This window comes from Scyliorhinus torazame, chromosome 5 (genome assembly GCF_047496885.1).
Source record: "Scyliorhinus torazame isolate Kashiwa2021f chromosome 5, sScyTor2.1, whole genome shotgun sequence".
In the NCBI taxonomy this organism is placed as follows: Eukaryota; Metazoa; Chordata; class Chondrichthyes; order Carcharhiniformes; family Scyliorhinidae; genus Scyliorhinus; species Scyliorhinus torazame.
Window position 1 is genome coordinate 235,991,876 of NC_092711.1, and position 1,153,433 is coordinate 237,145,308.

The 1,153,433-nt window shown below is 47.3% G+C and overlaps 1 protein-coding gene across 4 annotated transcripts; it reads right to left on the reverse strand.

Moving 5' to 3' along the window:
- Positions 1-72,496: 72,496 nt before the first annotated feature.
- pcdh11 (protocadherin 11) lies at positions 72,497-965,777 on the reverse strand. 4 transcript variants are annotated; one of them, XM_072505209.1, is made up of 6 exons: positions 965,531-965,777; positions 962,021-965,156; positions 499,958-500,011; positions 389,325-389,520; positions 169,796-169,849; positions 72,497-74,724 (listed from the first exon to the last, which is right to left on the reverse strand). In XM_072505209.1, the coding sequence occupies exons 2-6, from the start codon at positions 965,075-965,077 to the stop codon at positions 74,333-74,335; spliced, it is 3,753 nt and encodes a 1,250-aa protein (XP_072361310.1). In that variant the 5' UTR covers positions 965,078-965,156; positions 965,531-965,777; the 3' UTR covers positions 72,497-74,332. The 4 variants fall into 4 exon arrangements, with proteins under 4 accessions (XP_072361310.1, XP_072361309.1, XP_072361311.1 ...); XM_072505208.1 differs by having other exon boundaries at positions 169,796-169,897; XM_072505210.1 differs by lacking the exon at positions 499,958-500,011 and having other exon boundaries at positions 169,796-169,897.
- Positions 965,778-1,153,433: the final 187,656 nt, after the last annotated feature.

The window sequence follows — 1,153,433 nt, forward strand, 5'->3', positions numbered from 1 at the left end:
GAACAATCCAGCAAGGGTTGGCAACTCTAGTGGAGACAAGAAACAAAGGTTATTGATTATGAGAACATATACAGCGTTTTTTCTTTTTATAATTAAGATGCGATCCACTGAAAACGCTAGAGCAGAAAATGATTTTAAATTGTGTACAAGAGGAATTGCAGGCACATTCCCTTTCCAGTTCTGCCATCTGTAATCCTGATCAATGCATTTGATTTATAATCTGTTTCCACAGAGATGAGAAAAGGTTTTCTTATCCATCTTAAGTATAGATATACATTGTAATAAAGATCTTGGATGAGATTCGCCATAGCCTGACGCTGAAATCGGTCCTCCCTCCCCCCTTGGCCTACTCTACAATGCTGTGATCACTCCCCTCCAGACCTCAAAGCCTTCTGCCCCGGGATTCCCAGGATTTACCTTGAGAACGATCCTGGGACTTAGTTCCAGGCAGAATGCTGCAGTATCTCTCCTGACCACTGCATTCCTGTGCCTGGACGGGTTGGCCAATCTGATTGTCCAACAGCTGTTCATGATAGGACTTCCTTCCAAGGGTGAATGGAAGTCTCACCCACTGCCAATCAGAGCTCAGTCGATGGTGGCGAATGAAGGCCTGAGCGCCAAGGAAGGCAGGGTGGAGAAGATAATGTCATCAAATAGTGCGGCTATGGCCAAAATGGCAGGAGTAAGGTCGTCAGATGATGTTGCTGTTGCCGCTGCACTTGTCACAGTAGTCCTAAATAAAGGTCGAAGCCCAGACTGAAGCTAAATAACAGGAGTAATGTCGTCAGATTGTACAATCAAAATGGCAGAAATAAAACTGTCAGATGGTGCTGCTCCACTTGTCACAGTAGGTATCTTACTTGATGTCATAGCTGATGAATTTTAAAAGCAATTCACCAAACACTTCGAAAGACAAGGTAAAGAGATGATGAAAACCCTAAAGTAGTTGGTGAAGGACGCGTTGGCCCCAATAAAGGAAACTTTGAGCAAGACATCACCGATAGTGTGGGAACATGGGAAAGTGCTGAAGGGGATGGAAGAAGCACTGTCAAGACATAGCGACCACCTCGAATCATTAGAAATAGAGGTAGCAATGGTTCATACCGTCAATAACGACTTGAAGACAAATATGGAAGACTTAGAGAACTGGTCGAGATGGGACAATCTTCGGAATGTGGGGCTGCTGGAGGGGCTAGACAGTCAGAGACCAACAGAATACTTTGGCAGAATGATTGTGAAGATGTTGGGTGAAGAAGAGGATGTTACCCCTTTCAAGCTAGACAGGGCCCACTGATTAATTCACCTGAATCCACAGGTGAACCAGCCACCAAGAGCAGTGATCATTTGCTTCAGCAGGCATCAGGCTAAGTAAAGAATATTGCAATGGGCGAAGCGGAAATGGGAGGGAAGATGAGAAGGCAGTGCCATTCTCACCTATTAAGATGAGACAACGGAGCTGATGAAGATTCTCCGGCCTCCGACGCCAAAATCGCGTTCGAAAACAGGTCGGAAAATCCAAGTTTACGACAGAATCGGGGGTGGCGCCGCTTTCGCTACCCGTTGGGGACTCAGTGTGGCAGCTGCGGACTCAGTCCAGCGCCGCCTTAGCCAGGGAAGGGCCGATCCACGGGCGGGGGGGACATTATTCGGGGTTGGAGGCACTGTGGGGGGGGGGGTGGTCCAGGGCGCGCAAGGCCGGGTTTGCGGGCAAGGTCTGCGAACGGCCTCTGCCATGGAGCATGGTGCGGCCGCTGCTGCCGCCTTGCTAGCCCCCAGCAAAATGAGGAATAGGTGACCGTTTTGTGCCAGTTTTCCGGGACCGTTCACACGCTAACGTGGGGGCATAACCCCAGAATCAGAGAATCCAGCCCATGGTTTTCAACAAGGCAAAAGCAGCTCTCGACAAGAGGGGTTTAACGATTCATAAGGGTCTACCAGCGAAGGTACGAGTGACATGCAACTCCAAGGACCTTTTTTTTGATTTTGCAGAGACGCAGAAGGGTTCGTAACGGCTGAACATAGAACATTGTGCAGAAGGAGGCCATTCGGCCCATCGAGCCTGCACCAACCCACTTAAGCCCTCACTTCCACCCTATCCCCATAACTCAATAACCCCTTTTTTGGTCACTAAGGGCAATTTTATCACGGCCAATCCACCTAACCTGCACGTCTTTGGACTGTGGAAGGAAACCGGAGCACCCGGAGGAAACCCACGCAGACCCGGGGAGAACGTGCAGACTCCGCACAGACAGTGACCCAGCAGGGAATCGAATCTTGGACCCTGGCGCTGTGAAGCCACAGTGCTAATCACTTGTGCTATCATGCTGCCCTGAAGGCCAGGCACTGGATAAATCTTGCGTAGGGGCTCTGATATAATGGTTAAATTGGATTGATTTGGAGGTGATTGGATGTTATGTTATAGTTACCCCCCCTTATATGCAGTTTTGATGTTTATTATTAATATATTTAGTTGTTTGTATTATATTAGGATTATATATAAATGTCTGAGAAAAAACTGGGGGGAGGAAATTTGTGTATTTAAGAACGGGGAAAAAACAAAAATCAGAAACAAAGTGGGGAAGAACAAAGAACAATACAACACAGGAATAGGCCTTGAGGCCCTCCAAGCTTGCGCCGACCATGGTACTTGCCTAAACTAAAACCATATGCACTTACGGAGTCCGTATCCTTCCATTCCCACCCTATTCATATATTGGTCTAGATGCTCTTAAATGACACTATCGTACCTGCTCCCACCACCTCCCCAGGCAGCGCGTTCCATATATTTACCACTCTGTGTAAAAAACTTGCCTCGCACATCTGTTCTAAACTTTTCCCCATGCACTATAAACCTATGCCCCTTAGTACTTGACTCTCCTACCCTAGGAAAGAGCTTCTGACGATCCACTCTGTCCATGCCACTGATAATCTTGTAAACCTCTATCAGGTCGCCTCTCAACTCCGTCGTTCCAGTGAGAACAGACCGAGTTTATCTCACCTTTCCTCTTAGCTAATGCCCTCCATACCAGGCAACATCCTAGTAAACCGCTTCTGTACCCTCTCCAAAGCATCCACATTTTTTCTGGTAGTGTGGCAACCAGAATTGTACACAATATTCCAAGTGAGGCCTAACTAAGGTTCTGTGCAGATGCAACATGACTTGTCAATTTTTATATTTAATGGCCCGACCGATGAAGGCCAGCATGCTGCATGCCTTCTTGACCACATGCATTGCCACTTTCAGTGATCGGTGGACATGCTTGCCCAGATCTCTCTGCCTGTCAATGCTCGCAAGAGGTCTATCATTTACCGTGTAATTCCTACATGCATTGGACCTTCCAAAGTGCATTACCTCACACTTGTCCGGATTAAACTCCATCTGCATTTCTCTGCTCAAGACACCAACCAGTTTATATCTTGCTGTACCCTCTGACAATCCTCTTCACTATCCGCAACTTCACCAATTTTTGTGTCGTCTGCGTACTTACTAATCAGACCAGCTACATTTTCTTCCAAATCATTTATATACACTACGAACAACAAAGGCCCCAGAACTGATCTCTGTGGAACGCCACTAGTCACAGCCTTCCATTCAGAAAAGCACCCTTCTACTGCTACCCTCTGTCTCCCGTTGTAGCCATTTAAAATAACCACCTGCAAAGAACTATGGGAATTATGGTCAATTTGGGACACAGACAGGATTGTGCAAAGAAACCAGACCTGGTATGAAACCCCCAGTTCATTAAAGATTGATCACCATTTTCCCTAAGACAATTGCATCCGCATTAAGGACCATCAATGATAGCGGACTAACCGGTGCCATCCCCCCCCCCCATTATTTGGAAAGGCCTACGTGCCTGGGACAATGATAGCTAGCACCCGCCCAGCCATCGAGGCATCCACTCCCTAATTGCCTAAGATCGATGAAAGTGATCGAAACCCTATCGATCCATTGGACCTGGAGTAAGGACCGCCCAAAAGGGCGCGAAAGAGATGAAGGATAAAAAGCCCTGCGTACCAGGGATCGGTCTCTTTTGGGACTGGCCTGTGCGCGACTAACTGTAGCAGAACAACCAAGTTCAAGGACCCACGACCATTCCTAAAGGACGGTTCCAGCTGAGACAAACCCAACAACTTCTAACCGACCACGTGGACCCGGATAAAGGCCTTATCTCGCACAGTCCTGGTCACTCAAAGTTAAGTGAAGGTCATCTGAGTTGTTAGGTGTAGTTTAGTACGGAGCCGCATGTATTATTGCATAGAGATACAAGTCCTGTGTTATTAATAAACTGTGTTTTTGAGCTAACGTACTGGTTGTGTGGTCATTTGGTCAATATAAGAAACAGCTTGTGATTCAGCTAAAGGGTAAAGACAAAGGCAACATTTATTGGCGACTCTGGTGGGATCTCGATTAGAAGTGACTCTGTTACTCCGAGGGATCCCACAACTTTGAATTAAATTGGAGAAAGAGAACGAACCACAAGAGTAAGTTTCATATTGACCAAATAACCGAATTTCAGAAGTGTGCATTAACCGCATGCGTAACTAACAGGGAAGGGTCAGGTAAACTCGTCAGACTTGCATGCAAATCTAGAGGGATTGTGAACCGGAATATAGCCGTAAGCCGTACCCGTTGTTCGATCGACTCCTTATTCCCCCCACTGTTCCAAATTTTCAGTAGAGAAGAGATGGCAGCGCAGGTGATAGAGAGAATGATGAACCCACAATAGCAACCCGAGATTACAGGAGTCGATAAGTCAGAGCAGTGTCCCATATGGGAGGATGAGTTGAGAAAGTGTTTAAAGGGGAAGGATGGCCCCTTTGGTCAAATTTTTGTGCCAATACCGAGACAGGTCCAGGAAAGATAGGACAGACTTTGTGGGAGGATTTATGTAAGGATATGTAAGAAAAGTGCAGTTAAGTTCAGGAAGCCAATGGCAATAGTGTGCTGCTTGGCACAGTTGCGAGGCACCAAGGAGGATGTTGAGACGCTCTGCAGACAGTTAGTAGAGAAGGAGGAAGAGAATGAGGGAAACAGTAAAGAAAGTGAGAACATTATTGAGGAACTCCGGGAGAGGTTAGCCGCTAAAGACAGGTAAATCGCCGATGATAAACGGGCCCACCAGTCTTGCATAGTACACCTTAGCAGCTTCCAAACCCAGTACGACAAGGCCTATCAAGATACACAGCGCGCAGTCTTGATAAGAGAGGAGAAGGAACACCAGGTCACCCAGCTAACAAAGAAATGCACCGATTTACAGGCAGCTTTACGAGCGCTCCACCAGCCCACTAAAGAACAAAGGCAGAGCACCGTTGACCACGTTAAATGCCAGCGGAAGATAGATGAGCTCCAGTCGTTACTTTCAGTTCAGGATGGGTTTATGTGTGCCTTCGGGACAGACGAGACAGATGAGGAAGAGATGGCAGACTGGGAAGAGGTAACTGAAAGCGCGCAAATGTATGTTAAAGGAGCGGAACGTCAAAAGCAGCCGCCACGCATCCCAAAAAGAAAGGCACAGGCAGCACCGGCTGCACAGGTCACACCAACCCCCACAGCTCCCCCGACACTCATGGATCCAATAACCGCAGAGAGAAGGATTAGAGAGCAAGCAGGTCCAGATATCACCTACACCACCCCACTTTCGTAACACAGTTAAGGGACGCTTGCGGCAAAATTACTCCATTTCTGCCAACCGCAGACCCACATAGCTTCTTTGAGGAGGTGCGCCAGCAAAAGGTCATGGGTTAGATGAGAGGGAGGAAGTTAAATTGATTGTAGTGAGTCTCAGCCAGTCGGTACGATCAGCTTTGCCAGAACCCCAAAACGTAGGAGGAGGAACCCTAAAGGAAATGAAGGCTGCAATATTAGATGCTATCGGATACAACAAAGGGGATGCGGTAGAGGGTTTGAACAAATGCAGGCAAAAGAAAGGGGAACACCCGACCTCCTTTGCCAGTCGCCTCTGGATACATTTCAAGGCAGGATACGGAAATTTAAACCGCGCTCACCTCGATGAGGACGAAACCACTAAATGGCCCCGTACTTTAGTTTCGCGACTGAAGTAGGTAAACGGGCTTGCGTAAACTATGACCTGGCAGATCCCACACATAATGAGATTTGGGTACTTAGCCGCCTATCTAGGGCATGGGAACAGTCACTGCAGGATCAGATGGACCAAGGCGGTAGAAGCCACAATGTACCCAGTTAGAACTAGCCAGGAATCCGCATGGATAAATGAGGGCAGAAGAGAGGAACATTACCCGCGAGAACAGCGTCCCAGAGCACAAGCCCCAACCCATCCGCCGACAGACAACCCCTATCCTCCGCCCCTCTCCTGAAACATATTCTTAAAAAAGCCACCGGCCGCACATATGGCATAATTAAAGTAAAGAGCCATCTCCACACCTCCCCCTCCGGGAATCACAAGGCCGATGCCTTAGCTTACGCTGGATCACGCACTGGTCACTTCGGGCAACCCCCCGAGTGTGAACAGATACATTCAATCCAGGTCTCCCAAACCAATATTGAGGATTTATCTCAGGCACAGAAAGCAGACGACTCCCTTAAACAGGTACTGAAAGACACCCACCCAGCCCCCGATGATAAATGGAAGGACACACTCACAATACAGGACGGAATAGTGTTAAAGGACGGAATATATGTTGTCCCCACCCAAGACAGACACCAGTTAATCTACCAATTCCATGACGGACACTGACATCAGGGAATAGACACAACCATTGCCCATTTAAGACCCTTGAGCTGGTGGCCCGAATTAAAAAGCGATGTCACACATTATGTTGAGATTTGCCTCATTTGCGCCCAGAACAATCCAGAACATTATGCAAAGAAGGGACAATTAAGACACATCCGACCTGTAGAAGGCCCCTGGACAAATCTGCAAATTGATTACATCGGTCCCCTCCCCCCTGCAGAAATGGCTTCAAGTACGTGCAGGTCGTCATAGATACATTTACAAAATGGGTTGAAGCATTCCCCCACACGTTCCAATACAGCAAAGGCCACCGCTAAAATTTTGACCCATCAGATATTTACACGTTGGGGTCTTCCACGCAGCATTGAGTCAGATCAAGGTTCCCACTTCACCGGCAGAGTAATGCAAAACGTTATGACCATTTTCGGTATTAAACAGAAATTCCACAAAGCCTACCACCCCCAGTCCAGTGGCATAGTAGAGCGCATGAACCACACTTTAAAAACGACCAATAGGAAAACGGTACAGCAGAACAATTCCACTTGGGACACGGTACTACCGTTTGCCCTCATGATTATCAGGCACACAGTTTCCAGTTCCACAGGTTTCACCCCCAACACCCTTATGACAGGGAGACCCTTGAAAGGCATTGACTATTTATTAGGGCGCGATTTGGCAAATCCCGCAGTAACTGCACTCACCCATGAAAAAGCAGTGCAACAGGTCACAGAGAACATTAAAGCGGCACAACTAGCTGCTGCTGTCCGACTAGGCGCGAGGTAAAAGCAGAGTAAAGCCAGCTTTGACAAAAAGGTTCACCCCATAGAGTATACAGTCAGCCAGCAAGTTATGATCTCATTGTACATCCCAAGCTTTTTCCTAGCCCCTAAATTTGCAGGGCCCTACTCCATCTCTGACAAAGTAAGCCCCTCTGTGTACAAGATAGCGTACCCCAACAGTAAGACTGGTTGGTTCCACATCAACCAACTCAAACTCTACGGATCACAACGTAGACACGCCCACCACTTAACCTTGGTAATGGGAGAGGATGACGCTCTGCCCACTGACGACTCAGCCTGACGCCCGCTCCAACCCTCCCCCCCTCCGGGCGACACTCTCCCCTTGACTCCACTCATAATCACAGGTTTCAACCTCGAACTTGACTCTGATGAGAGCCTCCCAAATTTGACTATCATCCCTAGCGACCTCCGCACCTTCAGCTACCCTAGCCCACGGAACGATGGCTTGGATTTTTTCGGCCCCTTGTACGACCATCCCCGCCCAACAACTTCTCCTACGCCCACTCCCAGCAACAATGCTTCCACTTCCAGTACACCAGTTCCCGACTGCCCTCCGTCACCCCGATACTCCCTTTTGGCACCATGACAATTCCTACAGGTTGGTAAGACATGACGAATCGGACCACCCACAGGCCTAGGTGGTTACCGCCCGGAATCTGCAGACACGAGTCTGGCAACCAGGAGAAGGTGATGATTTAACCAATGATCCCCTTCTGGGAAATGATTTAACGGAACTGCTGCATGCAAATATTTTGAGGTGTCCAAATGCTGAGAAACGGACACTACCTAAGAATTAAGGCGTCCAAATTTCTGATGGAGCCTGCCCGTCTTCTTGTTTTTAACCTCCTCTTCTCTCCAACACATGGTTTTAGTCTATGTCCTCAACACTCGGTTATACAGTAATAACTACTCTTCTGATTGAACCATCAGACGCGGTCCACTGACCAATGGCAGTTGAATGCACTACACTACGACTACAAATTCTTCCTGTTCATCCCAGTCATCCAGGTAGGGAGTCACGGCACTGATCCCCGCCCTACCTGTGGGCCCCAAAATCATCCAGTCAATCACGCTCGGGTAGTGGAGTAACAGCACTAGCCCCCACCCATTCTTCTACCGCAGTGACCCATACGCACCCCACGTTTCTGCACCCTTTGCTGCTTTGGGCAGGTCTTGAATTTTCCTTTCCGTTCCAAATCGAAACCCTTGTTTCTTCCACTATTCTTTCAGACCCCTTCGGTTAACTTCCAAGTGCTATTTGCTCTTTAAACACAATGGTTGCTGATCACTGCTGCGATCTCTGAGCCCCTGGGACGAAACTCTATAAAACTGGTCACCCTGAAATTCGGCTGGTTAAGCAAAGCCTCAACCTCCCGTGGTTGCTGTTAAAGATGGAGAATGGTCGAAGAAAGCATCTGTCCACTCCTCGCATCGACCACACAAGCTGTGAGCCACTTGAATAATTGAATTGAGACACTTGTTTGGTACCTCTCAAAAAAATGTTTTTTTTTAAACAAAATGGGGGAGTCACACATGGTGACAATCATAAAGGGAAATTGGAACTAAGAGAGAGACTAACACACACAGATATTAACCAACGATAATGACATGATACTATGCTTGATTCCCTTGGATTACACGGAAATCAGACACCGCAGGATGAACCCAGCACCCATGATTTTCGTCTGGATAGTTGCCGCACTTACCGAACTCCGAGCACAAGATATCCAAGACTTTCCACAGCCCGCCGGTCTGTAGTATCGCCCCCCAGATGCAGGGGAATGTGAGAGTGGCACCCTATGGGTGCGTAAGAACACAAGCATCATATTTGGGTGCAATAACCAACGGACAATTTACAGAAAGCCCAACGGGTCCACATCAGAATGTTATATTAGCACAACCGGAACAGAAGCTTGGTGGGAATTTACTAATGAAGGGTGCCCCGAAATTGGCTGTTTAAAGAAAATTGCAGGGAACACAATAAGAATCGGACAAAATTGCCCCGGGACACCCACTAAAGGTCATTTGGCAATACACATAATTAGAGTAGGACCTAAGCCAGCCCCAAGTGTCACCATCCCACAGACCACCTCCAGTCAGGATACCACACAACAACTGTTAGAGATAGAGACCGAAACCCCCACCTGGTGGGAAGGCATTGCAAAATGGAACCCACTCTCATACGTAACAGAGACCCTCCTCCTGATTGCAGTATTCTATAGTGTAGTCCTCACATTCAAACTCCGTAAATGGAAGGCAAAAGCCTCCCGGCCCCCACTATACACAGTTCGAGCCCCCCTCTTTGGAATCCAATAGAGCTCTGCTATGAATGTACAACTTACCAACTGTGATAACCGCTACTAAATGGACCCTTTGTGCCTCTGTAATGATGAAATAGGATAAGAAGGAAGAATGTGGTGCTGCTGTTTAGGTTTCGTAGCTTTTGTGTTGTAGATAAACTCTTTACATAAAAACAGCAGCATGAGTGTAGCATAGAAAGTTTAGTCAGCAACCAACTGCTTTGTATGAATTTAAGTTAAATTAATTTATGTGATTTTAATTTAGATATGAAATAGCCTTTAGTTGTGAATTGATTTAATGAATGTATGTGATAAGGTGTTAGGTAAAATTGTACAATGAAGTCTAGGACAGAGTAGAGTAGGACCTGAACTGACTGACCAGTGGCGAACTTGATAAGGTAGACTACGGGATCAAGACTGATCCACCACGCTTTGCGTTGAGGATCAAAAGGACGGAATGTAGCCATTTAAAATGGCCACCTGCAAAGGACTCTGGGAATTAAGGTCAATTTGGGACACAGACAGGTACACAGCCTCTGTGCATTGTACAAAGAAACCAGACCTGGTAAGAAACCCCCAGTTCATAAAAGATCGATCACCATTTTGCCCAAGACAATAGCATCCGCATTAAGGACCATCAACGATAGCAGACTAACCGGCGCCACCCCCCCTTTTTTTGAAAAGGCCTACGTGCCTGGGACAATGATAGCTGGGACCCGCCCAGCCATCGAGGCATCCGCCCCCTAATTGGCTAATATCGATGAAGGTGATCAAAACCCTATCGATACATTGGACCTGGAGTAAAGACCGCCCAAATGGCACAAAAGAGACGAAGGATAAAAAGCCCTGTACACTAGGGATCGGCCTCTTTTGGGACTGGCCTGTGCACGACTAACTGTAGCAGAACAACCAAGTTCAAGGACCTGCGACCATTTCCTGAAGGACGAGCCCAGCTGGGACAAACCCAACAACTTCCAACCGACCACATGGACCCAGATAAAGGCCTGATCTCACACAGTGCCGGCCACTCAAAGTTAAGTAAAGGTCATCTTAGTTGTTAGGTGTAGTTTAGTGTGGAGCCGCGTGTATTATTGCATTGAGATACAAGTCCTGTGTTATTAATAAACTGTGTTTTTGAGCTAACGTACTGGTTGTGAGGTCATTTGGGCAATCTAAGAAACAGCTTGTGATTCGCCTAAAGGATAAAGACAAAGGCAACACTGTGCCCAAGCCAGTTCTGTATCCAACTTGCCAGCTCTCCTCTGATCCCATGTGACTTCACCTTTTGTACCAGTCTACCATGAGGTACCTTGTCAAAGGGGTACCTTGTCAAAGGCTTTACAGAAGTCCATGTATACAACATCTACTACCTTTCCCTCATCTAACAACTTTGTCACTTCCTCAAAAAATTCGATCAAATTAGTGAGGCACGACCTCCCCTTCACATAACCATGCTGTTCATTAATTTCTTGTGAGTAAATCCTGTCTCGAAGAATCTTTCCCAATAATTTCCCTACTTTAGGTAATTGGGAGTACAAGTAGCGCGAGACTGGGCTCAGATCCGTAAATTAAATTTTACAAGCCTGACAGCAAGTGTTAAGGCAGACTTACAACAATGGGATAGTCTGCCCCTATCACTTGTGGGCCGAGTGCAAGTGGTAAAAATGAATGTTCTACCACAGTATTTGTTTTTATTTCAGTGCCTCCTGGTCTTTTTATCTGGAAGGTTTTTTTGTGGGGGATGAAACGATTGATCTCTTCGTTTATATGAGCTGGAAAAATCCCTCGGATTCGTAAATCGTTCAGAGGAGGCAGCAATTGGGCAGCCTAACCATACCAAACCTTATGCCCTATTACTGGGCGATGAACTTGGAGAAGGTTTGGTGCTGTGGTAGGGAAACGGATTCAGTGTGGGTGTGGATGGAGGAAGGGGAAAGTAAGGAGTTGGGGCGATAGTTCCAGCGCCACTCCCAATGGCGCCATGGAAATACTCAAAGTGTCCGGTTGTGGTGGCAAAACTGAAGATATGCAAGTAGTTTCGCAACCATTTTAAGTAAAGGGCATCGTGAATACTGATGCCAGTCCAAGAAAACCATCTCTTTGAACCGGCAAAAATAAACGCTGGGTTCCAAGACTGGGACGGAAAAGGTGTGATCATGTTGAAGGATTTGCACCTGTAAGGTTGTTTTGCAATATTTGAAGGATTGAGAGAGAAATACGAGTTCCTGAGGAGGGAGGGCTTTAGATATACACAGATACAGGCTTTCATAAAGAACACCTTCCTTCCGTTCCCATTGTTACCTCCTCCTTCTTTGCTGGAAGAGGCGTTGATGGTGTTCGGAATAGAGGGGGGAGTTACCTCGGCTATTTATGGCAAAATTAAGGAAGCAGGATCAGAATCCGTGGATGGGGTGAAGGCTAAGTGGGAGGAGGAATTGGGGGAGATGTTGGAGGAAGGGCTTTGGTGTGAAGTTTTACGGAGGATAAATGCATTGACCTTGTGCGAAAGGTTACCACTAATACAATTGAAGGAAGTTCAACATTTGACGAGGTCGAGAATGAGTCGCCTGTTCAAAGGGGTTACAGGCATTGGTGAAAGGTGCAGGAGAGGGCAGGCCAATTATGTGCATATGTTTTGGTCATGCCTAAAACTGAGGAAGTTTGGGGGCACCTTCTTCGGCACCATCTCGACAGTGTTACAGTTGGACCTAGAACCCAGTCCGTGGGTGATCACATTGGGGGTGTCGGACTTGCCGGAGCTCCAGACAGGGGTGGGGGCAGATGTCTTAGCCTTTGTATCGCTGGTGGCAAGGAGGTATATCCCATTGGGTTGGGGGTCAGTTGCTCCACCCTGTGCATCTGTATGGCTGAGAGACTTCATAGAACATAGAACAGTAAAGCACAGTACAGGCCCTTCAGCCCACGATGTTGTGCCGACCATTTATCGTAATCTAAGATCAACCTAACCTACACCCCTTCAATTTACTGCTGTCCATGTGCCTGTCTAAGAGTCGCTTAAATATCCCTAATGACTCTGACTATACCACCTCTGCTGGCAGTGCATTCCACAGACCCACCACTCTCTGTGTAAAGAACCTACCTCTGACATCTCCCCTATACCTTCCTCCACTCACCTTAAAATTATGTCCCCTCATGACAGCCATTTCCACCCTGGGGAAAAGTCTCTGGCTATCCACTCTATCCATACATCTCATCACCTTGTACACCTCTATCAAGTCACCTCTCTGCCTTCTTTGCTCCAGTGAGAAAAGCCCTAGCTCCCTCAACCTTTCTTCATAAGACATGCCCTCCAGTCCAGGCAGCATCCTGGTAAGTCTCCTCTGCACCCTCTCCAAAGCATCCACATCCTTCCTATAATGAGGCGACCAGAACTGGACACAATATTCCAAGTGTGGTCTAACTAGAGTTTTATAAAGCTGCAGCAAAACCTCGCGGCTCTTAAACTCAATCCCCCTGTTAATGAAAGCCAACACACCACACGCCTTCTTAACAATCCTATCAACCTGGGTGGCAACTTTGAGGGATCTATGTACGTGGACACCAAGATCCCTTTGTTCCCCCACACTTCCAAGAATCCTGCCTTTAACCCTGTATTCAGCATCCAAATTCGACCTTTCAAAAAGAATCATTTCACATTTATCAAGGTTGAACTCCATCTGCCACTTCTCAGCCCAGCTCTGCATCCTGTCAATGTCCTGTAACCTGCAACTACCCTCAACACTATCTACAACTCCACCAACCTTTGTGTCATCGGCAAACTTACTAACCCACCCTTCCACTTCCTCATCCAAGTCATTTATGAAAACCACAAAGAGCAGAGGTCCCAGAACAGATCCTTGCAGGACACCACTGGTCACCGACCTCCAGGCGGAATACTTTCCATCTACTACCACTCGCTGTCTTCTTTCGACCAGCCAATTCTGTATCCAGACAGCCAAATTTCCCTGTATCCCATGCCCCCTGACTTTCTGAATGAGCCTACCATGGGGAACCTTATCAAATGCCTTACTGAAATCTATATACACCACATCCACTGCCCGACCTTCATCATTGTGTCTCGTCACATCCTCAAAGAATTCAATGAGGCTTGTGAGGCATGACCTGCCTCTCACAAAGCCATGCTGACTATCTTTAATTAAACTCTAAATAATCATAAATATTGGGTGAGATTCTCTACTCTCACGCCGGTTGGGAGAATCGCCTGGGCCGGCAAAATTTCCCGCGACGCCGGTCCGACGCCCTCCCGCGATTCTCCTAAGCGGTGGGAACGGCCTCGTCGGGTTCCGCGGGCCGCAGGCCGGAGAATCACACGAGACACCCAAAATGGCGATTCTCCGGCACCCCTGCTATTCTCAGGCCCGGATGGGCCGAGCGGCCAGACCAAAACGGCGGGTTCCCCACGGCGCTGCCGTCGGGAGCAGCGCAGGAACGCTGGGGGGGGCGGCCTGCGGGGGGGGGGGGATCCTGCACCGGGGGGGCACCTCAAATGTGGGGTGGCCCGCGATCGGTGTCTCTGAAGGAGGACCTCCTTCCTTCCACAGCCCCGCAAGATCCGTCCGCCATCTTCTTGCGGGGCAGACTCAGGGAGGACAGCAACTACGCATGCGCGGGTGACGCCAGTTATGCAGCCCCGGCCGCGTCATGTATGCGGCGCCGCCTTTACGTGCCGACAAGGCCTGGCGCGTGTAGATGACGCGGCCCCGCTCCTAGCCCATTATCGGGCCCTGAATCGGTCGGGACAGAGGCCGTTTCGCGCCGTCGTGAATCTCCACGGCGTGGGCACTTCGGCGCGGGAGTGGAGAATCCCGCCCAGTATCTCTCCGAATCCATTCCAATATTTTGCTCACCACAGACGTAAGACTGATTGGTCTGTAATTCCCAGAGATTTCCCTATTCCCTTTCTTGAATCGGGGAACAACATTCGCCTCCCTCCAATCATGCGGTACTACTCCAGTGGACAGTGAGGACGCAAAGATCATCGCCAACGGCGCAGCAATCTCCTCCCTCGCTTCCCGTAGTAACCTTGGGTATATCCCGTCAGGCCCAGGGGACTTATCTATCCTGATGCTTTTCAAAATCTCCAGCACATCCCCCTTCTTGATATCAACCTGTTCGAGTCTATTAACCTGGTTCACACTGTTCTCATGGGCAACAAGGTCCCTCTCTTTAGTGAATACTGAAGCAAAGTATTCATTTAGGACCTCCCCCATCTCTTCAGACTCAAGGCACAAGTTCCCGCCACTATCCCTGATGGGCCCTACTCTCACTCTGATCATCCTCTTATTTCTCACATAAGTATAGAACGCCTTGGGGTTTTCCCTAATCCTTCCTGCCAGGGCTTTTTCATGCCCCCTTCTAGTTCTCCTCAGTCCATTTTTGAGTTCCTTCCTGGCTACCTTGTAACCCTCTAGTGCCGAGTCAGATCCTTGCTCCCTAAACCTTATGTGAGCTTCCTTCTTCCCTTGACTAGGAGCTCCACTTCTCTTGTTATCCAAGGCTCCTTCACCTTACCAATCCTTCCTCGTCTCAGTGGGACAAAACAATTCAGTACTCGCAGCATGTGCTCCTTAAACAATCCCCACATTACTACTGTGCATTTCCCCAAGAACAATTGTTCCCACTTTATGCTCCTCAGCTGCTATCTATTGGCAGTATAATTTTCCCTCCCACAATTAAATACCTTCCCATACTGAGTGTTCCTATCCCTCTCCATGACGATGGTAAAGGTCAAGGAGTTGTGGTCACTGTCACTGAAATGCTCTCCCACCGAGACATCTGACACCTGGCCTGGTTCATTGCCGAGCACCAAGTCCAATATGGCCTCCCCCCTAGTCAGCCTATCTACATATTGAGTCAGGAATCCTTCCTGTACACACCTGACAAAATCTGCTCCATCCAAACCATTTGCACTAAGGAGGTTCCAGTCAATATTAGGGAAGTTGAAATCACCCATGACAACAACTCATTTACTTCTGCACTTTTCCAAGACCTGACGCCCAATCTGTTCCTCTATCTCATTGCTGCTATTGGGGGGTCTATAGAAAACTCTCAATAAAGTGACTGCTCCTTTCTTGTTTCTGACTCCCACCCATACTGACTCAGTAGACAAGCCCTCCTCAACTACCTCCTTTTCTGCAGCTGTGGTGCACTCCCTAATTAACATTGCCACTCCCCCTCCTCTTTTACCTCCCTCCCTATACTTCTTAAAACATGTAAACCCCGGAACGTCAAACAACCGTTCCTGCCTCTGTGAAATCCATGTCTTCGTAATGGCCACAACATCGTAGTTCCAAGTACTGATCCATGCTCTAGGTTCATCTCCCTTATTCCTGACACTCCTTGCATTGAAACAGACACACTTTAACCCATTCCACTGAGTGCAACTTTGCCCTATCAACTGTCTATCCTTCCTCACAGACTTGCTGCATACTATTTCTGCCTGTTCAACAGCTACCCTATCCTCTGATCCATAGCCCTGGTTCCCATCCCCCTGCCAAACTAGTTTAAACCCTCCTGAAGAGCACTAGCAAACCTCCCTCCCAGGATATTGGTGCCCCTCCAGTTTAGGTGCAATCCATCGTTCATGTACAGGTCCCACCTTCCCCAGAAGATATCCCAATGATCCACATATCTGAAGCCTTCCCTCTTGCACCAGTCCTTCAGCCACGTGTTCAGCTGCACTCGGTAATTCAGCTGCACGTCATGGAATTTCTTAGTCTAGAGAAGGTTAAATTTAGCTCAAGAGGAAATGAGGAGGGGTTTCACCAGAGATGCTGTTTATACCTCACTTTAAGGAATTAACCTCAGTCAGCAGCTAAAATGGAGGGTAATTAGTTAATTGATTAATTTGAGGGAGGGATTATTAAATGTCAGTTAAATATTAGCTAAATACTAGTTCAGGCAACGTGCCTCAACAACTACCATCGGGTGATCTTGACATCTATCATTATGAAGTGCTTCGAGCGGTTGCTCATAGAATCATAGAATCATAGAATTTACAGTGCAGAAGGAGGCTATTCGTCCCATTGAGTCACCATCGCAATGGTGCCGTGGAAATACGGAAATAGCACCCTGTATAAGCCCACACCTCCACTCTATCCTTGTAACCCAGTAACCCCACCTAACCTTTTTGGACACAAAGGGCAATTTAGCATGGTCAATCCACCGAACCTGCACATCTTTGGACTGGGAGAGGAAACCGGAGCACCTGGAGGAAACCCACACAGACACAAAGAGAAAATGCAGACTCCGCACAGACAGTGACCCAAGCCGGGAATCGAACCTGGGACCCTGGAGCTTGTGAAGCAACAGTGCTAATCACTGTGCTGTCGTGCTGCCCCATCATGAGACACATCAACTCCATACACCCAGAATGCCTTGATACACTGCAATTCGCATACCGCCACAAGCGGTCCACAGTAGATGCTATCTCCCTGGTTCTACACTCACCCCTGGATCATCTCGACAACAAGAACTCCTCCGGCAGACTCCTATTCATTGACTACAGTTTCACCTTCAACACCATAATCCCAGCCAAGCTCATATCATCTCCAAAATCTAAGACTTGGCTCCTCCCTCTGCAACAGGATCTTCGACTTTCTGACCCATAGACCACAATCAGTAAGGATAAACAACAATGCCTCCTCCATGATAGCCCTCAATACCAGTGCCCACAAGGCTGCATACTTAGTCCCCAACTACACTCGACTGTGTTTGCTGATGACCCAACCGTAGTGGATCGGATCTCAAACAATGATGCATCAGAGTACAGGAGGGAGATAGAGTACCTGGTGGTGTGGTGTAATGACAACAATCTCTCCCTCAATGTCAGTAAAACTAAAGAGCTGATCATTGACTTTAGGAAGCGAAGTATCGTACACAACCCTGTCTGCATAAAGAGTGCTGAGGTGGAGATGGTTGATGTTAGAGGTGAAAATATTCACACATAGGCCTGTTTGAGTAAGTAAAGAAGCAGTTTATTATTTCAGATCTGGGAGAAAGATTTGGAGATACGCAATCTCGAAATCCTCTTTCTCACTTGAGCTAAGGTTCGCATTGAGTTAATATATAGATTCAAGGGGCGGAATTAGTTGTATTCTCATTTACATACAATCAATCAACTATATTCACATCACAGTCCATTACATGCAGTCAATCAATTTTCTTAGCATCCCAGTTATCACATATATGGTTAAAGTGGGGATTTTCTTACCCGCCCCTAACTTCAGACAGAAGTCATTCAAAACTAACACAAGGTTATGTCCCGTCTACTGCGGGGGACCTTAAGCGTCTACATTGCATTCCTTGTTCTGTGAAGCTGTTATCAGCAGCTGTTGAGATACTCCCTAGGTTCTCATGAGGTAGTTTACACAGTTTGTAACTTATTGTTCAGGAATGTGGCTAGTTTGGCCATTTTGTGTCTTTAGTATTGCTTTAATAGCTAACAGTCATTTTGTGTCCTTTCTGATATTAACAATCATTGTGTATACATTATCTATTTCTACAAATTGCCTCTTCTAATCAGACATCTAACCCAATGAGTACCTTTTGTCTCAGCAGAACTATTCAAAAGTAATATAGGAGCAAAAATGTAGTTACAGAGCCTCCTATAATTTATATCATAGTCCAGAATCAGAAAATGTCCCCCAACAGTCCCTTCTTTCAGTCCTGGAAGAAGTTTACTGAATCCCAGATGACCACAATGATTCGATATGAGGGCAGCAGGGTGCGTTTAATACGGCCTTTGGGGCATGTAATCTCCAAGATGTTTCGTACATACACCATGCATGTGATTCAAAGATCACCTTTCAAACAAACCCATGTATGTCACATTTAATGTCTTGATCTCAATCATTCCTGCCTCCCTGATTAACTCTGCTGTCTGTCATTAAATTATGTTATCCATAGCAGTTTTCAAGTAAGCTCACCTAACGGTCCCACACTCTCTGCCACTAACTAGCATTCTGAAGTAGTTCCTCTGTGTGTCTCTGTGTGCTTTTTTTTTTCAAAGCATGGATTTTTCATTAACTGGTGGTAAACCTTAACTGATTGACCGATCTTGAGTCTTTGTTTCCTCAGAGTTTCTGCAAGATGTGGGACATCTCTGGCTCTTTATAATCCTAACTCAAATGATCCTTGCTCGGCCTATTGTGGTGGGCCTAAGGGGTACAAAAGTTATAGCGATAGTAGGTTACGGTGGCGGAGACGCAGTATTTCCTTTTCTCCCTAAACTTAAAATGCATGAGGGCAGGAGTAATCTCTGAAACACAACCATGAGTTCTGATTAACCCACATTTGTCTAACTCTCCATGTTCCACTGGGTGGGGGCAACGTGAGGGAGATCCCATATATTATCCCTGCATATCGCAGAGGTTTCGATGAGATAGTATCTGAGGGAGGTATTAGCCCGTCCGATTCCAATGTCCACCAGTTGGTTGTGAGGGTATGGCCCTGAGTCCGATGTGATGATAGGGATCATCAGGACCATCTCTACCCCCGTTATCTCGCCCATTTTGCAGTCGGGAAACGCTGAGTATACTCTGGTTACTCCCTTCAGAGTACAGTTGTCCAGCATCCCTTGTCATTTGGCTAGCTTAGCCAGTTGCGGGCTGTCTATTCAATCAGGCACCCTTTAGATCGTATCAAGGTTGTGGCGTAGCTGCCCCTGTCAGAGCCTTCCGGCTGTCTCCCTTTCTTGGTCGATGAGTTTGTTAATTATTGTTGAATGTCTTCGTGTGTGTACCTAACACTGTTGTCCTATTCAATTGTATATCCAGGCCCTCTTCCCCCAACCTGGCTAGACCTTTCTCTGCTTTCTCTAATATTCTCTTGCTTATTCCTGTAAGTTGTTCCACCTTTGCATTTAACAAAACTGCATCATTGATTATGCCTCTTCTAACCCTGTGCAGGTTGTCATGCCCTCAAAATCTAGTGGCACCCATGTCATTGGCAGCCTGCTTCATAACAACCTTACTTAAAACACTATCCATATTTATTTCATATTATAAACAATACCTGAACCCGTGAGAAATACAGACACAATTTGCATCTTTCCCCGAATGTACCTGCAGCCACGCTCTATCATTGTTCCAGTCTCTGGCTGCTGGGATGCACATCTCGTCAATAAAATTATATAAAGCACCATAGTTCATATAGCTACGTTCATCCTGTGTCCATTGTGAAATCAGTGATGTTCCTGCGCTCTTATGTGCTTGTAGTTGTTCTGAGATCTCAAGAGCCATCACGAGTCCCCACAGCTGCTGCTGTCGTTCCATTCATCGAAAAATTTAAAGGAAAAGTGGAAAAGTGTCCTGGTCGTCACCAGGTGTTAGGTGTTGTCCGAATAAAGCTTTTCCTGTATTGGCTGAACACGGCTGTTATTCAGGGATTAGTAGTTCTCATATGTTACAACCTTTTCATATCTATTTTCCTTGTGGTTACACGCCTGATTCTGTTGCGCTTGAACCCGACCCTGACGTGCTTGTGGCTGTTTAATTAGCCAGTTTACAATAACTCAACTATCTCAAATTCCTGAATCTACTGCAAATATTGCTCCACTTGCAGTTACTTGTAAAGTAAAACACAAAAGATCCATTCTGCTTGGGACAGAGTGGGTTAACTAATCTGAATATATCTGACAATTCAAAAATTAAGATTTGTAAGTTCCAATTAAAAATACATCTTCAGCTGTTTTTTTTTACTTTATCAGAATTACAAAGCCAGAGCTCAGAGTGTGGACAGGGGCGAACCCCTAATCCAGCTCCTCGCCTGCTGAATACGAATTCATGGTCCCCACAAGAGAGTCAGACCAAATCCAGGCATTAACAAGCACGGGTCAATTCTCTGCAGGTTTGAAAGGGGTTGGAGTAACAGTTCTCTACCAGGTGTCATTTTGTCACCACCTTTCTTTTGTTTAAACAAGAAACATGATCATGGACATATTTTCTTTACCCATCTGTCCTTTACACTTAATTTTGCAATCTCCGAATTAATACATCTGCATTGTGTCAGGGAGGTTTTAACCCTGGACTAATCCAACACCAGATTGGTCATATGTATTTCAACTGTCCTAACTTCCAATGAGCACCATAAAACTAATATTTTCTTATTCTTACATATGCACTTTTGTACCCTGATTAAAATTCCTTGTGTATCAAAATTACCCTGGAAATGTCAATGATAACCTTTGAAAAGAAAAATTTGTTAATTACACTCAAACTATGATCTTTAAATCACAATGTCAGTCGACAAATAAATATCACCACACTCACAAAGGAAACCTAGCACTTCAGTGCTTTAACCAAAATACGTTAGGTAAAAATCCTTCTGGTTCCTATTCTAAAGTTCCAAATTATAAACTCAAGGTTGCTTCTCAGAAGATAAATCGTAGCAGAGATATATGAACATTCACAGACCAAACACACGCATTCTCACAGCTCGCATATATCAGAGTTAACTGTTAGCCCTCTCTCATGGCTACAGATTCTTAAAGAGACAGCAGTTTCACAATCGCTTAATTAAAATACTGAACAAGATCCTCCATTCTCCTTCATCATAAAACTTTATCTGTTTTATTCCATTTAAGTCAATTTCCACTGATTGATTTTATAGGCATTAGCTATTCTTAGAGACGTATAATTTTTTTTTACAAATGACCTGCTTGCTGAAAGGGTTAAATTTTGTACAGAACCGAAGGAGGCGGAGAACTTGGAATGATGCCATTTGCGTCTTTTACGTGATCTCAAACTTTAATTATTCTTTCCTTTAATGTGACTCAAATTTCTTTCTTGTTCTTTAAACTGATTTCAATTTTCAATGTTCGCTATTTAACCAGTGTTTGAAAGAGATATTACTGGTTTTTTTTTAAACTCAAATGAATTGAATTACTGTCGAGTTTATCTGGATGGCTTGAATGGCTTACTCTCAAACTGAAATCCGATCTCACAAATTTGAAACGATCTGAAGTTCTTCTAGACAAGAATCCATTGTTAAGTTTCGAACCTTAATCTTGTATTTACTGTACTCCCCTTTTTTTATTGTTTTGGGAGGGGGATTTGTCATCCTCAGATATATCTGAACAAAAGGCTTGTTGAGCTTCTATTCTCCCCTTTATTTTTTTTTACTGTGCCGCAGAGTGTCTTATTGAAATCCACCCGGCTTCCACATTTGACTAATTGGGTTACAATGCTCCTGGGTGAGCAAAAGCGACATTGTACCTTCCCCTCCTCATTCCTCAATGACCACGAGGTCCGATATTTTGGATTTTACTTTATTTGATTTTTTTTCTTTTCCTTTGGACATGTCTAAACTTATAGCTAATTTATATGTCCATCCCCAGGGAGCTTGTTTCTTTCCCCTCTGCTTCAAGGAATGCTGCATGATGTTTTGGGCTAATTGAGTTAGATTTCCCGAATTCTGTCATATGCAGGCAATGCCAACTATGACTGTGGTGTCCTGATTTCCCACAATGTTTACAGTTCCCTTTGTTTACCCTCCAGTCGTTAGCCACAATCGTAGCAGTTTCATGTGATTCTTTTGCCGGTTTGCACAATCTGTACTGTCGCTATCTTTTCTCGCTTTATTTCTATGCTTAAAATGATTTGGTGTGAATATGGGAGAGTGAGAGCTCAATTCCTTAAAAATGTTAAAATAGCCTGTTTTTCAAACGGTATAAATATCTGTCATTTACATTATTAGCGTAACGCTGCACGGGGGGTGCACTTAATTTCTGTCATTTGTTCTTCTAACTGGTGAACTAAGGTGACGCCTGCCTTATTTTTTTTGTGTCGCATCTCGCTTTTGTTTATCCCACCAGTTTCTTTGTTCTATGAGGGCTGCGTCGGGATTCCACCCATCGCTGATCATTGTCTTTTATTGTACCAGAGTATTTTGCTCTTGTCAGTATGCCAGACTCATGGATCCCGGGGATCCCAGAAAAGCGGCCTTGTGCCTCTCTTTTCCGTGATGTGTTAACCGTGTCATCTCTATCACCCGCGTATCCAGTGTGCTAGGCAACTGTGCTCAGAGGCTTTTACCTATCATCCACTCCCGGAGGGTGGCGGTCCTGGCTTGTCACTGTGTCATGGTAAATTCCGTGACTGTTAACACTCAACAGTCTGTGCGTCTCATATTCCCAACTAACTCTGGCTGTAACATGAGAGCTCAATTGCCCCCTTAATTCAGGCTCAGCATGGGTCCTCAAGCAGCTGATTAGTACTAAAGAAAATGGTATAGCGGACCAACAAACCAAAACCAGAAAAACACAAATTTTAAACTGAGCCTTTTACTCACTTGGCCTTGATACCAGATTCGTTGGATGTTGCTTCGCCATCCGTCTGTCTCTCCGTGTGACTCTAATTTCTGGCGGTCAAAGTTTTGACTACTCGTCTTGTCCACCGGCTCGATCGGCGCCTGGCTCAGCAACATCCTGCCAGACTGCGCCATTTGGTTAGAGGTAAAAATATTCCACGTAGGCCTGTGTGAGTAAGTAAAGAAGCAGTTTATTATTTCAGATCTGGGAGAAAGATTTGGAGACTACGCAGTCTCGCAATCAAGGGGAGGAATTAGTTGTATTCTCATTTACGTACAATCAATCAACTATATTTGCATCACAATCCATTGCATGCAGTCAATCAATTTTCTTAGCATCCCAGTTATCACATATATGGTTAAAGTGGGTGTTGTCTTACCTGCCCCTAATTTCATACAGAAGTCATTCAAAACTAACACAAGGATATGTCCTGTCTACATTGGGGAACCTTGAGCTTCTACATTGCATTCCTTGTTCTGTGAAGCTGTTATCAGCAGCTGTTCAGATACTCCCTAGGTTCTCATGAGGTAGTTTACACAATTTGTAACTTATTGTTCAGGAATGTGGCTAGTTCGGCCACTTTGTGTCTTTGGTATTGCTTTAATAGCTAACAGCCTTTTTGTGTCCTTTCTGATATTAACAAGCATTAACAAGTGTATACATTATCTATTTCTACAAATTGCCTCTTCTAAACAGGCATCTAAGCCAATGAGTACCTTTTGTCTCAGCAGAACTATTCAAAAGTAATATAGGAGCAAAAAGGTAGTTACAGAGCCACCTATAATTTATATCATAGTCCAGTATCAGAAAATGTCCCCCAACAGTTGACAGCTTCAAATTCCTAGGTGTGCACATCACCGACAATCTGTCCTGGTCCACCCATGTTGACACTACAACAAAGAAAGCACAACCGCGTCTATATTCCCTCAGGAAACCAAGGAAGTTCAGCATGTACACATCGACTCTTACCAATGTTTACTGATGCATCACAGAAAACATTCTATCTGGCTGCATTGCAGCCTGGTATGGCAGCTGCTTGGCCCAAGACCGTAATAAACTATAGAGAGTCGTGAACACAGCACGTTCATCACTCGAACCTGCCTCTCATCCATTGAGTCTGTCTATGCCTCCCGCTGCCTACACCTTGGGAAAGCAGGCAGCCTAATCAAAGGCCCTTCCCCCTGGGTTATTCTCTCTTCTGATCTCTTCCATCGGGCAGGAGGTACAAAATTCTCAGAACATACATTAACAGACTAAAAAACAACTTCTTCCCGCTATTACCAGACTCCTGGATATGGCCCACTTACAGACTGAACTGATGTCTCCATGCATCTTCTCTACTGAGTAGCACTACACTCCATAGCTTCAACCGATGCCTATGTCTATGTATTTACTTTGTGTATTTATCGTATGTCCTCTGTTTTTTATGTATGGAATGATCTGTCTGGACTGTACGCAGAACAATACTTTTCATTGTACCTTGGTATACGTGACAATAAATCCAAATCCAAATCCAAAAATGCGTTCAATGTAAATTATGTAAAAAAAATTGAAAAAGCTAATAAAAATATTTATTAAAATAAAAGAATCAACAAAATAATTTTTTCCCAAAACATTAAGTAGACAAGGGGTAGAATGGGAATTGGCAGCCCATTTTACACTATTTGATTTACATTTCTATTCACTTAAATGAAAAGGAAAATCACTCACAAGCAAAACAGTCCAACAATTCTTGTCTTGCACAACAGTGGAAGATACATTTTGTCTCCAAAGTCCTTTTTCAGGTGTCGACAGATTCTGCTGTCTATTTCCATTGGTTTCTGCCTGCATTTCAAATTGATAGGACTTTTCTTTCTAAAGTTTCATGGCATTTGCTATGACTGAGTCTACAACATTTGTACTCATAACACATATTGTCTGTTGAGGTATTCTATATTATTTGTCCTCCGAGTTTTGAAGTATTGCTACCTGTCCCAGGAGTCGATGCATATATGTATATGTTCTGCTGATAAGACATCTTATGAAAAGAACATCAAAGAGCCTGCCTGCACATAATTATTTCAACACAGGCTTCTAGATTTTTTTTAAAGTAAAAAGCAGAATTTAGGCATGAGCTAATGCAGAGCCTTCTGGGCATATTGATTTTCTTACCCTTTTATCTGAGCCAATCAGAGCTGAAAGCACTGGACTGGAGAATTAGTGAACCTTTGTGGGTTTGAGCTTGTTAAGGACATGGTTAGATGCTCAGCAGATGCATCAGCAGCTTCATTACACATGTGCTCTGTTTGCTTCCACGGCTGTGATACTTCCAAACTCATCTAAAGCATAATGACTAAATTGCACAAATCTGCTGGTGTGTTAGGAAGAGACAAAAATCCAACTCTCATTTACTACATTCTCAATGTACTTACAGAAATGAACCACTTGTATCCAAGGTAAACCTACTTTAAATACAAAGAATAGCTAGCATGCCAATTGTCTAATGCTCATGTTGGCATATTCCCATAAAAGCTGATCGAGATTCTAATTGTATTCTGGGCACCAAATTAAAATACTAGTCCTGAAAATGCTCTCGGGTGTCTATCACCTCATGTACAATCTACAGGGGCCAATTTGGCTTTGATTTTTATCTTGGGAGTGCTCGTTTCCTGAGCACCAAAGAGGCACAGAGAGAAAAAAGTGGGGTCTCATTGTGGATTGCCTCTGGGATTTCCTCAGGGAACAAACCAAATGTTTGCACAGTTTCCGATAGGTGCAAACATTCAGAGATCATGGAAATGAGGCACAATTGACGTCATTGTGTTTCCTGTCCCATATCCCTGTGTGTCCGTTTGACAGGGCCCCCCAAGGAAAAATGTCTTCAATTAATGGGCCTCAGTGTTGGCGTCATGGTTTCAGGATCTTTTGACTGTATTCAATAAAATAAATTTGTAAACAAGAACATAAGAAATTGGACCAGGGACAGGCTGTCTGCTCCATCAAGCCTAATCCGCCGTTCAATAGAATCATGGAATAATAGAATAATTCAATAGAATTATTATATCAACTCTAATTTTCCTGTCTGATTGCCATATCACTCTATTCCTTCAGAGTCTAAAATATTCTACTGATTTATACTCAACGATGAATCACCCCCATAGCTTTCTGGGATGGACAGTTGTAAAGATTTCTGACTGATGAGTGAGGAAATATCTCCTCATCTTTGAAAAGCTACTTGAAAAGTTTTGTTTAAAACAAAGTCCATTCCTGCAAATTAAAGACTGAAAAAGCAGATCCAAGCCAGTAGGCAATGAAGCTGTTAATGAGGCAGCCTTGTTATTGTTTCCTCATAGACTGTAAACAGTAAGCAATTTGTTCGCTTTTCAACAATTAGTCGTCTTGGTAATCACTAAACACCCTACAGCCGCTGAGTTGGAAATTCTGCAATCCTTTCTTGTGGCTGTGTACGGCAAGCAATATAAAAGAAAGAAAGTGACATGGGCAGGCAGTTTTTTTTTAAACAGCTCACTGTAAAGGCAAACCAGGTTGATCAAAGGGAAATCTGTCAAGTCAGTTCTTCTGTTGAAGTGGAGGGTTAGGAATACTAGGGATGGGTCGAAATCATTTTGTTTGATCCAAGTACAATAACCTACTAATGTGAGGCAGTTTGTTCTTTATTCAATGCTATTATGCAAAAATAGGTCGAACGCACCTGCATTCATATGCTGGTTTAGTGTCTCAAAACTAGTAACCTGGCCATTGAGACTCTGCTGGATTGTTAAGTCTTGTAGGATTTTGGTTTGGTCGGTTTTGTTCAAGGGTGGCTTAGGCCAAGCCGGGCCTGGTGGGGGTCAAGGGTCACTCGGAATGAGGGAATAGACTGACGTGCAGGCTGCAAAGCAAGTGACCAGTCAGTCACCGCACCACACCACTGCAGCATTGCGCTGAATTGTCCAAGTAAGTTAGTTGTTTTTATTTTACCCAATGAAAGATGAATCATGGCACATTCCAAACATGCCCGGTTTTTGGAAATCTCCTGTTTTTGGATTGCTGGATTTGAGGCACTGCCCCTGTATAACCTCGGATGTAGTAATCTATCCCAAGGTGCTTCACGGGAGCATTATCAAATACAATTTAACACTGCATCAAATTAGATGTTTGTGGGAGATTCTTAATCACTTGGTCAAAGAGGTAGGAGAAAAGAGAGTTTAAGAAGAGAGGAGGTTTAGGGAAGAATTGCGGAGCTTAGGATCTTGGGAAATTGAATGCACGACTGCCACTAGTCATATGATTGAAATGAGAAATATTCAAGAGGCGAGAATTGGAGGAGCATGGGTGTAGATGAGGGTTGTAGGTTTAGAGGAGAATACAGAAATAGGAGCACAGAGGGATTTGAGAACTGGAATGAGAATTTTAGAATTGAGGTGTTTCTTAACCGTAAGCTAATGCAGATCACAAGCACAGTTTTGAATGGTCTCAAGATTGCAGATGGTCGAGTGTGGGAGGTTGACCGGTAGTGCATTAGAATAGGCAAGCCCAGAGATAACAAAAACATGGATGAGGTTTCCACAGCATGAGCTATGGAGGGGTGGAGTATTAGAGGTAGAAATCGGTGGTCTTAGTCATGTTGCAGATATGTGTTTCACAGCTCATGAAGAGGTCAAACAAGATTGCGAACAGTCTGGTTTAGCATCAAACATTTGCTAGGGAATGGGATGGAGTTACAGAGTGACTAAAGAGAGCAAGTTCATTAATGTGAGTCCTATCTTGTTCTGTATTTTTGCCTTTCTATTAAACAACTGCAGCTTATTAGGACTGCCAAACCATCAGAAATGGCATGGAGTCACCGGGAATTGAAGATCATTCTCAAGCTCAAGGACACTGCTGTGTGCAGCCTTGAAGAAAAATAATTGGGACATTAAAAAGATTCATAGAATCCCTACAGTGCATAAGGAGGTCATTCGGCCCATCGAGTCTGCACCAACCCTCTGAAAGAGCACCCCTCCCAGGCCCACTTCCCCACACTATCCCCGCAACCTCACCTAATCTTTGGACACTAAGGGGCAATTATCATGACCAAACTACCTAACCTGCATATCTTTGGACAGTGGGAGGAAACCGGAGCACCCGGAGGAAACCCACAAAGACAGGGGGGGAATGTGCAAACACAGTCACCCGAGGTCAGAATCGAACCAACGCCCCTGGTGCTATGAGGCAGAAGTGCTAACTATTGTGCCACTAGTCAGGATTGTTGTTTTGTTGGTATTTTCTTTGGACATTTCTCTTCATCAGATATAAAAATATTGAAATTATGGGGGAAAGTCTGCTCAGCTGATAGTCAAGTATCATCCAAGTACCTATAGTGAGTCTTTTTGCTTTCCAATTGTCATAGGAAGGCAGTGTGTCACAAGGATAAATGTGTTGGCCGACTACTGGCTGGTGTGGGGCAAGTAATTTGATGACCCCACCAGGAATACATTTAATCACAGTTGGAAACCTCCTGCTTAATGATTCTTTCTAGCATTGCTAAGTATTTTCTCTGACTGCCTTCAGAAAGATTAAAGAAGTGCACGCGCAAATGTTACGACTATCTGATCAGATCACAGGTTGATGTCAGCAACATGAATTAACTCCGACATGAGTAAAGTACTCAGACTAATGCGACTGAACCTGAGAAGGTAGCAGGAACAAATTCAGAACAGGTTCCACTCAAGTCCCACAAGAAGTGAGGACTTCAGATGATCAGAAGATCCAGAAGGACAAATATTGGAGGGAGGGGCCTTTTGACGATTATTTTTAGGGGTTAATCATTAACACCACTGCAGGTCTCTCAGTTGTAGGACACAATGGCTGCTGATGGCTTTGCTAGCAATTTGTGAAGTTCAAACACGAGGCCTGATGATCTCAGTATAAAAGAATTCATACATATGACATGAATAACTTTATTGTAAAATGGGACCCTCGTGGCTTAAATGATTAATTTAGTGAATAATTGAGTTCCGAAAAGCAGGGGAGGCCCAGGCTCAAACCTCGGTTTGTGCTGAGATGGTTGATCTTGGTTAGTGTTATTTTATTGTATCAGAGTTCTGGATTAGGGAGGTGAAAGCCATCAGCACTTCTGCTCCCAATCATTCCTAATCATAATCCAATGACCCTTACAGGAAAAATGATAATGGGTGAAGAAAATGTTCGCCTCGGCAAGAGAACTCTATTATTTAAATATCTGCTTACATTTTAATGAATAATGATCATTTGAGTGGAAAGGCTGATTAATGCCCTTGGAACTATATTGCAGCAGGGAGGGAGTATCTCCAGAACCAGAAAAATGGTGGTGGTGGGGGCAGTATGGAAGGGAGAGAATTGGCAAGAGAAAACCAAAGATACTTGTAAGAATAATTTGCATTTGACTTTAGAAGCGTTAGTTGGTTTTGGCTATGTGAAAATTACAAGCTGAATTTCTCACTTTGTGAGCAAGATCTTATGGCTGTTCACAGCGGCGGGATCTTCTGGTGCTGTTGATGGCGCACACCCGCCGTGGGTTTCCTGGCGGTGTGGAGTGGATTCAATGGGAAATCCTATTGCCAGCAGTGGGACCAGAAGATCCCACTGTCTGCCAATGGTGGGCAGACTCCCGCCACTGAGAATCACGCCAAGGGGAGGGCAGAAAATCTTGCCCTATGTCGCTGGCTATTTGATTGTGTTGCAAGCTGCAGCTATGAAACATTTAAAGACTTCAACAGCCATGAGAAGTATAATAAGCAGTCTAACTGTGCTTGTACAGTAACAATGGGAAAGCAAAGCACAAGGGTTTCATACAGCACACAGTCTACAATATAACAAGCATTAGCTCAGAAACCTCAGAATGCAAATCAACAACCAATCTGAGTTACAGTACTGAAATAATTGCTCACCTGCAAATCACAGTTTAATAGTGAAGAGGATGGAAAATGACATATTCCAGCCCTATTATAGTTAAGAGTTTTAGAACATTACTGTCAGTCCCTTACTGTATTAGTACTTTCAAGTGAAGGGCTCGATACTTTACTAAATCCCACAGGGATTCTTGTTACTGGTTGCTGTAGAAATACAATACAAAGTCAAGTACTGTGAGATCCAGGCTGTAGTTGTTTGACCTGAAGTGCATCTATTGACATAAATAAGTGCAGCTCATTATACACAAGCTCTGTTATCCCCCAAGGATTCTAAGGGTCTGAAATGATCCCTTCAAGCACTCGTAAATAGCTTCCAATTTACGTTAAAAAACAAATTGACAAATAAAGTTTTACTTTTTTTCTCCACTATTGTCTTCGTATTTTGTGGTTTTGTGGAAGAAAATAATTTTCTTTTCTTGTAGAGTCTATTGCATTGCATTTCAATCAAATTACTTGGAATACCTGTGATGACATGTTCCAGGAGGAAGACAACAACTCCAGGGGAGAAGGGCACAATTGGATGCCAGGGGCAGGGTTCTCCGCCCTGCTGCACCACATTTCTGCCCCGACCCGCCGGCGGGATTCTCCGTTACGCCGGCCGGTCAATGGGGTTTCCCATTGTGGGGCAGCCCCATGCCGTCGGGAAACCCCCGGGCACCGGCAAAACGGAGCATCCCGCCGGTGGAGAATCCCGCCCCTGTTTTCTGAAGCAGACAAAGGACTTGATTTTCCGGCTCTGTTATGGCAGGATCCGCTGCAGGAGATTCTGTTTTCCAGCCAAAAGTCCATTGAGTTTCGGCAGGACTGGACGCTCCCTGCAGCAGGCCGGGCGGGGCAGGAAAATCCCAGCCAAAAGATGGCATTTCACGTCCATCCCCATGGTAGGTTTAGGGCCAGGTGGGCTTTTAATTGGATGTGTACGAGGCAGACAGGGACCCCACCACCTTCCCCCCTCTGCCCCAATGAAAGCCAGGCAGGATGTCTCGTAGACAGCCTTTCTGCCCTGTTACCAATTGAGGCCCTTAAGTGGGTATTGATGTATATGTAAAGACTTCACCCGACCACTGTTGATATTCACCCAGCATTGGGCAGGCAATTAACCATGCAGGAAGCCTAAAAAGCAAAACATGGCTCCCAGCAGTGGGTTCCTTGCACACTGAAACAAATTCCTCTGGCCTTCCTGCCTACGACGCACACCCTCCTCACGCCAACATTCACCTGTGTCCTGAATAAATCAATGATCCTGGGTCTCAGTTGGGTGCATTACTGGCAGCAGCCACTGCCTCACCAGTGTCACTGCTCAGCAATTCACAACTGCAGCCGAGGTAAATATGGCGGGCCTTCCCAAACGTGGATGCTGTGGGACTCTCACTGGCTCCAGCCAGCAGGAGACACCCCCATTACCGATATTAAATATTTCTCTGCCATCATAGGTGCCTGACTACTTTTTAAGATGGTGCCCTGGAATGGTGGTGGCAAATATAAATGTTTTCATCTTAATTTATGCGTGGGTCTCGTTTATGTGCAGCAAATCACCATATTGAATCTGCCCTAGTCTGATCGTAACAGATCTGACAACAAGGAAGCTCATTTTAATTGCAAAACTATATTAAATTAAAGCCAATTCTGCAAACAGAATGGGAATATGAAAATACCAAGTTTAGAATGGAAAATAATTAGCTTCCATGGTGACTCAACAGGTGTAAATTTTCTTGGTGTTTAACTGTGTCAGCCAGACCAGAAACTGTCAAGTTTCATAGATTATCATAGAATTTACAGTGCAGAAGGAGGCCATTCGGCCCATCGAGTCTGCACCGGCTCTTGGAAAGAGCACCCTACCCAAGGTCAACACCTCCACCCTATCCCCATAACCCAGTAACCCCACCCAACACTAAGGGCAATTTTGGACACTAAGGGCAATTTATCATGGCCAATCCACCTAACCTGCACATCTTTGGACTGTGGGAGGAAACCGGAGCACCCGGAGGAAACCCACGCACACACGGGGAGGATGTGCGGACTCCGCACAGACAGTGATCCAAGCCGGAATCGAACCTGGGACCCTGGAGCTGTGAAGCAATTGTGCTATCCACAATGCTACCGTGCTGCCCCTCACTGATCAATCACTGGTCTAGGCTGACTTGCTGATTTCATCCAGATATGCAGGTTAGGTGGACTAGCCATGCTAAATTACCCCTTAATGTCCAAAGTTGTGCAGGTTAGGTGATGTTGCGGAGACAGAGTGGGGGGGGGGGGGGGGGGGGGGGGGGGGGATCGGTCCAGACATGATAGGCCATATGGCCTTGTTCTGCACTGTAGGAATTCTATGGTTCTATTGGTTGACTGTGGAATACTACAAGCAGCTTCAGTGTCCTTGGGCTAAGGAAAAAAGAAGCTATAACTCCAACTCCTCTAGCAACTCCATGAAGGGCTGTGGGCAATCAGCAGCAGCAGCATTGTATTCAACCACAATCTGCAACCTCATGGCCTTGCATATCCCCCAGTCTACCATTACCACCAAGCCAGGGAATAAACCCTGGTTCAATGAAGAGTGCAGAAGAGCATGCCAGGAGCAACACCAGGCATTCCGAAAAATGAGGTGTCAACCTGATGACGCTACAACACAGGACTACTTGTGTGCCAAACAGCCTAAGCAGCAAGTAATAGACAGATTTAAGCGATTCCACAACGAACGCATCAGCTCTGTAATCCTGACACATCCAGCCGTGAATGGTGGTCGACTATAAAACAACTCACTGGAGGGGGAGGCTCTACAAATATCTTCATCCTCAATGATGGGAGAGCCCAGCACATTTGTGCAAAAGACAAGGCTGAGGCATTTGCAACAATCTTCAGCCAGAAGTGCTGAGTGGATGATCCATCTCAGTCTCCTCCAGAAGTCCCCAGCATCACAGATGTCAGTCTTCAGCCAATACGACTCACTCCACATGATATCATGAAATGGCTGAAGTAACGGGATACTACAAAGGCGATGGTCCTGATAATATTACGTCAAAAGTACTGTGCTCCAGAACTTGCCACACCCCTAGCCAAGCTGTTCTAGTACAGCTACAACACTGGCATCTACCCAGCCATGTGAAAAATTACCGAGGTATGTCCTGTACACAAGAAACAGGACAAATCCAACACCGCCCAATTAGTCTACCCTCCATCATCAGCAAAGTGATCGAAGGAGTCATCAACAGTACTATTAAGTGTCACTCACTCGGCAATAACCTGCTCACGGACGTTCAGTTTGAGTTCCGCCAGGTTCACTCAGCTCCCGACATCATTACAGCCTTGGTTCAAACATGGACAAAAGCGTTGAAATCCAGAGGTGGGGTGAGAGTGACTACCCTTGACATCAAGGCAGCATATGATCAAGTATGGCATCAAAGAACCCTAGCTAAACTGGAGTCAATGAGAATCGGGGGGAAACTCTCCAATGGTTGGAGTCATACCTGGCACAAAGGAAGATGGTTGTTGTGGTTGGAGCTCAATCATCTCAACTCCAGGACATCACTGCAGGGGTTCCTCAGGATAGTGTCCTAAGCCCAACCATCTTCAGCTGCTTCATCAATGACCTGCCTTCCATCATAAGGTCAGAAGTGGGAATGTTTGCGGATGACTGCACAATGTTCAGCACCATTCGCAATTCCTAAGATAATGAAACAGTCCATGTCCAAATGCAGCAAAACCTGGACAATATCCAGGCTTGGGCTCACAAGTGGCAAGTGACATTCGCGCCACATAAGTACCAGGCAATGACCATGTTCTACAAGAGAGGATCTAACCATCGCCCCTTGACATTCAATGGCATTACCATCCCTGAATCCCCCACAATTAACATCCTGGGCGTTACCATTGATCAGAAACTGAACTAGACTAGCCACATTAATACTGTGGCTACCAGGGCAGGTCAAAGGCTAGAAACCCTACGGTGAGTAACTTACCTCCTGACCGCCCAAAGCCTGTTCACCATCTACAAGGCACAAGACAGGAGTGTAATGGAATACTCTTCACTTATTCTCCACTCTCCATGAGTGTAACTCCAACAGCACTCAAGAAGCTTGGCACCATCCAGGACAAAGCAACCCACTTGATTGCTCCTCCTTCCACAAGCATTCAAACCCTCCACCACCGACGAACAGTGGCAGCCTTGTGTACCATCTACAAGATGCACTGCAGTAACTCACCAAGGTACCATCGACAGCACCTTCCATACCCACAAACACTACCATCTAGAAGGACAAGAGCAGCAGATACCTGGGAACCCCACCACCTGGAGGTTCTGCTCCAAGTCACTCACCACCCTGACTTGGAAATATATCTCCATTCCTTCGCTTTGCTGGGACAAAATCCTGGAACTCCCTCTCTAACAGCACAGTGGGTATACCTATACCTGGAGAACTGCAGCGTTTCAAGAAGGCAACTCACCACCACCTTCTAATGGGCAACTAGGGATGGACAATAAATGCTGGCCTAACCAGCGGTGCCCAGCATCCTCCAAATGAATTTTTTAAATGACTGGTGATTTGAGGGGAAAATGCATAAACATGGACATCAGGTAAGGGTAGAAGTGTGCACAAGGGTGGTGCCAACAAGCTTGAACAGTCTGACAACAAGCTTTTCAACTGGTGATTTCAATAACAGCTTGGGTGAGGCATCAAAGAGCTGATGATATTCTTGGAGTCTTATCCCAGCAAGGAGTCAGTGAGATCAATTCTTGAATTGCTATTTGCCCAGATAGCAGGGTGCCTCAGGAAAGGCGGTCCCTCATTCTGCTACAGATTTAAGCGCAATGCATTAATAACAAGCCGAGGACTCAAAATATTCAAAAGGCTTCAGCCGATGTTGTCAGGTCCCTCAGAGTAATCTTGGTGTCAATCAGTGCTTCCACCAGAGCTACTTCATTCCTCCCCAAAACCATGGGTTATCCAGGACAGGGCGTTGTCATTTGCAGCCTGATTAAAAGCTGCAATCAGAGGAGGCTGGAAGTAGGCATTGACTTTTCCTTGATTCGTTTTGGAACCTTAAAACTTCCTTTTGTTCATCCTATTATTCTTGTAAATGCTTCGAAATCTGTACATTGCTTTAATGCGATGCCCAATTGATTCCTACCCACATTCCTTCAGATACCTCCTCTTTAAGGTGCGGTGGCTGGTCCTAGGGTGGGGGGAGGGGGGAAGGGGGGAGGAGGGGGGGGGGACCTGCATATAATTAGTGTGATTGGCATAAGCAGCTCATCTTTGCTGTTTAACATGAGGCCTGGCCACAAAAGTCAGCTCTGGAAGAAGATGAAATTCCTGTTCAAATGAAAAAAAAACCTAAAATAGTTTTTTCTTTGTAAGCCATCAATGCAAACACATTTTCAGATAGCACATTTTTTTAAGGGACCCTTTCAGAAGAATTTGTTAGTGGATTATTGCTTATGGGAATAAACAAGCCTTCACCTATTAAAAGAGGATTTTGCCTCACCAAGAGACTAATTTTTGGCAGCAAGCATGTTCAATAGCAGAATAATGTGGCTGTGTTTCCAATGGCCTTACTCAACTTTTCCCTGTGCACTAACATGGTGCACTGTCTTGCAAGTGGCATTACCATAGCAACACCCATTAAACAAGTTAATGCCTTCTGCTTAGTTATCTTATTAATTATTCATGCACTTCAAGAGTCAGAATTTTTTTTACTAGCAGGTGTTCCAAATAATTCGACAATATTATAATGACAAATGGCAACCCGCAGACAAGTTAGTCATGTCATTGAGAGTAAGTAGTGCGCTTGTAATGTGGCCATTTTGCATGATGTTTCATGTTTAGATTGTTCGGAGCATTACTTCCAAATCGATCTCGTCGTGGTTTTTGCTTACCTTTGAAATTTAATATTTGTTATCAAATCTTTATTAAGTTCAAAAATGAACAAAAAGACAAGATCAAAGGCTCTAAAGTTTCAGTTGGGGCTGACTTGTTTTGCTCAACAGTAGCCTCTGATCAAACAAAAACCGTGTCCCTCTGGTAATTTTCCAACAGTCAACTGACTTTTAAAAATTGAACTATCTTTCCTGCTCTTTCATTTCTTAACTCCTTACCTGCAGATGTTTCTGATGTGTTGGGTGTTCTGGATCACATACAGGTCACCAACACTTGAAGTAGTGCAACACTATTTTACTAAAAGGTTAACTATTTAAACATACTTGAACTGTGGGTAAATGCGATACTAGCTTTAACTAAAGACCTTTGCCTTGTCCTAACCAGTTGATGCACTCAGCACATGGTGAATGTCTGTGTTGCAGGCTGTGAGCTCTGTGCTCCTAGCTAGCTGCTACTCGAATGAGCGGGAACTCTGATGCCCCCTGTCTTTATAGTGCGTGTGCTCTCACTGGTGATTGGCTGCGGTGTTGTGCATGTTGATTGGTCCCACTGTGTGTCCATCAGTGTGTGTCTGCACCATGATTTACTGGTGTATATTATGACAGTTTCCTTCTCCTGGAGTGGGGGGGTTACAGCGCTTCTGACTTCTTCCATCAGGCTGTGCTGCTCAGACGCGTCACGAGGAAGGATGAAATGTTGGATCCTTTGCTTTGGAGGATGTTATTCCTCTTAAGAAAGGTCTCACTGATGGCTCAGCTGAGAACCGGTAAAGCACAGCTTACAGATGACAAAGAACTTGTTCATATTTGTAACTGTGGTAAACCACTGAACATTCATTACATGTATTATGGAACACTGCCATTGTACTCCAGTTATTACGGTAAATCCTGGTCTGCTGGCTCCACCCAGCAGGCTCTGTATAAAAGTGTACGCTCTCCTGCACTGCCCCCATTCTTGGGTCCAGCTGCAGGAGGCTTTACATCTAGCACAATAAAGCCACAATAGTTCACCATTCATCGCAAGGTCATTGATGGTACATCAATTTATTGTGCTAGATGTAAAGCTTCCTGCAGCTGGACCCAAGAATGGGCTGCTTGGTCATTGATGGTACATCAGTAACTGATGGAGCAATCATTAATATTGCAATGAAAACATGTTAATACTGTACCATCAAGGCTGTATTTTTTCCTTGTATTAATTTCAGCAAAGCTGTAAAAAATGAATTTTTAAATTTCTCACTCGCTTTGTATCTTTTTCTGCCTTTTCCTTATTTTACCACGGGTGCAATTTAATGGAGAAATGTTCAGAGTGTCATTCCAGGCGCAATTTCCTGGGCGTTTCCCGATGGCTACGCTGGTGAGATCATGGCCCATACTTAACGGTGCTTAGTCCAGGAAATAAGCCCCCACGAGCTTCATGCCAGTACTGAGCCAGCAGCAGGGCCACTAGCACCTGGGAGGAAGTGGCAGCAGCTGTCAATTTGGGCAGCGGGTCCACGAGGAACGGCATTCAGTGCAGGAAGAAGACCAATGATGTCCACTGATCCGCAAAGGTAAGTGAACACCGGCACCCAACATCAGTTTAGCCTGCCAACTCCCTGACCACCACAGCCCGCCCCCCAACCCCCACCCCCCCAACCAACAAAAATGCCCCCTTCTGTACCCGCAGGAGAAGTTAGCCCATAAGATATGTTCAGGAGCACAGATGGGCAGCGGAGTTCTAGGGGCGGGATTCTCTGACCCACCGCCGGGCTGGAGAACCGCCGGGGGGCGGTGTGAATCCCGCCCCGCCGCCCCGACACCGGCTGCCGGATTCTCCGTTGCCGGTTTTTTGCCGGGGGCGGGAATCACGCCGGTTGGGGGCCGTTGGCAGTGGTCCCGCCGCGATTCTCCGGCCCGCGATGGTTCGAATGGCCGCCCGTTTTCGGCGGGTCCTGTTGGCGTAAAATACATCAGGTCCATACTGGCGGGACCTGGCTCAGCGGGCGGCCTGCGGAGTCCTCGGAGAGGTGCGGGGGGATCTGGTCCTGGGGGGGGGGGCCCCCACGGTGAGCTGGCCCACGATGGGGGCCCACCAATCCACAGGCGGGCCTGTGCTGTCGGGGCACTCTTTCCCTCCGCGCCGGCCGGTGTAACGGTCCGCCATGGCCGGCGCGGAGAAGAACACCCCTGCGCATGCGCTGGGATGACGCCAGCACACGCTGGCGCTCCCGTGCATGTGCCAACTCGTGCCGGCTGGTGGAGGCCTTTTGCCGCCGGTTTGTGCGGCGCCAAGCCCTTCGGCGCTGCCACCCCACCGCCGCCGTCCTAGCAAGGAGGATTCTGCACCTTCCGGGTAGCCCGATGCCAGAGTGCTCCACGTCACTCCTCGCCGCCGGTACAGCCCGCCCCGCCGGGTAGGGGAGAATCCCGCCCCAGATATCCGAGTCCTTCCCCCCCACATGATGAACGGGCCCTGGAGATCGCGGGGTTCATCGAGAAGAGAACAGTCACTGGCAGCGAGGTTGGCCTGTGCCGCAAAGGTGAGAATCCATTGCCCTTCACTCAGGTGACTTGCTTCAAGTGAGTTCATGCCAGACAAAATTATCACGCCCTCTCACTGACCACATGTCTCTTCTCTCGCAGGATCTCCTGCAGATAAGCCGGGTCATCCAGGTTCACAACCTGCATCACCACCCCCCCCAACACCCAGAATCACAGAAAATACAATGCAGAAGAGGTGCTTTGACTCATCGAGTCTGCACCAACGCCCAGCCTGCCCACTTGATCACATTTGCCAGGACTAAGTCCACAGCCTTGAATGTTATGACGTGCCAAATGCTCATCCAGTTACTTCTAAAGGATGTGAGGCAATTCGCCTCTACCACCCTCCCAGGCAGTGTATTGCAGACGGTCATCACCCAGTGGGTAAATATGTTTTTCCTCACATCCCCCCTAAACCCTCTGCCTCTCAACTTGAAATTGTGCCCCCACATGACTGACCCTGCAACTAAGGTGAACACTGCTCCCTAAGAACACTCTGGAGGAGAGCTCCAAGGAAACCACCATTAAGGCGTCACAGCTAACATTCTCACCTTCCACCAGCACAGAGGCAGATACCTCAGTGGATAACAGTGGGGGACAGGCTTCTGGGGCACAATCTGGTGAGCACCACACAGATTCTAATGCACATCAGGTGGAGGCAGGAACATCCAAGTTAGTCAGCTGTCAGAGGTCTTCTGGATCACAGGACTCAGTTAAGACCAAGTCAGATGCTGCACCTCTGGGCAAGGTGATGCCTCTGGGCCAGAGCTGATACAGACACTAGGGCAAGGGCATGACATTCAGGAGTGCAGGTCAGCAACACTCCAGAGGGTGCATGGAGGGGAGTCCCAAAGGTTATAGGAACAGGAGATGGCACCAGCAAAGTGTGGTACAGAGGCCACCGGTGCAAAGGTGATGACTACAGTGGAAAGCCTTGTGAACGAGGTCCATGCCATGAGTTCTGGTGTCCAAGGCATGTCTCAGTCTGTGACGACCAAGGTTGAGCGCCTTGACATCATGTCCCAGTCACTGAGGGACTTGTCCCAGACATAGGTGCACTTTACCGAGTCACTGCAGAGCGTGTCCCAGGCACTGGTGGACATTGCCAGGGCACGACGGAGCATTTCCCAGTCACTGAGGATCACTGAGGATGTCAACACCATGGCTAGACAATGAGGAACCACCAGGACTGGCAAAGTCAGATGACTGAGTGGCCTTTGGAACTCACTCCCACTGCCCCTCCAAAGCATGAAGATCCCCAGGGCCCTATGGGTATTGCCTGGGAGGAGGGACCGCTCTTGGCCGTCCCGGTGCCTGACAAGGGCATCACAGGCCACATTTGTCTGAGATCAAGTGCCCCTGTTGAAAGGATAGGTGTGAACGCACTATCAGCAGAAAGACAGGAGTCAGACATTAGCATAAACTGAGGAGCAGCAGATCTTACCTCACAGCGAGTGATCATCACTCTCCTGCCATGTATATTGACCCTCTGACAGTGCCAACACAGACCCATCATCCTGGGGTAATGTTACACAGACCCTGGGAGGATGGGACAGGGTATTTGGATGGGGGAGGGGGGGGGGGTCAGTGGGAGGGTCGGGGAATGAGTGAAGGGGTTGAAAGTTGGAGAGTTGTTCGGAGGGGGAGAAGGGAGTGAGCTGATGGACAAAGCTTCATCCTATGAGAAATGGACGATGATGAGGGCCTCCCTAGGCCTCTTTGCATGCCAGACCCTCCCTGCGGCCAGCCCTCCATCCTCCGGCTACTCCCGCAGGTCCACCCCAGCTCACTCCCCAGCCCCTCCTGCTCTGGCCACTCCTCATCCTCTTCAGGCGAGGTCACATGTCCCTTCACCTCCTCCTCCAGCATGTCGCCCCACTGCTGTGCCAGGTTGTGGAGGGTAAAGTAGACCACTACAAAGTAGGAGATCTTCTGGTGGGGTATACTGCAGTGCACAACCAGAGTGGTCCAGGCATCGGAACTGCATTTTGAGCAGTCCAATGGGTGAAAACATGGGCCTCGTTATATCAGGTCTCTGCCTCGGTCTCAAGCCTCTGCACTGGCATCATCAGCCAGGACCTCAGTGGCTATCCCTTCCTGTCACAGCCAAGTGAGGTGGTCCTTGAAGATCCCAGGGATCTCCAAGTGTCCCAGGATGTAGCTGTCATATGTGCTTCCTGGGAAGCGTGCACACCCCTGCATGATACAGAGGTGGTGATCACACATGAGTTGAACATTCCGTGAGTGGAACCCCTTCTATGATGATATAAATAAAACAAGTTCGTACATAATGTAATGCATGAGTTCCCACCACTAGGTGGCAGTGTAAACCCAACGTGTGACCCTGTAGTCTGGGAGTTGGGAGTAGGTTGTGCTGGAGGATAAACGTATTTTGCAGTAGCTGTACAATAATTAATTAATGTTAATAATAATTATTATTATTGTTACAAGTAGGCTTACATTAACACTGCAATGAAGTTACTGTAAAAATCTCCAGTCGCCACACTCCAGCGCCTGTTCGAGTACACTGAGGAAGAATTCAGAATGTCCAATTCACCTAACAGCACGTCTTTCAGGACTTGTGGGAGGAAACCGGAGCATCCGGAGGAACTCACACAGACAAGGGGAGAACATGCAGACTCCACACAGACAGTGACCTAAACTGGGAATCAAACCCGGATCCCTGGCACTGTGAAGCAACAGTGCTAACCACTGTGCAACTGTGCCGCCCATGTGTTACCATGTCGCCCTAGCTGTGCAGCTAGGGGCTACTCACAGTCAAAGGGAGTCAATGTAATCTTCAGGATATAACCACGAGCAGGATCCTGTCCTGTGAGTGTTTGGGTAGGACAGAGAGCAGCAGCTGTAGTTGCCCCCGTTACGGGCATGCATAATATTGCTCGATGGCTTGTAAGCCCCGAAGACACTCAGCCCCTTAGCCCCCCCACCCCACCCACAGCCCATGGGTGACCCTTGACCTAAGATGTCCAGCATCCCCCCCCCCCACCTCGGGGACCCCTCCACTCCCCATGAGCACTGGGCAACAGCGCCAGTGACCCTGGGCTGCATGCCAGAAAATGGAAACATCTACTCACCTCCTCAGTCCCCCTCAATAGCAAATGCGCCAGTTTCCCATTTTTAAATAGGAGTGCTGAACAATGTCAGAATGATCTCTCGCAAGAAGAGAGATTACATACTGATATCAGGCTTGACAACGGAATGATGCCATCGATGACTGAGATAGAACCAACTGGCCTATAAATTCTTGGCTCACCCCCTTTTTCATTTTTTGAATATGCACCCAGTCATTTTGAATAGCACTTCAACCTCCTGTCCCGTCAGTGTCATATGGCAATCCTGACTACTGAGTGTAACCAAGAGGCATCCTTGCCCCAGGATCAGAAAGTTGACACAAAGGAAACTCTACAGTATGTCCCCTACTCCAACTGGTGCAACATGTGGTGTTCTTTGTGATTCTTTTATCAGGATGGATGTTGCAGTGTTCACAAAGATCATGGAAACTAAGTTCATCAACAAAGCTAATGTTTATTTACACTACTTATTAAAGCTTAACCATTTACTCCTATAGTAAACAATAAGCTCGTAATCTTCAATCTACACACTACTAAAACTATCTCTACACTCTCTAACTGTGCTCTGATCTCTCTCACTACTCCTATGCTCTCCTCTCCAGTCTTCTCCCAGAAGTCGGTGAGTCAGTGCTTTATATAGTTCTGCATCTAGCTCCACCTAGTGGTTCATTATGATATGACATTAACCCTTTGTATTCTGAACATTTCCCATAATGTCATACAACAGTCCAACCTTCCATGGCACCAGAATCCTCAACTAGTCCTTAATCACATCTGAGGTAAGGGGCTGATGATCCAGTATAGAAATTACATCAGAGAATAATGAAGAGGAGAAGATGATGAGCAGGAGGCTTTGTCCTCAAAAGCTTCCTTCTCATCATCAGAAAAGGAGAGTATAAGCTAAGAATGGTTGAGGATAACGTACTTGACATTAAGGAGATAGAAAGAATGAGGAAAGTTTTGGCCCTCTGCTGATTCACAAGGAGACTGGTTAGGTGCACTACCACTATCATATCACCTGCACTGTTCCATTGATCTTGTCATAACCCATCATTAGAGTTGAGTGCCATCGAAGCGGGTCTGTGGGCAATTCCTAATATACAAAACAGTTCTTATGTTCTTACATCCCTTGCAACTTACTGCCTTTTTTAAAACGTTTTTTGCAACTTTACCATCTAATCAGACTTTTGGAATTAGATAACATTTGAGGGCTGTCGCTCAGGTGGCATTAGAAGTTCCTGTTACGGGCATGCATCATTTTGGAGGATGGCTTGTAGGCCCCGCAGACACTCAGCCTCTTCTGCTGATTCCATCTTGTTAAAATGGAGGAAGGGAAATATAAAATTCCATCTGCTAGCAATCATCATTTGCCAAGATAGCAAAACATATTAAAATATTCCTAGGTAGCTATCCCCTTAATGACAGAATGACAAGATCCTTATTGCTGCTATTAAATTGAGGTTGAAGGAGAGATATGTACCCATGGCGCTCAAGAAGAAAAGGACAGTGATCTATCTGTCACTTTGACTACACCTGCCACATCATTGTACATTTGCTAGCAGTAGTCTGCAGTTCACAGGTGTAGAAAGTAGCACACTCAGCATCACTACCACCTTCCTTCACAGGGCACTGAATCACCTTTCTGTGGCTTCTTCCTATGGAAACTATCAATCTCTATCTACTTTGCTGTATTTCATTTCAGAGCAGCTGTGGATCTTTGTCTTAAGTGTCCGTACTAATCTTTTATAACGTGCTTCCATCTCTGCCCCCTTCTTTGGGTATCTCTGTCAGGTGATCAGCTTAAAAGCATGCTTAAAGATGAACGAGATCTCGCCCGAGCCAGCGTTTGCACATACCTGATAGTCAGGTTAGCCTGGCAAAATATTCACTAATTGGTTTCTGCAGCAACACTCCCATCTCAGCCCGTTGCTACAATCTTCAGCCATTCCAATCTATTTAAAAGCTCCAGGATGCAACTTCCATTCTCTTCAGCGCAGGTATTCCAACGTTTCACTCTTCCAGCATTAGTAGGGATGCAAATAAGCTAATCCTGCACTTTATCTGGAAAAGATCAATCAGACAATACTCCAACCTCCAGGGTGCAACACTGCTCTAAATGGTCCTGTGAATCTTCAGGATCTTTTATTTTTAATCTTCTATGAGTAAATACCTTGTAGATCATGCTGTCTGTTGCAATTTTATTTAAAAGAAATGACTTTTGAAATATTTATACCAAACTTTCCTTTGGGATGAAAAGTCCCACCTCAGAGATTAACTCTTTTTCAGATTCTATCTGGCCTACTTTACATTTCTTATATCTTCTGTTTTCATTTCAGATTTCCAGAATTCAGATCTTTTTCTCATTTGTCAAAGGGTGACGAGGACACTTTGAGGTGAGGTGAAGATTCCACGGGGAATGTATGTCAGTTCTTTATCACTGATGATGTGAGTGAGATTGATCCGTTTGGGGATTCAATGTGGATCATATGTTCTATTTTTTGCCAGATCCTGCTGAGCATTTGCTAAAAAAAAAATGCTGTAAGAGACGATTGTGTCCCAAGGGATTCTTATTTGTTTCATTCATCTTCGAGGTCCTGCTCAAGTCTCCTGCCATTTTGTTTGGCAGTTAAGCTTAACCCTTGCACTGATACCTCTAAACGCGAATTTCAGGTATGTTTATTGAATCTCCACTCCTTTTTGATCTGAAAATAAGTCTCAAAAGAAGCTCTTGTAACCATTGCTACCTGAGTAGATTTTTAAGCCCAAGCCAATCTTCTTGATGCAAAATATTGAACAGGGTATCAATTCTTCTGGAAGTAGGCTTGGTCATGTGCTTGAGATAAAATTTCAATTGTGCTAAATTAACGCTGTGTTCATTTATTTTTCCTAAATGTACGAGCAATTGCATTCAAATAACACTAAAAGATATGTTATGGGTATGCATCCACAGTGCGCAATGGTAGAAGTTAAACCTCAAGCTGGAGTTTGAGAAACCATATCACATAACAGCCTGCCCCTTCAACCTGGCTTGAAATTGTCTTATTTATGTCTTTTGATTGGATATAAGGCCCCAGACAGGAGGTGGGATTCTCCAAATTTGACGCGCTGGCCCGACGCCGGCGTCAAAAACGGCGCCAACACTCCGGTGTCGAACCGCCCGGAAGTTGCCGAATCTTCCACTCCGGAAGGGGCACGGTGCGTGACGCCAATCGCGACGGCTGACCCTGGAACACAGACGCCTCGCGGTGTCATTGACGCCATGCGGCGTCACTCCACAAAAGACGCCACCGCCGGAGAGATGGCACAATAGCCGCCTGCCATACTTTGGTTCAGTAGTTACGGTGGCGTTCACGAACAGAGCGGCCGCAGCAAAGAGGCTCCCATAGGTCCACAAAATTGTGGCTTTTTTGGGGGGGTTTCCTGGCGGGTCTTTTAAAAAACTAAAGTCCTGCAAAATCGGCCTTGCATCCCTCGCCCTGCCCAGGCGCCAAAGCTCCATTCCACGGAGCTGAAGAGGGAAAAAAGAGGCGAGAGAGGAGGGATTGGTCCCGGTGTGCTGCACGTGGAGGAGGAGTGGGGGTCGCGACTAAGAAACAACCTGAAAGTCGGAGCACGGAGAGGATAAGGCAAAAAAGACTTTTTTTTCTCTCCTGAAAATTTAAAAAACATTTTTCAAAAAAACGTTTCTTAAAAAAAATTATTTTTATTTAAAAAAATCGTTTTAATAACAAAAAACCCTTGGGTTCTTTTTCTTTGGGGGAAAAAAAAAGAATTTCTTTCCTTCTTGGCACCAAAACCCAGTAAAAAGAGAAAGGCACTAACAGAAATATGTCTGCAAATAATAATAAATCGGGGGGGCTGCGAGATGTAAGAAGGAGCAGCAGTGAAGGGGAAGGAAAAAGGCAGGAGCTGCGGCCGTGCTGGCAGACGGTCCCACGAGGCGAGACGGAGGTTCAGGCGAACCAGGAAGCGGAAAATCTGGCAAGCCGTACAGCAAGCAGGAACAGGACGCGGCGACCATCCACCCCCCCACTTCCCCCATCCCCCCTTCTCCCCATTTCCCCCTTCCCCCCATTCCCCATTTCCCCCCTGTCTGCGTGTCCAACCATGCATGCTGTATTGTGTGTTGCAGGACCACACGTCGACCCACCCGTCCCTGACGATGCCGACCGCCCCCAGGACGTGCCAATACGCCCACAAGACATGGAACAACTCATGCCGTCAGGTATACGACGCCCCCACCCAGTGCCGGGATGCCCACGAGCCAGGGATAGACCCGGACCATCAGGCATACGCCTCCCCGACGCCATAGGGCCACACCCAACGACGGGGAGAGCAGCCACATCAACAGGCCACTGTCCCAGTCGACCCAGGACACTGACACACAGAACATACCCATCCAGGACACTGACACACAGGACAAAACCACACAGGACACAACCACCCAGGACACCCACACACAGGACATAACCACCCAGGACACACCCACCCAGGGTACCCACACACAGGACACACCCACCCAGGACACCTACACACAGGACACATCCAAAGACAGGGAACGGACAGACAAGAAACACCAGTCCAGGGGACCCTGGACTTCGGGTCCGATGGGGACCTTGACATTACGCCACTGCTATCTCCGACACCCTCCACCATCACAGAGACACTCACCTCGTTGGTCACTTTAGCGATGAGGCTTCTGGTACGCTAACTGGTGATAACAACAGAGCCGTCCCGGTACAGCAGGTGGAAGTAGGAGTAGCCGAGGGGATGGACGATCGGAGGGCAGCCCGGCCCCAGCAACCAGCTGCCTCCCAGATGGGTCCCGGGTTCCTGGAGTTGCCACACCCACCAATAGACCCGATGCAGTCGCGGACCAAGGGACGATCGAAGGGGGTGACGGCCAGCTTGCAGCACCTGCAGATGCAGGTGGAGGAGTCCACCTACATGCAGGAGCAGTGAGTGGTGCCGGTCATGCGTGCCACGCAGGCTGACACTGCATGGGTGGCGTCCGCGGTGGAGGCAATGGGTGCGACAGTGTCAGACATGGGTCGCAGTATGCAAGGTGTGGGGCTTTCCGTGCAGGCGGCGTCCATGGCCCAGGACCTGGCTGCCCTCTCACCGGAAGCCATGAGCCAGAGCCAGCAGCAGATCACAGCGGCACTCAACGCCGTGGCCCAGTCTCAGCAGGCCATCGCTGAGGGCATCGGCGCCGTTGCCCAGGTGCTGGCCAGCGTCACCCAGACACAGACAGGGTTGGCCAACTCCCTGAGTGATTTGGCTGCAAACTTGCAGACCCTTGTTGATACCAGGGCGTGCCTCCAGGACTGGCAGCGCCAGGTGCCGGGGGTGCGTCAGGTGCTGGATCCGTTTACATCTCTCTCCGACCCGGGGGCCATGGGCACCCCGAGGGAGGAGGAGGTGCTGAGGCCCGTTCCGGGTCCCCCTGCAGAGGATGTCGCAAAACACCGCGACACCCCGCCTGCCATCCCAGGTGCATCTGGTGGGCAATGGGCAGAACAGGCTGGCAGCTCGCCACCCCGCTTGCCCGAGGCACAGCCTAGCCCATCCAGGCCGGGCCGTCCCGGGAAACGGCTGCCAAAGGGGACCCTAGTCACAGGGCAGGAGTCACAGCAGTCCACCTCCAGTTCTGCTGTACCGTCTGGGGAATCACCTAGGCGTAGTCATAGTTTGACATTGAATAAGTTGGCATGGGTGCAGGGCACAGATTAGTTATAGAGGCTGGGGCACGTGTATGAACTGTTTGTAATTAAAATCACTTTTACAACTACAGAAGTTGCCTCTGTGCTCTATCCGATGCGTGCGGGGGTGGGGTATGAGATGAGCGTCAGTGTGTGTGAGGGGTGATAGGACGTCGAGCTCAGGTGAGTGTGCCCCCCCCTCCCTACCCGGGTCTCCCTCGCCATTGTGCCCTCGGGCAGACGACGGGACCATGCGCTGCAGTGTCCAGGCCGCATACAGGGATGGTCCAGGTGGAGGGTGTTGAGGGTGGCCATGAGTCAGACATTGTCTAATGATATAGAGCCTGGAGCTCATCGCAGAGCGGGTTGTCATCATCCTCCATGGCCTGCAATAGACACGCTTCCACCGTGTGAGCCCTGCCCATTGTGCCGCAGGTGGATGTGGAATGGAGGGGTGGTGTGCATGCGGGTGATGCGGTGGTGAGCGGGGTGAGGATGATGGGCTGGTGCCGTACTGTGCTGTCAGTGCCCATACTCGGCAATTCCCACCCTCCCTAGTCTGTGAACCATGTGGCTATCAAACCATCCCGTGCCCGCTGGCCCAGCCGGTGACGGTGGGCAGCCTTGTGTCCCTGTTTAGCCCGTCTGTCCCACACATTACCCCCATCCTCCTCATCTGGGGAGGCCTGCCCTTCATCGTGTTGCTCCTCCCCCTCCCCTTCCTCTGCCTCCAGCACATCGCCACTCTGCTGGGCTATGTCGTGCAGGATGCAGCAGACCACAACTATGCGACCATCCCTATCTGACGGGCTCTGGAGGCAGAGTGATCCAGGCACCTAAAGCGCATCTTTAACAGCCCAAAGCACCTCTCAACCACACCCCTGGTCGCTGCATGGGCATCGTTGTAGCGGTTCTCCTTGTCAATCTGTGGCCTCCATTTAGGTATCATCAGCCACGAACGCAACGGGTAACCCTGTCACCCAGCAACCAGCCCCTCAGCCGGCGGGGGTGTCCCTCAAACATGGCAGGGATGAAAGATTGCGCCAATATGAATGAGTCATGTACACAGCCCAGGTACTAGGCGCAGACATGCAGGATCTTCATGCGGTGGTCACAGACGACCTGAATGTTCGTGGAGTAGTACCCCATCCTGTTCATGAACACAGCCCTGTTATCCGCTGGTGGCCGCATGGTGACATACACCCCATCGATCGCCCCCTGGACCATGGGGATCCTGGCCACGGCAGCAAATCCCGCGACCCAGGAACCCTGGTGGGTGCAGTCCACAGGGAACTAGATGTAGCGGTCCGCGATGTCGTACAGGGCATCAGTCACTGCACGGATGCACCGGTGCACTGATGTCTGGGAGATACCAGACAGGTCCCCATTCAGTGACTGGAACAACCCCGTGGCGTAGAGGTTCATAAGAACATAAGAACTAGGAGCAGAAGAAGGCCATCTGGCCCCTTGAGCCTGCTCCACCATTCAATGAGATAGATCATGGCTGATCTTTTGTGGACTCAGCTCCACTTTCCGGCCCGAACACCATAATCCCTAATCCCTTTATTCTTCAAAAAACTATCTATCTTTATCTTTAAAACATTTAATGAAGGAGCCTCTACTGCTTCACTGGGCAAGGAATTCCATAGATTCACAACCCTTTGGGTGAAGAAGTTCCTCCTAAACTCAGTCCTAAATCTACTTCCCCTTATTTTGAGGCTATGCCCCCTAGTTCTGCTTTCACCCGCCAGTGGAAACAACCTGCCCACATCTATCCTATCTATTCCCTTCATAATTTTATATGTTTCTATAAGATCCCCTATCATCCTTCTAAATTCCAATGAGTACAGTCCCAGTCTGCTCAACCTCTCCTCGTAATCCAACCCCTTCAGCTCTGGGATTAACCTAGTGAATCTCCTCTGCACACCCTCCAGTGTCAGTACGTCCTTTCTCAAGTAAGGAGACCAAAACTGAACACAATACCCCAGGTGTGGCCTCACTAACACCTTATACAATTGCAGCATAACCTCCCTAGTCTTAAACGCCATCCCTCTAGCAATGAAGGACAAAATTCCATTTGCCTTCTTAATCACCTGTTGCAGCTGTGAACCAACTTTTTGTGATTCATGCACTAGCACACCCAGGTCTCTCTGCACAACAGCATGTTTTAATATTTTATCATTTAAATAATAATCCCTTTTGCTGTTATTCCTACCAAAATGGATAACCTCACATTTGTCAACATTGTATTCCATCTGCCAGACCCTAGCCCATTCACTTAACCTATCAAATCCCTCTGCAGACTTCCAGTATCCTCTGCACCTTTTGCTTTACCACTTATCTTAGTGTCGTCTGCAAACTTGGACACATTGCCCTTGGTCCCCAACTCCAAATCATCTATGTAAATTGTGAACAGTTGTGGGCCCAACACTGATCCCTGAGGGACACCACTAGCTACTGATTGCCAACCAGAGAAACACCCATTAATCCCCACTCTTTGCTTTCTATTAATTAACCAATCCTCTATCCATGCTACTACTTTCCCCTTAATGCCATGCATCTTTATATTATGCAGCAACCTTTTGTGTGGCACCTTGTCAAAGGCTTTCTGGAATCAAAGGACCTGGAAAAAGATGGGGCATCAACCCACATCAGAGATGGACTTTAATAATTGCGGAGGAGACCATCTCCAGGAGACCTGCCATGTTTGGGAATTTGTGATCCTTTCGATGCAACCTAAGGAGGCACATTCAAGCATGTTGCAGCTCTAGGCAAAGTGCGCCAATACAAAAGTAAAACAACAGTAGCAGAAGTCCACAGCACCACTGAACATAGTAGGGAAGAGCTCTGAAGAAGAGCAGCATCGGTTGAATGCAGTTCAATTGAATAAGACAGCTTCGATTGAAATTGTCTTAAGGGTTAATGGGAAACCCCTTAAAATGGAGTTTTGGTGATTATAGTGAGGGAGAAGATTTTCCAATAGCTTAGTGCAGAAACTCTGCGTGAGACCTATTGGCTGCGTTACGCCCGAAAGGCAGTGCAGTGCAGCATGGTTGGTCAATGCCGGGGGGTTCCTTTTCCAGGATCTATCTGGCTCGCCATGCCTCTTGAGATCTAATGCGAACTCGCGAGATGTCGCGATGTGTATCCCGCCCATTGTGGGCAAGATCACTTTTTGGAAAATCTGCATATTAGAGTGAGATAGCTAGTCTCGCTCTAAAATACATTCCCATAATCTATCCAAGGCATGGGATCTAAGCTCCTCGCCTTGGAGATCTCAGGTGAATGCTGTTCAGTGCTGATCTCCACAAACAGGGACCAAATGGAACAGGACTCATGGGGGCCTCCCAGGGTGTCGAGGCCCTCAGATGCTACCCGAATGGCTGTTCGATAGCGTGGAAACACCCCATGAGTTGTGGGCGTTACGGAAACCCTATTCTCATTCGGCAGATTGCGCTGGCAGTCTTTAAACATGAAGATTACTGCAGGCAAGATTTCCATGTACACCAGAGAAATTTTGTAGATACTTGGAACCACCAACACACCAGTGACTTACAAAGGGCAGGAGGATCACCTGCCTTTGGTTGTCGTGGAAGAACATAGACACAGTCTAATGGGAAGAGACTGGTTGCAGAAGATTAGGCTCAATTGGCTGAAAACCTTCACAATATCCAATGGCGCCCTCCAAGTGTCCTAAAGAGGTATGAAGACATCTTTAGCAAGGAACTGGATTGGATTAAAGGTGTCAAAACCAGAATCTATGTCAATCTGGATTCAATGCCCAAGTTCTTCAGAGCTAGACCAGTGCCATACGCATTCCATCAGAAGGTTGAAGCAGGGCTCAAGAGATCGGAAGAACTGGGCATAATTAAACCATTTCAATTTTCAGAGTGAGCGTGGCACTAATAGTTCCTGTCGTTAAACCAGACAGTTCGATAAGAATTTGTGGGGACTATAAACTAACCATAAATCACAATGCCCAGGTTCATTATTCTCTGATTCCCTGAATTGACGACCTCTAAACTAAGCTGGCAGGGGACAGTACCTATTCATAATTGGACCTTAGTCACGCCTACCTGAAACTAGATTTGGACGAAGATTCTTAGAAGTTTGCCAGAATAAATACCCACAAAGGCCTCGTTCAATATACAATCGTGTCAGCCTATGCTATTTTCCAGCATGCAATGGAAAATCTTCTCCAGCAACTTCCCAAGGTAATGACCTCCCTTAATGACCTGTTAGTCACCGGCACAACAGCAGAAGAACATATGGCCAGCCCAGAGTAAGCATAAAAGAGGTTTTGGTCTGCAAGGTTCTGCCTCAAAGGCAAAACGTGTGCTTTCCAGGCCTCAAAAGTGACGCACCTGTGATTTTGCATTGATGTGCAGGGTTGCAACCCCTGGAAGAATAGGTCAAGGCTAGACGAGACATCCCTGCACCCAAAAATGTCAGCGAGCTTCGATCCTTTCTCGGTATGGTCAATTATTATGGGAGGTTCATCTCGAATTTATCCACAACATTGGCACCATTAGACGAGCTACTAAAGAAGAATAAGCAGTGGCAATGGAGGGAGCCCCAACAGGAAGCCTTCCAAGTTGTGAAGCAAGCATTAGAGTCCTCAAACCTCTTGGGGAAAATCAACCATGTTTACAGACTGGGTGGCACTGTGGGAAATCTGAGCAACTGAGGCCCTACTTCACTCGTCGGAATAAGTTGTTATGCGAGGCTGGCATCATCCTGTGGGGATCGTGCGTGGTCATTACGCATCCAGCCAGGGGGCCCCTTGTTCAACAGCAACATAGTCCCGACCAGGGCAGACAATTTTGAAGATGGATGCCATGATGGATGCCTTACATTGAGTGTTTGCCATTCAAGGGCTTCCAAAATTAATCACTTCAGACAATAACACCCCTTTTATTGGTGATGATTTGCAGGTTTTTGTAAAGCAAATGGAATATGGCGCACGAGGATGGACCCGTACCACCCAGCATTTAATGGTTTAGCTGAGAGGGCCGTTCAGCCCTTCAAGAATGCAACTTTTCCAGTGGTTGGTTAAATCTTTGTTACTGTACAACTCAACCTCCCACTCCATCATAGGGGTCACACCTGCTGAACTGCTCATGGGCCGCTGATTGAGAACAAGGTTAGATCTTGTGTTTCCAAATTTGATGGGAAGGATGAGAGCATGTCAGGCCTCCCAGAAGAGTCACCGGTCAGAGCAGGGGGGGGAAGGTTGTTCCTGGGCGGGATTCTCTGATCCTGAGGCTAAGTGTTGACGCCGTCGTAAACGCCATCGCGTTTCCCGACGGATTCAACATGTCCTCAGGAGCAGCGATTCTGACCCCTACAGGGGGCCAGCATGGCACTGGAGCGACCCATGGCGCTCCAGTTGCCGATGCCGGCATCAGATGGGCGCCGCGGGTCTGCGCATGCGCAGTGGGACCAGCGGCAATGCGCGCATGCGCAGTGGTTTCCTTCTCCGAGCCAGCCCCAACGCAACATGGCGTAGGGCTACAGGGGCCGGTGCTGAGCAAAAGTGGCCCCCAGCAAGAGAGGCCGGCTTGCCGATCGGTAGGCCCCAATCGCGGGCCAGGCCACAGCGGAGGCTCCCCCTTGGGTCGGACCCCCCCCTCCCGCCACTCCAGGCTGCCCCCGGATGCATGCAGCCGAGGTTCTGCCGGATAAAACCACACGTGGATGGCGCCAGCGGGACTCGGATTCTTTGTGCGGCCGCTCGGCCCATCCCGGGCGGAGAATCGCCGGGGGGGACCGGGTACAGTGGCCCCCGACCGGCGCCGCGCTGACCGTGCCGGCACCGATGGCACCGATTCTCCGCTCCCCGGGGAATCGGCAGACCGACGTCGGGGCAGCGTTGCACGATTCACGCTCGTCCCGGCGATTTTCCTGCCCAGCCTGGGCTGAGAGAATCCCGCCCCCTGTTTTGGTCAGCAGGACAGGTTGTGGCGCAAATGGTGTCATATGTTGTCAATGTCATTAGGAAGACCATCAGTAAACACGCCAACCATATGCAGAGTCCAGGGGTGGCATCGCCCGGCTTGGAGTCAGCAACCCGACCAGAATTGTGAACACTCCTGTAACTCTGTCTGGCCAAGGGGTGTCAGGGGTTTCTGAATCTACTCGCTCAGATAAAAAACAGTAAAATGGGGAAATAAGAATCCTGGCCTGAACTGTTTTTTCCTACTGAGCAACCAGCTGTGTCCCGTCGAAACCAGTGAGGCCAGCTCACCTGTCGTCGAGGCGATGCTTCCTGAGGTGACACTGACTGTTGACAATTCGATTGCCCAGATAGGTGCTGAACCTGTGGCAGAGCTACAGAGTTCCAGGAGGGCCCGGAGGTCTCTGGAGCGATTGACCTTTTCATGGACTCTCTTTCCCTGTTGTCTCTTATAACCGTTCTAACTTATACATTTAGTTTGTGGGTAGTTGTAATAAAGGGCTGAAGGGGAGGGAGGGATGTGGTAGCGTGGCTCCTTTAAGTGGGCGGGTTCCATCGGTAACATGACCGGCTCGGGGCCAATCGCCACAACTACGTGAACCCAACCAATAGGTTGTTTGCGCAAGGCCGCAGGAGCAGGGCCTAAGGCCGTGTGGAGCCCAGAGCCGAAGTGTCAGCACCTGTTATGTTGTGATCTGTGTCTGTTACTTAACTGCCTCTGCCTTTCATCAGTAAACCCCTTTGTTAAATACTGGAAGCCTCCAGTGTATGTCTCGAGCCAACAAAAGTGGAATAGAAGGGGTCTTTTGGAAGCAATACACTGGCCATTTTATCACTTGTAGCAGTGAAGATCTTTTGCTGTAGCTAAAGATCAGAGTTCATAAAGGCACGTGTGGAATGTTTTGGGAGTTGTAGGCAAACCTCCGTGAGGTTGCTTGGGATGGTCCTGTGCTCTCTTGTGATGCAGAGAAGTTTTACAGGGAAACTGATCCGAATCATAGAGTATAAATTCAAAGTTACTGCATCATCGGTGCAATAAAACATTCACCATAAGGTCATGGAAACATTCTGAACTTCTTGCAGTGACACAGAACATTAGCTGAAGGAAAAAAGCTGCTATTGGAAAAATCTAATGGCGGTGAGTTGTAAGCCTGTCATAACATCACAAAACTGCACTTCTACATTATTTCAACCAACACAGCAGCAATTAAGCTGTTTGCAAAAGTGTTTGTTCATGCTGATAATCTGTTAATTTCATTGCTTCAGCATTTTCACCATCAAAAATCATGCTCCTTGTATATATCATACAGGCACAACACAAACATGTATTTTGCATACTGGTTTTAACGAATGTGGCCAGAACCTTACGTGAAAAATCTTGATATTTGTAAATGTTATTTGTTATTAGATGTTTGTAAATGTTATTAGAGGTTACACACACCTTTTAGGTAAATATCAAGAGAATGGGTGGGTGGGGTTGACACTTACCCGCACCCTGCTGGTAGCTTATCGCCACAAATACTAAATCAAAGAACAAAGAAAAGTACAGCACAGGAACAGGCCCTTCGGCCCTCTAAGCCTGTGCCGACCATGCTGCCCGTCTAAACTAAAATCTTCTACACTTCCGGGGTCCGTATCCCTCTATTCCCATCCTATTCATGTATTTGTTAAGACGCCCCTTAAACGTCACCATCATCCCTGCTTCCACCACCCCCTCCGGCAGTGAGTTCCAGGCACCCGCTACCATCTGTGTAAAAGACTTGCCTCGTATCTCTCCTCTAAATCTTGCCCTCGAACCTTAAACCTATGCCCCCTAGTAATTGACCCCTTTACCCTGGGAAAAAGTCTCTGACTATCCACTCTTTCTATACCCCTCATAATTTTGTAGACCTCTACCAAGTCGCCCCTCAACCTCCGACATTCCAGTGAGAACAAACCGGTTTTATTCAACCTCTCCTCATAGCTAATGCCCTCCGTACCAGGCAACATCCTAGTAAATCTGTTCTGCACCCTCTCCAAAGCCTCAACATCCTTCTGGTAGTGTGGCGATCAGAATTGAACACTATACTCCAAGTGCGGGCTAATTAAGGTGCTATACAGCTGCAACATGACTTGCCAATTTTTATATTCAATGCCCTGGCCAATGAAGGCAAGTCAGCAGGTCATGTTACAGTTGTATAGGACTTTGGTTAGGCCACATTTGGAATACTATGTGCAGTTCTGGTTGCCACATTACCAGAAGGATGTGGATGCTTTAGAGAGGGTGCAGAGGAGGTTCACCAGGATGTTGCCTGGTATGGAGGTTGCTAGCTATGAAGAAAGGTTGAGTAGATTAGGATTGTTTCGTTGGAAAGACGGAGGTTGAGGGGGGACCTGATTGAGGTCTACAAAATTATGACAGGTATGGACAGGGTGGATAGCAACAAGCTTTTTCCAAGAGTGGGGGTGTCAATTGCAACGGGTCACGATTTCAAGGTGAGAGGGGGAAAGTTTAAGGGAGATGTGCGTGGAAAGATTTTTACGCAGAGGGTGGTGGGTGCCTTGAACACTTTGCCAGCGGAGGTGGTAGAGGCGGGCACGATAACATCATTTAAGATGCATCTGGACAGACATATGAACGGGCAGGGAACAGAGGGAAGTAGATCCTTGGAAAGTCAGCGACAGGTTTAGATAAAGGATCTGGATCAGCGCAGGCTGGGAGGGCCGAAGGGCCTGTTCCTGTGCTGTAATTTTCTTTGTTCTTTGTTATGCTGTATGCCTTCTTGACTGCCTTCTCCACCTGTGTTGCCACTTTCAGTGACCTGTGGACCTGTACACCTAGAACTCTTGGACTGTCAATACGCTCGAGGGTTCGACCATTCACTGTATATTCCCTACCTGTATTAGACCTTCCAAAATGCATTGCCTCACATTTGTAAATCAGAGTGGTCAACTTAAAATTACTGAACACTTATTGGAATTAAGCCCCATAATTGTGAATATTATTAAACTGAAAGTATCTAGAGACATAAGAACATAAAGAAGAGTGAACCAAATGGTCCTTCAAGCCTGCTCTACCATTTGTGGCTGATCTCCTACCTCAGCTGCACTTTCTCACCCATTCTCTGCATCCCTTCATTTTCCTGAGAGACCAAAAATCTAACTAACTCTTTAACTCAGCCTTGAATATACCCAATAGTGAAGCATCCAAGACCTTCTGTGGTTGGCTAGTCGAAAGATTCCAAACCCTCTGAGTGAAGTCATTTATGCTTATCTTTGTCCTAAATGGTCTACCCCTTTCCTGAGACTTTGCCCTGATGTCTGAGATTCCCCAGCGAGAAGAAATAACTTCTCAGTGACTACCACGTCAAGCTCCTTCAGAATTCTGGATGTTTCAAGATGTCTCTTCAAAGTTTCAGAGAGTAAAAGCCCAATTAGTCCAATCGGATTTCACTACTCTAAGACAATATGACTTACTAAACACACACACGCAGTGTATGTAGAAAGTGCCCCTTGTTCCAAAATATATCTATGATCCCTGAACTCCTTAAGTCTTCCCCTTTCCCACAAACAACATCCAAATTAAATAGATCTTTAAATCAAAACCAGCTTATAGTTACCACACAATACACGGAGGATAATCATGTCTGGGAAGCATCTTGTCCAGGTCCAGCTAAGATATTTAAACTGCCCTTACAATGGCTTTATGCACTGCCTTGGCTCCAAGATGTGGAGATGCCGGCATTGGACTGGGGTGAGCACAGTAAGAAGTTTTACAACACCAGGTTAACCTAGTGTTGTAAGACTTCTTACTTGGAGATACTCAATCAATAACTCCTGAGATGAGATTGGAGACAATTGAAGGCATTATTGCACTAGATGTTTCCTCCAGCAGCGCAGGTACAGAATATGGCTGCTGGGGTGATTCAGGCTCTTATACCCTGCCTTACTGGGCGGAACCAGCAGGCAAGCTTCACCAATGAAAAAAGGCAGTCTCAGGTACCTCCCATACCAATGGTCTTACAGCATTATTCAGGGTACCGTAATACCCCGAATACTGACTACCATATTCACCCCCTGTTAAAAAAAAGAGTCCGGTGGGGGTGGTGGTCTTGCGTTACACAGTGGTAGAGGTGTAGGTTATGGTGGTACCCGGTATACATTAGCACAGAATTTTGCCTCATTGCATGTCGCAACTATTTACTTCCCTGGTCGTCCTCTGCGATCGTCAAAGCATCGGCGGTGATTCAGGCCACGGCTCGGGCATCCGTGGCTCCGGGAGCGTGGCTTCAGCAGCTTCATCACCCCTAGATGGGACCAGTGGAAGGACCGATCCACCTGGGAAGGGGGTGGCTGTGGGGTGCGCCGGTGGGAGGGAGGATGGAGTTGGTGGTGCGGGTGTGGGTGGGGATCCAGCGGGTGCCAGGTCCCGTAGGGAGACCGTATCCTGTCGGCCGTCGGGGTATGCCACGTAGGCGTATTGAGGGTTAGCGTGCAGGAGGTGGACCCTCTCGACCAACGGGTCCCACTTTTGCGCCCGCACGTGTTTGCGGAGCAGGGTGGGTCCAGGAGCTGCCAGCCAGGTTGGGAGCGAGGTCCCGGAGGAGGACTTCCTTGGGAAGACAAGGAGGCGTTCGTGAGGGGTTTGGTTGGTCGGGGTACACAGTAATGATCGGATGGAGTGGAGAGCATCCGGGAGGACTTCCTGCCTGCGGGACACCGTTCCGTTCTCCCTCTCCACCTGCCCGTTTCCCTGGGGATTGTAACTGGTCGTCCGGCTCGAGGCAATGCCCTTGCTGAGCAGGAATTGACGCAGTTCGTCGCTCATGAAGGAGGACCCCCTATCGCTGTGTATGTAGGAGCTGTATAGCAATTGTGCTAACCACTATGCTACCGTGCTGCCCTGGGGACCCACTGGGCATAATATGAAAAAAATCCCAGGCAGCGTTTCAGGGCCTTGGAGCAGTGGGGGTGGGGGAACTCCATGAGGGGGCGCATGCGTTCGGGATCTGGGCCTATAACTCCATCATGCACTAATTAGTCGAGGATGGCTAGACGGTCGGTGCTGAACACGCATTTCTCCTTGTTATATGTTAGATTAAGGATTTTTGCGGTATGGAGGAATTTTCGGAGGTTGGTGTCGTGGTCCTGCTGGTCGTGACTGCAGATGGTGACATTATCGAGGTACGGAAACGTGGCCCGCAAACCGTACCGGTCAACCATTCGGTCCATCTCCCGTTGGAAGACCAAGACTCCATTTGTGACACCGAAGGGAACCTTTAGGAAGTGATAGAGCCGCCCATCTGCTTCGAATGCAGTGTATTTGTGGTCGCTAGGGCGGATGGGGAGCTGGTGGTAGGCGGATTTTAGATCCACCGTGGAAAAGACCTTGTATTGAGCAATCTGATTGACCAGATCAGATATGCGGGGGAGAGGGTACGCATCGAACTGCGTATACCTGTTGATGGTCTGACTATAATCGATGACCATCCTATGCTTCTTCCCGGTCTTTACAACCACTACTTGAGCTCTCCAGGAACTGTTGCTAGCCGCAATAATACCTTCCTTCAGTAACTGCTGGACATCCGACCTAATGAAGGTCCGGTCCTAGGCACTGTACCGTCTGCTCCTGGTGGCGACGGGTTTGCAATCCGGGGTGAGGTTCGCAAACAGGGAAGGCGGATCGACTTTGAGGGTCGCAAGGCTGCAGACAGTGAGGGGTGGTATAGGGGGTTCCACGCTGCCCAAGGGGCTGCCGCGCGGTCAGGGACGTAAGCGCGGGTGTTTCAGGAGGCCACATGCAGGGAGCTAGCAAGGGCCCGTGCCTCCTTGAGGCCTAGTGTCTCTTTCTCCAGCAATCGCTGGCGGATTTGGGAGGACAGCAACGAAAGTGTCCCGGATCAAAGGTTCTGTGTGGTCACTGGCCGAAATTTGCGGGCAGTCACAGTTCCTCCCTAATACCAGGAGCGCACGGTAGAACTCCTCCAGCGATTCCCCGGGGATTTGTCGCCTCGTCGCTAGCAGATGTCGGGCATAGACCTGGTTTACAGGGCGAATATAGTGTCCTTTCAGCAGGGTCATTGCGGCCTCGAAATTGTCCGCATCCTCGATGAGGGTGTAGATCTCTGGGCTACCCTCGAGTGGAGGACCTGCAGTTTCTGGTCCCCCATAGGTTCAGTAGTGGCCATCCTGAGGAACCCTTTGAAGCACGCCAGCCAGTGTTTGAAGGGTGCCGCTGAGTTTGCCGAGTGGGGGCTGAGTTGCAGACACTCCGGCTTGATTCGTAGCTCCATTCTTTCAAATCTAGTGCAATAAATTGATGCTCGATCAATAACTCCTGAGACGAGATTGGAGACAATTGAAGGCTTTATTGCACTAGATGTTTCCCCCAACAGCGCAGGTACAGAATGCGGCTGCTGGGGAGACTCAGGCTCTTATACTCCGCCTTACTGGGCAGAACCAGCAGGCAGGTTTCATCAATGAAAATAGCAGTCTCAGGTACCTCCCACACCAATGGTCTTAAAGCATTATTCAGGGTACCGTAATATCCCTAATACTGACTACCACACTTGGATCTAAGACTTAGAGGCTGTTAGATTTAAAACCGACCACCAGACAGTTGAATGGAAACTGGCCTCGAGGCTGCTATATGTAACCTGGCCTTCTCGGCTGTTAGATATAAACTGGCTGTCTGCTTCTGAGTGTGCTGGCAATTATACAACTGCTCCCCTATGATTCTGCATTTTGTGTATTTGGCTGACCCTCCTCTCACATTCTTTGACTCTAGAAATGAGCTAGTGATTCGAAACAAACCTGTTGGACTTTAACATGGTGTTGTAAGACTTCTTACTGTGCCCACCCCAGTCCAACGCCGGCATCTCCACATCCTAGAATTAACATGTGTATATCTCACTGATCTCCCAGTCATCTCGTAAGCTGTTTCTGCTAATACGCAATTCACACCTGATTCTATCTCAATGCCTGCTGAACCTGTTACTGGGAAAGACGCATCTCATCCAAACATTTGAATACTGGTTTCTGCTGTCGTTAGGCAGATGTCTACCTGTTGCTGGGCAGATCACATTCTATTATGTCCTATTAGATTAATTTTTCTGCTGTTACCAGGCAAATCCATGACTGCGGTCACACCAAAGTTCTACATAATTGTAGCAAGGCTTCCTTATTTTTGTACTCTAATACCTTTGCAATAAAGAGCAACATGCCAGTTGTCTTCCTAACCACTCGCTACACCTCCATGCTAGATTTCCGTATTCCTTGTGAAGATCCACCCAAGTTCTGATGCAAGGTCACAACTTGAAATGTTGCACCGTTTTTCTCTCTCCACAGATGCTGCCAGACCTGTTGCGTATATTCTGTGCTATTTCCAGCATCTGCAATATTTTGCTTTTGTACACCCAACTTTCATTTAACATCAACATTTAAGAGTTTTGCATATTTAAAAAGAAATCCACATTTCTATTCTTCCTAACAAAGTAAATAAGTTAACACCTCCTCACATTTTATTTCATATTCCAATTTGCTGATCATTTATTTAACCTATATCTCTCTCTCTTCATCTATATTTCTTTTCATATATGTCCTTATCTTGTTGTTGCCGTATTTTGTACCCCTCACAGCTTACATTGCCACCTAGTTATGTATCTTCACCAAACTTGGATAAATTACTCTTGGGCTCTTCATATGCATCATTAATATAGATTGTAAATAGACAAGGCCCCAGCACTGATTCCTGTAGCAGTCCACTACATACAGCCTACCAATGGACAGGGGCCTCCCTGCCCCTATCCATGCTAATATATTACTGCTAACTCCATGAGCCCTTATCTTGCATGACACTGTTTAAGAGGCATCTTATCGGAAACCTTATGGAAATCCAAGTGTACCACATCTAATGGCTTCCCTTTACGACCCAACTAGTTAACTCCTCAGTAACTCTAATAAGTTTGTCAAAAATAATTTCCCATTTGGCAAGCTGTACTGACTCTGTCTAATCACGCTGTAATGCATTAAGTGCATTGGTAAGACTTCCTTAATAATAGATTCCAGCACTTACGTGCTGACAGATGTCAAATTACTGGCCTGTAGTTCCCAGTTTCCCTCTTTCTCATTTACTGAATCGCAGTATTACATTTGCTAAGTTCTAATCTGCTGAGACAGTTTTAGAATTTAGGCAATTTTGGAAAATCATAACGGGTACATATACTACCCTTGCTATGCAATTCAGGTCTTCTACTTTGAAGACAGGCACAAAACAATTGTGCAAAGTCTCTGCTATTTCCCCATTCCCCATGATAATTTCTCCAGATGGTCTGGATCGATAGCTTACACTTCTCTGACCTCTTTTGCTTTTTTTATTCATTGGATCGTGGGACGTGGTCAATGCTGGCAGGACCAGCATTTTTTGTCCATCTCTAATTGCTCCCAAGAAGGTGCTGGTGAGCCACCCTCTTGAATTGATGCAGCTAATGTAATGTGGGTGCATCTACATTTCTGTTCGGAAGGGAGTTCCAGGTTTTTTACCAGTCGACAGTTAAAAGAACGGTGATATATTTCCAAGTCGGGGTGGTTTGTGTCATGGAGGGGAACTTGCAGGCGGTAGTGTTCCAATGCGACTACTGCCATTGCACTTCGAGGTGGTAGAAGTTGCATGTTTGCGAGGTTCCATTGAAGAAGGCATGGCATTTTGCAACAGTACATCTTGTAGATGGTACTTACTGCTGTCATTGGTTGTGGAGGGAATGAACATTTAAGGTGGTAGGTGGGATGCTGATCAAGTGGTCTGCTCTGTCCTGGGTGGTATTGAACCTCTTGAGTGTTATTGAAGTCATACTCTTCTCGGCATGTGGGGAGTATTCCACCACATTGCAGACTTGTGCTTTGTGTTATTGTGGGCAGGTTTTGAGCAGTCAGGAGATTAGTTGCCTGCTGCAGAATTCTTTATAATAATAATAATAATTTTTATTAGTGTCACAAGTAGGCTTACACTAACACTGCAATGAAGTTACTTTGAAAATCCCCTAGTTGCCTCCGGCGTCTGTTCGCGTACACTGAGTGGGAGAATTCAGAATGTCTAATTCATCTAACAAGCACATCTTTCAGGACTTGTAGGAGGAAACCGGAGCACCCGGAGGAAACCCACACAGACACAGGGAGAACGTGCAGACTCCGCACAGACAGTGACCAAAGCCGAGAATCAAACCCGCATCTCTGGTGCTGTGAAGCAACAGTGCTAAACACTGTGCTACCATCCCCAACATCTGATCTGCTCTTGTAGTCACAGTAAGACTTTTAGTCAATGGTAATCTCCAGGATGTTGATGGCAGAGAATTATATGATGGCAATGCCATTCAAGGTCAAATGGAGGTGGTTAGATTCTCTCCTTCTGGAGATGGTCATTGCCTGGAACTTGTGAATGTTACTTGCCACTTAATAGCCAAAACTGGAATGTTGCCCAGATATTGCTGCATGCAGGTGTGGACGACATTAGTACATAAAGACTCACAAATTGTACTGAACACTTCAATGATCAAAAAATATTCTTATTTCTGAACTTATGATGGATGGAAGGGAATTGCTGAAACAGCTGAAGATGGTCAAGGACACTACACTAAAGAATTCCCCCAGCAACATCCTGGTAATGAAAGGATTGGACTCCAATAAGTATAGCATCTTCATTTGCACCAGGAATGATTCCAACTATTGAGGTGTTGCCTTTCCGATGAGATGTTAAGCCACGGCCCCATCTGCCTGCCCAGTTAAATGAAAAAGAGCCCATGAAATTATTCAAAGATGAGTCGTGGAGTTATGCCTGATGTTCTGGTCAACGTGTTCCTCAATCTAAATCAGAGACATTATCACATTGCTATTTGTCAGAGTTTCCTGTGCATAAATTGGTTGCCATGTTACCTACATTTCAGTAGTGACTACATATCAAACGTAGATTGGACTGGATTCTTCCTTTGGGAAACTATGGGCTGGATTCTCCAATTTTGAGGCTGTGTCTGGGGGAAGTGTATAGTTTTACGCTGAAAAATTTGGTGCCACTCCCGCACCGATGCTCCGCCCAGTGGAGGGCTAGCAGCCGCACCACATATAACCCCCGACGTTCCCAACAAAAATGGCCGGAGAATTGCCAGGTCCGTGGCCGCGTACGCGCACAATGATGACCTGCAGCGATCATGCCGTACAACATGGCGGCGGCCGTGCGCGGACCCAGCCTGTCAGATAGTGCAACCCCGTAACCACCCTCGTCACCCCCGGACCACCCTCTACCCCAAGCCTCTGCTGAAGCCCCTCTCCCCCGGCCAGCGTAACGGCTCCAGTCCCGCCCGACTGTGGCGACGCTGAACACAGTCCACATGTGCCGCACAAGGTTGACGAAAGCTCAGAGCACACGTGTCCCACGCCGTCGGGAAGTCGGTTATTTGGGAGCGGAGCATCAAGGGAAGGCCTTCAGGTGACATCCTGCGGCCGTCCCAGGGGCATGCGGCGTACTCACTGATGATGCCATTCTGGAGGGGGCTGAGCACCCAAAAGCAGGCACCACCCCCGATTTTGCCGTCAAAAAGGATTCTCCGCTCGATCGCTGAATATGATTTCAGCGTTGGCAAGTGTTTTCCAGCCAGAGCTGAATTGCACCAATTTTATCAGTCTCCCCTACATCCCCTGCCAGCCGACACGCCCTGCCCACACACTCCCAGCCGCAGTGGGGGCTCTGGTCACCATACCCCGTACCCCAGACACCCGCTCATAAAGTTACCTGGATCATGCGCTATTCTCCTCCTCAATGCACACACCCTGCCCCTGTTCACGGAAATGTCCCCAGTGCTGAGGCCCAGCCTCTGGGTGTTCAGCGCTGTAGTGTGGCGATGAGGGGATTTTCACAGTACCTTCATTGCAGTGTTAACGTAAGCTTCCATGTGACACTAATAAAGATTATCATTATTATGTTGGCTGCTGTGTCTGCGATATTGCTTCCTGCAGTGTTCAGGGACAGTGTTCAGGCATCACGGTCTGAATGGGATGCTGGGCAATAACTTCCACATGCTACATGGTCCGTCCACCCACGGGAATCCACTCGGGAACTGTGAAATGCTCATTTAATTACAATTGCCAATTCCCTATTGGCAACAGCATTCAGCCGCGCAGCCAGAGGCCTTCACGGTGGGAGTTATGGGTACTGGGTGGGACAGACAGGTAAAGGCTGGGTTTTTCTCCATTACAGGTACACACGGTCCAGGAGATGGCATGGCGGGTGTAGCGACACCTTTCCCTATCCCAACCCCAGACCAGGAGAGATCTCCCCACCGATGGCACTTCCCACTGCCTCAGCTGAGGCTGCCCCTTACTGGAGCTCCCCCATTACCCCTCTGAGCAATGGGGCAGCAACCTCAGTGCCCCCAGGCTCATTGCCTTGGAGCGAAGATGGCTACTCACCTCCTCAGATCCCCACAGCAGCAACTCCACTAGCTTCCTGTATTTAAAAAGGTGTACTAATCAGTGCCTGCGTGACCACTTGCTGGGGAAGCTGTTAGATGGGGAGTTGTTCCCGTTAATTGTATTGAGATTGGCTTTAAGTGGTGATTGTTGGTTTCTCTCCATGCCTCGGCAGGATCCTGCCTTTACCAATGGGAGCTGGCCGGTTGGATCATAGACCAATTGGAGCGCGGCGCTGTTCTCGATTTTCGAACGGCCGCATCACGCTCTCGCCCAAGTATGATGTGGCCATAAAATCATGCCCATGGTCTCACTTGGCAGATTACTATGTAACTTTAAAGCGCATGCCATTGTGGGTAGTGTCTTGAGATGGATAGAAAGCTGGTTAGCAGACAGGAAGCAAAGATTTGGAATAAATGGATCTTTTCTTGATTGGCAGGCAGTGGCTAGTGGGGTACCGCAGAGATTTGTGCTCGGAACCCAGCTGTTCACATTATATATTAATGATTTGGATGAGAGAACTCCATATTTGCAGATGATACAAAGTTGGGTGAGAGGATGAGTTGTGAGGAGGATGTAGAGATGGTTCAGTATGATTTGGACAGGCTGAGTGAGTGGTCATATGCATGGCAGATGCAGTATAATGTGGATAAATGTGAGGTTATCCACTTTGGTAGGAACAATTGGAAGCCAAATTATTTGAATGGGCATAAATTGAGAGAGGTGGATACTCAACGAGGTCTAGGTATCCGCGTGCATCTGTCACTGAAAGGAAGCACGCAGATATAGCAGGCAGTAAAGGAGGCGAATGACATGTTAACCTTCAGAGTGAGAGGATTTGAGTATCGGAATAGGGATGTTTTACTGCAATTGTATAGAGCATTGGTGAGGCCACCCTTGGAGTATTGTCATTATCTGAGGAAGGATGTTCAAACATTTTCCAGGCTGATTCTAGGATGGTGGGACTGAGGGCTGGATTCTCCATTCCTGAATCTAAGGACTGATGCCAACGGAGGATCCGTGGAGTTCCACGTCACAAAAACCGTCGCCAAACCGCACCGATTCCGCTACCGGTGAGGGGCACTCGCAGGGCTGACAAGCTGCAGCCGCGCTTAAACTATACACCCCCCTCACATACTGCTTAAAAGATGGGACAAGTTGCGCTGGAGCAGCTGGGGCCAGAGGCTCCTGGGGGAGTCCCGGGGAGAGGGGGAGGCAGTAGGGGGGGGTCACCTATATGACCCAGGGCATCAGGTTGAGAGCGGGCTGTCAGCGGCATGCGTAGCTACATGGGTGCCTTGCCGGCTGTGGTAATGGTATTGTGTACCTGTCCACCCTGACCCCATAGCCCACCTCTTTGTCACCACCTTCACTACCTTGGCAGACGCCCCCTGGCCAGCGGATGACTGTTGGCGAAGCATGGCGGTGCTGGACAATCTTCGTACACCATCTCTCTCTCTCAGCAGCCACCACGCCAGGTTCACGATTGTTGAGAGCACTCGTGGACCGCGCCGTCAGGAACTCGGTCCATCGGAGGCGGAGCATCGTGGATGGGCCCATTAATGAGATGCGAACAGGGTTTCAACTACGCGCGGAGTGCATCGTAATTACGCCGTTTTCGAGGAAGCGGAGCATCGCGATCCGGCGTCAAACCGGTGCCTGCTGCGATTTCGGCAACGGGAGCTTTTCTCTGCCCAATTGCACACCCCGATTTTGCCGTCAGCAAACGAAGAGTCACGCCCTGAATCGGCGAGGGTTATATTCATTGGAGTTTAGAAGAGTCAGAGGGGATCTCATTGAACATATAAAATTGTAACAGGATTAGACAGGGCAGATTCAAAAAGAATGTTTTCTACGCTAGGGAGTCCAGAACTAGCGGTGATAGTTTGAAGATTAGGGCATAGAATGCATCCCATCGGGCTGCATCACAGCCTGGTATGACAACCGCTCGGCCCAGGACCGCAAGAAACTTCAGAGAGTCGTGAACACAGCCCAGTCCATCACACGAACCTGCCTCCCATCTATTGACCCCATCTACACCTCCCGCTGCCTGGGGAAAGCGGGCAGTATAATCAAAGGTCCCTCCCACCCGGCTTACTCACTCTTCCAACTTCTTCCATCGGGCAGGAGATACAGAAGTCTGAGAACACGCACGAACAGCCTCAAAAACAGCTTCTTCCCCACTGTTACCAGACTCCTAAATGACCCTCTTATGGACTGACTTCATTAACACTACGCCCTGTATGCTTCATCCGATGCCAGTGCTTATGTAGTTACATTGTATATGTTGTGTTGCCCTATTATGTATTTTCTTTAATTCCCTTTTCTTCTCATGTACTTAATGATCTGTTGAGCTGCTCGCAGAAAAATACTTTTCACTGTACCTCGGTACACGTGACAATAAACAAATCCAATCCAATCCAGGGGTAAACATTTTAGGACTGAGATGAGGAGAAATTTCTTGACCCAAAGAGTGATGAATCTGTGGAATTCAACACACAGAATTTAGTTGAGGCCAAAACATTGTGTGATTTCAAGAAGGCACTAAATATAGCTCTTGGGGTTAAAGGAATCAAGGAATATGGGATGAAAGGTGGGATCAGAGGATTGAATTTGATGATCCACCATTATCATCAGGAGTGGTCGAATGGTCTATTCCTGCTTCCATTTTCTAAGTATGTTCCTATGTATGACCTAGACTCGCAAGAACTGTGCAGTGATCATTCCCACAATACTGTCATTAACAGATGCATGACTGATGAGGACGAGGTCAAGTTGGGTTCCATCTCCACCTGCCACAAGCCCAGTTTGGCAGATATATTCTTCAGAATGTGACCAGCTCAGTCAGTTGTTGTACTATAGATCCACTTTTGTTGATGTACTTTGGAATCCCTCAACCAGCAATCATTTTGTAACGCATAAACCCAAAATGTTTCTTCCAACTGTTATTCAACATGGAGGGGTATTAATTCATGGCTGAGGGAGAGTGATAGGTAGCTATCAGCAAGAGGTTCCTTTGGTCATGTTTGACCTGATGCTTTAGTAAAGGCAATGGAGGGTCAGTTGACTAAAAATAATGTACTGGTGTATTCACAACAGAAACACACAGATCCGGTTAGGCTTCACTGGTCCTTCTGTCTCTGGAGGCCTGTTCTACCAGGGGTAGAGTGCATACTCCTCCAGCCGCATCAACCCAGTCCCGTGTGTCCCATGTGGGGTACTATAGATGCCATGAGACTTCATGGGGTCCAGCATCAATATTGAGGAACCCCAGGGCAACTCTATTCCAATTGTACACCCTGTGTAACCACCTTAGGCACGCAGGGATGGTGATGGTGGTATCTGGAGTATTGACTATAAGGTCATTTGATAAGAATGATTATGTCAGGCCTTTGCTTAACTAGACTGTGGGACAGCGCTCCCGATTTTGGGACCTCACCAGATGTTAGTCAGGAGGACATTTCAGGTCAAATAGGTAAGGTGTGCTTTTGTTATTTCCAGTGCGTGGGTCAGTATTGAGTGTCTGTCTGGTTTTATTCTCTTTCAACTTTTCTCAAGAGGTTTTGCACAACTTAGTGGTTTAACTGTTTGGCATTTTAGAGAACAGTTAAGAGCCAACAGATTGCTGTGGGTGTGGAGACAAATATAGGCCTGATCAGAGAAGGACAGATTCCCTCCCCGAAAGGACATTGGTGAACCAAATGGTTTTTATGACAATCTGTTTCAGGGACGCCTTACTGAGACAGTTATTTCAATTCCAGATTTATTCATTAGCTGAATTTAAATTCTTACAGATGCTGTGGTGGGATTTGAACCGGTGTCCCTGGAACTTCGGCAGGACCTCTGGATTACTCGTCCAATGACATTACCACTCACGCTGCTGCCATACATGTTTTCAAACCCTGCATCTTGTTGCTGTGAAGGGGAAAACACTGAAAAGGGAAACGACATGTTCGGTGTGAAAACTATTCTCAAGTAAGGATTGTGAAATTCAGTTTAGGTGGGGCATAAATAGACAATGACAGATCAATCACTCATCATAAAACCCCAACCAATTTTCCCTCCATTGACTTCAAATGGAAAAGAGAGTCTGGCGTGACATATAACTGACAGCTAATTCACTACCTCCTGTTTCTCAGTGTTGCAGAAGTGGAAAGATCCCATAGCTTCATAATAAAGCAACAGTGTCATCATGCAACCATAACAGAGTTAGGTGAATTGTACATTCTGAATTCTCCCTCAGTGTACCGAACAGGCACTGGAGTGTGGCGACTAGGGGATTTTCACAGTAACTTCATTGCAGTGTTGTTTTCATAAATTTAGAGTACCCAATTATTTTGTTTCCAATTAAATGGCAATTTAGCGTGGCCAATCCACCTAACCTGCACATCTTTGGGTTGTGGGGCTGAAACTCATGCAGACATGGGGAGAATGGGCAAACTCCACACGGACAGTGACCCAGGGCCGGGAATCAAACCCGGGTCCTCAGCGCCGTAGTCCCAATGCTAACCAATGCGCCATGTATCACCCTACTTCATTGCAGTGTTAATATAAGCCTACTTGTGACACTAATAAAGATTATTATTATTAGCTTACAGAAAAGCAGAAATGTAGATTAAAAAATACAAAATTGAATAATGCAGTGCACAAACAGACTGATACCATGGGCGTCATTCTCCGCCGGCGGGAGTCTCCGTTTTGCCGGCACCCGGGGGTTTCCCGACGGCGTGGGGCTGCCCCACAATGGGAAACCCCATTGACTGGCCGGTGTTACGGAGACTCCCGCCGGCCGGTCGGGGCAGAAATGTGGTGGGGCGGGTAGGAGAATTTCGCCCCATGACTCCATAGTGGAAAAGGCATGGCAATACCTCAGTGCAAGGAATAATGGAGGCAGCAACGCTCTTCAGGAAAAGCAGGATGTTGCATTGCTGCAGCGGAGTAACAAGAGTAAAAGAGCTATGCCAGAATAGTGGAAAGTGGATGGCATTGCAAAGTTCTAGAAGGAGGCTGTCATAGTGCTGAGTAGATTGCCATGGTTTTATGGTGAAGATGGATCTCACAGTGCTGACAAGGCTATGGATGCAGAGAAGGGTAAGGAAAAAGATTAGGGCATATTGCTGTGGGTGAGAAGTCATCAGGCACGGGCTGTGGAAGTAAGATCTTGAATGCTTCGACAGCGATCTAAAAATAAACATTATAATAATCTTTGGGAACAGGCTTAAAAAAAAGTGAAAAATATAAATCAATGACAAGTTATAAGCACAAAGATGTTCCTTATCAATTTAACTAATGTTATAAAGAATCAGGTTAACTTCCATTAAAAGTAACCTAAGGGTCTTTTAAAAAACATAGGTTAAAAAGTAAATTGGCCGAACATGGGAGAATGACTTGAAATAAATCTTAATTTCAGAGTGGGAAAATGCTTTGGTAATAGTCAGAAATAGTGTCCTTGTCTAATGTTGCTTTTGGGTTAACTGGTAGCTATGGGTATGAAGTGGGCACAGGCAGTAACAATCCATTTCATGTCAGATCACCACCAAATCACAATGCAGATATGAATTGAAACACTGTAACCATAAGCAACGAGTTCAGGGATTTTAAACCAGCACCTGGTAATCTACCAATGTTAACCCTGCAAAGCTTGGCCTTCAAAAATAGTTTTTTTGAGGCAGAGATAAGAGCTTCTCATTTTTATGAATTTCAAGTTTTCTGGGTTAGATAGTTGACATCAATCATGACAGACATGTCCATGGAATCACATCATTTATTTTGCAAAACATATTGAACAGGAGAATGGAAAATGACATTAAAAGCCATGACTATTTTTTTTTAATAATCTTCAAATGACAGTCCACAAGTAATAAATGAATCTGCAAACGCTACTTTAAAAAAAGATGTACAAATCAAAATTTGAGTATTAACCCTTAAAGGACTGAAGTAGCACTACTTGTTGTACCTCCTTTAAAGCATACAAGACATCTACCGTGGATTCCAAGAATTGTTATATTTAACATCAGTTTGCTGTTAATTACCACACTTCCTCCCGTTACCTGATAGTGCCGCAGGTTATTGCCACATTTTGTTGATTGTTGCTTTTCTTTTGCATATCTAGCTGCATATGTTATACGTGGGGGTTTTGTTTGGTTGTGTTAGTCCAACGCAGGTGATTACTATCCTCTCAATGTATCATAGCACTCCCCAGAAACTGAAGTTGCTGCTTCCGTTTGGGCTGATATGAGTAATAGTTAAAAAGGATAAAGATATGTCCGCCTTTACTTCTAGAGGCCTGGATTACAAAGAGGTGAAAGTTATAAGGTGAAGTGAGGCTCTGGTTAATCCCAATTCGGAGCACAACATTTGGGTTTGGGCATCGCACCTCAGGAAGGTGACCTTGGGAGGAAGGCGATGCTCAATCACCGAAGTGACACTGGGGCCGAAAGGATTCAACCATGAGGGCAGGTTGTGTAGGCGAGGTTTATATTCCCCTGTGCATAAAGGAATAAGGAGCGGTCTAATTCAGGTGTTAATGATGATCAAAGAAGTCAATGAGCTTGCTGAGAGAAACTATCTTCTCTGGTGGAGCTCGGCCAGAACAAAGGGGGAGACAACCTTAAAATTAGATCTAAGCCAGTAAGGGTCGATGTATAATTCTCTCCCCTAAGTGGATATTGAGACCATATGAGTCAAAATTGACAAAAACAAGATTGATTGATTTTTGATAAGTGTATCAAGGGTTCTGAAAGAAAAAGGGTAAATAGCATGAAGACACAGTTCAGCTCTGATCTAACTAAATGGTGGAACAGGCTTAATAGCTTACTCCTGTTCCTATGTCCCTTCCACATACAGTAATCTCTCCTTGAAGCAGCATGAACAAATATTGTGCAGGGCAGCTTTGTGTGACAGCAGGCTTTCTCAGTCTGGCTGGAGTGGGTGTCTGATAAAGCTCCATTGACTGGGCGTGAGCAAAGCTACCCCCCCTGCCCCCGATTGACCCCCTCCAATCCCCCCCTCCCTTCCAGCGGACAGGTTGAAAAGCGGCAGCACTGACACCAATGCAGTGGATGAGTGGAAAACAACAACAATTCAGGCACACGGCTTTGGCCAGTGTAAATGTGGACTCTTAACCCACTGTGTTTCCTGTAGCGAGAGGTCTGTCTAATATTGTTTAATCTCATTGTTGCCAAAGGGGGAGAGGGAATTTAAAAAAGATAGCATGAGTAAAATAAGGGGAGGGAGATATTAATACAGTTACGCCAGCCAAGAGATTTCCCTTTGTGGTATAAGGTCCTCAGTCTAACCTGGTGCTAACTTTTTACTCATATTTTCAAGCCGACAGGGCAGCACGGTGGTGCAGTGGGTTAGCCCTGCTGCACACACGGCGCCGAGGTCCCAGGTTCGATCCCAGCTCTGGGTCACTGTTCGTGTGGAGTTTGCACATTCTCCCCGTATTTGCGTGGGTTTCGCCCTCACAGCCCAAAGATGTGCAGGTGAGGTGGATTAGCCATGCTAAATTGCCCCTTAATTGGAAAAAATGAATTGGATACTCTAAATTTATGAAAAAATATATTTTCCACGCCGACAGTGCGATTTTGCAAAACATTTGCAGCGCAATACAAAGCACAGTGCATAACGTGGATGCCCACTGTTTCTGCCCCCCCCCCCCCCCCCCCCCCCCATCCCCCTCTAAGTAAGTAAATTCTGCAAACGAGTCATCAACCTGCAGGTCATTTATCAGCAAAGTCAGTTCTGGAAGGGTTAACATTGTCCATTTCCATTGTTAACATGCAATTTCAACTGCAGTGCTTTGCACAAAGAATAAGTATTCCCATATCCTAAAGCTACCAGCACTACCAAGAAATACTTAAAATTATTCAACGAGCTGATTTTATTTTAATGCTTTACCATCATTCAGTGATTAAAGTAACTGTTTAATTAGGTGGCACTCTTTTGCACACTGTAACTGCCTGTGATTTGAACAGATTACTGTGAAACAACATTTGACAAATTACAAAGCCACTTATACCCTCTGAGCACATAAACAGCACAATAAGCTTTCCCCATAATCCCCATTTTAGGTGCAAAAAAACCCACATCTAATATACATAGCAACTTTCATTGTTTTACAAGCAGTCATCATACAGCAGATTTAATGCAGTTTTTACAGCTTTGAGTGACTAGTCAGCTAACTCTACATACAGTAATCCCAAACAGAACTCCATAAAGTCTTTATGTTCATCTCCTTTGCTAAATGCATTCTTAGATTGTCATGTATCCAGAGTGCCTGGAATTTGTGCACGTTACCTGATTTAACATAATAACAAACAAGAGGCTCCTTTTGTTTACGTCACAACATAGTAGCAAGCCATTTGGTATTAAATCTGAATTTCTGGGTGGAGAAGGTAGTTCTTCAATTATTCAGTGTAATCTGCAGGTACATCTCAAGGGTCAGTGTCAAACACTGCCCACTTCTCTTATCTGTTATGTGAAGCAGCATTCCTGAAATGGCCCTAGAAGATTCAGTTATAAGACATAGTAATGCTCTATAGAATTGAACAATATATCTTGTAGAAGCTGATAAGGTTTGGACTCCTATAGGATTTTAAGCAGAATGTCCTATAAGATTCTTTAATAAGAGCAATCTGTACTTCAATCTAATTCAGAAATCAAACGTACAATATAGAAATAGTATATCAGATAACTTCTAATTACCTATAAGTATATAAGCTTTTAAGTATAAAATGTATGTTACATTTTCAATACATTGACTTCAAACTACTCTACATATGTAATATATGAGCTGCGCACGCAACAGCAGTCAATCCTTTTCAAGTTAAAAACAAGACCTACTTTGTAATGAATAAATACAGTTTTAGGTGACTTGGTAGCATGGGGGTAGAAAACCAAGTGCAGTGACTTTAAAGACCTGGCCTGCTTGTTTCTCAAATCTGCTTGTAGCTCTTACTAAAATGGGTCCCTGGATGGAGTGCTTTTATTTATTGTAAGGTTGTGCACCTATTTCAGGGAGGCACATCACCGGGAGGGTTGGTAAAACTCGACAGTGTCAGTTCTCCTTCTGCAAGTGTTTCTTCACTTCCCTGGTCAGAGTGGCCTTCAGACAACTTGTACAAGTCATCCACAGCACAGACTATGCACATTCCACTGCCTTGTTTTTGTTTTTAAAACATGATTAATGTAAATCATCACTTCAGCGAGAAATGGGCTCTCCTTGTACTGCAAAGCACCAAGGAATTCCAGCTTACTGATTTTGGCACCGATCAAGAGTGACTGGCTTAAAAGATCAGTGAAAGTAAAACTCATAGTATTCATACAGTCTGCTTTCTTTGCTGGTATTTTCAAATTAGTGTCTGACAGCTCCAGAAAGAAAAAGATGATTCTGGCTTGCCATCGAACTTTGGTGTTATACAATTGCCCACAAAAATTCAATCCTTAAAATATATCCCCTTTGCCATTCTGCAACAAACATTTCCTTTTGAGTGTTTGTAATGTAACGGTGCAGAGGAGCTGCCGATACACAGCATTATACACTACTTGTTTGGAAGCCTGCCCTACTAAAGATTTTCAGGTGTTAGCAAATGTACTGCTGCAAAGCAGGCTTGTATATTTTGATGTATAAGCTCAACATGGACTAAAAGCAGCGACTATATACATCTTCCCAAACATTGCTTGAGGTGTTTTCCTAAAGCTGGTGCTCGTGGACGTAGGGGGAGCTGCCGCCGGACACTGACCCCTGCTGGTTTGGCGTAAAGTTTGCCAGGGGAATGACCTTCACAGGATCCTCGTTGCTGCAGTGTCTCTCCGAGCTGCTGTACAACTGCTGTCTGCTGCTGCCTTGGTTTTTGTCAATGTCATCCTTGTTGCTGGCTCTCCCTAGAGTGTGCCTCCCCTCTGACCTGCTGCTTTTGCCCCAGCTTTGCTGAAATCCGATCGACTGCAGGGGAGGGTTAGGCTGCTGGTACTGGGTCAGCGATGGGGGCATCCAGCAGTTGTCAGAGTGACCAAGGACGAGGCACTCCTGCGTACAAGTCTCCGAGGCTTCAGCTAGCGCCTTCTGAAGAGACACCTCGACACCTGTAACATAAGCACAAATACATAATGAATCAGCTTAGCATGTCCATGGGGAATAGATGTATTTTGCTAATTTGTACAGGAAAGCGTCAGTGAAATCATTTGTTCTAAAAGAGAAAAGGAAAGTCCTTGTTGTAATGTTCGAACATTGTGCAAAGAGACAACAACATAATTTAATTGTGCTTTGTGCCACCAATAACCCTTTGCTATGTCAGGGTGGGATTAGGCCGCACTACACCACTTGGGATTTACATTTACAGATTTCCAGTAACACCAAGTGTCTGCTCATATCATTTACATTTGGTGGCTTGGTGTCAGCTTTAATCAATCTTGCATTTGTTATTTACATATCTACATGCCATGGTGCCTGACAGTTTCTGGGACCAAGGTCATTCAAATTAGCAAACCCGAACCATCCACTCTAATTAGCAGAATTACAGTTACATGAATTAAACACAAACTGGACAGGAAAAGATACTGCTTCAAGTGTGGTCCTAAATATGAACACTTTCAGACATGTAGTAACTTAATATATGTCATAGAATTACATCAAATATACAGTACAGAAACAGACGATTCGGTCCAACAAGTCCATGTCAGTGTTTAAATGCCACATGAGATTCCTCCCATTCTATTTCATGCAACTCTATCTTTTTATTCCTTTCTCCCTCCTGCACTTATGTAGCCTCTCCCGAAATACATTTATGCTATTCACCTCAACTACTTCATGTGGCTGCAGGTTCCACATTCTAACCACTTTGAGTAAATAAATTTCAGCTGAAATCTTTATTGGGTTTATCGATTGCTGCCTTACAGTCTTCAATGCTACGGCCAAAATTCTCCAGTGGTTGCGATTGAATTTTTCCGCCAGCAGTGCAGCCCCACCCACGAGTTTCCCGGTGGCGTGGGATAGTTACAGTAGGAAATCCCATGACAAGAAGTGGGAAAATAGAATCCCGCTGCCAGCGAACGGCACACAGCCGAGAAACACGCGGCTGGCCGACCGGAGAATCCCACCCAATGTCTGTTGAGCGTATTAGCACACCTTTAGTGCACAAATATATTTGTTTCCCTCTTTCTTTGTCAAGGCACGTCCCTAAGCTGGAATGAAGAGTCCATTCCTCAGGCAACAGGCCAGGTAATGAGCATTCCCAAGATAGATAGACCTTGAGCAAAACAAGCAGGTCTCATTGGACCTAAGGTCAATATATGGACTATCCACCATCCACTTGACTTTTCATCTTTGAGCCTTTGAAAGCAGCAGGGTGGTTTTCGCAATCATGACAAATTAAACTTCCAACTGAAGTGCAAGAAACATTTCACAAATGACAAGGTTTGAGGAAACAGAAGTCACAATAGCTGCTCATATTTCAGCAATGAATAATAATTAGATGAAGGGAACCGGAGCTAAAAAAAAAGGAACATTAAATAATCACGCTTGCTAAATTTCAAACACATTATATATTACTGCTTTTGAAATCAAGTTGCTTTAGCGGATGCTACTTTATGTTTACACCAAGAATGATTCCATTATGCATCACCCTGTAATGATATTTATGCTATTGGAAGATCACAGATGTTCGAATCCAGGTGCTGATGCTAGACAGCAGCATATTGCCATTAGGTCACCATGCTGGCATCACCTGTGGAGACAAGTGCTGTTTATGCGGTGCTAATGGCAGCATTATTCCAAAAGCCTCAGTTAGAGATAGTGAGTTATTGGCTACAGTTGCCCAGTTTTTGAATGTATTCTCCAACAATAACCTTCAGTCCAACCTGCAAAGTTGTCATAATGTGCTTGGCTCCTCAGGCTGGAGTGACATGAGCAGAGCTGTATTAGGAGATGTCAGCAACCAGTTGACCTCCTGTGGCATTACTCAAGGTCAAAAATAAATTAGGTTTTGAAAGTCTCTAAGAGTGAACGGCCTCTCTGGTTACGTCGTAATTGAAATAAATACCGGTTCCCTTCATCTAATTATTTTTTTATTTGAATTTCAATCCCTCTATCTTCTGCTTTTGTGCCTCTGTATTTTTGCCTGTAAGATGCTCGGACATTAAAATCTAAAAATGAAAGTCCCCTGGACGGCCTTGGTGTGAGTGACTTAAAACAAAGAAATTATCTAATGATTGAAGTAAAAAAAACGAAATCAACGTAATAATTAAAGCACAAGGCCTAGTGATTGTATAATTAAGTTTCAGCCTACAACATGCATGTAAAAGTGCATGTTACCACAGCAATGGAGCATCCCTGGGTGAACGCACCACACAACCAGTACCTGTGCTTCTGAGTCAAAGTTTTCCACGGGATAGCGAGCAACTTGACAAAAAGATTAATCAGTGGCATTTTAGCTCACTAATGGGGAAACCCGCAGGATCAGATGACCCACTGACTTTACATTTTGCCCAAAGCAAGCAATTTTAATCTATTCCACCAGTTGAGAGACTGAGAGAATTGGGTGCATTGTTGGTTTTTGCAGCTCGTCCAATTTTATTCTCCATTTAAATCAATGAGCAATAGTGGATAGGATGCGAAAGCAGTGTTCCATCTGGTCTGGTGAGGTTCCTACCTGGAGCATTAGGCTCAGATTACTTCCCCAGACTTGAAGAAAAGGTTAAAAACTGGCTTTTCACCAACAGAGACTGGAGTCATTAAATAAGGAAATGGAGCAAATGAGGAGGGGTATTAATATAAACAGCCCTGATTTCCCCCCTCACTGCCTGTCAAGGTGTTTTGAGTTTTGATTTTTCCCCTTTATAAGTGGTGGTATATTTCCCCCAAAACTTCAGTATTAGTGTTCCAGACATCTATGAATCATCTCCAAAGCAAACTTGAGTTTAGGTAAAATAAGAGGGTCATTTTATTTCACACACATACAAAACGCAGGAAAGGGGTTTTCCAATGTCTGCCCATTTTGCACTCACACAATAAAAGAGGGATAAGGGAAAGAAATGGGTTCTGGGTAAGACCATGATAAAAATATGGGTTATAGCTGTACACGAATCCAGAACCAAAAGTCTAATGGTGTATTCCTTACAAGGGTATTCGGCTAAATGTTGCTGTCCTCTTTCCAGAATCGAGGACTTCCATGATGGGAGATGGCACACAGAGATTAATTAGGTTTGCAGGCACACACACACACAGAAATTTCAATGTTCCAGTAGTGCACAGTGTTGATGAGGGCCAGGCAATTGTAAACTTGGGCAGGGACTCTTTCCGCTGATACTTGTGAGTAGCCAAAATGGGCAACACCAACAGGCAGCTAGCCTGCACCCTGTTTCCCTTTGGAAGTCAGCAGTGACTGTTCATGAGATCCATAGCTGCTTAATTAAAGGAATTCCGAGAACTCAAGTATCAGTATTGTGACAGGTGGTTTCAGGGTGAGGTATTTGGCGAATGACACCCCTGATTGAAACCCATTGTGTTTTGGAACAGGTAACAGTGAGCCCATGAACATCACATTGAAAATTATGAGTCACAAACAGCTGCTATGTCCATAGCTGACTGGGCTAGACGTCTCATTAGCTAAACCATTGGGTTGGCTTGGCTGGAATGTTTATAAGATGCAACCAGCGTTACATTCCAGGAGATGTGAGGTGTTAGCCTTTGTTCACTTTCAAACTGCTCAGAAACCTCCAGGAGCCAGAATGTGACCAGCCGTAATCATTTTATCAGCCCCTCAAATGTCCATATTGAAAACCAGAGAAAAACGTTTAAAGTAGTCAGGCTGATGTGGATATATATGTTTTTTTTCCTTCCTGTCTCTTGTCCAGCACACAAGGAACAAATTACAAAATAACAGCTTTGCAAGGACATACAAAGTTAATTTTAATGGAATTCCTAATAAGTATATTCTCAGGGACACAGAATATGTCAAATATGCAATAATAATGTATACCTATCTGCCAGTCGCAAATATATATGTTTAATGCGTATATTAACAAACTTTCATTCCTCTCGGAAAATAAACTTTCTGAATGTATATTGTGAATGATGTGCCTTACAAACAAGAAACCTTTGAAAGCACTTTGATCAAGCCATAAAGTGACATGAGCATTTATAACAAAGCACACCATGGTGGAGTCTCCATTATCCACGACCTGGAGTATGGACTCCTGGTGGATAATGAAAATTGGTGGATAATTGAGAGTCTCTGAATTTTTCCCCATTGCATGTAAGGCACAGCAAGGTATGTGAAAGAAACTGGGCCTAGACAACAAAGGAAACAGTCTTCTTTTATTCATCAAGGAAAGGGAATGAAACACAAATGCCCAAAGTGGCTGTGCCAGCAGATATCGTCTCTCACAAAACTGTCTCCTCCAAAAGTTCTGGTGCATAATCAGGGAGCTGGATAATTAGAACGTGAATAATAATCAGGGCACTGTGTAAATAGAAACAGGACCTCAGGGTCACTTCAGTTAGGAATAAATATAAGAATGCTAATTCAATAATACCGTTAAAAATCCTAAGAACTGCACTCAGACTACACGTTAATAGCTTCACATTTCTATTAACTACACAATGATTTGATAACAGTTATAACTAAAAAGGAAACTGGGCTGCTAATGTTTGCTGTATGCACCAATTCTTGTGCATTTGTGTGTGCATTCTGCATTGTTTTATGGCTCTTTTCATCTGTAAATGTGATGAAAATTTGAAAAGAAATCAATGTGAATTGCGTGAACTGAAGGGCTATGATGAGTAAGAATTCTGAAAAGCTCATTCATTATACATAACCATTACAGCAGAGATCTCTCGCAAAACAACAGCTCCACTGCCCTCATCATGCATTACGGTGGCTTCATACTGCAATAAAAATGAAACATTACATTCCTTTCTTACGCAAAGCTTTAACATCATTGGGCAAATTGATAAAATCCACATTTTTGCCAACGAAGCAGTCAGAGTAGTATAAGGGGGAAGTAAAATCAATACATCTTAATTTGCGTAAAATATATAGGTAGCAGCAGGGAAGTCAGCCTCCCCTGGTAGTTAACACAGGCATTTTCTCCATGGAAGTGAAATGAATAAGATTGTTCTTGTCCCGTTTCCTGGCCTTTGTCAAGTTTCTCTATGTAATATTGATGCTGATAGCCTTCCCCAGGGAATAACATCTCATTCATCTACTTCAAAGACAAAATTAAGCAATTCAAAAGGTTTTTATTCAGGCTTAATGTAGATGTGCCTCGTGAGTTACACTTCACCTTGCGCAGCACTGGGGTTGGACACCCTGAGGAGATTAGGAATGAAGTGAAAAACAAAATTAATTCGAGATGTCAAAAATGCTAATGGTTAAGGCCCCTAATGTCAGCATAAATAAAAAGGAACCCTGAAAAATGCCACAAAAGACTGATCTAAAATGTGTGGCATTTGGTTATTATAATGAAAGTCTTTGATCGTGAGAAACATTGCTTATGAAATGCATGGTGATCTGCTGCATTGTATCGAAGGTACTCAAATGTCAAATATAGTCCTGAAATCCTAACCATGTCTGTATCACTCAGTGGAAGGAATTTTAACTGAAAACAACTTTACAGGTTTGGGCCAAGTTGGTTGATGGTGGGGGGGAGGGGCGAATCTTGTGGGCGAGGAAGGGACTGATCGAAGTTGAGAGGTCAATCCTGGGTACAGAGAGAAAATGAAAGACAGCGGGCCGCGTGGTGGGAAAGTGAGGTGTCAGAGGCAAGGTGGAGCTTGAGTGGTGGATTGGAGTCTGGTATTGGAAGGATTGGATGTCTGGTAGGATAAACCAGAGGTCTGGAAGGTCAGAGCCCTGAGACAAACTGTTGGTGGCAAGATGGGAGGCTTGAGGGGAAGTTGGGGGCCTGGGCAGAGCTTAAAGTTTAGGTCAGATTTTCATCACAAACCTGCCTCCTATTTGGCCACTTGCTGCCTTAACTGAGGCAGGAAGATGGGTGACGATGCCTCCTATACATTACGACACATGCAGTCAGGCAGCAACCCAGGAGTTATTGTGCTGACCACTGAGGTTGGTGCCTTTAAGAAACCGAGCATGGAATGAATTTAAAGATACCAAGGATTCAAATGAACAGACTGCAGACAACAAAAACAATTTAGAGGGCCCAATCGTGAGCGGGCAGCCAACATTCTGTCAGTAAGCGGGCTAGAATGTCAAATATGATAATGAGACATTATCATTCAACTTTCCAACTTTAGATCTGGATGGGCAGGTTTTCTGAGCATTACATCCAGACATGCATTTGACAAAGTCAGGAAAGGAATGACTTTGAGACTGTAAAACCATAAGACATAGAAGCAAAATTAAACCATTCGGCCCATCTAGTCTGCTCTGCCATTCAATCATGGCTGATATGTTTTTCATCCCCATTACCCTGCCTTTGCCCATAGCCCCTGATCCCCTTTACAACTTGCTCCTGGATCCTACCTGTCTGTGGAACACTTGCGATTGGGCAACACCCCCACCTAACCTTCCTCAAGAGCATGGGGATCCTCCACCATTCCTTATCATGCCTCTAATTCATTTTACCACTTGTTTGACTCTGCTGCTCCAGGCGCCCAACCGCTCCTCATGTCTTTGACCTCCTAACTATCCCATCACCTCCAACCCTGACCTCCAGGCCTCTGTTTCACCCTGCTAGGCTTTCAGTCCTCCCAGTGCCTGATCCCTTAACCTCCTACTCTAGCCTCATGTGGTCTCTGACACCTCATCTTCACATTACAATGTCCCTCTCCTCCAAATTTCACCATCTTGCCCCTCACTTGGATTAACCCCAACTCCCTTTGATCAACCACCGCCCTTCTCCCCACTCCTCACCCCTGAGATTGCTCTTCCCACCCAGCCAGCACAAGTTACCTGCTTCTGCGATCTTCACCACCCAACTCCGTGCTTGACTGGAAGCCAAGCCTGTCCATCGAGCACTGCTTCTGGACAAGCGGCTGATCAGTGACTTGACACGCCTGCACTCCACACAGTGCAAGGGGCTCTTAACTTCTTAATTCACCACGTATTTTGGGGGAACCCAAACCCTAACCCCTCCAGCGCACAATCAAACCTTCTCCTGGCAGGATGAGTAAATACAAATTCAGTCCTGCTATCGCCAAGATGACTATGTGGTAAGTTTGCTGCTGAAAGTTAATTTTCCAGCTGTGCATTGCAATTGTCCCATGCTTAAGGGAAGTTGATGAGACCAGTGGTATTGTCAATGGACCAGACACCCGGGGGAATGCACTGGGGACCCGGGTTCGAATCCCACCATGGCAGATGGTAAAATTTGAAATCAGTTTTTTTTAAAATCTGGTATTAAAACCATTGTTGTAAAAACCATCTGGATTATTGATGTCTTTCCTTTAGGGAAGGAAATCTGCCAACATTGTCTGGTCTTCATGTGACTCCAGATCCACAGCAATGCGGTTGATTCTTAAATACCCTCAAGCCAGTGGGTTGGGGCAATTAGGGGTTGGGTAATAAATCTTGGTCCAGCCAGCAACACCCACACCCAATGGATTAAAAAAAAAGTATCTTTATGATAGACTTAGAAACATAATAAAAAATACTTTTCTTTAATGTTACTAAGATTTGTCAGTAAATTAATAATCTGTTCATTTTCTTTAATGTGGACCAAAAGATTGGTTTACTGAGCAGATAGAAAAGCACTCAGATTTCTTACTGTGCTCTTTGGTGACTTGCCAAGCTTGTTCTATCAGCTGCTGAGTCATATAGACCAAGGATACTTAAGGCTCAACTACTAGCTTATGCTGAGGCAGTTGATCTTGGATGAAACATTAGGAAAGGCACAGAAATTGGCCTCGGGCTTAAGGACAGAAAATGACATCTCTCCACATGTACTGACAGCAGAAGAGGGCAGGATTGGTTTCAGTTAGTGATGTCCCCCCTTGGCTATCAACCCCTTGACAATCACCGTCAAGGCTCACATGGAGGCAAGTTACACAAGGGACAAGCGAGCAATCAACCCTGCTGGAAAAAGAACAGGGCATAGAGTTAACAGCTGGAAACTTCCTCTGAGCTGCCAGCATAATTTTGCTGGAAATACGGCAGAAAGCTTGAGTACGAGTGTAAATGGCTCCTACTACACATCTGACGAGTGGCGAAGCAGCTCCTTGAAAATTCCTGACCATGTTGTTCTCAGGAAGACAAAAAGGAGGGGATTGCTGAATGAAATTAGATTTCTGACTGTGTGAACTGCAAATTGCTGACAATTTTTTTCACATTGTGCATATCGGTCAATGCCTACCCAAGGCTTGTTTGAAAGCTTCTGTTAATTTTCTCAGTAAATACATGCAAAATGTAAAGATTGAAGCTGATACTGTAGGTAGCCCTTTTCTTGCTCTTTGAGCTGACCTTAACAAATGCCTATTTAGTCATTTCTGGACTTTCAGTAACCTGCGACAGGAAGAAATAGCACACTTAAAGCTGGCATAACACTATTAAATGTCAAGGGTCAAAAAACTTACAACATCTACTTTCCATCATGTTTTTTTATGCTGTCAAAACATAAACCGGGGTTTCAGGGATCTATTTGCAAAAAATCATTAATACATAGGTTTATATATATTTAGATTTAATGCTGAAGCTAGGTTTGGTCCCCTCAAATGGTGGGCAATATAATGACCTTGGAAAAGGTTTGGAAAAAAGCTGCACAAATGATTCCAAGCTCAAAGACCCATTAGTTTCTTGGCTCAGCTTAAACAGGTGAGTCTCTTTAATTTAGAGCAGTGGAGGGTGGGATTTTATGGCCCTGTTGCGGTGAGGGTGAAACTGAAAAATGCAGTGGGCCATTAAAAAGTCCATTGACTTTGACGGGACTGGAAAATCCCGTTGGTGGGAGGGGTGATAAAATCCTACCCATAGACTCAAAGGCAACGTGACGGAACTATGGAAAATTATGAGAGCATTGCATTTATTTTCTAATTTAGAGGCAATTTAGAGTGGCCAATCCACCTACCCTGCACATCTTTGGGTTATGAGGGCGAGACTCATGCATACATGGGGAGAATGTGCAAACACCACATGGACAGTGGCGTGGGGCCGGGATTGAACCCGGGTCCTCGGTGCTGTGAGGCAGCAGTGCTAACCACTTCACCGCCGTTCCACCCAAGAGCACTGCATTATTGATAGATGAGTTCAGTTTGATAGACTGTGGAGAACCAGGAGAAATGCACAGAAGCGTAGCAAGAGGCTCAATGGGCATTGATGTCAAAAGTGAGAAAGATTTGATTTTGCTGATGTGAGCAGCATCCATTCACCAGTCATTGGCATCACTACAGCAAAGCTTATTAACAACTATGCAAATGCCAACATGAGTGTGAAATCCTTAAGGAAAACTCAGTATGAGTACAAAATAGGAATACTCATTTCATACACCAATTTTATCATTAAAGTTAATAATAGAAAAAATGTCACCCCTTGATATCAAGGTGTAGCTTGGGGAAGTAGGAAAAACTCAGAACAGCAACCGCATTTCCATAGTTTAGAAATAAAATAGGGTACAGAAGGAAAATGCAGTAATCATATATATGGAGGTTCTGGATATTGATATACATGTGTAAAAGTGAGATTCATAACAGAAGTCATGTTATACCTATGGCAGCAATATAATAAATTGACATGAATTAAGTTGGTGCTATATTAAACCACAATGTCACTGAGATTGAAACTATTCAAGGAGGAAAAAAACCCAGTAACATCCAAATACATCAGTCCTAATTATTGTTGCTGAAGTTTATATATATACACACAGCGCTCAAGATCACAGCAGCATTATACAGTGCTAATGAAAGCTGGCTTTTCTCAGAAAGCAACTGCTCCCAGGCAAGTTATTAATTTTCAGAGCCGAGACAGAAAATTGGAACACTTTGGCAAATAGTCATCCAGAAAAGTCAGACAAATAGGGTTACCCAACATCGATAGGGACTTGATCTTGCTTTGAGGCAAACTGAGTGAGCAGCACGGCTGTTATCGAAAAATAATGTTATTTTTGTCTGAAAAGAAAAACCTTATAATTTTGAAGAATTCTAGTTAGCCTAACTTTAAAAATGAATTTGTTTCCCAAGAAAACATGCCCTCTGGCAAAATATGAAAATCTTTGTGACCAGATTATAAATGACCAAATTTATCAAAAAAGGAAGTTTTCATCTTGAAAAGTCTTGAGCCTGCAGTGATGCAGGACTATTTGCTGCAATAAGTATGTCCTTTCAGGAAATCAGGCCCAAGAACCAGAATATTATGCCTTCATCCAATTTTACCAAGTCTTAAGCAATTGTAGTGATGGACAAGAGCAAGTTAAGTGTGAGTGTTTATAGATGAATCCTGAATGTCACTGACTGCAATAGCAATGCTTTAATTGGCAAACACATCCAAACTGGTTTGCTGCCTACGGCGCTGAGGACCCAGGTTCGAATCCCGGCCCTGGGTCACTGTCCGTATGGAGTTTGCACATTCTTCCTGTGTCTGCATGGGTTTCACCCCCACAACCCAAAGATGTGCAGGCTAGGTGGATTGGCCACGCTAAATTGCCCCTTAATTGGAAAAAATGAATTGGGCACTCTAAATTTAAAAAATATTTTTAAAGAAAGACAGTCTGCAGAATAGAAGTGGTAAGCTAAAGTGAAGTTCTTGAATGGAGTCCATTCAGGAACCTAATCAATTTATTCCTTAATCATTCAACGTTGTATTATATTGCACCGTGAAACAGAGTTAATGTAATCAAACTGATTAGGTACTAACAAACACTGGGCTGGATTCTGCATCGGCGGGATCCTCAGTTTCACCAACAGCACAATCACGCCCGGGGAGTTCCTGATGGCGTGGGGGTGCCCACAATGGGTAACCCCATTGGCCAGCTGGCAGGACAGAGGATTCCGCTGCCGGTGGGGACACGCGCGGTTATGGCAGGGCGGAGAATCCCACCCACTCTTTCTTCAGTGATTTACATCTCAGGATTGGTCTGGAGTGACATTAATCCATTTTAAAAATGACCAATTACATTGCTGGAAAGTTTCAATGGCATACAACTACCTTCACATGGTTCTTTCCCCCATGTCCTAAGCTAAACTTCACTACAGACTTCACAATGGCATCTATATTTGAGCTTTACTCTATGTCCAGTGAGCTGATGGAATACGTTTCACTGTTGTTATCATCCAGTCTCGCCTCGTGGGACCGTCTGTGTGGCCGCAGCTCCTGCCTTTTTCCTTCGCCTTCGCTGCTGCTCCTTCTTACATCTCGCCGCCCCCCCGATTTATTATTATTTGCAGACATATTTCTGTTAGTGCCTTTCTCTTTTTACTGGGTTTTGGTGCCAAAAAAGAAAGAAATTCTTTTTTTTCCCCACAAAGAAAAAAAACCCAAGGGTTTTTTATTATTAAAACGATTCTTTGTTATAAAAAGAAATGTTTTTTTAAAAAGTTTTTTTAAAAAGTTTTTTCAATTTTCAGGAGAGAAAAAAAAAATTGAATAAATTTTTTGGGGGGTCGGATCCTCTCCGTTCTCCGACTTTCAGGCTGTTTCTTAGTCGCGATCCCCACTCCTCCTCCACGTGCAGCACACCGGGACCAGTCTCTCCTCTCTCATCTCTTTTTTCCCTCTTCAGCTCCGTGGAACGGAGCTTTGGCGCCTGGGCAGGGTGAGGGAGGCAAGGCCGATTTTGCGGGACATTAGTTTTTTAAAAGACCTGCCGGGAAACCCCCCGAAAAAAGCCGCAATTTCGGGGACCAGCGGGAGCCTCTTTGCTGCGGCCGCTCCGTTTGCGAACGCCACCGTAACTACTGAACTAAAGTATGGCAGGCGGCCATTTTGCCGTCTCTCCGACGGTGGCATCTTTTGTGGAGCGACGCCGCACGGCGTCAATGACACCGTTCCCGGGTCACGCCGTCGCGATTGGCGTCACACCGGTGCTTGCCCCTTCTGGAGCGGAGGATTCCGCAACTTCCGGTCGGCTCAACGCCAGAGTGTTCGCGTCGTTTCTGATGTCGGCGTCGGGCCAGCGCACCGATTTTGGAGAATTCTGCCTCCTGTCTGGGGCCTTATATCCAGTCAAAAGACATAAATAAGACAATTTCAAGCCAGGTTGAAGGGACAGGCTGTTATGTGATATGTTTCCCAAAGTCCAGCTTGAGGTTTAACTTCTACCATTGCGCACCGTGAATGCATGTCCATAACATATCTTTTAGTGTTATTTGAATGCAATTGCTCGTACATTTAGGAAAAATAAACGAACATAGCGTTAATTTAGCACACTTGAAATTTTAATACATCATAATATTTGGCTTTTGAATATGGCAGGCCGGACCCAATTCTAGGATTCCCTGCACCCACACTTCCCAATGCAGGAGATTTTCACAAGCCCATACCCTGAACTCCAGACCTGGTTGGTTCCATTGCAGGGATAAGCGTCTCATACCCACCCCACTTTCACCCCAACCCTCCAAATTCCATCAGGCCAGCTTCTTCAGAACATGTAGTTCACAGCCCTCAGAGGAGTCATGAACCTGAAAGGTCAGGTCAAAAGGTCTTATCCATGCTCCCCTTGTGCCCCATTCATACCCCATATCCCTTCTATTCTCTTCATGCCCCCTCCATGACCACATGTACCTTCCACGTTCTCCCACATACTCCATGACTCTCTGCATCCTCCATGTTTGCTCAACTAATTAACATTTTTAAGAGATTGTAAGAGACACATATAAGATTCTTGATTTTTTTTTAAAGTGCATTTAAGACTTGTAATCATAGGGCTCATTGGTTCTCTACTGCATATTGGGGGTGCAGGCATGAAGGATGCAGTGGGCCATGGAGGGGCCATGGGTAGTAGGTGGGGTGTGTGAGGGCTCAGGGCTAAGGCCTAACAGCCTTTAATACAGCTTGGGAAAATGTCCCAGAGAACCGAGGCAGGTATCCTAACCAGTCAGCCTTGGTACGCGCCTACCTCCGTGGCCACATCTGAACTGCTGAGGTCTGAGAACCCAACCTGGTCTAACCCTATCCCCCCCCACCAATCTAACCCCAATTTTTCTGTCACGAACCCGTTGATGCTTTCGATGAGACTATACCAACTTGGAATACCGGTTCGCAGGGGTATATAGTTTTATTTTATTTTATTTTGGTGCGAGGAGATAAGTGAAACCCCAGTGAGAATCAACAGCCCAGTCATCATGTAACAATTATTATTATTTTTAAAATAAATTTAGAATACCCAATTATTTTTTTCCAATTAAAAGGAAATTTAGAGTGGCCAATCCACCGACTCTGCACATCTTTTGGGTTGTGGGAGTGAAACCCACGCAGACACAGGGAGAAAGTGCAAACTCCACACAGACAGTGACCCGGGGCTGAGATCGAACTCAAGTCCTCAGCGCTGGTGAGTGCTAATTACTGGGCCACCGTGCTGCCCTATCATGTGACAATTATTAAAGACCATTTATTAAATTAAAGAAAAGACTGGACTACAATACTCTCAAATGAATTACTAAACACACAGAAAGTCCAGAGCGATTCTCCATTTTGCAAGGGGCTAGCAGGGCCCCGGAGTGCTTCTCGTAGCTCCGGTTGCCGATACGGGGCCCTGCACATCCGGCCGCGGGTCCGTGCATGGGCGCGGCGGCTACATGTGGCGGTGCCGCACAACATGGCAGACCCACACTGTGGGCCGGCCCCAACATTATAGGCCCCCCCCGATATCGCGCGCACCCATTGATCGGTGGCCCTCGATCGCGAGACTGGCCATCCTGCAGGCCCCCCCGGGTGACGGATCCTCCCGCCACCCAACAAGGCAGCTGCGGACTGACTGAGTCCGCAGCCACCACTCCGAGTTCCGCCGGGTAGAACCATGAGTGAACCATGCCAAAAGAACTTGGCCAGTTGCCGGTGGAGAATCGGCACAGGGGCCTCTTTTAGTGGCCCCTGACCGGCACTGCGTCAACCGCACGCAAGCGATTGCCGGCGATTCTCTGGTCCCCGGAGAATCACGGGAAGGCATAGGACCCGATTGCGGGTCTGACGCCCATTCACCGCCCCCACGCCAGAATCGATTGCGGAACGGAGGCTCGGAGAATCCCGACCCATAAGACTGTCCCGTTTCCCTGAACAAATTAAATAACCAGCTTATACTTCCTGAACAGCAATAATGTTATGGGCCAGGGTTCAAAGAACCCCAAAGTGTATCATTGAGTTCACCTGACCCACAACTTTTAATAGATTGTGTTTATGGGAAGCACAAGGGCCCATTCTACAGGTGTGATGCAACAGAGATCTAAAGCACTTTTAAAACAAAACAATGTTTATTCTATGAATCCAGTTAACATTTTATAAACACACAGTAAACATCTGAGCAACTATCAACTCAAATACTACCCCCAAAGAATACAGTACTCTATAAGTAACCCTTAATCTTTCCGAGCAACATCCATAAGACAAATACCCTCTTTAACACAGACATCAGGTTTGAATTCTCTACTGAGAGCAGTTATCACTTTTAAACGAGCAAGTGATCTGAAGGCATTCTTTTCATACAGAGAGATCAAAATTACACCTTGTTTGGCTGGTTGCAGCTCCAACTCTGAAAACGAAACTAAACACACTGTAGATGCCAGCTCAAAAACGATAGTAAAGCAGGCAAACAGCCCATCTCCACCCACACTCAGACATCACTGCAGCTATGTGATGAACACCCATTTCTTAAAGGTACTCTCACATGACAATAATAATAATCTTTATTGTCACAAGTCAGTTTATATTAATACTGCAATGAAGTTCCTGTGGAAATCCCCCGAGTCGCCCCACTCTGGTGCCTGTGTGGGTACACTGAGGGGGAATTCAGAATGTCCAAATTACCTAACAGCACAGCTTTCAAGACTTGTGGGAGGAAACCAGAGCACCCTGAGGAAGCCCACATAGACATGGGGAGATCGTGCAGATTCCGCACAGAGAGTGAACCAAGCCGGGAATCGAACCTGGGACCCTGGTGCTGTGAAGCAACAACGCTAACCACTGTGCTACCGTGCCGCCCACAGGGATGATACTCAAGTCCGGGAAACATCTTTTCCTGGTCCAGCAAAGGTATTTAAAACTGCTGTTATGAAGGTTTTCTGCATTGCCTTGGATCTAAGACTTAGAAGCTTGTTTGATATCAACTGGCTTCGAGGCTGTTCATTGAAAGGCTAGCTTTTAGGCTTGGTGTCTGCAAACTGGCCTGTCTGCCTTCTTGGATTTCTAGGTGTTAAATGCCTGTCTGGTTTCTCTTCATCGGGCCAATTATTCCTTTGTTCCTCTTTGATTATGTCTTCTGTGTATTTGGCTGTCAGCCCCGTCAACATCCTTGACAATACATTAACATATGTACACCTCATTGACCTTCCCAATCATCTATAAGCTGTTTCTGCTCATAAGCTGTTCACACCTGGGGCGAAATTCTCCCCAAACGGCGCGATGTCCGCTGACTGGCGCCCAAAAGGGCACCAATCAGATGGGCATCACGCCGCAACAAAGGTGCGGAATGCTCCGCATCTTTGGGGGCCGAGCCCCAACATTGAGGGGCTAGGCCGACGCCGGAGGGATTTCCGCCGCGCCAGCTGGCGGAAACGGCCTTTGTTGCCCCGCCAGCTGGCACGGAAATTACATACCGGGGCGGCGCATGCGTGGGAGCATCAGCGGCCGCTGACAGTTTCCCGCACATGCGCAGTGGAGGGAGTCTCTTCCGCCTCCGCCATGGTGGAGACCGTGGCGGAGGCGGAAGGGAAAGAGTGCCCCCATGGCACAGGCCCGCCGCGGATCGGTGGGCCCCGATCGTGGGCCAGACCACCGTGGGGGCACCCCCCGGAGCCAGATCGCCCCGCGCCCCCCCCCAGGACCCCGGAGCCCACCCACGCCGCCTTGTCCCGCCGTTCAAAAGGTGGTTTAATCCACGCCGGCGGGACAGGCAATTTATCGGCGGGTCTTCGGCCCATCCGGGCCGGAGAATCCAGCGGGGGGGCCCGCCAATCGGCGCGGCCTGATTCCCGCCCCCGCCAAATATCCGGTACCGGAGACTTCGGCAACCGGTGGGGGCGGGATTCACAGCAGCCCCCGGCGATTCTCCAACCCGGCGGGGGGTTGGAGAATGACTCCCCTGATTCTTATCTAAATGGCCTTCTTACCTCACTATTGGGAGAGACACGCATCAATGGAGTATTTTGAATACTGCCCACTGCTGTCTCTAGGCTGATTTCTACCCTTTACTGGACATCTTGCGTACTATTATGTTTTGTTGAATTCATTTACTGCTGTTGCTAGGCAGATTCATGACAATGCCACAGGGAAAATGGGGGTGGTTGGTGAATTTAAAATTATTTTTATAATTATACACTGAAAGATTATGGCAAGTCAAACTTATTACAGTCTTGAATAAATAAGGATTATAGCAGCTTCTGCCTAATGTCATTTTCTCTGCTGCTTTTAAGGATAAACACAGTGAACAATTCAATTCTTTTTAAAATAATATGCTGTCAATGTCAAGGAGTTTTGATCTACAAAGTATAAATGAGTGGAAAATCAAAAACCTGAATCTAATACGAAAAAAATGTGTCTCTCTTTAGATTAATTCGGAACAATCTGTTATTGTCGGCACAGTTCAATTTTTGAAGGAATTTGGCCATTGTGTGAAACGTAAAGCAAATGTTTAATTTGGTAAGGAGAATTTGAGCCACAGAGGAGGGTGGATATCACTACTGCTCTGTGGACCATGATCCTGGTGCCGGGTCTGAGGTCCTGGTCTTCGAACACTCTTTTCCACAAACAAAGGCTGGTTGGCACACTGAAGGTGATGTTGAACCTTGTCATCAATGTGTACCACTTGTTGACAGTAGACTCACAAAGTGTGGAAAGTGGTCCACATTGTCCAACGCCTCATCATGGATTTTGATAACGCTGGGGGGAGAGGGGGGGGGGTGCGTCTGCGTACTGTAATTCAATGGATGGGATGACTTTGAATCTGATCTTTAGGCAGTGGAGATTGAACAGATACCTGTTTTTTAGCTCCACTCCAGTGAGGAGTTTGCTATGGATGAGATGGAGCATTGAAATAAGGAAAATTGAGAAGAGCGATGGTGCGATGACACAGCCTTGCTTGACCCCAGTTGGAATGCGAACTGGGTCTGTTATGGATTTGTTGTCAGGATCATGGCTTGCATGTCGTCATGGAGCAGGCACATCATTGTGATAAACTTTTGGGGGGGGCCGAAACGGAGGGAGAAGTTCCATAGTTCCTTGGAGTTGACAGCGTTAAAAGGCCTTTGTGAGGTCAAAGAAGATCATGTAGAAGAGTTGGTTTGGTTTCCTGTATTCCTCATGTAGCTGTCATGTGGGGAAGCAGACAGCTATGTGCAGCAGGCACCTCAAAACCCTGGAGAGGTACCACCAGCCAGCGCTACCTAAGCAAGATCCTGCAAATCCATTGGCAGGATAGGCATACCAACGTTAGTGTTCTTGCTCAGACCAACATCTCCAGCACTGAATCATTTACCACGCTTGATCAGGTATACTGGGTGGGCCACATTGGCCGCCTGCCTGACACAAAACTCCTGAAACAAGCGCTCTACTCAGCTTCAACATGGCAAGCGAGCCCCAAGAGGGAATAGATCATGCTTAAAGGACACCCTCAAAGCCTCCGTGAAAATGTGCAACATCCTCACCGACACCTGCAAATCCCTGGCCCAAGACCTCCCGGAGTGGAGAAAAAGCATGTGGGAAGGAGCTGAATACCTCGAGTTTCATCGGCGAGAGCAAACTGAAGCCGAGCGACGACAGTGAAAAGAACGCGTGGCAACCGGGGTACCCCACCTACCCATTCCTCCAACCACCATCTGCCCCACCTGTGACGGACACTGTAGGTCACGCATTGCACTCCTTAGTCACCAGAGAACACATTTTTAGGTGGAAGCAAGTCACCCTCAATTCCAAGGGACTTCCGAAAAGGCAGAAGAAGGAGAATAATTTAGAACCCAGGAATGATCTATAGATTCTTTTTTCTGTACCTGAGTTTACATGCAGCCATTCTCTCAATTCACACCCATTTCAACAATTTTTTTTTCTTTTTAAGTTTAGAGTGCCCAATTCTTTTTTTTCCAATTAAGGGGTAATTTAGCATGGCCAATCCACCTGCCTTGCACATCTTTGGGTTGTGGGGGTGATACCCACGCAAACACAGAGAAAATGTGCAAACTCCACACGGACTGTGACCCGGGGCCAGGATCGAATCCGGGTCCTCAGCGCAGTGAGCAGCAGTGCTAACCATTGCGCCACAGTGCCGCCCATCCATTTCAACAATAAAGAGCAAGTATACAAATTAACCCATTATGGTGCATTACTATTTAACAGCTGGAAATTGCTGTACAGTAGGGGTAGATAGTCTCACACAGGTGAAGCTGGCCAATGGTCAAAATAAAACTGAACATTAAGGAGCTGTTTTAGTCCTATGTAGATGCCATCAATTTGATTTAGTGTTGGACAGTGAATCTTGAAGTCAGCTATCCACCATAAATCCAGCCATAGGATTTTGAACTGAAGTAATTACTGCAATGATTATTTTACCATGTCCCTCAACAATATCCATTTTGTTCAATAGTGTTACACAACCTTTCGAAAGGAGGCATCAGGTTACCAAAGCATTATACTGAATGCATGATTAGATAATCCAGCAATCTGAAATCCAAATTTGAGTTAACTGCGATCTAGACTTCCTAGGGCTGCTAAATGTAGAACCTTTGACCTCCTTTTTGCAGATTCTTTACAAATATCATTCCGAAGCTAGCCGCATCCAATATTTAAGATTAATATTCCATCATTATTGTGTTCACGGGCTTGTTGCAATAAACACTCTGAGCAATTCATCTCAAAACACTGCAATACCACAAATGATGTTCAATTTTTCAAAGCTTGTCACAGTTCTCTCCTCCTACCTCATGGCATAAATCTAAGAGACTGAGGTCTTGTTTATGTGCTGTCAATAAAATTATTTGGACCATCGGTTGCACTCTACATGAAAAAGGACATTTTGAAGATAGTCCTTAAGATGTGAGTTTTCACCAAAGGCTGATGATTATTTGATTTGTTTCGTAGGCTTGCCTGTGGCCTGCCTAGTCTGTTCAATCGACTTCTATCTGCCCAAAGAGGTAATCAAATGACAGGTAATCATAGAATCATAGAATTTGCAGCGCATGAGGAAGCCATTCGGCCCATCAAGTCTGCACCGGCTCTTGGAAAGAGCGCCTCACCCAAGCCCACACCTCCACCCCATCCTCTTAACACAGGAACCCCACTCCACGCTTTTGGACACGAAGAGTAATTTAGCATGGCCAATCCACCTAAACTGCACATTTTAGGACTGTGGAAGGAAACCGGAGTACCCGGAAGAAACCCACGCAGATACGGGGAGAACGTGCAAACTCCACACAGACAGTGACTCAAGCCGGGAATCGAACCTGGGACACTGGAGCTGTGAAGCAACTGTGCTAATCAATGTGCTACCGTGCTGCCGAGCAGTCCTGATGGTCAGGAGATAAAATATCTGACTCTGACCCCTACTGACTCGGAAGATCCCAGTTTTTACTGTGCTGAGTTGAAAAAACGTGTCACGAGGGACTCCAAAACTGCCACAACACACCTGAGTCACAGAAAGAAATTAGGCCAAGGCTCCCACTTGCTGTACAGCAATCCCTGCTGGAATGGCTGTGGATGCCAGATGAGGACAGGATTGGTTTCACTGAGATGTCCTCCACAGCTGCCAATACTGTCACGGCTCACATGAATGATAGCCACATGACGAGGTACCAGGAGATAAGTGTCCCCTGTGAACCGTGCCCTCAAATGTGGGACTCAATGCCTTCAGGAGACAAAAAAGAGGGAACGAAAAAAACTGGAGTAAAAAAAAAAGGAAAGAATATCTCATCAACAGAAAACAGTGGCATTTTAAAAGGACTGCACTCATTTCCTCATTATTTTCAAAATGATTTCATTGTAATTTTAATTTGCTCCTATTTCTCCCTATTTGGTGAATTTATTTTATAAATAATATTATTCTTAAACAGTCAAAGTATCAGTCTATTAAGCCAGTCTCCTCCAATTCTCTTCAATATATTTCAGAACTTAGGAAGATTGACCAACATATTGACAAGCTCATATGAGTTGGGCTCTCTACGAGGCAATAGAGCCAAGATGGACGGGGACTGTGATCTCCCAAGTCACATTTAAAACATGGTTCCTGCTAAAGATAACAGCCACCTGGAACTGCATTTTACAGTGGGTCACCGGGGGCAGGATGGTGAGGAAAGTCAGATAGAAGCCGACTCACTCCACGACAGACCACCCTTCAATCATGATGTGCTGCGACTGGACTAAATTGATGTAGAGTGGGCTTTCTGTCTCTCACTGGGAAGGCAGGGTGGGGGACGAGGGACGGGGGCGGCGAGGGGGGGGGGGGGGTGGAGGGAATGTCCTGTCCTCAAGAGCGGGTGGGTAATCAAATTGGCCAGAAGCTCCAGCAGTCCCAGAGTGCCAAGGGCTCATTAATGGATGCTGCCAGGACTGCAACCAGTCCTGGCAAAGAGCCCCAATGAATCCTGGAGTGAGGTAAGTCTGGGGCACTGGGTGAGGAGGGATTTGCCAGCTTAGAGAGGGATGTGATGGGTGTGGGAGCGGTGGTTTTCCAAGAGCAAGTTGGTAGAAAGAAAGTTGGGGGCTATTATCTTAGGGGAGGCTGCCCCCCAATGCACAAAAGGAACCCCCCCGAAGATGGTATCCCCTCAGTTCCCACATTTTAAAAGTTTTTAACAAAAATAGCATGTGGACTCCCCTTTTTGTGGTTTTTGAATGGGTGCAACATGGATACAATGAGTTAATCATACCACGAGTTGGCTGTGAAGTTATTTGTAGAATTCAGATCACATTGAAAACCCCAGGGGTTGGGTAATACATAACCGCTTATTAAAGAATGGTGGTAGGAGGAAAAATCAGTGCTGTTTGAACTGACCCCCTTCTGTCCATAACATTAGACAGGACGCATTTTGGCACTATTAACCAGTCAAACTAGTGTCTGATCAGGAAGATAAAAGAAAATTACTGCGGACACTGGAATCTGAAACAAAAACAGAAAATGCTGGGCAATCTCAGCAGGTCTGACAGCATCTGAGAAGAGAGGACGGAGCTAACATTGATACTGGGTGACTTGTTTAGTCAATTTGACAAAGGGTCATCCAAACGCGAAACGTTAGCCCCGTTCTCTCTCCACAGATGCTGTCAGACCTGCTGAGATTGTCCAGCAGTTTCCGTTTTAGTGTCAGATAACTATTGTCTTCGCAAAGCTATGGTTTTCCAGGGTTGTTGATTTAATTGATAGTATCACTTCAGCTGGGTACAACATTATTTTCAGAAGATTCCACAGTGCACCAGGAAATGCCAAGAGCTTAGAGTATGCCCCATGTGGCAGGCTAGGGACAGTTCCCAGGGTCAGCATGTGTGCAGGATGTGTCTCCAGTTACAGCTCCTGGAAGCTTGAGTTTCAGAGCTGGAGCGGCGGCTGGAGACACTGTGGAGCATCCGCGAGTCGGAGAGTATCGTGGGTAGCACGTATAGAGAGGTGGTCACACTGCAGGCTCAGACTCCGCAGGCAGGAAGGGAATGGGTGACCATCAGATAGAGCAAGAGAGCGAGGCAGGTAGTGCAGGGATCTCCTGTGGCCATTCCCCTGCAGAACAAATATACCATTTTGGATACTGTTGAGGGGAATGGCCTGTCAGGAGAAAACAGCAACACCCAAACCCGTGGCACCACGGTTGGTTCTGCTGCAGAGGGGAGGAGTAATAAGTGTGACAGTGCAATAGTTATAGGAGATTCAATTGTAAGGGGAATAGACAGGCGTTTCTGTGGCCGCAAACAAAACTCCAGGATGGTATGTTGTCTCCCTGGTGCTAGGGTCAAGGATGTCTCGGAGCGGGTACAGGACATTCTGGAGCGGAGGGTGAACAGCCAGTGGTCGTGGTACACATGGGTACAAACGACATAGGTAAAAAAAAGGAATGAGGTCCTAAAGGCAGAATACAGGGAGCTAGGAAGGAAGTTAAGAAATCGGACCTCAAAGGTAGTGATTTCAGGATTACTACCGGTGCCATGTGCTAGTCAGGGTAGAAATGACAGGATATATAGGAAGAATACATGGCTGAATAGATGGTGTTAGGGGGAGGGTTTCAGATTCCTAGGGCATTGGGACCGGTTCTGGGGGAAGTGGAACCTGTACAAACTGGACGGGTTGCACCTGGGCATAACTGGAACTGATGTCTTAGGGGGGCTATTTGTTGAGCGGTTGGGGAGGATTTAAACTAAAATGCCAAGGGAATGGGAACCTACGCAAAATTAAAGGCTCTATGCCTTAATGCGCGGAGCATTTGCAATAAAGTGGATGAACTAATCGCGCAGATAGATATGAATGGGTCTGATATAATTGGGATTACGGAGACATGGCTGCAGGGTGAACAGGGATGGGAACTGAATGTTCCAGAGTTCTCAGTATTTAGGAAGGACAGGCATAATAGAAAAGGTGGTGGCGTGGCACTGCTGGTTAAAAAGAAAATTAACACAAGAGTGAGAAAGGATATTAGCTCTCTGACAATGTGGAATCCCTATGGGTAGAGTTGAGAAATACCAAGGGACAAAAAACATTAGTGGGTGTCATATATAGACCCCCAAACTGCACTGGTGAGGTTGGGAATGGCATTAAACAAGAAATTAGTGATGCATGTAATAAGGGAATATCGGTGATCATGGGTGATTTTAATCTTCACATAGATTGGGCAAATCAAATTAGCTGCAATGCCGTAGAGGAGTAATTCCTGGAGTGTATATGGGATAGTTCTTGACCAATACGTGGAGGAACCAACTAGAGAACAGGCCATCTTAGACTGGGTACTGTGTAATGAGAAGGGAATTATTGCCAATCTGGCTGTACGAGACCCCTTGGGAATGGGCGACTATAACATGATAGAATTTTTTATCAAGATCAAGATGGAGAGTGAAGTAGTTGATTCGGAGACTAGGGTGCTGAATCTTAATAAAGGGAATATGAGGATATGAGGCGTGAGTTGGCCTTGATAGATTGGGGAGAGTTACTTAAAGGGATGACAGTGGAGAGACAATGGCAAACATTCAAGGAACGCATGGAAGAACTACAGCAACTGTTCATTTCTGTCTGGCACAAAAGCAAAGGGGGTAAGAGGGCCAATCCATGGCTTACAAAGGAAATTAGAAATAGTATCCGATCCAAGGAAGAAGCATACAGATTGGCCAAGAAAAATAATAGGTCTGAGGATTGGGAGCAATTTAGAATTCAGCAAAGAAGGACAACAGGATTGATTAAGAAGGGGAAAGTACAGTACGAAAGAAAGCTTGCAGGGAACATAAAGACTGATACTAAGAGTTTCTACAGATATGTGAAGAGAAAGAGATTGGTAAAGAGAAATGTAGGCCCACTGCAGACAGAAACAGGGGAATGCATAATAAGGGCCAAAGAAATGGCTGAGCAATTAAATACATACTTTGGTTCTGTCTTCACAAATGAGGACACAAATCAGATCCAGGAAATGTTGGTCAATGAAAGGTTTAGTGAGAGGGAAGAACTGCAGGAGATCAACATTAGTAGAGAAATGATGCTGGGAAACTGATGGGATTGAAGGTGGATAAATCCCCAAGGCCTGATAAATTGCATCCCAGAGTGCTTAAGGAGTGGCTCTGGAAATAGTGGATGCATTGGTGGTCATCTTCTGGGATTCTATCGACTCTAGAACTGCCCCTGCAGATTGGAGGGTAGTTCACGTCACTCCAATATTCAAAAAGGGAGGTAGAGAGAAAGCAGGGAATTATAGACCAGTAAGCCTAACATCGATAGTGGGGAAAACGCTTGAATCCATTATCAAGGACTTTATCGCGGAACATTTAGAAAGCAGTGGCAGGATCAGTCAGAGTCAGCATGGATTTATGAAGGGAAAATCATGCTTGACAAATCTGTTGGAATTCTTTGAAGAGGTAACCAGTACAGTCGAAAAGGGGGAGCCAGTCAATGTGGTATATTTGGAACTTTCAGAAGACGTTTGACAAAGTCCCACATAAGAGATTATTGTGCAAAAGTAAAGCGCATGGGATTGGGGGAAATGTATTGAGGTGGATAGAAAACTGGTTGGTAGAGAGGAAATAAAGAGTAGGGATTAATGGGTCCTTTTCAAATTGGCAGGCAGTAACCAGTGGGGTACCACAGAGATTGGTGCTGGGACCCGAGCTATTCACAATATATATTAATGATTTGGATGAGGGAACAAAATGTAACATCTCAAAGTTTGCAGATGATACCAAATTAGGTGGGAGGGTGAATTGTGACGAGGATGCAGGGATCCTACAGCAAGATCTGGACAGGTTGGGTGAGTGGGCAAACCAATGGCAGATGCAGTATAATTTGGATAAGTGTGAGGTTATTCATTTTGGAAGCTAAAACAGGAAGGCAGATTACTACCTGAATGGTTGTAAATTGGGAGTGGGGAGTGTGCAGCGGGACCTGGGTGTCCTTGTGCACCATTCGCTGAAGGGAAGCATGCAGGTGTAGCAGGCAGTAAAGAAGGCTAATGGTATGTTGGCCTTCATTGCAAGAGGTTTCGAGTATAGAAGCAGGGATGTGTTGCTGCAATTGTACAGTGCTTTGGTGAGGCACTGTATTGTGTGCAGTTTTGGTCTCTTTATCTGAGGAAGGATGTTCTTGCTCTCAAGGGAGTGCAGCAAAGGTTTACCAGACTGATTCCAGGGATGGCGGGACTGTCATCTGAGGGGAGATTGACTAGGTTGGGATTGTTCTCGCTGAAGTTCATAAGAATGAGTGGGGATCTCATAGAGACTTATAAAATTCTAACAGGATTAGGCAGGGTGGATGCAGGGAAGATGTTACCAATGATAGGTGTGTCCAGAAACAGGGGTCACAGCCTGAGGATTCAGGGTAACATTTTGGACAGAGATAAGTAGACCCTTCTTCACACAAAGAGTGGTGAGCCTGTGGAATTCATTACCACAGGAAGTAGTTGATGCTAAAACTTTGAATATATTCAAGAGGCGGCTGGATATAGCACTTGGGGAGAATGGGATCAAACGCGATGGGGAGAAAGCAGGATGAGGCTATTGAGTTGGATGATCAGCCATGATTGTGGTGAATGGCGGAGCAGGCTCAAAGGACCAAATGTAGCAGATGGTTGTACATTTTATGGAGTTCTATATTGTTCCTCCTCATATGAAGTGAATTGTTCAAATCTATTTTTTCCCAAGATTGCAATACAAGGCCTGTAACTTACTTTTGCATTTTATTACACTTTGGCACTGAGTGCAAAGTTGCAATACTGGCATGGTGCCACAGTGGTTAGCACTGCTGCCTCACAGCTCCAGGGTCCTGGGTTCAATTCCGGCCTCGGGTGACTGTCTGCGTGGTGTTTGCACTTTCTCCACGTGTCTGCATGGGTTTCCTCCGGGTGCTCCGGTTTCCTCCGAAGATGTGCAGGTTAGGTGAATTGGCCATGCTAAATTGCCCCTTAATGTCCAAAAGTTTAGTTGGGGTTACTGGGATTGGGTGGGCTTAAGTAGGGTGCTCTTTCCAAGGGCCGGTGCAGACTCGATGGGCCAAATTGCACTGTAAATTCTATGATAAAGGGGACACTGCAGAGAACCTTAGAAAGACCTGCCCAAGGCCTCGATGATAGAAGCAGCAAAAGAAGACTAAATAGTTTCACTTCTGCTTTTCCAAAAATTATCCTGGTGAAAGGTCACTGGCAGTATAGCCATCTTCTTTCTCAATTAAGTCAACTGAAAGAAACCCGCATAACCAGAACATTATTCCAGGTTGTACTAGGTGGTGCCATGTTTTTGAACATCTTTAATCTCTGACAGTGCGGGGCTTATATCAGTCCAAAGAGAGGGAATAATGGCCTTAGCTTTCCAACAGCTGTTCAGGATTCAAGCTCATCCTCGTCTGACAGCTGTACTCAGCACAGTGCCCTCCAATTTTGCACTAATTGGGCTCAAAACTTTTGGCACCGTGGACCAACAGATTAGAGGCAGAAGCAAAAGAAGGGAGGATTGAAAAGTTTTATAAAGTCAAAACGTATTATAAACGTTTGAAGGCATCAATTATCTGCAAAGAACTACAGAATGATAGTAATATTCCATGCTTATAAATTTGCCACTGAACTCATTATTTTAACAATATTTTTTAAGAATCTTGTATATTTAGCAAAATGACACAGAAAGTAAGGCATGCATTCAGATAGCATCTTATTGCAACTCGCAAGAATATTTCAAACTCTTGCACAAACAGCTAATTACCTCAGGTGAAAGGGCAGTCCAGGTAAGAATGGCAACCATTTATGCAAATCAAGGCCCTACAAAAACACTCTTAGTTCAAGACTGAGATTGACCTTATTTTAGTTAGACAACAATGGTTGTGAACCTAGAAGAGAGGGTGGGGCAAGGGTTGAATCCAGTTCAGGTACAAATCAACATGACCCAATTGATTGGTGAAACAAAGTCTTTAAAAAAAAGAATTCAGAGTACCCAATTCATTTTTCAAATTAAGGGGCAATTTAGCGTGGCCAATCCACCTACCCTGCACATCTTTGGGCTGTGGGGGCCAAACCCACGCAGACACGGGGAGAATGTGCAAACTCTACACGGACAGTGACCCAGAGCCGGGATCGAGCCTGGGACCTCGGCGCCATGAGGCAACAGAGCTAACCGACTGTGCCACCGTGCTGCCTGAACAAACAGTCTTGAGGGGCTAATGCACATCTGATTCTATCTCACACCAAACAGTGGGTGTAGTGTTGAAATATAGTGGGGTTTTCGAGGGGGCAGTATTCAAAACACTGCTTCTCTTCATCTAGATTAATGATCGAGATCTGCAGTTTTGTAAAATGACAGGCAGGACCTAATTCCGGGATCCTTGTTCTCATTCCGGGCGCCGCCAATATTCCTTGGCATGGGAGAAGGATGCGGATAGTGAGCCCGCACCCTGATTCTCAACTCCTGACCTTTTTGGCACCAGTGCAGGTGTAGACATTTCCTAACTCCTTGATGCACGATCAATTAAACTCGAAGACGAGGTTGTATCATAACTGAAGGTTTAATAGACTAGATCTGTTCCCCAGCAGCTTCGGTACATAATGAGGGCTGCTGGGACGGCATCTGTTCTTATACCCCACCTGTCAGGGCGGAGCCACATACCAAACATCCAATAGCAAGCTGCTAGGCTTACCCAATGGTTGACAGCCTCTCGGGTACCTCAATACCTGATAATACCACACTCCTTGCAATTTCCATGGAGTCAGGCCAGCTTCTGGATTACTCATAGTTCACAGCCCCTCAGAGGATTCATGTATCATAGTCTGGATTTGGGAACTTTTGAAAGGTAAATTTAAAATCTCTTACCCCCTCCATTCGCATTTAGTGCTCACTCATGGCCCTCACCCAGCCCCATGGCCAGTTATTTCACTCCTGCTAACTCATACCAACGCATGGTCTGTACACACCCCCATACTCCCTTGTGCCCTCCACAATAACTCCTGCTCCTTCCACACTCATTCACCTCGTATATACAGTGTAAAGAACCAATGAGTCATACACTAAGAATGAAATTAAAAATGAAATGAAAGTCCTGCTGGTCCTCTGTACTTCCTAGCATCCTACCATTCATTTTGTATTCCCTTGCCTTGTTAGTCTTCCCACAATGTTCTCAGTCTTCTGTCTCTTTTCACACTTCACCATTAACTCTCCCTCCCACTCTTTCAGTAGGCAAACAGCTACAACGATTTCAAATGAATCATTAGCCCAGGCATTTTATCCCTTCCATCTGTTAGATCAAATTCAATGGGGTCCAGGGATACTGGCTAAATGCAAATGCAGTGTAACTACAATGACTAGCCAGTATATTTAAACAACCAGTGTATTACACTGTCAATTCACCCGCCTCACAAAGTCAGGCTCTATTACATCACCAGGTCACAATCCTGGCTGATATTTTCCCTGCCTGTTATTTAAACAAAGAACAGGCACTATTCAGTGCTGCTCGCGATGAATTGGAGATTTACAATTTTATAGTGACATGGATCATCTATTATTCTGCTGCACTCACGGGCTGGGCTAAACTGGCAGACGCTTTTAAACTCCTGGAAGATAACAAACCTAGCCTGGCCTACTCGAGAAAGTAAATTACTGACATTCTGAAGTGATTCCGGAATGTGACCGACACAGATTTTCACTCTAGACAGAATAACAGCAAGCTGAAAGTGAGATAAACATTACAACAATAACTTAACTTTATATGGCAGAATGTCTAATGGCCACCTTGTCAGTGCCTGCCACCGGTAGCTGCACTGTGCCCGCCAAAGAGTTGGAGACAGGGCGGGACTTTTGGAGGGCTCTAAGCAAACGGGTCATTCACTCAACAAACTGAAATGAAAATGAAAATCGCTTATTGTCATGAGTGGCTTCAAATGAAGTTACTGTGAAAAGCCCCTCGTCGCCACATTCCGGCGCCTGTCGGGGAGGCTGGTACGGGAATTGAACCTTTCTGCTGGCCTGCCTTGGTCTGCTTTCAAAGCCAGCGATTTAGCCCTGTGCGAAACCAGCCCCTCAATATGGAACTGCTCAAAATAAAACACTCATTCACAAACCTTTTGAAGAATTGCTCTCTAAAAGTGTCAATCAGGCAGAGCATTAAAATATCGAAAACAGAGACTTCAAGCACTTCACACCTCTTAGCCTTGTGCAAAAACATTGAAATATTGACAAAACAGATCATGAAAAGAACAACTTATTGTGCCCACTTCAAGGTGTCAATCAAACAAAGTCACCAGTTTTCCCAAGTTGTCAGGAGATAAACCCCTGCTGAGATAATCCTTGAATGAGTTTGGGCTCTCTGTCAAGCATGCACAATGAGAACAAGTGGAAGAACTTGAGGGCCAAGGTGCCCAGATGGCACTGGCTACTAGGAGGGCACTGCCAGGGTACCAGGTTTGCACTGCCGAGATGTCAAGCTTACATTTTCCGCATGGCGGTGATCGGGCCGGGGGTTCCCTGCATGGTGGGGCCCAGGGAACCACCTCATAGTGAGTCGGGGTGTGGGGGAAGGGGTGCCAGAGGTCGCATCGGGGGCTCCAGAGATCAGGAGGCCATTTAAAAATGGCATCCCGATCTCTCGCTACACTGGGGAGCTCCGGAGAACTGAGCCCCTCAATGCAGAGAATGGGACTGTGTGTGGCCTTGGCCATGCATTCCCCACTCAGACCCCTATCTAACCAGAGGGATGATAAAAAGCAGGGTGTTTCTCCGCGCAGCGAGCGCCAGGAGACAAGCAGCTAAACGCGCTTGCTATGTGATTTTGCTTCCATTTAGTTAAATTGCGCCCTGAATGTATACTGGAAAAGAAAAATTTCATAGGATTAGGGGAAAGAGGAGTGGAGTGGGTCACATTGGAAAGCTCCTTCAAGAGCTAGCTGAAACATGATGTGTTGAACATCCTTCTTTGTGCTGTACAATTCTAAAATGATACCGGGGAATGGCCGTAGTCTCATTGGCCCCAGGCAGCAATAGAAATCAATAGCATTTGGGAGGGTACAGCATGGTTAATACTAATGAGCAATCTGGCCAGTGAGTTTCATGAAATGCTTTCTTCAATTCCTCGGTGTTGTGATACATGACACAGAGCTGTGTCACAAGTATTTAGCCATTCGTATACCTACCAGGGGCTGTGGGTCTCCCACCATGGGACAACCCATTCCAAAGAACCCTTTTTAAAAATAAATTTAGAGTCCCCAATTATGTTTTTATTAAATTAAGGGTCAATTTAGCGTGGCCAATCCACCTACCCTGCACACCTTTTGGGTTGTGGGGGTGAGACCCACACAAACACGAGGAGAATGGGCAAATTCCACACGGACAGTGACTCGGGGCCGGGGTTGAACCTGGGTCCTCAGCACGGTGAGGCAGCAGTGCTAACTACTGTGCCACAGTGCCATCCAAATCGGTAGCACAGTGGTTAGCACTGTTGCTTCACAGCACCAGGGTCCCAGGTTCGCTTCTCACTTGGGTCACTGTCGGTGCGGTGTCTAGACGTTCTCCCTGTGGCTCCGTGGGTTTCCGCCGGGTGCTCTGGTTTCCTCCCACAACTACCGAAAGACGTGCTTGTTAGGTGAATTGGACATTTAGAATTCTCGCTCTGTGTACCCGAACAGGCGCCGGAGTGTGGCGACTGGGGGATTTTCACAGTAACTTCATTGCAGTGCTAATGTAAGCCCACTATGACAATAATAATGATGATTATTATTATTGTTTAAAAACCCTTAATTGTTGCAAAAGAGCAAATGGTTCATTCATGTCCTCCAGGGAAGAACCTCCCATCCCTACCAAGTCTGGCACCCACATGGCTCCAGTCCCACATTCCATGGTCGATTCTTAGCACCTCAGAGTAACTCGAATTGGCATAGAAAATGCCTCATCAGCGTCACCCACATTTCAAGAACAAACTTTAAAAAACTATTCAATTAGTATCTCTACACGCCAGAGCCTTCTCCTGGAAACAGCTCTTTCTGATGCTAATCCTGACTCTGATATTGGATCATCGAATTAACAGTGCTGGAGGTTCTATGTAATTGGCCAAGTCAGGGATAGTACTTAAAAATTTTAGGGTAACTTTTACCACTCATGACACTGTCTAAATTGATGCCATTCCAAACACAAAATACAAATGATAGAGTGCAAGTACAATATTTTACTCCCTTTCCTTTTCCAGACTGCCATCTGATGTTGCATGGTTTACTTGCAAATATAAACTTATGGTACACGAAGAGTAGAGTTTTCTCCAGATGTTTGAAATTTGCTCAACTGTAGGCTATTTGTACATTAATTCCCAATTGCCACCTTGTATTCACATTTTTCACCTAAAGCAACAGGACACTTACATTATAAGCACTTTTCTATAGATGATCTCTTAATCCTTTGGCCTTTTGTTTACATATTCATGTTGGCTTAGCTTTGTACGTCAGCCCAGGCTGGTGAAATTCCCACTCACCTCATCCATCAACCATGGTCAAGACTATTCAAAATTTATCCTGTCTGCAATCACATGCCAGGCATGCTGATATCTGGTGAGGGATCAGTATCAGCTTAGTTTAAGAGATCCTTTCTTTGCAAGACCGCATTAATTTGCAAAGGCAGGTTTTGTCCGTGAGCTGGGATTTTATCCTGCGCATTAAATATAGCAGCCCTCAAAATAATGGTTTACATGATGGAATTCCAGTGTGTGTGTGTGGAGGGGGTGTGGAGAGGGGCTGCTGTGTGGAATTCTCTCAATCCTGCCCCAAGGTCAACAAAAGATTGGCGACACAAGGAAGTAAGCAGCCGCTTACCCCTGGACTAATTAAGTGCCTCTTTTAGGTCAATGCAAGTGAAGGTGCCTTTATCTGATTGCCCAGATTTCCATCATTAACACAAACAGAGGAAAAATAAGGCAGGTTCCCAATAAGAAAAACGTCGTAATTCACATGGAAGAACCCTGAATAAATCCAAAAAGGTAGGCCCATCAGATCCAATTTTAACTCTTTGCAAGTCGATGGGTTTTGAATGAATCAAACCACCCCATAATTCTCCAAGAACCACAAACAGAAACTCTACCTGTATATTTTGTCACCCCTAAGTTTATCCACATGTCCAGTGCCTTTGAAATGTTCTGCGCTGCAGCAAAAGGAGAAAAATATATATATATGGTCAGGCAAGCACCAGATTCTCCGTTTGGGAGACACTGGGACGGGATTGGCCGCACTCGATTTCTGGTGCAGCCTGCCCCCGGGATTTTCCATCTCGCCAGCCGACCAATGGGGTTTCCAATTGTGGACAGCCCCACGCTGTCAGGAAATCCCGGGCTGCTGGCGCAACGGAGAATCCCGACAGCGGATATTGTCCCACTGAAGCTGAATTGTACCTGACCCGCACTCACGTTGGGAGTGCAAATCAGGAAGTGATTCCTAATTGTCAGCTATGCAAATCTTTGTGTGGCGGGGATTGTGATGGAGTCCCCAGCGAATCCAGCTACTGGCCTGCCAATTTTGAGCAGATGAGCTAAGTGCAAAGTCCAACCTCTCCCCCCCACCCTCAGCGGGCATTGCAATTCAGCAGCACCATTCCCCTCCCCCCTCCCCTCCACAGTGCAATTCAGCCCCTCCCGTGATTTTCTGGATCACACCCCCCCCCTTGGTCCCCCTCCCCTCCAGTGCGGGTGTGAACTGACCCCCACCCCGCCACTAGAGTACCCTTAATTAAAGAGACATCCCCAGAGATCACTTAATTAATCAGACCGCCAAAATATTAAGCGACCTCCCCCCCCCCCAGTATAGAGACCCTGGGCAGTATTCTCCGACCCCCCGCCGGGTCGGAGAATAGCCGGGGGCTCGCGTGAATCTTGCCCCCACTGGTTGCCGAATTCTCCGGCACCGGATATTCGGTGGGGGCGGGAATCGCGGCGCACTGGTCGGCGAGCCCCCCTCGGCGATGGGCCAAAGTCTCGCTGCTGGAATGCCAGCCCGCCAGCTGGCGGACAAGGCGGCGCGGGTGGGCTCCTGGGAGTCCTGGGGGGGCGCGGGGCGATCTGGCCCCAGGGGTGGCCTGGCCCGCGATCGTGGCCCACTGATCCGTGGGCGGGCCTGTGCCGTGGGGGCACTCTTTTCCCTCCGCCTCGGCCACAGCATTCACCATGGCCGACGCGGAAGAGACACCCCCCTGCGCATGCGCGGGGATGACGTCAGCGGCAGCTGACGTTCCCACACATGCGCGGACTTCCGCCGGCCGGCGAACTCCTTTCGGCCCTGTCTGGCGTGGTGCCAAAGGCCTTTCCTGCCGGCCGGCGGCGCGCCAACCACCCCGGCACGGTTCTAGCCCCTCAAGGTGTGTGCTTGGCCCCTAAGGGTGTGGAGAAATCCGCACCTTTGGGGCGGCCCGACGCCAGAGTGGTTCCCACCACTCCATCCCGCTGGGACCCCCCGCCCCGCTGGGTAGGAGAGAATCCCGGACCCTGTCTGGAAGCCCCCCAGAAGAGAGACAACTGTCTGGAATCTAGAGAACAGTCAAGACAAAGGCAATGAAAAAAAAAATTACTGCTTTAAAACTCACCTGTGTAATATACTTGCTGGCTCAGGAAGCAGCATCTGTCAATTTCTGACAGGAGAAAACTAATTCGTTGGGTTCAAACCCCCTCAGATCTTTAATCTGCAAGCCATTTATTCATCTCTTTGATACTGATTTTACTTGACTGTGATTGACAGCTCCCACATACACCCCACTGTCAGCTTTGTTCCATTCATCTCTCTTCACGCTTGAGTGACTGTGGAGTAGTCAGCTGTGAAACTAATCACAATGTTTATAAACACCAAGCTTTGATTGACAGCACCTGGACCACACCAAGGAGAGTTAAGTGCTTTCTGTTAGTTTTGCAGCTGACTTCAAAGATACATAGGCGTGAAGGGTGGTGAATGAAAAGCACATTAACTCTCTTTGATGTGGTCCAGGAACTGTCAATCAAAGCTGGATGTTTATTAACATTGCCGTTAGTTTCACAGCTGACAACTTCAAAGTTACTCAAGGGTGAAAGGAGATAAATGCAATATGCTGACAGCGTGTATGTGTGGAAGCTATCAATTACAGTCTAGTAAAATCAATATCAAGGAGAAATGAATGACTGAGATGCAGATCAATGATTTGAGGGAGTGTAAAGCCAGCTCATTGGTCTTCTCGTCCCAGGAATTGACAGGAGCTGCCCAAGTGAGTTTCAAAATGGTCATTTTTTTTCACTGCCTCTGTCTGGACAGCTCTCTAGCTTCCAGACAGGGGTCTCTCTTGTAGGGGGCCTTCCAGACAGTGGTCTATCTTCTGGGGTATCCTTTAATTAGGAGTTCTTGGGGGGTCTCTTTAATGAGGGGGTATCTGGTGGGGATGTGGGGGGGAGGGGGGTGATTCTGGTGGGGTCTGCAAGTCATGCATTGTGGGGGAGATGCGGCCCTCCTGATGGACTTTGGGGGCAACTCCCTTAAAGAGTTACACCTTGGCCCACCACAAGGTCCACCAGGTCAGGTGCATGCTTGTCAAGACCTGCACCAATTCTCGCCCATGTGATCCCCGACCTAGAGGGGGGAGAATCAGAAGGACACAGAGAATATGGTGCCCTCCCCTGCACGGGGCATAAACCTCAATCCTGATGCCAGCAGGGGATTGGAGCATTGGAACCGCCAGGCACCGATCCTGTTTTTCCGCCACATCGGGAACTCTGCTGCCGGCGGTGGGCGACGGAGAATCCAGCCCCTAATTTAATTACATACTTTCCAGCTAAAGGAAAACTGCTGAACACTTAACAAGTGAGCAGGAAGAATGGCAATTGCATTTTCAGTCTTACCAAGTAAAGGTCATGTAACACATCAGTCAAAACACCAACAAGGTTCCTTTTAATATCATCGAGCAGCTCGACAATAACCAGCATCTTGAGTAAAAGAATACAATTTCAAAGCAATTCAGGGACCACGTTCAGTAATTATGCTCAATGTAAATGGCTAATTCAGTCTACAATTATCACGAGCAAGATACCTCTTCCACAGCCAAAAACAAATCCTCAAATATAATTTTCCTGTGTTTATTACATACGCATTTGAAAATGTTAATGGATGAACTAGTGAATGACCTACCGATGTAAGCATGTCTAGTTGCTGGATACAGTTCATGAATACTGGCTTTATTTTATTAAAATCCAACCCCCCCCTCCCCCTTTAGATGTGTATGAGTTTTGTAAGGATTTAGTGACACATTAAACATTTTGAAAGAAGTCCTAAAATATATAGGAAATCATTTGGAACAAAATATTCCTGCCCTGAGCCAATCCACAGATACTCAGAAGAATATTTTTTGAGAGATATTTTTACCCACTACATCAATGGAATAATTACGCGAGTAAATAATTAGGCAAACATGTGGGAGAACATTACCACCAATTACAAGGTAATTGCATGCAGCTATTAACATAGGTATAATCAGATTTCTAATCAGAAAAAAGTTATCAAAGTCTTTTTTATATGGTACTACGAGGGTGAGGGGAATGATCTAAAATGGAAGATTTGCCAAAAATGTCAGAAGAGCTACTCTATACATTAATGTCTGGCCGGTATTAGAACAGATACCAATCATACTCTGTTTTCTCCCAGATTGCAGCTCTAAGCGTTACATTTTTAATCCAAAACTAAGTATTCCCCGTGGCAACTTTATTTTAATCCCAAACAGTTAGAGGTCATGGGCTGGATTTTCGCATTAGAAGAAGGTACTGTGAGTTGGGAAATTTCCTGGCTTGCTGCACCTGCCTCAGGGGAAAATGCCATGCCAGACTCAGTCTTCACTCTGGGGACTGAGGTGGCGATATTGTTTTGGAGGGAGGTTGGGGATGCACAATGCAATTTAGTCTGCCACTTCCCCAGACTCAGAGCCCACCAAGTTCCCAAGACGGGTGGTTTAAAAGGCCCATCTCGATTCGCAGACACCTGGGGCGAAATTCTCCCTAAACGGCGCCAATCAGACGGGCATCGCGCCGGCCCAAAGGTGTGGAATGCTCCGCATCTTTGGGGGCCGAGCCCCAACATTGAGGGGCTAGGCCGACGCCAGAGGAATTTCCGCCCCGCCAGCTGGCGGAAACGGCCTTTGTTGCCCCGCCAGCTGGCGCGGAAATGACATCCCCGGGCGACGCATGCGCGGGAGCGTCAGCGGCCGCTGACAGTTTCCCACGTATGCGCAGTGGAGGGAGTCTCTACCGCCTCCGCCATGGTGGAGACCGTGGCGGAGGCGGAAGGGAAAGAGTGCCCCCACGGCACAGGACCGCCCGCGGATCGGTGGGCTCCGATCGCGGGCCAGGCCACCGTGGGGGCACCCCCCGGGGTCAGATCGCCCCGCGCCCCCCCCCCCCAGGACCCCGGAGCCCACCCACGCCGCCTTGTCCCGCCGTTCAAAAGGTGGTTTAATCTACGCCGGCGGGACAGGCAATTTATCAGCGGGACTTCGGCCCATCCGGGCCGGAGAATCGAGCGGGGTGGCCCTCCAACCGGCGCGGCCCGATTCCCGCCCCCGCTGAATATCCGGTACCGGAGACTTCAGCAACCGGTGGGGGCGGGATTCACGGCAGCCCCCGGCGATTCTCCAACCCGGCGGGGGGTCGGAGAATGACGCCCCTGGTCCCAGTTATTCCCTTAGATTTTGGGCCCTCTAAACCTCAGTCCTCACAGTCCATCAAACCATCCATTCACTCCCCATGCCATCTACATGCCTCCATGACAACTCATGCCAACCAAAGTCCCCCACCCACCCTATGATCCCTTATACCCTCATGCCAACTTAATGCCAACTTATGTCAACCATGCCATCCAACCCACTACTACACTTTTCCCTTAGACTCTTCATGCCAACTCCTACCCCAGTGTCTACTATGGGAAGACATCGGGAGCCATGTTGAGATGAAATAAGGGTTTAAATATCAATTAGAGCATTCAATATGTAAAAAATATTCCCATTTATGAAAGCACTGACAAAACTTTTAAATCCCCTCAAGTACCTTTGCCAGGATTCTCCATTTGAGAGACTATGTGCTGACGCTGGGACTGAATTGTGAGAGTTCTACATTGACGAAAGCGGTGCTGGTCCCGGAGCGATTCAGGATTGTATTGGAGAAGTGTGAACCAACAACTATTGTAACTTTAGAACAGAGATTTCAGTGGGTTAGCCCCGGCGCTACGTAGAACTAGTGCAATTCCAATGCATGCCAGTATGTGATACGATGGGGTCGGGATCGGCACTGGAGAGCCTGACAAGCAAGAGCTTCATATAAGCACTCCACTCCCTACACACCCTCATCCCAACCAAGAAGATTGCACTGGTTGCGCTGGAGCATGCCATCCCATTGATGGGTCGGCTGGGGCCAGAGGATACCTAGGGAAGTAACATCCACACGACCCGTGGCACTAAGTTCCCAGTAGGCAGTCACATGGCTGCAAGCTGCAGAAATGGTGGTCCATGGCCAGCTAACCTGACCCCACCTCCCACCTCCTAGCCGCCCCACTACTCTTCCCGGCCCTGGCATTCGCCGCCCCCCTCCGGCTCAACTGTCAGCACAGTATAGCGCTGTTGGCTACTGTTTGTAAACCCTCCCGCATCCTCCGCAGCCATGTCAGCGGTTTTCTGATTTTAAATAACAGAAGAGAACCTTCGCCATCAGTAATTCCTCTTGGCGGAGGCGGAGCATCGCTACTAGCACAGAGAATGCCAGGGCCGACCTGTTAATGATATGCCAAAGGTGTTTCCTATCCAACCTGCATGCCCACGCTGGTAGAATGCATTCACGTCGCTGTAGAGGGACTGGAGTATGGCACTCTGTTTGGCGCTTGGCATCGGCCACGATTTTCGGCTGCCGCGCAATGCTCAGCTCAACTGTGTTTCCTGATTCAGGCATTGCTGAATGGAGAATCCCAACCCTTATAAAAACAAACAAGCTTAAATTTAAACTCCGTATCAACGATACCTAATTCTTTAATAAACTCTTCGAACTGTCAATCAAATGGTGAACTTATGATTCCCAGGGGGTGGCAGATGCCAGGGCTGGGAAGAATAGCGGAGTGCGGCTAGGAGGTCGGTGCTGGGGTCAGGATAGCCGGGGTAGGGAGGGAATTCCAGGATTATAACACAGTGATGAATTATATTGCTCCAAGTCAGGATGATGTGTGACTTAGAGGAGAACTTGCAGGTGGTGATGCTTTCATTCATCTGCTCCCCTTTCCTTCCTAAGTGCTAGAGTGTTTGTAAGGTGTTATCGAAGGAGTCTTGGTGAGTTGTTGAAGTGCATCTTGTACATAGTACACGCTTCTGCCACTGAGGGAGTGAATGTTCAATGTGGTGGATTAGGTGCAATCAAATGGCTGCTTTTACCCGAATTGTGTAGCCCTTGAGTGTTGTTGAAGGTATAATCATACTGGAAATTGGAGAGTATTCCATCAGACTCCTGACTTGTGTCTTGTAGATGGTGGGCAGGCTTTGGGGAGGCAGGAGATGAGTTACTCACTGCAGAATTCCCAGCCTCTGACCTATTCTTGTAGTGAGAGTATTTATATGTTTATTTACATTTCAGCTTTTGGCCAATGGTAACCACAGGATATTGGTCGTGGGGGATTCTGAGATGGTAATGCCATTGAATGCGAAGAGGAGTTGGTTAGATTCTCTCTTGTTGGGGATGGTCATTGCCTGGCATCTTTGAGGCATCAAAATTACTTTCCCAAGCCTCATTGCTTTCTGGTCTTACTGTATGTTTTTTTTTAAATTTAGAGTACCCAATTAATTTTTTGCAACTCAAGGGCAATTTAACATGGCCAATCCATCTTTGGGTTGTGTGGGTGAAACCCATGCAAACACGGGGAAAATGTGCAAACTCCACACGGACAGTGACCCGGGGCCAGGATCGAACCTGGGACCTCGGTGCCATGAGGCAGCTGTTCAACCACTGCACCACCATGCTGCCCTCTTGCCCCATGTTGACACAAACTGCTTCAGTACCTGAGTCGTTGTGAATGCTGCTGAACATTGTGCAATCATCAACCATCATCCCTACTTCTGACTTTATGATAGAAGGAAGGCCATTGATGAATCAGCTGAAGATGGTTGGGCCTACGTTACTATCCTGAGGAACTTCAGCAGTGATGCCTAGGCACTGAGTTGATTGGCCTCCAACAACTGTAATAATCTTCCTTTGTGCTTGACATGACTCCAACCACTGGTGAGATTTCCCCATTTAATCCAGTTTTGCTGGGGATCCTTGATGCCACATTCAGTCAAGTGCTGCTTGCAGTTAAATGCAGCCACTCTCACCTCACCTCTTGAGTTCAGATCTTTTGTTCATGTTTGTTCAAGGCTGTAATGAGATCAGGAGCTAAGGGGCCCTCGGAGAACCCAAATTGTGCATCCGTGAGCAGGTTACTGCTGTAGAAGTGCAGCTTGATAGCACTTTTGGTGACTCCTTCCATCATTTTGCTGACGGTCGTGAGTAGACTGATGGGGCGATAATTGGCCGGGTTGGATTGTCCTGTTTTTTGTGGACAGTACGTGCCTACATTGCTGAGTAGATGCCAGTATTGTCGTTATACTGGAAAAGCTTGGCATGGGTACGGCTAGTTTTGGAGCACAAGTCTTCAATACTATTGCTGGAATGTTGTCAGGGCCTTTATGGTATCCAGTGCCTTCATAAAATTCTTGATAGCATGTGAAGTGAATTAAATTAGCTGAAGACTGGCATCTGTGATACCAGAGACCTCAGGAAGAGGCTAAAATGGATAATCCACTCAGTACTTCCAGCAGATGATGGTTGCCTAATCTTTTGCACTGATGTTCTGGGCTCTCCCATTTTCAAGCTTGGGGATATTTGTGGAACCTCCGCTTTTGGTTAATTCTTTTTAATTGCTCACCGCCATGCATAACTGGATGTGGCAGGACTACGAGGCTCAGATCCGATCTGTTGGCTGTGGGGTCGCTGTGGCATTGCTTAGCTCCTTCTATCACATTCTGCTTCATCTCTCTTTGGCATGCAAGTTAAAGGTGCCTGGTTTTGCTCCTGCACTGTTCATTGAACCAGCACTGATTCCCCACTTGGTGATAACAGTAGAGTGCGAGTTATGCCATGCAATGAGGTTTCAGAATTTGGTCAAATACAATTCAGCTGCTGCTGATGGCCCACAACACTGTATGGATACCCAGTTTGGACATGTTAAACCTGTTCTAAATCTGTCTATTTAACACTGTGTTAATGCCACACAACACAACCGGAGGTATCCTCAGTTTCCACAACCACCAACCACTATGGGATGGTCAGCCCTACCGACAGTGTCATGGACAAATGGACCTGTGACATCTAAATTGGTGAGGGTGAGATTTTTTTCCTCTTGTTGGTTCCCTCACCACCAGCTGCTGACCCTGTCTAGCAGCGATGTTCTTCAGGACATGGCCAGCTTAATCACTATTAGTGCTACTGAGCCATCTGGGTGATGGACATTGAAATCATCCATCTAGTATACATTCTGTGCCCTTGCTACTCTCAGTACTTCTTCCAAATCTAGTTCAACATGGAGGAGTAATGCTTAACAGCTGAACGGGCGCAGTTGGTGGCGATCAGTAGAAGGTTTCTTGCCAATGTTTGACCTGATGCCGTGAGATGTTATGGGGTTTGGAATCAATGTTGAAGATTCCCAGCACAACTCGCTCCTGACAGTATGCTACTACATCTCTGGTGGGTCTATCCCAGAGGAAAGGATGGTGATGCTGTCTGGGATATTTTCTGTAAGGTATAATTTTGGGAGTATGACAATGAAAACCTGTTGCTTTACTAGTCTGTGGGAAGGCTCCCTCAATTTTGGCACAAGCCACCAGATGTTAGTAAGCAGGGTTTTGTAGGGTCTGCAAAACTGGGTGTGCTGCTGTCTCATTTCCAGTGTCCAGGTACATGTCAGGTGCTCCATCCAGTTCAACTCCTTTTAGGCTTTGTAGCAGTTTGATGCAACTGAGTGGCTTGCTAGGCCATCACATTGTCTACAGATTGCCTCTCTGTGAGTCCTATGCTGGCTGGACTTATTAGAGAATAAGACTTTAAATGACTCTCAATTGTAATCAATGGAGACAAATGAAACAGATTCTTATTTGCATCTGAGAAGTTTTAACTCAAATTTCTACTGAGTTTTAGTGATTGCAAAGTGCTGGTAAAACCGCCTGGTAGATCTAACAACTCGCCAGAGGTCTCCAAGGCAAAGGGGATAGATCCCAATGCCTTGGTTACCTCAAGGAACTAGCTGTCCCATTCCAATATGCAGATTTGCCAACAAGTGATCCCGTCAACAATGGGCGGGCTTCACATCGTGACATCTCATGCGATCACGTTAGATCTTGCGACGCATGGTGGGCCGGGTAGATCTCGGGTGCTGGGTCTCCCAGCATTTACTGGCCAAGTTACAGCGTGCTGATTTTCATGCACAGCGTGGCCAGTAGATCGTACCATATATATTCTTTAGATATAAATACATGAATGGAGAGCTATCCTGTGATACCCAAATGCAAGCAGATATGAGTTTATAAAGTAAATGAATGTACTATCTATGTAGGGGCTACGATGTATACACATTTGTTCATTTTGACATAATCTTGCCTTTTGACTTTAAATAAATCCAGTGGGACTGAAGACCTTTGATAATATCACACAAGAGGAACATGCTCCAGGGTTTCAAATAATTAACACATCACCACCATTTGTAATTTCCCTTGTTATAACATTGGAAATAAATTCAAAATGTACCAATAATATAATAACTTCATGAAGACAACCTGGACGGCACATCTTAAAAGAGACTTTTGATGAAGAAGGATTTGTTTTTCGCACATACGTCAGCTGTTTGATAATGGCTGATGGCTTGAAGCTGGTCCCGATTTGCTAACATAGAAGCAAACTGCTTCTATTTGTAAGAATTCTGAAGAAGACCATTGAGCGCATAATGTCTGTGTCGGCTCTTTGAAAGAATAATTCAATTACTCCCACGCTTTCCAAGAACCGTAGCGAAGAACTTCTGATCATAGGAGCAGAATGGCATTGCGACAGTTCCACTCCATGACAGTTTGAGCACCCTAACTTGCAAGAATGGAGATTAGAGCGAAGGTGGCCCTCCACAACATGTGAGAATGCAGAGGTTCTGACTCACTTTTAGCTCTTGAAATGAGTCCTTAGTTGAAGGAGAGAGCAACTAATCAAGTATTTTAGTGTAGCTGGGAGTAGCAATATGGGATGAAGTGCCATAAATGGACCTTTTAGCAAATGCACATAAAAAGATGGAGATAAGAACAGAACAATTAAACTTTAAAAAGCTTGCACCCTAAAAAGAAACTGGCCAATAAATGTATAATTTTTGCAAAACCTATTTATTGTTGCCCTAATCTAGCTCAAATCATAGCTGTTAAAACACTGTCAGCATTTGGTAAACTGCAGTGCACCAGTTCCAAGTTTCCATTTCAATTTTGGAAAAATAATCCTAAATATTAAGCTGCCATTGCTCAACTTATTTTTCCATGCAACCAACCTAATTGAGATCAATATCAATTTTAGTTAAGATCAGGGCTAATGGGCGGGATACTCCGACTCCCCCGCCGGGTCGGAGAATCGCCTGGGGTCGGCGTGATCCCGCCCCTGCCGGCCGCCTAATTTACCAGCCCCCCAAAAATCCCCCCCGACGTGAATCGCGCCACCCGCCTTGGAGATGAACCCCCCTGCGCATGTGCTAGGATGACGCCAGCACACGCAGGCGCTCCTGTGCATGCGCCAACTCGCGCCGGCCAGCGGAGGCCCTTCGCCGCTGGTTGGCGCGGTGCCGGCACGGCGCAAACCATTCCGGCACCGGCCTAGCCCCTGAAGGTGCGGCCCCACGCCGCAATGGTTCCTGCCACTCCTTTGCGCCATTGTTGCCCACCCCACCGGTCCGCGGAGAATCCCGCCCTTCATCGCATGGTTTGAGTAGGCCAGCAGTTGAATAATTTGTTTTTTTTTTAAGCTATATTTGCAAATTGAAGTTTATTTTGAACAAGGGATAAAGTACCTAGTAATGTTTCCACTAATTTGCATGGCTGGCAGGAAGTTACCACACAGGCTTTGTTCTGTGATCAATATCTGTGCAAAAGGGGCTGAGCACAACAGCAGGTTCAAAGGTGAAGCAGTTCAAAGAATTGTACTGACCACTTATCTGCCAAGCCAACATAAATGCAAAGAACTCAATACCTCAACACCGAAAAACAAAGGCCATCTAAGTGGTTTCAGTTCCTCTTTTGTAATCGCAGAAAGCACTCAGCACTGTTGAAGTGGTCAGGAGCTGTCAATCATAACAAGGGTGAGGAGGCTACTTCAGAGATTGAAAAGTCTGACCAGGATGATGCTGTTTAATAGAGTGCTGTCTGAGATAACCATGCCAAGGGTGATCTTTAGGTTGCCCCGGGCTCAAGTGGCAGTTCAGATACAGGACCCCTATCCCAAGGGAGAGTCCTGGGGCCAAGCCCTCACCCACAGACTGGGCCCGCCCAACCCCTAGGTTCCTTGAAGAACCCCCCGCTGCAGCCTGGCAGTGATAGAGGATCCATTAACATCGGGATGACCCTCAAAACCCTCCTCTAGGTCCATCATGCCATACTAGTTTGTTACTGCCAAGGTGCCACCGCCATGGCACCAGGTGACAGTGAACCATTGACAATGCCAGAGTTTGGGGTCTAAAGGGTGGTGGCTGAAAGGGATAGATGAAGGATGGGCTGGCGGGGGCGGGGGAGGTGGTTGGGGAGGTTGAGTCACCCTCATGCATGCGTTGTGTGTGGGGAGTGTTACCCATTATTCTTATAGTGGGGGTGAGGATGCCCTCCTTGCTGAGGAGTTGCGGGTGCTCCCCTTGCCAGTGAGGGTGCGGGGAGGGGGGGGGGGGGGCAAACCTGCTGCTGGACTTTGGGATCTGGCGCCCATTCCAAATGATGGCCCAAGCCAGAGAGTGATGGGAGTCTGACGCAATTGCCACTCTGCATATATCACCACGGCAAAGAACTGTGACTCGCACTTGGGCGCTGCTCTTATTGCCAGCAGGAACCAGTCCTGATTCTCCACTAGAGGGAGCACTTAGACTCCGGAACGGAGAATCCCACTCAAATGGTGGAATTTTCACATATTCTTTCAGTGTCTCCAACTGCACAGCCGAGAGTTTAGATCAGATATTCTGGCACGCTGAAAAAAAATGAGTGGACGTGGGTTTTGCCATCAGTCTGGTGGGATGGGGCCTGCTATAGCCAGAAAGGCCAGATCCACAGAGAGAGGGACACCATCTTTAAAGGGCGCCTTGATTAGCAAAGAAAGCAAATGCATCTCAGCCCCCTTCCATGGATAGGGAGGACCCCCCCCCCTCACAAGCCTCAGCACCACCACCTCTCTCCCTCCCATCGACTGCAGCACAAACAATAGAGCTCTCACCAACACCAACCACAATGCCATCATTGCCCAACCCCTTTCATAGGCATGGGGGAGGTCCTCCCCCCTTCGCAAGCATGGAGGTGACACCCCCACCACCACCACAGTCTCTTTTCCCCGACTATCAACACGGCACTCTTGGGGGCACTATGCCCCCTCATAGGTATCAGCCTTCCCCAGCACACATCAGGGGAACCCCTCCCATGGGGCACCCCAGATGGCCCACCTCTGGTACTTCCTCCTGGCATAGGTTGACACTGCCAGGCTGGCACTGTCGGGATACCCTCGACTGTTTCCGAACTTGGGGCGGCACGGTGACACATTGGTTAGCATTGCTTCCTCACAGCACTAGGGACCCGGGTTCAATTCTAGCCTTGGGTGATGTCTGTGTGGAGTTTTTACTTTCTCCCCATGTCTGAGTGGCCAATCCACCTAATCTGCACATCTTTGGCTGTGGGGGAAAACTGGAGCACCTGGCAATACCCACGCAGACACAGGGAGAATCAAGAATTTTAGTGTAGTTGGGAGTAGCAAACTCCATGCAGTCAGTACCTGAGTGCTGGAATCGAACCCAGGCACCTAGTGCTGTGAGGCAATAGTGTTAGCCACTGTGCCACCGTGCCACTCCTCATTTTACAAAAAGGTTCTTGCCCTTTGTGAGCGGGAACCTTGTTAATTCATCGGTGAGTGGTGAGGAAAATCGGGAAACGCGATCTTACCAACAAGAATCCCGACTGTCGCACACTTTGTGCCCGCATCACTGTTCTTGCTAATGCCTAATGCGGGTGAAAAATCACCCCCAAAGAGTTCACCCTCACTGAAGGATAAATATAGTTTGCATGAAAATAATTAAGTTTGTAATTACTATTACTTAGAGCTGTACATTTCCCATTCTTAGTATCCAGGCTGCATTAGAATGGACTCATTAATAATAATGAAGTCATTTAACCCTGCAGGCACATTACAAGGTGAAAGATGCCGCATTTCATTACTATGAATAGAACAATAATGTGGAGGTATGATAGACTATCGATGCACACTTACGACAGAAGAATGCTTGATAACTGTTTCTGTACATATTTCTTCAACCCTGTTATTTAATTACTAATAAATGAGCAATTATTTCATTTCCGACACTGGAGTTGTCCTTATTTAATTCCGTGAGTAAGTATTAGCTGAAGCTGAGAGCACTCTTTCCATTCATTTACAAGGATCCAATCTCACTAAAACTCACAATTTACCATGGCACCTCGTCGGTTAGAAAGTGTAGAAGCCTTCGTATTAATGACCTTATCCCTGCCCTTCATGCAACTCTTAATACATCTCTAATACAGCTCTGTGAAACATAGACAAAGCAAAACTGAAATCAATCGAAGTCAGAATTGCTTCTGTTCTGTTAGAGTTGTTAACTAATGGTACTCAGGAAGAGGGACGAGAGATTCTAGGCACGATTTAACTAAAAAAAAACAGAGTGCATTCTGGGCGGGAATCCAGGGGTCGTTCCCGGTGCCTCGCTATCTAAGGCACTCTGAATTTTTTTTATGCGCTGAGCCACATATATTGCACCGAGGAGCTCTGACGCGCTGAGCTTCTTGGTGCAGGAAGAGAACAGGGTGCCATTTTTAAATGGCGCTCCAATCTCTTGTCCCCCCGACGGAACCCACGGACACCCGCAACTCACCAGTTGGAGGCTTCCCGAGGCCACCCACATGCACCCCACCACATACCCGCAGGGCACCCCTGGGCCCGATCCCTGTTGCGAGCAATATGCCAGCTTGGCACCTAGGCACTGCCAGCCTGGTACACTGGAAGTACTCATGCTAGCCTGGCACTTCCACCTGGGAATCATGGAACTGCCAGGCTGGCACCCAGGTGGCATTGCCAGGGTGTCCAGGTGGTACTGCCAGGATGCAAGGCTGGCAGTGCCAAGGTGCCTGGGTGACACCAGCAGTGCCAGCATGCCAACCTGACCAGAGACAAACCACTGGGGTGCCTCTGATCACCTGGGAGATCTCCGCAAGCACTGTTCCACCTGGTCTCCGTTGGTGAGGTCCAATGCTAAACGGTGCCCAAAGTGGATTTTCTCTGGTCAGGTTGGCATGCTGGCACTGCCCGCATGGGGTCTCCTCGGTGAGGCCAGAAGATGCCAGTAGCCGTTCAATCTGGCAGGCAGCATAGCTAAGTGACCTTTTAAGCTCCTTTAACTATGAGAGTCTGCGTTCACCCATTATGGACGGGACCCAGATCCCGTCATCTCGCGAGATCTCATTAGATCTTGCAAAGTGTAACAACCGTCAAGAAGATGTACTGGCTGCGTCCTGTCCTGAGTCTGGCCTGATTCGTGCCCTCTATCTTCATGGGCTCATGGCACATACATTTATGTTGTATTCATTGGTAACTTAATTCTAATTGATCTTTGAGCATCAGCATCATGGTGGTAGTCGTAATGCAACAAAATGTTATATTCTGCACATGACGAATTGCCTGTCTTACCTAGGCCCCTTGGATCAAATGTAGAACAGGTTCTTCTTAAAGAAAGGAATATTGAATTCCCCCACCGCTGAGCTCTCCTCATTTAGCTAATTTCTAACACTGTAATGAGGTGTGAACCCTAAGAACAAACATCATCAAGGGAATAGTATATTGGCGAGAAGGATTTAACCAGTGGGAAAATCCCAGCAAAATCACTGAAGGACAGAAAAACAAATATAGAAAGAAAGAAATATTTTTAGTACAAAATCACCATGGTTCTGTTTCACCTCTAGAAGCTAATAACACATCCAGTTCAATGAAAATCTTTTCTCTCTCGCTCCCCCCTCTCGCCACGGATTCAGAGACTTCCAATAAGGTGAGGTGGGGCAGCCTTAACCCAACTGCTTAACTCAATTGCACTCATAAAAGTGGCTGGTATAGAAAATCACACTTTCGCAGTAGGAATGCTATTCTTAAGCTGGAGATGGCAGGTTACTGGGATGTTTAGATGTGAATGGTGGGTAAGCACCATCCTGAGATTGTGACGGATTCCCTGATGGCTGACTGGTCTGAAATCTAAGACACAAGCTGGTCCACTGCATTATCACTGTGGTCAACCCTGATTTAAAGCCATTTAAAGGGCAACATTCTTATCTTTAAGGCAAGAGAATAGATTTGATGTTGCCAAATCTGTGGCCAACGGGTGGTTCCTGCCCAAATGAACAATGTTGTGCTTGAAATCATGTTGGAGGAAACGAGACAAAGAAGGGCTGTTCTCTTTAGTCCTAAAGGCTACCATCGCCAGTCATGCCTAGAAAGAGATAGAATTCACCCTGACCGCTATCAGCAACACCCAGAGGACTTGGCTGCAAATGCGAAAGGTATAAATTTGATAAATTTGAGGAACGGTGCCAAGGTAAGGTGACTCATATTTCCAATACCAAACAACTGCTCAAGGTATGCATACCACGTAGCATTGCCTCTTCCATTAGATTTTTACTGTAACTTCCAAAATGCCCCTAATACTTTGAAGCCTTATGGATACATAGCTATAATGCAGTAGGGTGCAGATTCAAGCTGCAACTTACAATTTAATCTATTGTCCAAATCTTTCTATTATCACGCAACTGTGTGATCACGTTCATTTGCTAACATAGATACATGACGGCTAGTTCTGTGTCACTGGCATAACAGCTGATGGTCTGCCACTGTCATCTTTATGACGGAGGTTGGTGCAGGAGTTTTTGAAGCAGATTGCAAAGCTCTGCAACCTCCCCTTGCTGAGTCTTGCCCTATGAAGGTGTTTCAGCAGGGATAATTGGTAACAATATGTTCAGTCCAACTGTGGCACCATTCGCTGGCCCTAGCATCCCTTCTTTGTTTGAGAAGGGCCACAATAAGTAGTTCACATAAAGCAAAAAATCTAGCTTGAAAGAATTCATTTCCTACAGGCAAGATTTTGGCTGACCTTTAAAATCCATCGGAAACAAGTAAGCTTAGCTCACTGCACGTGTGGTGTGAGAAGCGAGGAATTTCACAGGTCTCTTCATTAGAATCTGATTTGCATTGTGTTTGAATAGAAAATGAAGCCCTCATAAAGGTTACGTGGCCAGCAGAACATTTGTGCAAAATGCAATGCAAGTGGAGAGGTAGCGCACTCCTTAACTCTTGATTGTATAGAATGGAACAGAATACCTACAGTGCGGAAGGAAGCCATTTGAGTCTGCACCAACCCTCTGAAAAAGCACCCTACCCACTCCCACTCTCCTGCCCCATTCCCAGAATCCCCACCGAACCTTTTGGACACTAAGGGGCAATTTTGCATGGCCAATACACCTTACCTGCACATCTTTGGACTGTGGGAGGACACTGGAGCACCAGGAGGAAGACCACTCAGACATGGGGATAATGTGCAGACTCCGCACAGACAGTCATCCAAGGCCGGAAATGAACCTGGGTTCCTGGAGCTGTGAGGCAGCAGTGCTAACCGCTGTCTCACTGTGCCTCCCATGATTCCCTACTTCTCCCGGGCAAAATGCTTTCCCACCAGCAGAAATCCCTATGTTTGCATTGTACTGGAATCAGCTGTCAAGTTTCATAGAATTGCACAGAAATTACAACACAGAAACAAGCCCTTCGGCCCAATTGGTCTATGCTCCACATGAGCCTGCTGCCACTTTATTTAATTGCACCTTCAGTTACTTAAGCGCAGCGCGACTCATAATTCAGAATACTGTGAAATACACACAATTTCTAAGCACTCTTGGCCATGTAAATATTACTTTAAATGATGTAGAAAGTGTGAACTAAAAACTGGGTGTTGAGGCTTTCATGGGCCAGGTATGTGGAAATGAGTACCTCTGGGAGCACTCTGGGCTCCTTGTCAACTGATGATTTTCATATGATTCAGAAATCAAAGTCAGTGCACTAAATCTATGCAACGCCCATCAAAGGCAAATTTACAGGGGTCATTTTATGAGGATCAGCTTCCAAAGGGAGTATGAGACAACATTAAGAACACAGCCTCTCAAAATCAACCCTACAAAATAATGGCGTTCCATCGAGTTAAATAAATATAATGAACAAAGAAGATTTGATTTTCTCCTCTGTCCTTCGGCTTCTAAATTAATGCACATTCTCTTTGCTCTTTACTCTATTGGCAAAGGTTAATCTCTCAGCCATTGCACGCCTGCCCTCTGGAACTCTTCCAAACCTACATTGCCCTCAACCTTGCCCTTTCCCCATTCCTCTGCCTCTACTTAGTATCCATCTCTCGCTTCTTGTGAAACACTCAAGGCCATCATGCACATCAGGAGAGCCTTACAAATGTTTGTTGTTGTATTCACTTAGCAGAATATACAACCATTGATAATCGCTTATGAGGGACTGGCTGGAATGATTGTCTCTGGCAGCAGTGTTGAAATAATGTCCTTCAGTTGTGTGTGTGAGCTCTTGTATGCAATTATGTCCTCAGCCTCCAGCTTAAGCTGTTCCTTCACTTTAATGCTCACTCTACAACCCTCAGGGCAGTGTTTTAGTGTGACAAGCATTCTGTCGCAATACAACAAACAGCAATTCAGTACTCAGAAGGGTATTTTATTTTATTGCAGTTAGAGTCGCTCCTATTTAACTATTCACTGCATTTAATTTATATCACTTGAGGTGCCTACTAAAGTAATTGAGAGGGCCCTGGCTATAGACTTGCCCACTGCTAGTCTTTCGCCTATTCGTGCTTAAAAACGAGCATGCCAAAACCAGGTCCGTGGATTAGTAGTATATAACCTATTGTGGAAACCGGTGCATTGCCTGTGCTTCTGCATTTTGTATATCAAAAGGAATTTCATTTTTTACATTGTGAAGGGTCTGGGTAACGCAATGGGTTAGAACCCTGTGCAGGCACCTCTGGGACCTGAATTTGAATCCATTCCAAAATCTGATAGATGAAAGTCTTGTCTCTTTCTGCCAGCTGTAACAGTACAAGTTAAAAAATGAGTTTGGGCAGAGTCAATCCAGCTCCTCAGAGGCACAAATCCACAGCACAAAACTGTCCATAATTCAGCAGTAATTAGCACTAAATTAGCAGTCTCAGTCAAAGGGCTCAATAGGGGATTTGGTGTCGGAAATGCGTTGCTGTAGCGTGCAGTGAAGAATGCTCTTTTCAAGCAGTTTCAGAAAGCAGAATATGCTTGCTTTTGTACAAAACTCATGCTGCATGCTTCTTAACGTTTATGGAGATGAAAAAGAAAGGGACGAAAGAACAGGCATTACTAACTCCTCTTAGCTTTGCCAGAAGTCTTTGGTTTTGTCAGAAATCTTACTGTAAGCTGGCTTCTCCATTCTGGGGACTAAGTGCTCCTGCCGGAGTAGAATTGCTCCTGGTCTGTGCTGCACCCCAGAGCAAATCACTCCCCTTCTCCATGCAGATGTATGGATGGAGGGAAGCTTGTGGGATTCCTTTGAAATCTCATTATCGGGCCATACTTACCAGCAGACGGCATGATGCACCTCCCCTAACAACACAAATAACACCCCTCCCCGCTGAGGGGTAGGGACACCCTAACCCCCATCCACAAAAATAATTATAGGTCACTTCCCCCCAGCACGCACTCATGAGGGTGGCCTGACCCACCCTCCTGACCAACCTCCCCATCAGACCCCCAGCAGGGACACCCAACAGAGACACCCCCATCAGACCCCCCCAACAGAGAACCCCCATCACAGCTTCCCAACAGAGACCCCTAACAGAGATCCCTGCTTGAAAGCTCAAGATCAAGAGCAGCCCAGGCAGTAGGTGGAAAAATCACTGTATTTTCCATTACTCTTTCCTAACATCTGCTGCCTCGAACAGAAGTGTTCAAAGCAGCAGCTGATACAAGTGTCAGAGGCTTCCTGGAAAGTCCAGGGTTTCCATTCCCTTGATAACCTTTGAAATGCAGATCATTTAATTTCACACAGTAATACATTGCATTAGCCAGTGATTGACAATTCTATTATTCCAGAGGCAGCAGCTTGCTGGACTGTTCATTGATCTTTCCCTTCACACTTGGCTGCATCTCCATTTCTCTGCTTTGATGCGAATTACAATGTTTATAAACATTCTTATGATGATTGGCAGGTCCTCACCACTGCAAATGCAGCTAAGTGCTTTGACTTCCTCTTTTTCTCAGCATGAAGCATTTGGGGGTCTGATGGGAGGCCTGGGGGACGCATTGTGGGGGAGGGGACCCTCTTATGCCCTTTGGAGGGCATCTACGCTACACACTTACCCCCTTGACCCACTGCAGGGTCTACCGTGACAGAGACACACTTGGAAATACTTGCTCCAATCCATGCTCGCATGAAACCTCGGCTGTGAGGCCTGGAGCCTTACGGAGGCCTGGAGAATCAGGCTTCCAGTCTGTTAATTGGATGTGAATGAGTGAAAATTAGTTAGTTGCATCCTCCCCCGGCATGGGATGTGTAGCTCACTGTCACTATCGGCAAGGGACCGGAGCGTCGGAATGGGATTGGCGCCAGACGCTGATCCTGTTTTTAGCCCGACGTTCAATTCTCCGTCAGATTGGGAACAGCGGCGGCGGAGAATTGAGTCCCAATACAGGGTTCTGAAACTTCAGCAATACTGCCACTCTGCATACAGACACCCAAGCCATGATTACAATTTTAAAGTTAGTAAAGGGCAGATGGGACAGTCAGTTCTTTCCCCTACTTATGAGTTTAAATATTGGCCAATAATTTGCAAGGTTTTTGATGGTAAACTGTCAGAATTCATCATTATTACCCCTCTGAATTTGAATATAACTGTGGAACTTATCACTAGCACAGTTTAACATGGAGCCCGGCATTGTGGTCTGTCACTCGCTGCTCTGCTGTGCTGTGAATCCCCAACCCTATGTTGTAAACCAGCAAGATCAACTGATCTGGTGAGAACTTCCCCTTTTTCTGCTCTATATAAATGTTAGAAGCCCCACAAAAAGTTAAGCATTGCTCAATGAGGTGAAACCCAGTTTTTAAATGACGATCTGAGCAAAAACTACTGCTGAACAACCAATCTGGCCGTGAAAAATAATTTCATATTTGTGGAATGTTGTTAAATGTCTCAATTATGTTTAATTACTGGACATTTAAAACTAGATTTTTAAATGATTAAAAATATAATTTCAGGGTTGTTCATCTATTTCAGCTTCTGCCTTAAACCGGTGTATATGTTCCAATCTATATTTTGATTTCCGAAAAAAAATCTTAAGCACTGATTTTAGTTGTTATTATTTCCTTGCTGATTGTCAATGAGAATACTTTAATGTGATTGGCTGCTTGGACAGCTTGATGATCTTACACAGCTTGACACTGCAAATCCCCATTAAACTAGGCGATGATCAATTGCATGTCAAGAAAGTTGACGTTTTTGTCATTGAGAATACTAGATCTCTCAGAACAGCTTCCTTCAAGGTCAGTTTAAGTGCCCTTGCTTCAAAGCCAACTGCAAAATCCAATAAGTTTAGAGATACCAAGTGCATCTATTGCAGTGTTCAGCAGTGTTGGAACACAGTAGTTGGCACTGTACCCTACGTTGCACGGTGTAGGAGTTCAAGTTTCATTCCAGGAGCATGGCCACATCTAGACATCACTTGTCAGTGCAGAACTGAAGGAGTGCTGTATTTTGGAGAACCTGTTTGTCAGATAAGATGTTAAGTTGTCATCTCACCTGCAGGTTCAGGTTGATGTGAGGACCACATGGCACTATTCACGGAAGAACAAGCAGTTCTCCCTGTGTCATGACCAACATTCTTCCTTCAACCAACAACACCAGAAACTGATCAATTATTCATTCATCCTTTATGCTGTTCTGTCGGTCCTCCCTGTGCAAACCTTGGCTGTCAGTTTTGCCCATATAACCGTGATTGCACTATTATTTGTAAAAGATTTCAGGAAATAATAGGATGTTATATGAATGAAAGTTCTTGATTCTTTGTAACCAGGAAGACTCCATTCCCAACTTATTTGACATGATTGATATCAATGCATATTTGAAACTTTTGCAATTGACTCTTCTCTTTTGGGTTTGCATATGTCATTATATTATGCTGAAGTACAATTCAGTTGGTCACCCATTGCTGCCCTCCTCCCCAATGTCAGACCCACGAGCCAGTATGGAAAGGGGCATCCTCCTCCTGCCCCTCATCTTCCTCATCATTCTCCTCCTCAAATGATGTAGCTATGGGCCTGGCTTCAGCCCCCTCTACTTGTAATCCGCATTGTGCCATATTGTGTAGCATGGAGCGCTCGATTAATGTTGGGGAGATCCTTACAGTGAAATACTGCAGCACTCCTCCGAAATGGTCAAGGCAGCTGAAGTACATTTTTAAAATGCCAATAGCTTGCTCTATTGAACTGCAGGTTACTACATAGCTGTTTTTATTAGTTCTGTTTTGGCTCAGTTTCCATCTACCTAAGTGGGATCATCAGATAACTCCTTAAGGCCCCAGGAGCCAATCTCAGAACCATGTTGGTGTTTGAAAAAGATGAGGCAGTTGTGAAGTCCTTAGGATGATTAACTCGTGGCAGCTTCCAGAGCACCGTGTACAGATATGCAGGAAAGCTTTGGGATGGTCACGCATCACTTGTATGTTCAAGGACTGGAAGGATTTTCTATTCATGAAGGTGTCACACTAACTTGCCCATTGATGAGTCGCCGCCCTTCCGGCAATGTGGGTACAGTCAATACCGCCCTGAACCTGAGGGAGGTCTGAGGGAATTCTGGAAACCCCATGGTCGTGTTGTCTGTGACACCACATCTATTGCAAAGTTAATGTGCTCTCTCAGCCGAGGATGGAAGGCTTCAGTGACTGCTTGATGCAGCTGTGAGATTCCGTAGAGGTTTCCCGTTGAGCCCTGGAAAGAGCCAGCTGCATAAAACTCAGAGTCACTGTGACCTTGAGAGCCACGAACAGGGCATAAGGATTAACTGACATGTGGTTCGAGATCCAACTGGAGCATGACACGTAAGTGACCAATTTATTTTTATTTTGTTTATAAATTTAGTGTACCCGATTAATTTTTTCCAATTAAGGGGCAATTTAGTGTGGCCAATCCACCTACCCTGCACATCTTTGGGTTGTGGGGGCGAAACCCACGTAAACATGGGGAGAATGAGCCAACTCCACATGGACAGTGACTGGGGCCAGGATTGAACCTGGGACCTCGGCGCCGTGAGGCACCAGTGCTAACCACTGCACCACCGTGAGGCACCAGTGCTACGCACTGCGCCACCGTGCTGCCCCATAAGTGTCCAATTTACACCTTAACCTAATCTGCCTTCTGTATTGGTTCTCAGTCGTGAGATATGACCTCTGCAGGTGATAATGCCTGACCTCAGGTAAAAGCTAGCTGTCCTCCTCCTCTTCCTCCTTGGTGCACACCGTGCTACCTCTAACCTCTGGCCTGGTCTCCTCCCTCTGGCCTCACATTGGTCACGTCCACTTTCCTATAAGGTGATATCCGCATTTTGTAGCTTAATTGACACAATGCACACTATTCCCTTTTCTGATACACTCTCCTTCCTGCCACCTGGGTAACAGAGTTACGAGAGACAAAGATATCTGCCGTTCCAAGGCGACAGGCCCCACCCTCCAACTCCCTTGGGTGTCATCGCTCGCCCATGATTGAATTTATGGAAGTTCTGTTGCACCTGGTTAATCATTTTGAAGCTCTGTAAAAGGGTACCTGACCTCTTCAGAAGGGCACGTGACCTCTCCAAAGACTTCCAGTAAATTTAGACCTTCTCCTGAAAAGTGTAAGGCCCATGAGTCATGTTTCCAAAACCTGACTAACAAAAATTACACCCAGTCAACGCAGCTGCACTTTATATATGAAATTGCTTCTCTCCCCGTACCCCACCCCCAATTCCCTTCCTGACAAAAATGGCGGGTGCTGGGTTCAGGGGCAAAACTTCTGAATTCAGCCATCATTTTGGCTATGGTGCGGAGCCCTTCCATCTCCGCCAAAATCTGGGCCTTAATGGGGACAGCATTTTAAGGTTGTACACATTTAAATAAATGCAAGCTTGCTGTAACTAAGCCCAGCTGGGGCAATTGTTCTACAGACTACCACAGATTGATCCATTCCGAAAGTAATCATTGTTCCTGCTGATGCAAGTTAGGGCATATAGAGTACTGATCCTAAAAGCAAGTAAAAGCATATAAAGTGCCGATCCTAAAGTAATTATTGAAATATAATTTTCTTCATTGGCACAAGGAGTCATAGGTCTTGTTTCGTTGGAGTTTTAACTTAATAAATTGAGGTTAGTCACAGAAGAAATTAATTTAACTGGAATACTTCAGACAGAAACTGTCACTTCATCCACTTGTTTTTATTAAGTAAATATTGTAAGATTTATAGGTAATAATTGTTGTTGGAACAGGTATCCTCTTCTTTTTAGATCTTAGATCTTCATGCTGTAAATCTTAGGTGATCCATTCTCGTTCCTGCACCTTCACAGTGTTGTAATATATTTTAGTCATACAGCAGTCACTCGCAGCATATTTAAGTCCAGCTCCAACTAACATATCCCCAGCTTCTTTTCAAAGTCAATGACAAAGTAACAAAGTTCTGTAACCTATGACATTTTATCCTACCTTTACGCTCTCATGCCTTTTGAAATAGTCTTTCGCTAAGTAGCAATTTGCTTTACTGTATGAGTCAATACTTTTAATTGATCTTTTAGTCCTATCTATCTCATAATTGACACCCTAACATGCTGAGGTCCAAGTCAGTCAATAAATGTATTAAATGGCTCAGCTGAGCCACAGTGCACACTTTTATCAGGAGTTAATCAATTGAATCAGTGAAAGGTTAAATGATATATATTAATTATTTGGAAAACAGATTCTTATTTGCTGCCTGGTCTGATGTGGTTCATTTATTCTGATCCATCCTCTCTTAATTAGGTCAATAGTCTAATAAACTTCTTCCTATTAAGTCAACAGTCCAATCTCAATCAAATACCATGCACTTAATTAACACATTAGGAGCCTATTACACTGAATCAAATGGCCATTTTGTTCAAGCAGAATATTCAGCTACTGGGCTTTTTCATTTGTGTTTTTGTTGAGCACATGTAGGCTGAGTAATGTTACTTCCTGAAGATGGTATTAATCAGGCTGATCAAAAAAATATCCAATACATTCAGTTTTAGTATCTGTAACTCCAAAATAAAGGAAACATAAGTTAATGATGGCATGCGATGTTATTCAGCCTCATTTTGTTTTAAGAATGCCACAATATTTCAGAAACTGCAGAGTGTGATGAGTTTTTCATTTGTGCACTAATATGCCATTAAGTTGTCAAGTTTATTCAGGGGTGAATCCTGTACAACTTTTGCTTCATGATTAGTCATGCAATAGGACAGGCCAACATTGGACGGGAATGAATTCTCAAATCCACAGCCATGGGACTTCAGAACACTTGCAACAACAGTATTCTGGCTGTGGGAAAAAAAACAAGACCTGTAAAAACATTAGATCCTGCAGCGAGGCTTCCTGCCCTGGTAACAAAGATCGGCGTGATTTTAGAATGCTGCAGAAAGGTCAGCATCAAATCATATTGTTCTGATTGTAACATTTTTTAATTAAGAGAAAGGTGGCATTATTCTCGCCTCTGAAAATCATAGAATTTACAGTGCAGAAGGAGGCCATTCAGCCCATCGAGTCTGCACAGGCTCTTGGAAAGAGCACCCTACCCAAGCCCACATCTCCACCCTATCCCCATAACCCAGTAACCCCACCCAACACTAAGGGCAATTTTGGACACTAAGGGCAAATTAGCATGGCCAATCCACCTAACTTGCACATCTTTGGACTGTGGGAGGAAATCGGAGCACCCGGAGGAAACCCACGCACACACGGGGAGAACGTGCAGATTCCACACAGACAGTGACCCAAGCCGGGAATGGAACCTGGGACCCTGGAGCTGTGAAGTAATTGTGCTAACCACTATGCTACCGTGCTGCCCTCCACTATGCTACCATGCTGCCCTGAGTGAAGAGGATTTGTGGATAAGCTCAAGCACAGAGACTGGGGCACAAATCTAAGAGCTGACCTGGCTGCGCTGCACGATTGGGGATGCCAGCTGCTGTTAATTGTACACATTGATGTTAAGTGTATACTGTTGGGAGGTACTTATTGGATAATTACTTATGTACATGTGAAGACACTTATTGACAGGGCACGTTGGCGCAGTTGTTGACACTGCTGCCTCACAGCACCAGGGACCCGGGTTTGATTCCCACCTCGGGTGACTATGTGGAGTTCCACGTCCTCCCCTGCGTGGGTTTCCTCCGAGTGTTCCGGTATCCACCCACAGCCCAAAGATGTGCAAGTTTCGTTACAGAGTTGCGGTATAGGGTAAAGGCTGTGGGCCTAGGTAGAGTGCTCTTTCTAGAGTCGGCACAGACCGATGGGCCGAATGGCCTCCCTCTGCACTGTAGGGATTATATGTCAGTGGTAGTTGGTTGTAGGACTAGGTGTTATACATTCGTAATGCTTATCTTTGTGAATAATACTAAAATCGATTGTCTTCTAGTCTCCTTCCCCCACTTGGCTGTCAGAAGTTTAACATATATCGGATGAAATGTTGAAAGAAGGCCATGCATTCCAAGTTTCTTGTTTGAAGAAAAGTTGGGGAGTTTTTCCCAGTGTACTTTCCAACATTTATCCCTCAGCCAACATCTGTAAAACAGGTTACGTGGTCATTATCAATCGCATTGCTCTTTTTGAGGAACTACTGAGTGCAAATTAGCTGCCATGTGTCCTACATTATAACACTGAGTACACATACTTCATTGATTGCAGGGCAGCACGGTAGCACAGTGATTGGCACTGTTGCTTCACAGCGCCAGGGTCCCTGGTTCAATTCCTGGCTTGGGTCATTGTCTTGCGGAGTCTGCACGTTCTCCCCGTGCCTGTGTGGGTTTCCTCCGGGTGCTCCGGTTTCCTCCCACAAATCCCGAAAGGTGTGCTGTTAGGTAATTTGGACATTCTGAATTCTCCCTCAGTGTACCCGGACAGGTGCTGGAATGTGGCGATTAGGGGATTTTCACAGTAACTTCATTGCAGTGTTAATGTAAGCCTGCTTGTGACAATAAAGATAATTAAATTAATTAAAAGCACTTTGGGACTTCCAGAGGTTGTGAAAGATACGGGGTTGGATTCTCCACCGGCAGGATGCTCTGTTTTGCCGGCAGCCCCGGGGTTTCCCGACGACGTGGAGCTTCCTCACAATGGGAAACCCCATTGACCAACCGGCGGGGTGGAGCAGAAATGTTGTGCGGCGTGACGGAGAATCCAGCACACGCTATCGGGACTTAGTTACCAGGATCTTAGAAGACAAATAAAAACAGAGTATGCTGGAAAAACTCAGCTGGTTTGGCAGCCTCTGTGGAGAGAGAAATGTTTTGAGAGGAGCAATTCTGAGCAGCCTTTCTTAAATGTCAGAAATCAACCCCGGTAAGAAAAACAAACAAACCTGGAAATAACTTTGGAGGACTTGAACCTTATGATACAACCCTAGAGAACAAGGCCAGTATGCCGAGTGCATGCGCAATTTTCTTCATGCCAATGGCATTGAAGGGGAAGAGAGACAAAATGCACTCCACCTAACAGCATGCGGGGCCCTGACGTTTGGCATTATCAAAAGCTTTACCTATTCTGCGGCCCCTGACACAAATATGGTCGACCAGTTTGTGAGCCTGGTGAGAAACTATTAAGACCCAAAGCCGGCCATAATTCTCATGTGTGGAATAATTTGCTTGGACTGTACGCAGAACAATACTATTCACTGTACCTTGGTACATGTGACAATAAACAAATCCTAAGATCCTAATTCTTAAGATCCTATATTCTCCAAGAGCTGCCTCGGGTGGCAGTATAGCTCGACTCTATGCCACTGAGCACCTAGCGAACCTGGAGGAGGTGTTGAGGCGATTTTCCATCGCAAGCATACATCTCGAGAGAGAAAAATCCAGACAGGCAAAGTGATCTACCTGGGGTACTCGGCAGAAATGCTTACACCCCGTGGAGGATATAGTCAAGGCCAGCAAGGAGGCGTCGACCCCATGAAAAACAACAGAGTTGAAATCTTTTTTTAGGCCTAATAAATTACCCTGGGAAATTCAGCCCAAATTCTGCCACTTTGCTGTTACCCCTGCACATGTTATTGAAAAAAGATAGAAACTGGTCATGGCAGGCACCGCAGCATAACGCCTTTGTGAAGGTAAAACAGTAACTGCTGTCCTCGAATATACTGGCCTGTTATAACGCCAGAAAAGAACTAATGCTGATGTGTGATACCTCTCCATTTGGAATTGATGCAGTCCTCTCACATCGATGACAGAATGGCATGGAGAAGCCCACTGCATACGCATCCAGGACCCTGGCGGACGCTGAGTGACGTTATTCACAGATTGATCAGGAAAGGTTAGCTGTTATTTTCGGTGTGAAAAAGTTCCATCCGTATGACTATGGTCAACATCATGTAATCGATACAGACCACAAGCCTTTTCTGCGCCTTTTCAAAGAAGATAAAGAAATTCCCCCCTTCGCCTTGACTCGGATCCAAAATTGGGCCTTGATACTGGCAGCCTATGAATAATGCCTCGAGCAATGCCCTGGAACATGCATGACCAACGCGGATGCTCTGAGCCGCCTCCTGTTGCCCACAGGTTTAGCCCCTTTGCAGGTGCTGGCCGACGTCCATCATGACCTTAAAGATTTCAGATACCTTGCCAGTATCTGCGAAACAAATCAGAGGTTGGACGCAGAAGGATCTCACATTGTCGAAGTTACACCATACTTGTCACTTTAGAGTGAGATAGTCTGGCAGGCGCGGCTTCCGACATTCCAGCAGGTTGCAGTTTTTGATCAGGGCTAGAGTTGTTTGTGGTGCCACCGGCTTGGTGGCAAGATGCAATGGCTGTTGCATAGATTCATGGAGTCCTGTTCTTGTTGGAGGTTAAACAGCAACTGACCATAAGGCCCAAAAACTGTATAATTAAAGGAAAACAGCCGACCCAAGTCATCCTGAGGTGATACTGGTTGCAGGTTATTAAACGAGGTTCGCTTTTTATTATTTGTTCATGGGACGTGGGCATCGCAGACTGTGCCAGCATTTATTGCCCATTCCTAATTTCCCTTGAGGGGGCAGTTCAGAATGTGGTAGTCAGTATTAGGGATATTACGGTATCCAGGTTGATGCTATAAGACCATTGGTGTGGGAGGTATCTGAGACAGCAATATCATTGGTGAAGCCTGCCTGCTGGTTCCGCCCAGTGAGGCAGAGTATAAGAGCCTGTGTCTGCCTAGCAGCTGCATTCTCTACCTGTGCTGCTGGGAGAAACATTTAGTCTAATAAAGCCTTCAATTGTCTTCCAATCTTGCTTCTGGAGTTATTGATCGATCATCAATTTATCAACGGGGCAAGATAAAGAACGATAAGATCTTACTGTGGAGGATCGAGCTCTCCATCTACAACTATGAGATCTTGTATCGTCCCGGCAAGCTAAACGAGCCTCCTGATGCCCTATCCCACGGCACATGTGCCAACGCACAAGTGGACCGACTCCGGGCCCGCCACGAGGACCTCTGCCACCCGGGGGTCACTCGATTCTTCCATTTCATTAAGTCCGTAACCTGCCCTACTCCATCGAGGAGGTTAGGACCGCCACCAGGAACTGCCAAATCTGCACGGAGTGCAAGCCGCACTTCTACAGGCCAGAAAAAGCGCACCTGATAAAGGCATCCCGTCGCTTTGAACACCTCAGTATGGACTTCAAAGGGCCCCTCCCCTCCACCGGCCGCAACACGTACTCCCTGAACATGATTGACGAGTATTCCCGGTTCCCATTTGCCATCCCCTGCCCCGACGTGACCGCAGCCACTGTCATAAAAGCCCTCCACAGCATCTTTACACTGTTCGGTTTCCCCGCCTACATACACAGCGATAGGGTGTCCTCCTTTACGAGCGACGAACTGCGTCAATTCCTACTCAGCAAGGGCATTGCCTCGAGCAGGATGACCAGTTACAACCCCCGGGGCAACGGACAGGTAGAGAGGGAGAACGGAACGGTCTGGAAGACCATCCTACTGGCCCTACGGTCCAGGAATCTCCCAGTCTCCCGCTGGAAGGAGGTCCTCCCGGATGCTCTCCACTCCATCCGATCACTGCTATGTACCACGCCCAACCAGACACGTCACGAACGTCTCCTTGTCTTCCCTAAGAAGTCCTCCTCCGGGACCTCGCTCCCAACCTGGCTGGCAGCTCCTGGACCCATCCTGCTCCGCAAACACATGCGGGCGCACAAGTCGGACCCATTGGTCGAGAGGGTCCACCTCCTTCACGCTAACCCTCAATACGCCTACGTGGCGTACCCCGACAGCCGACAGGATACGGTCTCCCTACAGGGCCTGGCACCCGCTGGGTCCCCACCCACACCCGCACCATCAACCCCATCCTCCCTCCCACCGGCGCACCCCACAGCCGCCCCCTTCCCAGATGGATCGGTTCTCCCACTGGTCCCATCTAGGGGCGATGAAGCTGCCGAAGAAGCCGCAGCCACACTCCCGGTGCCAAGGATGCCCGAGCCGGCGCCTGCATCACCACCGGAACTGCGACGGTTGCAGAGGACGACCAGGGCCTCCGACCGACTAATTGCTTCATTTTGAATGTAAATAAATACTGTAAATAGTTGCGACATGTAATGAGGCAAAACACTGTACTAATGTATACTGGGTACTGCCATAACCTCAACCTCTACCACTGTATAACGTGAGACTACCACCCCCGCCGGACTCTTTTTTTAACAGGGGGTGAATGTGGTAGTCGGTATTAGGGGTATTACGGTACCCAGGTTGATGCTGTAAGACCATTGGTGTGGGAGATACCTGAGACAGCAATATCATTGGTGAAGCCTGCCTGCTGGTTCTGCCCAGTAAGCTGGAATATAAGAGCCTGTGTCTCCCTAGCAGCTGCATTCTGTACCTGCGCTGCTGGGGGAAACATCTAGTCCAATAAATCCTTCAATTGTCATCCAATCTCGCTTCTGGAGTCATTGATCGAGCATCACAGGGTCAACCACATTGCTGTAGGTCTGGAGTCACATATGGACCAGACCAGGCAATGAAGAAGCAAGGCATCTCCACAGACGAGAGGATAATGGGGAAGGGGGGAGTAACTTGAATAGACCAGTACAACCTGGGAAGATCAAAGAAACAAGTTACACCTCAATAAATAACCTCACTCAGGTTGTCACTGTGAGCACAAGTCAACGATTAAGGACTTGGCAGTAGAAACAATATATTTTCATTATTTTGCAGGGCAATTTATTAATTAAGAGTGTAAACGCAAGTGATAGCTTCTTGACTCCTCTCGGCAAGTAGGTTTTTGTCTCAAGATTGGAAACTTGGAATGCGACCATTTTGACTGACCAGAATTGAAAGACTGTTGATATCTGTTTAATCAGGACCAGATGTATGGAAGACGTTTGATTAGTTGAATAACTGCCATTTCAAACTCGTCAGGCAAGGAACGTCTGAAAAGATGGTACTCGTCATAATTTTGTCAGATGTGCTCCCTCGTTCACTGTTTTATTGGACCACTGAATGGTGACACAACACTGAATAATGCTATTCATGGAGCTATGCTTCCGAATATGATGAGCATAAGGCTACGTTTATGGTTTAGGCGAAGCCAGTACTATCAGCAATGGCATCATCCAAAGAATTACTTGCTTAAATTATGATAAAGTAGACTAAACGTTCACAACTTCATAGAACACTTCAAAAAGAGGATTATTCAAAAATGTGTCTTGGAAATTCAAAGAGGTGGTTTAAAGTAAGGAATTCTTTCTCAATACCACTTTTGATATTTTTGGGTGCAAGGATCTAATGATTTTACACTCGTACTACATCCTTGTCTTTTGAAGAATGCACCAACATAGCAAGGTGTCAATTTAAGTTTTCTTTTGTGGTTACAAATGCTGGGATGACTCCACCCATTTTTACGACTGAAAGTAGCTCAGTAAAGTTCTGATTCTCAGCAGGCAGCTTTGCTATATCCTTAACAATGCAAACTAAAGAGTGTGATTAAATAACATTGAAACAATGGGCGGGATCTAGCGGCCTTGATATGGGACACAGCGAGGCCAGCACATCTCAGGAGAGGCCTTTCGTGAGATTTACGAAGCTCGTTACGCCTTGCGAGGTCTAACGTGATTTGCATGTTTAAATGTGAGGTAAAACTCACTTAAATATGTTCGCTTCACCTCGGAGATCCTGAGCGGGCACTGTTTAGCACTGGTTTCCACAAACGTGGGCCAGGCTTAACAGCACTTGGGGGTGGGTCTGCCAGGTGATCGGAGGCCCCTTCGTGGCTGAGCTCTGGTCAGGGTGGCACCTTGGCACCCCCGATGCTACCCAGGCACTGTGACACTGCCAGCCTGGAACTCCGGCAGTGCTACTGAGTGCCACTCTGGCAAAACCAGGGTGCCAGGGGCATCTTGCCCATGCTGGGGATCAGGCCCAGGGGTGCCCTACCCTTATGAGGTGGGGTGTGGGGGACCTGTGGACCCCCTAATTAGTAAGTTAGGGCTTTTGGAGGGGTCCAGAGGCCACAGTGGGAGGGTCCAAAGATTCTGGTGCCATTTCCTTTTCCTGCACTGGCAAGCTGAGCTTATTAGTGCAGGAAATGAGTCTAAGTGCGGCCTCGGCAGGGGGTTCCTCGCCAAGACCTAGAAATGAAGCAGAGTCCAATTTAATAGTGGGGTCTTGCAGCGCTGAGAATCACCCGGCTAAATGCACCCAAAATGGGACTCTGTTTCATTTCCGTTAAATTACGCCCAGTATTCTGACAACAGAGCAGAGAATCGGCACCATTGGCGCCGGCGTGGTTGGTGTGGAGCCGGTAGAGCGCCCCCCCCCTCGCCGATTCTCGGCCCGGGATGGGCCGAGTGGCCGTCGTAATAAAGCCGAGTCCCGCCGGTGCCGTCCACACCTGCTCTCAGCCAACGGGAACTCGCCGTGGAAGGGTCGGGGGGAGGCCTGTGGGAGGGGAGGGGCCTCCGATGTGGCCTGGCTGCAGCCCTGCGCCATGTTGCGTCGGGGCCGGCGTGAAGAAGGGAGTCACTGCACATTGGTGCTGGTGCCACTGCGCATGCGCGGATCCCACGGCGCCCAGTTCACGTCGGGATCTGTAGCTGGAGCGCTGTGAACTGCTCCAGTGCCGTGCTGGCCCTGTAGGGACCAGAGTTGCTGATCCTGAGGCCGTGTTGATGCCGTCAAGAAATGCGACGGCGTTTCCAACGGAGTCAACACTTAGCCTCAGGATCACAGAATCCCGCCCATGGTGATTGACAAAAGAACCATGGAAAGGTGGCCTTTATTTCAAAGGGAATGGGAGTATAAAAATTGGAAAGCTTTGCTAAAACTGAAGAAGGCACTAGTCAGACCACACCTTGAAACTGTGAACAGTTTAGGACCCCTCATCTAAGAAAATCTATCATGGAATTGGAGGCAGTTCAGAGAAGGTTCACTAGGTCGTTCCTGGGTATGGAGGGGTTGAGTAGGTTGGGCCTGCAGTCATTGGAGTTGAGAAGAGTTAGAGGCGATCTTACTGAGACATATAGGATTATCAGGGGGCTTGAGAAGGTAGACGCTGAGAGAATGTTTCCCCCTGTGGGAGAGTCTAGGATCAGAAGGCATAATCCCAGAGTAAGGGGTTGTCCATTTAAGAACAGAGATGAGGAGTAATAGAGGGTAGTGAACCTGTGGAATTCTTTACCGCGGAGGGCTGTAGATGCTGGTTCATTAATATGTTCAAGACTGAGGTGGACTGATTTTTAATCAATAAAGGAATCAAGGGTTAAGGGAATAAGATGGAAAAGTGAAGTTCAGGATTATTATATCAGATTAGTTATTGGGCTGGATTCTTTAGTTCCCAGTCGCATGTTTCTCGGCAGCACGTTGATCCTGGGGGTGGGATTATCTATCCTGACATTTGTCAACGGGATTTCACTTCAAAGCTGCCCTACGCCGCTGCTGCTGGGAACAGGGGGACAGGATTCTCTAAACCCGCAGCAGAGTGTCCACGCCGTTGTAAATGCCGTCGCGTTTTACGACGGCGTGAACAGGCTGACCCGGCGACTAATTCTGGCCCGCAAAAGGGGCCAGCATGGCACTGGAGCGGTTCACGCTGCTCCAGCTGCTGATCCCGGCACAAACTGGGCGCCGCGGGATCCGTGGATGCGCAGTGGCACTGGCGCCAACGCGCACATGCGCAATGCCTTCCTTCAACGCGCTGGCCCCGATGCAACATGGTGCAGGACTACAGGGGCCGACATGGAAGAAACAAGGCCCCCAGCCAGAGAGGCCGGCCCGCCAATCGGTTGGCCCCAATTATGGGCCAGGCCACATCGGAGGCCCCACCTAGGGTCGGAGCACCCCTTCCCCCACACAGGCTGCCCCCCCCGACCCCTCCACGATGAGTTCCCGCCGGCTGAGAGCAGATGTGGACGGCCGCTCGGCCCATCTTGGGCCGAGATTTGGAGGGCCGGCCCGGTTCCGGGCTCAGAGAATCCCGCCCAGGGAATCCCAATGGCCGGAGAATTCCAGCCATGATCTCATTGAATGACAGGACAGACAGATGGACTGAATAGCCTACTTTGGTTCCGATGTCTTATGGTCTAACAAGATGCAATTTGAGGAAATATCTTTGTACATAGAACATGGAAGTCCAGTAGCTGTGCTGCCAATGCTACTGGGTTTTGTTTCTTGACAATTTTGAACTTTTTTCTTCTTTCTATAAAGAACCAATTTCATTCTATTAAAATCTTTGAATTAAGGCTCTAAGTTCCTTTAAAAATGAATGATGCAAATTTTTTATTGAATACCAACCTATGGCAATCCTCTTTAAACATGACAAATTCAGCAAGGTAAACTATTTCACTGGTAAACTAAACACGACAATGAATAAAGTACATATCCATGGCCCCTTTCAGGGGGCGGGTTCCACAGACCACATGACCAGTTCAGGGCTAATTGCATGAAACCATGCGAACCCCAACCAATGGGAATTTGCATGGGGCCCAGGGTGCAGGACCCTGAGCAGTGTGGATCAGGCAGCTGAAGTGTAAAGACCTGTTGCATAGCATTCTGTACCAGTTATCCCTTCTAACTTCATATCGATTCATCAGTTACTTTGATGCAAATTCATAATCAAAGGAATTCCTATTCAGAAAGCACCTCATTCATCTCCTAAAATGCTTTATTTTCTGCTGTACCCCTGTCTGTGAAAGATCTAACAAGGCCAGCCAAACAAAAGTAAAACATCTTTGGAATCCAAATTTCTATCATTCAATGCCCCAGGATTGCAGTACTCTTTTTAATACTTCTGCTAAATTACCCACATTTGAAGACTTGGGCGACCATAGCACATATTTCTCCTGCTACCCAAGCAACATTCACTTTAATTTAGAATTGTCTTCCCTTCAGAATTATCAAAAAGAAATTGTTTAAACAGCTGCAATTTAATTGGAAGAACTGACATTGTTGTGGATCAGACACCCTGAGGCTCTCTGTAATAATGTTTGAACAGTCAGTGAGATATTTCAATCTCCCGGTTTGTAAATTTAGAAGGTAATGGGTCATATATATTCATTGAAAGGCAGCAGGTCATCTGAATTTGGAGTTCAGTTCGATCTGATTGATTTATTTTAAACTCCAGAATTAGCGTGACCCTATTTGCATAAGCACACTTCACAACGGTCAGATATTTTACAAGTGGAGAAGAAAAATTACAAAGGCAAAAAATGTCCTCAGCTTTATCTTTTGATTACCATTTACATGTTACTGGAATGTATTTGAAGACCAGAAATTGCCCAAATCCCCCCAAATTAAAATATAACATTACAAGGTACTACACCCAAGTTAGAATACTGGTCGTGTTACTTGACCTGTTAAAAACTGAAATGTCATGCAGCCTTCCTCTTTGAACTTGTTTTGGTTATTAACAGCTAGTAGGATGAGATCCATGCAGCTACTGGCCCTTTTAAATAACCCCGTGAGCTTTCTGCTAACTTGTCCCATTTCCTGAGACTGGGAGAAGCATGCACACAAATCTTATTCACATAAAAGCAGTTGTCCCATAAAATCTTGCACATGGGCAATTGCATTCACTGAGCGCAATTCAACTTATTGGGAACAAAGTCCCATAGCGAGCGCGTTTAGCGGTGTGTTTCCCAGTGCTCGCAGTCACGTTGTATAAGGGATGTCAGCCTAGTGTAGCAAAAGAACAGGATGCTGAAGCACCCCGACCACCCCCCCTGCCCAATCTGAACACAATGGGAAGGTCCCCAGGCACCCCTGCACCGCCCCAAAACCGATGCAGGGCACCACCAGCCCAATCTCACACGCAAAAATTGCCAGCTTGGCAGTGCCTACCTGGCACAGTGGCAGTGTCCATGCCAGCTGGCAGTGTCACTTGGGCACCATGGCAGTGCCAGGCTGGCAGTGCCAGGGTTCCCAGGTGGCACTAGAGCACCACCCTGCTTAAAGGGCATGCACTGGGGACCTCCAGTCCCTTAGGAGACCCCCATGAGTGTTGTTCCAGCTGTTCCCCATTTGTGGCGATCGGATCGGTACCAACCCTCACTTGCCTGAAGCCTCTTGCGAAGGGGTTGAATCCCAAAGCCTCAGGTACTTATGGAATCTGCACATTAGAGTGAGACTAGTTTGTCTCACTCTATTATGCAGATTTGCCAAATAGTGATCCCATCCACAAGGGCAGGATTTACATCGCAACATCTTGTGAGATCACTTTGGATCTCACGAGGGGCTCCGAGCCACGGCGAGCTGCTTTTTGGATACAGCGTGGCCATTGGATAATGCCCACTGTGTTGGTAGTCTTCCCCCGGACATTGTCGGTGGTCATGTCATCGCCCATTGCCGAGAAATCTTTACCTTGCTCCTGATCAGTTGGGCTGGACTTCTGCTGAGGCAAGATGAAATCACGGAGGTTTGCTTGGAATGTACTTCAGGTTGCCTTAAAGTGGGTTTTTAAAGTTGCGACATAAGAATTCTGTAAGTATCCAAAACATGTGCATTTGTTGTACGGTTGCAGGTAAATTTCAGGTTAGGACACTATCCAGCAGTCAAATCTAATCTGCGAAACAATTTGAAAGTGCCCATTGAACTATGGACACCACACTGCCGAAGTAAATATAAAGAGAGGAACTATTTTATTTGTGACTTGGAACACTTCACTCCTTCAGCCATATTGAAACAAGATTTACTTGGACCACTCCTCACAAGCACTACTGGAGTGGTGACTCTAAAAGGACAGATTACATTACCAGCTAAAATCACAACCATGCACTAGACCATAGACTTCCCATGAACAATGCTTCATCAGATCACTGCTTATTACAGATGTAAAACCAAACGCTCTTTTGACCAGGAGCCTGAAATTTGGAGGCATTTTCCAAATGACTTTCCAGCGCCAGTGACCAGGGTTCAATTCCAACCTCGGGTGACTGTCTGTGTGGAGTTTGCACTTTCTCTCAGTCTGTGTGCGTTTCCTCTGGGTGCTCCAGTTTCCTCTCACAGTACAAAGATGTGCAGGTTAAGTAGGGGTACTATTTCAGAGGGCGGGTTACCCAGTCGTCACCTTGTGTCACCATTCTCTGGAAACCAGAAACTAAGTGCTTTTGGTAAGAATGGAGAAGGAGATGACTTGGATGTTTGGATAGTGCAATGCAGTGCAACCAGTAAAAAATATTGTGACACTGTATGTGTTTGACAAGTTTCTTCATCTGATCCAGAGTCACAGGGCTGGATTCTCCTCCGGCGGGATGCTCCGTTTTGCTGGCAGCCCAGGGGTTTCCCGACGGCGTGGGGCTGCCCCACAATGGGAAACCCCATTGACCGGCTGGCATAGCGGAGAATGCCGCCGGCGTGGTGAACCTGAAATATGGCGCGGCGGGACGGAGAATCCAGCCCACAGTTTGTGAAGTAAAAACAAGATTGTGCTTTTTTCTATACTTGTTTAAATTTGTAAAGAAATGGGAATATATTTAAAACAAAGTGTGCGTGTAAATGTAATGATGCGCATGCTCAACTGAAATTGTTTTAATTTTCAGTAGTAAAAAGTCATAAACTTGGAAAAATCAGGTATTGGAAATAAAGTTTCAAAGTAAAAAAAAGAATGCCGGCCGCGACAGGCCTTTAAATATGAACAATGAAGTCTTTCCACCGGAGGTAGTGCCAGAGAGAAGGTCACATGCCCAGCATGTACACTGACGCCACACACTCTGTACGTCCGTACTTTGGGCACAAAGTCATGTAGGAGCGATTCCTCCATTTTGTAGCTGCCAGCAAGCAAACAACAGGACCGAGTGAAGAACTGAAGCTGGATTATTTTGTAATAAGCAGAGGGCCAGAGACACAAGCAGCATCTCACAAGTGAATCTGCAGGAGAGAGTTTCACAGGAGAGTTCATGGCAGTACAAAGTAGTGCTGGTGTGAGCTGTATCCAGAGCCTCAGGGCCTCTGATGAACAAACAATTAAGAAGAAACTGATATCGGGAACAAAGCAGTGTAAAGATGAATTCTTGAGGTATGGCTTTAATTGTGCCAATGCAAATCAGGATGCAAAGCCCATGTGTATTATGTGCAGGAAAGTACTGGCAAATTAATCTTTAAAACCCTCAAATCTTCAAAGGCATTTGAAGACTAAGCATGGTGAGTTCAAGGACAAACCTCTTGATTTTTTTTCAAAGGATGCAGCGAGAACTTAAACGATCAGCTGAAGTCCTTAGCAGAAATGTAATATTGAATGATGAAGCAAGAGAGATAATAAGGACAAAGCAGGCTCACCTGTAGCATTAAAGATAAGCAATAATGGTGAGTTGCGAAGGTCGGCCAGCATGGGTCGCGAATGTTCGCCGGCATGGTTCCCCAAGGTCCGCCGGTTGGTAAAAGTGGGTCCCGGAAAATAAAGTTTGAAAAACACTGGTATAAAGGTACCAATCGCTCACAAGGGATTGGGTAAACACATTGTGGGTTCATTTATTAATTCTAGACACATGCAAGCAGATATTCATTGATAGAAAGCTTGAAGATAACAGAGCGGTAGAGCTGTGACTGTGTGTGTTCTGCTGGAAGCAAAAGTGAACTAAATTGATCGCCCGACACACTTCCTTTCTAATAATGTTATGGTGCAATCCCTTAAAGACATATTACAACAATAGACAAGAGGTCACATCAGTGTACGATTGAATCCATGAATGAAATAAAGGTAATGTAGCAAATTCCAGACAACAACACCTCAGGTTGCACTGTGGTAAGTAAATAAGTGTGAAAGAATTAATCTCGATAAAACACCAAGAATATTTGAAACTTGAAAAGGAAAACTGTTGTGTGAAAAGGAACCATTTGAAAGATGAATCTGTCTTTTCTCATCTAGATGCTAATCATTTGATGTGCACTTCCAGCAATTTCTATTGCATTTATTGGATCAGAATTAATTGGGAGCCAGCTCTGGGAGAACTTTAGTGATAAGCTTACATACTCGAGGCACTAACATGGCCTACTGCCCTGCTGCTGTGTCACCACATTCTCCTAGGCTGTGCAAAGTTCCACTTGAAACAGGGCAACTGTGAGATTTCTTCCAACTGTAGTGCTTGCAAAAATTTAAGCACAAGGGTGACAGTTATCTCAATGTGATCTCCCGGTGGAACACTTTTCCGCTGGGGATCCATCAAGAAATCATGTGTTCATTTTTGATCGTAAATCATGGGAGCATGCCTTTGATTTCCCATTGTGTGCTGAAGGGAGACAAGGCTCTTGGTTAGCATTTGTAAAGTCAACCTATACCGTACTGTTTGAGAAAAAAACTCAATTTTTGCACCATTCTCTCATATTCTGACGATGCAATAGTTAAACGACATAGCTGATCATCTCCATTTTAAATTCAAAATACCAAATCAGACAACTGAATTTTTGTGAATGAATATGGAAATTGAAACTATCCAATTCAGTAACTCAGAATCTCACCCTTCTGCCTGAAGCTTGAGTTACTACAATCTGTTGTAACATTGTTCCTCTATCAACATATCTCAATATCAGTCAGTAAGGGGGAGAGAAATGATTATTGTGGTGCTTTAATGACCAGTGAAACTGGCTTTATACCAATGTTGCAGTCCATTAATTAGGGGGAGAGGTTGGAGCTGACAAGCTGATCACACAAATCTGTTCTCTGATTCAGATCTGTGACCAGTGCTTCAATATTGCTGCTTTGACAAGAATACTTAAACTGATCATAAATTTTCAAACTGGGGTCCACAAGCATTGGGGTGTGGACAGATAGAGGGGTGGGGGGGAGCTGAGATTTCCAAGTAGTTATTGGATTTTCCACCTGGATATGGTCATGGAAAGGCTTGTCAGACCAAAATGTATTACTTGTGTTTTTTCCCCCAGATTTTTTGATATACTTTTGGCACATTGCTTCTGTTGACATCTTGTTATTACCTGCGTTAACAGCAGTAAGCTAATTGCTACTGTCTTTTGGATGTTACAAGGTGGCTGTTTGGAATTTGTAAAAAAAAAATTCATTCATGGGGTGAATGTATCGTTGCGAGCTCAGTAATTATTTCCCATCCTGAATTGTCATTGCGAAGGTGGTGGTGAGCTGAATTCTTGAACCACTGCAGTCCATGGGCTTTCGGTACACCCACAGTGCTGTCAGGCTTTTGACCGGTGACAGTGAAGGAACTGCGACATCTTTCCAAGTTATGTGGCTTGGAGGGGAACCTCTAAGTGGTGATGTTCCCATGCGCCTGCTGTCCTTGTCCTTCTAAATGGTAGAGGTTGTGGGTTTGGAAGGTGCTGCCTGAGAAGTCTTTGTGAATTCCTGAAGTGCATCTTGTACATGGTACACACTGCTGCCACTGTGCAACAGTGGTAGAGGGAGTGAATGTTTGTGGATGGGATGCCAATTAAGTAGGCTGCATTGTTCTGGATGGTGTCAAGCATCTTGAGTAGTGTTGATGCAGCACTCAACCAGGCAAGGTTGTGTGGGAGGCGGGGTGTGTGGTGGGGGGATTTGGGGGGGGGTGGGAGAGGGGATGGGTATTCCATCACATTTCTGACTTGTACCTTGTAGGCTTTGGGGATTCAAGAGATGAGTTACGTGCCGCAGGACTCCTAGCCTATTATCTGCTCTTGTAACCACAGAATTTATATGGCTCGCCCAGTTCAGATTCTGGTCAATGGTAATCCCCTGCAGGATATTGACAGTGGGTGATTCAGCAATGGCAATGCCATTGAACGTCAAAGAGAGATGATTAGATTCTCACTTGCTGGGAATGGTCATTGCCTGGCATTTTTATGGTGTGAATGTCACTTGCCACATGTCAGCCCATGCCTGGATACTGTCCAGGTCTTGCTCCATTTGGACATGAATGTGGTATTATCATTAACTATCAGCATTGCAAGAGTTAATGTCGTGTCGAGAGTAGCCACTAAAGGGAGCTACAGTTACGACTGTGTAAGGCAGTGATGTGAGACCTTAGGGGAAGAGTATATGCAGGAGTTAGCGAATGAAGGTAAGAAGAGCCAGATAGTGCAAGTGCAAGTGAGTGTAGATCATAGAGATTAGCTGTAGATAAGTGTAGTTTAGATGTTATTAATCAACTGTGTATTCTTAAGGGGCACGTGTCGAAGCCAAGTTAGTAGTGTAAATAAATTAGTAGCTTTGTTTAAGTTAAAGTTATTTTGTGGTCTTTGTGAACACTACACCAACCATCCTGAAATAAGCAACACAAAGGACACCACAATGAACGGCTTTTGTATCACTACAACTGATGTCAAACTTTGTGCAATCATCAGCGACCCTCCTCACTTTTGACCTTATGATGGAAGGAAGGTCATTGATAAATCATCAGCTGCAGATGGTTGGGCATAGGACACTACCCTGAGGTATTTTTGCAGCCTTTTGGCTAAGATAAGCGCGAGGTCAGATGTAATGCCTGGATCTGGTCTGTCTCTGTTGTGGGGACCATGAATTGGATTCAATTTGAGTTGGTGTTTGGAGCAGGCAAGGAGCTGGATTAGGGGTTCACCCCTGTCCACACTCTGAGCGCTGGCTTTGTAACTCTGATAAAGTAATTGAAAACTATATATTTTAAGTAACCCGGAACTGAGATGATTAATGTCCAACTACCACCACCATCTTCCTTTGCGCCAGGTATGACTCCAACTAGGGGAGAGTTTTTCTCCTGATTTCCATTGACTCCAGTTTTGCTAGGTCTCCTTGATGCCAAACCCTGCCAAATGCTATCTTGATGTCAAGGGCAGTCACTCTCACCTCTCCTCACCTCTGGTGTTCAGCTCATGTATGGACCAAGGCTGTAATGAGATCATGAGCAGAGAGGCCCGGTGGAACTCAAATGACTGTCAGTGAGCAGTGTTGTAGCTGTACTAGACAGCTTGGGTCAGGGTGTGGCAAGCTCCGTATTAATGTATTAGTATTTAACAGTAATGTTTGTTAAATCACTGGTGTAGTTAGAAAAAGCAAATAGATCCAAACTGGACTACATTATTTTCCGACCAAACAAGTCCATCCCAAGCTACTTGTTAAAGAAAAATGCACCTTAAAATATTGACTGCATTTGCCACCAATGCTAATTGCAGTTGTATGCTGATAATAGGTCTGAGTAAACGGCTGCCATCTTTATAAGGGGCAATCTGCAACCAGGCTCATTCGTAGTCATCACTGGCCCTGGCAGTAAGAGGACAGAATGTTGTGAATTTCTATCCTAGAATGACAGTGATGGAGTTTGGAAGCTCCTATTACAGAGGGTTATAAGGGAAGAATCTGCAGACGGGAAACTGAAATCTCTTCCTTGCAAGATATTTTATTTCAGTCATGATTATCGATGTTTGTAACTCTATCTCACTATCCCAGTAAGGCAAGTAGATTGTACGTTGTTGAGTATTAGATTATACTACCTCATCTCATTCTTCCCACTTGTGCCACTCTTGAGTTCCAGCAGTGATATCACTGGATATCAGCCCGTGCACCAACCAGAACGCATGTGCAGATGGCGGCCACCTTGCACCTTGTGTTGGCAGGAGACACAGTGATTGAATTATTGTTTGATGAAATTTATTTGTAATTAATGATCATTTTTGTTTGCACTGAGACATTGTAGCAAGGCATAGTGAAAATCATCTGATAATAACTATATGTGCCTATAAAGATTTATTGGAGTTTTCTCATGTTACATCAATCAGGGTAAAAATTATATATCCTTGTGTCTTTTCATCTCAAGATTCTGCTTTCTTAAAACAATATTGATATAGTCTACAGGAGCATATGGTGCATGGGTATTGGTTATTAAAACATTTTGCAAAAACGTAATGGATTCAACTGAACTAGATCGAAACATGTTATTAATGAGTCAGGTGTTACTGGTGACCATAATATTCATTTCACAAAAACTCTTAAGTTCTCCTCAGGGTTCTCTCTGCAGCAGAAGAAAACTTGTTTTTTTTAATTTGTTCATGGGATGTTGCCATCGCTGGCTGGGCCTGCGTTTATTGCTCCTCCCTGAGGGCAATTAAGAGCCAACCACATTGCTGTGGATCGGAGACACATGTAGACCAGACCAGGTAAGGATGGCAGACTTCCTTCCCTAAAGGATATTAGTGAACCAGATAGTTTTTTATGGCAACCGACAATGGTTTCATGGTCATCATTAGACTTTTAATTCCAGATTTTCATTCAATCCAAATTTCACCATTCCACTCGGATTCGAATCCGGGTCCCCAGAGCATTACCCTGGGTTTCTGTATTACTAGTCCAGCGAAAATACTGCTACACCAATGCCTCTCTGTAGCTATATATATATATATATATATATAAAAGACTGTATATATCTGGGAGAATATCAATAAAAGTACCCGACACACAATTTCCTCTGCGCATTAGTGAATGTGACATATCTGAAGCCTAATGTGTGCTGTCGTCCAGCAGCCTGTGCTTATTACTGCACTTTCTCTCTAATGACACCGGAAAGAGGTTTTCAGCAAAACCATTTTAGTTTAAACATTACTGCCACAGACAGATTTCTGCAATTGAGGCTTCATTGGCTTGACCTTGGTGACCGCAAATTGGGAAGGAGACAGCGGATAAACGTTTGGGCTGACAGTTTTCATCTCAAATGTAACTGCCAGTTCTTCACCTGGGTACAGGTACTGTCTATCATTAAGTACGTATGTATGTGTGTGTGTGTGGGGTGGGGTGGGGGGGGGAGGCGGGGGGTGGGGTGGTTGGGGGGGGATTTCACTAACGTCTCTCAAAGGCTAACTCAAACTGGTGCAGTTCAATTTTCATCCTATCATTTCAGCTGAGTAGAAAATCCGACAATTTATTACAGACCCATGCAGGATAATGACCCAGTCGCAAGGAATCAATGATAAAGCTTAGGTTCATGAGCTACTCCTCCGTTTTGCAAACACAAGGCTGTCAGATCCATTCCTATCACCTCCTCCAGAATGCAGCTTTTTTTTGCTATAGCTTAACTCCTTCACGAGCCACCATGTTTACCAGAGAGCTTTTGCTGGAACATCAAATTATAGCTGATCATGAAGTTACAAAGTGAAGTTCATTTCGTTCAATGTTTGGCCCAAGTTTACTTCCCTTTCCATAATTTTCTTACTGTTTTCAGCTTCTCAGAATCTCCTCAGTTTGACTTATACTCGCTGTCAGGAAGGCATGGTGGCTAGGATATTTATTAATGATGATGGTATTGCTTTCACGAGCCGCTAATCTGAAATGTTTGCTGCCATCTTTGTTACAAAAGCATCAGTATGCTTCATGTGAGTTTTAAGACACTTTCAGCTCTTCAGTCAGGTCAGAAAATATTGTTCCTGAGCTGCTATATTGGTTACAGTACAGTAAATAGAGGGAGGAGAACTGCCCAATTGATTGTGTGGCAACATCAAAAATTCACTGCTAAAAGTTTCATGGGTCAGTATTTCCAGGAAAATGTGAATTCTCTTCGGACTCTATGCCATTGGACTCACAAGCACAGAGCAGACATCTGGGGGCCCCGTGCTCTCTCTCTTTGCAGGGACCCTAATCACACCCTGCCCCCTGGTGATGGGGCAGACCACCCCAATTACATCAAGCCCCGCCCCCATTGACATCAATGCCTCCCTGAGCCTGCCCACCCTCAGCTCACACAATGCACGATACAGGACCCCAACATCACTGCTTAATTGCTGTAGCGCCAGTATTGAGAGTGATGGGGATCCATCCATCCATCCAAAAGGCAGTAAATTTAACATACAAAAACAAGTCAAGATATTGATAGTTTTGCACAAGTATTGCGACCGACTCTGTAAAGGTGTGCCAAATACATGTTTCAAGAGACAGCCCAACAAAAACAACAAACTACACACGTGTCCTGAACTCCAACAGAGCTGCAGAAGAAGAACTGGCCTTTATAATAAGCACAGAAAAAGCATTGACAAACTCAGTAAGGTTTCAAAATGCCATGACAAAAATACACCCCCAACCTGTTATGCAAAGACTGCACAGCATATTCAAACCCAAATTATTTCCAAGAATTCAAATCTTGCAAAACAAACCTTCCAGTTGAAATGTAATGGAGCATCCAGCAGGAACAAAGAGAATCCCCATACAACTGCAAACTTGAGGACTGCCAAACGGAATTGCATGTCAATTCCACCAAGAGGATGGATTGTTAGGGAAGAAACAGGGACTGAAACGACACTGAAATTTTCCGTCGACTGCTTGGTAATAGAACCTGGCTTTGACTCTCAAATGGCAGAATTCTCAGACAAGCCCCAGAGAGTGAAAATTCCCCTTGCTTTTCAAACAGTGGGCTCTCTGGGTGAAAGCTAGCAGGTGAAATCCCCCAATGAACTGCAGGGAACAGAGAGGCAGTTTGAAAATTGGCGGCCTCAACAATCCCAGTGTGAATTCAAAGCAATACAATCACAGATCAAGGATAAAACAGCCAACAGTAAATGCGCTGGATCAGGAATGGTATTTGCTGACCGGTTTCAAAAGTTGAGTCCTCCAGCTCCTCGCAGGATACCTAAGCTGCCTCGAAAGTCTGGGGTTGTTAACCCCCAGCAGATGCAACTGCAGATGGACTCCTCGGAGAAATCATCATGCTTTGACACAAAACAAAGGTCTTTATCCAATTGTCAAGGTAGAATGCCCCATTAAATCTTTCCCTGCAGAATCCCAAATAGGAGTATTCACAGAAGTTAATCACATAACGGGTGGCGTTGTTGCTTTGCGAACATTAGAAACTGGACCATGTGTTGAATTAAAAATAACTGAATTCAAAGTCGATATTCCAAAGCGCAATTGGTTGCCACCCAGCCTCCCATACTCAACCCTGGCCTCTGGTTGAGTTGCCGCTCTGGTCGAGTCACCCCATTGATAGAACATAGAACATAGAACAATACAGCGCAGTACAGGCCCTTCGGCCCACGATGTTGCACCGAAACAAAAGCCATCTAACCTACACTATGCCATTATCATCCATATGTTTATCCAATAAACTTTTAAATGCCCTCAATGTTGGCGAGTTCACTACTGTAGCAGGTAGGGCATTCCACGGCCTCACTACTATTTGCGTAAAGATCTACCTCTGACCTCTGTCCTATATCTATTACCCCTCAGTTTAAAGTTATGTCCCCTCGTGCCAGCCATATCCATCCGTGGGAGAAGGCTCTCACTGTCCACCCTATCCAACCCCCTGATCATTTTGTATGCCTCTATTAAGTCTCCTCTTAACCTTCTTCTCTCCAACGAAAACAACCTCAAGTCCATCAGCCTTTCCTCATAAGATTTTCCCTCCATACCAGGCAACATCCTGGTAAATCTCCTCTGCACCCGCTCCAAAGCCTCCATGTCCTTCCTATAATGCGGTGACCAGAACTGTACGCAATACTCCAAATGCGGCCGTACCAGAGTTCTGTACAGCTGCAACATGACCTCCCGACTCCGGAACTCAATCCCTCTACCAATAAAGGCCAACACTCCATAGGCCTTCTTCACAACCCTATCAACCTGGGTGGCAACTTTCAGGGATCGATGTACATGGACACCTAGATCCCTCTGCTCATCCACACTTTCAAGAACTTTACCATTAGCCAAATATTCCGCATTCCTGTTATTCCTTCCAAAGTGAATCACCTCACACTTCTCTACATTAAACTCCATTTGCCACCTCTCAGCCCAGCTCTGCAGCTTATCTATATCCCTCTGTAACCTGCTACATCCTTCCACACTATCGACAACACCACCGACTTTAGTATCGTCTGCAAATTTACTCACCCACCCTTCTGCGCCTTCCTCTAGGTCATTGATAAAAATGACAAACAGCAACGGCCCCAGAACAGATCCTTGTGGTACTCCACTTGTGACTGTACTCCATTCTGAACATTTCCCATCAACCACCACCCTCTGTCTTCTTTCAGCTAGCCAATTTCTGATCCACATCTCTAAATCACCCTCAATCCCCAGCCTCCGTATTTTTTGCAATAGCCTACCGTGGGGAACCTTATCAAACGCTTTGCTGAAATCCATATACACCACATCAACTGCTCTACCCTCGTCTACCTGTTCAGTCACCTTCATAAAGAACTCAATAAGGTTTGTGAGGCATGACCTACCCTTCACAAAGCCATGCTGACTATCCCTGATCATATTATTCCTATCTAGATGATTATAAATCTTGTCTCTTATAATCCCCTCCAAGACTTTACCCACTACAGACGTGAGGCTCACCGGTCTATAGTTGCCGGGGTTGTCTCTGCTCCCCTTTTTGAACAAAGGGACCACATTTGCTGTCCTCCAGTCCTCTGGCACTATTCCTGTAGCCAATGATGACATAAAAATCAAAGCCAAAGGTACAGCAATCTCTTCCCTGGCCTCCCAGAGAATCCTAGGATAAATCCCATCAGGTCCCGGGGACTTATCTATTTTCAGCCTGTCCAGAATTGCCAACACCTCTTCCCTACGTACCTCAATGCCATCTATTCTATTAGCCTGGGGCTCAGCATTCTCCTCCACAACATTATCTTTTTCCTGAGTGAATACTGACGAAAAATATTCATTTAGTATCTCGCCTATCTCTTCAGACTCCACACACAATTTTCCATCCCTGTCCTTGACTGGTCCTACTCTTTCCCTAGTCATTCGCTTATTCCTGACATACCTATAGAAAGCTTTTGGGTTTTCCTTGATCCTTCCTGCCATCAATGAACACAAAACGAGTAGTGAACGTAACTGAGGCTTTAATAAACTCAATAGAAAGCATCCTGGCCTCTGATCCCGAACTGGGTCAGAGGCAGAGACCAGCCACCTTTATACCGGACCTGAGGCGAGGCGGAGCCATTGGGCAGTGGTTTACCACATTACATGTAATACAGTAGCCGTTTACCACAATACACATATTATATACTACAGTGGTTTACCACATTCACTCCCTGTTAAAAAAAGAGTCCAGCGGGGCTGAAGTGGACTTAAAGATCATGTCTGTCGGGGGCCTTGACCTTCCGACGTGATCGCCTCCGTCCCGGCTGTGGTGTGGGCACCAGTGTCGAGACCTGCGCGTCTGGGAGCGTGTTGTCCTCTTCTTCGCCCAGTAGTTAATTCGGTGGAGGGGGGGGGGGGGGGGCGGTGTATGGGCGGGGTGGTTGTGAGGGTCGCCGGTGGGCCTGCGGGTGCCAGTTCTTGAAGTAGCTGGGTAGTGGTGGAGGGAAACGGTGTAGGGTCGGGGGTGGTGGTGATGGTTGCCGGGGAACCTGCAGATGCCAATTCCCGGAGGGAGACTGTGTCACCCGTCATGATGTGCCACGTAGGCATATTGTGGATTGGCATGGAGGAGCAGGATCTTCTCGACGAGGGGATTTGATTTATGACATCTCGCATGCTTCCTGAGGAGGATGGGCCCTGGGACTGTCAGCCAGGATGGGAGCGAGACCCCAGAGGTGGACTTTCTGGGGAAGGCAAACATACGTTCGTGAGGGTTCTCGTTGGTGGCAGTGCACAGGAGCAACCAGATTGAGTGGAGCGCATTGAGAGGACCTCCTGCCAGCGGGAGACTGGGAGACTTCTAGACAGTAGGGCCAGGAGGACGGCCTACCAGACCGTTGCGTTCTCCCTCTCCACCTGTCCGTTGCCCTGGGGGTTGTAGCTGGTCGTCCTGCTGGAGGTGATGCCCTTGCTAAGCAGGAACTGACACAACTTGTCACTCATGAAGGAGGAATCCCGATCGCTATGGATGTAGATGGGGAACCCGAACAAGGTGAAAAGACTGTGCAGGGCCTTGATGATGGTGGCAGAGGTCATGTCAGGGCAAGGGATGGCAAAGGGGAATCTTGAGGATTCGTCAACAATGTTGAGGAAGTACACGTTACGGTCAGTGGAGGGGAGGGACCCTTTGAAGTCAATGCTGAGGCGCTCAAAGGGGCAAGAGGCCTTTACCAGGTGCGCCCTGTCTGGTCGATAGAAGTGCGGTTTGCACTCCGCGCACACCTGGCAGTCCCTGGTCACAGTCCTGACCTCCTCAATGGATAAGGCAGGTTGCGAGCCTTGATAAAGTGAAAAAAACGGATGACCCCCGGGTGACAGAGGTCATTGTGGTGGGCCCGAAGTCGGTCTACTTGTGCGCTGGCACATATACCACAGGAGAGGGCATCTGGGGGCTCATTGAACTTCCCAGGTCGATACAAGATATCGTAGTTGTAGGTGGAGAGCTCAATCCTCCCCCATAGAATCTTGTCGTTCTTGATTTTGCCCCACTGTGTATTGTTAAACATGAAGGCAACCGACCGTTGGTCAGTGAGGAGAGTGAATCGCCTGCTGGCCAGGTAATGCCTCCAATGTCGCACAGCTTCTACAATGGCTTGGGCTTCCTTTTCGACGGAGGAGTGTCGAATTTCAGCGGCATGGAGGGTACGGGAGAAGAAAGCCATGGGGCTGCTACCTGGTTGAGGGTAACGGCCAGAGCAAAGTCCGTCGCATCGCTCTCCACCTGGAACGGAATGGACTCGTCCACAGCGTGCATCACGGCTTTGGCAATATCTGCCTTGATGCAGTTGAAGGCCAGGCGGGCTTCAGCCGTCAGGGGAAAAATGGTGGATTTAATAAGTGGACGGGCCTTGTCTGCATAATTGGGGACCCACTGGGCATAGTAAGAGAAGAACCCCAGGCATCTCTTCAGGGCCTGGGGCAGTGGGGGAGGGGGAGTTCCAGGAGGGGGCGCATGCGGTCGGGGTCGGGCCCTAGGACTCCGTTTTCCACAACGTAGCCAAGGATGGTTAGGCGGGTTGTGCAGAAAACGCATTTTTCCTTCTTGTCAATGAGGTTCAGGAGTTTAGCGGTGTGGAGGAAGTGCCGGAGGTTTTCGTCATGGCCCTGCTGGTCATGGCCACAGATGGTGACATCGTCTAAGTACGGGAATGTGGCCTGCAGCCCGTACTGGTCAACTATTCGGTCCATTTCTCATTTGAAGACCGAGACCCCATTGGTGACACCGAAGGGAACCCTGAGGAAGTGGTAGAGGCGGCCATCTGCCTCGAAGGCAGTGTATTGTCGGTCCTCCGGGCGGATAGGTAGCTGGTGGTACGCAGACTTCAAGTCAACTGTGGAGAAGACTCGATACTGCGCAATCTGGTTGACCATGCCAGATATGCGGGGGAGGGGGTACGCATCGAGCTGCGTGTACCGGTTGATGGTCTGACTGTAGGTGATGACCATCTGGTGCTTCTGCCCAGTCTTGACGACCACACCTTGGGCTCTCCAGGAGGTGGTGTTAGCCTCAATGATCCCCTCTCGTAGGAGTTGCTGGACCTCTGACCTGATAAAGGCTCTGTCCCGGGCACTGTATCGTCTGCTCCTAATAGCGACGGGCTTACAGTCTGGGGTGAGGTTAGCGAAGAGCGAGGGTGGGGCGACCTTAAGAGTCGCGAGGCTACAGACGGTGATGGGGAGCAGGGGTCCACCGAACTTTAAAGTAAAGCTTTGGAGGTGGCACTGGAAGTCAAGCCCCTGTAATGGGGCAGCACAGAGATGGGGAAGGGCGTAGAGCTTAATGTTAGTGTACTCAATGCCTTGTACGGTATGGGTCGCGACACAGTACCCCCAGATTTCTACTGAATGTGATCCGGAAGCCAGGGAGATTTTCTGGGTCATGGGTAAAATTGGGAGGGAACAGCGCCTTACCGTATCTGGGTGTATGAAGCTGTCTGTGCTCCCGGAGTCGAAAAGGCAAGCCATCTCATGCCCGTTGATCCGGACGGTTATCGTAGATTTTGTGAGGTGATGAGTCCAGGACTGGGCGTGCGTGATGGAGGCGAGCTTCGGAAGATGATGGGTAGGCCGGTCAGAGGAGGCGGCGGCCAGCGTACGATCGGGTGAACAGGGCTCCCGGGAGGCTGCAAAGTGGTCCCAAGATGGTGGCCCCCATGGGTCGCGCGTGGCGGGTGGCTTCAGAGATGGCATCAAAGATGGCAGCCTCCATGGGTCGCGTGTGGTGGGTGGAGTACAAGATGGCGTCAAAGATGGAGGCCCCCATGGGTCGTGCGTGGCGTGTGAAATCGAAGATGGCGGCGCCCACGGGTCGTACATGGCAGGTGGTGCAGCAGCTGGGGGCGGCCCCCGACAGGCAGCAGGCAGCGCTGCTGAGCCTAGGAGTTTTAGGGAGAGATCGGGCCTGGCAGGCTTTCGCAAAGTGGCCCTTCCTCCCACACCCATTGCAAGTCGCGTTCTGTGCAGGGCAATGTTGTCTGGGATGTTTACCCTGGCAGCAAAAGTAGCACTTCGGGCTTCCGGCGTTGGCGGGCTGCTGCGCGGCACAGGCTTGCGCCGCACTAGAGTCGGATGATGGCGGCACCCACAAGGTCCACGAGGGTGCCGCGTGGTCGGAGGTGTGGGCTTCCATGTTCTGGAAGGCCACCTCCAGCGAGTTTGAGAGCTGCACTGTCTGTGGGAGGCCGAGTGTACCCCCTTCTAGCAATCGCTGGTGGATGTAGTTCGATTTCATGCCTGCGACATAGGCGTCCCTGATCAACAGCTCCGCGTGTTGGGTAGCCGATACCGCCTGGCAGTCACAGTTCCGGCAGAGTACTTGAAAGGCGCGCAGGAATTCTGCTAGTGATTCCCCAGGGCGTTGTCGCCTCGTGGTAAGAAGGTGCCTAGCATACACCTCGTTTACAGATTTTACAAATTGTCCCTTCAGCAGCATTATCGCCTCTGGATAGGAGGGGGCATCCCTGATGAGAAGGAAAACTTGCGGGCTCACCCGTGCGATGAGGATCTGCTTCTTTCCGAGGTCGGCGAAGTCTTCGGTGGAGGATCCGAGGTATGCTTCGAAGCAGCTTAGCCAGTGCTCGAATGTTGCAGTGGTGTCGGCTGCCTGTGGGTCCAGCTCCAGGCGATCAGGCATGAGCGATTAATTCATCTAAGAAGTTTAGTTTATTGAATTGATGTGCCATCAATGAACACAAAACGGGTAGTGAATGTAACTGAGGCTTTAATACACCAAACAGAAAGCCTCCTGGCCTCTGATCCTGAACTGGGTCAGAGGCGGAGACCAGCCACTTTATACCGGTCCCGGGGGGAGGCGGAGCCATCGGGCAGTGGTTACCACATTACATGTAATACAGTAGCCGTTTACCACAATACACATATTATATACTACAGTAGTTTACCACACCCACTGCTCCCTGAAAGCCATCAGGTATCTGCCTGGCTCTCACACATCCCGGCTGCTCACACTTTCGCTTGGGTGGGTAAGCCTCAAGCCTCGACGACCGCTTGAGCTCCTGGCTGGCTGACTGCCTGCTGCTGGGTGCTGGCTTTATCTGGCCTTGCCTCCGTTCTTTGGTTGGCTGCCTGCCTGCCTGCTTGTCCTCCTCAGCCCTGGCCTAGAGATCATGAGTTACTCCCTTGATGGCTGTTGGCCAGCACCTCCTCCTCACCTCGCGAAAGGCTTTGCAGGTTTGCACACCGAAGTTAGGTCGGCGATCTCACTTTTACTTCAGGCTGCCCGCTGGGCCAAATGCCAGAAACTTGGCCGCGGCTTCACTCAATGGAAGTTGAGAAACCTCATACCAATTCAGGAGATCCGTGTCTGAACTATTCTACCACCTCTCAACATCTCGCAAACTGTTTTCCCACTCTTAGGGGGATTCCATTAATCAGAGACCGCTGTTGTTCTGTATTGCCTGCTGATAGGTAGCCCATCAGAAAATTCAGAGGGAGCAGGTTCTGATTGATACTCCCAATGTCACTACTCAGTATGATCCCCCTGCACACCTGTGCCCACTGCCCCTCCCCCCCCCCCGCCCCGCCCCATAGTGGGATATATTCTAAAAACTATCTTGTACATTCAATGGCTCAGGAAAGATGGAAGGTCTTTCATGGATTCCCTACACTGTAGAAGGAGGCCATTCAGCCCATCGAGTCTGCACCGACCCTTCGAAAGACCACCCAACTCGGCCCAATCCCCCGCTCTCTTCCCACAACCCTACCCTAAGGGGCAATGTGGCACAGCCAATCTACCTAGCCTGCACATCTTTGGACTGTGGGAGGAAACTGGAGCACCCGGAGGAAACCCACGCAGACACGGGGGAACATACAAACTCCGCACGGGCAGTCACCAGAGTCAGAATCGAACCGAGCTCCCTGATGCTATGAGGCAACAGTGTTCCACCCTGAATGGAGGAACTATTAAAAAGGTTATGCAGGGAACTGTGTCTAATAAAGTGAGGTTGGTCTCCCTATCATGCAACTGGAGTAGAGTGAGCAGACCCACCTACATTACATAATTATAGGCGAGGTGATGGTAAGAATTGCATAGCTAATCTCAGCATTCCTAGTCTGAGGAAGGGAAAGTTAGCCAAGGGCTCCACTCCTAATTGCAAACTAGTGACTCTTGCGGCAATGTGCACTTGCGAGAACAGAATGAGGCTCTGTGGTGATGCTTCTAAGGATTCAATAAGCTGTTTGATGCTCTCTACTTAAATTCACACATGAATGATAATTGATTGTTTGAGGTGCCCTTTGAATCATTGCTCTTTTTGGACAGAAATTAGATTAAAGTAGGAGAAAATCTACTGAATAAAGTCGCATTTCTGTTTGAAGACTAAATTGTTCATATATTTTCCTACATTACAGCAGCAGTTACTCTTCAAAAGCACTTTGGAATGTGCTCAGGCGGTTAAAAATATTATTTAAGTACATGTCTGTCTTTCCATTTGCTTTCTCCAAATTCCAAATATGCCCTCAAAAAGACATTTCCAATTGTCCCTTTATTTGTACTCTCACACATTTAAAATGTGTTGAATTGATATTATGGGTATGACCTACTGGCCGTGCCCTACTGGAATCGAGACTAGATGTGGGTGGTAGATACCGCGAGTGGCCTCTTCCAGGATTCCTGACGATCATTACGTCTCGTGCGAACTGATGAGATCCTGTGAGATGTTGCGATCTGGATCCCGCCCACAATGGGCAGAACCCAGACTTGCGGAGTTAAGTGAGTTTAAAAATCTCAATTATCTCTGCCGTGCCAGATCTAAACAGATCTCGTTGTGGAGAGCCAGCCGAGCGCCGTTTATCACAGGTCCCCACAAATGGAGACCAGACGAATGTCACTTGTGGTGGGGGGGGGGGGTCTGTTGACCGCGGTGGGGGGTTCGGGAGATTGGGGTGCCACTTTAAAATGGCGCCCGATCTCTTCCTGCACTCACAAGCGGTGCTCCCCGCTGAGGCCCGAGAAACAAATGCCGTTAAATCGCGGGGTCGTACCCGGCGCTACAAGCACCGGTAAAAGCATCACTAATTCTGCCCAGAGTGGACTCTTGCTTTTGGTTAATTGCACCCTATGTCTCTCACAAATGCATATTTTTAATTTTGTAATAATTAACGATTGATTTTTGTTAAATATTTGATTATTATTGCTAAATGTTCACTTTCATACAAAATCTTTCCACCCACCTTCCTCCCTTGTTTTCTTTCTGTGCTCCAGTAAATAAATGAGACTTCCCAAGTGAACATGAAGGGCATACGCAAGGCTGCTCATTTGTGCATGCAAGGAGAATGTGACGGAAAGAGTTCCTTGAATCAATGGCTCAGGTCTACTTGAGGTGCAGTGACGCATTGAGACGGGCAGAGAAGTGAACTTGCATAAAAACTGAAAGTGTTTGAAACTGCACAGTGCATCAATAGAGAAAAACAGACTCAGGGGCAACTGTTCAACAGACTGATTGGCCTGCCACACATTTCTGACATTTACTGTTCTTACTTCTATTTTTCAGCATTCTCACTTTGCTTTTCAACCACCTGCTCACAAAATATGAAATAGTTGTTGCACTATCGAATAGATCCGTTCCACAGAGCTTGTGCTTTGCTGGAACAATTGCAGAACAAGCGCAAAAAGCTGCAATTTAAGCAGATTAGCTAAAACTCTGGCTTCCAGCTGTCGGGTATAGGTCTAGAACAAATCAGAACTGCTCTTAGGCCAGGTTTATATGCAAGTGGATTGATGTGTTTTTCTTAAAATGCTTCGGTCTCAAAGATTTTCAATGTCATTCTAAGATAAACATGAATACCACAGTGTGTATTTTACAAGCTAAAGGTTGGCCATACCAGCTGGCTTCAAAGAATGATGCAGGACAGAAGGAGGTAATTTGGCCCACATTGCTTTTGTCGAGTCCTTTAAAGAACTATTGAATTATTTCCATTCCCTTGACTTTCCCCATAGTACTACAACTTTCTTGGTCCCTTCAAGTATTTATATAATTCACATTTGAAAGTTATTTTTGATTTGCTGGCAGCACGGTGGCGCAGTGGTCAGCACTCTGCATCACGGTGTTGAGGTCCCAGGTTTGATCCCGGCTCTGGGTCACTGTCCGTGTGGAGTTTGTGCGTTCTCCCTGTGTTTGTGTGGGTTTCGCCCCCACAACCCAAAGATGTGCAGATAGGTGGATTGGCCACGCTAAATTGCCCTTTAATTGGTTAAAAATGAATTGGGTACTCTAAATGTATTTTTTTTAAATTATTGAATTGGCTCACACCACTCCTTCAGTCGGTGCATTCCAGATTAGTTAGTTTTTGTAAGATCTTTATCCATGTGTTGCCGTTGGTTCTTTTGCCAATTGCCTTAAATCTGTGCCCTCTTGTTGCTGACACGTCTGCCACTGGAAATATTTGTTCTCATTTACTCGATTAAAACTATTCATGATTTGGAACACCTCTACTAACCTTTGCTGCCTGAAGCAGAATAACCCTGGTTTATCTAGTCTCTTCACATACCTGAAAAGTTTATCCCTGAAACCATTCTAAGAAATGTCCTCTGCACTCTCTCTAGAAAAAAAACTCATATCCTTCCTGAATGGTGATGCCCTGAATTGGACACAATCCTCATGAGGGCAGCCCAATGTGATTTAAGTTCTGGCCAGTGTCAGGCTTTCCACATAATCAAACCGCTTGTCGGGCAGAAATCCTGCACCTGAGAGCTGCCAGCTAATCAGAGGCCAGATACTTCCTCGGACAAGTAGCATGGCTGGCAGATGTTGGTAATGCTCCAAGGTCCATCACTGAATCTCTGGACAAAGGTGAGATGACAGGATATGGTTTGTTGGGAGGTTGCTGCAGGAGAAGAGACTGGGGGTTGGAGGTAAGAGCAAGTGGGATTGGCTTTCAGCATCCCTTTCCAGGATTGGGCACTGAGTGCCTGACAACAAGGGACTCCTCCTCCTCCCTGCACCTGTCCCCTACCATCTGAAGCTGCAGGCAAACCCAACAGGGTTTGCTGGGTGACCTTTGGGAGTTAGGAAAGAGCCATGCAAGTCCCTTCACAGCCCTGAGCCACCACTAAATTCTGATCATTGATATCTAGTGACTCATTTGAAGCCCGTCAAGTTCCCACCTCCATCCTGATTAAGTCTATGGTGGAAAGGCCTGTGGACAACCTTTTTGCCTTGTCAGCAATTAGGGTCCTTAAATAGCCAATTAAGGCCCACTTACGAACTCATCCAGGGATTTCCCTTTTCAAATGCATTCAATAACTGATCAAAGGAGCCAGCAATGGAAGCTGGTTCCGCTGTGAGCTACCAATTGCCTATGCCCTCCCCCGTGACACCCATTACTCACTTATGGCCTGGAATCCAATGATAATCTTGGGCCTCGAGTGAGTGTCATACCAGCAGCAGCCTTTGCCCACCCTAATGTTCAATGGAACTGCCGGTGGCTGATTAGCCATCAGCTTTCGGCGGGTGGGACTTTTGCCCTGCAGTCCTTTATCCCAGGGAAAGGCCCACCACTACCCTGACAAGATTTTGACTTTTGACCCTGATTGTCTCTGAAGATTTCCCCACCACCAACATTAGACTGTCTGGCTTGTAGTTGCCATGGTTATCCCCCTCTATTTTCTTGAACAAGGGTGTAATATTTGCAATGCTCCAAGTGTCTATCACCATGTTGCAGGAAGTTTGGAAGAGTGTAGCCAGAGTCTTCGTTACTTTCTACTGTTAACTTTTCTCGTAACCTCTTCCCATGCAGATTTGGTGAATTTGCTACTTTGAGGCTGCGAACATTCTCAGTGACTTTATTTATTTGTATTTGCAGTATTGTTATGGATTTACGTTTGACTGATTTCATTTCAATGCGCCAAGCATTTGGTCAATGTTGAAATTGTGTGGCAAATATATCATGTAGATTTGATATCAGATGGTTCTCTGATCCCAGTTTAAAATGCAGACCATAAAAAGGGGGTTTTGCCATGTTGTAACTTCGATTGCCTACCTCCCATTTTCATGGGCTTTTGTGAAAAACAGGTGTACAACAACAAATATCCTAATTTAGCACTACTGGTGGGGAAGTTCACTCTGAGGGTGGAATTTGATGACACACTGTGCATAATTACCTGATCACAAATTAGCAGATACAAAATTCTGGACAATGCTCACCTAGCTTCCTGATGCAGATTGCTGACAGGAGGTGCTTCCTATGGTTAACAACTTGCATGCGTATGTAGTAATCCAGCAGTCATGACCTTGAAGGTTAACATTGTTTATTTGTAACTCAAGCAGTAAAGCCACTACCTTGGTGTACAAGAATAAATCCCCAACCCGGGGCTAGCAGATTAGCTGGTCCAGGTTCGGGCCAGTATTTAAAGGGCTAAATTAACCTAGCAGAACGGGCCTCTGCCCGTTACCAGAGAAACTCGTATTCCACAAGCCCCACGACGAATCTATTATTAATCCGCTCGCCCAACCCCTCCCCATACTTCATCGGGCCTATCACAATGTACAACACCTCTGACATAGTTAAAGTTCTCAGAGCATCTTACAGATTCATCGCCAGTCAAAAGATTGACACTGAGCCAAAGGAGGATATATTAGGACATGTGATCAAAGCTTGGTTGAAGCTGTAAGTCTGAAGGGTGTCTTAAAGAAGGAGAAGAGGTGGAGAGTCACATGTGTTTAAGGGGTGAATTCCCAGAGCTTAGGTGCAGTCTACTGAAGGCACAACCACTGATGGTGGGGAAAGGAAGTGGGTTTGTGTGTGTTATAAGTCTTACTTCGTTAGCCCTTACCTCTTGGATTAAACAAATGGACCATTGAAAACTTCCAAAAGGTAACTGGATCTGTGCACGATGTACAGAAAAGAAATGTTTGCAGGACTATGGGGGAAGAGCAGCAAAGTGGGTTTAATTGGTAGTCCTTTCAAAGAGTCAACACACACACAATGAGCTGAATGTGTGCCACGTCATTCTATGACTGGCTGCCAGAGCTAATGCCACCTTTAGACAGATTGTGAGGGCATCTTTGGCTACTGTCCTCCAATTCTCCTTCCTGTTCCCTGGCATAATTTTTTTTTCTTAATACTTTCTGGGATGTGGGGTATCACTGGCAAAACCAGCATTTGTTGCCCATCCCGTCCTGCCCTCGAACTGAGCGACTTGCTAGATCATTTCGGAGAGCAATTAGGAGCCAACATTGCTGAACTTGCCCTGTGGGCAATGCTTTCTCGTCGAGATGTCTTCTCAATTGGTCATGCCAATGCAGTGCACCACCTTGTCACATACTGTTCTATTTTGTCACTATTTGATAAACCTCTTATTCAGAAGATCTATTATGTAGTTTGTGCTGCACGATAAACATTAACTGGTTATGTACATGTAACGGTGTACAGATTTGTTATGACACACTGACATTCCACACCACATCCAAATTTGAATTTCTGATTAATAATTTCCTCAGATACTACCAGCTGTGGTAGGCAATAGAAACATAGAAACATTAAAAAATAGGAGCAGGAGGAGGCCATTCGGCCCTTCGAGCCTGCTCTGCCATTCATTATGATCATGTCTGATCGTTCAACTCAATAGCCTAATATCGCTTTCCCCCCATATCCTTTGATCCTCTTTGCCCTCAGTGCTGTATCCAACTGATTCTTGAAAACACATACAGCAGAATTCTCTATCAGCAGGATCCTCCAGGCCACCGGCAGCGCATCCACGCTCGCATGTTTCCTGACGGTGTGAGGAGGCCACAGTGGGAAACCCCATTGACCGGCTGCAGGAACGAGAATCCCACTGCCGGCGGGGGCACGCCGCACTGGAAAACTCAGCTGGTGGACTGGAGAATCCAGCCCACAATGTTTTGATCTCAACTACTTCCTGTGGTAACGAATTCCACAGGCTGACCACTCTCTGGGTGAAGAAAGTTCTCCTCATCTCTGTCCTAAATGGTCTATCCCATATCCTCAGACTGTGACCCCTGGTTCTGGACATACTCACCATCGGGAACATCCTTCCTGCATCTACCCTGTCTAGTCCTGTTAGAATTTTATAGGTTTCTATGAGATCCCAGGAATATGAAACAATATGAAACTTTCACCACTTGAGAAAGAGGAATAATCTTGCCAGTTTCTTATAATTTCAACTTTAAAGTTGTACTACTCAACTAGAAGAAAATTAAGCAATGTTCTGGAATAAGAAAAATATAGTGGAAGCCAATTTTGAAGGAAGAAATAATTCAATTGGGAGGCTTTATAAAGCCCACTATAGAATATCATCTTCCATACCTGCAGAAGCCTTTAACTAAAGCTCAGAATCACAATTTGGCGAAAAGCTCATAAATCTTCACACCACATTCTTTGCACATTGCCGCATAACCGTTTATGTACCGGCACCAAAGGTGAGGTGGGAGGAAGTTCATGCATAGAACAACCCTGACACAGACCTGTTTACCAGATAGCCTGTTTCTTTGCTGCAAATTTCTATGAGTTCTATAAAATAAAATTGAGTGATTGCATCGGACACCAGCTCAATTGTTAACTGCTGAAACCGCTTGAAGGGATTGACCGCCATCCCCACCCACCCCTTCCCTGCGTTGCCGACAGTATTCGTTCTTCATCGATCTCATTGCAATCGGTTCGCCTTCAAAATATTGATACTAGCAGGTTTGTAGTAGCTCCAGCAGCTCATCAAACCTGAGTGCCAGCGAGAAATGACATATAGAGGATAAACCACATTCTTGAAAACATGACCAGGAGCTGAACAAGTACCAGTTATTGATTCCAACTTTAAAGTTAAAATTATAACAAACTGACAAAGTTATTACTCCTTTTTAAGGCGGTGGTGGAGTGATATTGCCACTGGGCTAGTAAACCAGTGACCCAGAGTAATGCTCTGGGGACCCAGGTTACTGCAGATGGTGAAATTTGAATTCAATAAAAATTTGGAATTAAAAAACTCTAATGATGACCATGAAACCAGTGTCAATTGTTGTAAAAACCCATCTGTTTCATTAATATCCTTCAGGGAAGGAAATCTGCTGTCCTTACCTGGTCTGGCTTACATGTGACTCCAGACCCACAGCAATGTGGTTGACTCTTAAACCCCCCCTTCAAGGGCAATTAGGGATGGGCAATAAATGCTGGCACAGCCAGCGAAGCCCACGTCCCATGAATGAATTTTTAAAAAAGGACTGAAAGTTTCATATTTCTAGGTAACATAGCTTTTCATTGCAGTAATTGGAGCTGAAAATTTGATTGTAATGAAATATTCTGGCGAGACTACTGATCAAGATAGAAAGGGCTCCCGGAGATATTGTCACTATCATTTTAATAGTACTTCAATTTTGACAAAAAAAGGAGATTGACTTTTTGGATTATATTACATTGATTGCGAACAAGTAAGAATTAATTTTAGAATCAAAAAGGCCAGCAGTTTTTTTTAATTAATTAGTGAAAAGTGACATTGATAGAGGATCAACAAGGTAGGAATGTAATGGCTGGCAAAACTATTTCAACACATCTTTAAGTTGAACTGCTGTAAGATGTGAATCTCATATATAAGTCTTCAGATATTTAAAACAACATTGCTGCACGATTTTGCTCAGGATTTCTTATTGATTAGGACCACAGGCTTCTAATCTTGAAGCAACATGTGGTCCTAGTTAGACTTATATGGTTGACTGACAGTTCTAAAGATAAATTAACATAGGGCAATTTAGGGTTTATTATCTCACGATAATTAAAGGGAATTGGAAAGTGATAATTTTTCAAGTTAAGGTTATTTAAGGAAGTGATTAAGAATTAAATTAAAAGTCGTTATGGTGCATTGCAGCTTTATCCAGTAAAAAAAATGCACAAAATGTCATATCTTGCTTAACCAAAGTTAGAGGTTTGGAACACGTTGTCCAAGGAATTGAAAATGCCCCTCGTTCCTTGAAATTATTGCAATGATATCTCTGTTCTTCAGATGGGACTGTGAACAATTATTTTTATTTGGACCCTGACCTGTAACAGTACAACCGAATATTGGTCAAGCCTTCTCATAAAGGCAGAATCCCATATCCTTCTGCTCGAAAGATCACACACTTGATGAGACGGATGATGTTGTCAGAATGCAATATCATAAAGGTTTAATATCCTCTGATCTCTTAAAATAATATTTTGCTTCCTGCTAGTCACAATGAACAAATGGTAGACTGTAATTATTCCTTACACTGCTGCTATTACATTAGTATAATTATTCAAAATCTATTGAAAGCATCAAGGAGGGTATGCACTAGAAAAGGGAATCTTTAAGGAAGCCATTCATTTGTATTTTTTAATATAGGAGAAGGGGAGATACTGGAATAACAGGCTGATTAGTAAATTTATGACAAGAAGCTTAAACCAGAGGAATAAACGCACTGGCAATAGCTAAAGAGATAGTAAAATGATCAAGGCAATAAAAGAATGGCTTCACTGCTCGAGGTTAGTGCCTCTTTCAGACAGTAAACAGATTTGTTGACATGGAAACAACAAGCAAAAGAGAATTTTCCTCTGGTTCTGACAGCTAGAAAGGACACAATATATGGTACTACAAAGTGAAAACAAACTAGAGGAAACAAGTCCAACTACAATCAAAATGTCACAGAAAACTCCTAGAATGCAGCCGGATACAAAACGAGATACAGCGTGACAGCTCCAGCATAATAAATTTCCTTTTCATAAGAGCGACTCCGATAAACTGACAGTGACATTTAATGAGAAGAGCGGGGGGCACTGTTCACTGACACACTATTCCGGTTCAAACCAGAAGGTATTAAGGCACATCAGTCATCATACATGACATAGCTTCAGTCTGCTAGACTTCAGCTCATTTTCACTGCACTTTTGTTTTGCGATTTCACCGACATTCGAACCACTTCAGCTGACATAATTGCAAATGACTCTCACAGAACAGTGAATCGAATCACAGAACAAAAAAGCAACAGACTTCCATGTTTAAAGGCAGGCAGAATATCAGGCTAATCGTCAAACATCTGATGCATCTAAAATCCTGATTCCAATTACAAAGCATACATTTACATTTGTTATCATAAAGAGACAGTTCTTGTTCGAGGAAAGATCTTGGATTTTAAAATTATGATCCATCACTACTTTCTAACACCCACATTCTCAATGACTTTTATGCAAAGGGTCTTAAGTCACTATTGGCAAATAACATAGTTCAATCACTTAATTCCAGTACACAATTCCAATTAGTTTAGTAGATTATAGAAAACCTCCATTCTATTTAAGTACACAAATTTGTGTTAAAGTAGTTCCGGGTTTTCAATGATTCAGCATATACTGTGTCTCTCTCTCAATCTTTTATTCGAGTGGTTGCAAGATTTAAACAGGTTCTGTTACAGAAAGTACATGATGCTTTGCCTAAAGGCTTAAGGACTTTAATAAGATATCACATGCTGGACAGATTCAATCCTTTTTGACATTGTGTCGAACAACCTTGCTAGGCTAAAGGATACTGTCTCTTTAAGTCACCTTAAAATACTCTTCAGCAAGCTCTAAATCTATATATTCAACGCAAACAAGTCTGTGAACATAATAATTCAACTATTTTGGAAGGGGAATGGATGGCGTGTGTCTTGTAACAGCAGATCAGTACCAGGGGCTCAAAATCATTACAGCTTTGAAAAACAGACAGATAAATGGACATATTTTTCCTCTCAATTGGTGCTTACATTCTCATTATTACCACATGTTCTCTTGCTTTATAGTCCTTTTGCTGTATAGCACAGTGCTTTATCTTAGATTATCTAATTCAGTACTTCAGTTTTATCATTTTAGATTTTTAATTACCATCAGATTCAGTTTGTGCACTTATTACTTTAGCGCTCTTCATTGTAAAAAATTTCACACTTCCAATTTGCTTTTCCTAATTAATCATCAATCTGTGAAGCAAGTTAAGAGTACATTCAAAAAGAGCTGCAATTCCTATAGGTGGCCAAGATTTCTGATCCCCTGGTTTAATCACAACTGCCTGAAATCATTGCAAATGTTACCGTGATAAGTACGTGCACAGGAATGACATCATACATACCCCTTAGAGGAGGGTTCACGTTTGATTCCACATTCAGGTGGACGCTGCGATGTTCTGTGGAACCAGGACAACGAAATGAACTTTCAGAGATACACATACCCCCTAATAATAATAATAATACAAACACTGAGAATAGTAACAACAATCTGCCAACAGATTACAAATAGCAGGTAGGGTGACTACAGGCCCATCTGAACAGCCGGACGACTGAATGTGAGCTCATTGCTATCGATGAAAGACAAATCTTTTTCCATGAGTGATAAAAATCACAATACTGTTACCAGAATGGCTGGCAACATTTAATGCTGACATTTCTAGTTAATATGATTGGAAGCTCGAATAACAGTGAATTTCTCAACGGGTCCTTCTGTTTCACGAATACTGAACCCAGAGCTCAAACTTGGATTGTAAAGCATCAAGAAGGGGATATTCCCATTGACAGAGGGGCCTGTTTCACACCCACAAATTCACATACAATGCACATCTTACTAATGCATTACTTTGACATTCACAACGAGTGGATGAAAACTGAGCCAAGACAAGGTAAAACACAAAATGGGTCATCACCGAACAGATATATTATCTGCGTTCAAACAGGAAATTTTATTGCAGAAGCTTGAATTCCCTTGTTATTATAAGTATCTTATATAGTCAATGCCAACACTGTCCCTCACAATAGTCGCCCACCAAAAGTGGTTTTCCAGTACAATAATTTGTGGGGCACAGAATCTCCTGCAAAGTTCTGGTAATTGTGTTATAGGTATACAGGATTTTGAATACTTGGATATAATGATTCCACTAGAGGATCCATTGCATCCAAAAATGGAACAGAATAGAGTGTTGGCATTAATATAAAGTCTACAAACAGGACAGTGCGTATTTCCAATAAAAACTCATTCTCTGTTTTACCTTGGCCTGATTCATGGTTCTGGTATTAACACAGCTCTTCAGGAATCACTACATGTTTTAAAGCCAATGTTCTGATCACAGGGTATCTGCTGACAATAGTTGATGTCCAGCTAGCCTCAAGGATCCCCTCCTATGAATGATTTATTTGAATAATCTTTGTAAATTACAGAGCTGTTTCTCAAGATGAACGTATATTACTTGGTACATATAAAAGTTAAAAAAGATTTCTGAAAAAGATTTTTGGATATGATAAACGGGTGTACAAAAGGGGCAAAGGAATCTTATACTTGTCCAAAATATGAGATTTCCTTTGGCGTTTGAAATTAATAATTCACATAGAAAATTAATTTGATAAAGTGAGTTTCTGCGGTCTGAAACAGCAGAATAGGAGAGGGAAAGGAAACAGCAGGGGAAGAGTAGACATGCAACAAAGGGGGGGAAAGGGGACACACAGGGATAGCTCCTCTAATGACTTATTGGTTACTCGCCCTGTATAAAACTGAACTGTAAAGAACCCTAATCATGACATTTATTCTGTGCTAAGTCTACTGATCTCAGATGGGGCAGCAGAAAGAACACAGCAATAAGCCTCAATGCCCAGTTACTGTGGGAGAAAAAAGAGAATTCAATCACCGTTTCTATGCTGCAAAGTGCATCTGTGTAAAAGGTATGTGTGGATAGGATTGTCCATGGGTGTGCTGTCCTCAGCCCCCAGTCCAATCTTCATTCCTCATATCATGAATTTAAAAAATGAATGTTTGGGTGAGGTATTGGAGAGGTACCAGCACATATTGGAATTACAGCCCAGCATAAGTCAGCATCTTCAGGTGAGGAGGGCAGGATATTTAAAAAAAGGTCAAGAAATAAAACAAGATTTAAAGCAAAGAGAGTATGAGCAGAAATAAACAACTAGAATGGAACCGGCAAGTTAGAAACATTCACCCATGAACTATTGCTGAAAGAAGATACATGCTTTTCATCTTGCCCTCATCAGGACAGATGCAAGAATGCCAAATTATAAACAGGGCAACAATTTATACTGCATGAGAAAATGGGATTATTGACTGGCAAGTCACCTCTGGTCAGTTGAGGCATTGCCATGAAGAATGCACACCAGAAATCTGGGGTGGGAATGTCCAAACCTCTGCCGGGTCGGACAATCCCCGAGGGGCAGCGCGAATCCCGCCGCCCCGACTGCCGTATTCTCCAGTGCCGTTTTTCAGGCGGGGCGGGGTTTACGCCATGCCGGTAGGGGGCCGGATCAGATACAGAAGGTTTTCCAATTATTACAAGATTCCATTTCACTGATAGGTTTTCAATCATTGATTTCTCAAATTGGGTGACACACACTTTTTACAAAAGAAAGAGAGGGAGAGAATGTAACTTTTCAGCCTGTTTCCTTTGCTGAAACATTCTTGGCGCTCTCTCTGTCATTTGCAATCTCTCTGCAGTGGCTGCCAATCTAGCCTGTTATATTTCACCCATTGTGAATTTTCCAGGCGTTTTGGGTGTGTCTGTTTGTGGTGTCATTGTTTCACTCACCAGTACTTTGCATTTCAATGTCTCTTCGCTAGACAGTGATGCGTTTCAATGGATCTTTGAATTATAGGAAACAACTCTTTCTTCACGCTGTCTAGCTGCTCCCTATCCACCCTGTCCATGCCCCACATAATCTTATACACCTCGATCAGGTCACCCCTCAGTCTTCTCTGCTCCAATGAAAACAATCCAAGCCTTCAAACCTCGCTTCATAACTTAAATGTTCCATCCCTGGCAACATCCCTCTCGGACGTTCCCAGGTAAGTATTTGCATGGATACTGCCCAGAAGTGCTAACTTCCTCCGGGCGATGGCCCTGTACTGGGAACCATTCAAAAATGTAATTGAAATCACAAACTTTGGAGGGGTCTGCCAGGGTTACACCAATAGTTACCTGAAAAAAGTGAAAAGAATTAAAACCGCTTCTAACTTCTGGAAACTATTGTAAACACTCAGGTGAAGACCCACAGGGTTATCCCCAAACTCCCGACTAACATCTGCCCCCCAGGTATTCCCCCATCCCCAAGAATTTCCCTTGGACACAATTGGACACATTGCCTCCCTGACCTGACCCATGTGTCCGACCGGACTGGAGACGAAGCCCCCCCCCCCCACCAAGCCCAGAGGCCTAACCCATCATGCCCGCCTCAAGTTTTGAATCCACACTCCCCAGTTGCAAACCCTTACCGCCACCATCCTAGACCTCTGACCCCCTGACCACACTTCACCACCACGATCCCCCCCCCCAACATGCCCCCCCATCCCCTCCCCCCTGCAGCCACCAATCTCCACCCTGCATCACATGCCGGCACCCATACAGGCCGCCATGGCCAGGAGCCACTGACACCACCAGGTACCCACACCCTGGCTGCATGCGTCAGACTATTTAACACTGTGCGATTTCTGTTTCCAACCCCTGGGTGCGGGGAAAGACTGGAGGGGGACCGCCGGCCCTGGGCCCTGAATTTCAGCAGAGCCCTGGACATGGCTGGCGGACCCGAAGAAAGGGTAATCGCCGGGGTGGAGGTTGGCATCGGGCGAGGAAGTGAGAACCCGCTGGGTTGCAGTTCCCCATGGCACGTGTGTCACCCCTCCCCCACCACCACCACCCTCACACCCACCCCACCCATTCAACTCCCTCACACCCACACCACCCCCATACCCACACCAACCTCAAACCCCTGCTCCACCGCCACCATCACCCCTACTCCCCCCCCTCCCAAACACACCCCCACCACCCCCACAACCCCCCAGATCACAATCTAATCATGCGTCTTGCCTTGTGTCTTGCAGGAGCTGCTGGTAATAAAGCGGGCACTTCTGGTGTCCCCTGACTCGAGCCACAGCCACTGCCAGAAACCAGTTGCCGACCAGTGGCAAGGACGATACCGACAAGGACGGGAGTCATCGGCCAGAATCCCAGGACACCCTGGAGCTTGAATCAGGGGATGACACAGGTTTCCTGTTTCAGCTGCCTCCAACAGCCTCCACCATCCCAGAGACACTCACCTTGGTTGGGCACTTTAGTGAAGAGGCTCCTGGAGCACTCTCTGGCACACACCACACACATGCTCCGGTACAGCAGGTGAAAGTAGGAACCCAGGGACTCGCTGCCGTCCAGACATGTTTCGGGTTTCTGGAATGGACAGTCTCGTCGATTGTGGAGATGTGGTCACAGAGCCAGGGACAATATGAGGGGTTGCCAGCGAGCATCCTGCACATGCAGGTGCAGTTGGACGAGTGCAACGGCATGCAGGAGCAGGAGGTGGTGCTGGACATGCGTGCTACCCAGGCCAAGATGCACGGGTGGCGTCCGCGATGGAGACTTTGCGGGGGGTGGGGCGATGGGGAAGGGTTCCGGTCATGGATCAACCTTTCCAAGGCCTGAGGCACTCTGTGCAAGTGGTGGTCGAGGCCCAGGACACGTCTGCTCACTCACCTGCAGCCATGTGCCATGGCCACCTGGACATTGCAGCACGTATCTGCACATATGTTTTTGCATTAAACACCTGGGCACAATATTACCTGGCTCGGAGCTCTGTCAGATGGGTGTGAGGGGTGGGCTATTCTGGGCTGGCCACAGAGAGGGCATGGGCCAGCGGGGCGTGGAGAATGGGCAGACGTTAGGGATGGTCTTGGCCCAGGGACAGCAGTTTAGCGAGCGCTCACCGCTCCGGTGTCCCCCCCCCCCACTGTCACGCATCACCCGGTGCACCACTCCCATTCCCTCCACCCCCTCACCGTCCCACATCACCACTTCCGCCACCCCAGGAATTCGATGGGACCGTGTGATGGAATGGTCAGCTCATATGCAGGGATCACCCAGGTGGACGGTGGAAAGTGCTACCATGGACAGGAGTCAGATGTTGTCAAACGATGCGAAGCAACAGAGCGCATCGCAGAGCAGGTTGTCATCATCCTCCAGCCAATGGACCATACCCGCTGTTACTGCCAACCCAGGGCCTGCACCCCATAGTGTGTCACGGTTACAGGAGGGGGGCTGACTGAGCCCTTCAGAGTGGTCTAGGCACCTAATCATTTTTATTAGTGTCAGACGTAGGCTTACATTAACACTGCAATGAAGTTAGTGTGAAAATCCCCTAGTTGCCATACTACGGCGCCTGTTCGGGTACACTGAGGGAGAATTCAGAATGTCCAATTCACCTAACAAGCATATATTCAGGACATGTGGGTGGAAACCAGAGCACCCAGAGGAAACCCATGCAGCAACGGGGAGAATGTGCAGATTCCGCGCAGACAGTTACCCAAGACGGCAATCGAACCCAAGTCCCTGATGCTGTGAAGCAATAGTGCTAACCACCATGCTACCATGCCGCACCATCCCCGCACCCCTGGCCCCGTCGGTGTCTGGCACCATGGGGGCCTCTTGCCCTGGCATCTGTTCCTGCTGCCAGGGATACAGTTCAGCAGTACGCTCCACGGCCTCCACCCGGAGCCCTCCTGTAGGGGCTACTGAGTTGCCCTTGGGTGGGCCATATAATGCCCTACCGGTGGGTAGTAGCTGGGTGGAGGGCTGGTCAGGTGGAGGGTGGGGTGGGGGCATCCATATGGCCAGTGTCCCTGTGCAGAACCAGGGCCAAGATGGGTGGTCAGTGGTGTGTGGAGCAGGATGACTGCCGTGCAGGCCGTGCAATGGCAGTTTATGCCTGGACACTGCCTCCAGCCCTCACAGGCCCCCCCCACCCCAGGAAGTACCAGGATTGGCAGACCACGGGCACACATCTGCATGTCCTACCTCCTCGACATCCAAAGATGTGTAGGTTAGGTGAATTGGCCATGCTAAATTGCCCTTAGTGTCCAAAAAGGTTAGGTGGGGTTACTGCGTTACGGGGATAGGGTGGAGATGTGGGCTTAGATAGTGTGCTCTTTCCAAGGGCCAGTGCAGACTCGATGGGCCGAATGGCCTCATTCTGCACTGTAAATTCTATGGTTCTATGATTTTCTCTCTTCCTCATCAGTCATGGTGCCTGTTTCTCAAGTGAACTTCGCTGTCGGGATTTCCCCAGGCGGAGGCGGAGGATCGCGCAGGCCCTGGAGAAGAGCGGGTCAGGCCAGTTAATAATATGCAAACGCCGTTTACTGTATGTGCAGACTGGAAAGCATTGACATCGCTGTTGAGGCACCGGAGAATTGCGATTTGGCGTGAACCCAGCACTCGCCACGTTCCAGCATCTAAACCGATTCTCTGCCCCATCACCTTTCCCGATTTCGGCATTGGCTGACGGAGAATCCCGCCCCATAGTTGTGGCTCAATGGGAGCATTGTCGCCTCTGGGACAAGAGGTTATCAGTTTAAGTTCCTCTTCAGAGACTCCAGTCCAAAATCCAATCTGACACTTCAGTGCAGTATTCAGGGAATGTAGCATTGTACGAATTGCTGTTTCTTGGATAACACCATAATCTGAGACCACGCCTGCCCTTTCAGATGGATGTAGAAGATTCCTTGGCACTATCTAAATAAGAAAAACTCCCCCTGGTCACTATTTGTCCTTCAAATAAAATCACTGACACAGATTATCTGGTTATTATGTTGTTGCCATTTGTGAAACCTTGCTGTGTTCAATGCTCAAACAGGCTTTGCATTTCTTTACATTAAAACAATGTCTGCACTTCAAAAGTATTTCTTTTTGAAATCAATTTCAATTCAGAGGCAATTTAACGTGGTCAATCCACCTGCGCTGCACATCTTTGGGTTGTGGGACTGAGATCCACGCAGACACGGGGAGAATGTGCAAACTCCACACGGACAGTGACCCGGGGCTGGGATCGACCTGGGTCCTCGGCACCAGCAGTGCTAACCACTGCGCCATCGTGTCGCCCTGTATTTCATGGACTATAGTGTGCTTTCAAGAACCTTGAGGTCGTGAAAGGTGCATTAATCTCAGTTTATAGCCTCTTCCTCGTGCCTCTGTGAAGGGCCCTGGAATGTTTGTTTATGTTAAAGGTAAAGATATTGATAGAAATGTAAAATACAAATGGCACAGAACCACAGAAATGCTGTGATGTGGTGCCAAGAAAATGGCCTTTGCTCCATGTGAGAAGAGCCTGCTATCCTCTCTAATAATGACAGCGTACCTTCTCCCGTGCCACTCACTCTTCCATACTCTTGTCTGTGCTACAGATTGCACCAGCCCATGCTGTAGCTGTACACTGCAATTGAGCCCTCAAGGCCAAGAGCTGCTCATGCTCATCCACCAAGCTCATTAGAACTGTCTCAGTAGTCGATCAGCTGCCATCCCCTCCCAAGCTGTAACCACTTGGGAAACATATGGAGGAGCATTCAGAAATCAGTGAAGAAATTATAAACGTAAGTGGCTGCACAATGGTGATTCTTAATTATTTCTCCTAACTATTCCACACAGATGGAATTGAGTTGTTGGATGTATCTGCTTTTCTCTGCATTTAGATTTGGTGGCTTTATTGAGAGTGAAGAGAGGGCAAAAATCCATAACATTGGACTCATGGAAGGTAATCAGGTAGTTGCAGTGAGCATGGAGGTGAAGAGGATTGCAGGATTGTTAATGTATTAGGAATTGGAGGGCAGGTTTTCTGGCCTTTGAAGTGCTGTTTTCTGAGAGCTGAAGGAACTAGCGGCACTGATACTCAGTGACATTGCTGTTTATCTCAACCATATGTTGCTCCTCCTCCTGCTGTCTGGGTGGTGTGAAGAGTTGGTCCATCATCATGACACAATTATGGAAGAGGCAGTAGACAACCAAACGTTGGCATACCCTTTCTGGGCTCTACTACAAAAGCTCATACTGAATGGTTCAGTCAGCAGAAGCATTGCCTGAGCACGATAACTGTTGGCTGGTGGCAAGGTTAGCTCTTTTTGTGGGCTAACCCTGCAGCTGGTCCTGGGTTCCTGATAGAAGTCACGACTTGAAGTCTACCACAGCACCCAACAGTCAGCCCTAAACCTGATGGCCTGGAATAGAGGCAACATAGAGGACTGGCCCAGAAATAGTGCATCATGGCTGTTGCCAGGTCACTGGACACATATCTGCATGATGCATTGTCAAGTGGGTCACAAACAAGTTTGAGGGAATGGAATATTCTCTACTGAGAAATATGTCAGGATAGGGAACACGAGAGGCAAAGCAAAATCAATCTGTGGCACCATACCCCTCAATGAAACCAGCCACGCAGGTGTAGCCTAATGTTCTGTTGTCACACTTTGCCCTGATCATAGAGGATGAAATGTTGCTGTTCCTCACACAGAGAACCTTGATGATTTTCTCTGACACAACAGGTGAGCAGCCAAGATAACACCTCTGATAGAACCTGCCAGAGCCCAACAGGAACCTCGTGCAGAAAGGTTAACACACATGTTGATTTTGATAATCACATTCATTTCTGCTGGTTCAAGGTTTGAGATGTGCCTGCAGCAGGTTCTACACCTTGGTGACAGAGACCTTTGTGAAGTAAGGCCACCTGAGACATTACTTATAAGTGAAGTTAAGATAGAAGATGCTGATTACTTGTTGTGGCTATGGCTGTATGGCTTCCTAAGCAGTGCCCTGAACCCCCTCCTCCCTCTTCTTAAATTTGAGACAGATAGAGTTTTGTTAATTAAAGATATTAGGGAATATGGGCCAAAGACAGGGATATGGAGTTAGGCCACAGATCAGCCATGATCTTAAATGGCAGGACAAGCTGGAGGGACTGAATGGACAACTACAGGTCCTCTGTTCCTATGTTCTTCTCCCAGTTCATCCTGCTGTTCCCTGTTGTCTTTGCTGTTCCCTTTAATCATTCAAGTTTGAATGTAGCCTTACCAGACCACCCATGCTTTTACTATAATAAATAAAGGACGTTTATTTAAATATTATTTAAATATTTTAATGATTGCTTAACAAATCTCTGGTTCTTACCGAGTAGCGTAATCCAAAATGGTGCCCGCCGCACTTCAGACATGGCATGATTGTGCGTGTGTGTTACTTGTTATACGGGTAATTGGACATCTAATTTGCACACAAGAATGGGCAGACTAGCAACAAATATCTAGGCCTATGGGTTCAGTATCAAAAAGAAAGAATGCATAAAAACTGAACAAGATTGAGATTAAATTTGGAGAAATTGTTTACGCCCACATCTTGAATAATGAAGGTGGCTATCACTCTGATTTTGAAGATAAATGTGAAGGGCAGACGATAATTTCTTTGATTTCCAAAAGAAATTTATTTCCCCACTCAATAGTAACTGCTTCAAGTGGCTTTTCAAAACTGTTGGGTGTTACTGCCGGAATTGGATTTTCTTATTCTGGGATAGAAACAGCTTGCTCAGCAGTACAGTTTACAAATATCTGTGGAAAAATCAATATGTTTTAATTATAAAGAACAAAAGCTAGAACAGATACAGATCTATTGTTGTCTTTTAGGTCAGCCGGGTCACTCTGCAAAGAAATGGAGCTTTCATCAGCTGATAAATTGAATGCCCACAGAGTTCACGGCTTCCTTTTGAACAAGGTTATCTTTATTTCAAGGCACTTCTACCGGCTGTTGTCCAGCAGTGATTGCTTTATTTTTGTCTGAAGACCCCTGCATTTTCTTTTCACTAATGGAACTATATATCACTTAATTTCTAAGAGTTGATCTTCCGTTTTATCTACTGGCCTTAAATTCCTTGTATTTATTTCGAATCACTTTAAGCGAAGGCGCTATCTGTTCCAATCATTTTCCCCTCGACTTCACAATTCAAATTTGACCTGCTAAAGTTTAAATTTAATATGTAGGTTGCCCCCAGCTAACAGCCTCAGACTAATATCTGTAGGATTCACATATCCAGCTCGCCCACCAAAGCTGTAATGTTGACTCTGTGATTTGCTGCACAAATCAGTTCAGGGGACATGACCTGAGATAGATGCACAGTGCTCAAACTGCTAATTTGTAGTTTTAGAAGAATACGCTAACACTGCAGATGTCCCGAGTGCTGACCAGAAAGGAATCAGACTGAAGAAACCTGAGAACCATACTGACTTCAATAGTCACTGGCAGTGCCATCCAATGTTTTGTGGTGGTTGTGCGCATTCCTGAATAAGACAAATGCAGTGACTGAACATGTGTTCGTGCAATTTAGAGGGTTCTCTAACTTTAAAAAAAATGTAAAGTTTGGTGTAATTCCAGTGTTAAAGATGCATCTTTGCACCGAACCATTGTTATACTGATGCAAATTCCCGATCAGCAGGCATTTTGAGTAGACACCGTAAACACTATGATATGCAGCCTTGTCACCCAAAGATCTATGCTTTTATAAGACAAAAATATAGATTCCACTGAACTGTCAGCTTGATAGCACTCATCTCAAGCCAAAAGGTTGTGGGTTCAAGTCTCACCACAGCACCAGCACTGATTCTAGGTCGATACTTTGGGTTAAATTGTGGCCCTGTCCGGTTGTTCAGGTGGATGCAAAATATTCCAGAGCATTAGTCAAAGGGAGAGCAGACAATTCTCTCAGAATCCAAGCCAACATTCTTCCCTCGTTGAATACCATCAGAAAATAGGGTATAAAATTCTTCACCTCGCACACTATTTGTGGAATCTTGTTTTGCACAAGTTGGCTGTCATGTTTCAAAAATAGCAACAACTGAGCTTCAAAATGCAATTTAATGATTCTGAAATACTTTGCTCGTCCTGTGGACGTGGCAAGTTCTTTTTTTCAAACTATGTGTTTGTAATGGTTTCAATATGTTTCCATCTGCATAGAAGTGGCAATGAACATCAATGGCTCTCAAGCTAGCATTGGTGGTGAATCTGTGATAGTGTCCAATAATGCTGGGAGTTTGGCATCATTGCCATTTACTGCCTTTAACAAAAATTTTCATCAAGTCTGCTTTGTTCACACAAAAGGGCAGTTAAACAGGCGAAGTGAACATTTCAGAGTCAAATATTTTATTTTGCTGCACTAACAGACACTCGTGCACTGCATTTATCTTAATCGAGAATGCCTCCAGCCAACATAAAATATTGTATGCCACTGCCAGTAATTGTTGTAGTCAATATGGCTGTAAAGTTTCATCTAGCTGATTCCTTGTTTGCCAGCATTCAGGATATCTGCAGTGGTAGTATATTCACGCATTCATAATGTATCAAAATGGAGTCAAGATTCAACAGCACCAATTGTTTCAACACTTTACAACAACAAAATAACCGCAACAATTGCTGACATACCAGGCCAAGAATCTGTTCTCGCGTTGCCCATGTTCAGAGACAAAAGTCATAGAACCGAAGAATTTCTACAGTACAGAAGGAGGCCACTTGGCTCATCAGGTTCGCACCGACCGACTGAAAGAGCACCCCACGTAGGCCCACTCCCCCACCGTATCCCTGTAACCCTATCTTACCCAGACACGAAGGGGCAATTGAACATGGCCAATCCACTTAACCTGCAGATCTCTGGGCTGTGAAAGGAAACCGGAGCACAGGGAGGAAACCTACTCCGACACAACGTGACATGTAAGCTCCACATAGTCATCCAAGACCGGAATTGAACCCGGGTCACTGGCACTTTGAAGCAGCAGTGCTAATTACAGTGCCACCATGCTGCCCCGTGTTGTTGAGGATCATGAACTGTGCCCATATTGCCACCTGGTTGCCAAGTGGATGGTATGGGTCGAGCAGTGCAGATCGTATTATTATGCTTTCCTCGAATCTCTCATACTCTTCTAAGATAAATGTTTCTGGCACCTTCATATGAAGCAGAATGAAGAGTGGAATGAAGATTTCAGGAAGGAAAAAGCTCCCCATTGTGGCCAAGATCTCAAATGCTGCAGCAGAGTATCAGGCACTAATCAGATGCCCTCAAATGAGTGCCACGGTAAAATAATAAATTGCACGGCCAAGTAAGTGTGCAAGCCATCATGTCCAACATGTTTATGCTCTGCTCTTCACATGCAGGGCGCGATTTAACTAAATGGGAACAAAGTTCCATAGCGAGCGCGTTTAGCCGAGTGCTTCCCGGTGCTCCCAGTGCCAAGAAACACAAGGCTATAAAACACGACTTCCATTTGATAATAATAATAATCTTTATTCGTCCCACAAGTCAGCTTACATTGGTTTTTTTATCAATTTAGAGTACCCAATTCATTTTTCTAATTCAGGGGCAATTTAGCATGGCCAATCCACCTAGCCTGCACATCTTTGGGTTGTGGGGACGAAACCCACGCAAACACGGGGAGAATGTACAAACTCCACACGGGCAGTGACCCAGAGCCGGGATCAAATCTGGAACCTCAGCGCCGTGAGGCAGCAGGGCTAACCCACTGCGCCACCGCGCTGTCCACAAGTAGGCTTACATTAACACTGCAATTACGTTACTGTGAAAAAACCCCAGTCGCCACACTCCAGCACCTGTTCGGGTACTTGGTCTTAACGGGGCCGAGGCCGCACATGGCCCTGTTTTGTACACTGAAGAACCCCACTGGCTGGAACTCCGTAGTGTGGTGAGAGATCAGTATGCCATTTTTATCGCCCACGCTGCTGTGAGTTGCTTTTCAGGTGCAGTGGGGCTATTGAATCGCGCCCACAATCTTTTGCCATCTAACATTAGGCTTCCATTGTCATAACTAATTGACTGCAATTTTACTTTGCCAGTCTATTTCCAGTATTCGGATGGAACAAGGTTTGGGATCGATTTATGGCAGGTATGAGGAGGCAGCACAAGAGCGAATGAAAAGACCCACAAAAGGGGTCCATCGCTGCATGTAGAAGGAGAGTCTGCTGCTGAAGGTGGCAGAGCTTGGATGTTAATGGACTTTATTCACCATTTTTAGGTTGCCATATCAAATAAAGAGAGAGTGAGAGGGCAGGTGGCTTTTAAATTTATGGTTGTAATCGATTTCCAGTTCACAGTATAACTTCTCTCCTGTCTGAATACCACCTTAGATGGTGGATTGCAATGGGAAGTGGGGGGAACACTCCTCGTCCAAATTGTCCACCACCCCCTGGGCGGCTGATAATTGGCCATCCAACGCTTGATTCGCCATGCTTAACGTGTGCCTGCCCTGCCACCCTCACCCTGCCAGAAACCATAAAATCCAGCCCCACATTTATTTCTTCTGCTGTGCAGTATATGTCTGTTGGCATGGGGCTTTGTTCCGATCATAATTACTTTGTGAAAGTGGTAAGTGCATTGGGAGTTTGTGGTATTTGATTGACATCTTTCTGGCATTCACGTTGTCTCTGAACTCCTTGGCCAGTGCATCGTAGAAACAGCATATGAAAAATGAACCTTGTCCAGGACTGTAATGGATAACTAGAGGTGTTCTACCATCAGTTAACATTCCTAGTGCACTCGATCTTTCTGCAGAAAAGGAGGTCATAATCCCATACCATGTCAGCCACACACCTCCATTCTTTGCAGCAGGAATTCCAACACCTGGCCAGTGATTATATGCCTCCTCTCACTCACAATACCCAACTCTACACTAATTTGGCTCTGCAAATACCTATGCTTTATTTCCAACCAAGTGGTCAGCAGTTGCATTGCCTCCTAAACACAGTTCACAGCTGATTATGGGCAATATTCACTGACTGGCTGGTTGTGTGGAAGATGTAACCCATATTGGGTGGGATTCTCCATCGGACGATGCCAGAATTGGGACATGCGATTGGGCAGAGAACTGGTTCCGAAGCCGAAATTGCAGCGGGCGTCAATTTCATGCCAAATCGCAATTCTTTGTCGCCTCAACAGCGGCATCAATGCGTTCCAGAACGCACGTACAGTGAACACCCTTGGCATATCATTAGCGGGCCTGACACGGCTCCGGTATTCTCCAGGGCCTCCATTATTCTCCACCACCAATGGGTGGAATTCACTTGTGCTTTTAAAAATCATGAAACAGGTGCCAAGGCTGATGAGGGGGAGAGAGAGGGTATGGAAAGTGCCTAACATCGCCATACTATGCTGACAGTTGTGCCGTTAGCCAGGGGGCTTTTGTCAGGGCCAGGCTGAGTAGCGGGGGATGGCCAAGACGTGGGCGTGGACGGGCATGGAATAACATTGCCGCAGCCTGCAAGGCAGCCGTGCAGCTGCGCACGCTGCTGACTTCCCACTGTGAACTTAGGGACACGGGTCATATGGGTGTCCCCACTCGGCACCCCACTAAGTGCCCTCTGGCCCCAACCAAACCATCAGCCATATGGGCGCACACCAGCCCAACCAGTGTCATCTCGTTGGCTGGAATGCTGTGTGTGGGGAGTGAAGTGTGTATATGCGGCTACAGCTTGTCGGCCTCCTGAGTGGCACCGTTTCTCATTGGAATCGATTATGTGCCACATGGCGCCGGTGCTAGCCCCTTAACAGTCGCTGAATCGGTCCAGGTGCAGTGCCAGTTTTGCTATCGTGGAAGTCCACGAATCCTGCCCAGGTAAAGATTACGAGTAGCACTCATAATCTTTAAACCAGAATATCGTCGGTTGGGCCCCATTCGAGAAAAGTGAATGTATAATTTACATCAGAGTAGTACTAAGAGAATGCTGCACTTTCAGAGGTACCATCTTTCAGATGAAACCTTAAATGAAGGTACTTTCTAAATTATCCAAAGTTGACTGATTGTGTTCTCCTATTATATAGGCGGTCATTGTTTCCTCAGCCAACATCATTAAAGCACAGTAAGAAGTCTTACAACACCAGGTTAAAGTCCAATAGGTTTGTTTCGAATCACTAGCTTTTGGAACACTGCTCCTTCCTCAGGCTCCTTCCACACCTGAGGAAGGAGCAGTGCTCCGAAAGCTAGTGATTCAAAACAAACTTGTTGGACATTAACCTGGTGTTGTAAGACTTCTTACTGTCCTCACCCCAGTCCAACACCGGCATCTCCACATCATCATTAAAGATACATCTGAAAAGAAGAAGTAGGAGCTTTTGAGCCTCCTCCACTATTCCACAAGACCACGGCTGATCTTTTCCCCAAACTTCACTTTCTGTATTAACTCTATCTCCCTTTATCCCTTCGTACCCGAAAATGTGTCAGATCTGCCTTGAACAAGCTCAAAAGCGGGATTCTCCGGAATCGGCGCAATGGCCCAACGCCGGCGTCATAAACGGCGCAAACCACTCCAGCGTTGGGCCGACCGGAAATAGCGGAATCCTCCGCACTTCCGGGGGCTAGGTGCACACTGGAGGGGTTGGTGCCGCCCCAGCCGGCGCCGAAGGGACTACGCAAGCCCGCGCATGCGCCAAAGGACTGCCGTGATCTCGCGCATGCACGGAACCACCGGCGTATTCTGGCGCATGCGCAGGGGGGGTGTCTTCTCCACGCCGGCCATGGCGGAGCCCTACAGGGGCCGGCATGGACAGAAGTAGTGCCCCCATGGCACAAGCCCGCCCGCAGATCGGTGGGCACCGCTCACGGGCCAGGCCACCGTGGCCCCCCCCCCCCGGGATCGGATACCCCCGTTCGCCCCCCGAGGACCGCCCCAGCCGACTTACCTGCCAGGTCCCACTGTGTTTGACCATGTCTAATCCACGCCGGCGGGATTGGCCAAAAACCGACGGCCGCTCGGCCCATCGGGGCCCGGAGAATTGCTGGGGGGGCCGCTGGCAACGGCCCTTGACCGGCGTGGCGTGAATCCTGCCCGCGCCCAAAAACCAGCGGCGGAGAATACGGCAGCCGGCGTCGGGGCGACGGGACTGGATTCGAGCCGCCCCCCTGGGTTTCTCCGACCCGGCGGGGGGTTGGAGAATCCTGCCCATGTGGCCAGGATTCTCCGATTGGAGTTTACCCCTCCACCGCTGGCTGCAAGAGCAGAGAATTTGGCGATCAGCCAAAACTCCATTCACAGCAGCTGGACCAGAGTATCACTCCGGTGTGAACGAATGGAGAATCCCGGCCCGTATCTCGGTTCAAAACGGCCAGCCTATTATTCTGACACCGTGACCTTACATTCTAGATTCCCCAGGTTATCTGGTCATTTATTTCATTACTGTTTGTGTGATCTGGTGGAATCTTGTGAGGGAATTGGCCGCTGGATTTGTCTACATTGCAACAATTCTGAGATTTCAAATGTTCATTGTCGTGGAATGCTTTAAGACATTCCAAGATTTTGATAGGCACTAACTAAATGCACTTCCTGTTCCCTCGAAATGCTCCACGATAACTATTTCTGGGCTGACAAACCAATGCATTGTGCCACTTTCTACCTGTCCTGCATCTGACTTTTAACAATTGCCAAGAAGTTAGCAATGCAAAGCATGGCATTTTAATATCCAAAGATACACTTTATGAGCATGTCATCCTGAAAGACAGCTACACAAGTGAGATATGCAAAGCAAATCCTGGAAACACAAGTTCACAAAAACACACAACAACCACTTTACAAAAATATGGACAGACAAGAAATGACAGTAATTTTGGATTGCCGTGACAAAAGAGAGGAATGTTTGTAGTAGGCTGCGAATGCTGTATCCATGCTGGTGTGTTCTGTGACCTTGCCGCTGCAATGATTTTCACAGAACATCTGGTTGCTTAACCATAACGATGATTTATTGATGAAAATGTGGAAAGATAACAAACAGAATTCTATATTGACAAAAATACTATGTGAGTTCCGTAAACTCTCCTGGAACAACCTTTATGTGCAACTGTCCTGTTGTACGACTTACTACCAACTGGCGAGTGTCTCACGTCACGTGGCGGATGTCTGACACCACCAGCTGGTTGGAGGCCGCATTGCTAACTATGTACAATACTATTCACCACATCCCTCTACCTTTGGAGATGTTAACATTTATATACAAAAACATGATTTGTAGTATCGTTTTTAACACATGTGGCATATGTATATACAGATTCAACTGTGCTTCAATTAATATGATATGCCTGCTGAATGTGTCCCTTGTGCACAGCTCATTGTGCATCTCCAACAGGATCACCCTGCTGATCGTCTGGGCTCTTGTCAGCTTTCCGATGTCGCTCCTGAAAGACTGGTTTCCGTGCAGGTGTTTTGTGCCTTAGCCTTTTGACGCAATGCGCCCTGAAGACTGGTATCCTTGCTGGCCATGCCTGCGTTAACAGCTTCTGCGTCATCAGCCTCTTTTGTGTCTTTACGCAATGCTTTTTACTGCTGCGTTGTCGTGCACTCTCTGGCCTGTCGGCCACATTGCCGATTTTCTTGTTTGGTATCATCGGTCTCCTTTTCTTGCTCTTTTTTGTTTTGAGAGCAATGCTGTGACTGATTTTGTGACTGCTCCTATGTTTCCGCTGGCCTGCGTCATGGGAGCAGTAGTTTGTGGATCGTCTGCTGAGACATCTCCTGTTGCCGTGCTTCCGAGGGACTGTGCGGTTGTGGTCAGCCTTCAATGGGTGGCTGCAGAGCCTCGCACTCTGGTGTCTGGGTTGGACCCACATCCCAATGTTGGATGCTGTTCCTGCATCATGTTTGAGCCCCAAGTGATGGCTCCTCGTCACTCAAAATGATAGGTCATCTTCTCCTGAAGAACCAAATGGCTCAGCCTCGTCTTGTAGTATTATGTACGTATCATCCGTCGTTGTGGAACTGCATACAGATGCAGCCTCATCTGGTAACATGGTATAAGTATCATCTGTCATTGTGGAGCTGCAAAAGGATGGAACCATCTGCTCCTCTAACTCCTCTAAGTGTCTGCTCCTGCAATCTCACTGTCAGTCTCTGCATACGCCATCTTAGACGTTTCACACTTCTCGGTGTCCTGCACAGACAAGGCGTCCCTTGTGATCATCTCATCATTCCTGCCAAACCACCGTCCTCATCTAGTTTACTGTCACTCCCATGGAACAACCTGACTAGCGTTTCATAGTCATCCTCATCTGGCTCGCCCTCCGAGCCTTTACCTTCTTCATCGTATTCATGGTCTTCGTAAATATCATCGGATTACTCATCATCGGAGTCTGTATCACCTGCAAAGGCTTCTCCTGTAAAATCCGACATTGCACATGGAATTATGTGTTCATGGAGCAAGCCCCCAATGTCAAAGTCAGCAGCGAGTCTTGCTGAGTCATTTGGTACAGTTTTCGTAACTGTTTTACGAGTACTCCGACCCTTATGCTTCGGCTTAGTTTTAGGGTTTTCAGTGTGACATTTTGTTTTCCTTCTTCCAGTCAATCTGGCACCCTGTGCATCCCATGATTTCTGGTTCGTCAAGCAATGAGAATTCAGGCTTATCAGGCTGCGATTCCAGCCTCACATGCACCCACTCCTATGATAGACTTACTTTTCGTGTCACAATGGAAAATGATAATATGTGAGTTGTGTCGCGCACCCATATTACGAGTTCACATACACCCAGTGTCTCAATCTCCTTTCCATCGTAGTGTATTGGTTGTTTTGGTTAATTGACACCGTTCGGTTAAACCTGCAGCCCTTGCAAGTCGGACAGACTGAGGAGGTTGGCCCTCGTTCCCATGTCGAGGTCTCATTTTATCAATGTGTCGTTCATCAACACTAGAGTTGTCCATCTGCTTTAGATGGCATCAGGTTTATCATTACTACTGTCATGACTGTTCAGACAGACTTCTTCACTTTTAATGGTCGGACTTATCTGGTCCTTGGTTGAAATGAGATCAATGAAGAACTGTTCTTCCGGGGGCATCTCATCAACTGCGTTGACTGATCTGATTTGGTCCACTGTAGGATGTGGAAAACGTTGTTTTGCAAAATGATTTGAACAGCCACACCTGGAGCATACTTTTCCATATGCTGGACATTGCAGTGGGCCATGTCGATTGCCACATTTCTATCATAAGATGGTGGCTCCACTTAAAATGTCTGCCCGCACTGAGACCACGTTTTTTATTGAACTGTGTCACCAAAAATGTTTCAAACTGAGTGTACTGATCTGCTGTGCAGCCAACTCACTCGCATGTCAAATCATAATTGCATTTTCCAATTTCAGATCTTCTTCCCGTAACAATCTCTCATGGAGCTTATCATTTGATATGCCAAATATTATTTGGTCGTAGATCATCGATGATTTTAGATGACTGAAATTGCAGGACTGGGCCTTCAGCCTCAAGTTGGTTACAAAACTGTCAAAAGATTCACCTGGTTTCTGGGTGCGCATACAAAAAATATATCTTTCAAATGTTTCATTTGTTTTCGAAGAACAATGCCGATTGAAGTATTTTACCACTTCATCATAACTTTGGCTTTCCTCCTCGCTATCAAAAGCGAAGGTATTGTAGATTCTGATTGCTTGTAGACCTGCCACTGTGTGCAACAACGCAATGCGCCTCTTATCAGGCTGTGCCTGCAGGTCAGGGGCTGAAACATAGAATTTAAACTGCTGTTTGAAAACGCACCAGTTTTCATGTACGTTACCCGAGACTTGAAGCTGGTGAGGTGACTTTAAACCTTCCACCTCGAACTTCACTGTCATTTGTTGCCTTGAGTCGGCAATGGCCGTAGTTCACCAAGTCAGTGGAAGAATCTTCTCTTTTTCGTTCTTTGGCCTGTTTCGCTTTGCCTTTTCTGCTGCTATCTTTAAAAGTTTAACACTCGTGGTACCATATTGTGTTCTGTGACCTTGCCGTTGCAATAATTTTCACAGAACACCTGGTTGCTTAACCATAACAATGATTTATTGATGAACACGTGGAAAGATAACAAACAGAATTCCACACAGACAAAGTGACTATGTGAGTTCCGTGAACTCTCCTGGAACTACCCTTAAGTGCGACTGTCCTGTTGTACGCCTTACTACCAACTGGCGCGTATCTCACGACATGTGAACGATGTCTGAACCACCAGCTGGTTGAGGGTCACATTGCTAACTATGTACAATACTATATCACCACACATGCAAGCAGTTGTCCTTATGAATTTTCCCATGTACTTCCAATGTTTTACATCTTCTGAGTGATACTGCTGCCTCGGGATAGAACACGCGCACCCACTTTATTTGTGGGCCAGTATAAAACAAACAGTAATAATGTATGTCTCAGTATTTGAGCATGTGGTTCAAAATGAAGCAGCCTAAAGCTACTAAATTGTGTGTACTAATTTGAATGTCACATTATCCCTCGAAGCAAAGCACTTGAAACAACTGATTTTAATTTAAATTAAACTGAAGTTCAAATGAAGCTAAATTTATTCTGAATAACAAAATCTCCTCAAGATGATCTTTTAAGAACTCAAGTTCATGTTTTTTTTTTACATTTTGCTTCTATTTTGTCAAATGCCTTCACCTATTTTGCTTTTCTGTGCTCATCCCCTGAAGACATTGATTCAATGCTGGAAATGGTTCCAAAAATGGCAGGCACCCTCTGGCATGGACTACTCCTTGTAGCCAGTTGATGAAGGAAGTACCCAAAGCTGCTCTTTACTTGGAATAGTTTTATTCCCAGAGTGACACATGACAGTTAAATAACTCCTGACTCCATTCACGTTCGAAGTGTCTCATTATATATGCTCGCGTAACCATCCAATCAGAGCCCTCCAATTGTATGTAGTTAACTTCCATTGATACAATTGACGTGATACTGAACAGGGAGCCCATAATTCATGTGAAATGAGTGATTGTAGGCAAAGTTGGGCATAAAAGATAAGTCAGATCCTTACCCAACATCTTAACATGCAGACTTCCAGCTGGGTGTCACTGGGTAATAATTAGGAGTTGGGGAACCAGGACAGTTTTCTCTTCACTAACCTTGAAATAAATTCTATCTGCTGCTACCTCAGTTGGGATCAGATAAATTAACTGGGGCTCTTCTTGCCTGCATGGCTCACCCATTCCATGCATGCATTCACCAAGTAAAGGGTCACTCTGACATTTTTTTAAAAAGTTGCAGATACCCTTGGAGTATCTAGTTTGTTAATATGAGGAAAATGCCTCCTTTTCAAAGTATAAGTGTTCTTTAATTCCATTCCCGAAAGAATGCGTAATAAGAATGAAACTCTGCCTTTTGTTCAATCAACTTTCAATAACAATGTTGACTAAATGCTTTTGGCTGCCTTATTCTGGATGGTGAGCATCAATCAAGCTGCTCAGTGTTCCCGGTGTCTGTACTAATTCAATATATGGCCAGTTAAAGCTTCCACAGGAGCATTTTAGCTCCATTTGATTCGATCAATCTTCTATAATTAACAGTCACAAGAAAATATTTTGCAATTTTGAAAATATAAGTGTAACAGAATTTATCATGGGTTAGGTTACTGCTGGCCAATCGGCAGCAATATTTAATGCTGCAATGTGGTGAACTCAAACCCTGGAGGACTTGTTGGGTTCCCACTCTCTTCAAGGGTAAACACAGCTCTTCATCAAAGACAATTGTCATTTATTCCAATTTAGTTCCTTTCCAGATACTTTTAAAATGGCACAGCATTTCAAGAGACAAGAGTATAAGCATCACAACAATCAAAATGAAAGATCGTTTAACCTTGAAAAATATTCTCCTCAAAGGAGACTCAAAGGATGAGATTCAGTGATCTGACTTTTTCTATGTGTTTGATTAACAAGTTATAGGAAGTCCATGGTAAGAATTGCAGCATTAGCTTGGCTTGGTATGAAAGAGGAATCATAAAGCTCTGCCTTTTACTTAACAGAAAACTTGGCTACTGCCCCAAAGTTCCAGTATAAAGGAATAAACCTTCAGCAGTCATTTTTAAACGCAGGCGTCTTCTACCTGAATTTAATACAGTCAAACAAAGCACTCGTGACGCAGCTATAATATGGTGGAACAGGTGCAAAGTATATCAAAAGCATCCAAGCACTGGGATTAAAAAAACAGAAAATGCTGGAATATTCAGTCACTCAGAAAACACCTGTGAAGGGGAAAACGGTTAACGTTTCAGATCTGTGACCTTTCATTGGAGTTAGAAAATGTTAGAAATGTAATAGGTTTGAAGCAAGTGAAAGGGGAAAGTGTGGAAAAGAACAAAAAGGAAGGTCTGTGATAGTGTGGAAAGCAGGAGCAATTACATGGGTCCAAAGGAAAAAAATGTCATCGATATATCTGGTGTATAACGTCGGTTGAAGGTCCTGTGCGGTGAGTAGGTCCTGTTCAAACTTGTGCATGAAGATGTTGGCGTATTGGGGTGCGGATTTGGTCCCCATGGCTGTTCCGTGCGTCTGGATGAAGAACTTGTTGTCGAAGGTGAAGACGTTGTGATCCAGAATGAAGCGGATGAGTTGCAGAATTGCGTCTGGAGATTAGCAGTTGTCGGTGTTGAGTACTGAGGCTGTTGCAGCAATGCCGTCGTCATGGGGGATGCTGGTTTAGAGTGCCGAGGCGTCCATTGTGACGAGGAATGTTCCTGGTTCAACTGGTCCATGGTTGCTGAGTTTCTGTAGGAAGTCCGTCGTGTCGCAACAGAAGCTGGGCGTACCTTGTACAATGGGTTTCAAGATGCCCTCGGTGTAGTAAGAGAGGTTCTCACACAAGGTCCCATTGCCTGAAACGATAGGGCGGCCTGGTGTGTTGGCCTTATGTATTTTCGGGAGGCAGTAGAGATCTCCAATGCGGGGAGTACGTAGGATGAGAGCACGTAGGGTGTTCTGAAGATCTGGATCCAAGGTCTTGATCAGTCTGTTAAGTTGGCGGATGTGTTCCTTGGTCGGATCTGCGGGTATCTGTTTGTAGTGTTCCTGGTTGTTTAGTTGTCGGTATACTTCTTTGCAGTAGTCCGTTCTGTTCAGTATGACAGTGGCCCCTCCTTTGTCTGCTGGTTTGATGACGATGCTGCGGTTGGTCTTGAGATCGCAGATGGCATTGCGTTGTGCTTGGGTGACGTTCGGGGCTGTCTTGTGAATGCGACTGATGAATCTGGCATTGACGCGACTCCTGACGGCTTGAGCATACATGTCTAGTCTAAGGCAGCGGCCTTCCGGAGGGGTCCAATTCGACTCTTTCCTCTTCGGTTGCCGCACCGCAGATCTCTCGGTCTGCTGTTCCGGTTCATTGATAGTCTGCTTGAGTTCGCTGTTGGCCTCTTGGGGTCTGTGGAAGAATTCCCGGAGCCTCATTCGCCTGCTAATTCCTCCGTGTCTGCCACGAGACTGATGGGGTCCATTTTGGTGGTGGTGCAGAAATTGAGCCCTCTGCTGAGGACTTCGATTTCGTCTGGTTGAAGGGTGTAGTCTGACAAGTTGACAATAGATTTCCCTGTATTGTTTTCTACTGTGGCACTGGGGGTGGCTTGGTTGCTGCCGGTGGTGATGCCAAGTTTCTCAAGCTTTCTGTTCTTTGTGTGCATATAGGTGGCATAGTATTGTTGTCTCATCTGTTTGGCGGTGTTCCACAGCTGGGCTGCTGCATCCTGAGCGCAAGTTGAGAATATGGCCTCTATCTTGGTTTCCAGGTTGCGTCGTCTGCTGATGTCTGTTACGCTCCTCAACCGGGACCTGGGATTCATGTCGCATTACATTCATCCCTCACCATCTGGCCTGAAATATCCCACCAACTGTCCTGGCTTGATACAATTCACACCTCTTTAACCTGGGGTTACCCCATCTCTGGATCTGTAAAGGTTTAATCACCTGCTAATGGTCGCATTCCAAGCATTGTTTGGCATCTTTGAATTTGTCTATATATATGTTTCTGGAACATACCTCTTCATTCACCTGAGGAAGGAGCAGCGCTCCGAAAGCTAGTGACATTGAAACAAACCTGTTGGACTTTAACCTGGTGTTGTAAGACTTCGTATTAATGACTATGTCAGTGCAGTCCCAAACTGCAAAATGTCATCGGCCTTGCTTCCAATTTCCACCCATCTCTCACCGTTGCATAGTCCATATTTGACTAACCCTTATATTTCTCGACTTCTCTGTCTACATTTTTGGGGCTAGCCTATTGACTAATATTCACGATAAGGTAACAAACGCCCACAGCTACCTCAAATACACTTCCTCAACACCTTACTTTCTGTAAAGACTCCATTTTGTTCCCCCAGTTTATGTTTCTCCGTCACATTTGTTCTGATTGGCAACCTTCCATATGGACACTTCTATTTTCCTCCACTGAGGACTCCCCTGCTGATTGGTTTACAGGCCCCTCAACTGTGTCTGCCTCATTTCCCACTCCCAACACGTCCCCTCCCTCCTGGAACCATGACCTTATCATCACTTTCCATTCTACCAGCCGTCTTATCAGCTGATCATCCTCTATCATTTCTGTCACATCCAGAATGATCCCAAGACCTTTTACCTCCTCCCTCTTCACTGTCCAATGCCCCAAAGTCTCCTTCCTTATGTGTACTTCTTTCAATTTACTACACTGTGCTCGCTACTCAATGTGGTCTGCTGTACACTGGAAGGCCCAAAGGCAACTTGGGCGATTGCTTTGTGGAATACCTCAATTCCATTCACAGTGTGATCCTGAGCTTCCGGTAGCCTGTCATTTTAATTCTGCACCTTCCTCCCACTCTGCCATTTTTGGCCTGGGCCTTCTGCAGTGTTCAAATGATGCTTAACGCAAGCTCAAAAAACAGTGCATCATCTATTGACTGGGCAAGCTACAGCCTTTTGGTCTCAACATTGAGATCAACAACTTTAGATTGTAACCTCTGCCTCAGTTTGTTTCATTTTTCTTTGCTGTTTAATTTTTTTCCTCTTGGTTCCTTTAGCAGAATTTCAGACTCCTTCACACCTCCTCTGGACATATCGGGGGCGATTCTCCAATATGGAGTCCAAGTGTTCGCGCCGTCATGAACGCTGTCGCGTTTCATGACGGCGCGAACGGGGCCCGGTACCACCGATTCTGTCTCTCACAGGGGGCCAGCATGGCGCTGGAGCGGTTCACGCCGCTCCAGCCTCCTTTCATGGCACCAAATGGGCACCGCGCCAACCCACGCATGCGCAGTTGGATCGCGCCAACCTGCGCATGCGCAGGGGACTTCTTTAGCGCACCTGCCCCGACTCAAGATGCCGTTGGTCTTCAGGGGCCGGCCGCACCAGAAAGTAGGCCCGGGGGGGGGAGAAGCCGGCCTGCCGATCGGTGGGCACTGATCGCAGGCTAGACCCCATCGGAAGCCCCCCCGCTGAAGGAGCCCCCCCCCCCCACAGGCCGCCTCGACCGTTCGTGCAGAGTTACCGCCGGCAGCGACCTGGGGTGAACGACGCCGGTGGGACTCTGCCGGATCCGCGAGGCCGCTTGGCCCATCCGGGCCAGAGAATCGGTGGTCCCGCTGATTCCAGTGGCCCGCGGCCGCCACCGCGCCAAACGTGCCGGCGCAAATGACGGCGATTTTCTGCACCTTGGAGAATCGCGCGCCAGCGTCGTTTCACGGTTGCGGCGATTCTCCGGCCCGGCGCGTGGCTCAGAGAATCGGCCAAATCTTTTGTGTATTTACTTGTCCCATTAACACTCCCTTTCACTCTGAATCACGAACACTTTGGTCCCTTACTCCCTCCTGCTTTCCACCCGAACATAGATCTTCCCCTTAATTCTTCTCCCCACCCCAACGCCTCCCTCCAACACTTAACCCTCCTCGCTCTTGCTCAAAAACATTTTCATTACGTTTTAAACTTTTCCAGATTTTTATAAAAGGTCACAGACCTGAAAAGTTAACTTTTTCTCTCTTTGCAGATGTTGCAAGATCTGCTGAGAATTTCCAGAATGTTCTAGTTATGTTTGATTGCCATCATTGACAGTACTTTTAATGACGTGGAGATGCCGGCATTGGACTGGGGTGAGCACAGTAAGAAGTCACAACCCTGCCATGGCAATCTCTGCAAGACGTGCCAGATCATCGACATGGATACCACCATTACACGTGAGAACACCACCCACCGGGTACGTGGTACATACTCGTACGACTCGGCCAACGTTGTCAACCTCATACGCTGCAGGAAAGGATGTCCCGAAGCGTGGTACATTGGCGAGACCATGCAGACGCTGCGACAGTGAATGAACGGACATCATGCGATAATCACGAGGCAGGAATGTTCCCTTCCAGTCGGGGAACACTTCAGCAGTCAAGGGCATTCAGCCTCTGATCTCCGGGTAAGCGTTCTCCAAGGCGGCCTTCAGGACGCGCGACAACGCAGAATCGCCGAGCAGAAACTTATAGCCAAGTTCCATACACATGAGTGCGGCCTCAACCAGGACCTGGGATTCATGTTGCATTACATTCATCCCCCACCATCTGGCCTGGGCTTGCAAAATCCTACCAACTGTCCTGGTTTGAGAAAATTCACACCTCTTTAACCTGGGGTTACCCCTATCTCTGGATCTGTAAACACTTAATTAACTGCAAATGCTCACATTCTAAACATTGTCTTGCATCTTTGAATTTGTCGATATATGTGTTTCTGGAATGTAACCCTTCATTCACCTGAGGAAGGAGCAGTGCTTCGAAAGCTTCTATTTGAAACAAACCTGTTGGACTTTAACCTGATGTTGTAAGACTTCTTACAGTATTTTTAATCACTGCATGTGGCTTCTGTCAAATCAGGTTTGATAATACACTTGTGAAGTGCGCTGAGACCTATGCAAAACGTGTTATAGAAATGCAAAATGTTGTTGAAGAATATATGGATATTGAATAGAAGAGAATTCCACTGCATAGCAAGTTCATAAGCATTTTTGTAAGTGGGACCTGTGACATGAGAATTCTAAGTAGTACAGCAGAGACATAATCCATTCTGCCCTCCTCATCTGCCGCTATTGCTGACTCCACCTCATGTGGGAACTGTGAATTGCCCTACAGCACTAGCTGAATATTTGAATGTGTGTTGAGGTGCTGACATTTGACGCTAACAATCACACAAGGGCATCCGAGGTGTTGCCTTGCTTTAATGTGTTAGTATCTTCAGTTGGCTGGCTGTTCTTCTGACAAAACAGCAGAATGTATTTAAAATGTCTTCCTCAAAGAAACATCTTCAAGAATTGTTCATATGCAATTTGAAGATCTGCCAAGTGTGACACGTAGCCGAGGGAAAGGCAAAGGTAGCTTGCCAAGGTGGTACCTGCCCTGAGCACAGGCAAGAACTCCAATTTTGCCCGTTTTTACTATCTCAATGGCACCATGGCCAATGTTGTCCAATTTGGCTTTGTCAATTGATATCCAAGGTTAGTAGTGCCTCGCTCTTTAATTCGTGTATGGGATGTGGAGGTCGCTGTCTCGGCCATCATTTATTGCCCATCCCTAATTGACGTTGAGAAGGTGGTGGTGAGTTGCCTTCTTGAACCGCTACAGTCAATGCGGTGTAGGAACTGTGCTTTTAGGAAGGAAATCTTTTAGTTTTCACCTGTGCCTTCTTGACCTTCCAGCAATGAAAAGGTCTTGCACCAGCACAGACAGTAACATACAATTCTCCATACAGTCTGATATTAAGTGAACATATGTCATTCAACGAGATGCAACAGTTTCAGTTGTGTTTCACTGCTTGTTTTCCCTGGTCGCAGTATGAGCGTTCTTAGGATGAATGCTTGGCTTTGAAAGGTATGACTGTTTTACTTTAGCAATATTCTTCAGATATATCCCAGGATCAGCCAAGAAAGCATGGAATTGGTTTTTCCATCAAGGACAAACTTGTTAATTGACTCTCAGAATTTCCTGTTGGCATCAACGAGCGCCTCATGACCCTCCGAATACAACATGCCAAGAATCAGCAGAGAATGGTGGTGAATGACTACGCCCCAACCGTTGATGAAAATGGTGAGTTCTAAGAAGGTTTCTACTCCACCCTGGACACCATATTCTCCAACATTCCTGAGGTAGATAAAATCAACCACCTTGGGGACTTCAACACCAGGGTTGGAAAAGACTCCCAAATCTGGAAAGGAAATATTGCAAAGGAAGGAGTTGGGAATTTTAACTACAACGGGGCTCTCCTGCTCACCAAATGTGCAGAACACCAGCTTGTCATCACTAACACTGTTTTGTCAAAAAGACAAGTTCAAGACTTCCCGCAGACATCCGCAAGGAAAACACTGGCACATGATCGACTTTGTTATCTTCCAATTCCGAGACTAAAAGGATGCCCTCATCACCAAAGTGATGGGCCAGCGCAGATGACTGCTGGACAGACCACCGGCTCATCTGCTCCTCTATCTTCATCAAATTCCACCAGAAGCAGCAGGAGATGAAGAAACAGCTCAGAAAAAAGATCAACGTTGAGCGGATTCAAGCGCCAAGCATGCCATTGAACTTGCAACAATGTCTTCTCCAAAATTTCCAACGTATCCATTCTAATGGAGCGGAGGAAAACTGGAAAGAGCTGAAGACAGCCATTATCTCAAGCTGTAAAGAAACCATCGGCTGCAAGACCAGGAAACACCAAGATTGGTTCGACAAGAATGACCACACGATCCAAGACCTCATTGTCAAGAAGAAGAAAGCTCTCGCGCCTGGCAAACCAACATAACCAGCAAGGCAAAGAGGAGAGCTCATGAATTAGCCAAGGTGGAGGTACAAAGAAGAACTAGTGAAATCAAGAACCAATAGTATGCTGAGAAAGCTAAAGTGCTGCAACTCCTCACTGACAAGCATGACACCCAGGACTTCTTCAGTGCCACCAAGGCAATATATGGACCCAATACCTTAGACTTCAACCAGTGATGAGTAAGGACTAAACCCTCTTGAGAGACAGGAAAAATATTGGCTTTCAATAGAGAGCACACTTCAAAGAACTCCTAAATTGTGATACGACCTTAGATGAGGACGTCTTTGAGGAAATTCCCCAACACCCACCAATGATGATCGTGGACTCCCACCAAGCGTGGACAAAGTTGAAGCTGCCATTAAACACGTGAAGAATGGAAAAGCAGCGGAGATGGACGGGATCCCAGTGGAGATTTTCAAACTTGGAGAAGAGATCACCCGTCATCTCCATCAGCTGTTGCTGAAAATCTGGGACACAGAGGAAATTCCTGCCAACCTCAGGGCTGCCACCTTCGCCACCACCTTCACGAAAAGAGACAACGCGGACATTGGGAACTACTGAGAAATCTCCCTACTCTCAATTACCGGGAAGATCATCGCCCAAAATCCTCGGTCGCCGCCTTCTCCCAGCCGCTGAAGAAGTCCTTCCAGAAAGCCAGTGTGGCTTCCGACCAAATCGTGGAACCGCGCACACAATTTTCACTGCTTGGTAACTCCAAGAGAAATACCAGAGATAACATTAACCACCCTACATGGCGTTCATTGATCTGACCAAGGCTTTTGACTCACTCAATCAGGAATTGCTGTGGCAGGCCCTGTCAAAGATTGATTGTCTACATCCTCCAACTTCTCCACAACAAGACATTGGTGACAGTTCCTACCGATGGAAATAAGACAGAAATCTTTGAGGTCAAGACTGGAGTCAAGCAAGGATTTGTCATCGCCCCCACCCTTTTCTCCATCTTCATCACCACAATCCTTCACCTTTTCAAGAGTAAGCTTGACTGGACATCATCCAGATGGATGGAAAACTCTTCAACCTCAACCAGTTGAAATCCAAGAAGAAAACGACATTGACATCATTCATGGAACTTTATTACATGGAAGATATCTCCATCTCCATTCTCTCAGAAGAGAATCTCCAAGCCATGCTTGACACCTTCGCAGAAGCATACTAAAAAATTGGTCTCAGCCTCAACCTCAAGAAGACTCAAGTCCTTTACCAACCTGCCCCAGGGCAAGATCCGGTCTCTCCATCCATCAAGGTCAATGGAGAAATCCAACCAAATGTGGAATATTTCCTATATCCAGGGAGCCATCTCACCTCTTAGGCTGACATCAAAGCGGAGATCCAACATCGTATCCAATCTGCGAGAACCTCCTTCGGATGCCTAAGGACAAGATTCTTTCAAGACTGTGACATCCGTCAGCAAGATCCTCATGTAAAGGCAATCGCCCTCCCAACTCTCTATACGGCTTAGAAACTTTGACTACATACAGATGCCACCTCAAGGCTCTGGAGAGGTAACATCAAAGCTGTCTGAGACAGATTCTCTGTATCAGCTGTAAGAACAGGCGCACTGACATCAGTGACCTTGAAGGAGCCAAGAGCATGAGCATTGAGGCCATGATCATCTGAAGCCAAATCTGCTGGGCCGGCCATCTGCTTAGATGTCAGAGTCCCGACTGCCAAAGCAAATCTTCTTTGCCCAGCTCAAGGAAGGATCCCGAACAAGAGGAGGACAAAGGAAACTCTTCAAAGACACCCTGAAGGCTTACCTCAACAACAACATCAATGCCTCAGACCAATTCTCAGAAGAAACCTACTTGGAGGAACCTCCTGATTGAAGGGGTACAATTCTTCAAGGACACCAGTCAGCACGAGGAGGCTTAAAAAAGGAGCCTGAGAAAGAAATACCAGCAATTGGAGTTCAAAGACCAATTCCACCTCCCAGAAACACCAGATAAGAGTGTGGTCGAAGGTGTAGTTCTAGGATTGGGCTCATTAGCCATGTAAGAACCCACAGAACCCATGACCAGTGATACAGAGTTTCTTATGTGGACAATCACACTTGTTAGTGAGTGATCACTGAAGAAGATTCTTCTGGTCAGCTCTGTTTTTGTGACTTGTATCTAAGTTTTCCAGGTCCTTGCTTCCAGTCAGTAATCTCTTCTCAAGCTTATTAACTGAATCTTCTTTGAGGTGGGTGCTTTCTTGTGATAAACAGGACAGTCCTCCTTTGACCATCATTGATCGGGATCTCCTGTGCTTTGTCACCAAAACATGCCATTCTCACTCTCTCAACCTACAACAGGAAAGAAAACTCTCTCCCCAGTGCAAAAGTAGTTTAAAAGCACTCAAATGTTCAAAATATTTTGATAGGAATTTCATTTTTATACGTATTCTAAGCCATCACATGCGTCCAGATCTTTGGCAGACTTTTCCTTCATAATGCTTTGTTTTGCTTTTGAATATTGTAAACGCGCATAAATGAAAGGCTTCAAGAAATGTGTCTCAAAACAATGTGATATTTTGCTATGTAGTAAAGAAAAACAACCCGTTAACTGCATCTTAAACATTTAATCAACCATGACATTGCTTGGCAAACAGCTTCCATTCCTGGATGCAAGTTGATTTGTAATCAGCTGGAGTTGGGAGAGCAGTACGAGCAACTCACATTTACATAGTACTCTCTATGTTAAAAAAAACATTCCAAATCATCTTACAAGGTGAAAGATACATATCAGAAATAAGACTTAGATTTATCCAGTGCCAATCACACCTCTCAAAGACAACAACAACTTGTATTTCTCCAGCATCTTCAGTGTAATCATAGAATTTACAGTGCAGAAGGAGGCCATTCGGCCCATCGAGTCTGCACCTGCCTCTGGAAAGAGCACCCCTCTTAGGCCGACACCTCCACCCCATCGCCATAACCCAGTAACCCCACCCAACATTTTTGGACACTTAGGGCAATTTAGCATGGCCAATCCACCTAACCTGCACATCTTTGGACTGTGGAAGGAAACCGGAGCACCCGGAGGAAACCCACGCACACACGGGGAGAATGTGCAGACTCCGCACAGACAGTGACCCAAGCCAGGAATCGAACCTGGGACCCTGGAGCTGTGAAGCAACTGTGCTAACCATTGTGCTATCATGTTGCCCAATAATAAAACATGCCAAGACACTTCACAGAGGCATTAGAAAACAATCGGTTCTTGCTCTGTCGACTCCATTTCCTAGATGTCCAACAAAATCACTGTGTAATCTTGGTCAGGCCACTGACATAGATGCAGATGAGCTGCAGGAGCAAGGTGTGCTGTGACTGACAGTTGTCACACTGATGAACCAAGTTTTTTTGTCTTTTACAATACTCGGTAAACACATATGTAGTTCCTGGCCAACATTTTCATCTTAATCTGGCCAGGGTGCACTTCCTGCAGCAGTGGTTCTCTTTATGGGGGTGGTACCATGACCTAGGAAGCCCAAAGCAATACTCTGTCTTCACAACTGGCATCAGTTGGTAAGGCCTGAGCTGGTCTGATTTGTCATGTTGCCATCCACTTAGAACCATTCGTTTTGACCTTCAAGAGGACCATGTCATGTTGGGTCCAGTTCCTGGGAAGAATGTTCTTGATATTGGTCGATGCCCAGTCCAAGTTGCTGAAGTCTAGGAGATGGGGTCGACAACCTCAGTGGATACCATCGAAACCCTGAGGCGCATTTTCGCCATTCATGGTCTTCCAGAGGTATCGGTTTCCGATAATGTCACAGCATTCATGGAGGAGGAATTCCAACATTTCATGCAGACCAATGGCATCCACCATATCCCAACAGCCCTTTATCACCAGGCCTCAAATGGCCTGGTAGAAAGATCATTGCAAACCTTTAAAACTATACTGCAAGAAACAACCAGTTGCGCCTCAAACTGGCTAACTTCCTCCTCTCGTACAACACCACCCCTCACATTACTACTGGGGTCACACCAACAGAGCTATTGATGGGTCATCGCCTTGGTACTCGGTTAGACCTGGTGTCCCCCGACTTGGCAGGGAGGTGGAGGGAAGAAGTATCAGGGCTCAGTGAAAGGCATCAGATTGTTTAAAACCGGTGACCTCATTTTTGTAAGTAATCTTGCATCTGGTCCATTGTGGATACCTGGGGAAATTGTGGCAAAACTGGTCCTGCCTCATACCCAGTGGACTGACAAGGGAGATGAGCGCGGAAGCATATAGACCATGTACGTAACTGAGAGCCGCAGCACCAATGACAGAACAGGTGATTCTGGTGGGCATTACCAACGCTCCTTTGGTGGAGCCTGAAGCAAGGGAGCCGGGGGGCGGTGGGTGGGTGGGTGTGTGTATGTTTGGGAGGGGGGGGAGAGGGGGTTCAAAAGAGCTGCAGATGCTGGAATCTGAAACAAAAACAGAAAATAGTGGACAATCTCAGCAGGTCTGACAGCATTCGTGGAGAGAGAAGGGAGCTAAGGTTTTGAGTCTTTTATGTGTCACTATTAGCCCTTCTTAGCCTTAATCACTCCCACCTAAATTGCCTTTGTCTTTCTGTCCACGACATATTTGTTAATCTTCACCTATCTCTGGCCTCCTGTCCAACCCCACTGCTCCACGACACCCCCCCTCTCTCCACCCCCCACTCCCCGCCACAACAGCATTAAAATTCACCTATTTCCAGTTCTCTTCAGCTTTGACAAAGAGTCATCCTGACTCGAAACGTTAGCTCCCTTCTCTCTCCACAGATGCTGTCAGACCTGCTGACATTGTCCAGTATTTTCTGGTTTGTTTCAGAAGCTTGCTCTGAGGGGACTCCCGGAGAGGGGTGCGCGCCCAATGCTCCTGTCGGGACCTCAAAGCAACCTCCTGCTGTTGACAAAGAATCTGCCTCACTGGTGGGGAACCGGTCAGGGAACTGAAGTGTTCCACCAGGCCTAAGAAGCCCCCTGACAGATTGACTCTGTGAAAGAGCCCCCCCCCACTTGATGTTTATGTCTCATTGTACATAGTTAACTGTAAATAACCTGTGATGTATATATATGTGTTGAGGGTCTTAAGGGGGAGATGAAGTAATATGGCTCCTTTAAGGGATGATCTTTTGTGGGTCATGTGACCTTCTGAGGGTCTACCACACAGGGGAGCACAAACCCTGACCAATGAAGAAAAGGAATGGAGCCCTGGGAGCAGGGGCCCAGCCATGTGGACCCAGTTTCAAGGAGGGAAGATCTGTATGATATATCTCTATGCCTGTATATAGTTAAACTTAATTGCTGTTCCCAATAAACAATAAAAAAGAAACCTCCTCAGTGATACCTCGCTCTATTACATGTACTGTGAAAGAAGGAGACGAGGGTTACAATCCAATGTCAATGAACTTATTTTGTTAAAACTAAGGAAGTATGCCCAGCCAATTATCACAAAATAACATATTTATTGTTATTTAATATAACAATTATTAAATTGGAACATTGGCATCAAATCTATTATGGCTTTAAATATGCTCTTTAATATTTAGTTTTCAATTTGCAATAAGTTAGGGCTTTTGAATGAAAGTTATGATGTGTTTCAGTTTACAAAATGCCATTTTCCATTAAATCCGCATGGTAGATCTCTACAACTGGCGTAGTTCGGCAAAGAGGGGAGGAGCCAGCCAGGAAGAAATCAGAAGACCAAAGAAAGACCAGAAGGACGGAAGACCCAAAGAAAAGTTATATTGTCTACAAATTGCTTCTCTTTGAGTCCTTTTGCTAGTTGGACTTATTAGAGAATAAGATTTAAGTGATTCTCAATTGTGATCAAATATAAGTCAATAAACGATTCTTAACGAGTCAACGTGTTAACTCAAATTTCTACTGAGCTTTAGTGTTCGCAAGTGCCACTAGATCCGCATGGTAGATCTCCACAACTGGCTTGGTTCGGCAAAAGGGGAGGAGCTCTGAGACGAGATCCGACGAAATCAGACGACATTGGACGAAATCGGAGAGGTTCGGAAACCTTCAGAACAAGTCGGAGACGATCGGGGAGAATACTTCGGAAGACGAATGATCGTACCGCTAACGGAAGCCCAGAAGGACGGAAGACCCAAAGAAAAACGGCTAGACTAGGGTAAGAAACATCTTTTTCACCCATTAAAATTCTTAAAGCTGTATCAAGCAGTGCTTCGACCCCTAGAAAGGACATTTATATAGACTGTGTTAATTAAATTGGGTGCCGGTCGTTGAAACTAAAATAAAACGGGGCTGAAAAAATAGTCACGGCTGTGTACACAGATTACACACAGTTGGCGACCAAAACAATTGTGTGTAAGGTTAAATTTATGGCGGAAACAAATCCTAAAATAGATTCAGACCTTTAACCGGCAGAGAATTACTTCCCACAACTTCCAAGGAAGGTAGCGCTGGACCGGATGTCTCTATTGACGATATATTGGGTGATTTTGGATCTTTGATGCGTAGACAATTTGGACTGTGTGAAATTTCAAGAAAAATTGAATCAAAATATGATATCCCCAGAGGACAATGGTCCCTCGATAATATCAAGAGGGCATGGAGAAAAACCACACGCTTGCACGGTGAAGAACGTGCAAAATGATCTCTTGCAATAATGGCACAGCTTCGCAGACAGCAAGAAGTAACTGTTAAAAATAAAAGCGATCATGACCTTAAGTCCAATAAAGATCAACTAGCCGCAGTTGTTGAGGAATTACGAGATGCAAAATCTAAACTTGAGCATTATGATCAGATTAAAACATTATTGGAAAACAAAACCTTTAAAGTTCAGCAACAATCTTTTCAAATTGGAGAATTGCAACGTAAAGTTATTGAAACAGAGTCAAAAAACCAACAGTTACAGACAAAAACTGAGCGAGTCGAAATTGAAAATTGCAAGTTAACAGGACCCCCCGCCCTGAATCCAACTTACCTCTTCCGGCATTCTTGAGTCCCCCCCTCACCCCACCTCTCAAGGGCAAGGCACCCTGGGCCTGGCCCCTGGCACAGGCAACAAGGCAACCGGACACATTGGCACTTCCAGCCTGGCACCCTGACTGTCCCCCTGCCATCCTGGCAGTGCCAAGGTGCCCAGGTGCCAGCGGGAGTGCAAAGGTACCACCCTGTCCAGAGCATGACCATCCACAGCCTCCAATAGCCTGGGAGACCCCCACCAGGTGTCACTGCGACTGGTCCACGTTTGTGTGGACCAGTACTAAATGGCTCCGGGTTGTGTCCTTGCTGAGGAGGCTGTAGTTCCAGGGCCCCAGTAGAATGCGATGGTGATTTATCTAAATGAGCCTAATGAATCATGTAAATATGCTGACCTGGTTCATGCCCAGTGACGGCAAGATTCAGATTGCGATGTCTCACAAGGTTTGGTTGAATCTCGTGGGACATGTCAAGTCTCGTGAATCTCGTGAGAAGCCTCTTGTGAGATTCAACAGCCTCGCCGCACCACGAAGCTGGGTGCGACGAGGCCGGTAAATTTCTCCCTGTACGTGTGAAAATGATGAGAATCTATAAGATTGTAGCCTGGGTTAGATGGAATGGATGCAAGGCTGCCTTTGTTATAGTTCACACATCGAACCATTCAGTTAATAACAGAAAGAAATAATCCATTCAACCCACTGTATTCATACTGGCTCTTTGCTCTGAGGTAATCCAACGTTAATGTCACAGCCCTCACCTCTCTCCACCGTGGCATGGTTCAAATATTTATTAAATTACCTCTTAACATAGGCTGTTGTCTTGCCCTGTGGCAAATACTCCTCTGGGTAAAAACATTTAACCTGTATCCACATTCTGTGTAAATAGTTAAATTAATGACCCCCTTGTCAGTCACTCCATTACTAGAGATAATAATAAATTCATATTCAATCTTTCAAAAATATCCATGTTTCGAAGAACATATTTTTTAATGTCCTCTCAGCCTCCTTTACCCTTGGAATTAGCCCCAGTATTTCATGTCACTTCTTATAATTCCCATTGCTGGCATGATACTGGCAAATCAATACCATACACTCTGGTTTTAATGTTTCTTCTATAATAGTAATTGAACTTTGGGTGAAAGAATGGTTTGTCCAATTTCATTATTACTTTATCCATATATCCACTAGGTATGAAGCCCCAAATTCTATGGCCGCAATCTACCGGCCACATAGCGTCCCAAGAAGTAGCACAGCATAACGCGACTGGTAGATGCCGGGAGATTCCCCTTCCGGGATCGACCCGCCTCGCGAGATCTACCGAGACCTCGCGAGATGTCGCAATGTGAATCCCGCCCATTATGGGCAGATCACGTTTTGGTAAATGTGGATATTAGAGCTAGTCTCACTCAAATATACATTCCCATGATCTAACTAAGGCGTGGGATCTAACCCCCTCGCCTTGCAGATCTCGGCAAGCGCTGTTCAGTGCTGGTCGCCACAAATGGGAGCAGATGGAATGGCACTCATGGGAGTCTCCCAGGGGATTGGAGGCCCCAGATGCTTGCCCTCTGGGAAGATGGCACTGCTGGTGCCACCTTGGCACATTTGGACTGCCAGCCTTGCAGACTGGCACTGCCAAGATGCCAAGCTGGCATTTTTCCCATGCTGGGGATTGGGCACAGGGGTACCCTGCCCGGATGCGGGGCGCTGCTGGGAGGAGGCCTGAGAACCCCTTATAGGCAAATTGGGGTTTATGGGGGGGCTCGGGGGATACACGGTGGGGGGGGGGGGGGGGGGGGGTTGATAGAATGGGACACCATTTTAAAATGCGTCTCGATCTCCTTCAACACTGAGAAGTTCCAGCGAGCGGAGATTCTCAGTGCAGAAATTGGACTAAGTGCGGCCTCGTCGGGGCATTCGCTGTATAGGCCCCCTATCTACCTGAATGGGCGTATAATCGTGTTGTGTTTCTCAGCTCTTCGAGTGCCAGGAAACGCCCAGCTAAACATGCTCGCTAAAAGATTCTGTTCCCATTCAGGTAGATCGTGCCCTAGAGGTCTTCTTTATGGCTTCATCTACATGTATTCATACTATTATGGAATCATATGTCCAAACAACCAGGCTTATCTGTTCATCCACACCCTTCCTTTCCTTGTTAACTTTCTCCCAAAACATTTTGGAGTAGAGGAAATTCTATGGGCGGGATTTTCTACACCCACCCCACGGCGTGATTTATGGTGGAGAGAGGCGGCCTGCCATTGACTGCTGGCGGGATCTTCTGATCCCACCAGTATTGATGGGGTTTACTGTATTGTGCTCCCATTACCAGGAAACCCGGGGTTCGCCAGCGGCGGCACCGGAAAAGTCTCTCTATGTCAAGAACAATTTTCCCCAAAATGACTAAATTACCACAGAATTTCAAACACAAGTTCAGTTCAGTGCATCAAGTTTTGTAATCATTTGCATTTGTTTTTTAAAAAAAAACAGACTGAAATAAAACCCCAGCCATTAAAAAGGCCATATTTTTAAATCAGATTAATCACCACGGTGTACCTACACTAATTGTATCTGCTGGCGAGCTTCTAAAGTGGCTCTTTGTAAAACAGGAACCTGGAAATAGTATCTCCTTTTACAAGTTTCTGAATATTTGGAAAACAACAGACGGGCTGTTGTACATCAACAAACCTAATAAGTGGCTCTGTGTGGGTGCTATTTTTGGTTCTGTACAATTTTGGTTACCCAGAGGTGGCAGACGAGACATTCTCATTCAAGCTCTTTGAAAACTTACTTTTTGTGTAAAAAACATTTTCAGTTGGGTTAATAAAGCTGCAGCAGGTTACTCTTAAAAACATCAAGGAGTACTTTTCATGCATTGACTTAAAAGTCGCATTTTAGTGCATGCTGGTTCATGGAAGAGTTTTTGCATTTGGAGACATGTAGTGGAAACCTGGATGAAAATATTCAATTCCAAAAACCGGCACAATTTTGTACACAATTTGCACCTTGACTGCTGAATGTGCTCAAAGAGGAAACAATTCCCCTCCCCCACATCACCCTCCCCATCACCTTCCCCATCCCCATTATCTTAGACTTATCTGCATTAAGTTCCATTTCCTATCCATCCCAGTCACCTCAATGTCTTTCTGAACCTTTTACATTGTTTCTGTTTGCCACACCTCTTGATTTTTGCTGACAGCAAACATACACTTGTTGCCCATGATTATATAATGACACAATTTACATTAGATTCCATTAGTTAGAATAAACAAATTACAAACATGGCAGGTTATACAATTTTCAAGACAGCAATTGTCAAGTGATAATGAATGGACTTAGGTTCATGCCAAGGACAACTGCATGATGGGATAGCCTAGCTGGTTCCAGTCCCCATTCCAAAATGGCTAAGCTGACAATGCTGGAGATCGAAAAAAGCAACGATGGGTGGCACGGTGATGCACTGGTTAGTACTGCTGCTTCACAGCGCCGAGGACCTTGGTTCGATCCCAGCCCCGGATCACTGTCAGTGTGGAGTTTGCACAATCTCCCCGTGTTTCCGTGGGTCTCACCCCCACAACCCAAAGATGTGCAGGATAGGTGGATTAGCTACACTAAATTGGCCCTTAATAGGAAAAAAAATTAAACAGCAGCTACGTACTTAGAATTATTTTATTTCTCCAATTGGCCTCTCTCTGATCTGTATCTTTCTATAATTCCAAGATTCTAATACCCTGGAAAACAAGCCAATCCACATTTTTTTCCCGGTAATGATTACATTTCAATAATTGCCCATTACTACATTGGAGCACGGAGATGTTACCTCAAAGAAAGAAAAATAGAATCTGTCCTCCTGCTATTTGCATTTATAACCAGAGCATGTTGTTTTTCCTCACTGTAATGCCCCATCTTTCTACATGCTGGCTTCAAATACCATTTTCAGACATGGTTAGCATTTTCAATGGGAAAGAAAACTCAAAAGGTTGTGTGATAATTGCATATGATTCAATAAAAAAAACTGACAAGGATGGAAACAAAATATGGAACTCATTTCAGAGGACTTAGAGGTTGTAATTTTCCAACTAACAATAAAACTGGTGTACGTGCAGGTGAAGGAAAATGAGAGCGAGTGAGGAAAATAAATAGTAATAGACTGAAAAGGAGAATGAGACTAATAAGAGAGAGAAGGTAGAGAAAAACAGAGAAATTGGCAGATGAGAGGAGACCAGGAAAGGGAATGTTTGTTTTGTTTTATTTTTTAAAAAAAAATTTAGAGCACCCAATTCATTTTTTCCAATTAAGGAGCAATTTAGTGTGTTTAATCCACCTAGCCTGCACATCTTTGAGTTGTGGCGGCGAAACCCACGCAAACACAGGGAGAATATTCAAACTCCACACAGACAGTGACCCAGAGCCGGGATCAAACCGAGACCTGCTAACCACTGCGCCACCCTGCTGCCTGGAAAGTTTGTTAATGGGTGAAAGCAAAAGAAAAAATGTGGGAGCTAAATAGAGTGTGATAAACAATGGAAGAGAAAAGAAAGTGTGTTGCAACATTAAGGATTTCTCTACATTGCAACACCGGCCGCCCTCTCGCCCCCACTGCTACATAACTGTCCCTAAACACGTTTTGATCGTCAAAAGTACATTAGATACTGCAGTTACTTGCTTCAGATTAGAGTCTGAACTGCCTACTGGGAAAAGATAAGGGGATGGATTGTGCTGTCCCTCAATGCTGTTAATCGCAAGTCAATCTTTGAATACTTCTGTGATCTCCACATTTACCTCAATACTTGGATCTTGGAATTAAAGACCTTTATTTCTTAATGTTCACAGCTGTTAAAACCTCTTACAATCAGTTGGTGAAGAAGGAGACCAGAAATTCACTTTTACTTCGTTTTAGACTGATTCACGGAGTGAAACATTAAAATGTATAACTTAAATGTATAACCCACCACCAGGGTCAACTGTTGTGTTGGGTGCTCTGGATCCGTGGAACACATACAGGTCACCAACACTTGAAATAGTGCAACACTATTTTATTGAGTCATTAACTGTTTAACAAACTCTCACTGTGGGTTAACACAATATTAGCTTTAACTAAAGACCTTTGCCTTGTCCCAACCAGTCGTTGCACTCAGCACATGGTGAATGTCTGTGCTGCAGGCTGTGAGCTCTGTCCTACTAGGAAGCTGCAGCTCGAATGAGCGGGAACTCTGATGCCCCCTGTCTTTATAGTGCGTGTGCTCTAACTGGTGATTGGCTGCGGTGTTGTATGTGTTGATTGGTCCCATTGTGTGTCCATCAGTGTGTGTGTCTGCACCATGATATACTGATGTATATTATGACATCCCCCCTTTTATAAAAGAATGTACATGTGTGGCAATAAATAGTGTATGGAGAGAATGTCCATAACTACGTGTGTGAAAAAGACATATTTACAGGACTATGTACATGAGAACTAAGCTATTTACATGGGAAGGTGCCTGGTGCAGAAAAACAGTATGCAACAAGAATAACGAGATGAACACTATATACAAACCATGTAAAAGATCAAACGGAAGAACAAAACAATTCAGAAAGTCTATAAGTCCACAAAGTTCACAAATTAAGTCTCTGAGGTGGGCGACAAATTCTGGTTGACCGCCTCACGGGTAGGTCGGGAGCCGCCGGCTGAGGAGCGGGCTGGACTGTGTCAGAGTGAGGAGGATGCAGAGTGACAGGGATCTCTGCATAGTCCATGGCAGGGTCAGCAGGAGGGCAAGGCGACAGTGGAGGATCACGGAGCGAGCGTGGAACGAGACGAAGGGCGCGTCGATTGCAGCGCCGAATGGAGCCACCCGGTAGATGAACCAGGAACGAGCGGGGGGCCACCTGCCGAAGGACAACAGCGGTTGCAAACCAGCCACCATCTGGAAGATGGATGCGGACATTGTCATCTGGAGCCAAAACAGGGAGATCAGCTGCACGGGAGTCATGAGCCGCCTTGTGCTGTGCACGAGACAGCTGTATCCGTCGAAGGACCGGAACGTAGTCGAGGTCTGGGACATGAATGGACAACACCGTCGTCCTCAGGGTACAACCCATGAGCAATTGGGCTGGCGACAGGCCAGTGGACAGTGGTACGGAGCGATAGGCCAGCAAGGCGAGGTAGAAATCGGACCCAGCATCGGCAGCCTTGCAGAGGAGCCATTTGACTGTATGTACTCCCTTCTCCGCTTTGCCGTTGGATTGGGGGTACAGGGGACTGGATGTCACATGGGCAAAATTGTACTGCCTGGCAAAGTTGGACCATTCCTGGCTTGCGAAGCAGGGGCCATTGTCCGACATAACCGTGAGTGGGATGCCGTGTCGAGCAAAGGTGTCCTTACAGGCACGGATGACTGCAGATGATGTGATATCGTGCAACCGCATCACCTCCGGGTAATTTGAAAAGTAGTCCACAATCAGGACATAGTCTCTACCCAGCGCGTGGAACAGGTCGATGCCCAACTTGGTCCATGGTGCCGTGACCAACTCATGGGGCTGCATGGTCTCACGTGGTTGGTCCGGCTGGAAGCGCTGACAAGTGGGGCAGTTGAGCACTGTGTTGGCTATGTCTTCATTAATGCCGGGCCAGTACACTGCCTCTCGGGCCCGTCGGCAGGATGAGAATGCGGTCCAGTTTCAGAAGAACCCAGTCTACTACCGCCAGTTCGTCTCTGACATTATAGAACTGAGGGCATTGGCCCTTCAGCCACCTGTCTGTTAGGTGACGCATGACACGCTGTAGCAAGGGGTCAGCTGCCGTCTCGCGGCAAATTTGGATGAAGCATTCATCCGTGGCAGGTAGATTGGAGGCCACGAAGGCCACAAGGGCGTCAACCTGGCAGATGAATCCCGCTGGGTCACATGGAGTGTTGACTGCCCTGGCGAGAGCCTCAGCAATGATGAGGTCTTTGCCTGGGGTGTATACCAGCTAGAAGTCATATCGCCGGAGCTTGAGAAGAATACGCTGGAGGCGAGGTGTCATGTCGTTCAAGTCTTTCTGTATTATATTGACCAGCGGGCGATGGTCGGTCTCGACGGTGAATTGAGGAAGTCCGTACACATAATCATGAAACTTAACCACACCGGTCAGAAGGCCCAAGCACTCCTTTTCTATTTGCGCGTAGTGCTGCTCCGAGGGGGTCATGGCGCGTGACGCATATGCAAGGGGGGCCCATGATGAGGCCTCATCATGTTGCAGGAGCACTGTCCCAATGCCGGATTGGCTGGCATCTGTCGAAATCTTGGTCTCTTTTGCTGGATCAAAGAAAGCTAAGACCAGGGCCGTGGTGAGTTTGGTTTTGAGTTCTCTCCATTCGCGCTCATGGGCAGGGAGCCAGTGGAAGTCTGTCGTCTTCCTGACCAGGTTCCTGAGAGCCGTGGCATGAGAGGCGAGGTTAGGGATGAACTTCCCTAAAAAGTTGACCATGCCCAGAAATCGGAGGACCGCCTTCTTGTCCACTGGCATTTTCATGGCTGTGATAGCAGCCACCTTGTAGGGCATCCAGCCGCACACCCAACTGGGAGATGTGGTCCCCGAGGAACTTGAGTTCCGTCTGACCAAAAGAGCATTTGGCCCTGTTGAGGCGGAGGCCCTGCTCACGTATATGTTTGAATACGTGCTGGAGGCGACTGACATGCTCCAGCGGGGTGGTGGACCAAATAATTATGTCGTCGACATAGACGCGGACACCTTCAATGCCTTCCATCATTTGTTCCATAATCCTATGGAACACTTCTGAAGCAGATATGATTCCAAATGGCATCCTGTTGTAACAATATCTGCCAAAGGGGGTATTGAATGTGCACAGTTTCCTGCTGGATTTATCGAGCTGGATTTGCCAGAATCCTTTTGAGGCGTCGAGTTTGGTGAAGAGCTTGGCGCGTGCCATCTCGCATCTGATCTCTTCGCGCTTGGGAATTGGATAATGCTCCCTCATGATATTGCGATTTAGATCCTTGGGATCAATGCAAATTCTCAATTCGCCTGAAGGATTTTTTACACATACCATGGAACTGACTCAGTCGGTCGGTTCCGTGACTCTGGAAATCACGCCTTGGTTCTGGAGGTCCTGCAGCTGCTGCTTGAGGCGGTCCTTAAGGGGTGCTGGGACCCTGCGAGGTGCGTGCATCACAGGCGTGGCATTCTGTTTCAATAAGATCTTGTAGGTGTATGGGAGCGTGACCATGCCTTCGAAGACGTCGTGGTGCTGGTTGATGATGGCGTCGAGTTGCGCCCTGAAGTCGGTGTCCTGAAAGGCAGGCGTGTCATCAGGAGAGAGAGAGTGAACTCTCTGAACTAGGTTCAACAGCTTGCATGCCTGCGCGCCAAGCAGGGAGGCTTTCGAGGAGCCCACGATTTTAAAAAGAAGGATGGCTTTCCGTGACCTGTGCGTCACTTCAAGTTGGCATGAACCGCTGGCATCAATGGCATTGCCATTGTAATCCAATAGCTGGCAGGCTGATGGAAGGATGGTTGGTTTGACATGAATGCTTTGGAAGTCAGACCGCGCAATGAGATTGGCGGAGGCACCAGTGTCCAGGCGGAATCGTATTTGGGACCGGTTGACTGTCAGGGTGGCACACCACTCATCGTCTGGATCGATGCTGTATACCGACAGCGGCTGATGTCTTTGCTTCGGGGACACCCTGTTTTTTGTCACAATGCCGACTCGAAAAGGCGCCTTCGGGTCCTCGGTGTCACTGTTGTGTGGGAGGTCCGCATCGGACTCGGTGACCATGGGTTGAATTGCCCGGACATTCCTGCGAGGCTGGCTGAAGCGATATGAATTGGCAGGTTGAGCTGCTCAGCATAAGGCAACATTGTGGCCAAGTCTGCCACATCGTAGGCATTGTCGAGATTTGGCAGGGCATCGCCATTTTAAATGGGCGGAGCCACAGTTGCCGCACGTCGTAGCGTCAGCACGTTTGCTGCTCCACCGCGCATGCGCTGTGCGGTCATGCGTGGTGCGCGCCTGCGCATTACGTTCTTCGACGTCGCCGCCCCCTCATTTGGTGCGCACAAGCGCGGGAGTCTGTGAAAAGCGCGCGAAATGGCCGCCCTCATCCTGGCTGAGGCCCTGGAGTTGCTCAATTGCTCGGACCCGTTCCGCCTTGTGGGGACCTTGTCGCGCCATTTCAGCCGCTTGGATGTGGGAATACCGACTCGTGGCATTTTTGTGTAGGACACAGTTCTCAATGGCGGTCGCTAGGGTGAGCTGCTTTACTTTGAGGAGCTGCTGTCGTAGGGGGTCCGACTGAACACGGAAAATGATCTGGTCGCGTATCATGGAGTTGGAGGTGGGCCCGTAGCTGCAAGACTGCGCAAGGATGCGGAGGTGAGTGAGAAAGGATTGGAAAGGTTCATCCTTACCCTGCAAATGCTGTTGGAACACGTAGCACTCAAAACTTTCATTGACCTCTACGCTGCAGTGAGTGTCAAACTTGAGGAGGACCGTCTTGAACTTTGTTTTATCTTCATCATCCGCAATGGTGAGATAATTGAAAATGTGGATGGCATGGTCCCCGGCCGTGGATAGGAGGAGAGCAATCTTCCTGGTATCCGAGGCGTCCCCCTGTCTATGGCCTCAAGGAAGAGCTGGAGGCGCTGTTTGAATATCTTCCAGTTAGCCCCTAGGTTGCTGGCAATGCGGAGCGGCGGCGGGAAGATGTTGTCCATGTTGCAGGATGACGGAATGCTGGCAGAAGGCAGATCACTTGCAGGTAGGTCTAAGAAGTTCTAATATCCCTCAACACCTGGTGTCATGTTGTGTTGGGCGCTCTGGATCCGTGGAACACATACAGGTCACCAACACTTGAAATAGTGCAACACTATTTTATTAAGTCATTAACTGTTTAACATACTCTCACCGTGGGTTAACACGATATTAGCTTTAACTAAAGATCTTTGCCTTGTCCTAACCAATCGATGCACTCGGCACATGGTGAATGTCTGTGCTGCAGGCTGTGAGCTCTGTCCTACTGGGAAGCTGCAGCTCGAATGAGCAGGAACTCTGATTGACTACCCTGTCTTTGTAGTGCGTGTGCTCTAACTGGTGATTGGCTGCGGTGTTGTGTGTGTTGATTGATCCCATTGTGTGTCCATCAGTGTGTGTGTCTGCACCATGATTTACTGGTGTAGATTATGACATCAAAGTTATTTGCACAAGTAAATATCCAATGAGTGGCTCCCAACCCCTGTATACACTTAACATTAATTTATACAGTTTTTAAAAAATTACTTTATCAGTTACAAAGCCAGAGTTTAGAGTGTGCACAGGGGCAAACCCCTAATCCAGCTCCTTGCCTGCTCCAAAAACCAATTCAAATTGAATCCAATTCATGGTCCCCACAAGAGAGCCATACCAGATCCAGGCATTATACCTGATCTCACACTCATCTTAGCCAAAGGGCCTAGAAGCGATTCATTTATACAGTTAACATCAGATTCTAGCCCCTTCCCAGTGCTCCACAGGAGTCATGCCAGTGTTTACAGATCCCAAGGTTACTCCATTTTCCTACTATGTTTTTAATAATTCATTTGGGGGAGGTGGATATCACTGGCTCAGCCAACATTTATTGCAAACTGCCTTCTTGAATCGTTGCAGCCCATGTGGTGTAGGTCCATCCACAGTGCTGCCAGGAGGGAGTTTCAGGAGTTTGACACAGTGACAGTTAAGGAACAGCGCTACATTTCTAAGTCAGGATGGTGTATAGCTTGTGGGGGGGTTGGGGTGGAACAATTCCATGGATCTGCTGCCCCTGTCCTTCGAACGATAATGGTTGTGAGTTTGGACAATGCTGTCTAAGGAACCTTGCTGAGTTCCTGCAGTGCATGTTCTGTAGCCATCTGGGATGGCCACTTCCAGAATACAAAATGGATGCTCGCAAAGAATGTAGGGAACTATGGACAATGTTAGGAAAGCAAGCAGGCACAGAGCCTGTATGCATATTGGGACGGCAGCTCCCAGACGAGACTGAAACTGTAGGTCAATTAACATATTGATGGCCCATCTCCGGGAACAAAGGAAAGACACTCAAGCAACCGATACAGCTCCAGACATCCCGGCGCCAGTTCCCCAACAGAAAGCGTAACCAAAGCCAGGCCAACGGCCACCAAAGACACGCCCAGCCATCAGGGCACCCACCCCAATATTGATCAAGATCGATACCAGTGATCAAGATACGGCCCAATTAATTGGGGCCATGTTGAAGGCCCGCCCAAAAACGCGCGAAGCCCCTCCAGGTATAAGAAGAAACCCCCGAGAGAGAATCGCTCTCTTGGAATTGGCTCTCAAAGCGGAGAGACCCGTCCACCAGCTGCACCAGAAGCAAGTAAGTCCAAGGTCAACGCTCGCTACCAGACGGACGACCTTAGCTGTTCTCCTGTACCACTTTGACCCCAGCAGCCTCAGATCCGAACAACGGCCATTGTTCCTCTGACTGAGTGGGCACCCGAAGCTAAGGCGTTAACGTTAGAGATTGTTTAGTTTGTAGTACTTTGTGCATGTGTAGATCTTACTGTGTGCATAAATAAATAGTATTGACTTTGAACTAACTAACTGGTGTATTGGCTCTTTGACCATTATTCGGGTTTGAACCTTGTGGCGGTATCGAGAGATACCTGGCGACTCTAAAGTAAACGTAATTAGGATTAAGGAAGGCGACCATATTGACCGCCATATTTATAACCAGATAAATAGAGCAACAGTTCAACCCTTCCCAACTGCTGCCAAACCTTGGGATGACCATCCATCACGTTTTGATTCATTCAGTCATTGTAAATGAATAGTACGAGCAATAATACATTGTGCATTACATTGCTGTATTGTTATAAAACAATAAAAAGGAGGGCAGTCAGTCTGGTCTCTAGCTGACCTGCGGTTGTGCAAAGAACAATCGGCATCTGATTAATCTGCAGAAGGCTCAGCAATTTCCACCTAAAAGTGACACGCCAAAGGGAATCAGCTGCACTGTTTGCAGCATTGTCATACACTGGGCGGGCCCCCTCCACAGTGTACTTTCTGGCGACAGAAGTGGCTTGCCATTGGCTATTCGCGGGATCTTCTTGTCCTGATGTCTACACCATTTTGGGTGGCTCACCTGTCCTGCCGCCAGGAATTCCGTCGGGTATGGAATACCCTGCTGGCAGGATGGGCAGGAAAATCCCACCTACTGTGTGCTACATGGCACAAGGCTTCAGTCCTCAAAAAAACCCACCAACATCTTCCTGCCCTCTCAGCAGCACTACAGTGGCCCTGCTGGCCCCATAAATTAATGTTGCACCAAATATCTGTGAAGCCTTATTTTAGATTACTGAAATTTCCTAGAACTATCAGAAACAATCCACTATTTCACATTTCCTAATTGCCATTGCCAATGCGCACCCTCCACCCGGCCATCACCAGTCGCACCCCTCCACAATCCTTCTCCTGTAAGAAAACATTCAAATAAGTTTCTATAACCTTTGACTCACTGTGACTAACGATTATGAAATTGACTGAGATGTTCGAAAGAACTGTTGAAATACTCAGGCAATGTCTCGACATCAAATGTTGATTGTAATGATGTCCTCTTGGTTATTTCATGATACAGTCTAATTTAAAAAAAAAAACTCTTTCTCACCATCAGCTACTTTGAATTGTCCGTACCTATTTTTGAACAGGTAATCTAGACGAAGTGCAGAGGAAAATGTCAAACTTTGATTTGCAAATTTTCTAATCAAACAGTAATAATATACGCATAAGAGGTTCTCACATTTTATTTTATTGCAGATTTGTGAGCTCAACAGGGCTTACTGGGGACTTTACTCAGAGATAATCATTCAGACCTACTGTTGAGATGAGCAAAATGAGATTTTCTGCCTGCAATTGGGAACAAGAGCAAAGACTGTCTACAGAATGGTGAAAGCACCCTTTTATCTTTGGGGAACTTACCATGCTGCTATATTACTCCTATTCTGCCTATACAATGCAAACGGGCTGTGTAAAGATGTCAAAATGATGAGGAAACAATGGAGTCAGGCTGCCTTTTGCTTCCTTATTACAGTAAAGACAAATGGTGTGTGACACCATCCAGCAGGCAACTTTTTGTGCCTTGGGCTTTAAGATCTCTGCAGGACAGCTCTGAGTCAGCAGGTGGACTCAATTTAAGATGCGCTTAAGCGGTTCGGTGAACTGCCTGAGCATATGATATATGAGGAGTATCTCATGCTGCTGTGTACTCTCAATATTAAGATTTAGCTCGCCATCCAGCAACCTGGATGTGCAAGGCCTGTTGTTCATGGGGCAGAGTCTAATCACAGCAGGCAGTAGGACATGCCTCTGTTCCCAGTCAGAAGCAACCTACATGAACGAGTCTTTTTGTCCGTTTTACCTTTGCAATTACCAACACAATCCCAGAGCCCCCTGTCCTAATGCCCAAATTCTATCAGATAGTCCAGTTATATATTTCAGAAAATGTTTCTTTTACTAGATGCATTATTTTGTTGTCCGTCACTGAATGCAGCAAAGTGAAGTATTCTTCATGTACTGTTCCCGTGGCACAATCAGGCACGGAAATCCACTGGAAAAGATGCTTAGACACCTTCACCAAGCAGTTAAGGCAAACACACAGATTCACAACTCGACCATTCTAGGCTCGGGGATGATTGTCCACTAGTCAGTTGGAAGAATGAATTGATTTTATCCATCACAGCCAGACCACCAACAAAAATGGACGCATCCCAAAACACCACATGAACAAGAGGAAACTGAAAGGCCAGCTTTTCTGGCAAGCTATGCTGGTCAATAACTTGTTCCCAACAGAGATCAGGTTTAGCTAATTCATGTTATAATAGATGTTTGGAGACACATGCTCTAACCACTGAATCAATTGATAAATGTCTGTTGAATTGTTATGCGCCCTTCTTAATATTCAGGGATTTTCTCATGTTTATGTGTAACGATTCATAACAGGGACAGCCATATAACAATTATAGATCAACTTGATTGATGAAGGAAGAATTAAAATGAACATTATTCAAAACTGAAGTATCTGCTGAAGGTGATTTACATATATTATCTGTGGTTCAGCAATGGACACGTTATGGGATCATATTCAATGTGTACAATCCTTAGGTGGAAAGTTCAAATCTAGCTCAGAAAGAGGTAACATAGAACATAGAACATAGAACAATACAGCGCAGTACAGGCCCTTCGGCCCACGATGTTGCACCGAAACAAAAGCCATCTAACCTACACTATACCATTATCATCCATATGTTTATCCAATAAACATTTAAATGCCCTCAATGTTGGCGAGTTCACTACTGTAGCAGGTAGGGCATTCCACGGCCTCACTACTCTTTGCGTAAAGAACCTACCTCTGACCTCTGTCCTATATCTATTACCCCTCAGTTTAAAGTTATGTCCCCTCGTGCCAGCCATTTCCATCCGCGGGAGAAGGCTCTCACTGTCCACCCTATCCAGCCCCCTAATCATTTTGTATGCCTCTATTAAGTCTCCTCTTAACCTTCTTCTCTCCAACGAAAACAACCTCGAGTCCATCAGCCTTTCCTCATAAGATTTTCCCTCCATACCAGGCAACATCCTGGTAAATCTCCTCTGCACCCGCTCCAAAGCCTCCACGTCCTTCCTATAATGCGGTGACCAGAACTGTACGCAATACTCCAAATGCGGCCGTACCAGAGTTCTGTACAGCTGCAACATGACCTCCTGACTCCGGAACTCAATCCCTCTACCAATGAAGGCCAACACTCCATAGGCCTTCTTTACCACCCTATCAACCTGGGTGGCAACTTTCAGGGATCTATGTACATGGACACCTAGATCCCTCTGCTCATCCACACTTTCAAGAACTTTTCCATTAGCCAAATATTCCACAGGTAAGAGGATAATTCTCGTGGTGGAGACATTTCTACATAACAAAATTGTCCGACACTAAAACATGTGTTGAGGCATAGGCCGCAATTCTCCAGAAAGATTTCTAAATGTGGGAGCGAGCGGGAATTGCCACCAGCTTCCCGGTGCTCAGCCCAGCGAGGCTGGCAACGCAATTCAATGTTAATCGGTACACCTAACGAGGTGCTCACGGGCTTCTCGCCACAAATGAAAGCTCGCCAGCTGTTTTGCCGGCACCGTACTTGCCAGCCACCTGCTTAAAAGGTCAACCAGCATTTAAGCTGCACTTGCTCAGCCAACCCCAGGCAGCTCGCAACAATGGCTCCGAGGAGACCAGCAGTAAGATTCGGGGCGCTGACCTGGGGAGGCTCCCAGACCTGGTGGAGGCCAGGAAAGATGTTCTGTTCCCCGAGAGTCCCGGAGGGTGGGCCACAAGGCAGCCAGTGCTGCCTGGGATGAGGCGGGGGCAGCTGTCAGCTCGAGGAGTGTAACCAGGAGGACAGGCCAGCAGTGCAGGAAGAAAGTCAACAACTTACACCATGCAGCATGAGTGAGTAGCCACCAACTCCACTCCTCCCTCCCCACCAAAGGGAGCACCCAACCCCCAACTCCCTATGTGACCCACAGACCTCCCACCCTCCCTTCCCCCTTCAACATCCTCAACTCCACCTTCTCACCCCTTCTCCCACCAATGTGAATGGCGTGTGTTGCTAAAGATGCCCTCTCTGTGTCTCCTCAGGAAAAACTCTCACATAATCGCTGGGAGAGGGCCCAGAGTAGTGGAGGGGTGCCAGACATAAGAATCATCGAGGAGCGGGCCCTGGAGGTGACCGGTGTGGCCGAGGATAGATCGGTCAGCCATGCAGAGGCTGGTACATTATGAGTGGGGTTTGTACAGCACATTAAAGACCCTTTCAGAAAATCATAATGCCTCTGTCACTTCCTTCTGCAATACAGGAAGGCCCCTGGACCCTTTGCCCACCTCGCCAGCACTCCCCCCCGCCATGGCATTCCACACCTGCGAAAGGCCTCCCATCCCACACCGAGCATTGGGGTGGCAAGACCAGCATCCCTGGGCTCTTTGTCTTTGACCAAGGATGGCTACTCACCTCCTCGGACCCCCACAGAAGCCCATCCGCCAGGTTCATGTTTTTCAAAAGGCACCAGCGTGAGCACTTGATTTCTCCTAGTGGAGCGGGCCAGGTGCATCGCAAAGTGTTTAGTACCTGGGGCGGATCTCATTTTTGGCCTCTTCCACTATTCTCCGGCCTCGTTACGCTTGAGCGGGAGCATAACGAGGCCGGAGAATCCCGCCCAAAGTTTAATTTCGCTCTGAAAACCCATATGAAGGACTTGCATCGTGCTGCAAACACTGTTTTGGCACTTTGCCAAATGGAAGATTTTCTTTGGCATGTCCATTAGAAAGGTAATGTGGAGAATGGTTACCTCTGGCGCATGCCATGCCCATTCTGAAAATGTTTGTCACTGCCAACAAATGTGAGTTTATACAAATTTAATTTCCCCACACTGACGTGTCTCCCCTTGTTCAGTATCTACATTGTAATGGACTTCTCCCTTCTTCATTGTCCCTCTCACATGAATCAGCCAGCAGATAATTGTGCTCAAGACCAATTTATAGTTCCCAGTGCCAGAAAAGCTACAAATAGCATAATGAACAGTGTATTTCCATGGGGTAGGATGGACAGACAATTAGATTTTGACAAAGAGTTATACAGACTCGAAACCTTAGCTCCCTTCTCTCTCTACAGATGCTGTCAGACCTGCTGAGATTGTCCAGTATTTTCTGTTTTTGGCTGAATTAGATTTTCCCCGTGGAAGCAAATCAAAAGCTAGAAACCGATCACACCGATTCTGTGAATCAGTGGCCTGTGCTGACTGCCAAATAAAGGCAACTTATAGTTTTGTTGATAGCTGTTATAACCATAGACCATAGAATTTACAGTGCAGAAGGAGGCCATTCGGCCCATCAAGTCTGCACCGGCCCATGGAAAGATCACCCTACCTAAGCCGACACCTCCACCCGCATCCCCATAACTCAGTAACCCTATCTCACCTTTTTGAACACGAAGGGCAATTTAGCATGGCCAATCCACCAAATCTGCACATCGTTTGGACTGTTGTAGGAAACCGGAGCATCCGGAGGAAACCCATGCAGACATTGGGAGAATATGTAGACTCAGCTCATGCAGTGACCCAAGCCGGGAATCGAACCTGGAGCTGTGAAGCAACTGTGCAAACCACTGTGCTACCATGCCCAAGATCCGATTGGCTGGGGAATTCGTTACCCCATATTTTTATTTTGGGTCCAATCAACGGGTTACCCCATGTTTTATTTTAGGGCCCAATCAACTAAATAGAAGAACAGAAATTAACTGAGGGAAAAATTAAAAGGGGCCGCTCCTAAAAGACAAACAGAGCACAGCCCAAAAAGAACAAAGAGGAACGAAAATTTAAAAACATTAAATCAAAATGTGAAAACTGGGGCCGATGAAACAGTTCAACCCCTGCGGTTCCCACCGAGCATGGAAGGCCTCAACTTTGCTCGTATACACCACGTGTTCCCTCTCCAGGGACATCCAAATGCGAATGAATGGTTACCCCATATTCCTTGGGGACTATGAGCTCCTCCAATGATGGGGGAAGGGGGGCGGGTGCAATCATCAGCAGTGCAGCTGTGTAAATAGAGCTGGCCAGAGTGGCACCAGCTGAAGAGGGAACCAGTAGTGAACTGCGGGTATTGGGTACATATTGTTGGAAACAAAGTTACTTTCTGTTTGACTCTACACACTTGTGCTGGATTCTCACGCGAGAGGCCGATGCGGGGCACTATTTCGGCTGTCCAGGTCCGCGGCCTGCGTCCGCAATGGAGCACGGCACGACCACTGGAGGCCACCGCCATGCCCATGCGCGGCCTCTGACACAGAAATGCGGGGAGCCGTATCAGCAGCTAGAGCTGCGAGCTCTGCGACTGCTACCTGCTAGCCCCCTGCAAAATGGGGAATCGGTGGCTTTTTGACGCCAGTTTTCCTGGCGTAAAAGAGCACAGTTTTCCCGATGGCGTGGGGCATAGTCCCAAAAACGGAGAATCCAGCCCCATTTATGTCTTCTTATTGGTTTGTTAGTGTGGAGAGAAAATTTACAGATTTTTTTTTTCAGCTGCAGACCTCTGTGGTATTATCATAACTGTCAGAATTGCAAGGGTTAATGAAGTGTCGAGAGTAGTCACTAGAGGGAGCTAAAGTTACAACTATATAAGGCAGTGATGCTAAGGCATGTGGGAGAGTATGTGCAGGAGTTAGCTCGTGAGAGTCAGAAGTACAGATAGTGTAAGTGAGTACAGATCATAGTTTAAACCAGTAGTGAGATTAGCTGTAGATGAGTGGAGTTTTGATGTTATCAAACAACTGCGTATTCTTTAAGAGTACATGTCGACTCCAAGTTAGTAGTGTTAATAAATGTATAGCTTTGTTTAAGTTAAAGCTATTTTATGGTCTTTGTGAACACTATGCCAACCATCCTGAAATAAGCAACACAAAGAACACCACAACCTTATTTGCTGTTTGTGGGATATTTCTGTGCAAAATCTGCTTTGCATATTTTCCCATTTAACAATGCTGAGTCCTCTTGGTTGTGAAATGCTTTAGAATGCCCTGAAGACACAATAAGGTGCTTTAAAGATTCAAGTCCTTTCTTTCTGGTCTCATCTGAAGTGTTCATACACTTAGAGAAAAAATACCTGGCTCTACTTTGAAGCATACAGCACTCATTACCACAAGATTGGCGCATGCACATTTCTCATTGAATGGACCAATAAATGTTGAATAAACTTGATGCTTTATATCCCTTTTTCAATTCACAGGAGCACCCGCTTTTATGGGGCACTGTCAGCACCTGAAAATTTCAAGTGTGATGTCATCAATCAATTCATAAAATCCCAGAATTGTTATGGTGCAGAAGGAGGCCATTCAGCCCATCGTGTCTGCACCGGCTATTCAAATGAACATCATGACTCAGTGCCGTGCCCTGCCTTTTACCCATATGCTTGAACATTTTTTCTATTTAAGTAATCATCTAAAGCCCTCTTGAATGCCATGATTGAACATGCCTCCCCCGCACTTCCAGGCAGTGCATTCCAGACCCGAACCACTCATTTTATGAAAAGGATTTTTTTTCACATCACATTTGCTTCTTTTGAATCTGTGCCCTTTCGTTTTAGACCCTTGTATGAGCGGGAACAGTTTCTCCACATCTACTCCATCCATTCCCCACATGATTTTGAACATCTCTATCAAATCTCCCTCCGCTTTCTTTTCTCCAAGGACAACAGTGCCTACCTCTCCAATCTATCCTCATAAATTAAGTTTCTGGCAGCACGGTGGCGCAGTGGGTTAGTCCTGCTGCCTCACAGCGCCGAGGTCCCAGGTTCGATCCCGGCTCTGGGTCACTGTCCGTGTGGAGTTTGCACATTCTCCCCGTGTTTGCGTGGGTTTCGCCCCCACAGCCCAAAGATGTGCAGGCTAGGTGGATTGGCTACGCTAAATTGCCCATTAATTGGTAAAAACGAATTGGGTACTCGAAATTAAAAAAATAATAATAAATAAATAAATTAAGGTTCTCATCCCTGGAACCATTCTGGTAAACCTCTTCTGAACTCTTTCTAATGCATTCACGTCCTTCCGATGATGTGGCACCCAGAACTGTACACAATATTCCAGCTGGGGTCTTACTAATTTCTTGTGTAAATTCAGCATTGCTCTTGTACTCTATACCCTTATTAATAAAACCCAGGATACTCTCTGCTTTATTAGCTGCCCTCTCCACCTGTCCTCTCACCTTCACTGATTGATGCACAGAGACACCCAGGTTCCTCTGCCTCTGCACTCCTTTAAAAGTTTTACCCCTTATTTTATATTGTCTCTCCATGTGCATCCTACCAAAATGCACCTCACACTCCTCTGCATTGTAATTCATCTATCGCATTATTCTGCCAACTCCACCAACTTGTCTAAGTCCTTTTGAAGTTCTACATTGTCCTCCTCACAGTTTACAAGACTTCCAGGTTTTGTACCATCTGCACAATTTGAAATTGTCTCCTGCACACCAAGATCGAGAATATATATATATATACATATAGATATCTGGACAAGGAAAGTTCCCAATACCGACCTCTGGGGAACACCACTACAACTCTTCCTCCAGCCTGAAAAATATCCATTAAGCATTACTCTCTACTTCCTATTAGTCAGCCAATGTTGTATCCACATTGTTATTATTCCTTTTATTTCACGAGCTAAAGCTTTTCTCTCAAGTCTGTTGTGTGGCACTTAACAAATTCCTTCTGAAAGTCCATGTACACCACGTCAACAGCATTACCCCCAATGGCCCTTTCTGTTACCTCTGCAAAAAACTCCAGCAAGTTTTTTGAAACACAATTTCCCCTTGAGAAACCCATGCTGCTCTTCCTAATCAACCCACATTTTTCCATGCAACTACTACTTCTATCCCAAATAATTGGTTCCAGAAGCTTGCCCACTATCGATGTTAAACTAACTGGTCTGTAATTGATGAGGTTATCCTCAACTTTTTTTGAGCAAAGGCGTAACATATGGAACTCTCCAGTCCTCTGGCACCTCTCCTGAGTCTCAAGAAGATGGGAAGATTATGGCCAGCACCCCTGCAATTTCCATTCTCACTTCCTTCAATATCCTTGGATGCATTTCATCCAGTTCTGGTGTTGTGTTAACTTTCAGTACCGTCTATTCAACATTTCCTCCTTATCAATTTTGAACCCTTCGAAGAACAGAGTTTCCTCATCTGTCACCATTGACTGGGTAGCATCTGCCTCCTTGCTTGTGAATTGTATTTTCAACCTGACACCTCTAATAAGCACATTTTTTCTTCCTTACCTTAATTTCTAACTCCTTTTTAATCCAGGGAGCTTTGGATTTCTTTGCCCTGTCTTTCCCTTTCAGTAATATACCTTGACTGCCAAATTGATTCTGTCCTTGAAACCTCTGGGACATCCTCTTTCTCCAGCACTGCCAACACCACCACCCTTCCCCCTTTCCTTCCTTTCCTATCTTTTCTGAATGCCTCGTACCTAGAAATATTTAACGTTCAGTTAAATATTCCTGGAGCCCTTCCTAGGGCCAGGTCTCTGTGATCACCACTACATGGTATTTCCACATCACAATCTGTGCCTTTAACTCCCCAATCGCATTTCCTATACTCATGCATTTATATAAATGCACAGTAACCTTGATTTAGAAGTCATTACTTTCTCCGTACTCCGACTGCACCTATTAACTTACTATTTTTTATACTAGTGTTATTTGCCCCTCCCCATATTTCGTGCATCCTGGTTTCCTCTCTAATTTTCCTCTTGGTTGTGAGGAAACCAGTGGACTCCTGCACTACCTGCCTAGTTTTCTTGGATTGTCTGAGAGAATTCCCTCTCTGCTTCCAGGCCCTTAATTTGCGACCATTTCTCTGAATGTGCTATCCACATAGCTCTCAGCCTTGCGGGTGTGCCGCACAAAGTTCAGCTGCCGCTAGAGGTCCGAATCCTTAGCTGGCAGCACTTCCCGCCATTGCCGGCACAGAGAAGACACCCCCCCCTGCGCATGCTCCAGAATACGTGGCGGTTCCACACATGCGCGGGATCACGCCAGCCCTTTGGCGCATGCGCGGGCTTGCGCAGTCCCTTCGGCGCCAGCTAGCACGGCGCCAACCCTTCCAGCATCCACCTAGCCCCTGGAAATGCAGAGGATTCCGCTACATCCGGCCAGCCCAACGCCGGAGTGGTTTGCGCCGTTTTTGACCCCGGCGTCGGGGCATCGCGCCCATTATGGAGAATCCCATCTTTGATATTATTGGCCCTAATTTTCCCTCATTCCACACTCTGTTTTTCATAAACAGCCCTGTGGTAAACCACTGCATTGTATTATACCTGCTGTATGTAACGTGCCTGGGCTTGCCCCTGCTGGCTCCGCCTGTGGCTCCTCCCCTCGGGCTCAGGTATAAAGGTGGCCAACCTCCGTCCCTGCCTTCAGACTGGGGCTGGCTGCCAGCAGGTATCTTTAAGCTAATTAAAGCCACGGTTTCACTCTCAACTCATCTTCTGTCGTTATTGATGGTACATCAATTTAATTAGCTGAAAGTTTTAAGATGGACCAGTCACTCAAACCTGAGAGCCTGGAGCTGGGCCCCCAAGCAGCTGACCCCACTACCACATTCGAACATGGGCTACGCTGCTTCGAATCCTACATTGAATCCTCCGCCATCGCCGTCGCCGAGACCCACAAGCTGCAAATTCTCAACTCCCGGGTGAGCCCGCAAGTATACCTTATTATTAGGGACGCTGCCTCGTATGCAGATGCGATAACGCTGTTGAAAGGACAGTATGTCAGGAAAGTCAATGAGGTGTACGCTAGGCATCTCCTTGCCACGAGGCGATAGGTCCCCCAAGAATCGCAAGCTGAATTTCTGCGCGCATTGCGGGTACTCGGCCGGAACTGCAATTGTAAGGCGGTATCGGTTGTCGTGCACACAGATTTGTTGATCCGGGACGCCTATGTCGCAGGCATAAAGTCAAATTACACCCGCCAGCGCCTACTAGAAAGGGGTACACTCGACCTCCAAGAGACAGTACAGCTTTCGGACTCGTTAGAAGTGGCCCTCCACAACATGGATGCCTACACCACCGACCACGCGGCACCCTCGTGAACGTCGTGGGCACCGCCATCACCCGACCCGGAGTGCCGCAAGCCTGTGCCGCGCAGCAACCGCCAATTCCGGAGCCCCAAAGTGCTACTTCTATGGCCAGGGTAAGCACCCCAGACAACGCTGCCCAGCGAGGAGCGCAACCTGCAACGGGTGCGGAAAGAAGGGCCATTTCGCTAAAGTCTGCCAGGCCCGTCCTGTTTTTAAACCCAGCAGCGCTGCGTGTAGCCCGTGGAGGCCGCCATTTTCACCCCACCGCCTCCTGGAATCCCTGCTCACCCGATCGTAAGCTGGCCTCCGCTACACCCGATCAGCCCGCCCACCTTCCGCAGCTCGCCTCCATCACCCTCGACCAGTCTCGACCGCATCACCTCGCCAACTCAATGATGGCCGTCTGGATCAATGGCCACGAGACGGCCTGCCTTTTCGACTCCGGGAGCACAGAGAGTTCCGTTCATCCAGAAACGGTACGGCGCTGCTCCCTCCCAATCTTACCCGCGACCCAGAAAATCTCCCTGGCTTCTGAATCGCATACCGTGAAAGTCCGTGGGTACTGTGTTGCAACACTTACAGTACGGGGCGTTGAGTACAAAAACTTAAAACTCTACATCCTCCCACAACTCTGCGCTGCCGTACTACTGGGGCTCGATTTCCAGTGCCATCTCAAAAGTGTTACCTTGGAGTTCAATGGATCCCTGCCCCCCCTCACCATCTGTAGCCTCTCGACCCTTAAGGTTGCCGCACCCCCGCTCTTCGCGAACCTCACCCCAGACTGTAAGCCCGTCGCCACTAGGAGCAGACGATACAGTGCTCGGGACACGGCCTTTATCAGGTTGGAGGTCCAGCGACTCCTGTGGGAAGGGATCATAGAGGCCAGTACTAGCTCCTGGAGAGCCCAAGTGGTGGTCGTCAAGACTGGGGAGCAGCACCGGTTGGTCATCGACTACAGTCAGACTACAAAACGGTAATTTCCTGCGACGTCACAGTTGCTTTATTGCCCCCAATGCAGCCGCACAGCAGCTGAAATGGTGAAAGATTGTGCTTGTCACCTCCCAACTTTCACCCACAGCTCCACCAATCAAAGGGTGTCAATTCTCAGCCTCTGACCCTGGTGGGAATTCTCCGACCTCGCCATGGGCTGGGATTCTCCAGTCCCATTGCAGTGAATGGAGTTTTGTCTGAGTGCCAAATTCTCCATTTTCGCTGTCAATGGCAGAGGGGCGAACATGACCTGGATAGGTCTGCCCCCTTTCTTGTAGCCACAATATTTATGCGGCTGGTCCAATTAATTGATCAATGGTAACCCCCAGGGTGTTGATAGGGGGGGGGCGGGAATTCAGAGATGGTAGATCAGTACTGAGAGGCTATCGCGTTTTCAGAGGCTATCGCGTTTTTTTAATAAAATGTTAAGCCGACCAAGGTGGGGTGGCATAGTGGTTAGCACTGCCGCCTCATAGCGCCAGGGACCCAGATTCAATGGAAGTAAACCAATTTCTCCTCATTTCAGTCCTAAATGATAGACCTGAGGCTATGCCAGAACCTTAATTTCCCCAGACAAGGGAAATAATCTCTCAGCGTATACCCTGTCAAGCCCCTTCACCATTTTGTATGTTTCAATGTAGTGATCGTTCATCCTTCTAAATTCCAGAGTGTAGAGCCCCACTTTACTCAATCGTGGGTGCCTACATAACAAAAGTGACTGCACTTGAAGAGCCATCTGTTAGATGGGAAGCATTTTGTAAGTATGAGTGGGGTAAAAGGGCAGCACGGTAGCCTTGTGGATAGCACAATTGCTTCACAGCTCCAGGGTCCCAGGTTCGATTCCGGCTTGGGTCACTGTCTGTGCGGAGTCTGTACATTCCCCGTGTGTGCGTGGGTTTCCTCCGGGTGCTCCGGTTTCCTCCCACAGTCCAAAGATGTGCAGGTTAGGTGGATTGGCCATGATAAATTGCCCTTAGTGTTCAAAATTGCCCTTAGCATTGGGTGGGTTACTGGATTATGGGGATAGGGTGGCGGTGTTGACCTTGGGTAGGGTGCTCTTTCCAAAAGCCGGTGCAGACTCGATGGGCCGAATGGCCTCCTTCTGCACTGTAAATTCTATGATAATCTATGATAATCTATGAAAATATAATGGGCACAAAGTAACGGCCATGTCGTGCCCCGTAATTCTCACGAGAGGCACCTCGCAAGATTTACACAGCTCGCCACACCTCACGATTTCTAATGGGATCGCACGAGACGCTGCGGTCTGGATCCCGCCCACAATGGATGAGATCCAGATCAGGCAAATTTGCATATTAAAGTGTTGCAGTCAACATCACTTTTATATGCACTTGCCGGAGTTAACAAGGCACAGGATCTAACCCCTGTGCCTCAGAGACACCAAGCGAGCACCGGTTAGTACTGATCTCCACAAATGGGGACCAGGCGTACCAGCACTTGGTGGGGTCTCCCAGGTGATTTGGAGCCCATGAGTGCTTGAGCCCTGGCACCCCTGATGGCACCATGGCAGTGCCACCTGGGCACCCAATGTCAGGCTGGCGGTGCCTGGCTGATAGTTTGCCCATGCTAGGGATGTCCTGTCCTTGTGAGATGTGGGGAGGGAGCTTCCAGGACCCCCTTATAGGTGAGTTGGGGTGTTGGCGAGATTCAGAGGCCGTGATTGGGGGAGGGGGATATCGGGATCAGGACGCCATTTACATTTTTCTCTACTGGCAAGCGGAGCTCGTTGGTGCAGAAAATGGGACTGAGTGCAGCCTCGGTGGAGTGTTCCGCGCCGAGGCCACCAAATGAAGCAGAGTCCCGTTTGATAGCATGCGAGCGCTGGGAAACACTTGACTAAATGCGCCTGACTTGGAACTCCATTTCATTTCCCGTTAAATCGCGTCCAATTTCTTTCTAATTTTATTCCTAATTAAGCATGCAAAATTATCACAGTGAATATAAAATCCCAGCATGTAAGAGAGAAAACATAAGGCTCTTGTGACTGTGGAACTACCATACATTGAATTTTGGCCTGATAAAGAATCTGAAACATTAACTCTCTTTGTCTCTGTACAGGTGCTGCCAGAACTGCTGAGAATTTGTAGAATTTTCTAACTTTGTTTTTCAACTTTCATCATCTACAGGATTTTGATTTTGATGTGATTCTGCTTCGGGCACAGTGTCCATGAGGTAGCTGCCCCCATATGGATCTGGTCTTCCTCGATCCATCACTGTAATATATATTGAGCAGGCCTCCCCCGATGCCCGATGGAACTACTTAATCAATAACTGATCCATATTGACTGAGAAGTGTTTGAGTTCTCTCAGCAGTTTGAGCTGATTTTGCTCATCTGAGCTGTATCAACAGTGGGAGCCTTACAATCGACCAGAATACTGATTGGTTGGGGAGCGAGTTGCTCGCCCTTGCTCACCATGCTGAGATTCCTACTGCAAATGTGCATGATACGAACATGTGCAGGCAAAAGCAGGATTACATTTGGCTGCGATGTTTCACCAGGGAAACAGCCAACTGACACTGTCTCGGTCACACAACCACCTGAAGTACTTCAGGGTGAATGATGCTCATGGAACCAGACTCCAGCTTGCAGGATACTGCAAGTTATGTTGATAGTGTCATTGCACTTCTCCTTTGTAATGCCAAAAATGAAAACGCCATCTGCAGTTGCGAGATAAGTAAAAGGATGGGAATTTTGAGCCGAAATATCTCTCAGTACTGAAAGAGTTAAGGGTTATCCAGAAGGTTTGATGCTGGAGTTGAGGGCCTCTTGCTAATTAAGACACTTGCTCTCACCTTGTGTTTAATTAGCTTCCTGTCCTCCATTTCAGCATCAAACCTACTGGATATTCACTGCAATTTGTACCTGTTAAAAATACACATGCTTCAGCCAAAGTGTCTCTCCAGTTAGGCTGTTCAAAATTAATAATTATGTTGGTTTTGTGAGGGCTATGAAGAAGCCAGCACAAGTTTCAAGGATACAAAGAAATAACATTTATTTACTATAACATATACACACACACACACAACAGCGGCGGCAACCTCGCTTGCTGCTTACTCCTTCCTGCTGGTTCCAAACTGGCCAGCTTTCTTTCTCCAGGGAGTCTGCTAATGATTTCTCCGCCCCCCTCATTGGGGCAGCTCATACTCCCACAGGATTGTGGGATTGTCATTAGTCCCCAGCCAATGGTAAGCAGGCAGGTTACAACAGTTGGCATCATGACATTTTGGTGCTTATTTCAATGCAGGAGAGTGAAGCTCACCCCATTCTGAAATTCCTACCAAAATGAAATTAGGAAACCGTGGGTTAAACACATATCAAGCATACATTGAAAAGAGCTTAGAGAGATAAATGTGCAGTTTATTCAAACCTGGATCTTATTGGTCCCAGTAGTTTTGATTTTAAGCTCAGATTCGATACAGTTACAAGACATAGACCTTTGATGAAGAATTGCACATATTCACTTCGCAACATCTTAACCACCTTGCAGCACATTTAAAGAACACAAAGATATAATTTGATGACTAATATTTTTGTTTTACTGCAGGGATCTTTGAAAATTAGGGGACCAGAGTTTTTAAAGCACTTGTGTTTCGTTGGCCAGGTGCGTACTTTAATTCCACATTTAGCTGCACAGTCTGTTTGTTGGGGCAGCCCAGTGAGAGTTTTGCGTTTCCCCTGAACCTAATCACTTTGGTCTAACAATGTTAAATTGTGCTCGGAATTATTTTCAATTTCTTTTTGCAGATTGTACTGGAGACCAAATCTTGGTAATCTCTCAGCGCAAGAAACCTCTTTGTTTAAAGTCTGAACTCTTGTACAGAAACAAATGCAAATGATCCCTCTTTATTGATGTGCTTTTAAAAAATAATCTTGCTATAGTTCGAACATTGTGACGCAATTGCGCACCATAGATTAAGGCACTGGGAAATTTTCCAGATAAAATGGTTAAATTGAGCAGATCACGAAAAGGAGCAATTCAAAAATATCATGAGCGGAATTCTCCGAGCCTCCGCTCCAAAATCGCGATCGGCGCAGAGAATGGGCGTTGATGCCGAAAACTGGTCTCCGGAGAATCACTGTGAATCGCGCGCGGTCTACGCGGCGCGGGTAGGGAGCCATTGACAGAGGCCCCCATGGCGATTCTGCGAGGACAACTGGCCAAGTTCCCGACGGTGTGGTTCTAACCACGTTTTGCCTGTTGGGAACGGCCGTTGGCGGCTGTGGAGTCAGTCTGCAGCTGCCCTGGTTGGGGGCGGGGTGGTCCTTCACCGGGGGGGCCTCAGGAATGGCCAGGCTTGCGATCGGGGGCCACCGATCCCCAGGCGCGCGTGATCTCGGGGGCCGGGGCTAATATTTTCGGGGCCGCTCCACGTTGTGAGTCCTGCATGTCGTGCGGGACGGCTGCCGCCTGCGCAGACTCCGACTGGAAGTGCAGGGCTCTGTATCGGCAGGCAGAGCTGCGGAGAGCATTCTGGGGTCCTGCTAGCCCCCTTCTGGTAGGAGAATCACTCTGGACTTTCTTCAAGAAATTCCAGAGTGAAACGCCCGCGTTTTGACGCTGGAGTGGGGACCTAGCTCTATTATTGGAGAATCCCGCCCCATAAGTCCTCAGAACCACATGTCACTGTAACTGGTGTTTAGTAATGAACTAAAGTCTCCTACTTCAGGGCACCAAGCAAGAACTGTAATACAGCAGCAAAAACAATAGATTTCAATTGGGTGGGCACCAGGGCAGGGATTGTGCAGTGCCAAAAATTGCAGTGTAAATTAGCTGACTAAATAATGTTTTTTTCTAGTCCTGCACTTCTGCCATTTGATTTTCCATTACCTAAAACCTACAACAATGATATTTGATTTAACTTCAACTGCACATATTGGGAGCAGATTGAGATGCAATCAGACTAAACAGTAGCTAGTACACAAAGACGGGAGGGGGCTACAAATAATTGAAAAGTACTCGCACTCAGGCCAGACACTGGGCCAAAATAATTATGCGTTGGTTCAGTTCAGCCTTATATTTTCAGGACCTATGCAAAAGTAATAGCCCTAGGCAAACCTTCAGCCATGCGACCTCCACCTTCACCACCGCAATTAACTTTTGACATTGAATATTGTGCATGAGCATGGATAGAAATTCTGCATTTATAATTACAAAGGATTCCGATTGTACATTCTCATTGTTCAACACTTTTCACAGGATATGTACCAGAGGAAATGCGTGTTGTAGTATTAATGGCCCAGAACTTCCATTCCCCAGATAGTTTCGCCCCAGAAGATGTGCTGGGAGACCCCTGGAAGTCCCCACGCAGGGACTGCCCAGAAAGTTTAAACTTTCAATTAGGCAATTGCCCTGCACTGGGAACTATCTGATATGCCGATTTAAGTTGTAGACTCAAGATAGCTGCAATTCTGCAAGCAGAATATTTACCCAAGAAAAGTTGAAAGGATTAAAACCATTTCTAACTTTTGGATAACTATAGTACTGACACCTCCCACCTCCCTGAGTACCCACTCACGCTCCACTCCTCCGATTACCACCTGAATATGCCTCCACCCCCCCGCCCCACGTATCCCCCAACCACCCAGCACCTGATGTCCCATCCCCCTACCACCTGAGAACTCTTGATCACCTGAACCTGCACCCCCACCGCCACCACTGTCTGACCGCCCCAACCCTTCACCCACTTACCTTCAAACTGGCTTCTCAAAGTGGTTGGAGCTTTAAGCATAGCCACTTTACAACAGCTAGTGCTGCATAAAGGTGGGGTGTGGCTTCACATTCCCCAATCCTACTGCCCTTCACTGGAAGGACTCTGGAGCAAATGTCCTTCGCATTTCTCAGCAAGCCTGGGATGGACAATTCGGCGAGAAATGTGCAGCTCCCAATCTGGGCAAGTAAAAAAATAGCAGAGTAGCAATCCGACTGATTGCTGCAACACCGAGCCTCTCGACCACTGTGTAATATGGCCCACATGATATAATGCTATGGCTGCAATTTAGCGCCCATGTTTGGTGTAAGTACTGACAGTGATGTGTGTGCAAAAATTGTGAGACCCCAAAAAACACTTGTTTTATTGACCCTGCCCTCTGCCAGTGATGTAACAAGCTTCCCGCTTAGAAAGGTCAGGACACTCATTGAAATCATCTCATTGAAGGTCTTCCCCGACATATGTTCCCCCCACATTGGGGTCTGCCCCGTCGCTTACGTGTTTGCAAAAGGTTTTTGAAAATGGTAACTGGGCTGTAAGTACAGCCCCTGGGGGAGAGTGACATGCCCGGGCAGTAATCTGTCTTTTTCCCCTGATATTGCAGAGGGCAGTGCCTAGATGGCCCCTCTGGAGAGCTCCATTGGGGTGGATTCCCCATATCCATGGGGTGTTCCCCAGGTCTGTGGGTGGGGGTTCCCCTTGTACTTGTTGGGGGCTGTCATAATATGCACCCATGCACATCATAAGGTAAAGACAGGCAGTGACAGACACCCAGGTTAGCCAATTAACACACAGGACAGAACACAACCAATCACCAGACAGAACACTAGAGGGGGTTTTCCTATTATAAAATAGACGAGGCATCAGCACTCCGCCTCTTTCCACTGGTGACAACTGTAGCGACAGTCAAGGTGTATATAGCAGTCAGCACCTTCTACATGTGGATCAGAGCTAGTCTGGTCTAGTTAGTTAGAGTTAGTGCACTTAGAGCAGTAGAGTGTCAACCCACAGCCAGCTGTGTGCATTGTTACAGAAGTCCAATAAATCGTATTGAACCAACGTCTAAGTTTGGTGTATGCTTTGCAGTCCAACTGCATCCAGTTGCAGTCCATGTTACCCCAGGGTAGATAACACGACATGATACCAGGAGTCTACTTCATCTAAGTAATTTACCTTGAATAATTCGGTGACGACCAGCAAGTGCCTTCCAGTGGCATGGAGAAGATCCAGGCCCCTCCACAGCTACGGATCTCCAGCAATCTCGGCGCCAACTTCGTCAAGCAGAAGTTCAGTCTCTACATTGAGGCCTTGGGCCTCGAGGATGCGTACAATGCCAGAAAAATCGTGCTGCTCCTCAAGACTACGGGGGACCAGGCCATCCAAATTTTCAATTCGCTCACTTTTGCCGACGGCGAGGACAAGACAAAGTTCCAGACAGTTTTAGCCAAATTCGACAGTCACTGTGAAGTCGAAACGAATGAGAGCTTTGAGCGCTATGTCTTCCAGCAACGCCTTCAGGGTAAGGATGAGCCTTTCCAATCCTTTCTAACTCTTCTCTGTATATTAGCGCAATCCTGCAACTATGGTGACACCGCCATGACGTGCCCGAACTGCGGCACCGTCCACTTAAAGCGGCAATGCCTTGCAAGAGGCAGGCGATGTTTAAATTGTGGGAAGCCTGGACATTATGCAGCCTTGTGCAGGTCTGCACCACCGGTTGTGGGCCAGCGATCCCAGTTCCATCGCAAACGCGTTCGAAGTGTGCAACAAGGGCTGCTGGATGCTGATCCTGGTAGCACCACGGATCCAGAGGACGACTGCCTGGAGTCCCTATATCGAGTGGGCATCATTACTACGTGTGACAAGGCCTCCTCAAATTCATCAACACGCCTATCTATCCTCAACGTGGATTCCGCGGACAAATGGCGTGCTGTCGTACACGTTAACCAATGCAGCATCCGGTTCAAGCTGGACATTGGTGCTTCAGCCAATCTCATATTCAAGCAGATCTTGCTCACATCAAAAGGCAACCAAAGATTCTTCCGCCGGCCTGCCAGCTTCTTGATTATAATGGCAATGGCATTACTGCGTTAGGGTCTTGTCACCTGCACGTCTCCAACAAGGCCATCAATGCCACACTGCGGTTCGAAATTGTCAAGCCTGACAAGGCTTTCCTGCTTGGTGCCCATGCATGCAAGCTTCTCAATCCCGTGCAGCGCGTACATGCCATGTCCTCTGCCAATGTAAATCTTCAGGCTGACATTGACAAAATACTGTCACAATATCCGGATGTGTTCAGTGGGATGGGTACGCTGCCGTACCGCTACAAAATCTTACTCAGGCCTGATGCCACGCCTGTGATCCACGGGTACCGGCTCCTCTGAAGGAACGTTTAAAGACTAAGCTGCAGGAGCACCAAGACCAGGGTATAATCTCTAAAGAACAAAGAACAAAGAACAAAGAAATGTACAGCACAGGAACAGGCCCTTCGGCCCTCCAAGCCCGTGCCGACCATACTGCCCGACTAAACTACAATCTTCTACACTTCCTGGGTCCGTATCCTTCTATTCCCATCCTATTCATATATTTGTCAAGATGCCCCTTAAATGTCCCTATCGTCCCTGCCTCCACTACCTCCTCCGGTAGTGAGTTCCAGGCACCCACTACCCTCTGCGTAAAAAACTTGCCTCGTACATCTACTCTAAACTTTGCCCCTCTCACCTTAAACCTATGCCCCCTAGTAATTGACCCCTCTACCCTGGGGAAAAGCCTCTGACTATCCACTCTGTCTATGCCCCTCATAATTTTGTATACCTCTATCAGGTCGCCCCTCAACCTCCTTCGTTCCAGTGAGAACAAACCGAGTTTATTCAATCGCTCCTCATAGCTTATGCCCTCCATACCAGGCAACATTCTGGTAAATCTCTTCTGCACCCTCTCTAAAGCCTCCACATCCTTCTGGTAGTGTGGCGACCAGAATTGAACACTATACTCCAAGTGTGGCCTAACTAAGGTTCTATACAGCTGCAACATGACTTGCCAATTCTTATACTCAATGCCCCGGCCAATGAAGGCAAGCATGCCGTATGCCTTCTTGACTACCTTCTCCACCTGTGTAGCCCCTTTCAGTGATCTGTGGACCTGTACTCCTAGATCTCTTTGACTTTCAATACTCTTGAGGGTTCTACCATTCACTGTATATTCCCTACCTGCATTAGCCCTTCCAAAATGCATTACCTCACATTTGTCCAGGTTAAACTCCATCTGCCATCTCTCCGCCCAAGTCTCCAGACAATCTAAATCCTGCTGTATCCTCAGACAGTCCTCATCGCTATCCGCAATTCCACCAACCTTTGTGTCGTCTGCAAACTTACTAATCAGACCAGTTACATTTTCCTCCAAATCATTTATATATACTACAAAGAGCAAAGGTCCCAGCACTGATCCCTGTGGAACACCACTGGTCACAGCCCTCCAATTAGAAAAGCATCCCTCCATTGCTACCCTCTGCCTTCTATGGCCTAGCCAGTTCTGTATCCACCTTGCCAGTTCACCCCTGATCCCGTGTGACTTCACCTTTTGTACCAGTCTACCATGAGGGACCTTGTCAAAGGCCTTACTGAAGTCCATATAGACAACATCCATATAGACAACATCAGTGATGGAACCGACTGACTGGGTCAGCTTGATGGTCTGTGTGAAGAAGTCCTCTGGAGAACTGCCCATATGTTTCGATCCCAAGGATCTTAACCGGAACATAAAGCGGGAACACTACCCGATCCTGATGCGGGATGAGCCAACCAGTGAGATGGCACATGCCAAATTCTTCATGAAGCTAGATGCATCGCACGGTTTCTGGCAGATACAACTGGACGAGTGCAGCAGGAAGCTCTGCACGTTTAATACACCTTTCGGAAGGTACTGTTACAAACGCATGCTGTTCGGTATTGTTTCAGCCTCTGAAATCTTTCACAGAATCATGGAACAGATGCTAGAGGGCATTGAGGGTGTGCGGGTCTACGTTGATGACGTAATCATATGGTCCACGACCCTAGAGGAACACATACGCGTCACCAACAAGTCTTTTGGCGCATCCATGCAGACGGCCTCAAGCTGAACAAGGCCAAGTGCTCCGTTGGCATGTCATCAATCAAGTTTTTGGGCGATCAAATATCCTAGCAGGGTGTGCAACCGGACTCGGACAAAGTCAAGGCCATCAACATCATGAAGACCCTGGAAGACAAAAAGGCGGTACTACGCTTCCTCGGTATGGTTAACCTTTTGAGAAAGTTCATTCCCAACCTCACATCACACACCACGGCTCTCAGACATCTGGTGAAGAAGTTCACTCCCTTCCCGCGGCTACCCACACATCAAGCAGAGTGGCTCGAGTTAAAGGCAAAGCTCACCACTGCTCCGGTACTAGCGTTTTTTGACCCGGAGAGGGAGACAAAAATCTCCACGGACGCCAGCCAGGACGGCATTGGTGCGGTGCTCCTCCAGAAGGATGACTCCTCATCCTGGGCTCTGGTGACCTATGCGTCAAGGGCCATGGCTCCCACTGAGCAGTGGTATGCTCAGATAGAAAAAGAGTGCCTGGGCCTCCTAACCGGCATTGTAAAGTTCCATGACTACGTCTACGGTCTACCAACCTTTACAGTAGAGACTGACCACAGACCCTTAGTCCATATCATTCATAAGGACTTGAATGACACGACGCCCAGGCTTCAGCGCATTCTCCTTCGACTCCGCAGGTATGACTTCGAATTGGCATACACACCGGGCAAGGAGCTAATCATTGCGGATGCGCTGTCGCGCCCCATCACCTCGCCCTGTGAACAGGTCGACTTCATCCGCCAAATTGAGGCACAGATGCAACTGTGTACCAGCAACCTCCCGGCCTCAGATGAAAGAGTGGTCAACATTCGAGAAGAGACTGCCAAGGACCCTCTTCTGCAGCGGGCCATGCATCACCTTGCAAATGGCTGGCAGAAAGGGCAATGCCCCCAGTTCTTTAATGTTAAGGATGACCTGACAGTCGTCGAGGGGATCCTCCTCAAGGTAGATCGTATCGTTATTCCTCGCAGTCTCCAGAGCTTAGTGCTCAAACAGATTCACGAAGGACACCTCGGTGTCGAAAAATGCAGGCGCAGGACCTGGCAGGCTGTCTATTGGCCTGGAATCAACCAGGACATATCCGACATGGTCCTCAATTGTGCGACCTGCCAGCATTTCCAGCAAGCTCAGCCCAAAGAAACACTCCAGCAACATGAGATCATGACCTCTCCGTGGTCTAAGGTGGGAATCGACCTTTTTCATGCCAATGGCGTGCCTATGTGCTTATCATTGATTACTTCTCGAGTTACCCGGAAGTGGTGAAACTGTCTGACCTCACATCGAGGACAGTCATCAAGGCCTGCAGGGAGACATTTGCCAGGCATGGTATTCCGCTCACGGTCATGAGCGACAACGGTCCCTGCTTCCACAGCCAAGAGTGGTCCAACTTCGCAAAGCTGTATCAGTTCAAGCACATTACCTCGAGCCCGCATTACCCGCAATCTAACGGGAAGGTCGAAAAGGGGTCCATATTGTGAAGCAACTGCTCTGCAAGGCTGCGGACTCGGCTTCTGACTTTAACCTTGCGCTGCTGGCATAGAGGGCAACCCCTACGTCCACCGGTATGTCTCCAGCACAACTCCTTATGAATCGAGACCTGCGGACAACTGTTCCAGCCATTCATTTACCAGACCTGGATCACCTCCCAGTGCTGCAAAGGGTGCAGCAACTCAGAAACTGGCAAAAGCTGACATACGATGCTCATGCTCCTGATCTGCCCGTGCTCGCTCCGGAAGATGCTGTTTGCATCAAGTTGCTTGATGGAGGCTGGTCAGCTCCAGCTGTTATTGCTCGACAGGCTGCTCCCAGGTTGTTCGTGGTTCACACGGCTGACGGCTCCATTGTCAGGCGCATCAGAAGGGCACTACGCAAACTTGCCTGCCCACCACCGAATCACACGTTTCCAGCTGTTGTTATGCCTTCTCCGGACACCTCGTTCCACGAGGCCACCACTCTGGCTGCAATCCTGCCTGTCAAGGTGCCATCGTCCCCACCTCCACCTCTCAGGCGGTCCACAAGGATCCGATGCCAGCCCCAGAGACTGGACTTATAGACATTTGCTTTGTACATATTGTTCTTTATCTGTTCGCTCGACACCTTACACGTACATGTGCATTCACTCGCCATTTGCTGTAAATAGTCCTATCTGTATATATGTCGTATATGCTCTGAGCAACCGACAATGCTTTTTAAAAAAAAGGTGGGATGTCACAATATGCACCCATGCACATCATGAGGTAAAGACAGGCAGTGACAGACACCCAGATTAGCCAATCAACACACAAGGCAGAACACAACCAATCACCAGACAGTACACTAAAGGGGGGTTTCCTACTATAAAACACACAAGGCATCAGCACTCCGCCTCTTTCCACTAGTGACAACTGTAGTGACAGTCAGGGTGCATAGATCAGTCAGCACCTTCTACACGTGGATCAAAGCTAGTCTGGTCTAGTTAGTTAGAGTTAGTACACTTAGCGTAGTAGAGTGTCAACCTACAGCCAGCTGTGTGCATTGTTACAGAAGTTCAATAAATCATATTGAACCAATGTCTATGTTTGGTGTATGCTTTATAGTCCAACTGCATCCAGTTGCAGTCAATGTTACCCAGGGTAGATAACACAACAGGGGCTAGTTCTTTCTTTTTTATCAGAGCCCTTTGTAAAGAGTGTCCCAAACCCGGGGTTCTCAGTGTTACATGCTTTTTCTGGCCTCGCCCTGCAAGTATGCTGGCATGGCCACGGCTGCAGATTTTATTTGCACCAAGTGCTGGATTATCTGGTAAGAAAAGCTGGCTGCACACTGTTTTCTTGCCTCAGCCAGCACAGTAAAAATGAGAAAATGTCACCCTATATGTTCCTGCAGCAGCTACGAGTTGATTTTGGTGCAATTTACACAAACAGTAACCATTATGTTAGAATGGGCTGGATTAAACTACATTCTTTTCTATCATTTACCGATTTGCAGTTTTGCAATAACCATATAGATGTACAAATTTGAAAAACGATCGCAAAAAACAGAATGCAGAAATTTTGGGGAAAATCACGATATAAGTACATGCAGATCATGCGTTTCATTATATGTGGAGATATACCAGTAGATGTGAACCTCTCTTTTCCATTCCTGAAGCCTATTTGTTTACTTAAGCAGCTTTGTGGATAGCTCATTTGTTTTTTTGCTGCCTCCCCAAAACTTGTCATTCGAGGGGACCACCTAGTTTGACTAGTGATTGAACCGATTCTATACATATTGCATTATGTTTGCTCTATGTCAGATCCTACCTTTAGTCTCCTACGTGAATCTCTTGAGTATCTGAGGTGGTCTTCCTCATGGCTTTTCACTTCAGAATACTTTCTCATAGGTAGGGAGCATGGTGGGGATAGGATGGGATCACATGAGATGCAAGTGCTCCCAGATGATGTCAATTCATTATTCAGAACTGCTGCTGTGGTTTCTTCATGCTGGGGCTGTCAGGAGTGTCCCAAATTCAACCTTTCTGGCTGAATGGCAGACGTACTTAATTTGAGCATGAGGTCACTCTTCATTCGAGCATGAGTGCCAATCCCATATTTCAACAGCAGATCGTAAATTCCACTTGCCAACAAATAATTCTAGTGATGCAAAGAGCAGGTGTATGGCATGTTCTTTATGGTTCAGTGTTGAGTTGAGCACTTCAGAATAGAATGTTCCCTCCTCCATTACAAGTGAGGGAGAAATCTTTGCTCATTAGCTTTGTGCACTTGCTGGAAGAGTGGCCTTAATTGTTAACAGGAACACTGGGCTGGATTTTCCACAGCCCCGTGCCGAAATCGCTGCGGAGATTGGGGGGCCATTGCCAGAGGACCTCCCAGTGATACTCCGCTCCTGACCGGCCAAGTTCCCGACGGCGTGGAACTAATGCAGCATGGCCGGTCGGGACTCTCGCCCGGTGGTTGCGGACCTGGTGGGGGTGTGGGGAGATCAAGCACCCGGAGGGACCTTATGGGCGGCCGGGGCAGCGATTGGGCCGATCCGATGCAGCAGTGCGCAGCCGATCGGGGGGGGGGGGGGGGGCCTACATTGTCCGTGTTAGTCCGCGGTCCGAGTCCGCCATGGCACTCAGCGCGGCAGTTGGAGGCCGCCGCCGTGCGCATGCGTGGACTCGGAACCGGAAGTGTGGGGGCCTGTATCCACAGCCAAAGCTGCGTGAAGCTCCCCGGGTCCCTGCTAGCCCCCAGTAGGTAAGTGAATGACTTTTATTTTTTGCAGGTAACTGGGGAGTGAAATGCCAGTGTTTTTACACCGGCATTGGGACATAGCCCCATTTTGGGAGAATCCAGCCCACTATCTGAGGCAGGAATTGCATGCGGGAGGAATCAAACCGCTGCTAATAGGGCCAATTGTAGGCCACATAAAATTGCATGTGGTAAAGGGAGAACGACAAAGATCTCTCTGTTTGAGCCATTACCAATAAGGTTATAATATTATAGTAAGGAACAGCTTTTTAAGGCAAGGTGAAAGTCATGGTTCATTGAAAATATTTGATCTAGAAATAAAGGCAAAACAAGGGTGCTTATAAAGAATGGTTGTAGCTTGAGTTCTACATAGGCCTCTGTCTCAAAGGCAATTCTTTGCCTGTGATTAGAACCTATCCAGCCAGTGAGCAGTTATTCAACATTGGTTTCCTGCATTGCTTATTGTGATATTTTGCTTTAAGTTTTTTTTTTATTCCATCAACTACATGCATGGCTACATTTGATTGGATTTGTCCTTCAGGCATGAAAATGCTGGTTGGAATCCCAGCGTTAAATAATCTTTCAGCGTATGGATAAATTGATAAAAATACATACTTTGAAAGCTCTTCAAAAGTGTTCCTTCAAAACAAATTACTTTCTCATTCCTCTACGTAAGCGTTTTCGGCTGGCTCGAACATCTGCTTATGCAAGGACGAGAAGATCACATCCAAGAAATTTCCAGCCGCTCAGTGTTTCAGAGGTACATGTCAATTTTTCTTAAAATTGTTAAACTCACACTCATCTTGCTTACATGGTATAAATATGCTTTATCTCTCAAACCACCTATATAGTCAATGCATACCTCCAGCAGTCTGATGTATCCGTACAGCAACGAGGGCTAAAATTTCATAAGAGGAAAAGAATATGACATTTTTATCAACCTGATGAAAATGCTTTTGAAATCAATCCTGGGACAAGGCATTGCAAGTTAGTTCACACTCCCAATCTAATATATTTTTACCATGTGGTCTGGACTATAATGACTTATAAAATCATTTTTGTGGTGCACCGATAGTCCAACACGTTTCACAGAGCCTTGTGTCTCTATTGCAGCCTAACATTTGACTCTCTGATCACTAAATACAGGGAAGGGTTTTAAACTGCAATGCTCAGCAGTTTCCCAAATTACTTCATCTTCTGCAAAGCAGCTAAAAAAGTTAACTTTTCTAATAAGTGGTAATATCCCATCCAGTAGATATTCAGCTTTTTCTTTCCCGAGACGGGGATTAGGTTTATGGGCATACAGTGTTATAACCCGCATGAGATTTATGGGGATGGACCAATTAGCCTCCCTGTGAGCCTCATTGAATACGAGCTACCCTGCTGAGGGGTGGGGGGGAGGGGCATCAGCAAAGCAAATAGACTCCAGCATAAAAGCCGGCCCAGATGGGAACTGAGCATAGCTAGTCCCGGCTGGGACCTGAAGTGTACTGTGTATATAGTTCACTTTGTAATAAAACTACTTTCTTCACGTCACTCGTTTGGACTCTTCTGTGGTTACTAAATTGGCGACGAGGGTAAAAGTGGAGCTATAGTTGGTGCTGCTAACTGTGGAAGACGGTCATCTCTTTTACAATGCCAGAATAAGGTTTGCACTGATTTCCAAAAGCTGCTCTTTGGGAGATTGGATGTGTTTGATGCTAGTGTGGAGGGTTGGATGCAATACGCAATGCATATGTGATACTTTTTCAGGGCAACTCTATAAGTGGTAATGGGTGATCTTCTTGACTGCCTGCGGAGCCCCCATCTTCACTGTACTAAAAAGCCTCATGTGCCCCACAGCCCCGGGCTCCAAGGCCTTTGAAAAGCTGGTGGCTCTAGTGGCAAACCATTATGGCCCCAAGCCACCGTTCATTGTGCAACGTTACCGGTTTAACAAGGCTGAGAGGACCACAGGGGCGTCTGTTCCGAGTTCTTAATGTGCTTGAGGAATCAACATGAATTTTGTGATTATGGCCCTTCCCGACATGCTGGGGGACTGCTTGTTTGTAGCGTGAACAATATGTCGACCCAATGAAGGTTACTGGCCGAGCCATTACCAGACCTTAAGAATGGCCGGGTCGGTCTTGGGTGCGGCCCATGACGACTTTGCTGGTTCTTTCCAAGGCTCCACATTTTTAGTTGTTGTGGATGCCCATTCAAAGTTAGAAGTCCACCGGATGTCGTCCACTACTTTGAAGGCGACGATTGAAAAACTGTGATTCTCGTTCAGTACACACGGAGGGGCTGGTTTAGCACAGTGGGCTAAACAGCTGGCTTGTAATGCAGAACAAGGCAGCACACGGGTTCAATTCCCGTACTGGCCTACCTGAATAGGCGGCGGAATGTGGTGACGAGGGGCATTTCAAAGTAACTTCATTGAAGCCTATTTGTGACAATAAGCGATTATTATTATTATTTTCCCAAAAGTGTTGGTCACTAACAAAGGCACAGCGAAAAGTTTGAGAACTTCATGAAGGCAAATGGGGTACGGCATATCTGCACAGCCCGGTATCATCCGGCTTCGAATGGGCAGGCCAAAAGGGCGGAACAAATATTTAAAAGAGGCTTGAAGAAACAAACCTCAGGGTCTCTCGACACATGGCTAGCCAGATTTTTATTTTGTTACCGTACCACCCCACATGCCATAAACGACATAGCATCAGAAGAGCTTTTAAAAGGCCGAAGACGCCAGACCTGCCTCAGCCTCATGTTCCCAAATATGGATGGGAAAACGCGGAGCAGTCAGGATCAGCAGAGGCATTGCCCAGAGAGGCAGACGTGGAACAGACAGTCCGGACCAGGTGGAACAGTTTACATCAGAAACTTCGGTTAATGGATTCCAGGAATGGTAGTTCGATAAACAGTGCCAGATTCACACCAGGTTTGCCAAGATCAAGCGATGAAGAAGCACGTAGACCATCTCAGACGCAGGAGCACAGCTCAATGCAAAGCTCCTCCGGAGGTACCAGCTTCAAGTCAGACAGCCACGGCACCAATGAATCCAAGGGCGTTGCCCCCTGGGGGAACCGACGCAGAGATGCGGGAGGTCAAGGACTCAGACTCCGATATGGGGATCTAGGAATTGGAAGTTTTTGACAGTGAACCAGCCAGAGAGCAGCTGCCAGTGGTGGAACCCCCACGGTGATCAGTAAGGAAATTACATTTGACATCCAGGTATATATACCTTGTGATCCATCCCCGCGTTCGCAAGAGGCACAACCATGGGCGAAAAAGAGCAAGCGCCCTCCTGCTCCACCTTCCTCCGATGAATCTTCGGACATTGAGGGGGAGAGATGTTATAACCCACACGAGTCCTTTGGGTACAATCCAATTAGCCTCCCTGTGAGTCTCGTGGAATACGAGCTTGCCCGCTGAGGGGCGAGGCGCATCAGCGGAGTAAATGGACTCTAGCATAAAAGCCGGCCCAGATGTGAGCCGAGCATAGGTAGTCCTTGCCGGGACCTGAAGTGTACTGTGTATATAATTCACTTTGTAATAAAACTACTTTCTTCACGCTTCTCGTTTGGACTCCTCTGTGGCCACTAAATACAGCTTGTGCATTGACCTTGTTGAATCCCTGGGCTTTCAGTCTGGGACTCATGCTGTTCCAGGGTTAACATAGGTCAATATCATAAATGTGTAAACCTCCTGAGTACTGACGTTGACCTCTATATGAGAAACATTGGCGAAAATGTCCCTTGAAAGTGTTACTGAAAGCAGTTGTATTGTCTTCAAAAGTTTTGCTATGGCTTGCATGAATAAGATATCAATTTCTCAGAAAAGTTTGGACAAATGTGGCTCTAAGTGTAAGCCAAATCAAATATGTCAATAACTCAGATTATGGTGCTGCTGTGCCAATTCAGATTGGATGCACATAATGTATTTACTGAGTGGATAGGTGATTGATGCCCAAACGCAGGCACTTTTAAATAGGTAAATGCTCCTGCACAAAATCCCGCAATTCATTCACATAGCCTGAGAAAGAACCCAGAGCATCCCCACATGCCACATATTGGTCTGTATCCTGCATGGGTCAAAATTCACAAATCCAGTTCACTCATTCCGACATTAAACTCTGATAATCACCAATTCACTTGCATGTCAGAAGGCAGGTAGCATGAAAGAGAATCTTAAAATAATAAATTGTGCCAGTCCTTCAAACTGATCTCGGCATAGTGAACAATGTTCTTCCTGGAGATGGTGCTCTCAAATTAATAATACAACTATTAGGCTGTTTTCATGATCAGAAATAAAAGTAGCGAGCTTATGGTGTGTCATGAGTACTTCAGAAAAATTTAAATATGTTTGGGGATTGGACCAGCTTCCATTTTACATTTTCTTTGTTCCAACATTTCCTGCTGATCTATTATGTCTCCTCGCTGGCTGCTATTTGAAGCTAACTTGTTCAACAAGAAAATAGCCAAAGTGACAACATTTAAACATCCAAATACAGAAACATAGAAAAAAAAACCATAATGTTAGTTTTGGCTACAAAACACTGTGTTCCCGCACTGTCACTCAAATTCAAATGATGTTGCTGTGGATGGCTGGTGATTTGTGCCTCATATGCGAGAGTGGTTACTGTGGATGGAGTACATCTGTGTATCATTTTATTTATCATTAAATCCAGAACAGTACTGTATATGTTAGTGCAACAATATGATATTGCCTGTTGTCCAGACTGGCAGGAGATGCAGTGAGCATCTTACGTGGTCTGTAGAAAGGAGTTTACTACATCCGTGGTTAATTGTTCGTCTTGACTTTGGTAAGGCAAACGTCATTCAGGAGAGAAATGGAGTTTCAGTGCTGAAGAAACGTCAGACTGCAAATGGGAAGTCTCAACAACCAATTGACCCAAGAAATAAAAAGCAACAATCATTGACTGAATCCGGCATTTTATCTCACCATGGCAGCAGCGCACTGTCGCACTCTGCCACCCAGTCTGAAGCTTCTCTTTTATTTAACAATTTCCTAACTGTCACCTCTCCAGATCAGAGACTACAACAGGTCTCTGTTTCAGTAATGACAAAGAGAAACATGTAGTTGCACAAACACTCCCAACCCACACAGGCACAGAAACCTACGGAGAGACATGGTAAGCACAAAAATACCTAAGACTGCTGGTTTCCCTTAAGCTTTGTGAACTTGAGCATACTATGGAATTCAGGTATGAAGTATTACTTGATACATCGAACATGCTATCTGACTGATATCACTGTTTAAATAAAGTGTCGGAGGTATTTATTTGCTTAGATATAATTGCAAAAAATGTTAATTGGGATCAGAGTCACTTTCAGAATTTATTAAATGAAGATTTCAATTAACCTCTGGAGAAAAGTTTAGGGAAACATTAATTACCATTGTATCGTGCAGCAATGAAAGAATTTATTCCATTATGTACAAAATTGTGATGAGGGCACACTTTATTAATAGTCACCTCTTTATCCTTTATCTCTGGAGACCCAAACTTCACTCAGTCAGGGATAATAGATGAAGGACAGACTGGTGTCTTCGATGTACTCATGCGAAGCAAGGTCTTTCAGTGCCCAGTGGATACAAGCCTGTAGTACATTTCTACCCTGTGAAATGTTCAGCACTGTCATTAAACGCAAAGTAGAAATGCTCTGATTTCCAAATCTGCCAGTCCTCATTACAAAGACATCTGATCAAGTCGTTGATGACAATTCTGAGCCACTTTCCATCTCATGGCATGTTTAGGTTACTTTTTAATTGTTGGTGCTTGGGGTAGAACACCTGGCAAGGTCAGATTTTATTGTCCCTTAATGGCTCTTGAGAAGGTGGTGGTGAGCTACCTTCTTAACTGCTACAGTCCACGTGGTGTTGGCACACCCATAGTGCTGCTCAGAAGAGAGTTCCAGGCATTTGACTGAGTCGGGGAACACTTCAGCAGTCAAGGGCATTCAGCCTCTGATCTCCGGGTAAGCGTTCTCCAAGGCAGCCTTCAGGACGTGCGACAACGCAGAATCGCCGAGCAGAAACGTATAGCCAAGTTTCGCACACATGAGTGCGGCCTCAACCGGGACCTGGGATTCATGTCGCATTACATTCTTCCCCCACCATCTGGCCTGCAAAATCCTACCAACTGTCCTGGCTTGATGCAATTCACACCTCTTTAACCTGGGGTCACCCCATCTCTGGATCTGTAAAGATTTAATCACCTGCTAATGGTCGCATTCCAAGCATTGTTTGGCATCTTTGAATTTGTCTATATATGTGTTTCTGGAACATACCTCTTCATTCACCTGAGGAAGGAGCAGCGCTCCGAAAGCTAGTGACATCGAAACAAACCTGTTGGACTTTAACCTGGTGTTGTAAGACTTCTTACTTTGACTGAGTGACAGTGGTATCTTTTCAAATCGGGATGATGAATGACTTGGAGGGTCACCTGCAGGTTGTGGCATTGTCAAAGACCAATAGATGTGCAGCAGAGAAACCATCGTACAGCAGGCAAGCCGACACAGCACTCCAGATACATTGACCTCCAGGTGCTCAGCTCCTGTCCAGCTGCAGACTGATTCATTACTGGCTTTCTGACATTTGAGTGGAACTTGAATGAAAGATGCCCCTGGGCAGGCCATTTGTGTCTTGAGCATTTTCTGATGGGTGGGTTCCTTCAGCAGCAGGCCTTGAGTCATGGAAGGAACTTATACGAAGGGTCAACACAATGCGGGTAGATCCAGGATCACACAAGGCGGCAGCAGGCTCGCCACACATGATTTTGTTTGCAGAAAGTGAAAAGGAATCAGAAATAGGCCGAGACTCTGTTCAACACATCCCTAACGCCAAAAGTGAAGTCTGTTTCCAATACCCCCGGTTTCATCTGCTCCATTCTGGAGATGACTTGAAAGGAGGCTAGCCCTCCTTCAGTTCTGGGCCTCTCCTTGACGTTATCCAATTATCTTGCCATCAGAAAGATGTAGAGTAAGTTAGCATTCGACTGGCATGAAGCATTGTGCAGATGTGCGAAATACCTGAGCACGAAATGAAAAGGAGAAGGAGCAAATAGTTTAAAAACAAAATCATTCTTGGGATGTGGGTATTGCTGGCAGTGCCAACATTTAGCTCCAGTTGCCCTTGAGAGGGTGGAGTTGAGCTGTCTTCTTGAACAGCTGCAGTCCATATGGTGAAGCTACTCCTACAGTGCTGTTGAGGGAAGGCTTTCCAGGTTTTGACCCAACAACAATAAGATGAACAGGTGGGGAGGAGGTATTGGTGAAGACAGTGTGATATGTGCAAGCAGTAAGGGGAAGAATGAAGAGTTTTCCAGTCGTTATCAGGTGAGAGTGGAATGCTGCTTGTATCTATTGTAAGGGTAGCAGCTGGTGAGAATATGATTATAATGAGGAGCAAGTTTGATGTATTGTTCAGTGTTAATTAGAAGAGAAGCAAGTGGAACTGGGAAGGGGAGAGTGTTGTCGACGGGTGCATTGCTGAGAGGAGTCAGAGACTGTGGCAGTGTTGGATGCAGAGTGACACAGAGCAGGAAGTGACTGACACATTGACTGACCAGATAAGGCTGTCAAAATGATCCTTGCAATGTCCCCCTGTCCTGGAGGGCTTGCCAACAGAATTCACATCTTCACATAGGACCCGGCAGTCTTGTTATAAAATCTGCCTGGGATGCTTCCTTCCTCTTGAGAGGAGAAGCATCCCTGACCTCCTCCAGTTGGAACTCCTCAGCTGCAGCGCACTTGCTATACCACTCATGGTAAACACAATCTCCTTGAAAACGAATGAAAGGGAGGATTTACCCGTCCCCGCTTGGCGGGGCCCAGGAAAAAGTTAAAAACCTCCTCGGGACACCTCTAAAATTGAGGTCCCACCTCCGGGCATGTTTTCCAAAGGTGAACAGGTAATCAAAATATTTAAGGCCTTAATTATGTCTATTTTCAGAGAGGGAAACTACTTTGCTGGCAGGGCACTGGTCCCCTCGCTGGGTTCTGCACCTGGCAACACTTCAGAACTAGCTCCAGGGCAAGAGGTTGGAGGGCAATCATAGGCTGATGCGTATTCCCTTATCAAATGATCCCAAACCTGGCAAGAGGTCAAATGCATATATGTGGCGGCATTTCCCATCTCTCCTGTCAGGCTCTCAGAATTACTCTCCTGCATATATATGCTGCCCTCTGTCCCTAATCAGACAGCAAATACAGAGGCAGCCTTAAGATAGTGCAGGAAGAATAACCGCTGGCATAGGCAGGGTAGGGGCCCGGAAATGGTCCTGACACCCATAAATATTCCAAGTCCGCAACATTTCGACAAAGTCACCATAAAAAACGAAAACATTGCTTGAAGAGGTGCAACTTTTCAAGTAGGCAATGGGACTGCTAAAGATCATGGACGAAATTCTCCGTAATCGGCGCGATGTCCGCCGATAGGCGCCAAAAACGGCGCAAGTCAGTCCGGCATCGCGCCGCCCCAAAGGTGCGGAATCCTCCGCATCTTGAGGGGCCGAGCCCTAACCTTGAGGGGCTTGGCCCGCGGCGGACTGATTTCCGCCCCGCCAGCTGGCTGGAAAGGCCTTTGGTGTCCCGCCAGCTGGCGCAAAACTGACATTGCCGGGCGGCGCATACGCGGGCGCGTTAGCGGCCGCTCACAGCATCACCGCGCATGCGCAGTGGAAAGGGTCTCTTCCGCCTCCGCCATGGTGGAGACTGTGGCGAAGGCGGAAGGAAAAGAGTGCCCCCACGGCACAGGCCCTCCCGCGGATCGGTGGGCCCCGATCGCGGGCCAGGCCACCTTGGGGGCACCCCCCGGGGCCAGATCGCCCCGCGCCCCCCCCAGGACCCCGGAGCCCGCCCGCGCCGCCTTGTCCCGCCGGTAAGAGAGGTGGTTTAATCCACGCCGGCGGGACAGGCATTCCAGCAGCGGGACTTCGGCCCATCCGGGCCGGAGAATCGCCGGCGGGGGGCCGCCAACGGGCCCGGCCCGATTCCCCCCCCCGCCGAATATCCGGTGCTGGAGAATTCGGCAACCGGCGGGGGCGGGATTCACGCCAGCCCCCGGCGATTCTCCGACCCGGCGGGGGGTCAGAGAATCTCGCCCAAGGTCTTCTTCACTGGCGAACTATCCGTCGACATAGGGAAAAGCAAGGCCTTGTCCCCAATCACATTTACATGGGACTCAATAATCAAACTATTTTGACGGTGTCATGAATTTGATCAGGCAAAGGGCCTGTGTTCACCAAAACAGTATCACACGTCAAAGTCACCTCTGAGGAGCTCCTTGCATTTGGCTTTATAAAAGGCAGTAAACAGACACATGATCGTTTTCTGAACAAATCAAGAAGATTTGAAAGTTAAGCCAATCTAAACGACCCTTGAATAATCCCGACAGACCGTTATGGAGTGGACCATGTTGGCTGACCACTTCCTTGGTTGACATGGAGAAGTTGAACTTAAATTAGAATGAATGCAATCAAGCTTATACGTGTTTTTTTTTCCAATGCCTTGTCTACATTGATACCTTAATCTGGGCTTAGCAAGTCGAGCAAGTCTGTATTCATCCTCAGAGAATGCATTAAAAATTGTAAGCTAATGGAATGTTAATTCACCAGAGAATCCACCAAGAATTTCCCTGTAAGCATTTCAAATCAGGCATGGCATATAACTCAACCAGAAGTAGATTCTCATTTTGCAGGAGTCAATTTTGAATTCGATATTCATTGTAATTATGGCAGATTTGGGCTGTTGCAATCTCTGTAGGTGTCAATGATGTACAATGAAAATGATATCTAGATTACATAGTAAGAAAAGTCACTAAATCCTAAAGTGAAAATAAAAGCTGAATACTATTCAAAGAAACAGTGCCTGAAATTAGCAACTATTCTTCAACACATTTAACATGTAGGCTTGACTATTACTTTCTTAAAGTGTATTCAAATCATAAATGAAGGCAAATCAAGGAAGTGAGGAATGAAATATATATGGGCTGGATTCTCCGGTTCCCCAGCCATGTGTTTCTCGGCAGCATGCCGTTCTCTACGGTGCGATTCTATCTTCCCGCCGCTTGACAATGGGATTTCCCATTGAAACCACCCCACTCCACCGGGAAACCCACTGGCGGGGGTGCACTGGCGGCAGGAAATGTGAATCGCAATGGTTGGAGAATTCCAGACATTAGCACATTCATGTTAAAATGATAGTAAATAACCAAGCTGTTTGAAATCTTGGATTAGCTCTCCATAAATAGGGGGCGGGATTCTCCATCGCACCGCACCCGTTTTCTGGTGCTGAGCACCCCTGCCGGCAGCGGGATTCTCTGTCCCGGCCGCCGGCCAATGGGGTTTCCATTGTGGGCACTGCCACGCCGTCGGGAAATCTGCTGGCATGAGTGCGCTGCCGGCGAAACGGAGGATCCCCCGACGGAGAATCCAGCCCAGGGATTTTGCTGTGGTATTTGAGACATTCAGTATGGACACAATACTACTTCCAAATCTGTGCTGAAAATTTCTGACATATCAGGTTAGTATTATTGGTATTGCGAGATATTGGTATGACTAAGGGATGTTTGGTTAAGGATTAAAGAAAGATTGAGCAAGTGACATTTGTTTGTATGGGCCTTCAGTCTTAAAAGTTAAAGGTATTATTTTATCCTCCCAAATGGCATGCAGAAATAATTGCTTGGGAACCTGAGAGGCTAATTTGACTGCATTGAAGGAGAAGGAAGTGGAAACAAGGAAAGAAAGAAACTCCGGATTCGTAATTGTCCAGTTTCTTTTTCGATAGGAGTGATCTAGATTTTGGATTGAGAATAGCTGAGTGCTCCAAATGAAATCTGGGGCAGGATTTAACTAAATTGTAACATTTAGCTTGCAGTGCCAAGAAATACAGCATTACAAAACGGGCCGCACATAGCGTTGTTTTCTGCACTGAGGAGCTCCGCTTGTCGGGACTTCTCAGTGTAGTGAGAGATTGGGACGCCATTGTTAAATGGCATCCTGATGTCTGGAGCCCCCAAAGTGACCCCAAGCCCGAAATCATTATGAGAGGGTTACCGGGCCGGGCCCTTCCCCCAATACCCCCGCACACCTCCCCACAACACCCGCGCAGGGCACCACGGCCCGATTGCCACCGTGCACAAAATGGCAGCTTGGCATCTTGGCAGTGCAAACCTGGCACCCTGAAGTACCCCTGACAGCTGGCAGTGACTCCTGGACACCTTGGCAGTGGCAGGCTGGCATCCATGCTGGCATTGCCAGGGTGTCAGGGCTCCCAGCTAGCACCAGCAGTGTCCAAAAGGCAGGCACCTGAAGGCCTCCAATCCCCTGGGAGGCCCCCGTTTATGGAGACCAGTACTGAACAGTGCTCACCTGTTTGCTCCGAGGCGAAGGAGATTGATCCCACACTCAGGTACCTTGGGAAATGCAAATTAGAGTGAGATCAGCTGTTTCGCTTTAATACGCAGATTTTCCAAACAGGTAGCACAGTGGTTAACACTGTTGCTTCACACCGCCAGGGAACCCAGTTCGATTTGTGTCTTGGGTCACTGTCTGTGCGGCATCTGCACGTTCTCCCCATGTTTGCGTGAGTTTCCTCCGGGTGCTCCAGTTACCTCCCACAAGTCCCGAAAGACGTGCTTGTCAGGGGAATTGGACATTCTGAATTTTCCCTCGGTGTACCCGAACAGGCCCCGAAGTGTGGTGACTAGGGGCTTTTCACAGTAAATTCATTGCAGTGTTAATGTAAGCCTACTTGTGACACTAATAAAGATTATTATTATTATGAATGATCCCGCCCACAATGGGCGGGATTTACATCACAACATCTCACGAGGTTGCGTTGGATCTTGTGAGGCATTGCGAGCCGGATAGATCCAGGGAGCGGGCACCCATAAAAGAGCAGCCACACAACACCACGGCGAGCTGCATTTCGGTCGCAGCGTGACCGCTTGATCGCGCCCCTGAAGGCTAAATAATCTGAACATGTAATAAATTCAGCATTTACTGTTGAGAACTGGTATCTGCCTGCAATTTGGTAACTGCCATTGAATGGCTAATCGCACTTAAAAAAATCCGCTGACAATGGATCACCGAGAAAAATGACATTCAGGGCAGAATCTTCGGAAAAAATTACAAGGTGTCAGTTCTGGGGGGAAAATTGGTGCGATTCTCACCGGCACGTTGCGAACCGCAATTCTCAGGCATTTCGAAGAATGTTTTTCCCCACAACAAGCGCCATGCCTGAGGCAGGAAGCGTCTGATTTGCCCACTCCAGGGGGTCATCTGAGCACTTCAATGAAGGGGCTACTGCGTTTAAATGACTCCATAGCGCTTGCTCTCATTCAAGCCAGGAGGTTGGCAGCGAGGAAACCAGCTCCTTGATTTACGGAGGGGTGCCCTCGGTCATTGGCTGGATTCCTTCGAGGAGAGGCGGGCTGGCAAGAGTAAGGAGATGTATCCTGTTTGAGAGATGATGGCACCACTGGTCAGTCCCAGCAGCCTGACAAATAGGACGGGTGGTGCTATGAAGAAAGAAGATGCTTATGAAATAAATATTCTGTAGCCTTGTTGGGCTAAGACCGAATATTAACCAAGACAATATTTTAAAAAAGATCAGCAGCTCCAATCAGCCAGGGTAAGTGCACCTTTACACCTCTCTGGAATCTCCTCCCATCACCTCCTGGAGTGTCACCTCAATACCACAAGTTGCCACCTCGCAGTCCCCCAGCAACCAACCTGCCAGCCACAACCAACACCTCCCACCGCCCAGCACTCCTCATCAGAAGCCCTCCCTGCTTAGGCACAGTGCTCACACATGCCAGTTGCCATCATCCTCTAACCCGCCAGGCATCCAGCTCACATTATCTTAATTTGTGTTCCTGCAAAAGAAGCTTGACCACAAATTCCGCAAGCGAGAGAAGACAGGCGTTGAGATGCCATGGCTGAAGATCATGACTCCGTCCGAGGGGAGAGCCATGCAGCGCTCAGGGAAGGAGCAGGAGCCTGTCTCTGCTAAGAGTGAAGTGGGCTTGTAAGAGAAAAGTGAGGAGCCACTGCATCTTTATCCAGATGACCAGTCTCAAGTTAGTTCTGTAAAGTCCAAACCCTTTACCATACTAAAACCATGGTGATAGTGACCTCAATTCGATTATGTTTACTTTAGTGATGGAAAGCGATAGGTATATACCGCAGGTAAAGAGTTATATCTGGGGAAAGGCAATTATGATGCGATGAGGCAAGACTTAGGATGCATTGGATGGAGAGGAAAACTGCAGGGGATGGCACAATGGAAACGCGGAGCTTGTTCAAGGAACAGCTGCTGCGTGTCCTTGATAGGTATGTACCTGTCAGGCAGGGAGGATGTGGTCGAGCGAGGGAACCGTGGTTTACTAAAGCAGTCAAAACACTTGTCAAGAGGAAGAAAGAGGCTGATGTAAAGATGAGACGTGAAGGTTCAGTTAGGGCGCTCGAGAGTTACAAGTTAGCTAGGAAGGACCTAAAGAGAGAGCTAAGAAGAGCCAGGCGGGGACATGAGAAGTCTTTGGCAGGTAGGATCAAGGATAACCCTAAAGCTTTCTGTAGATATGTCAGGAATAAAAGAATGACTAGGTTAAGAGTAGGGCCAGTCAAGGACAGTAGTGGGAAGTTGTGCGTGGAGTCCGAGGAGATAGGAGAGGTGCTAAATGAATATTTTTAGTCAGTATTCACACAGGAAAAAGACAATGTTGTCCAGGAGAATACTGAGACACAGGCTCCTAGACTAGAAGGGCTTGAGGTTCATAAGGAGGAGGTGTTAGCAATTCTGGAAAGTGTGAAAATAAATAAGTCCCCTGAGCCGGATGGGATTTATCCTAGGATTCTCTGGGAAGCTAGGGAGGAGATTGCTGAGCCTTTGGCTTTGATCTTTAAATCATCTTTGTCTACAGGAATAGTGCCAGAAGACTGGAGGAAAGCAGATGTTGTCCCCTTGTTCAAGAAGGGGAGTAGAGACAACCCCGGTAACTATAGACCAGTGAGCCTTACTTCTGTTGTGGGCAAAGTCTTGGAAAGGTTTATAAGAGATAGGATGTATAATCATCTGGAAAGGAATAATTTGATTAGAGATAGTCAACACGGTTTTGTGAAGGGTAGGTCATGCCTCACAAACCTTATTGAGTTCTTTGAGGTGACCAAACAGGTGGATGAGGGTAAAGCAGTTGATGTGGTGTATATGGATTTCAGTAAAGCGTTTGATAAGGTTCCCCACGGTAGGCTATTGCAGAAAATACGGAGGCATGGGATTCAGGGTGATTTAACAGTTTGGATCAGAAATTGGCTAGCTGGAAGAAGACAAAGGGTGGTGGTTGATGGGAAATGTTCAGACTGGAGTCCAGTTACTAGTGGTGTACCACAAGGATCTGTTTTGGGGCCACTGCTGTTTGTCATTTTTATAAATGTCCTGGAGGAGGGCGTAGAAGGATGGGTGAGTAAATTTGCAGATGACACTAAAGTCGCTGGAGTTCTGGACAGTGCGGAGGGATGTTACAAGTTACAGAGGGACATAGATAAGCTGCAGCGCTGGGCTGAGAGGTGGCAAATGCAGAAAAGTGTGAGGTGATTCATTTTGGAAGGAATAACAGGAAGACAGAGTACTGGACTAATGGTAAGATTCTTGGTAGTGTGGATGAGCAGAGAGATCTTGGTGTCCATGTACATAGATCCCTGAAAGTTGCCACCCAGGTTGAGAGGGTTGTTAAGAAGGCGTACGGTGTGTTAGCTTTTATTGGTAGAGGGATTGAGTTTCGCAGCCATGAGATCATGTTGCAGCTGTACAAAACTCTGGTGCGGCCGCATTTGGAGTATTATTGCAATTCTGGTCGCCGCATTATAGGAAGGATGTGGAAGCATTGGAAAGGGTGCAGAGGAGATTTACCAGAATGTTGCCTGGTATGGAGGGAAGATCTTATGAGGGATGGCTGAGGGACTTGAGGCTGTTTTCATTAGAGAGAAGAAGATTAAGAGGTGACTTAATTGAGGCATACAAGATGATCAGAGGATTAGATTGGGTGGACAGTGAGAGCCTTTTTCTGCGGATGGTGTTGTCTAGCACGAGGGGACATAGTTTTAAATTGAGGGGAGATAGATATAAGACAGATGTCAGAGGTAGTTTCTTTACTCAGAGAGTAATAAGGGCGTGGAATGCCCTGCCTGCAACAGTAGTGGAGTCGCTAACATTAAGGGCATTCAAATTGTCATTGGATAGACATATGGACGATAAGGTAATAGTGCAGATGGGCTTTAGAGTGGTTTCACAGGTCACATCGATGTTTCACATCGAGGGCCGAAGGGCCTGTACTGCGCTGTAATGTTCTATGTTCTATGTTCTATGTCCCTTGCCTTGCAGGACACTGCTTCTGATGCACATCAGGTGGAAGCAGGAATGTCCCAGGGATTGGCAGGTCTTAAGGATTCCAGGACCCAGCTTGCCCAGGCAGTTGCCGTGCCCCTAAACGTTCGTCCTTCAGCTGCTGGAGGTGCAAGAGCCGAGCCGGGAATACCAGGAGGGGGTTTCAGCCTGATTTATGTGACTGCAAGACTGGGTGGAGGAGTACCAAGGCCTTTGTTCGCAGGAGGTATTGCTGGCAATGTGTGGCATCTAGGCCAACACTGCAAGGGTGCCGTCCACAGTGGAAATCCTAGGGCAAGCAATCCTGGGCGGGATTCTCCGCCGGCATGGTTCTCCGTTTTGCCGGTGCCCGGGGAGAATCCCGCCGGTGGATCGGGGCATAAATGTAGCGCAGCTGGGCGGAAAGTCCAACCCCAGATCTATGGTGGGAGAATGCCGAAGCATGGCTGAGGCCCTGAGGAACATGGATGAGTGGTTCAACTGCTTGGTGCATAAAATGGGTGGGCCTCCAGGACTGGTAATGCCAGATGACGCTCAGGCTTCAGGAGCTCATTCCAGCTGCTGCTCCATTCAATGGAATAACCCAGGGCCCAAGAACACCAGGAGGGAGGAGGAAGTGCTGGAGCATATCCCGGGGCCTTCCTCTCAGGAGACCCTGGGAGTGACCAGCCAATCTGAATCACCACTTTTTTGGGACCAGCGCAATTCAGATACAGCAGACAGAACAGGGTAATGCACTAACACCAAGGTCACCTGAAAGTAGGCCAGGGACACCAGGTGCCAGCCCTCCAGAGGACCCCTGCCAAGGGTATCTCAGGAATCAAAGTGTAGAAGACAGCAGGCTGTCTCCACCTTAGTTGTGCACCCTGGGGACACATCGAGGCGGAGGATTCGCAAGTGTTAGGAATTGTGGATATGACTATCATATATTCTCTCTGGAAAATGTGCATACATGTGCATAAGCATATTAGAATGGATCCTAATGTACGCAAATCCGGTTCGTGCCCTTCCTGGGCGTGAACCTCATTGCGTCATTGGGGAGGGCCCGGGAAGATTGCGTTCCCAAAATTGGCCTCTCGCAAGTTTTAATGGCCAGTACGGGATTTGCGCCTGTGGCTAACTGGCCCGCTAAATCCCACCCCTAATCATTTTGAAGCTGCACGGCTCATACCATCTTAGTCTCTGGCCTACCTCACATTCTCTGATTCTGATCATTTCTGTAATATTCACTTCACTATGCTTCAAGCAGATATGGACATTGAAAAATGGTGCCAAATGAACAACAAAGGCATTAAGCTACAAGGTTGGATTCGAGGATTTGACATTCTACAATCCAGTGAGAAGGTGAGAAAGCGAAGATGCAATCAAGGTACAAAATGTATCAAATGGTATGGACAGTGTGAACACAAATGAACTTCAAGATTAAGTCAGGCCTCCAATCTATTCTAGAGAAAAAATATTGAAGGATTTCAGGGTAGTAGGAGCACTCTAAAAACAGTTGGATATCACGTTGATTGTAGGTTAGGTAATCTTCTGCTGATCTTTTTTTTAATATTGTTCTGGTTAATATTAGGTCTTAACCCAACTTGGCAACATAATATTTATTTTATAAGCAAAAAAGAGATTCAAACTACTTATTACCCTCAGTGTCTCTGTGGGTAAATGCATGAAACCATAACTAGCACAGTGTTGGGCTCAGTGATCTACAGCATCATTAGTGATGGGATGGTGGGGGGGGAGAGGGTTGAGTTATCAATGCAATTAACTTCAAGTTGGGGGAGAAATAAAATTGAGAAATCTCTCCTCCTGACTACTCTTCAAATAACCTCCAGCAGAAAAGCACATCAGCAGACATCACAAATCGATTTGATTCTCCATGGTTGATGAGCGTTTGGATGTCCACTATCTTGATTCCTATGCAGGACCAAGAACGCATAAAATGCTACAGCGCTGAAAGAAGCCACTTAGCTCATCATCTCCTTTCTAGGGCAATCCAAAATTAATTCTACTGCCCGACTCTCTTCCGATAGCCTTGTATCTTTTCCGAAACAAATATTTCCCTCAAATATTCGCTCAAAGAAGATACTGGTCCATATCTCATTCTGAAAAAGCATTGCGTGTTCCAATAATATTTTGCGTAAAAAGAACTCCCTTAACTGCCATCCTCATTCTTTAGTGATGACTTTAAATTGACGACACCCCTGCACCGCCCCCCACCCCCCCCCAGCAACATGAATAAAAAAGGAAGGAACTGCATACACTGAGAGAACCATAGCCCAACATGAATCACCAACTCTAGGACTACATACAGAGAGGAAGAAAAGCACAAGGAAAATTGGGGAAGATGTAAACTGCAATTAGAATATGCGTATTCATTATTGGCCATATGTAATTGCAAATCCAGAAATGATTGTAATATTTATGAGTATTTGACTAACAACAAGCAGGTTCTAGTCTAAATTTGACTATACATGTTACATGGACCATCTGTGAGTAAATAAAAGAAAAAAAAGCAACTTTGTTTCCAATAGAAAGAATACAGACCCGTTTAGCAGAATAAGTGTTGTTCAGACAAATGAAACATCAAATAATAATAAATAGCCAATTTGAAAAGATGCATCATGGGACAATTTAAATCTTTCAGATCATACTTCTACTTGAAGCCATTTCAGCACTTACGTCCGCACCAATATCAGAAGCCATTTATTTATATTTCAAAATCAACTGTGATTCTGGTGAGGAACTTTGGTAATTGTTGAAATGTGGGACCCAATCGAACGGCCTCATCGCATCTGACTCAGGACACGATGAGGCTGATCCTTCAGCGAGATTTGCGATGCTCGGGACACCTCGCGAGATCTAACGAGATCTCACGAGATGCCGTAATCTGGATCTCGCCCTCGCTTCGCAAGATCCAGATTTACATATTTAAGTGAGCAGTTAGGCTCACTTAATTATGGCTGCGCTGGATTCTCCCAAGGCCCAAGGTCAAACGCCTGTGCCAGGGAGATCGTGCCACGGCACCGTTTAGCGATGGTCCACACAAATGTGGATCAGGCCTAATGGTACCTGGGGGAGGTCTCCCAGGCCATTGGTGCTTGGGAGCTGGGCAGGTTGGTACCCTGGCATTCCCACTGGCACCCCTTGCACCTTGACACAGGCACCTTGGCACTACTACCTGGACATACTGGCACTGCCAGGGTGCCCAGGTGGCAATGCTGGGGCATTGGTAAGGTGCCTGTGTGCCAGGTTGCTCATGCCAGGGAATGGGCATGTGGGGTGGGGGGGGGGGGATGGACTGCCCTTATGAGGCGGGGTGAGGGAGGTAGTTTGTGGCATTGGGGTGTCCGGAGGCCATGGTAAGCGCAGCCTCGGTGGGGTGTTCTTTGTCGAGGCCCAAAAAAAGTAGAGTCCTGTTTGATCATTCTCGGCCCTGCAGAGAAACACCCCGCTAAACGCGCCCAAAACGAGAATCTTTATTTCCATTTAAATCACACCTGTAGTCTTAAGTAGTTAACTGCCATTTTGCTCTGCAAAATTTAATCTAATAGTAAAAAAATCCATTAATGGTCAGACACTACAGGGGGGAATTTTCCAGCCATTTTCGCCAGCGGGGTCTTCCGGTCCCTCCAACAATGAACCCCAGCCATGGATTTCCCCGCAGTGTGGGATGGATTCAATGGGAAATCCCATTAACAGCGGCGGGACCAGAAGATGCCCAATGGTGAGCCAGGGTGAGCCTGTACTGTAAACACCGTTTGCGTGACATTAGCGGGCCCGACCCTGTACTTTTCGGGGCCTCCACGAGTCACTGCGTCCGATGGGCCGAGTTGCCGATGGTACGGTTCACTTGTGCTTTTAAAAATCGTGAAACCGGCGTGGCGGCTGCTGAGGGAGAGAGAGGGGGGATACGGAAAGTGTCCAACATCGCCATGTTTGCTGACAGTTGTGCTGCTGGTCGTGGGGATTCTGCCAAGGTCGGGGGTGTAGCGGAGGGTGGTCGGGGGTGCAGCGGAGGGTGGCCGGGCAGTGGGCTCTGGAGTTGGGGTGGACGGAACCCCATTGCCGCAGCCCACTTTGAACTTAGTGCCATGGGTCATATAGATGTCCCACCAGGGCAAACCCCAGGTGCCCTCTGGCCCCAGCCGCCCCATCAGCTGTATGGGTGTGCTCCAGCACAACCAGTGCCACCTTGCTGGCTGGGAGAAGTGTGTGTGGGGAGTGTAATGTGTATATGCGGCTGCAGCTTGTCAGCCTCCAGAGTGGCAATCACGGACCTGGCGAATCCCGCACCGTTTTTCATTGGAATCAATTGTGTTCCACGCGGCACCGGTGCTAGCCCCTTAAGAGTACCCGAATCGGTTCAGTTTTTCTATCGTGAAAGTCCAAGAACCCTGCGTTGGTGTCAACACTTAGTCTCAAAAAATGGAGAATCCCACCCTGGTATCTGTCAAACAAGACCATTTTCAAAGGCTCAGTGTACAGTTCTTATATTTGGCACTAAACCCTTTACAAAGATGTTATTATAGTAGCTGAGAGCTGATAAATACTAAAGCCAGTTCGCCAAGAAATGTCACACTTCAATCAGGAACTCTTTGAACTCCAGATAAAAATAGCCAATTGACAAATCTTTGTACCACTGCCCATTTAATCATTCATTTAGCAATTAAATCCAAACACAAACAGCCAACAAAATCACAATTTGCACCAGCTGATTAGGGTCTTAAAGTGCATTTCTATCTCCTTGTGAAATTTGGCAAGGGACTGGCTTCTTTAATGTGCTGAACATAAAAATTATAATTGCAAAAGGCTTTATGCATGGATCACAATCCTTATTTAAATGTCATGCTTGAATTGGAAATGCTGTACACTGGTCGTGCATATGAATGGTGTCGTACAGTGGAATTATTTGAATTAAGAGATATGCTTGAAGCAAGCATTCTTTTAACCAGACTGATCTTTAGAAAAACCTCCAGAAATGCTTATAGAAGTAAGACAACATTAACGTCTTGAAAAATAAATAAAGCTAAGGACCATGCCTGCAGTTGAATAAGTACCATTAATCTGTGATTAGACCCAGACAAGCAATATTAAAGTATAAAAAAAACTGGTAATGTAAAGTGCCTTAAAAAATACAACCAATTCGCTTTGAGAAGTAGTCACTGTTGTTTTGTAGCCAAACACAGCAGCTAATTTGCACAGAGCCGGGTTCCACAAATATCACTGAAATGAATGACCATACGTTCTGCCTTTGATGGTGTTGGCTGAGAGATACATATTGGCTGGACGCATGAAGCACTCATTTGTTTTCTTTAACTAGTGCCATTGAGCCACCTGAGCAGGCAGGTCCCCTTGTTTGGTGCCACATCTGACTAAAGATACCTCTGACAATGTAGCATACCCTGGGTCCTCCACAGAGCTGGCAGTCTGGAAGATAAATGCAACTCCTGAAGCAGAACTTGAATCTGTTGGGAGCGATTTAATGGGAATGAAACCAAGTCCCATTTTGGGCGAGTATAACGGAGTGTTTCCCAGCACTTGCAGCGCCGAGAGCGACCCCACTATTAAACAGGACTGCTTCATTTTTGGGCCTCGGCGAGGCCGCACTTAGGCTCATTTCCTACACTAACGAGCTCAGCTCGCCAGTGCAGGAAGAGATGTCGGTGCCATTTTGAAATGGTTCCCCGATCTCTGGACTCCCCATCCCGGCCTCCAGACACCCCCCATGCCCCGATTTACTAATTAGGGGGTCCTCGAGTCCTCCACACCTCACTTCATTAGGGCAGGGTGCCCCCAGGCCTGATAGCCGGCATGGGCAACATGCCACCTGGGCACTGCCAGGCTAGCATACTGGCAATGCCCCTGGCAGTTCCACCGTGGCACTCCAGCACTGCCATCGTGGTGCAAAGGTGGCACTTCCAGTGTGGCACTGCCAGGATGTTAGGCTGGCAATGCCACAGTGACCAGGTGGCATCAATCTTGCCAAGATACCACCCTGCCCAGAGCCTGATCAACTGGGAGACTCGCCCCATGGTAGGTCCACATTTGTGAAACCACTGCTAAATGGTGCCTGCTCGAGGTCTCTGAGCGAGGCCGTTAGATCCCGCGCCTTGGGTAACTCCAGCACAAACATATTTGATGAGATTAAGTACTCACTTGAATATGCAAATCTGGATCATGCCCATTCAGGGAGAGATCCAGATCATGAAGCCTCGCATCTCTTAGATCTCGCAAGTACGTCTTAAATCTTGCAAGAGCCCTCTCGCGAGACATACTCTTCGCATCCAAGTTGGGGCGACGATCGTGCCTACAATCTTGTTCTTCAGAGGAAAGAATATTTCCGTTGAGCTAATGTTACTTGTTATATAGAATTCGCACCATTAATGTTTTATGCAAAAAGGACATGTGTACCATTTGAAAGGCAATGGTGCCCAATCAAAATCTTCCTTCACGACACATAGCTGACAAAACTGAGCGTCCTTACTGATTTATTCGAAGATAACAGAGGATATGGATTCCAACACTGAGGATACTGAATTAGTTAGAAATAAAATTCTAGAAATGGCCGCCCGGCCGCGATTCTCCGCTCCGGCGACAGAGTACGGGCGCCGGCGGAAAACGGGCACGTTTTACCTCGCTGCCGGCGCCCGTTCCGAGACGGCTTTCTCCGGCCAACAAGGGGGCTAGCAGGGGCATGGCCAGAAGCTTGGGGGCGCGGCCTCCTAACGGCATCGGAGACCCGGCGCCACGTTAACGCCGCGGCACACAACAAGTGACGTGAGCACACAGGCCGCCGACGGGGTCCAAGGCGCCACACCGAGCTCCACCCAGGTTCACACACCACGACCTGGAGACGCTGCTGGACGCCCTCGCGAAGAGGAGGTCTGTACCCTGGAACTGGCCGGAGGGTACCAGCCAACGTGGCCCGGCGTCTGTGTAGGGAGGTGGGCGCGGCCGTGAGTGCCACCGCGGTGACACCCAGGACTGGCGAGCAGTGCCGCAAAAAGCTCCACGACCTACTGAGGGCAGCCAGGGTGAGTACCCAGCAGTGTGCCCATGGCACCAACCCCCCTACTCCCCACATGTGTGACACCCACCCCCTCCCCAGGGGGATGGTACAACCACAGCCGTGAGGCACATGGCTGCAGCCACCCATACAAGCCGTGTTGGCCCTGTGCCCTGTGCACCCATGCCAACATAGACCCAACTGCATGCAGTGGACTGCCTAACAATGCTTTTATTCCTCCCACCCCCCCCAGGAAAAGAGCGCCCATAACCAACGGGAGCATGCCCGAACCGGAGGGGGTGAACCTGACCTGCACCAGCTCACCGTGCATGAGCAGAGGGCACTGGACATAGCCGGTGCACCCGAGGACCGGGAGATGGCCCATGCCGAGGTTGGGGGCGTGCTACCAAGTGAGATCCCCCCCCTGCCTGGCCCCCCCTCTCAGCCCTCCCCCCTCAGCCCTTTCCCCTCAGCCCTTTCCCCTCAGCCCTCTCCCCTTAGCCCTCTTCCCTCAGCCCTCTCCCCTCAGCCCTCCCCCTCACCCCATACCACGAACCTCACGCCCCTGCACCCGCCTAACCATGATGGTGTATTGTGTGTTGCAGGGCCATGCGGTGACCGACCTGAAGCACCCGGCGGACACCACATGCATCCAGCGCCTGGACGGCCAGCCGACGTGGACCAACCGGGCGCATCAGGCTTAGACCGCCCCCGGCCAGCGCCTGGATGGCCAGCCCACAGGGACTCTAGCAGCGACGGGGAGGGCAGCTCCAACAACAGCCCCCCGGCCCTGTCCAGTGGCGATGCGACGATACAGGACACCAGCACACAGCGGACAGACAGACATGAAAGGACACAACACGACACCAACACAGAGGGGTCAGACCGACAGGACACGGCACCCTAGGGGACCCCCGACCACAGGTCCGATGAAGACACGAGGTTGCGTCACAGCTATCTCCTCCACCCCCTGCCATCGCAGAGACACTCACCTCGGTTGGCCATGTTAGTGGTGAGGCTTCTGGGATACTAACTGGTGCGCACCACACAGCCGCTCCGGTACAGTAGGTGGAGGTAGGAGCAGCCGAAGGGCTGGACGATGGGAGGGCAGCCCAGCCCCAGCAAACACCTGTCGCCCGAACGGGTCCCGGGTCCCTGGAGTTCCCCCGCCCACCTATAGACCCGATGCAGTCGGGGACCCAGAGGCGTGAGAAGGTGATGGCCGGCTTCCAGCACCTGCAGACGCAAGTGCAGGAGTGTATCCGCATCCAGGAGCAGGAAATGGTGCCGGTCATGAGTGCCACACAGGCCAACACCACAAGGGTGGCGTCCGTGGTGGAGACAATGGTGGCGACGGTGTCGGACATGGGTCTGAGACTGCAAGGCCTGGGGCTATCCGGGCACGCGGCTCGGGACAGGGTTGCCGTCGCACAGGAAGCCATGGGCCAGAGCCAGCTGAACATCGCAGAGGCGCTCAACAGCCTGGCCCAGTCCCAGCGGGCCACGGCCCAGTCCCAGCAGGCCATGGCCCAGTCTCTGCAGGCCATCGCTGACAGTATCCGCGCCATTGGCCGGGTGATAGATGGCGTTGTACAGAGCCAGACACGGATGGCGCACTCCCTGAGCTCCATGGCCGTGAATGTCCAGACCCTGGTCGATACTAGCACGGGCCTCCAGGACTGGCAGCGCCAGGTGATGCCGATGCCCCAGGTGCTGGATCCGCCCGCACCCCCGTGACATGGAGAGCCCCGGGGGCCACGGGGCACCTGGGGGGGGGCGGAGATGCTGGGGCCCGGTGGGGGTCCTGGAGGGGGGGTCCCGGAACCCCATGCCACTTCCGCTTCCTCCACCCCCCACCGCCCCGGTGCACCTGGTGGGCAGCGGGCACAACAGGGTGGCACCACGCCATCCCAATTGCCCGAGGTGCGGCCTCGCCCATCCAGGCCGTGCTGTCCCAGGAAGCGGCCACCGACGGGGACCCCAGGGCAAGAATCACAGGAGACGACCTCCAGTTCTGCTGTCCAGTCTGGGGGAACACCTAGACATAGTCATAGGGCCCGTAAGGCCAGAAAGGTAGACACGGATGAATGAGTTGACACGGGTGCAGGGCACAGACTAGTTAGATGGGCTAGGGCACACGTACAGGACGTCTGTTATTAAACACATTCCACACCCATGTGAGCTGCCTCTGTACTCTGTCCGATGCGTGCGGGGGTGGGGCAGGGACTGTGTGCCAGTGTGTGTGAGGGGTGCTGCGATAGAGGTGGGCTCCAGTGCGTGTGACCTGCGCCCCCCCCCCCGCCCCCCAACGGTTCCCCCATGCCAGCCCGCCCCCGGCCATACGACAGGGCCATGCGATGCAGTGTCAGGGCTGCGTGCAGAGTCCACCCAGGTAGAGGGTCGTGATGTGGCCATGAGTCAGACATTGTCAAACGATGTATGGCTCGGAGCCCATCGCAGAGCAGGCTGTCATCATCCTCCATGCCTTGTAGCAGACCCACGTGTACCATCGACCGTGCCCCCATCCCGTTGTGCCGCAGGCGGATGTGTCATGGAGGGGTGGTGTGCAAGTGGGTGTTGTGGTGGTGGGGGGGTTGGGGGTGGGGGGAGATGAGGGTGGTCGTCCATTGGGGAGGTGCCGAACCCGCTGCCTGTGCCCATACCCATCACTACTGCCGCCCACCGTGGTCGCCGAAATGGGCAGCTACCAGTGCCTCCCGTGCCTCCTGGCCCAGCCTGCGGCACCTGGCAGCCTCGTGTTCCCGTCCATCCCCTATGTCCCGTGCATCGGCTCCCTGCTCGCCATCGCCCTCATCTGGGGAGGAGTTCCCCTCATCCTGAACGTCCTCCTCCAGCACATCGACCCTCTGCTGGGTAATGTTGTGCAGGATGCAGCAGACCACGACGATGCGACCGACCCTCTCCGACGGGTACTGGAGGGCCCCTCCAGAGCTGTCCAGGCATCTGAAGTGCATCTTGAGCAGCCTAAAGCACCTCTCGACCACACCTCTGGTCGCTGCATGGGCATCATTGTAGCGTTGCTCCGCATCGGTCTGTGGCCTCCGTATAGGCGTCATCAGCCAAGACCGCAACGGGTAACCCCTGTTGCCCAGCAACCAGCCCCGCAGCCGGCAAGGGGGGAGGGGGCGGGGGGGGGGGGGGGGGGGGTCCCTCAAACATGGCAGGGATGAATGATTGGGCCAGTGTAAAGGAGCCATGCACTCTGCCAGGGTACCTGGTGCCGACGTGCAGGATTGTCAGCCTGTGGTCGCAGACAACCTGCACGTTCATTGAATGTGTACCCTTCCTGTTTAGGCACATGGTCCTTTCCTCCGAGGTGGACCGCATGGCGATGTGCACTCCATCGATCGCCCCCTGCACTATGGGTATCTGGGCAACAGCGGCGAAACCCACTGCACGGGCAACCTGGTGGGCGCAGTCCGCAGGGAACTGTTTGTACCGGTCCGCGATGTCGCACAAGGCGTCGGTGACGGCCCGGATGCACCTGTGCACTGATGGCTGGGAGATGCCAGACAGGTCCCCACTCGGCGACTGGAATGACCCCGTCACAAAGACGTTGAGGGCGACCATCACCTTGACGGCCACTGGGATGGCATGTCCACTCCTGGTCCCGCGTGGTGCCAGGTGTGCCATCAGGTGGCAGATGTCTCGAGGCTCATCCGCAGTCTCCTCCTGCACGTTCTGTCCAGGAGGTCCTCGAAGGACATGCAGGGCTGGATACACAGTGTCGCATTGGACGCCTCCATGGACATGGCAGACCCTCCTCCTCCTCCTCCTCCTCCATCTCCTCCTCCTCCACCTCCCCCTCGCCATCCCCTTGCTATGGCTCCTGCACTGCGTGTTGGCCCTCCTGCGCCTCTCGGGCGTGCGGCACTGCGGCCTGAGCGCCTTGCACGTGCCCCACTGTGGCCTGCTGCTGTAGTGCTGGCTCCACCACCTCCCTCTCACGCCCGTGCTCCAGCTCCCACTGGGCCTCATGCAGGGCAGCAGCCCCCGCCACGGCGGCCAGCAAAGCTGGAAGATGGCTAAACACTGTACGATCTGTAGGGGGTCGGACTAGACAGGGTTTCAGCATTGGTATACCCCCCTCCACGACCAGGAGCCATGGGCAGCATGGCAGGCCCGGTTGCCAGCACGTGCCCCACCCCTGCCCCCTCGGTGCCCTGGCACCTGTCGGCCGTTCCCCCCTGCCAGGGCCACCATCCGCTGGCACTGCCCTCACGGGGGGGACTGCCATGTGTGCCGCCCTGGAGCCACCTGCCGACGGGTGCCGCCGATCTGGTGGGGGAGGTGGGGGTCTGGACGACCAAGCCTCGTGGGCCATGACGGCGGATGGGCTGGGTAGACGTCATGGCGGGCCGTGCCCCCCCGTGGCCTTCCGCTCCCCCACTGCCCTCACCGCCACCCCCACCTCTGCCCACCCCCACCCCCATCAGCGGATGTGTGGGGCCACCCCCGGCAGTGTATGTGTGGGGCCACAACCACCCCCACCTTCCTCCACCCCGACCCCCACCCCTGGCAGAAAATGTGTGGGGACACATGGATTCGCGTGGTGCTCCGACGCCGGGACGTGATTCTCCCACCCGGCGGGGTCGGAGAATCCCGCCCGTCGTGATGAAATCTGGCACTGGTGGGATCATTTTACAGCACCTGTTGCAGAGCTCAAAGACGAAAAGAATGACTTTGGGCAGGATTTTTCTGTTCTTCCTGTCGGTGAGAACATCCGGTACCGTCAAAGTTGACCTCCTTTTGCGGTTTGCTGGGCAGGAGGATGAGCTTTGTTCAGCACTAGCCCCCACAAACGGGGACCAGACGGAACAGCACTCATGGGCTCCCAGGGGATTGGAGGCCCCCAACTGCATGCACTTTGGGCAGGGTGTGCCCTGGCACTGTTCATGCCACCTGGCAACTGGCAGTTGCCACCTGGGTGCCAGCCTGGCACTGCCAAGGCACCCAGGTTGCACTTCCAGCTAGCATGGACATTGCCAGGATGCTGGTTGGCACTGCCAAGGTGCCAAGCTGGCATTTTTTGCGCACGCATAATTGGAATGGGGGTGCGCTGCGTGGGTGTTGGGAGGGTGTGGGGGAGGTTGGGGACTCTCTCAAAGTGTGTTCGGGCGGAGGGGAGAGGTCTGCGATTGCTTCAGGGCCCTTGGAGTTCGGGACGCCTACACTGCGGAGTTCCAGCTCCCCACTTTACAAAACAGGGCTATTTGCGGCCTCTTATAAAACACATTGTTTAGCCATGTGTCTCTCAGCAGTGCGACGCCGGGAAGCAGGCGGCTAAATGCGCTCGCTATGGGACTTTGTTCCCATTTGGTTGAATAGAGCCCCAGCACTTTGAATCAAAGATAATTTGACACCAGTTGCAAAGGCACCGATTGGAGATAATGGGTGGGATTTACCAACCACTCCACCGCGTGTTTTTCGATGGGGGAGGTGGCCCACCAGCGAGGTCTCCCAGTCCCGCCATTGTCAATAGGATTTCCATCACAGTTACAGAAGCAGATGCATCACATTCCCTCCAGCATAATCATTCAGCTCCGTCAGGAGACACAAATTAACTGTGTGAAAGTTCTGAAGACGAGATAAGACAGACATTTGATATTTAGATATTATGTGATATCGGAAGTACCCTTTCTTATAGTTCAAGTGATGTATGCATGTAAGAGAAAACTAGCCCAGCTGTGGAAGTGCATGGAGATTTCATAAAAGACAGTTTGAGTGGTTGAACTACAAGCTTTCCTCCAGTCATAAAACATATGTACAGGTTTGATATCACTCATTTTGCTAGGAGCTCAATCCATAGCAGTGTTTCAAAACACTTTACACAACACTTCAACAACTTTATGCTGCATCATTGCAGCCTGGGGAGAGTCTTGATTAGTACATAATTTATTGCTTAATTTCAAGGTGCCTTTATCTAATGCCACTTGCCATCCTCTGATGTCGGTGCCAGTGCAAGAAAACTCCTTTGCAAAGCATTGCAAATGCCACTCTTAGGTCAATGCTGGACACTTAATAAAAGGCACTTGGGTAGACCCTGCCTCGGTGATTCTCTTTCACTTCTCAAAGGACATGTTTCTCCTCCAAATGGCGGGTGGGATTGAACTCAATGAGAACAAAGCCCCATAGCGAGTGCGTTTAGAGGTGTGTTTGGTGGCGCTTGCAGTGTCAAGAAAAACAACACTATAAAATGGCACTCGGGATAGATCGGGGGCCTCAGCAGGGAACGCGCGGCCGTGGCTGTACATAGCCCTGGTTTGTGCACTGAGGATTTGATTTGATTTATTGTCACATGTACCGAAGTACAGTGAAAAGTATTTTTCTGCGGCCGAGGGAACGTACACAGTATGTACATAGTAGACAAAAGAATAATCAGCAGAGAGCACTGACAAATGGTACATCGACAAACAGTGATTGGTTACAATCACTCCGCTCCGCTCGCCGGAACTCCTCAGTGTGACGAGGGATCGTGATGCACCAGAAGTGTGTGTTTGCATTGTGGCCACCATTTTTAAGCCAAAATTATCTCTGTACATCCAAAATACAGGTGCTATGCAACCAAGTTTTTGACTGGAATTTCTAATGCAATAGATTTGATATTATGATTTATTTCCCTTGGGTTGTTGATATGGTTGAAGTTTCAAGAGCTAGATCACAGAAAGCTTTTAAAAAATATTTAACCATTTAAAAAAATTAACTGTAAATAGAATAAAAGAGAATAAAATCTGTAGCTCCTATCCATTTCCAGATGGATTATCCACCAGTGACAAGTGTGGGCGGCTGAATGCATTTCTACTATTTGGGAGGGAATTAAAAGGCAATGACTATATAATTGGATTCAGGTGATGCCAAGTAGTTAATAAATGAAGAAATTAAGAGATGAATCCAATGCATTTAGATCATTGGCATTGATTTCATCCTCTGGTACAGAGCCTGAATTGTACCTTGGAGAGTGACTCAGCATACATGGGACAAATGCCAATTGCCCTCACCACCAACACCTCTTGGGCCTTAACAGTATGCTGTTGATCGGCTGTTAATGTTTGTATTCTATCCCCGTTGTTTCAATTGGAATGCGTAATTGTGGGACGCAATCTAATGGCCTCATCGCACCCACCTTGGGATGTGGGAGGCTGGTAAATCTCATGAAATTAATGATGCTCGTTATGCCTTGTGATATTGAACAGGATCTCGCAATGCGTCGAGATTTGGACCCTCCCTTCAATGGGTGGCATCTAGATTGGCACATTTAAGAGTGTAGTTAAGCTCCGGAGTTACCCAACTCGAGGGACCAAAAGGCCTCGCTTCAGAGAGCGGTGCCGTTTAGCAATGGTTTCCACAAGTGTGGACCAGGCATACCAACACTTGGTGGCACGGGATGGTGGTCTCCCAGGTGATATGGGGGCCCCGGTTATCATAGAATCATAGAATTTACAGTGCAGAAGAAAGTCATTCAGCCCATTCAGCTGGCACTGCCAGATGGGTCGAGGCACTGCCATGGTGCAAGGATGGAGCCCCCGGGGAGCGGGCCCATAGATGCTTGCCTTTAAGGGCTGGGGGGTGGGGGCTTGAGGTCCCGCTAATGGTAAGTTGGGATGTTTGGGGGGTGGGAAATCCGGAGGCTGTGGTGGGAGATCCAGAGATCGGGGTGCCATTTATCTCTTCCTGCGCTCGTTAGTGCAGGAAATTAGTCGAAGTGCAGCCTTTGGAGGGCATTCCTCGCCAAGGTCCAGGAAAGAAGCAGAGTCCCATTTAATAGAAAGGGTCATTCTCGGTGCTGCAAGTTCTAGGAAACACCCCACTAAACGCACCCAAAATAAGACCCTGTTCCATTTATGTTAAATCGCGCCAGTGGTTGGATATTTTCAGGGTGTAATAAAAATAAGACCCTTTCATCTGAATTGACGACCTTGGTTTTAGTTCATGCAAGCCATCATTTGTGGAAACTGATAGCTCTTTATTCGCTTTCTATGTTTTCAAGGACACTATTTTTTAAAACAAGAATCTATAGCTATATTTGATTAGGAAATCGGGACCGTATAATGCATATAGCTTAGAGCAAGATTTGGCTGTCTTATAATGTTTTTACCTTTAGTATCCAACCCCAGGAGTGTGATGCTATACGAGCCTCTGTTAAAATGATTATTGGATGTTCCACAATGTACACCTATATCTTTGATATCAATATGTCAAACCAGTCAAGAGGCATTCTATTGAAAACTAAGGGATCAATTTAACTCTGTGTAATATTCCTGCACAATACATTTAACCTGATTCCAATGCCACTGATCAGGTAGGAAGTGCCTCAACTCAGTTGGGCAGTTCACAATCACCCATGCGGGTAAATGTTGGGAGGCAGGTTTTGGTTGGGTTTTGCAGGAGGGCAAGGGCATAAATCAGGAAAGACCTACATTTTGCTTGTGGCACTTCAAGTTGTATTCCTTTGGACCCCAGAATGGGAAGTAAAATGTTTCTATTGCAGGCCTTATTCTTGTCTCAATTGTCTCCCATGTTGCTTCAATTGGGGCTTGATGTCATCATTGCATCTCAGAAACCTTCTTCAACCTCCATTTTAAACATACATGTTTTCTCCTTCCTTAATTTCCTTAATTTCCATTGGAATATTTTCCAATTCAGCTCCAGGCTAATGTCAGCTTATTTGGACAAAAGCATCAAGCAGTGTCCCCGTCATTTGTTTTTTGAAACAAGAAGATAGAGGGTAAGGTATATCCCCTGCAAACAACTTACTCTGGTGCATTACAGGAAAGCAATCAGAGACAGTCCAATATTGATTATGCATATTGATGCATGTTAAAGATGGTAGTTAAATGGATTTGCAGAACAATAGGGGGTTCCTTGTTGAACTATGTTGAAGTGCAGCATCATTTGACCTCCTCTGCAGTCAGAAAAAAAGATCAGACTAAATGATCTGAAAAATTATCAGAAAATTCTGAGAGTTGCAGGTTGTGTTTCATAAATCATCATCCCACGTAAAGCTGACATTTTGATCGGCCAATCATCCATCTTCAACACTGAAGTAATGTCACAGGGGAAGGAAAAAATATTTCCATTGTGAACTCTAATCATTCTCACTCACCCACGTCACATATGCCGAGCATCATATGCCACAAGGTAACACATGCACAGAGTCTATGAGCTTTGATAAGAAAGAGAGTAACCCCTCAGGGTGTATGGAAGTACCATTTTGTTATTGAAATCAAATTAAGGGCAGAAGGAAGCCATTCGGCCCATCAGGTCTGCAAGAATCCTCCGTAAGACCACCCGACAAGGGCCCAATCCCCTGTCCAATCCCTGTAACCCCAACTAACCTTTGGACTTTGGGGCAATTTAGCATGGCCAATCACGTCACATATGCCGAGCATCATATGTCACAAGATAACACACGCACAGAATCAATGAGCATTGATAAGAAAGAGAATAACCCCTCGGAGTGTATGGAAGTACTATTTTGTTACTGAAATCAAGTTAAGGGCAGAAGAAGGCCATTCGGCCCATAAGGTCTGCAAGAATCCTCCGTAAGACCACCCTACCTGGTCCCAATCCCCTGCCCTATCCCTGTAACCCCAACTAAACTTTGGACTTTGGGGCAATTTAGCATGGCCAATCCACCTAATCTGCACATCTTTGGACTGTGGGAGGAAACCGGAACACCAGGAGGAAATCCACGCAGGCACGGTGAGAACGGACAAACTCCACATACACAGTCACCCAAGGTCGGATTTTAACCCATGTCCCTGGTGCTGTGAGGCAGCAGTGCTAACCACTGTGCCACCATGCCACCCAAAAGTTGTCACAAAGGTATAATGCGGTTTGCTGAAGGATGTGGAGTCTGTTGTTTGTGCTATTCGTATACAATATGTGACTGGAGAAAGGGAAATTACATAGAATCACATAGATTTATGGCACAGAAAGATCCCATCGTATCCACGTTGCCTGAAAAAGCGTTGTGCAGTATTATCCCACTCTCCAGCTCCTGGTCCATATCCTTGTAGGTTTGGCATTTCATGTGACAAAAGTTTTCAGAACTTGATCAAGAAATGTCAGCAACATAGAATTTATTTTTAATAGGATGAGTCTAGAAATTTATATGTATTATCTGCACTGGTCTATTTTCCTCAACCAAGTAGAGATGTCAGGTAAAGCAAAGTTAGATGACAAAGATTAAATCAGTAAGTTGAAACCTCCTTCAACCTCCATTTTAAACAGACATGTTTTCTCCTTCCTTAATTTCCTTAATTATGTTTATTGAAAGTACTGATGTCCACAATTAGAACGGAACTTGCTGATGTAAATTTTTCAGTCAGTAATTACATCCTCCAGCTGTGATGTCACTGTGGAGCCTCTGCTGGTAAGCAGATGTAATTATGGTGTGACGTTTACATAGGTAATTTCCATTGTAACAGGAAATTTTGTCAGAAAGTGTGCACAGGTGCACTTTACACTGTAGATAATGTGGCAATTAAAAATAAATTAAACAATACTCATTTCCAAAGTTTCAAGTGCTTTTACATTCTGTTTATTTGTTTTGCGCTGCTCAAGGGTGAGCACCAATTCTTTGGGAATAGAAGACTTTCCGCTCAATGTGAATGTCAAACATGAGCTAGCAGCTCCTCTAATGTGTCAGCGAACAAACAGTCTATCTGTGATTGTACAGAGCCATGAAGATTAGGAAAGTCTTAAGTTTAAATCATTGCTTTCTTCATCAATCTCAGCTGTATTGGTAGTAAGTATTTCACAAATGTCTTCAGTGCATGGAAAATAATGATTTTTCCATTCCTAATTCCTATCCCTGTTGTAAGAATAGTAAGCAGAATCCTGACCACAATGACTGTCCAGGACCACGTTTGAACAAAGACCATTTGGGTAAGGTCCTGACTGTTCTCCAGCAACAGTGGAGCCATGCACAACATGAGTTAACATGTTCTGGAACTGTACTCGCCATGAAGTAGTGTATTCTGGAATTGCTCCCACCATGGGTTAGTGTTTTCAGGAGAGGCAGCGAAATAAAAGGTAAGACTTTGGCTAAATAGACTGGGTAGCATAATGGTTAGCACAGTTGCTTCACAGCTCCAGGGTCCCAGTTTCGATTCCCGGCTTGGGTCACTGTTTGTGCGGTGTCTGCATGTTCTCCCCGTGTCTGCGTGGGTTTCCTCCCACAAGTCACAAAAGATGTGCTTATTAGGTGGATTGGCTATGCTAAATTGCCCGAAGTGTCCAAAAAGGTTGGGTTAGATTGGGTTACGGGGATAGGGTGGAGGTGTGGGGACAGGGTTGAGGTGTGGGCTTAGGTAGGGTGCTCTTTCCAAGGGCTGGTGCAGACTCGATGGCTGAATGGCCTCCTTCTGCACTGTAGGTTCTATGATTCTATGGATAGCAAATTGTGCTGCTGCATTGGTGTGACATTTCCATTTCACATAGCAGTAAAGCTGAACATTTAGTAACAATTAATGTCCTCATCTCATCTATTTGGGTTGGATTTGGACACACACCTCTGAGGAGATAGAACAGCCTATTGATCCTTTTTCCTTCCCAGTCTTTAATTTGAACTCGCAATACTCAGAGCTTAAGAAGTTTACAGAAACTTTACTTTGCTGGCATATGACAGAAGATGATGTTCAGATCTTAAAAGCTTAAAAAGCCTTTCAGCACTCAAAGGTTAGTCCAGAATGTGATTTCTTTATGACGTTAAATAAACACAAAGATTATTTTAAACTCCAAAAGCCATCTACTCACATCAAGCTCAATCTTGGTCAGTAAACAATCTGGTTGTCAAATATTCTCTGATATCAGTACATTCTGATATGTCAAAATGTTTGGATACCCTTAACTGGAATGAAAAATTCTAAGCAACACATCAGTTCGTAATACCCTCTTAATTGCAACTTAATGTCACAAAGCACTTCTACCATCAGCTAGTAAGGAGCATGAATTATTAAATCTGAGCAATAAATTAACTGAACATATGCAGTGAACACAAAGAAATAGAATCTGTGAAAAATGTAAGATGATTTGGACCTTTTCAACGTCTCCTCATTTAGTAGAAAGACATTTATTGGGCATTGATCTGTGGTTTGGACAGCTATAAAATATGGTCAGGTTCAGGACTCTCAACCCAGAATTGTTGGAATCCTAGGAGATCAATGTAAAAATGCACTTTGATGAAAATGTGTTTCAACCAAAAAAAGAGGTTTGAGTAGATTTTGATCAAACTCCTGATCATTTTTTCCACAATGTTCTTTTATTGAACAGGATATTACCATCCATTTGTATAAATGACTAAGGATCTTACAAGCATGCCAAATTCTTGCAAAGATTTATCCCCCTTCTAAAATTATATTACCAGTGATTGAAAAAAAACTTGTAAACAGCACTCGGCTTAAGCAGTGGAACCATCGAAAGACAACTGGAATATATGATAAATAGTGCTATTTCGAAACAGGTGGCACCATTGGGACTGAGGGAGATAGAAAAATCAAATACTCAACAACCTGAATTATATTTGGATAATGTTAGCTGTAGCTATGGGATGCATTTGAAATATCATTGTCTTATTTGTGATTTGTTTTTCTAAGCCTAAAATCTGTTGACGTTTGGATGGGCTATTAATCTAAGTAACATTGATCCACTTGCCTTTAAAACACTATCCACATTGTAACAAAGTGAAGTTACATGAATAGGTGAGGAAATTTTAAATTGGTGCAATAGAATCAACCGCATTCTAAAGAGAGTGACAGGAATGGAATTACTGGCAAAACAATTCTACATTACTGGTAATTTTGTTTCTCAGAAGGATTTTTACATGTGGAAAATCCTTATTTTAAAAGGGAATAAGAAAACTTGTCCAATAATACTAATGGTTCACATGTCAACATCACAATCTTGAAATAGTGCAGTGCAGGAAGTGTACTCTCATCCTGACTTGGGATCATTTCTCTGGTATGTATTTCACAGGGGTAAAAAAGATGGGCACAATACTGCTTCTGTACCATATCGGGACACAGTAAAAGACATTCAGCTCTGCTTGTCCACTGCAGTCTAAATGTTGCCTGCTCTTGCAAGGGCAGACAGTGTCTGTGCTTCCATAGGAATGAGGACAAAAGATTGAATATTGTGTCCATATTTCTTTGTAGCAGGTATATTGGACATGTCATTGTGCCTTTCATTGTACAATGAAGGTCCGGGGATGAAACTATGCGCTGGATTTTCCCGCCCCACCCGCTGCAAGAACGCCACGCGCGAGCCGCGTAGAATAAAAAAATGCATTGACCTCAGGATTCTCTGGTCGCCGGGTGAACATGGCCGGAGAATCCCGTCCAATGTTTCTACAGGGAAATAAAAGTAATTCATATCGCATGTCTGTATGGGGGCAAATACATAGGGCAGGATTCTCTGTCGGCAGGACACTCCGCTTCGCCGGCAGCTCATTCATGCCTGCGGATTTCCTGACGGTGTAGCGGTGGCCACAATGGGAAACCCCATTGGCCAGCTGCTGGGACAGAGGATCCTGCTGCCAGCAGGGGGGGGGGGGTGCCATGCCAGAAAACAGAGCTGGCGGGACGGAGAAGCCCGCCCTAAATGCCTGAAATCAGACGTTGCAATAGTGGTGCAAAAAATATTTAGACATCTGTCTGACATTCCTCCATCTGCTCCTTTGGCTATGCCCTCAGTCCATTTTAAATGAATGGATTTACCTATTTAATGTGAATAGTATTCATAAACGTGTTTGTTCCTGTAACCTCATGATATGACCTAAAACCCTGAGCGGGATTCTCCAAAATGGAGGCAGAGTGTTCGTGCCGTCGTGAACGCCATCGTGGTTCACGACGGCGCGAAACGGCCCCTATCCCGACTGATTCAGGGCCCGATAATGGGCTAGAAGCGGCGCTGCATCATTTACGCGCGCCAGGCCTTGGCGCCGTGTAAAGGCGGCGTCGCATACATGATGCGGCCGGCGCCGCATAACTGGCGTCACCCGCACATGCGTGGTTGCCATCCTCTCCGGGTCCGCCCCGCAAGAAGATGTCTGATGGATCTTGCGGGGCTGCGGAAGAAAGGAGGTCCTCCTTCAGAGAGGCCGGCCCGACGATCGGTGGGCACCGATCGCGGGCCAGACCCCATTTGAGGCCCCCCCCCGGTGCAGGATCCCCACTCGCCCCCCCGCAGGCTGCCCCCCCAGCATTCCCGCGCTGTTCCCGCTGGCAGCGACCAGGTGTGGACGGCGCCGGGGGGAACCCGCTGTTTTGGGCAGGCCGCTTGGCCCATCCGGCACTGAGAATCGCGGGGGTACCGGCGAATCGCCATTTTGGCTGTCTCGGGCGATTCACTGGGCTGTGCCACGCAAAACGCGATTGTGCCAATCTGGCCGCTTCCATGAATCGCGGGAGGGCGTCGGACCGGCGTCGCGGGAAAATTTGGCGACCCAGGCGATTCTCCCAACCGGCGTGGGAGCGGAGAACCGCGCCCCCTATATTGTGAGTTTGCCATGGCTCAGTTGGCAGCATGCTCACCCCTGACTCACAAGGTTCTGGGTTAATTTCCCTTTCCTGGGCTTGAACACAAAAAGCAAGGCTGACACTCAGTACAGTTTTGAATGAGTACAAGAGGTCCCAACTTTCAGGTGATGGAGTGGGGTCAGGGGGATGTGGCGGGGGAGTGGGCCTGGGTAGGGTGCTGTTTCAGAGGGTCGGTATACACTTCGTAGGCCGAATGGCCTCATTCTGCACTGTAGGAATTCTATGATTCTGTGAGACATTAAACTGGAGCTTCATCTGTTTGCTTGGCGGATGCAAAAGATTTTATATCACTATTTTGAAGAAGAGAAACGGAGTTAACTATCTTAATTAATATTTATTCCTCAATCAACATCACAAAAAACAGATAATTTCAACATTACCACATTGCTGTTTGTGGGAGTTTGCTCAGAGCAAATTAACTGCTGCATTTTCTATATTACAATAGTGCCGACACTTCAAAACGTATTTCATTGGCTATAAAGTGCTTTGAGATATCTGGCAGTCATGAAAAGTGCTATATTAATGAAAGTCTTTCCATTTTTTCAATTGCCTGGGTGTACAATGATGGGCATGTAGGCCCTGCAACTGTTTGATGAATTTCACATGTATTCTGAAATGTTTCTTTTATTATTTTTGGAGAAACTTTAACCTATGTATGTTAACATCTCTGATTCATGGCGCCGAGGACCTGGATTCGATTCCAGCGCCGGGTCATTGTCCGTGTGGAGTTTGCACACTCTCCCTGTGTCTGGGTGGGTCTCACCCCCACAACCCAAAACGATATGCAGGGTAGTTGAATTGGCCGCAATAAATTGGCCCTTAATTGGAAATAAAAGAATTGGGTACTCTAAATGTATTGCAAAAAGAAAAAAAACCATCTCTGATGAAGAAGATTTCAGATTAAACATTTGATCAACAATATCACACTGTACATATCCGGAGTCTTAGGCTCAATATTGTCTGCTTGTAGTGGGAAGACACAGAAGGGTCTATCATCACGATCGTGTCGCTGCTGTTCCATTTGTGACTACAGTGAAGTGGTTTGAGGACCAAAAACATAAGTAGAGTTGGTGGCGACTTATGCTTGTTGGTGTCTGATTGTGATTTTCAGGAGGATCTTGGAGCTGGAGTTTCCATTAGAAACAACTGAGCGTCTTGTGAATAACAGCAAATCAGGGTCAAAAGTCACACTTATGCCACTCTACCAATGCCATTTTCTTCTGTCTTTATTACGGCCATTGGTTCTTGATACCACTCACAAACCATGGGTAATACAAAATTCTCTGACCATTGGGATTCTCTTTTCCTGTTAGCAGTGTATCCCAACCTGGCTTCCCGGTGGCGTGGAGTGGCTTCAAATGGAGATCCCATTGACAAGCAGCGGGAAGAGAGAAACCTGCCAGCAGCTAACAGCGTGCAGCCGAGAAACACATAGCTTTGGGGATTGGAGAATCCTGCCCTTAATTTCTGTTGGGAATCAGGGGCGGGTTCTCCGCAATCGGCGCGATGTCCACCGACCGGTGCAGAAAACGGCGCGAATCAGTCCGGCATCGCGCTGCCCCAAAGGTACGGAATCATCCGCATCTTGAGGGGCCGAGCCCTCACCTTGAGGGGCTAGGTCCACACCGGACTGATTTCCGCCCCGCCAGCTGGTGGGAAAGGCCTTTGGTGCCCATCAGCTGGTCCGGTAATGACTTTGCCGTGCGGCGCATGCGCGGGAGCATCAGCGGCCACTCACGGCATCCCCGCGCATGCGCAGTGGAGGGGGTCTCTTCCGCCTCTGCCATAGTGGAGACCATGGCGAAGGCGGAAGGAAAAGAGTGCCCCCACGGCACAGGCCCGCCCGTGGATCGGTGGGCCCCGATCGCGGGCCAGGCCACCGTGGGGGCACCCCCCGGGGCCAGATCACCCCGCGCCCCCCCCCCCCCCCCAAGGACCCCGGAGCCCGCCTGCGCCACCTTGTCCTGCCGGTAAGAGAGGTGGTTTGATTCTCGGCGGCGGTACAGGCATTCCAGCAGCGGGACTTCGGCCCATCGTGGGCCGGAGAATCGCCGGGGGGGACCCGCCAACTGGCACGGCGTGATTCCCACCCCCGCCGAGTATTCGGCAACCGGCGGGGGCAGGATTCACGCCAGCCCCCGGCGATGCTCCGACCCAGCGGGGGGTTGGAGAATCCCGCCCCTGGTTCTGTGCTCATTCTTACTGCAGTCGCTTTTGGGTTTTGAACCAATATTTAATTTCCTAGCTGCTGTAAGTGCGGCATACTCTTTTCTTGCCACAGTAAATTGCTGCACCCTTTCAGTCCTGATACTTTCACCCCTTCCATTTAAGATCTGCTGCTAATCCTTCAGAGTTGGCTGCGCTGACGGTTCTCCCATCCCAAAATCAATGAACTTCCCTTGAGGAATGTGTGTCATGCCAGCATCACATCAGTTCCTTTTACGTTAGATCCAGTCATGAACAAGCACAGGTCCAGTACTGAATCTTTTCAATAGCTATTGTGGAGGTTATGGCCATTACACAACTAATGGTGCAAACAAATAAAGTCCCTGTAGGCCTGAAAGTGGGCAACCAGTCAGGCGATAGACTTGATGTTGTTTCTCAAAGTCAGAACTGACATCCTACATGACTGTGATGAATATGACTTATCTCTGCTTGGCTTTCTTAAGCTATTTGCAACCTTTGATATGGTTAAACAAACTATTCTCCCCCAGATCCTCTCCATGGGACTGCACTTGCCTGATTCATTCTTACGTATCTAACCAAAGCTGGAGAAACAACTGCAATGCTTCTCTTCCAGCCCTTACACTGTTACCTAAGAGTCTCCAAGGATCTATCTATTTGTCCCTCCTTGTTCTCATCTACTTGCTGCCCCTCAGTGACATCATATGAAAACACAGGGCAGGTTTCTCCGTCCCACCACACCTGATTTCTGGTTCACCACACCGGCGGGATTCTCTGTTTCGCCGGCTGGTCAATGGGGTTTCCCATTGTGGGGCAGTCTCATGCCGTTGGGAAACCCCCGGGATGCCGGAAAAATGGAACATTCCCAACGGCGGAGAATTCAGCCCACCGCATCAGTTTTCGCACATCGGCTGAAGGTATCCAGCCACCACGTTACTCGACTCCCGTCACTGTGCTGTCATGCTACTTCTTCAAATTGAACGAGCAGAAATGTTCTCCTGCTAAGTATTAAGAAGACCAAAACCATCATCTTCGCTGCCTACCACAAACCCTGTTCACTATCCATCAAACCCATTGCTCTCCTGAGTAAATACCAAGGATGAGGGAGCAACTTTGCAACTTTGGTGACATATTTGACTCAGAGATGAGCTTCCGATCATATAATCATGCCAATACTAAGACCGTTTATTTCCATCTCTGTATTATTGCCCAACTCACTCCTGCCTCAGTTCACTTGCTCAGGGGCAGCATGGTAGCACAAATGGCTAGCACTGTGGCTTCACAGCGCCAGGGTCCCAGGTTCGATTCCCCGCTGGGTCACTGTCTGTGCGGAGTCTGCACGTTCTCCCCGTGTCTGCGTGGGTTTCCTCCGGATGCTCCGGTTTCCTCCCGCAGTCCAAAGGCGTGCAGGTTAGGTGGATTGGCCACGCAAAATTGCCCTTAGTGTCCAAAAAAAAAGGTTAGGAAGGGTTATTGGGTTATGGGGATAGGGTGGAAGTGAGGGCTTAAGTGGGTTGGTGCAGACTCGATGGGCCGAATGGCCTCCTTCAGCACTGTACGTTCTATGTGCTGTTGAAACCTCCTCATCCCGGCCTTTTTAAAAATCTATTCCAACTTACTCTTGGTCAACTTCCCACCTTCTACACTCCGTGAGCTTGAGGTCATCCAAACTTTTCTGCTCGTGTCCTTACTTACACTGAGTTCTGTTTACCCTCACCCTGTGCTCACTGACTTATACTCACCCCAGTAAGCCATGATGTTAACAATTTTTACTTGTTCTTAAATCCTTCCATGCCTCACCCCTTCCATTCTCTGTTACCTTCTCTAATCCTACAACCCTTTGGGACATCTGCACCGTTGGCCTTTTGAGCACTCCCGATTTGAATGGCTCCACTGTTGTTTGATGAAACTTCAGCTGCCTCTGCCTAAAACTCAGAAATGTCCTCCCTACAGCTCTCCACCTCTTTTACTCTTTCAAGACATTCCTTCAATCTACCTCTTTGACCAAGCTTCTCGTCATCTGTGCTCATATCCCCTTACGTAACTCAGTGTCAAATTCGGCTTTATAACACTTCCATGAAGCACTTGGGGAAATTTTGCTACATTTGAGGCACTATTTGAATGTAAGTTGTTGCTTTTGCTAAGTTCCTGGGGTGATCAGTCTGATATTGCAGCTATGTCTGTACAAGATGAAGAAAGGTTAGATTTGATGACTGTGCTTTGACAAGGACCACCAACAAGACAGATATCTCCTGTGCTTGCACTAGGACCGATAATATAAATGCAAAATACTGCGGATGCCGGAATCTGAAACAAAAACAGAAAATGCTGGAAAAACTCAGCTAGTTTGGCAGCATCTGTGGAGAGAGTAATAGAGCTTTTCAAGTCCACGTGACCCCACTTAAGAGGTCTAGGACCAATAATATGATTTGACACTGTCTCTGTTATAACACTGAGACAAGCAACAAAAAATTTCACATCGCATCCATGATTATTCAACGACAGACATCAGAGGCATGAAGTGTCATTCTTGCTTCTGCAGGGATAGAGGTGACAGTTCACACTGTACCTGTTCTATAGTGCAAAGCCAGAGCAAGGCAATTATTGGACTTCAGACAGTGTTCAACCAACAAGCATGCGTCATAATTAATATCTTAGGTAAAGCTTAACCTCTTTGACTTAAAATAAAAAAGAGCTTATTTAAGACTGATTTAAGTGAATCTGCTCATTTGAATGGATTACAGTGCCATGACATGAGATCCATTTTCCGAGTCTTTGCTTCATCCTTCGCAGGCAAAAATTAAACAAATAAAATCCAGAGGAAGAGTTGGGTTTCTGGTGAAAAAGAAAATCTTCAATGAGGGTAAAAGGTTTATAAGCTTATAATTAAATCTGGAAGAAAATTCCATTTTCAGCCTTTGAGTTTCTGCAACCACTTCTGCTAAATTACACGACGAGTTTGAATAAACAGGAAATGCGGAGTTAACACAGCAAATGCTGTAACAGGCACTTTGAGGGATTCAATTCATCACAGCAGCTTTTTTCTACCCCCCCCCCCCGATCATTTTGGTTCTAAATCAATCTGAGCACAGAAAATCACCAGTTGGGTGATTTCAAATTTCTGAAATTGACTCGAAATTGTCAAATAGATTGTCACAGAGGGACAGGGCAGCTTAAATATACTTATTGAGGAAGATGAATCAGATTTCAGAGTTTAAAGTATGATGCGCTGTAAGATGCCTATGAAATGAAAAGCTACCAGGGTTTTTGTTGCAGTAACAAATATTAATCATCTTCAAAAAAATGTGTTCCAGCTTCTATATAAAGGAGATTTAGACTTCAATCATAAGGTTATATGCTCTTCTTCTCATAACACCAACTAATCCAGATTTTTTATTTTTATGTTAATTCAGTTTGGTTATTAATATGGCATAAAGAGAAAAATACACGTTCCAAGGTTAGAGCTAAGCCTGAATGACAGATCATTAAGTTTTGTATTACTTCCCACAAGATGCCATTTTCTGTGCAGGTGTGACTGCTGTCTATTTTATTATCCGTGCTACATTAATAGATCTCTTTCTGTAGAAATTCCATAAACTCAACATAATTATGTAATGGTTTAATGAACACACCTTAAATGAAGGAAACTGTTACAGTTAATATTTTACACAATGACTGATCATCATTCGACAAATCAAGGTAAAACCCGCTGTGGTCATATAAAATAAAATGCCTTCGAAAATGCTTTGGTTGTTAAACTCTTCAGTTTATGACCAAGCTGTAAAAAGTAATTAGCGGGATTGTTTTCAGCTTTAAGCTGATGAAGTCCTTTAGGTGACTCAATGACTTCCTCCTCCCTTTTCCCCTTCCCTCCTGCATGCCTGGTTTCTTTGTCGTTCTGATGTTGAGAGGTCGCACTGTCGCTTTTCTGTTCCAATCAAAAAATCAGCAAAGGATTTATGTCTCAGCATCTTGGACCATGGAGCAATGATGGGCACAATTATACATTCTGGATGAGATCTATTAGCCGCGTTACACTCAATAGCCATGCACCGTGCCACAACACGACCGGTTGATGCCGGGTGATCCTTCTTCCGGCTAGTGTCACTCTAATATTCATTCCCATGGTCTACCTTTGCCGATCTAACTCCCTCGCCTTGAAGACCTTGGTCAAGCACCATTCAGTGCTGCTCCCCACACATGAGACCAGATGGATCGGCACTCATGGGGTCTTCCAGGGAATTGGAGGCCCCAGGTGCTTGCCCCCTGGGCAGGGTGGCACCCTGGCACTGCAAGTACTACCTGGGCACCCTGGCACTGCCAGGGTGCCAGGCTGGCATCTTTCCCACGCTTTGGTTAAGGCCAGGGGGTGGTCTGTGCAGGTGCAGGGGAGTGCGAGAGGGCTGGAAGACTCCCTTATTGGTAAGTTGGGGATTGGGGGGGTTCGGGATTCATGTCGGGTGGGGGGTCAAGTAATCAAGACACCATTGGTTGCTCCCTGCACTGAGGATTTATGACGCGTGGAGCTCCTCAGTGCAGAAAACGGGACTAAGTGCGGTCTTGGCCGCACATTCCCCACCGGTTGAGGTTATTTATGAAGGCCCCACCTTCTTAACCTTGCCCCTCACCTGTGGTGTGGTGATCCTCAGGTTAACTCACCACCAGTCAGCTCTCCAGCTTCAATGGGGAAAGCAGCCTGTGGTCATCTGGGACAATGCCAACTTTACTTATTTACTTTAATAATAACAATCTTTATTAGTGTCACAAATAAACTTAGATGAACACTGCACTGACGTTACTGTGAAAATCCCCTAGTCACCACACTCCAGCACGTGCTGCAAGACCTGCTGCGTTTTTCCAGAATTTCTGTTTTTATATCCTTAGAGTGGTGTGGTGAATGGCCGCTCCAGCGACACCTGTCCCGTCGACCAGAATAGAGGGATATTTAAATACCAGTTCAGCGCACTCTCCCAAGCCCATCTGTGTTCACCAGATCATGCAGGATGTCAGCGACCCAGAGGGAAAAGGCTAGAAGCCTCAAGAGGACATATTTTCCTTGATTCAGTCACCACCGAAACCATCATATGCGAGGTGCCCATGATGCTCTTGGACCTCTACCCAACTCGTCTGCAGTATTCGTACATCCCCTTCCAGTAAATTATGCGGTATCCCTTTGACCCCCCTTGTTTGTGAGCTTTTCATGTAACGTTGTTGCGGTCCAGTTTCCCTCCCCTCAGCTTTCTGTCTGCCTTCCACTGTTCAAGGGAGCCATTGTGAGCCCACATTCTTCCCTCCCTCCTTCCCCACCTTGTGCAGCCTTCCTTCCACATTACCCCCTTGCCTTTATTAGACCACCTCCCCCCACCCTCACCCCCCACTCCACCCTCCCGGCCATAACTCACACTCCACCCCGCAGTTGAACTTCGGGCCTTTGTCGCGGTGGTGGCATGAGTCCCACAGCACAGTGCTGCCCAGAGAGTCACTAGTGTGTGGAATCAGGGGGTAGAGACCCTTGTACCTCCCAACCCTAGGCGCCATGCTGATTTGATGTGGTGACACAGGAGGGTCTATGGGTCCAGCAGCACGGTGCTGTCCATGAAGCCCTGCTCAGCATGGAGATAGAGGCAGGAACAGGTCTGCACTGGCAGAGTGGTGAACAGCGCATCAGGATCAGCGCAGCTCTCTGACAGAAAGACTTTGTTGCACTCACCCCGAAGTCTCATGCGGACTGAGGACCACCTTGTGCATGCCACTCATTAGCAATTGGGTTTGATGCCAATGCAAATTTCAGACTGGCGTGACGCAGGATTGGAATGCCTGATGGGATGCTGGTGGGTAGCTGTTTTGATGACCATTCATGAGATAAAAATGACATTCACGTCACCAAAAGCGGCAAGGCCGACCCGCCATTGGAAGAATTGTGACGTGATTTTACCCTAGTGGGTTTCTGACTTCTTGGCCAGCTTGACTGCGCCTGCCCATCACCAAAATGGTTGGGAGAATTCCTCCCTTAACTTCTGAAATTACTGCAACAGTAAAAAATAATCCACAAAATTGTCTCACTGTGCCAGACAATCAGGATTTGCAGACCTGAATCCAGTGTTTTCAATATGTGAGAGCCGGAGAGTCAAGGGGAGAGCTGGTGGGGGTTGGATGGGATCAGAAGGCTGGGGGTAGTTGGCAGGCCACGGGGGAAGGCAGGTCAGGTTGGGGAGGGCAGGGGGGTCAGAGTGTCGGAGGTATTTTTGGTCATGAGGGAGTCAGGTCATTTTGGTGGTGGGGGGCGGGGGGGGGGGGGGGGGGCGGGGGGGGGGGGGGTAGGCGATGTCAATGTGTAAGTGATTATGTCTCCTTACCCAGGAGTTCGGACTTTAATTTCTGTTTAACATTTCCTGGGCAACTGCCAGGGTATGACCATCTGGAGATTGGAGGTTCTGCACCCATGTTTCTGACTCAGCATCTCCAGAGCCTGACGTCACTTTTACGCAGGGCATGTGGCTAACCCTCAATGGAATACGGACAGGACGTGGTCGATGTGGCCAGATGATATGCAAATTGCAACCCAAAAGCTTGCTGAGCTACAAATGTGGAAATTCTGATTAAACCATGGAGCTCATAATAACATGTGGAGCGTCATTCTCCGACCCCCCGTTGGGTTGGAGAATCGCCGGGGGCTGCCGTGAATCCCGCCCCCGCCGGTTGCCGAAGTCTCTGGTACCAGATATTCGGCGGGGGCGGGAATCGGGCCGCGCCGGTTGGCGGGCCCCCCCCGCTGGATTCTCTGGCCCGGATGGGCCGAAGTCCCGCCGATAGATTGCCTGTCCCGCCGGCGTGGATTAAACCACCTTTTCAATGGCGGGACAAGGCGGCATGGGCGGACTCCGGGGTCCTGGGGGGGGCGCGGGGCGATCTGGCCCCGGGGGTGCCCCCATGGTGGCCTGGCCCGCGATCGGGGCCCACCGATCCGCGGGCGGGCCTGTTCCGTGGGGGCACTCTTTCCCTTCCGCCTCCGCCACGGTCTCCACCATGGCGGAGGCGGAAGAGACTCCCTCCACTGCGCATTCGCGGGAAACTGTCAGCGGCCGCTGATGCTCCCGCGCATGCGCCGCCCTGATATGTCATTTCCGCGCCAGCTGGTGGGGCAACAAAGGCCGTTTCCGCCAGCTGGCGGGGCGGAAATCCCTCCGGCGTCGGCCTAGCCCCTCAATGTTGGGGCTCGGCCCCCAAAGATCCGGAGCATTCCGCACCTTTGGGGCAGCACGATGCCCGTCTGATTGGCGCTGTTTTGGGCGCCAGTCGGCGGACATCGCGCCGTTTGGGGAGAATTTCGCCCCTCGCCTCTGGTTCAAATTTGAGGGCAATATCCTGGACTTTCACCTTCAGGGCATCGGACTGGTTAGGCACCTTGACATTAAAATTGTGACATCAAATTCTGCTCTTGAAGCTATGCAAAAGAAGAAGAGATTTCCAAACATTACACGAAGGATAGACAGAGTCTGTACGTGAGAAACCAGCATTCTTAACCAACAGCTATTTGCAAGAAAATATCTGTTTTGTTAAAGCATTATTCGAGCTCCCTTTATATGCAACATTATATATTGTGAGTATTTTATCGAATTGTAATTTAAATGGAGGAGAGTGGGTCGTCCACGATTTACTAATCCACTTGAAAAGAGGTCCTCGAGCCAAAATAGTTTGAGAACCATTGACACACAATTACCTGCAGTGTAGGTGTAGAGCACAGAAAGATACAGGCCAATAGGCTTATGCCAGTGTTGATGCTCCACATAAACCTCCTCGAAGCCCAACTAAACCTATCAACATATCAATGAATTCCCATTAGAATTGAAAAGCAGAGGCCCTAAATGACACTATAATTTACAAGTTGCAAAAAAATATGCACATTATATACCTTTGAAACTGCAATTTCTCAGAATGTGATTTTATAGATCTGGTCATCAACTGATGAATTAAATGCAGGCTCCCCTTTGTTTCATAATTAAAATACATATCGGTGGTCATTCCACTGCCGTGTCATAACTTGCCTGTCATGAAACCCCATACGAATCCAGAAGCCCAACTTGCATAGCACAAGTGGGCCGGATAGATTCAAGTGTAAATTGTCGTGCAGACTTACATCTTTGGCCCCACTGCATCTCATCCCCCTCTCAGCAAAGGAATTAACCATCATACAACCGAGTCTGATTTATTTTTTAGATTTGATGGAGGTAAGCCAAACATCAAACAGTGGACTGCATATCAGTACAGGAGTTATAACTGAATAGTGATGCTTGTTTCAGTATTATTGTTACCCTTGGCCAACATGGCCTGATCAAAATAGTCAGCTTAAAGCCTTCAAATCCACCCACATCGACAGAAAGTCTTGTCCGCCTCTGCCTAACTTCTGAGGGATCAGTGACCTGATCAGTTTCCTCATCCATCTCCACTTACCGAAAATTCACATCCTCAAATTTCCAGCAAGTGTTTAAAAAACTCTCTAAGTTACGATTCCCCCTTGTAATCGTGTCTTTCATTTCTGGCGAGATCATCTTTGTTAGTTCTGTCTCATCCAGATGAAACGGTATTTCCATCCTCGCACGACTCAAAATCGTAGTGTCGAGCCAGCAATTTTTCTGGTCCTGCCCTCCACACATCTATTTGACATCGCATTCTGATTCTTTAGGTGACTGATTTCAGCTAAAGTCACATTGAAGCTAATGCTAATCTGAAAATTGTACCAGTAAGGTGTCTGTCACATTCTGTTCATAATGTAATCAGGGAGGTTAATTTTTACAGTTACAGTGAAGCAAATGACTTGTGTTTTTTTGTTTATATGCAGTTTGAATACATATATACACAGACACACACAGAGGCATATATACATATGCAATTATATACTCATGTTAAACTGAAATTAAAAACACATTCAATCAAACATTTACTTTAACAAATTAAACAGCAGTCTGTTGAAGTTACACAAATTCTCCATATACTAGACCAAAAGTAACTTAATCATATTTAACTTTCATTTTCTTTGATTAATTTTTCTAGGAACATCAGTACACTTGTATGCCATTCAGTTATTCTTGGCTGTTCCAACACGCAAATAAATTATGGCTGACTCCCTTTAACAGACTTAGTTCAATATCCGTTAATACGCTAAAATAATCTATCAATTTCAGTTTTGAAACTTTCAATGAATCCAACCTCAATCGCATTGAAAACTTCAATGTGGCTTTATCAGTCATCCAGAGGTTAAAATGAGATCCGAAATATGTATGAGGAGGGCGTCTGACAGGGCCAGAGCAATTGTTGGAATTTAATCCAGTAGGCAATTCCAGATTATCACTACGCTTTGTGTGAAGAAATGCTCTCTGCATCACCTGCTAATGACCTAGCCCCAATTTAAAGATTCTGGTCTCCTCCATCACAGGGTATAGTTTCTCTCTGTTTACCCTATCAAATCCATTAATTATCTTAAACTTCTCAATTGGATCACCCCCTTAGCCTTAAATAAGAGATCCACTCATGCAATCTTTCTGCCTAATTGAACCATTTTAGTTCCGTTATCATTCTGTTCAATTCACGCCGAACCACTTTCAAGGCCATTGTATCTTTCCTGATGCACAAGGCCCAAAAGTGCCCAGTGTTCAAGATGCAGCTGTACTAGGGTTTTGTACAACTGTAACATGAAGTCTGTGTACAGAAGGAAAATCCTAGAATCATAAACTGATGCAGCCGGCTGTTAGTCCATCGTTGCTGTGTTATCTCTTTAGAAACGTATTCCAATTAATCTCATTCTCTTGCTCTTTCCCTCTAGCCTCGCAAATGTATCAAATTCTCCGGAAACAGCGCGATGTCCGCCGACTGGCGCCCAAAGCGGCGCAAATCAATCGGGCATCACGCCGCCCCAAAGGTGCGGAATGCTCCACATCTTTGGGGGCCGAGCCCCAACCTTGAGGGGCTAGGTCGGCGGCGGACGAATTTCCGCCCCGCCAGCTGGCGGAAAAGGCCTTTGGTGTCCCGCCAGCTGGCGCGGAAATGACACCTCCGGGTGGCGCATGCGCGGGAGCGTCAGTGACCGCTGACTGCATTCCCGCGCATGCGCAGTGGAGAGAGTCTCTTCCGCCTCCGCCATGGTGGAGACCGTGGCGAAGGTGGAAGGGAAAGAGTGCCCCTACGGCACAGGCCCGCCCGCGGATCGGTGGGCCCCGATCACGGGCCAGGCCACCGTGGGGGCACCCCCCAGGGCCAGATCGCCCCTCGCCCCCCCCAGGACCCCGGAGCCCACCTGCGCCGCCTTGTCCCGCCGGTAAGGTAGGTGGTTTAATCTACGCCAGCGGGACAGGCAATTTATCGGCGGGACTTCGGCCCATCCGGGCCGGAGAATCCAGCGGGGGGGGGCCCGCCAACCGGCACGGCCCGATTCCCGCCCCCGCCGAATATCCGGTACCGGAGGCTTCGGCAACTGGCGGGGGCGGGATTCACGGCAACCCCCGGCAATTCTCCAACCCGGCGGGGGGTCGGAGAATGACGCCCCTAAAGTCACATGTAGGGCAGACCAGGTAAGAATGGCAGAATTCCTTCCCTTCAGGGAATTAGTGAGCCAGATGGATTTTTACGATAATCAACAATGGATTCATGGTTACTATTAGCAAAGAGGCAGATTCAGAGTAGCGCCATCTCCTGCAAGGACACTTGTACCTACTAGGTAACAAAGGGCTGGGATATGCAGGGAAAATTAAACAGCTAGCTTGACCTGAAATTTGATTGCACCCCATTGGAAACATACTCTAATGCTGACCAGTGGAGACGGTACCGTGTACGGAAATAAAGGATACTTTGTAGGCAGCCATATCGGCATTGATGCTAATTAAAAGTGGATTAGGTGGTGGATTACTCTGCCACTTTTCTGCAGTTTCACACCAGCACCTGGGGTTCCCTTTGCTTTAATTATTGCTGGGAACTTATCAACCTCTCACCCATTCAGCCTTGATAAAGGTTGCTACTGGACTGAGGTATTAGCTCAGGCAGGCAGCAGTTCCATTTATCAGCCAGCATGCTGCCCTATGGAATGGTAGGGCAATGGGTTTATGTTGGTGCATTTCAACATCCAGCCCAAGTGCAAATCTGCTGCCAAACCATCATTTTTTTTCCCTTGGGGAAGCAATGCATATCAATGGTTGAGCCAATTTGCTAACAGTTAGGAATGGCAAGTGAGACAGCGCTCCTTAATATCAGGGTGATGGGGTGGAGGGAAGGGGATAAAATTACTCCAAGCCAAAAACTAAACTATGAATCTACTTGAAAGATTCATCCCCCTGAACTCAGTTTTGAATGGATGAGCTATTCTGGTCTCAGCATTTATGCTTTAATATCATTTTACAACATTTTACTAGCAGAGTTGAATCATCTTAGGTTGCACTTGGAACACATTCAAAATGTGATTACATTTGTTGGATTGTAAAATATTATTACAATGAAGAGATTTACAAAGAAAGAACCAATTTAATGCTTTTAATATTGAATTTGGACTTTGATGTACTTGGTAAAAATCAATCTCCTTTGTTGGATCAATCATGCAGGACATGATGTATTATCAGTAACCTGATGCCTTATCTGTAACCTAAAGTGGGACTTTGGTCTAATATCCTGAGATACAGTTTATTCATCTGCACTAACATCCCATAGTTAAAATGCGTGTAATTTGAAGAACACCTCCCTCTTTACAAATATTTAGACAACAGCTTTATTCGATGATTCAATTGCCGACAATTTCAACATCTCTATTAAAAATTTGTGGCAAATACTGTACCGATCCTATATCAGTTGTTTGCAAAAGAAAAAACATCATACTGGGTTGAAGATTTTGATTTCTTCAGAAGAAGATCTGCGAGTTTGGTAAGATTCATGCGTGGGAGATTGCTGTTTTGGACAACCCTCTTTAAAGGGATGAGTCTGCTAGAATAAGGAAGAAAATTCTCCTTGGTCTACATTGATATCAGTTTTGATTTTGATTAGTTAAACAAAGAAGCCAGGCAGAAGATGTCAGATGAATTGAAAACTTTTCAGGCTGACAAACAGGAGCACGAAAGTTAGCTATGAAGCAAACTGCAGCGTCGGGTCATGACAGGATGATATTCTGGTTCTCTCAAGCGTTTTAACTTTTAAATCAATAAAACTATAAAAACATTATTTCTAAGGAATTAATAGCTTAAAGTAGTTGATTTCCTTTCTTTAAAATAGTCTGACCACTACATAGTGCAAATCTTTAATCATGACCAGAACATACCTGAGTGACTGGGAAATGTTACTATCACTGGATAATATAGGTTGTAAATTATCAGGAGATTTGAGATGAGAATAAATTGGAACTTTTGTTTTAGGCATTTAGTCCTGGGGTTCGGGGTCTTCTGTGAAGTATGGAATCTGGACCTAGACAGACATTCTCCAATTAGAGAGACTGAATCATAGAAACCCTACAGTGCAGAGGGAGGCCATTCGGCCCAGCGAGTCTGCACCGACCCATTGAAAGTGCACCCTAAGCAGGCTCACCCCAATCTCTGCAACCCCATAATCACAATTAACCCGCACATCCCTGGACACTAAGGGGCAATTTAGCATGGCCAATCCACCTAACCTTTGGACTGTTGGATGAAACACGAGCACACGGAGGAAACCCAAGCAGACACGGGGAGGACATGTAAACTTCTCATAGACAGTCACCCGAGGCCGGAATTGAACCCGGGTCACTGGTACTGTGAGGCAGCAGTGCTAACCACTGTGCCACCATGCTGAAGGATATTATTATGAGACAACTCTTGGATCTTCTGATACATTAGTGGTAATTTCATGAGCTCATGCTGGCTTGCAAGCAACATTATATATTGGAACTTTGAAACCAGTGATAATGATAGGCAACGGTTATGCAAATTTCATTAACGAATTGTGAACGGGTGAGGTTCCCTGCTGATAGAGCAGACTTATAAAATTAGTCCGAAATATTTGGCACATGTTTAAGAAAACTGCTGCATTAATCAAAACCAGAGTTATTAGTAGCTAACATTTAAAAATCCTGGCTTTGAAAACATTTTCAGAGAGCAGTTTGCTGCAATTGATCACCCAGATTAATTTATCTTTGTGGTTATGGGTACAAATGGGACAGGAGGACAGTGCACAGATTGTCTGCCAGACTTAATAAGTTGCTGCCTGCCAATTCATTTGAAAATACTTTAACATAGAGGCTGCCATTTAAAAGTTAGAACAATAGGGGTACATCTGACACTTACCTCCCCAGCATCATTGCCACCAAACCCTGTAGGCTAGGTCCTCATGCTCCCTATTCCATCTATCTCCCCACCCCACCCCCACCCTGATCCCCTCCCCACCACCTTACCACTCTCCTCGCCCCATGTTTTCTACCTCTCATCCCCTTACCTGGCAACACTGCTCTGGCTGCTGTTGCTCAATCATGAATAGTGGGCAGGATTTAGTGGTCATGTTGCACCCGGTGTAAATCTGGGCACACCGGTTAAATTGTGGGAGAGGGCAAAATTAGGAGCTGTGCGGGCCTGGTTGGGGGCTGGGCGTCATAGGTCGGGGGTCGCCCCTGGGCTGGGGGGGAGGTTCAGCATCTGCGGGGCCTACAGGCCATCCTCTAATATTGTGTATTCACATAACAGGGGCAACGACAGCTGCTGCTTGTCATTCCTGCCAAACACTTCCAGGACAAAGCCCTGTTCCTCACTGTATGCTGGAGGCCACTTTAACTCTATTTGACTGTGAGCAGTTCCTAGCTGCACAGCTAAAGGCTATTGCTAAAAAGGAATTGGCATGGTTAGCTTTGTGAGCACTTCACAGCTCTCAAGTGCATTCTCGTGCGTACGTGTGCCAGGTCTCAGGCGAGTGTTATCGCCTGGCATTCCAATCAAACTGTGAGGCCAAGACACTTTGTCTGGACCCTCGAGGCATCAGTACCACAGAGGCAGCGGCCAACAGTCAGACACTCGGGAGTTGGGCTTCAGCACTGGATATCTGCGCGACCATAGGGTGAGTATGCGAATCAGGGGAGGGCACATGAGCATAGTCTCCCTAATGTTCCCAGCAGAATTCTGGGGTGTAGGGGCTCCAGCTATGGCCAGGAGTGAGTGTGGTTCTCAGCAGAACCGGCTCGCTGTATGGCACTCAGAGAAGGCGGGACATATAAGGGTGGCTTTGAGGATTTGAGGATCCTGGGGTAGAAGTCCCAACTGATTCTTGGTCTCTCTCCTTCTCCAATTCCTTAAAGATACCAAAATGCATGGTGCTGTCGGCCCCGCAGCAGCAGACCTCGCAGTGCTGGCAGCTCAGGCGGCCAGACCCTGGCCTAGGCAGCAGTGCTAACGCAGGTTGGAGGCAGCAGCCCATGTAGAGGGGGCTGCCACACGCCCTGCAGACCTGGCCACCTATCAGGGATGTCCTCAAGGAGCACCCCGGGTTGACGGATTGGCTCTTGGGGGATAAGGGGTAACCCTTGGGTCCTGGCTGATGATATGAGCATGGAGGCCTGAGACTAAGGCGGAGACATGATATAACAAGGCCCGTGCTGCCACCCATGCCATCATTGCCACCGCTACAAAATTATGAAGTTCAACCTGGGGTGAAATGCAAAGTGAGGCATGGGGGGGATGTAGCCTGATGAAGACAAGGGGGGCAATGTGGCAGGAAGGCTGTGCAAAATGGGCGGCGAGGGGCAATGGGTGAGAGCTCACAATGACAGGAACAGGGGCAAGGAGATGGATGAAGAAGATGAACACAGGAAGCAGATAGAAACTCAATTCCAAAAGGCTCCATGTGAAGCTTACAAAAAAGGAGGTCAAAGGAATACCGCATTGTTTTCTGGAAGGGGATGCACAAAGACTCCAGATGTGGTGGGTAGGGGTCGAAGAGGAGAGCGGATGCCTTGCAGGTGATGGGCGTTGGGGAAGGGGGGTGGTTGAATCGAGGAACTGACTTCTTCTTGAGGCTGCTAGCCTTTTCCCTCTGGGTTTCTGACATCCTGCAGGGTCTGGTAAAGAAAAATGAGCTGGAGAAAGTGATCTGAGTGTGCTGCAACAACATTTGTAATGAGGTTCCAAGTGCAGAATCTGGCGCGGGATCCCGCCGCTCTGGCCAATGGGAAGGGCACTGCCGGAGCTGCCTGCCATTGCACTTTGTCTCAAAAACACCAAGGAACTTATTTTCAAGTAAGTTCATTGGTGTAAAGAGGAGTTTACATTTATGGAATGAGCTCTAACACAATGGAAAAGGAAAGCAGCATATAACATTTGCAACCTTACTCTGCCAACAGGGTGCCATGCTTGATCAGAATGTGGGTTCATAATAAGGTTTAGCATATCAGTGTTGACTTTGCAACTGTGATGTGTTTGAGCTGAGCTCCCCACTGAGAGCCCAGCATTCATGAATTTATCACGTGATGCCTTTTGATGAAATAAGTACATTTATTTTCATCAGGCATGCATATGAAAAATTAGCTACAGAATTGCCACAAGTATTAGCTTTAGTCAAACAGGTGATATTTCATTGAAAGTTCAGCAGATTATCTCTCCACGTCAAAGGTTTAACTGACACATTACAAGACATTTTTTTGTTTTTAACTCTTTGCAAATTGTCTCTTATCCCTTCCTTTCACTTCAGGATTTAATTGATTTGTGTTCGTTCACTTATGGGCATGTCAGTTGTCCTCTGGTGATCCTCAAGATTTGACCAGTTCTTATTTCTCAAATACGTGATGCCCCTCAACAACTTCAAATGAACACACAGTGTCCGTTTCCACTAGTGTGCGAGCAAAACCCAGCTCTACTTTACCAGCATCCCTCAGTTAATCTGCTGCTGAAACCCTCACCCATGCCTTCATTATCTCGAGACTTGACTTTTCTAATGCACTCTTGGTCAACTATTTCTACCCTTTGTAAATTTTAAGGTCATTCAATATTCTGCTGCCCTAACTAGTATCAAATCCCATTCACCTATCATACTTGTGTGCTCACTTTCTGTACTGTCTCCTTGTTAAGCAACAGTTCAATTTTAAAATTTTCATCCTTGTTTTCAAATCCCTTCATAGTCTCACCGCTCACTATCTCTATCATGGCCACCAACCCTACAACCCTCCAAGATGTCAGTGCTCCTCTAATTCTAGTCTCTTGAGTATACAAGATTTTAATCATTCCAATAGTGACAACTTCAACTGCCAAGGCCCCAAGTTCTAAAATTCTCTTGCTAAGCATCTCTGTCTCTCTTTCGTCCTTTAAGACACCCCTATACCTCTTTGACCTAATATCTGCTAATGTAGTTTGGTTTCAAACTTTGTTTGAAATTTCTCCTGTGCAGTGCCTTCAATTGTTTTACTATGTTAAAAGTATTATACATATACAAGTTGTTGTTGAGATCTAAACTAAATTTTTACCTTCCCCTCATGAAGTATCTACCCAAACAAATGCATATATATTTCTAATTAACCAATTACATTGCCTCACAGCAGGGCAACTTCTTCTAAATACTTAAAGAAGATACAGATGAGGAAAGATGTGTCAGGACATTGGTTATATAAAATATCAATTTATAAATATATGTGTTTTTATGGAACAACAACCAAACACATTTGCTAAACAAAGGACACTAATCTACAATATCATATTGCATTTGTGAAGGATACATGCTGTTTTATGGAGACACAGAGTCTATGAGGTTCTCAGACACAGTGGTTAAGGTAAGCCCCAGATTGAAACCAGAGAGAGGTCACATAATCCAGCTTTTGGTGTAAAATACACTGCATTTGAACTAACAGTCAGAAAGACTGTCACAGCAGCACCCGACTTATGTTCTTTTTTTCCTGAAAGCTCCTGAATCAAAGCTGAGCTTTTGTGGTTTGAAAACCCACCAGAAGATCTCATTGCTGCAAACCTGGAGTTCTTAAAGAAGTAGTTCAAAATCAGCACCATTGCCTCCAAGAGAAAAGAAGATCAGCCACAATTGCAGGGTGACTGTTCCAGTGAAAACAAAATGACCATGAGTACCTAATTCAAGTAACCTTCAGCCGTAAACAAGCTTCTGGACAATCCATTTTTACTTTATTTTATACTTGGCCAAGTTTTCAGATCTGATACTGTGTAGAGTTTTATCTCATTTTGGGTATGCTTGGGGTTAGGTGGTGGTGGGGGCAGGGGGGCGGGGGGGGGGGGGGGGCGGGCAGTGGGGCGGATATAGCATTGCAAGGAGGGTCAGGTGTGGTATAAATTTTTGCATTAGTTGGACATATTTGTACATATTTTGTGAATAATTTCTGTATCTTTACCTGTGAGTTTGAGCAACAAAATTAACTCTTTACTTGTTCACTTAAGAAAGCTGCCTGGCTTATTTCTTGCACAGTTAAATATATATTGAATTGACAATATCGCCTCCCTTTTATGTTACAGCTAACTCAGGAGTGATACAAAGAGAAGTCAGTTCACCTCTCCAAACTTGGTTGAATATGACTTCTCAAGGGCACCTGCAATGTCAGCATTCAACAGAAGGCACAGGCGATAAGCCAGACCTGGAGTCACAGATAAAATCTGCCTATCGCTTTGCTGAAACCTAACCTTATCTGTGATTAACTCCTCCTTTTCTAGAAAACCAATGACACTTTTTTCCCAATTACATATCTTAAACAATCAATATTTCATTTATACTAGTGGCAAATCTCCCTCACAGTAACTTGTGGTATTCCTGGGACTATAGCCACGATGGGGTGCAGCCATTTGTTGGAAGGACGATTGGTATTAGAATGGAAAATGAATGCAGTTGTGAAATGATATTTGAAGACCAATTCAAACACTGAGGAAGATTGTTGCGGCTGCTTGGTTAAACTTAAATGAGATTCCAGGTTTTCTTCCAGTTCTTTTGCGATAATTTGCAATTCATCAATTTGGCCCATAATGTTTGTGAGATTAAATCAAATTCTGTCTTTATTCCTTAGGATTATAGTGGTTTCCAGGGTTTTTACTGGTGATTTGTCTTCCTAAATTCTACGTTCTCCATATACTCTTTTGGGGTGGCATGGTGACACATTGTTTAACATTGTTTCCTCACAGAGCCAGGGATCCCGGTTTGATCCCAACCTTGGGTGACTGTCTGTGTGGAGTTTGTATATTCTTCCCGTGTCTGTGTGGGTTTCCTCCGGGTGCTCCGGTTTCCTCCCACAGGCCAAAGATGTGCAGGTTAGGTGGATTGGCCATGCTAAATTGTCCCTTAGTGTCCAAAAGGTTAGGTGGGGTTACTGGGTAACGGGGATAGGTTGGGAATATTGGCCTAGGTAGGGTGCTCTTTCGGTGCAGACTTGATGGGATGAATGGCCGTCTTCTGCACTGTCGTGATTCTATGAATTTGCCAGTAAGTATAACTGCAAGTTTTTCTGGGCTACTTTTTGCAAATAAACCTTTGGAGCAGAAATACCTGTATAGAGACCCCTCCCTCCCCATTTGAAGACCACAAAAAATAATCCCAAGAACGATATGTCGCAATGGCAGTAACATGACTGGGGAAAACAATAGTGATGGGTCTTTACCCCATCACTTTCTACCCCCTGTTACTATAGTCAAAATAATCCACATGGATTTTGAGGTTTTTGCCTTAAATTTCCATCTGCAACCTGAGTCCAAATCAAGTAGAATAACAACTGAAACGTTGAGAAAATTAGACTTGAAGCACAGGATCTGACCTCAATTTCCCCCCCACTCCTATATTGTCTTGAGACCTATTTATACCCCTACCGAACAAAAATGGGTCGATCTCAGTCTGGTAAACTCCAATCGTTCTCATCCATAGCCTTGATCAGCTGCAGTCGCAGTGGAACTTTTCACCAGTGGTTGGGCATTGGTGGATTCCAGATTGAACGCGGAAGTCCTTCCAAATGCCCATCATGTAGTCCCAATGGTTTGCAGCCTGGAAAACTAGACGGAATTGATGGTAAGACTGAAACAGTGAGTGCACTTTGAAGAGTAAAATCTAAGTCTTTAAATTCACGTCCTGCTCTTCTGCTCTTCATTAATTCAGGTTGCGTACTGCCTATCGCAGTCACACAGGGTACAAGTGAGAAAGCTATGTGCCACTCGCCACCATCTGAAAATGAAGAGTTGAAAATAACATTCTGGAACCTTGAGGTTCACATTTCACTGCTTTATTTTTCTTGTCATCGTCGGTCCAGTGTAGCAGAACCTAAAAGTATTTTTCCCACAGAAGTGAATCTATTCTACATCTGTGATGGACAACATTTGTGAAATGAATGTTTGTTAGTTTGCGTAATGATATCCAATACATGCATAATCATCTGGATTCTTAGGAATAGTAATTTACTGAAGTCAACTAATTGTCTGGCTGAATAGCTAATTTCTCAACCCATAAGAAAATAATTTGAGCGAATGGAAATCATTTCTGCTCAGCTTCATTGTATAATTTGAATTTTTATGTTTCACTGGAGAATGTTGGGCAGATACCAATAGCAGTAAACCGTTAAGCTCTTCCCTGCAACATTTCTAAGGCATATTACACTTGCTATCGCTGATCACTGTCTTAATAATACACGCCAGTCCTCATTTTTGAGGTGCTGTCAATTGTCAGTACTACACGTGACTAGTTACCTACTCAAGACGGTATCTACTGACAACACAACCAATCACTCTGAGCACACACAAAAATGTTAATTTAAAATTGACAGTTAATATTTAAAAACAGACTCTTCAGTTAATATACAGCAACAAATGCTGCATATGAAGAATTGTTGGTAATAATTAAGCAGCCAGCCATCTGCATAGCTCAGTAAAACTTTCTCATACGGCATGAGGTGATACATTGGTATTTAAAAAAATAAATTTAGAGTACCCAATTATTTTTTTCCCATTAAGGGGCAATTTAGTTGGCCAATCCACCTACCCTGCACATCTTTGGGTTGTGGGGGTGAGCCCAAGCATACACGGGGAGAATGTGCAAACCCCACACGGACAGTGACCCGGGGCCAGGATCGAACCCGGGTCCTCAGCGCTTTGAGGCAGTTGCTAACCACTGCGCCACCGTGCCGCCTATACATCAATGAGGCATATTAAACTGCGGACAAGTTCATTGTAACTGCCATGACAATACAACAACGATTTATATTCAGCCTTTAATGTATTGCTCCTTTGGGTGCTTAATGGTTGATGAAGGTTATCAGGAAAAAAATTCACACAGCCAAATAAAAAGAACTTAGTAGTGGTGATCAAACAGCTTGGCCATCGAGGAGCAACTTTGAGAAAGAGAGATGAAGAGGCTTGGGGGGGAATACCAGAGATAGGGCAAAGGCAGCTGAAGGCACGGCTATCAATGATAGAATTAAATATATCAGGGAGGCTGAAGTGGCTAGAATTGGAATAGGACAGTGATTTTGGAAGGCAGCTGAGCTTGTTTAACATAGGATAAAATCCAAAAGCAAGTCAGAGGTAAAAGAAAAACTGACACCAGGCCAATTGAGATATTAGGACATTTAGTCAAAAAGGGGGGGGGGGTTGAAGGCTGGTGAATCCAGGCATACCCACCAGTGGCCTGGTGATGAAACAGGGGTACACAGATGGTTCGATGATATTAGATAGGAAAAGTTTGTAAAGGTTAAAATGAAAGGAAAGGGGAGAGCCATTAAAGTATTCTGGACCAGAATTATACATCTGAGATGTGGGGGTGCAGGAGCCAATGCAAATTGGTAAGCATGTGAATGATTTGGGCAGCACGGTAGTACAAGTGGATAGCACTGTGGCTTCACAGCGCTAGGGTCCCAGGTTCCATTCCCTGCTGGGTCACTGTCTGTGCGGAGTCTGCACGTTCTCCCTGTGTCTGCGTGGGTTTGCTCCGGTTTCCTCCCACAGTCCAAAGACGTGCAGTTTAGGTGGATTGGCTATCATAGATTGCCCTTAGTGACCAAAATAGGTTAGGAGGGGTTATTGGGTTATGGGGATAGGGTGGAAGTGAGGGCTTAAGTGGGTCGGTGCAGACTCGATGGGCCGAATGGCCTCCTTCTGCACTGTATGTTCTATGTCTATGTATGATGGTGACAGGACTTGATCTGGATAGGATACAAATGTATAGAGACTAGCAGGCTGGTAAGGGGAGCACTGAGAGTATTCAAGCCTGGAGGTGTTGAAGCCTTGTGTGAGAGTGAGACAGTAATACATTCTTAAAGACTGGAGTCTGTCATTTGGAACAGAGCTGGGAGAATAGAATAGTTTCTCAAACAAATTTAGAACAGAAAAAAAGCAAAATGATCCACTCGAAATCGATCACAATAAGCTTTCTATGGTTACTTTCATTGCCTGGAAGCTTCTAAATGTTTTCCACTGACTGCAAATTGTACTTGAACTTTCAAATTTGTGCAGCAGGGATTTGGCCACTTTTGAGAACTCGAGGGAGCTCCAGAAGTGCATTTGCAGTTTTTTTTTAAAACAGTTACAGATGCAATAACGCCAGCATGTTGTAAGGTTTATAAAGAGAAATGCAATGATCAGAAGGTAATTACGGATGAAGAGGGCCATTTAGTCCATCTGCGTTCAACCATCCAGAGAAATCATAATGCTGCCCAATTGGAGTATCCAATTGCTTCTAAAATTACTCCAAGGCTTTCGCTCCATTACACAATTCATAGATTCATAGAATTTACAGTGCAGAAGGATGCCATTCGGCCCATCGAGTCTGCACCGGCCCTTACAAAGAGCACCGTATTGAAGCCCACGTATCTACCCTAACCCCGTAACCCAGTAACCCCCACTTAACATTTTTTTGACACAAAGGGCAATTTTAGCATGGCCAATCCACCTAACCCGCACATCTTTAAACTGTGGGAGGAAACCAGAGCACCCGGAGGAAACCCACGCAGACACGGGGAGAACGTGCAGACTCCGCACAGACAGTGACCCAGCTAGGAATCGAATCTGGAACCCTGGAGCTGTGAAGCAACTGTGCTAACCACTATGCCACCGTGCTGCCATATTTTGGAAGTTTATTTTCAATTTGCATTAATAATTTTAACTCATACTCTACAGTTCTATTTGCACTGTTTAATTGAAGTAATATTTTGGGTTAACTTTCTCAACAAACTTAACAATCACATGTACCTGTTCAAGATCACATTTCCTTTCTAGATTTAAAAGCCCATTTTCTCCTGTCTTTTCCCTTGAGCCAGACCTTTGACCCCAGACAACAGTGCAGAATATCAGAAACTAAATTAGAAGGATGGAACGATATATAAATGTATTTTTTTCCCCCAAACAATGCATTTAATTAGTGATTTGAAGGTTGAGTGGCAGATGACAACCCCCTAATAATACACTCGAAACTACTTCAACATTTAGCATGACAACACTTCAAAATGTGATGGCCGAATGAAAAATACAAAGATTCTAACAGCATATTGTAAAGATTATTCTGGAGGAGGTTTGCCCTCCATCCTGAATCTCACCCTGATAACTGGTTCCTATTGAAATCATTGGGAAATGAAGTACAATGAAGACAAAGCACGACAACACAATTACACTTATCCTGATGTTTCCACCATATCTAGGAGTTACTGATGGCTGCAAATGCTTTCGTAGCAGAATCAGGACAAACCGTACATGGATAAACAGCTAATGCCCTTCTCTAACTGAAAGCAACTCAAATGACTGATGAAGTATTAAATGACGCGTACCCCTAATGTTGGGCCGTTTTGCTGGGTCAAACACTCCCTTCCTAACAGCCTTGCGGGTGTACCTACACTACATCTACTGCAGCGCTATATGAAAGCTCACCACCAGGGGCAATCAGGGATGGCGAATAAGCGTTGGTTTAATAAGCCAGCGTCACCCACGTCGAATGAAATAATTTTTAAAAATTGCTGCCGAGGTGGATATCTGGAGTCGGGAAACTGGCAGAGCCGCCTCGGTAGAGAGCGCCCTGTTGGACCCAAATTTTGCTTAGGGGGAGGTGTTGGCGGGGGGGGGGGGGGAGGGCGGTGGGAGGCATAAGGGGTGGGGGAGGGGTGAGTGGAAAAGTATGAGTTGGTATAAAGTGTATGAGGTGCATCTTGTGGAGGTGCATGGGGGGTCATTAGTTAGCATGTAGGTTGCATGTGGAGTGGGTGGGGGCTGAGGGGGTGAACGACAGAGGGCCTAAAATATAAGCAATAAACAGGAAATGAGAACTGTCACCTTTCACTCTCATTGTTCAAGGAAACTGACCGTAACCGCTGGTCTCTGCACTTGTGAAGTTAAATGCAGAAAACTCAACGTCACTACTGGCACTCTCTATTCCTCCACAGGGCGTGGAGGTCCTTGCACATGGAAATCAGTCAGAAATTTTACATTATTATTCTCCAAGGTAAAAATATTTGAAAACGTTATTCCTTATTGAATGAGGTGCAACAGATTTTAAATTGACTCCTATATCATAATTACTCATGATCAACCTTTCTGGCATTGAAAAACATTTTATATTTATGGAATGTTAAATTTCTCCATTCCATAAGAAAAATTCAATAGACGTTGAAAATAAGGAAAAAATATTTTTGAAGTCCTTGATTAAGATATTTATGCTTCTCCCTTAATGCTAAGTATATTTCTAAATCTTTATTTTGCTCTCTGTACATTAGATACACCCATTGAATTGGTAGTGAATACTTATTTGCAAATATGCTGTTCTTATGGAAGAATGTACCTACAATTAACCCCCAAGGAGGACTGCTACATGTACCAACTCACACATTGGAGAGTTTGGATTTCACAAATCAGTAGCCCAACAATAAACTCTTGCTGTTTCGTATCGTGTCCAGTGGCAGTTTTTATGTTGAAAGAGAGTAATACGTTGAAAGTGGTGAAGTACCTGAGCATTTTCCAAACCTCATCCCTCGTGCACAAATGGAAACTGCTCCAACACCATACAATCGTCACACATTATTTTCACGTGACAGCTGAATAATGTCATAAAAGAGCAGAGAATTCATAGCAGGCGGTAACTAATCACATCGAGCAAATTAATACTATGCCATGAACTTCACAAGTAAAGCTGAACTGCTTTGTAACTGTCATTCGAAATCCAATGGATAGTGAAGCTTAAAGTAACTTGAATAATATCTGTTATTTTCATATCATGCTTAATAAAATTGTTTTCAAAATATTTAGTGAAATTTTGTTATCGAGATTTAGTACAATGGCAAAGATCTTTGTGGCTGAGCTACGATTTCCCTCTTCATGTACTACAGTAACTATCTACAGAATCTGTACATATAATTAACTCCAGTTAATGCACCAGAATGATAACAGGGTTTCATTATGAGGACAGGCAGCATATACTGGGCTTGCATTGCCACACAATTAAGATTAAGGAGCCATCTAATTGAGGTATTTAAGATGATTAAAGAAATTGATAGCTGGTTAGAGAGAAAGTAGTTCCTCTGGCGGGTGAGTCTGGAACGAGGGAACAAAACTAGAATTAGAGCTAGGACACTCAGGGGTATGGTTGGAAAGAACTTCAAAGAAAGGGTAGTGGAAATCTAGGCATGCCCACCACCACGCCCCCTCTTCCCCCGACACCCCTACTCCACTCCAAAGATGTTGAGGATTTGTGAATTGAAAATTGAAATTCTGAGAGTGATAGACTTTCAGTAGGCAAGCACATTAGGGGTGATTGAAAAAATATGGGTACATGGAATTAAGATACAGATCAACCATGATCAAATTTAATGGTGGAATAGGCTCCATTAAAGCCTATTCTTTAATAGGCTTTTAAAGGGACTGAACGTTTGCTCCTGTCCATATGTTTCTGAGTGTGCGTCACTCATGGATACAATTACACAAATGACAGAATCAGTAGGGCTGGTAATCCAAAGTGCTTCAAATGCCTGTACCCTATACTATCACAGAAGCCTGAGGCCTGCAATGCGGGACATATGATGTAGGATGCTTGTTTATGCTTTGCTTCTCGAGGGGTACAAGCTTCCCCACTAGGGGCGGGAAAGCTTACCCATACTTGTATAAAAGGTCGGTCAATGTGGAACCAACCTTACGAAAGAGAGTACCCGGTGTTGTTTAAATAAATGTCTTTTACGTTTACTCGCTGTGAAATTACTAATCTGGCAACGAGGCTGAACCGGGAGCTGTTGACATACAACCTATCCAGCTGAGCCACCATCCCACATTGATTTTCTCTTTGGATCACAGTGCACAGTTGGGTAATTCACAATACCCTTGTTTGGAGGTTTTGGAGCCTGGTATGGAGACCTGGAATCAGAGTCAAAACATTATGGAAAATGAGCGCCAGACCATAATTCTGCTGACGGCCTGAGGAGCGCACATGTTTGGGATGGCCTGGGGCCTCACATTTATGGCGGCACCTGACACGGTACCATTTGACCAGCTCATCACATTGGTGGGACAGGACTTCAACCCAACCCAGTCTCTCATCGTTCAGCGGTACAGCTTCAATACGTCGGAGAGGTCTACCCGTGAATCCGGTGCAGAGTTTGTTTCAATAGTATGGTGAAGTATTGATAGATATGCTCCATGACAGTCTCGTCTGCGGGACAATCGACCATGAAACTCAGAAGAAACGTCTGGACGAAAGCTCCCTCACGTTTCAGCAGGCGCTATAAATCTCCCCATCCCAAGCGAGTGCTGCAAGGAGCCAGGGGTATTGAAGTGAATGTTATGCGGCACCGTTCCCCACGTGGTTCCTCTGTGGCTCAGAAATACCACCGCAGTAATTCAGGCTTTTGGTCAAGGGGCCAGGCAGTACACCGAGCACCATCCTTGTACTCCGCGGACGCGACTCTGCCCCATGCATGACGTGTGGACGTCGGGCCATAGGTAATCATCGGCAGCAAGAGGGCTGGTGCCCCAGTCGTGGTAGGGATCAGCCATGCGGAGGGCCCTATATCTGAATGACCCAGAGGAGGCTGAGGATGAGGCTGAGATGCATCTCAATTGTGTGTCGACGTACCATGTAACCCCGATCTGTATTCCGGTGCAGGTCAATGGACAAAGTACTGCGGGTGGCACGGTAGTCCTCCGGGTGCTCCGGTTTCCTCCCATAAGTCCCGAAAGACGTGCTGTTAGGTGAATTGGACATTCTGAATTCTCCCTCTGTGTACCCGAACAGGTGTCGAATGTGGCGTCTAGGGGCTTTTCACAGTAACTTCATTGCAGTGTTAATGTAGGCCTACTTGTGACAATAAAGATTATTATTATTATTTCCTCCATATGGCGTTGGACACAGAGGGAGCTGTTTCGGTCATGGCGCAACATACCTTTGACCAGATCAAGCAGGGAGTGAGTACCTTGTCATTGATGGACACGGCAGCCTGACTTGCCACGCATACGGGTTAACGTTTACATATAATGGGGTCGATACTCGCTCCAATGGTCTATGGCAGATAATCTCTGCACGCTTGTTGAGCCATGATTGGCTGCATCAATTGAAGATCAATTGGCAATATGTCGTCCAACTGAGGACAGGGGGCTTATGCTCGGTGCTGAGCAAGTTGCCCAGGTTTTCCGGCTGGACCTCGGTACCAATAAGGGGGCTATGGCTACTATTCAGGTGGACCTGGAGACCCAACCCCAATATTTTTCGGGAAGGTCGCAACCTAACTTTGACATTTGGAAAGTTTGGGGATCATCCGACCGGTGTGCTTCACCGACTGGGCGGTGGCCCCAGTGCTGAAACCGGATCGGAAGGTTCACCTATGTGGCGATTACAGGTTAACAGTGAACATGGCTTCTCGGTTAGGCCATTACCCGCTGCCCAGGATAGAGGGTGTATGCAGTACATTGGCTGGTGGATTTACATTCGCTAAGTTCGAAATCAGCAAAGCTTATTTGTAACTACGGTTGGATAAGGCCTCGCGGAAGTATATGACTATCCACACGCACACAAGGGTCTGTATGAATTCACCCACCTTCCGTTTGGTGTGCCTTCGGCATGTGCTGTGTTTTCAGCGGGTCATGGAAGGCAACTTGCGCGGTTTGCCACACGTTGCTGTCTATTTATATGATGTCCTGTTCTCGGGGGCCATGGGCGAGGAACATCTGCGGAATCTCAAGGCGGTGTTCCAGAAGTTTTCCGAATATGGAGTCCGCCTGTGCGGGGAGAAATGCACTTTTCGCGCAAAGGACGTTGTGTATTTGGGCTGACCACGAGGGGCTATGCTCGGTAGTGGATTAGATACATGCGATAAAGATGGCCCCCGCCCCATAGAGGTTGTGCTACGCCATAGGATGAGTGACAGCTATGACCGTCTGAGTGCATTCGCCTCCCGGACGCTGAAGGGAACGGTCCCACATCGAAAAAGTGGCCTTTAGTCGTTTTGGGCTTTGAACGTTTCCACCAGTATGTCTACAGTTCCTCTTGTGTCATATCTGACAATCAGTCTTGCCCAACCTCTTTTGCGAGGTCGAAGCTGTCCCACCGATAGCACCTGCCTGGATCCAATGCCGGGCTTTGCTATTAGCTGCATATGAGTACTCTTTCGAGTACTTCCCCGGGGCACAAATTGTGAATGCGGACACATTGAGTCGTCTTCCCCAGCCGGTCTTGGCAGCTAACCTGCCCATGGCAGTCAAAGTCATCATGGTCCTTAACTTCATCGACTCTTTGCCTGTGACAGCCTCCTGTATCCATGATTGGACACAGACCGTCTGGTGTTGTATGGCGGGCAATGGCAACAACTACCAGGGGAGTCGAACACATTCTCTTCCAAGTTGTTGGAACTAACCGTAGAATATGGTGTCGTCCTGTGGGGCATGAGGTTCGTCATCCCTGCAAAAGGGCAGACTTTGGTTTTGAAGGACCTTCATGCGGGGCATCCTGGAGTGTCCAAGATGAAGATATTGGCCAGAAGCTGGCAGTGTTGGATGCAGATATCGAGGTGTTGGCCCACCGCTGCCCAGTCTGTCAGGAGCATCAAAGGCTCTCCACGGCGGTGCCTTACATCCCTGGGAGTGGCCAGCATGCCCTTGTCTCATATCCATGCGACTTCACTGGTCTTTACAGGGCGCCAATGTCTCTGATCCTGGTGGATGCCCACTCAAAGTGGCTGGAGATCCACAAAATGATATCCATCATTTCTCAGGGGACCAGAGAGCGCTTACGCACTTCTTTTTCGATCCATGGAATCCCTGAAGTACTCATCACCGAAACTGGAGCCTCATTTATGAGCGAGGTGTTTGCCACTTTTGCAAACTGCAAGGAATGTGCCATGTATGCACACCGCCATTATCACCTGGCGTTGAATGGCCTGGCCGAGAGGGCCGTGCAGATGGTAAAAAGGGGGCTGAAGAAGCAGACCACTGGCTCGATGGATACCCAGCTGGTAAGATTCCTGTTTTCGTACAAGACCATGCCTTACGCTGTGACTGGGGTGGCCCTTGCAGAAATGTTAATGGGTCATTGGCTTCGGTAATGACTGTTCCTTCTACCTGACATTGCCGCCAGTGTGCGCTATAATCAGGAATTGCAGGGGCGTTGCCCGGCTCAATATGACCTCTTCAACTCTTCGCACCTGATGATTTGAACACTGGGCTAAATCGCTGGCTTTTAAAGCAGACCAAGGCAGGCCAGCAGCACGGTTCAATTCCCATACCAGCCTCTACGAACAGGCGCCTGAATGTGGTGACTAGGGGCTTTTCACAGTAACTTCATTGAAACCTACTTGTGACAATAAGCTGTTTTCAATTCATTTCCTCGATTTTTGCAACTTCGTCATCTTCTCCTCATCATCGTCCTTCGAGAGGGTGTTCAGACTTTGCTTGGATGCTTTTGCTATCCAAATTTAATATCCAGATTGGGATATTTCCTCATTGCAGCTTAGTGTCCCACCCATTTTTGTGTCATCTGTGAATTTGGCTATAGAACCTTCTATACCTGTATCCAAGTCATTAATATAGATTGTAAATAGCTGGGCCCAAGGACCAAACCCTGTGACACCCCACTAGTTACATCTTGCCATTCTCAAATCTGTTTTCGAGCAAGACACATTTATCCCGACACTCTGTCTCCTGTCCGTCAGCCAGTCTTCTAGCCACGCTGATAAATTAGCCCTAATCCCATTTGATCTCACCTTGTGAATTAATCTTCTGTGTGGCATCATATCAAACGCCTTCCAGAAATCCAGATATACTACAGCGACAGGATCCCCATTATCCACTTTGCTTGGTACATCTTCAAAGCTTTCATAAAACCATGCTGACTCTGATGGATAGCGCTTTGGCTTTCCGAATGTCCTGATATTATGTCCTTGATAACTGATTCTAACAATTTTCCAACAATGGATGTTAAACTAACTGGTCTGTAATTTCCCATATTCTGCATTGCTCCCTTTTTGAATAATATGTTAGCATTTATACAATCCACTGGAACCTTTCCCGTGCCCATGGAATTTTGGAATATCATAAACAATGGATCCACTATCTCTGCTGCCACTTCCTTTAATACCCTAAGATGTAGGCCATCCTACATCTTGTCTGCCCCCAATCCCAAGAGTTTGTGAGTACCTTTTCCACACTGATGCTATTTATTCCAAGTTCCTATTCTATTACCTCTGAATTGTCCATTCCTTTAGGAATGGTACTTGTGTCCTCCATCGTGAAAACTGAGGCAAAGTATTGATTTAGCATCTCTGCCATTTCTATGTTCCCCACTATTAACTCACCAGTTTCATCTTCCAAGAAGCTAACATTCACCTTTGTGACTCTCTTCCCCTTTACATACCTGTAGATTACATAGAATTTACAGTGCAGAAGGAGGCCATTCAGCCTATCGAGCCTGCACCAGCCCTTGGAAAGAGCACCCCCATTTTAAGCCCAGAACTCCGCCCCATTCCCGTAACCCAGCAACCCCACCCAACCCCTTTGGACACTAAGGGCAATTTAGCATGGCCAATCCACCTAACCTGCACGTCTTTGGACTGTGGGAGGAAACGGGAGCACCCGGAGAAAACCTACACAGACACGGGGAGAACGTGCAGACTCCACACAGACAGTGACCCAAGCCGGGAATCAAACCTTAGCGTCAATGCTAACCACTGTGCTACCGTGCCGCCCTGATGCTTTTGCTCTCTTTTTTGACATTCTGTGCTAGTTTATTTTCAGAATTTACCTTAGCTCTTTTTATTACTTTTTCAGTATCCCTTTGCATATGTTTGAATGTTTCCCAATCTTCCAGCCTGGCCTTTGCAATATGATTTAATTTAGCTTTTGTCTTTATAATGTCCTTGACCTCCTTGTTTAGCCATGGATGTTTATGGGGAGAAGGCAGGAGAATGGGGATGAGAAAAATATTAGCCATGATTGAATGGTGGAGCAGACTCGATGGGCCGAGTGGCCTAATTCTGCTCCTATCTCATATGGTCTTATGGTCGTCCCATCTCTCTTCCTCACTGGGATATATGTTAATTGTGAGGAATTGAGTATCTCCTTAAACAATTGCCACTGCTGATCAGCTGTCCTACCTTTTTGCCTTCCTGCCCAGTATGTACGGGTCAAATCTGTCCTCAAGCCTATGTAATTTATTTTGTTTAATTCCAGAACACTAGTGTGGGACTCCACTTTTTCACCCCCAAACTGAATCTTGAATTCTGCCATACTATGGTCACGACTCCCTCGTGGATCCTTAACTACGAGGTCATTAATTAATCCCTCCTCATTACAGAATACCAAATCGAGAATAACTTCCTCCCTGGTTGGTTTCCCAACATACTGTTCCAGGAAACAATCTCTAATGCATTCAATGAACTTTGCCTCCAGGCTACCCTTGCCTTATGTTGACAGACATGGATTCAGGAATAGTAATGTCAAAGGGAAATGGTTAGATTTTCTCTTGTTGGAGATGGGCATTGCCTGGTACTTGTGTGGGATGAATGTTACTTGCTACTTATCAGCCCAAGCCTGAATGTTGTCCAGGCCTTGCTGAAAATGGACTAGGATTGGTTTAATATCTGAGGTGTCACAAATGATGTTGAACATTCATCAGCGCCCATCCCCATTACATCTTATCATGGAGGGTGGATCCGTATAATTGAGGATGGGGATATTTGTGGAGCCTCCTCCTCCAATTAACTGTTTGATTGTCCACCACAATTCACAACTGGATGTGGCAGGACTGCAGAGTTAGAGCTGATCCATTGGCTGTAGGGTCACGTAGCTCTGTCTATTTCATGCTGATTCTGCTGTTTAGCATGCATGTAGCCCTGTGTTGTAGCTTGACAAGGTTGAAACCACATTTTTATGGATGCTGTGTGCCAGTCCTGGCATCCCCTCCTTCACTCTTCATTGAACGAGTGTTGATCCCCCAGTTTGATGGCAATAGTAGATTGGGTGATATGATAGGCCATGGGACTGCAGATTGTCTTTGTTGTAAAGAAACATTGATTTTTCCAATATTCCTGTGGGATACTGTGAAGCAGGCTGTGGGGCTGTCTGTATGTTTATGTATGTGCTTAAGTTAATTAGTCAGAAAGCAGTCAGACTGCAAATTGTGAATCATCAAAGGGCTAGGTGTAAAAGCAGGCATTTTGAAGTGGAGATGAGTAAAACTATTGGATAAGTAAACTTTCATGGAAATTTTCATGAGGAGATAAGATTTGTTTTCATTCACTCGGTGAACTTCTAAAGGGAAATGAAATGAAGGTTTAAAACAAGCAAAGATCATGGGCGAAATTCTCCGGAAACGGCGCGATGTCCGCCGACTGGCACCCAAAACGGCTCCTATCAGACGGGCATCGCGCCGCCCCAAAGGTGCGGAATGCTCCGCATCTTTGGGGGCCGAGCCCCAACATTGAGGGGCTAGGCCGGCGCCGGAGGAATTTCCGCCCCGCCAGCTGGCGGAAACGGCCTTTGTTGCCCCGCCAGCTGGCGCGGAAATGACATCTCGGGGCGGCGCATGCGCGGGAGCGTCAGCGGCCGCTGACAGTTTCCCACGCATTCTCAGTGGAGGGAGTCTCTTCCACCTCCGCCAGGGTGGAGACCGTGGCGGAGGCGGAAGGGAAAGAGTGTCCCCATGGCACAGGCCCGCCCGCGGATCGGTGGGCCCCGATCGCGGGCCAGGCCACCGTGGGGGCACCCCCCGGGGCCAGATCGCCCCGCGCCCCCCCCAGGACCCCGAAGCCCGCCCGCGCCGCCTTGTCCCTCCGGTAAGGTAGGTGATTCAATTTACGCCGGCGGGACAGGCAATTTATCGGCGGGACTACGGCCCATCCGGGCCGGAGAATCGAGCGGAGGGGGCCCGCCAACCGGCGCGGCGCGATTCCCGCCCCCGCCGAATATCCGGTGCCAGAGACTTCAGTAACTGGCGGGGGCGGGATTCACGCCAGCCCCCGGCGATTCTCCGACCCCGCGGGGGGTCGGAGAATGTCACCCCATAAATGAATAAAGCAATATTATTAAGTTTATTTTTTCCCAAAAGTAGTGGCCATCAAGACAACATGAAATATTTTTATATTCTCGGAAACGTAACATCCAAAGGAACGTAAGAACCATGGGCAGCATTCTCAAATAATGGGGCTATGTTCCCATGCTAGCGTAAAAACGCTGGCGAATCACTCTGGACTTTCACTCTGGACCAGGGCGACCACCGAAACAACGGTTAGAACCACGCCGTCGGGAACTCGGTCAGTTTTCCTCAGAAAATTGTGGGGGTGGGGGGGGGGGGGCCTCTGTCAATGGACCCCTACCCGCACCTCGTAGTTAACCCGCGAGAGACTCCCGAGCGATTCTCCGCCAGGGTGCCAGGCTGGCAGTGCCAAGATGCCCTGGTGGAATGTTGCCCATGCCAGTGATAGGGCACAGTGTGCCCTGAGGTGGGTGACAGAGGGTTCGATGACCTCCTTATAGAGAAGCTGGGGCATTGGGGGTATCCAGAGGCTGCAGTGAGGGTCAACAGATCGTGGCACCATTTGAAAATAGGAATAGGTGTGGCCTCAGCGGGGCGTTCCTCACTGAGGCCCCGAAATGAAGCAGAGTCCCGTTTAGTAGCAGGGTTGTTCTCAGCGCTGCCAGTGTCGGGAAACAACGGCTTAATGCTCCTGGCAAGACTGGCTTCTTAGAGGCCGGGAAAGGGTGCCCTGATTTTCAAGTAAGCTTGAGTTCCCCCCCCCCCCCCTCCACCCATGGGCTATGCCATCCCCCTGCACAGAAGTGAGAACATCCAGCAATCGGGTCATTGAGGGTGCCCCCTTCAGGCCCCCCACCCTCCATTTTGGGCCCCCTGTCAGGAGCCTCCTTCTTACGGCAACCTTCATGAGGCCCCTTCATACCCCCCTTCAATGCCCCCCACCCTTCATACCCCCTTCACCAGCCTTTCATGGGCAAAGCCCCAAACCTTTGTAGTGATAACCTGGGCACCCTGCTACTGGAACCCAGGAGATGCCCATGGAATCCTGGCTGTGCCAAAAGGGCAGTTTGTGAGCACCAGGTAGGTACAGCCAGGGTACACATATGGCACTGCCACAGTGACTGGTTGTCGGGGAAGTGCCAGGGAACTCCCTGCCCTCAACTACCTGGGGGGAGGGGTGGGGGGGGGGGACTCCCAATGGCCTCCGTGACTCATGAATGTCAATGACAACTGGGGCGAAATTCTCCGGAAACGGTGCGATGTCCGCCGACTGGCGCCCAAAACGGCGCAAATCAGTCGGGCATCGCGTCGCCCCAAAGGTGCGGAATGCTCCGGATCTTTGGGGGCCGAGCCCCAACCTTAAGGGGCTAGGCCGGCGCCAGACGAATTTCCACCCCGCCAGCTGGCGGAAAAGGCCTTTGGTGCCCCGCCAGCTGGTGCGGAAATGACATCTCCGGGCGGCGCATGCGCGGGAGCGTCAGCGGCCGCTGATGTCATTCCCGCGCATGCGCAGTGGAGGGAGTCTCTTCCGCCTCCGCCATGGTGGAGACCGTGGCGAAGGCGGAAGGAAAAGAGTGCCCCCACGGCACAGGCCCTCCACGGTGGGCCCCGATCACGGGTCAGGCCACCATGGGGGCACCCCCCGGGGCCAGATCGCCCTGCGCCCCCCCCAGGACCCCGGAGCGTGCCCGCGCCGCCTAGTCCCGCCGGTAAGGTATGTGGTTTAATCTACGCCGGCGGGACAGGCATTTTAGCGGCGGGACTTCGGCCCATCCGGGCCAGAGAATCGGGGGGGTGGGGGGGGGGGGCGGGCGCCAACCGGCGCGGCGCGATTCCCACCCCCGCCGAATATCCGGTGGTGGAGAATTCGGCAACCGGCGGGGGCGGGATTCACGCCAGCCGGGGTCGGAGAATCTCGCCCCTGGTCTCCACTTGTGGAGAACAATACTAATCGACGCCCAGTTGAAGCGTCGTCGGTGCGGCTGATGACTACCGGGTGCATGAAACGTCAAGGTGGCCACACATATTTTAATATTTAAATATTATCTGGATCATGCCCAATAAGGGCATGATCTCGATCATGCTGAGGGCCGCAAGTTGGGTGATTCGCGGTCGGCTCGGCGTGAAGCCCGATTTGGGACCCGTCTGGCCTTCACCTGTCATGCCCAGCTCCATGTCAGGTGCAACGTGATGGATGAACCACGTCCTTCGTTTCTTTTGCACATTCTATGGTGACTAAATATTGGATTTATGATGTGAAAACCAAAAATCTGCACAGTACTCCAAGTATGCCCTGAGCAAGGTTCTGTACAGGTTTAGCATAATTGTTGTCTTGCTCAACACTATCCCTTCCAAAATTAAGCCAAGCAGTTGCTTTATTAATTCTAATGAACTTATTCCCTAGATTTGCTACATGTAGTGGTTTGTATAGAATTGTACTCCTAAATCCCCTTTTACTCCTCTACTCTGTTAGGATACCGGACGAGACCGCAACATTCGTTAGGATGCTGGACAAGAGCGCCAAACAATGTTTTTAAATTGGTAAAACTGTGAGGAAAGATACTTCACCCATGAGTGATTATTCTGACCAATAGGTATCTTTTATGTTCAGACAAACTGTTGTGGGTGGTACAGTGGTTAGCACTGCTGCCTCATGACACCAAAGACCCAGGTTTGATCCTGGCCTCGGGCCACTGAGCATGTGAAATTTTCACATTTTCCTTGTGTTTGCGTGGGTCTCACTCCCACATGATGTGCAGGGTAGGTGGATTGACGATGCTAAATTGCCCCTTAATTTGAAAAAAATCAAAATAATTTAAACACAAATTAATCACGTGAACATCAAAGAAAATAGTTTTCCAATTACTAGTTATACAGTTCTGAAACAAAAGGAAAAACTTGATGGGCGGGATTCTCCGACCCCCCGCCGGGCCGAAGAATCATCGGGGGCTGGCGTGAATCCCGCCCCTGCCGGTTGCCGAATTCTCCGGCACCGGATATTTGGCGGGGGTGGGAATCGCGCCCCCCCGGCGACTCTCTGGCCCGCGATGGGCCGAAGTCCCGCTGCTGGATTGCCTGTCCCGCCGGCGAGAATCAAACCACCTCTCTTACCGGCGGGATAAGGCGGCGCAGGCGGGCTCCGGGGTCCTGGGGGGGGCGCGGGGCGATCTGGTCCCGGGGGGTGTCCCCACGGTGGCCTGGCCCGCGATCGGGGCCCACCGATCCGTGGGCGGGCCTGGGCAGTGGGGGCACTCTTTTCCTTCTGCCTTCGCCATGGTCTCCACTATGGCGGAGGCGGAAGAGACCCGCTCCACTGCGCATGCGCGGGGATGCCGTGAGCGGCTGCTGACGCTCCCGCGCATGCGCCGCACGGCAAAGTCATTTCCGTACCAGCTGGCGGGGCACCAAAGGCCTTTCCCGCTACCTGGCGGTGCGGAAATCAGTCTGGCGCGGGTTTAGCCTCTCAAGGTGAGGGCTCGGCCCCTCAAGATGCGGAGAATTCTGCACCTTTGGGGCGGCGCGATGCCGGACTGATTCGCGCCGTTTCTGGTGCCGGTCGATGGACATCGCGCCGATTGCGGAGAATCCCGCCCGATATGTCTATCAATGCTTACTATTAACTCCAGTCAAGCAACCCAATACAATTCAAATACTATTTATAAATAAAGGCTACAAACAGACTACTTGCTTAGTTGTGGAGAGACTTTTGGAGGGAAACACCCTTTCAGGAGCAGGACCAGTACACATCTGCTCAACCTAGCAGCATTCGGCAAAACTGCTATTCTACTTAAAATCCTTGGGCGCAATTCTCCCATCGGGAGAAGTCTCGACTCCGGAGTGAAAACCAGAGTGTTTCACTCCGGTGTCGGAGGCCACTCCCAGCCCCCTATTCTCCCACCCCCAGGGGGCTAGGAGCAGCAAGGCGACATTTTCACGCGCCTGCCCTTGGCACCGCGTAAAAGCAGCGGCACGTAAATGACGTCATTCGCGCATGCGTGGGTTGGCCGGCGCCAACCCATGTGGTTGCCGTCCTCCCCGCGGCCGCCCCGCAAGAAGATGTCGGATGGATCTTGAGCAGCGGCGGAGGAAAGGAGGTCCTCCTTCAGAGAGGCCGGCCCGCCGATCGGTGGGCACCGATCGCGGGCCAGTCCCCTTTTGAGGCCCCCCCCAGCAGGAACCCCCCCCCCCCCCCACAGGCCACCCTCCCAGCGTTCCCCGCTGTTCCCGTCGGCAGCGACAGGGTGTGGACGCCGCCGGCGGGAACCTGTCGTGTTGGGCAGGCCGCTCGGCTCATCCGGGCCGGAGAATCGATGCTCGCCCGTTACAAACGGCAAGCGGCGATTCTCCCAGCGGCCAGCCGTGATTCTCGCCGTGCCGGTTTGGGGGGGGGTGGGAGAATCCCGTGCAGGTACCGGGGCGGCGTGGCGGGACTCGTGCGGCGCCCAGGCGATTCTCCCACCTGGCGTGGGGGGGAGAATTCTGCCCCTTGTGTCTCAAATCCGACGGCAACCTGTAAATCTAAAGACAGACCTGGCCCTCCTATTAATTACATCATCTGTATCCCACTAAGATGTCACAAGATCTGCTTAGCTAAGACTCAGTACAACCACTCATATATTATCTACTCTCCAGGCAATCTCCAGTAAACATAACAATATCGCATTAGCCCTTTATCTGTAACCAAGTGACTGGAGTCAATAATGACCTCACCTTTTACAACTCCCCAACTACAGCTTTAGCAGACACACAGTCTGGATACCTTATCCGAGGTTCTTTAATAATATTACTGCACCAAATATATACCTTAACTCAGGCTTTTAAAAACATTACTGCAACAGATATAAAATATAACATATGACAATTTCTAAATTAATTTCAATCCCATTTAGATTCTATTGATCGAAACAGTATGTGGCCTTTATATGTTTCCTACCAAAATACAGCACCTTACAGTTAACTATATAGAAATGAATTTGCCAATTACACACTCATTCTGCAAATTTATAAATTCTTGCATTTTGGTGCATCTGTCCTTTGTGTTAACTAGACCTCCAATTTGGCCACTTCTGAATACTTTGAAATAACTTGTAAGAGATCGCCACTGAGACAGGGAAATCAATGATTGCTTACTGGACAATAAATGAAAATTCTTTCCCTCGGTCGATAAATAATTGCTGCTGCTACATAAATAAATAAATCTCTGCATGTCTCACAAGAGAAAGCATTTTCATTTTTCATTCTAAAACTGCCTGATAGGCCTTCCACTTGAGCAGGCCGAGCTGTATTTCTGCATTTGTTTTTGGTAGCCATGCACATATATCTATCTTCCTAACTCATAGTTCGGCACTCAAATTCTCTGGGTGTGGTTAACACAGTTGGTTTCACTGAAACTAGTCTATTACTGCCAGCTTTAATATCAAATCAGCAGAAAGCGAAAAACACATCCCTAATTAATGAACAGCAGCATTTCATGAAGGCAGCTCACCGCCAGCCTCTCTAGGGCAGTTCTGGATGGGCAATAAATGCTAATCTATCCAGTGATGCCCTTATGCCGAGAAAGTTTTATTCCCCCCATGTTTAAGATAACTGCCAAGAAGAATGTAAATATATATATTTTTTGATACAAGTATTCATTTACATATGTAGGAGGTAAAATATAGATTCATACTCAATATGTTCGAGATCAGGAACTGAGAAAATGGGCAAAGTCTAACTTGTATTCCCGACTACCATGTGCAAAATACTGATAATCATACGTTCTCACAATGCATAATGGAAATACAATCAGTAAATACAATCATGGGATGAAAAAGGATACTGTATGAAGTTTGCAACCCAGAATGCACTTCTGTATATTGCTGAGCTGAATTCTGATGAAGGTACAAAGAGACAGAATCCGAATGCTACCCACAGACACAGTAAGGGCTAAATGGCTGGTTTAGCACAGGGCTAAATCGCTGGCTTTGAAAGCAGACCAAGGCAGGGCAGCAGCATGGTTCAATTCCTGTACCAACCTTCCTGAACAGGTGCCGGAATGTGGCGGCTAGGGGCTTTTCACAGTAACTACATTTGAAGCCTACTTGTGACAATAAGCGATTTTCATTTTCATTTCATTGATATGATAATAGAGAGTGGCCTGTGTGCAGCATCAAAGCGTGCCGCAGTGAGAGGCCTGTGATGGGCAAAACCCCTATCATGGAATTTAAGCATGGTCTCCCCACAAGGTGGTTGAATGGGCTTAGCTTTAAAAGGCCTAAATAGAAATCTAAAAGCAAGATGATAGGGGCTATGCGCAGAATGGAAGCGTGCTGATGGGTAGACAGTCATGTTGATAAAGAGATCGGTATAATGGCAATGCTGGTAAAAGTGACTGATTGACCAACTAAGTTTCGCTCTTGATAATCAAGAATCCAAGTAGCTATGTTGAATATGTACACATATACAAACATTCTAACTTTACCATTGTGCACATATATGGCTTCATGAGACACTAAACATGGTTAGCGTTTTCATCGTCAGTAAACAACAGAAACTCTGCTAGTAGTTGCACAATTACTCTCAATGATTCGAGTCAATAACCAAGCTGTCAACTATTCTGCCAATAAAGCCTGCCCAGTCAATAAACATGATTAACATCTCCTGTAAATAGTAGTGGTTATTGACACATTGTTACTTCTTCAGTATTGATCAAGATTCAGAAAATAAAACAATGACTCTTTCACAGCTGCAAATTAGAGTCAAATGTTTGTACCAAACAAAGAACAAATTTAGTTGAGGACAATTGAGCACCAGACAAAAACATCTATGACAAAGTATCCAAGAGACACCTTTGGTACTCTAAGGAGAAGCACTATAGTGCTCGTGTCAAACGTTGTTTGTATTGCTGGCAAGTTCTTTGTTGGTTACACATGTAAAGGAATGAGTGCTTTGTTGACTGATAAATTCCTCCAATTTAGTGCAGTCAAATAATTATTATTAGACATTAATGATTATCACAATGTAAAATATGAGCATAAAAGTTACAAAAAAATTCAATTGCTGCTAAATGTGTCGCTCATATGTTGTGACAACTTGTGTCGCTTTTAGCAGTTGATTTATTCATAGCTTTTAAATTGGCTCCAGCCTCACTGCCAGTAATTATTGTGTTACGCTGCACAGCATTTATTCTGCAGAAACAAAAGAGACACCATGAAGTCCTGAATAAAAGTCAAAATAAGTGAGCGCGAGATATTGGTTTTGTTCGCGGCAGATAGCATTGAAATCAGGGCAAGTTTCCTGAAGAGATTATTTCATGTGATTAAAATACTGTTTGTTTGAACTCACTGGTGGAAACTCTATAAATATAGATGGTGAATGCATTGAAAACTTTTGTGGTAATGGAATTCAGGTTATTTCACTATTTTACTTGCCCTATACCTGGTTTGCATGTAATTATGTTGTGGTTGGTGGGAGTGCACCTTAATATTGTGAAAACAAAGAGGGGATAAAAGCGAACAATGCAGATCTGAAAGAAAGAACAGAGAATGTTAGGCATATACAGCTGGTCAGCCAGCACCCACAAACAAAAAAAAACTGTTCTGATGTTTTGGTTCTGTATATTTCAGTGAAACACAGGAGCATACAAGGAAATGTTAACCTGTCTTTAATAGGTGCCAACTGATTTTCTGTCTACTTCCAGTGCGTGCTACTTTTACTCCTAATTGTTGTTAGCTCTAAGTTATACACTATTTTATCCTTAAATTCCATACACCACTAATGTTACAGCACGGTGGCACAGTGGTTAGCAATGTTGCCTCACAACGTCACGACCCAAATTCAATTCCAGCCTTGGTTGACCGTGTGGATTTTGCATGTTCTCTCTGTGTCTGCATGGGTTTCCTCAGGGTGCTCCAGTTTTCCAGACGTGCAGGTTAGGTGGAGTGGCCATGATAAATTGCCCCATAGTGTCCAAAGATGTGCAGCTTAGGTGGAGTGGTCATGATAAATTGCCCCATCGTGTCCAAAGATGTGCAGGTTAGGTGCGGTTCCAGAGACAGGGCGGGAGAGTGGGCCTTTGAAAGGGTGCTCCTTCGATGGGCTGATTATCATAGCATTTACAGTGCAGAAGGAGGCCATTCGGCCCATCGAGTCTGCACCGGCTCTTGGAAAGAGCACCCTACCCAAAGTCAAGACCTCCACCCTATCCCCATAACCCAGTAACCCCACCCAACACTAAGGGCAATTTTGGACACTAAGGGCAATTTATCATGGCCAATCCACCTAACCTGCACATCTTTGGACTGTGGGAGGAAACTGGAGCACCCGGAGGAAACCCACGCACACACGGGGAGGACGTGCAGACTCCGCACAGACAGTGACCCAAGCCGGAATCGAACCTGGGACCCTGGAGCTGTGAAGCAATTGTGCTACCCACAAGGCTACCGTGCTGCCCCTAAAGGGCATCCCCTAATTGTCTCCTTTTGCACTGTAGGGGTTCTACGGATAAATGCTGAGTCCTGGGATCACAAAATCAATTTGTACATTATTTAGAACCAGGAACTGAAAATGCCGCTGCTTATTATTCTCAAAATGGACATATTGGCTGAGATTTCCAGACCTGATGGAGCAGTTTCCACCATGGCACATGCACAAGTCACAAATGTCCATTGACTTCAGCAGGACCAGACGATCCCACCTATGGGAGGGGCTGCAAAATTATGGCCATTGTTCTTTATTGTGCACAAATTTAACTGTCACTGTTCAGAAGCAGTGTGTTTCCAAGCATTTTTCACATTATTCTCTGCAAAATGATCTCCCACATAGATTGTTATTTATCAACACAGACATGATACAACTTAGCAATGGAAATGCAATTTCAGACTTTTTCATGATGTATCAAGACAACTCCATTCTATGAAGAAAATTTCCAACTACCAGCTGCCTGTTTCTCACCTGAGAAAGGGCCAAAAAACTGATAAGTCAGAGGGCACCTTAGCTGGTCCTTGAATGCCAAGGGCCAGGTGATGCAATTTTAAGGTAGTCCTATAAATTGGTGAGCAGCTTAATTATACTTCATATACAAACTGTGCCCTGCTATGATTTAGTAGTACCAGGGGCGTCATTCTCCGACCCCCCAGAGGGTCGGAGAATGGCCGTTGGCCGCCGTGAATCCCGCCCCCGCCGGTTGCCGAAGTCTCCGAAGGGAGAAAAGTCGGCGGGGCGTTAATGTCGCCGCTGCCGCGGAGAATGTCACGGGTCTGCGCAAGGCAGCCGATTTTCGGCCTGCCGATATTCTCCCTTCCGGATGGGCCGAAGTCCCGTCGACGTGATGACCGTTCACGTCGACGTAAATTAAACCTCCTTTTCATCGGCGTGACCCTGTGCTCCAGGTTCACGCCGACCAGCGTGGAGGTGAGTGACGGCCTGGGGAGTTGGCTCTGGGCAGGCAATGGCGTGGCCGCAGTCTGAATGCGTGAGGAGAGGTGTGTCCCGGGTTGTGTGTGTGAGTGTGCGGCGGGGGGGGATGTGGTGGTTAGAGTAGGCTGGGCTCCGGGGGAGTGCCGGGAGGGGGTCCGTGCCGGGGAGGGGGATGGGGGGTCCGTGCCGGGGTGGAGGTTGGGGGGGGGTCCGTGCCGGGGCGGAGGTTGGGGGGGGGGGGTCTGTGCCGGGGTGGAGATTGGGGGGGGGGGTCCGTGCTGGGGAGGGGGATGGGGGGGTCCGTGCCAGGGTGGAGGTTGGGGGGGGGGTCCATGCCGGTTAGGGGGAGGGGGGGGTCCGTGCTGTGGAGGGGGATGGGGGGGTCCGTGCCAGGGTGGAGGTTGGGGGGGGGTCCGTGCCGGGGTGGAGGTTGGGGGGGGGTCCGTGCCGGGGAGGGGGATGGGGGGGGTCCGTGCCGGGGAGGGGGATGGGGGGTCCGTGCCGGGGTGGAGGTTGGGGGGGGGGGTCCGTGCCGGGGTGGAGGTTGGGGGGGGTCCGTGCTGGGGAGGGGGATGGGGGGGTCCGTGCCGGGGTGGAGGTTGGGGGGGGGGTCCGTGCCGGTGTGGAGGTTGGGGCGGGGGGTCCGTGCTGGGGAGGGGGTTGGGGGGGGGGTGTCCATGCTGGGGAGGGGGATGGGGGGGTCTGTGCCAGGGTGGAGGTTCACACATCTGCCACCTGCTGGCACACCTGTCACCGCGTGGCACTGGCGGGGGACACCCTCTCCCCGTGTCCGTCAAGGTTACGGTGGCCCTGAACTTATATGCAACGGGGTCATTCCAGGCACCGAGTGGGGACCTGTCAAGCATAGCGCAGAGCCGGTGTGGAGGTTGGGAAGGGGGGGTCCGTGCTGGGGAGGGGGATAGGGGGTCCGTGCCGGGGTGGAGGTTGGGGGGGGGTCCGTGCCGGGGAGGGGGATGGGGGGGGGTCCGTTCCGGGGTGGAGGTTGGGGGGTGTCCGTGCCGGGGAGGGGGCTGGGGGGGGGGTCCGTGCTGGGGAGGGGGATGGGAGAGCAAGTGAGTTGGTCCACCTGGCCAGGTGCCAGCCTCCAACAGTTGGACCCATGCGGTCCATGCCACCTGGCTGGGGTAGGAGGGGATATGGGCAATGATGACATGCCGTTGTTCCCCTCCCCCCACCAGGCCGTCATGTTTTCAGATCATCCAGTGATGCTGGCCGCTGTGGCGGCAGCCGCTCATGTCTATGTTGCCCTGGATGAGGAGGAGGAGGAGGAGGAAGAGGAGGAGGAGGAGGAGGAGCGTGCCAGAGAGGCGGCGCAGGCTGCTGCAGAGGGGCAGACGGCAGCCGCCCAGGCTGGAGGGACACCTGACCGACAGCACGAGGAGGGGGAGGAGGACGTCGTGGCCCCACGGCAACGGAGGCACCCGAGGGCGCCCCATGTGTACCGGCCCCGGCAGTCATACCAGGACCTCACGGACCGGGAATGCAGGAGGAGACTCTGGATGAGCCGGGAAACCGTGACACACATCTGCCACCTGCTGGCACACCTGTCACCGCGTGGCACTGGCGGGGGACACCCTCTCCCCGTGTCCGTCAAGGTTACGGTGGCCCTGAACTTATATGCAACGGGGTCATTCCAGGCACCGAGTGGGGACCTGTCCGGCATATCGCAGACATCGGTGCACCGGTGCATCCGGTCAGTGACAGATGCCCTATATGCCATGGCGCACCGCTACATCCGCTTCCCCGTGGACCGGGCCAGCCAAGATGCCCGGGCCGTGGGCGTCTCTGCCATGGCCGGGTTCCCCATGGTCCAGGGCGTGATCGATGGGATGCACGTCGCCGTGCGGCCACCTGCACATAACAGGGCCGTGTTCACTAATAGGAAGGGGACCTATTCGATGAACGTACAGGTGGTCTGCGACCACCGCATGATGATCCTGCACGTCTGCGCCCGTCACCCAGGCAGTGTACACAACTCATTCGTGTTGTCGCGTTCATCATCCCCGGCATGTACGAGGGACGCCATCCCCGGCTGAGGGGCTGGTTGCTGGGCGACAGGGGCTACCCATTGCGATCGTGGCTGATGGCGCCTATACGGAGGCCACGCAATGAGGTGGAGAACCGCTACAATGATGCCCATGTAGCGACAAGTGGAGTGATAGAGAGGTGCTTTGGCGTGCTGAAGATGCGTTTCAGGTGCCTGGACCTCTCTGGGGGTGCCCTCCAGTATCGGTCAGATAGGGTCGGCCGCATCATTGTGGTGTGCTGCGTCCTGCACAACATAGCCCAACAGAGGGGCGATGTGCCGCAGGCAGAGGATGGCAGAGTGGAGGAGCAGCAGGAAGATGCGCAGTCCTCCCCAGATGAGGGGCATGGGGGTAATGGTCAGGGCAGACGGGGTAGAAACAGGCGGGTGGCTGTCCTCCGTTACCGGCTGGCCCAGCGGGCACGGGACAGACTGATAGACGCACGCTTCACTGACTAGATGGGCGTGGGAATCGGGTAGTATGGCCACAGACCGCACACCATGGCAACAGCCGACCACCCACACCCCCCACCCATCCACCCACCGAGCACCCTCACCCCCCTCCCCAACCCCACCCACCCCACCCGCATGCACACCACCCCCCCCCCCCCCCCCCCCATTGCCGATCCACCTGTGGCACAACGGGCCGGGCTCACACAGTTGCGGGTGGACGCGTGTCTATCGCAGGCCATGGAGGATGATGACAACCCGCCCTGCGGTGAGCTCCTGGCTCTACATCGTCGGACTATGTCTGACCCATGGCCACAGTACCACCATCCACCCGGACCATCCCTGCATGCGGCTGTGTCACTGCAGCGCACGGTCCCGTCCTCTGCCCGGGGGATGTTGATGGCGGCCCAGGGGGAAGGGGGCAGACTCACCTGGGGCTGAGGTAAGACCACCCCTCACACACACACTTGCGCTCAACGTACATGACACCCCCGTACACTTTGGACAGAGCACAAAGGCAGCTTCTGTAGGTGTAACATTGACTTTAATAACCAAAGGAGTTCATGCACGTGCCCTAGCCCCTAAAACTCATCTGTGCCCTGCAACCGTGCCAACTTACTCAGTGTCTAATTGTTTGGCCTTACGGGCCCTTTGACTACGTCTACGTGGTTCCCCAGACGGTACAGCAGAACTGGAGGTGGACTCCTGTGATTCCTGCCCTCTGACAGGGGATCCCTTTGGCGGCCGTTTCCTGGGGCGTCCTGGCCTAGATGGGCCAGGCTGCGGTCCGGGCGACTGGGATGGCGAGCTGCCAGCCTGTCCTGCCCGTTGCCCACCCGATGCAGCTGCAACGGAAGTGGGGGGAGTCCGAGGTGTCGCGGTGTACCGGGACCTCCCCTACAGAGGGAGCCGGTACGGACCACACCACCTCCTCCTCCCTCGGGGTGCCCGATGGCCCCCAGGCCTCTACATGGGTGGGGGATGCGAACGGACTGGCCATCCGACGCCCCCCCGACATCTGGCGCTGCCAGTCCTGGAGGCCCGTGCTGGTATCGACAGGGGTCTGCAGGTTTGCAGCCATGGAGCCCAGGGGGTTGGCAAACCCTGTCTGTGACAGTGCGACGCCGGCTCGCACATGGCCACTGGCGCCGATGCCCTCAGCGATGGCCTGCAGAGACTGGGCCATGGCCTGCTGAGACTAGGCCATGGCCTGCAGAGACTGGGCCATGGCCTGCAGAGACTGGGCCATGGCCTGCTGAGACTGGGCTATGGCGTTGAGCGCCTCTGCCATCTGGGGCTGGCACTGGCTCATGGCCTCCTGTGAGAGGGCAGCCATTTCCTGGGCCACAGACGCCGCCTGCACGGCAAGCCCCAGGCCTCGCAAACCGTTCCCCATGTCTGACACCGTCGCACCCATTGCCTCCACCGCGGACGCCACCCGTGCAGTGTCGGCCTGGGTGGCACGCATGACCGGCACCACTCCCAGCTCCTGGACGCGGGTGGACTCCTCCACCTGCGACCGCAGCCGCCGCAAGCCGCCCGTCACCCTCTTTGCTCGTCTTCGGGTCGGTGGTTGCATCGGATCTATGTGTGGGTGTGGTAACTGCAGGAACCCGGGATCCATCTGGGCGGCAGATGTTCGCTTGGGCTGGGCTGCCCTCCGACCGCCCGGCCCCTCTGCTGCTCCTACCTGCACCTGCTGTACCGGGACGGCTGTGTTGTGCGCACCAGTGAGTGTACCAGACGCCTCATCACTAAAGTGCCCAACCGTGGTGAGTGTTTCTGCGATGGTGGAGGGTGTTGGTGACAGCAGTGATGTTGTGTCGTGCTCTTCGTCCCACTCTGAGTCCATGGCACTTTGGGGTGGGGGTTCGTCTCCACCCATCCACTCTGAGTCACTGTCCGGTATTTCGTCTTCCTGGGTACTGCTGTCCCGGGTAGTGGTGTCCCGGGTAGTGGTGTCCCGGGTAGTGGTGTCCTGGATAGTGGTGTCCTGGGTAGTGGTGTCCTGGCTCGGATGTGACAGGGGCCTGTGGCTGCCCCCCTCGTCGTTGGGTGGTCGCTCCCGCACGTGACGGGGGTGTCGTCTCCCTGTTGCTCCAGGTCTCTCCGTCTCCCGTGGTGTGCGAGGGGCATCCTGCGGGCGTCGCATGCTGGAGGGTGCGGGTCTCTCCGTCTCCCGTGGTGTGCGAGGGGCATCCTGCGGGCGTCGCATGCTGGAGGGTGCGGGTCTCTCTGTCTCCCGTGGTCTCCGAGGGGCATCCTGCGGGCGTCGCATGTTGGAGGGTGCGGGTCTCTCCGTCTCCCGTGGTCTCCGAGGGGCATCCTGCGGGCGTCGCATGCTGGAGGGTGCGGGTCTCTCCGTCTCCCGTGGTCTCCGAGGGGCATCCTGCGGGCGTCGCATGCTGGAGGGTGCGGGTCTCTCCATCTTCCATGGTCTCCGAGGGGCATCCTGCGGGCGGTCTGCATCTGCGGGGATGGGTGCCTGGACGTTTGGTCCTGCGATACACACTGAAGCATGCATGGTTAGACATCAGGCAGTGATCAGGTGATACGGGGGAGGGGGATATAGGGGAGGGGGGATATGGGGACGGGCTGTCGGTGGCTCACTTGCTAGTACGCCCCTGACCTCTGCATCAGCAACCTCCCGGTCCTCAGGTCCGCCAGTCAGTTCCAGGGCCCTTTACTGGTGCTCGGTCAGTGGCCTCTCATCAGCGGGGCCTCCTCCAGTCCTCACATGCTCCCTATTGTTGTGTGCGCGCTTCTCCTGTGGGGGGCAGGGGTAAAAGGCAACAGTGTTACGCAGGTATATGAATGCACGCCATCGGTTGCGCGTGCATGCAGAGGTTAAGGTTAGGGCTGGATTCACTTGGGGATATGGGGGAGGGGGGGATATGGGAGATATGGGGGAGGGGGATATGGGGGAGGGGGGATATGGGGGAGGGGGGATATGGGGAGGGGGATATGGAGGAGGGGGGATATGGGGGAGGGGGGGATATGGGGGAGAGGGGATATGGGGAGGGGGGATATGGGGGAGGGGGGATATGGGGGGGATATGGGGGAGGGGGGATATGGGGAGGGGGGATATGGGGAGGGGGGGATATGGGGGAGGGGGGATATGGGGAGAGGGGATATGGGGAGGGGGATATGGGGAGGGGGGGATATGGGGGATATGGAGGAGGGGGGATATGGGGGAGGGAGGATATGGGGGAGGGGGATACGGGGAGGGGGGATATGGGGGAGGGGGGGGAGGGGGGTATATGGGGGATATGGGGGAGGGGGATATGGGGGAGGCTCACCCTGCCTGCTCTGACGAGGTCGTTCACCTTCTTGTGGCACTGGGTGCCTGTCCGTGGTGTCAGGGCCACAGCGGTGACAGCCTCTGCCACTTCCCTCCACAGACGCCGGCTGTGGCGTGGGGCAACTCTGTGGCCATGCCCGGGATACAGGGCGTCCCTCCTCTGCTCCACCGCGTCCAGGAGCGCCTCCACATCGCGTGACTCGAACCTCGGGGCTGAGCGGCGGCCAGCCATCCAGTCGGGTGTTGCGGTCGGGTGTTGCGGTCGGGTGGGGGGGAGCAGCGCGGCCTTATGAGCCGTCACGCCGTGCAGCGCGTATGATGCTGCACGGCCTGAACCACTGCGCAAGCGCGGATCCCGTTACGTCGCTGCTAGCCCATTTCGGGCCGGAGACTATCGAACCATTTTTCCGACGTGACGCAAGTCGGATTTGCGCCGTTTTTTGCGCCGATCGGCGGACCTTCCGCCGATAACGGAGAATTTCGCCCCAGGTGTTGTGTCATCTAATCAGTGATCAATAACGGTGTGTGTCATAATGATGTAAAGGCACTAATCACTCACGCTGGGATAACCCACGCTGTGGGTTCATTTATTTGGACTAGGTACGTGGGAACATATATGCATGGATAGAAAGCTTGAAAACACATCAACAGGGCTGTCTGTGCGGTGCATTCCTTAAAACCAAAGTGAAACAGAACTTGATTGTTTAACACAATTTCTCTCCAGTGATGCCTTGCTCCTATCCCTTAAAGATATATTACAACATATCCTTTCTTTTTAAAGGTAGCCATGATGTGGAGATGCCGGCATTGGACTGGGGTGAGCACAGTAAGAAGTCTTACAACACCAGGTTAAAGTCCAAAAGTTTTGTTTCGAATCACTAGCTTTTGGAGCATAGCTCCTTCCTCAGTGGACAAAGTGGTCTAGGAATTCTGTCGACTGTTGTCAAAACGACATGAACTCGAGATAATGAATATGGATGTTTTACCATTTGATTCTGAAATGGTTTTCCAGTGCAATCCATATCTTTTGGGGATCCATTAGCTCTTCCGCAGTTAATCCTGATGTGGTCAGTTTGTGTAGACCTTTACCCCCAATTTCTCGGTGAATTTCTCTGGCTTGCTTGCCTGATTCGACCATGCCTGAATCAAGAAACCATAACTCTATATGCTACTCAAACATTTTGAATTCAGATTGTAGGTCAGCTGCATCCCAATTCAACAACATTCTGACAACATCCCTTTGATCCTCCTTCTCCAATAATATCTGGGTTGAGTGCCCCTGTAGCTGTTTTGCACACTGTTCTGAAGTGCCGCTTGTTATAATTGCAGCTCTCACTGGCTTAATATTTATGTGTGTTTTAAAAGTTTTGCTGCTTGCTTGACTTTCCCTCGCTCACTCTCGATCAGCCAAAACCCTGGTCACTCACTTATCCAGACTGAGCTCGCCCGGTGCTGGTCCTCTCGATGCACTCTCCAACTCACTGCACTGACATACTGTGCACTGCAACCTCACCACAAAGGATTTACCTGCTTACCAGCTCTTTATTGGAGCACTATCCCCGCACTGTTTTCAAAGCTTTTATGCGCAGTCAGCTTTCAGCATCCCAACTATTGGATCAATTCTTACCTGTAATCCATATAAATGTAGATGCATGTGTTTGTTAACTACTAAAAAGGTAAGGAGAAATGGTAAAACACATGCATCTACATTTATATGGATTACAGGTAAGAATTGAATCCAATAGTAAGTAAATATAAATAAAATGTCATATGGGACAGTCCTGGATTTGCGAGCAGTAGATTATTACACTTGCTGTCATTACAAATTGATTCCCGCATAGTTGACTTCCACAGTCAGAGAGAGCTTTTAGATTTCCCTGGAAAAGGGATTTCCTTTTTTCAGGGACACTGCTTCTGCTATTTTATCACACACCGTCCGTGTGGAAAACTTCCAGCTGCTCTTCCTCATAGCACATACACACAGACTGACCGGCAGGGCAGGCAGGCACTGGACAGCTCTCTCAGCTAGCTTTTAAAAGGTAGCTTTAAAAGGTGAGCAAGAGAATGCAAGAAGTTAAAAATAAGCAGCAAGTTTTATTTTTATCACATAACAGTTACAAGGAAATGGAAATTTGTTGCAGCCTCAGTAGACATTTAATAGCCAATAAGCTTTCAGACTGATAACAGCTGGGGTTTTCTGGCCCCAACCCATCAGGCATCGTCGCGCCCCTTTTAAATAATACTGCAACGTTCACAGATCTCCAATCCTCTGGCACCTCATCTAGTGAGGATTGGAAAGTGATCCTCAGAACATCCGCTCTGTCCTTCCTGGCTTTCTTTAAGAGCCTGAGATACAATCCATCCAGCCCTGCTGATTTACCCACCTTCAAGAATGTCAGTCCTTCCAGTACTTTCTCCTCCTCTTTAACTAGAATGTTTGCATCATCGCTCTCCTTAGTGACTACATCTTCTGCATCAATGCACAAGTTATGATGTACATCTCTGATCAGCCCTACCCTTATCTTAGTTACTCTCTTGCTCTTAATGTACTGGTAAAAAAAACTTGAATGCTTCCCACCAATTTGATGCTGTTTTCCGTTCAAGTAATTGAAATTCAGTCCTCTTTTGCCAATTCACCTCTCAGCTTTGTAAAACATGTCTTCCCCCAGTTTAGAACTTTTATTCCTATTCTATCTTTGTTGTTTTATACAATGATGCTGAATCAAACTGTATTATGGTTTCTATCTCCAAAATGGTCCTCCACTGCTGCTTCATCCACTTGGCCAGCTTCATTTCCCAAAAGTAAATCTAGAATTGTGCCCCCTTCATTGGGTTTGTTAGGTGCTGGCTAAAAAGGTTCTTGACTTTTATGCCCTCTGTCCCCTTCACATTCTTCCTATCCCAAATGATATTTGGGTAACTGATGTCTCCAACCGTTACTTCCCTATTATTTTTGCACTCAAAGATTGGGCTACATATTTGATCTTCTAACGTCCTTCCACTATCTGGGGCTCTATTGTACACTCCAAACAGTGTGGTTGCCCCTTTCTATCTGAGTTCAACCCCTACTTCTGCATTGTACTTCTATGATTCTATGATATGGCCCTATTTAATATATTATCCCATCTCACAGCTGTAATTGGTTCTTTAACCAATAATGCTACATCCCACCTTTTATATCCCCTGAAAACTCAAGATTCAGGGGTTCTGAGCTGCCATTTATGCCCCTCTTTAACCCAGTTTTCCATTAGAGCGATGATATCATTGTGCCATGAGTCTATCGGTGTCCCCAGCCTAATGGCTTTATTTCCCATACTCCTTGAATTTACATATATACCTTTTAACTGCCAAATCCCTGTGATGTACATTTTTAACCTGTGCAGCTTCTAACTTTCAGACGCCTGTTCGGGGAGGCTGTTACGGGAATTGAACCATGCTGCTGGCCTGCCTTGGTCTGCTTTTAAAACCAGCGATTTAGCCCTGTGCTAAACAGCCCCTAAGTTATCATGAGTTATCATGAGATTACTGCTTTTGAAGTCCTGCTTTTTAATCTCCTTCCTAGCTCCCTAAATCTGTTTCAGGACCTTATTAATGGTAGCACAGTGATTAGAACTGTTCCTTCACAGCGCCAGGGTCCCAGGTTCAATTTCCGACTTGTGTGGAGTCTGCGTGGGTCTGTGTGGGTTTAGTCCGGGTGCTCTGGTTTCCTCCCACAAGTCCCGAAAGACGTGCTAACGCTCCCGTGCATGCGCCGCCCGGAGATGTCATTTCCGCGCCAGCTGGCGGGGCACCAAAGGCATTTCCCGCCAGCTGGCGGGGTGGAAATTAGTCCGGCGCGGGCCTAGCCCCTCAAGGTTGGGGCTCGGCCCCCCAAGATGCGGAGGATTCCGCACTTTGCGCCGTTTTTGGCGCCGGTTGGCGGACTTCGCGCCGATACCGGAGAATTTCGCCCACTATCCTGGAATCAAGGGCGGGATTCTCGCAAAGCTGGTGCGATGTCCGGGACCCGGCACCAAAAACGGCGCGCAGCCCCGAGGTTCTAGGACCGCGACATCGAGGCGCTCCTGGACGCAGTGGAGGAGAAGAGGGAGTCCCTGTACCCCGGACACGGCCGCAGGGTCGCCCCACGCCACAGCCGGCGTCTGTGGAGGGAGGTGGCAGAGGCCGTCAGCGCTGTGGCTCTGACACCACGGACAGGCACCCAGTGCCACAAGAAGGTGAACGACCTCGTCAGAGCAGCCAGGGTGAGTCCCCCCACCCGCCCCTCCCTGCTCGATGTGCAGCACACCCCCAGGTGAAACCAACCCTAACCCTAACCTCTGCACTATACTCGCAACCGATGGTGTGCAGTCATATACCTGTGTAACACTGGTGCCCTTTACCACTGCCACCACCCCCTCGCTGCCCCCCCCCACAGGAGAAGCACGCACACAACAATAGGGAGCATGAGAGGACTGGAGGGGGCCCAGCTGATGAGAGGCCACTCACCGTACATGAGGAAAGGGCCCTGGAACTGGCTGGTGGACCTGAGGACCGGGAGGTTGCCGATGCAGAGGTCGGGGGCCCACCAGCAAGTGAGCCACCGACAGCCCGTCCCCATATCCCCCCTTCCTCACTTCCCCCATATCCCCCTCCCCGTATCCCCCCGCCCCCATATCACCTGATCACCGCCTGCGTGTCTAACCATGCATGCTTCATTGTGTATCGCAGGAGCAAACGTCGAGGCATCCATTCCCGCAGATGCCGACTGCCCGCAGGATGCCCCAGGGCGACCACGGGATATGGAGAGACCTGGACGCTCTGGCACGCGACGCCCGCAGGATGCCCCTCGGAGACCACGGGAGACGGAGAGACCCGGACCCTCTGGCACGCGACGCCCGCAGGATGCCTCAGGGCAACCACGGGAGACGGAGAGACCTGGAGCAATAGGGAGACGACGCCTCCGTCTCGTTCAGGTGCGGCGACGCAGGCGTGTGCCACCCAGCGACGAGGGGGCCAGCCACAGGCCCCCATCGCAGCCGAGCCACAAAACCACTACCCAGGACAGCCCGACCCATGACACCACTACCCATGACACCACTACCCAGGACACCCCTACCCAGGACACCCCTACCCAGGAGACCCCTACCTAGGACACCCCTACCCAGGAACCGTGGCCCTGTCTCAGCAGGCCATGGCCCAGTCTCAGCAGGCAATGGTCCAATCCCTGCAGGCCATGGCCCAGTCTCAGCAGGACATCGCTGAGGGCATCGGCGCCATTGCCCATGTGCTAGCCGGCGTCGCACAGTCACAGACAGGGATGGCCAACTCCCTGAGCTCCATGGCTGCAAACCTGCAGACCCTTGTCAATGCCAGCACGGGCCTCCAGGACTGGCAGCGCCAGGTGTCGGAGGGGTGTCGGATGGCCGGTCCGTTCTCACCCCGGCCCATGTAGGGGCCTTAAGGAGGAAATCTAGAATCGGAACCTGGCTGCCATTTTAAAGCTCAACTGGTGGGATTTTGCCCTGCATCAAGACAGGAAAATCTGGGGCGTCATTCTCCGACCCCCCGCCGGGTTGGAGAATGGCCGTTGGCTGCCGTGAATCCCGCCCCCGCCAAAGTCTCCGGTACCGGAGATTGGGCGGGGGCGGGAATCGGGCCGCGCCGGTTGGCGGGACCCCCCGCTCAATTCTCCGGCCCGGATGGGCCGAAGTCCGGCTCAGAAATTGCCTGTCCCACCGGCGTAAATCAAACCTGGTATTTACCGGCGGGACCAGGCGGCGTGGGCCGGCTCTGGGATCCTGGGGGGGGCGCGGGGCCCCCACGGTGGCCTGGCCCGTGATCGGGGCCCACCGATCCGCGGGCGGGCCTGTGCTGTGGGGCACTCTTTCCCTTCCGCCTCCGCCACGGCCTCCACCATGGCGGAGGCGGAAGAGACTCTCCCCACTGCGCATGCGCGGGAAACTTTCAGCGGCCGCTGACGCTCCCGCGCATGCGCCGGGAAACTGTCAGCGGCCGCTGACGCTCCCGCGCATGCGCCGCATTTCCGCGCCAGCTGGCGGGGCAACAAACGCCATTTCCGCCAGCTGGCGGGGCGGAAATCCCTCAGGCGTCGGCCTAGCCCCTCAATGTTGGGGCTAGGCCGCCAAAGATGCGGAGCATTCCGCACCTTTGGGCCAGCGCGATGCCTGTCTGCTTGGCGCCGTTTTTGGCGCCAGTCGGTGGACATCGCGCCGTTGGGGGAGAATTTTGCCCCTGGCCCCTTACCACCTGATAAATACAAAGTTTTTTTTTTAACTCAATTCTAAGTTACAATTATATCGATTTCACTTTTCAAAATCTAAAAGCTATACTGTGAAGGGTGGCACAGTGGTTAGCACTGCTGCCTCATGGTGCTGAGGGCCTGGGTTCAATCCCAGTCCCAGGTCGCTGTCCGCATGGGGTTTGCACATTCTCCCTGTGTCTGCGTGGGTCTTAGCCCCACAACTTAAAGATGTGCAGTGTAGGCGGATTGGCCACGCTAAATTGCCCTTTGAAAAAAAAACATACTGTGGAGAGGGATATTTTTGGAGGAGATAAAATTTTCACTTATTGTTAGTTTCTGGACTTGATACTTTAGAATCCGAACAGTATAAGCAGTTGTACGTATTATAACAGCATTCTGTTGAATAAACAGTATCGTCACAGTCTATATACAGCACTAGTACCTTCACAGTCAGTAAACTAATGGCCTTGTTGTCCTCCTTAGTAATCAGAGTTGTATATTCAGTACATGAATACACACATAGTCTCAGACCTCTAAACATGAGAAAAAATTGCATATTTATCTCATGCATATAATTCAACCTTAACAAGGTGATCAACACTGTCAGTATCTTCATAGTCAATAAACCCGAGTAGTATTTTTCCATTTCTGTGCTGTTAGTATACCCACAGTAAATAAGCACTGTGGGTATCTGCCTAGCCAATCAAAAACTGCCAGTATCTCCATTGAGAAGAAACAGTTCCCGGGAGGCGAGATTCTCCGACCCCCCGCCGGGTCGAAGAATCGCTGGGGGCTGGTGTGAATCCTGCCCCCGCCGGTTGCCGAAGTCTCCGGCACCGGATATTTGGCTGCGGCGGGACGCGCCGCGCTGGTTGGCGGCCCCCCACCCGCTCGATTCTCCGGCCCGGATGTGCCAAAGCGCCGCCGCTAAAATGCCTGTCCCGCCGGCGTAAATTAAACCACCTACCTTACCGGTGGGACAAGGCGGCGCGGGCAGGCTCCGGGGTCCTGGGGGGGGTGCGGGGCGATCTGGCCCCGGGAGGGTGCCCCCACGGTGGCCTGGCCCGCGATCGGGGCCCACCGATCCGCGAGCGGGCCTGTGCCGTGGGGGCACTCTTTCCCTTCCGCCTCCGCCACGGTCTCCACCATGGCGGAGGCGGAAGAGACTCCCTCCACTGCGCATGCGCGGGAATGCCGTCAGCGGCCGCTGACGCTCCCGCGCATGAGCTGCCCGGAGATGTCATTTCTGCTCCAGCTGGCGGGGCACCAAAGGCCTGGGGTGAAATTCTACGGAAACAGCGCAATGGCCGCCGACTGGCACCCAAAACGACGCAAATCAGACTGGCATCGCGCCACCCCAAAGGTGCGGAATTCTCCGCAGCTTTGGGGGCCGAGCCCCAACCTTGAGGGGCTAGGTTAGCGCCGGACGAATTTCCGCCCCGCCAGCTGGCGGAAAAGGCCTTTGGTGCCCCGCCAGCTGGCGCGGAAAGGACATCCCCGGGCGGCGCATGCGCGGGAGCGTCAGCAGCCGCTGACGGCATACCCGCACATGTGTAGTGGAGGGAGTCTCTTCTGCCTCCGCCATGGTGGAGACCGTGGCGGAGGCGGAAGAGACTCCCTCCACTGCGCATGCGCGGGAATGCCGTCAGCGGCCGCTGACGCTCCCGCGCATGAGCTGCCCGGAGATGTCATTTCTGCTCCAGCTGGCGGGGCACCAAAGGCCTGGGGTGAAATTCTACGGAAACAGCGCAATGGCCGCCGACTAGCACCCAAAACGACGCAAATCAGACTGGCATCGCGCCACCCCAAAGGTGCGGAATTCTCCGCAGCTTTGGGGGCCGAGCCCCAACCTTGAGGGGCTAGGTTAGCGCCGGACGAATTTCCGCCCCACCAGCTGGCGGAAAAGGCCTTTGGTGCCCCGCCAGCTGGCGCGGAAAGGACATCCCCGGGCGGCGCATGCGCGGGAGCGTCAGCAGCCGCTGACGGCATACCCGCACATGTGTAGTGGAGGGAGTCTCTTCTGCCTCCGCCATGGTGGAGACCGTGGCGGAGGCGGAAGGGAAAGAGTGCCCCCATGGCACAGGCCCGCCCGTGGATCGGTGGGCCCCGATCGTGGGCCAGGCCACCGGGGCCAGATCGCCCCGCGCCCCCCCCCAGGACCCGGGAGGCTGCCCGTGCCGCCTTGTCCTGCTGGTAAGGTAGGTGGTTTAATTTACGCCGGCGGGACAGGCATTTTAGCGGCGGGACTTCGGCCCATCTGGGCTGGAGAATCGAGCGGGGGGGGCCGCCAACCGGCGCGGCGCGATTCCCGCCCCCACCAAATATCCGGTGCCGGAGACTTCGGCAACCGGCGGGGGCGTGATTCACGCCAGCCCCCGGCGATTCTCCGACCCGGCGGGGGGTCGGAGAATCTCGCCCCTTTTCCGCCTGCTGGCGGGGCGGAAATTCGTCCGGCGCCGGCCTAGCCCCTCAAGGTTGGGGCTCGGCCCCCAAAGATGCGGACCATTCCGCACCTTTAGGGCGGCGCGATGCCCGTCTGATTTGCGCCGTTTTGGGCGCCAGTCGGCGGACATCGCGCCGTTTCCGGAGAATTTCGCCCCTATCCCAGAGTAAATCACCTATGAAAAACCTATTGTGATATCTTTATAATCAATACAACACAGCCTGTCCTTTGCAATGGTAAGATTGGTTGCAAAGCTTTGATTCTGAATCATTTTAACCATTTCTCTCACTGAGTTGCTCCTGGTGTTTTGGAGGCTATGATGTAATGATACACATAGTGAGAGAGTGGAATAAGTGAGGAGCTGTTTCCCTTCACTCTGTTTCTATATAATATGAGCCGGTTATAAAATATAATAGAAATATGCCTTATTTTTCACATTCCAGACACTTGGCTTGTAATGTATTACTGACTGAGCTCCTGGTAATTTTCAATTCTATTGTACCTTTTATGGCCTCTCAACCTATATCCATGACCTCTCATTCTAGATTGCCCCACAAGGGGCAACATTTTGTCTACGTTTACTTTATCAATCCCTTTTAGTATTTTATATACCTCAATCAGATCCCCACTCATTCTTCTGAACTCCAGCAAGTGTAAGCCCAAACTGCTTAATCTCTCCTCCTATGTCAAACCTTTCATTCCCGGAATCAATTTGGTGACCTCCTCTGAACAGCCTCCAATGCCATCACATCCTTCCTCAAATAAGGAAACCAAAACTGGATACAATACTCCAGATGTGGTCTCACCAACACCCTATACAATTGCAAAAGTACTTCTCTACTTTTATATTCCAGTCATTTTGCAATAAACATGAACATTCAATTTGGCTTTTTATTACATGCTGTAGCTGCACATCGATTTTCTGTGATTTATGAATAAAGAAACCCAGATACTTCTGACCTGATGCATCTTAAATCTGCTTTTCATTTAAATAATAATTTGCCTTTCTATTTTTTGGCCAAAATGGTTAACCTCAAACTTATCCACACTAAACTCCATTTGTGAAATTTTGGCCTATTCTCCTAGCCTTTCTATGTCCTTTCTATCTTTTCTTCACAGCCTGCTTTTCGACCTATTTTAGTATCATCTGCAAATTTTGCTATGTTACTCTTTGTCCCTACTTGCAGATCATTTTTATAGGTTGTAAACAGTTGAGGTCCAGCGAGTGGAGGCGGCTTCGTGCAGGGGCACCAGTTTGGCAGCCCTGGTCATGGCTCCCCTACCGCTGTCGCCGGCAAGGTACTCTACCAGCCCGGTAGTGGGGGCGGCCCTGCGGATATGGGGCCAGTGGAGGAGGCATGTAGGGGCGGTGGGTGCGTCTGTCTGGGCTCCAATATGTGATAACCATCGATTCGCCCCCAGGAACATGGATGGAGGGTTTTGAACGTGGCGGCGGGCGGGGGTTGGGAGGGTGGGCGATATGTTCCTGGAGGGGAGCTTTGCGAGTTTGAGGGGCTTGGAGGAGAAATTTGGGCTGGTAAGGGTAAATGACTTTACAGATGCGGGACTTTGTACGCAGACAGGTCCCATCCCTCCCGCCAATAGGGATCCAGGACAGAATAGTCTCTAGAGGAGAAGGAGGAAAGGGTAGAGTGTCGGATATCTACAAGGTGCTCATGAAGGGGGAAGAGTCCCAGACGGAGGAACTGAGGAACTGAAACTCAAATGGGAGGAGGAGCTTGGTGGGGAGATGGAGGACGGGCTGTGGGCGGAAGCCCTGAGTAGGGTAAACTCAACCGCAACATGTGCGAGGCTCGGCCTGATTCAATTTAAGGTCGTTCACTGGGCCCACATGACGGTAGCTCGGATGAGCAAATTCTTTGGGGTAGAGGACAAGTGCGCTAGATGCGCGGGAGGACCAGCGAACCACGTTCACATGTTTTGGGCATGTCCTAAGCTTAGGGGGTACTGGGAGGGATTTGTGGGGGTCATGTCCCGGGTGCTGAAAATGAGGGTGGTGATGAGTCCAGGGGTAGCAATTTTCGGGGTTTCGGAAGACCTGGGAGTCCAGGGGGAGAAAGAGGCAGATGTTCTGTGCTGTATTTTCTATGTTCTATGTTCTATGTTCTGGCCTTTGCTTCCCTAATAACCCGGCGGCGAATACTGCTGTTATGGAGGGACTCAAAACCCCCGAAGACCGAACTATGGCTTTCGGACATGTCAAGTTATCTGGGTATGGAAAAAATCAAGTTCGCCTTGAGGGGATCTGGACAGGAGTTCGCCCGAAGGTGGCAACCATTCATCGACTTCTTCGTGGGAGAATGAACGTCAGCAGGGGGGGTGCGGGAGGGAGAGAGAGGGAGAGGAGGGGGGCAGATTAGAGTAGAGTAGGAGGAATAAATAGGCGGGTAGTGTCTATGGGAGAGGAGCGGGCATGTGCAGTATGGTTTGATTGAAGTATTGGTTTTATATTGATGTTTGCACATTTCTGTTATCTGTAACTGTTTACAATGTCAAAAAATACCTCAATAAAATTGTTTGTTAAAAAAAAAAACAGTTGAGGTCCGAGGACTAACCCCTGCGACACCCCGCGAGTGACAGTTCACCAGCCACAGAAGGATCCATTCATCCCAACTCTCTGCTTTCCATCAATTAGCCAATCATTAATCCAATCTATTACTCCACCCCCAATCCCCTGCGATCTCACCTTCTAGATCATTCTTTTATGCAGCATCTTGTCAAATGCCTTCTGAAATTCTAGATATACCACATCCACAGGTTCCGCATTATCCACCTTGCTGGTTACATCCCCAAACAACTCAAGCAAATTTGTCAAGCATGACTTACCCTTCATAAAACCATGCTGACAATGGTGGATTGAGCTTTGTCTTTTCAAATATTCAGTAATCTCCTCCTTAATGATTGATTCCAGCAACTTCCCCACCACAGAGGTCAAGTTTACCAGACTATAGTTTCCTACATTTTCCCTCTCTCCCTTTTTGAATAGGGGTGTCACATTAGAGTGTTTACAATCCACTGGGACCTCTCCAGGGAATTTTGAAATATCATAACCAATGCATCCACAATCTCTGCTGCCACCTCTTTTAATACCGGGGGTACCGGCCATCAGGTCCTAGAGACTTATCTCCCTTTAATCCCATTAGTTTATTCAATACCTTCTCCCGAGTGATGGTTATTGCACATAGTTCCTCTGCATTAGGGCAGCACGGTAGCACAGTGGTTAGCACAGTTGCTTCACAGCTCCAGGGTCCTTAGTTTGATTCCCGGTTTGGGTCACTACTGTGCGGAGTCTGCTCGTTTGCCCCGTGTCGCCAGGATTTCCTCCGGGTGCTCTGGTTTTCTCCCACAGTCCAAAGATGTGCAAGTTAGGTGGATTGGCTGTGATAAATTGTTCTTAGTGTCCAGAAAAGGTTAGGTGGGGTTACTGGATTACGGTGGAGACGTGGGCTGAAGTAGGGTGCTCTTTCCAAGAGCTGGTGCAGACTCGATGGGTTGAATGGCCTCCTTCTGCACTGTAAATTCTATGATTCTATGATTAATTGCAGTCTTTGGAAAACGTTTATTATCCTCTACCGTGAAGACAGAGGCAAAATATTGGTTCAGTGCCTCTGCCACCTCTGCGTTCCCCATTATTACCTCACCAGTATCGTCCCCTAAAGGGCCAATCTTTACTTTAGCTATTCTCTTCCTCGTTATGTACTTATAGAAACTTTTGGTATCAGTGTTTATGTTTTCTGCTAGTTTCCTTTTGTAGTTCATCTTAGCTCTTTTGATTTTATTTTTAGTAGCCTTTTGCTTAACCTTAAAGTTCTCCCAATCCCCCAGTTTACCACTAGCTTTTGCAGTATGGTATGCCCTAGTTTTTGTCTTTATGCCCTCCTTGTTTAACCATGGAGCATTTTTCTCTGTTTTATTGTTCCTCTTCCTCTCAAGGATATACTTTAATTGAGAGGTATTTAATATCTCCCTGAAGATCTGCCATGTTCCTCTACTGTCCTACCCTCAATTATTTGTGCCCAGCCTACTTGGGTCAACTCTTTCCACAGGCCTGTATAATTAGCTCTGCCCAATGCTAAGACTCTAGTGTGGCACTCTGTCTTCTTTCGCTCAATCTGAATTGAAATTCTAGCATGCTGTGATCACCCCTTCCAAGAGGATCCTTAATGGCAAGACTACTTATCAACCCTCTTCGTTACATAATACTAAATCTAAATAAGCTTGCTCCCTGGTTGGCTCCATAACATATTGCTCAAAGAAACAATCCCTCCTACACTCTATGAGATCTCCCTTGAGGCTACCCTTGCTAATTTGATTAATACAGTCAATATGCATGTTCAAATCACCTATGATTAATGTTGTGCCCTTTTCACAAGCCCTCATTATTTCTTGGTTTATACCATGCCCCACTTTGGAAGTATTGCTCAGGGCCTGTAAATTACTCATAACAAGGAGTGTTTTCCCTTGTTTTTTTATTTCCACCCAGATTGATTTAACATTTTAGCCCTTCGTGACAACATCATTTCCTAATACAGCCTTGATGACATCCTTGACTAAAAAAGCAACCTTGCCTCCTGTTCCATCCTGTCCAGCCTTTCGGAATACTGAGTGCCCTTGGACATTTAACTCTCAGTCCCGGTCCATCTGCAACCATGTTTAAGTAACCCCCACCAAATCATGCCTATTTGTCTCTATTTGTGCCGTCAGCTCATTGATTTTATTCCGAAAACTGTATGCATTTAGATACAAGGTTTTATTTTTGGAAAAGCTATCCTAAAAGATCCAAAATCAATCACAGCTTGATTTGATGCTTAGTGGAAGGATCTTTTCATAAAAAAATGTTTGGAACTGAATACCCTCTTTTCTCATTGACAACATGTGAAAACCTTTCTTAAATCAGTCTCAGTCTCTCACTTGTTGGTTGAATAACTTTCTAATTCAACCAGTCTAACAGATTGAAATCTTGCTGCACTTGTAATTTCCTTACTAGATTAACAAAGTAAAATAATACATCATATTGCAAGTATCTGCTTCAGAGCAACTTTTGTCTCTCACAAGCACCTGTGACCATATGGATACTGTTAACAAGTAATGTCAGTACAATTATTTGCTGTAAAAAATCTATGTCATGGAGACTTAAAAATAATTGGAATTATGCCTGTAATCATTTCCATATTTTACTAACAACAGTGGTAAATGGATTTTCTGACTATAAAGAGAACTGTGCTAATATTCAAACACGTGGTGGTAATTCCATTCAGCGAACTGCAGGGCTTCATACATAGAAAGTCAATCATGGAGGTAATTACCCTCAATTTGCCCAAGAAAATGACAGTCTTATCAAGTATGAAATCAAATTAATATGAAATTTCTGAAACTATTCAACAAAAAATCACATTTCTTCTTTGATCCCACCAAAAATCTATGCCTGTCATCTCTTTTGGTCTGCATTTGGTAGCCAATATGAATAGGTTTGCATCGGTGGTCTCGTTGTTGCTAAGTTTGGCAGGTAGTCCGCTTATATTTACTTTTCATTTTGGTCCAGAAAAAAAGAAGGGACAACGGGAAAAAAAAAATTGATTTGGGGATAATGGGGTGACAGGTGGGAGGTGAAGGTCCTGAGTTTTTGTCAGTTGTAATTCTCAATCTCAGGAACCTTGCACTTTAAATTTGTTTGAAGGCCAACAGAAAATTTCCACAAACGCAGCTCAAGTCCTTGATAAAACTCCACGCCTAATGTAGATGAAGTAAAATTCCCTCATCAGCTCATTTTCACACTTCATGACTAGATTATTAACACAGAGAGGTCATTAAGGATCATTATTGACTGGTTAATGAACCAGATTACAGGATAAAAAGGTGCAGGCAGTGATGCTGCGCTTTATTGGGCAGGAATGAAACTTTAGTATCATTTATGTGCATATTTCATGCTTGTGCCCTTGGTTCGACAGATCTCGCCAACTGAAACATGTGCTTTTCAGATATGTCAAACAGGTATAAACATGGCTGCCACCGTTCCTGACCTGCCCTCTGTCGCACTCATGCAATTAGGTTTGTGGATTTCTGGAGTGCAAATTCAAAATACTTTCAAAAAAACAAAATGGGGAATGAACACTCTGAGGGCAGAATTTTCCCCAAAATCTGGCAGAGTGTCAGGTTCAGACTGAAACCCAGCATGTACAGCTGAGCTGTTATTCTAGATTTTCAGGCACTCATTGCACTGAAAATCTGGGGGAGGGGGGTGGGGTGGAGGGGGGTTGCTGTGCAGTGGTGGAGGGGGGGGGGTGTTGTTGCTGTCACTCTGATGGGGCACCTGATCGAGCCAGTAAGACTGGCTCCACAGAGATTGGGACCCAATCTTTAAAGGGCGCCGCGATCGGCAATCAAAATAAACTCCCCACTCCTCCCTCCACGCCCAACATAGAGAAGTAGGAACCCCATAAGCATTGGGGTGACCCCCAACACACACAAATACTGGGCACCCCCCTCACAGACATCACCTCTCACAGACATCGTCCTTTCCCTTCTCACAGGCATCAGGCTGCGAGCCTACCCCTCGACACACAAGGGACCCCCCCCCCCCCCCCCCCCCCCCGCAATGAGGCTCACCAGAGGGCCACTCTATCTGTACCAACATGGCAGTGCCTGGCCGTGTTTCTGGACCAAATGGCTGAATGACGCATCTACAAAAGCTTTTTTTTTAAACCAGGAGGTTTATTAAATCAGTCCTCAAACAGTGACTGAAGCACGGTTATGGGGGTGGGGGTGGAAAAAACATGCGAGCATGGAAGCTAATTGCGGGATGCAGGATTTAGGAAGAAAGCATTCATGTTTAAGACACTGGTACTTGGGAGCGGAGGAACCGTGCTTGTTTAATGACAGGGCTTGGGGAAGTTATGGATCTTAGCCCAAAGGTTGATTTGATCCAAAGTGGCGGAGTTGAAGAGATTGGAATTTGCAAAAATGTTAGTATTTTGAAGAGACATCGGATCCATTAGAATTAACATGCGGGTGGATATATTATTGGATTAGGCGACGGGAAGGACACTGCATAAAAGCTAAACACTGCGTTTGGCTAAAAAATGTTTGTCAGCACAACAGCCCAGCCTTAACAGGAAGTCAAGACAGTAAAAATTAAATGGAAACAATCCATGAAGAGGTTAAATTAACAGTAAGACATCCATTCAATTAAGCATACTGGCACTTTTAAACAGAACAACACTATTACATATTCAAAATGCATGTAGATTAATGGTAGTGATAAGCAAATTGAGTTCTGCTGTCAGATGGTGAGAATTTTTTTAAAAATTCTGTTTTGAAGAGCAGGCAGCACATTTTCAAAACTTAACCCTTTGGAGTTTAACCTATCCATGACAGGTAACAAAACTTGATATTCAAAGAGCTTATTAGATCAAGGAAGTTGGAGACAGCAGGAGAAATGTCATTCAAAGAATTGTAACGTTGGCAATAAATAAAGGAAATATAAATGTCACGTGAACTTTATTTGGTTGAAACGAACATTGCTAATAAAGTCTCTGAAAGAAATGTCTTTCTGAACAGAATGCCACCTTTTCAACACTGACAGGAAGCACTCAATCAAACTCAATGACATTAGAAACCTTTTGACACCAGCTTTGACTGGGCCGCATGGAGCAAGCTCCCAGTTTTCATCATTCATGGACAGAATGGGCATGATAAGGGGCTGCTTTGCTAAGAATAGCCTGCTTTTCATTGATAAACCCCTATCAAACCTACAACAGATGCAAGATAGCTTAGATGTGCAGTGACCTGTTAGGCTAACAGAATGGAACCACAGTTGCTGGCTTTCCCTTTCATATATTAGAGCCTGAATTATATTTGATCTATGCACCCCTTGGTGTTTAATTAGGTTATCTACCAGATCAATCCCAAGCTGCTTTCTAGTCACCCCTACTTTCATCAGTCCTCAATAAACCTAGTAGATCGGCTGTTAAGTATGTCACTTTTTAATATACTTGCAGCACATGTTGATGCGTTAACTTTTTCCCAAAGGAATCAGATAAATTACTTGGAATATATTCAACGAAAGCAATTCCGCCAAATAAATTCTGGCCTCCAATGAACACGAACAATAATCTCTGCATAAAGTCTCCATACCAAAAAAAAACAACTTAAAGGTTAAATCCTTTATTGAGTCCTGGCTTGGCATTTTGGAGATCAACAGCTTGCTTTAATTTCACCACACCGACATGGGATTTATTGCTTTATATCTTTAAAACGTGACATTAACCTGCTGTACTTAATGAGTTACCTGGAATCTCAAAATGTTAAAACCTGTTTCAGGATGTATCTTTGAAGTGGATGGAAGGGTTACTCCACAGGAGTCCCTTCTGCCATATTGATCCCACAGGAGACATCGGCTGTTGTGACACTTATGGGCTGCAGGCAACAGGGTACTGACAATAATGAAGTCACGCCACCATTTAGGGCTCCACAGTTGCTTGGAAATACATTGATAGAAAAAGGTTTGATTCATCAGTTGAACCTCAGGACCAAAGTGATATAAAATGTGTTTACATTAATATTTGTGTGCCTGTCTTCTGAAATAGGGTTCCTTGAGCAGTCCAACTCCTTTGCAGGATCAGTCAAATTCAGGTCCAAGGACTGTCTGAGCTTAATTTCTTTGGGCTCCTTTTTGCACCTCAGGAGTGAAACAGTCAATTGTTAGGCTGGTTTCCATGAGCTATATTTTCTGTTTGTTAATCTCTGCTCCTGGAACCTTGCAATGTAGGTAAGCAAGTTGAAAAGATGTCCCTATAGTGTTTTATTTCCATGAAGGTTCCACATCAGCAGCAGAGCATCTCAACGCTACCTCTATGTTGCTGTCATTACTGTTAACATCAGGCGCGATCTACCCGAATAAGAACAGAGTCCCATAACACGCGCAAATGGCCATTTAGGTAGATTGGATGCCTCAGTGGGGAACGAGCGGCGGAGGCCACACTTTGCCCCATTTCCTTCACTGAGAAACTCCGCTTGCCAGAACTCCTCAGTGCAAGATCAAATCGGAATGCCAATTTTAAATGGCATCTCAATCTTCTGAACCCCTGACATGACCTCCACATCCCCCCCCCCCTCCCCCCCCAGCCCTAGATCACCTATATAAGGGGGTTCTCAGGCCCCTACAACCCTCTGCACCCATGCAGGGCATCCCTGGGCCCGATCCCCATCGTGGGAAAAAATAACCCAACACTGACAGTCTGGCACCATGGTAGTGCACCTGCTAACTGGAAGTGCCACTGTGGCACCCTGGCAGTGGCAGGCGTGCACCCCAGGTGGCACTTCCAGGGTGCCAGGCAGGCACTGCCAAAGTGCCCAGGTGGCACCCAGAACTAAGCACTTGAGGGTCTCTGATTCCCTGGGGGACCCCCACAAATTAGGTTCTGTCTGGTCCCCGTTTGTGGAGACCAGCACTGAACGGCACTCACCCGAGATCTCCAAGGCAAGGGGGTTAGACCCCATGCCTTGGGTAGATCGTGGGAGCGCATATTAGGGTGAGACTAGCTATCTCACTCTAATGTACAGATTTGCTAAAAGGTGAGCCTGGCCACGAATGGCGGGATTCACATCGCAATGTCTCGCAAGATGACATTAGATCTCACAAGGCGATACGATCTGTGTAGATCCTGGAAGTAGGATCACCTGGCATCTGACACCGCGCTGCCTTTCAGGCGGAACACGGCCAGTACATCTCGCCCATCATCTGTTAGGCAAACACCAATATAGCAATGCATCATTTTTTAAAAATTACTTTCCTGGAGTTACAAAGCTAATGCGTAGAGTGGACAGGGGAAACCCTTAATCCATCTCCTTGCTGGTTTCAAAAAACAATTCAAATTCAAATTGCATCCAATTCATGGCCCCCACAAGAGAGACATACTTGATCCAAGCAGACAAGAAAAGGCATTGAACCTCAACTTGCACTTGACCTTAATCAACGGCCAATTGTGTACATGGCAAATACACACTGCACAGCTAGAACCTGACATTATTTGAGTAAATGTACATTTGCAACCAGTACAGTAACACTTTAAACTGAAATTCACTGTCCTAATACCAGAAGCATAAGAACCCCCGCAGTGCCACTGGGAGCCAATCTGTCACTCATCTGATCATGGGGGTTAATGGGTTTTGTGGGCCACAGATTCTTCCGTGTGTTTCTGTAACAGCCTCCTCGAACAGGCGCCGGACTGTGGCGACTAGGGGCTTTTCACAGGAACTTCATTTGAAGCCTACTTGTGACAATAAGCGATTTTCATTTCATTTCAAATGGTTGGGAAGTCATATGTCAGGATTTAAATGAGGCCCGGCTATTAAAATCAGCTGGGTCCCAGTCTGCCGCTGGCATGAAGTTAACTTGCCAGTGCAGTTTTCCTGCAGAAAGCTTTGGGGCGTTTAATCCGTGCCAGAGTTTTCACTTCGTAAAAAGAAGCAAGTTCAAAAACAAGGTTACCCAATAGATGCTGGACCAAAGTTGTTGCGATATATAATACGTCATGAGGTCACTGGTTTGCATTTTTGTACAAACTCATCACATACTCACATTGGTTAACTCCACCCAACCTTAGTTTGCATTACACTCCATCCATTGTTGATGACACTTATTAAACTCGCAAACCAACAAATGGAGGGAACAGGTATATTATCTTCACACATTTTCTTCTACCACGAATAGGCCAGCACAAACATCTTTGTTTTTGTTTAACTATATTTGTTCTTTTACTCCAAATTCCATTAATGCAGGCACCTACAGTGCTTTCTGATCAGAGTTTCAAAGGAAACAAACAAAAACCAAACAAGCAAAGCTGCTGTGTAACGTATAATCATCCAGATCTTGTCAGCTTAAATTATAGATTTTAAGATGAAGTACCTTTCTTGCTACTTTGGTTCCACATGAAGAGTTTGGATTCCAATGACAAAATGTATACTGATTTATTTTCTAAAGGCTGAAGAGGTTGGTATGAAATCTTAATTCAGTTCAGATCCAAAAGATGCATCTGGGGAATGGCAAGTTAAAGTTGCTTTGCTCTTGAAATTTACAATCACAAACAAACAGGCTCAGGTTCTGCTGCTTTTCATGCCAACATCCAAAGGATGTTGTAGAGAATAGTGTGATAAAGCTAACGTGATACCATTGTAGCAGGGGTCATGAAACATTAGAAAGTGTTATTTTAAGGGATTATTGGATCAGAGTGCAATAAGGGATGCAGCATAGATTGTAAATTGTGAAGGTCACTTATGTGCAGGATTGCCTAACCACCTCTTAAATTTTGTTTTCTTTCTCCCTCCTCTTCTAAAGATGCGGCTGTTGGTTTGCTTCAGTTCTTTATGTCTAAGCTCAGACACCAAAGGTTGTCTAGCCTGCAGCCAGAGGAGAGAGAGGGCAAAACTTCTGCCCACTCTCCCAGCTATAGAACCATAGAATCCCTCCAATTCAGAATGAGACCATTGGCCGACCGAGGCTGCGCCGACCCTCTGAAAGAGCACCCAACCGAGGCCCCACTCCCCCGCTAGCCCGTAACCCCACCTAAGGGACACAAGGGACAATTTAGCATGGCCAATCCACCTAACCTGCACATTTTTGGACTGTGGGAGGAAACCGGAGCACCTGGAGGAAACCCACGCAGACACGAGGAGAGCATGCAAGCTCCGCACAGTCACCCAAGGTCGGTATTGAACCCAGGTCTCCGCGTTGTGAGGCAGCAGTGATAACCACTGAGCCACCGTGCCGCACTGACTCATTTTCCTAGATCTGGGCTATTCAGCAGGGCGAGGTCCCAGTGGGACTGAGCTGAGGTCAAACATAGATAAAGGTTTGGGATCCTGTTGGGCCTTCTTCCTCCACAAAAAAGCCTCATGGACATTTCGCCACAGCCCCACGGATTTTACTGCCACCACTCTCATGTGACGTTTTTGGATCAGTGATGCTAGCAACAGAAAGCATTGAAATTGTCAGGATTGCTGGTCCCGCCATGCCATTGCCATATGCATTATAATCCCACCATGCCATATAATGATGAATTGATCACCAATGACCTTCATGGTTGGGGGAAACAGTGTAGAACTAAGTCAACATTCAAAGCAAGGGTACATGTTAACATCTAATTTACCTTGGTTTTCCTTCAAACCACCAAATTTCAAGGGGACTAGTGGAGAAAAATCCAGATTATAAATGAGATGGTCCAGCAAACTGGCTTAAATTCCTCCCTCCTTTCACATAGCCTCAGCAACATGATTTATAATCTACGATCACGCAATGAGGCACATAACATTAGTCCAACCTTGGGCGGGATTCTCCGACTCCCCGCCGGGTCGGAGAATCGCCGGGGGCCGGCGTGAATCCCGCCCCTGCCGTCCTCCGAATTCTCTGGCCACCCAAAAATCGCCCCGGCGCGAATCCCGCCGCCTGCTTCGGAGAATGGCGGGGACCGGCGCGACTCAATGGGCCCCGAGGCCGCCCAAATTCTTTGGCCCGCAATGGGCTGAAGTTCCGCCCGTTTTTTGTCAGTCCGGCCGGCGTAAATTGGAGTAGGTCCTTACCGGCGGGACCTGACGGCGCGGGCGACGTCCGGGGTTCACAGGGGGATCTGGTCCCGGGAGGTGCCCCCACGGTGGCCTGGCCCGCGATCGGGGCCCACCGATCTGCGGGCAGGCCTGTGCCATGGGGACACTCCATTCCTCCGCATCAGCCATTGTGGTCCTCCAACATTCAACATCTGCACCTTTTTACATCTTTTTACACGTACATAAAAAGCAAGAGGGTAGCCAGGGAAAGGGTTGGCCCACTGAAGGATAGGCAAGGGAATCTATGTGTGGAGCCAGAGGAAATGGGCGAGGTACTAAATGAATACTTTGCATCAGTATTCACCAAAGAGAAGGAATTGGTAGATGTTGAGTCTGGAGAAGGGGGTGTAGATAGCCTGGGTCACATTGTGATCCAAAAAGACGAGGTGTTGGGTGTCTTAAAAAATATTAAGGTAGATAAGTCCCCAGGGCCTGATGGGATCTACCCCAGAATACTGAAGGAGGCTGGAGAGGAAATTGCTGAGGCCTTGACAGAAATCTTTGGATCCTCGCTGTCTTCAGGGGATATCCCGGAGGACTGGAGAATAGCCAATGTTGTTCCTCTGTTTAAGAAGGGTAGCAAGGATAATCCCGGGAACTACAGGCCGGTGAGCCTTACGTCAGTGGTAGGGAAATTACTGGAGAGAATTCTTAGAGACAGGATCTACTCCCATTTGGAAGCAAATGGACGTATTAGTGAGAGGCAGCACGGTTTTGTGAAGGGGAGGTCGTGTCTCACTAACTTGATAGAGTTTTTCGAGGAGGTCACTAAGATGATTGATGCAGGTAGGGCAGTAGATGTTGTCTATATGGACTTCAGTAAGGCCTTTGACAAGGTCCCTCATGGTAGACTAGTACAAAAGGTGAAGTCACACGGGATCAGGGGTGAACTGGCAAGGTGGATACAGAACTGGCTAGGCCATAGAAGGCAGAGGGTAGCAATGGAGGGATGCTTTTCTAATTGGAGGGCTGTGACCAGTGGTGTTCCACAGGGATCAGTGCTGGGACCTCTGCTCTTTGTAGTATATATAAATGATTTGGAGGAAAATGTAACTGGTCTGATTAGTAAGTTTGCAGACGACACAAAGGATGGTGGAATTGCGGATAGCGATGAGGACTGTCTGAGGATACAGCAGGATTTAGATTGTCTGGAGACTTGGGCGGAGAGATGGCAGATGGAGTTTAATCCGGACAAATGTGAGGTAATGCATTTTGGAAGGTCTAATGCAGGTAGGGAATATACAGTGAATGGTAGAACCCTCAAGAGTATTGAAAGTCAAAGAGATCTAGGAGTACAGGTCCACAGGTCATTGAAAGGGGCAACACAGGTGGAGAAGGTAGTCAAGAAGGCATACGGCATGCTTGCCTTCATTGGCCGGGGCATTGAGTATAAGAATTGGCAAGTCATGTTGCAGCTGTATAGAACCTTAGTTAGGCCACACTTGGAGTATAGTGTTCAATTCTGGTCGCCACACTACCAGAAGGATGTGGAGGCTTTAGAGAGGGTGCAGAAGAGATTTACCAGAATGTTGCCTGGTATGGAGGGCATAAGCTATGAGGAGCGGTTGAATAAACTCGGTTTGTTCTCACTGGAACGAAGGAGGTTGAGGGGCGACCTGATAAAGGTATACAAAATTATGAGGGGCATAGACAGAGTGGATAGTCAGAGGCTTTTCCCCAGGGTAGAGGGGTCAATTACTAGGGGGCATAGGTTTAAGGTGAGAGGGGCAAGGTTTAGAGTAGATGTACGAGGCAAGTTTTTTACGCAGAGGGTAGTGGGTACCTGGAACTCGCTACCGGAGGAGGTAGTGGAAGCAGGGACGATAGGGACATTTAAGGGGCATCTTGACAAATATATGAATAGGATGGGAATAGAAGGATACGGACCCAGGAAGTGTAGAAGATTGTAGTTTAGTCGGGCAGTATGGTCGGCACGGGCTTGGAGGGCCGAAGGGCCTGTTCCTGTGCTGTACATTTCTTTGTTCTTTGTTTTGTTCCATGCATGCGCCAACTCGCGCCGGCGGAGACACTTCGGCGCCGGTTGGCATGGCGCCAAGCCCCTTTCCCGCCGGCCGGCGGGGCGCAAACCATTCCAGGGTAGGCCTAGCCCTGAAGGTGCGGAGGATTCCGCACCTTTGGGGCGGCCCGACGCCGGAGTGGTTCACGCCAATCCGCGGCTCCGGGACCCCCCGCCCCGCCGGGTGGGGGAGAATCCCGCCCCTTATTCTTAATCAATATCCAGATATTTACTCTTCCCAGCAGGGCTCATTGTATAACTATTCAGAACAGGAATCCTGGTTGATTTTTTAGCTTGATAGCCCTGAGGCATTGACGTCAATTTTATGTTCTTGACCCAACTTAGGTCACTAATTCAGCACCGCCCAAGTTCAAATTCACAAATGCTGACCTGGGATAAAGCTAATTGATATTTTACTCTCAAGGCCATCAAGAAAATTAGATGACGGCGACGTTTTCAATGTTTCAATTGGTTGCAGACACTGACCACATTCCAACTGGTCACAGCGCTTTCAGGTGAGGCAGAAGGAGTGCTCACCTGAACTCCTAGAACTGAAACTATGGATGAAAGTGTACTATAACGTGCAGTATATATTATGTCCGTGGAGGGAATCCTAATGGCCCAGTGAATCGAGTATTGGGCTAAAACCGGGTTTCATGCCAGTCGTGAAATCCGTTGCTGGTCTCCCGATCGGCTCTGCTGGCCTCAACGAGCATCCTGATGAGGTTCCCGATCAGGGCCAGCGGGAACATGAAAATCGCTCATTAGAGCTGTTTTGAATCTAATTTACAGGCAGGACACCCGATTCACCTGCCACCTGGGATGCCCCGGCCCCCCTCCTCCCAGCCGGGAGTCCCGCTGGCGTGAATTGGTGCAAGTCTGAAGAAACAGGGACCTGGTGACGTACAGTCCGAGGGGTGACAGGGGGTGAGTGCCCTCCTTACAAATGCTTCCAGAGTACTGAGGGGAGTATCCTTCATGGGAGGTGGGGGTTAGGGGGGCCTTGTGCTGGACTGGAAGGGCTCAGGTCAGGGATCCTTCCTGGTAGGGATTGGTTGGCTGATCCGCTCATCTGCAGCCTTTAAATCCTTTAAACAATCAGCATTAGATCATAGAATTTACAGTGCAGAAGGAAGCCATTTGGCTCATCAAGTCTGCACCGGCTCTTGTAAAGAACACCCCACTTAAGCTCACACCTCCACCCTATCCCAGTAACCCCACCTAACCTAAGACCAATTTAGCATGGCCAATCCACCTAACCCTGCACATCTTTAGACTGTGGAAGGAAACTGGAGCACCCGGAGGAAACTCACGCAGCCACGGGGAGAACGTGCAGACTCCGCAGACAGTGACCCAAGCCGGGAATCGAACCTGGGACCCCGGAGCTGGGAAGCAACTGTGCTAACCACTATGCTACCGTGCTGCCCTCAGTATCTCAAAAATACAGTTCTGTGATAATGAAACAAAAATCTTTAGGCTGCACCGAGAAGCTCTTGTTAACAAAGAGACAGCCTCTTAAAAATCTACTGTTAGAAAAACAGCTGCTCCCCTGAGTTAATGGATCCCCTATAGAGCTACATAAATAAACAACCTTAATTCTCCCTTTCAAACTGCCTGGACCTGTCAATCAAATAGCTTCCAAAAGGCAGGTCTGTGAAATTGAATGTTAATAATGCAGTTCAAAGCTTTTTTTTTCTTTTTTATAAATTTAGAGTACTCAATTCATTTTTTCCAATTAAGGGACAATCAATTTAGCGTGTTTAATCCACCTACCTTGCACATCTTTGGGTTGCGAGGGCAAAACCCACGCAGTCACAGGGAGAATGAGCAAACTCCACATGGACAGTGACCCAGAGCTGGGATCGAACCTGGGACCTCGGCGCCGTGAGACAGCAGTGCTATTACTGCGCCACTGTGCTGCCCTCAGTTCAAAGCTTTTATGCTTCTAGGCATACAAGCAGTCCAGAAAAAGTTGAAGGACAGGGAAATTGATGGCAAAAGAAATTCTTTGAAGGTTTCCACCACATTAAAGACATGCTTTTACCTTCATCTCACAGATTATAAAATCAAAGAATCAAGAATCCCTTCAGTGCAGAAGAAGGCCAGTTGGCCCATCGAGTCTGTACCAACCCTCTGAAAGAGCACCTAAGCCTATCCCTGTAACCCCACCTAATCTTTTGGACACTAAGGGCAATTTAGCATGGCCAATCCATCTAATCTGTACATCTTTGGACTGCAGGAGGAAACTGGAGAACCCAAAGGAAACCCATGCAGACACGGGAGAATGTGCAAACTCCACGCAGATGGTCGTCCGAGGTCGGAATCGAAACTGGGCCCCTGGCAATGTGAGACAGCAGTGCTAACCGTGCTGCCTTTCTTTGAACTTGGCATACTGATAGACAGTTTAAAGGGTTTATGGCTGCAGATGGGAACATATTCACTTTATTATCAGATAAAATAATTTTTGAGACACTGATTGATTGTTTAAAGGGTTTAAGGCTGCAGATAGGAACACTTTCTCATTATCACAGAACTGTACCTTTGAGGTACCAACAGTCTGTTTAATGTGCTTAAAGGTTGCAAACGGCAAGGGCAGCCAAAAAACCCTCATCCCAGAAAAGACCCCCAACCTGAGCCCTTCCAGACAAGCCTCCCTTACCCCTACAATAAAGGTTCCCCTACATCACCCTGGAGGGTTGTAGGAAGGGTGCTCGCCCCCTTGCCAGTCCTTGGACTGCAAGCATCAGGTGCCCGTTTCTCAGGATTGGTACCAATTAACATCAGCGGGATTCCTGGGGGGGGGGGGGGGTAGGGGCATGAAACCCATTTTTGGCCCTCGATTGATTCACTGGGCCATCGGGACTCCCTCCACTGGTGGGCAACCTCGAATAATCCCTGCCTACCTGTTTTCAACAGTTAGGGTGAGACAAAACAAAATCTGAAATGTTGTGGAAGGGGTACAGACAGGTTGCTGGCTGGCATGGTTTGTTCCCTCCTTCAGCCTAAGCAGCTACAACTTTTTAAAATAAATTTAGAGTGCCCAATTATTTTTTTTCCAATTAAGGGGCAATTTAGCGTGGCCAATCCACCTACCCTGCACATCTTTGGGTTGTGAGGGCAAAACCCACGCAAACACGGGGAGAATGTGCAAACTCCACACGGACAGTGACCCGGGGCCGGGATTCGAACCCGGGTCCTCAGTGCAAGCAGCTACAACTTTTAAGCACAACTGAGATCAACTGCGCTGTACCCTCAAACACCTCCCTTCAATTCACAAGACCGTGGCAGCATAAGTTATTTGCATGTCACTGCAGCAACCCATTCACTGTCAAAACTAATTTCGGAATCAGCTAGATGAGATGGAGCGGCTGCCTATAAATATGTGGAAATTATTTAAAAACAGACCACAAGATAGTTGATTTGTTAAATAGATTGATATTGGTTAAAAATGAAGAGCCACTTTAAGACAGGGTTACAGACAGCAAGGGGATTACTTGAAACAGTACTATGCTATCCAAATCCTTGAGCAGTTTCATATTTTGTTTTGCAAATAAGCTCTTCCGAAATGATTTTGGGCGCGATTTAATGGCCGCGTTGTGTCTGGCGCGGATCTGGTTAAATAGCGGGAGAGGCTAAAATCGGTCACAATATTTAAAACGGATCATTCCTGGCGGCGGGTTCAGACATGGCGGGACAACAATTGACACCAATTAAGACCAATCTCCATCTCATTAGCGAGATGCAAGTCCAATCTATGGCCTCCCGGGAACTAAATGGCTCCCCAGCGAGTGATTACGTGGGCACTGTTTAATACTCCTTTTTAAAAATGGGAAACCGACGCAACGGCTGAAGAGGGAGCCAAGGAGGTGAGTAGCCATTTTCAATCTTTGGCACGTATCTTGGGGGCAATGGAGCTGCGGCATTAGTGCTCGGAGGGGTGGGGGGGCCAGGGGGCTTGGCCGGGGTATTGGGTGACATAGGTTTGGGATCTCCCCTGGGCTGGGGGGGGGGGGGTGAAGGCCTTAGCATTTGAGGGGCCTACATGTCATCTCCCAAAATTGTGTACACCCATAACTGCGACTACTACAGCTGCTGCCACTCCTACCAAACACTTCCAGGACAGAGCCCTGTTCTTGAATATATGCTAAAGGTCACTTTAACTCCCTTTGACTGTGAGCAGCCTCTAGCTGCACAGCTGACAGCTATTGTGAACAAAGAATTGGCATTGTTACTTATGTGAGTACTTCACAGCTGCAGGCTGTGTTCGCTGTTTGTTCCTGCTGGTGGCTGCAGTTGCGTGGAGGCTGCTGTTGCTGTTTCCTTCCATTTCTGTAGCTGGAAAGAAGGACAATATTTGCTACGATACCTGGGTCCTGAAACACTGGGCTCATAGGGATGTATGAGTCCAGAAGTCAATCCGGTTTGAAGCAAGAAGGTGCTGTGGGACTTGATGCATGACATTAAACTGGTACGTCACTGTAGGTTAAACGCGCTGAAAGTCAAGGATGTTCAACTGCACCCTGAGCGTCAGTGAAATATGTGGATGCCAGGATTTGGTTCCGGTGAGATTGGGCCGTATGGGAGGGCCTGCACAGCTGCGGCTCTTGGATGGAGAATGGCATTGATACGTGGAACAAGTAACACATCATGGACAGATAATTACTATGACAAAGGTCTGGACATGAGAACACATTCTCAGGCTTACCCTCCGTTTCTCTTGAGGAACCTGCGAGGGGTGGTTTGTTTGTGAAAATGAGCTGATATAGTTTTGTATTGGTACCAATATGGAACGGTGACATTTTCATGTTGTTTAATGGTTAGTGTGAAATGTGGAATGTTACATAGTTGATTTTCTAACGTTTGTTACTGTTGACCATTTAATAAACAAAATATTCTGAAGTGGCTGCAGGTTGTATTTGCTGATTTCTCCTGCTGATGGCTGCAAATGCCTGAAGTGGGTGTGTTTGTTTGCTGCAGCCTCTTCTGCTTCTGTGACCCGGAGTGAGGAAAGGGAGGATGTACGATGACCTGCTGCCAGCACTGGAGAAGGGGAAGGGGTGTCCTTTCTCTCTTCTGGCGTGCTCTGTGTCAGTGTGACTTTCCACTGTTGAGAGTCTACAGCGAGCAACTTGATAAAGGTGTTGAAGAAATGCTTTTCCAGATTGCTGGTGATTTTAACGTTTAAAGTGTATTTGGTTTTCTTTGTATCAATGCACAGTTCTAGCTTTGCATTTGTACCGATATTCTGCAGTAAAAAGGTGCTTCTATGTGTGTGGCACACTGCCTTTTCCTTGTCGATTACTGGCGTATGTGCTGTATGGACTGTTCTGCAGTTTGTTATTTTTTTTTGTATAAAGGCCGTTATATAAACAAAACTTTCTCGAGTGGATTCTCATGACGACATGTGCCATGTCTCAGACAAATGTTATTGCCTAGCATTCCAAACTGTAAGGCCTGGACACTTTGCCTGACCCCTGGAGGTGTCAGCACCACAGAGGCAGCAGTCAACAATCAAACACTCTGGAGCTGGGCTTTAGCACTGGGGATATCCCTGTGACCAGAGGGTGGATCAGGATAGGCACCTGAGCACGGTCTCCCTAAAGTTTTAAGAGGGACCCCAGAGGGGAATTCCAGCGACAGCCCAAGGTTTACAGCCATCATTGGTATTACGAGGAGATGACGGACAGCATGTGTTTCAGGAGACTCTGCCTAAACAAGGAGACAGTGCGGCATCTGTGTACACTCCTTTCGGACGTGGCACCCCATGGAGGAGGACGACGCCAGCTCCTGGTGGCCATGAAGGCCACCGCAGCCCTAAACTTTTATGCCACTGGATCATTCCAGGGCACGACCGGGGACTTATGTGCCATATCAAAAGCTACAGCACAAGTGTATCCATGAAGTCACGGATGTCTTGTATGCTCGGACAGCAGACTATAACAACTTTGAGCTGGACAAAGCCCATCGAGATGCCCGGGCAGCAGGATTCTCCGCCATCGCTAGGAGGCCCCAGAGGTGGCATGCATGTCACCTTATACACACCTTCATTACCAGGAATGTTGAACTCGTGTGCGACCGACTAACAACACAATCCATTGTGTCACCTCTGGATCATGCATATCTGTGCACACTTCCCAGGGAGTGTGCATGATAGCTACATCCTGGGACACTTGGAGATCCCCGGCACCTTCGAGGACCACCCCAGGACGATGGGTTGGCTCTTGGGGGATAAGGGGTATCCGTTGTAGCCCTGGCTGATGACCGAAGGGGAGATCCGATATAATGAGACCCATGTTGCCACCCATGCTGTCATTGAGCTGTTCATCATGCTGCTCAAAGTACGGTTCCGATGCCTGGGCCACTCTGATTGCTGCACTGCAGTACACCCCTCAGAGGGTCTCCTGCTTTGTGTGCCCTCCACAACCTGGCACAGCAGCCGAGCGATATGCTGGAGAAGGAGGAAGAGGAGGAGGAGGGACATGAGGCCTCGTATGAGGAGGATGAGGGGGGGGCCAGATCAGGATGGGCTGGAAAACAAGCCTGGTGAGGAGCTGAGGGAGCAGCCAGAGGATGGAGGACATATGGAGGTGAGGGTCTAGCATTCCAGGAGAGCCAGGGATGCCCTCATCGTCGCCCACTTCATATAGGATAAGGCTAATCCCCCCACTCCAACTCCCCCCACATTCACTCCCTCCCCTCATTGATCACTTCCACCCCCGCTCCCCTCCTTCCCACCCATCTCTCTCCTTCCTCTCCCCCCCACCTATTCCCTGACCCTCCCACACCGCCGCAAACCCCCCCCCCCCCAATCCCGACTACCCCGTTCTACCCTCCCAGAATCTGTGCAACATCAGTCCAGGGTGATGGGCTTGTGTCAGCACCATCAACATACAAAGCAGGAGAGTGATGATAACTTACTGTGAGCTTATCTCTGGTGCTCCTCAGATTATCCTAAAGTCTGACTCCTGTCTTTTCGCTGACAACATGCTCAGACCCATCACCTGAACCCATCGCCTGCATCAGGGGCTCCTGATCTAGGACCACCGTGCCCAGGGGGCAGAGGGTAGTGGAATTGGAGGGCAACAGGGGGTGGGGATGCAGGTTGGGCCGCTGTGGAGAATAATCTGACAGAGGCTACACATGTGTTAGATGTTTAATGGCGCCTTCCAGTTGTCCTGACTTGCCTTCACAGCATCCAGAAGCCTGGCCGGGTTGGCATCCTCGAAGCCCTGGAGCAGGTCGGCATGGTGCCATGCTTGTGAGCTGACTGGGAGTGAGTTCAGAGGGAATGTTTAAAAGCACCTCCTCCTTGTTAGGGGGGAGCTGCCGAGCTCGAGTCCGGCAAATCAGCTGGCGGGACAGGCAGGACCAGCGGGAACCTCGTGGGGGATCATTTTCGGCACTCTGTGCCATTAAAAACAGGCCACAGTCTCGCCGGATCGACCATCAGGAAATACCCTGGAAGTCACGCACGATATGACACTTAAAAATTTTTACATTAAAATCCGCCCTTTATGAATTTTCTATCAATAACATTCAGTGGAAATCTTCCTCTCAGATGTAGTTTATGAAGATAGCATCTAATGTGAAAAAGACAGTGTTTGAAAATAGAAAGCAGTCTTGTGATTAGCATTCCGATAAATTTGGATTTTATATAGAATGGGCCTAAAACATTCATCAAAACACAAGTTTAATTTAATAAGAATAGTGCGTTAATGGGAAGGAGCCTGTGCTCGACCATCATGGGTTGTGCTCGTGCTGCCCTATATTTTTGAAGACTTGAGAAACATGGATTCATCTTTAGGCTAGCAGTTCCTCTGGCTCTGTGAATATTTTACGAGCATAAAAGGCAGTGCAAGGATCCTGCTATTAATCCCTGGGCTTTTCCTTGTTTTTCCTTTTAATTTCTGTTAATTTGCTATTTCAATTTTTGTACGTGAACAAATAATATGCCTCTGCCTTTAAGATGGGCTTCACCTTTAATTTGAGTGGCTGGTAAACTGAGGGTTGACCTACAGCCCTAAGACAAAGCAGGGTGTGATGTTATGATCTGACATCAGTGATAGGCGTGGGTGGCAGCCAATGAGCTGGCTCAAATGTCCGGCCTTTGCTGATACATGATACTAATTGGTGCTGACCATTCCAGAATGTTCTGCAGAGTCAGGAAGTTTTATCTTGCTTTCAGTTTTAAAAATCCAGCAACGGAGGAACATCTCTGCTGGAGCTCTCTCCAGGAAAGTGGATCCAGCCAGATTTTCCTCTCTGTCCAGCCAGTGAATGTTTAATTCCTGAAGGCAGAGCTAGAGGGAACTCTTTGGGTTCCTCTCCCTGAAATGTCAACTTACCTCTCTAAAATCTCTAGAAGGCTGCTTCTCTGAAGCTGTCTTTCCTCAGTAAAGCTTAAGTACATTCTAGTGAGCCTGGAAACCAGTTAAGTTTAAAGCACAGGCTGGAGCTGGAGTGAAGGTGAGACCAGGAATGTTAAGAATCAAACTGGCCTGAGGCTGTTTCCTTAAGTGAAGGCCCAGGGTAATCTAAGTTAAAGTGACTTCCCCCAGAGGAAACCCTACAGCCTGGAAGCACTGAATGAATGGTACTGCCAGAAGATCCTCATTAGTAATCCAGTCAGTGGCTTCAGTGGGAGGACAGCCTGCTGCAAAGACTACAACTCAAATGCAAGGATCCTCATCTCTTTTTATTTTAAACCATTATTATTTTCTCCTTTCCCCCTCCCAGTCCCTGGGCGCATTTCCCCCAGCCCCGCGCCGGGCCAGAGAATCGCCGCAACCGCGCAACGCCACCCCGACACTGGCGCGCGACTCTCCGAGGTGCGGAGAATCGGCACCATTTGCGCCGGCGCGTTTGTCGTGGCGCCAGTCGCAGGCCGCTGTACGAGGCCGGGCCACTGATTCTCCGGCCCAGATGGGCCGAGCGGCCGCACAGAAAAAGCAGAGTCCCGCCGGCGCCTTCCACACCTGGTCACTGCCGGCGGGAGCTCTGCGTGAAGGGTCGGGGGGGCGATCTGTGGGGGGGGGGGGTGGGGGGGGGGACCTCCGATGGGGTCTGGCCCGCGATCGGGGCCCACCGATCGGCGGGCCGGCCTCTTCCCCCCCGGGCCTACTTTGTTGCATGTCCGGCCCCAGACCCCCCGGGCCATGTTGCGTCGGGTCTGGCGGGTTTCGTAAAGCCACGGCGCATGCGCGGGTTGGCGCCACCCCAGGAAGTGAGGCTGAAGCGGCGTGAACCACTACAGCGCCGAGCTGGTCCCCCGTGGGGGGCCAGAATCGCTAGCGCCCGTGCCCGCTGCGCGCCGTTGTGAAACGCAATGCGTTCATGACGCTGCGGACCCTCTGTCCCGCGATCAGAGAATCGCGCCCCCTATGTTTGTCTATCTTGTGTGTAGGGGGGTGGGGAGCAAAGCAGTTAAAGTGGGGAGGTAGTAAATTAGTTGCTGTTATCTCACTGAAATTGTTGCATGTTTCAACTCTATTTCTGTTATAAATAAACAGTTGTGTTTAAATTACAAATCTGGTGCCAAGATGTCATTGGATCATTCAATCGCCAAATATCTTAAATCTTACACATATTATCGGTTAATTCACTTGCGTAGGGACTCGGGGGCTGGAATGGACCATGTACTAGCCCAGGGTGTCATAACAATAGGCAAAAACATATGCAGATCTTACTCCTGATTTTCAGTAGACTAGCCACTACTGGAACTCCAGGGGAAAAAAAGAACCCATAATCTATTCAGTAACTGAAATTAAACCATTCACCTTTACAAGTGTGCAGGCAAGAGTAGTAAAGAAACCTTTAAACCAAAGACAAAGTTACATCAACACCCAACCGGTAAAGAGCAGTGTGTATAAGCAGAATGTGTATCGTATGTATGCTCGTGTAAGTGTCAAGAATGGTTTGGTGGTGGCACTCTTGTCCCTAATGGGTTTTGGGATTTGAGCTCCTCTTTGGACTTGAGTCGGAAAGAAGGTTGACACTACAGAGCAGTTTTGACAAAATGCTGCTCTGCTAGAAGTGTTGTCTTTCAGAAAACCTGTTATATCAGAGCCTCATCTGCCTTATATAGCTGCAAAAGTTCCCGTGGCAGTCGTTGAAGAAAAAGATCTCCCTAATTTCCCTCAACCAACATCACTAAAATAGATGATCGGCTTAGTATCATTGCTCTTTGTGGAACCTTGCCATATGTGCAAATTGGCTTACAGTACAACAATGACCACACTTCAGAAGGGCTTTGCGACATCCTGAAGTTGCAGAAGACACTATGTAAATGCAATTTTCTTTTGCGTTTTCTTGATTTGACCACCTTAATTCGCTTCAGCGGTGAGCAGTTTGAAAATGACATCTTTGCACTACATCACTGCATCCAATGAGCAGCTTAAAATTGTGTTCTTATGCTTCTTGGATTAATCTTTGAATCTAAAGTGTAGATTTTAACTCCTGTTAGGAGTTGTGCAGGTGAAGGCTGATCTACCTCGTGGGAGAAATTGACTCCCAAGCTTCATCTGCACGTTGGCAGTAAGTCTCCTACCTGAACATGGGGATGAATCCCTCCGGTGATGGGAATATATGAGCCAGTTCTAGCCAGCCGGAAACCACTGCCAGAGAGCTGAAGGCCACGTAAGCAGATGGAGAGAGGTTTGACTAGGACTGTGTGGTCAGAAAAAGAGATATTTGGAAGTTTGGGGAGGTAGAGGGACATGTTTTATCGGAGATGGAAGGAAGTATGCCTCTTGATTCTGAAGTAAACAAAAAGTTAATTTAAATTATTTGGGCTTCTTATGACCCTGGACCTACCAGATAATAGATTGACTGATCAGAGAAGTCACAATGGCTCAGGGTTAAAATAACATAATCTGGATATTTAAATTAGGACCAGTAACGTTTTGCATTTAAAACTGAGAAACAATTGTGATGAATGCTATACAGATTTTTCATAAACACAAAAGGCATAGCTGTGGTTAAATATAAAAATGCATATTATTGCTTAAATTAATTGCCTAATTTTCCACAGCACCACATCCTCCATTTTGTCCAGGTATTTCCGCTACTTTGCTTTTTCAGATTTGGCATGTTTGAGAGCCGCAGACAGCTTGACGAGATTGCCCAGCGACTGCTCTCCCACCTGCAATAGCTTAAATAGCACTGCACAAAATAGGATATGACCTTCCATGACCTTCAAACCTAACCTCACTCCTGCACTGTTTTTCTTTAAACATGTCCCCTTTAAACAATGTCTGCTGTGCAATGAACAGAAAAATGTACTCACTTCTGATTTCCTGCCACTAGATGTTGCTTGTGTACTTTGTGAATATTTTATCGAGCAATATCTATCTACAGAGTGCCTTCCAGAAAGTTGGTGGCATATCCTAAACAATACCATGCTGGGATTTTCCAGGGCATATTATTGCTCCCACAAAGGAGTTGAGTTTTTTTAAAATGCCATCTTTCTCAACTTATTAATCACTCTTGTCTTATTTTGGCAGAACTCCCAGCTCCTCGTCTAACTCTGCATTAAATACTGAAATGTTTACAATTCTGCAATTTTATTCACATTAACATACCTTAATGACTTAGTTCAGTTTATTTGCTTCAAATTGTAATGCTTTAGTCAATTGGATACAAACTGATCTGGCCTGATAGTTGTGAGGCAGGAGGTTGCTTTTACTTTTAGCAGGGTTTATTATAATGCCCAGAAATCTTTACATTATCCAAAATTCTAAGATGTACTCTGTGGTGATATGCATCACTGTGAATGCACAAGGGGTTAATGTAAATACACTACCACTAAGTAAACACTAGAGGAAGCACCAGAGACGTCATGACATGCAGACATACAGCTAATGAACACATAGAATAGGACACGACCAATGGGCAGTCAAGTCACCCAGAGGTGACACGACCACAAGGGGGCATTACACAACCCATATATAAGGACAGGGCACACATGCTCTGTCTCTTTCCACAGGCGACACTTAGAGAGTAGGACAGGGGCAGATCAGAAGCATTACACCCACCACGTGACTTCGAGCAGACTGGTTAGTTAGACTGAGTTACTATAGCAAGATTAGCAGGAGAGTCGAACTCATAGAGAACTGTGCTAATGGATCAATAAATCACATTGAACTTCCTTCAAAGTCTGGAGTATCTTTTGGTCAAAGCTGCATCAAGTTGCAGCCTGTGTTATCCCAGAGTACATAACACATCATACTCTATATTAATATTTAAATGACTTTTAATTCTGCAAATAATACATGCAAACTATTGGTGATGTTCCTATTTCCATTAGGACAATGGGAACATTTTGCCATTCAAGCTTTATTAATTTTAATTGAGAAAAAAACTCTCAGTCAATCATTGTGATTTGGAACTGGTTACAGAGGCGGGGGGGGGGGTTAGGGAGGGGCAAATGCTTTATATCATAGTTATTGAGGAAATTAATGCCAGATCTGATATCATCTTCCTGATTTTGAGGGAGTTAAAGGATCATATATGGAAAAGGTTAAATGGTAAGATTGAGGATGCAAGACAATACTTGTGAAAGATTACAGTGAAAACACTCATTGGGATTTCACCAGCCCAACGGGGTTTTCACTCACCAATCGGAAAACCAAGATATCATAGAATTTATCATAGAATTTACAGTGCAGAAGGAGGCCATTCGGCCCATCGAGTCTGCACCGGCTCTTGGAAAGAGCACCCTACCCAAGGTCCACACCTCCACCCTATCCCCATAACCCAGTAACCCCACCCTACACTAAGGGCAATTTTGGACACTATGGACAATTTAGCATGGCCAATCCACCTAACCCGCACATCTTTGGACTGTGGGAGGAAACCGGAGCACCCGGAGGAAACCCACGCACACACGGGGAGGATGTGCAGACTCCGCACAGACAGTGACCCAAGCCGGAATCGAACCTGGGACCCTGGAGCTGTGAAGCATTTGTGCTATCCACAATGCTACCGTGCTGCCCGTGCATGGGGGAGGTCCTAATGGAATTAGTGCCATTCAGGCACTTCATTGGCCACAGTGCGGCCTTCACTGGGATTCAAGTCCCAGAGTCCACTTCTCAAGAATTACCAGCCGACCAGAGGCCACGGCTGTCACTGCAAGTAGCACCAGCAGGGTCCGTGGCAACTTCCAACAATGCGCCCACCCAGGATTGCCAAAGGGAAACCTAGGTGAAAGGTGAGCGAGGGCGAGATGGGGTTTGTAGGCAAGGGATGGCTTTTAGCAGCCGCTGCATGGATGCCAGGTCGCTCAAACAGGTACTGAATAACTGACAACAAGGAACCCCTTCCTGAAGGCCACTGGCAAATCCAACAGTGTTTGTTATGTGGCCTTTGAGAGGCAAAGGAATGAAAGTCAAGGGGTTCCCATTTAATTCCTGAGCCACCACTAAATTGCAATATGCCTACTTGGCATCTTGCTGCTGGCAGCAGCTGGAAATCCCATGGCAGTCTCTTCACACCCTTCAAATTAATTGGGGACGTTTTAACACTGCTCGAAGACTGATGATGCAGGGTCTCATGATTAAGTGGGCCCAGCCACCATGTTTCCTGCTAGACTGGGCTGCATTAAATCCAGCCTAATGTAATTATTCAAACTTTCACTTGGTATCCTTACAAATTAATAAATAGAACAGAATTCATACCCATTCACCTAAAATGTGTTTGATTACAGATCAAAGTACAATGCTGTATGTATTCACATCAACTTGCTTTATCTAATCCCTTACAAATGTTTAGGTAACGAATCGTATTGGAGCCAGATCAAAGTGCCTCAAAAACTGTGTGATGAATTTGAATCAATGGCATATATACAGATATACACGGCGGGATTCTCCAATCCCGCGGCAGAGTGTCCACGCCGTCGTAAACACGTTTTACGACAGCGTGATCGGGCTGTTGCCAGGACTAATTCTGGCACCTACAAGGGGCCAGCAAGGCGCTGGAGCGGTTTCCGCCGCACCAGCTGCCGATCCCGGCGTGAACTGTGCACCGCGGGATCTGCGCATACGCAGTTGCGCCGGCGCCAATGAGGACATGTGCAGCAGTTCCGGCGCCAACGCGCGCATGCGCAGTGGCCTCCTTCAAGCGCCAGCCCCGATGCAACATGGCGCCGGGCTACAGGGACCGGCGCGTAGGAAAGGAGACCCCCAGCCACAGAGGCCGGCCCGCCGATCGGCGGGCCCCGGTCGCAGTCCAGGCCATATCGGAGGCCCCCCCCCCCCCCCCGGGGTCGGACTCCCCCCCCGCCCACCACCCACAGGCCACCACCCGACCCTTCAACGCCGAGGTCCCGCTGGCTCAGAGCAGGTTAGAACGGTGCCGGCGGGACTCGGTTATTTTCTTACGGCTGCTCGGCCCATGTGGCCTGGAGAATCGTCGGGCCGGCCGTGGAGAGTGGCCCGTGACCGGCGCCGCGCCAATCACGCCAGCGCCAATTCTCCGCTCTGCGGAGAATCGCGTGCCGGCGTCGGGGCCGCGTGGCCCATTCACGGGGATTCTCCGGCCCGGCCCAGGGCTGGGAGAATCCCGCCCACAACATCTAAAAGCTATTTCTATTGGTTCCGATCTTATAGAATGAGGCAGATTTGTCTTTGCAAGAAAATAAATTCCTTGGATTTCTCCGATGGAGGAAGCTCCATTGACAATGCTGACAGTCTGTTTAGGTTGATCAACTAATTATACTAAAAGAAACAAACTCAGGGACAAATTAAAAAGAGTCGCACCTGGTAGGGGCACTGCCCAAACAACAAAGAGCAACAGAAACTTTCTAAACATTAAATCAAAATGTGATTAAGAGGGTCTATAAAACAATAGCCCCTTGGCGCCCACCAGGCACGGAGGGCCTTGATGGTGCCCATGGACACTGCATGCTCCGTCTCCAGGGACACCCTGCAGCGAACATAGCCATGGAAGAGGGGTAAACAGTCCTGCCGGGCGACCCCCTTGGTTGCCTGCTGCCTGGACCTGTTGATGACAAGTTCATGAAAATGCTGACTCTTGCAGCTATGAACTGGTAGCCTTCCATTACTATCCCCCCCGCCCCACCCCCCCCCTCCCCTTAGCCATTTGCCATTTGCACAGTCCAGCTACCCAATAGCATGGGGCATGTGTGATCCTAATTCTGTTCCTATCAGGTGGTCACACATGGCTTTGCCCACCAGGAAGTGCTGAAAAGCAGTCAGGGTATTCTCACCCACCTCTATCCAGCTCCCCTTACCCAGGAACACTGGAGCCGAGCCTAACTGTTATATCCCGCACGGTTCTTACGGGGTGAGAATGATTATCTTCCCCTGTTTCTCGCGGAATGCGAGCTCCCCTACTGAGGGGTGGGAGAACACCATTTAGCAAAGAGTAATAGGTCGGCCCGCAAGGCATCAACCAAGAAGAGACCTGGGAGGGATATACCGGGAAGTGTTTATATCTTAACTGTGGTATTTTATTCGGTGTGGGCTCCCCGGGAGGGATTCTCCGGCTGCATCTGCCCGGTGACCGGAGAATCCCGCCTGAGGTCAATGGATTTCTTCATTGTCGGCATCTTGCCCCTGGCATTCTTGTGGCGGGCAGGGCAGGAGAATCCAGCCCCCCATGTCCTTATGAAACTTATTTTCCAATTGTTGCCTTGGCTGAGATCAGCTAGCTCAGTTCAGAAAAAAGATGACCTCTGGGGCCTTCAGGTCTATATTCCTACATATCACACCACACAACACAATTAACCCAGCTTCAGGGCAGCTAGACACAGTTGGGGTACTTCTTCAAATTTCAGCTCTGCTGGGAGTGGATATTTGCAAATTTGGTGTGAGCTGCACATGCTTTTGCGTTCAACTATTCAGTTAAATAATTGGCAAATATTGCATTGCATGAACATGGTTTTCTGATATGTGCTCCTAGAGGGTGTTGAATCAGAAGAAGACCTCAATGCGTTACATGTTGAATGTCCTTAGGTAGTCTGTGTCCTCCAGCGAAGTTTTCATTTGCCTAAAAATTTGTATTTGTTCCAGGAAAGCGATCTCATTATTGGAACCCCTTTCCACATAGGTACCAGGTATTAATCTTGGTTGCTACTGAAGAACATTTCCTTTGATTTGCGGGGGCAATTTGGACTGTGATGAAGATGCAAATAGTTTTTTTAAATATTCCTTCAGTAGTTGAAAAAAATTGACGAATCACTTTATATCAATCAAGCTCCAAGCAGATGACAGCTGGTTGCCTGACAACCAGGCTCTGCCGTACTGCTCCATTCCAGCTCCAAAACAGCATCAGTATAAGCATCAACAAGCTGGGTAAAAGTGCAGGGAATCAGCCCTTCGCATTTATTTTACTCCAGGACATGGGGAGAAATTCTCCGTTATCGGCGCGATGTACGCCGACCGGCGCCAAAAACGGCACAAATCCCACCTGCATCACGCCGCCGCAAACGTCGCTAAGTCTCCTGCCCAGAATGGGCTAGCAGCGATGTGACGCTACCCGCGCTGGCTCACGTGGTTCACGCCGTGCGGCGTCATGCACGCCGCATGGCGTAACGGCGCATAAGACGAGCTGCTCCCCCCACCCGACCAGAAGACCCGACCGGATGGCCGCCTGCCGCTCAGCCCCGAGGTTCCAGTCCCGCGACATTGAGGCGCTCCTGGACGCAGTAGAGCAGAGGAGGGAGGCCCTGTATCCCGGACACGGCCGCAGAGTCGCCCCACGCACAGCCGGCATCTGTGGAGGGAGGTGGCAGAGGCCGTCACCGCTGTGGCCCTGACACCTCGGACAGGCATCCAGTGCCACAAGAAGGTGAACGACCTCGTCAGGGCAGCCAGGGTGAGCCCCCCCTCCCCCCCCCCCCGCTGCCCGATATCCATATCCCCCATCCCCATATTCCCCATATCCCCCCTCCCCCATATCCCCCCTCCCCATATACCCACTCCCTCATATCCCACATATCCCCCTCCCCATATCCCCCCTCCCCCATATCCCCCCTCCCCCATATCCCCCCTCCCCATATCACCCATATCACCCTCCCCCATATACCCCCTCCCCCATATCCCCCCTCCCCATATCCCCCCTCCCCCATAATCCCACATATCCCCCTTCCCCATATCCCCCCTCCCCCATATCCCCCCTCCCCATATCCCCCTCCCCCATATCCCCCACCCCACATCCCCCTCCCCATATCCCCCTCCCCATAGCCCCCCTCCCCCATATCCCACTCCCTCATATCCCCCCTCCCTCATATCCCCCTCCCCCATATCCCCCCTCCCCCATATCCTCCAGATCCCCCTCCCCATATCCCCCTCCCCATATCCCCCCTCCCCATATCCCCTTTCCCATATCCCCCCTCCCCCATATCCCCCTCCCCATATCCCCCCTCTCCCATATCCCCCTCCCCATATCCCCCCTCCCCCATATCCCCCCTCCCCATATCTCCCCTCCCCATAATCCCCATATCCCCCCTACCCCATATCCCCTCTCCCCATATCCCCCATATCCCCCTTCCCCCATATCCCCCCTCCCCATATCCCCCTCCCCATATCCCCCATATCCCATATCCCCCTCCCCATATCCCCCTCCCCATATCCCGCTCCCCATATACCCCCTCCCCCATATACCCCTCCCCCATATCCCCCTTCCCCCACATCCCCCCTCCCCCATACCCCCCTCCCCCATATCCCCCCTCCCCATATCCCATATCCCCCATATCCCCCTCCCCATATCCCGTTCCCCATATCCCCCCTCTCCCATATCCCCCTCCCCATATCCCCCCTCCCCATATCCCCCCTCCCCATAATCCCCATATCCCCCCTCCCCCATATCCCCTCTCCCCATATCCCCCATAACCCCCCTCCCCCATATCCCACCTTCCCCATATCCCCCCTTCCACAATATCCCCCCTCCACAATATCCCCCCTCCCCATATCCCCCATCCCCATATCCCCCCTCCCCATATCCCCCCTCCCCCATATCCCCCCTCCCCCATGTCCCCCCTCCCCCATGTCCCCCCTCCCCCATATCCGTCTTCCCCCAATTCCCCCAGTGAATCCAGCCCTAACCTTAACCTCTGCAATACATGCGCAACCGATGGCGTGCATTCATATACCTGTCTAACACTGTTGCTTTTTACCCCTGCCACCACCCCCCACAGGAGAAGCGCGCACACAACACCAGGGAGCATGTGAGGACTGGAGGAGGCCCAGCTGATGAGAGGCCACTGACCGAACATGAGGGAAGGGCCCTGGAATTGGCTGGCGGACCTGAGGACCGGGAGGTTGCTGATGCAGAGGTTGGGGGCCCACCAGCAAGTGAGCCACCGACAGCCCGTCCCCATATCCCCCCTCCCTATATCCCCCCTCCCCCATATCCCCCCTCCCCCATATCACCTGATAACTGCTTGCGTGTCTAACCATGCATGCTTCATTGTGTATCGCAGGAGCAAACGTCGAGGCACCCATCCCCGCAGATGCAGACCGCCCGCAGAATGCCCCTCGGAGACCACGGGAGACGGCGAGACCCGGACCCTCTGGCATGCGACGCCCGCACGATGCCCCTCGGAGACCACGGGAGACGGAGACCCGGACCCTCTAGCATGCGATGCCCGCACAATGCCCCTCGGAGACCACGGGAGACGGAGAGACCTGGAGCAACAGGGAGACGGCGCCCCCGTTTCATGCAGGTGCGGCGACGCAGGCGTGTGCCACCCAGCGACGAGAGGCGCAGCCACAGGCCCCCGTCACAGCCGAGCCACAAAACCACAACCCAGGTCACCCCTACCCAGGACACTGATATACAGGACAGTGACACAGATTGGATGGGCGGAGACGAACCGCCACCCCAAAGTGCCATGGACTCAGAGTCAGACGATGCGCACGACACAACCCCACTGCTGTCACCAACACCCTCCACCATTGCAGAGACGCTCACCTCGGTTGGGCACTTTAGTGATGAGGTGTCTGGTACACTCACTGGTGCGCACAACACAGTCCACCTCCAGTTCTGCTGTACCGTCTAGGGAACCACCTAGGCGTAGTCAAAGGGCCCGTAAGGCCAAACAATTAGACACTGAGTAAGTTGGCACGGGTGCAGGGCACAGATGAGTTTTAGGGGCTAGGGCACGTGCATGAACTCCTTTCGTTATTAAAGTCAATGTTACACCTACAGAAGCTGCCTTTGTGCTCTGTCCAAAGCGTGCGGGGGTGTCATGTACATTGAGCGTTAGGGGTGGTCTTACCTCAGCCCCAGGTGAGTCTGCCCCATTCTCCCTGGGCCGCCATCAACATCCCCCCGGGCAGAGGACGGGACCGTGCGCTGCAGTGTCACAGCCGCATGCAGGGATGGTCCGGGTGGATGGTGGTACTGTGGCCATGGGTCAGACATCGTCCAACGATGTGGAGCCAGGAGCTCATCGCAGGGCAGGTTGTCATCATCTTCCATGGCCTGCAATAGACACGCGTCCACCGGCAACTGTGTGAGCCCGGCCGTTGTGCCGCAGGTGGATCGGCAATGGGAGGGTGGTGTGCATGCGGGTGGGGTGGGTGGGGTTGGGGAGGGGGGTGAGGGTGCTGGGTGGGTGGGGGGTGTGGGTGGTCGGTGTTGCCATGGTGTGCGGTCTGTGGCCATACTACCCGATTCCCACGCCCATCTAGTCAGTGAAGCGGGCGGCTATCAGCCTGTCCCGTGCCCGCTGGCCCAGCCGGTAATGGTGGACAGCCACCCGCCCGTGTCTAGCCCGTCTGCCCTGACCATTGTCCCCATCCCCCTCATCTGGGAGGTCTGTGCCTCTTCCTGCTGCTCCTCCACTCTGCCGTCCTCTGCCTGCGGCACATCGCCCCTCTGCTGGGCTATGTTGTGCAGGACGCAGCACACCACAATGATGCGGCCGACCCTATCTGAACGACACTGGAGGGCGCCCCCAGAGAGGTCCAGGTACCTGAAACGCATCTTCAGCACGCCAAAGCACCTCTCTATCACTCCCCTTGTCGCTACATGGGCATCATTGTAGCGGCTCTCCGCCTCATTGCGTGGCCTCCGTATAGGCGTCATCAGCCACGATCGCAATGGGTAGCCCCTGTCGCCCAGCAACCATCCCCTGAGCCGGGGATGGCGTCCCTCGTACATGCCGGGGATGTATGACCGCGACAACACGTTTGAGTCGTGTACACTGCCCGGGTAACGGGCGCAGACGTGCAGGATCATCATGCGGTGGTCGCAGACCACCTGTATGTTCATCGAATAGGTCCCCTTCCTATTGGTGAACACGGCTCTGTTCTCTGCAGGTGGCCGCACGGCGACGTGCATCCCAGCAATCGCGCCCTGGACCATGGGGAACCCGGCCACGGCCGAGAAGCCCACGGCCCGGGCATCTTGGCTGGCCCGGTCCACAGGGAAGCGGATGTAGCGGTGCGCAATGGCATGTAGGGCGTCTGTCACTGCCCGGATGCACCTGTGCACCGATGTCTGCGATATGCCGGACAGATCCCCACTCAGTGCCTGGAATGATCCCGTTGCATAAAGGTTCAGGGCCACCGTAACCTTGACGGACACGGGGAGAGGGTGTCCCCCGCCAGTGCCACGCGGTGACAGATGCGCCAGCAGGTGGCAGATGTGTGCCACGGTTTCCCGGCTCATCCGGAGTCTCCTCCTGCATTCCCGGTCCGTGAGGTCCTGGTATGACAGCCGCGGCCGGCACACACGGGGCGTCCTCGGGTGCCTCCGTTGCCGTGGGGCCGCGACGTCCTCCTCCCCCTCCTCGTCCTGTCGGGTGGGTGTCCCTCCAGCCTGGTCGGCTGCCGCCTGCCCCTTTCTGGCACGCTCCTCATCCTCATCCTCATCCAGGGCAACATGGACATTAGCGGCTGCCGCCATGGCGGCCAACATGGCGGCCTGTGCGGGGGTGGGGGGGGGGGGGAAACGACGACATGTCATCATTTCCCATACCCTCTCCTTCCCACCAGCCAGGTGGCATGGACCACATGGGTCCGACTGTTGGAGGCTGGCACCTTGCCAGGTGGACCAACTCACTTGCCCTCGCACCCCCCTCCCCGGCACGGACCCCCGCCACCCCCCCACGTCCCTCCCCGGCACTGACCGCCCCCCCCCCGTCCCCCTCCCCGGCACGGACCCCCCCCGCCCCCCTCCCCGGCACGGACCCCGTCCCCGTCCCCCTCCCCGGCACGGAGCACCCCCCTCCCCGACACGGACCCCCCCGTCCCCCTCCCCGGCACGGACCACCCCGTCCCCCTCCCCGGCACGGTCCCACCCGTCCCGCTTCCCGGCACAGACCCCGTCCCTGTCCCCAGCACGGACACCCCCCGTCCCCCTCCCCGGCACGGACCCAGTCCCGTCCCCCTCCTCGACACGGACCCCCCCGTCCCCCTATCCGGCATGGACCCCCCCCAGTCCCCCTATCCGGCACGGATCCCCCTCCATCCCCCTCCCCGGCAGGGACCCCCCGTCCCCTCCCCCCGTGCCCCTCCCCGGCAGTCATCCTCCTGTCCCCGGCACTCACCCCCTCTCCCGGCACTCCCCCGGTGCCCAGCCCACTCTAACCACCCCCCTCGCCGCACACACACACACACAACCCTACACACACCTCTCCCCACACATACAGACTGCGGCCACGCCATTGCTTCTCAAGCGGCCAACCCCCCAGGCCGTCACCCACCTCCACGCTGGTCGGCGTCAACCATGAGCATGGTTGACGCCAATTAATAGGTGGTTTGATTTACGCCGACATGACCCATGATCGCGTCGGCGGGACTTCGGCCCATCTGGACGGGAGACTATTGGCAGCCCCGAAATCCATTGCCTCGCGCCCACCCGTGCTATTCTCCGAGGTGTGCGGCGCGATTGACGCCCCGCCGACTTTTCTCCCTTCGGAGAATTCGGCGGGTGGCCGGGGGGTGGGGGAGGGGGGGGGATTCACGACGGCCCACGGCGATTCTCCGACCCGGTGCGGGGTCGGAGAATCTCGCCCCCGACCTTTACCTGATGACAAATTTTCTTTTTAAAAAAAATAAATTCAGTGTACCCAATTCGTTTTTTCCAATTAAGGGGCAATTTATCGTGGCCAATCCACCTAGCCTGCACATCTTTGGGCTGTGGGATGAAACCCCGCAAACATGGGGAGAATGTGCAAACTCCACACGGTGACCCAGAGCCGGGATCGAACCTGGGACCTCGGCGCCGTGAGGCTGCAGTGCTAACCCACTGCGCCACCGTGCTGCCCCTAACCTGATGACAAATCTGCCAACCGAGAAACAAGCCATTTAGTCCATCAAGTCGGTACTCATATTTTTCTCCACAAGAGCTTCCAATATTTTGTTAATTTACACATCCTGCTAAATTCCTCTCTCAAACAACTAGATTTGCAAGTGAGCATCTTTGAGAGTCTACATTATCAGTTCCTGGGACAGTCAGCAGGTTGATTTCAATCAAGAGCAACTGATTGTCAAAGAATCATGCATCGCTATTTGGTTCCCTTTTAATTGAACAGCGCAGTTTTCAAGTGTAATTTGAGAAAGCAATGACACAGCATCTCTTAACATCTTACAAGTTTACTGTGTATGCTCTTGGCTCAAATTCTTATTTCTGAGCCAAAATATTGTGACCGGGAATTTCTGGCACTCCCTGTTGGTGAGATCTTCTGGTCCCCACCCCAACTTCCCTCCACTGGCGAGCAAAGAAATTGGCCTTTGACTTCAGCAGGAATAGAAGATCCTGTCAACAGCCAATGGCGAGGCGCCTCCGCTGCTGGAAAACCCGCTGGGGTGGGGTGTGGGGAGCATGAATAGCTCAGCCTGTGTGTTCAAGCCCTGTTCCACAGCCTGGGCATACACACGAGGCTCATATTCCAGTGCAGTGCTGAGGGAATTCAATATTGTTGTGGGGTCCATTCTTCAGGTGAAATGTTAAATTGGGAGTGGGAGGGGTCCGGTGCATCTTAAGGGTCTCCTCGCCCTGTTCCAAGATGACCAAGGAATTCTCTTGGTACATGAGACAATTGTAGCCATGTAAAATGGCCACCTGCAAAGGACCATGGGAATTGTGGTCAATTTGGGACACAGACAGGTGCACAGCCTCTGTGTATTGTGCAAAGAAACCAGACTTGGCTGAAACTCGCATCCATTGAGAATCAATTACCATTTTCCCCAAGATAATAGCATTCACATTAAGGACCATCAACGACAGCAGACTAATCGGCGCCACCCCCCCCCCCTTATTTGGAAAGGCCTACGTGCCTGGGACAATGATAGCTAGGACCCGCCCAGCCATCGAGGTATCCACCCCCTAATTGGCTAAGATCGATGAGGGTGATCGAAACCCTATCGATCTATTGGACCTGGAGTAAGGACCACCCAAAAAGGCGTGAAAGAGACGAAGGATAAAAAGCCCTGTGCACTAGAGATCGGTCTCTTTTGTGACTGGCCTGTGCGTGACCAACTGTAGCAGAACAACCAAGTTCAAGGACCCGCGACCATTTCCTGAAGGACGAGCCCAGCTGAGACCAACCCAACAACTTCCAACCGACCACATGGACCTGGATAAAGGCCTTAACTCGCACAGTGCCGGTCACTCAAAGTTAAGTAAAGGTCATCTTAGTTGTTAGGTGTAGTTTCTTCCCTCCAAAATTTGAACAACTGGTCGATCAGCTCACTGCTGTTTGCAGGATCTTGCGCTATGCTGAATGACATACATGTTTGAGTCATAACAATCAGACATCACAGTAATTTATGGTAATATGAAATGCTGTGAGACTTTTCTGGAGGATGAAATATGATTGTAAGTGTTTCTTTCTTCCAGTAAAAATCAAAACAGGGTTCCAGTTCACAATTTGTATCTACTTTGCCTAGTTGGGGATGAACGTTCAAAATGGCATGCAATTGCAACCAACCCCAACATGTTCAGCATCTCATCATACCCAATTGGCGAAAGGAGCAAGCAATAGACAGGCTAAAGGGCCTTACACTTTATTTACATTTTGTTATAACATTAATCAGGCAAACTGCTGTGCTACTTTCATGCTCAGCACAAAGGCACTTAAAACACCGAAATTACATGCTGGCACACCAATGCCACAGCATGAGTTCCAACTGTGCTCGCATGGTGCTGTCATTAAAGATCAATTCTTTAATATGCAGCAACTAATAGGCCATTGAGAAGGGAAAGAATGAAAGGCATCTGGATTCTGAATTCAAACTGGAACATAATAAATTAGTCTTCGGCAAAGTATGACTTCAGTCTAATGAATCATAACATAGTGAGTGGATTTGGCTGCAAAGCCTTATTTGAGAGCTGCATTCCATCACTGTTTTATGTACTTAACTTCAATGTTAATCATCTCAAAATTTACTCTACCTGAAAATAACACTTCAAAAGTTCAAGAAACAACTAAAAATCGATTAATGGAATATTATCTCCAGAATTATTTTCTACTCTAAACATTCTGACTGGATATGACTTTATGGATTGGAGTAAATCTCCAATATGGCACCCAAATGACTTTCTTTCATGCATTAGCTCTGAAAGTGAAGACCAGCAGTTAATCTGACAGTGGAGGATATGACACCTATCCTTCTCTTCACCTGATCACTATTACACGTACTTCCAATAGGAGTCCCTGTACAGCGAATGGAAAAGATTATTTCTGCTCTACACTAGGGGACACCATGGTCAGTTATAATGCACCTACTGCTGTTCTAGTTGAGATTACTTATGGACTGAGATTGAAGATAGGCCCTTTTGCGCTCATAGGGTTTGGCGACAGTGGATCAGACTGTCTTGAAGTCGTGGAGATTCTGTAGACCTTTAAAAATGGTGGGCCAAATCGGAGTTTGAAAGTCCTGCCCCCATTTCCGATGGATCATATTTTCTCCAGTGGGGAAAGGGGACAGGAAGTGATTCACATGAGGAACAATTAGAAGTCAGCAAAGCCATTGAAACCCATTTTTGCTCTAGCAAGGGTCTTAACTGGCATTGTGAGAGTTACAAATTTACAGAGAAGATGTAAAAGCTACTGAAAGACGTATAAGGTATGCAGCACTGTCAGACTGAAGTTATTTAAAAATATTAAAACAGCTTGTAAAGTTGTAAAGATCTGGACAAGGGGCGTCATTCTCCGACCCCCCGCCGGGTCGGAGAATGGCCGTTGGCTGCCGTGAATCCCGCCCCCACCCCCGCCGAAGTCTCCGGTACCGGAGATTGGGCGGGGGTGGGAATCGGGCCGCGCCGGTTGGCGGGACACCCCGTTCAATTCTCCGGCCCGGATGGGCCGAAGTCCCGTCCAGAAATTGCCTGTCCCGCCGGCGTAAATCAAACCTGGTATTTACCGGCGGGACCAGGCGGCGTGGGCGGGCTCCGAGGTCCTGGGGGGGGGGGGCGTGGGGCGATCTGACCCCGGGGGGTGCCCCCACGGTGGCCTGGCCCGCGATCGGGGCCCACCGATCCGCGGGCGGGCCTGTGCCGTGGGGGCACTCTTTCCCTTCCGCCTCCGCTACGGCCTCCACCATGGCGGAGGCGGAAGAGACTCTCCCCACTGCGCATGCGCGGGAAACTTTCAGCGGCCGCTGATGCTCCCATTTCCGCACCAGCTGGCGGGGAAACAAACGCAATTTCCGCCAGCTGGCGGGGCGGAAATCCCTCCGGCGTCAGCCTAGCCCCTCAATGTTGGGGCTAGGCCGCCAAAGATGCGGAGCATTCCGCACCTTTGGGCCGGCGCGATGCCCGTCTGATTGGCGCCGTCTTTGGCGCCAGTTGGCGGACATCGCGCCGTTGGGGGAGAATTTCGCCCCAGAATTCTCTTGCTGTTCACTGGTGGCGAGATTCTCTGGTCCTGCTGGCAGTGCACCTCCGCCCATGGGTTTCTCTGTGGCGTGGAGTGGCTTCAATTGACAGAGAACAGAGTGTCCCGCCACCAGCGAACAGCCTGCCACTGCCCGCCACCGAGAAACATGCGGCTGGGAAGCCAGAGAATCCCGCCCCTGTTCTAGCAGCTACAATAGCTGTTTGTTGATTTGTCATTTTATATTATTAATGCTTGGTTGATTTCCACAACCGAAAATTATTCCAGCAGTGGATTGTATGTTCACAGTTTGACTGACAGCTCAAAGAGATTATTAAATGATTAGCTGTCTTGGATGCACGGTTATGAATACAAGTCTGTTTGGGTTTTTTTTCAATTAAGGGGCAATTTAGTGTAGCCAATCCACCTGCCCTGCACATTTTGGGGCTATGGGGGTGAGGCCTACGCAGACACAGGGAGAATATGTAAATTCCACATGGACAGTGCCCTGGGCTGGGATCGAACACGTGTCCTCGGTGCCATGAGGCAGCAGCACTAACCACTGCCACCATGCCACCCTCTGTTTGTTTTTATAATGGTTTAAGTACTTGAGGCTCCCTTTAAAAAAATTTAAGCAGCTTTCCTGAATGGGAGTTTTTTTTACTACCAGCATCAGCAGTATTTTGATTTTATAATAATCTTGCATCACTTTAAATGGCAAGTGTGGCTCTTCATCTGCTTTCTTAAAAGTACTTGTAATTTGCATTAAATAGTCGCTCGTCACAACTTTGAGTGGATTAAAAACATTTGTGAAGTGCAAAGGAACTCCCCTCCTTCCCTCAAAAAAGCCAAGTCATTTTCAATGTTTTATAGCAGGAAATTAACACTGATTAACAGCTTGTTTTGAAATAAAATGGTGCAGCGGTTACATTTTTATCTTCTATAATGAAAGACATGTTATTGCTGAGGAATAATTCACTTCTTGCAGCATGGTGATACTTGTCAAGGCTATTGTTTCGTGCTACTGACTTTCGACATTGGGAACTGGATTCAGATATGTAAATTGATTCCGTTGGACTTTCATATGTTCATAGAATCATAGAATTTACAGTGCAGAAGGAGGCCATTCGGCCCATCGAGTCTGCACCGGCTCTTGGAAAGAGCACCCTACCCAAGGTCTACACCTCCACCCTATCCCCATAACCCAGTAACCCCACCCAACACTAAGGGCAATTTTGGACACTATGGGCAATTTAGCATGGCCAATCCACCTAACCCGCACATCTTTGGACTGTGGGAGGAAACCGGAGCACCCGGAGGAAACACACGCACACACGGGGAGGATGTGCAGACTCCGCAGACAGTAACCCAAGCCGGAATCGAACCTGGGACCCTGGAGGTGAAGCATTTGTGCTATCCACAATGCTACCGTGCTGCCAGTTATGTTGGAGAGAGGGAACTTTATTCCAGGACTTGGATGTTGAAAAATATCTTTCAAACCAATTTCACCTCTCATATTTTCCCCTTAGATTGACAGAAGTAAATTATTTGTTTGGGTATAGATCTGTGGGGGAAATGTACTTTTTACAGTGAAGAAATTTGCACTAATAATGGAATAAAAGTCAATGACAATGATCTTCAGATAAAAAATTTTAAAACTTGAGACAGAATTTCTAACAATTCATTCACACATCGGCTAATTTTGAAGGTAATTTAGACTCAACGTTCGATGTGACATTCTCCAACTGGTTGGACATTGAGGGTGTATGAACAGTTTAACTATATGATTACACTATCGTTGTTCTTATTTTCTGATATATTCAATCAACTGTAGCATCAATGTGTAGTGGTTCAACTTTGTATCAACGCTGGTTATGGTGTGAATGCAACATAAGTTTAGAACAATTTCCTTCTTTGACAGAAATGATACTTTAGCTTTCCTAAGCAAACAGCTCAGCTCAGAATTTAGCAGAGTTATATTTGTTCCACAAACGACATATTTTAATAATTCTAATCCTACACAGAACTTTGAATCAATTACCTTCAGGGTCACATTATTTTCACGAGTGCTTATGACTTCAATTCAAGGAAGGCAGTTTTATGCTGTATTTAATCTAATAAATGTCACTTTGGTTGAACTATAAACGCTAAGAATGAAGACTTTAATCTGACCTTAACTAGTTCAAAGCACTTTGGACTGGTTCGCTGAAGGGACACTGTGGCTCCGTGTCACTATTCCCCCACCTGCATCTAGCCTAATTAGATCAAGGATGGGAGATCAATTTGAACTGCCAGGAGTACCAATTAATTAACTAAAACTGTGTGCTAATTACTAGCCATGCATTTCTTTAACTGGTAGTGCTGAATTGATGATAGCAAAATACTGCGGGAATTTTGCTAAGATTAGATCATTTAAATGGCTACTGTCATCTGATATGTTGTCTTGCAAGACCACTTACTGGATTGGTAAACCCGAGAAGAATACAATTGATTAAGCTGGGTTTGATTATTACCCCCATCTGAGTTTATATTAAACAGCTATTGAAACCATGAACTAAATCAAATTCTACCTCCAAAAAGCAGAGAAATGAATTGTTGGCATGATCAGCAGGTGAATGCGTCACTATTAATCCATTTACAATAAGCAGCTCAACGTCAGCTTTATAATAATGGGTGGAGAAGTGACATAGAGATATGTTTGTACGAAACTATTGAAGGTTTACTAATAGCCATGGGTTGCAGTGGTTTGCCTTGCTGCTTCACGGCGCTGAAGACCCAGGTTCGATACCGGCCCTGGGTCACTGTCCGTGTGGAGTTTACACATTCTCCCCGTGCCTGCGTGTGTTTCACCCACACAACCCAAAGATGTGCAGAGTAGGTGGATTGGCCATGCTAAATTGCCCCTTCATTGGGACAAAAAGAATTGGGTACTCCAAATTTGTTTTAAAAAAAGGTTTACCAATAGCCTCAATAAAACGTTTAATAAACCCCAAGGACTGCTAGCTTAGGAAGCTGTAGGTATTAATAACATTCCTTCCCTTGTACTGGAGGGGGGGAATAAATAACAATACATGAAAGCCTAAAAGCAGAAAGGCATAAGAATGTTTTTGTACTTATTTTAAGGGATGTGAGTGTCGCTGGCAAGGCCAACATTTGTTGCTCATCCTGAATTGCCTTTTAGACGATTGGTGGCTATGTTCCCATTAACAATAAATGGGGCGGAACGGTGGCACAGTGGTCAGCACTGCTGCCTCACAGCTCCATGACCCCGGGTTCAATTCCGGCCTTGGGTGACTGTGTGGAGTTTGCACTTCCTTCCAGTGTCTGCGTGGGTTTTCTGTGGGTGATCCCTGTTTCCTCCCACAGTCCAAAGATGTGCAGGTTAGGTGGATTGGTCATGCTAAATTGCTCCTTAGTGTCCAAAAGGTTAGGTGGGGTTACTGGGTTACGGGGATGGGATAGAGGCAAGGGCTTAAGTAGGGTGCTCTTTCCAAGGGCCGGTGCAGACTCGATGGCCGATTGGCATTCTTCTGCACTGTAAATTCTATGATTCTATGATCCTAGTAAGTTTATATGATCTTACAGATTTTAAAGCTGAAAGAAGGAAAAACAAAGTGACATTTGGTATTTTCAACATCTAAGGGCCACTTGGAAGCATGATTGCAGAGTTGCTGGTGATTCAGTATCCCACCGAGGCAAGGCCTCGCTCCTTTGCTGTGCGATGGTAGAGAGCTCCACATGTTGCAGGTAACGCTGCCAATTGACCTTTTCTTAGCAGTAGTCATGGTGGCCTGAGCTTAGGTTACATGTCTCATGGCCACCCCAGTTTGTGTTGTAAAAAGTATCCAATTTTGTAGAATAGCTCTTTCAAATTTTATGTCACATGTAATTGACTAAAAATGCGAAATTTCCTTGTTCGGTATCGCCACAATGGATTCTGCGCTTATTTGAGATAGTGCTGAATATATTGATTTATTTCTACGTAATAGCCTCGGAATCAATAAAAATCATGGCCGGGTTTCTCCGCTACTCGGCGGGGCGGGCGGTCCCGGTGCCGAGGAGCGGCGTGAACCACTCCGGCGTCGGGCCGCCCGGAAGGTGCGGAATCCTTTGCACCTTCAGGGGCTGGGCAGGCGCCGGGGAAATGGCGCCGTGCCAGCCAGTGCCGAAGGGCGTCCGCCGGCTGGCGTGAGTTGGCGCATGCGCGGGAGTGCCAGCGTGTTCTGGTGTGATCCCAGCACCTGCGCAGGGGGGTTCTTCTCCACGCCGGCTATGGCGGACCGTTACAGCGGCCGGTACGGAGGGAAAGAATGCCCCCATGGCACAGGTCCGCCCGCAGACCGGTGGGTCCCGATCGTCAGAGAATCCCGCCCCCCCCCCCCCCGTGTTTTTAAATGAAACATGTGTTACTCATTCCGAAGACATTTTACGAAGTTATGTTGGGCGGGATTCTCCAACCCCCCCGGCCGGGTCAGAGAATCGCCGGAGGCGGCGTGAATCTCACCCCGCTGCTCCGATGCCGGTTGCCGAATTCTCTGGCGGCGGTTTTTGGGCGGGGGCAGGGTTCACGCCGCACCAGTCGAAGGCCGTTGGCAGCGGCCCCCCCCGCAATTCTCCGGGCACGATGGGCTGAGCGGCCACCCTTTTTAGGCCAGTCCCGCCGGCGTGAAATGGACACGGTCCATCACAGCGGGACCTGGCTGGTAGACCGTCTACCGGATTAGAGATTAGTGTCCAACCTCGGGGGGGGGGTGGGAGGATACGGCCCCAGGGTGGGCCCCCACGGTGGCCTGGCCCGCGATCGGGGCCCCCGATCTGTGGGCGGGCCTGTGCCATAGGGACATTCTTTCCCGCCGCGCCAGCCTCTGTAGGGCTCTGCCGTGGCCGGCGCGGAGAAGAAACCCCCTGCGCATGCGCAAGAACACGCCGGCGGTTCTGCGCATGCATGGGACCACGGCGGCCCTCGCTGCCAGTTGGCATGGCGCCAACCCCACCGGCGCCGGCCTAGCCCCCAGAAGTGCGGAGGATTCCGCAACTTCCGGATGGCCCGACGCCGGAGTGGTTCGCGCTGTTCTTGGTGCCAGCATCGGGACATCCTGCCGATTGCGAGAGAATCCCGCCCAAGTTATGTTTACTTTTTACAAAAAGGAAGATCAGTACAGTCAACAGAATAAGGTACAATGTTTCCAACTGGTGTTGTATGTCAGTCATCCCATATTTAGACCTGCACATATTACATCAAACTCCTTGCATCCTCACACCTTTTCTCCCTGCACATTTATTTTTTAAATCCTGCAATTGAGTCATCATTGCCTTAGGTGAAAATCTATTCCATAAGCTAACAACTCTAAATTGTCGATAATTCTTGCTTCAACTATATCGAACCTTTTTGTTTTGTTTTTAATCGTGAATTCTAGCTCTCTGCATAAAACAATTCCTGTTTTGAGACTTTCACAATGCCTCTTCAGAATGCAGTTTTCTCTAAATAAAATCATTTTGTCCCAATCATAGAATCCCTTCAGCACAGAAGGAGGCCAATTGCCCATCGAGTCTGCACTGACCCTATGAAAGAGCAATCCGACAAATCCACTCCCCCTTAACCTACACACATCTTTGGGCACTGAGGAGCAATTCACCACGGCCGGTCCACCTAAACCCAGGCAGACACGGGAGAAAGTGCTAACTCCACACAGACAGTTCCCCAAGGCCGGAATTTAACATGGGTCCTAGGCACTGTGAGGCAGCAGCGCTCACCCCTAGCCACCATGTTACCCCATAAAGCAAACCCACCATTTGCACCGCAGGTATATCATAATGTCCGACTTGGCGTAAAAGGGCTTGTCCGGGATTTGAACCCGGGACCTCTCGCATGCTCATTGATTGAAATACCCTAAGCGAAAATCACAGACGGGATTCTCTGTCAGCGGGATTCTCCATTCCTTCGGCAGTACATCCACGCCCACGGGTTTCCCGAAGGCGTATGGTGGCCACAATGGGAAATCCCATTGGCAGGTGACGGGAATGGAGAATCCCACTGTCGGTGAGGGTGTGCCGCCGAAGAACATACTGCAGGCCAACTGGAGAATCCCGCCCCATACCCCAAGACACTTCCTAGACCTATGAGCCTGCACTTCCTTAGGTAAAGGGTATCAGACTGTTCATTGTCTCGTCTCCAAATATGTTTTGTGGGGATATGGAGAGATTCTTTGAACAGAGACTAGCGCTCATGGATAGAAGCTACGAAAACCAACCAACTGTTAAAAATAAGCTTACACCCTCCCCTTCTTCACCAGGTTAAAAATAAATTTAACACTCGTACGTGTTTATATATGCTTGAAGAAAACAATTTGGCGTTCATCAAAGCAGTATTTTTACTTAGTCTTTCCATATCTCTTCCACTTGCTTTCAAAGTCTTCCTACTTGATGGATTTTATAAATTTTGTCATTCTGCAACAAAATCCTGGTGGGGTTACCAATAAATTTACACACATTTGTGATTCCAGAAATGATTACTGAGGGATTCTACTGGCCATAGCTGGCAAATTGGAAATGCTGTTATTAATGACTGCATTCCATTTCTCATTATCTAACTAATTCATCATCCAATTTACAACTTCCTCCCTGATCCCATGAGTTTTAATTTTAGCCATAGCTTTATATGTGGGGAAACCTTGTGATTTGGAAGGATATAATGGTAATCACATTACTATCAGCTGACTTATTTCCATCTGCAAATACTTCTATTAAATTTGTTTGGCATGATCTGTCTTTCATACGGATGGAAGTTTGAATTTATTGGGGGTTTTAACTCGGTGCTCTGGAATTACTTCCTTTACGAACAGATGCCAATGTTTTACCCAAATATAAGAGGTCAAGTTAGCAAGCCGGAAATTCCAAGAACCATGGGCGTCATTCTCCGCCGGCGGGAGTCTCCGTTCTGCCGGCGCCCGGGGGTTTCCCGACGGCGTGGGGCTGCCCCACAATGGGAAACCCCATTGACCGGCCGGCGTTACGGAGACTCCCGCCGGCCGGTCAGCGCAGAAATGTGGCGGGGCGGGTAGGAGAATTTCGCCCCATGTTACCGACCTTTTCAACATAGTGAAGTCTGCTCATACAGCATGAATGAAAGCACCTACAATGAGTGCAAACACTGCCAAATATTGCGTTTGTAGGTTAATCAGAAAACTTCACGAGTGCATGTCACTCTGTACTTGCACTATTGTGTTGGTTGACTTATTCTTGATGAAGGTATGGGTGGAGACACTTTACAATAAATGTCCGATGCTACTTATGCACTGATGAGCAATTGGTAGCTCCCATCTTGCATTGGCATTTCTTACAACAGTGACTGGACCTCAAAAGGTACTTCAACGTTTTGACCAACAGTTTATTTTTCCTTCAACCAACATCAATAAAGAAACTGATTATCTGAAGCCTCTGCTTTGTGCAAACTGGCTGCCATGTTTCTCCATATTGCAACAGTGATTAGACTTAACAAAAAGTATTTAATTGGCTCCGACATACTTAGGATTTCCTGAGATCTGATTGGCACTATATAATTAAAAGATCTTCCATCTAAATTATCTCATCTATATTGACTTGCTACCAAATACAATTTTCACAGTCTCTTGACCAACCAGCTACTTTTCGGTCCACACAAACTTGCGTTTGGCTCTCCTAGTTTGCAGTGAGAGTATCTTTTGATTTTTTAGAGACGTTCATTTGAACTACAAATAAAAAGAGAATACTGGAAATACTCAACAGTCAGGCAGAGTTTGTGGAGAGATAAACAGATTGGCCCAGACCTTTCAGATGGCAGCAGTGAAGGAGTGTCCACCACTGACTGCATTTAAACTGCCCACTTAACATTTTACACTGGAGTCTCCGCACCTTCCAACTCCAGTATGAATCCAGCGAGGGCAGAGTCAGGTGACCAAGTGGCAAACCATGGCTGCAACAAAGCCATACTTTTTCATCAAGAAGACATGCACTGTAAGGTCTGCCTTCACCTCTGGTCAGATGATTGTTGTGAAGTTTTTAAATCATAGAGTGCCTGTGACTTTTTAAGAAGGTTTCCTGTCCGGGGAAAAGTTTCACGGCCCATCCAGCCAATAAGATTTTTCAGTCCCGCCGAAGTCAATGGACTTTTAATGGCCTTGCCCCTGTTGTGGCAGAGCTGTAAGATTCCACTCCAGGAGTCTACCTAATTGGCTGACTCCCTATCAGGTAGGGAACACTGAAAGACCAATACCTGGGAGCAAGTAGGTTTCCTGCCGCTTGGAGATCATAAGGGATCATGTGGCCGTAGACCATCAGGGCAGAGATTGGTGGATGTGTCTGTGATCATGGGACCGGTTATCAAAGCATGGCCAATATTGTGGGAAGGGGCGTTCCAGTCGTAGGCAGGAGGAGGTTTGATCACAGGGGGAAGCAGATTAGCATTGGGGTCCTGTCCTCCTCATGGGAAAGTAGCACTGGAAAGCCATTTACCCGTTTGTGTGGGTTAAAAGTCATGCCCAACATACCATGGTCTTTGGAAATTAAAGCATTTTGCATGTTAGAATGAGATAGATGCCATAATAATTCCTCCATATAATTATATAAAATAAAATAGCTGAGGAGCGAAGTTTCAGCTATCTGTTGCAGAGAAAGTGTCGCCATCAAATGCATTAAATTAGGGTAGGTGATATTTGACAGAATTCTCCTGTTCTCCAATTCTCTTGCCATTCCTGCTCTACTGCCTGTAAAGTGATGGTGACATTTGCACAGGCACTACAGTGGTAGCTCCACTACCTTAGCCCCAAGGCTGTTTCTCATGCATGAGTCTGGACAGTGAATTGGTGTAAGAAGGATATTCTAATCTTCATCTCATCTGGGAGAGGAAATTGCTGCCTTTGCCAACTTGTGTGAGAAAGAATTGTTTTCATTTAAAATTAGTGAAGGTGGGAATTTCACTCCCTTCACATCCACACATTTAGGCACTTTTGCACTGAGCCACTGTGTAGTGATTAAGAGAGCTTATTTTCCATCTCCAGCCTCAAGTTGTTGAAGCTTGTTGCAGTAAACCTATTACTGCCCTGGGACAAATTAATTAACTGAGCACAGACCAGGTTTCAAGCCTAAGATCTCCCTGATCACCAGGGCTCTGTGGCGCATTGTATAGTACATTTATATCAATAGGCCATCAAAAACTTCTACTCTATTGTTTTAAAATATGATTCTAGGTAAGTTTGTATCCTCACCCATTCACAGAAGCTGAAAGTTACCATCATTCAATTGTTACAGTCGCCCTTTATTGCCTTAAGAAGCGACATATAAAATGGACTTTCTGGGCAGCACGGTAGTAGAGTGGTTAGCACTTCTGCCTTACAGTCCCACGCCGAGGACCCAAGTTTGATCCCAGCCCCGGGTCACTGCCCGTATGCAGTTTGCACATTCTACCCGTGGCTGCGTGGGTCTTACCCCAACAACCCAAACATGTGCAGTGTAGGTGGATTGGCTCTGCTAAATTGCCCCTTAAATGGAAATAAAATTAATTGGGTACTCTAAAATTATTTTTAAAATATAAAATGACTTTCTCATTTTACTAACCAGTTTGAGACCCTATTTTTAAATTAATAGTAGATGTCTTGAAATCATCCAAGTTTTGAATTTGTATTGACTTGATATCAATAACTTTGAACCATGATTAACTCGTTTAGTAGTGTTGGACCAAGGGAAGCCATATCTGAACATAGTTAATGTATATATTCGTGTACAAGGATGTAGCTTTCAATCTGGTTCAGGGCTAAAAGTAGAGGGGGACAGGGAATGGGTACACATGGATCCTATCCTGTCATTTGGCGTGACAGTTACATTAACAGTAGATGATGCAGCAGCAACACCAGTTCTCCAGGGTCATGTTATTTGAATAGTTGTGCTTCCTCCTCCCAGTTTCAGTTCAAGCTTCGACTGCTGAATTCAAATTAGAGACAGCTCAGCGGGGTAGGCACAGGAAGAGATGGAAAATCAGCAGTGGGAGGTCTGTAATGAGGAATTGCCATTTAAGTATCACAGCACTGGAGGAGTCAAGCAATAGTACATTTACCAACGGAAATGAGAAAGGCAGAATAGAATAAGGGAAAATTAGCTGTGGATAACAGCCAAGCTGAACTTGGAAATTCTGACAGCTTGAAGCTTTGCAATATTAAAACACTAATGTAAGGGCTGTAGAGCTTTTGCTTTTTTGGATCAGTTCCTTATATATGTAGAGGCTGCCTGAGGTGCAGGTATACATGGGAGGTGGGAGAGGGTTCATGGACCAATATCGCACTATATTTAAACAGATTCAAAATCAGATAAAAGGAAAAAGGACAATTATTAAAGGTTATGAATGAAGGGCAGGGGATTGGAACTGTTTGGATAATAGCCAGCACAGACGTGATGGGCTGCGTGGCCTCCCGCTGTACTTTATGACTGTGATTCTAAAGTAGTGGTGCAAATCAAAATATAGGTCAGCCAGCCCCTGTTGCATGTAGTTCAGACCTATCAGTGTACGCAGACAACTGCTAACTACTGTTCATGATTAATTAAAACATTTCTCTAACTATCATACTCCTGTAACAAATGATTTCAAATTACCAGCCCATTTCTACTGTTGTCACATTGTCAGCTCTTTTAACAAATGGCTCAGTAGGTCTATATCTGTGAAGTAGCTATGTAGGTCAGAGCTGCTTAATAGCGCTGTTCATCCAGGCCATATAATTACCTCAAGCAATTTGCCTCAAACACAGGAAATCACTTACTGGATTCAGGGTCTGAGTTGCCATCACCTTCAGTCCTACTTGGGGATGTTTGCTCGTAGTATTCTTCCTGTGGGAAGCCGAGAGGCAGAGGGTGCGCTGTGCTGGCACTGCTGTTGGGTTCATGGTCACCCAATCCACTGTCGCTGCAACTTTCCTGAGATCCGTCAGGGAGGTGGAATGTGACCCTTCGTTGTGACTGGAAGAAGAAGAACGACATAGGTTATTTTGTGACCTTGCAAGAGATGGGTCAGCTTATCATCTATTTATTTTCTGCTTCTAATTTTCTCACCTTCTCTTCTGAAGGCACTAACTTTCGCCGACTTCAGATATAGGTCGCAACACTGAGTTCACACGGCCATGTTTCTGTGTAAGCCTGGATACTGAATGTTCGTTTGCCCTTTGGGTGTGATGGGCATCACAGCTGAACCCATTCTTGACCTCACCCCATTTCCACTACTGCAAACCTTTGAAGAGAAGCTACCTGACTGTAATCAGGGGTGGGATTCTCCAGCCTTCTAGCCGCGTGTTTCTAGACGGCGACAAGTGGCAGATATCCTGTTCCCACCGCTGTCAATAGGATTTCCCACTGAAACCACGCCACGCCTCTGGGAAACCCACAGGCGGGAGGTGAGCTGTTGGTGGGACCAGTGAATCCTGCCACTAGCAAACGACCAGAGAACTCCAGCCCTGGTATGTCCATTCCCTTAATGAGGTCTATGATCAACTGAGATCAGCTACCTCGGCACACACTGGGAATCAAACTTGGGAAAACAACAGGTCTAACTAAATCAGTTTCACATCGATCAGATATACATACATGCATACGAATTAGGAGCAGGAGTAGGCCACTCGGTGCTCTTTGTTAGACCTTTTAGTTGTTGTGATATGAAGAGTCTAAAGTTCTGTTCCTTTTTCGCCAACGCACATTTATTTCATTCCAACAGACTTTGCACAAAACTCTAACTATGCATCACCTGACACAGACCACCTGAAGCCCCTTTACATATCAGTGTCAATGAATGGATACTTAACATAAATGAGACAACTAATTGCAATGTTTCTTAACCCCTTACTTAACACTCTTGAGCCTGCTCCGCCATTCCATAAGATTATGGCTGATCTGACTGTTTCCTCACATGTTCCCCCAAGAATCTATCTCTGTCTGCCTTGACTTTGCTTCCACTGCCTTTTGAGGAAGGGAGTTCCAAAGATTTACTATCCTCTGAGAAAGAACATTTCTTCTCATCTTTGTCTTAAATGGGTGACCCCTTATTTTTAAACAGTGATCCGTAGTCCTAGATTTTCTCACAAGAGGAAACATCCTCTCCATATCGACCCTGACACGATCCCTCAGCATTTTATATGTCATAATCAAGTTGCCTCTTATTCTTGTAACCTACAGCGGGTACAAGCCGAGCCTGTCCAATCTTTCCTCGTACGTCAACCCCCCCATTCCCGGTATTAGTTTAGTAAATCTTCTCTGAACTGCTTCCAACACTTTTACATCCATTCTTACATAATGAGACCAATACGCTTCAGTACTCTAGATGTGGTTTCACCAGTGTCCCATACAACTGAAACATAATCTTCCTACTTTTGTATTAATTTCCCCTTGAATAAATTCATTTGCATAATTGTTTGCTGCACCTGCATTCTAGCCTTTTACAATTCATGCACTAAGACACCCAGATCCTGCGGCATCTCAGCTCTGAAATTTCTCACCATTTAGATAATATGCTTCTTTTTATTTGTCCTGCCGAAATGGAAAACAACACATTTTTGCGCAATATTCTCAACCAGTAGTTTTCCCGCTCGTCTGTTTCCTTGCAGTCTCTCTGGCCAAAATTCTCTGGCCATTCGCTGACGCTGGGATTCTCTGGTCCCGAACCCCCATCCGCTGCTTTCCTGGTGGCTTGGAGTGGCTTCAACGGGAATTGCCACTAACAGCGGCGGGAGCAGAAAATCCCGCCGGCAGGGAATGCTGCGCCACCTCCTACACACGGCTGGGAGGCTAGAGAATCATGCTCCCTATGTCCGCTTCACAACTTACTAAACTATCTATCTTTGTATTATCAGAAAATTTTGCAACCATACTTTTGATCCCTTCCTCCACTAGTTACATCCCGCAAGCCAGAAAAAGGACCACTTATAACTTTGACAAAGAGTCATCGGACTCGAAACGTTAGCTCTTTTCTCTCCCTACAGATGCTGCCAGACCTGCTGAGATTTTCCAGCATTTTTTCTTTCACCACTGTCGTGTTATTCACCCTGGGGTAACACGGACTGCAACTGGATGCAGTTGTACTGTAAAGTAGACACAAAACTTAGACATTAGTTCAATACATTTTATTGAATTTCTGGAGCAGTGCACACAGCTTGCTGTGGGTTGACACTCTACAAATCTAAGTGTGCTAACTATAACTAACTAGACCAGACTAGCTCTGAGCCACGTGTAGAAGGTGCTAACCGATATATACACCCTGACTGTCACTACAGTTGTCATCAGTGGAAAGAGGCAGAGTGCTGATGCCTCGTGTGTTTTATAGTGGGAAACCCCCGTCTAGTATTCTGCCTGGTGATTGGTTGTGTTCTGTCCTGTGTGTTGATTGGCTGTACTGGGTGTCTGTCACTGCCTGTCTGTATCTCATTATATGCATGAGTACATATCATGACATCCTCCCTTTTTAAAAAAAACATATGCGACTGTATGTACATGTATAATGTTTTACATTAAATGGCAAATGAATGAATATGTACATGAAAGACGTCTAGCGTGCAGATACAGAACAATATTTGCAAGATAAATGTCGATAAGTCCAATCTTTGGGGCTGGCGTTGGATCCTTGTCGACCGCCTGAGAGGTGGAGATGGGGATGACGGCGATTTGACAGGCGAGATTGTTGCCAGATTGGTCGGCCTCTTGGTGTGAGGTATCCGGAGGAGGCATCACAACATCTGGAAAGGAGAGATTTGGTGGTGGGCAGGCAAGTGTGCATAGTGCCCTTCTGTTGCGCCTGACAATGGAGCCATCAGCCATACGAACCACAAACGATCTGGAAGCAGCCTGTCAAACAACAACAGCTGGGGCCGACCAGCCTCCATCAGGTTGCTTGATGCGAACAGCATCTTCCGGAGATAGCACAGGCAAATCGGTAGCATTTACATTGTACGTCAGCTTTTGTCGGTTCCTGAGTTGCTGCATCTTTTGCAGCACTGGGAGGTGCTCCAGGTCTGGTAAGTGTATGGCCGGAACAATCGTCCAGCTTGAACTGGATTCTGCATTGGTTAATGTGTATGACAGCACGCCATTCGTCCGCAGAATCTACATTAAGGATAGATAGGCGTCTTGCTGAATTCGAGGAGGCATATTCACATGTCGTGATGTTGGCCACACGATATGGGGACTCCAGGCAGTCGTCCTCTGGATCCGTAGTGCTACCAGGATCAGTATCCAGTAGACCTTGCTGTACACATCGAACGTGTTTGCGTTGGAAATGGGATCGCTGTCCCTTGACCCGTGGTGCAGGCCTGCACAAGGCTGCATAATGTCCAGACTTCCCACAATTTAAACATTGCTTGCCTTTTGCAGGGCATTGTCGCTTTAAGTGGGCGGTGCCGCAGTTCGGGCACGTCATGACGTTGACGTCGTTACGCTCTGTGCGTCGTCGCACATGCGCAGTGTGGTCAGCCGATGTTCGCACTTGCGCAGTTTGGTCTTCGGCCGCTTCGTTCTCCCGTTCGTGGTGCGCATGTGTGGGACCCCGGGAAAAGCACGCGAAATGGCCGCCTTCATTGATACTGAGGCGCCACATCCGGGCGATGGTCTGTACACTCTCTGCCTCGTGGGAGGCAAGTTGAAATGGGAGTACCGATTTCTCGCCTCTTCATGCACTTTACACGTCTCAATTGCGACTGGCAGGGTCAGGTTTTTAATTTTGAGGAGCTGCTCCCGCAAAGAGTCGGAGTGGACCCCAAACACGATCTGATCCCTGATGATGGAATCAGCGGTATCACCATAGTTGTAGGACTGCGCTAATATACGGAGATGAGTTATCAAGGGTTGGAAAGGTTCATCTTTATCCTGAAGGCGTTGCTGGAAGACATAGTGCTCAAAGCTCTCGTTCGTTTCAACTTCACAGTGACTGTCGAATTTAGCTAAAACGGTCTTGAATTTGGTCTTGTCCTCGCCGTCGGCAAAAGTGAGCGAGTTGAAAATTTGGATGGTTTGGTCCCTCGCAGTTGATAGGAGCAGCGCGATTTTTCTGGCATCGGACGCATCTTCGAGGCCCGAGGCCTCAATGTAGAGAAGGAACCTCTGCTTGAAGACCCGCCAGTTGGCGCCGAGATTGCCGGAGATCCGTAGCTGTGGAGGGGCCTGGATCTTCTCCATGCCACTGGAAGGCACTCGCTGGTCGTCACTGAATCACTCAAGGTAAACCACTTAGATAAAGTAGACTACTGGTACCATGTCGTGTTATTCACTCTAGGATAACACGGACTGCAACTGGATGCAGTTGTACTGTAAAGTAGACACAAAACGTTTTATTGAACCTCTGGAGCAGTGCACACAGCTTGCTGTGGGTTGACACTCTACTAATCTAAGTGTGCTAACTATAACTAACTAGACCAGACCAACTCTGAGCCACGTGTAGAAGGTGCTAACCGATATATACACCCTAACTGTCACTACAGTTGTCACCAGTGGAAAGAGGCAGAGTGCTGATGCCTCGTGTGTTTTATAGTGGGAAACCCTCCTCTAGTGTTCTGCCTGGTGATTGGTTGTGTTCTGTCCTGTGTGTTGATTGGCTGTACTGGGTGCCTGTCACTGCCTGTCTGTATTACATTATGTGCATGAGTGCATATCATGACAGCCACTTATAACTTGACTCTGTTTCCTGTTAACTAGCCAATCTGCTATCCATGCCAATCCTTACACCAAATTTTCATTTTTTGCAATTACCTTTGATGTGGCATTTTATAAAATGTGCTCTGGAAATCTACAGCACATGTGACTTGGTCAAAGAATTTCATTTAACTGGTCATACATGACTTCCCTTTCAAAAGCTCATGTTGACTTTGCCTGATTACCTTGAATTTTTGGAAGTGCTCTGTCATAACATCTTTAATAATAGCTTCGAACATTTCCCCTCTGACAGCTGTTAAACTAACTGGTCTATAGTTTCCAACTTTCTGTCTCCTTCCCTTTTTGAATAAAATCTGATGGCCGAATCCAGGGATTTTTGGAAAATTAAAACCAACACATCTCACTAGCTACTTCTTTTAAGATCCAAGGACGAAGTCCATGAGGACCTGGGGACTTGTCAGTCCACAGCTCCAACAGTTTGCTAGGTGCCACTTCCCTTGTGATTATAATTTTCTTGGGTTCCTCCCTCCGTTCCATTTCCTGATTTTCAGAAATGTCACGGATGTTACTTGTATCCACTGCAGTGGAAGGCCAATGTAAAATACATGTTCAGTTCAATTGCCACCTGCTTTTTCCATTATAAATTCCACAACGCAGGGCAGCACGGTGGCGCAGTGGTTAACATTGCTGCCTCATGGTGCCGAGGTCCCAAGGTCGATCCCGGCTCTGGGTCACTGCCCCCACAACCCAAAGATGTGCAGGGTAGGCGTGGCCACACTAAATTGCCTCTTAATTGGAAAAAAAAATGAATTGGGTACTCTAAATTCAAATTCAAATAAATAAATTCCCCAACACAATCTATAGGACTAATGCTCATTTTATTATCTATTTTTTTTTTACGTCTTTATGGGAGCTCTTACTATCTGTCTTTATATTTCTACCTAGCTTTCGCTCAGTCTAATTTTCCCTTCTTTATTAATCTTTATATCATTCTTTGCTGTTCTTATCGTAAGGGCTTTTCCTGTTGATTTCCTTAATTCCTATATTTTTGATTTGTAATTATCATTTTTAGGTCATTCATGGAGACATACCTTTAAGTCTAGCAGAGGAAGTAAGAAACTCAATGTGTCAAAATAGTATACTGTGTTATAAAGTTTTGTATTGTGGGCAAAGTAACCAAGACTCTATGGCACCCAAGACATTGGAGGGGATTGTTTTGAATGGTTGGCTGGGGGCAACCATTTTCTTTTCTCGACATCGAGAAAGGAAAACCCCATTTATCAAGATCTAATTCAGCTAATGCATTCTAACACATAAACATGATACAGTGGGATTAATCTTAATTCTACCCAGCTGGAAGAAACAAGACAACTAGGCATTTAAATACAAAGAGGTTGCATACCGACTCAGAACTAAGCTGTTAGTGTCAAATCCAATATTAATTTGCAGAGTCTGCAGGAAGAGGAATAGATCATCCATGGGTAACCCAAGGATTTATGCAAATTAATGACCTATGACACTAAAAAGGATCCCAGTGACATTTTAAGCAAAGCTGATCGGTAGATGGGGAGGATGAAGTTTTTCTTCAAGGGAGTAAGAAAAAAATGTCTTTCTGGTGTTCTGAGGAAAAGGAATACTTCTTGGGGACCCTGCAAGGAAAATTATAGCTTCACTGCCCCAGACACTTTCTGGTTCCTTCCTCTCCTCCGACAGGATTCTCCCAAAATTTCCTCTCCACCACTTACCTGGAAGCAAGTTTGTGAAGCTATGTTCACCGTTGACAGAAAGAGGTATGTGGCCTTTTACACTGAAAATGTTTGGAAAGTGGACTAGGGACCTTAGAATTGTGGCCTGCTGGTTAAAATTACCATTGCTCCCAGCTCCATGTGGCGGGCAAGATATTGACTGGCTGAACTGGTTTCCTGCTAGAAACACACTTCAAGTTAAAATCCATCACAGTGAATGAAGCAAACACTTTACTAAACCTCCGTCAAAATGCAAACACTGGGGGTGGGGGGGAGTGGGGGGGGGGGGGGGGATGACATGTGGCACAGTGGTTAGCACTGGGATTGTGGCGCTGAGGACCGGGGTTCCAATCCCGGCCCTGGGTCACTGTCTGTGTGGATTTTGCACATTCTCCCCATGTTTGCATGGGTTTCACCCTCACAATCCAAAGATGTGCAGGTTAGGTGGTTTGGCCATGCTAAATTGCCCCTTAATTGGAGAAAAAAATAACTGGGTACTCTAAATTTTTTTTAAAACGCAAACACTAAATTTTGGGTAAATTGCTTTCTTTTGAACTCGGAGCTAAACTAGTTTAGACATTTTCTATCAGCTATAATAAGTATGCAGAAAAGTTAATCAAAGTCTCATGTGGTCATTACAGAAAGCTACAGATTTTATCTCCTGAAAAAAATTCCTTCCTGCATTCCTCAAATTAGTAAATACACCAGCTTGGAAATTGGGATCAATGGCGATTTGTCCTTGTGATGTGGGGTGTCCAAATCTCTGCTCTTCTACAATTTCTACATGCTTGTATGACAACATTTTACACCCTTTACCAGTACAGTTCTGCCCTTTTCTATTTGAAATCACTAGTATTTTACTCTACATAAGGAAGAATGCATCCATAATATATGGTCAACTGTCAAAGTACCGTGGCCTTGAAGAATCAGCAGCTCTTTCAGTGTAAATCATGCAGTATTTGAAGTTGATTATAAATTCCACTTTGGCCATTTTGCATCTGCCAGTGTTTCTGCCTTTTCCCTGCCAAAATCAGTACATAGATAGGACTATGATGAGAAGACATCCACTCGTAAAACTGAGCTTAGGCTCAGTTGATATAGTGCTCTCTTCTCCGAGAAAGAAAGTTGAAGTCCCACTCCAAAGACAAAGTCTAGGCTGATACTCCAGTAAGGGAGCACAGGTTCTGCCATTGGGAGAAAAGGTGAGACTGAGGTCCCATTGTCCCTCTAAGGTGAACATTAAAGACGCAATGGGATTATTTTGAAGAGCAGGGGAGATCTGCCTTGCTACAGAGACGTTTAGAAAGACATTCATGAAATAAGAAAGTTCTGTACACACAGCTTAGTGAGGAACATCAGCGTAGAAAGAGGTAATTTTGCTCCTTGAACCTGGGTTGGGATTCTCCGACCCCCCCGCCGGGTCGGAGAATCGCGGGGAGGCGGCGTGAATCTCGCCCTGCCGCCCCGACGCCGGCTGCCAAATTCTCCGGCACCGGGATTTTGGCGGGGGCGGTAATCGCGCCGCGCCAGTCGGCGGCCACTGACAGCGGCGCCCCCCGACGATTCTCCGCCCCGCGATGGGCCGAGTGGCAGCCAGTTTTCATCCGGTCCCACCGGCGTAAATCAAACCAGGTCCGTACCGGTGGGACATGGCTCTGCGGGCAGCCTCAGAGTCCTCGGGAGGGCGCGGGGGGATCTGGCCCCGGGGAGTGCCCCCATGGTGGCCTGGCCCGCGATCGGGGCCCACCGATCTGTGGGCGGGCCTGTGACATGCGGGCACTCTTTCCCTCCATGCCGGCTGCTGTCAACCTCCGCCATGGCTGGCGTGGAGAAGAACCCCCCTGCGCATGTGCTGGGATGTCGCCAGCACATGCTGGCGCTCCCGCGCATGCGCCAACTCGCGCCGGATGGCGGAGGCCCTTCGGCGCCGTTTGGCGCGGTGCCAGCCCCGCCGGCACCGGCCTAGCCCCTGAAGGTGCGGAGGATTCCGCACCTTCCGGTCGGCCCGACGCCCGAATGGTTCACGCCACTCCTCAGCGCTGGCACGTCCCGCCCCGCCAAGTAGGGGAGAATCCCGCCCCTGATCTGTCATTTAATTAGATCATCTCTGATCTGCATTTCAACTTTATTTAGCGTCTTTTGTCCCCTATCCATCAATATATTTGGCGAATAAAAATGTACTGAAACACTCTTGAAAGCTTCAATTTTCTCAGTATCCAGCTTATTGGAGGCGGAGATTTCCAATTTCCTACTACGCTGTGCGTGAAAAGTGTTTTGTGATTTGGCCCCGGAATATGCTAGCTTCAATTTTCATGTAATGTCCCAATGCAAGTCTTTTTTTTAGCTGTCTAATAGCTTTAACTGACTGGTGTAGTTAAATCCCCGATATCTGCTCCTTTATGGTGCCTAGTTTCTCACCATTTGAATAATGTGTTGATTTATTGTTTTAGTGTCCAAAGCAGACGGTTTCACATTGCTTTACCCACTCACTGGCTCTGTATATGTCTCTTTCCAACTTCTTTCTCTCATCCACACTACCTACTATCCCTCCTAACTTTGTGCCATTTGCAAACTTGGATAAACATCTCTCTATTTTTTCATCCATGTCCTGAATACATATGGTGCAAAATTGAGGTTGTTGAACAGATCCTTTGTAAATAGCCATTATATCACACCAATCACGGTATCTACTTTTTAATCTCCATGGGCTCCCTCCCTATTAACTAATTTCCAACCCAAGTCAAAAGCCTACCTCCAATTCCATGTCCCCTCATTTTTGTTAACAATCTCTCAAGTGGAACCTTCTTAAGTGCCTTCTGCAAGCCCACGCAGATAACATCCTTAGAAACTCCTTAACCTGCTTTATTATTGCTCTCTGAAAAAGTTCAATGGGACTTGGAAAGCTCTATTGTTCCCTATTATCGGCTCATACTTATGCAAACTCTCAGCCAGTCTGCCCTTGTTCACATATTCTCATAACCCCTCCACCACTGGTGTTAAATTCCCTGATACCCTGCCTGGTTCCTTCAGTAATCAAAGGAAAGGCCATCAATGTGTCTCTGTGTCAATGAATCGTCACCAAATATAGGGAAAATATAAACCACGATATGCAAAACTTTGCAGATGGAGCAAGACTTTGAAAGTTGCTCCACATTGTTTATCATTTGTCACTGGCAGTTGAATGAGCCATTAGAGAATGTGTGAGGGCCCTGATGCACTGACGACTAAGAATGTTAGCGCCGTTTCCAGGATAAATGCGTTTGGAAAGCAGTCAAGGCCTCATTACATGGAAATCGTGCTACAAATTCAAATTCTACCTCTCTACGGTCCAATGTTTCAGAGCACCAATTTGCTATGCCACTGGTAGATCTATCAATGATTATGTGTCTGTCACCACCCCAGCAATTCCACTTCTTTAAACAAGCTAATAGTGTTAGTGTACATCTAGTTAAAAGGAGAAAGAAATCTGGTACCTTTTCACTCACATAATAAAGTAATTTTGAATGGTGTTTCTATATCACTCTCATGTATTTATTATTCACTAGAGATTGGAGCTATTTGGAATTATGAACTAGAAAGAAATGTGCTCCAAGGAATGCCTCTAGTACGTTCAAATAATTCATCTATGGTATAATTCTGTTGTCAAGCAATGACTACAAAGGTCAAATTTTGTGTGCAGCTTTTCCCAAAAGAAATCAAATCAAAAGATTTGGAAATAGGTTGAATAATTGCACATCTATAGAGTGATTGTTGAAAATACAATATAAAAGGAGAACGATTCATCAGAAACAGTAATTACAAAGTATTCACCAGAAATATTCTATTGCCCCTCAGATCAAATCAAAACGTGAATTATTTTTTTCTTGAAGCAAAGGTCAGTAGTAAAAGCGAGTGTTTATTTCATATCATGACTTCCTTTTTCAAGTGTAAGCAAATGTCACTGCTCAAAATTTACTCCTATACATATATAGAATGAGTTCTTCCTTATTACTGCAGGTGTTGTATTTTCATGAATGGAACGATCTGCCTGGACTGTACGCAGAACAATACTTTCCACTGTACCTCAGTACACGTGACAATAAACCAAATCCAATCTAATCCAATCTGTTATGTTTTACTTAATAGCATCATTCAATATAAGGTTACATCACAACAGAATGGATTTAGGCTCCTATTCGAAGTTGGTCATTAGTCAAACCATTGGTCAAAGATAGCCCAAACCTAACATTCCAACCCAAATTGCAATGAAACTTAGATTTCCTCTTTTTTTCCCTTCCTCCCTTTGAGGTCGATATCATATGTTACCCTGTATTCAAATTCATTTTTTCCCCCCAGGATCTGAAAGCTCCAGAATTCCTCACCTCTCTCCGCCTTTCTTTCCGCTCACTATCCACAAGCTAAAAAACTCAAGTTTGACATTACCTCATCATGACATCCCAATTCATGTAGTCTTCTCACATGCCATTTCTAACCTCGCAATGTAGAAGCCCTGACCCGTCATAATTTTTCTCAAGGTGGAAGAAATCTCAAAACTCTTTGGTGAATGGCGCACATTGATAAACCTGTGTCCTACCAGCTCCACCAGGCAAACCACGCTTCACATTTAGGTAGCTTTAAGTGAAGCTTTAAAGAAACCGAGTTACATAAATAAAACTTTAAGGAATCCAGGGACATGGGGAGTTAAAAAAATATTTACCTTGAGGAGTCATAAAAAAAGACAAGGATGTGAAAACTGTCTGGACTCTTCAAATCAATGTTAAGAGAAACATGAAAGCTATTTTATTTTTCAAAAAATTACCATATGCAAGCAGCCTAATTAATGGATCTCTTATCCGCAACAGTACTGAAAATCCTCAACCGCATTTGCAAGTTATGTTATTAACTGTTGTTTGTAGAATGTGAGGATCCCTGCAGAACCGTGCCTGGAGTTTTCTCAAATTCTAAGCACTGTTGATTTTTCTTGTGGTTGATAAGTTTCCATTCTGGGCCTGCCTTTTTATGAATTAACAAAACAATGTGTTGCCTTTTGGAAGAGACGGTTTGGTATATGCTAACAAGTCCAGAGCTCCTGGGTGACAAAAGAGATAGAGATGAAGATGAAGAAAGAAAAGTACCCTTATGGCACATCTCAGGTAGGTAATGCAGCCGGGAACAAGGCTGGAGTGACAGGAAAGAGAAAGCAATGGATGTATTTAATGGATGCTAGTGGATGGAGAAAGTTTTGTGGTGGGGGTCCCCAGGGATTGGTTTTAGGACCCCTGATCTTTCTGGGAGGTCGGAGAATGACGCCCCAGGAGTCTGACCTTTCAAAGGTAATACACTACAAGAGTGAATTCACCCAGTGCTGTCATTACATACAATTAACCAAATGTACAGCACAGAAACTGATCATACAGCCAACTGGATTCCGCTGATGCTTTGCTTCTTATGAGCCTCCTCCGAATTCTCTTTATCTTACACTATCAGCATAACCTTCCAGTCCTTTCTCCATCATGAATTCATCTCCCCTGTCCTTACATATATCTATGCAATTACCATCAACCACTTCTTCTGCGAGTGAGTTCAGTGTTCCAACTATTCTCTGGGACAATACGTTTCCCCAAAATTTCCTATGGGATGTATTAGTGCTTATTTTAAATTTATGATGTCTTGCATTGGTCTGACCCCAAAGGTGGAAGCATCTTTTCCATGTCAATCCTATAAAACACATTTATAATCTATCAGGTCACACCTCAGCCTTCACTTTTCCAGAGAAAAAAATAACTGTTTGCTTTGTTCATTGCTTTTTTTTTTCATTTCGATCCTGAATTTGGAACAGGAAAATTTGTAACATATTGCCTGATTATTACCTGTTTTTAGATCTCGCAAAATCCATTGCTGTCTGACTGACACTTCAGAAGAGACCCGTTTCAGGCAAGCAAAGCCAAAAACAAAAGAATAAAATGCTGACCCTCTATACAGGTCAAGCAATATCACCAAAGTTAACAAAGTCCAAGTTTTGAGAGTAAACCTTTCCCCAGAATGAAAAAATATGACAAGAATTACAGATAAGCAGCATTTGAAAAGGAATAGAGCAAATAATAATAATAATAATAATTGCTCATTGTCACAAGTAGGCTTCAATGGAGTTACTGTGAAAAGCCCCTAGTCGCCATATTCCAGCACCTGTTCGGGGAGGCCGGCACAGGCCGATACATCAAAAGAGGAAGGGAGTGAGGTGGAGCAGGTGGAACATAGTGAGCACAAACATAGAATGTTTGGTGGTGAAAAGGAAATGTGGATGGAACATAGCGAGCACAAAAGGGCTGGATTCTCCGCCCCGCCACGCTACGTTTCAGCCTCGACCCGCCGGCGGCATTCTCCATTACGCCGTCCGGTCAATGAGGTTTCCCATTGTGGGGCAGCCCCACGCCTTCGGGAAACCCCTGGGTACCGGCAAAACGGAGAATCACGCCGGCGGAGAATACCGCCCAGAATGTTTGGTGGTGAAAAGGAAATGCTTAATGATAGAAGTTATGTTTGCACAAGGCAAAAGGAAGCAAAATGCGAGAGATCAAAAGAAATACAATACATATGTGAGACACAGGGCGTGAGCTACCAGCCTCTTCGCGCACTACTTGGTGACGCGACAAGACTGGTAAATCTCGTGAAAGGACTGTCACGAGATTTAGAACGCTCGTTGAATCTTGTGAGATCTTGTTACAATCTGGACCTGGTCCTCACTAGGCGTGATCCAGATTTGCACAATCAAATGAGCAGTTAGGCTCACTTGAATATGTCTGCGTCAGAGTTCCCCAAGGCATGGGATCAAACGCCTTGCCTTGGAGACCTCCCCATGGCGCCATTTAACACTGGTTCCCACAAACGTGGATCAGGCGTAAAGGCACTTGGGGGGCCACCCAGGCGATTTGGGGCTCTGGGCAGAGCAGTAAGTACCCTGCCATTCTTGATACCACCCGGGCACTCTGGTACTGCCAGTCTGGCAGCCACTTGTGTGCCACCGTGGAAATGCCAGGGTGACCAAGTGACACTACCAGTCTGGCAGAGGCACTGCCATGGTAGCTGGATGGCATCATTCCCTGTCCTGAGAAGGTGGGGTGCAGGGTGGGATGTCGACCCCACCGTATTGGCAAGTTGGGACGATGAGGGGGGGAGGTCTAGATGCCATGGTAGGGGGGGGGAGGGGGTCGAGAGATCGGGGCGCCATTTAAACATGCTCACCAATTTCTTTCTGCACTGGCATTCTGAGCTCATTAGTGCAGGAAATGAGTCTAAGTGTGGCTTCTGCAGGGCGTTCCCTGCGGAGGCCCCAAAACAAAGCAGAGTCCCGTTTAATAGTAGGGTTATTCTCAGCGCTGCAAGCACCAGTAAACACCCTGCTAAATGCGCCCAAAACGGGACTCTTTTTATTTCCACTAACGCACGCCCACAGTGTGTGAATGGCTAGATGAGATAGATATTTGGGGATAGGTAGCTAGAAGGGGAAGCAAACTGGTCAAATGGAGTTCACATCAATGGATCAGGATTCAAGGAGAAGAAGAAAGGACGTAGAAACCATTGGTGCAGACTAACCCACCAACAGTGTTGGAGAAAAGGGTGGGATCGCTAGTCCAAATATTAACCAGTTCCTTGCCACATCCCTGGAAATGGCAGCATATCTACCCTACATGTCATAATCAGGCCGCTCAGAAGGGAAAGGCTATAACTACCGAACATCCATCCCACATAGAGATAGAGATTACTTACAGAAGTTAGCTATTTACAATATCCATAGGCCCTCCTCATTCATCGTTTTCAATTATGTACACATCCGTCAATGTTATCTGATCTAAATCCAGTCACCACCACTTAGCGCTCACATTTATTAGTTTCACACTTTTGGTTATGTAATCATTTGGGGAAAAAAGTGTTCCAACGTTTCCTTTAGCAATTATTCATCAGGTGGCACTGCAGTAATTGCACAACATCAATGGGATTTTCTTATTCACTCTGCCTCTCTCTCTTTCAGTATTCAGACTGCAAGGGGAGGTATGTGGGTGTGTGTGTGGGAAGGGTGCATTTTAAGCCCGTTTCCCCCCAGACTACTACCCCAGCTGAGGAAGACAGTTACCACAAAGCAGGTTTACCCACTGTTCTGATGCCCAAATCCAGTACACTGCAGTCTACCTGCCCAGAGTTGGCAGGAGAGTTCTAAACTAGTTTTTATTTTTAATCTTTGGGGGTTTACTTGTGAACCACAGAAGAAGCATTAAGTCTCATCCAACACCTACATCGAAACCTGGGTCCTTCTTTGACTTGAGCTTTTATTGTCCTCCTCCAACCACAACATGTTCTTTGACAAAGAGTCATCGGACTCGAAACGGTAGCTCTGTTCTCTCCCTACAGATGCTGCCAGACTTGCTGAGATTTTCCAGCATTTTCTCTTTCGTTTCAGATTCCAGCATCCGCAGTAATTTGCTTTTTTACACAACATTGTTCTGGATCTATTATCTTGAATTAAAAAACCGTAAAGTCAAAGACCATTCAACTTGGGTCCCTGGCAGCAGTCGCTTGTATCCAAAATCCTGCAGCTAGTGATTACTACAGGGTTCAGGCAGGGCACCAAACTCCATCATGGCAGTAAAGTCTGGGGAGGTAAAATCTCTCTGGCCTCATGTAGCACTGGGATGTGGGTTTGCTGCTCAATCTGCCAATTGAGGCATTGATTCAGCTCACGTTTAAAGCAGTTCCCTCGATCTCTCACCCCGCTTTTTTGTAACAAATATTTGTTGGCAGTAATTCGACTTCACAAGATTGCTGAAAATTGAATGATTTTTTCAAAAGGAACTTGCTTTGCCCCTGGTCTCCGATTAAGAATTTGAAGAAAACACCAAATAAAACTGGAGATGATCTCATATGGAAACTTCTCATCCAAAAGTTAGCTTTTCCATCTCTTTACTGGAAGTCAAATTGTATAAACCAGCCCCCTCATTAAAGTTTAATTTAGTGGTGGCATCAACGCAAACATATGCAAAGCTCACAGGGTGCAACTGGGCAGCCCCATTAATACTTCAACATCATTTCAACACATTGGGCTAAACTTTCCCAGCCCCATTGTGTCAGACCTGGAGGAAGTGACGTTGAAAAACAAGGGATGCTGTGTCAGGACATCTCCCTCAAGCAATAGTGCTGCAAGGGAACTTTTCCAGGAGAGGGCAACCAATTTGCATTAAGGCCTGAATTAGGTGTGATTTACAGCCTGTCTGCCGTTTCGTAGCGGAATAGTGCCCCCATCTCCCCCCCCCCCCCCCCCCCCATCCAGCTTACTGGAGACTGCTTTCCCAGGTCAGGCTGAGAGGTCATCAGAGCCAGAGGCTCTATGCCGTGAAGAGGCGGGGCGGGATTCTCCATTGCCCAACGCCGAAATCTGGAACGATGATCGGGCGGAGAATAGCTCCCGATGCCAAAATCGCAGCAGGCAGCGGTTTGGTGCGGAATCGCGATGCTCCGCCCCCTCCAAATCGGCATCATTGCGCCATGCGCAGTTGCGACTGCGTTCGCATCTCATTATCGGGCTTACTTCAGTTGACCTACCTCTTCACTCACCTGACGAAGGAACTACGCTCCGATATTCAGGACGCCAAAGCATGTAATGAGGCAGTGGGGAAGGGAACACTGACAAAGGAGAGTATTTGCAGGCACGGAGATGGGTTGAAGTGTGTATACTTCAAGCAAGAAGCATCAGGAATAAGGTGGGTGAACTTAAGGCATGGATCGGTACTTGGGACTACGATGTGGTGGCCATCACGGAAACTTGGATAGAAGAGGGGCAGAAATGGTTGTTGGAGGTCCCTGGTTATAGATGTTTCAATAAGATTAGGGAGGGTGGTAAAAGAGGTGGGGGGGTGGCATTATTAATTAGAGATAGTATAACAGCTGCAGAAAGGCAGTTCGAGGAGTATCACCCTATTGAGGTAGTATGGGTTGAAGTCAGAAATAGGAAAGGAGCAGTCACCTTGTTAGGAGTTTTCTATAGGCCCCCCAATAGTAGCAGAGATGTGGAGGAACAGATTGGGAAACAGATTTTGGAAAGGTGCAGAAGTCATAGGGTAGTAGTCATGGGCGACTTTAACTTCCCAAATATTGAGTGGAAACTCTTTAGATCAAATAGTTTGGATGGGGTGGTGTTTGTGCAGTGTGTCCAGGAAGCTTTTCTAACACAGTATGTAGATTGTCCGACCAGAGGAGGGGCAATATTGGATTTAGTACTGGGTAATGAACCAGGGCAAGTGATAGATTTCTTAGTGGGGGAGCATTTTGGAGATAGTGACCACAATTCTGTGACTTTCACTTTAGTAATGGAGAGGGATAGGTACGTGCAACAGGGCAAGGTTTACAATTGGGGGAAGGGTAAATACGATGTTGTCAGACAAGAATTGAAGTGCATAAGTTGGGAACATAGGCTGGCAGGGAAGGACACAAGTGAAATGTGGAACTTGTTCAAGGAACAGGTGCTCCGTGTCCTTGATATGTATGTCCCTGTCAGGCAGGGAAGAGATGGTCGAGTGAGGGAACCATGGTTGACAAGAGAGGTTGAATGTCTTGTTAAGAGAAAAAAGGTGACTTATGTAAGGCTGAGGAAACAAGGTCCAGACAGGGCATTGGAGGGATACAAGATAGCCAGGAGGGAACTGAAGAAAGGGATTAGGAGAGCTAAGAGGGGGCATGAACAATCTTTGGCGGGTAGGATCAAGGAAAACCCCAAGGCCTTTTACACATATGTGAGAAATATGAGAATGACTAGAGCGAGGGTAGGTCCGATCAAGGACAGTAGCGGGAGATTGTGTATTGAGTCTGAAGAGATAGGAGAGGTCTTGAATGAGTACTTTTCTTCTGTATTTACAAATGAGAGGGGCGATATTGTTGGAGAGGACAGTGTGAAACAGATTGGTAAGCTCGAGGAAATACTTGTTAGGAAGGAAGATGTGTTGGGCATTTTGAAAAACTTGAGGATAGACAAGTCCCCCGGGCCTGACGGGATATATCCAAGGATTCTATGGGAAGCAAGAGATGAAATTGCAGAGCCGTTGGCAATTATCTTTTCGTCCTCACTGTCAACAGGGGTGGTACCAGGGGATTGGAGAGTGGCGAATGTCGTGCCCCTGTTCAAAAAAGGAACTAGGGATAACCCTGGGAATTACAGGCCAGTTAGTCTTACTTCGGTGGTAGGCAAAGTAATGGAAAGGGTACTGAAGGATAGGATTTCTGAGCATCTGGAAAGACACTGCTTGATTAGGGATAGTCAGCACGGATTTGTGAGGGGTAGGTCTTGCCTTACAAATCTTATTGAATTCTTTGAGGAGGTGACCAAGCATGTGGATGAAGGTAAAGCAGTGGATGTAGTGTACATGGATTTTAGTAAGGCATTTGATAAAGTTCCCCATGGTAGGCTTCTGCACAAAGTAAGGAGGCATGGGATAGTGGGAAATTTGGCCAGTTGGATAATGAACTGGCTAACCGATAGAAGTCAGAGAGCGGTGGTGGATGGCAAATATTCAGCCTGGATCCCAGTTACCAGTGGTGTACCGCAGGGATCAGTTCTGGGTCCTCTGCTGTTTGTGATTTTCATTAATGACTTGGATGAGGGAGTTGAAGGGTGGGTCAGTAAATTTGCAGACGATACGAAGATTGGTGGAGTTGTGGATAGTAAGGAGGGCTGTTGTCGGCTGCAAAGAGACATAGATAGGATGCAGAGCTGGGCTGAGAAGTGGCAGATGGAGTTTAACCCTGAAAAGTGTGAGGTTGTCCATTTTGGAAGGACAAATATGAATGCGGAATACAGGGTTAACGGTAGAGTTCTTGGCATTGTGGAGGAGCAGAGAGACCTTGGGGTCTATGTTCATACATCTTTGAAAGTTGCCACTCAAGTGGATAGAGCTGTGAAGAAGGTCTATGGTGTGCTCGCGTTCATTAACAGAGGGATTGAATTTAAGAGCCGTGAGGTGATGATGCAGCTGTACAAAACTTTGGGAAGGCCACATTTGGAGTACTGTGTACAGTTCTGGTCGCCTCATTTTAGGAAGGATGTGGAAGCTCTGGAAAAGGTGCAAAGAAGATTTACCAATGGAGAGAAGGTCTTACGAGGAAAGGTTGAGGGTGCTAGGCCTTTTCTCATTAGAGCGGAGAAGGATGAGGGGCGACTTGATAGAGGTTTATAAGATGATCAGGGGAATAAATGGAGTAGACAGTCAGAGACTTTTTCCCCAGGTGGAACACACCATTACAAGGGGACATAAATTTAAGGTGAAAGGTGGAAGATATAGGAGGGATATCAGAGGTAGGTTCTTTACCCAGAGAGTAGTGGGGGCATGGAATGCACTGCCTGTGGAAGTAGTTGAGTCGGAAACATTAGGGACCTTCAAGCAGCTGTTGGGTAGGTACATGGATTACGGGAAAATGATATAGTGTAGATTTATTTGTTCTTAAGGGCAGCACGGTAGCATTGTGGATAGCACAATTGCTTCACAGATCCATGGTCCCAGGTTCGATTCCGGCTTGGGTCATTGTCTGTGCGGAGTCTGCACGTCCTCCCCGTGTCTGCGTGGGTTTCCTCCGGGTGCTCCGGTTTCCTCGCACAGTCCAAAGATGTGCGGGTTAGGTGAATTGGCCAATGATAAATTGCCCTTAATGTCCAAATTGCCCTTGGTGTTGGGTGGAGGTGTTGAGTTTGGGTAGGGTGCTCTTTCCAAGAGCTGGTGCAGACTCAAAGGGCCGAATGGCCTCCTTCTGCACTGTAAATTCAATGATAATCTATGATTAATCTAGGACAAAGGTTCGGCACAACATCATGGGCCGAAGGGCCTGTTCTGTGCTGTATTTTCTATGTTCTATGTTCTATGTTCTATGATAGCTAGTGATTCCAAATAAACCTGTTGTTGCTTGTCCCCTCAATGGGTAAAAGGATGAGTGCAGTGCCTGGCACAACTGTAGGAGGAACTATGTACTCTTGTACGGTTTTAGCCTGGGATTATCCCTTTAAATCCAATCAATGGAGCAAGGAGAGTTTTTGAAAATAAATTGCAGTTTAGATTCCTGCGCTTATTTATACGTGTATTGCAAGGTCGGTTCAAATTGCGTTTCAAACTGTAGTATCGAGGGGACAAAACAAGTTAACTTTGAACAGAGACCATGTGATTTGTTCAGTTAAGTGCATGACAGCCAATTATCTTAAACCCAACTGTCAGCCATGTTAAAAAAACATCCAAACGAGCTATGGCAACTGGTGACAGGTTATTTATAATGTGGAGATGCCGGCGTTGGACTGGGGTATAGTAAGTAGAAATATCCCTGGAAAATAAAAGAAAAGCAACTAACTTATTTTGATTTTTTTAAAAGATACCATAATTTACGTTATTTATTAAAAGCTTAGCTTTCAATTCTATCTCTGCTCATTTTGTCTACTTGAGGCCTTAGCTAAATTTCCTTTGCTGTGAATACATTCTGGCATCAAACAAGTTTATCAAATAAATAAACAAACATATTTTTGTTAGTTTGTTGCTTTTGTAATGAAATTGTTTGATGCCTTAAACTAAAATAAGGTTCTGAGGTGCATTGTTTTTCAGTAAGATTTTATGAAAGTTTAAGTGTCATAATATCCACTCATGTATATAATGAGATGCAGACAGGCAGTGATTGACACACAGGATAACCAATGAACACACACGACACAGAACAACCAATCACCAGACAGGACACCACCACTATAAAGCCCACAGGGCATTAAGACTCTCTCTCTCTCACAGGACACGGCTACTGAGATAGTTGAGTGCACAAGCCAGTGAGCACCATCTCCGTGTGGTGGGGAGCTAGTCTGGTCAAGCCAGTAGGAGGTTATCACTTAGATTAATAGAGTGTCAATCCACAGTAGATTATGTACAGCAATCAGTAAGCTCAATAAAACAGTGTTGGACCATCTCCTGTGTCGGAAGCCTGTTTCTAGTTTCACTGCATCCAGTCGCAGTCAACGTTGAACCAACTCACTGAACACATCATGGTACCAGGGAGCTATTAATTCTAACAAATCTACCTCAAGTGAATCTGCAACGACCAGCAAGCAGCCATTCAGCGGCATGGAATAGATCCAGCCTCCTCCGCAACTCCGGATCTCCGGCAACCTTGGCGCCAACTGGAAAGTCTTCAAACAGAAGTTCCTCCTGTATATCGAGGCCTCCGACCTCGAGGCAGCATCGGATGCCAGAAAGACCGCGCTGTTCCTGTCGACTGTGGGGGATCAAGCCATCCACATCTATAACTCGCTCATGTTTGCCAATGGCGAAGACAAGACGAAGTTCAAGACAGTTCTGCTGAAATTCGACAGCCACTGCGAAATTGAAGTGAATGAGAGCTTTGAACAGTACATCTTCCAACAGAGGCTTCAGGGTACGGATGAACCTTTTCAGTCCTTCTTGACCCATCTCTGCATCCTAGCGCAGTGCTGTAATTATGACTCGACGGCTGATTCCATGATCCAGGATCAGATCGTTTTCGGGGTCCAGTCCGACTCCCTGCGGGAGCATCTCCTCAAAATCAAACATTTGACCCTCTCGATCGTCATCAAAACGTGCATTGTCCGTGAGCATGCCAGAAATCATTACTCCCACATTAGGGCAGCAGAAACTGCTAAACTGGCCTCCCACGAGGAGAAACGGTGCAGGCCATCTCAAAAATGCAAGGCCTGAGCATCGAGGAGAGTGGCTGTTTCATGCGCTTTTCCCGGGTCCCTACGCATGCACGCCACGTTCGGGTGGACGATGAGGCCGAAGACCCTGATGCGTATGTGCGAACGTCGGCCGACCGCACTGCGCATGTGCGATGGCACACAGACCGCGCTGACGTCAGCGTCATGATGTGTCCAAATTGTGGCTCCGCCCATTTAAAGCGGCAATGTCCAGCCAAAGGAAGGCGATGTCTACAGTGTGGAAAGCCTGGGCATTACGCAGCCTTCTGCAGGTCCGCTCCAATGAGCAACAGCCAGCGATCCCAGCTGCAGCGCAGACATGTCCGCTGCGTACAACAAGGCATGCAGGACTCTGATCCTGACCGCCCAACGGACCCCGATGCTGACTGCCTCGAGTCTGCATATCAGGTGGGCATCATCACCACACGCGAGCACACCGTGCCTGCAAACCGCATTTCAATCCTGAGTGTGGATCCTGACGATGAGTGGTGTGCTGTCATCACGGTCAACCAGTCTCGCATCCGATTTAAATTGGACACTGGCACATCTGCGAACCTCATATCACAGTCGGACCTCGACAGCATCCGAGACCAACCTAGCATTCTTCCACCAGCCTGCCAGCTCCTTGACTACAAAGGTAATCCGATAGCTGCCAGTCGGTCGTGTCAGCTAGGTGTATCTCACAAGGCAATCAAGGCGCCGTTAAGATTCAAGATCGTCCGGCCTGACAAGGCATCCCTGCTCGGTGCTCGCGCATGCAAACTCCTAAATCTGGTACAGCGAGTCCATGCCATGTCCTCGACACCGGCGACGGCCTCGCCCAATGCGAATCTCCAGGCTGAGATAGACGACATTCTCTCGCAATACCACAATGTGTTTGATGGGATGGGCACGCTCCCATATCGCTACAAGATATTGCTCAAGTCGAATGCCACCCCAGTCATCCATGCACCACGCCGAGTGCCGGCCCCTCTCAAGGATCGTCTGAAAACGCAGCTACGAGAGCTCCAAGACCAGGGCATCATCTCAAAGGTCACGGAACCAACAGACTGGGTCAGCTCCATGGTCTGCGTCAAGAAACCCTCTGGTGAACTCCGCATTTGCATTGATCCCAAAGACCTGAATCGCAACATAATGCGAGAGCACTACCCGATCCCGAAGCGTAAAGAATTAAGCTGTTAGATGGCTCATGCCAAATTCTTCACCAAGCTGGACGCCTCCCGCAGTTTCTGGCAGATACAGCTGAACGAGTACAGTCGGAAGCTGTGCACGTTTAACACTCTGTTCGGCAGGTATTGCTACAACCGCATGCCTTTTGGTATCATCTCAGCTTCCGAAGTATTTCATCGCATAATGGAGCAAATGATGGAGGACATCGAGGGGGTGCGAGTCTATGTGGACGACATGATCATCTGGTCCACGTCGCCCGAGGATCACATCGCTCGCCTCAAACAGGTCTTCCAGAGGATTCATGAAAATGGCCTCCAGCTCAACAGGGCCAAATGCTCATTTGGTCGGACCGCTATCAAGTTTCTGGGTGACCACATTTCACAGCAGGGTGTGTAACCTGACGCTGACAAGGTGCTGGCAATCAATGCCATGAAGATCCCAAAGAACAAAAAGGTGGTCCCTCGTTTCCTTGGAATGGTAAATTTTCTCGGAAAATTCATTCCCAACATGGCATCCCACACCACAGCCCTCTGGCATCTCATTAAAAAGTCGACAGTGTTCTAGTGGCTTCCCGCACATCAAGTGGAGTGGCCTGAGCTGAAGGCGAAGCTCACCACAGCCCCAGTACTGGCGTTCTTTGACCCAACCAAGGATACCAAGATATCCACAGACGCAAGCCAGGACGGCATTGGTGCGGTGCTACTCCAGCGAGACAACTGCTCGTCCTGGGCTCCAGTGGCATATGTATCCAGGGCCATGACTCCAACCGAACAACGGTATGCCCAGATCGAAACGGAGTGCTTGGGTCTCCTGACAGGAATAGTCAAGTTTCCTAACTACGTATACGGTCTGCCAAAGTTCACGGTGGAAAAAGACCACAGGCCTTTAGTCCACATAATCCAGACATAATAAATGACATGACACCTCGGCTGCAGCGAATTCTTCTTCACCTCCACCGATATGACTTTGAACTCGTCTACACACCGGGTAAGGAGCTGATCATCGCGGATGCCCTATCCCGATGCATCACCACGCTGTGGGAACAGGACGACTTCATTCGCCACATTAAGGCACAGGTGCAGTTGTGTGCCAGCAACCTCCCAGCCACTGATGAACGAGTTGTCCAAATACACGAAGAAACTGCCAAAGATCCTCTACTGCAGCGCGTGATGCAACACCTCGTCCATGGCTGGCAAAAGGGGCAGTGCCCCCAGTTCTTCAACGTTAAGGACGGGTTAACGGTTGTTGAGGGGATCCTTCTTAAACTAGATAGAATCGTCATTCCCCAAAGCATGCAAACCATGGAGCTCAGACAGATCCATGAGGGTCACCTTGGGGTCGAGAAATGTCGACGCAGAGCTCGGCAGGCAGTTTACTGGCCTGGCATCAGCCAGGAAATTGCCTACCCGGTCCTCAACTGCACAACATGCCAGAAATTTCAACCAGCTCAGCCCAAGGAAACACTGCAACAGAACGAGATCATGACTTCTCCATGGTCCAAGGTGGGGATAGACCTCTTTCACGCAAATGGGAGTGATTACGTGCTCTTTGTCGACTACTTCTCCAGCTACCCAGAAATGGTGAAACTGTCGGACCTCACGTCCAAGTCTGTCATCAAAGCCTGCAAAGAGACGTTTGCCAGGCACGGGATACCACTCACAGGAATGAGTGACAACGGCCCATGTTTCTACAGCCAAGAGTGGTCCGACTTTGCACGATCCTACCACTTCAGGCATATCAAATCCAGTCCCTATTACCCGCAATCAAACGGGAAGGCCGAAAAAAGGGGTCCATATTGTCAAGCGGTTGCTATGCAAGGCTGCAGACTCAGCCTCGGATTTCAACCTGGCGCTGTTGGCATACAGGGCAACCCCTCTGTCGACTGGTTTGTCTCCGGCGCAGCTGCTCATGAACCGTAACCTGAGGGCGACTGTTCCAGCCAGCCATGTTCCAGACTTTGACCACCTAACGGTGCTGCAGAAAGTGCAGCGATCCAGGGACCAGCAGAAGATCACGTATGATGCTCATGCCACGGATTTGTCTGCGCTGGCTCCAGAAGATGTTGTTCGCGTCCAGTTGCCTGAGGGAGGCTGGTCAGCCCCAGCTGTTGTCGTCAGACAGGCTGCCCCCAGGTCTTTCATTGTTCAAATGGCTGATGGCTCCATTCTACGGCACAACAGGAGGGCGCTGCGCAAAGTTCCCTGTCCACCACCTGACCGCACTTCTCCGCATGTCATCATGCCGCCTCAGGACATCTCGCCCCACGTGGCCACCGATCTGGCAGCGATCCCGCCTGTCCACGAGGCCACCGAAATGGCAGCAATCCCACCTGTCCAGGTGCCGGCGTCCACCTGTCCACCTCTGAGGCGATGCGATCGACAAGAATTTGTCGCCCGCCACAAAGACTGAATCTATAGACTTAAATCTTGTAAATTTTGTTCAGTTTGCTCTGTATCTGCACGATAGACACCTTCCCATGTACATATGTTCCTTCATTCACCACTTGTACATCGTCATGCATGTAATATACCGCCACTTTCCAAAATGTATTTTAAAAAGGGGAAATGTCATAATATCCACTCATGTATATAATGAGATGCAGACAGGCAGTTTTTGACACACAGGATAACCAATGAACAAACAAGACACAGAACAACCAATCACCAGACAGGACACCATCACTATAAAGCCCACAGGGCATTAAGCCTCTCTCTCTCACAGGACACGGCTACTGAGATAGTTAGAGTGCACAAGCCAGTGAGCACCATCTCCATGTGGTGGGGAGCTAGTCTGGTCAAGCCAGTAGGAGGTTATCAGTAATAGAGTGTCAACCCACAGCAGATTATGTACAGCAATCAGCAAGTTCAATAAAACAGTGTTGGACCATCTCCTGTGTCGGAAGCCTGTTTCTAGTTTCACTGCATCCAGTTGCAGTCAACGTTGAACCAACTCACTTAACACATCAATAAGTACCTAACAGTAATTAACCAAAAGAGCTTTCTGTTCATGTTCCTATGGCACTTTGGAGGTCTAGGTTAAGTTATTGATTGCAAGGATAGATAGTCTTAATGGTATGGAGATTTAGAATTCATCCATGAGAGTAATTAAAGATTTCAGAACCAAAATAGCCTAAGATTTAAGAAGACCAAGGGCGGAATCTTACCATATTTTTTCCAAGTGTCAGACTCAGACTGAAAACAGGAGTGTCGTTCTCCAGTTGCACAGCCCAGGTTTTACTCCAAATATTGAGCGTCTTACTGGACGGGGTTTACGGCATCACTCTGGTGGTGCGGGGCCTGATTGGACAGGCTTCTGGCTCGACAGAGATCGGGCCACCATCTTAAAAGGGCCCCCAGCTCAGAACTGAAGTGGAACTCTCCCTGCCACCTGCCCCGTCATTATCATGGATGTCTCGGAGGCTTCCAGCCACACCAAACAGTCATCAGGGGCTCGCCATCCCGGACAATCATGGGGGGCTCCCCATACCCCTCAACCACTACAAAAGTATCGCCAGCATTCCTCGCATTACTCGCATCCTCCCCACTGCACCAAACATAACTCGAACGAACCACCCCTCCACCAACCATGGCGTTCCCACAAGAGCCTGCCCCGGCACTGCCCCTTGGCACAGCTGGCATTGCCAGATTGATACTGTGCCAACCTGGAGTGCCAACCTGTCAGTGCCAACCTGTGCTGGGGATCGTCAGGGCACTTCCAGAGTATGTCCCTCTCCCCCAGGGGCTACACTTACCATTGCTCCCCTGAAAGGATCCCCTCTACTCAATCATGTTTTGAAAAAGCTGTTGTAAACTCCGCACACGTCATGTCAGCGAGGTTTGAATATTCAGTGAGGGGAGTTCATGTGGTTGCAGGTGGGGCTGGGTAATCATAGAATAGAACATGATCATAGAATCCCTACAGTGCAGAATGAGGCCATTCTGCCCATCGCATCTGCACCGACCCTTCGAACGAGTACTCTACCCATATCCACACATCCAAACACCCCTCCCCCCCGTAACCCCATAACCTAACCTGCACATGTCTGGACCCTAAGAGTCAACTTAGCATGCCAATCCACCTAACCTGAAGATCTTTGACATGTGGGAGGAAACTGGAGCACACGGAGGAAACCCACACAGACACGGGGAGAATGTACAAACTCCACACAGACAGTGACACGAGGCCAAATTTAACCCTTGTCCCTAATGCTGTGAGGCAGCAGTGCGAACCATAATATTATGCTTACATAAGTGCAGGGCAAGGGGTTTATGGATCTGAGATAATGATGAATACACGGTTGTGTTGGAACCCGGAGACATGGAAAGAAATCCAAAACGTTATTCTCATCGCTAAAAACAATGGACTTCCTGCTGAACCAAAAAGGTGGTTGCTACTATTCACATGACACAGGTTGGCCTTTTGTCTGGGAGCTACTCCCAGCAGTAACGGGTATAAATTAATTCTCGTCCCACCTGCTGCTATCTCCCATCTCATTGTCCAGATCTCTTATAATCATGAAAACTGGGAGACTCGCATGGTTATGCTTGCAGAGCTGCTGACAGACCCATATCACACCTGGGAGTGTCCAGGTGCAGTTCAAAAGGGAACCAAAGAGACATTTTTCATATCTGATGGACTCACCTTGCGAGCAGAGTTAGTGGGTCTGCCTAGACAATGGCTTCGCAACATCAGATCCTAATGACTGGGACATCAACGGTGCCGAAATCAAAGCCAGCTCTAGACACTGGGCAAACATCCCTTTTGAAAGTCATTGTGGAGAACGAAGGTCTCATGACTTGAGTGGCCATTTTGCAATCTCGACATGATTCTGAGAACTGAGGAATCTGCAGTCTGCTGTTTTAACATCAATTGGAAAGGAGGCCAACTGCCTGGCTGAAAAAGCAATTGATTACTATCTCTCGTTTCATCCAACTCTCTGTTTGCTGGATGATTTGCTACCATTGCCTGCCAAACAGACACAGTCTCTGTGTACCTATTTCATCTTGCAGTATCCACACCTAATGCAAATTGAACCCTACAACTCCTGTCTTCAGCCAGCTGAACTCAAACTCAGAAGTGAAAAAATTCCTCACTGAACTCTGACTCTGGAAATCACTTGAATTAATTTCTGTAGTCCGTGTCATGTGAATGTGTGTGTGGGCTCATGTGGAATGTACTTGCGTACGTGTGCGTAATGGAGAGGGAACTTGCAAACACTCCTTCCCCGGGATTTGAATGTGGATAAACTAACCTTCCGAGTTAATCATAACAAAAGTTTGCTGCGGGCTATTAGTAAATTGGATCACATACGTGGTTTGGGAAAACGCCTCACTGAATATTTTTTAAATAATTCAAAACACCTTCTGATTAGGTGGTGAGAATAATCAATCCAGTTCGCCTACCTAGAAACTAGCAACAGCTATCAGCTTTTCAAATAGGGACAACATTTCACATGTAATTTTATTGCAAGTGCAATGGGACATGGGCTCTCAGTAACATCGGTATTGGTAGACCCATATGCTTCATTACTTCCACTATGGTAAAAGATACAAGAATCTTTCTTTTACTTGTAGTCTTTGTTGTCAAATTGTGTCACAATTCTTTTCAATTATTTCTGTGGTGTCACAGTGCAATGGTTTTCCTTTCAGTGCACTGGTTAGTGCTCCCATAAGAACATAAGAATGATGAGCAGGAGTAAGCCATTCACACCCTCAAGTCTGCTCCACTCCACCATTCAATAAGATCATAGCTGATTTGATTGTCGCCTCGACTCCATATTCCTTCGTTCCCCTGGTAAACTTACACCCCCTTGCTTATCAAGAATCTATTTAGCTCTGCGTTATATATCTTCAAAGACTCTGCTTTACTGGGCGGGATTCTCTGATCCTGAGGCTAAGTGTTGACGCCATCGGAAACACCGTCACGTTTCCCAAAGGAGTCAACATGGCCCCAGGATCAGCAATTTGGGCCCCTATAGGGTGCCAGCAGGGTGCTGGAGCAGTTCACGCCACTCCAGCTGCTGATCCAGCCGTGGAATGGGCGCCGGGGGATGCGCGCATGCGCAGTGGGTCCGGCGCGAACCCGCGCATGCGCAGTCCCACAGGCGCGATTTCCGCGCATGCGCGGTGTCTCCATTGTCCGCGCCGGCCCCGACCCAACATGGTGCTGGAGTACAGGCGCTGGTGCGGAAGAAAGGAGGCCGGGAGACAGAGAGGCCGGCCAGCCGATTGGTGGTTCCAGATCGCGGGCTAGGCCACATCGGAGGCCCCCCCCCCCCCCCCAGGGTCGGACCCCCCTCACCCCCCCCCCCCCCCCCCATAGGCCGCCCCGGTCCCTTCAACGCCGAGGTCCCACCTGCTCAGAGCATGTTAGAATGGCGCCATCAGGTCTCGGGTTTTTATTTACTGCCAGGGACCATTCGGGCCGGAGAATCGCGGGGGGTTGGGGGGGGGCACTTAGAGCAGCCCCCAACCGGCGCCGCTGATAACTAGCAGAGAGCTGAGCACCTCTGCTTCTCAATCTATGCCAGATTCTGACCCCAGCCTGTCGGCTGAGTGCTCGCTCACACCCATCACCTTGGGAAGCGGGAGATGCCTGTCGAGATGGGCCAAAGGTTCAGAGGTCAGCCTGCATTGCAGAAGAAAGTGAAAGAGGCATCATACTGATTGTGGTCAATATTTTTAATGTGTCACAGGTGTCCAACAATTCCCCACTCTCCCGAAGTTGCTGCCGCACTGTCCCCACTGCCGTCTCACCCCTCAATACCCCTCAGGATCTTAAAGGTTTCAATCATGTCATCTCTACCATTCTAAACTCCAGTGAATACAAGCCAAACCCACCCAACCTTGCTTCATAAGACAACCTGCTCATTCCTAACATTAATCTGGTCAACCTTCTCTGCATTGCTTGTAATGCATTTACATCCTTCTTTAAATAACAAGCTTGTCCTGTGTTTGTCAGCCAGCAAGTTTCTCTGTAAACCCCGGAGCGGGGTCAGAGAATCCCACTCACTATCTTTTCAGGAAGAGAGTTCCAAAGACTCACGACCTTCTAAGAGAAAAAAAAATGTGGGGCGCGATTCAACCGGAAAAAATATATGGGCCCGATTCTCTGGCCTTGTTGTGCTCTTGCTCGAGCGAAATTAGTCTGGTGGATAGAGAGGCCGAAAATGAGAAGCTTGCAAGGCCAAACAGTTTGCGATGCAACCGACACGCTCTCGAAGGCAAAATGGCGAGAAATCAATTATTATCACTTTAGCCCTATTTCCATACAATTAAATGGAGCAAACCCACATCGAACGGCCTCCCGTGATTCATCAGCCTCCCCAGCAAGTGGTCACGCTGGCCCAATTAATACTCCTTTTTAAAATCGTGAACCTGGTGGAAAGGCTTCTGCAGGGAGCCAGGATGGTGAGTAGTCATCTTTGCTCACAGGCAAAGAGCCCAGGGGCGATGGGCTTGACGCCAAAGTGCTCGGCGGGGTGGGTGGTGGGGGATTCTCAGCTGGGGGGGTGGGGGCGCTTGGCAGGGATGACCCGCCATGGGAAAGGGGGTGGCGCTGCTGGGAACAACAGCACCACCATGCCAACCCCTGGATCGTGTGTACCCGTTCTGGGGACAACACCTGTCCCTGACTGACTGCCCCACCGACCACCCATAATCCCCACCTACTGCTGAGGCCACTGGCCGTGCGGCAGAACGTTACTGATAATAGGGAATTGGCAATCGTGGTTAGGTGAGCACTTCACACAACCCAAGTAGATTCCTGTGGGTGCACGGGCCATGTAACATACGTGAATTACCTAGCATCCCAATCAGACCGTGATGCCTCAACACTGTGCCGGAATGCTACGGGAGGCAACACCACACACGCAGCAGCTGAGATCCAAACACCAAGGGGATGGGACACAGCTCCGGGGACCTGTCCACGTCCGGAGGGTATGTGAGTGCAACGGGGAAAGGACCAGCTCCCAGTCCAGGTGATGTTATGAGCGGGTGTCTGGGGTACAGGGTGTTTGGTGGGGGGCACCGATGTTTGTCAATCTAACACGTTCTCCCAATTCCTTGCAGATATTGAACAGTATGGGCGGTATTTTGGACTCCACAGAACAGGCCATAGTGGTTCTGCTAGTAGCCCAGGCGGCTAGATGCCAGACAGTGTCTGCAGGTGCTCGAGGCAGCGGCCCATATGCCAGACCCCGCCCCACACCTGGAGGACCCGGCTGCATATCAGGCCAGGGACGGACACGGTGGGGAGGGGGGGGAACCGCGACGGCCCAGGGTGTACAGGCGTCGCTGGTGCTTTGAACAGATGACAGACAGCACGTGCCAAAGGAACATCCTCCTCAATAAGGAGACAGTGCAGCACCTGTGCCACGTCCTCGGGGACTTGACACCACTTGGAGGAGGAGGATACCTGCTCTCTGTGGCCGTGCAGGTCACCGGAGCCCTGAACGTTTATGATTCGGGATCATTCCAGGGCTTGAGTGGATGCCCTGTTTGCCCGGGAGTAAAACAACATCAACTTTGACAGGGACCAGGTCCAACAAGATGCCCGGGCAGCAGGACTCTCCGCCATCGCCGGGGTGCCCCAGGTCCAGGGCATGATAGACTACACGCATGTCATCTTGGACTCTGGGAGTTCCCTACGTTAACAGGAAGGGGTAGCAGTGCTACATCCTGAGGTAGTTGGACATTCTCAGCTTCTTCAAGGACCACCCCAGGATGGGCGGCTGGCTCTTGGGGGATAAGGTGTACCCGCTGAGGACCAAGCTCATGACGCCAGTATGGAGGCTGGAGACCGAAGCGGAGACCCGGTACAACGAAGGCCATGTGCCCACCCGGGCTGTCATGCAACAATGCATCAGACTGCTCAAAATGCATTTCCGATGCCTCGTCTGCTCCGGTGGAGCCCTGTAGTCCACATGCCAGAGGGTTGCCCGCTTTGTGGTGGTCTGCTGTGTCATCCACAATCTACTGCAGCAGTGGGGCGATGTGCTGGAGGCTGGTGATAAGGAACATGTGTCCACCTCCGACGAGGAGGAGGACAAGGATGATGAGGCAGTGCCAGACCAGCTGGGGCTGGAGGATGATCCCAGGGAGGAACCGGAGGACCATCAGGAGGCTGCAAGACAGGTGGCAGTGGCGAGGGTGCATCAAGCCCAGAGGGCCAGGGAGGCTTTCATACTCACCCACCTCATACAGGTCATGGCCTAGTCCATCATCAGTACCTTACCGACCCCCCCACCCCCATCTCTCACCCTCCCAGAGTCTGTGTCACATCACTCCATGGTGCTAGGACTGTGTCGGCACCATCAGTGGGTGACTGTCAAGGGCAGGGGATGATGATAACTAGCAGAGAGTTGAGCACCTCGGCTCCTCAATCTATGCCAGAGTCTGACCCCAGCCTGTCAGCTGAGTGCTCGCTCACACCCATCACCTATATGTGGTGTGCTCGGGGAGCGGGAGATGCCTGTAAAGATGGGCCAAAGGTTCAGAGGTCAGCCTGCATTGCAGAAGAAAGTGAAAGAGGCATCATACTGATTGTGATCAAGGGTTTTTAATGTGTCACAGGTGTCCAACAATTCCCCACTCTCCCGAAGTTGCTGCCGCACTGTCCCCACTGCCGTCTCACCCCTCAATACCCCTCAGGATCTTAAAGGTTTCAATCATGTCATCTCTACCATTCTAAACTCCAGTGAATACAAGTCAAACCCACCCAACCTTGCTTCATAAGACATCCTGCTCATTCCTAACATTAATCTGGTCAACCTTCTCTGCATTGCCTGTAATGCATTTACATCCTTCTTTAAATAACAAGCTTGTCCTGTGTTTGTCAGCCAGCAAGTTTCTCTGGAAGTTTTCAGGAGAGAGAGAGACAGACAGACAGACAGACAGAGGCAGAGACAGCGAAAGAGACAGAGAGACAGAGAGATTTCTGTACAAGGCGGGCGGGGTAACATTTAGGAATTCTTGATTCTCCACCAATTGCCCTTCCCATTCTTTCTAGTGGACAGTGGACATGGCAATGTGTATATGTGCAAGTCAGTAAGAATTGGCAACAAGAATTAATCAGCATGTTCTCATTGAGATATTAACCAGTGGAACCTCTCAGACATCAAATTCTCCCAACCCTCCTGAAGCCTATGTTGGCAGGCAGGAGCAGAGTGTGGAGTCAAAAAGTCAGAAACCTGCCGATAATGAGTTAATGGCGGGTTGCTCTTCCTGCTGGCAGGTGCGTGAATGCCATTTGTGCTCATGAATACTCATTAAAACAGCTGCCCACCAACCATCCCATCACGCTTTCCAAACTTGCATCAAATCAGTGCTAAATTACCTTGGTCTTAACCCTGATTGCTAAAGGGTGGCATGCACAATTCAGTCATCTGTTTGTAGTTTCTGTTGTAAAGTTGAAAATGTGGGCGCCATTTTGTGTACAAAGTTTTGTGTACCATGAATTAGTCACATTTATATAACACCTTTCTTGGGTCGCCCCAAAGCTCTTTGCAGCCAAAGAAACACTTTTGAAGTGTGGTCGTTGTTGTAAAGTAAAAAATGTGGCAGCCATTTTGTGTATGCCTCGGTCTCACAAAAAACACGGGATAATGACTAGATAATCCATTTTTCAGTCGCCCACAGAGGGAAAGTGGGACAATCATGCGGCCGCTATCCTTGCTATCTTCAGTGTGGACCACAGTTCGATGAAGCTGGAAAATCAGATAGGAGCTGAGAGCAGTGGGGAGAAGTCAACCAAGGAGTGGAAGATGAGCAGGACAATATATTTCAATGAAATGATAATCAGGCAGGATGATAATCACCCACAATGTGTGAGTAATCTACTCCACCAGAAGTTGAAAAATAACCTTGAGGTGATCCGTGAAGCTGAGGATCAGCAACTTTGAATTCTGACTAATTTCATCCATCAGAAGGGAGAAGTGGACTTGACTTGAAGCAGCAGTTTCTAAGATGGCTGCATTATTGTACATTACAAATTCCAAAGCTAGTAAGTGGAGCCAGCTTGTCTAGAAAAAAAACCCTTGAGAAGTTTTATAGACTCACAGCTCCAAATCCATTCACAGAGCACCCAGACAGAAGCTGGGAGGGCAACAAGCTGAATGGTCTCCCTCTGCACTGTTGAGATTCTTATGGATTCAAAGAGGATAAATTTATCTGGCTGAAAAAGGAATTCACCCAACCACAATCTAATCAAGTTGAAACCATGCACCTGGAATTTACTAGCCATGGCCATAATTGTGTAACTGGTCAGTTGGAAGGGAGGATCATGTGACAAAACAGCTAACCCTCTTTTGCGTTGAAGAACCCAATTTTTCCAGGCCACAAACACAAACAGATCAGGAAAGAAGAGTCAGAGATCTCGCTCTCCACCCATTTTGCACGCCTGAGCCCTGTCAGCTGTTTGAATGTCCACACGCCACAGGCAGATTTAAAAAAAAACGAGCAGTTTTTGGCTCCAGGAGGAAAGATAAGTCAACCATCAACATATTTCAACCACATCGATGCCGAATCCTGAGGGAGCACTGAACCCAGCCTGGATATATCCAAGTCATCAACCAACAAGGCCCAAATATCTTTAACTTTTATTGCACTCTAAAAAGACCACGTAATCTATTCTTCCCCCTCTTCACTGATGTGTGTGTGGACCTTGGGTCTGTGTGTGTAAACATTAGAGTGTGTGTTTGTGTGTGTGTGGATGAGAGAGGGAGAGAGAGAGAGACCATTTCTATTATTTTTATTCAAAGCAAGTTTATAAAAAACTGCTGTTGTCAAACAAGGGGAACATTTCTATTCCTCCTCACCTGACTGTAATATTACTAAGCGTCTCACGCTAATTTTCTGTGCACAGATCAATGGTTAGATCATTCCTACATTATGTCAGCTGTGGTTCAGTTTGCAGCACTCTCTCTCATGTAAATCACAAAGTTCTGGTCTCAAGTCCTACCCAGGGACTGAGTACAAAAATCTAGGTTGACAGTCCAGTGCAGTACTGAGGCAGTGTTGCACTGTCAATGATGCCATCTTTCAGTTAAGATGGTAAACCAAGGCCCCACCTGCCTCTTCAGGTGCATGTAGAAGATCCCATAGGTGCTATTTTGAAGAAGAGCAGAGGATTTATCCCTGGTGGCCAATGTTTATCCCTCGTACAGCATCACCGAGAAAACAAATCATTTAGTCATTATACACATCGCTACTTGTGGAATTTTGCTGTCTGCAATTTGTCTACCGTGTTTGGTGCATTGTAACAGTGACTATGCTTCAAAAAGTGCTTCTTCTGCTGTAAAATGTTTTGCGCTGTCCAGTGGTCATGAAAAGCCAGACAAATCTAAGTAATTTGTTTCTTTCTTTTATCAGTACATGGTCACGGTACGTGATGACAAGTAGCTGGATAGCTCAGCGATATACAGCAGCCATGGAACCATATGGCAGCATGAGGGCTGTCAGAAGAGTTGATCGATAAGAACATTTTTGAAGAAGACAAAACATTTTTTTTTTAAATCGGACCATTCAAAATGGATATGGCATCTTGGAGGAAAAAAAAGTCTCTCAAAGTGTGTGCTTCTGTTTACAAACATGGCTTGCAGAATAGTATCAGTGTCAGGTATTAACCGGTGTGAAAAGGGTTTAAAGTGGAGCTGAACTGCCACTGGGGGGGTCTGTGGGAAGACCTTTAAATGTGAAACGTCCACACTTTGTTCGCAGAGCCACAATGGCAAAGTGCTTCAGAGATCGCCATCACTCCGCCCCTCTCCCTTACCTCCCTAAAATGCGTTTCAAAACGATTTGACTAAAAGATGTGCATTAAGAAGATTACCTTGCAGTGACTGTTGGGGCTTAGTTTTATTTTGAATGCAGATCTGTGCAGCAGAGAGTCTATGGCTATTGCAGGAACTCGGCCTGTCCTCAAAACTCCCCTCAATGACAAAATCGTCACATGTTCAGATAACAGAACGTGTTAAAGTAGTCAAGCATGAAAAAATTCATTGTTGCAGAAGACAGCACTAAAAAGAAACAGTTCTGCTCTGCAGGACATCAGGCTCTTTATTGAATGGTTATTTCCATTCAATTTCCTTTATCTAAAGTAATTGTCGGTCTAATCTAATTTATTTTCTGTCACTGTCTAATGCACTGCAAAAGAAATTATGAGCAAGTCTGAAGGATTATAAATCTAAACTTTTGGCTCATGCATATCCTGCTTGAATTGTGACATGATGGGGTGATCAGTCCTAAAGATCATTGTGATCATCCAAATCAAGCAAATTATCAATGCCAGTTTAGCGAAGCCCAGCATGTGTTTAGGCTTCATACTAAGACAATTCAGATGCACCCCTGTGACTGAATCTCCTGGTCTCTGAACTCATCCAACTTTATAAACCACTCAATCTATCTCTTCAGTTGCATTCACAATTCATTCTGCCCCTTTCGTTTAAAATAGAAGTACACCTATTATTCTGATGAGTACTCTTTATCAGGAGCCCAGATACGCTGTATCCGAAGGTCACACATATTTATTGTTACGATTGTCAGACTTACCTCGTGCTTTTAGCAGAGGGAATTTTTCTGTTCATTCAGGGACATTAGTGCTGCATAATTTAAAGTTTCCCACCCAGGATCAGCTTCAAAATTACCCAGCCAGTTCCACTGTCGAGTATCAGTTCTAGTGCCAGAACCCATGCCTCTGGAGCGGGACTTGAAAACATGACCTCTGATTCAGATGCCTACATACTTCACTGCTGTACAGAGGGGTTCCTGCGCTGGAGGAAATGCTGCCCTTTGGCGAGACATTAAAATGAAGTCCTGGCTGCCCTCACAAGTGGAAGCAGGAAATGATGATCCCCTGCCACCAATCTGAAGAAAAGCAGGGGAGTGCTGGATAACATTTATCCCACGATCTATATCATTAAAAGCAGGAAATGGGGTCATTATTATGCTGCTGTGAACGGGAGTGCAAATTGATTGTTGTATTTCTTAAGTTGCAACAATGCAAATCTTTCAAAAAGTGCTTCATTGGTCAGTAGACATTTTGGAATCTCCTAAATCTTTGTTTTAGAGTTGCCACTCCTCTGACCCAAAAATACATGTCATCTCCCATCTTCGAAGAGAAATGTATGCTTTTCCTGTGTGACATTTCGGATTGTCACAACTGTCATCCTGAGGTTCCAAGTAATCACGTCAACAGATGCCGAATTACAAGTAGTTCTTAGTACTGACTTGCAGACACCAGGGATTCTCCCCTACCCGGCGGGGCGGGCGGTCCCGGTGCCGAGGAGTGGCGTGAACCACTCCGGCGCTGGACCGCCCGGAAGGTGCGGAATCCTCCGCACCTTCAGGGGCTGGGCCGGAGCCGGCGGGGTTGGTGCCGTGCCAACTAGCGCGGAAGAGGCTTGGCGCCCCGCCAACCGACGCCGAAGGGCCCCAGCCGTGTGCTGGCGTCATACCAGCGCATGCATAGGGGGGTTCGTCTCCGCGCCATCTATGGCGGAGGTCCACAGCAGCCGGTGCGGAGGGAAAGAATGCCCCCACGACACAGGCCCGCCCGTGGATCGGTGGACCCCGATCGCGGGCCAGGCCGCTGTGGCGGCACTCCCCCGGGGTCAGATCCCCATGTTCCCAACCGAGGACTCTGCAGGCCACCCGCAGAGCTAGATCCCGCTGGTAAGTACCAGGTCCAATGTACGCCGGTGGGACCAGCCTAAAACGGGTGGCGCTTCCAGCGGCCGCCGACCGCCGTGGCGCATGCCTCCACCAAAACCCAGGCGTCGGAGAATTTGGCAGCCGGCGGCGGTGGGATTTACGCCCCCCTCCCCCGGCGAGTCTCCGGCCCGATGGGGGAGGCGGAGAATCCCCCACCAGAAACTGTCTGCTCTCATTTCCTGCAGCGTTCTTTACGGCCATAAAGAAGAGACTTTCATCTCATAGCCCAGGAATGAGTTCAAACCCAGCTTGCAGACGCTGTATTATCTTGCTCTAACATCCAGTCTGTGCAGGTGTGCCGCATTAATAGGCTGCATCACTCCTGTGGCTGCTTCACGATCTGTATTCATAGATTTGAACAGTAAGCGGAGTTAGTGCTACAGGAGTCTCAATATACATACATGCAGAATTTGTTACCTTTGCTATTCCTATATGATGTTATATTTTATTCATCTCACTTGGAACATGTTGCAGTAAAGAGAATGGGTAAGTAAGTGCACTACACTGCAGCTTCCAATCAAGCTGAGCAACCAGCACACGAGTGTGCATGAAAGTGGCTTCAGTGTACACTGTGCACAATCTCTTTTCCTTTCACAGGCAGAAGTGTCTGCTTATTCCATGTGGGGGGGGGGGGGGGCATTTCCCTGCAGGGTAGAAATTACTGGCACCAACGTACAGCCCGTCACTCTGAAACTCAGTGGACAAAATTCTCCACCGTCGCCGGTAGCGGTGTTGCCGATGCGGTAGAGAATCGGGCGTCTGTGGTAAAAACTGGACTGGCACCTCGCCTCCCCCGCTGGCGGGGGAATCGGGGTTCATGCCCACGTGCAAGCGAGAGAATGCAAACAGATTTTCGTGACCCATCTCCATCCACTTAGCTGGCCAGGCACCATATTCTCCAGGCCCTTACGATTCTCCAGCCCTCATGGGCGGGAACTACTACATCAGTAGTGGTCCTGATGTGGTGGACCTTGTGATGGGCCAAAGGGGTAACCCCTTATGGGAGTTGCCCCAAAGTCCATCCGAGGGCCATCTCCCTTTCCCACAATGCTAGACCTAACCACCCCGTCACCACCAGACCTGCCATTGCGCCCCCCCCCCCAGAGTCTCCCTAAATAAAGAGACCCCGCCAGGGACACCTGAATAATGAAACCCTCAGAAACCATCTAAATAGGGGACTCCCCACAGGCCCTCCAGAAAAGAGACCCCTATCTGGAAGCTAGAGAACAGTCCAGACAGTGGCAGTGAAAACAATCACTGCTGGAACACTTACCTGGGCTGTAGACCTGCTGGCCAGCTGGCCAATCACTTCAAAGAGAGTTAAATGCATTTCAATCACCCCCTTCAGGCCCGAGTGATTTTTGAAGTGCTCAGCTGGAAATTGGCAACACTGAACTCTATTTGAAGTGGTTGATGTTTGAAGCATTGTGGTCAGAGCACTTGAGAGTTACACAACCATGAAGAAAGATGAATGAAGCAAGGCTCTCAGCAATTCCCGCCATGCAAAAATGTGCAAAATGGTTGAGGATCGCTTCCTATCGGTGTGGTTGGCACTGTTGCCACACAGCTCCAGGGACCCAGGTACACTTTCGGCCTCAGGTGACTGCATGGAGTTTGCACTTCCTCCCCGTGTCTGCGTGGGTTTCCTCCGGGTGCTCCAGTTTACTCTCACAGTCCAAAGATGTGCAGGTTAGGTGAATTGGCCATGCTAAATTGCCCCATAGTGTCCAAGAGGTTAGGTAGGGTTACTGGCTTATGGGGACAGGGTGGAGGCATGGACTTAAGTAGCATGCTCTTTCCAAGAGTCTATGCAGACTCGATGGGAGTTTTTAACTAATTGCCGAATTTGGAGAAACTCACTGCTGTGTAACAGTTTCCCACACAATTCAGAGTCCTGACCCCTATTTTACCTCTCCTAACCCAAAATCCCAAATCTTGTTCATTATAGTTATCTAGGCTGCAGCACGTCATTCTACACCATTGTCGAGGGGGCCCATTCTGCTGATGCCTCACCAACGGGTCCATGAGGTTTGACTCCCCCCACCACTACCCCTGTAATGTCCCTGTTATAATCTGCATGAGACCTACAGAATTGGAGCACTCAGTCTCATACAAGCTGCCCTGCTTAGGATCCAAAGAAAGTCGGCCAGGTAAGGCACCGCCAGAACAGAGTCGGCTGGGATCTGATGTAAATATAATTGCTTTGCAATAAACCAAATTTGCTTTTGACCAACTCGGACCGGACTCATTTGTGGTCTACTAAAGTCCCTTTCACCTCCTCTGTGATGTACAGCTCCCCTTACTGATCGCTGTTGTGTTATTCACCCTGGGGTAACACGGACTGCAACAGGATGCAGATGAACTGTAAAGCATACACCAAACGTAGGCGTTGGTTCAATACGATTTATTGAACGTCTGTAACAATGCACACAGCTGGCTGTGGGTTGACACTCTACTACTCTAAGTGTACTAACTCTAACTTACTAGAGCAGGCTAGCTCTGAGCCACGTGTAGAAGGTACTGACTGATATATACACCCTGTCACTACAGTTGTCACCAGTGGAAAGAGGCGGAGTGCCGATGCCTCATGTGTTTTATCATTGGAAGCCCCCCTCTGGTGTTCTGTCTGGTGATTGGTTGTGTTCTGTCCTGTATGTTGATTGGCTAACCTGGGTGTCTGTCACTGCCTGTTTTTACCTCATGATGTGCATGGGTGCATATTATGACAATCGCATCCCTGTGATGTCAGACTCATTAGCCATCCAATTCTGGCTCTTTTCCAGTCCCCTTCCAGAAAACCTGTCATCGCTGCCATTGTGGGGGGAATGGAAGAGCTGTTGAAACATTTAAAACAAGCCACGCTGTTGATTTTGATAGGATCTGTGGGAAACCCACATGTCCCACGTGCATCTGTCTGCCCCCACCCTCTCTTCCCAACTCGGAGTCATTATTGGATCAATGTTACTCATACACATCTTTTACCTCTCCTAATTCACTCATGATGCCAACAAGGTTCATATCAATTTGACCATATAACTATCTTTTATTCACCAGAAATATTTCAACGCCCACTTTATTTTCTTGCGCGTTGGTATATTTATTGTTTTCCCTTGTTCTGTTCCTGCTTGAATCTTGTTCACCTACAACATCTTTCAGTTCTAGTAAAATCTTTATACACTCAACAGGGTAAATTTTCCAGTCCTTCCTCTGCGGTAATTGTTGCAAGCGGGATTGGAAAATTTGACGGACGTTTAACCTCGGGCAAGATGTTTGTTCGTTCCGTCTTACTGATTTAACCCGTTAAATATTTCCAATACTTTCTGCTTTTATGTCAGAAGTACTGTATCTGCAGTATTTTGATTTCTGTAGAATATTAATCCATACGCACATCTGTTTTCATTAAAATTAATTATGACATTTAGCTATTATGTTTTTAAAGAAATTATTTTACAACACTAAGAATTCTTGATGTATAATTTATTAGAAAGACTATAAACAAAGTGATACACACAAACTTGAAATAAATAATTCCATGGTCCATTGGGGTGATAATAAGTGTTGATGTTTGCAATACGTTTTGATTTTTATAAATAATTTTTCATTGGTTGGAGAATTATTGCCAAGGCCAGTATTTGTTGCCCATCCCTAATTGCCCTGAAGGGGGTGGTCATGAGCAGCGTTCCTGACCTGCTGCAGCTCACCTGGCATAGGTACATCCACGGTGCTGTTAAGGAAGGGGATTCCAGGATTTTCACCCAGCGACAGGGAAAGATTGGCGAGACAATTTCAAGTCAGCTGGTGAGTGGCTTGGGGCGGCACTTGAAAATGGTGATGTTTCCAAGCATCTACTGTCCTTGTCCTTCAGGTGGAGTATGTATGCTCCACCATACTTCTGACTTGAGCCTTTTAGACAGATTTTGAGGAATCAGTAGATGACTTAGTCTGTACAGAATCTCCAACCCCTGAGCTGTTTTTGTAGCCAGAATATTCATATAGCTGGTCCAGTTACATTTCTGGCCAGTGGTAACCTCCAGCATGTTGATTGGAGGATTCAGTGGTACCATTGAATATCAAGGGGAGATAGATTCTTTCTCATTGTAGATGTTTGTTGTCTGGTACTTCTATGGCATGAATGCTATTTGTCCCTTATCAACCCAAGCCTGATTGATGTCCAGGCCTTGCTACATATGGACACAGTTTCAGTGTCTAATGAGTCACAAATGGTATTGAACACTGTGCAATCATCAGCATACATACCCACGTTGGCCTTATGCTGGAAGGAAGGTCATTGATGAAGCAGCTGAAGATGGTTCAGCCTCGGACACTACCCTGACGAACCCTTGCAGTGATGTCCTGGTGCTGAAATAATTAGCGTCTATCAACCATAATCATCTTCCTTTGTGCAAGGTAAGGGTCCTACCAATGAAGAATATTCCCCCTGATTCCCATTGACTTCAATTCTGCTTGTGATCTTTGATGTCACACGCGGTCAAATGCTGCCTTGATATCAAGGGCAGTCACTCTCACCTCAGCCCTTGAGTTCAGTTCTTTTATCCATGTTTGGACTAATGCTGTAACGAGGTCCAGAGCTGAGTGGCCCTGATGAAATACAAACTAAGCATTCTTGAATAGGTTAGCTGAGTATGTGTTGCTGGAAAGCAATTTTGACAGCAGCTTCCATTCCTTTGCTGGTGGTGGGGTGGGCGCCTGCCCTAATTTACTTGACCGCACCCCCCCCCCCCCCCCCCCCCCCTTCGCCAAAAGTACACGTGGTCGGGCACGTAAAATCCAGCCCTTTGTCTCATGGTTTTAACCTATTTATCCCAACCTTCATTCTAATAAACTATTATGCAAGATATTGAAGCCCTGCTCAGCTGAACTGCTTGACTGTATTCTACCATCAGTCTTCTGGAAAGAGGATGTCATAACTCAGCCTGATAGAACAACACTCAAAGGCACAGACTTAAGTGCAAGAGCGACATGATTTCAACTGCAATGCTGGCTAACTCCCAAACATTCAACCCTCCAAGTAGTACAGAGTGCACTGTACCATTACAGTATCTTATCTGAGCCCTGTATCGCATCTAATGCTCAAGTCCACACACACAGTCAACTTGTCATCATGGCAGAGGAGAGTAAAAGGGAGAAGGAAAGTGCAAAAATTCAGAAGTAAAAATAATTACTTTTGACACCATGTAGAATGATTAAGACACTGCAAAGAAATTTCAACTACACTCCTCTAACAAAAATAGTTATTAAAAAAACCCATACAATTCGCTTGTAACTACCCATTACTTAGTCGCTTCATAGCCGTTGACCCAAGGTTAATTTGGCTTTCTGCTGGCAGTTATTAGCAGGACATGTGGGTTAACTGTTGTTGGCATCTGGACATCACTTAGGAGCTTGTGAAGTGTGCATATTCCCTTTAGTCCTATGCTATTAGCTATTTTAGTTCTAAGTCTCCAGAGTTGTTCATCTCAACGGATGTTAATCCATGCACATAACCCCTTTAGCCATGTATTGCTAGCTATTTTGTTTTACAGATCGACAGTGTCGTAGAGCATGCTAATGCCACACCCTCAAGAAATGGTTAACCAATCAAACCAAACTGTCTTACAAATTGCAAACCTTGGTTATTAGCTTAACAACAATTGTTATCACGCCATGGTGACAGAGATAGGAAATAAAAGCATTTGGAATATGTGCAATTTCTCGTTTTAAAATAACCTGCAATTAAATGTTGGACTATGATTCGGAAAACTACCAGATCTTTCAGTGAATAAATGGTTTTCCCGTGTTTTTCTAAAGAAAAATGCTGTTTAAACACATTCAAAAAGATAACAAGAATTGACACATTTACAGTAATAGTGTTGAGAATGAAGAGAAGAGAGGAGAAAGATGTTTTTCTTTGTTCTAAATTGCTTTGTGAATTATTGTTTTCACAAAACATCTATAAATTCAGTGATTGGGTGGCACTGTTCGTACGGTCGTGAAACTCTCTTATCATTATAATTCTGAGACTTCGGTTTGAAGGTAGCCTCCAGGGAAAAAGTGGTTTAGTTCGTATGACAGCTGTTCAGAGTCACAGGGAAATTAAATCTCAATTCATCTGAACTGGGGTCTATACGAAAACCGTCATTTTTACAGAATGCAGGATAACAATTGTGGTTAGTTGTTACACTGATGCAGCAGAATGGGTTGTTCTACAATTGCGTTGATACTAAAAGAAAAACCCATAAATGCAACTTCACCTTTAACAGTCAAAGCTGTGTCAGAATAAAATCTCAACAGGGAAATACATGCATTGTGTTCAATTTGTTGGAAAGATTTCCATAAAAAATCAATGCCATTCAACATCTATAGTTTAGAGTCAACCCCACTGTAAAGCTGATTGAAATCAAGCTAGATATTCATATTCCAGCTGCATAATCAAAAAATAATCAAATCTAAATTTGAAAAATTCACTTGGTAACTTATTTCATGTTTTCATTAATATCCATTCCTCCCCAGGTTCTCCATTGCAAGGTGAAGGCCTTTTGCCCGTCATGGAGCTCGACCCATCAAGATGATACAAAGTGATTATTGTCCACGGCCCTCCCTGTGTTTACTGGCAGAAACCCAATTCCCAACTCCATCTGATATCAGAAGTCTTCCTGAATGTGTAGTGAATCAAGCAGCCACGTGCCTGGCAACTTATGATCCTTGTAAGGGGCTGGTTTAGCACAGTGGGCTAAACAGCTGGCTTGTCATTCAGAACAAGGCCAGCAGCACGGGTTCAATTCCCGTACCGGCCTCCCTGAACAGGCGCCGGAATGTGGTGACTAGGGGCTCACAGTAACTTAATTGAAGCCTACTTATGACAATAAGCAATTATTATTATTATCCAACTGAAACGTGCAAAAACAGCCCCCCACCCCATTTGGAAGTCTAGGGCGAAATTCTCCGTTATCGGCGCAAAGACCGCCGATCGGTGCAAAAAACGGCGCAAATCCGACTTGCGTCACGCCGCAAAATTCGTCGCGAAGTCTCCGGCCCGAAATGGGCTAGCGGCGACGTGACGGGATCCGCGCTTGCTCACGTGGTTCACGCCCTGCAGCGTCATACACGCCGCACTGCGTGACGGCTCATAAGGACGCGCTGCACCCCCCACCCGACCGGAACACCCGACTGGATGGCTGGCCGCCGCTCAGCCCCAAGGTTCCAGTCACGCGATGTGGAGGCGCTCCTGGACGCAGTGGAGCAGAGGAGGGAGGCCCTGTGTCCCGGGCACGGCCGCAGAGTTGCCCCACGCCACAGCCGGCGTCTGTGGAGTGAGGTGGCAGAGGCCGTCACCGCTGCGGCCCTGACACCACAGACAGGCACCCAGTGCCACAAGAAGTAGAACAACCTCGTCAGAGCAGGCAGGTTGAGCCTCCCCCCCCTGCCCGATATCCATATCCCCCATATCCCTCCTCCCCCATATCCCTCTCCCCCATATCCCCCCTCCCCCATATCCCCGCTACCCATATCCCCCCGTATCCCCATATTCCCCCTCCCCATATCCCCCTCCCCATATCCCCTATAGCCCCCTCCCCATATCTCCCCTCCCCATATCCCCATTATCCCCCCTCCCCATATCCCCCCCCATATCCCCCCTCCCCATATCCCCCATATCTCCCCTCCCCTATATCCCCCATATCCCCCCTCCCCCATACACCCCCTCCCCCATATCCCCCTCCCCATATCCCCCCTCCCCCATATCCCCCTCCCCAATCCCCCATATCCCCCCTCCCCCATATCGCCCAGATCCCCCCTCCCCATATCCCCCATATCCCCCCATCCCCATATCCCCCTCCCCATATCCCCCCTCCCCCATATCCCCTATCCCCCATATCCCCCCTCCCCCATATCCCCCTCTCCATATCCCCCTCCCCCATATCCCCCCTCCCCCATATCCCCCCTCCCCATATTCCCCATATCCCCAAGTGAATCCAGCCCTAACCTTAACCTCTGCAATACATGCGCAACCGATGGCGTGCATTCATATACCTGTCTAACACTGTTGCCTTTTACCCCTGCCACCAACCCCCACAGGAGAAGCGCGCACACAACAATAGGGAGCATGTGAGGACTGGAGGAGGCCCCGCTGATGAGAGGCCACTGACCGAACACGAGGAAAGGGCCCTGGAACTGGCTGGCGGACCTGCTGATGACCGGGAGGTTGCTGATGCAGAGGTCGGGGGCGTACTAGCAAGTGAGCCACCGACAGCCCGTCCCCATATGCCCCCTCCCCTATATTCCCCTCCCGCAGATCACCCATGCATGCGTCATTGTGTGTCGCAGGAGCAAACGTCGAGGCACCCATCCCCGCAGATGCAAACCGCCCGCAGGATTCCCCTCGGAGGCCACGGGAGACGGAGAGACCCGGACCCTCCGGCATGCGACGCCCGCAGGATGCTCCTCGCACACCACGGGAGACGGAGAGACCCGGACCCTCCGGCATGCGACGCCCGCAGGATGCCCCTCGCACACCACGGGAGACGGAGAGACCCGGAACCTCCGGCATGCGACGCCCGCAGGATGCCCTTCGCACACCACGGGAGACGGAGAGACCCGGACCCTCCGGCATGCGACGCCCGCAGGATGTCCCTTGGAGACCACGGGAGACGGAGAGACCTGGAGCAACAGGGAGACGACGCCCCGTCACGTGCGGGTGCGACGATGCAGGCGTGGGCCACCCAGCGACGAGAGGGGCAGCCACAGGCCCCCTTCACAGCCGAGCCAGGACACCACTACCCAGGAAACCCCTACCCAGGACACCCCTACCCGGGACACCCGTACCGGGACAGCACTACCCAGGAAAACGAAATACCGGACAGTGACACAGTGTGGATGGGTGGAGACGAACCCCCACCCCAAAGTGCCATGGACTCAGAGTGGGACGAAGAGCACGACACAACGCCACTGCTGTCACCAACACCCTCCACCATCGCAGAAACACTCACCTCGGTTGGGCACTTTAGTGATGAGGCGTCTGGTACACTCACTGGTGCACACAACACAGCCGTCCCGGTACAGCAGGTGGAGGTAGGAGCGGCAGAGGGGCCGGGCGGTCGGAGGGCAGCCCAGCCAAAGCGAACATCTGCCGCCCAGATGGATCCCGGGTTCCTGGGGTTACCACACCCACCCATAGATCCGATGCAACCACCGACCCGTGAGACGAGCGAAGAGGGTGACGGCCGGCTTGCGGCGGCTGCGGTCGCTGGTGGAGGAGTCCACCCGCGTCCAGGAGCTGGGAGTGGTGCCGGTCATACGTGCCACCCAGGCCGACACCACACGGGTGGCGTCCTCGGTGGAGGCAATGGGTGCGACGGTGTCAGACATGGGGAACGGTTTGCGAGGCCTGGGGCTTTCCGTGCAGGCGGCGTCTGTGGCCCAGGACATGGCTGCCCTCTCTCAGGAGGCCATGAGCCAGTGCCAGCGCCAGATGGCAGAGGCGCTCAACGCCATGGCCCAGTCTATGCAGGCCTTGGCCCAGTCTCTGCAGGCCATGGCCCAGTCTCTGCAGGCCATCGCTGAGGGCATCGGCGCCATTGGCCATGTGCGAGCCGGCGTCGCACAGTCACAGACAGGGTTTGCCAATCCCCTGGGCTCCATGGCTGCAAACCTGCAGACCCCTGTCGATAACAGTACGGGCCTCCAGGACTGGCAGCGCCGGATGTCGGGGGGTGTCGGATGGCCAGTCCGTTCGCATCCCCCACCCATGTAGAAGCCTGGGGGCCATCGGGCACCCCGAGGGAGGAGGAGGTGGAGTGGTCTCTCCCGGGTCCCCCTGTACGGGAGGTCCCGGAACACCGCGACACCACGGACTCCCCCCCTTCCGTCCCAGGTGCATCGGGTGGGCAACGGGCAGGACAGGCTGGCAGCTCGCCATCCCAGTCGCCCGGGCCGCAGCCTGACCCATCTAGGCCAGGACGCCCCAGGAAACGGCCGCCAAAGGGATCCAGTGTCAGAGGGCAGGAATCACAGGAGTCCACCTCCAGTTCTGCTGTACCGTCTGGGGAACCACGTAGACGTAGTCAAAGGGCCCGTAAGGCCAAACAATTAGACACGGAGTAAGTTGGCACGGGTGCAGGGCACAGATGAGTTTAGGGGCTAGGGCACGTGCATGAACTCCTTTGGTTATTAAAGTCAATGTTACACCTACAGAAGCTGCCTTTGTGCTCTGTCCAAAGCGTGCGGGGGTGTCATGTACGTTGAGCGTAAGTGTGTGTGTGTGAGGGGTGGTCTTACCTCAGCCCCAGGTGAGTCTGCCCCTTCCCCCTGGGCCGCCATCAACATCCCCCCGGGCAGAGGACGGGACCGTGCGCTGCAGTGTCACAGCCGCGTGCATGGATGGTCCGGGTGGATGGTGGTACTGTGGCCATGGGTCAGACATAGTCCAACGATGTGGAGCCAGGAGCTCATCGCAGGGCGGGTTGTCATCATCCTCCATGGCCTGCAATAGACACGCGTCCACCCGCAACTGTGTGAGCCCGGCCCGTTGTGTCGCGGGTGGATCGGCAATGGGGGGGGTGGTGTGCATGCGGGTGGGGTGGGTGGGGTTGGGGAGGGGGGTGAGGGTGCTGGGTGGGTGGTTGGGTGGGGGGTGTGGGTGGTCGGCTGTTGTCATGGTGTGCGGTCTGTGACTGTACTACCCGATTCCCACGCCCATCTAGTCAGTGAAGCGGGTGGCTATCAGCCTGTCCCGTGCCCGCTGGGCCAGCCGGTAATGGTGGACAGCCACCCGCCTGTGTCTAGCCCGTCTGCCCTCACCATTGCCCCCATCCCCCTCATCTGGGGAGGACTGCGCCTCTTCCTGCTGCTCCTCCACTCCGCCCTCCTCCGCCTGCGGCGCATCGCCCCTCTGCTGGGCTATGTTGTGCAGGACGCAGCACACCACAATGATGCGGCTGACCCTATCTGACCGATACTGGAGGGTGCCCCCAGAGAGGTCCAGGCACCTGAAACGCATCTTCAGCACGCCAAAGCACCTCTCTATCACTGCCCTTGTCGCTACATGGGCATCATTGTAGCGGTTCTCCGCCTCATTGCGTGGCCTCCGTATAGGCGTCATCAGCCACGATCGCAATGGGTAGCCCCTGTCGCCCAGCAACCAGCCCCTCAGCCGGGGATGGCGTCCCTCGTACATGCCGGTGATGGATGACCGCGACAACATGTATGAGTCGTGTACACTGCCTGGGTAACGGGCGCAGACGTGCAGGATCATCATGCGGTGGTCGCAGACCACCTGTATCTTCATCGAATAGGTCCCCTTCCTATTGGTGAACACGGCCCTGCTATGTGCAGGTGGCCGCACGACGACGTGCATCCCATACATCGTGCCCTGGACCATGGGGAACCTGGCCACGGCAGAGAAGCCCACGGCCCGGGCATCTTGGCTGGCCCGGTCCACAGGGAAGCGGATGTAACGGTGCGCCATGGCATATAGGGCATCTGTCACTGCCCGGATGCACCAATGCACCGATGTCTGCGATATGCCGGACAGGTCCCCACTCGGTGCCTGGAATGAGCCCGTTGCATAAAAGTTCAGAGCCACCGTAACATTGACGGACACGGGGAGAGGGTGTCCCCCGCCAGTGCCACGTGGTGACAGATGTGCCAGTAGGTGGCAGATGTGTGCCACGGTTTCCTGGCTCATCCGGAGTCTCCTCCTGCATTCCCGGTCCGTGAGGTCCTGGTATGACTGCCGGGGCCGGTACACACGGGGCGCCCTCGGGTGCCTCCGTTGCCGTGGGGCCGCGACGTCCTCCTCCCCCTCCTCATCCTGTCGGTCAGGTGTCCCTCCAGCCTGGGCGGCTGCCGCCTGCCCCTCGGCGGCAGCCTGCGCCGCCTCTCTGGCATGCTCCTCCTCCTCCTCCTCCTCCTCATCCAGGGCAACATAGACATTAGCGGCTGCCGCCACGGCGGCCAACATCGCTGGATGATCGGAAAACATGACGGCCTGGTTGGGGGGGCGGGGAACGACGACATGTCATCATTGCCCATATCCCCTCCTCCCCCCAGCCAGGTGGCATGGACCGCATGGGTCCAACTGTTGGAGGCTGGCACCTGGCCAGGTGGACCAACTCACTTGCCCTCGCATCCCCCTCCCCGGCACGGGCCATCCATCCTCCTCCCTGGCACGGGCCCCCCCATCCCCCCCCCCGGCACGGACCCCCCCCCCATCCCCCTCCCCGGCACGGACCCCCCCCCCCATCCCCCTCCCCGGCACGGGCCCCCCATCCACCTCCCCGGCATGGACCACATCCTCCTCCCCTGCACGGCCCCCCCCCCCATCCCCTTCCCCAGCACGGGCCCCCCATCCTCCTCCCCGGCACGGACACCATCCTCCTCCCCGGCATGCCCCCCCCCCCATCCCCCTCCCCGGCACGGGCCCCCCATCCTCCTCCCAGCTCGGAACCCATCCTCCTTCCCGGCACGCTCCCCCCCCATCCCCCTCCCCGGCACGGGCCCCCCATCCTCCTCCCGGCGCGGACCCCATCCTCCTCCCCGGCACGGACCCCCTACCCCATCCCCCTCCCCGGCACGGGCCCCCCATCCTACTCCCCGGCACGGACCCCATCCTCCTCCCCGGCACGGACCCCCCCCCCATCCCCCTCCCCGGCACGGGCCCCCCATCCTCCTCCCGGCACGGACCCCATCCTCCTCCCCGGCACGGCCCCCCCCATCCCCCTCCCCGGCACGGGCCCCCCATCCTCCTCCCGGCACGGACCCCATCCTCCTCCCCGGCACGGACCCCCCCCCATCCCCCTCCCCGGCACGGACCCCCCCCATCCCCCTCCCCGGCACGGGCCCCCCATCCTCCTCCCCAGCTCGGACCCCAAACTCCTCCCCAGCACGGCCCCCCCCCCATCCCCCTCCCCGGCACGGGCCCCCCATCCTCCTCCCGGCGCGGACCCCATCCTCCTCCCCGGCACGGACCCCCTACCCCATCCCCCTCCCCGGCACGGGCCCCCCATCCTACTCCCCGGCACGGACCCCATCCTCCTCCCCGGCACGGCCCCCCCCCCATCCCCCTCCCCGGCACGGGCCCCCCATCCTCCTCCCGGCGCGGACCCCATCCTCCTCCCCGGCACGGACCCCCTACCCCATCCCCCTCCCCGGCACGGGCCCCCCATCCTACTCCCCGGCACGGACCCCATCCTCCTCCCCGGCACGGACCCCCCCCCATCCCCCTCCCCGGCACGGGCCCCCCATCCTCCTCCCGGCACGGACCCCATCCTCCTCCCCGGCACGGCCCCCCCCCATCCCCCTCACCGGCACGGGCCCCCCATCCTCCTCCCGGCACGGACCCCATCCTCCTCCCCGGCACGGACCCCCCCCCATCCCCCTCCCCGGCACGGGCCCCCCATCCTACTCCCCGGCACGGACCCCATCCTCCTCCCCGGCACGGACCCCCCCCCACCCCCCTCCCCGTCACGGGCCCCCCATCCTCCTCCCGGCACGGACCCCATCCTCCTCCCCGGCACGGACCCCCCCCCATCCCCCTCCCCGGCACGGAACCCCCCATCCTACTCCCCGGCATGGACCCCATCCTCCTCCCCGGCACGGCCCCCCCATCCCTCTCCCCGGCACGCCCCCCCCCCAAATCCCCCTCCCCGGTACGGACCCCCCCCATCCCCCTCCCCGGCACGGACCCCATCCTCCTCCCCGGCACGGACCCCCCCATCCCTCTCCCCGGCACGCCCCCCCCCCCCCAAATCCCCCTCCCGGTACGGACCCCCCCATCCCGCTCCCCGGCACGGACCCCATCTCCCTCCCCGGCACGGACCCCCCCCCCCATCCCCCTCCCCGGCACAGGCCCCGCATCCTCCTCGCCGGCACAGGCCCCCCTCCCGGCACTCCCCCGGAGCCCATCCCACTCTAACCCCCCCCCCCCCCCCCCCCCGCCGCGCACACACACACACACAACCCTAGACACACCTCTCCCCACACATTAACACTGCGGCCACGCCATCGCCTGCCCAGCGGCCAACCCCCCAGGCCGTCACTCACCTCCACGCTGGTCGGCGTGAACCTGGAGCACAGATTGACGCCGATTAAAAGGAGGTTTGATTTACGTCGACGTGACCTGTCATCACGTCGACGGGACTTCGGCCCATCCGGACGGGAGAATATCGGCAGGCCCAAAATCGGCTGCCTTACGCCCACCCGTGCCATTCTCCGACGTCTGCGGCGCCATTAACGCCCCGCCGACTTTTCTCCCTTCGGAGACTTCGGCAACCGGCGGGGGTGTGATTCACGGCGGCCAACGGCCATTCTCTGACCCGCTGGGGGGTCGGAGAAATACGTCCCTAATCTATGACCTTTCTGCTGCAACTCAGACACTGTCAATCTCAAATCAACGAGGGAGAATGCCTTAGGTTGTTTCCAAACCATAAAAACAGGTAGAAAAAACATACATGAATAAAATAGGATGCATATCGAATTTATTTTATGTGTCTTCTCTCTTTTCATCTCAAGCTGCAGATGAATGAGTAAAGATCAACACTGCAGTTACGGCAACAATGGTAGAATCTTGGCAGCAATAAAAAGCGCCATTTGTTGCTAAAACAGCAGTTGTGAATAAAAAGCATCAGTAACCGTGTTTAAAAATATTCACTGTTCGAGGACTATGACTAGCAGATGCAGTTTCAATGGATTTATTGTTTTTAAAAGTTCTATGAGATTATGTAGCAGCAAATGTACAAATGGTACACTGGATCTATGTATATTTTTCAAGTCCAGTCCAGTGACATAATTTGGCAAACAACAGACACATCACTTAGATCATTAATCATTTGATATATTTGGTTCAAATATGCTTTATCAAGTCTGTTTAATACTTTGCTATCAGGCCGCCCGCTCGACATGGTGGCCCAATAGCGAGATTCGCCAGGAAATCACTCGTATTCTTTGCCATGCATTGGTTTGCAAGGGATACGGAATTCTCCTCTGGCGGGAGAACCTAGGGATGGATTCTCCGATTACCGAAGGCGAAATTGCATTCTGCGATTGGTCAGAGAATCTGTTTTGACGCCGAAATCGGGGACGGCACCTGTTTTCGGATGTTCCGCCCCGTCCAAAACGGCATCGTCAGTGAGTTCGCCGCATGCACGGCCTCAGGATGTCACCTGAAGGACCACCCCCCGATGCTCCGCCCCCAAAAGGCCGATTTCCCGAAGGCGTGGAGTGCGTGTGCTCTGAGGTTTCGTCAACCTTGCGTGACGGCTGCGGACTGTGTCCAGCGCTGCCACAGTCGGGGGACTGATGGGGGGGGGGGGGGGGGGTGGTCTGGGGGTGGCGAGGGAGGTTACAGGAGGGCACTATCTGGCAGGCCAGGTCTGCGCACGGCCGCGTCATGTTGCACGGCGCGACGGCTGCAGGATGCTGCCGTGCGCATGCGTGGCCACGGACCCGGCAATTCTCCGTCCGTATCTTCATGCAAAGCCATGGGGTTTACGTGGCATTGCTGCTAGCCCCCCACCAGGCAGAGCATCGGTAAGAGGGCGGAGCTGACTTTTTGGTCGTAAAACTAGACACATGCTCTGGACATAGCCTCAAAATCGGAGAATCCAGCCTGTGGTCTCCCAAACGGAGAAACTTGCCCATCTTTCACAGGGAAACACAATCAATCATAGCTCTGTTGTGCTCCCAATCGCTGTGCATGAGCTTGCCCCAAATTGCCCCAGCCTGTTCGCAAACGCTTCAATGGGCTTAGCAGCAAGTTATTTGCAGATTTGCTGGCATCCTCACTCCATCCTCCCTTCAATAATTCTAGCGTGTCATGGAATTGTTGGAAGGCTGAAAGACCATGGGCGGGTTTCTCCGTCACGTCGCACCAGCAAGCCGTCGGGATTCCCCATTTCGCTGGCTGGTCAATGGGGTTTCCCATTGTGGGGCAGCCCCATGCCATCGGGAAATCCCCGGGCTGCCGGCAAAATGGAGAATCCCGATGGCAGAGAATCCAGCCGCATTTGAATGCACTATTTTCATGTCACGCTCGCAACCCTCACCCCCACCACCAGTTGAAAAGTCCTGCCCTTGGATTCCCAAACATGCATTGTCCACCATACACCCCTAGGTTGTGATCAAAGCTCCTTAACTGCTCCCTCTTTTTCTGAGGTACTCTGAGCCAAATTACTATTGATCTGTGGTGCACTCCTTTTGCCTTTCTTCTCCATTGATAGTATGGACCTCAGCCTGCATTTTGATGTTTTCCACTTTAATCCAGAATTATAGCCAGTTCGGTGTTGATTACCTCCTTGTTTGGCATCATTGAAGCTTCTTTTTTAAAGCTAACTGTTAACTTCATGTGGTCATTTTGGGTATAGAAATGTCTCCTAATCTCTCTTGATGCAAATGACAATTTAAAATTGATGATCCCTTCTCACTGACAGCCCAAAGAGAGAAAATAGTTTTTCCCTGCCGACTCTATTGAAACCCTGCATAGATTTCCAAACCTCCAATCAGTCAATCAAATCCCTCTCTGCTGCAGTGCAGGTAGTTCCCCTATCTCAGTGTCTCTGCACAGTGAGGCGTGTCATTCTTCGGATCACTGTCATGAATCTAAGCTGTAGGCTCTCAATGGCTTTAGTGTCCTTTCTGTCATGGGGCCTCTAGATCTGTGCATAATCCTCTGGGACCACAAACCAAAGTTTCGTAGAAATTCATGATTACTTTACATTAAATCCTATACTTCTGGTTGCAAAGGTCCTCTGTGTAAAAGAATCAGCTAAATCTCAAAGCAGTTCTTAGTGAACATTAGTGAAACAGAACTGGCTCTAATTCAACCCGAATTGCCAACTGCACTAAGAGCAGGACATGATTGAGGATGAAACTGGTGTTGCAAGATGTTGGAGTTAAGACACACCTTTGGGCAGACTAGGTTGAATCTGGAACCAACTGAACTATATTTGACTTGGAACGTCTGACACTGTCGGGTTGAAAGTCAGGGTGGGGGAGCAGCGGGGGGTGCTATTTCAGAGGCAGCAGATACAGTATTGTACATTGAGCGCTGCCTTTCAAGACAAATTTCAATCCATGTGAGCAAAATGAAATATTTGCCATTCTCCATCCCTCATTGAGAAACACAAAAAAAATCAACTCTCAAAATAGAAGAGCACAGAAACTAAAGTAAGCTCTCAAACAATCTGTTCAACAACGATTAAACTAAATGAGGCTGAGACTTCAAAGCTGCAGTTCAATTGATGAAAAAAGCCGAACAAAGCAGTTTTCATAAGAAGGGACTTTATCACTATCTAATTGTCTACATACACAAACATACACACATACAAATTTGCTAAGTCACAGTCCTTTAGATTACACTGTGCTACACCAGTGTATGAATACTTAATACATTTATCTAAGTTTCTTCCTCCATATTACAGCAGTTAAGCTATTTATTTTCAAATGGATTAACCTGTCTTCTCCAATTCTGCAGAGAGGAATTTCAGATACACGTGTTACACGGTGGCACATTAAGTTCCTATCGTCTAATTTCAAGGTCCCAATATGCTGATGATTATACCCGGCAGTTACTCATGATTATTTCCAATTTTGGAAGTGATTTTGTGTCTACCTGTAAGTTACAATTAACACTGGCGTTTGTGATACTCCCATCCAATTTACTCGCCTGAAGAACTTTTGTACTCCAATTCAGAGGTTGCAGCCATCCAAATCTGCCCGAGTGACCATTCTTGAGGCAGTGACCACAGTGATGACTGCTGGCATGGTATTCTACCTTGAGGGACAATACACTGTCAAATTCTATTTGAATTTACTCAATACATTCTCCAGCAGGAGTCACTGGATAATGATCATATTATGAATGTTCCTCTCCCTCGCCCAGGGCTGCTGAATCCAATTGTAGCATGGATTGGAGATTAAACATGATCTTGATCTTAATCACAGCTCAATTCTTCACTAAGCAAAGAGCATAAAAGCTCTTTCGACGGCCCCCGACCGCTGCCACATTGCCGTGCACGCGCGGCTGGCGCCGATTCTCCGGTGGCTGGAGAATCGCATCCCGGCATCGGACCGGCGTCGCGGGCCGTCCCGGCGTCAACTCCGATTCTCTGAGCCACCGCGGGCTCTGAGAATCCCAGCCCTGATATCCAGCAACCAATTGCTTCATAATTATTTCAATTAACAGCTCACAAACTGTAGTAAGATGTTACAAACCTTAGAACCACTTCAGGTATTTTTACGATGTCTCACTAGCCAGATTCTTTACAGTACTGTGACTTGAAATCTACAGTACCCATCTTCTCCCAGTTCCCCTTTCTTCCATTAACTTCGGAGATTCCCTGGGATCTCCTCTTCATTTTTCTAGTTTCCTTAAGTAGCTTTCCTTTAGATTTCTGGAGCTGGCTTTCTTAATCATTGCACCATTATATACCTATTCTTCTAGCAAAGTTGAGAGGGATGTCCCTTTTCCAGCTGCCTGTCACCAAATGCTGTAGTTTCCAGCTAAAACTAAAGAACAAAGGAAAGTTTTTCTCCTTACAAAGGCCTCTAGTAGCCAAACATCTCGACTTACTATTCATGTCGTAGTTCCCTCTAACACAATAGAAACACATTTGGAATGTTTGGAACTTAACCAATTCCCACAAACATGCAAGTACCCTTTGTCCAGCATGAATCTAACTTTAGCTCCCTTCCAGGCACAGAAACATGAAATAAATCCACCAAAAACTATACTTTATTTCTAATGTTTACCAATACAAATATAAATCCCTCAATATTATCTTTTGTTTTCCTAACAATGATAAGCATGACAATTAAAATGTCTCAAACAATTTCACAGAGGCATTATAAAATGAAATATGAGTCTGAGCCACAGAAGGAAAGATTTTTAAAAGTTAGTCAGCAATTGACACTTTAAAAACGATGCATTCCTGAACACAGTAAGAAGTCTTACAACACCAGGTTAAAGTCCAACAGGTTTGTTTCAAACACTAGCTTTCAGAGCACTGCTCCTGTGAGGAAGGAGCAGTGCTCCGAAAGCTAGTGTTTGAAACAAACCTGTTGGACTTTAACCTGGTGTTGTAAGACTTCTTACTGTGCTCACCCCAGTCCAACGCCGGCATCTCCACATCATTCCTGAACACAGACCTCTTTACCAAGTATTTGCTCACCTATCGTCATCATATCTCCTTAAATTATATTTGATAATGTTCCTGTGAAGCATCTTGGGACATTTTGCAATGTCAAAGGAACTATATAAAAGCACGTTGCTGTTGTACTACTAACATTCGTTCAACAGTTCTATGGGCACTTTGTAAATCTCCTCATGGTTCAATGGCTAATGCTATTTAGGGGCAGCACGGTAGCCTTGTGGATAGCATAATTGCTTCACAGCTCCAGGGTCCCAGGTTCGATTCCGGCTTGGGTCACTGTCTGTGCGGAGTCTGCACATCCTCCCCGTGTGTGCGTGGGTTTCCTCCGGGTGCTCCGGTTTCCTCCCACAGTCCAAAGATGTGCAGGTTAGGTGGATTGGCCATGATAAATTGCCCTTAGTGTCCAAAATTGCCCTTAGTGTTGGTTGGGGTTATAGGGATAGGGTGGCGGTGTTGGCCTTGGGTAGGGTGCTCTTTCCAAGAGCCGGTGCAGACTCGATGGGCCGAATGGCCTCCTTCTGCACTGTAAATTCTATGATGTTATGATTCTATTACATAACATGATAGTTCTACATATTTTAGAAGGTTCCAGATTGAATTCAGTCTATGCTGTATTAGCTGGGCCTAGATTCTCAATTCTGGAGACTAAGTGCTCCCGCCAGTGGGGAATCAGGACTAGTCTCCGCTGATACTAGGAGTGGTGCCAAGGTGGAAGTCTTCCTCCGTAAATATGCACGGGGGAATAGCTCATTGGATTCCGGCAGAATCCCTGTATCAGGGATGCCATTTAGAGCGGGCGGCCCGATCCCGAGATCTGTGGCTGTCCCCCCTTTCCCCTCACAATGCTAGTCTTGCCTCCATCCCACTGACAAGGAGTGGCATCCTCTCTCCCAACACGGGAATAATGGATCACCCCCCCCCCCCACAGAATGTAGGCATGAGGGTCACCTGACCCTCTCCCCAGAAACTCCCCGAAGACCCCATCACAGCCCCATCAGTCACTCCCACCAAAGATCTCCATTAGAACCCACAATCAGTCACCCCTGCCTGAAAGCTGAAGAGCAGCCCAGGCAATAAAGAGGAAAAATACTGCATTTTCACTTACCCTCCCTCACATCTGCTTCCTCAGACAAAACTGTTTAGAGCAGCAGCTGTTAAGAGTGTCAGAGGCTGCCTCAAAAACCAAGTACATTTGAAAAGACTTCAAATCCCTGACAGTCTTTGAAATGCAAAACTCCTATTCAATTTCACACAATACGTTGCACTATCCAGTGATTGACAATTTTATTAGTCCAGAAATAGGTGATTGATGGATTGTTTATTGACCTTTCCCTTCAAGCTTCAATGCATCTCAAGTACCCTGCTTTGATGCTAACCACAATGTTCCTAAATACTCTTGCTATGATTGACATCTCCCCACCAGATCAAAAGGAGTGAAGTGGGGTTTCACTTCCTCTTATTCACTTCAGGCACTTATGCACGGACCCCTTGACCCATCTCGGGGTCCCCTGCATCAGGGCCCCGCTTGGGCAAACTAAAAAGAACTCCGACTGCTCTCCTCAGACACAACCAAGTTTGAAAAAATTATCATTGTTACAGCATTACGCAATTTTCTCACAAAGAACAAAGAAATGTACAGCACAGGATTAGCTGGGATTAGCCCTTCGGCCCTCCAAGCCCGTGCCGACCATGCTGCCCAACTAAACTACAATCTTCTACACTTCCTGGGACCGTATCCCTCTATTCCCATCCTATTCATGTATTTGTCAAGATGCCCCTTAAATGTCCCTATCGTCCCTGCTTCCATTACCTCCTCCGGTAGCGAGTTCCAGGCACCCACTACCCACTGCGTAAAAAACTTGCCTCGTACATCTACTCTAATCCTTGCCCCTCTCACCTTAAACCTATGCCCCCTAGTAATTGACCCCTCTACCCTGGGGAAAAGCCTCTGACTATCCACTCTGACTATGCCCCTCATAATTTTGTATACCTCTATCAGGTCTCCCCTCAACCTCCTTCGTTCCAGTGAGAAAAGTTCACAGTTCAAGTGAACATACAGTATGAACATTTTACAAGCGTTATAGTTTACTGAAACTTCCGACAAAAATAAATGTATTGACTTCAACCGCATAAAAATGTCACATGTCGAATATCACTGGTCTAACCAGTGGTTTGTAACTCCCATTGCAATATATGTTGCTTCCACATTCAGGATATAATTTTCCATTTATTGGTGGGCGGACTAAGTTCCTGACATGAGATTCACTTGCAATTGTTACTTTGCTGCATTGCTCCGATTATTGTTCTGTGATCCCTAGGCAGCAGCTACGAATGGCAACACTTTAAACCCTGCCCCAGTCCTGTTATTGTTGATAGGAGAATTGCCTCATGTCTTACTGCTTCTCGCACTCCTTTTGAACAGAGGCAACGTTTGTGATAAAATTATTCTCAGGACGGCAATCCTGGGGCGAAATTCTCCGGTATCGGCGCGATGTCCGCCGACTGGCGCCCAAAATGGCGCAAATCAGTCGGGCATCCCGCCGCCCCAAAGGTGCGGAATGCTCCGCATCTTTGGGGGCCGAGCCCCAACCTTGAGGGGCGAGGCCGGCGCCGGACGAATTTCCGCCCCGCCAGCTGGCGGAAAAGGCCTTTGGTGCCCCGCCAGCTGGTGCGGAAATGACATCTCCGGGCAGCGCGGGAGCGTCAGCGGCCGCTCACGGCATTCCCGCGTATGCGCAGTGGAGGGAGTCTCTTCCGCATCCGCCATGGTGGAGACCGTGGCGAAGGTGGAAGGGAAAGAGTGCCCCCACGGCACAGGCCGCCCGCGGATCGGTGGGCCCCGATCGCGGGCCAGGCCACCGTGGGGGCACCCCCCGGGGCCAGATCGCCCCGCGCCTCCCCCCAGGACCCCGGAGCCCGACCGCGCCGCCGTGTCCCGCCGGTAAGGTAGGTGGTTTAATTTACGCTGGCGGGACAGGCATTTTAGCGGCGGGACTTCGGCCCATCCAGGCCGGAGAATCGCGGGGGGGCCCGCCAACCGGCGCGGCGCGATTCCCGCCCCCGCCAGTGGTGGAGAATTCGGCAACCGGCGGGAGCGGGATTCATGCCAGCCCCCGGCGATTCTCCGACCCGGCGGGTGGTCGGAAAATCGCGCCCCTGATTTCAGATAAAGTCAGAGGTATAACACATGGTCTGTTGAAGGCTATTAAAGCTTTTGTTGCACTTGGAAAGCTCTGAAAAGATTCATTAAAGCGGCAATTGAGTACACAGAACTGTATGGGGCCAGCTAGAAATCTCTCGACTCTACAGTGATCCACCAGGTGAACAAAACAATAATAATGCCTTATTCCTTCACTTAGATTAAAATTGTAGAGTTTGTAAGCTGCATTCTGCATAAACAATTGTCTCTGCATTCTACACATTTGAACCAAATGTCATGGCATAATTACCCATACATAAATATTTGCTTCAATATTGTTTTGAGAAGCAAAGAAAAACCAATATAAAGAATTATTTCATGCTCCTCCAGTAAGTCAATGGATTTAAGCAGATCGAGACTGTGCTATACTGCCAAGCAAGCTCCCAGGATCAATCCATATTCTCAGGTGTGTTAGCTGAACTTAGCTGGGTGACATGGTGTCACAGTGGTTAGCACTGCTGCCTCACACCACCAGGCATCTGGGTTCAATTCTGGCCTTGGCTGTGTGGTGTTTGCATGTTCTCCCCATATCTGCATGGGTTTCCTCTGGGTGCTCCGGTTTGTCCCATATTTAATTTAATTTATTTATTTATTGTCACGTGTACCAAGTTACAGTGAAAACTAATGTTCCGCTCACAGTCCAGGCAGATCGCTCCACGCATAAATACATAGAATATACTACATTAATTAATAATTATAGAACCTACCATAATAATGACTATAAAAGATGTAAGAAGAGGATCAGTAGGGGAAAACCTGCAGAAGGTGGCCATGCATCTTGGATTTTTAAAAATATTTTAAAATCCAGCTGCAGTCTGTTTTTTTTTTGCACCCGATGTCAGTCAGGAAGAGGAAGAGCTGGCCCAAATATATAGTCCAAAAACATAGTCCAAAGATATGCAGTTTTGTTGGATTGGCCGTTCTAAATTTCCTCTTCATGTCCAGGGATGTGCAGGTTAGGGTACTGGGATATGGTGAGGTGGGCGGGGGACTAAACCTATGTCAAGTGCTCTTTCGGATGGTCGGTGCAGAATCAATGGGCTGAGTGGCCTCAGTCTGCACTGTAGCGATTCTACGTTAGTAGGGCATTGCAGTGGATTTGGAGCCTGTGGGGGTGATTCTCCAATATGGAGCCCAAGTGTTCACGACGGCGCGAACCAGGGCCCGGGTACAACCGATTCTGGCCCCCAGAGGGCTGCGCCAACCTGCGCATGTGCGGGGGACTTATTTAGCGTGCCGGCCCCGACTCAACATGGCGTCGGTGTTCAGGGGTCGGCCGCGCCAGAAAGTAGGCCCAGGGGGGGGAGAGGCTGGCCCGCCGATCGGTAGGCCCCGATCACGGGCCAGACCCCATCGGAGGCACCCACCGGTGAAGGAGCCCCCCCTCCCTCTCCCCCCCTCCCCCTCACAGGCCGACCCCCCCCCCCCGACCCTTCGCGCAGAGTTGTCGACGGCAGCGACCAGAGGTGAACGGCACCAGAGGGACTGTGCCGAATTGGCTCGGCCGCTCGGCCGGAGATTCAGCGGCCCCGCCATACGCGCCGCCGCAAATGGCGCCGATTCGACGCACCTCGGAGAACCGCGCGCCGACATTGGGGCATCGTGGGGCGGTTGTGGCGATTCTCTGGCCCGGCGCGGGGCTCGGAGAATCGCCCACTTGAAATCTGATTGTGTGTACGTGCCCTACACACATGCCTGTGCATGACAGACGAGGCTCTGTAATGATGCTCCCATGCTCAAACAGTTTATTAGCATTCACTTACATACAAAAATAATTGCCACCAGGATGAGTGCCCGGCATCGATACAACTGTGCCCTTGCATGGACCGCCTCTCAGGAGAGGAGACATAAAAATGAATGTAAAATCTTATTTAAAGATATGGTAAATTGCAATGCAAAATTTGTTAAAAGTCTAAAGGAAGACCTGGGGCGAAATTCTCCGTTATCGGCGGAAAGTCCGCCGATCGGCGCAAAAAACGGCGCAAATCCGACTTGCGTCACGTCGGAAAACTGGGTCGATAGTCTCCGGCCCGAAATGGGCTGGCAGCGACGTAACGGGATCCGCGCTTGCGCAGTGGTTCACGCCGTGCAGCGTCATACGCGCTGCAGGGCGTGACGGCTCATAAGGCCGCGCTGCTCCCCCCCACCCGACCGGAACACCCGACTGGATGGCTGGCCGCCGCTCAGCCCCGAGGTTCGAGTCACGCGATGTGGAGGCGCTCCTGGACGCGGTGGACCAGAGGAGGGACGCCCTGTATCCCGGGCACGGCCGCAGAGTTGCCCCACGCCACAGCCGGCGTCAGTGGAGGGAAGTGGCAGAGGCCGTCACCGCTGCGGCCCTGACACCACGGACAGGCACCCAGTGCCACAAGAAGGTGAACGACCTCGTCAGAGCAGGCAGGGTGAGTCTCCCCCATACCCCCCCCGCCTCCATATCCCCCCTCCCCCATATCCCCCCTCCCCCATATCCCCCCCTCCCCCATAACCCCCCTCCCCCATATCCCCCCTCCCCCATATCCCCCCCCTCCCCCATGTCCCCCCCCTCCCCCATGTCCCCCCTCCCCCATATCCCCCCCTCCCCCATATCTGGGCCACTGACCGAACACGAGGAAAGGGCCCTGGAACTGGCTGGCGGACCTGAGGACCAGGAGGTTGCTGATGCAGAGGTCGGGGGCGTAGTAGCAAGTGAGCCACCGACAGCCCGTCCCCATATCCCCCCTCCACTATATCCCCCTCCCCCGTATCACCTGATCACTGCCTGATGTCTAACCATGCATGCTTCATTGTGTATCGCAGGACCAAACGTCCAGGCACCCATCCCCGCAGATGCAGACCGCCCGCAGGATGCCCCGCGGAGGCCACGGGAGACGGAGAGACCCGGACCCTCCAGCATGCGACGCCCGCAGGATGGCCCTCGGAGGCCACGGGAGACGGAGAGACCCGGACCCTCCAGCATGCGACGCCCGCAGGATGCCCCTCGGAGGCCACGGGAGGCGGAGAGACCCGCACCCTACAGCATGCGACGCCCGCAGGATGCCCCTCGCACACCACGGGAGACGGAGAGACCTGGAGCAACAGGGAGACGACACCCCCGTCACGTGCGGGAGCGACCACCCAGCGATGAGGGGGGCAGCCACAGGCCCCCGTCACATCCGAGCCAGGACACCACTACCCAGGACACTACTACCCAGGACACCACTACCCAGGACACCCCTACCCGGGACAGCACTACCCAGGACACCCCTACCCGGGACAGCACTACTCAGGAAGACGAAATACCGGACAGTGACTCAGAGTGGATGGGTGGAGACGAACCCCCACCCCAAAGTGCCATGGACTCAGAGTGGGACGAAGAGCACGACACAACGCCACTGCTGTCACCAACACCTCCACCATCGCAGAAACACTCACCTCGGTTGGGCACTTTAGTGATGAGGCGTCTGGTACACTCACTGGTGCGCACAACACAGCCGTCCCGGTACAGCAGGTGGAGGTAGGAGCAGCAGAGGGGCCGGACGGCCGGAGGGCAGCCCAGCCCAAGCAAACATCTGCCGCCCAGATGGATCCCGGGTTCCTGGAGTTACCACACCCACACATAGATCCGATGCAACCACCGACCCGGAGACAAGCGAAGAGGGTGACGGCCGGCTTGCGGCGGCTGCGGTCGCAGGTGGAGGAGTCCACCCGCGTCCAGGAGCTGGGAGTGGTGCCGGTCATGCGTGCCACCCAGGCCGACACCGCATGGGTGGCGTCCGCGGTGGAGGCAATGGGTGCGACGGTGTCAGACATGTGGAACGGTTTGCGAGGCCTGGGGCTTTCCGTGCAGGCGGCGTCTGTGGCCCAGGAAATGGCTGCCCTCTCACAGGAGGCCATGAGCCAGTGCCAGCGCCAGATGGCAGAGGCGCTCAACGCCATAGCCCAGTCTCAGCAGGCCATGGCCCAGTCTCTGCAGGCCATGGCCTAGTCTCAGCAGGCCATGGCCCAGTCTCTGCAGGCCATCGCTGAGGGCATCGGCGCCAGTGGCCATGTGCGAGCCGGCGTCGCACTGTCACAGACAGGGTTTGCCAACCCCCTGGGCTCCATGGCTGCAAACCTGCAGACCCCTGTCAATACCAGCACGGGCCTCCAGGACTGGCAGCGCCAGATGTCGGGGGGGCGTCGGATGGCCAGTCCGTTCGCATCCCCCACCCATGTAGAGGCCTGGGGGCCATCGGGCACCCCGAGGGAGGAGGAGGTGGTGTGGTCCGTCCCGGCTCCCTCTGGAGGGGAGGTCTCGGTACACTGCGACATCTCGGTCTCCCCCCCCCTTCCGTCCCAGGTGCATCGGGTGGGCAACGGGCAGGACAGGCTGGCAGCTCTCCATCCCAGTTGCCCGGGCCGCAGCCTGGCCCATCTAGGCCAGGATGCCCCAGGAAACGGCCGCCAAAGGGATCCCCTGTCAGAGGGCAGGAATCACAGGAGTCCACCTCCAGTTCTGCTGTACCGTCTGGGGAACCACGTAGACGTAGTCAAAGGGCCCGTAAGGCCAAACAATTAGACACTGAGTAAGTTGGCACGGTTGCAGGGCACAGATGAGTTTTAGGGGCTAGGGCACGTGCATGAACTCCTTTGGTTATTAAAGTCAATGTTACACCTACAGAAGCTGCCTTTGTGCTCTGTCCAAAGTGTGCGGGGGTGTCATGTACGTTGAGCGCAAGTGTGTGTGTGAGGGGTGGTCTTACCTCAGCCCCAGGTGAGTCTGCCCCCTTCCCCCTGGGCCGCCATCAACATCCCCCGGGCAGAGGGCGGGACCGTGCGCTGCAGTGTCACAGCCGCATGCAGGGATGGTCTGGGTGGATGGTGGTACTGTGGACATGGGTCAGACATAGTCCAACGATGTAGAGCCAGGAGCTCACCGCAGGGCGGGTTGTCATCATCCTCCATGGCCTGCAATAGACACGCGTCCACCCGCAACTGTGTGAGCCCGGCCCGTTGTGTCGCAGGTGGATCGGCAATGGGGGGGGGGGGGTGGTGTGCATGCGGGTGGGGTGGGTGAGGTTGGGGAAGGGGGTGAGGGTGCTGGGTGGGTGGATGGGTGGGGGGTGTGGGTGGTCGGCTGTTGCCATGGTGTGCGGTCTGTGGCCATACTACCCGATTCCCACGCCCATCTAGTCAGTGAAGCGGGCATCTATCAGTCTGTCCCGTGCCTGCTGGGCCAGCCGGTAACGGTGGACAGCCACTCGCCTGTGTCTACCCCGTCTGCCCTGACCATTACCCCCATCCCCCTCATCTGGGGAGGACTGCACCTCTTCCTGCTGCTCCTCCACTCCGCCCTCCTCTGCCTGCGGCACATCGCCCCTCTGTTGGGCTATGTTGTGCAGGACGCGGCACACCACAATGATGCGGCCGACCCTATCTGACCGATACTGGAGGGCGCACCCAGAGAGGTCCAGGCACCTGAAACGCATCTTCAGCACGCCAAAGCACCTCTCTATCACTCCCCTTGTCGCTACATGGGCATCATTGTAGCGGTTCTCCGCCTCATTGCGTGGCCTCCTTATAGGCGTCATCAGCCACGATCGCAATGGGTAGCCCCTGTCGCCCAGCAACCAGCCCCTCAGCCGGGGATGGCGTCCCTCGTACATGCCGCGGATGGATGACCGCGACAACACGAATGAGTCGTGTACACTGCCTGGGTGACGGGCGCAGACGTGCAGGATCATCATGCGGTGGTCGCAGACCACCTGTACGTCCATCGAATAGGTCCCCTTCCTATTAGTGAACACGGCCCTGTTATCTGCAGGTGGCCGCACGGCGACGTGCATCCCATCGATCGCGCCCTGGACCATGGGGAACCCGGCCACGGCAGAGAAGCCCACGGCCCGGGCATCTTGGCTGGCCCGGTCCATGGGGAAGCGGATGTAGCGGTGCGCCATGGCATATAGGGCATCTGTCACTGACCGGATGCACCGGTGCACCGATGTCTGCGATATGCCGGACAGGTCCCCACTCGGTGCCTGGAATGACCCCGTTGCATAAAAGTTCAGGGCCACCGTAACCTTGACGGACACGGGGAGAGGGTGTCCCCCGCCAGTGCCACGCGGTGACAGGTGTGCCAGCAGGTGGCAGATGTGTGCCACGGTTTCCCGGCTCATCCGGAGTCTCCTCCTGCATTCCCGGTCCGTGAGGTCCTGGTATGACTGCCTGGGCCGGTACACACGGGGCGCCCTCGGGTGCCTCCGTTGCCGTGGGGCCGCAACGTCCTCCTCCCCCTCCTCGTCCTGTCGGTCGGGTGTCCCTCCAGCCTGGGCGGCTGCCGCCTGCCCCTCTGCAGCAGCCTGCGCCGCCTCTCTGGCACGCTCCTCCTCCTCCTCCTCCTCATCCAGGGCAACATAGACATGAGCGGCTGCCGCCACGGCGGCCAACATCGCTGGATGATCTGAAATCATGACGGCCTGGTGGGGGGAGGGGAACGACGACATGTCATCATTGCCTATATCCCCTCCTCCCCCCAGCCAGGTGGCATGGACGGCATGGGTCCAACTGTTGGAGGCTGGCACCTGGCCAGGTGGACCAACTCACTTGCCCTCCCATCCCCCTCCCCAGCAGGGACCCCCCCAACCTCCACCCCGGCACGGACCCCCCCCCCCCCCACCTCCACCCCGGCACGGACACCCCCATCCCCCTCCCCAGCAGGGACCCCCCACATCCCCCTCCCCGGCACAGACCCCCCCCCGCAACCTCCACCCCGGCACGGACCCCCCCCCAACCTCCACCCCGGCACGGACCCCCCCAACCTCCACCCCGGCACGGACCCCGCCCCCCAACCTCCACCCCGGCACGGACCCCCCCATCCCACTCCCCGGCTCGGACCCCCCCCCAACCTCCACCCCGGCACGGACCCCCCCATCCCCCTCCCCTGCACGGACCCCCCCTCAACCTCCACCCCGGCATGGACCCCCCCCCCAACCTCCAGCCCGGCACGGACCCCCCATCCCCCTCCCCGGCACGGACCCCCCCCCAACCTCCACCCCGGCACGGACCCCCCCCCAACCTCCACCCCGGCACGGACCCCCCCAACCTTCACCCCGGCACGGACTCCCCCCCAACCTCCACCCCGGCACGGACCCCCCCATCCCCCTCCCCCGCACGGACCCCGCCGCACACACACACACACAAGCCGAGACCCACCTCTCCTCACGCATTCAGACTGCGGCCACGCCATCGCCTGCCCAGAGCCAACCCCCCAGGCCGTCACTCACCTCCATGCTGGTCGGCGTGACCCTGGAGCACAGGGTCACGCCGATGAAAAGGAGGTTTAATTTACGTCGACGTGAACGGTCATCATGTCGACGGGACTTCGGCCCATCCGGAAGGGAGAATATCGGAAGGCCGAAAATCGGCTGCCTTGCGCAGACCCGTGACATTCTCCGCGGCAGCGGCGACATTAACGCCCCGCCGACTTTTCTCCCTTCAGAGACTTCGGCAACCGGCGGGGGCGGGATTCACAGCGGCCAACGGCCATTCTCCGACCCTCTGGGGGGTCGGAGAATGACGCCCCTGGTAACTAATGTTTAGTGAGGTATCTGAGCTCTCTGAATCACGGGATAAATTCTGTACTCAACTTTCCCATTCTGTTGACTCTGAATATCATATCAAACTCACAAAACTGAGTTATGGGCCACATAAACCATATATATGACTGAGCTAAAGGCCACATAAAACCTAAGAAAGGCTGAGTTAAAGGCCATAAGCCATAGTTATGCTCAGAACACACGAATAACTGCCTCTACATCTCAACACTCTTATCAGTTCAAAGAACTTGCACAGAATATCAATGGGAAGCATTGCACACTGTATCTCTTGCTTAAAAGATCCTTTCCCACACATAGTCATCACCTTTGGCTTGCCTGATGGAAGCCCAGCTGGAACATCCGCCAGAGTCAAAGCTGTAAGATTCTTAAATATCTGGCAATGCCTTGTTGAGATGCCACTTAATAATAAAGAAAAATCTAATCTGGGAGTAGTTCACTACTCACTCAAGATCTGAGATTAAACCGTTGCTTTACAGCCCACTCACGGGGATCTGCTATTCAGAATATATTTGGTGAATAATAAAAAAGCTGCAAAATGATAATCATGTTACATTTTAGTTCTGTTGCAGAATCGCTACTGCAGTCCTCAAGGAGTAAAACACCTTGCATTATTGTACAAAGTAAATGGACCTACGTGAAAAGGCAAATTCCCAGCCAGTAATTCTGTCAACATGATTAAAGTACACCGCACTACATCAAAGAACTTATCACGTTCTTCTTTCCACTATTTTATGTCTGAAGAATGCATTGATGCAGAATGAAAACATGGAACAGTGTGACAAATGCAACTGTGAATACAACCATCAGATTTTTAAAAAGAAAGTTTTGAGGCAATTTATTTTGGAATTAAAATGTTGAAACCAGAGTGTCCTTTTTATTAAGTAAAGTACTGAAAAGTTTCTGCGACATATATTTTTTATCAGCCTAGTTATTTGTCCTGAATAACAATTACTTTTCCAGAATAGGCATTAATAATATTTTCCAATAATCCCATTTCAACAAATCCAATACAATCACTGACATGGGGATAGGAAGTTAATCCATTTTATCTGGATCACCACTCTCCTGATTCACTACAATATAAACTCAGTTCCACTAAAGTCATAAAATGAGGGTGGCAAGCTGTTTGGACATCTCGCTATTCACTTCATCTTGTCCTTGTTGATGTAGAAAGATGATTGGATTTTAGTTCAGGCACTTCACTCAAATGGGTCAAGTTAAAAGTTATTTCCTCTTTTAATCGGAAATTCTTTTCATTTTAAATTGGCATTTTCCCGTTTCTTGTTTCGAGAATGCTTGATCATACCTTTAGCACCTCTGGTACTGTGGAGCAGATTGGGAAACAAATTAAAATTAATAACGTCATCAGAGAACATTTTTTATGCAGAGTTGTACCTAATCCAGGCTAGTTAGATTTGTCCAAGTTCACCCCCCCCCCAACCCCCATCCCCCAGCCTTTTAAGTAATTGAATTTACATCAGTACCTCTGGTCATTTACAGCCCATGTTAGGATTAGGATAACTGACAATTGGTGTCTGACACTGTTTATAAAATGACAATGTCATGAAGAAATCTCAAAGCCCAACTCCAGAACATAAGAAGAAATAGATCAGTGAATCCAAATTGGAACTAAAATTTACCTTCCTTCAGTGTCTATGTAGCTTGGCTTTGAATGAAACGATGCATGACCATGACTGCAGGATATGCTTTTACTGAAGGATGACAGATGAAATGTCAGTTTTCTCCTGGATGCTGTCTGATAATTGACTTGCATTGTCTCACGCATCACCAGGGGAGTTTAAGGGTCAGCCCCTACTGATATCCTATTAATACCACAGCTGCTAATTTGGTTTTATGCCTTATTGACAGCTGCCTTGAATTATGGCTGCAGTTATCCTCGAATTCAAATGGAATTCTAGGAAAGAACCTATCTATGAAAACACTTTTATCCTCTCATCATCCATTTTCAATACGTTTTATATTTTTGCAATAAAAATCAAGGTTGTTGCATTTGTACGATGCTGACCTTTGTACTTTGCTCCAGCTCTGCGATTGGCAGAAGATCAGAAGCAGAGATTTGGGATAAATAAGTCAGTTTTCAGGTTGACAAACTAACTTGTGCTGCAGGGAGCAATGATGGGTCCTCAACTACTTACAATGTAGAGTACTAACTTGGATGGAAGGATCAACTTTATTGCAGCCAAATTTGATGATGATGCAAAAGTATGTAGGGAAGCAAGTTGTGAGGGGAATGCAAAGAGTCCAAAAAGGCACATGGATAAAGTGAGTGCACAAAACATTGGAAGATGGAGTGTGTTGTGGAAAAATGTGAGTTTGTCCACTTTGGCTGAAAGAGTAGAAAAGTAGAATATTATTTAAGTGGATAGAGATTGCAGAAGGATGTGATACAGAGGTATCTTGTGTCCTTGTACATGAATCATAAAAAGTAGAATGCAGGTAAAGCAAGTGATTGGGAAGACAAATGGAATGTTGGCCTTTAGTCCAAGGGGGTGGAGTACAAAGCATTGGTAAGACCTTGCCTGGAGTTTTGATCTCCTTCCTTGAGGAAGGGTGTACTTGAATTGGAAGCACTTCATCATAGGCAGATTCCTGGGATGAAGGGGTTGTCCTAAGATTAAGGGTTGAGCTGGTTTCACCAACAGTCATTGGAGGTTAGAAGAATGAGAGGTGATCTTCCTGAAGCATACAAGGTTTGAGGGGGCTTGACAGGGTAGATACTGGGAGAAGGTTTCTTCTCGTGGGGGAATGCAGAATGAGGGAGCATGGTTTCAAAATTCGGAGCCTTCCATTTAAGACAGAGGCGAGGGGACATTTGTTCTTTCAGAGGGTCATTAATCTTGGAATTCTGTCCTCCAGTGAGAAGTGGAGGTTGGGTAATTGAACATATTCAAGGTTGAGTTGGATGGATTTTTGATCGACAATGGAGTTAAGGGTTATGAAGGACAGGCAGGACAAAGGGGTTTAGGACACAACCAGATCAACTATGATTCTATCGAATGGCAGAGCAGGTTCAAGGGGTCAAATAACCTACTCCTCCTCCTATTTCTTATTATCATGTGATCTCAGGAAAGGTCAGCAGTGTATTTATACCGGCCATATGCAAAGTGCTTAAAATGATGATTGGGGGGAAAAAAATTCAAGACACTACAAAGTTAATTTCAAAAGGAAACTTTGTGAATATGTGAGAGAACAGGATAGGCTGAAAAGCTTAAGTGAGACACATGGAATAAGAGGAGATTTGTATGCAATGTAAACCTTAGCACAGACCATTGGGGCTAACTGGCCCATTTCAGTCCTATGTATCCTGTGTGATATGAGATCAACTCCTTTCACAATAGGCACCACAGCATCAAAAGACACCAAACTAACAGGATAAATTTATTCATTTAACTTTAAGGTTACATTCTTCAAAAATCCACTCTTAAAACTACCAAGTCAATACATGTAGTCCACCCAATAAATGCCAGAAGTGTGCAGATCATAATATGAATCAGCATGTCATGATGGTGTGCTAAATAACACTTATATTGCCAAGAACGCTTCAGGGAACCCTGCAGTCCTCAATAGAGTATGTATCAAGATTCATCATAGATTGGTGCATGCAACAAAATATTATCAGCATGAAGGCACAGTCCTTGTCACCAGCAGAGCAGCAGGAGAGGAGGAGGAGGAAGAAGAGGAGAACGAAGAAGGGTGGAGGCAATCAACTCATCCCCTTTCTGGCTAGGATGTCCATGATATGACTGCGATACCAATAAATGTAACCCAAATTTCCCACTCACCAACAGTCGCACACCTTCCTCCCCTCTGTTATAGCCCATCAGTGAATCTGCTTGGCTACAATGTCAAGATAACAGCCACCACAGCAAATACTCCAAAGAAACTTTATAAAGCAAAATGTACCATTTGCAAATAAACATCAACTAATCATCTTTGATCATTCCATTAATGCATATCTTCTGTGTGCCTTTATCTGTTCCAGTGCTCCTAAGTTGCAGTTTAGGGTTTAGGGGCCCGTGCGGTCAGTTACTGCAGCATGGTTAGTGGAGAGCTCCTAACTTGTAGAGAAGGGGAATCTAGGTGGCTTTGCAGGATGACCATGAGCAGCTCTGGGCCAGCTTCAGATTTCATTACCTGGGCAAAGACAATAGCAGTACATTGGAGAGATTATACACAGACTGGGTGACCGCTTTGAAGAACACCTTCACTCCGTCTGCAAGCAAGAGCCAGATCTTCCTGTCACTTGCCATTTCAACTCACCCTCCTGCTCTCATGTCCAAATGTCCCTCCTTGACTTACTGCAAGGTTCCAGTGAAGCCCAATGCAAATTGGAGGAACAGCGCCTCATCTTCCGATTAGGCATGTTATAGCCTTCTGGATTCAACATTGAGTTCAACTATTTAAGACTGTGAACTCTCTCCTCCACCTGCATCCTATTTTTATTTCTATCAACTTATTTTCATTTCTTCTATCTATCCGTTTTTCCCTCACCATTGTCTCCCCTACACCCCACCCCCCTCCCCCACCACCCCCACACTCACACACCCCACCCCACCCCCTGGGGCCATCTGTCCCCTGTTCCATTATTCTTTGACACACTGCTACCTCTGTTCTGCCATTAACACATTCTGATCTCTTAATGTGCCACTATCAGCACCCTTCTTAGTCATTATCTCCACCATTAACATTCCCTTAGTCTTTTTGTGCTCAACATCTTTGTCAGTCCACACCTATCGCTGGCCATCTATCCAGCCCCATTGCTCCACATACACCCGCCCACAGCCCCACAACAGTATACATCTCACCCTATTTCCAGTTTTCTCTAGCTTTGTCAGAGTCATCCAGACTCACGTTAGCTCCGTTCTCTCTCCACAGATGCTGTCAGACCTGTTGAGATGGTTCAGAATTTTGTGCTTTGTCTAGACTTTGTTACAATCCGGGTCCTCAGTGGCGAACACCACGCCGAGGCCACACTTAGTCCTGTTTCCTGCACTGAAGAGTTTGGCCCAATACCCCGACACGATCCCTGAAACCCCCTCAGAGCCCCAAGTCACCTATAATTGGGTCCTTGGGATCCCACACCCCACCCCAGGCCCGATTCCCAGCACCGTTTAAATGCCAGCCTGGCACCAGCAGTTTGGAACCCTGGCAGCACCCCTGCCAGTTGGCAGTGCCACATGGGCACTGCCAGACTTTCGGGTACAGGTCGCGCCCAGAGTGTGTCAGTGAGTGTTGATCAGTCTGTCTGGGAGATGTAGCTGTCATGGTTGAATAGCTGGCAGTATGTGCATGCTTCAAGAGGTGGGTGTGAGGCTTGTAGCAGTGGTAACCATGTGAGCGTGATGTCAAGCTATGGATGTTAAGCAAGGGCCAAGATTGATAGAGATTGCTGGGAGGTGAATAATGGGGGTATAATGCATTGAGCAGTGCGTGAGGCTAGTGGTGGAGTATGGTACTTGAAGAAACATTCATTGACCTTAACCACACATGTGAGGTCATGAAACCTTTTGCAACATTGGATTCAAGTCTTTAGCACTAGACTCCTGTTAGTGATCCTTATGACTGTCTAATCCCACTACCTTTTTAAATTTGCAAATTCTGTCTGGAGAACCTCCTGCCGCCCCCTCCCCACCTCCTCTCCCACCCCCAGTGGACCTTTCTTCACTTCTTCCACCAAGGTGTTCAAAGCAGCATCAGAAAAACTTGTGGAATGATCGCTCCAATGTGTTTTAATTCACTCTTCTTCCTGCTCAGACTCCCTTCAATAAACTGATACAGCACTTGAAGTAGCCAGAAAGCACCTCCCCTTAAGGTAATGCAGCATACCTTTAAGTAGTGCTAACCTCACTTGAACTTCAGCACCCTGCTGAGCTGTGTGAGGCACTCAACAACATGTTTAGCACTGAGCTGCCCACAGCCCTCATGCTATTTAGAAGGCAGCACAAAGTTGGCGTGTCGTCTGCATTGGAAGCAACAGGTGCAGATTAATTGTGCCTTGCGATCATCATGCCCATTTTGGGAGGCATCCTTATTAGTGTGCATAATGTCATCTGATAAAATTTGAAATAAGAATAGCTGCCCTGTTAAGCAAGCAGGAGGCAAAGCAAGATTACCTCACAGCAGTTGATCTTTATTACAAGATGATGTGGCATTTGGCAACAATATCGAATGTTAACACAAAACTAGCATATTGAGTGTAGCATTAATGCCTCCCATGTCCAATGCCAAGCAGCCAGGAGGAGCTGTAGTCCCTGCATTTTTTTTAACCATTGTCGTGTTCATTTTATGAACAGGGCAGCACGGTAGCATTGTGGATAGCACAAATGCTTCACAGCTCCAGGGTCCCAGGTTCGATTCCGGCTTGGGTCACTGTCTGTGCGGAGTCTGTACATCCTCCCCGTGTGTGCGTGGGTTTCCTCCGGGTGCTCCGGTTTCCTCCCACAGTCCAAAGATGTGCGGGTTAGGTGGATTGGCCATGCTAAATTGCCCTTAGTGTTCAAAATTGCCCTTAGTGTTGGGTGAGGTTACTGGGTTATGGGGATAGGGTGGAGGTGTGGACCTTGGGTAGGGTGCTCTTTCCAAGAGCCGGTGCAGACTCGATGGGCCGAATGACCCCCTTCTGCACTGTAAATTCTATGATTCTATGATTATCTGTTTCAGTAAAGATGAAAGGCTGGGTAAAGTTTGCTGGAACTCAAAGGCAAGAGTTCATTGCCCCCGAGTTCAATGCTCAACAATTGAACTTCCCAAGCTTCCACTGACAACTGAGAGTGCCGTGAATTTGTTTTACCCTGATACTGGGCCCATTATATTCTGTCTGTATTTTGGTATTAAAGTTTCTTCTGTCTGTTGGTGAAAGCGCATCATGTTTATAATGTCCAGTGATGTGACAAGAATAGAGAAAGATGGACAAGACAAGAACAGAAATAACCCTCTCTCTTGCCCACCTTCCTTTCCAATCTTTCCTGGCCACTCTTCAATATGTTTGCATGACATACCTGTATTACCTCTTCACTTGGTTCAGCAACAGGCCTGCCCAAAGAGAAGGAACACTAAAAAATGCAGTTCTTTTATTTAAAAATTGAGCTGATGTAAATATATTAAAGCATGCAAAGGGAACTTATGCCTGGAGTAAAACATGAAAATTCGCTGGAACCAGAAAGACAAACAAGACGTTGGACGTGCTTATACCAATACATTGCCCTGGATCCATGCATGAAGCCCATCTGCCTCGATATCATTGAAAGTTTCACACCTGAGAAATTTGTAATGAAATTAACCTGAAGATGAAAATGTGCTCTTCATTAAATGCATATTTATTACAATTAATGCACACTATCCATTTATTCAATAATTGGGGTTTTATATTTTGGTTTGGCTTGCCGTTCTGGTCCTTGCATCTGAATAATGTCAAGCTTGAACCAGATACTTTCTCACATACAATCGGGTATTGTGGACCAAGCAGAACCAGGTAACTCTGGGTGACATACAACACAACAAGGTTAAATCCATAACAATTATACTCGGTATCTAGACTGTGGGTTTATTTGGTGGCCGATGCCTGACATACACAGAGTCAAGTGGGGCATGTGGAAGGCTGGAGTGCATGGCACATGTGAGGCTTCCAATGGTTGCTGGAGGTGGGGTGGGAGGTTTGGTGGAGAAGGTCACACACATGCTGTATGAACTAATGAGCTAAGTATGAAGTGTAACCTGAAATGGACACTTTCCTCTAAAACAAAAAGGAGTTGAGAGGTTAGGTGACCTTTGATTTCTTGCCAATATACATCGACCCTGGGTTAATCTTTGTGTATGAACCAATCTTGATTCAGTCAGTCATATTCAAACAGCCTTTCTGCATATTTCTTTGAAAAGTTATTAGAATGCAAGCAACCCTTCCCGTGGTTAATGGTTAACTGTCTTTGTTGGAAAATAAGGGTGAACCATCCCTATCATCTCTTGCCTGTCCATAGCAGAGAACAAAAACAACAGAAGGTAAGGGAGCTCAAAAACAAAGTTACCCAGGCTGGAAAGATTGTTTCCATGAGGGATGGGATGGAATTGATGGGAGGGGTGAGGACTGCAAGAGTGGGATGGGGTTGACATTGGAGGGATGGAAGGAATAGAATAGGGATAGCTAAACCTGGATTGCACTGTATAGGGATGGTATGGGAGGAGTGAATGAGATGATGTAACTGGTTAAGTGCCGCAACAGGCAGTGTCAATTATTTGATAAAAATTATTTGAAATGTTTTTTTTCGTGTAAAAATTAATATTCACTTGAGATGAATGAAAATGTTTTAGAAAAGCTGTCAGATGTATTAAAATAATACATCAGTGTGTTCCAATAGACAAAGAAGACAACAGTCTACACCCTCCAGAGTTCCTACACTGTAACTCCAATAGACATGCCACTAAAAGTTAGACTGAATGAAGAAGCAGTTGTACTGGGAGGAGTTGATCCTGGTTAAGGATTTTGTGGTTGAAAGATTGATGATTAGAAAGCTAAGGTTTTTTCAATGACAGTTGCTGAAAATGTGACAGTCAGATTTCAAAGAATTAATCGGCCAGATTTTCCAATGCTAACAGCATTCACTGCTCTGTCGAGCAGCCTTGCAAATTGGGATGCTTTGGAAGTCCCAACCTACACACATGCACAATAATTACCCAGAAAGTTTAAACTTCTGATGGGCAGGTTTGCATTGCCCAGGTCTCTCCTAAAATGCCTCTGACCCTGACATCAATGTTCTAAACTCAGGCCTATAACATGATACTTGCCCAGATACTTACTTTAGTATTGTCCCGTTGTTAGTTTCTGAAGGAGGTCAGTGATTTTTAGTGGATCCCACCCTTCATTTTCCCCATGAACTCTCCCTCTCCCATCCCTCATCCTTCTGACCTGATAAACCACACCCCCATGACCACCCACCCCAGTCCGAGCCTGATTACCCACCCACTGATACCCAACTCCCCCCCCCCCCCCCCCCCCCCCCGCCCCACGTCCCCCCACCATTCCAAACCCACTTATGCACTAACCCCACTAAAATCCTCAAGACCTATCTGGACAGAGCGGTTCGTGTCATGCAAAGGGGGTGGTCTCTGAGGATGGCTGCACTGAGGGATCACTGCTGCATCTGGGACAGGGCTGCCAGGATAGAAAGGTCAGCGGTGATACCCTCAGCGTTACCACTGCCTGGAAGATCTGGCACAGTGCGCTTCTTCCTCAAATAATACTGAGCCCATCATGTATCAACCTGCCTTTTCAACTTGGAGAAAACAGTTCCCAATTAAACTTTCATATCCTGTAACTATAGACAAGTCAGAAGGCCATATTCTTGACAAGATTTGTATTTATATTCCTAGGCTTGTTTTTACACATGGACAGCTTTGTGTAGCTTTTTTCACAGTGAGAAATTTTGATGAATGAATAATTAGAAATTCTGTATTGAAAGAAGCACTTTGTCAATAAGGATATCAATTTGACCGCAAAATGTTTTGCATGTTTCTGCTAGCATTACTTAAATGATGACGTGTATTATAATGTTCACTGTGAATTATTGTCCATGGCTTTCTCCGCCTCTAACTTCTCCTTTTCTCATCTTCTGAAAGCACCAATTCATGATAGGTTTATATTTAAAGACATGGGCCTCTATTACCTTCTTCAAGTGGCTATTTTTCATGTGTGAGCCTAATTGATGGTGACTGTTTCTATGAAATCAAACCAACCGGATCCAACTTCTTTCCTCCCCATGATTTCGAAATCATACACGCATGTACCATGCTACCTAGATCAGGAGCAGAAATCCTGGCTGATCTTTTATCCTTGCTTCAACTTCGAAGGTACCGAGGTTGCTGAAATACCTCCTGCTGTCCTGGTCAATGTCAGTGAAATCAGCCTGGCTAGGAATTCCATTTGGAACCTCCCTGGGTGGCAATTAGGCAGTGTCACATTTAGTCACAAAACCATGAAGGCAGCAATAGTGTCCATAAGATTCAAACAAAGACATAAGTTACAGTTTCATAGAATAATAGAATTTACAGTGCAGAAGGAGGCCATTCAGCCCATCGAGTCTGCACCAGCTCTTGCAAAGAGCACCCCACTTAAGCCCACGCCTCCACCCTATCCCCTTGACTCAGTGACCCCACCCAACCTTTTTGGACACTGAGGGCAATTTAGCATGGCCAATCCACCTAACCGGCACATCTTTGGACTGTGGGAGGAAACCGGAGCACCCAGAGGAAACCCACGCAGACACGGGGAGAACGTACAGACTCCACACAGACAGTGACCCAAGCCGGGAATCGAACCTGGGACCCTGGAGCTGTGAAACAACTGTGCTAACCACTGTGCTTCCGTGCTGCCCAATTTATCTTCTCTTTCTCCAGACTTCGATTTAATCTTGCATGAAGTGATTCTTAAAATTCACAGTATTGGATGACAACTTGGCAACATTAAAAATGAGCCAGCACATTAGTAATTCAGGCAAGTTAAACTTTGATTTTTTTTGTCTTCCAATTTTGTGGCACCCTGCTGTTGTAATTATTCCTGCATTTGCAAGACTGTAATGTGAAATGGTAAAAATACAATTAACTATCTCAAAGTGTAATTTACATTATAATTTTTACAAGAACACTTTTCTCATACAGTGAAGTTATTCCTCTTTTTCAGGAACTAATATCATTATGTGTTACAAGTGTTAATATATTTCATTTATGATGGTTTTGGAAATCAATGCATTTATCAGAAATCTCAGAACAGATCTTCCGATCTCTTAGATAGTCGGAAATCGGACTTTGTCCCAAGATGTCCGACGGGACCTCTCGGAAATCCCAACGCAATGACTGTGGGAATTGTCCTGGAAGTTTGAATTTCTGGTGGGAAGTTTCTCAGCTCCTGGGATCCTCCGAAAAAATCTCCAACTGGGAGTTAAATTTTGACACTTGGCTGGTCCCAACTTACTTACCTGGAAATATTAGGCAAATTAAAACTTACAGTCGAACACCTGGGAAACTACACAACTAACACGCGCCCCCCCCCCCCCCCCCGGCCCGCCTCTCCCCTTAACCCCCCAATTCTCCCCTTGACTCTGCCTCCCCCGACCTGACTCAAACTCATAACCTGACTCCCGAATTTCCCCGCATCCAGCCTAACTATCCTCCATCACCCAACTCCCCCTAATCCCCGACGCACATGAATATCCCTGAACCGACTATACCCATCAGTCAACTCCTTCCTGACCCACCCAATCTGACTAGCTCCTGCTACCTGACTACCCCCTTAGCCCCTCCAAACCCAACACCCTAGGTACCTACCACCCTTATCTTACTTACCCTACCCCCTTATCTGCTTACCTGACCCAGCCAACCCCCTTATCCACTCTTTCCCCTCACCAACTTACCTTCTCTCCAATGCTTTTCAACAAAACTTTGGTCGCTGCTTACCAGAGTAAAGCAAAATCGCCATCATCCAGATAATCATAGGCTGCTTTCCCCTTTGAGATAGAGATGCCGGCGTTGGACTGGGGTGAGCACAGTAAGAAGTCTTACAACACCAGGTTAAAGTCCCATCAGGTTTGTTTCAAACACTGGCTTTCGGAGCACTGCTCCTTCCTCAGGTGAATGTAAGGAAGGAGCAGTGCTCCGAAAGCCAGTGTTTGAAACAAACCTGATGGGACTTTAACCTGGTGTTGTAAGACTTCTCCTTTGAGAGGCGAGCCAATTGGTGGTGATTTAACCTGAGGATAACCACATCTCAGGCAAGGAGCAAAGCTGGGAAGGTAGGCTTTCATGGGTAACATCAGCTGATTTGGGACGAGAAGCCCTCCTGTCCAGCCAACTGAGCTAAACTGGCTCCCACTTACCAAAATACAGCAGGGCATGCTAGAACAGGGGCTTCTGCACACATTTTCTCCATTACTTCCTCCAGTAGATTTCCTGTGCTGACTGAATTCTGAAGGATCTGCCATTGGATCATTTCCCAGAAAAATCAGAGGAAGGTAAATGTGTATATTTTAGATCGATCAGAGTTGGAATTAGAGGTTCTGACTCTCAAGGGAGGATTCGGGCCATCATGTTTTTCTTAACATGCCATCATTTTTCCCAATGGATAAATGGGGATAATGGACAATGGTACCGAAGATATGTGGATGCCTGGTGTATTCAATGCAAGTGGCTTACACTGAATACGACTCAAATCCACACAAACTGAGGCCAAAGCCTGTATATAGTTGACTATATTTGTTTCAGTGATGTGCAGTTTGGGAGCTAACAAAGGTAGCTGTTCCAATTCTCTTGAAACTAAACTGTAGCTAACCTTGAATCTGCACTGATTAATGGAGTACTGCTGACAAGGAAATAAAGAAGTGATTTTATGTTCATTCATTGTAATGGGCAAAAGAAGAGAAAAAAAGAATTACAGGCTGGGAGTGCTCATTTCAATACATTTCTGGAGGTGCAAAGTGGAAAGCAGCATGGTCAGCAATGGATAGGTTCAAATGTGTTCATAGCATCTCTTTTTTTGAAATGGTTAAAAAGTGTCAAAGCTATGAAAAAGAAAGTAGGTATTCACCCATCATTTTCAACACTCACAAAATAGCCCCTTATTTACATCCAAAATTTATGACTTACAAGAAAGCTAATTCTGATTGTAACACCGTATTAAAGTGTCTGGTGTAATCAGCAGATTGTGAATTTGGCTCAAGGCCAGAAACAGATTATCAGATGGTTGAGAGAAATTGAAGTCTGCTTTCATTTTTTTTTACAATGGCAATGTTATGGGTTGGTTTCTGTTGTTTAAGGCACGTTGTCACCATATCGAAGAGGTTTTGAAAAGACAAAGTTCCTTGACATCCAAGAACAGCTTGTGTTCAAATTCTGCTGAAGGTTTTTCAAGTTGCTCATAGGTTACAGCTTAACAGCAGGTAATGTGCTTGCTGCATTGCAGGTCTTTTTCAGTGAGCAGTCAGTGCTCTCTGGGAAGAACATTTAGAAGAACTCCTCAACTGAGACAATATGGATAGAATTTTCCAGCCCTGTCCTTTAACCGGCACCATCCAGTCCCGCTGAAAGTTAATGCACTTTTGGCTGGGAAAAAATGGACTTGAAAATTTCCGGCCTATGTCATTGGCTCAACAGAACTCGATTCTCTGATATCCCATCCAGTTCAGTCCCAGCTCTGTGCCGGTCCAGAGCGAAGTTGAAAAATTAATTTGCCAACTGAAAAACAAAGGGCGGTATTCTCCAATAATGGAGCTATGTCCACACTCCAGCGTCAAAATGCGGGCATTTCACTCTGGACTTTCTTGAAGAAGGTCCAGAGAGATTATCCTACCTGAAGGGGCTAGTAGGGCCCCGAAGTACTCCACGCAGCTCTGCCTGCTGACACAGGGCCCTGTCATTCCGGTCGGGAATCCACGCATGCGCACGGCGGCCACCGCCCCACGCGACCTAGCAGACTCACAACGCAGGGGGGTCCTGATAATATAGGCCCCTCCGAATCGCGCGCACCCACGGATCGGTGGCCCCCGATCGCTAGCCTGGCCATCCCTGAGGCACCCCCCCCCCCCACGGTGAAGGATCCTCCCGCCCCCCCCCCCCTCCCCCACCAGGATGAGTCCGCAGCCGCCGACGACCATTCCTGACAGACAAAACGTGGTTCAAATCATGCCGTCAGGAACTCGGACAGTTTCTTTGGTGAATCGCGGGAGGGGCTTCTCTGTCAATGACCCCCCTACCCGCGCCGCCTCGACTGCGCTCGCGCGACTCGCGCCGGTTTTCGGCGTCAACGCCCATACTCCGCCCCATGCCGATCGTGATTTTGGCGCGGAGGCTCGGAGAATTCCACCCAAAGCCTCTGGGACAGTTGGAATCCCTGCCAAACATCTGAAACATGGGCAGGTTACATTACTGGCACCGCTGTACAACCTTACAACCCTCATCTGGAACTAGAAACCCTGTGATCATGGCTTAATTCAAGAAGGAAGATAAGTCTAATTATGCTAACTAAAGGAAAGTGTTCCTTCTGCCTACCATGGAAACACAGTGCAAGAATTCCCCGCTATCACTTCCTCCCAATGGCCAAACAGCTCCTTTCAGAGTCTCAGTGCAATTTTCACCCACAGAAGCCTTTGCACGCTCCTCCATGAACTCCATGAATTCCCGATGAGCTCAATGCATTCCATGCTCGGTTCAAGCAGGAAACCAACGATCCGTTGTCAAGTGCCCCAGCAGCCCATAACACACCCATACCCACCATCACAACTTCTGGGGCAGGATTCTCCGCAATCGGCGCGATGTCCGCTGACCGGCACCAAAATCGGCGCGAATCAGTCCGGCATCGCGCCGCCCCAAAGGTGCGGAATTCTCCGCATCTTGAGGGGCCAAGCCCTCACCTTGAGGGGCTAGGCCCGCGCCGGACTGATTTCCGCCCCACCAGCTGGCGGGAAAGGCCTTTGGTGCCCCGCCAGCTGGCGCGGAAATGACTTTGCCGTGCGGCGCATGCGCGGGAGCGTCAGTGGCCGCTTACGGCATCCCCGTGCATGCGCAGTGGAGGGAGTCTCTTCGGCCTCTGCCATAGTGGAGACCATGCGAAGGCGGAAGGAAAGGAATGCCCCCACGGCACAGGCCCGCCTGCGGATCGGTGGGCCCCGATCGCGGGCCAGGCCACCGTGGGGGCACCCCCCGGGGCCAGATCGCCCCGCGCACCCCCCAAGATCCCGGAGCCCACCCGCGCCGCCTTGTCCCGCCGGTAAGAGAGGTGGTTTGATTCTCACCGGCGGAACAGGCATTCCAGCAGCGGGACTTCGGCCCATCACGGGCCGGAGAATCGCCGGGGGGGTGGGCCCACCAACCGGCACGGCGCGTTTCCCACCCCCGCCGAATATTCGGTGCCGGAGAATTCGGCAACCGGCAGGGGCGGGATTCACGCCAGCCTCCGGCGATTCTCCGACCCGGCACGGGGTCGGAGAATTCCGCCCCTGAAGTCCGATCGGCTTTCCTGAAAGTGAACCCTCAGAAGGCAACGGGTCTGGACCGGATACCTGGTCGTGCACTCAGAGCCTGCGAGGACCAGCTGGCAGATGTGTTCGTGGACATCTTCAATCTGTCCCTACTCCGCTCCTAGGCCCCACCTGCTTCAAGAAGATCACCATCATACCGGTGCCAAAGAAGAACCAGGCAACATGCCTCAATGACTACCGTCCGGTGGCCCTGACTTCAGTCATAATGAAGTGCTTAGAGAGGTTGGTCATGAAGCGCATCACCTCCATACTCCCAGAACGCCTTGATCCACTGCAATTCGCACACCGCCGCAACCGGTCCACGGCAGACGCCATTTCCCTGGCCCTACACTCATCCCTAGAGCATCCCGACAACAAGGACTCCTACATCAGACTCGTATTTATTGACCACCAAATCGCCTTCAACACCATAATCCCAGCCAAGCTCTTTTCAAAACTCCAAAACCTAGGACTTGTCTCCCCACTCTGCAACTAGATCCTTGACTTTCTGACCCACACACCACATTCAATAAGAATAAACAACAACACCTTCCCTACAATAGTCCTCAATACCGGGACCCCTCAAGGCTGCGTACTTAGCCCTCTACTATACTCCCTGCACACTCACGACTGCAAAATTTGGCTCCAACTCCATCTACAAGTTTGCTGATGATACGACCATAGTGGGCCGGATCTCGAATAACGACGAGTCAGGATATAGGAGGGAGACAGAGAATCAAGTGGAGTGGTGCAGCGACAACAATCTGTCCCTCAATGCCAGCAAAACTAAAGAGCTGGTCATTGATTTCAGGAAGCAAAGTACTGTCAGCAAAGCAAAGTACACACCCCTGTCAGCATCAACGGGGCTGAGGTGGAGATGGTCAGCAACTTCAAATTCCTAAGGGTACACATCTCCACATCTGGTTCACCCACGTCGACGCTACCACCAAAAAAGCACAACGGCGCCTATACATCTTCAGGAAACTAAGGAAAATCGGCATGTCCACATTGACTCTTACCAACTTTTACAGATGCACCATAGAAAGCATCCTATCTGGCTGCATCACAGCCTGGTATGGCAACTGCTCGGCCCAAGACCGCAAGAAACTTCAAAGAGACGTGAACACAGCCCAGTCACAGGAACCTGCCTCCCATCCATTGACTCCATCTACATCTCCCGCTGCCTGGGGTAAGTGGCAGCATAATCAAAGACCCCTCCCACCTGACTTACTCACTGTTCCAAATTCTTCCATCGGGCAGGAGATACAAAAGTCTGAGAACATGCAAGAACAGACTCAAAAACAGCTTCTTCCCCCCTGTTACCAGACTCCTAAATGACCCTCTTATGGACTGACCTGATTAATACTACACCCCTGTGTGCTTCACCCGATGCCGGTGTTATGTAGTTACACTGTGTACCTTGTGTTACCCTATTACGTATTTTCTTTTCTTTTCTTTTACTTTCATATACTTAGGATCTGTTGAGCTGCTCGCAGAAAAATACTTCCACTGCACCTCGACAATAAACAAATAAACAAAACCAAATGCAGTGGCAAGAAAGGTGCCCCAATGGCAGCATTCTCTGCCATGCCAACATGCCCAGCATAGAGGCGCTACTCACTCAAAACCTGATCTTCTCTTGTTCATATGCCAGATACAGACTCCGAAAATAACTTCTACTCGGAACTCTGTCGCAGCAGGACAGTCCCACACTTCAGAGATGTCCTCAAAGCATTTCTGAAGAGATCAAGCACCCCCAACAACTCACTAGAGTCATTATGATCACCAAGATGGAGAAGGTTATTGCGAGAAGGCACCAAACCCATTGAGACACTTCATCGAGAGTACACATATGCAACGTCGAGACTTCGGAGACAGCACACAAACCTCACAACAGCTCACCAACCACAATTTCCAAATACCGCCTGCCCTGTATGTGGCAGAGTTGGAAGATCACACATTGGATCACACTACTATCTCAGACCCCGAGTGGGAGCAAGTCATCCTCAATGCTGAGGGACTGCCTAAGAATGAGAGGAAAGGTGCTCTGCTTCCAATTTTGAATCTGGAACACACCACCTGCTGCACAGTCACATGAATTGTGCGCAGTTAACCAAACTGGATTTTCCAGGATCTGCTTTAGTGTGCAGTGTGGCCAAAGGAGTTTCCATCCACCCAGCCTCTGCTGCAAACAAATATTCTTCACATCCTTCCTTTCATTCACTTCTTTCTTTTAAAACCTCTTAACCCACTCACTGGAAGTTCTATCATCAAAATTTAGATTGAGAGGTGTAGCAACACTGCTCAGTACTCAAAAGGCGAGAACATTCCTGGCCTCTCCGTACCAATTTTAACCCAGGGGAGCTGAGCATGCAATGGAACCGTGACAAAATGATCAGGAATAGCCCCTGAAATCTCATTTGCATTTCACTAATGTGAATTGCAGCATTTAAATGAAGCTCTTGCATGTTTTGTATGAGAGCACTTTGGACCAGCGCAAATTGAGTGGGAAACTCGTAAAGCGATTTCTCATTCAGCTCCATAGCACCGCATATACTGAATAGAAAATTCACCCGATTTTTGAGGCAGATTTACCTGCCTAATGTCATCTTTAATCTTCTTATCCTCAGCTAAAGGATTTTGGGTTATTTTAAGGTAGACTGAATATTCAAAACTTTATCCCCTTATGTTCTGCATTACACTGCCCGGTGCCCAGTGGTTAGTACTGCTGCCTCACAGCGCCAGGGGCACGGGTTCAATTCTGGCTTTGGGTGATTATGTGGAGTTTGCACATTCTCCCCGTCTCTGCCTACCCTACTCCGGTTTCCACCCACAGTCCAAAGATGTGCAGGTTAGGTGAATTGGCCATGATTCATGCATGGGGTTAGTAGATAAGGGGGTGGGAGGAAATGGGCATAAGTGCTCTGTCATGTGAGAGTACCTTTAAGACATGATGGTTAAGCAATGTACCTTTAAGAAAACAGTGATGTCATAGAGTCGGTGGAGCTCAGCTCAGTTCAGCCATTTTTTTAAGTTTCAGTTTGGAAAAGTGTCTCGCTGGTTTTTCTGAGAGCAGTTTAAAAAGCAATGGGTGTATGTCTGTGTGTGTCCAGAGAGCTGCAAGAAGAAAGCAAGGTGCTGGAGCTGAAATCAACCAAGCTAATATATCTCTGCCATTCTACAGAAAATATATATACCCTTTAACCTGATGTGATACTGTTTAAAGGTGTTAAGTCTCTTGGAAGTTTGAAGGAACATTTTAAGGAGTTATTTAATGTTGCAATATTTTTTGAGTTATCTTTAAAGTAAGGGGTGTTAAGAGATCCAATGTTTATTTAAGATGTTAAGTTGAGTTCATGTAATAAACAGTGTTTGTGTTTAAAAACCCACGTGTCCATAATTGTAATCCCACACCTAGGGAAAAAGCCGGGTGCTAGGAAAAGCAACAAATCCATTAAGGGGAGAGGTTGGTTGAACTCCATGATATATTTTGGGGTTCTGAAAACGCCTCGCCCAAAACAACTCTTTCGGAGGGTTGGTGCAGACCCTTCTGCACTGTGGGAATTCTATGGATTCTATGGGCTAATTCTGATGGGGTCTAATTATAAAGAGCAGGTAATCTGTTGTCACAAAATCTTTCTGATAAATGCACGAACTGAAGGAAAATACTGTCTCTAACAATGAAATATATTGGACCAGTCATTCAATTTTCAAAGAAGATAATTCAAGTTAATGCAGGAAAAACACATAATTTAAATAGATATTTCGAAGAATGCCATTAAATTTATGCCTTCTACATGTCCACAATCATGTATGAGCAATAATAGAGACGGTTTTCTTCAATGCGTTCAGGATGCGGCATTTATTTTCTCAAATATTCTGTGCTAATCCACAGAAGGTAGTGATGTAATTTTATGAATTGCTAATCCCCGTGTGGAGTGTCACCTGTCAAGGGCACATATTGGGAATACAGAATTGCTATCCAGAATATCGTCTATTAATTTGTGTGAGGAGAAAACTGTACGATCGATTGTATGCCCAAATTCCCAATATGACAAACTGAGGCCAAAGCTTTTGCTACAATCCCACATTCATAGAATTAGCCCATTTGTGCCATGGATGCTGACCACTTGCTCCAATTCACTGAGTGAAACACGGCAGGTTGTTTGACCCAGAGGTATCACAATCACCCAGTCCATTGTCACAAGAGTCTACACAGGCCCACTGCTTATCCAAACTATCTCCACCTTGTGGGGTGAGATAGCCATGACAAAAAAAGAAAGACCTGCAAATTACTGAGTATCTTTCAGACAGGGATAGATATGCTCTTGGCTAATAGGGGGATCGGAGTTATGGGGAGAAGCCAGGAGAATGGGGATGAGAAACATATCAGCCATGATTGAATGGCGGAGCAGACCCGATAAGCCGAGTGGCCTAATTCTCTCCCGTGTCTTATGCATTTGTACTATGCATGGGATTCTCCGTTATTTCACGGCAGCGGGATTCTCTTGTCCCTCTGCAGCGAATGGGAGATTTGGCTAAGCGCCAAATTCCCTGTCCTCACTGGCACCGGTAGCAGGGCGGACCTGCAATGGGGGATCCCGGCCCGTGCCTTTCCTGGCTTTGGGAGATCTCAAAACACTTTACAGCCAATTAAGTACTTTTCTTTGGATTGTAGTCACTTATAGCCCGGAGTGAAGAAATGGTGCCAGTTAATCATTACACTTATACGTTTCCACAGAATTTCTTGGGGCTTTTCTACTGGAAGTGATGGTAATTTGAAAAATATTGCCTGCAAAATCGTCGGGATGGGATCTAGGAACCACGTGAACAGAGTCAGTAACAATCAGGTTGAAGAATTCTTGTTGAGCTACAGGGTTGGATTTTGTCTAGCGAGGGGAGTTGCTTGAGTCGGATGTTTCTGGACTCGTCGGACCCGCCTCAGTAAATAGTGCCCTGAAACACAAAGATTTTCATTCTAGTGGTGGGAGAGAAGAGGAGGCGGGGGTTACAGGGATTGGTGGGGGCTTGAGTGAGGGATTGAGTCACACTTGCTGATCATGAAAGCAAATGACAGGCAAATAATGGTGGTAGGGAAGGGTGGGATGAGGGGGGTGGAGTACGAGTGAAGGCCTATCTCTGTGCTCTGAAACTTCATCCCAATTGCTTTAGAAGTTGTTAATCCTTCTATCGCTCATCCGTCACACACCCTCATAGCCCTTCATACCTTTTGTGTCAACACAAACCCCCCCAGTCACCTCCCATGGCCCCTCATGCCAACTCAATGGCAACTTATTTAAAAAAAAAAAAATTTAGAGTACCCAATTATATATTTTCTTCCAATTAAGGGGCAATTTAGCGTGGCCAATCCACCTAACCAGCACATATTTGGGTTGTGGGGGTGAAACCCACGCAGACATGGGAAGAATGTCCACTCAATGGTAACTTATGGCCCCCACCCATCCCTCCATGATCCTGCAAGCTCTCTATGTCACCTCCCTAGCAATTCACCCAGACCATAGGTAGACCGAGGAGCATGTGGAGATGCAAAGAAAAACTTCTAACTAATTCATACAAAGCATACAAAGTGGCAAAGATTAGTAGGCGAGTAGAGGACTGGGAAATCTTCAGGGGGAAACAGAAAGCTACGAAAAAAAGCTATAAAGAAGAGTAAGACAGACTATGAGAGTAAACAGATAGTAAAAGTTTCTACAAATATATAAAACAAAAAAGAGTGGCTAAGATAAATATTGGTCCTTTAGAGGATGAGAAGGGAGATTTATTAATGGGAGATGAGGAAATGGCTGAGGAACTGAACCAGTTTCTTCACAGTGGAAGACACAAATAACATGCCAGTGACTGATGGAAATGAGGCTATGACAGGTGAGGACTTGAGATGATTGTTATCACGAAGGAGGTGATGGGCAAGCTAATGGGGCTAAAGGTAGACAAGTCTCCTGGCCCTGATGGAATGCATCCCAGAGTGCTAAAAGAGATGGCTAGGGAAATTGCAAATGCACTAGTGATAATTTACCAAAATTCTCTAGACTCTGGGGTGGGCCTGGCGGATTGGAAATTAGCAAACGTGACACCACTGTTTAAAAAAGGGGGTAGGCAGAAATTGGGTAATTATAGGCTAGTTAGCTTAACTTCGGTAGTAGGGAAGATGCTGGAATCTATCATCAAGGAAGAAATAGCGAGGCATCTGGATGGAAATTGTCCCATTGAGCAGACGCAGCATGGGTTCATAAAGAGCAGGTCGTGCCTAACTAAGTTAGTGGAATTTTGGGGGGACATTACCAGTGCGGTAGCTAACGGGGAGTCAATGGGTGTGGTATATCTGTATTTCCAGAAAGCTTTTGACAAGGTGCCACACAAAAGGTTGCTGCAAAAGATAAAGATGCATGGCATTCAGGGTAAAGGAGTAGCATGGATAGAGGATTGGTTAATTAATAGAAAGCAGAGTGGGGATTAATGGGGGTTTCTCTGGTTGTCAATCAGTAGCTAGTGGTGTCCCTCAAGGATCAGTGTTGGGCCCACAATTGTTCACAATTTACATAGATGATTTGGAGTTGGGGACCAAGTGCAATGTGTCCAATTTTGCAGATGACACTAAGATGAGTGGTAAAGCAAAAAGTGCAGAGGATACCGGAAGTCTGTAGAGGGATTTGGATAGGTTAAGTGAATGGGCTACAATCTGGCAGATGGAATACAATGTTGACAAATGTGAGGTTATCCATTTTGGTAGGAATAACAACAAAAGGGATTATTATTTAAATGATAAAATATTAAAACATGCTGCTGTGCAGAGAGACCTGGGTGTGCTAGTGCATGAGTCGCAAAACGTTGGTTTACAGGTGCAACAGGTGATTCAGGAGGCAAATGGAATGTTGTCCTTCATTGCTAGAGGGATGGAGCTTAAGACTAGGGAGGTTATGCTGCAATTGTTTCAGGTGTTAGTGAGGCCACACCTGGAGTATTGTGTTCAGATTTGGTCCCCTTACCTGAGAAAGGACATACTGGCGCTGGAGGGTGTGCAGAGGAGATTCACTAGGTTAATCCCAGAGCTGAAGGGGTTGGATTATGAGGCAAAGTTGAGTAGACTGGGACTGTACTCGTTGGAATTTAGAAGGATGCGGGGGGTTCTTATAGAAACATATAAAATTATGAAGGGGATAGGATAGATGCGGGCAGGTTGTTTTCACTGGTGGGTGAAGGTAGAACTAGGGGGCATAGCCTCAAAATAAGGGGAAATAGATTTAGGACTGAGTTTAGGAGGAACTTCTTCACCCAAAGGGTTATGCATCTATGGAATTCCTTGCCCAGTGAAGAATTTGAGGCTCCTTTATTAAATGTTTTTAAGATAAAGATAGGTAGATTTTTTGAAGTATAAAGGGATTAAGGGTTATCATAGATCATAGAATTTACAGTGCAGAAGGAGGCCATTCGGCCCATCGAGTCTGCACCAGCTCTTGGAAAGAGCACCCTACCCAAGCCCACACCCAATAACCCCACCCAACACGAAGGGCAATTTTGGACACTAAGGTCAATTTAGCATGGCCAATCCACCTAACCTGCACATCTTTGGACTGTGGGAGGAAACCAGAGCACCCGGAGGAAACCCACGCACACACGGGGAGAACGTGCAGACTCCTCACAGACAGTGACCCAAGCCGGGAATCGAACCTGGGACCTTGGAGCTGTGAAGCAATTGTGCTAAGCACTATGTTACCGTGCTGCCCCGTGCTGTTATGGTGTTCAGGCCAGAAAGTGGAGCTGAACCCACAAAAGATCAGCCATGATCTCATTGAATAGCGGAGCAGGCTCGAGGGGCCAGATGGCCTACTCCTGCTCCTAGTTCTTATGTTCTTATGTTCTTATATTACTCAAACCTCACATCAAAGACAGATAATCAATTAATAGCCTCATTAAACTGTCAAAGTGGACTCAGCACCCCTTGCAGAGACAACTGTAGCATTTGAAGCCCAGCCAAGCATTTGTATGTCATTGTGATAGTCCTTGAAGAATGTCAACAAAGAACCTGATTGAAACAACATGGTATTGTATTATTTCTAACCTTTGCAGAGGTTAATCAAAACAATCATGCAGAGGTTTTTTGAGCACTCAGTGATTGTTGCAGTCCATTTTTTTAAAGTTGAAAGAGTAGAGGATTTAAACAACTTCAGATAATTACAGTTTTACAGACCTTATCCATCCTTCAAGAATTATGTCTACTCTGTCAAGTTGCGACAGGCAGGCTGCCGGTTAAGGGCTTTGCAAAAGTCAAAATGGGGTCTGTTTTAACTCATCATTGAAACCAGCTGAGATACCAAAGTTTTACATGGTGCTGCTGAGGACAACATTTAACCAGGAACTCTGTTAATGATCATTACCCAATGAAAAATTGATTTGAGGTCCGATTTCCCTTTCCACTGCTGGCACAAAATTGGTTCTGTCAGAAATGGGGCAGGACTTCAGTGTCTCGCTACCACCCACCATTTTTAAAGGTTTGCAGAGTCTTCCTGACTGAGAGAAAATCCAGCCCAATGAGGCTAGACCTGGGAGTGTAAATTACCATATTTACTTACATGTGAAATCAAGTACAGAAAGCAAATTAAAGAGAGGGCAAGAAAGATGGTATTGAGAGAAAGGGAGAGAAACTGAAGTTTTAAAAAAATCTCCAACATGAATTAAAACCTGAAGAAATTAGATTCAATATTTTTAACTCTACATTTTCAGTGACAGAGTGGTTGTTTGGTTGTATAATACTTTTTACACCATTAAAAATTCACTTATAGATGAGCATTCATTTTTTTTGCTGGCTTGTTTATTGGGTAAGTATGACAAATTCCAGCCTTTTTGCGCATATGAATGAGTCTCTCACTGAGATGCTTCTGGAGGAGTACAACATTTTGGACAGAAAGTGCCTAATCTCCATGTTTAACTGCACATGTGTGGACGCAAAACATTTCAGGCTGATTTACTCCTCAATAAAATTGAGCTCTCTTAATCTCACTGTTAATTTTATTGCAAATCCAAGTCAATATATTAACAAGAATTAGAACTCAAGTCAACTTTTCACTGGGTAACCATCCGGAGCAGAGTGTGAAATCTTATCCGCAGTAACACCAAGCAATATTCTGGTGTCCTAAGTGTTGACAAGAGTATAATCAGCTGACATAACACTGATCAAACGTCCAGTTGGAGGCATTGCTGGCCTGTCCGGGTCACCATTCTCTGATCAGTATTGAGTGATCAGAGTACTTTAAAGATGCAATGTTAATGAATATTTCAGTTGCTGTCCTATACTTGATAGGGCAAAGAAAATGTACAGTGTCATCATGTCAAGCCCAACATGCAGAGTAAGCTTTTCTAGTTGCACAATTTTGGAATGAAATCATTGTACATGACAGGGTGCCTACAAATTGTGCTAACCGCATCAGATGCTGAATAGTCTTTGAATTGACTCAGACTTAGAGCCAACAAAACCACCACTAGAAATGACCCAGCATTGCTTGATTTCCCTGTCTACATCCTGTGGGATAAGCTAACCACCTCATTAACAGTAATCAGAGCTGAAATCAAATCTAAAATGTGACACCAGCAGTTTCATTCAGATCCAATTGAAATGATGTGCTGAACATACCTACAAGTGCACTTTAATATTGATCATCATTCACATCACACAAAATGTATGATGCTTCCATTTGTGCAGAAAGTGGCTTTCAGCACAGCCTGTGCTCCCTGGTGTAAGTTACTTGGATCGCATACATTCACGAACAAAGACTTGCCTAACTGATGACAACTCTCCTGCCCTCAATCATGGTTCACACTTGGGGGCTCATTAAATTAGCAAACAATAATCTGGCATGCCTGTTTGACCCAGTCGGCCTGAAATATTGTCACCTGCTTTGTTCAAGCTCACAGCCGAACAAATGACATCAAATAAATAGTGTGGTCATAAAATGATAATTAGGCTTGATGAAGGCAGCCTGAAGTCTAATCAATACACCTTCATTCTACTTTGACAGAATGCTGCAGGGTGCCTGGTGCAGTGAATAAGCTGGGGGCTATGCTGAGGAAACCAGTTCATCACAGCTGCTCTAGCTGTGAGGGATTCATTTTCACCCTTTCCATTCATAAATTAAACAGCAATAGCACCGCACAACAGTGTCATCTTCGTTTCCTGTTTCCACACGCAAATTCTACAAATTTCATAAAGTAACTATTGCTGTGCTGACTCCTTCAACAATTCAATTCCAAGTGAATAAATACAGCCAACTTCCGATACAATATAACTCACATCATTCAAATTTTGGTAAATGCAACAGAACGAAAAATAAGAGATAGATTTGCATTGATTTTGGGTGTGATTTAACCACCGCATTGCGCCCTGCGTCAGCTGGGTGCGTCTGTTAAACAGCAGGAGAGGCCAAAATTGAGATTCGCTCCCAGCATAATTTGTTTTGCCATCTAACCAGCCCGCTCCCGGCAGCAGAATTCCAGATCACTCCTAGATGTGGAGAGAAGATCATTAAAACCAATTAAGACCAATCTCCATCTCATTAGAAAGATGAAAGGTCAATCTAATGGCCCCTTCGGGAACTAACCAGCTCCCCAGCGAGAGATCACGTGGGTGCCGTTTAGCACTCCTATTTAAAAACGGGAAGTTAGCGCAATGGCTGCTGAGGGAATCAGAGGAAGTGAGTAGCCATGTTCATTCTCAGGCGTGCATCCCAGCAGCACTGGAACTGCTACCCTAGTGCTCCGGGGGCGGGTGGGCTGGCAGGCGGGCGGTGCTGGGGAAGCCCCCAGAGAAATGGGTCTGGTCAGGGGGGTTGGGCGTCATAGGCCACAAATCGTCCCTGCTCTGGGGGAGGGGTGAAGGCGGAGCTCGGTCCACCTAATGCTCCTGTTAAGTGTCCGGGGTCCAGGGGTGTGGAATTACCATAACTATCAGCATTGCAAGGGTTAATGTAGTGTGCAGAGTAGCCACTAGAGGGTGCTACAGATAAAACTATATAAGGCAGTGATGCTCGACCTTAGGAGAGGAGTGTATGCAGGAGATAGCTAATGAAGGTCATAAGAACAGATAGTGTGAGTAAGGTTAGATTATAATTTATACCAGTAGTATAAGATTAGCAGTAGAGTCAATTGTGTATTCTTAAGTACTAAGTGTCGAATCCCAGTTTAATAGTGTAAATAAAATCATAGCTTTGTTAAGTTAAAGCTATTTTGTGGTCTTTGTGAATACTTCGCCAGCCATCCTGAAATAAGGAGATAAAGAACACCACAATGGCTTATGACAAAGAGAGGGCACTATGAGTTGCATGCTTGGTGCATCAGGGGGAATCTATGGCATGTGTGGGCAACGCACCTGGATATGGAGGGGTTGTGCTGGTGGGTGCCAGGGTGTGCTTGGATGTGGGGAGGGCGCAAGGTGCTGGCTGCTGTGATTGCACCGGCTCGGCCATCAGGAAACACCCAAGAAGTCGTGCCCGAAATGACACTTAGAACTTTTCCCGTTAAATCGCGCCCTTAGAATCTTTCGTGGCCTCACGATGTTCCAAACTGCTTTAGAGTCAATTAAATACTTTTCTGATGTAGCTACCTTTGTAAAGTAGACTATGGGGAAGTCAATTGCACATGGAAAGCTCCCACAACCAGTCGCATGATAATGACCAGATCATCTGTTTTTGCATCATTAATTGAAGGATAAATATTTTCAGGACTCTTGAGGATGACTTCCCTGGTCTCCTTTGAAATAGTGCCTTGGATCTTTTATACCAGAGAGCTGGTGGGACCTTGATCCAATGTCTGTCTCATCTGAAATACAAGACTTCTAAAAGGGTAGCACTCAGTCAGTACTGCACTGGAGTGTCAGCTTAGATTTGTGCACTCAGATCTTGAATTGGAATCCAAGCCCACAACCGTCTGATTCATAGGCAAGAGTGCTACCAACTAAGCCACAATTAACATCAAAGAAAAATTACTCTCCTCTAAATCGCATCTGAGATGACCTCAGGATGTTTCAAAGCACCTTACAGCTAATGAAGTACTTTTTTTTATAGCACATCTCTGGAGAGAGCATTTGGTGCCAATGGCCCTTCACCAGGACTCATTTCTTCTGCTTTATTTCAGCTTTCCAACAGCCACAGTATTTTGTGTTTTCATTTTACTCGAGTCTCTAAGCGACATCATGAAAAGTGGAGCAATTATTTCCTTTGGCTGCTGGCAGGCAGTCTAATGCAGCCAGCCCTTATCAATCATTTGAAACAAGACACGTTTTCGACCATGTTGAGATTTTCACATTCTGTAATGCTGGAACTAGCATGGAAATAGTTAACTCTTAAACGTTGCATGCAGTCTCCCTTTAACAGAAAACAGTCAGCCCCAATCTAATTTATTCTCTTCAAGGTGCAAGATCGTTTTGGGCCCCAGACAGAAGTTTTAATTAGTTAATCATCCCAAAGGAGTGATCAGATAGAATTCCATACATCATTGTTGGAGATGGTTCCATTCTGTTGTAAGAACACCATTACAATTTCTATTTGGTTGTGGGGTTTTACAACAAATCACACTGCAGAGGAGCATAGCCCTGCCCACAGCTCACTCAACATTGGTCGGCTCTCAGGATAGGAGCAGAAATCTTGATTGGGAGCTGCTTTTGTATCTTTTGAATAAGGTCTTTAGCTACACCCCTTTGTAATTATTCATGTGTAAAGCTTCAGATCTGAGGGAGGAAGAGCAAAGAGGTACAAGGTGACACAGCAACTGCACCTCTTTGTGTCCCTTTTACAGGGGTAAAACAACAGTATGGCACCCAATTTTGGAGATCAAAGCCTATGCCCAAGAATGCCAGAAAGATATCCAATTCAAAAAACTGTTATATCATATCGGTTTAAAACATAGACAGTATCTCGCAACATGGGACATCCAAATCAAGTGCTATGATGCTTTAACTGCTAATCAAAAGAAATGAGCAGCATGGAATGATGACCCCCCCCAGTTCTTCCTTTGTTTCATGAAAAGGTGATCCCAAAATCTCTAGAGTCCGGGAAAATAGAAAGCTTGACGTCTATCCAATGGGTTGGTCAGGAATCTGGGGCAGAAACCGACTGCAGAAACTCTTCGTCATTGTGACTGCCCTCGACATTCCGCCTGTCCATGCCCCCAAACCCTTAATCAATATTTGCCTGTGTTGTAATGCACATTGTACCTAAGGTAAAATTGTCCATGACCAGTCAACTTCAAAGAGACTATGGCTGAGATTTTCCATTTGGGGCATTATGTTCTCCCGCCGGAGCTGGATCGCATCCGGTGTGTGCTCAAGCTGGGAATGCAAATAAGGAAGCGAGTCCCAATCCTTGGCCATACAAATTTATGCATGTTGATCATTGTGAGGGATTCCCTAGGGAATCCTGCTATCGGGCCGCCATTTTGAACGGGTGGCATGATAGCAAGGTCTGGTGGCTGCCACCCTCCCCACAATGCAATTCAGCGGGCATCACGCCCCCCCCCCCGCCGCAATGCAATTTAGCGCCCCCCCCCCCCCCCCCCCACCGCCCACACTCCTATTAGAGATTCCTAAATTAAAGAGACCCTTAAAGAGACTCCCACTAGAGATTCCTTAATTAGAGTCCTCCACCAGAGAACCCCCAGAAGAGGGACCTATGTCTGTAAGTCCCTCAAAGAGAGACCCCTGCCTGGAAGCCCTACCCCCCAATAAAGGGACTCCTGTCTGGAAGCCCCTCAGAAGTGAGGTACCTGCCTGGAAGTTAGAGATTAGTTCAGACACAGGCAGTGAAATAGATCACTACTTTAAAACTCACCTGTGCTATACACCAGCTGGCTCAGGCATAGGATGCCACACCTGTGAAATAGCTTTCCCTAGTCTGTGATTGACAGCTTTCACACACACACACAGCTGTCTGAGAGGTAGTCAGCTGTGAAACTAACTGCAATGATTATAAACATCAAGCTATGATTGACAGATCCTGGACCACATCAAAGAGAGTTAAGTGCTTTTTGTTAGATTCTGAAATTTAAACAGTTACCCTTTGGTCCAATGTGAAGTCCACCACGTCAGGGCTACATTTGTCAAGACCTGCACCAATTCCCGCTCCCGTGATTCCCAGCTCAGAGGACCGGTGAATCATACAGGCCCAGACAATATGGTTCTTGGCCCAGTAATAGGATGCAAATGGGTCTTAATGAACTATTTGTATCCTCCCACTTATGTGGGTGCGAACCTCAATCCCAAAACCAGCAGGGGGCCGGAGCATCGGAATGGGATCGACATTTTCTGCCTGACGCTGGATGCTCTGGCGCTGGTTGCGGAGATCCCAATGCCATGGAGAATCCAGCCCTATATACACCTGACTAAACACAAATGGCAGATGTTGTCTGATTTCTTAGACTCTATTGGCTTCTAAATTGCATTGCTGTTGTCAAGGAGATTGTGCATACAGTAGCTCAATTTTCCATTGCGCCTGGTACTATTTTTAATCCCACGGACTTTTTTATCATGACAATGAAATCCTTCCTGACATGTTTTACTGTGAACCAGTCAGTTCTTGGGAGTTCTCTTTTTATTTCTTGTCTGTTTAACAGGGAGGTTGTGTAGTGCAGTGGTAACAGGTCCTGCACTGGGCCTTGATGGCCACATGAAATGCGTTGATAACGTGGTTGAACAGGTTGATTATGAACCTTTACATCCCTCCAATGTGCCCGATGGTGTAGGCAGTAAGAGTGGGAGAGTTTCCTGATGGGCCATACTGCAGAAGTCAATGGCAAGCGACTTCAGTACTTTGCGAAAGATTAACATGGACCAGTCCCATGGAAGTCCATGGTCGCTAACGGCCTCTTTGGGCACTGTACCTGATTGGAGGAGACGGAGGAAGTATATTTAACAAACTTTCTTTCTGAAAGCATCACTTCTCACCCCCTTTAGCTCTAGTTTCATCATACTTTAGGTGGGCGACAGAGGGAAACATTTAGCCCATCTTGCACACAGCAACCGAGGAGCCTCAATTTTGCTATATCAGTCATTGGCATCCAAGGTTGATCAGAGAGATTTGTTGCTGATACAAGTTTTCTTCTTGAGCAGTGAGTCCATTGTTGATAAACATTTAGCTAAATTGGCCTGTACTAACTACAGACTACGGTATGGATGTTCTGAAAGAAATTCTATTTTGAGCTCTATTTATAATATTTTCTTTCAGAATTTCACTGTCTGACTATCAAGTAATGTTACTCTTGAAGCTTCTCCCAGACATTGATAAGTTCATTTGATTCAGCTAGTCATATGCTCATCCAGTGTAAGGATCCTTTACACTATTATAGTGCAGCTGGAGGCAGACACAAAGTCACAAAGAAATCACAGCATAGAAACAGACTATTCAGCGCAATAGGTCCATGCTGGTGTTTATGCTCCACATCCTCCTCCCACTTGCCTTCATCGCCTCCTGTCAATAGGTTCTCTTCACCATTGGTGTATTTATTTATGTAAATGAGCCGAGATGCAGAGAGCTAAGTGCATAGCGTGCTTGTGGGACTTATAAATATAGTGGCAGATGAAGGCGAGTGTGTGTACAAGAAGCCAGGATGCATGTTCCTTGTCATGCAACAGTTTGGTGGAACATCGAGGGTAGGTGCAGGAAATAGCTCAATGATGTACCGCACCACATTGTTGCCATTTTTCTCCAGCAGTGATAGACATCCTAGGCCATCCAGTATATTTTTTATTGTCTACACAATATTGGATATGATGGGTGCAATTCAACCGAAAAAATCTATGTCCGGTTTTGGGCACATTTGGCAGAGTGTTTCTCGGCGGCTGCACTTCCAGGGTGGCACATAGAGTGCCAGGCTGGCAGTGCCAAGTCCCTGACCACCTGGGGGTCTCTACTGGCTTGTACCCCCCCCCTCCCCAAGGTGCCATTACGACATTTGTGGAAACCAGTACTTAACGGTGACCTGGCGAGGTCTCTCAGGCGAGGCCGTTAGGTCCCGGGTGCCGGGGGAATCCCACAAACGCATTTACATGAGCCTAATGGCTTATAATTTATGGTGCATGGACACTCATCAATGCAAGTCAGTGCAGTGGATTATAATCTGGATGGTTACACTTCTGCCCATTGAACCCTTCAGTGCTGAACATGCCGGAGATTTCAGTGGAGAAGACACTCCGTGGCAGGGGCTGGGTGTCTGGTATCTCACACTCACTGCCCATAGCAGCTGGACTCTCCAGCGTACACTTGGCACCTTGAGCGTGGCACACGACTGCCCTTCCCTCCCCAAAACACTTGCCATTCCCTCATTCGCCCTCTTGTGATAAGTGAGATAATTTCAAAGCCGAGCTCAGTATCATTTTAATCACTCCCACTGGGTTGATTTTTGTATATGTGTGTGAATATTAATACACCACCTTTAACATTCACTCGTTTCCCAATATTTTTCTGTTGAAAAATGCTTAAGAAAAAATGACTTAATGTGACAAGCACTTCATTATGCCTCTCAGAAGCACCGTTTCATGCAACAAATTGCTTCGAGCTGCAATCATTGTTGTTATGTAGTGCACCCATTTGCATACAACAATGTACCACAAAGGGTTTCAAGTGTGCCCTCATCCCTGACTCCTCAACTGGAGGAAGGTCTTCTTCTACTCATCCTGTCAAAACCCTTCAAATTAAATAAAACACTCTTATGTGCAACTAGTTGTTGGAGTGCAATCAAGACGTTTTGCCTCTAGCATGTAATCATGTTCCATACACTCATCTATCAATAGTCACACTTCAATATGTCACTTGATCACAGATGCTGTAAAAATCTTTTCTTTAAAAAAAAGCCAATCAGTCATTGAAAAATATGTGCAGCCAACATGCCCTCTGAGTATCTTAAAGGAGTAAGTTTGACAATGGTGAAAACAGTAATGGTGAAAAGTGGGTGTTAGTGGATGAGCCATGAATTAGACATCTCCCAATTTTCACCTTCATTGAAGCGTAGGGGAGATGATTAGATATCACTAGTTTCACACTTGTGCCCAAATTCATGAATAGCCCTGTTGTTTTCTAACAGAAGCTTAGTAGCTCTAAGGGCAGATAGCTCTTCTGTTGTTTTATACTCGTGACCCTTTGTTAATTGTCAGTGCCTCCCTCGGCTGAGGCCTACTGTTAATAACACACCAGCAGTTAGTTTTCACGATAGAAACAAAATAAAAGCTTTAAGAGAACAGGAACAGATGTTTTATCACTTTTGCATGGTTCTTTTCTTGGGTCCTTTATGGCCATCTCTAATATCAGCTGATCAGTGTAAATGTGGCAGTTAAAAGTGAGAGATTACTATCCATATTATTCTACAAAGAAGAAGCAACATTCTTGTCTGGGCAGCATCATGAAATCATGACATGAAATCCTGAGACATTATTAAAGAAGTGACTACGATTCATCATTGCATGACACTCCGAAAACAGGAATAGATTAGTGCACATCCAGGAAAGATAGCTTTATAAGTCTAATGGAATTAATATTTTTCGACGAAGCTGTTCTCATCATTGGTGGTTCTCCTCAAATAAATATTCCTGGTTATTACCTTTTCTTCCCCTCACTTTTGTTGACCGATTAATCAATTTGGTCTATTTAACCAATTCAATCAAATTCTTCTATTAGCAAAGCAAAAGGAAAACTTGCGGTAGTTTGCACTAGTCAGGTTGTGGCAATGCCCTTTTGTGTCACTACACTTTGTGCCAGCACCTATACATAGACACCCTGGGGGAAAATCTGCACTGCAATCTTAAAAATTCAAAAGCTTGCTGCAAAAAAGCTTCAGCAACAGCAAGGTGATACTGACATATTTTGATCTTAAGGGGAGTAGAGCTAGCATTCCGAACATCAGATTGTGGCGTGCATTTGGATCTAAATGCCCTTAAAGGGAGATTGTTAACAAGGAGCACCCGTGCATTAATGATTTGTATGTCAGGTTTCTCAGCTTATAAATTGGATTTGACTCTCCCCCTTCCATCACCAGCACCCTCCCCCCCTCCCCACCCCCCTCCTTCCTCATGCAAGGAAGCAGAAGAGAAGGACATTAAAATGTATGGAGCAGACACTTCATACAACGGATTAACTTGATGCTCAGATTTGTCAGGGCTTTGCTTCGGAAAATGGTGCTATATTGTTTGCTGAAATCCACTGCCTGCACACCTGAGTTACCTGAAGAGAGTGAGAAAGACTATCCAGGGATTTATTTTTATGAGTGACTCCCAGTTTATTATTTTAGCCTGCTGAGCTTCTCAGAATTGGCTGCCCTTTGGGCACAGGCCACACAACTGATTACTCAAGCAAAGAATGATTTATTTCCATCTGGTTTTCTCAGTCATCAAGTAGTTTGCGCTGATGGAAAACATTTTGGTGGGAAAGGTCAGAACCTCTCATTCAGTCCTAAGAGGTGAAAAAAATATCCCCCCTCCCACTCTCACTTGAAAAAGTGCAACAACAGAGGTGCTGGGATCTGTAGCTTAGTTTCTCTGGGAAGAGTCACACAGCTGTCGCAGGCTGGTAGAATAAAGGAAAGGAATGATACAGCCCATTGAGCCTTAACAAAACTTGCCATCCCATTCTCTTTAATGTCAGAGAAACAGCTTTGTATGAAGAGACAAAACATTTATTTGACATTTAATATCACCACCTCTGGCTTTATGTGTAAAATGTTTTCTAAAGAACAAATGAACCAATATGGAATAAATAAAAGAAAAACACCCTCCCTCTTCTACAGACTATTCAAAAACAATGCTATACCCTTCTGGCAATCTATTGATTGATATAAACTGTTTTTCTAGCATTGCAACATTTTTATAGATAGATGTGAGAAGAGGTTGACTGTTTTTAGTCACAGCTTGGTCTACGGGCTTTGGCTGTGTAGAGGCCTTCAACCCCCAAAAGAAAACAGACCATCACTATCATTATAGGAATAAATAACACATAATTTACTGAGGAACGAAAGACAACTTAAGAAAAAAAACAAGCAGCAGTTAGCAATTGTCCTGCTGATTTTTTATAAAATAGAATTCAGAACAGTTTTCAGCTGTTTTTCTCAACTTGTTTCAGGCAATTATATTAAGTGATCATTGTATCATAAGGTTTATGCTGACCTATGCAAAAAGGCAAAGAACAATCCAGAGTGAGCAATATTAACTGGGGGAAAGCCAGCTTCAATGGGATAAGAACGGATCTGGACCGAATAAGTTGGAGTCAAAGGTTAGCAGGAGAAATAGTAGCTGATCAATGGGCTACCTTCAAAGAAGAGATCATTCGTGACAGTCAAAGTACACTCCCTCGAAAAGGGAAGGCAGGGCAAACACATCCAGAGCTCCGTGGCTGACAAAGGTGATAGAAATTAAGATTAAAAAATAAAAATTATGCTTATGACCAGTGTCAGGTAGAAACTACGTAGGCGATTTTCAGCCCACGTCCAGCGTCATCGAGAACGCCAACACAGGTGTAAAATCCAGAAAGAATTAGGAAACGCAATTCTCTCGAGACAGACTGCGTTTCCTGATTTTTTTTCCCCACCTCTCGCCAGTGATCTCACAGGTTTCACACCCACAAAGGCACAAAGGACAAGAATCTAATTGAAATGGTATTTAATCAGTTTTAATATCAATACCCAGCTCCCCTCCTCTCATAACCACCAACCCCCCCCCCCCCCCCCCCACATGATTCCCCTCCTCACTGAATTTTAAAACCTTTACAACAGCTAACAACTTTTAAAAAACAAGATTCGGTTGAGGGGATCCCTCTGGGGTGAAAATCTAAGTACAGCCACTGGCGGGGAGGGGGGATCTCATGCCCGGGCAGTGCTCCATGGCTCAGGCTCAGGTGGGTACTGGCAGGTTGGTACAGGCAGGTTGGCATAGTGCTAACCTGGCAGTGCCAACCTGTGCCATGGAGCAGGCCCTCATTGTAGCCCCGCAGGGTTTCCAAGTATGTGTGATGGTGGAGGGGGGAGAGTGGGCAGTGAGGGGGGAACTTGCAGACATGGGGGGGGGGCTCCGATGATTATCGGTGGTTGGGAGGGGGTGAAAAAGTGAGTCCCTGATGATTGTCGAGGGGAGGAGGGGGTGCCCCAGATTGTTGGAAAGGACCCTATAATTATTGTGGGGGGGGGCAGGAGGAATTCCACTTCAGTGCTGAGAGGGGTGCTCTTTAAAGATGGTACCTGATCTCCGTGGAACTAGCTGCCAGCTCTATTAGTCTTTGTCCTGCCATAGTGAGGACATAAACCACAGACAATCATTTTTTTTTAGAGAAAGAAATTCACACCCAATAATTTTTTTTTCTCAGAGAAGCTCACGATCTGGAGAGAAACCTGGTCGGTGCAACTGACTGACAATGTGAAAATAAAATGCTATGATTCTGCCCTCGAAAAGAGAACTAGTCTGAAAATGGAAGGTTCAGTTAAGAGGTGAAGAAGCAAAGATGGGGCATGAAAGAGACAGTGCATAAAAGGGAATTGCAAAGACCTCTGGCATATAAATAGTAAAAGGGTGGTAAAAGGAGGAGTAACAATGATGAGGGACCAGAAAGGGAATTTACACATGGAAGCAGAGGGCATAGCTGAGGTATGAAATGAAATTTTGCACCTGTCTTTACAAAGGGAGAAGATGCTACCCAGTCATGGTAAAAGAATAAGTAACTCAGACACTTGGAAGGTTTGAAATTGTTAAGGAGGAGTACTGGATAGATTATCTGTACTTACATTTTAAGGCACTGGGACTGGATGAATTACATCCAAGGATTCTATGAGAAGGGTGAGTGGAAATTGGGGAGGCACTGCATAATTTTTCAGTCTGTGGTGTCAAAGGATTGAAGAATTGCCCAGCAACTACAGCCCAGCCAGTTTGATGTTGGTGGTGGGGAAACTTACGGAAACGATAATTCAGGACAAAGCTAATAGTTGCATGGACAAATGCAGGTTTATTAAGGAAAGCTAGAATAGATAGCTTAAGGGCAAATCATGTTTAACTAATTTGCCGCAATTGTTTTGAAGAGGTTGATGATGGCAATACTGTTGACTTCCAACCTGTTTGATATAATGCTGCACAACATACTTGTGAGCAAAATTACAGCTCATGGAATAAAAGGGCCAGTAGCAACATGGGTAGGATTTGTAGTACGGTTCTCAGTGTTGGACCCTTGCTTTTCCTGATATATATGAATGAAATCGACCTTGCTGTACAGGACATAATTCCAAAGTTTGAAGATGATACAAAATTCAGAAGCATTATGAACTGTGTGGAGAAGACCGTAGAACTTCGCAAGGACATAGACAAGTTGATGGAACGGACTGACAGGTGGCATATATCACTTAATGCAGAGAAATGCAACGTGATTCATTTTGGTAGAATGAGCATGGAGAGAAAGAATAAAATAGTGGGGACAATTCTAAAGGGGGTGCAGGAGCAAGGGGACCTGGGTGCATCAGTCATTGAAGGTGGTATGACAGGTTGAGAGTATTGTAATGTGTAGTGTGTAGTTTGGTAGGTCTTATTAAGGTATTCATAGACTTAGGTAGTTCAACAGTAACTATATCCATTGGTGCAGTAAAGGTCCACGTTAGCAGCTGTCTACATGCTTCCTTTCACATATGGCTCTGGTAAACAAGACAATGATCCCCAAGTGTGGGTCATGTGTTCTCTTACATAACTATGTACTCAGTCCTATGTTAACCTTTTATGTGCCAGACCCTTATACTACAGTGAGCATAGTTAATAAAACTTACAGTATCCTGAGCTTTATTCATAGGGGAAGACAGTAGAATGTTGAACTTATATTATTCACTAGTTCGGCCTCAGCTGGAATATTGCATTCAGTTCTGGGTGCCGCACTTTAGGAATGATGTGAAGGCATTGGAAAGAGTGCAAAAAAGATTCACAAGAATGGTTTCTGGGATGAGGAACTTCAGTTTGAAGATAAACTGGAGAAGTTAGGATTGTTTTCCTCAGAGAAAAGGAGGCTGAAAGGAAATTTGATAAAGCTGTTAAAAATTATAAGGCCATACTGAAGGTAGATCATAAATACTCCAAGGCCCCAATCGTAGAGCTCCTGGCGGAGAGGAAAGAGCTGCAAAGGAACTTCGATCTGCTCTCCACTAGGAAAGCAGTGCACCAACTCCGCCAGGCACGGGGGATCCTATACAAACACGGAGACAAAGCCAGCCGCCTGTTGGCAAACCAGCTGAGAAAGCAGGCAGCCACCAGAGAAATTTCACAAATCAGGGATACCAGAGGCACTTAGAAACAGAACCAGAAAAGATCAATAAAACCTTTGAGGCCTTCTGCCAAGTGTTGTATACCTCCGAGCCCCCAACAGGGGAATCCGGGATGAAACGGTTCCTTGATGGACTGGACATGCCAGTCATGGGGGAGGGCAGAAAATGGGGCCTGAGGGCACCACTAGCACTGGGAAAGATCATGGACAGCATTAGCTCCATGCAGGCGGGGAAGGTGCCAGGACCGGATGGTTTCCCGGCGGACTTCTACAAATAATTTGCGACAGCACTGGCCCCTGCGGGAGATGTTCACAGACTCGCTGGCCAGGGGCACACTGCCACCTACACTAGCACAGGCTTCAATCTCGCTGATACCTAAGAAAGATAAAGACCCAACGGAATGTGAGTCATACAGACCCATCTCACTGCTGAATGCAGATGCCAAAATACTGGCCAAAATCCTAGCCAAAAGGCTAAAAGACTGCGTACCAGTTGTGGTCGCAGAGGGCCAGATGGGCTTTGTTAAAGGTAAACATCTAACCTCGAACATCAGGCGCCTGCTGAACATGATAATGACCCCATCAGTTCCAGAGGTGATCGTCTCCCTGGACGCAGAAAAGGCCTTCGACACGGTCAAATGGAAATACCTCATAGAGGTACTGGAGCTTGGAACAGGGTTCACCTTCTGGGTAAAGCTCCTATACAACGCTTCCATGGTGACCATACGGACCAACAACACCAACTCCCAATACTTCTAGCTGCACAGGGGCACCAGACAAGGATGCCCACTGTTCCCGCTGCTATTTGCTCTAGAGATCGAACCATTAGCAATCGCTCTCAGAGCAGCAAAAAGCTGGAGGGGGATCCGAAGGGGAGGCAGAGAGCACAGAGTCTCACTCTATGCAAAGGACACACAAAGCAGCATGGACGGATTCATTGCACACCTGAAAGTGTTTGGTGTCTTCTCAGGCTACAAACTCAACATGAGCAAAAGCGAGATCTTCCCAGTACACCCACAAGGAGGGGGGGCAGCAGTAATGGGACTGCCGTTTAAATAAGCCTGGCACAAATTCGCTTTCTGGGGATTCAAATAGCCCATGACTGGAAACATGTGGAAATAAATGGAACCTCACCAGTCTGACAGAGGGTGTCAAAAACGACCTGCAAAGATGGAACACGCTCCCTCTCTCCCTTGCAGGGAGAGTCCTGGTGATTAAAATGAACGTACTGCCCAGGTACCTCTTCCTACCTAGATCTATCCCGATCTACATCCCCAAGGCCTTTTTCAAAGCACTAGACAAACTAATCATGGCGTTCGTATGGGGGGGAAGAATGCCAGGATCCCAAAGAAGGTCCTACAAAAAACAAAATCCCAAATCTACAATTTTACTTCTGGGCGGCGACAGCCGAGCGAATAAGGGGATGAATCAAGGAGCCAGAAGCCGAGTGGGTACACTTGGAGGGGGCCTCCTGCAAGGGGACCTCCCTCCGGGCCCTCGCCACGGCGGCACTCCCATCCCCACCCAAAAAACACTCCAGCAGCCCAGTGGTGATAGTCACCCTCCAGTCCTGGAACCAACTATGGCAGCAATTTGGCCTGACCAAAATGTCGACAAAGCTCCCATCTGTAACAACCATAGGTTCACACCAGCGCTGACTGACGCCATCTTTAAAAAGTGGGGACAGGACAGAGGGACACCGACAGTCAGGAACCAATATACGGACGGCAGGATCGCAACACTGGACGAACTGACGGAGAAATTCCAGCTAGCCAAGGGGAACGAGCTCGGATACCTGCTACTCAAAAACATTCTACGAAAGGAGACAAGTAGACAGTAGATGCCGGGTGCCGGTTTGATCCGGCGTAGACATAGTTAAGTAAGTTTCACTTAGCTATGCAAGTCTGGAACCCGCCCATTTTGGGGGGGAATCCAGAGCGCAATGTCACACGAGATCTGGTTAGATCACGCGAAGCGCAACGAGGCCTTTCCTATGATCTACCGACTGCGTCCTGTCCTGATTCTGGCGAGACATGGATGGTAAATCGCGCTCTACAATCATCGCAGGAGCATTGGAGCAGGAGTAGGCCATTTGGCCCCTCGAACCTGAGGGGGGAAATTAGTTAAAATAGAAATATAGGAGCACAATAATTGGAAGGAGGAGAGGGCCAAATATCTCCTTTTAGCTCTGCCAGTCTATTTGTTCATGGTTCATCCGATTGTAGCTTCAACTCCACTTTCTATCTGGCCCTCATGATCATTGATTTCCCGATTGATCAAATCTGTCTACCTCAGCTGTGGCTATATTCAGTAGCCCAACCTCAACAATTCAACAGACGAGCGACCCTTCGAGTCTAGATTCCCTCACAAGGGGAAAGATCCTTACAGCATCCACCCTGTCAAGTCCCTCCAAGGTCCGGTGGGCATGGGGAGGCACGGTGACACAGAGGTTAGCACTGCTACCTCATGGCGCATCCTGGCAACCCGGGTTCGCTCCTGGCCCCGGGTCACTGTCCGTGTCCAGCTTGTACATTCTCCCTATGTCTGTGTGGGTCTCACCCCCACAACCCAAAGATGTGCAGGGTAGATGGCCATGCCAAATTGCCCCTTAATTGGAAGTTTAAAAAGAAAAGTCTAATAATAAGCCCAACCGTTTCAACCTTTCCCCGTAAGATTAAGAATCAGTCGAGTGAACCTTCTCTGAACTGCCTCTAATGCAATTGTGCCCTTTCCTAAGTAAGCAAGCAAAAATTCCACACAGTAATTCAGATACCTAAGGCCCTGTATAGCTGCAGCAAATTTGCTTTTAAGAGTCGATTCTCCTTGCAATAAATGCCAATGTTCCATTTGCCTACACTTGCTTTACCGACATACCAACTTGTTGTGATTCAGCCAAATATCTCTGCACCCTAGAGTTCAGCAGTCTTTCACTCCATTTGAATAATGCCCTCTGACAACTCGCTTTCATATCTGCCATTGTGTCACGGCAAATTTAGCGAGCATACAGTTTGGTCCCTTCATCCAAGTCATTGATACAGATTGTGAATCATTGTGGCCCCAGCACTGATCCCTGTGGCACTCCACTAGTTACTGCTTGCCAACCCAAAAATGGCCTATTTATCTCTACTCTCTACTTCCTGTTGGCCAAACAATCCTCTATTCATGCTAATATCTAGAATTCCTAGATTCTGAAATAAATCATCTTGTCAATGGCATATACGAATTGAGAACACATGACACACAAACTAAGTTCAACATGTTTTGAAGAAAATTTTTTAAAATCAGCTTATAAAAACAAAATGCTAGAAATACTTGGCAGCAGGCCACATCCGCTGTTAAGAGACAAACAGAGCTAGCCAGTGGAATCTTGGCCACTTCGTTCCTGCTGGAACAGTACAAGCATTTTGGGGTCAGGAACTCGGTTTACTAATTGGTGTATTTTGCTGAGGCTCTTTTCTGGGGCAACAGCAGCAGCATTAAGCCTCGAGGTTCCCTGACCAATTGCAGAGGCGGGATTGCAAGTCTATTCTGTCAGTGGAAGGATTTCTAATTAAAGGGGCCACAGCATGGGTGACAATAATTTACCAGTATTTGGATGCTTTAGCCTCCAACCACAACAGGAACAGGGCAGGTTGCTCACTGGGGGTCTCATTCTTACCTGAATGGCCCACTCTGGGCTCCAAAAGGCTACAATGAGGTGAGTTCACATAAGGATGGCAGGAAGAGAACAGCCAGTTCAGGTATGGATTGAAATGGCCAAGGGACTGTGGCCTCTTTAACCTGGAGACAGACCACCAGGAGTGCCCAAGACTCAGGAGGGTGGGAAAAGGGAAGACAACACTTCAAGGTGCCAAGTCCCACACTCTGACTCTGTATTTATGTTCCAAACAGCTCCCTTCAGTCAGGTGCCTGGTACAAATGTAAAAGTCAACTGTTATGGGCGAGGCATTTTCAGAACCCCAAAATGTATCATGGAGTTCAACCAACCTCTCCCTTTAATGGATTGTTGCTTTTGAAACACATGGCTTGTTTCCCAGGTGTGATATTACAATTATGGACACGTGGTTTTTAAAACACAACAATGTTTATTCCATGAACTCAAATTAACCTATTAAATAAACATTGGATCTCTTAACACCCCTTACTTCAAAGATAACCCCCCAAAAATAAAACAACACTAAATAATCCCTCAAAATGTTCCTTCAAACATCCAAAAGGCTTCAAACCTTCAAAACAGTAACACACCAGGTCACAGAATATATATATTTTCTGTTAAATGGCAGAGATATATCAGCTTGGTTGACTTCAGCTCCAGCACCTTGCTTTTCTTCCTGCAGCTCTATGGAAACACACAGACACGCCCAAGCTGCTTTTACAAACTGAAACCAAAAGCAGAAGTGAGCTCAGCTCCCCCCCTGTGACATCACTACAGTAATATGATCATCTCCATTCCTTAAAGGTACATTGCGTAAACATCCATTTCTTAAAGGTACTCTCACATGACACAACCAAGACCTGCCTTATTAAAATCATAGTCGCAGTAGAGCAATCATTCCTGACTGGGCTGTACAGGTGAGCAGCAAAACCATTTTTCCACATGTATATCAAGATGTAGATACATGACTTTGAGTCATCATCAAGACACCTCGAAGAGGAATATGCAAACTAGAATAATGGTTGAATGTATGCACCAGAAAAATGATTTACAATGAGTTTATGTCAGCACACAATTATTGGTAGGGGCTCTATTGGATACCAAGATTATCCCGACGACTGCAATGTAGACGAATACTGCCAAAGGATTGCCTAATGTATGTTCTCAATGATGCTTGGTTCGTAGGGGGCAATTACAATCCTCATAAAAGAGTAGCTAATTGTGATGCTGTTGCTTTTCTTTCTCATTCATAATGTTCATATTTTTAAAAGAAGTGTGAATTGTAAACTGCTGAAAATTATATCTGTCCATGTATGGTCTTCCCCAGGCTCACAACAGACCAACACTAATGAAAATTTATAGCATATGGAGGGTACATTAAAGTAATTAGCATAGTCTGCAAAGGACCACATGTCTCTCCATTAGAGAGATAATTGCTTATATATAACGAGGGAGGCACCACTCTGCAACAGTAGGCTAACGTGAGGAGGCAGGCTTCTATAAACTACCACAGTTAGTATGGGGTTTGAACTCATGCAGTTGACATCATCATTTTCAAATACTAGCTATCTAGCCAATTGAGCTAAGAAGATTCCATAATCCCATTTCACTCTGAGGAAAGTGGCAGTCAAAGACGGGTAGTTTGGGAATTAAGGTACGAGACATAACCCCACCTCACACCTCACTCCTGGAATCAACCCCACAAAAAAAAATTGAAACAAATGATTGGAATTGGTTCTAAAGACAACCCATGTGTTAATTGCTGGAGAGAAGGAATAAATGAATAGCTGAGCCAATTGGCCTGAAAGATGGATTTGTTAAGCTGAGTGGTTTAAGCTGATTTTAGAATTTTACATGTTTTTTTTTATGTTCCTCACCCAAATACAACTATATTCGAATAGAAATGCTGAGAGAAAGAAGGACCAGATTTAGTCTTGGGCTAAAACCTGTTAACTGAACGGCAGCTGATAAACCTGTGATTCTTTGGAATTAACATTTGAAACATTTATATCCAGTCCTTCCAGTCTCCCTGATCTAATTAACTTGTAACCTTCACCCACTGCAATAAGGTAGAACTCAGTTACTAGACATGTGAGATAAATATAGCAACACACACAGAGCACATTTCATTGTTAATTAGATTTAAATAAACACATTTTCCAACTTCTGAGGAGATTTATATTTAGTTTAATAAAACTGTGATATTCAGTTAAGTGGAAAATTTGTTTAAGCGTATTAATTTGGAACAATCTTGAGTGAATGTTAGAAATTTGATGAAGTGAAACAACTTTTTTAAAGCGACATCTTTTTCATAAAATGTGATCAGCCATTCTGGTTTAACCAGAAGACAAAAATAACCCACTTCAATATAATTTAGAATAATGATATTACTATTTGTATTTATATAGCTGCTTCTCACTAAACATTTCACACAATGAAATATTTTTGAAATCCAGTGACTCGATAGAGAAATACTGCAATCTTTCTGTGCCAACAACATCCCACAATCAGCAATGAGATGAAATACTATATCAGTTTTGATGGTGACATTGAAAGTAAAATATTGGCCCCTTACCAGCAGAACTCCTTGTTCTTCTTGAAATATTGACAATGGATCTTTGTTGGTCACCTGAACCATGGGAGACAAAAGATGGCATTGGCTTAATCACTTAACCAAGAGCCATACCTCTGACACCATAATATTCCCTCACAATTTCATTGGTGTCTCAGCCCAGAGTATGAGTTTGCATGGTATACACCTAAATCCCGAAGAGTGTTCAAATGCAGACGAGAATCTGTCACCAACTACACAGAATTCATGATGTGAATTATTACTTCATGGATTTATGAACAAAGGAGAATATTTATTTTCTTATATATTGGTAAAATATATATATTTTTTAAATTTAGAGTTCCCAATTCATTTTTTCCAATTAAGGGGCAATTTACCGTTGCCAATCCACCTAGCCTGCACAATATTTGGGTTGTGGGGGCGAAACCTACGCAAACACGGAGAGAATGTGCAAACTCCACACGGACAGTGACCCAGAGCCGGGATCGAACCTGGGACCTCGGCGGCATGAGGCAACAGGGATAACCCACTGCGCCACCGTGCTGCCCTGTAAAATATATCTTGATAGATCTTTGGAAGTAGATTGAATGATTTCAAATCAATATAGATGTCACTGTTGTCACAAAGGCAAGGAGTCATCCAGACTCGAAACATTAGCTCCCTTTACTCTCCACAGATGCTGTCAGTACTGCTGGGATTGTCCAGTATATTCTGTTTTTGTCTCTGCTTTCACTGTTTCTTTAAACAGACATTTCCCCAAGTCCTTTCACTATTTTATATATAAAGTTCTTCTTGCCATGTCTATCTTGTTATATTGTTGGACAGCAAGTCCCAATGTAACTGAACCAGTGACACTGCAGTTGGTGAAGGCCGCACTACTTTAAGAAGTGGACTTTGATTCTCCGTTCCTTCATGACGGCAGGATTCTCCATTCCCGCTACAGTGAATGGAAATTTGGCTAAGCGCCAAATTTTCCATCCTTGTTGGAAGCGGTAGTGAAGCAGACTCGCAATGGAGAATCCTGCCCACGGATTCAACTTGGGTTCCACTGACTTAGCAGGCTGACCTGGATATTATAGATAGAAGTGGCCTGTTCAATGAATACCAGCTAAATATTCACAGATAGCAATATTAAAACAACTACACAAGCTGCAACATAGAGCAATTAAAAGCAGGAATTGGTATTATATGTAAACATCTGAAGTGGTTATAATATAAATACAATAGCATAGTTCTAATATCTTCAGTACAATTTTCAGATAACTCCAAAACTTTAGTTCCACTTGGCTCTCCAGCCCGTCTTCGTGATTAACCAGAGTAATGAATGTAAAATCTTTGTAGATTTCTTAAAATCTCTATACTCCGTCCTACCATTTCTCCCTCCACCTTTCTCATAATCTATTTTTTCGATCGAATTTTTCAAAACTTCTCCTAAGTCCCCCAACTAGGCTTGCTGTTCATTCATTTTATCAATTTTATCTCTCCTTCTGCAAAGCTATTCAACATGTTTTATACATTAAATGTGCATCTAAATGCAAGTTCTTTCTTATCTCCCTTCCAAGATATTTTTCATTAATTTGTGCCTTTTACCTCCCAGATATTGGGCTATAAGTTCCTTTAAAATCATTCTGAAAATGTCCGAAATTTGCATTCATCAGTCTGTAGTCTTGCGATAAGTTCCCACAGGTAGAGAAATCCATTAAAATGACCATCGCGCCTTTTGGCTTTATTAGTGCAAGAGTAAAGATAGAGGCAAAAAGATTCTCATTATTCTGAAAGCTTGCGTTGAGCTCAGTTGGAACGGTGATTAAGGCAAGCACAGTGATTTTGAGTGTGGATGTGGGAAGGGGGAGTTAGCGTGGTGAGCCATCTGTTGCTCAAGGTCGTACTTGTGGATGGAAAGAAGGCGTTCAGCAGTATGGTCGCTGAGAGTATTTTTCATTTGTGAATGACTGTTTAGAAAGAGGCTCTAGCTTTGAACTGTGCACTCAATCTGATTTGCTGAGGCCAGACTTTGCTGTAGGATCATTTTAATACCATTTGTGACTATGTCCTAATTATGTCACGAGAAAAGTACACAGAGGTGAGGCACACTGTCGGGTTCATCAGTACCGCTTCACACTCTGTCCATCAACCCTTTATGGTCAAACATATACCGCATCTTTAACTTATAAATTTACCTCACGTTAAACGATAAAAATTGACATACAATTTATATCCTACACAGGATGCTGGCTCATTATTCAACAAGCAAAATATTAGGGCAGACCACTCATTGCATTCCAGGATTTTTCTTCTTTTTTTAATAATAATCCTCATGAGACCCACAGGGATGAAATGATTGATCTACCAGTGGGGCTCGTGGAATACGAGCTCCCCCGCTAATGGGCGGAGGCCCACCAGCTTGGGGCTCGTAGAAATAGCCTCATAAAAGCAGGCCTGGATTGGGACCGGCATGATCGGTCGCCCTGGTTGGGACCTTTGTGCTGTATGCCGCGTTGCGGCCTGCTCTTTTGGCCATTTGGATTTACCTTGTTGGGTCTCCTGAGCTTTTATACTCTTCAAGTTCTGTTTTTTAATGTTTTATTTGAAATCTGGATGTTATACATATCTTAAATAAAATCATTCAAAAATATTTGTACTTTAAATGGCAGGCTTGAACAAGGCTCGCTGAATAAAACTCGGGCCATATTCACCAAGCACAGAACATGGTTAAACAGAACCCTTCACTGTGACTCATCTACTCAGTCGCACTTGAGGACACATACGAGGACCAGCACAAAGGAAGTTAACAATGCAACTTGTTCCTCATTGGAGTCTCTGTGGGAAAGAACAGGACATCATTGCTTATTGTAGATGAATTATAAAATTAACCGTCAGCAGTAAAAAGTTACATGATTGTCAGGAATGTCATTAGTGTCACTCTTTGCTGAAATGTGTTTATTGGCAGCCAGCCAGTTTGTGCATTACAGCCAACCTATGCTATGATTAAAGTTGTAGTGAGAGTTATACTGTTATGTTAAAGCCTTCAATTGAAACAATCGTATCCCTGCCAGATTGTTGAATTTCATATTGTACATTAAACATAATATTATTTGTTGGGAACAAAGTTCTGCTTATTTTTAGCAGGACCACAGATTGCTACAACTTCATTGCAGAACTGTTGAGGGCAAGCAGATCACTTTGCTCACCCAAGGAAAGGTACTACTTACCAAGTTCTACACACCTTTGACATAGCTGCAATGTGACTTGTGTGGAGAGGAGGAAAAATATTCAACAAGGTAATCGTGGAAGTTCCTTATGAAATCAAAGTCTTGTGAAAGAGGAAAGAACACAGCTTTCCACTGCTATCTCAGCAATTAACTTTAATTAGATACCTTGGTTAGTACAGCAAATTTCTGTGACTACAGTGAAAGGGTGAGAGAAAGAAAAAGCGAGCAAGAGAATTATCATCAGTTGATTTATGTAAGATAATTTTTAAATATTAGTGACTGGTATTTTATTTTTTAAAGAGTTAATCTCGTCAGATATTCCCATTTTAAAGAGATGTCTGACCATTCCTACCACATCTTCATAGATAGCATCTTCTGTCCTATAATTCGACTGTCTGTGACTTAGACCCAAGCTAATAGTAAAATACAAGAGTCAATAATATATTGGCTATATTAACAATAACAAGGCACTAAAGGCCTGTGCACCCTGGGAAGTAAAGCATATAGTTTATGATATGATGAAGCTTGGATTAAGGGCGGGATTCCCAGCCACCAAGCCGCATGTTTCTCGGCAGCGGGAGATGACGCACCAATTGCAGGCGTCTGCTCCCTCGGCTGTCAATGGGAATTCCCATTAAAGCCACTCAACGCGACTAGGAAACCTGCAGGCAGGGGTTCACTGCCAGCAGGACCAGAGAATCAAACTGCCAGCCAACGGCCACATTACGTTTGGCATTATTACAAACGCATATTCCTTGGACAACAAGTCCTGAAGTGGAACTTGGACCTGGAGCCTCCGGCCTACAGGTAGGGATGCTGCATCACAAGAACCAAGAAGATCCTTATCTACTCTAGCCTATTTGTGACACCAGATGCATTGTTGACTCTTAACTGCCCTCTATAATGCCATAACAATCCACTCAATTGTCAAGGAATTGGCTCATACGGCCATCTCCTCAAGGACAATTAGGGATGGGCAATAGGATTCTTCCTGTCGTGCCCGTGAATGAATAAAATAAAGCCCTGAAAATGAGTTGGTAAATTTACATTCCCATTAAGACTGTTACTTCAGTTACTTTTAAAACCAGTTTTAAAAGAACCTACTACTGGGATGCAAATTGGAGTCCCCTGCCATTTATCCAGCAACTGACTGTTATTTGGGGAGCTAAATGTACAACAGTGAAGGTTTGGGCCAATGTTGCTTGTGCTGCAACCAGAGAAGAACAAAAAGAAATGGATAAGGAGAATTAGGTCTCAGAAAAATAATTCAGGTCACTGTTGCCCAGGGGTACACACAGCCAAGAACATTGGAACCCCTCCCAACACACACACACTTCCCGAAGTAGCTTGTTACTGGTTGACCAGTTTCTGGGCCTGAAATTGTTCAGATCTGAAAACAGTGATCTGGTGGTGATTGTATGGAGCAAGCAACTTGCTAGTTCTATGAAATTGAGGCCAACAGCCCAATATGGCACTGAACCCTTTGTTGCATCCATGAAATGTCTGCCAACAAGCTCCAAAACCTAAAAGTCAAATTCTAGGCTGTTGTATTCGTAGATTCATAGAATTTACAGTGCAGAAGGAGGCTATTCGGCCCATCGAGTCTGCACTGGCTCTTGGAAAGAGCACCCCACCCAAGCCCACACCTACACCCTATCCCCATAACCCAGCAACCCCACCCCACACTAAGGGCAATTTTGGACACTAAAGGCAATTTAGCATGGCCAATCCACCTAACCTGCACATCTTTGGACAGTGGGAGGAAACCGGAGCACCCGGAGGAAACCCACGCGCACACGGGGAGAATGTGCAAACTCCGCAAAGACAGTGACCCAAGCCGGGAATCGAACCTGGGACGCTGGAGCTGTGAAGCAATTGTGCTAACCACTACGCTATCGTGCTGCCCATACTATTTCAAAACTATATATATAGTAAGGTTTATCAGGCCTGTCTTGAAATTTGGATTAACATAAGTCTACCTTTTATTGCTGTTTGTGTGACCAATCAAGCTGTAATTTTGAATGCTAGATTACAGCCCTTGCCTGATTTAAAAAATCTTTAGTGCGAATGCTGTGGAAATGCCATGGAAATAACCCCTGCCCATATCTACGTATCATCACCACTGTCCGAAGATTTACATTTCCACTTAAGAATTAGTTTTGTACATGGACAAGGTGAAATAGATGTTGATTTGAGCCACAATATTCAAAGTTGTGATAGTAATTTGTAAACAGGCAGTATTGTCATAAAACCTCATTAAAAAATATGTTCCAATTATTTGTAGTCATCAGCTAAGATGCAGCTCTTGCGATTTCAATCCTTTATCTTAGGCCATAGAGGGGTGACATTAATTTCCGTGGTGTGTAATAAATTTCCTTCTTGGAGTTCATTCAAAAATCACCATTTTCAAGGTGCATGGTGAATGATACAATTCCACAATAAAGATGGAGGAATAGACATGAAATCTATATTAAATGCAAGTGGAGCAAGATTTCATCCCTTAAGTAACCATTTATCTTTTAGATTAGGGACATATTTCGTACACTAAAATAAAAGCACAATACTGCACATACTGAAATCTGAGATAAAAATGGTAAGTATTGGAAATATTTAGTAAGGTATCATCTGTGGAGAGGGCAACAGAAGATGCGACCTACTGGCCGTATGCGCCGGGCCCGAAAACGAGTGAGCCAATTAGACAGTGGGAGAGGCCAAAATTGGGAACCACTTTGGGCACCACACGATGAACAATCTAAACGACCCGCTCCCCGATGGAGAGATCCGGATTTCGCTCCGGCGTGGCGAGTAACCAAAAATTACCAATTAAGACCAAACTCCATCAACGTGAAGGAAACCCTATCGATCGGCCTCCAATGACCTTACAGGCTCCCTAACAAGCGGTCACGGCGGCGCTAAAAATGTGAAGACAGCGCAATGGCTGCCCTGGAGATCTGAGTAGACGAGTAGCCATTTTCAAAATTGGGCAGTCAGCCCAGGGGCACCAGGGCCATGCCCCAGTGCTCAAGGGGGTGGATGAGTCCCTGAGGGGGACTGGTTCGGTCGGGAGGGGGGGGGGGGGCGGCATTGTTGGGGGGGGGGGTGTCATCCCTGGGCCGGGGAAGCAAGGGGGCTCAATTATTAAATAAATCTGGACTATAAAGCTCGTTGCAGTAATGGTGACCATAAAACTATCAGCAATTGGTGTAAAAACCCATCTGGTTCACTGATGCCTTGAGGGAAGGAAAATTCTCATCCTTATCCAGCCCACATGTCATTGAACACCTAGGGCGTGATTCCCCCCCCCCCCCCCCCCGCCGGGTGGGAGAATCGCCGGGGTGCTGCGCGAACCGCGCCACGCCGCCCCAACCCCATCACGCGATTCTCCCAGCTCCCCGAAACCAGCGCCGCGCGAATCGAGCCGGGCCACACGGAGAATCGCCGCAAACAGGGAGCGGCGATTTTCCGGCCCGGTTGGGCGAAGCGGCCGCGCGTAAACGGCCTAGTTCCGCCGGCGCCGTCCACACCTGGTCGCTGCCGACGGGTACTCGTCTCGAAGGCTTGGGGGTGGGGCGGCCTTTTGCGGGGGGGGTTCTCCGTTCCCGGGGGAGGCTTCCAATGGGGTCTGGCCCGTGATTGGGTCTCACCGATCGGCGGGCCGGCCTCTCCCTCCCGGGCCTACTTCCTTGCGTGACCGGCACCAGAACCCCGGCGACATGTTGGTGGAGGGCCGGAGCACTCCGCGGGGTTACCGCGCATGCGTCGGTTGGCACCGGCGCCACTGCGCATTTCATCGTTGGTTCCGGCGCAACTGAGCATGCGCGGATCCTGCGGCGCCCAGTTCGCGCCGGGATCTGCGGTGTCGCAAACCACTCCAGTGCCGTGCTGGCCCCCTGTAGGGCCAGAATTTGACGTAGGAGCGGCCTGTTCACGCCGTCGTAAAACGCGAAGGCGTTTGCGACGGTGTGGACACTCTGCCTCCATTTCAGAGAATCTCGCCCCATGGCTATGTGGTTGACTCTTAACTGCTCTGTGAAGTAGCCAATAGTCACTCAGTTCAGTGATGGGCAACAAAGGCTGGCCTTGCCAGTCATGTCCACAACCCACAAAATAATACATTTAAAAAAAACGCTGAATACTCAAAACAGGGATACATAATACAAGTTTTACAGATTTTTTACAAACTCTCTCACAGGATGTGGGCATCACTTGCTCAGCCAGCGTTCATTGCCCTTCAGAAGGTCATGGTGAGCTGCCTTATTGAACTGCTGCAGTCCATATGACTTGGGTACACCCATAGTGCTGTTAGGGAGGGTGTTCCAGGATTATGAACCAGCGACACTGAAGAAATGGCACTATCTTTCCAAGTCATGATTGTGAGTGACTCAGAGTGGAAACTGCATATTCTGTTGACCTTTAACGATAGAGTGATGCTGGCTCACTCTTTAAACTTGGTGATTTCACCTTGCGTTAACTGTAACTGGAGGACAAACAGGAGTGAGAACTATACTTGGATTTCCTCCTGTTTCCTCACACAGTCCAAAGGAGTGCGGGTTAGGTGGATTGGCCATGCTAAATTGCCCTTAGTGTCCAAAAGGGTTAAGTGGGGGTTATGGGGGTAGGGTAGATATGTGGGCTTGAGTAGGGTGCTCTTTGTAAGGGCCGGCGCAGACTCGATGGGCCAAATGGCCTGCTTCTGCACTGTAAATTCTATGATCTATACTAATGTGAGTTTGAAGATCCCTGTACTGATAGTTCTAATGACATTTTTCATTTCACACATACTTCTAATTCCGCCAGAAACTGAAGAAATTAAAGCGAATGAATTTTAACTCTGACATAATTATGATAAGAATGGATTTTGTTTAAGCAGTTTTGAAGGTGGAAGAGAGGGTGACCCAAGCTGGGAATCGAATCCGGATCCCAGGTGCTGTGAAGCAACCGTGCTAAACCACAGTGCTACCGTCAGGATCGACTTTGAGCACTTGATCGTTTTAGCTCAGTTGACTGGACAGCTGGTTTGGGATGCAGAGCGAGGCTAACAGTGTGGGTTCAATTCCTATACCGTTATTCATGAAGGCCCCACCTTCTCAACCTTGCCCCTCGTCTGAGGTGTGGTGAACTTCAGGTTAAATCACCGCCAGTCAGCTTTCCCCCTTACAGGGAAAAGCAGCCAGTCGATAGCCATCTGGGACTACGGCGACTTTGCTTTACTTATGCCAAAACTCAAGTATGAAAACGCTCTTAGTGACACTGATCCAGAGAGGCAGGACAGCTGCTGAGAAATAAAGCAACAGATTACAAAGAGGGACAAATGCAAAGCTAAGGCACCGATAGACAACTGTGCTTTAGCTGACAAATGTGACTCTGATTTGAAACCACTGGTCACAGCTGGTAAGTAAAGGAAGACTGCTGGGCATCAAGGCAAAGCAGTAAAGGCAGGGCTGGATCAGCAGGGAGTTGAAAGGAAAATCTGTCTGCCAGTTTATATACTAGCATATTTATGTATACAGCTAAAGGATCGCCAATGGTGAGGACTGCACCTCAGATGGGACTTCTTAGCAAGCTTAATGCTAATGCAATTGCTGTAAACTTTGGTTCTGTGTCGGTGTGGATAGATAGAATATTTGAATAATTCAATTTGTTGCTACTTCTGGGGAATTCTCAGTAAAATGGCATGCAGGAATCCCACAAAACATGGAAGGAACAATAAAATAGAGTGACATCTGGACAGTGGATGGAAAAATCAATAATATCCAGACTGAACTTTTTGAAAGCTTCAAAACCGTGATCATGAGGGCAGCATGGTGGCACAGTGCTTAGCATTGCTGCCTCACAGCGCCGAGGTCCCTGGTTCGATCCCGGCTCTGGGTCACTGACTGTGTGGAGTTTGCACATTCTCCCCATGTTTGCGGGGGTTTCGCCCCCACAACCTAAAGATGTGCAGGTTAGGTGGATTGGTCACGCTAAATTGCCCCTTAATTGGAAAAAATTAATTGGGGTACACTAAATTTATTTTTAAAAACCGTGATCACAGGGCAACACGGTGGCGCAGTGGTAGCACTGCAGTCTCACGGCACCGAGGTCCCAGGTTCGATGCCGGCTCTGGGTCACTGTCCGTGTGGAGTTTGCACATTCTCCCCGTGTTTGCGTGGGTTTCGCCCCCACAACCCTAAGATGTGCAGGGTAGGTGAACTGAACATGCTAAATTACCCGTTAATTCAAAGAAAAAATGAATTGGGTACTCTAAATTTAAAAAAAACTTGATCACCAATTAGAGCTCGGAAGAAGTAAAGCTTTGCGTCATCTTTAATTGCCATGTATAATTCTTTGGCATGCTTCTCTGTTTGTCAGTTTAGCATATTGAGTACCTAAAAACACACACACATACACATATAAACACATACTGCATTTATGATCTTTGCCTCGCTCTGTTAAGGTGTGGGCGCTGCCTCTGAATCATAACCTTTCCAAATCATTCACGAGTACAGTACTAGAAATGACAGCTCACTACTTTTCAGAAAGTAACAATCTGTGCTACATTTTAAATGTTCTGAAGTGAGGTACACTGTTATCCCCTTAACATTTAAGCCATTTAAATGCAATGCCAAAAAATATAATAGTTTTACAGCTGAAGTCCCAATTTCTTTAGGTTGAGTGATATTGCTTCTGACAGTTCATGTTTGCCATTCCTGTGTATCGAGTTCACAGATTAATTTTCAGGCTGATGCCTATAAAGCTCTTGCAGGCTATTAAATGTGAGAAAGTACAGCAGTGAAATCTTATCATTCTGTTAAAGGGAAGGCTCATTGCAGTCTAAAGTTCTGCACAGAGTGCACCTTGTTCTTTGTGAAGCACATTGGCAGTGTGCACATACAAACCCCAAATTGTAACCAGCTCAAAAGCAGTGACCTCGGCATTTTACATACTTAATGTAACTATGTGTTTTGGTCAAATTTCAGTCGCTTCAATTTTTTTTTTTGCGTTCAGACCAGCCAATTCCAATCCAATCCTCAACATTCTGTGCTTCGCTATTTATATAATACCAATGGATGACTGCCTGTACTGTGCTGGGGAATTGAGGATCGACAGGTCAATCTGAACCAGGCTGTCGGGTTAAGTCCTTCAATTGGCCTGTTACTCTTAATTTCCTGGGATAGTGGACCAAGCAAAGTCCAAATGTTATTATTCTGTTACAGTTTCTCCTCCCTTTTTTCATATTCTTTGCAGTCTTCAATTATCAATGCCTGGGTGCAATGGAAAAATCTCAAACGTTTCTGGATCTTTCTCACATAATAAATGGTGAATCACCATTGCTACCTGGAGCTGACAGAAATGATTGGTAGACCCTGTTGTGTGCCAGGGTAAGCTCAGTTGATTGCAGCTTTCAATGTGCACCCTTATCTGAAAGCTGTGATCAAACTACACTCACTGAAGCAACATTAAATGATGGAACGTGTAACAGCGTGTCTGCCTGCTGTGCAGACTGAAACAGAAGGCATGAAATTTACAATCATTTTCAAGAATTATTGGCAGCTTATTGCCAAATAGTGCAAATATGGTAACATTATATATTCACGGCTGTACCTTCAGACTATGCGCTCCCAAGAGCAGAGGTTTTACAGGCAGCAGAAATGAGACAGATTTCAGTGCCATTTAAATGCACAGGGCTGTGCTTATTTTTCATCGAACAGGGCACATCAAAGAAAGGTACAGTATTTAAACCAAAAGCAATGTGTCTCACATGAACAGAATGTGATTTGACAGCCCTCTGCTTGTGATTTATTCTCTTTCATTTATGGTCAAAATAAACAGATACAGTAAACTCTCATTAAAACACTGATTTACTGCTGCCGTGTTTATGGCTCACCTAATAAATAAAGAAAACATACAGTACAACTTTGCTGTAACATGCCCTTCACTATCATCCTACGCTCTTATGGTTCCCAAAGGGAATGTTATAATGAGGGATTACTATGCTGCACTGTGTATGACTGTCATTCCTCACTTTGATGAGTGAAAACAAAAAAGATCATAACTGCGTATGATCTGTGAGTGGAAGCACCAAAAGATAAATCAATGAAGACAGAAGCTCTGGGGATGATGCTTCAACTGCGTTAACTTCACACGTGGTACTCTTTCATATTGAAATTGTTGTCCACATTTGGGGTATGGTTCCACGGAAATTAGCCAAATTCCACCTGGCACAGGAGTCGAGTGCCATTATCCATGTTTATGCCCTCGAATCCACGAACATCAAGCTATGCAACAGCAAGTGACATCACAAGCAAGCCCAATTGTCTCATCACTCAGAATTTGCATACACATGCACTTCCAGCAACCATTATGGGGTAATAAATACACTTACATGATTTTCCACTGACAGGTCCAGTCAACCTATGTGGTGAACCCATGAGAGATTAACTATTAAAGCACAGACTAGGGATGGAATCTGGAAATTTCTTCACCTCTAAAGCTCAGCTACTGATATCTTAAAGTATGTTTGTCTTGAAATAAACCTGCATCTGGTTCAGTTGGTGTGCGACAAGTTGGTGTGTGTTGCCAAACATGCAGATGAAAACGTCTCAGGTTCCATGAATATTTGTGCTGAGGGCAAAGAAAGAACTTGCGTTTATATTATATATATATATATGACCACAGACCATCCCAAAAGGATACAGATGATATCTCAATAAGTGCATTGTTTGGAAGTAGGGTAAGGACAAAATCATGCATATCTGCGATAGGAACGGGCCACACAAAGAATGGCTAATTGGCTAAAATAGCAGAAGGTGATCATTGACATGGAGCAGTACCACAGCATGAGTCAACATCATTGACGGAGAGGGTGACATTGAGCACTCACCAATCATATATGTAGAATTTATTGTGCATTTCAAGGAAAGTCATCAATGGTCCTTCTGCATATCCTTATTCCACAGTGAAATTAATTTAACAAATTAAAAGAAGATTGTCCTCTGTTTGACTTCAACCAATTACAGTATCTTGTCCTGGCAACATTTCATTTAACTTGGAGGTTATTTAACTGTTACTGGATTGCTTGCAGACCAAAGGATTGTTTGAAGTCGGCCCACGTAAACAGTATACACTTGCCAATTAATTCTGATGGCGAGGTTGTAACTGGTGCTTAATTAAGGGAGCCTTCCTCTTCAAGAGGGCTCATCATAATCTCACAAATTTAAAGCCTCAAATTTGTACTAGACTGCACCTCAAATTAACCCAAGACAAAATAAAATCCTAATCAGTTTGGATGATAAAAGCACCAAGTCATGATGTTAAACTGAACTATGCATAGAGTGGAAAACCCCAGGTTCAATCTTCCTGTTGCGTTGTGTTAATTAACCTCAACCAGAGTGACAATAAGACAGATCTCACACCCGTTCCAAAAGAAATAGGAAAATGAGCTTGAATTCCTAATTCTGATCATTATGCAGTGATCCCTGCTGGAAAATGTATTTGTGTGTCTGTTGAATGAGGGTAGAATGATAGGGTCATGAGTCATAAAGCATAGAAAAGGTCCTTCGGCTCAGTTCATCTGCATCGGGTACATGGTTTAGCCATGATAGAATTACAAAAACTTTAGTGCAGAAGGAGATCTTTCAGCCCATTGCGTCTCCTGTGCCAGCTTTTTGAAAATGCTGTCCCAACTTACTTCCATACTCCATCTTTTTCCCCAAAGCCCTAAAAATTAGCTACTATCTCATGTTCTGACAGCCTGTTGTTCCTCCTGTCTAAACGTATCCATTATCAATCACCTAAGTGCAGCTAGAACACATACAGCCACGATGCAACATTTTGAGAAATGAAGCAGAACTGCATAATCTTATGTATTTGGGAAGCAAACAGATTATGTGGGTTTTGTTTTTCTTTATGGTAGGTTTTCCACTGGAAACACGGAGCAGATTCATTTCAGCCTGCCAGTGCTTCACCAGCAAGAGCCTGTGCAATGTTCTTTCATGATATCTTCAGAATAAGCTCATAACCATCACAGGGTCAGGGCCAAAGTAGCCAGTCTGTGTCTTCAATAACATGGCTCACCACAACATCTGATGATATTGGTTATATTGTGCACATAGCTTTCCACATTCCAAGAGACGGATGCCCACAGAGAGACTGTGTGAGACTAAGATGGCCACTTGTGTCACTTCCGCAATGTCCACATAGCTACGTCAAAAACAAGTTAGCATAGGGGAACCAAGCGAACAGGACAAATACATATGTGTAAAAATGCACTGCAGACGCTCCATCTACCATTTACCAGACTCTTGCAGGTGTCACAATATCAGTAACACCTTTATTTCAAGTGCTCCTTTACTAATTGCTGAAACTTTAGGGAAGCAATGGAAGACTCAAGTGATTGGTATTTTATCGTCAGTACCTAACCTGACCCCAGCCAAGCAATGCCTTTTGAAACACAGTTTAAAGAATAAAATGAAGGTATGCAGGGTACCCAGCACTCTCTATTTCCTTATTAAAGATGAAACATATAATCAAAGACAAGGAACTCCCATCTCAATCTCCGCAAGGCACCTGATGCAGGCCATTAACCTGCCCACACAGATCTTCCTGTACGGCAGGAGAAATAGGAGGCCCAGGTTGAAAATGGGATCTAGAGGAGGAATAGTGGGCTGAAACATCACAAACGTTGTCAGATTTGTGTTTAGTGATATGTTTTTGATGTGGATGGGACCCGTGTGAACTGATTTGGGGGAATGCCTGCATGAAAAAGTAGCAAGCTGATCCCCAAATGGAAGCCTGGCAGTTGTGGAGGAGAGCCACATGTCAAGAAGCCATTAAGATGAGCTTGTTGCCAAATGATGTCTGTGATGGCAGGATTCATTTGGCAGCAAGGTCACATCTCAGTCAGCTGAATGCCTCCCTTATGGGCAATGTTCACAGCTGCCTGGCAGCTGGTTCAACTCAGTTATCACTTTGAGAGGAAAATTCAGCTTCGAGAAGCATCGTGAAGTAGTCCCACCTGGATCTGCAGCAGGAAACTATAGATACCAGTGGATAAGGCGTGGACAGCAGCCAAGATGCCTACTCAGCTTAATGTCTCTGGTCCACGCGGAACCCTTCATAGCCATAGACAGAGATGCAAAAGAGAACCTGACAGTTCCCGGTGCACAGTCTGAAATATGCAACATTAAAAAAATAATAATATATCTACATTTTGTACCGAGTCCCTGGTCGCCCTTCCTTCTACAGTTGTCATGGCTTAAAGGGTGCAAGTCGAAAAGATTCTTCCACTGAGTCATTCTTTTTAGGTGGTGAGCAGGGCTGGAGACGAAAAAAAATCAAATGCTGCATCAAACTTCGCCTCAGAGCTGCAGTCGTTGTAGCCCACTCCCAATAAAAATGGGAAAAATAGATTTGGGGGCTGGGATCTTGTCAGGTTTCTTGCATTATTTTCTTCCACTTTGTGAGATGGGACTAGACAAAGTTACCCCATGTACCAAACACTCTCTGTATGTTTGCAGTGGCTCCTCTCAAGGTAATTCAGTTGTCATAATTCAGTGGCTTTATTTTCCAATGTCCTCAAAGTGGACCCTTCCTATACCAATAGTCTTTTTTGATAATCCAACATTTTACAATTATCATCCATATGACAAGATTCCAAAGGACATCAATCGGATTTCCATACTCAGGCAGATAGACAAGGACTTTGTCATAATTACATAGAATTAAGGGGAATTGACAGCCTGGAAGCAAACCATTCGGACCAATTGGTTTATAAGACCATAAGAAATAGGAGCTGAATTAGGCCACGCGGCCTATCAAGTCAGCTCCGCCATTCAATCAAGGCTGATATGTTCTGATATTTAATTTAACCCCAGATTCCTTCAGCAGAATCTCATTCATTGTTCTACTTATGTCGTTGGTACCTAGATGGACTACGACAATTGGATCTTCACCCTCCTGTGGTGATACGCCTGTGAACAATGTTGCATGCAGTCAGCGGTGTGACCTCCAACCAGCAGGTGGCATCAGACATCAGTCATATGACACCCAGCTATCGGCAGAAGGTTGTAAGGCGTACACCTGGACAGTCGCACATAAGGCTAGTTCCAGGAGAATCAAATGTAACTCGATGATAACTTGGTCTGTACAGTAATTCTGATTATTACTTACCACGTGCACAGTAAATCACCATTCTAGTTAGGTCACCAGCAGTTCTGTAGATTCATTGCATGGACAAGGTCACAGAATACAACACCTCCCACTCCAAGTTCCTCTGCAACTCAGATGAAATATCCCAAACCCGAGCAACAGGTAGACAACACAACTTTCGTGACTCTCTATCCTGGTCACCGAGATCAGTGTCCATGCCCCTAACTATACTATCCCTGATTACGACTACATTTGTTTTCTCTACCCACACTTGGATGGCTCCCTGAACAACAGTGTGTGGTCATATTGCTCATACTCCCCACAGTCCCCACTCTCGTTCACAAAGGGAGCAAGAATAAATCTGTTGGACAAGGACTGAGGCTCCTGCAACCCTACCTCCTGGATCCCTCTAACAACCTTACTCATAGTAAGAAGTCTTACAACACCAGGTTAAAGTCCAAAAGGTTTGTTTTGAATCACTAGCTTTCAGAGCACAGCTCCTTCATCAAGTGAGTGAAGAGGTAAGTTCCACATCCACATATGTAGACAAAGCCAATGATGCAAGACAATACTTTGAATGCGAGTACTTGCAGGTAATTAGGTCTTTGCAGGTTCAGATGGAGCGACTGAAGAGAGGGATAATCATAGGTTAAAGAGGTGTGAATTGTCTCAAGCCAGGGCAGTTGGTAGGATTTCACAAGCTCCGGTCAGATGGCGGGGGGTGGGGGGGTGAATGTAATGAGAATGTCATGATTGGGATGCTAGGCCATGACTCCCATACGTTAGGCAATGATTCCCACATGCTACATGGCCTGCCCGCCCACCCACAGGAATCCACTTGGGATGTGTGAAGTGCTCACTTAACCATGATTGCCAATTCCCTATCAGCAATAGCCTTCAGCCATATATCCAGAGGCCCCAACAGTCGGTGTGGGTCATGGGTTATCGTTGGGGCAGACGGGCAGGAACACGGGTTACCCCAAGAGCAGGTAAACGATCTACGGGTTGGCATGGTGGTGCCGTGAACAGTTGACCCCCCCCCGGTTGCTCCCCCCCCCCAGTATCCCCCCACCCTCCTATGGTGGCCCACCCCTGCGGAGGGTCCCTTACCCCCAGCCGAGAGTCTCCCAACCCCACCGAGCACTGGGGTGGCAAGCCCAGCAGCCCGGGCTCTTTGCCTGCAAGCAAAGATGGCTACTCACTTCCTCGGCTCCCCACAGAAGCCCTTCCACCAAGTTCACGTTTTTCAAAATGAGTACTAATTAGTGCCAGCGTGGGCCAGTGTGAGCACTCACTGGGGAGGCTGCTGAATAACTGGAGGCCGTTAGATATGGGGTGGCTCTCGATAATTGTTTGGTGATAATCGCTTCCTCGCCTTGCTACAGGGAGAGCCTGACTTCGCTGATGGGAGGGGGCCGATTGCATTGCAAACTGTTTGGGGCCTGGCGTGGTTCTTATTTTTGGCCTTTCCCACTATTCACCGGCCTTGTTTCGCTGAGCGAGAGCGTAACAAAGCCAGAAGATCGCACCCTTTGTGTTCGCAAGCACTTATTTTACATAGCGATCTGGAATACACTGCACTGCTTGAGAGTATGATGGAGGCAGATTTCTATGGCTGGTCTTGTGGGGAAGACAGAACCCAACAACATTATTAGACCTTGTGTGAAATGTACTGTAATTCGTTTTTATCCATGAGGTGAACTTAACTCATCCGAAGATTTTTCAGCATTTACAGTGTTGATCTTTTTACTTGACAGTTTTCCAGTTGGCAGAAGTAACAATCTGGCAGAGATATTGTTTGAGGGGTAATTACACCTTCAAATCATAGCACTGTCATAACTAACCTTAATGAACATAGAGACAACTTCTGCTACAGAATTTCATGGCAAATTGAAACTTGAAGCTCAGGAGTAAAAGAATGGTGCCCGCGACTGTCAGCTTTCATGCTGGAATGTGGAGGGTCGGCTGCGCTGCCAGTAAGATGTGTTTTTCCGTATTTGTTGGCTTACTAACCAGGTTAAAGGAAGCAAACCCATTTCACTTTTAAACTCTTCCCTTCTCCAATCCATGGTTTTGGCTCCATGCAGCTGGTATGAATCGTGGCAACTGCTAAATTCCAGCTGCCTTCATGAAAATTAAAAACTTACCGGAATTACAATTTCCTCCTTAAGAGTAATGGACATGTTCTGGGGCCTACACCTACCACTTTCTTTGTGAAAAATCGGGTTTGTCCCCAATTGGGACTATGAAAATCCAGCCCTTAGTGTCAGACTTGACTCTGATCCTGGACTTAGCCTGCAGTTATATTTTACCTGTGTTACAATTAATGCTCAATCTAGTCCCAAAACATAAAAGATTAAAATAGTTTTATACCTAAAGTATATCGGAGGCATGACCTTTTCAGAATAATATGAGAGTAACAGAACATGATAGAGAAAGAACATAGATCCACAAAACTTTCCAAATGACTTGCTTTTCCCTGCCTTTTCTATCATCTGCTAGGCCAGAATTCTCCGGCTGTTGGGATTCACTTTTCCCACCGCAGTGCACCCCCGCCTATGGGTTTCCCGGCGGCATGGGGTGGCTTCAATGGTAAATCCAATTGATGCGTGGCGGGAAGATAGAATCCGAGAAACATGCGGCTGGGGGATTGGGGAATCCAGTCGCTAATGTCTGGACGTTTGCACAATATACCTTTGTAAATTGGGAGCTGAAAAGGGAAACTGAACAATTTATGACAAAAATTAAATACTAAATTATGGAGTGAGATTTGCACAGGCAGCAAACATCAACTTTTTGATTACATTTTACTCTGCAGTTTTAGATCCGGATAAGTGCAATTTAGTGCCTGTGGAGAAACACAAAATGGTGCTGTCAAGTGCATGCTGTGCCAAATGAAAGATGTGAGGTTAGCACGAGGTATGTTGTGCTTGGGATGGGGCACAGTTCTGTAGTTAGATGTCAGCCTTGGCTCAACAGTAGTAATATTCTTGCCTTTAACTCAGAACACCATGTGTTCAAGCCCGGTACTGGAATTTCAACACACAGCGTAAGCTGATACTTCAGTGCTGCACTGTCGAAGCTTTGTCCTTCAGATGAAATGTTAACTGTGTCTTTGTCTGCCCTGTATCTCATTGTTGTTTGTGGGATCTTGCTATGTGCGAACCGGCTTACCATATTTTCCTACACCGCAAAAGTAACCACACTTCTCAGGTACTTCATTCAGTGTGAAATGCTTAGGGCTACTTTGCTTGGGCCATGCCAGGAGCTGTATAATTGCAAGTTCTTTCTTTTAGTCCAAAATGGAGGAAGAGCAGCACATACTATGCCAAAGAGGGTGATCCACTATGAATGGCATAGGTGATTTGACACAGGGTGTGCCATCCCACAAATTCCGGCAATATCACATCTGGTATGGCTGGTTTCCCGAAAACAGAACCTTTGCATCAGGTGCTTAGGAGGCCGTAAAAATGCTGCTTTCGGAGCAGATCTGAGCAACAATAAATCATTTGTCATAACCATTAGTACTAAATGAGGCAACGTAAAATGATGTGGCTCCAAATAGCTGTTGAGCCAAATAAAAAAGTGCAATAGTGTTTTTTGCAAAGTATTGCAGAATAGAGAGCAATGACAGCAGCTGGTCACATGATTTGTTTTTATCGTTAAATTCCAGCTGACGTGAGGGCATATATCTTTGATCGCAAAGTACGAGAGTGATCTCTGAGAGAAATGAACACATCTTACCTGCAGCAGCATCACTGGGCACAAGCAGGGGCATGTAAACCCTGCCATCATCAAATATGAAATCCTTTGCGTAGTTGAGGAAAAAAAAATCTGTTGTCACTTTACAGCTAAAATTGCTTTGGATGTGGATGATGCAATAATGGGCCCACTGAAATAACATTTTCAGACATAGAGAAATACTGGGGAAGGAGGGGGTTACCGCCAGAAAACCTTTTCCCCTGATTTATGTGCCTGTTCATGTGGAATAACTATGTGTCAGGTTAGATGTGGCAGTCCTTTCAACCATAAAGATGAAAGATTTTTTTGTAAATTTAATGAATGCTGCTTGGTGGGTGTCACTGTTTAGAACCGTGACACATGACTTCACTTGACATCTTGTTCTATTTTTTCATCTCAAGACCAGAACGCTTGCTCCTGCCCGCACACAAATCTTTGAATAGCAGTTGTCTGACACGTTAACTCCTATTGTGTGCTGAACCTCACGACCAGCACTGAAAATGTGCCCAGTTGATGCCACGCTGACGACTTGACCACCACAGGTAGAACTCCAGCTATAATTTCAGTCGCAATTAGGGAAATGATTGCAAAAAGGATAAGAACATTTAGTCTCATTGCAGATCTTAGATTTTCACTCAATGTTACAGTCCATCTGATTGGTGGTGCCACGATTGAAGTTTTTAATGTCAAAATTCCATATTCACTTCATTGGAATCCCATCCTGGGTTTGTAATTTATATTCATGTTTAGCAGCCTTTGCCATTTTTACTATTCTGTGCCCAGGTGGCTTAAGGAGAGAAGAGAAGAGGAAAATAAAACTGGCAAGATGACTCTTAACATGTGCATTCTCTGCTGGTCAAACAAATGGCAGGAGGCGGGGAAATGTCTGAATGGGAGGTAATAATTACAGTCTTTTCAAGGAAAAATGGAGTTCAAGGAACAATGAATACTTATTTCCTCTGAGTTGCCTTCTCTTCCATATTCAAAGTGAGTAGATTCTTCCAATGATCAGACTATTTTACGGCCGGCGCATTTCATCTTTTTAGTGACTTGTTTTAGTCTGTAAACTCTCCTGCTCATCAAGTCGAGGGATGTTGGTGCCAAGCAACACAACATTTTCCATTTCAGGTACCCAGTATCAGCATCAAGTACTCCTGGGTCTAGGTTATATTACAAGATGCCAGCTTCCTCAAGTGCACATCTTGCAGGGCCTGGCAGGAAGCTAAACATGAGAGTTTTGAGACTTGCTGAGATAGAGGGGGTGGGGGTGCTACAAAACCTAGCAGGTATTCTTAGCAAGTCGTGACAGTTGGAGATCTGCATTTCTGCATTCAGAGTTCCCAGTGTCACTCACAAGGATCTCATGCAAAAATACAAGTGTTCGTTGCATAGTAAATTTCCTTTCATTCTGCCCAATATTTTCTCACTAAGATTTTTTTACTACCTATAAAGTATAAATATTACATTTAAACTGTAGATTATTGGTATCAGTATTTATAAATTGTAAGGAGCGCTACTGAAATAGTTAATCTCCATTTGTCAAAGTATGATTTTCCTTTGAACAGCTTTTTCAGATTCTTTCAATCACTTTAATTGAAATTGTATCAAGACATCCTGAGATTAATTTTTCTTTTCAGTCGAAGACACTTACATTTCTATATTTTGGCTGACTCATCAACTTGCCCCATGCATAGGGAGAGCATTTTGGGGCTGGTATGATTGAAGATGACCTGGATGGTAAAGTATAGTTCACACTGATAATTCAGTGAAATGATGTTTAGCTTATCCATTCCCATGGTTGTTTGAAGTGCTGGGCGAGCATTTTCCACCAGTGAGGCAGACGATCCTCTCTGAATGCAAGGCACCATTCCAGCATGAAATGAGGAGTATTTGAAATATATGGAGAGGTGGAGAGGTGAAGTAATCTACATAGTGACCCATTTTTATAATGGATCTACCTCAGAAGCCAGAAATTAATTTGCTCTGCCATGAAATCATTTATCTTTCTACCTGCCTTCGGGTCTGACTGGAATCTTTCCCCAGGTAGGTTCATTAGTCAGGCATCGGTTGGCATTCTCTTCCCTATACAGGTCCCACTGCACCTGTCAACATTACTATTTCTCAAACCCCAGGTCCAGTTGATGAATTAGGAGTCTGGAGAGCTCAGAATCATGCCACAGGGAACTATAAAATTTCATTGCAATTATCAGTCTTAACTCAAGCTTCTATAATTGAAGAGCAACAATGCTTCTCGCAAGAAACAGATTTTAATTTCTTTCCAAAGATGCTCACTTTGACGTACTATTTTTCCGATTGAAAAGAGCTCGATAATGTTCTCGTCAAAAAAGTCACAACGAACACGGTGATTTTCAGGCATGTTTCTCTCATTCAGAGTTTATGATTGATCTTAGCTCCAACCTGCAATGCTCTTACTGAAACTGCAGCACCTGAGTGCACAGTATGGGCTGGAATTCTCATGCCAGTTTGGGGAGAAATTTGAATGTTTGTGCCTCAGCATAGTTTTATTTTCCTGTGCAACAACAGCGTCGGATGGAGTGGCAGCTGGAGGGGTTGGAATGGATGGAGATGAGAGGTGGAGGCGACAATGTCCACTACGACTGAAGTTGCGATGCAGAGGAGACTGTCATTCTGGCCTGTGAGACAGGGCAGTCTGCGGGGGCAGGGGAGGGGAGAGAGAGAGATAGGAAGGTTATTGGTGTGAACTTTTTGGGGGAGGTGAGTTGGGGAGGAGATAGCAATGTAAACTGTGGGGGAGACAGTGGCATGAGGCTACACAAGACCAAGTTAGAAGAACATGAGAAAATAAGATATAGGAGCAGGAAGTGACAAAATGGCCCCTGTCGCCTGTTCCAACATTCAATACCTTCATATAAAAGCAGGGATGTACTTCTGAAGCTTTATAAAGCATTAGTTAGGCCCCATTTAGAATACCGTGAGCAATTTTGGGCCCCACACCTCAGGAAGGACATACTGGCACTGGAGCGGGTCCAGCGGAGATTCACACGGATGATCCCAGGAATGGTAGGCCTAACATACGATGAACGTTTGAGGATCCTGGGATTATATTCATTGGAGTTTAGGAGGTTGAGGGGAGATCTAATTGAAATTTACAAGATAATGAATGGCTTAGATGGGGTGGACGTAGGGAAGTTGTTTCCATTAGCAGGGGAGACTAGGACCCGGGGGCACAGCCTTAGAATAAAAGGGAGTCACTTTAGGACAGAGATGAGGAGAAATTTCTTCAGCCAGAGAGTGGCGGGTCTGTGGAATTCATTGCCACAGAGGGCGGTGGAGGCCAGGACGTTGAGTGTCTTTAAGACAGAAGTTGATAAATTCTTGATTTCTCGAGGAATTAAGGGCTATGGAGAGAGAGCGGGTAAATGGAGTTGAAATCAGCCATGATTGAATTGTGGAGTGGACTCGATGGGCCGAATGGCCTTACTTCCGCTCCTATGTCTTATGGTCTTATGGTCTTATGACTGATCCTTCATGACTTTCCCACCTGCTCCCCATATTGTGGGATTCTATAAAATACCAAAAGTCCATCTGTCTCAACTTGAATATATTCAATGATGGAGTATCCACAACACTCTGCAATAGAGAATTCCAAAGTTTAAAAACCTTCAGAATGAGTGGTAGCAATAATCTACAGGTTAAAATTTCATGTTTTCTCTTAATAGATGTTAATAGCCAACAGTTAGAAAATATTGGGACAAAGTGGGTGCAATTTTACTCTTAATCTCTCAGTTCTATCCCAGTCCAAAATGATTGAACCCTTATCCTGAGATTGCCCTCAAATTCTGTAGTCAGAAAAACAACTTGGCGGTGTATACCCTATAAAGTCCGTTCATAATCTTGTGAAGTCATTATTTATTAATTCGTGGGGTGTTATCATTGTTTGAAAGGCCAGCATTTATTGCCCATCTATAGTTGCCATTGATCAGGTAGTGGTGAGCCAGTTTGAACCCCTGCAGTCCTTTGGTGTAGATATACTTAAAGTGCTGTTACGGATGAAGTTCCATGATTTTGACCTGGCGACAGTGATGGAATTGCAATATAGTTCCCTTTCTGGATTATGTGTGGCTGGGAGGGGATCTTGTAGGTCATGGTGTTCCAATGCATCTGCTCTCCTTGCCTTTCTAGGTGGCAGAGTTTGCTGCTTTGGAAGGTGCTATCGAAGGAGCCTTGGTGAATTGCTGCAGTGCATCTTGTAGATGGCACACATGACTGTCTGGGAATTGATGTTACAGGGAGCAAACGTTTAAGGTGGTGATTGGGGTGCCAATCAAAGGCGCTGATTTATCCTGGATGGTGTCAAACTTCTTGAATGTTGTTGAAGCTGCACTTATCCAGGTGGTGGAGAATATTCTATCACAATCCTGTCTTGCGCCTTGTAGATGATGGACAGGCTTTAGCAAGTCATGAGAAGAGTTACTCTCCACAGAATTCCTAGCCTCTCGCCCATTCTTTTGCTACTGTATTTACTTGGGCTGCTTTAGTTTCTGGTCAATGGCAAGCCCTGGGATGTTGATAATGGGGGATTCAATTATGGTAATAACCAAGGAATGACAAGGGGAGATGGTTAGGTTCTCTCTTGTTGGAGATGGTCAGAGTTAAATGCTGTCAATTTCTAGTTGACCACTTCAAAATTACTGAGCCGTGATGGGAGGTGACTGAAAGGTACTTAATTCTATTTGAAGTGGTCCAGGAGTGATCAATCAAAGCTTGAAGTTTATAATTATTGTGGTTAGAACACTTCAGAGTTTCTCAATCATAAAGGAAGATGAAAGGAATAATGCTGACAGCTGTCTGTGTATGGAAGCTGTCAATCACAGCCTAGTAAAATCAATATCAAAGATCTGAGGTGGTTTAAACACAGCTGACTGTTTTTTTATTTCCAGGAATTGCCAGGTGCTGCTTCCTGTGTCTGAGCCAGAACAAGCCAGGTTAGTGTTAAAGCAGTGTTTTTTTTTTCACTGCCTCTGCCTGGACTACTCTCTAGCATCCAGGCAGGGGTCTCTTTTCTGGGGAGTCTGTGGGGGGTTCTCCTTATTTAGGGGGTCTTTGGGTGGGGGTCCTTATTTACGGGGTCTCTGGGGGTCTCTTTATTGTGGCAGTTTCTGGGTGGTCTCTTTATTTAGGGATATCTATGGGGGGAGGATGGGACTCAGAACATCCGGAGAGGGTTGAATTGTGATGTTGGAGGGGGGCGGGGTGGTGGTCAGACACGGGACCTCGCTATCAGGTTGCCTCCTCAAATCGGTGGCCCGATAGCAGGATTCCCTCAGGAATCCCTCGCAATCCGCACCATGCATAAATTTGCATGGTTAAGGTTTGGGAATCGCTTCCAAGCAGGAGTGTAAATTACGTGCAATTCAGCTCTGGCGGAAGAACATAGGGCACAGCTTTCAGCCTCATCGCACTCAACTCGGGATGCGTCAAGGCCATTAAATCTCACAAGAGGCCAACATGCCCAGTTGGCATCTTGCCATCCCTGGAATCGGGTCTGGAAGTGCCCTGCCCTTATGAGGTGGGGTGCAGGGGACCCGCAGACTCCTTAATTAATAAGTTGGGATGATGGGGGTGTCCGGAGGTTGTGGTGGGTATCGAGACATTGGTCCTGCAGTGGTGAGCTGAGCTTGTCAGTGCAGAAAATGAGTCTAAGTGCCATCTTGGCGGGGCCAAGGCCCAGAAAAGAAGTAGAGTCCCGTTTAACAGTGGGGTCGTACTCGGCATTGCACTCTCCGGGAAACATCCTCCTAAGCGGGACTCTTTCTTTTCCATTAAATCACGCCCCTAGTTTCACAAACGACAATTTTGCCCACGATCTGAAGTATTGGATATGCAACATAGAGAACAGCAACATTCTGGTTCGACTCAAATTAGGTCTGTGCCAAATCACCTTGTCCTTTAGCCACCTATGTCTTCAAAAGTCTCCTTCACTCAGTGAAAAATATACCCTTTCATTGTTCGTCTGTGTATCACCTCTTATCATCAACATGTGTTATTTAACTGGTGAATTGGTGGATGCTGAATTCTGATAATAAAAGCAAATGCTGTAACATTGTTTTACTGAACAGGCCCTATAGAAAACCTTGTATTTAAAAAGGCTATACAATTCCAACCACGCTTTAGAGCACAATTCACTCGCTGAAAGAAATCTGATTCTCTAAATGATACCAGTATGATTTAGGTTTAAAGACATCTATTGATCTATGAAACAAAATATCATCCTCTACTGGTTTCATTAGGAAAGCCATTCTGTTAATTACTGATCACTCAAACCTTTGGTGCTTCATCTAGCCTGACAAATTGGTAGAATTAAATAAACAGTCTATGTAAAAAAAACTGTTTCAATTGCCTCACCTTCACTCTTACACTCTGGCAAACTGCAGCAATTAAAAGTTCATGAATGCTTTTCGCAAGCAGTTTTAGTATTGTGGTGCAATGCACCATTTTAAATATGGCTTCCTGAATTCCTATAATATTTGGTCAAATAAACCAGGACGCCAATGCTCATATTGAGAGAGAGTGGCATTTTTAAACAAGTCTCACTCCATCGACTTGAGCACATGGCATAAATGAGATTGACACTCCAGCAGTGCAATGCTCCAGGTCAGGGATATCATCTAACAAATGAGGTGTTAAACTGAGGTCCCATCTTTCCCTTCATGTGGGCATAAAGATCCCACAGTGCTGTTTCAAAGCTGATCAGGGTAGTTCTCCCCAATGTCCCAATCAATATTTATACCTCATCCAAACATCAGTAAAGCAGATTACCTGGTCATTATCGTATTCCTTTTTGTGAGACTGAGTTGGTCTTTCCAAACCGGCTGCCATTTTTCCTATGCAACAGCAATGATTATACTTCAAATGTACTTAGTTGTTTGTAATTGCTCTCAGATATCCTGAGATTGTTAATGGTGCTACTTAACTGCAAGAAGAACATGCCATTATTCCAACAACTCTTCGGAAACAGTAAAATTCTCCATGAAAGCCAAACTGAAGATCAAAGTATAGAAAACAATGGAAAGTAAGCCTCTCAATCCTTTCATCACTCAGTTTGACCAACATTCCAGTCACAGGGAGTTCAATTCTCTGAAAACATAAATTATATGTCTGGCCCTAAAAAATAGAGGTCAAAATAATTTTTAAAAGTATACACATACTTATTCCCTCTGTGCATGCCACAATGAAGCTTCTTTTCAATGATGGCTGCCTAATTTCAATTACAGTTACAATGCCTGAATTGTATCATTTCTGATTTGATCAGCACAAATGTCTCCTGCCTTTTATCCCTCATCCCCAACTATCACAGATAGGAAATTAAAAAGGCATAGAGGTCAGTTGTCTGCAACCATCAATCCCCTTTACATCTTGGGCCATAGTTACTGGGAACTGCAGAAGGAGCCTTTGTTATCTAACTTTGAGGTTTTGTCAGCTGTGACTAAAGAAAGTAATGAGTCTGTTCCAATACTCTGAACAACAATTTGTCCCAGTAGTGCAGTGGGCCAATGCACTGGGTGGCACAGTACTGAGCCATATAGAAAAGTGACAGACTTGCAGTTTTATGGAACCTTTTGCAACTTCAGGATGGCTCCACTCCCTCTGCAGCCAATTGAGTGCTTTATGAAGTCGCTGCTGTGTTGTAGGAAATGCGGTTGCCAAACTGCAAACTCCCACAGTAGCAATGTGACAATGACGGGATATTCTATTTCAGTGTTTTTGGTTGAGGAATAAGTAGAGGAATAAGTATTGACCAAGATAATAGGTAGAACTCCTCCATTCTTCCTCAATGTCGTGCTCTGGGCTTTTTCACATCCACGTGAGTCCATCTGAAAGACAGCATCTCCAACGGTGCAGCACTCCCGCAGTATTACACCGGAGAGTCAGAGTAGATTTTATCCTACCGGCACGGTAGCACAGTAGTTAGCACAGCTGCTTCACACCGCCAGTGTCTAAGGTTCAATTCCTGGCTTGGGTCACTGTCTGTGTGGAGTTTGCACATTCTCCTCGTGTCTGTGTGGGTTTCCTCCGGGTGCTCCGGTTTCCTCTTACAGTCCAAAGATGTGCAGGTTAGGTGGATTGGGCATGTTAAATTAACAGCATAGTATCCAAAGATAAGGTGGGGTTGCTGGGTTACTGGGACAGGTTGGAGGTGTGGGCTTAGGTAGGGTGCTCTTTCAGGGACCTGTGTAGACCCGATGGGCCGAATGGTCTCCTTCTGCACTGTAAATTATGAGTTGCTGGAATGAACCTACCACCTACAACTTTTGCAGTGAGAGTGCTATCAACTGAGCCACAACAGAAATACAGTGAACTCCCAAGTCCAGATTAAAATGCCTGGCTTCAGCAGATAGCAGTAGGATTATTATAATTGGTCACAATTTCCTGAGATAATTGGCAAAAGCTCCTGTTTGAATGACATACACGTGGCTGCCTGGTGATGACTAGACCCAAGTATGACTACGATAATTATTTCCTCCCGTCTCACCCAACATGGATGAGATTGGCTTACGTGTGAAGTGTTCCTGGGATTGGACACTGTAGGATTGTTGTTACCTGTGAAATTGTACCCTGAGAATGTTTTATCACCTTCATGGTAAAGCAATGGTAAAATCAATAATAAAATATTTGATCTCTTGTTACAATGAAAAGAATTCTGGAAAGAAACATTTACCATATCAATAGAAAATCTGCCCATTGTACCCTCAAGCAACTTGTGGATGATTTCTTTTGGCACATATAAATGAGATCTCAATCTACTCAACTTAATTTTAAGCCCTCGAATGATGTTATCTCAAAGGTAAAGGTGATTTTCAAAGAATGAAGCTCTCCTCCCTCCTGTTCACCGTTAGGGATCATCAATGAAATAACTTTGTCGTATTGGCTAATTCCCGGTGGGTGACAAACACAGCACAAAAGTTCTTAAATTCTGCACTAATTCCCTAATCTTACTCCAAGTCCCTTAGAGGGAGGGGGAAAGCAAGATGATGGATTTATATTAGTAATGATTATACCAATGTCATGTTCATGTTGGGTGTATGTGTGTGGGGGAGGGGGGGGAATGGGTGTTTTAAACTGAGCTACAAGTAGATGAAGTTCCCGGCGCACCGTACCTAAGATTCACCTTGTCATAACTCTGAGGGGATTCAATAAGAATCATTAAGAGGGATTCCCCAACCGGGACACCCGGATCGCGCTCTCCGACGGGACGGAGAATCGGGCATCAGGGCAAAATTGGGAACGACGCCGGGCGCTGACAAGATCGTGATGCTCCAACCCCCGCTGGCGGCAGAAATGAGGTCCACGACCGCCTGTCAGCCGGAGCATGTAAATGAATGCCAATGGGCCTTAATGACCCATTTACATCCATTTAGCAGGCCTGACATGCTATGCTCTGGCCCTCTGTGATACTCCAGTCCCCACAGCTGGGAATCACGTGGGCGTTGATCACTTGTGGTCTCTATCAGCCTGGCCCTGGAGAGGTGGACCTTGTGGTGGGCCAGGTGTTGCTCCCTTGGCCCATCGAGAGGTCTACCATACCTGGGCCATGCTGGTAGAGACCAACCAAGCCCAACCAAGGGCCACCAACACCCCCCCCCCCCCCCACAACGTACTGCCTGCACACCCTTCCTCTACCAGACCCCCCCACGGACACATGTAATTGTGAAACCATCCCATAGGGACCTCTGTAGTAGGGAGACCCCACAGGGAACTCTATAATAAGGGGACCCCTTGACCAAAGGGACCGCCACAGGGAGCCCTGTAATAGTGGGACCACTAAAGGGACCCCTGTAATTGGAGGCTCTCCCAGGGAACCCCTGGCTAATTGAACCCCCTACAGTGACTCTTAACTGGTGAAACCCCATGACCACATCAAAGAGCGGTAAGTGCAGTGCAAAATCACCCTTGAGTGATTGGAATGCACTTAGTGTTCAGAAGGCACTTACCACTCTTTAATATGGTCAATGCTTGTAATCATTGCGGTTTTACCACTTGGGGGTTTCACCACTGCACCAAGAAGGGAGATGAATGAGTCAAAGCTGAAGATGGTTTGTAAAAGCTGTCAATTACAGACCACTACTAGAAAGCCACGAATGGCTTGCAGCTAATGGATATGTGGGAACCAGACGCAGGTCACAGCTGTTCTCCTTCCAGGAATGGATAAGGTAGGTGTTACAGCTGTAATTATTCTGAGTCTGCCTGGACTCCTCACTCGCTTCCAGGGAGGGGTCTCTTTTCTGGGGTGGGGGAGAGGTTACAAGGGGGGTCTCTTTTGGCAGGGCATCCCTGTGGGGGGTCCCTTTGGTCACAGGGTCTCTGTGGGGGTCCTTTTGGTCAGGGGTCCCTAGGGAGGTCTCTGTATTACAGAAGTCTCTGAGGGTGGTCTCCATATTACAGGGGCACCTGGGGGAATTCCTCTATTGCAGCGGTCCCTGAGGGGGGGGGGAACAGATTGGGTCACCCCAATACCTGAGTGTAGGTGAGGGGGGGAAGCCAGGCAAAACAGAGTTGGGGGGCTGCTGTGCAGTGTGGGGCGGGAGGTACAGGGCTGATTTGTGGTGTGGGGGGGAGGGGGTGGCTGGTCGCAGAACCTCACTCTCGGGCCGCCCACTCAAAATAGCGGCCTGTTAACAGGATTTCTTCGGGAATGCCTCGTATTCCCGCCATGCATAAATTTGCATGCCAAGGAATACTGAATTCTTTGCCGGTTTGCGCTCCCAGAGGGAACGTAAACTGGTTGCAATTCACCTTCAGTGGGAGAAAATCTCCCAAGTGGAGAACTCAGCCCATTATGTTTTGATCAGCAAGTTATAATGAAACAAAATGTTCGCCGAATAATGTAAGTGATTTTTTTGGGGATATCCAATGTCCTTATCAGCCACTCCCATGTCAGATGATGCTCTTCCCAAAATATGGCTCTTGGGGCTGTAGCAATGTGAGGTTTACCATTCCTCACAGGATCCATCTTTATTGCCATTCACAAAAGGCTAGTTTTTATTTATGGAGACTGGGTAGAGGTGGTGTCAAATTAAATCTAAATAAAATTGTTATAGCCATATTGCATTACATTGTCCATGTTTCTTCACAATCCTGTTGGACTTGTATACTTCTCTAAATCCAAAATGACAGCTCTACCCTTCTTTGCCCTATTACGGACATGATTTAACTAAATGGTAACAAAGTCCCATAGCGAACGCATTTAGCTGCACTTTTCCTGGCACTCTCAGCGCCGGGAAACACAAAGCTACCAAACGTCACTCGGGTTATGTAGGGGGGCCTCATCAGGGAATGCACGACCAAGGCCGAATGTAGCCCCCTTTTCTACACTGAGGAGCTCGGTTCACCGGAACTCCAATCTCTGGAGCCCCCTGTCATGGGAGTGTATCTTTAAGAAATGGGTGTTTATCAAATTGCTGCAGTGATGTCATTGTGTGGGTGGAGCTGGAATGTGTTTCTGTCTTTTACTTTTGTTTTGAGCTGGGAGCTGCAGTGTGTCTTAGTTTTGTTTTCCGTTGAAAGCTGTATTCAGGCTCAAGAATGTTGGAGTCTCTCTCACTCTCTGTATGTTTTAAAAAGTGTTCAGATTACTTGATAATTTAAGAGTGATACCTGCTTTCTTTGAGATTTCAAACCTGTTGCTTTGTTAAAAAGGGTCTTTTTGACTTATGGATGTTGTTAGGAAAGTTATTAAGGGTTACCTATAGAGTACTGTATCTGTGAGGATTATCAGGGTTGGTAGTTGATAAACTGTTTACTGTGTGTTTATAAAGTGTTAACTGAACTCATAGAATAAACATTGTTGATCCCCAACCACCCCCCAAGCCTCAACTCACTATGACGGGGTCCACAAGCAGCCCCCTCCCCACATCCCCCCAACACCCACACAGGGCACCCCCAGCCCGATTGCCACCATGTGAAAAATTCTCATGGCCCCGCCCCTCCCAGCTGGCCGTGCAACCTGGGCAGTGCCAGTCTGGCACCAGGCAGCACTGCTAGGCTGTCAGAGCCAGGGTGTCCAGGTGGCACCAGCAGTGTCAGGGTATCACCCTGCCTAAAGGGCATACACCTGGGGACTCCAATCCCCTGGAGACCCCCACGAGTGCCATTCTGTCTGGTCCACATTTGTGGAGGTCTTGCCCGAGGTCTTTAAGGCGAACGGGATAGATGCCAACGCCTCGGGTGCATCGGGAAACTGCATATTAAAGTGAGACTAGCTATCTCGCTCACATATGGGAATGTTTGCCAAAATGTGATCCCGCCCACAATGGGCAGGATTCACATCGCAATGCCTTGTGAGATCGCGTTAGATCTCGCGAGGTGTTGCGAGCTGGGTAGTACCTAGGATCGTGGTCTCCCAGCTTCTATGATCCTTGGCCGCGATGCACCGCGAAGCCCTGATTTTCGGCCGCAGCGTGGCTGTTCGATCGCGCCCTACATTTTGTTCCTTTGGGTTTTATGATCCTGTTGTGATTTATTATCCTATGAAGGAAGGCTGCTGACATGAAAGGGTCAGCCTCTAAAGCAACTCACTTTCCTATCTGTTTATTGATTTCCATTTTAAACATATTCTATACTAGGGTCCTCTGAGCCAATGAAACTGGACCACGAATGAACACAGATTAATTCCCGACTTAATAGACTGCCAAGGATCATTTGGAGACTGAACAGCCGGAGACAGCCTTCATTTCCCAGAAATCCCCAGAGTGAGGAAACATGTTACCACCATCATACTAAGGAGAGCCATATCACCAGCAATTGAATCTGCACCATCTACCACTAATCAGACCTAACCGCTGACCCGTAACATACCCCAATAGATAAAATAATTTTATTCACACATAAGATAACACTGAAACATGTTTTCTTTTATTGCTGGCGTATGGCAGGTAAAAGCTACCATGTAGGAGCTCACATGATCACATCCAGTTGTTGTAGTAACAAAGGAAGTAGCATGGTGCATGCATGGAATATCCTGCAGTATCTTAATGTAGGCAAGACTGTATCTTACTTGTGCGTTTTTTTGAAAGAATGAAGAATGATTTTGTCCAGGATGTCAGTCCTTGGCCAGATGATTTGAACATAGGAATTGCTGGACAAAAAGTGGTGAAGGTCCATCTAGTTTGCCTTCTACTATCATGGTAGTTGAATACAGTAAGAACTATAGAGTTGTAGACTAATCATGGCAATCAACCACTTTCAATTAGTTTACAACAGGCTTGAGTTGAGGAAACCCCAATGGTGCAGAGCTTTGTATTCCTCTCGAGCATGTGCATGTCTCAAATTACTCTCGTACTGTATCCCAAATGTAATTTTTTTTGAATGAAGTCCAGCTAATTTGCATCCAAATGATGCTTCCAAAGGGGTAAATAACAATTGCTTCCACCATGCAACTCGGGAAGCTGACCCCCAAAATTAGCACTCTCTCTCAGAATAACATTTTCTGAGATTAATTTAGAATTTATCTCCCTTCAAGTGTAGACTGCACCCTCTTCTTGCACTGTTCTGGATAAATAACTTGTCATAGTTTCCTTATCCAGTCTCTGTAGAATCCTAAAAACAGGATCAAAGTAATTATATCACCCACAGTGTTCGCTTTTCCAGTGAGGCCATGCTTACATAAACACTCCACATAATCCAATCCTTCCATCTCCTTAATCATTCTGGTTGCTATTTTCTGTATCCTTTCTTTCATAAGGACATCGAGTAAAAAGAAACAGTTCTATTTACATAAACGATATGTATACCACCCGGTGGATCCTTCCTGGGTTCCTCTCTCTGTCGGTGATTTATTGGCCGATCCTATATACACTGGTTAATTGAGATACCCCACCCCTAGTGGGGGAGCTCGTACTCCAACAAGAGCACAGGGAAGACCAGCATTCCCACCCCTTAGGTCCCGTGCGAGATATTGCACTTTCACTGACTACAATATTCTTTTTACACTGTACTGTGGAAAGCATAACTGTGTGCAGTACTCTAAGTGCAGTCACACCAATAATTTATCAAGTGGCAGGATTTTCACAATTTTGGCTCAACATTGGCCATTTAATGCATCCATTGTGACTGGCAAAGTATCAGAAAGCTCTCAGGAGCTGATGCAGACCCACATATTGATGTCAGGAGGGCAAGAGCTGCTGGAGATGCTCGCAACACAATCAAAATACTACACATACTAGCAGCCGCGAACCTGGATTGCCTCCCCCGTGTTGGGATCTCGCTGCCAGGGAACATTATTTCAAGAATGGCTCCTTTTCCATCATAGATCCATGGAATAAAACAGAACAGAATGAGGCCATATAGCCCATCATATCTATGCTGGTTCTTTCGAAGAACAACCCTGTAGGCTGCATTCCTCTGCTCTTTCCTCAAATCTCTGCAATTGTTTCTCATTTAAGAATTTATCAAATTCGGTGGGCAGCATGGTGGCGCAGTGAATAGCACTGCTGCCTCACAGCGCCGAGGTCCCAGTTTCGATCCCGGGTATGGGTCACTGTCCGTGTGGAGTTTGCACATTGTCCCCGTGTTTGCGTGGGTTTCACCCCCTCAACCTAAAGATGCGCAGGGTAGGTGGATTGACCACACTAAATTGCCCCTTAATTGAAAAAAATTGGGGACTCAAATTTATTTTTAAAAAGTATTTATCAAATTCCCTTTTGAAGGCTAATATTGAATCGATATCCGAGATGCTATCACACAGTATGCTTCAAATTCAAATTATGTTGTGTAATTATGTTCATGTTGATTTTGGATTGTTTTAGCAATTACCTTGGGCAGAATTCTCCGTTTCTGAGACCACGGGCTCTATTCTCCGTTTCAGGGGCTAAGTGCCTGCTCCAACGGAGAATTCACAGGCATTTCACAACCCGAAAATCGGTACCGAACCCTCACTGATTCTGGGTCCGGTGAGGGACTAACAGCGGCGCCGGGTGAAACGTCCAGCTCCCACTCCGAAAACGGGTTGAGAATGGCCGGGTCACTGGCCGCGCATGAGCACGGTGACCACCAGCAGCGGTCGCGCCGTACAACATGGCGCCAGCCGTGAGTGGAACTGACCCGCCATGATCGACCTCACAGGACACCCATTGGCCACCCGCTCGCCACCCCCACCAGTCCCCCCAGCCCTTGCGGAAGCCCCCCTCCTCCGGCCAGTGGCACAGATCCCGGCCGAGTGTGGCGGCGTTGGACACAGTCCGCAGCCGCCCGCCGGGTTCCCGACCACTCAGATCACATGTCACACGCGACGTGGTGAACCCGGCCCATCAGGGGCGGAGCATCACGGGAAAGCCTGCCGATGCTGCGCCAATGCCGGTGTAACGGCGTGCGGCGCGCAACGCAATTCCGGCACATCTGTGGGGGCGGAGCTGGGCTGACCAGCGTCAAACCGGCGCCGGCAACAATTTGGGCATTGGAATGGATTCTCCGCCCGATCGCCGATTACAATATCGGCTTCGGGCAATAAAGAATCCTGCCCCACGTGTTTACACTGACGCAGGATTCGTGAACTTTCACGACAGCAAACTGGCACCGAACCTGGATCGATTCAGCAACTGTGGAGGGGCCAGCACCAGCACTTCGTGGAACACTGGATAAAATCAAATTACCGCGGATGCTCGAATCTGAAACCAAAGAGAAAATGCTGGAAAATAACAGCAGGTCTGGCAGCATCTGTAGGGAGAGGAAAGTGCTTTGACAAAGGGTCATCTGGACTCAAAATGTTAGCTTTTTTCTCTCCCTGCAGATGCTGCCAGACCTGCTGAGATTTTCCAGCATTTTCTCTTTGGCCACATGGAACACAATTGATTCCAATGAAAAACAGTGCGGGTTTCGCCGAGCTGCAGCCGCATCTACACATTACTATCCCCACACACATTCATCCCAGCCAACAAGATTGCACTGGTTGTGCTGGAGGGCTCCCATACATCTGATGGGTCGGCTGGGACAAGAGGGCACCCATGGGGGTGGCCTGGGGGTCACCAATATGACCCGTGGCCTAAGTTCACCGTGGCCTTTTAGCAGTGTATGTAGCTGCATGGCTGCCTTGCCGGCTGCGGCAATGATGTTCCGTGCCCGTCCAGCCCAATCCCACAGCCCACCTCCTGGCCATAACCTACTACTCCCCCCGCCCTGGCAGAGGCCCCCTAGCCAGTGGCACAACTGCCAGCAAACTATGGCGATGTTGGACACTTTCCGTACCCTCTCTTTTTTCCTCAGCAGCCGCAGCGCCGGTTTTACGATTTTTAGAAGCACAAGTGAACCGCGCCATCGGGAACTCGGCCCATCGGAGGCAGAGAATCACGGAGGTCCCGAAGAAGACTGGGTTGGGCCCGCTAATGGCATGCAAACGGTGTTTACTGTACGTGCGTTCCGGACCGCATTGACGCTGCTGTCGAGGTGACGGAGAATTGCAATTTGGCATCAAATCGGCGCCCGCCGCGATTTTAGCATTGGAATCTATTCTCCGCCCAATCGCGTTTCTCAATTTCGGTGTCAGCCAATGGAGAATCCCGTCCCTTAAATCTGCATCCTCTGATTATCGATCCTTCAGCCATCATAAATAGGTACTTTTTTACTTACTGTATCTAAACCCTTCACAATTTTAAACAACTCTGCTGAATCACTTCTTAGCTTTCTTTGCTCTAAGGAGGATAACCTTAGCTTCCCCAGTCAATTCCTCATCATTGAAATGACCTCTGCTGCTGCATAAATGCAAATTGCTGCTGTACCCTCTCTTCTAAAGCCTTCACATTCTTCATGAAGTCCGGTACTCAGAATTTGACACAATAATCTATCTGGAGGCCTTTAATAAATGTTTAAATTCAGAATCAACTGCACCTTGCTGGCTCTCTTAATGGTCGAGGGGGCGACAGCACTGCTTAGACGAACTGGAAGAAACAACAAGTCCCAAGTCAAACTCCCAATTGAATGAGCTGATGCCAACCAGAGTATCTACAATTATATGACCAGGGTACGTCTGAATTCGGAAGGGAGAAATCAATCAGAATTCTGATTCGTCGTCCAGTGACAGTTTGATACGGGTGGATGTGTGGGCGAAGTCAGAATTGAGATATTTTTGTGATTCTCCTACAACACAACAGCATACGGGACTCACTGTCAATTGAAAGCTATAAGATGAAATATTATGGGGCGAGGGAAAAATGTTTGCTGAAGCAGGATTGTCAAAGCATGAATGTGTCTCAGGATTTATCTGATACTCTGTCATTGGCTTGTAAATTGCTTCCTTTTTGTTCGGTGCTGCCTGTCATGAAATGGTTGCAATTAATAAAATCTATGATGTCAACTGATGTTAATTCAGTTAATTTGTACAAGATAAAGAACTGGTGACCTCATTAAACTGATCTGAAATGATCCAAACTTATGTGTTCGTGAAAAATCTAAAATGGCAAGATTGATCATTATGCTCAGAACAGAGTTCTGTTTTTTCTTTAGTTAATTCCAAAACAAAGTGCCTTTCTGATCTTATCTGCAACGTTTCCGTGTAGTCTTCTCTTCCTTCCCAATAACACACAATTTACCCCATTCAGTGTGGTTGTAATATGATGACAATGCATAAACATCTTAAAATGCCACTGCTCTCTAAAGAGATTTTAATCCCATATTGTGTATCCCTCCACTGGGGATGTCTTCCTTTGTACAGAGTGACAAGCTATTGTCTAGACAGCCAATCGCTAATGGAAATAGCTGCAGAAATTTCTCCGGAGTGTGATTATAATTGCAATTGATTCTCTTTAAAGTCACTGTATTAGCTTAGCCAAAAGGAAGGTGCAGACAATTAATAAAGTAAATCCTTGCTTCTTCGCCAGTGTTTTTGATAGATTTCTCCTTCTGGCTATTTTACCAAATAAATTCTGTAGTATAGTGTAGATGCCATCATCCCTTGAATAAAATACAAACATAAAATGCAAACACCTAGGACTAGGAGAAACAAAAGAACTGCAAAGAAATATTACACAGTGGCATGTACAAGTACGCCGCGGTTAGCCTGAATAAATGAATCTGATCCACACAAAGCATACTTTGGGATTCAAAGTCTCAGTTAACTGAGGCATTGTTTGGAAAAGGGGCTGGCAGGAAATCTTTATCAAATTCATTAGCAGAGGTGAAGGTAGCAAAGTGGTGACTGGAAAAATGACATAATTAGGTCAATCATGTGTGACCTTATTTTATAATGTATTATAATAGGTGAACGTTCATGCTGAAGCAGTTAACAGTTGCTGTGCAAATTCATCTTGGTGCTAAACATGATTGATTCCGAATGGAGCTTTTGAAAAAGGTGGATTTTAATTTATTCTACATGGGATACTTGATAGTTCAGCTAGTTACTGGAACAAGCTTCAGAGCCATATTGATCAGAAACGTCCCCAGTCCAATTCCTTGTCTGTGCTCAGTTAGCTGACCCTCAGCCTGGGCCATGGCAGTGTCACTTGCATACGGACTCAACACAAGTTGTTAAGAAGCAGTGCCTGTGATATGTGTAGGGTGTGTTTAGTGTGGCGAGGTGTCGACAGGAGAGTAAGTGTGAACAATGGATGAGGACAACATCAGATATAGTAGTTAGCTAGACCACTTGAATAAGATACTCTCTGAATGCATCCAACATCTTCAGGATGCGCGTGGGACAAGCATTTTAAAAAAAATTTAGGGTACCCAATTATTTTTTTACAATTAAGTGGCCAATCCACCTGACATGCACATCTTTGCGTTGTGGGGGTGAAATCCACGCAGACACGGGGAGAATGTGCAAACTCCACATGGACAGTGAGCCGAGGCCAGGATCGAACCCGGGTCCTCGGTGCTGCAGGCAGCAGAGCTAACCACTGCGTCACCGTGCTGCCCGTGTGAGACAAGCATAATGTATAAGTTGCATCTCTGCTCCATTTCACGTAAAGTAGTTTGTAGTGACTCCAGAGTACAAGAAGTTGGTAATGAGTAAAAAATTTGAAATCTCCTAAGCATGACTGTTCAATATACATGCTCCCAGGACTTGCAGAACGTAGTATTGAGTGCTTCATAAACACTTGTGATTTGGCAATTATTTAATTGAACATCCCCGAAGGCCTGGCAGCTGAAGTAACACATGATAAAGTCTTACAGACCACAAAGTCTCAAGTTCAATTCTCAGTCTGTTTCACCTTGCGACAATCTTCGGATGTTTTTCTACATCGAGGCACTACATAAATACAGGCTGCAATTGTAGTCTAGTAGTGGGTCACAATCAGGACTGCAGCTGGACTTGTCACATTTCAGTGCAAAAGAAATAGTTCCTATTGCTATTCATAGCCAGTGAAAAGTGTGCATCCGTGACACAGGTTAGAATGATGCCCTCTCCAAATACTCTGGAGACAAACCATTGCGCAGAATTACACAGGATGAATAATTACTTAGGTGAGGTACCTTGGTAGTTGGTAGTTGACACCAGTTTAATCATATCCCAGGTAAGTGTTGAGTGGGTGGGGGATGAATAAAGCACTGCTCAATCTTCAATGTATGTTTTGCTAGTAAGAGTTGGGTGAGGAGTGAGATTGTGAGGAAGGGGGATGGAAAGAAAATAAATAAAATGTTGCTCAATCTTCTGTGTATATTGTATCAAACTTAGTCACTCCCTCTGGTATATTGCATCACCACACATTTCAACAATTACAGCATAATATTTACCCCATCATCTAGATACACAAAGTGTCAAATTCAAATTTTAAAAATGAACTAAATTAGAGATCGAAAGAAATGCATTTATATATTAGAGCTTGAAGTGCAGAAAACTTTCAATTCCATTAAGCTGATACTGTCACTGTACATACGGCATGACAAACTACTTCATAAAGTTTAATAATAAATGCTGCGACAGTACAAAGAGGGGTATGTGTCAAAGTGGATTAGGAGAGATTTAGGCTTTTAATATACTCCATGCAAATTAATAAATAGAGCAACTGTGCTTTTAAAGAGGTATTACCATCAGCAAAATTATCCTTTGACTAAATGAAAATGTCAGGTTCAACCAATCGTTTTCCGGCAATGTATAACTCCTCCGGCAGAATTAGTTTGAAACCTGGGGCCTTGTCACCAACCCAACTACAGTAAATTGCATTGGACCATGTGGATTAAAAAGGGAATGAGTGAATGCTGGAAAAACTAAGGTTGAAAACAGAAAATGCAAATCAGGTCAGCATCTCACATGTGCTGATTTATGCTCTGGTGCAGACGATCAAGGCAGCTTAATTTTCACATAGCAAGTCCCACAAACAGCAGTGAGAGATATGATCAGTTCATCTGTCTTGGCTGAAAGATAAATGTTGGCCCAGACACCAGGAGAACTCCTCTACTGTTCTTTGAATAATGCTGAGGATTATTTTCCAGCCCTGTAAAAGTGTAGACGGTGCCTCAGTTTAACACAGCATCCAGAACATCACACCTCCAACAGTCCTTCCTCTGTACTGTACTGAACTGTTCATCTGAATATGCGCTCAAAAGCTTTAGAGGAGCAGGATTTGAGCATCTGACTTTTGACTCAGACGCAAGGCGCTGAGCCAGATTTGACACCTTAGGTTTTGGTCACGTTTTAAATAAGGTGGAAATGTTAACATGTGAATGAATATCTGGGGTCAACTACCAGATGGCGTCATTGGAAAGCTATGAAACAATGCGTACCCAATGTCACATGCATGAGAGTTAAATTTGCTTATGATGCAGTGAGAATCATTGTTGAACATTGAAAGAAAAGAGGGAACATTTGTTCGACAAAATAGATTTTTTAAAGTATTGGAAATTGAGAATGAACAGAGGAATAACACACAAGCTAATGATGGGAATGCTCATGCAGCAAACAGCAATTGCTAGCCATATATCACTCACTGTAATAGTGAGCTCCTAATGGAATTGGCTTTGTAGGAAAAGCCAAGCTTTCCTTTGTTATCATTAAAATATCTAAACTCAATCCAGTTTACAAAAACATGTCATACATGTGCCATATAGTCTATAACCCTCCTCAAACAGGTAGCTTATGCTGGGAACAAGACAAAAAAAAACTGGCAATACACGGTAGCACAGTCGTTAGCACTATTGCTTCACAGCGCCAGGGTCCAGGTTTGATTTCCGGCTTGGGTCACTGTCTGCGGGGAGTCTGCACGTTCTCCCCGTGTCTGCGTGGGTTTCCTCCGGGTGCTCCGGTTTCCTCCCACAAGTCCTGAGAGAAGAGCTGTTAGGTGAATTGGACATTCTAAATTCTCCCACAATGTGCCCGAACAGGTGCCAGGTGAATTTCACAGTAACTTCATTGCAGTGTTAATGTAAGCCTACTTGTGACAATAAAGATTATTCTATTCTAATGGCTTTCATGATCTCAGGACATCACATATTGCTTTACAAGCCATAAAATGTGTTATGAAATGTAACCGCTGTTGAAATGCCGGAAACATGGCAGTCAGTTTCCATACAGCAAGGGCTAAATTTTACACAGTGGATGGTGTCTGTCCCCGCCGAATGGCGTTGAAGTCGGTGACGAGACATTCTATTCTTTGCCATCTCACCCTGCAGCTATTTATGTGGGGTGACGGCGGGTGGGGTGGGGGGGAGAGTGGAATTACTTTGGTGAGGCCTCTGATTGGCGCAGGATACCCAAACAGAAGGAAAACCCCCCATAGTGTCAGGCTTGTGACGAAGAGCCCCCGCTGCCATTCTGCCCTGTCAGATGGCCCGGGGGGGGGGGGTAAAATTCTGCCCATGGCAGATAATCTATTCTGTGATGTTGATTGAGGGCTAAATACTGGACCACTGGCAAGAACTCCCTGCATGACATAGAACAGTACTAGGGAATCTTTCATGTCCACATCTTATCCAACAAAAAGGATAACTCCAATACAGTACTGCACTGTCAGCCTGGCATTGTCCTCAAATCCCTGAGTGGTACTTAAATGCGTGAACTTCTGACGCCAAGGTAAGAATACTACCACTAACCCAAGGTTGTCTCTCAACATTAAAGATGTTTTGGGGCGACACTGTGGTTAGCACTCCTGCCTCACAGCGCCAGGGCCTGGGTTCAATTCTCGCCTTGGGTCACTGTCTGTGTGGAGCTTGTAAGTTCTCCCCTTGTCTGCCTGGGTTTTCTCTCGGTGCTCCGGAGAATCCTCCCACAATCCAAAGATGTGCGGGTTAGGTGGATTGGCCATGCTAAATTGCCCCTTGATGTGCAGATTAGGCTATGGGGTTATGGGGAAAGAGTGGGTGGATGGGGGAGTGTAAATGGGTAGCTCATTCAAAAAAGGGTTGGTGCAGACTCGATGGGCTGAATGGCCTCCTTCTGCACTGTAGGGATTCTATGAATAAGCTTTGTTCATGATATAAGGCTATTCTTCCATATTTCAGCACCAACAACAAAATGTTGACTTCTGTAAAAGGTCACATTTGATATGAATACAGTACAAAATATTCCATTATCCATACCAATGGCAAACATACACTATAACTGCCTCAACCCCAATCCTGCATTTTGTTACTCCCTACCGAAATTCGTGGTGAGTACAAAATTAATCCAACAAGAGAAAGTGTATACTGGTATTTATACAGAGTAATTCAGATCTCGCTATTCATCAATTAGGGCAGAATTTTACATATCCCGGGCAGGCATGCACGCGTCCGACCCGGAAGAGTATAAATTAGCACGTGATGATGTTGGGTGCACAGCCTGGTGCCATCCCACACTCCTGCAATATTCCAATCGGTGGGTGCAGGCACGGTTTGTCAAGGCGTCCACCGACAATTATGGAGCAAGTGAAGGGATTAACTGCCTGGAATATTACATTGCCTGTGTGATTTTTAGGTTGTCGAGCGGGCAGACGGGCTGTCCATTTTTCAGCTTTTCTCATCGAGGACAAGACGAGGGATGGAGGCCCCCTCAACCTGACGACCATTTCAGATTTGGGGTGTCCTCCTCATCAGGATCTCCTGCCTCACCCCCAGCCTAACTTCCGATGCTGCGATCGCTCTCCCTCCCAACCCCTAGGGCATCTCCAACCATCCCACTCTGGCACCCCTGGAACTTCCCTCGGGTAGGGGGTCGTTCCAGGCAGAGCACTGCAGTACCTCTTCTGGCCACTTCAGCACTGTGCACGGTGGATTTGGAGAGTTGTGGGCCAACCAGATCGGCCCTCCCACTGCCAATTAACGCGCAATTGAGTGCTAAATGATGAGCTTCTGAGAGTTGGTAGGAGTGAGTTACACATCAACTCTCACTCGTCATCATAAATATTCTACCCATAGTATTTTGTTGATTTAAACTTCAAAAAAAGCGATGGTGAGCAATCTCCTCACACATCCAGGTACAGAATGTGTGAGAAAAGAATCCAATATAAAGAGATTATAACTGCTAAAAATGTGTCATCTAATGTTACTGCCAAGCATTTTATCAGTAACATCCCTGATATGTACAAGCTGTGCTTTAGATTAGGTGAGATACAACAGGGTGCAACTGGAGGCAGCTAACAAAGATAGATACAAAGTTTCCATAAGCTGCATCATATGAGAGACATAACGGTAAGGACTGAATCAAAATCCAGAAATCTAATCCTTACTTTGGGAGACTTCCAATGATTTTAAAACAACTCTTTGATCAGCTTATTTTCACATTGACGCGTACAATAAATTTACTTTCCATTGCCTACAGTGCTAAAGAACTCATAGCTTAACCCTCAAAATATTTCCCCATGTCCAACAGACAATAATATTTGTTGAAACAGAAGCTGCAGTAATTTTGTTAAGATGTAAGCATGATTGTAAAGTATCCATGAATTGCACAATATATTTCTTTTTGGGGTTTTTTTGGTTGACCACCCTGATGCATAACATGCTTCGCTAACAAATCGTCAGAGATTTTCCTTGCGTTGGAAAAATCTCAACTCACGATAGATTGACAAGGATGATAAGTTTGCAGAGTGTACAATTTCTCGCTGTTTCTGAAATGTACCGCAGCTTGAAACCTATTATTAGGCCATAATAATTCTTCCAAAATGAGCCATCTAATGCGTAGGTTGTGGCAAAATTATAATGGAAGCAGGTTTATTACCTTTGTAAAATAAAAGCATGAATCTTTATCAGTAAAACTTGGAAGATATGGTCAGGGTTCAGATTCTGTTCTCAAGCTTCATGGGTCCTCCCCATGAGAGAGTGGCAGCGTTGAACACAAGTCAGCCATCTGTTCTCCATATTGTAGTTATGAATTTGAAAATAACACATAATTAATTGAGTAGCTTCAAGTAAAATTGCAGTTTTATCATCAACAGTAAGGAGTTACATTTTGGTCATGGTTACCGTTCCTCATGCGGTTTCACGGTGATAAATGAATGATTTGCAGGTTTGAATTGTTCTTCTTGTGCAGGATATCAAATATAAGCAGTCTGGAATGATGATGGAATAAGGCCATCAGGCGAAAAATCAATTTCGAAACCACTCTGATTGATAGAATTGAGACGACAGCAACAATATTTTGGGTATGTTCAACAAATGACCATTAATATACGGATAACACAGCAGTCATAATAGTTGCAGAAGATAGGACAAATGATGGATTGACACCGTTGTGGGAGATTTCATTTGGGCATCACCAGTTGTAGCAAAATCATAAGCTGAGCTATAATGAATGCAGTTACAATTTCACAAAGCCCCATGCACATGCAAAATCTCTCTCCCATGAACAAAATCGAGTTTGGACAACGAGCTGAAATTGCCGAAGGTATATGAGAGAGATAAATGATGCAGAGCTCTCATGTGGCCTCAGTAACTGCGGCTCTAAACAAATGCTGGGTGAATGATGATGACAATGCTGTTGAAGATCATCCTCATCATTATGAAAAATATATTTCATTCTACAATAAAGCATTTCTAAATGAAAGTTTCTACATGCCTTTGATGGCATTGATCAACACTCACACTTGTTGTTAACACTATAAGTTAAGATGATCAATAAAAAACATATCAATATCAGCTGCTTATAAAGGCCTACTGCCAATTAATGCCCTGTGGAACTATTTGTCCCCATTTTACCTGTTATTGGTAATAGGGAAGATGAGGTCAACCCGCCTGAAACCCGGAGCTGACAGTCTGGATTGCTGGCAGTGGAAAAGACCTGGGGCAAAATTCTCCGGTATCAGCGCAATGTCCGCCGACCGGCGCCACAAACGGCGCATATCAGTCGGGCATCGCGCCGCCCCAAAGGTGCGGAATCCTCCACATCTTGGGGGGCCCAGCCCCAACCCTGAGGGGCTAGTCCCGCGCCGGACTAATTTCCGCCCCGCCAGCTGGCGGAAAAGGCCTTTGGTGCCCCGCCAGCTGGCGCGGAAATGACATCTCTGGGCAGCGCATGCGCGGGAGCGTTAGCGGCCGCTCACAGCATTCCCGCGCATGCACAGTGGAGGGAATCTCTTCCGCCTCCGCCATGGTGGAGCCTGTGGCGAAGGCAGAAGGAAAAGAGTGCCCCCACGGCACTGGCCCACCCGCGGATCGGTGGGCCCCGATCGCGCCCAGATCGCCCCGCGCCCCCCCCAGGACCCCGGAGCCTGCCCGCGCCGCCTTGTCCCGCCGGTAAGGTAGGTGTTTTAATCCACGCCGGCGGGACAGGCATCCTAGCAGCGGGACTTCGGCCATCTGGGCCGGAGAATCGCGGGGGGGGGGCCGCCAACCGGCGCGGTGCAATTCCCGCCCCCGCTGAATCTCCGGTGCCGGAGAATTGGGCAACCGGCGGGGGAGGGATTCATGCCAGCCCCCGGCGATTCTCCGACCTGGCGGGGGGTCGGAGAATCTCGCCCAGTATCTCCAAGAACTATCCCCTAACTCTGCTTCAAGTTGGGAGGAACTCAGGAAGGGTTGACTGGTGCAGGAGAAAAGCACCATGGTGATCTTGCTCAAACATGCATAATAATTATTCATTTGGCTGTACAAGAGCTGCACATAGTCAAAGGCAAGGTTGTCCGCTCCATCAAATGTTCCCGGATGATCTGGGGGCACTTTGATTACCCTGTGCGCAGTCAATGAGTCCCTAGGCCTGGGGGAAATCAGCGAGAGCCACAAAACCGAGTACCCACTGCTTCTCACTGGTCTCGTTGGTTGCCAAGTGCACATGATTCCCTTCCCTGGCACACATGGTATTGGCCACATATGAGATGCATTTTTGAGTATCAGGTGGTGAGATTCTGGAAATATCACAGCTGATTGCTGGAAGGAGCCAGTGGCAAAGAAGTTCAGGGCAGTGGCTCAATAGGTTCACTTTGTACGAATCTTCTTCCAGGAGGCAGAAAATGTCAGCAATCGTGTAATGTGATAACCAGAATCCCCTTAGGAGCCACTATTTGGATCTGTCTGGGAGGCTGCTCCTGTTATCTGTACACCATATGTTGGGGGGTCTTATCCCCGTTTTAAACAAATATTAATTTGTCAGATGTAGGGATTGATTCCCCATTTTTAATTCCCCTCAATAACATTGTGTTGAATCAACTTTTGAACCATTACAGTGCACGTTGTCATGAAATCACATATCTTTATTCTTTTGAAATATTATTCCTTCAAAAAACCTTCAACTGAAACTCTAATTTGAAATGAGATGGGACAAACGGTTTTAAAAATGCAAAGCCACCAAAGTCACCAAAGGTGAGAAGAGCAAACAAGTACCCACCCCCACACCTCCCCGCTCTACCCTCACACAAGGAAGTTTGAAGAGAGACAGACACTCAAACCCCCAGGGGGGGATGAAAGAACCCAATTTTCTGTTGGTTTCTACTCTCTTGAAATATGTCAAAAGGTTCCTGGCCTGAAACATTAAAAAATTTGATCATTTAGACCATAAGACATAGGAGCAGAATTAGGCCACTCAGCCCATCGAGTCTGTTCCGCCATTCAATCATGGCTGATATTTTCTTACCCCATTCTCCAGCCTTCTCTCCATAACCCCTGATCCCTTTATTAATCAATCCCCTTATTAATCCCCTTATTTGTTCTACAACAATGGCCGACGGTGGACATGGTAATCAAATTCCTTTGGCACAGACAGCTACAGCAGGGCTTTAAGAACTGGGGTTTCAGCAAGGTGAAAGAGATACCAGAGGAGAGATTCTGGAAAAACACTTTCATGAGCGATACGAGCTGAAGAGATCTCTCTCACCCAGGGACTAGGCGCGCAGCACCCGGTTCAAGAAATCAGTGTACCCAAGATCGACCAACGAACCAAGATCTTGTGAGAATTGCAATACCTTCGACATCGACCTGCTTCAAAGAACCAGGGGCGGGATTCTCCCATGCCGCGCCGGCTGGGAGAATCGCCGTTCGCGCCGATCTTTCGCGCAACGCCGGTCCGACGCTGTTCCGCCATTCCCTCAACCGGCGAGAATGGTGTCATCGAGGTCGGCGCCGCACCTGCCGGAGAATCGCCCGAGGCACTAAGTATGGCAATTCTCCGGGTCCACCGCTATTCAGTAGCCCGGATGGGCCAAAGTCATGCCGTCGCCATTCACCCCTACTAAATAAATTTGTCAGCCAGTCGTGCTGGCTGACGATGAGAAGTAAGGTGGTGAGCGGCCGGCGTTCCCGGAGTTTTGGCGTCCACGGCCGGTGCTAGCGGGCGAAGGGTTTTTGGGGAAGGGTGCCGCCATGCTCGGGGGTGGGGGTCAGAATGCCGCCATGCCCGTGGGGGGAGGGGGGGGAAGGATGCAGTCAGGCCCGTGGGGGGGGTGGAATGAAGAAGGGGGGAGGGGAATGATGCAGTTAGCCCCCTGGGGGGGGAGGGGGAGTGGATGAATGCAGTCAGGCCCTTGGGAGAGGGGGGAGGGAGGAGGGGGGAAGGGAAGGATGCAGTCATGCCTGTGGTGGGGGTTGGGGAGGGTTATCCGTGGGAGCGACATGCCAGCCGTTCTGCCATGGCAGGATGGTGGCGAAGATATGCTCGCAAGTTGAGGTCATGCTGATGGGCAAAGGCCACTGGCGCACAATGAGGAGGGATGGGGTGAACTGGCCGGTGGACAGAGGCTGTGGGCAGGGGTCAGGGTGCCTGCGTGTCTGCAGCGAGACCAGGCAACCGGGGCACACATGCATCCCATGGCACCTGGCTGTCAAAGTGTCCAAGCGCCTCGTTTCTCCCCCCCCCTCCCCTTGCAGATCGTCATGTTTGCGCACCAGCCAGCTATGCTTGCCGCCGTGGTGGGAGACGCTGCCCTGCAGGTGGCCATCCGGCAGCGTCGATGCAGGCGGCTCAGAGCATCTGCAGCCGTGGCGGCTGCAGCAGAGGGAGTGGCTGCAGAGGGACCCGTGCCACCCGCTCAGGCTGCAGGCCCGCACGCCCAGCTTGTGCAGAGGAGGCGGAGGGGGACAATGACCACCACATCGTCAGCACAGGATGAGGATTCTGATCTTGATGGGGCGCAGGGGGAGGAGGAGGAGCAGGTGGTGGTGCCAAGGCGCTGGAGATGCCCCATGAGGCCTCGAGTCTGCCGTAACCACATGTCGTTCGAGGACCTGCCGGACAGGGCCTGAAGGAGGAGACTCTGATTGAGTAGGGAGTTCGTGGCACATATGTGCCACCTCATGGCGCACCTGGCCCCATGTGGAACGGGGGGGAGGACATGATAACCCGGTGACGGTCAAGGTGACAATAGCCCTCAATTTCTTCGCGACGGGTTCGTTCCAGGCACCAAGCGGGGACCTATCCGGGATCTCACAGGCATTGGTGCACCAGTGCATTTGAGCCGTGACCGACGCCTTGTATGCCATCGCCGACAGGTACATAGGGTTTCCGGAGGACTACGCACACCAGCATACCCGGGCAGCGGAATTCGCCACCTTGGCCAGGATACCGATGGTCCAGGGTGCGATTGATGGGTTGCACGTCGCCATGCGCCCACACTCGGAAACCAGGGAAGTTTTCAGAAGTAGAAAGGGGACCTACTCTATCAACATTCAGGTGATCTGCGACCATCGCATGACGATCATGCACATGTGCGGCCAGTACCCCGGCAATGTGCATGATGCCTTTATACTGGTGCAATCGTACATCCCCGCAATGTTCGAGGGCCACCCCGCCGGCTGAGAGGCTGGTTGCTGGGCGACAGGGGTTACCCGTTGCGATCGTGGCTGATGACGTCTATACGGAGGTCACAGACCAACGCGGAGACCCACTACAATGAGTCCCATGCAGCAACTAGAGGTGTTGTGGAGAGGTACTTCGGCCTCTTGATGATGCGATTCAGGTGCCTGGACCGCTCTGGAGGTGCCCTGCACGACCATTCCGAGGGTTGGCCGCATATTTGTTGTGTGCTGCACAACATTGCCCAGCAGAGGGGTGATATCATGGAGGAGGAGATACAGGAGAAGCCCAATGACGGCGATGCGTATGCATATGAGGAGGAGGAGGATGGGGGGGGCGGTGGGGGGGCACAGACACGACCTAGAGCCTGCATATGGCTGGGAGACTGCATGATGCCACCGGCATGGGGAGCGAGCATGCGAGGCGTTGATCGCAGCACTTTTCACAAACTAGGGGGAGGGCATCGCTGATCAAGGCACTTGCACCATCGTTCCGCACAAATGCACTCCCAGCACCGCCCACCTCCCGCACCATCCGCCAACCCTAGCGGCCACACCACCACTTTCACAGCAACTTACACCTGCGGCACAACGGATGGTATCACACAGTTGCTGTGTGAGCGGGTGTGATCAGCGCCATGTTGAGTGATGACAACCGGCTATGCGATGAACTGTGAGCTCTGGAACGTTAGGCAATGTCTGACTCATGGCCATAGCTAAACCCTCCACCTCGGTGGTCCCTGTATGCATCACGGACACTCCATCACATGCCCATGTGGGGTAGCTGGCATTGGTGTGGCGAGGATGACAGAGTTTGGGGGGTGGGGGGGGTGGAGGGAATACACACCCGGCATCACCGTTGTAGCGAACTTCGACCCCAGTGCCACTCGGTTCCCCTCACGACCCCTGAGGCACCAGACATAGCACAGAGTCATTTGGTTTTGTGTAAGAGTGACTTTACTCGTGACATTCACAGACAAGTGCACTAGCCCCTGGAACTAAGCTGTGCCCTGCACCCGTGCCAATTTACTACATGTTTAACTTCTTTGCCATACGGGCCCTACCACTATGCCTTGGTGTTTCCGCAGACGGTACAGAAGGAGTGGAGGCGGACTGCTGAGACTCCTGCACAGAAACAGTTCCCTCTCGTAAAAAGATTGAGAATGAGGGGGCACAAATTTTCAAATCTACGCCTCAAAGACAAGCAAAGGACGTCTAACTGCATGCCCTTTAAACTTTTATTTGGACTTGAACTTCCCTTATGGTGTGACTTTTGACAGCGTGCCTTTTATAATTTTTGCTTGGCTTTAATGGCTAATCAACTTGCTCTTTATTTGAATCAAGCAAACGTCATTGATTAGCTCCTTACTATTCACTGCATAGATAGTTAAATATACATTTGAATTTTGAAAAGGTATCAGCAGGGAAAATACATTTAAAACCAAAGACACCGAATAGAGGGCAGCCAGTTCATCCGGTCTTAACAATGTGGCATTGGTAGACATCCCCCCCACCCCCACAATTCTGTTAGGAAGAATGTTTCAGGATTTTGACCTAGCAACAGGGTACACCAAGTCCTATTTCTTATGTTCTTAATTGCCAAAACACTTGCTGATTTTAGTGTCCCTAGCTTCAAATCAATTATAATGAGTCAGTGGAGATTAGCTAACACAGAGCAGATCACAGATCAAACCAGAAACCTACCTGGTTTGTATTTTGGTCAGTCATTTTAAATCTACCTTGATCTAAAAGCAGGCGGGGGAGGGGAGTCAACTCAGGCCAATTTAAAAAGAGCAACTTGTAACTCACTCCCAGTGAGTTCTCCCAGTGAGCCAGAGACGACACAGCCAGAGTGAGACAGCAAAGAGAGAGTTTGGGAATTTGAATCGAGGTGAGAATTCAAAGCTGGGTGGGGAGGATGTGCTTTTTATCCCTGGTAAGTTACTGGTAAGTAGTTTTTCTGTTTTCTTTTTCTTTTCATTGGTATATTTATTTATTTTTTCTTCGTTGTTGGTTTTCTTTTTGGAAAATTGTAGTTGTTGAAGTTAACCGAAGGTTGAAGACATGGCAGGAGATCTCAGACCCGTGTCATGTTCCTCGTGTGCGATGTGGGAGCTCAGGGACACGTCCACTGTCCCTGACTCCTTCATGTGCATGAAGTGTGTCCAGTTGCAGCTCCTGTTAGACCGCTTGACGGCTCTGGAGCTGCGGATGGACTCACTTCGGAGCGTCCGCGATGCTGAGGACGTCGTGGATAGCACGTTTAGCAAGTTGGTCACACCGCAGGTGAAAGGTACTGAGGGAAATAGAAAATGGGTGACCAAAAGACAGAGCAAGAGTAGGAAGGCAGTGCAGATGTCCCCTGCGGTCATCTCCCTGCAAAACAGATATACCGCTTTGGATATTGTTGAGGGAGATGGCTCACCAGGGGAAGGCAGCAGCAGCCAGGTTCATGGCACCATGGCTGGCTCTGCTGTGCAGCTGGGCAGGAAGAAGAATGGCAGGGCTATAGTGAAAGGGGACTCAATCGTAAGGGGAATAGACAGGCGGTTCTGCGGACGCAATCGAGACTCCAGGATGGTATGTTGCCTCCCTGGTGCAAGGGTCAAGGATGTCTCGGAGCGGCTGCAGAACATTCTGGGGGGTGGGGGGGGGGGGGGGGTGAACAGCCAGCTGTCGTGGTGCACATAGGCACCAACGATAAAGGTAAAAAACGGGACGAGGTCCTACAAGCTGAATTCAGGGAGTAAGGAGTTAAACTAAAAAGTAGGATCTAAAAGATAGTAATCTCAGGATTGCTACCAGTGCCACAAGCTAGTCAGAGTTGGAATGTCAGGATAGATAGGATGAATGCGTGGCTCGAGAGATGTGCAAGAGGGAGGGATTCAAATTCCTGGGGCATTGGAACCAGTTCTGGAGGTGGTGGGACCAGTATAAACCGGATGGTCTGCACCTGGACAGGACTGGAACCGATGTTTGCAAGAGCTGTTGGGGAGAGTTTAAACTAATGTGTCAGGGGGATGGGAACCGATGCAAGAAGTTGGAAGGTAGTAAAACAGGGACAGAAACAAAAGGCAGTAAGGGGGAAAGTGTAAGGCAGAGAAGCCATAGTCAAAAATCAGAAAGGTTGACAGTACAAGGTACAGTGACTGAGGGGAGCTCAGTGAATAGGACCAGGAATACTAAAAGGAATAAAACAGGAAGTAAAAACATAAATGGTAAGCAACGTGGCAGATTGTTACATGAAGTTCAAGGACATGGAAAATTAGGAGAAAAGTTAAGAGTAAATAGAACTCAGGAGAGGTTACTGATCGAGGTGTTAAGATTCAGAACAGAGGTAAAAAAGCCAACATAAGTGTACTTTACCTGAATGCTAGTAATATTCGGAATAAGGTAAATGAGTTGATGGTGCAAATCATGGTGAATGACTATGATTTAGTGGCCATTACTGAAACATGGTTAAAGGATGGTCACGACTGGGAGTTAAATATCCGAGGGTATCAAACTATTCAGAAGGACAGAGTGGATGGTAAGGGAGGTGGTGTAGCTCTGTTATTTAAGGATGAAATCCGGGCAATAATAAGGGATGACATCAGTTCTATGGAGGATAAGGTTCAATCCATTTGGGTGGAAATTAGAAATAGTAAGGCGAAAAAGTCACTGATAGGAGTAGTCTACAGGCCACCAAATAGTAACATTATGGTGAGGGAGGCAATAAACAAAGAAATAACTGATGCATGTAGAAATGGTACAGCAGTTATCATGGGGGATTTTAATCTACATGTCGATTGGTTTAACCAGGTCGCTTAAGGCAGCCTTGAGGAGGCATTTCTTGAACGTATCCACGATAGTTTCCTAGAACAGCATGTAATGGAACCTACGAGGGAACAAGCGGTCCTAGATCTGGTCCTGTGTAATGAGACAGGATTGATTCAGGATTTCATAGTTAGGGATCCTCTCGGAAGGAGCGATCACAATATGGTGGAATTTAAAGTACAGATGGAGGGTGAGAAGGTAAAATCAAACACTTGTGCTTTGTGCTTAAACAAAGGAGATTACAATGGGATGAGAAAAGAACTAGCTAAGATCGACTGGGAGCAAAGACTTTATGGTGAAACAGTTGAGGAACAGTGGAGAACCTTCCAAGCGATTTTTCACAGTGCTCAGCAAAGGTTTATACCAACAAAAAGGAAGGACGGTAGAAAGAGGGAAAATCGACCATGGATATATAAGGAAATAAGGGAGAGTATCAAATTGAAGGAAAAAGCATACAAAGTAGCAAAGATTAGTGGGAGACTAGAGGACTGGGAAATCTTTAGGGGGCAACAGAAAGCTACTAAAAAATCTATAAAGAAGAGTAATATAGATTATGAGAGTAAACTTGTTCAGAATATAAAAACAGATAGTAAAGGTTTATCCAAATACATAAAACAAAAAAGAGTGAAAATGTCCCATTGGACAGGTGCAGCATTGGTTCATAAAGGGCAGGTCGTGCCTAACTAATTTAGTGGAATTTTTTGAGGACATTACCAGTGCGGTAGATAACGGGGAGCCAATGGACGTGGTATATTTGGATTTCCAGAAAGCCTTTGTCTAGGTGCCACACAAAAGGTTGCTGCATAAGATAAAGATGCATGGCATTAAGGGGAAAGTAGTAGCATGGATAGAGGATTGGCTAATTAATAGAAAGCAAAGAGTGGGGATTAATGGCTGTTTCTCTGGTTGGCAATCAGTAGCTAGTGGTGTCCCTCAGGGATCAGTGTTGGGCCCACAATTGTTCACAATTTACATAGATGATTTGGAGTTGGGGACCAAGGGCAATGTGTCCAAGTTTGCAGACGACACTAAGGTGAGTGGTAAAGCAAAATGTGCAGAGGATTCTGGAAGTCTGCAGAGGGATTTGGATAGGCTACGTGAATGGGCTGGAGTCTGGCAGATGGAATACAATGTTGACAAATGTGAGGTTATCTATTTTGGTAGGAATAACAGCAAAAAGGATTATTATTTAAATGATAAAATATTAAAACATGCTGCTGTGCAGAGATACCTGGGTGTGCTAGTGCATGAGTGGCAAAAAGTTGGTTTCCAGGTGCAACAGGTGATTAAGAAGGCAAATGGAATTTTGTCCTTCATTGCTAGAGGGATGGTGTTTAAGACTAGGGAGGTTATACTGCAATTGTATAAGGTGTTAGTGAGGCCATACCTGGTGTATTGTGTTCAGTTTTGGTCTCCTTACTTGAGAAAGGACGTACTGGCACTGGAGGGTGTGCAGAGGAGATTCACTAGGTTAATCCCAGAGCTGAAGGGGTTGGATTACGAGGATTGGTGGAGTAGATTGGGACTGTATTCGTTGGAATTTAGAAGGATGAGGGGGGACCTTCTAGAAACATATAGAATTATGAAGGGAATAGATCGGATACATGCGGGCAGATTGTTTCCACTGGCGGGTGAAAGCAGAACTAGGGGGCATAGCCTCAAAATAAGGGGAAGTAGATTTAGGATTGAGTTTAGGAGGAACTTCTTCACCTAAAGGGTTGTGAATCTATGGAATTCTTTGCCCAGTGAAGCAGTAGAGGCTCCTTCTTTAAATGTTTTTAAGATAAAGATAGATAGTTTTTTGAAGAATATAGTGATTAAGGGTAATGGTGTTCGGGCCAGAAAGTGGAGCTGAGTCCACAAAAGATCTGCCATGATCTCATTGAATGGTGGAGCAGGCTTGAGTGGCCAGATGGCCTAATCCTGCTCCTAGTTCTTGTGTTCTTATGTTCTTGTGTATGGTTTTATGCTCAGGTACTACATTTCCTAATGAGCCACAGGAGGTGTCCTACTTTCCCCATTCGGACATTGCTTTTAGCACTTAATAATAATGGAGCTAATGTGAAAAATGGCTCCACTAAATTTGTAGTTTAAGAGAACTATTCAAAAATATATTGCACAAATGGACCAGTTAACCAGGATTTTGCCTTACATATCAGACTGGAAACCTTGCTGAGTAATTCTTGTTCTGAATCCCTATCAAATATTGAGCTCTATACAGGAACAACCGTATACTGAAACACTTACAAAGGGGGTGGAGGAGCAGAAGGACCTGGGTATATGTATGCATATGTCATTAAAGGTGGCAAGACAAGTAACCTGGGCAGCACGGTAGCAGTGTGGTTAGCGCAGTTGCTTCACAGCTCCAGGGTCCCAGGTTCGATTCCCGGCTTGGGTCACTGTCCGTGTGGAGTCTGCATGTTCTACCCATGCGTGCGTGGGTTTCCTCCGGTTGCTCCAGTTTCCTCCCACAGTCCAAAGATGTGCTGCTTAGGTGGATTGGCCATTACTAAATTGCCATCATGTCCAAAAAGGTTAGGTGGGGTTACGGGGATAAAGGGGATAGGGTGGATGCATAGGGCTTAAGCAGGGTGCTCTTTCCAAGGGCCGGTGCAGACCTGATGGGCTGAAGGCCTCCTTCTGCACTGTAAATTCTATGATTCTATAAGTGGAGAGAGCAGTTGATAATAGTAACCTGGGCTTTCTTAATAGTGGCATGGAGTACAAGAGAAGGAAATTATGTTAAACTTGTATAACTGGTTACTAGTTCGGCTGGATTAGTGTGTACAGTTCTGGGCACCACACTTTAGGAAGGATGTGAATGCATTGGATTGGGTTTCAGGGATGATCAACTTCAGTTGTGAAGATAAATTGGAGAAGCTGAACTGTTCTCCTTGGAGAGGAGAGTTGATAGAGGTATGCAAAATCAGGAGGACAGAGTAGGAAGAAACTGTTCCCGCTCGTAAAATAATTGATAATGAGAGGGCACAAATTTCCAGTGATTTGCAAAATGAGCAAATACGATATGAGAAAAAAATCTCTTCACACAGTGACTGGGTCGGGTCTGGAATGCACTGCCTGGAAGTGCGGTGGAGGCATTAAGCAGGAAGTGTGGAGGTATTAAACATGCATTTGATGATTACTTGAATAGAAACAATGTGCAGGGGTATGAGGAAAAGACAAGGAAATGGCACTAAGACTTGATGATCATTTGGAGGCCTGATGCAGACACAACGAGTGGAATGGCCTACTTCTCCACCGTAACAATCCTGTGACACCATTATATGAAATATGGGGTGCCATCTTTACAAAAGGGAACAGAGTCCCCGAGCGGGTGCATTTTGCCGCGTGTTTCCCAGCACTCGCACTGCACGGTAGCACAGTGGTTAGCACTATGGCTTCACAGCGCCAGGCTCCCAGGTTCGATTCCCGCCTTGGGTCACTGTCTTTGTGCAGTCTGCACGTTCTCCCCGTGTCTGCGTGGGTCTCCTCCGGGTGATCCGGTTTCCTCCCAAAGTCCAAAGATGTGCAGGTTAGGTGGATTGACCATGCTAAATTGCCCTTTAGTGTCCAAAAATGTTGGGCGGGGTTACTGGCTTACAGGGATAGGGTGGCTTGGGTGGGGTGCTCTTTCCAAGGACCGGTGCAGACTCGATGGGCTGAATAGCCTCCTTCTGCACTTTAAATTCTATTATCCTCTTCACACTTTTTAAGAACTGGTGTATACTCATTGTTTCACTATTGTATTTAATCCTTGTCCTTGGTAATTATGTCACATAGGTGCAGCACAGGACTAGATTCTGCACATTTGTATGCAGTGCTGTTTTTCTAGCTGGGGCATTTTTACTTGCTTTCCTCCCTCTTTCTCACTCAGCTGTTTAAGTTCAAAGAGGAAATGTTACAAAAGGCAAAAAACTACAGATGATGGAAATCTGAAATATAAACTGAAACGGTTGAGAATAAAAACATCAGGTAACATTAGTGCAGAGAGAAACAGAGTTATTATTTCGGATTTTCATTTGGGTGTGGATGCACGTTTCAGCGTGTGAATGGCCACACTTTTACTTGTTTTTTCCTCCACATTCCCGACCCTGCGTCATTTTCCTCTAGCCTTTTTGTGCGTCGGGAATGCCAAGTGCACAAAATGCACACCCACCTCGCTGAGGTCAGGTTCACTATTTTAAATGGGGATTCCAAAACTGCGCACAACCAGACAAAAATGGTGCACAGGAGGAAATCAAATTTTTTGTCCCAGGAGAAAAATCTGGTCTCCTCCCATCCGCATTTTACTCTGGTGAAGCGCGGTTTTGCAAGTCAATTAAGGACACACCAGGTTTAAAAGATCAAGAAGAGAACAGTAAGCTTGCTGAGAAGTCAGGAACTTTCTGTAAATTAAGTGCAAAATATTTTGACCCCTTCAAATGTCATTATTAGGTGTTGTGTTGTAATGTGGATATGTTTTTAATGCATAATACGGATCTGTCTTGCAAAGATAAATTACATTGACCAGCATTGTATAATTGTTCACAGGCATTAAAGTACTTTTGCAATGGAGAAAGCATCATAATGTAGAAAAATATATTTAAAAATCCTCTGATGTCATATTTTTGGGCTCTGATTTAATTTAATTGGCAGATATGAATTTTTAAAAATCCTACTTCTGAATATAATAAAATGATCTGCACCGATAGACCGAATGGTTTAATTCTACCCCAAATCTTATGAACCTGTCTCTTCATTGATTGACAGGCACTCTGCTTCCAAATGAAAATGTATCCCTATTCTGTCAGCGGAGCTGGAAGAATTTATTATGACAGCTGTTCTATTATGAATCCTTGGCAGGGATTCAAAAACCTAAGTTCAGCAGGTGGTTTACTGTCTCAAGAGCTATTGATACTTTTATAAGTCTGTAATAACAGCATGTCTTTGATGTGATTTACTGATTGTTTACAAACTTTTACAACATTTATAACTTTTCCCCTTTATTTGTGGTCGAGTGTCAATAATAGTGAATTTGAATTTAGAGTTTTCTTAAATTGTTGGAGGTTTAGTGTTTTCAAATGATTATATAATGATTATGCAAGGCATGAGGGAATGTGAGTTGACATTGAATGGCATGCAAGATTTTGAGGGTATCAGGTGGTTTGGGGAAATATATGGCATGTGTTGGCATCAGGTAATGTGAGACATATTGGGTGCTACCAGGGAATGTGAGGTGACATTAGGAAACATGAGATGGCATAAATGGCATGGGCAAAGTGAGATGGCATGGGTTGCCATGGAGAATGAGCTGGTAAGGGGGTGGTTCTGAGGGGGCATTTCAAGCCTGACCTGTGTTTGAAAAGGCAAAAATCCCTTGTAAAATCACACATGGAATTCGGTGTGCATTTTGTGAGGCTTGCAGTGCATTTTGTGATGTGATGAAGTACATGGAAAGTGTGGTTGTGGAAGTGGGCTGGTTAGAAGGCCTGTCTCAGTTCTCCATCCCAGTAGCCCAGCTCCCAATATAGTTTAAAGGTCCCGAAGCACCACCCCCTTTCCCCTTCATTCCCCATGGCAACCCATGCCATCTCACTTCCCCGATGCATTTGGAAATGGCGGATGTGCACAGGTCGGGTTTTCCCGAGCCAAGGCAAAAATTCAGCCTGTTCAAGTTTGTGGCCTTTTGTCAGAACTGGAAAATATTACATACATAGCACCTGTCAAGAAAGTACAGAAACAGACAAGGAAGGGGGGAGGAAAAGAGGAATGAACAAAAGGGAATGCCTGACATAGGATACAAGAAAAAAGGGACGATAGGGCAAGACAAAACAGAGTGGTAATAGGACATGACAAAGAGGGAAGAGAAAGATAGGTCACGAGAGCTGTAAATGGCAATAGCAGAATCATTGTCAGTACCTGCTGTCTGAAAACATTAAAGCAAACCTAATTATTTACTTGATTCCCTTTGTCTTTAGTCTTTCCCATCTTCCATCTATCACAAATCTATTTTATTTTCCCCCGCTCCCTCTTTTCCTGTCTCTATATTTAAAACCTGATAAATCTGTAAGATATTCCAGTCCTGATCAAACATTGTTAACTTTAAAATGTATTAATTCTCTCTCCACAGATGCTGCCTGGCCTGCTGACTATTTCCGGCATTTCCTGTCTATATTAATGAGGAAAAAGCATTCCTTTGCTGGAATTAGGGGTATTAACTGAGTGTGAATAATAGGTAGAGTGAGCTGGCATGTGCCTCAGATCCAAGGCAGAGGTTTGTAGTAACCAACATGGAATCAAGGTGCAACTGCTCGATGAGCACAGCCTATCAATTAAAAACGGTACCAAATTCTGCAAAGTTACCATGCAACTCTGCTGCTTTTTCTTAATACTAAATGCAAATAGCTTGAACGTTACCCACAATAGCTATGTTTGCAACAGGACACAATTATTTTCTTGTTTATGTTTATTAGTTGGCGTATTATTTTAAATACAGTTGCTCAACAAACTAATCCATTTGATATGTCAATGAGCAGCTCAATAGCTAACTAACAAGGAGAATCTGCTTCAAAAATAACAACAAGCCATCTCACTTGAAGAACCAAACATTATAATATTCAAGGAAAGATCATTTAATGGCAGTGTAGGCCTGCCGTCAACTATTGAATCCTCCTTTGATTACATTAGATGGAAGACTTCAACAAATTTCTGAGATCTATAAGTGTACCAAATATTTCTCTTTGCTTTTCATAATAATGAGACCAGCCATACGAAGTTGACTTAATTTAATGAGAAGCAATCCAACAAAGTAAAATCCAATATTTAATGTGGTGCATGTAAATCAGTTAGATAATACGATAAGAGGATTGCTTCAAAATCGGGCATACAGATTAAACAAATTTTGGCACATTCATGCGAACAGACCCAGTGAAAATCCATGTCAATTTAAGGACAGAATTGCACTGGCATCCTCATCTATGGAGCAGTATCACTCTGCATATGGTTGGCTTCCCATTTCAATCACATTGCAATGGAGGTACAGGCAGTAAAGGATTGGCAGGTTGCAAATACAAAATAAAAAGGGAACATGTACAACAATTGCATCATCAGATAAATAAAGCACTCACACAACCTTGTTTGTCACCATCAAGGTCAAGAACATCACTGTAAGAAGTCTTACAACACCAGGTTAAAGTCCAACAGGTTTGTTTCGAATCACTAGCTTTCGGAGCACTGCTCCTTCCTCAGGTGAATGAAGAGGTGGGTTCCAGAAACATATATATAGACAAAGTCAAAGATGCAATAAGATACTTTGAATGCGAGTCTTTGCAGGTAATTAAGTCTCCAGGTCCAGACGGAGCAACTGGAGAGAGGGATAATCACAGATTAAAGAGGTGTGAATTGTCTCAAGCCAGGACAGTCGGTAGGATTTCGCAAGCCCAGGCCAGATGGTGGGGGATGAATGTAATGCAACATGAATCCAAGGTCCCGGTTGAGGCCGTATTCATGTGTGCGGAACTTGGCCATAAGTTTCTGCTCAGCGATTCTGCGTTGTCGCATGTCCTGAAGGCCGCCTTGGAGAACGCTTACCCGAAGATCAGAGGCTGAATGCCCTTGACTGCTGAAGTGTTCCCCAACTGGAAGGGAACATTCCTGCCTGGTGACTGTCGCATGATGTCCGCTCATTCGTTGTCGCAGCGTCTGCATGGTCTCGCCAATGTACCACACTTCGGGACATCCTTTCCTGAAGACTGTCAGTGTGAAGGGGTCAGTCACCTTGTCCAAAACTTGGCTAATTAATGGGTAACAAGTATGTACAGTGGTAAAGGGGGAACAATAAAATGGGATTTAAACTGGGCGATGAATCGTTTGAATGTTCTGTTTTATTATGCTGTGACCTCAAGGGCATTGCAGTGAACCAGGGGCCAAGACTAAAATTTAAATGCCCTCTAAAACAGACATTGACTGTAAATATGTCCAAGGAGCAACTGAGTGCCAGAAACCTATTCTGTACAGTCTAAACATTAACCTGCCAAAAGCAATTCCAAATGGCGCAAGTTTAAAACACTGAACAATTAGACAGTTGTCCCTGATGAAACCTTTTCTTGTATTAAAATATGGACCCGTTTAGTAGTACCGTTTGAAAAACAACAAATTTTCACAAACATGCATGCTGCTGAAGTTACTGGGTTGGAAGGAATCGGAAATAATTTGATTTGGTATTTAATCTTAAAGTAAATTAGATATTAGATGCATTATGGGCACTCTAGCACAACATGCAGAAATTGCAATCATAATTTATTTGTGACCTTTCGTTTGACTATGCAGCATAGCAGACTGCCATATCACTAACCTTTCAGGCCATTTTATCACCATGATGCAAAGTGTGTCACAGCCCTCCTTCCTCGTTAACATTGTTAACACTGTGGCCCTTCCCATACAGGCATAAATAATGTAATTGCAGACCATGACTTAATGGTCACTCAAAGCAATTAATCCTTGTCTACAGCTTATTTTATATATATAGATATATTCTATATATAAATTAAGAGCTGCCTCAGATGACACTGAAGACTAGTTCTCGGAACAACTAAAAAGACAGTCACTAATTTCAAATAACAATGAATTTTAAAACTCTTGCTTGACAAATATCCTTCCATCTCCTCATATGGCTACAAAGCAAGAAAAAATAAGCTGAGTTGCTTACATGCCCAACCTATCATTTATACAAAACTGCACTTGGCCCATAAAGAATCAAATTATGATTATTTTTTCAACTTGACAACAGGTCAGCCCTCAATCTGCAGCAGCCTGAGGAGAAAACCACAGTTTGTTCTCCTAATTCTCTGCTGTAACTTTGGTGAATGAATAGTGGGAGTCCAAGAGAAATGGCAAAAGCGACATTTGTGGCATTTATCCAGTGTTTCGTGATTCTTTTGCAAGAGTTATGGTGGATCATTAGAAGAAACCTGTCTCCCCACCAACCCCGACACAACCCCACGCAAATATACCCTTCAATTTTGTCACAGCAAAGTTAATTTGTGATGCACCTCGCAGGCACGTATTCTTTTTTTAAATTTCAGATTAATTTTTTCCAATCAAGGGGCAATTTAGTGTGGCCAATCCACCTACCCTGCACATCTTGGGTTGTGGGGTTGAAACCCACGGGGAGAATGTGCAAACTCCACACGCACAGTGACCCAGAGCTGGGATCGAACCTGGGACCTCGGCGCCATGAGGCAGCAGTGCTACTCACTGCACCACCGTGCTGCCCTGCAGTCAAGCATTCTATTAGTATTAATCCATATTATATACAGGCAGTGGCGTAGTGGTAATATCACAAGACTACTACTCCAGAGGCCCTGGAAGCTAATGCTCTGCAGACATGGATTCAAATCCCACCACAGCAGCTGGTGGAATATAAATTCAATTATTAAATCTGGACTTGAAAGCTCGTCTCATTAATAGTGACCATGAAGCTAACATTGGTTGTTATAAAAGCCCACCTGGCGCACTAATGTCCTTTAGGGAAGGAATTCTGCCGTCCTTATCCAGTCTGGCCTATCTGTGCCTCCAGACTTACAGAAATGTTGTTGATTCTTAACTGCCCTCTACAATGACCCTCACAGGCCACTTATTTCAAGGGCGATTAGGATTGGCAACAAATGATGGCCTTGTTCGTGACACCCACATCCCGTGAAAGAAAAGAATTGCCAAGAATGTTTTTCAAATATTCTGTACACACACTATGTTCAGTAGTAGATAGTGGCTGACTGATTGAACCACTGAATGAACTCTTCATTCACGCTCACTCAGCAGCTTATTTTTTCAGTTGACCACAAAATCCCTCCCATGTATCCAGTTTATATTTACCAATCCCTTCCCACGGATATCTCAAACACCAGTTTTAATTATTCATACATCTTCTCACCTTCCTACCAGTAAGTGTTCATATTTGATCTAGTTTTTGTTTCTGCCTGGAGAACAGCATGGCAATTCTTGCTGTTGTAAGATGCACGATCAAAGAAGTGCACAGTTTTTAGAATTCATGACTGCCTCCGAGGTCAGTAAAATGTCAACCACAACATAGTAAGATTCAATGTAGAAATCGCAAAGCTTAATGAATAAAGATGAAAATACTGGAACAGAAAAGTTCAATAACATTCAATAAAGTAGTGAGGTAGAAAAGGTTGCAAACAGGACAATTACATCAACAAAGGCAAATCTTCAGATGTGAGTTTCCATAAAACATCAAAGGATCGTGCTCCATGGTGTAAAGGTATTTCCTGTTTGTTCCTGTTCATTCTCTTATTTCCCCTTTTATTTTTGCCATTTACATTTTTGCCATTACATCAACCATGGATGATTTATGGACATGTGACCTAAAGGAAAGTGGTATGCATTCAGTCTGACTGATTTGGCTGATTTGGTCACTGAATTGACCAAATGTGCTGTGCTATGCCCTGTAACAGGTGGTGATTGTATTTGATCCCACTGAAATGGTTCAGAGTCCTAAGGAGCTTTCAGTTTCGCTTTTTCAGCTAAGAGAGAAAACCTCACTTTTTCTCACTGTTTTCTCCAGAAATAACCAGCGAATACTCACTCAAAGGCCACTGTGGGAATCAACTCACTCTGCAGAAAATGCTGATGCAAGCAGAATCTGAAAGCTCTCTCTCTCTGCAGAACAGACTGATGTGAAGCTAGGGGCCTTTCCTGGAAAAACTGTGAATAGGATATTGCAAACTGCAAGGACGATCATTACAGGCTGTAAACCAGAGACTTTAATTCATACTCATACTGTGAAGAAATAACTCATCATCTGAAGCAAGCACTCTTATCTTTCTTCCTTAATCCTTATTAGCTTTTACCCCTTTCCACCTCTCTGTGCCTGTCTGTTTTGTGTGTATGTGTGGGTAGAGGGTGGGACAGTTGAAGGGAGTCAGGCATTAGCTTGTCATTAAGCAGCTATATTACTGCGTATTTCATGTTTGTTATAAATAAACAGTAAATGTGTTTAAACGTACAAACCTGGTGACTGTAATTATTGGACAACCAAGGGCCAAAGATTTTGGGTATGTTTATAAGAATTATTTGTTAAATCACTTATATTGTGACTCTTGGATGAGTGGGGCTGGAATTGACCGTGTACTTGCCCAAGGTACCGTATCAATGGTTCGGGAGTTTAAAACGAAACTAAAACGTGATAAAATCAGGGCAAAGAATGCTAAATGAAACTTTGAAGGATATAGGATATATAATGAGGATTAAAAAGGAAGATTAGAAAGTCTGAATGGGAATATGTAAAATAACTACAGATATTTTCCAAGCATGTTAAAAAAAATAATGATTTGAGAGAAGGTAGGAGTGTTCAGGGAAGAATGGAAGGTAATGATTTTGCACAATAAACATATCAGAGATATGAAATAACTTACATGAATTTTTAGAAATGATTCTATGAGTGAGAATGTAAATGTGAGGATATGGAACAATTGTTGGCGATGTATGTAGAAAAAGAATTGGCTCTAAAAGGTGCCTCACAATTGTATAAATTACTGGACCATGAAGGCATGCACCTGTTGATCAATGATTTTTAATTCTTATATACACAAACTGTGCCAAGGAAAAGAAAGGTAGGTAGATAAACCTAGACCACTTGATCTGGTGTCAGATGTGGAATAATTGAGGTACAGATGATTGCACTTTTTAAACGAAGAATAGGCAAACATTTGAAGACTGCAGGCTACATACAGTGAGACAAAAGAGCAGTGGGATTACTTTCGAATTGTTCTAGTAAAGGGCCAGCAAAGATACTAACAAAAAGCAAAACATTGTAGACGCTCAAGATGGAACAAAAATAGATAATGCTGGAAGCACACAACATGCTAGGCAGCCTCTCTGGAAGCAGCAGACAAATTGAGGTTTTGAACATGTGAACATGTTGACAGAACTGGAAGAACTGACAGAACTCTTTTTTTCAAAGAAGAGACAGGGGAAGAAAAGAAAACAAATCCAGGAGAAGGAAATAAATTACATGAAGTATTTCAGTGGAGAACAGGAAATGCTTAAGTGATAAAAACATGAAATGAAATGAAATGAATGAAATGAAATGAAAATCGCTTATTGTCACAAGTAGGCTTCAAAATGAAGTTACTGTGAAAAGCCACATTCCGGCGCCTGTTCGGGGAGGCTGTTATGGGAATTGAACCGTGCTGCTGGCCTGCCTTCAAAGCCAGTGACTTAGCCCTGTGCTAAACAGCCCCTAAACATGAGACGATTGGAGCATTATGAGCAAAATCAAAGGGAGTATGTAAATAAAATGATGGAGCATAGGCAGGTTGAAGGGAAGCATTAAAAAGTGGAAATGTAGAGCAGGCTGCACTTGTCAGCAGAAGCCAAATAGAATAATAGGTTGCACTCAATGGCTGGAATTTTCCGGCCTTGGCAGGCCGTGTCCTACTGCAGCAGATGCAGCAAGCCAGCCAGACATCCATTGACCTGGATGGAGCCAGAATATCCCATCCTATACTTCCCCCTGTCCTGTCCTATCCTGCTTATAGCTACTGTCAGGAGATCCTCAGTCATGGCATGTACTCACACCTGTCTTGCGTCACCTTCACACATCCACTCTCACTCATCTGCAATCACGCTATGACATCTGTCATCCAACTACACGTAAGTTGACCCTGCTTTCTACTACCTCCCTTATATGAGGCCACAAAGGCGTCCTCACTGAGTAGTTCAAAGAAACTTAGTTTATTTACAATCGGGGTCTGCCTTGCCGGTGTCTAATTGACCGGCTTTGTGTACCCTACAACTGTACATTGCTTAGAGATCTCCCGCCCACTTAATGGAGAAGCTCATATTCTGCAAGATCCATGGGGACCACCTCTTCCCACTCCCCCAAAGTCTGAAAAATCCTCCGACATCTGTAGGGAAGGAGGGCACCGGACTCTCTTTGTGCCTGGTCGGATGCTGAGTACCCGAAGTGCTCAATCGGGCGCGGTGAATCTGGAAGGCGAATGCCGCTTCTGCTTTGGACGTCGCAGTGGCTGTTCCGCCGGTGGCTGCTGAATTATTAACATCCCATCGGAGATTTCCATCTCTGAATTGGTGTCCACTACCTCAGTAATCTTGGTATCTTGACCCCCTTGGGGTCCTGTTATGTGCTGCTTGGGTATCAGATGCGGCTGGATAATGACGTTGCATTCACAAGGAAGCTGTTGAAGAATGGTCACCTGGACCGAATGTGATCAAGATCATCCGATGTACTCAATAGGAAACTGGCGGAGGATAGACAGGGGGCCACCTGCAAAGTTTTGAATATACACCGAATTACCAGATACAAAATGTCGAGGTGCTCAATGTCGAATGGGGCAATGTCCTTGCAGGTCCTGGTTTCAGCACACATTTGTACCTAGGTCCAGGAAAATCATACTAAGGCAGGTTTGAAGTCTGTGCGCCATTAGCATTTCAGCCGGGGCCACACAGTCATGGCATATGGAGTGGTCCTGTAGTAAAATACGAATGAGCCAGCCGAATGTCCATCAAATCTGAAGACTGCTTCTTGAGGCCTTTTTTGAGCATTTCTTCAGCCCACTCCACTAATCCATTAGAAACCGGGTGGTACGGGGCGGTACAAATCTACCGCATACCATTTGCCTTCAAAAACCCAAGAACTTCCCACTTGTGAAAGGAGTCTCCTTGTCTGTGATGAGCACTTCAGAGATGCCCTGCGTGCAAAACGAAAAAAAGCAATTTCTCGATGGTCACCCAAGAGGTGGCGCCACCATCTGTGAACCTCCAGTCATTTTGAACAGGCGCCAATTAAGAGGAGGAAAATGGAACCCTGAAATGGCCTGCAAAGTCAGCATGCAACCATACCCTCGGCTGTCCTGGTGAAAGGTACCCAAAGGTGAAGGGACGCAGCCAGTGGGAGCTTCTGGTGCTCCTGATAGACGGAATATTGCTGGGCCATCTTCTCAATGTCCGCATCCAGACCCGGCCACCAGACATAGCTGCACATCACTTTGAACATCCCTGGATGTCCATTGGGAAGGTCCTTGAATAACAACTCCTGGCCTTTGTCAGAAATGACGATGCGCATACCACAGCAATATACCGTCCTCTACTCTAAATTCGAACAGTTTGGATGAAACTGTCTGTAACTCGCCTGGTAGCTATCGATGCTGACCTCCATAAAACACAATGTTTCAAGCCTTTGTGAGAACCGGGTCTGTCTGAGTGACATTATTGAGGTATACAAAATTGTGAGGGGTAGAGAAGGAGTAGACAGGAGGAACCTGTTTCCTCTGACAGAGAGTTTAAACACCAGGGTTAATGGATTCAAGCTAAGTGGGGATTAGAGGGGATAAGAGGAAAAAAACAATTTTGCACAGGGTGGTGGCCGTCTGGAATTCGCTACCTGAGTTTTTAGTGGAAGCAGAGACCCTAAACTCTTTTAAAATGTACCTGTATCTGCACCTTAAATGCTGTAAACTGCTGGGCCAAGGGCCATGTGCAGAATGATGGGATCAGAAAGGGCACCTAGCGTCTTTGGGTTAGCAGTGACAAGATGGGCTGAATGGCCCCCTTTTGAGCTGCATCATTTCTATGTTTTTTAACCTCTTGTATGAGACTGTATCAAATGCTTTCTGAAAACCCAAATACACCACATCCACTGGTTCTCCCTTACCCATTCTACTCGTTAGGTCCTCAAAAAGCTCCAGTAGACTTGTGAAACATGGGGCGGGATTCTCCAACCCCCGCCGAGTCGGAGAATCGCCGGAGGCTGGTGTGAATCCCGCCCACGCTGGTTGCCGAATTCTCCGGCAGCGGATATTCTGCGGGGGTGGAAATCGCGCCGCGCCGGTTGGCGAGCCCCCCCGCCCCGGTGATTCTCCGGCCCATGATAGGCCGAAGTCCCACTGCTGGAATGCCTGTCCCGCTGGCGAGAATCAAACCACCTCTCTTCCCAGTGGGACTAGGCGGCGCGGGCCTGCTCCGGGGTCCTGGGGGGGGTGCGGGGCGATCTGGCCTTGGGGGTGCCCCCACAGTGGCCTGGCCCGCGATCGGGGCCCACCAATCTGCGGGCAGGCCTGTACCGTGGGGCACACCTTTCCCTCCACCTCGGCCACAGTCTTCACCATGGCCGACACGGAAGACACACCCCCCTGCGCACGAGCGGGGATGACATCAGCAGCCGCTGATGCTCCCACGCATGCGCAGACTACCGCCACCTGGCGAATTCCTTTCGGCCCCGGCTGGCGTGGCACCAAAGGCCTTTCCCGCCGGTCGGCAGCGCGCCAACCACTCCAACGCGCGCCTAGCCCCTCACGGTGAGGGCTTGGCCCCTAAAGGCACGGAGAAATACGCACCTTTGGGGCGGCCCGACGCCGGAGTGGTTCACGCCACTCCATCCAGCCGGGACCCCCGCCCCGCCGGGTAAGGGAGAATCCCGTCCATGATTTCCCATTCATAGATCAATGCTGACTTTGTTTAATCCCGATGACAATTTCGAAGTGTCCTGTTAGCCCATCCTTTAAAGTCCAAAAAATGAAACCTTGTTTCTATGTTCCCATTGTGTACTCGACACTTATTCTGATTGATCCATAGGCTCTTGCATTCAGGTGTCTTGGAATTGCTTAGTGGGAAAGGTTGCAATACAATAAAAGAAAGTGGATCTCTGTCACTGGTGACAGCACCATAACAAAACACCATTCTTGCTGACGGCAAAATCATCTCCCAAAGAGTTTGTTTATTTTCACACATTCGCCACATCACACACTCGCATTCATATAGCAAAAGAGGGATAGAGAAAAGAATATTTTACAACACAGATTACAAAAATATATATATTGGGGGATTTTGCAACTGTTCTTGCCAGCGGGAACTTTTGGTCCAATCAACGTCGAACCTGGGGGCAGGTGATGGATTCCATGGGAAATCCCATTGACAGCGGTGGGACCAGAAGATACCGTGGCTGGCCAATGGCGGGAAGCCGAGAAACACGTTGCGGGGGCCACGAAAAATCCTCCCCATGGTTTCACGTAGGTTCCAGAGTCCAAATCAAAGTCCAATGAAGAATTCCTTCATAGAGGTCGGCAGGCAGAAAACCTATGCTGAATAATTCATTTTTTCCGGTGTGGTTGAATTCGCCAGACATGCAGTGATGAATGTAGGCAGTGGTACATAATTTCCAGTAGAAGCAGTAGAGTTAGGGCCATGAGTTCCACCTGAGCAGCGCCTGCTAGTCAGATGATAGAGCAGACTAAGCCCTTCAGCTCAGTAAGGCAATATTAACATGTTCAACAAGCCAGAGGCCTATGTCACATGACCCTGATCTCACCACCTAGTCGCCAATAAAAATGTGTATACATCGTTTGGAATGCAGCTAGGTTTCAGAGATTGCTAAAAGTCTCAGCCATTACCAATTGAAAAAATGGCTGCAGGGCCTTTTGTCGTAGAAGACCTTCAGTCTCCTTATGGCCAGCTGGGATTATTAAATGCTGATGGCCTTTGTCTAGCTCTCTTTGAAGTTTGGTTATGCATTTCAGAGGTGACCATTGATGGCAACTCATGGTAATGAGGTGTGAGCTCTTCTAAAACTGCCAAGTGGTTTCTTTTGGTCAGGCTCACAGACAGATATAGGTTCAACCATTTTAAGGGTCCTTATTCAGTTTTTAAAATTTGTAAAATAGCAACGAAGATATCTAAAGATATTATAAACATACACAGTGTGAGGTCTTAGTCCCTCACAATTCCATATGCAGCGCAATGGAATTCCGACTATAATACCAGCCATCAGAAAGGCATAATACTACTACATAAGATCACCCGTCACCTTCTTCACAGTAACAGGAATCCAAGAGGTTGATTATTGTTAAACACTCCCAAATGCTGGACCGGCATTCCACCACCTAAGCAATGTTCTGCACTGGACTGATGACTATTTGGTACATCTTTTAAACTTGCTGAGGAAATACCTAGGCCGTTGTAAGGTACCCCCACAATGGCTTCTAGCGAGGGCGGGGAATTTGGTGCGCCGTTCAGTGGCGGCGGGATTCTCTAATCCCACTGCTTGTCAGTGGGGTTTCCCATTGAAGCCACTCCACGTCGCCAGGAAAACCATGAGCGAGGGTGCGCTGCTGGTGGACCCAGAATATCCCAGTGCCAGCAAACGGCCAAAGACTCCTGCCCCTATTGCTTTCCTTCTCTGAAATGATAGCTAGTGAATGACCAGTTTCTCCCTTTGGCTGGAATCACAGTTACTAACTGGTCGCTGAATGCATAAACACCAGAATAGGCTCAGTACAAATGTGGGTTTGGTCCATTGGAGCTCCTGGGAGCTTTTGAAATGTTACATGGAATCTTTTTAAATGTTCGGAGGATGAGGATACCCCTGTCTGCGCTCTCCTAATATTAATTGGCTGTCAGCAGCGCAGAATTCTGTGCTTGAGCCAAAGAGCTCCCTCGTCATCGCACTATCGTGTCATCAGCCACTGATTGATCTAATTTGTAAATTAGGCCATTGCAAATCCAAGGCGTCTGATAAATCACACCATGCTTACTTTTCATCTTCCTGTTCGAAATGAGACACATATGAACATCTGCAACAGGATAATATTCACAACACAAATTGTCCAAGATTGTACACAAAATATTGGTGCATGGAAAAGCACTGGAGAACTTTAGTCCTTTCATGAGAACGAACACCTTTTGAAAAGAGGGGCGGGAAAGTTTTTTTACCCATCAATTCAAATATTCAAACGCTTGCTAACTCCTCTTGCTCGACCCACTTTGTACATGAACTTGTCCAAAACTCTGCTGCCTAAATTGTAATTTGCACCAAGCCCTACTCACTCATCGGCATTGTGTTTGGTGACCTAACGTTCCCGAACACCTTGATTTTAAAATTCTCAATTTTGAGGTCAAATCCCTCAATGGTATCTCCCCTCGCTATCTCTAACCTCCAACCGGAAATCCCTCTGTATCTCTGCGTAACCTTGGTCTCCCGTGCTTCCCTGACTTTCTTCACCCCACCATTGATCATCATTGGCTGGATTCTCCGTTCCTGAGATTTAAGTGTTGACGCCAAGACAGTTTTCGTAGACTTCACGACAACAAAAGTGGAGCCACACCTGGACCAATTAAGCGACCGTTCAGGGGCTAGCACCGGTGCCATGTGGAACATGATTGTTTCTGGGGAGGTTGACCAGCTGCAGCCGTAGATGCACACTTCACTCCCCACACACACTCAACCCTGCCAACAAGATGGCACTGGTTGCTTGGAGCACATTCATCCCGCTGATGGGAATTCGCCATCGGGAATTTGACCCTGTGGAGGTGAGAAATGACGGCGGCCCCGGAGAATACCAGGTCAGGACTGCTAATGATAAGCCAATGGCATTCTGGAATGCATTGATATCGCTGTCGAGGTGACAGAGAATTGCGATTTGGCATGAAACTAGCGCCACGATTTTGGAATCAAAACCGATTCTCCGCCCAACTGCATTTCGCGATTCTGGCATCGGCCGATAGAGAATACCGCCCCATATATTTAGCTGTCTAGATCCTGAGCTTGAGACTTTTCTGCCTAAACCTCTCCATCGATCTCTCTGTCTCTTCTTTTAAGAAACTCTTTAAAACTTGGATCTTTGTCCAAGCTTTGGGCAGCTGTCCTAATTTGGCTTGGTGCCAGTTTTTTTGTCTGATTAAAATTTCTGTGAAACACTTTGGGATGTGTTACGATGTTAAAGCTGCGATATAAATGTGAGCTGCTTTTGTTTGTGGAAGACCAGGGTCGGGATTCTCTGATCCTGAGGCTAAGTGTTGATGCCGTCGTAAACGCCGTCCCGTTTTACGACGCCGTCAACAGGCCCCCAGGAGCAGCGATTCTGAGCCCTACAGGAGGCCAGCGTGGCACTGGAGCGACCCACGCCACTCTCGCTGCCAATACCGGCGTCAAATGGGTGCCGTGGATCTGCTTTTTTTTTTTCAGAATGTTCAAAAAAGTTACATTGTGGGATTATATATTCATCTGATAGGGAGAATGTAAATACCTAAATATTAAATGCAATTTCTTACAGTTCAGCACTTTCAAGAAATTCATATTTTATTTTCCTGCAACCTGGAAGTAACAATACCCTCTTCTAAATATGAAATGCATTGGTTCTCCAATTAAAGCACAGAAAAATGAGAGAGGGTGCAATGATGTAGAACTGAGTTCTGCAAGACAACATGGTGGCAGTTTACATCCATGGTACACGCTTGGCAACTGTAGCACCCGGAGGAAACCCACGCGGACATGAGGAGAACATGCAGTCTCCACACAGACAGTTACCCAAGCCAGGAATTGAACCCGGGTCCCTGGCAGTGTGAAGCACCAGTGCTAACCACTGTGCTATCATGATGTCCTTGATCTGCATGCAGCTCTAGAACTCTGTGCTGCTGGTGGGTACATGCTTCAAAGCAGTAAAACCACCATCAGCTGCGTCGGAAAGATTGTAAAATCCCTGTTGGCTTCCTTTAACTGCCCTAAACAAGATTTTAATGTGTCTAATTGGCAGCCTGCCAGTGAGGGAGGGTAGTCCCACAAGGCCCCAAACCTGCCTCTCCTAAATGGCCAACACTGGGAATGGGGTTGGGAAACAGGCACAGTAGCCAGCAGGGGTATGTTTGGCCCCCGTTTGCCTCCATTTCTGACCTGACTCGAACCTATCAATTCCAGCTCACATTTCTGACTGTTGATTAATGCAAGACCACGGCAGCATCCAACACAGGCATGATGGACCCAAAAAATGAAATTTCTGCTGATATCGAATATCCAAAGTATTTAGGAGAAGAACAGAAGACCTATGTGTCATGATATGCAGGCACACACACACACATAATGATATACAGACAAGCAGCTAATGGACACAGAGAACAGGACATGACCAATAAGCAGGCAGGACACTCAGGGGTGGGACCTGACTATAAAAGACACGAGGCACTCACACTCTGCCTCTTTCCACTGATGAACATCTACAGAGTCAGTCAAGGGTGTTGTTACAATCTCACACCCCACCACATGGCTAAGAGCTAGTCTGGTTCAGTCAGACAGAGTAACCACACTTAAGTTAGCAGAGAGTCGAACTCACAGAGAACTGTGCTAGCTGTGCTATTAGTTCAATAAACCTGATTGAACTAACTTCAAGGTCTGGAGTATCTTTCTGATCTAAACTGCATTCAGTTGCAGCCAGTGTTAGACCAAGGGCAGCACGGTAGCCTTGTGGATAGCACAATTGCTTCACAGCTCCAGGGTCCCAGGTTTGATTCCAGCTTGGGTCACTGTCTGTGCGGAGTCTGCACATCCTCCCTGTGTGTGTGTGGGTTTCCTCCAGGTGCTCTGGTTTCCTCCCACAGTCCAAAGATGTGCAGGTTAGGTGGATTGGCCATGATAAATTGCCCTTAGTGTCCAAAATTGCCCTTAGTGTTGGGTGGGGTTACTGGGTTATGGGGTTACTGGGTTATGGGGATAGGGTGGCGGTGTTGACCTTGGGTAGGGTGCTCTTTCTAAGAGCCGGTGCAGACTCGATGGGCCGAATGGCCTCCTTCTGCACTGTAAATTCTATGAAAGTCTATGAAAGTGTACCTAACACAACACTGGAATGTCACTTCAGAATAAATATCCGTCTTCAGCATAGGAGGAAAGACAAAAGGGTGAAATCCTCCGGCTCTTCAAGTCGACAGGTCTGATCTCGCTGACAGAGCTGGTCCCACCGACACAGCAGCCCCAACGTGGGTCTCCAGGGTGTCCAAAACCTCCCAACAGCTAATAAACCTTCTGAGTGCAATGTAGGACACACCCACCCATTTTGCACAATGCAAGTTCCCACAGGCATGTTTATGATCACATAAACCATTTTTAATTTTGTTGGCAGAGGAGTAAATATTGGTCAGATCAGAGAAGAAATGTTCTGCTCTTCTTTATATAGGGCATGTGGTATTTCACATCCACCTAGGAGAGGGGAACAGGACCTTAATTTTACATCTCATCCAAAAGAAGGCAATTCCAAATTTCTGACCGTGATTGCTGTCTGAGAGCTCTCTGGATGGAAGCACGTATAGGCAGAAGACCATGACAGCTTAGGCTCAGTTGGGATGATTACCATGTTCAGATAACCCACCAATGCTCACTTTTATTGGGCAGGATTCACCGACCCCCCGCCGGGTCGGAGAATCGCCGGGGGCTGGCGTGAATCCCGCCCCCGCCGGTTGCCAAATTCTCCGGCGCCGGATATTCAGCGGGGGCGGGAATCGCGGCACGCCGGTTGGCGCCCCCCCCCCCGGCGATCATCCGGCCCGGATGGGCTGAAGTCCCGCTGCTGGAATGCCTCTCCCGCCGGCGTAGATTAAACCACCTCTCTTACCGGCGGGACAAGGCGGCGTGGGCGGGCTCCGGGGTCCTGGGGGGCGCACAAGGCGATCTGGCCCCGGGGGGTGCCCCCACGGTGGCCTGGCCCACGATCTGGCCACTGACGCTCCCGCGCATGCGCCGTCCGGCAAAGTCAGTTTCGCGCCAGCTGGCGGGGCACCAATGGCCTTTCCCGCCAGCTGGCGGGGCGGAAATCAGTCCGGCGCGGGCCTAGCCCCTCAAGGTTAGGGCTCGGCTGCTCAAGATGCGGAGGATTCGGCACCTTTGGGGCGGCGCGATGCAGGACTGATTCGCGCCGTTTCTGGCGCCGGTCGGCGGACATTGCGCCAATTGCGGAGAATTCCACCCATTGTTCGCACAAGAATAGACACTTGTTCAAGGAAGGAGTCATTTTTAATGAATTATCCGACCTATGCCATCAACTGCTGAGCTATAAATAAGATATATTTTCACCTCATTTTTACTTACTTAAATGCAAATCTGAGGATTCAATGCTGTACTCAGCGCTTTTCTTGCAACAAATTTGTTGCTAAGAATAACAAATTTCTAAGATGAGCAGAACCATGACTGACTTAAGTGCAGCAAATAACCATGGAGTTAAAAACACATTCACCGCACTTCACTGTTATGAGCATCAATAGTCTGTCCTCTGGGATTTGTGTTACACCAACAAGGATGAATACACATTATACAAACAGTAAAATAGCTTAGCATTAAAGAGTGGGGGGGGGGGGTGGTATTCTGTGAAGGGCACTTGTTGAAAATAATTTTTAGGGGAAATGCTTATTGCTAACATAAGTACAATGTCCAACAGATATGGTTCCCATATAGAGTAAGCTCAAGAAGCTTTTCTTTTAGTTGCTGGTTTCTCTGCCACATGGATATGTGGGACACACTTAAGGGCAAAAGCTATAATTTGAAAATACATGTTATTTATCTTCTTGCCCTTGTACTTCCAAATGCTTTTGCTCTCTCCTCAATTTCCCAAACTTACTACTTCTGTGTCTTTGCCAAATTCTAATATTGTGCTCCCTCTGTCCAAATTATAATTATCTATGTAGATGGCCAGATAGATAGAAATGTAAATGGATGGATAGACAAGCCAACAGAAAATAATGGTGGACCTAGCACCCTGAGGCACATTGTTTCCAGCCTTTTGCCAACAAGAGCACATCCTTAATTTGTTTTGTCTATGAATCAAATTTCAGTACCTGCTGCTAGATTTCCTCTTCTACCACATGCCTGAATTTTTAGAATAAGCACCCAATGACACAACACATTAAACAATTGACGTGATTTAACAGAAATGAAACAGAATCTCATGTCGAGTGCATTTACCCGGGTTTACCCTGGCAGCGCCGAGAAAGACCCCGTTATCGGGCTGACTCTGCTTCATTTCCAGGCCTTGGTGAGGAACGCCCCACCAGGCCGCCCTCAGTTCCATTTCCTACGTGAACAGGTTCTGTTTGCTAGTGCAGGAAGAATTCCGCCCTATGTTCTTTCCCACTCACTTAACCTGTTGATTCCTTTTGGCCTCTTGATGTTCATCTTACAGCTTACTTTCCCACCTATTGTTGTGCTGTCCATAATTATATAATTCTGCACAAGTTTTGCTTTGGTGACCTTTAAGAAAGTCATAAGTTCAGTCAACCTACTTTCAGAATTTTTCATTAACCTACATTTGAAACATATGCACAGCATCACTAGACATGTTGAAATATGTCTGCACTTTCTAGCAATGTTAAATTACTTTATAAACCTTGTCCAGTTCCTTTCTAAAATTAACAAAAACAGGAACGACATCTCTCTTGTGCCTTCAACATTTTTTTTTCTGCTTTTGCTCATGGTGCTCATTATTTTAATAAAAGTTCTGAAAAACTGAAACTTTTTTTTGTAACATTCATTAGGGATCATTTTGAAAGCATTAATGTAATTCATTGTCAATGATCAAACCACCTGCAATATCTACATGGAGAAAGAGTGTCCTATTATGACCAAAAAAGTTAATGAACCCTTCTCAAAATCAGGTCACAGCTGAAGTGATCATTGTTAACAACTGGAATGAATAATTATGATATTAAAAAAATGATCATAGATGCATGGTGAAATCTAGCCTCAGGGAAGCAAAAAGCTATACCCTTGATTGCACCGCTATCCATTCATCTTTTGTGCACAAAATCGGATGTGACATTTGAACACTGTGAATAAAGTGCTTGCAAACTCTGAGGTGTCGTTAAGTAAGATATAATTGTGGACACAATGCTGATACCAAACCCATTTGAACTGTGAAAAACATCCAGTCAGATGATAATAAATGTTGCCATGCTAAACTTGACTCACATCTGTAAAAGCGCATTTCAGGATAACACTAAGATACTGATGGCCAAAGGTTGATGGCAGTGAAAGATTACGAATTAATAGTATCACACAATAAACACATTGCACAATATTAAAGTATCAATTGTACTCAACTGTGGTATCTTTTCAGCGTGCACAGATTGCAGTATGTGAAATGCAGTTCTACTGCATGGTACGGCATGGTAGCACAATGGTTAGCACCATTGTTTAACAGCGCCAGAATCCCAGGTTCGATTCCCGGCTTGGGTCACTGTCTGTGCAGAGTCTACACGTTCTCCCTGTGTCTGCGTGGGTTTCCTCCGGTGCTCCAGTTTACTCCCGAAAGATATGGGGCGGGATTCTCCAACCACCCACCGGGCTGGAGAATCGCCGGGGGGGGCGGCGTGAATCCTGTCCTGCCGCGATCGGGGCCCATCGATTTGCGGGCAGGCCTGTGCTGTGAGGGCACTCTTTCCCTCCGCGCCGGCCACTGTAACGGTCCGCCATGGCTGGTGCGGAGAAGAACCCCCCGCGCATGCGCTGGGATCACGCCAGAACTCGCTGGCACTCCCGCGCATGCGCCAACTCACACCGGCCGACGGAGGCCCTTTGGTGCCAGTTGGCACGATGCCAACCCCACCGGCTGGCGCGGCGCCAACCCTGCCGGCCTAGCCCCTGAAGGTGCGGAGGATTCTGCACCGTTCAGGCGGCCCGACGCCAGAGTGGTTCACGCCACTCCTTGGCGCCGGTACAGCCCACCCCGCCAGATAGCAAAGAATCCCTGCCATGCTGTTAGGTAATCTGGACATTCTGAATTGTCCTTCAGTGTACCCGAACAGGTGCCGGAGTGTGGCAACTAGGGGATTTTCACAGTAACTTCATTGCATTGTTAATGTAAGCCTACTTGTGACAAGAAAAAAGATAAAGATTATTATTCTACATGATTAATTAAAATGGAGGTATTTTTGAAAAAAGGTCAAAAGCTATAAAATCAACATGAAGTGGGGAGAGAAAGCAAGAGAGAATTCTAGTGATACAAGACAAACCAAACTGTGTCAATTCCGAAATAGGTACTTTGGCTGTCACTGTACTTTGAGTAAATGTATTCAACAAATATAATGACAGTCAATACAAAATGCAATACGTTGTGTGATTGCCTTTGATTTACTTAGGTTTCTTTGTGGAGACCGACATCAGGTTTGAGCAGGTAGAAGACAGTTTTGGAAGTAAGTCTTGCACTCCAGAGGGGTCATCAACACTGACAAAAGGCAGTCAAGAGTAAAGAAGAAAGGGATATGGCATTACAGCATGACAGAAAAGGTGCAATGTAACATATGTACTGCCACATGGGATTTTGGACTAGCTGTGCCTGGTGTACCTTTTTTGCTTGACATGTAATGTGCTATGTGCACTGGTGACAGCTGTTTTGTTGGAAAGAGGCTTCGGGGCGACAGTGACTTTTAAATTCACAGTGAGTTACTATTTTTATTACCTGCTTTGCCGTTCCAGGAAGAAAACCTACTGTAATCTTTCAAGTCTACCACAGAATACTGCCTGGACCTGGAGGCACCTTCTCAAACAATTAGAAGGTCTCCTTCTTAAAGTATCTCAGCAGTTAAACTTCATCATGTAATTCTGGACTAACTATTCCATTAAGTTCAACATTGATTTGTAGAGCCCTAAATAATCAGTTATGCATTTAAATATATGGTGCTTTTCAACTCTCATGTTTAGTAAAGTAGTCAGGATTAGTGACACTCAAATGAAGACGTGGTACTTATTTTCACCGCAATCAATTGTTTACTTTCCTTACTGATGCTGTTTCTAGATTCCCATTTTTTAAGGGGAATGAATCTTGTTCCACAAAGGCATAGCTCTGAATCCAGAAGTTTGGTTATTTTTTTTTTTTTTTTAATTTAGAGTCCCCAATTATTTATGTATTTTTCCAATTAAGGGGCAATTTAATGTGGTCAATCCACCTAACATGCACATCTTTGGGTTGGAGGGGGTGAAACCCACACAGACACAGGGAGAATGTGCAAACTCCATACAGACAGTGACCCAGGGCCGGGATCGAACCCGGGTCCTCAGCGGCGTAGGCAGCAGTGCTAATCACTGCACCACAATGCCGCCCAGTTTGGTTATTTTTATTAAAGATTGCCAATGACTGCAGGCATACACTGTCAGTGGTGCTCCATAAATATAAAGTCACCTGTTTCAACACAGATAATTGTATCTCCTTCTCACATTTGGATTCAGTACAAATAGGTGCCACATATCCATATCTTTATCAGCTGGGAGGGTGGAATTTTAAAAAAATCCTCCATGGTGCCACCAGGAAGACCATATACGTCTGGTTAAATGAATCAATCAAATAATTATTTTGTAGATTTCGAACCTTTGACTTTTACTCATAAAATGTACCAGGCACCTATTAAACCCTGTGTCACAGACAGAATGTATCTGCTCACTTACTATTCATAATCAATATGTTTTGGTGGAAAGAAGTATGTATTTTCTTATCGATGGAGAGTATATTGCAATTAGATAATCGTAGCAATTTTTGTGAGTTTAAAACAAAGATAATTATTTTTCTCACACACAGAATTAATGAAACATTACACACTCAGGCTGTATCACAGACACACACATATGCACAGATTTTATACTGATAGAAATAGTGCACTTTTACAGAATACAGTTAATTCAGTCTCTGATTTATGATTTTCCATTTCCCAAGTCGCAAGACTGTGGTTTCTTGAACATATCTGAAGTGAGGGTCTTGTAAAGTGAAGAGTTCACAACAGCTTACAAAGTTTCTTTTAGTCGAATATCTACTAAGTTTGTTCTTATGTAAATGTTGAAACTGGAACAGGTTAAGTATGTTGGCTGTTTGATGATTTAAAGCTGATTTCAGGGGCGTCATTCTCCGACCCCCCGCCGGGTCGGAGAATCGCCGGGGTCTGGCGTGAATCCCGCCCCCGCCGGTTGCCAAAGTCTCCGGCGTTGTAAATCCCAGAATGTTTAGACCAAACCAGGTAAGAAGAGGTCTGAAATTGGTGGATTCTTTGGATAGATATGTTACCCTTTGGAGGGTACCCATTTGGAGAGATAAGGCATTTGTTTGGATAGGGTGAGTCCCAGGACACTTTTTGGAGAGATAAGACACCCTTTTGGATTGTCAGAATATAATGTAAGTATGCACCTTTTACTCACAAACTCATTGTAAGTGTCAGGATGTCTAGAAATTGTCAAGGAACTGTCAAGTTATCCATAAATATCAAACTGTCACAGAGCTGTGGACCTGTCAAAACCTTCCAAGAATTGTTGAAAAATGTCAAAGCCATCCTGGGAGTATCAAATCTGTCAAAACTATCCAGGAAGTATCAAAGGATACTAGGTGAGTTGACATAGACGATGTAAGGGCACAGGTTGGGGGTATGGGGTTGCATGAGTTGGCACTAAGTTGGCATGGGGGTATGAGAGGCCAGGGGGATGGGTAGAGTGGCACGGCTGGCATGGGGGCGTGGGAGTCCACAGGGGAGGTGGGGATATGCATTGCTATAGGTTGGCATGGATGGGACATATGAGGCGAGATTCTCCGACCCCCGCCGGGTCGGAGAATCGCCGGGGGCTGGCGTGAATCCCGCCCCCGCCTGTTGCCGAATTCTCTGGCACCGGATATTCGGCGGGGGCGGGAATCGCGCCGCGCCGGTTGGCGGGGCACCCCCCCGCGATTCTCTGGCCTGGATGGGCCGAAGTCCCACTGCTAAAATGCCTGTCCCATCGGTGTAGATTAAACCACCAACGTTACTGGCGGGACAAGACAGCGCGGGCGGGCTCCGGGGTCCTGGCGGGGGTGCGGGGTGATCTGGCCCCGGGGGATGCCCCCATGGTGGCCTGGCCCGTGATCGGGGCCCACCGATCCGTGGGCGGGCCTGTGCCGTGGGGGCACTCTTTTCCTTCCGCCTTTGCCACGGTCTCCACCATGGCGGAGGTGGAAGAGACTCCCTCCACTGCGCATGCGCGGGAATGCCGTGAGCGGCCGCTAACGCTCCCGCGCATTCGCCGCCCGCAGATGTCATTTCCGCGCCAGCTGGCGGGGCACCAAAGGCCTTTTCCGCCAGCTGGCGGGGCGGAAATTCGTCCGGCACGGGCCTAGCCCCTTAAGGTTGGGGCTCGGCCCCCCAAGATGCGGAGCATTCCGCACCTTTGGGGCGGCGCGATGCCCGACTGATTTGCGCCGTTTTGGGCGCCAGTCGGCGGACATCGCGCCGATACCGAAGAATTTCGCCCATGGAGTGTGGAAGGATGACAGCTGAAGGAAGCCTTTTTTTATTGAAGCACACTGCTGGAGCACAGGGGTAGGCCTTCTGCCCAGCCCACCTCTGTACACAGCAACCTCCTCACTCATTCTAGGGTCATCCTGTTTTATCTCGGCAGCCGCCCCCTGCCCCCAATGAACGTCCAGAAATCTTCTGCCTCTGCGTACCCGGCCTGGGGACAAAATCTGGGCCATAGAGTATAAGACTCCATTGACACTATGTTTATGATGAGGTCCCCACCGATGGTTATTCAATTCAGAAATTGATGGAAGTTTGGTAGTCTGTTGAAGAAGCAAATGTCACCTGATCCCTTGGTAGTCATATTAACAGTTCATCAGTGTGCATGTTAAATAAATAAACAACAGTCTCAGAGACTTCCGTTCGAGCATAGTCCATAAATATAGTTATGAATATGACATGCCTTTACTGGGCATGGTATCTGCAACCTTGTAATAGAGAATCTCTATTTTAAATAGCAAAATCTAGTAAATGCATAGTTTTGATTCTGTTTGATTAACTTGGCAAATCTGTACCAGTCAGTAACAGTATTAGACCTATACAAATCTGTTCTGAAATTAAGCACTTGGAAGGGACATATGGGCTCGGCAGTCATTGCTGAAGCTCGAAAATCACAGATGGCATGAACAAAACAAGTATTTTTACCAACCTCGTTCACTGAAAGATTATTAAAGGAACTGCGCCATCAGTAACAGTGTTCTTAAAGAGTGTATTTAATCTATATGCAATAGCACAAAAATTGCACAGTGCTTTTTAAAATTGTGCTAAAATGATTTTGTATGATTTTATTTAATTTGTTCTTTGAGATCACCCTCTTCAATACCATCACAAGTAGCAGACCCGTTGTAACCATCAATACTTCAGCCTACTGTTATAGAGTTCAAAACACTTTCTACAGGTAGAAGTCAGGTTTGAAAGGTCAGAACCAATATTTGTATTGCTAGATATTTTCAATTCAAGTTGGCATAGTATGAATCGTTCACCTGCATACCATTGTGTTCTCCTTAAATCTTGTAGACAACACTAATAAAACAGTGTCTTCGAAGATAATCATCCCCTTCTATAAATTATCATTGTGTTACAAGGGTGACAATTTTTTGGGGGGTTGGGCAGCAGTGGTGTATTCTTACACAAAAGACCTGCTGCATCAAATATTTTGCAGTGTGATTTCAGCTCTTCTAAGACTGAGTATAGTCATAATGTTTACACAAGTGATTATGTAGCTGTCATAAAGAATCTTCCTGATTTTGTGAAATCGAGCTTTCTCCTTTGTGTTTCTTTAAGCCATGCCCAATTTCCAGTGAGAGTGGATAAGGGAGCTATGTTATCATCCATTGTGTCATTAAGTTGGAAGGTGGGCAGTTAGTTCACCCACTAATTTTCCAAATAGCCCAAAACGCAAACAACTGGTCACCAGAAACAGAATGATAAGTGCGACTTGAGAACTCACTTTTCAAAGGGAGGTGAGCAGTGGGATTCTCCGTTTCTGAGAATAAGTGTTAATGCCAATGCAGAATTCATGGACATTCATGACAAAAAAACTACACCTACACCTGGACTGATCCCGCTGCTGTTGAGAGGCTAGCACCGGTGCCGCGTGGAATACAATCGATTCCAATGTAAAACGGTGCGGCATTCGCCGGGTTCGCAGGAGGCTAACGTGCTGTTGCCAATGCCGAAGAAACTATGGCCATGTTGGACATTTTCCGTATCTCCTCTCTCTCCCTCAGCAGCCGCCACGCCGGTCTCACGATCTTTAAAAGGACCATCGAGGACTCAGCCCATCGGAGGCGGTGAAGTGCGGAGGCCCCGAAGAATACCGGGTCAGGTCCGCCAATGATAAGCAAAAGGTATTTACCGTATGTGTGTTCCGGAACACATTTACGCCACTGTCGAGGTGATGGAGAATTGCAATTTGGCGTCAAATCGGTACCTGCCTGACGCAATTTTAGCATGTTACCTTTCTTTGCCCAATCGCCTTTCCCGATTTCAGTGTTAGCTAACAGAGAATCCCGCCCGTGGTTTACCTTGCAATGTGGAAAATTGGCCAAGTCTGTCCTGTACACAAGAAATAGGACAAATCCAATCCAGCCAATCACTGCCACATCAGTCTACTCTCGATCATCAGTAAAGTGATGGCAGGGGTCATCAACAGTGCTATCAAGCGGTACTTGCGAAGCAATAACCTGCTCACTGGTGCTCAGTTTGGGTTCCTCTTTATAGCCTTGGTTCAAACATGGTCAAAAGAGTTAAATTCCATCGGAGGTGAGAGAGACTGCCCTTGATATCAAGACAGCATTTGAACAAGTATGGTATTGAGGAGCCTTAGAAAAACTGAACTCAATGAGAATCAGGTGGAATGCCTCCATTCATTGGAATCATAGCAAGGACAAAGGGAAATAGTTGTGATGGTTGGAGGGCAATCATCTCAGTTCTAGGGGATCACTGCAGGAGTCCCTCAGGGGCGTGATCATCAAACTATCCATCTGTTTCATCAATGACCTTCATAGAATCAAAGAATCCCTACAGTGAAGAAGGAGCCATTCGGCCCATCGAGTCTGCGCCGACCATCTGAAAGAATACCCTACCTCCCTTTCTAGGTCCACTCCCCCTCCATTCCCATAGTCCCCCCTAACCATTGGACACTAAGGGGCAATTTAGCATGGCCAATCTGCCGAATTTGCACATCTTTGGATTGCAGAAGGAAACTGGAGCACCAAGAGGAAACCACGCAGACGAGGGGAGAATGTATGATATCCACACAGACAGTCACCCAAGGCTGGAATTGAACCTGCTTCCCTAGTTCTGTGAGGCAGCAGTGCTTGCCACCGTGCCGCCCCCACACTTCCTTCCATAATAAGATCAGAAGTGTGGATGTTCGCTGATGATTGAACAGTGTTCAACAACATTCATAACTCCTCACATACTGAAGCAGTTTGTGACCAAATGCAACAAGACATGGACAATATCCAAGCTTGTGCTGACAAGTGACAAGTGATATTCGCATCACACAAGTGCCAATCAATGACCATCCCCAACAAGAGAGAATCTAAACAACACCCCTTGACATTCAATGGCATTACTATTGCTGAATCCCCCACTATCAACAACCTGGGGATTACCATGAGTGACTCGCCTCCTGAATCCCCAAATCCTATCTGCCACCAACAAGACACAAGTTAGGTGTGTGCTGGAATACTCTCCACTTGCCTAGATGAGTACAGCTCCAATAATATTCAAGAAGCTTGACACCATCCAGGACAAAGCAGCCCACTTGATTGGTACCCCTTTCACAAACATTCACTCCCTTCACCATTGAGGAACAGTGACCGTGGTGCGTACCATCTGCAAGATGAACTGCAGGAACTCACCAAGGCTCCATCATAGGCAGCACCTTCCAAACCCATGACCACTATCACCTAGAAGGACAAGAGCAGCAGATATCCAGAAACTCCACCACCTGGAGGTTCTCATCCAAGCCACTCACTATCCTGACTTGGAAATATATCGTTGTTCCTTCATTGGGCCAAAATCCTGGAATTCTCTCCCAAACAGCACTGTGGGTTCACCTACCCTTCAGCAGTTCAAGGAAACAGCTTACCACCACCTTCTGAAGGGAATCTAGGGCAGGCAATAAATTCTGGCCTAGCCAGCGATGCCTATATCTGGTAAATGAATAAAAGAAATGAGTACATTAATTGCTATCATAGCCTACTACCACAAGTTTTCCTTATCCCAGTGTTTTGTCTTCCTCATCAATAAAATTTAATTCACAAAGTGCTACTATTCCTGCTCTTCAACCAACTGATCATTCATCGCATTTAGCCTGAATAAGGAGCGGAGGTAAGCTTTTCAACTGTGCAAACATCACAGCTTAGCCAGATTTTGTTAATACCTGATGTAGTGATTTATGTATGTGTCAATACATGTTTAGTTAATGTGAAGTCAGTACAGACTGATGATCACTAGGTGGCAACACTACAGGGCCTATATAAGGGGTTGTTTCCCTCTCTTTCTTTGGCTAGTGTGGGTGGAGAACAGCTGGAGTGAAGAGTGACCAGATCAGAGAGCAGTGTATTATCACAATTGTTAGTTTAATCCAATCTTAGTTATTTGTTTTACTAGCCAAAGTATTAAAGTGAAAGAACCCACAAGTATATTATTTTATTACTCAATAAATAATTTGTCATCATCTGGAAGACCTCGACTGTTTGTCATCAGAATTCAATACAACTCGGCAAGACAAATGAGTAATATTTATATTACAATTCAGTAATATAACACCTGAGATTCAGAGAGCAGCACTTCTCTCCAGTCGAGGCTTATTGATCCAAATTGCAGAATTTCTATCACTACACAGTTTTACATAGGACATACGGCACAGAAACAGAACTTTTGACCAATCAGTCCATGCCAGTGTTTATATTTCACTCATATCTGATCCCATTATTCCTCATCTAAGGGGAGAATTTTCTCATTTTTTGCAGAGTTGGACAGAAGGTGGGAAAATGCCATGGGGACCACTGGTTCCAAGAGCAGCCTCATCTGTCATATTTTAAGGGTCAGAAAAAGAGGTAAGGGGCAGGTCACATGATGTCACGCTGGCAGGGTGCACTCTGATTGAACCTGACCCACCAGCAACTTAGTCTGTGTAATATCGAGGGGTGGGGGAGCGCCCTGATGGAAAAAGAATAACCACAGAACTCCCCCTACATCATTACATTTCCTTCACTCACCCTCACCCCCCGTCCCCAACCTGGAAACCTCTCCACCCCACCAGGGTACCCACCCTAGCCCCACCCCAACAGAATTCTCCCTGGCACTGCTTGTGAGTGCCATGGAGCAGCACCGGGGGCAGTGCCAGGGAGTAGTTCCCAGGTAGTGTTGGGCTACTGCCCAGACTTGGTCCTCCCCTCCCTGGGAGACTTACTCACCTGTGCCCCTCTGGCCTGGCAGGTCCTACTCACCAGGTGCACATCTTGGGTGACCTCTCGCGATTCATATCAGCATGCCCTCAGGCCGATGTGTGTGGACAATCCGAGTTGTCGGGGCTGGGACATATTAGAATAAATGCCTGATAATTATTTGTAAAGCATTTAAATGGGGATCGTCAGGGTTCCCTTTATGTCATTGGCGGGGGGGCGGGGGGGGGGGGGGGCAGGGGCAATAAGAATGGAAAATCCCGCTGCTGTTAAACCTTTTGGGACTCCTGTCGGATTTCTTGCTCTCACTGCGAGTCCCGCCACCCCCTAAATCTACCATCATAACCCTCTATTCCCATTTTGCTCATACGGTTGTCACACTTCCCCTGTTATGAATCTATAGTATTCTCTTCAACCAGTGCTTGTGGAAGTGAGTTTGACATTCTCATCGCTCTTTGTGGAAAGAAGTTTCTTCTGATTTCCCTCTTGGATTTCACGATGACTGCCTGATATTGATAGTCTCTAGTTATCCTCATCCCCACAAGAGGAAACATTCACTCTGCCTCCAATCTATCAAAGATTTTGCCAAGGCTATGATCAACTATAGATTATTTTGTACTCTGCTAATGCCACTGGCTATAACACATCTGGTGCAGAGGTGGCAGTGCCCTTGATGAAACTGCCAGATTTACGAAGCTAGCTTCCCTACAACATCTGGCTATCATTGGACCTTGCGGAGCGTAAGTTTTAAGGGAATCTGCTGAATTCGGGTTGCAGTTGACTATGGTGAGTTTTGTATGGGCAGCTAGTGACCTAACTCAGAACCACCCAGGAATCAATGTTCAAAGCTTCAGGGAGTGCTTGGTTTATTATCAAATTAATTGGCGCATTCAATCCCTGAGCCACTGGGAGGTGCATATGCCTTGGATTTTTGGACTTTGATTGTTCAATTTAAGCTTAAATGCCCATTCCTACTTATTTCAATTTACTTCCCCATTATTTCCTGTAATAAAACAAAAAAATCCTATTATTAGATTTTAATTACAATGAAAAGAAATTTCTTATAACACAAAAGACGGAACGTTTTACCAAATTATAGGGACTCAAGGGATCCTGATGATATTCCTGGGAATATAATTCAGTTTGCAAAATTATTTTATTCATCCACTTTATTTTATTGCACACAATAACTTAATTTATTTATTTGGTCTACTTATGCACAGAGCAACACCTTTTATCATGGATTGTAATATAAATGATGCTGATTCAAAGTATTGTGACTGACGGTAGACACTTACTGAAGCAATCGTTCGGCACGTCACATGACAGATCAAGGCGACACTGAAGACTGCAAGATAACATACTCCAGCTAATAGGAAAACCGAATACAGCATTTATATCAAGTACCGAAATCAGTGAGCCATTATAATGTAATTAAAACGCAGGAACACCAATAGGCTGTTCAGCCCTTCGTGCCTGTTCTATCATTAGCTAGATAATGGCTGATCTATACCATAACTCCATTTACCCATCTTTGCCTCTCTCATTTGGTCTCTTAACCTAACAAAATTCTGACAACCTCAGACTTGAAAGTTTGACCTTGCATCTACAATCTTTTGTGGAACGGTTCCAGATTATGACAACCCTTCACCTGAAATATGTTCGCTGAGTTCACTCCTAAGTTATTAATGAGCATCCTTCCCGAGTTAGGCAGTCAACTTATCCGCCTGAAGAAAGGGGGGCAACCAAATTGACAGCAGGCTCGAATCAAGAGGGAGTTGTGCAGGAAGCTTTGCACAAGCACTGTAACTGCTTGCCTGAACTGCTGTCACTGCACTTGGAGGATTAAAATTCCCCCTAGGAGTCAATGTGATTCAGGCATGTCGAGGGCAGTGTCCCCAGTCCACGTACATGTCCGCTCTCAGGAAATAGTTTCATGGTTTTGCTGATGCATGACCATTTCTCTGCTTAACTGCCAGGGGAACAGGCAAATTGAACACACAGACACAAAAATCAGATAGATGAGAAACCCACAATCAATAGCAATAAAATCCACAAATTTGCTACTCCATTTCAGCTATTAACATCAGAAGGCCAATAAGCAGCGCAGGGACAATCACTTTCGAGCCAATGTGATGTGTGAAACAGACGAAAAGAAAAACACTTGTAAACATAGGCACAATGCTCTTCGTCTTCAAGGGATAACCCAATCAAACCATTCAAATCAAATCAAAATGTGAATGTTATAAGTTCACCGAGATCAACCTCATTCAAAATTAATACATATTTATTTTTAAACCCATCTGATAGAACCTATAATAAATTTGCCATCCCTTAGTGTTCCATCATTACCAGTGTTTTTTTTTCATCTGTAGCTAAATTGCAGCCAATGGGCCTGAGACCTGTATTTCCAACTGGGATACTCAGTCAGCATACCTTTTGCTAGTGCACAGTGATCAACGCCAAGGTGTAGTGTTAATACAGTGTTGACTTCAACAAATCTGCAGAGCTTCACACTCTTCGGATCATGTTTGTAAGAGCTTCTCTCAAAATGACAAGCACACCAATCCTGAGTCACAAGGGTTCCTTCAAGCTCCATCAGAGCAGATGTGTAAAGGTTAAAGATTGGCAGAAAGTCTCCTGTACAGGCCTCACACTGCTTTCTTGAGCGTGGCTGGAAGCCAGATGAGTGCCTGGCACCCAAGTTAAGGCAGTATTTTTTTTCATTAACGAATAGCCAACAAGGCTGAAATCGACCCCAACGGCAGTAAAGGGTGACAGCAAGACAACTTCCTTGAGCTTTAACATAAATGCGAGTCGATACACTTGGGGGACAATGATTTCATTAAGCTTATGAGGACAATCAACAATTAATAAAAATGATACAACATAACTTCTACTGAAACACATAACATTCTGATCCCCAATGTCAAAACGGTTCAGCCCTGAGCACTGAGCTCATTAATTCAAAAGACCTCATAACTTGTGAGGAAAGTATGCCCTCAAGAGCAGTAGAACTGCAGGGTATTGTAAGTTTTTTGAGACTGTTAAGAATTCGGGAAAAATTAAGATTGAAAAATAAAATTGGGATAAAGTAAAATAAAAAGGTGAATTGATAAGGGGAACTCTCTGAAGGGGATTTTTATATGCAAATTAGCATACCAGTAAGCAAAGCAAGGGTTTCGCTACGTGACCAGGGTAAAATATTTTGTATCGAAGAGGTAACTTCAAAGTGGAGAGAAAAGGGAATTGGCACTTATATGCTAAAAGGCAAGTAACGGTAGGTAACATCAAATGGAAAAAATGATATATTCACAGCACAATAGCTGGAGAACATAGAACATAGAACATTACAGTGCAGTACAGGCCCTTCGGCCCTCGATGTTACACCGACCTGTAAAACCACTCTAAAGCCCATCTACACTATTCCCTTATCGTCCATATGTCTATCCAATGACCATTTGAATGCCCTTAGTGTTGGCGAGTCCACTACTGTCGCAGGCAGGGCATTCCACGCCCTTACTACTCTCTGAGTAAAGAACCTACCTCTGACATCTGTTCTATATCTATCTCCCCTCAATTTAAAGCTATGTCCCCTCGTGCTAGACATCACCATCCGAGGAAAAAGGCTCTCACTGTCCACCCTATCCAATCCTCTGATCACCTTGTATGCCTCAAATAAGTCACCTCTTAACCTTCGTCTCTCTAACGAAAACAGCCTCAACTCCCTCAGCCTTTCCTCATAAGATCTTCCCTCCATACCAGGCAACATTCTGGTAAATCTCCTCTGCACGCTTTCCAATGCTTCCACATCCTTCCTATAATGCGGTGACCAGAATTGCACGCACTACTCCAAATGCGGCCGCACCAGAGTTTTGTACAGCTGCAACATGACCTCATGGCTCTGAAACTCAATCCCTCTATCAATAAAAGCTAACACACCATACGCCTTCTTAACAACCCTCTCAACCTGGGTGGCAACTTTCAGGGATCTATGTACATGGACACCGAGATCTCTCTGCTCATCCACACTGCCAAGAATCTTACCATTAGCCCAGTACTCTGTCTTCCTGTTATTCCTTCCAAAATGAATCACCTAACACTTTTCTGCATTAAACTCCATTTGCCACCTCTCAGCCCCGCGCTGCAACTTATCTATGTCCCTCTGTAACTTGTAAAATCCTTCCGCACTGTCCACAACTCCACCGACTTTAGTGTCATCTGCAAATTTACACACCCATCCTTCTACGCCCTCCTCCAGGTCATTTATAAAAATGACAAACAGCAGTGGCCCCAAAACAGATCCTTGTGGTACACCACTAGTAACTGGACTCCAGTCTGAACATTTCTCATCAACCACCACCCTTTGTCTTCTTCCAGCTAGCCAATTTCTGATCCAAACTGCTAAATCACCCTGAATCCCATGCCTCCGTATTTTCTGCAGTAGCCTACAGTGGGGAACCTGATCAAACGCTTTACTGAAATCCATATACACCACATCAACTGCTTTACCCTCATCCACCTGTTTGGTCACCTTCTCAAAGAACTCAATAAGGTTTGTGAGGTACGACCTACCCTTCACAAAACCGTGTTGACTATCTCTAATCAAATTATTCCTTTACAGATGATTATACATCCTATCTGTTATAAACCTTTCCAAGATTTTGCCCACAACAGAAGTAAGGCTCACTGGTCTATAGTTACCGGGGTTGTCTCTACTCCCCTTCTTGAACAAGGAGACAACATTTGCTATTCTCCAGTCTTCTGGCACTATTCCTGTAGACAAAGATGACTTAAAGATCAAAGCCAAAGGCTCAGCAATCTCCTCGCTAGCTTCCCAGAGAATCCTAGGATAAATCCCATCCGGCCCACGGGACTTATCTATTTTCACACTTTCCAGAATTGCCAACACCTCCTCCTTATGAACCTCAAGCCCTTCTAGTCTAATAGCCTGAATCTCAGTATTCTCCTCGACAACATTGTCTTTTTTCCTGTGTGAATACTGACGAAAAATATTCATTTAGCACCTCTCCTCGGACTCCAAGCACAACTTCCCACTGCTGTCCTTGACTGGCCCTACTCTTACCCTAGTCATTCGTTTATTCCTGACATATCTATAGAAAGCTTTAGGGTTATCCTTGATCCTACCTGCCAAAGACTTCTCATGTCCCCTCCTGGCTCTTCTTAGCTCTCTCTTTAGGTCCTTCCTAGCTAACTTGTAACTCTTGAGCGCCCTAACTGAACCTTCATGTCTCATCTTTACATAAGCCTCCTTCTTCCTCTTGACAAGTGTTTTGACTGCTTTAGTAAACCACGGTTCCCTTGCTCGACCACTTCCTCCCTGCCTGATACATACTTATCAAGGACACGCAGTAGCTGTTCCTTGAACAAGCTCCACATTTCCATTGTGCCCATCCCCTCTCCATCCGATGCATCCTAAGTCTTGCCTCATCGCATCATAATTTCATAGATTTCATAGAATTTACAGTGCAGAAGGAGGCCATTCGGCCCATCGAGTCTGCACCGGCTCTTGGAAAGAGCACCCTACCCAAGGTCAACACCACCACCCTAGCCCCATAACCCAGTAACCCCACCCAACACTAAGGGCAATTTTGGACACTAAGGGCAATTTATCATGGCCAATCCACCTAACCTGCACATCTTTGGACTGTGGGAGGAAACCGGAGCACCCGGAGGAAACCCACGCACACACGGGGAGGATGTGCAGACTCCGCACAGACAGTGACCCAAGCCGGAATCGAACCTGGGACCCTGGAGCTGTGAAGCAATTGTGCTGTCCACAAGGCTACCGTGCTGCCCCGGTATACCTTGCCATTCCCCCAGATATAACTCTTGCCCTGCGGTATATACCTATCCCTTTCCATCACTAAAGTAAACTTAATCGAATTGTGCTCACCTACCTCCAAATCTAACATCTGTCCTGGTTCGTTTCCCAGTACCAAATCCAATATGGCCTCGCCTCTCGTTGGCCTATCTACACTGTGTCAGGAAACCCTCCTGCACACATTGGACAAAAACAGACCCATCTAAAGTACTCGAACTATAGCGTTTCCAGTCAATATTTGGAAAGTTAAAGTCCCCCATAACAGCTACCCTGTTGCTTTCGCTCCGACCCAGAATCATCTTTGCAATCCTTTCCTCTAGGTCTCTGGAACTTTTCGGAGACCTATAGAAAACCCCTAACAGGGTGACCTCTCCTTTCCTGTTTCTAACCTCAGCCCATACTACCTCAGTAGACTAGTCCTCACCAAACGTCCTTTCTGCCACCGTAATACTGTCCTTGACGAACAATGCCACCCCTCCCCCTCTTTTACCACCTTCCCTGAGCTTACTGAAATATCTAAACCCCGGCACCTGCAACAATCATTCCTGTCCCTGCTCTATCCATGTCTCCGAAGTCCCAGGTACCAACCCATGCCGCAAGTTCACCCACCTTATTCCGGATGCTCCTGGCATTGAAGAAGACACACTTTAAACCACCTTCCTGCCTGCCGGTACACTCCTGCAACTTTGAAACCTTACTCATGACCTCACTACTCTCAACCTCCTGTATACTGGAGCTACAATTCAGGTTCCCAAGCCCCTGCTGAACTAGTTTAAACCCTCCCGAAGAGCATTAGCAAATTCCCCCCCCAGGATATTGGTACCCCTCTGGTCCAGGTGTAGACCAACGGTTTGTAGAGATCCCACCGACCCCAGAATGAGCCCCAATTATCCATAAATCTGAAACCCTCCCTCCTGCACCATCCCTGTAGCCACGTGTTCAACACCTCTCTCTCCCTATTCCTCGTCTCACTATCCCGCGGCACGGGTAACAACCCAGAGATAATAACTCTGTTTGTCCTAGATCTAAGTTTCTACCCTAGCTCCCTGAATTCCTGCCTCACATCCCTATCCCTTTTCCTACCTATGTCGTTGGTACCTATGTGGACCTCGACTTGGGGCTTCTCCCCCTCCCCCTTAAGGATCCCGAAAACACGATCCGAGAAAGGGGAACACTAGAGGCAGCTACCATCACAGCCACGCTCAACTGCAGAAAACAGTCTCCCCGAGAAGATTACACCTTTGTTGAAACTGAAGACGCTTTTCAGTGCATAATTAATCAGTGTGTGGGAATTATCTGCTGGATTTAGCTGATCTGTAATATTTGATATTGTTTGGGAAAGAGGGGTGTCTTAGAGTTCAGGAAACATAGTAGTTGGGAACAAGGGGTAACTTAATGTAATGCTGGCTGTGTATAGCAATCAGTGTAATTAAGTGCGGGCAGCATGGTGGTGCAGTGGTTAGCACTGCTGCCTCACGGCGCCAAGGTCCCGGGTTCGATCCCAGCTCTGTGTCCCTGTCTGTGTGGAGTTTGTACATTCGCCCCGTGTTTGCATGGGTTTCGCGCCCACAACCCAAAGATGTGCAGGGTAGGTGGATTAGCCACACTAAATTGCCCCTTAATTGGAAAAAAAATTAATTGGGTACTCTAAATTTATTTTTTTTAAATCAGTGCAATTAAGTGCAGTGTTGTCGTGTATTATAGTCCTTCTTGTCCAGTGTTTTTCATTTAAGCTAGTAAATATTCTTTATCAATTGATCACAGAGCAACTGGATTGTTCCTTCCTGGATTGCATACCTTTACTCATAGTGTACCAAATTGAAAGCATACACCACTAAGAACCAATATTCCAAGTTACCCTTTGGCTTTTGGGATATCCTCGCATTTAACATCCGTGGGGTTCTGAACAGAGACAGATGGTCAAAAACTTGAGGTGATTGATGCATGCCTCCCCTCTCCCACCTGATAGATTGGTGTATTTTGCCAATCAACGTGTTGCAAGACTCAAGCATTTGCACTCCAGGGGCTTTATTTTAAGGTTAACACTTCAGACTAACAAAAAAAATGTTTTGAGTCTTTCAGGAATTGAACTGCAAAGAACAACTCGATTGCAATTGCAACACGATTGCTATTCAGGAACAGAATTTGGAACCTTCAGAGTATGAATGTTAAAGGGGATTTTGTTCCTGGCATTTATAACTGATTCATTGGTGTAATAGAGAGACTACAGTCCCCCATTCAGTAGCCTCTCGAGATCAGAATCTTCACCCAGCTGAAATACTTCTTAATAACATTTCTTCTGACTCGTACTTCTAGCAATGATTAGCTCTATTATTAGAACCGGGTCCTGTCCATGCTAAAGGTACAATGATTAATGGAAAATGTTCGACATTATTTCTCTTGATTCAAAAGGCCCACATCACAGTTCTGTGATAATTTGATAGAACATTTAAATATAGATCCCAAATATGATTTGATTAATGGAATTATAATTGCACCCTTTGTACACATTTATCACTTGCTGCAATATTCACCATTTTAAAACATAATGGAAGGATATCAAATATTTAAGTATAAAATCACCAGACTGGCAGAGGACAAAAGAAGCCAATTTCTGTGGATGCTACAACATTTATCGAGTTTGTAATAACCTCTCAGGTTAATGCTGGTATGTCTGTGCAGCGGAATTCCATTATATGCAATTAGTTGGAATATACGCATGAAACTGCTGTTGATGGTAATAATGGAATCTTTCCCATTGCGCCAAATGCCACAATGGATACTCCAGCACATCACGCCACACAAAATAATCTTTAGGCAATGTCACTCCAATTAAAACAAGTCCTTCAAATTTTGCACGAGCATTTGGCAGTCGCTCGCACAGACAGTCTCTTGTACACCAAAACCAAATCGCATTGCATGAAACCTGACTGTTGTGTCGTTTCCTTTTAGAAGCTTTATATTCATCAACGGTTTGTAAATAGATAAGAAATGTTCCTTTCATATCATCATCTGAAATATTTTTGTCCAGGCCATGTAATTGATTCTTAACTGCCCCCAAAATTGGCCACTCACTTGTACCAAACTGCTTCAGCAAGTTTAAGAAGGTGGCCCGTCATCACTTTCTTGTGATACTCAGCGTGGGCAAAAAAATGCCAGCAACACCCATCCCCCAAAACTATTTTCTTTAAAATTTGAATCTCTTGCAGACGTGCACCAGTAATGACCAAGGTTGCAGCTGAACAAATGGTAAGAATCTTTACCAATGTTGTTCTGAATTACTCAAGATTAACATAAATCAGCACAGGTACAACGTTCCATCTAGCTTTCTTCTTTCTGATCTGCAGTGCCATGGCATAAGATACTGGTAGTTCAAAGGCTGGCAACTCTGCTGCCTTTCAGTAACTTCTTACTTTAGTTTTGCCAGAAAAAGAAGAAAAAGAACTTGGCCCTTCACAAGCTCAGGATATCCCGAAACACTTTACAGACAAATAAGCACTTTTTGAAGTAAAGCCACTGTTATAATCTAGGAAACGCAGCAGCCAATTTATCCACATTGTGTTTGTAAAGAAAGCAGAGTGATAATGACCAAATAATCTGCTTCTGAGATGTTGATTCAGGGCTAAGGATAAATATTAGCCAGCACACCAGGGAGAACTCCCCTAATTTATAATTTCTTCAATGTAGTGCCAAGGGATGCTTTGCATCCATTTGAGGTACAAGACGAAGCCTTGCTTTAATGTCTCATTACCCAAAAAGGCACCATCGACATTGTGGCACCCCCTGCACTGGGTGTTTGTCTTCAAATCCCTGGAGTGAGTCTTGAGCACAACAGATTTTGGTCTGAGCTTCAGCACAGCATCAGCTCTGAAGAAGAATCAGACAAACACGAAACGTTAACTGTGGGCAGCATTCTCAGTTGCGAGTCTGCCTCGCCACCACTGCCAGCGAGGACGGAGAATTGGGCACTCCGCCAAATCTTCATTCACTGCAGCGGGAACGGAAAATCCCACCGGCACGAAGGGACGGAGAATCAAAGTCTCCGTTTCTCCCTCCACAGATGCTTCCAGACCTGTTGAGATTTTCCAGTATTTTTTGTTTTTATCTCAGCACAACATGCGTCCCATTCACCTGAGAATGAATGACAGTTTAAAGAAGTTGTAATAACAGACTGTTCCTTTGCTGTGATTTCTGGTGTGTTGACATGTATTACAAGTATTGCAAGGTTTCTTTTTCAGAATGGCAGAATAGATTTGTTTTCTCGATCAATATGATGGAGACTTTTAATAAATGGTGAGAGGTTTATTCCCCCCCCCCCCCCCCCCCCCCCAGGAATGCAAACTATAACTGGGGTTGGTTTAGCACACTGGGCTAAATCGCTGGCTTTTAAAGCAGACCAAGGCAGACCAGCAGCACGGTTCAATACCCGTACCAGCCTCCCTGAACAGGTGCCGGAATGTGGCGACTAGGGGCTTTTCACAGTAACTTCATTTGAAGCCTACTTGTGACAACAAGCGATTTTCATTTTCATTTCATTCATATTTTCCATTGATATTGCATTGAATCTGAAGACTATACAGAGAGAATACTTGGTGAGTGGCTGTGGAGGATGGATGGGGGGGAGGGAGGCATTACGGTGGCATGGGGTGATCTGAGGGGGCATGGGCTAACGTGGGGTAAGTGGAATGAGGCATGAGGGTCAGGGGATCTTTAAATACTGTTATGAGTTGTGATACTGTATTGGAGAACTGAGGTAGGCTTCCTAACCAGCCTGCCACTGCATTCACATGCATGCAAGCTCAGCTGGTAAAGTGCACTGTGAACCTGACCCTGGTGTGAAAATCAAAAAATGGCATGTGAAGTCACACATGTGTTGGGTGTGCAGTTTGCGAGCTGAAAAGTGCACAGGTCAGGTTTTCCTGAACCCAGAGGAAGATTCAGCCTCAGATTTCTGAGAATCTAAATATCTACTCTGTCGGAATTGTGCGGCAAGTTTGAACTTCTAATGGAATGTTTCCATGCTTCCTGGGACCCTCCAAAATGTCTCCAAATCTGATTTAGAGTCATAGACATGAGACAGTTCCGACTTCCTTACCTGGTTAGTTACCGAGGAAATGTCCTAGTCTAACTCCTGAGTAACAATACAACTGACTACCCAATTGCTCTGACTGACATCGTCAAATCGACCTGACTAACCCCCACCACCCGACTCCCACCCAATCGCCACACCTGACTCCCACCCAACCTGACCTGACTAGCCTCCAATCTGATAACCCCTCTCTACCCAACTCTCCTATCCACTTACCCACTGTGGTATTATCAGGTATTGCAGTACCCGAGAGGCTGAAGACCATTGGTTAAACCTAGGAGTTTACCATTGGCTGTTTGGTATGTAGCTCTGCCCTGACAGGCGGGGTATAAGAACCGGTGCTGTCCCAGCAGCCCTCATTCTGTACTGAAGCTGCAGGGGAACAGACCTAATCTATTAAAGCCTTCAGTTATGTTACTACCTCGTCTTTGATTGTAATTGATCGTGCATCAATTTAATAGACTAGACTTAAGCTGAAAGGATGGATCTTGGAAGCAAGCCGGAGTGTCTACAACTCAGCCCCCATGCGGAGAACTCAGCGGCGATATTTAAGCACTGGCTGGCGTGCTTTAAAGGCTACCTCGAGACGGCCGGATCTCCTGCATCTCCTGCACTCAAGCGTAAGCCCTGGGATCTACACCCTCATCGAGGAGGCGGAGGACTTCGATGCTGCGATCGAACTGTTAAAAGGACATTATATCCGCCCTGTAAACCAGGTCTACGCACGTCACCTGCTTGCAACTAGACGGCAAAGCCCCGGGGAATCGTTGGAAGAGTTCTACCATGCGCTACTGGTGCTGGGCAGAAACTGTGGCTGCCCGCACGTTTCGGGGAGCGAGCACACGGAACTCCTAATCCGGGATGCCTTCGTAGCAGTTATGAGCTCCTCAGAGATCCGCCAAAGACTCTTAGAAAAAGATACCCTGGGACTTAGAGAGGTACGGGCCCTGGCAGGGTCCATGGATGTTGCCTCCAGAAACGCGCAGTCCTATGCGCCCGACCGCGCAGTGGCCCCCTGGGCTGCGTGGCATCCCGCAGCGGCAGCCCCACAGACCTTCCCCGTGTCCCTGCAGGCCTGCACTGTAAGACGGCCCGCTAACTCCGTTGGGCCCCGCTGTTTCTTCTGCGGGCAGGCAAAGCACCCCGCCAGCGCTGCCCGGCCCGCACCTCCACTGACAAAGGGTGCGGCAAGAAGGGCCATTTTGTGGGGGTCTGCCAGGCACAAGCCGTGGCTGCGGTCTCCAGCGACTCCGGACCGGCGCGGCAACCTTCCCTGTGGGCCCCAGGTGGCCAGCACTCACCGCCACCCTCTATCCTAGGGCCATGTGCGACCAACGGGCGCGGCCATCTTGCCCCTCGGACACCGCACTGGACGGATGGGCGCCGCCATTTTGTCCATCCCCGCCGCCATTTTGTCCATCCCCGACCACCATGTGCGACCCATGGGAGACGCCATCTTGGATGGAGCCCCAGGCCCCCAGCACGGCCGACTACACGCTGCCCGATCAAAACCCGCAACTGCTTCATCTGGCCTCGGTGACTCTGGACCAAAATCGACCTCGGACGCTCGCAACAGCAACGACGATGGTCTTCATCAACGGCCATGAGACGTCTTGCCTGATCGACTCTGGGAGCACGGAAAGCTTTATACACTCCAACACAGTAAGGCGCTGTTCACTTGTCACCCACCCTGTAAACCAAAGAATCTCCCTGGCCTCCGGGTCACACTCGAGTGAGATAAAGGGGTTCTGCCTCGCAAACCTCACTGTCCAAGGCAGGAAATTCAACAAGTTCTGCCTTTATGTCCTGCCGCACCTCTGCGCGGCTACACTCCTGGGGTTGGACTTCCAATGTAACTTGCAAAGCCTGACCTTCAAATTTGGCGGCCCTATACCCCCCCTTACTGTCTGCGGCCTCGCGACCCTTAAGGTCGACCTGCCTTCCCTGTTTGCGAACCTCACCCCGGATAGCAAACCCGTCGCCACCAGGAGTAGGCAGTACAGGACCGGACCTTCGTCAGGTCAGAGGTCCAAAGGCTACTGAGGGAAGGGGTCACTGAAGCGAGCATCAGTCCCTGGAGAGCTCAAGTAGTGGTGGTAAAGACGGGGGAGAAACATAGGATGGTCATTGACTACAGTCAGACCATCAACAGGTTTACGCAGCTGGATGCGTACCCTCTCCGCCACATATCTGACCTGGTAAACAGGATCGCGCAATACAAGGTCTTCTCCACAGTGGATCTCAAGTCCGCCTACCAGCAGCTACCCCTCCGTACTAGTGACCGCAAATACACTGCCTTCGAAGCAGATGGGCGGCTCTATCAATTTTTAGGGGTTCCCTTTGGTGTCACTAATGGGGTCTCGGTCTTCCAGCGCGAGATGGACCGAATGGTTGACCGGTACGGCTTACGCGCAACGTTCCCGTATCTTGATAACGTCACCATCTGCGGCCATGACCAGCAGGACCATGACACCAACCTCCGAAAATGTCTCCAGACCGCGAAAATCCTTAACTTAACGTATAATAAGGATAAATGCGTATTTAGCACCGATCGCCTAGCCATCCTCGGCTACGTGGTGCGAAATGGAGTTATAGGCCCCGATCCTGAACGCATGCGCCCCCTTATAGAATTCCCCCTCCCTCACTGCCCCAAGGCCCTGAAGCGCTGCCTCGGGTTTTTCAGTTATTACGCCCAGTGGGTCCCTAACTACGCAGACAAAGCCCGACCCCTAATCCAGTCCACAACCTTCCCCCTGTCGACGGAGGCCCGCCAGGCCTTCAGCCGCATCAAAGCAGACATTGCAAAGGCCACAATGCGCGCCATCGACGAGTCCCTCCCCTTCCAGGTCGAGAGCGATGGGTCCGACGTAGCTCTGGCCGCCACCCTCAACCAAGTGGGCAGACCCGTGGCCTTCTTCTCCCGTACCCTCCATGCTTCTGAAATTCGCCATTCCTCGGTCGAAAAAGAGGCACAAGCCATAGTAGAAGCTGTGCGACATTGGAGGCATTAGCTGGCCGGCAGGAGATTCACTATCCTTACTGACCTACGGTCGGTGGCGTTCATGTTCGATAATGCACAGCGGGGCAAGATAAAAAACGACAAGATCTTGCGGTGGAGGATAGAACTATCCACCTACAACTACGAGGTCTTGTACCATCCTGGGAAGCTAAACGAGCCTCCTGATGCCCTGTCCCGCGGCACATGTGCCACTGCACAAGTGGACCGCGTCTGAGCCCTCCACGAGGACCTCTGCCACCCTGGGGTTACTCGTTTTTTCCACTTCATTAAGTCCCGCAACTTGCCCTACTCCATCGAGGAGGTCAGGACAGTCACCAGGGACTGCCAAATCTGCGCGGAGTGCAAACCGCACTTCTACCGGCCAGAGAGGGTGCACCTGATAAAGGCTTCCCGTCCTTTTGAACGCCTCAGCATGGACTTCAAAGGCCCCCTCCCCTCCACCGACCGCAACACGTATTTCCTGAACATGATTGACGAGTACTCCCGGTTCCCATTCGCCATCCCCTGCCAAGACATGACCTCAACCACCGTCATCAAGGCCCTCCAGGGTATCTTTACACTGTTCGGTTTCCCCGCATACAAACACAGTGATAGGGGGTCCTCCTTTATGAGTGACGAACTGCGTCAATTCCTGCTCAATGGGGGCATTGCCTCAAGCAGGACGACCAGTTACAACCCCCGGGGAAATAGGCAGGTAGAGAGGGAGAACGGAACGGTTTGGAAGACCGTTCTACTGGCCCTACGATCCAGGAATCTCCCAGTCTCCCGCTGGCAAGAAGTCCTCCCGGAGGCCCTTCACGCCATCCGGTCTCTGCTCTATACAACTACCAACCAGACATCTCATGAACGTCTCCTTGTCTTCCCCAGGAAGTCCTCCTCCCGGACCTCGCTCCCAACCTGGCTAGCAACACCCGGACCCATCCTGCTTCGGGCGCACAAGTCGGACCTGTTGGTCGAGAGGGTCCACCTGCTGCACGCTAACCCCCAGTACGCCTACGTGGCGTTCCCTGACGGCCGGCAAGGTACAGTCTCCCTTCGGGACCTGGCGCCCACCGGAACCCCACGCACACCCGAACCATTACCCCCCCTCCCCCCACAGCACCTCATTGGAGGGTCAGTCCTCCCGCCGCTCCTGCCTAGGCCCTCCCATCCACCGACACCCCCTACAGGCGCCCCCCTCTCGTGTCAACCGTTTGCCCCACCAGCGCCGTCTAGGGATGACGAAGCTGCCATGGAGGCCGAAGCCACGCTCCCGGAGTCGCAGACGCCCGGACCCCCACCAGAATCACCACTGAAGCCCAGACGATCCAGGAGGATGACCAGGCCACCCGACCGACTGATTGTTTGACTGTAACTGTAAACGAACACTGAATGTATATATCTTCCATGCTTGTAAATATTCTCGACAACTCTGTAAGGAGATATCACAGTACCTCCATATCTGATCATACCATGTTAGATGCAATTGTTACCACTGGCCACCACCCCCGCCGTATTATTTTTTAACAGGGGGTGAATGTGGGATTATCAGGTATTAGGGTACCCGAGAGGCTGAAGACCATTGGTTAAACCTAGGGGTTTACCATTGGTTGTTTGGCATGTAGCTCTGCCCTGACAGGCGGGGTATAAGAACCGGTGCCGTCCCAGCAGCCCTGATTTCTGTACCGAAGCTGCTGGGGAACAGTTCTTGTCTAATAAAGCCTTCAGTTATGTTACTACCTTGTCTTTGATTGTAATTGATCGTGCATCATCCACCCTACCCAACTCTCCTACCCACTTACCCACCCTACCTAAATCACTCACCTACTATTCTACCCAGCTGCCACCCAGCTAGCTGCCCCTTGCCCCACCTACCCCCCCTACTCAGCTCCCATCCTATCCACATATCTCACCAACCGACCCACTTACACGCCTACATACTTACCCATTCACTGACACATTCACTTACAGATTTACTCATTCACTAACACATACTGAGGAGCTTGGCTAGCTTTTGAGTCTTAGCAGAACACAGCAGCTACTGCTGTATAGAGGAGTATGGCTTCTATGCAGATTCTCTTCAATATTCTCTGTGAGGATTCCTGCGTTGAGGGAGTTCTCCATTGAAAGAAGTGCCTCTTCAACATATATAGGTACGTGAGTAGTTTTTGTTCGATCAAAGTCAGATCCGTCTCTGATTGGATGCTTTGGGCCGCAATCTCAATTTCTTCCGATCAGGTGCTACCAGACTTGCTGGGTATTTCCAGCATTTTCTGTTTTTATTCCCTCTGTGACTTACTGGGTCAGGGCTCTGTTTCATGCAAACTACTCACACCAGAAGGTGCCATGTCTCATTTCCTGATCAGTGATAATTTATCTAACCTCAGCTATGGCAGATCGATTAAATAAAAACTCCTTAATATCCGTGGATGAGGGTAAAGATGAAAGTAGGATGCCATTTAGCTGCATTGAAATCAAATGGTGCCATAGGAATGAAACCCAGTGGTAAATGACCAGATAAGTTCAATTATGTTAGTTTTGAGGGCAAGATGTTAAACACGGCACCAGAAGAATACTTTGCTCTTCTTCTTTTAAAATATTCGTTCCTGGGATGTAGGCTGCGTTGGCTGGGCCACTATTTGTTGCCCATCACTAATTGCCCTTGAACTGAGTGGCTTGCTAGGTCATTTCAGCGGGGGCAGTTAAGAGTCAATCACATTCCTGTGTGGGTCTGGAGTCACATGTAGACCAGACTGGATAAGGGTGGCAGATTTCCTTCCCTGAAGGACATTAATGAACCAGATGGACAATCGGCAATGGTTTCATTGGCCAGCATTAGATTTTTAATTCCAGATCTTTATGGAATTGAAATTTCACCATCTGCCATGGTGGGATTCGAACCTGGGACCCCAGAGCATTACCCTGGATCTATGGATTACTAGTCCAGCGAAAATATCACTACACCACTGCCACTCCCTCTTCTTCAAATAGTGCCATGGAATCTTTTACATCCAATTAATAGGACTTGATTTAATAACAATTGCCCTTCTTTCATCATTGTGATCAATTAGCTTTTATAAAAAAGCATTGTTAGTTGAAATACAGAAAAAACAATCCAGGTCCAATAGCTTCCATATAAAACACAAAATATTGGCAGAAGAGTCAAACACAGGTCAAGGGCACATTTCCCTCTGTAATTGCAGACACATATCACAGGATCCAAACATGCTCGAGAGCTCCTGATATATCTCCGTGCAGAAATCCAATTTCTATCTGATATGTGTCTCACACTAATGAGTCAATATATAAAATACTACCATGCATGACTAGCCTTTAATCATGAGAATTAATGCAAATTCCACACATTGCAGAGAATGTCAGTCCCCTATCCCTTGTTCTCTCCAAGAAGGGACTGTCCTCTTTATTAGTTTAGTCATACTTATCACAATGGAGCAAAAAAACTCTTTTTTTGTCTTTCATCTGTTTTGTTTTAAAACTTCATCCCACTTTGGTGCATTGAAGCAGTTGTCTTCACATTTGAACTGGGGAAAGGCCATACTGGTGATTGATAATGAATTATACATGGATGGGCGTGAGAGGGTTAATCCTGATCCTATCTTTTCATTGTAGAAGAATATGTATCTTCACTTCAAAAGTGTGGTGGAGGCAGGTTCAATGAATATGCAGGGGAATGACATTCGCTTTGGAAAGCCGTGCAGCCACATTGGGTCAAATGGCCTCCGACTGCACCGTAACAATTCTGCAATTCTTTGTTTTCTAATCTGTATATCACCAAGGTTGAGAAATGCCATCCAAACTGCCCCACATAGTACCAAGGGAGAACTATCATCCCCAAAGTCTCTCATTGCTCATGATGCAAGCCGAATCATTCTTTCTGAACTGCGAACAACAATCTCATTATGCATATTTTAGAATTATTATAATTTAAAATTCCACCTTCTTCAGGAAGACGCAATGGCTAACATTTTTAAAGTTGCATTGCTGCTAAAGCAGTCTTTTCTAGAAATCACCTGGATTGAAGACTATGTTGAATATCGAACAGCTTGCCCTCAAAGTAAGCCTGTCGTGGCGCAGGTGGCACGTTTGTGCATGCAGTGTGTCTTTAAACCTAACCTGAGTAGTTCTGTGTATGAGCTACCTGCACACCTTCAGATCAAATCCAGCAAATCATCTTTACAAATGCTTGATCAGGCATGAATGTCTTTAAAGAGGAATTACTGGTCTTAACAACTTTTGCATAATTCTGAAGATGATTTTGGTAAACAGATCATTATTGTGACTTCAAGGGATCATGGCAAGCTGGTTATGGACACAATCAGATTACTAATGGCCTGGAGAGAGCGCAGTGCAGTCCTGCCACGCCTCCATGTGAAAACACTACCACTACATCTAAACTTTTCAAAATAAAGCTTTTAAAGGATGCCAATAATCACTGGCGCTGATTTTTGATGGCATTTATTGACAGGCACCACAAAGAGACAATTCATGCTGTGGTAATGTCTACACATCTGAAAGCAGCATTGTGTGGACAATATCATAAGAAACATTCTGGACTTTTTCCTCCCCTAAATGGCATAAATCATCCACTTATCAATCTGGAACTCTTTCAGCGACTTGTTTTCAAAAGTGATTGTCGACCGTACACGCCTACCTATTTTCTTCTTTTCTCTCCTGGTGGCAGTAATTCATGCTGGATAATATGTTACCACAGGCAGTGATTCAGTATCTTGTCCAAGTGCCCATACTTCATGGATGAGCTTAAACAAAAGGAGTGTCAGCAGGCAAATGGACCATTAGGGCCATCACAGCTAAATCCAACATTCTTCTTGCCCAACAGTCAAAGAGCAGCAATCAGAGGAACGATAGGCATTCAAACCCCAGCAAACCTCCCAGGGATATCCAGGTTACAGCAACTGAGGTTCTCATAAGCCAGAATATTGTAGGCCTCGTCAAAAAGAAAAAGGAGGCATTTGTCAGGGCTAGAACGCTGGGAACAGACAAAGCCTGTGTGGAAAGTAGGAAAGAACTTAAGCAAGGAGTCAGTAGGGCTAAAAGGGGTCATGAAAAGTCATTGGCAAATAGGGTTAAGGAAAATCCCTCGGCTTTTTACACGTACATAAAAAGCAAGAGGGTAGCCAGGGAAAGGGTTGGCCCACTGAAGGACAGGCGAGGGAATCTATGTGTGGAGTCGAGAAAATGGGCGAGGTACTAAACTCGTCCTATGATGCAAATATGATGCAAACTATGATGCAAATACTTTGCATCAGTATTCACCAAAGAAAAGGAATTGGTGAATGTTGAGTCTGGAGAAGGGTGTGTAGATAGCCTGGGTCATATTGAGATCCAAAAAGACGAGGTGTTGGGTGTCTTGAAAAATATTAAGGTGGATAAGTCCCCAGGGTCTGGTGGGATTTACCCCAGAATACTGAAGGAGGCAAGAGAGGAAATTGCTCAGGCCTTGACAGAAATCTTTGGATCCTCACTGTCTTCAGGTGATTTCCCGGAGAATAGCCAGTGTTGTTCCTTTGTTTAAGAAGGGTAGCAAGAATAATCCAGGTAACTACAGGCCGGTGAGCCATACGTCAATGGTAGGGAAATTACTGGAGCGAATTCTTCGAGACAGGATCTACTCCCATTTGGAACCAAGTGGACGTATTAACAAGAGGTAGCACGGTTTTGTGAAGGGGACGTTGTGTCTCACTAACTTGATAGAGTTTTTTGAGGAGGTTACAAAGATGATTGATGCAGGTAGGGCAGTGGATGTTTTCTATATTGACATGAGAATGTCGCTTTAAGAAATGGTTAGCTGCTCATGTTACTGCAGTGATGTCAGAGTGTGGGTGGAGCTGAGTTCTGGTTCTGCTTTTTAGTTTCACTTTGAGAAAAGCTTGGGTGTGTCTGTCTTTTTGGTTTCGTTTTTCAGTGTGTTGCAGCTGAAGTCAGCTAAAGCAGCTGTACTGTTGATCTCTCTGCCATGAAGGACTATCTCTTGATCATTTGGTGAATTCAGAAATTTAAATGTTTTCAGTATTGAATGTAAACCCTGATGTGCTTCTGTTTAAAGGTTGTTAAGTTTTTTGGATGTTAAAAGGACAGCTTAAAGGATTACTTAGTGTTGTATTCTTTGGGGGGTATTTTTAAATTAATGGTTGCTAAGATATTCACTGTTTATTTTAAAAAGGTTAACTTGAGTTCATAGAATGAACATTGTTTAGTTTAAAAAAATACTTTTCCATTTCTGCTGTACCAGACCTCTAGAGTGGGCCGTGTGCTCCCCATACCACAATCTATTACGTTGTGGGTCAGGTGAACTCCATGATACACTTTGGGGTTCTCTAAACCCTGACCCATAACAATATGGACTTCAGTAAGGCCTTTGACAAGGTCCCTCATGGCAGACTGCTACAAAAGGTGAAGTCACACGGGATCAGGGGTGAGCTGGCAAGATGGATGCAGAACTGGCGGGGTCATAGAAGGCAGAGAGTAGCAATGGACGGGTGCTTTTCTGATTGGAGGGCTGTGACTAGTGATGTTCCGCAGGGTTCAGTGCTAGGACCTTTGCTGATCATAGTATACATAAATGATTTGGAGGAAAATGTAACTGGTTTGATTTGTAAGTTTGCGGACGATACAACGGTTGGTGGAATTGCAGATAGCAATGAGGACTGTCAGAGGATGCAGCAAGATTTAGATCATTTGGAGACTTGGGCGGAGAGATGGCAGATGGAGTTTAATCCGGACTAATGTGAGGTAATGCATTTTGGAAGGTCAAATACAGGTAGGGAATATATAGTGAATGGTAGAACCCTCAAGAGTATTGACAGTCAGAGAGATCTAGGTGTACAGGTCCACAGGTCAATGAAAGGGGCAACACAGGTGGAGAAGGTAGTCAAGAAGGCATACGGCATGCTTGCCTTCATTGGCCGGGGCATTGAGTATAAAAATTGGCAAGTCATGTTGCAGCTGTATGAAACCTTTGTTAGTCCACAATTGGAGCCTCGTGTTCAATTCTGGTCGCCACACTACCAGAAGGATATGGAGGCTTTAGAGAGGGTGCAGAAGAGATTTACCAGGATGTTGCCTGGTATGGAGGGCATTAGCTATGAGGAGAGGTTGAATAAATTTGGTTTGTTCTCATTGGACAAAGAAGGTAGAAGGGAGACCTGATAGAGGTCTACAAAATTATGAGGGGCATAGACAGGGTGGATAGTCAGAGACTTTTTCCCAGGGTAGAGGGGTCAATTACTAGGGGGCAACGTTTAAGGTGCGAGGGGCAAGGTTTAGAGGAGATGTATGAAGCAAGTTTTTTTACACAGAGGGTAGTGGGTGCCTGGAACTCGCTGCCCGAGGAGGTGGTGGAAGGAGGGACGATAGTGACGTTTAAGGGGCATCTTGACAAATACATAAATAGGTTGGGAATAGAGGGATATGGCCCCAGGAAATGTAGAAGATTTTAGTTGAGAACGGCAGCATGGTCGGCGCAGGTTTGGAGGGCTGAAGGGCCTGTTCCTGTGCTGTAATTTTCTTTGTTCTTAAATCCAAAGTTAAGACTTTCCAGGTCTGGGTGAGTCAGTTCCACACCAAGCAATGGATTTTCTCACTAAACTATTCGCAACTAAGAGTGTTTAGAACAACAAACTGAAGGGATACATCAGGGTTGATTCCCCAAATAGGGGCTCCTGGAATTAAGAGTTGCTCACAGGAGGGCATTGGCCAGGATATTATCCACCAATTTTTCATGCATTTAAATTGATAGCCTGGAGATCAGACGCTGTAGCTTGGTATCTCCATAGCCCTGGAGTGAGGAAATAAATCCAGTCCAATCTTTCAAACAGAACATTCGCTCTCAATGTTAAAAAAAAAATTCAGGGACGACATACATTAAACTCTGTTAATATTTCTGTCACAAAATAAGAATTGATCTTTAAACTGAACATTTGTACTGCCCCAAGAACTGCTCTTTGATGAAACCATTAGGATACTGCTATTAGGCTCATAATAAGTTAAAGCAACAGCTCTCAAACTGTGCTTCACATCACTTGAGACAGCATTGTGTAAAATTCTTTGGTTTTCTGACAAGGTACACTATTAGTCAGAAAGTCAAGACTATTTTAACGCAGGCTCCAATCAATTTGTTTTAAATGGGTTGTGATATTTTGAAATTTTTAACAATTTGACCAAGGTGAAATTGAATGTAATTTATGGCAATGTGTGGCTTTAAGTTAAATTCAGCGTATTAGAGCTTAAATATGTAGAAGACATAGGTTTTGGTGATGCAGCTGGGGAATTGGTGATGCGGCTGGAGAATTGATGCTTCCCACATACCATATGACCTGAAGACAATGCTTATTTGTTCAGACATTCCAGTATTCACACAATGTGTTGAAATGGCTTCAGTCATGAGGGTACAGCAATGGATTGCTGGTAGTGGACCACAACCAGTCGCCAGGTCATAGATTTAGCTGGAAGCTGAAATGGCTAAACCCTGGGCATTGAGAGCTGTGGATGAGCCAGATCGTCCAAGGAATTTCCTAGTCAAGCTGTCCAGTAAAGTGACATTCACCTGAGCCCTTACCCTATCCATTCACATTTACATCAATGAGTTTGGTGCTGATAACTGACCTCATCTCTCAACTCATCTTCTCGAAGGTGAGAGAAATGTGTCTGTGGGGCACATGAAGGACAATGGTGCCATGAGTGTGAGCACCACTACCTGGGTCACACTGCTATATATTTATCAATTGAAGGCAAACTTCTGATTGTTAGGATCACAGGATCTGATAGAAGAAACTAGCAATGTTGAATCTGCAAGGGTGTAGTGCAAATCCAAAACATGTACCACAAGTCAACTGTTGTGTTAGAATAACATCAGGAAGACATTCGGCCACAAAGTACCAAATGGGTTACCATGAGGCGGTACAAATGTGGAACAATTTGAAAGCCTTTTGTTGTCTTGGAATTATCCCCACCTTGGCAGAACTAATGTGGTTTTCCTGTCAATTGTACTGATCCAACCAGCATGTGTTGGCATGCTCACATGCTGCTATTCTATTTTCAACTCAATGCCAATTTCCAGAGACAAAGAACTGAGCCGGCACATCAGTCAGGAGACCACAACCGTCTGGAGATCATAGAATCAGAGAATTGTGACAGTGCAGAAGGAGGACATTCGGCCCATCTAGTCTGCACCAACCCTCTGAACAAGCCCACTGCCTAGGCCCACTCTCCTGCCCTATCACCATAACTCCATAACGCCACTTAACCTGCACAACTTTGGACTTTGGGAGGAAACCGGAGCACCCGGGAGGAAACCCACACAGACACGGGGAGAAAATGCAAACTCCGCATGGCCAGCCACCCAAGGCCGGAATTGAACCCGGGTCCCAGGCACTGTGAGGCAGCTGTGCTAACCACCGTGCTGCCCTCAGTTGGAAACTCCTCGTTCCAGGCGTTTTTACCATAACTTCAGTCGGTACATAATCATGAATCTGAAATTCCAGTTGGATGGAAGTTTCTCCTCCATACATCATAATTTAATGAAATCTATCTTCTGAGATTTAGAAATCTGCAAAATCTGGAGCGCAAATTCCCAAAGTAGGACACTGCAAATTTTGACGAGCAGTACAAGTCAGTCAAGCTCTGATCAATGTATAGAAAGGCAAAAAGGCTTGCATCGTGAGAGACACAGTGGATGGTTGTTCACATTGAGACAGGACCAGTTGGAGATGGACACTGGATTCCTGCAAATTAATGGACCTGACCAAAGTAAATAATATTGCAAATTACCAAAAGTAACAGATGCAACAAGACTTGGAGCTTTAGCCCCCACAGATAGTTCTGGGTTGCCACAAATTATTAACTTATTCTGCTGGATGCAAAATGTACCAGCAAAATAGTAAGATCTGTAAAACGTGATGTAAAAATGTGATAAATTTGACATCTATCTGGAAATACTTATACAGTCCTGGAAAAGTGACTTCCCAGATGGTGCCGGCAATAAAGAGGGGTCCACCCTTAATAATTGTGTGATTATTTTACAGCCACAAAAATAACAAGCTCAAAGAGTCAAAGACACATAATTCTTGAGACACTGTATTGTAATGCTTGATATGCTGTGCTCCAGTTGAACAGAAATGTAATTGACCTCACAAACTGCATGGGGTTTTCAAATAATTTGTATGTAAGCGGAGGCAAACAGATATTTAAAAAAACCCACATCTGACAGTCCAGGTCTGCTTGGCCATCATATTAAAGTTCTTGACTTCAAAATGTTATAACTGAAAAACACTCTCTTATGACGTAGTCAGTGGCAACAGATTTGACATGGTGAAATATTTTCCAAAAATAAAGAAACGTGATAAACAACTGATATCCCTAAATACCTTACTCAGTGTGCATTAGGAAAGGCAGCAGATAATTTATGTACAGAAATCTCCCACAAACAGCATTGTGAAAATGATCAGATAATCTGATTTGTTGATGTTGATTGAGGGAGAATCATTGGCCAAGACATGTTAGGCAGCACACCGGTACAGTGAGATATTTTAAATGTACCTGAATAGGGCAGACAGGGTCTTGGTTTATACACCTCTGACAAACAGTACCTTCTGAGTTCTGCACTGGAGACCTAGATTATGTGCTCAAGTGTCCAAAGTGGGACTTGAACCCACAACCTCCTGACTCAAGTGAGATTGCTGTGCACTCTTGCACAGCTAACACCTATGAACAGTTCAGAAGGAACAGTTCCAAATCACAGAGCAGTTAACCCTAGCGATTGCCTTCCATGCGCTTTTATGGGACTTTAAACTATATTGAGGCACACGTTGTCAATCTTTGAGGCAATAGTTTTTAATTAGACAATTTGGTACTTAAACAGGCAAAAGTTGTTTGAATATGGAATTCCTGGAATAAATTGGACAGACCTGACTGTCAGGAAGAAGCCAAACTTAATTTAAAAAAAAAATAAATACATTTAAAGAAACCAATTCAGTTTTGTTCCAATTAAGGAGCAATTTAGTATGGCCAATCCACCTACCTTGCACATCTTTGGACTGTGGGGGTGAGACACACGTAGCCACAGGGGGAATGTGCAAACTCCACATGGACAGTGACCCAGGGCTGGGTTCAAACTCAGGTCCTCGGCGCTGTGAGCCAGCAGTGCTAACCACTGCGCCACCGTGCCGCCTGAGGAAGACCCGAACTTTAAAAAGTCAGTGGCTGGAACTTTACAGTCATTCACACCGACAGGCTCTTCTGGTCCCTCCGGGATTGCCTACCTATCACAGGTTTCATGACGGCGTGGGATGCATTCAATGGGAAAGCCTGATGACAATTGCGGGAACAAAAGATCCCACTGCCGGGGAATGATGGGCCACCTCCTGCCACTGTGAAATACATGGCAGGTTACGAGGTAAGTCCTGCCCAGCTGGATTCACAAATGTGGGGCGGAATTTCTCGGTGAGAAAACTGGGGAGACTCCCGAACTTGCCGTGTATTCAACCTGTTGTGGGTCAGGGTTTAGATAACCCCAAAATGTATCATGGAGTTCACCTGACCCACAACTTTTAATAGATTGTGGTATGGGGAGCACACGGCCCACTCTAGAGGTCTGGTACAGCAGAAATGGAAAAGTATTTTTTAAAACAAAACAATGTTTATTCTGTGAACTCAAGTTAACCTTTTTAAAACAAACAGTGAATATCTTAGCAACCATTAATTCAAAGATAACCCCAAAGAATACAACTCTAAGTAATCCTTTAAGCTGTCCTTTTAACATCCAAAAGACTTAACAACCTTTAAAGAGAAGCACATCAGGGTTTACATTCAATACTGAAAACATTTCAATTTCTGAATTCACCAAATGATCAAGAGATAGTGCTTCATGGCAGAGAGATCAACAATACAGCTGCTTTGGCTGACTTCAGCTGCAACACACTGAAAAAAAAATCCCAAAAAGACGGACACACCCAAGCTTTTTTCAAAGTGAAACTAAAAAGCAGAACCAGAGCTCAGCTCCACCCACACTCTGACATCACTGCAGTAACATGAGCAGCTAACCATTTCTTAAAGCGACAGTCTCAGGACAAACCTCTTTCACAGAATGTTGTTTTACAAATCTCGCCGTGCCCTTGGCGGCTTGCCTCTGATTTGCATGCCCTGGGAAAACATAATCTCTGTAATCAATGGGATGCTCCATTTAAACTCCCCCCCACCCAGTGCTTGTTCCAAGTCCAGTCGGGCTGGGGGGGTTGGCTGCCAGGAAGATCGCACCAGGATTAACAGAGTGAGCACTCACAAGACCTCTGAGTGGTGCTGAGCAGTGGCATGGCATGATGCACCGCTGATCGGCCAGACATCCATCAAGCAAGATCATGAAACCCACCTCGGAAACTGTGGCCATGATAGTGATTGCCAGTTCGTTCCATTAGAAGACAGGGCTGCAGTGTCGAAAGATGATTAATGATCTTCCTCGTGCAGCCACGGTAAGTCTGCCTCCTCATGTCTCACATATCACACCTCAACACACTTGTCACACCTCCAAGGTGATCTAAGTCCCAGCCACCTCAAGGGTCCCAATGCTTGTCATAGTGCCCTCTCCTCCCTCTCCCTTATTCCCCATGGTCCCCCTAACAAATAATCAACTCCACATCCCTCCTCCCATTCAAGTCTGACACCTGCCAGACTTAATCACCACGTGATCTGGCAGGACTCCTGTCTGCACTCACCCAATCTGTCTCATTGTAGGACAAACCCAAGCACAACTGGCCTGAGCAGGCACAGCCTACCAGAGTCATGCCCAATCTGAGAACCCTAACGCCCTTTGAGGAGAGAGCCCTTGAGCTGGCCGGCATGGGTGCAGAGGGTATGTGGGGTAAGAGACAAAATTGAGAATCCTTAATACAACCAGCCATGGTGAAAGACTCAGGTGAGTTAACTTTATTCTATCTGTCTGCCTCTGTAATGTACTAATGACATCTCACTTCCTTTGCAGGTGAATCAGATGATCAGCCTGGGCCATCCTCATGCCCTCTGGTGAACAAAAACCCAAGCAGCTCCAAGGGGGATATCTCGAGACAACCATTGAGGAGGCATCCAAGCTGCCACCCGCATCCTCCACCATCACAGGCACTCACACCTTGGGGGAATTGTCTAGTAGGCAGGTCACAGAAGGTTGAGGAAGAAATGTCTCAATGATCCAGCCCCAAAGAGGGACACTGGAGCCCAGGACTCTGCTGAGCCCAAGGCATATGATGTGCCCCTGGGTCCAGTGATCCCAGAGCTATGGAGCAATAAAAGCAGAGTCGCGAACATCAGGAAGGGACGCTGGAGCCCAGGACTCTGCTGAGCCCAAGGCCGATGATGTGCCCCTGGGTCCAGTGATCCCAGAGCTATGGAGCTATAAAAGCAGAGTCGCGAGCATCAGGAAGGGACGCTGGAGCCCAGGACTCTGCTGAGCCCAAGGCCGATGATGTGCCCCTGGGTCCAGTGATCCCAGAGATATGGAGCTATAAAAGCAGAGTCGCGAGCATCAGGAAGGGATGCCAGCATCCCTCCTTGGATTGCAAGGCCAACTGGAGGAGTCCCATCACCTTTTGTCTGAGGACATGATACCATCATTCCATTGCAATGAGGCCAACACTGTGAGGGTGGTGTCTACAGAGGAGTCCTTGGCGCAGAACATGCTCTCCATGGCAGGGGATGTCCGCTCCATGGATCAGGTCATGAACTCCATGGTTGAAGGCATGAGCTTCATTGTGCAGGGCTTCAAGTGGATGGTGCAGGTCTGAGTGAGAATTCACCGAGTGTCAGCGTCAGAGGATCGCAGGGTTTCTGGATCTCGCTCCAGCTGCCTCTCCATCCCATGGACGAGCACAGGGGACCGAAGGCACCCAAAATGATGAGAATTGGTAGAAGCACAGCCCAAAGGGCGTTAGGACGAGCCTGAGGGTGTCCAGCCCATCTGATTCCCATTCCCTGTGAGCGACATACCTCCAGCCGCGTATACCGAGGAAGGCAGCCCGAGAGCAGGCCTGGACCTTCAGGGTATGCCCGCCAAGGTCATCTGGAGCAACAGGGCATTTGAAGTCAGCAGGCTGCCTCAACCTCAGCTATGGATCCTTGGAAATCACCTAAACATAGCAGGAGGGCAAAGAAGAAAAAGCAATGATCGGTATCTCATGGATATGGATGAACCTTGGCACAAGTCGAGATAAGTCACCATTGTAATTATAATAAGAATCACTTTCTTCACCTATATGGATCCTCCATGATGTCATGTCATGGCGTGTGGCGTCAGGCTCCTCAAACCCTTGTGCAAACTCAGCACTTCATCCTTGTGCAGTGAGAGAATGGTAGTGCAATGTCTCTCCCATTTCCCACACGGATGACACAGTAAATAAGTGTCGATGCTGGCACTGTCCCCCCATGAATACCACCCCCCCAGACCCTCCATCCATGTAAGGTTTGCCCCCCACGACATCATGCTCAGGCCTCTCATGTCTGCAGGTACTCTCTAGTTATGAGGATGCCAAGGGCTGAAAATGTCTTTGCAACATGCTCATCTTGTCAGGTGGAGAAAAATTCTGGAACCCTGACCGCAGAGGAGGCAGTTGCAGCTGAGATGTATCATTCAGCCTCTCTGCGCCTCTATATCACCCCAATCAGTGGCAGGTCATGCTCAGCTCTCTGTTAGGCAGGAGTCGGACATTTTGAAGAGGGAAGAGAGGAGCATCGCTCTACCCTCACTGCAAATCATCATAATTCTCCTGCAACATCCTGCCAATCGCTTTAGCACCTTGCCCATGAATTTAGCCACCATCACTATGACCCCTCAAGCACCACAGTGGTGAGTGGCTGTGAGACCCCATGGTGAGAGAGGTTTTCATACCCAAGCCCTGGTCTCCCCAAACCGAGAGGCTATGAGGACATTTTGAGGCCTGTGCCCCATGAGGGCCCTGGCCATCACATGAGACCCTTCTTCCTCTTCCGCGAGTTACCCCTCACTGCTGTCATTAATATCCTCCTCATCCGAGGAAATGTGGCGCCCATCTATCTTGCCTCGCTGCAGTACCAGGTTGTGCAGAGCACAGCAGGCAACTATGCTACAAGACACCATCTGGGGGCTGCATAGAAGGTCTCCACCTGACCCACCAGATGCCAGAACCACATCTTGAGAAGTCCAATTGCCTGCTTGACCTGTGCACACGTTGCTGCATGAGCCTCGTTGTGGTGAGTCTCAGTGGGTGTTTGGGGCCTCCGCACTGGCGTCATTAGCCACCTCCTGGGTGGTTGCCCTTTTTCCTTAAGGAGCTATACTTCCTGCCGCTGCTCTACTCAAATACGGCTGGGATCTGCGGGCGCCTCAAGATGTAATTGTTATGGTTCTCCCTGGGAAACAGGCACACATCTGCATGATGCATATCGCGTGGTCCCAGACGATTCAGCTGTTGAGGGAGCGGTATCCCTTGTGGTTCAGAAATCGCAGCCCATGCTGAACCACGTGGTTACAATCAATAACACCCTCACCTGAGGTATGCCTGCTACGCAGGTGAAACCCATGATGCTGGCTCCCTGGCTCTCCTGATCCTAGTCCACGTTAATGTACATGTGGGCCCTCACAAATAGCTCACCTCCCTTATGTACTTGGGTGCAGCTGACTGGGAGGTGTTGCAAAGGTCACCCATGCAACCCAGAAACAAGCCACTTGGACTGAAGGTCAGAGCGACAGTAACGTTCAGGGCCACAGGACCTCCCAGTCTATGTGATGCAATAGCTGGCACCACATGGACTGGGAGATCCACCGTCCCCCAAGACTGACACAGTCTTCTCGGGCACTGGAGCTCTGACATCTGGAGGACGGAAGTTCTATGATGGTACACCCATGGCTCATAGTTTCTCTGACGAGGCCTGCTATCTGTGGCCCTGCCCTTGATCAATGGGCCCTGCCTCACCCTCCTCTGCAGGGCGATGGCCCTAGGTGATGGCCCTGAGTGTGTGCAGTGGTGCATCAATGTCCTGCTGCTACTCGATAGCAATCAATAGAATTTCCAATTCTCCAGAATCAAAAACTGAAAAGAATAGAACATCAAACTGAACAATGAGGAGTCCTGACAATGCCCTAACCCACAGCCCTCTCAGTATCTAGGACATCCACCCATGCGTTTCCCCCAGTGTGAGCACCTTTCCAATGAGCCCCGTTCCCTCCCCTGTCAAACGATAGCCACTTCCCCATAGTTGTCCCTCTCAGTTCAACCTGAACGGAGCACTTCCATCCTTGAGAGCCTCAGGGGTCTGTGTGCTCCCCCCCCCCCCCCCCCCGCCCCCATCTTCAAAGGCGAGCCCCACACCACCCATCCCCCTCACACGGGTGAGGAGTTAGGGCAGTTGACTGCATTCAATGGTTCTAACTTCACGGGGGAATGCTGCCGTCCATCATCTCCTTGACGGGTGACTGATGATCACCTTCACCATAACACCTTGCATTGGGGGGGGCGATATCTGCGTTACCTCTCTGTCATGGAAACGTGAGTATTAGCCTTGGGGTTCAATGCTTGTGGGCTATGCTTTCAACTTTAAAAAAAAAATTATTCCATTACAAAACCAAAGCACTGAGTGGACAGGGAAAACCGTTAATGCATCTCCTTGTTAGCTCCAAAAAACAATTCAAATTGAATTCAATCATGGTCTCCACATGAGAGACACACAGGGCTGGATTCTCTTCCCACGATGCGCCACATTTCTGTTTTACCCCGCCGGTGGGATGCTCCGTTACGCCGGCTAGTCAATGGGGTTTCCCATTGTGAGGCAGCCCCATGCCGTCGGGAAACCTCTGGGCTGCCGGCAAAATGGAGCATCCCGCCAGTGGAGAATCCAGCCCACAAGGTCCAATGTAACAAGAAAAGGCATAGCAAAAGGTTAACAATTGGGTGCCAATCAGTGGCACACTCATGCATTGCTATGCAGACTAAATTGGTATAATTGTCTCATCAAGGAAGGGTCAGAGAGCTGATTAGGTAACTGGCTTTCCCTTGGGGCAGGGGAGACACACTTGATGCATGTGAAGACTGCAATTTGTAGTCAACTTCATCTTTAGAGGGCACCTTATCCCGTACTTCTCATAGTCTGCGGATTAAACGAGCCTTCCAACGTGAACAGTCAGCCACCCATACACTAATCTCTGACAATCTGGCCTCCATAACCAATGGCCTTGGTCTTCCAGACATTTTATATCCTCAGAGCTCAGGTTTGAAACTGCAGCCTGAGTGTGGGGGTTCATTCTGACTGCATTTGCCTCCTCCTGTGTGAGGGTCTTCAGCCCTCCTGAGGGTGGGAGCCAGCTCTTGTCAGAGTCCCCCTTTCTGTCCATACAGTCTGGCATCTTAGAGAACCCCACCCAGGAACTTCACAGTCGCCCTCCGTGCTTATTCACCTGCTTCAACCGACTTACAACTCTGGAAGGGCAATACTTCAGTGGTGATATCACCACCAGCCCACCAAGGAGGACATGGGAGTTGATGCCTGTTAGGCCAGAAATTGTTGCCCATCTCATCACCGTGAGAAGGTGGTGGCAAGCTGCCTTCTTGAACCCGTGCAGTCCATGTGGTGTAGGTACAATGACATTGGTGTTAGGGAGGGAGTTCCAGGATTTTAACCTAGCAACAATGAAGGATCAACAATATATTTACAGGTTGGTGAGTGACTTGGAGGAGAACCTCCAGGTGGTGGTGTTCCCATATATCTGCTGCCTTGTCCTTCTAGATGGTAGTGGTCATGGGTTTGGAAGGCACTGCCTAAGGAGCCAAGTCCTGCAGTGCATCTTGTAGATGGTACACACTGCTGCTACTGTGTGTCAGTGGTGGAGGAAGGCTAATGAAGTGGACTGCTTTGTCCTGGATGGTGTCGAGCTTCTTGAGTGTTTTTGGAGCTGTACTCATCCATTCAAGTGGGGAATCACACTCCTGACTTGTGCCTTGTAGGTGGTGAATAGGCTTTGGAGAGTCAGGGGGTGAGTTATTGTCCACAGGATTCTTAGCCTCTGACCTACTCTTGTAGTCACAGTATTTATATAGCTAGTCAAGTTCAGTTTTTGGTCAATGGTAACCCCCAGGATGTTGATAGTGGGGGATTCAGAAATGGTAATGTCATTGAATATCAAGGGGCAATGGGTTGATTCTCTCTCATTGGAGATGGTCATTGCCTGTCACTTGTGTGGCATGAATGTTACTTGTCACTTGTCAGCCAAAGCCTGGATATTATCCAGGTCTTTACTTTAAACCAGGTTTTTACTTTCAAAACACTTACCTTTACAGGAGCAGGCCTTTGGATTTCGGCGGGAGCGGTGCGCAAGGGCTTTCTGGGAGGTAAGTTTTTACTTTCAAAACACTTACCTTTACAGGAGCAGGCCTTTGGATTTCGGCGGGAGCGGTGCGCAAGGGCTTTCTGGGAGGTAAGTTTTTACTTTAAAAACACTTACCTTTACAGGAGCAGGCCTTTGGATTTCGGCAGGAGCGGTGCGCAAGGGCTTTCTGGGAGGTAAGTTTTTACTTTAAAAACACTTACCTTTACAGGAGCAGGCCTTTAGATTTCGGCGGCAGCGGTGCGCAAGGGCATTCTGGGAGGAAAGTTTTTACTTTAAAAACACTTCCTTTACAGGAGCAGGCCTTTGGATTTCGGCGGGAGCGGTGCGCAAGGGCTTTCTGGGAGGTAAGTTTTTACTTTAAAAACACTTACCTGGTCCCGTTTCTGTTTTATTTTTTATTAATATAAGGCGGGAACCGGAGGTTCGACCCGCGGACTTCTGGGAAGGCCCCCTTCCCTCCCTCTAACCAATAAATTCTGGTATAGAGGTAACCCGAGACACTACACGTGTAGTGTCTCCCACCCACCCTCCTCCACTAACCTAATAATAAGATCCATTGGTGTGAGGTAAGTGCCATATTATATTATTATTATTAGCATTATTATATTATATTATTAGCATTGCGCAGGTCAAGGAGACACAGCCTGAGTGAGAGAGATACAGACAATGAGAATTTGGTAGTTTGGTGCAGTGAGGTAACCAGGAAAGGTAAGTGGTTAATCTAATTGTGCTGTTTTTCAGTTAAAAGTGCAGTGTAGATTAGTGTAGATTAGTGTCTGATTGGCTGAAGCTGCCCCCACCATAAACTTAAATTAAACTAATTAATTAATTAGTGATGGCTGGTCAGGTGATGTGCTTGAGCTGCTTGATGTGGGAGCTGGCAGATCCCACTGCGAGCTGCAGCGATCACATCTGCAGGAAGTGTTGGCTGCTCGAAGAGCTCCGGCTCAGAGTTGATGAGCTGGAGTCTGAGGTTCAAACACTGAGGCACATCCGGGAGGGGGAGACTTACCTGGAAACTGTGTTTCAGGAGGCAGTCACACCTGTCAGAGTAAGTAGTTTAAATCCTGCCAGTGGCCAGGGACAGCAGGGTGTGACTGCAAGTCAGGCAGGTAAAGGGAACCAGCAGTCAGGAACTCAGGAGCCTCAGCCCTTGACTCTGTCCAACAGGTATGAGGCACTTGCTCCCTGTATGGATGGCGAACAGGGCTGCAGGAAGGATGAGTCAGCTGACCAAGGCACCATGGTTCAGCAGGCCATTCAAGGGGAGGGAGTAAATAGGCAAGTTGTAGTTGTAGGGGATTCTATTATCAGGGGGATAGATAGTATCCTTTGTGAGCAGGATAAAGAGTCCCGCATGGTATGTTGCCTGCCCGGTGCTAGGGTGCGGGACATCTCTGACCGGCTTGAAAGGAGACTGGAGAGGGAGGGGAAGGATCCAGTTGTTGTGGTCCATGTTGGTACCAACAACATAGGCAAGTCTAGGAAAGAGGACCTGTTTAGAGATTCTAAAGAGCTAGGATTCAAATTAAATAACAGGTCCTCAAGGGTCATAATCTCCGGATTACTGCCCGAGCCACGTGCAAATTGGCATAGGGAGGCAAGAATAAGGGAAGTTAACACGTGGCTGAAAGAGTGGTGTGGGAATGAGGGGTTCCTTTTCATGGGACACTGGCATCAGTTTTGGGACAGGGGGGACCTGTACCGTTGAGATGGTCTCCACCTGAACCGAGCTGGGACCAGTGTTCTGGCGAAAAGAGTAAATAGGGTGGTCAATAGGACTTTAAACTAAAGATTGGGGGGGGAAGGGAAAGTCAGGGAACCAAGAGGTGAAGTAATCAGTGGGGAGCGTAGCTGCTTAGGAATACAAAAAAACACGAACAGACAAAACTCAAGAGTAGTTACGATTGTCCCCATCCCACAAAATATGACACAGTGTATGGAATGGCTCAGTAAACCAAGGTCCACATCACTAAGAAAACAAAAAGGGACGGTCAATAGAGAATTAAAGGTGCTATATTTAAATGCGCACAGTGTACGGAACAAGGTAGATGAGCTTGTGGCCCAGATTGTGACTGGCAGGTATGATGTGTAGGCATCACAGAGACATGGTTGCAGGGGGTTCAGGACTGGCATTTAAACATCCAGGGATTCACAACCTCGCGAAAAGACAGAGAGGTGGGCAGAGGGGGCGGGGTTGCCTTGTTAATTAGGAATGAAATTAAATCAATAGCACTAAACGACATAGGGTCAGATGATGTGGAGTCTGTGTGGGTAGAGTTGAGGATCCACAAAGGCAAAAAAAACATAATGGGAGTTATGTACAGGCCTCCTAACAGTGGTCAGGACCGGGGGCACAAAATGCACCACGAAATAGAAAGTGCATGTCAGAAAGGCAAGGTCACAGTGATCATGGGAAACTTCAATATGCAGGTGGACTGGGTAAATAATGCTGCCCCCTTGTGGACCCAAGGAAAGGGAATTCATTGAATGTTTACAGGAGGGCTTTTTGGAACAGCTTGTGATGGAGCCCACGAGGGAACAGGCCATTCTGGACTTAGTGTTATGTAATGAGCCAGACTTGATTAAAGATCTTAAAGTAAGGGAGCACTTAGGAGGCAGTGATCATAATATGGTAGAATTCAATCTCCAATTTGAAAGAAAGAAGGTAGAATCAGATGTAAAGGTGTTACAGTTAAATAAAGGTAACTACAGGGGCATGAGGGAGGAACTGACGAAAATCGACTGGGAGCAGAGCCTAGTGGGAAAGACAGTAGAACAGCAATGGCAGGAGTTTCTGGGAGTAATTGAGGACACAGTACAGAGGTTCATCCCAAAGAAAAGAAAGGTTATCAGAGGGGGGATTAGGCAGCCATGGCTGACAAAGGAAGTTAGGGAATGCATCAAAGCAAAAGAGAAAGCCTATAATGTGGCAAAGAGTAGTGGGAAGTCAGAAGATTGGGAAGGCTACAAAAACAAACAGAGGATAACAAAGAGAGAAATAAGGAAAGAGAGGATCAAATATGAAGGTAGGCTAGCCAGTAACATTAGGAATGAGAGTAAAAGTTTCTTTAAATACATTAAAAACAAACGGGAGGCAAAAGTTGACATTGGGCCGCTCCAAAATGACGCTGGTAATTTTGTGATGAGAGACAAGGAAATAGCTGAGGAACTAAATAAGTACTTTGCGTCAGTCTTCACAGTAGAAGACATGAGTAATATCCCAACAATTCCGGAGAGTCAGGGGGCAGAGTCAAATATGGTAGCCATCACAAAGGAGAAAGTGCTAGAGAAACTAAGAGGTCTAAAAATTGATAAATCTCCGGGCCCAGATGGGCTACATCCTAGCGTTCTAAAGGAGATAGCTGAAGAAATAGTGGAGGTGTTAGTTATGATCTTTCAAAAGTCACTGGAGTCAGGGAAAGTCCCAGAGGATTGGAAAATCGCTGTTGTAACCCCCCTGTTCAAGAAGGGAACAAGGAAAAATATGGAAAATTATAGGCCAATTAGCCTAACCTCGGTTGTTGGCAAGATTCTAGAATCCATTGTTAAGGATGAGATTTCTAAATTCTTGGAAGTGCAGGGTCGGATTAGGACAAGTCAGCATGGATTTAGTAAGGGGAGGTCGTGCCTGACAAACCTGTTAGAGTTCTTTGAAGAGATAACAAATATGTTAGACCAAAGAGAGCCAATGGATGTTATCTATCTTGACTTCCAAAAGGCCTTTGATAAGGTGCCTCACGGGAGACTGCTGAGTAAAATAAGGGCCCATGGTATTCGAGGCAAGGTACTAACATGGATTGACGATTGGCTGTCAGGCAGAAGGCAGAGAGTTGGGGTAAAAGGTTCTTTTTCGGAATGGCAACCGGTGACGAGTGGTGTCCCGCAGGGTTCAGTGTTGGGGCCACAGCTGTTCTCCTTATATATTAACGATCTAGATGACGGGACTGGGGGCATTCTGGCTAAGTTTGCCGATGATACAAAGATAGGTGGAGGGGCAGGTAGTATGGAGGAGGTGGGGAGGCTGCAGAAAGATTTAGACAGTTTAGGAGAGTGGTCCAAGAAATGGCTGATGAAATTCAACATGGGCAAGTGCGAGGTCTTGCACTTTGGAAAAAAGAATAGAGGCATGGACTATTTTCTAAACGGTGACAAAATTTATAATGCTGAAGTGCAAAGGGACTTGGGAGTCCTAGTCCAGGATTCTCTAAAGGTAAACTTGCAGGTTGTGTCCGTAATTAAGAAAGCAAATGCAATGTTGTCATTCATCTCAAGAGGCTTGGAATATAAAAGCAGGGATGTACTTCTGAAGCTTTATAAAGCATTAGTTAGGCCCCATTTAGAATACTGTGAGCAATTTTGGGCCCCACACCTCAGGAAGGACATACTGGCACTGGAGCGGGTCCAGCGGAGATTCACACGGATGATCCCAGGAATGGTAGGCCTAACATACGATGAACGTCTGAGGATCCTGGGATTATATTCATTGGCGTTTAGGAGGTTGAGGGGAGATCTAATAGAAACTTACAAGATAATGAATGGCTTAGATAGGGTGGATGTAGGGAAGTTGTTTCCATTAGCAGGGGAGACTAGGACCCGGGGGCACAGCCTTAGAATAAAAGGGAGTCACTTTAGAACAGAGATGAGGAGAAATTTCTTCAGCCAGAGAGTGGTGGGTCTGTGGAATTCATTGCCACAGAGGGCGGTGGAGGCCGGGACGTTGAGTGTCTTTAAGACAGAAGTTGATAAATTCTTGATTTCTCGAGGAATTAAGGGCTATGGAGAGAGAGTGGGTAAATGGAGTTGAAATCAGCCATGATTGAATGGTGGAGTGGACTCGATGGGCCGAATGGCCTTACTTCCGCTCCTATGTCTTATGGTCTTATGGTCTTGCTGTATTTGCACCTGGACTGCTTCAGTGTCTGAGGAGTCTACGAATAGTGTTGAATATTGTTCAAACATCAGTGAACATCACAACATCTGACCTTCTTTTGCTTGATGAAGCAGTTGAAGATTGTTGGGCCTAGGACAGTACCCTGAGAAACTCCAGCAGTGATGTCCTTGGATTGAGATAACTGACCTCCAACAAGCACAATCATCTTCCTTGGTGTTACGCATGACTCCCACCAGTGGAGAGTTTTCCTTCTGGTTCCGTTGATTCCAGCTTTGTTCGGGCTCCTTAATGCCATACACGATCAAATACTGCCTTGAGTCAAAGGCCAGTCACTCTCACCTCACCTCTGGGGTTCAACTCTTTTGTCTCATATTTGAACCAATGCTGTAATGACGTCAGGAGCTGAGTGATCCTGGCAGAACCTAACCTTAGCGTCCATGAGCAAGTTATTGTTAAGTGTCGCTTGAGAGCACTACTGATGACCCCTTCCATCTCTTTACTGATGATTGAGAGTAGACTGATGGGGCAGTAATTGGCTGGGTTAGATTTGTCCTGCTTTTTGTGTCCAGGAAATTTCTGGACAATTTTCCATTTTGCCGGGTAGATGCCAGTGTTGTAGTTGTACTGGTTCAGCTTGGCTATGGGTATCGCAAGTTCTTGAGCAGTGCTGGATTGCGGGAGTACAGTTATATTGACACGGTCAATACTCTGCTGATAGCTGCTAACAAGGCTCGCACATGATTAATGAGCAATTTGAGATACCCTCAATTACGACTCAGGAGAGGAGTTTGGTAATACAAAGGCTTTAATTACCAGAGAACCAGTCAGCTGCCGAGAAGTGTGCTCACTGCACGCTGCCTACTGAACGTAACCTTATATACAGCTTCCTGGGGGTGGAGCCAGAGGCGGAGTCCCCCAGGGTTCCAAACCCAGTCTTAAAGGGGCCTACGCATTAAAGGCACATGTGTATACAGATATCATTCATCACACAATTGAAGCTAAATATCCAGCAAAGAGCAAATGAATTCAGGAGTGTGGTGAGGAGAATGGAAAGTGACAGACCAAATTTCTTAGGGGAATAAAGAGCTGACAGTATATAATGGTGATGACACACCTTCATTTTGATGCAATGGGCCATGCCAGAGATTCTTCCAGCTCTGTGTCCACCTTCATTATATTGTGCCAATGCTTTTTAAAATAAGAGGGACTGCAGACTTTAATGTGATAACAGCCGTACTGCTGAATAACTCACAGCAGTCGCAGTAGACCATTTGACCCTGTTCTGCTATTCAATATGATCATTGCTAATCTTCCCTTCCTGCACTATCCCCATATTCCATAGTCACCAAATCTCTTGACTTAAATATGCGCAACAGTTGAATGGGTCAAATCCACGGGGTAAAAAATTCCGAAGGTTGATAACGCATTGAGGTTTACTTTTGTCTAGGCCCTAAATGGATAACCCCATATTCTGAGTCCATGATCTCAAGTTCTCGAGTGCCTAACCAAGTGAAACATCCTTCCAAGATCTATGATGCGTTACGGCCTCTGTGGAGACCAGTAACTTTTCTTTGAAAGTATAGGACAACACTCAAGAAGCTTGACACCATCCAGGGCAATTTGATTAACTGCACATCCACAAACATTCAATGCCTCCACTACCGATGCACAATAGTAGCCAAGTGTACCATCTACAAGATGTGCTGCAAGAGCTCACCAAAGCTCCTTCGGCAGCACCTTCCAAACTCACGGCCACTGCCATCTAGAAGTAAAAGCACAGCCGATACTGGGGAAAGCCACCACCTCTAAGGATCCCCTCAAAGTCACTCACCAACTCGACTTGGAAATATATCACAGTTAATTCATTTTTGCTGGTCAAACATCAACCTGATCTACTATGTCCCCTCATAGGACAGTCCCCTCATCCAAGGAATAAGTCTAGTGAATCTTTGTTGCACTCCCTCTAAGGCAAGTTTGTCGTTCCTGAGGTATGGAGACCAAAATTGTACATGGTACTCCAGGTATGGTCTCACCAATGCATTGAATAATTTCAGTAAGACTTTTCTCTCATATTCTAATTCCTTTGTAATGAGGTTAACACTCCAATTACTTTCTTAATTGCTTGCTATATTTCCATGTTAGCTTTGTGATTCCAAATCCTTTTGAATATCAACATTTTCCTGTCTCATTATTGTCATGTGAGAGTACCTTTAAGAAATGGGTGTTTATGAAAATAGCTGTAATGGATGTGCCTTTAAGAATTGGGTGTTTATCAGTGATGTCAGAGTGTGGGTGGAACTGAGCTGTCTGTCTGCTTTTACTTTCGCTTTAGGCTGTTTGCTGCAGGATGTGTTTAGTTTCGTTTTAGATTTGGAAAAGCTGCAATCACAGCAAGATGTGTATGAATCTCTGCAAGCTTATAAATGTTCATTTGGTGATTTCAAAGTGGCAACTGTTCTCAGTCGTGAAGTTAAACCTGATTTATTTCTGTAAAGAGGGTTCTTTTTGTCTTATGGAGGTTGCAAGGAAAGTTTAGGATTTACTTAGAGAGTACTCTATTCTTTGGGAGATTTATTGGTGTTGATAGTTGTTAAAATGTACACTGTGGGTTTATAAAGTGTTAACTGGTTTCATAAATAAACAGTGTTTTAATTTAAAAGTACTGTAGATTTCTGTTGCATCAGAGTAGGGCCGTGTGCTCCCCAGACCACAATCTATTCAAAGTTGTGGGTAAGGTGAACTCCATGATACACTTTGGGGCTCTCTAAACCCTGGCCCATAACACTATTTAAAAAATATTCTGCTTTTCCACTTTTACTACCTGATTGGATATGTTCACATTTTCCACATTATATTCCTACTGTCATGTTCTTGCCCACTTACTGAATAGGCGGAATTTAATCCAGCCTGTCACGGTGGAAAACATGTTGACCGGGCTCACTTAGCCATGGGAGAGACTGCACAGCAATCTCCCAGCAGTGAGAAAACTTCCCACGATTGAGTCAGAGATGGGAAACTGGCCCGCTCACGGCGGGACACCAATTAGGCTCAGTAGAGAGCCAGTTGACACTAATTATCACCATAGTTTACTGGTGGCTCAGGGATTAAATGTGAGCAGCTTTCTGTACCTCCTGAAGGTCACCCTGTCGGGTTTGCATGTGGCCTACTGTGGGTGTTGACTTTTTGTCAGGCACTGAGTGCCTGATCAAGGGACCCAGTATCCCAGCATCGTGAAGAGAGTGTGGGGGGCGGTGAACAGCCACTGAAAGTCACTCCCGTTCCCTTGTCTCTGAGCTCCCTGCCATACCACCACCCCCAGCTCCCCAGCTCCCCCCCCCCCCCCCCCCCCCCCCGGCACTTGTCAGAAGTCCCATTGTGCCTCTGAATCCAGAGATCCAGCAACAATCCCTGATGAAGTCCCTGCAACATTACCAGAACCCGCCGCCACTCCCAGTGGTGTCGCCTGAAATTAAGAGCTGCTGGCCTCTGATGGGCCAACAGCTCAGCATCTGATTTGTCAGCAGCTCTCATGATGGGATTTCTGCGAGTGGGATCCTAAATCATGGGGACGGAGAAACTCTGATGAGCTAATTTGGTTGGGTCCCCCCCCACTGAAGTGACAAGGTGGGAATGGGGAGAACTAGTGGATGGGACCCACGTTGGAAACATTAAATTCAACCCAATGTGTCTAAATCCTTTTTCAGCCTCTTTCCTGCTTACTTTTTCACCTAACCATGTAGCATTAGTAAATGGATACCTTAAGCTTGGTTACCTCATCTAATTCATTGGCCGGGAGTTTTCACTGATGAAAATAGGGACTTCCCCCGATGTGTGGGCGTTTACACCTGTGTTTTTTTTGGGGGGGGTCCCTTTTTCAGTGGGGGTGAGGGGTTATTCCTGTACTTCTAGGTTTTTTTCCCATATCTGTGGGGGAGGGGGATTGTTCTTATCAGCCCAGATCGAAGCTTGTCCCAGTCTCTGTGGAGCCAATGTTGCACTCTGTATCAGGCTCACCAGTGTGATAGTGAAAATCATGCCCCAAGAATTTCTGTGCACATAATGCCGAAGAATCTGGAGATAAAAATAGGCTGGAGAGCTGCATGTTGGTTTTCTTGTCCCAGCCATCAAATTTGATCCATTGATGTAGAATGTTAATAACTGAGGCCCAAGCACTGATTCTCATATCTCATTAATAACAGCTGATGCCATGAAGAAAACTCTTCCTACTTTCTACTTTCTGTTAATCTATCCTTAATCCAGATTAAGAATTACCCATCCCCCTCCATCCAATGAGCCATACTTTTGTATAATCACCTCATGTGATAAAACAAAAAATAGTGGCTAAGGTAAATATTGGTCCTTTAGAGGATGAGATGGGGGATTTAACAATGGGAGATGAGGAAATGGCTGAGGAACTGAACAGGTTTTTTGGGTCGGTCTTCACAGTGGAAGACACAAATAACATGCCAGTGACTGATGGAAATGAGGCTATGACAGGTGAGGACCTTGAGAGGATTGGTATCTCTAAGGAGGTAGTGATGGGCAAGCTAATGGGGCTAAAGGTAGACCAATCTCCTGGCCCTGATGGAATGCATCCCAGAGTGCTAAAAGAGATGGCTAGGGAAATTGCAAATGCACTAGTGATAATTTACCAAAATTCACTAGACTCTGGGGTGGTCCCGGCGGATTGGAAAGTAGCAAACGTGACACCACTGTTTAAAAAAGGAGGTAGGCAGAAAGCGGGTAATTATAGGCCAGTGAGCTTAACTTCAGTAGTTGGGAAGAGGCTGGAATATATTATCAAGGAAGAAATAGCGAGGCATCTGGATGGAAATTGTCCCATTGGGTTGATGCAGCATGGGTTCATAAAGGGCAGGTCGTGCCTAACTAATTTAGTGGAATCTTTAGAGGACATTACCAGTGCGGTAGATAACGGGGAGCCAATGGATGTGGTATATCTGGATTTCCAGAAAGCCTTTGACAAGGTGCCACACAAAAGGTTGCTGCATCAGATAAAGATGCATGGGATTAAAGGGAAAGTAGTAGCATGGATAGAGGATGGGTTAATTATTAGAAAGCAAAGAGTGGAGATTAATCGGTGTTTCTCTGGTTGGCAATCAGTAGCTAGTGGTGTCCCTCAGGGATCAGTGTTGGTCCCACAATTGTTCACAATTTACATTGATGATTTGGAATTGGGGATCAAGGGCAATGTGTCCAAGTTTGCAGATGACACTAAGATGAGTGGTAAAGCAAAAAGTGCAGAGGATACTGGAAGTCTGCAGAGGGATTTGAATAGGCTAAGTGAATGGGCTAGGGTCTGGCAGATGGAATACAATGTTGACAAATGTGAGGTTATCCATTTTGGGAGGAATAACAGCAAAAGGGATTATTATTTAAATGATAAAATATTAAAAAATGCTGCTGTGCAGAGAGACCTGGGTGTGCTAGTGCATGAGTCGCAAAAAGTTGGTTTCCAGGTGCAACAGGTGATTAAGAAGGCAAATGGAATTTTGTCCTTCATTGCTAGAGGGATGGAGTTTAAGACTAGGGAGGTTATGCTGCAATTGTATACGGTGTTAGTGAGGCCACACCTGGAGTATTGTGTTCAGTTTTGTCTCGTTACTTGAGAAAGGACGTACTGGCACTGGAGGGTGTGCAGAGGAGATTCACTAGGTTAATCCCAGAGCTGAAGGGGTTGGATTGCGAGGAGAGGTTGAGTAGACTAGGACTGTACTCGTTGGAATTTAGAAGGATGAGGGGGGACCTTATAGAAACATACAAAATTATGAAGGGAATAGATAGGATAGATGCGGGCAGGTTGTTTCCACTGGCGGGTGAAAGCAGAACTAGGGGGCATAGCCTCAAAATAAGGGGAAGTAGATTTAGGACTGAGTTTAGGAGGAACTTCTTCACCCAAAGGGTTGGGAATCTATGGAGTTTCTTGCCCAGTAAAGCAGTAGAGGCTCCTTCATTAAATGTTTTTAAGATAAAGATAGATAGTTTTTTGAAGAATAAAGGGATTAGGGGTTATGGTGTTCGGGCCGGAAAGTGGAGCTGAGTCCACAAAAGATCAGCCATGATCTCATTGAATGGTGGAGCAGGCTCGAGGGGCCAGATGGCCTACTCCTGCTCCTAGTTCTTATGTTCTTATGTGTTACACTTTATCAAATGCTTTTGGGAATTCCAAGTACACTCCATCCACTGGTTCTCCCTTATCCACCCTTACAAAAATACACATTTTAGATTAAAACATAAGCAAAGGATTCTGTAACAACTAAAACCAGTTAGGTGCCAAATTAAAGTGCTTTATAACTTTAACCCCTATGGGGCTTTATAGAACAGGATCAATTCCCTGATAATAACTCCCACTCAAGTTTAAGCCAGCCAGTTCCACAGACATTTACTTTGGTCTGAAGAACTGATTTTTCTCTCCCTTAAGGGAAGGAATCAACAAAGAATATTACCTTCTTCCAGATAGTTATCTTAAATAAGCATCAGCCAGGTTATAAATATCCTAGATATCATAAGGGTCCAGGGATCACTCTTCAATAATGTATCTCCCCCCTTGGAGTATGCAAAGAAGGGTTCTTGGAATTTTAAATGGAATACTACGGGAGACAATGGCCTGAATTCTCCGGTCATCAGGATTCACTTTTCCCGCTGGCAGTGCACTCCCTCTAGTGGGGTTTCACGGCGTCCTGAGGCGGTCTCAATCGTAAATCCCATTGACAAGCTGTGAGAAGATAGAATCCCACAGCCAATGAACAGACAAATACGTGGCTGTGAAACCTGAGAATCCTGGGGGCAGGGAGGAGGACTATAGAATCTAAAAGTTCACCTCTACTGTGTTGTGGCAAAATATGTTAGAACATTGATGAAAATCTAAAGTAAAGTGTTATCTTAAATTCTCTGACTATCACACCCCCTGCCTAGCAGAATTTCTCTTTTCAATTAAGAATAGATGTATCTAACTATGCATTTGGTACCTATACCTTTGGTGAGGATTCCCATTATTCTGAACTTTCGGTGGTGAAGTTCCTACTTTATATTGGTTCCAACCTGATTAGCTCATCTTTTGTAAATGTGGCTGCTACCTCTTTTCATTATCCTTATAAGGCTATATCATTCACTATTATTCATAAATTATTCAATTGTTGAAAATTCAGTTATCATGAAGTTGTGAGCTTTTATCTGGTCAAAAATGTTTGTAATGCCTTACAGTAACAATTATGATGACTCTGTTTATTTTATTCTTAATGTCATAATTGAATCATATATTAAAAAGGTTTTTAAAATTTTTGCAAAGATAAAGAACACTCATTTCATCTTTTTCCTTCTAATTCTAATGGGGGATGGCACGGTGACAAGGTGGTTAGCACTGCTGCCTCACAGCACCAGGGACTCGGGTTCAGTCTTGAGTGACTGTCCCTGTGTGGAGTTTGCACAGTCTCCCCGTGTCTGCATTGGTTTCCTCCGGGGGCTCCGGTTTCCTCCCACAGTCTACAGATGTGCAGGTTAGATGGATTGGCCATGTTAAATTGCCCCTTAGTGTCCAAAAGTTTACGTGGGGTTATTGGGTTACAGGGACATGATAGGGGTGCAGGCTTAGGTAGGGTGCTCTTTCTGAGGGCTGGTGCAGTCTCGAAGGGCCAAATTATCTCCTTCTTCACTGTAGGGACTCTATGAATTCAACCAGGGATCTAAGACATTCCAATGTCATAGATGCATTTCAGGTACTGAACTAGTTCAATAAAAATATTAACCCTTTTCTATTTTTATAAAGATTGACCACTTATTCAATTAATTTGTATTAAGGAAATCTTTATTCCTTAAATGTAGTGCCCTAATAATATCTGAATTCTACCGATTTATCTATATTCTACCTAATTATATCTATATTCCTTCACATAGTTACATCCTCAAAGAACTCGAACAGATTTGCCAAACATAATTTCCCTTTCATAATCCATGTTGACTTCACTTAGATATTTCTAAGTTATCTGTTATCACATCTCTAATAATAAAGAATCTAGCATTTAATTTAATGAGCTGGCAATGCCAATACTAATAAGGTCAGTTTCTCTCCTACAACATGGCTGTAATGAAGAAAAAAATATTCAATCTGTATCATATATTATGGGCGGCATGGTCGCACTGTGGTTAGCACCGTTGCTTCACAGCTCCAGGGTCCCAGGTTCAATTCCCCGCTGGGTCACTGTCTGTGCGGAATCTGCACGTTCTCCCCGGGTCTGCGTGGGTTTCCTCCGGGTGCTGCGGTTTCCTCCCACAGTCCAAAGACGTGCAGGTTAGGTGGATTGGCCATGCTAAATTGCCCTTAGTGTGCAAAATGTTAGGAGGGTGAGGAGATGTAGCAGGGGTTATTGGGTTACGGGGATAGGATGGAAGTGAGAGCTTACGTGGGTCAGTGCAGACTCGATAGATCGAATGGCCTCCTTCTGCACTGTATGTTCTATTAAGGCATTGTTACATTCTCCCACTTCCAAACTGGTGTCCTGTAAATTTCAAATTCCAGTGTAGTTGCACATATATTTACTGTGGGGCTGATGTTCTTTCTGTTTGATGCATTTGTTAGCCTTGTGTACCGACCATATCTATCGCTTTAAAAAAAGTTTGATTGTTACTGTGGAGTGAACTTTCCTTTGACAATAACTGCAATACTTGGTCATTTTCTGTTTAGAGTCTTCTCGATTCCCTTCATCATTTTCCCATTGACCAGCTATACATGTAAACACAGACCTCTGCTCCCAGGACTTGAGACTGCCACTTTTTGTTCCCAATGAGACCTTTAACTGCTACATTTCATCTCTTAGCAGCTAACACATCAGAGAGGCTTTCATCCTCCTCTGCTTGGCCAAATTCATTTCTAAAACGCAAAGGCTAAAGGGCAGCCCTTCTGAACTTTGTATAAACAAACGTCTAATGTTTTGTGCTGGCCCCCTACCCGCCAAAAGCAGTCTTTCATCTTGGGAGGATGATTCATATGGAATATCATTGAAGTAAATATTCGCAAATCCTCTGCGGATGAATTTAGTACGTATTTGTCCTGGAAAAGTACAAATAATATAATCTATAGTCACAGCTCCTTGTTTAATGCTCACAAAGTGTAATAATTGTCCTTACTGAAAATTCTGCTCTGGGCCGAATGACCACTTTCAGGAGCTGCACTCCCTTTTAGTTCAAATTCCTCTTTGGAAATGTCACTAATGGTGCCTGTCTGCATAGTAACCTCTCTTTTGGAAACACAGTACAAGCTTAAAGCCCAATTGTCCCAAGCTTCAACATCTATTTTCCAATATCACTTGCCCAAAGAAAGAATTACAGTAATTCATTTCTTCTAGGTCCCTTCAGCAGGGTCTTCATTAGTTACTGATCTAAGCATTTTATTTTGACGATAAAAAAGGGTTGTTGAACTTTCTAGATAATAGGATGTCATGCAGCTACAAACCACCCTGCATCCTGTATAATAGGTTTAACACAACTCGTATGCTAGAGAAATAGGGTAGATTCAGCATAAATCAGTATGCATTAAGGCAAACTTAGGGCACGATCTTCTGGCCTTGTTACACGTAACGAGGCCAGTGAATAGCGAGAGAGGCCAACAATGGCAATCGTGCCAGGTGCCAAACAGTTTGCGATGCAACCGGCCTGCTCCCATAGGCGAATTCGGAATCTCGTGTGGCAAGAAACCAATTATCAGCACTTAAGCCCCATTTCCATACAATTAACGAAAGCCACCCATCATGGGGAGGTGGTGGTGTAGTGGTACTGTCCTTGGCCTAGTAATCCAGCGACCCAGAGTAATGCTCGGGGGACCCCCTGCAGATGGTGAGCGTGACGCTAGGGCTTCTGTGGGGAGCCAAGAAGGTGAATAGCTATCTCTGCTCACAGGCAAAGAGCCGGGGTTGCTGGGTTTGCTGCCTCTGTGCTCAGTGGGGAATGGGGGACATTCAGCTGGGGGTGGAGGGGACCCTCCGCAAGGGTGGGCCGCCATGGGAGGGTGGGGGGGAACAGGGGGGCAACCGCTTGCTGCACCTCCATGCCAATCCCTGGATCATGTGTACCCATTCCAGGGCAGCCCTTGTCCCTCCCATCTGCCCCCGGATCACCCATAACCCCCTCCAGCTGCTAAGGCCTCTGGCCGTGCAGCTGTAGGCTATTGCCAATAGGGAATTGGCAATCGTGGTTAACTGAGCACTTCACACAACCATAGTGTATTCCCGTGGGTGGGTGGGCCACGTAGCATGCGGGAGTCATTGCCTGGCATCCCAAACAGACGGAGAGTGGGTGAGTGCCATGGGGAGGGGGAAAACATCCGGTCCCGGTGGTGTTGTGAGTGGGTGTCCGGGGTACAGAACCTGGGACCCAGTGAGGGGGCCCCGCTGTGTCCTGGGGGTATGTGGGGAGGACGTTCTGAGTAGGATGGTTGGGGTGGGGGGAGTAATTAATGGGGCAATGGTGGGTCTGGGGTGGGAGCCACTGCTATTTGTTGGTCTGACTGCCTCTCCCAATGCCTTACAGAGATTCAACGCTATGGCAGGGATGTTGGTCGCAGAAGTTGCCTTAGTGATGTTGGTGTTATGCGATGCGGCCAGACGCCGGAGAAGGCAGTGGATGCTCGAGGCAGTGGCCCATGTGCCGGACCCCGCACCACATCCTGAGGACCCGGCCACGCATCAGGCCAGGGAGGGATCTAGAGTGGAACAGCGATAGCCCAGGGAGTACAGGCACTGCTGGTCATTTGAGGAAATGACGGACAGCATGTGCCAAAGGAGGCTCCACCTCAATAAGGAGATGGTGCAACACCTGTGCTATATACTCGTGGACTTGGCATCACGCGGAGGAGGAGGACCCCCACTCCCGGAGGAATGTGCACGACAGATACATCCTGGGGCAGTCTGTCAGCCCTGCTCACATCGAGGAGCACCCCAGGATGGACAGCTGGCTCTTGGGGGATAAGGGGCATCTGCTGAGGACCTGGCTAATGACGCCAGTCCGGAGGCTGGAGACTGAAGTGGAGATCTGCTACAACAAGGCCCATACAGCCACCCGGACTGTCATTGAGCGGTGCATAGGACTCCGATGCCTCAACCGCTCTGGAGGTGCACTCCAGTGCACTGCTCCCTTTGTAGTGGTCTGCTGTGTCCTCCACAGCCTCGTACAGCAGCGGAACAACAAGCTGGAGGTTGGTGACGAGGAACATGGGGCCACCTCGGAGGAGGAGGAGGAGGAGGGGAATGGGGACGAGGATGATGATGAGGATAAACCAGGAGTGGCTGGAGGATGAGGCTGGGGAGGAACCTGAGGCCCAGCCGGATGCTGCAGGACAGGCAGCAGCGGTGAGGGCCCTGCAAGCCAGGGAGGCCCTCTTACTGACCCAATCAACTAGGATGTGGCCTTATCCATTGTTGCATTCTAACGCTACCTACATTTCCCACCATCCCAAGGTATGTATCACATCACTTCAGGGTGCTGGGCCTGCATCGGCTCTGTCCACAGGCCTCTGTCAATGCCAGGGGGTGATGTTAAATTGCTGGTGCTCCCCAATCTATGCCATAATCTGACCCCTGCCTGTCTGCTGAGTGCTCACTCATATCCACCACCTGCACGCAGTCATGCATTGCGGAAGAAAGTAACAGAGGCTTCCTATTTATTAGGCACAAGGGTGTTTATTGTTTAATATATGCCCCCATTCTCATGATGGTTCACCCCCCCCCCTCCTCCTCATACCCCCCACCCACCCCTCACCTCCTACCGATCCCGTACCCCCTTTCCCCGATGCCCTTAGTGATCCTCAATGTGCTTTGCACTCCACTACATCTAGTTGTGTCCCCAGGATGCACATCAGAGGTGGAGGCAGCCAGATGCTTACCTCATCCCAGGCAGCACTGGGTGCCTTGTGGCTCACTCTCCGGAACGCTCAGAGGAACAGGACATCCCTCCTGGCCTCCACCATGTCCAGGAGCCTCCCTAGGTCAGCATCCCCGAATCTTGGGCCTGGTCTCCTCGGTGCCATTGTTGTCAGCTTGCTGGGGCTGGTTGAGCAAGCGAAGCCTAAGTGCTGCTGGATATTGTTAGCGGGGGGGGTTGGTGAGCCAGCATTTGGGGCAAGAAGCCCGTGAGGCCTCGTTAAGTGGACCAATTAATGTTGAATAGTGTTGCCGGCCTCGCTGGTTTGTGCGCTGAGAAATTCGCGGCAATTTCTGCTCGCTACAGCACTTGGAAATTGTTCAGGAAAATCGCGCCCTTAGTGTCCTTCAGAATGGATATCCAATTCTACATTCCGATAGATAAAAATATATGCACAAAACTGAAAAGTCAGCAAGTTTCAGAAATATCCACAGGCCTGCCAGGATCTAAAAAGAGAAAGGGTTGGGTTAAAACTGCAAGGGTAGGTCCTCAGCCTGAACTGGAACTTGTCAAATTGGAAACAGGATCCACGACTTCAGTAGCCTTGTCATTCTCTTCCGTTACTGCTGGACCTGCTGTGTATTTCAGTTCATTCTGTCAATCTCTTCAAATTAATGGTATGATTGTCATTTCACATTGAGAGGGCTCCAGTGTGACAACTGGTGTCAATACAACAGAGAACATTTTGCAATCCGCTGCGAACAACAACGCTTACCGCTGACCTTGATAACAGCTGCCCACCAAGACTTGGCAATCTCTGAGGTGTGGACTTTCCATTTCCTGCTGCCAATTTAAATCTGGCACCAGGTCAAAAGGGGTCTGCAGGCATGCAGCAGCAGTGATGTCAGCAGAGTGGCCAGCCAATCATTTTGAGCTATTCACACAGACAGCAAACAAGAAGTTAAAAGCTTTCACCTAACATTTTCAGATAGTAAAATAAATGATTATATTCATCTTCCATCCAAATTCAAACAAATGTGAAACAAATTAAAAATGAGGAATCTTATTATAAAGGATCAATTTGACAATCCACAAATACAAAATTCAATTTTCAGGGCCAGTGAGGGTGTTTAGTTATAAGTATAAAGTTAACACGCTATTAAAACTGAGTTACACCTCATTCAATAAAGATGCAATCTTTGTTCAAGGAATTTCTAAGCTGGACCAACCGCTTAAAAATGGAAGCTTCACAAATACGCTGATTGTTCAGGGGTTTCTCCCTGGGCAGATCCTCAACAACTCAACCTCTGGAAGAGTGTAGAATCACTGACAGTATGTGGGGACCTCTCGAAGTTGCAGTCAGTTTCAATGAAGTAATGACAGTGAATGTTGACACACTCACTGTCTTTACCACCACAAAACTGGGCCAAGGAGAATGGATTCCAACTTATCGTTGTAAGTTCAAACCCACCCACCTCATCTCTGGTTGATAGCTGGTCATGAACAGCAGCATTGGTATTGTTTTGAACATTAAAAACAGTATGTGCTGCACTGGGAAACAGCTCTACTGCGTCTTTCCTGGAAGCTGAAGAACATGTCGATATGGTTTTCTTCAGTGCACATGTTTGTCATGCAAATGCCTGCGGCTGAATTCTTACCTCTGGTCAAAGGGCTATTTTCAGGTGTGCCATTACCTTTCATTTTCATCCCTTTGTGGAGCTGTCCCTAATGTTATCTGACAATGGTAATGACTTTCTCACAGATTCACAGACTTGGCTGAAAATCCAGCTGCCACGGCTTCAACATCTATATTCTGATATTGCTTAGCCAAGAACAGTATTAACTCCAGCAGCACCACATCCCCTGGGTCCCTCGCTGCTGCATTGTCTCAGACTCGTCATGGAGAACAAATTGCAAAGTCTGGATCTAACGATTTCATATGGACAGCAATAATGGTTATTGACCTGTTTTAAATAGCGCATTAAAGTTCAGGGACTCATTCTTTTTCAATCAGTCTACAGTTCCTGAAGCTCACGTAGGTCTTTTGATTTCACACAAAACACTGCAAATGCTTTCCACTGATTACATGTTCCGAGGGCCATTTGCACCAACTGAAATCGTATTTGTGCTGGCAGAATCAGATCTGCACCAACGCCATTGTTTTTCTCACAGTAATCTTATCCATGGTGCTATTTTTCCTGTGTGGGTTTGACAATGGGTATCAGTGGGCTGTCCCCTTGGGAAGAATTACAGAACTAATCTTGTATGCACCCTCTGACAATGAATTTGAACTTCTGGCAAGGGTGGCTGGATAATAATCAGGGGTAGAAAGCCAAATGTTCTATCCATTGCACACCTTCTGTTGAGGGAATGTGAGGAATATTACATTGGATACAATACTCCTGTGCTTTTGGAGGTGGGAAAGAAATGCTTGCGCTCCTACCTCTAATTGTTAAATGATGGTTGAAGCAAAGGGAAATCATTTCTGCAGAAAATTGGTTATTGTTAACAAAATGTTATCTAAGGCACTTGGCAAATTTCTTGCTTTTCAAATGGTGCAATGGGATCTTTAACATCCAACATTTGATGAAGGTCTTTGTTCAATACCATAACCAAAGGACAACAGCTCCAATGATGTCACACTTCATCGGGGACTGTTTTGGAGTCTTTTCTGTGCTCCTGTCCTGGATGATATTTCAAACCAATTTGAAGCAGAAGTACTAGCAACTGAGTTAAGGTAGAACTTCAATTTATACAGCAACTTTGTTTAAAGTCTACACAAAACTTATCTTTTCAACCACTTTTTCCGTGATCTCTGTCAACTCTTCCACTGGTCCTTGGTGTCCATTGAAATAGAATCATAGAATAGTAAAGCACAGAAGTAAACCAGTCAATCCACTTCCTCTGTGCCGGATCTATTGAAGAGCAATCCAATGAATCACTTCCCCACTCTTTATCCATATCTCTGCAATTTTACACTTTCAAATATTTATCAAATCCTTTTAGATTTCTATAACTGAATTGGTATCCACTATCCTACGAGACAAATTCTAATCAGTCTCTGCATATAAAAAGGGGTTTTCTTCATGTCACCTCTTGTTCTTTTGCCAATCTCATAAATTTGTCCCCTTTGGTTAGCCACTCTCCAGCCATTGGAAACAGTTTATTTTAATTTCCTCTACCTAAACACGTCATGATTTTAAGTACATCCATCAAATCTCCTCTTAGCCACATCTGCTTTAAGGAGAATGACCCCAGGTCCGTGGATAAGATTACTGTGAGAAAAATAATGGTGTAGGTGCAGATCTGATTCATTGCTGGAAGGATTGTCGTGTTGTACATTCTCCAAAGACTTCACATTCTTCACAAATAGAATACAGAATCCCTACAGTGCAGAAGGAGGCCATTCATGTCATCGAGTCTGCACCGACCCTCTAAAAGAGCACCCTACCCTAGGCCCACTCCCCCGCCCTATCTCCGTAACCCCACTTAACCTGCACACCTTTTGGACTATGGGAGGAAACCAGAGAACCCAGAGATACCCACACAGACATAGGGAGAACATAGACTGTACAAACTCCACAAACCCGGGTCCCTAGCGCTGTGAGGCAACCGTGCTTAACCATTGTAAAAATGAAATGAAATGAAAATCGCTTATTGTCACAAGTAGGCTTCAAATGAAGTTACTGTGAAAAGCCCCTAGTCGCCACATTCCGGCGCCTGTTCGGGGAGGCTGGTACAGGAATTGAACCGTGCTGCTGGCCTGCTTGGTCTGCTTTAAAAGCCAGCGATTTAGCCCAGTGTGCTAAACCAGCCCCTTGTGCCATCGTGTTGCCCTGCAATAGACACATGGAATAGAATTGGATATTGTACTCAAGGTAGGGCAAACCGACTCAGGTAAATGTGCACTTTGCATCAATGTTTACTACTGTAAATGAATAGACAGGAGAAGGACTCGCAATCTTTAAAGTGGGTCAGTTTGCCTAATATCTGGCTAAACAGTAATGTGGCCCAAGCGGCCACAACATTGAACCTTCTGTGTGAAGCAACTTGGAATGTTTACTGCATTAATAGGTGCGTAATAAATTATATCTATTGCAAAATGCAGCCTTTTAAAAAAAATTAATGCACAATGAATCAAACCTTGAGATGAATTCACATGATTTGTCAAAGCACAATTTTCTCAGCTCCATTACACCGCACAATTTACAGTATTAAAAAGGAGAAGCTGCCATTTATTGATGTAAACTGTGTGATAGTAATGACTCTTTCAAACAGTTACTGTGGTCTGCCACTTGGGTCTGTTACAAGTACATTGACCCTGCATTGTAAATTTCTCTTGTGCATTCAGACACTCTGGAAGCCACCTCATATGATCACACAAAGAGAACATTTCCGATGCACATGAGGTGTGATTAGATCATAAAACCATTGCTTACAACCTCTTTTATGGTTTTGCTGCACCTGGCACACAGGAATTCTTCTTGTATGATAACATGTCTGGTACTTCGGAATAAAATCTTAAGAGCCCCATTTTGCATTTCTTTTCATAACTCTCTCATTCAGTTGTGTCAAGCGCTGCTGACCAGAGAAACTCTTCAATTTGTTTTTTCAGTTGCTAAAGTGAACCTTTGAATCACACCATAAAAGCATTTGTATCAAATTGCATAATAATCACAACTGAGCTCTGTGAGCATATTAAATGCCACTCATGGTTGTTGGAGAAAACTAGGCTTCCACCCTATCAGTCTGGATGGGATTTGAATGCCAAAGCTCACAGAAGCAAAGACAATTTTGGAACTCAGTCTCGACCAAGCCTCTTCATTACAAACTGGCACAGTTTTGAATTTCTGCCCTTCTTCAAATGCAGCCCCTTGAAAACACCTCAGTAGGTTGCTGCATAAGTGTGGAGTGTATTGTCGTGGTTTGTCACACACAATTGGGAGATCCCAAATAGAATACTGGGATTGTATTTACATGCCTGGGGCCGAATCTTCATCTGGGTTTGTGAATATCCAATCTGAGCACTTCTGCAGCTCGCATACTACACACCCAGACCCATATAAGACGCCACGTGCTATTTTTGGCTTTTTACACAAGGGGCGGGTTCACAATGCAGTTTGCAAACCAGCTCAGAAGGAGTGCGAGTGCGGAGCCAGGCTTAGGGGAAGCCCAACTCGGATCATGATGATAGCAGGGCAGCTCTTCACCTCCCTCAATGCTCACCCTACCCCCAAGCCACCCTATACCACCTCAGATTCCCCATGCCTTTTCCATGCCTCCCATGTATCCTTCATAGTCTGTCACCAGTATGCATTATTTGTAGTCCTCAGACTACGTGAAATATCAATAGGAAAAAGAATCACATTCCCTGAGAAAAAACGAAATCACTCACCATCTAATACAAGCTTCCATCTCACATATTATCACTGAAACTGAGTAAACATGCATGCTGTCACGTGAAAGAAAATCTTGCAATACTTATAATCTTAATGGTTGTGTAAACACAACAAATCAGAAACCACGTCAAGGTCACAATCAGTTATTACAATCTCTTGAAACTGTCTTTTATTCTCAGCTGAATGAAACACATTAGAACTTGAAACTCAGCCAAGTTTTCATTGTGACCACAGCTGTCCAAACAACAGAGCACTCATTGAGAAGGTGCTCATTTCAATTTCAAAGCAGACTGCCTTCCAATCCTTGGGCAGGGGCAGGTGATTCAATTATTTTCAAGCATAGATTATTTTACAAGAGGAAATTTCTTTCATTTGTCAAAATCAGGTTGATTTTAAACCAGCCAGAGATATTTAAATGGTAGAAAAACAATAGAAAAGATAACAGAGAGACTGACAGGACATGTAACTTTTTAATATGTTATGGTACTTTCTCAATTGGAAAAGTACGGCGATGTACATGAACAATTGCACAATGTCGGCCAATGTAAGGATCAATTTACCTTTGCAAGAAAGATCCGTACAATGATTCACTGCATTTAAAAACATCTACATTCAAATACAGCACCTAATGGTGAGATTTGAAGTTGCCAAAACATTTTCCAGTATCTTCCATTTCTTGATAATCTCTCAAACTTGGTGTGCTTCTAATGGGTGTCCAGATGAAAATGGTGTGGTGGGATGAAATGTGAACTTTGTCCCTGATTTAAACTAGTATGGAGTCAGGAATGCGGAGGAAAATTAGATTGCCTCCAAAAATAATGTGTCCACTCACTCACCAAAACACATCTCCACACTCAAGAGGAAAATTTACTCCAGGTCAAATGGTGAATGAAGTTAGCTTAGGGTTAGGGGTGGAAAATATTATACAGATCCACTCATGACTTTTCTTGACTTTGCTGGATTGATCAAAATGTGGAGAAATCATGTAGAACCAGGCCTAGAGACAGACACCAGGGGCGGGATTCTGCGGGAATAGGCGGGGCGGGCAACTCCGGCGGGAAGGAGTGGCGTGAACCACTCCGCGTCGGGCCGCACCTTCAGGGGCTAGGCCGGCGCCGGAGTGGTTTGCGCCACGCCGTCCGGCGGGGAAGGGGCTTGGCGTTATAGGGTGGAAGTGAGGGCTTAAGTGGTTTGGTGCAGACTCGATGGGCCGAATGGCCTCCTTCTGCACTGTATGTTCTATGTTCAAACCCCCACCGCGCATATCCTATTCTGCATCAGGTCCCGCTCACATATCAATTCTGCCCTTGATGACCTACACTTTCTCCCTTTCCCCAAAGCCACAAGTTTAAAATTCTCATCCTTGTGTTGGAGGACTTGCGCTTGCATCTTTCAGTCTTCTAACTCCTCGATCACATCCTTCAATTTCTCCATTGATCTGGGTAATAATTCCAGGAAGTGCAGGCTAAAAGGCAAAGCAGCTAATTCTCCAAGACAAATAAAGCCGCAGCCTCTGCTTACAAAATGAATTTCCAGCCCGGGACTTTGGAACTGCCGGTCGGGTCTGGATATTTAAGGCACTGATGGTGAGTCCCTATTGGGCAGGCCTCCACCCACTCAACACGGGAACTCCTCTACCATGAAGGGGCTGGTTTAGCACACTGGGCTAAATCGCTGGCTTTCAAAGCAGACCAAGGCAGGCCAGCAGCATGGTTCTATTCCCGTATCAGCCTCCCGAACAGGCGCCGGAATGTGGCGACTAGGGGCTTTTCACAGTAACTTCATTCGAAGCCTACTTGTGACAATAAGCGATTTTCATTTCATTTTCATGGGGAGATCAATTAGCTACTCCCCCGTCGTTTTTGTGAGGGTTATAATATAGCTCATCCTCAGAGCTGGCTTCCATAGAACATAGAATATACAGTGCAGAACGAGGCCATTCGGCCAATTGAGTCTGCACCAACCCACTTAAACCTTCACTTCCACCCTATCCTCGTAACCCAATAACCTCTCCTAACCTTTTTGGTCACTCAGAGAAATTTATCGTGGCTAATCCACCCAACCAGCACGTCTTTGGACTGTGGGAGGAAACCGGAGCACACGGAGGAAACCCACGCAGATACGGGGAGAATGTGCAGACTCCGCACAGACAGTGACCCAGCGGGGAATCGAACCATAGACCCTGGCGCTGTGAAGCCACAGTGCTATCCACTTGTGCAACCGTGCTGCCCTCCAGAGGCAAGCCAGTCTCCTCAGCCTCCATTTCGGATCCCGGGCCTTCACAATTTGGGGAATTACCCTCGGGTTCCCACGGGCTGAGACTGGCATTGGGGACATAGTTTCCACTGCAGTGGGCTCCCTGCTATTCAGGTGGTCCAGGTGCTTTTTCACAGTCTTTCCCTGGACTTTTATTTTATAGCTGTCTTCTTCAACATGACTCCAGGGATCCAAATAGCGCCGTCCCTGAAATTCCATACATATATGGCATCTCCTCTTTTAAATGTTCTCTTAGGCCTCTTTGCATCCTAATTCGACTCTTGCTTGTCATATTTGCACGTCAAATTGGGAAATAGCAGGCTCAGCCTAGCGTGCAGTCGGCATATTAATACTTCCGCTGGGGTGACACCTGTCATGGTATGAAGCATAGTTCGATAGTCAAACAGGAATTGAGCCAACCTTGTGTCTATGGGACTCACTGGCTGTTTCTTCATTCCATTCTTGAATGTCTAAATTGCCCAATCTGCCAGAACATTGGACCACAGGTGGTACGACACAGTTCAGATGTGCTTGATGCACGAAGGCCTGGAACTCCCCACTGTTAAAGGCAATACCATTATTGGATACGAGGACCTCTGGTGTGCTGTGTACAAAAACTTTGCCGGAGTTTTTCTATTTTTGAGTGAGACGTTGTAGAAGCCAAGCGATGCACTTCCAACTATTTAGAATGGACGTCAATCATAATGAGGCACACTGACCCTGAGAACGGACAAGTGAAGTCTATGTGCACCAAACCCATGGCCTTCCCGTTCATTCCCATGGGTATAAGGAAGCCAAAGGTGGGAGCCTCTGGTTCTCCTGGCATTGCTTCATCAAGTCCTCGTTATCTGCATCAAGACCGGGCCAACAAACGTAACTCCTCTCCATCAGAATTAGGCTTCGACCTGGTTGGGGATGGCCACCTGGGATCCCCAAAGGATAATACCATCTTCAAAACTTGTACTTTCATGAGGAAGGACTTCATGTAGTCCGTGGGGTGTCCTCGGATCCTGCCACAGGGGATCGTATGGCATAACTTCTACAATGTGGAGTCTTTCTGGGTCCAAGCTCTAATCTGTCTCACAGATACTGGCAAGGTATCTAAAAGTCATGATGACTTCTTCCAGCGCTGGCAAAAGGGCTAAGTTTATTTGCAGCGGGAGGCGACTCAGAGTGTCCACATTGACAATGCACGCTCCAGGGCATTGCTCGAGGAAGTATGCATAGGCCACCAGTATCAAGGCCCAGCACTGGATCCAAGCTGAGGCGATGGGGGAATTTCATTACCTTCTTTGAAAAGGCCAAGCAAAGGCTTCTGATCTGTATTAACTACAAAATGTCGACCATAGACATTCTGATGGAACTTTTTCACATCAAAAATAACAGCCAACCCTTCCTTTTCAACATGTGAATAACGCCGCTCAGCGACTGCCAGGGTCCTGGGCGCGTATGCAAAGGGCTTCTCCATGCCATCATCTCATCGATATGAGAGGACTACACCCATTCCAAATGAAGAGGCATCACACATCAGTGTTAGCTCTTTTCTGGGGTCATAACAGGCCAGTAAATTCGAGGACAGCAGTCACTGTTTTACCTTCACAAAGGCTTCTTCCTGTGGTGCCTGCCATGACCAGTTTTTATATTTTTTCAGTAACATGTGCAGGGGTGACGGCAAAGTGGCCAAATTTGGGATGAATTTACCCAGGGTAATTTATCAGGCCTAAAAAAGATTTCAACTCTGTTGTATTTTGCGGGGCTGGTACCTCCTTGATGATCTTAACTATATCATCCCTGGGATGTGTAGGCCTTTCTTCTCTGCCAAGGTATTTAAGACCCCTCTGGTGAGCCCCTATTGGGCGGGCCTCCACCCACTCAACATAGCAGCTCATAATCTACGAAGCCCAAGGGGAGATCAAAGGTATTCCCCCGTGGTCTTCGTGAGGGTTATACCAATATGACCATATTCATTTGTGCACAGCCAATTTCCCTACCCCCTACTTTATTATTGGCAGTGGTGCCTTCAGCAGTTTAAGTCCCATGTTCTGAAATTTCCTGTTGATTTAAGTTCCTCCCTAAAAACCATATTTTAGCTACTCACCCCTCTTATAATCTCTCCAACATTGGCTCAGCTTCATGGAGCATTTTCTTAGATGCTATATAAATGTAAGCTGCTTCTTCCCATTTCATAGTAATTTGTAATTCAAGAATGATTGAAAATGCATAACTTATTTAAGTAGCAATAACCATCTCCAAACAGAATTTCTTCTTTAGTGTAGTGTCTGGAGTAGTAGGCCTTAAACTGTTGTTAATTAATTTATAGTTGGATCTTTATTATTGAAAGGCATTTTCTCAACTCAAACTAACATGAAACTTTTACAATGAATGACATTACAGAGACTGATAGAAACTGGAGGCATTGAATGTTTCACTGAGAGGAACTTCCAGAAAGCGAATTAAATTTAATGACCCATACTTTTGCTTTTGACAGGTTGTCCATTTCATTTTTTAGTGGAACCCATCTTCTCAGAGGGCATTGAGGTTGTTCAATGTGCTACGCCAGTGGCCTGTATCAAAGTGGGCAGTTGTTGATGGATACGAACATCTATAAAAGGCCAATATTATGATCTAAGTGTGAGGACAAAGTATTTTGTAGGATGTACAGGTTTACAGCAACTTTGGTCATGAAGGAAAGATTGCTTTTAGTTTCCCTGATGATTCAAGAGGGAAAAGCAACATGGAACAGTGCCGTGTAGATCTATGATTTGATTCTCAGTTGGCGTTATGTTATCTAGAATGTAGTAGAGTGGCGCCAGTCTCCTAGGTTACCAAAGAGAAAATCAGCCAAGATTCCCACTTCCAACTCAATTCCAGCATTCCCCTTTGGAAAACACGTGTTTGGATGTCACACAAAGACAAAATTGGGTTCAGCAGCAAATAGCCTGCCAACGCCTAATGACTAGGCTAACAAACAACCACTTGAGCAATGTGCCAGAGGCCAACAAAGACCGGTGGTATCGTATGCCAGTTAGTCAATGCATTTCTGAAAGAAGGCACTGAAAAATAGCAGGTAATAAATTGTATTATTAATAGCTGCATGCAAAACTGTCTTTTTAGCACTCTGAAGGTGGAAAGCCACTGCCTACGGTTGTCACAGAAGAAAAATAACCTGTGTTCACTAAGGTTAATAGGAATCAATTCCATCTGCAGCAAGAACAATGTTCTTTCACAAAACAAATAGTTTCACAAACAATGTGCACAAAGTACAAAAGGTTTTCAAAGAACAATTTAAATTGCACTCCAAGCAGCCATTTTCTCCACCACTATTCAACAAAACATCCTGAATTACTTAATGAGCACGCACCAATCTTCCCCACAGCCTGTTATGCATCATTTCCAGGTGCTGGCTGTGCCTGTCTGGATGTGAAGATTAGGAGACAGCTAATCTGTTTTTAAATCATCAAAAAAAGGAAAGAGGTAAATCATTAAATCAACCCATTAATTGTGCTTTCTCAATTCTTTTGAGAAACAATCGTCATTCAACTTGCTGCCCAAGCAACCACTTACACAAGTTAATGCCTGCGGTAATGTAATGGACAGAGGAACATCTACAAATGTGTTAAGGTAATATTACCAACAATCTTTTTTTAGGCCGTACAGAAAAAACATGTATATGATTCAGACATTAGATATTTTGGTATAAGCAATTAGTTTTCAAATCTCAGAATCACACAATGAAGTATTGGTTACTGTCAGTCCAGCTGCATTGAAGTCATTTTTCTGTCTTGACTGCAGAATAGAATCCAATGTAATACACATGACATATTGGAAAGCTTAGTCTCCCAATTAGCTGCTTACATATGACCTATGTATCCCCGGGTCTTCACACATAAAACTCTGGCCATTCATCTCCCTCTGTAGTTCAAACTGAGAGGCAATTATATTCACTGTCTGCTGGGACCTCGGTGTGTCGTTGGATAATCGGACAGTAATGCCAGGCTATAGAACCAGCAACATGAAACAAAATAGAATAACAAATAACTGCTCCAAATAGCCTAGTTATTAGTCGAAAATTTGGTTCAGGTATTGTTCGTATGTGAATCTTTTTGTGTGTTTCATTTACATCGACATATTAAGGCTTTTAGTTATGGAAGTTAGATTCCCTAATATCTGCATTTCTTGCATATGTGGGTTTAAAATGTAAGCTATGCATTTAAGCAAAGAATGCAGATCACCTATTAAACAGCTGAACATCATGTAAGAATTGCATATAGTGTAGTTCATGCCTTATAAACCTGAATTATTAATGACCACATCTGTATTTAAAGCTCAGTCTTTGTTCCTCATTGATGTCAGTGACCAATGGATCCTTAACTGCAGTAATCCATTACTAAGTTAAGGTACTTAGCTGCAGTGCCCTGGATATTTCCAGGACATCAAAACCTTAGCCGTCAGTGAGATACTGAATAAAAAGTACTCAACGTTCCACATTCTCAGCTTGCAAAGTAATGCCCCAATTTCTTTCTCTGTGGATGTCTAATTCCCAGAGCAACTTAGGTTTTAACATGTATGTGTTTAATATCTGTAATGCAGCTACTATTCTCATTGATCGAAGCCTTCCCTAAGCATCATGCTTGGCGTCTGTCAAAAATGTTTTAGCTCAAAGGCACGTTCTTCAATTGCTTCAAACTGTTCCCATCAGGAATGCAAGTGAGCACCACTGTCACTTCAGTGCCTGTTATTTGTACATCAGTACATTGTACAATGTACAAGCTCTGCCTTGCCCTTAACTTTGAGCTGTAGGTACACACTGCCTTCTGCTAACGAAAGTCCTTCAAGTTTAAAAAAAAATATTCATTTGTTTTGCATTGGCCTTAAGGAAAAAGGGAAGTGGATGTTGTGTCCCCCCTGCCTCAGTAGTCCATGCACACAAGTATATGGTTGCAATGGCCACAGTGATTTCAACATCTAGGATGGTGTTCAGTGAAAACAACAATGGTGCATTCTTGAGTTCGTTTCCAGGATGTCAAAATGATTGTACTCCTCAGTCTTTCCTCTCCTAAACTTCAAGTTTATCATCCCATAACCATACTTGTCCATTTATTCTGTCTTCCTTTTACTTTTCATCCTTAGTGTTGATCGTCACTAGAGGCCTTACCTCAGTATCACGTGTAAAGAGAATCACAGATAAGTTTTAATGTCAATCGCTCCCCTTCACTGTTCATTGGACATTTCTTTTTACATGGAAAGGACTGGGACATGAGCTTAAAAGAACTTCCCAAAACAGTTGCTTGCTGAGTTATGGGTCAGCAGGCAGAAGAATGAAAACTGCAAGTTCTTCCCAGAGGCCCAAACAATAGACAATTCCATACCCACATTTTGTTTTCAAAAGTTACCATTACCTCTTGGTATTCTTGATCCCTGTGAGGCAGGCTTTTAAAAATCAGAACATAGGCATCAAAAGAGAATCATACAACAGAAGGGACCATTATTCAGGACCATAGGAAAGAGTTCAGGTTGGGTTAGATAACCTACCAGTGCTTGCTTGTTATTTATTTTTATCGAAGAAATGCAAAAATAGGTTCCTATTGTATCAAAGACTCATCAAACACATTGCCCGGGATTCTCCGACGCCTCACCGGGTCGGAGAAACCTCGGGGGACACACGCGAATCCTATCCCGCTGGCACAACGCCAGATGCCCTATTCTCTGGCGCCGTTTTTCGGGTGGCGGCGGGATTCCCGCCACGCCGGTCGGGGCCGTTGACAGCGCGCAACCCCTTCCCGGCAATTCTCCGGGCCCCGATGGGCCGAGCGGCCGTCCAGTTTTGGGCGGGTCCCACCGGCGTGAATTACTCACCCCATGCACGGCGGGACCTGGCAGGTGATTATGCGGGGGTGGTCATCAGGAGGGGCGCAGGGGGATCCGACCCCAGGGGGGCGCCCACGGTGGCCTGGCCCGCGAACGGGGCCTACCGATCTGAGGGCGGGCTTGTTCGGTGGGGGATATTTCTTTGCTCTGCGCTGGGCCCCCCCGTGCATGCGCGGAAATACACCAGCCGTTCTGCGCATGCACGAGATCACGCCGGCGATTCCACGCATGCGTCGGCTGGAGCGGCGCCGACCCCTCCGGCGTCCACCTAGCCCCCGAAGGTTGGGAGAATTCCTTACTCTCGGGGGCTGTTGACGCCGAAGGGTTGGCACTGGTTTTACCACCGGCATGGGGACTTAGTCCCCAGAAGGGAGAATCCCGACCATTGTTCTGCATATTTAGACTACTGTAGAATACAGCAGCTTACAATTGGAATGAAACATTGCCGCATCTAAAAAATATTCAGCATGTCTGACAGGGAATAGAGAAACATTTTTCCGGGCTGGAATCTCCGGCCGTGTTGGGCTCTTGCTTGAGAACAATGTGGCCGGAGAATCCGGCAAAGGCCTCCTGCGAGCCTCCAGACGGGCTCAGCACCTCCCGGAATTCAATGACGCCCCGCGAGACGTTGAAGTCAGAACCCTGCCTCAAATGCGCAGGAACAAATGATGCTCACGATGCAGGTTGGAAGTCTACTTATGAGCTATCTGCGCGGGATGCAGCGGCGTCCTTCGATTTGTCAGCCTCCCAAGGAGGCTGCAGCCGGGCACCGATAAGTTTAACACGTATTCATGTGGTAGTCACCACTAGTTGTATTACATGTATTACGGCACTGCCCGTATAGTAGAGGTACATGGGTAAATCCCTGCCTGCTGACTCCGCCTAGTAGGCAGCGTATAAATGTGTGTGCTCGTCGGTGCTGCAGCCATTCTGGTTCCAGCTACAGGAGGCACAACCTCTTTGCTCAATAAAGCCTTGATTATTCCACTACTCTCGTCTTTGTGGTAATTGATAGTGCATCAATTTATTGTGCAAAGATTTTTAAAACGATGGATCTCCGCATCAAGCCTGATCACCTGCAGCTGAGCCCTCAGGCAGCCAAAGCTATGTCCGCCTTTAACCACTGGCTAGCCTGCTTCGAAAGCTACCTCCAAACATCCGCTGAGGAACCCTCGGACTCACAGAAGCTCCAAGTCCTCTATTCACGGGTGAGCCCTGACATTTTTCCCCTCATCCGGGATGCGCCCACTTACTCCAAAGCGATGGAGCTCCTGAAGGGACATTATGTTCGACCAGTCAATCAAGTATATGCCAGGCACCTCCTGGCCACGAGACAGCAACTCCCCGGGGAGTCTCTGGATGATTTCTGGTGTGCCCTGCACATCCTAGGTAGGAACTGTGACTGCCAGGTAGTTTCGGCAGTCCAGCACACCAAACTTTTAATTCGAGACACTTATATTACGGGCATGAAGTCAGCGTCTACTGGACGGGGGTACGCTTGATCTTGCGGGAACTAAGCAGCTCGCTAATTCGTTAGAAGTGGACTCCCGTAATGTCCAGTCCTACGGCCCCGATCGCGCGGCACCCTCGTGGGCATCGTGGGCCCCACCAGCTGCCGAGTCCAGCTCACCGCAAGAAAGCGCCGCGCGGCAGCCAGCCAACTCTGGGGGGCCCAAGTGCTAATTTTGCCGGCAAAACAAACACCCCAGTCAGCGCTGCCCAGCGCGGAGCACGGCCTGCAACGGCTGTGAGAAGACGGGATACTTTGTTTCCATTTGCCAGGCCTGGTCGGTCACCGCTGTTTCCAGGCCCGGCATTCCTACACCCCCCACGTGCGACCCACGGGCGCCACCATTTTCCCCTTTGCAAGCCACGTGCAGCCCGTGGGCGCCGTCATCCTCTTCACCGCAAGCCAGGTGCGGCCCGTGGGCGCCACCATCTTTGATGTCGCCCGCCATGTGCGCCCCATGGGCGCCGCCATCTTCGGCGCCATTTTGGACAGCATCTCAGGACCCCTGCTCGTCTGGCCATTCATCGCCTGCCACTACCTCCACCACCGCTGACCAGCCCGGGACCTCCCAGCATCTGCCGAGCTCGCCTCCATCACCCTGGATCAGTCCCGGCCCCACAACCTCGCGACCGCGACGACGACGGTGAAGATCGATGGGCACGAGACGACCTGCCTTTTTGACTCCGGGAGCACAGAGAGCTTCATCCACCCCACTACGGTAAGGCGCTGCTCCTTCCCGGTACACACCGTTACCCAGAAAATCTCCCTGGCTTCCGGATCCCATTCCGTGGAAATCCGGGGGGTACTGCATTGCGACCCTCACCATCCAGTGCGCAGAGTTCAGCAACTTCCGGCTCTATGTCCTCCCCCACCTCTGCGCTGCTCTGTTACTTGGCCTGGACTTTCAGTGCCATCTCCAAAGCCTAAGCTTAAAATTCGGTGGACCCCTACCCACCCTCACCATATGCGGCCTCACGACCCTTAAGGTCGATCCACCTTCCACCTTCCCTGTTTGCCAACTTCACCCCGGATTGCAAACCCATTGCCACTGGGAGCAGACGGTACAGTGCCCAGGACAGGACCTTCATCAGGTCGGAAGTCCAACGGCTTCTGCGGGAAGGGGTCATTTAGGCCAGCATCAGCCCCTGGAGAGCTCAAGTGGTAGTATTAAAGACTGGGGAGAAGCACAGGATGGTCATTGACCACAGTCAGACCATCAATCGGTACACGCAGCTCGACGCGTACCCTCTCCCACGCATATCTGACATGGTCAATCTGATTGCGCAGTATCGAGTCTTTTCCACAGTAGACTTGAAGTCCGCCTACCACCAGCTACCCATCCGCCCGGAGGACCGCCAATACACTGCGTTCAAAGCAGATGGCTGCCTCTATCACTTCCTTAGGGTTCCCTTCGGTGTCACTAAAGGGGTCTCGGTCATCCAGCGAGAGATGGTTGACTGGTACGGACTGCGGGCCACCTTCCCGTACCTAGAGAACGTCACCATCTGTGGCCACGATCAGCAGGACCACGATGCAAACCTCCAAAATTTCCTCCAGACCGCCAAACTCCTTAATCTCACATACAATAAGGAGAAATGCGTGTTCCGCACCAACCGCTTAGCCATCCTTGGCTATGTCATGGAAAATGGAGTCCTAGGGCCCGACCCCGACCGCATGCACCCCCTCATGGAACTCCCACTCCCCCACTGCCCCAAGGCCCTGAAACAATGCCTGGAATTTTTCTCCACTATGCCCAGTGGGTCCCAAATTATGCGGACAAGGCCCGCCCAGTCATTCAGTCCATAGTTTTTCCCCTGACAGTTGAGGCCCGCCAGGCCTTCAACCGTATCAAGGCAGACATCGCCAAGACCACGATGCACGCGGTCGACGAGTCCCTCCCCTTCCAGGTGGAGAGCGATGCATCGGACGTAGCTGTGGCCACCACCCTCAACCAGACGGGCAGGCCCGTGGCCTTCTTTTCCCGCACCCTCCATGCCTCCGAAATTCGGCACTCCTCTGTCGAAAAGGAGGCCCAAGCCATTGTGGAAGCTGTGCGACATTGGAGGCATTACCTGGCCGGCAGGAGATTCATTCTCCTCACTGACCAACAGTCGGTTGCCTTTATGTGTAATAATACACAGCAGGGCAAGATCAAAAATGACAAGATCTTGAGGTGGAGGGTCGAGCTCTCCACCTATAACTATGAGATCTTGTATCGCCCGGGGAAGCCCAATGAGCCTCCTGATGCCCTATCCCGCGGTACATGTGCCAGCGCACAAGTGGACTGACTCTGGCTCTCCACTATGACCTCTGCCATCCGGGGGTCAGCCGGTTCTTCCATTTCATCAAGGCCCGCAACCTGCCCTACCCCATTGAGGAGGTCAGGACCATCACCAGAGACTGTCAGGTCTGCGCAGAGTGCAAGCCGCACTTCTACCGGCCAGATTGAGCGCACCTGGTGAAGGCCTCCCGCCCCTTTGAGTGCCTCAGCATGGACTTCAAAGGGCCCCTCCCCTCCACTGACCGCAACACGTACTTTCTGAACGTGATTGACGAGTACTCCCTGTTCCCTTTCGCCATCCCCTGCCCCGATACGACTTCTGTCACGGTCATTAAAGCTCTCTGCAGCATCTTCACTCTGGTCGGTTTCCCCACCTACGTCCATAGCGATCGTGGATCCCCTTTTATGAGTGATGGGCTGCGTCAGTTCCTGCTCAGCAAGGGCATTGCCTCGAGCAGGATGACCAGCTACAACCCCCGGGGAAACGGGCAGGTGGAGCGGGAGAACGGGACGGTCTGGAAGGCCGTCCTGCTGGCCTTGTGGTCTAAAAATCTCCCGGTCTCTCGCTGGCAGGAGGTCCTCCCCGACACGCTCCACTCCATCTGATCTATCCTCTGCATCGCGACTAACGAGACTCCTCACGAACGGGTGTTTGCCTTCCCCAGGAAGTCCACCTCCGGGGTCTCGCTCCCAACATGGCTGACAGTTCCTGGGCCCGTCCTCCTTTGAAATCATGTGCAGACCCATAAGACCCCTGACCCCCTTGGTCGAAAAAGTCCACCTCCTAAAAGCGAACCCGCAGTACGCCTACGTGGCACATCCCGACGGGCGTCAGGACACAGTCTCCCTCCGGGACCTGGCTCCCGCTGGATCCCCACCCACGACCCCCGACCTGACACCGATCCCCCCCCCCCAGGTTGCCTCATTCACCCCTGCGCCACCCACCCTCCCTCCAGCGAACCTCACCGCAGCCCCCACCCCAGTAGGATCCGTCCTCCCACTGGTTCCACTCAGGGGTGACGAAGATGAGGACAACACGCTCCCAGAGTCACAGGTGACCAAGTCGGCGCCCACATCACCACCAGGACTGAGGCGATCGCAGAGGAGGGTCAAGGCCCCTGACAGGCTTAACTTGTAATGTTTTCCACCACCCCCGCCGGACTCTTTTTTTTAACAGGGGGTGAATGTGGTAGTCACCACTAGTTGTATGACATGTATTACGGCATTGCCCGTATAGTAGAGGTACATGGGTAAATCACTGCCTGCTGGCTCCGCCCAGTAGGCGGTGTATAAATGTGTGTGCTCGCCGGTGCTGCAGCCATTCTGATTCCAGCTACAGGAGGCACAAAATCTTTGCTCAATAAAGCCTCGATTATTCCACTACTCTCGTCTTTGTGGTAATTGATAGTGCATCACAGACCACTCCTTTTGCCATTTGTTCCATGACAGTTCTTGGTTTAATCTGTCCTGTCCTCTATCTAACCTATCACTGATCTTCCTTTTTGGTTCAGCCTTTCCCTCCCCCTGCCAATAGCATAAACCATGCTGTCTCAAAATTTTAACTCAGTTTTCTCTCTACAGATGCTGCCAGACATGCAGAACTTTTCTAATACTTTCTGTTTGTTTCAAATTTTTAGCATCTGCAATATTTTGATTTCATCATTAAAGGCTTTTGTCAGCCGCAGCAGGAGGTTCTATTTTAATAACTGGAAAGAACTGTTGACTTGAATGCCGTTTTAAGTCGTTATAATTGTCATAATACACACCCATGCAATCATGAGGTAAAATCAGGCAGTGACAGACACCCAGGTGAGCCAATCAATGTACAGAACAGAACACGACTAATCACAAGACAGGACACCTGAGTGGGGCTTACACCTATAAAACACATCAGGCATCAGCACTCTGCCTCTTTCCACTGGTGATAGCTATAGTGATAGTCAGGGTGTACAAATCATTCAACACCTCCAACACGTGAACACTGATCTAGATAGTTAGCTTTAGTTTGCTTAGGGTAGTAGAGAGTTAACCCACAGGGTTTTATTGCTAGAGTTCAATAAATCTTTTATTGAACCAACACCTTCGTTTGGTGTCTACTTGATCAGTTAGTTGCATTGTGTGCAATCCGTGTTACCCCCATGGTGAACAACACGACATGATACCAGAAGTGGCTAGTGCCTCTAAGTAATTTACCTTTGAAAATTCTCTGAAGACCAGCAATTGCCTTCCTGTGACATGGAAAAGATCCAGGCAGGACTTCCGGGTGCGGCGATGACCAGCTGAGTCGCACGTTTCGGCAGCTCCCGGTGAAACGGACTTTTGAGCTCTTGATAGGAGCCCCGACGGCAATTTTGACGGCTAAAAACACTGTGCGGTAAACCAGAAGGGAATCCCCCCTGGATACGGATGAAAAAAGGAGGAGAAAGTGGCCGGATTGCAGTGGATCCTTTAGAACAGCGGCAAGGAAGGCAAGCAAAAACCAAGATGGCGTCGGAAGGTGGCAGTTTAACATGGGGCCCTGAACAACAAGAGTTCTTGAAATGCTGTGTGGAAGAGCTCAAAAAGGAAATGAAGAAAGAGCTGTTGGCCCCGATACTACAGGCGATCGAAGGGCTAAAGGAGGAGCAAAAGACCCAGGAGCGGGAGCCGAGAATGAGGACGACATACAGGGCCTGGTGGTGAAGACGGAGACGCATGAGGCACATCAGAAACGATGTGTGGAAAGGTTGGAGGCACTGGAGAACAACGCAAGGAGGAACAACCTGAGGATTCTTGGTCTTCCTGAAGGTGCGGAGGGAGCGGACGTCGGGGCATATGTGAGCACGATGCTGCACTCGTTAATGGGAGCGGAGGCCCCGGCGGGTCCGTTGGAGGTGGAGGGAGCATACCGAGTGATGGCGCGAGGACCGAGAGCAGGAGAAATTCCCAGAGCCATAGTGGTGAGATTCCTCCGTTTTAAGGATAGAGAAATGGTCCTTAGATGGGCAAAGAAAACTCGGAGCAGTAAATGGGAGAACGCGGTGATCCGCGTTTATCAAGACTGGAGTGCGGAGGTGGCGAGAAGGAGGGCGAGCTTTAATCGGGCCAAGGCGGTGCTTCATAAAAAGAAGATAAAATTTGGAATGCTGCAACCGGCAAGACTGGGTCACATATCGAGGGAGGCACCACTACTTTGAGACGGCGGATGAAGCGTGGACTTTTATTGTGGAAGAAAAACTGGAATGAGCGGGTTATTAAAAAGAACGTTTGAACAAAGTGGTGGGGCGAATGTGGGGGGCGAAGAGGGGGGTTAAAAAGGGGGGAAAGAGGAGTTTTATGTACTAATCCTGCGATGTGGTAACTTTTCTCTCTTCCACAGGTGGTGATGGGGGGAGGAGGGGAGGTGGAGGAGATGGGGCGTTGGCCATTGGGGGCGGGGCCAAGGGAGAAGCGCGGGCTTGGTTCCCGCGCTATGATAATCATGGCGGGAATAGAGAAGCAGGAAGGAGGGGGCGTCGCACGGTGTGAGCCGAGGTCACAGGGTGGGACTGGGAGCACATATCGAGGTAGAAGAAGTGGTGAAAGGAATTAGGAGCATGCAGGCGGGAAAGACCCCGGGACCGGATGGATTCCCAGTCGAATTCGATAGAAAATATGTGGACTTGCTCGCCCCGGTATTGACGAGGACCTTTAATGAGGCAAAGGAAAGGGGACAACTGCCCCCGACTATGTCTGAAGCAACGATATCGCTTCTCTTAAAGAAGGAAAACGACCCGCTACAATGCGGGTCCTATAGACCTATTTCCCTCCTAAATGTAGATGCCAAGATCCTGGCCAAGGTAATGGCAATGAGAATAGAGGAATGTGTCCCGGGGGTGGTCCACGAGGACCAAACTGGGTTTGTGAAGGGGAGACAGCTGAACACGAATATACGGAGTTAGGGGTAATGATGATGGCCCCACCAGAGGGGGAAACGGAGATAGTAGTGGCGATGGATGCCGAGAAAGCATTTGATAGAGTGGAGTGGGATTATTTGTGGGAGGTGTTGAGGAGATTTGGTTTTGGAGAGGGGTATGTTAGATGGGTGCAGCTGTTGTATAGGGCCCCGATGGTCACGAATGGACGGGGATCTGCATATTTTCGGCTCCATAGAGGGACAAGGCAGGGATGCCCTCTGTCCCCATTATTGTTTGCACTGGCGATTGAGCCCCTGGCGATAGCGTTGAGGGGTTCCAAGAAGTGGAGGGGAGTACTTAGAGGAGGAGAAGAACACCGGGTATCTTTGTATGCGGACGATTTGCTACTATACGTGGCAAACCCGGCGGAGGGGATGCCAGAAATAATGCAGATACTTGGGGAGTTTGGGGATTTTTCAGGGTATAAATTGAACATGGGGAAAAGTGAGTTGTTTGTGGTGCATCCAGGGGAGCAGAGTAGAGAAATAGAGGACCTACCGTTGAGGAAGGTAACAAGGGACTTTTGTTACCTGGGGATCCAGATAGCCAAGAATTGGGGCACATTGCATAGGTTAAATTTAACGCGGTTGGTGGAACAAATGGAGGAGGATTTCAAGAGATGGGATATGGTATCCCTGTCACTGGCAGGGAGGGTGCAGGCGGTTAAGATGGTGGTCCTCCCGAGATTCCTCTTTGTGTTTCAGTGCCTCCCGGTGGTGATCACGAAGGCTTTTTTTAAAAGGATTGAAAAGAGCATCATGGGTTTTGTGTGGGCCGGGAAGATCCCGAGAGTGAGGAAGGGATTCTTACAGCGTAGCAGGGATAGGGGGGGGCTGGCACTACCGAGCCTAAGTGAGTATTATTGGGCCGCTAATATTTCAATGGTGAGTAAGTGGATGGGAGAGGAGGAGGGAGCGGCGTGGAAGAGATTAGAGAGGGCGTCCTGTAGGGGGACTAGCCTACAGGCTATGGTGACAGCCCCATTGCCGTTCTCACCGAGGAACTACACCACAAGCCCGGTGGTGGTGGCTACACTGAAGATTTGGGGACAGTGGAGACGGCATAGGGGAAAGACTGGAGCCTTGGGGGGGTCCCCGATAAGAAACAACCATAGGTTTGCCCCGGGGGGAATGGATGGGGGATATGGAATGTGGCAAAGAGCAGGAATAACGCAACTGAAAGATCTGTTTGTGGATGGGAAGTTCGCGAGTCTGGGAGCGCTGACCGAGAAATATGGGTTGCCCCAAGGGAATGCATTCAGGTATATGCAACTGAGGGCTTTTGCGAGGCAACAGGTGAGGGAATTCCCACAGCTCCCGACACAAGAGGTGCAGGACAGAGTGATCTCAAAGACATGGGTGGGGGATGGTAAGGTGTCAGATATATATAGGGAAATGAGGGACGAAGGGGAGACTATGGTAGAAGAACTAAAAGGGAAATGGGAAGAAGAGCTGGGGGAGGAGATCGAGGAGGGGCTGTGGGCAGATGCCCTAAGCAGGGTAAACTCGTCGTCCTCGTGTGCCAGGCTAAGCCTGATTCAGTTTAAGGTATTACACAGGGCGCATATGACTGGAGCACGGCTCAGTAAATTTTTTGGGATGGAGGATAGGTGTGCGAGGTGCTCGAGAAGCCCAGTGAATCATACCCATATGTTTTGGTCATGCCCGGCACTACAGGGATTTTGGATGGGGGTGACAAAGGTGCTTTCAAAAGTAGTGGGGGTCCGGGTCGAACCAAGCTGGGGGTTGGCTATATTTGGGGTTGCACAAGAGCCGGGAGTGCAGGAGGCGAGAGAGGCCGATGTTTTGGCCTTTGCGTCCCTAGTAGCCCGGCGCAGGATATTGTTAATGTGGAAAGAAGCCAAGCCCCCGGGGGTGGAGACCTGGATAAATGACATGGCAGGGTTTATAAAGCTAGAGCGGATTAAGTTTGTTCTAAGGGGGTCGGCTCAAGGGTTCACCAGGCGGTGGCAACCGTTCGTCGAATACCTCGCAGAAAGATAGATGGAATGGAAAAAAGAAGGCAGCAGCAGCAGCCCAGGATCGAGGGGGGGGGGGGGGGAGGGGGGGGAGGAGGAACCAGAAGGACTCTCAGGGTTGTTAATATATACTGTATAATATGTATAGGTCGTTGCTACAGATAATTATATATTGGACTGTTAAATTATATTTTTGGAGAGTGTTACTTGTGATAAGGCAGTTGCCAATTAGGGTTAGTTTTCATTTTTGTTATTTATTATTTATTCATTTTTTTGTTTTTTGTTTATAAAATAGGTCATTGTTATTTGTGTTGTTATAATATTGTGTAAAGGATGCACAATGTACTGTGTTGGTTGACCAAAATTTTTCAATAAAATATTTGTAAAAAAAAAAAGGAAAAGATCCAGGCACCTCCGCAGCTTCGCATCTCTAGGAACCTTGGCGCCAACTGGCGAGCCTTCAAGCACAAATTCAGCCTATACCTTGAGGCCTCGGGCCTCGAAAGTGCCTCCGATGCGCAAAAAATCACCCAGTAGGCGGAGTATAAATATGTGTGCTCCCATACAGCAGCCATTTCGCCAGCTGCTGTAGGAGGCCACACATCTTAGTGTAATAAAGCCTCAGTTGCATTGAACTCTCGTCTTTGTATAATTAATCGTGCATCAGGGAGATATTGCTACAACCGAATGTCATTTGGCATTGTGTCGGCCTCCAAAATCTTTCATCGAATAATGGAGGAAATGCTTGAGGGCATTGACGGTGTACGAGTCTATGTTGACGATGTCATCATCTGGTCCATGACCCCGGAGGAACCTGTTGCCCGTCTGCAGCAGGTCTTGAGGCGCATACATGCCAACGGCCTGAAGCTCAACAAAACTAAATGCTCCTTTGGCAGGTCATCAATTAAGTTTCTGGGCGATCAGATCTCACAACAGGGCGTGCGGCCGGACTCAGACAAAGTCCAGGCAATTAACACGATGAAGACCCCAGAGGACAAGAAGGCGATCCTCCGCTTCTTGGGGATGGTGAACTTTCTGGGGAAGTTCATTCCCAATCTCGCATCACACACCACGGCCCTCAGACACCTTGTGAAAAAGTCCACCACTTTCCAGTGGCTGCCAGCACATCAAGAAGAGTGGCTTGAGTTGAAAGTGAAGCTAACCACCGCTCCTGTTCTAGCCTTGGTTGACCCAGGAAGGGAGACCAAGATCTCCACAGACACCAGCCAGGATGGCATTGGGGCGGTGCTCCTGCAGAAGGACGACACCTCGTCCTGTGCTCCAGTGGCCTACACGTCCAGGGCCATGACGCCCACTGAGCAACTCCATGCTCAAATAGAGAAAGAATGCCTGGGCCTGCTCACTGGCATCGTGATATTCCACGATTATGTGTATGGTCTCCCAACCTTTACCGTGGAGACGGACCACAGATCCATGGTGCACATTATACACAAGGACTTAAACGTCATGACGCCCAGGCTCCAGCGCATTCTCCTTTGGCTCCGCAGGTATGATTTTGAACTGGTTTACACACCTGGGAAGAAGCTTATCATCACGGATGCCGTTTCCCGTGCTATCACCTCACCATGTGCCATCACCTCACCTCACCAGAGGGCAGTAGAGCGGAGCTGCTGATTGGCTGTTGCGGGGGAAATTTGCATACATCCGTGTGCTCACACTAACTTGAAGGTGTACCTCAGCAAGAGACCCTAGCTGTTCAAGTGAAGACAAGCATCCAGCAGAGGACAGAAGAGTGGAGCTGCTGATTGGCTGTTGCGGGGGAAATTTGCATACATCCGTGTGCTCACCCTAACTTGAAGGTGGTTTGTAGAGGATCTGTTGTCAAGTGACACTTAAACCCGAAACACTTCTTCAGTGTTTCCCTACCTACCACATCCTCTAACCAAAAAAAACAACCGCTGTAAAGATCAAGAGGAAGGCTCGTGGGCAGGTAGAAGTCGAAAGAAGTTGAACCATGACGTCACAGCCTGCAGGTAAGGGACTGGCTGGTGACTGGTAAGTAGTTTTTCTTTTATTTTCCCTCAGGTGTTATCGTGCGGGGGGAAGAGGTTGCTGAGTGAGTGCTTGCTGAGAAGGCGAGTGAATAACAGGTAAGCTCTTTCTTTCTTTTTCTTTTTTTATCTAGAAGGGATGGCAGGGAAGGTAGTGCAATGTTCCTCCTGCAGAATGTTTGAGGTGAGGGACGCCGTCAGTGTCCCTGCTGATTTCATCTGTGGGAAGTGCACCCATCTCCAGCTCCTCAGAAACCGCATTAGGGAACTGGATGAACTTCGGATCATTCGGGAGGCAGAGGTGGCCATAGATAGAAGCTTCAGGGATGTAGTTACTCCGAAGAATAAAGATAGATGGATGACGGTGAGAGGGGCTGGGAGGAAGCAGTCAGTACAGGGATCCCCTGTGGTTGTTCCCCTTACCAAGTATACCGCTTTGGATACTGTTGGGGGGGGGGGGGTGAGTTACCAGGGGTAAGCCATGGGGTACAGGTTTCTGGCACAGAGTCAGTCCCTGTTGCTCAGAAGGGAAGGGGGGAGAGGAGTAGAGCATTAGTCATTGGAGACTCCATAGTTAGGGGGATAGGCAGGAGATTCTGTGGGAACGAGAGAGACTCGCGGTTGGTGTCTTGCCTCCCAGGTGCCAGGCTGCGTGATGTCTCGGATCGTGTTTTCGGGATCCTTAAGGGAGCAGCCCCAAGTCGTGGTCTACATAGGTACCAACGACATAGGTAGGAAAAGGGATAGGGATGTAAGGCAGGAATTCAGGGAGCTAGGGTGGAAACTTAGATCGAGGACAAACAGAGTTATTATCTCTGGGTTGTTACCCGTGCCACGTGATAGCGAGACGAGAAATAGGGAGAGAGGAGTTCAAATGTGGCTACAGGGATGGTGCAGGAGGGAGGGTTTCAGATTTCTGGATAATTGTGGCTCATTCTGGGGTCGGTGGGACCTCTACAAACGGGATGGTCTACACCTGGACCAGAGGGGTACCAATATCCTGGGGGGGAGGAATTTGCAAATGCTCTTCGGGAGGGTTTAAATTAGTTCAGCAGGGGCTTGGGAACCTGAATTGTAGCTCCAGTATACAGGAGGTTGAGAGTAGTGAGGTCATGAGTAAGGTTTCAAAGTTGCAGGAGTGTACCAGCAGGCAGGAAGGTGGTTTAAAGTGTGTCTTCTTCAATGCCAGGAGCATCCGGAATAAGGTGGGTGAACTTGCGGCATGGGTTGGTACCTGGGACTTCGATGTTGTGGCCATTTTGGAGACATGGATAGAGCAGGGACAGGAATGGTTGTTGCAGGTGCCGGGGTTTAGATATTTCAGTAAGCTCAGGGAAGGTGGTAAAAGAGGGGGAGGGGTGGCATTGTTAGTCAAGGACAGTATTATGGTGGCAAAAAGGACATTTGATGAGGACTCATCTACTGAGGTAGTATAGGCTGAGGTTAGAAACAGGAAAGGAGAGGTCACCCTGTTAGGGGTTTTCTATAGGCCTCTGAAAAGTTCCAAAGATGTACAGGAAAGGATTGTAAAGATGATTCTGGGTAGGAGCGAAAGCAACAGGGTAGTTGTTATGGGGGACATTAACTTTCCAAATATTGAGTACTTTAGATGGGTCTGTTTTTGTCCAATGTGTGCAGGAGGGTTTCTTGACACAGGATGTAGATAGGCCAACGAGAGGAAAGGCCATATTGGATTTGGTACTGGGTAATGAACCAGGTCAGGTGTTAGATTTGGAGGTAGGTGCGCACTTTGGTGATAGTGACCACAATTTGATTAAGTTTACTTTAGTGATGGAAAGGGATAGGTATACACCGCAGGGCAAGAGTTATATCTGTGGGAAAGGCAATTATGATGCGATGAGGCAAGACTTAGGATGCATCGGATGGAGAGGAAAACTGCAGGGGATGGGCACAATGGAAATGTGGAGCTTGTTCAAGGAACAGCTACTGCGTGTCCTTGATAACTATGTACCTGTCAGGCAGGGAGGAAGTGGTCGAGCAAGGGAACCGTGGTTTACTAAAGCAGTCGAAACACTTGTCAAGAGAAAGAAGGAGGCTTATATAAAGATGAGACGTGAAGGTTCAGTTAGGGCGCTCGAGAGTTACAAGTTGGCTAGGAAGGACCTAAAGAGAGAGCTAAGAAGAGCCAGGAGGGGACATGAGAAGTCTTTGGCAGGTAGGATCAAGGATAACCCTAAAGCTTTCCATAGATATGTCAGGAATAAAAGAATGACTAGGGTAAGAGTAGGGCCAGTCAAGGACAGCAGTGGGAAGTTGTGCTTGGAATCCGAGGAGATAGGAGAGGTGCTAAATGAATATTTTTCATCAGTATTCACACAGGAAAAAGACAATGTTGTCGAGGAGAATACTGAGATTCGGGCTACTAGACTAGAAGGGCTTGAGGTTCATAAGGAGGAGGTGTTAACAATTCTGGAAAGTGTGAAAATAGATAAGTCCCCTGGGCCAGATGGGATTTATCCCAGGATTCTCTGGGAAGCCAGGGAGGAGATTGCTGAACCTTTGGCTTTGATATTTAAGTCATCTTTGTCTACAGGAATAGTGCCAGAAGACTGGAGGATAGCAAATGTTGTCCCCTTGTTCAAGAAGGGGAGTAGAGACAACCCCGGTAACTGTAGACCAGTGAGCCTTACTTCTGTTGTGGACAAAATCTTGGAAAGGTTTATAAGAGATAGGATGTATAATCATCTAGAAAGGAATAATTTGATTAGAGATAGTCAACACGGTTTTGTGAAGGGTAGGCCGTGCCTCACAAACCTTATTGAGTTCTTTGAGAAGGTGACCAAACAGGTGGATGAGGGTAAAGCAGTTGATGTGGTGTATATGGATTTCAGTAAAGCGTTTGATAAGGTTCCCCACGGTAGGCTACTGCAGAAAATACGGAGGTATGGGATTCAGGGTGATTTAGCAGTTTGGATCAGAAATTGGCTAGCTGGAAGAAGACAAAGGGTGGTGGTTGATGGGAAACGTTCAGACTGGAGTCCAGTTACTAGTGGTGTACCACAAGGATCTGTTTTGGGGCCACTGCTGTTTGTCATTTTTATAAATGACCTGGAGGAGGGCGTAGAAGGATGGGTGAGTAAATTTGCAGAGGACACTAAAGTCGTTGGAGTTGTGGACAGTGCGGAAGGATGTTACAAGTTACAAAGGGACATAGATTAGCTGCAGCGCTGGGCTGAGAGGTGGCAAATGGAGTTTAATGCAGAAAAGTGTAAGGTGATTCATTTTGGAAGGAATAACAGGAAGACAGAGTACTGGGCTAATGGTAAGATTCTTGGCAGTGTGGATGAGCAGAGAGATCTCGGTGTCCATGTACATAGATCCCTGAAAGTTGCCACCCAGGTTGCGAGGGTTGTTAAGAAGGTGTACGGTGTGTTAGCTTTTATTGGTAGAGGGATTGAGTTTCAGAGCCATGAGATCATGTTGCAGCTGTACAAAACTCTGTTGCGGCCGCATTTGGAGTATTGCGTGCAATTCTGGTCGCCGCATTATAGGAAGGATGTGGAAGCATTGGAAAGGGTGCAGAGGAGATTTACCAGAATGTTGCCTGGTATGGAGGGAAGATCTTATGAGGAAAGGCTGAGGGACTTGAGGCTGTTTTCGTTAGAGAGAAGAAGGTTAAGAGGTGACTTAATTGAGGCATACAAGATGATCAGAGGATTGGATTGGGTGGACAGTGAGAGTCTTTTTCCTTGGATGGTGATATCTAGCACGAGGGGACATAGCTTTAAATTGAGGGGAGATAGATATAGGACAGATGTCAGAGGTAGGTTCTTTACTCAGAGAGTAGTAAGGGCATGGAATGCCAACACCAAGGGCATTCAAATGGTCATTGGATAGACATATGGACAATAAGGGAATAGTGTAGATGGGCTTTAGAGTGGTTTCACAGGTCGGCGCAACATCGAGGGCCAAAGGGCCTGTACTGCGCTGTAATGTTCTATGTTCTATGTGAGCAGGTAGACTTCATGCATGACATTGAGGCGCAGGTGAAACTGTGTGTCAACACCCTCTCGTCATCCGACGACCGACTCGGCATCATTCGGGAGGAGACCGCCAAGGACCCTCTGCTGCAGCGGGTCATACATCACCTCACGAATGGCTGGCAGAAAGGGCAATGCCCCCAATACTATAATGTAAAGGATGAACTAACTGTTGTTGAGGGGATCCTTCTGAAATTGGATCGCATCGTCATCCCGCGCAGCCTCCAGAGCTTGGTGCTCATGCAGATACACAAGGGACACCTCGGCATTGAGAAGTGTAGGCGCAGGGCCCGGCAAACTGTCTATTGGCCCGGCATCAATGAGGACATCCCAAATATAGCCCTCAACTGCGTGACATGCCAGTGGTTCCTGCCTGCTCAGCCCAAAGAGACGCTCCACCAGCATGAGCACGTGACCTCTCCGTGGTCTAAAGTTGGTGTGGATCTCTTTCACGTTAACGGGCGTGACTACGTCCCGATAATTGATCACTTCTCCAGTTACCCCGAGGTAGTGAAACTATCGGACCTAACATCCCAGACCGTAATATGGGCCTGCAAAGAGGCATTCGCCAGGCATGGAATTCCGCTGACGGTCATAAGGCCATAAGACATAGGAGCGGAAGTAAGGCCATTCGGCCCATCGAGTCCACTCCACCATTCAATCATGGCTGATTTCAACTCCATTTCCCCGCTCTCTCCATAGCCCTTAATTACTCAACGGTCCCTGTTTCTTCAGTCAAGAATGGTCCAAGTTTGCAAAGCAATACCACTTCCAGCACATCACCTCAAGCCCACGTTACCCACAATCTAATGGGAAGGTCGAAAAAGGGGTCCACGTCGTGAAGCAAATGCTCTGTAAGGCTGCAGACTCAGCTTCGGACTTCAATCTTGCTCTTCTGGCATACAAGGCAACCCCTTTGTCCAATGGGTTATCTACGGCTCAGCTCCTAATGAATCGTAACCCGCGGACGACTGTCCCGGCCAGTCATGTACCTGACCTGGAACACTTTCAGTGTTGCAAAAGATGCAGCAGAACAGAACCAGGCAAACATCATATATGATGCTCACGCTACGGATCTGCCGATCCTCTCTCCGAAGGACACTGTTCGCATTCAGTTGCCTAATGGCGGCTGGTCAGCTCCTGCTGTTGTGGTTCGACAGGCTGCTCCCAGGTCATTCGTGGTTCGCATGGCAGATGGATCGATTGTAAGGCGCAACAGAAGGGCACTACGCAAACTTGCATGCCCACCACCGGATCTCACTTTTCCAGATGTCACTTTGCCCGACCCGGACACCTCGCTCCATGAGGCCACCAGCCTGGCTGCATGCCAACCGGTCAAGACACCATCATCTCCGCCTCCACCTCTCAGGTGGTCCACGAGAATCCGTCGACAGCCTCAACAATTGGACTTATAAATAATTCCCTGTATATATGATCTTATGTTTCTGCACGCTAGACACCTTACATGTAGATATCCATCCACTCACCGATTTTGTATATAGTTACTCTTGTAAATATGTTGTTTCTGCTCTAAGCAGCCAACAACATTTTTTTTTTTAAAAAGGGGGATGTTATAGTATGCACCCATGCACATCATGAGGTAAAAGCAGGCAGTGACAGACACCCAGGTGAGCCAATCAATGTACAGAACAGAACACAACCAATCACAAGACAGGACATCAGAGGGGGACTTACACATATAAAACACACAAGGCATCAGCACTCTGCTTCTTTCCACTGGTGATAGCTATAGTGATAGTCAGGGTGCACAAATCATTCAACACCTTCAATACGTGGATCAGAGCTAGCCTGGTCTAGATAGTTAGCTTTAGTTTACTTAGGGTAGGAGAGAGTCAACCCACAGGCAGCTGTATGTTTTGTTGCGAGAGTTCAATAAATATTTTATTGAACCAACGCCTTCGTTTGGTGTGCATGATCAGTTAATTGCATCGTGTGCAATCCATGTTACCCCAGGGTGAACAACACAACAATAATAAGTTGTTCTTCCTGTGATCATTTTTGTCAGTGCTCAACGTTTATTTAGATGAGATTAAAAGGTGTGAAGTGTTTGAAGCCTCTGTTATTGATACATTAACAGTCTGCCTGATTGATACTATTCTAGTGAACAGCAGTTTTTTTTCCTAATGAAGATTTGTGAATGAGCTGAAGATTTTGAAATTGTAAAATCATTGCAGCTAATTGTAACAATTAAATGATCACTAATTGGTCCCAACTACCTATTATGAGACAATGGCCCCTCAAGGCAATCTTGGACTAGAACTGATTTTAAACTGAATGTCACTATAATTTTCTGATATTGTGATGTATGTTCCAAATGAAACCCTTCACTATTTACTTGGATAGTTACATTCCCAATTTTTAACATTTACCTCTGATATTTGAACTGACTGCTCTCTGCCCTCTATAAATGTCTCCATACTATTATATTCAACGTTTGATTTATCTTTTCCAACTTTTCTTTGAGGCCTATTGTTGAAACCCTCAAACCACAACTATTAAGATCAGCTGTGTATAGTCCAGTTGCTAAGACATAGGGATGCAATCAAGCCCAGGAGATGGTGCACAGATATTGTACGAGGCTGCTTGCGGCTCTTAATGATAAGGATAGAATGGTGAGGCATGGGTTTCCAGTATAGACTGATTCTGCGGGATTCGCTGTCGGCAGGATCCTCCGCTTTGCCGGCAGCGTACCAACGCCCATGGGTTTCCTCACGGCGTGGGTGGTCACAATGGGAAACCCCATTGGCCGGCTACAGGAACGGCGAATCCCACTGCTGGCAGGGGCGCACCGGAAAGGGGGGGCTGGCGGGATTGAGAATCCCGCCCAATATGTCTGAAAAGTGACTGTATAAAGATACACAAAATTGGAAAATGGTATGAAAAGGATTAATCTGGAATAACCCACTAAATTACACTGTGAGTACAAGAAAGGTTCACGGGTTCAGACTAATGATTAGGTTCTTCATGATTACTACTTAAAATTGATCTCTTGTTAGAGTGGAGTGATAGCAGTTAAAACCCTACGCGCATTTAAGGGTGCTGCAATAGGACATTATGTTGGATGCTTCTGGTAGGTTAATTAATATGGATCAAATCATTTTCCTCATTTGTGACAACTTATCATAAAGTAAAGACGAACAGGAATTGGACCAAGTGTTTTCCTGAATCTTGTTGACTGCTTTTTTCTATCTAAGAAGACGACCAGAATATTATCTAATTTCTTTGTAGGCAGTTCTTTAACTCACGAGGCACATTTTTCACCGATGTATATCCACAGATTACTGGATCCTGAATGTTCTGAAGTTGTGGCTCAGTCACAAAGTGTTTGCCCATTCAGTAATAAAGAAAGAGCGTGCAAACTTCACTTTATCAAGCCTTTGATGCTGAGAATGAGTCTTGTGTACTTAGTAATAGTTTAAGCTGTCTCATGTTGGTGGGAGTTGTGATGAAGGCAGAGATTAACTTTCTTCAAACCATATAATCTCTCATATCTCTTCGGATGAAGTTTTGGATTGGTAATATATTGATAAACTTAAAATTAAACTCTCTTGGCAGCTTGGCAGTCTGAAAGTTTGCCTTTTTTATGTGTGCGTAGGAGGGGAGGACTGAGGACATATCCATTTTTTGTGGGAACTATCTCACCCAGCTGGCCTCTAAAAGTGAAGTCTTTACATGTTAATTGCTTCAGAAATTCTCTCTTAGCTTCAAAATGCTGAAGCTTGCAAGCAAATAATGAATACAAATAGCTGATCATGGGACCAAACTGCTTGATATTTAAGTTGACTGTTAAAGGCAAACAAGAATTCCGTCAAGTAATTGATTTGACCTGAAAATGGAAATTAATTTATTCCTTAAGCCTTTATGAAGCACCTTTGGGATGGTTCAATAAATTGCCTGCCAAACAGAAAGAACAAAGAACGTCTACAAGTATCGGGCACTTGCTGGAATATTCTAGACGTAGTTAGCATTACCTTATTTCAACTATTTGTTCATGTTGTCATGGTGGTGAAATGGCCCTGTCTGGACAAAATCACACTCAAATAATGTTCTACAAAATTGAATCAAAAGATCCCCCAAAAGACTTTAAAATTTAAAAATATCTATTATTTTCAAAACAGTTTAATATGGTGTGTTAAATGTAGTTTGCATGTCGAGCATTACACCACTAATTATTCTGTTTGTATATTGATCCATGTGATGTTTACTACATCTTGGATTATGAAACACTGCACTGTGGGTCAGCTGCGCAATCAGAGGAGTGAAATATATATTTTTTTATAAATTCAGTGTCCCCAATTCATTTTTTCCAATTAAGGGGCAATTTAGCGTGGCCAATCCACCTACCCTGCACATCTTTGGGTTGTGGGGGCGAAACCTACGCAAACACGGGATAATATGCAAACTCCACACGGACAGTGACCCAGAGCCGAAATCGAAACGGGGACCTCGGTGGCATGAAACAGCAATGCTAACCACTGCGCCACCGTGCTGCCCCTAGGAGTGAAATATCTTGATTGAAAGAAAACTATCAATCCTATTGCATGTCATGAGGGGAGTATCCTGCATTTCTGACAATGGTGACTCAACTTCAAAAATCCTTCCTTTGCCAAAAAGTGCTTTGGGAAATCCTGAGCTCACAAAGGCACTCTAGATGTTACTGCCTTTTTATAAAGGTTTGTTGTTTGAGTCCGATGGAAATATGCTTTTTGGCATGAATACATGCAAATGATTTTGGGAGTCCTGGTTGCAGACGGAGGAGGTATCTATCATCAAATTAGGATTGAAGAGGATTTTAAAACCTTCTGGTGTGAATAAATGTTCAACAAGTCCAGAACAGCCATCTAGATTTGAAATATCCAAACAGTTGAATACCTCAGCCCAATTAATTTATTTGACAAGTTATCAATTTTAGATTTTAAATACCTGACCGGATAGGATGGATGTGATTTAAGCAGAAAAAAAAAATCTATGTCCGGTTTTGGGTGCGGTTAGCAGGGTGTGGTGCTGAGAAACACCCTGCTATTCAAAGGCATTTGGCTGTATTTTTTTGCCTCGGGAGTTTCTCTCCACCAAGGCTGAACTTAAGAGTCATTTCCTGCAGAGTCTAAGGCTCCTTGCAGAAATCAGTTTGTCTGGCTGCCTCAATCTTCCCACCCAATCCCCCCAACTCCTGAGAGGCACCCGGGAACAGCCTCTCACTCCCCTCTGCCACCTGATAAGGCTCCCCACTGCCCCCCAGCCCGATCCTGATCCCTGTAAGTGCCAATGTGGCAGTGTCCCTGGCAACATGGCTGTGCAGGATGGTGTTGGCAGTGCCAAAGTTCCTGGATGCCAGAGGCAGTGCGAGGGTGCCACCTTTCCCTGTCCCCAACCACCCAGGGGTCTCTAATGGCCTGAGAGATCCCTGCAGGTGCCATTATGACTGGTCCAAGTTTGTGGAAACCAGTACTAAACAGCGCCTTGGCTAGGTCTCCCAGGTGCCCCGTTAGGCCCTGGGGGCCAGGGAAATCCTGTGAACACATCTTTAAATGAGCCTAATTGTTCCTTTAAATATGCTGATCGGGATCGTGCCCAATGAGGGTGAGATCCAGATCGCAACATCTCGCGAGACTCTATTTAATCTCACGAGGTGCCTCAAGCATTGCAAATCTCATGAGAGGCCTCTCGCGAGATTGACTGGCCATATCCCGACACCAAATTGAGCGTGACAAGGCCGTTAAATCATGCATGTTGCCTCTAACACAATGAAGGAGCAATTTTGACAGATTACCAGGTGAAACTGAAAGCTCATAGCATGCTGCCTGCAATTCTCCATCCAAGAGTAGTTTGGAGGCCATACCAAGTTACCCCTGGCTGCCACATTAAGTGAATAGATGTATTCAGATTTCAGGGCTATCTCATATATTATGCATCCTCAGACGCCAAAGAGGAAAGGTCTCGCTCCGACAGACATGTTCTCACCATTGTGCATGTGTGCGTCAGATTAAGAGAACCCACAAAACATCTGTTGTTTTCCCTCACATTTATAACTTAATTGATGTGGGGGTTATACAGGTTGTGTCCTCTTTGCTAAGACCCTTCATTTTTCAGCCCAACTGACAATGCCATTGCTGTTCCATAACTACACAAACATCCTTCTGTCTTTGGAGATTAAGATCTGTATACTTCACTTTGTAGTCTGCGCTTAGTTAGCTAATTTCATCCAGGCAGCAATTGAACCAGTTGCTTCTTGTGTCTCTGAATAAGAGAGGAAGAATTCAGCCCAGGGTTTGCCCTCCCATTGCAGTGACCCCTGTTGAAAAATGCGCTTTTGTGACCATTGAGTGAAGACTTGATTAAGGTAACTATGATGCTCTTTTGGAGTCTGCTGAAACCCCCTGTCGAGCTCACACTTGAGCATAGAATAATGCGGCAGCAATACTTTTTTAAACTGGTTGCTGGCTCCACTTTGAAAGGGATAATTAATGCAGCATCATTCAAATAAACTGTGTAAATCCTGGATTTCACAGGGGCAAAAATAATTTTGACTAGCCTCAAACAATTTTCTAAATTCTTGTCAACCTTTACTTATAATTGACTCGGAAGACATTTTCCAAACGAAGATGACTTTTTACAGGTAAGTCACAGATTATTTTATTCAAATAGTAAATGTAATTACTTCTCACTTGTCAGGGTTTCTTTATTAATATTAAAAGCAGGATTGGCATTTGGTAGATATATCTAAGATATTATCTCTCCCACTCTAGAACTATGCAGTGACAGTTTAAAAGATGTATGATTTGATAACACCGACATCCTTGGAAAACTCTCAACATTTCCAGTGTTAAATGCTGAGGGAAAAGAGAAGACTGTGTGTGATAGGTTCCCCCAGTGGAGTCTGTCCTGTTCCAGATGCTTTCAGTCTATTAAAACCTTCACTTTATAAACACAACAGTACATAAATCCCAGCATTATACCAGCTTCATGCAAAAAATTACCATGACCAGACAATCAGTTGTGTAGTGGGATCTATCTGTATGTATGTGTGATTGCATTGCAACCCATTTGCTTTTTCATTGCGACTGTGATTGGTGACATTATTTTATCTAAAATACCTGGTTGCACACAAGAAAGTAGAAATTCCTGCCAACAACATGTTAACCTGGTCATATCAAACTCCACAAGTAGCGGTTATATCTGAGGCGTTTGTGCTTTTATTTTAAATGGGCTGAAATGCAGAGAGGTTTATTTCAAAATTTAACCATCGACCATGGTGAGATTCAAACCTGGAACCCCAAAGCATTGCTCTAGGTTTGTGGTTTACCAATTCAGGGATCCATACCACTCGGCCACAGGGGGAATCCAAAGTATTGAGAACTAGGCCACAGTTCGTTGGGTGTTCACGCGATATAATTGCAGGGAGTCATTCTTCCCACCTGAGGTTTCTCATAATGCCCAGAGCTAAACCTAAACCCACTCCCCATCTTATATTGTGCTTCATTCAAACACTTCACAACAGCTGCCTAACAGTTGCAGTCTGGTGCATAGAACCAAGGAACCTCAAATAGATCCTGGGCGGGATTCTCCGCCCCACCATCGACTGGATTCTCCGTGCCGTCAGCCAGCCAATGAGGTTTCCCATTGTGGGTAGCCCCATGCCGTCGGGAAATCCCCGGGCGTGGGTGCGCTGTCGACGCAATGGAGCATCCCGGCAGCGGAGAATCCAGTCCCCTATATTTTCTTATATAACAGCCACTGGCAAAAGCGAAAAGGTATTCCACATTCCATTTTCATGCTGAATCACTGAAATAAATGGTCATGTCAGCAACTTCAACTGGCAGATAAAATAAATAGAATATAGTTGAGGAAATCCTGGGACTTTTTAGTATTTCCCTGTGAGCATTTCTCCCTTTGCTCACCTCTGATACAAGCAACCATTATTGATGTGTGGGACTTGACAGTGCTGACTGATTGCCATATAGGCATCACAGCCAAGTCTGATCCTTTCCTGAGATGGCCACGCTTGATATTGGGGGACGATACCTCAAAGGAAGGTCCTGGGGTCACTAGGATTCTTGTTTCAGATCTTCCACAAAATCTGCGTCTTTCCTTTGACTGGATATCATAGATTTTCTGTAACTCTTGTTTGTCTTGAATATTATTCCTGTTTCCCACAGCAGAAACTGTTTTTTGTTTGATTATGTGGTACTGTCCTTTGCAAACTTAGAATGGAGAATTTGCTGGGAAAATGCAAATATCTGCAGTGGACCCTCACAGAAAAACTTGATATCGCTTCCCTAGCTGATTTTCCCTCCCTATCCCAAGTGGAGTAAGTCAGTGGTAGCACTGCTAGGGTACTGTTGAATTAGCTTTCTGGATTCTGTATCAAGCAATCCTTCCTCGAGAGTTTGCCTGTGTGCACATGTTGTAAAGATAGTATTAGTCCCCGCTATGGTAAAACAGCCTGCTCATAGAACATATGGTGCAGAAGGAGACCATTCGGCCCATCGAGTCTGCACCAACCCACTTTAAGCCCTCACTTCACCCTATTTCCATAACCCAATGACCCCTCCTAAACTTTTTGGACACGAAGGGCAATTTAGCATGTCCAATCCACATAACCTGCACGTCTTTGGACTGCGGCTTTCTTTTTCTTCTCTTTTTGTCTAACCTAATCTAACTAGTTCTGTTAAAGCCACTCAACTGGTACCATGTTTTGTTACCTGTCTGGTTGGTAACATGTGCTACTCAAACCTTGGTTAGTGAAGAGGTATGCTGAATCTTGATGCAGAAGATTCAAACTCTTCCAGTAGTAACAAAAGGTTTATTGAGTAACTACAACAATATTTACATGAGTTATTTACTTTAACTTTGATACGAATGATAAGGTTAACAAGATCTAACTATGGTAACTATACGTAACTCCACTGGCTATCTAAACTAGTCTGCTGTTGCTTTGATCACCGTGCACCCAAGAGAGAGAGAGAGCCCCAATGTGGCTGCCTTTTATACCCCTGTTGGTCCGGCCCTCTAGTGATCATGTGGTGCTACTGATGACATATTAACCCCTTGTGTACATGCACACATAGAGATCACCACACGGAGCACACGGAGGAAACCTACGCAGACATGGGGAGAATGTGCAGACTCTACACAGACAGTGACCCAGAGGGGAATCGAACCTGGGAACCTGATGCTGTGAAGCCACAGTGCTAACCACTGTGCTACCGTGCTGCCCTTAAAATAGTCTCTCATCAGACGTACTCTCAACAAATCCTTTTCTTTAAAAATAAATTTAGACTATCCAATTTTTATTATTTTTTTCAATTAAGGGGCAATTTAGCATGGCCAATCCACTTAACCTGCACATCTTTGGGTTTTGAGGGTGAAACCCACGCAAAAATGTGGAGGATGGACAAACTCCATACGGACAGTGGCCCGGGGCCGGGATTCAAACCCGGGTCCTCAGCGCCGTAGGCAGCAGTGCTAACCACTGTGCCACCGTGCTGCCCTAAAACATCACTGAAGGACTTGTGCGGGATTTGAAGCCGGAATCTCTCACAAATTTCGAGACCGAAACACCCAAAGTGAGAATCATACCCTTAGACCAACGAGCCCCTCAGGGAAGTTCAAACATGGAAAATGCACTGGAGGGTGGTCTGCTAGTAGATTCATATCCCAACGGGCCAGTGATTTTACGACACATTGTGAGGGAAGGGGTGAAGAAATGTGGGAATAAAAGAAAGATTTAATTTGTTACCAAAATGCTCATTTATAAGACTTTTTTTCAGTGATGAGATATGGGCTTTTCTTGTAAAGCCAGCATGAATGAACTACTCCTAATGTTTCTTTTATAAGATGGTCATGAACAGCCTACTTGAACTGCTATCTGTGTCTATCACAGTGCTGTAAGTAGGGAGCCCCAGAAATTTGACCCAACGACAATGAAGTTTAAAGATTAATTGATAGCCATTCATCAGGACTATTATTTTATAATACGCTTATGAGTCTGAGCTCTCAATGAAGCATGCATATTGAGAACAGGTACAAGAGCTGTTCAGGAGAACCGGATGGCCTCATTAGGCACGCTTGGCATATTTTAAAAAAGCGTTATGAATAGATTTTTTCTGAGCAGTTTCACACATGACATTGTTATTTTTTGACACATTGGTTCTCTACATAGTTCAAAATGGGTGAATGGGCATGTCATGGACGACATGGGGGCACAATGTGGGGGGGGGGGAGTCGGTGTGGATGGATGCATGAATTGGCATGAGTTGGAATGGGGTACAAGCGGCATAGGTGAGGAGCATGAGGTGGCATGGTGAGTTGGTTTGGGGGCTGAGTAGAGTTTAGGGTTCGAGTTCCTGATAGCCTTTAATGAAATGAGGACAAAGACCCAGAAATCTAATGCACACCGTCTAACCAGTGCAAAACTTGACTATCCCTGTGCCGCCTGCACACTGCTCCCAGTGTTGGTGAGCCCGACACTATCCCACAACTGTCACCAACCCTTGGAATGAAGATCGTGATATTTGAGGACCTTTCCACCAAGGCAGGTCCAGGGAGCAAGGAAATGTTCCGACTCGAACTACGCACCCCGATAACACAAATCTGTCCCGTGACCTCCTATTTGATCCAGTGGTTGAACATCCAATCACACATTTGCATCAGAACTCTAACTGCCTATTTTAACTTCTCTACCATTGCCCGACTTCACCACGCGTCATCTGATCAGCTGCTGAAACCCTCAATCATTCTTCTGTTAACTCGAGATTTGACGAATACACAGCCAGCTCTTCTCCCTCATTCTTCCCTCTGTAAATGTCATTTAAAACAGATGTGCCTGCTTCTCAACTCACATCAAGTTCCATTCAACTTTCACCCCTTTGCTCGCTGACCTCCTGGCCAAACAGTGTCTTCATTTTAAACCTCTCATCTTTGTTTTCCAGGATGGCCTTGCCCCTTCCCTTCAATCTCCTCCTGCCCTCCACTCCTCCGAAGATATATATGCTCATCTAATCGTGGCATTTTGATCACATCCGATTTCATTGCTCAAGCATTAGCAGCCGTGCCTTCACCTGCCATGGCCCTAAACCCTGACATTCCCTCGCTAAACCTCTCCATCTCTCTACCTCATTTGTGTCCTTTTAAGATACTGCTTAAAACCTACTTCTTTGAACAAGAATTTGACCTGAAATCTCCTTACAGGGTTTGGTCAGTGTCAAATTTTGTTTTACAATGTTCCAATCCAGTGTCCTCAGGGCAATTTATTACATTACAGTAGCAATGCAAACATTTGTCGATGTTATTAATATAAGGAGCCAGTTTATTCTTTATTGATTGAATGTTCTACTGGTCTGTTCCACAGGTCTTTTAAATTTTTCCACATTTCCTTACAATCCTTGGCCTTGGAGCATGATTCTCGTAATAAGTTCAGACTAAAAGGAAGAGCTGAAGAACAAGGCCAGCAATTAAGAATTTGTCCAATATTGGCACTTAATGAAGTTGTGTTATCAATGCAAATGCCCATTGATTTATTGGTTTGACAAAATATAATTCATCTCTTGCTTTAGCTTGGCATCTATTTTAACACATCATCTCAAATGTTTTGGCATATCTTTTTTAGGTTAAACATGCTTCACAATTTCCCGTTCCTGGTGCACAAAGGCTGGTCAGCACAATTTACATTTTGGCACAAGATTTTGAAACTCTGGAGCAAGAAACTTTCTTTAACGTTTAAAGTTATGTTTCTCAACATTCCTTCAACATGACGATCCTACACATGCCTAGAATTTCAATGGAGGGGTCTCTCCGATCACCTCCATAAGCAAACCAGAAATGCCACAAATAGCTGTTTACACTGTTTCTTGTAATATACGTCGTTCTTCCATTAAAGTTACAATCGACATTCGTGAGAGCCCTACCACGGAAGCACTTCCACATAGTTTTAAACATTTGCAAATGAGCTGACAGACAGCATTAGCTTTGGTCTGGCGACATCACTCTCACCCAAAACAAAGGGCTGTGGGATAAATCCCCTCTCCAGAGATTTAACCAAGTATCATCCTAGGTTGTATGATAAGACATGAAACCATGCACCTATCTGCCCCATCAGGTGGACAGAAACAATCCTAAAGCACTATTAGAAGAGCAGAGAAGTTGCGCTAATCAACATTTATCCCTCAAACAACATCACTTAAAAACAGATTATCTTATTTATGTGGGGCGTTGCTGTGCTCAATTTGTCTCTTGTATTTCCCGAATTATAGCAGTGTCAAGTCTTTAAAGTTTTTAAATGGCAATTAAGCTCATGGCCCGAGGTCATGAAAGGCGCTTTATAAATGTAAGTTCTTCCTTCCCAAATAATCATTAATGAAGTTTGAAGGAGGTCCAAATGGTGTGCAGTTGGGCCTCATTATCATATTCTTAGTGAGCTGCCAGCATTGACAGACAACTCACCGGGTCAAAGGAGCAGAGAAATCCAGTAAGTCTGCCAGAGAATTAAAGGTGAGTGTGGATGGTAATGGCAATTTTTTTAATTGGGAGGAGAAGTGTGAAGAATGAGGTTCCTGATCCCACAAAATTCAGTGGCAAAGCAGATCAACCATATATTTGGAGGGACCTGCTTTCTTTTTAAGGACCACTGGTTTGGCAATTCATTCAGAGTTTTGCATATTACAGCAGAGCAGCTGAGTCACCTTGGGTGAGATCTACTGGCCGTATTACGCCGAAAAAGCAGTGGGGAAAGCTGGTAGGTGCTGGGCGATCCGTCTTCCGGAATCTACCCGGCTCACCACGCCTCACGAGACCTAACGCGATCTCACGAGGCACCGCAATGTGAATCCCTCCCATTGTGGACGGGATCACTTTCTGGCGAGTCTGCACTTTAGAGTGTGACAGCTAGTCTCACTCTAATATGCATTCCCGAGATTGAACAAAGCATGGGATCGAACCTCTTCGCCTTGGAGATCTCAGGCAAGCACCGTTCAGTGCAGGTTTCCACAAACGGGGACCAGACAGAAGGGCAGAGGGGTCCCTCAGGTGCTTGCCCACTATGGCTGCCACATGGGCACCCTGGCACTGTCAGTCTGGCATCCTGGCAGTGACACCTGGGTTTCAGTGCCTGGGTGGCACTGATAGCTCTCAGGACACTGCCAGGATGTCACTGCCAAGGTGCAAAGCTGGAATTTTTCATGTGATGGGGATCGGACCGGGGGTGCCCTGCACGGGCGTGAGGGTGGTGGGTGGGGTGGGGTGGGGTGGTTGGGGGAGTACCCCCTTTATAGGTGATTTGGGGCTGGGGGGTGTTTGGGGTCACGTCGGGGGGTCAAGAGATCGAGATGCCATTTTATAAATGGCGTCTGATGTCTCCCAGCACTGAGTTCCGGCAAGCTGAGCTCCTAGTTCAAAAATGGGATGAAGTGTGCCCTCAGCCGCGCATTCCCGACTGAGGCTCCTAATCTAACTAAATGACCATTCGATAGTGTGGTGTTTCTCAGCACTCCAAGCGCCGGGGAACACTTGACTAATCACACGCTATTAGACTCTTTGCCTAAACAGGGTAGATCGCGCCCCTTATGTCAGTAGGGAGTTAAATTATTTATGTGAAAGAGATCCAGTAAAACCGTCGATATCATTTATGAAAATAATGATGCAGTCAACTTGTCTAATGATCTGAGAGTAAGGGCCCTTCTTATTTATTCCCTGTTTCTTCTCTTATTTCCCCTTACTTTTATTTTTGCGGTAACATTTTAATCCATGGATGATTTGTGGATATGTGTCCTTTTATAAGGCAGCCCGTATCTTTAATTCAAGCAGAAGAAAGCAGTGGCCTGTGCCTTTAATTCAAACAGAGGATTTCAGCAGCAGGAGAGGTCACTGTGTTAGTCTGTGCTTGTTCATACTGGAGTTGTAGACTGACCGGCATCAGTGACAGAGTTTGGAGGGGTCTCAGCTTGGTTGACTTAGCTGTGCTCTGCCACCACGGTAACAGGTGGTGATGGGATGCTATTCCACTGTCCTGAGGTTCCAGTTTGGTTTCAGTTTTGATTGGGGAAGAGATCAAACTAACGCTGTCCAAAGAATATCCAACTAACTCGCTCCACAAAGCCACTGTGGGGGCTGACTCTCGCTCCAGCAAGTCTGGGTGCCATTTGTTTTGAGGCTGCAGAGGCCTGGAGACATACCATGAGCTGAAAGCAAGATTTGCTGTGAAATATAGGGCTGGATTCTCCGGTCGCCGACACCAAAATCATGTTCGGCGACTGGTCGGAGAATCCAAATTCCCGACGGAATCGGGGGCGGCGTCACTTCCATGATGCTCCACCCCCTCCAAAGCATACGCCGCTCCACGTATCCACAGCCTCAGGCCATTGCTTGAGGCCTGCCCCCCCGATGCTCCACCCCCGACTGGCCGAGTTCCCATGGCGTGGGTCGCGTGTGGTCTCACCCGCCGGGAAATCAGCATGGCGACTGCAAACTCAGTGCAGCGCTGCCACAGTCAGGGGAGGGCCGATCCGTGGACAGGGGTGGACATATTCGGGGCTGGGGGCATTGTGGGGTGAGGTCCAGGACGCGTGAGTCATCCGAAGGGGGGGGGGGACTATTTCACGGCCCGGGTCGGTGAACGGATCCGACATGAAGCACGGCACGGCTGCTGCAGGCCACCGCCTGGTGCTCTATGCTGCCTGGCTGCTCGCCTCCCGCACCCCCAAGAACAGGGAATCGGTGGCTGTTTCGCAACAATTTTTCCGTTGTGAAACACCACCTTTTTCATGCCGGCATGGGGGAAGTCTCCAGAACGTAGAATCTAGTCGCGAGTGTCTCTGCAGGAAGATAGAGGTTTGAATGCAAACCTCAGGCTGAAGGCCCATGAGAAATTTTTTTTCCCAGAAAGCCTTTGAGTACTGTGTTTTATAACCTACATGGATCCTGAATGAATGACTCTACAAAGAAGACCATTACCAGCTGCACACCAGACACTTTAACCAGCAAGCTTGCTGTGGAGAAAGTGTGCTAAAGAACCACTCTTATCTTTTGACTTTCATCCTCATTATTTTTCACCCCTTTCCACCCCTCTGGGTCTGCCTGAATTGTGTGTGTGGGTAGAGTGTGGGGCAGTTTTAGGGGGTAGTAGGGATTAGCTTGTTGATATCCAATTTTATTTACTGCATTTTTCTGCATTTTCATCATTATTCTTGTTAGAAATAAACGGTAATCGTGTTTACATTTACAAACCTGGCGACTGTGATTATTGGACAGCCAAGGGCTAAAGATTTTGGCTATTTTTATAAAAATTATTGGTTAATTGACCTGTGATGTGACTCTGGGATGAGTGGGGCAGGAACTGACTGCTCACTTGCCCAGGGTGTCATAACATGAGTGACTACCAAGGAAAAGCAGTTGGAAAATGCTGGGCATTTGGACCCCTATCCTGCTGGTTTCAGATCAAAATGCACAAGTTAGCACTTCACAATAGCAAACAAATTCAGACACCGATCAAGGGAGGTATTTATTGGTATTGTAGCTCGGCTTATGTCATTTGGCAACCACAGAACATGTCATAATTTTTCACATTTACTGCAAAACCACACATTTTTGTCACAATGATGCCAGGCACTTTGTTCAAAGACTCTTTTAATGTGGTGTCTCAAAATAAATTAAAATCATTGGTCCCTCTTTCCATCTGTCACACAGCAATCATTGAAGGTGTTGAAGATCAACTCTGAGCTATCGGAAATCCAGGTTCCACTGCATGTGTCAAGGTCATGCTTCACTGACTTGCTATTAAAGTGTGACAAGCTTATATTGCATGAACAATAGGTCTGGATAAGTGTGAAAATCTGTTTTCCTTTTGAATATGACATGTCTCCAGTTATTGTGGGCAACACTGAGGAATTCAATAGTGCAGGATTTGCTCTCCGGAGCTTGTTGTGAGTACCTCAAGAGAGTGAAGGCTTGTGCCTCATTGATGAAGAGTAATTCAATGGAGAGCAGATAAAACTAAGCAGCAAAATTGTAGGACGGAACCTGTGGCGAAACAATACAGGCAGAGGGAAGGAAACTTCCCCAGAGAAAAATCTATACAATCATTTCTGTTCCATTGAGGAGCTGTTCTGTGATTGTCAAATCTCTGCCATGCCTATTGAAGAATTTTAAACATCAATTTTTTTTTTCCAACAGAGACTCAAAAGAAGCATTAACCAGTGAAATATTTAAGCCTGACACATTTAGTAATGCTGAGTCCCAAGAGGGAACTTGTAAACCACAACTTTATCAAGAATCGTCACAAATAACAGGTTGTAGCATTTTAAAGCAGAATAAATCCTGGATTCTCCGATTACTTCAGGGATTTCTAAATCTTATCTGCATTTTGCAGGTCCCAGTATTCAACATCCTCCTCGAGAGTCCCGAGGTGGAAGCACTGAACTTGAAATCAAATGTGAACCTGAATGGACAAGGTCCTCGGAATCTTATAATCTCCATGAAACAGGAAATAAATTATAGGTACACTCAAACAAGAAATAAGTTACATGTACACTTTGGCCAAGTAACAATGCATGCTTTTTACGCTTGATAGTTTTTTAAAAAATCATTCAAGAAAAGCCAATGAAGGAGCTATCTTTCAACGTGATCTTGTTTGAAATTCACAGTTAAAGGTTTTCCTGTTGGGTTTAATCTGTGGCTTAATCTGTTCATGCTACAGGCCATTGGCAGCCATCTGTTGTAGATTCTGGACTGTCCATCACTGGGCATATGTCACTGCACATTAATGTTTTACTGCCTTTGCCACTCGTTTCTTTATAGAAAAAGTGTTCACAAAATAATGTCCATGTCAGTTGTCCACAGTTTGAATGCAAACTGGATTTGTTTATCGTCACGTGTACCAAGGTACAGTGAAAAGTATTTTCCTGCGAGCAGCTCAAACAGATCATTTAGTATATGAGAAGAAAAGAAAATACATAATGGGGCAACACAAGGAACACAATGTAAATACATAGACACCAGCATCGGGTGAAGCATACATTGGTGTAGTATTAATCAGGTCAGTCCATAAGAGGATCGTTCAGGAGTCTGGTATGTTAATGGTTGTAACTTCAGCAGGTAATCCAAAATTTAACAGAACACCACCAGCAAGGAGATCAGACATGCTTCAAAAGAAAACAATAAACACTGTAACGGAATCTAAAGAAAAAAAATTGAAAAAAATGCAGAAGCATTTCACAAATATCATCTCACAACATTTAATAGAAATACTGCTCAATCAAGAACCTGGGCTACATTAAACATGCAGTCGACTTAAGAGGGAAATCCTGCAACAAGAGGGCAGCATGGTGGCACACGTGGCTAGCACTGTGGCTTCACAGCGCCAAGGTCCCAGGTTCGAATCTCGGCTTGGGTCACTGTCTGTGGGGAGACACGTTCTCCCCGTGTCTTCGTGGGTTTCCACCGGGTGCTCCGTTTTCCTCCCACAGTCCAAAGACGTGCAAGTTAGGTGGATTGGCCATGCTAAATTGCCCTTAGTGTCCAAAAAAGGCTAGGAGGGGTTATTGGGTTATGGGGATAGGGTGGAAGTAAGGGCTTAAGTGGGTCGGTGCAGAATCGATGGGCCGAATGGCCTTCTTCTGCACTGTATGTTCTATGTATCTATGTATCTAAACAAAGGCAGAATGAAGAAGAGATTTGAAAGGGAGGTTTTCCAGAATGTCTATAAACTTTCAGAAGTTAATACTTCTGGAAGAGTGGGGTATAAGTAAATGTTAAATTAAGAAATTGTACTTCTGTGAATTATCTGTTGAGAGGAAAGCCCCGAGCTCCAGCAGACCTTGTACTTTTGACTCGGATTGTCTGGGTGTAAATATCTCCTCCTTTTCACTAATTCAGTTACCATCCCACCTGCCTATACAATAAAAATCAGCTACATGTTTCTGTGTATTGATAATCACCGCCGCTAACTAAGAAGAGATGCTGATCAGTTGCCTTTGTAACCAGAACACACAATCGCATGTTTGCTGTTGACTGAAACTAAAGCTGATTTCATGTTGGTTTTATGCTATGGCAGTTCTGAGGCTTTGTCCCATGCAGGCAGTAGTAACCCAAAAGTAAACTGGCCAGATCCAACATATGTCCTTGAAAAATCCATTACATTTACTTTGAGGTTCCTGGTGGATACATAAGACAAAACAGTGAAACCAACAGCACCTATTGTAAAGTAGCTCAAGTCTTTCCAGTTTAGTTTTTAAGGTCAATTTTGCTCCTTAAAGTAGAGCACATCAATGAGCAGAAAATTCACTATTGCTTGACCTCACTCTGATGAAAAAAAGTTTATGTTATCTGATTTTAAAAGTACTTGGAAGATGATAGTTCTTGATGGTTCTTTACTTGGCACTTCAGATTGGGTTTGGGAGATCGATGTTCATACATCAGCTCTCTGCATTTGCATTACTACATTCGATTTGCAGACTTATATTTTGCCACAGGGAAGGGAATTCTCCTTGCACCTCACAGGATGGTTGTCAGCAGGTCTTCTTGTCCCACCACTGTCAACAGGATTTCCCAATGAATCCACCCTACACCATCAGGAAACCAGCAGTGGAGTGCACTATTGCGGGATCAGAAGACCCCGCTGGCGAGAATATCTGGAAAGTCCCCCCACCTCCCAAGGTCTTGGATTATCTTAGAAATGTTCCTGAGTTTGTGAAAAACACTATACAGCAGATTTGCAAACTATTCCTCTTATCAGCTGTGCCTCAGTTGGCAGAACTCATCTTGGAGTCAGGAGTTCTGAGTTCAAGTCCCATTTGAGGATCAAAAAGCTACCACTCCAAAGATGGCACTATACTGTGAGTGATGCGATTTTTTTTTTTAGGCTAAGACGTTAAACTGAGGCCCCCAATTTCCCTCTGAGGGGGTGAAAAAGATCCTGTGGTACTATTCTGAAGAAGAATGGGAAGTTTTTCCAGGAATCCTAATACATTAACCTCAATCAACATCATAAAAATGGATTATCAAGTCATTGCCATTTGTGGCAGATTACTGTGTACAAATTTGCTTGTTTCCTGTATTACAACAGTGACTAGACTGCTGTGGTAGTGTGGCCCCTTTAAGAGGATGGGCTCCACTCACCACGTGACCAGCTCAGTGCCAATCGTGTGGGACAACGCAAACCATGACTAATGGATGGATCAGGGAGCTGGAGAACAAAGATCTATTATATAGCGTTCTGTGCCTAATATCTAACTGCCTTTGTATTTTCATCAATAAATCCCTTTGTTTATTACTGGAAACCTCCAATGCAGATCTGGAGCCACCTGCTTTGCCTGCTTTACTGTAAAAGCAACTCCCATTTTCTTGTCTGTCTTCCAGTATTTAACAGTGCATTCTGTAAGGGCTGTGACTCAATATCTTCCCTAAACAGCCAACATTGGAGGACTGTCTTAATTTTGCGAGGAGGAGTTGGTGGGTGTTTTATTACTTACTGTAATATATGTATTCATTTGCTTTATACCAAGATGCTCTTAAACTCAATGTCGTAGTCATCCAACGAAAGCAAATAATTTATTGAGTAACTAAACAAATAAACTTGTGAGTTTGACTCTTTAATACTTTTTTTTTAGAAATTTAGAGTACCCAATTCTTTTTCCCAATTAAGGGGCAATTTAGCATGGCCAATCCACGTACCCTGCACATCTTTGGGTTGTGGGGGCGAAACCCATACAAACACGGGGAGAATGTGCAAACTCCACATGGACAGTGACTCAGAGCCGGGATCGAACCTGGGACCTCGCCGCTGTGAGGCTGCAGTGCTACCCACTGCGCCACCGTGCTGCCTCGATTCTTTACTACTTTTACTAGCTATTAAATAAATAAGATAGAATAAGAATAAGGTATGATTAACTACACTTGCACTCTGAGCTAACTTTCTACACCTCTGGTCACCAGTCACAATACATACGAAGAGGCGGGAACTCAGATTGAGTCTGTCTTTTTACCCCTTGCTAGTGCTGCCATCTTGTGATCACATAGCTGTAATGACTATACATTAACCCCATATGTATATACAGATATGCAGATCATTACAGTGGAATCCTAGATTTTTATTTCCGTAAAAAAGTTAAATTTCAGAAAGCGTATTACAGAACAGCTTTTTCCAGATTCTATCACAGCACTCGCTCTCTGCCGCTTCACATGTAAACTTGAGAGAGATAGCAGTCTGTTCTGAAAGTTTGCTGCCTCCCAAACATCACTCAAGATCACCTCTGTCGTTCAGACACACCTAACTGTGCCCCGCAGACTCTCAAAGAGATTACTGTTTGCCTTTTCACCTGCCACCTCGAAAACAGTTTGTAATAAAGACCATTAAATCAAATGCTTTCTTCCCTTTAAAGTAAATAGGCTATGGAACAGAAACATTTTGTCGAACAAGGAGCTGCAACACTCCTGTTCGTGCTTTATGTATGGCCCTTTTGTTTCATAGATTTCACAAAATTCACAGTGCAGAAGGAGGCCATTCGGCCCATCGAGTCTGCACCGGACCATGGAAAGGCCCTTGACCAAGGACCTGTAAGGAAAAGCTTGTTTGGAAACATATATTTTGAGTAATCACTATTTTCAGCTCCACAATCTAAATGAATAACCAAATAGAGTCCCACTTGACAGCAGGTTTTGAAATTGCAATACACCTCTTCCTTTGCAAATTGTTTGTCCAACACTTTTTAACTTGTAGCCCTAAATTTGTAGAAACAGTCAGCTGAACATTATGCAATTAAAAAAAACAGAAGCATGAATTATGATGAGAGGTAGCCAGAGCTGTTTGGGTGGGTATTGCTGATCAATATTCAAACAGTACGTGATTAATCCTCTGTGCCATTTCAATTTAAACAACCCCACGGAAGGAATGAAAGAAGAAATTGAAAAATTACACACAAGAATATGCTCATCGAACATATAACTAAATACAGTTAAAGTCAGATTGAAAATCACCAATCATATTTCTCCTCACTCTGAATTCAGTATTTGGTACTCATGGGGCTGGATTCTCCGTTTTCGGGACTATATCTCCACGCTGTCGTGAAAACTGTGGTCTGTTACGCCAGGAAAACTGACATCAAAAGGCCACAGATTCACAGCCTTGCAGGGGGCTAGCAGGCAGCTCCGTGGAGCTCGCAGCTCCAGCTGCCGATACGGTCCCCTGCACTTCCGGGTCAGAGGCCGTGCATGCGCACGCCGGCGGCCTCCAGCGGCCACGGACCTAGACCAGTGAAATAGTGCCCCTGATCGGCAACTTGCCCGACCCAGACCACCCACACAAAAAGCCCAGTCCCAAATGAGGCCTGCCCTGCCCTCCGATCAGCCCGCCCCCGACTGTGGCAGCCGTGGACTGAGTCCGCAGCCGTCTCGCGGGTTTCCTGAATGGCAGGACCACATTATAAATACACCGTCGGGAATATGGCCGATCGGGGCGCAGAATTGAGGGGCAGGCCTCAGGAAATGACCTCAGGTGGTGGATACTTGGTGCGGCGTATTCCCTGAGTACGCTGCTTTTCGGGGGGGGGGGGGAAGAATCGCTGAAACGGCGCCGGTCCCGATTTCATGTGGGACAACGGATTCTCCGCCTAGTCGCCAACGCGATTCCGGCATCGGGGTGCGGAGAATCCAGCCCATGGTTTCAGGATTGGATAGCGAATATTATCAAATCTCTATCTCCGATGAGCATTATTTTAGAAAAGAAAGGAAATGACCTTGAAAACATGAAAAATGACTCTACAAAAGATTAAGTTACCTTACAAATTGCAAAGTGGGAATAATGCTACTTCTGACAGTTCAGTTGTATGACTTGCTTTCACATGCATTTTTTGAGAATTTCAGATTTACCTAAAGATTATTAATCAAATATTGAAGAATTCATTCCACAGATATTTCTGTCACATTAATGAGTTCAAAATAATTAATATGCATAGTGCCACTTTGAGTGCTTCTGGCTTTGTTTGGGTAGGCCGTTCGTGGCCTGTGCACTGTTGAAATGAAAATCGCTTATTGTCACAAGTAGGCTTCAAATGAAGTTACTGTGAAAAGCCCTTAGTCACCACATTTGGTGCCTGTTCGGGGAGGCTGGTATGGGAATTGAACCGTGCTGCTGGCCTGCCTTGGTCTGTTTTAAAAGCCAGCAATTTAGCCCAGTGTGCTAAACCAGCCCCTTCCTGATAAGACCATAAGACATAGGAGCAGAATTAGGCCACTAGGCCCATCGAGTCTGCTCCACCATTCAATCATGGCTGATATTTTCTCATCTCCATTCTCCTGCCTTCTCCCCATAACCCCTGATCCCCTTATTAATCAAGAACATATCTATCTCTGTCTTAAAGACACTAAGTGATTTGGCCTCCACAGCCTTCTGCGGCAAAGAGTTCCACAGTTTCACCACACTCTGGCTGAAGAAATTCCTCCTCATCTCAGTTTTAAAGGATCGTCCCTTTTGTCTGAGATGGTGTCCTCTGATTCTATATTTTCCGACAAGTGGAAACATTCTCCAAGTCCACTCTATCCAGGCCTCACAGTATCCTGAAAGTTTCAATAAGATCCCCACTCATCCTTCTAAACTCCAACGAGTACAGACACGTTCTTCATCCAAGTTCTTCATTCAAAATCCCATGATCACATGGGTTTGGAAGACATGTCCTCTGGGTGGGTCAGATCACACTGAATTGATGTTATTTTAATGCCACACAGCTTAACAGCCCAATGCTACCCCATCGGAGTCCCCTGTAGCAGTGTTCATCTGCCACCTCTCTCTCCAGTGAGCTGGCAAATGAAAGTTCCTTTACCTCTTTCCTTGTTGCAGCACACTTTTGTCTCATGACCCACCTTGTGCTAATCCCAACTCTAAACTAGGCTCCATGGTAATTAGAGTGTCACTATCTGAAATGGTAGCTGCAAGTGTCAGATCAACTGACAGGGCCTCTTTATCAGTACTGGGCTGTTTCTCCCTTTCCTTCATGGGTGTCCAAAAGCAAGGACATGAAGAGGATGGTTGGTGTTAGAATCTTAGAATTACTACAGCGTAGAGTGAGGCCATTCAGCCCATCGAGTCTGCACCAACCCTCCAAAAGAACACTCCACCTAGGCCAGCTGCCCAGCCCACTCTGCCCCAAACCCGTAACCTAACCTGTATATCCCTGGACACTAAGAGGCAATTTAGCAGGCCAATCTACCTAACCTGCACATCTTTGGACTGTGGGAGGAAACCGGATCACCCGGAAGAAACCCTCGTGGTCACGGGGAGAATGTACAGACTCCACACAGACAGTCACCCAAGGCCGAAATTGAACCCGGGTCCTTGGAGCTGTGAGGCAGCAGTGCTAACCACTGTGCCAACCTTCCGCCCATAGAGTTGTGCGGAAAGCAGTAGGTCTGTGGTTACACCACCACAAGCTTCTTCATCATGCCACTTAGCAGGATGAGGCTCAGCTGGGAATTGAGTAGGGATATAAGGCAGGAAGATGCCGTCACCCTGAATATTCTCAGTGATGGTGGATACTACGGGTAACTTTGCAGATAGCTCCATGATGCTAAGAACTGTCAAAGTTCCCAATCTGGACATTGTCAGTGTCCAGATGCTCCTGGACACTGACAAGAGAATGCCTGACAGATCAACCAATGCACCCACCACAGATATTTAAATATTCTTTTGTTCGTCATAATTTCTTTTAATCATAGGAGTAATAATAAAGGCTTCCCCGTTAAACTCAGAATGCTGTTTTAATTTTAGTCACGCTGCGGAAAATGGTTCAGAGGGAAATGGCCACCTGTTTCATACCTCGCCGAATCTCTTTTTCCATTGAAGATGCCAGGAAATTGAAGTTAAAATGGTCTGCTATCAACCTATAAATTCTGAACAACATTAGCATGCAACTGCTTAATGGATTTGTATGACCTGGTCAACCATTTTAATGGAGGTAATATCCTGCTTATTTTAATGTCTGCCCTAAAATAACAGATAAAACCTCGCATTAAGTGACTAAATATTATAACAGTAATTTATCTGCTACCAATCTCTCTCTCATGCTGTCTTACTGGATGAAAACCTTTACTTTGGATTTGTTATTAGCTCCTGCAGCTGTGTCCATCTCCCCAGCCACTTGCCTTGAGAAGCCCTCCAATTAGAGGTGGATTTGTAATGTAATGAAACACACAGTGACCCAACCAATGGGGGGCCCAGCGCCAGCCGGTACACTGGACATCCAATCAGATCTGATTGGTGAGTTTGAAAGAGCGGGAAAACTATGAACTGTTTACTTGAGGCATGTCCATGCAAGCAGGTTTTCAATTCAACCAAGGGCAAGCCGGCAACAGTGAGGCATCGAAAGCTACCTCGAGGTGAGTTCAGCCGTCGAAGGGAGCAGCAGGCGAGGCAAGCAGACGACTCGACCCAAGGCTGAGGGCAGGCCAGCAACAGCGAGGTGCAAGGTGCCAAAAAGCGCCATGAGGTGAGGTCACCTGTCCAGGGAGACAGCAGCGGCGAGCTGGTTTCCGACTCAACCCAGGGCATGCCATCAACAGTAAGACACGATGTACCAAATCAAGACATAGCGCCATGAGGAGAGGTGAGGCAAGAGGCTGCCTTGAAGGCCCCAAGTGAGTGAGGTGAAAGGTGGAGAGTGTGATGGGGATGAGGGTTAGGGGGTGATGGAGTGGAGGGGGGGGGGGGTGAGTAGAGGGGAAGAGCGTGAGGGTATGGGGGAGGTGAGTGTTCGTCAGGATTTTAGATTTGCAGGGAGGGAGAGTGTGTGAGTGCATAGTTGTACTTTGGAGTGAGGGAGGGATTGTAATTGGGTTGGGGGTCCACGACCTGTAAATCCACCCTCTGTCTCCAATGAAGGCAATGTGCCCTATCACAGCACTGAAATGATCGAACCCAAAGTCACAAATATTCTCTGTGACTATCATTGTACCTCCCCTATTTGCACTGCACTGTTCGAAACAGACAACCCTAATGTCATCCTCGAGCACTTCCCCCTCTCCTTGTCAATCTGTGAGGGATTTCCAACTTGGATCCATGGTATTCCATTATACCTAGTGTCTCCCCACCTTTGGCTCCTCATCCATGCTTGTACCATTTCCCACGTTAAATCCTTAAAATGATCGCACATACCCCCCTTCTCTTCCTCGCTTACAGGTTGGCCAGTGGAGACATCAAGTGCAAACATGTTAAGGTGATCACACCCAGGTCTACCAGTCCATCGTATCGCTAGACCCTTCCATCGCCTTGGTGCTGCCACTCTTTGATTATGTGCAATTGATATTGTCAGAAAGATCAAAGCTTATTGATCATTTCCTCTGTGGTTTCTGTGCATCTTCCATCAAATTACAGTGAGAGAACTCGTGCAGAAACTCATCTAGACTCTTGTTAAAAATGCATGCCTTTCTCAGGCTAACATCTCATGCTGAGATTATTCACAATCAAATCTGGCATAACTGGGTTTTTGTCTTCATGGAGTAGCATTTCCATTTAAAACATAATCAATCAGTGATTCCAGTGCAAATTGCACCAAAGGCTATGCACATCTTAAAAATATTTTTTGGGAAAAAAATAAATACCTAGGCTGGATTCTCCATTGGCGGGATTCTCCGTTTCGCTCGCAACGCATTCACGCCCCGGATTTCCTGACGGTGTGGGGGTGCCCACAATAGGAAACCCCATTGGCCGGCTGTCGGGACGCAGGATGCCACTTCTGGCGGGGAGGGGCGGATTGGGGGTGGGGGTGGGGAGGGAGGGTGCCGCACCAGAAAAGGGGTGCGGCGGAAGAGAGAATCCCATAATTTATCAGACACTCTAGATGCACTGAACACAATTTGCATTTAAAATTGGCCTTGCCTTGCCAGCTATGCTCACTTTGATTTGAACTGTCCTGTTGTGTTTTATTCAATCTTACAATGTCCGTCTTGAACATTGAAATATCCATGCCTTTGTTGCAAATGTCAATTGCCCCTTCAGTGAATTGTGGATTTACTATAGCACTGCACAAGGCTATTGAGCCCAATGAGTTTAGGCTGCTCTTCAGCTCATGCCAGGCCTCTGCAGTTCCCCAGAGTCCTGTAATTTTGTTTTTTTCTTCAGGTGCTTGACCAATTCCTATTTGAAAAACAGTATTGAATCTGCCTCCACCACACTCTCTCGCAGGACAGCACGGCGGCACAGAGGTTAGCACTGCTGCCTCAGCGCCAGGGACCGAGGTTCAATTTATAAACTTAATTTATCACAATGTTAATGTAAGCCTACTTGTGACAATAAAGATTATTATTATTACATATACCTCCAGGTGTCTCTGCTCGTATATACCTTTCGAATTGTACCCATTTTATTTTATATTGCTTCTCCTTTTTCAAAATATATGACATCACACACATCTGCATCAACTTTCATCTGACACGTGTCTGCCCATTCCACCAGTCTGCCTTTATCCTCAGAGCTCACAAACCTTCCAAGTCTTGCATCAGCCGCAAATATTGAAATTGTGCCCTGGACACCTGAGTCCAAGTCATTAATATGTATCAAGAAAAGGTGTGGTCTGAATGCAAAATCATAGAATTTACAGTGCAGAAGGAGGCCATTTGGCCCATCGAGTCTGCACCGGCTCTTGGAAAGAGCACCCTACCCAAGGTCAACACCGCCACCCTATCCCCATAACCCAGTAAACCCACCCAACACTAAGGGCAATTTTGGACATTTAAGGGCAATTTATCATGGCCAATCCACCTAACCTGCACATCTTTGGACTGTGGGAGGAAACCGGAGCACCCGGAGGAAACCCACGCACTAACGGGGAGGATGTGCAGACTCCGCACAGACAGTGACCCAGCCGGAATCAAACCTGGGACCCTGGAGCTGTGAAGCAATTGTGCTATCCACAATGCTACCGTGCTGCGCAAAATGCTGGAGGGTCCTATTTTATACTTTCCTATAGTCTGAAAAAAAACAATCAGTCACTACCATTCTCTCCCCTCAAAAAATATAACAATGCCATTTGGATTTGATCATTTAAATAGTATCAAATTATCATGGAGTACTTTAGGTTCTACAACAGAGTAAACCCACTCACTGGCAAATGTCTTGTAGCCATTTCTAAAATTTAAATCAGGAGTTTTAGCCAATTATTCAAGTGTTTAATACACAATAAAACATCACTTTTTTCTTTGCTTTTGGGTGCCATTTTCCTCATTGTTTTATCTACGCTGATTTAAATATGGTGAGGTGATTCAAATGTTTTGGCTGGGTCATTTTGTAGCAGTTGCTGATTTCAGGTTAGTAGATTTGAAGATTGATTTGGTGATGTAATGAATTAGATTCATAACGGCTAGCTCCTTCATGACTGTTAGCCTTTCCATTTCTCCACATTTGATCAAATTAGCACAGCTAACTTAACAATTAGTATTACTTTGAGTCATTTTCAAGTCAGTAAAATGGCCATTTTAAATGTGACTCTTTCAGGTGTGACATATACTTTCCTCTGCAGCACAAAATCCTCACACTGCAAACCTGTTAATGAGATACCCATAGCAGGACTTCTGTCTCGTTATCTCTCCTCCATAAACAAATCAGCCTTGAGGAGGGAAGGGAATTGCTTGCTTTATTGAAGGGTTAAAACCGTCAAATATATACAGCACCCAGGTGGTTTCCTGTCATTCCCACTTCCATGGCTGAGCAACATTTGGAGGCTGTTCAGCATTCTGACCCCAGGATATTTATCAGTTGAGACAATTTTCATGTTACTGAACAAATGAGCAGAAGAATCAACTGGAAAAAAATCATTAGCATTTTAGGTCTATCTGAAAATTTCAGTGGAATTATGCTACTTTAATTGAATAGCAACGTGGACAGGGGGATTATTGTTTACAGACATAAATGCAGCCAAATCAGTGAGGGAAAAAAAAAGGGCCATTAGGCTTCTGCTTGCAACTGTAAACATTGTGAACGAAGAATAAATACAACCCAGCTTTCTGGTAATGCCAACTTCCCACCAATATAAACGTTGGCAGCGTCCCATGGTTTAGTTTGCATTGGTGAAGAAAAAAAAAAGAAGCTCTGTTGCTGTCTATAAAGAAGAGCTAAACATTTCACATGTAAGAAAACTTAAAACTACCTGCCCCTCCAATTCTATTCCATTACACATACGTGTGAGAGATTAAAAAAAAGATAAATTAGGAGAGGTGCAAGGGCAGCAACCAAGTCTGTTGGCAGTGGCCGTGGCTCATTTCTACACCTCTGTGTATAAAACAAGAGAGCATTTAATTTTAATCAGAGACAGCCTGGTGATGGCAAGGATCGTAGTGAGTGGATAGCAAGGAAAGATCTGAATTGCTTTCTGCTTCAGTTTTTTTTTTGTTAGGTAATCAAGGATATTAAGAGTTACAGAATCAAGGTGGGTAGATGGAATTAAGTTACAGATCAGCTATCATCTAATTGAAGGGTGGAATAGGCCGGAGGAGCTGAATAGCCTATTTATGTCCTACATTTCCAGTCCATCTGTTGATACGATCAGACAGGGCTAGAAATCTCTACCAAAAAATTGCTTCAAATTAGTTACTTTTCCATCTTCAGGTAATGGATTTTCTTCCTATTTTTTCCCCCAATATGAAGACTAAGATATCATATGGTACAACACAAATTGTCTTTAATTGTAAAAGATCCTACCCAGACAGACCACAAAATAGGCTAATGTTCTCAGTTGATAAGATATAATAATAATTATAATTTTTATTAGTGTCACAAGTAGGCTTACGTTAACACTGCAATTAAGTTCCTGTGAAAATCCCCTAGTCGCCACACTCCGGCGCCTGTTTGGGTACACTAGGGAGAATTCAGAATGTCCAATTCACCTAACAAGCACATCTTTCGGAACTTGTGGGAGGAAACCGGAGCACCCGGAGGAAACCCACGCAGACACGAAGAGAACGTGCAGACTCCGCACAGACAGTGACCCAAGCGGGAATCGAGCTTGGAACCCTGGTGCTGTGAAGCAACAGTGCTAACCATTATGCTACCGTGCCACCCTTTTAAAAGAGTCAGGGAAGACTTGGTCCTATTCACCTTCAGAAGAGAGTCAAGAAGATAAAAGTAAGTCTTGGTCTGATTCAATGAAAAGGTGGACTAAAATCCGGTGTTATTTAGCTCATAAGCTGCGACACGCTAACATGGTTTATTATTTTATTTAATTACAAGGAAGCCAGGATCAAAATTGCATATTCTATAACAATTACTCCATAGATTCATATATTGCCTGTCCAGTAAACTCGCTTCATGATTCATTATTTTACCTCACTGTACTAAAGTGTTAATGAATCTGCCTTTCGGAAGATGAGAGTTCGAGCATAAACAAGATAATCACAGGAACAAGGAAATGTCATTGAATAATCCCCAGTTATGCAATTATACTACTGGCATACCATATTTCACAATTTTTGAACTATTTGGTGAGGAATGTGGCCTTCAAATATGTTTAAAGAGTTCTGCACAGGTTTGAAGAGGCTGCAGGCATTGGGTATGTGCATCTCTCTACTGGATGGTTTATGGAATTTAAACTCTCTCACCCCAGGCTCATTCTCAAGGATGGCCCCCATTCATCTTGAAAGTAACAGGAAATGTTCCCTTCCACTCACATTCTAAGATTATGAATGTGTTCTGGTTAATCCTAATGTGTTTTTTGATGAGAGTGAATTTAGTTGTGTGATATAAAATGTCCTGTAAATTGCCATGAGTTGCTGTGTTTCTAATATGTACGATCAATCCTGAGAGAGTGTCCTCAGAAAAGTAAAGGAGAAAATGGGAAAGGAGCGAAGGAACAAAAGTGGGAGGTGATGGAACAGTGGTATTATCACAAGACTAATACGCCATTGGGCTTGTAATCCAGAAACCCAGGGTAGTGCCCTGGTGTCCTGGGTCGAAATCCCACCATGGCAGGTGGTGAAATTTGAATTCAGTAAAGAAAAAGAAATCTGGATAATGAACACTATGAAGCCATTGATGATTGTCGGAAGGAAATCTGCCATCCTCACCTGGTCTGGCCGGCATGTGACTCCAGATCCACAGTAATGTGGTTGACCCTTAAATGCCCTCTGAAATAGTCCAGAAAGCCAGTCAGTTCAAAGGCAATTGGGGACGGGCAATAAATGCTGGCCCAGCAAGCTACGTCAAAAGCTTTGTTAAAGAGAAACATTGATTTTTTATCTTTAAGGATAAACAAGTGGAGAAGGGAAAGGGAGGAAAATCTGGCAATTAGAAGCAGAGTGCCAGACAGCACTGCACCTATGGTCGAGAAAATGAAGGGACACGCACAAAAGGCTGGAGTCAAACAACAATGAGTGAAAATCTTTAAGAGACAAAAACTGGGTATTGGTGACTTTGGTGCATTATTGCGAAAACAACTAAAGACATTTATGGATGTGAACAGTTTTATAATTTGATGTACTGGGAATAAAGGGACAGTGTAGGTCAGCAGGGACTACGTTTCTGGACGAGTGAGACTTAGTGAGAGTTAGCATGTGTGAAATAGAGTTTGGACATGCTGCAACTTATGGAAATAGATAAAGGGAGTTGGCAAGGAGGACATTTAAAGTCTGGTGGTGACAATAGTCACATCTGTGAGTCACAACAGAAGAGAGCTGGCTGATGGTGGTCAATGCTTTTGGAAGTGCAGACATCTGCAGATATGGAGTGTGGTTTACTGCGCAAAAACCAGAATTCCGTTTTGGGCACTTATTGCAGGGTCTTTCTTAGTGCCTGCTCAGCTAGTCAGTGCAGGAAGAGATCGGGGTGGCCATTTTGAAATATGACTCCAATCTCTCGACCCCTCTCAGACACCCCACCATAGCCTCTGGACCCCCCCACTTTCTCAACTCTTCGGGGGTCCTTGTGCGCCCCCTCACTCCATCTCTTAAGGGCATGGTACCACCGGCCATTGTGCCCGAATAGCAGTGCCAAGATGCCAGCCTGGCAGTACCATGTTGCCAGGGATGCCAGGGTGCCACCCTGCCCAGAGCTCAACCATTTGGGGGCCTCCAATGGCCTCGGAGACCCTCTAGGCACTGCTACGACCGATCCACATTTGTGTGGAACAGTACTAAACAGCACCATGGCGACATCTCCCAAACAAGGCTGTTAGTTTCTGGATGCCAGGAGAATCAAGTGCAGACATATTTAAATGAGCCTAATGGCTTACTTAAATATGTTGATCTGGATCTCACTCAGTGAGGGCGAGATCCGGATCATGACGTTTCAGATGATTTCATTAGATTTCACGAGGCATTCTGAGCATTGCAAATTTAGTGGCCTCGTCTCGCCACCGAGTCAGGCGTGAAATAAAATAGGTTGAAGGCCCATCTTCATCTGAATCTATCTTGAACCAAGTGAAATTACAAACGGCATCCACAACCTCCTACAGCGCTGATGACTAGGGTTCGATCCCGGCCCTGGGTCACTGTCCCTGTGGAGTTTGCACATTCTCCCCGTGTCTGTGTCTCACCCCCACAACCCAAAGATGTACAGATTAGGTGGAATTGCCACAATAAATTGCCCCTTAATTGGAAAAATATAATTGGGTACACTAAATTTATAAATAAAAAAAACATTCACAACAGTCAAAGCAAAATCCCATTATTTATAACCCACATTTTATAGGAGATTGATGACACAAAATTGTTACAGAGCTGGTCAAGTATTGTTCATACAATAGGCATTCATAGCAGTACCTTAATTCGAGTGGGTTTTATATTACTGGATTTATGGCTGAACACAGAATTCATGAAGGTGGTAATATAGGAAGGTGTCTAAAATGTAATTAAATTTAATCTGAACAGCCAATTTGCTTTAATTGCTTTTCAATAAGAAGTAATGATAGAAATTTAGTTGAAAGATTTCTTTCCCCCCAAAGATGCAGTGCCACTGAACTTCCAACTGTGCTCAATCATAATGCCACCACAAACATTTTCTAGCTACCGGGTTTCACTCCGTCTTCTCATCAGCTTAAGAGATTGTCAGCTGTACAATGTCTGAGTGGAAAAATGCAATGACGTCTTCTACAACTAAATCAGCTGCCCAAAGGGACAGGAACCTAACAAATATGCAAATACACTCAACCATCGGGGAACATTTTCGCATTCTGGATGTTCAAACATGCCAATCTTGCAATCCTGAGATCAGCCCAACGAGGACTGCAGGTTGTAGTGCAGCTAACTTATCTCTCAGCACTTCCCAAACATGTCTCTGTTTCTTAATATATTGCCTCCTTACTGGTGTACAGTTCTATTGGCATGGTTCCCCCTCCAGAACTACATCCAAACCTACCCTGAAGTTATTGCCTTATGGCCAAGATATTTTCCGCTGGGTATGGTTGAACATTCCGTTATAAATAGAGCAGGGAACATAGGTAGTTTGGAAAATTCAAGAAAACAGTTTGAGGTTTGAGGCCTAAAGTAGTTTAGAAGTTTTTATGAGTCCCATTTTATGAGGAGGGGGGAGATAAATAGCAGGATGGAAAGAAGAAATTGGTTGATTGTTTTGGGAAACCTCTAAGACATTATGTCATGTTTGCAAATTGTTCCCTGACCCTAGTGAAAGGAAACAATCATTTGTCAATGAGTGCTCTAACTGAAGAATTGTTGGAAGAGATATTATTGATCATGAATTTTCTGAAAGTCACATTAAGGCTATATGCGCGTTTGTTCAAAAACGTAAATTATCTGGAAGAATTGTTTCTGCGTCATTGGCAGAGTTTGAAAAGGAGTGTTCGTATTGGAGGAAAGTGCTGGGAATTGTTGTTGCCTTCCTTGGAGCTACCTCTAAGAGGAAATGATGAGTCGTCAGTGTCAAATCGAAGAGGTAATTTTTTTATCCTGCCTTGAATATCTCAGTGAATTTGACAAGCTTCTCAAAGAGCATTTGAAAAGTTATCAATATTATGGCTCAGTGAAGACCAAATTTAATGCACAGAACCTACGATGACTTCATCACTAAAATGGTACAGCGGCTCAGAAAACAATTCATGAATCAAACAAAAGATGCCAAACACTATTCCGCGATAGTTCATTAATCACCAGGGGCGGGATTCTCCGTGAATCGGCACGATGGCCCGAACCCGGTGCCACAAACGTCGCGAATCCTCCGGCCCGGTATGGGCAAGTAGAGGCGTGACGCCATTCGCGACAGCGTCACCCGTCACGGACGCGCGCGTGCGGTGTCACTGCACAAAAGAACCCCCACACGGAGACGCACCCCCCCCCATGGAGACACCCTCCCCCTTGGAGACGCTCTCTCCCCTTCCCCCCTATCACCCCATACCCCCTTCCCCAAATCCCCCATTCCCCCATATCCCCCTTCCCTCATATCCCCCCTTCCACCATATCCCCCCTTCCACCATATCCCCCCTTCCACTATATCCCCCCCTTCCCTCATATCCCCTTCCCTCATATCCCCTTCCCTCATATCCCCTTCCCCAATATCCCCCTTTCCCCATATCCCCTTCCTCCATGTCCCCCTTCCCCCCATAGCCCCCTTTCCGCCATGTCCCCCTTCCCCCATATCCCCCCCTTCCCCCATATCCCCCCTTCTCCCATATCCCCCTTCTCCCATACCCCCCTTATCCCATATCCCCCCCTTCCCCCCATATCCCCTTCCCCAATATCCCCCTTTCTCCATATTCCCCCATGTCCCCCTTCCCACCATATCCCCCTTTCCCCCATATCTCCCTTCCCCCATATCCCCCAGGATGTTTCAAGGCGGCCACAAGCCAGGGACAGACACGGAGCACCAGGCGGACGCCGGCCAATCTAGTGCGAGTGCGGCGACGCCGGCGGGCCACACCAAGCGACGAGGAGGGCAGCCACAGCAGCCGACCCAGGACACTGACGCACAAGACACTGACGCCCAGGACACTGACGCACAGGACACTGACGCACAGGACACTGACGCACAGGACACTGACGCACAGGACACTGACGCACAGGACACTGACGTACAGGACACTGACGCACAGGACACTGACGCACAGGACACTGACGCACAGGACACTGACGCACAGGACACTGACGCACAGGACACTGACGCACAGGACACTGACACACAGGATATTGACACACAGGACACCGACACACAGGAACCTAACACACAGGAACCTAACACACAGGAACCTAACACACTGGACCCTAACACACTGGACCCTAACATACTGGACCCTAACGCACTGGACCCGAACGCACTGGACCCTAACACACTGGACCCTAACGCACTGGACCCTAACGCACTGGACCCTAACGCACTGGACCCTAACGCACTGGACCCTAATGCACTGGACCCTAACGCACTGGACCCTAACGCACTGGACCCTAACACACAGGACACCAACGCCCAGGACACTGACGCACACGACACCCACACACAGGGAACGGATGGACAGGAATCACCACTCCAGGGGACCCCAGACTTCGGGTCGGATTACCAGCACGCCATTACGCCACTGCTATCTCCTACACCCTCCACCATTGCAGAGACACTCACCTGGTTTTGGCACTTTAGCGATGAGGCATCTGGGACACTAACTGATGCGCACAACACACCGTCCCGGTACAGCAGGTGGAGGCAGGAGCATCAGAGGGGCCGGGTGGTCAGAGGGCAGCCCGGCGCAGGCAACCATCTGCTGCCTGACGTTTCCCGGGTTCCTGGATTTACCACACCCACCCATGGACCCGATGCAAGCACGGAGCAAGGGACTACCGAAGGGGTGACGGCCGGCTTGCGGCAGCTGCAGACGAAGGTGGAGGAGTCCACCAGCGTGCAGCAGCAGATAGTGGTGCCGTTCATGTGTGCCACCAGGCTGACACCGCACGGGTGGCGTCCGTGGTGGAGGCAATGGGTGAGAGGGTGTCAGACATGGATCGCAGTATGCAAGGTGTGGGGCTTTCGTGGCCCAGGACATGGCTGTCCTCTCACAGGCAGCCATGAGCCAGAGCCAGCAGCAGATCGCAGAGGCGCTCAACGCCGTGGGCCAGACTCAGCAGGCAATGGCCCAGTCTCTGAAGGCCATCGCTGAGGGCATCGGCGCCATTGCCCAGGTGCTGGCCGGCGTCGCCCAGACACAGACAGGGATGGCCAACTCCCTGAGCTCCATGGCTGCAAACTTGATAACCCTTGTTGATACGAGGGCGGGCCTCCAGGACTGGCAGCGCCAGGTGTCAGGGGGGCATCGGATGCTTGGTCCGTTCTCACCCCCGACCCATGTAGAGGCCCGGGAGCCATCGGGCACCCCGAGGGAGGAGGAGGTGCTGAGGCCCGTTCCGGGTCCCCCTGTAGGGGAGGTCCCGGAGCACCGCACGGATTCCCCCCCTTCCATCGCAGGTGCATCTAGTGGGCAATGGGCAGGGCAGGCTGGCAGCTCGCCATCCCAGTCGCCCGAGCCGAGCCACAGCCTGGCCCATTTAGGCCGGGCCGCCCCAGGAAACAGCCGCCAAAGGGGTCCCTAGTCAGAGGGCAGGAATCACAGGAGTCCACCTCCAGGTCTGCTGCACCGTCTGGAGAACCACCTCGACGTAGTCATAGGGCCCGTAAGGCCAAAAAATTAGACACTGAGTAAGTTGGCACGGGTGCAGGGCACAGATTAGTTCTGGGGCTAGGGCAGGTGTATGAACTGTTTGTTATTAAAATCACTTTCACACCTACAGAAGCTGCCTTTGTGCTCTGTCCGATGGGTGTGGTGTGAGGTGAGCGCCAGTGTGTGTGTGTGGGGGGTGATAGAACGTCGGCCTCAGGTGAGTGTGCCCCCCCTCCCCCCAAGTCGCCCTCGCCATCCCCCCGGGCAGGCGACGGGACCATGCGCTGCAGTGTCACGGCCGCATGCAGGGACGGTCCGGGTGGAGGGTGGTACTGTGGCCATGGGTCAGACATTGACAATGATGTAGAACCCAGAGTTCATTGCAGGGCGGGTTGTCATCATCCTCCATGGCCTGCAATAGACAGGCTTCCACCAGCGACCGTGTGAGCCCGGCCCGTTGTGCCGCAGGTGGATGTGCGCTGGAGGGGTGGTGTGCATGCGGGTGGAGTGCGGTTGGTTGGTGTTGGGTGCGTGGATGGGTGGGGGTGTGGGTGGTTGGTGTTGGGTGGGTGGATGGGTGTGTGTGGTTGGTGTTGGGTGGGTGGGGTGAGGGTGGTTGGTGTTGGGTGGGCGGGGTGAGGGTAGTTGATGTTGGGTGGGTGGGGTGAGGGTGGTTGGTGTTCAGTGGGTGTGGTGAGGGTGGTAGGCTGGTGCCGTGGTGTGCAATCTGTGCCCATACTCGGCGATTCCCAGGCCCCCTAGTCGGTGAACCGGGCGACTATCAGCCTGTCCCGTGCCCGCTGGCCCAGCCGGTAACGGTGGGAAGCCTCCCGTCCAGGTCCAGCCCGTCTGTCCTGACCATTGCCCCCATCCTCCTCATCTGGGGAGGTCTGCGCCTCGTCTTGCTGCTCCTCCCCTTCCCCCTCCTCTGCCTGCAGCACATCGCCCCTCTGCTGGGCTATGGTGTGCAGGACGCAGCAGACCACAACGATGCGGCCGACCCTAACAGCCGGGTACTGGAGGGCCCCTCCAGAGCGGTCCAGGCACCTGAAGCGCATCTTTAGCAGCCCAAATCACCTCTGCATCACACCCCTGGTCGCTGCATGGGCATCGTTGTAACGATTCTCCGCATCAGTCTGTGGCCTCCGTATAGGCGTCATCAGCCACGACCGCAATGGGTAACCCCTATCGCCCAGCAACCAGCCCCTCAGCCAGGGGAGGCGTCCCACGAACATGGTGGCGATGAAAGATTGCGCCAATACAAATGAGTCATGTACACTGCCCGGGTACCGGGCGCAGACGTGCAGGATCATCATGCGGTGGTCACAGACCATCTGAATGTTTATGGAATAGGTCCCCTTCCTATTCGTAAACACGGCCTTGTTATCCGCAGATGGCCGCACGACGACGAGCATCCCATCGATCGCCCCCTGGACCATGGGCATCCTGGCCACCGCAGCGAAGCCTGCTGCCCGGGCATCCTGGCTGGCCCGGTGCACAGGGAACTGGATGTAGCGGTCCGCAATGGCATGTAGGGCGTCTGTCACTGCATGAATGCACCGGTGCAGCAATGCCTGGAATGACCCCATGGCATAGAGGTTCAGGGCCACAGCAAGACGGTGTCCTCCCCCAGTGCCCGTGGTATCGCCGGTGGGACTTCGGCCCACCCGGCCCGGAGAATTGGGGCAGCCCCCGGGGCCCGTTGCGTCACGCCGGTCCTCGACATTCTCCGAGGCGCACGGCATGGTTCACGTCAGCGGGATTTTTGGGGGGCCGGAGAAAATCGCGGGGCGGTCGGGCGGGATTTACGCCGCCCCCCGGCGGGTCGGAGAATCGCCGGGGGTTTGGCTAATCCCGCCCCAGGTGTGAGTTATGTGGGCCAATTAGCATTCATTTTATCAAACATAACAACAATGGTGAAGTTGCAGAGCGATTTCTCTGCTTAGTCCAGCTACACTCCCACACATCTGAGTGCCCAGAGAAAACTGTTTTGGAAAGCATTACAAATTTAGCTTTAGACATCAAAAATTGTCAAGGCAGAGCATCAATAATGTCACAAATATGGCAGGAAAATATGCAGATCTACAAGCAAGACAGAAGCAAGATAGAACAATGCAAGCCCCTGTGCATTATTCACTCCATGTTCCAGTCACTCTTTGAAATTAATTTGCATTGCAGCAGCTGAATTATGCGAGGCAGCCATGCATTTTTTTGACTTTTATCTAAACTTTGGTTTCCATGCATCGGTGGAATATGCTGCCACAACTTTATTGAATGCTTCATAATTGTAAGCCTCAATTTTGTCATGGAAGTTCAAAATGGCTATACCTCAGCGAAAGCAGAGGCACTAACATTAATAAAGAATACCGGTCCCTCTGATGATCAGAAACAAACATCACACAGATTAAACTGGAGGCCGTGAAATCACCTTAAAAGGGAAAGAGAAGATCATCATCGATCCTGTCAATGTTGTTTGTGTCACAATAATGGTGCAATTGCAGAGTAGAAGTGAATCCCTGAAGAAAAAAGTTGAATTATTTTGTGTAGTTTCCCCACAAAGGTTTGAATGAGAATGCTAAGTGCCGCTGTAGGAAGAGATTAATTGAATTCTACCTAGAGGACAGAGACACAAATCTTTTTAACGATGAGGTGAAACAATTAATTTATTTCATTGATAATAATGAGCTCTGTGCTTCAGGATCAACAGCTGATTTATACAGACCTGTAAAGATTAGTTTTCGGGCAATCTTTCCAAGCATAGAAATTTTAACAATACCTGTCACAAATGCCTCCCGTGAACATTTTTTCTCTGTTTTGAAAAGTGTGAAAAATTATCTGCAAAGAACGATGAGTCAGGGACATTTGACAAGTTCAGTAATACTGAAAATGGATCCTTACAAGATTTTACCTTTGATGATGTCATTGATGATTTTGTGAAGAAAAAGCGCAGCCGAAAAGCCATTTAAGTTGCTCTAGTTTGCAAACAACTGATGAAAAAAATCTTTAAAAATCGATGAGATACCCTCTCATTCTTCTAAACTCCAATGAGTACAAGCCCAGTCAATCCAATCTTTCTTTGTATGTTAGCCCTGCCATCCCGGGAATTAGTCTGGTGAACCTTCGCTGGATACCCTCAATAGCAAGAATGTCCTTCCTCAAACTAGGAGGCTAAAACTGCACACAATACTCAAGGTGTGGCCTCACCAAGGCCCTGTATAATTGCAGCAAGACATCAGCAAATGGCTATATCTATTATTAATTTGGATTATGAAGAGCTGGGTTCCCAGCACTAAACCCTGCAGTACCCCATTAGTCACTGGCTGCCACTCTGAAAAGGACCCATTTCTTCCCACTCTCTGCTGTTAAGTAATGGGTTAAGTGTTAAGTAATGCATTTAGAGACATTGCAATTAGTTGTCTCATTTATGTTAAGTATCCAATGATTGACACTGATATGTAAAGGGGCTTCAGGTGGCCCTTGGGTCAGGTGGTGAGTTGTTAGAGTTTTGTGCAGAGGCTGTGGAAGTGAAATAAATGGTGTTTGGTGAAAAGGAATAGGACTTTTGATTCTTCATACAAAGGTAACTAAAACGTATAACATCTGCTTCCTGTCTGCCAACCAGTTCTCTATCCACATCAATACATTACCCACAATAACATGTGCTTTAATTTTGCTCACTAATCTCTTGTGTGGAACCTTGGCAAAAGCCTTTTGATAGTCCAGATACACAACATACACTGGTTCACCCTTGTCTACTCTACTGGTCACATGCTCAAAAAAGTCCAGAAGATTTGTCAAGAATGATTTCCCTTTAGTGAATCCATTGGACCGAACTTGTCCCCACTTTCCAAATGCTCAGTTATTTCATCCTTAATAATTGACCCCAGCATATTCCCCAACACCGACGTCTGGCTAACTGGTCTAGAATTCCCCGTTTTCTCTCGCCCCCCTTTTTTAAAAAGTGGAGTTACATTAGCTACCCTGTAATCCATTGGAACTCTTCCAGAGTTTATAGAATGCTGGAAAATGATCAGCGGATCACCAATCTGTCCACTATTTCTAGGGCTACTTCCTTAAGTTCTCTGGGATGCAGAGCATCATGCTCTGAGCACTTATCTGGTTTTAATCCCATCAATTTCCCAAATAGAATTTCCAGTCATTTGGACCATAGTTCCATCCTGGAATCTTCCCGTCCAGTTATAACATCGACTGGGATTGCAACACAATTGTTCACTTTCATCACAATGCTGGTCTCACCTCACTTTCTTTCAGCAAGAGTTTACAAGGCACAGCTACTATTACAACAGAAATCACTGATTGAGCACATACATAAAACAATGGACTGGATTCTCCATTCCTGAGACTAATCGTTGACGCCAGGGCAGGATTTGTGGACTTCTACGACAGCAAAACTGGTGCCGCACCTGGACCGATTTAGTGACCATTGAGGGGCTAGCACCAGCACCGTGGAACACAATCGATTCCAATGAAAAATGGTGTCTGATTTGCCGGGTCCATGATTGACATTCAGGAGACTGATACGCTGCAGCCACACACTCATCCCAGCCAGCAAGGTGGCACTGGTTGCGCTGGAGCATGCCCATCCCATTGAAGGGTTGGCTGTGGCCAGAGGGCACCTCGGGGAGTGGCCTCAGGGGACACCCATATGATACATGGCATTAAGTTCACAGTGGGCAGTCAGCGACGTGCGCAGCTGCATGGCTACCTTGCAGGCTGCGGAAAGGGTGTTCCATGCCCGTCCACCCCGACCTCGCAGCCCAACTCCTAGCCACCCCCAGCTACTCCCTCCATCCCTGGCAGAAGCGCTCCAGCCAGCGGCACAGCTGTCAGCACATTATACTCCCCCTCAGCAGCCACGACAACTGTTTCACGATTTTTGAAAGCACAAATGGACCTCACCATCAGGAAATCCCCAATGGCGGAGAATCGCAGAGGCCCCAGCGAATACTGGGTCAGGCCCGCTCATGATATGCAAATGACATTTACTGTATGTATGGAGTGAAATGCACTGACGCCAGTGTCAAGGCACCAGGGAATTGCAATTTGGCGTGAACCCAGCACATGCCATAATTTTGGAGTCAAAACTGTTTCGCCGCCCAATCGCCTTTCCCTATTTTGGCGTCGGCCAATGGCGAATACCGCCCAAAATATGTCAAGGTGTGCTGCAACATTGAGGTGACTTTACCAAGTGTTCATTTTATCAGAATCCTTCCAGTGTGCTCTACCTTTTTAAGATGTTCCATTTATTGTTGCGCAAAATAGTCACTGGGTATGACTGTAGACCGATTCCAACAATTCTAGGGTGCTGTTGGATTTTATCTGCAATATCAAGGATTACGGTTGCAAGAATTCTTACAGGATAATCATTATTCATTATTTATAATAGCTTTTTTTCAGCTTTCTATACTCCTCTCTTGAAAATTGTTTGTGGGCTATGATTCCATGAGCACAGGGTACTCCAACACCCCCCCATCCCCTCCCCATCAACCAAGTGGTCACTCCTCATAAGTAAACCTCAGCAATGAGCACTAGATTAGACTATGAGGAACATCACAGACAGGCTAGCTCTTGTCCTCGCTTCAACTTGCATACTTGTACACTTTGCAGCGAGATCGTACACTTTGCAGCGAGATTCATTGTTAGCAAAGTTTTCCAGAGGACAATTGTATCACTGCTGCTGTACAAAATAGATATCACAGGCCGGAATGAAACCTGCCACTTGTCCTTACGAAGCTACTTTTTCCCACCCCCACCATTATGATGAAAAATTTACTTTTGAGTAAGACTGAGATCCAACAGTTTGATATTGCAATATCTGTTCATTTCCCACCCTTTTATTCGAATAACATTGCCATATTCAAAATGCCATGAACTTAGCAGGTGAGGAAATGCAAATACCATACATGCATAGCTGAGTTACTTTGTCATGGTTGGGGTAAAGAAGAGTTGGGCAAAATACTGTCAGCTTCGCATGGACACCATCTCCTCTGGTCTGCAAGTACTTAAATAATTTTTTTAAAGGTAAATTAAGTGTACCCAATTGATTTTTTTCCAAATAAGGGCAATTTAAGGTGGCCAACCCACCTACCCTGTCACATCTTTGGGTTGTGGGGGTGAAACCCACGCAAACACGGGGAGAATGTGCAAACTCCAGATGGACAGTGACCCAGAGCCGGGATCGAACCTGGGACCTCGGCGCCATGAGGCAGCACAGCTAACCACTGCGCTGCCCTAAGTATTTGAATAATGGCACTGACACATCAATAGGAAACTCGGTCCAGAGTGCATCTCATTTCCCAGCCTGCCCTTCCTTTACTTTGATCATTATACCAATTGCCATAAACAGGCAGACACAAATATAAAACAAGAGTGCATTATTCCCCTTTAAATTGTCATAATTGTATTCCTGCTGCCTTTATTTTCATTTATTTTTATTGCAGTAATCTATTTAATGAAGGCATTCTGATTCAGGTATTGTCTCGTTACCTAAATGATTCCAATGTGCAGAATTCTGGCTGAATTGGATCAGAAACATTTGCATCGTTACAGGAAGTGTCAAATATTAAAATTTATTGTGCTTCTTATGCTTTGGAACATTCAGCCTGACATTTTGAAGAAAAACTTTTATATGCTTTTTTATGACTTTGCAATCAGCGACGACAGATGGAATTTTTTTTCATTGCCCATCATAAAATTGGCCACTCAGATAATTTATTAATCAGATCCCAAGTTCATAAATTGACTCATTAAATGCAATGGCATTTTAACACAACATGTCGTAAGATTATTAATCAAGTGAAAAATATGTTCTATACATATGTGTATATATATATCATACACACACACACGTATGTTCTGTAACTCATATAGCGATTTAACTTGGCGATATGATCATCACTTCAGCAATATATTAAAATGAGCACAGTCTGGTATGATTAGCATGCACTTCTCTTAAAACACCTTCCAAGTGTGAGCAGCAATGATATGAATGAATTCCTGCTGGAAATTTCTTGTCATTAAAGGAAAATTCTCAAAAAGGTGCAATAATGTTGCCACCGCTTCCATATTTCTTCTACAACCCGTAGATTTAGTTCCTTCCGATCTTTCTGTTGCCCGGCTCTTTGTCCATATTACACTGGATCGTTGCAGCCCAATCCATTCAACTGTAGATTCTGGAACTGCAGCACAAGGTTGCATGAGGCACCTCTCTTCTAAGTGCTTCCAGGAGGAAACCTGAAAAGCTCATGCCGAAAAGTTTAAACGCCATTTCTCACCAGTCTGACAGGTTTTCCACTGATTAAACAGACCAAAGTTATTCCAGCATATTCACCAGCACGTTCGAATTTGGTGGCCTCATAAAACGGCCAAGAGCGGATTGGCTTGATTTCTTTTCCATTTAAGTTTTAGCTTTCAGGAGCATCTCAATGTACTTCACATACAGTGAATTCATTTCAAATGCATTGTTGTCACACAGATAAGGCATAAGGCATTGTGTCTACACTGTAATTTCACAAATAAATGGGATAAATGTCTTATTTTTAATACATACATGCTTATCTTCTTGGAATACTGTAATGAATATTAGCATGCACCAGAATCACCAGAGCAAATAGTTAGGCTGTCAATATGTCTCTGTCTCTATGGCTCTGTTAATATCTCCACTGAAGGTGTTCACACCTGAAAATGCAATATTCCATCAATACCTAAACTCCTGTTCTGGGACTTAATACAGAGGGGAGAGCGTGACTTTGAAGGCCAAACTGATGTCTTTGAGCTTCAAAATAAAAATACTATTACAGCAAATGTATTGAAGATAAATTTCAATGCATCTTTGCGGTACATTGGTATCCGCTTTGATCCCATAAAAACAACATGAGCAAAAACCAACTACTGAGAATTCAACTTTCAGCTTAGATTCAATTGGGATGTGAATATATCAAAAAGCAAAGGATTCAAAAGAGCTGGAACAATTGTGAAATCCCACATTCAGATCATAAATGCAGCTTCTGAATTACATCTAGCGCTGCCAACAGAGATAATCCAAATCAATACCATTCAATGACGCACAGAGTTTTTAAATGCAGGTGAGGGTTGTGCAGAAGTGACCAAAATACTAAATGGGAGTGGGGGGAGGGGAGGGGAGAACAGATGTTAGCTGCCCGTGACATTATCTCAAAGGTTAAGTATTATGTTTGAAGCCAAAACATTCTCTTTGAATCCAATGTCACATGAGCATTGAAGATATAAAGCTGTGTCCTCCTCCTTATAGGAGAAAAACGCACTTCAAAGCAAAGGCCAATATCAGGGAAACCAATCTTAGCTCAGATAATGTGTAACTCTACGTATTTCAAAGAGTGAAGCCTTTCAAGATTGTTAGGTCTTCCTAACTGCATCAGCTTTACATGCCTTGATTCTGGATTCTCCTCCAACAGCCAGCAACCAAGATTGTAATACCCCCATTTACAGTGTTACACAGAGGATGTATATTTGGCCTAAAGCTGATCATTTATACTACAAATCCCTTAGATTACAAGTTCCATACTTGTAACAGGGTACATCATTTCAATCCAGCTAAGATTAGCTTTCACTGCCACAGCTGGCTTGGATGCATGCAGACACTTGCCATATAAGACCGCTTTTTTATTAGTTTCATTTCATGCTGCCATCATTTTCTCTTGATACATGCACCCCACACAGCAGGCGGCAATTCGAAAGAAACATTGGCAGATTTGCTACATCAGGCCATTGGGAAAGACATGCATAACAGCATTAAAATTTACTATAAGAGCAACTGTAGACTTGCAACCATTAAACCATCACAGCTACCAATTTTATACTAGTCAGTTCCCTCACCTACACCTCCCAATATTGCGCGTCAAACTGTCCCCGGTGTGATGAAACCAATAAGGATCTGCATAACCTACAAATGTATATCGCGATCAAAAGTCACATCCTTATCATCTGTTTGCTGAGACTTGTTGAGAGTCATTGAATAATAGACAGGAATCCTGTTTGCTCTTTTACACCCTTCTAACCTAGGCATGCTGAGCCCAATCGAACAGTTGCACTCCTGGCTCTACAGTGACCAAGAAATTCAGCATAGCCAAAGGATCGGCAACTTCCACCTGGATGTTTCACTACCGCAACTGTTTGCTTACCCACTAAGCAATCCATGGAGTCTGTGAGGCTACAATCTATATCCCACACACGTAACCAGGGTTAAGTAACATTTTAGATCTGACACATGCATTATACGCTAAATTCATGAAAATGCTGAACATTTAATTGCTATTATTTAGTGTGCACTTTAAATGTCTTTTTACTTTTCTCCATTATGTTGCAAGGCCAAGAACCCACTCATAGACTTGTCTCAAGGGTCCAATTTCTGTGCCAGGCAGCACCATTTATACTATAAAGATCTACTAAAAAACAACAACCTGAAGGACAAATTCTGAGCGAACTCCTAATGAGTCTGCTACACAAACAATGACCTTCCCCAGTCATGATATTTTTCAAAAGGAAATACAGAAATAATCAGCAAGTCCTTTTTCTATGACTGAGAGACTTGAGTGTCTGAATACAGGTGCTTCTTTCTATCTCTTGCTACTCAATAATTGGTGGCATTCTTCTTCTGAAATGCATGGTTATGTTGCAAAAACGTCAACTTACCAAGAGAAATGTACAGATTTCTGACAATTCACAATTACAAAATTCGTAAAGCTATCCACCTAAAGCATTGTCAAATAGTTTTGCCCAACGTTGAGCTTGAACTCATCCATACCAGATTAATGCATCCATTGCATTTTAATCTGCAATAAATGATATACTGAATCTTTTGTTAAAATGTTTTAATGCTTATTAGGAATGGCATTGAAGTTTTTACAGGTAATTGGTAATATAATCCTGAATCTAACTTAATTGGTAGAATTGAAAATCTTTTTTATTATTAATGTGGACCTTGTTGAGGTTTTACTCCATTTGCATCAATAAATAAACCAATACCAGCTCATAAATCTATGCTGATTTAAATAACTCGAGGCTCAGTGAAGGCCACTGAATTTAGCCATATGTTTGCTGTAAATAAAATAGATCCAATAGCAAACAAAGAGATACAATGTTTGTTTCTTGAGCAAAAAGGCTTCAGTTCTTCATTAAATGCGCTCGTCAATGTAATATTAAGTCATACAATACAGACCAGAGCGATACAAGGTTTGATATTTTGTTTGGGATTATCTGATCGCAGCTGAGTGTTAATTCGGGTGTTATAGGTAACCACAGTATTGGGGTACAGGGAAGGAGGATAATATAATTAATAATATATTTCAGGACACAGGACGGAGCTGAGTGGCTGCAGCAGGGGCAGAGGCAGCAGCACATATTAAACAGAAAAGAATATTATGGGAGTGATGTCAAATAATAAAAGATCAGAGAGTATTTGGGGTGTATGGGGAGTACTACCATTTTCTTTATTTTTCAAATTGAGAGCAGGGTTAGCCTAAGGAATTTATTTCTTGTCCTAATCGGTTTTTAAGTTGGGTAAGTTTTAAATTTGGAATGTTTAATTTGACTTAAGCCCAAGTAAGTCTCACTTTTTATTTAAATTTACCTCCCAATAAAATAGTGACATCAGCTCAAGGGAAGCAGCTGATTGGTGAGGAGCAGGTGACTGTCCATTACTTAAAACTTAAGTTTATTTCTGCCAAGAGAGTTAGGCCCAAACCTTCCATGAAGCAGCAATTGCTGCTATGTTTACTTTTAAGAACTTGATAAAAAAAGGAAACAGCTACACTTTCTAAAACTGGTCAAAAGTTACAGAGGTCCATCAAGTTGCCAAATGTTTAACATGATGCAAGCCAGATGTTGATGTCAGAACTAAGATACGGAGCTTTATCTTACGGAGAGAGGGTTTATTGACTTTTTTCCAGTGTCAACATTCCTTGCCCACACTCATCCAAGCTATCCACTTTTGACATGTGTTCTAATACCTTAACAATGTAATTGATAAGACATTGGTACCTGATGGGCTCGATTCAACTAAATGGAACCAAAAGTCCCATAGCAAGCGTGTTTAGCCGCATGTTTTCCAGCGCTCGCAACTTGGCTATTCAACACGACGAGCGTTGTATAAGGGGCCTCAGCGGGGAACGCACGGCCGAGGCCACACATAGCCCTGTTTTGTACACTGGAGAGTTCCGTTCACCGGAACTACCCAGTGTAGCGAGAGATTGGGATGCCATTTTTAAATGGTGTCCCGATCTCCGAGGCCCCCAAAGTAATCCCTGACCTACCCACAGCCCGAACGCACTGTGGGAGGGTTCTCCACCCCCCCCCCCCAACACCCACGCAGGGCACCCCCTAGCCCAATCAATCACATGCAAGAAATGCCGACTTGGCACCTTGTTGGTGCCAACCGGGCACCCTAGCAGTGCCAGTGCCCAGGTGGCAGCAGCAGTGCCAGGACACCACCCTGCCCAAAGTGCATGCAACTGGGGGGCCTCCGATCCCCGTTTGTGGAGACCTGTGCTAAACAGTGTTCAGCTGAGGTCTCCGAGGCGAAGGGGATGAATCCCAAAGCCCCAGGTACCTTGGGAATCCGCACAGAATGAAACTACTGTCTCGGTCTAATTTTCAGATTTGCCAAAATGTGAACCTGCCCACAATGGGTGGCATTTACATCGCTACATGTCGCCAGATCGGGAGAGGTGTTGCGAGCCGGGTAAATCCCAGGAGCGGGGTCTCCCAGCATTTATAGGCCACACTGCATTTGATTGCACCCGATATGTCCCAGAATACACTGGGCATTTATCAAGAGGATAGATAACTTTGAGAAAGTAAAGTCATTTTCTCCAAATTTCCCCTACTCGTTGGTTGGTCATATACCGTAAGCAACACCTAAGAGTAAAAATCAAAATAAGTCTCCGAGGCTTATTCCTCTAATGTTTAAGGAGGCTCAAATATGGCAAGTAGCATTTTAATTTGTATCAGGCATAATCTCATATTCAAAGTGACTCTCAACATATTGGAAGATGTGCAATATCGAATTCCAAATTTTTGACGCACATTTGCACAGTTAACTGAAGGGGATATCACTGTTGTTCTGTCTTTCCAGAATTTATCAAACGTGTTGGGTTGGTTGGTGGGCCCGTGTCACCGGCCGCACTCAGTGTGGCGGAGGATTCGGGCCCAGAGGGTGACTGTCCGAAGGCTGTCAGACGTCCAGTGTCGGGAGCGGAGGGTGCACATGAGGCTCTCTGCAGTGGGGTGCAAGGCTCACTCGTGCCTGACACGTTGGTATTGAGGGGAGGGTACCCCGTTTCTCCAACACAAAATTTGTACCGTTTGGCTTTATAGTTTTGCTGTCTCAATAAAAATATGGTGTGCATTTTTACAGAGAGTTCACCAGATTATTTTTCAGGGGACCTTCACTGTACATCAACTCCAGATATCGTGTCAATCCAACTTCCGACTCTTGGACAAGTACAACATGCTGATGTTTTCTAATCATATTTTAAGTTGCAAGTCTAGGCTTCTTCAGATTAAAAGCATCAACAGCACAGGTGATTCAGAAGCTGATATTGTCACTGCCTCCATGATGTTCTATACAAAACTACAATACTTAGGCAGGGAATCATATGAAACACAAACTTTGACAGAATTTATTGTGAAATTGTGTCCTCAAAGATTGTTAGTAATAATGGAACATTTCGTCACGTGAGCTTTTGGACTAGAATGGCGGGCTCTGTATCTTCTACACGCACCAGTCAACTTCCATTCCTCCATCAAAGACTAGCAGATTCTTCAAACATTTTCACTTTTTGTTGTTCAATGATAAATATACTCAATCTTTTTCAATTAAATGACTAGAAATATTCTCTCCACAAAGCAAGAGCATCACAGGTCTCCATCACAGACATGCATCCGGAGCTACGTCTGAAGCAGCTTTTATGCTTTGTCCGTTTCTGATGGTTGGCTGTTCACCACGGGGAGCATCACATCTGAACTCAATCCTGCTTTCACTTAACAGACACATGTATATCGGATTCCCCAGCAGGAACTGCCTTATAGCAATCAGGAGTAATCTGGTTAATCTATCGCTCACTAACCCTAAAATGGTTGATTTGATTGCGGCACATCTGCCCCCTCCTGGCTGACAACAGCTAACTCCAGCACCTTCAGATGTTGACTAATCTTTTGAGGGTGTTTTTAAAATAATTTCCCATCTTTATGAAGAAATAAACAGGATAATGTTTTGCCTTTGGACATTAGTACAGTCACCAATTAACCAATTTCCTTAAAATATGCCGTAAAATCTTTCCTTAAAATATGCCTCTTTTCAAAGCATAATAAATTTTATTTTATTTTTAATTTCTGATAATAAATTAGGATTTTCAAAATACATTTTTGTGCCATGTTAAAATGCATTTTCAACTCAATATCACAAAGAGCAAGCTATAGCTTTATACATCACAAACACATTGACTGGCTGCATAAATAAATGGAGAAAGCATTGCAGACACCTCATATGTCATTATTTCAATACCATTAATATTCCAACACAAAAGCAACGCAAGACTCATTTTATTCAAGTAATTTCTCTGCGCTCAAAACAAATGAACATGCAAAAAATATTTTAACCAACATATTGTGCATTACTTAATTCGCTTTTTGTTCCATTGACCTTGACTAAATGTCTTTACTTTGGTACGCCGGGAAAAGGAAGAGAAACCATAAACACCAGTCCAAGTGACCTTTAAGATTATCCCTTTCAAGATTGTACTTGAACTCCCATTTGATTTTAACTGGCCATCCCATCAGTGTTTTTTTTTAATCATGCGACATAGAACATATAGTGCAGAAGGAGGCCATTCGGCCCATCGAGTCTGCACCGACCCACTTAAGGCCTCACTTCAACCCTATCCCCTTAACCCAGTAAACCCTCCTAACCTTTTTTGGACACTAAGGGCAATTTAGCATGGCTAATTCGCCCAACCTGCGCGGTTTAGGACTGTGGGAGGAAACTGGAGCACCCGGAGGAAACCCACGCAGACACGGGGAGAACGTGCAGACTCCGCACAGACAGTGACCCAGCGGGGAATCGAACCTGGGACCTTGGCGCTGTGACGCTACAGTGCTAACCACTATGCTACCGTGCTGCCCAATCAGTGACTCAGTAGTGCAGCATGCTAATTTGCATATGGAGTGAAAATCTCAATTTATTGTAAGAAATGAACAAGAAAATAAAATTTATTGTGGTGGGGTGGGGGATTTCCCGCTCCCATTTCCAATGATGCGGGATTGGTGGCGGGAGTGGAAAATCCCACAGGAGCCACAAAACGTAAAAAATGCCACTGGGGTTTCTCATTGCGTTAATCCCCATCGTCCACCAATGTCATAATGGGAATCCCAATGCAATTATCAGGTCTCTACTTGTGATAGAGGCCCCCCTCCCGCCTCATTTAGATTATCCATTCAGGTTGCATGAGGGCAACCAAGTGAATCACGACAGTTCTCCCACAGTGTGCAGTTGGCAAACAGAAACTTCCAGAGGCATTCATGCAAGTATGTTACTCAGGGGAGAGAGGATCAGACCTGGGCAGTGCCAGGGGAGAGGCCTTCAGTGTGTGTGTGTTGGGGGGGTGTCTTCCATGGGCGCTTCAGTAGGTAGGGAGGTGTTCAAGGAGTATAGAGTATACAATATAAAATCCCTACAGTGTAGTAGGAGGCCATTCGGCCCATCGGGTCTACATCAACCTTCCGATAGAGCATCCTAACTAGGCCCAATCTCTGCTCTATTCACATAATTCCAGTAACCCAGATAGGGGAAATTTAGTATGGCCAATCCGCCTAACCTGCACATCTTTGGACTCTGGGGGGGAAACCGGAGGAAACCCACAGACACGGGGAGAATATGCAATCTCCACACAGACAGTGATCCGAGGTCAGAATCGAGCCCAAGTCCCTGGCGCAGTGAGGCAGCAGTGCGAACTACTGTGCCAACTTCCGTGGGGAGTGAGGGTGTTCGCGGAGGTGTTCATTGGAGATGTTCCATGGAGTGGGTGTTCCATGGTGGGGTTGGGAGGGTGTTGTTCCATGGGCGTTGGGGTGTTCCAAAGGGGGGTTGTTTGGGGGTGGTGTCTGCAGCGGGTGGTGTTCGTGTGGGGATTGTGGAGTCTATTTTAATTTTTTTGTATTGGAAATCCCTTTAAAAATGGTGCCCTGATCTTTTAAAACTCAAGTTCCAGGCTCAATCAGAGTCTTCCCCATCAGCGTCACACTGTGGATCCTGCTTCTTCATTTGGATTTGTCTATGAGAAAAAAAAATGGTGGGAAAAGTGGCCTCCACAATGGATTTTCTCACCTGCTATGCCATTCTATATAAAAATTGGAAAATTCCACCCTATTTGAAAAATAGAGGTATATTTGAAGAAAATTGGATTATTCCCTTCCTTCGACTGCTGAGTTCCCTGCATTGGTGGCATTTCCTCAGAGGAGCAAAGGTCAGGCACTTAAGTAAAATTACCATTGTGAGACCATTCTCAAAGTGGCTACTTTAGAGAGATACTGGTGAAGTCAGGGGGGGTTCCTGTAATTAATGTACATCAAAGGATGACCAGGGAAGAAGAAGATAAAGTAACTGGAAAGTAAAGTCCCCATAGTCCCAAATGACCATAGGCTGCTTTCCCTTTTGATTTAACCTGAGGATCACCTCAGGCGAGTGGCAAGGTTGAGAAGGCAGGGCCGGGGGAGGAGGTGGAATGGGTGTTTCTAAATATTAAAATAGATGTTCATTACCTCTCATTTTAATATCCATACCTGATGACTACGCTTGCCTGGCTGGTGCCCAAATTACAATATGTTGTAGAATAAACAAAACCAAATGTCAGGTGAGAATTCTGAAATAACATTTTGAAACTTGCATCAGAAAATCTTCACACGTTGAAAAATAACCTTTCTCTTCACCTACATGTTAAATCAATGCCTGCGATTGACATTTTACAGAATAAATATGTCGTGACTTTTCTCAGAACTAGTTCGGGGCTTGATATCAGCATTATGCTGCCACAATTGTTTTTAGACACTGATGCACGATCAATTGCACAAAGACTAAAGTTGAGTACAACTGTGGCTTTACTTCAGTCAGATGCGTGGCCCCCTGCTGCAGCTGGCGAAATGGCAGGGCACTGGAGGTCATGCATATTTATACAGTTCTCCGTGGGCGGAGCCAGCTGGCAGGAGCTACCGGCGAACCTGGAGTGCAGGTCCTACTTTACATCTCCGATTACAGTGGTTCACCACATTCACCCCCTGTTAAAAATGAGTCCGGCGGGGGTGATGTGAAACTATATACAATTAATGCAATTATGTACAGTGGTAGGAAAAAGAAAAGTCCACGTTGACGGTCCGGAGTCCGTCAAAGGTTCAGCCGGTCCGGTGCTTTGGTGCTTCGTTGGGAGCAGCGTAACGGTGGCGGCGAAGTTGGTGCTGGCGGTGGTGGCGGTGCTGATGCTGGCCAGTCATCGGGGAACTCCGGGAGCATGTCCTCTTGTGCGGAAAAGGGGAGGTGGGGTGGTCTGGTGGGGTCAATATTGGTGGTGCGGTGGGAGGGGACCACGTGTGTTGGGGTGGAATCTGACGGTGCCAGGTCCCTGAGTGAGACAGTATCTTGGCGGCCGTCGGGGAACTCAACGCAGGCATATTGATGGTTGGCGTGGAACAGGTGAACCCTGTCCACCAAGGGGTCCACCTTGTGGAGTCGGACGTGCCTATGGAGAAGGACCGGTCCTGGAGCAGCGAGCCAAGTCGGGAGCGACACCCCGGATGTGGACTTCCTGGGGAAGGTAAAAACACGTTCATGGGGTGTGTTATTAGTGGCGGTGCACAATAGTGACCGGATGGAGTGTAGAGCGTCAGGGAGGACCTCGTGCCAGCGAGAGGCTGGGAGGTTCCAGGACTGTAGGGCCAGCTGGATGGCCCTCCAAACCGTCCATTCTCCCGTTCTACTTGCCCGTTTCCCCGGGGGTTGTAGCTGGTCGTCCTGCTGGAGGCTATGCCCCTGCTGAGCAGGTACTGATGCAGCTCATCGCTCATGAATGAGGATCCCCTGTCACTGTGGATGTAGGCGGGGAAACCGAACAGAGCAAAGATGGTGCTGAGGGCCTTGATGATGATGGCATGCGTCATATCGGAGCATGGGATGGCGAAGGGGAATCTGGAGTACTCATCGACCACACTGAGAATGTACGTGTTACGGTCGGTGAAGGTAGGGGTCCTTTGAAATCCACGCCGAGGCGTTCAAAGGGGCGGGACACCAGGCGCGCATGGTCTGGCCGGTAGAAGCGCTTCTTGCACTCCGCACAGACCTGGCAGTTCCTGGTGACTGTCCATACTTCCTAAACGGAGTAGGGCAGATTGCGAGCTTTGACCAGATGGTACAATCGAGTGACCCCCGGGTGACAACGGCTGTCGTATAGGGCCCGGAGTTGGTCCACTTGTGCGCTGGCACATGTACCTCGGGAGAGGGCATCTGGGGGCTCGTTGAGTTTACCAGGGCGATACAAGATCTCGTAATTATAGGTGGATTGCTCGATTCTCCACCGCAAGATTTTATCATTTTTGATCTTGCCCCGCTGTGTGTTATTGACCATGAAGGCTACCAACCGTTGGTCCGTAAGGAGAGTAGATCTCTTACAGGCCAGGTAATGCCTCCAATGCCGCACAGCTTCAACGATAGCTTGTGCCTCCTTTTCAACAGATGAGTGTCGAATTTTAGAGGCATGCGGGAAAAGAATGCCACCGGTCTGCCTGCCTGGTTTAGAGTGGCAGCAAGGGCGACGTCGGAAGTGTCGCTTTCTACTTGGAAAGTCAGTGACTCGTCCACTGCGCGCATCTCAGCCTTGGCGATGTCTGCTCTGATGCGGGCGAAAGCGTGTTGTGCCTCGGCCGCAAGGAGGAATTGGGTGGACTGAATGAGTGGGCGGGCCTTGTCCGCATAGTTTGGGACCCACTGAGCATTGTAGGAAAAGAACCCCAGGCAGCGTTTGAGGGCCTTGGGGCAGTGGGGGAGGGGAAGTTCCATGAGGGGGCGCATGCGGTCGGGGTCGGGCAGGCAGCATTTGAGGGCCTTGGGGCAGTGGGGGAGGGGAAGTTCCATGAGGGGGCGCATGCGGTCGGGGGAGGGTTCAAGAAGTCCGTTTTGGATTATATAGCCGAGAATGGCTAACCGGGTCGTGCTGAACACACACTTCTCTTTGTTGTACGTCAGGTTGAGAAGAGTGGCAGTGCGGAGGAATTTATCGAGATTGGCATCGTGGTCCTGCTCGTCATGGCCGCAGATGGTGACATTATCTAAGTACGGAAAGGTGGCCCGCAAACCGTACTGGTCGACCATTCGGTCCATCTCTCTTTGGAAGACCGAGACCCCATTTGTGACACCGAAAGGGACCCTAAGGAAGTGGTAGAGGCGACCTTCCGCCTCAAAGGCAGTGTATGGCCGGTCCGACTTCCGGATGGGGAGCTGGTGGTAGCGGATTTCAGGTCAATTGTTGAGAAGACCATAAGACCATAAGACATAGGAGTAGAAGTAAGGCCATTCAGCCCATCGAGTCCACTCCACCATTCAATCATGGCTGATTTCAACTCCATTTACCCGCTCACTCTCCATAGCCCTTAATTCCTCGAGAAATCAAGAATTTATCAACTTCTGTCTTAAAGACACTCAACGTCCCGGCCTCCACCGCCCTCTGTGGCAATGAATTCCACAGACCCACCACTCTCTGGCTGAAGAAATTTCTCCTCATCTCTGTTCTAAAGTGACTCCCTTTTATTCTAAGGCTGTGCCCCCGGGTCCTAGTCTCCCCTGTTAATGGAAACAACTTCCCTACATCCACCCTATCTAAGCCATTCATTATCTTGTAAGTTTCTATTAGATCTCCCGGTACTGCGCAATCTGATTGACCATATCAGATATGCGTGGGAGGGGGTACGCGTCGAGCTGCATGTCCCGATTGATGGTCTGGCTGTAGTCCACGACCATTCTGTGTTTCTCCCCAGTTTTAACCACTACCACTTGGGCTCTCCAGGGGCTGTTGCTGGCCTCGATAATACCCTCCTTAAGCAGCCGCTGGACTTCGGACCTGATGAAGATCTTGTCCTGGGTGCTGTACCGTCTGCTCCTGGTGGCAACGGGCTTGCAATCCGCAGTTAGATTGCCAAAAAGGGAGGGGGGATCGACCTTGAGGGTCGCGAGGCCCCAAACGGTAAGGGGAGGTAAGGGCCCGCCGAATTTGAGGGTGACGCTCTGGAGGTTGCACTGGAAGTCCAGGCCCAACAGGAGTGCAGCGCAGAGATTAGGAAGGACATAGAGGCGGAAGTTACTAAATTCTACACCCTGGACCGTGAGGGTGACTGTACAAAAGCCTCGTATCGGGACGGAGTGGGATCCGGAGGCTCAGGAGATCCTTTGATTGGCAGGGTGGACCGCAAGGGAGCAGCGCCTTACCATATCTGGGTGAATGAAGCTGTCGGTGCTCCCGAAGTCCAGCAGGCACGAGGTCGCGTGGCCGTTGATTTTAACCGTCGTCGACGTGGTGGCGAGGTTGTGCAGGCGAGATTGGTCCAGCATCATCGAAGCGAGCTGCGGGTATCCATCGGATGCTTCGGGTGGCGAGCGTGTGCAGTTCCGATGTCAGGATGTCCGGAGACCCTGTTGGGGACAAGGTGGCGGTGCCCATGGTGCGCACGTGGCCGAAGGGGGACAAGATGGCGGCGCCCATTGGTCGCAAATGGACCCGGGAGGAGAAGATGGCGGCTCCCTTTGTGCGTCTGGCATGGGGGAGGGGGCGATAGCGGGCGCGATTGCAGCGACTGCGCGGGCCTGGCACACAGCCACTCAGTGGCCCTTTTTACTGCAGACTTTACAAACTACAGTGCGGGCCGGGAAGTGTTGTCGGGAGTGCTTCTGCTGACCGCAGAAGTAGCAGCGGGGACCCCTGGGGTGCGCGGATCGGTGTGCGGTGCCGGGGTATTGGGAAGGCAGGGCCCTGGCTGAGGAGGTCGCCAGCGGAGTCCAGGAGGGGTAGGAAGGAGTAGAAGGGTGGGCAGCATGGCGGGAGGGGTACAATTGAACGTTAGGGGATGCGACCGTCATGGAGAGCGCCAAGGTTTTCGTTTCCGCCAGTTCGAGGGTGGACCCTTCCAGTAATCGTTCTCGGATGCGGTCCGACGCAATCCCCATCACGAAGGCATTGCGCATGAGGAGATACGCGTGTTCGGCGGCCGTAATGGCCTGACAGTCACAGTCCCGGACAAGTGGAATTCGGGCCCGCCAGAAGTCTTCGATGGACTCACCAGGTAGTTGTGAGCGGGTGGCGAGTACATGCCTGGCGAAGAGTGTATTCGCCTTCTGCGCGTAGTGTTCCTCAAGGAGTTCCATTGCTTTTGTGTAATTCGTGGCGTCTTTGATCAACGGGAACACGCTGGAGCTCAGTCTGGAGTACAGGACATTTATCTTCTGAGCCTCCGATGGCGCGGGGTCCACCGCTTTGATGTAGGCCTCAAAACATGCCAACCAGTCAGCAAAGTCTTTCCTGGCGTCGGGCGAGTGCGGATCCAGCTGATGGCGATTGGGCTTAATTCTGATATCCATTCTGTGGAAAATCTGACTGTAATAAATTGATGCACCATCAATTGCACAAAGACTAAAGTTTGGTACAACTGTGGCTTTATTACAGTCAGATGCGTGGCCTCCTGCTGCAGTTGGCGAAATGACAGGGCACTGGAGGTCATGCATATTTATACAGTTCTCTGTGGGCGGAGCTAGCCGGCAGGAGCTACCGGCGAACCTGTAGTGCAGGTCCAAACGTACATCTCCTATTACAGTGGTTCACCACAGACATAAAGATTTCATTCTATTTAGGTATACCAAATTATTTTAATTCAACCTATTATAGCCTGCACACAGTCCATCTTACACTGACAGTAAAGTACTAAAGCCCCAGAGCAAAAATTATTTCCAACACTAATGCTTTTTGACAGCGTAAGTTAATCAAAGCTGTTCAGGAATTCTTTTGTTTGTAATTTTACTGGCATGTTAGAATGACACTGAAAATGTTACTGTTTAATTTGAACTTTAAAGAAGTGAAATGCAGCAGAAACATCCACATATATCTGAAATAAGAAGATAGATAGTAAGAAAGAAGAAGATAGATAGATACACAGAAAGAAGACAAAACATTAAGTGCTATTCGATATCACAGATATATTTATGCAAATTGAAATCTGAAGGATTTTTTTCGGAAGTAGTATTGAAACAGAAATGAAAATCCGTTGTTCATACGTGCCTTACTGTCAGGTTTCCTTCATTGTTTTGTAGCTGCTTATATAATACTAATAATAACAATCACTTATTGTCACAAGTCGGCTTCAATTAAGTTACTGTGAAAAGCCCATAATTAATATACCATAATTAAGGAAAATAAATCACCAGTAGAACAGGTGGCAGTGAAAAGATTTCCATTAAGGCTGGAAAGAGGAAGAAAATAACCCCAACAAAACAATGTGAGGTGGATTAATGCCTATCAATTGTGCCTCACCCCACAGCTTCAGTGAAATATTCAAATGCAAGTGGCTTTCTTCTCCTGAAATCTCTTGACTTTTCTCCTGCATGAACTCGTCCATAGTAATATAATAACAATCTTTTTTTAATAATAATTTTATTGTCACAAGTAGGCTTTCATTAACACTGCAATGAAGTTACTGCAAAAAGTCCCTAGTCGCCACATTCCGGCGGGTACACAGAGGGAGAATTCAGAATGTCCAAATTCCCTAACAGCACGTCTTTAGGGACTTGTGGGAGGAAACCGGAGCACCCGGAGGAAATCCACGCAGACACAGGGACTACGTGCAGATTCCGCACAGTGACCCAAGCCGGGAATCGAACCAGGGACCCTGGAACTGTGAAGCAACAGTGCTACCCGCTGTGCTACCATGCCGCCCAATGGTTGTTCAGGTATTGGGAACACATTGATATTTTGACCAAGATGTCATTTTTGGGTGTGCCAGCAAAGGTAGCATGTGTCTGCAGGGGAATTAGAATGTGCTATCCCAGCCAACCCGACCTTCACCTGACTAAGGCCATGGTTCATTTTGTAAATTTCGTAACTCATGAATGCTGAGATCAATTAGAATGCCCCAGCCATAGTCAGTTAATTCAGCGCAGATCAAAAAGCAAATTTTTTTCCTGTTGGTCTGTGTAGCTCAACGCTACATTAAGCCTCTGCCTAAATCGTCAAGAGAGCTAAGCAAAAGGTTATTGTCTAATCTATGAAAGCCTGGCCTGAAATCATTCTAAAGTCATTGAATTGCAATTGTCAACATTAAGGGAATTTGTGCCCACAGTTCAGTTTTAAATATGAGTTCATTTCTCGCGAGAAATCACCCTGCTTAGATGGAGTCAGATGGGTTGTTGACAAGTTGATAATCAATATAGAAAGACTTATCAACAAGTCTTGGCATTTTCCCCATCTGCTGTGTGCAGGAAGCCAGCAAACCTAATATCTGCCACAAACCAAATTTGTCGGTGCGTTTAATGACCACTCACCATGGTATGCTGACACTGAGTAAATGGAAACAGTCATTTTTTTTTCACCGAGTAAATGCTAACAATAAGTATTTCGACTATGTCTGGGAATCCATCCAATTTTTAGATCTTAGAAGATAGCCCACCTGATGCCATTGTATCATTTACTTGATAAGTGTTAAAATGTTGACAATTTCAATTGTACAAAATTAGTCAATTTATACCTGCTAATATCAGAGGGAACATGACACAGACCCTGGAACACCAGATGGAAATCATCTGGTGATGCAATACACTTGGGGGAGAAAAAATACCAACAAACCTCCTTCAATAATCCAAAGAACTGCTGATAAATGCATTGTGCACCTTAACCGGTAAAGCTTTTATTTGATTGTCAAAACATGTTTACATTACTGTAGTGGCAACAACTCCCCGTGTATAGATAACACAATTGACAGGTAGCACACAGTTGACAGGACATAGCAAATATAAACTTAGCAATTGCTGTTCAGTTGAATGCAACAGAGGCGCTTTCCTGGGTCTCTCCATTTGCAGCTGGTACTGCAGGCTCTTTTGTTGGTCATGGAAACAGTAGTAGTGTCCCTTGTACTCGAGGTGACAGAGCCAACAAAGGAATGAGCCTATGTTCATGGCAGATGGGTGTGTCAATGACTATAAAGACCAATATGTGCTCGAGATTTTCTACCGCAGAAACCATGTTCCTCGGAGAGAGGACTGCCTGTAATGTCTTGCCTCCACGCTGGCATGAAGTTGTAACTCAAAATTATCACTTCAGCAAGCTCTTGCCATCTGTTTGCAACCAGGGTTACGAAGTGAATGGCCATGTTACAATGCTTTAAGTGCATCTTCCAAATCTGTCCTTGTAACATTTTTGTTGTCCCTTCTGTTTTGTTCCGCCATCCACCAATTCTCCACAAAGTGTCTGTTTTAGTAAGCTTCAGCTCTGAAATGCAGGGTAAAAGCGTGTTGTCACAATATCAGAGCATGTCCATTCACAAATAGTATGGAAGAGTCAGCCAAAGGTATGGTAAATAGAAGATCTTCAGATTGGAAATATGGGATGAGTGGTGGTCAACGGGGCTTTTGTAGGGGTCATTATCTACTGGAAACATAAATCATTTTCCAACAGGAATTTCAGGGATGACATCAAGATTACCAAGACATCAAGGAGGCCATATTCACTAGTTCCTGTAAATGGATCGCAATATGCAATGGACCCACAATTGATCATTGTGACACATGCAGCAGTCAACCTCATGCTGCAGCATGTTTTAAATGATTTCAACGTGCAGCGAGAGCTTGGTGTGTTGATTTACTGCACACCTGAGAAGAGGCTGCAATATTATCAGTATCCAGCATCATTGAAAACTAGCCTCTTAAAGGGGAAGTGCACTGGGATTTGTTAAGAAAAGATTGTATCTGACTAACGATGGAATTTTTTGAGGAAGTATCAAGGAGGATTAATGAGGGTAGTGCAGTTGATGTGGCCTACATGGAGATCAACAAGGCTTTTGACAAAACCCCACATGACAGATTGTTAAACAAAAGGCCTCGGGATCCAGGGAAATGTAGCAAGCTGGGTTCAAAATTGACTCAGTGGCAAGAAACTAAGATAATTGTTGATGGGTGGTGTTTGTGACTGGATGGCTGTTTACAGTGAAGTTCCATAGTGCTCAGAATTAGGTCCCCTGCTTTTTGTGGTATATATATATATATATATTTTTTTTTTAAATTTAGACTACCCAATTTTTTTTTCTCCCAATTAAGGGGCAATTTAGCATGACCAATCCACCTAACCAGCATATCTTTGGGTTGTGGGGGTGAAACCCACACAGACATGGGGAGAATGTGCAAACTCCACACGGACAGTGACCCAGGGCCGGGATTCAAACCCAGGTCCTCAGCGCCGCAGTCCCAGTGCTAACCACTGCACCACAGCCACCCTTTTGTGGTATATATTAACAATTTGGATGTAAATGACAGGGGCATGATCATGAAGTTTACTGAGAAGTGTAGAGTAAGTGAGATACCTTGGAGTAAATGTCCACAGGTCCCTGAATGTAGCAGAACAAGTCGATAAGGTGTTTAAGAAGTCATCCTTTCCTTTATCAGAGGTATAAAACATAAGAGCAGGGATAGGCTGGAATTATATAAATCATTAGTTAGGCCACAACTTAAGCACTGTGTGCAATTCTGGTCACCTCACTGCCTGAAGGGTGGTAGAGGTAGGAACCCTCAAGTCATTTAAAAGGTGTCTGAATATGTACCTCAAAAGCTGCAAGACTATGCACCAAATTCTGGAAAGCAGCATTAGGCTGGATAGCTCATTTTTCAACTGGAGCAGCTACGATGGGTCAAGTTACCTCTTTCTGTGACGTAAACGTTCCATGACAACATTGTGCAGTCACCAGGGAACATCCCCACTTCTGACCTTAGTGATCAGAAGGTCATTGATGAAGCAACTGCAGATGTTTGGGCCCAGTGTATTACCCTCGGAGAATGTATGCAACGGGCTGTGATGATTGGCCTCCAAGAACCAAACCATCTTCCAATGACTATGTATAACTCATGTGTAATGGATATGACATGCCCCCCCCCACCCTCTACTTATTCCTATTGACTTTAATTTTGCATGAGTTCCTTAATTCCACAAACACTTAAGCAAAGGATGTGATAACAAGACACATAGAAAATATCAACAGGATTAGACAGAGTCAACATGGATTTCTGAAAGGGGAATCATGTTTAACAAACCTACAGAAGTTTTTTGAGGATGCAAGTCATAGAATAGATAAAGAAGAACCTGTGGATGTGACATATTTGGATTTTCAGAAAGCTTTTGATAAAATCCCAAATAAGTGGTTAGTGTGCAAATTAAAGCACGTGAGACAAGCAGTAATATACTGACATGTTTTGAGATTTGGTTTGATGGGAAACAGAGAAGGAATAAATGAAGTTGCAGGTGGTGACCAGTGGGATACCGTTAGGATCATTGCTTGGGCCCTGGCTTTCACAATATATATTAATGATTAGGATAAGAGATCCAAATGTATTATTTCAAAATTTGCCGATTACACAAAACTCGCTCGTGAGGAGGATGTAAAGAGGCTTCAAGGTGATTTCAACAAGTTGAGTGAGTGGCCACATGTAGTATAACATGGATAAGTATGAAGGTGGGAAAAACAGAATGGCAGAGTGTTATTTAAATGGTAATAGATTGAGAAATGTTGATGTCCAAAGGGACCTGGTTGTCCTTGTACATCAATCATTGAAAGCAAGCAAGTCATGCAGCAAGCATTTAGGAAGGCAAATGGTATGTTGGCCTTCCTTATTCCTGTACTCAAATCCTCTTGCAATAATATGTTACTGTAGCTGTACAGGGCCTTGATGAAACCACACCTGGAGTGCTGTATGCAAATTTGGTCTCCTTACTTGAGAAAGAATATATTTGCCATGGAGAGAGTAAGCAAAGGTTCACCAGATTGATTCCTGGGATGGCAGGATTGTCGTATGAGGAGACATTAGGTTGACTAGGCCTATACTTACTGGAGTTTAGTAAAATAAGAGGAGATCGCATTGAAACATATACAATTCTGGCAGGGCTGACAGACTGGATGCAGTGATGATGTGTGCAATCTACATGTCACGCTGGAATCGGGATGGGACATGGCAGGTAGATCCCGTGAGTGGCCTCTCCCGAGATTCTGATGGTTGTTACGCCTTGCAAAATCTAACGAGGGACCCAGACCCGCACAGCTAAAAGAGCTTAACAGATCACTTAGCTATGCTGCCGCTGGACTGAACAGCCACCCGGCATCATTTGGCTCTCTGAGGAGACCCCAGCTGGGCCCCATTTAGCACTGGGCCCCACAAACAGGGACCAGACAAAACGGCGCTTGGGGAGATCTTCCAGGTGATCGGAGGCCCCTGGGTGGTCCAGGGATTCCCTGCCAGTATGTGGTGTGTTGCAGGGAAGCTTGAGGACCCCCCAACAGGTGAACTGGGGGGTGCCATTGGGAGTGTTGAGAGATCTATTCCTGCACTGAGGGGCTCTGCTCATTGGAGTTCATCAGTGCAGGATATGCGGGTAAGTGCAGCTTCGGAGGGACATTCCCCTCCGGGAGCCGAAAAAAAGAATGCCATTAGATAGCATAGTACCGGGAGCAACCTTCAATCCCCACCCAGAATGGACTTGTTTTATTTTAGACAAATCGCACCCGATGTTTCCTTTGGTAGGGCTGTCACAGTCTCAGGAAATTAACTAGGCCATTTAGGACTGAGATGAAGAGAAACGTCTTGACTCAGAGGGTGGTAAATATGTGGAATTCTCTCCCATAGAAGACTGTGGATGCCAAATCATTTAATATATTTAAAGAAGGCATTAAATAGATTTCTAGAGACTAAAGGCATCAAGAGAGAGCGGGTGCGTTGTGTTGAGATAGAGGATTAGCCATGATGACATTGAATGGTGAAAGAGGACCTAGTAGCCTGCTCCTGCTCCTATTTTCTATGTTTCTAAATGCTGACTTGGTATTTGGACCAAGGTTATAATAGATATGGAGGAGAATGGCCTGGTAGAATCCAAACTGAGCATTGATTAACATGTTATTGTTGAGTAAGTACTACTTGATAGGACTGATGATTGGGGGTAGACAGCCCGGCTGTAATTAATTGGATTGGATTTGCCCTGCTTTTTGTGAACAGGACATACCTCGGCAAATTTCCACCTTTTTGTGTAGATGCCGTGTTGTAGCTATACTGGACCAGCTTGGCTGGAGGCCCAGCTAGAGCTGGAGCACAAATCTTCAGTACTACTGCTTAGATACTGCCAGGGTGTGTAGCCTTTGCAGTAACCAGTGCCTTTGGCCTTTCACATGGCGTGAATCAAATTGACTGAAGGCTGGCGCCTGTGATGCTGGGGACCTCAGGACGAGGCAGAGGTGAATTACCCACTGGCATTTCCAGCTGAAGATGGTTGCAAATGCTTCAGCCTTTTCCTTTGCACTGGTGTGCTGCACTCCATCGTGTTGAGGACGGGGATGTTTTTGGAGCCTCCTCTTCACCCAGCTAGTTCGGAAAATGCAAAATTCTGCAAATATTTCGTGCAGATGCCTGTAAGGAGCCAGAGGCAAAACAATTCAGGTCCGTGGTGTGCACTAGGTTTACTTTGTAGGACGTCAGGAGGGAGCAACTGTCAGCAATCACCTGCTGCAAAACCATGAGTCTCCAAAGCAACTGATGCTCAGACATGTCTTGAGAGGTTTATCCCCTACGTGAACACCATTCGATGGAGGGGGCATTACCTCCTTGGAGCTGCACCTCTGTGCTCATCTCCTCTCATCTGTGGTGTTGCAGATGGGTGAAGAGGGGCTGCTACTCTTCCTGCTGGTATTGCTTCTGCTGCTGTTCATCTTGGTTCTCATCTGAGGTCCAAAGTACAGCTTCATAAGTGGCACCCACTCTGAATGATATTTGGGCAGATAAGAAGTTCAGATTGGACGCGCAAAACTCCCAAATAGTAGAAATTGCCCCCTAAGTGTTGAATGGCAAATGCACATTCTCAGAACAAGAGGTCCTGTGGGCAAACCTTTTTGCTCAGTGTTTACGGGATTTTTTTGATGCCTGCCAAATTATTAAACCCAATCAATTTGTGCTGTTCTCTCCTCTTATTTTCACTGGCAAAGTCAGAAAGCCCAGGAAACACATGTACTCAGTTGAATTCAAAAAGCCTAGTTAAGCCGCGAATTGCCTTTTAACATCTTTAAATCGGCGACCTGCCTCTCCCAAGGACGCTTCTCACACCCAGTCGGACACGTTGCAGATAAAAGTAGGAGCTGAAGGAGCCAGCTTCTCAACGTGCTGTCAACTTTAAACCTTTAATTACCCTGTCCGTCCCAAAACCCTTATTTTTGTGTAAAAATTCCACCCAGTGAGTCTGCACGCCCTTTTCTCTCAGGGAACTGTGTTGAGGAAAATCAGGCAGTGGCTTCGGGACAAAAGGAAAAGAAAACAAGAAAACAAACAAGAGGCGGTATCGGGTTACAGTCCCATCCCGTTAAATTAAAGAAAGTAAATTACAGTATTGGATTGAAGCAACAGATTGAATATGGTATTCCAGACTCGTCTCAGTATGGATGCATTTGTAGCCTCAAAGAAACACAAAGCTTTTAGGCACGATTAACAGGGATGAAACCGAGTTCTGTGTTGACCACTTTTAACCGGGTGTTTCTCAGTGCTGCCAGTGCTATTAAATGGGAGTCTGGTTCATTTGTGGATCTTGGGGAGGAACGCCCTTACGAGGCCATATTTAGTCCCATTTCCTGCACTAAGGATCCTCGCTCGCCACTTTGGTCTCCAGACCCCCTCAATGACCCAACTTACTAAGAAGGGGGTTAGCAAGCCCCCCCGCACCCCATTTCATAAGGGCAGGGCACCTCCGGGCCCGATCCCAGCATCGGCATGATGATACTTGGCATCTTGGCACTGCCAGGTGGCACCCAAGAGGCACTGCCATGATGCCTGGGTGGCACTGCCAGGGTGCTAGGTTTGCAGTGCCATGGTGTTCTGGTGGCACCGGGGGGTCAGGATATCAACCTACCCAGAGCCCGACCACCCAGGAGCCCACCGATCACCTGGGAGACCTCCTCCCCTGCCCTAACTTCTGGTATGCCTGGTTCCCGTTTGTGGAGACCAGTGCGAAATGGCGCCAGCACGGGGTCTCCAAGGTGAGGCCGTTAGGTCCCGGGCACTGGGTAGATCCAGTGAGACTAGCTGCTCACTTGAATATGCAAATCTGCGTCCCAATGGGCGGGATCCAGATCGCGATGCCTGCCAAGAGGTCAGTAATTCTCGCAAGACTTGCCAGTCTTGAAACATCCCGAGGCGGGTGCGGCAAGGGCGATAGACCATGCACTCTGAAAAGGTTTAAGAAAGCCAAAGATGTCTGGCAGTATCAGGTCAATATTGTTGTTGGGTACAGCAGGAAACACCTTCAGCAGAAGGGTTCATAGCACTTAAAAGTTGAGCAAAAGGGAGTTACTTTGTGACTTTTAAAATATTTTGGGGAGAGATTTGTTCATCTGCAGCGAAATCATAAACATGCTTAAAAAGGTGTTTTTACTGTCAATAGGCAATAGCTGAAAGCTCAGTAACTGCATACACAACACTGTAGACTGGTTCCCTATTTACTTCTAAATAATTACTCATAAAATATGAACAATCCTTCCTTCAATTAGTATGTGCTTCAAGTGATAGTGCATTAGGAGTAAAGTTCATAAATCAACAGCCAGCCAAGATCAATTGTGTTTCCTTTGAACGCAGCATAGTTAGAGTATTCATGAGACTTCTAGATTGGAGCTTTTCACTTGAAATACTTGTCATGCAAGACACAAAATGGTAGCTATTTTAAGAAGGTTTATAATAGCTTTGAATAATTGGTAGACACAAGGATCAGAAAGAATTTCACATTATAGTGGCGGCACTGTGCTTATGTCAGTGCACAACTTTGACAGGCAGTGTAAAAACACAGACACATTGTGGACATCTACGAAGTTAAGGTTTCTCCATTTCCTGCCAGATTTCTGGTTAATTCATCATTTGTGAGTGAAAAGCCAAATTAAAGGGTCTACGTTGTATGAACTTTTTTGTTAATTCAAGGAAAGTTAGGGAGCATAACAACATGATTCTGCAAAATACAATTGCAACAACAACAAGCATTATGTAAAACTGACATGCTAGTGGCTAGCAACACAGAAACCATTTTTTTTTTTTTTTTAATTATCCCAGGGTGCCAAAAGCGAAGTCATAGATTTCCCACAGCTCAGTGCAGGCTCCAACAACAAGGCACAATGATCCAAGAAAAGCACTGTCAGAAAGATTTCCCGAGCAATGAGTGACTATTCTTTGTGGTATAATTGCAATAACTCTTGAATTTCTGAGGTCAAGCATTGGAAGTCTGCCTTATTAATACTAAGTTCTCAGTACAGATTCTGCCAAAAACACGTTCGCCTTTCTTGGTGAATTTGGCCAGGGCAATCTATTATCTTCTTGCCTGCACAACAAAAGAAAAAGCCCACAGGTTAAATTGTTAAGTAGGATTCATTCCAGAGAAAGATAAATCTGGTGCAAAAGAAGATTACACTGGAAGGGCCGATTTCCGATTTTTGCCGCGGCCGCAGGAAGCTCAAGTTGGGAAGTGTTCTGAGTCGCTGGGCCTATCTCCTTTGAAATGACCCCACATTCTCAGAGTGTAGGGGGAAGGAGTGATCAAGTCAGGTCTACTGCCTTCGGAGGTAATTTGGGGATGACCACGGAGGCTGGTGGGCTGGTCACAAGGCCTGCCTCAGTTCTCTGAAACTTTGGACCAATTTTATAAAAGGCTCTTATGCCTGCTAGTCCATCCCCCTCACATTCCATCACATGTCCTCACCCTTTCACCCAATCCCCAAGCCATCTCCATACCACCACATACCCCAATGTCACCTCCATGCCATCTCATATCCCCATGTCACCTCTATGCCCCCAAACCAAATCCATGCCTCCTTGTTCCCCCATACCACCTCCATATCCACTCACCCAATATCCACCAATGGCAGATCTCAACAGCCATGTAGTGATTTAAAAAAATGAAACTTTGAATAGAGTTCGCACTCATGCACACGTAATACAGAAAAACGCTCATACATCAAACCCATTAAAAGATGTTAAGCCTCCTCAAGTGGTCAAGTGGTCAATTTGTTATAAAACAAATGTATATTCAGTAATCACATCACAGGCAGCTCATACTTCAGAAATATCCTGAAACTGTCAATCAAAATATGAATTCAGTGCCCCCCCCCCACTGCAATAAGAGGTTTTACAGATTTTGAAACTCAGCCAAGCATTCATTATGGGCCCACCTGTAATAACAGCCCTTTGAAATATCAACAATGAACTCTATTGACCCTGCACAAACAGATGTCTTGTTTTTTCGTAATTTACACCAGATATCCTGTCAATCAATGCACACCAGCAAGGCATGTTTGTCCTTTACTTGATGGATAGCTGCATCAGCTCTTCTCATTTTTACCAGGCTGAGGATTTGAATAATTTCAGATCATATCACTTGAATATACCTAAACACCACCAGGTGTTTATCAGCCCCCTGCCCCGACACCCCAATTTGTGACTCCGAAGTTGTTGGTTAAATCCCGAGGAATAATCAAAATAGGATTTGTTGAACTCAGCAATAATTTCAAATGGCTCTGCTGAGTTTGGGTTTCCTGCTTTTGTATCTTAGCCTATTGTCCCTGCTGGCAAACTTGTATTTGTCTGGAATATGGGCATGACTTCTGCATTTAGGTCCTACCTTTTAAAGGCCTACAGAGTCATCCCAATGCTGTGCAAAATCTAAAGTGGCCACATTTCCTCAACTGTACATTCCACCACCAAATACATAAGTAACACCTTTAATGCAGCAAAACTCCCCAATAATGCCATAGTTGAACTAAAGTGTGCAATATGAGAAGTGGTAACCATGTGTGGTCAAAGACGTGATCGCAGACAAAGATGGCTACTCAAATTTTCATTGCTGTACATCCCACATTCCCATTTATTGGAATAGAAATGGCATGTCTGCAAAACCCATAAAAGCTAAAGACCTCCTGGGGAATGTGAAGGATACACATCTCCTATCCCATTAACAAGGCATTAAACCAATTACTTGAGGTATTCAAGTGTTGGAGAAAATCCTCTAAGATTAATCATGTACACAATGGGAGCCTGGCTAAGATAATTTTCCAGGCATGAATTAATAAAATTACCCTGGGAATACACTGACAATGGCCTGATATGGAACCCCACTGGCACTCAAAAAAGGAAGGTGACATGAAACACCAACCCTTTGTATGTTTAAGCACAATTTTTCTCAATAAAACCGAGGACAAGCAGCTGAGAAGTTAAGAGAGAAGGAGTCCCTCCTTTCTCCCTTTCTCTCCAGCCTACCTGGCAAGCCTCGAGCCTTGTTCACTGACTGTGACCATCCAAGGGCGCCCCTGCTGCAGATACAGATTTCTTAAAATAAATCCACCCAGCACTGCTGTCTCCAAAACAACTCAGTCATCTAGATATCTAAATCGGAAGAATCAAGAAAATCAAATACCGCCTGAAGCCAGCTGAATCCAGCTGAGGGCAGTGGAGCAGAGCTGCTGATTGGCTGTTGTGGGGCAAATGTGCATGCCTCCGTTGTGGTCACCCTAACTTGAAGGTGTACCTGTGCAAGAGACCCTAGCTGTTCAAGTGAAGACAAGCATCCAGCAGAGGGCAGTAGAGCGGAGCTGCTGATTGGCTGTTGCAGGGGAAATTTGCATACTTTTGTTGTAGTCACCCTAACTTGAAGGTGTACCTGTGCAAGAGACCCTAGCTGTTCAAGTGAAACCAAGCATCCAGCAGAGGGCAGTAGAGCGGAGCTGCTGATTGGCTGTTGTGGGGAAATTTGCATACCTCCGTTGTGGTCAGCCAAACTTGAAGGTGGTTTGTGGAGGGGCTGTTGTCAAGTGACACTTAAACCCAAAACACTTCTTCAGTGTTTCACTCCCTACTCCCTCCTCTAACCAAAAAAACCCAACCGCTATAAAGATCAAGAGGAAGGCTCGAGGGCAGGGAGAAGTAGAAAGAAGTTGAACCGTGACATCCCAGCCTGCAGGTAAGGGATTGACTGGTAAGTAGTTTTCCTTTTATTTTCCCTCAGGTATATCGTGCGGGGCACAAAGGTTGCTGAGTGAGTGCTTGCTGAGAAGGGGAGTGAATAGCAGGTAAGCTCTTTCTTTCTTTTTCTTTTTTTATCTAGACGGGATGGCAGGCAAGGTAGTGCAATGTTCCTCTTGCAGAATGTTTGAGGTGAGGGACGCCGTCAGTGTCTCTGCTGATTTCACCTGTGGGGTGCACCCATCTCCAGCTCCTCAGAAACCGCATTAGGGAACTGGAGCTGGAGCTGGATGAACTTCGGATCATTCGGGAGGCAGAGGTAGTCACAGATAGAAGCTTCAGGGATGTAGTTACTCCAAAGAATAAAGATAGATGGGTGACGGTGAGAGGAGCTGGGAGGAAGCAGTCAGCACAGGGATCCCCTTGGTCGTTCTCCTTAGTAACAAGTATACCACTTTCGATACTGTTGGGGGGTGGGGACTTACCAGGGGTAAGCCATGGGGTAAAGGTCTCTGGCACAGAATCTGTACCTATTGCTCAGAAGGGAAGGGGGGAGAGGAGTAGAGCATTAGTCATTGGAGACTCCATAGTTAGGGGGATAGATAGGAGATTCTGTGGGAACGAGAGACATTTGCGGTTTGTGTGTTGCTTCCCAGGTGTCAGAGTGCGTGATGTCTCGGACCGTGTTTTCAGGATCTTTAAGGGAGAGGGGGAGCAGCCCCAAGTCATGGTCCACATAGGTACCAACGACATAGGTAGGAAAAGGGATAGGGACGTAAGGCAGGAATTCAGGGAGCTAGGGTGGAAACATAGATCTAGAACAAACAGAGTTATTATCTCTGGGTTGTTACCCGTGCCACGTGCCAGCGAGATGAGGAATAGGGAGAGAGAGGAGTTGAACACGTGGCTACAGGGATGGTGCAGGATTTCTGGATAATTGGGGCTCATTCTGGGGTTGGTGGGACCCCTACAAACGGGATGGTCTACACCTGGACCAGAGGGGTACCAATATCCTGGGGGGAAAATTTGCTAATGCTCTTCGGCAGGGTTTAAACTAGTTCAGCAGGGTCTTGGGAACCTGAATTGCAGCTCCTGTATACAGATCATTGAGAGAAGTGAGGTCATGAGTCAGGTTTCAAAGTTGCAGGAGTGTACCGGCAAGCAGGAAGGTGGTTTAAAGTATGTCTTCTTCAATGCCAGGAGCATCCGGAATAAGGTGGGTGAACTTGCAGCATGGGTTGGTACCTGGGACTTCGATGTTGTGGCCATTTCGGAGACATGGATAGAGCAGGGACAGGAATGGTTGTTGCAGGTGCCGGGATTTAGATATTTCAGTAAGCTCAGGGAAGGTGGTAAAAGAGGGGGAGGGGTGGCATTGTTAGTCAAGGACAGTATTATGGTGGCAGAAAGGACGTTTGATGAGGACTCGTCTACTGAGGTAGTATGGGCTGAGGTTAGAAACAGAAAAGTAGAGGTCGCCCTGTTAGGGGTTTTCTATAGGCCTCCAAAAAGATCCAGAGATGTGGAGGAAAGGATTGCAAAGATGATTCTGGATAGGAGCGAATGCAACAGGAAAGTTGTTCTAGCGGACTGTAACTTTCCAAATATTGACTGGAAGCGCTATAGTTCGAGTACTTTAGATGGGTCCGTTTTTGTCCAATGTGTGCAGGAGGGTTTCCTGACACAGGATGTAGATAGGCCAACGACACTCAAGGCCATATTGGATTTGGTACTAGCTAATGAACCAGGACAGGTGTTAGATTTGGAGGTAGGTGAGCACTTTGGTGATAGTGACCACAATTCGATTCCGTTTACTTTAGTGATAGAAAGGGATAGGTATGTACCGCAGGGCAAGAGTTATATCTGGGGGAAAGGCAATTATGATGCGATGAGGCAAGACTTAGGATGCATCGGATGGAGAGGAAAACTGCAGGGGATGGGCACAATGGAAATGTGGAGCTTGTTCAAGGAACAGCTACTGCGTGTCCTTGATAACTATGTACCTGTCAGGCAGGGAGGAAGTGGTCGAGCAAGGGAACCGTGGTTTACTAAAGCATTCGAAACACTTGTCAAGAGAAAGAAGGAGGCTTATATAAAGATGAGACGTGAAGGTTCAGTTAGGGCGCTCGAGAGTTACAAGTTGGCTAGGAAGGACCTAAAGAGAGAGCTAAGAAGAGCCAGGAGGGGACATGAGAAGTCTTTGGCAGGTAGGATCAAGGATAACCCTAAAGCTTTCCATAGATATGTCAGGAATAAAAGAATGACTAGGGTAAGAGTAGGGCCAGTCAAGGACAGTAGTAGGAAGTTGTGCGTGGAGTCCGACGAGATAGGAGAGGTGCTAAATGAATATTTTTCATCAGTATTCACACAGGAAAAAGACAATGATGTCGAGGAGAATACTGACATTCAGGCTACGAGACTAGAAGGGCTTGAGGTTCATAAGGAGGAGGTGTTAGCAATTCTGGAAAATGTGAAAATAGATAAGTCCCCTGGGCCGGATGGGATTTATCCTAGGATTCTCTGGGAAGCTGGGGAGCAGATTGCTGAGCCTTTGGCTTTGATCTGTAAGTCATCTTTGTCTACAGGAATAGTGCCAGAAGACTGGAGGATAACAAATGTTGTCCCCTTGTTCAAGAAGGGGAGTAGAGACAACCCTGGTAACGATAGACCAGTGAGTCTTACTTTTGTTGTGGGCAAAATCTTGGAAAGGTTTATAAGAGATAGGATGTATAATCATCTGGAAAGGAATAATTTGATGAGAGATAGTCAACACGGTTTTGTGAAGGGTCGGTCGTGCCTCACAAACCATATTGAGTTCTTTGAGAAGGTGACCAAACAGGGGTGAGGGTAAAGCAGTTGATGTGGTGTATATGGATTTCAGCAAAGCATTTGATAAGGTTCCCCATGGTAGGCTACTGCAGAAAATACGGAGGCATGGGATTCAGGGTGATTTAGCAGTTTGGATCAGAAATTGGCTAGCTGGAAGAAGACAAAGGGTGGTGGTTGATGGGAAATGTTCAGACTGGAGTCGTTACTAGTGGTATACCACAAGGATCTGTTTTGGGGCCACTGCTGTTTGTCATTTTTATAAATGACCTGGAGGAGGGCGTAGAAGGATGGGTGTGTAAATTTGCAGATGACACTAAAGTCGGTGGAGTTATGGACAGTGCGGAAGGATGTTACAAGTTACAGAGGGACTGAGAGGTGGCAAATGGAGTTTAATGCAGAAAAGTGTGAGGTGATTCATTTTGGAAGGAATAACAGGAAGACAGAGTACTGGGCTAATGGTAAGATTCTTGGCAGTGTGAATGAGCAGAGAGATCTCCGTGTCCATGTATATAGATCCGTGAAAGTTGCCACCCAGGTTGTGAGGGTTGTTAAGAAGGGGTACGGTGTGTTAGCTTTTATTGGTAGAGGGATTGAGTTTCGGAGCCATGAGGTCATGTTGCAGCTGTACAAAACTCTGGTGAGGCCGCATTTGGAGTATTGCGTGCAATTCTGGTCGCCGCATTATAGGAAGGATGTGGAAGCATTGGAAAGGGTGCAGAGGAGATTTAACAGAATGTTGCCTGGTATGGAGGGAAGATCTTATGAGGAAAGGCGGAGGGACTTGAGGCTGTTTTCGTTAGAGAGAAGAAGGTTAAGAGGTGACTTAATTGAGGCATACAAGATGATCAGAGGATTGGATAGGGTGGACAGTGAGAGCCTTTTTCCTCGGATGGTGATGTCTAGCACGAGAGGACATAGCTTTAAATTGAGGGGAGATAGATATAGGACAGATGTCAGAGGTAGGTTCTTTACTCAGAGAGAAGTAAGGGCGTGGAATGCCCTGCCTGCAACAATAGTGGACTCGCCAACACTAAGTGCATTCAAATGGTCATTGGATAGACATGTGGACGATAAGGGAATAGTGTAGATGGGCTTTAGAGTGGTTTCACTGGTCGGCGCAACATTGAGGGCCGAAGGGCCTGTACTGCGCTGTAATGTTCTATGTTCTATGTTCTAATCACAAAAAAAGATTCTGCTGTGGTAAAATGAGGACAGGGAAAAGATGGCAACCATTCAACCCATCCTCACTTGGCCATAACATGAGGGACGAAGGGCAAACAAATGCGCAAAAGGCCAGTGTGAAAGAATTGAAGAGCTTGGGTAGAGGGTGTTGTCAAGCTGGAGGAGATTAGAGACAGAAGAAGGAACCAAGCCATGATTTAAAATTCAGATGAAAAATTTAAAGTTTTACCTTATCATCATTTTTTCCAACAACACAATCCTCTGAAAGCCTAATTCCTCAATCCTGTTTTCTGTTACACCTTCCTCATGTTCGGCACAGACTCCCTCAGTCGGGACATTACTACATTGTAGGTGCTGTATTAATATGTGTAATTCTGTCTGACACTCCAGAAACGAGAATCCTGGATCCATCCTTCAGTGGGGATATTAAACCAAAACCCTGTCTGTCTCTTGCAATAGGACAGATCAATATTAAAGATCAAAGAGGAGCAGCAGCAGCTTTCAATTAGGGAATTTATAGCCGTCCAGACTCAACACTGAGCTCCACAATTTCAGATCATAACCACAGATCCCGTTCCTTCGGCTAGCAGATGTTGGGCATGATCCTGCATTCACCATTTGCACTTCCTCTGGTTAATTGTGTGGATAGGATGTCGGATGTGCAGCCCGAGAGGCTGTTGAAGGCGAATTCAAACGGGGCTTTTCAAAGAGAATTAAATAAGCACTTACAGAGAAAAAGAAATTCAGGGTGGCTGGAAACGTTGGTGGCGGAGTGGGGCCTCAACAGAAAATGTTGCAAATCTGGCAACATCTGTGGAGAGACACAATTAACATTTCAAGTCCAATATCCCTCTTCTTCGGAACTCCAGTTAATGACGCCACCAAACAAACAATAAATCTCTACGGCTGCGAACTCTCTGGAAGCGAGGTGTTTGTTCTTGGACGTGGTTTGAATTTTGGTGTGCTTTCGTCCTGCATCAAGCAGGAAGAGGTCATTGCTGCGTTTGAATCCCTCTACTCCCAACTATTTCACCACAAACCAGCGTCTGCTGAAGATGCTGAATACTAGCTGATCTAGCGCATGCACATTGCAGAATTCCGAACAACCTGGCTGAGTTTCACTTGCGACACGAATGCCTGATAGTGTTGCCAGGAATCAAGGCCAAGCCAGGCATACACATCCGAAAGCCTGACAAAGGGACTGGAACTGTCATCTTTAACAAATGTATCAACAAAATGCACACCATTCCAAATTGTATTTATTTGACCAGCCGCTAAGCAGGGCCAGACAGCCTGCTCGAAAGCAAGTTACAAAAACGCTTGTTGCACTTGTGTGAGAGTAATGAGCTGCCAAATGGTATACATGATAGAATTTGTCATGACTCACTGCGTCCGTGTATGTTTGAGCTTCCAAAGACATACAAAAGTGATGTCCTTTTACCCACTGACCTAAACCTTCCAGTCCCACCCACTGTGGTAATCGACGCAGGTGGGACAGAGAATTCAACAGACAAGCAAAATATCCGATGACCTTGGGCAGGAACTTCCAGTCTTGGGATGGGTGGAACCAGAAAATCCCATCCCCTATCTATGACTGCTTCTGCACACATGAACTGGCCAAATGGCTGTGCAAGTTGCTACAAATTAGTTTTTAAAAATAAATTTAGTGTACCCAATTCATTTTTTCCAATTAAGGGGCAATTTAGTGTGTCCAATCCACCTAGCCTGCACATCTTTGGGATGTGGAGGCGAAACCCACGCAAACACGGGGAGAATGTGCAAACTCCACACGCACAGTGACCCAGATCCGGGATCGAACCTGTGAAGCAGCAGGGCTAACCCACTACGCACTACAAATCATTTTGAGCAATTATTCCACATACACAGTGAAGGGTTCCTTCATCTTTGCAAAAATGACACCAGACTTGTATATCAAGAGCAATGTTTTGCTCATTCAACATTGCTAGCTTATTCACCAATGTGCTTTTCAAAGAAACCCCAGACATTTGCACCAGCTGTTCAGGGTAGACATTATTCCACAGGACAACTTTGATAATCAGCAATTTCTGATTCTATATTCAGAAGAACTTGTGAACTCAACAACTCATGCAATTGAGTTCAATTTCAGCGACACCATGAATGCCCAAATAGATGGTGTTGCTATGGGATCCCCTCCATCTCCAGCCCTTGCAAACACCTTTGTCGGTTTCCATGAGAAACGCATCTTTGATGGACTGACACCCAACCTCCTACCTTCAGCCTATTTCCCATCTAAGATCTGGATGTATGAACCTCCTTTTGCACCTTAATGGGCTCCAACTGTGCTCAAATTCACCTTTGAAATGGAGCAACCAATTGAACTCCCACGATGTGTGACTGGATAAATCTGTCAGTGCATTCTCTACTGCTGTTTACCACAAACCCACCTTCACTGGTCAACACCTTCACTCTGCACTGTCTGTGCGGAGTCTGCACATCCTCCCCGTGTGACTGTGGGTTTCCTCCGGGTGCTCCGGTTTCCTCCCACAGTCCAAAGATGTGCAGGTTAGGTGGATTGGCCATGATAAATTGCCCTTAGTGTCCAAAATTGCCCTTAGTGTTGGGTGGGGTTACTGGGTTATGGGGATAAGGTGGAGGGGTTGACCTTGGGTCGGGTGCTCTTTCCAAGAGCCGGTGCAGACCCGATGGGCCGAATGGCCTCCTTCTGCACTGTAAATTCTATGAACTCTATATATGAAATATAGACGTTGAAAATCCTACAATTCCATGTGCTAAAACATTGGCCTTATCAGCAACCTCTTAAATAGGGCCTGAATCATTTGCTCACCGTGCAAGTGTGATGCTGAAATAGGGCATATCAAAGCTAACCTGTGGAACTGGGCAGGATTCACTGTTGTGAGTTCGCCTTGCTACTGCTGGAAGAGAATATGGCTCTCGGTCAAATCTCCATTCACTGCAATGGGGTCGGAGAATCCCGCCAGCGTGAAGGAACAGAGAATCACAGTCAATGTCTACCCTGATCAGATCATTGCTTGCTGTATATTATGTCAACTCATGAATGGGTTTAAGGCCTCTACTTTCAGTCCTGAAAAGTGTCCAATCTACCTCAGATTACCCTGGTAAGGTGTCTCAAATAATTGTTGAACAGTTGAAACTAGCCATGGTTTGCTGTTACTATGCAGCAGCAACACAAGTGATACTTTCCACGAATAGGATGCTGCCGTCAAGCCAGAAATACATTCTGGCTATCACACAAATGAGTCACATGCGATATGAATTTCAGTACCATTGTGCTGCCAGGTTGCAGGCTATACAGCCCAAAGACTGGTGGATCATATCAACAGCATGTCCCTTCATCTGTTCACAACAGGAAAAGTACTGATCATAACCAACCAGCGCATACTTGCAAAATTCAAAACATGATCAAACATTATGTGTAATTCCATGATTGGACAAGACTTTCTGTAGAAGGGACTTCAGTTAGCGGATTAGTTGTCTTAATACCCTGTATTCATTTTAACCAGCTGCTTGACTATATTTCATGGAAATAAGCACTTGGCAGAGCATGATGGATATTTAGCCTTATTTCAGTCAAGAGTTCTGTATGAAATAGTCAGAAGGTCATACAATGTAAACAAGCATACAGCTGCACATTGTTTTGCAGACAGCATGCAATTATTATTTTTATTAGGCAAGGAACCCAAGGCCTGTTATTAAAATCTAACTCCGGCCTGCTCGGTTTTCTGTCTCTTGCTCATCTAAAGAATGCTTTCTGTCCTAGATATTGCTTACTGTATCATATAAATTGCCTGCCTTTACCTCTGTAAAGCGGGGACAATTGGAATCCAACCCCCCAAGAACTTTGTGTTTAATTAAAAGACCTTTGGTGAAAACTCAAAGTGCTGACTTATAATTTCTTTGACACTTTCTAAAAAACCTTGACTGTGCTAATAATTACAGTGAGAATCAATTTAAGATTATCAAGCAGGCTCAGATGTGGCTCATTTACACATGCTAGAAGCCATATGTAACCACGCACATTCATCAGGTTATTTACTGAGCCAGTCCTACTGCCGTCAAGCCCAGGTTCTGGAATTGCTTTTCAGCTAGACATTGGGTCCCAAAGTCCATGGTAAACTGCAGCTCATAGCGTAACAGAACTAGATGTACAATGTTTTTCTGATGAAGTAGACATAAGAGGCTAGATTCTCCGATCGGCAACGGCAAAACCGCATTCGGCAATCTGCCGGAGAATTCATTTTTACTCCGGAGTCGGGGGTGGCGCCGTTTTTCCGATGCTCCGTCCCCTCCAAAACGGCGTACTCGAGGAGTAGTACGCCGCACGCCGTCGGGACGGCTTCAGGACGTCACCCGAGGCCCTCCACCGATGCTCAGCCCCCGCTGGGCCGACTTCCTGATGGCGTGGGACACCCGCTCTCTCTTTTTGTAAACCTGGCGTGGTGGCTGCGGACTGTGTCCAGCGTAGCCACAGTCGGGGGGGGGGGGGGGGGGGGGGCTTCAGAGTTGGCACTGGTGGGGGATAGTCCGGGGAATTATAGGGGGACAGTTTTTGGCAGGCTGGTTCCACACGCTGCAGGCTGCCGCCGTGCGCTTGCGCGGCCATGGACCGGCTATTCTGCGTCCATATTGGCAAGTAAAGCCGGGGGCTATACTTGGTGCGGCTGCTAGCCCCCCCACCGGGTGGAACATCGGTGCGGGGGCGCCGCCGACATTTTGGTCGTAAGACCAGATAGATCCTGCGAACAGAGCCGCAGAATCGGAGAATCCAGCCCAAGGTCATTAGCTCAGCTCTGGATGGAATGAGAGTTGCAGAGAATTTGGCTCGCTAAGATTCCTTTATTATAATTAGCCCATAGCTTAGTACTAAGCTTACACTATGGACGACTGGAGTGTAGGAATGAATTTGACGCAGCGTGGCCTCCGACAACAAATCCTGCACATTTCTCGACTCATCGTGTCTCCTGCATTTTGCTGCTCAAGAACTGAAACTTTGCATAAGTTCCAGAGGCAGTGAAAATGGCAGTTTGTGAATGTACCCGAGAGATACAAATCATTTATTGCAACTTGTGAGTTGGAGGTTATAGGAGTGCCACTGGCTTCTCCACACCCCACACCCTCACCGTCTCATATGCTGCTAAAACTGAAACCTCTGTAATCATTGTTGCCATCAACATAACGGATAAGTGAGATATTGACAGATGAATGAAAACAGACTGTTTTTGTTGCTCTCCACCAATCCTATAAGCATCTTCTCCTCAGCTTCAGTCGCAAATGACATATAATTTTATCATGGTACACACCACCTCTGGGGCTTTTTAATATGCAATGCAATACACTGGCCTTGACAATTGTGGGCCGGTACGAGAAATTCCTTTCGTGTTCTACACTCATGCTCTTTGACACTAGTGTGGCTAGTAAATGGAGACCTTGCTATTGTTAGGGCACCCTGGTACCAATTAGGACTTTAAAAAGCGTAATTTAACAGTTCCCCTCTTCATTTGCAACAGAAATTAGGGACCAGGGATTCATCAGAATGAACCAATTATAATCTTGACATCAAGCCGCATAACGTCAAAGATTTTCAATTCCTATTACTATGTTACAAGTGTTAACAATAATCACCTACACTGATGAGTCATAACAACGATTCGACGTGGGCTACATTGTGATATGAGCAAGATGTTGTTAGGAATCTCAAACCTCTTTCAGATCCTTTAAAAATATATTGAGCAGTTGCATATACCATTGATAAGAAAAAAAAACATTTTTTAAGACCAAATACTGCCTTGTTAGTGCCAGAGCTTATAGAACATAGAACATACAGTGCTGAAGGAGGCCATTCGGCCCATCGAGTTTGCACCGACCCACTTAAGCCCTCACTTCCACCCTATCCCCGTAACCCAATAACCTCTCCAAACCGTCTTGGTCAATCAGGGAAATCTAGCATGGCCAATCCATCTAACCTGCACATCTTTCGACTGTGGAAGGAAACCGGAGCACCCGGAGGAAACCCACGCAGACGCGGGGAGAACGTGCAGACTCCGCACAGACAATGACCCAGCGGGGAATCGAACCTGGGACCCTGGTGCTGTGAAACCATAGTGCTATCCACTTGTGCTACCGTGCTGCCCCCTGAACACCGCTGAACTGCTGGGCCAGGAGGCACGCTGATGCCTGCGTACACCACTCCGGCATCAACACTTGGTTACAGGGTGGTCGCGACTGGGAGTTAAATATCCAGGAGTATCAGATTATTCGGAAAGACAGACAGGAAGGTTAAAAAAAAACTCCACCCTCCCCGCCACATCCCACTCTACCCTCCCACCCCCTCCCTCTCATCCTCCCTTCCCCCTCCCTCCCCTCTCCCAGGTCTATTCCTTCCCTCCCCTCCTCTTCCCCCCTTCCCATACCTTCCCTCGCTACCTCCTCTCTCCTCCCCTCCTATCTCCCCTCCTCCATCTTGCCCTCTTCCCCAACATTCCATTGAGGAATGAGGCTTTCCCTAAACAGTACATTGTTTAGTTGAAACGTGAAAGGAATCAACTGCTGCAGTGCCAAGTCAATGTGGGAATGCAAGACAACAGGATGACAACAGTTGTAGTATCTCACCTACATGATGAAATCTAGTCAAGCGTTAGATTAATGGAGCCAAAATAAAAAGCTCCTGTTCCTCAAAATTCTGATAATAAGTCGAATAACAGGTTTATGATTGACTTTCACATAATTTCCATTTCAGAGACTAAGTGTTGACGCTGGGGCAGAATCGGTGGACTTCTATGAGCGAAATTGGCGCTGGTCCCGGCAATTCTGGAACCGTTAAAGGACCCGCAATAGCGTCATGTAAAACACAAGCGATTCCTGGTGTCAGATTCACCAGGGTCGGGATTGGCACACAGCCAAATATCATGCTCCACTCAGCACACACACTCAAAAGCTAGCCAGCAAGATGGCACAGCTTGCGCTGGAGCATGTCAAGCCCGTTGATGGGTCGGCTGGAGCCAGAGGATACCCACGAGGGGTGGCCTGGGAGAACACCCATATGATCCGTGGCACTAAGTTCACAGTCGGCAGTCAGCGGTGTGCAGGCTACCGCAATGGTGTTTCGTACTCGTGCACCCCGACCCCATGACCCACCACTTGGGTCATCTGCTGCTACTACCCCCAGCCCTGGCAGAAGCCCCCCGGCCAGCGGCACAACTGTCAGCAAATTATGCCGATGTTGGACACATCTCGTAACCTTCTCTCTCCCTCAGCAGCCACGATGACGGTTTCCAGATTTTTAAAACCTCGGGCGAAATTCTCCCCAAACGGCGCGATGTCCACGACTGGCGCCCAAAACGGCGCCAATCAGACGGGCATCGCGCCGCCCCAAAGGTGCGGAATGCTCCGCATCTTTGGGGGCCGAGCCCCAACATTGAGGGGCTAGGCCGACGCCGGAGGAATTTCCGCCCCGCCAGCTGGCGGAAACGGTCTTTGTTGCCCCGCCAGCTGGCGCGGAAATGACATGTCGGGGCGGCGCATGCGCAGGAGCGTCAGCGGCTGCTGAAAGTTTCCCGCGCATGCGCAGTGCAAGGAGTCTCTTCCGCCTCCGCCATGGTGGAGACCGTGGCGGAGGCGGAAGGGAAAGAGTGCCCCCACGGCACAGGCCCGCCCGCGGATCGGTGGGCCCCGATCGCGGGCCAGGCCACCGTGGGGGCACCCCCCGGGGTCAGATCGCCCCATGCCCCCCAGGACCCCGATTCCCGCCCCCGCCGAATATCCGGTACCGGAGACTTCGGCAACCGGCGGGGGTGGGATTCACGGCAGCCCCCGGCGATTCTCCAACCCGGCGGGGGGGGGACGGAGAATGACGCCCCTCAAGTGAAACTCGCCATCGGTAATTCCTCCTGGCGGTGATGGAGCATCGTGGAGGCCTCGGAGAATACCAGATCAGGCCCGCTAATGGTATGCCAACGACTTTTACTCTACATGCGGTGTAGAATGCACGGATGCCGTTGGCCAGGCACCAGAGCATGGCATTCTGCCGGCTGCGTGGTGGCAGCTACGATTTTCGCCTCATGTGCCATTCTCCGCCCAATCGCTTTTCCCGATTCCAGGTCGGCCAACAGAGAATCCCGCCCTAGGTTTCTCCATCAAAAGGGTAAGGATATCATAAGCTTAAATATATTTATTATATTGTATTAGCGATGGACTTTGTTATAAAGCTTTAATTTGCAAGCTTGTTAAGGCATATTTAAATCAAGACTAGTACCTTTCTATTTCCCCGTCAAAGATTAGGGCAAAAAATAGAATGTTGTGCTTCCATTGTTGGAGGTGCCAGCTTTTGCCCAGTGGTGCTACACTCATCTCAGAGACAGAAGGTCACAGATGCAAAATTTGGCTCTGTTGCACCCGTGGCTTCAGCCTTACAATGGTGCCTCGTTATGTACGCACATTTCCATCATGTGCGTACACTGAAAACAATTTTGGCGTAGGTGTTAGCACAGACATTGGGGCAGTGAGCCATTGATAGGCAGACCATGAGGTCTGTCAGTGTCGACTGCTGATTTGATGTCAGCACTGCCACTTCCGACTCCGCCACTCCAGCTAATGCCCTCCCTTAACCTGCATTCGGCAGCAGGTAAAACCTACCAGCGCTATTTCACTTGCTGGATAGTTGCTGATTAATTTTAATTGGCTCTGCTTTGCTTGAGATTGCATAAGCTCTTGGTTTGAGGAACTACTTAAAGTTGGTGACGTCCACAGGAAGTTGTGCTACGGGGTGGAGAAGGCCTTGATTTTTACTGCATTGGTTCTGATCAAACCATCTGTCCAATTATGAATGTGATAGTAATATTGGGCTGCTACTGCATGAGGGGGAAATGGGTAAGAAGACAGGTTATTCACAGAAGAAACAGGTCCACTTTATTTTATTTATTTATTTTAAATTTGGAGTACCCAATTCTTTTTATCCAATTAAGGAGCAATTTAGCGTGGCCGATCCACCTACTCTGCCCATCTTTTGGATTGCGGGGTGAGACCCAGGGGGAGAATGGGTAAACTGCACACAGTGACCCGGGACCGGAATCAAACCCGGGTCCTTGCTGCCGTGAGGCAGCAGTGCGAACCACTGCACCACCGTGCTGCCCCAGCAGGTCCACTTTAGACCTTCGAGAGCGTTGCAATCTACGCTTTAGAAAACTCTGTCACCTCGTGCAACTGGACCTACAACCCACGAGCAGGGCAAGAATGGCTCTGCCAGTGGCTTTGAATGTGACTGGCTCTGAACGTCTTCATGTTGGGATTCTTCCATACTGGAACAGGCGACATCTGGAACAAATCATCATCCATTGCTCCATTAGAGAGTCGATAGTCCCTCCAAATACCAGGAGAAGGGAGGTCATTGTGTTCTCTGAACAGAGAGAAGGCAGAGAGTGAATGTGGCTTCATCGGGATGGCGGGCTTCCACATGGTGCAGGCTGCCATCAGTTACATCCGCATGGCTTTTCAGGCACTGCATTTAAATGCTGAGATGTTGCTCACCCACAAAGGTTGCTGAATTCTGCAGCTAGTGTGCGGCTATGCTCAGTACTTCAGGCTGGAGAATGCTGGCTATCCTGGGAGCAGTCATGATGTATTCATTCTGCACCGATCCACTGTTCCCTCAGTGATTGAGCCACCATCTAAAACCAAGAGGGTAGCTGTTGGAAACAAGAGTTTTACACCTAGCTCATGACACTGCTTCGCAGCCCAACCATACATGGCCAGCACACACACAATGAAATCATCAGGCACCGCCTCATGTGTGGGATTGCAATTGTTCTCACAGTCATCACCATTTTCATGCTGGCATAAAATAGGCTCCAAGCTTTGTGCAGATACCTGTGCCCCATGTTAGACTGATGTGCGGCTTCCAGTCTTCTCAATGTAAATCAAAAGGGAATATTCCTCGGCTAGCATAAATACATCTGCAACTACTGCTAAGTATATTAGTATATTATAGATAAACAGCATTGATCATATTTAAATGGCTTAAAGTGTATCACATTCAGTGCTCCCATTTTTATAGCCCCATTCTCACTTAAAAACAGTAACAAAATTACACTTCATATTTCATTGAAACTGCTGTACTCTCAATAATGGTGATTACATCATGGCTGATGGGTTAACCCCCGACACTTCATTTGTCAATTGAAGTAAGTTCTCAAATGTGTTGGACAAACCACAACTGTGGCTGAGGTAATAACATTCTTGAGTCACAAGTTTCAAGACCCACTCTCTGGCTTGAGCACACAAATCAAGGCTGACACCGAGGACTGCACTATCAGGGGTGCCATTTTGTCTAAGAGAAGTTAAACCAAGCTCTATCGGGGTATATGTAAAAGTTCCCCAGGACATTGTTTCAAAGAAGAGCAGGCGGGTTATCCCGGCTAATATTTACACCTCAATCGGCATCACAAATAACAGATTATCTGGTCATTATCACATTGTTGCTTTTGAGAGTTTGTTGTGCACAAATTAACTGCCACGCCTCCTACTTTACAATAAGGACTACACTTCAAAGGTATTTCAAAGGTTGTAAGGCACTTTGAGATGCCTGGTGGTCATAAAAACCACGATATTGATGTAGGTCTTTCGTTAAACATAACATCGTTCTATCTATATTTTAACAATAAACCCAGTCAGCCATCTTAGACCGGAAGTCGGCTGTCACGTTCAGGGAGAAACATAAAGAAGGACTTTGCGAGGTTCTATAACGTTAATGAATATTTCTTCATTACGAAAGCAATTCAGACTTGAGAACCAAATGTTGCAGTTTGTGTATTTCAGCCCTTGCATATTTTGCAGAATCACCTGCTGTGCAAGAAAAAAAAAGAGAGGCATTTTGGAAGCTTATACGATTTCTTATATATTTTTTTTATTCATAGAATTTACAGTGCAGAAGGAGGCCATTTGGCCCATCAAGTCTGCACCGGCTCTTGGAAAGAGCACCCTACCCAACCGCACACCTCCACCCTATCCCCATTACCCAGTAACCCCACCCAACACCAAGGGCAATTTTCGACACTAATGACAATTTAGCATGGCCAATCCACCTAACCTGCACGTCTTTGGACTGTGGGAGGAAACCGCAGCACCCGGAGGAAACCCACGCAGACACGGGGAGAACGTGCAGACTCCACACAGACAGTGGCCCAAGCCGGGAATCGAACCTGGGACCCTGGAGCTGTGCAGCAATTGTGCTAACCGCTATGCTACCGTGCTGCCCAAAACCTTTCTACCGCCAAAACCTTTATCATATCCAAACAAGAACCTTGTTAGCTTATTGATGGAATCAGTAAATTATTAAATGCATACCAAGGTGATTTTCAACGGTGCTACCTTTACAGCCAACAGTCTGGACCAGAGAATTGGGTACATTGGATAAACCGTATCCACCTCAATCAAATGCAGCAACAGGTTTTTCTTTCTATATTTGCCTATGCAAATCACGTGTAATATCGTGAATGTCTTACTATCAAGTTTCCTTTCTCCATTAGGTCTGAGTCCCTTCTTTGCTTTCCCCAGTTCCATGACTCCTGACTGTTGCATCCAGTTCTCCACGTTCTCTCTGGCTGTACAAACATGATTGTCGCTGCTCACTTCCTTCTTTTCCATGCTCGCTTTCATCCTGTAATTTTGCATAGCGCACTGGAAGAACGGCCTGATCCGACTATCTTGTAACAACATAAACTGTGTAAACTTGGCAAATCAGGTTTGCACAGATCGGTCCACTATAAGCAGATGACGCTACATACTGTCCGCCAACCATAACATTTCCCTGTAATCAACTGCAGGTTATTTCTGTGGTAACTGCTTTCACTGAAATAACAAGTGTCGTCAATGTCTTCTCTGAAAGCTCAGTATAGTGTTGTGAGGCAGTAAGCTCATGACAGGATTCCACAACTTAAAGAAAATGCCAATCTCCAAAATGAGAGACCTTTTCAAAATAAAACCCACTCTGTCACTCCTTCTTTATCATTATCAGAAAAGGATTGTTTTATCGACTTAACACTAAAATTCAAACGAAAACAAAAATCCCCAAACACCCTCAGTAACCAGCTACCCTCATTAACATGTGTCCGTCATTCTCCAATCTTCTACAGTCTCCGCCTGCAGCACCACATCCAAAGAATAAATAACAAACTTCCTGTCTGCTCAGCCAATTTTTGGATCAAGCTCAAAATGTAGAGCAAACCAAATAGAGTGACCTCTTAAAGCTCAGTTTTTTGAAGTGTCATAGCGTACCGGGATTATTCCTGCGACAACAGAAGTGGCTGCAGCAGGAGAACTTGCAAGATGGGCTTTGTGAAGTTATTGCCGAAGGCAGAGTAATTGTTGTAATTGTAGTGTCCCAATGAAGATCAGTTCCTTTTAATTTTCTATCCTCCTTTCCTCCCTTAAACTTCTTACTCAGATATAGCTCCACAGTTGCTTGTCCTTTCTAGTGTCTTGTCCAAATGTCAATTACATGTGTCCAAATGTCAATTAGATATGTACGAACCTCGACAGGAAAGTCTGGTAATTTGTCTCTGGAAGGCATGATAATCAAGCGTGATCCTCCCCTCACCAACTTCTCCATGTGTACTTCCAACAAGAGTGATTGGAGTGAAATCACAATTGGTTACCTGCGCTGGGACAGTCAGGTTAATTCGTGTATTCCTAATGCTAAATCATCACAGGGCACAGGTCAAACCTGTGCACATTGAATAAACTTGTTGATTTATCTATGCCACTTTGGGTAAGAATGTCAATTGAAATTCTAACTTTCCTGGTCTATACTCTGTAAAGCACATCATGGTTGTAATAACCCTCAAGAGGCCCAAGCGGATACCATGATTGATCACCCCATTGGAATCGTGAAATATGAGATTCCTCGCTAGTGGACTGACCCTGCCCAGCTGGCGCTCATAGGGACTCAGAGTAAAGGCCGGCCTGGACAGGGACCAGCATGTTGGTTGTCCCACGGGGACTGTACCTGCAAATATATTCACTGCCCCAAGCATATTTCCTGTGACCGTTATAGAACAACGTTCACCTTACTACATCCTGGGTTTTTAATACTGCTGACAAGGTAAAAGAACTTGAATTCAGATCCTGGATTCCCAGCCGCTCCGGAGGATTGCTATGCTGTAACGCGTGGCACTGACTTTTAAAAATGGAGGCCTTTGACACAGACCTGGGATATTGGGCTCAGTACACGGAGCAGATGAGGTACTTTTCCAAGCCAACAACATCTTTGGAAAGGACCGACAGTAGGTAATCCACCTGACTGCCTGTCTGGCCCTAACCTTTGGTATATATCACCTGTACCAGCTTCAAAATTGTTTGATGAATTGGTAGAGCTTGTGTCCAACCTTTACGACCTGAAGCCATCTGTAATCATGCAACGGTACCGGTTCAACACTGCTGTTTGGACTCCAGGGGAGTCAGTTACGGATTTCTTGACTCGACTCCCATGGCTGGCTGAGCACTGCGAATTTGGGCCATCCCTTTCTGAGATATTGAGGGATCGGCTGGTGTGCAGAATTAATCACATGGCCACGTAGAGGAAGTGGTTGGCAGAGCCTACGCTGGATTTGAAGAGAGCCACTGAGGCTGTCCTGCGAGAAAGCAGAACAAAGGGTTCAGGAACTCCAAAGTGCCATGGACTATCGTGTCCATAGTGTTTCTCAACCTCAGAACTGGACTCCAGTGGCATCCAGGGCAGTGGCCGAATGGCCAGATCACTACTGAAACCACAACACCGCGCCCGGGCTCAACATTCAGGGGCCGTCAAAGACCAGCGGGACACCTCCCCTGAGGACCAGGGAAAACTTTGACAACATTGGAGTTTTGGCTATGTTGCCAGGCCTGTGGTTGTAGAATAGGCGGCAACCAAGGCCGCCAGAGTAGGCAGAGAAGGTGTCACCCTGGACAGACAATTAGGTTGCCTCAAGCCAGCGCCTTGCACGTGGTCCCACCTAAGAAGGAAAAAATGATGTAACCTGAACAGCATCCCTGATCCGAAGGTGATGGAGATTCAAGTTAAATTACAAGTAAATGGACACCCCCTAGTGATAGACACAGAGGCTGCCATCTCCATCATTCGTCAACAATCCGGCTGCCAGCTTCGCACAGGAATCCTTCACTGAACTTGTGCAACACCAAGGCCAGGTTGGCAACATGTACTGGGGAACTATTACGCGTTATTGGAACCACCGTGACCCATGAGCAACAAACAGTCTGGCTACCTCTGATAGTGGTGCAAGGGCCACGACCCAACCTGCTGGGTTGTGATTGACTGCAAATATTCCGATTCGATTGGCAGCAGATTTTCCGATGGACATGGGAGACCTGTCCGAGGTCCTTGGAAAGTATCCGGAGGTATTCCAGGAGGGTCTGAGCAAGATGAAAGGAGCCAAGGTATGCATTTACTTGGACCCAGAGGCCCAGCAAAGACGGAGTTACAGTGCTTGGAGAGTTTGGGCATCATGCCTCCTGTGCGACTTGCAGAATGGGCCGCACCAGTGGTCCCAGTAATGCAGCCAGACAAGTCTGTTTGCCTCTGCAGGGATTATAAACTGATGTAAACAGGGCATCCCGTCTGGATTATTACCCTATGCACACATGGAGAATTTTGCGCGAAACTGGCTAGGGGATTCACCCAGTTGGATATGAGCCATGCATATTTTCAGCTAGAATTGGAAGTATGTGACCACAAATACACTTGCCATCCCTTTGGAGTCCCTTCCGCCTGGACAATTTTTCAAAGGGTGAAGGAAGGTTACCCAAAATGGTGGTATATTTAGATGATGTTCTCATTGCAGGGGCCACTGAACAAGAACAATAGGTCTTCAGATGTTTTTCCCCCCAAGTAGGCGTCTGCCTTGAAAGAGGTAAGTGCATCTTCCAAGCAAAGTCTCTAGCATACTTGGATTATAGAGTGAATAAGGACGGCTTGCACCCTGTGGAGGAGAATGTTCAGGTTATAAAAGGAATGCCAGAAAATTTTTGGGACTTGTAAATTATTGCAGGAAGTTAATTCCACTTTCTGCCCACCCTGCTGGCACCCCTTTATGTATTATTGAAAACGATCCAGAAAGGGGACCGGGGAACTCCACAGGAGGAGGCATTCACAGGAGTGACGAGATGGATGCCATCCTCCCAGCTGCTGGCCTACTATGATTCATCCCAGCCACTCATTTTCAGCTGTGAATCCTCTGCATACAGCATTGGGGTGTTACTATCCCATAGATGGGATGGTAGCACAGAGCGGCCAGAACCCTGGCAGATGTGGAGTGCCTCTATACCCAGATCGAAAAACGCATGGCTGTGATATTTGCCATAAAGAAATTCCATCAGTAGGTCTATGGATGGCACTTTTTCATTATCACAGAGCTTAACACATGCTCTTTAAGGAGGACAGTGGGATTCCCCGCATAGCCTTGTCCCTGATTCAGCTCTAGGCTCTATATCTGGCAGCGCATGAATACAATTTTCAGCATCACCCAGGGGTCCAGATAGCACATGTCAATGCCCTCAGCCATCATCCACTGCCTGTGAGCCCCCTATCTCCACCAGTGGCGGGCGAAGCCATGGCTTCATGGATACTCTGCCAGTAACAGCTTCACAGATATGCACATGGTCGTAGAGACGCAGCGAGATCCCACTTTGGCGAAGCTTAACCACATATTACTTCATGGCGGATTCCAGGGGATTCTCTCCTGGCAGCCATATAACCCTATATTTTGAAACAGCTGAACATCGAAGACGGCATTCTCTTCTGGGGAGCTTGTGTTGGACTCCCTCTGCCAGGCCAGGAATAGTTCCTGCAGGACCTGCATAGTGGTCACCCAGGTGCTTCAAAGATGAAGATGTTGGCAAATAGTTATGGCTGGTGGCCAGGGATCAATGGCGACACCAAGTGGGTCATGAGAAGATGCCCGGCCTGTCAAGAACACCAGAAACTCCCTCCTTCGGCCTTTTTTCACCCCTGGGAATGACCAGGGCACCCCTGGGTAAGGCTGCATGTGAACGTCACTGGACCTTTCATGGGATCCATGTTTCTAATTCTTGTTGACAGCCATTCCAAGTGGCTCGATGTACATAAGATGGCCTCTACCACATCAAGAGCCACAGTTGAAAAATGAAGGTGCTCGTTTTGCACTCACGGAATTCCAGAGGTGCTGGTCACTGATGCTGGGACCCCTTTCACAAGCGAGGAATTCTCCAAATTCATACGCACAAATGGAATAAAACCAATCTGGAGTGCCCCGCACCATATATCCTCAAATGGCTTGACCAAACAAGCAGTTCTAAGCGGGGCATGCAGAAGCAAACCTTGGGTTCCCTGGACACATGACTGGCTGGTTCTTATTTCACGAGAGGACCATACCACAGGTAACTCCAGGGATAGCACAGGCAGAGCTGCTGATTGTCTGTGCCTCTGACTCAGTTGAGTCTGACTTTCCAAGTTTGGTCAGAAATGTCGAGCTGGAGTAAGACATGAACAAAAGTACCATGAGCACAAAACGCCGGGGAGAATATTTCAACCGGAAGATGCTGTCTGTGCCCGGAACTTCGGTGATGGTGCTCTTTGGCTCCCGGGGGTTGTGTTAGAGAAAACATTGTGTAAGGTCAAGACGCAAGGAAAGACCCTGCGCAAAAATATCAACCATTTTAAGAGATGGAAATCTGCCCCAGAGGACACCCGTTCAGGGAGGTCAGTATCTCCACCGTCTCATGGACCACTCCTTAGCCAAGGCATTCAACCCACCATGACCAAAGCCTGGACTGTCAAGAATATGAGGACTCCAGCTCGGAGATGGACACAGAAGCGTCCGCACTTACAGATTACGTTGTGAGCGGAGCTGGAACCATGGCAATAGCCCTCTGGAGATTGTCTTGGAAAATAAACCGTTATACACCAACTGACCCAGACTCACCGCTGGCTGAAGCACAACCGTGTGCAAAGCGGCACAGAAAGCCTCCTCAGTTTGTGGCAGAAGGGAAACTTTGGGAACGAGCGGGGATGTATGTCCCCCACGAGCACTAGGGGGATTCCAGATTGATGTCCCAGTGGGACTCGTGGAATATAAACTTCCCCGCGAGTGAGCAGCGGCCCATTCAGCTGGGGCTCATATAAACTCCATTTGAAGATCAGCTCAGACAGGAACCCACATGTCTTACCTACCTTGCTCAATAAATAGGAAATTTTGAGTCTTACATCAGTAAGAACCTTGACCCGGCACTTCAGAAGTTAAGTCTAATTGATGAATATGGAAACAGTGTAGGTTCCATCCCCGTTTATTTACTATACTGAAAATAAATGAGATACACAGTTGCAACTTATCAAATTTATCTAACAACTTTGTTAGTCAAATTAATTCCTCCACAGATTAATGGAGACATTTACACAGGTACATGCATGGATAGACAAAATAGCTGCATTTGCTCAAATTTCCATACTTGGAACATGAGGCTCACAATGGCAATTATCATATGCATTTGAAATTATGTTTCTTTAATTGAAATTATGCTGTAAAATGATTGACGCATTAATTCATGAAAAGGAATGAAGCATTGGACTTTTGCATTTTAATGTGTACTCAATACCTTCACTGCAATCTTCACGTCAAGTGCCCACCAATGATAAGGGAAATACTGTGCCTGAAATGGTAGCTTCACAATGTAGAACATAGAACATACAGTGCAGAAGGAGGCCATTTGGCCCATCGAGTCTGCACCAACCCACTTAAGCCCTCACTTCCACCCTATCTCCGTAACCCAATAATAACCCCTCCTAAACATTTTGGTCAATAAGGGCAATTTATCATGGCCAATCCACCTAACCTGCACGTCTTTGGACAGTGGGACCCACACAGACATGGGGAGAACGTGCAGACTCTGCACAGACAGGAACCCAGCGGGGAATCGAACCTGGGACTCTGGCGCTGTGAAGTCACAGTGCTATCCACTTGTGCTACCATGCTGCCCCTAATATGAAGCAATATTAAATATGGTATTTGGCATCAAGTCTCCACTTCAATGAGAACATAGTTTACAGCCTATTTATGCACTTCAAATAGTCTCCCACTACAATCAGAAACAAACAAGAACACAAACAATTTTAATAAGAATTCGCGGGAAGGAAATGCTGTTGCAATGCAAATACAAATGTTGCCCAGAACGTGACTTGACTGCAGGATGAAGAATCTTAGCTCGATTTGAAACCGAGTAACCAAGAGTTCAAAAGGATTTCTGAACTTGGCTCAAAGTTCTAAAAATCCAAATTTTCAGCCTTAGATTCAGAAGGTTCTGATCCTCTGAAGTAAAATGATTTCTTGTTTGTACAGTTGGACATTTTTCTTGTTTTTATCTGGTCTTTGTCATACCACTTTGGCCATGACGAGCCAGTTTGCATACCTTAATTCTTCGCTTTGCTTGCAGCTAAGTGGCAAGGGAAGGAAGCTTTAGTCAATTAGCTTCCAGTTATAGAATATGCTTAAAACATGTCTGGCAAGAAAGATTAGAGATCAAACAGAGAAATTTCGGTGACAAAAATATATTACGGAAATACTGAATGATAAATATATATTTTAATCAGTGAATTGTAAAATATATATGCATCTATACATACATACACCCACAACCACACACAAGCACAAACATGTTAAAGATATAGCCAAGTTGACCGTTTATATCAGTTAGTAAAACATATTATCTAATACACTTTTGTGACTTAATTTGTATGTGGGGGGGTGGGGGTGGGGGGTGCGGAGTGAAACATGAAAGGAGAGTTCACACCATTGGGCTGGGGTAAGTCTCTGATGGGTACAAGGAACTCGTAAGGAAGCACCATGCCCTTGTCTAGCCACCAGTCTTCCAGGTTTCACCTGGCTATCTAGATACACAGTGCCAAACTCCCCTGCCACAAGTAAAATCCCACTAGAGACAGAAAGAGACCCTGGAGTACCCATTAATTGGCCTCTTATGAGCCTCAATAGGCCTATGAAAAACTGGACCTGCCGAACACCTGCCTTGCTGCTGGTAAAATTGCAGTAGGGGCAGGCATGGGGCCTCTGCCTCAGCACCCAACTTTCCAGTCCACCCCTCACCTGCAATCCAGCCAAGGCACTCAATGTGGATGGGGGAGGAGGGGGTGGGGGGCAAGTGAAATTCCAACCACTGTTGTTAACGGTGATCACAATCTGGTTGCTGATGTCAAATGTCAGTTCTTACCCATGCTCTTTAACTACATTGAATCTACCCTTTCAGGCAAATTGACTTAATTTCAACAGTATTCAAACAATAGATCCACACTATCGAAATGGTGTTGCTAACTATAAGCACCTGGGACTTTGGGGTTGTCCGGAAGTCATGAAAGATTCTTTGAAATGCAAGACTATCTTTAAGTTCCAAGTTGTGTGCAATCTTGCGATGTGAACCTGTACTCACAGGGTAATCCATTCAAATGCACTTTACCTCCCTTTAGTGAAACAGCAACAAGGAAAGGAGAGTTTCATCTCCTCAGCTTGGTCAGATTGAAACCAAGCACCCCGGACCAGTGCACCAACCTGTTTGCTTAATTTTCCCACCTCCCTCACTGCGGTGTTTCTGTGTTGGTGCTCCAGTACACATTTCAGAAGGAAGATGCTGCAACGTACTTCATCTCTGATGGCAAGATGGATACAGAACTGGCGAGGTCATAGAAGGCAGAGAGCAGCAATGGAAGGGTGCTTTTCTAATTGGAGGGCTGTGACTAGTGGTGTTCCGCAGGGATTAGTGCTGGGACCTTTGCTGTTCATAGTATATATAAATGATTTGGAGGAAAATGTAATTGGTCTGATTAGTAAGTTTGCAGACGACACTAAGGTTGGTGGAATTGCGGATAGCGATGAGGACTGTCAGAGGATGCAGCAGGATTTAGATCGTTTGGAGACTTGGGCAGAGATGGCAGATGGAGTTTACAAACAACAAAGAACAAAGAAATGTACAGCACAGGAACAGGCCCTTCGGCCCTCCAAGCCCGTGCCGACCATACTGCCCGACTAAACTACAATCTTCTACACTTCCTGGGTCCGTATCCTTCTATTCCCATCCTATTCATATATTTGTCAAGATGCCCCTTAAATGTCCCTATCGTCCCTGCTTCCACTACCTCCTCCGGTAGCGAGTTCCAGGCACCCACTACCCTCTGCGTAAAAAACTTGCCTCGTACATCTACTCTAAACCTTGCCCCTCTCACCTTAAACCTATGCCCCCTAGTAATTGACCCCTCTACCCTGGGGAAAAGCCTCTGACTATCCACTCTGTCTATGCCCCTCATAATTTTGTATACCTCTATCAGGTCGCCACTCAACCTCCTTCGTTCCAGTGAGAACAAACCAAGTTTATTCAATCGCTCCTCATAGCTTATGCCCTCCATACCAGGCAACATTCTGGTAAATCTCTTCTGCACCCTCTCTAAAGCCTCCACATCCTTCTGGTAGTGTGGCGACCAGAATTGAACACTATACTCCAAGTGTGGCCTAACTAAGGTTCTATACAGCTGCAACATGACTTGCCAATTCTTATACTCAATGCCCCGGCCAATGAAGGCAAGCATGCCGTATGCCTTCTTGACTACCTTCTCCACCTGTGTTGCCCCTTTCAATGACCTGTGGACCTGTACTCCTAGATCTCTTTGACTTTCAATACTCTTGAGGGTTCTACCATTCACTGTATATTCCCTACCTGCATTAGCCCTTCCAAAATGCATTACCTCACATTTGTCCGGATTAAACTCCATCTGCCATCTCTCCGCCCAAGTCTCCAGACAATCTAAATCCTGCTGTATCCTCAGACAGTCCTCATCACTATCCGCAATTCCACCAACCTTTGTGTCGTCTGCAAACTTACTAATCAGACCAGTTACATTTTCCTCCAAATCATTTATATATACTACAAACAGCAAAGGTCCCAACACTGATCCCTGTGGAACACCACTGGTCACAGCCCTCCAATTAGAAAAGCATCCCTCCATTGCTACCCTCTGCCTTCTATGGCCTAGCCAGTTCTGTATCCACCTTGCCAGTTCACCCCTGATCCCGTGTGACTTCACCTTTTGTACTAGTCTACCATGAGGGACCTTGTCAAAGGCCTTACTGAAGTCCATATAGACAACATCTACTGCCCTACCTGCATCAATCATCTTAGTGACCTCCTCGAAAAACTCTATCAAGTTAGTGAGACACGACCTCCCCTTCACAAAACCGTGCTGCCTCTCACTAATACGTCCATTTGCTTCCAAATGGGAGTAGATCCTGTCTCGAAGAATTCTCTCCAGTAATTTCCCTACCACTGAAGTAAGGCTCACCGGCCTGTATTTCCCGGGATTATCCTTGCTACCCTTCTTAAACAGAGGAACAACATTGGCTATTCTCCAGTCCTCCGGGACATCCCCTGAAGACAGCGAGGATCCAAAGATTTCTGTCAAGGCCACAGCAATTTCCTCTCCAGCCTCCTTCAGTATTCTGGGGTAGATCCCATCAGGCCCTGGGGACTTATCTACCTTAATATTTTTTAAGACACCCAACACCTCGTCTTTTTGGATCACAATGTGACCCAGGCTATCTACACCCCCTTCTCCAGACTCAACATCTACCAATTCCTTCTCTTTGGTGAATACTGATGCAAAGTATTCATTTAGTACCTCGCCCATTTCCTCTGGCTCCGCACATAGATTCCCTTGCCTATCCTTCAGTGGGCCAACCCTTTCCCTGGCTACCCTCTTGCTTTTTATGTACGTGTAAAAAGCCTTGGGATTTTCCTTAACCCTATTTGCCAATGACTTTTCATGACCCCTTCTAGCCCTCCTGACTCCTTGCTTAAGTTCCTTCCTACTTTCCTTATATGCCACACAGGCTTCGTCTGTTCCCAGCCTTTTAGCCCTGACAAATGCCTCCTTTTTCTTTTTGACGAGGCCTACAATATCACTCGTCATCCAAGGTTCCCGAAAATTGCCGTATTTATCTTTCTTCCTCACAGGAACATGCCTGTCCTGTATTCCTTTCAACTGACACTTGAAAGCCTCCCACATGTCAGATGTTGATTTGCCCTCAAACATCCGCCCCCAATCTATGTTCTTCAGTTCTCGCCTAATATTGTTATAATTAGCCTTCCCCCAATTTAGCACATTCATCCGAGGACCACTCTTATCCTTGTCCACCAGTACTTTAAAACTTACTGAATTGTGGTCACTGTTACCAAAATGCTCCCCTACTGAAACATCTACCACCTGGCCGGGCTCATTCCCCAATACCAGGTCCAGTACCGCCCCTTCCCTAGTTGGACTGTTTACATATTGTTTTAAGAAGCCCTCCTGGATGCTCCTTACAAACTCCGCCCCGTCTAAGCCCCTGGCACTAAGTGAGTCCCAGTCAATATTGGGGAAGTTGAAGTCTCCCATCACCACAACCCTGTTGTTTTTACTCTTTTCCAAAATCTGTCTACCTATCTGCTCCTCTATCTCCCGCTGGCTGTTGGGAGGCCTGTAGTATACCCCCAACATTGTGACTGCACCCTTCTTATTCCTGATCTCTACCCATATAGCCTCACTGCCCTCTGAGGTGTCCTCTCGCAGTATAGCTGTGATATTCTCCCGAACAAGTAGCGCAACTCCGCCTCCCCTTTTACATCCCCCTCTATCCCGCCTGAAACATCTAAATCCTGGAACGTTTAGCTGCCAATCCTGCCCTTCCCTCAACCAGGTCTCTGTAATGGCAACAACATCATAGTTCCAAGTAGTAATCCAAGCTCTAAGTTCATCTGCCTTACCCGTAATGCTCCTTGCATTAAAACATATGCACTTCAGGCCACCAGACCCGCTGTGTTCAGCAACTTCTCCCCGTCTGCTCTGCCTCAGAGCCACACTGTCCCTATTCCCTAGTTCTCCCTCAATGCTCTCACCTTCTGACCTATTGCTCCCGTGCCCACCCCCCTGCCATACTAGTTTAAACCCTCCCGTGTGACACTAGCAAACCTCGCGGCCAGGATATTTATGCCTCTCCGGTTTAGATGCAACCCGTCCATCTTATACAGGTCACACCTGCCCCGGAAGAGCTCCCAGTGGTCCAGATAACGGAAACCCTCCCTCCTACACCAGCTGTTTAGCCACGTGTTTGTCTGCTCTATCTTCCTATTTCTAGCCTCACTGGCATGTGGCACAGGGAGTAATCCCGAGATTACAACCCTCGAGGTCCTGTCTTTTAACTTTCTGCCTAGCTCCCTGAACTCCTGCTGCAGGACCTCATGCCCCTTCCTGCCTATGTCGTTAGTACCAATATGTACAACGACCTCTGCCTGTTTGCCCTCCCCCTTCAGGATTCCCTCTGCCCGTTCGGAGACATCCTGGACCCTGGCACCAGGGAGGCAACATACCATCCTGGAGTCTCTTTCACGTCCACAGAAGCGCCTATCTGTGCCCCTGACTATAGAGTCCCCTATTACTATTACTCTTCTGCGCTTTGACCCTCCCTTCTGAACATCAGAGCCAGCCGTGGTGCCACTGCTCTGGCTGCTGCTGTTTTCCCCTGATAGGCTATCCCCCCCGACAGTATCCAAAGGGGTATATCTGTTCGAGAGGGGGACAACCACAGGGGATTCCTGCACTGACTGCCTGCCCTTTCTGGTGGTCACCCATTTCTCTGCCTGCACCTTGGGTGTGACCACATTTACATAACTGCGATCTATGACGCTTTCCGCCACCTGCATGCTCCTAAGTGCATCCAATTGCTGCTCCAACCGAACCATGCGGTCTGTGAGGAGCTGCAGTTGGGTACACTTTCTGCAGATGAAGCCATCCGGGACGCTGGAAGCCTCCCGGACCTGCCACATCTCACAGTCAGAGCACAGCTTAATCCGGACAAATGTGAGGTAATGCATTTTGGAAGGTCTAATGCAGGTAGGGAATATACAGTGAATGGTAGAACCCTCAAGAGTATTGAAAGTCAGAGAGATCAAGGTGTACAGGTCCACAGGTCACTGAAAGGGGCAACACAGGTGGTGAAGGTAGTCAAGAAGGCACATGGCATGCTTGCCTTCATTGGCCTGGGCATTGAGTATAGGAATTGGCAAGTCATGTTGCAGCTGTATAGAACCTTAGTTAGGCCACACTTGGAATATAGTGTTCAATTCTGGTTGCCACACTACCAGAAGGTTGTGGAGGCTTTAGAGAGTGTGCAGAAGAGATTTACCAGGAGGTTGCCTGGTATGGAGGGCATTAGCTATCAGGAGCGGTTGAATAAACTTGGTTTGTTCTCACTGGAGCGACGGAGGTTGAGGGGCGACCTGATAGAGGTCTACAAAATTATGAGGGGCATAGACAGAGTGGATAGTCAGAGGCTTTTTCCCAGGGTAGAGGGGTAAATTACTTGGGGGCATAGGTTTAAGGTGCAAGGGGCAAGGTTTAGAGGAGATGTACGAGGCACGTTTTTTTGCACAGAGGGTAGTGGGTGCCTGGAACTCGCTGCTGGAGGAGGTGGAGGAAGCAGGGACGATAGTGCCATTTAAGGGGCATCTTGACAAATACATGAATAGGATGGGAATAGAGGGATACGGACCCAGGAAGTGTGGAAGATTTTAGTTTAGACGGGCAGCATGGTCGGCACAGGCTTGGAGGACCAAAGGGCCTGTTCCTGTGCTGTACTTTTCTTTGTTCTTTGGTGTTTTTTGATCTTCATGGACAGTGTTTTCACATAAGTAGCTACTTTCTCCCTCCGCCAGCAACATACATGCCACCCTCCCCAGCCCCAACCCCATTGATGCAGATGGTATAAAGTATGACCATTAAAAACAGAATGCAGTCATGCAGTCTGTGCTGTTGCCACAGCAACTGCTTTGAGGACAGCTCGGTCTCTTAACTCACTCCCCTTTAGAATGTACATAGATGTGACGATCTGTGAGATACCTTTATGTAGCTGATCTAGCAAGTGTTGTGTTGGGAAAGAACAGTGCTTTGGTCCAGAAACAATGGTCACCCAGCATACAGAGATTAGAGAAAGGTTTTAGCATATTGAACGTAATATTTAAAAGTATTTCAGGGAAGGGAAACATTCTCTCAATCTTCAAAGCGCAGGCTGTTCCATACATCTTTTAAAGTTATCTCTGGTAGCTTTCAGCCAAATCAAATTAATCAAATATCTCTCTTCGAATGCAAAGGGCTGAAACTTAAGCCGCCTATTTTCCCAGGGTAAACAGAAGAAAAGACATAAATCATAAGCATCTCTGTGCGATTTGGCTGTCCTCAGTAAATTTGAATAATTCAAGACATTCAAAGAAACATTTGTTGCGATAATTCATAAAATGCTTTCAATTAAAGAGAAAAACTCATCCAATCTATTAAACTAGACTTGAAGAACTTGTCTTTATCTATGTGTTCAAGCACCAGTGCAGAATTAATTTAGAATTGCCTCAGGTTAAAGTACAGAATGAAAAAAACAAAAGCTGGAATTTTGACAGACTGAAGAAATTCAGTGTAATTAAATTTGACTGTGTTTAAATCTTTTCACAAGTGTGTTAGAGTGTGCACAAAACTGAAATCAAACATGTAAATAGTGACCAAATGCGATGACAATATATTGAACCACATGTTCACCCACCAAAACAATAACATAGTTTGCATTGACAAAGCTTTATGTAAAGAAAACCTGGGCGAAATTCTCCCCCAACGGCGCGATGTCCGCCGACTGGCGCCAAAAACGGCGCCAATCAGACGGGCATCGCGCCGGCCCAAAGGTGCGGAATGCTCCGCATCTCTGGGGGCCGAGCCCCAACATTGAGGGGCTAGGCCGGCGCCGGAGGGATTTCCGCCCCGCCAGCTGGCGGAAATGGCGTTTGGTGCCCCGCCAGCTGGCGCAGAAATGCGGTGCATGCACGGGAGTGTCAGCGGCCGCCGACAGTTTCCCGCGCATGCGCAGTGGGGAGAGTCTCTTCCGCCTCCGCCATGGTGGAGGCCGTGGCGGAGGCGGAAGGGAAAGAGTGCCCCCACGGCACAGGCCCGCCCGCGGATCGGTGGGCCCCGATCGCGGGTCAGGCCACCATGGGGGCAACCCCGGGGTCAGATCGCCCCGCGCCCCCCCCAGGATCCCGGAGCCCGCCCACGTCGCCTGGTCCCGCCGGTAAATACCAGCTTTGATTTACGCCGGTGGGACAGGCAATTTCTGGGCGGGAATTCGGCCCATCCGGGCCGGAGAATTGAGCGGGGGGTCCCGCCAACCGGCGCGGCCCGATTCCCGCCCCCGCCCAATCTCCAGTACCGGAGACTTCGGCGGGGGTGGGGGCGGGATTCACGGCGGCCAACGGCCATTCTCCGACCCGGCGGGGGGTCGGAGAATGACGCCCCTGGTTTGTGGGCTGGATTCTCTATTTCTGAGGCTAGATGCCGGTGAGGATCCGTCGTATTTCACGAAATGAAAATCAGCGCAAAACCCTGACCGATTCCAGCACTGGTAAGGGGCTAGTACTGGCGCCGCGTGAAACACCTGCGGATCGTGCGGAAAATGGCCGGAGAATCGCAGGTCCCGGGCAAGCTGCAGACGCGCATACCTACACCCACCACACATGCACTGGTCATGCTGGAAAACATAGCGCGGTCGAAATGGACCACGGACCCGCCCACCCTGACCCCACAGCCCACCCCCTGACCACGCCCCCCTGCCCTAGCAGAAGCCCGCCGTCCAGCAGCATGGATCCCAGCCAAGTGTGGACACTGTCCGCAGGAGGGCCAGGCTCATGACCGCTGGGACCACATGTGGCCCGTGCCATCAGGAACTTGGCCCACCGGTGGCGGAGCATCACGGGTGGGTCGGCTGATGAAATGTCAAAGGCGTTTCGACTGTGTGCACCGCAAGGCCCAATGATGCTGATTTGGAAGGGGCGGAGCTTCGCGAACCAGCGTCAAACCAACACCTGTCCCGGTTCCAGGGTCGAAAGCTATTCTCCACCAGATCGCCACTTCCAATTTCGGCGTTGTGCTATGGAGAATTCCGCTCTGTATGTTTGTTTTAAAACCAGAACCTGAAAAAATAGGGGGCAGCACGGTAGCACAAGTGCATAGCACTGTGGCTTCACGTTCTCCCCATGTCTGCGTGGGTTTCCTCCAGGTGCTCCAGTTTCCTCCCACAGTCCAAAGATGTGCAGGGTAGGTGGATTGGCCATGATAAATTACCCTAAGTGACCAAAAAGGTTAGGAGGGGTCATTGGGTTACGGGGATAGGGTGGAAGTGAGGACTTAAGTGGGTCATGATGTGTTGGGTGTTCTGGATGACATACAGGTCACCAACACTTGAAGTAGTGCAACACTATTTTATTAAAAGGTTAACTATTTAAACATACTTGAACTGTGGGTAAATACGATACCAGCTTTAACTAAAGACCTTTGCCTTGTCACTCAGCACATGGTGAATGTCTGTGTTGCAGGCTGTGAGCTCTGTGCTCCTAACTAGCTGCTACTCGAATGAACGGGAACTCTGATGTCCCCTGTCTTTATAGTGCGTGTGCTCTCACTGTAGATTGGCTGCGGTGTTGTGTATGCTGATTGGTCCCACTGTGTGTCCATCAGTGTGTGTCTGCACCATGATATACTGGTGTATATTATGACATCCCCCCTTTTATATAAAAAAATGTGCCTGCGTGACAATAAATAGTGTGTGGTGAATGTTCTTGACTACGTGTGTGTGAAATATTTACAGACTATGTACATAAAACTAAGCTATTTACATGGGAAGGTGCCTGGTGCAGAAAAAAACAGTGTGTCACACAAATAACGAGATGAACACTATATACAAACCACTTGAACGATTAAACGGAAGAACAGAACAGACCAGAGAGTCCATTAGTGCAAAGTTCACAAATTAAGTCTCTGAGGTGGGCGGCGAATTCTGGTTGACCGCCTCAAGGGTCGGTCAGGAGCCACCAGCTGAGGAGCGGGCTGGACTGCGTCAGAGTGAGGAGGATGCAGGGTAACCAGAATCTCTGCATAGTCCAGGTCAGGGACAACAGGAAGGCGTGGCACTGGTGGAGGATTACGTCGTGAGCGCGGAACGAGACGAAGGGCATGCCTATTACGGCGCAGAATGGAACCATCCGGTAGACGAACCAGGAACGAGGGGGAGCCACCTGCTGAAGAAACACAGCAGTTGTAGACCAGCCACCATCCAGAAGATGGATGCGGACGTTGTCATCTGGAGCCAGAGCAGGGAGATCAGCTGCTCGGCCATCATGAGCGCCTTGTGCTGTGCACGAGACAGTTGCATTCGTTGAAGGACCGGAACGTGGTCGAAGTCTGGGCTGTGAATGGACGGCACCATCGTCCTCAGGGTGCGACCCATGAGCAGCTGGGCTGGCGACAGGCCAGTGGACAGTGGGATCGAGCGATAGGCCAGCAGGGCGAGGTAGAAGTCGAATCCCGCATCGGCAGCCTTGCAGAGGAGCCGTGTGACTATGTGGACGCCCTTCTCCGCTTTGCCATTGGATTGGGGGTACAGGGGACTGGATGTCACATGCACAAAGTTGTACATCCTGGCAAAGTTGGACCATTCCTGGCTTGCGAAGCAGGGGCCATTGTCCGACATCACAGTGAGTGGGATGCCCTGACGAGCAAAGGTGTCCTTCCAGGCACGGATGACTGCAGACGATGTGATGTCGTGCAAACGTACCACCTCCGGGTAGTTTGAAAAATAGTCTACAATCAGAACATAGTCCCTGCCCGGCGCGTGGAAGAGGTCAATGCCGACCTTGGACCAAGGGGACGTGACCAACTCATGGGGCTGTCGGGTCACACGTGGTTGGGCCGGCTGTAACCGCTGACAGGTGGGGCAGTTGAGCACTGTGTTGGCGATGTCCACATTGATGCCGGGCCAGTACACTGCCTCTCGGGCCGGTCGGCAGCACTTCTCCACGCCAAGATGGCCCTCGTGTAGCTGTTCCAAGACGAGATGGCACATGCTAATGTCGTCAACATAGACGCAAACACCTTCAATGCCTTCCATCATTTGTTCCATGATCCTGTGGAATACTTCTGATGCCGATATGATCCCAAACGGCATCCTGTTTTGTAACAATATCTGCCAAAAGGGGTGTTAAAGGTACACAGTTTCCTGCTGGATCTGTCTAGTTGAATTTGCCAGAATCCTTTCGAGGCGTCAAGTTTGGTGAAGAGCTTTCCCCGAGCCATCTCGCATGTGATCTCTTCGCACTTTGGGATTGGGTAATGCTCCCTCATTATGTTGCAATTCAGATCCTTTGGATCAATGCAGATTCTGAGCTCGCTGGAAGGCTTTTTTACGCACACCATGGAACTGACCCAGTCGGTTTGTTCCGTAACTCTGGAGATCACTCCTTGGTCTTGGAGGTCCTGCAGCTGCTGCTTGAGGCGGTCCTTGAGGAGTGCTGGGACTCTGCGAGGTGCATGCACCACAGGCGTGGCGTTCTGTTTGAGTATGATCTTGTAAGTATATGGGAGCGTTGCCATGCCTTCGAAGACGACACGGTGCTGGTCGATGATGGCGTTGAGTTGCGCCCTGAAGTCAGCATCCTGGAAGGCAGACGCATCATCAGGAGTGAGAGAGTGAACTCTTTGAATGAGGTTTAGCAATTTGCACGCCTGTGCGCCAAGCAGAGAGTCCTTCGAGGAGCCCACGATCTTGAAAGGAAGGATGGCTTTTCGTGACTTGTGCGTCATTTCGAGTTGGCATGAGCCAGTAGCAGGAATGATGTTGCCATTGTAGTCCAGTAGCTGGCAGGCCGATGGGAGAATGGTTGGTTTGACACAAAGGCTTTGGAAAGCAGACCACGCCATGAGATTGGCGGAGGCACCAGGCGGAATCGTATTTGGGACCGGTTGACTGTCAGGGTGGCACACCACTCATCGTCTGGATCGATGCTGTATACCGACAGCGGCTGGTGCCTTTGCTTCGGGGACAGCCTGTTTTTCGTTACGACACAGACTCGAAAAGGCGCATTCGGGTCCTCGGTGTCACTGCTGTGTGGGAGGTCGGAATCGGACTTGGTGACCGTGGGTTGAATTGCCTGAACATTCCTGCGAGGCTGGCTGAAGCGGTATGAATTGGAAGGCTGAGCTGCTCGACAGCAGGCAGCATAGTGGCCAAGTCTTCCACATCGTAGGCATTGTCGATATTTTGTGGGGCATTGCCGCTTTAAATGGGCAGAGCCACAGTTGCCGCACGTTGTGATGTCAGCACATTCGCTGCGCCACCATGCTTGTGCGGTGCGGTCCTGCGTGGTGCGCGCCTGCGCATTACGTTCCTCCATGTCGCCGTCCCCTCGTTTGGTGCGTACAAGCGTGGGAGTCCATGAAAAGCGAGCGAAATGGCCGCCCTCATCCAGGCTGAGGCCCTGGAGGTGTTCAATCACTTGGACCCGTTCCGCCTTGTGGGGACCTTGCCGCCCCCTTTCAGCCGCTTGTATATGGGAGTTCTGACTGGTAGCATTTTCATGTAGGACACAGGTCTCGATGGCGGTCGCTAGGGTGAGTTGCTTTACTTTGAGGAGCTGCTGACGTAGGGGGTCTGACTGAACACCGAAAACTATCTGGTCACGTATCATGGAGTCGGAGGTGGGCCCGTAGCTGCAAGATTGTGCAAGGATGCGGAGGTGCGTTAAAAAGGATTGGAAAGGTTCGTCCTTACCCTGCAAATGCTGCTGGAACACGTAGCGTTCAAAACTTTCATTCACCTCTACGCTGCAGTGAGTGTCAAATTTGAGGAGAACCGTCTTGAGCTTCGTCTTGTCTTCTCAATCTGCAAAGGTGAGAGAGTTGAAAATATGGATGGCATGGTCCCCGGCCGTGGAGAGGAGAAGAGCAATCTTTCTGGTGTCCGAAGCGCCCTCCCTGTCCGTGGCTTCGAGGTAGAGCTGGATGCGCTGTTTGAAAATCTTCCAGTTGGCCCCGAGGTTGCCGGCGATGCTGAGCGGCGGCGGGCTGATGTTGTCCATGTTGCAGAATGACGGAATGCTGGCGGAAGGCAGATCACTTGCAGGTAGGTCTAAGAAGTGCTAGTATGCAACCACACCTGATACCATGATGTGTTGGGTGTTCTGGATCACAGACAGGTCACCAACACTTGAAGTAGTGCAACACTATTTTATTAAAAGGTTAACTATTTAAACATACTTGAACTGTGGGTAAATACGATACCAGCTTTAACTAAAGACCTTTACCTTGTCCGAACCAGTTGATGCACTCAGCACATAGTGAATGTCTGTGTTACAGGCTGTGAGCTCTGTGCTCCTAGCTAGCTGCTACTCGAATGAGCGGGAACTCTGATGTCCCCTGTCTTTATAGTGCATGTGCTCTCACTGGTGATTGGCTGCGGTGTTGTGCATGCTGATTGGTCCCACTGTGTGTCCATCAGTGTGTGTCTGCACCATGATATACTGGTATATATTAGGACAGGTCGGTGCAGACTCAATGGGCTGAATGGCCTCTTTCTGCACTGTTCTATGTTCTGTATGCTGACCGTACTATGTTCTCGACACATGTTTAGATTTAGTAATTATTCTAAAAATAAACAACTTTTGGTGTTCATAAAACCGTGCTTGTCTGTGTTTGTTTACTATTAAAATTTGGTTATGCAATGATACATGCCCTATTATGTATTTCCTTTTGATTTTCTTTTCTTTTCATGTACTTAATGATCTGTTTGAGCTGTTCAGAGAAAAATGCTTTTCACTGTACCTCGGTACACGTGACAATAAACAAATCCAAATCCACATCAGCTGCATGAGGCCTTTTTCCTCATAGATCAATGAAAATTATTTCTTGCCTCTAGCCCGTGCCTTTAGAATTGCTTCAACCTAAATTAAGTGAAGTAAAATCAAAATGTTGTCCCTTCAACTTCAAAGCAAGTCTCGTTTGTTAATGCAATCAAACCTTTCGGCTAAGAAGGCATCTCAGTCAGAAGGCAGTCAGCATTAAAGTTACTGTCATCTGAAATGTGTCAACTAACTGATCATACATAAATTACTACTGGGATGTAGCTTAAAGTATTTTTCTGAAGCTTATATACAATCCACCCCACCTTTCCTGATGGTGCTGATTCCCTGAATGGATGACTGCCAGCCATTCTCTAGTACTTGCCCAAGTGGCCATTTTTCATTTGACAGTTTCACCAGCATCAGCAGGCTATCTGACTGCAGAGATCCCACAACAGAGCTCCTTCGTAAACTTGAATGATTTCCACACAACTGCAACAGTGAACAGGAACGCTGAATTTCCATTTCCTAAATATAGATAGAGAGTCCAACAGTAATACAAATTAACAGCATGCCCTCCGAGCTATGCAACTCAGCACAGAGTGGAATTTGAACCTACAATGCTCCATAGTCCACACAGACAGATAGGTACTCACTGCATAAACTTGCTGAGCCATTATATTAGGTAATGTTTGTGATGAAGATCAAATAGAGGTGAAAATACTTTTTTTCCTTTTTGTTTGTTCCTAGTTTCTTCCCTTCCTGCAGTCCCTGACTTAAGTTCCTGACTTGCTGATGAATGGTTCTTTAGGTACTGAGAGCCTATGGGTCCTTTCACACCTGATTATTGTTTCTGCTCAGGTCTAAACAGAGTACCATTGGTCTAGTCAATAGAAAGGGGTGTCACAACCCAATAAAGACAGGCCAATATTACAAACATGCATCCAAATACACTTACATTCCAAAAGGGTCACGTAATGGAATCAGAGTGGAACAATTATAGTTTCTCTTTTCCCACACTCCCTAGTCTCCTATACAAACCCAGGTTGTTGGACCTTTGACTTTGTATGACAGAGTACTAATATTAACAGTGTATTTTCTCACACTGAATTGAGACACTGGTATATTGAGTTTATTGAGGGATTTGTTTGAATGCATTTTTTATAACACAATTGATTCCATTTCATCTTATTGGATCATAATCCTCAGTTGACATTTTCAACTGCAACACCTTGAAATATTGCTTCTGTATTTCCATCACTGTTTATTTAACTGCTACTCCTTGGCCACATAATTTATGGATAGCAGGGAGGGGTGCGATGGTGGTGCTTAATAGGGTGGCAGCTGATCTAGGTGTGTACTGAATCTGAGGCACCTTTCATGTGCAGAGAGTACTGGAAATGGTTCTCTTCATTTCACTGTTAAACACCTTATTGTAGCCACACAAAAACAATAATGGTCGAGGCCTGGAAACGGGTCCACAGCCAAAGCTTTTGGCTATAGTTTGAACCCATCTCTGACTAATGTGATGGAAGACTCCATGCCCTGCCAGATTTCTGGGTCCCAAGTGGAAAGAAGTTGGCCACACTCAAATCAGCTCTTGCTAATCACATGCCCACAACACAATTTTACTCATAATACAGCAATCACTCTTTGTAGGCCACAAAATGGCGAAGGCAGCAGCAGCATTGTCCATGCCAACAAATATACCTCAACAAACATCACTAGATCTGAAGTCCTTTAACACATTGCTGTTTGTACAAATTGGCTGCCTATATTACAACTTCAATATTACTTCACTGTCTGTGGAAGGAAACTATATAAATTGCAATTCTCATTTCTGGTGCTTTTTAAGTTTGTGGTGTTTTGGGTCGGGGGAATGAAGGTGGTGGTGATCGAAATAAGAATATTTTATCCAAATAGATTAAAAATACTAAAAATAATTTCAGGCGGGTTTGGTTGGGAGTTTACCGCTCGCTCTGCCGCTGAGTTCCCCACCGCTAACTGACCACACTTAGTCACTTTTTTGGGCCCTGGGGAGTTTTTCTCCAGACTAGCCGACACTTTGAATTTTTTTCATAATTGGGGAGCTGAAATCGCTGGAAATACCAGCTCCTCAGACATTGGACCACCATTTTGAAAGGCTGCCCTGATCTCTAAGAGGGATTGTGGGACCCCCACACCCCCCACTCATGGGTAATGTCATCCCCTACACACATGGGCACTACCCCACATCCCCCCAAGAAATGACACCCCACTATGGGGTTGTTGAGGGACTCCCTTTTCAGGCCTTTCCATGCCCACTTTTTGGGCCCCTCCTTACAGGAACCCACCCTTCAACCCTCCCCGTCCTTTCAGAGATCCCAACATACCCACCCAACATGCCCCCCCCCCACCCTTTATACCCCCTCCATCCTCCTTTCATGGGTATGGCTCCTCCACCCTGCAAGTGCCCCTGCCAGCTTTTCAGTGCCACTTGGACACGTTGGACGTGTAAGGGTGGCAGTACCAAGGTGCAAACCTGGCAGTGCCAAGGTGCCCACGTTCCAAGGGAAACGCCAGGGGGCCACCCTGCACTGTCCTTGACCACTCAGGGGCCTCCAATGGCCCGGGAGACCCCCTGGGTGCCTTTCCGCCTGGTCCACGTTTGTGCAGACCAGTCCTGAAGGGCGCCCAGCTGGGGACTGCCTGGCGAGGCCAGGTGCCCGGTTTCTCGGGTGAGCACACCTAAGTGGGTTTACAACCGATTTAGGCACGAGAGGCTTGATCACGCCCATTGTGGGTGGGATCATGATTGTGACGCCTCATGAGTTCTAATTAGATCTCGCAAGGCATACTGGCTGCTGGGAAGCCTGCAGGAGGCTTCTCCAGGCATCTACCAGCCACGTTACGCTCCCGTTTGCGCAGGTTGCGGATAGTAGATCGTGCCCTACCTTTCAGGATGATGATATTTTATCAGATCTGGCATTCCTTACCCTACCCTTTATGGCAATAAAGGTTGACTGTTCCCAAACCATTTACTCTTTAAATGCAGTCCACTTTCCTGCTACTTTTTCTGTCGATCTTTCTTTCCAATTTACAAGGATCAGTTCTGTTCTCACCTCACTGAAATTGACCCTTTGCCAATGAAGTACTTTAACACTAGGTTTCACCTTGTTTTTGCCAGAGCTAACCTCATAGAAACATAGAGAATAGGAGCATGAGTAGGCCATTCGTCCCTTCAAGCCTGCTCCGCCATTCATTATGAGCATGGCTGATCATCCAATTCAGTAACTTGTTCCCGCTTTCCCCCCATGTCCTTTGATTCCTTTAGCTCCAAGAGCTATATCTGACTCCTTCATGAAAATATACAGGCCAGAATTCCCCACCTGCCCATAAAACCATAAGACCATAAGACATAGGGGCAGAATTAGGCTACTCAGCCCATTGAGTCTGCTCTGCCATTCAATCATGGCTGATATTTTTCTCATCCCCATTCTCCTGGCTTCTCCCCAGAACCCTTGATCCCCTTATTGATCAAAAATTTATCTATCTCTGTTTTAAAGGCACTCAGTGATTTGGCCTCCACCGCCTTCTGCGGCAAAGAGATTCACCATTCTCTGGCTGAGGAAATTCCTCCTCATCTCTGTTTTAATGGATCGTCCCTTTAGTCTGAGATTGTGTCCTTTGCTTCTAGCTTTTCCTACAAGTGGAAACATTCTCTCCACATCCACTCTATCCAGGCCACGCAGTATCCTGTAAGTTTCAATAAGATCCCCCCTCATCCTTCTAAACTCCAACGAGTACAGACTTCAACCATTCCTCATACGACAAGCTCTTCATTCCAGGGATCATTCTTGTGAACCTCCTCTGAACCCTTACCAAGGCCAGCACATCCTTCCTTAGATGCAGGCCCAAAACCTGCTCATAATCCTCCAAATGGGTTCGGACCAGAGCCTTATATAGCCTCAGAAGGACATCCCTGGTCTTGTATTCTAGCCCTCTCGCCATGAATGCTAATATTGCATTTGCCTTCCTAACTGCCGACTGAATCTGCACGGTAATCTTAAGAGAATCGTGAACAAGAATTCCCAAGTCCCTTTGTGCTTCTGATTTCCTAAGCATCTTCCCATTTAGAAAATAGTCTATGCCTCCCTTTCTCCTTCCAAAGTGCATAACCTCACACTTTTCCACATTGTATTCCATCTGCCACTTCTTTGCCCACTCTCCTAGCCTGTCCAAGTCCTTCTGAATCCCGCCTGCTTCCTCAATACTACCCGCCCCGCTACAGATCTTTGTATCATCTGCAAACTTAGCAACCGTGCCTTCAGTTCCGTCAGATCATTAATGTATATTGTGAAAAATTGTGGTCCCAGCACAGACTCCAGGAGGTATACCACTAGTCACCTGCTGCCTTCCTGAAAAAGACCCCTTTATCCCCACTCTCTGCCTTCTGCCAGACAGCCAATCCTCTATCCATGCCAGGATCTTACCCTGAACACCATGGAAACTTAACTTATTTCACAGTCTCCTATTCGGCACCTTGTCAATACCAGTGGGATTCTCCATTCGCACTGGCGCCACTCTCTGGGTGAAGAGGTTTCTCCTCATTTCAGTCCTGATTGGTCAACCCTGTATCCTCAGACTGCAACGCCCAGTTCTAGACTACCTGCATCGGAAACATCCTTGCTCCATCTACCCTATCTACTCCTGTTAGAATTTTCTGATATGATAAAATGTACATCTCTAGTATGATACTATGATCAGTTTTCCTTAAATGTTCCACTACTGACAGTTCATCCACTTGACCCAGCTCTGGGGCAGTTAGCTCGTTGGCTATATGGCTAGCCTCTGGCTCAGAAGAATGCCAACATTTCAGGTTCAATTCACGTTCCGACTGAGGTAGACTTGAGATCTGTCTCCTTGCCATGCCCCCGAGAGTGAACGACAAAGGCAAACCACCAATGATAAAAATTACCAAGACAATGGATCAGGATGAAGCGTCAGTAGACAAGGAACCAAGGAACACCCTTCAGGCAGAGCACACATGAGCCCCTCCTGCTGATGATACTTCACGCAGATGAAATTCTTCAGAACGCCATCAGAAGCATGGCATAGCTTTATACTGCTGCTGTTCTGTGCTTTAGCAGGACGTTGTGGATCCCAACAAATGGTGCAAACAATGGAAAGACCTTCATGAGATGAGCAAACGTTCACAATATTTTACCATAAGAACATTGGGCTGAATTCTCCGTTTGGGAGACCAAATGCTGATGCCAGCGGAGCATGTGTGGACTTTCACGCACAAAAAATCCGCGAAAAACCCTCACCAATTCCGTTACCTGTGAGGGACTAGCACCGGCGCCAACTAAACCTCCTTCGGAGCCCACCCGAAAAATGGGCGGGCCCAGGGCCGCGCATGCGCACAGCTGACGACCTGCACCGGTCATGCCGTACAACATGGCGCCGGCCATGCGTGAACCTAACATGCCAACGGCGACCCCACAGCCCACCTCTGGCCACATCCTGCCAGTCCCCCCCAGCCCTAGCAGATGCCCCCATGGCCAGCGGCACAGATCCCGGCCGGGTGTGGTGGCGCTTTACACGTGCCGTCGAGAACTCATCGGGGCCAGAGCATAGTGGGTGGGCCGGCCGATGACGCGTCAACATGGTTGAAAGGGTGTGTGGCGCGAGTCACGATGATGCCAGTTTGGAGGGGGCGGAGCATGACGGACTGGCGTCGGAATCCATTCTCCACACGATCACCAATCACGATTTTGGTTTTGGCGTAGGGCTACGGAGAATCCTGCCCATTAAGTCTAATATCACCCAACAAACGGATGACAGCCTTTCCGAACAATTGGTTTTTGGAAAGAGCAGTGGTATGGGAGTAATTGCATAGCTCCACCAAAGGGCCAGTACAGGCAATGTGAACCAAATAGCATTCTTTTGTGCTGTAGAATTCTAATTAAATTAATGTGCTAAGCATTGGACTGGTTTTGAATGAGCCAAAGCATAAAACTGGCATTCTAACTTTGATTTCTCAATTTTCTCCAGTTGTAAAAGTAATGATGCATCCTGAAGCACATTTTAATGATTGCAGCCTATGAGATCCCCACCATGCACTCTTCTCCCCATATGGTTATGCAGCCATACCAGGAATAGATCTCCACCATATTTCAGAATTTCAGAAGGGATTCAACTTGCCCCAGAAGCCTTGTTGTTACTCAACTGTTGAAAGGCTTTTTTTAACCTCGTTCTGGACCGGTATAGTGCTGAAACCAAGATGGATTGGTTATTGAGGAATGGAGTTGAGGGTGTGCAAGTCAAACACAAGTGTCTCGCTTGAGCAATTCTTCAAAACATTCTCCCCAGTGAGCACTGACTTCCTCCCCATCCCTGATGAGCTCCCCTCCATGTTTGGCTCTAGATGCGGTGGGCCCTCAACTGCTTCGACCATATTCAAAAAGGGAGACAAGTTAGATTGTGGTACCTACAGAAGGTTTCCCTGCTATCTGCCTCAGGGAGGACCATTGGAAGGACCCTCCTTGACCATTCCCCTGAGTGACCGGGTGTCATGAATCTGTCTGGTAACAGCAGCAAACAAATTTAACAAAACATAATGGGATGAGAGATGTCCAGTAACAATTAGAAATCTGCCTAGAGACAGCAGAAGGCAGTATTCAAAATACCCCAATAATATGTCTCTCGTCCCAATAATGATTTTTTACAGGCTGTTTAGATAAGAATCAAATGTGAATGGTTTATTAGGTTAAATAGTTTATAGACATTTGGGAAGGTCAATGAGGTACACATATGTTGCTGTATAGTCAAGGAATTTGATGAGGGCAGACAGCTGACTACACAGAAGGCATGATAAAGGTAGAACAAGGGCATTATTTACCGGACGATTATAAGCCAGAGAGGCAGTTAACACCGAGCAATCTCAGACAGGAAACAGACCAGTTTCCAGCCACCATGTCTGAAAGATGGTTTTCCAGCTATCAGCCCACAGGTCATGTTTACATGAAACAAGCCTCCAAGTCTCAGAGACAAGGCAGTGCAGAAAACCTTCATAACAACAATTTTAAATCTCTTTACTGGACAAGGAAAAGATGTTTACCCGACGTTTCCCAAACTTGAGTATCATCCCTGCATTATGTGCTAACCCGCCAATGGGTTATTTAATTTTGATGTTTTTTGGGGAACAGTGGACATCTTACAGAGTTGAGGTATCAGAGGTATATTTTGGAGTCAGGGGTAGGGGTACATTCCACATAAACTGTGGGCGGAATCTTACCAAAAAATGGGAAAGTGGGGGCAGCACAGAGGCGCAATGGTGTGCACTGCTGCCTGACAATGCCGAGGACCCCGCTTCAATCTCTGCCCCGGGTCACTGTCCATGTGGAGTTTGCACATTCTCCCAGTGACTGCGTGGCTATCACCCCACAACCCAAAATGATGTGCAGGGTAGGGGTGGATTGGCCACGCTTAATTGCCCTTAATTGGGGAAAAAAATAATTGGGTACTCATTATTTTATTTTTTTTAATGGGAAAGTGTCAGTCCCGGCAAGAAAAAAAGTGTTAATTGGCGGGATTTCTCATGAAATCTCTCAGAACAAAAAAGTGAGTGGATGTAGTTAACACCATCACCATGGGGAGGTGGGGACTCTTAGAGCTGGGAACCGGCTTCAAACAGATCAGGGTGCTATTTAAAGGGCATCCTAACCAGTTATGCAGCCAAACAGCTTCCAGGCCACGTCTTGGGAGGTCACGGGACTCTCCCCGCCAACAATCATCGCCAGCATATTCCCCCCTCCTCAATGTCTGCTGTCCACTTCCCGCTCACCATACATGCATCTGGCAATGCAAACCTGTGCAAGGGGCCAATGCGCCGGAACTGCCCATGCATGTCCCTCTTACCCACCCCCGTGGCTATATTCACCTCTGCACCCCGGGAGGGATCCCCTGAACTGCCTCAAACCTCGCCAGACTTGGTGCAAATTATGCCAGTGTGGTGTCACACTGATGGAGTGCTCATTAATGATACGGTTAAGTATTAAAAGGAGGTTCCCAGGATGGTTCTGCATGATTTGCATTACTCCACTGGCAATGAGGGGGATAAAGATTTCAAAAGCCAATCACGCTGGAGAGAATCGTTTTTCGCTTCTCTCTGGATTTTGGGCCCATGCAGACTTTCTCAGGACAGAGAGAGAGAAAGGGCTCAAAATGTGTGAGTTTTGCAATTCATACATTTTAGTTGCGTGAGAGTTGAGTAGTCTTGTTCGTGTGTATTTTTCTTTTCTTTAATAAACAGTCGTTAATAATTCTTACACGATGTCTGGACTGTTCATTCTAACTAGGGTTTTACATGTCTCCTCGCACTAAAACAAAACTATACATCCCCACGAACCGGTGTTCCAAATTGGGATACCCTCACAGATAACATCAGCATGCTTTGTGACACCAAGAAACTCCTTCCAGAGTCACAATACATTTTTCACCCATCGAGAGGCATCTCAGAAATAATCTTCACTGTGCGGCAAATTCAGAAAAACTCCAAGCAACATCTCCAACATGCTGTACATGGCCTTTTTCAATGTCACAAAAGTCTTGGCCGGGATTCTCGGAGCCAAAATCGCGCTCAGCGCGGGGGTGGAGAATGAGGTCTCAGACCCGTGATCGGATCCGACACGGGACGCGATTCTCCGGCGAACAGGGAATCGGCGCCAGTAGAGTGCGTGAGGTCGACGCGTCGCCGGTCGGGGGGCGTTGAAAGAGGCCCCCGCAGCGATTCTCCGCGGTCGACAAGCCAAGTTCCCGCAAAGGTTCCTGTATGGTTTCACCTGGCGGGAGCTCGGACCCGCGGCCGCAGTGGCCATCCTGGTGGGGGAATGGGGGGGGGGGGGTCAGAATCCAAAATGTATTGTGTGGCTCCGCCATTTTGCGCGGGGGCTGGCATGAAAACGGCTGCTGTGCGCATGCGCGGAAGCGCGGCCCGAAGTGCAGGGCCCCCTATCGGCAATAGGAGCTGTGCGGCGCACGCAGGGGCCCTGTTATCCCACTTGAAGTCAGAGAATCACTCGGACTTTTTGAAAAAGTCTGTAGTGATTCGTGCCCATTTTCCGGCGGACGAGGGGACATAGCCCTATTTTCGCAGAATCCAGGCCCTTAGCTCTATGAAGGCTTATAAAGTATCCTCCTCAAATAAGGCTGCCCTCAGAGATTTGTCACTTCATGTTGACATCCAAGTTGCGATCCTCACCAATGGAGCCGCCACCAACCTTATCTCAGTGAAAACTGGGGTCAAACGATGACTGCACCAACTCTTCTCCATTTTCCTCACTGCAATACTGCACCTCACCTTCAGCAAATCTACAGAACAGGCGGGAATCTGTTCAATCCAAAGTGATCTTCAGCATGCATATGACGCTTGTGTGTGTTTTCCTAGATCATTGTTGATAAGAAAATGGGCCTTTCACTAAACAGCCAAAAGACTAAGCCCCTCTTTCAAACAGCTCTCACAGCACAACACCTCACAGCACAACCAAAATATGGGCAATTTTCTTTATCTTGGGAGTCTCTCTTGACGAAGGCAGATTTGGATGACAAAATTCTTCATCATCACCTCTAGTGTGCCAACTTAGCCAGACTGAGGAAAAGTATTGTTGACGAGGATCTCAAACCTGAGACTAAGCCATGGTTCACCTGGCGGCAGTGACCTTCGTGCTCCTATATGCTTCATAGATTTGATCTCCTCAAAGCTCTGGAGAAGTACCACCAGTAATGTCTTTGCAAGATTCTCCAAATCTGGCGGCAAAAGCTCTAGAGAGGTACCACCGGCAATGTCTTTGCAATATTCTCCAAATCTTGGGGCAAGATAAGTGTCCTTTCCAAAGTCAATTTCTGCAGCATCAATGAACTACTCACTCAAAACCAGCTCCTCTGGGCAGGATGCCTGACACCAAACTCCTGGAGCAACTGCTCTACTTATAACTTGATTGTGACAGGAGATTCCCAGGAGGACAGCAAAAAACCTTTGGGCCTCAAACCTGAAGAGGTCTAATATTCCCGCTGACTCATGGGAGATCCTGGCCAGTGACTGACCAAAGTGGAGAAGTCTCATTTGAAAAGACACCAAACATCTTGAGAGAATGTGTCAGGAAAATGCAGAGATGATAAACAGCCATCTACTGTATACGCCAGGTTCAGCAGAACCTGCATTGAATTTATCACATATCTCAGAATCCATTGAACCAGAGTGAAAACAAGCCATCCTTGATTCTGAGGGACTGGCAGCTTCCTTATGTCTTGCCCATGTGGCCATTCAAGAGGAAATCTTATTTCATTACTGATAATAATAGAAGATAAAACAGTGAACATAATTAAATGAGCATAACGTATCTTTTCAGTCTGCATATCCTTCATAATTCATTTAACACCAGGCTACCTTCCTTTCAAAAGTCTAATTATCAACCATTCCAGCTTTATCTGCACCACATGTAACCACATGTTATGTTCCTGTAACGCATATTCTAGTAAAGGTTCGAGTAAAGGAACTTAATTTCAGACCGTATGATTACAAAGTTAATGTGGGAATTGTCAGAAATGTTAAAACTTGGATTTCAAAGAAATGTATGCAAACTAGAGAAAGAAATCAAAAGGAAAGTTGTATCCATGCAAAATGCATCCAATATTATCTGCAAATTAATATTGTTCCTTCAGACCTTTGATCAACTGCCATTCAAAGTAGCAGATGCCTTAATTTTCAAAATGTTGTCTTACAATAGAGCTAAATAGACTGTACTTCAGCATTATTTGACTGCAATGCAGTGATATTTTCCATCTCACACCATGTATCTTTATTAATTATTCACACTTGCCAATATACTTAATCATCCTTCCCCCTCATTTTCTGCTTAAATCAGTAACTCAGAATGATACTGGGGCTAAAAGCAAATTGCTGCGGATGCTGGAATCTGAAACCAAAAAGAAAATGCTGGAAAATCTCAGCAGGTCTGGCAGCATCTGTAGGGAGAGAAAAGAGCTAACATTTCAGCTCCAAAAGGCCCTTTGTCAAAGCTGATGATACTGGGGCTAGCAGGGTAAAATTATGAAAACAAATTGCATAGACTAGGCTCCCTGGAGTATAGAATATTGAGGGAAGATCTAAGTAAGGTATGTCAGACAATTAAAGGATGAATTAGTTCATAGCCCTATAAGACAAATTGGCATCAGCACAAGAGAAGCAGCTGATTTGTGAGTAGCTGGTGAATTGTTAAGTAGAAAGTTCAGTGCATAGAGGCATGGTAGGGTAACTCAGACCTGTGAAGTGTATGTCCTGTTCCATGTGGGAATGCCTGGACACTCACCGGTGCAGGAAACATTGTCAACTGCAACAGCTTCCAATCCTGGGGTTCAGAGCTGAAGCAGCAGTTGGCATCACTGGAGTGCATTTGTGAGGTTAAGAGCTACATAGATAGCCCATTTACAGATATAGTCACTGGCAGATTAAGGGTATTCATGCAGACAGGTAATGGCTGATTAGCAGTCAAAGAGGACCAGGCAGGTGGTACATGAGTCCTTGCAGTGGATCTCACTCACCAACAAATATTCAATTTTGAATATTATTGAGAGTGAACGTTCCTTTGGGATGTGCAGCTGAGTAAAGCTCACAGCAGCACCACTGGTTCTGCTGTCTCGGGGTAGTAGGAAGATTGAGAAAGTAATAACTGGGATTCAAAAGTTAGGGGAACAGGCAAGCATTTCTTCAAAGATTACTATAGGTGCCATGCCCCACTAAAGGAGAGATGAATGCGTGACTGGTAAGATGATGCAGGGGGAGAGCTTTGGATTCTTGGGACATCGGGAATAATCCTGGGGAGATCGAACTGGCACAGGTCCAAATTATTAAACCGAGCTGGAGCCAAAATCCATGTGAGACAATTTGCTTGTGCTATTGAGGAGGCCTTAAACTGATCTGGAAAGGGTGTTAAATTCAAAAATATTATTAAGGAAAACACGGTGCACAGGAAATTGGGAGAGACAGATAACATTAGAGTAGGAAATAGTAAGGTGTTATAGAATTTACAATGCAGAAGGAGGGCATTCAGCCCATCGAATCTGCACCGGCCCTTGGCAAGAGTATCCTACTTAAACCCACACCTCCACCCTTTCCCCATAACCCAGTAACCCCATCTAACCTTCTTTGGACATGAAGGGTGATCTACCATGGCCAATCCACCTAACCTGCACACCTTTGGACAGTGGGAGGAAACCGGAACACCCAGAGGAAACCCATGCAGACACGAGGAGAAACTGCAAACTCCACACAGGCAGTCACCTGAGGCCGGAATTGAACTCGAGTCCTTGGAGCTGTGAGGCAGCAGTGCTAACTACTGTGCCGCTCCATGTTAGGTGGGGTTCAGGGAAAGAAGGAATAAAATCAGTTTCAAGTTCAGTTTACTGTGCAGAAATGTGAATACACTGAGCGTGGTAAACAAGGCTGTTGTTCTGCAGGTGCAGACAGCCAGATGGGAATATACTTTTGTGGTGATAATGGAAACCTGGCTCAAAAAAGGCAGGACTGGGTACTAAGTAATCCTGGGTACAAGATGTGTGGGTATGATAGGGAAGGAAAGAAACAGTGCTGGGGCTGCAGTATTGATCCAGCAGAACATTACAGGATGTCCCTGAGGGGCCAAGGATAGAATTTGTTTGATTTGAGCTTAAAAACACAATAAAAGTACCATTACACAGCTGGGTATTTTCTATAGTTCACCAATTAATAGGAATTTACAATGCAGAAGGAGGCCATTCAGCCAATCGAATCTGCACTGGCCCTTGGCAAGAGTGCCCTACTTAAACCCACACCTTCACCCTCTCCCCGTAACCCAGTAGCCCCACCTAACCTTCTTTGGACACTAAGGGTGATTTACCATGGCCAATCCACCTACCCTGCGCATTTTTGGACTGTGGGAGGAAACCGGAGCACCCAGAGGAAACCCATGCAGACACGAGGAACAAATCGAAGGGGAAATGACAGAGAGGTGCAATAATTATAATGTTATAATAGTGAACTTTAATTATCTCAATATAGACTGAGATTAATAGTGTAAAAGGCACAAGAGGGATAAGCGTTTCTGAAGTGTGTGTCCGGAGTATTTGCTAGTTAAGTGTGTTCCTGACACAATGAGAAACGCTATGTTGCTGGATCCTGATCTGGGGAATGAGGTGGATCAAGTGTCAGTCACAGAACAGTGGTCATACTGCCACAAGTTTAGGTGGGCTATGGAAAAGGACATGAAGCAATTCAGAGTAGAAGTAATTAATTAGGAAACGGCCAACTTTGATGGCGTGAGAACAAATCTGGACCAGGTAACTGGGAAGCCAAGATATGTTGGCAAAAGTGCAACGGAACAATGGACTGCCTTCAAAGAGGAGATTGTTTGCATACAATCGAGGTACATTATCAAGAGGGGAACGGAAGGACAAACTAATCCAGATATTGACAGTGATGGTGAGTGAGATTAAGGAGAAGAAGTATTCTCTTGCCAGACATCAGATGGATAATACATTTGAGAAACAGGATGAATATGGAATGTTCAGAGGGAAAGTGATTAAACAAGGGAAGCAAAATCAGTGTATGAGAAGAGACTGACAGCTAACATAAAAGGGAATCCGAAAGGGAATCAGCAGATTCAATTCTATCCCACACCTTCCACCCCCACCCCCCACCACCCCCAGAGCAAAGATTGCAATATTCAGGGGCCATTCTACCAAGGCGAATAGCTCAAGTCGGGAAATTTCCCAACTCAATCCACCAGCCTCGATGGTGAAGATCTGGGCCCTCGACTTCAGCAACATTTGAATTTGTGCTCCATACATCAATGAAAAAAAAATTGGAAGTATTGTGAATCGTCAGGAGGATAGTGATGAATTTCAGGAGGCCATACAGCGGCTGCTCGAATGTCAGATGAGTGAGAGAGGATATTTGATGCAAAGAAATGTGAAGTGATTCATTTTGGAAGGAAAAATGGGGGCAATATAAAATAAATGGTTGAATGCAAAAGAGGAAATTTGGGATATATGTGCACAAAGCATTGAAGATGGCAGAGCAGGTTTAGGAAGTGGTTAATAAAACATACGTGGGATCCTGGGCTTATAAATAGGGGTATAAATATAAAAGCAAGGAAGCTATGATTAACCTGTATAAAGCCCTGGTTCAACCTAAATTGCATTATTGTGTTGAGTTTTGGGTACCAGTTTCAAGGAAGGGTGTAAAGACAGTGTGCAGAAAAGATTGATGATAATTCGGAAGATGAAGAGCTTCAACTATATTGGTAGATTGCAGAAACTTGGGCTGTTCTCCTTGGAGAAGAAGATTAAGTGGAGATTTGATAGAGATTTACAAAATCATGAGCCCGGACATAGTGGATAGGGAGAAAGTGCTCTGTTGCCAAAGGGCCAGGAAACAGAGGACACCAATTTAAAGAGATTAGCAAGAGAAGCAATGGTAACATGAGAAGAATCAGTTTATGCAGTGCGTAGTTAGGACCTGTATTATACTGTCCGAGAATGTAGTGGAGGCAGATTCAATCATGGCTTTCTGAAGGAAATTTGATAATCACCTGAAGCGAAAATATTTGAAGGACAACAGGGAAAGGTCAGGGGAGCGGGATAAGGCGAGTCCCACACCCTCCCTCACCACACACACAGAGCGAGAGTCCCCCCCCCTCACCACACGCACAGAGCGAGAGTCCCCCCCCTCACCACACACACAGAGCAAGAGACCCCCCTCCATCACCACACACACAGAGTGAGAGACCCCCCTCCATCACCACACACACAGAGCGAGAGACCCCCCTCCCTCACCACACACACAGAGCGAGAGACCCCCTCCTCACCACACACAGCGCGAGAGTCCCCCCTCCCTCACCACACACACAGAGCGAGAGTCCCCCCTCCTCACCACACACAGCGCGAGAGTCTCCCCCCCTCACCACACACACAGAGCGAGAGTCCCCCTCCCTCACCACACACACAGAGCGAGAGACCCCCCTCCATTACCACACACAGAGAGCGAGAGACCTCCCTCCCTCACCACACACACAGAACAAGAGTCCCTCCCTCCCTCACCACACACACAGAACGAGAGTCCCCACTCCCTCACTACACACAGCGCGAGAGTCCCCCCTCCCTTACCACACACACAGAGCGAGAGACCCCCCTCCCTCCCTCACCACACACACAGAGCGAGAATTCCCCCTCCCTCACCACACACACAGAGCGAGAGACCCCCCTCCCTCACCACGCACACAGAGCGAGAGACCCCCCTCCCTCACCACACACACAGAGCGAGAGACCCCCCTCCCTCACCACACACACAGAGCGAGAGTCCTCCCCCTCCCTCACCACACACACAGAGCGAGAGGCCCTCCCTCCTCACCACACACAGTGTGAGAGTCCCCCCTCCCTCACCACACACACAGAGCGAGAGTCCCCCCTCCCTCATCACACACACAGAGCGAGAGACCCCCCTCCCTCACCACACACACAAAGCGAGAGTCCCCGCTCCCTCACCACACACACAGAGCGAGAGTCCCCCCTCACCACACACACAGAGCGAGAGTCCCCCCTCCCTCAGCACACACACAGAGCGAGAGTCCCCCCTCCCTCACCACACACACAGAGCGAGAGACCCCCCTCCCTCACCACACACACAGAGCGAGAGTCCCCTCCTCCTCACCACACACAGCGCGAGAGTCCCCCCTCCCTCAGCACACACACAGAGCGAGAGTCCCCCTTCCCTCACCACACACACAGAGCGAGAGACCCCCTCCCTCACCACACACACAGAGCGAGAGTCCCCTCCTCCTCACCACACACAGTGCGAGAGTCCCCCCTCCCACACCACACACACAGAGCGAGAGTCCCCCCTCCCTCACCACACACACAGCGCGAGAGTCCCCCCTCCCTCACCACACACACAGAGCGAGTCCCCCCTCCCTCACCACACACACAGAGCGAGAGTCCCCCCTCCCTTACCACACACACAGAGCGAGAGACCCCCCTCCCTCACCACACACAGAGCGAAGGTCCTCCCCCTCCCTCACCACACACAGAGTGAGAGACCCCCCCCTCCCTCACCACACACACACACAGAGTGAAAGACCCCCCTACCTCACCACACACACAGAGCGAGAGTCCCCCCCTCCCTCACCACACACAGAGGGTGAGAATCCTCCCCCTCCTCCCCACAAACAGCGCAAGAGTCCTCCCCCCGTTCCCCCCCTTCCCCTTTGTGTGTTTGGAGGCGGTGGAGACAACCCGCCATTGGCCGGCGACAGGATGTTCCAGTCCTATGGCTGTCAATGGGACTTCCCATTGTTTGCACCCTCCACTGTTGGAGAGCCCGCAGTAGGGGCTGGTCGCCATGGGTCCAGCTGGAAAATCTCGGCAAAGAGTAATTAAATTCTGGAACTCTATCTCCCCCAAAACGTTGTTGAAGCTGGATCAATTGGTATTTAGTTGTTATGGATCAAACGCAGTAAATAGAGTTGACATACAGCAATGATCTAATTGAATGGTAAACAGGCATGATGTGTTGCTCGTGCTTCCATGATTACCAGCAGTCCCCTGGTGTATCACCCAACTGGCCTTTCATCATGTGTGACAGGTGTAGGAAACAACAGGAAGGTGCAAAAACAAATGGAAAAATTGCTGCATTTCTGAACTTGATGCAAAGGCAGAATAATAAGAACTTTGCTTTGCGCCTGCCATGTGGCAGAAAACTGGGAAATCCTCGCTGCTGTTTCTGTGCGCCAGGAGTAAAAAGGCACTCCACTCTGTCATTCCTTAACTTAATAAACACATGACTCATATGGCTCAGTCAATGAGTGGCTGAGTGATACAGTCCAGGACAGTCCCACGTGCCAATTACCTGATCTCAGCTTAATGGGCAAATTGAACCTAAAAAAGGGAGAAAAGAAACGGTCAGAGCTCCCGCTGCCGATATTGTTATCCAGAAACTCCTGCTGAAAATATTTGCACTTGGCAGTAACAAGTTTGTGCTGCACTGCAGAAGGTTTTTAGCCTTTTAACATTGATTGAAAAATATACTCTTGGTGGACAGCTGATATCAATGAAAATGCACACAAGCAACGAGAAACTTTCTTTTTCCCATTAAAAACTGCTGCGGTTTACATAAAGCGTCCAAATTGGGGTTCCTGGATCTGAGATGGTTTGTGAGGGGATCATAGGAGGCTCAAACGCTCAGATGTTAATTCATGTTGAAAGGTTTCAAGAGCCTGTCATTTCTCTTGCCGATACTAATAAAAATATTTTCTGCAATGATGGTTGGGACAACTCTCACCATCCTTTTAATATTTAGGACAAAGATGTCTAGAAAAATGTCAACATTTGAAAGTTTGAGCCCCAGACATTTGAAAATCATCGGACCACATAAAAAGGTTGAAAGCGATGGACTTAATAATATCCACAGGGACAAAATGGATGGACAAGCATTAAAACGGCAAAAACAATCAGGGCTTCATAGCAACAGTGTGTTAACGGTTCAGCTTTTCAAGATTCTCAAAAGGAAAATTAATCTCACCCTTTGTCCTTTCCTTCCCCCACTGTAGTTTCCATTTACCCAGAGCTACATTATGTTGTAATTTAAAGAAACGCCTTATGGTGAATTCAATTTTTGAAATACATGTGTGCTATCTCATTCCTATGAAGAAATCGGGTTAACAAACATTGGTTGACCCATGGGGAAATTACTTATTAGACAGTTCCTCACTGGAAGTGGAGCTGTCAATGTAAAGTCAGTTACTACTAACTAGTATTTCAAGCAGCAAGGAGTGCACATTATAGTCAGGCAGTTGTTCACACCTTAGAATAAGGCAGAATTCAGGAAGGTCTTTACATTCTTCGTTTGATTGTTGCCATAGTAGATGGATAATGAAATGAAATGAAAAATCGCTTATTGTCACAAGTAGGCTTCAAATGAAGTTACTGTGAAAAGCCCCTAGTCGCCACATTCCGGCGCCTGTTCGGGGAGGCTGGTACGGGAATTGAACCCGCGCTGCTGGCCTGGCTGGGTCTGCTTTAAAAGCCAGCTATTTAGCCCACTGTGCTAAAACCGGTCTAGCAGATCATTCAAAATGATTGACACAGATCAATGATTCAAGCTATTCCATTCAATTCCAGCTTGCCACTTAATTGACAATCAGCAAGTGGCTTTCCATCTAACATTGTGCAGAAAAATAAAATGTTTAATGTCCTTCATTTCACGATCTTCAAAGGCCCTTGATTGGCATGCCTGAGGCTGACTTTCTTCCAGTCAGCAGTCAGTCTAAGGCAGTCAAGTTATTGTCAAGACAGCCAGTTGTTGAAGAATTTGTTTGTTTCCTTTCAGGGGAAGTGGGTGTTGCTGGCTGGGCCAGCATTTGTTGCCTACCTCAAATTGCCCTTGAATTGATTTGCTTTGCTGGATCATTTCAGAGGGCAGTCAACAACACCCTGTTGTGAATCCAGAGTTACATGTAAGCCAGAACAGGCAATGGCGGCAGATTTCCTTCATTAGTGAAACAAATGGATCTTTACTTTCATGGTCTGAGTCTACCTTTCAACACCAGCTTCCATGGTGGGATTTGAACCAATGTCCCCAGAGAATTAGTCTTAACGTACTACTCCAGTAACCTCATCATTGTTGTATCATCGCCACCCCTCGGTCTAACTTGAAACATTACGAACTACACAACCTAACTCAGTTCCAGTGAGTGCCTCCTTTTATCTATTCAAGTGAGAACCCAATTAATGCCCTGCACCTGGACATAATTAAACACAATTGATATACAATTGACAGTCATGACTGCGTGGATAATCAGAGTATCATCATGTAAGAAGTGAGCATTTCAAGGATCAATTTGATGTTCAGGGTTAGCATAAAAGCACCCTTGTGATTTTAATACTGAAAAGAATAATAAAATTTGTAATTGATGAGAATAAATTGGCTTGCGTTTTGCGATCTGTGGATGAAGTGATTGCACTCACAAAAGACCCCAAAGAAAGTAGCTCACAAAGATCTAGCAATCTTAGTGGCATGGATTTCACCATTCCGGATGTTAATTTTACTCCGTTGACAACTATAGGGGATCACAGGTGAGCAGCAATAATTGTGTCATCAAGCAGGTCATTAGCAGCCAATCACATTGAAGAATACTCATAGACAGCAAACCAGGGAGTAACACAGTTTTTATCATTCACTGTTTATAACTTGACAGCAAGTAAAATATTATTGGGACGTGTACAAGGGATTAATATAGAACTATTTGAAATAGATATCAAAATTTTAAAGAAATCCCCAACAACCCAAAAGACGTGCAGGCTAAGTGGATTGACCACACTATATTGCCCCTTAATTGGAAAAAATGAATTGAATACTCTAAATTTAAAAATTTTTTAAAAAAAGAAATCAAACCTGTGGAATTTTAGAATGAAATGAAGGAAGTTTGCATTCTACAAATAGAACAATAGTTTTTCAGGGACGAGAGACAGCCAGCAATATTTATGACTTAGTACACTGTTCAAAACTATTTGGACAGTTTCTGTTTCAAAAATATAGAGACTAATAGCGTAAAATGTGGTGGTTCACATCAAGTACATAATTTCTGATTGAATTCCATCAGTGAGGAATTCCATATTGGACGATCAGGGAATCATTGACAGTAACATTTGGTTTTCCCTGTTAACTGAACAAGTGCAAATGCCAGAAGTTGCTTTCAGCGTCACAGAGTAATGATATAAAACACTGGCAGTCTCATTTCCATGACACCTGCAAACGCCAGGCCATTGTGGTTACTGAATACTATTCATTTACTTGAAATGTTAAACTGATTTGCTGTCGGTAAATAATTCTAGCCATAGTCAAATGTTCAATGTTATTGCTTTTTAGTTCACCTCTTAGTTTAAACAATTTTTAAAAAAATGATCTGCTTAGTTGAGACATCTACGGATGATGTTTGGAATTACAATTGGTCATAATATGTGTCATGACCAGTACTGATGTTATTTTCAAAAGTTCAAACTAATATTATATTTTTTTTAATTGGCCATAAAGGCTGGAAAAAATGACTGCCAAAGGTCGCCTGACTTCTCTTGTGGCTTAGAATTAATTTGCTGTCTCAATAGGGAATCGAACGACATTCCAGACTGATGTAAGTCAATGCCCTTCCCTGAAATCAACCAAAGAATCATAGAACTTACCATGCAGAAGGAGGCCATTCAGCCCATCGAGCCTGCACCGGCCCCTGAAAGGAGCACCCCACCTAAGCCCCACGCCTCTAACCTATCCCCATAACCAAGGAAATACAGATTAGGGTTAGGGTTAGGGTTTTGGACACTAAGGGCAATTTAGCATGTCCAATCCACCTAAACTGCACATCGTTGGACTGTGGGAGGAAACCAGAGCACCCGGAGGAAATCCACGCAGATACGAGGAGAACGTGCAGACTCCGCACAGACAGTGACCCAAGCTGGGAATCGAGCATGGGACCCTGGAGCTGTGAAACAACTGTGCTAACCACTGTGCTACCGTGCTGCCCACATTTGAATGGCTCATTCTGAACCAAATGTCCTGATTGTCTCAACCCCCCCCCCCCCCCCCAGAGGTGTGAGCCCACAATGCAGGATACAGGATATGTAATCAACATGAACACCTCACCTTATTTGGAAAAGGCCTAGAACTTGTGAAAAGCCACGTGGCGACAACCATATTTTCTTACTCTGTTTAAATAATCAGCAGTGTGCAGGCAGTTCCAACAAAGCCATCAGAAGCATCAGTTCTGCCAGTTTGTGAACCAGACTTGGAAACAAGATGCCAGATATCCGGCAGCCACATTACATAATCTGTTCCAGTTTTAAAGTTCACCTGAAAACCAACCTCCTAGATTCGATAACAAGAAACATCGCTACCTGTTGTGAGCCCTTTCTTTAACAAGATCCGACCTCTGACTTCAACTCATCAAATCTATTCAAAAGGCCTGCTATGTTCTAAACTGGAGATCATGCACTGGCATAATTATAACCTGTAAAAGTGCATGACATTTACCTGTGTCCAACCTTTTTGTGTGGATGCATGTGTGCATAATATTGCATTTAATTTGAGATAAGTATGTGAGAATAAATAACATTCTTCATTTTAAACTCACCAAAACTTGTTGCTTCTAAATGGAACACACACTTCAAGGGTAAGGAAAAACAAATCTCTGTCCGCATAAAACATACCACTGCATGTACCTGAAGGCATTTCCGGGGGGCAGCCCAAATTTCTCCTCCAGTGCCCCTAGGCTCGCAAACGTCCCGTCTATAAACAGGTCCCCCATTCTTTTAATTCCTGCCCGATGCCAGCTCAGAAACCCCCCATCCATTCTCCCCGGGATGAACCGATGGTTCTCTCGGATCGGGGACCAAACCGAGGCCTCTACCTCACCCCTGTGGCGTGTCCACTGCCCCCAAATTTTCAGAGTCGCCACCACTACCGGACTCGTGGTGTACCTTGTCGGCGGAAGCGGCAGCTGTGCCGTCACCAGCGCTCTCAGACTCGTGCCCACACAGGACGCCATCTCCAGCCTCTTCCACGCCGCCCCCTTCCTCCTCCATTACCCACTTACGGATCATTGCCACATTGGCAGCCCAGTAGTACCCACATAGATTGGGCAACGCTAGCCCTCCTCTGTCCCTGCTAGTCTCCAGAAACACCCTTTTTACCCTCGGGGTCTTATTCCCCCACACGAATCCCATGATGCTCCTGCTGACCCGTTTAAAAAAGGCCTTAGGGATCAGGATGCGAAGGCACTGGAACACAAAGAGGAACCTCGGAAGGACCGTCATTTTCACCGACTGCACCCTACCCGTCAACGACAGTGGCAACATATCCCACCTTTTAAACTCCTCCTCCATCTGCTCCACCAGCCACGTCAAATTGAGCTTGTGCAGGGCCCCCCAACTCCTAGCCACCTGGATCCCCAGGTACCGAAAGCTCCTTTCCGCCCTCTTCAGCGGAAGCGGAAGTCTATCTCCCTTCCCTGGTCCCCTGGGTGTATCACAAAGAGCTCACTCTTCCCTACGTTAAGCTTATATCCGGAAAAGTCCCTGAACTCCCTGAGGATCCGCATAGTCTCTGGCATCCCCTCCAGTGGGTCCACCACATACAATAACAGGTCATCAGCATACAGCGACACCCAGTGTTCCTCTCCCCCCCAAACCAGTCCCCTCCAGTTCCTGGACTCCCTCAGTGCCATGGCCAAAGGCTCAATTGCCAATGCGAACAGCAAGGGTGATAGGGTACACCCCTGCCTCGTCTCCCGGTACAGCCGAAAGTATTTTGACCTCCGCCGGTTCGTGGCCACACTCGCCATTGGGGCTTCATAAAGTAGCCTAACCCAACTGATAAACCCCTCCCCGAACCCAAACCTCCTCAGCACTTCCCAAAGATACTCCCACTCCACCCTATCGAAGGCCTTCTCCACGTCCATAGCCGCTGCTACCTCCGCTTCCCCCTCCACTGCAGGCATCATAATTACATTGAGGAGCCTCCACACATTGGTGTTCAACTGCCTACCCTTCACAAATCCCATCTGGTCCTCGTGAATCACCCCCGGGACACAGTCCTCAATTCTGGTAGCCAGCACCTTCACCAACAACTTCGCGTCGACATTGAGGAGCGAGATCGGCCTGTACGACCCACACTGTAATGGGTCCTTGTCCCACTTCAGGATCAGCGAGATCAACACCCTGGACATTGTCAGGGTCCCCCCCTCCCTCACCTCATTAAAAGTCCTCACTAGTAGTGGGCCCAACAGGTCCATGTACTTCCAATAGAATTCCACCGAGAACCCATCCGGCCCCGGGGCATTCCTTGCCTGCATGCGCCCCAACCCCGTAACCAGCTCCTCCTGCCCAATCGGTGCCCCTAGCCCAACCACCTGCTCCTCCTCCACCCTCGGGAACCTCAACAGATCCAAAAATCGACACATCCCCCGTCGGGGGCTCAGACCTATACATCTCCTCATAAAGGTCCCTGAATACTCCATTTATTCCCACCGCACTCCGCACCGTGTTCGCCCTCTATCCCTAACTCCCCTAATCTCCCTCGCTGCCTCCCGCTTTCGAAGCTGATGTGCCAACATCCGGCTCGCCTTCTCCCCATATTCATACACCACCCCTTTCCTCCACTGCACCTCTGCCTTCCTGGTAGTCAACAGGTCGAATTCGGCCTGGAGGCTTCATTGCTCATTGAGTAATCCCTCCTCGGGGACCTCTGCATTCCTCCTATCCACCCTTAATATCTCCCCCACCAATCTCTCCCTCTCTCTCCTCTCCTTTCTCTCCTTATGGGCCCTAGTGGAGGTTAGCTCTCCCCTGACCACCGCCTTCGGCATCTCCCAGACCACCCCCACCTGCACCTCCCCATTGTCGTTAGCCTCTAAATATCTTTCAATGAACCCCAGATCCGCCCGCTCACCTCCTCATCCGCCAACAGTCCCACATCGAGGCGCCACAGCGGCCGCTGGTCCCTCTCCTCCCCCAACTCCAGCTCCACCCAATGCGGGGCATGATCTGAGATAGCTATGGCCAAATAGTCCCTGCCCTCCACTCTCGGGATTAGTGCCCTACTCATAATGAAGAAATCTATCCGGGAGTGGGCTTTATGGACGTGGGAAAAAAAGGAAAATTCCCTGGCCCCCGGCCTGGCAGACCTCCATGGGTCCACTCCCCCCATCTGGTCCATCAGGGCAGCATGGTAGCATTGTGGATAGCACAATTGCTTCACAGCTCCAGGGTCCCAGGTTCGATTCCGGCTTGGGTCACTGGTTGTGTGGAGTCTGCACGTTCTCCCCGTGTCTGCGTGGGTTTCCTCCGGGTGCTCCGGTTTCCTCCCACAGTCCAAAGATGTACAGGTTAGGTGGATTGGCCATGATAAATTGCCCTTAGTGTCCAAAATTGCCCTTAGTGTTGTATGGGGTTACTGGGTTATGGAGATAGGGTGGAGGTGTTGACCTTGGGTAGGATGCTCTTTCCAAGAGCCGGTGCAGACTCGATGGGCCTAATGGCCTCCTTCTGCACTGTAAATTCTATGATAAACCCCCTAAGCACCTTGGCCGCCGCCGGCCTCTTACCCGTCCTGCACCTGGAGCGGTCCAATGCTGGGTCCACACCGTGTTGAAATCCCCCATTATCAAGCTCCAGGTACGGAATCCGACCCAACATGCGCCTCATGAATCCGGCATTGTCCCAATTCGGGGCGTATACATTCACTAGTACCACCCGCACCCCCTGCAGCTTAACACTCACCATCACGTATCGACCTCCATTATCTGCTACGATATTCATCGCCTCAAACGACACCCGCTTCCCCACCAAGATCGCCACCCCTCGATTCTTCGTGTCCAACCCAGAGTGGAAAACCTGCCCTACCCACCCCACTCTCAGCCTAACCTGATCTGTCACCTTTAAATGCGTCTCCTGGAGCATAACCACATCTGCCTTCAGTCCCTTCAGGTGTGCGAACACACGGGCCCTCTTGACTGGCCCGTTCAGGCCTCTCACATTCCAAGTTATCAGCCGGATCAGTGGGTATCCCGCAACCACCCCCCCCCCCCCCTCACCCCCCTGCTGACTAGCCATCTCTCTTTATAGGCCAACCACATGCACGCGCCTCCTACACCCTCCATTCCCCCAGGCAGTGGACCCCCGTCCCGACTCTCTCTCCGAACTCCAGCTGCCCTTTGGCCAATGCAACAGAAACCCAGTTCCCCCCCGCTCCCCCACTTCCCCTCCCCTCCCACCCCCTCCCCCCCCAGCTAGGTCACCCCTAGCTGTATTGCTCCCCCCATGGCACTCCCGTAAGTCAGCTGACTCCTGCTGACCCCGGCCTCTACCGACACTCCGTCGACCCCCCCAGTGTGAGAATCTCTCCCCCCCCCCTTCCTGGCAGTCAGCGTGTGCTCCTCTCCAACACCGCCCTTCCCCTCGCCCCACCCCCTTCTTTCCCTAGTGCGGGAAAAAGCCCACTCTGGCGCAGCTCCCTTTTGCGGCCTTATCTCAGCTCCCCACCTCGGGCCTCCCCTTCCCCCGCCCCTCGGCGGGGCCCCGTCCTTCCAACCAACGAAGCCCACACTCTCACACAACCCCCGCTTCGAAACATTTACCCAATCCCACCCAGCACCAAAGAAAACAGAACAGAACATCCCCCGAAACACAATAACCACAATAACCCCCCCTCGACACCTCCTCCCAACAAACCCTCAGTCCGTGTCCAACTTTTCGGCCTGGATAAAGGTCCACGCCTCCTCCAGTGTCTCAAAGTAATGGTGTCGGTCCTTAAACATGACCCACACTCGCGCCGGCTGCAGCATCCCGAATTTCACCCTCTTCCGATGCAGAACCACCTTAGCCCGATTGTACCCGGCCCTCTTCTTGGCCACCTCCGCGCTCCAGTCCTGATATATACGGATCTCTGCGTTCTCCCACCTGCTGCTCCGCTCCTTTTTAGCCCATCTCAGGACACACTCCCTGTCCACAAGGCGGTGGAACCGCACCATTACCGCCCGCGGCGGCTCGTTGGTCTTGGGCCTTTGCGCCAGGACTCGGAGAGCACCATCCAGCTCCAAGAGCCTCGGGGAAGCTCCCGCGCCCATCAGTGTGTTCAGCATCGTGACCACGTATGCTCCAGCATCCGACCCCTCCACTCCCCTCCGGGAGACCCAGAATCCGAAGGTTCTTCCTCCTCGACCGATTCTCCATGTCTTCAAACTTTCCTTGCCACTTCTTGTGCAGCGCCTCCTGCGCCTCCACCTTCACCGCCAGGCCCAAGATCCCGTCCTTGTTCTCCGAGGCCTTTTGCCGACCCTTTGGCCTTCTGGGTCTCGACCAGCTTATCGATCGATGCCTTCATCGGCTCCAGCAGCTCTGCCTTCAGGTCTGCAAAACAGCGCTTGAGGAACTCCTGCTGCTCTTGCGACCATTGCGCCCACGCTGCCTGGTCTCCACCCGCCGCCATCTTGGTTCTCCTCCCTCGCACTTTTCACTGCACCAAAATCACTTTTTTCACTGCTCCACTCCTGGTCCAATCCATACAATGCCGGGGGAATCGTACTGTTGCCTTCCCACACTGGGAACCGTCGAACAAATGCCCTGGGGCCCCTAAAGAGGCCAAAAGTCCGTTTCTGATGGGAGCTGCCGAACGTGTGACTTAGCTCAGCATAGCCGCAAACGGAAGCCGTCCTGTTGCCAGAACTAGTTGTCAGTTAACCAATCGAATCAACTTCCTCTGGAACTGTTTCTGAAGATTCACTCAGTACCAAAGAGTCTGGCTTCTCCTTTCCAAAATACAAAACGTGGGAACGCAGTGTTCTGGCAAGCAGGTTGTTTCACTTGGAGATGTCTGCTTAAATGCACACCCCGACTATGACACATACCAAAATAATAAAATAAATGGGAGCAAAGGAAATAAACAGGAAGGACTCTTACAGTCATCATCTCTTCTGAAATAACAAGGGGTTAGCTTGTCCATCTGCCTGAACGTTCCTTTTCTTTCAAAGTTACAGCCAGCCATGGTTTTAGTCATTTCAAAGCCTTTGTCCAGATTTTACAATTTTATAAATTAGCCACGATGATAGATATATGTTTCATAAAAAATAGTGTGAGGTCGAAGCTCTAGGACACATTTAACGACTGAGACATTGAGGTGATATGTGGGTTTAAATTTTTGTTACTCAGATGCTCATGCGGCCAAGAAAAATGAAATCCAAGATTTTTGTATATTGATTTCTCCTGAAACTGTTCCCATCCACAATTGTGCTGCTTGTGCATTATTTGGTGGTTGCTGCCAATTTGATATACATCCTATCCTGGGCATCTTTCTGGTAATGACCCAGTGATGGTGCAACCCATTACTGTGTCATAAATGTAAAAGATCAATAAACAATTGCCCCAGTAGATTCATTATGAAAGCTTTTCTAACAACAGTGAAGAATATATTGTCACCAAGTGTATTATCTAGTTGTCATACACATTTTGCTGAGCTTGCATCTAAACCTTAGCATATTGCTGAGTTCAGTGTCAAATGTATACAGCTGCACTGTAAATTCAATGATAATCTATGATTAATCTAGGACAAAGGTTCGGCACAACATCGTGGGCCGAAGGGCCTGTTCTGTGCTGTATTTTCTATGTTCTATGTTCAATCCTGCATTCCAAATGTAGCAACATTTTTAGGTATGGTATGAATTGGAACGTTTCCTCAGAACCTTTGAGGCAATTTTGTGCAGGTGAAGCCATTTCTGGCCAAGAGTAGTTAACTTCGACTTCCCCTCACTTTACTGGGAAATCAAATCAACCTTAAACAACATCTATAAAAAGTGATGTAATGCTGCAGCTTAAGAAAAGCTTTGCAGGACTGTGAGGAGAGATAGCACCATGTGATTGCAGTGCAGAGAGGAAGAGCAGACATGGCAATTCACTGAAAATAACAGTGAATTACAGGAGACGTCTGTAAAATACAAGGATTGGCAAAGGCTGTAAGTAAACTAAGCTGGAGGTTATCAACGGTTTAGCACTTGGGGGTTGTGAGGATTGTTAAAAGCACAGCAAAGAGATTGGGAGGCAGAACGTAATCAGAGTATAAGCGGGAAGTTCAAGAAGGTACAAGAAATGCAGCAGTTTTGGAACATCAAGAGAAACTTCAAATAGTCATTTCTTTCGACTCTGCATCATGAATTCATGAGCGGTTGGCTGGCATGTGTGGAGCATATAGTTACATTAGACTGTATTTAAAGACTACAGTATAATACTGAAAATACAAAATCAGCCATAGCAAAGTTTTATCCGTAACACCGTGGTATATCTTATATCTGGTAAATCTCACCAAAATAGAATGGTTTTCTATAAAACAATGTTGTCCTGTAAATAATTGATTTACTTTTATTATTAAGCCATTCTGGCCTTGTAAAGTAGAGACTCATACAGAAATTTGATTCCACAAGTCCTAGCAGCCATTTCTGTATTTCTGTCAATTGACCAATGTGTTCCTGGGCAGCAAAACCGAACAAGCTATTGAACTGCGATGTGTGGCATCATGCCCAAGCTGAACTCTATCCAAACACATACAGAGAATGGGGTTTTAATAGGCAGCAATCATGCTCAGGAATCTTGGCTGGTACTACCCTTGTACCGGGCAGACTAGTTTATAGTAAAACCCTCTCCATTACTCTGTCCGAGAGCAGTCCCGTATGGAACATTGGGTGAAAAAACACAGTATTGGCATGGTGCTGACTGCTCTGCCCATCCACATCCAGAAAAGATAACAATATTTATATTTAATTGCTGGTGTCACCGCTAACTCCAGAGGCACCAACTAAACACAATCTTTTATGTAGAGTACAGTCATTGGTGTCAGGGCTGTCAGCAGCAACAACGGGAATTGAAAGGAGCATTGTACAAAGATTATGATTGATAGGTTACTAGCTACGTTGATGGAAAAGTCAAAATAAACATGGCTGTTACAGACTTTTACGCCAATGTGAATAGAATACATGACGGTCTTGCTGCCAACACTGTACATGTGGAGTTGTACTGTTTTACCCCATGATATATCGTGATAAAATGGGGGAGGCAGTGGTCAGGAGACAATGGAACTGATGATTGGGATGGAAGGAAGAGAGGGAGCCTTCTAATTCACCCGGTGATGGCTGCATTTACAGATTACAACATCCATATCCTACATTTACAGTTCCAAGGACTTCTTTCACATGAAAGGCCGGGTTTAAGGAGAAGAGGCTTCAGAGTAGGAGATTGAGAAAATGTGGGGAGGCCACTGTGGAGCTCAGAAGCTTCAGGATCCGAATTAGATCCGAATAAGATCCAACCGGCATTGTGCTACTTCAAATGACATCATTGGTCATCTGCAAATACGTGAAGAAGTGCACGTGAGCAGACAGGTACTGGAGGCCATTTTGCATTGGCAGAACACATAGTGGGCAAAATTGTCCATTTGGGAAACTAATTGTTGATGCTAGGACTGAATTGCATGCGGTTCGCGTTCCCATTGGGGACACTGGGCGCGATTCTCTGATCGCGGTACAGAGTGTCCGCGCTGTCATGAAAGCCGTCGCATCTCACGATGGTGCAAAACAGGCGCGGGCACTAGCGATTCTGTCCCCCACAGGAGGCCAGCACAGCGCTGGAGCGGTTCACGCCGCTCCAGCCTTACTTTCTGCCGCGCACTGGGGGCGGCGCCAACCCGCGCCATGCCAAACACGCCGGCGCAAATGGCGCCGATTCTCCGCACCTCGGAGAATCGCGCACCGGCATCGGGGTGGCACAGTTGCGGCGATTCTCCGGCCCGGCGCAGGGCTGGGAGAATCGCGCCCAGTATCTCTGGAGCAATTCAAGACATGCTAATGGCCAGCACTCTGCTGGCACGAATTCTGAGCATTTCCCGTTGGCAAAGAGCCTGGCAGTTGGAGCTGTTTTTGAAGTGCTCCACCTATGACACATTCACTGCAGCCACCAAGATGGCTCACAGACCTGCCTCCAAGGTCGGAAGTCTGAGATAGACCCACAGCTCCATGGAGCGAAGGGACACTCTCTTCCCCAACTGCTGGAGACTCAAGCCTACCCGCCTCTGCCTGAGAGGTGGTGGCAGAGGCAGTCAGCGCTGCCAGTCTCACTGGGATTACACAGCAGGTGATCTGGAGAGGTGGGGAGAGGTGGACTCACTGGTGAGTCCTCTGTCCTGAGAGGGGCAGAGAAACAGGGAGGGTTCCATCGATCACGGTGCAGGTCTCCTCTGATTGGAGTGAGCTCTGCTGATCCCCTGCTTTCTCTGCAATGGAGCAGTGCTTCTGAGGAGTGCCAGCACCTCGTGGGCTCCTGATTCAGCTTTGCCTTTGAGGACTCAGCTGGGGTATGAACATGTCCAGAGGAATGCCCTGGGTGAGCTCCAAGGTGACCAGAAGCCTTCTGAGCATTTAAAAGACACAGGCAGCACTCCACAGCATGAGCAGCCTGGAGCCTGTAAGTAGCAGCTTTGGCAGTCTGAGCCAAGCCACCCCGACCCCGAGGGGGACATCCCAAGTCCACAAACCCGCCACCAAGTCGCTCCCTGCTACTGCCCCCGGCGTGAGCAGCCATCCACCAGCAAGCCCGACAGTTTTCAATGGTTTTCTGGCCTTCCGCTCCCCCTCCGCAGCCATGGCGCCCATTCCCCATTTGTAAATACTTGCAGTAACTTACCCCCGTTAGACTTCCGCCTCCGCCTGAGAGGAGCAGAGCATTGCAGAAGGGCGGATCATACTGTGTCCAACCCGCTAATCAGATTAAAATGCATGCAAACCTCGTTATCGTCACCAGCGAGGGACCAGAGCATGGTGCCTGAATTGGCGCCAGGCGTGGATGTCGATTTTGCCCCAGCGCCCGATTCTCCACCCGATTGCGGTTCGCGTTTCCCGCATTGCGAGGCTGAGAATCTCGCCAAGTGTATTCCATATTAAGTACAATGTAAACAGAAGATCTGGCTAAAGATTTACAGCTCACAAACTATATCACTGGTGGAGATAAATGGTTTCTCTCAGTCTAACAGCAATAAACCTAAACAATAATGGAATATTTAATTATGCAAATGGTGCAGAACCACATTGAACCCTTGTTGCCATCTGCAATTTTTCCAAGTTCTGCTTGATGAGTTTCCCTTCCTTGCGGAGACCAGCTTCACTGGAAAATCAGACCAGCTCCAACAACATGACTTAGGATTCATAGAATCCCTACAGTGCAGAAGGAGGCCATTCAGCCCATCGAGCCCGCACTGGCCCTCTGAAAGTAAACCCTACATCGGCCCAATTCCCCACCCTATCCTCATAACCCCACAAGGGGCAATTTAGCATAGCCAATCCATCTAACCTGCACATCTTTGGACTGTGGGAGAAAACCAGAGCAGCCAAAGGAAACCCACGCAGACACGGAAGAAACTGCAAACTCCACACAGTCACCCGAGGTTGGAACCAAACTGGTCTCTGGTGCTGTGAGGCAGCAATACTAACCACTGTGCCACCTTGCCGCCCAATAGGTTTAATTTAATTTGTGCTTTGGTTTTGATTCACACTGCTTACCCCAGCACAGAGTTTTCACATCTGATAACCTGCTGAGAGCAGGACAATCCAAATAATTTATGCCCAAAGTTAACCCAACTCCCGGAATAGAGAGTTCTCATTTCGCATTCAACAAGGAATTAACCTGAACTGCATGATTCAATTTGAAGTGTCCTAATTTAAATTGAGGCTGAATTATAAGGAAGTCTGCAAATGGGGTTTCTGATGTAAAACTTTGTGATAAATCAATGGTATAGTAAAGGTCACATTATGTAGATTAGGTGGTTTTGAAACAGAGCCAACAAAAAGGAAGGCTACTGTTCTCAACACTTCAAATAGTGACTTCCTTGACTGACTTGCAATCTAATCATATGAAAATTATTCACTGGCTACCTAACAATCACAGCTTGTTAACTTGAATGTGAGTCTTCTGTGGATTTTTGGTATTGCATTTGTAATATACATACCATGCTCAGGCATGAAAAATCCATTGCCCATCACATTTAGTTCTATCATTTCTGAAAATGCTTTTCCCCATTCCATTATAAGCAATTTTAAATAATAAGGCTATCTTCCAGAAATTTCTTTTGGGTCTTTCTAGTAGATGATTCATACCTCACACACTTGAAATACCATATTGTGCACATGTGCAATGAATGTTAATCGCAAAGAACATGCACATGGTGTGTTTATCCGCACAATATTTTGACACTAAATCTGTCTTCAATCATACTGGCCAACCAACCGTTTTGTTCGATCACCTCAGTCTTGGCATAAATCTCAAGCTTTGTAAGTTGTGTGAATCAAAATGACAGATGCAAGAAGTTGATGCCACCAATTTGCAGGCCCAGCAAACAAAACACTAACTGCGGGGTCCTCCACTTCGCCAGCAGCAGAACCACGCCTATGGGTTTCCCGACAGCGTGGCGGTGGCCATAATGGGAAACACCATTGGCTCGCTGTGGGAACGGAGAATCCCGCTGCTGGCGGGGGGTGCACCATGCTGGAAAACATGGCTGGCGGGATGGAAAATCCTGCCCTGCAGCTTTTGTACACATTTTAGTAAATTAATTCTGTTTGTGTTGTTTCAATTATGAGGTTCATAATATTATTATATTTTGGGACCGTGGCCTTCAATTTTTTAAAATAAATTTAGAGTATCCAATTCTTTTTTTTCTAATTAAGGTGCAATTTAGCGTGGCCAATCCACCTACCCTGCACATCTTTGGGTCGTGGGGTGAGACCCACACAGACATGGAGAGAATGTGCATGGACAGTGACCCAGGACCGGGAACGAACCCGGTTCCTTGGCGCCGTGAGGCAGCAGTGCTAACCACTGCACTACTGTGCCGCCCTTTAAAGTTAAGGTAAATGGGGGGTCATGTGACCTGATCTGCAATTTGCCTGACAGTGAACCTGCGTGGTTTCATTTTTAAGGATCAAAGGAAGGCTTATATTGTTATACTGGGAAAAGGTCTTTGAGCAGGATTCTCTCATCCCGCAGCAGAGTGTCCATACCGTCATAAACGCCGTCGCGTTTTACGACGGCATGAAAGGGCTGCTCCCAGGACTAATTCTGGCCCCTACAGGGCGCCACGAGATCCGCGCATGCGGAGTGGCACCGGCGCAAACGCGCGCATGCGCAGTGGCTTCCTTCAATGCGCCGGCCCTGACGCAACATGGCTCAGGATTACAGGGGCCGGTGCGTAGGAAATGAGTCCCCCAGCCAGAGAGGTCGGTCCACCGATCGGTGGGCCCCGAACGCGGGCCAGGCCACATCGGAGCACCCCTCCCCTCCACAGGCCGCCACCCGACCCTTCCACGCTGAGTACCCGACGGCTGAGAGCAGGTGTGGACAGCGCCAGCGGGACTCAGCGTTTCCACGATAGCCGCTCGGCCCACCCCGGCCTGAGAATCGGCGGGCAGGCCGTGTAGAGCGGCTAGCGTCCGGCGCAGCACCAACCACACCGGCGCCAATGGCGCTGATTCTCCGCTCCGCGGGGCATCGCGTGCTGGCGTCGGGGTGGCCCGGCCCAGGGCTGAGAGAATCCCGCCCTGTATGTTGGGAAGTAATGACAGTTTTCTCTGAATTTCTAATGAGTAGAATTGGGGTCTCCCCAGAACACACCTACGAACATACGAACAAGGGGCAAGAGTAGGCCATTCGGCCCCTCGAGCCTGCTCTACCATTTAATAAGATCATGGTGAAGGTGTAGATCGTTATTAATGTATACAACTACTGTGGTCAGCAGCAGATTTTATCGAACTAACTTAAAATATATGTGAAAAACAACACAAGTTCAGTTACTCAGTAACCGGCATCACTGAAAACACAATAGGTTGTATGTGATTAAGACATAAACCCAATCAGTGGGGGATAAACCCAATCAGGGGGGTAATGTCCCACTCCGGCATGTTGCAACTAATCCGTGTAAGGAACTGACACTCTCACAGCCCTGCAACTGAAAGGAGTTATAAAAGTTGTGAAAGTTGTAGGCATTGAAGAGGAAAGAAATGATTCTGGCATGTAATGTTGAAGACTGAATAAAGTTTTGTACGATTGTATCACAACTCCGGGTCATGGATATAACAATCATAGACTTGATAGTAGCCTCAAATCTGCATCAAGCCTACTTCCCCTTTGCTTACCAAGAATCTGTGCACCTTTGCCTTAAAAATATTCAAAGACTCCGCTTCCACCACCTTTTCAGGAAGAAAGTTCCAAAGATTCACGATGCTCTGAGTGAAAAAGAAAATTGCCCAATCTCTATTTTAAATGGGCGACCCCTTATTTTTAAACAGTGACCCCTAGTTCTCGATTCTCCCACAAGAGGAAACACCCTCTCCACACTCACCCTGTCAAGTCCAGTCAGGATCTTTTAAGTTGCCTCTTGCTCTTTTTATCGATACAAGACTAGCCTGTCCAATCTTACCTCATAAGAGGACCCACCCATTCCAAGTATTAGTCTGGTAAACCTTCTCTGCACTGTTTCCAACACATTTACATCCTTCCTTAAATAAGATGACCAATACTGTACAGAGTACTCCAAATATGGTCCCACTAGTGCCCTGTAAAACTGAAGCACAACCTCCCTACTTTTGTGTTCAATTATCCTTGCAATAAATTACAGCTTTCCTAATTACTTGCTGTTCGTGTATGCTAGTCTTTTGTGGTTCATGCACTAGGCCACCCAGATCTCTCAACACCTCAGAGCTCTGCAATTTAACCGGAAAGGTTTTTTAGATTTTGGGTTGTAAACCGTTGTGCTGTAAACTGTCCATTTCCTTGTAAGATGAACAAAATTGAGGTCATGGAAAGCTAATGAACATTTATACATACAGGGTTAATGTGATTCACATTGAAATGGGGAAGCCTTTTTTGAGGTCCCATTATGGGCTTCACCATAAATGAATGAAGACAAAAGAGAGATGGAGGGTGTGGTCAGCACAGAGAAGAGCCTGCTTAGCTTTTCAAGCTACCATTGCTAGATGAGGGAGGGAGATGGTTGAAGAGAAACACTCTGCAGCCATTTAAAGATTCCAGGAGATTTGTTCTAGCTTGGTGGAGGGGGATGCGGCAGGTGTGGTGATATGCCTGTATATAATATTACATGTACTCAGTGTGACGTCCCACCAGCAGGTGGCATTCTTTTTGGGGGAGCAATGTTGATCAAAATACCCAATGATGTCATTGTTTCTCTTGCTCTTCTCTTCATTATCAAAAGCAAAAGTATTATCTATTTCAATTGCTTGTGGACCCACCACCGTGAGCAGCAACACAATTCGCCTTTCGTCAGGCTGTACCTGCAGGCCAAGGGCTGATACATAAACTGCTGTTTGAACACAGGCCAGATTTTGTCTACCAGCTACCAGCTGCCAGCAGAAGGTTGTAAGGCGTCCATGAGGACAGTCGCATATAAGGCTAGTTCAAGGAGAGTCTAATGTAATTCCATGATAACTTGGTCTGTATACAAGTCCCGAAAGACATGCTGTTAGGTGAATTGGATATTCTGAATTCTCCCTCTGTGTACCCGAACAGGCGCCGGAATGTGGCAACTAGGGGCTTTTCACAGTAACTTCATTGCAGTGTTAATGTAAGCCTACTTGTGACAATAAATATTATTATTATTATTAATAATTTATTTTTTAATTTAGTGTATCCAATTAATTTATTTTTCCAATTAAGGGGCAATTTAGCATGTCCAATCCACCTAGCCTGCACATCTTTGGGTTGTGGGGGTGAAACCCACACAAACACGGGGAGAATGTGCAAACTCCACACGGACAATGACCCAGAGTCGGGATCGAACCTGGGACCTCAGCGCCGTGAGGCAACAGAGCTAACCCACTGCGCCGCCGTGCTGCCTCCTGAATATTATTATTATGATAAGATCCTGACCGTTATCCCACCACCTATACATAAATAAATCATCGTTCTGGCTAAGTGAACAGCAGTTCTTTAGAATCATTGCAAGACAAGATAACAGAACACAGCATGGTACCAAAAGCGCTGAAGATTTGAGGGTAGCATCGGAAGAGACAAAGTTGAATTCGGTTGAAGAACTGACCTGTTGAACTACGACTATTGGCGACTCAACGTAGTAAAAGACTGAAGTTCGATATGGAAGGTTCAACGGCACTCACCAGCTTCAAGTATCAGGTAAAGTAGACAAAATCTGGCCTGTGTTCAAACAGCAGTTTATGTATCAGCCCTTGGCCTGTAGGTACAGCCTGACGAAAGGCGAATTGTGTTGCTGCTCATGGTGGCGGGTCCACAAGCAATTGAAATACATAATACTTTTGCTCTTGATAATGAAGAGAAGAGCAAGAGAAACAATGACGTCATTGGGTATTTTGATCGACATTGCTCCCCAAAAAGAATGAAACATTTGAGAGATACATTTTTCGGATGCATACCCAGAAACGTGGCAAATCTTTCGACAGTTTTGTCACTGACTCAAGGCTGAAAGCCCAGTCCTGCAATTTCAATAGTCTGAAATCTTCAATGAACAGCGACCAAATTGTATTTGGTATATCAAATGATAAGCTCCGTTAGAGATTGCTGCTGGAAGAAGATTTGATATTGGAACAAGCAATAAAGGTTTGCCATGTGAGTGAGTTAGCTGCACAGCAAATCAGCACCTCAGCTCGAATCATTTTAGCGCCAACATAGAGGAAGACGCCAGCGCCATTAGAGCTGTGACATAGAACATAGAACATAGAACATAGAACAATACAGCGCAGTACAGGCCTTTCGGCCCACGATGTTGCACCGAAACAAAAGCCATCTAACCTACACTATATCATTATCATCCATATGTTTATCCAATAAACTTTTAAATGCCCTCAATGTTGGCGAGTTCACTACTGTAGCAGGTAGGGCATTCCACGGCCTCACTACTCTTTGCATAAAGAAGCTACCTCTGACCTCTGTCCTATATCTATTACCCCTCAGTTTAAGGCTATGTCCCCTCGTGCTAGCCATTTCCATCCGCGGGAGAAGGCTCTCACTGTCCACCCTATCTAACCCTCTGATCATTTTGTATGCCTCTATTAAGTCTCCTCTTAACCTTCTTCTCTCTAACGAAAACAACCTCAAGTCCATCAGCCTTTCCTCATAAGATTTTCCCTCCATACCAGGCAACATCCTGGTAAATCTCCTCTGCACCCGTTCCAAAGGCTCCACGTCCTTCCTATAATGCGGTGACCAGAACTGTACGCAATACTCCAAATGCGGCCGTACCAGAGTTCTGTACAGCTGCAACATGACCTCCTGACTCCGGAACTCAATCCCTCTACCAATAAAGGCCAACACTCCATAGGCCTTCTTCACCACCCTATCAACCTGGGTGGCAACTTTCAGGGATCTATGTACATGGACACCTAGATCCCTCTGCTCATCCACACTTTCAAGAACTTTTCCATTAGTCAAATATTCCACATTCCTGTTATTCCTTCCAAAGTGAATCACCTCACACTTCTCTACATTAAACTCCATTTGCCACCTCTCAGCCCAGCACTGCAGCTTATCTATATCCCTCTGTAACCTGCTACTTCCTTCCACACTATCGACAACACCACCGACTTTAGTATCGTCTGCAAATTTACTCACCCACCCTTCTGCGCCTTCCTCTAGGTCATTGATAAAAATTACAAACAGCAACGGCCCCAGAACAGATCCTTGTGGTACTCCACTTGTAACGAACTCCATTCTGAACATTTTCCATCAACCACCACCCTTTGTCTTCTTTCAGCTAGCCAATTTCTGATCCACATCTCTAAATCACCCTCAATCCCCAGCCTCCGTATTTTCTGCAATAGCCTACCGTGGGGAACCTTATCAAACGCTTTGCTGAAATCCATATACACCACATCAACTGCTCTACCCTCGTCTACCTGTTCAGTCACCTTCTCAAAGAACTCGATAAGGTTTGTGAGGCATGACCTACCCTTCACAAAGCCATGCTGACTATCCCTGATCATATTATTCCTATCTAGATGATTATAAATCTTGTCTCTTATAATCCCCTCCAAGACTTTACCCACTACAGACGTGAGGCTCACCGGTCTATAGTTGCCGGGGTTGTCTCTGCTCCCCTTTTTGAACAAAGGGACCACATTTGCTATCCTCCAGTCCTCTGGCACTATTCCTGTAGCCAATGATGACATAAAAATCAAAGCCAATGGTCCAGCAATCTCTTCCCTGGCCTCCCAGAGAATCCTAGGATACATCCCATCAGGTCCCGGGGACTTATCTATTTTCAGCCTGTCCAGAATTGCCAACACCTCTTCCCTACGTACCTCAATGCCATCTCATCTATTTACCTGGAGCTCAGCATTCTCCTCTACAACATTATCTTTTTCCTGAGTGAATACTGACGAAAAATATTCATTTAGTATCTCGCCTATCTCTTCAGACTCTACACACAACTTCCCATCCCTGTCCTTGACTGGTCCTACTCTTTCCCTAGTCATTCGCTTATTCCTGACACACCTATAGAAAGCTTTTGGGTTTTCCTTGATCCTTCCTGCCAAATACTTCTCATGTCCCCTCCTTGCTCGTCTTAGCTCTCTCTTTAGATCCTTCCTCGCTACCTTGTAACTATCCATCGCCCCAACTGAAACTTCACACCTCATCTTCACATAGGCCTCCTTCTTCCTCTTAACAAGAGATTCCACTTCTTTGGTAAACCACGGTTCCCTCGCTCGGCACCTTCCTCCCTGCCTGACCGGTACATACTTATCAAGAACACGCAGTAGCTGATCCTTGAACAAGCTCCACTTATCCAGTGTGTCCAACACTTGCAGCCTACTTCTCCACCTTATCCCCCCCAAGTCACGTCTAATGGCATCATAATTTCCCTTCCCCCAGCTATAACTCTTGCCCTGCGGTGTATACTTATCCCTTTCCATCCTTAACGTAAACGTCACCGAATTGTGGTCACTGTCCCCAAAGTGCTCACCTACCTCCAAATCCAACACCTGGCCTGGTTCATTACCCAAAACCAAATCCAATGTGGCCTCGCCTCTTGTTGGCCTGTCAACAAACTGTGTCAGGAAACCCTCCTGCACACACTGTACAAAAAACGACCCATCTAATGTACTCGAACTATATCTTTTCCAGTCAATATTTGGAAAGTTAAAGTCTCCCATAATAACTACCCTGTTACTTTCGCTCTTATCCAGGATCATCCTCGCCATCCTTTCCTCTACATCCCTAGAACTATTTGGAGGCCTATAGAAGACTCCCAACAGTGTGACCTCTCCTTTCATGTTTCTAACCTCAGCCCATACTACCTCGGAAGATGAGTCCCCATCTAGCATCCTCTCCGCCACCGTAATACTGCTCTTGACTAGCAGCGCCACACCTCCCCCTCTTTTGCCTCCTTCTCTGAGCTTACTAAAACACCTAAACCCCGGAACCTGCAACATCCATTCCTGTCCCTGCTCTATCCATGTCTCCGAAATGGCCACAACATCGAAGTCCCAGGTACCAACCCATGCTGCCAGTTCCCCTACCTTATTTCGTATACTCCTGGCATTGAAGTAGACACACTTCAAACCACCTATCTGAACACTGGCCCCCTCCTGCGACGTCAAATCTGAGCTCCTGACCTCTATACTCTCATTCTCCCTTACCCTAAAACTACAATCCAGGTTCCCATGCCCCTGCTGCATTAGTTTAAACCCCCCCAAAGAGCACTAACAAATCTCCCCCCCAGGATATTTGTGCCCCGCAGGTTCAGATGTAGACCATCCTGTCTGTAGAGGTCCCACCTTCCCCAGAAAGAGCCCCAGTTATCCAGAAATCTGAATCCCTCCCGCCTGCACCATCCCTGTAGCCACGTGTTTAATTGCTCTCTCTCCCTATTCCTCATCTCACTATCACGTGGCACGGGCAACAACCCAGAGATAACAACTCTGTTTGTTCTAGTTCTGAGCTTCCATCCTAGCTCCCTGAAAGCCTGCCTGACATCCTTATCCCCTTTCCTACCTATGTCGTTAGTGCCAATGTGGACCACGACTTGGGGCTGCTCCCCCTCCCCCTTAAGGACCCGGAAAACACGATCCGAGACATCACGTACCCTTGCACCTGGGAGGCAACATACCAAACGTGAGTCTCTCACGCTCCCACAAAATCTCCTATCTGTGCCCCTGACTATAGAGTCCCCAATTACTAATGCTCTGCTCCTCTCCCCCCTTCCCTTCTGAGCAACAGGGACAGACTCCGTGCCAGAGGCCCGTACCCCATGGCTTACCCCTGGCAAGTCATCCCCCCCACAAGTATCCAAAGCGGTATACTTGTTTCTCAGGGGAACGACCGCAGGGGATCCCTGCACTGACTGTTTTTTCCCAGTCCTTCTTACAGTTACCCATCTATCTCCAATCTTTGGTGTAACTAATTCCCTGAAGCTGCTATCTATGACCCCCTCTGCCTCCCGAATGATCCGAAGTTCTTCCAACTCCAGCTCCAGTTCCCTAACTCGGTCTTGGAGGAGCTGGAGATGGCAGCACTTCCTGCAGGTAAAATCAGCAGGGACACTAACGGCATCCCTCACCTATCGACATGCGTCATAACGAAACGTGGTCTAATTGTGGGCGGCCATTTTAAGTGGCCGACAAGAGCCATCACCTTGTGTAAGAAATGCGGCAATCGACATAGCCCACAGCAATGTCCGGCCTTTGGAAAAGTCTGTTCCAGATGCGGCCGTGTTGGTCATTTTGCGAAACAGTGTTTTTCGCATCCGACAGTGGACCAAATCAGATCAGTCGACACGGTTGATGAGATGTTTCCGGACAAACAGTTCTTCAACAAAGATATAATTTCAAAAAAGAACAAAACTATTGAGAGCAAACCTGAGGCCATTGGAAACAGATGGAAAACCTTATTGTGGATGAATGACTCATTGGTACAATGTGACCTCGAAATCCGAACGAGAGCCAACCTCGCCAGTCAGTCCGCTTTGGACAGCCTGAATGCACAGGCAAAAGTCGTTGATCGACCAGGGCTGCCGGTATGCTATGGTACGAAAAAGTGGAGATGTTCAGTGAATGTGAACTTGAGCTCAGCGTGCACGACACAACGTAAATGTTACCGTTTTATATTGTGGACATGAAAATTGAGTCCATCATCAGAGCGGATGTATGTGAATCCCTGAACCTAGTTGGGCATCTGTATGTTTCAGAAAGTGGGTGACTAAATGACCTCAACAAATCCCAGTGAGATATGATAGAGGAATCATTCGATGAGGATCCAGCAGAAGTCCAGGTGGAGGACAACAAATCAGACGAAGAGACGGAAAATCCAAAGGGCATTCCAGGCTTCTAGTTAGCAGTCTTCAAGAAGGTGTATGTACTCAGTGGCATGATACAGGAGCACGATGAGCCTGTATTAAAGCATCTACAAGATGTGAATGTTAAATGTTTGGAGCATGAACAGCCGAGGAGCTTCACTCTGGAGTTTAAGTTCGAGCCTAATGAGTACTTTAAAAATGAGGTGATTACGTAAGCATGCTGGATGGAATCGCAGCCCGACGAGCTTGGGTGACAAACCAGAAATCATGGAGTGCACAGGCTGCCAGAGCGACTGGAATAAAGGAAAAAATATCATGTTGAAAACAATTAAAATTGAGCCGAAGCTCAAAGGTCGGAGTACTTGTGAAACAGTTACGAAAACTACCAAATGACTCATTCTTTAATTTCTTCTGTCCTCCTGAAGTTCCACAGCTTGGAATGTTAAATAAAAGTTCAGCAACAATACTCGATGCTGACTTTGAAATTGGTTGCATCCTGCACGAACACATAATTCCATGTGCGAGGTTGTATTTTACAGGGGAAATTATTGCAGAAGATATTGACTCAGATGATGAATACTACGAAGATATACATGACGACTACAAAGATGATGTGGTAAGTAAAGACGTGGAAGGTGAGCCAGATGAAGGCGACTATGAAATGTGCTTCAATATATTTTGTGGGAGTAATGGCGAGCTTGATGAAGGGGCCCGAGAACCGCTGTTCCGGTGTTTTGGCGGGAAGGTCACAAGAGACGGCCAGACCACACAGGACACCGAGATGTGCAAGAGCTCTGTGATGGCACACTCCGAAATGAAAAGTGAGATTGCAGTAGCCGACACCTCGGAGGAACAGCTCTTGACTAAGCTGGTAACAGAAGAGATCATACCAATCTTGGAGAAGCTTGCTCCAGAGGCAAATGGTGAATCACCTCAGGCCTCTGAAATGGTTCCGGTCATCGACTCCCTGCTGCTCGAGGCGACTCCACCGGCAGATGAGTTAGAGGAGCTGATGACTATATCGCTATGTAGCTCATCAGATCGCACATATATACTAAAGCAAGACCAGGATGACACATCGCCTGGATCGTCAGGGCCAGAGAGCATTTGTATCGTAATTTCCAGTGATGATGAGTCATTAATCGTTGTTCCAACAAGCCTAGAAGAGACAGCACCTGATGCTATAGATGTGACTTCCACCCAGGCAAAAGAAAGCGGTGGTAGCATAATTACTTCACAGATCCAGGGTCCCAGGTTCGATTCCCTGCTTGAGTCACTGTCTGTGTGGAGTCTGTGCATTCTCCCCGTTTCTGTGTGGGTTTCTTCCGGATGCTCCGGTTTCCTCCCACAAGCCCCAATAGACGTGCTGTTAGGTTAATTGGACATTCTAAATTCTCCCTCTGTGTAACCGAACAGGAGCCGGAATGTGGTGACTAGGGGCTTTTCACAGTAACTTCACTGCAGTGTTAATTGAAGCCTACTTGTGACAATAAAGATTATTATTATTATAAGCAAGACTCTCCAACCTCCAGTTGAGGGCATAGAATTGGGCGTGGCTACAAAATCCCTCAGAAGCACGCAGGCGCCACTGGTCCCAGCTGAGGATCCTCACACTTCTATGCACACGGTGCAGGCCAGCACTAAAACAGGTGTTGCCAAACCCAAACGTAAAAGGAAAAGTAGTCGCCAGATGGTCATTAAAACAAAAAAGAGGGAGAGGAGAAGAGTGGGAGAGCTAGCACATCCCAGATGGAGAAGAGAAGATGGCGATGTTGTGACTGACAAGCCAGAGACAGAGAACATTCAAGTAGCAACCAGCATCGTGGGAAGAAGCGGAAAAAGAAAAACCTGGTGACACACATGTGGCCATCAAGGATACATGTCTTTAAAAAGCATTGTGTCAAAAGAATATGAAGCAAGAGACTGCCACGCAAACCAGTCTTCAAAAAGGCTGGCAACAGTCCAAGTGAGCATGGGGGCGATCCCATGAGGGAGGCACAATGAGCAGTGCGCAAGGGACATTCACTGAGCAGGCACATCATATCGAAGGACACACTAGTTAAATTTGTTTATATTGTTTATGCATATACCAAATATATGTGTAAAGTAAAGGTATTTGTCATGTTTGTACATAAACATCAATATCTCCTAAGGAAGGGGAATATGATGATTATGACTGTAGATAATATAACGTGTACTCAGCAGTGTGACCTCCCACCAGTAGGTGGCGTCAGGCATCAGTCAGGTGACATCCGGCTACCAGCAGAAGGTTGTAAGGCATGCACGAGAACAATTGCAGATAAGGGTAGTTCCAGGAGAGTCGAATATAAGTCTATGATAACTTGGTCTGTATAAGATTCTGATCGTTAGCTCACCACATGTACATTAATAAATCATTGTTCTGGCAAAGTTAACAGCAGTTCTGTAGAATCATTGCAAGACAAGATAACGGAACACAACAGCGGGGAGCGAGAAAGACTAATCAGAGTAGGTTATATGCTGGTGGTGGATTTAAGACTGAGGAAAGCACCTGGAAATGGTCACTCAAGGTTACTCATTACCTATGTTACTCCTGTTTGATTCATGCATGAAACTCTTTCAGCTCTTGATTTCGTACAACAATGGTCTGATGATGAAAGAAAGTGGACCAGCCTATAGAATATTTTTTAATCAAGTAAGAGTGTTTTTTGCCTTAAACTAAAAAGAATGCAAATTAATAAATTGAAAACCCTACAGACAAGCTCCTCTTCATAGTCACGTCAGTCAGTGGGTTCATGCTATCTCTGTCTGACACTGCATCCCTGCCATAGGAGACAGATAACCAGAGAGAAGAGTGTTATAACTGATAGGGCAAATAAAAAAAAACACTGAGGCAATCACATCATCAATGCACTGAATTATTAAATGGTTCATTTATAGGTGAGTATTCTGCAGCAACACAATTAGTGTTGACAGCTCCACTGTTGTTACTTTTGGCACCAAACGAGATGCCTGTTATGAAACGTACTTTTCTATCATTGTCATCAGTGGGGCTTTGCAGATTGCCAACTTGCCTGTCAGTTGAAAAGAAAATATTTCCCAGAGATGTTAATCAACCGATGTTTAGGGCGACAAAGACGGTTACGGACCCAGGGGGACAGTACGTCATGGTTAGCGGGACCCTGGATAGGGCACCGGTAGTACTAGTTAACGTGTACGTGCCCAACTGGGACGACACGAGCTTCATCAAGAAGACCATGGCAAAAGTCCTTGACATAGCGACGTACCGGCTAATCTTGGAGGGGGGGGGACTTCAACTGCGTACAGGACCCAACGACTGACAGATCAAACCTCAATACGGGGAAAACTTCAAACATGGCAAGGGCACTCGGTCACTTTATGGAACAGATGGGAGCGGTGGGCCTCTGGAGGTTCACCCGCCCAGGGGAGAAGGAGTTTTCCTTCTTCTCCCCCGTACACAACGTATACACCAGAATTGACTTCTTTGTGGTGGGGAAAACTGTGCTTCCGGGGATAGACAAAGTGGAATACTCCGCAATTGAAATATCAGACCACGCTCCACAGAACATGGACGTGAGGCTGTAGATGAGCAGGGACCGACGCCCCACATGGAGGTTGGACGTTGCCCTACTAGCTGACAAGGCCTTCAACGAAAAGATATCGCGGGCCATAGCAAAGTACACGGAGAACAATCAGAACGGGGAGGTCTCACCCTCCACATTCTGGGAAGCGCTAAAGACCGTACTAAGAGGGGAAATCATCGCTTTCAAAGCGCGAAGAGATAGGGAGGAAAGGGCGGCTAGGCAGCAGCTGGTCGACTACATACTGGAGGTAGACCGTAAATACTCCGAGGCCCTGACCGTAGAGCTCCTGCCGGAGAGGAAAGAGTTACAAAGGAACCTTGATCTGCTCTCCACCAGGAAAACAGTGCTTCAACTTTGCCAAGCACGTGGGACCCTATACGAACACGGAGATAAAGCTAGCCGCCTGCTGGCACACCAGCTGAGAAAGCAGGCAGCCACCAGAGAAATTGCACAAATCAGGGATACTAGAGACACATTAGAAACAGAGCCAGAAAAGATCAACAAAGCCTTCAGGGCCTTTGACCAAGGACTGTACACCTCAGAGCCCCCAATGGGGGAGTCCGGGATGAAACTGTTCCTTGATGGACTGGACATAGCAGTTGTGGGGGACGGCAGAAAACAGGCCTGGAAGCACCACTAGCCTGGGAGAGATCATGGACAGCATTAGCTCCATGCAGGCAGGGAAGGTGCCGGGACCAGACGGGTTCCCGGCGGACTTCTACAAAAAATTTGCGAACAGTACCTGCGGGAGATGTTCAGAAACTCGCTAGCTAGGTGCACACTGCCACCCACGCGAGCACAGGCCTCAATTTCGCTGATGCCCAAGAAAGACAAAGACCCAACGGAATGTGGGTCATACAGACCCATCTCACTGCTGAACGCAGATGCCAAAATACTGGCCAAGATTCTAGCTAAAAGGCTAGAAGACTGCGTGCCAGAGGTGGTCGCAGAGGACCAGACGGGCTTTGTCAAAGGTAGACAGCTTACCTCCAACATCAGGCGCCTGCTGAACGTGATAATGACCCCATCCGGGGAGAGAACACCAGAGGTGATCGTCTCCCGAGACGCAGAAAAGGCCTTCGACAGAGTCGAATCGAAATACCTCATAGAGGTACTGGAGCGGTCCGGGCTTGGAACAGGATTCGCCTCCTGGGTAAAACTCCTATACAACGCTCTCATGGCGAGTGTATGGACAAACAACACCAACTCCCGATACTTCCAGCTGCACCAGACAAGGATGCCCACTGTCCCCGCTGCTGTTCGCTCTAGCGATCGAACCACTGGCAATTGCGCTCAGAGCAGCAAAAAGCTGGAGATGGATCCAAAGGGGCGGCAGAGAGCACAGAGTCTCACTCTATGCAGATGACCTGCTCCTCTACATCTCGGACCCACAGAGCAGTATGGACGGAATCATCGCGCTCTTGAAAGAGTTAGCCTTCTCGGGCTACAAACTCAACATGAGCAAAAGCGCGATCTTCCCGGTACACCCACAAGTAGGTGGGGCAGCACTAACAGGGCTGCTGTTTAAACAAGCCGAGCACAAATTCCGCTACCTGGGGATCCAAATAGCCCATGATTGGAAAGGGATCCACAAATGGAACCTCACCAGTTTGACAGAGGAAGTAAAAAAGGACCTGCAAAGATTGAACACACTCCCACTCTCCCTCGCGGGGAGAGTCCAGACGATCAAAATTAACATGCTGCCCAGGGACCTATACACGGACGGCAGGCTCACAACACTGGACGAACTGACAGAGAAATTCCAGCTGACATAGGGGAACAAGCTAAGGTACCTGCAACTCAAGAACTTCCTATGAAAGGAGACAAGGACTTACCCACATCGCTATGACAGACATTACTGGAAGAGTTACTGGACGCAAGCATATTAGAGAAAGGAAACTGTAGCGACATGTATGACCGACTGGTAGAAGGGGCCGACACCGTACTGGACGCAACAAGAATGAAATGGGAGGAAGATCTGGGGATCGAAATAGGGTGGGGACTCTGGAGCGATGCACTGCATAGGGTCAACTCCACCTCCACGTGCGCGAGGCTCAGCCTGACGCAACTAAAAGTGGCGCAGGGAGCCCACCTAACAAGGACCCGTACGAGTAGGTTCTTTCCGGAGGTGGAGGATAGATGTGAACGGTGCCAAGGAGGCCTGGCCAACCACGCCCACATGTTCTGGTCTTGCCCCAGACTTGTGGAGTACTGGACAGCCTTCTTCGAGGCAATGTCCAAAGTGGTGGGGGTGAGGGTGGAGCCATGCCCGAAAGTGGCAGTCTTTGGGGTTTTAGACCAGCCAGATCTATTCCTGGGGAGGAGGGCAGACGCCCTTGCCTTTGCCTCCTTGATCGCCCGCCATAGAATCCTGTTTGGCTGGCGGTCAGCAGCACCACCCAAAGCTGCAGACTGGCTGTCCGACCTCTCGGAATCTCTCCAAATGGAGAAAATCAAATTCGCCATCCGAGCGTCAGACGACGGCTTCCACAGAACATGAGAGCCATTCACCAAATTGTTCCGGGATTTGTTTGTGGCCAACAAACAAGCAGAAGAATAGCCAGGTAGCCAAGAACCAGGGGAAAGCAGCCAAAGCATGAGAGGGTGAGGAGGGTGAGATAGACCGGGGGGGGGGGGGGCAGCTCAATCTAAGAGGAAGGAAAGGCGAACCACGGGGGGCGGGGGGTGGGGGGGGGAGGAGGGGGGGGAAAGAGAGGAGAGGCAGGGAACTATAGAGGAGAGCCAGGGATGTAGGTGGGGGGGAGGGGGAGGGGAGGCAGGGAAACGTTAACTAACTTGAAATCCACGGAGAATACAGGTGGAAGATGGGAGGGCCGGCTGAAGCGGAAGTGAGCACGCGAAGACAACGGCGGTGAAATCCGACCGGGAGAAGCGAGGGGCTACATCGGCACCAGACCCATTCGAGGATTGCCCCCCGGAATTGTCTCGCTGGCACAAACAGATGCCTACTTATATATCATATTCTGTGTACATAATGGCAAATATACTTTGTTCAAAAATCCAATAAAAAACATTTATAAAAAAAAAGAGATGTTAATCAACCAAATTAGATCCCACAACAGTCCAATCTTAACTACTCCAACCTTTTAGATCAATGGTGGACAATCTGCAGTCTGGGGGCCACATGCGGACCATCTGGGTTCTGAGTGCAGCCCATGAGACATTTTGTTGACCGCTGCCCACGCACAACTTGCTATATTCCACTGATTTCCATCCTCATAGTATATATATATTTTTTTTATAAATTTAGAAAGCCCAATTCATTTTTTCCAATTAAGGGCAATTTAGCATGGCCAATCCACTACCCTGCACATCTTTGAGCTGTGGGGGTGAAACCCATGCAAACACGGGGAGAATGTGCAAACTCCACACGGACAGTGACCCAGAGCCGGGGTCGAACCTGGGACCTCGGCGCTGTGAGACAGCAGTGCTAACCCACTGAGCCACCGTGCTGCCCTCTCGTAGTACATTTTCCCACAGGTATGACTGAAGTCACACCTATGTAAAACAAGCGCAAGCAAAGCGGGGTGCATGCTGTTTGCACACAACATTGACTGTGAGAGCCTTCCGCTCCCTCTGCGTCCAAAGTATAAATATTTATTTTGGCTTGACCATTTGAAGTTGATAACAGGTCTGTTAATATACAAGTGATTAGGCATTTTCTATAACTCTTTACGAAACATTTGGTGTGCATTAAATATATTTAATCTTATTCATGGGGTCATGGTTCATGAACAAGCCTAATTTCAGTCTTGCGGCCAATTGAGATGAAGGAGGGCCTCACTACCCTAGGTTGCCCATCACTGTTTTAGATTAACTTGGGCAGGCTCAAACCATTTTGTGCTTGTCCCATGTTAATCTTTTAAACTGAAAGGTAGTTCATTTGCTCAAACCATTCCACCAAATAGGTTTTTCACACAGGTTTATCTGCATTTTGAAATGATTTGCACAAAAGGAGGCTAGAATGTGTGGGAGGTTAGAACGTAAGAACACAAGATCTAGGAGCAGGAGGAGGCAATTCAGCTCCTCAAGCACACTCCTCAATTCAATATGATCTTGGCTGTTCTGCTCTCGGCCTCAACTCCACTTTCCTGTCCTTTCTCCATAACCCTTCAACCCATTACTAATTAAAAATCTATCTATCTCCTTATTAAATTCACTCAATGTCCCGGCATCCACTGCATTCTGGGGTAGAGAATTCCACAGAATCATGACCCTTTGAATGAAGTAATTTCCTCTAATCTCTGTTTTAAATTTGCTACTCCTTATCCTAAAACTATGACCTCTCATTCTAGATTGCCCTGCAAGAGGAAGCCTCCATTCTACGTCTACTTTGTCTAAAACTTTTATCACATTATATACCTCAATTAGATCTCCTCTCATTCTTCTAAATTCAAGAGAGTAGAAACCTATACCTCAATCTTTCTTCTTATGAAAAACCCCTAATCTCTGGAATCAATCTAGTGAACCTCCTCTGAATTGCCTCTAATGCAACTACCTCCCTCTTCAAATAAGGGGACCAAAACTGCACACAGTACTCCAGGTAGGGTTTCACCAATGCCTTATATAGTTGCAGCAACACTTCCCTACATTTATACTCTATACCTTTGGCTATTAAGGACAAAATTCCATTTGTCTTCCTTATTACCTGCTTTCCCTGCATACTAGCTTTCTGAGATTCATTCAGAGGACACCCAGATCCCTTTGCACCAATGCACTCTGAGATTTATCTCTATTTAGATAATAAGCTGCCTTTCCATTTTTCCGACCAAATCTAGGGGTATGTGATACACACCTCTCTGAGGGTATATAGGGTTATATCAATTGCTCCAGTTAATTTAGTGGGATGTAACCCTTACTGAATATTATTGAACCTCTCCTGGGAGTGGATTGCATGTGGATTTGCTTGTGGTCCAGAGAGAATGAAGTATCTGGCTAAATTGTCAACTATTATTCACAAGATCTAATTTTTCCAGACCGTCAGTTTAAATGCCTCACCCTAACATAAATATTTAATTTAACTGACTATGGGCAGCTCAAATGAGAGATAAAACTGTACACTATACAGAGTTAGAGACTGTTAAATTTAAAAAATCTATTGTTAATTCCTATTTAAAGCAATGTAAATGTGAAGTTATAAATAGTTTCAAAGCCATGTGCTTCCAATGGAAAAGTATATATAAAATGTTAACATTGTTAGTAATTTGTCACATGAAACATAGCACAGCCTTGCCAACCTGGAAAAAAAGACTTAGAAATGACCTAATAGAGATCTTTTAGACTGTTAAAATATTTGATAGGACAGAGTGAGAGAGGGAGCGGAGATGTTTCCACTTTCAGGGGAGGCCAGACTTGGGAAAAAATATATTCCCATGAATAAATCCAACAGGGAACAGGGAATCAAGGAGAAATCTCTTTATCCAGAGACGGCAGCGGTTCCCGAATGCAGCTCATCCCACCTTCTCAAGGGCAACTAGGGATGGGCAATAAATGGTGGCCTAACCAGCGATGCCCACATCCAATAAATGAATCAAGAGAATGGGTAAAACATGGAATTTGGTTCATCAGTATTGTTGAGACAAATAGGATAGGCATATTTTAGGTACAACTCGGTAAAATATGAGGAAAAAGGAATAGGAGGATATGCTAATGGAGTTAGATAAAGAAGGGCTGGTAGTGGCTGCTGTGGAGCATTAACACTGGTATGGATCTGTTAAGCCAATTGGCCTGTGCAATATACACATCTAAAGTAGCATTGCTACTTCTTCAAGGTCACAGTATCCAACCTTTGCTGATTTTCAAGATGATATTCATTACAAACTTCACACAACACACATGAGGACAAGTTCCTTTTTCTTTGGCTGGAGGGGGAAACCTAAAAATAATCCACTTCCTTTTGTTCTCTTAATAGTGCCAGAAGATATTCAAAATTGCAAACAACAATCCCTGTGAGATGCCAACTTGGCTGAGAATGTCCACTGCTGTAATGGAATCGATGTACTGACAACTTCAGAGACCGAAAATTGGAAAGATTAAAGAAAAGCTGCACCGGAGGGAAAAAATATCCAAACAATTTGTGAATCTTTGTAACAACAGGCCTGGGCCATGGTGTTCGTTAGATTATTTCACTTAGTGCAGAGATGGAACTGCAGTCCCCAAAGGGTTAACGTTGGTCCTTTTTATATATGTGGAAGTTCAATGTGTGTCACATTCTGAAATACCCAGAAGGTGTGCAGTTACGACTCACAGTTTTAGATATTTTATAATTGGACCAGATACTGCAAATCTACAACTTCGAGCACACAAAAAAGTACAAAAATATTCCAGTGCCTAAAGCATATTTTGCAGTGCAAGCAACTGGCACTGAACCAGAAATGCTGTCAGACACATCATATATAAACAAGTTCTTGACACTTGAATACAACCATTTTAAAAAATATATAACATTATTGACTTAAATGTATTGCTTTTCAACAAATGCACTGACATGAAATACTTCTCCACTTAACAATACACCCTTTCATTACAGTGGCCAGAGCTGCATCCATTATTTAGGTTCTAAGATATAGAATAGAGAGAGAACTGGACCACTGTTGAAGGTTGTAATCACAATGGTGTGTAATATCCTATTTGTGCTTGTTGTTCCAAATGTTTAATGAGCTTTGCTCCCAGTATGAACACATATTAAATTTCACAAGCGTAGGAACAGTCATATTGCTGGGCTTTCCTTTCCTGAAGGTGCAGCAGCTGCTTAAATTCACCTGGACTAATTACCCTATTAACTCACCATGCGGTCAATACTAGTGACCATTTATCTATGTCTTTAGTGCAGAAATCATCCCAAACCTTTCCAGCAGAGTGGGGAAGAAAAAGTAGAATGTGTGGGGAACAGCTAGATAATGTGCCATTTTGCTATCTGATATGCAACACCATCACCAATCCTATCATAGAATCATTGAATCCCTACAGTGCAGAGGGAGGTCATTTGGACCATCGTGTCTGCACCGACCCTCTGAGGACTCCACCCAGGTCCATTTCCCTGCAACTCCATAACCCCCCACTATCAACAACCTAACATTGACCTTAATTTATTTCTGGCCTACCTTGTTGAACTGCTATCCCTCCTGCCAGCCTCAAAGTTTAGGATGGGTGGGATAAGGGTCAATAAGTGGCCACTTAATGGTCTTAGATGGAGCAAGGGTGGTTCTCCCATCCGAGGCTTTGGTCGCTTCCAGCATAAAACCATGTCCAGCTAAATTGCCTCTTGGTGTCCAAAGATGTGTATGATAGGGAGATTGACCATGATCAATGTGGGGTTACGTGGATAGGGCCGGGGTGGGGGCCATGGAAGAGTGCTCTTGAAGAGGGTCAGTGCAGACTACATTTCAGGGATTCTACAGATTCTACGGAAGTGAGGGCGGGCAGGATCCTGACAGGAATCCATCCATGCAATTCATTTTCACCCACCGGTGGTGGGGGGGGGGGGGGGGCGTAAAATTCTGGGAGAGGGATTCTGCTTTATCTTGACGCAGGGAAAATGATTAATTTGAATTAGCTTTCAGCCACTTAGATTGACGAAAGCTAATGTGACAACTTGACAATTCAGGAATTGACCCCAAGAACTTTGACACTTGTTTTATATTTTATTTGATGTATATTTTTGAACCAACTGGTGTTACAATACGTGTTCCCTGACCTCATTTCAAAATGAAAGCCTGAAAACAAGTTGTCTACTGAATGGGGCCAGGCTGATTGAACTGGAAATAAGTCAGCATACAGGGATTTTGTTCTAAATGCTAATCAAGTGGCATATTGTTAATGCGTTAGCACTTACTCATAAACCATTCATTAGAATTCAAAGCAAGAAATTCATGCCATTGTGTTTAATTATAGATGATTGACAGTTCTGACTTCCGAATCTTGAGCATGATTAAGTATTAGGAAATTCTCCAATAGTCTTTTATTCTGACAGGAAATCCAAACTCTGTGGATGAGCTGGAATCTGCATCCTTCGCATACAATATAACAGCTGGAAAGTCTAAGAAGAGATAACCTTGCTTTCAAAATTCTTAATGTTGATCAGAACAAAGTAAGATCTAAAAGATTACTTAAATCCCGACAGGGGTCATTGCTATTTTAAATAAAGCATCATAACGATATTGCTGCATCATTTGACTTCTTGTGTATTAGTGAACTCAAATATTGAAAAGACTGAAGCCATTATCATTGGTCCTGCCACTAACTCTGCTCCTCTGCCATTGGTTCCTTTTCTCTCCCTGGCAACTCTCTCAGGTCTAATCCAAGTTGTTCACAAATTTGGGCTGAATTTTGCCACCGGGAATCAAATCCAACTCTGGAGCCAAAAATAAGAATGAATCCTGATCTGATGGCCAGCCGTATTGTGGGTAGCTTTTGACCAGCAGTGGCCATGGAACTGGACCAAATTGGCCCTATTAGAGAATCTGCAGCTCAGCAGTATCGGCAGCACCAGTGCTCGGGTGGCCAGTGCTGAGGCGGCAGCATGAGGGTGCCCTGCATGCAGGTTTTCTTGAGGAAGTCAAAGCCAGATGGGCCCCTGCATTTGGGGCAGGGTGCTCATTTCAGCACTGACAATCTAGTCGCAGGGTCTGCCACTGCTGCTGGGGGACTCCACAATGGGCTATGGAGCACTCATCAAGAAGAACCCCCACTACCCTGACAAGAACCTACTGGGAAGCCACGAATACATTCTCCAGGTGTGGAGTGCTGGACCATCCCAATTGGGCAAAATGCTAGAGTGACAGGAAATGGCTCTTAAAAGGGCCATTAAGTGACTGAATTGGCCGCCTGAAGGCTGGTTGTATTTCTGCCCGTGATCAGACAAACAAAACTACACCCACTACTTAACTTCCTCCAATCTTTCTGACAAATCATCCGATGGAGGATCCTGCAAAACTCAATCAGCGCAGGAAGCATCGGAGAAATCACTGAAGGGAATCTGCACAGAAGCCACAACCGCTTTTTAACGACACTATTTTCCGCATTCTAGTAAGTGAAAGTTTAATTCTTGTGTGCTCTGTAGTATAACGGTCTCTTGCATAACAAGGGTTAATGTGGAACTGGGAACAGTAACACCCACAGTACGATATAAAGAGACACATGACCTGAGACCTGTAGAAGCAAGCATGGAGTTATCTCCTAGCTTGTACTATACCCAGTGAGCAAGATTTTCCGCTGTTCTCGCCAGTGGGATCTGCCGGTCTCACTGACAGTGCATCCCTGCCATGGGTTTCCTGGCAGCATGGGGTGGTTTCAATGGGAAATCCCATTGACAGTGGTGGGACCAGAAGATCCCGCGACTGACCAATGGTGGGCCACCTCTCACCGCCAAGAAACAAGCCGCATGGGGGACAGAAAACCTCGCCCTGGATATATATTCTTAAGTGTTGTCAATAAACTGTTAATATTCAACCATAAAAGACTCAGAAGCTCTTTCTGAGAGACTGACTGAATATACAACATGTTAGAGTACATGAGTAAAGATATAAATGGGTGACTGTATGGGAGGGTGGGTGGTGTGTAGGTGGATAAATGGGTACAAGGGTGAGGTAGGTGGGTAAGGGGTAGGATGGCAGGTAGGTATGGTGGTTAGGTGAGATCAGGTCGGGGGCGTCATGGGGTCAGGAGGTGGTTAGGTGGTTAGTAGGATGATGGGGTAGTCATCTGGAGGGGGAGTGGGTGTGGTCGATGAAGACAATCAGTTGTCTCGTTTCCCAGAAGTTAGAAACTAGGATTATCCGTCTAACGTTTCATGGGTAACTATCAGGTCAATAAACCACGACTGACTGAAATCTCCTACTCTAATTTAGAATTGGAGACATTTTCAGAAGGTCCCTCGGAGCTGGGGACTGGCTCTCAGGAGTTCAAACTTCACAGGAAATTCCAAAAGAGTCAGTCCATTGGGATATCTGAGGGATTCCTCTGTACATCTTGAGGGATTTGCCCGGTCTCCAATGATCGGGAGACTGGAAGATCCAGGCCATTAACTCTGTTTTTCTCTCCACAGCTGCTGGATGACCTGCTGAATATTTTCTGTTGTTATTTCAAATTTCCACATCCACAGTATAAAGATTAGAAAGTTATGGTTTGCAAAGAAAATATTCCAACTGTGGTTTATCTTAGCACAGCTTTAGATTTATTTTCTAATCCTGTGTTTTGTTATACTGGAAGGTCACTGATATATATATTCCGTCACTTGAATAGAGATAAAACAATAATATTGCATATTAGAACAGCAATAACACTCCAAAAGTTTTTCTAATACTTTGGATTATTGTTTTACATCAATGAAAGTCTTGTTTTTCCTATCCATCTTACAGTGTTTCCACCTTTGAAGAGCAAGTGACTAAATACTGCACAGGTAGATGCCAAAATATCATGTTGAAAATACTATTCTGATGTAATCAATAATGGGTACTTTCATTCTGAGCCTACTTATAGGAAGAGTGCATTGAAATGCATTTTTAGCAGTTTCTTCATTGTTGCTCTGCATTTTTAAAATGAGCTGTTTCTGCCTCTCCCAGCTCAGCATGATTGACAAGCATTATTGGGATTTGACAACAACGAGTCAAGCTGGGATGGTAGGTGTTGACTGTGTGTTCGGTAAGTCTCACAAAGAGGTTCTGAGTCTTTTTTGGTTGAACATTAAATGTTTATTGACAACTCATAACTAGATAACAGGATATAGCCCAACTTGTGAGCTAACTCCATGGTCTCTGTCCAGTCCCCAACTCACCTTAGTCTCAGGCAATGTGTCTCTTTACATTACACTGTGACTGGTACTGTTTCCCAATCCCACATTAACTCTTGATGTGTCAGATACCCTTAAACTGCAGTCGGGTCATGGGTCTGCTGTTCGCCTAGTCCTTGCATGTTTAAAATATGTAAGATTTGCAATTTTATAGCACCCCCAGGATGTCCCAAAGCACTTTACTGTGAATGAAGCACCTTTTTTTCAAAGCGTAACGACTGCTGAAGTTTAGGAAACACTGTAGCCAATTTACACCAAACAGCAATGTAAAAATTACTGGATAATCTCTTTTGGCTGTTGGTTGAGGGATAACTATTGGCCAGGTGTGGACATTTTGAATAGTGCCGTGGGGCAAACAAAGCCTTGGTTTTAAAGTCTCATCTGTAAGGTGCCTCTGACAGTGCAGCATACTCTCAGTACTGCAGTGGATTGTGAGCTTGGACATTGTGCTCAAGCCTTGGGAGGAGGACTTAAAACAACAACCTTCTGACAGAGAGAGGAAAGCATTATCATTAAGCAAAGACTGCCACTGCCTTGGAACACTGAGCTTTTGTGATGCTTATACAAATCAGGATCTGAGCCGTAAAGAGCAAGGTACCAGCTTTGACTCTCAGTCCGTGCTGAATTATTTGTTCTCGGTCGGAGTTAAAGCTGGTGCAGCAGTTCACAGGAAGAGATAGGGAGGAATGGGGAGGAGAAGGGCAGCACGGTAGCATAGTAGTTAGCATTGCTGTCCCACAGCGCCAGGAACCTGGTTTCAAATCCAACCTCGGGTGACTGGCGATGTGGAGTATGCACGTTCTCCACGTGTCTGCGTGGGTTTCCTCTGGACGCTTCAGTTTCCTCCCACAGTCCAAAGATGTGCAGGTTAGCTAGATTGGCCATGCTAAATTGCTCCATAGTGTCCAAAATGTTATGGGTTACAGAGATGGGGTGAGGGAGTGGGTCTACGTAGAGTGCTCTTTCAGAGGGTCGATGCAGGCTTGATGGGCCGAATGGCCTCCTTCTGCACTGTATGGATTCTATGATTCTATGAGATGGGGTAGGAACCACTAAGCTTGCTGTTAAATGAATCAAGATTGAATAGGTGCTGTTTGAGGACAGGCTCTGTTTTATGCGGAATATAGGTCGGGATTTTCCGAGCCGCCTGGGCTCGGAGAATCGGTGTTGTGCTGAGGTGGCCCGCGACGCCAGTCCGACGTTGGGACGCGAACATCTGCCAACCGGAAAATCGCCACCAGTCGCGCACGGTCGACGCGGCGCCGGTCGGGGGCTGTTGAAAGAGCCCCCCGCGGTGATTCTGCGCTGGCAACTGGCCGAGTTATCGCCGGCGTGGTTCTAACATGGTTCCACCCGGTGGGCAGTCGCAGTCGCGGCTGCGGTGGCCACCCTGGTGGGGGGACCGTCACCATGGGCGCCTCCAGGACGGCCAGGATCGCGATCGGGGGCCACTGGTTAGCGGCGCACGTGGTCTGGGGGGGCCTATTCCTTCTGCATGGCCCGCTGTGTGGGTCCGCCATGTTGCGCGGGGTTGGCGCCGCAGCCGGCTGCGCAGACCCACAGCCGGCAGTGCAGGCCACATATCATTAAGCAAAGACTGCGTTGGAACACTGAGCTGCGTGTAGCACTCTGGTTCCATGCTGGCCCCCTGTGGGCCACGGAATCGCTGAACCAAGAGACACATTGACGCCGGCGTGAAACACTCCGGTGTTTACGACGGCGTCAACACTTAGCCGCCATTTTGAAGAATCCCGGCGATGGTCTATCAACACTCAACATCAAAAACTGGCATTTATGTAGTGCCTTTAATGCAGTAAAATGCTCCAAGGTGTTTCAGCAGAACATTATCAACATTTCTTTGTCCTGTTGCATCTGGAAGAGATGCAGTTTGATGTAGGCAGGAGCAGATATAGGACTGGTAGGTTATAAGGGGCACATTAAAGGAGGAGGCGCAAGAGGAGAGGAGAGAGGTTTAGAAAGGAATTCCAGAACTTAGGGTCAAGACAGCTGAAAGCACTGACCTGAGAAGGAGGGCAATTCAAAACAGGCATGCGCAAGAGATCAGAATTAGAGGCGTGTAGGTGCCTTAATAACTTGTAGGAGTGGAGTAGGTTACAGAGGTAGGGAGGGTAGTGATCATGAGGGGAGAGGATGGATGCAGAGCTCCATACAACCAAAGCCCCACTTACTCCCTTTGAATGTAAACCCTAAGCTTGAGGCAAAAGATTTCATGAGCATCTTTGATTCCTTTTCATACCTGTGTATTAGTTTTTATTCATGTATGCACTAGGGCAACCAAATCCCTTTTACTCATCCACAGTTCTTAGACTCTTACAGTTAAGAAGCTATTCTGATTTGGATTCAAAGTGCAAGTTCTGACACTACCTCACAGCGGATTCCATTTGTCACAGATTTGCAAACTCACTTAAATTAACTATGTTCCTTTGTAACCTCCTGACAAATAAACAAGGAGGAGAATAAACAAATCTGTCACCATGTTTGTGGACATTTGCAGAGATTGGTGAAGAATAGTTTGCGCCCATACAAATAGCAATTTTGTCACAGTATTCATTTCCCAACGTGTGTCAAACAAGTATTCTGGAAATGAAAATGAATTATAAATGTATGTTTTTTAATTGCCCATTTCAGATGACTCAGAGTAATTGTTTTTTCCATTGCTACATTTTCTGTCTTTTCTGTCCATCATGTGAGGTTTTCTTTTCTATTGTACACATTGAACAATTGTCTTCAAGGACCATCTGTGGCATTTGGCTTCAATTCGAAAAAAACACATCCCATCTGCTGCTTCTGAGAGAAACATCAAATGAATGATCATCCACTAACATTAAATTGTGGATCAGCATCATCGTCCAATGTGGCAACAGCAGAGCGAAGCTAGGGTGCTCAGCTCCAGCCAAAGAATCTGTTTGGTAGCCTTTGGGCCCAATTCTAACCTACTTAAAATCCGTTCACTTCCACAGGTTTAAAATCAAACCGTTTGGCTGTTCACTCATGCTGAACCCATGGTACCTCTTTGACCCAGGCAGGGTTTCAAACCTCAGACCATCACCGGTACCCTAGTAATCTGCACCACCGCATCACCCACTTTTACACCGATTTAACTAATCTATCGTCCATCACCTCTGGCTCATCTACTCCAGCACTCACCCTCTAACTTCTACATAAGACTACAACTCCTCCAAACTCCACCATCCACATCTGATCCCAACATAAGTCACATTTTCCGTTCACCCTTGTCCTTGCCGATCATTATAAATTCCCAATTTTCCAATGATCAATTTCAAAATCATGGTCCTTGCCTTCCATAACTGTCTTTCCCTCTTTTATTCTTTCATGAGATTTGGGAGTCGCTGGCAAAGCCAGCATTTGTTACCTACCTCTAATTTTCCTTGAACTGAGTGCCTTGCTAGGTCATTGCGGAGGGCAATTCACAGTCAACCATACTGCTGTGGGTCTGGAGTCAGATGGATGGAAGATTTCTTTCCCCAAAGGACACTGTGAACCAGATGGGCTTTTCCAACAATCGCTGATATTTGTCATGGTCACGATATTCCAGATATTTTTATTAATTGAATTTAAATTCCACCAGCTACTGTGGTGGGATTTGAACCTATTTCCCCATTAACCTGGGCCTCTGGATCATTACCCTGGTGACATGACCACCGTCTTCCCCAGATCTGCAATTTCCTCTCGTCTTTCATTTTCTGAATGTGACCTCGTTTGCTTTCTCTCTATTGTACGTTTGGTCGCAGGGCCTTTCCTTGTCCAGGCTGTCCTGCCTCAACCATGTGATCCTTGTGACCTCTCTATCCTTTAAAAGCCTTCTAAAAATTCACCTCTGACCACCTTCATAAACTCTTGTCCCAGTCTCATTTTATATTAGATATTTATGTCTATTTATGAAATATATTGGGATATTTGATTAGTTGAAAGACACCATGCAAATGCAAATTCATATTATTACAGAATTGAACTATTTTCTTCTTTATGACCCACTCAACTGCCCTTCCACTTAGCTTCATTGGCAGTTTCATTTTGCCCAAAAGTATTCCATATTCATAAGGACATTGACTTAAAAGCACAAAAATCCTACATATCTGGGGCTGGATTCTCCATTTCAGGGATTATGTTCCCACCCCGTCGTGAAAACTGTGGTCTTTTATGGCAGAAAAACTGGGGTCAAAAGGCCACAGATTCACAGCCCTGCAGGGGGCTGGCAGAGAGCCGTCGTGAAGCTCGCAGCTTCAGTTGCTGATATGGCCCCCCGCACTTCCGGATCAGAGGCCACGCATGCGCATGGCGGCAGCCTCCAGCGGTCGTGCGGTGCTCCATGGTGGACTCAGACCTTGGACCTGGACCGCAGAAATAGTGCCCCCGATCGCCCGCGGACCCAACTCGGACCACCCACTCAAAAATACCCCAGTCCCGAATGAGGCCCCCCCCCCCCCCTCCCCCCACACCCTCCGATCGGCCCGCCCCTGACTGTGGCAGCCGCGGACTATGTCCGCAGCGGCCTCATGAGTATCCCGAACGGCAGGACCATGAGTGGTCCAAGCCGTTGGGAATTTGGCCGGTCGGGGGGGGGGGGGGGGGGGTGATGACCTTCGGTGGTGGATAATCGGTGCAGCGTACTCCCTGAGTACGCCGCTTTTCAGGGGGCAGAGAATCGCTGAACCGGCGCCGGCTCCGATCAATTGCAGAGAACCGGACTCTCCGCCCCGTCGCCGAATGCGATTTCATCATTGGGGTGCGTAGAATGCAGCCCCTGCTTTTCCTATACACCATGTTTCATGCACACGGGGACAATTGGCATAGGAATCTTCTGAGAAGTGCAGCTTTGCAAACTGGTTGAGTGTCCCATTCTTTCAAAGCATTTACAGTTAATTGAGAGATTCATGGTCATGCTTACAACTAACACAATACACTCTACATGCTTCTTGTGTCACTCAGTCATAACCCACTCCTTGATCGAAAATATTGAAATTTACTTCCTGTGCTAGACTGTACTTATGGAGGTTCTGTACACCCGCTGTTCAGGTTAACAAAAATTATACTGTCGTCCTCGTATAGCAGTGACAGTCATTTCATCTGTCAGTTTTTCTATTCTCTTCCCGATGCAATAGAACAGGAAGTATTGGACTTCAAAGCAGTGTGAAAATGGTACAGTATGCAAGGATCCAATTCAGATTGCAGTATATTTTTGTACTGCTATATCTATACCTGAGCATTTACGCGTCTCTGTGAGATTCCATACTTAGCCTAGTTTAAATTCATTATGGAGTCAAAATAATCCTACTGGAAGATTCTGTTTACTCCAGAGCATAGAGATGAACTAAATGTGGATTATTTTGGGCTTAAACATGTTGGGCAGGGGAATGGAAGCAATACTGCAATAGCAGTGAGAAGATTTGACCAGTCCTCGGGCAGGATTCTCCACTCCCGCGCCGAAGTGCCCACGCCGTCGTGAATGCCGCCGAGGTTCACGACGGCGCGAAACGGCCCCGATCCCGACCGATTCAGGCCCCGACAATGGGCTAGGATCGGGGCCGCGTCATCTACACGCGCCAGGCCTTGTCGCCGTGTAAAGGCGGCGCCGCATAGATGACCTGGCCGGCGCCGCATAGATGACGCGGCCGGCGCCGCATAACTGGCGTCACCCGCGCATGCGTGGTTGCCGTCCTCTCTGAGTCCGCCCCGCAAGAAGATGACGGACGGATCCTGCGGGGCCGCGGAAGGAAGGAGGTCCTCCTTCAGAGAGGATGGCCCGACGATCAGTGGGCACCAATCGCGGGCCATGCCACATTTGAGGTACCCCCCCGATGCAGGATCCCCCCTGCCCCCCCCACAGGCCGCCCCCCCAGCATTCCCACGCTGTTCCCGATGGCAGCGACCAGATGTGGACGGCGCCGGGGAGAACCCGCCATTTTGGCCTGGTCGCTTGGCCCATCTGGGCCTGAGAAAAGCGGGCGTGCCGGAGAATCGCCATTTTGGGTGCCTCCGGCGATTCTCCGGCCTGCGGCCCGCGGAACTCGACGGGGACGTTCACGCCGCTTGGGTGAATCGCGGGAGGGTGTCGGACCGGCGTCCCGGGAAATTTTGCCGGCCCAGGCGATTCTCCCAACCCGCGCAGGAGTGGAGAATCTCGCCCCCTATGTTTTTGTGGCTCGGGATTTACAAATAACATAGAGAGAGTTCCCTTTTCCTACTTCTGACAAAACCAGAAAAGCTTTCTAAACAAGTTCATTTCTGATTTTAATAGAGATGGAGACTTATGCTATTACCATGTGTGCAAGTTTAACATATAACGACCAACCAAAATCGCCCCTCATTTTTCCACTGTTGTCTCATACACTGTCCTGAAACAATTCAAGAGCAGGACTCACCAATTTTACAATTGATGATGAGGATGATTGGGCATCCTAAGATAAACATTTGTGATCCGCGGTGCAAACAATCACAAAATAGTTAGAGATGAGGAAGGCCATTCCATCTATCTAGAATTCACCCATCCAATAGTGCCCCATTGCTGCATCTGATAAGATCTTTAATGATCAGAAGGTTTTGCCTCCATTTCTTACGTTGAGTTCTGTTCAATTTCTGCATGCAAAATAACTAATATCAGTCCTAAATTAGTAAAAGATACTATTTTGAATCAGTTTCCCTTCTCCTGCTCCTACAGTTTAATTGAAAGCTGTTTCCAAGATTAACCTTTTATATTCCCTTAAAACGTATCTCAACAATTAAGTTTCAAATAAACGTGCAATGAATCTCAGAGCATTCTAACACTCCAGCTAAAGCTGCCCGGAACACTTGAATAGGGTTGGAATATTTGCAATTATAAATGTGGAGGAAACACGACAAATAACAACCCCATTCTACAGGGTGAATTGTGACGAGGATGCAGGGATCCTACAGCATGATCTGGACAGGTTGGGCAACTGGGCAAACCAATGGCAGATGCAGTATAATTTGAATAAGTGTGAGGTTCTTCACTTTGGAAGCAAAAACAGGAAGACAGATTACTACCTGAATGGTTGTAAATTGGGATGGGGGGGGGGGGGGGGGGGAGTGTGTAGCGGGACCTGGGAGTCCTTGTGCACCAGTCGCTGAAGGTAAGCATGCAGGTGCAGCAGGCGGTAAAGAAGGCTCATGGTCTGTTGGCCTTCATTGCGAGAGGTTTCAAGTAAAGAAGCAGGGATGTGTTGCTGCAATTATACAGGGCCTTGGTGACACCACACCTGGAGTATTGTGTGCAGTTTTGGTCTCCTTCTCTGAGGATGGATGTTCTTGCTCTCGAGGGAGTGCAGCGAAGGTTTACCAGACTAATTCCAGGGATGGCAGGACTGTCATATGAGGAGAGATTGACTAGGTTGGGATTGTTCTAACTGGAGTTCAGAAGAATGAGGGGGGAATTTCATAGAGACTGATAAAATTCTAATGGCATTCAACAGGGTAGATGCAGGGAAGATGTTACCAATGGTGGGTGTGTCCAGAACCAGGGGTCACAGTCTGAGAATTCAGGGTCAACCATTTCGGACAGATATAAGGAGACATTTCTTCACACTAAGAGTGGTGAGCCTGTGGAATTCATTACCACAGGTAGTAGTTGATGCTAAAACTTTGAATATATTCAAGACGCGGCTGGATATAGCACTTGGGGAGAATGGGATCAAAGCCTATGGGGAGAAAGCAGAATTAGGCTATTGAGTTGGATGATCAGCCATGATCATGATGAATGGCGGAGCAGGCTCCAAGGGCCAAAAGGCCTTCTCCTGCTCCTATCTTCTATGTTTCATTAGTCAGAGCTTTCTGTACCTGGGTAGAGATCAGGAATAAGAAGGGTGCAGTCACAATGTTGGGGGTATACTACAGGCCTCCCAACAGCCAGCGGGAGATAGAGGAGCAGATAGGTAGACAGATTTTGGAAAAGAGTAAAAACAACAGGGTTGTGGTGATGGGAGACTTCAACTTCCCCAATATTGACTGGGACTCACTTAGTGCCAGGGGCTTAGACGGGGCAGAGTTTGTAAGGAGCATCCAGGAGGGCTTCTTAAAACAATATGTAAACAGTCCAACTAGGGAAGAGGCGGTACTGGACCTGGTATTGGGGAATGAGCCCGGCCAGGTGGTAGATGTTTCAGTAGGGGAGCATTTCGGTAACAGTGACCACAATTCAGTAAGTTTTAAAGTACTGGTGGACAAGGATAAGAGTGGTCCGAGGATGAATGTGCTAAATTGGGGGAAGGCTAATTATAACAATATTAGGCGGGAACTGAAGAACATAGATTGGGGGCGGATGTTTGAGGGCAAATCAACATCTGACATGTGGGAGGCTTTCAAGTGTCAGTTGATAGGAATACAGGACAGGCATGTTCCTGTGAGGAAGAAAGATAAATACGGCAATTTTCGGGAACCTTGGATGACGAATGATATTGTAGGCCTCGTCAAAAAGAAAAAGGAGGCATTTGTCAGGGCTAAAAGGCTGGGAACAGACGAAGCCTGTGTGGCATATAAGGAAAGTAGGAAGGAACTTAAGCAGGGAGTCAGGAGGGCTAGAAGGGGTCATGAAAAGTCATTGGCAAATAGGGTTAAGGAAAATCCCAAGGCTTTTTACACTTACATAAAAAGCAAGAGGGTAGCCAGGGAAAGGGTTGGCCCACTGAAGGATAGGCAAGGGAATCTATGTGTGGAGCCAGAGGAAATGGGCGAGGTACTAAATGAATACTTTGCATCAGTATTCACCAAAGAGAAGGAATTGGTAGATGTTGAGTCTGGAGAAGGGGGTGTAGATAGCCTGGGTCACATTGTGATCCAAAAAGACGAGGTGTTGGGTGTCTTAAAAAATATTAAGGTAGATAAGTCCCCAGGGCCGGATGGGATCTACCCCAGAATACTGAAGGAGGCTGGAGAGGAAATTGCTGAGGCCTTGACAGAAATCTTTGGATCCTCGCTGTCTTCAGGGGATGTCCCGGAGGACTGGAGAATAGCCAATGTTGTTCCTCTGTTTAAGAAGGGTGGCAGGGATAATCCCGGGAACTACAGGCCGGTGAGCCTTACTTCAATGGTAGGGAAATTACTGGAGAGAATTCTTCGAGACAGGATCTACTCCCATTTGGAAGCAAATGGACGTATTAGTGAGAGGCAGCACGGTTTTGTGAAGGGGAGGTCGTGTCTCACTAACTTGATAGAGTTTTTCGAGGAGGTCACTAAGATGATTGATGTAGGTAGGGCAGTAGATGTTGTCTATATGGACTTCAGTAAGGCCTTTGACAAGGTCCCTCATGGTAGACTAGTACAAAAGGTGAAGTCACACGGGATCAGGGGTGAACTGGCAAGGTGGATACAGAACTGGCTAGGCCATAGAAGGCAGAGGGTAGCAATGGAGGGATGCTTTTCTAATTGGAGGGCTGTGACCAGTGGTGTTCCACAGGGATCAGTGCTGGGACCTTTGCTCTTTGTAGTATATATAAATGATTTGGAGGAAAATGTAACTGGTCTGATTAGTAAGTTTGCAGACGACACAAAGGTTGGTGGAATTGCGGATAGCGATGAGGACTGTCTGAGGATACAGCAGGATTTAGATTGTCTGGAGACTTGGGCGGAGAGATGGCAGATGGAGTTTAACCTGGACAAATGTGAGGTAATGCATTTTGGAAGGGCTAATGCAGGTAGGGAATATACAGTGAATGGTAGAACCCTCAAGAGTATTGAAAGTCAAAGAGATCTAGGAGTACAGGTCCACAGATCACTGAAAGGGGCTACACAGGTGGAGAAGGTAGTCAAGAAGGCATACGGCATGCTTGCCTTCATTGGCCGGGGCATTGAGTATAAGAATTGGCAAGTCATGTTGCAGCTGTATAGAACCTTAGTTAGGCCACACTTGGAGTATAGTGTTCAATTCTGGTCGCCACACTACCAGAAGGATGTGGAGGCTTTAGAGAGGGTGCAGAAGAGATTTACCAGAATGTTGCCTGGTATGGAGGGCATAAGCTATGAGGAGCGATTGAATAAACTCGGTTTGTTCTCACTGGAACGAAGGAGGTTGAGGGGCGACCTGATAGAGGTATACAAAATTATGAGGGGCATAGACAGAGTGGATAGTCAGAGGCTTTTCCCCAGGGTAGAGGGGTCAATTACTAGGGGGCATAGGTTTAAGGTGAGAGGGGCAAAGTTTAGAGTAGATGTACGAGGCAAGTTTTTTACGCAGAGGGTAGTGGGTGCCTGGAACTCACTACCGGAGGAGGTAGTGGAGGCAGGGACGATAGGGACATTTAAGGGGCATCTTGACAAATATATGAATAGGATGGGAATAGAAGGATACGGACCCAGGAAGTGTAGAAGATTGTAGTTTAGTCGGGCAGTATGGTCGGCACGGGCTTGGAGGGCCGAAGGGCCTGTTCCTGTGCTGTACATTTCTTTGTTCTTTGTTCTTTGTTTGTTGTACCGTATTGGAATGTTTCTTGGGGCACAGAAATCAGGCAAGGATAGATATAGAAATAAAACTAAATCAGTCAGCATCTGTGGAGAGAGAAATAGGGTTGGCACTTCAGGTCGCAGGACTTTTCATTACAACTGAGAACAGTTGGAAATGTTTTGGTTTTGAGCAAGGGTCAAGGGGTTAGATCTTTGATGTTTAGGGTCATAGGGAGGGAAGAGGAAGTGTCGAGAAGTTGGCATTTAGCCTCTGCTAGATAGAGGTCGGGTCCACCAGACAGGACCAGCACCACCCTGGTCAGCATGCTTGATGTCAATGATAAGTTTGGACCTGGGAGAAAGGAAATCAGACATTTCAGTGGAGACAGGTTAGAGTGGCTGAGGGGAGCACAGAAATTAGATGCCACGTCAACAGTTCTCAGTGAAAAGATCAAGGGAGGGTAAGAAGCTAGAGGGAGGGGTTCTTGTGGAGGGAGAATACTGGTGACAGGTAAAAGGGTTTGGGAGAGTATTTCTGGCCAAGGAATTGGATGTGGAAGAGAAGATGATGGAAAGAGACTCAATGTCATGCCATGTTTGAAATTCATTTGAATGGGGGGCATAAGGGATCAAGTAAGACCTTTACGAAGAACAGATCATTCATGGCAAAAGAAGACAAGGTCAGTGGGCATTGTGGAGGGCATCATAGTGGAGGCCATCCTTCTCTTCAGGCTCATCAAACATTCGGGGAACTAATGCACACATGTTTCCAGCAGGGTCACGAGAGAGAGTAATAAGCATTGGATTATAGGGTGGCACAGTGGCATCGTGGTTGGCACAGTTACTTCACAGCTCCGGGGTCCCGGGTTCGATTCCTGGCTGGGTCGCTGTCTGTGTGGAGTCTGCGCATTCTCCCCGTGTCTGCGTGGGTTTCCTCCGGGTGCTCCGGTTTCCTCCCACAGTCCAAAGATGTGCGGGTTAAGTGGATTGTCCATGATAAATTGCCCTTAGTGTCCAAAAAATGTTAAGTGGGGGTTACTGAGTTACGTGGATAGGGTAGATACGTGGGCTTCAGTAGGGTGCTCTTTGTATGGGCCGGTGCAGACTCGATGGGCCGAATGGCCTCCTTATGCACTGTACATTCTATGATTCTATGTTCTTCTTCCTTAAAAAGAGTTGCTGCGGCCAGCTCTCACATTCTTCCCTCAGCACAAGGTGAGAGAGGGAACCTCATTTCGGGAATTGTACCTTGGATTAATTTTTCAGAGTTGTTTCCATTTATTGAATTGCATGTTAGCACTGTTCGCTCCCAGCTCACTTGCATCCAGCAGCAATCAGAATTGTAACTTTGCTGGATTAAGCAAGAGTGGTGGCTGAGTATAAAGTCTTCTTCTTAAAGTAATACATTCCTGCAAGCTGGCTTTACCAAAACAAATCACACGTTTACTTTGGGATTGCTGGTCGTTGAAGAACACCATCAGCATGTGAAAAGATAAATCCAGTGAGAACTGACTCAGTTTACATTGAACAGATGTGATTCAGAATTTTTTTAGTGTCTGTTGGTTAACGTTCACTCCCATGTTTGTTGTACTTCATTCATGGGATGCACGCATCGTTAACAAGGCCAATAATAATAGCCTTTATTAGTGTCACAAGTAGGCCGACATAACACTGCAATGAAGTTACTGTGAAAATCCCCTAGTCGCCACACTCTGGCACCTGTTCGGGTACACTGAGGGAGAGTTCAGAATATCCAATTCAGCTAACAAGCACATCTTTCACACAGGACTTGTGGGAGGAAATTGGAGCACCCCGAGGAATCCACGCAGACATGTGGAGAACGTGCAGACGCTGCACAGACAGTGACCCAAGCCGGGAATCGAACCCGGATCCCTGGCGCTGTGGAGATACTTATTGCCCATCCCTTATTGCCCTTGAACTGAGTGGCTTGCTGGCCTATTTAAGAGAGCAGTCAGATTCAACAACTTTGCAGTGGGTCGCATGTCGGCCAGACTGGATAAGGACGGCAGATTTCCTTCCCTAAAGCACATTAGTCAACCAGATCGTTTTTTATGACAATTGATGATAGCTGTCATGGTTACCATTACAGGGTCTAACTTTATATTCCATATTTAGTAACTGAATTCAAATTCCACCAGCTGCTACAGTGGCATTTGAACTCATGTCCCTAGAGCATTAACCTGGGTCAGTGGCAACACCACTATGTCACCATATCCCTCAGAGTAGCTGGTCGATGTATAGCCAGCTTTCCAAGTGATACTTAGTTAAGAAAGTGTAAAACATTGGCCGGGATTTTCTAAACCCTGCCCCGCCAGCTTTCAGCAGGCAGGAAAACAGGTTGGGGGCGGAGAACCGAGAGAGAGTTCCAAAACGGCTTTTACGGCAGTGGGATTGCCCTGCTCAATTGTCCCAACCGCCACCAATGACGTAATGCAGTCAAGGTTGGTTGTGACTTCTTGCTCTACTATCCTCGCACGCGGGAACTCTCCCCACCTCCCTCTTGCCCCTGCTGCTGACGTCACGCGGGTGAGATTTAAAACACGTCATGACCAAAACGGGGACCTGGATAATGGTCCCCTCTGTGTCTGGCCCGGGGGCACTGCGGTGAGCTTCCTTTGGGAAGGGCTGTGAGGGGGAAGGGAGGTGTCCATAGCGGGATTTGTTTTTAGATCGGGGTGCCCTTTCTGCTGGTTGCCACCGTGGTGGGGGTTGACTTCGACAGGAGCGAAAGATCCCTGCGGCAGGAAATCCCGCGCTACATTTTTGGATAGAACAATTGCAAATGCCTCCCCATTGTTAAGAAGGGAGGGAAGAGCAAAGTAGGCCACCAGAGGTCATTCAGTTTTACATTAATTATGGCAGATTAATTAATTAATTTGGGCAGAATGACTGATCACTTGGACTTAAAAAAAAAATCAGAATACATTTGCGAGGGTCTCACAGCTAACAAATGTTTACTGGTTCCTTTTATTCTAAAATGGTCATTGCATGTCACGTTTGAAAAAAATATCAGTAGAATGGAGTGCTCTTTGCCCAATGCCCATGGCAGCAGAGAAAAATCTCTACCCTTGGGCCGGAGCCATCCAAGCATTCAACCCCATGAATAGAACACTTTCTCTTCCACTGTGCATGCTGGGTATCCCTTTCACTGAAACTTGTTTCTGACCTGTGTAACCCAAGGCTTTAAGTTACAAAATTGTCTTTTAGAGAAGAGTTCAATCGGCAGCTGGGAGAAAATACTTCTCCTTGTGGCAGTTGAAAATTAAGGGGCCATAAATAAAAAGACAGGGAGCAGTTACCTCGGTTGGTTAATTTACTATCAGATGGCTCAGAATTAAGCCAACGGCGTGGATTTGATTCCTGTTCCAGGTGAAGTAGACTTTGGACCTGCCTCCTTGCCCTTGCTATGATGACGAAGAAAAAAAACATGGAATTGTACACAGAAATATTGGACTTTAAAAAGACCCCAGTTGTACATTTAAAATAGACACAAAGCCCAAAGATGGATGAAAAGGTGCCTCTGACAGGAAGAGCTGCTGGGTGTTTCTCTAAGAGACATAGGGCAGGATTTACCGGCCTCGTTGCGCCCGACGTGGTCATGTGACAAGGCCATTGAATCTCCCAGGGCTTGGGAACTAACGGCCTCACCAGTAACGCCTCGACCGGGTCCACACAGACATGGACTAGTCATATTGGCACTGGGGGAGGGGAGGGGTCGGGGGAGGGGAGGGGCGGGGGGGGGGGGGGTTCTCCCAGGCCGCTGGAGAATCCCAGGTGGTCGGGTTCTGGGCAGGGTGGTACCTTTGCAGCCCTGCTGGCACTTTGGCCCTGCTGCCTGGACATCCTGGCAGTACTACCCTGGCACTGCAGCCGCCGAGAAACAGCCTGCTAAATGTGCCCAAAAGCAGACTCTGATTTATCCCTGTTAAATCGTGCCAAATGAAACCCCTCCCTGTGTTTCCAGACAAGGTACTTCTTTAAAGCATCCAAAGACTGATTACCATCTCTGAAAAGACAAAGGGACATAATTGCTATCTCATCGAAAGGACTCTGTGTAATTGCCTCCCTACCTCCCTATACTGGCTAGTGGGCTCAATGGGAATAACACAAAGAAGTGTTAAAAGCTGCAATACTGTGTCTGTCCTGTGTTTCAGTGTGTGTGCATATATCTGTGTATGTGTGTGTGTGTGCTGTGAGAAAAAGCAGCTGGAAAACTCTTTCTCTCTGACTGTGGAAGGCAATGAGCCAGCAAAAAAGGATTGCAGTGAAAAAATAATTGAAATAGCTCTACCAAACCACAGAACACCTGAATTGAAGACTTCTACTCACCAGCTGATGTCAACTATACTGGAAACAATTTGTAATGGACGCAACGCTTCATCATCTACTCCTCGCAACTCAAGGATCATTCTGTAAAACTTTTTAGTTATATTTACTTACAATGGGTTGAATTCTTGTAATCTATATATATGTAGATGTAATGTGTTTTACCATTTCTGCTTACAACAGAATCAATAGAATCACTACAGTTCAGAAGGAGGCCATTCTGCCCATTATGTCTGCACCAACATTCCAAAAGAGCACTCCACCACCCCGTCCTATCCCCATAACCCCACACATTGATCATGGCCAATCCAGCTAACCTGCACATCTTTGGATAAAGGTGCCAGAATGTGGCGACTAGGGGCTTTTCACATTAACTTCATTGAAGCCTACTTGTGACAATAAGTGATATTATTACTATAATTATTATTATTGTCAGTTCTCTACCAGTTGGCCCTGAATTAATTATGTAGGAAGCCTGAGAGAGAGCACTTTCTTCCCCATCTCTCCCCCCTACCCCAGGTCTGATTTTGATTTGATTTTCTGTTTATTTTATTCTTTCCTTGCAGAAAGTAACCATCAAAAATTACGCAATCTGTTGGACAAGGTATTAAACTGTCCATTCTGCTATTTCAAGTGGACATTAAAGATCACACAATGTAATCTCAAAGAAGAGCAGTATTTTTCTAGTGCCTTCAGGCAACACCTCAAGAAGCATATCAATTGAGCATCTGATTGTTGCCGGTGGAATCTTGCTCTGCATATAATGACAGCCATACATGTTTACACAATTATAGCAGCAATTCAAATAATTAATTGCATAAAGTACTTTCGGACATTTTCAAGAAATGCAATAAGCAACCAGAAGTTAAGTGAATATGGCTGAATTTCAATCATGTTAAGAAGTCATGCGTCCTATACCTGTAAACCAGGAGATAGCACCCGAAAGCAATGAGAGTAATAATGAGGAGTGCGCCCTCCTCTCCTCTCCACAAAATGGATCTCAGTAAGTTACATGTTAGAGTAAAGTATTGTACATTCTGCACTTTTTCTAAAGATCATTAGTTCCTGAATCTGCCATCACCAAAAGATCAGTTTTGCCACTGATGCCCTCATCAGCACACCTGCCACTTCGTTGCTGAGTCTTTGCTGTGATGGAAACAAGCAGGAGATCATTGGCATACTTTGGGATCATTTGATTCTGATATACTGAATGTTCTATTCCTACAGAAATAGTTATATTAAAACAGCCATAAATCTTGCATAGTTCCATCTGCAGAAATGCCATCCTGTGGCACTGTCTAGCAGTGACAATCACATCAACTCAATGAAGTCAAGAGTCTGTCCCTCTGGAGCGCACTGCCTCTGGTGTAGTTGACACAGGGTATTGCCTGATATTCCTGCAAAATATGTTTACACGTATTTCTGAAGATCAGCAAGCAGGGAACATTGTTCCTCTAGTCTTAGCCGAACACAGGTAGCCACAGGTAGCAAGTTACGGGCATCTGTTGGTTTCCGCCAGCATTTCTCCGGCCTCCATTGTGCCATGTTTGAGCAGTGAGAAAAGATAAAATGCTGTCTAGAATTATTTTGCTGCATTTAATTAAATTGATCTGAAAGCACTCTGCATTTTGAAACAAAAAGTGTCGAGAGAAACGGAGAGAAAAAAAAACACAAATTCAGGGTTGAGCACATTGATGGACCAGCTACAGTAGCTTTGTCCTGTGATATAACATCAAGAGTGGAGATGAGTCTTTATGAATAAAGCATGAAATGTTAAGGTTAAACCTGATAAAACCTGACATTTGTCTGGTGAAATAGTTATAAAATGTCAACTAATCCATACAAATGTGAACATGATGTTCAGCAATTTGAATTTGAAATTTGTTTTGGTGACAACCTGCAGTGAAAAAAATGATCCTGAATGTTTCCACCTCAATTATGGCATAAGCAACATAATACAAATTGTTCCTGCAGAGAAATACAATGTAATTATTCACAACAAATATATATTTTTTCACACTAAAGTTCCTATGTAATTATGTTTTTAAAATTTTATTCAGGTTTTTCAAAGTGTTGGGGTGTTCTCCCAGTTGGCCTGGTCAATATATTGGGCGGGATTCTCCGACCCCGCACCAGGTTGGGGAATCGCCGGCGGACTGCGCGAATCACGCCACGCCGCCCCGACACCGGGAGGCGATTCTCCGGGGCCGGCGCTGCGCCGGTCGGGGGCCGCTCTAAGCGGCCCCTCCGCGATGCTCCGGCCTGAATGGGCCGAATGGCCGTTTAAAAAAAAAACGTGTCTCATCGGCGCCGTTCTAACCTGCTCTGAGCTGGCGGGACCTTGGCTTTGAAGGATCCGGGGGTGGTCTGTGTGGGGGGAGCGGGGGGGGGGGGGGGGGGGGAGGAGGAGGGTCCGACACCGGGAGGGGGGCCTCCGATGTGGCCTGGCCCGTGATCGGGACCCACCAACTGACGGGCCGGCCTCACTGTTTCCCGGCCTCCTTTCTTCCACACCGACGCCATGCTGGGTCGGGGCCGGCGCGGACAAGGGAGAACTCCATTGACCTCGGGCGGGATTCTCCGGTCGCCGGGTGAACGTGGTCGGAGGATCTCGTCCTATGTCTCTTGTTCTGACTCTCTTTTCCCTTTCTTTCCAGTCCCTTCCTAACAGCTGATTGCTGGCTAATGTTGCCTATTGAGGTCAGCAAATCTCTCTGTTCTGCTGTATCCACTACTCAGCAACTTAGTTCTCTGAGTTCATATTTTTTTTGTCATACATTTAGAGTACCCAATTCATTTTTTCCAATTAAGGGGTAATTTAGCATGGCCAATCTACCTTGATTGGCTGCAGCTGCTGTCTGTCTCTGTTGCTGAGTGCTGGCTGTTGCTGACTTGCCCGTAGGAAGGAGAGAGAGAGAGGGAGGAGAGAGGAAGGAGAGAAGGAAGGAATGAAGAAAGGAATGAAGAAACAACAGCAGCAGGAAGGTGGCTGCAAAACAAGGTGGGAGTAAAGCCCTTTGTACTGATTGTTTGTTGGGCCCCTCCCGGGCTGAGGGCCCAGCCCTGCCCTGCCCAGCCCAGTTTTCCCAACTGCCTTCCTCATTCCATCTGGTGAGCTTGTTCCAGGACGGGGCCATTGAGTGGTTGCTAGGCCCCTCCTGGGCTGAAGACCCCTTACACCAGCAGGGAAGTGTTCGGTTCCTTTGGGTGGTCGTTCTAGGGTGGAGCACAGACTGTATTTTGCTGAGCCCTACTTGGGCCGAAGACTTATTTAAACCAGCGTCACTTACCTCAGTGTGGTGACTTAGGTTGGGAGCACCGACTGTGTTTCTTATTTTTGCTGGGCACCCTCCTGGGCTGACGATCCCCAATCCTCCGACCCTCCAGCTTCACCCGGAGTCTCAGGAGTCTCTCACCTCAGGCACCATTCCATCTATGGTGCCCCACCCTCCTGTGTTGCCGACCTCCTCCAACAGTGCTCCTTGTTCTCTCTTCTCTTCCCTTCCCTGCTTTGCTCCTCAGCACGGATTACAAGATTTTCGCCAAGGCAATGAGTTTGCGCCTTGGCACCGTGCTGGACCACATGATCCACCATGGCCAGTCCTACACGGTCCCGGGCCGCACAATCCATGCCAACATTCATCTGGTCCGGGACCTAGTCCATCATTCCCAGAGGGCTGGTATGTCGAGTGCCTTTCTGTCCCTTGATCAGGAGAAGGCGTTTGACAGGGTGGATCACAAATATTTATTCGGGACTCTGCATGCATTTGGGTTTGGGACGCAATTTGTCGCCCGGATCCGACTTCTGTCCACTGCCGCAGAGTGTCTCATTAAGGTTAATGTGTCTCTGACGGTGCCCCTTTGCTTTGAGAGAGGAGTGCGTTAGGGCTGCCCTTTGTCTGGCCAATTTTATTCTATTTGTGACTATTCTATTTGCGTGGAGCCTTTCTTGCACCTCCTGCGGAAAAGGCTGTCGGGACGGCTTCTGCGCGGGCCGGGCATTGGGGTGGTCCTTTCGGTTTATGTTAATGACGTGCTTCTCATGTTCACTGACCCTACTGACCTGCGGAGGATGCGAGAGTGCCAGGCTGTGTACTCCAACGCGTCCTCTGCCAGGATCTGGGCCAAATGTTCCGGATTCCTGGTCGGTCAGTGGCAGATGGACCCCCTACCAGAGGAGTTCAGGCCTTTCACCTGGAGCAGGACCAGCCTCCTCTATTTGGGAGTCCATCTTTGCCCGGCTGATGAGTCCTGGCCGGCTAACTGGCAGGAGCTGGAGACCAAGGTCGCCGCTCACTTAAGACGCTGGACAGGACTGCTCCGTCGAGTTCTTATCATAAACCAGCTGATAGCCTCCATGTTGTGGTACCGGCTGGTCACTTTGACCCCTCCCCCTGACTTTGTCAAAAAGATCCAGAGAATGCTCGTAGAGTTCTTCTGGGACAAGAGCCTGCACTGGGTCGCTGTTGAGGTTCTGAGTCTCCCGCTTAGGGAGGGCGGCCTGGCGCTGGTGTGCCTACGCACCAAGGTGGCGACCTTCCGCCTTCAGACACTGCCACGATACCTTTATGTTGAGCCCCCTCCCCGATGGTGTGCCCTGGCGACGCATTTCTTCCGCCAGATGCATGGCCTGAATTATGACATGCAGCTCCTGTTCATAGATCTGCAGGGTCTTCATTACTCTCTGCAGACGCTGCCCATCTTTTATCAGGACCAGTCTGGAACATGGTCGCCTCGCGCCGCATCTCCCTCCCGTCAGGAGTGGTGGCTGTCGTCAGGGTGCCGCTGCTCAGGAATCCACACCTCCACCAATACCATTTTGAGTGGCTGGCAGAGGAGCGAGCTGTGGCTGCCAGGGTGACCAGGATCGGGGACGTGCTGGGGGGCGGAGGAGTGGGCTGGATGACACCCCATGAGTTAGCACAATGTGTAGCGGTGGACGTCCGGCTCGCAGACAATACCATCCGAGACCTCAAAACGGTCGTGCTCTGACCCGATGGCACCCGTAGTTTGGAGGACACACAGGTATGTGGTGGTATTCCGTCTGGGCGAACCCCTGCCCGGATGGAATTCCACATTGGTCCCAGCCCCAAAACCTCCCTCGGGGGCTATTGCCCCACAATCCTAGCCACCTCACGGAAATACCCTCCGTGCCTTTTCGCACTGCACGGAGGGGTTTCCTGTACGGGCTGCTGCTACACACCCTTCACCTCCTTACCCTCGCCCGTCATCCGGACACGCCATGGTGTGCCTCGTTGCCGTCTGGCGGCGGAGGTCCCTACTGGAGGTCCCTCTATGGAGGAGTCCTCCCCCTCAATCTTCGGGACCTGGGGTGGAGGGTGCTGCATGTAGCAGTGCCGTACAATCACCGATTGCACCGGTTCACGGACTCCCAAGAAGCCTGCCATTTTTGCGGCCTTGTGGAGACCGTGGACCATGTCTATGTTACATGTTTTAGGCTGCACTCCCTTTTTAGTTTTCTAACCAATCCTTTGCTGGAGTTTTGTTTGCACTTCAGCCCCACGCTCCTAATCTACGGGCACCCGGTGTGGAGAGGGGTGGGGAAGGCGGAGGACCTCCTTGTGAACCTGCACCTGGGCCTGGCGAAGCGCGCCATTTATAGGTCCAGGCAGCGGGCAACCGAGGGGGTCGTCGGGCCAGACTGTCTGCCCCTCTTCCACGGCTACATTCGCGGCCGGGTGTCCCTGGAAAGGGAGCATGCGGTGTCCACGGGCGCCATCGAGGCCTTCCATGCCCAGTGGGCACCGCAGGGGTTGGGATGCTTTATTGACCCCTTTAACTGCACTCTTATTTGATGTTTTTTAAATTTCCGTTGATCTTTGATATGTTTGTGCAGTGCCCCTAACAGGAGCAGCCCTTTTTTGCTTTGTCCCTCAGTTTGTTTTCCTTTCTTCTGTTTTGTTGGTGGACCTCAAAAGTGTGGCCAATCCACCTACACTGCACATCTTTAGGTTATGGGGGCGAAACCCACGCAAACACGGAGAGAATGTGCAAACAACACACGGACTGTGACCCAGAGCTGGGATCGAACCTGCGACCTGAGTGCCATGAGACAGCAGTGCTAACCACTGCACCACCATGTTGCCCTTCTGCAGTTCATCTTGACGACAGTATCAAGAAGGTCTGAAACTCTTGCCTGCACTGCTACAACATCACCCTTTTTTTCTTTCCAAATAAACTTCGAAACTTTGAAGTAGCTAATGTGAGAAAAAATAATAATTCTTTAGCTCCAGGATGAGAAAAAGAAGAAAATATATCATGGCTGTACAATCAATGACATGATGTATAATGATTCTTCCAGTGTTTTGGTTTATTTTTATTATGCTAAAAGTGTGGGAGGAAAATCGAGATATTGGGTTGACGGGTGCTTCCCAGAGTGCAGGAGTAATAGGGATGAGGTTCCCATGGCTGGAACAGGAGTTCGGAGCTGTATCAGTGTTGGACAGATATTTGGAAGCTTGAAAGGTTACGGTCAGGGTCTGGCAATATTAAGAGATGCAGGGAAGGAGGCAATTTGGCCCATTGAGTCTGCACCGGAGACCTTGGAGAGAGCACCCTACTTAAGCTTAACCCACGCCTCCACCCTATCCCCGTAACCCCACCGAACCGTTGGACATTAAGGGGCAATTTAGCATAGCAAATCCACCTAAGCTGCACATCTTTGGACTGTGGGAGGAAACCCACACAGACATGGAGAGAAAGTGCAAATTCCACACAGTCACCCGAGGCCAGAATTGATCCTGGGACCCTGAGGCTGTGGGGCAGCAGTGCTAACCACCGTGCCGCCCGTTGAGGGAAACAGTGCACTAGCCACAGCATCCCAGCACTCTCCACCCCACCTCATTATGCTTGATAAATTGACCCTTTGTTTAACCCTGTGTGCTCCCAGTTCCCTTAATGTTCTCAGGCTTTGGAAGTCACATGGAATCAGAGGTGAGGTGGTAAGATGGATACAGAACCGGCTCGGTCACAGAAGGCAAAGGGTAGCAGTAGAAGGGTGTTTTTCTGAGTGGAAGGTTGAGACTAGTTGTGTTCCACAGGGATCGGTGCTTGGGCCTCTGTTGTTTGGGGTGTATATTGTCATGTGAGAGTAGCTTTAAGAAATGGATGTTTATCAAATAGTTATACTGGGTGTACCTTTCAGAAATGGGTGTTTATCAAATAGCTGCAGTAATGTCAGTGTGTGGGTGGAGCTGAGCTGTGACTCTGCTTTTACTTTCGCTTTGAGCAAAAAAGATGGTGTGTCTGTGTGTTATAGTTTCGTTTTCAGAGTTGAAGAAACTGCAGTCACAGCAAGAAGGTGCATTGATCTCTCTTTGCAATCTAAAGACTGTGATCATTTGAGGATTTCAAAGTAATACCTGTTTCTGTAGAGAATTTAAACCTGCTGTCTTTCTATAAAAATGGTCTTTTGGTCTTATGGATGTTGTGAGGAAAGTTATGAAGGGTTACTTATAGAATATTGTATCTTTGGGGATTATTGGTGTTGATAGTTGCTAAGATGTTTACTGTGGGTTTATAAAGTGTTAACAGGTTTCATAAATAAACATGGTTTTGTTTTAAAAGTACTTTAGATCTCTGTTGCATCACACCTGTAAAGTAGGCCCTTGTGCTCCACATAACCACAATCTATTAAAAGTCGTGGGTCAGGTGAACTCCATGATATGGAGTTTTCTAAACCCTGGCCCATAACAAATACATAAACGATTTGGAGGAAAATGTAACCGGTCTGATTGGTAAGTTCGGGGATGACACCAAGGTTGGTGGAGTGGCAGATAGTGTTGAGGATTGTCACAATATACAGCAGGACATAGATAGGTTGGACACTTGGGCAGAGAAATGGCAAATGGAGTTTAATCCTGACAAATGTGAGGTAAAGTATTTTGGTAGTTCTAACATAGAGGGGAAATATACCGTAAATGGTAAAACTCTGAGGAATATAGAAAGTCAGTGCGATCTGGGCATGCAGGTCCACAGTCCTTTGAAGGTGGCAACACAAGTGGACACGGTACTCAAGAAAGCATACAGAATGCTTGCCTTCTTTGGACGGGGCATAGAACTGGCAAGTCATGCTACTGTTGTTCCAAAGAACAAAGAAAGAACAAAGAAAATTACAGCACAGGAACAGGCCCTTCGGTAGAACCTTGATCAGGCCGCACTTGGAATATTGCGCACAATTCTAGTCGCCACACTACCATAAGGGTGTGCAGGCTTTGGAGAGGGTGCAGAGGAGGTTTACCAGGATGTTGCCTGGTATTGGAGGGTGTTAGCTATGTGGAGAGGCTGAATAGACTTGGACTGTTTTCATTAGAAAGATGGAGGGTGAAGGTTGACCTGATAGAGGTCTAGAAGATTATGAGGGGCATGGATAGAGTGGATGGGCAGGCACTCTTTCCCAGGGCAGAGGGGTCAGTCTCCAGGGGGCATAGGTTTAAGGTCCATGGGGCAAAGTTTAGAGATGTGCGAGGCAAGTTTTTTACGGAGAGGGTGGTGAGTGCCTGGAATGCGTTGCCAGGGGAGGTTGTGGAAGCCTCATTTACATTTACGGCATTCAAAAGGCATCTTGACATACACATGGATAGGATGGGTATAGAGGGATACAGCGCAAGGAAGTGCTGAGGTTTTTGGCAAAGGTTGGTATCATGACCAGTACAGACTTGGAGGGCCGAAGGGTCTGTTCCTGTGCTGGATTATTATTTGTTCTTTGTTTCCATTTGTGTCTTGTCACAAAACTGAGCACTGCATTCATGTCAAGGTACCCGAAAGCATTGCAAACAGTGATGTACAATGACTTATGCAAGGAACCACATCAGTCGCTCTACACCAGTAATATGTCACAAATGAATACTAAGATAAATGACCAGAGTTTATCTTTAGATTGAGGGAGTAATAGCTGAGCTCAGTAGAACTCTTCTGTTCTTCTTCAAATACTGTCATGTAATCATAACACAGTAGGCAAATGGGAACTCTGTTTAATGTCACATTCAAAGACTAAAATATGTAGGAAAATTGCATTGGCCTTTATGTTGCACAGCTGTAATCACTTCTAACTGCAAAGAACCATTTTCTTCTATTGGTTTACTGACTGCTTGATTCTTAAAGGAGGAAATGCACTGATCTCGCACAGGAGAGAATATTTGTTAATCACTATGAGGACAGGAGTAGGAAATTCAGCCTCACACATCTGCTAGTACTTCAGTTGCATTTGCCTATCTTTGCTCTATATCTCTGGGTATCCTTACCAACAAATTCCTATCATTTGAGTTTTGATTATTTGAATTGACCCAGGATTCTCAGCCATTTTGGAGAAGCAAGTTCCAGATTTCCACTACATTTTTGGCAGAAAAGTGCTTCCTAATTCCACTCCTCAATGTCCAATTTCTATTTTTTTTTAACTTTAAGAGTACCCAATTATTTTTTTCCAATTAAGGGGCAATTTAGCGTGGCCAATCCACCTACCCTGCATATCTTTTGGGTTGTGGGGGTGAGACCCACTCAGACATGGGGAGAATGTGCAAACTCCACATGGGCAGTGACCTAAGGCTGGGATCGAACCTGGGATCTCAGTGCCGTGAGGCAGCAATGCTACCCACTGCGCCACCGTGCTGCCCATCCCAATTTCTAATTTTAAGATGGTGCCCTGCTTTTCTGGGTTTCCCCCAACTTAGTCTGCATCTATCCTGTGAAGTCAATTAATTAAGTCACCCCTCATTCATCTGAACTGAAACAAATTTAAGCCAGGTTTACATAACCGTTCCTTACAATTTAACCTTTCAAGTCCTGCTATTATTCTGGTGAATCTGAAATATAACCCTTCAAAGATCAATTTATCATCCAGGAGATTTGAAGCTCAAAACTGAACACACTATTGCAGATGGAGTCTGATGACTGAGGCATCACTCCTTCCTTGCCTTTGTTTTTGCACTCCTCAAAATAGTTTTTAACTAATTTTTGTAGCCTCTTTGTAATGTCCTGCTCCCATGAGTACCAGGAGGTTACCATGTGACTCCACACTGTAACCTTAACAGCACTCCAAAAATTATTGGAGCATTTGAGACATCTTGAGGTTGTGACAGTTACTATCCAAATCAAAGTTCTTTCTATCTCTTGACAAATGCACACTTTCATTTTCCTATCAGGCAATTTTTTCTCACTGAAATAATTTAATCCCAAAGAGGTTAACTATCAAACCTAATGTTTCTTCCTCTCATGGTGCTGAAGTTGAATGTCAGTGAAGACAATGGTTACAATGGAAATGTTATTGATTGCCCTTTTCATGTTTCACATATATTACAAAATATGGGCTAACGGAGGGGGCATATAAAAATGCTGCTTTTCAGGTTGACAATGCATACAATCAAATGAGCTTTCACGATGAAACCTTTATTTAAAACTTTAACAAGTTGTAGCAAGTAAAAATCGTTTTGACAACAATCTTCAACTCCATAAAAGGTAATAACTTAAGAGGCTGATGCTTTATGGATGAGCAAATAAAGTGACTGCGCTCAGAATGCATTATGTGATTTTAAGAGATAATTTTGCAAAGGGAGAGAAAGCAGCAGAATATCACTTTAGTTGCATTTGACATTTCTGCCATGCAATGATGCACATTTACTTAATTTGTCACATTGTAATATTTGGAGGACACAGCACGTGGGTTTGCCAAACAATCTTTTTTTCCAAAGGAAGTGCACCCTTCACAGCAAATTAAATCTGTTCAGTACTTTTTCCCACACTATTGGGATTTCTTTCCATCCATCCATCCTAAAAACGGATGTCCCCATCTGGAACTTAGGATTCAGCTCAAGACACACCAGCATGATCAATAACAAGGGAAAGTAATTTGTTTCATGTAATACAGCAGCTCCCAATAACAAATTCCATGCCTGTTCCTACTTCAACACTTCTTTTCTCGAACACTCCTATTCAACAAAATAATAGGCCCGATTTCACGGTCAGTCCCATCGAGGCCGCACTTACATAATTTCTTGTACTGATGAACTCAACCACCCCACCGCGGCCTCCGGAACAACCTACTACACCCAACTAACCTCTTCCAGGGTCCTTGAGCAACCCCCCCCCCATCCCGCACCCCACTCCATAAAGGCAAGGCAACCCCCGGCCCGATACCACGGTGGCACTGCCAGGGAACCTAGGTGGCAGTGCTAAGGTGCCCAACCACCAGGGGTCTCTAATGGCTTGGGAGACACCCCCCCTCGGTGCCATTATGTCTGGCCCATATTTGTGGACCCATTGCTAAATGGCATCCTGGCGAGGTGGTCCCCCAGGCGTCGCCGTTAGGGCCCGGGCCCCAGGAGAATCCGGCGGAGACATATTTGAATTAGCCTAATGGCCTCACTTAAGTATGCTAATGTGGATTTCACCCAGCAAGGGCACGATCCAGATTCAACGGAATCTCATGAGAAGTATCAAGTGACGCGGATCCCGCAAGAGGCCTCTCGTGAGATTCAGCGGCCTCGTCGCATCACCAAGTCGGGCGAAATAAGGCCGTTAAATCGCACCCAATATCTCAGCCAAACTCCAAATCATCAACCTCAACCTACTCTCCAACTTGAACTTTGGATCAAGTTTCTCCAACAGAGAACTTTTCAGCAATGATATGTAAGCAACCCCTACCCCATCCAACTCTTAAACTGTATGTAACTTGGTGAAGAGGAAACAATGGGGTGAATCCTCCATCGATGGGATTCGCCGTTCCGTCAGCAGGGCGCCCACTTACACGGGTTTCCCGGTGGCGTGGGGTGGTTACAATGGGAAATCCTATTGGCTGACGGCAGGAACGGAGAATCCCGCTACCAGCAACGGCGTGCCGCTGAGGAACATGCAGCTTGGGAGGCGGAGAATTCTACCCAATATATATTAATAATTGAGTGTGGTGAACAAGTGTCTTGAAGTTAGAAGAAGGGGACATGCCAAGTCCAGAATGTGGTGAAATTGTGCTATTAAAAAGGGTTGTGAATGTGTATCATTGAATGTGTAACTGGCGCATCACATAGGCTGGTTGTTTGGGACTGAAACGTTAGTGGAAATTGGTTAATGTCTGAACTTCTCCAGTCATTGGGATTCACTTTTCCTGCCTGCAGCACACCCACGCCCACGGGGTTCCCAGCGGTGTCGGGTAGTTACAGTGGGAAATCCCATTGACAAGCGGTGTGAAGATAGAATCCTGCCTCTAGAGAATGGTGCACCATCAAGAAACATGCAGCTGGGGAACCAGAGAATCCTGCCCACTGTCTTGTTATGTCAGCACTGAAGAACAAGAAACTAGCTATGCCAGGTGATCAAAGATTGTTCAGGCTGCCAATCACCGATTACCTGATGAGAACGGTGAGAGGTTCAACCGGTTTTCATGGATGTTATGCACCTGTGGTGTATTTTAATAGACATCTGGCCAATCACAAAGACTCAAGGAGATAGGCAGGCAGCATGCACAGAGCGGGGTTTAAGTAATTGTGCTCTGGGGTAATAGCTACTTCAGGATGAAATAGCCGATCAACTACTTGAAGACCGGAAGGAGAGAACATAGAAACATAGAAAATAGGAGCAGGAGGAGGCCATTCAGCCCTTCGAGCCTACTCTGCCATTCATTAGGATCATGGTTGATCATCCAACTCAATAGCCTGATCCATCGTTCCTGCCATATCCTTTGACCCCCTTCTCTCTAAATGTTACATCCAACTGCTTCTTGAAAACATACAGGCGGGTTTCTCCGTTGGCTGATGCAAAATCAGGAAAGGCGATTGGGTGGAGAATAGGTTTTGATGCCAAAATCGTGGCAGGTGCCGATTTGACGCCAAATCTCAATTCTCCATCACCTCGACAGTGGCGTCAATGCCTTCCGGAAAGCACATACATTCAACACTGTTTGCATATCATTAGCAGGGCCTTCGCGATTCTCCGCCTCCGATGGGCCGAGTTCTCGATGGTGCGGTTCATTAGTGCTCTCAAAAATCCTGAAACCGGCATGGTAGCTGCTGAGGGAAAGAGGGGGGCTGGGGGGTGGGCGGTCCAACATCGCCATAGTTTGCTGACAGTCGTGCCACTAGCCGGTGGGGCTTCTGCCAGGGCCAAGAGGAGTAGTGGGAGGTGACCAGGGGATGGGCTGTGGAGTTGGGGTGGACGGGCAGGGAACACCATTGCTGCAGCTGGCAAGGCAGACATGCAACTGCAAACGCCGCTCATAGCCCACTGTGAACTTAGGTTGTACAGGTGTCTCCCCAGGGCACCCCCTAGGTGCCCTCTGGCCCCAGCCGACCCATCAGCTATATGGGCGCACTCCAGCACAACCAGTGCCATCTTGTTGGCTGGGATAAGAGTGTGTGGGGATTGTACATGCAGCTTAAGCTTGTCAGCCTCCCGAGTGTCAATCACGGACTGGACGAATCCCGCACCATTTTTCATTGGGATCAATTGTGTTCCATGCGGTACCGGTGCTAGCCCCTCAACAATAGCGGAATCAGTTCAGATGTGGCGGCAATTTTTCTGTCATGAAAGTCCACGAATTCTGGGTTGGCATCAATAGTCTCAGAAACGGAGAATCCCGCCAACAATGTTTTGGCATCAACTACTTCCTGTGGTAAAAAATTACACAGGCTGACCACTGTCTGGGTGAAGCAATTTCCCTTAATCTCTGTCCTAAATGGTCTACCCTTCTCCTCAGACTGTGACCCCTGGCTCTGGACACACCCACCATCAGGAACATCCTTCCTGCATCAATGCTGTCTAGTCCTGTTAGAATTTTATAGGTTTCTATGAGATCCACCCTCATTTTTATGAACTCCAGCGAATACAATCCTACTGATTCAATCTTTCCTCACACATCCCGCCATCCCAGGAATCAGCCTGGTAAACCTTTGCTGTACCCCCTCTAGAGCAAGAACATCTTTCCTCAGATAAGGAGACCAAAACTGCACACAATATTCCAGGTGTGGCCTTGCCAAGGCCCTGTATAATTGTAGCAAGTCATCCCTGCTCCTGTACTCAAATCCTCTTGCTATGAAGGAATTGATAATTCACTCCATTCTGACTCTTGGACAAACCCAAGCAGCCTTCCCCCTTGGATATGTGAGTATAATTCTTATTGAGTGTTAGATTTTGGAATGCTGAATAAACGTGCAGTTGTTGATATCCAGAATAAAACTCTGAACCATAAGTAGGGAGTTAGCAGACAGACAACAGAGGAACCATGAGGCATCAGAAGGAGACCGGGAACATGGGGAAATAGTAGGATTAGGCTACTGAGTTGGATGATCAGCTATGATCGCGATGAATGGCGGAGCAGGCTCGAAGGGCCAAAAGGCCTCCTCTTGCTCCTATCTTCGATGTATCTATGTAACAGCAACATATGAGCATCAATGTCAACAGAAATTAGAAAATACCTAATAAATATATTAAACTGTAATAGTAATAGGAGGGTATATTAGAAATCCAACGCAAAATATCCTGAGGTTCAAAATTGTTTTTATGAATGGCTCGCGAAAAGCTTGTGAGAAAAATCAAGAAACAGTATAATCAATACCCATGAAACAGGAACCAAAATAAGATCCTGGGTAATCCTTGGCCCAATTCAATTGAAATAAAATAGTCTTTGGTCCAATTCAACCATACTTATTTTGCCATATGCAAAATGCAGAAATTGGTACAAGCTCACCAGCAAAGCAAGTCAGCCAGAGCACCAAATGTTTCATCACTGCAAATAAATTTCAAACATTTTCAACTATTACAAGTTAAATGGATGGGATTTTACGGCAGGGGCGGGGCTGGAAAATGCGGTGAGCCATTCAAACGTCCATTGATTTTGGCGGGGTCTGAAAATTCCACCAGCGGGAGTAGTCAGAATATTCTGCCTCATGAGTAGCCTTTTGCAATGAACAACAATTTAACAGTTTCTTGAAACCTGACTCTCCCTTGTGGCCCATATTTTGATAGAAATAACATTTAATTGTTTTTGTAACTCGACAAAAAATCTCATTTACTCCGCAGTTCACCCGGAAGGTTTAGGTGAAATATAGTCATTTTTATTTAACTTATTCAAGCTCTCATAATCACTCGTGTTTCAAAGTTATCACTCGACTTACAAACAGACTTGTGACCTGAGGATTAATTAGCAACCTGGTGAGTTATTGGAGCTTGTTTGGCCTGCATGAGTGTGACAATAACAGCGGAGGGCAGGGAGTGGATGGAGGAGTAGCATTCATTGGCAGCATAACCCAGCGAGTGGGCTCTGTCTGTGGCCAGGTGGTGAGAAGTTCCATCGAATGGATACTCAACAGCCACTACTTCGGGGAAGAAAGAGTCAAGAGGCCAATTTCAACTGTGATAGATACCCAGGAGAGTGATATTCCTTCTCTGAGTGACATCTCAGCAACGGTACCGCAGGCAACCTCGTCTAGGGCCTCTGGTTCTCCTGATGCCCCTCACCCATGGAATGGAAGGGATCACACTCTTACAGCTCTCTAACACTCAGATAAGAAGCTAAGTGTAATACAAGGGCTGCCAGCGAATGGAAATTAATATATTATCTGTTTTCAGTACGTGTTAACAGGCTCCAAGTTCTCCACATGGGATGCAGTTTTCTTCAATGAGAGTCTCTTTGTGGAAATTCCTCATGACGTTTTGGCAAAAGGAAGCAAGGAAGGTTTAACAGTGCTGTTCGAATCTGTTGAGGATAAGGTGAAGGTGGAACATGTATTTGTTTGTTTCTACTTGAACAGAGAGGTTCGAGCCTTGCTTCTGCGAACCTGCAGCTTCATGGGCTTTGGGATTGTGAGACCAGGCCATCCCTTGGTTCCAGCTCGACATGATGTCCATTGATCATTCGCTGTCTGAGGAGGGGTAGCCACATCAGGGGACACATTATTGTTCCCCACTTTTTATTGTAGCTCCATTGGGAGAGGGTAGTCCTTAGTATAAATGCTGTGGAATGCCCATAGCTATGGCCTGTAAAAGGTGCGGATTTTCATTGTATTTTGCGTAGGCAAAATTTGATCACCTTGCCTCAATGTTCATTAGGTGGTCTGGGCTGAATTCAACTTCTTGGATTGATACTGAGCAGGTATAATTTGTCTCGAATTGCAAATTTGTCAAGTTTTTTTGTCATTTATTCCTTGAACAGTGTGACTATTTGTCATTTCTGTTTACAGAAAATGTCGAAAGCCTGTGAATTCCTTTCACATAATTTGTGTTTTTTAATGGACCTTTTGGAAAGCTGTTCAAAAGAAATAACAAGCTGAATGCTGCTTATTGGATAGTTGTCGAGCTTCCAACATATTTTCCATCTTTTATTTACTAACTTTTGACATTTTTTTTCTTTCCATTCAGGAGGCTATTGTCTTCCGCAAGTCTAACCATAACTATTGTCTAACCATAGCTGTTGTCACCTAAGTGGGAACTCCTCATTTGTGGCTCCAGATGGTGATTGCTGGGGGCATCCCAACTTAGCTCAGTTCTGTTCTTCCTTAGCATCTATGCACAATCCAACAAGTGACACAGGACAGTGAAATGATTCAGGACTTTCCTTCTCCTCCCTAGCCTAGGAGCCCTCGTGCCATTTATACTGATTCTAATATGAGCCCAGATGTTATTAGCTCCTAAAGGATGAATCAGGAATCAAATCAGGAGCCTCAAGTCATGTAGATCATATTGTATTGTCTTCAGAACAATTACACTTTGCATCTATGTTGTGCATTCAATTGAAAAATGTCCCAAAACATGTCACAGAGGTGTAGTTGAAAGCAAATGACCAAATATGATTATTTTTATCACACAATCCTTCAAGATGTGACTGTACCACTTCGAATGAACCATATTTGCCAATTTAAGGCTCCCAGTTGAACCCAAAGATGTTGTTCTCACTCAAAGCCCACACTTGAGTCCTTGACTGAAAACAATTCTGTGAATAATCTCGAGGTAACCAAAGGCACTCACTTCAGAATCAGAGGTGGAGAAAATTGGCGGAAAAATTGAAGGCAAATAAATCCCTAAGGGCTTGTGCCTGATAAACGTAATGAGAGATCAATTACAGAAACTACTTAATCGGATAAATCCACATATTATCAAAATGCAAAATGTTTTAATATCAATCTCTCTGCTAGACAAATTAGAATTTTCCTTCTTTACCACAAGCATGTAGAATCTTCCGGAGATGTTTGGTCATATTTCATGCAGTCAGAAAAGGTAAATTTTATGAATGAGTCAGAGGCTAAATGCACAAAAATACAATAAACCAAAGCGAGATAATGGTCAGAGTTTATTAATTTTCTCAGAGGCTATTTCATCAGGCCCTTTTGCAACTATATAAACAACCATAACAAACATAAAACCACTATGCACAACAAAATAAACATTATATGCAGCTTTCCCACATAATAGTCACTGCAGTTCAAAAAGTTATTCACTGTGTGAAGCACTTTGAGATGTTTCAGTATGATGAGGTACTGTGTTTATGGAGATTTGAAGTTGCAGATGCAATTTAATCCAGATCAGTGTGAAGTGATACACTTTGGTAAACATAGTATAAATCTGAATGCTATTGTTTTAAGGGGGTGGAAGAGCAGAAGGAGATGGGGGTATATATTCACAAATCTTTGAGTGTGGCAGGGCAAGTTGATAAGGTGATGAAGAAAGCATATTATTGACTTTGTAAACAGGGGCGTGAATCCCGCCCCTGCCGGCCGCCAAATTCTCCGACACTAGAGATTCGGCGGGGGCGGGAATTGCGCCGTGCCGGTCGACGGCCCCCCCCCGGTGATTCTGCAGCCCACGATGGGCAGAAGTCACGCTGCTGTCATGCCAGACCCGCCGGCGGGAATGAAACCACCTACCTTACCGGCGGGACTGGCGGCTCGGGCGGGCTCCGGGGTCCTGGGGGGACGCGGGGCGATCTGGCCCCGGGGGGTGTCCCCACGGTGGCCTGGCCCGCCGATCCGCTGGTGGGCCTGTGCCGTGGGGGCACTCTTTTACTACGCGTAGGCCGTGTAGGTCTCCGCGATGGCCGACGCGTAGGTGACCCTCCACTGCGCATGCGCGGGGATGACGTCAACAGCCACTGACGCTCCCGCGCATGTGCGGACTTACACCGGCTGGAGAAGTCCCTTCGGCCCCGGTTGGCATGGCGCCAAAGGCCTTTCATGCCAGCTGGCGGGACGCCAACCACTCCTGCGCGAGCCTAACCCCTAAAGGTGAGGGCTTGGCCCCTAAAGGTGCGGAGAAATCCGCACCTTTGGGGCGGCCCGACGCCGGAATGGTTCAGGCCACTCCTTCCTGCTGGGACCCCCGCCCCGCCGGGTAGGGGAAAATCCCGCCCCAGATGTTGAATACAAAATTAAGGAAGGCATGCTAAATCTTTACAAATCACTGGTTAGGTCTTAGCTGGAGTCTTGTATACAATTCTGGACACATTTTAGGAACAATATCAAAGTCTTGGTTACGGCAAAGGGGAAGTTTTTTTTTTCATTTTCCAATTAAGGGGCAATTTAGCGTGGCCAATCCACCTACTCTACACATCTTTGGGTTGTGGGGGTGACACCCGCACAGACACGGGGAGAATCTGCAAATTCCACACGGACAGTGACCTCGGGCCGTGATCAAACCCGGGTCCTCGGCGCTGTGAGGCAGCAGTGCTACCCACTGTGCAACCGTGCCGCTGAAAAGGGGAAGTTCACCAGGAAAATACCAGTAACGAGGGTTATGTGGAGAGGTCGGAGAAATTGGGATTGTCACCCAAGGGAGGGTTGGGGGTCATCTAATGGAGAAATTCAGCATTGAGAGTGGTTTTGATAGAGGGAGCATGGGGAAACCACTGTTTCCTCTGGAAAATGGGTCAGCAACAAGAGGTTACAGATTTCAAATAATTGCCAACAATAGGAGAAGGGAAATGAAGGGATTTTTTTTTCTCATCAAGAGAATTGTCTGGATTCGACTACCTGAAAGAGTGGTGCTAGCAGATTCCAGAGGAAACTTCGAAAGACGTGCACTTGAAGTGGATTAATTTGCAGGATTATGGAAAAAAGGATGGGGGCGTGGAATTCAGTCTAAACTTTTTGAAGCACAAACGATGGGCCAAGTGCTCACCTCCTGCGCTGCAGGATTTTATAATTCTTATCACTGTGTATCATGTCACGGAATTCAAATCAATCAATGTTTACACCTAACATTTTTGAGATTGAATTCTCTCGTTTTGTAATTCAGCAAGATATAAACAGATTTTCCAAACTGAGTGGTATTTGCTTGCAACGAAAAGTTGCACTTCCCTGTTCATGCTGTCCCTGAAATGGACAGTCCAACTAAAAATACTGTCATTTGTTCAGACTGAAAGAAGTACCAGACCTTTGAGGGCTGTATTCCTGTATGATTTCTGATGAAAGTTGTGCACTTCCATTGCATTTCTGCTTGTGCTGAAACAAAGAATGCTGTCCTGAAGTTCCATATCCTCATCCTGTTATGCACATGTCAACCGTGGATCAGCACATCCAGCCGACCTTGAAAAAACTTTAAATGAGCTGGGCAAAAAAAAATCTCTTGTTGTTCTCAGCATATAAGCATTTCCTTTACCTATTTTTTCATGCCAAATTAATTTTGCTGAAGGTTATGTTGACTTATCCACATAGGTTGGCTGCAAATAACAAAGCAAACAAAACATCTGAAGAAAGAAGAGCAAGAACTTGTATTCACTTAGCACCTTCAACATTGTCCCAAAGCACTTCACGCACTCTGAAGCACTTTTGAAGCAACGCCGCTGTTGTAAAGTAAAACACAGCGGGCAATTTGTGCATATCAAGGGGGACGATTTTGCAACCACGTTCACCGTGAGAGTAAATTACGGCGCAGGTATGAAATCCCGCAAGAGTGGGGAAATGAGATTCTCACCAGTGAGATCTCATTTTCCCCACATCACGGCGGTGATCTAACAAGGTTACCGTCCACAAAGGGCGGAATGTCATTTATATACATTTCAATGCATTAGAATATTATTAACAGCCATACCCGCCACATTATCGCCCCTCAATAAACATTCAATATGCTATCCCCTTGACACTGCACCCCCCCCCACCCGAGTCAGTGCCAGGGCAAGGCCCTAGGGGAGTCCCATTGGCAGTGGGTTCCCTTTATGTGTGGTGTGAGTTGGCGGTGAAATGGTCAATGGCACGGAAGGAGGAGGTGAAAGTGTTTATATCTTTGAAGGCCGGCTGAGAGGGTCGATGCCCGTGAAGGGACAGGAGGCATTGCCATTGAAGGGTCGAGGAGAACTTGTCAGTGAAAGGGGAGTGCCTCTGTGCTTCTGCTGGGGAGGGAATGCCCCAACATCTTTTTAGTTGGGGAAGAGCCCCCAATATCTCCATGGTGGGGGGGGGGGGGGGGGGGATGCCCGATGCTTATAGGAGGAGGGTGGGTCCTCCATGTCCGTGGGGGTAAGGGGAGTTTTACTTAAGAGCTGATCAGGGCACCCTTCAGAGATAGGACCCCGATCTCTGTGGAGCTAGTCTTGCTGGCTCTATCAGGCCAGGCCCTGTCAGACTTATTGTGTAAACCATGCATCAGATAATGTTTTTATCAGAGCGAGCTGAAAATCTGGTCTGAAAACTGGGCGGTGACTCTGGGGAGATATACGGCGGTTTTCAGTCAGAGCTTGAAACTCTGACCAACTTTGGGAAAATTCCACCCAAGGTGCTCGCCAGATCAATGAGATAATGGCCAGGATTTTCTCCGATATCAGCAAAAGCAGACATCCGGGCATGAAAAGCGGTATTGAAGCTGCCAATGGCAATGGTGGCTTTCTCGGTCATATAGTGCTACACTTAAAAAATTCAACTTGAAGTCACAGGTTTGATGACATATCACTGGTGGGTGGCCTCTGATTTGCATGCCCCATCATCAAATTAGACACTCGATGTACTGGTAAAATAGTAACATTTTTAAAGGTCGCCCCAGCATGCAGGCAGCAAACCAGGAAACAGTCTTCACCCTGGTGCATCCCCTAGTGCCCCCTGGTACCTCCTAGCATCAAGCTAGCACTAACCTGGCTCTACACAGGCACTTCTCAGGCACTACCAAGGCACTACATTGGCATTACCCGGGCACTTTCCTCGCCCCATGAGTGCTTTGTTCACATCTACGTGCCCCTGGAAGTACTGCTAGCCATGTGCACACATTCTGAGAGCAGTTGTGCTTCACACTGCTCTGATATCACATTGTCGTAAATTGATATTTTGTGGTGGGGGGGATGTTTAGGAGCCTGATAATTTATGTAAATTAATTACAATGAGGTTTCCAATGTTGATCATTTTGGAACACTGCCCATCACTGATGAAGGAAAGGGATATTTGACGTCACCAGGAAACTCGACTTTGGCCACCTCGCGATATTTTCCTCTCCCAACGCCCAACTCCTCCAGTTAATGACTGAAAATTTGTTTCAGTATGTTAGTTCCAGGTCTTTTGCATCCACTTGGGAGGGCAGGCATCTCAACAAAGTCTGCATCTCAGAATTTTAGGGTTAGTTATTTGGATGCTGTGAGTAAGATGGGCAGCAAGGTAGCACAGTGGTTAGCACAGTTGCCGGCTGGGTCACTGTCTGTGCGGAGTCTGCACGTTCTACCCGTGACTGCGTGGGTTTCTTCCGGGTGCTCCGGTTTCCTCCCACAGTCCAAAGATGTGCAGGTTAGGTGCATTGGCCATGCTAAATTGCCCTTAGTGTCCAAAAAGGTTACATGGGGGTTACGGGGAAAGGGTAGATACATGGGCTTGAGTAGGGTGCTCTTTGTAAGGGCCGGTGCAGGCTCGATGGGCCGAATGGCCTCCTTCCACACCGTAAATTCTATGATCTATGATCTAAAGTGATCGGTAAAACTTTGGCTTTGATGAATGTAATAAAAGAGAACATTACAAAAATGTTATGTCTGCGGTCAGTGGTTTTCCTTTTTGAACTCTGTGGCACAAGGGAGGGGAACAGGAAAATGTGTGGTGTCCTGATCTCTCATTCCACAATCTCCCTCACCAATGACTCACCCTTGCCAATCTCTCTCACCAATGACTCACCTTTGCCAGTCCTGAGCCTCCATGCAAGTTGCCATTTTCCTGTTCCCCTCCCTTGTGCCACAGAGTTCAAGGAAGAGCCCACAGGCTCCGTGTTTACCCCTCGGTGACAGACCAGATTGACAACCACCCTGACCCAGGGAACCGGCCACCATCTTGGTAGAAGCAAAATGACAGCGCATGTGCAGCCAATTTGATGAGTTAACAGGAAGTGGAGGCGTCAGGGTCCCAGTGACTAGGAGAAACATCATTTTGAACCCGGGACCAGCTCTACCCTCCCATCCAATTCTCGTATGCCTACTGCAAAACCTTAAATGAACTACCTGGATCACAGTGGCAGTCGAGCAAAACTCAGTGAGTTCCAGGATCTGACTGAAAAGGCAGTGCGATATGATTCACTAATTAATTTTAAAAGAGAGGTGGATAGTTACCTGAGGATGCGAAGGTTGCGTGGCTAGGGACATGAAACGGGAATGAGGGACTGAACAAGTCCGCTCTTTCGAAAAGTCAGCACAGAAAAGCTGGGCTGAACAACCCCCTCTTGTGCAATGCACCTCTACAATTCTCTGAACCTGAATGGAACAAAAATAAAATCCTAAATCGTTATTGGTCATTTTACTAAATGTAAAGAGTACACTGTCCATCAAGAGCCAGAATAAATAGGAGCAGTTGTAGGACATAGAGCCTGCCCCACTTTTTCTCTTTGCCGCCATTTTCCTTCTTTCCCTTGGTGTCCAATAATCTGTTGAATTCAGTCTTGAATATACTCAGTGACTGAGCATGCACAGCCTTCAAGGGTGTAGAAATCCAATTTACAAACTGTTGAATGAAGAAACTCCTCATCTTAGTCACATATTGCCGTTAACATCTCAAGGCTTCTCCAAATATAGTTATATTTGTATTTGTAATCCTTATATCTGCTGCCACAAAAAGGTTGGTGGTCAAAATTCTGTGTCGTGACCCTAAGATTGACTTTGTGATAATAACATCTGCAGGTACTGTGACTGCAGCAGTGCCACCAGTGATGTTAACAAGCAGAAACATTGAAGCATCACTTTGAACTGGCAATAAAGAAGCAAATTTCACAGCCACACAGCTTTGGCATGACTATTACTACCAACCGTCAGGCAATAGTAAACTCAGAGATACCAACAAGCAGTGGCCAGATACTAGGATTTACCTATAGAGATTATATAATTGCCACCAGTCTGTAACATCCACATTTATAGACCCTTAAAGTGTATTGTCAGCGGTTCGAGTAATTTTTACAAACTTCAACTTCATCTTCATGATTCCCTGGATATTATCCTGGCATGAGACTTCGCTAGACAGCACAGGTTACAAAATTGACATAACTTTGCAAAATGACATACTATTTTCTGAGGAGACTTTACACTTTTGTTAATGTACCACTACAATTGGAATACCCTATATTATCTTTTGAAAACTGTTGAAATTAAAGGACATTGGTGGAGGTATTAGATTGCTGACTGATTGCATTGGTTTAACTGTTGATGATAATGGATTTGTTTTATTGATGATTAAAGGTACTGATGGTGGGAACGAGGCGGTCTATTTGCTGGGTGTATTGCTACCTATGGAAGTGGAACTGAAGGATGAATGTGTAGCTATCAGGCTGGATTCTCCGGTCCCGCTGCAGTGAATGGGAGATTTGGCTGAGCGCCAAATTCTCCGTCCTTGCTAACAGCACTAGGGGCGGATTCGCCACAGAGAAACCCGGCCATGGTCTTTCAGTCCCTCCATGAGATTAAACATTGAAACATGTTGGGTGGAATTTTATCCATGCTAATGATGAGGGAAAAAGATGCGGCCGCCACTGTTGCTCTATTGCTATTTGCTGGTTCCTGCTCAATTCCAATTAAAATGTAAAGTGCTGGTGGTGTGCATTTGTGCGTGGGGACAGCTTTTCAGTGATCAAACCCGCCAGCTGACAATGCAGAAGGTATGGTTAGGCTATAAAAGAGCCTCCTGGGCAAGCAGCAAAGATCTGCATTACAGTCACAACTTTCCTACCTAATTCCATTGCCATTAATATACGACTTACTTGAGAGCACACAGGTGACATAGATTTGTTTCAAATCTGAAATTCACTTGTAAATATTTCACAATACACTAAGGGTGCGATCTTCTGGCCACACTGCTCCAGAAAAGCATCTTGCTGCACCGCAGCGTGGCCGGTGGAAGCTGGGAGACCCCGCTCCCGGGATCCACCCGGCTCGTAACGCCTCATGAGATTCAGCGCAATCTCGCGAGACGTTGCAAGGAGAATCTCGCTCACTTTTTGGCAAATCTGCGTATTGGAGGGAGGCAGTAAGCCTTACTCTAATGTGCAGATTTCCAAGGTACTTGAGGCTTTGGGTTTCAATCCTTTGCCTCTGGGACCTCGGGCGCGTGCTGAGCAGCTCTGTGACACAGGACTCTGTGCTCTACGGACTGTTTCCAGGGACACACACTGAGACAAACATCAACTGCTGCTGGAAGGTCATCAACTCGGTGAAAGATGCTCTTTGGTCTGCCCGGAACTTGCTGATCTTCCAGTGCAAAGAGCTGTCCTCGACCGAGTGTTGCAGACTGGCTCATTCCAAGGTCCAGGACTACGTGCTAAGGGACACACTCAAGCTTGGGGCAGCTGCCGCCAAGGCGCAATGGGGAAAGACCACTGTGTAAGGTCTTACCAGCAAATGTGCACCGAGAGGCGGGTAACAGTGTAAACCCCCCTCGGCCTTGGTCATTAACACTCCAAGGTATAAAAGAAACATGACAATGTAAATGTTGAAGAAGGAATTGTAACGTAAAGAGCGATATGTGTGTAATGTTATCAAAATTGAATGGAAGGGACTCTGTAACTCTGATGGAAAAGTACAGTCAAGACAATTCGAAATGTTCTGTAATATTTATGATAGATTTTATGAATAAAGTATATTTTTTGAAAAAAAAACTGGTCCCCACTTGATGAACAGCACTTGTGGGATCTCCAAGGGAATTGGAGTCCTCCAGCTGCAGGGCAGGGTGGTGCCCTGGCACTGCTGGTGCAACCTGAGTACCCTTGCAGTGCCAGCCTGGAACCCTGGCAGTGCCACCTGGGTGCCACCCTGGCACTTCTAAGGTGCCCAGGTGGTGCTACTGGCTGACAGTGGTACTGCCATGGTCCCAGGTTGGCACTACCAAGGTTACAAGCTGGCATTTTTTGCACCTGTGTGATTGTCTGGGGTTGCATACTGTGGGTGTTAGAGGGTGCGGGGGGGGGGGGGATTTTATTTGTGGGGTGATTTGTGGTGTCCTGATCTCTCATTCCACAATCTCCCTCACCAATGACTCACCCTTGCCAATCTCCCTCACCAATGACTCACCTGAGCCGCCATGCAAGTTGCCATTTTCCTGTTCCCCTCCCTTGTGCCACAGAGTTCAACAAGGAAAACCACTGACCGCAGACATAACATTACAAAGAGAATTGTTGCACGCCACCTTTAAACGAACGTGAACCAGATGCGGGAGATTCTCGTGCGCTGCTGACCTTATCATGAAGATAGGATGTAATTACAAAAAGTATGAATAGAGTGGGTATTTATGGTATGTAAATGTAGTACAGGTAGGAGCCTGCCACAGAGTGAGGTTCAACATGCCACAAACACAACGCTCAAAGCATCTCTAAATTCGAAAGTGCCATCGGGGAAAGTGAAATTTCAGCTCCCACCTAATGGAGTCACCCTGCCTGCCATGTTTCCACTCTTGCAGGCCCCACAACATCAACTGCCCCGCCACTCACTCCCCCACCCCACCTCACCATTGATTTTGAGCAAACCTTCACCTGAAATATTAAATTTGTTTCTCCCGCCCCAGATGCTGCTGGTCCTCCTGAATATTTCCAGCCATTTCTGTTTTTGGTTCAGATTTCTAGCACCACAATAATTTGCTTTTGATTCTGAATGTCATGAGAATGTCGCTTTAAGAAATGTTTGGCTGCTCATATTACTGCAGTAATGTCAGAATGTGGGCGGAGCTGGGCTTTCTGTCAGCTTTTTACTTTTGTTTTAGGCTGTTTGCTGCAGGGTGTGCTTTAGTTTTGTTTTCAGTGTTGGAGCTGAAGCCAGACAGAGCAGGTGTACTGTTGATCTCTCTGCCATGAAAATACTATCTCTTGATTATTTGGTGAATTCAGAATTATAAATGTTCTCAGTAGTGAATGTAAACCTAATATGCTTCTGTTATAAGGTGTTTTAAGTCTTATGGATGTTAAAAGGAAAGCTTAAAATATTACATAGTGTTGTATTCTTTGGGGGTTGTATTTGAATTAATAGTTGCTAAATATGTTTTAAAAAGGTTAACTTGAGTTCATAGAATAAACATTGTTTTGCTTTAAAAAATACTTTTCCATTTTTGCTGTACCACACCTGTAGAGTGGGCCACGTGCTCACCATACCACAATCTATTAAAAGTTGTGGGTCAGGTGAACTCCATGATACACTTTGGGGTTCTCTAAACCCTGGCCCATAACATGAACAATGTTGGTTTAAGTTAAAAGCTGGTTACACATAGAGTAATCATGATACCACTTTTATGTTTTATTTCAACAAATATATTTGTTGAATATTAAAATATACACATCAAATTTTGATCCAGTGTCTTTTTCACCTCCTACCAAGCACACTCTAAAGCGCACTTACTTCCTCTTAATAAATAAGTAGTAATCCCAATGTCAGGCTCAGAATATTCAAGATTAAATCCTATTGATGGTCTCAGCGCATTTCAGTAGCTAAACATTTATGGTAAGCCTAAGCTGTTGCCTGCAAGACAGTGTTGCCGTGCGTCTAGTGTTCCACTCTTGACTCCTGCAGAAAAAAATTGTTTTTGCCCATGCTATGCAGACTTCTTCTTTGAAAAATCTTTTCATATTGATGTTAAAAGGGAATTTGTATCACTAGTTCCCAGAGCAGGTCTAATCAACTGGTGGAAAACTCAATGTAAATTTGCCAGATTCACTAAACCAGAACAACCCAGGAAGATGAGGAAATGGTGGTGAAATTAGCTACCGATTTGATCTAAGAGGGTTTAAAGGCGAGTCAATTTTTCCTAAGGATTGCCTGCCTCAACCAAAACCGAGTTAACTTTTCTGGTCTGCGACCGTTCATCGGAAATGGAAAACATTACAAAATTAATTGGTTTTAAATAACTGCAATGATGGGAAAAGTGGGCAGGGCAAAAAGAATCAAAGAGAAAGTTTGTGATAGAGTGGAAGGCAGCGTGATTAAATTACAAAAGGGTAATGGTGCAAGGCATTAGGGATGCTAATAGTACAAATGAAGAACTAAGGATAAGGTATGGAGGAGGAATAAATGGCAGATACAGATTCATCAGCAGCAGGTGCAATTTCAAAAATGGCAGCCGAGTTAGTGATCTGAAATTGTTGAACATTGGTGTCAATTGTGTCAGAGGGTTGTGAACTATCTAATCAAATGTTCAACTTCTCGAAGTTCAATTGAAATAGTCCAGGAGGCCAAAGATGCAAGGGGCGCAGGGAGAGTGGAAGTCAGCAGACAATGAAAATGGAAAGCGACTGGAGAGTCAGGTTTGTGATCTGAATGGACAATAAAGCAGGCTCCCCGTCTGTGTACGGACTCCCAAAGTGAAAAGGCCACACTGTGAGTGCCAAATACAGAATAAATTACTGTTCCAACGGAAGGCGGTTGGGGGGGGGGGGGTGGGGTGGGGGGGTGGGGGGGGGGGGGGGGGTAGTATTTGGGACCCTAGATGGGGGAGGGGGTGATGTGAAAGGGCGGGTGTTACATCCCTTGCATTTTCACGGGAACAGTTCCAATCACTGTTCCAATTTTTCCGGACAGTAATGATTCTGCAGTTACCATTTGCAGCTCCTCTTGTTGCATCTTTTTGCTGCTCTCCTCACTTACCCTTCACCGTCATGCGTTGTGTCATTTAATCTCTCCTACTTGCTACTCTATCACAGAACTTCACTTTTGTTCATTCCTCCTCTCCTTCCCCTATTTTCCTGCCTCTGTACCTGTTTAGAACATGCCGCAGTGCTAACATTTCCCTGTTCGGATGAAAGATCAAAGGAATCTGTTTCTCTCTCAATTGATGCTACATTAACCGCTGAGCTTTCCAACATTTTTGTTTATATTTCAGATTTCCGGCACCTCACAATGTCTTGCCTTTGCTGATAGTGTGGGATTTGGATGGAACAAATGCTTTGGCCAACAGAATATCTGCTTCCCTCATCTTGATAGTAAAAACACACACAAAAAGATCACTTTTCCACAAGCCAGCATTTGCCTCTATTTGTGAATCTCTCCCTCTCTCTAGAGCCTGGTCGAAAGGATACGATGTCCAAAAAAATCCAAAGCACCACACAACAGCGAACTAACTTTGCATTAGCAACATGCAAACAATCACGTTTGAATTTTAAATCGCAACAGGATCTTGAAAAGAGGACAATTAAGTTCCTGAATAAGCTGACAATTTCTCAAAGGGAAACCTTTCAATAGAGCTGACAATTTCACAAGTTGGCAGCTGCAACAAACAATGATAATTTCAATTTTGCCACCTCGAGTCTGAAGGGAAGCCTGTGATCTTGGGAGCGCACTGCCAGAAAACAAATGCATTTAGTAAAATCCCCCATGTGTTCTGATGTTGACGTCAGCAATTGAAGTGGTGAGTTCTGTGAAAAAATATAGCAAGGCAGTGTGGTGTTGGGTGCTCTGGTGCACAGATGAGCCAACACAGTTGTATGTGGTACAACTCTATTTTATTTTAACTCTTATAATACAGTTCGTTCTGGATACTCTGCACGTGCTGTCTCCCTGAGTGTGTCGTGTAGCAGGTCTGTCCTGGTCCTCCTCTGCAGCTAATACTGACCACCAGGTGTCGTGTTTGTGCTTTTATATCTTTCTGTGATTGGTTGTGGTGGTGTGTGTTCTGATTTGTCTGTTGGTGTGTCTATCATGATGTGTGTGTTTGAATATCATGACATCCCCCCTTTTTACAAAGATATGTGCCTACGTGGTTATAAATATAATTGTGTCGTGAGTGCATCTAAGAGTGTCTGCGTGTGTTGTGTACAGCGTGTGTATATGACGTAACTATTTACATGGGGCGATGTCGGGTGCGTCACACTAACAAGGTTGTACCATAACAAAACATGAATGCGAGAAAATAAACAACTTGAACAGTGGTCCGGTCAGACGATATCTGGAACGATAAACAACAACAGGTTATAATACAGAAGTGTTTGACTTTTTGAACATATGAACAGCGTTATAAGTCCAGTCTAATGGGCGACCGCCTCAAGAATAGGCTGGTCCTCAAGCCGGTTCAGCTGTGGAGATTTGGGTTCACACTGGTTCACCTTGGACTGTTGGAGGTGATGCTGTTGCCGAAGTCTCTACTTTTCCATTTGTTGTACTTCGTGCAGTGCTTGGTTTTTCATTCGTGCAAATATAACATTCAACATCTTTGTTAGTGTTGCCTTGGCTGTGGTTTGGTTCTGGTGGCGATGGAAGGGGCATGATCCGTGGCATCTCCACGAAGTCATCCTTGGGAACCAGTGGAGGATTCGGCGTGTGCGTACGGTTCAGTTGCGAGCGTGGAAGGCGGCGCAAAGCTCGCTGATTGCGCCTACGCACCAATCCATCCGCCCTGCATGCCAGGAACAAGGTGGAGTCTTTTTTCTTTTTATGTTTGTGGTGGACGGCATCTTGTAGCCGATGGGTCGTTGCCATCGAAGTAGCACCATCACTAATATCATGCAAGGCGATGACTGTGCCAGATGTGGAAGTTGGCCGAGACCGTGCACGCTGGTTCCGGCCACCTGCTGTGCCGGAAGGGCGACTCCGCAGAGAAACGTCGAAGCATGTCGCCTTGGAGAGAGAATTGTTGCTCGCATCAACGTCTGGCGATGGCGCGAATTGGTGTGTCCGTCTTGGACCGCCAGTGCTGGTCGCCACTGCCGACCCAGTGGGACTGCCACGCGATCCATTCCCTGTCGCCGTGGCATCCGCCGTCACCCTGAGCGTGCCATCACCGAGGCCGCGACACCGCCCGTCCGGAGCAAGGTCTGGCGTGCGCGAATCAGAGTCGGCGCTTGGCTGCTCCCCATCTGGAGTCCGGTCTGCCTTCCGTCGATGCTCCCCATCCGGAGTCCCAACAGGTTCACTGGAGGCAGCCGAGATTCCCTGAAGCTGCACTTCTGGAGTCGGAACATGCAGGAATGCACCAACCAGTGGAGAGGCTCGAGCCATCGAGGGTGGAAGCGGTGCGCCACCACCGCAGTCGTCAGTGGTCCCACCGTGATCGTCGAGTGCCTCGGTACGCTCTAGGCGAGGTCTGTCACCTTGCACCTTTTGCATGGGAAGTGGGATGCTGTCGTCACTCGTCTCACTTCCCGTGGATAGATCCTCATTAGCAGCTTGCTGTTCACTAGGGTTGGGTAAATTGTCAGAGTTTTCATCTGGTGGTACACACCATGTCGGTGGACTGTCATTGTCTTGCCGTTGTCCTTCATTTGGGCTTTTCTTCTTTGGAATTTTAAATCTTCCCCCAGACATTGCAGAACCTTGTTTATTACCCCCAAATTCTCCCATATGTATGGTCTCGAATACAGGATCCAATGCTTCTATCGACATTGTACTATTTTCCAAAGAACATTCCGTTTCACTTTTCTTCTCAGGTACCTCATATGTATCTTTGTCTAATGTACATGCCTTCATGGTCTCTGGGTCTGATTTTGCTGGGACTGGCATGGTCACAGTCTCTCTTTTACTGTTCTCAATTGCCCACATTATACTCCCCATACATAACTGCTTAATCACTGGGGTTAGTGTGGTACAATGGATAATCGGGTCGACCTTATCTGCATCTTCACCATTCGTGGAAAGCACACTTGGTTCACTTGAAACTGCTGCGGGTTTTAAATTCGTTATCTGGCTACTCGATGTCGGTGTCCTCAGGATTCTTGCTCCAATGTTCTGCTCATTTATCAGTGGAGTATGTATAGGTTCAATGCAATTAATGTTCCCCTCAAGGTTTGAAGAGTCATTACTGACTAACTGCTGGTCTCCGAAGTTGGGACTTTGCGGCGTTGTGTTGAAGGGAGACATTTGTCCCTGCTGTAGATATGATTCAGGTTGTGTTATTTCCATTACCTGAGGATCAATGTCTTGTCCATTTTTTCGATCCGTACTAAAACACTGGCAATTCTCAGTCTGCTCCTTGCAAGTTAAACATTTAATTAATTTCTTTAGCAAATCCTCAGCATCCTTCTGTGACCATGCAGCATTATTAATCTCTGTTCGGCGATAATGATCCTGAAGGTCAGCGCATAAACCTTTTTTCTTCGGGCTTGGAAGAGGCGATTCCTTTGGCTTGTCTTCAGTTGGGCTTGAACAGTCTTCAGCGCTGTGCCCTTCATTGTAGCATGAGAGACCGTCATGGTCATGCTGCTGTGTAGTGGAGCATGGTAGGCTGTTATAGCCTTCTTGCTGTTCACGTGAGCATGGCAGACTTGCATCGTCTGCCGCTGGTTGGTCAGGAGAGGTTGCTAGACCCTCATGGTCTTGTTCCTGCAAGGACCGCACATTGGAGTCTTGCGTTGCTTCTATCGTGGAGGCTGTCCACGAGCTCTCTGTGGAGGCTTGTGACTATGGAGTCACTTCTTGTTCGTGCAAGGACTGCGCTCTGGAGTCTTGCGTTGCTTCTATCGTGGAGGCTGTCCACGAGCTCCCTGTGGAGGCTTGTGACTCTGGAGTCACTTCTTGTTCATGCAAGGACTGCGCTCTGGAGTCTTGCGTTTCTGCAATTGTGGAGTCTGTCCACGAGCTTGCTGTGGAGGCTTGTGACACTGGAGTCACTTCTGGTTCATGCGAGGACTGCGCTCTGGAGTCTTGCATGTCTTCTTTCATAGAGTCGGGAACGTTGAGCGGGACGTGGACCACGCTCTGTGTGGCAGCAGGGCGCTCTCCGTGTGCTTGCAGCGCTCCCTGTCTGTTAATGTCAGGCTGCAGCATCATCCGGTACTGATAAGTTGGGACGTCATATCTGCTGGATTGAAGATCCTCAAATCCGAAAAATGAATCCGCATCTGCGTCGGATTCAATGTGGGGGCCGCCATTGTGCAACACGAAAGGTTCGTCCGAGTCATAGTCGTATAGGACCACGGAGCTATCATTGTGCTCGCGAGGTCCGGAAACACTGTAAAGATCGTCATCGAAGTATTCGAGGTCGGAATCATCGGCTTGTGCGTAGGTAACTGCTTGTCGGAGGGTTCTTCGGAGGTCAAATTCATCTCCTGGGTCAATTTGCGGCAATGTGCTGTCATTCCAGGTGAGGGAAGGTTGTTTTCCAGCTTTAACAGATTTTTGTTTTTTTGATTTGGGACGTTTCCCTTTTAAATTGGATTTGGGACGTTTCCCCTTTAAATTGGTGCGGTCTGGGACCTCTGACATCCTGACGCTCGGTATGTAGCACGTAGGAAGCGACTGCGCATGCTCAGATCGCTGTTCCTTTACCGATGGCCGTTTTCTTGACTGCGTATGCGCAGCATCTCGCGCATGCGCAAACGAAACTTCCGGTTCTGCGCACTGCTCGCGCAACTGTGCTAGCGTGATACCTTTAGCAAGATGGCCGCCGACCTCGACCCAACCCTCTCTCAGGCCCGGGATTTCGGCCTCTGGGAATTCGGGCTCCGGGATCCCAGCCACGAGGTGAGTACTGCCACTTTTCTTAGCTTTACTTGTCGATTGGATTGCGTTTTCTTCACAATACTTGGAGAATTTGTCCAGGACTGCCTGGTAATCGTAGCTTTGCTGCCTCCTGAAGAACCTGAACCTTGTGAATATTTCTCTTGCCCTTGCACCGGCGATGGTGAGGAGAAATTCAATTTTTTCGCTATCATCCAGGTCTTGGAGTTCAGCTGCCACCAGGAACAATTCGAACACTTGCCGGAATCGCCGCCAGTTTTCGCGGAGATCGCCGTAGCACTGGAGCGGCTGCGGAACCGGGAGCTCTATCATTTTGCCTGGGCACTGCTGGTTGTCTGTGTACACTGAGGTATGCCGGCAGGTATCGATCCACTCCTGTACCATGTGGTGTTGGGTGCTCTGGTGCACAGATGAGCCAACACAGTTGTATGTGGTACAACTCTATTTTATTTTAACTCTTATAATACAGTTCGTTCTGGATACTCTGCACGTGCTGTCTCCCTGAGTGTGTCGTGTAGCAGGTCTGTCCTGGTCCTCCTCTGCAGCTAATACTGACCACCAGGTGTCGTGTTTGTGCTTTTATATCTTTCTGTGATTGGTTGTGGTGGTGTGTGTTCTGATTTGTCTGTTGGTGTGTCTATCATGATGTGTGTGTTTGAATATCATGACAGGCAGGGAACAGGGTGGGGAGAGAGGAAAGAGCGAAAAGGAGACCTGTGATACGTGGGGGGGGGGGGTGGGGGGGGGGGGGGGGGAGGCTGGAGCTGGAGTGAATGAATAACAAAAGGATGAAGGTACAAGGCAAAAAGGAGTAGTCAGAGGACTAGCTATGAAATAGTGTGCTTTGTTCTCCCCTTGCAGTAACAAAATCTCCCGACCTCACCACTCTCTCTTTTGCCAATTATTTAAAATCTGGTTGCTGTCAGCAACCCCCCGGCCAGTGGAAACAGTGAACGGGATTCTCCGGTCTCTCAGCCGCGTATTTCTCGGCAGCGGGAGGCGACGTGTCGCTCGCTGGCGGCGGGATTCTCTGCTCACGCTGCTCATCAATGAGCTTTCCCATTGAAACCAACCTAGGCCGCCAGGAATCCCACAACCAGTGGGGCACTGCCAGCGGGAGCAGAGAATCCCACCGCCAGCAAACGGCCAGAGAATTACGGCCAATATTTACTCTACCAAAACTACTCATGATTTTGTAGCCTTTGATTAAATCTCCACTTAGCCTTCCCTGCTCCATGGAGAACAGTGCCAGTTTCTTTAGTGTCTACAAATTACTGAAATCACGTAAGCCAGTACCACTCCAGTAAACTTCTCCTGCATCCCCTCGAAAGCCATAACATAAGACCACAAGACCATAAGACATAGGAGCGGAGGTAAGGCCATTCGGCCCATCGAGTCCACTCCACCATTCAACATGGCTGATTTCAACTCCATTTACCCGCTCTCTCTCCATAGCCCTTAATTCCTCGAGAAATCAAGAATTTATCAACTTCTGTCTTAAAGACACTCAACGTCCCGGCCTCCACCACCCTCTGTGGCAATGAATTCCACAGACCCACCACTCTCTGGCTGAAGACATTTCTCCTCATCTATGTTCTAAAGTGACTCCCTTTTATTCTAAGGCTGTGCCCCCGGGTCCTAGTCTCCCCTGCTAATGGAAACAACTTCCCTACATCCACCCTATCTAAGCCATTCATTATCTTGTAAGTTTCTCTTAGATCTCCCCTCAACCTCCTAAACTCCAATGAATATAATCCCAGGATCCTCAGACGTTCATCGTATGTTAGGCCTACCATTCGTGGGATCATCCGTGTGAATCTCCGCTGGACCCGCTCCAGTGCCAGTATGTCCTTCGTGAGGTGTGGGGCCCAAAATTGCTCACAGTATTCTAAATGAGGCCTAACTAATGCTTTATAAAGCTTCAGAAGTACATCCCTGCTTCTATATTCCAAGCCTCTTGAGATGAATGACAACATTGCATTTGCTTTCTTCCTGTTACGCAGAATTTGAAACAGCACTCCAGCTGAAGAAAAGGTTAGTGGGCCACATGAGTGATGCTGGACATTGTGGCCACCCATTTGGTTTTGGCTGTAGACAGATTCATCTGGAAAGGTCATTAATGTTTCTGTTGTGTTCTGTTCGGGGGCGGAATGAAGGCAATCTTTGGTGGGATGGCCTTTCATTTCAAGAGCAGGTGCTACATTTCACCCTGGCTAAGGAAGGAATTCTTTTCTGTCAACTGGCAATAAGGGTGAAGAGAGTTTAGCCCACCTTAATCAGTGGAGGTTACACTATGAATATGAGCTAATAATCCCCATTGATACTCCAGTTCCGTATTGTCAGAGATATTTGTCTGGATGAGGTGCTCGGCCATCTCTCTTATTTATGGGACTTCAAGGCGTGCAAACTGACTGCATTTACCTCCATAATAACAACAGTTCAGAAATAATGCATTAGCTGTGAAGTATTTTGGGATATCCTGAGGGCAATATTAGATTTTCTTTCTTTAATACAATGTTTCCCAGACGTCAAGGCTGGCTGGGTGAACTGCAGAGGTCTTTTCCAGAATTATATATTCCTATGTGCAACCAATAGTTCCCTGTAAAATACATCATATAAATTTGATGATGTATTTTAATGTGTTGAAAGCCATTGTTAACACCCATGCTGTGAAATTTAAATTGAAAACAGAAAATGCTGGCAATACTCAGCAGATCAGGCAGCATCTGTGGAGAAGAAACAAAGCTAATGTTTCAGGTCAAATTGTTCTTCAGGTTCTGTCGTCAGAATGTGGTTGACAGGACCCTTGACAGTGGGTTGCATTTTACTTGCCCCCGTGGGTGGGTCCTCAGTAGGGCATGTAAAATAGTGTGAGTGTGCTACCTTCCCAACCACTCTGAGAGGTTATGGGAGGGTAGGCGGGCAGTGAAATAAGCAGTCGCCCAACATATTTAAATAGATCATCGTGGATCAATTAAGCTTGTTGCCAAGCCAGTTCACCCAGATAATATAAAATAGTTGGCGTGCTCCGACGGGCTGCACTGGGCAGGTCGATTTTTAAAATAAAGGGAGGGAGGGAAAGGTTCTACAGCGTTTAACCCACTCCCCCCACCCACCTTTGACCTGCCCAAACCCTCCCTGTCCAAGGCCCCATTCTTACTTGGATCCATGGGCCTTCATCCTCCTCCTCGCCCATCAATGCACTCTTGCCATCTGATTGGCTGGCAGCTCCTGAGGGCAGCAGGAAGTGCAAAGGTCTCACTCAGCACTTGCTTACCAACACCCTCAATGCGCTACGGCAGCAGGGCAGGTTGACATGGAGCGGGTCGGTTACACGTCAGCTTTGGCTTCCAATGGGTGGGGAGGGAGATGGGGTGTTCAAACGGGTTACCCAACCACTCTCATTTATTATCAGTCCAACATTTGTTTCTTTTCGCCCTTCTAATCTTACCCAATCTCTTACCTCCCAAGACCGCAATTAAAGATCTTCTTCTGATCTTCCACCCCGTCAGCCTTCACATTTACTGGAATAACCTCTGGCATTTCTGGCACCTCCAACATGATACCACTTGTTATGGGCCAGGGTTTAGAGAACCCCAAAGTGTATCATGGAGTTCACCTGACCCACAACTTTTACTAGATTGTGGTATGGGGAGCACACGGCCCACTCTACAGGTGTGGTAGAGCAGATATTGAGAAATATTTAAAAAAACAAAACAATATTTATTCTCTGAACTCAAGTTAACCTTTTTAAAACATACAGTGAACATCTTAGCAACCATCAATTCAAATACAACCCCCAAAGAATACAACACTAAGTAATCTTTTCCTTTTCACATCCGTAGGACATAAAACACCTTTTACCAGAAGCACATCAGGTTAAAGTCACTACTGTTATTAGTTTTAAATCACCAGGATCGATTTACAGTCTTTAGAATACAGAGAGACTCTAATATACCTTCTGGCTGTGACTGCAGCTATCCAGTTCTGAAAATGAAACTAAAACACACCCTGCAGCAAACAGCCGAAAACAAAAGTAAAAAGCTGGCAGACAGCCCAGCTCCATCCACTCTCTGACATCACTGCAATAGTAAACACCCATTTCTTAAAGGTACTCTCACTACAGATACTTATATACACACCCATTTATAAACACCCATTTCTTAAAGGTACTCTCACATGACACACTACCAAGCATAGATTTTTCTTTTCTCCATTTTCAACGTTCTGCAGGGACAATTTATTCTGCGGCACCCATATCCACTCTTCGATCACCCCAAATGCCCCAGTGAAAGCAATGGAAAACTATGGGCTTCCCTAGCTTCTGGATAATTTAAAAAAGATGCGAGGCTAGAACATATTCCTTTTGTTTGCAAAGTATGGGTCCTTGTGTACAAAAGCATGACACTTCCAGCACGTGTAAATGAGCCATGCTACAATCTCGACTGATTATCCTAAATTGGTTGTTAGTGCAGCTATTAGCACACTCCGAATTGTTCCGCAAGTGCTGTCCAATCGCAAAATCACATTGAACAGTAAATGTTTTAATTTGGGTAATATCATTCACTTTCAAATCTCCTGAATGAATAGACTATTCTATTTTGCTCTTGTTCCTGCTAAGCTCCAAATACAGCTTTTTACATGCTCTTTTTCATTGCACTGTTTCCTATTCTAATTATATTTTTACATTTGACACTTCTGCATATAACAAGGTGTGCCATTCTGCCAATAGGATAAGGCAGTCAGTCTTCGCAAAGTAAATGCAAGAGGTTTGAAATAAGGCCATCACTTGACCTGTAATCTGAATTACGGTAACGAAATTCACAGTGAGATGAAAGGTGGGGGACGCAATTTTAATTTAAGGAAAATTACGGGATTGAGTACGACACTGGCTTACATCTTTCCTGATTTTGCTTTGCGGCTGTTGGGTCTGGTGTAAAATTTGGGTGCCACCCAATTGCATGGGCTTTCCATCTGGTGAGTTGCATTAAAATTCCTCCCGTGAATTTTGTGCTTCTGTAATTCGGAGTGTGAGAGAGTAATGACATCAAAACTGTCTTCTTGTCCTACAATAATTTACCAGGTCAGAACTGAAACCTGACATCATTTTGCGTTTTGTGCTAATTTATTGATTGCATTAAAGATGGCTTCAAGTAAAATTCTAGAAGGTTCCATATTCAGGTAATTGTGCTGCCGATTACAAGATCATGAAAACACATGTCGTGGAATAAAAGCTTGAAAGATCTTTTAAGTGTTCACCTGTATCCACAGGATTTTAGGCCGAGATATTTGAAGACTCAATAACAGTGGAGAAATGTCAATTCCTTCATGGCAGATTTAAGAAGAAATTCACACTAGGCCCAAATGAATTGTCTGATTGGCAAATATACTGTCCTGAGGCACGGGATTTTCTTTTTTGACAGGCAGAAGTAAGATTGGAATAAATAACTATTTGCTGTTTAAGTTTTCAATCCTGCTGTGAACCAGTTGCAAATTCATGACAAATGTAAATTTACTGAACCACTGTTGTAGCATAAATAGGACATAGATACCTGCCAGTATGTGCACAGAGGCATTCCTAAGTGACCCATCATCCATTTCAATGTAAGTGCTCTCAGATCTCTGTGGTTCAATGCTAGTAACAGACCGATTAGGACTAAGTATTGCATTATACATGAGAGCTCAATGGAAATCAGCTGTTCGAGTGGGGTTAGCACTCGGAGTAGTATAGCATCTTTTTGTAAAGTGTTAAGATCCGAAATCAATTCCATACACGTTTTCCCTTAAAGTGACAGACGGTCTGTAGAAACATCAGGTCAGATGGTGGGAAGAGAACAATATAGAGAGCGAACCTCTGTTTATGGCACAGTTAAAGAAATTGAAATTCTGATCCAATTATTTTTGGAAATTTTATAAATATGCCGCCATGGGTTAAATTTCATACCACTCAATAGGTTAAAAATAGAAAAGTGGTGTTGTGTATCAGAAATTGATTGTGCAGTGTATTAGAAGCTGCGCTATAATTCAACCGGCAGGTTTTTGGAATGAAAAGAAAACCGATCTGAACATTTCCCAAGGCAAAAGCATGACACAAAATATATCTGACATGAATATTTAATCGGGCTCTGTCCCAACATTGACCCAGTTTAGTACTCTTGACCCTAATTGGAAATGCCATTGCCGGATGTAAGGACTGTTGTTCGGGCAGTGTGACATGCCCATGTGTGTTGTAAAAGTGGCTGTGGAATAATAGAACTCTCCATCAGTGAATATTTGGCAGGCTGACAACTTGTAGGTGCTCAACGCTAATTCATAATTATTCGCTTTTCAGTGAAAATGCAATTCATGCCAGTAAATCACTCATGGATCAATGCAACATACAGCACAGAAACTGGTCTTTAAGTGCTTCACCACCTGATGGATAAGATTCCTTTTCTTCCTTTGAGTCACATAAACTAACTTTTGTTGGAAACAGTTGTTCAAAACGTACCCTCATCGTAGATTTTTGAAAGATTCCTCATGCATAAATCTTGATTAAGTGTTAGCCCGTGGCTGAGGTCGTGGCACTGTCATCTCTTGAGATAAATCCCACTCTGGAGACTTCCGCACAAAAGTTTAGGCTGACACTCAGGGGAGTTAAACATTGTTGGAGTCGTTGTCTTTCAGATGAGACATTAAACCAAAAGTTTAGGCCCGACCTAACGGAAATGTTTCAAAGGGCGGGATCTACCGATCTACGTGACTAGCAGATGCCAGTAAATCCCACTTCCGGGATCTACCCGGCTTGCCATGCCTCGCGAGATCTGACGTTCTGACAAATCTGTATATTAGAGTGAGACAGCTAGTCTCACTCTAATATGTGTTCCAAAGATCTAACCAATGCATGTGATCTAACTCCCTCGCCTTTGAGGCCTCAGACGAGCCCCCTTCAGGACTGGTCTCCAATGTATAAAAGAAACATGACAATGTAAATGTTTAAGAAGGAATTGTAACGCAAAGAGCGATATGTTGTAATGTTATCAAAATTGAATGGAAGAAAGTCAAGGGAATGTGTAACTCTGACGTAAATGTACAGTCAAGACAATTTGAAATGTTCTGTAATGTTTATGATAGATTTTATGAATAAAGTATATTTTTTGAAAAAAAAAAGGTGGTTAATGTTTATGATAGATTATATGAATAAAGTATATTTTTTGGAAAAAAAAAAGGTGGTGCAATTGTAAGGTTTTCGGGCAATTCGGCCCTTTTTGGACTGCCCAAGGATAAAACCCAGAGACTGTAAACTGGACACTTTTCAGCCAAGGGAACGTAACCAAATTTCCCAGCAGGCTTGGTCCGCTGAGCTGAGTAGGGGCATAGGTATTTACAAACCCCCCCAGGAGCTACAAGGAAGAAGGAGCCAGACAACTAGATAAGATTAAAACACAGACAAAGGGGCATGGTAATGCTGTAAGGGGCCTGCCTGCAAGCAGGGCAATGGGATGGTCATAGCCCCATGCAGATGTAAATGACTTGGCCTCCACCAGAGCAGAATCCAATTAACACCCCATCAACATAGCAAGGTGAGAATAGCAGCCATCTCCGGAGCAGCTGGAAGACTTTGAAAATCTTCACAAGAGAGCTTAACCTTGTTATCCCAAAAAGCAGACTGTCTGGGCTCAGTATATTGCGCTGGAAAAGCCCCTTGAAGATAAACGGTAGAAAAAACCAAGTTGGAGGCGGACCTGGGGGAGGTACTCCAATCCTGACAGAAGCCACCGGCAGGAACTCACTGGGTGGAGGGGGCGGAGTCGGCGCCAAATTCAAATCGCGGCAGGTCTGCCTGGCTGGAAGGAGCGGACCTGCGAGGAGAACCCGGAAGCGAACAGCTCTGACCGGCTCAAAGGGGGCGGGACCAGCGGGAACTTTAAACTTGGACCGATACAACGCAAAGGGGGAGGAAAACCCGGAAGTCGACAGCTCTGACAGGCTCAAAGGGGGCAGGGCCAGCGGGAACTTTAAACCTTATGGATTCAATGCAAAAGGGGCTGGCCGAACACAGGAAAAAGCCAGGTAAAACGGATATAAAAGGGGCTGTGTTTCGATTGAGGGTCTCTTGGCTTGACCTCTCCACCTTTGACTTGACCTCCTGCAGCCTGTGACTGTAAGTACCCTGCAGCAGCTTGCGAAACTCCCTTGACCTTGATAGTGGTTGAGGCTTTGGGGAAGGGGACTTGATTTGTGTTCTGTGTCATTGCTAAAACTGTGTAACAATAAGATTTTACGTTGTGTCCGTTATAGTACTTTCTGAATAGACTTAGTTTGTGTTAGAGTTTAAGATTTTATTATAATTTCTTCTGTTTGATGATTTTGACCTGGGTTTTGCAATAAACCTTGATTTGCTGATAATTGGAGTCGTTTAAATTCTTCAATCTCTTACCAGCGATCTCTGACCAAGTCATTGTTAAGATATTCCTCACCTTAATTCCGGGTTCGAGAATCTAGGGTCATCTTGAACGATTCACTCAGGACAGGCTGCTGGTTAGGTAATAAACAGCAGTGTCCTATTCTCTCTCTTGGGAAAGCTACTCCAGCGAAGTAGGAACCGGGTGGGTGTTGCACCACCGGCAAGAGAGAGAATCACCTGGGCATTGGTGGGGGTCTGGATATCTGTGTGATATAAGCCTCAGGCTTCCGGTTAGGGATAAACGGCAGGCTTGATTCAGTGCTCTCTTCCGTGGAGGTGTCCCAGTGCGGCATCCCCTGGCCTCTGAAGTTTCAGTGCCAGCTGGAGAGAGACACACACAGATACTCAAACCCCAGATATCGGCCCAGTAGTGGAGTAGCAGAGATGGCACCCTCTACACAATGGGGAAAGACCACTGTCTAAGGTCTTACCAGCAAATGTACACCGAGGGGTGGGTAACAGTGTAACCCCCCCCCTCGGTCTGGGTCATTAACACTCCAAAGTCAAGAGAATGTGTAACTCTGATGGAAATGTACAGTCAAGACAATTCGAAATGTTCTGTAATGTTTATGATAGATTTTATGATAAAGTATATTTTTTGGAAAAAAAACCTGGTCTCCATATACGGGCACAAGACAGAATGGCACTCCTGGGGGTCTCCGAGGGCATTAAAGGCTGCCAGGTGCATGTCCTTGGGCAGGGTGGCACTTTGGCACTGTCGGTGCCACTGAGCATCCTGACACACTGGCAGTGCAACCTGGGTGCCAGCCTGCCAAGGTGCCAGGCTGACATTTTCTGCGCTGTAGTGATCAGGCCGGGGTGTGCCCTGTAGGAGGTGTGGGGTGGGGGGGTGGAGCTCCTTATAGTGAGTTGGGACATGGGGGTGGGGTTTCCGGGTCGGGTCAGTGGCTTGAGAGATCGGGACGCCATTTAATGGCATTCCGATCTCTCGCTGCACTGAGGAGTTCCCACTCCCTCTTCCTATCCCCGTAACCCCACATATTGATCATAGTCAATAATAATAATATTTAGTAGTGTCACAAGTAGGCTTACATTAACACAGAAATGAAGTTACTGTGAAAATCCCTCAGTCCCCACACTCTGCCGCTTGTTCGGGTACACTGAGGGACAATTCAGAATGTCTAATTCACCTAAAAAGCACGTCTTTCGGAACTTGTGGGAGGAAACCGGAGCACCCGGAGGAAACCCACACAGACATATGGAGAACATACAGATTCCACACAGACAGTGACCCAAGTCCGGAATCGAACCTGGGACCTTGCTGCTGTGAAGCAACAGTGCTAACCACTGTGCTACTGTGCCGCCCATTCAATCCCTGATTGCCACAGAATCGCAAAAGCACAGAACAAGACACACACAGAAAGAGGTGATTCAGCCCATTAGATCTGTGCTAGCTTTTTCAAAGAGCAATCCAGTTAATTCCACTCTCCTGCTCTTTCCCCAAACCCATAAAATGCTTTCTCCTTCAAATATTTATCCTGTTCCCTTCTGAGGCTACTATCAAATCCACATCCTCCACCCTTCTAGACAGTGCATTCCACATCCTATCCACTTATTACATAAAAGATGTCCCCACCACCCCAAACCCCGATTATTTTGCCAATCACTTTGAATCTGTACACTCTAGTTATCAACCTTCAGCCTTTGGAAACTTTCTCTTTATTTCCTGCCTTAAACCCTTCAAGAATTCAAACCTCTCTGTTAAACCTCCTCTCCATCTAATGCTCCATGCCAATAAGAACAACCCCAGATTCTCCACTCCAAGCACATACCTGTAATCGTCCATCCTTGGCATCATTTTAGTAAACACCACCTGTACCCCCTCCAAAGTTTTCACGTCCTTCCCCAAGCGTGGTGCCTAGGATTGAACACAATATTCCACCTGGAGCTGAACTAGTACTTTGCATAGGTTTTGCATTCTATAACTTCCTGTACCTCTATTTATGAAGCCCAGGATCTCATGCGTTTTATTAACAGCTTTGTTAACTTTGTCTTGCCATCTTCAAAGATTTTCACATAACCACTCCCATGTCTCTATTCTTCAAACCTCTTTAAAATTGTACCATTCGTGTGTGTCATCCCTACTTACTCATTCTTCCCATCAAAAGTTCACACTTTACTGTGTTGAATATGCCACGAGTCTTCTCATTTTACGAGCCAATGAGCTACTGAAGTCTTTAACTATCTTCCTTAGTCCTTACTACACTTTCAAGTTTCACATAATTTGTGAATTTCAAAATGATTCTCCATTCCCCCAATCAAAATCATGAACGTACATATTAAACAGCAGTAGGCCTTGCCCTGAACTTTGGCGAACTCCCCTGGATAACACTACTCAGTATGAAAAATAGTCATTCACCACAGTTTCTATTTCCTATCCCTTAGCCAATTTTGTATTCATGTTGCTACTGCTCCTTTCATCCCATGTGCTTCACTTTTGCTAACAACCCTATTACATAGTGTAGCCACCTAAATTGGCCAACTCCCGATTTAAAATGGCGAACGGCAAAGGCTGATGGGAATATCAGCCAACAAGACAGAAACCAACGGCTGCAGGTCTGCTGTGTATTTACCTCTGCAAAAACCAGACAACATCGATACCAGCGACCATCAGCATAACAAAGTAACAGCTATCTGCATACTGATGAGCAATTCCCGGGAACAATAAGGAACATTCTGACACACAAAGCAAAGCCGGACTCCTCAGCGCCAGCAGGAGCCAACACAAAGGAGGTGAACAAACACCTCAAGACCGCCCATCGATCAGGGAACTGCTCCAACATTGGAGAAAATCGAACCAAGCGATTGGGACAAAGTCCAATCACTTGGGACCAGGTACAGGATCTGCCCCGAAAGGCGGGAAGCCCCTGGGGACTGGAAGAGTTAAGCCCCAAGTTCAAATCGCTCTCTTTGCTATTCACTCTTCAGCAGCTCCTCTTCACCGCTCTCTTCTTCCTGCCCAGGTCACTCAGCAACAACAAACCAACATTGACCGTGACGGGTGCAGTGACTCCAGTGATCATCGAAATCGTAAGTCTTAACTCCACGCTCGCTACGAGATAGGCGCTCCTAGCTACCAATCCATACCAACTTCAAATCCCGCAGACTCAGAACCCAAACGAAAGGCCATTTATTCCCCTGACCTGGTGGGCCAGTCCAAAGTTAAGTATAGGCCTGCTAGTTGTAGAAGTAGCTTAGACGTAGAATTTGTGCATGAGTAGCGATTACTGTGTATAATAAATGCGCTTTGATTTAAATCTTACTAATCGGTGTATTGGGTTATTGATCATTACTCGGACTTGAACCTCGTGGCAGTATCATAAATATACCTGGCGACTTGAGAGCAAAGGTAATAAAACAGAGCAATTGAACCAAGGAGAAAATTAGCAACAATAGCACTTTATCAAATGCCTTTTGAAAAATTATACATAAAACCTCAATGACATTATGCATATCAATCCACTCCTTGACCATCTTAAAAAGCAGAATCAAGTTAGTTAAGTATAATTTTCCCTCAACAAATGACTACTGGCTCTCCTTTATTAGCCCATGCTTGTTAAGGTGGCTGTTAATTTTCAACAAAGCTATTCATAGAATCATAGAACGGTTACAGAAGGAGGCCATTCAGCCCATCTGTAAGGACATCATCATTAATTGGAAAAAAAAGATTTGGGTACTCTAAATTTGTTTTTAAAAATCCTTCAGCCGGTGTCTTCTGGTTCTTGGCCATTCCACCAATAGAAACAACTGTTCGCTACTCTGTGCAGACCCCTCGTGGTCTTTAATACCACTATCAAATCTCCTCTCAATCTTCCTTTCTCTAAGGATATGAGCCCAACTTCTCCAACCTATCCATGTAACTGAAGTCCCCCATCACTGGAACCATTCTTGTCAATTTTTATGAACCCACCCTTCTACCTTCACATCTTTCCCAAAGTGCGGGAGCAAGAATTGAATACAATGCTCCAGTTGACGCCAAATCACTGTTTTATAATGGTTCGTCAAAACATCCTTACTTTTGCACTTTATGCCTTCATTTATAAAGCCCAAGCTTTCATATGTCTCATTAACTGTTTTCTGAACCTTCCCTGCCAACATCAATGATTTGCGCACTTATGCCCTGGGTCCCTCAGCTCCTGCACCCACTGTAGAAATTGTATCCTTTATTTTGCCTCTTCTCACTTTTTCTGTGGTCAGTGCCTCAACAGTTTCCAACCTTACTTCCCCTGTAACCTCGGATGCATCTGATCTGGTCCTGATGACTTGTTATCTTTAAGTACAGTCAGCATTTCTAATACTTCCTTTTTCTCATTTTATTTAGCCCATCCAGTGTCTCAGTAACCTCCATTTCCACGATGACTTTGGCAGCATTTTATTGGTAAAGACAAATGAAAATAACATACTTCGTACTTCTGCCATGTTCTCTGAATTCATTAATCCCCCTTTTCATCCCTAATCTTCTTGACACGTACTCATCTTTTATATGGCTGGAGAAGATTTCTGGATTCCCTTTTATGTTAGCTGCCAGTGTCTTCTCATGCTCTCTCTTTGCTTCTCTTTTTACACTTCCAATCTGAACTTTGTACATTCAGGCTGGTTCTCACTTCTATTAACAGCCTGCTGTCAGTCATATACATTTTCTCTTTATCCTTACTCTCCATATCTTCTGTCATCCAGGGAGCTCTGGCCTTCCTTGTTCTACTTCTGCCCTCATGAGAATGTACCTCAGCTATACCCGAACAAATGGTTGTCATTACAGTTTGTCTGCCAATCTTTGATTCCAATTTACCTGAGCCAGGGCAGCACGGTAGCACAAGTGGATAGCACTTTGGCTTCACAGCGCCAGGGTTCCAGGTTCGATTCCACGCTGGGTCACTGTCTGTGTGGAGTCTGCATGTTCTCCCCGTGCCTGCGTGGGTTTCCTCCGGGTGCTCTGGTTTCCTCCCACAGTCCAAAGACGTGCAGGTTAGGTGGATTAGCCATGCTAAATTGCCATTAGTGTCCAAAAAAAAAGCATAGGAGGGGTTATTGGGTTACAGGGATAGGGTGGAAGCGAGGGCTTAAGTGGGTCGATGTAGACTCAATGGGCCGAATGGCCTCCTTCTGCACTGTATGTTCTATGTTCTATTCCCACCCCATTGAATTTGGCACTCCCCCAGTTAATTATTTTTTTCCTCTGGACTTCTTGATCTTTTCCATAGCTAAACCAAATCTTAATCACCTTTAAAGACTCCCAGCTGACACTTGGAACCTCTTGACCCAAGTCATTTGCATGGACCAGATCCAACCATGCCCCCCCCCCACCCCCACTCATTTGGATGAAAATATGTACTCTAGAACATTCTCCTGAACACAATCCAGAATCTCTTCACCCTCTCATTCTATTATTACCTCTTTTGAGTTGACTTGATCCACCAGACGTCAGGAGCAGTCATAGCAAATCTAGAAAATTCTCTTGAACACTTCAGAACCTTTTCCCCTCTCCACCCTTTACATGATTACTATCTTCGCTAAAAACATCCCCTCCACCGACACAGAACTGAGAGGCCTGTAAATGCCAGAATTATCCATTTCCCTTTTTAAGAACAAGAGCGTAACATTTGCAATCCTCCAGTCCACGCTAGGTAAAGTAATCTTAGCTAGGGTAACCAGCAATGGGCATTCTCAAGATTATCATTTGTTTTCTCAAGAATCATAGAATCCCAACAATGCAAAAGGAACCCATTCGGCCCATCGAGTCTGCACCGATCGTCCAAAAGAGCACCCTTCCTAGGCCCACTCACCCGCCCTATCCCTATAACTCCTTAACCCCATCAAACCTTTGGACACTAAGGGGCAATTTTAGCATGGCCCAATCCACCTAACCTGCATACCTTTGGATTGTGGGAGGAAACCTGAGCACCCGGAGGAAACCCATTCAGACACGGGGAGAAAGTGCAAACTCCCCACAGTCACCCAAGGCTGGAATTGAATCCGGGTCCCTGGTGCTGTGAGGCAGCAGTGCTAACCACTAAGAGAAGGAAAAATAAATTAAGCACCATTTTCCATGACCTCTGTAGGATGTGTATGTGTGTCAGTGCTGAATTAGGACAGATTTTTATGATCCTCATGGTTACTGACACTCACTATCCAACTTCATGGTGAAAAACAGCCACCAAGTTCCTTGAAACTGTATTCCAGCATGACCTTTAGTAAAACGGACAATGGGAAAATTAAAGGAAGAAAAAGAATAAAACTCAACACAATCCATTTTGTGGTTATTGTCCTAAACACAAAATGGTCGTTCAACCTGGCTTCTTATGAGAACCCCAGACAAAGTTACCACAATATCTGCTTTTTGAGAATGTACATATTATTGGATCACAAATGCTAAAACCAAACATGAACAGCAGCCATTGGAGGAAAAACTAGCTCGACACTTACAGTTTTAATGGACTTTTGATGAACTGCATGAACCCATTAAATGTCGTGTTTTTACAGTTTGGAGTACCTATTGGTTCACAAATAATTGCACCTGACTTCACTTCTCTTTGAAAAGCAACAGAACTACATTTTGTCAGCACCTTCATTGCAACTCCCAGCAGACCCTGTCTGTACCAGAATCCTTTTCTTGCTCCTTACAATACCAGCTATGTCAAAGGGGTGGAACATGTGATGGAGGGTGCCTGGCCTAGGAATGCAGAATCATGGAATTTTTATTGTGCAGAAGAAGACCATTTGGCCCATGGTGTCTGCACCGACTCTCCAAACCAGCATCATGACTTATTGTTATCCTCTTACCGTTTTCCCCTACCCCTGTACATTGTTTCTATTTAAATAATCATCTAATGTCCTCTTGAATGCCTCAATTGAACCATCCTCCACTTCCAGGCAGTGCATTCCAGACCCCAACACTCGGTGTGAAAAAGTTTATTTTCACATCACGTTTGCTTCTTTCGCAAATCAATTTAAATCTGTGCCCTCTCATTCGTGATCCTTGTACGAGCAGGAACAGTTTCTCCTTATCTAGTCTGTCTAGCCCCATTTTGATTTTGAACATCTCTATCAAATCCCCTCTTAGCCTTGTTCTCTCCAAGGATAACAGTCCCAACCTCTCCAATCTATCCTCATAACTGAAGTTTCTCATCCCTGGAACCATCATGGTATACCTATTCTGCAAAACAAAAGAAGAATTTATGTCAATAAGATTTCTGCATCGGATTGCATTAAAGAGAGGCCCAAGAGGGATTGACTGCATGGGTCTGCAAGAGGAAGTGTGAGTGGGATGCTGCGTACGCCCCTCCCTATGGCCAAGTGCTGGAATTGATGGGCTCCAAACAAAATGTAAGTAATGTCGTGGATTCTCACCTGTCCCGCGCAAGTAAGGTGCTCTCGCGTTGACTCCACAAATCCTGGAGCTGGATGCATGGGGGCAGCCAGTGGATATGATCCCGGTGAGGCTGCTGGGGTCACAGCCTGTTTGGCTAGTTGCCTTGTAATCAAACTGAACACATCTCAATGTCGACAGCGTGAGAGGAGAGAGAGCCGGGACAGCGAAAACAGCGCGAGAGGAAAGAGAGCCGGGACAGCGAAAACAGCGCGAGAGGAGAGAGAGCCGGGACAGTGAAAACAGCGCGGGAGGAGAGAGCCGGGAGATTTTAAAAGCACGGGAGGAGAGAGCCGGGACAGCGAAAACAGCGCGAGAGGAGAGAGAGCCGGGACAGCGAAAACAGCGTGGGAGGAGAGAGCCGGGACAGTGCTGGGAGAGGTGAGTGCACAAAAGGTGTGACAGGAGTGCCTTTAGACACGAGTGCTGATTGGAACAGAGTGCATCTGAGTTTAGGTGATTGACTGAGTGCTGATTGGAACAGAGTGCATCTGAGTTTAGGTGAGTGACTGAGTGCTGATTGGAACAGAGTGCATCTGAGTTTAGGTGAGTGACTGAGTGCTGATTGGAACAGTGTGCACCTGAGTTTAGGTGAGTGACTGAGTTTGGGTGAGTGGCGAGAGAGGGCTGTGTTTTTTTTTTGTGTTCGGGTTTATCCTTGAGGTCTATAAAAAATAAAAAATAAAATTAAAATTATTATTTAAATTAATTAACTAATTGAATATGGCTGGACAGGGGATGTGCTGTTGCTGTATGATGATGGAACTGGTGAATCCCATTGAGACCGTCAGTGACCACATCTGCAGCAAGTGTTGGCTGCTCGAGGAATTTCGGCTCAGAATTGATGAGCTGGAGACCGAGCTGCACACACTGCGGCACATCAGGGAGGGGGAAAATTACTTGGGCGCTTTGTTTCAGGAGGCAGTCACATCCGGTAGAATAAGTACTGTTAATTCGGACAGTGGTCAGGGACAGAGTGGTGTGACTGCAAGGGAGACAGGTAGGGGGATCCTGAGTTTAGGAGTTGAGGAACCTCAGCCCTTGACCTTGTCCAACAGGTATGAGGTACTTGCTCCCTGTGTGGATGAGGAAGAGGGCTGCAGGGAGGATGCGTTGACTGACCACTGCACCGTGGTACAGGAAGCCATTCAAGAGGGGGGAGCAAAAAGACAAGTGGTAGTTGTAGGGGATTCTATAATTAGGGGGATTGATGGCATCCTTTGTAAGCCAGATCGTGAGTCCCGCATGGTATGTTGCCTGCCCGGTGCCAGGGTGAGGGACATCTCTGATCGGCTTGAAAGGATTTTGGAGAGGGAGGGGGAGGATCCAGTTGTTGTGGTCCACGTTGGGACTAACAACATAGGTAAAACTAGGAAAGAGGACCTGTTTGGGGATTATCAAACACTAGGGACTAAATTAAAGAACAGCTCCTCTAGGGTTATAATCTCTGGATTACTACCCGAGCCACGTGCCAATTGGCATAGGGTTGAGAAAATTAGGGAAGTTAACACGTGGCTAAAGGAGTGGTGCGGGAAAGAGGGATTCCATTTCATGGGGCATTGGCATCAGTACTGGGGCAGGAGGGACCTGTACCGTTGGGACGGTCTTCACCTGAACCATTCTGGGACCAGTGTTCTAGCGAATAGGATCAATAGGTTGGTCACAAGGACTTTAAACTAGCAAGTTGGGGGAAGGGAAGTGTAAAGCTATGGACAGTATAATGGTTAATGGAGATCAAGGCAGCAGGTTACGTGACAGGTTATTATGTAGAGATATGGGTTCAAAGACAAGGAAAATTAGGAGAAAGGGTAAGAGGAAAGATAAATTGCGAAAAGTTACTGATCAAGGTGTTAGGATTCATGACAAAGACATAAAAAACAACATAAGTGTACTTTACCTGAATGCTCGTAGTATACTCAATAAGGTAAATGAGTTGATGGCGCAAATCATCGTGAATGACTATGATTTAGTGGCCATTACTGAAACATGGTTAAAAGATGGTCACGACTGGGAGTTAAATATCCAAGGGTATCAGACTATACGAAAGGATAGAATGGACAGTAAGGGCGGTGGTGTAGCTTTGTTGTTTTAGGATGGCATCCGGGCAATAGTAAGGGATGATATTGGTGCTATGGAGGACAAGGTTGAATCACTATGGGTGGAAATCAGGAATAGTAAGGCGAAAAGGTCACTGATAGGAGTAGTCTATAGGCCACCAAATACTAACAGGATGGTAGGGCAGGCAATAAGCAAAGAAATAACGGATGCATGTAGAAATGGTACAGCGGTTATCATGGGAGATTTTAATCTGCATATCGATTGGTTTAACCAGGTTGGTAAAGGCAGCCTTGAGGAGGAGTTTATAGAATGTGCCCGAGATAATTTCCTGGAACAGTATGTAATGGAACCTACAAGGGAACAAGCGGTCCTAGATCTGGTCCTGTGTAATGAGGCAGGATTGATTAATGATCTCATTGGTCGGGATCCTCTTGGAAGGAGCGACCACAATATGGTGGAATTTAAAATACAGTTGGAGGATGACAAGTTAAAATCAAACACTAGTGTTTTGTGCTTAAACAAAGGCGATTACAATGGGATGAGAGAAGAACTAGCTAAGGTAGACTGGGAGCAAAGACTTCATGGTGAAGCAGTTGAGGAACAGTGGAGAACCTTCTGAGTGATCTTTCACAGTGTTCAGAAAAGGTTCATACCGACATAAAAGAAAGACGGTAGAAAGGGGAAAAATCGACCGTGGATATCTAAGGAGGTGAGGGAGAGTATCAAATTGAAGGAAAAAACATACAAAGTGGCAAAAATTAGTGGGAGACTAGAGGACTGGGAAGTCTTTAGGGGACAACAGAAAGCTACTAAAAAGCCATAAAGAAGAGTAAGGTAAATTATGAAAGTAAACTGGCTCAGAACATAAAAGCAGATAGTAAAAGCTTCTACAAATATATAAGACAAAAAAGAGTGGCTAACGTAAATATTGATCCTTTGGAAGATGAGAAGGGAGATTTAATAATAGGAGACAGGGAAATGGCTGAGGAGCTGAACAGGTTTTTTGGGTCAATCTTCACAGTGGAAGACACAAATAACATGCCAGTGACTGATGGAAATAAAGATATGATAGGTGAGGACCTTGAGATGATTGTAATCACTAAGGAGGCAGTATTGGGCAAGCTAATGGGGCTAAAGGTAGACAAGTCTCCTGGCCCTGATGGGATGCATCCCAGAGTGTTAAAAGAGATGGCTAGGGAAATTGTAAATGCACTAGTGATAATTTATCAAAATTCACTAGACTCTGGGGTGGTCCCAGAGGATTGGAAAGTAGCAAACGTGACACCACTGTTTAAAAAAGGAGGTCGGCAGAAAGCGGGTAATTATAGGCCGGTAAGCTTAACTTCGGTTGTAGGGAAAATGCTGGAATTTATCATTAAGGAGGAAATAGCGGGGCACCTGGAGGGAAATTGTCCCATTGGGCAGGCGCAGCATGGGTTCGCAAAGGGTAGATCATGTCTGACTAATTTGGTAGAATTTTTTGAGGACGTTACCAGTGCAGTAGATAACGGGGAGCCAATGGCTGTGGTATATCTGGATTTCCAGAAAGCTTTTGACAAGGTGCCACACAAAAGGTTGCTGCATAAACTAAAGATGCATGGCATTGAGGGTAAAGTGGTAGCATGGGTAGAGGATTGGTTAACTAACAGAAAGCAGAGAGTGGGGATAAATGGGTGTTGCTCTGGTTGGCAACCTGTAACTAGTGGGGTCCCTCAAGAATCAGTGTTGGGCCCGCAGTTGTTCACAATTTATATAGACGATTTGGAGTTGGGGACCAAGTGCAATGTGTCAAAGATTGCAGACGACTCTAAGATGAGTGGTAAAGCAAAAAGTGCAGAGGATACCGGAAGTCTGCAGAAGGATTTGGATAGGTTAGGTGAATGGGCTAGGGTCTGGCAGATGGAATTCAATGTTGCCAAGTGTAAGGCTATCCATTTTGGGAGGAATAACAGCAGAATGGATTATTATTTAAATGGTAAGATGTTAAAACATGCTGCTGTGCAGAGGGACCTGGGTGTGCTGGTGCACGAGTCGCAAAAAGTTGGTGTGCAGGTGCAACAGGTGATTAAGAAGGCTAATCGAGTTTTGTCTTTCATTGCTAGAGGGATGGAGTTCAAGACTAGGGAGGTTATGCTGCAATTGTATAGGGTGTTGGTGAGGCCGCATTTGGAGTATTGTGTTCAGTTTTGGTCTCCTTACCTGAGAAAGGACATATTGGCACTGGAGGGAATGCAGAGGAGATTCACTAGGTTGATCCCAGAGTTGAGGGGATTAGATTATGACGAGAGGTTGAGTAGACTGGGACTGTACTCATTGGAGTTTAGAAGGATGCGGGGGGATCTTATTGAAACATATAAAATTATGAAGGGAATAGATAGGATAGATGCGGGCTGGTTGTTTCCACTGGTCGGGGAAAGCAGAACTAGGGGGCATAGCCTCAAAATAAGGGGAAGTAGATTTAGGACGGAGTGTAGGAGGAACTTCTTCACCCAAAGGGTTGTGAATCTCTGGAATTCCTTGCCCAGTGAAGCAGTTGAGGCTCCTTCTTTAAACGTTTTTAAGAAAAAGATAGATACCTTTCTAAAGAATAAAGGGATTCGGGGATATGGTGTACGGGCCGGAGAGTGGGGCTGAGTCCACAAAGATCAGCCATGATCTCATTAAATGGCGGAGCAGGCTCGAGGGGCCAGATGGCCTACTCCTGTTCCTAGTTCTTATGACTCAACAAGGTGTTTGTGTGTGTGAAGAGCTCAAGTAAGGCATTTTGGAAGCCTTAAATTGATTCACTAACTGGACAATATTCTATTAAATCAGTTAAACTAGGATTTCAGTTTAAAATAGCCTGCTTGAGTTTTATTAAATTATTTCAAAGACCTTTGCGAATTATGAAATGTATTCCTTTGTAATTATTCAGTTTTGGAAGTTCGAATAGAACAATTCTCAATTTGAATGATTTCTGATTCAAAAACTACTGGAAGCTTGCACTTCAACATTTTGTACTGACTCCTGAACCGGGCCAGTTTAGCTCAGTTGGCTGGAATGCTGGTTTGTGATGCAGAGTAAGGCCAACAGTGTGGGTTCAATTCCCTTACTGACTGAGGTTATCCATGAAGCCCCTATCTCAACCTTGCTTCTTGCTTGAGGTGTGATGACCCTCAGGTTAAATCACCACCAGCCAGCTCTTCCTCTCAAAGGGGAAAGCAGCTTGTGGTCATCTGGGACTATGGCTACTTTATTTAAACAGGCAACGGGAATGCATGATTTGCAAGGGCATACTGTACTGAGGGTGACAAGCACTTCTAAAGCTGCTCAGAAACTGTTCAGTACACAAAGATAAAATGTGAATTAAAATTGCACAAATTCATGTCAAAAATTAAGTCATTCAATACTAATCCTTTGATTTCAAATTCAGAGAGAGAAGTTACGAAAATAATTTATTGTATTGGCCTACCTCTTGTATTTCAAAACTAATAAACATCTAACCCACACAACACAATGAAGATGGTTTACCTGTGCTCTGTGTTGAACTCAGTTTAAATATTAAAATACAAAGTAATGTTTTAATGGGTCTGTATAAAAGATGCAAATCTATTAGTGCAGAACAACTGCTGCTTTGTTGGATTCAGCAGAATACAAATGTCTCAATTGATTAGTTGCTTGAAGCCTTCCAATACCAATGAAGCTTGCAAATTAAGAATTGGTTGGGTGAGGTTCCGGTGGACATCTGGGATCCAAGAATTGTGCCTTTATCAAAAAGTTGGCATCAACAAGAGAGGAAGAGAAAAAAGAATGTTGACAAGAGGAAGGTACAACTGTTTGAATTTGTTTTTTTATTGTTCTCAAGCTCTGCTATGACTCATGCAGGTTTTGCGCACCTCTTGCCAACAGTAAGGTTTTGATTGGGACCTCCCAGCCGCCATGATTGTATTAAATCCGCCTAGTTTATTTTAGATGCTGCCATCTGCGTGGGACCAACTGTCAGGAGGCGACAACACATTTCAAACACAATGTATAAGCAGCTCAAACTAACCATGCTTCTTTCTTGTGTTTATCCTCAAATTACTCACCTTCCTCTCCAAACGCTGGCTCAGACATAGGGCGGGATTCTCCCAGCCCGGGCCGGGACGGAGAATCCCTGCAACCGGGCCATGTCGCGTTTGGCGCAGCGCCGGTCATGGGCCGCTGTACGCCGCCGGTCCGCCAATTCTCCGGCCCAGATGGGCCGAGCGGCCGCTCTAAAAAGGCAGAGTCTCACCGGCGCCATCCACACCTGGTCGCAGCCAGCGGGAACTCTGCGCGCAGGGTCGGGAGGGTGGCCTGTGGTGGGGGGGGAGGGGGGACTCCGACTCCGGGGACGGAGGGGGGGAGGGGGCCTCCGATGGGGCCTGGTCCGCATTCGGGGCCCACCAATTGGCGGGCCGGCCTCTCACTGCCCGGGCCTATATTCTTCCGCACCAGCCCTGAACTCCCGCGCCATGTTGCGTCGGGGCCAGCGCGTTGAGAGAGGCCACCGTGCATGCGCGGGTTGGCGCCGGCGCCACTGCGCATGTGCGGATCCCGCGGTGCACTGTTCACGCCGGGATGGGAGGCTGGAGCGGCGTGAACCTATCCAGTGCCAATCGGTACTCCCAGCCGCCTGTTCAGGCCTTCGTGAAACGCGACGGCGTTTCCAACGGCATGGACACTCTGCCGCCGAATGGGAGAATCCTGCCCATAGTTTCTTGGGCTATGGCACCTTCTCAATCTCACCTAAATTGCTATGCTTCTGTCTGTGAGCTCCAACAGCGAGCTTGATTTTTTTGGGTGAACACGGGGCATTCAGCAACCAAACTCTATCCTGTCCTCACCTGAGTTGTGGTTCCAGCTTTGTAAGAACTGATGCGAACAGTAAAATGTATGTATGTAATGAATGTAACGCCATCCTCTACCTAGAAGATTCGGCTGTAATAGAAACTGTGATAATAATACACTGCCATTGTCAAGCTTTCTACTACTTAAGTATGTATAATAAGCATTGTGCTTGCATCAACAGGAAAAGCACTTCAAAAGTTGTCTGCTCAAACTACAGTAAATCTGCACATAACTCTGGAATTTTCATGTTGTGACAAACATATTTTTACTTCTTTATGAATTAAAAAAATAGGTTTGGGAGCTCAAAGTGCAATAGAAATATGAGATCACAAAATAATTTGACACTTAATGGGCGGGATTCTCCACTCCCGCGCCGAAGTGCCCGCGCTGTTGTGAACGCCGTCGAGGTTCACGACGGCGCGAAACGGCCCCGATCCCGACCGATTCAGGCCCCGACAATGGGCTAGGATCTACAAGCGCCAGGCCTTGTCGCCACGCAAAGGCGGCGCCGCATAGATGACGCGGCCGGCGCCGTATAACTGGCGCCAACCCGTGCATGCGTGGTTGCCGTACTCTCTGAGTCCACCCCGCAAGAAGATGGCGGATGGATCTTGCAGGGCCGCGGAAGGAAGGAGGTCCTCCTTCAGAGAGGACGGGCCGACGATCGGTGGGCACATTTGAGGTACCCCCCGGTGCAGGATCCCCCCTCCCCCCCCCCCCCCCCACAGGCCGCCCGCCCAGCGTTCCTGCGCTGTTCCCGATGGCAGCGACCAGGTGTGGACGGCGCCGGGGGGGAACCCGCCGTTTTGGCCTGGCCGCTCGGCCCACCCTGGCCTGAGAATAGCGGAGGTGCCGGAGAATCGCCATTTTGGGTGTCTCCGGTGATTCTCCAGCCTGCGGAACTCGACGGGGCCGTTCCTGCCGCTTGGGAGAATCGCGGGAGGGCGTCGGACCTGCGTCCCGGGAAATTTTGGCAGCCCAGGCGATTCTCCCAACCGGCGCGGGAGTGGAGAATCTCGCCCATGATCTGCAGTTTAATTCCATAAATTCAATTCTGTTTTATATCTTACATATAAATTCCTCTTTTGTGAGATTTTTTATACCAAAGGATAATAGAACGGCGAAATCGAAAACGGTGATTGGGCGGAGAATGGGTTCCAATGCCGGATTTGGGGCCGGCGCCGGTTTGACACTGGTCTGCCACACTCCGCCCGCACCAAACCAGCGTCATCGTGCCAAGCGCCATTTCAACGCCGTTGGCGTGTCATCGGCCAGCCCATCCACGATGCTCCGCCCCCAATTAGCCGAGTTCCCGATGGCGCGGGCCAGATTTAGTCCCAGCGGTCGGGAACCCGGCGTGCCAGCTGTGGACAGTATCCAGCGCCGTCACACTCGTCCGGGATCCATACTGTTGTCTGGGGTGGGGGGGGGTCTTCTGCTAGGGCTGGGGAGACTGGTTGGGGTTGGCCAGGGGGTGGGCTGTGAGGTCGTGGTTGGCGGGTTAGTGTTCGAGCACGGCTGCCGCCATATTTTACAGCACGACCGGTGTAGGTCGCCAGCCCTGCGCATGTATGACCCGGGACCTGACCATTTTCGGCGTGATCCGCGAGTTTCACGCGGCGCCGATGCTAGCCCCTCACCGGTACCGGAATTGGTGACGGGTTCACGCCGATTTTCCTGTCGTGAACCTCCCGGATTCTCCATTCGTGCTGGCACTTAGCCCCAGACAAGGAGAATCCAGCCCAAGGTATTTGCTATGTGACTTTGTTAGATCCCAGGACTATACTGACAAGAAAGGTCTTGCTCTGCATCTTAACTAATGGCCTAGAGATGAATATCTTAGTCTTAAATGAACAAAGAAATGCTTTTCTCTCACGAATGCCAAATACTTCACATTAGATCCAAATTCTTTTATAAAGTATACTAGACGCCAGACAACTTACGCAGGCTGGAGCCGACCAGCTTTGCTAGAAGTAAAGAAAACCATGAAGAGTATTTTTTTATTGACTCTTTGACTACCACAGGCTGTGTATTTTGTCCCAATACCCATAAGTACCCCCGATCATTCCTTTAGTTATTCTGGGATTCAAATCAGTGTTCTGAATATTAAAAACAGAAAACGTTGGATAACCCAACCGGTCTGGGAGCATCTGTGGGGAGAGTGAAGAAACTCCCCCTCATCTCTGTCTTTAATGGGTGACCCCTTACTCTGAGATTATGCCCTCTTGTCCTAGGCCAGGTCAAGCTCCATGAGAATCTTATATGCCTCAATAAGGTTGCCTCTCATTCTTCTAAACTCCAATTAATACAGGCACAACTTACTTAACCTCTCCTCATATGAAAATCCCTCAATCCCCAGGATCAGCTTTATGAACCTTATCTGGGTTGCCTTCAATGCCAGTATAACTTTCCTTCGGTAAAGGGGCCAAAACTGTCCTAACTAGTGCCACTTATAGTCCTGCTGTGAGATCTGAGGGTTTGCAGGAAGGTGACCTTGCCCAAGGAATGGACGAAGAGAACCACCTCCCCAACCAAGCAGGGTTGGATGGATGTGGCCAAGAAAGTCAACAGCGGAAGTTGTCCTATGTTGTGGTTGTCTGAGGAAGAGGCTCAGAGGCAGATGAGTACATTTTCTAGCCCCATCCACCACCGGAATTGCCGCGGGCAGGGCAGACAATTTGATGGACCATTTAAAGATCCGTTGACCTCTGGTAGGAATTTCTGATCTCGGGCAGGCGCGACCAGAATATCTCACCCATAGAGTCTGAACAGTAGCTATTTGTTGTAGAACATAATTATGTACAGATATACAACACAGTAGGCTTCTTCAGTCCAAGCCATGAGATGTCTCCATTCAGACTACTACCAGGCTACTATTCATGTGACTCCCTATACATCAGTCCTGTTTTCCCAGTCCCTTCCAGTCCTGAACATGCTAATACTACAGAGGTATGGACCCTCCAAGTTGGAGAAAGAATATCACAAGCACCCAGGCCTTCAGGGGTTGATGACAGTTGAGTATAAAACTTTCTGATACCCAACCCCATACTCTTGACTTTCCCAGAATGTTCCTGTGCAACACTCCTTGGGACAGCAATACTTGCAGTTCCATCCATTGCTCTCTCTGCAGATACCTCACATCCCAACCTGAACAGCAAACACTCACCCTCACCCTATTGCTCCCTTGCACCCATGCCTTACAGTGAACTTACACATACAAGTTGCTCTTCCTTCCTCTTCACAAGTCATTTCTAGCACTCACATCTCCCTGTTGTTTCTCCTTGCAAGAGACAAGTGCACATAACCTCGAGGAGAAGCAGAGTCCCAGGAGGTGGCCATCTGTCAACAAGCATCTTACTGACCATTGGTAATGTGTATCCACCTGTTCCACGAGGAAGACCTTGTTCCAGGAGACTGCAGATGTCAGCACTTAACCTTACTGGAAATCTGAGCCCATGCTGAGACACCAGTGCTCAGACATGTCAGCAGAGCTGATCCTTTGCCAAAATACCGTATGTTGAGGCCCTCACCTCTTCCCCACTGGATATCTGTGTCTATTCCCTTTAGTCCTGTGGAGAGACAGGTGACTGAGAAGGATACATCTGCTGCTCCTGGTGCTGTTGGTGCTGCTCCTCTTGTCCTTCATGTCGCATGAAAGGAGAAGCTGCATAAGCTTCTCCAATGCATTGTTGAAGGCCGACAGAAGAGAAGTGCAGCTAAAGGTGAGTGAAGTGCCGACCAAGAATTTGGTAAGACCTGTCAAGCAGTGATAGCACCCTCTGAGAGAAGAAGTGCTTTGAGCAGCAGTTTCTCAATGGCCATGCAAGGAGCTCGTCAGTGCATTAATCGTAGAATGGAAAGTGGTCCGGCTGCCAGTTGTGTTCATACCTGCTCTCTGCAAGAGTAACTCAGTTTCCCACTCCCCCTCCTTTTCCCCGTGACCTACAGAAAAGCCTTTTCAATTTTCCAGTCTCACCGAAGAAACACTTCCCTCTGTGAACTCAATTTGGTGACCCTGGCGAGTTGCTGCTAAGACGTGAAACAGGTTAAACCCAGAATTGAGGGTCCACGCTATATTTAATTGGCTTTTTAAGTATTTAAATTGGTTTCCTGATGGATCCAAAGGGATTCCCTGCTCACCTTCAAACCCACAAAGGTAAAAAAACGGAAAAGGGCGGAATCCCTACCAGATGTCACTTTTAGGGGATTTAACTCCCACACACACAAAAACCTCTTTCCTTTTGCCTGAGAAATTCCCCAGTATTCTCTTTCCCATCCTTATTTGGTAAAGAAATCGTGAAGTTAGGCTAGATTTGTCTTTCATTCGTATAAATATGTGCCCCCTTGTCTTCCTATCATTTCAGTGTGGAATGCAAAAATAATTTCCCCAGTTCCTGAAGTATCTTAAGATTGCCTTTCAGTCATATCCGGTTTTGGCTGAAAACATTTCATCACTCTCCCCCCATAGTTGAGACTTCCAATGCGACACATCAGCCTTTTTTAAATTTAAGCTGCTGTGAAACACCTTTGGAATGCTTATCTGTATTGAAGTTGCTCCTTGTTTGTTGGTTCTTCTGTGCACTATCCCCAGAGCTTGACCATTTCTCTTGTAATCACAACTGGATACGCAGCCCGATCTGTGATTTTGAACACAACGCTGTACAATCGCAGCATGATTTTTTTTTTATAGCTTCCAATCACGTTTTGGCTTGACAGGTCAGCATTCTATTCGCTTTCTTGGTTATTCACTGCTCTAGTTTGACATATTGAGCATCAAGTCGCCTAAAGCTCATAGATTTCTTTCAACATTATCGACAGCAATTTTGACATCCTTCATGGATGATTATTTTTCTTCCTGTGTTCAATACTTTGCGGTTGTCGATATTAAATCACATCTATCACGGCCCTGCCCACTTACAAATTTTCTCTGAATATGTGCACTGTCTCCTCAAATTCAGTTGTCAATCAACATTACTCTCAACAAATGTTATGTCTCCTACCATTCGAACAATTCCTTATTCATTTCCAGGCCTAATCCCTAATTCCCACTGCTTTAAGCTAAATTAGTCAACTTTGGTGAAAACTTCATCAAATATGGTTTGGGACTCAAAGCGGCCACAAGGTAAGGGGAAGTACATTGCCTATGCAATGAATACACGAGTGCTCTGTCCAGTGAAATCTAAAAGATAGGATGGTAATTAATGATAGGCTTCCCCATTCATTCAATGGATGTAACACTAAGATGACAGAGAAGGATGAGCAAAATGTCTAATGTTGGTCTGTTTCAAACAACACTTTTAAAAGCTGACTGAGAGAAAGCAATAAGTGTGCCCACCTTCAAAACAGGTTCACTAAAAAACAAAAAAACACAATTTAAACACTTAAGTCTAAACTCGATTCTGAAACGTGTAACACAACCCTTGCCTAACGTAGGGAGCGACTTTCAGCCCTCACTTGCCATCCGCAGGATCAGCGGCACGGATGGAAAATCCCGTGAGAATTTGGCATTGCGATTTTCGCCGGAGAGACCGTGATTTCCGGTTTTGCCTGCCTCTCATCGGTGACGTCGTGGGATTCGTGCTCACAAAAGGCATCAACCTTATACGATGCCTTTCAATAAATTTACATATTATTGGCAGGCCACCCGCCACATGATTCCCCGCGCCCCCCCCCCCCACTAAATATTCATACAGGTTTACAACAGGTCTGGTCAGATATGAGGCAGTCAAGAGGATGCCTCGAGGGGTGCAGTGGTAAGTATAGCCCCCGAGGGGGAGCAGGACATGCCCAGGCTGTGCCCTGGCACATCCCGAGCATAGGTTGGCACTGCGTGCTATGTTGTGGCGGGGCAGTGCCAGGGTGTGGCCCTAGTGGGAGTTCCATGGCGGAGTGAGTGCATTAATGTAGCAGGGATGGGTGCTGGCTCTACTGCCATGGTTTTGATGGGGTGGGGGGGGGAGGGGAGGGGGGGGGGGGGGGCGTTCAATGCCGGCAGGAGATGTGGGGGGTATGGGGGCGGGGGTGGAGGTGGAAGGAGCGGGATGTCAGCAAGGATTGTTGGGGAGTGGGGGTGGTGTCCTGATGCTTCTGTGATGGGAGGCCATTAAGCAGCAGCACTGAGTGGGGTTCCATTTAAAGGTGGCGCCCCGATATCTTTGGAGCGAATTGCCAGTTCTATGAGACTCAATACCTTTGCGAGAAATTGTGCAACTTTGGAGTTACACGCCAGTTCTCTGTATGAGTCTCGCACTTTGCCTAATTCTGGTAAGATTCCACCTGTAGAGTTATTAATTTGGCCCATTGATGGTCAATCTTTGCTGTTCACTGTATGATTAACTTTAGCCGACTTGGTTTTCACCTTTTCATTGTTATTGTGTTTTTTTGGGCTGATATTTTCCCGGCGTTACGTTTATCCATTTTCAGTATACAGAATTGGCACCCTGTCACTTAGGTGCAATTGCTGAAGCACATGGGGCGCGATTCTCCCATGCTGCGCCGTATGGGAGAATCGGCGTTCACGCCATTTTTTTCCCGTGGCGCTGGACCGAGGTCAGCAGTTGATTCACCGAGGAGCGGGTAATCGGCGCCATTTGGCGCGGCGCGATCGTGAGCTGCTGTCCGGGGCCAGGCTGCTGATTCTCCGGCCTTGATGGGCCGAGCGGCCACGCGGAAACGGCAGAGTCCCGCTGGCGCCGTTCACCTCTGCTCGCAGCCGGCGGGAACTCTGCGCATAGGGTCGGGGGGCAGCCTGTGGGGCCCACCGATAGGCGGGCCGGCCTCTCCAGCCCTGGCTCTATTTTATTACGCGGCCGGCCCCTGAACGCCCATGCCATGTTGCGTCAGGGCCGGCGCACTGAGGAAGTCCCCTGCGCATTTGTGGGTTGGCGCGGCCTAACTGCGCATGCGCGGGTTGGCGCGCCGCCCATTTGGCACCGGGAAGGGAGGCTGGAGCGGCGTGAACCGCTCCAGCGCCATGCTGGCCCCCTGTAGGGGGCAGAATTGCTACTGCCCACGCCCGTTTCGCGCCGTCGTGAAATGCGACGGCGTTCATGACAGCGTGAACACTCTGTCTCCATTTCGGAGAATCGCGCCCATGATGTCGTAATTCAGCACAGTGGTGTCACAGTCTACTGAACGTCCCTCCATAAAATATCCTGACTTTATAGAAGTGTAGAATTTTTTAAATAAATCATACTGGCTCCAGGAAGGAATTTCAATTCCTGGTTCGTGCTAATGAGAGGCGGGATTCTCCAATCCTGCAGCAGAGTGTCCACGCCGTCGTAAACTGTGCGCCGCGGGATCCGCACATGCGCAGTTGCATCGGCGCCAACGAGGACATGCTCAGTGGCGCCGGCACCAACGCGCGTATGTGCAATGGCCTCCTTCAATGCGCCAGCCCCGACGCAACATGGAGCAGGACCACAGGGGTCGGCGGGTAGGAAAGGATTTTACAAATTGAGTATAAGATAGTAATTGTTTTCATGGTAAAATAATACTTAGTTACATACTTCCACCAGTCATAATAAGAATAAATGTGCACATGTGGGCAGGAAGTTTCCCTGATATCAGCAAAGGTCAATGTCGGGCGGGAAAAGCGACGTTGAATCCTCTTACGACAATGGTGGCTTTCTGCGCCATATAGTGCGGAACGTTGGGGAAAAAAACTTCAAGTCACAGGTTCCCACGACTTATCACCATTGAGGCGCCATCAACTCAGACGCTCAATGATACAGAGCGTCATTTTTAAAGGCCGGCCCAGTGCACTGTGAACAAACAGGTTCTCCCCGGGGATCCCTCCGGAACATCAACTAGCGCCCCCCCACCCTCAGGTACTGCAGGGCCGGGGGCCAAGGGCATGCCTGAGTAGTGTCAGGGGGTTCCTGGATATGACCCGGGTAGGACCCAGGTATGATCCTCTCCCCTGAGCACTCCACTCACCTGAGCTCCGCTGGGAGGTCTGCTCACTAGGTGCATGTCTTCGGAGACCAGTGGTGATTCATGCCATTCTACCATCATGCTGCTGTGAATGGATTTTTTGATGTGGGTGGGGGGAGGGGGTTGTGATTCCAGCATATGTGCCTGATAATGATATGTTAATTTATTATAATAATGGTCCCAACGTTGAACGCTGACCGTCACTGACCGGGGGAGGGGACAATTGTGTCATGCTTTCACAGTGGCATAAAAAGCGACTTTGCACTTCTTGTGATATTTTCCGCTTCTGTCACTGAACCCGCCCAATGCAAATGGGAGCGGAAAGTCCCAACCATATATTCTGTCTATAATCCACACTTGGTGTGATTTAACCATCTCAAGAATAATCTAGGAATGCTTTGCTGTGATGAGCACTGGTTATGCTCAAGTTCAATGAATCGAAGTGAAGATTGCTTGAATAGAATAGGCATTGGTAGGACACAGTTACATGTGTCAAATATTCAACTTTGCTGTCATTATTTATGATATTATCTGAACTGTGTTAATGCCTTGTAGCTAAATCTTTTGTACCCATTATTGTATCTTTATACACCGACAAAATACAAAGCATTGGGCATGTCAACAATATTTAAACTGCATTGGCTCACCATTGGTCTGCAAAGCATAAAAGGAGATTATCACTTCCAATGAGTATATCTGCTGCATGTTGTGTTGCTAAGTCAAACAGATGAAAAAGAGTCCAGATTTAATCTCTGATCTGTCTGAGTTTCCCAGGTAGCAGAGCAATAGTGAAAGCTGTGCATTTGACGTCAATGCCATTGATCTAGAAATGCCGTGCAGTCATAAATGTCATCGGGTCACTGTGGCACAGGTGGCTATTCGGCCTACCTAATTCATGCCAGCTCTCTGCAGAGCAACCCATTCCCTCGTCCTGTCCCCATAACCCTGCAATTTCATTTGCCTCAGGTACGCACCCAATTTTCTTTTGAAATCATTGATTACCTCCACTTCCACCACCATTGTAGGCGGTAAGTTCCAGGCCATCCGATGCACAAAAAGGTCCTTCATCACATCCCCCGACAAAACCTTTATTTCTGAAGTCCTTGTACTGTCAGTTGATGGGAACAGGTTTTATTTGTCTACTTTATTTCAACCTGTCATAATCTATGTACACCTCTACCAAATCTCCCCGCAGGCACCCTTATTCCAAAGAGAACAGCCTTAGCTTCACCAACCTAACTCTAGAGCTGAAATCCCTCAACCTTGCAAACATTCTGTTAAATCACATCTCCACCCTCGCAAGAACCTTCACATCCTCCCTAAAGTGTGTTGACTAGAACTGGGTGCAATACTCTATTTGTGGTCTAACCATAGTGTCAAAAAGGTTCAGCATAACTTCCCTGCTTTTGTAGTCAATACATCTATTTTGAAAACTTAATATTCCAAATGAGCTTTGCTAATTCATCTCTCAATGCATCCTGCAAACTCCAAAGATCGATGCACATCAACCCCCAGGTCCCTCAGTTCCTTCACACACTTTGGAACTATGCTATTAAATCCATTTTAGCTCTCCCTATCCCTTCTGCTGAAATGCACCACCTCAAACTTTACTGTATTAAATTCCATCTTGTCTGTGTATTTTTCTGGACAATATGTCTTGCTGTACTCATTTGATGACTACCGTACCTTCAAGTTTGATACCATCAGAAAGGTTTAAAATTTACTTTCTATTCCACTATACAAATCATTTATTTATATATCAAATTTCACCCATCTATTACGCCCACTTCAACTGAGATTTTGTCAGCATCTGCTTCCTCAGTAAACACTGAATCAAGTCTTCATGAAGTATTTTAGCTTTGCCCCATGCCTCAAAACATATATACCCTGTTTTGTTTGTAAATGGACCTATCCAGTTTCTTACTACCCACATACTATTTACACATCGGTAGGAGGTTTTTGAGCTCCCTGTATGTTCACTGACATTCTCATATTCTCTTTTAGCAGCCACTTCACTTCCCTTCTCAATCTGGGTCATCCAGCGTGTTGCAACCACCAAACTTTCCATGCCCTCCCATTTCAGCACCCTGGCCCACTCCTCAGTTATCCCTAACACTCCCTCCCTTCTCTATGGTGTCTTTCCATGCAAGCACAGGCGATGTAAAACCTATTCTTTCACCTCCTCCCTTCTCACCATCCAAGGCGCCAAAACCTCCTTCCAAATGAAGTAGCGATTTATTTGTATTCCTTTCAATTTAGTATGCCGTAGTCGCAGTTCATGATGAGGTCTCTTCTACATTACTTTCAGTCTGCAAGCAAGGCCCGAAGCTTCCGACAGATGCTTGGCATTTTAATTCTCCTCCTTGCTCCCACTTTCACCTTTTTTGTCCATGGCCTCCTTTGGTGATCCAGTAAAACTTAACACAAGCTCGAGGAACAATACCTTGGGTGGGATTCTCTGTCCCCGGATACCCGGGATGTGTACCCTGATGGGGAGGAAAATCAGGCATCAGGGGAAAATCGCGATTGACAGCAGGCGCCAATTTGAATGCGATGTTCCAACCACCCGCTGGCAACGTGAACGATGTCCACGATACGCACCAGCGGGGAGGATGTAAATAAATGCAAATAGGTCTTAATGATTCATTTGCATCTGTATAGCAGGCCCGGCCCCCAATGCTCCGCTTCCCGTGATTCTCCAATCCCAGCGACTGTCAATCACAGACCACCATTCGATAGCTATGAATGACTTGCAGCTAATGGATCTGTTAGAACCAGGCACAGCTGCTACCCCTAGAAATTTAAATGTCTGTGAGATGAAGGTGGACGTTATGCCTTTAAAGTGGTAGAAAACTTTGAAGTGATTTTCACAGTTAATTTCATTGTTTTTGAAGTGTTGATGGCAGTATGTATGGCTAGGAGACTGAATGCTTTGTTGTTTACATTGTTTACATTGAAATTCACACTCCGTTACCTGATAAAAGCATTGTGTTTGACAGCTCAATGGAACTTCGAAGTGATGAATCAGTTTGTTTATTTTTATAGCTCTGCAGGGATCGATTAAGTCAGGGCAGCAGCCGTTTCTTAAACTGCAATTTGTTTATGAGTTTGCCTCTTTGTTCTTGAGGACAGAACAGCTGTGGGTGTGGGGGGGGAGGGGCAGGGGGAGTTGCCCCTTCACTTTCTAGGACGCATTCAAGGACAAAGAGGCAGACTCATAAAAACATTGCGGTTAGAGAACATAGAATATAGAACATATAGGGCAAGAAGGAGGCCGTTCGGTTCATCGAGTCTGCACCGACCCACTTAAGACCTCACTTCCACCATATCACCATAACCCAATAACCCCATCTAATCTTTTTTGGTCACTAAAGGCAATTTATCATGGCCAATCCACCTAACCTGCACGTCTTTGAACTGTGGGAGGAAACCGGAGCTCCCGGAGGAAACCCACGGAGACACGGGAAAACATACAGACTCCGCACAGACAGTGACCCAGCAGGGAATCGAACCTGGGACCCTGGCGCTGCGAAGCCACAGGGCTAATCTCTTGTGCTACCGTGCTGCCACTTGTGCTACTGTGCTGCCAGAAACAGCTGCTATCATAGTTTCACGGGAGACTACAGTACCTTTCTACTAGTCTATATCTGTGTAGTTGCCATGATCATTTGTACTAGTTGTTTGACAACTGTGGAAAAAGAAAAGCGTATTTCAATCAACTCTCATCCTGTAATCATTGAATATTTGTACAACCAGGGACCACCTAATAACTATTGGAAACCTTGGAGGATTTTAGCAAGTTCCTTGGCATCACAACACTGAGCCTATAGCTCCTGTATGGTTTACTCCACTCGAAGTCAACCAAGAATTGAATATATAAAGAATCCTATTTTGTTACAAAGAGCACTTCTATTATTGAAGTCTGGAACAAATCCAATTTTCCACTTATTCCTTATCAGCTCCTTGGTGCAGTTTGTTCTACTGAAACAAGTAAAATTACAAATAGTAATGTTCCCTGGAATGGGTCAGGCCTAATCTCTCTACAACTTTTGCTTCAGACTTCATGAAAGGTCATTTGTTCCAATGAAATTACTCCTTCACAGGTAAATGGACTGGCAAAGATACCAACCAAATTTATTTAATTTCCGGAGAATAACCAGAAGGACACAGAATCCAACTTTCCTTTATCCTCAAAAGTAATTGAGGAAAGATTTGAGCAGAATGATCTGAGGTTATGATCCACTTTATTCACAAGTCAAATTTGCAACATGCAGTTTGAAAATGGACTCTTGATAGGAAGAAATAGGAACAGGAGTAGGCAGTTCTGCCCCCCAAGCCTGTTCCACCATTCAATAGGGTCATAGCTGATCTGACATTCCTTATATCCATTTTCCTTCCCTTTCCCCGTAATCCTTGATTCCCTTCCTAATCAAGAACCTATCTATCTTAACCTTAAATATACACAAGAACTCTGCCTCCACAGCTCTCTATAGCAAGGAGTTCCAGGGACACACAACATTCTGAGAGGTGAAATTCCTCCTCACCTCAGTCTTAAATTGGCACACCTTTATTCTGCCACTATGCCCTCTGGTCCTAAACTCTCCCATGAGGGGAAACATCCTCTCAGCATTTACCCTGTAAGCCCCTTGAGAATCCTATATGTTTCAATAATATGAGATTTAATTTCAGATCTTGAAGTGGAACTGCAGTGTGTTTGAGTGAATTAGTGAGGCCATTGTTTGATATTCTGCTGAGGATGTTTTTGGATGTTTTTTTCTCATTGGTGGACATTAAAAAATGATGGCGTTGGAAGAGTAAAACTTCACATTGATTTCTTATAATTCCAACAATAGCCATGCCGGTGGAGTGTTAATTATCTGTATGCATGCCTGCCATTTCTTAATTAATATGGCTATGATATTGATGAGACAATAGTCTACATTACTTCATCAATATATGTCTTTTCTGTCACCTCAAAATTACAGTCCCATTCCCATGTTTGCTATTTGCTCTCCAATTGCCCTTCCTGAGGACACAGTCCATGGTGGGAATGTGGGCAGTTTTGTGCTCTCTCACCCATTTGATGAAGATTAACACTTCTCCAAATTATTTTATTTGAGGCCCTCACAGACTTCAGGAAAAGGACATGTTCTCCACAATCTCATAGATAGCAATATAGCATTGCAACAAAACACTGTCTGTACCTTTCTTCAACCTCCCACAAAAACATTGCCCAAACCACAATATACCAATAAGGTAAAATTCTTTGCAATTTCAATAAAATTAATCACGTCAAAGCCACCTTCCCTGGAGCTGTTACAAATTAATTAAGCACTACAGCCAGTGGCAGCTTAATTAAAACCGATTAAATACATATTTAGATGTTCTCAAGATTTTTGAAGCTTAAAAACAAAGAAAGGCTGAACTTGTGCAAATGTATTTTAAAAATGAGAACACATGTTGTGCTTTTGCAAATACAGTCAAATGTATAGTTAGTAAGGTCCCATTGCATGTTTCCTGAGACAGAAAGTTGTTAGCTCCAACTGTCGTTATTCACCCTGGGGTAACACGGACTGCAACTGGATGCAGTTGTATTTGAAAGTAGACTCCAAACTTCGGTGTTGGTTCAATACGCTTTATTGAACTTGCTGAGCCGTGCACACAGTTTGCGGTCGGTTGACACTCTACTAATCTAAGCATGCTAACTATAACTAACTAAACCAGACTAGCTCTGAGCCACGTGTAGACGGTGCTAACTGATACGTACACCCTGACCGTCACTACAGTTGTCATCAGTGGAAAGAGGCAGAGTGCTGATGCCTCGTGTGTTTTATAGTGGGAAACCCTCCTCTAGTATTTTGCCTGGTGATTGGTTGTGTTCTGTCCTGTGTGTTGATTGGCTGTACTGGGTGTCTGTCACTGCCTGTCTGTATATCATTATGTGCATGAGTGCATATTATGACATCCCCCCTTTTTATAAAAAAAATTTGTCAGTTGCTTGGAGCATATGCGACTGTATGTACATGTATAACTATTTACATTAAATGGCGAGTGGATGAATTTATACATGAGAGCGTACAGATACAGAACAAAATTTACAAGATAAATGTCGATAAATCCAATCTTTGGGGCTTGTGTCGGATCCTTGTCGACCGCCTGAGAGGTGGAGGTGGGGCGACAGCGCCTTGACAGACGGGATTGCTGCCAGATTGGTGGCCTTGTGGTGCGAGGTGTCCGGAGGAGGCATAACAATATCTGGAAAAGTAAGATTTGGTGGTGGGCAGGCAAGTTTGCGCAGTGCCCTTCTGTTGCGCCTGACAATGGAGCCATCAGCCATACGAACTACAAACGACCTGAAAGCAGCATGTCGAACAACAACAGCTGGAGCTGACCAGCCTCCATCAGGTAGCTTGATCCGAACAGCATCTTCTGGAGATAGCACAGGCAAATCGGTAGCATGAGTATCGTACGTCAGCTTTTGCAGGTTCCTGAGTTGCTGCACCTTTTGCAACACTGGGAGGTGATCCAGGTCTGGTAAGTGTATGGCCGGAACAGTCTCCCGCAGGTCTCTATTCATGAGGAGTTGAGCCGGAGACATACCGGTGGACAGAGGGGCTGCCCTGTACACCAACAGCGCAAGGCTGAAGTCAGAAGCAGAGTCTGCAGCCTTGCAGAGCAGTTGCTTCACTATATGGACCCTTTCTCGACCTTCCCGTTGGACTGCAGGTAGTGTGGGCTTGAGGTGATGATGTGTTTGAATTGGTACGACTTGGCGAAATTGGACCACTCTTGGCTGTGGAAGCAGGGACCATTGTCACTCATGACAGTGAGTGGAATATGATGCCTGGCAAATGTCTCCTTGCAGGCCTTGATAAACTGTCCTTGATGTGAGGTCTGACAGCTTCACAACTTCCAGGTAATTTGAGACGTAATCTATGATGAGCACATAGTCACGCTCATTGTCGTGAAAAAGGTCGATTCCCAGCTTGGACCATGGAGAGGTCACTATCTCGTGTTGCTGGAGTGTTTCTTTTGCCTGAACAGGCTGGAAACGCTGGCAGGTCGCACAATTGAGGACCATGTTGGATATAAAGAAGACAGAGGGTGGTGGTTGATGGGAAATGTTCAGAATGGAGTACAGTCACAAGTGGAGTACCACAAGGATCTGTTCTGGGGCCGTTGCTGTTTGTCATTTTTATCAATGACCTAGAGGAAGGCGCAGAAGGGTGGGTGAGTAAATTTGCAGACGATACTAAAGTCGGTGGTGTTGTCGATAGTGTGGAAGGATGTAGCAGGTTACAGAGGGATATAGATAAGCTGCAGAGCTGGGCTGAGAGGTGGCAAATGGAGTTTAATGTAGAGAAGTGTGAGGTGATTCACTTTGGAAGGAATAACAGGAACGCGGAATATTTGGCTAATGGTAAAGTTCTTGACAGTGTGGATGAGCAGAGGGATCTAGGTGTCCATGTACATAGATCCCTGAAAGTTGCCACCCAGGTTGATAGGGTTGTGAAGAAGGCCTATGGAGTGTTGGCCTTTATTGGTAGAGGGATTGAGTTCCGGAGTCAGGAGGTCATGTTGCAGCTGTACAGAACTCTGGTACGGCCGCATTTGGAGTATTGCGTACAGTCCTGGTCACCGCATTATAGGAAGGATGTGGAGGCTTTGGAGCGGGTGCAGAGGAGATTTACCAGGATGTTGCCTGGTATGGAGGGAAAATCCTATGAGGAAAGGCTGATGGACTCGAGGTTGTTTTCGTTGGAGAGAAGAAGGTTAAGAGGAGACTTAATAGAGGCATACAAAATGATCAGGGGGTTGGATAGGGTGGACAGTGAGAGCCTTCTCCCGCGGATGGATATGGCTGGCACGAGGGGACATAACTTTAAACTGAGGGGTAATAGATATAGGATAGAGGTCAGAGGTAGGTTCTTTACGCAAAGAGTAGTGAGGCCGTGGAATGCCCTACCTGCTACAGTAGTGAACTCGCCAACATTGAGGGCATTTAAAAGTTTATTGGATAAACATATGGATGATAATGGCATAGTGTAGGTTAGATGGCTTTTGTTTCGGTGCAACATCGTGGGCTGAAGGGCCTGTACTGCGCTGTATTGTTCTATGTTCTATGTTCTATGTCCTGGTTGATCCCAGGCCAATAGACAACCTGCCGGGCCCTGCGCCTACACTTTTCGACACCTAGGTGTCCCTCGTGGATTTGTTTGAGCACTAAGCTCTGCAGGCTGCGAGGAATAACAATACAATCTAGCTTGAGGAGGATTCCATCGACGACTGTCAGGTCGTCCGTCACATTAAAGAACTGAGGGCATTGCCCTTTGTGCCAGCCATTTGCGAGGTGGTGCATTACACGCTGCAGAAGAGGGTCCTTGGCAGTCTCTTCACGAATGCTGATCACTCTTTCATCTGAGGCCGGGAGGGTGCTGGCACGCAGCTGCACCTGTGCCTCAATCTGGCGGATGAAGTCAACCTGTTCACAGGCGAGGTGATGGAGCGTGACAGGGCATCCATAATTCTCAGCTCCTTGCCTGGTGTGTCTACTAACTCAAAATCGTACCTTCGGAGTCGAAGGAGAATGCGCTGAAGCCTAGGCGTCATGTCATTCAAGTCCTTATGAATGATATGGACCAAGGGTCTGTGGTCAGTCTCCACTGTGAATGTAGGTAGATCATAGACGTAGTCATGGAACTTTATAATGCCAGTTAGGAGGCCCAGGCACTCTTTTTCTATCTGGGCGTACCTCTGTTCAGTAGGAGTCATGGCCCTTGACGCATAAGCAACTGGGGCCCAGGACGAGGAGTCATCCTTCTGGAGGAACACCGCACCAATGCAGTCCTGGCTTTCGTCTGTGGAGATTTTTGTTTCACTGTCCGGGTCAAAAATCGCTAGTACCGGAGCAGTGGTGAGCTTTGCCTTTAGCTCGAGCCACTCTGCTTGATGTGTGGATAGCCACTGGAATGCAGTGGACTACTTCACCAGATGCCTGAGAGCCGTGGTGTGTGAGGCCAGGTTGGGAATGAATTTTCCCAAGAAGTTCACTATACCGAGGAAGCGTAGTACTGCCTTTTTGTCTTCCGGGGTCTTCATGGCGTTAATGGCCTTGACTTTGTCCGAATCTAGTTGCACACCCTGCTGGGGTATTTGGTCACCCAAGAACTTGATGGATGACATGCCAAAGGAGCACTTGGCCTTGTTCAGCTTGAGGCCGTTTGCATGGACACGTTGAAAGACTTGTGTGAGACGAGATATGTGTTCCTCTGGGGTTGAGGACCATATGATCACCATCTACGTAGAAATGCACACCCTCAATGCCCTCCATCATCTGCTCCATTATCCTGTGGAAGATTTCAGAGACTGAAACAATGCCGAACGGCATACGGTTATAACAGTACCTGCCAAATGGTGTGTTGAACGTGCAGAGCTTCCTGCTGGACTCGTCCAGTTGTATCTGCCAGAAACCACGCAATGCATCTAGCTTCGTGAAGAATTTGGCATGTGCCCTCTCACTGGTCAGTTCCTCCCGTTTCGCGATCGGGTAGTGTTCCCGCATTATGTTTCGGTTAAGATCTTTGGTATCGATGCATATCCGCAACTCTCCTGAGGGCTTCTTCACACAGACCATCGAGCTGACCCAGTCAGTCGGTTCTGTCACTTTGGAGATTATGCCCTGGTCTTGGAGCTCCTGTAGCTGCGCCTTTCAACGTTCCTTCAGAGGAGCTGGCACCCAGCTTGGTGCATGGATTAGAGGCGTGGCATCAGGCCTGAGTGAGATCTTGTTGCAGTATGGCAGAGTATCCATTCCACTAAACACATCCAGGTATTGTGCAAGGATGTCATCAATGTCAGCCTGAAGATCCACATTCGAAGAAGAGGACATGGCATGGACTCGCGGTATGAGGTTGAGTAGCTTGCATGCATGGGCACCAAGCAGGGATGCCTTATCAGGCTTGACGATTTCGAATCACAGTGTGGCACTGATGGTCTCGTTGGAGACAAATAAATGACAAGATCCTAGTGCAGTTATGGCATTGCCATTATAATCGAGGAGCTGGTAGGCTGGTGGAAGTATTTTGGGTTGCTCTTTAATGCGGTCAAAATCAGCTTGCGAGATGAGACTGGCAGAAGCACTGGTGTCCAGCTTGAACTGTATGCTGCATTGATTTATGTGTATGACAGCACGTCATTCGTCCGCAAAATCCACATTGAGGATAGATAGGCGTCTTGCTGAATTTGAAGAGGCATACTCACATGTAGTGATGATGCCCACACGATATGGGGACTCCAGGCAGTCGTCCTCTGGATCCGTAGTGCTACCAGGATCAGAATCCAGTAGACCTTGCTGTACACATCGAACGCGCTTGCTTTGGAAATGGGATCGCTGGCCCTTGACCGGTGGTGCAGACCTGCACAAGGCTGCATAATGTCCAGACTTCCCACAATTTAAACATCGCCTGCCTTTTGCAGGGCATTGTCGCTTGAAGTGGGCGGTGCCGCAGTTCGGGCACGTCATGACGTTGACGTCATTACGCTCCGTGCGTCGTCACACATACACAGTGCGGTCAGCTGACATTTTCACCCGCGCAGTTTGGTCTTTGGCCGCTTTGTTCTCGTTCGTGTTGCACATGCGTGGGGCCCCGGGAAAAGCGCGCAAAATGGCCACCATACATCGATACTGAGGCGCTGCATCCCGGCGATGGCCTGTACACACTCTGCCTCGTTGAAGGCAAGTTGTTCATGTTCTGCCGATTTGAAACGGGAGTACCGATTTCTCGCCTGTTCATGCACTTTACACGTCTCGATTGCGACTGGCAGGCATGTGTTTAATTTTGAGGAGTTGCTCCCGTAAAGAATTGGAGTGCACCCCAAACACGATCTGATCCCTGATGATGGAATCAGCTGTGTCACCATAATTGTAGGACTGCACGAATATACGGAGATGAGTTAGAAAGGATTGGAAAGGTTCTTCCTTACCCTGAAGGCGTTGCTGGAAGACATAGCGCTCAAAGCTCTTGTTTGTTTCGGCTTCACAGTGACCGTCGAACTTCGCTAAAACGGTCTTGAATTTGGTCTTGTCCTGGCCGTCGGTAAAATTAAGCGAGTTGAAAATCTGGATGGCTTGGTCCCCCGCAGTTGATAGGAGCATCGCGATTTTTCTGGCATTGGATGCATCCTCGAGGCCTGAGGCCTCAATGTAGAGAAGGAACCTCTGCTTGAAGACCTGCCAGTTGGTGCCGAGATTGCTGGAGATCTGTAGCTGTGGAAGGTCCTGGATCTTCTCCATGCTGCTGGAAGGCACTTGCTGGTCGTCACGGAACCACTCGAGGTAAACCACTTAGAGAAAGTAGACTACAGGTACCATGTCGTGTTATTCACCCTGGGGTAACACGGACTGCAACTGGATGCAGTTGTACTTGAAAGTAGACTCCAAACTTTGATGTAAGTTCAATATGCTTTATTGAACTTGCTGAGCAGTGCGTACAGTTCACTGTGGGTTGACACTCTACTAATCTAAGCGTGCTAACTATAACTACCTAGACCAGACTAGCTCTGAGCCATGTGTAGAAGGTGCTAACTGATATGTACATCCTGACTGTCACTACAGTTGTCACCAATGGAAAGAGGCAGAGTGCTGATGCCTCGTGTGTTTTATAGTGGGAAACCCCCCTCTAGTGTTCTGCCTGGTGATTGGTTGTATTCTGTCCTGTGTGTTGATTGGCTGTACTGGGTGTCTGTCACTGCCTGTCTGTATCTCATTATGTGCATGAGTGCATATCATGACACCAAGATGAGTAAATAATCTCGACTGATACATTACTGAGGCAGTCCCACATAGCTTAAGCTGCCTTTCCACAACATCAAACCCCTTTCTGAATGTTTCAGTTGCTCAGATGAATATAAAAATCCCATAATGGTTATTTCCTGGCTGGCATGCCTTCATCAACTACTATCCCCCATAAGCAATGACTGGTCAATTTATCTTAATTGCTGTTTATGGGGTCTTATTGTTTGGCAAAAAAATGTGGTATTGCAAGTCAAGGTAATTCACATAAACTAAAATGGCGCTACATGAAGCAAAGCATTATTCCCTACAGCCAGGTTTGTACAGAGCAGAGACTGTTGTGTCGGGGTTTAAAAAAGTGAAGAACCAATTGTAAGTTTCAATACCACACCCAAACCGCACCTCACCCCCCCCCACCCCCCCGCCCCACCACTGCCACCACCTCAAGTCTGCAATCGTTGAGTCCATCACTGTTTCAAGTCACAAGACTGTCCTCTTGAATGAAATAACAAAGAGTTGCCAGTGAACATGATACTGCACCCAGCCTTCAAAAGCAAAATGGAGAGGCTGTAAGGGGAAATAAGAATGCAGAATCAGCCTGACCAGAATCCTCATACAAATTCAGTTACTGCATTTCAAAATTAGTCCATTGGTTGTTAAGTGCTTTGAGACATCCTGAGGATGTCATAATGTCTGATATAAGTGCGCATTCTTTCTTTAAACTGATGCCTCCTGTGTGCTCTTGATCACATTCACAGAGGACACACAATGCACACCACAGAATACATTTTACTCCACTGAATAATAAGGATAAGCACTTATTTAGTTCAAAAGGTATTGTGCAGAGTAAGAAAAAGTACTTCAGTCACGAAAATGGCTCTGGGTAATGAAGCTGTTGAGAAATTTTATGCAAATAAATGATTTTTGATAGAAACTGCTCAAGTGGCACTCAATTTACTACAAAAGCCTATTCAAATTACATTGCTGCTCCTCTGAAATTTTTGACTCAATATGGTTTTGTTTTAAGTAAATAGTAAAATAGTCAGTGGACAAATTTCAAAGGATTAAAAAAAATATATAAGAATGAATCCTTCTCCGCCCTAATAATACTTCCTCGTACATTTCCTTTCTCACTCTCGGCTCTGCGAAGGTAAACTGAAGTAAATCTGGAAAATCAACAAGAATAAAGAGAATAAACCGGGCTGAGTCAGTCCCATTATAGCCTATCAGCAATTTTGTTTCTTCCCATTTTGTCTGAACTTTTGAACTGCCCTTTTGTGTTTACATTGTTGAATCAGCCTAGCACGAAGAAAGTCCTGTACACTTTTTATGGTTGGGTTTCATTGTAACAGTTCATTAGCTCACAGTATTACAGGGACTCTGGCAGACAGTTCAGTGATCTGTGAGAGACTCGGGCGGTAGTCTGAATCTTCATCAGAGTGGAGCTGAAAGTGAGTGTTGAAGGTGTGTGGGTGAAACAAGCTCAAGAAATGGTGAATGGGCGTGGGGGCTGGCACTGGCAGGGAGCGGAAACATTTCTGGGGGGGGGAGGCAACGAGCAGCACAGTTTTTTTTACCCTGTGTTCAGAAAGGCCTACAGCAATCCTTTTAATATTTTTGTGGGTTCGGCTGTTATGCAATGCTGTTAGTGTGCAAATGAACATCAGGGTCGTTCAGGTTACACAGGGGGTACATATAGGAATGTCCTTGTAGCACAGTCAATATGACGCGAGGCAGGTTGAGGTAATGTCAATTGAAGGCTTTATTAAGCAGAACTTTATCCCCAGCAGCGTGGTTACAGAATGCAACTGCTGAGGGAAATGGAGGGAAAAACTGGGTTCTTATACCGGCATTTCTGGGTGGAGTCCAGTAGGTGGCAGATCCTATCAGGACCTGGCATCCCTCCACCAATAGCCTGTCGACACGTGGTGTACCATATTACCCCTAATACATACCACCACATTCACCCCTTGTTGAAAAAATCCCCGGCGGGATGGTGGTTCGCATGGTGGTAGGGGTTTACAGAGTCGGTACTGTGCCGTAACTTTGAACAAAACACAAAATTATCGCTTCAACTGGGCCAACGGGCCAAACAGGGTCGGCATGATGCCATAACTATAACAAGACACAATAACTGAAAACTGGGCCAACGGGCCAAACAGGGTCGGCACGATGCCATAACTATAACAAGACACAATAACTGAAAACGTTGAGAGTTAAAGTGATTCGATGAGCCGGATGGGCGCCCTGGTCGTCCTTTCCGATCGTCTCGGGCGTGGTGGTGATGTCGCTGGCTCGAGTCCCGTCGACTCTGGGAGCGTAGCGCTGTCCCCTGTGTCCTTACTCCTGGGCTGGTCTGGGAAGAGAACCGAACCCCCCAGGAAGGGGGTGGCTGCGGGATGAACCGGTGGGAGTGAGGAGGTGGTGATTGGCGTTGGAGGGGTGTGGGTAGCTCCGGCGGGCGCCAGATCTCGCAGGGAGACCGTGTCCTGTCGCCCATCGGGGTACTCCACATAGGCGTATTGCGGGTTGGCGTGAAGGAGATGCACCCGTTCCACCAACGGATCTGACTTGTGCGCCCGCACATGTTTCCGGAGCAGAATGGGTCCCGGAGCTGCTAGCCAGGTCAGAAGTGGCGTTCCAGAGGAGGACTTCCCAGGAAAGAGGAGGAGGCGCTCGTGAGGTGTTTGATTCGTGGTGGTGCACAGCAGGGACCAGATAGAGTGAAGGGCATCCGGGAGGACTTCCTGCCAGCGGGAAATTGGGAGGCTCCTAGACCGGAGGGCCAGCAGGACGGCCTTCCAGACCTTTCCATTCTCCCTTTCTACCTGCCCGTTCCCCCGGGGGTTGTAACTGGTCGTCCTGCTCGAGGCTATGCCCCTGCTGAGCAGGAATTGATGCAGTTCGTCACTCATAAAGGAGGACCCCCTGTCGCTATGGAGAGAGTCGGGGAAACCGAACAGTGTAAAAATGGTACCGAGGGCTTTAATGACCGTGGATCATGTCGGGGCAGGGGATGGCGAAAGGGAAACGGGAGTATTCGTCAATGACGTTCAGGAAGTACGCGTTGCGATCGGTGGAGGGGAGGGGGCCTTTGAAATCCAAACTGAGGCGTTCAAAGGGTCGAGAGGCGTTAACCAGGTGCGCTCTATCTGGCCTGAAAAAGTGCGGTTTGCACTCAGCGCAGATCTGGCAGTTTCTGGTGACTGTTCGGACGTCCTCGACGGAGTAAGGGAGGTTGCGGGCCTTAAGGAAGTGGTAGAAACGAGTGACCCCCCGGGTGGCAGAGGTCCTCGTGGAGGGCTTGTAGACGGTCCACTTGTACATTGGCACATGTGCCGCGAGATAGGGCATCGGATGGCTCGTTCAGCTTTCCGGGACGATACAAGATCTCATAATTGAAGGTGGAGAGTTCGATCCTCCACCGCAAGATCTTGTCGTTCTTGATCTTGCCCTGCTGTGCATTATCGAACATGAAGGCAACCGACCGTTGGTCAGTGAGGAGAGTGAATCTCCTACCGGCCAGGTAATGCCTCCCGTGTCGCACAGCTTCCACTATTGCTTGTGCCTCCTTTTCCACTGAGGTGTGGCGGATTTCTGAAGCGTGGAGGGTTCGGGAGAAGAAGGCCACGGGTCTGCCCGCTTGGTTGAGGGTGGCCGCCAGAGCTACATCCGGTGCGTCGCTCTCGACCTGGAAGGGGAGGGACTCGTCGATGGCACGCATCGTGGCCTTTGCGATATCCGTTTTGATGCGGCTAAAGGCCTGGCATGCCTCTGTCATCAGGGGAAAAGTAGTGGACTGGATTAGTGCATGGGTGGGTTGTCTGCGTACTGGGGGACCCACTGGGCGTAAGAAGAAAAGAAGCCCAGGCAACGTTTCAGGGCTTTGGCACAGTGGGGGAGAGGGAACTCCATGAGGGGGCGCATGCGTTCAGGGTCGGGGCCTTTCACTCCATTACGCACTACACAGCCCAGGATGGCTAGACGATCAGTGCGGAGCACGCATTTTTCTTTGTTGTAAGTGAGGTTCAGGGCGTGAGCGGTCTGGAGGAATTTTTGGAGGTTGGCGTCGTGGTCCTGCTGGTCGTGGACGCAGATGGTGACGTTGTCGAGATACGGGAACGTGGCCCGTAAACCGTGCTGGTCAACCATTCGGTCCAACTCTCGTTGGAAGACCGAGACTCCGTTCGTGACGCCGAATGGAACCCTTAAAAAGTGGTATAACCGCTCGTCTGCTTCAAAGGCAGTATAGTTGCGGTCACCGGGACGGATGAGGAGCTGGTGGTTGGCGGACCTGAGGTCCACGGTGGAAAAGACCTTGTACTGTGCAATCCGATTGACCATGTCGGATATGCGGGGGAGAGGGTACGCATCTAGCTGAGTGTACCTGTTGATGGTCTGACTATAGTCGATGACCATCCTCTGTTTCTCCCCGGTCTTAACAACTACCACCTGGGCTCTCCAGGGACTGTTGCCAGCCTGGATGATGCCTTCCTTCAGCAGCCTCTGGACTTCGGACCGGATAAATGCTCGGTCCTGGGCGCTGTACCGTCTGCTCCTTGTGGCGACGGGTTTGCAATCCGGTGTTAGGTTCGCAAACAAGGAAGGCGGTTCAACCTTGAGGGTCGCGAGGTCGCAGACAGTCAGTGGGGGTATAGGGCCGCCAAATTTAAATGTTAAACTCTTGAGGTTGCATTGGAAGTCCAACCTTAGGAGTGTGGGTGCACAGAGATGGGGGAGGACATACAGCCGGTAATTTCGGAACTCCCTCCCCTGCACCGTTAGGTTAGCGATGCAGAACCCCGTGATCTGAACGGAGTGGGATCCCGCCGCCAGGAAAATGTTCTGGGTGCTTGGCCGAATTACGAGGGAACAGCGCCTGACCGTGTCCGGATGAATGAAGCTCTCCATGCTCCCAGAGTCGATAAGACACGGCGTCTCGTAGCCATTCACTAGCACTGTAGTGGTTGCAGTCTGGAGCGTCCGGGGTCGCGACTGGTCGAGGGTCGTCGAAGCCAGACGTGGTTGTTGAAGTTGAGCATCGTAATCAGGCAGTATGTGGCCGTCTGTGTCGGGGTCCATCAGCCAAGATGGCGGCGTCCACTATCGAGCGCGGTCGGGGTGGACAAAATGGCGGCGCCATCTCTCCCTCGTGGCGTCCGGGGTCCAAAATGGCGGCGTCCGTTGGTCACACGTGGATCGCTGGGGGGGCTGGGTCTGTGGTCCCGTTTCTTCCCCGGAGATAGCGGCGACCCCGCGGGACTTGCACACCGTCGCGTAGTGGCCTTTCTTCCCGCAGCTTTTGCAGGTAGCCGCGTGGGCCGGGCATCGCTGCCGAGGGTGTTTCGGCTGGCCGCAAAAATAGCAGCGGGGCCCCCCCCGGTTGGTCTGGTGTTTTGGCCGCGCAGGTTTGCGGGGGTGGGGGGGGTGTCGGAGAGTCGACCGCAGCGGGGGTCCACGGAGCCCAAGAGGCTGTAGTGCGGTCGGGGGCGTAGGCACGGGCGTTACGCGAGGCCACATCGAGGGATGCAGCCAGGGCCCGAGCTTCTGTAAATCCCAGAGATTCTTTCTCCAGAAGCCTCTGGCGGATCTGGGAAGAGGCCAAACCTGCCACATACGCATCGCGGACCAGGAGCTCTGTGTGTTCACTCGCTGTTACCGCCGGGCAGTTGCAGTTTCGACCCAGGATCTGCAGGGCGTTAAAAAACTCGTCCAGCGATTCCCCCGGAAATTGCCGTCGTGTGGCGAGCTGGTAGCGAGCAAAAACCTGGTTGGCGGGCCGGATGTAGATATCCTTCAGCGCGGCGATGGCACTGGTGAAACCGTCCTCGTCCTCGATAAGGGAGTAGACGTCAGGACTCACCCTGGAATAGAGGACCTGCATCTTTTGTTCGTCAGTCGGTGTGCCGGGGGCCGTTCGGAGGTAGCCCTCAAAGCATGCCATCCAGTGTTTGAAGATAGAGGCCGAGTTAGCTGCTTGGGGTGCGATGCGCAGGCACTCCGGGGTGATTCGGAGCTCCATGTTCCCACGTCGTTTTCTTCAATTTAAATTCTGCTTAATAAATTGTAGCACCGTCAATATGACGCGAGGCAGGTTGAGGTAATGTCAATTGAAGGCTTTATTAAGCAGAACTTTATCCCCAGCAGCGTGGTTACAGAATGCAACTGCTGAGGGAAATGGAGGGAAAAACTCAGTTCTTATACAGGCGTTTCTGGGTGGAGTCCAGTAGGTGGCAGATCCTATCAGGACCTGGCATCCCTCCACCAATAGCCTGTCGACACGTGGTGTACCGTATTACCCCTAATACATACCACCACAGTCCTATGTCATCTTTGTTCGCATTGGCAATCGAACCACTGGCAATTGCTTTGAGAGCATCAGACAAATGGAAAGGGATTGTGCGGTGTGGGGTGGAGCATAGGGTAACCCTGTACACAGATGACCTTCTGCTGTATATAAGGAATCCAGGGGCAATAATGGGGGAGATAATGGCGATATTGAAGAATTTTGGTTCCCTTTTCAGGAAATAAATTAAATGTTGGGGACAGCGAATATTTTGTGGCTAGTCCTCAGGGGGGAGAGAATGGGTTGAGAGGTTTGCCATTCCATCGGGCGGGGACAAGCTTTCGCAACTTGGGGGTCCAGATGACACGGGATTGGGCGCAACTTCTCAAATTGAATTTTACAAGTTTGGCAAGCAGGGTTAGAGTGGACTTGCAGAGGGGTGACAGCATTCCACTTTCAATGTTGAGCCAAGTACAATCTATTAAGATGAATAATTTGCAGCGATTTTTGTTCCAGTTTGAATGCCTCCCAGGCTTTCTAACAAAGGCTATATTTCAGGAGATGGAATATCTCATAATGGGCTTCATATGGGTGGGGGGATGCCTCGGATTTGGAGAGGGGTCCCAAAGAGAGGAAGGCAGGTGGGGGTGGGGGGGGGGGGGGTTAGCACTGCCAAACCTGACGTATTATTATTGGAGCTGCCATGGCAGAATTGGTGTTGGTGTAGATTGAGGATCAGGATGTTAGTTGGGTACAGAGGGAGTGGGGCTCTTGCAAAGGGGCAGGAGCTGGTGACGGCATCCCTGCCATTTGCTCCAGCGAAATGCTCTGTGAATCCAGTGATAGTTTCCACGATAAAAGTATGGCGGCAATTCCACCAGCATTTGAAGCTGTTGGCGATGTCAAGGGCGCCCCCATCTGGAGGAACGATTTGTTTGAGCTGGCGAAATTGGATGCTACATTCGGGGGTTGGGGAGGCAAAGGGCTGGGGGGGGTGAAAGACTTGTTCCTGGAGGGGCAGTTCGCGAGTTGGGACAATTTGAAGGAGAAAACATGTGTACCGTGTATCATGTTGGAAACATGTGTACCCTGTACCTGTAGGAAACTGGTGTGCGGGGTCAGAGGAAGGCAGAATGTCTGGGATGTATGGGTGAATTGTGGGGGAAGAGCAGGTCTCGGTGGAAGAAGTGAAGGCCAGGTGGGAGGAGGAGCTGGGATCCATTCTGGAGGAGGAGGAATGGAGTGAGTACCTACTTATGGTGAATGTTACGTCACCCTACACGAGATTGATACAGCTCAAGATGGTGTTCAGGGTGCACCTCACCAGGGCCAGAATGAGTTAATTTTTTGAAGAGGTCAAGGATAAATGTGAGCGGTGCTCGGGGGGGCTTGCTCACCACATACAAATGTTCTGGTCCTGTCCCAAGCTGGTGGTTTTTTTCAGCACCATATCGGCAATACTGGAGGTTGACTTAAAACCCTGTCCGTTAGTGGCTGCATTTGGGGTGTCGGACCAGCCAGAGTTGAGGATGGGGGTTGGGACGGATGCATGAGCATTTGCATCGCTGCTGGCTCAGCGACGGATATTGTTGGGCTGGAGGCAGGCAATGCCACCCAGTGCCGCAGCATGGTAAGGTGATTAATGGAATTTCTGTACCTAGAAAAAGTTAGGTATGCGGTCAGGGGGGCAGGGGAGGGGGGGGGGGGATGTCAGTCGATTGGTTCCATCATAGGTGGCGGCCGTTTATTTTGCACTTTAAAGAGTTGGGGGCGGGATTCTCCGACCCCCCGCCGGGTCGGAGAATCGGCATGTGGCGCCGTGAATCCTGTCTCGCCGCTCCAACGCCAGCTGCCGAATTCTCCGGTGGGGATCGTGCCGCGCTGGTCGGGGGTCTGTGGCAGCGGTCCCCCGGCAATTTTCTGGGCCCCGATGGGCCGATCGGCCACCCGTCTTCGGCCAGTCCCGCCGGTGTGAAATAGACAAGGTCCATACTGGCAGGACCTGGCTTGGAGGGCGGGCCTGCGGAGCCCCCGTGAGGGCCCCCACGGTGGCCTGGCCCGCGATCGGGGCCCACCGGGCCTGTGCCGTAGGGGCACTCTTTCCCTCCGCGCCGGCCTCTGTAATGCTCCGCGATGGCCGGGGCGGAGAAGAAACCCCCTGTACATGTGCAGGAAGCACGCCGGCGGAGGCACTTCGGCGCTGGTTGGTACGGCGCCAACCTCTCCAGCGCTGGCCTAGCCCCCGGAAGTGTGGAGGACTCCGTACCTTCCGGGCGGCCCGACACCAGAGTGGTTCACGCCACTCTTTGGCGCTGGTACGGCCCGCCCCGCCGATTCCGGGAGAACCCCGGCCCTGGTCACTGATAGCTGTTAATGGGGGTGGGTGGGGGGTGGGATTGATTGTTGTTGTTTGTAGTTATATTTTTGCTATTTAAAGTTCATGTTACTTTTGTTACTTGTAATTTTTGACGCGCGTGTTATTATGCTGTGTTGCAAATTTTTGATGTAAATATTTCAATAGAAATATTTTCAAAATGAAAAGGAGGCAATATTTCTGGAAAACTTTTTTTATTTCAGATTTGCTTTTATGTGACACAATGTGTAAAAATTATCCTTTTTTTTGACACCCGAGAAAAAAATAATTGAAATATTTCTGTTTATAGCAGTATCTTTTTCTTACCGACACTACAACACTTCCTGGCTCATTAAATATGATACTCAGATAATCATGTTTAGAAAAGAAATGTGATTTTGATTTTGTGATTTAATCTACACAATGCAACGGTTGTGATGGTGGACAGCAAGCTGTTCAATTACAAGCAGAAGGGAAATCACCCTAATCTGGGTTCTCATCAAAATAAACACACCAATAACACAGCAAAGATCACAATATATTGATTAGTGGTTAAACCACCTCCCTCCCCCAACAAATTTTGTCCTCCCTAATCCAGGGAATGCACTTAATCCCAGCCAGACTGAAATAAACCAACTTGGCATCAAGTGCATCAAACGTGGAACCCTCCTGGTATATTTGGTGGAGTTATTCACTGCCTTAATCAGTTGGGCCATTGGGACACTCCCAGCAATACTTTTAAACTATGATCATAATTGTTCTTCTTGCCTAACCTCCCCTTAAGATTGGATCTCTTTTATAAGTGGAAATCCCAACCCACCTATTTTAATTACTGGAATTACTGTCATGTAATTTAGACCGAGAGGGGAGAAAAGGAACTGTACTTGAAGTGTTATACGAAAACTAATATCTCATATTAAATTAATTGCAATGTTCAGACATATAAAATCTTAATCTACATAACGCAAAGTTTAATTAGCTGCAAAGTTTTCCATTCCCACTTAATATTTCATGGATTGTTCCTTTTCACGTCCCCATTTTATTAATTTCTTCTTAATTTGGACCTCCTTGCCATCCTCACCAATTAAGAGTGAAAATAAATAACCTGCTGTAATAACTCTGTAAAGGTTGATGTGCAACTGATCAGCAGAAGATGTAGGAATGAACTACATTGATCAGCCCAATGGCTCGTCTTTTTATCTTGCAGGGAAGCAATATAACTTGCTGCCTTCTCCGTATGGGTTAGTTAAGACTTAGAATTCACTCACTACAATCATTAATTGAGCTCAAGTGCTATAATTCAGTGGCACACTGTATTGGTATATCAATGTACTGTGCCACTGGGATGGCTGTTCATCCAATTGTTGCTTTGAAATTCAAACTTCGTCTGCTACCTTTTTTTCATCAATATGTTACAGACGGGGTTAGATGATATGGAATAACTTCCCTCTTTTTCCACCTTCCACCTCTTAGAGAAAAAGTATTTAACCTCTTGAGTGCTGTGGCTTCGAAGAACAGGCAGACATTCTTGTAAGTTTAAATCAAAAATGAGGATAAATGTTTGAATTGCATAAAGGCTAAAAATCTAATCAGTCCACAAGGTTTTTAGCGATTACTTCTCACCGATTCACCCCAAACAACAGCAGGCTTCTGGCTTTCCCACTTAAGTTGGTCAAGCCGCTGTGTGAAGATCTATTCTCTAGCAGGTAGAAGGTCTAAGTCCCATAGCTCTGATTTTTGAAGCAGGGTCTTCCCTTGTGCTGAGTGAAAGTTGGCTTCCCTCTCGTCGTTGTATCCCAGATTGACCTCCTGGGCTGGCCTTGTGGATGAATAAATTACTTCCACGCATTTCTTATCACAGGTCAGTTTCTGTCGTGTGACACCAGTATGATATTTTCCACTGGCTTTATTAAAATCCCATTTTCATGGTCTAGCAGCCATTGTCATTTTAAACCTTTTCCTTTGAAATGGGGAGGGTTTGTCAATCAGTACCTAGGAAAGCCATTGCATTTTAAGTAACTTGCCAGAGTCATAGAATCACAGAATCCCAACAGTGCAGAAGGAGGTCGTTCAGCCTATCAAGTCTGCACCGACCCTCTGAAAGAGCACTCGACCTAAGTCCACAGATCCCACCACCCCCCCCCCCCCACCCACCATCGGACCATAAGGGGCAATTTAGCATGACCAATCCACCTAGCCTGCACCTTAACACCTTTGGGCTGTAGGAGGAAACCGGAGCTCCTGGAAGAAGTTCACGGAGGCACAGGGAGAATGTACAAACTCCACACTGACTGTCTCCCAAGGTCGGAATCGAACCGAACCCGGGTCCCTGGAACTGTGAGGCAGCAGCGCTCGAGAGTTACAAGTTAGCTAGGAAGGACCTAAAGAGAGAGCTAAGAAGAGCCAGGAGGGGACATGAGAAATCTTTGGCAGGTAGGATCAAGGATAACCCTAAAGCTTTCTATAGATATGTCAGGAATAAAAGAATGACTAGGGTAAGAGTAGGGCCTGTCAAGGACAGTAGTGGGAAGTTGTGCTTGGAGTCCGAGGAGATAGGAGAAGTGCTAAATGAATATTTTTTATCAGTATTCACACAGGAAAAAGACAATGTTGTCGAGGAGAATACTGAGATTCAGGCTACTAGACTAGAAGGGCTTGAGGTTCATAAGGAGGAGGTGTTAACAATTCTGGAAAGGGTAAAAATAGATAAGTCCCCTGGGCCGGATGGGATTTATCCTAGGATTCTCTGGGAAGCTAGGGAGGAGATTGCTGAGCCTTTGATCTTTAAGTCGTCTTTGTCAACAGGAATAGTGCCAGAAAACTGGAGGATAGCAAATGTTGTCCCCTTGTTCAAGAAGGGGAGTAGAGACAACCCCGGTAACTATAGACCAGTGAGCCTTACTTCTGTTGTGGGCAAAATCTTGGAAAGGGATAGGGTGTATAATCATCTGGAAAGGAATAATTTGATTAGACATAGTCAGCACGGTTTCGTGACGGGTAGGTCGTGCCTCACAAACCTTATTAAGTTCTTTGAGAAGGTGACCAAATAGGCGGATGAGGGTAAAGCAGTTGATGTGGTGTATATGGATTTCAGTAAAGCGTTTGATAAGCGCTGGGCTGAGAGGTGGCAAATGGAGTTTAATGCTGAAAAGTGTGAGGTGATTCATTTTGGAAGGAATAACAGGAAGACAGAGTACTGGGCTAATGGTAAGATTCTTGGCAGTGTGGATGAGCAGAGAGATCTCGGTGTCCGTGTACATAGATCCCTGAAAGTTGCCACTCAGGTTGAGAGGGTTGTTAAGAAGGCGTATGGTGTGTTAGCTTTTATTGGTAGAGGGATTGAGTTTCGGAGCCATGAGGTCATGTTGCAGCTGTACAAAACTCTGGTGTGGCCGCATTTGGAGTATTGCGTGCAATTCTGGTCGCCGCATTATAGGAAGGATGTGGAAGCATTGGAAAGGGTGCAGAGGAGATTTACCAGAATGTTGCCTGGTATGGAGGGAAGATCTTATGAGGAAAGGCTGAGGTACTTGAGGCTGTTTTCATTAGAGAGAAGAAGGTTAAGAGGTGACTTAATTGAGGCATACAAGATGATCAGAGGTTGGATAGGGTGGACAGTGAGAGCCTTTTTCCTCGGATGGTGATGTCTAGCACGAGGGACATAGCTTTAAATTGAGGGGAGATAGATATAAGACAGATGTCAGAGGTAGGTTCTTAACTCAGAGAGTAGTAAGGGTGTGGAATGCCCTGCCTGCAACAGTAGTGGACTCGCCAACGCTAAGGGTATTCAAATGGTCATTGGATAGACATATGGACGATAAGGGAATAGTGTAGAGTGGCTTTAGAGTGGTTTCACAGGTCGGCGCAACATCGAGGGCCGAAGGGCCTGTTCTGTGCTGTAATGTTCTATGTTCTATGTAACCACTGTGCCCCGTGCCATTCAGATGTGTCTGTTTCGGTGTGTAATGTACAAAATAGGTCACTTGACTCCCTGGAGCCCATTTTTGTACAGTGACCATATTCCATGTTGCCGAGTGGCCTTGTCCTGCTTCTGTTTTCTATGTATGCTTCCATGTATGTTTCAAAAGTGTCCATCTCTCAATAAGCTTTACAGGAATATGACGTGACTATAACAAACACTCCAAATTTAAAGCAATTCTCTCCTTTCTCAAAACTTTTAATTCCTTCCTAAGGTGTAATTCCACAGGCGCATGGCATCCTTTGTTACCTTGGCAAAGTGGTAATCGTTAGTCTGTGAGTCTGGTTTTCAACGGACCATGCCTTCGCTATAACCATGGAGACAGGAATGTTAAGTTAACTTGTTAAATCTTTGGCTGTTTATATCGTCAATTGCAAATTTAAGGCTGCAGTAATGAATACAGACTTGTATAAAGGATACTAAAGCACCAGAAACAATGCTTCTAAATTATTGGCACTTAAACAGAAAGGGAGGAGCTTTGTGACCCTGTAGTAGTAAGACAAGGGAAAGAAAAAGGACATGGATAGAAATACCTCGAGACTACATAAATGTTGAACTGAGACAATAATTAGCATCAATTGCCTTAATATCACAGTTCTTTTATCTGTAAAATGCCTGACCAGCTCAACACCAAGTAGGGTTTAGCCACAAGCTATGTTTCCCCTCTCAGCTGCCAGGCTCAGTCCATTTTCAGACAACCTCAACGACTTGTTTGATCCTGAGTTGAACATTACCGCACACATCCAGTCCATTACCAAAACCATCTGTTTCCATATTTGTGTATGTCCCAACGTCACCTTCAATGCAGCTGAAATCAGCACTCATTCCTTTCCCACCTCTTCAAATCATTTCTGCCCTTGTCGGAATTTGACACAGTAGTCTATGCCAACTTCAGTCCATCTGGAGCGTCGGCACTTGACTCCGGCACTCAACCAAAAGCTGCAACCCTAAATTTCTCAACAACTTCCATTTTCTCCCTCTTCCCCCATGTGTCTTCACCAGATTGCCCTCTCACATGACACTTTAAACCCCAGATATCTACTGTAGGGCCTGCCAGCTTGGCATGAGATCAGACTCCCAACCAGAGCTTAACGACCCAGCACTGCATACCTGAAGTGCTGGAGAAGTGACAGCTTCTGATTGGCTAACAGCTCTGTGAAGGTGGACCAACTGATTTGCAAGGGTGGAAGTCCGACCTCCAGCCTATTGAATCGCTACAGGGCAGACAGTGTACCCTTGGTGTGCTGCCCCCCTGACCTTTTAGGTGGGTGCTGGGATGCCATGGGTCGGTAGTGGGGATGGCTAATGATTGAGGCCCTGCCCACCCATATCCCACCCAGGATTGAGGTTGGAACCATTTATGCTCGGCACCCTGGCCCAACCGACTCCTGCCATGCTAAAAATTGAGGCTGTGAGGGAAAAGGCCCTTGTGGCCTATAAGTGGCCACTTTAGGGCCTTAATAAGGGCATGGATGGGTTTCTCATCTGAGGCTCTACCCACCCCACTGTAAAATTGCATCTTGGTTGGGGCTTGCGGAATCCTGAAGGGACCCATTCCCATGCAATTTTCCACTCTCTGCCTGGTGGGAACAAGGGTGTGTATGAAATTCTGGCGCAAGCTTTTGTCATTTTCTCGTGTCTTCATCCAGTTTTAGTTGCCAATCTGCATTGTGTTGACCACATCAGTATCTATGAATGGATAATTTGCTTCCAAAGTTAACCAATAGAGCAAGGGTTGTCATTCAATTCTTTCTATACACCTATTAAAAAGATAAATGGCCCAATGTCTTAAATTTCAATTGCTTGTTTTAATGGCAGATGGGTGTGCTGGTGTGTGGTATGTTGAGATGCTCTAAGAGTATAATTATTTTCAGGGTTACGATAGCGTTGAACACTTTCGCTATTTTAACTACCCCTCGAGTTAGGTGACAGCTGTGGATCTTTTAATATTCCGTTTTGTCTACTGAAGAGAGACACTAAAAACGCTGACCCCAGAGCTTAGCGAAGATAGTGTTGGGTGAATCTGCTAAATATAGCAGTGATGAGAATTTGGTGAGAGTGGAACTTGGAGAAGGAGGTGCTAAGTAATTTAAATCAAGGAGCTAAAGTAAATATCTAAATAATCAGAGTAATTAATTTGATCTAAGGAGATGAAATTTAAATTAACTGAGTACGGGATGCCAACATTAAAAGGATCTGAATTGCATTAAATAAAAATCAGGTATACACCATGAATTAATTAAATAACAAGTCAGAGTAAGGGAATATATATATGTATGTATGTCGATCGACTTTCAGGTAGAATGATGGAACAGCTGAGACCCATTTTTTGTACCTTCTCCACCATGCGGGAACTTGAGGGTGTTTTATATTTCTTGGATAGCAACAAGTGCAGGAAGCATTTCGGTGGTCAAACTTGAGCTCACTGTCTTTGCGTTTGGGGGCGGGGGGGTGAATGGAGTACACAACAGGGTATAGAGGAGATTAAGGATTTCCTAAAGCAGGAGTTCCAAAGTTGGAGTGCGCAGACCCCCACGGATCCTTGCAGGATCTCGAGGGGGTCTGCGGAGTCGGTGGCCGCCATGTGACTGGCAAACGCAGATTCGAGGGAGTAGCCTATCAGCATCCATCGATCAGACAGGCTTTTCTCTGATTGGCAAACTTGGGGAGCAATTCTCCAAAATGGAGACGAAGTGTTCGCGCCATCGTGAACGCCAAACGGGCACGGGGACGACTGATTCTGTCCCCCACAGGGGGCCAGAACAGCGCTGGAGCAGTTCATGCCGCTCCAGCCTCCCTTCCCGGCGCCAAATGGGCGCCGCGCCAACCCTCACATGCGCAGTTGGGCCGCGCCAACCTGCGCATGCGCGGAGGACTTCTTCAGCCCTCCGGCCCCGACTCAACATGGCGTCAGTGTTCAGGGGCTGGCCGCGCAGGAATGTAGGCCTGGGGGGGAGAGGCCAACCGCCGATCGGTGGGCGCCGATCGCCAGATCCCATCGGAGGCCTCCCCCGGGGACAGAGCCCCCCTTCCTCTCCCCCCCACAGGCCGCCCCCGACCCTTCGCACAGAGTTCCCGCCGGCAGCGACCGGAGTGAACGGCGTCGGAGGGACTCTGTCGTATCCGCGCGGCCGCTCGGTCCATCCGGGCCGGAGAATCGGCGGCCCCGCTGATTCCAGCGGATCGTGGCCGGCGCCGCATCAAACCGCCGGCGCAAATGGCACCGATTCTCCGCACCTCGGAGAATCGCGCGCCGGTATCGGGGCATCGTGGCGCGGTTACGGCTATTCTCAGGCCCGGCACGTGGCTCAGAGAATCGCCCCTTTGATTTATTCCAACTCACTGTTGATGGGCAGAAAAATCAACAGCAGAGATTTATCCTGAGAATGAAGCCAGTGGCAAAAAGAGGTGGCAAGATGCAGTGGCAGGCCTCAGAGATGTGTGTTGAAAGTGTAGGGAGTTTGGGGCCTGAGAGAAGGGGGGGGGGGTGAGTGGACATGTGTAAGAGGGGTCTTCAGGACTTGGCGAGGTGTGTGTGTTGTGTGTGTGCATGAGGGGGGTGATGTGTGTATGTGTGTGTGTGAGAGAGAGAGAGAGAGAGGGCGCTGTGTGAATGTGTGAGAGAGGGTTGAATGTATGCGTGAGAGAGGGGTTTGTGTGTATGAGAGGGGGATGAGTGTGTGAGAGAGAGAGAGGGCTGAATGAATGTGTGAGACAGGGTTTAGTGTGTGTGTGAGAGACGGGGGTGTATGTGAGGGGTGTGTGTGTGTGAGAGAGGGGGCTTTGGGCCTTGGAGAGGCATGCGTGTTGTGAGAGATAGGGGGTTGAGTGTGCCCTATCACATTTGAGAGAGCAGGGCTTCGGGCCTCAGGGAGGCCTGTGTGTATGACAGAGGGTGAGCGTGTGTGAGAGAGAAGGGTTTGTCTGGGTGTGTGTGAGAGAGAGTAGTGAGTTTGTGTGAAAGAGAGGGACTTGTGTGTGAGAGAGGGGTGAATGTGTGTATGAGAGGGTGGTGACTGTGCATGCGAGAGGGGGGAATAAGTGTGTGTGTATGTGTGAAAGAGAGAGGGGGTTAATGTATGTATGAGAAATGGGGTTGAACGTGCATGTGTGACAGGGGGTTGAGTCTAGGTGTGTTAGAGAGCAGGGCCTCGGCCTTGGGAGGCGTGTGTGCGAGAGAGGGGTATGTGAGAGAGAGTGGAGTGAGTTTGTGGGTGAGAGAGGAGTGAGTGTGTGCAAGAGAGGGGTTGAGTATGTGTATGAGAGAGGGTCGAGTGCATGTGAAAGAGGAGGTTGAGTCTCTGTATGTGAGAGCGGGGCTTTGGGCCTTGGGGAGGCATGTGTGTGTGAGAGGGGATGGTTTTGTGTACGAGAGAGGACTGTGTGTGTGTGTGAGATAGAGAGGGGGTGAGAGGAATGAATGAGTGAGTGAGTGTGAAAGGGAGCGAGGGGTACATGTGTCCGATATGAGAATCAGCTTTCCAACATCATTCCTCCCATTAACTTTTTTAAAAATAAATTTGGAGTACCCAATTATTTTTTCTCCAATTAAGGGGCAATTTAGTTTGGTCAGTGCACCTAACCTGCACATCTTTGGATTGTGGGGGTGAAACCCACGCAGACATGGGGAGAATGTGCAAACTCCACACGGACAGTGACCCAGGGCCGGGATTCGAACCCGGGTCCTCAGCGAAGCAGTCCCAGTGCTAACCACTGCGTTACATGCCACCCTTATTCCTCCCATTAACAATGGCGAATGGTTAGATTTAAGTATTTTTTAAGGAAGATCATTTTAATTACCACCAGATTACCCACTCCTAAAGTGGGTACTACTTCCAGGGGGTATTGTTAAGGTGAATGGGAGGAAGGCATGTAGCTGGAGAATGTATTTGTGACTGTGTGCCTCTTCCTAATTCCTAATGTATGCATGGATATAGCTCGAAAAGACTGGTTTACATTTGATTTCTGTGTTTGCACTTATTTTGTGGCAAAAAAAAGGCACGGCGATTTTATGCAAATACTTGAGGTTCCTCTATGCCATTGGGACATCACTAGGGGTTCCGTGGCTCAAAAGGTTTGGGAAAGCTTATCTTCGGGTACTCATCCTGTGGTAGAAGTGTCACTAACTGGAGGACACAGATTTACAGAAGTACCAGATGGTGGTATGTAGAAGAATGTATTATTCAGCAAGTTATTGTGAGTTGTTTTTTTATTCATGGGATGTGCCCATCCCTAATTACTGTTCAACTGAGTGGCTTGCTGGGCCATTTAAGAGTCAACCATATTGCTCGGAACCTAGAATCACATGTAGCCCAGACAACGATGGCAGATTCCTTCCCGAAAGGGCAAGATGCATTTTTACAACAAAAGTTTTAAAGTCATCATTAGTTTCACTAATTTCACGATGTGCCATGGCTAGATTCAAACCCAGGCCCTCAGAACATCATAGAATTTATGATATCATAGAATTTACTGTGCAAAAGGAGGCCATTTGGCCCATCGAGTCTGCACCGGCCCTTGGAAAGAACACCCTCCTTAAGCCCACACCTCCACCCCATCCCCGTAACCCAGTAACCCCAACTAACCATTTTTGGACACTAAGTGCAATTTAGCATGGCCAATCCACCTATTCTGCACATCTTTGGACTGTGGGGGAAAACTGGAGTACGCAGAGGAAACCCACGCTGACTCGGGGAAAACGTGCACAGACAGTAACACAAGCCGGGAATGAAACCTGGGATCCTGGAGCTGTGAAGCAACAGGGCTAACCGCTGTGCTACCGTGCCACTCACTATCCTGGATCACTAGTCCAGTGGCAATACCACTATGCCATCACTTCGCTCTCGAGGGGAATGGGACCAATTGGATAGCTCTTTCAAAGAGCTAGCAAATGTATGATGAGCCAGATGGCCTCCTTCCTTGATGTATCATTCTATGATTCTTCCAAGAGAGCCGTGAGGTAGGCCAGAGTGATTTTACTTCAAATCCGTCTTCCTTGCTTTGGGGGAACACCATGCGGGTTATTCTGACTGAATATTTTAGGCACCAAAGAGGTGGGCAAGATGCAGTCTGGTTTGTTGGTTTAGCACATGTTTAGTTCCAGGTGCCACCTTGATAAAGGAGTTGAAGTCAGAGGATTATTAAGGGGCTGATTGACAACTAAATTGCCTGCGAGCACACATTAAAGAGGCTGCATGCCATTTTGGTGACAGACACTTCAGTTAACAACCTTTCCTAACAGTGACCAGCTGAACAGGACGAAACAAGCGATTGCTGAGGATTGACTGCCACTTAAAGGTATATCAAATTTTGCTTTCCACTTGCTGCTGCAGGCTTCAAGTGGACTTTTGAAACACAACGGGAGCCATTCTGGGATGCTTTGTCAAGATTTCAACACTCTGTCAACATTTATTCTGGATATTCTCACCGAAGAAGAGTGCTGTGCTACCCCACCTTAATGGGTATCTTTGTCGGAGTTGAGGGGAGACCTGATAGAGGTCGTGAAAATTATGAGAGGCATAGACAGGGTGACTCAGAGGTTTTTTTCAAGAGGTAAGTGTCAAGTATAAGGGGACATGGGTTCAAGGTGAGAGGGGGAATGTTTCGGGGAGATGTGCGGGGTACGTTTTTTACACAGAGAGTGGTGGGTGCCTGGAACGCGCTGCCAGAGGATGTGGTGGAAGCAGGCACACTAGCAACATTTAAGAGGCACCTGGATGGGTACATGAAAAGGGAGGAAATAGAGGATTCGGACCGAGTAAGGGCAGAAGGTTTCTTTTTTTAGCTAGGGCATCATGATCGGCACAGGCTTGGCGGGCAAAAGGGCCTTTTCTTTGTTCTTTGAGTCATCAGGAGAATAGGAAGGTTTGGTAATGTGCTTGCATTCCTCCTCTGCAGAAGGAGCAGGAGGGGGGGAAGAGTTAAGGCAAAGGAGTGCAGTTAACCCAGTGGCTCAGTGGCTGGATGGGCTGAGATTAGCGCCAGCAGCATGGGGATTTATCCCCGTTCCAGCCAAAGAAGTCTCGAGATTGCCTCCTCACCCTACCTGTAGTAAAAAAAAGTCCTGGCATCTTGCCGTGGCACAGGGAATAATCATCTTGCCCTCAGAAAAGTGAGCTTAAGAAGAAGATGAGACAAGGCAGAGCAGCAACATGTGATGCAGGGGAGAGAGACATGAGGGTGAGGCGGTCTTATTCCTCCCCCACCGCAGCTACAGGACATACCTCCTCTCTAAAACACATCTGGTGGGACTGCCAGAGCTGTGACCAAGCACCTCCGTGCCCTTCCATTTGACCCGTGAGCCACCTTGCCATATATGGCTGGGTACTAACCAGAGCACTCCACACCTTCAGTGGAAGGGTAAGAATAGCCCATGGCACTGCTGGCTTTGGTCCCGTTTTTCACCTTGACATCAGGCTCACGTCATCCGGAATAAAATTTAGACTTGACTGACAGTTCATTATAATTGTGTGCAAGAGTCTGAGCACAACTCATCAATGAATATTCAACCCGAATGAATCAAAAAAATAACAAAATGTCCGGACTATGTGAACAGAATTCTAACTATAATGTATTTAAAGCAAACTTTAAGACCGCTACTTTAAGAAGTTATGCTCAAAACATACAAGGCAGCTTCTAATGGCTTGAGATTCTGCTTTTCATAAACAGTAATATTGAGGATAGTATTGCTCCTGATAAGATAGTCCCTGACGTCCCAGTTTTGCTCAGTCAGGCGAGGCTAAAAATTGGATTTAATTAGGTTGTTCTGAATCTAAAAAGGCTGAGTTTGCTGTTGTACTTCACATCCTACCTGGCACCCATGCTAGTTTTCACTTGTACCATTGATTATCTCAGCAATTACAAAGTTTTGGATGGGCCTCTGTGTTTCTCCTGATCCAGTCAGTTCCAATCAATTCAGAGCAAAACTCTAATTTGAAAGCTGGTTGGCTCGTCACACGGAACCACTACAAATGGGACAGCGGTCGTTTAAAGAATAGAATGACGATACAAGTTCTTGTAACTTATCTCGACACCAAACGTGACTATTGCTTTGGCAAACGCAGAACATTCAGACACTAAAATAAGTTTATTTTGAGAATTGAAGTGGATTCAGGGCATGATTTTCCAGCCCTTCCCACCAGTGAGATCTTCTCTTGCCGAAGATGACCTCCCATGGCAGCTCCCCCAGTGGCAGGAAGGGAGAGCCACACAAAATGACTGTGGATAATCCTGCCAGTGGTCAATGATGAGCCACCTCCGCAACCAGAAAACCTGCTGAAAAATCCCACCCATGACCTTTGCTATTTTGAAAAAAGTCAATTCAAATCAAGCTATCCATCTTGTTACGCTACTCTCTATGTATGCTCATAGTTATATTTTATTATGTGACCACCACCCATCCTTAACCCCCAACCCTCATCCTGCAGTTTATTTTTTTTTTAAGATGGCAAAATGATTGAGTCCTCAAATATGGACGAGAAAGCCTCTTAATCAGAAGGTGTAAACACAGGTTTATAATTTTGCCATGCTGGCATCACTGTTATATATGCTGAAATGGCAAAATGCTACAACTTATTATGAAGGAAGTAGTAGCAGCACATTTAGAAATTCATAACGCAATCAAGCAGAGGCAACAGGACTTTGTGAAAGGAAAGTCATGAGTGTAATAGAGTCAAAGAGTCTAAAAGGAATATCGACAGGTTAATTGAGGGGGTAAATAAAAACGCAGGTGGAATATGTGGATAAATGTGAGATTTGTCCACTTTGGCAGGAAGAATAGAAAAAAAGAGTATTATTTAAATGAAGAAGGACAAAAAATGCTGTAGTATAGAGGGATCTGGGTGTCCTTGTACATGAATCACAAAATGTTAGCCTGCAGGTCCAGCAAGTAATCAGGAAGGCAAATAGAATATTGGCTTTTATTGCAAAGGGGACGGATATAAAATAGGGAACTCTTGCTATAACTGTAGGGTATTGTTGGGGCCATACTTTGAGTACTTTGTATAGTTCTGGGCCAGAGTTCTCTGGCCATTGGGATTGGCTGTTCCCAATGGCAGTGCACCCTGCTTGCGTATTTCCTGCTGGTGTGGAGTGGCTTCCATGGGAAATCCCATTGACAAATGGCGGGAGTATTGATCCCATCGCCAGCGAACGGCATGCTGCCAAGAAACACATGACTAGGGGACAGAGGAATCCAGCCCCTGGTCTCCTCACTTATAGTGAAATATGTTTGCATTGGAAGCAGTTATTAGACTCGATTAGACTCATGAATTTCCTTTCACAAAGTCCTATTGCGTCTGCTTGATTGCATTATGAATTTCTAAATGTGCTGCAACTACTTCCTTAATAGAGCGGCACGGTAGCATAGTGGTTAGCATTGTCGCTTCACACCTTCAGGGTCGCAGGTTCGATTCCCGGCTTGGGTCACTGTCTGTGCGGAGTCTGCACATTCTCCTCTGTGCAGAGTCTGCGTCGGTTTCCTCCGGGAGTTCCGGCTTCCTCCCACAGTCCAAAGATGTGCAGGTTAGGTGGATTGGCCGTGCTAAATTGCCCTTCGTGTCCAAAGGGGTTGGGAGGGGTTGCTGGGTTACAGGTATGGGGCGGGATTGTGGGCTTGAGTGGTGTGCTCTTTCCAGGGGCCGGTGCAGGCTCGATGGGCCGAATGGCCTCCTTTTGCACTGTAAATTCTATGTTCCATGTTCAATAGGAGTTCAGAGAAGGTTCATTTCATTGATTCCCAGGATGAAGGGGTTGTTTTATGAGGCAGATTGACCTGACCAGGGCTATACTCATAAAGGTATGAAACTCTGTACAGGTTTGACAGGGTGGATGCTGTGAGAATGTTTCCTATCATGGGGAAATCTTGAACTTGGGGACATAGTTTAAAAATAAATGGTCTCTCATTTAAGATGGAAATGAGAAGGAATTTCTAACCACAGGGGGTCATTAGTCTTTGAAATTCTTCTTACCCAGAGGGCAATGGGGTTGGGTCGGCGAATATATTCAAGAATGAGTTAAACGGGTTTTTGATTGACAAGGGAATCAAGGTTTATGGGGGCAGAGAGAAAAATGGAGTTAAAGCCACAATTAAATCGACAATGAATTGTTGAATGGTGGAGCAGGAAACTGGGGTATTTAAAGATAGATGCTGGCATTCTCAGGCTGTTCGCTGGTGATGTGATTCTCTGGTCCCACTGGAAACCCCCCCCCCCCCCCCCCCCCCCGCCTGCAGGTAACCTGGTGGCATGGGGTGGCTACAATGTGGGAATTCCCAATGACAGTGGCGGGAGCAAAGATGTCCGCCGCAGCGAACGGCACGTCGCCTCCCGCCGCCAAGAAACACGGAGCTGCGAGGCCGACAAATCCCACCCTGTGTCATCTGCTAATTCAAGGAATATTCAAAGTAGTTAAAGTGATGGACTCCACTGCAACTCTCGTAATTTATTTCAATCTTTGAACAGTCTTTGAACAGGTGTGAAACTTTGGCTGACTAACTCTTTACTAAGAATATAATAATGATAAATGTTTTCTTAATTTGGATGATTGAATGCTTGAAGCCCTATGCGTGTCTCCTTCACAAAATCAGTTAAACGTTTGACACCTGCACACCTTATTTAATGATTGAATAAATGAAACAGATCCATGTTGGTTCCCCAATTTGCAAATTTTCGTATGTATTTGGAAATACACATAAGGGGGTTTTGATAATTGAGATTAATTCTGTTTGTTACCACACAGTTTAAGATGCCTATAGCGAGTACGAAGGCACTTTGGCTCCTAATATCATCAATTTTCCATGGTAGATGTAGGATTTCTACACTAATGTTCATGGGGTTATCCCCACCTCTCAGTGAAGGTTACCTAAAGGAAAGCTACTGATTCCCATGATCGGTGCTCTTTTTAAGGCAGTTGATCTGCAATTGTTTCCCACATAGTCAATTTGTTGCATTCTAGCTGGGTGAAAGTTTAATATTCCTCAGTTTGGTTTGACATGAAATGAGCCTGGAACATCATACTTCGGTGGTCCAGAAAATTCCAGGCTTCCTGGCCTGACTATATGTCAACTTCCGTGCTATGGTGTCAAAACAATTCCCAATACTGTAGCAATTAAACTTCTTAATTGTCAGGAACAGCTTTATCACAATACATTGCAATTAAAATAAACAGTGCCAAATATTTAATTTACACACCATAAATGATGTACTTCTTCTCACTTCGGAATCCCCTTTTTCCACCCAATTCTGTTTGCTTTGTCATTCTAAATTCTCAAATTCTTCGATTAAATTTGGACCTGGATAATGTTCACGGGCCATAGGATTTTTATAATTGTCTGCATTCTGTGCACATTTGGAGCCACTGTAGGTCAGCCTGGAAAATGGCTGCACAAAACTGACAATTCTTTTGACAGTCGCTCTTGCATAGCTGCTGCTCAGAAGATAACAGACAGGCACGGCAAGAGCATTTCAGCGTATTCAAATAGTCTGCAAGCAAATCTACCAACATCTGGAGAAATCTGGCAATGCTCTAAGATCAATAAGATTTGCAGCAAGACAGAACTTTTGAGATCCACACCATTTAAACCATCAGTATCTGCCCTTTACGAACAGTATCTGAAATCTGGATTTGTTGCAAAATATCTTCACTTCTTGAAAAGCTTTTTTTAACCGTAAACTATTTCAATTTACAGCTGGTTTCAACTCCAGTCATTGGCTTTTTAATACGGTCCACTGGCAAGTCGAGAAGGGGCGGGAGGAAGTTAAAAAGGCATTTCCATGCCCTTCATGAATATCCATCAAAATCTCTTAATCCTGCAGTAGCACTTAGGAAGCCAAGAAGTGAAATAAATGGCATTGATTATAATCGGCTGTTCTTTTCACATTATCTCACTTTAGTCTACTTGCCAACATTGCGCCATCTGCTCCATAAAACACAAACTTAGAAGATTCTCCTAAGTCTGGCGCACAGACTAAATTATGAGCAGCTTCCAGATGACCTACAGTACTTATTCATTGTAATCTCTTTAGAACGCAATTAAGAGCTCCCCCAATGGTTCAGTGAGTTTATCCGCGAAGGAACTGAACTGTTTGCTGCAGGGGGAACTCTCCTTTTGGCTCCCCCAGTGTGTATGGAATTTGCCAATTTCAACCGGGCAGCTGCAGGGGCCCTAAAACTGACCTCTGTGCCTGGAGTGGGCACCCACCCACTCATGTGGCATATCTTCCAGTGGCAGGGCGACCTGCTATTGGCTGGTGGTGGGATCTTCCAGTCCCAATGATGTATACGGTGTTGTGCACACCTCACCCATCCCACCGCCGGGGAACCCACTGTGGGGCACACCTTCGCTGTCCCGCCGATGGGAAGGGCTGGAAAATCTCACCCTGAGTGTGTAATTTGTCTTGGGTAGCAATGCAAAATCAATTATTGGTTAAAAGGTGGCACAGTGGCTAGCACTGCTGCCTCCCAGCACCAGGGACCCAATTCAATTCTGACCTTGGGTGACTGTCTGTGTGGAGTTTGCACATTCTCCATGTGGCTGCCTGGGTTTCCTCCTAGTGCTCTAGTTTCCTCCCACAGTCCAATGATGCGCAGGTTAGGTGGATTGGCCATGCTAAATTGCCCCTTAGTGCCCAAAGATGTGTAGGTTACGTTGCAGGGATAGGATGGGGAAGTGGGCCTCGGTGTGTTGCTCTTTTGGAGGGTCGGTGCAGACTTGTTCTGCATTTTAAGGATTGTATGATTCTACACGATGAATTGCTAACTTGTTTTACAGGCCACCCGATGTTCTTCTGTTATGTTTTAGCAAGATTCCACAGATGTGAATATTTCTTTCGAGCCTCTTCATACACTTGCATTTCCTACTTCTGCAACTTTTTCCAGCATTTGCACAATTACATTGCTCCTCCAATTAGTGTGATCTCCCTGCATACCCCCCCCCCCCCCCCCCCCCCCGGGGCATCCCCGCCATTCCAACTTCAGTTGTAGAAGCTTCAGCTATTTTAGCACTGCACTCTGGACAATTCTCAGTAATCCACCGCATGACTGCCTTTCTCCCCTCCCCCAAGAACTTATTCCACATCTACCCCTTTCCTCCCAGCACAGCTCAGAGTTCATTTTTATATTTTATGAAGAGCTTTTCCTATTTTAATATGTTAAAGGCATTATATAAATGCAAGTGGTGGTTCTCCAACCAAATTACCCTTTGGGGTTTGCAACAACATAATCACCACCACCCTTGACCATCTGCATTTTTCAAATCAAACGTAACATGACAAAATAGTAATTTTGTGAATACCATCATGCAAACAAATATATTGTGACAAAATGCAATATATTTCATCTGGTGTCAAGAATTATCTATTTTGAGAAGGTTTTAGTAATGGCTGTAGGGGCAATCCTACCATCCTACTAGGGGCTGGTTTAGCACAGTGGGCTAAATAGCTGGCTTGTAATGCAGAACAAGGCAGCAGCGCGTGTTCAATTCCTGTACCGGCCTCCCAGAACAGGTGCCGGAATGTGTCGACGAGGAGCTTTTCACAGTAACTTCATTGAAGCCGACTTGTGACAATAAACGATTATTATTATTTATTGTTCCTCCTTTGTTCCAACATTTTTTATGCAGGTTTCATAGTGAATGCTGTTCGATACCAATTCATGTTGGAGAAATGCTCAGGAGATCGTCTCCACCCCAAGAAATATTGTGTCACCAATGGCTGGTTAGTTAAATTTGTCTGGATGAGCTTGTCATCCCTGTTGCTAAAACTCAGTGATTACTAGGTCTTGTTGAAACCAGCTTAATTTTATTGGTTGGAACAGGAGTTTGTTTTCCACTTCTGCACAAGTACCTTTTAGGCAGCACAATCATGTGTTAACGTTCTCAGAGATGATCCCCCTCTGCCAGCAATACTAGACATGAGGACATTTTATAATAAACTGGATGTTTACTTTAAAGGAGGATAGAATGTTTAAAATGTACATTTAATATGTATCTGTTCCTTACAAAGATACACTTTTAAAAAATCAAATGTGTATATTTTTGTATCTTTGATTACTTCATAAATATAGAGCTCATCAGTCATACTATTCCCAGGACATCACTGCAGGAGCTCCTTACCAGAGCAATTCCCCATTTTCACCTTCCAGAATCAGAATCATAGAAATATACAATGCAGAAGAGGCCCTTCGGCCCACTGAGTCTGTGAAAAGCAACTGAACTACCAACCCAATCCCATTTACCAGGGCTTGGCCCATAGCCTTGAATGTTATGATGTGCCAAGTGCTCATCCAGATGCTTTTGAAAGGATGTGTGGCAACCCGCCTCTACCACCCTCCCAGGCAGTGCATTCCAGACTGTCACCACCGTCTGTGTAAAAAGGCTTTTCTTCCCATCCCCTAAACCTCCTGCCCCTCATGTTGAACTTGTGTCCCCTCACCCCAGTGAGGACAAGATCCAGATCACGATGTCTCTCTTGCGAGGCACGCCGAGAGTCGCAAATCTCGTGAGAGGTCTCTCATGAGATTTAACAAGTCAGGCGCAACAAGGCCGCGCCCATAACTTTATTTTGTGTCCTCATGGCTCCAGAGGTTTCACCAGAATGGATACTAAGTGAGTGGACATGGAAGGAGTGATGGGTGCAGGTCTGGGTTTAATCGTGCTGTTCGCATTGGGGCGATAAAGCATTATGTGAATGAATGGGGAGCATGGATTGGCATCGGGGACATGAGGCACCTTGGGGATTGGGTAGAGGGACATAGGCTGATACGAGGGGTATGAGGAGCCATGCCAGGAGTGGGTATCATGATCTAGGTTTCTATGATGGATATAGGATATTACTGGTGGTACATGGGGGTTGGGGGAGGGGGGGGGGGGCTGTGGGGGGGGCGGTGAGGGTCAGAGGGATTTAAAATATATATATTTCACACAGTGCTGGTGCACAGAGACAGAGGTTTCGGCCAGGCTGATCCAGTCCCACCCCAGAGTGAAAATCCCAACCCCTTGGGCTTTTTTTCCAAAGGGTTACCGAGCCTGGAAACCTCCCAACTCTGCTCTCCGGTCCCTGGAGCGCAAGTCCGGGCCAAATACTGTGGTTACGAGAGCAAGTCAGGGACTGCGTATTCTGAGACAAGTGACTCTGCTGCTGACTCCCAAAGGCTTTACGCCACCTACAAGACAAGCAATGCAATAAGTGTAATGCAATACTCTCCACTTGCCTAAACGGTGTGGTACCAGTAACACTCAACACAATTCAGGATAACGTAGTGTGGTAGTCACCACGGTTGTATTATATTGTAGCCATTTCGTAAGCTGCTGTAGGAGGCCACACATCTCTGTGTAATAAAGCCTCGATTACATTCTACTCTCGTCTCGTCATAATTGATAGTGCATCACGTACCTTGTTCACTGGCTTAAAATCCACTCCCTCTACTTTGGATGATCCACAAGATGCACTTTGACAGCACTTTCCAAAACTGAGGCCTCTGCCACATTAAGCCAGCTGGTGCATGGCTTCAAAATCACCTACAAGTTCCCTCCAAGTCCCACATCATCCTGACTTTGACATATATTGTCGTTTGTTATTTTGTTGCTGGCTCAAAATCCTGGAACTTCCTCCCTAACAACCTTGTGGGTGAATTGGGGGGCGGGGGTGGGGACAGGGCTACTTTCACCACATGGACTGCAGTGGTTCAGTAGGAAAGCAAACCTCCATCTTCTCAAAGGTAACGAAGAATGTCACCCGTGCCACCACAACAAATGTGCCACACTGTTTCTGACAGTGGCAGACAACTAATATTATAGGTGCGGACCCATCACATCTGTTATGGTGCCATGCACTGCAAAATGAAAGCACGTGGTTCATCGTAGAATCACGATATAATCATTCCTATATATGTAATAGCACACACAGCTGCTTATATTTTTTATTAATTCAGAAGTTACTGAAATACGTAATCACTTATTTATATTACATCTTCACTTGAAGAAAAAATAACTAATTATCTTGTGAATGATTGATGTGGTTTCTCATTCTGTACCTCAATGTACATTTCTGTTGGACCACGAACATAAATAAACAACAATTGTCATGGATGAAATATATATTACATGTAGACCGCACGTACAGATTTTGGTCTACAGTATGAATTAACAGATGGTCTAATTTGTTGTTTTGCACTCAATATCTATGCAGGCGCTGAGCAGTGCTGAAGTAAAATTTATTCTGTCAACATGTAATGGATATGCGGTTGTTCAAAATCAATAGTAAAAGCACCATCTGAATACCTTAAGTAATTTTATAGCAAAGCATTACACCATCAGACCTTTCAGTCTGATGCAGGCCAATCAAATCAGAAATTCAACCTATTGAAAAAAACTGTCAATCAAACGAATATTTTTCAAGCCATTTAAAGTTGCAAGTTTTAATATAAACCGTAGACATGGAGAAAAATGTATCAATTTATTTAATTCTGTATATATCCTGTATATATTTACTCTGACAAAATTGTGTTCAGTGATTGGCAGCTCTTATATTTTAGGAATTTTTCAAATTCTGGCCTCCAGTTTCCTATCCATCGCCTCAGCTGGGGGGAGAGAATAGCAAATCTAACATGTTCCTTGATGTTTCAGCTTCACCTGGAAGGGATGCATGGGAACATAGGAAAAGGAATTGGCCATTCAGCCCCTCCATCTGTCCTGCCATTTAATGAGATCATGGCTGATCTGTGGCCTAACTCCATTTCCCTTTGGCCCATGTCCCTCAATGAATGATGCAAGTCATTTTGAAGAGGGGGCTGTGGGAAGAGTGGGGCCATTTGTTAGGCTGCATTGTCCAAACCACTCTTAAACCTGCTTTAGAACAGATAGCAATCAGAATTTATGGAAGGCTAATAATGAAGATGCTGCAGAAACAGTTCAACACATGTTCAAGGATTTTTTAAAAGAATACAAGGCAATCCAACCTCAGGATTATACCAGATGTTCCAAAAATGTTTCAAATAGCATTTCCTCAGTTAACTGCTTAATAAGCCAGTAGAACAAACAAGCTGATTTGTTAGTTGACAACCTGGCAGCTCTCCTGGCAACCTCACTGGTCTCCACAAATTTTAACACATGCTTAAAGATTTCATTATTGTATTAAATGTTAAGTTTTAGGGGATTTATTACAATAATGCATTTACTGTTGCTGAATTCCTTCAAGCACAATGAATAAATTGGTCTGCTATTCATTAGCTGTTTCACAATCCGCCAGTGTCTACAGTGGACTAAACACTTCTCTCCCATTAATTTATTTAGTGCTGAAATGCAGCCAATTTTTCAGTGCTTTTATTTATTGGGCCACAGGGGCAGAACAATAGTGTCTGTGTGTGTGTGTGTGTTTAAAGATTATTCCATCTCTCTCCATTCCTTTCCTGCAGGCACTAACTCTCATTAGGGCACAGTTTCACAAATGCCAGAGGGTCCTCCAGTACTTCACCCAGGCATTGTTTCCTGATCTGTCAACAGACTATATTCATCCATGGGTGCCATCAGCACCAACCCTAATCCTGACTTCTCATACAAATATTTACTTTCCATTCCAGGGTCACTATCTCGCTATATCACGAGCAGAAGCTGACTTTCCTTCCCTACCGTGGGACAGCACGATAGCACAAGTGGATAGCACTGTGGCTTCACAGCGCCTGGGTCCCAGGTTTGATTCCCCGCTGGGTCACTGTCTGTGCGGAGTCTGCACGTTCTCCCCGTGTCTGCGTGGGTTTCCTCTGGGTGATCCGGTTTCCTCCCACAGTCCAAAGACGTGCAGGATAGGTGGATTGGCCATGATAAATTGCCCTCAGTGACCCCCCCCCAAAAAAATGTTAGGAGGGGTTATTGGGTTACGGGGATAGGGTGGAAGTGAGGGCTTAAGTGGGTCGGTGCAGACTTGATGGGCCGAATGGCCTCTTCCTGCACTGTATGTTCTATGCAGTGACCCAGCCGCCCTGGGCAGGCTCAGTTTATTCAACACAGATGAGGGATTGGACCTGCCATTTCTTTCTAGAATGAGCAAATGGCACATTTCCTTGTGTGTGCCTTTACAATCAGTTCAGTTTTAGAATAAGAACTTAGGAAAAGGAATGCGTGCTGAACGCTGTTATGTGCTGCAAGATAAAGTTGACATGTTAACAGTTGCCGCACTTCTACTCTGTGCAAGTGGGCAGCAGACAGTTGAATGAACTCTCATTTCTCTCCAAGCCCTTGCACCAACAACCCCCCCCCCGCCCAACTCCACTCGTTTATCATGAACAGTTGTACAAACATTGGCAAACACGCAGAAAAGCAATGGGCTAATCGAATACTTTCAACCCTGAAAACGGCAGAAAATTCTGTAGCCAAATGGTTAAGGAGAAACCAGAAAGACAGATATGTTAGCAATGCACACAGGCCGTTCAATATTTGGATAAAAAAGCTGTATAAGTTGTGACACATCATCAAAATTGGCCTCCCTGACTGATACATTAAATGTCTCACTCTTTCAGGTATTTATTGACTTACTGTGCTTTTTCTAACATGTTCTCTTTTTAACTATGGATGCTTTTAGATATTTTGCTACATGTTTTCTGCTTCAGGATTACATCAATCACCATGATGGGAACAGTTCCTCTGTGGGCTCTTCCACAAGATTGAAAATGTGCTCCAACTGCACCGTAGCTACACAGGGTGAACAAGAGAAATCTCCCCTCATTTTCATAAAGATTCCGACTGGTCAGCTCTAATAGGTTTTAAAACATATCTCCCTTACTGTTGGCCCATTTGACACGATACTGGCTAACTAACATGCCGGTGAAGCAGGCTCATTTTCGTCTCCACTTTCTACCATAGTAATTTCAGTAGGGTTGCTGAGGGGAAGCAGCAATCCTGGGGGAATTCTAATTGGGGATCAGGACTTCCCTGTCTTGCTATTCTACACCTCCTACTGGCTAGTTACCGGCCAGCACTATCCACGTATTTGTTCGGGAAGTTGTGTGTCGCGTAGCAGTAACTGGAGAAAAGGAGAGAAAAGATAGCGAGGAGTAGAATGGGAAATGTGTAGACAGAGGCAGAACTAGAATGATTCAACAAATCAACCTACTCCTGATTTGTTAATAACAGCATTTGATTTCTAATCGTTTTTAATCCACAGCCAAATCAGTAACGTTGTTTCAGCTTTTTGGTGATTTAATGTTTGGTTTTTGCATGGTTTTGTTTTGAAGGTATATGATTGCACATTCTTATTATTACTGATCTGAAAGTACAATACTACTGATTTACTATGCATACAAAATACGCAGGCTGTACTGGAATTCATAGGGAGCAATGGAGACCCACTCATAACATCCCCCAACCCACTTGCCAAGATGCATTTCCTGTCATACTCAATTAATACTGCAGTAGTATAATGTACCCTTGAGAATTCTGCAGTACAATCTGTGCTTTCCTGGCCGAGCTGAATTAAGGGATAAACCCAGCTAGGTCCTGTGGATGGCATTAGCAGAAAATTGTATAATGTTTTCTCATGAAAGCATTTCCCTTAAGCTAATTTTTTTTTCTTGAGTGGAGTGACTGATACTTTCAACACTGGAACTATTAATTAAATTTTTATATCCAATGTAACTTGGTACATGATGTACAACTCTCAAAAGCTCATCCAAGCATTGCCTCTCGGGGATGCAAAAATAAAATGCAGCATAAATTGCACGAACCATGCAGCTTGAAGCCTCTCCTTGGGTCGATCTGGAGGCTGTTTATGTTCAACCCCCAGTCGACTTTTTTTTAAAAAAAGAGCATGCCTGGCCCGCAAACACCTAGTTCCGACATCACAAATGCCTCTCTAGAATGCCGATTGACAATGCCAAGTGCCAGACTTGAGGCTTCTTTCCATCTACATCAATGCAATCTTCAGCAGATTTTGAATTCCAGTCACAGAAGTGCCAGGACGGATAGCAGTGCTCTAGGCTTGATCGCAGCACACTGGCATTCCCTAGTTGCCTGGAAGCTTGTGGTGTAGATCAAAGAAGACAGGCAGATGGCAGATCAGGGTGGTGCTTATCTTACAAATGATGATGAAATCATTCTTGAAAGCAACAGCCAAAGAGGTGCATTTTTATCCAGGGGTTAACATTGTAGAATTAACTCTGTCAAATATACTTCAAAACAAGATTCAAAGTACAGACTGGGTTGCAATACCTGGGATGTATATGCTTGCTTTAGTATAAGCAGTATTTCAATTATTTCAGGAACTTTGTAGCAATTCCCTGCCTCAAAACAATATTATGATACAGTGGTAGATAGTACAGTATCTCTATAATGTAGGATACAGCACCAACACTTTCTTAAGCAGTAGAGGTAATCTTTCTGCACGCATGTTGAAAACAGCCTCTGGTCATGAGAAACCAGTTAAATTCCTATTCGCTGAAAGAAAATGCCATCTCTGTTTATTGGCGATGAACTAATTGGCAATGCCAAATCTCTTTACATTAGCTGGCAGAACAGTCTGTCTCAATACCACTAGTCAGTTAAGTCTCTAAGATAGTAGGCGAACAGAAACTCTCTGCACATCACAGATTGTTCAGTCTCTCTACAAACTAGTAGACAGTATCATCTTCCTATATCTTAGTAGGCAATTCAGTCACTATGTACGTGGACATACTCGTTAGTGAGTGATCGCCGAAGACATGGGCAGACATTACAATCTCCTTCTAAACTAGCTGTCAGTAATCTCTCTTTACACCAGTACATTTTTCTGAAAAACTGTTCTTGAAGGGGTTACAGAAGCCATAGGACAGCAAGCGACAGACTGGACATCGGTGTTAAAGAGGGATCTGTCAATGTACACATGGTGGCTGAGAGTCTGCAGTTTTCACTGCAAGCTTAAAGGCATCAAAGTGTGCGAAATCAATAAATTATCTGATGAAGCTGAAGTGCCAAGTCTGATAAAAAATTAAATTGAATAGAGTGGAGGTACTTAATTTCATTCATCTTATATCAAAATATCATTAAAAATGAATGCTATTTATCCACATATCAAACATAAAATGTAATTTTGTTGAATAATTGCTGTTATACCTGAGATGACTGTGCAGCACTAACTTACTTCATCTGTGACAAAAATATGGCACTATTCTGCAATCTGATCCATTGTTTTATGCAGGGGAATACCACAAGATGCTTTCAATAAGATGTAACAGAAATGGGGTTTTCCAGCAAGGGGTGTACTTGCTAATCAATAGCATTTCTCTGGGATTTCCATAGATATTCTGACAAAGTGATGGTGGCTGATTGGATGAAGCCTGGGGAAATTTAACCCCCTTATATCTAAACTGGTTCTATTTGATTGAGCCACTGGGCATGTAAAAGTGTTTATTCCACAGCAATGCTATTTTTCACCTTAATGATGAGAAACACATTCAATAAAAAATAAAGCTCCATAGCATACCTGGGAATAATACAATGAAGCTCTGCTTTTTGTGGAATTCTAACCTATGGTACAAATCGCCTTGACCTAGAATTGCATGACAAGGGGCTGGAGTCTCTGGTTCCTCAGCCAGTTTTCTCGGCGGCACGCCGTTCCATGGTGGCAGGATTCTATCTTCCTACCACTTGTCAATGGGATTTCCCATTGTAACCTCCATACGCTACCGGGAAACCACCTGCGGGGGCAGGACTGTGCTGTCGGCGGGAATAGTGAATCGCAACGAACGGAGAATTTCGGCCAAAATTAGTTTAAATAAGCATTTTGTATTGCAATTCTTTTGATTTGCTGAAATATATCTAATCAGGCTTATGCTTGCCCATGATTGGTACAACTATGACCCACTACCATTACAACAGAACCTGTAGTTCTAAAGTGCTTCATTGGTTATAAAGTGCTTTGGGATGTAAACCAGGGAAAGAGTAGGACCCATTTGGGTCCAAGGATGCAATCTGTGTGTGGAGCCAGAGGATATTGTAGGGTGTTGAACAAAAATTTCACATCTGACTTCACCCAAGAGAATGAGGATGTATGTATGGAACTCGGGGAGAGAGACTGTGGGGCTTTTGAGCAAACTGACATCAGGAGTGACAAGGTATCGGAGGTGTTGACAGGCTTAAAAGTGGGTAAATATCCAGGTCCAGATGAATTATGTCGCAGGCTGCTGTCAGCGAGAGAATAGATTGCAGGGACTCTGACACAAATCTTTATTTCCTTTCTGGCCTCTGGGGAGGTGCCAGAGGACTGGAGAACAGCTAATGTGGTTCCACTATTTAAGAATGGTTGTAGAGATAAGTCAGAGATCCACAGACCAGTGAGTTTCACATCAGTGGTAGCAAAACTATTGGAGAAAATTTTGAAGGAGAGAATCCATCGCCACTTAGAAAGGCAAATTTTGATCAGGGATAGTCAGCATGGCTTTCTCAGAGGAAGGTCATGCCTAACAAATTTCATTGAATTTTTTGAGGAGTTGATGACGGTGTGTAGACGAGGGTAGTGCAGTAGATGTAGTTTATCTGGTTTTCAGAAAAGCCTTTGACAAAGCCCCACATAGGAGACTTATAAAGAAGGCAAATGCACATGGGATACAGGATAATTTGATAAGGTGGATTCAAAATTGGCTCAGTTGCAGGAGACAGAGGGTGATGACAGAAGACTGCTTTCGTGACTGGAAGCCAGTGTCCTGTGGGGTATCACAGGGATCTGTGCTGGTCCCCTATTATTTGTTGTTTATATAAACAACACATGATTATGTGGGGGTAGGATTAGTATGTTTGCAGATGTCACAAAGATTGGCCGGGTGGTTAAGTGTCTTGGGTTTCAGGAAGACATAGACTGGATGATAAAATGGGCAGTTAAGATGGAATTTAACCGTGAAAGGTGTGAGGTGATACACTTTAAAATTAGAAATTTGACAAGCGTTCAATGCACGGCTTCACACGAGGAAGTTCTGAGGAAAAAAGGGACCTTATCGTATTTATCCACAGATCTCTGAATGTGGAAGGGCAGGTTAATAGAGTGGTGCCCTTATTAATTGAGGCATAGATTACAAAAGCAGGGAGATCATGTTGGAGTTGTATAGAATTTTGGTGAGCCCACAGCTGGAGTGCTGTGCGCAGTTCTGGTCGCCACATTATAAGGATGTGATTGCACTGGAGGGAGTGCAGAGGAGATTCACCAGGATGTTTCCTTGGATGGAACATTTAAGTTATGGGGAGAGGTTGGATAGGCTTCGGTTGTTTTCGCTGGAGCAGAGAAGACAGAGGGGTACCTGATCAATGTTTACAAGATTATGAGGGATGTGGACAGGGAGCAGCTTTTCTCCTTAGTTGAAGGGTCAGTCATGAGGGGACACAAGCTTAAGGTGAGGGCAGGAGGTTTATTTCATAGAAGAAGATTTAGGAGGGATTTGACAAAATGTTTTTACCCAGAGGGTGGTGATAGTCCGGAATGCACTGTTTGGAAGGGCAGTAGAGGTGGGCTGCCTCACATCCTTTACAACTACCTGGATGAGTTCTTGGCACGTAATATTCAAGGCTATGGCTATATGTTGGTAAATTGAATTACGTGGAGAGTTAAGGTGTTTTCCACATGTCGGTGCAGACTCGATGGGCCGAAGGGCCTCTTCTGCACTCTGTGAGGCTGTGATTCTGTGAGATACTTTCAAAGGACAACACTGGGTAACAGTAGGAGTGACAATTCTGGTCAATTTCCCTCTCTCAAGCTCAGGAACACAGAGGCCAATTGTTGTTGCTTTGTCGACTGAGACCAAATAGTTCAGCACTGGGACCACGGGTTTTCGATTTGTAAGTCTCAACTGTTCACCAACTTTATATCTAGGGCGCGATCGTCCGGCTATTGACGCCAGTGAAATCGTCCGGTTCCACTGAGCGTGCACCCCCGCCGTGCGTTTCCTGGTGGCGTGGGTTAGATTCAGTGGGAAATTCCATTGACATTGATGGGGCCAAAACATCCTGCTGCTGACAAACTGTGGGCCGTCTCCCGCCACCAAGAAATATGGTGCAGGGACGCCAGAGAATCGCACACAAACACATAAGGCTGAATTTTCATTCCCGACTCAATGAACCCACCTCAGGAGAAACAGCACCGAACTACCAGATGTTTGTTCTGGGGGCCAGTGCATACTGGGGACAGGTCCATCACCACTGGAAACATTGCAGAGAGAGCCACGGGGCTGAAGGGTGCCAGAGCGGCAGTTTAAAAGGTCCATCTCCATACTCTGGGACATCGTACCTTTTGTAATGAAGCAGGCACCCCTAGTTACTCCCCATGCTCCATCCATGTCTCTTTATACCCCACCCCATTGCCCCTTCACTCCCCATTGCAAGCTATGTCCTGCTACCCACCCCATGGTCTGTTCTAGCCCCTATATCAACCTAGTGCCAGCTCATGCCATTAATGCCTCCCGTTGTCCACTATTTGTCCTTCCACCCTTCATTGGTGACATAACGTATTCAGTATCCATCGACCTCAGGAGCCATGCTGAGGAGAAATAAAATAAAGTTCTAAGTATCTATTCCAGACTTCACTACATTTAAAAGGCATCAATTAAAATCCCATTCAGTACATACCTTCCACAGCCCGCAGGCTTATGTCAACAGACAACCATCAAAATTGCAAGCACCTTTTTTTAACAACTCAGTCACAGCAGGCTTTTCTTTTCAAAATTTATAGAACAGGGAATGTAAATAACTTGACTGCTTGATAGTTCCGCAGAACATACCCACCTTTTTCACACACTCATTCTTACTCTTAACAATCCTAAGCCACACACTGAGAAACATACCTCACTCCAGCAGAAATTGAGAAATGGAGTCTCTTTGAACTTGGCACTAAGTTCAAATGGCCCTGCGGAGTTTGGGTTGCCTATGTATGAAATCACATCCTGCCCCTTCCGCCCACCAACTCACCCCAAACGCCTCTCTGATGAAAATAGGATCTGTCAGAAATGGGGGTAACATTTCCAGATTCAGGGTTTTGGTGCAATTTTGACGTGGTCACAGAGACTTTCTGTCTGCCTGAAAATTTGGGTCACTGTGCGATATCTGTCCATTTACGTGGCTTGCTCTTTCTTCGGGTTACACCTTTCTCTCTTGCATTCCTCAAATCCAACTCTGCAGGGCCGTGAAGGTTTCACCCAATGTCTGTGGCACTCATGTTCTGACCAGTATAATTGAGACAAGAGCAGGGCTCTGTTTTGATCAAAGCTCCAATCTCAACTATTTGTCCCATTCAGAATTTTTTGTTTAATAATTAATAAGTAACTATTAGGGTAGCATCGATTCCGAAGGTCTGGCTTTCATGCTTCTCCAGAGTCCTCCGGTGCAGAGAAGAGATGGCAGAGAGCCACCCGTTTCTAGAAACGTTCTGGTTGGAATTTACGGTCTCAAGTGAATTGATAGGAAGAATCACATTACTTAGCAAACAGCTAATGTTTATAGCTATTTACTACAAAGATTGTAAAAGGTGCAGGTGAACTTAAATCCAGAGTAATCATTTGATTTTGAAGGACATTCAAGGAACATTACTGATTTCATGGACTCTACACAAAATGTACAGGTTTAAGCACAACCGCTTCATGGTGGTTCAAAGGCCAGAATTCAAGCTTCATTGTGAACCTGACACTGATGTCTAATTGCCTGTTTTACATTGTACTGCACATTAGGAAGCATTGCAGCACATATGGTCAACTCTAAAGAGACAAACGTCATTGCATGTTGCATGTGGTGATATCTTTGAGGAAAAAAAGTAGCCTGGCAATGAACTCAGGGGCTATCATGCAGTGTGTCTAAATCCATACTGGCATGAATACTAACCCTGGAGCAGCATATTTTCATGCTGGTTTGAGATTGGCACCTGCAATTTCCAGGCTTTAGGCTGCCAAGTTTGTGCTGCAGTTCATTCCATTGCCAGATTCATATAAAGGGAATTAACAAGCCTAGTTTTACACATTGCCCCCAGCAAAAAATGTATCCAGCTTGTCAGTTTTCTCGTCTCCAGCATTAGCCTAAATTGCATGCACGTCCCAAAGTCATATTGGTCTACAAATCATTGCTGGTAACATTAGTAAGCAAACATTCAATGCATTCATTAGTCATCCCGTTGCCTCTCTATTTTAATGGGAGTATTTACCCAACTTAACATAACTGACTATTTGTGTTCAGTGATCAACAGAGAAATGTCACACAATTGTGAGATGTCTTCATCTGCGGTAACTAACTTTTAAGGTTATGTGAAAGACAAATGACACTCTCTGGCATGTCTCAGAATGGCACTGTAAAATTCCAAGATTTTTAATGGAGGTTTGCCTTGTAGCAAGTTACCATTAACTGCCCAACCTCATTCATGCAAGAGACTTCAAATCTAACAACTGCTGCTCAGAAACTGTGGGCGGGATTCTCCGTCCCGCCGCACCAGAGCACGTTTGGGATTCTCCGTTTCGCCGGCTGGTCAATGGGGTTTCCCATTGTGGGGCAGCCCCACTCTGTCGGGATACCCCCGGGCTGCCGGCAAAACGGAGAATCCCGACCGCGGAGAATCCAGCCCTGTATGTTGCCTCAGTTGCCAGGTTGATATGCACGATGTGTGACTAAGCCATACTGTGTGATGGTGCAAGAGCTGCTTTAGTGGCACTGGATAAATGCTTCACTCCAGAAGGATCTAGGATTTTGGGCCTGAGTAGAGTTTGCAGATCTCAGCTGAGTTGCCAGTTGCAGTTGCAATTAGCTGCCAGGCTTGAAAGGGGAAATTCTACCAGGATTCCTGTTCCTGATCCCTACCCGGTGAACTTACTGGTAAATATGTGATTTAAATTAGGGTTTAGTTAATCGGTCCTGCATCCCATAGTTAATACTCTGCCTACACTGTTTAGGCAAATTGGATGTAATGCTAGGGAAGTCTCGTATCCAAGGAACCATAACACTAACATGAGTCAGGAGAGGAAAGGAAATTGGCAAAAACAAGATAACAAGAAGTGTTGGTTCTAGGGTTTCCTATATTTATGGATCTACACGTTGAATATTCATTATTGGATGGGTATAACTCAACCCACAGGGTGAATTTGACAGCACTAATTTTTAATTGAGTGGTGACTTATATTGGCGATTCCTTTCAACCGCCCTCTTTCAGCTTTTATTTTATGCTTAGTTTGGGTTCTTAATACAGTTTTGTGCTACACTTGGAACTCCAGAGTAAACTTGTTAACTTCACTAAGGCTGACAGTTGGGTGGACCATCTTTTTGACAGACATCGCTGGCAGCCAGTTTTAGTGAATTTGGCAAGAATACTTGGGGTTGTTTCTGGTGGTACTGAGAGCAAAATGTCACTTGTGCATATGTATCAGTAGAGAGTATTCTATTTCACTGAATGCTGCTCATTACTTCAGTCTACGTTATACTGACGGAGTGCTGCACTGTCCCAGGACAAACAGTTTGGATTACTATCCTTATTTCCCAGTTCTTACTGGTGTTCCGTTTTATGGTATGCAAGAACAGTTTGGGCCGGTATTCTCATTTTCCCGCTTTTACTGGTTGTTTGTTTTTCCTTCTGAGGGGGGGGGGGGGGGGGTGCAATTTTAAAATTAGACATTAAACACGGCCCAATCTGGCAAAATAATGGCATGTCACTCTTCAAAGGAGAGGGATATTTTTCCGAGTGTCCTGGCGAACCTTTTTACCTCAACTAACACAACAAACACAGATTCTGTGGCCATTTAGTTTATTTATTTATTTTTAAAATAAATTTAGACTACCCAATTATTTGTTTCCAATCAAAGGACAATTTAGCGTGGCCAATCCACCTAACCAACACATCTTTGGGTTGTGGGGCTGAAACCCACGCAGATATGGGGAGAATGTTCAAACTCCACACGGACAGTGACCCAGGGCCGGGATTCGAACCCGGGTCCTCAGCGCCGGAGTCCCAGTGCTAACCACTGCGCCACCGTGCTGCCCTGCCCATTTAGTTCATTACTATTGGAGCTTACTTTGTGCAAACTAACCATGCTTCCCATATTGCAATAGTAACTACATTTCAAAAGTACTTCACTGGCTGTGAGGCATTTTGAGTTGCCCCAAGGTTATGAAAAGTGCTCTACATATAGCGGGGCGGGAGGGGGAGGGAAACACGACAAAGATGCATTAATCTTCTTTCATTCTCAAATTTGGTCCTATTTGGTCATTTTTTGCCTTTCGTTGCACTAGAATGTTTTTAAATAATTACCTGCTGCAGTAATTGAAAAGGAAACTGAAATGTCGGTATTCAGGAACAGGCACAAGAGAACTAATCTTTGTGCTTTAGGTGGAACTGACTAGCTACCTCCAATTTGGCACTGCAATTTACTATTTGTTTTTTGAGTTATTAATGTTACTCCTTGCACACCATGGATGGTGACTACTTGTGTGGGCCTTCTCCCTGAACACTGCACTGAGAGACCTCCACCACGAGCATGAAAACAAATTAAAAAGGGATTTCAAAATTTACAAACATAATCAAAGGCATTACAATTAATTTTCAAAAAGGCCAACAATCTGGATCAGATGTCACATTAATATGCTGTGGTGAAATCCTAGGTATAGGATTCACGAGTAATTTTTGAAATTAATTAAAACTAATCATCAGTCTAACCCCATTTCCTCTTTCGCCCCTGGCCATTATCTGAAAAAGACTTGCATTTATATAACACCTTACTGCTTCTTGAGGGTGTTTCAAAGCCCTTCATGAACAGTAAATAACTTCTGAAGTGCTGTCATTCTTTTTAATGGTGGACTAATCAAACGATTAGAGGTAACTTGCTGCCTCAAAATAAATTGTCACCACTCTTGAATGCAGTATATGACAACTGAATTTACGAAGACAAATTAACTTTGGGAAGACAAATTAACTTTTTGAAAGGCTAGGGGCGGGATTCTCCACTCCCGCGCCGTCGTGAACGCCGTCGAGTTTCACGACGGCGCGAAACGGCCCCGATCCCGATCGATTCAGGCCCTGACAATGGGTTAGGATCGGGGCCGCGTCATCTACACGCGCCAGGCCTTGTCGCCACGTAAAGGCGGCGCCGCATAGATGACGTGGCTGGCACCGCATAACTGGCACCAACCCGCGCATGCGTGGTTGCCGTCCTCTCTAGGTCCGCCCCGCAAGAAGATGGCGGATGGATCTTGCGGGGCCGCGGAAGGAAGGAGGTCCTCCTTCAAAGAGGACGGCCCGACGATCGGTGGGCACCGATCGCGGGCCACCCCACGAGGTACCCCCCGGTGCAGGATCCCCCCTCGCCCCCCCCCCCCCCCCCCGCAGGCCGCCCCCCCCCAGCGTTCGTGCGCTGTTCCCGAAGGCAGCGACCAGGTGTGGACGGCGCGGGGGGGAACTCGCCGTTTTGGCCTGGCCGTTCGGCCCAACCGGGCCTGAGAATAGCGGGGGTGCCGGAGAATCGCCATTTTGGGTGTCTCCGCCGATTCTCCGGCCTGCAGCCCGCGGAACTCGACCGGGCCGTTCCCGCCAGTTGGGAGAATCGCGGGAGTGCGTCGGACCGGCATCCCGGGAAATTTTGGCGGCCCAGGTGATTCTCCCAACCGGCGCGGGAGTGGAGAATCTCGCCCACAAAAAGGCTAGATATTTACAGGTTATTTGTTGAGTATATTTTGAGGTAAGTCTAACAGGCAAGCAAATAGGCACAATTGTCACTGCAGTTTTCAGAAACCATTAGTTCATCTTCAAAACGGTCTGCCCAAATTCAGTCCGGAGAAAGTAATGTCTGATAGTTTTCTCCAATTGTTGTTGATTGGAATTATCTGTGAGAACCATGATCACTGCAAAAAGTAGATTCTCTTGCCAAACGCTAACCGACAGTGGATTGAAATGTGTTCCTCTCATAATATTGAAGGTTACCATTACATCTACTTAGATCTGGTTTTCCCATAATAGAGAGAAAATGTTCAAGTGATGGTGGAAACCCACTTCTTTTGCATAATCTAACATGTTGAGTTGCTTCACTAAATAAAAGTCACTCTATACCAGCACTTAGAAGATTTTTAGAGGAACATACTTTTACATTTAGACTGGGTTGTCAGTCTCTCCAGTTGCACTGGTTTCCCAGAGTAACTCACATAGAGCAACTCTCTTGGACCAGTTCCTAAACTTAAATAAGTCATGCTGCTCGTTCCAACTTGGGCTTTCACTGCACTTCTGCTGTCAGCAGCATTGATTTGGTAGATAAATACCTTAAGAGTTGAGATGGGCTTCTGACCATTACTAAGACTGCCTATTTCCACATCTATAACATCATCCAACTTCACCCTGTCTCATGCTCAACTGCTGCTGAAACCCTTATCCATATCTTCACCAATGGATTTGACTATTCATACCCACGGACAACCTTCCATATTCGACCCACTAAACCAGAGATCACCTGAAACTCTGCTGCTCATATCTTTATTTACCCCAAGCCCAATTCACCCATAACCCCTGGGCCCGTTGCAACACTGCCTGATGGTTCAGCAACACCTCAATTTTAAATAACCATTTTGTTTTCAAATCCTTTCATGGCCTTCCATCCCCATAATTCTATAATCTCCTCCAGCCTACAACACTCCAAGATATCTGAGCTCCTGGCTTCTTGAACATCTCCAATTTCAATCAATTCACCAGTGGCAACTGTGCCTTCAGATGCCAAAGCCCTTACCTCTGAATTCCCTCCCTACACATTGTCCCTCCACTTCCTGTTTTAAGACAATGCCTAAAACCTGTCCTATTTGTCCTTGTATCTCTTCATAGAACAGAAGATCTCATTGAATCCCTACAGTGCAGAGGAAGCCATTTGGCCCACAAAGTCTGTACCAACCCTTTGAAAGAGCACTCTACTTCAGCTCATTCCACCACCCTATCCCCGCAACCCCACACATTCATCATAACCAACCTGCCTAACCTTCACATCTTTAAACGTTAAGGGGCCATTCGCATGGCCAATCCACCTAACCTGGAAATCTTTGGACTGTGGGAGGAAAACAGAACATTTGGAGGAAACTCACCCAGACACAGGAAGAATGTGCAAACTGCACAGTCACCCAAGGCTGGAATCGAACCCGGGTCCCTGCGCTGTGAGGCAGCAGCGCTAACCACTGTGCCTCCATGCCGTGCTAATGTGGCTTATGTTGAAAACATTCCTCTGACATGCCCTGGATCATTTTGCTACACTAAATTAGAAATTGGGAAGAAGGTCCCTTGATAAATGGTCTCCCAGAATATAATTCAGCCAAGATGAATTCCTAGTTCAGTTGTTCTGTGCTGAGATTGCTGGTTGTGCAACTGGCGTACATTTCCGTGAGCTAAGGACAGGGACAAAATAGGGCAGTGTTCCTAACCAATATACAGTGACCCCCATGCTGGAAAGTGTATGTGTGCGGTTGTTTAGAATTATTGATATCTGCCACCCTGCCCCTACATATGGATAGATTTCCTCTTATCTAGGATTCCTCCATCTACACAGGCTTCATGGCCAAAGTAATGAAGGCTGTTGAATGGTAATTCAGTAAATGTATGAAACAAACAGCATGAATTAGTTCATCACATGTGGACAAATAATGGATAAAATTATAAGGCAGTGCAATTTGAGTATTTCTCTCCCTCCTGTGCAATTTCTGTGACATCCTGGATTCTTCCTACGCATCCATTTAAAAACAGCTCTAATAATGGATCGGTGAGTTTATACAGTGGCTAAATAAATCCTCTGCTGAGTTAACTACCCTCGGTTCATACTACAATTAACTTTGTTTGCTTGGGTAATGCAGGATAAAAATCATTCCGAGTCCACATGCTCCTCAGTGACTTGAAACAATTATTTGTGGGAGTGCATTTGGATGGGTTCCACATGCTCCTCAGTGACATGAAACAATTATTTGTGAGTGCATTTGGATGAGTATCAGGTGAAGACACAAACGGGCACTGATATGATGCATTCCAGTTGAATATCTGTCTGGTACTCACTGTCAAGGTTCGTACAAAAAAACAGTGGTCAGTTGAGTAAAGTTTCAGACGTTAACTGATGCTCAATAAATCCTATTCCCAACAATATTATTTTCCAGAGAAGAGGAGAGAAAACTACCATGAAGAAGAGTAGAAAATGGACTGATTTAAAGAACTAAAACACAACATTCCCATCAATGACCTTAGATTCGGAACATCAACGATTCTGCTCGTGTTAGTATAATGCGAAAAAAGTTTAATGAAGAAATGGGTTTTGCACAAAAGACATTAAATGCGTCCAAAATATACAAAATGAAGTATACAGGCCATACCAAAAATACAGAAAATGTATAAATACCAAAATGAGTTTTAATTTAAATGAAATAAATGGTACGTCCACCACTAAAATTGAAATGGAACTGTTTTACACTACATTGCACTTATTCTTACCAAATTAAATTCTTCAATTTAACTATTGCTTTTAATAGGTACAACTGCAAATTGCTTCATTGAAATCACAAGAATAATAAAATCAACATACACAAGCACGCAAATTAAATGTTGCACATTTCACATAACATTGCCAGTGTGCAGTCAAACCTTATTGTTACAAACTCATAGAGACCAAGTATACCACATTTGTGGACGTTGTCTATGCTGACCACATTTAAAAAAAATGTAAATTCTTTAACAAGTATTGTGCTCTCTACTGTGAAGGCTGCATAACGCTCAGTGTTCGACACACAGCTGTCACCCTTGAGCCCTTTGTTAAAATGGTTACTCCTGTGTGGCGAGGAGATATTCAACAGTAACAGGTTATCAGAGTCGGGCCAAACTGCCTTCAACTGAAGTGCACAGGTGTACACTTTCTCCTTGGTTTCACGAAATACCAATCAAACCAAGCCAATTATTCCCGTTCTCAGTCCAGAGGCAATAAGATCATAGCAGCACCCTTCGTGTAACCTCTCCTCCAGAACACATACACACTGAGACCAGAGACTGCAACTCAGTGGTGGAGGGCTGGAGATGAGTATTTGAAGAGCATTTGGGAGAACTGACTGAATTAGGGCAGGGTTTTTCTTTGAAAGCAATTGAGTTTGTAACAGTGAAGTTCCACTACAGTCAATTAATTGGCATGACAACATGTTGCAATATCAAGAAAGAACATTAGCCCATACTGAACAGCTTCTTTCAAAACGAACAAGCACTGCCTCGTGTATTTAGGTTTAATAGGATTGGTTCCCTCTTCCGGCCATTTGAATGGCGATTTGAGGTGCACCAAATTAGGAATCAGTCATCCTGTTCGACTGGCACTAGTTCAACATTGATACTTGAAAGACATGTTGCACTTATTGTATAATATTGTAAAAAAAATAACATTTCTGGGAACAAATGCAAATGTAAAATGGCCTGGGCAAATAATGTTTGCCAGCTGTGAAAGAACATTTCTTGTGGAATCTATACGCCCATTTGATTTATTGCATGTGTTATGCTTATTTGATTTACTGTTACAGATCAAGCATCTGTAGTACTATAGTTCAATATGGAATACCACAGAAAGAAGTAATCCATGGAAACTGCAAATGGCATACAGGGCTTAACTGTGGAATTATTAAGTAAGAATCATATAACAAGTCTGTGCTGCTGCTCTGACCTATCACTTTTCAATCTATGGTGATGAATCGAAAGAAAAGCAGTTTACTTGAAATGCAATGGATGTCCAGCATTAACTGTAAATATAGTAACAATAAAATTTCACACTCGCCACCAGCCGCAAATGGACGTTAAAAGAGCACCATCAACAATGACACGATCATAGATACCAAAGGTGAGAAGGGCCACAGGTTTATCATTATTAAATCACACCTTTTATCTTTAATTACAGGCTAGCTTTTTCCTCACTGTGTTAAGTAGGAGTTCAATAAATGCGTTCAAAGAAGTCAAACAAACATATTTTTGGAAAAGGTAAAATTACAACATTTTCATAGACTTGATTAAATAGATGTATGGCATTCTTAATATTAAAGTGCACACGTATCTTTAGTGCTCTCTACCACAAATACAAAGACAGGGCATTGATTTTAAGGAAAGCCAGAATAAAATATCTGGGATGCTCATCCGACAGCACACCCCCTCCCCCTAACTCAGAAAAACATTATCAACAGAATATTTTCTCTGTAACTGTGCAAAGCTTCAGCTACACTACAAAAAAGGCATTTCCTGGACAGCCATGTGTCCTTTTAGTGGGCATACTGTCAGATGCACACAGCTGAAGAGTTGACTGACTGTCTGCACCAGTTCAACTGCACGTTCTGTGAAATCAGGTTACAGCCTTGTTTACTGTTCAGCCAATCCTCAGGAAAACCACAATCTAATCTTTCAAGAAGGAAGAACTACTGACTCCTAGTGGTTTATTAAATAGAGGGTTTGAAATCCCAACAACTTTGCAAAAACATTTCAGAATGAGGAGGGAGGCTGTTTAAAAAAAAAAAATTGCACGGATTGAATAGAGCCACACAACCAAGTGAAATGTTTATTAACACTAGGAAACGAGCATATTGTTAAATGAATGGGCTCCGAATCAGTGAAATACAATTCCTGGAGCTAAACTCTACAGTGAATCTGAGCTAAGTTGCTCAGAGAGCCAACACTAACTTGTTGGTTTCTGTCTGTATTTTTTTGTGTGTGATTGATAACACAGATTACTGACCAACATGCTAGACAAAAACAAAAAGCTACTCACAGGGAAAATACTTGAGACAAACAGTACATGCAATTGTCCCCCAAGCAGTTGAATAATTAATTGAGCTGCAAAGCCGGTAGCCGTTTGGCTCCAGCTATGGTTCCGTTTGCCTACCAGTGTTAAATAGGTCTCAAAGGAGCACAGCACAGTAAAGAATAATGGAGATTCAGAGAGCTACATTAAACAGAAATTACAATGTTCAAGAGTACACACTGTTCTGCCACCCGTTTCATTTAAACATTTGCATATAATTTTGAAGACTTTTGTTGCCATTAAGGTTTGTAAGTACATCCTCCCACAACACATCTGTCAATCAACATGCTTTTGAAAGCACCTGTATCACCATCGTTCTTTCCCCTCGGTACTCTCGGTACTTCTTAAGACTTTATGGTGCGTGTCCATTTTCTCTTCATTTTTAATCTTTCTCACCCCTTCCCCATTTTGCTATAAGATTTGTATTTACCCTCAATTCTTCTATTTTTCAGAAATACATTGTTGTGTTAAAAGTATTAAGGGGAGGAATGAGAACCTATTTTTCAATTATGACCTGGGGGGAGCTGGCTCTGTAAACACAATGGCAATGTTTTAGGATACAGAAGATGCGTGGCATGCCAGCTGCCTATGTAATTCAATGTGCGTGTTCAACACTTTAAGAATAGACAATTAATTTACGCAGCCAGGCTCCAGCATGCACGGTGATAGAGGAGTCACATTAGGTGTATCAAAACTTGGAACAACCATGCTGTTGCGATTCTGACATTCTGAGGTTTGCGCTTGAGAATTTCACTGACTCTACTGGACAGATTTGAGGAGCACCTCTTTCCTCTCCTCCCTGGAGACCTCCAAATTAGAAATTACAGAACAGTCCTGACAAAAGCATGTTCATTTAAACAGAAAGGCAATGGTTGAGTCACAGCAGTTTTATTACCAGTTTTAAAAAATATATATATTACTGTCTTTGTTCTTCGGTATAATGGGATACTGTTTTGCTGTGTAATGTGTGGTCTGTTCCTCCCTTCCTTACCGCTGGTGCCAACGTCTCTGAACAGAAACCAAAAGATCGATTTTGTACAGCCTCACATTGCACCTGCACTACGCATCTCAGGATTCCTCTGCTTGCTACTCCACAGTACACTCGCAGCGCCCTTCTTTTCACAACTGCTGTAGCTTTCTGTAAACCCAGGAAGTACTACAGTGCCACCTAGAGACCATATTGTTGAAACAACAACTCAGCAATCACCACCAGCTAAATGCCACTTCATTCTAATTTCTCTCTCCAACATTGATGAATCACAAGCTGTTTACATTTCAATGCCTCAGCCATGCATGACCATTCAAGGCTTTTAATCTTCAAGACAAGATCTCTGTGTGAGGGCCAGTTAGAATCTCTGCATTACCTGTCTGGTGTGGATTGGCCCTGCAGTCTTGAAGCCTCCCTGACAACTGCATTCTGATACGCTGTAGGGGTCAGAACTGCTCGAAGAACACTTGGACAAGGAGTCGCAGCCCACCACAAATGTGTTATCCAGCGGTAACTCTTGGATGACATGGTGTTTCTTCACTGGCACCGGAGTCTCTGGCTTGATTTGAAAGGAGGGCTGTGGGGAGGCTGACTTGTAGTGCTTTCCTAGGTCTGGACTATCGGGTTTAAAAGTGGTAGGCGTTGTGCCCCAGTTGTACTTCCCCATAGTCTGATCTTCCAATTCCACCGGAAGGTCCAAGGTACCATTGATGTGTTCATGTGCCGGGTCATCTGGTTTGGACTCCTCAATCGTAACAAAATTCAGAAGAAGGTTCTTTGGAGACCTCTTCTTCTTTCGTTTCTTTTTCTTAATCTGTCTGTTTTCCTGATTTGGAGACACCCATTCCCCACTCTGTTTCCCCTTCTGCACAGTTTTATGTCTTGGTGTGTGGCGACAGCGCACTAAAGCAGTCACAAAAATGACAAGAATGACGGTCATTGTCCCAGCTATGATGGCAATGACAATCTTAATATAATCATTGGTCTGTGGAGTCATCTGACTGTCCCCAACATTCTTATCCAAAGGAGTCTCCATGCTCTTCCGTACCAACTCTTGGACATAGGTGAAGTTATTGATGGTTTCGTTCAGGAACAAATGCACAAGTGCCATGGCATGCAAGGACTCAGGTTGTCCCAAATCAATGACCTTCACCACTAGTCTGTACAAGCCGTGGTCCGCTTTAGCCACCTTTTCTTGCAAAGTTATATTGCCAGTCATTGGGTCAATGGCAAACAGTCCTCTGGAATTCCCACTGACAATACTGTAGCGAAGCTCTGCATTCATCCCTGTATCATTGTCAATTGCAAAAACTTTACCCACCACGGAGCCAGGGTTAGCGGAAGTCGAGACCAGTTCATACGAAAAATTAGATGGAGGATACACAAACACTGGACTGTTATCATTTACATCAACGACATTTATAGTCACACGGGCCACTGAAGACCGTTGAGGCCTACCTCCATCCACAGCCATGACTTGAAATGTGTAGGAACTTTGCTGTTCCCTGTCAAATGTAATATTGGGCTTGATGACCCCACTGATGGGGTCAATTATAAAGTAGCCTTTATCGTTCAGGATGGAAAGACTGACAGCCGCATTACCTCCTGCATCGGCATCTGTAACAGTGATAAGTCCAACTGTACCATACATGGGTAAGTTTTCAGGCACATAGAAGTTGTACTCACTGTGTGTAAAGGAAGGGCTGTTGTCATTTTGATCCAACACAGTCACAACCACAGTAGCATTGCTCTGAATAGAAGGCCTTCCTCCATCCCTGGCCAGTACTGTAAAGACATAGCGGTCTTGCTTCTCACGGTCTAATCTCCTCATAGCTGACAGGATGCCAGTTCTCCGATCTACACTGAAGATGGATGGGGCATTGGGACCCAGGAGGTAAGTGATCTCTGCATTTTTCCCACTATCTGCGTCCGTGGCACTGATTTTTGTTAACTGTGTACCAGGGGTGTTATTTTCAGGGATTGACAGGCCAATTACAGGCTGATTAAAAACAGGAGCGTTATCATTCTCGTCCTTCAGTTTAATCACCACAGTGGCTGATTGATTTAACGGTGGTTTGCCTGCATCGGAAGCCACTATCTTAATAGTATATTCTTTAGTGCTTTCATAGTCCAGCAAGGCTGCAGTTTCTAATAAGAACTGGCTTTCAAATACAGGTTTCAAACGATATGGCACATCATGGTCAGTGAAGCAGGTGACTTTCCCATTTAAATCCGCATCTTCATCTGTGACTGTGATCAGCGCGATTTTGGTATTAAGTGGTGCATTTTCGGACAGCAAGACGGTTCCATTTACGGGGTTAATGATGTACCTGGTGTCGATGGTTGGCACATTGTCGTTGACGTCGGTGATGTTAATGGTGACCACGGCTCTGGATGGGGTTGAGCTGCCATCGCTGGCCAAGATGGTCAACTTGTGGACCGGGAACTCCTCCCGGTCCAGCGGCTGCCTGACGGTGATCAGGCCGGTTGCGGCGTCGACGGCGAAGAGGCGCCTGGCCAGCGCGGACACCTGGTTGCTGAAGGAGAAGCGGACCACAGCGTTGGAGCCCAAGTCGGCGTCGGTGGCGTGTAGCTGGATGACCGAGGTGCCCACTGGCGCATTCTCGGGGATGTGCACGTCCACCTCGCCCTCCTTGAAGACGGGCCGGTTGTCGTTGACGTCGGTGACGGTGATCTGGAGGATGGCAGTGCTGGACCTGGGGGGCACCCCCCCATCCTCCACCTTGATCTTCATCACGTAGGTGTCCTTCTGCTCGCGGTCCAGGTTCTGCTGGACGATGAGCTGGGGCCACTTGTCGCCCTCGGGGGTCTCGATGATGTCCAGCCCGAAGACGCTCTGCCCCTTGAGCAACTCGTAGTGCTGGATGCCGTTGGTGCCCACGTCGGGGTCCAGGGCGGAGGGGATGGAGTAGCGGGAGTTGACGGCGGTGTTCTCGGGGATGGAGATGTTGATGACGGCCGAGGGGAAGAGCGGCGCGTTGTCGTTGACATCCTCGATGAGGAAGCGCACCTTGACCAGCTGGAAGACCTCGTTGGGCAGCACGGCCACCTCCACCTCGTAGAAGCAGCGGCTGTCGCCGTAGACGTTGGCGCAGAGTTTCTCGCGGTCGATGCGGTGCGGGGTGGTGTACAGCTCGCCGCTGCCGCCCTCCACCCGCAGCAGCGGGGCGTCCCCGGTCTTGGAGACCAGCTTGAAGGTGAGGGGCAGCCCGGCCGCCGCCGCCGCCGTCAGGTTGAGGTCGCGCACCAGGTTGGCCACCAGCACGTTGTCGGGCAGCTCCTCGCGCAGGGTGTAGTCCCGCTCCTGCCCCCGGGCCGGGGCCGGCAGCGCCAGGAGCGGCAGCGCCAGGTACCAGGCGGCGGCGGCGGCGGCGGCGGCTCCCCTCAGCCCGTCCATCCCTCTCCTCTCCATCTCTCCAACAAGCAGGCAAAACAGCACCGCTGCACCGGGCGGCGGCGGGGGAGAAGAGAACAAATCAAACCGGCAACTTCTGCAAACAGGAAAACGGGGTGTTGTGGGGTGGGGGTGGGAGAGATAAAAAGAAATAACTTAATTAAAAACTTGAAAATGAAATGTGCAATAATTACAATTGCAATAATTACATTCGGGAGAAGAGGAGGAAGGGGGGGGGGGGGGGCAATACTGCATGCAGCAGGGGAGGGAAAATGACAGGAATATTTCAAACACTTTTAACAGCGGATTCAGCCGCCGATGCAACAGAGATCCTTTCGCAATGATTGCAAAGCAATGCACTGGGCAATAAAGGGTCTACACACTTTTTTGCAAAGGAAAACATTTTTTAAAAGCAAGATTTACATTTTTTTTACCCCCACCTCCCTCCCTCCATCTCCCCCCCTTTTTCACCTTCTCTTTGGGTAAACGCTAGGATTTTGAAAGCTAGTAGAAGTCAAAGTCAGTCGGACGGAGCTGTGTCTTGCGGAAACATGCTCTGGGTGCTGAAGTTGGCAGGAGAGGTCGCTCAGCTTCTCCTCTCTCTCTCTCTCTCTGTCTATCTCTCCTGAGTTGGGAGCCGCACGAACTCACTCAGCCCCGGCTTTGCAGCCTCTGTCTCCGGCTCCGCCGCAACTTGATAGCACCGCACCGCCTGAGCGACGCCCGCCGCAGCCAGTCAGCAGCCGCCGCCGGCCCCCCGGTCCCCACCCACCGGCACCTCCCACCGGCCGCCGCACTCACCAATCCACACCGCCTCCGGGCGGGACTCCCGCCCCCCCCCCCGCCCCCCCCCCGCAAGTGTACCCCCCCTCTCCTCCCTCCCTCCCTCCACCCCCAAAACCCCGGCTCACTCCCACCCCTGACGCTTTAAAAGGAGGAGCTTCGCACCCCCTTCCTCCCTCCTCAAGGAAAGACTGGTCCGGCGAACAATCTCGGGAAAATATAGAAACCCAGCCGCTTGTGCACAGACGTCAAAAAGCAACGAAGCGCGGGATCTACCTGCCTCCCGGTGTCAGTCTGCATTCGGATTTTGCAGCTCACTCACATTCACATCTCCTCACCCTCTTTTGCACACCCTTCATGTCTGCAATGCCGTATTATTCCTGCCCAGACTTAGATGATTTGCTCCCCCGTTTATTTCCACTAAATTCTTGCTGGTTTTTTATCCCCCCCACACACTGCGTGAATTTTCTCTCTTTTATTTTCTGCATCAAATGTCCTGTTGGTTGTACCCAAAGTGCGAATTTATCCACCCTCTTCACAGATGCCGGGTGAAAGGTTGTGTGTTTCCAGCACTTTTGGTTAATTTTCAACCCCCCCCCCCCCCTAGAATTTAAGCTCCTGCAGTATAGTTTAATATGTTTGGAACAATGTTTTCTCAGCACCTCCCATTTTCTGTAGTGCAAGCGAAGAAAGAACACAGCTCGAAAACAGAAACTTTGCATTTATATACCGTTTCATGTTCTTATCACAGAGAATGGTGCATCACCTGAAATGCAGTCGCTGTTGTAACGCGCACAGCAGCCAATCTGCACACGGCAAACTAACAAAGAATTAAATAGACCATTTGTTTGGCTCGCTTCGGCCAGAACAATGGCAGAAGCTCTTTCAATATTGTCATGCGATCTTTTATGCCCACTTTCGAGATCAGATGGAACCTTAGTTTAGCGCAGCCTTGCCCCAGGACTGGACTGACAGAAACCAATGTTTTCCCATCTGGTGCGGCTTAAACCCAGGAGACAATGGTGATACTTGCCGAGAACTTTTAAATGGACAGTCATATTAGTCCATTGAATGATGACATAAGATAAGGCTCAGAGCTTAGATCCATGCAACAAATGTGTTGTTGTTTATCTTCCCACACCTACAGGTGCACAAGGCAGACTTTCATCTGTTCCCAGCGCCTGTCTTTTTCCTGGAACAGGTCACTCGCCCTTCTAGCTTGAAGGGCGTCTCTCCGCATTCAACATGGTTCACTAGGAGTTTCTCCCATTCTTATCACCTGCCATTGTCATAGTAAGAAGTATTTCACCACCAGATTAAAGTCAGCAGGTTTGTTTCGATCACTAGCTTTCGGAGCACAGCTTCTTCCTCAGGTGAATCATTGTCATGTGTTGGAAGGATTTTGCAGATTGTTACTCAACCTGTTGACTGCATCATGAATGCACCTTTCCTTGGCCATGGGGTGGGACTTGAACCTGGAGCTTCTGGCTCTATCCACTATCCACTGCACCCCAACACTTCCCACAATAAATATGGAGTAGTGTTTATTTAAATATAAATGATTACGTTTCCTTCTTTTGGATCAGTGTTTGGTTAAATGTAATTCTACCACTAGTAAACCATGGGATAACGTCACCATTTAGCTGAAACAGGAGACAAATGTAATTCCATGCATTTTGCATCAACTAAATCAGTTTTCCAAACTGTTTTTCCTGGGACCTACTTTTGCCATCAGTCGACCTTTGGGATCCATGCCGGCCGACTTTCGTGACACATGCCATGTTCGCTTACCTTTAATGCGAAAGGGGAGCCTGCTTGGTCCTCACAATCTCACTTGAATCAGGTTCACAGGAGGAGAGGGAATTGCACATATCATGTGCAGATTTCAGCAGTTCCTTTGTGCCGTCTTCACCTTTATGAAAACAAAAGATCCATCTTCGCACATGTTGGTCATTGTGAAGGGCAATAGCAACAAATTCTGTATTACCCAACAGTGGATACTCCTGGGAGATGCTACTCCAGAATGCTGAGAGCCTCATGGGCTTTTCACATGTTTTTAATGTGGTATTACAGGTCAGCTACAGCAACGCAGTCTTTTAATTTGAATTCTGTTCTAAGTTAATAACTGACTGTGGGGTCCCAACCTCAAAAGGAATTTTTCATCCACCCCTTCTCTTTCAAATTCTGAAACTTCTCCTCTCAGTTGCCAGTACGTCCCTGCATATAACACACATGTACTTTGCTGCCTTATTTGCATTGGCACAATTGAAAAAAAATCATACCTTAAGAAATCATCTTTATACTGCTTTGTTCTCAAGTTAAGTTGGTTCTTTGTGGGCCGTTGACTGGAGGCCCTGTAGTAAGCTAACAGTAGCACTACTCTGTCCGACTCTGGACTCTCCTAAGCAGCCCTCTCCAAAAGATTCTATTGTGAGATCCTGCCCAGTAGGTACACTACCTATTTGAGTCTCTGGCAATCTCTTACTTTTACGAAAATGATCAATTTTCAGAACCCTCTTGCCAGCAACTGGAAAATGGAAGCAACTCTGCTCCATAATTTGGCACCAAAAGCACATAAACAGTGCTTGACGACGTCAAGTGAATGTGCAGGGTGCATGTCGTGCTCTCTGCTGCCGCTTCTGATCAGAAGATTCCACACAGTCTCAGTTATTTGCATTAAAAGGCGGCAGTAGCTGCCATTCGCAATGGAAAAGTCAATAACTGCTGTTGCACCCTTCTCCTGCGATTGGGACCACCCCAGGAATGTTGCGACCGATCACTCCGCAACCCTCCCGACACCCACCCACGACCCACCAGCGAGATGCGACCCGCTCTTTAAAAAACCCTGAACTAAATAACGCTTCTCCTTCTATGTCACATCATAATCGGCACGGTGGCACAGTGGTTAGCAAAACTGACTCACAGTGCCAGAGACCCGGGTTTGATTCCAGCCTTGGGTGACGGTGTGTGTGGAGTTTTCATGTTCTTCCTGTATTTGCATGGGTTTCCTCCGGGTGCTCCGGTTTCTTTCCAAAATCCAAAGATGAGCAAGTTAGGTGGAATGGCCATGATCACTGCATGAGGTTACAGGGAAAGGGTGGGATTCTCCACGAATCGGCGCAATGACCCGAACCTGGCACCAAAAACGGCGCGAATCACTCCAGCGTCGGGCCCCCGAAACGTCGCAAACTTTACGGCCCGAAATGGACTAGTAGTGGTGTGACGCCATTCGCGACGGCATCACCCGTCACGGACACGCGCGCCGTGGCATCACTGCACAAAAGACGCCCCCTCCCCCCCAGAGACCCAGCAAAATGTCCGCCCGCCGCGCAGCACCAAGTGAGACCCCCTACTGCATGCCCCCCTTTCCCCCATCCCCCTTCCCCATGTCCCCCTTCCCCCATAACCCCCTTCCCCATATCCCCCTTCCGCCATATCCCTCCATACCCCCCTTCCCCCATATCCCCTTCTCCCTATATATGGAGGATATGGGGAAGGGGGGATATGGGGGAAGGGGGATAGGAGAAGGGGGAAGGCGGGATATGGGGGAAGGGGATATGGGGGAAGGGGGATATGGGGGAAGGGCGTTATGGAGTATATGGGGAAGGGGGATATGGGGAAGGAGGGATATGGGGAGGGGGATATGGGGGATTGGGGGAAGTGGGATAGGGGAAGGGGGATATGGAGTAAGGGGGGATTGGGGTAGTGGGATTTGGGGGATGGGGAAAGGGATATGAGGGGATGTGGGGGAAGTGGGGATAGGGGACTGGGGCATGGGGAAGGGGGGATATGGGGAAGGGGGATATGGGAGAAGGGGTCATGGGGGATGGGGAGATATGGGGAAGGGGGTAGGGAGAAGGGGATATGGGGAGGGGGATATGGGGGAAGGGGATATGGGGAAGGGGGATAAGGGGGAAGGAGATATGGGGAGGGGGGATATGGGGAGTGGGATATGGGGAAAGGGGGGCTATGGGGGAAGGAGATATGGGGAGGGGGGATATGGGGAGTGGGATATGGGGGAAGGGGGGCTATAGGGGAAGGGTATATGGGGGAAGGGGATGTGGGGAAAGGGGGATATGGGGGAAGTGGGATATGGGGAGAGGGATATGGGGGAAGGGGATATGGCAGAAGAGGACATAGGGAATGGGTGAAGGGGGGATATGGGGAAGGGGGATATGGGGAAGGGGAAATGGGGGAATGGGGGGATATGGGGGAAAGGGGATATGGGGGAAGGGGATATGGGGAAGGGGATATGGTGGGAAGAGGATATAGGGGAATATGGGGGATATGGGGAAGGGGATAGGGAGAAAGGGGGATATGGGGCGATATGGGGGATGGGGATATGGGGAAGGGGATATGGGGAGGGGGATATGGGGGGACAGGTTGTATGGGGGAAGGGGAATATTGGGGAAGGGGGTTATGGGGGAAGGAGGGATATGGGGGAAGGGGGGATATGGGGGAAGGGGATACGGGGGATATGGAGGAAGGGGGGATATGGGGGAAGGGGGAAAGAGGGGTATGGGGGAAGGGGGGATATGGGGAGGTGGATATGGGGAAGGGGGGATTTCGGGGGAGGGGGGACAGACCTGGCCCATCAGGTACACAATGCCCCCAGAACACTGACGCACAGGACACTGACACACAGGACACTGACACACAGGACCTAACTCACAGGGCACCGACGCCCAGGACACTGACCACAGGACACTAACACACAGGATACCGACACCCAGGACACTGATGCACAGGACCCTAACACACAGGACCCTAACACACAGGACCCTAACACACAGGACCCTAACACACAGGACCCTAACCCACAGGACCCTAACACAATGTACACTGACGCACAGGACCCTAGCACACAGGACCCCAACACACAGGACACCGATTGGCAGCACCAGGTGTCGGAGGGTCGTCGGGTGCTCGGTCCATTCGCATCCCAGACCCATGTAGAGGCCCGGGTGCCATCGGGCACCCCGAGGGAGGTGGAGGTGCTGGGGCCCGTTCCAAACATAATGACCTGCAGGGGGTGGGTGGTGGGGGTGGGTAGACAAACTGTCACTATTGCCCATACCCCCCCCCCCCCCCGCAGCAAGGTGCCATGGGCTGCATGGTCGCGACTGTTGCGAGCTGGCACATGGCCAGACGGACCCCCCCCAACCCCCCAGCCCCTCCCCCTCCCCAACACAATGCCCCCAGGACACTGACGCACAGGACACTGACACACAGGACACTGACACACAGGACCTAACTCACAGGGCACCGATGCCCATGACACTGACCACAGGACACTAACGCACAGGACACCGACACCCACGACACCCACAGTCCCTCCCAACCAAAAGCCCCTCCCCAGCCCCTCCCACCTCCCCCCAACTCCTCCCCCCCACCCCAGCCCCTCCCCCCTAGCCCTGCCCCTCCCCCCTAGCCCTCCCCTCATCCTCTCCCCAGCACCTCCCTCCTCCCCAGCCTGGGGTCGGAGAATCCCGCCCTATTGTGGGGGAATGGGCCCACATAGACTGCTCTTTCAGAGGATCGGTCCAGACTCAATGTGCTGAATGGCCTCCTTCTGCACTTTTGGGATTCAATGGGATATTGCGGATCATTGTTGATTTGCATCAGGAATTCAGAATACAATGCTTCTCAACTGAAGTAAGGCTGATTACATTGGATCAGAGTTCTCAAATGTCTTCATTTGAAGGGCCTTTTTTGAAATAGATTAGTAATAACAGGCCTTGCAACCTAAATTACAATGCAATGTAATAAACACAATGGAAAGGTACAGAATGTTTTAATAATGTGATATCCTTTCAACCTATAAATTTTAAAAAGAATTTAGATTGCCCACTTATTTTTTTTCTAATTAAGGGGCAATTTAGCATGCCAATCCCCCTACCCTACACATCTTTGGGTTGTGGGGGTGAAACCCACGCAGACAGGGGGAGAATGTGCAAACTTGAGGAAAGGTTGAGGGAGCTAGGGCTTTTCTCATTGGAGCGAAGGAGGATGAGAGGCGACTTAATAGAGGTTTATAAGATGATGAGGGGGATAGATAGAGTGGACGTTCAGAGACTATTTACTCGGGTGGATGTAGCTGTTACAAGGGGGCATAACTCTAAGGTTTGGGGTGGGAGGTATAGGAGGGATGTCCGAGGTAGGTTCTTTACTCAGTGAGTGGTTAGAGTGTGGAATGGACTGCCTGCTGTGATAGTGGAGTCGGACACTTTAGGAACTTTCAAGCGGTTATTGGATAGGCACATGAAGCACACCAGAATGACAGGGAGTGGGAGAGCTTGATCTTGGCTTCGGACAAAGCTCGGCACAACATCGAGGGCCGAAGGGCCTGTTCTGTGCTGTACTGTTCAATGTTCTAACTTCCACACAGACAGTGACCCGGGGCTGGGATCAAACCGATCCTCAGCGCCGTAGGCAGTAGTGCTAACCACTGCACCACCATGCCACCCTAAACCTTTAAATTCTAATCTTACAATCAGCAACAGTAAATTCAGCACTAATCTGATCTAAAAATATATGTCTTTTCCCCATAAAAGGTCCAGAATGCTGCAATACCCCATCTCACTCCAAAACTGGAGCACGATATAGACACACACACTGCCATTGATCAACTTTTTGGCACCCACCACCTGGTGAAGTTCATGTCATCCTTGGTGCTCGTCTCGGCATGGTTTGCTCCTCGGTGCGATGGCCAGCATTCCGCCCTGCATTCCACTTCTGTCCCCCGGGTTACAGCAAGCCCTCCTCCAGCCACCGCTCATTGTTCACTTGACCATGGCTCAACCATAGTGCAACCAGGGCGTCATTACAACGCTAACGTTCCCAAGATGCTTAGGAGTCAGACCATTATAATGGCACTGAGCATCATAAATCATTGTATAATTCGTCCTATTGGAAAATAATTGTAGTGTGGCATGTTGTTGTTATGGTGAGATATCCCTCTGTCACTGTTGTTAAAATCTGTTCATCAAAAGCCCAGCAACATTATTGATTATTCTGTGGACTCCCTGCAAAAGACCCCCACAGATTGTAAACCAGTGAATTAAATTTTGAAGACTTTCAAAGTCAGTAACATCTCCACTATCAAGTAAAACAAATGTGATTTTAACATGGAAACGCCTTTATCAGAATGTTACACAAAAGAAACACGCCCATATTGTAATCTGCAATTGGCACCATACTCAAAATTCAAAACAACTGTCAATTTCAGAAGGAACTCATATGAGAACACAAGATCAGAAGGGATGAAGAGGGTCATTCTGTCCATTAAACAAACACAACTGATTGTGCAAAACACAAACTGCAGTGGTCACTCAAAATGAATCACTCTTAAATTAAAATCTCTGAGAAGAGAAAATGCTAAAACATTCCAGAAATTCACATTTCTGAGGTAAAGCTGGTAGTTTAATTGGTCAAATCAATACTATGGAACCTATATCGGTTAAAATACATTATATCTAGAATTCAAAGAGAACTATTCTTGAATTCTGAGTTACGGTCCTTCATCAGACTCATATCCAACTCTCCCAGTTCTCTGTAAATTAAATACAGTTAAGCTGATTACCTTTCCAATGGAAAGAAGCTGACTGGCTTCACCTAATCCATTGCTGCTGCTACAAAAATTAAACAGTCCACTTTTGCAACATAAGGTCCTTAATGTTCATGGAAATGTTTTTCAAAGCTGGCTATAATATGTGTGTTTTTCACTTTTAGAGCACTGCTTATTGTGGGAATGAGAATGGAGCAGCAATTGTGCTTGTTAACGCCTGTTTTATGGCCACTACCTGTGCTCCAAAGAGTTCCAAAATGGCGTTCATTGTATACTCTTTTCATTAGAATTAAAAAAGCAATAAATTGAACAATAATGACAGGGGGTGGCAACTCCTGGTAGGGCTCTTGAAAATGAAACTTAACAAATTAAACCAAAGTGTCATTCCTGAGGATGAAGATGCACCCCAGGCCACAAGCATGCCGGTGGACCCCATTGGCTTCCTCTGCAAGATCAATCAACCATGAATGTAGTCACAGGAGAAGGGCAGACAGTTGGGTTGGACGACTATCTTGACCGCCCGGTATTTTAACTTGTTAATGGCCAACCTGACCAGGCCCAGGAGCAGACCCACGAGGAGGTCCTGCTCCCTTTCTGCCCCAAGCGCAACCAAAGGTTGAAGAGCAGCCCCTTCAATGAAGTAAAAAGGGGCTGCAACCTCAGGCAATCTATGTACATGTGCAACCCAAAATCCCCTGGGCAGCAGAAAAGTCATGCGGCTGGGGCGTCCATGGTATACGTCCATGGTATATGGGCGGCACTAGCACAGTGTTTAGCACTGTTGCTTCACAGTACCAGGGACCCAGGTTCGATTCCTGGCTTGGGTCACTGTGTGGAGGCTGCACATTCTCACCGTGTCTACATGGGTTTCCTCTGGTTACTCCGGTTTCCTCCCACAAGTCCCGAAAGACATGCTTGTTAGGGGAATTGGACATTCTGAATTCTCCCCCAGTGCACGCGAGCAGGCGCCGTAGTGTGGAGAATAGGGGATTTTCACTGTAACTTCATTGCGGTGTTAATGTAAGCCTACATGTGACACTAATACAGATTATTATTACTTATTGACGAACTGTGCGAAACACCACATTGGTGAGATTGTTAGCAAGCAGAGTCGAGGTCTAATGGAAGATCAGGATGTCAATCAGCTTACAACTGATTCGTACTGCAGCAGAAAGGATCCCCCCCCCCCAATCCACCCCGTCCTGCCACACATGCTATTTCACAGGGTCACCAACTACTTGTAGGATAGTTGCTGGTATATTTTACCTGGCTGTTGTTATGATTCTAGAAGCCTTGTGCTTTCTAGTTATTTCAAGCCGAAAACCTCTTCAGCAAATAGTGTGATCTCAAGAATTCTTTTTCCACTTACTTCAAAGTTTCTGTACAAACTAGACATTTCCAGACATAGGTTCACTTGTGTGGGGTTATAGGGTTACGGGGATAGGGCAGAAGAGTGGGCCTAGGTAGGGTGTTCTTTCTGAGGGTGATATGCCATCAATGAACACACGACGAGTGGTGAATGTAACTGAGACTTTAATACACTAAACAGAAAGCCTCCTGGCCTCTGATCCCGAACTGGATCAGAGGCGGAGACCAGCCACCTTTATACATGAGCCCGAGGGGAGGAGTCACAGGCGGAGCCAGCAGGGACAAGCCCAGGCATGTAACAATACAGTACAATACAATACAGTGGTTTACCACATTCACCCCTGATAAAAAAAAGAGTCCAGCGGGGGTGAAGTGGGTTTAAAGATCAAGTCTGTCGGGGGCCTTGACCTTCCGCCGTGATCGCGTCAGTCCCGGCTGTGGTGTGGGCACCGGTGTCGAGACCTGCGCGTCCGGGAGCGTGTTGTCCTCTTCTTCACCCAATTGTTGAGTCGGTGGGGGGGGGGGGGGGGGGTGTATGGGCGGGGGTGGTGGTGTTGGTCGCCGGTGGGCCTGCGGGTGCCAGTTCTTGAAGTAGGTGGGTAGAGGTGGGTGGAGACGGTGTAGGGTCGGGGGTGGTGGTGATGGTTGCTGGGGAACCTGCAGGTGCCAAATCCCGGAGGGAGACTGTGTCCTGTCGCCCGTCCTGATGTGCCACGTAGGCATATTGTGGATTGGCATGGAGGAGCAGGACCTTCTCGACGAGGGGATTTGATTTATGACTCCTCGCATGCTTCCAGAGGAGGGGCCCTGGGACCGTCAGCCAGGACGGGAGCGAGACCCCGGAGGTGGATTTCCTGGGGAAGGCAAACATACGCTCGTGAGGAGTCTCGTTGGTGGCAGTGCACAGGAGCAACCGGATGGAGTGGAGCGCATCGGAGAGGACCTCCTACCAGCGGGGGACTGGGAGACTTCTAGATCGTAGGGCCAGGAGGACGGCCTTCCAGACCTCGCCACCTGTCTGTTGCCCCGGTCGTTGTAGCTGGTCGTCGTGCTGGAGGCGATGCCCTTGCTGAGCAGGAACTGACGCAACTCGTCGCTCATGAAAGTGGAACCTCAATCGCTATGGATGTAGGCGGGGAACCCGAACAAGGTGAAAAGACTGTGCAGGGCCTTGATGACGGTGGCAGAGGTCATGCCAGGGCACGGGATGGCAAAGGGGAATCTTGAGTACTCGTCAACAATGTTGAGGAAGTACACGTTACGATCAGTGGAGGGGAGGGGCCCTTTAAAATCGACACTGAGGCGCTCAAAGGGGCATGAGGCCTTTACCAGGTGCACTCTGTCTGGCCGATAGAAGTGCAGTTTGCACTCCACGCAGACCTGGCAGTCCCTGGTCACGGTCCTGACCTCCTCGATAGAGTAAGGCAGGTTGCGAGCCTTGATAAAATGAAAAAAACGGGTGACCCCCGGGTGACAGAGGTCTATGTGGAGGGCCCGGAGTCGGTCAACTTGTGCGCTGGCACATGTACCGCGGGAAAGGGCATCTGGGGGCTCATTGAGCTTCCCATGTCGATACAAGATATCGTAGTTGTAGGTGGAGAGCGCGATCCTCCACCTCAGAATCTTGTCATTCTTGATTTTGCCCCGCTGTGTGTTATTAAACATGAAGGCAACCGACCGTTGGTCAGTGAGGAGAGTGAATCGCCTGCCGGCCAGGTAATGCCTCCAATGGCGCACAGCTTCTACAATGGCTTGCGCTTCCTTTTCGATGGAGGAGTGTTGAATTTCAGAGGCATGGAGGGTACGGGAGATGAAAGCCACGGGCCTGCCCACTTGGTTGAGGGTAACGGCCAGAGCAAAGTCCGACGCATCGCTCTCCACCTGAAACGGAATGGACTCGTCCACAGCATGCATCGCGGCTTTGGCAATATCTGCCTTGATGCAGTTGAAGGCCAGGCGGGCCTCAGACATCAGGGGAAAAACAATGGATTTAAGCGGATGGGCCTTGACGGCATAATTGGGGACCCTCTGGGCATAGTAGGAGAAGAACCCCAGGCATCTCTTCAGGGCCTTGGGGCAGTGGGGAGTTCCAGGAGGGACCGCATGCGGTCGGGGTCGGGCCCTAGGACTCCGTTTTCCACAACGTAGCCAAGGATGGCTAGGCGGGTTGTGCGGAAAACGCATTTTCCATTATTGTAAGTGAGGTTCAGGAGTTTAGCGGTGTGGAGGAAGTGCCGGAGGTTTTCGTCATGGTCCTGCTGGTCATGGCCGCAGATGGTGACATTATCTAAGTGCGGGAACGTGGCCCGCAGCCCATACTGGTTAACCATTTGGTCCATTTCCCGTTGGAAGACCCAGACCCCATTGGTGACGCCGAAGGGAACCCTGAGGAAGTGGTAGAGGCGGCCATCTGCCTCGAAGGCAGTGTATCGGCGGTCCTCCGGGCGGATCGGGACCTGGTGGTACGCAGACTTCAAGTCAACTGTGGAGAAGACTCGACACTGCGCAAGTCAGATATGCGGGGGAGGGGGTACGCATCGAGCTGCGTGCACCGGTTGATGGTCTGACTGTAGTCGATGACCATCCGGTGCTTCTCCCCAGTCTTGACGACCACCACTTGGGTTCTCCAGGGGCTGTTACTAGCCTCAATGATCCCCTCTTGTAGGAGTCGCTGGACCTCCAACCTGATAAAGGTCCTATCCCGGGCACTGTATTGCCTTCTCCTAGTAGCGAAGGGCTTACAGTCCGGGGTGATGTTAGCGGAGAGTGAGGTTGGGGCGACCTTAAGGGTTGCAAGGCTACAGACGGTGAGGGGGGGCAGGGGTCTGCCGAACTTTAAAGTAAGGCTTTGGAGGTGGCACTAGAAGTCGAGCCCCAGTAATAGGGCAGCGCAGAGATGGGGAAGGACGTAGAGTTTGAAGTTAGTGTACTCTACGCCTTGTACAGTAAGGGCCGCGACACAGTACCCCTGGATTTCTACTGCATGTGATCCGGAAGCCAGGGAGATTTTCTGGGTCACGGGTAAGATTGGGAGGGAGCAGCGCCTTACCGTATCTGGGTGTATGAAGCTGTCTGTGCTCCCCGGGCCGAAAAGGCAGGCCGTCTCGTGCCCGTTGATCCGGACGGTCATCGTCGATTTTGTGAGGTGATGAGGCCGGGACTGGTCGAGTGTGATGGAGACGAGCTTCGGAAGGTGATGGGTAGGCCGGTCGGAGGTAGCGGCGGCCAGGGTACGATCGGGTGAGCAGGGCTCCCGGGAGGCTGCAGAGTAGTCCCAAGATGGCAGCCCCCAAGGGTCACGCGTGGCGGGTGAAGTACAAAAGATGGCAGCGAAGATGGCAGCCCTCGGGTCACACTGGTGCGGCAGCTGGGAGTGGCCCCGACAGGCAGCAGGCAGCGTTGCTGGGCCTAGAAGCTTTAGGGAGAGAGCGGGCCTGGCAGGCTTTCGCAAAGTGGCTCTTCCTCCCACACCCGTTGCAAGCCGCGTTCCGTGCAGGGCAGCGTTGTCGGGGATGATTACACTGGCCACAAAAGTAGCACTTGGGGCCTCCGGTGTTGGTGGGCTGCTGCGCGGCACAGGCTTGCGCCGCACCCAGGTCGGATGATGGCGGCGCCTACGAGGTCCACGAGGGTGCCGCGTGGTTGGAGTTGTAGGCCTCCATGTTCTGGTAGGCCACCTCCAGTGAGTTTAAGAGCTGCACTGTCTCTGGGAGGCCGAGTGTATTCAATTCTAGCAATCGCTGGCGGATGTAGCTCGATTTCATGCCTGCGACATAAGAGTCCCTGATCAACAGCTCCGCGTGTTGGGTAGCCGATACCGCCTGGCAGTCACAGCTCCGGCAGAGTATCCACAAGGCACGCAGGAATTCTGCTAGTGATTCCCCAGTGCATTGTCTTCTCATGGCAAGAAGGTGCCTGGCGTACACCTCGTTCACAGACTTAACATAGTGTCCCTTCAGCAGCATTATCGCCTCCGTATTCCAGGGGGCGTCCCTGATGAGAAGAAAGACTTGCAGGCTCCCCCGTGCATCTGCTTCTTTTGGAGGTCAGTGAAGTCTTCGGTGAAGGATCCGAGGTATGCTTCGAAGCAGCTTAGCCAGTGCTCGAAAGCTGCAGTGGCGTCGGCTGCCTGTGGGTCCAGCTCCAGGCGATCAGGCTTGAGCGATGAAATCATATTAGATGTTTAGTGTATTAAATTGATATGCCATCAATGAACACACAACGAGTGGTGAACGTAACTGAGGCTTTAATACACCTAACAGAAAGCCTCCTGGCCTCTGATCCCGAACTGGATCAGAAGAGGAGACCAGACACCTTTATACATGAGCCCGAGGGGAGGAGCCACAGGCGGAGCCAGCAGGGTCAAACCCAGGCATGTAACAATACAGTACAATACAATACAGTGGTTTACCACAGAGGGTCGGTGCAGACTCGATGGACTGAAAGGCCTTCTTCTGCACTGCCGGAATTCTATGATTCTAGTTGACTTTATCTTAGAAAGCAGCATGACTTCAAGGATGACAAAGTCAACATAGAGAAGGATGAGCTGCTGTAAAAGAGAGAAGGAGGAAGAGTAGGGCTCTCAGCAGGAAATCATATATGCCTCAGGTTTTGAGAGCAATTCTTTTCCGTTAAATGTCTGCAACATACAATATACGAACAGGGCACAATTCAGCAACAAGATTCTCACTGAAATCTGTTCCCTGCTTGAAGTCACAACTGCAGTTTCGGAGCAGGGCAAGGACTGGTTTACCAGTGGTTGTCAAGGTGACTGTAGTGATTAATGTTTATGCATCTGGTTCATTTCAAGCTATCTGCAACATCTCATAGTTTGACTTACTCTTTCCCATAAGGAAAGTCACTGAAGTCCCACTTTGAAGAGGGCTGAAGGTATCTCATTCACTCTTGTTAGAGACAACCAGGCAGAGTGAGCACATGGCTTCATATAATAGCACATAATGTATGTATCACTGACTGCGTAGGCATTGCTTTGCAGGCACTGCACTGTTACCCTGCTGTTACCAGACTCCTAAATGGGCGGCACGAGAACATATTAGTTAGCACTGTTGCCTCACAATGTGAGGGTCCCGGGTTCGATTCCTGGCTTGGGCCACTGTCTGTGTGGAGTCTGCATGTTCTCCCCGTGTCTGCGTGGGTTTCCGCCGGGTGTTCCAGTTTCCTCCCAGAAGTCCCGAAAGACGTGCTTGTTAGGTGAATTGAACATTCTGAATTCTCCCTCAGTGTACCTGAACAGGTGCCGGAGTGTGGCGACTAGGGGCGTTTCACAGTAACTTCTTGCAATGTTAATGTAAGCCTACTTCATAGAATTTACAGTAAAGAAGGAGGCCATTCGGCCCATCAAGTCTGCACCGGCTCTTGGAAAGAGCACCCTACCCAAGGTCAACACCTCCACCCTATCCCCATAACCCAGTAACCCCACCCAACACTAAGGGCAATTTTGGACACTAAGGGCAATTTATCATGGCCAATCCACCTAACCCGCACATCTTTGGACTGTGGGAGAAAACCGGAGCACCCGGAGGAAACCCACGCACACACGGGGAGGACGTGCAGACTCCACACAACCAGTGACCCAAGCTGGAATCGAACCTGGGACCCTGGAGCTGTGAAGCAATTGTGCTATCCACAATGCTACCGTGCTGCCCACTTGTGAGTATTTGTGACACTAATAAAGATTATTATTAGAATGACCCTCTTATGGACTGAACTGATCTCTCCACACATCTTCTCTACTGAGTAGTCCTGCACTCTGTATGCTTCACCTGATGTCTGTGTCTATGTATTTACATTGTTTATTTATGTATGTCCTATGTATGTACGATCTGTCTCGACTGTATGCAGAACAATACTTTTCATTGTACCTCGGTACACATGACAATAAACCCAAATCCAATCCAAAATCCAACATGTCAATTCTTCCCTTTCCCAGAACCTAAACGGATTCCAGTCCCTCAATATGTAGTTACAGCATATCTTGCAGATCATAAAATTATAGAATTTACAGTGCAGAAGGAGGCCATTCAGCCCATCGAGTCTGCACCGGGCCTTAGAAAGAGCACCCTACTTAAGTTCTTGCATCCGTCCTATCCCCATAACCCAGCAACCCCACCTAAACTTGTGGACACATGGGGAAATTTAGCATGTCCAATCCACCTAAACTCCATATCGTTGGACTGTGGAAGGAAACCGAGCACCCAGAGGAAACCTACGCAGACACGGCGGGAAAGTGCAAAACTCCACACAGAGTCACCCGAGGCTGGAATTGAACCCGGATCCCTGGAGCTGTGAGGCAGCAGTGCTAACCAATGTGCCACTGAGCAGCCCATCCTCAAGGCCACCTTGGATTCATGTCGCATTACATTCACCCCCCCCACCATCTTGCCTGGACTTGTGACATCCTACCAACTGTCCTGGTTTGAGACAATTCACACCTCTTTAACCTGTGATTATCCCTCTCTCCAGTTGCTCCGTCTGGACCTGTAAAGACTTAATTACCTGCAAAGACACACATTGAAAGTATCGTATTGCATCTTTGACTTTGTCTATATATATGTTTCTGGAACCCACCTCTTCATTCACCTGAAGAAGGAGCAGTGCTCCGAAAGTGATTCGAAACAAACCTGTTGGACTTTAACCTGGTGTTGGAAGACTTCTTACTGTGCTCACCCCAGTCCAATGCCGGTATCTCCACATCATAACTTGGAAAAGACTGCAGATAGCTTTGGAACTTGACCTTGAGTAGCACTTAGCTAGAAGGCTCAAGCACTTACTGTGCCTTCTTGGCAAGGTAGATTTCCCAAGTTTGCTGGGTGACAGGCAATATTCAGGACACTGATGGAGTGGCAGATGTGGAAATGTAAACATTGTCTCCCTCAGAGAGGAGAGCAGTCTCCCCATAAAGCAACTACCATTCCCCTGGCCACAGTAATCCTAGTAATCTGTGAGAGGATAAATTGGAGGGTTGTGACACTCTGTAAACCACGATGGCAGAGGTCCAATCTGGCATGGGACTTGCATGATATGAGTCTGAGAACTCAGACACATATCATGGGTGACTGCTACTTGTGCTGCACTAGAAGCTGCACATCAATTATTCGATGCTGCGTCATGATTGGCTCTGCTATTGATCAGGGCTGAAATAGACAGATTTGTAACCAGTAAGGGAATCAAGGATTATGGGGATAAGACGGGAAAGTGGAATAGAGGATTAATACGTCAGGTCAGTCATGATCTCATTGAATGGTGGAGCAGACTGGATGGGCCGAATGGTCTACTTCTGCTCCTAGATCTTATGGTCTTATGGTCCACACATCTATGGTGGAAAGGCTGGGTTTCAAGCTCTGCAAATAGCCCGATGCAATGTTGGTGCTCGACTCCTCCTCCTCGACATTGACCACAGGCTTTCTGACAGGCTTCCCAGTGCTACAAGTATTTTGTGTCCATACCCATCAGGCTTCTTCTACACACTAGCCCATTAGAGTGCTCATCTGAATTCTCTCCAGCAGAAGATGCGTTAAACCTCAAACTCTTTAAAGTTGGCACCCATGCTATCTTTGCTCCTGGCCTGACTGTGCAGACTCATGCTTGGTATCTCACCATGTGCAGTTCCCGCCTTTAATCTATTCTCCAAGATATGTGCAGTGTAAGCATCTGAGCTGGTGCTTATGATCTTGCAATCAATTAGCAGTTCTGTGTCTTCATCGTCATTCTCCTCGAGCTGTCCCTTCACTGCTTGGCTAGGTTACATCTATTGGTAAAGAAGAAAGACAGAAGGGTATAGTTATGCTGAATGATGGGAGCTGCAGTTTATAATTCAGGAATGAGTGTGGAATGAACAGGGTCTTAGATGTGAGAAGGAGGATTATGTATGAGGATACAGTCAATTTTTGATGGTTTTATCTCCACCATTAGCCATGACCCAGCAATAGACATCGGCAATAATGGCAAGCACCATCTCCTCCAGAGGAGCGGACAAACATTCCTCTCTCAACAGTGATTAGCTCCTGTTGACTCCAGTATGTGCCTCGTGTCCTACAAGAGAGAGGGGAGTGTGTCAGTGAGTACTCCGCTTGAATGAAGTGGCTGTCATGGTTGAATTGCTGGCAGTGAGTGTAAGTTGTGAGATGTGGGTGTGAGCTTTCAGCAGTGCTAAATGTGTGAGGGTGAGGTGAAAATGAATGTTCAGAGTAAGTCCTTATTTGATAGAGGTTGTTGGGCAGTGAGTGAGGCTGATGGTTAATTTATGAGGATATGATGTTTGATGATGCATTTGCTGATCTTGATCAATTGTGAGGCCATTGGACTTCTTGCAGCACTGCACCCAGGTTCTCTGGGCTTGACTATTTGCATTGATCTTCATGGCTATCTGCTCCCACTGCTTTTCGAGTGTGTATTTAGGGAGCCTCCTGGCCCCTTGCAGGTACTTGTGAACCTTTGGATTCCGCTTTCGCTCATGTTGTTCCATTATTCATTGTTTCCAAGGTCAGATTCGCTTCCTGCATGTGTAGCCATCTGGGATGGCCACTTTCAGCATATAAAATGGACACTCGCAGAGCATACAGGGAAAAATGGACAATGCAAAGTAACAAGCAGACACAGAGCCTGAATGTGTATTTAGAAGACAGACTGCAGACAGAACCAAAACTCTTGGCCGATTTGCACATTGATGGCCCATCTCCGATCAACAAAGAACTAGCGCTCAGGTAGCCGATACTGTCCCAGACATTCCGGTGCCACTACCTCAGCAAGAAGACACAAACAAAGCAAAGCCAACGGACACTTAGGACATGCCCAGCCATCAAGGCACCCGCCCCTTTATTGGCTCAGATCGATGGCAGTGATCGAGAAGCTGCCCAATTAATTGGGACCAAGTTTAAGGCTCGCCAAAAAGCGCGCAAAGCCCCCAAGTATAAGAAGGAACCCCCGCCATGTGTTCCCTCTCTTGGATTCGGCACCCGAAGTTAAGTATAGGTGTTAGTGATAGACATAGTTTAGCCTGTAGCGTTATTGTGCATGAGTAAATCATACTGTGTGTAAATAATGTAGCATTGACTTTGAACTAACTAACTGGTGTATTGGCTCTTTGATCGGTATTCGGTTGAACCTTGTGGCGGTATCAAGAGATACCTGGCGACTCTGAAAGCATATTCATAATTAGGATTAAGAAAGGTGACCTTATTAATCGCTATATTTATAGCCATTAAAAGAGAGCAACACATGGCTACATGCACAAGTTTCAGCCACAAAGCACCTCCCGTTCAAGGTGTGGAGAGCAGCTTTAAGTGGTGCCAAGACGTTACGATTTTAGGCTCACTGTTGATGAATGTAGCCAATGAACAGGTTACCCTGTTGCTGCCGCCTTGCATGCAGCAATCATTCAAATGAGCAGATAGCACAAAGTTGTCATACTTCCTATGTGACACATAATGGGCATGAGTTAAATGCACATCATAATTACCGCGTTAATTTTCAGACAGCTGAGCCTTAATATGTGGTTACAGGAGTTTCGAGATTGGTCTTGAATAGTAACCACAAACTAGAGTGATTAAAAAATGTCATAATTTGTTAGCTCCGTTTATAATAGTTAACAGGTAACTGGCCATTATAAAAATATATTTTACCTCAACCATTAACTGGATTTCTCAAGAGCTACGTATATTTCACTTGGAACTCAATGCAACAGAATTTCATTTGCTTGTTACAGAACAAACAAGCACGATAGGTTGTGCGTGTACATTGATGTTCAACACCAATCTATAGTTACAAAGACCAAAATGTGGCTGAGTCTGGATATTGATCAAGAAGTGACATGCTGAGAAAACACGGTAGTGGTCCAGTACACAGCAGTTAGCTACATTTGGAAATCATTTTGAAAAGCCCCAGAAAGACAAATGCACACCACAAGTGCCAGCTGTCATTGACTGCAAATGCTCAATTACTGGCTGTTTAGCCACCTCATCAGTACTGTGTGAGAAGTCATAAAGAGAGCAGCACTATGCAAAACCTGGCTGTGCTGAAAGAAATGCATGTAAACAATGTAAAGTAAAGAAAATATCTTAAATTCTGTACTACAATGCTGCTAGCTACCACCCTTATACCCTAACAGTAAATCATTCATAGAATCCCTACAGTGCTGGAGGCCAATCGAGTCTGAACCAATCCTCTGACAAGCACCCTACCTAGGCCCACTCCCCCTGCCCTATCCCCAATACCCTGTGACCCCATCCAACCGATGGACACTAAGGGACAATTTTAGCATGGCCAATCCATCTAACCTGCACAGCTTTGGACTGTGGGAGGAAACCAGAGCACCCAGAAGAAATCCACACAGACACGGGGATAACATGCGAACTCCACACAGACAGTCACCTGAGGCCGGAATTGAACCTGGGTCTCTGGTGCTGTGAGTTAGCAGTGCTAACCACTGTGCCACCATGCCACACATGCTATATCTCCATATTTGAGATATGAAGATCAGTTGAATCTGCCATAAAGGTGAACGTTACAGAGAAGGCTTGAAACCACAGCATCTATTACATGCAGAAATCCGGAGTCACATCTTGGGTTTTTAACCTAACATTGTACTCCGTACAGGAGCAAAGACGATTATGTGATTTTACAATTGAAAGGAATTCTAAACTGTGTGAATCTTTCCTCTGTAACTTGGTTAGATTGACACAAATTTTCATCATTCATTTGTTTTGGAGTCTTTCAAGAGGAGCACAAGAACATGAAGTATGGATAGATTTGTTTATTGTCACGTGTACCGAGGTACAGTGAAAAGTATTTTTCTGCGTGCAGTTCAAACAGGTCAGTTAGTACATGAAGAGAAAATACATAATAGGGCAACACATGGTACACAATGTAAATACACAGACACCGGCATCGGGTGAAGCATACAGGAGAGTAGTAGTAATCAGATCAGTCCATAAGAGGGTTGTTTGGGAGTCTGGTAACAGCTGGGAAGAATCTGTTTGTATGTGTTCTCAGACTTTTGTATCTCCTGCCCGATGGAAGAAGTTTGAAGAGTGAATAAGTCGGGTGGGAGGGGTCTTTGATTATGCTGCCGGCTTTCCCAAGACAGAGGGATGTGTAGACAGAGTCAATGGATGGGAAGCGGGTTCACATGATGGACTGGGCCTTGCCCACGACTCTCCAAAGTTTCTTGCGGTCTTGGGCCGAGAAGTTGCCATACCAGGCTGTGATGCAGCCAGATAGGGTGCTTTCCCAAGTTGGTAAGAGTAGCTAATTATGACAAACATGGAATTTCCAGCAATACCTCACAATGGATAATGTAGTTGTAACTTAGATGTGGAGTCCAGCAAACCTGTGTTCATCCCACCTCGACAGTTTCATCAGATCAAGTGGTGCTTGTATCAGATAAATATAACGATGGGTTTTTCTCTGACTTACATTTGTTATAAATCGAATATTTGAATCAGAGCAGAGTATCTTGGTCCCAGAGGACAAGAGTAGAGAGAGTGGGCGATGTCAAGTTGAATCACAGAGATTCATTAGTCAGCTCCTATCTAAAATCAATGACCAGGAAATAAGATCTTGCTATAGGAATGTCAAGACTGTCAGGTTTCTTGAATGTACAGAAAGACAAAGCACATATTGTAATAATTATTTACGTTTTTCTAAAAAATTTACTTATGTTGTCAATTTTATTGCCAGGAACTCTCAACCTGTTTAAACACAATAAATATTTTAGACTGTACAATGTATGAACACATACTGTACCCTGCTTCATAATTGCTATTCTTCAAAGCATTTTGCACAATAGCCCAGAAGAAGAGGAAAAACTTTTATGTTCACTTTATCCGATCAGGCCAGCTTCTCTGCATGCGTCATTAAATGATTATGTATGCAAACCATATCTCATCCTAAAGGCAGTTTTACTGCTTGTACATTAATGGATTTACTCCATCTCCCCTCAATGCCGGATTGAGGGATTGTAAAGAGCTTTTTTCATGAACGGTTGAACTTCACAAACTGGTTTAAATACTGGTCTGTGCTGAGATATCCGATCTTGGCTTAGACTGAGTTGCAGTAAATGATCCATATTTGTGGATCAGAGAGCAGAGAATCCATCAAATTGATTGCTCCTGATTGGAGGCCTCTCCTGGCAGTTTGGGTAAGAGCATCAGGTGCTTACAGGGTTAGCGATGCGCTCTGATCCAAAATACTCACCCACATTCATTGGAAAGGTTGAGACTTCAATAATGATTGCTTGGCCTAGCTAACAGGGCTAGAAAGTGATTGGAAAGAAAAAAAAAGTTTAAACGAAACTAAATGAAAAAAACTTGAAATGGTTGGCTTTAATTTTATTCAATGTCCTGCAATTCGAGATTCTTGGATGTCAATCTCAGGAAAACCTCAAGTCTTTGCATTGATTCAGTTTGTGGGAGACTTCTACTAAGCACTTGACATGCAAAGGTTTCAGGTCAAATGTTCTCAGATCTATTTTATTTAATCTCCAGTCCTTTGATCAGTTAATTGCTGAGCAACAATGTCAGTAAACCAGTCAGTAAGCAACCTCTTCATTTAATTTTTAAATAGTTTATTGACAGCCATACCCAAAAGCTGAAGCACTTCATTGCATGATACAGAAACAAAATGAACACATGTCCTTGCTTTTCGGCTTACACAGTGCAATCTCCATGATGTGTGCTCCAACAATGCCTTTATTTGGAATGGCACATTGATTATCTGGTAGCTCATTCAGATACCTGGATTCTTTGAATATGATATGAACATTTGTTTCAATGTGTTGTACACAGTGATCTGTTCTTATGAAAGATTTCCCAGGCTTCCGGGTGCGGCGATGACCAGCTGAGTCGCACGTTTCGGCAGCTCCCTGTGAAACGGACTTTTGGGCTCTTGATAGGAGCCCCAACGGCAATTTTAACGGCTGAAAACACCGTGCGGTAAACCAGAAGGGTGTTCCCCCTGGACACGGATGGAAAAAGGAGAGGAAAGTGGCCGGATTGCAGCGGATCCTTTGGAACAACGGCAAGGAAGGCAAGCAGAAACCAAGATGGCGTCGGAAGGTGGCAGTTTCATATGGGGCCCTGAACAACAAGAGTTTTTGAAACGCTGCGTGGAGGAGATAAAAAAGGAAATGAAGAAAGAGTTGTTGGCCCCGATATTACAGGCGATTGAAGGGCTGAAAGAGGAACAAAAGACCCAGGAGCAGGAGCTTCGGGTCGTGAAGGCGAAAGCAGCTGAGAATGAAAACGATATACAGGGCCTGGTGGCGAAGTCGGAGATACAGGAGGCACACCAGAAACGATCTGTGGAGAGGTTGGAGGCACTGGAAAATAACGCAAGGAGGAACAACTTGAGGATTCTTGGCCTTCCTGAAGGTGTGGAGGGGGCGGACGTCGGGGCATATGTGAGCACGATGCTGCACTCGTTAATGGGAGTGGAGGCCCCGACGGGTCCGTTGGAGGTGGAGGGAGCATACCGAGTTATGGTGCGAGGACCGAGAGCAGGAGAAGCTCCCAGAGCCATAGTGGTGAGATTTCTCCGTTTTAAGGATAGAGAAATGGTCCTTAGATGGGCGAAGAAAACTCGGTGTAGTAAATGGGAGAACGCGGTGATCCGCGTCTATCAAGATTGGAGTGCGGAGGTGGCGAGAAGGAGGGCGAGCTTTAATCGGGCCAAAGCGGTACTTCACAAAAAAAAGATAAAGTTTGGAATGCTGCAACCGGCAAGACTGTGGGTCACATATCAAGGGAGGCACCACTACTTTGAGACGGCGGATGAAGCGTGGACTTTTATTGTAGAAGAAAAATTGGAATGATTGGACTACGAAAATGAACGTTTGGACAAAGTGGTGGGACGAGTGGGGGGGGGGGGGGCGAAGAGGGATTGTATTGTATGATTAATCCTGCGGTATGGTAACTTTTCTTTCTCCCACAGGTGGTGATGGGGGGAGGTGGGGAGGGAGAGGAGATGGGGCGTTGGCCATGGGAGGCGGGGCCGAGGGAGAGGCGCGGGCTTGGTTCCCGCGCTATGATAATTATGGCGGGAATAGAGAAGCAGGAAGGAGGGGGCACCGCACGGGGCGAGCCGTGATCACGGGGGGAAGCCGAGGTCAGCCAGAGTTTGCTGACTTCTGGGAGCAACATGGGGGGAGTAATTACGCTAGCGGGGGGTCTAGCGGGGGGGGGGGGAGGGGGGAATTACTGGGTTGCTGCTGCTGGGGAAAGGGGGGAGTGGGTGCGGGAAAGGATGGGCGGGGGGGCACCGTCTGGGAGAAATACAGCCGCGTGGGAACTGGGCGAGAAGCTGGAAAAAGATGATGGCTAACCGGCAAGGGGGGGGGGGGGGAAGCCCCCCAACTCGGCTGATCACGTGGAACGTGAGGGGGCTTAACGGGCCGATAAAGAGGGCACGAGTACTCGCACACCTTAAGAAACTTAAAGCAGATGTGGTCATGTTACAGGAAACGCACCTGAAACTGATAGATCAGGTTAGGTTGCGCAAAGGATGGGTAGGGCAGGTGTTCCATTCGGGGCTGGATGCGAAAAACAGGGGGGTGGCTATATTAGTGGGGAAGCGGGTAATGTTCGAGGCAAAGACTATAGTGGCGGATAACGGGGGCAGATACGTGATGGTGAGTGGCAAATTACAGGGAGAGATGGTGGTGTTGGTAAACGTGTATGCCCCGAATTGGGACGATGCCAATTTTATGAGGCGAATGCTAGGACGCATCCCAGACCTAGAGACCGGAAAGCTGATAATGGGGGGAGACTTTAACACGGTGTTGGAACCAAGGCTGGATAGGTCGAAGTCCAGGACTGGTAGGAGGCCGGCAGCAGCCAAGGTGCTTAAGGATTTTATGGAGCAGATGGGAGGGGTGGACCCGTGGAGATTCAGTAGACCTAGGAGTAAGGAGTTCTCGTTTTTCTCCTATGTCCATAAAGTCTATTCACGCATAGACTTTTTTGTGTTGGGTAGGGCATTGATCCCGAGGGTGAGGGGAACGGAATATACGGCTATAGCCATTTCGGATCATGCCCCACACTGGGTAGACTTGGAGATAGGGGAGGAAACAAGAGGGCGTCCACCCTGGAGAATGGATATGGGACTAATGGCGGATGAGGGGGTGTGCTTAAGGGTGAGGGGATGCATTGAAAAGTACTTGGAACTCAATGACAATGGGGAGGTTCAGGTGGGAGTGGTCTGGGAGGCGTTGAAGGCGGTGGTTAGGGGGGAGCTGATATCAATAAGGACACATAAAGGGAAGCAGGAGAGTAAGGAACGGGAGCGGTTGTTGCAAGAACTTTTGAGGGTGGACAGACAGTATGCGGAAGCACCGGAGGAGGGACTGTATAGGGAAAGGCAAAGGCTGCATGTGGAATTTGACTTGCTGACCACAGGCACTGCAGAGGCACAATGGAGGAAGGCGCAGGGTGTACAGTATGAATATGGAGAGAAGGCGAGCAGATTGCTGGCACACCAATTGAGGAAAAGGGGAGCAGCGAGGGAAATAGGGGGGGTGAGAGACGAAGATGGAGAGACGGAGCGGGGAGCGGAGAGAGTGAATGAAGTGTTCAAGACATTTTATAAAAAATTGTATGAAGCTCAACCCCCGGATGGGAGGGAGAGAATGATGGAGTTTTTGGATCGGCTGGAAATTCCCAAGGTGGAAGAGCAGGAAAGGATGGGATTGGGAGCACAGATCACGGTAGAAGAAGTGGTGAAAGGAATTAGGAACATGCAGACGGGAAAGGCCCCGGGACCGGACGGATTCCCAGTTGAATTTTACAGAAAATATTTGGACTTGCTCGCCCCGCTACTGACGAGGACCTTCAACGAGGCAAAGGAAAGGGGACAACTGCCCCCGACTATGTCAGAAGCAACGATATCGCTTCTTTTAAAGAAGGAAAAGGATCCGCTACAATGCGGGTCCTACAGACCAATCTCCCTCCTCAATGTAGATGCCAAGGTCTTGGCCAAGGTAATGGCAATGAGAATAGAGGAATGTGTCCCGGGGGTGGTTCATGAAGACCAAACTGGGTTTGTGAAGGGGAGACAGCTGAACACGAACATACGGAGGTTGTTAGGCGTAATGATGATGGCCCCACCAGAGGGTGAAACGGAGATAGTAGTGGCGATGGATGCCGAGAAAGCATTTGATAGAGTGGAGTGGGATTATCTGTGGGAGGTGTTGAGGAGATTTGGGTTCGGAGAGGGGTATGTTAGATGGGTGCAGCTGTTGTATAGGGCCCCAGTGGCGAGTGTGGTCACGAATGGACGGGGATCGGCATATTTTCGGCTCCACAGAGGGACAAGGCAGGGATGTCCTCTGTCCCCATTACTGTTTGCACTGGCGATTGAGCCCCTGGCGATAGCGCTGAGAGGTTCCAAGGGATGGAGGGGAATACTTAGGGGAGGAGAAGAACACCGGGTATCTTTATATGCGGATGATCTGCTACTATATGTGGCGGATCCAGCGGAGGGGATGCCAGAAATAATGCGGATACTTGGGGAGTTTGGGGATTTTTCAGGGTATAAATTGAACATGGGAAAGAGTGAGCTGTTTGTGGTGCATCCAGGGGAGCAGAGTAGAGAAATAGAAGACCTACCGTTGAGGAAGGTAACAAGAGACTTTCGTTACCTGGGGATCCAGATAGCTAAGAATTGGGGCACATTGCACAGGCTAAATTTGACGCGGTTGGTGGAACAGATGGAGGAAGATTTCAAGAGATGGGACATGGTAGCATTGTCAATGGCAGGGAGGGTGCAGGCAGTTAAGATGGTGGTCCTCCCGAGATTCCTTTTTGTGTTTCAGTGTCTCCCGGTGGTGATCACGAAGGCTTTTTTCAAAAGGATAGAAAAGAGTATTATGGGTTTTGTTTGGGCCGGGAAGACTCCGAGAGTGAGGAAGGGATTCTTACAGCGTAGTAGGGATAGGGGGGGGCTGGCACTACCGAGCCTAAGTGAGTATTATTGGGCCGCTAATATTTCAATGGTGATTAAGTGGATGGGAGAGGAGGAAGGAGCGGCGTGGAAGAGATTAGAGAGGGCGTCCTGTAGGGGGACCAGCCTGCAGGCTATGGTGACAGCCCCATTGCCGTTCTCACCAAGGAACTATACCACGAGTCCGGTGGTGGTAGCTACACTGAAGATTTGGGGACAGTGGAGACGACATAGGGGAAAGACCGGAGCACTGGGGGGGTCCCCGATAAGAAACAACCATAGGTTTGCCCCGGGGGGAATGGATGGGGGATATGGAATGTGGCAAAGAGCAGGTATAACGCAATTGAAAGATCTATTTGTGGATGGGAAGTTTGCGAGTCTGGGAGCGCTGACCGAGAAATATGGGTTGCCCCAAGGGAATGCATTCAGGTACATGCAATTGAGGGCTTTTGCGAGGCAGCAGGTGAGGGAATTCCCGCAGCTCCCGACACAAGAGGTGCAGGACAGAGTCATCTCAAAGAAATGGGTGGGGGACGGTAAGGTGTCGGATATATATAGGGAAATGAGAGACGAAGGGGAGACTATGATGGACGAACTAAAAGGGAAATGGGAAGAAGAGCTAGGGGAGGAGATTGAGGAGGGGATGTGGGCAGATGCCCTAAACAGGGTAAACTCGTCGTCCTCGTGCGCCAGGCTAAGCCTGATTCAGTTTAAGGTATTACACAGGGCACATATGACTGGAACACGGCTCAGTAAATTTTTTGGGGTGGAGGATAGGTGTGCGAGGTGCTCGAGAAGCCCAGCGAATCATACCCATATGTTTTGGTCATGCCCGGCACTACAGGGGTTTTGGATGGGGGTGACAAAGGTGCTTTCGAAAGTAGTAGGAGTCCGGGTCGAACCAAGCTGGGGGTTGGCTATATTTGGGGTTGCACAAGAGCCGGGAGTGCAGGAGGCGAAAGAGGCCGATGTTTTGGCCTTTGCGTCCCTAGTAGCCCGGCGCAGAATATTGCTAATGTGGAAAGAGGCCAAGCCCCCGGGGGTGGAGACCTGGATAAATGATATGGCGGGGTTCATAAAGTTAGAGCGGATTAAGTTCGTCCTAAGGGGGTCGGCTCAAGGGTTTACAAGGCGGTGGCAACCGTTCGTCGAATATCTTGCGGAAAGATAGATAGGGGAGAACAAAGAAGGCAGCAGCAGCAGCCCAGAACTTGGGGGGTGGGGGGTGGGGGGGGGGGGCGGGTGTGGCCTGAGACAAGGCAGTTGCCAATTAGGGCTAGTTTTTATTTTTGTTATTTAATATTTATTTATTTGTTGTTGTTTTCTTTTGTTCTTGTTTAAATAAAAAAGGTCATTATTATCTGTATTGTTATAATGTTGTGTAAAGGATGCACAATGTACTGTGTTGGTTGACCAAAAATTTTCAATAAAATATTATTTAAAAAAAAAAATGAAAGATTTCCCAGTTGGTTGGTCAGTGCTCGGTGACATATGGTGTTCTTGCCCTGATTCATGACTATAGAAAAAGAAAATCTCCCTGCAAAGTGTAAGCTAAAAAAATGGAGACTTATCACTTGTCATCCAGTCCTGCAATCTCAATCTCCTACTAGTCACTTGTGTGAGGCACACTTGTGTGTGCTGGGTTCATAGTTAAGTTAGGTCAACATGTTTTCCTATCTAATCGTAATTCTGAAATACACCAGGTGTTGGATTCTCTGTTCCAGAGACCGTGCTTGCACCAGAGTTGAATCGAGGGAACATTGCGCTCCCACTAGGAGTGGTGGGTCATACAAATGGGCCAGTATGCAGCACGGGCAGTTCCCGGCCCGGCTGGTATTTGATTCGCTGGGGTCAGGATTTGCGTGAAAAGTCTGGTAAGCTGGAGCAGCGTTTAAGCACACCACTCAGCACCGACTGTCATTCCAGCCAAAAGGATGGCTGCACGCAGACCACCCCCAAGGTACCGGAGTCAGAGATCAACAGAATGCTGGATGCCATTGAGGAGAGGAGGAACATCGTCTTCAGCAGGGTGGGGGTCGGAGGCTCAAGCCTGCCATTTTCAACAGCGCCTGGGTTGAGGTGGCAGAGGCTGTCAGTGCTGCCAGCCTCACCAGGACGACCATCTTAGGGCAGCTCAGGCGAGTCACCATCTCTACGCACCTGACATCACTTCCACCCCTCATTCTTCAGCCCCGAATCCCTTCGACCCAACAACACCCCACCTACGTACATCTCCCTTCCAACCTCCCCTCCCCGAAACACTAACACATGAATTGTCCTTTTTGGCAAGGAGTCTTGCACACACACATGCCACCAGCTACAGACCCGCCCATAGAACTCACCTCCCAGCAGCACACTATTAACTTTCTGTGTTCCCCAAAATAAGGCAGTCTATAATCGCTAGAAGCGTCAGGAGATGGGAAGGGGCATCCCAGATATTTGGGTCCATACTTCCTCAGAGGAGAGAGCCCTGAAACTCTCGGGGAAGGCACTTATGACACATGAATGCCCCACATGGTTACACCCTCACCGAGGGCATGGGGCCAGCCTTGTATGACAGCAGTGAGTGAGCCGTAATTGTTCACCATCGCTTGCAACCACACACCCCGCAAGACCCATGAAAACGAATCATCTAGGCACATTCTGGGATCATCCCGATGGACGGTAGTATGTTATCCTAAAGACAAGAGTGATACTTTATCACACAATGATGAGCACCAGAGGTCATCTCACATCATTCTCCATCCGGCGGACAAGATCCACTGATACTGCCAACCCAGGACCAACACCTTGTGGTGATGTTGGTATGGCCCTCGGAGGGGGAGGGGGAATTGTGGTAGTGGGAAGGAGTGGAAGGCTTGGGGGAGGTGGAGTGAAGGACTGAGGGACAGGGGAGGGGTGGAAAAACTGAGTGAGGAAAGGGGTGGAAGGACTGAGGGAGAGGGAAGAGAAGCTTTGGAGAAGGTGGGGGGAGGAGGGGGGCTGGAAGTAAGAGGGGGGGGGTGAGAAAAGTAGGGAAAAGTCAGTGGAGCTGCTGGAGGCCAGGCCTCCTAATTGGTAAATCGGGAGGTGATTAGGTTGTCCTGTGTGCAGCAGCTCTAGATCACACGTTGAGCGGCCTGCCCTGCCAATCAGATTCAAAGCAAGCATCCTGCTGAATAGACCATTCCTGCCCTTCTCGTCAGATGAGGCCTGCCGTTCCTCCTCCTCCAGCACGTGCCCCTGCTGTGCGATGTTATGAAGAATGCAGCATGCCACCACGAGGCCTCCACACAGGCGTTATTAGCCATGACGCCAATGGGTAACCCTTACCCTCTCGCCAACCCCTCACTCAGGTGCCACAAACCAAAGGGTGCGTCAGGATGTATACGTCGTGCACCCTGCCTGGGTATTGGGCACAGGCGTGCATGATGTGCAGCTGGTGGTCGCACATCAACTGGACATTCATAGAATGGAAGCCCTTCCCATTGATGAGGGCACCCCTTGTCGAACCAGTGGTCAGAGGGTGACATGTGTGCCACCTATCGCCACCTGGACTTGGGGCAGGCCAGAAGTGGCAGCAAATCCTGTTGCTTGAGCATCTTGTTGGTCCTGATTCAGGTTGCAGGTGATGTAGTCTGATGTCTGGATGCACAGGGCATCCGCAATAGCATGGATAAACTTGTGTGTGAACAATTGCAAAATCCCACACATGTCCCCGCTCAAGACCTAGAACGAACCAGAGGCATAAAGGTTCAGGGCAACCATCACCTTGCCACCAGGAATGGATGTCCTTATCGATACCCCCACCATGCTCATTGCGCCATCATCTGGCACATGTCTCCTACTGAGCCAGAGTCGGCAGCAGCACATGCAGTGTGGCAGTACCTTGAAGAACAGACGCTGACAGTAAACATGTGGCCTGATAGACACCTCTTTCACATCTCGGCCTAAGCATGCTTCACTTGAGCCTCAAAAGCTGACCCCTGCTCTTCTGGGGCAGGCCTCTCTTGTTCAGAGTCTTCCCTATATCTCCCTTCCAACCTACCCTCCCTGAAACACTAACACATGTATTGTCCTGGCGCACTCGCCACCATGCATCCGCAACAGCAATAGCGGGCAGGTAGATAACAAGCATAGTTGGCTATAGTCTGAAATCCATGTGTTTGCGGAGGAGAGGGGGGAGTGATTGCGAATGTTAGCAAGATGAGGATTCCCTTGACCATCCGATGCCACCAGGATACATGGTCACCCTGAGTTGTACTGCTGCGGCACCCTCAACATATCTCCACCCCTCCCCCTTAGGGATGTAGTCCGTACTGCACCCCTGTTCCCATCAGTGACTGGTAATTGGCCTGTGATGTGGGCAGCCTCTATCCTCACCACCCGCCCCTGCCAGCAGGGGTACCAGCGGGTGCCGCAACCAGTATTAGCAATAGGCTCTGTGGCCCCTGTCCTGTTTCTCCCAGTGTGGTCCACTGCGTGTTTCCTCACGAGGTGGGCCTTGTGTTATTCCACCCAGGAATGGAGGGTGGAAGCTGGTTGTGTTGTGGAGATGGTCATATTTTGCAACAAATTGTCTCCATGCTAAGTTTCTGATGCGTGGGCAGGCCCTACAGATGGGGGTGAGCAAGGTATGTGTGTGTTTCCTGGCACCTCAGCTGCTGTGTTATGTGGGGTTTGGATTTAACACACAGGTTGTGACAAGGAGCTGGTAAGGTTTCCTGGCTGGGGGCAGGATGGGTGGGATCAAGGGCACGTCGGACAGGCAGGCCTTGGAGACATTGTGTGATCCTCAGGGGTGGACTAGTTGATGGTGTCATTGGTAAGGCTTTTATTCCGAGAGGGACTGTGTGCCAAGGAGGGTTACAACGATCACGGTTCATGCGTCCTTTGTTTGGGGTGTGCTCTGCTAATCCCCTGCTTCCTCTGCTGTGGCGCCGTACTTCTGAGGAGTGTACTGAGAGTGCCAGCACCTGCTAGACCGCTGATTGAGTACGGCCACGCCCATCACATTGATGATACTGCTTTGATATGATGGCTTCCAGAGGGGTGGAATGGATGGGTTGCCACATGACTAGAAGCACTCAGGACACAGTGAGCTGTCAGCAGTCTCAGCAGCCAGGAGCCTGTACGTTGCAGGTAGGGGGTGAATTTAAATGAAATAATGCAGCAATGGGGATCTCAGCCAAGGTACCCCGATCCCAAAGCGTCACCCTGAGTCCATGCACTTGTTACCAAGTCGTTCCCCGCTACTACCTGAAGTCCAGGCATACACCCCTCAGCAAGCCAGAAAAATTTGAAGAGTTTTCGTACTTTCTTGCTCCCCCTCAACAGCCATCGCGCTTGGGTCCCGCTTGTAAAGATTTGCACCAATTCACTCCTGCGTGACTCCCACCTGAGAGGGCTGGAGCATCACGGAGGGGTAGAGCATTGGGCCTCCAGCCTGTTAATCACATTTAAATCCATGCAAATCGTGGTTTTGCATGGTGCCTCCAGTGCAGGGGGAGGGATGTAACTTGCTGGCACCGCCAGAAGGGGCTTGAACATCAGAATGGGATCGGCACCAGGTGTAAATCCCGTTTTGAGCCCGATGCTCTATCCTGCTACCATCGTCGGCAGAGGAGAATCCACCGCCCAGAACACAAATCTTGAGTGATTGAACATTAATAAATGTTTCCCACGCCACGGTGTTTCCTTTCTGTTTTGCATGATCCATTTGTTTTTTGTTGCAAGGCACTTAATTTATTAAACGCCTGGTTTTGCAGCAGCAGCAGTTCATACCTTTGCATTCATCGCAACACTTCGGGGTATTTTGACTGATCAGAAGCTCGGTTGAGAATGATTAGTAAGGAGTTGGGCTATTTTCTGTTTCGGGTAGGTGGGCTTAGCGAGGGATGGAGATGTTTTTATGCACTATGTTTACATTTGAATTTGTACTCTTTATTGTTATTATTATAAAATTATAAATACCTAAATAAAATGTTTTACAAAAAAAGGAGAATGATTAGTAAACTAGAAGGCCATTATATTTTTCCGATTCTAGCATGAGTGAAAAGGGTTCCTGAACCTGGGGAGGACTGCCGTTATTGCAGATTGTTCATTGTGAAGGTTTAAATGGTATTCTTATTTATCATCTTGTGGTGTTTTGCATTATATCATTACGCTGCCTTGCTGCCTTCATCACGTCATGCTCAACAACATACTTGTCAACTTGCACATCTGGGGCGAAATTCTCCGTTATCGGCGGAAAGTCCGCCGATCGGCGCAAAAAACGGCGCAAATCCGACTTACGTCACGTCGGAAAAATGGGTCGATAGTCTCCGGCCCGAAATGGGCTAGCAGCGACGTAATGGGATCCGCGCTTGCGCAGTGGTTCACGCCGTGCAGCGTCATACGCGCTGCATGGCGTGACGGCTCATAAGGCCGCGCTGCTCCCCCCCCACCCGACCGCAACACCCGACCGCAACACCCGACTGGATGGCTGGCCGTCGCTCAGCCCCGAGGTTCGAGTCACGCGATGTGGAGGCGCTCCTGGACACGGTGGAACAGAGGTGGGACGCCCTGTATCCCGGGCACGGCCGCAGAGTTGCCACACGCCACAGCCGGCGTCTGTGGAGGGAAGTGGCAGAGGCCGTCACCGCTGTGGCCCTGACACCACGGACAGGCACCCAGTGCCACAAGAAGGTGAACGACCTCGTCAGAGCAGGCAGGGTGAGCCTCCCCATATCCCCCCCTCCCCATATCCCCCCCTCCCCCATATCCCCCCTCCCCCATATCCCCCCCGCCCCCATATCCCCCCTCCCCATATCCCCCATATCCCCATATCCCCCCTCCCCCATATCCCCCCTCCCCCATATCCCCCCTCCCCCATATCCCCATATCCCCCTCCCCCATATCCCCCCTCCCCCATATCCCCCCTCCCCCATATCCCCAAGTGAATATAGCCCTAACCTTAACCTCTGCAATGCACGCGCAACCGATGGTGTGCATTCATATACCTGCCTAACAGTGTTGCCTTTTACCCCTGCTACCCCCCCCCACCCACAGGAGAAGCGCGCACACAACAATAGGGAGCATGTGAGGACTGGAGGAGGCCCCGCTGATGAGAGGCCACTGACCATACACGAGGAAAGGGCCCTGGAACTGGCTGGTGGACCTGAGGACCGGGAGGTTGCTGATGCAGAGGTCGGGGGCGTAGTAGCAAGTGAGCCACCGACAGCCCGTCCCCATATCCCCCCTCCCCTATATCCCCCTCCCCCGTATCACCTGATCACTGCCTGATGCCTAACCATGCATGCTTCATTGTGTATCGCAGGACCAAACGTCCAGGCACCCATCCCCGCAGATGCAGACCGCCCGCAGGATGCCCCTGGGAGACCACAGGAGACGGAGAGACCCGGACCCTCCAGCATGCGACGCCCGCAGGATGCCCCTCGGAGACCGCGGGAGACGGAGAGACCCGCACCCTCCAGCATGCGACGCCCGCAGGATGCCCCTCGGAGACCACGGGAGACGGAGAGACCCGGACCCTCCAGCATGCGACGCCCGCAGGATGCCCCTCGGAGACCACGGGAGACGGAGAGACCCGGACCCTCCAGCATGCGACGCCCGCAGGATGCCCCTCGGAGACCACGGGAGACGGAGAGACCCGGACCCTCCAGCATGCGACGCCCGCAGGATGCCCCTCGGAGACCACGGGAGACGGAGAGACCCGGACCCTCCAGCATGCGACGCCCGCAGGATGCCCCTCGGAGACCACGGGAGACGGAGAGACCCGGACCCTCCAGCATGCGACGCTCGCAGGATGCCCCTCGGAGACCACAGGAGACGGAGAGACCTGGAGCAACAGGGAGACGACACTCCCGTCACGTGCGGGAGCGACCACCCAGCGATGAGGGGGGCAGCCACAGGCCCCCGTCACATCCGAGCCAGGACACCACTACCCAGGACACCACTACCCAGGACACCACTACCCAGGACACCACGACCCAGGACACCCCTACCCGGGACAGCACTACCCAGGACACCCCTACCCGGGACAGCACTACCCAGGAAGACGAAATACCGGACAGTGAGTCAGAGTGGATGGGTGGAGACGAACCCCCACCCCAAAGTGCCACGGACTCAGAGTGGGACGAAGAGCACGACACAACGCCACTGCTGTCACCAACACCCTCCACCATCGCAGAAACACTCACCACGGTTGGGCACTTTAGTGATGAGGCGTCTGGTACACTCACTGGTGCGCACAACACAGCCGTCCCGGTACAGCAGGTGGAGGTAGGAGCAGCAGAGGAGCCGGGCGGTCGGAGGGCAGCCCAGCCCAAGCGAACATCTGCCGCCCAGATGGATCCCGGGTTCCTGCAGTTACCACACCCACACATAGATCCGATGCAACCACCGACCCGGAGACGAGCGAAGAGGGTGACGGGCGGCTTGCGGCGGCTGCGGTCGCAGGTGGAGGAGTCCACCCGCGTCCAGGAGCAGGGAGTGGTGCCGGGGGAGTGGTGCCGGTCATGCGTGCCACCCAGGCTGACACCGCACGGGTGGCGTCCGCGGTGGAGGCAATGGGTGCGACGGTGTCAGACATGGGGAACGGTTTGCGAGGCCTGGGGCCTTCCGTGCAGGCGGCGTCTGTGGCCCAGGAAATGGCTGCCCTCTCACAGGAGGCCATGAGCCAGTGCCAGCGCCAGATGGCAGAGGCGCTCAACGCCATAGCCCAGTCTCTGCAGGCCATGGCCCAGTCTCAGCAGGCCATGGCCCAGTCTCAGCAGGCCATGGCCCAGTCTCAGCAGGCCATCGCTGAGGGCATCGGCGCCAGTGGCCATGTGCGAGCCGGCGTCGCACTGTCACAGACAGGGTTTGCCAACCCCCTGGGCTCCATGGCTGCAAACCTGCAGACCCCTGTCGATACCAGCACGGGCCTCCAGGACTGGCAGCGCCAGATGTCGGGGGGGCGTCGGATGGCCAGTCCGTTCGCATCCCCCACCCATGTAGAGGCCTGGGGGCCATCGGTCACCCCGAGGGAGGAGGAGGTGGTGTGGTCCGTCCCGGCTCCCTCTGTAGGGGAGGTCCCGGTACACTGCGACACCTCGGACTCCCCCCCTTCCGTCCCAGGTGCATCGGGTGGGCAACGGGCAGGACAGGCTGGCAGCTCGCCATCCCAGTCGCCCGGGCCGCAGCCTGGCCCATCTAGGCCAGGACGCCCCAGGAAACGGCCGCCAAAGGGATCCAGTGTCAGAGGGCAGGAATCACAGGAGTCCACCTCCAGTTCTGCTGTACCGTCTGGGGAACCACGTAGACATAGTCAAAGGGCCCGTCAGGCCAAACAATTAAACACTGAGTAAGTTGGCACGGGTGCAGGGCACAGATGAGTTTTAGGGGCTAGGGCACGTGCATGAACTCCTTTCGTTATTAAAGTCAATGTTACACCTACCGAAGCTGCCTTTGTGCTCTGTCCAAAGTGTGCGGGGGTGTCATGTACATTGAGCGCAAGCGTGTGTGTGAGGGGTGGTCTTACCTCAGCCCCAGGTGAGTCTGCCCCCTTCCCCCTGGGCCGCCATCAACATCCCCCGGGCAGAGGACAGGACCGTGCGCTGCAGTGTCACAGCCGCATGCAGGGATGGTCCGGGTGGATGGTGGTACTGTGGCCATGGGTCAGACATAGTCCAACATAGTAGAGCCAGGAGCTCATCGCAGGGCGGGTTGTCATCATCCTCCATGGCCTGCGATAGACACGCGTCCACCCGCAACTGTGTGAGCCCGGCCCGTTGTGCCGCAGGTGGATCGGCAATGGGGGGGGGGGGGGGGGGGGGGGGGTGGTGTGCATGCGCGTGGGGTGGGTGGGGTTGGGGAGGGGGGTGAGGGTGCTGGGTGGGTGGATGGGTGGGGGGTGTGGGTGGTCGGCTGTTGCCATGGTGTGCGGTCTGTGGCCATACTACCCGATTCCCACGCCCATCTAGTCAGTGAAGCGGGCGTCTATCAGTCTGTCCCGTGCCCGCTGGGCCAGCCGGTAACGGTGGACAGCCACCCGCCTGTGTCTACCCCGTCTGCCCTGACCATTGCCCCCATCCCCCTCATCTGGGGAGGACTGCGCCTCTTCCTGCTGCTCCTCCACTCCGCCCTCCTCTGCCTGCGGCACATCGCCCCTCTGCTGGGCTATGTTGTGCAGGACGCAGCACACCACAATGATGCGGCCGACCCTATCTGACCGACCCTATCTGACCGATGGAAGGCGCCCCCAGAGAGGTCCAGGCACCTGAAACGCATCTTCAGCACGCCAAAGCACCTCTCGATCACTCCCCTTGTCGCTACATGGGCATCATTGTAGCGGTTCTCCGCCTCATTGCGTGGCCTCCGTATAGGCGTCATCAGCCACGATCGCAATGGGTAGCCCCTGTCGCCCAGCAACCAGCCCCTCAGCCGGGGATGGCGTCCCTCGTACATGCCGGGGATGGATGACCGCGACAACACGAATGAGTCGTGTACACTGCCTGGGTGACGGGCGCAGACGTGCAGGATCATCATGCGGTGGTCGCAGACCACCTGTACGTTCATCGAATAGGTCCCCTTCCTATTAGTGAACACGGCCCTGTTATCTGCAGGTGGCCGCACGGCGACGTGCATCCCATCAACCGCGCCCTGGACCATGGGGAACCCGGCCCGCGGCAGAGAAGCCCACGGCCCGGGCATCTTGGCTGGCCCGGTCCACGGGGAAGTGGATGTAGCGATGCGCCATGGCATATAGGGCATCTGTCACTGCCCAGATGCACCGGTGCACCGATGCTTGCGATATGCCGGACAGGTCCCCACTCGGTGCCTGGAATGACCCCGTTGCATAAAAGTTCAGGGCCACCGTAACCTTGACGGACACGGGGAGAGGTTGTCCCCCGCCAGTGCCACGCGGTGACAGGTGTGCCAGCAGGTGGCAGATGTGTGCCACGGTTTCCCGGCTCATCCGGAGTCTCCTCCTGCATTCCCGGTCCGTGAGGTCCTGTTATGACTGCCGGGGCCGGTACACACGGGGCGCCCTCGGGTGCCTCCGTTGCCGTGGGGCCGCGACGTCCTCCTCCCCCTCCTCGTCCTGTCGGTCAGGTGTCCCTCCAGCCTGGGCGGCTGCCGCCTGCCCCTCTGCGGCAGCCTGCGCCGCCTCTCTGGCACGCTCCTCCTCCTCCTCCTCCTCCTCCTCCTCCTCATCCAGGGCAACATAGATATGAGCGGCTGCCACCACGGCGGCCAACATCACTGGATGATCTGAAAACATGACGGCCTGGTGGGGGGGAGGGGAACGACGACATGTCATCATTGCCCATATCCCCTCCTCCCCCCAGCCAGGTGGCATGGACCGCATGGGTCCAACTGTTGGAGGCTGGCACCTGGCCAGGTGGACCAACTCACTTGCCCTCCCATCCCCCTCCTTGGCACGGACCCCCCCCAACCTCCACCCCAGCACGGACCCTCCCCCCCCAACCCCCAACCTCCACGCCAGCACGGAACCCCCCCAACCTCCACCCCGGCACGGACCCCCCCCAACCTCCACCCCAGCACGGACCCCCCCCCAACCCCCAACCTCCACCCCAGCACGGACACCCCCCAACCTCCACCCCGGCACGGACCCCCCCCAACCTCCACCCCAGCATGGACCCCCCCCCAACACCCAACCTCCACCCCAGCACGGACCCCCCCCCCAACCCCCAACCTCCACCCCAGCACGGACCCCCCCCAACCCCCAACCTCCACCCCAGCACGGACCCCCCCCCCAACCTCCACCCCGGCACGGACCCCCCCCAACCTCCACCCCAGCACGAACCCCCCCCCCCAACCCCCAACCTCCACCCCAGCACGGACCCCCCCCCAACCCCCAACCTCCACCCCGGCACGGACCCCCCCCCAACCCCCAACCTCCACCCCAGCACGGACCCCCCCCCAACCCCCAACCTCCACCCCAGCACGGACCCCCCCCAACCTCCACCCCAGCACGGACCCCCCCCAACCTCCACCCCGGCACGGACCCCCCCCCATCCCCCTCCCCGGCACGGACCCCCCTCCCGGCACTCCCCCGGAGCCCAGCCCACTCTAACCACCCCCCCCCCCCGCCGCACACACACACACACAACCCGAGACACACCTCTCCTCACGCAATCAGACTGCGGCCACGCCATTTCCTGCCCAGAGCCAACCCCCCAGGCCGTCACTCACCTCCACGCTGGTCGGCGTGAGCCTGGAGCACCGGGTCACGCCGATGAAAAGGAGGTTTGATTCACGTCGACGTGAACGGTCATCACGTCGACGGGACTTCGGCCCATCCGGAAGGGAGAATATCGGCAGGCCGAAAATCGGCTGCCTTGCGCAGACCCGTGACATTCTCCGCGGCAGCGGCGCCATTAACGCCCCGCCAACTTTTCTCCCTTCGGAGACTTCGGCAACCGGCGGGGGCGGGATTCACGGCGGCCAACGGCCATTCTCCGACCCTCTGGGTGGTCGGAGAATGACGCCCCTGGTGTTTCATATTCAGTTCCCTATCGCTTGGGAGGTAGAGCTACAGAAATTACAGTTTCCCGAATCTCTCACAACCCAACTTCAATTGTTTTTGCCTGTGTGTCGCTTGAATATATCAGAATCAGCCATCCTCAGGGGGTGACCCTGTCTCTTGTTGGACGCATTGCCAGACTTTGACAATCACTAGAGCAGTGACATTCTGCTACCCAGCGACTGTCGATTACCAAATTGGAACTTAGAAACAGGAGTAAGTCGTTTAGTCCCTGTAGCCTTCCTGCCATTCACTGAGATAATGGCTGATGCGGCGACCTGACTCCATGTATCTTAATACCTTTGGTTAACAAAAATCTATCAATCTCAGTTCTAAAATTAGCAACTGATCCAGCATTAATTTCCATTTGTGGAGAAGAGTTTCCAACTTCTATCACAATTTGCATGTGGAAATGTATCCTAATTTCACTCCTGGATGCTGAAACTATGATCCTGACTCTTAGATTCTTAGCCAGCAGATATATCTACCCTGTCAGTTCTCCTCAGTATCCTGGAAACTTCATTCAAATCGTCCCTTGACCTTCTTAGTGTAGAGTAGCCATAGAATAGTCCAGAAAGGAGAGTCAAAAACAAGGTTTATTTCCTAGAAGAACATATTTACAAGTAACAGTCCCAGTCCTAATTGTGACTGCTCTGCAGAACGGCTCCTACCTGGGCCGGCTTTTATGGCACTGAGTTAACTAGCCTCCGCCCCTTAGCAGTGGAGCTCGTACTCCACGAGGCTCACAGGAAGGTTAATCTGGTCATCCCTGTGGGTCTCGCAGGGTTATAACACCTACTGGACTACAGGGAGTGCAACCTTAGGTACTGTAATCTCTCTTCATTTGTAATCCTTGGAGTCCAGTTATCATTTTGGTAAATCTACGCTGCAATCCTTCGAAGACGAATATATCCCTCCTAAGGTTCCCAGGCCAGCTCAGAGTACCCCAGCCATGTTCCAGTCAGAGCTTTAGACAGCTGCAGCAAGTAAACTGACACCTCTTTGTTTTTTATCCTCCAGATCTAAAGGCCAGCATTCCATTAGAAAAATTTGATTATTTTCTTTACCTTTCCACGAACACTTCAAGGTGATAATTATGGGATGAACAAAGGAACGTAGGAGGTAGGAGCAGGAGTGGGCCGTTCCACTCTTCGAGCCTGGTCCACCATTTGATAAGATCACGGCTGACCTGATTGTGGTCTCAACTCCATTTTCCTGCCTGCCCCACCTAACTCTTTATTTCATTGGGTCAATTGGCACAGTTGGCTAGATGGCTGATTAGTGATGTGCAGCGACGCCAACAGCACGGGGTTCAATTCCCACACTGGCTGAGGTTATTCGTGATAGGCTCTGCTTTCCCAGCCTTGCCCCTCGCCTAAGGTGTGCTGACCTTTAGTTTAAAGCACCACCAGTCAGCTCTCAAAGGGGTGAGCAGCCTATGGTCCTCTGGTACAGTGGTGACATTTATATTTGCCTACCAGAAACCTAACTCAGCCTTGAATAAATTCAGTGACTCGGAGTGAGATTCCACGTTTGGGAGACTGGGCTGGATTCTCCGATTTCGAGGCTATGTCCGGAGGAAGTGTCTAGTTCTACGATGAAAAAAATCGGTGAGGCCCCAGCACCGACCCTCCGACCGGTGAGGGGCTAGCAGCTGCGCTGTTCACGCGGCCTTCACGAAATTAACGGCCGGAGAATTGCCGGGTTCGTGGCCGCGCATGCGCATGCGCACGGTGACGACCTGCAGCGGTCGCGCCGAACAACATGGCACTAGCCGTGCGCGGACCAGACCTGCCAGATATTGCCCCCCTGAAGGTCTCCTCGCCACCCTGGACCACATCCCACCAATCCCCCCAGCCCTCGCCGAAGCCCCCCCTGGCCAGCGCAAGGCCCCCTCCCCCCCGACTGTGGCGGTGTTGTACACAGTCCGCAGCCGCCACCCCAGGTTCACGAAAACTGAGAGCACACGTGCCCCACGCCGTCGTGAACTTGGCCCATCAGGGGAGGGCCTTCAGATAACGCCCTGAGGTCGTCCCAATGTGATACGACGTACTCCCCAATGCCGTTTTGGAGGGGATGGAGCATCCGAAAACAGGCCTAACCATTCGGTCGTAAAAAGTGTTCCTCCGCCCGTTCGCCGATTACAAAATTGGCATTGGGGAACGGGTAATCCCGCCCTATGTTCTCCTGCTGGAGGAGAATTGGTACCAATTTACTTTCCTCCGGGAGCACAAATCAGGAAGCAATTCATTATTCCTCGCCATGTGTTCTCAAGGGAATCCTGCTATTTGTATTACCATTGGTATGTGGCTCTGTAGCGTACAATGACTTACGCGAGACGAGAAGCGATGAAATCTATCTAGGCTTTATTAAGCGAGACTTGTCCCCAGCAGCTCAGCAACAGAATGAGGCTGCGGGGAGAAGCTCGAGCTCTTATACTCCGCCTTCAGGGCGGAGCCAGAAGTCGGCAGATCCAACCAGGACCCGGGACCTGTCAGCCAATAGCCTCTCGGCTTCACAGGTACCACATCACCCCTAATACATACCACCACATTCACCCCTTGTTAAAAAGGAACCCGGCGGGGTGGTGGTTCGCATGGTGGTAGGGGTTTACAAGGCCGGCCCTGGAACAAATTTCGGACTGTGGTAATACAGCTTTAGCCCTACACTGAGCTATGTACAAGTTTGTGAGAACTATATACAATATGGGCAAAAAAAAATTCTTTGGTTACAACAACATTCTTGCTTTTTCTTGGTGTCACGCGGATTCCACGAGTCGAGCGGGCAGCCTGGTCTTCCTCGTCGATCGCCTCAGCCCCGGTGGTGGTGCAGGTGCTTGCTCGGACGTTGTCGTCTCCGGGAGCGTTTCGCTGTTTGTTCCTGCCTTACTCGTGGGCGGGCACGGGAGGAGGACCGATCCCCCCGGGAAGGGGGCGGTCGCGGGGTGCGCCGGTGGCAGGGAGGGGGTGATCAGTGTCGGGGGTGTGTGTGTGTTGCCGGCGGGCGCCAGGTCCCGCAGGGAGACCGTGTCCTGTCGGCCGTCGGGGTACGCGGCGTACTGCGGGATCGCGTGGAGAAGGTGGACCCTCTCGACCAACGGGTCCGATTTGTGCGCCCGCACATGTTTCCGGAGCAAGATGGGTCCTGGGGCCGCCAGCCAGGTCGGCAGCGACGTTCCGGAGGAGGACTTCCTGGGGAAGACAAGGAGGCGCTCATGAGGCGTTTGGTTAGTGCTAGTACACAGTAGCGACCGGATGGAGTGGAGAGCGTCCGGGAGGACCTCCTGCCACCAGGAAACTGGGAGATCCCTGGACCGTAGGGCCAGTAGGACGGTCTTCCAGACCGTACCGTTCTCCCTCTCTACTTGCCCGTTCCCCCGGGGGTTGTAGCTGGTCGTCCTGCTCGAGGCTATGCCATTGCTGAGCAGGAACTGGCACAGCTCGTCGCTCATGAAGGAGGACCCCCTGTCGCTATGGATATACGCTGGGAAACCGAACAGTGTGAATATGGTGTCAAGGGCTTTGATGACTGTGGCCGCTGTCATGTCGGGGCAGGGGATGGTGAAGGGGAAACGGGAGTACTCGTCCACCACGTTCAGGAAGTATACGTTGCGGTCGGTGGAGTGGAGGGGCCCTTTGAAATCCAAACTGAGGCGTTCAAAGGGGCGGCAAGCCTTGATCAGGTGCACTTTATCCGGCCTGAAAAAGTGCGGTTTGCACTCTGCGCAGATGTGACAGTTCCTGGTGACTGTACAGACCTCCTCCACAGAGTAGGGGAGGTTGCGGGACTTTATAAAATGGTAGAATCGGGTGACCCCCGGGTGGTAGAGGTCTTCGTGGAGGGCTTGGAGGCGGTCTATTTGTGCGTTGGCACATGTGCCGCGGGACAGGGCATCAGACGGCTCGGCTCGTTCAGCTTTCCCGGACGATACAAGATCTCATAGTTAAAAGTGGAGAGCTCGATCCTCCACCTTAAGATCTTGTCATTCTTAATTTTGCCCCGCTGTGCATTATCAAACATAAAGGCTACCGACCGTTGGTCGGTGAGGAGAGTGAATCTCCTGCCGGCCAGGTAATGCCTCCAATGTCGCACAGCTTCCACTATGGCTTGGGCTTCCTTTTCCACTGAGGAGTGGCGGATTTCTGAGACGTGGAGGGTCCGGGAGAAAAAGGCCACGGGTCTGCCCGCTTGGTTAAGGGTGGCCGCCAGAACTACATCGGATGCGTCGCTCTCGACCTGGAAGGGGAGGGACTCGTCGATGGCGCGCATCGTGGCCTTTGCGATATCCGCTTTGATGCGGCTGAAGGCCTGGCGAGCCTCTGTCGACAGGGGGAAGGTAGTGGACTGTATTAGCGGGCGGGCCTTGTCTGCATACTGGGGGACCCACTGGGCGTAATATGAAAAGAAGCCCAGGCAACGTTTCAGGGCTTTGGAGCAGTGGGGGAGGGGAAATTCCATAAGGGGCGCATGCGTTCGGGGTCGGGGCCTATTACTCCATTGCGCACTATGTATCCCAGGATGGCCAAACGGTTTGTGCTAAAAACGCATTTTTCCTCGTTATATGTGAGGTTCAGGGCGTTTGCGGTCTGAAGGAACTTTTGGAGGTTGGCGTCGTGGTCCTGCTGATCGTGGCCGCAGATGGTTACACTGTCGAGGTACGGGAACGTGGCCTGCAACCCGTGCTGGTCAACCATTCGGTCCATCTCCCGCTGGAAGACCGAGACCCCGTTCGTGACGCCAAATGGGACCCTTAGGAAGTGGTATAGCCGCCCGTCTGCCTCGAAGGCGGTGTACTTGCGGTCACCTGGGCGGATGGGGAGCTGGTGGTAGGCGGACTTGAGGTCCACGGTGGAAAAGACCTTATACTGAGCAATCCAATTGACCATGTCGGATATGCGGGGGAGAGGGTACGCATCTAGCTGCGTGTACCTGTTGATGGTCTGACTATAGTCTCCGACCATCCTTTGCTTCTCCCCGGTCTTTACGACTACCACCTGGGCTCTCCAGGGACTATCGCTGGCCTGGATTATGCCTTCCTTCAGCAACCGCTGGACTTCAGACCGGATAAATGTCCGGTCCTGGGCGCTGTACCGTCTGCTCCTAGTGGCGACGGGTTTGCAATCCGGGGTGAGGTTTGCAAACAAGGACGGCGGTTCAACCTTGAGGGTTGCGAGGCGCAGATAGTGAATGGGGGTATTGGGCCGCCGAATTGGAATGTTAGGCTCTGAAGGTTACACTGGAAGTCTAATCCCAGTAATGTGGGCACGCAGAGTTGGGGCAGGACGTAGAGCCTGTAGTTCTTGAACTCCCTCCCTTGCACCGTTAGGTTTGCGATGCAGAACCCTTTGATCTCCACCGAGTGGGATCCTGCAGCTAGGGAAATCTTTTGCGTGCTTGGATGGATGGTCAGAAAACAGCGTCTTACCATGTCTGGGTGAATAAAACTTTCAGTGCTCCCGGAGTCGATCAGGCATGGCGTCTCGTATCCGTTGACCAGCACCGTTGTTGTCGTCGTCTGGTGCGTCCGGGGCCGCAATTGATCCAGTGTCACCGAAGCCAGTCGTGGTAGTAGTGTTGCGGCATCTTCATCGGACCCCGTGGAGCGGTCGATGCTGGGGTCCTTTGTTGTCAACCAAGATGGCGGCGTCCATGAATCGCACGTGGCCTGGTGTGGACAAAATGGCCGCCCCATGGGTCGCACGTGGTCGGGGGTGGACAAAATCGCCGCCGCCATGAATTGCACGTGGCTGGGGGGTCACAAGATGGCGGCGCCCATCCTCCCCTCGTGGTGCCCGGGACACAAAATGGCGGCACCCGCGGGTGGCACATGGGGCGCTGAGGGGGTTGGGGGGTGTTTCGGATGTGCTGTCCTCGTTCTTCTCCGGGGATTGCGGCGACCCCCGGGACCGGCACACTGCCGCGTAATGGCCCTTTTTGCCGCAGCTTTTACAAGTAGCTGCGCGGGCCGGGCAGCGCTGCCGGGGGTGTTTCGCCTGTCCGCAAAAATAGCAGCGGGCCCCCCCGGGATGGTCTGGCGCTTTAACCGCGCAAGCTTGCGGGGGTGGGGGTGCCGGGGAGTTGGTCGCGACGGGGGTCCACGGAGCCCAAGGGGCTGCCGCGCGCTCGGGGCCGTAGGCGCGGGCGTTTTGGGAGGCCACATCAAGGGAGGCCGCAAGGGTCCGTGCCTCTGAGAGTCCTAGCGACTCTCTTTCTAAAAGTCTTTGACGAATTTGGGGAGAGTTCTTACCTGCCACGAATGCGTCATGAATTAGCAGGTCCGTGTGTTCGATCGCGTTCACCGGCGGGCAGTTGCAGCCTCGTCCCAAAATCAGCAGCGCGCCGTAGAATTCCTCGAGCGATTCTCCGGGAATTTGCCGTTTTGTTGCGAGTTGGTGGCGCGCGTAGACCTGGTTTACGGGCCGAACATAGATGCCCTTCAGCAATGCGAGCGCCGTCGGGAAATCCTCTGCGTCTTCTATTAGTGAGTAAATTTCCGGGCTTACCCTCGAATGCAGGACCTGCATTTTCTGCCCTTCCGTGATCCGGCCGGGGGCCGTTCGGAGGTAGTCTTCAAAGCATGCTTGCCAGTGTTTGAATACGGCCGCCGAGTTCGCTGCATGGGGGCTGATCCGCAGGCACTCCGGGGCGATCCGGAGCTCCATAGTCTTTTAAGCTCGCTTAATAAATTGTATCGCGCAATGACTTACGCGAGACGAGAAGCGATGAAGTCTATCTAGGCTTTATTAAGCGAGACTTGTCCCCAGCAGCTCAGCAACAGAATGAGGCTGCGGGGAGAACTCGAGCTCTTATACTCCGCCATCAGGGCAGAGCCAGAAGTCGGCAGATCCAACCGGGACCCGGGACCTGTCAGCCAATAGCCTCTCGGCTTCACAGGTACCACATTACCCCTAATACATACCACCACTGTAGCCATGTAAAATGGCTGCGTTCCGATTAATCTGGCCAAAACCCAGTTTAAAATGGCTAACCCGAAAGACTGCTGGGAAAAGCAGCCAAGAAGACACAAGCAGGCAGCTGCAGACAGGTTTGCATATTCAGCTCTGGGAACGTAGCCCAGATCGATACTCAGAGCTATCAACAGCCCTTCAACCCAGGTATCCGCAGTTTCATTCAGGACTGTTTACACCTAATCAACTCAGACATCCACAGTTAAATTGGCTACCCCGGGAACAATTGCAACATATTAGCAATTGAATACCGGGCCAGACCTGTCGGCGCCTGCAGTGGCCGAAACAAAGACAGGTGAGCGACCAACCCCCGATCGAGGAATCGCCTCACCATTGGACACATCGACCCCAGTGATTGGAGACAGAATCCAATCACTTGGGACTCAGGGTCAAGGGCCGCCCCGGGAGGAGGGAAGCCCCTGGGCCCTATAAATGTAAAGGTCCAAGTTCAGATCTCTCTCTCTCATCTTCGCCTGCTCGAGACCTTCGGAAGAGCAGCCACCGGTAGCAGTAAGTGTGAATCCAACGATCGCTATCCGGTAGAGACACCTAGCCACCGACCTGTAGCAGCCTTTTGAATCCCGCGGGCCCGATTTGATTGGAAAAGCCATTCGTTTTCCTGATCTGTTGGGCTCTTCCTAAGTTAAGTATTGGCCAGTAGTGATAGGTTTGTTATATAGAAAGTAGTATTAGGGTATTAATATTGCTTGTTGTATATAATAAATGACCGTTGTTTTAATCCTTACTAAGCGGTGTGCTGTGTTATTAATCATAACCTAAACTTGAACCACGTGGCGGTATCATAAAGATACCTGGCGACTCATGAGCAAAGGTGACCTAAACAGAGCAAATAGAATAAAACTAGAAAGAGCAACACCACCTCTATGAGCCTTTCACTACCTAAGCCAAGCTCTGCAATTCTCTCTCAAAAGCTCTCTGCCTCACTACATGTCTTTCTTCCTTGAAGGCTCTTCTTTAAACATAACTTTTTGATCCAGCATTTGGTCTTCTCTAATATTTCTTTATCTGTCTGAGTGTCAAGATTTTGTTTGATAATGCTCCTCTGGACATTTTACTGCATTAAATTTGTTACAAACAACAAGCTGTTGTTATTGATGTTAATCAAATGAACATTTGTTTTCAAAGTAGGAAATCCTTGGAATGAATGTACCAGAGAGATTTTTGATTTCCAAGGCAGGTGTAAAGTGTTATCAGATATAACTTATGAATCCAGATAATCATTGTGTCTGCAGTGGGTTTGTGCCAAATGTGACAGTTAAATGTCACATCGATGCGAAGAAAAACAAAAAATGAGTCCCTCAGCTTCATAATGACTCAGTAGGTTTAGCCAGTGAGTAGATGAAGTATGTTGATCAGCAAGATTCCATAACTAGTCCCTGATCTGAGTTAACTAACACTATCCTAAGCAGTAGCAGTGTTGGTAATTCAATTGTGTTTGGTGCCTTGGATTATAGCGAGTGAAGTCCCTCAGGAGGATCCTTGCTCTTTACACTTATTCATTTGTCTCACTTTAATGTCACGTGCAACAAGAACTCTCAAAGTTAATTCTTACAGGGTGGACAGTTGGGGTGAAGTACTGGAGGGTGACTGGACCCCATCGATCTTATCAGGGCAAGAAGCCAGTAACTTCAGGAGAGTTTTCTTTGTTATTACCAAAATGTTCCCTCGCTTCATCGTGATGTATTTGAGCCCGATTCTAAAGAAATCTTAAACAAAATAATATTTAGCTTTTTGTTTCATCCTCACTTGCGCTGATCCTAGACAAACGTGCAATGGCTTTTGCAAGGTTGGATTTTAGATGAAAGATGATCCCTAAATCACATTAATTCAAATAACTTTGGAAACAAAACACAGTGCTGGCAGTGAGAATTACACTTAAAACTCTCCTGAGTAATACCCATGGGTAAAATATATCTCCTTTGGATAGAAAGATATCTAATAATTAAAATAAGAATGTTGCAATTAAGGAAAATAATATATTCATAGGTCGGGTGGAGAGAGGTAATGAATTAAATTAAAAAGCATAGTCTGCACTTTAACACTTCTGGACCAGAAGCAATGTGTACCTGTTTGGAAATATTAGTCAAGGCCCCACACAAGCTGCCACACTCCCTCCTGATGATAGCAGACTGTGATCAGGCAAGAATAGGCAAGTCATAGTAAGTCCAAGTTGAGTTGGCCAAACACGAAGACAAAAACCTTCGGACATCATTCATTGCGGAAGAGAATTACTGTTGAATGAGAAAAAAAGGTGCTATTTCTAGACATATCTCATTTGTAGTACAAAAACAGAAGATAAACAATCAGCAGTGTCACAAGACATCTTGAAAGCACGACCCAGCCATCTTCATGACCACCCTTTACATATTTACAGCTGTAGCCATCTGGGATGACCACTCCTAGAATACAAAATGGACATTTGCAAAGATTGCAGGGAAATATGGACAATGCTAAGAAAGCAGGCAGGCACAGAGCCTGTCTGCATATTGGAGAAACAGCTCCCAGACGAGACCGAAACTGTAGGCCCATTAGCATATGGATGGCCCATCTATGGGAACAAAGGAAGATACTTAAGTAACCGATCTGGCCCCAGACCTCGCGGCGCCAGTTCCCCAAACCAAAAGCAGAAAACAAAGCAGGCCAACGGCCACCTAAGACACGCCCAGCCATCAGGACACCCACCCCTTTATTGGTCAAGATCAAAACGAGTGATCAAGATATGGCCCAATTGATTGGGGCCAAGTTCAAGGCCCGCCCACAAGCACGCGAAGCCCTTTCAGGTATAAGAAGAAGGCCCCAAGAGAGAATCGCTCTCTTGGACTTGTCTCTCACAGCGGAGAGACCCGTCCACCAGCTGCACCAGAAGCAAGTAAGTCCAAGGTCAACGCTCGCTACCAGATGGATGACCTTAGCTGTTTCCCCTCTACCACTTTGACCCCAGCAGCCTCAGATCCGAACAACGGCCATTGTTCCTCTGACTGAGTGGGCGCCCGAAGCTAAGTGTAGGCTTTAGCAGTAGTGATAGTTTAGTCTGTCGTATTTCGTGCATGAGTAGATATTACTGTGTGTAAATAAATAGTATTGACTTTGAACTAACTAACTGGTGTATTGGCTCTTTTGATCAGTATTCGGTTTTGAACCTTGTGGCGGTATCAAAAGATACCTGGCGACTCTAGAGCAAACATAATTAGGATTAAGGAAGGCGACCATATTGACCGCCATATTCAGAGCCAACCAAAGAGAGAAACACAGCACACAGTGCAGTGTATCATTGTGAAAGAGGATAATGCACCGTTGAATGCTGAAGATACATCTTCTTTTGTAAACATGAATTATTGTTTTTTTCTTCTCATTCCTGTGAATTATCAACTTGTTCAGCAATGGAAAAAGCTACTCAAATCATGGAACAAATGTTATTATTTAACAGTATGTCAACCCTTTGAATACAGTAGTTAGTCACAGTCATTGCCAAGAATATGGAGCTGTCAGTGATTCTGTTATATAGTTACACATTTAATTGAATAAAAGTATTTCACTTGTTATTTAATAAACAATTAAATAGCTGCATCTCATGTGTCACAGTTTTTTTTAGGATTGGAACAATAATTCATTAAATGTAATCAGCAATAAATATTTAAATTATTCTGCCAGTTTTTCCGTGCTAATTCTTCCCCATTATCTTCCTTCTTCTTGTGAAGGCACATATAGTGAGGCAGGTCCATGGGAGGAGTGCAATGGTTGGGTGCGGTGATGGCAATATCTCGACACATGTGACCAAACATTTCAATGGGGAATAATGGAGTAATATATCTGCCTTCACGATCAAAGACACACCAAAACATTCCAGAAATATTACGGAACCAAAGACCTAGAAAAGAAAATGCTTATAAGTCTTGACAGGGTAGATGCTGAGAAAATGCTTCTCTTGGTTTGAGAATCTAGAACATTGGATCCCATTCTAAGAATAAGGCATTTACCACTTAGAACGTAACTGAGGGGAAATAGCATCACTTAATGGGTTGAGAACCTTTGGAATTATTTACCACAGTGAACTGTGCATGTTCAATCATTGAGTATATTCAAGACAGCAGAGGATTAATTTTTGGGTAGTAAGGGAGTTATGGGATATAGAGATAATGAAAGAAGGTAGAGTTGAGCAAAAAGATCAGCCACGATCTTGTTGAATTACCCAGCAGACTCAAGGGGCCGAATGGCCAACTCTGACTCTTATTTTTTTGGAATGTCTTATATTCTAACAGGCAATACTGGGACAGGTTTGTCCTATTATGCCTTCTAAGGGCAGCACAGTAGCACAGTTGCTTCACAGCTCCAGGGTCCCAGGTTCGATTCCTGGCTTGGGTCACTGTCTGTGCGGAGTCTGCACGTTCTCCCCGTGTCTGCATGGGTTTCCTGCGGGTGCTCCGGTTTCCTCCCACAGTCCAAAGATGTGCAGGTTAGGTGGATTGGCCATGATAAATTGCCCTTACTTTCCAACAAAAAGATTAGCTGGGGTTACTGGGTTACGGGGATAGGGTGGAGGCGTGGGCTTACGTAGGGTGCTCTTTCCAAGAGCTGGTGCAGACTCGATGGGCCAATGGCCTCCTTCTGCACTATAAATTCTATGATTCTATGATTCATGGAATACCATGCTGTCCTTGAGATGTTCCTTGAAATTCTTCTGGCATAAGGTTGGACAGGTATCCACATTTTATTGTGACACCACAGCCATCATTGGGAAGTGGTGTTTCCATTCCGGGCAAAGCAAAGTTTGTTATTTCTCTGCAAAAATTGGGGTGTATGTGCAGGCTCGACTGAAAAAGTCGAGGAGAAATTTGGTTAGCCTGACATGCTTGACATTTTTCCACTGGTTCCTATTCTCCATCATCTTAAAAGATTTCTGGCAGGAAACCCCAGGGTGGCAATTAGGGAAGAGCAGGACAAAATGAAGAAATGAATAATTGTACCTATAACACATATGCTAATGGAAGTGCAAATGTCAGCTCAGAGCACAAATAAAAGGACTGTTATAAAAAAGACCTTGCACTTACTCCTAAAATGTATGGGCCCTTCAAATGTTTTCTTGGCTGGAATTCTCTGTTCCCGCCGTCAGTTCACAACCGTCCGTGGGTTTCCCGACAGCATGGGGTGGCTTCAATGGGAAATTCTATTGACAAGCGACAGGAATAGAGAATCCCCCTGCAGTGAAACGCGTGGCTGGGTGAGCTGAGAATCGAGCCCCTTGTCTTCAAGCCCTTTTTCCACTCCATTTCACTGGTGTTCAGGAAACGCCTTGGGCTGAAAATGGCATTGAGACCTTCAACTTTTAAAAAATATACGTTGATGAAGTGTCTGCCTTAGGCCCAACTCAAATTATCGCATTGGTCGGCAGCACGGTGGTGCAGTGGGTTAGCTGCCTCACGACGCCGAGGTTCCAGTTTTGATCCCGGCTCTGAGTCACTGTCCATGTGGAGTTTGCACATTCTCCCCGTGTTTGCATGGGTTTCGCCCCCACAACCCAAAAGATGTGCAGGGTCGGTGGATTGGCCACGCTAAATTGCCCTTTAATTGGAAAAAAATGAATTGGGTACTCTAAATTTATAAAAACAAAAAACAATTATCACATTGGGCTTCAAGCAACTGAAAATCAGATTTTTGTTCCTTTCCTGTTTCATGATTATCAAAAATCAAGGTGATAGTGAGACAAAATCGACCTCTATTGACCCCTCCCTGGGTGATATTCTAAAGACTGCACACAGGAGACGTCACGGTGGAACACAATTTTGTTCTTGTCAGATATTCTAAAACCATCAAAACATATAAAGATAAACGTGTCAGTCCTGTACTCTCAATCGGAAGATATGCTCATTAAGGTTGAAAGTCGGAGAATTAACATCTCTGTGTGTTGTCGCCCCATCTTCAACTCAATCCTCAGGCTATCTACTGGGACTGCAGGATGAAGAACTTCATCTTAAAGTTTTTTTGAAATTTCTCTGCATGGATTAAAACCTTCATTTGGTTCGGTGATCTCCCTTTGTCTTATTCAGCTGAATAAACAGAAGGTAACTTGATTGAGAAACAATTATTGCAAGCCAGTCAATCAGAAATGTATAGCTGACAAAAAAAGGAAATGTTTTTTTTTTACAAAATGTTTTTCTGGAATTTTAACATTTTATACATTGAAATTCAACAAGGGTATGTGCATCGGGCATAATATGGAAGACAAAACTTCATTCAACTAATCACACTGGCATCAAATATATTGATTTCCAGAACACTTTTTCTTCCTTTGTCCTCAGCACTCAAAGGACATTTATTAGAATGCCAATATTTTCAAAGTAGCCATCTCTTTGGCTTTAATTGAACTGTTCTCCCATAGAAGTTAAATGATTGGTCATCCCATTGCTGTCTGCCTGGTATGTTTGTCTATGTAAAGAAAAAAATAACTTGCATTGAAAAATACCTTTCAAAACCCGAGATGTTTCATATTGCTCAACAGCCAAGGAAGGACATTTGAAATGTAGTCACTGTTGTTAAGTGCTACAACCAATTTGTGCACATAAAGATCTCACAAAACAGCAAGGGGATAATCAATTTTAGTGATATTGGTTGAGAGATAACAATTGGACAAGACACTGGAGATAATGCCCTGTTCCTCTTGAAATAGTGTAATGATTTATTTTCTGTCCACCTGATAGAGGTTCTTGCGTCTCACCTGAAAGATGACTCCTCCAATGGTGCATCACTCCCTCAATATTGCACTGAAACGTCAGCCTAGATTTTGTGCCCAGGACTGAGATTTGCACCCACCGCCGTCTGCAGCAGCTGTGTGACCACTGAGCAACAACATTCACAGCATTTGAAAGGTAATTCATTGCCGGTTTTATACATTGTGGCAGTCCTGCAAATGCAATAAGGCACTAACAATTGCTGTTTTAAAAAAATGTATAACAAATAAAATGAGGCTCTTAAAAATACCCTTGAGACCAACCACGCCATGAATTGTTCTGATGTTGGAAAAAAAACGACAACATTGTAAAGGGATGTACAGAGATTATTCATCCAGACTGAATCAGGAAGCACAGTGCTAAAGTTGGTTGGACTGTGTGACAATGTGAGTGTCAGCACTGCCATCAAATGGTCCACTTACATAATTGTTTGTGTGAAACCAGCTTGCTTTGGACAGAAGATTGAAGGAATCTAGTAGCCTGGTGAGAACGCTTTATACTCATGTTTGATTCAATCGAGATCGTGGCAATGGAATGCATTCCTGATTTTTCAGTACTCGAGATAAATAAGATAAAATTTACTGTGAAACACGCTGTATCCAAATCACAACAAAAATGCCACTGGTTATTTCTTGGGGACAATTTTATGAACTCAGAATTGCACTATTAATGTACTCAGTGATTTTATATTTGAATGTACACATCTATATTGTAATTTTGTGTATGAAGCTTTAAAATTTATTTCATTTAGTTTTAACTATTTTCCTCCAATTTTCTGCCGCTTTGTGACCCTCCACTTCAAAATGCAGGGAATCTTATGGCGTACAGCATCAAGAGATCGAGTACCACACGCAGGTAAGAGTGTGAGACAATACAATGAGTGAAATTGCCAACGATACAACTGTGGCAGTGACTACATGTGAATCCAATCCTATCCTCACTCAGTTGTTACACATGAATGCCCAGGAGGAATTGGTAGTAACGATTAAGAGTAGAAAGCCTGTTTGACCTTCCAGTTTGTTTTATAAGGGGTTGCTTCTGTGGCAAAGATTGGATTACTTGGGTCAGTTTGGATAGGTACAACTGGTTGTTGTAGCTTAACGCCACTTTACAAAACTAAATTCACTAAACTATCAACAAGGATTTCCTTGCGCTGATCCATGCGAGGTATGTGTGTTCTGGGAATTATGTCATGTTTGCATGGTTAGCTCAAGTTGGTTAGATGTCTAGCATATGGTTCAGATCATCACCAACAGCATGGATTTGATTTCTGTTTTGGCTAAGGAAAACTCGGAACCTGCCACCTGGCCCTGCCCCTGAGAGTGACAGGTAATAGCGAACTACCGTTGACAAAAACCTCAGGTTCGATTCCCGGCTTGGGTCACTGTCTGTGCGAGTCTGCACGTTCTCCCCGTGTCTCCGTGGGTTTCCTCTGGGTTCTCCGGTTTCCTCCCTCAAGTCCCAAAAGATGTGCTGTTAGATGAATTGGACATTCTGGGCAGGATTCTGCAATAATGGGGCTATGTCCCCATGCCAGTGGGAAAACCGGCGTCAACCACTCTGGCGTCAACAGCGGCCGAAAGTGAGGAATTCTCACCTTTCTCGGGGGCGAGGCTGACGCCGGAGTGGTTCCCCCAGCTCCAGCCGGCGGCGATGGGCTGCCGCGAGTTCGCACATGCGCGGAACGGCCGGCGTGATCTCGCACATGCACAGACCGGCCGGCGTGATTTCGCGCATGCGTGGACCGGTCGGCGTATTTCCGTGCATGCATGGGGGTTCCCTTCTCCGCACCGGCCCATGAGCATTATGGCGGAGCCCTACAGGGGCCCAGAGCAGAGGAAAGAAGGCCCCCACAGAACCAGCCCGCCCGCAGGATAGGTGGGTCCCGATTGCGGGCCAGGCCACTGTGGTCACCCCCCCCCTGGGGTTTGATCCTCCCGCCCCCCTCCCCTCCCCCCAGGACCACCCCCGCACATGTACCTGCCAGGCCCCGCCGTGTGTGAGGTGAGTAATTCACGATGGCGGGACTGGGCACAACTTGCCGACCACTCGGCCCATTGGGGCCAGAGAATCACCGGGGGGGTGGGCCGTTGTCAACGGCCCCCGACCGGCGTGGCGGCGATCCCGCCGGCCCCCAAAAAACGGCGCCGGAGAATAGGGCAGCCGGCTTCGGGGCGGCGGGGCGTGATTCGCGCCTTCCCCCGGAAAATCCAGGCCTCTGTATTCATCTGTGTACCCGAACAGGCGCCATGGTGTGATGGCGAGGGGATTTTCACAATAACTTCATTGCAGTGTTAATGTAAGCTTACTTGTGACACTAATAAAGATTATTATTAAAACCAGCGGTGGTGAGAAGAGACTCTTTCATGACCATAAAATTACTTCAGTTGGTGGTTGGGTGCGAAATGAATCTATGGCCAGTAGGGGGAAGGCAGTGGGCCGCATATCACTCTCCCAACCAATTAAATGTCCTCACAGCCTCCAAACATGCCATGAGAAAGAGAGCACAAAATTATCTTTTGCACAAAATGCCAAACACTCGCGTGCTAGGCAAATGCATCATCAGTTGGATGCAGGGTTAAGTTCCTTTAGTTTGCAGCAACATTGGGCTTTAGTTTTAATTTCAGATCTCAGCCACACCCAGGAAGTGTGAATATTTTGAATTTATACACTACCCACTCCTCTGACCAATCTAATTATCATTTACTGCCTGTAGTGTTACATTGTGAGTTGGGATGCAACAAGTAGCAACTGGCTTTGTGTTACAAAAACATAGGGCGCGAATTAATGGCCGTGTTGCGCTTAAGTGAAAGTGGGAGGAGGCCGTTAATTCGCGGGAGAGGCCAGAATCGAGAGACGCTCCGGGTACTGATATGTTTGCGATCCAACCGGCCCGCTCCCGTTGGCGAAATCAGGATCCCGCCTTAACGTGGTGAGAAACGAACAATTACTATCTCCATACAATTAACAGGAGTGACCCACTATCTAACAGTCTCCCGTGATCCAACGGCCTCCCGAATATTTGTTCACACGGTCGCCGATCAATGCTCCTTCATAAAAATGTGAAGCTGGTGGAAGGGCTGCTGCAGGGACCCGACGAGGAGGGTAGCCATCTGGGTTGGCATGCGGGAGTTATTGCCTAGCATCCCAATCAGACTGTGATGTCTGGACATTGCAGGAGGAAACACCAAGGACACAGCAGCCAACATTCGAACACCCAAGGGCTGGGCCCCAGCAAGGACATTACCGAGACCAGAGGGTGGGTGCATGCACCGGGCAGGGGATCAGTGCCCGGTCCAGGTAACATTACGTGTGGGTGTCTGCAGTACAGGGTAAGGGGTCTGGTGAGCAGGGGCCCACGCTGTACACGGGGGTGCATGGGCAGGGCAAGCTGGGTGGGTGGGGGGGGAGAGAGGCTTCCAGGACCTCTGTGTCCGGGGAGATGGGGCATGAAATTGGTGCAGGGCCCGCATTGCGGACAAATGTGCCAGAGGCGTGACGCCTCGTTGGTCGAGGTCAAGGAATCTAATTATTATTAACAGATTTTGACCCCAACTGCCCCAATCCCTCGATGGTGCCACCTCCCTCCCTACTCATACCAGGCCCTTCCCTACCTCCCCGCCATACAGTGCACCCAACCCCCTCCGTACCCCCTCCTCATATCCTCCCAACCAGTGCCCTCTCAGTGATCCTTGACCAGCTTAGCCTTCCATTCTCCACCACTGACTAAAACCTGGATGTGTCCCCAGGTTCTGCCCCAGAGGTGGTGGCATCCTGCTGCTTACCATTTCCTGCGACTTCGATGCCCTTGGCGGGTGTCCTCTTGGGATGCTGGGGCCAGGGGGGGGGGGGGGGGCTCCGTTGCACTTGCCAGGGGCACATGCCTTGCCGTCCTGTTCCTGGTGCTGACTCTGTCACGCGCCGCTGTCAGTGGTGTGGGTCTCGGTGGAATGGGTGGCTCCAAGTTGACACCCAGCACCCCCTCCTCCTAGCTGATGCCCATAGGACCCGGGAGTTCACCTCGGGAGTGAGCGGCAGCTGGATCGAGCCCCAATATCTGCGGCACAGTGTTGATGCCCTCGGCGATGCTCCACAGTGACTGAGACATGCTCTGCAGCGCCTCAACTATGCCCAACTGAGAATGGGAGATGTCCCGCAGCGCATTGGCTATGCCCACGTGGGACTGGGAAACCTCCCCCAGCATCCAGGATGTTCTCTGGATGCCTACCTGAGACTGGGACATGCTGTCGAGGTGCTCAGCCATGGCCGTCACTGACTGAGCCACGCCTTGGACACCTTCACTCATGCTGCCGATGCCGTGCACCAGACTCTCCGCTGCAGTCGCCAGTCTAGCAGTGTTGGTCTCGATGCCATGCATTGCCAGTGCCATCTCCTGCGCACGTAGCTTTTGGGACTCCTCCAATGGGCTATAGCCTGCTGGAGGGCACTGACATCACCTTCAGACTCTCATGGCCGCACCCTCGTGTCTGCATCAGCTCTGGTAAACCTGGTCCAGAGGCTCAGCATCTGACTGGGATCAAGCTGGGCCCTGGGATACAGCAGACCTCCAACTGCTTTCTCACCTGGACATTCCTGCCTCCACCTGATGTGCAGCAGCAACTGTGTGGTGCTCACCAGACTGTTCCCCAGAAGCCTGACCACTACTGTCGCCCGCCGAGTTGTGTGTCTCTGCGCTGGTGGAGGGTGACGATGACAGCTGTGACGCTTCAACAGTGGTCCCTCGGAGCTCTCCTCCAAGGTGGTCTCATGGGAGGAGGGTGGGGTACCACCCAAAATGAGCCAGCACTGTCGGATGGAGATGCTGGGGGAGAATGAACACGCGGTCAGTGGGAGGGCTGGATTATTCTGTCCGGCATTAACAACTCACATGTGACAGTCCATGTCGGTGGGGCCTGGTGGATTCTCACCTCTGCACCGTACGCCAACCTCTATGTTGGTTACTGATCAGTCATCGGCCATCCCCGACCTCCAGGCCCATTCCTCGCACAAGATGAGGACTCTGATGTCCGACACACCGCCTTCCTTCTTGGCCCTCTCCTGCCTGTTGTGGGCCAACTTCTCAGGTGGGAACACAGAGGGGGCATCGTTAGCCACACGCTTCGTTCACTAAGGAGACACGGTTATCCTAATATTCACTGATGAGAGAAAATATATTTAGTGACAGACCAATCTGAATTAAGGATCCCACCAGGTGAGAATGGATGACCATAAAATTTTATTATATAATTTTCTGACATAGTGGGTGGTATTTAATGGAGGTTATCGTTGTCTTGTCCACCTTCTGGAGAGCCAACAAGAACACCACGTTTTTGAGAAGGCCCGGCAAAGTGCCACTCAGGCACTTACCTGGAAAGCAGCAGATGGGGTGGGGAGGAGGGGGCTCAGGGATGGGGGAGCTTGGGGCTCGGAGAGGGGTGGGGGGGCTCAAGGTGGGGCTCTGGGCTTGGGGTGGGTGATAGGGGCTCGAGGGAGGTGGGTGTTCAATGGGAGTGGGAGATGGCACATGGGGGTGGGGGGAATAGGGGATATGGGGGATAGGCATGGGCGGCACCTCTGGACATGTGTGACCCATGACACAGCATGGTGCTGGGCAGGGGCAGTGCCGGGCACATACCCACGGTTGGGGTGGATGGGTGGGTGGGGGGTTCGGTGGTAACTCACCCGTGCCGCCCAATGGAGGTTGTTGATCTACCAGGTCCTCCTGGTCACACTCCCCGAGCTGACAGCCACTGCCACTCCGTCCCAGGCAGAACTGGCTGACCCTCCGAGACCCTTGCGGAAACAGGGCACGTCATCTGGCCTCCACCGCGTCCAATAATCTGCCCAAGTCGGCATGCCCAAACTGTGGGGCTGGTCTTCTCAGAAACATAGCTGCGAGCTGAGTGGGGTTGATAGTGCAGGAGCAGTTTAAGTGCTGCTCTCCCTTGTTAGTGTGTGACTGCCGAGCGCGGTACCGGCGAATCAGCCGCCGGGACCATCAATTGCGGCGTGAAGGTCGTGGGACCCTATTAAGTGGACCCATTATCGCTTTATAGCAGTGATGGCCTCACGGGCTGAGCGTTGGGAAGCTTGTGGCAGTTCCCATTCACTACCACACTTAAACCTTTTGATTAAATCGCACCCATGGACACAAAGGATTCTCGCAATAGGCAAAGAGAGGAAAATACTGTGGGTTTACACCAATTTCTCAGAGGTAGAATGGCAAGGTGCAAAACAATTTTGCCATCCAACCCATGAGATTTATTGAATTATCTGTGTCCTGCAGCCAGATATTGAACTCACCAGCTGTTCATTACAGGGGTTACAAGACTGGAAGTATTTAATGGCAATGGTTTGGAACAATTCACTCAAAGCATTATGAGGATTATTGACAGTATTGTTTAAGTGGAAGGTGAGGGTATGTTGCTGTCTAAGTTAATGCAAACAATTTTTAGGTTTTTAAAAACGATTTCACAGGAAATAGAAAACAGCTGCAGAACCAGATGGTGGAATATGGTGCAGTGTATGAATGCAAAAGATCTTTGGTGAACTAAGGGACAGGCAGCTGATGGAAGCAAAAAGTTGCTGGAGGCACATGGTATGATTTTACATCATCTCTTTTGGCTTCTCTTTGACTCAGCTGAGAATGATTTTCTTCAAGGAGTCCAGGAACTGCAACTTTGGACGGTGCTGACATACGTACCACATTTGCTGGACAGCATCTTCTGTCAGACACTTGGTACCCTTATCTCTGAACCCTGGCTTTTGCTGAGAGCTGCCTGTTGTGTTGGGTGTTCCGCTATACAAACGAACCAACAAGGTTGTAGATGGTACAACTCTGTTTTATTACTCTTGATAGCAACATCTGTAAACGTATGCCGGTGGTTCGTACTTTACCCATTAACCTGTGGACCTAGCCCTAACACTACCTTAGAGAGGCACTCAGCACATGGTGTATGTCTGAGTGGTTTGCTGTGAGCTCTGTGCCCTGAGCTGTCTCCTGCTGGAATGAGTGGGAAATGTGGTGTTCCCCGTTTTATAGTGCGTGTGGTCTCACTGGTGATTTGCTGTGATGTTGCATGTGTGTTGATTGGTCCGTTGATCTGTCCATCAGCGTGTATGTGTGTTTGCACCATGATGTTTATCTGAATATCATGACACTGCCTTTGGAATGCAGTTCTAAGCCTTTGGAGATATTCTCTTGTTGGTTAAAGTGTCACGTTCATACTGTGGGCTGAGCAGTTTTGCCAACAGAGGGAGGAAAATACGATTACTGTGACAAAAAGAAACAGCCCACTTGTGTGCAGCATGTTCAGTTTTGAATGTGTAAAAAGGAGCCATATCTAAGGAAGTTCCCGTGGAACCACCTGATGAACAGTGAGAAAGGCAGAGGAAAGTAAAGATCAAAATAAATTTGCCATGTTAATCATGGCGAACAGCTTTCAGAGTGCTTGCTTTTCAACAATTCACAACAAAATATAAGAAACTTGAGGTCGGCCAAAACTCTGCAATCCATGTCCCAACTCACCATTGGCTCCTAGTTAAGTGATGACTTGGGCAGAATTCTCCGTCCGTTTTCTGGGGCAGCGCATCCCCGCCGGCAGCAGGATTCTCTGTCCCACCGGCCGGCCAATGGCGTTTCCCATTATAGGCAGCCCCACGCCGTCGGGAAATCCCCGGATGTGGGTGCGCTGCCGGCGCAACGGAGAATCCCGCCAGCGGAGAATCCAGCCCCTCTTCCTTGTTCTCAGATCATTCCATGGCCTCACCCCCACCTTATCCCTGTAACTTCCTCTATCCTGACATTTATTATTTTCTTAGTTTTGTTTTCACAGCATGTTGAGATGGCTGGTTAGGCCAGCATTTGTTGCCAGTTCCTCATCACCATTGAGAAGGTGCTGAGCTAACATCTTGAACCCCTGTTGTCCATGTGATGCAGGTACACCCACACTGCTGTTAGGGAGGGAGCTCCAGGATGTGCCTTTCAGCCATGGATTTAATCGGGGTGAAGGTAGGGCCCCCACCCACCATCCTCCTGCCTGATTAAATGCCCCCATCACAAACCTCACCACGGGAAAGGGCATTAAATTCTTCCCGATGTGACTGTGACAAGCGATGTTGGACAGACTGTTTGAGGATTTTTGCCTTGTACTATCATCCCTTTTGTCATTTAGTCTCTCCTGCCTTCCATGCTATCGTAGACATTCTCTTTTCTTCTTGGTCAAAAAATGATGCAGTCGGAGGTTGGAAGAGAAGAAGCAGGGCAGACTTCTGGAGACCGACCTGGGCCAAGATAGTTGGAAGCTGAGACCCAAGGGTTCCTATATGGATTTTATTATCCATCAAGCTCAGCTATGACATGTTGCATTCTTTTGTTTATACCAATCATACAACAAGAAATGGTAGAACAATAATATGGGAATTTTTCATTTGAAGATACCTGCAATAGTGTTATGGGCGAGGCGTTTTTAGAACCCCAAAATGTATCAAAGAGTTCAACCAACCTCTTCCTTTAATGTATTTGTTGCTTTTCCTGGCACATGGCTTTTTCCCGAGGTGTGGGATTACAATGATGGACACGTGGGTTTTTAAACACAAAACACTGTTTATTCCATGAACTCAACTTAACATCTTAAATAAACATTGGATCTCTTAACACCCCTTACTCCAAAGTTAACTCAGAAAATATTGCAACAGTAAATAATTCCTTAAAAATGTTCCTTCGAACTTCCAAGTGACTTAAAACCTTGAAAACAAAATCACATCAGGTTAAAGGCTTTACAATTATGAGTTTAAATCACCCAAATGATCCAGAGATGGTCTTTTATGACAGAGACCCAGCTCACTGCAAAACACAGACACACACCCAGCTCTTTTCAAAACTTGCAGCTCTCTGGAAATACACAGACACACACAAGCTGCTTTTTAAACTGAAACTAAAAACCTGCAAAATGGCTGACCTAAATCCCAGCTCCACCCACTCTCTGACATCACTGTTTTCTTAAAGGTACATTGCTTAAACATCCATGTCTTAAAGGTACTCTCACATGACAATAGTAACTTGGAGGCTATGGGCTGTATTCTGGCAACGCGGATCGCGATCAGGCAGAGAATTGGGCGTCCGGCCAAAATCGAGGTTCGCACTGGTCGCTGCACCAACCACTATATTCTGGCCTCTCGCTGTAGGTGGGATCTGGGTTCGCGCCAGCGGAGGATGAAATTGGATGCAAAGAGGTGTCAATGACATGGGGTAACTCCTTAAGGAAGTTGCCCCCAAAGTCCACCCGAGGATGCCCCTACCCCCCACAATGCTCTAACTGCTCACCCCTCTCATACTAGACCCCCCCCCCCCAGGGACCACCTAAATCGGGAGACCCCCCTCAGGGATACCTTAAATATGGAGACTCTCCACAGGGACAGCCTAAATAGGGATTCCCCCCAGGGACCCCAAAATAAGGAGAACCCGCAAGGGCCCCTGAGCTAAAGACACCCCTCACTGAACCCCCCTCCCCGCCAGAAAAGAGACACCTGTATGGAAGCTGGAGAGCAGTCCAGACAGGGGCAGTGAAAAAAAATTATAGTTGTAACACTTAAATGGAAACACCATCTGTCCATTCCTGCAAAGAGAACAGCTGTGCCCTGTGTTTAAACCCCTCAAATCCTTTAGCTGCAAGCCATTCATTAATTTCTGGTATTGAGCCGCGATTGATAGCTTCCACAAAACAGGTGTTAGCCTCGCTTCATTTATCTTCTTCACTTTAAGTGCTGTAACTACAATATTTACAAGCATCAACCACATCAAAGAGAGTAAAGTGCTGTCAATTTACAGCGCAGCACTTCAAAATCACTCAAACGTGAAGGGACGTGACTGGAATGCACATAACTCTCTTTGGCCCCTCGTATTCCTCGCCATGCATAAACCTGGTGGGAAAACACAAGACAATATTCTCTGATTGCCCAGCCATGTGTTATTCGACAGTGCGCCGTTCGCTGGCGGCAGGATTCTATCTTCCTGCCACTTGTTAATGGGATTTCACATTGTAACCATCCACACTGCTGCAAACCCCACTGGCAGGGATACGCTGCCAACGGGAAAAGCGAATCGGAACGACCGAAGAATTCCACCTATGTATAATTCATCTGGTACCGCGGTGGGGCTGCCTCTCTGCTCTGTCTACGTAGGATTGTGCATCACACCCTTTCTCATGATGGATAAAGATGTCGTCAATATACTCCTGTATGACACAGTCCCTCACTATGGTCAAGTAGTCTGCCAACATCCACTGACAACATTGACACATGAATAATTTCCATCTCGGTAACGAATCGTGGACCACACGATGCCTCTGGAACTATACACCCAGTTATAGAATCATTGCCTTCAGGAGAGAAGGAATGAAAGTGGTAAGAAAAGAAAAACAATAGGAAATATAAATTTTACCTTCTTGTAAAGGTTTTCCCATTACCAGATCAATCAAACAGTTTTGAATTGACTGCTTATTAAAATTAAGATGCATTATGATAAGACGTTTGGCAAATAAAGTTTGACAGTGGATTGCAAGTCTCTGAACGTCGTGCAGTTTTTGATGTAATTTTTTGATACTGCAGTGAACTCATGATTGGCATTTGCATTAGCAAATTCAGCAACCCTTCAGAAATTTGCACAAAAATCACTTCAAATTTCATCTTCTCTGAAGGCATTAAAGTGCGCAAAATCAATACAATATCCGATAAAGACAGAATGGCCATTTCTAATATAGGTTTCAATTAAATAGAGTAAAAGTGCTTATTTTCCTTCATTTTCTATCCAAATGCCACAAAAATTGAATATTATTTATCTAGATATCAAATCAATTCATTTTTGGTGGGTAGATTACCATTATGCTTGAGTTTTCTCCTCAACAGGAATGACCTCTTCACTTGTAATGAAGTGAATGGTATTTCAACTCTGCCAATATCCTAAATTATCGATTTGTGGTACAAGATGTGACAAAAGATATGTAGTTACGCCGACAATCTGAGAACTAGGTTTTCTCCATCGCTTTCAGAAGAGTTCTTCAACAAATATTTGTAAAGCCCAATAACAGAAAGATTGCTTATAGATTTACAATGCAAAATATGATTCTTTCCATTGGCCAGAGTTAAGTCGAAATAGTTAATTTCATATATTGATTCTGGGATCTTCCAAAGCTAAGGCATGCTAAAAAATCTTTTTTTCAAAATTCACAAAATAAAGTTGTAGTTTCAGACTTATGAGAGAGCTACAAAGGTCAGCCAAGGGGTACAAAACATATAAGAAAATATAGTATGGAAAGAAACTTGCAAGAGACATCAATCCCTCAAAATTCACAAATATATTAACCAAACGAGGGTGACAAGAGTAATGAATGGCTTGAAAATGGCAACAGTGATACTGTCAATGAAAACAAGGAAAATGGATAGGGCAGCATGGTGGCACAATGATTAGCACTACTGCCTCACGGCTTCGAGGACCCAGGTTCAATCCCAGCTCTGGGTCATTGTCCATGTGGAGTTCACACATTCTCCCCGTGTTTGCGTGGTTTTCATCCCCACAACTCAAAGATGTGCAGGTTAGGTGGATTGGCAATGCTAAATTGTCCCTTAATTTGAAAAAAATGAATTGGGTACTCTAAATTTATAAAGAAAATAGGGAATTGGCAAACCTGTTGAATGATTGCTTTCTGACCGTTTTTACAGCAGAGGAAGAGGTAAATGTAACAGATAATCATTGCTGTTTGTGGGGCATTACTGAATACAAAATGGTGAATTTAAACTACAGTACAGTGTCTCCAATCCAATTGCCCAAAACCTGGAGTTGCCCAAAAGCCAGGTGTTTTTAGAATTTGCCATGGATTAATTGAGTAAAATAGAAAAAACAAATTTACCTGGAAAATTCAGTTAGATGCTGCATTGGGGGTGGTGTGGCTCTGGATTAGTTATTCGCGTTGCTGCGAGCACACTAGTCTACTATCACTCTCTGAGCGACCCTTGACCCAACCCAACCATGTTTAACCCTAACCTCCACCCCCCCCGCCCCGCCCCCCCCACCCATGGCATGACCCGCCCAACCAGAAATGCAGCAGGATCCTAAATGCGGCAGATCATCGGGCCCGAGGTTGAGACACTGGACGGAATTCTCCAGCCATTGGGATTATCTGTTCCCGCCGCAGTGCACCCCTGCACTTGGGTTTCCCGGCAGCATAAGGTGACTTCATTGGGAAATCCCATTGACAAGCGACGGGAGTAGAGAATTTAGCCGCCAGTGAATGGCGCATCGCCGAGAAACACGTGGCTAGGGGACTGCAGAATCCAGCCCACTGTCCCTGTAATACTAATCTTTCCAGCATGATGTGAACTAAATATTTATGCAGCAATTAACCCGTTGATAACAGAACTGAAACATTCTCAGAAATCTCCACATGGCGTGTAAAGGCCAGACATTATTTCCAAAGGCAAAAGAAAATGACAAGGCAGATGAAAAGTAATAAGTGTAAAATATGATTGGAGCTCACCATAATTTATGAGGAAACAACAGGCTGAAATTCCTTTATATCTGTCATGCAAATAGATCTGAGGCAAGGAATAATCTCTGCTCAGCACTTGTACACATTAGAGGGAGCATTCTCAGAAACCTGAAAATTGTGCCCAGTTCACCATTTGTGGTCGATTGCTTAACAGAAGTGGCCCATTAAACTTTGAACCCTCCAAGAATGCCTCAGAACACCATGAAGGCAGAAGTTCAGTCTTGCTAGAAAACTGGCTAGATGCTAGTAGATTCAGTGAAATACTCAGCGGCAGTTCACAGGATTCTCCAGAAGTAAAGAGTCGGAACAGGAAGCTGGTTCAGGTGGGGTGGATGGAGGAAATAGCTTTGTGTGCTTGATGGGATCAAGGAAATGGATTGCAAGAGACTGGCGAATGATTTGCTTACCGATTAAGAGAGACTTGGAATTACTAAGGGAATTTCGAAGCAGCTTCTGGTAAAATCAGGTGAGGTCAGGAGGGACTGTAGTTGAGAGGGAAGGTGTGGGTCAGGGGGTGTCGGGGAATTCCATAGGAATTTGGGGGCTGTATCTGAGTGGAGGGTGGGGGGCTTTCGGTGGTGGTGGGGGATCCATGGGAAGTTTGCGAAGGGGTTTCTTCCATGTGGTGTCTGAGAGCGTGAGGCGGTATCCTGTTGGGGAGTCGTGGAAGGTCAATACAATCGTTATCTAGAAGATAGAAGCGGCTTTAATTCTTCCAATTTTTTTCTGGTTAACTATTGCTGTCAGACAGTCGGAAGCAGCCAACATTTGCGATTTTAGTTGCATTTTCACATGGTTCCCAATGCAGGACAATTGTCCATCAGATGTTTGAACTTTACAATTACCATTTAACTACCAGGGGGGTGGGGTGGGGTGGGGGTGGGGGGTCACAGAATCATATAATCTCTACAGTACAGAAGGAGGCCATTTGGCCCATCGGGTCTGCACCGATCCATGTCCTACCCTATCCTTGCGCCCCCAAAACCGAACCTTCACATCCCTGGACTCTAAGGGACAATTTGGCATACCAATCCATCTATCCTGTACATATTTGGACTGCAGGGGGAAACCGGAGCAGCCAGAGGAAACCCACGCAAACATGAGGAGATCATACAAACTCCACACAAACAGTGACCCAAAGCGGGTGGACAGGTGGTATTTGGAAGGCCCGGAGATGGGTTGTTGAAGGAGTGGCAGAAGCTCCAGATGGTATTTGGGGTGGTGTCCACGGGAAAGGTAGTAGGGCAGTTGTGGAGGACCAGAGGGTCAATGTAAGAGTACAGGGAGAACACTAGTAGGATGCTGGCCCACCAACTGAGGAAATAGGAGGCAGTGAGGGCGATTGGAAGGGTGAAGGATGGGAGGGGAAGAGTGGTACTGGACCCGGTGGGGGGGAATATGGGATTTGAGGAGTTCGACAGGAGGCTTTATAAAGTAGAGCCCCCGGACGAGGGGGGCAGGGGGGAAGGGAATGCATCGGTTCATGGATAGGTTGCAGTTCCTCAAGGTAGAGGAGGAACAGGTGGAGAGGTTGGCGGCCCCCATTGGGCTGGTGAAGGTGATGGAGAGCATGGGGGTGATGCAGGCAGGGAAAGCCCTGAGCACGGATGGGTTCCCTGTAGAATTTTATGAGATGTTTGGGGGGGACCTGGAGCCTCTGCTGGTGAGTGCATATAACGAGGCAAAGGAAAAGGGGGAACTCCCCTCTACATTATTGCAGGTGTCCATTGTAGTGATCTCTGTATGTGCATGTACACAAGGTTTAATGTGTCATCAGCAGCACCACATGAGGGCCGGACCAACAGGGGTATAAAAAGCAACCACATTGTGTCGCCCTCAGTCTCTCTCTCTCTCGGGTGCACTGTGATCAGGGTAATATTAGAATAGTACAGATAGTTAGTGGAGTTACATATAATTACTGGTGTTAGATCTTGATAACCTTATCACTAGTATCAAAATTAAAGTAAAGAACTCATGCACTTGTTGTTATAGTTACTCAATAAACCTTTGTTGTTACTGGATGAGTTTGAGTCTTCTTCATCGAGATTCTGAAGACCTCACCATCAACCAAGAATTGAGTAGCACGAGTTACCTACCACATAGGTAACACGACATGGTACCAAGCATGTTGGCTTTAAAAGACCTAGTTAGATAAGGTTAGACAACAAGAGAAAAAAAAAAAATCCAGATAGATATTCGACCATGTAAGGCATCGCAGCATTCGGACCTCTCGGGCAAAACAAACAAAAACTGGTAAGGTGAACTCACTTCCAGCTCCAGTGCACCTCTGGTAATCTCCAGTATAATTGCAAAATTTTCCTTCAACAGTTTAATCTATTTCTGGAAATTAAGGACATGACCGCTGCGCCAGATTCTAAAAAATAGCCTACCTCTTATCTGCGGCAGGGAAACCGGCCATGGAGATATATAATTCATTCAATTTCTTGGACGGTGAAGACAAAGCTAAAATTAAAGTAATTATCACAAAATTTGAAGAACACTGTAAAGTCAGTCTGGTGAGATGCTGGAAAGACTTAAATTTCGTAATAGGTGCCAGAGACTCGGAGAGTCAATCACTGATTTCATTGCAGACCTCCTGGTACTAGCACAAGGCTGTAATTATGCTGATTTCAGAGCAGCCAAGACAATAGATCAATTAATTTATGGACTATCTGATAAAACTTTAACGAAAAAACTTTCACAACAACAGTATCTAACTCTAGAAATCACGATTAAACATTAGGTAGTGCATGAACAGAAAAAAAATCAGTACCTTCAATTTATCCAAAGAAAAAATGGCGCCAAAACTTACCATGAGGCAGAGGCAGGATCTCACTCGATGCAGCAGCACTTTTTGATTGGAAGCCATCTTGAGCGACAGTGTTCCGGCCAGTACATACATGCGCACTTCTCAAACAGAGACAAAACAGCAAAATACACTTGCGCGCATGCGCAATCAATTCCTACGCTTTACGTCACGAGCGTCATGACATCAGAGGTCCCGGACCACACCCACTTAAAAGGGAAATGCCCGAAAATTGCAAATAAGAAATTTGAAGCTACAAAACACAATTTTTTATCCTCGAACGACAGAATGAAGCCCAAGCGTCCACCCACAGTTAAAGATTACCTCCGCAGCACCCTGGAACAAGCAGTTTGCAACACCCAAAGAGGAGAGCACAATGACAAATTCAAATAGAAAGAGAGGATTTGTTCATTGACGGTTACTGCTCAGACATGGATGAGTTATTCGGAATTGATGATCATTGCATCAGCAACAAGGTTGAAAAGCTCAACACGAATCTTCTCATGGTAGATGAATCCAATACCATGATGCCATGGCAGATCGTCGATACATTGGATGACAGCAATACCCAAGAAGAAGATGACGCCACACAGAGAGCACAGATCGACTCCACAGAGAGAACACTGCACGACTCCACAGAGAGAGCGATGAAAGACTCCACAGAGAGAGCGAAACAAGACTCCATGGCGAGCTTGTTGAGAGACCCCAGAATGGAAGCAATTAAAGACTCCAGAGCGACAACCGTGCACGAAGAAGACTATGAAGGTCTAACCACCTTATCTGAGCAACCAGCAGCAGACTATGAAAGTCTACCCAGCTCATTTAACCGGCAAGAAGACACTGAATGTCTACCCACTGTATGTGAAAACAGTGACAAAGTGATTGCACTCGACATACAGAGTGTGCAGGATCACAGTGAGACTGACAGATCTCAGCTCGTCTGTACAGAAGCACAGAGTAAGACTGCTCTTGGGTCCAGTGAGACCTCGTCAATTGAAATCTTGAAGATTTTGACTCCAGAAGAGGAGCACCAAGAAACCAAAGGCGATTCAAATGAACCAGAAATAACTCCTGAAGAGGAGCATAAAGAGATCACAGATGATTCAAATGTACCGGAAATGTCTCCAGCAGAGGAGGATCAAGGAAGCAAAGAAGTGCAATCAAATCCACCACAAATTACTGATGTCATACAACATCAGATCATTCTCACAATTTTCAAGAAGAAACGCTCAATGTAACAGACACCACAAAGGACACTGACACCAATAACTGTGACAATTACTCAAATAATCCACACAGAACACACATTGAGCACAACAAGAAGCACAGCAACCACAAAAACTACAAGCACAACAACAAAAACAACAACCAGCATAACAAAGACAACAACAAGCACGACAAGAACAATAACATAAACAACAAAAACAACAAGCACAACAAAAACAACGGCACGGACGACAACAAAAACAACAAAGACAGAAACGATAATGACACAAAGACCTGTACAACATGGTACAACTCTGCACATGAAGAACAATGCAAGATTACACTCCAAAACTATGACAAGAGTACAAATATGCCATGGCATGGCAACAAATCTCACAAATTCGCATTTGCTCCACAACAAACAAGCAAACCAACTCTCAGGAAAGATGCAACACAGAATCGCTACCTCAAGCATAAAAAAAAAGTTTAAATCAGACAAAAAGTGATTTGACCATTGAAACACCTCATTGATGACTTCTTGGTTACTTAAACACAGGGACACTGATGACGTTCACAAAGAAATAACAACATCAACATCACCACTTCAATAACAGAAGAAGAAAGCAACTCAACCGAACAAATTCATAAAGTTTGGACTCATAAGTTTTTCAAAATTAAGAGTGGACTCACAAATATGAATTGGCTTTGTATAATCATCAAGATCATCACAAATTGCACTCAGTGTTATTTGTCTACCTGTCTCAAGCAAACTGCATCCATTATGTTTGTTCAATTTTCTTTACAACATACAGAAAATATGTAACACAAGAAAAAGGGGGGATTAGTGATAGATAGAATTTACAGTGCAGAAGGAGGCCATTCGGCCCATCGAGTCTGCACCGGCTCTTGGAAAGAGCACCCTACCCAAGGTCAACACCGCCACCCTATCCCCATAACCCAGCAACCCCACCCATCACTAAGGGCAATTTTGGACACTAAGGGCAATTTATCATGGCCAATCCACCTAACCTGCACATCTTTGGACTGTGGGAGGAAACCGGAGCACCCGGAGGAAACCCACGCACACACGGGGAGGATATGCAGACTCCGCACAGACAGTGACCCAAGCTGGAATCGAACCTGGGACCCTGGAGCTGTGAAGCAATTGTGCTATCCACAAGGCTACCGTGCTGCCCCTGTATGATCTCTGTATGTGCATGTACACAAGGGGTTAATGTGACATCAGCAGTACCACATGATCACTAGAGGGCCGGACCAACAGGGGTATAAAAAGCAACCACATTGTGTCTCCCTCAGTCTCTCTCTCTCTCTCTCTCTCTCGGGTGCACTGTGATCAGGGTAATATTAGAATAGTACAGATAGTTAGTGGAGTGACATATAGTTACTGGTGTTAGATCTTGTTAACCTTATCACTAGTATCAAAGTTAAAGTAAAGAACACATGAACTTGTTGTTATAGTTACTCAATAAACCTTTGTTGTTACTGGACGAGTTTGAGTCTTCTTCATCGAGATTCAGAAGACCTCACCATCAACCAAGGATTGAGTAGCACGAGTTACCTACCACACAGGTAACACGACAGGGCCCGGATGGGTTCCCTGTAGAATTTTATGAGAAGTTTGGGGGGGACCTGGAGCCTCTGCTGGTGAGAGCATATAATGAGGCGAGGGAAAAGGGGGAACTCCCCTCTACATTATCGCAGGCGTCCATATCCCGAATAGTGAAGCAAGATAAAGATCCAGAGCAGTGTGGGTCCTAGGCCCGATATTGCTATTAAATGTGGATTCTAAGTTGCTGGCTAAGATTCTGGCCTCACGAATCGAGGACTGTGTGCTGGTGTGATAAGGGAAGGGGTTTGTAAAGGGGAGGCAATTGTTGGCGAACGTTAGGTAATTCCAAATGTGATAATGATGCCCCCGAAGGGACAGAATGTAGAGGTGGCAGTGGCAATGGATGCAGAGATGGCTTTTGATCGGCTGGCGATTGCGGACTGCGTCCGATTGTTGTATAGGGCGCCGGTAGCGAGCTTTCGGATGAATTGGGTGAGCTCGGGGTACTTCGGGTTACACCGTGGGACAAGGCAGGGGTGCCCACTCTCCCCGTTGCTTTTTGCCTTGGCATTAGAGCCATAGGCAATGGTGTTGAGAGTGTCAAGGAGTTGGAGAAGGATTATGCTGGGAGGCGGAGTAGGTGTTGAGCACAGGGTTTCATTGTACGCGGATAACCTGCTGCTCCATATTTTGGACCCATTGGGAGGTATTGGGGGAATTGGGAATATTTTGGAGAAGTTTGGTCGCTTTTCCGGATATAAGCTAAACATGGGAAAGAGTGAGGTTATCCCGATCGAGGCCAGGGGGCAGGAGAGGAGATTGGAGGAGTTGTCATTCAAGGTGGTGGGGGCGAACCTCAGATACTTGGGCATCCAGGTGGCGCGGGGATGGGAGCAGCTGCATAAGTTGAATCTGGCTCAGTTGATGAAGGGGGATTTTAAGAGGTGGGATGCGCTGCCACTGTCGCTGGTGGGGCGGGTGCAGACAGTAAAAATGACGTTGACGGTGCTGCCACAGCTCCTATTTGTCTTTCAGAACCTCCTGATCTTTGTCCCAAAATAATTCTTTAAGAAAGTCAATACTTTGACATGGAATTTGTGTGGGTGGGGAAAACCCCACGGGTTAAGAGGTACCGCTGGAACAGGGGCCAGGGGGTGTGGGTTGATCTTTCCAAACATAATGAATTATTACTGGGCAGCAAACATTGCTATGGTGAGGAAGTGGGTAGTGGGAGAGGGGTCGGCTTGGGAGTGGATTAAGGCAGCCTCTTGTAGGGGTACAAGTTTAGGAGCATTGTTGACAGCACCTCTGCCGTTCTCCCAGCCATGTACTCCATAAGCCCAATGGTGGTGACGGCCCTGAGGGTATGGGGCAGTGGCGGCAGCATCTGAGGTTGGATGTTGCTTTGTTGTGGGCACTAATTTGTGACAACCACAGGTTTGCACCGGGGGTGGGATTGCACGTGAGGTTTTGGGGATAGTGACAGGCAGGGATCAAGTGGTTTGGGGACCTGTTTGTGGGGGCAGCTTTGCATGCTTAGAGGACTTGGAGGAGGAATATAATAATATTTATTGTCACAAGTAGGCTTACATTAACACTGCAATCAAGTTACTGTGAAAAGCCCCTAGTCGTCGCATTTCGATGCCTGTTCGGGTACATGGAGGGTGAGTTCAGAATGTCCAACTTAGCTAATAAGCACATCTTTTGGGACTTGTGGGAGGAAACCGGAGCACACGGAGGAAACCCACGCAGACACAGGGAGAACGTGCAGACTTCACACAGACAGTGACCCAAGCCGGGAATTGAACGTGGGACCCAAGTGCTGTGAAGCAATAGTGCTAACCACTGTGCTACCGTGCAGCCCGTGAGCTGCCCAGTGGGAATGGGGTTAGATACTTACAGGTCTGAGACTTAGAGGGGAAGCAGGTTCCATCCTATCCCAGTTTGCCGCCCTCGTGATTGCAGGATAAGGTGCAAGGTGCTGTCAAGGGAAGCAGTGGGTGAGGATAGGGTGTCCGAGATCTATAAGAAACTACTCGACTGGAAGGGAGCCCCGATAAGGAAAGTCAAATGAAAATGGGAGGAGGAACTGCGAGGTGTAGCCACCTGAGTTGGCCACTTCCCGACTTAAAATGGAGAACCGCAAAGGCTGAAGGTAAATTCAGCCAACACAGGCAGAAACTAGCAGGTGCAAAGTTTACTGTGTATTAGACTCTGCAGAAACCCAGACAGCATCGATACAAGCAGCCATCTGCATAGTAATGTAGCAGCCATCTACATAGTAATGAGCGATCCCCGGGAACAATCGAAACATTTTAAGGTAAACAAAGCCAAGCCAGACTCCTCGGCGCCAGCAGGTGCCAAGACAAAAGAGGTTAACGGACACTTAAAGACCGCCCAACGATCAGGGAACAGCTCCAGTATTGAGAAATCGAACCAAGCGATTGGAACAAAGTCCAATCACTTGAAACCAGGTACGGGGTCCGCCCCGAAGGGCGGGAAGCACCTGGGGACTATAAAGTAAAGCCCCCAAGTTCAAATCGTCCTTCTTGACAGGGTCACTCAGCAACGCGAAGCAACCCCTGAAAGTGAACTGTCCGACGGTCTCCAAGAAAGTAAGTCTCAAGTCAACGCTCGCTACGAGATGGGCGCTCCTAGCTACCAGTCCATACCAGCTTTTGAATCCCACAGACTCAGAACCTGAACGAAAGGCCATTTGTTCCCCTGACCTGGTGGGCCAGTCCGAAGCTAAGTATTGGCCTGTTAGTGATAGAAGTAGCTTATAAAGTAGACTTTATGCATGAGTAGTGATTTACTGTGTATAATAAATGCGCTTTGATTTGAATCTTACTAATTGGTGTGTTGAGTTATTGATCATTATGAACTTGAACATCGTGGCGGTATCATAAAGATACCAGGCGACTCTAGAGCAAAGGTTATAAAACAGAACCAATTGAACCAACCAAAAGTTAGCAACAGAGGGGAAATAGAGGCTGGGTTTTGGGAGGAGGCCCTGAGGTGGGTGAATGCGGCCTCATCTTGTGCAAGGCTCAGCCTTATCCACTTTAAGTTAAGTCATTGGGCGCACATGACGGTGGCTTAGATGACCAGGTTTTTTGAGGGGGGAAGAAGATAGGTGTAGGTGGTACGCGGGGAGGCCCACAAACCATGTTCACATGTTCAGGGCATGTCTGAAACTGAAAGGGTTCTGGTAGGGGTTCGCGGACATAATGTTGGAGGTGTTGAGGGTGAAGGTGGTCCCGATCCAGACGTGGCGACATTCGCAGTGTCAGAAGCCCCGGGAGTCCAAGGGGTGAGAGAGGCCGATGGGCTGGCCTTTGTCTACCAGGTAGCCCGGAGACGGATTTCATTGGAGTGGAGGGACCCAGAGTCACTGAAACCGGGAGTGTGAATGAGCAACCTGTTGGAGTTCCTAAGGTTGGAGAAAATCAAGTTCATCTTAAGAGGGTCGATTGATGGAGGTGGTAGCTGTTCATTGACTTCTTCAAGGAGAATTGAGGTGTCAGCAGAGGTTAGGGGGGGTGGGTGTGAGGGGGTAGTGGGGGGAGATAAAAAGGTTAAAATGGGGAAGACAGGACAGGAGGAGGGGAATGGCAAGGAGGTTGGGGTGTTGGTTAGCTGTGTATTTATTATGATGTTCCTGTTTGTTCTTCTTGTTTTTGTTTGCATTTACTGTTAATACAAACGCCTTAATAAAATTATATTTTTAAAAATCCATTTAACCCCTGATTTAAAGATAGAAGGAAGAATTAGGGCAGGATCTATCAGCTTCGCCCCGCCCAGCTCAGATGCGATGGGGCTGGTAAATCTCATGCGAGGCCTCTCGCAAGATTTATCACGCTCGTCATGCCTTGTGAGATCTAACGAGATCTCGGGTAGTGCGGAGGGGGCTCGAAGACCCTTTTTTTAGTGAGTGGGCGGGGGGGCAGAGATCGGGGCAACATTTAAAAATTGCACCCCGAGATCACTTCCTGCACTGGTGAGAGGAACTCGTTAGTGCAGGAAAGGGACTAAGTGCAGCCTCGGCGGGACGTTTCTCGTCGAGGCCCAGAAGTGGAGCAGAGTCCCATTTAATAGCGGTGCTAAATGCACTCAATATGAGACTCTGTTTTATTTCCGTTAAATCGCACTCTTAGGTTCATAATGGATAAAATGCTGAGTGCAATCATGAAAAGACCAAGCGTTCAGCATCTTTTGCTAAATTTCACTCAGTATTGTCTCATAAACACTTGGGACATTCATGGGAGGAGTCAGAACTACAAGGTTTACTTCTGTTTGATTAAATTTAAGTTTTTTTTAACTTCCCTTAATTTTCCTAGAAAGTTTTCCATCAGGGTCTTGGAAATCTCTTTCTCTCTGTCTCTCTCTCTTTATATACATTCAATCCTATTAAGGTAAGTCCACTTATACAACCACCAGTTAGTAGTGAATCTGTAAAATATGTAATGAATGTTAAGAGGATTAACTTGAACACTTCAACCCCTTCCAAGGTGTCAATAAATTAGATAAGCATGCATCAAACCTTTGATTGCCAGATGTCAATTTGTTTGATGTAGGCCTACTCTACAATGTTTTTTCCTTTGTGCTAATTCCTGACTAGAACAAAAAAGTTGTGATCCCAATTGCTTCCAAGGCTCCTCTTCCCATTAGGTTTTCTGTTCATAGAATCATAGAATCCCTGCAGTGCAGAAGGAGGCCATTCTGTCCATCGAGTCTGCACTGACCCTCTGAAAGATCACCCCACCCAAGCCCACTCCCCCGCAATATCCCCGTAACCCCATCTAACCTTTGGACACTAAGGGACAATTTAGAATGGCCAATCCTCCTAACCTGCACATCTTTGGATGGTGAGAGGAATCGGAGCACCCGCAGGAAGCCCACACACACGGGGAGAATCTGTAAACTTCACACAGACAGTCACCAAAGGTTTGAAATGAATCTGGGTCCCTGGAGCTGTGAGGCAGCAGTGCTAACCACTGTGCCACTGTGATGTCCTGTTGCAAGTGCTTATTTCTTAAGTGGGCCACCAACTATAATTAGTCTAATTTTTTTTTCTCATTAGTCTTGGCGTTAGACCCATGGTCCACTGTCTTCAGCTGCTTCAGCCAGAACCTTATTCAGAGTCAACAACATTAGATAACTTCACAACATGTCGGTAACTTGTCTGAGTTTCAATTATCCTGAATTCAAAGATTAACCCTAAATACAAAAGCAAAATACTTTGGATGGTGGAAATGCAAAATAAACAAAAAGTGCTGGAACTACATTATGCGTCAGGAAGCACCAGAAACACTGGAGTATATTTTAACGTAAAAACAGGCAGGTTAGGTTGGATGGCAGAGAGTAAGTCTGAGGAATATGGGGCGACATTCTCCCCCCAACGGCGCGATGTCCGCCGACTGGCGCCAAAAACGGCGCCAATCAGACGGGCATCGCGCCGGCCCAAAGGTGCGGAATGCTCCGCATCTTTGGGGGCCGAGCCCCAACATTGAGGGGCTAGGCCGGCGCCGGAGGGATTTCCGCCCCGCCAGCTGGCGGAAATGGCGTTTGTTGCCCCGCCAGCAGGCGGAAATGGCGTTTGGTGCCCCGCCAGCTGGCACGGAAATGCGGCGCATGCGCGGGAGCGTCAGCGGCCGCCGCCAGTTTCCCACGCATGCGCAGAGGGGAGAGTCTCTTCCGCCTCCGCCATGGTGGAGGCCGTGGCGGAGGCGGAAGGGAAAGAGTGCCCCCACGGCACAGGCCCGCCCGCGGATCGGTGGGCCCCGATCGCGGGCCAGGCCACCGTGGGGGCACCCCCTGGGGTCAGATCGCCCCGCGCCCCCCCCAGGACCCTGGAGCCCGCCCACGCCGCCTGGTCCCGCCGGTAAATACCAGCTTTGATTTATGCCGGCGGGACAGGCAATTTCTGGGCGGGACTTCGGCCCATCCGGGCCGGAGAATTGAGCGGGGGGTCTCGCCACCGGTGCGGACCGATTCCCGCCCCCGCCCAATCTCCGGTACCGGAGACTTCGGCGGGGGCGGGGGTGGGATTCACGGCGGCCAACGGCCATTCTCCGACCCGGCGGGGGGTCGGAGAATGACGCCCATGGTTCCCGACTTGAACGTGCTTTCGACACACCCATTTCTGGTATTGACTGAGGCCAGACGGTGATCGCGCAAACAACCCACTCCAAGGAAGCAATTTCCAATATGATAATGAGGCCGCAAGCCTTGATGTGATTCTGCAGCCAGTTGGGTTTCCATGTGCTGGGGATTTAACAGATCCATAAGGAACTGGTGGACTCAGAAGTGGCATTCACATCTAACTCTTGGATCCAGGTGCCTACCTACAGAACGGACGTAATTGGGCAACACAACCCCCACCTATCTCACTCCACCCAAAACCTACACCAAGGCCCTTAATCCCAGGGGTGATGCGGTCAATTTTCCTCACCCTGCACCCCCCTCCCCCCAAGATTGCCAAGCCCTGATCCCTTCCACCTGCTGCAACCTCCATTCTCCGACCTCAGGGTTGCGATTCTGCCCACTTTAAGGCCCCTGACCTTCCTACCTCATGTCTCTGGCCTTTGGTCTCTATGATGAGAAGTCCACACAATTGATCTCTGCATCTTCCCAGCCCCACACCCTCAAACCCTCTCCTGTGGACGAACCCTCTTCAATTGATCCCTCCCCCCCACCCCCCACCCCCACTTCACCTACCTTCTCATCCTTGATTGAGCTCTTACAGATCAATCTCCCTTCTTCCCCTAGTCAGCGCCCCACATCAATCCCCATCCCGAATCGTCCATCACACTTCCCCCTCACCTTTCACCAACATCGAAGTGGATTTAGTTGCTACTGCAAATTTCATTGACCAGATCCCCATTTAACTGGATCCCTATATTATCACTCAGGTTGACCTCTATGTGAGGGATCCCAAATTGGGACTTCCTACAATTTACTGAGTGACCCAGTTAACTCTCTTTTCCTCTCTCCAGAATCCACCTGATCTTCTGCACACTTCCAGAATGTTATGCTTACAATCCAAGGACTAATCCTATCATAGAACCCATAGACTTGTAGAATCCCTAGAGTGCAGGAGGATGAATGTTTTATCAAATGTTTGTTTGAGAATTGAATATTATCCTACGAGTGCCTTCAGTCCCAAAGGAGAGGAGGAGGCTGCCTTTGTGAAGGGACAGGCAAGGCAACAATGAAAATCATTTTCAATTCAGGGGACCTTTTACCAGTTGAAAGTTTGAGTAAATGTTAGGATTTTATCCATTTATGATAATTTTACCAGAACCAAGATCACCAGCAATGATCTTAAAACTGTTCTCATTCCCTTGTAAAATTCATCCACTCATGTACGTAAGTTTGCCCCATGATCCATTGCAGCTCATTTCTTCTACTCACCTGCAGCCAGATTACAGATATTTCAGGCATCAAGAATTATTGGTCAGTTAACTAATGGACCTATAAGTTTATTCATATTTGACACGTACATAGATTCAGTGCCAAGCAGTGATTAGATGGAGTTTGCCAATGACCACCTGAGAAAGGGATATTCTGTACTTGGTCAGTGATGGGAGATTTTGCAGAGTGGTTTATTCACAGAAACCACATACGGCAGTTTAGTTCTATTGCATCACTACCAGGTTTCATCCGGCCAAACTGGTTGCAATGATCTTAGGTTGAGGAGATGATAATGAAGATGGGGATGGAAAGAGAGAGAGAGAGAAAGCAATTGATTGACGCCAGGAAAATTAATCAGAAAATTATAAGATAATACAATGCTAATACAAGCAAAATCCTAAACTGGGAGTAGATCTTCTCAAGGGAGTGCAGGTATTGAAACATGAATCACGAGAGGCTGCTGCATCCTCAGGGGCTGCAAAGCATTGCATTAGGATTTTGTTGTAATCTTCAGTAGTTTTTTTACTCCAGCTTGAGGTGACAGGATTGTGACAGGTATGTTAGCCGAGTTTCTCTGATTGATGAGATGCCCATCCCTCAAAGCATTTGTTTATGTTAATAAATCGCGAGAGTAAAGAGAATCTGGTACAGCTTGTGAGGGAGATGTGATGCAGACACTCCAGCAGTGTGAATAATTTATCCTGTGTTTATGAGTCTGCATTTAATTTGTAAACAGTAAAATGTAATGGCTCGTGCCCTTTGATGGCCTGTACCTAGCAGAACTCTCCAATGTATCAGTCACCATTAGATTTTTTGCCACAGTTTTCCCATATTGTACAGGATTTCCATATGCCATGACAGCCTGCCCTGTCCGGTCCCACTGCTTATCAAGAAATCCTTACCATCTGTCACTCCACAGTGGAAGAGAAACAAGATTTGAGTTAAATATTTTGCTGTTTGTCTTTTTTTTATATCCCTCAACCAAATTGACCACATAAAACACAGAAATGATTGCTTAAATTCACAACAGATGGAATTGGAGCCCATAAAGTTGTGTTGATCTGTACTAATTTACTTTCTTTTCATTTAAAAATATCTCCAATGTTTCCAGGATAGATTCATCCCTAGGGGAGTCGAGTATGATATGTTTGAGGTCCATCAGTGCCTGAATGTTGGGTAATGTTGGTGCTCGGCATCGTTCCACTTTTAATAGCCCCCTTTAAAAGTCATCTCAGAGCCTGACTTTTCAATCTAGCCTTCAGTCAACTCACCTAAACTCTCATCCTACATGAACCAAGAAAGCATGTGTTGGCAGACTGTTCTATTCTATCATGGTGTGTTTCACATCTGAGCCCAAATCTACGATTCGCACATATACCGCATTTACACATGCAGTAGGTGGGGTAATGGTGTGGTTGCTGGATAACTGATTAATGATCAGATGCTTGAACACTGCCAGTTTTCCCCGACAGGCACAAACACCTAACAGCCCTCAGCTAACTGAAATTGAATGGCAGAGCAGACTCCTCTTTCTTATATTCTTACATAGGAACAGGAGTAGGCCATTCAGCCCCTCGAGCCCATCACGTCATTCAATGAGATCAAGGCTTATCTGTGACTTAACTTTGTTTGCCTGCCTTTGGTTAAATTAATAGCATGTAATATATATCTCTTAATATCTTTGTTTTACAAAACTTATTCATGCCAAATTTAAAATTAACAATTGATCTAGCTTCAACTGCTGTTTGTGGGAGAGGGTTCGAAACCTCTACCACCCTTTGAGTGAAGTTCTTCCAAACATCTCTCCTGAATGATCTCGCCCTAATTTTTAGACTATTCCCCCTAGTTTTAGAATCTCCAACATAAGTCGACAGAGACGAGCATTTTCCTAATTTTCCCAACTCCAGCCATACTAGGTAAACGCGAGCAGTGTTTCATAAAGGTATGAGACGGTGGTGCAGTTAAGTGGTGTCCCACAAATCCAGGCCACAATATAAAACTTTCATTTACTCATTGCCTTAACCTGCTACACTCACCAGAGTGCCTTAGAACTGGGTCCAAGCCAAGACATTTTATTGCAGCTGGTTTGCTCAACTTGGTACATCGCTTAAATTCTCAAACCTCTGAGAACTTCTCATTGTGTAGTTCTGGTTCTTGGGAGACAACATCTATTTTATATTTCATCACTTCACACATCATTTTCAAATACAGCCTTGATCTCTGAGCATGTCGCCGTATTCCAAATGTGCACTTTGGATTCACATCGTTTGTTGAGTCCAAGCAAATACAGGCTAGACACCTCCAGCCCTACAACCTTGTGAGAACTCTGTGATCTTCTAACTCTGGCCTCCTGTGCTTCTGGTTTTCTTCACCCCAACCATTGGTGACCATGCTTTAATCTGTCCTAAGTCCTGGGGTTGAGGTTTAAGGATGGCCAGCGCTCATTTGAGCATTGACCGGCAGTGATCTAGACTTCCGTCCATCCTTGGAAGGAAGACCTGCCTATCAATCAGATAGACCTGTCGGTCAATCAGATTGATTGACAGCTCTCCAACCCGGCCAGACACAGCGCTGCAGTGGCCAGAAGAGGTGCTGCAGTGATCGACTTGGAATGAAGCCCCAGACCATTTCCGTTCTCAAAGTAAGTACCTGGGGCTGCGGGGACAGAAACGAAGGGCATGCTGGGGGTGGGTGGGTGGGGGGTGGGTGGGTGGGATGGGGATGGGATGGGGGTGGGGGGTGGGGGGGGGGTTGGAGGAGGCGATCGCTGCATCAGGGGGAAGGCCGGGGGCTGGAATAGGGAGGACAGGAACTCCTAGAGGTCGAAAGGCAGGGCGTCCCAATTCTGAGGGAACCTTTAGATTGAGGCCTTCCTGCCCAAGATGAAGAAGAGTTAATTTCTTCGTTTCTCACCCAACCCACTCAGGCCAGCCTAAAAATTGAATCTGGGCCACTTAAGGGCCTTAGGTGAAAGGGCAGATTTCCGGCCAGAGATCCTGCCCACCCAACTGTGAAATCGCACCTGGATCGGGGCAGGTGGAATCCTGTCCTTGCAATTTTAAGCTCCTCCAAGGCAGGTTCTGAAGTGGGAGGAGTGTAAAATTGCATGGGATGTCAGCCCCTGGAATTCCATTTCGAAACCTCTCCTCTGCTCCACACATCTGTTCCCCATTAAGGCACTTAAAATCATTTCTTTGTCCAAGCTTTTAGTCACCTGTGCTGTGTCTCCTTATGGCCTGTTGTCAGATTTTGCCTCATGGTCTTTCTGTGAGATACTTTACTATGTAAATGTACTATAATAAATGCAAGTTGTTGTTGAATAGAGGGTCCAAACATGGTTCAAGTTTTAATATTTGTTTGCTGAAAATCTATTGATGTGGCACATCTTGAATCATAAAGATTTACATTCTAGTAGGAGGTTATTTGGACTGTTTTTGTTGTGCTGCCCCTATCTTCTCAGACAGTCCTTCTGGATCAAGCATAATTTGGATACCCCCCAGTTTGATGGTTTCTGAGAAGGTTGATAAGTCCATTGCATGGTTTGCAGACACTGCCTCATAGAGGGCAGTGGTGCTTGAAGGTTTGGGTAACTGGGTTATTAGGAGGTTTGCAAACCCCCTCCAGACCTTAACTTGGCCTCTGCATGTTCCTCTTGATGTGTTTGGTATCTTTGAGCCTTCTTTATTTTATTTGGTCACAAACCAGGTACTCCCACGCATTGGCAAGGATGTTTGACTTCTTCAGGGATATCATCCCTAAAGCTTTTCCGCTATCTTCCTGGCAGTCTCCTATAGCGACTGAGTTCCAAGTAGAGCAGTTGCTTCAGGAGTCTGGTGTCGGATGTACAAACTACATGTCCCATCCAGGGGAACTGGTTTTGTGTCATTCGTGGCTCAATGCTGAGCAAGTTGGCTTGGGAGAGGATCCTGCTGTCGAACTGCTTTCCTTGCCACTGAGTTTGGCAGATCTTACAAAGGCACATGGAGGTACTTCTCCAGTGCTTTGAGATGCCTCCCAGAGGTTGTCTAAGTCTTCAAAGCTAAAAGGATTGTGAGGATCCCTGCTGCCCGCTAAACCACTGAAGTAGTAATAGGTGAACAAAAGTAATATTCTCATTGGAAAAACACTGTACTTTTCATGTCTGGGTTACATTTGTGAAATTTCTGGACTGCTTACCCCCATTGATTTGTTTTTATTCAAAACTGAATGGGTGGTTACCTCAGACCTGATTTTCATAGTTCTGCACCAGCAGTTGAGATTCAGGTTTCTTAAAGGGACATGAAGCAAATGCGTGACAAATAGTTTTCGACACAGAGACATAGATCAAGAACAAGCCTCTTGTGTCACAATGTGAAAATGCAACTTGATGTTAGCCTTGCAATAACATCCCCCAGCATGCCTTAAGAGGGCGTTTGTAACTGTGGACTCCATTGGTCCCTAGTCATGCTCTTACCACAGGCAGATTGGAAGGATTTGCAGGTTGACGATGAACCCATTTGGCCACGTTTTGAACACACCTGTGGCTATGGGACTTGAACCCAGAGCTTCTGCCTAACTGGTAGGGATGCAACTAATGCACCACATGACATCCATGTGTGATAACATCATGGGCCCAGAAATGAGTGGAAAAATGACTAGCGTGAGCTCTTCATCAAAGGCTGTATCCTGAGTTCCATTGAAAGGATCAGAGTAAATCTTGGTGTGCTGATATTAGAAGAGGTTCTTCAATTTTTTTTAAAATTTAGAGTAGCCAATGAACATCTATTCATCAGATCTTCAGATATTTCTAAATCGTGTTTCAGCCAAAGCCTCAAATGCTGTTATGCAAAACTGTGGGCCTTAGTCAGACTAATTTATATGCTTCACGTGGAGATTTTGCATAGGAGCCCCACTTAGGCCTGAGGCTGTTCACTGATTCCCTTCAATAGTTTTATCTGCCTGCTAATACTGAAAACACTTTGCAGTTCTCTCTTGTATCACACACCATTCCAATCTCCCCTAGCTAGTTACATATACTTTAAATATTAATCCAAGCTCTCCAATTATCAATGCTTCAATTTCTTTCAGATTTCCCTGGTTATTCAGTGCTGTTTTAAAACACCCCTGACCCTTATAAATACTGCATATAGCGCTTCTCTAAATCCACTCCTTTTCTCCAGTTACCATACTTCTTTGATTAAAATCATATGAGTCTGTGTACATCGGCAGGTGCAGGAAATAGCTGGGAATACTATTCTGCAGTAATGAGGCTATGCTAAAAATACTGGTTTTATTGTTGCTCTGATTCTCTAATGCTCAGTAGAAAATGAAAATGCGTTTGTATTTCACATTCTATGTATAAAAAAAACCTCCTCCAACCATCATTCAGCATTCAGCAGTTACTTTTCAACGCTCTCAACACTATTCCATCCTGCTCCTGTCTTCTTAACTTTTCTTCAGCCAGCTGAAGGTTATTCACTCATTATCTCTCCTAGTCAGATCCACAGAACCTTTTGGCTCTTTAACTCTGCTCTGAATATCTGTTGGATCTTTTCAGCTTCTGCACAGCGCTGTTGTGTTTTGGATCATTTTTCATTATTTTCCTGCAGTCGGTAACTGCTCAGTACAAGGTTCCAGAGCCCATTTGGCCAGCACTACCTTGCACAAGTAGTCTTTTGTCCAACACCTAAGCCTTGATGAGAAATATCAACAGGCTATTCAGTGAAGGGGATTTGCTGGTTATTCCCAAAGCTCAGACGTTATCAGGGTTTCCTCTATAACTTGTTGGATTAATAATCAAGAGACAGATCTCCAGCTAATTAATTTTCCTTTCCCAAACCTTGGCATGGTGAAATTAATTGAAATGCACCTCCTAGCGCACCCTCCCTCAACTCACTGCAATCCCCACTTATGGTGACATCAGTTAACTCAATATAGATGATCACTGATCAAAACATGGGACTTCAGGGGCTGGATTCTCCGCCGGCGGGATGCTCCATTTTGCCGGCAGCCAAGGGGTTCCCCGACGGCGGGGGGGGGGGGGGGGCTGCCCCACAATGGGAAACCCTATTGACCAGCCAGCAAAAATGAGCATCACGTCGGCGGGGTGAAACAGAAATGTGGCGGGGCGGGGTGGAGTATCCAGCCCCAGGTCTCCATTGAGCACTTTTATTTAGACCATAAGACCATGAGATATAGGAGCAGAATTAAGCTATTCAGTCCATTGAGTCTTCTCGCCATACGATCATGGCTGAAATGCTCCTTATCCCCATTCTCCAGCCTTCTCCCCATACCCCTGATCCCCTTATTAATCAAGAGATCCCCTTATTAATCAGGAGCACCAGACTTGTGCTTGAAACCTTGTCACCTACAGGGCTACAGATCAAGATCTGGAAGGTGGAATTGAAGCTTATGTGTTGTCTCACAATTTCCATCAGTGGGACGCTGGGAAGGTGAAAGCCATAATTTATTTGCCCTCCAGTAACTCTGCTGCCTTGGCATTGTTATTGCAGTCTCTGGCCACTTATTCAGGTTATACAAAACCATGTGCAATCATGTCATTATATCTGACCCTGAATTGTGCTTCATCCTTTATATTACATTTACTTCTGACTTTTGTATTCTTTCAATTTGACTGCTACCGTAAGCTATAATCATGCCTTTGACACCTCTGAGTGTGATTACTCCAATACTCTACATGCAGGCCTTCGACAAGCAACCTGCCATTAACCCCACCTTGTCCACAAAGCAGCTGCTCAGTTGCTACTCCACGCCAAATGATGTATTGGCTTCCAATAACTGGTGACCAGGGACTAATAACAGTAGGCGCTTATCAACAATAACTGAGCAGCTCTTACATGCTGCCCAAGCTCAGGGAGAACTCCCGCTTCATGACATGTGACAACCATTTGTACCCACATCCTCCCAACATCCACGTGGTTTACACCTTCCCTTTTTAATTTGGGACAACCAGTACTGAGGTGTAACAATGTATGAGAATAGTCGCAAAGTATAAACTATTTACAACATATAAAAGTAAACAAGGCCAGAAACACATAGCTATTTACAATATGCAAAATACTGATTGGGCTCCTGCAGCTGGCACTTTGCCCATCACATCTCCTGCCCCCCTCCCCTTTTAAAACAAAGTTAATTCATATACTAGTTCATCACAAATTCCTTGAAACTTGGATTGGCTGGCTCAGGTGCCGTGAGCTTGTGATTGTACCAGTCGACTGTGCTTGAAGTGCCCTTGACTTGGTGTGTTCAGTGTGAATGCCATCAGGTGTCCTTGCAGTGTAACCCAAGGTTGCAGGGCCTGCTGTGTTGGCCTCTGGAAGGGCCTCCATTTTCATTGATGTGGAGGACTGGACTGCAGGCTGGGTGCATGGAGTATGGTGGTGGTTGATGACGGCTGTTCAGATACCTGCAGTAGGTGATATCAGTTTTGTACATACTGAGCACAGTCCGAGGAAACCACATTGCTGTAGGCTGTGGAGCATGGCCGTGTACCACCGCCAATTTGACATGGTCACATGTTGACTGGATCTTGACTGTTTGACCAGGTTCTAGAAGGCAAAGTGTGAGAGAATTGCAGTCATAATACCTCTTTCCGCTATGTCGCCACTTGATATCACATTGCTTTTGACCTTTGGTTGCAGACTTGGCAACGGAATTGTGGTTCTGGTGTGCCAAGAGACATATGCTGCGTGGACGATGTCAGACCTTGTCTAGGCATATTTTGTGAGTTGAGGAGTGCAGCATAGAAATCTCTATGGGATTGGGCACATTTCTCAAGCAGATGCGATGGTGAATGCACTGTCTGTTCTGCCAGGCCATTGGACTGTGGATACAATGGACAACTCGTGATGTGCTCAAACACCCATGCATTTGCAAAAATTCCAAACTCTCTGGAAATTAACTGGCAAGCATTGTCTATCATTATGCGCTGCGGGGTGCAGTGTATGGCAAAGTGTCTATTGATCTTGTTTATAACTGTGTTGCTCTTCATGTCCGTAAGGTGGTCTATTTCAAACCTACCAGAGTACAAGTTGACTGGGACCAAGAGCTGTTTACTGCTCCATTTGAAAATATCAGCTGCAAGAACGACCCTGGGAGCTCCTGGACCTCAGGTGAGTTCCTTGGTTTGATGTGGCTTGTGTGCGTTGCATAGTGCATATCTGAATACGTCTCTCTCCATGTTCACGTACATCGATGGCCAGTATAAGGATTCCTTTGCTCTGTACCTGGTTGCCTCCAAACCTGTGTGCCCTTGCTGGAGTTTCTGGGTGTAGTACCTCTGCAAAGAGGTAGGGATGACAAATCGCTGACCATGCAGTATCAGCCTGTCTTGTACAGTTAGCTCCTCGTGCACAGAGAATAATGTGTGCAGTTCATAAGAAGATCCTTTGAGAACTTGGGCCAGCCTTTCATAATGAGCGGGATTCTTCGGCCTCCCAGCCGCATAGTTCTTGGTGGCAGGAGGTGTCACGCTTTCACTGGTGGCAAGATTCTCTACTGCTGCCATTGTCAATGGATTTCCCATTGAAGCCACCCTGCGCTGCTGGGAAACACATGGGCGGGGCTGCACTGCTGATGGGACCAGAGAAGCCTGCCACCAGCGAACGGCTGGGGAGATCTGGCCAATGACTTTGTGGAGTTGCCTGCGATGAGATTTGGCTGTAAAGCATCCTTAAGTTCCTCAATTTGATGAAATGAGAGGACGTGTATGGTCATGATGTCAATGTCCTCTTCACCAGCTGTGTGGTCAATGGTGGGTACATAGAACATAGAACATACAGTGCAGAAGAAGGCCATTCAGCCCATTGAGTCTGCACCGACCCACTTAAGCCCTCACTTCCACCCTATCCCCGTAACCCAATAACCCCTCCGAACCTTTTTGGTCACTAAGGGCAATTTATCATGGCCAATCCACCTAACTTGCACGTCTTTGGACTGTGGGAGGAAACCGGACCACCCAGAGGAAACCCACGCAGACACGGGGAGAATGTGCAGACTCCGCACAGACAGTGACCCAGCGGGGAATCGAACCTGGGACCCTGGCACTGTGAAGCCACAGTGCTATCCACTTGTGCTACCATGCTGCCCACTTGTGCTACCGTGCTGCCCTGGGTAGGAAGGCACTGGAATGAGCATCAACAAGGTACAACTCCTTACCATGCTTGTAAATGACACTGAGCTTGCAGAACTGCACTGCAGTCGTGATGATGCGATTTAACATTTACAGTATGACCATATTTGAAGTCATAAAATTTCTGACAAATGAAGAGGAGGGCTTGTCAATTTTGACATTCAAGTCTTATCGTCAGTAAGGCTCTTGACATGAAGTCTACTGGTCTGCCATTCTGGATGCAAACCACACTAAGTTCGTGCTGGGAGGCATCTGCTGATCGGAGTACAAGGGCTTAAATGTCAAAATATTGCAACACTGGACCAGCTGAGAGTGCTTGCCTGAAGTTGTTAAATATAACAGTATGGCCAACGGCATTCTCCATCTTGGTCGAGGAGCTGACGAAGAGGTCTGGTGATCTACACTATCCTTTTCGTAGTTCACTATGCTTCCAAGTTTGGTGTCATCCACAAATATTGAAGTTGTGCACTGTACACAAAGATCTAGGTCATTAATATATATCAGGAAAAGCAAGGTTCCAAAATTGATTCTTGGGGAACTGCACTACAAACCTTACTCCAGTCTGAAAAACATCCATGAAGCAGTACTTTTCTGTTTCCTGCCACTCAGCTTATTCTACATCCATGCTGTTACTGGCCCTTTTATTCCATGAGCGAGAGCTTTGCTCACAAATTTGTTGTGTCACACTGTATCAAATGCCTTTTGGAAATCCATGTACACCATATCAACAGCACTAGTCCTATCAATCCTCGCTGTTACCTCTCCAGAAAGTTACTTAACATGATCTTCCCTACTGGATTTCTTAGTCACCACACATTTGTCCATGTGGCGATTAATTTTATGATGAATGATTGTTTCTAGAGATTTCCCCACTGTTGAAGTTAAATTCACTGGCTTGAAGTTGCTGGGCTTATTCTTACACCCTTTTTTGGAGTGTTTATAATTCTTCAGTACTCTGGAACCAATTCTGAGTCCAAGGAAGATTTTAAAATTATGGCCAGTGCCATTGCAATTTCCACTCACACTTCCCTCAGTATCCTTTGATTCAATTCATCCAGTCCTGGTGCCTTATCAACTTTAAATACAAATAGCCTATCCAACACCTTCTCTTTATCAAATTTGAACTGTTCAACATCTGAATTACCTCCTTTTTCATCAATGCTTGGGTAACATCTTCCTCCTTCGTAATATTTCAACCTCTGCCTCCTTTTTGGTCCATAATCAACCCCATTCCTTCTTTCACTACCATTTTTAATATTTACATGCCGACAGAAGATTTGGGATTCCCTTTCATATTCGCTGATAGTCTCTTTTCATACTTCCTCTTTGGCTCTCTTACTGCTTTTTCACCTTCCCTCTGAACATTTTATATTCAGCTGGGATCTTAATTATATTTTCTATCTGACATCTCTTTTTCTTCTTTATTTCTTTCTCTTCTGTCATCCAGGGAACTCTGGATTTGTTTGCCCTATCTTTCCTTTTCCAGGGAATATATCTTAACTGTAATGGAATTATCTCTTCTTTGAAGGTAGCCGATTGTTCCCTGATTAGTTTTTCTTGCCAACCTTTGATTCCAAACCTTATGATACAATGATCACTGTCCCCTAAATGTTCTCCTCCTGACACATGATGCACCTGGGCCACTTCACTCCAGGAGCCCAATCTAGCAGTGCTTCCTTTCTCATTTCAGTGGACGCATACAGTTGTCGAGAACTTTCCTGAACACCTCAAAAACAACTAACTATTCCCTTAACTATTGAATTACCGACCACTGTTACTCTTCCAGTCTTCCTTGTATCCCTGTACAGCTGAGGCACCTGTGGGGCCATGGACCTAGCTCTGGTTGCACTCTTCAGATGAACCATCATTCACATTAGAACTGGATACTATTTGGAAAGCGGGATGCACTCAAAGGAATCGTGTATAACTTACTGCTTTTGACTGCTTGGTGGTCAGCCATTCCCACTCCTGCATAATGTATAAATATGCTATCCATGATGTGCCGCAGTGGTACCAGATGTTGGTCAAGTTCTGAAACTCGGAGGTCAGGCTGCTGCAACTGAAAACACTTACTGCACAGATAGTTATCCAGGACATGCAATGCTCTCTTGTGGTTGAAGCAGCCCTGCTAGTCCTCGATTAATTAATTAATAACTTTGTTACTGCTCTTAAAACTTAGTACTGGTAATAAACCTTACCAATATTATTAAAGCTTTGCCAAGACTAATACACCTTACTCATGCTGATAAACTCCACTAATATTTAATAACCTTACCAGTGATGATAAACACTAGGAATAATTAAGAATTCCTCCTCGACCACTTTCCCAAGTTCTTTTGCATGGCCTTGGTTTCAATTCGTCTTGCTATTTCTCTACAAAGCACCATCGGATGTTTTGAATGCCATGTGACATGTTTGCTGTTGATGGTGTTGTCACCGTTCATTAATATGGATCTTTTCGTGACCTTTCTGATGAGGAGTCAATACGTTTTAAGTGAATAATCTGCTTCTGACTTGCACCCAGTTCCTGCCTGAGAGTGCATGAAAGAGATTTGCTCTTAGATCTCTGCTCCATGAGGCACGCTTTAAAGGTTGCCTGGAGTGAGTTCTCTCTGATTTTCTCTTTGTCCCTCTGACAAAATGTTTAGATTCTGCTCTGCTTGCAGGGTACCCCAAAGCACCACAGTTGAGATTAGTAACCCATATGAGAGAGCAGATGACTTAGCCCATTTTCTAATACTATGCAAAACAATACATGAAATTTCCAACAAAATAGAGTGGCATGCAGGCTCTTATATTAATGCATACCTGGTTTCACATTGTTGTGATGACATGTCGCATATACATTAGTTTGAATAATTGAATAATTTGTACAGAATGCATGGTGAAGAGTTTAATCTTGACAAAAAAAATCGGTACTTAAGAGTTAAATTATTCAACTGGACAGTTTGAAAGTTAAGATTGTATTGAAATGATGCAGCCTGACAAAGAAACAAAAGCTTTTCTTCTTACGGTTGTTATGGGCCAGGGTTTAGAGAACCCCAAAGTGTATCATGAAGTTCACCTGACCCACAACTTTTAATAGATTGTGGTATGGGGAGCACACAACCCATTCTACAGGTGTGGTACAGCAGAAATCGAAAAGTATTTTTTGAAACAAAACAATGTTTATTCTATGAACTCAAGTTAATCTTTTTAAAACATACAGTGAACATCTTAGCAACCATTAATTCAAATACGACCCCCAAAGAATACAACACTAAATAATCGTTAATAAATTCCCAAACAACATCCAGAAGACAAAGGACCCTTTTAACACAAAGATCAGGTTTAGATTATCTAATGAGAGCTGTTATCCCTTTGAAATCACCCAAATGAACACTCTTTATCTTGTAGAGAGATCCATGCACATCTGCTGGCTTTCACTGCAGCTCTTCTCTCTGAAAACGAAACTAAAAACTCACTCTATAGCAGCCTGCTCAAAAACGAAAGTAAAGCAGACAGGCAGTCCAGCTCCACCCACACTCTGACATCACTGCAGTAATAAACACCCATTTCTTAAAGGTACACCCACTACAGCTATTCAATAAAAACAGCCATTTCTGAAAGGTACTCTCACATGACACCTCCCCCCAAGAAAAAAAACCCCATCAACTCCAGGATGGTTTCATTTTTCACCTTTTCACTATCCTTTAAGAAATGCACACAGTAAATATATTTTTTGTTTCAAAAAAACAACACATGCAAACAGGTACAATAATATAGTCCATTTTATGTTCTTCCTCCAACTGGAATCCTTCTCGATTGACAGTCTCTTTGAACAAGAAGGTCTCTGCACGATCCATCCATTTCTCTATGCCTCAGCATTTCTATTTATAGTCAGATACTTTAGTTCAATCTGATCACAGAGTCCCTTGTAATACTCCAACACAGGAGCATTGGTTGTCACAATTTTCAGGCAGTCAAATGCCTGTTGAAACTCCGCTGTCCACTGGAATTTTTGATGTTCCTTTAGCAAGTCCATCAGTGGAGCAACCACGCTATAAAAAGTTTTCACAAATGTTCGATCAAATCCACTCATGCCAAGAAATCGCATTATTTCCCTTCATCTTGGGGGTATTGGAAAGTCCGCAATAACTGTTGTCTTCACATCCCGTGGGACCATTCGACCCTGTCCAATTGTGTGGCCAAGGAAAATGACTTGGGTTTTTCCAAATTCACTTTTGGCTAGGTTTACCACCAAACCCGCCTCCTGAAGTTGATCGAATAATGCTATCAGATGTTTTAAATGTTCTTTCCATGTCTTGCTGAAAGTTAACAGATCGTCGATGTATACCGGACAATTGAGTAATCCTGAAACGACTTTGTTCGTTAACCGTTGAAATGTGGCTGAGGCGTTTTTCATGCCAAATGGCATAACTTTGAATTGGTTTATGCCATTTGGAGTCCCTTTCGGATAAAGGTACCTGCCAGTAACCTTTAAGTAAATCCAGTTTGGAAATAAAAGCTGATTGTCCCACTTTCTCAATGCAATCATCCAAACGTGGAATAGGATAAGAGTCCGTTCTTGTAACTGCATTAACCTTTTTATAGTCCATACACAACTGTTGGGTACCATTTGGTTTAGGTACCATCACTGTGGGTGAGCTCCATTGGCTGCAACCTATTTCAATAATGCCATTTTTAAGCATACTCTCAATCTCTTTGTTAACCTGTGCCAATTTTAAAGGGTTAAGTCTGTATGGATGTTGTTTGATTGGAACAGCATTTCCCACATCTACATCATGTATAGCAATTTTAGTACTTCCCAATTTATCTCTACAACTTGCCCACGTGATATCAATAGCTCTTTCAGGTCAGTCCGTTTTTCCTCTGGAAGGTAACTCAACAATTTATCCCAATTTTTAAGAACATCCTCATTTTCCAATTTAATTTGAGGTATGTCAAATTCACAGTCATCTGGGTTTGGTTTGTCACTTTGAGTTGGAATCATTAAAACCTCCTCCTTTTTCTCTCCTTCCCTTTCAAAGTACCTTTTAAGCATATTCACATGACACACTCGGTGAGTTTTCCTTCTATCCGGCCTTTTTACCACATAATTCACCTCACTTAATTTCCTTTCAATCTGATAAGGTCCACAAAACCTTGCTTTTAAAGGTTCATCTACCACTGGTAACAATACTAAAACTTTATCTCCACTGGCAAAACTACTTACTTTGGATTTCTTGGCAGCTACCCGTTTCATCACATTTTGTGCAACTTTTAAATGTTGTCTAGTCAATTCACCTACTCTGTTTAATCGTTCCCTAAAATTTGACACGTAATCCAATAATGTAGTTTCCGAAGTGGTCCTCTTACCTCATGAACAAAAATTAGTTCAAAAGGACTGAATTTGGTTGACTCATTAGGTGCATCCCTAATTGCAAACAGTACGAATGGAATTCCTTTATCCCAATCCTCTGGATAATCGTGACAATAAGCCCTCAACATTGTCTTTAATGTCTGATGCCACCTTTCTAATGCTCCCTGCGATTCTGGATGGTACACAGTTGATTTAAATTGTTTTATTCCTAAGCTATCCATAACTTCTTTGAATAACCTTGAGGTAAAATTCGATCCTTGATCCGATTGTATTTCTGTGGGTAGTTCATATCTAGTAAAGAATTTAAGTAACTCCTCCACAATCTTTTTAGCTGTAATATTATGCACTGGAATGGCCTCTGAAAACTTAGTAGACACATCCATTATCGTCAAAAGATATGGATTCCCACTTTTTGTTTTAGGAAGCGGTCCTACGCAATCAATTAGGACCCTTGTAAAAGGTTCCTCAAATGCTGGAATGGGTATTAAGGGCGCTGGTTTTTTCACTGCTTGAGGTTTCCCTATCACCTGACATGTGTGACCTGATCAACAAAATGTAACCACATGTTTATGTAATCAATAAAAATGTTTTTGTATTTTAGCTTGAGTTTTCCTTATTCCCAAATCACCTCCCACTGGTATCTCGTGCAACTCGCAACACCTCCTTTCTATACCCGACCGGCAATACTACTTGATGAACTTCTGCCCATTTTTCAACCGCTTGCATATGTAAAAGTTTCCATCTTCTAATCAAGACATCACTTTTCAGTAATAACACTCTGGTATACACTCAGATTCCTCTTCCGTATATGCTTTCTGGTACATCAGTTTTATTTCTATATCTTTCTGTTGTAACTCCGCCAATTCTCCTGAACCAAAAAGATCCGCCTCATCCTCCACCTGTTCTTGTTCTTTTCCAACCATCTGAGCAAAAATCATTTCTGATAATTGCACTTCAGCTTAATCTTCACTCTTTGATTTTTCCTCTTGTGTTAACCTGTGACTTTGCGACCTTGTTACTACACAATCCGGAAACATCCCAGGATACTCGTCCTTCAACATTTCAGTTTCTGATTTTCCACTGGCATATCAACCACAGGAGACATCACTCCCACCTGCGATCCTGCTATATCATTACCTAAGATAAACTATATTCCTGGACAAGATAGTTTCTCTATTACTCCTACTACCACTTCACCACTCTTCACTGGACTTTCCAACCTTACCTTATATAAGGGAATACTACTCCTCTCACTCTGAATTCCACATATTACCACCTTTTCTGGCAATATTCTTCCCAAACTACATAACTCCTCATCTCTTACCATTAAAGATTGACTAGCTCCCGTATCTCTTAAAATTGTGACTTCTTTACCTGCTCCTCCTGATACACATGAGTAAACTTTACCCACACAAGTAAATTCTTTAAAGAGATCTGGCACCTTCTTATCAATCACCTCTTGATCAGGCTGTACAATCCTTTGCACCTCCTTCGCTTCACTTGGGATTTCCTTTACCGCTTTAATAAACCCCACTGCCTTATCCTGTTTTACCACACCAGCCTTCACAGTGCTTTTCTTCAACCACCAACACTGTGACTTTACATGGCCTAGCTTATTACAGTGAAACATTTGAAACTTTTCATTTCTATTCAACCCTCCTGGATTTCTTCTTTAATCTGAGGTACACTCTCCTTATTATCTCCCATCAGATCACCTTCGCCTTTACCACTTGAGTATTTCTCATGTCCCCAGTTTCTATCCCTCACAGGCTGAAACTGATGTCGGAAACCAAGCTTTGATTTACAAACTAATTCATAATCATTTGCGATTTCTGCTGCTAACCTCGCAGTTTTAACCCTCTGCTCTTCCACCTGAGTTCTCACTTCATCAGGAATTGAATTTTTAAACTCCTCCAAAAGTATAATTTCAAGAGAGCTTCATACGTTTGGTCTATTTTCAAAGCCCTTATCCACCTATCAAAATTACTCTGTTTGATCCTTTCAAACACCATGTATGTTTGACCAAATTGTTTACTTAAATTTCTAAACCTTTGTCTGTATGCTTCAGGCACCAGTTCATATGCACCTAAGATGGATTTTTTCACTTCCTCATACGTCCCAGATACCTCCTCCGATAGTGATGCGAACACTTCACTAGCCCTACATACCAGCTTTGTTTGAATCAGTAATACCCACATATCCTGTGGCCATTTCATTTGTTTAGCGACCTTCTCAAATGAAATGGAAAACGCTTCTGCCTCCTTCTCATCAAACCTTGGCAATGCTTGGACATATTTAAATAGATCCCCACAAAGCCTTTGACTATGACGCTCTTTCTCACTATCCTCATCACTATCATCCAACTGTAAGTTTCCCTTTGCGCCTTCCAATTTTAACTGTCATGATTCATGGCCATTTTCTGAAGTTCAAACTCTCTCTCTTTATCTTTTTCCCTGATCTGTATCTCCCTTTCTCCTTCTTTTTGTTCTGCTAGGGGTATTCTTTCTTTTCTCCTTTCTTCTCTCTCCTTTTCTTTGTCCTCCCTATCTCTCTCACTTTCTTTTTCCTCTCTCTATCTTTCTTATTCCTCTCTCTCTCTCCTTCGTATTCAGGCTGCTTTAATTCTTTCTCATGTTCCATTTGTTTAACTTGTAACTGAATTTTTGCCATTTCCAATGAGTCAAACTGTATCTCAGGCAACTTTAAATGCTTAGCCATCGCCATAATCACCTCACCTTTTCGCATTTTGTCAGGTAATGTTAACTGCAATGTTTTTGCCAAATCTAATACTCTGCTTTTAGTCTCTGTCCGTAAGGTACTGCGTGTGACCGTCCCCACCCCCAAAACCTTCAGAGCCTCTGAAAGAGCCATTGGTCACAACACACTCCCCACTTAAACTGGAATAGCACACCTGAAAAGCAACCACAATATGTTCACCCCTCACTCTCTTTAAGTTCACGAAGCCAATCCAATAGATAGACTTTTATCCCCCTCAAGCCCCCAATTTGTTATGGGCCAGGGTTTAGAGAACCCCAAAGTGTACCATGGAGTTCACCTGACCCACAACTTTTAATAGATTGTGGTATGGGGAGCACACGGCCCACTCTACAGATGTGGTATAGCAGAAGTCAAAAAGTATTTTTAAAATCAAAATAATGTTTATTCTATAAACTCAAGTTAATCTTTTTAAAACATACAGTGAACATCTTAGCATCCATTAATTCAAATACAACCCCCAAAGAATACAACACTAAGTAATCCTTAATAAATTCCCAAACAACATCCAGAAGACAAAAGACCCTTTTAACACCGAGATCAGGGGCGAGATTCTGCGACCCCCGTCGTGAATCCCGCCCCCGCCGGTTGCCGAATTCTCCACCACCAGATATTCGGCGGGGGCGGGAATTGCGGCGCTGGTTGGCGGGGCCCCCCCCGCGATTCTCCAGCCCGGATGGGCCGAAGTCCCGCCGCTAAAATGCCTGTCCCGCCGGCGTAGATGAAACCACCTACCTTACCGGCGGGACAAGGCGACGCGGGCAGGCTCCGGGGTCCTGTGGGGGCGCGGGGCGATCTGGCCCCGGGGGGTGCCCCCACGGTGGCCTGGCCCGCGATCGGGGCCCACCGATCCGCGGGCGGGCCTGTGCCGTGGGGGCACTCTTTCCCTTCCGCCTTCGCCACGGTTTCCACCATGGCGGAGGCGGAAGAGACTCCCTCCACTGCGCATGCGCGGGAATGCCGTCAGCGGCCGCTGACGCTCCCGCGCATGCGCCGCCCGGAGATGTCATTTCTGCGCCAGCTGGCGGGGCACCAAAGGCCTTTTCCGCCAGCTGGCGGGGTGGAAATTCGTCCGGCGCGGGCCTAGCCCCGTAAGGTTGGGGCTCGGCCCCCAAAGATGCGGAGCATTCCGCAACTTTGGGGCGGCGCGATGCCCGACTGATTTGCGCCATTTTGTGTGCCAGTCGGCGGACATCGCGCCGATACCGGAGAATTTTGCCCCAGGTTTAAATTCTCTAATGAGCGCAGTTATCCCTTTGAAATCACCCAAGTCAACACTCTGTGGCTTGTAGAGAGATCCATGCACATCTGCCGGCTTTCACTGCAGCTCTTCTCTCTGAATACAAAACCAAAAACTCACTCTATAGCAGCATGTGCAAAAACGAAAGTAAAGCAGACAGACAGTCCAGCTCCACCCACACTCTGACATCACTGCAGTAATAAACACCCATTTCCTAAAGATACACCCACTACAGTTATTCTATAAAAAACAGCCATTTCTGAAAGGTACTCTCACATGACACGGTCAAGCCGAGTAGAGGGTGAACTTACAGTCAATACTTTCAAAAATTGGACACAAGCAAGCTGTTAAGGTGGCTGCCGCGAATCATGTGACCTGTAATCAAAAATATTTGCATTACAGACAGTATAATGTCTCAAAAGCATACCTAAATAAATATTGACATATGTGAGGGCATCTCACAGCCATCTTTGGAATTCACTCATCTCACTGTTTAAGGATGGGCCAACACCAAAAGACTATGAGTTTTCCAGATTTCCTGGGCTGGATTCTCTGCAGCCCCACGCTGAAATCGAGTTTGGCACGGTGGAGGAGAATCAACCAACATTCGCGCCGCTCCGGCATTTCTCAGGGACCTGAGAATCGGCGATTTTGTGAATTACTCCATGTGGCTGGGGGGCCATTGAAAGAGGCCAGCCCAGCGATCCCCTGCTCCCAGCCGGCTGAGTTCCCGACTGGGTGGTTCTAACCACCTATTGCCATTCGGGAACCGCGCGTGGCGGCTGTGGACAGAGTCCGCGGCCGCCCTGGTGGGTGGCGGGGGGATCGGGCACCGGGGGGGGGGCCTTATGGGCGGTCGGGGGACAGATCGGGCCAGTCCGATGCAAGGGCGCGCGGCTGATCGGGGTTGCCTACATTTAGGAGCTGCTCCGCGGTCTGAGTCCGCCATGGTGCTTGGCACGGCCGCTGGAGGCCGCCACCGTGTGCATGTGTGGACTCGAAACCGGAACTGCGTGGGGCCCGTGTCTGCAGCTAAAGCTGTGTGAAGTACTTTGGATCCCTGCCAACCCCCTGAAGGTAAGTGAATCGGTTTATCTTTTTTTGAGGCCACCCAGGAATGCAACACCAGCATTTCTATGCTGGTATTGGGACATAGCCCCATTTTGGGAGAATCCAATCCCCTGTCTCCATATTTCATGCTGGACAAAAGGGAAAATTGAAATTCAGCGGCTGCAATCAAACTTCCATTGGATAACGATGGCCTCCTCCATCCAAATAAGATCTGGTGGGCCTCAGAAGTATTACTGCAATGGTCATTTCAACAAAACCTGGTTTCAGGGAGCGTACCCTTATTTCCCCAGAATGGAACAAATCCATCAGTGCCATTAGCTGTCAGCTTCTCTGAGAACCAGTCTTTGAAACTGGCTGCAAGTTATCCAACAGCCAAGTCCTTAACTTCTTTCAGTTTCAACATTACATGCATGCATTCACATGGCATCTTTAATTTAAAATAAAAATCCCTTGATGCTTCATAGGGAAATAACAAAATAAAGGCAGAGAATCAAGGAGGGAGCTGTTACATTTTGGTGGGTGTGGTGATATACATCACTGTAAGTGCACAAAGGGTTAATGTACATACACTACACCTAGCTAGACACTAGAGGGAACAGCAGAGACATGACACACAGGCAGTCAACCAATAGGTCAGTAAGATAGGACACGACCAATGGGCAGTCACGATACACACAGAGGTGACACGAACCACAGGAGGGCATTACACCAACCAATATAAAAGGACACATCACACATGCTCAGTCTTTTTCCAGTGGAGACTCTCAGTGAATACAGACACAGGGTTAATTGAACATCACTCCCACCACGTGGATTGTAGCAGACTGGTTCGTCAGCCTGAGTAGCTATAGCAGGATTAACACTAGCGTCGAATCCAAGTCGGCGAATTGTTAACAGTTTAATAAACGTGTTGAAGCTATCTCCAAGTCTGAACTTTCCTTTGTCAGAGTGCACATCAAGGAAGCAGCTTACGCTACGTCAAGAGCATAACAAAACATGGGGCGAGATTCTCCGACCCCCCTACCGGGTCGGAGAATCGCCAGGGGCTGGCGTGAATCCCGCCCCCGCCGGTTGCCGAAGTCTCCGGCACCAGATATTCGGTGGGGGCGGGAATCCAGGAGTGAACTGTTAAATCCATATAGTTGCAACTCAGCGAACAGTGACAACCAGCAACAACAGCCAAGCAAGATGTTCGGGATTCCGGTTCCACAACTGCTCAGGTGCCAAGGCAATCTCAGTGAAAACTGGCATTGGTTCAGGCAGACATTTGAGATCTACCTGGCAGCGTCCGACCTAGATGGCGTGGCGGATGCAGAAAAAATAAAGCTTCTATTTACCATCGCGGTCCAGAAGCAGTTGAAATCTTCCAGACCTTCAAATACTCAAAGGGGCAAAACAAGAGCGATTTCCAGGCAGTCCTGGACAAATTCCAAGAATTCTGCGAGGAACATACAAGAAGAAAAGGTAAAAGTGGCGCCAAAACTCACCGCGAGGTAGGCTTGCAGCAACGAACGGCAGTTTTGAATTGCAGCCATCTTGGAAAAGGTGCTGCAAATGCGCAGTTGCACGACGAGTGCACAGAACGATAAGGTCCATTTGCGCATGCGCGAGAAGCCACGCATGCGCAATTGCGAAAAAGGCCCCAAGTAAAGGACCAGCGATCTGCGCATGCGCAATTGCTTCCTATGCTCTACGTCACAAGCGCCATGACGTCAGAGGCCCCGGACCACACCCACTTAAAGGGGAAATGTCCCAAAACACACAAAAAAAATTTAAAGCCTCAAAACCAGATTCTTTCACCTGGAACGACAGCACAATGCCTGAAATTCGACCAGTAGCTGAAAGTAACCTCCGCAGAACCATGCAACAAGCAGGGCCCAAAGAGATGATACAGTCCTTGAAGACTATGACTCCGACCTTGAATTCTTCTTTGGACATCGCGAGCCCAATGCCAGCTCCGACACAAACTGTGATGATAAGGTCTTGGAAGACAACGACTCAGACGAAGCTTTCACCTTGGGAGGCTACCCCAGTACCAAATCCGAACCGCAACTAGACGTGTTGCACATTGATCGGCCCCGACGACGAGTTCTTCGTTCTTCGCATTTGAGGATCTTCAGTCCAGCAGATATGATATCCCGACTCTTGAGTGCAGGATTATGCTGCGGCCTGACACCAAGAGACAGAGAGCGGTTCAAGCCCACAGAGAGTGGCCTGCTGCCACACAGAGAGTGGTCCACGCACCGCGAAGGGTCCCCGACTTCACACAGAGAGTGGTCCGCGCACCACAAAGGGTCCCAGCCTCCACACAGAAAGCGATGACAGACTCCACAGCGAGACAACTGCATGTCTCCACACAAGAAGTGACTCCAGTGACACAAGCCTCCACAGTGAGCTCGTGGATAGACTCCATGATAGAAGAAACGCAAGACTCCAGAGCGCAGTCCTTGCATGAACAAGAAGTAATGACAGTCTCCACAGAGAGAGCAATGCACGATTCCACACAAGGAAAGCTGCAAGACTCCACAGAGGGAGTGACACAAGCCTCCACAGCGAGCTCGTGGACAGCCTCCACGATAGAAGCAATGCAAGACTCCAAAGCGCAGTCCTTGCATGAACAAGACCATGAAGGTCTAGCAACTTCCTCTGAGCAACCAGCAGCAGACAATGCACTTTGCCACGCTCAAGTGAGCAACAGAAAGACTCTGACAGTCTACCACGCTCAAGTGTACAGCAAGCAGACTATGACAGCCCACCCAGATTATTTGAGCCACCAGAAGAAGACTCTGATGGTCTACCCAGCTCAAGTGAACGACAGGAAGACACTGAGGCTCTACCCACTGTATGTGCGACAAGTGACGACTGTGGTGATGTGCATCAATGTAAATGCATGTAGGTTAGCTGGACACTAGAGGGAGCACCAGAAACATCACACACAGACACTCAACCAATAGATCAGTTAGATAGGACACGACCAGTGGACATTCACGATACACACGGAAGTGACACGACCACAGGGGGGCATTACACCAACCCATATAAAAAGGACACCACACACATGATCTGCCTCTTTCCAGTGGACACAGTCAGTGAGTAGAGACACAGGGTTGATTCAATATTACACCCACCACGTGGATTGCAGCAACTGTTTAGTCAGTCTGGGTAGCTATAGTGGGATTAGCAGTAGTGTCGAACCCGAGTAATAGAAGTTTAAATAGTTTAATAAACGTGTTGAAGTTATCTCCACGTCTGAACCTTCCTTTGTCAAGTGCACCACAACGAAGCCAATTATGTTACACCTAGAACATAACAAATCATAGTACCAGAGTGAACTGTTTCAATCCATATAGCCATACCCCAGCGTACAGTGACAACCAGCAATGATACCCAGGCAATATGTTTGAGATCCGGGTTCCACAGCAGCTCCAGTGCCACGGCGATCTCCACGAAAACTGGCGGATATTCCGGCAAATGTTTGAAATCTTCCTGGTAGCAGCCGAACTAAAAGACGTGGCCGATGCTGAAAAGACAGAGCTTCTGCTCACCATCACTGGTGCCAGAGGAGAAGAAATCTTTTAAAAATTCAAGTTCTCCAAAGGGCAAAAAAGGAGCGACTTTCAGGCAGTCCTGGACAAATTTGGCAAATACTGTGAGGAAAACACACTCCAACCAGCAAGAAAAGGTAAGACGAGCACCAGTACTCACCACGAGGCTGAGATCCCGGAGCAGAGAACAGTTTTGATCGGCGGCCATCTTTCTAATGGGACTGCACTTGCGCAGTAGCGAGACACCGCCCATGCGCAATCACGAAAACGGCCATCAGTACAGGAACAGCGACTTGTGCATGCGCAAATGCTTCCAACGTATGATGTCACATGCGACATGACCTCAGAGGCCCCGGACCACGCCTATTTAAAGGGGAAACGTCCCAAATCAAAGAAAATATCTTTTAAAGCCGTAAAACAACCTTCTTTCGCCTGGAATGACAGCACAATGCCTCAAATAGAAACAGGAAATGAAATTAACCTCCGAAGAACCCTGCAACAACAAGTTACCTATGCCCAAACCGATGATTCCGACCATGAATACTTCGATACCGACCTTAACATTTTCTCTGGACCTCGCGAGCCCAATGCCAGCTCCGACGCAAACAGTGATGATATGGTCCTAGAAGACAACGATTCAGACGAACCTTTCTCCTTGGGAGGCTACCCCAGTACCAAATCCGAACCGCAACTAGACGTGTTGCATATTGGCGACCCCCGTACTGAATCCGATTCGTTCCTTGGATTTGAGGATCTTCAGCCCAGCATATACTACATCCCAACTCGTGAGTGCAGGATTATGCTACGGTCTGAAACCAAGAGACAGAGAGCGGTACAAGCCCACGGAGAGCGGCCTGCTGCCACACAGAGCGTGGTCCACGCACCGCTCAGGGTTCCCGACTCTACGAAAGAAGACATGCAAGACTCCACACCGTAGTCCTTGCATGAACAAGAAGTGACTCCAGTGTCACAAGCCTCCACAGCAAGCTCGTGGACAGACTCCACAATTGTAGAAACGCAAGACTCCAGAGCGCAGTTCTTGCATGAACAAGAAGTGACTCCAGTGTCACAAGCCTCCACAGCAAGCTCATGTACAGACTCCACGATAGAAGAAACGCAAGACTCCAGAGCGCAGTCCTTGCACAAACAAGACGTGACTCCAGTGTCACAAGCCTCCGCAGCGAACTCATGGACAGCCTCCACGATAGAAGCAATGCAAGACTCCGACGCGCAGTCCTTGCAGGAACAAGACCATGAGGGTCTAGCAGCCTCCTCTGACCAACTAGCGGCAGACGATGCAATTCTGCCATGCTCAAGTAAACAGCAAGAAGACTATGACAGTCTACCATGCTCCAGTGCACAGCAGGACGACCATGACAGTCTATCATGCTACAGTGAAGAACAAAGCGATGATGACAGTCCAAGCCCAAATGAAGGACAGCAGCAAGACAATGACAGTCCAGCCACATTGTTTGCGCCACCAGATGAAGACTCTGACAATTTACCCAACCCAAGTGAACAACAAGCAGCTACTGACGATCTATCCATGGCATGTGAGACGAGTGACGACAGCATCCCACTTCCCATGCAAGATGTGCAAAGTGACAGACCTCAGCTAGTGTGTACAGAGGCACTCGACAATCACTGTGAGACCACTGGTGACTCCGGTGACACCACAATACTTCCACCCTCAATCGCTCGAACCTCTCCACAAGTCAATGCATTCCTGCATGTTCCGACTCCAGACGTGCAGCTTCAAGAAATCTCAGCTGACTCCAGTGAACCTGCTAAGACTCCGGATGGGGAGCATCAACAAACCAACACTGACTCAGTTAAAACAGACCAGAATCCAGATGGGGAGCAACGAAATGCCGACTCTGATTCACGTAAGCCGGACTTTACTCCAGACAGAGAGTGCCGCAACCTCAGTGATGGCAGGCTCAGGGTAATAGCAGATGCCACAACGACAGGAGATGGATCACTTAACAATTACACTGGGTCAGTAATAACAAGCAGCGGCTACAGTCCAAGAGGAATTCACCAATATTCACCACAGCTATATACACACATTTTTTCCACACCTGCAGTGCAGCCAATGACAGCTCATGCTGGACAAACCCAGTATTCAGGCATGCAGCAGCCAGCAGTCTATGCAGCATATTCTCAAACAGACCAGCACTATGGATTGCCCACTAATGGAATCAAGACCGAAGGAGGACTACCGCAAGCGCAATCTGCACTACAGACTGGATGCCTTAGTTACAGCCCAGGATTTGCTGCACCCCAGCCTGGCCAGACGGCATATTCCTATCAGATGCAAGGTTCTAGTTTCACACCCTCACCAGGTATTTATGCGAGCAGCAATTCTGTTTCCAATTCAACAAGCTTCAACGGTTCTCAGCAGGATCACCCTTCCTGCACAACATGCAGCCAGAACCAGTATGTACAGTCTTATCCAACTTCAACATATGGCACATCCATGACCTCGAATGATACTGTTGATGGTACCTCTTCAACATCAACACCTTATCAGCTACAAGATGCCATCCAACAGCACTATCACAAACATCGAAAAAAGAAAGGGACTCCAAATCAGACAGCAAAGTGATTTGACCACTTCTTGGTTCCTGTGGCACAGGCACATTGATGCCGTTCATAACCAAGAGAGACATTTGACCATGATGATTGATGGTTTTTGGACTCACACGAATGATTTGGACTGATTGTTTAATCACTGTTCCCATGACTTGTATATACCTTACCTTATCTACCTGTTCTTTGTTTAATCTTCTCAAAGTGTACAGAAAATATGTAACATATTAAAAAAAGGGGGGATGTGGTGATGTGCATCAATGTAAATGCATGTAGGCTAGCTAGACACTAGAGGGAGCACCAGAAACATCACACACACACTCAACCAATAGATCAGTTAGATAGGACATGACCAATGGACATTCACGATACACACAGAGGTGACACGACCACAGGGGGGCATTACACCAACGCATATATAAAGGACACCACACACATGATCTGCCTCTTTCCAGTGGAGACAGTCAGTGAGTAGAGACACAGGGTTGATTCAATATTACACCCACCACGTGGATTGCAGCATCTGGTTAGTCAATCTGGGTAGCTATAGTAGGATTATCAGTAGTGTCGAACCCGAGTAATAGAAGTGTAAATAGTTTAATAAACGTGTTGAAGTTATCTCCATGTCTGAACCTTCCTTTGTCAAGTGCACCATAACGAAGCTGCTTATGTTACACCTAGAACATAACAAATCAACGACAGCATCCCACTTCCCATACCAGATATGCAACGTGACAGACCTCAGCTAGAATGTACAGAGGCACTCAACAATCACAGTGAGACTTGACTCCGGTGACACCACGTTACTTCAAACCTCACTCGCTCGAGCCTCTCCGCAAGCAAATACATTCCTGACTGTTTTGACCCCGGACGGGGAGCATCACAAAACTTCAGGAGATTCAAGTGAACCTGAAATGACTCCGGACGTGGAGCATCAAGAAACCTCAGAAGATGCAAGTGTACCTGAAATGACTCCGGACTGGGAGCATTAAGAAATCTCGGCTGACTCAAGTGAACCTGCAGTGACTCCAGACGGGGAGTATCAAGAAACCAAAGCTGATTCAGGTGAACCAGAAAGGGCTCCAGACGGGAGCATCGACAAACCAAAACTGACTCAGGTGAAACAGACCAGATTCCAGACGGGGAGCATCGACAAGCCAAAGCTGATTCAAGTAAGCCGGACATGACTCCAGACGGGGAGCGCCGCAAACTCAGTGACGGCACGCTCAAGGAGACAGCAGATGCCACGAAGGACACTGACACGAGTAACTGTGTGAAGGACTCGTATTATCCACAGAATGTGGTCCTTGAGCGCAGCAAACATGGCAACAAAACCAACCAGATCAAAGGCAATAATAAGAAGCGTACCAAAGGCAACAACGTCGACAACAAGCTCGACAAAAATAACACCAATGGAACTACGACTGGTACGACATGGTACAACTCTGCAAATGAGGGACACTGTTACTGCTCAGCTCAGTACAATGACATACCATGGCAGGACGATGCATCTTACCAATTCACGTTTGCTGCACTACCAACAGGCAACCTGGTTTTCAGGACAGTTGCCATCAAGAATTACCACCACAAGCATCGAAAGAAAAAAAGAGTCCAAATCAGACAATGAAGTGATTTGACCACTTCTTGGTCCCTTCAGCACAGGGACACTGATGGCGTTTACAAAGCAATGCCACCATCAACATCCCCAACTCACCAACCAAACAAGAAAGCCACTCGACCATAATAATTAATGAACTTTGGACTCATGAAACTGATTTGGACTTATTGTTTAATGATCACTATTACCATAACTTGTTCAGAGTTTCACTCATCTACCTAGTTTGTTCAATTTTCTTTAAAGCTGTACAGAAAATATGTAACACAAAAAAAGTGGGGATGTGGGGCTGTAAGTACACAAAGAGTTAATGTACATACACTGCACATAGCTAGACACTAGAGGGAACACCAGATACCTGACACACAGGCAGTCAACCAATAGGTCAGTAAGATAGGACACGACCAATGGGCAGTCACGATACACACAGAGGTGACACTACCACAGGAGGGCATTACACCAACCCATATAAAAGGACACATCACACATGCTCAGTCTCTTTCCAGTGGAGACTCTCAGTGAGTACAGACACAGGGTTGATAGTTCATCACTCCCACCACGTGGATTGTAGCAGACTGGTTCGTCAGTCTGAGTAGCTATAGCAGGATTAACAGTAGCATCGAATCCAAGTAGGAGAATTGTTCATAGTTTAATAAACATGTTAAAGCTACCTCCAAGTCTGAACGTTCCTTTGTCAGAGTGCACATCAAGGAAGCAGCTTATGCTATGTCAAGAGCATAACAAAACAGTGGGGTGGGGGTGGTGTTAAAAAAAAGTGGTTTTAAAGAGGATAGGTGGGTGGTTTGGTGGTTTAGGGAAGACATTGCAAAGTGTAGAGTGCAGGCAAAAGGGAATGAGACATTCACAAGACAGCAGATTCAGTGGAACAGAGATGTTGGTGGGTGGATGTAGAGGTATTGTATTACTTGATGAGGGGAAGAAGAGATTTAAACACAAGGGACAATCGGTGGATTTCTTGAGCAGTGTCTTTACTGTTATAGAGGTAAACACAGCAGCCATGTTTGGACAGAGGAAGACCCCGTAAATAGTAGATGAGCAAATCATAAAGTAATTTGATTTTGTTTGTGTTGTTTGAAGAAAGATCATGGTGACGGTAGTTGGAGAACATGGCTGTTGTTCTTGGGATAATGCCATGTTTTTAGTACAACTGAGCAGGCCGACGTCTCGTGTAAGTCATGACTGACACTTATTTTCTGAACCAAGGATATTAATGACAGGTTTTGTTGGATTCTGGGATACAACCATCCATGAGACAGCTCCTGGCATTGATCTTGTTAATCCTGCTTCTTTATACCAGTGGCAAAAATCACAGATCCAGTTCTTTATGGATCAATGAGACTACTTTTGGGTTACTAGCATAAATACTGGAATGATTGTCTCCCAGTATCTGATCTAAACAAGCGGCAGAAGAACAGCTGTTTAATTATAATGCGTCTACTGCTGCCCAGCTAACATCAGCTAACTGGGTGTAGATCAAGGGTTAAATCTGGTTGGTACAGCATGCAGTATAATAGGCCAAGCCTTGGAAGTGTGGCCTAAACATGTCGCTTTCCTACATTTTCCAACATTTATTTTCAAAATGTACTGTTGGTCTCCCTGTGAACCAGAAGGAAAGGCAAATTCGCTATGACACATTGAACATTGCATATGCACAGGGTAATTTTAGAATGGCGTCATCAATTAATTACACCATTACACACAAAACCTTTTCTCATTTATTCTTTAGCGGGATGTGAGCAGTCTCCTAGAATGTAGAAACATAGAATATAGGAGCAGGGGGAGGCTATTCGGCATGGCTGATCATCCAACTCAATAGCCTAATCCCACTTTCCCTCCGTATCCTCAGGCTGAGACCCCTGGTTCTGGACTCACCCACCATCGGGAACACCCTTTCTGCATCTACCCTGTCGAGTCCTGTTAGAATTTTATATGTTTCTATGAGATCCCCTCTCATTCTTCTGAACAGTGAATATAACCCTAACCAATTCAATCTCTCCTCATAATTCAGTCACGTCATCCCAGGATTCAGTCTGGTAAACCTTTGCTGTACACCTTCTATTATTAGAGCAAAAACATCCTTCCTCAGATAAGGAGACCAAAACTGCACACAATATTCCAGGTAAGGCCTCACCAAGACCCTTTTTTATTGCAGCAAGATATCCCTGCTCCTGTACTCGAATCCTCTCGCTTTGAAGGCCAACATACCATTTGCCTTCTTTACCGCCTGCTGTACCTGCATGCTTACCGGTGACTGGTGTATGAGGACACCCAGGTCTCATTGTGCATTCCCCTCTCCTAATTTACAGCCATTCAGATTATAGTCTGCCTTCTCGTTTTTGCTTCCAAAGTGGGCAACCTTGCATTTCTCCAAATTATACTGCATCTGCCATTCATCTGCCCATTCACTCAACTTGTCCAAATCACACTGAATCATCCCTGCATCCTACGCACAGCCTTCCCTCCCACACAACTTGGTATCATCTGCAAATTTGGAGATATTACACTTTGTCCCCTCATCTTAATCATTAATAGATATTGTGAATAGCCGGGGTCCTCGCACAGACCCCTGCGATACCCCACTAGTCACAGCCTGCCAATTTGAAAATGGCCCGTTAATTCCAACTCTTTGTTTCCTGTCTGCCAACCAGTTTTCTATCCATCTCGATACACTACCGTTAATCCCATGCGTTTTAATTTCACACGCTAATCTCTTCAACTGGATGTTGCCAACAGCCTTCTGAAAGACCAAATATACCACATCCACTGACTTCCCCTTGCCAGCTCTACTAGTTACATACTCGAAGAATTCCAGTAAATTTGTCAAGCATGATTTCTCCTTCATAAATCCATGCTGACTCTGTTCCATGCTGCCACTATTTTCTAAGTGCTCTGCTATAAAATCTTTGATAATGGATTCCAGAATTTTCCCCACTACTGACATCAGGCTAACTGGTCTATAATTCCCTGTTTTCCCTCTCCCTCCCTTTTAAATATTGGAGTTACATTGGCAACACTCCAATCTGCAGGAACTGTTCCAGAGTCTTGACTTGACTTGACAGAGTTGACAGAATCCTGGAAGATGGTCACCAAAGCTACTTTGTTAAATATTCTGGGATGCAGACTTTCAGGCCCTGGGGATTTATTAGCCTTCAATCCCATCAATTTCCCCTGAACCATTTCTTTACTAACATTGATTTCCTCCCTCTCATGAAACCCGATGTTCCAAGATTTCTGGTATCTGATTTTTGTCCTCATTTGTGAAGACAGAACCAAAATATGTGTTTGGTTGCTCAGCCATTTCTTTGTCCGTTATTATACATTCCCCTGTTTCTGACTGTAAGGGACCTACATTTGGCTTCAACAATATTTTTCTCCTCATGTACCTATCAAAACTTTTACAATCAGTTGTTATGTTCGCTGCAAGCTTACTCTCATACTCTATTTTCCCCTTCTTAATCAATCCCTTCGTCCTTCTTTGCTGAATTCTAAACTGCTCCTAATCTTCAGATCTGTTGGTTTTCTTGGCCAATTTGTATGCTTCTTTCTTGAATTGAACACTATCTCTAATTTCCCTTGTAAGCCATGGATTGGCCACCGTTCCCATTTTATATCTGTGCCAGACAGGAATAAACAAGTTTTCCCCATGCGCACCTTGATTATTTGTCATTGTCTATTTACTGTCATTCCTTTGAGTAACATTTCCCAATTTATCATAGATAACTGGCATCTCATACCATTGCAGTTTCCTTTATTAAGATTCACTGCAGTCCATGTGGTGGAAGTACACCCACATTGCTGATAGGGAGGGAACTCCAGGATTTTGACCCAGCGACAGTGAAAGAATGGTGATATACTTTCAAATGTGGATGAGGTTAGGCTTGGAGGAAAACTTTCAGTTGATGATGTTCCCATGCATCTGTTTCACTTGCCCATCCAAATGGTAGAGGTCACAGGTTTGGAAAGTGCTGTTGAAGGATGCTTGGTGTGTTGCAGCAACTTATCTTACAGATGGTACACTTTGCTTCCACTGGCTGTGCATCAGTGGTGGGTTCTTGTGCTTGTTAACGGTGATGGATGGGGTGGCAATCAAGTGGGCTGCTTCGTTCTTGCTGTTATTGAGCTTCTGGAGTGTTGTTGGAGCTGTACTCATCCAGTCGAGTAAAGATTATTCCACAACATTCCTGACTTGTGCGTTGTAGATGGTGGACAGACAGGAGGGAGTTACTTGCAGCAGAATTCCCTATGTCTGACCTGCTCTTGTAACCATAGAATTTATATGGATGGTCCAGATATTTTCCTGGCCAATAGTAGCCCCAAGGCTGATGATTCTGGGGGATCCAGCAATAGTTGTTGCTAACTTTGTCTTAGTTTAATTGGTCTGTTTTATCACCTTTGCTCTTGAGTCGGCAGGTATCTTTATGATACCGCCACGTGGTTCAAGTCCGAGTAATGATCAATAATCCAATACACCGCTTAGTAAGATTTAAATCAAAGCACATTTATTATACACAGTAATCACTACTCATGCATAAATTCTACGTCTAAGCTACCTCTTACAACTAACAGGCCTATACTTAACTTGGAACTGGCCCACCAGGTCAGGGAAACGAATGGCCTTTCGTTCGGGTTCTGAGCCTGCGGGATTCGAAGTTGGTACAGATTGGTAGCTAGGAGCGCCTATCTCGTAGCGAGCGTTGAAGTAAGACTTACAGTTTTGAGCGGCTGTTGAAGAGTGAAGAGCGAGTGAAGAGAGCTGCAAGCGGTGGAAGAGAGAGCGCCTTGAACTTGGGGCTCGATTCTTATAGTCCCCAGGGGCTTCCCGCCTTTCGGGGCGGACCCTGTACCTGGTTCAAAGTGATTGGACTTTGTCCCAATCGCTTGGTTCGATTTTCTCCAATGCTGGAGCGGTTCCCTGATCGATGGGCGGTCTTGAGGTGGTCGTTCACCTCCCATTGTGTAGGCTTCTGCTGGCGCCGAAGAGTCTGGTTTTGCTTTATGTGTGTAAATGTTGCTTATTGTTCCCGGGGATTGCTCATTAGTATGCAGATGGCTGGTGTTTTATTATGCTGATGGTTGCTGGTATCGATCTTGTCTGGCCTTTCCAGAAGTAAATACACAGTCAACCTGCAGCTGCTCGTTTGTGTCCTGTTGGCTGACTTTCCCATCAGCCTTTGCCGTTCGCCATTCTGAATCGGGAGTTGGCCATTTTAAGTGGCTACATTGAGATGCTATTGAATGTCAAAGGGAGGATGGCCGCTTGCTGGAGATGGTCAATCCTTGGCACATATGTGGTATGAGTGTTACTTGCCCCTTAATGCAGGCCTGAATGTTGTCCAGGTGGCGCTGCATATGGACACTTTAACACATTAAACCAGAAATCGGGTTCAGACTTGAATAGGTTAAGTGACGACAGTGACAAGAGGTACAGCATTACAAAATTCTTGAACTAAATTTATTGAATCACGCTTCAAACACCAAGAATAGGAATAGCGCACTGATAACCGTGAACAAGCAAATATCACTGCACAGAATGCATTCTTGATGCAGACTGATCCATCCCATCCAGTCTGTGTCTTTATTCGTGGAGAAAGCTGGTCTCACTCTGTCACCCAACTCTGCAGTGACTGATTAAACCACTAAAGGATGTTTCTCTCCCAGTTGTCTGGTATGAATCTTTAAGCTTTTATCTTATCCAGCCCAGCTCCGGCTCTTCAGTCATTGTTTCAATTCTCTCACCATGCCCTGAGTAACATGAGTGAATTTCTTTTTCCAAAAATATACTTCATTTGTAAATCTAAAAGTTAATTCCAAATCATTTCAAATAATTCCATAATTTCATAGAATTTACAGTGCAGAAGAAGGCCATTCGGCCCATCGAGTCTGCACCGGCTCTTGGAAAGAGCACCCTACCCAAGGTCCACACCTCCACCCTATCCCCATAACCCAGTAACCCCACCCAAAACTAAGGGCAATTTTGGACACTAAGGGGCAATTTATCATGGCCAATCCACCGAACCTACACATCTTTGGGTTGCGGGAGGAAACCGGAGCACCCGGAGGAAACCCACGCACACACGGGGAGGATGTGCAGACTCCGCACAGACAGTGACCCAAGCCGGGAATCGAACCTGGGATCCTGGAGCTGTGAAGCAATTGTGCTATCCACAATGCTACCGTGCTGCCCTTGAGTTGCCACCCCCCTGGTATATTACGACAGAAAGTTTTTGTTTGCCATTGCATCTTTGCGGCAGCTGCCTCAAGCTTTGGTGCTTCCCTCTGCATTTCGTCATGGACCTTGGAATGAGCCAGTCTGCAACACCACTTCGTAAGAGACAACCCTTTGCACTGAAGGATCACCAAATTTCAGGCAAACAAAAGAAGAGCACCTTTCACCGAATTGATGAAGCAGCAGCTGACATTTGTCTTGGTGTGCTTAACATTCGTAGAGCACAGAATCCTGCATTATGGAGATGCTCGGGATTTTTTGACCAACGGTCATGGCTGTACAGCAGTGAAACAAAGCTGCAAGGCCCTTTTATGCATTTTACTTCATGGTCTTCCTCAAAGTTCATGCCCTGTGGCAGTCAATGATTGGTTTCCCCGATGCATGATCTGTTCCATGAATGGTCAAATATGATATAAACCCTCATGCTAAGGGTCCCTTTCCTGGGCTGACACTCACACGATAGGACAAAACCCTCTCTCTGACTGTTAGAAGAGCTCATAATGGAACCTCTCCTGCAAATGTTTCAATCTGCAATGTACCCAGGATGTTTAGGCAAATGTTTTAACAATTACAATTGATAGTTTTAACCATTATCCGTAATCGTACGTGTTGGTGCACTTAGTATCCCCCAGAAACTGAGAACAAATATTCAGGATTTGAAATATTTCTTGGGACTGTTTGGCCATGGTGTCTCATCACCATTTGGAGACAAAAATCCTACAAGAAACCAGGCACAATTTAGGGTGAGAAAAACACTTTCAACATGTACAGTGACGATCCTCCACATATAAATCATAATAATCAGTTCATATTTATAAGAGTCCACTGCAAACAGACGGTTTCAGTATGTGAGGAGTCGCGAATGGTGCTGAACATTGTGCAGTCATCAGTGAACATCCCCACTCTGAACATATGATGGAGGGAAGGTCATTGATGAAGCAGCAGAAGATGATTGGTCCTAGGACACTACCCTGAGGAAACCATGCAGTGATGTCAAGGGCTGAGATGATTGACCTCCAACAACCACAATCATCTTCCTTTGTGTTCAGGATGACTCCAACCAACCAGTGGAGAGTTCCCCCCCTGATTCCTATACTAGTCTGGGACCTATATGTATAATATATGGACGTTGTGATGCACATTGTACCTAGATTTTGCTGCTCCTAGTGCAGTTCTTTCACCATGCACATGTTGATTGGTAACAGGTTCTGAGACCTAGAAAAAAATATACTTACTGGCCTCACTCCTTAGAGGTAATTAATTCATTCAGGGCCAGTAACCTTTAATGTTCAACAGACTTTTTGCATTAAATACTGCAAGATGCTTCAGTTGTTCATCCTGCTACATTCTTCCAGCTAACAGTTAACTCATAACAAAGAGCTGTACCCGATAGCATACAAGTTTATATTTCAAACGGTCTTCACAAACTCGTGTTACAAATGACCTAAGAACTGACACAACTTGGCACAAGTTCTCTTTATTTTAATAAATATACACCTTCGCCTGATAAGGTTTCAGTCTCATGCTGTATCTCTCCAAGCTACCTAATATAAAATTAAGGCCCAAAATAATTAGAAGAGTTATATGAGTGATCAGATTAGCATTTGTAAGGTAAGGATTCCAGACAGTTGCATGTTTCCTGTGTGCTGCTTAATGACGCTTTGCATATTAAACGAGGTACTTCGCTGAAGAATGTTCTTATTGTTTAACATGGCAGAATATGAATGAGTGGAATTTGACCTTTGAAAACCTGAATACTATGTGGTTAAAACATTCCATTAAGTCTGCAATATTTCAATGAATTTGTATTCTATTTTCCATGTTTCAGAGATTTCAGATATTTCTGGTCTAAACGTCTGTGGTTTAATGTCTGTATTTTTTTTGTTAGCATTTCAATATATTAGTAATAGAATAGATTCATGTCTGGTGTGTGTAATTAGGTGGAAGGGTAATGCTTCACAGGGACAAGACAAATGATTGAACAACAGTGCCATTACAATGAAGTAAATTATCTGTTGGTATGTTGGGAGCGTATTGTAACAAATAGAAATGTGACTTTTCGCATCTGTACTACAACACAGTTTAATGTTTCTACATTAGAGTATTCTTTCTAGATGGCGCAGCTTTCCAATAGTCAGGTCTATCAGCTCTTTGGAATCCACCCTGACTACATGGTTGAGCAGATTCCACTGTACCATGAGGCTATCCACAGGGCTAAAGCTGCTTTCATATAGCGTGTCTAAGGCTACCAACCCTTTTTGACAGGGTAGAGCGATTGGATGTTAAGGTCATGTGATGAAACATCCAGGAATACCTCTAATTATGCTCGCTGGTGGCAGGTGCACTCGATATGTAGATCTCCCGCAGCCAACTACAATCAGAAGCCATATTTGTTGCTGGCTGCCATAGCACTGGCGTTTTGGCGCTATGGCATCAGAAATCACAAAAATGCCAGGGGGCTGCTCCCATCAACCTCGGATGAGTATGTTAGGAAGGGCTATCGCATGGGTGCCAAAAGCATGTATCAGAAGCACGCAGAGTGTGCATATTGTAAAATTAGTCAGCATCTATAACATTGATTTGGTGTCTGGCCTGACAGTTTGGACACTGCAGCTCCAGCTCCTCAAAACTGAACTTGAGTTGCAAGAAGGACACCACCCCCCCTCCCTCCCCCGCACCCCCACCCCACAGCACTATTTAAAAGCATCACCATAGAAGGTGAATAAATTAGAGACAGGTCGCACTTCAGCCATGATCTTACTTAATAACTGGCACAATACGAAATCTTATAACACCAGGTTAAAGTCCAACAGGTTTGTTTCAATGTCACTAGCTTTCGGAGCGCTGCTCCTTCCTCAGGTGAATGAAGAGGTATGTTCCAGAAACATATATATAGACAGATTCAAAGATGCCAGACAATGCTTGGAATGCGACCATTAGCAGGTGATTAAATCTTTACAGATCCAGAGATGGGGTAACCCCAGGTTAAAGAGGTGTGAATTGTGTCAAGCCAGGACAGTTGGAAGGATTTCGCAGGCCAGATGGTGGGGGATGAATGTAATGCGACATGAATCTCAGGTCCCGGTTGAGGCCGCACTCATGTGTGCGGAACTTGGCTATAAGCTTCTGCTCGGCGATTCTGCGTTGTCGCGCGTCCTGAAGGCCGCCTTGGAGAACGCTTACCCGGAGATCAGAGGCTGAATGCCCTTGACTGCTGAAGTGTTCCCCGACTGGAAGGGAACATTCCTGCCTGGTGATTGTCGCGCGATGTCCATTCATTCGTTGTCGCAGCGTCTGCATGGTCTCGCCAATGTACCACGCTTCGGGACATCCTTTCCTGCAGCGTATGAGGTAGACAACGTTGGCCGAGTCGCACGAGTATGTACCGCTTACCTGGTGGGTGGTGTTCTCACGTGTAATGGTGGTATCCATGTCGATGATCTGGCACGTCTTGCAGAGATTGCCATGGCAGGGTTGTGTGGTGTTGTGGTCACTGTTGAAGGCTGGGTAGTAAACAATGGTTTGTTTGAGGTTGCGTGGTTGTTTGAAGGCAAGTAGTGGGGGTGTGGGGTTGACCTTGGCAAGATGTTCATCTTCATCGATGACGTGTTGAAAGCTATGAAGAAGATGTCGTAGTTTCTCCGCTCCAGGAAAGTACTGGACGACAAAGGGTATTCTGTCGGTTGTGTCCCATGTTTGTCTTCTGAGGAGGTCAGTGCGGTTTTTTGCTGTGGTGCGTTGGAACTGTCGATCGATGAGTCAAGCGCCATATCCCGTTCGTACGAGGGCATCTTTCAACGCCTGTAGATGTCTGTTACGCTCCTCCTCGTCTGAGCAGATCCTGTGTATACGGAGAGCTTGTCCATAGGGGATGGCTTCTTTAATCTGTTTAGGGTGGAAGCTGTTGGACTTTAACCTGGTGTTATAAGACTTCGTATTGTGCTCACCCCAGTCCAACGCCAGCATCTCCACATTAATAATGGGCAGTATAGGGTTGAGGGACTAAATAACCTATTCCTGTTCCTATGTTCCTAACCGTTAAGTGAGGTGCTTTTGACTATCCTTTGCTGCTGTAGGTTTAGTGCAAGTACTATGTACACTGTTGTTGCAGGAGTTCACCCAAGTTATTTGAATTAGAAGGGGGTGCAGCTGGACCTTTGCGAAGAGTGGAAAGGAAGGGTCTCTGACTGCATAACATGCTCTCAGTCACAGGGAATCTATTTATAGCCCCTCTTGGTCTACTGAATGACAAAGATGGAACAGAGGCATCAGAGAGTCGAAGCTGTGCACAGAGGAGAAAAGAGGAGGGCTCTCAATAGAAGGCCTTTGTTTGACAGCACATTTTCAACCTCACTTCAGCCAGGAGCAGTGTCTGGGATTGCCACAATTCACCAAGGAAGTGATCAGTGAGCCGTGCCACCTCCTCCAACCAAAATTGCAGCTGGAGGGTAGGGTGAAGGCTTGAACAGTGGCTGTTAAAGTCGCCATCACCTTAATTTCACAACATCATGCTGCTGGAAGTGGCAATGTCAGCAATATTTCTCAGTTCACCAGTCATTGCTGCATCAGGAAGAAAACTGAGATTCTTTATGCAAGGACACGGGACTTCACTGTCTTCTTTCTAGATAGAGAACCTTGGGAGGAGCGGGTGTGTGGTTTTACCAAGGTCTCGGTTTTACCCATGGTGCAGGCAGCCAGTAAATGCATGAATAGGCCTCTGTGAGCGCCATATCTCAATGGTAACATGTACCGAAACAGCAAAATATTCCATTCCTTGAATATACAGCTACTATGTAACATTGTTCACTCGATTCCTTGGATGAAGGGGTTACCTTATGAGAAAAGGTTGAATAGGCTGGGCCAATATTCATTGGCGTTGAAAAGACTAAGTGGTAATCTTATTGAAACTTTAAGATCCTGAGGAGACAGAGTGGACGCTGAAAGTGTGCTTCCCCATGTGGGAGAGGCTACAAATAAGGGGTAAAGTTTAAAAATAAAAGTCTCGTATTCAAGACAGAAACGAGGAGGAATTTATTTTCGCAGAGGGTTGTTAATCTGTGGAATTCTGCAATGGAGGTTGGAAGATTGAAAATATTCAAGGTGCAATTTGATAGATTTTTGATCTACAAGAGAATCAAGGGTTATGGTGGGCAGGTAGGAAAGTAGAGTTGAGGATACAACCAGACCAGTCATGATCTTATCAAATGGTGAAGCAGCCTCGAGTGTCTGCACCTAGTTATTCTGTTTATTATGTTGGTGAACACCGGGGCAGCATGGTGGCGCAATGGTTAGCACTTCTGCCTCATAGCACGAGGTCCCAGGTTCGATCCCGGCTCTGGGTCACATTTCATGTGGAGTTTGCACATTCTCCCCGTGTCTGCGTGGGTTTCACCCCCACAACCCAAAGATGTGCATGCTAGGTGGATTGGCCATGCTAAATTGCCCCTTAATTGTAAAAATGAATTGGGTGCTCTAAATTTATTTTTTAAATAATGTTGGTGAATGCCCACTATTCTGCGAGCGGTCATGATACAACGCGAGCAATGTTTTTAAAAATGTATTCATTCATGGGATGTGGGTGTCCCTGGCTACACCAGCATCCATTACCCATTCCTAATTGCAACACTGGGGACTAAACCATCGGCATTCTGAAAGATCATCTCCACTGCCTGGGCCACTCCAAGGCAGAATCTCCAGTCCTCTCCGGAGGGTGTCAAATGACTTGTGGTGATCTGTTGCGTTCTCCACAACCATGAAGGTGTAGGTCTCACCAGCAGGCCTTCAGCAAACACCTCAAGAGTGGGGAGGAAGAAAGACAGACAATCATGACACCATCATTTTGGACAAGCTGCCTGTGAGCATCTCATAAAACACCAGCTCACCAAATTCCATCATTACCACCATCAGCACCAAACGAACCACCATCAACGCCACTTCCTCCTTTCAATTTACTAGGGGTTGCTGGCTGATTTCCCTTATCTCTCACATCCTGTCAGTCACCCATTCCTCTTCCAATCCCTCTGCAATTAATTCTCTCGCCACCCACCACATCTTCCCATCTTATTCTTGAGTCAACCTGTTTGTTTTCTCCCTGGCAGTCGCGTCTCTATCACTTGTCTCATCAGATTTCCTCCCTCCCTCCACAGCACGTGACCACATTATTTCAATCTCTTCTTGGCAACTTTCTTTGATGTTCCCACAGTCTTCACTGACCCCCTGGTGTGCTGATTCCTGGCTTTGTCCTTTCTCATTACTCCTTACATTCATCTCACCTTTCTTATTGGATGCTGATAGTGTGTTTCCCCATGTGGGAGAGACAACAACTAAAAGGTGAAGTTTAAAAATAAGGGTCTCCCATTCAAGACAAAATGAGGAGGAATTTATTTTCTCAGAATGTTGTTAATCTTTGGAATTCTGCAATGGAAGCTGGATCATTGAACATACTCAAGGTGGAGTTTGATTGATTTCTGATTCCACCTCTATTTTACAGTAAGCTCTTGGTCAACATTCTGAAATAAAAGACACCACAAACTTGTCATTCCACATCAATTCCATCCAATAACATTTCAAACAATACATACATACATTCATTAACTATTCTCCCTTATTCTTTTCCATTGTGCCTTTGTGTGTCCTAGTACTCAATGCAGTGTTGCCCAATGGCTGTAGAAAGCCTGCTGACTTTCATTGGGTAAACTGCAGGTGACATTACTGGGGCCCTGAGGGCCTTGCTTAGGACCATCACAGCATGGGCGACAGCAATCTAGACTGGCTGATGGGTACCAGCAACGGTAATGGCATAGTGGAGTGTTTGGATGATAAATGCTATCTTTCTGTTCTACCCCATGGAGTCACTGGTACAACCCGACGTGATACCTCAGCGATTCTAGTAATATGTTGGAGGACAGATTTCTAGAAGTCTGCGAGACCCTTTGAGCATTGGTACCTGCAGCTGTGCTGGCAACACTCTGAACCTTTGTGGCACTAAGCTGAGCTTTCATCCAATTGGCAGAAATCTCATGACCTCAGTATGAGGTTCCACTCAGATGTTGGGTGACTTCTGTTTGCCTGAACTGCAATGGAAGCTGAGATATCAGCCATCAGTTGCTGCATCACGGCTGGATTTGCAACTGTTCTCATGGATTCTTGAAAGGATGGTTCCAAAGCTCAGTATAAAGCAGGTTATGTGGATTGGCCATTTTAATTTTCCCCTAGGTGTGGTTACAGGGATAGGGTGGGGGATTGGAGCGAGGTAGGGTGCTCTTTCAGAGGGCCGCTACAGATTCAATGAATCAAATAGCCACCTGCTCTGTAGGGAATCTATGATTGCTGCAGCAATAAAACCAAAGACGTTTCTACCAATGGGATGAGGTCAGTCATGCTTATCCCTTGACAACCCTTTGCTGCTCCCTCCAGTTTCAGAATCCTAGAATTTACAGTGCAGAGGGAGGCCATTCGGCCCATCGCGCCTGCATCGGCCCTTGGAAAGAGCACCCCACTTACGTTCACACCTCCACCCTATCCCCGTAACCCAGTAATGCCACCTCACCATTTTTGGACACTAAGGGGAATTTAGAATATGCCAATCCACCTAATCTGCACATCTTTGGACTGTGGGAGGAAACCGGAGCACCCAGAGGAAACCCACACAGATACGGGGAGAATTTGCAGACTCCGCACAGGCAGTGACCCAAGCCGGGAATCAAACCTGGGACCCTAGCGCTGTGAAGCAACATTGCTTACCACTGTGCTACCGTGCCGCCACCTTGTCCTGCTAGAGCGATGGAAGATGGTATTGCGATGTTTTTAGCTGATGCGCCTGTTGAATAGCTGGAAGTATGTGGAAGCTATGAGATGGGGTGTGTGGTTTGTAGTAGTGGTAAGTGTGTGAGGACGAGATGGAACATCTGAATGTCAGGCAGGAGACCTGTTAAGATTACTGATGGATGAATGATGGGGGTGTGTGCTTCAATAGTGTGAGAGTTTGGTGGTGCAGTGGGTACGGGCGGCACGGCAGTGGAGCAGCACATTGGTTAGCACTGTTGCTTCACAGCTCCAGGGTCCCAGGTTCGATTCTCGGCTTGGGTCACTGTCTGTGTGGAGTGTGCACGTTCTTCCTGTGTCTGCTTGGCTTTCCTCCGGATGCTCTGGTTTCCTCCCACAAGTCCCGAAAGACGTGCTGTTAGGTAATTTGGACATTCTGAATTCTCCCTCAGTGTACCTGAACAGGCCCGGAATGTGGCGACTCGGGGACTTTCACAGTAACCTCACTGCAATATTAATGTAAGCCTACTTGTGACAATAAATATTATTATTATTCAAAATGCATGCACTGACCTTGACCACTCATGTGAGGTCTTTGAACATTTTTCAGGCACTGTATCCAGATTCTTGGGGTCAGATTCCTGACATTGAGTTCAGTGACTATCTGCTTCCATTCCCATTGATGTGTCTATTCTCTGGTCCTTTGTGGAAAAATGTGCACTTTGCTCCTCTTCATCTCCATCACTAAGGCCTCCAATGCTGCAATAGACACCCTGGGAGCGAGCCGTCTCTCTAATCCGCTGCTCCATTCTTCCTCCTCCTTCCTCTGAGAAACTCTTCCACAAACCATTCTAGCCTCTCCAGCAGTCTGAATGCACCTCATCTTTCAAAGGTGAAAGCTGCCTTTACGCAGGGCAGGCTGACTTTAGCTCGTGCTAACCTTGCATGAAACCAACCTCTACTGAGCATGCAGGTAGTTAGCAACACATCCAGTGCTGGGCAGCGTGAAGATCGCATATTGTCTGCTTTATCTCAATCAGGCATGAGATAAAATTGCCTTCTTTGTATCCACAAACAGATAGCCCATTTCCAAAGACCAGGAGGCAGGAAGTCTCTGTGCAAATGGATGTTCCTGACCATCTCCAATCTAAGAAATCCCAGCAAGTATACTTTAACATTACATCTGTTGTGTAAGATCTGCATGCCTGAAACTGTGGCTGCCAGCAAGGCATCTTATATTAAATAATAATACAATAATAAAAGAGAAACATCAACATTCAGATTTCCTATTGCCAATGGTCCAGGGCCTACAGAGTAAAAGCCAAATGCAGGGTGTAATGACCTCCAATTGGCATTATTGGTTAGCCAATTGGAGTATGAGCTCCCTTAATGATAGCTCATAGATCATAGAATTTACAGTGCAGAAGATGGCCATTCGGCCCGTCGAGTCTGCACCGGCTCTTGGGAAGAACACCCTACCCAAGGTCAACACCCCCACCCTATCCCCATAACCCAGAAACCCCACCCAACTCTAAGGGCAATTGTGGACACTAAGGGCAATTTATCATGGCCAATCCATCTAACCTGCACATCTTTGGACTGTGGGAGGAAACCGGAGCACCCGGAGGAAACCCACGCACACACGGGGAGGATGTGCAGACTCCACACAGACAGTGACCCAAGCCGGAATCGAACCTGGGGCCCTGGAGCTGAGAAGCAATTGTGCTATCCACAATCCTACCGTGCTGCCCTCATTGAGGTGGCCCAGAAAGCACCTGTGTAGGGTTTGTGAGGCAGTCTTAAGTTGACTGGAATGCTAGCAGCGCTGTTTGGAGCTGCTCTTGTATATAGTTATTGTAAATAAATACTGATGTAGTGATGGTACCCCTGCCTCCTGTGGATCATTACAGTGGCGACGAGGTAAACAAAGAACCTTGCGGAGACCAGCTGCCGCACTCGGAGGGTAAGCCTTGCTATTTCAAAAATGTAGTTTTTTGGGAAGATAAATGCATTCGATCCGACTACTGAGGACTGGTCCCAGTATGTGGAGAGAATGTGTTACTTCTTCCAGGCCAATGAGATAATACAGGACGAAAGGAAATGGGTTATCCTGCTGTCGGCGTGCGGACCCTCAGCCTTCGCCATTATACGTAGTCTAACTTATCCCGATACGCCGGACACGATACCTTTCCAAGAATTAACAAAATTGGTGGAAGAGCACTATGACCCAAAACCACCCCTCATTTTGCATAGGTACAGATTCTACACAACATATTCGGTTGTGGACGCAAAAAGACGCAGTTTTAGCCAAGATGAAGTATTTACTGCTAACACGGGCAAAGAGACCAGTGGAGCCCCAGATGCACCCATACTGGAGCAGAAGGGACCAAATAACTATAGAAGATGGTATCCTATTATGGGGAGCCTGGTAATAGTCCCAGCTCAGGGCCGTCGGGCAATCTTAACTGAGTTACATCATGGACACCCAGGGGTGTCTAAAATGAAGATCATAGAATCATAGAATTTACAGTGCAGAAGGAGGCCATTCAGCCCATCGAGTCTGCACCGGCTTTTGGAAAGAGCACCCTACCAAAGGTCAACATCTCCACCCTATCCCAGTAACCCCACCCAACACTAAGGGCAATTTATCATGGCCAATCCACCTAACCTGCACATCTTTGGACTGTGGGAGGAAACCGGAGCACCTGGAGGAAACCCACGCACACACAGGGAGGATGTGCAGACTCCGCACAGACAGTGACCCAAGCCGGAATCGAACCTGGGACCCTGGAGCTGTGAAGCAATTGTGCTATCCGCAATGCTACCATGCTGCCCCAAAGATGCTAGCTCGAAGCTACGTTTGGTGGCCTGGATTGGACACAGACATAGCAGCCTTGGTACGTCGGTGCCAGGAGTGCCAACAGGGGCAAAGAGTGCCACCAGCTGCACCATTGCACCCGTGGGAATGGCCAGGCAGACCATGGACCCGTCTGCATATTGACCATGCCGGCCCTTTCATGGGCTCAATGTTTTTGGTGATAGTGGACGCCCACTCCAAATGGTTGGACGTCCACCGGGTAAACGCGGCAAGCACAGCATCGACAATTGAAAATCTCAGGGCCATCCTTTGCAACCCATGGACTTCAGGAGGTATTGGTGTCGGACAACGGAACGGCATTTACAAGTGGGGAATTTGGAAAATTCCTAAAGGGAAACGGAGTCCGCCACATCAAAATGGCCCCTTACCATCCAGCGTCCAACGGCCTGGCAGAGAGAGCGGTCCAGACACTAAAAGCGGGACTCAAGAAGCAGCCGGCAGCGTCAATGGACACAAAGCACTCCCGCTGGCTGTTTGATTACAGGAGCACACCGCATTCCACAACAGGCATACCGCCAGCAGAACTCTTCATGGGAAGGTGGCTGCAAATGAAGCTGAGTCTCCTTTTCCCAAATTTAGCGGGGAAAGTGGAGAAACAACAGGAGGTCCAACGCAGGGGGCATGATGATAATTGGCAGCAGAGACATTTCCAGGTGGGGGCACCGGTTTTGGTCAAGAATTATGGGAATGGACCAATGTGGGTCAAAGGCACGGTAGAGTCCCAAACAGGGCCCATATCCTATGAAGTTTCTATAGGAGGTAAGGTGCTGAAGAAACACCGAGACCAAATAAGGGCAGCGGAACCACACCTGGAGGCAGGCAAAGCAGGACCGCCTCAAGCTGGGATAGCCCAGACGGAAAAATACCCACACTCCAGCCCCGAGCAATTTCTCCAGACCCCGTCATCCAGTCGTCAGAGTCGGAGATGGACACGTTTGACGAGGCCGCCGCGACACCTCTCCCCGAGGAGAAGGAAGAACAACTTCCAAGTAGGTCATCAAGGAAAAGACGGGCACCTATAAGGTACACCCCACCCACGTCGGAGAACGACCCGGCGGACGACACAGAGGTGACAGACCCGGACATGAGGAGCAGGAAGAAGCTCAGAAGAATGCCAGCTGGCAGGAATTCCTCGGACTTTGGGGGGGGGGGTGTAATGACCTCCAATTGACATTATTGGTTGGCCAATTAGAGTATGAGCTCCCTCAATGATAGCTCATTGAGGGGGGCCATATAAGCACCTGTGTAGGCTTTGTGAGGCAGTCTTAAGTTGACTGGAATGCTAGCAGCACTGTTTGGAGCTGCTCTTGTATATAGTTATTGTAAATAATTACTGATGTAGTGACGGTACCCCTACCTCCTGTGGATCATTACACAGGGCCTAGAAGTTTAGGGTAGAGCACACACAAGGCAAGGCCAGAAGGAAGTGGTGCCAGTGATTATATTGTCAATGTGTACCAACAAAGATGGAATGGGGTAGAGGTTGTGGCACTATCAAGGGGCAGTACCCACCCGTTTCCCCTCCGTGCTGTACTCACCTGTGTGCCCCCAGCCTGCTCTGATCACCAGGTGTACATCATGGGGACCTGTCATGATCGTGAATGGACAATTTAATGTGTGGGGGGTGGGGGGACTATCAGGCATAAAGTCTTGATATGCATACTTAAATACATGCAAATTAGGATTTTGACTTTTCAGGTCGAGATTCCGGTTCCATCATTGGCTGGGGGGAGAGGGGGGCGTGGGTGAGGAACATTCGAACAAGGACATTTCTCACATGTAAAGGTTGTTTTGAGATTCACACTCGATTCTCTGCCCCCTCCGTCAATCCCTCCCCCATTGGTTTCAAAACTTGCCTTGGTTGTGAGTACATAACACAAATAGAGAATTTAACAATCAAACTGATTTTTTTTTTATTGCAGTGCACTTTGAATGAATCGCATCTATTATTTTATTTGCAATAAACTCAAACACAAATAATGTAGCGGTGGGCGTGTTTATGGAGGTTCATGCTTCAACGCAGCTTTCAATATTACAGGCAGTGTTTGGCAAACAAAGAACAAAAAGATTCTACTGTACCATTCTACTGTCTCATCACTGTTTGCAACATCTTAGCATTGTCACAATGGGTCCCCTAATAGCTCAGCAGGTTTGATCTTCAGTTTGTCTGTGTTACCTCATCTCAGTGTGCTAAGAAAAACAAAACAGTGCTGGAAAGACTCAGCAAATTGGGCAGCATATGGAGAGAAAAACAGAATTATGTTTCAGGCCAATTACCATTTATTGCTTTTGTATGAGTTGGGGCAGTCGTTGATTGTAGCACACCCTGGTTTACAAGAAAAGTTTTTTGGCCTCTCACTCTCATTCAACTCTCACTGATTAACCAGTGAACCTTGCTGATGTGTGTGTGGATGTCAGGCCTGTCGTGCATCCCACACCTTCCACCATTGACTATCTGAATTCATGCGTGAGGTTGGTTCCACATGGTGACTACAGCATCGTGTCCCAATGAAAGAATGAGAGAAAGTCAATGAGAATTGGAGAAGAAAATATATATTGTGGCAGTAAAACAAGATTGCACCAGTTCTGAATGTTATTTGATGCCAATCTGTTTAACTATAAAATAAGGGTTTATTTCCAGCCTTCCTTTTTTCTTATTAGTCTTTGGATTCATAAATGTTCAACTGTGCATTTGCTTATTTCTGCTGGTTTCTCAATTGGCACAGCACCACAATCTCACCGAAGGCATCCTTTTTGCTTGCAGCTGTGGCCCACTGACCCTCTTTGTCCTCCTTGGCATCTTTGTAATGCTTGGCTTTATTGACCGGTCCATTCTTCACCACTGCTTCTCTTCAACACTGTCGTACTTCTTTCTTGTATTACCATATATCATTACAATTTAATGCCTACATTTTTTCAAAAACGTTCACTGCCCTTGGCCAACATAAACAATACGACCCCAAGAGTAAATCTAGGTGCTCAATTCATCACCTCCATGCTGTCCTAGGGACCTCACAACAAGATATTGATTAATCTCAACGTCCCCTGCCAACCAACAATACATTTGAAACAATCTTATAGATACTAAAACTAATGCCCATCTGAAAGTAAATCCTAGCATCCAGAGTTCATTTCAGATTAACCTGGTCAAAACTGAAACCATTTTCTTTGGATGTTCCCTCTCATTCCGTCAACTCTCCAACTGTCTACTTTAGCTAAATCTGTTGGTGTAACCTTGATGTTCTCTTTCACTTCGCATTGAGCTTTATATTGCGGTGGGAATCACCATGGGCTGGACTGGAAATTTGACAGACCAGCCAAAGGTCCGTTGACTTTGGGCGGGGGGCCTCAAGTCTTTCTTCAATACCTCATATCTTTGCATTCCACCTCGTGAAGTTTGATTTAGATTCCACATTTAGATCCTGGAGCAGGCTTGAGCTCACAAACCTAGGACTCCGAACTGAGAGTATTAACATCACAGTCAAGTTGACAAACTGCTCACAGGATCAACTCCCTGAGCCATTCAGGAGCACAACATTTCTGTTTATCCTGTCAATATTGTATCAAACATCAACTATTTTGTCACAAACACTACCTTAACCCACGATATTGTAAAGGTTTCAAACCAGAGATTATTAAGCCTTTTGCCTCAAAGTGTACGATATATGCCTTTCCAATTATGCTTGTAAACACATTCTACTGTACCATAATGAATGTACTACTAGTGACTATGATGCCAGTATTACTTACCTCTATCAATCTGCATAATATGCAACATTATATTTATGCCACCTGCATAACTTGTTGTACATGATTTCTGCATAATTTTTCCTGTAACATGCTTCACAGGAATACATGATTCTTTGAAGCACTGCATAATTCCATGTACAACATTTTACCAAAGCTTCAGAAACACCTACTTAATAACAATGTATTATACACTTTATTAAATATAGTTTTCTCAGCCAAACCATCTTCAGCTGTTTCATCAATGACCTTCCTTCCATTATAAGGTCAGAAGTAGGAATGTTTGCTGATGATTGCATTCATTCCTGATGTGATGAAGCAGTCTGTGCCCAAGTACGGCTAGATCTCAACAACTTTCAATAGGGCTGACATGTGGCAAGTAACATTTGTATCACACAAGTGGCAGACAATGACCATCTCAAAAAGATAGAATCTAATCATCTCCACTTAACGTTCAAAAGCATTACCATCCCTAAATACCCCACTATCAACATCCTTGGGGTTACCATTGACCAGAAACTTAATTGAACCAACCACATAAACACTAAGGGCTGAAGTTTATGGAGCGTCAAGGACTTTTTCAAAGGAGGGGTCTCATCGGATGCAAGACTGTTGGCCTTGATGACAGAATGGGAAACTGGTGTCTGAGAGGCTGTGGACGGAATGGAACCTGGTGGGGTGTTAAGACCTTGGGAAGTGCCTCTAATGGGCCCAGGTGACACCAAGAAACTTGTTGAGCTGGGTAGTTGACATGAGCATCTGATTAAATACTGTTGGTGGTCATAAGTGGACATTGGCCTTAGCTGGTCAATGGCAGGTGGGCAACCTGACTCTAGCCATACCACTGGTAAAATTGTGGTGGGGGCATTGTCAAGTGGGTAGTTGGTGGGCAGGCCACCCACTTTTAACCCCCTCCCCCACTCCCCTGAAGGGGGGTTTCAGCAATGATATCTCATAAAACTGAATATTTAGCATGCCACTAAAGTAGTTTTACATAAGTTACTTTATTAAGGATTGAAATGAATTATAGGACTGAGTAATCATTATTAACCATTAAGCATGTATTTTTAGGACATAGCAGTAATAAGTAATCAAATGGGATTTCGGATAGCTAACTTGATCAAAAGGACATTACTTCTGACATCTTGGGTGGGATTCTCCCCTACCTGGCGGGGCGGGGGGTCCCGGCAGGATGGAGTGGCGTGAATCACTCCCGCGTCGGGCCGCCACAAAGGTGCGGATTTCTCCGCACCTTTAGGGGCCAAGCCCTTACCATGAGGGGCGAGGCGCGCGCCGGAGTGGTTGGCACACCGCCGACTGCCGGGAAAGGCCTTTGGCGCCATGCCAGCCGGGGCCAAAAGGGCTTCGCCGGGCGGCGGAAGACCGCGCATGCGCGGGTGCGTCAGCGGCTGCTGATGTCATCCCCGCGCATGCGCAGGGGGGCGTCTCTTCCGCGTTGGCCATGGTGAAGCCTGTGGCCGAGGCGGAGGGAAAAGGGTGCCCCCACGGCACAGGCCCGCCCGCGGATCGGTGGGCCCCGATCGTGGGCCAGGCCACCGTGGGGGCAACCCCCCGGGGCCAGATCGCTCCGCGACTCCCCCAGGGCCCCAGAGCCTGCCCGCGCCGCCTAGTACCGCCGGTAAGAGAGGTGGTTTGATTCTCGCCGGCGGGACAGGCATTGCAGCAGCGGGACTTTGGCTCATCGCGGGCCGGAGAATCACCGGGGGGGGGCTCGCCGACCGGCGCGCGCGATTCCCAACCCCGGCGAATATCCGGTGGCAGAGAATTCGGCCACCGGTGGGGGCGGGATTCACGCCAGCCCCCGGCGATTCTCCGACCCGGCGGGGGGTCAGAGAATCCCGCCCCTTGTCTTTGTGAAACAATGCAGGATGCGGGTTTTGCTGTCCTGCCTCTCACAGGCAATGAATGCGCAGCAAATTACTAGTAAAAACAGTTGTCAGGATGAGGATCAATCATGCGCTGCTTGTGATTCTATTGGGTGAAGTTTAAACACTGCTTGCAATTCTATTGGATAAGTTTAAAAGTAGCAGCTTCAGGGATTGGATCACGTCCAACTGTGGTGGGCTATTGATTTTTGAACGTTGTGTAACTACTGTGTACTGGGGCGTCATTCTCCGACCCCTCCGCCGGGTCGGAGAATCGCCGGGGGTTGGCGTGAATCCCGCCCCCGCCGGTTGCCAAAATCTCCGGCACCGGATATTCGGCAGGGGCGGTAATCGGGCCGCGCCGGTTGGCGGGCCCCCCCGCTGGATTCTCCGGCCCGGATGGGCCGAAGTCCCTCCGATAAATTGCCTGTCCCACCGGCGTGGATGAAACCACCTTTTGAACGGCGGGACAAGGCGGCGTGGGCGGGATCCGGGGTCCTGGGGGGGCGGGGCGATCTGGCCCCGGGGGGTGCCCCCACGGTGGCCTGGCCCGCGATCGGGGCCCACTGATCCGCGGTAGGGCCTGTGCCGTGGGGGCACTCTTTCCCTTCCGCCTCCGCCACGGTCTCCACCATGGCGGAGGCGGAAGAGACTCCCTCCACTGCGCATGCGTGGGAAACTGTCAGCGGCCGCTGATGCTCCCGCGCATGCGCCGCCCGGAGATGTCATTTCCGCGCCAGCTGGCGGGGCAACAAAGGCCGTTTCCGCCAGCTGGCGGGGCGGAAATTCCTCCGCCGCCGGCCTAGCCCCTCAATGATGGGGCTCGGCCCCCAAAGATGCGGAGCATTCCGCACCTTTGGGGCGGCGCGATGCCCCTCTGATTGGCGCCGTTTTGGGCGCCAGTCGGCGGACATCGCACCGTTTCGGGAGAATTTCGCCCCTGGTCTTTATTCGGCAGAACAGATCTTGGCAGATATCCAGTCTGTTCTCCGTGTACACGTAACAAGCTTGATTAAATAGCCATCTTGTCCAGGTTGTCGTGTTTGTTCCTCTCTGTACTGAGTTGAGCCATATGACTCAAGCTGACTCAATACACAGGTCTTGAAACCGCTCCTACATCACCCCCCCCCCCCCACCCCGCGCCTGCCCCACCCCCCACCCCCTCCCACCGGCTGGCTGAGGAGTGTTAAATTTGCCCAATGGATACAATAGCATATCAGAGTCTGGGGATTCCCTGGCACGCAACATACCTCCTGACTCCTCAAAGCCTGTCCATCAGCCACAAGTGACAAATCAAGATCTCTATTTGCCTGGATGAGTGCAGCTTCAACGATACTCAAGAAGCTTGACACCAACCAGAACAAAGCAACTTGCCTGATTGACATCCACCTCCTTAAACGTTCACTCCCTCCACCACCTACACACAGTGGCAACAGTAGCATCTACGAGATGCACTTCAGAAACATGCCAGAGTTCTTTTGATATTACCCTCCAAATTCAAGACCGATACCACCAAGAAGCACAAGGGCTACCACCCTCCTAGGTGGTATCAAATTCCCCTCCTAGCCACACACCATCCTGACTTGAAATGATGGCCAGAATTTTACAGAGCTTGAGCGGGCACGCACCCGGCCCAAACTCAAGTGAAATTGCGTGAGAAGACATCTGACACATGTCCCGACGTTATGGCACTCTTGCATGATATTTCGGTCAGCGGGAGTGCGCGAGTCAGAAGCGGCCTGGTGGCACAGTGATTAGCACTAGTTTGACCTGGGTTTGATTCCGACTTTGGGTGACTGTCTGTGTGGAGATTGCATTTTCTCCCCTTGCCTGCTTGGGTTTCCTCCTACAGTCTAAAGATGTGCAGGTTAGGTGGATTGGCCATGTAAATTGCCCCTTTGTGTCCAAAAGGTTAGGTGGGGTTATGGAGGTAGGGCAAGGGATTGGGCTTAGGCAGGGACTCTTTCCAAGGGTTGTGCAGACTTGATGGGCCGAATTGCCTCCTTCTGCACTGTAGAGATTCTCTGTTACCGCTGACAACTGAAAGGGAAATTAAGCCGATTAAATTGGTTCAATTTTACACTTGGTGCATGGGCCAAGTGGCCAGGTGGTCACTTGCCTCTTTGGAGATGTGAATACGCTGTCGAGTGCAATTCTGAGAGGGCTGGATGCAACATCTGGGGCCAAATTCTCCGGAAACGGCGCGATGTCCGCCGACTGGCGCCCAAAATGGCGCAAATCAGATGGGCATCGCGCTGCCCCAAAGGTGCGGAATGCTCCGCATCTTTGGGGGCCAAGCCCCAAAAAGGGGCTAGGTCGGCGGCGGACGAATTTCCGCCCCGCCAGCTGGTGGAAAAGGCCTTTGGTGCCCCGCCAGCTGGCGCGGAAATGACATCTCCAGGCGGGCCGTTGACAGCTTCCCACGCATGTGCAGTGGAGGGAGTCTCTTCCGCCTCCGCCATGGTGGAGACCGTGGCGGAAGCGGAAGGGAAAGAGTGCCCCCACGGCACAGGCCCGCCCGCGGATCGGTGGGCCCCGATCGCGGGCCAGGCCACCGTGGGGGCACCCCCCGGGGCCAGATCGCCCCCGCCCCCCCCCAGGACCCCGGAGCCCGCCCGCGCCGTCTTGTCCCGCCGGTAAAGTAGGTGGATTAATTTACGCCGGTGGGACAGGCATTTTAGTGGCGGGACTTCAGCCCATCCGGGCCGGAAGATCGCGCGGGGGGGCCCGCCAACCGGCGCGGCGCGATTCCCGTCCACGCCGAATTTCTGGTGCCGGAGACTTCGGCAACAGGCAGGGGCGGGATTCACGCCAGCCCCCGGCGATTCTCCGACCCGGCGGGGGGTCAGAGAATCTCGCCCCTGATGTCCACCTTTAATGGTCGTTCTATAGTTTGGATATGGTTTGGTGGAGAGCCATAAAAATGGGTGAATGTTGTAGTTATTCCTGTTTCATTAGCATCTTATTTGAATGCGTCAACATGCCACAGCCACAAGCACTCCACCGTTTATTCAACCTCTCCACCTCATTTGAAGGAATTACAGGTAGGACAGGTGAAGCCTAAATGCGACAATCATTCATGGTCTGGGGGAATTGTGGACATAGCAATGAAGTTAACCCCTAAATATGGAAGTATACCATCTATGATACTATGGATAAGATGGTATTAACAGGGGAGGGAATGGGGCATAGATGGAAAAATAATCCCATCGCATTCAAACATTTTGAAAGTACTCAATAAACATTTTCAAATTAGTATATATATTTTTTTCAATTCTTTCCTTTTCTTGTATTTTTCTTAGCTCCCTATGAATTGTATTTTTCTTAGCTCCCTATGAATTGTATGATTCTGTAATAATTAATTGTATTTGTATAAGCATGGCCAGAATTGCCTTGCCTACCAGCTTTGCATCCCTCACCATAGGAACGTGCCTATTCTGCATTTGGCACTAATACTTGTGATCCTTCTCAGCTAGAATTCAGCATTGCATTGATAACTACATGAACTTTTGCTCTGATCAAGCAGAGGCTCAGACCTCTTATTTTAGCTTTCTTCATTTCACTGCTTTTGAGCGACAACAGCCCTTTTGGAGGGCCAATTGAAGGAGACACTTGCTTTCTCTGCTCCTGACCTCCTGATAATTTGATCTCTGGGCTTCATTAAAAGTGCACAGTTTGCCTGCTTTAGATCAGACCGTGTTATCAACAGCAGGAGTACCAAACGCCTGCTGTTAATCGCTTTCTGCCAATGTAAATTTATGAGCAGGAAATTGCATCCCACTATTTTGTGGTGCAGTAGGCCATTTAAAAACAATGTTTTTTGCAAATATAATGGTGAAATTCTAATAGTGAAATTCCACTTTTTGGCTTTACCGTTGCTGTTCAGAAGTGAAGATTAGATGTGCAGCAGTGACTGGCACACACCGTGGGGTACGACACCGAATTAGGACAGCCAAAATGCTGGAACTACACAACTGGTCAGTTAACCAGAGAGAAGAGGGAGCAGTGTTTCAGTTCTAATACTTTGTGAGAACACCATTGACATTAGCCGCGATCTTCCTGCCTCGTTACAGTTGCGCTGAAGTGCAAAGAGGCCGGTGAATAGTGAGTGAGGCCAAAAACGAGATCTGCGCCAGACAGCAAACAGTTTGCGATGCAACCGGCCCGTTCCCGTAGGAGAAATCTGGATCTCGCCGTAGCGTGGCGAGAAACCAATTATTACCACTTAAGCACCATTTCCATACAATCAATGAGAGTCACCCCATATCCACCGGGCTCCCGTCATTCATTGGCATCCCCAGCAGGTATTCACTCTCCGTCGATTAGTACTACTGCTGTTGACTCTGGCTGCGCGGCTAAAGGCCATCGCCAACAGGGAATTGGCAATCATGGTTAAGTGAGAACTTGACACATGCCAAGTGGATTCTCATGTGTAGACGGGCCATGTAGCATGTGGGAATCATTGCCTAGCGTTCCAATCGCACCATGATGCCTGGACACTGTGCTTGAACACTGCGGGAGACAACACAACACACGCAGCAGCCAACATCCGAACACCCAGCACGGGACACAACTCTGGGGACATGTCTATGACTGGAGGGTGGGTGGGTGCCATGGGGAGGGGGCTTGCATGCAGAGATGGACAAAGGGTCCGGGGGGGGTGGGGTGGGGTGGGGGTGGGGGGGGTCAGTCCACATTGCGAAGAAAGTGACGGAGGCATCATAATGGTTGTGCAGAAGTTGTTTAATGTGCCAATAGTGCCGCCACCCCTAGCAACCAACCCTCACCCCCACCCACCCTCAACCTTACCTCCTCCCACCCCTCCATCAGTGACTGGGCCATGCTCTGCAGAGCCCCAGCTATGCCCACCTGCGACTGGGACAAGTTCCGCAGTGTCTCGGCCATGCCCATCTGAGAACGGGACATTGTCCGCAGAACCTCATCAAGGTTAAACTGGTATTGGGTGACATCCTGCAGCGAGTCAGACACACTGCCGAGAACGGCAGCTATGGACGTCACCGGCTGCGCCACACCTTCACTCATAGTGCCGGCGACGTGCACCAGGCTCTCCACTGGGTTTGCCACCCCAGCAGTGTTTGCCTCGGTGCCTCTCATTGCCGGCGCCATCTCCTGCATCCGGAGCCTCTGGGATTCCTACAAGTGGCTATGGATCTGCTGGAGTGATGCTGACATCTCCCTCTGAATGTCCCGGCCACTCCCTATGGTCTCCATCAGCTCCGGGTAACCCACATCCAGAGGCTCAGCATTAGGCTGGGACCCAGCTGGGTCCTGGGGTCCAGCAGACCTCCGACTGCTGTCTTGACTGGGAGTTCCTGCCTCCACCTGACATACATCAGCAGCAGTGTGATGCTCAACAGGTTGTGCCCCAGAAGCCAGTCCACTAACATGTCCCACTAACGTGTGTGTATCTGCGCTGGTAGAGGGTGGGGGTGACAGCTGTGCCGCAGCAACAACGCTTGGATCCTCGGAACGCTCCTCCGAGATATTCTCCTCGGAGTCAGGGGAGGGAGCCACCCAGGAAGGGCCGGCGCGCCGGCTGGTGGAGGACCTGGGAGAGAATGGACATGTGGTCAGTGGGAGGGATGGGTCAGTCAGTAAGGCAATCACTGCTCACGTTTGACAGGTCCCCCGGGTGGAGGGGGTCCGGTGTTCCTCACCTCTGCAGCATCCGCCAGCCTCCGCGTGGGTGACCGCCCTGTCCTCGGCCACACCAGTCACCTCCAGGGCTCCTCGAAGGTGGTGAGGATTCTCAAGTCCGCCACCCCTCCGCATGTTTGGGATCTCTCCCGCCGATTGTGGCAGCAGAGACATAGAGAGGACATCGTTAGCCACACACGTGGTTCAGTGGTGGGAGAGGGGGTGTGAAGGAGGGGTTGGATGAAAGGGGGAGGGAGGGCTGGGGGTCACTTGGAGAGTTGGGGGTTGGATGCTCCCTTGCGGGGGGGGGGCTTTGGTGTGTACTCACTGGTTCTGTCCGGTGTAGGTCATTGACCTCCTTCCTGTACTGCTGCCCAGTCCTCTTGGTCACACTGTTGGAGCTGACTGCTGCCTCCACCTTGTCCCAGGCGGCACTGGCTGCCTTGTGGCTCACCCCTGGGAAGCAGGACATCCCTCATATCCTCCACCGCGTCCAGGAGCCTCCCCAGGCCTGCTCGGCACCATTGCTGCGAGTTGGCTGTGATTAGCCGACCGAGTGTAGTTTAAGTGCTGCTCGAGCTTGTTAGTGGGGCGGGCTGGCGAGAGCGGTGCTGGCGAATCAGCTGGCGAGGCTTTATTTGCGGCGAGAAGCCCATGAGGCCTCATTAAGTGGACCAATTTGCGTTGACGGTTTCACTGGGCCGAGCAACGGGAAACTAGCAGCAATTCCTGCTCGCTACAGCACTTGGATGTTTTTCTGGATGACCGCGCCCATTGATTTTTGTTTTGGATTTCCAGCACTTGCAGTTTTTGTTGAGGATTTCAGATCAGGACCTGTGGTCAGCTCTACTCAGCAAACAAATAATATGGTGGTACTTCAAAATAACTTCTCGGCCGGAATTCTCCGACCCCGCACCGGGTCGGAGAATCCCGGGGGGGTGCGAGATGCACGCCACGCCGCCCCGACTTGCTGATTCTTCGCCACTGATTCTCTGGCGCCCGCGGGATCGCCGCCGCACCGGTCGGGGGCCGTTGAAAGTGCCCGCCCGACGATTCTCTGGGCCCCGACGGGCCGAGTGGCCGCCAAGTTCGGCCGAGTCCCGCCGGCGTGGCTTACTCAGGTCCCACATGGCGGGACCTGGAAGGTGTGTCTGTGGGGGCCGTCCTGGAGGGAGGGGGTGCGGGGGGATCCGACCAAGGGGGGCTCCGCAGTGGCCTGGCCCGCGATTGGGGCCTACCGATCAGCGGGCAGGCTGTTTCCGTGGGGGCCTATGTTCCTACGCGCTGGGCCCCTGCAGGGCTCCGCCATATTGCCCGGGTGCCAGCGCGGAGACAGGAACTCCCACGCATGCGCGGAATCATGACAGCCGTGCTGTGCATGCACGAACTCGCACTGGCCGTAGTGTGCATGCGCGCAAACTCACGCCGGCCATAGCGCACATGCGCGAACTCGCGCCAGCCGTGCCGTGCCGGCTAGAGCTGTGCGAACTACTCCGGCGCCGACCTAGCCACCTTGTAAGGGGAGCATTCCTGATTATTGAGGACCGTTGGCGCCGCATTTCTCGCCGGCATCGGAACATGGCCACGGGATAGGAGAATCCCGGCCCTCATCTTTAGTACACCTCCATAGTTCACCATCATAGCTCTGCTCTCATTTTTTTGCACACCTACTTATAAACATGTAGACATTGGGCTGCTTGGCGCGAGGTCGGAGAATCAACTCTCGCGCCGAAATCGGGACCGGCGCCTGTCCGCCGATTCTCCAGCATTCGGGAATCGGCGTTTTCGCGAATAACTCCGCGTGGCTGGAGGGCCATTACCAGAGGCTCGCCCAGCAATTCTCTGATCCCGACCGGCCGAGTTCCCAACAGCGTGGAATTAACGTGGTATGGCCGGTCGGGACACTCGCGTGGCGGCTGCGGACTCAGTCGGAAGGATCCTCGGGCGCACGGCCGATCGGGGAGGCCTGGTTTGTTGGTGTTGGTCCATGGTCCGCTGGAGGCCGCCGCCGGGTGCATGTGCGGACTCAGAACCGGAAGTGCGGAGGCCCGTATCCGCAGCCAAAGCTGCATGAAGCTCCCCGGCTCCCTGCTAGCCCCCAGAAGGTAAGTGAATCGACTTTTATTTTTTGCAGGAAACTGGGGAGTGAAACGCCAGCACAGTGGGGACATAGCCCCATTTTGGAGGAATCCAGCCAATTGTGTGCGCGATCAGTCTGTTCTGGGCCCTTGTAACACCGGGAACAATCCCATTCTCGAACGTCACTTTTTTTCAGGCCTCAGTGGGGCAAAATGCCACCCGGGCACCTTGGCACTGACTTATTGGCATCCTGGAAGTGCCACCTGGGCATGCTGGCAGTGTCAGTCTGGCACCCAGGTGACATTGCCACAGTGCCTAGGTGGCACGGCCAGGGTACCAGGCTGGCAGTGATAAAGTGCCTGGGTGACATCAGCAGTGCCAGGGTGCCACCCTGCCCAAGTACTTACCACCCGAGGTCCTCTGTTCACCTGGGAAACTCCAACAACCAAGTTCCGTTCCGCCTGGTTCCCATTTGTGCCTTCACGCACACCCCTGTCTCATGGAGTAGCCCCAGGCCATTTGGCACCCCAAGGGAGGAGGGGGTGATGGGACCTGTGCCGGTGACTCCCCCAGGTGCTGGAACACTGCCTGACCTCGGACACCCCACCACCTGTCCCTGGTACATCTGGTGGGCAGCGGCAGACCAAAGTGGCACCACGCCATCTAGGACGCCCGAGCAGCAGCCAGGCCCATCCAGGCCCGGTCGCCCCAGAAGGCGCCTGGCAACGGGGACCCAGGTCACTGGGCGGGAATCATAGCAGGCCGCCTCCACTCCTGCCGTACCGTCTGGGGACCCACCAAGACCTATCGTTTGGGCCCAGAAGGCCAGAAAGTTAGACGCCAGTTAAGTTGGTACGGGTGCAGGGCACAGTTTAGTAATAAGGGCTAGGGCACGTATCTGTATATATTTGTTCACATTAAACACCTATTACCACTGTTACAACCTGCCTCGGTTATCTGTCAGATGGGTGTAAGGGGTGGGCTGATCTGGGCTGGACAGAGAGGAGGTGCGGAGGAGGGGGAATCGACAACGTTGCGGGTGACCCGCGCTCCTCACCCTCCAACCGTCCTCACTGATGTGTTAGGTAGGTTGGTTTGATGTGGACTGCACTCGATGCAGGGAAGTTAGAAACAGGGGCGTCATTCTCCGACCCCCCAGCGGGTCGGAGAATGGCCGTTGGCCGCCGTGAATCCTGCCCCCGCCGGTTGCCGAAGTCTCCGGTACCGGATATTCGGCGGGGGCGGGAATTGGGCCGCGACGGTTGGCGGGCCCCCCCGCTGGATTCTCCGGCCCGGATGGGCCGAAGTCCCGCCGATAAATTGCCTGTCCCGCCGGCGTAAATTAGAGTACCTATTTACCGGCGGGACAAGGCGGCATGGGCAGGCTCCGGGGTCCTGGGGGGGGGCGCGGGGCGATTTGACCCCGGGGGGTGCCCCCACGGTGGCCTGGCCCGCTATCGGGGCCCACCGATCTGCGGGCGGGCCTGTGCCGTGGGGGGCACTCTTTCCCTTCCGCCTCCGCAACGGCTCCACCATGGCGGAGGCGGAAGAGACTCTCCCCACTGCGCATGCGCGGGAAACTTTCAGCGGCCACTGACGCTCCCGCGCATGCGCCGCCCCGACATGTCATTTCCGCGCCAACTGGCGGGGCAACAAAGGCCGTTTCCGCCAGCTGGCGGGGCGGAAATCCCTCCGGCGCCAGCCTAGCCCCTCAATGTTGGGGCTCGGCCCCCAAAGATGCGGAGCATTCCGCACCTTTGGGGCGGAGCGATGCCCGTCTGATTGTCGCCGTTTTGGGCGCCAGTCGGCGGTCATCGCGCCGTTTGGGGAGAATTTTGCCCCTGATGTCTAAAACAGGAGTAGATCCAACATTGTTTTATTCAACTAGATGAACTGCTGTACATATCCAGCTGTGGGTCGACACTATACTGAACAGACTGGAGTCCTTGTAGTAGCCTGACCAGACTTACTAGCTACCGCATGGTGTTTGCACTGTGCTAGCTCGTGGACTCTGACTGTCTCAGTAGCTGGGTCCCGAGAGAACGGGAAACCTAGTGCCCTCTGGCTTTATAGTGGTAATGTCCTGTCTGGTGATTGGCTGTGCTGTGTTGTATGCTTACTGGTCATCCTATGTGTCAATCACTACCTGTCTGCATCTCATTATATACATGAGTGGATATTATGACACTCACCACTGTCACTCCAGGGGTCCGAAGAGAGCGTGTGATGGAATGGTCAGCTTGCATGCAGGGTTCACCCAGGTGGATGGTGGAAAGTGTGACCATGGGCAGAAGTACGCCCCAAGTTCGTGAAGCTTGAGGCGGTCAGAGCATCCCATGCGCATTGGCCCTGGCGCACACATCGTGCAGCCCCCTGTGCCTGCCCGGGCCCCATTTCCTGCCCATCCTCCCCCCGTCTCCCACATCCTCCTCATCAGAGGAGGCCTGCCATTCATCCTCCTCCTCCAGCATGCCGCCATTCTCCTGCGCGATGTTGTGGAGGACGCAGAAGGCCACCACAATGCAGGTAACCCTCTCAGTGTCATACTGGAGAGCCCCTCCAGAGCGGTCCAGGCAACTGAGCCACATCTTAACTGGGCTGTAGCACTGTTCGATCACGGACCTGGTTGCTGTATGGGTGTCATTGTACCGGATCTCCACATCGGTTTGTGGCCTCCGGATGGGTGCCATCAGCCTCTGCCGCAGCGGGGTGGGGTGGGGGTGGGGGTGGGGGGTGGGGTGGGGTGGGGGGGGGTGGGGGGGCATCTCGAACATGTCAGGATTTGTTGAGTGTTCCAGGATGAAGGTGTTGTGCGCACTGACCAGGTATCAGGCGCAGAGGTGTATGATGCACAGCTGATGGTCACATATCAGCTGCACGTTCATCGAGTGGAATCCCTTTCAGTTTGTGTAGAGCGGCCTGTCATCTGCAGGTGCTCATAGGGGCACATGCATCCCGTTGATCACCCACTGGACCCGGGGCATCCCGGCGATGGTGGTGAACCCCGCTGCCCGGGCATCCTGGTGGGCTCGGTCCACATTGAAAAGGATGTATTGAGCCGCCATGGCATATAGGGCCTCCGTGACGACACGGTGCACCTGTGCACCGACATCTGTGAGATTCCGGACAGGTCCCCACTTGGCGCCTGGAAGGACCCCGTGGCATATACGTTAAGGGCAGCCGTCACCTTGCCGGTCACCGGGAGCGGGTGTCCTCCCCCACACCCCACAGTCCCAGGTGTGCCATCATCTGGCAGATATGTTGCACCCTCTCTTCTCAGCCGGAGTCTTCGATGGTATGCCAGGTCTGGCAGGTCCTCAAATGGCAGGCGCCACCTCATGTAGTGCCTCCTTGGCACCTCCTTCTGCTCGGCCTGTTGGGCGGCTGGCCGGCTCTTCATCATGGGCAACTACCTCCTGTCCCTCTGTGGCACATTCTCCTGCTGCACGCTCTGCTGCTGCAGCTTCCTCCTCCTTGGGCAGTACCAGCTCGAACAACCACAAAGCATCCCCCAGGGCTGCGGCGACTGGCAGGAGCGCCACCATTGCTGGTTGAATTCCAATATCCATTGTCTGCAGGAGCTGAAAGGCCGACATGTTGGTGTAAAGAGAAAATCAGTTTATTAAGACCTAAATAAGTCACAAGTATGCCAACAAAATCAATTCCTTCAGAATTCCAATAAGCATCTACATACCTCCAAACTTGATTCAATTTACGCCCCATAGATCACCACAGCTTTAGCTTAGAGGGGTGGAACGTTAACATATGACTTGATGCTAAGTTGTGTTATCAAATCTGTCAGCAAGACCTCCTTAACATCAATCATTTCTGTCCATGCCTCGTTCTCTAAAAACAAATCTCATCATTTCACAGCTGGACTTCTCCAATGCTCTCTATGCTAAACTCCCACCTTGGTTCGTGACCGATTCCAAAGAGGCGGATGTTTTGGGTCCAAATCAGGCCAAAATGGAGGCAGGGGGTCAGGTAAAATGACAATGAGGTCATCCATCTGGATGTCCTGCCTCTGTTCCCCATGTCAGAAATGTTCTCAAGAGTAGGTGGAGTGCAGACCCGCAAGTTCACGCGGGCCCCTAAATAGGTCAGTTAAGCTCACGAAGAGCTTGATTTAAAAACCTGCCTCTGTGAATCTTTCTGAATTTTCTGGAAATAGTCAGCATTAGGAGCTCCTTGCATCAGGCTAGCTGGAGGCAAGTGCGGACCAAGATGGCGCTACTCATTGTGGCTGGAAACATTTAAAAAAGTAAGTGCAGGAGCTTAGCATAGGTGAAGTTGAAGTTGTAGCAGCCCATTGCGCATGCGAGGAGGAGTCAGTAGTAAGAACATTGCCAGGTCAGTGGTCACCACCCCTCTGGCATTCTGTGGGCATTGGAGCAGTGGAAAAACCTCTTAGGTCCCCTGAACATGAGGAAGAGTACAGCCGGAAATGGGCGCTGCACCCTCAGAAATTGAGACTATTGGAGACGAGAAGCAGAAACCTGCACAGGAAAGACAGAGTGCCGGCAGCAGGAGGCTACAAGGAAGGAACAAGGGGCATGAAGGAGAAGGAGATATTACCCTGAGCATAGGATTTACAGGCAGAAGCAAAGTTACCTGTAAATGACTGAGAACCAGTGCCGAAGAAGACTGCAACTCTCTGAGCAGATCGACACAGACACCTGTGTCATTATTAGTTTTTACCTCCCAGATGACAGATGCCCTCGTTCCCAAGGTTGGACAACACATCAGTGATAAGACAACTCAAGTTCTGAGGGTATTGGGTCTGATGCCTGGAGCGGTCAGTTGGTGCATTTCAAGAGCCTCATTCAAGGGCCTCAGTTATTGTGGTGATCTGCTGCTCGCTCTATAACATGGCTCTCCAAAAGAAGTGGATCTTGAGAATGGTGAGGCAGGAGACAGCTCCTCAGAAGAGAAGCAGGAAGGGTAGAGGAGGAGGATTTAAAAGTGCAAGAAAATTACGCTGAACAAAGAAGTGCCTCGAACTGCCACTCTCCAGGAAGAGGACACCCTCTCCTTATGGCTGCCACGCCTTCAGCTGATGGGAAACATGCCATAGAGGGCCATACAATCATGGCTCATGTTTCAGTAATTAACTTTAAAATCTTAACCTTCATTTTCCATGGTTCATCTCCATGCCCCTGTGGCCTTGATCAACAATATTTTTCCTCATGAGTTTCCTGACCTACCTCGCATCCTCTTTTTCTTGCCCATCTCTGGCACACTCTATTTCCTTACTGAAGGAGAAATGTACTTGCATTGGAAGCAGTTCAGAGATGGTTTGCCATGTTGATTCCTGGGATGGAGTGCCCTCCCTCCCTGTGTGGAAAGATTGAGCAGACTTTGGCTCTACTCATTGGCTGGTGATCTTATTGAAATGTAAATTCTGGGGAGGCTCGACAGGATAGATCCTGAGTGGATATTTCTGATCGTGGGGAATCTAGAACGAGGGAGCATGACTTAAAAATAAGTGATTCCCCTATTTAAGATGGAGATGACGAGCAATTTATTTCTCTCAGAGGATTGCTAGTCTGTGGAATCCTTGATCCCAGAGATCAGTGGAGGCTGGGTCATTCATTAGATATTTAAGTTTGAGTTACACAGTCTTTTGCTTGACAGGGAATCAAGGGGTTGGGAGGACAGACAAGGCAGTGATGTTAATACCACAATCAGATTAACCGTGATCTTATTGAATAGTGAAGCAGGTTTTATGGGTTCAATGGCCTATTTCTTATTTCTCATGATCTCATATTGGCAACTTAACCTTGTTACCTGACCTCTACCATCCCTCCACCCCCGAACCACACCCCTCTCCCCATTAAGGTTCTCCTTTTTGATTGTGTTTCTGCTTGATTTCAATTATTTTCCCTCCTTCCCCAGCCTCATCTCCACTTGGTATCCATTCGTCATGAAATCCACTACCCTGCGATGTGCTCTGAACTTTGCCTTTGCACATAAGGGGTTGGATTCTCTGATTTTGAGGCAATGTCTGGAGAAAGTGTTCGGTTTTACGACGAAAAAGATGGCGCCGCCCCTGCATTGATGCTCCGGCAGGTGAGGGGCGAGCAGCCGTGCCACATAAAATGCAAGGCCTTCCGGATATAAACGCCTGGAGAATTGCCGGGTCTGTCGCCGCGCATGTGTGCAACCTGCAGCGGTTGCGCCGTGCAACATGGCACCGACCTCGCGCCGACCTGACCTGCCAGGTAGTGCCGCCCTGGAAACCAGTACTCCCAGCCCTTGCCGAATTCCCCCCCCCCCCCCCTCCCCGGCCAGCAGCACGGCTTCCCCCCCCTCCCTCCAACTGTGGCGGCCAGGTTCACAAAAACTGAGAGCACACGCATCTCGTGCCGTCGTGAGCTCCGCCCATCGGAGGCGGAGGATCGGGGTGGGCCTTTAGGTCACGTCCTGAGGCCGTCTCAACGGCATGCGGTGTACTCCTCGATGATGCCATTTTGGAGGGGGCGGAGCATCCAAAAACTGCCGCCGCCCCCCATTCAGTCGTAAACAGGGATTTCTGCCCGATCGCCAATTACGATATCGACGTCGGGCAACGGAGAATGCCGCCCAAGGAGTGTAAAATCGTGTTCTGATAGTATTGAGGAGCTGCCTATATCCATGAAGGAGGAAATGAAAGACAGGAACTGAAAAAAGAATTTATGGCTTGCTTCCCAACAAAAATTAAGATTTTGTTCCTTGTCGATGGTTAATGCAGGCAAGAAGATGTTTACCCAGACATTGTGGTCAGTGCCAAATGGATGGCCATTGCTGGTCGTTCAGCTTAACTTTGCCCAGAGAATTGCTCCAGGCTTTTATACTGCTATTTTGGGTTTTCAGTCTATGCGGTGTGGTGCCTCGACAGGGGATCTCGCATCTGTGGGAGCAGGGCCAGAAACACTGCGTCTCTTCAACCAAACAGATTGGAGAATTCTCGTGAGATATGCAGATTGTAAAACCAAGAAGTGTAAGTTCGAATTTTTAGTTAAATATAAAATTATGCGCCAAAGGCAAAATTAATAAAGGGAAAGTAAAAAAAGATAAACTAGTAAAAGAAAAAAAGAGAAATAAGAGGCAGAAACAAAATAAGATTTTGTTTTAACTTTATTTTTTTCACACTCCACAATAACAAAATATGAAGGAATGAAAGCCCATTCTTGTATAAAACATTTTCAGTGACAGTGACACTGGCATCGATTCAGACTTTTCATGCAGTTAGAAATCACTTACTCTTGAATGGACATGTCCTATTTTTTTCTGGTCTGATAAGTGGAAAGTTATCGGTTAGTAGCGCACGTTTCTGCCATTATATGTACTTTAAAAGCCAGTCTTTTGACTAGGTACCAAAATAGCAAAGTGTCTGGAGGAGCTGGTACAATGTTGTGGGCATCACAGAGATGTGGCTACAAGGGGATGAGGGCTGGGTTCTAAATTTACAAGGATATATGTCCTATCGAAAGGACAGGCAGATGGGCAAAGGGGACGGGGTTGCATTTTTAGTAAGGAATGAAGTTAAATCAATAGCAAGGAGCGATATAGGATCAGAAGGCAGAGAATCTCTGTGGGTAGAGTTGAGGAATCGCAAAGGCAAAAGGACCCTGATGGGAGTTATGTGCAGGCCCCCTAGCAGTAGGCAGGAGGGGGGGCAGAAAATAAATCAGGAGATAGAAAAGGCATGTAAAAAAGGCAATATTACAATAATCATGGAGGACTTCAATATGTAGGTGGACTGGGAAAATCAGGTTGGTAGTGGATCCCAAGAAAAATAATTTGTGGAATGTCTAAGAGATGATTTTTTTTTTGGAGCAGCTTGTGACAGAGCTTACTAGGGAACAGGCAATTCTGGATTTAGTGATGTGTAATCAGGCAGACTTGATTAGGGAACTTAAGGTGAAGGAACCTTTAGGGAGCAGTGGCCACAATATGATAGAATTTACCCTGCAGTTTGAGAGGGAGAAGCTGCAATCAGATGTAACAGTATTATAATTAAATAAGGGTAACTACAAAGACATGAGGGAGGAGCTGGCCAGAGTTGATTGGAAAAGGAGCCTAGTAGGGAAGACAGTGGAACAGCAATGGCAGGAGTTTTTTGGGGTTATTCGGGAGGCACAACAGAAATTCATCCCAAGGAGGAAGAAGCATGCTAAGGGGAGGACAAGGAATCCATGGCTGACAAGGGAAGTCAAGGATAGCATTAAAGCTAAAGAGAAAGCAAACAAAGTGGCGAGGATTAATGGGAAGCCAGAGGATTGGGAAGCCTTTAAAAGCGAGCAGAGGACAACTAAAAAAGCAATAAGGGGGAGAAGATGAAGCATGAGTGCAAGTTGGCTAGTAATATAAAGGAAGATAGGAAGAGGATTTTCAATATATAAAAGGTAAGAGAGAGGCAAAGATAGACATTGGACCACTGGAAAATGTGGCTGGAGAAGTAATAATCGGAAACAAAGAAATGGCAGACAAACTGAATAGTTACTTTGCATCATGGTGGAAGACACCAGTGGGATGCCAGAGCGCCAGGAGAACCAGGGGGCAGAGGTGAGTGCAGTGACGATTACTAAGGAGAATGTTCTGGAGAAAGTGAAAGGTCTGAAGGTGGATAAATCACCTGGACCGGATGGACTACATCCCAAGGTTCTAAAAGAGATAGCGGAGGAGATTGTGGAGGCATTGGTGATGATCTTTCAGGAATCACTGGAGGCAGGAAGGGTCCCAGAGGACTGGAAAGTGGCTAATGTAACACCACTGTTTAAGAAGGGAGGGAGGCAGAAGACGTGAAATTATAGGCCGGTTAGCCTGACTTCGGTCATTGGTAAGATTTTAGAGTCCATTATTAAAGATGAGATCACGGAGTACTTGGAATTGCATGATAAAATAGGACTGAGTCAGCACGGCTTCGTCAAGGGGAGGTCATGCCTCCAAATCTGTTTGAGTTCTTTGAGGAAGTAACAAGGAAGTCAGACAAAGGAGAACCAGTGGACGTGATTTATTTAGATTTCCAGAAGGCCTTTGAAAAAGTGCAGCATAGGAGACTGTTGAATAAGGTAAGAGCCCATGGTGTTCATGGTAAGAACCTGGCATGGATAGAGGATTGGCTGACTGGCAGAAGGCAGAGAGTGGGAATAAAGACTTTTTTTTTCAGGATGGCAGCCGGTGATTAGAGGGGCAGGTGGTATTCAGGAAGCAGGCAGGCTTCAGAAGAACTTGGACAGGCTAGGAGAGTGGGCAAAGACGTGGCAGATGGAATACAATGTGGAAAAGTGTGAGGTTATGCACTTTGGAAGGAGAAATGGAGGCATAGGCTATTTTCTAAATGGGAAGATGCTTAGGAAATCAGAAGCACAAAGCGACTTGGGAGTCCTTGTTCACAATTCTCTTCACGTTAACGTGCAGGTTCAGTCAGCAGTTAGGAAAGCAAATGCAATGTTAGCATTCATGTTGAGATGGCTAGAATACAAGACCAGGGATGTACTTCTGAGGCTATATAAGGCTCTGGTCAGACCCCAGTTGGAGTATTGTGAGCAATTTTGGGACCTGTATCTAAGGAGGTGTTGAAATATGTAATTGATAGGATCTTAACCTGCCGAACTATGCCAAGTTGGGGGAAGCTTAGTTGATGAATCAAAGTCCTGGCCTTGGAAAGGTTCCAGAGGAGGTTCACAAGAATGATCCCTGGAATGAAGAGCTTGTCGTATGAGGAACGGTTGAGGACTCTGGGTCTGTACTCCTTGGACTTTAGAAGGATGAGGGGGGATCTTATTGAAACTTACAGGATACTGCGTGGCCTGGATAGAGTGGACGTGGAGAGAATGCTTCCACTTGTAGGAAAAAGTAGAAGCAGAGGACACCATCTCAGACTAAAAGATCCTTTAAAACCGAGATCAGGAAGAATTTCTTTAGTCAGAGAGTGGTGAATCTGTGGAACTCTTTGCCGCAAAAGGCTGTGGAGGCCAAATCACTGAGTGTCTTTAGAATAGAGATAGATAGGTTTCTGATCAATAAGGGGATCAGGGGTGACGGGGAGAAGGCAGGAGAATGGGGATGAGAAAAATATCAGCCATGATTGAATGGTGGTGCTGGCTCGATGGGCCGAGTGGCCTAAATCTGCTCCCATGTCTTATTTCTTATGGTCTTATGGACAACACCTTCCTGGTTTCCACGTTTAACTACTCGCGGCTGTCTAAATTGTCTGATTTCACTCCAAAATAACCGTGACCAATGATAGCCACAATGGTACTTTCAATTGCAAGAATTAGCTCATGTCAGTGAAAATTCTATATTAAATTAATTTTAATTTTGGAACAATAGGAAATATTTTGAAATGACCATGTACATGTATGGAGTGATCTGCCTGGACTGTATGGAGAACAATATGTTTCACTGTACCTCGGTACACGTGACAATAAATCAAAATCTAAAATCTAAAAATCATACACTTATAGGACAGAATCTTACTAGAATTTGGCAAAATGAGACTCACACAGAAAATCGGCGTGAAACTATCCAGTTCCACACACCAGGGGCGAACTTCTCCATAGCCCGATTCCGAAATCGGGATCAGCGATCGGGCGGAGAATGGCTTCCGACGTTGGATTCGGGGCAGGCGCCGATTTGACGTTGGGTTGCGGTGCTCCACCCCCTCCAAATCCGCATCATCAGGACGCGCGCTGCGAGCAGTCGCAAAGCCGTTGGCACGTCACCAGCTGGCCCATCCGCGATGCTCTGCCCCCAATGGGCTGAGTTACCGATGGCTCGGGACATGTGTGGTCCCAGCATCTGGGAACCTGGTGCACCTGACAGTGTCCAGTGCCAACACACTCGTCCGGAATCTGTGCCGCTGGCTGGGGGGGCACTGCTGCCAGGGCTGGGGGGAGTGGTGGTGAGTGGTCAGGTGGTGGGCTGTTTTCCAGTGTGATTGGTGAAGCTCGTCAGCCCTGTGCGACCCGCGACGATGCTCTGGCCGTTTTCCGCGTGGTCCATTGGTGTTCCATGTGGTGCCGGTGCTAGCCCCTCACCGGTACCGGAATCGGTGAGAGGTTTGCGGCAGTTTTCCCGTCGTGAATCACCTGCGGATTCTCCGTTGGAGCCGGCACTTAGCCTCAGGAACGGTGAAGTCCGTCCCAGTTTTCTCCTGAAATCTTGAGCCTCTTTGCCAAAAATAAATGAATGGCCATGATTTACACCATAACTCTGGTGGGGCGGGGCCTCTTGAGAGTCAGGAAACAATTCAAAAGGTCGGAGCGCCAACTTGAAAGGGCTGCACTCTAACAGAACTCAAACCACATCACAGAGGTCTCAGGGACTCTTTCCATCCCCCGACAATCACACCCCCACCGGACATTCATTGCCAGAAACCCCCCCGCGCCCAACTAACATTCATCGCTGGCAAAACAACCCACCCCAATGTTCATTGCCAGCATCCCCCTCACTCCCTCAGTGACCACTCTCCCCTCCCCCACCCACCACACATATGTGCATCCCACCCTCCTCATGGGGCTCTTACTGAGTCCACCCATGATATTGCGCTTGCCACAGGTTGGCAGTGCCAGATTGGCCAACCTGACAGTGTCAACCTGGCAGCACCAACCTGTGCCAGGGCATGTCTCTCTACCTCCACGGAGGCTATACTTACCTCTGTGCCCCCAGAGGGATATCCTCAACAGCATCACACTTAGCCCAACCTATTGTTAATGGTCATGTCGACGAGGTATGAATATTTAGTGAGGGGGGATTATTTGGCGAGGAGGCCGCTAAGTATATGGAAATGTATTAAAGTTTATTAAAATGATGTTCTCACCCTTTGTAGGCCTGTATCTCGTGACGTCGCCGGCGAGGTGTGGGGAAAATCAGGATCTGCGATCTCTCTGGAGAGAATTGCATTTCCCGATTCTCGCGGGATTTCCTGCTCTTGCCGCCGATGTCGGGGGCGGCAGGTGCGACCTCAAGATTCCGGTCATATTATTTAGTTTATTAGTTCTTCTTCTGTCAAACAAAACAAGTGAAAATCTGGAACAATACAAAACTCCGAGACCTATTAAAGCAGTCCCTGAATTTCCAACAGGTTTGGCTAGTCTCATATCTTGAAAATTTGGCTGACTCTTTGTCTTGACAGTATTGTCCCCCCAACTAAAAGTTCAAAGTACGTATTATGTCAACAAAAAAGGTAAGACAGTTAGCAAAATAGAAATCTGGAAAACCGATAGTCCTCATTTTGAAAACAGTTCCATCGCCATGGAGATCCTTGCACCATTTACTTTTTGCACATTTCTGATCAAACCTTTGAGAAGCTCAAGGAACATTGCAAGGACCTAGTAAATTCTGTTGCGGAGGTGATCATGTGGAAATGTTAGGCGCTACTTACAATAAATCTCTGCAATATGACCATTTCCAGTGTGTTCCCTTTTAATAAAAACTATAACAATAATTTTCAGTGCTTAAAAGGATTTTAACATCCCAATGGCCCAGTTGCCTCTTGATATATAAACCATTTAAAATTGAAATACTGTGAACTTTATGTACTAACATTGTTATAGGTTGTTTATAAAAATAATATTTTAATCGCAAAATCATTCAATGCTTTCAAAATAAAATGGATACACAGTTACATCTCCTCAACAGTTTTCTTTATTTACTTCTCATATATTGAGTGAAATTTAATGTTCCTGACATGGATCCTGCCCATCGATTTTAGAACCAGTGGGAGACCCATGTGTCTTCTGTGGGTAAGGCCCGACTGAATTATGTGCCTCAAGGCACATAACTGGCCAACATTGGGCCTTCCCCATGATTTAATGCTTCAGTGGCAGAAATCTGGCCTGCCAAGAGACTGCCGGCCAATTGGAGGCCAGTAATTCTCCATTGCCAGAAGCGCCACCTGGAGCAGTGGCTGTTGCCAGTCATGCCGCTGGGACTCCATCTGAATTCATCACTGGATCCAGGGAAATGATAGCACAATGATAGCTTGCAAAGCAGAGAGGGCAGTCGGGGACATCTGGGGGGGGGGGGGGGGGGGGGGGGGGTTGGAGGCAAGGGTAGAGGCTCTACTTTGAATGGCCAACTTCCCTTTACTGATGCCAGTCCCTCAATAACACAGAGTGCCTGTTAACAAGGGACCCACCCAGTAGGCTTGTGGCAGTGGAGGCAAAGGAGAGCCGTGAAACTCCCATTTAATTATTGAGCCACCGCTAAATTCCAGTGGACTTGTAGATAGTTTTCTTTCATATATTCGGTCATGAGATGAGGGTGCCACTGGCTAAGCTAGCATTTGTTGCCCACCTCTAAATGTCTCGAGAAGGTGGTGGTGAGCTGCTTTCTCGAATCGCTGCAATCCATGTGGTGTAGGTACACCCACAGTGTTGTTAGGGAGGGAGTTCCAGGATTTTGACTCAGCGACAGTGAATGAACGGCAATATATTTCCAAGTCAGGGTAAGGTGTGACTTGAAGGGGAAGTTATAGGTCATGGTGTTCCCATGCTTCCCTTGTCCTTTTAAGTGGTAGAGCTTGGGGGTTTGAAAGATGCAGTTTCAGGAACTCATTAATTGGCGCAAATGATCCCAATCGACATTCTGATCCAAGCTGCAGGTTTTGTGCATGGCCCCTTCGCACCTTCAACTTAATCACTGAAAATGTTCCTGTCGCTGAAAAGTATGTTGTCTCCTACAAGTATGTGGACCCAGCTGTCATGTTTCCCGCTGCAACCGGCATGATTAAATTCCGCCCATTGACGTCTTGCCAGGTTAAGTTTCACTTAACTTTCAACCAGCACTAACAATTTACAACCTTTTGAGGTTGACTTATGAATGAGCACATGAAAATATACCTGATGGCAGATCATAGCTCGGCTCAATTCTACACTCACCTGCACTTTTTTAAATGGGTTTCAATCCCGGCTAAGTCTCTCCTCCCCGAGGACACCAGGACCAAATGTGGTGCACCTTGGGTCATCCAAATTGAGATCAGCTAACTAAGAGCAGATTGGGCATTGTAGCTGGGGTCCTCCTCATCTACATGGCTTAGCTCCTCACTGGAAAACCCCTATTGCAGATGCTGCATCATTGAGTATATTTAAAGCTGAGATAGACAGAAATGTGATAACTCAGGGAATCATGGGATGTGGAGAACGACAGGGAAATGGAATTTAGGCAGGCGATTAATCATGATTGTATTTAATAGCAAAGTAAGCTTGATGGGCTGTATGGTCTATTCCTGTTCATACTGAGCTCACTGAGCCACGGTGTGTACTTCCATAAACAAGATTAACAGGTGCCATTTTGTTCCAAACTGCAGATTCTACAATTAAACAAGGGGATCTCTTGAAATTTATTTTAAACAAATTTGGTTTTAGTGTAAGAGAAACACTGTGGAAGCTGATAAAAGTAAGTCACACACTAACAAAATTTACGAACAGCATCGTTTAAACAGGCCTCCTTAGGTCACATGCTAATGAATTCGCACCAAAGCCGACAATTATAAAGGTGCTTTCTTCAATTTCATACGACATAGTGCCAAAAGATGGGCCGTAGTGGGATTCTCCATCTGGCTTCGCAAGGGAGATCAAAACATTTTATAGCTTTTCAGTAAATAAAATATGCAAGGTCAACATAAAAGATAAGTAAACACAAGGGGACGTTTATGAATTTAGATATGTGAAGCATTGGATTGGAGGTTGGCACAATTCAACTCCCCCCCCCCCCCAGACAAAAGTAACTGACCTTAAAAACAGAACTCTAGTTTTCTGTAAGCACCCTCTTGTGTATAATATCCACAGCAGTCACGAGAAGGTTTAACCATAAAGTTTTATTTAGTCCCAGCTGCTAGGGTTCTGCTCCCTCATGGGGGAGTTCGTATTCCACTAGCCCCTCGGGGAGATCAATTGGGTCGGTCCCGTGGGCCTTGTGAGGATTGTTAAATCCCCTCGACCCCCCCACCTCCAAAATCTGTTAGTCCCTCTGTTGTTGAGGGTGGAGGAGGTCTCCTTCGTTGCTTCACCTGCGACCCTATTTCCATCAGTGTGTGGCCGGGTCGGGGACGTGTAACGCATTGGGGAGCATCGCTCCTGTGCGATCGTCGCTCCTGTGCGATCGTCTGGGGACTGCTGATAGCGGTCCCTCCCTGGCAATAGTTCCACCCGAGGCTGGATGCTTCTGACTCCATTGCCGGAATTCTCCGATCCCGCGGCGGGTCGGAGAATCCCCGGGGGGAGTGAGAGAATTGCACCACGTCGCCCCGATGCCGGCTCGATGATTCTCCGGCGACCATTTTCGGGCACCCGCAGGATCACTGCCTCGTCGGTTGAAAACGCTCCCCCCCTGGCGATTCTCCGAGTGCCGTGTGCCCGCCGCGTTTGGCCGAGTCCCGCCAGCATGTGTTACGTATGGTCCCACCCGGCGGGACCTCGGTGCTCTGTCTGTGGGGGCCATCCTGGTGGAGGGATCTGACCCCCCAGGGGGGAGGGGGGGGGGGCGGAACACCCCAGGTGGCCTGGCCCGCGATTGGGACCCACCGATCGGCGGGTGTGTTGGTTCCGTGGGGGCCTATGTTCCTCCGCGCTGGGCCCTTGTAGGGCTCCGCCATATTGCCCGTGGGCCGGCGCCGAGACGGGAACCCATGCGCATGCGTGAACTCGCGCCCACTGTGGTGAGCCGTCTTTCGGGCGCCGGAGCTATGGAGACCACTATGACGCCATACTAGCCCCCTGAGAAGGGGTGGATAGCTGCCAGGTGAGACTCGTTGATGCCGGAGTGGCTCGCAACACTTTTCACGCCGGCATCAGAACTTGGCCACAGGATTGGAGAATCCCAGCCCATGTTTGACCCCGAGTCTTCCTTCAGAATATCTGTGTCCTGGGCCTTGGGGATTGTTGATCCTTTGCCCCTGAATGATGGGCAAAATGGATGAAGGATTGATTAATCTGGTGGGGCCTGTCCTGGTGTGGGTTCCCTGCCTTTAAGATGGTCCACGTGTTTGCAAACCGTTCGCTCCTTGGTTTTGACTGTATAAGAGACTGGTCCAGTCCAGGACCCACAAGGCACCGTCTCCAACATTCCCGGTGTACAGTATCCCATGGCATGAACCCTCTGTCCCCCTTCCGTTGGCTATGGTACTTTTTCTGGAAATCTTGTTTTCTCTCCACCTTCCCAGCAAAATTAGGAAACGTCATGTTTTGGCGGATTTGGAGTCTTCGGCCCATCAGTAATTCTACCGGTGTGACTGTAATGCCTGCTCAGCCAGGCTGTTTGAAGAACGGGGTTACTTGGCAGTATGTTTCACTGCATTCACCTGCTTGAATTATGAGAATTCCTCGCAGTTGAAAGGGTGAACAAGCGCCTTTGAGATACCATGGATACTAAATAACTGGCATTGCTTCTCAATAGTAGTTCATGAAAAGGTGGACGGCATCCAGTAAAGGGCTGACCGTTTTGAGTGGGTGTTGACGACTATCAAAACCATTCACCCAAAGAAAGTCCCGGCGAAGCCAGCATGTAACCGCACAGGGGCGGCCTGGCCACTCCCAGGGCAGAAGAGAAGCAAGCAGATGGTGGGAGCTTTTGATTGTCCTGAGATGCTGTATACTGCTTCACCAACCACACGTAACTTCTGCCGACTGAATATTTTTATTTTGGACACACCCAGGACCTGCACAATGGCTTTCTTGCCCTGCCTTGGTACCAATTCATGGGCTCCCCACAGAAGAATGCCATCCTCAACACTAAGCTCCTGTAGCTTGGTTGTGAAAACCCGCAGTTCTTCAGGCAGTTTTCCTTGTAGTCCCCCAAGCAGGACGATGTGGCGCAACTTCGCCAAGATCAGGTCCTTTTGTGCCCACTCACAAATTTGCGAGGCTATGACTGGCGAGGTGTCCACAAAAGTTAGTGACTAGATGATTTTGTCTGCTACTGGTAAGGACGGGACGTCACGGCAATGGGAGTTGGCTCAGGGCATCCACGTGCGTGGTTTGTGCACCCTGGCGATATTCGAAAGTGTACACATGTGCCGCCAACAATAGTGCCCATCGCGGGATCCTGGCCGCCGCCTTCGCCGCTCTTCTCTTCTCTTCCTTGGTCAGGTGAACAACTGTTTGTGGTTTGTTAAGATTGCAAAGTGCTGCCCATAAATATAGTCGTGGGACCTCTTAATCATGAAGATCATGGCCAATCTTTCCTTTTGATCTGAGTGTACTTATGCTCTGCATCATCCAAAGTTCTCGATGTTTATACTATTGGCCTCTCCATCCTATTGTCCATCCAGTGGGACCACACCAACCTGATGCCATATGGGAAGGTATCGCACATGATCAGGAGTGATCTGGCAGTAATGCGTTAGCAGACTCAAGGTTGACAGTTGTCATTTTAATTTGGCAAACGCCTCTTCTTGCGATGCCTTCCATGCATATTCCTGATTTGTGTTTAGGAATGCATGTAGCGGTGGCAATATGAATGCCAAATTTGGAATGAATTTTGCTCAAAGTTCTGGGTGGTACTGCCAAAGGTCAGGGCCTGAAAGGGGCCATGTCCAGGAAAAAAGGGTTGGGGAGCTATGACCAGTGGTGGGGGTAAAGGGCAGGTATGAAGGGTTTTTCGGGAGGTTGGGGGGGGGGGGTGAAGGATGGGGACCTGAAAACAGGGGCCCCTCAGCAGCCCCATGCAGGGTGTCCTCACTTGGGGTTGCGTGGGGTAATTCCCATGTGTGTGAGGGATGACATTGCCTGTGGGAGATCCTTAAGCTCACTTCGAGATCAATGCACCCTTTCAAAATGGTGGCCCGATCTCTGAGGAGCTGTTCTGGCCAGCGAGTTCAGCTCCCTAGTGATGGAAAAAATTCTAAGTGTGGGCTTGGCCCAGGGCTCAATAAAGTGACTAAAGTGTGGCTAGGTAGCGGTGGGAATGCTGACGACAGAGCTGGGCTAATCTCCCAGCAAACCTCGCCACAATAGAAATTTGTCCGTTAGATCACACCCTAAGTGTTGATGCCAAGACTGAATTGCCTGAAGTTCGCATTCCCATTGGGGGCGCTATTTGTGGAGCAATTCAGGCACGCTAATGGGCCAGCACTCTGCTCACTTGAATCTAGAGCAATTCTCATTCCCACTGGCATCAGATTCGCTGGAGCCGGAAGTGACACTGAAAGGCTTGACAAGCTGGAACCGCTAATAAGCACGCCACTCCCGACACACTCTCATTCCAGCCAAGAAAATGGCTCAGAGGTGAGCGGGGGGTTCACCTTGTCGAAGCTCAATGCAATGTTGGATGCGATGGAGAAGAGGGCAGACACCCTCTTCCTCAGGGTGGGCAGGAGGCTTCCGCCTGCAGCTATCAACAGGGCCTGGGCGGAGGTGGCCGAGGCAGGCAGTGCTGTTAGCCTCACCAGGCAGACTGGCACGCAGTGTAGTAAGAAGATGAACGGCCTCCTTAGGGCAGCTCAGGTGAGCCACCACCTCTGTTCCTCTGGCATCACTCCTGTCCCTCACTCCTCACATCAAACCTGCACTCCCATAGAAGCAAATCAAAGCCCACCTGCTTGCATCTCCCTCACATCCCACCCTGCACGAAACCCCAACTCTTGTATTGTCTTCTTTGGCCAGGGGACTTGCACACACAGGCCCACCAGCTACAGACCCGCTGTGTAACTCGCCTCCATGCGTCTCACCATGTCCTTTATGCAACCTAGGAAAAGGCGGCCCATAACAGAAGAGAGTGGGAGAACACCAGAGGGGGCGTGCCGGTCCTCAGGGCTCTCACCACTGCCAAGCAGAAGGTGATGGAGTTAGACAGGGAGGTGCAAGAGATGGCTATTTCCGAGGCGGAGGTCGGCAGGCAACAACCAAGTGTGTTCCCAATGTAGTGATGTCCCAAAAAGCAAGTGAATCACCCCTTTCTCCCACGTCGCTCCTTCCCAAGATCTTACCATGTGACTTGTCTTCTTGCAGGATCACCATCAGACCATGCCGGCCTCTTGGGGGTACCTCGCCCTCAGCCTCAACGCCAGCGCACCCCGGTGGACCAGTCCGGGGAAGACACGGATCTCTCGGTACTGCGTCCACCTGCACCCTCCACATCACAGAGACGATCACCTCGGTGGGGCATTTTAGTGAGGTGTCTCCTGGGTCACCATCTGATGTGATTTTCTGACCCTGCATGCCGCTGGGATCATTCGGTCCTGCTGCCAGGCAATGGAGTTTCGGCTGGACTGCCGAATCTCCTGTGGTGGGGCCTGCCACCACATGGCTGGAAAATTCCGGCCTAAGCGTGTAATAGGGAAAACTGACCCCACACCAGTCTGCTGCTTTCAAGATTAAAATTTATAAAGTTTCAATTTATCCATCATCAATTATGCACATTTCTAACAACATTTTGAAAACCTGCAATTTTAGGGCAGCACGGTAGCATTGTGGATAGCACAAATGCTTCACAGCTCCAGGATCCCAGGTTCGATTCCGGCTTGGGTCACTGTCTGTGCGGAGTCTGCACATCCTCCCCGTGTGTGCGTGGGTTTCCTCCGGGTGCTCCGGTTTCCTCCCACAGTCCAAAGATGTGTGGGTTAGGTGGATTGGCCATGCTAAATTGCCCATAGTGTCCAAAATTGCCCATAGTGGTGGGTGGGGTTACTGGGTTATGGGGATAGGGTGGACGTGTGGACCTTGGGTAGAGTGCTCTTTCCAAGAGCCGGTGCAGACTCGATGGGCCGAATGGCCTCCTTCTGCACTGTAAATTCTATGATTCTATGATTCTATGATGCAATCAGGCAAACGTTTTGACTTTTAAAAATGACATATTTGCCATAAAATTAATTCAAAATAATAGAAGAGCAATAAGGATAAATTTTAAAATAGAATGTTTAAAAGATTGCAATTAAAAGATCATAAGGATATCCTTGTTTCCTGCTATGCTTAAAAATCTGCTCATGAAGTTGAGAGATCCCTCAGGGCCAGTGTGCAATTGGAATGCACTCATATTTGAGAGCTGGGGCTATGTGGCCAGTTTTGAGGGTGCAGGTTCATTCAGAGAGAAGTTTTGAGTAACAGCTGTAAAAGATTGAGGCAGTTCAGACAAACGGTAGTGACGCTCTCCAAACTCTTTGAAGCCACATTGTGCCCAGATTAAAGGGCCTATCAAGGCTTACACGCCAGGAAACCCCAGGGCACAAACACGCTCAGTGAACACTTCCAACCTAAATCATGCCAAATCCAACCGTCACTTTTTTACAATAAGTGCAGCTTTTATTTTTGTTTTCTGTGGTTCTTTGCAGTTTGCTTTATCTCTCTCTTTTCATTTGCAGTTAGGGATTGTCCATTTAATTCAAAGTGAGAATACAGTACTGTCCCATATAATGGATTGCTGCCAAGTTAAGATGCTCTTTTGGTACTGGAGTGCAGGCAACTGCTGACGCACATGTTCTGCCTCCACTGGCTGTGCTCCATGCAGTAAATCAGACGCATTGTAGCCCCATATAAAAACATGCATCTGTAAATGGGCAATCCCATTAACCCCAAAATTTTAATGAATTTTAATGCACACCATTTGAAATGCACATTTCAGGAGTGTGATGGGATACTTGCCAATTTCCTGGACGAGTGCAGCTCCAAATATGCCTAAGGAGTTTGACATCATCCAAGACAAAGCAGCCTTCTATATTGGCACATCATCCAAAATGTTAAATATTCATTCCCTCTGCCACTGCTGTGTCCCACTCACAAGGCGTGCTGCAGCAACTCACCAAGGCTCCTCTGATAGTGCGTTTCAAACCAGCTACGTCTGCCACCCAAATGAGCATGGGTAGCAGGAACCTGTGAACACCACCACCTCAAAGTTCCCCAGGTCAAAATCCTGGAAATCTCTCCTTAACCCAACACTTGGGTATACCTACACCATACACACTGCAACAGTTCAAGCAGGTAGCTCACCTCAACGTCAACCGTCTCAAGAGCAATGAGGCATGGACAACAAATGCTGGTCATACAGAGCTGCCCACATCCCATCGGTGAATAAAAACCAACAAGCCTCAGTCTGAAAGTTACGAGTCCTGCGGCAATCTCTGGATCTCTGTATTAACAGCATGTGTTGTTCAAACCTGGTTTCCTGTTGAGCACAAAGAGGGAAGAAAGCAACAGGCAAAGTGATTTTCTGAAAAAGAAAATACAACAGAATCAGAAGATGAAATCATCTATAGATTCACATTGTGGCAGCTGTTTTGATTCTGAGCGACTGCTCTCTGGGATCTGGATCAACATTTACAGAGAATTAAGAGGAGGCAAAGTGGTATTGTAACTGATGTGTTGGGTGTTCTGGGTCACATACAGGTCACCAACACTTGAAGTAATGCAACACTATTTTATTAAACCACTATTTAAACATACTTGAATTGTGGGTAAATACGATACTAGCTTTAACTAAAGACCGTTGCCTTGTCCTAACCAGTCGATGCACTCAGCACATGGTGAATGTCTGTGTTGCAGGCTGTGAGCTCTGTGTTCCTAGCTAGCTGCTACTCGAATGAGCGGGAACTCTGATGCCCCCTGTCTTTATAGTGCGTGTGCTCTCACTGGTGATTGACTGCGGTGTTGTGTATGTTGATTGGTCCCACTATGTGTCCATCAGTGTGTGTCTGCACCATGATATACTGGTGTATATTATGACATCCCCCCTTTTATATTAAAAAAATGTACCTGCGTGACAATAAATAGTGTATGGTGAATGTTCCTGACTCCGTGTGCGCGAAGTATTTACAGGACTATGTACATAAAAACGAAGCTATTTACATGGAAAGGTGCCTGGTGCAGAAAAGCAGTGTGTCACAAGAATAACAAAATTAACACTATATACAAACCACTTGAACGATTAAACGGAAGAATTGAACAGACCAGAAAGTCCATAAGTCCACAAAGTTCACAAATTAAGTCTCTGAGGTGGGCGACAAATTCTGGTTGACCGCCTCAAGGGTGGATCGGGAGCCACCGGCTGAGGAACAGGCTGGACTGCGTCAGAGTGAGGAGGATGCAGAGTGACTGGAATCTCTGCATAGTCCAGGTCAGGGACAACAGGAGGGCGTGGCAATGGTGGAGGATCACAAAGCGAGTGTAGAACGAGACGAAGGGCACGCCGATTACGGGGCAGAATGGGGCCATCCGGTAGACGAACCAGGAACGATCGGGAAGCCACCTGCCGAAGGACAACAGCGGTTGCAGACCAGCCACCATCCGGAAGATGGATGCGGACGTTGTCATCTGGAGCCAGGGCAGGGAGATCAGCTGCACGGGAGTCATGAGCCGCCTTGTGCTGTGCACGAGACAGTTACATTCGTTGAAGGACCGGAACGTGGTCGAGGTCTGGGACGTGAATGGATGGCACCGTCGTCCTCAGGGTGCGACCCATATGCAGCTGGGCTGGAGACAGGCCAGTGGACAGTGGGGCCGAGCGATAGGCCAGCAGGGCGAGGTAGAAATCGGACCCAGCATCGGCAGCCATGCAGAGGAGCCGTTTTACTGTGTGGACGCCCTTCTCTGCTTTGCCATTGGATTGGTGGTACAGGGGACTGGAAGTCACATGCACAAAGTTGTACCTCCTGGCAAAGTTGGACCATTCCTGGCTTGCGAAGCAGGGGCCATTGTCCGACATCACAGTGAGTGGGATGCCGTGTCGAGCAAAGGTGTCCTTATAGGCACGGATGACTGCAGACGATGTGATGTTGTGTAAACATACCAGTTCCGGGTAGTTAGAAAAATTGTCTACAATCAGAACATAGTCCCTGCCCAGCGCAGGGAAGAGGTCGATGCCGACTTTGGACCAAGGGGACATGACCAATCCATGGGGCTGTAGGGTCTCACGTAGTTGGGCCGGCTGGAAACGCTGACAAGTGGGGCAGTTGAGCACCGTGTTGGCGATGTCGTCATTGATGCCTGGACAGTACACTGCCTCTCGGCCCGTTGGCGGCACTTCTCCACGCCAAGATGGCCCTCGTGTAGCTGTTCCAAGATGAGCTGGCGTATGCTGTGCGGGATGACAATACGGTCCAGTTTCAGGAGGACACCATCGACTACCGCCAGATCGTCTCTGATGTTGTAGAACTGCGGGCATTGGCCCTTGAGCCACCCGTCTGTTAGGTGACGCATGACACGCTGTAGCAGGGGGTCAGCCGCAGTCTCGTGGCGAATTTCGACGAGGCGTTCATCCGTGGCCGGTAGATTGGAGGCCACAAAGGCCACATGGGCGTCAACCTGGCAGACGAATCCCGCTGCGTCACACGTAGTGTTGACTGCCCGGGACAGATCGTCGGCTATGATCAGGTCTTTGCCCGGGGTGTATACGTGCTGGAAGTTGTATCGCCGGAGTTTGAGCAGAATGCGCTGGAGGCGAGGTGTCATGTCATTCAAGTCTTTCTGTATTATATTGACCAGAGGGCGAAAGTCGGTCTCGACGGTGAATTGGGGTGGGCTGTACACATAATCATGAAACTTGACGACACCGGTCAAAAGGCCCAGGCACTCCTTCTCTATCTGCGCGTAGCGCTGTTCCGTGGGTGTCATGGCGCGTGACGCATATGCAACGGGGGCCCATGATGAGGCCTCATCGCGTTGCAGGAGCACTGCCCCAATGCCAGATTGGCTGGCATCGGTCGAAATTTTTGCCACTTTCGCTGGATCAAAAAAGGCCAATACCGGGGCCGTGGTAAGTTTGGTTTTAAGTTCTCTCCATTCGCGCTCGTGGGCAGGAAGCCATTGGACGTCTATCGGCTTCCTGACCAGGTTCCTGAGAGCTGTGGTATGAGAGGCGAGGTTAGGGATGGACTTTCCTAGGAAGTTGACCATGCCCAGAAATCGGGGGACCGCCTTCTTGTCCTCCTGGCTTTTTCATGGCTGTGATAGCAGCCACCTTGTCCGCATCCGGCCGCACACCCAACTGGGAGATGTGGCCTCCTAGGAACTTGAGTTCCGTCTGACCAAAGGAGCATTTGGCTCTGTTGAGGCGTAGGCCCTGCTCCCGTATTCGTTTGAACACGCTCTGGAGGCGACTGATATGCTCCTGCGGGGTGGTGGACCAAATGATTATGTCATCGACATAGACGCGAACACCTTCAATGCCTTCCATCATTTGTTCCATGATCCTGTGGAACACTTCTGACGCCGATATGATCTCAAACGGCATCCTGTTGTAACAATATCTGCCAAAAGGGGTGTTAAAGGTACACAGTTTCCTGCTGGATCTGTCTAGTTGGATTTGCCAGAATCCTTTCGAGGCGTCAAGTTTGGTGAAGAGCTTGGAGCGAGCCATCTCGCATGTGATCTCTTCGCGCTTGGGGATTGGATAATGCTCCCTCATTAAATTGCGATTCAGATACTTTGGATCAATGCAGATTCTGAGCTCGCCGGAAGGCTTTTTTACGCACACCATGGAACTGACCCAGTCGGTTGGTTCCGTAACTCTGGAGATCACTCCTTGGTCTTGTAGGTCCTGCAGCTGCTGCTTGAGGCGGTCCTTGAGGGGTGCTGGGACTCTGCGAGGTGCATGCACTACAGGCGTGGCGTTCTGTTTGAGTAGGATCTTGTAAGTATACGGGAGCGTGCCCATGCGTTCGAAGACGCTGCGGTGCTGGTCGATGATGGCGTTGAGTTGTGCCCTGAAGTCAGCATCCCGGAAAGCAGATGTGTCATCAGGAGAGAGAGAGTGAACTCTTTGAACGAGGTTTAGCAGCTTGCACGCCTGTGCGCCAAGCAGAGAGTCCTTCGAGAAGCCCACAATCTCAAAAGGAAGGATGGCTTTTCGTGGCTTGTGCGTCACTTCGAGTTGGCATGAGCTGGTAGCAGGAATGATGTTGCCATTGTAGTCCAATAGCTGACAGGCCGATGGAAGAATGGTTAGTTTGACACAAAGGCTTTGGAAAGCAGACCACGCCATGAGATTGGCGGAGGCACCCGTGTCCAGGCGAAATCGTATTTGGGACCGGTTGATCGTCAGGGTGGCACACCACTCATCGTCTGGATCGATGCTGTATACCGACAGCGGCTGGTGTCTTTGCTTCGGGGACAGCCTGTTTATCGTTACGACACCGACTCGAAAAGGCGCCTTCGGGTCCTCGGTGTCACTGCTGTGTGGGAGGTCCGAATCGGACTCGGTGACCGTGGGTTGATTTGCCCGAACATTCCTGCGAGGCTGGCTGAAGCGATATGAATTGGAAGGCTGAGCTGCTCGACAGTAGGCAGCATAGTGGCCAAATCTTCCACATCGTAGGCATTGTCGAGATTTTGCGGGGCATTGCCGCTTTAAATGGGTGGAGCCATTGTTGCCGCACATCGTGACGTCAGCACGTTTGTTGCGCCAGCGCGCATGCGCAGTGCGGTCATGCGTGGTGCGCGCCTGCAAACGTCGCCGTCCCCTCGTTTGGTGCGTACAAGCGTGGGAGTCTGTGAAAAGCACGCAAAATGGCCGCCCTCATCCAGGCTGAGGCCCTGGAGGTGCTCAATCACTTGGACCCGTTCCGGCCTCATGGGGACCTTGCTGCGCCGTTTCAGCCGCTTGTATATGGGAGTACCGACTCGTGGCGTTTTCATGTAGGACATAGGTCTCGATAGCGGTCACTAGGGTGAGTTGCTTTACTTTGAGGAGCTGCTGACGTAGGGGGTTCGACTGAACACCGAAAACGATCTGGTCGCGTATCATGGAGTCGGAGGTGGGCCCGTAGCTGCAGGATTACGCAAGGATGCGGAGGTGCATTAGAAAGGATTGGAAAGGTTCGTCCTTACCCTGCAAACGCTGCTGGAACACGTAGCGTTCAAAACTTTCATTCACCTCTACGCTGCAGTGAGTGCCAAATTTGAGGAGAACTGTCTTGAACTTTGTCTTGTCTTCGTCATCTGCAAAGGTGAGAGAGTTGAAAATGTGGATGGCATGGTCCCCGGCCGTGGAAAGGAGAAGAGCTATCGTTCTGGTGTCCGAGGCGCCCTCCCTGTCCGTGGCTTCGAGGAAGAGCTGGAAGCGCTGTTTGAAAATTTTCCAGTTGGCCCCGAGGTTGCCGGCGATGCTGAGCGGCGGCGGGCTGATGTTGTCCATGTTGCAGGATGACGGAATGCTGGCGGAAGGCAGATCACTTGCAGGTAGGTCTAAGAAGTGCTAGTATGCAACCACTCCTGGAGTCATGATGTGTTGGCTGTTCTGGATCACATACAGGTCACCAACACTTAAAGTAGTGCAACACTATTTTATTAAAAGATTAACTATTTAAACATACTTGAATTGTGGGTAAATACGATACTAGCTTTAACTAAAGACCTTTGCCTTGTCCTAACCAGTCGATGCACTCAGCACATGGTGAATATCTGTGTTGCAGGCTGTGAGCTCGGTGCTCCGAGCTAGCTGCCACTCGAATGAGCGGGAACTCTGATGTCCCCTGTCTTTATAGTGCGTGTGCTCTCACTGGTGATTGGCTGCGGTGTTGTGTATGTTGAATGGTCCCACTGTGTGTCCATCAGTGTGTGTCTGCACCATGATATACTGGTGTATATTATGACTGTAACTAGGATCTAGTGATCCAGAGACCCAGAGTAATGCTCTGGGGACCCAGGTTCAAATCCCGCCACTGCAGATGGTGAAATTTGAATTCAATAAAAATCTGGAATTAAAAGTCTAATGATGACTTTCTGCTCCATAGGAGGTTTCTATCCTACTTGAGCTCGCCTTAGGAGTTCTGCGTTACGGTGTGATAGTTGCACTTGAAATTTAGGGAACAAAATCTGCCGCCCTTACCTGATCTTGCCGATATGTGACTCTAGATCCATGCCCCCTCAAGGGCAATTAGGGATGGGCAATAAATGCTGGCCCAACCAGTGGTGCCCATGTCCCATGAACAAATAAAAATAAATAAATCTGTGCATACATATCCTGACCGCAGACTTTGGAAGTCGTACAAGTCTGAACTTGGATAATGGAGCCGGAATTAGGAGCTCACTGGTGCTACACGCCTGGACTATGAATTCAAATTAGTGACAAAATGAAAGCAGCTTTATCTGCATTGCTTCTGGGATCTCTGCAAAGAAAGAAAATCCGGCAATTTTTCTCTCAATTCACTGGGAAGCTGTGTTTTTTTTCTCTCATAAAATATGTCTCTTACTGTCCTGACTTGGTATCTTGTTTTAAGTTGAGCAATATTCCCCTGGAAAATAAAACAATAGAGATGGATTCCAGCATAGAGTGAAAGACTGTAAATTGCACTGACATGCATTTTCTCAAAGCCTCCTTGTCATCAGGTTCCATCTGCAAGTACTGTACTGTCGATTACATTTGCAAAGAGCTTTTTTGCATTCACAACACTCACTCTGCATATTGCCAATGCCCCTTCAACTAAAAAGGAGGAATGGAGTGAGCAATTGAAATCATCAGGTTAACAAAATGCAACATGTTAATTCTTCCTCCTGCACAGATGCGTTTGGCAGAAATGCCCAGAGGTTACCATTAACCTATAGTTAAGATTGGTCCGCTCTCTTCCTTTATCGTGTAATTGGTACAATTCATTTCACAGCTACTTGGAAATCTGTGACTAAAGGACAGATGAGACAAGCCCGTATCCACGTTGTTGCTTATTTAGTTCAGGCCCTTGAAAATTAAGTCTACAAGCCTGATACTAGGGCAAGAGAGCAAGATTTAATAAGGTACCTGCAGGGAGCTGGCTTATTGAACCCAAACAAAACAAGAATAAAAACAAAATACTGCGGATGCTGGAAATCTGAAATAAAAACTGAAAAGGGAAACATCAACATGTTTCTCTCTCCACAGATGCTGCCAAACCTGCTGAGTTTTTCCCGCATTTTTTGTTTTTATTTCAAAAACAAGCACCAATATATTAAAAAACTGCATCCCTAATAATGGTTTAAGAATGGTAGCACAGTGGTTAGCACAGTTGCTTCACAGCTCCAGGGTGCCAGGTTCGATTCCCGGCTTGGGTCACTGTCTGTGCGGAGTCTGCACGTTCTCCCCGTGTCTGCGTGGGTTTCCCCCGGGTGCTCCGGTTTCCTCCCATAGTCCAAAGATGTGCAGGTTAGGTGGATTGGCTATGCTAAATTGCCCTTAGTATCCAAAAAGGGTTGGGTGGGGTTACTGGGTTGCAGGGATAGGGTGGAGGTGTGGGCTTGGGTGGGGTGCTCTTTCAAGGACCAGTGCAGACTCGATGGGCTGAATGGCCTCCTTCTGCACTGTAAATTCCATGATTCTATGAAATGGCAAGTTTGCACTGCTGGACATTCAGTGACAACCCTACCTCTGAGAAACCTATTCCAGCACTATATTCACCTGCAAAGAAGACCTGCAAAACATAAAATTGAAAGAAAATCTTCAGCTGACCTTCACTTGCACCTTTCTCACTTCCTATTTGCATGGAACTCTGCTGGGTGTGTTAACTATATCACATTAAACACTGAGCAGAATTTTCTTTATCTGAGGCAGAGTGTCGCAGCAGGCAGGAAAAGAGGTGTTGAAGCCATCAACCCCAAAGGAAGCTTTCTCCGCCGTATAGCTAATAACTTACATCAGAGCCCACCCCGCCAGCAACTTCGTTTTGTTTAAAGAATGGGATGCCACTTTTAAAGGCCGCCTCAAAAGTAAAAATAGAACATCCCTACCCACCCCATGCAACAGTCCTCTGGCACTGGCCTTGGCACTTCCCCCGCACTGGCCCCTAGTACGAACCTGGCACTGCCCTTGGCACTGCCCCCCCCCCTCCCCCAGCACTATCTGGACACTGTCCCTGGGGATCTCCAAGTTATGGGCAGTCAGTGTCTGAGCTGGTGGCTGTCAGTGTCAGATCAAATTACTATGCCTGTTTATCAGAGCTGTGCTGTTGCTCTCTTTTCAAGAGGCCCACAGTTATACCACCACCAGTTTGCCCGCTATGCCAGGGGGCAGGATAAGGGTCTTCTGAGAATTGAGAAGAGGCACAAGGCAGTAATATACTATCATCCTGAATTCTCCAAATGATGAAATATGTTATGCACCTCATGGCATGATGCAGGGAACCATCTCCTCCATCATGCTCAGGGGATGCTGGTGTCCTTGTTCCCCACCTTCTGGTACCTTCTATGGTGCGCCAATTTATCATGCAAGAGAAAAGGAGAGAGGGCAGAATGTCAGTGGTTATGTTGCACTGTGTTTGCCTACCACAGCTGAACAGCTGGAGGTTTGTGAAGGCAGAAAGCGATGGATGCGAGCCTGGCATCATTGGTAGGTTTGTGAGGGTGAGATGGAGTATCTGGACGTTAGACATGCACCCTGAGTGTCAAGGAGTGCTGTTGGAACAATGATAGGGTGAAGTGCATTGAGCACCATGAGATGCTGGTGCTGTGATGAGTAAGAGATTTCCTTCAAAGATGCATTGACTGATCTTGAGCAGTGGCATTATAGTGTTGAACCTTTTCTGGCACATTTGCCAGGTCCTCAGGCCCAGAGTCCAGGAGTTAGCTTATCACCAGTCATCTGTTCCCTCTCCCATCTGAGTATGGTTCTTGAGATTCTCCTGGCCTCCAGCAGATCCATGGCATCTTTTGTCCTGCGCACTTGCAGAGCTAATGTCTCCAATGCCCCTCTCCCTGCCCTTACATTGCAGAAATATGGTTGTGTGAAATTTCCCCTTAAGGTATCACCTATCTTTTGAAGAACAGGCTGTCTATACTGCATGATTTGCAAACACCATGGGCAGCAGCCCCCCCCCCCCCCCCCCCCGCCCCCCACAACCCCCCTCCTCGCCAGTGCTGTGCACGGATGCAACAGACAGTGTTTAGGAATAGAAAGCAATGCGGGAATTAATCAGACAATGCCACAATCATTCAGATGGCATCGATCATCACGTTTGTGTGTTGCTCACCTCAACCTGAACCAACACAGATAGACAGCAAATTGCATTCGACTTGCAGCCAAAGAAACAAGATTATGCAATTTCTAACCAATCCACTGAGGCGGAAGAGGTGAATTAACAGCAGTAGAGACAGAGATATTCCTGCAGTGACTGTATTTCCATATAATGCGATTCTTTCACTGGAGGAATGACATCATGAATGCACTTTTATGAGTCATAGGTCCTCTTTAAGCAATTTTCAGAGCAAGTGCCAATTTAATTTCAAAATCTTGTTTCTTTTTGGTGGGGGAGGGTATGTTGCTTAACCTGCTGTGCTTTTACAATATTTATTGTTTACATTTCAGATTTTCTACAATTGAATTTTTGTTTTTTGCGCTTCCTCCATTTATTGCGTTTTTTTTTCTTATTGCTGGCAGGTGGGTGCTGTGGGTGGAAAATCCTAGCACGTGGAGGGTGAGGATTCACAGCAAGGCAAAGCTTCAGAGTAGTTTTGATGGGTCAAGTGGGTTTGCTGTTGATTTGTGGCCAGGATTCATCCATGGTGTCCAGCAGTTCTGGCACCATTATATGCCTAATATTGGAGTAGCTTCTGGCTAAAGTGGTGTAGTGGTATATACACTGGACTGGTAATCCAGAAACCCAGGCTAATACTCTGGGGACCTGATTCAAATGCCACCACAGTAGGTGGTGAAATTTGAATCCAATAAAAATCTGGAACGAAAAGTGTAATGATGACCATGAAATGATTATTGATTGTCATTAAAAGCTCATCTGGTTCACTAATGTCCTTTAGGGGAGGAAACCAGCTATCTTTACCTGGTCTGGCCTACATATGGCTGCAGATCCAGAGCAATATGATTGACTCTTAACTGCCTCAGCAAGCCACTCATTCCAAGGGTAATTAGAGATGGGCTGGCACTACCTGCGATGCACACATCTCATCAATCACTTTTTAAAAAATCACTCTTACTTAGCTTCACCTTCTGCCCTCAGCAACCACCATCGGCTTTGGGAGTCCTCTTTGCCCAAACCCGTCCACCATCGGCATAAGAGCTCTATCCCCCCCTCCATCACCATCAGCATCAAGCATCTCACCCCTCCTCCAGCATCATCAGCATCAGGACTCTCATCCCCCCCTCCATCAACATCAGCATCAGGGCTCTCATCCCCTCCTCCATCACCATCAGCATCAGGGCTCTCATCCCCTCCTCCATCATCATCAGCATCAGGGCTCTCATCCCCTCCTCCATCAGCATCAAGGCTCTCATTCCCTCCTCCATCACCATCAGCATCAGGGCCCTCATCCCCTCCTCCATCAGCATCAGGACTCTCATCCCCTCCTCCATCAGCATCAGGGCTCTCATCCCCCCTCCATCAGCATCAGGGCTCTCATTCCCCCCCCCCCCCATCAGCATCAGGGCTCTCATCCTCTCCTCCATCACCATCAGCGTTCTCATCCCCTCCTTCATCAGCATCTGGGCTCTCATCCTCTCCTCCATCACCATCAGCGTTCTCATCTCCTCCTCCATCAGCATCAGGGCTCTCATCCACTCCTCCATCAGCATCAGGGCTCTCATCCCCCCTCCATCAGCATCAGAGCTCTCATCCCCTCCTCCATCAGCATCAGGGCTCTCATCCACTCCTCCATCAGCATCAGGGCTCTCATCCCCCCTCCATCAGCATCAGAGCTCTCAGCCCCTCCTCCATCAGCATCAGCATCAGGGCTCTCATCCCCCCCCTCCATCAGCATCAGAGCTCCCATCCCCTCCTCCATCAGCATCGGGGCTCTCATCCCCCCCTCCATCAGCATCAGGGCTCTCATCCCTTCCATCAGCATCAGGGCTCCCATCCCCTCCTCCATCAGCATCAGGGCTCTCATCCCCCCTCCATCAGCATCAGCATCAGGGATCTCATCCCCCCCTCCATCTCCATCAGGGCTCTCATCCACCCTCCACCACCATCAGCACAGGGCTCTCATCCCCTCCATCAGCATCAGGGCTCTCACCCCCTCCTCCATCATCATCATCAGGGCTTTCATCCCCCCTACATCAGTATTAGGGCGCTCATCTTCTCCTCCACCAGCATCAGCATCAGGGCTCTCATCCCCCCCTCCAGCACCATCAGCATTAGGACTCTCATCATCTCCTCCACCAGCATCAGGACTCTCATCCTCTCCTCCATTACCATGAGCATCAGGGCTCTCATCCACCCTCCATGAGCATCAGCATCAGCGTTCTCATCCCCTCCTCCATCAGCATCGGAGTTCTATCTCCCCCTCCATCACCATCAGCATCAGGGCTCTCATCTCCTCCTCCGTCATCATCAGCATCAAGACTCTCATCCCCTCCTCCATCATCATCAGCATCAAGACTCTCATCCCCTCCTCCATCATCATCAGCATCAAAACTCTCATCTCCTCCTCCATCAGCATCAGCATCAGGGCTCTCATCCCCTCCTCCATCATCATCAGGGCTCTCATCCCCCCTCCATCACCATCAGCATCAGGGCTCTCATCCCCTCCTCCATCATCATCAGCATCAGGGCTCTCATCCCCTCCTCCATCAGCATCAGGGCTCTCATCTCCTCCTCCATCATCATCAGCATCAAGACTCTCATCCCCTCCTCCATCATCATCAGCATCAAGACTCTCATCCCCTCCTCCATCATCATCAGCATCAAAACTCTCATCTCCTCCTCCATCAGCATCAGCATCAGGGCTCTCATCCCCTCCTCCATCATCATCAGGGCTCTCATCCCCCCTCCATCACCATCAGCATCAGGGCTCTCATCCCCTCCTCCATCATCATCAGCATCAGGGCTCTCATCCCCTCCTCCATCAGCATCAGGGCTCTCATCTCCTCCTCCATCATCATCAGCATCAAGACTCTCATCCCCTCCTCCATCATCATCAGCATCAAGACTCTCATCCCCTCCTCCATCATCATCAGCATCAAAACTCTCATCTCCTCCTCCATCAGCATCAGCATCAGGGCTCTCATGCCCTCCTCCATCATCATCAGGGCTCTCATCCCCCCTCCATCACCATCAGTATCAGGGCTCTCATCCCCTCCTCCATCAGCATCAGGGCTCTCATCCCCCCTCCATCACCATCAGTATCAGGGCTCTCATCCCCTCCTCCATCAGCATCATCATCAGGGCTCTCATCCCCCCCCCCTCCCCCATCACCATCAGCATCAAAACTCTCATCCCCTCCTCCATCATCATCAAAACTCTCATCCCCTCCTCCATCACCATCAGCATCAGGGCTCTCATCTCCTCCTCCATCATCATCAGCATCAAGACTCTCATCCCCTCCTCCATCATCATCAGCATCAAGACTCTCATCCCCTCCTCCATCATCATCAGCATCAGGGCTCTCATCCCCTCCCCCATCATCATCAGGGCTCTCATCCCCCCTCCACCAGCATCAGCATCAGGGCTCTCATCCCCTCCTCCATCATCATCAGGGCTCTCATCCCCCCCCCCCCCCCTCCATCATCATCAGCATCAAAACTCTCATCCCCTCCTCCATCATCATCAGCATCAAAACTCTCATCCCCTCCTCCATCAGCATCAGCATCAGGGCTCTCATCCCCTCCTCCATCATCACCAGGGCTCTCATCCCCCCCCCCCTTCCATCATCATCAGCATCAAAACTCTCATCCCCTCCTCCATCAGCATCAGGGCTCTCATCCCCCCCTCCAGCACCATCAGCATCAGGACTCTCATCATCTCCTCCACCAGCATCAGGACTCTCATCCTCTCCTCCATCACCATGAGCATCAGGGCTCTCATCCACCCTCCATCAGCATCAGCATCAGCGTTCTCATCCCCTCCTCCATCAGCATCGGAGTTCTATCTCCCCCTCCATCACCATCAGCATCAGGGCTCTCATCTCCTCCTCCATCATCATCAGCATCAAGACTCTCATCCCCTCCTCCATCATCATCAGCATCAAGACTCTCATCCCCTCCTCCATCATCATCAGCATCAAAACTCTCATCTCCTCCTCCATCAGCATCAGCATCAGGGCTCTCATCCCCTCCTCCATCATCATCAGGGCTCTCATCCCCCCTCCATCACCATCAGTATCAGGGCTCTCATCCCCTCCTCCATCACCATCAGTATCAGGGCTCTCATCCCCTCCTCCATCAGCATCATCATCAGGGCTCTCATCCCCCCCCCTCCCCCATCACCATCAGCATCAAAACTCTCATCCCCTCCTCCATCATCATCAAAACTCTCATCCCCTCCTCCATCACCATCAGCATCAGGGCTCTCATCCCCTCCTCCATCATCATCAGCATCAAGACTCTTATCCCCTCCTCCATCATCATCAGCATCAAAACTCTCATCCCCTCCTCCATCAGCATCAGCATCAGGGCTCTCATCCCCTCCCCCATCATCATCAGGGCTCTCATCCCCCCTCCATCAGCATCAGCATCAGGGCTCTCATCCCCTCCTCCATCATCATCAGGGCTCTCACCCCCCCCCCCCCATCATCATCAGCATCAAAACTCTCATCCCCTCCTCCATCATCATCAGCATCAAAACTCTCATCCCCTCCTCCATCACTATGAGCATCAGGGCTCTCATCCACCCTCCATCAGCATCAGCATCAGCGTTCTCATCCCCTCCTCCATCAGCATCGGAGTTCTATCTCCCCCTCCATCACCATCAGCATCAGGGCTCTCATCTCCTCCTCCATCATCATCAGCATCAAGACTCTCATCCCCTCCTCCATCATCATCAGCATCAAGACTCTCATCCCCTCCTCCATCATCATCAGCATCAAAACTCTCATCTCCTCCTCCATCAGCATCAGCATCAGGGCTCTCATCCCCTCCTCCATCATCATCAGGGCTCTCATCCCCCCTCCATCACCATCAGTATCAGGGCTCTCATCCCCTCCTCCATCAGCATCAGGGCTCTCATCCCCCCTCCATCACCATCAGTATCAGGGCTCTCATCCCCTCCTCCATCATCATCAGCATCAAAACTCTCATCCCCTCCTCCATCATCATCAAAACTCTCATCCCCTCCTCCATCACCATCAGCATCAGGGCTCTCATCCCCTCCTCCATCATCATCAGCATCAAGACTCTCATCCCCTCCTCCATCATCATCAGCATCAAAACTCTCATCCCCTCCTCCATCAGCATCAGCATCAGGGCTCTCATCCCCTCCCCCATCATCATCAGGGCTCTCATCCCCCCTCCATCAGCATCAGCATCAGGGCTCTCATCCCCTCCTCCATCATCATCAGGGCTCTCACCCCCCCCCCCCCCTCCATCATCATCAGCATCAAAACTCTCATCCCCTCCTCCATCATCATCAGCATCAAAACTCTCATCCCCTCCTCCATCACCATGAGCATCAGGGCTCTCATCCACCCTCCATCAGCATCAGCGTTCTCATCCCCTCCTCCATCAGCATCGGAGTTCTATCTCCCCCTCCATCACCATCAGCATCAGGGCTCTCATCTCCTCCTCCATCATCATCAGCATCAAGACTCTCATCCCCTCCTCCATCATCATCAGCATCAAGACTCTCATCCCCTCCTCCATCATCATCAGCATCAAAACTCTCATCTCCTCCTCCATCAGCATCAGCATCAGGGCTCTCATCCCCTCCTCCATCATCATCAGGGCTCTCATCCCCCCCTCCATCACCATCAGTATCAGGGCTCTCATCCCCTCCTCCATCAGCATCAGGGCTCTCATCCCCCCTCCATCACCATCAGTATCAGGGCTCTCATCCCCTCCTCCATCATCATCAGCATCAAAACTCTCATCCCCTCCTCCATCAGCATCAGCATCAGGGCTCTCATCCCCTCCTCCATCATCATCAGCATCAAAACTCTCATCTCCTCCTCCATCAGCATCAGCATCAGGGCTCTCATCCCCTCCTCCATCATCATCAGGGCTCTCATCCCCCCTCCATCACCATCAGTATCAGGGCTCTCATCCCCTCCTCCATCAGCATCAGGGCTCTCATCCCCCCTCCATCACCATCAGTATCAGGGCTCTCATCCCCTCCTCCATCAGCATCATCATCAGGGCTCTCATCCCCCCCCCCTCCCCCATCACCATCAGCATCAAAACTCTCATCCCCTCCTCCATCATCATCAAAACTCTCATCCCCTCCTCCATCACCATCAGCATCAGGGCTCTCATCCCCTCCTCCATCATCATCAGCATCAAGACTCTCATCCCCTCCTCCATCATCATCAGCATCAAAACTCTCATCCCCTCCTCCATCAGCATCAGCATCAGGGCTCTCATCCCCTCCCCCATCATCATCAGGGCTCTCATCCCCCCTCCATCAGCATCAGCATCAGGGCTCTCATCCCCTCCTCCATCATCATCAGGGCTCTCACCCCCCCCCCCCTCCATCATCATCAGCATCAAAACTCTCATCCCCTCCTCCATCAGCATCAGCATCAAAACTCTCATCCCCTCCTCCATCAGCATCAGCATCAGGGCTCTCATCCCCTCCTCCATCATCATCAGCATCAAAACTCTCATCTCCTCCTCCATCAGCATCAGCATCAGGGCTCTCATCCCCTCCTCCATCATCATCAGGGCTCTCATCCCCCCTCCATCACCATCAGTATCAGGGCTCTCATCCCCTCCTCCATCAGCATCAGGGCTCTCATCCCCCCTCCATCACCATCAGTATCAGGGCTCTCATCCCCTCCTCCATCAGCATCATCATCAGGGCTCTCATCCCCCCCCCTCCCCCATCACCATCAGCATCAAAACTCTCATCCCCTCCTCCATCATCATCAAAACTCTCATCCCCTCCTCCATCACCATCAGCATCAGGGCTCTCATCCCCTCCTCCATCATCATCAGCATCAAGACTCTCATCCCCTCCTCCATCATCATCAGCATCAAAACTCTCATCCCCTCCTCCATCAGCATCAGCATCAGGGCTCTCATCCCCTCCCCCATCATCATCAGGGCTCTCATCCCCCCTCCATCAGCATCAGCATCAGGGCTCTCATCCCCTCCTCCATCATCATCAGGGCTCTCACCCCCCCCCCCCATCCATCATCATCAGCATCAAAACTCTCATCCCCTCCTCCATCATCATCAGCATCAAAACTCTCATCCCCTCCTCCATCACCATGAGCATCAGGGCTCTCATCCACCCTCCATCAGCATCAGCATCAGCGTTCTCATCCCCTCCTCCATCAGCATCGGAGTTCTATCTCCCCCTCCATCACCATCAGCATCAGGGCTCTCATCTCCTCCTCCATCATCATCAGCATCAAGACTCTCATCCCCTCCTCCATCATCATCAGCATCAAGACTCTCATCCCCTCCTCCATCATCATCAGCATCAAAACTCTCATCTCCTCCTCCATCAGCATCAGCATCAGGGCTCTCATCCCCTCCTCCATCATCATCAGGGCTCTCATCCCCCCTCCATCACCATCAGTATCAGGGCTCTCATCCCCTCCTCCATCAGCATCAGGGCTCTCATCCCCCCTCCATCACCATCAGTATCAGGGCTCTCATCCCCTCCTCCATCAGCATCATCATCAGGGCTCTCATCCCCCCCCCCTCCCCCATCACCATCAGCATCAAAACTCTCATCCCCTCCTCCATCATCATCAAAACTCTCATCCCCTCCTCCATCACCATCAGCATCAGGCTCTCATCCCCTCCTCCATCATCATCAGCATCAAAACTCTCATCCCCTCCTCCATCAACATCAGCATCAGGGCTCTCATCCCCTCCCCCATCATCATCAGGGCTCTCATCCCCCCTCCATCAGCATCAGCATCAGGGCTCTCATCCCCTCCTCCATCATCATCAGGGCTCTCACCCCCCCCCCCCCTCCATCATCATCAGCATCAAAACTCTCATCCCCTCCTCCATCATCATCAGCATCAAAACTCTCATCCCCTCCTCCATCAGCATCAGCATCAGGGCTCTCATCCCCTCCTCCATCATCATCAGGGCTCTCATCCCCCCCCCCCCCTTCCATCATCATCAGCATCAAAACTCTCATCCCCTCCTCCATCAGCATCAGGGCTCTCATCCCCTACTCCATCAGCATCAGGGCTCTCATTCCCCCTCCATCACCAACAGCATCAGGGCTCTCATCCCCTCCTCCATCAGCATCAGGGCTCTCATCCCCCCTCCATCACCATCAGCATCAGGGCTCTCATCCCCCCTCCATCACCATCAGCATCAGGGCTCTCAAAACCTTCTCCATCAGCATCAGGGCTCTCATCCCCTCCTCCATCAGCATCAAGGCTCTCATCCCCTCCTCCATCAGCATCGGTGCTCTCATCCCCTCCTCCATCAGCATCGGGGCTCTCATCCCCTTCTCCATCAGCATCAGCATCAGGCCTCTCATCCCCCCTCCATCACCATCAGCATCAAGACTCTCATCCTCTCCTCCATCAGCATCAGCATCAGGGCTCTCATCCCCCCCTCCATCACCATCAGCATCAGGGCTCTCATCCACTCCTCCATCAGCATCAGCATCAGGGCTTTCATCCCCTCCTCCACCACCATTAGATTCGGAGCTCTATACCCCCCTCCACCACCACCAGCATCAGGGCCCTCATCCCCTCCTCCATGCGCATCAGGGCCCTCATCCCCCTTCTCCGCCACCATCAGAATGCTCTTCCCCTCTTCCACCACCACCTGCATTGGGGGCTCCTATCCCAAACATACATAATGTGTATCCCGCCCCGAAAGGGGCTCCTGCGAAGGGGCCGGTATGTATATTGTTATGTATTTAAGGAGGTTCCTGCCCTTTCTGGATGCGCACCTCGTTACTTCACCAGGGAGCGCCGTGTAAAATCAGAAAACGCAATCTCGCTGGTGAAAATCACGTTCTCCAATTCTTGCGGGATTTTCCATCTGCCATTCTCACTGACAGCTGAGTGGACTGAAAATTGTCCCCGTAGTTTACAAAGGGGACTGTCTAAGAGCAGGCTGATGAAGAAAGCTATTGGATCATTCCAAAGTATATTTTATTCTCGAGGCACATGCACGTCCATTTGTGAAGGAAGAAGAGAGACACTTTGCCTTGATGCTGGGATGTGGTTGTATTTACCAGAAAGCATACTTCAGCTCAGTTTGACCTGGCCTTACTGGACAAAGCTTGCTTATCCAATGCAATGACAGGTGCAGCAGATGCAGGCGAAGTTGTCAAACCTGGATGGAGGCATTGCTGGAAGCTCGGTCATATGATGTTCTGACCACATGATATCTGATCACACCAGCCAATATTATTTACTCCACAAGAGGATGGGGTCCCTGTGGGTGTGTGTCTTTGCTTTGTGGTTTTTGTGCTTTTAACTGCTGTGCAATGAATTCGAAAAACCATGAGGTTACATGTGAACACGCAAAGAAGTGGAACTTGCGGCTGAGGAAGAGGGAAAAGTGAGGGAGAAGAGAAGAAACAGAGGTTGATGAAAAGGGAAAACAGATGGGGAGAGGAAGGAAAACTGAGAGAATGAATGAGAAGAAACACAGGGGAGGAACAGAGGGAGGGAGGAGAGGGGAAACTGAAGGCAGTGAAGGAGGAAAACAAAGGGGAGGGGGGAAAGGGGAAACCGGAGATGGAGGAACAATTTGCAAAGAAGAAATCAGAGGTGGGACAACACTGATTTCACCTGTAACAGAGTAACTTTTCACCATTAATTAACTGTAATTTTCACCATTAATTAACTGTAATTTTGGTAACACTCAAAGTCCAACAGTAATGCAGTAACTCGATATATTTAGCAGGAGTAATCCCTGATGTGCTATCAACTAGTCGTAATCAAAAAGTCTATTGATATTTGCTTTCAACAGGCAGAATCCCTTTGCACTCCACAAGGTATGGCCAGCAATCCCAGTTGATGTTTTATTTGGTGCAATCTCTCTCCCTATCTACTTGGGCTCCGGTTTCAACACAACATTTGTGAGAAGTTGTCAGCATTAAACTAAGATGTTCAGAGAGCTGATCTGCACTTCGACTTTACGCATCAGACCAGCTGGCACAGACCAAACTGAACCAACTGAGAGAGAACACAAAGCACATTGGGCCCAGTGTTGGTGGCACCTCTCACAAGGCACATCTTCGTCAATTCAGTGAAGCTCCAACATTTCTGATCCACTCCATCGATTCAGACTCAGTAAAGGAGAGTTTTTGTAGAATGCTAGATATTCCAGTGAGGGGAACATTCTGCCCCAGTTTCCTGTGCCAGAAATCAAATACTCTCTCTTGTACAACAATGCCCAGAAGATTGTTTAGAATATTCCTATTCAGATATTCGTACCATTCCCCTTGAAACGATGTTCGAGTCTCCATCACAGGGCGCACTTCTTCGACCTCGCTCGAGTGAAATGAGGCTGGTGAATAGCGGGAGAAGCCAAAAATGAGGACACAGCAGGTGGCAAACAGTTTGCGATGCAACCGGCCCACTCCCATAGGCAAAATCGGGATCTCACCGTAGCATGGCGAGAAACCAATTATCACCACTTATGCCCCAATTCCATACAATTAACGGGAGCCACCCCTTATCCAACGGCCTCCCATCCTTCATTGGCCAAGGGATCAGAGGCTCCTAGCTACATGGTCTTTGGGTAGGGTGGTGTCTTGGCATTGCTGTCAGCCTGACACCCTGTCAACGTCAGCCTTGCACCCTGGCAATACGAGCCTGATAAGGTGACCATGTGGCACTGCCAATTGGCATTTTCTGTGGCTGTGTGATCAGGTTGGGGTTGACCGGCATGGTGTTGGAGGGGGCTGGAGATCCTCCCATAGTGAGCTTGGATGGGGGGGGGGAGGTCGGGGATGGTTTTGAGGGCCTCGGAGAAAGGGATACCATTTAAAAATGGCATCCCAATCTCTTGCTACAATGCTCAGAACTGGGCTATGTGCGGCACTGCGAGTGGCAGGAAACAGGCGGTAAAGCGCGATTACTCATTGACTTTGTTGCCTTTTGGGAGAATCGTGCCCAATCCTATAAAGGAGATGCTAGGACCCATGGCTAAAGCGTGGTCAAAGAGGTAGGTTTTAAGGAGCATCTTAAAGGAGGCAGGGATCTATAAGTTGAGGGATGGACAGGTTTAGGGAGGGAATTTCAGAGCTTAGAATCTTGACAGCCGAAGGCACAACCACCAGAATGAATGACATCAGGGATACTCAAGTTGAAGGTGTGCAGCTATCTCAGATGGTTGTAGGGCTGGAGGAGATGAGGGAGATAGGGAGAGCTGAGGCCATGGACAGATTTGTAAACAAGGATGTGTGTTTTTTTTTAAAATTGAGACTTAACCAAAAGCCTGACTAAGTTATGAGTGCAAGGGGCAAAGGATGAATGGGAGGGAGTTGGTGCAGTTTAGGATACAGGCAGCATTGATTTGGATGACCTCAGCCTTTTGAAGGGTCGTACGCGGGAGACCAGTCAGCACTACTTAAAATAGTCAAATCTAGAGTTAAGAAAAGTATGGATGAGGGTTTGAGCAGCTGATGAGTTGAGGCGCAAGTAGATTCAGGTGACGGTGGAAAGTGGTGATAGGTCAGGCATGCAGTTGAAAATGCTTATCAGTATGACACCAAAGTTGTGAACCGTCTGGTTAAGTTTCAGACTGATGCCAAGGATGGAGTTGGTAACTGGGCAATGAAGTTTATGCCAAGACTGAAAACAATGGCATCTGGCTGCCTAGTGCTTCATTGGAGTAAATCTTTGCTCATCCAGTACTGGATGTCTGATAAGCAATATGACAAATTAGAAACAGCAGAGGAGTTGGTGTTGCTGAGGTGGAACTGGGTGCCAGCAACATACACGTGATAACTAATGCTGTGGTGCCTGATGATTTAGCCTGGAGGGAAAATTGAGATAAGTAACCAGCCTCTGTTCCCTTTGTCGCCAATGGTCCCTAGTCTACTGACAGCTCTGCACCCAGCTCGATAAGATCCCCCACCCACCACCAATCACCCCATTCTCCGGTTTCCTCCCCTTCTCACTTCAGCCCCAATTCCCACAACCTCATTCTGCAGTCATCCTCTCTTCCAGACTCTCAAGGCCCCAGCTCCCCAGATTACCCGCCCCCCCACCCCCTCCCCCGTCGGAAGTTATCAACCATGTATTTAGCACTCTCCAACGGTACATGTGAGGTCACAGAATGGAGGGAGCTGCTACAGGAGGGAAGTTAAAGCGCAAAATCTCACAGCAGGTTCCAGAAGAGTCACACCTCAATCCGTGAGCCTCCTGGGTAATGTGGGAAGGTTGGCAATTCTAACTGCAGAGGTGCTGGTGTCATTCTAGGTCTCACACACAAATCAAATAGCAAATACCATTTTTGCAGCACAACTGCGTGTCAAGTAAAGACACGCCTGAATTTGTGCCAGCCTTGTACATCAGAATCCTGTCTCATTTCCATTAACCGCAGCAAGGTTTTGCAGATTATTGAATAATGGAGGAGTGTTTGATTTCTGTCCTTTTCCTTGAATTTGCATGTTGTTTTAAACTGTTAACATCGGTTTTTTTACAGTCAATTTACATCAACTGTAACTTACAGCAGTTTCATTTACATTTATATGGCATCCTTCGTGTAGACAAGTGTCTCAGCAAGTTTCACAAGGGGAGAGGGAAACATTGCACAAAAGATGTTAAGATTGGGGTGGTAGAATTATTGATAGTTGGAGTTTTAAGGAGACTTTTGAAGGATGAGATAGGGAATTAAAGCAGTTTTTGGAGAAGTACAATGATCGAGGGAGTAGCCGGTGGAAGATAAGATTTCCACAAATGAAATGATTGGAGTGCGGGATTAGCATCAGCTTGAGTCCGGCAACTCGGGCATGGGATGTTTTGCCAAACATTTCATGAGAGGGATGGGTGGGGCAAGACCAAATCGGGATTTAAGAATGAAGAGGTGACTCTTGAAATTGATATACTGAGGGACGGGGACCAAATGGAGCTGAGTGAGGGTAGCAGGATAGGTCTCACTAAGGGGTGTCAGAGATCCTGGATTAATTGTCATATCAGTGCATGATCTTTATTGTAAATAAAATGTTGTTTAATGCAACTGGAAGAGAAGTGGTGCTGATAGTGAAAAGCAACATGACTATCCAAGTCAGGGTGCACCAATCAAAAGCGCTGGGTCAGAAATATAAAGAATTCAAGCAGAGAGCAGAGGAAATGTCTTTATACATTTATGCGAACATCACTTCAAGGTAACTGGTTGGAACATAAGTAATGTCAAAAATCATGGTTAAACGGAATGAAGGAAAAGGGATTGTGGAGATAACGGGAGCAGGATGGCTAAATGTGACTGAGACTATCTGTTTACATAAAAAACAAAAGTGTTGGCTGGAGTGAATGGATTAAATAGGTTGAATGGCCTCCTCCTGTGTTGTAAATTTGGATACTCCTATGTGCTCAGTAACCTCGAAGCTCACCATACTAAAACGCAATTGAGGTTCTGGGGGTGAGGATTATGATGTCAACTTTGGAGAGAGGGGAGCATAAACAAACAATTGTATAGTGGTGGGAAACTGTTGCCCTGGTGACTGACTGATCATAGAATCGTAGAACAATACAGCACAGCTGGAGGCCATTCAGCCCCCTGTGTATGTGCCAGCTCTTTGATGGGACTATTCAATTCGGCCCATTTCTCTGCTCTTTTTCTTCAAGTGCTGATCCATTTTTTAATGATAATATTAAATCTGCTTCCATCACCCTTTCAGCTGCTGTATTCAGGATCACAATATGTAAGCTTAGTAGCTGGCCAAATTAAGGGAAAGACGCAGGGAAGGTCATGTGACCACATCACCCAATGGGGATTGAGCGCGGGAACCTTGGTGCAGGCCGCAGGTTTTTACAACCAAAGTAGATCCTAGAGCTGGCAGTGATAACATTCTGAAAGACTGTGTAAATACTGTGAATAATACATCCTGACTGGTGGTCACCAATCCTTCTTTACAGCAATAATAATGAATTTCTGCATGCCATCTTTGATTCTGTTTACCTCTTGTGACCTTCTGGTGCTGACTCAGCTCTCTGTGGAAACCTTTCCTCTTTATTTCCTCTGTCAAAACCATTCATGATTTTCACCACCTCTTTCAAAACTCTCCAGCCTTCACTGCTAAAAAAAAGGACTTGCATTTATATAGCACCTTTCATGACCACAGGATATCCCAAAACACTTTATAGGATTTACAGGAAATAAAAAGATGGCTGAACACTTTCACTGCTCGAAAAAAAACAACTCCACGTTCTCCAGTCTCTGGACCTTTGATGTGAACTCACCCTTACAGGAAACATGGTCAGCCAATTTGTGCACAGCAAGTTCCCATAAATAGCAATGTAATTACGACCAGATGATCCATTTTTGTGATGATAAATGAGGGATAAATATTGGCCAGAGGACACTGGGGGTAACTTCCATGTTCTTCCTCAGAATTGTGCCAAATAATCTTTTACACCCACCTGAGAGAGCAGATGGAGTTTTAAGGAGATAGGAGTTGGGGGTGGGGTGGGGACTCCTTGGTTTGAGATCTCATCTGAAAGGGATGATTTCTGTGTTCAAAACTCTGGAGTGTGACTCAATCCCACAACTTTCAAATTCAGAGGAAAGTACTATCAACTAAACAATGACTGAGCGCTGTCACTGCTCACTGCAAAAACAACTCCAACGCATTGGCTTTTGTCACGCGTTATGAGCCAGGTAGATCCTGGGGTCTCCAAGCATTTCTTGGCCACACTGCGGCACAGCGAGCTGCTTTTCAGTTGCAGCGTGGCCATTGGATCGCGCCCACAGTGTCAATTTGGGCGGGTTTGGCGGGGTGTTTCACGCCGGACCTTTTGGGTGAGATCCAGAGCTAGATTCACCCACACTTAGAACTAGATCTTCCGGCCACGCGGCCCTGGAAAAGCATCTCGCTGCGATGCAAGGTGGCCGGTGAAAGTTGGGAGACCCCGCTCCCGGGATCTACCCGGCTCGCAACGCCTTACGAAATTCAACGCAATCTCATGAGTCTTTGCAAGGAGAATCCCGCTGCGATGGATGGGATAATCTTTTGACAAATCTGCATATTGGAGCGAGACTGCAGATTTTCAATGTACTGAGGCTTTGTGATTCAATCCCCTCACCTTGGAGACCTCAGGCGAGCGCCATTTAGCATTAGTCCCCACAAATGGGAACCAGACGGAACGTCACTCATGGGGTCTCCAAGATGATCAGAGGCCTCCAGCTGCATGTCCTTTGGGCAAGGTGGTGCCCTGGCAGGGTCAGCCTGGCACCTTGGCAGTGTCACCTGTCTGTCATCCTGGCACTGCCGAGGTTGCACTGCCAGCTAGTGGGGCGTGCCATGGTGCCACGTTGGCAGTGCCAAAATGGCATATCTTGCGCACTTGTGATTGGGCTGGGGTTGCCCACAGTAAGTGTTGGGGATGCGGAGGGGGGGGGGGGCGGGGAGGGGGGGGACCCTCCCATGTTGTTGCGTACGGGCAGGGGAGAGGTTGGGTTTTGTTCTGTGGGCCTTAGAGATAATAATTATTATTATAACAATCTTTATTGTCATAAGTAGGCTTAGATTAACATCGCCATGAAGTTACTGTGAAAAGCCCCTAGTCACCACATTCCGGCGCCTTTTCGGGTACACGGAGGGATAATTCAGAATGTCCAATTCATTTAACAAGCACGTCTTTCGGGACTTTGGGAAGAAACCGGAGCACCCGGAGAAAACTCATGCAGACACAGGAAGAACGTGCAGGCTCCGCACAGACAGTGACCAAAGTCGGGAATCGAACCTGCGATCCGGCACCATTTAGAAATGGCGTCCTGATCTCTCGCTACAACAGGCAGTTCCGACGAGCAGAGATCCCCGTTGTAAAAAAATTGGGCTATGTGTGGCCATGGCCCTGCGTTTCCTGTTTAGGCCCCTTATTCAACACGAGTAGCATTGAATTGCCACGTGTTTCTCGGCACTGCGAGTGCCGGGAAACACGCGGCTAAATGCGCTCGCTAGGGAATTTTGTTCCCTTTTGGGAAGATCGCGCCTTTAGTCAATCGTTTGGGCCTGGGAGTTTCTCCCAGGTACAGCCCACACTTAGAAATGTTTTCAGCACTGGGGAGCTGAACTAGTCAGCAGGGCCGGCTTCTCAGAGATCAGGGCACCACATTGAAAGGGTGCCCCGGTCTCTAAGTGAGCTTGAGTGTCCCACACACCGCACACCCACGGGCAATGTCACCCCCTGCACACATGGGCATTACCGCCCACCCCTGAAATGAGGACATCCAGCAATGAGGACCCCCTGTTTCAGACCCCTCCCTTTTGGACCCCCTTTCAGGAACCCCCTTCACTCCACCTTTCATGGGCATGGTCCCCCTCTGGCCCTGAGCCTTGGCAGTGCCAATCTGGAACCCGGGCACCCTGGCACCGAAGACCTGGAACCTGGGAAATGTCCCTGGCACCCTGGCAGTGCCAATCACTGCTGGGTGCCCAGGTGCCAGAGGGAGTGCCAAGGTACTGCCCTACTCTTTCTCCCATCACCTGGGGGGCTCCAATGACTTCTGAGACCACCGTGTGGCCATCTCGACTGGTCTCTGCTTGTGGCGACTCGTGTTAATCGCCACCCGTTTGAGGCCTTGCTGGTGACTCCTGGACGGCAGGTGAATGTGGCGTCGGCATATTTAAATGAGCCTAATGGATAATTTAAATATTATTATCTGGGCGTAATCCAGATCGCGCCGAACTGATCGCGAGTAACCCGATTTGGGCCTCGTCTGCGATTCACCCGTCGCGACAGGCTCTGCGCCTAGAACACAATGTCTGAATAACGCCCCTTGTGTCTTTCCATATTGCAGTAATGCCTTACAATCCTCTGAGAAATTTCTATTCCTCCATACCCAGCCTCTCGCTGACTGATTTCCTTCACCTCGATGGAATTTCCTCCCTAATCCTCTCTGGCTCCGCATTTGTCATCCCTTCCTTGAGACGCGCCTGAAAACCTTTATCGAAGATTTTTGTCACCTGTTCACATATCTCCTTCGGGTGTTAGATTTTGTCTCACGGTGTGTCTTGGGACATCTTACATTGTCAAAGGTGTTATGTAAATGCAAGCTGCTGTTGTGTAATTATAACTCCTGTTACAAATTGGTGGTTATGGTACATGTGATAATACTTGTCACGCTGTCCTTCTGCCGGTGAAAGATGACTCTGGGTTGGTGGCCATGAGGAAAAGTGTGCTTTTCTTCAAGACAAATGTAGAAAGACATAATTTCTCTGTCCAATAATGGCTCCCATTTCTACTGTGCTTCTCGTGTAGATAATAATCTTAGAATTCTTTGCAGGTTGGAGAGAATAAAAGGCAAGCAGGAACAAAAAATGGAGATGAGTTGTAACATGGAGGGGTGAACGCATGTACAAGGTTTAAAAAAGAAAAATTTGAAAGCAGGGAACGATTTAGTGAAATAGAGAAATTTAGATGGAGGATGCACGAGGACAGATGGTTAAAAACTCATCGCAGGTATTGAAGGTTAGGGAGGAAAGGAGGAATGTGGAGTATTTCAACGTGAAAGGAGCAGAATTTGTGCGAAGGAGGAACACTTGCGCCTGAAGTACTTGTGTCGCTCACCAGTCCAGTTCTGAACTCGACGGCAGCTGTTTCGAGTGCTGTCAAAAAAGTCAGAAATGTAAACCCGAGGTTCGATTTGAGCTTTGTTCAATAACTGTTGTGACATGAAGACTTTTGTTCTATAAGTTACTGTGATTTAACCTTGTTCATCCCCTAACCTTCCCAAACCCAGTTTTTGGATTGGCGGAATGTAACCTATCGGATTTATAATTCTCCCAATCAGAAGCATTAGTATTTGTAATATTTGCTGCAGCATGTATTTTGTTGTGAAATAGTGCGCTCAAAGGTGTGGTCATGGAAATGAACAACACAAATTCTTGATCAATACTGAATTTGGTTTCAGTTTGAAAAATTAATACTGTCAATTTAACAAAACAAGTCTAAGGGAGTTGCAGCAAGTGAGGATGTCTGCTTAGACAAGGCTGCCCTCTAGAGGGTGTGCGTTTACTATCATATTGTTTCACAGTTTGATTAACCCTTCTTCAGCTGTTTCAGGTTTTGAGGTTTGTCATGGGAACATAGTGCTGTAGACATTTGTTGACATGACAACGGTCATTATGCCTTAAAAATAACTAATTCTGTGAAGTAATTTGAAATGTTTTAAAGTGGTTAAAGGGTGAGATGGATATGACTGTGTGGTATCACTTAAAATAATGCTTTCTAATCTTAACAATGTTCAGCATTGAAAGTAATTGGTGTCAGGAACAACCGAGGTACAGGACTGAATACTCCTTCTAACTAAACCTTAGATAGCAAGAACCAATAAGAATATGTGAGGCGGCTCGGTGGCTGATAGACATCAATTCAGACTTGTAGCTCCTCCCGCACTGCAGGGCTGACCCAGGTCAACAGGCTTTATACCTCCACAGCTGGGCGGAGCCACAGGCAGAGCCAACAGCAGCACCAATAATAACATCCAACAGTACAACAGCAACAACCAATAACAGAACAGCAATAAAGGTAAGTATATACAACAGTAGAGATGACAATACTAATAGAACAGTAGAACATATATACAACAGCCTTAGGTAGCCATACGTAGCTCACCACAGTGGCACAGTGGTTAGCATGGCTGCCTCACAGCGCAAAGACCCAGGTTCAATTCCAGCCTCAGGTGACTGTGTGGAGTTTGCACGTTCCCCCCGTGTCTGTGTGGGTTTCCTCCGGGTGCTCCGTTTTTATCCCACAGGCCAAAGATGTGCAGGTTAAGTGGATTGGCTAAATTGCCCCTTGGTGTGCAGGTTAGGTTAAGGGGTTATTGGGATAGGGTGAGGAAGTGCGCTCGGGTGGGTGCCCTGTCAGGGGGTCAGTGCAGACTCAATCGGCCGAGTGGCCTCCTTCTGCACTGTAGGGATTCCATGTCAAGCATTTTAAAATGGATTCATTTCTGTACAACAGTGACTGGTAGACGGTTTTGATTGGCTATAAAGCACTGTTGAATATCTGCAACGCATGATGGATGCTATAGAAATGCATGTTATTTAACTTTCTTCCAAATGTTTCCCCATCTCTCATGAAGCTATTGTGGTGTGGATCCATGGTTCCTGACAGTCCTTGGCTACCTGTGACCAACCTTCAAATGCAAGCTTTGTGTTGGCAGTAAGTATTGATAGTCCAGTTTCAGCTGTTTCAGTTGAGATGAGGAGATTTTTTTTCCTCCCAGAGGGTCATGAGTCTTTGGAACTGACTTCCTCAAGAGGTGGTGGAAGCAGAGTCTTTGAATATTTTTACGGCCAAGGTAAAAAGGTTCTTGATAAGTCAGGGGCGGGGGGTGAAAGGTTATCGGGGGTATGTGTGAATCGGGAGTCGAGTTTAAAATCAGATCAGATGTGATCTTATTGAATGGCGGAGCAGGCTCGAGGGGCCAAGTGGCTTACTCCTGCTCTTAGTGTTGTTCGTATGTAAGCTGGGGATGGGGGGGTGAGGATGGAGGCCTGGTTGTGGGTGTGTGTGTCCGTTAAGTGTGATTCAGTCCTGGGTGTGTCTCTTTGTGTGCAACTTCAGACACTCATTGGAAAGAGGGCTAGAATGGGTGCCATGAACCTTCCGAAGTTGGGAACAGTGGATTCCCAGGTTTCTCCGCTTTGATCAGTTGACTGAGAACAGACTAGCCTGTGACCTTGCTGTATGGGTGATAAAGCTAGCCACTGGGAATGCACACAAAGCTAAAGTGTTGTGGTATTACCAGGTATTGCAGTACCTGAGAAGTGGATGCCCATTGGCTAGACCTAGGAGTCTACCATTGGCCAACGTACGTAGCTCCGCCCTGAGAGGCGGGGTATAAGAACCAATGCCATCCCAGCAGCCTTCACTTTCTGTATCGAAGCTGCTGAGTACAGTTCTAGCTAATTAAAACCGATTAGTATTACTCTCCTTGTCCCACGAGTAATTGATTGTGCATCAAGCGTTACATTTGAAGAAAAGGTTATTTAATCCATGGGGACAATTGAACCAACCCTCGCAAAGACATAATTGTGTGGTTGCTTACAGAACGTATTCAGTATAAGTGAAGCAGTCATTAGTTAGTTTGCATGCATTCAGTACTGGGAGGCTGGTTTACAACACAAGGTCTCAACATAAACAAAGCATTATAGACATTCCTATTAGCTGGATTGGTGTTAGATTGCATCAATGAAAAATAAGCATTTCTTAACCAGCAAAGCAAAGATGCGACACCTGCAGAAAGGAAGACATTTCTCACCCTCATTTAGTTAATGAATATGGCAGTGGCCAAAAAGCCAACGACAAGGAATTAATAGGAGCTTATCTATAATTCCGGCAGTTTGCTTTATCTATCAGTCCCTTCCACAAAATCAGGAGGTTGAACAAAATGCTGATCGCAGGTTTCCATGAGTGCCAAGACACGTGGGCACAAGTTCTACTGAAAAGGCAATTGATATTTGGCTGGTATCTCCGTAACAAATGGTGCAAATGTGGCGTGAACATTTTAGAGTAGAGCTGTGAACAGAATGTCAAATCTGAATCAATTCTGCCTGTTCATTTGAGAAAGTAATATTGCACACACGTTGTGGATATTTTTCCCATCTTTGCATGCTCTCAGTGGATGCCAAGCATTTCCACGCACATCTTTCACAGGCTTCTATGTTTTTATTTGCAGGTGCCAGGAGAATGATTAGCATGTTTTCAGTTTTTATTCCTTTATAAAGAGATCAAGGTAGATGTGTTTTCTTGGTCCATCTAATTCATCCCATTTCCCTAATGCTTTCATGGTTACACATCAGTGGGTCCTCTGAGACTCTCGTTGTGACTGGGATGGTGAGGGTGTAAGAAGTTGCCCCAGTGTCCTAATTCCTTGGATGTTTTCATTCAATGCTAAGCCTTGATTTCAAATGTTTCAATGTGCGTATCAGAAATTTGGATACTTCAAGTTTGAACCCAGAGTCAAAAAGAGGACTGAATGTTCATTCCCGTCAAAGTGTGACATTGGTGTCTGCCTGGAAATTAGCATGGTGTGAATTAGCTCTCCATGTCTTGTAACGCAGCATTTCTGTCCTTGTCTCCTCCATATAGCTCATAGGCTGGTAGCCAAATGATTGAATACAGGCACTTTCCATACCAATTCTCATCTGTCTGATCACAGATTACAGAGAAGAACAGGAGGCATTGAAAAATCTCTGTACAGACAGGGATGTCTAATGACAAGTGTTCAAATGTGAATTAAAGTAATATGGCTAAGGGAGGAAATTTAATATGGCAAAATTGTCAGATAATTATGGGTCAGTTGCAAAGGAAATGCCTAAACTGGCAAACAGTTGTGGAAGGGACATTTTGCTTACATTGCCAATCAGCTTCAATTTTCAAATATTTCGACTGTGGAAGGAAATTGGAGCACCTGGAGGGAACCCACAGAGAGAGAGATCTGGACACCATTTTAAAATGGTGACCCAATCTCTGCGGCCGCCACAGCAAACCATGATGCCCCCAGCCCAAATACCCCTGCCCAACCCCCCCCCCCCCCAAACACCCTCACAGGGCATCCCCGACCCAATCAAATGTACAAAAAATGCCATCGTGGCACCACCAACCTGGAAGTGTCTATGTCAACTGGCAATGCCACCTTGGCGTGCCAAGCTGGAACCCAGGTGGCACTTCAACAGTGCCAGGCTGGCACTGTCAGGATGGCCAGGTGGCACTAGCAGTGCCAGGGTACCACCCTGCCCAAAAAGCATGCACCTGGGGCCTCCAATCCCCTGGGAGTGACACTCTATCTGGTCCCCATTTGTGGTGCACAGTGCTCATCTGAGGTCTCCGAGGCAATGGGGATGAATCCCAAAGCATCAGATACCTTGGGAATCTGCACATTAGAGTGAGACTAATTGCCATAAAGTGGTTCCGCCCACAATGGGTGGGATTTACATCACTACGTCTCACAAGTTTGCGTTGGATCTCACAAGGTCTTGCAAGCCAGTAGATCCCAGGAGCGAGGTGTCCCGGCTTTTATCGGCCAGGTTGCACCATGGTGAGCTGCTTTTCAGGTGTAGTGTGGCCGTTGGATCACGCTCTCCATAAATGGTAGTCTGATCACAATGTAGTGTTGCCTGATTGGCTACATCCAGCAAACCAACTATTTCTGCATGTCCTTATCAGCTTGACTCAGTGGTGAACCTCTCACTGTTACTCTCAGTACTGATACAGAAGATTGTGTTTTTCAGTTCCAATATAGGACTTTAACACACAATCTCAGATGACATTTCCATGTAGCACTCAGTGAGTACCTCATTACCAGATCGACAACGGGTGCATTTCAGCGACCCCGCTGCACCCGGCGTGGATCAGGGTGCAATGGGTGAATTGCAAATGATCCCAAATCGGGTTCTGCTCCGTGCAAATTGTGAGTCACCCAATTTGCTCCATCCAGTGTGATCTGGATCTCGCCCTCGCAGGGCGTGA

Bases quoted from the DNA above. Each gene is read 5' to 3' on its own strand.
- pcdh11 (XM_072505208.1), bottom strand. From the start codon at position 965,077: ATGGAGAGGAGAGGGATGGACGGGCTGAGGGGAGCCGCCGCCGCCGCC. The intron at 500,012-962,020 runs GTAATGCAGAGA...CCCATGGTTCAG, and splicing joins GGCCAATCCACACCAGACAG to GTGACCAACAAAGATCCATT. The intron at 389,521-499,957 runs GTAAGGGGCCAA...TTCTTCTTCCAG, and splicing joins AAGAACAAGGAGTTCTGCTG to TCACAACGAAGGGTCACATT.